The sequence below is a fragment of the Urocitellus parryii genome, chromosome Y (genome assembly GCF_045843805.1).
Source record: "Urocitellus parryii isolate mUroPar1 chromosome Y, mUroPar1.hap1, whole genome shotgun sequence".
Taxonomy (NCBI): Eukaryota; Metazoa; Chordata; class Mammalia; order Rodentia; family Sciuridae; genus Urocitellus; species Urocitellus parryii.
The window spans coordinates 22,633,666-23,787,098 of NC_135548.1; the positions used below are offsets into that span (position 1 = coordinate 22,633,666).

Genomic DNA, 1,153,433 nt, shown 5'->3' on the forward strand with positions numbered 1-1,153,433 from the left:
TTGTATACATAAAATCTTATGAATAAACATCTATATTCAGTTTGAAATTTATATTTAGTTTCATATGAGTATATGTATATACGTGTGTGTGTGTGTGTGTGTGTGTGTGTGTGTGTGTATTTCATCTCATAGTATGAAAAAAAAATGTATCATTTTGGCTTAGGTCACCAAAGAGATTGAAGGAACACACTGAGGAAGATACAGACCCAGGAAAATCTCAGTGTCTCTCTTCTTTCTCAAGAAAGCTGTCTTTTAGACTTTAATGGGATCCTTGATACATGGAGTAGTCTATTGGTTTCATGATGTCAGAGTTTTTAATACTTCCTGGCTATGGCAATGTGTCTATCTCTGCTGTCATTGTCAAGGATATGCCTAACACATTCCCTGAAGAGTTTCTCAGTTAAAACCTGAGTCTTTTCACAGAGCTCATTTCCAATAGCAATTTGGAGAGTGGAATATCCTCCTTTCCTTGCAAACAACACCAGTTGTGAAAATGAAAAAAAAAGAATTGGTTGCCATGACTAATGACTAATTTGGGAAATTTTGACAAGGACATAATTTCAACTGGTGATTCTCAGCACTGAGATAATTTCATGCTTTGTGAGAACCAGTTGGTGAAACCTTAATTCAAACCTAAACTTTATTTTTATAGGAATTCACTCAAATTGAATTGACATTGGCTAATGGTTTTTTAAAAAACCAATCAAGATTGTAAGCCCTTAAGGAGAAATCTTAAAGCTCCAATGTTTTGTTACATGATATTTAGGTAATATCAGAAAGACTTTAACAGTTACCAATATAGATAAAATATAATTCAATCTTATTCACATGAATTTCGAAGAAAGATACTTATGTACTTACTTAATAATAATAGTGTCCTTTAAGTACCTTCTGTCTCATAGTACTACATGCAGAACACATACTTGACTTAACTTATTGATTTTACTAATATTTTAACATTTGGATTTGCCACATTTAAGACATTCTTTTTTGAAATTCTTGAATATGTAATGGACGGATCTCTTTATAGAATTTGACATTAAAAAGCAATGCTGAATTTCATACCAATTCTCTACTTTAAAAGAATTCTCAGGATCTCGCACATGACAGGAAAATGCTCTACCACTGAGTCACACCCGGTCCTAAAAAATTGATCTAGCTAATATAATGCTTCTTTTATTTGTGGTTACTATTCATCAGTGATAAACACATCTTTTTAAATCCAGTGAGGATTTTGAGGAACTTAAAAAAGAAGTATGTGCCCATAATGGAATTCATTTTCTGTACTCTACAAAAAAAAAAAAATTCAGAAAAAAAAACTGTTCTACCCAACTAAGTGAATATTGGAAGATCAGTCTGCAAAGCAACAGACAAAATAGGTAAACTGTTTCTGTAAGGGACAAGATAGAATTTCAATATCCATGAGTCATATATTCTCCATTACAACTACTCACATTACTGTTACCATTCAAAAGCAGCCACAGATAATATGCAAAGAAGAGGAACTATGTCTGTCTTCTAATAAGACTTTATTAAAAAAGAATGCCATGAGCTAAATTTGACCCAGGGGCCATAGATTCCCAAATTCTTCCTGTAGGAATAAGAGTAAAAGTTTATTTCAAATATAACTTTAAGATAATTATTTTATCAATATATATTGGAAGTAAAGTTTTATTCAAGCTTCAAGTGGACCATAGGTAATTACATAATTTTATATGTTTTATGTATACATGTGTATATACATATAATTATGTAACAATTTTTGGATCTTTAAAAGCTTAAATTAGCATATATAAGATATATATATATATATATATATATATATATAATATATATAAATACATTGACACATAACTAAGTAATTATATATGCATCATATGTATGTATACATTTGCATATATGCACACATGAATGCAGGTGTTAAATAAATTAGTATTACCTCATAACTATTTATGTTAACTCTCAGTAGAAGCATTGCTTTAATAGTATTATAAACTTGATAATTTATATTTTCTTTATGTACAATGGCAGATATAGACAGGCAAGTCCCAAACATTCCACTTCGCCAGTCTTTCAGCTCCCTTCACGCCTCTCAACTCTCAGCTGGTCACGTTGCCAGCTATCAACTCTCTGAACCACAGCTATCTTTTCTCACCTTGTGTTCTGAACTCCCATCTCCGTTGTGTCCTGCAAGCATTCCTTCCAATCTCCATTCCATCTCCAGAAGATCTCTGACTAGTGGATGTCTACATATGACTCTTGTTCTAATTTTTTATAGCTTCCAACACTTTAGGCATAAAGCCTAAAGATAAGGTAGCTTGCCAGTTCTTGGCTTGCTCTTGGCTGTACGCTTTGGCACAATGTCCCCTTCCTTCCATTTTATCATGTATTTTTGCCTTAAAGACTTTTGCAGGTACTATTCCCTTTACCTGGAATTTATTGATTAACCCTTGTCTCCTCATCAGTTTCCATGAGGGATGATAACATATATTTGAGCACCTAACCCAGATTAATCACAGGGTGGTTACTAACATAATGGTGTTCACAAGTATATAGCACAAAGGAAGGAAAGAAGGAAGGAACGAGAAGGAATGAACAAATGAATTATAGCCTAGTGGCTATTTTTAGATGTTTGATGAACATACATCAGACTCCAGTGATGAAAATGTGGCAAAACCAGTCATATTACCCCTATTAATGGTGAACTGTGTGCATATCTGCTTTCTACTCTATAACTCCCAAGGGCATTCCTCTCTGCTCATGTAGTGTGTCAGTAAGCTTTCATTAAATGCAATGGATCACTTTTTCTTTTGTGAAATCAGTAGTACTAATTATCAAGAATGAGTTTTCATTCCCCTTAAAGCATTCCTAATCTGAGACCCCAGGAAGAATTTCAGAATAATGGAGAGCTGGAAACATTCCCAGGTCTTAGATTCAACCTGCTGACAGCTTATGGTTATAAACTATTCAGGGGAGCAAAGCTGTTAGATCAATTTGTCTTGTTGAAGTTCTAAGGCAATTTGCTCAGGCACACTTTCTTTCTGATATGTTCAGCAGTCTAGAGTGCTTTTGCTGAGCTGTCGGGAAGACTTGACTTTCCAGCTGTTAAAACAGCTGTCATGTTCAACCCTAAGGGATCACAGCAATTGCTAAAGTTTTTTTTCCCTGTATGTGTAGAATTTTCAAAATGTTTGAAACTTTGTCCTATGAAAACTGGTCTTCATCATTCAATATTGCTGCATATCACCCTATTTGTTTTTGAGCTGTATGGGTCCTCCCAAGGGGGCTTGTGGAGTGAAGGTAGAACAGTCATAAATAAACTTGAAATAGACTTTTTAGGGAAGAACATTATTTCTAGACTTAGTAGGCTCCAGAGTATTTTTACTCAAAAATTTAGCTAAGTAACCCAGGATTTAAAACCCTGTCGGTAGGAAATTAGAAAGATATTAATGTGTATCAGAAGCTGAATACATCTTCAAATGTCCATGAATGTCTGAATGTAAACAATCATATTGTGAATTCAATATCATTGATTAGAAAGCAAAGTCCATTCAATAGTTTTAATGGTTTTTCATGGTATTGTTATGGTAAAGAGAGGAAATTAATTCAAACATGTCATGTGTGTAATATCATGCATTCAGAAGACTTTTTGAAAGAAACAGATAATTTCATCAAATACATCATTTTGCACATAAGGAAACAAAAAAGCAAATGTTTCTGGGGATGTGACTTAACAGTATGTGCAAGGCTCTGGATTTGATCTCTAGCACCTTAAAATAATAATTAAAAAATGTTGAATAACTGCTTGATATTGCAGAAATAGTTAATAGCAGAGCTAAAAAGACCATTCACATATTCTGAATGGTATTCAAAAACACTTTCCATTACATCACACCACAGATAGCTGTATTTTTTTAATACTTTCAATTTTATCTGTCACTCCTCAAATAATATTCTTAGTTTAATTAAGATATATGTTGAATTATTTCCCTGCAAAGCTTTAAAATTTTCAACTCTAAATTTCATGCAAATAAGACTTTTCCCCTCTTGTCCTAAGATACTGAATAAGATTCACACATCAACTTACACTAATTAGATGCATTTGACAGCCAAAGGAAGAGAAGCTTTCAAGAAATTAAAAAAAAAAAAAAAACAAGAAAAAGAATTCTACATATTTCAACAATATCCTTGCATTATTTTCAGAGGGAAGAATTTTTATGCTAAACTCAAAAGTGAATGAATTGAAAAATAAAAGCCCTGGCACTATCTTCTCCACTAATCTTTTATCTTCAAATATAGTTTTAGCTATCCTGCTCTCCCCAAGTTAGGGCAGGATACTTAGGGTAAACCTCAGAATAGCTCCTAATGTCCCAAATCCCTTTAATTACATGCAAAAAAAGCAAACATATGTTTTCCACTTTAGATGATTTCTGCAAGGACATAATGACATCAATGTATGCCAGTAAGTTTCATCACCATGTTAGAGAAAAAGTTTAATGTATTGTGAAGTGATTGACAGAATCCTCAGAGTAGCTACAATTTTTCCATTTTTGCTATTATCAGAAATAGGCCATAGGATGCTTATTTATCACCTAATGCATGTCCAATGAAGCAGTTGAAGAAGTTCTTTGACTTGAGATGAAACATTTCACATTTTCTCATGCAATCATGCAGTTGTATATTGATGGAAATCCAGAGTAAAAGGAGTCATCTAAAGACAGGACATTACTTTACAGGATCTCTCAGGACTAGAATTCAGATACCAAAAGGCATTCAGAATTGCATATGGTGCAATTACCAAATCCATTGGAAGCTCCACCTCAATGTATGTGAAGGAAAGATTACATCAATGCATGGTAAGAGCTGGAATGTGAGTACAGCTTAATAAAACTACTTTTAAGAGTGGCTATAGAACTAGACTGAGTTGCACAGAGGCAAAGAAAAGTGAGTAATGGAGAATGACACACTAATAATTAGAGTTGGTTTTGGACTACTGGTGTACTCTGGGTGAATTTTCATTTCTTCTAAAGAAACCTCTGAAGATATATTGAGGTGGCTTTCTGACTTTATTGTATATGCTCAGAATGGATCCTATCTGTTAGTACATCTCTGTTAATCCCCCCCCACCCCACAAAAGAGTTTATCTATAGAAGTGGCTATAAGTCAGTTACCGGATGTTGCATCAAAAGTCATAGAAGCTGATTCAAATATTTGGGCAGAGGAAATAGTATAAAACTCTCAGCTTTATGTTCCTTAACCTTATTCAGTGAACAGGTTAATCACTTTGGCCTAACAGAGATAAAATAATTTCTGTTCATAAATTGCTAATATCAGAAGCACATCTTCTTGATGGACACCATAAAACCTTGTGTGGTGCCACACTTCCAAAATGTCTGAATCACCAAAGCATATTTTGAGTGATAAGGAAAGGCTTAAGAGAGATTTAAGAAAACTTAAAACTTAAATATTGACTGGGGTTCTTAGGATTTTCTTTTAAATGACTGCTGTACCATTTTTCTATTCTTTTTATATTGGTGGACAAAGCTGAAAACAACAATGAGATATGGTCAATACATCAGCAGGTGCCAATAGTTATGTCACTGAGAAAAGCAGGACCACACCACACTGTAGCACAAGGTGCATCCAAAGAGAAGAATGTCCCCAAGGCATCAGTTAAGAGCCTCCCACACTGATAACATGATAACAGGGACAGACAAAATAGCATATCCGATTTCTTTTCACCTTGAAAAAGTGAGAATAAATAAGAAGTGATCCAGAAAATAAAGAAATCCATAAATCTGGGCGAACACAATGAAGAGAGTTCAAATGTAAATTCTAAGACAGATAAGACATAATTAAGGGACTTAACATTGTGAAAGTCATATACTGTAATGATCTCTCTCTCTCTCTCTCTCTCTCTCTCTCTCTCTCTCTCTATCTTTCTCTCTCCATGATAATACAAAAACATGAACTAAAATTACTCTCTTTAAGACCCAACATTCAGGGAAGTTGAAATGAAGAGTTTCTGGAAGAAACGTGTATTTCAGAGTTGGCATTGGAAGTGACCTTGGAGACATGGTAGATATTCAGCAAGTGTTTCCTGATTTGTAACAATTTTAAAACCTGAAGGGACTTTAGATAACTATCATTTATTGAGTACATTTGAAGAGCCAGAAATTTTATTTAGATCATCTCATTTTATCCTCACATCAACCCCTAAAGTAGGGACTCCCCTTATCATTATTTCAAAGATAGAATAAATGAGGTTTGGGAATGCCAAGAGTCCCACCCAAGGAAAGAAGTTTTTCCATAACTGCAGATGTTGAACTTCCTAAGTGTTTAGGCTTCAACGTTTGTACTTTGAGCCTTTGCCTCTGGATACCACTTATTTTAACCCGAATCCTCATTCATACATTTCTGAGTGGCATGAAGAAATCCTGTGCTATCCTGCTCCACCCTGGGACAAGATCGTGCTGTGGCCAGCATGTCTGTGCTGTGCATTCCACATGCCTGTGAGTCACTTAGCATCCTTCTCAGGTATCTGATCAGTAGTGGGACAGACCTTGGTAGCTCTGCAGCACTTGTATTCCAGGAATCTTCCTTTAGTATCCCATCACAACCTCACGAAGCCTGCATCATTCACCTCCCACGAAGCCTGCATCATCCACCTCCCTTCACCTCATCACACAGGCCTGTATCGTTTCACATCATCATAACAAGGACAAATAAATGGAGTTTTGAGAAAGACCACATTCACATATCCTATATTGTATGATTTTTAACCTCTTTCTGTGCCTAACATCAATTTAATTTTATGAGTATATAGCAAAAACATAGTATATATAGAATTCAATATTATCCACAGTTTCAGGCATCCCCTGGGGGTCTTAGGAACATATCCCTATGGATAAGAGGGGCAGGTTACTAATAGTTCTGAGCATTGTCATTCCTGACATTTTATGTAGTTTTGTTGTTTTATTTTGTTTGTGGTATTGGGGATTTAACCCATGGGCTTTTACCACTGTGCCACACCCATAACCCCTTTTTAAATTTTCAGACAGTGTCTCACTAAGGTGCCTAGGATGTTCTCAAATTTGCAGTCCTCCTACCTCTGCTACTGAGTTGGTGGGATTACAAACATGTACCACCATACCCAGATTTTATGTAATTTCTCTTTTGTGTAGTTCTTCCTTAAGTATATAGGATACTGGCCTGAAAATCATGGGATACAAGTCTACAGCCTTCTTAGTGATCTTGGGCAAGACTTCACCTTCTGGCTTCCATTTTCTTTGTGTTTAATATTGAGACATTAGACTCAATCAAGATTCTATTTATACAATGTGACGATAATATATTTCTGTGCCCAATGATGTTACTGTCAATTTATGTATCAAATGCCTAAGTGAGTTTAACCAAGCCTGAGATTATATAGTATGATTTCCAGAACTGTAGTCATGCTCTTAATAGTCATAAAACATAGATTCAAAACTCAGTACAATTTTTAAGTGGAAAGATGCTACAAAATTAACCTAATAGTTCAGGATCTCTCATCTGTAAAATGAAATAAAAAAGTGGTTCTGTTATGTTTTAGATGTGAGGTGTCCCCCAAAAGCTCATGTGTGAGGAAATGCAACTGTTTCTGAGAGAGAGTTACAACATCACTCTTCAGAAGTTCATAGTTTACTTCACATTGAGCAATTTATTTAATTTAGGCATCACTTTCTCCTTCTGAATGATGAAAGTTAAATATTTCCTTTTCAGGGACATCTTAAAGATTAAATGAGAAAATGTGCATGAAATGCCTACCACAATGCCTGGCCCTCAATCAACCTCCAACCACCATTACTCTGCCCCAATCCCGCATTCTTTTTTATCTCTGCTAACATCTGCAGGATTAAGAAGATAGAGGCCACTTGGCTAAAATCCTTGCTACTTAATTCCAGTTTCTCCTGAGTCCCCAGTACCTGTCTGCACTCCCATCTTCATTGTAATCCTTTAGGAATTCTGCAAAAGATCATAACCATTAGGAAGGCACCACATCGTGAAACAATCACTGCTAATTTAGCAAATCTGACAAGAATGTCTTCAGAAAGAAAAATAGCAAGCTGAACTATGGTCCTGAAGCAAAGGGTTGTTTACCAAGATGCTCGTTTGCAAGCTTCAATGTGGAACAATTTGTCCACACACAGTTCTCTCAATACACAGTTGTTCTAATCAGTACCATTGCCCTTCTCAAATGAAGTAGCTTGGGATAAAATAATGTCTCTTCAATTCACTGTGCATTTAAATCTCAGGCTGCTCACCCACAGTCCTAACCACACAAACTTGACATCTCCATGTTTACTGACAAGTACAAGGATCAGGATAAACTTACAAGAAACATTTGAATGTGGGTCCTCCATGTGAGGCTATTCTGAGATTCGGTGATTGTTTATTGCCTTATAGTGTGTGCCACTGTATGTATGATCTAAGAATATGCATGATGGATCACAAACTCTTGCTTGAAAGGACAGTGTTACTGAATCAGAAACTACAGTAGCTATTTGGCTGGGCCACAGCTAAAACAAGCATTTCTCTCATGGATGTTTATCATGGGCTGTATCAGACAGTGTGACATATTGCAAGGATTTGTTGAATGTTTGTTGAAGTAGATGGATTAATAAACAAATAATTAAAATTTACTTATCTGAGTTTTAGTTTCCTGAATACTGCTTATGCTTTACTAACCAGTCAACATTATTGAATGCCTGGACCTAATGTCTTTAAGCCCATGTTTTCCATTGTGTAGCCCTGAGTCTGTGCATTTGGGTATTGCAGGGAAGGGGTGAAAGGAATATAGTCCAGTGAACAAAATTCAAAATCAAATAATCATCTCGAAAATCCATATCTACAATTTTCTGTTTGTTATAGATTAGGCATTTCAGCATCTAATTTCTTATTATTTCAATCAGTCTTCCCAACACAATTACACTATATTTAATATTAATATTAAATATTAACATTAAATTAAATGTTAACATTAAATATAGTGTAAATATTTAATATAGTGTAATATTTAATATATATTTTTGCAGGCAAGAGAATACTTTGATTATCATTAAACAAACTACCCTAAAAGACAATGCCTTAAAACTACAATCATCATTGCATTATTTGTTTTAAACCTTACTGCTTATAGGGGTGACTTTTCTTGGCTCAACCATGTCTGGTATCGCTTCGGGGAAGGCTTGAAGTCTGGGATAATTCAGATTGGAGAATGGAATCAATGGGGTCCCCCTGCACTCTTCCATCAGGCTCTAAAGCAGAGAAGACTTAACAATCAAGACAGTCGAGTGGCTGTTCTTCATGTACACCTCGGGGTTGTTCAGTGTCTTACGTGGTTGCTCAGGGGCCCATGTGCAAGTGTTTCTGAGACCCAGGCAGAAACTATATCATCTGTTACGATCACACCTACTCTGCCATACTCTTCTTTCCCCCAAATCTATCAAGGAACAATTAACAAATAAAATTATGTATTCAAGGTGTACAACATGATGATTTGATATATACACATATTGTAATGTGTATATATTCCCAGTGCTGTGGAGAAAGCCACCCTCAGCCTAGATCTCAGTTTCCAAAGGCTCCTCTAATGCCTGGTCTTGTAAAATCCCAACACGATTCATGGCAAGAGTTCTCTGAGATCAGTTCCAGAACTGAGTCTCTAATGGCATCACACCAGAGTTCAAGCTGAGGTGGACCCACTTATCTTTTCCAACCACCACACACAAGACCACTATTCTAACAAAAACACTCCCACATGGCCATCATCTTCTTCCATACAGACACTCATCATAACATTCTGGCTGGGGATTTCCATAGGGGGAGCAGTCTAAGATCGTGTGCAAAGTAAGCTCTCAGGCCCATCACGTGCCAAATGTCATGGTGGCCTGGACACCCTTCCTGAGAAACAGGATAGATAAAATGGGCCTGTAGTTAATACTACTCTGCTTCTCAAATTCGAGGCCTCCTGCCTGCCAGGGGTAGATTCTTTATGTGTACTGGACTCATGAAAAAAAAACAAACACCCCTGTGCTAGTTACTGGAGGGCTTGCAACAACTCCTTTGACCCAGAGGATCCCTGTTCTTACTTCATCGGGGTCAGGAGCCTGACCAGAGGAAGGCAAGAGACTTCATCCAATATTACACTTCTTTTTCATCCTCTTAGATTTGGATGGACACATGGGATTTTTCTTGAGTTTCCTGGGGTGCTGAGAATGTAATTCACAGCCACACACAGGGCCAAGAGTCTGATTCAGACACAGCTTTTACAAAGCATTTTACCTAAAAGGCACAGATTGGGCCTCTTTATTTTTTGAAACTGTTTTCTTGAGCATTCCCAAAGGAGTGCCCTAAGGCAAACACCTCCCTGACATTCAGGGGAACAGAACAATAGGGAGGAAAGAAGCCTGGAGAAAAACTTTTCTTTAATTGAACACTGTGGCACTGATATCTCCTAATCCTGCAACTTGGGTGGCTATCTATCCAAGCAGGGATTCTCCAGAGAGATCCTTACCAGTCATGCTAATTTTTTACTTTTCTGAGATGCTTGGCATTCCCATCAGCAATCCAGTCCATGGCCATGTCACAGAGCTTGAAGGTGGTACCCATCTTGGACACAAAAACATGAACCCCTTCAGAGAGTGGCCAAAATTCAGGAAGAATACAGGAACTTAGGATCTTGGTAGGTGTTGCCCATCTGCAAGGCAAGCAGCAGTCCATTCATCAATTGGCCATGAGGAGTCCTGCAAAGATTTCCACTAGATAGGGCACATTCATGGCTGCATTCTTCTCTCTACTCTCTTTAACCACAAACCCAGTGGGATCCACTGACATAGAAAGACTCACTAGTTAACAGTCCATTTCAAACCAACAACAACAACAACAACAACAAAAAAAAACGTTTTTCATTCATGTTCTCAGAAAAGGCAAATCCTTGTGCTAGATAAAAATCCTAGAGTCTAGTTCTGCAAGGCTAGTTCTCAAGAATGTTAGCCACATACTTTGGATGTGTTGTTTCATTTAACATTGACCACAGCCCTCACCCATGCTATGGTTCCCACTGCGTAGCGACACAGATTTTAGTGCCACTCATGCACCAGTGTCACTGAGGCTAGAATTTGAGTGGAGGCTGGTGCCTCCAGGGCTACATTCAACTAATCTTCAGCATTGAGTCAGGACAGATATGAGGGAGCTTCCATCTCCCCCAGCTCATTCAATCCATTCCCCTTTGCCTCTTATCGATGAACAAGCTGATAATTCTTGTTTTCCCACAAAATGTTAAAGCTAAGTCAGAAGAGAAAAAGGAAATAAAAAGGATATTGAACTTGTTCAGAAAAAAGCTGAGAGTGTCTTATAGAAGTTGTCCATTTTACTACTGATTGTAAAAGAAACAAGATGTGGGATTCAAGTCAAGTCATCAGACTTCGATTCAGTCTTTGCATGATCTTTTCTGTCCTAGTCAAGGCATCTTCTCCTTCTCTTATCTATTGGGGGGTGCTTGTGGGAATTAAAGAGATATATAATTCAAAAATAAAAACAATCCCCAACTAAAAGTCTCTTCCATATCCTTAAACACCGGAAGTGAAGTTTGACCTTGGGCTTGGCACTGGGCCATAAGGTGCCAGGGATGAAGGAACTCACTCTTCTTTTTGGCTGAGATGCTCTACAGCCAGGCTGCCCTTTTGAGAAAACAGCATGTTCAGATCTTCACTGGTCTCCCAGGAAGGCTCTCTCATCGTGCCAGGATCCCCCTGCTAGCCCTGTTGAATTCAACTTGTCACTGCAGGAAATTGAAAGACATGACAGCCCAATTGCAAAATAGAGATGAGCGACAGTGCATTTTGGCAGTGTTGGAGCAGAGAAGGCTGAGCTGCACAGTACAGTGGAAGAAGCTGCAAAAGGGGGCATCGGCTGGTACCTGGATCGTCCATTCTTCCAATGGCTCTACAGTTTCACAGTCTCTACTAAGAACATTTGCAGTCTACCTGGTAGGCTGGCAAATGCTCCTTGCTCCCTTTTAAAAGTGGAGAACCATCTTCTGTGCATTCATATCTCTCTCTTCTTGAAAAGGAGTCTTTCTTCCTTTGTGTTTTGTTATTTCACTGTTTGTGTGCAGTAGAGGAGAGTGGTTATGGAATAAAAAGTGTCTGTGTTTAATACCATGTTTCTCTTTTTATTGAGTGGTGGGGAGAGTTCAAGATCAGGATAGGCAATAGCTCACACATCCAAGCTGCCTTAAAATGACCCTTTTGGGGGCTAGGGATGTTAGCTCAGTGGTAGAGCACTTGCCTCACATGCATGAGGTTCTGGGTTCTATCCCGCAGCACTGTAAGAAAAACAAACAAACAAAAAACAAAAACCCAGAAAACTACTCTTTCAGTGGTCCCAACTCAAAGCAGTAAAAACCACCCTTTACTCATCTTGCAGATAATGACACATGTTAGAACTCCTTCCCAAATCTTTTTTTAAATGCCTGCATTTTGTTTTGTTTTGTTCCTTTTTCTCTCTCAAGGATTCTTTGAATAGCAGTTTGTATCTAATAGGCCTGTGTGGGATGCCTGTGTTTCATTTCAAGACAGAGCTACTTGCTGTGTAAAGGAATGAAGTTAGAACCCTAGAATAATGGAGTGGAACTCTTAAAAAACAAAATTCCAAGAAGCCCTCCTCCTTGAGCTTAACAAATGTCTTTGCAAACAACTCTAATAGTAGCCTCCTAGGGCTCTGTGCAGTTCAATTGCCATCAAGCATTCTATGCCATATAGTGACTAAGAATTATTAATTTCAGCCCCAACTTCCTTCATTCCTAGGGGGAAGATCAAACAGGTGTGTTTTCCTAAGCCACTCCTGAAGTCTTCAACCTCGAAATTCCTTAAATCTCAAAGATAATATGAACACCTCCAAAGTGCCCTCTAACCCCACCCCACCCACCCAAGAGGTTAAATGTAAAATGCAGTTGTGTTTCTGGGAAAGAAATAACGAACCCTGAATTTTATGTAAACAGGATGAATGGAGAGAAATGCTCTAATTCCAAATCAAATCTTGCACTGTCCAGTAGAGGGCAGTTGGTTCCAAACACAGAACTTCAATATTTTATACTTGCATGACCAATGCAAACAGCCTTACCAATTTGTTTAATTTTTGTTTTTTAAAAAAATGCAACTAAGGGTTTCACTGAAAAAAATGACCCCTCCCTGCAAGTACAATTCCATGCTCAGCAAAATATAAAATGCAGGTTCACAGAGCTTCTAGATCAGTTATAAAAAAGAGGCCCTCAAAGCCCACATGGTAACATGCTTCCTAGGTGGTTTTTCTGTATGCTGAGGTTTAAGAGCCTCAATAGCAAGTTGGCTTCACCATTCCCTAATTCTTAAAAGGCACCTGGACATCCATGTATATTGGATTTTCGTGTATATTGGGAAAAGCCAGAGATATCAAAACACTCCAGCTATAACTATATGGCAAAAAAAAAAAAAAAAAAAAAAAAAAAAAAAAAAAAAACAGCTGTCATTACTTCTTGTTTCACTGAACTGATGCTATTATCTCCCACACATCCTTGTGGGGAATAACGGTGGCTTTAGGGAGAATGCACCCTGTAGCAAATGCCTGGGGAATATGAATGTTGACAAATAAGCTTAGGGAAATCTCCCCATTCCAAGTCCTTGTGCAGTTACCAGTTACACGACCTGGACAATCCCTCTCCAAACTTTAGCTTTTCCCAACTTTAAAGAGATGTGTATAGTACTTATCCTGGTGATTTCAGAGTCTATAGTACTGACCTTGTAGGTTTCAGAATTTTGTTGTGTGTTGTTTCTGCATGAATTATCCTCATGCCTAGGAAGTTCTCAGTACATATCATGTGTGTCTTCAAGTTTGCTGTTTATTATAATTGCTGATTTGAGAAGCAGGAGCCCTCACTATTTTATTCCCTCTTTAAAGAAGTATGAGTTTGGGTTACTTCATATATCACTAAATTTAAAAACAAACAAACATATTTCTAGTTCCAATTTTTTTTAACTTTTTATCTATCTATCTATCTATCTATCTATCTATTATTTATTTTGGTAGTAGGGATTGAACCCAAGGCCTTATGCCTACAAGGCAAGCACTCTACCAACTGAGCTATATCCCCAGCTCAAGGTCTAATTGTTAACAACTTCTTTTCTAAAACATCTTTTACATATCTTCCTTCCCAAATTTTAATAATTTCCTTTATACATTTTATATAGAAAAAAAGAAGAGAAAAAAAGGTAGACTTTTTTTTTCACTAGAGTCCCATGTGTTCATATGCTTTCTCTCCAAGAAAATTACTTCGAAGAAGAAAATCTCTTTTCTAGGGAATCATGAGCACCTACAAAGAAAAGTAGGTGGCTACAAATTTAATGATGATGTAGCTCACAGATCAAAAGCAATGATGGATGCTCAAGGTCTATCAGAGACCAGGAACAAAGTTATATAAGGGAAAGAGAAAGTTCTGACAGACATGTATGTAAAATGTTGAAAGAGCCAGTTCTTAGTTTGATTCCTCTAAGGAGCATCATTCAAGACAATGGAATCTATCTTTAAGCAGATCCTTGCCCTCTGGGCCACCTGTATTGCTTCCCATGTCTCTGAACACAGGTGTGATTGTAGGACAGGTACATTTCTGATACACATTCCTTAGTGGGAAAAAACACGCAAAAAAACACACTGTGTATTGTGAATTAATAGAGGCAGGCTTCTAGGTCAGCAGGAAAGCTCAAAGCTAGAACAAGAAATAGTGTCCAGTCAGACTAACAGCATGTCAGAGATGAAAAAGAATTATGGGAGTCTGTTTGTCCTTCTTCCTGCCATTGCAAATCTTTACTTATTATTGTTGGCAATTTTAATCTCAGAGACGCCAAGGAAAAAAGTATTCACAAACTTGCTTTTATTGATCGATTCTTTTATTAGCAAGTATTTTTAGAATTTTTCCTGGGAACCTATTCTGGAACATGGGGTTAAGATGAGGCTTCTTGGGATCTTCTATTTGGAGTCCTTTTCAGGTTCTAAAAGCATCTGGCTGATTCCGGAAAGCTGTCAAGGCTGTTATCATGAAGTGATAAGCAGGAGACTGAATGATTTTATATAAGCAGACTTAAAATGCGACATATGGTCTGCCTTTACATTTTCTCTGTACATTGCATTTTATCTGAGATTGTATAATTCATATTTTAAACATGAAATAGATTAAAGGTCTATAGAGGGATCAGTACTAGTACTTAGCCTCAAGAACACTACCAAAAAGTAACCCTTCCTGAAAAGAGAACTGGAGATGTATTTGAAACAAAAGTAAACCAGGATAGACAGAAATGCAAAGACTTAGGTTCTAGTTAAAGAACACCAATCACCAACTAGGATTTAGAAATAAAACAGCAAGAACATAATCTCTTCTATCCACAGAAGTTTTGCAAGGATAAGATGATTACACTTAGTCACTCTTGCATATCATTTTGAAAACCTGGTATGTTGTAAATATATAAGATGGTCTTATTATTCCCTCTTTCACATAAATGACTCATAAAGGATGGAAGGAAGGATAAAAGGAAGAAAGGAAGGAAGGAAGGAAGGAAGGAAAGGAGAGTTGTAGACAGGGAGGAAAAACTGAAAAGTAACCAACTAAGCATTTGTAGATAAGTGACATTACATTTTAACAGAGCTCTCTCCCACATATTCATTTCAGAATTCTCAGTAATCCCCCTGAGTTGGGTTTGTATGGGATGAATATAATGAACCATGGGCAAAACTATGTATTTGTAATAAATGAAGCAGAATAGACTGGGCTTGATAATCTTCTGGGCTTTGTCATAGGCATGTCCCCAGTTTCCATTGGCCACTGGGTAATGGAATCCTGACTGGGTCCCCCGGGGACCAAGCTTCTCATTCACATGAAATAGTTATACTCCTACCACTGAGGCCTGTGGGGTGGAGAAAGTGAAATGTTGAGGCTCTTGTGAAATTTTAAGCCCTCATACAAATATAATCTTCAGAAGTCTATAAAATTTCAAATAGTAAAGAAGGGGGATAATGTAAAGGTAGGAATCATTCCCTGTGCAGATCAAAGATTTACTTCCTCTTCTCAGTTTGGATGTAGCACTTGGAGTGCTGAGGGAAGGTAGAGGAAGAGGCTCTTTCCACAAGGAGAGGAACTGTCAAGCTTTAACTTGCTTAGATCTGGAATTGTTAACCTAACAGGGAAAAGCAAATTTCAAGCTCCATTTACTTTAAGCAAATCGGGACTTGTCTCAATCTGACTGCAGTCAGACTTGTTCTTGGGGCACTATGTTTATCCTATGGCTGCTTCTACCAAAATAACTTGGTTGACAGAATTTGGCTTCACACCCCACTAAAATGTCAGTAGCATCATACCCCTAGGAAGAGAAGGTGGGGAAATCAAGCTCAAGATTACACAGAGTATGGTATGTGTTTTTTTTTAAATACATTTCCCTGCTTGTGTCCTTAAATTAGCATATTTCAAGACTACCAGTTAGTCAGAAATGATGAACGTTTGTGATCTCAGATAAACTATTTCTAGGTCTAAATGCCATGAGAAAAATTTGATTACATAAACTTACATGTATCGAAAAGGCTACCATTCTGGTATGTGTCTGTGGTGCATACAATTTGGAAGTAGAGCACTCTGTGCCTGGCTCCCCACACTCTAGGACTTTGGTCATTGTTAGCTTGTCATAGAGCAGGCCTAGTTATAACCTAGGGGAGAATGGCCCTGCAGTTAGAAACACATCCTCACAAAATAATTAGAGAATTGTGATAATATTTGTGTATCTGGGATAAACCTATGGGCAATGTCCCAATTTTTTCCTAATTAACTTATTTATTTATAGTCTTCATTTATGTTGACATAAAAGGTCATCTAACTGAAAACCACTGTTCACTATGGTGGTATGTCCCTTGTTCTTCCAGAAAAAGCATACATTTTCATTTGTAGGTCACTCTCTTCTCCTTGGAGAAGAAAATAAGACTATGACTAAGAAGAATGCATCCAACCAGTTACACTAAGCACTGAGCCAGAATATTGCCAGAGGCAATAGATTTTAATTGGTGCCTAGGGGTAAAGGTCAATTCTCTTGGAACAATGGGTATCTATGGTCGTAATTGACTGAGTCCTCTGTGGGAGTTTGTAAATGTCAGTAATGTACTTTCAAATGAAAGAACAAAGGCTTAGGGCCAAGGAACAAAGTCAGCATTAATCAATGGAGAAAATACAGAAATCTGTTAAATAATGCACTACTAAGCTATAAGGGGAACACACAAAAACACAACACATGACATACATTCAAAAGTAAATAGACAGCGTCCCATATCAGGTAAATATCTTCCTAAGATCCTCCATCACTTTCCCCAGCACAAGTTTGGCTATTTTCTTTGAGTCTCTCTCCAATTAAAACACTATAATTATATGAGTCAAGATGAAGGGGTTTGGTTCCTAGAAAAGCTACATCCATCCCAGTGAAATTTGGGTTTGCTCGTGGTGAAATCATCTGCATTTGTGAAATTGCAGCTATTATCTCCTTCAACAGAATCTGGACTCTTTTTAGAAAATAGTGGAGAAAAAGATCAAGGACAAGTCAAAATATGTCACACCTGCCAACCCTCCTAGTCCCCACACACATGCTAGGCTGCTTCCCTTAGTGCTACAAATCCCTCCATTGTCTTTTCCTCACTTTTGCCAATATTTTCCTACTGGATCCAGATGCCTGCAGCCTCCTCAGCCTTTCATACACTTACAGGGACTATATTTTCTAAACTAATAATTAGGATAGTGACTAGGGCTATAGTTCAGTGGTAGAGTGCATGCACAAGGCTCTGGGTTCAGTTCTCAGCACTGCAAGTAAAAAAACAACATGATCTATCAGAGGAGTGTTTTATAAGCTTTGGGATGCAAAAGATCAAGATGCACAATATATAAATAGTAAGAATTATTAAGATTTTAGAAAATGTAAAGCATAGTCTCTATGCCAATGTAAACCCCCTGCTCATTTCTGCCTATAACCCTTCAGTCTGTGAACTATGCTGACAGGGCCCTTTGTTATGTATATGAGTATCTCTACTGCCTAGCAGTTAATAAACCTTGGTCCCTTGGATTACATTTTCCTATTGTGAATACCATGACCCTATGTCACACCAGTCTACTTCACTGGTCAACCAAAGCCTTTTCATGTTGCTCTCCTGACCATTCCAGATACCATTAAAGGCTCCAGGAATTTGGAGAGAAAAGTCTCTAAGAGTCATGTGCATCATGTAATTCATCACCCTGTTATTTAATTGCATCCCTGTGATGGTAAATACCATAGTGCAAAGTTCAAGCATCTTTTAGATTTATATCCATTTCTATCATGCTTACAAAGAAACATGCTAGAGTCAGGCATTAAATTACACACATGTCAATTGATTTCTCCTTAACATGACACCACCAAATTTCTCCAATAATTATGACTCACCAATTATTGAAGATAAATGCTGACTATGCCACATCTATGATAAGGTGCATTTTAGTTCTATTAATTCAATATTAATAATGTCACCATTGCTCATTTAGTAATTTTATACTTGAGACAGGGAAAGAACACTTAGAAGAATTGAAAATAAATTTCATTATTACATTGAAATTATAATTCAAATGGGTCTTGGAGACATTTGGGAGTCTAAATAGTCATTACAATCAGATAGTAATGGAAAATAATGTGTTTTAAGAGTCAAAAGATACACATTCATCTGTAAAAGCAAATCACTCCAAGCTATGCACTGTGCTCTGTGAACATAGTTCTTCACAGCACATATACAGAAAGACGGTTTTCATCTCCTTTTTCCCTTGTTCTTTGACAATATTTGCCTTTCTGTGAAAGCTTCCTAGAGTCCCCAAAGATAAAGTAATATGTACATAGCTATTATGATACATAGTTCTGTACTGTAATTGACTGTTTATACATTCATCTCCTCTACCAGGCTGCATAGTTCGTGAGAGCAAGAACAATCTCTAATATTTTTATTCTACTTCCTAGTTGTTAAAAAAAAAATCTGGCACCAAATAGGCATTTTATAACTTTTGGTTGAGTTGACCAATGACAGCATAAGGCATGGCCACATAATTTGAAAGTGACAATAATGATAATAAGGACACTAACATTTCCTAAATGCTTACCATGTGGAGGCACTGTTCTTTGCATGTTTTGATTCCACTTCTCATGGCTACCTTTGATGCCGACACCATCATTATATTTTACTTTAGACAGAAAGAATTACATTGTGGTCTCACAACACTCCAGCCAACAAATAGAAAATGGTCTATAGGCACACAACTTGGATGTGGCTTAGCTGGAATTTAGAGCCAGGCACCCTGGCTGCAGGATTCATTATGCCACAATAAAAGTCTCCCCTGAGCAAAACTTACAATGACACCCTTGAAATAACAAAGGGTAACTCCACAGTGATAGGAAATAGGTGTTTGATGGTATATCAGACAGGTGCAGAAAACAGGCGTGCACAAAGCTAAGAGGCCGTTCCACCCATGAGTGGCTGTACATCTAAGAGGTGGCATGCAAGGGGCACTTGTTCATTAAAAACAGGCAGCGGTGATGGTATTTGAATATGTGACTGGGGAGCTGATGTGTCTAGATCTGCGCCTACCATGCCTCCACACTTCAGTCATAATTGTGTTTTTCTTCCTGGCAAAATGAATTTCAGCCACAGCCATCAACATCTTTTGCCCATTTGAAACCACTCAGGAAGAACAGAGAGATAAAGGTAAACTGTATGCTCTCTGAAAGTCTTAATAAGTTCCTGGTAAATTAGCCCTCCTTTCTCTGAGAGATCTCAAGAGATTCTTAAACTTCTACTGCCAGACATATTTATGATTTTATTATTTCGTTTTCTTCTACCCACCTTCTTTTTCTGTGCTTTGTATGAGCTTTCTCTCATCACTACTGTGTTATTTTAAACATTCTGCAGTAATCTCTGCCATCTTCTCTCTTTGGCCTCACATCTGTGGCTTCCCTCCTATGTCTCTTCTTCTCTTATCATGCATGATGTTCTCTTTCCCCTATTCTTTATTTTTTTGATTAGCCCTCCTTGTCTTTCCTTACTCCAGGCATGCTCATTTCCTGATGGCAGATGCTGTCAATCATGGCAACACTTATCAGTCTAGTCCTCAAACACAGCCCCACACAGTCCAAAAAGAACTAACTCTCTCCCAACCCTTGTAGTAAATATACCACACAGTGGGCCTCTCTACCTCTGTCTAAACTCACAAGGCTACTGTGAGCAACTGTTTTTTGTTCTGTAAAACTTATTTTTTTATTTTTTTTATTTTTTTATTTATTGTTGGTCGTTCAAAACATTACATAGTTCTTAATACATCATATTTCACGGTTTGATTCAAGTGAATTATGAACTCCCGCTTTTACCCTGTATACAGATTGCTGTGTCACATCAGTTACCCTTCAATTGATTGACATATTGCCTTTCTAGTGTCTGATGTATTCTGCTGTCTGTCCTATTCTCTACTATCCCCCCACCCCTCCCCTCCCCTCCCCTCCCCTCCCCTTTTCTCTATCTACACCTTCTACTGTAAATCATTTCTTCCATTTGTATTATCTTGTCTTACCCCTCCTTTCCTCTTATATGACATTTTGTATAACCCTGAGGACCGCCTTCCATTTCCATGCAATTTCCCTTCTCACTCCCTTTCCCTCCCACCTCTCATCCCTGTTTAATGTAAATCTTCTTCTCAAGCTCTTCGTCCCTACCCTGTCCTTGTTTACTCCCCTTATATCAAAGGAGTCATTTGATATTTGGTTTTTAAAGATTGACTAGCTTAACTTAACATAATCTGCTCTAATGCCATCCATTTCCCTCCAAATTCTATGATTTTGTCATTTTTTAATGCAGAATAATACTCCATAGTATATAAATGCCACATTTTTTTATCCATTCATCTATTGAAGGGCATCTAGGCTGGTTCCACAGTCTTGATATCTTGAATTGAGCTGCTATGAACATCGATGTAGCAGTGACCCTGTAGCATGCTCTTGTTAGGGCTTTAGGGAATAGACCGAGAAGGGGAATAGCTGGGTCAAATGGTGATTCCATTCCCAGCTTTCCGAGAAATCTCCATACTGCTTTCCAAATTGGCTGCACCAATTTGCAGTCCCACCAGCAATGAACAAGAGTGCCCTTTTCACCGCATCCTCTCCAGCACTTATTGTTGTTGGACTTCCTAATGGCTGCCAGTCTTACTGGAGTGAGATGGTATCTTAGGGTAGTTTTGATTTGCATTTCTCTGACTGCTAGCGATGGTGAGCATTTTTTCATGTACTTATTGATTGATTGTATGCCCTCCTCTGAGAAGTCTCTGTTCAGGTCCTTGGCCCATTTATTGATTGGGTTATTTGTTATCTTATTGTCTAATTTTTTGAGTTCTTTGTATATTCTGGTTATTAGGGCTCTATCTGAAGTGTGTGGAGTAAAGATTTGTTCCCAGGATGTAGGCTCCCTGTTTATCTCTCTTATTGTTTCTTTTGCTGAGAAAAAACCTTTTAGTTTGAGTAAGTCCCATTTGTTGATTCTATTTGTTAATTCTAGCGCTATGGGTGTCCTATTCAGGAATTTGGAGCCCGATCCCACAGCGTGTAGATCATAACCAACTTTTTCTTCTATCAGATGCCGTGTCTCTGATTTAATATCAAGCTCCTTGATCCATTTTGAGTTAACTTTTGTGCACGGCAAGAGATAGGGATTCAGATTCATTTTGGTGCAAATGGATTTCCAGTTTTCCCAGCACCATTTGTTGAAGATGCTATCCTTCCTCCATTGCATGCTTTTAGCCCCTTTATCAAATATAAGATAGTTGTAGTTTTGTGGATTGGTTACTGTGTCCTCTATTCTGTACCATTGGTCCACCTGCCTGTTTTAGTACCAGTACCATGCTGTTTTTGTTACTATTGCTCTGTAGTATAGTTTGAAGTCTGGTATCGCTATACCGCCTGATTCACACTTCCTGCTTAGTATTGTTTTTGCTATTCTGGGTCTTTTATTATTCCATATGAATTTCATGATTCTTTTATCTATTTCTACAAGATATGCTGTTTGGATTTTGATTGGCATTGCATTGAACTTATAGAGAACTTTTGGTAATATCGCCATTTTGATGATGTTAGTTCTGCCTATCCATGAGCAGGGTATATTTTTCCATCTTCTAAGGTCTTCTTCTATGTCTTTCTTTAGGGTTCTGTAATTTTCATTGTATAAATCTTTCACCTCTTTTGTTAGGTTGATTCCCAAGTATGTTATTTTTTGGGGGGATATTATGAATGGAGTAGTTGTCCTCATTTCCGTTTCAGAGGATTTGTCGCTGATATACAGGAATGCCTTTGATTTATGCATGTTGATCTTATATCCTGCCACTTTGCTGAATTCATTTATTAGCTCTAATAGCTTCTTTGTAGACCCTTTTGAGTCTGCTAGGTATAGAATCATATCATCTGCAAATAGTGATAATTTAAGTTCTTCTTTTCCTATTTTTATGCCTTTAATTTCTTTCATCTGCCTAATTGCTCTGGCCAGTGTTTCGAGGACTATGTTGAACAGAAGTGGTGAGAGAGGGCATCCCTGTCTTGTACCAGATCTTAGAGGGAATGCCTTCAATTTTTCTCCATTCAGAATGATGCTGGAGTGTGGCTTATCATAGATTGCTTTTACAATGTTGAGGTATGATCCAGTTATCCCTAATTTTTCTAGAGTTTTGAACATAAAGGGATGCTGTACTTTGTCGAATGCTTTTTCTGCATCTATCGAGATGATCATATGGTTCTTATTTTTAAGTCTATTGATGTGGTGGATAACATTTATTGATTTCCGTATATTGAACCAACCTTGCATACAAGGGATGAATCCTACTTGATCATGGTGTATAATTTTTTTGATATGTATTTGAATCCGATTCGCCAGAATTTTATTGAGGATTTTTGCATCAAGGTTCATTAGAGATATTGGTCTGTAGTTTTCTTTCTTTGAAGTGTCTTTGTCTGGTTTCAGAATCAGGGTGATGTTGGCCTCATAGAATGAATTTGGAAGATCTCCCTCTTTTTCTATTTCCTGAAATAGCTTGAAAAGTATTGGTGTTAGTTCCTCTTTAAAGGTTTTGTAAAACTCTTCTGTATACCCATCCGGTCCTGGGCTTTTCTTAGTTGGTAATCTTTTGATGGTTTCTTCTATTTCCTCTATTGTTATTGGTCTGTTTAGGTTGTCTATATCCTCCTGACTCAATCTGGGCAGATCATAAGACTTAAGGAATTTATCTATGCCTTCACTATCTTCTATTTTATTGGAGTATAAGGATTCAAAATAATTTCTGATTATCTTCTGTATTTCTGAAGAATCTGTTGTGATATTGCCTTTTTCATCTCATATGCTAGTAATTTGGGTTCTCTCTCTTCTTCTCTTCGTTAGCATGGCTAAGGGTCTGTCAATTTTATTTATTTTTTCAAAGAACCAACTTTTAGTTTTGTCAATTTCTTCAATTGTTTCTTTTGTTTCAATTTCATTAATTTCAGCTCTGATTTTAATTATTTCTTGCCTTCTACTTCTTTTGCTGTTGTTTTGCTCTTCTTTTTCTAGGATTTTGAGATGAAGTATGAGATCATTTGTTTGTTGTTTTTTTCTTTTTTTTGAGGAATGAACTCCAAGCAATGAATTTTCCTCTTAGAACTGCTTTCAATGTGTCCCATAGGTTCCGATATGTTGTGTCTGTGTTTTCATTTAACTCTAGGAAGATTTTAATTTCCTCCTTGATGTCTTCTAAAAGCCATTGATCATTCAGCAACCTATTGTTCATTCTCCAAGTGATGCTTGATTTTTCCTTCCTACTTTTATCATTGAATTTCACACATGACACTTCTTTATGAATGAAACATACATTCTCTTTAAAAGATTAGAGGCGAATGGATGATCTTGTGTACAAAGGACAGATAAAAGAGCTAGGGGAGAATGAGCAAGTGTCAAGTGCCTGCCAAGGGAAATGTCATCACCCCCTTTGATGTATTATACAATACTCTAGTTCCCCTTGGCCTCACCAGACAATGTTGAGTGAGTGCTATGCAGAGCCCTGGCATTTTAAATATTAATCATGCTCTTCTTAGGAAAGATGCAATTACACATTATGGCCTAGAAATGACTAAAACTTAGGGGATTCTTGACTGTCCTTGTTTGTTTACTCAAAAGAATTAATTATTTATAATTAATAATTAACTTACAATTAATTATAATTATTGGCCTCTGAGAAATTACTGAGTCAAAGCTTGTTTTACAGGACTAGTCCTTCCAAAGTTCGATCCCGAGTGTCCAAAACTCACCCTATATTCAATTCAAATACTCCCCATGTGCTGAACACCGACTCTCTACCAAGGTCCTATGTTCAGCATGACAAAGACTACAAAATTGATCAAGACACCTAATTCCATGTAGGGTCTCATGTTCTAAAGGGGAGGTTAGACATAATCAAAAACAAACATAGCGTATTATGATGTGGTAGAAGTAGTGGCATTTAAGACTTACTTCTGCGATTTCAGGATCTTAGCTTTTCTTTTACCAGTTTGCATGTAACCTCAGGCAAGTCACGAAACTCTCTGGGATTCAGTTTCCATCTCTGTTAAACGAAAGAGTAGAATCTGAAAATCCCCACCTTTTGTAGGGTCTGATCCCACAATCCTTCCTGAGAAAAATTGTCTGACCCTAGCACACACAACTCTTTCCTGTCCCAGGAAAACCAATGACAAGAGGAATTAAGTGTACCCAGGGTAAAAAGAGACAGGGAGTCAATAATCAAACACTTATTTAGAAAGTGTCACATACAGTATGGTAATTAAAACCTAAACATCTGGAGAAATTGCAAACAGTGTTTAAGTCAGCAGGTACCAAGAGACCTGCAAGAATGATCAATGTGTTCTGTGGATCGAGGGTCCTAATTATAGGATGAAAGCCTTAGAAGACTCTCAGCAGGAATGATATTAATTAAGAAGTGATAACAGAATAGGAAAGATAGTAGAATGAAACAGACATTATTACTGTATGTATATATGTGACAGCATGACCAATATGATGCTGCAAATTGTACACTCAGAAAAATGAGAAATTATACACCATCTATGTATGACATATCAAAGTGCATAAATGCATTCTACTGTCCTGTATAACTAATTAAAACTAATTAAAAAAATGAATCCCTAAAAAAAACAGAAGAAAAAGAAAAAAGAGGTGATAACACAGAAATGAGAAGGAAAAGGAAAGAAAAAGGGGCACAGGAAATGTAAAGAACAAATACTATCTAGGTTTTTGTCTTTGCAGATAACATAGTGTGAAGAGACCATGAGGATATGACAACTGAATGAATTGTCTGTTCTCAGTTTTGTTTTGTTTTTTCTCTCTCTCCAAGAATTTCAGGTAGAGTTTTGTATTCTTTAATCCTTAAAGATGCTATACAACACCTTGTGAAGAAACAGCAAGATAAAGTCAGTTGTAGAATATTGGAGAGGTATCAATGATAGCCACCAGGGTGAACAAAAAAAAAGAAAGAAAGAAATTTTCTTTTTAGGCAGAATACAAATAAACTTGAAGACAATTTAAGAGTGAGACTAAGATTTCAACATTGATTTTTTTTCCTTTGCTACATTTGTATTAGTTCTCCCATTTCCCTCTGCATCACAGCTGCTCTTCTCAGGTACAGGTTAAATCATCTTTTCTCCTAGCAGACTATATTATGTAGCCAATAAACCTCTGGTGACACAAACAAGCCTTGGAATTCATCATGAAGTAGAGGTGGAGGAATTATTCTCCTTCCAAGCCATGGTGACAAATAGTTACCCTGCCTGTCTTCTGGCACTAGGACCCACTTGGTCTTATCTTTGGGGCCTACCTCATATATCAGGGGCCAGGGAATGGGTGTTTTCTGCAAGAAATTATGAGTGAGACAGGATAACACCTAGGAACAGGCTCTCTGTCTTCTAGTCAAGATTTCCTAGATTGACATTGGATGAGATGATAGTTTCTAATGTAATAGATCTATCCAGGGAAACCTGCTATAATTTACAGCAGAAAAGCGGTCAATGGATGATCATCAATTTAAACAGTAAATTAGTAATTTACTAATTACTAACAGTAATTAGTAAATTAATTCTGGACTCTAATCCCAGTAATGCCCTTAACAAGCTGCCTGCAAAGCCAGGACACGATGCCTGCTGTTTGAGACACGATGATTGAAAAAGAACTGCTCTCGCCTTCACAAACACCTAAAAATAGCAATAAGGACAGGGAAGACAAACAGGCTTCTGGGAATGCAGGCAGTTACAGGGATGTTGTCAGTTTTATTCCATTTGCACCCACCAACGTGAAACACAGAAGAAACTCTCTGGTACAAAAGATGTTAACTTGTTACATAGCACCCTAGAGATTTGAAAGAATTAACATAGCCCTTTAAGGAGCCTGCCCTTTTCACCAGAGGATAGCAGGAGTCCCAGGAGAATAGAAGTGAACTTCAATGTCTTTGTCCTCCATAATTAAAAGAGAGCCTGATAATTCTTTCTTCTGCCTCCTCCTCCTTTTCTTTAAACATAAACTCATATTGATTGAAGCAAATATATTCATACTTTAAAATGCTGTGCAGGTGCTATCCCTTTGGTTCAAATATGTCCCTTTGCAGGATGGGGGTACATATTTCTTGGTGATAAATTCACCTCATAAGTAGAAAAACTGTACACAAATATACTGCTATGTCAACTTTATTGATTTTTGCACCATTGTAAAGACCTTCATCGTCCTCCAATATATCTTAAATCTATCAGCATCTCAGAAAGTGACCCTGAAGGCCTTGTTTATCTGTAGAGGAAAAGATCCTTTGGTTTAGGTTCCCTCATAAACACTGTGATTTAAACATCAGGGGCCACCTCTGCTTCTGCACAGCAACAGGCCTAAAGAAAGCTATTCTCTCACAGCTATTCTCTCATAGTCATAGACAGTGACTTCTCCCTCTCTGGAACTAGGGTCTCCCAAGTCTTCATTCAGAGCAGTTAAAATACCGCTGGCCAAATATCCTTTTCCAAGTCCTCCAAATAGCTACCCATCATGTATGCAGTCTCATTAGTGTCAATGTTTCTAACTGAGTGGGTTCTATGGCGGGGCTCTTTTCTCTACTCCCTCTCAAGAGTTCCTTCTAGTCTCAGGAGCTACATCTGAGCCTGAGAGTGTCACTCTTCAAATCCAACTCCCGTGCACAACCTTAGTGCAAGTGTAAATGACTCACCCAAAGTCACCTGCTGGTTGGCAACAGATTCAAGGCAGGGAGGTCCAGTTCTGAATCTTAGTTCAGGGACCTTTCATATCAGAAAGCATCACACTGTATTCACAACTAGGATAGAGGATTTGGGAGGTGGGATGTTGATTTGTTTCTCTATTTATCTTGTGGTGTAAAGCATACTGTGTAGCATATAGTTTGTTGATTGCTAAATTAAATCTACTAAAAATGTGAACTAGAGGATCAATCAATAAAGATTATGAGGATTAATTCAAAGCCAACAAACAACTAAATCTCATTAAAGAAATAAAGGATAAAGTTTTAGTTCCTCAGTTTGAATCTGTATACAGCAGATCAAAATTGATTAGGTTTAATTATTGATGACAGGCCAATAAAGAGGCAGTAAGGACAAGAGAGGAGTGTTTATGATATAGCTCTAATTTTGAGCTTCACATTATTGAGCTGTGTTGTCTGGTACTGTGGTCATCACTCATACACATAACTTAAATATATAAGTTTAATTAAAATTAAATGAAATTAAAAATCCTTTCACTTAGTTATGCTAGTCATATTTTGAATATTCAACAGCCACAAGTTGCTAATGTCAAGAGTATTGGACAGTTTAGAGGAGCATTTCTAGCACTGCAGAAAGTTCTACTGGATACTGCTATTTATAGGGGATAATCACTACTATTGCCTCCAATAATTATATGAAGCAGGAGGAACAAGATGATAAGAAAGGAGAATAAAGTGAAAAGAAAACACTGATTAAGCCTTTACTGTCCCATGCTAAGCACTTGAAATGTCTAATTTCAGATAATTCTTATAACCTCCCTCGTGGGGTAGGTACTATAATTATCCCCATTTTAAATTTGAGGACGCTGTGCTTGGAAAGATTAAGTAAATCACCATACTTATACATTTAGTAATTGGCTTAGCTGGGGTTTTACTCAAGCCATCTAAATTCAGAGTCTATGTTCAACTGTTATGTTGCATTTACTGAAGCACTAGAAATGTTTAGACGTACACCAGAAACACATGATACAGTCACCTGAGCCCCAATCCAGAGCAAAAGGATGGAACCAGGGCTGGCAGATTTGGAACCACTTACTGGAGTCAGAGTTGAGAATGTTGCTTAAGAGCTAGTATCATTTGCCTTCTACAGTCCAGAGGACAAAAGTAGAAACTCCCTAAGGTCATTATCAGTACCTAATGACAAATTGGAAATGAAACCCTAGAGATCAGAGCTATCATTATCACAGAATATGGTTTAGGACATATTAATGAGGAACACTATTCTATTTCCTGATGGATACTGTTAATTCATGTAATCTATGGGATACTTAGACATAATATCAGAATTCAGAATTTGAAAGCTGGGCATGATGGCATAAGCCTATAGTTCTAGCTAATTAGAAGGCTGGAGCAAGGAGACTACTCGAGCCCACAGGTTCAAGACCAGCCTGAGCAACACAGCAACCTCTCCCACCCCTAATATTCAGAATTTGATGAGATAAATGCCATTTTCACTTAAAATTAGACATTTTCTTTCTGGGAAAATAAAAATTCTGAAGAATAGATGGTCCCTGTTAATAGGAAAGGTATAATAAAGTGGAAAAATTATGATTCCCAAGGAAAAAAATCTGAATTCTAGTCCTGATTGTGCATGCAGCTTTGAAATATGTGCAAACTACTTTCTTTCTCTAAACCTGAGTTTTTTCATCTACAAAATAAGGGCATGGAATGTTATGATCTCCAAGGTTCCTTGCAGCTAAGATCCAGATCAGGAAGGACTAATCTCACCATTCTGTCCATGCTATGCTCTTCTGCCAAAGGCAGAGCCCCCTTCCTAATATTTCTGTGCAACCTGGACAAATTTTAGAAATGAACCCATGTCTGCTGTAGAATAATGAATTCACTGAAATTCTAGTTAATATGTTTACTCTATTTCAAGGGAACCTGGAATATCAGATGAAAATCCATCTTTCCTCTGTCCTATCTAAGTTTATTCTAATTCTTGTGCCTGAATGGTCAGTGCTTCTACAAGACACTCAGCGGCATACACTCAGTAAGACTTATTCCATGTAACTGCCTTTCCAAAATGGAAATGATGCACTTACCCCTTACCCTCCTATATTCACAGTTGCTGATTAGAAAATTACGATGTGTCAGGCACTTCTACACCTTACTACACCTATCAACTCATCTTTACATCTCTAATCGCAGTTTAACTGCAAAGGATTTTTAGGTAGCTAGATAGGTCAGCCAATCAAGATAGAAATCACACCATGAATCAGTAGCATACTAGATATGCATTTCTCACCTTACGCTTGTTGGTAGGGCACACATAAAGGTAGCTCAAGATTGTCTTCAAACCCACTTTATCATTCAGCTTCTCATAGGTTGTCCCATAATCAGTTTACCTGTAATTCAAAAGAGGCTTTAATGAGGACAGAAGTACATGTCATTTGGCTACTTGTCTGTATAATGCATGTTTTACATAGTAGAATGGCTCTCCAGAGGTTTCTAAATGATTCATGTAGTATATAATGATGCTTAATTATATACACAGTAGCATCATGTGAGTGGTTAGCCTTTGCATTTAAATTGAATTGGTAAAAATTAAAACTCCATCTCTCTGCTGCTCCTTAATGTACGCACTTTGCATAAAGGATGTGATTAATTTAAGAAGATTAAGAGATGAGGGTGTTCCTCGAATTGACTAAAGAAATAAGCAGCTTTTAGGCTAGCTATGACATTTCTAAACTTTTGCTTTATCTTTGGTACAGTGGAAAAGCAGGTTCTCCTGATTTATCTACAAACTGTTTTCTTTCATGAGTCATAGGATATACGGTGGGTTAGTCCCTTCAAAGGTCATTCAGTCTTTTTCTATTATTTAAAAGCAAGGAAATGTCTTAATAATAAGTGACATTTCACAACCTTCCCGATGGCCTTTTCCAGTGTTAAGCAACCCAGAGTGAGCAGGATGTTACCTCTTGGCACTGAAACCATCTTTCTTGTAGATTCTCTAATCTTTATTTAGCCACTGGTCAATAAATTATGACTTCAGATTAAATAAATGGGTTTTAATCATTATCTTTATGAAAGTCTACATTGTATTTTGAAATTCCGGTAGGTCATCCTGAAACCATGTGCAGTGGGGAATGATAATCTCTATTTGAAGACAGTAGTTGTAGAATGTAGGTGACTATTTAACAGTAATAATTGAGGTTGAGGAACAGGACATCTGGGATTTGCATCCAGGAATCCTGGCCCTAAGCCCTAGGTTATTTTTATTTTACCTCAGCATTTTTTTTTCTTTCTTTCTTTAAAAAAAACATAATAAAATTTCCTCTTCATCTCTTTGTTTCACAAAGCCAATTTCCTATGAAATTTATTCAATCATTCACATCTGTGGACCTCCTTAAACATATCAAGACTGTGCTAACTGCCAGGATATAAAAATCAGTCCCCTCAAGTCCCTAACAGGTAATTTCAACAGGCAGAAATATAAAGAAATAATTATAATGTGCTAGATACAATGACTGAGATATTAATCATAATTAGAAGACAAAGCTGGTTTAATCAAAAAAGAACAAAAATGGGTCATTTAAATTTGCTTTGGATCCTGATAAAAACTACAAATTCCTACAGGCCATAATGATAAATAGAGAAAGTCTTTTTTTTTAAACAATCTCACTTCCATCCACAAAGAGTCTACTCAGAAGAAAACAATGGAGCAAAACAGTTGGATGAAAGTATTGTTGGAATTAAGAATCAATTCTGCCTTGAAATTCAAGACATTTCATCCTAAAATTTATACCCAGATGGCAAATACCAAAAAGTCTCTACTTTGAAGGATCTGGGTAAAATTCTGTATCATTGAGGAATGGAGTGATATGTAAAACTTCTTCCAAGAACTATGAACCTTGACAATGGACAGGAGTTTAAAAACAGGAAGTAGGGTGAGCATCTTCAACTAGAAGTCACCTGGTACAAGGAGGATACGTAACTGGCTTCTTCAGGACTAGTCCCCACATTATGACAGTCACATGAACATGGCTTGATGGCCAAGAACATTTGAGCAGCATCCCAGAGATCTTTCACAGATCTTATTTGTGAACCACATGGAGATTTCTGAAAATTCTTCTCCAACCCATCTTTCCCTTCTCAAATTCACAGAAAATGTGAGGAGATTTCCTGCAAATTTCTAAAAAATATCTAAGATTTCTTTTCTCATTCAGTCCACTCTTTGTGTTGTTTTTTTTCCCCCCACTCTCAGGCTCACCTTTCTGGCCAACATTTTCTGTCTACTGAGATTTGCTTGTATCCTAAATGCTGTTGGCTTTTTCTAGCTTTTTATTGTGTAGTTTTTCCTATTCAATATCTGAATAATATTTACAAGTTCAAGAAGAAACAAGCAGATGTAATATCTACTTGAGAGTTGGTGGGAGGCAGATGAAATGTGTTCATACTTCTACATTAATACATTTTGCCTAGTGAGGTGGAAATAATACAACTTCATTGGATATGAGGGGATGATTCAAATTTTCTAGGGGAATAATAGGAAAGAAGGCTAGGCATGATGGTAACAATGATGAGAAAAATTAACCTCCTTATAAGATTCAACCTAGGAAACTGATCTTGACCAACAAAGAATATGAGAACTTTTTTGATAGTTAGCAGAAAAGTCTAATGCCTAGGTTTTAGTTTTGTTTTGATAGATCCTCCACACAAGGAAACATTCCCTCTTCCCTAACACTCACCCAGTCTGAGGACACACCAGAAGACAAGAGAATGCTTAAATTTAGATCAATCTAGTAGTCAAAAATTTCAAAGAGATCCCTAAAAAATAAGTTTGGAAAGAACAAGAAAATGTTGTGATTCAAATTATCCTTGATTTTGTTGAAAATGTTTCTAAGAAAAATTTACAGAACCCATGACAGCAATCTAAAAATAAAAACTAAACTTCCAGTCTCCTAGGGAAAAATACTTTCTTTGTTTCCCTAAAATACATATATTTCTAACTATGTTTTCTAAAATATGTCTGTAAAGAGAAAAATAACAAATAGCCATGTTGATTCATGAAAGTTCTCACATGCAATCAATGGATATCTATATAAAGTGATGACACAGCCTAAAATGTACAACTAAAATATCATTCAGCATTGTCTCCTTAAAGAAAACCACATGAAACTCCATGGAAGGCATACTCTAAGTGTAACAGATATGTCCTTATATTTGAGAGCTTCTAGGATACAATGATCCATTCACAAAGGGGTGGTGTTTCAATTAATTATGCCATGTGGTTCACATTCTATTTGGGCTGTTCCAAAAATAAATGATGTTGCTGGTCATCTGAAACCCTTTGACACGATATTATGTGAATGTATTTTATCTTCCAAGTTACAAATTCATTCTGTTATAGAATTCTGCAGGAGTCTGTGGAGTACCTTTTTTTACAACAATATTCTAAGTGAAAAATACCTGAAATTTCTGTGAGCCATTTAAGGAGTCACCTAGATGTAACTGGCTCAGCTACAGAGAGGTATGCTAACCTCCTTCACCTCAAAGTTTATGAATAAGAAAATGTTAAGAAATCTATTTTTCATATTTGTTGAAATAAATAGAGGAATGTGAACTTAGAATAAGAAAGATTGTAATAGTTTTCCTTGCATTGCTTGATCAACTTCAACAGACAGATTCCAGGAGGACTTCAAACTAACTTTTGAAGATATTTTTAATAGAAAAAAATAATGAGCAATATTTCCAGCCACCCAGTCTCAACTTTTAGAAGCTTAAGCAGCTCAGAGACACACAAAATTTTGCTTCACTTTTAAAATGTCATAGTTTTCCTTTTGTCTGTTCATAAACATGTTTTCTTACAGTTGCTTATTCAAACCACATACAAACTGAATATACAGCACACTCTATATTGAGTTTTAAGTTTTTCAGAGAGGGCAAAAATATTTAACTTGCATGTTTCATATAAAATATTTCAAACATATGTCAAAATATTTATATGTAATTTTAATCCACCCTCACTTTAAAAATGGACTTTTACATGGAAATACTTAAAGAAAATATATAAATCATAAATGTACAAATTTGTTAATTCATACAAAATTAACAATGAGAGCATTTACCATTCAGATCAAGAAATAGTTTTACAAGAATCCTGAAAGCTTCCCTGTTGCCTGGTCCCAATCATTATTTCTTCCCTCCAAATATAACCATTTTTTATCATCTGTCACCACAAAATAGATTGATCTGCTTTTTGAAAAATTTATTTTTAATCAGCACATAATTATTTAGGTGGTATAATGTGATATTTCAAAACTTGTATTCATTATATAATGACCAAATCATGCTAATTAGCATATGTATCACCTTTTAATTTAAAAAATCATTTATCACTTGATGGACACTTAAGTTCACTCCATATCTTGGCTGCTTTGAATAATGCTGCAGTGACTATAGGAGAACAGAAAATTATGAGAATCATGCAATATGCAGTTTTCCCTCAGTACACTCTATCACTGGTTTTTCAAGGCAGTTGTGTCAATTTTCACTCCCATAAGCACTGTAGTAAAGCTGCAATCACACCATAGTTTCATTAATATTTAATATTTTGAGTTTTGTTGTTCTTTTATCTTGATTGTTGCCATTATAATGGGTGTGAAACTGTCTTGCTTTGTGGTTTTAGTTTAACTCCTTGATGCTTTTACAATATTAAAAGACCATTTCATATTTTGTTAGCCATTTTGATATCTTCGTTGGTGACATATCTTTAAAAATCTTTTATTCATCTTGTTACAACTGGTTTTCTCTTTTTTTAACTGGCATGATTATTTTATTTTGGATATGAGTTGTTGTTTTTTTTACATATACACATGACATTTCCCACTCTGTGATATTTCCAGTCTTTTACTGAGGTCTTCTGATGAATAAAACTTCTTGTTTAATAAAGTCAATATGTTAATATTTTCCTTTAAATTAGTGTTTTTATGTTCTGTTTAGAACAAAAAATATTTGATGTGTGTTCCAAGGTCATGAAGCTATTTTCTTATGTCATCTTCTAAAAGCTTTGTTTTTATTTTCAGAGTTTTCATATTGAAGTCTAAATTCTAATCACCAATTGACTCCATATCATTTATAGGAAGACAATTTGTTCACTAATAAACTGCAGTGCCATATACCAAAAACCAGATGGCCATATATGTGTGAGTCTACTAGATTCTCAGTGCTGTTCCATTGGTCTATTTGTCTATACTTATAACAATACCATGCTGCCTGAATTATGATGTCACCATAATAATATGTAAAATCTGTTAGAATAAATCTTCCAACTTAATTCTTTTAAAGATTGTCTTGGTTATGTTTGCCTTTTCCATGCCCACATATAAATTTTAGAGTACACACATACACACACACACATATACACCTCAGGGTAGTGAGTAGTATTTCATTGATTCTGCAGATCAATTTTGGGAAACTGACATCTTTATAACTTTGAATCTGCCAATCCATGAGCATGATATATTCCTCATCTATATTGGTTTTCTTTAATTCCTCTTAGTCATTTTATTATGTTTCTGCTTAGATATCTCATTTTATTTTATACATTTATTTATACATATTTTATAACACTATTATATGTAGAATATATGATTAAATGCGGCATATACTATTTACATTATTTAGACATATTTTATCACATTAAGGAAATGCTCTTCTATTCCTAGAAAGAAAGAGAATGACAAAGATTTAACTTTTTTCCAATGCGATTTTTTGGCATTTATTTTATCTGTCATGTTTTAATGTGATGACTCACACTGATTGGTTTTCAAGTGTTAAAATGAACCTTTCCTTGCAAAAACACACTCAAATTTGTTTTGATATGATGTTGTTTTAATATAGTGCTGCACTTGTATAGATGATATTTTGTATAGGGTACAAATCATACTTTTAAAATAGCTTCTAGATATTACATTGTTTGGTATAATTGCTTCAATTATTTCCCAATTAAGAGACATTTAGATTGTTTTAAGTGAATGTGTTCTCTTAAATAAAGCTCCAGTAAACTATCATAAGTGTATGCAAATACATAGCCTTACATATTTTATTTCTGTGGATAGATTTTTAAAGAGAAACTGATGGGCAAAAGATTCTGTTCATTTTAATAGTTATTATCAGGTTACATTCTTAAAATATTTTATCAATATTTTACCAGTAAGGAATATGAATGACCAATTTTTCCCCCTCATACTCTGTCCAGCACTGAATGTTATTGTGTTTGTTTTTTTTTTTCTTTTAGCTTACAGGCAGAAAAATGTGTAGGACATTTGATTATCTTTTTATGACTCTATTAGTTATTTGCATGCCTTTTTTGATGGATTTTCTGTTCAGGTTATATGTTCATTTTTTCCCAGTGTAATTTTTCTCTTTTTAAAGTAAATTTTGAAGATTTAAAAATAGAGATATTAGATATTATAAAAGTTTTTCCCTTAGTTTATTATCTTTTTGCTTTATTATGTTTTTATCTTTACAGAAATATTTATTTCTTATATATTTGAAAGTATCATTTTTTTCCTTAAAGTTATCTGGGATTAGTGTCTGGTTTGAGAATGGTGCTGGGAAAACTGGATACCCATATGTAGTAGAATGAAATTTAATCTCCCTCACCCTATACAAAACTCAACTCCAATTGGATCAAAGACCTAGGAATCAGAGCAGCAACCCTGCAAATGCAGAAAATGTAGGCCCAACACTCCAATATGTTGGCTCAGGAACTGAATTCCTTACCAAGATCCCTGAATTAGAAGAACTAAAATCAACAAACAATAAATGGGATGGCATCAAACTAAAAAGTGTCTTCATAGCAAAGGAAACAATCAAGAGTGTGATGAGAGAGCCTACAGAATAGGAGGATATCTTTGCCAAATGCACATCATGTAGAGTGTAAATTTACAAGATCTACAAAAACTCAACCTAACATCAAACACAAACACAAAAGCACACAACAAAAGCAAAACAAAAACAAAAACAAAAACAAAAACAAAACCCAAGTAACCCAAAACTCAATCAATAAATGGGCTAAGGAACTAAACAGACACTTCTCAAAAAAAAAAAAAGAAATACAAATTGTCAACCAATGTATGAAAAAATGTTGAAAATCTCTAGCAGTTAAAGAAATACAAATTAATACTACACTAAGATTTCATCTCACTCTAATCAGAGGGGAAATTATCAAGAATACAAGTGACAATAAATGTTGGTGAGGATGTGGAGAAAAAGGTACACTCATATATTTCTAGTGGGACTGCAAATTGGTGCAACCACTGTGGAAAGCAGTATGGAGATTCCTCAGAAATTTGAAATGGAACTACCATTTTACCTATTTATCCCACTCCTTGGTATATATGCAAAGGAGTTAAAATCAGCATACTATGGTGATTCAATCCCATCAATGTTTATAGCAGTACTATTCACAATAGCTAAGCTATAGAACCAACCTAGGTGGCCTTCAACAGATTAATGGAAAAAAAAAACAATGAATGGATAAAGAAATTGTGGTATTTATACACAATGGAATATTATTCAGCCATAAAGAAAAATGATTTTGTGACATGTGCCAGTAAATGAATGGATCTGCAGTCTATCATGCTAAGTGAAATAAGCTAATCCCCCAAATCCAAAGGTGGAATGTTTTCATGCATATGTGGAAGCTAACACACAATAAGGGGGATAGAATTAATAGAAATTCAGTAGATTAGACAAAGGGGAATGAAGGTAAGGGAGTGGGGATAGGAAAAGGAAAGGCAGTGGAATAAATCTGACATATCTTTCCTATGTACATATATGAATATACTACATGAATCTTACCATCACACACATCCACAAGACTGGGGTCCTAATTAAAATAACATATATTACATACTTGTATAATTATATCAAAATGGATCCGACTGTCATGTATAACTAAAAAGAACCAGTAAAAAAGACCCCCCAAAAGAATCTTCTATAGTTCCATTTCAGAGTCATCATTTATTTGGTTTCATTTTTGCATATTTGGATCTATAACTTATGTGGAGCTTATTTTTGTATACTTTAAGTTGAGGAACTCTAACTTTATAATAAAATAACTGTTATACATTCAGTTTCTTAATGACTGAATTAAAATATCATATTTTGTGCATTTACATTGGCTGGATCTGTTTCTAGGTGCTATTCTGATTCACCATTTTGTCTGCTCTGTGCCCATACCACATTCCTTTGATTAGAATATGTGATAATATAAAATGTCAGAACCATTGTGATTTTAAAAAAATTCTAGATAATATTTTTCATACTTATTTTTCCCTTAAATAGGAGCTGTGCCATAAGTCTAATTACTTCCTATTTCATGTATTTGTTGGAACTGATGTCTAAAAAACATCTCTTAGGAAACCTAACAGGTTTGCCTGTAAACAACAGATTTTCAATAGGCATAACCTCTCAGAATGAAGCCAATTGAGGGATATCTATTGGATAATCCAGGGTAAGACATTGTACATTTATTCTAAGATAATTCTGCAGTTATGTCTACTAAGTTTTTTCTTAAATTATCCAGTAGTGTACAAAAAGTAAATCTTACAATAGAAAACAGGACTGCAAACATATGTTTTTAAACTAAAGCACTATAATGGAGATGGAAGAGATACTGTTACAGCTGTCTTGATGAAGGCCCCAAGTTGACTATTCAGAGGCCCTTTTATCACTATGTGAGAAGCATCAAGTTTGGAAAGAACTTGGGTCAGGCGAGGTAGCACATGCCAGTAATCCCAGTGGCTGAGCAGGCTGGGGCAGGAAGATCTCCAATTCAAAGGAAGATCTCAAGTTCAAAGCCAGCATCAGCAAAACCGAGGAGCTAATCAGTGAGACCCTGTCTCTAAATAAAATAGAAAACAGGGCCAAAGATGTGGCTCCGTGGGAGAGTGCCCCTGTTTAATCCCTAGTACAAAAAAAAAAAAAAAGTTGCTCTTTGGAATCACCTGGAAGCTTGTAAGAATCCTGATGCCCATGTGAGAGCCTGAAACAATCAATTAGCATCTCTGGGGGTGGAAATCAGGCATTACTGTTTTCCAAACCTCTCCACATGATTCTAATATGTGGCCATATTTGAGAACCAGTGTTATCAAAAAGTATAAGAATCCACTCGGAATGAAAGTGAGAAGAAAATCTTTAGCTATTTTTTGGTGCCTTGCCAAGTTTTTCTTGTAAAGTTAACTTTCCTTCATGAAATGATGGATAAGATTTAAGTTTACTGGGCTACTGCTGGAAGAAGTGTAAGACAAGGTGTGTGTGTGTGTGTGTGTGTGTGTGTGTAGGGGGGCAGTTAGGATACTAACCAAATGAAAGTTACTTCAAAATTTTTAGAAAATAAAGTCATATGAGCTGTTTATAGTCCAATCTAATTCTAGACTCAGTAGTGGGAGGAAGGGATGGAGGAGGCAAAGTGAATATACACACAGAAAGAAGAGTGGGTAGCTCTGGTGAAATCTCCTGAGAAAATTGTCTTTAGCCTATATAACTCATATCTGACCAATACATTCACCTCAGGATACAAAAATGGGGTATCCACATGTATGTGACCAAGGTAGCTAAAGAGAGTGACCCTCCTCCCCAGGGTAGTCATCTTATAAGTGGCAATGCTAAATCATTCATGACCTCATGTGCTGCTTTTGGCAAGCGGCTCCCTAATTGCTCCTGTTTTTGCATTGATTCTGCGCAGCGTGGACAAGCGAGTCTCCAACTTGCTTGTGGATTTATTGACGACCGTGTCCCTCCTAAGCTTTCACCTTCCAGGACTCGCCCACTCTATTTTAGAGCCAGGAGCTGAGAACAGCACCTGTTTCCTCATCTCTAAAGAGGGGCTGGGCATTTTGACCGAGCCCTCTTTCAACCAACCCATGCCAAGGTGTCTGTGTTTCTATGTTTATCAGCTCACTATCCCGCCCCCCGCATCCCTATATCGGTGGCTGAGGGCTTGGGGAGGAGGGAAATCCACCCTTAGACACAGCAGCTCCTCAGCGAGCTACCTGATTTGGAGAGTATCAGGCGGACCATGGGAACCCACCTGCCTCCAGAAGTTTGGGATGTAGGGAAGCCAGGATACGTAACGTGTGGCTATGGCTCTGTGGCGGGGTCTGTTGGAGACCCGGGAAGATGCAGCTGGGGACGGAATCACCGACGTCATCAAGAGCCACGCTGGTAGGACCCCCGCTGTCTTGCTTTTTAATGTGGGCGTTATACAGGATACCCTTCTACTCTCCATAGAGGCTGTGTCCTGGAAGTTGGCTCTGGGTTGAGGAAAGTTGTGAGGCGCTGAGAGAAGAAGCAGCAGGGGACTGGAATTGCGCCCCCAAGCATGGGGAGGGCGGGGAACCACGCAGGGCGAATCTAAGGGAGCAGAGCTGGGGTGCTGCTCTCAGGAAACGCAGAACCTCAAGTTTTCCTCAGGGGTCAAGTGGATGTGGATGGGAAGAATTTTTTTTAAGTCATCAGATGTCGATTTTATCATGAGATGGTAATTTGTTTTAAATATTAAACACAAACGAATGTCCAGATTGATTTAAAAGATGTATAGTGGTAGCCTTAGGCTGGGAGAAATGGCAAGGTGTGAGGAGCACAAGCCATGCCAAGGGTGTGGTTCAGCGCACAGTTGAGAAATCTGAGAAAGTTTTAACTCTGTTCATAGCTGTGCTGAAGGAAAATGTCAGAGGGGTACACAGGAAAGCTTGCGTGCCTGAAGCAGAACTACCAAAGTTAAAAATTATAATAGAGCAGTTAGGAGTGAAACATCTAAGGTTTTGGAGCGCTACCTGGTTTTCTACACAACCCCCTCTCCTTGCCACTGTGCACGTGTAAATATCATTTGTAATAAATCTTCCGGTGCTTGGTAGTCTGGCCTACATATGCAAATGCTTGTAAACCAGGATAGGTCTTTAAAGCTGTAAATGGAAGCAGCTGTTAAGTTTTCCCCAAGGATGAAATTTCAACTGTCTGAATCTGCTCCTGTGGCCCTTGCAAATGCACCAAATTGTGGAGAGCAAAATAGCAGATCTCCAGATTTCTTTGTGTACATTGCTGTATGCTGAAGCGAACAGAGATATGAAGTCACTGTCTATTTGTTTTTCTGAAGTGAGGTAACAGGAAAGATCACAGGAGAAAACAAAAATGAGTGAGAGGCACAGGATTTGGGTAAAATACAGACAGGTTTTGAGTTCAGAAGATACTGGAGCAGAATGTCTCCAGAACTTTAGTAAGGTCTTGTAATTACAAGTAGTACAAATTGGTAATGATGATGCCTTAAATCATCAAACAATGATGCCTCTGACAATAAGCCATAATTATTTGAAATATGCAGAAGAATATCTACTATAAATCTGTTAGAGGACTTTTTTGGAAAAGATATGCCAATATAGAAATGAATTTTACCACCTTATTCTATATGCCATTATGCCAATACCAAACTTGCCAGTGCATAGGGGAGAAAAGGATGCACAAATATCTTCTTAAAACTAGATTCATGTAAGTTTGTGTATTTCAAAAATAGGTAGTTGAGTTCCATCCCTAAAGGTAAATTGAATTTTCTTTGTTACTTTGGATTACATTTTATGCTGCTGTTTAGAATCACTTTAGGCATGTGGTGATTGAATCGTTTTATTTTCATCTATGAAATTAGGCTTTTATTTGAAAGATAATTCAGCTGGGATAAGGGACAGGCCTAACAGGTTATCAGATTTTCAAATTCTTTATCTTTCCCATAGTTCCATTTCCTTATGGGTTTACAAACCTTTACATATTTGGCATACTTGTTTGTCATCTCCTGGCATATCTTTAGATGTTCTACTGGCACAGGATAATGCAAAAATATAAATATATTTACTTTGAATATGTAAGTTTCTGGACTTCTACAAAATCAGGATTTTTACTTTATATGTCTCCTTTTTTAAATTTTGTTAATTATGAAGCTACTATTCATAAATACTTTTTATAGCCAGTTGCTGTGTGTGGCAAAAAGTGCAGTGTGGCTGGGCTAACAGTGATGAGGGAAAAAGAAAACAAAAACATACTATTACACTGCCAATACCTTCTCATTCATTCTCATTGTCACTCTATCATTTTAGAATGTTTCTAGACTCTGAAAGATGGAAAGGAAAATTTGAGAGTATGTTACTACAATTCTTTGAAAGATTAAAAAATAAATTAAAAAAATTAAATTTCACAGGTTTATATTTTAGTGTCACTATTGGAGATTGTTGATTGCATTAAAACATTTTTAATAAAACTGAGGAAACAAAGATGATTATGTTATACATTGATATTACAAGTGAATGCTTCACTAGATTGATTTTATACAGTGGACTTGATTCATCATTTGATGAGAAGTCACAGTATAGAACTTGGACTATTATTATTTTTCACATTACACCAGCATATTCTTAACTCTTTTCCTCAAGGGCCAATGCTTGTGAGTATGGTTTACATACATGACCTCAATAATCATAATGTGATTACCACCCATGAGAAGCCCTGTATCTTTGGTGAAAACTGATTAGTTGTTACAAAATTAATACACCAAAATAGATGTTTCAGTCTTTCAGACATACATTTCAGATATATGAAACATGGTATCTCAGTGTTCAGAAGCATTTCAATACAGTATATTTTCAATGATCTTTTTGTTTGTTTGTTTGTTTGTTTTCATACAGCAAAGGTGGGCACTTTATCTCCTATCGATTGGTTATGTTTTCCTGTACTTGGAAATATCCCAGGGTAACATAAAGAGCCTCATGCTGATTATCTTTTTAAATCAGATTTAACCAACCCAGATTGCTCTTATAACACTTTTGTGGTTTGTGTTTATTTGGTATCTCCTGGCCCATCTTTAGATGTTTTACTGGCACAGGATAATGCAAAAATTAGTTAAGTGTCCATACAAATTTACATCATGTAGTTTTTAACCTGTTGAACATTGAAATAAACTCATGTATTTTTGTCAGAAGAAAATCAGCTAAGAAGTTTTTTTTTTTTTTTCTTAAAAATTAATGTAGAGTTTATGGACCTGATCTTAGAGTTTATTATAACAAAGATCTTTCTGGTGATCAAATTTGCCTTGATAGATTCCATATTTTATTCCAAATTTTATCAACTGAAGATCACTATATCAAAAATTTTGAAGAATTTATTTTGATCAGATATAATAATGAGCCTAATTTAAAGAACAATATACATTAGTCTAATTAACTATTTTAAAATGCACTAGACTGTTTAGTTTTTAAATATTCTTAGTAAGAACAAAAATACAATGTAATTGAACCTTTTTTTTTTCAGTTTGAGCTAATACTCTTAAGTTATACCCCTAGAGTATTATACCAATAATAATTAGATATTCTCAGAATAATCCAAATATCAAATTAGAAAAGATAATGGGAATTTTCCAAGGGAAAATGTCAATAAGATATCAGAAGACAATTTGAATAACCATTCTTACAGAAGTGCCAATTATTTTATTTTAAAATATTTTCTTAGTAGGCCATTTAGATTTTAAATTTTCTAGTAATGAAACTTGTATTTTTCCACCTGAGGAAAAATATATGATCATATCATCTTGAAGGAGTGGGGTAGTTCATTTTGCATGTTTGTATAAAGACCATGTTGGTGCTTAAAAACAAAAATTTGAGAGTTATATTTAAGTTTTTTTTTATGTTATCCCATATCTCCTGGATGTTTTTCTCGTGATTTTTTACCAGCCTTTCTGAGTTGGCTAGACTCTTTTCAAGATGATATATTTTGTCTTCATTATCTGACGTTCTGGTTTCTACTTGCTCCACTCTGTTAGTGATACTGTCATTTGAGGTTTTAATTTGGTTTATAGTTTCCTTCATTTCTAGAATTATTGTTTGATTTTTTTATAATCTGTATCTCTTGATAAAGATGCTTAACTTCTTCTTTTATCTGTTTATGTAATTCATTTTCAATGTGTTCTTTCACTGTTTGAATTTGCTGTCTCATATCCTCTTTAAGGTTCCATTCCATCTCTCTAAGGTATTCCTTGAGTTCTTTATTTGACCATTTTTTTGATGCCTCTAGGTCCTCCCGTATTTTGCGTTGTTTCAATAGGTGAAGATTTCTTTTCCATACAATCTTTGCTAAGGAAGTTGTAAGAAATATCTACATAGATAATGGCTAAAAAATATGTTGTACTGTATTTTCGTTTTGCCTTATTTGAGGCAATTTGTCATGACAGTAGTCCTATTGCAAGAACAGTTTGCCCCCAACAATATAGGAATAGAGAATCTTCCATTTTTTTCATTCTGAAATACAGGTAAAGCCATGGATATTTATGGGAGCGAAATATGTTTTCATCCAAGGTATTTAACATTACATCAACATTGTTTTCAAATTTCTGCATTAAATTTTCTCTGATAATGAGTTAAATTTTATTCTTCTAGAAGATTCTCAGAAACTATATATATTGAATTAATGAGTACATTTGGCTTAAGACTGAGTACAACTTCTATGTTTCTACATAAAGTTTTGCATAAAGTATGATGGCTGCTTTCAATTTAATAAATTTAGTTAATTTATCTTGACATTCAGTAATTCTAGACTTTAAGTTCTTCTCTGTAGAAATTCTGTTCTCTATTACACTGAAATTGAAAGGAACATTAAGGCACTTGATAGTTTTGTGGAAATGTAGTTAGTTATTAGGGTATTATCCATAGGTGTGCTGGAGCTCATTAGCATTGGCCCATGAGATCCAATTTTGTGACACTGCTGCTAACTTCACATTCTGTGGCATCTTGTTGATATCTTGAAATTACTATGGTAATTGGCAAATGCTGCCATTTAGGTTTTTTTATTTGTTATTGTGTTTTTTCCTTTTTTGAAAGCTAGTTATTAAAAATTTACTAGTACAACACTGGCAATATTAATGATGGGAGAAGTACAAACTTGAAAAAAACTCATTATGTTGATGTTCTATTTAAATTATGCATGTATTCCAATACAAGTAACAGAATAACCAGCTAATTGTTGCCTCAACAAATTTAACAACAAGAAATCTGGAGGTAGGACTCTTTTTGTCACTGGTTTGACATCTCAGCAATATCAGAGCTGGTGTCCCCACGATTCTTTTGGCCTTTTCCTTCTGACTGCAATTTGATCGCTACATTTGTGTACCCATTTAAGACCAGAAGAAAGCCACTAGCTGCATTTATTCTGGAATCTCTTGAACAGACTGAAGCTTATTTTTCATGGCAAGGGCTGTGTCATGTGTCTTAAATGCAAGGGATGTTGTGATTGTGAATATTTAACTCTTCTAACCTCTATATGAATTTTTGTAAGGAACAGGATGGGTGAGGAAATGGTATTAAAATGGCCAGTCATCCAAACTTGCTTACTTTGTTTGCTTTAGTGTTGAACTTTGTGTTATGGTAAGGCACAGAGTGCTTCTTAAAATGCCTCACTTGTTGCTGTGTATGCAGTCATAAATTTATGTTTGGCTTGTATCATGGATTCTTTTTATTTCCATTAAAACAGCTGAAGCCCATAATGGCAAATGAACTTAGATTTAATAGCCCTGACTCTGAGTCCCTAGTGCATGGACATGAAGTCACTCTTTGAATTCCGTTGTTCAGTGAAATCTGACCTGTCTGATGCCTTAAAACTGACATACTATTTTGAGAATCGGCATGATTCACTCTGACAGGAGATTATAACACCAGACATTCCCAGAGACAATTATAGTATGTACCTCACTGTGAAAGATTTAATGGCTACATTTTAATATAAGGAATATGACTGGTATGATCATTTGTAACCATCTTCAGGTTTTCTGTCATCATACTAACTGAAAATTGGTCTAATTGAGAAACAAATTTTAATATAAAATGCTCCATCTACCTACCCTTTCCCAAACGATCCTATTCCCTTTACACCTTTCTGCAATATCATTTGAAGTGCTTAGTATAAACCATGTGTTTACAATTTGTATTATTTAAGGTAAAAGAATCGATTATCATTATACTTGTCCTGAGGAAATGCCTTTCATTTGTCAATCCACCACAAAAATGAGTAGAAAGAGGGAAAAGAAGCTACATACTATTTTGTGACTTGAATGTATTTCAAATGTAATAATTTAACATGCTTGCATTTGGCTTAAAGAAGTTCTGACTCAAAGCAAATAGTAATAAGGATTAAATTCATAGCTCAAGTTTGCTAAACACTAAAGGAAAGGGCTGGGGTTGTGGCTCAGTGGTTGAGTGCTTGCCTAGCATGTGTGAAGCACTGGGTTTGATAATCAGCACCACATATATGTAAAATGAATAAAATAAAGTTCCATCAACATCTTAAAAAATTTTTAAAAATACTAAAGGGGAACTAAATTTTAATCCGTGAGTATAAAAGTAAGTAGAAGGTTTGGCCTGATAGGTATGTCAGTGAATGTCTGAGATCACATAGTCTGAGTTAAAGGACGCTAAATTAGTTTTTGTGTTTGCATTGATTTGGAGGTTGGAATAACTCTAATGCTCCCAAAATAGTTATCTAACTTGAGCATTATAACTCCTCTATAAGAAAGAGTGTGTGTGTCTGTGTATATAAAACATATACATACATATGCATATATGCACATATATATATATATATATATATATATATATATATATATATATATATACATCCCTGTATATATACATGTGTGTGTATGCATGCTTATAAAATTGGATTTGCTTAATTGGTTTATATGATCAGAAGCTGAACAGTCCCGCAATGGCTATCTGGAGGCTAGATAGCTGGAGGAATCAGTAGCTGCAACCTGAGAAGAAGGACCAATGATATAGCCCCAGTCTCAAGACTGAAGGCCTGGAAACTCCCTGGAGAATCCCTGTCCTCTTAGGAAGAGTGAAGGAGCTGGAGTCTATTGTCTAATGTCTTCAGGTGACTGTTGCAGCAATCTAAGCACCCGATCAAGGCAAATCCAGCTTACATCTGCCTGGGCTTCCTCCTCCTTCAACCTTTTGTTCCATTCAAGTCCCCAGCCTATTGGGTTGTGCTGCCTATATTCAGGATTTGTCTCCCTCCTCCATTTGCTGTCCCACATGCCAGTTATTTCTGGAAACACCCTCATCACCACACCCAGAAGTCTCTTAATCTTAAGCATCACAACTGAATCAAGTTGACAATCCAGATTAGCCATCACAGCCACTGAGAGAGAATTTTAGAAAATATGTGTCTCGGCCCCTCCTAAAGAGTTTCTAATTCATTTTATCTGGGGAGTGGCAGCTGGGAACTAAGGGTCTGCCAGGATTTCTGTTGAGCAACTGGTTTGGAGAAACCCTGGAAGCTGAATGTGAATCATCATAAGAACCTTACTTGGTTGCTTACTCTGTGGTGATGATAAAAGTTTCCTGTTCTTCTCATTAAGATATATGAAGAATCATTGGTAGTTCTTAATTGAAGCTGCAGTAATTTATGTTTAAAGAAGTTTGTCCCTCTTCAAGCTTCTCTGAAAATGACACACAATGTCTACTTTGTCTTGTGACAATAGAGAAAAGAGAACTTGTGGGTTAGAAGAACAGAGAAAACCCTGATAGTATAGCCTGATAGTATATAGCCTTATTGCTCATTCATATCTAAGTGTGAAATAATTTAACTCCAATTTCATTTTTTCTAAAATTCATGTCAAATAATGTGCACTGCTAAAATTGGAATTTTGCTTGGGGTCAGGTGAAAGAAAAGTGTTTTAAGATATAGAGATCAGAAATTCACAGGGAATATTAATTCCACATACTGTTTTGTTTGGCATGCAGAGTATCAAAAATGGAGAGGCGATTAGAGCAATTACCTTTACTTCTTTAATGTCCCAGTACTCCCCTTTACATTGGAGCAAACTACAACACGGTCCCATACTATTGCTTCTTTACTCCTGTTTTCTTCTTAAACTCAGAAGATATTTTTGTTTCTCCAGTTTCACATCTTAGAATATACACACTTTATCTTAGAGTCATGTTATAGGAGAGTTGGAGAACAGAATTCTGTTGAATTGGAGATTATTAAAGTTAGGATATTAATACTTGTATAAAGTTTTTTTTTTTTTTGTTCTATATAGGGGTCTACCAGTGATCTACATTCCAAACCTTTTTTAATTTTTTTTTCATTTTGAAAAAGGTAGTTACAATGGAGACAAACCTGGGTTTTAAAAAAAATTGTATCATGGTTATCATTATACCTAACAAGGGAGAGACAAGTAGCTATTTTTCTTCTCTTGTATTTATTCTTCTCTTTCCTTGATTCATTTCCTAACATTTTAATTTTTCTCTTGAACCTCATTGTCACTTCTCTCAAAACTCAAGTTATTGCCATCATACTACAGTACAATTAAATTACAGCAGAAATAGACTTCTTTAGAATGACTTTATTCCTGTGCCACAATTTTGAAGTTAGGCCCATGGGGAAATATGGTCTAAGTTTCATTATGTCAACTTTGGATTCAATTTTTGGATAAATCTTGTGCAAAGTTTTATCCAGTTGTACTTTATTTTATAGCATAGCTGTTGTATGGTAAAAATCTGTCTTATTTGGCTGGGGTTGTGGCTTAGTGGTTGAGCGCTTGCTTAGTATGCATGAGGCAATGGGTTTGATTCTCAGCACCTCATGTAAATAAGTAAATAAAATAAAGGTCCATCAACAGCTAATAAAATATTTTAAAGAGTCTGTCATATTAAAATTAGATTTATGAGTTGATACAAAAACTAGCTGATATGGTTATTAGAAATATCCAGGAAAGACATCAATGATATTCTTCTACCTTAGTGCTTCCTGTATTTGAGGGTGCATTAAAATTCTCCAAATGGTTTGCTAAAATACATATCCCATTATCAAAGCCTTAGAGTTTCTAATTCCACACATGTATAGTGGAGTCTGAAAAATTGCATTTTCACATGTTCATACATGCTGCTAATTCTACTTGTCTAAGGACTGCATTTTGAGAAGCACTCTTCTGATATATAAAGGAAGAAATTAGTGAATGATTACTACTTGGCAAAAACAATTAAGTGATGGGTGGTTTTTTGTTCTAGGAAACAATAAGATTGTACAGAACTATTGGAGATGGAGTTATTCTGACTGATATATGTCCCTGAGAAATTGATGTTTGGTTTCCTTAGTCTTTTCTGGCTTCATACCTATCCATACTTTAAAAAGAAAAGGCCAGAAGAATTGAAATGACTGAAGACATCTGTAGACAATGTTCTTGTTTACTGAAACTGTATCATGTATTATATGCATTCTTTGTATTTCTTTTCCATTTAAATTACTATTTAACTGCAATCAGTTCTATATGGAAGGTATGTGTGCTTCACATCAAAGATGAACATGTGATGTTACAGATGGCTCAAATTCTTGGTTGTGCTGTGCCATACTGTTTTCCCTTGCTATTATTCTCCTCTTTTAGCAGTGTGGCATCCTGTTCTCACCAACGACCCTTAGATCGAAGGCCCAAAACATTCACTTAGCCCCCAAATGCAGATAACTATAGAATATATGTTTCACAATTCCTAAGTTCCTTGAAAGAAATAGCACCTGTCAAAATTATTTGATTATTTCAACTGATGTTTTACTATCCACCATATATCAAATCCATCTTCTTTGTTATAAAATTGTCCTTTACTATTAAATTTGAATAGTGTTTTCCAAATCGTACTCAAGGGACATTTATTCTGTAGGCTTTTAATACTGTTTAACGAATAAATAAGTTTTCATGAGCTAAATTTAACAAAATTATGCATCATTTCTGAGAAATTTTATTGTAATAATATACATGAAATAAAATATAAGAATGGAATGTTACAAACTAATTTTAATCATGTAAACTATGTTTTTGAGAATTTTTTTTCCTTTTTCTTTTTTACAAATTAATGTTTTGTGGAATCTGATTTAGAAAGTATAAAGTATAGGTATGTGTGAGTTAGAATATATCAACCCATTGATTTTGTTGTTGTTGTTTATTCCAGCTGATTCGCTATCCTGATTGAAATACACTTGCCTTTCATACTGGTCAATCTTTTTTCAAACAAGTTATGTTGCCTTAGTGGAGAAAATCATCCCAGTTTTATAAGGGCCATTCTGGTTCTTGTGAGCATTTTTATAATGATTTTCATATTATGTTTTATAAAACTTTGACATAATTAAACCAGAAATAAAAATCATATAAGTAATCCCAACCTAAACCATTAAGAATGTGATGTGGGGCTGGGGATGTGGCTCAAGGGGTACCATGATCGCCTGGCATGCGTGGGGTGGGGCGCTGGGTTCAATCCTCAGCACCACATAAAAATAAAATACAGATATTGTGTCCTCCGAAAACTGAAAAATAAATATTAAAAAATTCCCCCCCTCTCTCTCTCAAAAAAAGAATGTGATGTGTGTGCATACATTTATATATTTGCATATATATTTGCACATATGTTCATGAAGACACAAGATATAACAGTTTAATACTATCTGTACACATTCTCAAAACAATAAGTGGGGCTGGGATTGTGGCTCAGTGGTGGAGCGCTCGCCTAGCACAGGCGGGACCTGGGTTCCATCCTCAGCACCACATAAAGGCATTGTATTGTGTCCATCTACACCTAAAATATTTAAAAAGTGGTTTTATTTATCATATATCTAATAACAGAGACACATGTGAAAATAAACATGCAGTGCCTGCTATTTTCTTTTTTTTTTCAGATGAATCAATCTTTATTTTTTTTCAAAATTGGAAAAAAAAAACTGGCCGTATTTTTCTATTGCTGCATTATAATTATACATAAATATACATTATGTCATGTTTGTACAGGCAAATAACTGTATCAGTCCTCTCTAACCCAGTACCTTTGTTTTTTCTACCCTCTTCCCTCCTCCTTATTCTCATGCTCTACTGTGCTGCACTCCCTTCCATTATTATTATTATTATTATTATTATTATTATTATTATTATTTCCAATATTGCATTATAATTCATTATATCATATTATATAGTTAATATATTTCAGTTATTTAATTATTATCATATATATGATTTATTTTTTAAATGTATGTATAACAGCGGAATGCATTACAATTTTTATTACATACATAGAGCTCAATTTTTTCATCTCTGGATGTATACATAGTATACTCACTCCAGTTCATGTCCTCATACATGTACTTAGTGCCTCCTATTTTCTGACTTGATCATTTTAAACATTGATAAAATATAACTATATTATCATTTCATTAAATGTTCTTAATAATGTCTCAGATGTGGGTGTCATATTAGAATCACAAACATGAGATCAAGAAAGGGCTATCTATGTGTACAATCTTTGAAACTACCTTGCAGTAAATATCATGAGACCAGTTGGGGGTGAGTTCTAACATCCACCTACAAAACATGGTTTTTTTTCATTAAATATCATGTAAATGTAGTGTTTTCTAGCCTGACTTGGTTACCTAACTATGTATGTAAATTAAATCTTATTGAACATTAATTTTTGTATTCTAAAAGGAAGATCAACAAGGACTGGATTGATTACTGGTTAGTTAGAGATGCATAGAAGGAAACATTTAAATAGATCTAAAATACTGCACAAATTAAATTTTTGGGTAAGTAAATGTCATGACATGTAAGAATAGAATTTAAGGGAGAAGAGTCTAAATATTATAGTATTATTGAACAAATGTATGTAATTGGAGTAAACACTGAATGAGGGTGCATATGCACTAGTGCATGGGATAAACTGGTAGAAAAGATTGCTCTGTGGCAACGAACAATTGTCTTAGCCAATTCTTCACTAGATATTGTTTTACACGATACATATTATGTCGTAGCCCACTTCCACTATGTATTATCGATAGGAGCTGTGTTTGCTATTATAGGAGGGTTCGTTCACTGATTTCCCCTTTTCTCCGGTTACACACTAAATGACCTTTGAGCTAAAATTCATTTTACTGTAATATTTGTCGGAGTAAATTTAACTTTCTTCCCTCAGCATTTCTTAGGGCTATCAGGTATGCCACGCCGATACTCTGATTATCCAGATGCATATACAGCATGAAATACTGTTTCCTCAATAGGTTCATTTATTTCTCTCACAGCTGTTATAATTATAATCTTTATAATTTGGGAAGCATTTGCGTCAAAACGAGAAGTTCTCACCGTAGAACTAACACCAACTAACTTAGAATGACTACACGGGTATCCTCCACCCTATCACACATTTGAAGAACCTACTTACATTAAGGCCTAAGTCAAGAAAGGAAAGAATCGAACTTTCTAAAACTAGTTTCAAGCCAGCCTCATAACCATTATGACTTTCTTTATGAGATATTAGTAAAATAATTACGTAACTTTGTCAAAGTTAATTTATAGGTTAAACTCCTATATATCTCTATGGCATATCCACTCGAATTAGGATTTCAAGACACCACATCTCCCATTATAGAAGAACTTCTACACTTTCATGACCATACTCTTACAATTGTTTTCCTAATTAGCTCCCTAGTCCTTTACATCATTTCATTAATATTAACTACAAAATTAACTCATACAAGCACTATAGATGCTCAAGAAGTAGAAACCATTTGAACCATTCTCCCTGCTATTATCCTTATCCTAATTGCTCTCCCCTCCCTACGTATTCTATATATAATAGATGAAATTAATGACCCATCCCTAACAGTAAAAACAATAGGCCACCAATGATATTGAAGTTACGAATATACAGATTATGAAGACCTTAATTTTGATTCTTATATGATTCCAACTTCAGATCTAGCCCCAGGAGACCTACGACTTCTTGAAGTCGACAATCGAGTTGTACTTCCGATGGAATTACCTGTACGAATATTAATCTCATCTGAAGATGTTCTTCACTCCTGAGTGGTCCCATCTCTTGGATTAAAAACAGATGCCATCCCAGGCCGACTTAATCAAGCTACACTTACATCAACACGACCAGGACTTTATTATGGACAATGCTCCGAAATTTGTGGGTCAAACCATAGCTTCATACCAATCGTTCTTGAATTAGTTCCGCTAAAGCATTTTGAAAACTGATCCTCATCAATACTATAAATTCATTATGAAGCTAAAATAGCATCAACCTTTTAAGTTGAAGATTAGGAGTTAAATCTCCTCATAATGAAATGCCCCAACTAGACACATCCACATGATTTATTACAATTCTATCAATAATTCTAGCTCTTTTCTTTATATTTCAACTTAAAATCTCAAACCACTCTTACCCATCTAATCCCTCCCCTAAAGATACTAAATTAATTGAGCATAAAACCCCTTGAGAAGAAAAATGAACGAAAATCTATTTGCCTCTTTCATTACCCCTACATTAATAGGTCTTCCTATTGTCCTTTTTATCATTATATTCCCCAATTTACTTTTTCCTTCACCCACCCGATTAGTAAATAACCGCTTAGTGTCATTCCAACAATGACTAATCCAACTTGTACTAAAACAAATAATGGCAATACACAACCCAAAAGGACGTACCTGATCCCTAATAATTTGTAAAATAGGCTTCTCATAGCTGAACACTTCTATTTCAAGTTTATTTTAATATAAGATCTTTCACCTACGTGATAGCTTGGCACTTGTGCATTTACAACTAAATATTATTGTACAGACTTGTTTCATTCTATTTGTGCTTATTGCTATAGTTTAAAAATAAAACTTCAGAATAAAAGCTTTCTATAGCTGAGCAAACTCTGTCCTCCTTATGAGGAAATTTCCTTAATTACCTTGGTCAGAGAATATTGACTTAACAACAGTCACTAATATGGCAGTATGTAAAAATGTGGATGTGTAACCGAGGTGATTCTGCAATCTGTGTTTGGGGTAAAAATGGGTGTTCATAACCCACTTGATTCTAATGTATGAAATATGATATGCCAAGAGCTTTGTAATGTTGTGAACAACCAATAATAAAAAAAGAAGTACACAATAAATTCAATTAATGGTAGTCAATTGTTTTCATGACACTTTGGCCTGAGCCTAAGTAAATTTTGGTCCACAGAGTAAAACTCTATGTGCAAGTTGTGACTCATTTCATCTTATATTGATGATGCAATGATACTAATAGTCATCTATGCCAGGCGTACATTGGGGGAAAAAAATGAAATAGTTTTGAACTTCTTGAGGAAAAACACAAATAAGACTTTCTTAAGCTGATAGAAAGTAAAATGAAGTATATGAGGTCAGTTATTGAGAATTATGAATCTCATATTATTAGAAAATACATACAAATATGAATATTAAAATAATCAAATAAAACTGCATAAAGTAGGTTATAAATTACTAAAGAAATAGTTGATAACAAATTCATATATACTTGGTATCAGCTTCATCACAGAATAAGAAGAAAAGTAGCAGGGTAAAAAGATTGCTTTTGTTTTAGACCATTAAGAATTATTTTGTTTTAGGGAGACTAAATACAATATTCTGAATTATGGTGTAATGGTTCTATGAAATGATATAATAGAAATTATTTATCTTCAAGCAATATTTTAAGAAGATCATTTTTTTAAAAAACTTGATGCTTTTTTTCATTTTGTTAAGAAGAATAGAAGATAGTGATCATACTTCAAAAGTAGAAGAAAAGTTTTAGATTTATGATTATTTCTTTATGGTTAGAACTTTTATTCCCAGTGTCCTGAGATGTTATGACTTTGTGTCTGAGTGTGGCTCTCTTTCCATTCATTATGCTGAGCTCTCTAGACCTCTTTCAATCTACAAATTCATGCTCTTAGTAAATTCTTGGCAAATTTCTTAATTTATTCTTAATAGATTCCCTCTGCTACATTTTCTCCATTCATTTTATAAGTTCAATTATTTGCATAATTTATTCCTGCACATATACTACTCTAATTTCCTTATCTTTATGATATTTCCCATCTGTCTTTCATGGTTTATCTTGAGTAACTTCCTCGTAATTGCCTTCCAACATTTTTATTTTGCTTTTGCTTATTTTTGCCACCATACAGTTAACATTGAAGAAGTGATTTTAGCTTTCTCAACATTTCCTTATATACTCTAATGATCTTTTTCTGGTTTGCAATATCATCTTTTAACTCCATGCATTATAAATACTTTTAAAGCATTCTGTGCTTTTACATTGCATATTTTTTATATTTATGGTTGTTTTGATTTGTTCATTCTTTTTTTAAATAGATAGACACAATACCTTTATTTATTTATTTATTTATTTACTTACTTACTTACTTTGCAGTGCTGTGGATCAAATCCAGTGCCTTACACATGCTACACAAGCATTCTACCTCTGAGCCACAACCCCAGCTCCTTGATCATTCTTGAAAGTTGAGGCTCTCTTCAAATACCTAGATTTTTTGTTGGCTGTCAATTTAGGATTAAGACATGAGAGAGGGACTAAAATGCTAGTCAGAGTCTCCATAAATGTAGGCACATCTTGCTAACATTACTACGGAGTAATGGAGTATAATTCTAGCTATTTTCCCAGAAAGTACCAAAATGTCAAAGGTTTAGGGTATATTTTTTGAGACATCAGTTTACCAAATGGGAACATTTTTGCCTTCCTGCTTGAAGGTTCGGGTTATGAATATAAGTAGCTATCAGATTTCTAGGAATCAAGCAAGAAAGGAAACTGATGATTTTAGCATTCATCATTGTTTATGTAATTCTCCCATTTGCTATTTGGTACCTCTGCATTCTCCTCAACTGTACTTGATCATCCTTTGGTCAACATGTGAAGAGAATTACCCTTTTGTCTTTCACTGAAATGGGTAAAGTGTATTTGTGTGAAGTTAAAAGAGGAATCTGAGACTGAAGTGGTCCTGTGTACATTTCTGAACAATTCTTTAAACTGCACCCATTCATGTTCAGGTTTTCAGAAATTTAAATTCCCTCAAATTCTTTAGAGCAGTGAAGGTTCTCTGGTGCAAAAATAGCTTAGTTCTTGTCTTTTCTTAGTTCCTCATTTTGCATTCTTGCCCTATACAGAATTATCTTTTTTTTTTTGTAGCAAGGGTTGAACCCAGGGGAGCTTAACCACTGAGAACATCCCCAACTCTTTTAGTATTTTATTTAGAGACAGGGTCTCACTATGTTGCTTAGGGCCTCGCTAAATTGCTGAGGCTGTCTTTGAACTCACAATCCTCCTGCCTCAGCCTCCAGAGCCACTGGGATTTCAGGCATGTGCCATGCCACCATGCACAGCCAGAATTATCATTTTTCTATTCTCTGTTGGTAATTCTACTGGAGTCTATTGAATGTCTTTTTGGCTCCCAATATTTTGTCAACATTTTTAAATTTGTTTTCTCTTTTTCTAGTCTGTATTCATGTTCTTTGGAATATTAGTTAGCTATTTTTATTTATAATATATTTGGGTTTGGGAAAAGCTGATAAAAATATATTTCAATCAGACATGATTAAACAAAATCTGGATTTATAGTATTTCCCACGTTTTAGTTGTAAAGTTATATGAGACTCAAATTTTCACTTCTTTATTTTGTGTTTCCTTGGGAGATTAAGTTTATGATTGGGAAATATATACACTTTACTCTGATATTATCCCATTTGAGTAAGTTTATAAATTCCCATTCATTCTGTTCTTTACTGTAATTACTTTAATTCCTTGAAGGACAGTGGTGTAGAGAAACCCAAATTATGGGTAGTACAAATACAATGTGCATTTAATTTTGATGTGATTATGCAACATTTTCTATGCATTGGCCTGTTTTGTATATAGTAAAAATTCACCAACAGGTTCAGGCATGCTACTAGCTCTCTAGCCTGCATTCCTCTTTCCATTTTTCCTGCAGTGTGCTCATGTTTTCAAACCTTGGGGGGCACCCTTCATTCCATGTCCAAATTAAAAGGACTCCCCTCTCATGAGCTTCCAGGCCATAAGATTGCAGGAATTCATCTTTTTTTCAGTTGCGCATCCTTAGTAATGCCCAACACATGCCCAGGGTTCTATCAAACCTTTCTTTTTGCTTGTCATATTTTTTCCCAGTCTGGTGCTCCAGGATTCTCTGTTGACCAAGTTTTTCCTTTTTTGCCAGTATTTCTCTAGACCACTGTATTATCTCCTTCAAGTATGGACATAGGCTCTCCTTTCAATTCTTCACAAAACAGCTGACATTACTGAAGATTCAAGGAGAACAGAAAATAATTGCAACACAAATTAAGAGCATGAAGAGAAAGAGGAAAAAAGGGATATAGTCAGTTATTCATACCCCATAACCCAGAACCAGAGAAATTCAGGTAACATTTAAATGAGGTACAGAAGAAAATTAGGAATATAGTATCTGCATGTTCATTCCACCCCATTAAATATTTACTGTTAACCTTCTGCTTGTATGTTGATCTTGGGTTATGAGCCATCGATATAGGAAGCTCACTCAGTGCATAACTTGAATGTGGCTTCATAAATTATTCACCTTATTTACTCAAATATCATGTAGCTTAAAATTAGATTTGATTTTCTCAAGCACTACTCATATAACTCTGTTGTATATTTTATAGAACTGCAATGTTTAAAATTAAATTATACACAAAGGTCTCTAATGCTATTCTCACTGGTTAATGTATACTTCTATCATTGTTCACTAATACCGATACATAACAAAATAGAAAAACAAAGGTCAATATTAGCTGTGGTCATTCTGCTCTATAGATAAGAGGAACATCATATGATGAATGTTTTATGTGTATTCTTGTAAAATACAAAACACACAGGATCACCTTAGTTCCAATGAAAATATGTAATAGTGATACATTCAATTTCAGTTAGTGTTTCAAAACCTTCAAGGAAAAGATATAATACATTAGCTTTCATAGGCATTACCTATTTTCAACCTTTTGATCATTTTCTTAATTTTTTTCTTTCAAACATTTTTTCATCTTTTCCTTGTTTTCTGCTGTTATTGAAATTCTTGACTAACTTTTGCTTTCTTATGTCCTTATTTTAATGATCTAGCGTTAATTTGTAGATCAGGCATGGACCTGGGGCTTCAGTATATTTCCCTAAAGTTGGAAATTTATGCAAACTAGGACCAAAGGAGTCTCATAAGTAATTTTCTCTACCAACAAGATAAATGAAGGGCTGAGAGAGGACATTGTGTTATTTCCCTGATGTTGAGTAAAGCTAAAGTCTATTTTAATGCAATAAATTGAATTTGCAATATTTGATCTTAGCAGCAACTACTCTATCATCTTGATGTTTTTCCTGTCTCTATTTGCAGTTTCTAGCATTATTTTTCCCGCTTAAAGATCTCCTTAAACCTTTCTCTCACACTCACACACAAATGGCCAGAACATTCTTACCCAAAATCCTTTTTTTTGAAGAATTTTAATATTTATTTTTTAGCTTTCGGCAGACACAACATCTTTGTTTGTATGTGGTGCTGAAGATCGAACCCGGGCCACATGCATGCCAGGTGAGCGCGCTACCGCTTGAACCACATCCTCAGCCCCACTTTTAGTTTTTTATATTTTTGTAAATATGTGAAAAGATTTATGCAAAACCTGAAAATATAAGTTGCTTTATATACATTTGAATTCTGAGTCAGAATCACACTATGCATGGGTTAGGTCATACAAATAGGAATTGTTCTTGATATTAAGGAGAAATTACTCTGGTCAACTTATTTGAGTCTCAAGGTAAATGAACTCAAAGGTTAATGCTTGAAATGACTCTTTTTAAAATCACTGCTTAACAGGGAAAATTAAATGGATGATTGCAGACAACTGAATCCATACTAGACTAGCTAAATTAACCACATATGTTTTTGTTATATATAATACACTGTTAGAATTGTGTGAATGTAAGCAATAGAAAGCAACGCAAAGCTGTTTGGTCCATCTGTCCATCTTCTTCTCAGTGGAAACTGGTTTCTTTTTTTCCTAGCATATCAAATTTTCTCTTCTAAGTCCCAGAGCTGGAAAATATCATACATACGACTTCTGATTTGGCATTTTACATTTGTAGCAATGCACAATCTTAATTCCATTGAAAAACTTCACACAAGTGCTCCTCATTGGCCTACTTTCTGTCAGGTATCCAGGCATGGTCCAATCATCTTTGGCCAATGTAATAGGAAAACTGTCTGTGTAAGTATGAAAAGAATAAATTATATGCTTGGTGGCTGACAGAAAATCCAAATAGTTTTTTTTTAATAGTAAATCTAAAAAATGCATGTCTAGCTTTATTTTGCTAATTAACACTCTCTTCTTCTTAGCTATTTAAGAAATTCTTAGCTAGACCAGTTTGCCTTCCAGATTATTCTATGGTGCTTTTATTTTACTTCTTTAATATATAACTATTACTGGACACTTTATATTTCCACTAGAAGTATTCCAGTTTATGTGCAGAAGATTCAAATCTAAATGGCTTGAACAACAAGGAGGTTTATTACCTTGGCTAGTAGAATGAGCTAACATTAAGGGCAGGATTGTCAAATCAGAATCAACTGAATGAAGTGTCTTACCCAATATCAGCATTACTAATAATTTCATGGATGTTGATAAAAAGGATCACACAACTTAGCTAGAAATTAGGACATCTTGTTCTGCTCTCTATGTATTTTCTTCCTGTATTGGATATGCACAGTAACAAAGGCAGTTTTAAATAAGTTGCATACATTACATTATAAGCAAGAAGTCATTAGGCTATGACATAATTCCATTTTAGGCCCTAGCTTTTATAAGTTTATAGTTTTATAAGTTTTATAAGTTTATAGTTTAAAGGAGAGATGCCTCAGAATTCCATAGATTTTGGTTTTATTTAATAGAAATAACATAGTCCAGTTTCTTTAAATCTTCTGTATTCCAAAGTGCCTATGTAATTATGTGGTATTGTAACTCAGGTGCTCAGAGATACCCTCAAGTACATAGATAAATTCTAATCTCTCTTTCCCTACTCCCTCTGCCCTCTTTCTTCTCCCCTTCCTCTTTTCCCCTCTTTTTCTTCCTATCAGTTGTTTTTGTACAATTATAATACATTCTGAGAAACTTGTCCTTAATTAATTTTATTGTTTTGTGAACATCATGAATTGTACTTACACAAACTAAGAGTGCTATTTAAGTTACAAGGTAATTTTATGATGCCACTATGATATGTGACATCCTTGGTTGACTGAAACATCCTTTTGCAGTATATGATTACATTTTTCTCTCTAGGCTTGTTTCCCATGTGTATAAAGTGGTTACCAAAGATCCAAGCACTGTGTCCCACAAAAAATTATCTAGAGGAGGCATTTGGTTGACTGAAACATCATTGACCAGCACATAACTTTATTTTTGTCTCTAGGCATGTTTCCCTTGTTTTCAAATTGGTTACTACAGATAAAATCATTATAACATAGAAAATGTTGTCTAGAGGCCAGAATGCAAGGAAGATCATTCTCATGAACTCTTTTCCAGATATTCCTTTGTGTTTTATTTGTCATAATTGAATCATATGCCTTTTCCTAAAGTAATAACCAATAAGGGGGATATAATTATATTGATTGGGATGGGCTAATAAAAGATTGGAGTAGGCTAATAACGATTTACCCCTGATGATTGTAAAGAGAAAATTCTCTAGAAGAAGCTGCTGATACCTGATTAAATTCTGGTTCTCATTGCGGGATAAATGAGAGGTGAGGGAAGGGATTGTAGTTTCTGAATAGCCTACCACAGTTTAACTTTCTGGTGTCTACAGATATGACAGTTGAATATAGTTCTTGAATAATAACTGTGATAGTTAAAAGGATGAATTATTTTCTAAAGCAGTTGCTAAAAGTTTGAAATTTGGCCCAAATAGTGCTTCTCACATTATTGCCATTTTTATTTGTCATCCCTATTACAAACGTTTATCACAGAAATTTGGCTTCTCATAATTATTGCTTCAAAAGTTAATGTAGAATCTTCCAACATACTTTCTGAAATAGTTATTGCATAAGGCTGCCCTCTGTGGTTGTAGTGAAGAAAGTTTATTTTCCTAAGTCAGTGACTCTAATTTCAGAACACATAATTTTCTAACAATTATTTAGTAAAAAACAAAATTCTTGGACCCCATTTAAGAAATGTTCCATTAAAATATTTCTTTGAGCACATAATTCCTTAGGAAATTTCTCATTAGCAGGCTCATTGTAGGGGTACTTTTATATGAAATATGAATTATATATGGCATTTTATAGAAATAGTCTCATTTGCATTATAATTACAATTATTTCTCAGAACATTTTAACATGTTTTTGGTCCTTCTTCACTTTTAAACTGTGTGTTTGGCTTGTTGGTTTAGAAAGGATACTGTGAGGAAATGGTTTGTAGAAACCACAAAATTTAGGTTCAAGAATACTTCTTAGCTCTTTTTATTAGACTATAACTAGAATCAAATATAGCCACCAGTTTTGTAGACAGAGTATGGGACTGTCAATACCTTGATCTTTCAGAGGCACTGAAATAGCCTCATCCATCTTCCTTACCTTTGAGTTTTAATCCCATTACCTACAGAAAATCAAATCTCCTCTAATAAATTTAGTATATGCTCACTCCAAGAACAAATTCTGTGATTGTCATGCTTTTATTCCCTCACCATTACTCTGGCAGATCTATATCTCATGTGTGTGTGTGTGTGTGTGTGTGTGTGTGTGTGTGTGTGTTCATTTTGGCCCATATTTCATTGTAGTTCCCTAGAGGTAATATGTTGTAGGTGTTCGTGGTTACTAGCATAATGTTTTAGACAACATTTCAATGAAATAGAAAATTAAAATGACCATATTCTCTTCTCTAACATGCATCCATAATGGAGGTTCTAATATATTCCCAGTAACCAGTCTTATATTCTTTATAGAAATTTAAGAAACTGAATGTACATACCAAAGCATTGTCTATTAACCAATTATATTGGTTATATGCCTGACACATATAATATAACTTGGGTGCAGGATAGATAACATGAATTATGTCCCACAGAAAGTGGATGGTTAGTAGTGGGTGTCAGTGAGTACACACACTCTGCATGTATGTAATGTGTTTTCATTCATGCCTGATTTGTCTCTGTTTTCATTTGGTCAACAATGTTTGACTTGTTCTCCTAAATTGTGTCACTTCCCAACATTTGAAAACTGCATATTTTCCTATAAAATTCACATTTATGGCCCTTGTTGTGAGAAGAAGAAAGAACTGACAACATTGGACTCACCTTCTAACACTATTAGAGATGATAAGAACTAGCTACTTATAGCTCCCTTGAAACTGTAAAGAAGTAATATTGTTCTCCATGGTCCCCATTTTTCTCAATGCTCTCCTATGCTAAGACAAGAGATCCATCACTATTTCTTATTGCATTTGAGTGCAATACCCAAGTTCTTTCACACCTTCATAATTCTCTGGCCTCTGCAGTCTCAAATCTTGGAAATGTGGGAGGGTATTTACTATGAGATGCAAGTATGTTAATGAGTATGTAATAGTAGAAATCATGAGCTTTGGAGATAGACTTGATTTAACTCTAATTTCCAGTGTTACCACTTACTGGTTATGATATTAATTTTATGTTTCAGCTTGACTGGGCTAAGGATGATCAGATACCTGTAATGTATTTCTAGGTGAGTCTTCCAGGGTGTTTCTGGAAGAGATTAGCATTTGAATCAGTGGAACTAATAAAGAAAATCTGCCTACATTAATGTGATATTGCATCATCATATCCAGTAAGTACTCAAATATAACAAAAAAAGCAAAGGAAGGATAGATTTTTTTGTCTCATTCCTTTTGATCTAGGATATCCGTCTTCTCAGACATTGGATTTTGGGGGCTTTTGGACTCCAGGATTAACACCAGCAGTCTCATCTCCAACCTGGTTCTCAGGCTTTCAGATTTGGATGATCATAATAGTCTGTGTTTAACTTCCTCATATTTTATTGAAACTCTTGACAAAGAAACTGGCCCTAGAACAAGTGACTTGGGAGAGAAAGGAAAAGGGAACTAGCTAATGTTGAGCCACTTCCTATTGTATTCCAGTTTTTTTTTTAATTTCTACTTGATACACTCAAAATCTTACTGAGGTTATATTCATTCCACACCTCTATTTTACAAGTAAATATACTTAATCCCATGTGAATGAGCAAATTCAAATATTGAACTGGTGAATAAAATGATTTTCAAAGGAAAATCTGTTTGATTCCAAAAATCATACTGGTTTTGCATTAGGAATATGACTCGAAGTTTTGCCACATGTGTCCTGGGACCAGAGCACATGTGTAATAACGTCTAAGGAATTATCAGAACTGGGATTTCAAATTTGTATTTTTACAGATTTTGTAGCATCAAATGTGATACATGTACATTTTGTTGAGAAGAAAGTGATTTAGGTAAATTTCCTCTAAGCTACTCTAAGGTTATTTTAATGGCTAGGAGGATAGTTGAATTTCTAGAACTCGGCACTCTCTCCTAATGGCAGAGACACTTTTGAAAAATGTTGACGCATGGGAAGAGAGAGAGAGAAGAAAGATTCACAGGGATACCCACAACTTCATATTAAATTAGTTTTATAAACATTGCTTTAAATTTTTAATGAAAATCAAATAAAAATTCTTAAGTTTTTAAAAGAGTAATTTAACTATATATTCATTAGTGATATTTCAGTCTACAGTGCACAAAAATGCTGAAAAATATTTATTGTCATTATTAAGGGTAAATATAAAATGTTTAAACCTGATATATAATATATAGTCAAGAAGATTTAAAAAATATAATACAAGGAAATGTTCATTTAAACTTGGTTAACATTGATTAAAATGTGTTATTTTTCAAAAATCATTTTAGGAAAGATATAAGGTATTAGCGGAATGAAAGGTGATTATATACGCATGGGGTTCCTAATAATACTAAAACTGAAACAATTAAATTTAAGAGCTAAAATGTCAAATTTGCTAAATGTTGTAGAAGTAATACATGGACAAATCTGACAAAGAGACCTAAAATGGGTTCCATTATTCATAAATACCCTAGGACATATTTTATAACTTCTCCAAGCCTGTATTTTAACTTTGAAAACAAGAATATACTATATTTAATAGTGTGTTTGTAAGGATTAAATGGGGATTAAATAAGATAATAAAGATAATATTTGAACAAGGTTATGGGTTATTTTACTTAATCCTGTTCATCTAAGCAACTAAGAGAGGTTAAATAGTTTGTGCAACATCACACAGCTAAGAATGAATTAGGAACTAAAGGTGGAAAATATGACTCAAGAGCATGAGCTTTTGACCACCCCCTTGCACATTTTGCTATGCTTAATCAATAAATAGATTAAAATTATTCAGTGCATTAATGTTCTGGAAAATTGTTATCATTAAATTCTTAACTATCTATCTTGGAATAAAATAATCTATTTTAAAAGCAAGAGAAAAATACATTGGAGTTTTCCATTGATGCATTTGTTTGTATCCACTTCAAAAAGAAACTGAAGCCAATTTTACTTAATGTGTTTTTAATAAATCAATTGGTCTTTATCTAAATTTACTCAAAATTTTGTTCCAAATATTGTTGCATGTTTGACCTCTATTTTGTCTCTCGCTCTCTCTCAATCCCCCCCACACCCACTCACTCTTAGACTTTATAAAAAATTTCATCTAATTGACATAAAAGCTTCATGATTTCTTAATGATTACTAATAATGAATCTGTGATAATTCTTGATACTTCTTTTTACCCTGAAAATTAATAATGAAGAATCAGAACTCTGGACTTATTTAAGAGAGTTACTGCTCTGATATGTTGTGTAAGTATTTCCAATTTGTTCTGTTCTTGTTTGACTCTTGAATTTTATTATTTTTGTCTCTGGGTGACAATAGGCAAGTCAAATAGGTATAAAGACTCTGCATTATCTCTGACATTATGTAGAATTTAACTGACTTTCTCAAAGGGTTGATCTAATACTTTCTTGCTCATTTATTTTCTTATCAACACATAGCTTTCTTTTCCTTTTGTCATGCTACTTTGTGTTGGTCAATCATTCTATGTGCTTTAAGTTTCTTAGTGCACATTTTTATTTGCATTTGTCTTAATCCATTTTCCCCTCCTCCTTTTTAGTGTCTTTTAACATTTCAGTGAATAATTGATCTAAGAATAGCCATATTGCTTTCTCTAGATGGCTCTTTCATTTAGAAAACTATTGATGAGATCTTTCCTAAAAATACCTTTAGACATTCTTAGCATTTTTATTGTTTTGGAGTCTCTCTGTGTTCATATGCATATATCTACACACACACACCCGCGCGCACACATATATTTGAATCCATATCATGACACTATACCTGCCTGTCTGCACTTTCCAATCTGTTACTGACACCCTCTTAATTGTCTTTCCTCAGCTTTATAGTGTAGGTCCAACTTAGCATTTCAACCCTTCTTAAGACAAAATTGCTGAGTTTACTATAGTTTTCATGCTGTCCCTCAGCTTTTTTTGTTTTGAATGAGAATTAAGTTGAAAGTAGACATTTTCCTTGCTAATTCCCTTTGATTTGGAGTTCGAATTTTAGCAAAATTAGGCAAGACTGTTGTCCTCTTAGCATAATGAAGTTTCCATCATATATAAATGAATATTTAATTCCCACTTAGAGATGAACCTGATATGCATTTTATTGAATGTTGTTGTTGAAATCAGTAGTCCATGAGAATGAAATTCAAAGTCAAAGCTATATATCTCTAAGAATATACTTATTGTATATTAATCTAAAATGAAGCATATCATTTTATCACTAAAACTTTCAGAAGTCAATTTTATAAGTTTGACATTGCATTTTCCAGGTCTGCTAGCTCCTATGTTGTTCCTATACATACTATAAATGGCATTTGTAAATAAAATAGATATATATTTTGAACCCAGAACAATGAAAGAGGGGATATCTTAAGGCTACCCCATTTATCTACAATATATTACTCTTCAAAATCTTTGTATTCTTTATTATGTCTTGATCAAAGGTGATTGAAACTGTGCATGAATTTGGGGATATTTCTCTTAATTTGAGGGGTTGAACTTGACATGGTTTTAATTCATCTTGTAAGATATGTAGTACTCTTCAGTAGGACTCTTTTTCTTAAGAGATGTGACTTAAATCTAGTATAATAACTAAAAATTTAATTGGGTCTTTAAAATATTTTAAGGTTATACATGTTAGTATATAAAACAAGTCTACAAAATAAAGAAGCCTACAAAATTAATTTTAATCGAATCTCTCTATTTCTACTGTACCAAATATTTGTTAATATTTTATAAATATTTTCTGGCTACCTACAGTTACCTAGGTAACATAATCTCTGTATATACAAATTCACAATCTATTTTCCTATTTGGAGGTTATTAAGAATTTGTTATGGGGCTGGGGATGTGGCTCAAGCAGTAGCGCGCTCGCCTGGCATGCGTGCGGCCCAGGTTAGATCCTCAGCACCACATACCAACAAAGATGTTGTGTCTGCCAAGAACTAAAAAATAAATATTAAAAAAATTCTCTCTCTCTCTCTCTCTCTCTCTCTCTCTCCTTTCTCACTCTCTTTTTTAAAAAAAGAATTTGTTATGTACATATAATCAAAAGCTACACAACTATCCTGAATTATTTCAGCATTATTTTTTGCAATAACAACATTTACACTATTTATGTTATAATGTTTCAGGTGACATGAGATATTTAGTATGAGTTTTATCCAGAATGCTTAATATATTTGAATATTTATATACAGATATCTACTATTGATCAAATGTCATGCTTTGTTCATGTTAATACACATTATCCTGCTGGGTACAGATTATTTTAACTTACTTTACCATGTTGTCATTGATAACTCACTAGTTCTGGGATTCCAGAAATGACTTTGAAGTAGTCATTCTACTTCTAAAAGACAAGTGCAAAAGTATAGGAAATCATTGGCTGATTATAGAGGCTAAAGCTAAGATTTGTTACACGTATTATAGCTAACCTCTGTTCTAATTTTGTGAAGCTTTCAAGGATTGTTATATTTATCTTCTATTTGCTAAATTAGAATTATATTTCCATTTGGTATTTATTTTTTTACAATATACTTGTTGCTTAATCTACATATCATGCAACTGTATGTATATATAGCAATATTATAGTTGTTTTTATTATTTCACACTTTACAAACATTCAAACTGAAGCTCAGAAAGTTCACATAAGTTGCTGAAGTTTTCATAGCTTGATTTGAATCCATGTGTATCTGACTGCATCATATTTTCTGTTTAATTTTTGCTCACATTTCTAATTGATTTTTCCTTCATTTTTATTGCCTTATAGAAGTCTTTAATAAGTATAGTTTCCCTTCCATAGGTGTATGGGTAGGTGGAAGAATGGAAGGGTGATTTTTTGTATAGGTGGATAGATGCATAAATGGATAGGTAAATACCCCATGTACAAAACTTTCCTAAAGTTTAGAGAAGGATATTATCAACCTAGCATCTGGGAGTTCCCAAACCAGCAGATGAAGCCTCTTACAGGGTTCTTTCAATAACTGATGGGTGATAACTGTTTGCTATAAATAAGTGAATTTAAAAAAATCAAATCAATAAAACTAAAAAAAAAGTACAAATAATGCACTTCCTTTTAGGATCTTTAGTTTGGACCTTGAAAAAAGACTCCTTAACTAATGTCTATTCTTCAGCTTTCTTTGGCACAACTTTGGCTCATCTATCAGTTTTGTTTACAATAAGCCAGATGAGACATATGTATCTTCCTAAAATAATTTTCTTAAATAAATAATATATAGGATTCTGTGAAAGATCCTTATTCAACTTCTACCTAATAAATTATATCAGCAGACTTTCCAAGGAGACCTGGTCAAAGGTGAAACTGCCTGAATACTTTCCAGGAAGGGAAGAAACTTCCCAGAAACTTACTTCCCAAGGCCATATAAGTATTAATGTAAGATTTCAAAACAAGATCTTTAGGTTCACTAAGCTTTTGTTGTTGATGCTGTTGAATTGCTTTAAGAAAAGTTGAGCCTTTACATTGTGTGACTCTTATCCTTTTAGGTTAGTAATTGCTTTGAATAACCCTATTTCTTTCTTAGGGCTAAAACTTAATTTTCCATATGAAAGATATATAAAATAAATCATGCATATATAAATTATAAATCATACATATCAAAATTATATAATTATAATATATAAAATTATAGCACAAAATTTTATGTTAATAATATATATTATATGTTCAAATTATAAGATTATAAAATGTATACAATATATTTCATGTATTTAATATATGTAAAATATGTTTATTTTATATGGATATATAAATACAAATATTTGCATATGTACTCATATTAGCCTTACATCATTTCTGAAATAATTTGAGGCAGCAAATAAAATATACAGTTGATACAGAAGGAAAATAAATGCAGGAAAATGTGTAAATTGAAAGGTATGTCCAGCATAAACTTCACATATTATCTAGATGTGGGCTATAAATTGAGTTTTGAGCTTTATAATAGTCACTGAAAATAAAAGTGTGTTTATTTGAGAGGTTCATAATGTTCAAGAGATTATACTGAAATTTTCATACAGGACCCACCTTTTTTGGCACTGAGACTGGAGTGTACTATCTAATGGGTGATACTACTCAGCAATGTAATAGTTTTGTAATAGTTACAGTAGCATATGACTTTTTCTTATTGTGCAGCTTTATGATGAAATACAATGAAACCAATTTGTTGAACCCAAGTTGAGTATTTAAGTGTTCAGCTCATACTTTTGTTATTATTCAAGACTAGACTTCAATGCATTTAGAATGGCAGTTCTCAAAGCACATTTTATAGAATATTAATTATGATGAATATTTTTAGAAAGTTTTTTATTTTTTACATTTAAAAAAATTAGTTTTCCATGACAGTAGAATGTATTTTGGCAAATTATATATACATAGAGTATAACTCATTTGATTTAGGAACCCACTCCTGTTATTGTACATGATGCAGAGTTACCCTGGTCATATATTCAAATATAAGGCTGGGAAAGTTATGTCTTATTAATTCTACTATCTTTTCTATTCCCCTCCCCCACCATACCCTTCAGTTCCCTTTGTCTAATCCAGTGGATTTCTATTATCCCGTTCCCCAACCTCCTTTGTTTTCTATTAGCATCCACAAATCGGAGATAATATTTGGCTTTTGGCTTTTGGGATTGGATTATTTCATTTAGCATAATAATCTCCAGTTCCATCCATTTACTAGCAAATGCCATTATTTCGTTCTTTATGGCTGAGTAATATTCCATTGTGTATATATTATTACATTTTCTTTTTCTATTCATCCGGTGAAGACCACCTAGATTGTTTGCATAACTTGGCCAAATCTACCTGCTATAAACCTTGATGTGGCTATGTCACTGTACAGTGACATGCAGTTTTTAAATCCTTTGGATATATACCGAGGAGTAGAATAACTTGGTCAAATGGGGTTCCATTTAAAATTTTCTATGGAATCTCCATATTGCTTTCCATAGTGGTTGCACTAATTTGCAATCCCACAGCAATGTATTAGTTTACCATTTTCCCCCATCTCCTCATCAACATTTATTGTTGTTTGTATTATTGATAATTTCCATTCTGACTGGAGTGAGATGGAATCTCAGTGTAGTTTTGATTTGCATTTCTCTAATTGCTAGAGATGTTGAACATTTTTTTCATATATTTATTAATCGATTGTATTTCATCTTGTGTGAAGTGCCTCTTCAGTTCCTTAGCCCATTTATTGATTGGGTTATTTGTTTGTTTGGTGTTAAGATTTTTGAGTTCTTTATATATCCTGGAGATTAATGCCCTGAGGTATGTGTGGTAAAGATTTGCTCCTATTCTGTAGGCTCTATCTTCACATTATTGTTTCCTTTGCTGAAAAGAAGCTTTTAGTTTGATTCCATCCCATTTTTAGATTGTTGATTTTACGTCCTGTGCTTTAGGATTCTTCTTAATGAAGTCAGTTTCTAAGCTGACATGTTGGAGAGTTGGGCCTACTTTTAATTCTAGTAAAGAAATTGAAGCAGCACACAGTGGCACACTGCTGTAACCTCAGTGGCTCTGGAGGCTGAGGCAGGAGGATTGAGAGTACAAAACCAGTCTCAGTGATGGCAAGGCATTAAGCAACTGAGTGAGACCCTGTCTCTAAATAAAATTTGAAATAGGGCTGAGGATGTGGCTCAGTGGTTGAGTGCTCCTGAGTTTAATCCTTGGTTACCTCTCCCCCTGCAAAAAAAGAGAAATTGAAGAAGACCTCAGAAAATGGAAAGATGTTCCATGTTCCTGTGTAGGCAGAAATAATATTATCAAAATTGCCATGCCACCAAAAGCACTATACAGATGCAATGCACATTCCTATTAAGATCCCAATGACATTCTTCACAGAAATAGAAAAATCACTCATGAAATTCATTTGAAAACATACAGGGCCTAAAATAGCCAAGACAATTCTTAGCAAGAAAAGTGATGCAGGAAACATCACAATACCAGACTTTAAATTGTACTACAGCGCTATAGTAAGAAAAGCAGCATGGTATTGCCAACAAAACAGACATGAAGACCACAGACACACCCACATAAATACAGATATCTCATCCTAGACAAAGGCACCATAAACATACATTTGAGAAAATATAGCCTCTTTAGCAAATAGTGCTGGGAAAACTAAATTCATATGTAATAGAATGAAATTGAACTCCTGTCTCTCACCTGCACAATACTCAACTGTAAGTGGATCAAGGACCTAGGAATTATACCAGAAAGTCTTTATAAAGAGGAAGAAAAATTAATTGAGGTAGACTCATTACTTGCTGTATTCTTCTAATGATGATGTGGCCTTTGTGTGTAGACTTAACACTAATATGAACCAGTGTCACTAAATATACCCTGAATTACTAAGAAACTTACTATTGGTATAAGTTCTATAGCAAAAATATAAAGCCTTGTCTAAAAGGGAATCAATGAATTTAACTTCTAGATAAAGCAGAAGCCCTCCTACAATTAGTGTTCTTTCACAAAAGAACTTTTGTACAAGGAATACAGCCTACAACAAGTTCTGACCTGCCATGCCCACCTGCTTAACTTTAGCTGAGTTTCTTTGAGACTAAATCAGCTGGAAACTGAATTTAATTATGGGTGTGGATGCACTGTGGTTTTGCCCCATTATTCTGAACCATTTCTTACGTGGAACACATAATGTGTGTTTAAAATGAAAAATGGTCCACACATCAATTCTTCGAAGAAACAGCATGCTTTTGATCATTGAACTAGCAAGAATTGCATTTCCTGTTTCATTTTTTGCTCCATTAATTTCAACAATTTGCTAAAAAGTGTTTATTACACTTGTTTTGCTGTTGTTGTTACCAAAAATGTATGCTTGTAACTTTAATTAATGTTGTTTACTCAGGTACAGCTTAAATTTTAAGAGGTATATATCTATTCAATATATACACAAAGACTGATCATTTCAGAAAAATAACAATCTGAGTAATTGCCTTTTCCTCTATCTAAATCTATGAAGACACCTCTTAAATATTTGTACATTTGTGCTGCGTTTTGTGTTGTCACATATTTTCAAACCACTTGGAAATATAAGAGTATTTTCTCAAGTATTATTCAATTATGACATTATAGTTCATATTTCAGATTTACTCGTTATTATCATTTTAAAGAAATTCACATTAGATTCCCTAAATATGAAAATTAAGGCCTTGTTTTTATTTTTAAATTTAATTTGGTCAGTGTCATGATTCTTTAACATTTATCAGACCATCTTCAGGTTTATGTGACCCTAATTTCTCATCCATTGGAGAATTATGTTCCTCTAAGACTTTGCTGAAAGTCTGGTAGTTAGTACTGGTACCTGAAATGATTTTCTTTCAAGTTTGAACAATCAGTTGTAGAACAAGGTTTTCCATCCTGACTCTCTTGCTGTCTGATCTAGTTGACCTTCCCATTACACTATGTAACCTCTCTGATATTGAAGATTTGGTATATATTAGGTTAAAATTTATGGCATAAAACCTGCATTTCAGTAACTCAGATGAGGTAGGTAGCAACTTCATTGACATCTTATATGAAAGGTTTAGTCTTCAGTTTTTATTTTATTCCTGAAATCATTTTTTACAGGAAAAAAGATTATGTGAGCACTAGCCCTATTTGAACATTTTGATGAGTTGTGCTTCCTTTTCATCCTTTCCTATAAAATCACAGTGGTCATATTCTATGGTTTATGCTGGGATAAATGTTCCTTATTTGCAAGGGGAATGAGCTTTGTGTAGTACTGTGAGCTTCTTAATAAGAAAAGGTATTTAGCTACAGGCAGAGGAAAATAAGTGTTGAGACTGGATTGTATCTCCTGTTGATCATATTTTTCTTTTTCTTTATTTGAAACTTTCAATTTAAATATTTTTGTGATTTAGTTAGTTTTTAATAGCTTGGCCAGATGAAAGTGAAGAAAAACAAAAATTTGGAGAGTTGGATCTCTCTCATTAACTGTGGGTAAGAAAAATCCATAAATGAATTTTCATCAGAGGATTTTTTTTTTATTTCTAGGCAGTCTCATACAATGCATTCTTGTGAAATGCTTACCTGGGAAACCGAAATTATTTGATGGAAATTTATTGATTTAATCATGTAAATGACATATTAGTATGATAATATAAAATACATCATATATTCATCACATATTAATACAATATACTTGCCCTTCATGATAATTTATAAATGTACAAAGTACCATGTTATAACTCATTAATGAATTAATCATAGTTAACCATATTACTTGCTTTCAGCCTAGAATATTTCTAAATATTTTAACCTATTAGAATCACATAATGCTCAAGATGATCTATGACTTTTCTCAGACAAACTGAGTCATTGACTGACAACTGACATCCCTAAAATTGTATACCATTTATTTATTGTGAACTAGAGGTATAAACTCTGTGTTCAGAGCCTTCACATTTAATTATTGCCATACACTACCATCATTTGTATTTTTATTTCATAATGCAGGTAAAAGTGTTCTGATTATATGATTGTTTTATGAAATGTTCCTAGTTAACATTTTAGTTAATATAATCTTTTAGTCTATTCTATTAATAGGACACCTCACAAAAATATTGCAATGGGGTTGGCATAAGAGCCCACAGTAATGAATACGTAGCCTAAAAGGCTTTAATTGTTTATTTAGCTACTGGGGATTTAACCCAGAGATGGTAAACCACAGAGCCCCATCTCATCCCATCCCCCTTTTTTTGAGACAGGGTCTCACTAAGTTGCTTATGGCCTCTTTAAATTGCTGAGGCTATCCTTGAACTTGCAATCCTCCTGTCTCAGCCTCCTGAGTTGCTATGATTATAGGCATGAACCACCATACCCAGCCTGAGTTAAACTATTAAAGAATTTACAAACCAAGCACTCTTGGATTTATGGGTAGTCCTTTTTGTAATACTATCCCCAATGGATTATTGAAGCAACACTAGAGCTTTTGGTGGAATTACATGTCCTAGCTAGGTGACAAATCATGGTAGGGGTAAATGGTGCAGAGGATGAGGAGAAGCAAGGTGAAAGTTTAACTGTACCAAACTGATGGGCCAGTGTGTCATTTTTTATGCTCCTACATTTTTTGTACTAAATATCATAAGTAAAATGTCAACTACTTTTCAAAAAACCAGAGTATTATTTCCTAATGCCACCCCAATATCTATGAGTGACCCTTCCCCAACAACAACAAAAATAAGAATCAAAAACAGTTCTAAAAATCCTTTGATAGGAGAAAAATGTGCATTCTATGTCAAGCTTTATTTTCTGTAAATTTATGAATTGAAATTGAATAATTTTCATGGGAATTAGGATGAAAGCAATCTACTAGGTTCCAAGGAACAGTACTATAACAATAAGTTCTAAATACAGTGTCATAGATGTATGACTTGCTTTGAGAAAACTTTAACAAGGAAAAACATACACTAAAAAATCTAGGATATTGCATTATGGTGGTACAATAAAATGTATTAAAATGTAAATATTTTCCAGGTTTATTTCCTTGAAGGAGCACCAAACTGATGTATCTATTTCAAAAGAGATAACACAAATTTTTGTAACCAATATGATCATACCAACTTTTAAAACAAAAACTGAAATTATTTGCAAAAATTGGTTATGAAATAATGATACATAGTTCATCCTACATTGACTATGTGTACATAAGAAATATGTCATTCGTGTTATAATCCTCTTGTTTTTGCCCTTTCCCCTTTGTCCTTTAAATATGAAGATCATGTGTGTGTGTGTGTATGTGTGTGTATGTGTCTGTATATGTGTGGTGGTAGGGCTCAAATCCAGCTCCTTGCTTTTGCTAAAATAGTACTCTAGCACTGAACTACATACTTAGCCCACAGAAATATAAAATTATTTCTGTAATTGTAAATTATAATTGCATCTGTGATTTAATCATATTGACTTTATTAGGCAATTTAAATCAATATTTTATTATAGCAGTAGCTCAGAGTAAGATCACATATTCCACTATTATTTTAAATTCACTTTTTGATGAATAAAAACTGCTTATATTGTGGCATTTCCTTCTATTTTCATAATTAAATTACTAGCTTCCATAGTTAAAACCATATTGCTATGGATATAATTAATTTTAATAACTTGCTATAAAGACTAAGTTTTTCAACAGTCCTGTGTTGTTCTGGTATATGTAAATTATACAATATGTATGTTGAAAAGAGTGTATTAATAGACAAATTCACCATCTGATGTCATTAGAAAACTAATGGTAAGTTATGTATTGAGTTGTAAAGTCATTAATCTGAGGCCATAATACAACACTTGCCAAAGAACATCAAAATCACAATCATCAAGTGACTTAAGTATGACAGTAAGTTACCAGTTCGTTAACCATGAAGAAGTTGGAAGAATTGAATGGGAAAGTAGAGAATCTACATAAACTAATATTGCCCACTAATATAGCAAAAATTGAGAATGATAGATGGAAGTTTGGCATGGTTTCAGATCCAGCTGCTTTTTAATATCTTTCCCAGCTGTGGTAGTTGTAGGATTGAGTTTTAGGCTGAATCCTTAATTTTAGGTTGTTCATTTATTTATGAAAAGGTAATATTTATCAAAACTTTTTTCATCTTTAAAATATGGCAATACATTATGGGGGACTTCAGAATTACTTTAGCTGGAAAAAATCGTTTGCTGTTTATTACTTTTTTATGAAACTTGAGTATATTCTAAATATGTCTTGAAGTGCTTTATATAATTAGTTTTGAATTTATCCCTTTTTATTAAATATCTGCTTGAAAGAGAAAGAACAAAATTATTCTACCACTGCTCAGAAAGTCAAATTAACTCCTGAGTCTGGTCATAGCAGGAGTGTATAAGAAGAGAAAGTTTGATAGCCAGGTTCCAGACATTCCTCTTCCCACCCATACCAATAAAAAGCATGGTCCTACAAAGGAGAACTCATGGGGAAATTTCTTTAAAATAGCATTTGATGGTGAAAAGTGATACTGGGGAATGGTGGAGTCCAGATTATGCCTCCAGAGTATCCCATCTTTTTAAAAATATTTTGTTCATTGTAGATAGATACAATAACTTTATTTTTATGTGGTGCTGAGGATCAAATCCAGTGCCTCAAATGTGCTAGGCAAGTGCTCTACCACTGAGCTACAACCTCAGCCCCAGAGTAACCTATCTTGTGACACATATTCACACCTACTCTATGAACTCACCAGAAGGGCAACCAGCTTAGGAAAAGCTTCAGTCCTCATTGCTAAATATAAATTATCAACCAAATTGTAGACACAGCAGGAAGTACATTAGCACACAGCATAGTTAGTCATCCAAATAAAGGAAAGATGTAAGACCAGTGTTATGAATATCTTCAACAGGACAAAGGAAAATAGGTAAGATAAAATAGAAATGAGCACATCATTAAAATAAATGAACCAAATTGAAATACTTTGTATAGAAATATGATATTCAAAATAATTCACTAGATGAGTTGAAGAACCACTTGAATATATCTGGAGGATTAGTTAGAAGATCAGATTAAAGGTATTTCTCAGTACTTACCTCAAAATGAGGAAGCACAAGTGGAAATGTAAACTTCTGTATATTATATGAGCACCGATAGTGAGGGAAATAAATAGTGGAGAATATTTGCAGAAACCAAGATGAAGAATTTCCCTATATTAGCACTTGATGTTGAAACTTTATATTAGATGCCAAATGGGATAAATAAACGCACATACACAGGTATATTGTAATTATATTTATGGGAGGATAAATAAATAGTAGTATGAGTCCTAGTAAGTAACAGCAAAAACCCAAACATAGTAAAATGTTTTAATATGAAAAAACTTTTAAATATGCAAATTTGCTAAATTCAATAATCAAGTTAGATTTATTAATTTATAAAAATATGTTATAGCCTGGTACAGTGGCACACATTTGTAATCCTCACAACTTGGAGTCTGAGACAGGAGGATCACAAGTCTGAGGCTGGCCTCAGCAACTTAGGCCTTAAAAAAATTAGTGAGACCTTTTCTCAAAACAAAATAAAATGGGCTGGGGAGGTAACTCAGGGGTAAAGCACCCCTGGGTTCCATCCTGTACCATAAATAAAAATAAATAAATCAATAATATGTTATGAATTTTCTTTCAGGATACTCTGGTTAAAGAATAATATTGTTTTTAATCCTTTTCTCATTGATAATAAGTATGTCTTTACCAAAAAATTATAAATTTATAAAACTAATGTTGATAGAAATTCAGAATAAATGATTAGAATCATCAACTTTGACAAACTGAAACTCTCCCAGTAACAAAAGGGTTTAAATGAACAAAATTATCAGTTATGAATTATTTGAATAATATTAAGCTTGACTCAACAGAAGAGTAAATCTTCTAATAAAAAATAACAATAATTTTCTATTTCTCAAAAAATAATAAATAATGCTTTATACTGAAATACAGGAGAAAAAATGAAAAATCCCCTTCAGTGATCAATAGTTTTCTTACTAAAATATATAATCTTGTATTGACAAACACATCTCATGTTTTACTAGCACTTCTCTTCTGTCTTTATATTAACTGTGACCTCAATTAATATGGATACATTTTTGTAATAATAACAGGAATACTTCTCTTTTAGCCAATCTTAAAAAACAATTGCATTCCAAATTTCCTGATAAATATGGTATTTGTCGTAGGTTTTCTTATATAGAATTTATTAAAAATAAAGTATTCACTTCTGTTCTTTGCTTTAGAAATGTTAAACCTTTTTTATATTTTGTAGCTTACTTCCTATATTAAAATTTCCTGCATATTTTTAAACCATTCCATGAAATATATTTATGTCTTTAATGTGTTGACTTATGGTTTGTGTATGCCCAAATTCATATAAACTCGATCCCCAGTGTGGAGGTCTTGGGACATGGGATATTTAAGAGGTGTTTGGGTCAGAGGATCACAAAAGTGGATTCATCCTCACAGCAGTGTCTTCCTCATAAAAGAATTTGTTTAGTCGCTTCTCCTGCCTTGCTATCCCCCTCCTGTCCTCCCTTTTCCCCTTTCCTCCGTTCCACCATGAAATGACATAGGAAGGAAACCCTCACCAGGTACTGACACCTCAATTTTGGACCTACTAACCTCTATTATTGTGAGAAATAAATTTCTATTAATTTTAAATTACCTCATCTCAAGCATTCTGTTGTAGCACCACAGAATGGGCTTAGATAGTTCACATTCAAAGTGTTTCTAATGTTAAGTCATGCTTTCATTTAAGGCACAAATCTTGCTGATCATGGCGGATTTTAAAATATATCTTTGAATTTATTAAGTGAAAAAGTTTTTTTTTAAGGTTTTAATATCTATGTTGACAAGTAAAATAGGGTTGCTAGTCCCTTCCTGTCTTGCAATCTCCATTGCTCTGACCTCATAAATAAATTAATCAATTTTTGATTTCAGCTATGTTCTGAAAAGAAAAAAAAAACTTATAATAAGAATGGATTGTTTTCTGTTCCTTTCATTTTAAATTAAAGTTTCATTCTTGGATAGCATGTCTTTGGGGATGGATTCTGTAATGTGATTCTATCACAATAGTTCCATAAGGTTCATTATATATTGTTACAAAATACTTTCATTTCATGAAATGCTTATTTTACACCCTTATGTATCTTTCTTCAAAGTTTTTCAAGTTTGGATTCTCAATAACAATTAACCAAAATAACTATAAAGTTAAACTATCAAAGTAAGACTACCCAGTAACAAGATTCTTAAAAAAAATTAATCTTTATAAATACTACAATACTTGAATAAATTATTTTTATAAACATAAGGAAATATGCATATTTTGTAGATATCCTGTAAGGTAAAATAGATGTCAGTGTCCAGAATTTATGTTTTTACATTTAAATATTCTAATTTTTATTTATAACATCATAAATTATTAATTCTTAGCTGTATCTTAGAAAATTTAATGTTATCCATGATTTTATGGTACCAAGAAAAGTTCTAATATATACATTATATTGTATTAGTATACACTTTTCATCTTTCACCATGTAATGTAAACAATTGGCTTATACTATTTTGCTGAGATTATAGTATTTGGAATAAAAGCTAAATGCGAAATATATCATTTTGAATGCCATTACTTCCTAAAACAGTTATAAAACTGATAATAACAGGAAAATACTGACGTATAAGAAGTAGTTCAAAACAAATGTTCATGGTGGTAGAAAGATAATATTGTTATCACAATATGAATTATTCACTTTATAATAATACATCCCAATTATAATTTGTAGTTGTGTACTACAAGTACAATTAATACCTGATGGGATCTGTCTTTAAAAAGAGGTCTTCTAAAAAAATAGTTCTGAAATTGAGACTGTATTTATAGACCTAAACTTAAATGCATTACTTCATAATTCATTATAAAGCTCACTTCTTTTAACTATTCTGTTTTCTGACTCTCTTGACAGAACAGTCTATGATGACTTAATGTAATCCACTTCAATCTCTTAGTTGCTAAACATAATTCTATCTTCATCTCTTCTATTTTCCCTTATATTTATCACTTTCAAACATTCTTATCTATACTATAGGACCATTTCTTTCTTTCTTTCTTTCTTTCTTTCTTTCTTTCTTTTTTTTTTTTTTTTTTTTTTTTTTTGGTACGGGGGATTGAACTCAGGGGCACTTGACCACTGAGCCACATCTCCAGCCCTATTTTGTATTTTATTTAGAGACAGGATCTCACTGAGTTTCTTAGCACCTCACTTTTGTTGAGGCTGGCTTTGAACTCCTGATTTACCTGCCTCAGCCTCCTCAGCTGCTGGGATTAAGGACCATTTCTTTTTAAAGGACCAAGAAAGAGAAAGAAAACCAACTCAGTCTCACTGACACCAAAGTGGAATGTATCGAATTATATAATAAAAGCAGTAGTACCAGCAGTAGCAACACAAGATACAGTTTCTTTTGGCCCTGCTTATCTGCTTGTCAGCTTCACCTAATAGTTCCCAGAAGCATTATTGTCTCTGTTTATGATAAAAAATGCTAAGCAGTACTCTAGATTGGTGAATTCTCAGGTAGAGACTCATAGTACCATTACTAGCTTTGATTTTGTCACATTTTCATTCATGAATTAATAGTTTGAAAGAAGTTGTTTTCTCAAGTAGCCTTAGGCAAATTAGGAACATACCCTAGAGCTAGAGGTGTGTTGTTTGAGGAGCACCATCCAAAATTCTGCCTGAGAAAAATTGGTAGTTTCTCAGAAGAAATTGTGTGTTCTTTTCTGGAGAAGAAGGGCTGAATGTATGTATAAGGAGAGAACATATAGATAAATATATTCTATATCAAAGGTGAAAAACTGAATGATTTCATATTATATATATATATATATATTTATATATTTATATTCATATATATAATCTATCTGCCATTGGGCTAGACAAGTATTTTAAGTTTAAAACCATTTTTTTTTCCTGCTGGGACTAAGTGAAATTAGTTACCTTTGTCTCTTCTTGGAGCAGGGGGGTGGTACTAGGGATTGAAATCATGGGCATCCAACCACTGAGCCCCAGCCCCAGCCCTCTATTGTATTAAAGACAAGGTCTAACTCACTGCCTCACTGTTGCTGAGGGTGGCTTTGAATTCTGATCCTCTTGTCTCAACCTCCATAACTGCTGGGATTACAGGCATGTGCCACCACATCCAACATTTCTTGACTTTCTTAAGGAGTATAAACTGACCCACAAAGCAGAACCATCTTTACTCTAGTTATTGCTTATGTGGAAACAGGTGACTCTTAACTTGATTCATTTAGTATATAATCTTTTGTACTTCAGGCACTTTCACTCATATTCTTGCAAAATTTTGAAGCTCTCCATGCAAACAGAAAATAGTACTGTATTTTCCTATGGTGTCCTTGGTCTTTTGATTCTTACACATTATCCTTCGAGTTTGTTGATAGGTAAATAATTATAAGCCATTATATTTTATATCCACACTAGTCAAGGCTTCTCAAAACTTCAACAAAAATTAAATATAACAAATTAATGCACTGTGCAAAAAGTTAAAAAAATATTTAATTATATGCTATAACTTTAGAAATGATACCTCTCTACCCTATAGAATCAGGGGGATAAGATAATAATTAAAATGAAAAGATGTGACTGAAATATTCTTCTCTTCTTAAAAGAGATAAGAACAAGGAACAAATGTAGCAAGTTATACATCTGCAGGTGGTGACTGAAGAAACGTGTGAGAGATTAAAGAAATCCAAGTGGCATAATCAATGCTGTCATCATCGTGTAAATTAAAAGTGTGTGATCCAGAAATGACTGGCATCCCACTGGCCATAGCATTCTCATAGTCTAGGCTAATGATTATTTTATGTCCTTCCTTTCATAATTCAGGCTCTATTTAACATGACCTAGTGGGGTAGATATTAGGGGAAAATATTGTATCTGTACAACTTAATTTACAAAAATATTTTAATGAAAGGTTTTTTTTCAGTTTTGGTAATTTTTACCTTAGAACAGAAAATGGAGAGCTAACAATATTGTTAGGTGAATGTTAATTGCTTTCTGGGTGATGGTAATTTTACTCATCATTTTATATATTTTATTATTTTTTTTTCCATAATTTATTTATTATTTTTTTTATTGGTCGTTCATAACATTACATAGTTCTTAATACATCATATTACACGGTTTGATTCAAGTGGATTATGAACTCCCGCTTTTACCCCATATACAAATTGCTGTATCACATCAGTTACCCTTCCATTGATTGACATATTGCCTTTCTAGTGTCTGATGTATTCTGCTGTCTGTCCTATTGTCTACTATCCCCCCTCCCCTCCCCTCCCCTCCCCTCCCCTCCCCTCCCCTTTTCTCTCTCTACCCCTTCTACTGTAAATCATGTCTTCCATTTGTATTCTCTTGACTTACCCCTCCTTACCTCTTATGTGACATTTTGTATAACCCTGAGGATCGCCTTCCATTTCCATGCAATTTCCCTTCTCACTCCCTTTCCCTCCCACCTCTCATCCCTGTTTACTGTAAATATTCTTCTCAAGCTCTTCCTCCCTACCCTGTCCTTGTTTACACCCCTTATATCAAAGGAGTCATTTGGTATTTGTTTTTTAAAGATTGACTAGCTTCACTTAGCATAATCTGCTCTAATGCCATCCATTTCCCTCCAAATTCTATAATTTTGTCATTTTATAATGCAGAGTAATACTCCATAGTGTATAAATGCCACATTTTTTTTTATCCATTCATCTATTGAAGGGCATCTAGGCTGGTTCCACAGTCTTGCTATCGTGAATTGAGCTGCTATGAACATCGATGTAGCAGTGTCCCTGTAGCATGCTCTTGTTAGGGCTTTAGGGAATAGACCGAGAAGGGGAATAGCTGGGTCAAATGGTGGTTCCATTCCCAGCTTTCCGAGAAATCTCCATACTGCTTTCCAAATTGGCTGCACCAATTTGCAGTCCCACCAGCAATGAACAAGAGTGCCCTTTTCACCGCATCCTCTCCAGCACTTATTGTTGTTTGACTTCCTAATGGCTGCCAGTCTTACTGGAGTGAGATGGTATCTTAGGGTAGTTTTGATTTGCATTTCTCTGACTGCTAGCGATGGTGAGCATTTTTTCATGTACTTGTTGATTGATTGTATGTCCTCCTCTGAGAAGTGTCTGTTCAGGTCCTTGGCCCATTTATTGATTGGGTTATTTGTTATCTTATTGTCTAATTTTTGAGTTCTTTGTATATTCTGGTTATTAGGGCTCTATCTGAAGTGTGTGGAGTAAAGATTTGTTCCCAGGATGTAGGCTCCCTATTTATCTCTCTTATTGTTTCTTTTGCTGAGAAAAAACTTTTTAGTTTGAGTAAGTCCCATTTGTTGATTCTATTTGTTAACTCTAGCGCTATGGGTGTCCTATTGAGGAATTTGGAGCCCGATCCCACAGCGTGTAGATCATAACCAACTTTTTCTTCTATCAGATGCCGTGTCTCTGATTTAATATCAAGCTCCTTGATCCATTTTGAGTTAACTTTTGTGCATGGCGAGAGATAGGGATTCAGATTCATTTTGGTGCAAATGGATTTCCAGTTTTCCCAGCACCATTTGTTGAAGATGCTATCCTTCCTCCATTGCATGCTTTTAGCCCCTTTATCAAAAATAAGATAGTTGTAGTTTTGTGGATTGGTTACTGTGTCCTCTATTCTGTACCATTGGTCCACCCGCCTGTTTTGGTACAAGTACCATGCTGTTTTTGTTACTATTGCTCTGTAGTATAGTTTGAAGTCTGGTATCGCTATACCACCTGATTCACACTTCCTGCTTAGTATTGTTTTTGCTATTCTGGGTCTTTTATTATTCCATATGAATTTCATGATTTTTTTATCTATTTCTACAAGATATGCTGTTTGGATTTTGATTGGCATTGCATTGAACTTATAGAGAACTTTTGGTAATATCGCCATTTTGATGATGTTAGTTCTGCCTATCCATGAGCAGGGTATGTTTTTCCATCTTCTAAGGTCTTCTTCTATGTCTTTCTTTAGGGTTCTGTAATTTTCATTGTATAAATCTTTCACCTCTTTTGTTAGGTTGATTCCCAAGTATTTTATTTTTGGGGGGGATATTGTGAATGGAGTAGTTGTCCTCATTTCCGTTTCAGAGGATTTGTCGCTGATATACAGGAATGCTTTTGATTTATGCGTGTTGATCTTATATCCTGCCACTTTGCTGAATTCATTTATTAGCTCTAATAGCTTCTTTGTAGACCCTTTTGGGTCTGCTAGGTATAGAATCATATCATCTTCAAATAGTGATAATTTAAGTTCTTCTTTTCCTATTTTTATGCCTTTAATTTCTTTTGACTGTCTAATTGCTCTGGCCAGTGTTTCGAGGACTATGTTGAACAGAAGTGGTGAGAGAGGGCATCCCTGTCTTGTACCAGATCTTAGAGGGAATGCCTTCAATTTTTCCCCATTCAGAATGATGCTGGCCTGTGGCTTATCATAGATTGCTTTTACAATGTTGAGGTATGATCCTGTTATCCCTAATTTTTCTAGCGTTTTGAACATAAAGGGATGCTGTACTTTGTCGAATGCTTTTTCTGCATCTATTGAGATGATCATATGGTTCTTATTTTTAAGTCTATTGATGTGGTGAATAACATTTATTGATTTCCGTATATTGAACCAGCCTTGCATCCCAGGGATGAATCCTACTTGATCATGATGTATAATTTTTTTGATATGTATTTGAATCCGATTCGCCAGAATTTTATTGAGGATTTTTGCGTCAAGGTTCATTAGAGATATTGGTCTGTAGTTTTCCTTCTTTGATGTGTCTTTGTCTGGTTTCGGAATCAGGGTGATGTTGGCCTCGTAGAATGAATTTGGAAGTTCTCCCTCTTTTTCTATTTCCTGAAATAGCTTGAAAAGTATTGGTGTTAGTTCCTCTTTAAAGGTTTTGTAAAACTCTGCTGTATACCCATCCGGTCCTGGACTTTTCTTAGTTGGTAGTCTTTTGATGGTTTCTTCTATTTCCTCTATTGTTATTGGTCTGTTTAGGTTGTCTATATCCTCCTGGCTCAATCTGGGCAGATCATAAGACTCAAGGAATTTATCTATGCCTTCACTATCTTCTATTTTATTGGAGTATAAGGATTCAAAGTAATTTCTGATTATCTTCTGTATTTCTGAAGTGTCTGTTGTGATATTGCCTTTTTCATCCCGTATGCTAGTAATTTGGGTTCTCTCTCTTCTTCTCTTCGTTAGCATGGCTAAGGGTCTGTCAATTTTATTTATTTTTTCAAAGAACCAGCTTTTAGTTTTGTCAATTTTTTCAATTGTTTCTTTTGTTTCAATTTCATTAATTTCAGCTCTGATTTTAATTATTTCTTGCCTTCTACTTCTTTTGCTGTTGTTTTGCTCTTCTTTTTCTAGGATTTTGAGATGAAGTATGAGATCATTTATTTGTTGGTTTTTTCTTTTTTTGAGGAATGAACTCCAAGCAATGAATTTTCCTCTTAGAACTGCTTTCAATGTGTCCCATAGATTCCGATATGTTGTGTCTGTGTTTTCATTTAACTCTAGGAATTTTTTAATTTCCTCGTTGATGTCTTCTAAAACCCCTTGATCACTCAGCAACCTATTGTTCATTCTCCAGGTGATGCTTGCTTTTTCCTTTCTTCTTTTATCATTGATTTTCAGTTTCATTCCATTATGATCAGATAAGATGCATGGTATTATCTCTACCCCTTTGTATTGTCTAAGAGTTGCCCTGTGACATAGTATATGGTCTATTTTTGAGAAGGTTCCATGTGCTGCTGAGAAAAAAGTGTAGCTACTTGATGTTGGGTGGTATAGTCTATATATGTCAATTAAGTCTAGGTTGTTAATTGTGTTATTGAGTTCTATAGTTTCCTTATTTAACTTTTGTTTGGAAGATCTGTCCAGTGGTGAGAGAGGTGTGTTGAAGTCTCCCATGATTATTGTATGTTGGTCTATTAGACTCTTGAACTTGAGAAGAGTTTGCTTGATGAATACAGCTGCACCATTATTTGGGGCATATATATTTATGATTGTTATGTCTTGTTGGTGTATGGTTCCCTTGAGCAGTATGAAGTGTCCTTCTATATCCCTTTTGATTAGCTTTGGCTTGAAATCTATTTTATTAGATATGAGTATGGACACTCCTGCTTGTTTCCGCGGTCCATATGAGTGATATGATTTTTCCCAACCTTTCACCTTCAGTCTATGTATATCTTTTCCTATCAAATGCGTCTCCTGTAGACAGCATATTGTTGGGTCTTGTTTTTTGATCCATTCTACTAGCCTGTGTCTCTTAATTGGTGAGTTTAAGCCATTAACATTTAGGGTTATTATTGAGATATGGTTTGTTCTTCTATCCATATTTGTTTATTGATGTTACTAAACCTGATTTGTTATCCTCTTTGACTACTTTCCCCCCTTTACTGTCCTACCTCCCATTGTTGGTTTTCAATGTTGTTTTCCATTTCCTCTTCCTGTAATGTTTTGCCAAGGATTTTTTGAAGAGATGGTTTTCTAGCTGCGAATTCTTTTAACTTTTGTTTATTGTGGAAGGTTTTAATTTCATCTTCTAACCTGAAGCTTAATTTCACCGGATACACGATTCTTGGTTGGAGCCCATTGTCTTTCAGTGTTTGAAATATGTTATTCCAGGATCTTCTAGCTTTCAGAGTCTGTGTTGAGAGATCAGCTGTTATCCTGATTGGTTTACCCCTAAATGTAATCTGCTTTCTTTCTCTTGCAGCTTTTAAAATTCTCTCCTTATTCTGTATGTTGGACATCTTCATTATAATGTGTCTAGGTGTGGATCTCTTATGATTTTGCACATTCGGCGTCCTGTAGGCTTCTAGGATTTGGGATTCTGTCTCAATCTTCAATTCTGGGAAGTTTTCTCGTATTATTTCACTGAATAGACTGTTTATTCCTTTGGAATGGAGCTCTGTGCCTTCCTGTATCCCAATGACTCTTAAATTTGGTCTTTTGATATTGTCCCATAATTCTTGGATGTTCTGCTAATGGTTTCTTAGCAGACTTGCTGAGCTGTCTATGTTCTTTTCCAGTTGAAATACTTTGTCTTCATTGTCTGATGTTCTCTCTTCTAAGTGATCTACTCTGCTGGTAGTATTCTCAATTGAGTTTTTAAGTTGGTTTATTGTTTCCTGCATTTCTAGAATTTCAATTTGTTTGTTTTTTATTACCTCTATCTCCCTGTGAAATTGATCTTTTACTTCCTGGATTTGTTTGTCAATGTGATCTTTCATTGTCTGATTTTGCTGTCTCATGTCTTCCTTGAGACTCCAGATCATCTGAAGCATATATATCCTGAACTCTTTATCTGATATTCCATCTGTTGCAGCTATTACCTCTTCTAAAGTTGAGTTGACCTGCATTGCTTGTGGTCCTTTCTTTCCTTGTCTTTTCATACTGCTCGCGTTTCTTTCTGCTTGGTGCAACTGTTGTGTTTTGAAATTTACCCCCTATTTATTTATGTTGCTCTTGTATACTTGAAAAGTCTCCCTTGCAGGTGCGGGCGGCGGCTGTGCCCCTACTCCTATTGGGGTGACGTGTCTACCACGCTGGCGGCTCTCTGGGCCTGTTACAGGAGTGGAAGGCGGCTCTGCTCTGTCCCTATTCCAATTGGGGTGTCGTGACTACAATGCTGGCAGGACGCTGGGCCTGTTCCGGGCGTGGGCGGTGGGCTTAGCTGGCGGGATTCCACCTAATGGCAGTCCCTAACCTCCCTGCTTGCTAATTAATGGCTTCTCTGAGGCGCCACACCTTCTGTAGCTGCGGGGCAGGCCGCGCGAATCAGTTGGCCTGGATCTCCGGGGTCCTGCTGCTGGCTGTTTTGATGTTGCAAGCTGTTGGAGAGTGGTGGTGTATTCTTCAGCTTTCCCGGATGGTGGCTGCTGACTGCCTGGATGGAGTGTCCGCTGTTTTGATGTTGCACTCTGAAGGAGAGTGGTGGTGTATCCTTCAGCTTTCCCGGATGGTGGCCGCTGACTGCCTCGGCGGAGTGTCCGCTGTGGGGGATGGGACTGTACCGCTTCCTTCCCCTTCTGAGAACCCGTGCTCGGCCCAAGGGTCCGTGTGGGCTTGGCTGGTGGGATTCCACCTAATGGTCTTCCCTAACCTCCCTGCTTGCCAATTAATGGCTTCACTGAGGCGCCACGCCTTCTGTAGCCGCAGGGCAGGCCACGCGAGTCAGTTGGCCTGGGTCTCCGGGGCCCTGCTGCAGGCTGCTGGGATCTATATATTTTAAATAATTACTCAGAGTCTATTTTGTGCTAAATATTTTGCCATGCATACAAGATTATATAGTTTAAAGATTAATAGTTCAGTTATGGAGGTAAAAATCCCTGTCTTTATGTTCCAGCTTGGTCATTTTTTTTTTCAGCTGTATCATGATAAACAATAATTTACAATAATTAGGTTTTTTTAATGTTTTAGTCAACAATTGCTGCAATAATGCTATTTTAAAATAACCAATATTTCCAAATGTTTACAACAAACAGCCTTATCATATATTGGTCTGTATTTAGGCTATGTCAGCTGAAACTGGTTGGGCTTCATTCTAGGCACAGAGAAGGCTCATCCTGCTCCACATGACTCATTACTCTTTTTGAAAACAAGTGCTATCCATGAAAATCTCTTCCAAAATCAGGGGAAAGAATTATAAGCTATATTCAAACCAAATTATATGAGACATTTACAATTTAGGTTTATATTCCATTAGCCAAAACAAGTCACATAGCCAAACCCAAGATCATACTGGACAAGGAAATATACTTCTCCAATACAAAGAGATAGGAAAGTGATTATTTCCTAAACAATCTGTCACACTTACCTATGCATATGAACTGATACTTCCTACAAAAGGGCTTTAACAAAGCAAGAACAAAATAACATATCAATACTTATGAAACTACTTAAATATTTTGTAAAGTAATAGTAGCTTTTATTTTCATTGGAGAAACCAAATAACAGAAACCAAGGGGAATGCTAGAAAAGGAGATATTTGCATATGCAAACCAATTGCTATAGAAGTGTGACAAGTCCTAGAACAGTTATCATGTACAAGGATGTGTAAACACAAAGGGAAGGAAAACTTTCATTCTCCTATGACAGATCATGGAAAACTTCCTAGATCAGGTGGATTGTGAAGTATGAATAAGGTGCTGCAAGATAATAAGAGAAGTGAGATTATAATGATAGAAATGGAACTGCCTATATAGAAAAAAACATGGAAAAAATAGGACCTGCAAATATTTTGATTTGGTTATATTGCAAGCCACAAGATTAGAGTTTTATTCTCTAGCTGGAGAGAATATTGAATAGTTTTAGCATGAAAATTACCTTATTGGATTTTGAAATATAGAAAATTTATTTCCATGGGTTTGTGGCCCACACTGAGAGAGTATGATTTAATTATTCTGAATATTGTGTGGGCATCAAGATTTTTAATGAGTTCCCCAGATAATTGTAATATTCAGTCAAGTTTGAGAATCAATGAGTTGAGGTAAAGAAAATGATGGGAAGCAAGTTATAGAGTTATAAGGTGAAAGTTTTGAGGTAGAAGGTTTCTAACTAATCACATTGGGATTAAAATGTAATCTAAATGAAAGAAATGAGATGTGGATGTTCAGTGATTTCAAGGTTAGTTTACAGATATTTTTGTATTGTTGGAAATTGAAATCAAAGAATTTCCCAGGTTCTGAGATGATGGATATGTTTGTAATCAGGCACCAGTGAGTTAGGAAAGTTGAAAAATGGATTGTAATGGATAAAGTAGAAGAACTATTGACATAAAACTCAAAGGAGGAAAAACTTTAGTATAAGTGGGTCTTTATTATAAGTAGGTGAGTACAGAAGAATACCCTTCATGAATTTCTCTGATATATATATTGAAGAAGTCTACTTAATCAATGGCTAAAGAGATAGAATTGTATTCAGAGGTGAATTGTGACTGATTTATGGTGTTTAAAAGAATGTTATGCTAACAGTCAAATTCATAGGAGAGGTTATAGAACGACAAGATTAATATGTTTTGTCTAATTAAATTTGAGAGAAGGAAATCCTGAGGGGATGAAATAAAGGATGAGAGAAGACAAGAAGATAGGTGATTGGTAGAGACATACATTGCATGGAAAACTAGATTAATTGGTAGTTATAACAGCACCTTATTCCTCGATAACAATCTTAAACTACATGTATTTTATTTTCTCTGTCTTGCGGTTTCTGGAGTTCTGGCACAGATTATGAAAGAACGACCGGACAAGGCTCATCATTGGAGAAGTACCAGTTTATTGAGGAACAGCTTTGCACATTTATAGAGCTGGGGCTGTTCAACAGAGCAGGGTATTGGGACAGGGTGCTTTCTGATTGGTGGGTAAGGATCATGAGGGTTAGCAGGGATCACCATTGGGCGGCTCTTCCCACCGCTGCCTTGGGGCATGGAGAAGTAGTACCAGAAGAGAAGCTCTGTCAGTGCCATCTTTGGAGCTGGGTGGACTCCCAACAGATTAACTGGGTTCTCTGCTCAGGATCTTACAAAGCTCTGATCAAGTTGTCAACCATCTGCATTCTCATCCAGTCATGTGTAGTTAGCAAGATTCTTTTCCTTGTGGTTCCTCGTGATTATAGGACTAAGACCCTTGCTTTCTTATAGGGTGTTGGAGACAAAGATGATGCCACTCAGCTCCAAGTGAACACTATAGTTCCTTCCCCTCTCACAATGTGGTATCTTACTTTTTCAAGATTTGCTCTAGTCTTCTAACAGGGGATTTTATGTAGTGTGATGTAAAACAAGGGACTACTTTTCCCATCATCTTTGTTATGACTGGCTAGAAACAAGCAGAGGTTCATAACGGGTAAACATTTTATAGGAAGGTGTGATTTGTCTGGGTCACTTTGAATTCTACCTACTAGAGCATTGATAAGATTATATTTTCCAACATTTGTCAAGGTCAGAACTAGGTATGAGGCACAGAGTGTGTATTTTTTTCTTGTTTTAGAAAGGTAGAATGAGCTGCCATGACATTTGACAATGTGTAGAATGATTGTATTCTAACCTGGAGATAAATCACCATGATGAGGGTGTTCTAATGCAAGACAAATATAAGATTTTTGGAAGAATATAAAGTACAGAGGATGCTGTGCAATCAAGGTCAAGAAATGTCTTTTTCCCAGGAAAGACTAGCCTAGAGTATTAAGAGCCCTGGGGATAAAGCAGTCAGAGACAAACTTTATTCTGGATGGGTCCCTTTTTAAAATTATTTTTTTGCATTTTTTTAAATCAATGGATATAGTAAAAACCAAAGGAACTTACTCAACAATGGTCAGAATTTCTTTAACAGAACTTTAACCCAAGTTACAATTTCCTTGGTTGTGGGATCCACCATCAAACCATACCTACCTCCTCTTTTCTCTGTTGTTCTTCCAGAGACCTTCTCTAAATGATTATTGTACATCTGAAAATATGAAATTCTGTCATAGACCATATGGTACAATAAGAACTATATTTTAATTAATTGTCTTTTTATGCTTATACTCTTTTAAATTAAATATGGCTAAACCATAAATATTGCCATTTTTATCCAAAGGGATCTAATATTGATAATTTCATAAGATTAAAATTAATACATTTCTATGAGCTTTTAAATTCTTGAATCAATATCATACCCATTCCTGTGTTCCTGAACATAAACAGCAATGCCATGTCACTGCATTTCCATAAAGAGGCAATAATACTGTTTGATTCAAATCAGAAATATTTTCTCCTACATTTAGGAGCCTTGGTAAAGGTTGGTAACATGTTTGAATACTTCTTTTGTGTCAATTTGATATTAAGGGAAATATAAAGAAAGGAATAATAAAAGTTTTTGTTGCAGTATTTAGATATGAGTATATATAAGAAGGCATATATATATATATATATATATATATATATATATATATATATATATACAAATGAATATAAATGAACATGTGTACATTTATATATTCATATATGCATTTGGCTTTTAAAGGGTTATATAATTTCTTTCTTTGTATATAAGTCACAACCATCCTTGGTATAAATGTGTGTTTAGAAAGAATGTATTAGAGAACATTTAGTAATATCTTTGCTTGAAAAGAAGTCTGTAGACTATTGAAGAAAGTGCAATGATTTTATAATTAGTTTATAATCAATAGAAGAGATGTTTTCTTGAAAGATTTAGAGTTAGCTCCCACAGAAGATTAAACCAGATAACATTAAATCATAACAAACAAATTCAAGATAACCCTGTAACTTAAAATATTTGCAGATTTGTGCATATACGTAATGATATGGGTAATTAAACAATTTTGATGTGCTCTATCAAAGAGATGTTGTTAGAAATCCCATTGTACAAAATTATAGCTAAATATGCAAAGCAGCATGAACCTTAAACTCTTTGAAGCAAATCTACTGAAAAATCATGATAATAATATGTTCATTTTTGGCCTTTGAAAATTAAAAAGCATTATCTGTAACATACACTAAGAAGAATTTGGTAACTTGGAGAAACATTTCTAAATCTTTGATTTCAGTTAAATACACATTTTGAATTTTTTATTCTTGGAATATTACCAGTTGTTTATCTTTTTTTTTTCTAATAATTAAAAATTGGAAAAAAGGAAAGACAGTGAAATGGATCCAAAATAATTTTCCTACGTACTTATATGAATGCACCATAGAAAATCTCACCATCATGTATGTTCATAAAATGAGGCCCTAACTAGAATAAGACATATTGGATGCTTGTACAATTATATCAAAATGAATTCTACTGTAATGTATAACTGAAAAGAACCAATAAAAAGTACATAGATGGCAAAAGAATTGGATGATATGTAACACATTCCCTACATAATTTACAATACTTGAAAATGTAAAAAGTAGGTGTTATATTTTTGCCCAAAATATACTTTCAAATAAAATAATGATTATTGTATGATCATTATATAGATTTTTATATCTTCCTTTGTTCTCTAATTATGTCTTTTTTCCGATATTTTGGTTATAATAATCTCAATTGTTACTCACCCTTTAATTTATTATGTTCTAAGTTGTCTCAATATGTAATTTTCATATCCTTCCGGATCATGCATCAAAGCTTTTAGCAAGTGATATTGAAAGAAAAAATGAGAATGAGAATAAGACATTTCTTAAGATTATAGTGTCATGTCTTCCTTAAATACTCTTGGTAATGTTTTGTTCATCATGTTTTCCTCGTCTATTTTACCATTATACTTATTTATTTATTAAATGTTTTTTAGTTGTAGATGGACACAATTCGTTTACTTTATTTATTTTTTTTATATGTGGTGCTGAGGATTGAACCCAGTGTCTCACACATGCTAGGCAAAGGCAAATGCTCTACCACTGAGCCACAATCCCAGCCCTTACCATTATATTTAAATTATATTTAGTATGCATGCTTATTTAAAGAACATATGTTATTTGATCAATTCTATACCTCATCATCTAGCACTTAATTATTTACTAACTACATTATCCAGTTGATTCATGTTCCACAAATGTCTTATCACAGGAGGATTTAAAGAACTTCGAAGTTAAGGACCAAATCCTTTGTTTTAAAATATCCTTATTATACTAATGAGGCTCCATGTTATTCATTTTCATTTGGACAGTGCCAGTTAATTCTCAAAATTATTATTTATACATAATGAGACTGAGTTAGTAGAAGAGGCAGTATTAAAACCAAGAACATTTTGTTCTTGGATCTTATGTTGGTAGACAAAGCCATTGTCAGCATCATTGAAAGTTGGTCCTACTAACTTTCACAGACTTTTCTGGGGCCCAAAGTATGTCAGAATAGGCTAAGAGATTACAATATATTTTTGGATGTAATATCAGGATAATCCTATAACTTAATATTCGAATCTTTGTACCTTTACATAAGAACATTGATAAACAAACTTGATGTATTTAACCAATGAATAGTAGTTAGAAAGAAAACTTATTTTCCATAGTCATGACTGAATAGAAAAACCAGCATGAACCATAAAATCCTGGAATGTAATACATGAAACTTCGGTTTTAAGATTAGAAGTTCCACTGATTTTTGAAGTCATGCTGCTGAGGCACATCTTGCAATAAATACTTATCAGAAATCTAGATAGACAGTAGGAAAGTTTCCAGAAAGGACAGTAATGTGTAGTAGAAAGGAAATTCATATAGATCATTGTGGTGAGCCGTTTCTGTGAACTGTGGCCGCCATTACAAGATGGCGCTGGTTTCCCCTGCAGTCTGTGACAAACAACTCCTTATCAGAATGAGTTGGCACGCTGTGACTTGGCACCCTATGAGAAAAGTCCACGTGGCAGTTGTGCATTGGGGCTTTATCTGCTTTATTAAGGCTGGGGCACACGGGAGTAGTAGTAGTAGTAGTAGTAGGAGTAGTAGTAGTAGGAGTAGGAGTAGAAGTAGCAGTAGGAGTAGAAGTAGAAACTAAAAGACATGTCAAAACAAAGGCCTAAATAAACAGCTGGAAGAGAAAAAGTATCAAGGACCTGAATAAACTGCTGAGAGAAGATTCCTGAGTTGCGTCTTCCTTGCGGGCAAGGGGTCGCGACAAGTGGTGCCGTGACTCGGGAACCAGAACTTTCAGTCAGTCAGGGGTGGTGCACCGGTTACTCCCAGGTAAATGGGGTCTGCTATGAAAGCAGGAATAGTCCCAGTGAGTGGGATCCGCGTCCAAAGCGGGGTCAGCTCCTCTACAAAGAAAGAGAGAGCCTCATATTTATTGCAGCTGCACTGTGTACTTTCACTTTTGTTTTCTGAGTTTCTTTTGTTGTGTCATCTCGTTTTTGTTTTTTGTGATATCGCTTGTTGTTTTTTGTGCGTCTTTTGTTGTTGTGTCATGGGTGCCGCGTCTTCAAGTCCGCTCCTCCTGGCCCTAGATAACCTGTTACGTTCCAAGGGCCTGAAAGTGAAACGTAGTACTTTAGAGAGATTTTTACAGAAGACAGATATTGCTGCGCCGTGGTTTGCATTCTCGGGCAGCCTTACTATACCTAGCTGGGATAAATTAGGCAAAGACCTTGACTTTGCTTCTGAGCAGGGCATGTTAGAGGGTGGGGTGATACCCCTTTGGAAGATGGTCCGTAGTTGCCTCACAGATGGCAGATGTCAGGACGCACTTACTAAAGGACAGGAAGTTTTAGAGCAATTACATGAGGAGAAGTCAGAAACGGCAGAAAGTGAGGTATTTCAGGAGGATGGGAGTGTGCGGAGTATGAAACAGGGGAGGAGGCGGCTGTCTCCGGCAAGAAGTGAGATATCTCAGAAGGATGGGAATGTACGGAATGTGAAACAGGGGAGGAGACGATTGTATCCAGATCTCAGTGCGCTGCGCACACCCCCATGCGAAAGTGGGTCAGAGAAAGAGGAGGATGAGGAGGAGGAGCTTGGGAGGCTGTCTTGTCAGCTAGGGAGTGTAGGCATGGGAGAAGGGAACAGAAATAAACAGGGGCTCAAGAAAAATGATCCTCCCGATCCACCGCCGTATGGTGGGGGTGTTTCGGGGAGAGCTTTCCATGCCCAAACATGGAGGGCAGTTAATGCTGAGATGGGTCTTGCTTATCCAGTTTTTCAGGATGACAATAGGGGAAGATTCCATGAACCCTTAGATTTCAAAATTGTGAAGACCCTGGCGGAGTCCGTGCGTACTTATGGGGTGGATGCCGCCTTCACACTAACTCAGGTGGAGAGTTTATCTAGATACTGCATGACTCCCTCTGACTGGGCTAGCCTTGTTCGGGCTTGTGTTTCCCCGGGTAAATATTTGGACTGGAGAGCATTTGTGCTAGAGGGCGCAATAGAGCAGGCCGCCCAAAACCATGCGGCGGGACACCCCGCTTGGGATAAGGACATGCTTTTGGGGCAGGGGAGATTTGCTAATCAACAGACAGGATTTCCTCTTGAGGTATATGACCAAATTAACAGCATTTGCATTCGGGCATGGAAATCACTTCCAAATAGAGGAGAGGTATCTGGTAATTTGACCAAGATTCTACAAGGCCCTACAGAACCCTTTTCAGATTTTGTTGCAAGGATGGTAGATGCCGCTGGAAAGATTTTTGGGGATCCTGATAGAGCCATGCCCCTTATCAAGCAATTGGTTTTTGAGCAATGCACCAAGGAATGTAAGGCAGCAATCACTCCTTATAAAAACAAGGGCATAGAAGCATGGATGAAGGTGTGTAGAGAGATTGGAGGACCTTTAACTAATTCAGGCCTTGCAGCTGCTGTCCTTCGGATTGCCAAAGGGGGAGGTCCTGGTGCCAGAACATGCTTCCATTGTGGTCAATCTGGTCATTTCAGACGGGAATGTCCCAAAAAAGGCAGTTTTACTGGACCTCCTTACGGTGGCCCTTCCAATGGCCTTCGTCTACCGGGGTTGTGTCCAAGATGCAAAAAGGGGAAACATTGGGCAAGAGAGTGTCAATCAGTGAGAGACATCCATGGACAGCTTATTTCAGCTGGGCCAAAAAACGGCCAACGGGGCCCCCGACCCCAGGGCCCACAAATATATGGGGCAATGGAGAATGTCACACCCGCACCCGAGACATGGCCGTCTCTACGCCATCCCATGAAACGCGGAGAGCCACTACAGGCGCCGCAGGATTGGACCTCTGTTCCACCTCCAGACTCGTATTAACACCTAAGATGGGAGTCCAATTGGTGGAAACTGAGTTTAAAGGGCCTTTACCACCTGGCACTGTAGGTTTGCTAATTGGACGTGCATCCTCTATCTTGCAAGGTCTTCATGTTTTCCCTGGAGTCATCAGCCCTGATGCTGTAGGGACAGTAAAGGTTATGGTGGAAGCTCCAAGGGGCATTGTGTCTATCTCTCCAGGGGATCGGATTGCTCAATTACTAATTTTGCCTAGCTTGCATACCCGTTTCCCTTCTGACTCAAGGTCACGGACGGGAGATGAGATTGGTGCCACCGGAGGAAATTGTGCCTATTTGTCACTGAATATGAGCAATCGCCCCACTTTGGAGTTAAGCATAGAAGGTAAATCTATTGTGGGATTGCTGGACACAGGGGCAGACCGTAGCATTATAGCCCTTAAGGACTGGTCTAAGGGATGGCCAGTGCAGACTTCTGATCAGTCCCTAAGAGGACTTGGATACGCCCAAGCCCCTCAAATCAGCTGTAGACATCTATCTTGGAAGGACCCGGAAGGACATCATGGTACTTTTCAGCCTTATGTAATTGATTTGCCTGTTTCTTTATGGGGCCGTGATCTGATGAATGACATGGGGTTTACTCTTAGCAATGACTATTCCCCGGTGTCTCAACAAATTATGCTAGATATGGGGTATAAGCCAGGTCTAGGACTAGGAAAACACCTACAGGGGCATAGGCATCCTGTGCAAGGTCATCAAAAGCTTAACAGATTTGGTCTGGGTTTTTTCTAGGGGCCACTGGGGCTCAAATACCCATAACATGGCTCACCGAGGGGCCTGTTTGGGTGCCTCAGTGGCCTCTTCCCTCGGTTAAATTGGCAGCAGCCCATGACCTAGTTAAAGAACAACTTGACTTGGGTCACATCCAACCTTCTACTTCTCCCTGGAATACTCCCATATTTGTCATTAAGAAAAAGTCAGGGAAGTGGCGCCTACTGCATGATCTACGAGCGGTTAATGCTCAAATGCAACTTATGGGGCCCATTCAAAGAGGGCTGCCGCTGCTTTCCTCTGTTCCTCAGGGCTGGCATATTATTGCTATTGACATTAAAGACTGTTTCTTTTCTATTCCTTTGCATCCTAAAGACTCACAGCGTTTTGCATTCACCCTTCCCTCGTGTAACCACGAGGAACCAGATCAAAGGTTTGAGTGGGTAGTGTTGCCGCAGGGCATGGCTAATAGTCCTACGATATGTCAGAAAGCTGTGAGCGAGGGTCAGGCCGTTCTTGAGCAATTGCATGAAGAAAAATCGGAGGGGTCACATAGCGAGGTAGCAGAAAGTATTAGGAGTAAGAGGGGTGAAAAGATAAGGGAGTCTGAAGTTAAACAGAGGAGAAGGCTCTATCCGGACTTGACTGAGTTAAAAACTCCCAAGGACACAAGTAGCTCGGACAGTTCTGAGGAATTAGATCCACCCTAGCCGCTCTCAACCCCGCCTTCTCATCTTCCCCCTCCCTATCAGGCCCACAGAAAAGTCTTAATTGACCTTCTCCAGAATGTTCACCATGGCTTATTTTAGGACTTTCAGCAAAAGAATCTCTACAAAAAGGTTTAATGTAGATAAACTTCCTATTTTCATGTTGCCCTGTTTTATTTGGCTACTGTCTGAAAAAATCAGCATTCCAGGCGCTGGACACTCCCTTACTAGTTTTTCACAAAAATATGTAACAAGGCCTCTGGCCTTGAGCTGGGCTTCACAGTGCTGACTACATTTCTAAGATAAGGGAGTTACTAACTGGGCTCCATGGTGACAGCTGGCAGGAAAAAGAACTGGAAAGGGAGATAGGGGAACTGGAGGGTCGATTGAAAAAGTCAAGATTTAAAGCACCTACAGCCCCGATCGCTGTCACGCTCCCTCCTTATAACCCCGATTGGGACAAGGACAACCTCAGAAGGCTGGGGGGTGTTCAGTGGCAGCCTAAGACGGCCCAAACTTCCCAGTAATTGAAAACTTGGATGCCGATGGACGGCCGGCCAGAGTACATGTTCCTTTAGCCTTTAAGGATATTAAACAACTAAAGGAGGCAGTTACTAATTACGGATCCCATGCCCCCTTTACATTGACTCTCTTCGAGTCTTTCTCTGCCAATCAGCTGACACCTAGTGACTGGCAACAGCTTTGCATGGCTGTGTTGTCCGGAGGGGATTTTTTGTTGTGGAAAAGTGAAAATCAAGAGAGGTGTCGCGAGCTAGCCCGAGTCAATCAGGACGCCGGCTTCCCACGGCATAACCTTGAAATGTTAACAGGCTTGGGACAATATGCTATCATAAATCAACAAATTAATTATAATCCTGGGGTCTATGCTCAGATAGCTACAGCAGCCATTTAGGCTTGGAAGGCTCTACCTATTTCAAATGCTAAAACAAAAATTTCAAAAATTGCTCAACGACCCTCTGAGCCTTATTCTGACTTCATTGCCTGATTGATGCAGGTAGCAGGAAAAATATTCCCTAACTTGGAACAAGCCATGCCGGTCATTAAGCAATTGGCTCTTAAATATGTAAATTCCTATTGCCAAAATGCCATTAAATCTACCAGAGCAAAGAGTGTTGATGACATGATTCGAGCTTGTAAGGATATTGATGGAGCTCATATTACAGGACAGGTTCTGGCCGCTGCCCTCAAAACGGAAACAGGGGCCCGGCCTGGGCCCCGGAAGCCTAGGTGTATGGGGCAATCCAGGGACGGAATGGTGCCCCGGGGAGTGGGCGACTTTGTCACCTCCCACGGACCAACCCCTTTCTATCTGTAGACTCCCTAGGGAAATGCCAGGAAGTACAGGATGTACAACTGCAACCACAGGTCGCAGAGACAGAACAAGCTGCTACCGCAGTAAGATCTTGGCCAGGCGGGGGAAAATGCAGACAAAATCAAACAAAATACAATCGGCTAAGAAAACTTGGAGAACTTTTGCCCTGAAAATGGGCACCAGACTCCATGTTGTTTGCATCACCATGGTAACCATGGGGTGCCTGGCCGGCATAGCTGCTTCCTGGTCCCACCTCCCACACTTTTGCGGGCTTCTGATTGGTTCTTCCACAGTCACTCAGACAGGACTTCTAGTCCCGCTTTCCAGCCACTAACCTGTACTGCTGTGTTTCAGGTTTCTACCGGAGCTGCTCAGAGCCTGTATTTTTTTTACAACAAAATGCCTACCTGTAAATGCTAATGAAAGATATCTTTTTCAGACAAAATTTAATTCCACAGGTTTCTATGTTACAGTCCTAAATTTAAGCTAGTTCTAAGTTAAATAACCTGACTTTTTCTCTATAGTTGTGTTACTAAATAATGTTCTATTGATGGGAGATATCAAATATGCTTCTTTATATTTTACTTTTAATTTTGAAGGTTATGAGGATGCATTTGCTCGCCACAGGAACAAGCCGGCAAAGTTCCTGTGATGACCAAAAAATCCTTATTTTCATTGCTAACTATAAAAATAAAAATGTATACTCAAGGATCTTATTTCAGTTACATCAAGTGACGTCACATAGAAGAGTGCACTCCTAGCTAAAAATAAATTTAAATGGATCCAAATATTTTAAGACCACGTGGTTACATAAAGTTAATACAATTATAAGTTATGTTCTTATTCTTTATATATATATTTTAGATATTTAGATAACCTATATTTGTTAATCTATAAATTAATTAGTACATGCCTAATTGATTAGTTAATATATATTTGCCTAATTGTTTTTCTTCAACAGAAAACCCATAATTTATGTTTTATATTTACATTTATCAGATACTCTGCCTTTTCAGTTACAGATATTTGAGATAAATGTGTTTACTATAAATTTGCTTTTCAGTAAAAATACAATCAAGTAATTTCTAAATCTCAAAGTAGAATTAATCAACACATTTTATCTGGGATTTTGGCTGCTAATCAAAGGATAGAGTTACTTCAAGCTCAAGTTGAGGAATTGTCTGACCTAGTACATTTGGGTTGTGTTGATCAACGAGCACATTTATGTATAACCTCTGTCAGATTTTATGATTCCAGAAATGCCTCATGCATCATCGGAGAATATCTATCCAGAACCTGGTCCATGGAAGCAGAAAACTTGATCCAGTCTCAACTAACTCAGATTGCTGTTTTGAATAACACCCATGTCAATCCAGTGACCTTGGGTCAATTTACCAATTGGTTGTCATCTGCCTTTTCCTTTTTTAAAGAGTGGGTGGGAATAGGCATTTTTGATGCAATGTGTTGCTTTGGTATGTTTCTCTGTTTGTGGTTTCTCTGTCGCCTCAAGGCCCGCAATGCTCACGATAAGGCTATGATCATACAAGCTCTTGCAGCTTTAGAAAATGGCAATTCACCTCAAGTCTGGCTTGCGCATCTTAAGCAGTAAATTTTTGACATGGTCGTTGCACCCCAAGTTATTATAACATTGCACTGGGATCGACATGTCCTTCTTTTGTCACTCTTCTAATGCTGGAACTTCTACCATATCTTTCCTTTGTGCATACCTCTCCTCCCTGCCTTTCTGCACTAGGATCTTTGCTAGCTAATCTTACGGTTCAACTACACCTGCCATTTGATGGTGATGGTCATGGGTCCTGTATATGGAGGCAGTTAAACATTTACCATGACAATGTCCTGTTGGCCACAACACGCTGAGCTGATCTTGTAGTACCCAGTGACGGGCAACTTCCACGCTTGCACTGCAACCTAAGACAGGGGAATGGGGCCTCCCCAGAGACGGGTAAGCAGTGCAGGGGCGGTGGACGACCTAAGACAGGGGCTACTTGATTCCCTTTGACATGCAATAAACAAAAGAGGGGAACTTGCTGATAGCAGGCCTTCCCTGGCCCCCGGGGCCCAGCCCCCAATTCCTTGTTCTGCATGTCGAAGTGGCCAGCTCACTAGGCCTCCTGTTTTTCCGCCTGAGACACATGTATTCCATGGGAACGTCTTGGCCTTTATCTAACAATGGCAGATGTCACGACCGAATTTCTCCCCCTTTCTACTGTCCGTGCCTTTCTTTCAGGGTGCTGCCAACTTGTTTGTCGTCGTATTTCTAATCAGTCACAGTTCAGCCTCAGCTGTCCCCCTTCGTCCACCATCGTCACGATACAGGATGCGAGGCAAGGCACTGCACTTGAGTGATCCTTGAAGTGGACCTCAAGGGGAGCATGTCCTATTGCATGCGGGTTGGACGTCCACGCCCCGCCCCACGAAAAAAGGCGTCGGCTGATATGGCCTCAGGTTTGGGGAAGGGCCCTCCTTAAGGCTGGGCCATACTATGCAGCCACTTCTGCACAGTGGGATAGGACCTCTACTCTCGCCTGTATTGTCGTAATAAAACAAAAAAGGGGGAACTGTGGTGAGCCGTTTCTGTGAACTGTGGCCGCCATTACAAGATGGCGCTGGTTTCCCCTGCAGTCTGTGACAAACAACTCCTTATCAGAATGAGTTGGCACACTGTGACTTGGCACCCTATGAGAAAAGTCCACGTGGCAGTTGTGCATTGGGGCTTTATCTGCTTTATTAAGGCTGGGGCACACGGGAGTAGTAGTAGTAGTAGTAGTAGGAGTAGTAGTAGTAGGAGTAGGAGTAGAAGTAGCAGTAGGAGTAGAAGTAGAAACTAAAAGACATGTCAAAACAAAGGCCTAAATAAACAGCTGGAAGAGAAAAAGTATCAAGGACCTGAATAAACTGCTGAGAGAAGATTCCTGAGTTGCGTCTTCCTTGCGGGCAAGGGGTCGCGACAGATCATCAGAAAAGATGAGAAAGGAAGCAACCTTTTAGATAAATAAATCATGTCAATGGGGATTTTAGAAATCTGCCAGTAGTAACTGATGTCAGCACCCAAAAATCAGTCCTCCCTATTTAGAAGAAGTTTCAATTGAGGGCCACAGGTTTGTATGAACCATTGCATGATGCACATTTGGAAAAATGCAGGGGGAATAGGTCAAGTGCTTTATTATAGGAGTTGAAATTAAATTAAAAGCCTTGAATTCCTGAAGCTCTGCTGCTCATGTCCCATTGTATACTGGGGCAGATCTGATTTTCTAACATTTTTTGTCTTTTCTTAAACTATTTTCCCTTACTTTTTAGATTAAGAAACTGGAATTCAGAGATTACCCAATATCTCAAATCTAGTCCATCTCAAAAGTAAGGTTAAAACTTAGATTTTTTTCTAATTCTCTAAAATTATAACCATTCCACATTTTGATAGAGATTATTTTACATGTGGCATAATTTATTAGGAGGAGTCTTGCTACAATCCATTTATAAAAAATCTCTATCACCTAAAGATGATGGATCTGGTGAATTTTATAAATTTTAGTTCAGAAATATTCCTTTCACTTCAAGGAACATTTATGGATTTATCCATATATTCTGGTACAGTATATTATGTGGGATCACATGTTTCTTATGTGCTTGCTACTGCCACATGACTTCAGGTAAAATTATGAGTGTATTTGTTTAATTGATAATTTTCTGTCCAGGATGATAAAAATTGACATTAGAACAGATGATTTACTTATTAAGATAAATTGTTTTGACTTTATAAAATTAAAATACATTGATGTCTATTTGGAAAATAGATGCTTAAAGATGTATTATTTCAGTTTTTTTAGGTATTTAATCTTCCTTTATTCTGAATTGAAGATTTTATTTCTAAAGAATGAATTAGCACAAAATTTATTTTTAGGACCTATCCTTGGAGAATATTAACAAATGTTTGTCCTCTTCTATTTTAAATGGTTTAAAAATCTGTATAGAGTGAGTTATAATGAGTCATAAAACACTTTCAAGCTATTTGACAGTAATACAGCATAATCTCCTATAATTCAGTTCAAAATGATGTATGTGGCTAATGACATATATTCCTGTAGTGATAAAATAAATTAGGATGTGGGATTTGTGCTTAGCATCAAAAGTTGAAATAAGTGGTAACCTGGTAATTTCTGTGCACTGTAGGGGTGAATTTTAGATGACAGGGTTATGGATCAAGGTATTTTTCAATTAAAAATTTCTCTTCTACATTTTAGAAGGGAATTCCAATAGGTAAATTAATGTACATTTTCATAGGGACATTTGGTAATTTAAAAAGCTAAAATTTTCTAATAAGGGATGGGCAATATTCACCCTACCCACAAAGTAGCTGGCAAAGTGTTTACTGAACTTCAATTTAAGAAGATTGTGTAGAATTTTCTACACTCTATTCTTTTTTTGCATATATTATATTTTTATTCATTCTTATTAGTTATGCATGAAAATAGAATGTATTTTGACATATTGGACATATATAGAATATAACTTCTTATTCTTCTGGTTATCCTCTATTTTTCTGCCTTCGCTTTTGCCTTACTCCTAGCCCATGTCAGGGGAGTAGAATATTTATATTTTAATTTTCAAAATAAGGAATAATCCCCAATGATTAAGCACTATTGACCTATAAGAATCTTTAAGCTTGATCTTACTAATAAAGATGATATGTAATGCAAAATGTATTAATTATATAGATAGCCCCTTACTAAAATGCTTAAATGTACTTAAATAACTAAATGGAATAATTTAAATTTTTGTTATAATGCCCATGAAAGTTCATGTTGCAGAATGGTAGAAAAGTAGGTTGAGCTGTATTATGCTCCAAATTTAAAACTAAGTATACTAACTTTTCCCTTCAGATAGTACAGTGTATGTACATTGTAAATTGTAGGTTGTTTATCAGTGTGTGTTTTATTTTTTTCTCAAAATTGGGAGCAAGTGGGGCTACAGAGTCCAATTAAGTAACATGCAAAATATGATAAATGTGGAATGGATTTTTGTTTATTATTGAGGAACAGGTCAAAAAGGTACAGAATTGTGTAGGTCAAGCATTTTTTAATATTTTATTTTTTAGTTGTAGTTGGACACAATGCCTTTATTCCATTCATTATTTTTTTTTTTATGTGGTGCTGAGGATCGAACCCAGAGCCCTGTGCATGCTAGGTGAGCACTCTACTGCTGAGCCACAATCCCAGCCCAATGTAAGTCAAGTATTGAAAATGGAGTTTGATAATTATCTTGAGCTGCTACGTAAGAAATTGGTTGTCTAAAAACATGGAGTATAGACCCCAAACAGTGGATTTCTGAGATATATTTAGATTCTGTTGGTATTATGGGACAAAACTACTTTTTTTAAAAAAAGACATAGCAATCCAGATGCAATCCAAATACATGAACCGTTTAATTCATTTTTTCAGTTTTCAAAAAATATAGACAATAGCAAAACCTTAAAAAGACACAAAACCAACAGTGAAGGGGTTATGAAAGAGCTATACACTTCTTTTAGTCTTCTGAGTTGTATAACATTTTATTTTTCTACACTCATTTAGCACCTGATTACAGCAAAACTATATTAGTATAAATAATTAAGAGTTCTCAAATACCCATATATCAGTCTTATGGACTAATTTGTTTTGCTGGGTTTTTATAAATAACATGTAACCGCAAAATCTCAGTAATCTGCAACAGTGGTTATTCATTTTTCTCTTCTGTTCCATACCTATTGCCCAATTCAGTGCAGTTTGTGGGTTGGAGTCAAATCTGCTTCACTTGTATTTTTATTCCAGGTTTCATACTGAAGGATATGCTCTGATTTGGAATTTATTCACTTAGTGAGAGAACTAAGAAAATAATGAAGGTGCAAATTTGAAATGCCTCCAAACACTTCAACATATTTACTCACATCGTTGTCCAAAATAATTCTCATTGCCAAGGCCAAAGTCTCTAGGATGGAAAATTATAACTCTACCTACATGGGAGGAAAAAGTGAATAATGAGAAAATAATAGTCCCTTATATCCTTGTAGATTCCAGAGTTTGTTGATTTATATCTGTTTACTGTGATGTTTCTGTAAAGTTGCAATTCCTCTTTGACCTGTCCTCATTTAAATTATAATAATGAATTAAACAGAAAATCTACAGTGTAAAAAATACAAGCAGACAATAATGACATTTCCTTTATGTGGAATTAAACCCCAGGCATCATCTTCCTTTTGCATGTCAAGAACTAGGAACTTGGGCTAGGGATGTGACTCAAGTGGTAGCGTGCTTGCCTGGCATGCGTGCGGCCTGGGTTCGATCCTCAGCACCACATACAAAGATGTTGTCTCCAACGAAAACTAAAAAATAAATATTAAAAAAATTCTCTCTCGCTCTCTCTTTCTCTCTCTCAAAAAAATTTAAAAAAAAGAACTAGGAATTAAACAAATATATCACAAAATATATGCCACCAAGTTTAATGACTATCTATGATGAAATTTACTCATAATAAAATAACCACTTGACCTTTCTTAAGAACCAGTGTATTTTTTGGTTACAAAAACTTTTGTGATTTACCTTTTGTGCCTAGGTCTTTTTTTTATTGGTTGTTCAAAACATTACAAAGCTCATGACATATCATCTTTCATACATTTGATTCAAGTGGGTTATGAACTCCCATTTTTACCACAAATACAAATTGCAGAATCACATGGGTTACACATTCACATTTTTATATAATGCCATATTAGTGACTGTTGTCTTCTGCTACCTTTCCTATCCCCTACTATCCCCCCTCCTCTCCACTCCCATCTTCCCTTTCTACCTCTTCTGCTGTTGTTCAATTATCTCCCTTGTCCCCCCCCTTTTCCCTCACAACCTCTTACATGTAATTTTGTGTAACACTGAGGGTCTCCATCCATTTCCATACACTTTCCCTTCTCTCTCCCTTTCCCTCCCACCACTCATCTCTGTTTAATGTTAATCTTTTCCTCATGCTCTTCCTCCCTGCTGTGTTCTTAGTTGCTCTCCTTATATCAAAGAAGACATTTGGCATTTGTTTTTTAAGGATTTGGCCTAGGTCTTATTAGTAGGACATTAGATGTAATCAAAATCACACCATTGTGATGGTACAAATTGATAGCTGATAGCTTGAAAATATGGAAAAGGTACTTTTACTATTGGTCCTAATGTTTAAACTGTTCTTATTTATAAACCATTTCATGGACTTTATCATACCTATTTTAAAGGAAGTTTTTCCCTACCCCTTTGACTTTGTACTTGGTCATGTGACTTGCTTAGAAATAGAATGAAGCAATAGTAAAGTGTGCTAGTTCCAAACCTAGACTTTAATATGTCCTGGTATGTGTCTGTTCCCTTGTGCTTTGTCCATTACCATGAAATGAGTTTGCCTCTGCTATCCTATTAGTCTAAGAAGGATAAGAGATACATGAAGCTTAGCTGACCCACCTGATCAGCCCAAGCCTGCATGTAGTTATTATTTTATGCCACTGAGTATTAGACTGGACTTGTTTTTTTTTTAGTATTTTTTGCAATAATCAATAAAAATGAATAATTAAAATAATTAAAAAGAAATATCCTCCAGGTTAGAATTCCTCAGTGTTTTATGGAAAATATAATAGATATGTGGTAATAGAAGCCTAAGATCAATTCTTTGAATATCTAGGTTAAATAAAATTATATATTTAGAACATTGAGAGACATTAATAGGCTATGTTAATTTCCAAGAGTTCAAGTTAGCTGCATTTTTCAAATATATTTGACATTATGCAATTAACATTAATGGGAATAACTAGCAACATCTCCCTAAACATAATTTGATAAATAAAGGTTATCCTTGGGTCATTTAGCAGAGTAATCAATAATCCTTGAAAGCTTCACTGTTGGATCCCTCCATATGAGGCACAGTTTATACTGAAAATAATGCTTTGTCATTAAGAAATATTTATGAGAAGATTCAATAAGCTTCAAAATTTATGATAATGTTTTTATATAATATTGTTCTTGATTCTTTAGACAAGAAACCAATGATATAGATATAATAGGACATGATATAAGTAGAACAGAGAAATATTTTACACAGAAAAGTGTCTAAGGTGGAGAGTATAGAATGTTTTCTAGGATATATGTTGTTTAAATTATTAACTACCCATTGTCCACAACTATGAATTCTGTAGCTACATTTATGAGGCTATTTTGTAGACATTCGGGGAGTTACAATAGCTTAGCTTAAGTAGCCATTGTAATTAATCCATAAAGCCTAAAAATGTTCCAAGGTGATTCTATATAAAAGTTATGAAACAATTCATATTTGATAATATATAATGTCTAACAATAATTTACTTATTGATAGATTTGGTGTTTTAATGCAGATTACCTGGGAACCTAATAATTGCTTTTATGAATAGTGAGAAACTTCTTTGTCACCATTTGTATAATTATTTAAAATCCAGTCTGAACAAATGCACAAAGACTGGTCATCCATGTATTCTATTTCTTATCTTTTGAAATATTACAATGCTAGGAATACCAACATTAGTTTATATATAGCAATAACAAAACTCTTGAGATCATCATATGACCATCTATTGCATAGATATTATGTGGAAATTTTTACTTCTTCTATATTAGAAATCTTTTCAAAGTCTATATTTTACACCAAAGTTCTGGGTAATCAGTGCTTTGAAATCAAATTCCATTCCAACTCAAAGTGTTCATTTTGAATCTTTAGAGCTCATGTACTAGCTATTTTTTCAGCTTTAATCTTTTTTATATTCTCATATTAATAGTGAAAACAATTTTTAATTATTCTCTTGTTTTACCCAGTGTTTTCACTGCTGTGACCAAAAGATCTGACAAGAACAATTAGAGGAGGAAAAGTTTACTTGGGGGCTCATAGTTTCTGAGATCTCAAACCATAGATGACTGGCTCTATTACTCAGGGCTCAAGATAATGCAGAACATCATGGCAGAAGAGTGTGGTGGAGGAAAGTGTTATAGGACATGGTATCAGGAAGCAGAAAGAGACGGGGGGATGCTCCACTGTTTAGAGAAAAAAAATATATATCTCATGGGCTGGGGATGTAGCTCAAGTAGTAGCGCACTCACCAGGCATGAGCAGGGTGCTGGATTTGATCCTCAGCGCCACATAAAAATAAAAAAAGAAATAAAATAAAGGTGCTGTGTCCACCAAAAAAACTAAAAAATAAATATTAAAAATTCTCTCTCTCTCTCTCTCTCTCTCTCTCTCTCTCTCTCTATATATATATATATATATATATATATATATATATATAATCTCAAAGGCATGTCCCCAATGACCCACTTCCTCTACTCATTCCCCACCCACCTTCAGTTACCACTCAGTTGATCCCTATCAGGAATAAATGTACTGATTGGGTTAAGGCTTCCATAGTCCAATTTTTTCACCTCTAAACCTTCCTAAATTGTGTCACACATGATCTTTTTGAGGATACCTCATATCTAAATTACAATGCCCCTAAACCCAGTGTTATTTAGCTTAAAAATATTGTATAAATGTCAAACATAGGAATTTCCATATTGATTCAAAAATACCACATAAAGTTATCTTTTCCTTTTTTTTTTTTACTCTGGATTAAACATGCTCTATTGGTAATTAATATAGTTTCTCCATTCATGTGAATTTACTCAGATGATGAAGGATGCTCTGCCCAGCCTACCCTATCCATGGATACCAGGCATATCAGGGATTCCAAGATGAGTAAGTTTAGAATTGAAAGTCAACACTTCTTATCCAAACCATCATCATTGAAGCGTTTGCAAAGATATGCCAATGTTAACTTAGCAGATTTTGCCTAAAGTGGAGGCAATAAGGTACAAAAGCTAATTTAAGTGAATAAAATGCTTTCCAAGAAGTTGGTACTTTCTCACTTCTGGAAAAGTAATTTCATAAAACCTAAAAGAAAGGAAATTAGGTCTATATCTTTATATATAAATTTGACAGGATTGCATTGACAACTTGTCTTGTAAAACAAACTTGAAATCAAAATTTAGAATTCTAAAAATTATAAGATAATGTAAAGTACTTTTCTGCTTAAGAAAAATTACAGATATTAATACCTTTAACCATAAACTATGTTTATGTTGTATATATGTATATGTAAATATATATGTAAAGTATTTTAACTGTCTGATAAATACATCCTGGAGATGTAGTCATTGTGTAAATCTTGAAATAAGAAAACTTTAACACTTGAAGCAAATCATGCTCACTTCCCTTGAGCATTTAACCTGATTTTAAGAATATGATATGTGACATTTGAGCCAAGGGAAAAAAAGATCAAAGTAATATATCTATACATTCTTACATGTTATACTAACCATGTCTGACTAATGATGAAGATTAATGAAAGGCATGGATAGCTAAAGCTAGCTGGGAATAATTTAATTGAAGTGTATTATAAATAGACTACATATAAGGCACTTGAAGATATCTCATGTTTACATAATAACCTCCGAAAATTATTGACTAACAATAGTGTCCCTTTTATCTATGATGTGTGGTGACAGAAATAAGATTGTTCTTTTATGGAAACTAATATATTACTGCATAACAATATCATCCAGTAGTCCAGATATGGAAATAGCCAAAATGTCCATTAACAATAGAATGAATTAGTAAATAGTACTATGTCCACAGAGTAGAATACTATAAAGCAGTGACATTGAATGGACTATTTTAATAAAATATGGATGAACTTCACAAAGAACACTGAGGGAAATAATCTAGGTACAGCAAAGTATACATCATGTAAGATTCGATTTACATAAATTTAAGATACGGAAATTATGATTTTTAAAATATATATATATATATATATATATATATATATATATATATATATATAATATACCATTTTCTCATGTACAGTTCAGTGGTATTATCTAAATTTTATAATGTTTTACAGCCATCACCACTATCAATTTCCAGAACTTTTTTTATCATTTCAAATATAAGATTTATACCCAGTAAACAAACGTTACATACCATTTCCTTTCTGTGTGTATTAACTTGCCTATTCTGTTATTTCATCTGCCTTATTTTAATTAGCATACGTTTTCAAAATTCTCTAGAGTGAGGCATCATGTGTAGCATCCATCAGTGAGGCATCCATTTTAATTACTATAATGAAATACTTGAGGTAGGCTAACTTTGAAAATAAAAGAGGTTATGCAAAAGAAAGCAAATGACCCACTGAATAAATAGGTAAAGGAACCAGATATTTCTCAAGAGAAATAAAAAGGCCAAGAAATATATGAAAAACTATTTAACACCCTTATCAATCAGGGAAATGCAAATCAGAACCACACTGAGATTTCATCTCACTCCAGTCAGAAAGGCAATTATCAAGAACACAAATAATAATAAATGCTGGTGAGGGTGTGGGAGAAAAGGTACACTTATACATAATTAGTGGGACTACAGATTGGTACAACCACTCTGGACAGCAATATGAAGATTCCTCAAAAAAGTAGGAATGGAACCATGATATGACTCAGCTATCCCACTACTTAGTATTTATCCAAAAGTATCATCAGCATCTTATACTGTCACATCAGTTTTTATAGCAGTGCAACTCACAATAGCCATGTTATGAAACTATTCCTGGTACTCATCTGTACATGAATTGATTAAGAAAATGTGATACACACACACACACAAATTGGAGTTTTACTCGGCCATAAAGAAGAATAAAATTATGGCATTTGCTGGTAAATGGATAGAAATTGAGAACATCATGCTAAGTGAAATAAGCCAAACTCAGAAAGCCAAGGGTTGAATGGTTTCTCTATTATGTAGAAGCTATAGCAGTTAAGGGAAAAGGGGTGTGGATTCAATATCATAAGACAGGAGAGGTCAGTAAAGTAGGAGATTGTATAGTAGGGAATAGGGATGGAAAAGGGGAGGAAATGCAGAATAAATATGACAAAAGTATGCTATGTGCATGTATGAATATACGACAGTGAGTTTCACCTTATGTATATCCATAAAAAATAATTTAAATTATTAAATAGAAGGAAGATCAGTAGAGGAAGGGAGGGAAAAGGAGACCAGGGATTGAAATGGAACAAGCTAAACTCCATGTTTGTATGATTATGTCAGAATGAACCCAAATATTCTGTATAATAATAATGAACTAATTAAAAACATTTAAAACTAGAAATATGCTTACTTAGCTGACATTTTCAGAGATTCATTACATTTGTAAGGTGCTGACATTGACTAGGCTATTGTGAGGACCTCATGGCTGATGGAATCACAGTGGTGGAAGTACATATGAAAGAACTTGATCACATTGCTTACAGGAACCTAAAGAGGCTAAGGACACACATTTCCAAGGGAGCACCCCCAATTGAGCTAAGGATGTACTGCTAGGACCCACCTTTTAAATATTCCACGGTATCATTGCTTCACTGAGGACCAAGCTTCTAACACATGAACCTTTGGGGGTCATATAACAGAAGTTCATTATTTTATGGCTAATATTACATTATATGTGTATATTTAGTCTTTTATTAAAAATTGAGGATTAGATAGTATAAACTTTCCAATTAGCTTTCTGTGGAGGAATGCAAGCTTGGAATTGCTTTGTTCATAATTGTGCTAAAGTCTTTCTTCAAGTGTCAAATATTGTTTTAAATGTAAGGATCCTAGTTACTATTCCTGAGGAAGGTTTTGAATTTGAGTTACTAGATACAACTGGGGCCTCTGCTGTGTTGGTAATTGACTATATTCTTCCTTAAATAATTACATAGGTCTGTCGCCTTTGTGTTAATTCATAAAGTTGTACATACCTGCTCAATTTTCTTGGTTTACTGAAGTCTTTAATGTTAGTGATATAAAGGAGCAAACTATTGATGCCAGTAATGTAAGTGAATCTCAAAAGCACTATAGTAAGTGAAAATAGCTATTTAAAGACTATATAGTGTGTGATTCAATTTATAAAATATTCTGGAAAAAAGACTTAGAGGTGGAAAATAAGCACAGAACAGTACAATGAAATGTTTCAAGGTTATGGAAATAGTATAGAAAATTTGGTAGAGGTTTCATGACTTAATACATGTTCAAACTTATGTACTTTACTCCTAAAAATTGTGAATTTTATTGTAATTCATATTCAAATAACCACAATTTTGACAACAAAAATGGAGCTCACCTGGCCAAAGTCACTTTCCATCAAGACAATAATGAGGCAATAAGAGAAGAATAATGATGTTATTATGAGTGCATGAGTTTCAAGTGACATTTATTGAGTAGTTTTTAAACTAGGTATGCAGGCTGCTTGATATTTCCAATGCCCTAATCCAAAAATGGGCCAATGTGAAAGAAATATTGATGGCTTATGACGCATTTCAGATATAACATATACTTGCTATCTTTTCCACTTGCTGGAGTTAGTTTATTTTAGGTAATACTTAGAAATTTGAATTTTTACTGAAACAGCTTATTTACATTATCAGTTAACTTTCAAAAAAAAGCACTCCAACAGCATTTAAAACATCAAGCAGCTGGGTGTGGTGGCTCATGCCTGTAATCCCATCAGCTCAGGAGGCTGAGGCAAGAGGATCATGAGTTAAAGGCCCTAAGCAACTTAAAGAGACCCCATCTTTAAATAAATAAATAAAAGGGCCAGGTCAAAATGAAAAATAAAAGGACTGGGGATATGGTTCAGTGGCTAAGCACCCCTAGGTTTAATCTCTGGTACAAAAAAGAAACAAAAAAAAGTCCTGCTATTTGAAAAGCAATAAAATTATGTTAAAAATAAAATACACACACACACACACACACACGCGCGCGCGCACACACACACACACACACACACACACACATATATATATAAAGCATTTAATATATTCTGATGTCATGTGAGTTTACTGGGTGATTATATATGCTTATCCTGACTCAGCTGGAACAGATGATCATAGATAGCATAACTGGTATCAGCTCATATGGTCTTATCACCCTCAGGGTGAGCTGAGCTCAATCATGTAGGGGGTCTTATTATTTTCAGCAGTAAATTGGGGGAAATTCCAAGAAGAACTTTTCAAGCATCTGAACATATAACATTTGTTATTGTATCTTTGGCCAAACCAAATCACACTGTCAAGTAGAGAAATAAATTACATCACTTGATTGGAAGAAAGGGGCAAATTGATATTATCAAAATGTGTATCAAAATTGGTGAAATTGTAATAGTATTTTGACAGTTTTATTGAGACATAATTTATTTTTTTAAAGAGAGAGACAGAGAATTTTTTAATATTTATTATTTAGTTATCAGCAGACACAACATCTTTGTTTGTATGTGGTGCTGAGGATTGAACCTGGGCCGCACGCATGCCAGGCGAGCACACTATCGCTTGAGCCACGTCCCCAGCCCCAAATGAGACATAATTTATAAACCATAAAATTTATATATTTTGAGGGCTTAGTTGAATGTTTTCATAAATGTATAAAATACATCACCACCACAATAATGATTTAGAATATTTTATCACCCCTGAAATTACCTCATTTTGCTTTGCAGTAATCTCTACCTCAAGCCACAGCCACTCTCTAATCTTCTTTTTTTAAGAAAAAAATTTTAGTTGTAGATGCATGCAACACTTTTACTTTATTTTACTTTTATGTGGTGCTGAGGATTTAACCCAGTGCCTCCCATATGCTAGGCAAGTGCTCTGCTGCTGAGTGACAACCCAACCCCAGCCTCCTCTGATCTTCTTTATGTTGCTATTGACTTGATTTTTTAAGATTTAATTTAAATTACATCATATAATGTTATTTTATGTATCCAGTTTATTTAGCATTGTATTTTTGAGATTTACTCCATAATTATTATTCCATTATATTTAATACATTCTTATATATTTAAAAACCAATGGCTATTTCAGATATTTCATATATTGGGTCATTATGAATAAAGCTTCTATAAATATGGAGGATTTTACATAGAAATGTACATTTGTTTAGGTTGCACAAATACCTGGGAGTTGAATGATGTATCTTAAATGTACATTTAACTGTATTTCTATAAAAAGGGTGGTAAATATTTGCTGTTTCACTCCTAATTTTAACAACTTGAATCCTCTCTTTTGTTTTTCATGATCAGAATAATTAAACTTTAAAAAAATTTTATACCTTTATTTTATTTATTTGTTCTTATGTGGTGCTGAGGATCAAACTCAGGGCCTTGCACGTGCTAATGAGTGTTCTACCACTGAGCCACAACCCCAGCCCCAAAACTTCTATAAAGTTTGTTGATCTTTTTAAGAACCAACAATGGGTTTTGGTTATCACCTTTATTTTTTATTTATCTCATTTGTTTCTCCTCTAATCTTTATTATTTCCTTCCTTGATACTTTAGGTGTTGTTTGCTCTCATTAAAGTTTTATAAAGTATAGGTTACGTACATATTTGAGATTTTTTTCCTTTTACAAATATAAGCATTTATGACTTGAATTTCCCTCAGGCATTGATTTTTCTGAATACCAAAAGTTTTGGTATATTGCAATTAGATTTTCATTCTCTTTTAAGTATTTTTTACATTTTTCTTATGATCATTTTGGACTAGTTTGTTAAATTACCATGTTATGAATTTTTCAAGTTTCCTTCTGTTATTAATTTCTGTTTAATTTTATTGATCATAGAATCTCCTTTGTATGATTTGGAACTTTTCAAATTATTAAGACTTATTTTACAAGGTAACATATTGTCTATCTTAAATATTGTTACAAGTATACTTAAGAAAAAATATATACTCTGCTCTTTTGAGATTGAATGATCTATTAGATGCATATTAAGTATAGTTAGTGTTTATGGAGTGTTCTCTTCCTCCAGTCTGCCTAATTATTGTACCCATTGTTGAATATGAGGTATTGAAGTCTTCAATAAATTTAGTTGAACTTTAAATCTGCCAATTTTGTGTTGTATGTTTGGAGGCTAAATTTTTAGGTGCCTGTGAATTTATGATTATATTATTTTCTTGATGAATTATCTGTTTTCCAATTATGCATTGTACTTCTTTGTCTCTACTAAGAATTTTTATCTTACAGTATATTCTGTGTGATATTATGTAATTACTCCATTTCTTTTAAGATTGTCAGTAAACAAATACTATTTAGTATGAAATCTGTATTTCTATTTTATACTTCCAAAATGCTTATATATTTGCATCTAATGTGAATCTTTTATAGATTACAATTGGTTTTGTCATTTTTAATCAGTTGTAATTATTATTGATTTTAGTGAATTTTATTCAATCATTAATACAATTAATTATAAGGAAAGGCTTCTATCCTGTGTTTTATATATATCTTACATCTTTTTTATTCATCAAGTCCCCAATATTGACTTCTTTTGTGTGATATAGATTCTGGTGTACCACTTTGACTACTTTCTTTTTAGTTATATATAACATCAGGATACATTTTTACATACTCACAAAAGCATGGAATGTAATTGGCTATAACTCAGTCCCTAGCACCTACCGCCTACTCCTCTTCCTCTACTGATCTTTCTGCAACAAACTGATTTTTCTAATTGTAAGTCTTATATACACATTATACTTTTTCTTCTGTTTTCTCATCTAGATCTTAAATACTTTTTGTACTGGGAATATCTTAAACACATTTGCAACAATATTTAGCGTAATACTTATTATATAGAAGGTGCTCACACTGTATCTTTCATAAACCAATATGGTAATCTGCTATTACAGCCCCCCCCCCACACTGACAGTGCAGTAGGTTTTTTTATACCAGCATAATCACAAACATGAGCACAGCATTGTGCTATGACATTAGTATGGGTACATGAGAAATACTTTTTGCCTCCTTTGTAATCCTATGAGACTCCCATCATATATATGGTCTATCATTGACTGAAACATTGTGTGATATGTTACAGTAGTTTACATTCAGGGATGGGCAACTCTACTTTCTCAGTGAGCCTATTTGTATTTCTATAGATGCTAAAATGTCTGCTAGAGGACTGAGATAAGAATAATAATAATGAGTATGAGGACTTCTTCCCACATGCCAAGAACTTGTCAAGTGCTTTATATGCATTGCCTTAATCAGTGCCTGCATATCTTATAAATCTATTTCATCTTTCACATTAAAGAAAGTTTAGAGAAGTAAGTCCTCCAAAATCATCTGGATAATTAATGCAAAAGTTAAAATCTGAGCTCATATCTGCCTAAACATGTACAAATGATGATCTTGTCTGTATTTCAATTAGTATTAATTGGCCAAAGCTATAACTTAAAAAGAGTGTTAGATAAATCAGAATTTAGAAGGCATAAGATCTACATCTGGCTTTGACACTTAATATCTTTGTAATTTTGGAATAATATCTTGGGTACTGTGAGCTTCATTGTCCTTAACTATGAATTGGCTATGATAAAGCTCATGTAATATATCAAATATGAGTCTAAGGTCATGAATGCTGAATATGCCAATCTCCCCTGACATATTAAATATGCGTATAGGAAAAATTAACAATTCAATGTATATGGAAGTGTATTTTATATTATGAAGCATTATTAAAAAATGTTTTTGAATCTTTTACTCCTGTAATATTCCTTTCTTCCAAATAAACTTTCAAGGAAGATTACTATTAATAGTAATGAATAGCTAATTGTTATTCTGTATTAGTATGTTCCAGACAATGTTGTACATAATTGACATGAAGTTAATTCATTTAATCATCTCAACAACCCATTATAACAAATTAAAGAAATGAGATGTGGAGAGCCACGGCCAGGTCATTTTGGTAGAAGGAGTGGTTCCTGCTGCCTCTGGTGCCCGTTATTTTTGAGCTCTCCTGGAGTCCCTAGGGAGTTTGCAGTGGGTTGGTTGAGTTCTGGTTAGGCTCTTGGGGAATTCCTAGAGAGTTCTCGTGGGTGGAGTTGGGGGGGCCTGAGTTCAGGTTGAGTGCTCGCAAAGTTCCCAAAGTTCCGGTGGAGCTCTCAGGAGTTCCTGTTTGCTTGGGAGGTGTGCCGTATGGGTTAAAAAAATAAAGTTTGTTCCTGCTTGAATCTTCAAGTGGCTCGTGATTTGTGCCCAGCCAGACTGTGGCAATGAGACATAGAAATAAAGCAACTATCCCTAGGTTACAAAGCTAGCAATGACATGATGGTAACAGACAATATGGTTCAGTAATTATCTAAGATGTACTGTTCACATGATGCACGATGAAGTGATCTGGACATTGGGTTGTGGTAATGTCTGTAACTAAGGAATCTTTACATAAGCCATACCATATAAATTCTGCTATTCTTGACCTTCATGGAAAACCAAACTTTCTTAGTCAGGACAAAGTTTTTTCTTCATGTATGTTCACTTGGATAAATGTTTAATGGTTTAGATAACCATTTGGTTATCTAAAGCATATATTACATAAAATGCTATCAATTACAGAGTGACACAAATATGGGTAGAAAAAATGGAAAGCATATGAAATAAATATACTTTGTCACTATAATGCTGTATAATTCCATATACAACCATAATTCTATAATCTCTTTTCTGCCCTTTTTGTTACAATCTCTAATTGTTAGCATCCCTCTTTTTTGTCCTCAGTTGACAGTGGCAATATCTACTGGGTAAATTAAACTGGGGAATTCAGAATCCTCTTCAGCTTACTTGCCACCAAATATTGATAATATTGACAAAATGACTTTCAAATGTAGCCCTTTACTAACACTGTAGTTGACATTGTCTTTTTTTTTTCAATTGTGTATTGACAAATAATACTTGTATAGTGTGTTGACAAATAATACTTGTATATATTTACACGGTAGAAGGTAATGTTATGATTTATGAATGCAATGAGGAATAATTGTCAATGTAATTAACATATGCATCCAAAACACAAATAGTTCGTAAATTAATCACAGCTTCCAGACTATATTCACAACATCTCCACCAGTGCCATATGCTTAAAGCTCTATGTGCTCTCCACTTCTACTTCAGTATCTTTGTGAAATCTCCTGTCTTCAGAACAAAATTCAAATTCCTTATCATGGGATGTAAAGACTTCATATTCTATTAAGAAAATTATCTCAATTAATCATATATTCTTCATAAATCTGTTGGCACTGAATATTATCTCTTTTTTTAATACCTCATGTCTTCACATGACTCTAAACACCTATTTTTACTCTTTATTCTATTTAAAATACCTTTTGTTCTCTTGCAATCTGCAATTCTTTTTTGAAGCCAAACCTATAGTTTGACATCTCTCAGAATTTGGCTTTGTCCTGCCACCTCTCTCCCAAGTAGATGGTCACACATTCTCTTGAGCTCTCTTGGCACTATCTTTATGTAAACACATGTATTTCAAAATAATTTTGGATTTTCAGAAAACTCATAAAGATAGTGCAGAGTTCCCATACCTCAGTTTATTCTATTAACAACTTATATTAACATGGTTCATCTGTCAGAAGTAATAATCCAATATTGATACATTATTAGGAACTAAAACCCCACTTTAGATACGGCAGAGGGGTGGAAGGGAAAGGGAGGGGCAGGGGATTAGCAAGAATTGTGGAATGTGATAGATATCATTATCCAAAGTACATAAATGAAGACATGAATTGGTGTTAACATACTTTATATACAACCAGAGATATGAAAAATTGTGCTGTATATGTGTAGTAAGAATTGTAATGGATTCTGCTGTAATTTATTTTTTTTAAAAACCTACTTTACTCAAATTTTCTTAGTTTCTACCTACTGTCCTTTTTCTGATCCAGGATCATCCACTGGATATCATATTACATATATTTGCCATATTTCCTTAGGGTTCTCTTGACTGGGACAATTTCTTGGACTTTCTTCTGATTTTTATTAGCCTAACAAATTGAGTATTGGTTAGGGGTTTTGTAGAATATTCCTCAGTTGTTATTGGGCTGAACTTTTTTGTCATGATAATATTGGAGTTATAGGGTTTTGGTTTTGCGTTTGTTTTTCTTGTAGAGAGGTATACCACAGAGGGAAATGTCATTCTTCGTTGCATTTATCAAGGGTACATGCTCTCAAACATGACTTAGGATTGTTGCTTGTCCTTGATCACCTAGACAAGGTATAGTGATTGTCAGATTTTCCACAGTAAAGTAATTTGTTTTAATACCCGTTCCCTATTGTCTTTTTTGGAAGGAAGTCACTGTGAGCATTTCACACTTACGAACTGAGGAATTGTGTTCTAGCTCTTTGAAGCTGGATTATTTACTAAATAAATTATTTGAAATTCCTCTGAACAGGATATCTTCTCACTCTCATATATTTATTTATTTATTTATTTATTTATTTATTTATTTATTTATTTCAATAAGACTCATGGATATTTTTATATGTGTGTTTATAATCTAATATATTTTATTTTGTTGTTTAAATTTTTCAGTCTTTCACCATTGGAAACCCTTTTAGTTGTCTCCTGTGTTTCTCTGACATGCCCACATCCATGTGTGTTTATGTGTACTGAGGGGACAGTTCTTTACTTTTATTCTATATTCCCTTTCCATCCTCTACTAGAATCAGTCATGTCTCCAAGAGGCCCTGGTTCCTTTTATTGGAGAACAGTATTAGAAATTAAGATGTGAGCACTGGGACCCAATATTATATGTATGTTTTTATTATATAGCATACTTCATGTTATGTTTTATTTATTTTTCTTTCCCTTTAGACCAAGAACTTATAATTCTCATACTCTCTTGTACAAGAATACATCCTTTAAACTATGTATCATTGCATTCTTATTTAGTTATTTGATGGATTTATAGTTTTTCTATATAACTAATCATATTATCATGCCATTCTTAATTATTTCATACATATCTTATTGGACTCTATATCAGTCTTTAGGCTTTATCACCTAGGGATGAATTCTATGCCTTTATATTTTCTAACTTCTTCTTTTATTACCAAAATTTATCTGTTACCTATTCACCACTTCTTATCATGGAAATGAGGGATTGAATATGAAACTTTGGCTGGGATTAGCACTTTGGAATGTTCTCCAATATATAACATGGTGTCAATTGCATATAGTATAAATAGTAAATAATATGAATTAAGTTAACTTTAATGATAATCATCAATTTAATAATATGTTTCACTTACTAACTAGTTTATACAAAAACAAATATACATATGTTAGTATTAGCTCATAAAACTTAAAACAATTCAGGCAAGGCTAGATACAGTACCTCAAAAATATAGTTACTAATCTTTCTCTGTCTTTCATCTCTCTACTTCCACCGATTACATTTCTATATTTGCCATGTTCCCCATTGTGCTTTGTAACACTATGATGTAACTCTCTTTTATAATATAGCCATGTTTGTACTAATATTAACAACTGGACAGTTTTCTGAGAGCTTACTTTGTATCCCTGATTTATTCATGCATCTCCCCTAAAATGAGAAATATTATTATATGCATCTATGTTACATTTTCCATTGTCTAAAAACCTCAAAGATAATAAGTAAATTTCAGAAACAGAAAAATTCTGTGTTGCCTATATTATGTTATCCATTCAAACACAAATCTGTCACTGTGTCCAAGTGTTGGAGTACTATGGTCATTTAGATACCATTCTATTTGAATGTCCTTGAGCTATATACTATTTCATTCACTCCTGGAAGCTGATAAAATCACAATGCATTGCAAGTTTTTGATTAGGGTCTGATGGTTCTGTTTTAATTACAGCTTCCATGTTTTCTAAAATTTTCAAAATAAAATATTTTTAATTCTACATTTTTTGAGCCCAGATTATCAATATACTAGTGTATCTGTGGTCTTGTAACCAACCATCTCAAAACTTGGTAGCTCCAAGAAAATAGTTATTTCTCAGTTTTATTTCTCATTTAACTTCAGGAAATAGCTCTTCCAAGTAGGAATATATTGGGCAACTCTTCTTGTCATATCTAGGCTTCCTCACAAATCTGAGAATCAATTGGCTATCACTGGACTTAGACTGGTCTCTATGAATTCAAAGACCCAGCTTTGCTTTATGTGTTTCACATACTACAGCAAACAATACAGGATGTGCTTTCACATTGATGGTGGAGATGAAAGAGAGAGCAAGGTTCATGTGCAAGCCTGTTTGAAACTTTTGCTTGCACCATGTCTAATAGTCCCATTGTTCAAAGTAAGTTTCATAGTTGAACCCAAAGGCAGGGAAATTTGTTCTGTCTGTGACTGGAAGGAACTGTAAAATTGCATAGTGAAAGGTATAGGTCTATGATGGGGTAACATTCATGGATTTTGATGGGGTTTACCACAAACAGATGATTAAAAATTGTGTCAAAGAGGTCCATAATATATCTTCATGGAGCTGATCATTTAGTAACAGAATAACATTTGTATAAATGTGAGTATATTTCAAGAGAGAATATGACATGTCATTGAAATTACATAGTAAAATGAAAGAAGGAAAAATAGAGAAAGCATACAAAAATGGAAAATAAGAAATACTTCTAGAGAAAATGACACATGAGTTTATTTGTATAATTGGAAGCAATTAAATGAATACTATAGAAATTATATCAAGTTTAGAATAGTCATTTAGAAATATGGAATCCTGATTCTTTTGTTTGATACATTTTATTAATATATTTAAATGAATTAAAATAGCTTATTAGGCTATTTGTGAAACTTCTTTAGTATAAATAAAAGATTTTAGGGAAAATAAGCTTCAGATATGCATTTCAATTTATTTCTTACTGTTGCCTATTATACAACAGTAAGAAATGGCGTGCTTATAGACAGTGGTTCATTGTTCTGTAAGAATTTTAACACAGATTTATTACTATGTGTGTATTTGTATATTTTAGACTTTATATTTATTTGCCTTCCTGTGACCATGAAACCTCAATATTACAGTTTCATGGAGCCATAAAGCTGCTTCTACACATTATGTGAGTGTTTATTGAGCTTCTTCTTGGTACTAAGCATCCTGGTAGAAATCAAATATCTAAGTATTAGGAAGTATGCTCTCATTTTTTAAAATGTTATTGCCTTTAATTGAAGGATCTAGAACAAAAACATCAATTAAAATGTATACAAAACTAATATATCACTTTCAGCTTTCCCTGTGTATATTTCCTTTCTTTCTTTCTATTATCTTATTTTTTGTCCTGTCATTAGACATCTGTATACTGAGATTTGACCTCACTGTTGATATATCCCTTATGATTTTTCCAAGAATTTAGAGTCTGAAGGAGAGTTCTCAACAGAGACCCGTATCTTCAATCTGAAGGTGAAATTTCATGTGTGACTTCTGCAAAGAGATACCAAGAGATATCTTAACATGAATTATTTATGTAATATAGTCATATAGATTTGGATCTCCCCATTCCAATTCTACTTGAATCAACCATGTCTCTAAGAGTCCCTTCTTTAAATGGTGATGTCCATAGATCTTGCCATATATTTCATACAGTACCATTAAGAAAGATAATCAATGAAATATTATCAGAAGAGAAAACATGAAAAAAACATGAAAAAATTACAATGAAAATATGTATGAACATATATCTTATATATAGTTTATAAAACTTTATATTTTTCATGCTCTTTGTTTATAGAAAAATGGTAAGACCCTTATAAAATAAGTAAATAAAGTTTCTGTATTTTAGAAGATAGGGGAAATATACAATAGAGAATGAACCTCTTGATTTATTTTAAAATTCATTTTGCTTTTAGGAAAAATAACTAGCAGATATATATAAATGTCAGTTTCTTCTAATTTATTTCATCCTATTTGAGAAATGTCCAGTTATATGTAAACTTTAGATTAGATATAGTTTTTTCTCACAGGTAACATAAGGATTTTTTTCTGTAAACACCTTCCTTAGGTGTTCCAAAAGAATAGCAGGGATTTCGAAATTATTTTAGTAACTGAATACTACCTTTAAAAGGAAGAGTAGATTCATTTTCACAATTTCCTTTCACAATGTTTTCTCACATATGACTTAAGGAAAACAAGTTAGACTTGAGATGAGCAAAGTGTAAACATTATAAGTATATTTTATCATCTCTATTATTTAAGATCATTGTTCCTTATTTTAAAATATTTCTATGGCTATTTCCATTCCTTTAATTTCTAGCTAAAGATGATTAAATTTCATGGAAACTATAGATATCAAAAATGCCCCCCCTACTTTTCTGAGAGGAAAAAGCACCAAAAAATTTAAAAAGATAAATATGTTGATTTAAAATATATCTAATGCATTTTTGCATATTAATCTAAATTTATTTAGGTATTTTTTGAGAGCAAAAAGATAAATATTTTATGATTTGGTTTGATCTTTAAATTACTATGCTCTGCATTTTATATATAAAGTCATTATGAATTTAGTTGTTTTAGAAATGTTGCTATAGACTGAGTTGAAATCTGCTGATCTTCAAACTATCTACAGTGTTTTATTTTTTGCCAATTTAAGAGAAGTAGACAAGAACTGGAAGTGAAGAACTCATCAATATTATTGTAAAACAAAGGAAGTTATTATGCTTCCTGGGTTTAATGCCCTTAACAATGCAGAATGTTGTTTTTCAGAAAAAGGCATTGTACAGTGATAGACCAATCTCATCTCATATGGTTTTTATAAATAGAAATATACCTAATTAATTTTCTTTTCTTTTCTACTACCATAAGTGATTTTTGCTGCTTCTTATGTTGTTGTTGTTGTTGTTTTAATCATGCTTTATAAAAGGCTTCTGAAAACTGAGCATTGAGCAAATCTTCATCATCTATTCATAGTGTCCTTTCTCATTACATTAGGAATCCTTGTAAGGCAAAAAAATGTATTTTTTTGCCATCTTAAGCTATTATTATTTAAAATATTATAACAATTTTTATTTTTAAGTAGAATATTTATTTTGGGGAAGACTGTATTAGTCAGGATTTTCAGTTTTCTGCTAACTATTATCAACAGAAAAGCGATTAATAAAAAAAAAAAAAAAATTCTAGGCCGGGTGTGGTGGTGCACGCCTATAAACCCAGTGGCTCCAGACACTAAGGCAGCAGAATGGCGAGTTCGTTCAAAGGCAGCCTCAGCAACTTAATGAAGCCCTAAACAAGTCAGTGAGACCCTGTCTCTAAATAAAATACAAAATACAGCTGGGATGTGGCTCAGTGGTAGAGTGCCTCTGAGTTCAATCCCCAGTATCCCCCCCAAAAAATTCTAGTTATTTCCTGAGAAATTCCTGAGAATTTTTGAAGTTTGAAGAAGCAGGACAGAAAGTCAGGCTTATAGGGTATGTAGCACATGATGTATATATGTATGTATGTGCAACTAGCAAGAAAATTGATGTCTAATAAAGCAATCAGACACCAATTTCCATTATAACATAAAGAATGTTAATAGGTGTATCCTTTATGAAAATAATTTGACAATAGGATATAAAGAGACCAAGAATTCAGATCACAGAAATGAGATACAAGGTATTAATCAGTGATTCCTTAGCACAAATGAAAATTAGAAACAATTTAAATACCTATCAACAGGGAATGTTTTAATAACATGATTTACAGAATATCTTAGTTTCTTAAACCTTGCATTATAAAAAATAATTTAGACTTACTGTAAGGAGACTAATTTTGATTTGCATGTCTTTTCTGAATTTCTAAGCAGGAGGATTTTTTTTGATATTTTATTTTTATGAAAATTTTTAGACTATGAATTTTCATCCTAAACATATTAGTTGAGTATTAAATGTTCCCTTTAAGCCAAACAACTAAGTGCATTATTATTATTTCCACAATTGCTTAAATAATAGAGTTTATTTACTTTCAAATGTCTTTCTCTTGCCCTTCCAAATTTCCACTATACCCTTTTTCATCTGGCCCGATTCTCAGGAGACTGATTTCATTTGCCTCTGTCAACCACCATCTATCCTTGGGTTTCTGGTTATGTGGAACCAGTAGAAATCCCTGATAAGAGAAGTGAGCATTGGAGGAGAAAGAGGTATTTATTTTCCTGGTTCACTCCCTTCTGACCTACCATCAGCATTGTGCAGTCACAGTGGCTGCATTTTCTTTTTTTCTTTTTTTTTTAACCCTTTCATATATATATATATATATATAAAAGATGAAAATAGACTCTTGTGAAATTAGTAAGGCTAGCTTCTCTTCCAAAGCTCATCTCTTACAGGGCTCCTATATCTCTTACATGCCTTCCCACTGGTCTTTTAGACCTGGTGGGTTAAGGGATAAGGGCTTTCTAATATTATTAGACCTTGTGTGCTTCACAACACTCATGGTTAATTTAACCCTACCCACCTCAGTTTAGTTATCCCATTGTGTGTCATCTTTATACTTTTTGGGACATTATGATTATAGAAGAATATGTCAGGGCCAAGTTATTAACCCTAAAATATTCTACTATATTAAGCTTTATGTAAAGGGAAGATTTTTTCCCATTAGGCAACAGGTTCTACTGTTGAGACAAAAATATAGTTTTGACTATTTGAACAAGTTTACTTACATGCAACCACTAAACCAGTGGATTTTTTTTTACTAAATAGGCTACTTATATTCTATTATTATATCACTGATTTTGTCAGCAGTTCCTTATTTTTATAAAATATTAATGATACTTTGAGTGCAGTGTGAATCTTTATGGATATAAGCAACATGAAAAACAGGCAAACCAATGAAATGAAACTCAAACTTCAATATGATACATTAAAAATGCACCTTTGGGGGCTGGGGTTGTGGCTCAGTGGTAGAGTGCTCACCTGGCACATGTGGGGCGCTGGGTTTGATCCTAAGCACCATATAAAAATAAAATAAAGGTGTTGTGTCCAACTACAACTAAAATAAAATATTTTAAAAATGCACCTGTCTGTAGAAATATAACAAAATAATACCTTCATTGTTTTAATTCATGCAAAGAAAAAAAATTGATACTTCTGACCAAATCTTTGACCAAATACAGTGGACATTATTTTTTTGTAATACTTCTTTATGCTTAGTTCTTAGCACGGAACACAACCTGCTTCAGTTCAGTCCTCAGCACTTCCCCCCTTCCTGCTCCCTCCCTCCACTCCACCAATCCCTCTTCAATCCATTTACAGTCTATTTTTTAATAATCAGTGTCCTGTCGATACACCTGATGCCAGAATCTACCATGTCACATTTGCATGCACATATGAAAGTTGAGTCAGATTCATTCCACTGTTTTTCCCTTTTCTTGTCCTCCCTTTCTCCTACTCAATCCTTTTCTTCTGTTCTACTGATCTTTCTTTTCTTTTGATGAAATGCCTTCTCCCCTTTTTTCTCTCTGTTTTTTAACCTTTGACTTTTGGGGACTGGCTTATTTCACATTAAGGCTACTTAAATGGCAAAGCTATTGGTGGCTAAATTAAATTTGTAGCTCTGTAATTATAAGCATTTCATATGTTAAATTCAGAGTTAAATATTTGTTTTAGTAGGTAGGAGAAATATTCAAGTTGTCAGTGGGGTTGGGAAAAATATGGACAGTACTTCAGAGACAAGGAGTAATTGTGAGAGTCAGATGATCAATTCATAGCAGAGAGTTTTGCTTTTCATATATCCAATCATTCTCTTCCAGGCTTTTCCATGCTGTCCCTTAAAGTCAAATAATGCCTTGTATAATATGGTTTTAAAATGTAAATACTATAGTCTCCTTACATAGTAGATATTTAATAAACAAATTTTTAATAAAACAAATGACATAAATCATCAAGAAGGTCACGGGAGAAGGAAAAAGTATAATTAATACATGCAGGCCTACTTAAGCACATGATTGAGATTTTATTTTCGAATTTTGACAAGCAGAGCAAATGGAGATGCAGTCAATTAGAAATCACCTAATTATTGAAGAGACCTGTAGGGCATTCTAGACCTGTAGGGCACAAAAAACTCCCCCACTAAGTCTGATATGTCAGGTTTCAAGTAGGAGAGATCATATGGAAAAATAAATAATTCCTCAATAATATACTTCTGGAACATTTGATAGGATATTTCAAAAGGGTATTTCTTATATTTTTATTAAACCAGTAGGGAACATCACACATAAACAACACATATTGAGTCCATTTGTGCATAGGAATGAAATCTAACGAAAATATAGTACAACTATGAAATACAAAGTTCTTTTGGTCTTTTTGATTAAAGGATATTTATCTTTAGAGCTGTGGCTTACAGCTTTATTCACAGAAATAAACATCATCTAGAGAGTCCTAGGGACTACCAACAGGGATGAAGAGGTTGTGTAGTTGGCAGGATCAAGTACCCTTTTCTCAGCAAAAGAGTTTGACTTTTAAAGTTTGAAAAAGCTCACTGAGGTAGAAGGATGAATGTATAATATTAAAAATGTAACTCTTTTGTGTTTAATTTTTTTCAGTGCATTTTAGTATTGTCTTTCTTCTATTTATTTGTTTATTTTTAAACTGATGCATTACAGTTATATATACAATTGAAACACATTGTCATATATGCACATGGCATAATTTAGCCATCCTCTGGATTAAGCAGCCCATTTGAATTTGTGTTGTTTGCAGTTTCTTCAAGACTAGAATACTAGTGATTAATACATCTAGATAGGGTGATAGGGAAATTAATACCACTGTATGAAAATTAAGACTATCCCAGGAATCTATCATGCATGGATGGACCTCTAAATAGATGAATTGTTGAATTCCCTAAATATAAAGATAAAACTACTCACAAAACATTAAAATAGAAAACACTGCTAGAGGTTTCTTTTTTTTCCTGAACAAGGGGCTTTTGAAAGGGTGGAATTAGGAGTTGTAGTAAATAGAAATTATTACTCTAAGAGATTTAGAACCAGAATGCAAGTAATTGTCATCTTGCATGCCAATAGGAATGTGGCATTGATTTCTGAGCAGAAAGTTGTGAAAGATACTGGGTTTCCTTCCAATATTTCTGTAAAAACATGTAATGATTCACTAATGATGCAAGCTTTGGGCATGTACGATCTGAGTGCTAGCAATATACACTAGCCATTCTTATGTCAGAATCCTTATTTTGCACATTTCTGCTAAACTACTTTCCCTGTCAATTCCTTTGCAAGGGCTACCATTACAAACATTTAAAATATGCCTGCCTCTAATTGAATGCATTATCATAGAATTCTGATTAATTTATTCTTGGAATTTATTTATATTACTGGACTTACTGAAGTTATTTTGTCTGCTTGTTGCTTATTTGTTGGATTATGTTTACTTACTCTCCATGAGTAAAGATACCACATCTGTCCTTTTTGCTTTTTATCTCTGACACCAACTGCATAGCAGGTACTTAATATTTTCTGAGTGAAATATCAGATAGGCAAATGAATGAATTAAAGAACATTGTTTATATGTCACCAGTGCTTCAGTTCTGCCATGGTGTCATTTGTAATTTTAGCCAGTTCTATTTGTTCATAAAGGTTGGATGAAATCTGGCTAAGTGTATTATCTAAAAAATTGTCATTAATCAAAATAGTGATTCAATAGCACAGGAAGCTTTCCTTGAAATGGTTCTTTCACATTTTGAATTCCCTCATTTTTATCATTACTTCTAATGTCCTTTGACTTGTCATGATTCAAAATATCATTGATGATTTTGGCATCATTAATCTTACATGCCATTCATCTCTTCTACTGATTTTTATATGACTAGAATTAAATTTGTGATTATTAAGAAATGCTTCTTAACTTTTGAAAAATTTGAAGTATTGTTTTAGGGAGAGCTTATTTCACAACCTAGAAGTTCTCTGTAAGAAATAGAAAATTATCGTTACATAGTTGAAATATCACATGTTATTTTTGCTAATGTTTTAAAAAAATATATAAATAAGCTGTAGGACATGATAGTTGCTTATACACAGTGAAAATGATTGATACAATGAAGTAAATTATGGTATATCTTTATATAGTTACCATTTTTTAAATCCTTGAAGTTATACAAAAGTATACTAAAGAGCAACATGGGAATGTATGAGAATATGAATCTCATAAGAGGTATTACCTTATTCTTGAAGGTCTATTATTAGGTAATTTTTTTGGTACTAGGGATTGAACCCAGGAGCACTTAATCACTGAGCCACATCCCAAGCCCTTTTCATATATATATATATATATATATATATATATATATATATACACACATACATATATATATATATATATATATATGTATATATATTCATTTATTTATTTAGAGACAGGGTCTTACTGAGTTGCTTAGGGCCTCACTAAGTTGCTGACTTTGAACTCATGATCCTACTGCCTCAGCCTCTAGAACCACTGGGATTATATGTATGTAATGTTGTACCTTGCCTCTTATAGTTAATTTTTAATAAAATTCTAAATGTAAGCAATATTTAAATTAGAATTTTTAACTTTTTAAAAAATTTATTCTTCAGTTCTAGGTGGACCCAATGTCTTTATTTTTCTTTATGCGGTGCTGAGGATTGAACCCAGTGCCTCATGCAGGCTAGGCAAGCACTCTACCTCTGAGCCCCAACCCCAGCCCTAGAATTTTTAAGATTTTAATGACATCAAAAAACCTATATTATATCTGTAAAATCAACTGAGGTTCTCATTAATTCCCCATTTTTATAGATCTTTGTGGTTAAATTTGGAGTCAGGTATAATTTAAAAACTGATTTCTACATGTTAAGACTGATTTCTTGGGATAGGTATTACAATATACTAAAACAATAGTTTCACTCAGTAAAAAAACGACTAAAACTCTTTATGATGGTTACAGAAAAGAATGGTAATTTTAGTAATAGAACTCATCCATATATAAGTTAACAGTGTTAAAGTAGCCAGAACATTCAGAAATACTAACAACACAGTTGTACCCTTTCTTATTACCAAGATTTCTTCTAAGCACTTGACATTTATCACACATAAAATCGATATAAGAGTTCTATGAGGATAATTTTGGTGTCTTAATGGGGGTGGAAAACTGGATAAATGAGTGCAATTCTCAGAGCCACAGATGTTAAGTGGCAGATCATGGATTTAAACCAAGGCAACACTGCACATGCCTCACAATTCTGGGCTATATGTAAAGTTGGTGCTTACACGAATATATTGTTACTGGTCTTACTTTTGATCACAAATTATTTAAGTAGATATATGAAAAAAGGGATATTATGACCCAAATCACTTGTAATTATATATTTTGAATGCATCAGCTAGAGTATTCTCTTCAGTGTTACCCTCAGCAGATTGTAGCAATTGAGTGTGACCAGATATTTATTTTTTGAAAATAAAAAGCTAAGTTTTTTTAATCACTGCTTCCTGACATTTTTCATTTGCTATATTTGTTCTTTCTTTAGTATATATTTTTTTAGTTGTAGATGGACACATTATCTTTATTTATTTATTTTTATGTGGTGCTGTGGATCAAGCCCAGTGCTCACATGTGTGAGGCAGGCACTCTACCACTGAGCCCCAGCCCCAGCCCTATATTTTTCCTTCTTAAAACCATGCATAAATGATTTTGATCCATGTGTTTAACATTTGATAATTCATCACATTAATATATTTAAGGACTAAAACCATATTATCATATTATAAGATGCAAAAAGATAGTTATATCAAATTTAGTTTTAGTTCAGATTAAAAAAAATAGCAAACTAGGATGAGAAGGAAACATCTATAAATCTGCTTATGATAAAACTTAAAGATTTCTTAAGGAAAGTAGGAATAGAAGGGAGATGCCCATTATCATTATCTCTATTTACTATGATACTAAAGTCTTAAATCATTTCAATAAAGAAGAAAAAAAAAAGAAATGAGAGGTATAGAATTGGAAGGAAAATAGCATGATTTTCCTTATTTACAGATTCATCATTGTGTTCCTTTGGAAAAAAAAATGATCTCCAGAAAAGCAATTTAAGAAAATTTAGCAAGGTATCTGGGCTAAAAATATCAATATAGTAAAATTAGGTAGTAATGAGCAGAAATGGCAGAATAAGGACCACTATAAATCCTCTGTTCCAAAAAACAATGATAATACAGACAAAAATTCTCATAACCTAATTTTTCTGAACTCTAGAAATTAAGCAACAGCTTTCAGCCATTCTTGTACTATTTCTTAAACAATGACTGAGAACATTATTCTACATATTCTTAGTAAGTCCAGTGACTTTTGTGGTTTTTAACTTACTATCCCATACCCACCTGGAAGGTAGCGTTAAAAATCAGTCACTTGGGTGTTTAATGAAGTTACAGCTCCTTCAAAGTCTTTCCCCCAGATAAGTGTCATTATTTTTCCTCACTTATAAGCTATCTATATTTTACCTGAATTAAAGTTCACATACTATGAGCAGCCTTTTCTGGGAATATTTTTTCAAAAACAATCATAAGTAATTACTTAGCATTGAAGTCGACTATGGTAGAAGGTAAGAGTTAGGGTGGGGAGCAATATACTAATCAATGAGCTTGAAAGAAAAATCTAAGAAATAATACGCACATAGGATGTTTGAAAAGTTCCACAGTTTTCCTTGGAATAAAGTTCTCCCACATGTATAGGACTATATGCATGTCAAAATTTGCACAGATATACAGGAAAGGACCGAGAAACCCTAATTTAACATCTTGTAAATTGTAAAGTTCTGCTAATGCAATAATTTGAAGACAGGGTGTAAACTGCCTGGGTGAGTAGTGAAGGTGTCATGAGCATGGATACAGAGCATGTCAGGAAAATCTGGATTTGTAGGATCCAGGTACTAAGAAAATATGTGTCCTAATCAATGACCACATAGATGCTACTTTAGCAGCGACATCAGTGACCACACATGACAAGAATACCAATTTTCTGGAAGCAGTTCAGAAAATCATTAAGCACAAAAAGCAACCACCAAAAATTACATCAATAAACTTTGAGGAGGGAAAAGAATCTAATTTCTAGAGTTGCCACATTATATTATTATTTTTTGTGGTACAGAGTATTGAACTCTTTTGTGGTACAGAGTATTGAGTGCTTTACCAGTGAACTCTTTCTCTAGGACTCCTTTTTTCTAGTACTGGATATTCAACCCAGGAGCAATTAACTACTGATCCACATCTTCAGCCCTTTTGAGATAGGGTATCTCTAATTTGCTTAGTACCTCACTAATCTGGACTGAAATAGGAACCTCCTCGTTCAACCTCCCAAGCACTGGGGATATAGAATTGGCCACTGTGCCCATCCCAAATTACATAACTTTTTAAAAAGAAAAATATATATACAAAGCCTGCAGTTGCCTAGTATTTTCTGTTTTGTGGTTAATTTTCTGACGTTGATCTGTGGAACTTAGATATGTATTTAAAATTTACTAAACAAAATTTTTTAACCATTTGAAATTATTTAAAAATATGCCCTTTTCCCCACAATACTTAAATAAAAAGGATAAGCATCTCATTTTTTACCACACATATAATTTTCTAAATAAGTAGATTATAGTGAAGTTAGATTGTCACCTTGAATTTTCAGAGTGAATAATTTTACACTAATACATGGAAAGTGTTTTAGATTATTTTCCTATTCAGATATACATGACATTAGAGTACATTTTGACATACTATACATACATGGAGTATAACTTTCCATTCTCATGGTTGTACATGATGTGGAATTACAATGGTTGACTAATTGGATATGAACATAGGAAATTTATGTCTGATTCATTCTACTGTCTTTCCTATTCCCATACCCCCTCCCTAACTTTCATTCCAGTATGTCTAATCCAATGAACTTTTATTCTTCCTTCCCCCCACTTAATGTGTGTTAGCATCTGCATATCAGAGAGAACATTTAGCCTTCGTTTTTTGGGGATTGACTTATTTCACTTAGCATGATAGTGTATAGTTCTATCCATTAAAGAGCAGATGCCATAATACATTCTTCTTTATGGCTGAGTAATAGTCTGTGGTGTATATATACCACATTTTATTTATCCATTCATCAGTTGAAGGACATCTAGTTTGATTCCATAGCTTAGCTATTGTGAATTGAGCTGCTATAAACATGGATATGGCTGTGTCACTATAGAAGGCTGATTTTCAGTTTTTTGGGTACATACCAAGGAGTGGGATAACTTGATTAAGTGGTGGTTCCATTCCAAGTTTTCTGAGGAATCTCCATACTGCTTTCCATAGTGGTTGCACCAATTTGCATTCCCACCAGTAATGTATGAGTGTACTCCCCCCTGCCACATCTTCATCAACATTTATTGTTACTTTTATTCTTTTAATTGCCATTCCAATTGGAGTGATATAGAATCTCGGTACAGTTTTAATTTGCATTTTTCTAATTGCTAAAGATGTTGAACATTTTTTTCATATTTTTGTTGACCATATTTCTTTTGTGAAATGCCTGTTAAATGCCTGTTAAGTTCCTTTGTAAATTTATTGATTGGAGTGTTTGTACTTTTGGTTTGAAATTTTTTGAGTTCTTTACATATCCTGAGATTAATACTCTGAGGTGGAGGTGGCAAAGATTTTCTCCCATTCTGTAGGTTCTCTGTTCACATTTTTTAATTATTTCCTTTGCTGCGAAGAAGCTTTTTGATTTGTTACCATTCCACTTATTGATTTCAGATTTTACTTTTTGTGCTTTAGAAGTCTTGTTGAGGAATTTGGTTCTTAAAACGACATAATGAAGAGCAGTGCCTACATCTTCTTCCTAGTAAGCACAAGGTCTCTCGTCTAATGTCTAGGTCCTTGATCTACTTTGAGTTGAGTTCTGTGCAGGGTGAGAGATGGGGGTTTAATTTCATTTTGCTATATGGATTTCCAATTTTCCTAGCACCATTTGTTGAAGATGCTATATTTTCTCCAATGTATGTTTATGACACTGCTGTCTAGTATGAGATAACTAGATTTATGTGGGTTTGTCTTTGTGTATTCGATTCTGTTCCATTGGTCTTCATGTATTTTTTGGTGCCAATAGCATGCTGTTTTTATTACGGTAGTTTTGTAGAATAAGTTAAAGTCTTGTGTTGCGAAGATTACTGCTTCACTTTTCTCACTAAGAATTGCTTTGACTATTCTGGGCCTCTTACTTTTCCAAATGAATTTCACGAATGACTTTTCAATTTTTTTTGAAGAATGTCATTGGAGTTTTAATAGAAGTTGTGTTAAATCTGTATAGTGCTTTTGGTAGTATGGCCATTTTGGCAACATTATTTCTGCTTCTCCAAGAACATTGGAGATCTTTCCATCTTCCAAGGTCTTAAATTTCTTTATTTAGTGTTCTGTACTTTTCATTATAGAGGTCTTTCACCTCTTTTTTAGATTGATTCCCAAGTATTTTTATGCTATTGTGAATTTATAGTTTTTTCAATATCTCTTTTAGTTGATTCATCACTGATTTACAGGGACACAATTGATTTATATGTGTTAATTTTATGTCCTGATACTTCCTGAATTGAATTATAATTCTAATAGTTTTCTATTAGAGGTTTTGGGGGGGTCTTCTAAATATAGAATCATGATGTTAGCTAATAGGGATAGTTTGAGATCTTCTTTTTTTCCTCTTCATATCCCTTTAACTTCTGTAATCTGCCAAATTGCTGTGGCTAGAATTTCAAGGACTAAGTTTAATAGAAGGTGAAAGAAGCCATCCTTCTCTTATTCTAGTTCTTAGAAGGAATTCTTTCATTTTTTCCTGCATTTAAAATGTTGTTGGGGCTGGGGTTGTGGCTCAATGGCAGGGGACTCACCTAGCATGTGCAAGGCCCTGGGTTCAATCCTCAGCACCACATAAATAAATAAAATAAAGATACTGTGTCCAATTAAAACTTAAACAAATTTAAAAAATGATGTTGGCCTTGGGTTTACCATTTATAGCTTTTCAATGTTGAGGTCTGGTCCTACGATCCCTAGTTTTTCTAGTGTTTTGAGCATGAATTTAATGCTTAATTTTTTCAAATGATTTTCTTCATCTATTCAGATAATCACGTGGTTTTGGTCTTTAACTCTGTTGATGTGATGAATTATATTTATTAATTTCCGTATGCTGAAACAACAATGCATCCCTTGAATGAACCCCGCTTGAACATGATCTTTGTAATATGTTTTTGTATGTTATTTGCCAGTATTTTATTAAGAATTTTTGCATCTATGTTCCTCAGGGATATTACTCTGAAGTTTTCTTTCCTTGATGTGTCTTTGTCTGGTTTTGGTATCAGAGTGATACTAGCTTCATAGAAAGAGTTTGGAAGGGACCCCTACTTTTCTCTTCCATGAAATAATTTCAGAAGGATTCATGTTAGTTCTTCTTCAAATGTCAGATAGAACTTGGTTAGGAATTCATCAGGTCCTGGGCTTTTCTTTTTGGTAGGCTTCTGATGTTGTTTTCAATTTTATTGCTTAAAATTTATCTGTTTAAGTTTTCCATATCCTTCTCAATCAATTTGGATAGGTCATATGTCTCTAGAAGTTTTTTGAAGTCTTCACAATTTTCTATTTTATCAAAGTACAAATTTTCAAAATACTTTTTGAGTATCATCCGTATTTTAGTAGTGTCTGTGGTGATATTTCCTTCCTCCTCATGAATTTTAGTAATTTGAGTTTTCTGTTTCTCTTTATTATCTTGGCTTAGAGTTTATCAATTTTATTATTTTTTCAAATTACCAACTTTTTGTTTTTTGAATAGTTTTTTTTTTCATTTCTATTTCATTGATTTCAGGTCTAGTTTTAATTATTTCTGGTTTTTTCTTGCTTTTGATATTGATATGTTCTTCTTTTTCTAAGGCTTTGAGATATTAATGTTATATTTTTTATTTGGTGCCTTTCGATGATTTTAATGAATAAGCTCAATTTAATGAAATTTTCTGTTAGAACTGATTTATAATTTTCTTCTATTATGATCTGATAAAATGCAAGGTATTATCTCTATTTTTTCTGTATTTGCTAAGAGTTTCTATGTGGCCTAAGATACTATGTAGTCTGTTTTAGATAAGGATGCATGTGCTGCTGAGAAGAAAGTGTTTTCAGTCATTGTTGGATGCAAGTATTCTACATATGTCTGTTAAGTCTACATTATTAATTGCATTCATTAGTTCTATAGCTTCTTCATTTAGTTTTTGTTTGGAGGGTCTACCCATTGGTTATAGAGGTGTGTTAAGGTCACCCAGTGGTATTGTGTTGTGGTCTATTTGATTCTTGAAATTGAGAAGGGTTTGTTTGATGTATGTAGATACTCCACTGTTTGGGGGATAAAATTTACAATTGTTATGTCTTTTTTTTTAAAGAGAGAGTGAGAGAGAGAGGGGGACAGAGAGAGAGAGAGAATTTTAATATTTATTTTTTCTTAGTTCTCGGCAGACACAACATCTTCGTTTGTATGTGGTGCTGAGGATCGAACCCGGGCCGCACGCCTGCTAGGCGAGTGCGCTACCACTTGAGCCACATCCCCAGCCCCTTGTTATGTCTTTTTGATGTATAATTCCCTTAAGCAATATGAAATGGCTGTCTTGGTTCCTTCTGATTAAGGTTGGCTTCAAGTCCACTTTATCTGATGTGAGGATAGAAACCCCTGCTTGTTTATGAGATCCAAGTGCATTCAAAGTTTTTTTTCCATCATTTTACCTTCAGCTGTGGATGTCTTCACCTATGACACGAATGTCTTCAAAAGAGCATATTGTTGGTCTTGTTTTTTAATCCAGTCTACTAGTCTGTCTTTTGATTGATGGGTTTAGGACATTTATGACTATAAATTAATTCTGGTTTTTAATTTGAATTAGTTTCTCTTTTGATTGACTATTTTTATAGCATAGTGCCTCCCTTTGCTAGTTTTTACTTTGATTTTTAATTTCTTCTTCATAAAATATTTTACTGAGTATGCTTTCTAGTGCAGCCTTTCAAGTTGTAAATTCTTTTAACTTTTGTTTAATATAGAAAGTTTTTATTTTATGGTCAATTCTGAAGCTTAATTTTGCTGGGTATAGTATTTTTGGCTGGCATCCATTTTCTTTCAGACTTTGATATATATTATTCCAAGACCTCATAGCTTTGAAGGTCTGGGTTGAGGTACCAGTTGAAATCTGGGTTGGTTTCCCCTTAAATATTACCTGTCATTTTCCTCTGGCAGCATTTAAAGTTCTATCTTTATTCTCTGATAGGCATTTTCATGATAATAATCCTTGCTGTGGGTCTGTCCACAAACCAATAAGGTCACAATTAAACAAAGAAAAAAAAAATCTCAATGAAAAGTTAAAGAATTATTTCTGTTGGAGCTCAAAAGATTCTCAGATTCCCTTCTCAGGAGTGTTAGGTGTAGTCATCCGGAGTGTGATACTTGCTCCACCCTCAGGGTAGAATTGCTGGAATAAGAGAGGAAAGCCAGGATCTTTGCTGAATGCCAGTTGGTCTGGAGATTTTTAAATTGGTGCCGCTCCAGGTTCCAGCAATTGCTACTCCACACTGGAAGACTGGATCCCAGGGTTCTCCCCTGGGTTCCACTGTGTGGTAGAGGAATCAATTTTTAGTCCCCTTGATTACCTGCAAACCCTACGTTTCCTGGCCTCTTGAGTTCAGTCTCCAAACTCCATTTCTCCTGCCCCTGCCCTTTCCAATTCCTGACCAAGTATGTCTTTCACAGCCAGTCCTGCAAACTGGATTGGAGTAGGAGGGGGAGAGCTGGGTGGGTTTCCACAACCATTATTTCCCTCTCCACATTTGGCTTTCTCCTGGTAACTTAGATTCGCTCTGTTATACACCATGAGTTTGCCATGCTTGTATTTTGGGCCAAACTCAGGTTTGTCAGAAATTAGCTTCCCTAGCTGCCAGCCCCAACATTATGGCTGAAAAATGGTTCCTTTCTCTGTCCTCCACATGCAGTCAGTAGAGATATGGCTTTTTTCCAGCACAATGATATGGTACAGAATACCTTTCAGTTTATATGGGCAGTGTTTTTGATCTCTAAACTCTCTGTAACCAGATATGCTTCATGTCTCCTGGAAATGTAGGTTCTTTTATTTCCTTTATCCCTCAACTTTTCTCATAGAGACCACTCTGGCTGGTGCCTCTGGATATGGCAGCCGTGATAGCACTGGGGGTTTCTTTCTTATTTTATTATATCCAACCTCCTTAGTTCCCAGTCTGCTTTGAATGTTCAGTATTAAATCCCAGTAAAGCTGGAACCCCATGCTTTTTTTTCATCCACCTTGCTGAGAAACTGCCTATCTACATTCTTGGTTTCATGCCACAAAGCAACCAGGAAAGTCATCTTCACTATTTTGCCATCTTGACCTGGTGGAAAGTGTTTTAGTTAGTTTTTTCATTCCTGTGACCAAAAGACCAGACAAGAGCAATTTTAAGGAAGAACATTTGATTTAGGGGCTTGCCATTTCAGAGGTCTCAGTCCATACACCACAGGCTCCATTCCTTAGGGCTCGAGGTGAGGCTGAACATCGACTCTACTCACTAGATATAAAATATATACCTGAAAGGCAAGCCCCCAGTGGTCCACCTACTCAGTTATACTCTGTCTGACTACAGTTACTACCCAGTTAATTCCTATCAGGGGATTAATGCAATGATTAAGTTAAAGCTCATGTACCCTAATCATTTCACCTCTAATGCCTCTTGCATTGTCTTATAATGATGTTTGGGGACATCTAATATCTAAACCATAACATTCTGTCTCTGGCCCCCAAAAGCTCATTCTCATCTCACAATTAAAAATACATTTGGTCCATTTAAAGAGTCCCTATAGTATCAACAGTTTCAGGATTGCCCAAAAGTCCAATCCAAAGTCTCCCCTGAGATTCAAGGCAAACTCTCAGTGTAAGCCCCTGTAAAAATCAAAAGCAAGTTACACATATTCAATATATAAAGACACGGAGTACACATTCCCATTCCACAAGTGAGAAATAGAGCCATAGAAAAAAGTAATGGGCCCAAAGCAAGACTGAAATCTGACTGGGCAAACAAGTCCTGTAAGTCCATGTCCATTATTTGAGACACATGGCAACATGTTCTCTCCAAAGGGCTTGTATAGCTTCACCAATATAGCTTTGCTGGTTGCAGCCCATATAGCCTCTCTCTTAGCTGGTTCCTGATAGATTCCTGCAGCTTTTCTAGGCAGATGTTCCACAGTACTGGCATTTCTTAGTCTTGGAGGTCTCTACTGCAGCTTTAGTTTCTGCCTCATATCTCCACATATCACCTATTAGGAGCAGGCTGTAGGCACACTGACCCTGCTGCACTTTATCTGGCCTGCCAGGCCTTCCTTTGAAATCTCAGGAGGAGCCTCCATGACCACCTAAATCTAGCATCCTGCAGTGCTACAGAAGCAGCACCATGTAGTTGCTGCTAAGGTCTGCTGGCATTTTAAGTAGTAGGCAAGCCTCCAGAGACCCTTACTGTTGCAGCCTCTGAGCACCTAGGTGGATGAGGATGGTGGAAAAGCTTCCTAGGCCCCCTGGTGCAAGCAGGGTGCCCCAATGGTCTCTGTTCAAGGGAATTTTTATATTTACATACTTGTGCCTGACATCTGTGTGGTCTTGACAATTCCTGAGATGCCCTTAGGCCATCTTTTCTATTGTCTATAGTTATATCTTTAGCAACATCTCTTTAGTAGCTATATGTATTTAACAACAACAACTTTCTTAGTCCCAGTTTTACTTCCACTATTTCAAGTCCAAGTTTTTCAAATTTTTCTCCTCTGCTTTGTATTACTGATTATCACAATAAACTTGGCTAAAAACCACCAAATATACCAATGCCACCTCCTGAAGTCTGTGCTTCCTTGGGAGTTCCTTCACCAAATTAATTAGTCACTCAGATTTCAATAGAGCCTCACACAAAATCTCAGAACAGGGGTAAAATGTAGACAAGTTCTTAACCAGAACGCAACATGAATGACCTCTGGTCAAGTTTCCTTTTCCTCTGAAATCTCAGAACCCAATTATTTCACCTCTAAACTCTCATGCATTCTTACAAACATGGGCTTTTAGAAGATACCACATGTCTAAACCATAAGAGAAATATTACCTTCATTTACCATTAGAAATCAGAGAATGAAACTTTATTTTCCATAATAGTACAGAAATAAATTTATCTTGTTTCTTTAAAAGCAAATATTAAGGAATGGATAATCCAGAGTTGTGGCCATAGAACCCAAGGCTTATAAATTTGCATTGCATGTTTTTAAACTAAATATTTTCTGAAAATATCATAGGATTGTGAAAGGGAGAGTCTTGAATATTTGACTAATTTTTTCTTCAAGATAATGAGTCTTTTTCTTTGGAGATATATCACATTTTGCATGTTCCTACTTTATTATGGTCAGTGAGATGCAGTTTCCCCACAAAATTGACATATTCCAAATGGAATTAACTGAGTAGGTGTGTATTACTCATATTTATGTTTCCAAAGTGTTTCTATATGTATGGTTGTATCACATTCAATTAAATTCAAACTTAATATTTACATAACATTGGGAATATCTCTACAGATGTATAGATAGCATTGTACTTTTTTCTATTTACAGATTAGTTCATGTTAACCAAATTTGACAAATTCCATGTGGAGTTGTAGAATGTTTACTTTGAATTATAAGTCCACTTATTTTGGTTTGTTTTAAGTAGTAAGGTTCTAATAGTGCAGTGGAGAGTATGCATACTATATTCTACAAAAATAGAAAAATAAGAAATTCCTAACATGCCTTTACAAGCAATTATAGGGTCCATATTTAGGTATAATTTTGCTTTTGTCTATATGAACACATCTCTTAATGAAATTGAGTCAGGGAACAGCATATGCATCCAAAAGCAGAAAGGAGTCATAATGATGGTAAAAGGTTTAATGTTCTTGGGATCAATAATGTACTAAGTGCATTCTTAAGATGCTGTTTGTGCAGCATTTATTGCTTTTGATTGATTACTGACATATGAAATACTGTATTTCCAATAAGCAGTTCTTTTTCTCATAAACAAAATACAGAAATCAAAGGGAAAAGTCAAGCTCTTAAAGAAAATTTGTGCCATTTTCTTCCTTATGAAATTATTATGAAATAAGTAAAACACAGAAACCAAAAACAAAAGACAAAAGTATTTGGAAATATTCAAGTCAAGATGTCGGTTGACTAATTATTATATATATGATTAAAATAATGAAAAACTCACCTATTGTTAATATTTGGTATAGTGTATTTCCTAATATTTAAAATCAGAATTTAGTAACAGCATGTATAAAAGTATTTACATGGCTTTTCATCTGATTTTGATATATTGTTATAACATTCTAGGATAAAACTATAATACAGGGCTGGGGTTGTGGCTCAGAGGTAGAGTGCTTGCCCAGCACATACGAGGCGCTGTGTTCAATCTTCAGCACCACATAAAAATAAAATAAAGATATTGTGTCCATCTACAACTAAAACAAAATATTTTAAAAAATACTATTATACAATTTCTAAATTTCCAACACTAGGGCCACTGAGAATATCAGATGCCCTATTTAGTAGCACATATTGCAAATGAATTTTTTGGTGTACAAATGTATACATAAATGTATTCATCTGTGAATATTATACCATAACTTGTAATATATATTTAGGTCTTCATAATATTTTATTTTAAAGTCCATTTACATTCATTTAAATTGAATCATCCAATAATCTTAGGAGTTTATCCAGAATTCTGAAACTAGTAATGACTTTAGAATTGAACTCATTTTACTGATAAGGAACCTGAGGCCTACAGGGACAAATGAAGTTTTATCACATGAACGTTTAGAAAAATTCTTTAAGAATTTTTATTTGCATTGTTACTTAATGAAATGCTGTATTTTGCTAAGAATGAAATCAGAGAAGTATGCTAGAAAGGAACATACAAATTCTGTATGCTTATTTTAGAAGTTGGTGGTTCAATAATTTTATTGAACACTTTCTGTGTTCCTGGACTTTTTTTAATAGCAAATCTAGTTGATGAAATATTACTCATAAAAAACAAATTAAGAGGCTGGGGTTGTGGCTCAGTGGTAAAGCACTTGCCTATCACAAATGAGGCACCATATATTAAAAATAAAACTATAATTAAGAATAAAACAAAACAATTTTAATAAGTCAGAATGAAAGGCACAAGAAGGGAATGAGACTTCATAATGTATATAGAAAGAAAATAATGTTAAGGTCAAAGAGTTCTGGTTTCATATCACAGCTCCTCTATACTAGTGGTTTTGGGCTTGGAATAAGATATTTAAATTTTAGCATGAATTATTTTTATAATTTTTTGTAGCTCTAGATGGACAGAATGCCTTTATTTTATTTGTATATGGTGCTAAGGATCAAATCCAGTGCCTCACACATGCTAGGCAAACACTCTGCCACTGAGCTACAGCTCCAGCCCAAATTTTAGCATAAATTATTAAAATGTGAGAATCATCATCTCTATATTACACTATTTTAAGGATTGAATAAAATCATATATAAAATGCACATGGCTGTAACTGGAATACACATTATGAATAAAATTAAGAGGTATTAATAGCTATTATGTGAGGTAAGAAAAGTGAAACATTTTGGAGGATATATGACTTGCCATGTTATAACAGTGGGTAATATGAAATTATTGATGGGGAGATCAGTATCAAAGAGGAGGAATAAGCACAATGTGAAGATGCAAGAAATAAAATTATGTTTTTGGTGATGATTATATAGATCTTGGATGAAACTCTTTTCTTGGTAAATGATTTGTAAGTGTATGTAGCTTTCCACTTTAGGTTTATATTAGAAGATACAAATGAATGCAAACCTATTTCTATTACTCCGGGTTAGTAAAACATGCATTTAATATGTGAAAAATTTTACTGTAGGGTGAACCTAGAGATAAATATCATGGGCCTTTTCTCCTCCTCTCATTTATAAGCATATATCCTGGAGGAAGCTTGAGGCAAGAGATGTGATTCTGCTCTTATCTCAGAAGATTGAAGTTCCATGGCCCTTTCAGAATGGGAGTACTTCACTCTCCTGAGTATGACTCAGATATTATGGCCCATAACAGCTAATCAGTTGACTAATTCTTATGGTATCACACTGAATAAATAACCATTTGTAACCATGCTTTAGGAAAAACTGCCTGGGTGGCACTTAATGAGATCTTTGTCCCCACTATAATGCCATAATTGAGCAATGTTGGATCCCAAGGAGAAATATTTTAAGGGATTTTTAATGGTAATTTTGAATATGTGAGCTTTTTACTTTTGTTCAATTTCAGAACTAAACTCCAGTTTTAAGATTTAGCTCTACTTTCCTGGTAAAAATAACGAAGAGTAGTGTACATATTTCCTCATAGACTCATCCAGTATAATATAGCTACAAAGTCAGTTTGATAACTAGCTTGGTTTCCTTTGACCCAATTACCTTGCACTTTCATTTTCAAATGACATTATGCACCTCTTGAGTTATATGAGGGGTCATTTTTCTGTAGTTAAACAGTATATTTTAACTGAAGAATAATACAGTGTTCAAGAAAAATATTAAAGTATCGAAGTATGGTACAACAGAAAGAAAAAATTTTTCTATATTTTATCCTCTTTTTTTAGCTACTCTACCTAAATCACAGCCACACATGCAGAAAAATGTTGAGTACCTCATTCAGATCACCCTTTTAAAGACTGTTCCTCTTGTATGCAGTAAAATAAGTGATTGCCATGCGGTTTTTCCAGAACCCTTTATTGCAACCTTTATAAAAACTGTGCTTTGTCTCATCTCAAGTGGTAATCATTCCTATTCTGAATACCAAGCAAGTATAAGAACAGATAAATTTCTTATAGGTCTAATGAGCTTGGGAGTATAGTTTGAGTGGATACATTCAAATAAATCACAACTATTACACCCATGATTACCTTAATTATTATGAATGCAGTAACACAAATCCAGTAACCTGGGTCTGATGTGATAAATTAAAGACAGAATATTGAAGTTGTGCTCATCATAACACAATCTCTTGATTTTAGCCTTTTAAATTTTTATTTATACTTTTATGAATGTTAGCTGAGTTTCTATTTTGGAAAAAAAAAGAACAAAGCATAAAAGGCATAATTTCCTCAAGGTATAATATCAATCATTTGTTCAATGGTTAAATGTTTAAAAACATTAAACACTTCAAAATCTGGTGCTATTTTTAGTAGCCCAAACTTCATCTCTGTTTCTACTCATGTAGAAAATAATTTCAGCTAATTATTTGAAAATAAGATTAAGCAAAGGAATATATAGGAGTTAGTATAATATTTTACCTTTACCAATCTGAGAATCTTTGTAAGTCTTTTGAACAGTAGTACAGTGATATAAAAAGGCAGAACTTTTTTAAATGATAGGTTTCTCACATTTTACATTATAATATTAAAAATAGTTGCTTCTGGAGAAATGCTTAAAACAGAGCTAAATGAACTCAACTATGAATGTAATAATAGGTATTTTCTTTAGCATTTGAAAAAAAAATAAAATGAATTGTGTCACTGCTTATTTATTTCTATGATACATTATCTAGTATAGAAATACCTTCATGACTCAATGTTTATCACTTAAAAATATTTATTAAGGCCCCACCAAAACCTACCACTATGCTCAGTGTAGGGGTAAAATGGAGAACAAGACCATGGGTCACCACTTTTATAGAGTTAATGGTTTGATAGCAGTTCCCTAGACCAATTGGTCAGTAGAGTGACTGAAGAAGGCATTATGGTTGTTATAATGAAGTGCAGAGTTGGCTATGGTACTGGAATCTAGTGGGTAGAGGCCAGCGATGCTGCTGAACATTCTACAAAATACACAGTAGCCACTAATAATAAAGAATTATCCAGCCCAAATAGCAATAATGTCTCCAGTGGAGAAACTTTGTTAGTATATGAAATAGGCATTCATTAAACAATTCTATTATTGAATACATGAATAAAATTCAAGATAAGAACTCTGAAGAGGGCTGGGGATGTGACTCAAGCGGTAGCATGCTCGCCTGGCATGCGTGCAGCCCGGGTTTGATCCTCAGCACCACATACAAACAAAGATGTTGTGTCTGCTGAGAACTGAAAGATAAATATTTTTAAAAAATTCTCTTTCTCTCTCTCTCTCTCTCTCTCTCTCTCTCTCTCTCCCTCCCTCCCTCCCTCCCTCCCTCTCTCTCTCCCTCCCTCCCTCCCTCCTTCCCTCTCTCTCTCTCCCTCCCTCCCTCCCTCCCTCCTTCCCTCTCTCTCTCCCTCCCTCCCTCCCTCCCTCCCTCCCTCTCTCTCTCCCTCACTCCCTCTCTCTCCCTCCCTCTCTAAAAAAAAAAAAAACTCTGAAGAAAGGAAAAATGGTTTTTATGAGAGCCCATGAATAGTATTCTGAACTAAACTGAGGTCAGTGTAGTCATCTCTGAGGAGGGGAGTTTCAACCAAGAGCTAATGATTGGAGGGAATAGGAACTAATTGCAATACAGCAGTATCACAGAGGGGGATAGATAATGCCTGGAGGAGTAGGCTCAGCCATATGTGTGTGTATGGGTTCTTTGAATGGTTCAAAGGCATTGAAACATTTTAAATAAGGAGGGACTTAAGGTGATTAGACCCTGGGGTTTTAATATATTACTCTGGCTGCAATACAGAAGGAGATAGAGAAGGATAGATCAGATCTGCTGAAAGGAAATTAAGGGATGTTCTGGTATGTACTAAAGTTATGAATTATGACCTGAATCAACAGTAATAACTGTGAACATATACATGTTTGTTTAACTTGCAAATGACAAAGAAGGTCTTTTGAAGCCATAACCCATTAAATATTTAATTTTTAGTCTTTAATTCAAAGTGGGGGAGAAGACCACATATGTGCTCATGTTTTAAAAATGTATTATTCTTATCAATGACTTTGAAATGCTAGGTACATTGAATCAGCAAATGAAATTAATGTAAATAACAAAAATATTTTCTGTTAAGTGAAAGATACAAAAAGTATTGCACTTTAGAGCCTGATCCAGAATTAAAGCTAAATAAGTAGATAGTTAATGTTTTTGTAAAGAAGAACTGTAACTTTACTTTCTCTGGAGTCTCTAATGGTTGAGTGAGCTATTTATGCCTTAGTGCAGAAGGAACAGATTATTTGAATAATTAGACTTTTTACTTTCTGTTTTGCCCATAGGTACCTGATGAAATATTGGGAATTCTGGTAAAGTTAATGAGTAGAGGCAAATGTACTACTTTTAAAAAATAACCTGTTATTTTTCTACCTTTCCCAGTAAAGGGAGAGAATAGCTAAATCTTGATTTAGGAATGGTAAGCTGGTCTTGAGCACTGTTGAGAGAAGTTGGAGGTGATAGTGAAGAATCTTAAATGTCATGAATTGTAGCTAAAGTTTATTATAAGTTATTTTCTTATCTCAAAATAAGGCTTTTAAGACATTGGAAGAAAAGTTTCACTTGTCTAACCTATTTTAAAGTTAGTAAGAAGTAGAGTATTAAACTGAAATTGCTCCATGTGTAGAGTTGAAATATAATTTCTATAAGATGATTATGTAGTCATTAAGTCAGTCTCATACAAAGAATGGCATGTTCTTCCACAGTGAATTTTGTAAATGTTCTTTTGCCTCCTTTGGAACAACCCCGGAGAGACAAAATTTGGGAGATTATAAGGCAGACAGACAATGGCATTATGAAAGGCCATGCCTTCTTTCTAATATAAACTGTTTCTCATGCTCCCCTTTCTACATTTAGAAGTAATATAACCACCCTTTCGATGTTTGTGATTTTTTTCTTTTCATACTCAACCCTTTGAATGTTCTTGTGATATTTTTAGTCTATTTTTCACTCTATCCATACTATTAAAATGACAATCAGGGCTGGGGATGTGGCTCAAGCAGTAGCACAATCACCTGGCATGCACATGGTGCTGGTTTCGATCGTCAGCACCACATACAAATAAAATAAAAGATGTTGTGTCCACCAAAAACTAAAAAATAAGTATTAAAAATTATCTCTCTCTCTCTCTCCCTCTCTCTCTCTTAAAAAAATGACAACCAATACAAAACTGAAGGTACATACCGAGATATGGTTCTACAAATAAGAAAACTATACATTCTTGTGAATTAGATATTATATTTCTGTTATCTAATTAAAATCTTGATTTTATTAGTTGCTATCTAAAATATTTTTATTAATAAGGATGAACTTTTTAATCAATTGTATTCTTTTTAGTTATATACAATACCAAGATATACTCTGACATTATCACACAGGTATGGATCTCTACTCGCTCCAATTCAATCCCCAGCACCCCGCCAAGGCTCCTCCCTCTACTCCAACAATTTCTCTTCAAACTATTTATAGTTTACTTTTTTTAAAAAGTTAGTATCCTGTGAATATACCCAATACCAGGATCCATCATGCCACATACATGCATGCATATATAAAAGTTTGGTCAGATTCATTCTACTGTTCTTTTCTTTTCCTATCCCTTCTTCCTCTTCCTCAGTCAACTTTGTCTACTGATATTCCCTCTCCCTATGTATTCTCTCTCTCTCTCTCTCTCTCCTCTCTCTCATCTCTATCTATCTATCTCTATCTCTCCCCCCCCTTATTTTGGATTAGCTTCCACATATCAGAGAAAACATTCAACCTGTGACTTTTGGGGACTGGCTTTTTTTCATTTAACATGATAATCTCCAGTTCCAAAGAATAAATATTTAATTTAACTGTCTATCCTTTGATAAACTTACTGAGCAGTTAATAGAGGAATGCTGTAAGCATAACACTGGAGAAATCAATTTCTGCAAAAAAGTTTTGCCAAAACTTTACATATTATTTAATGGCTAGGATATATATGGATTTATGGTCTTACAACTTCTGGGATAATTATACCCAAAGATTGCTCAAGGAAAATGAGTTCAATTTTGGACATATTGATTTTTATATTCCTATGATCCTTGCAAATAGAAGCATCCTTTTGAATAATTGGTTATTTATGTCTGAGACTAGAAATAGGTGAATATTAATGATGTATTGAGAGTATAACAAGCATAAAGGTATTCACTACCACCATGAATATGAAAACAAAATAGGAGAATGTGTAAGTTGAGTAAAGATGACATATAATGACGGAATGCTTGAGAATGCTAATTTCTATTGAGAAAATAAAGTCAGTGAATGAATATGATAAAGAACAAACAGAGAAAGCATAGAATCAAAAGAAATGATGTCTTAGAAACTCAGGTGAGATAGATTCCAGAAACTGTGAGTAGCATTCAATATTAATAATGCAGAGAGGTTGAATAAGACAATAGCTAAAACATGCTTAACAGATTAAGCAAATTATTGTGAAATTGAGAAACTTAGCAAGAGTCTTGTCAATGAAATCACAGATTTCAGTGGATTGAAGACCAAATGAGATGTGAGGATGCAGAAATGGTAAATAGAATATATATTTCTATCCTATCTTTAGATGAAAGGATTTTGGGTTGTGGAAAAGGCTAAAGCTTAGGAATAAAAATCATAATGAAGATATAGTAGCAAGAAACTCTACATGTGAAAATAAGGAGGGTGACACTAGAAGAGTATTGTTGCATAGTGTGCCTGTTCTCAAAAGTATTTTCTCTGAGGGTAAAAGAAGAATGATTTAGACTTGACATTGGAGAGTTTGACCATGACAGAACCACATCTCTGTGGTGATCTCTAGTGTGGTACAAGAGAAACATCCACTACTTTTGAGGGATTTTTGGTAAAGGTACATCTTCTAAGAATATCAGGGGTCAGTTAAAACAATGAAGGAGGTATATTATGGAAATTAATTAGATTATATAGTAGTCTTTTTACAGTAAGTTAGGTATTCAAAGTCTCTGGCTATACATGTAAATGGAAATTCTGATAAAAAATTTGTGAAGACAATAAGCATTGAGAAAACTAAAGACTTATATTTGTTGTTCAAATAATAAAGGTTTGAAGCATGTGAGAATTTCAGATGTAAAGGGAACTTGGTGATTAACTTGATTCTGTACTTATGCTTCTGTTTGTACTCAGACTATTAGGCAGAACATAGGTGGAAGAATCTGACATGCTAATGAACTAGCAGCAGAGAGATTATTGTATGAAAATTACAGTTCATTGAAAATAATATATTTGAAATATCTATCTGTAACTCATGGACTTTTAGAGCTTGTTTTATAATTTTGAAATCAATCTTCCACCAACCATTTCTTTGCTATATTTCTTTCTTTTAAGATCCCAAATCTTCCCTAACTTCAGTGTCTGTTTTATGGGTTCACAGAATATTGCATTAAATTCATATAGGAAACTGTTTCATGATTTTCTTAGCATTACATGCTTATGTTGCTTTAGCTAGAAGAGCCTAAAACAGATAGTTAAGTGGGAAAAAATTTCTACTATTTTCTTCATTTAAAAAGTTGACGAAGATAAGAGGAAATTATTTTGTGCAGGTGGATAGAAACATGTTATTGTGCTTAACTTGTCTTTCATCAGTGAAATTGTTTTACTGTGATAGAGACTAAATAGCTCAGAATCAAGTCTTTCCTCACAGTGGCCTGATGTCACTACTGCAGTCAAACTAATTTATTATTTATGACTTGTGATGCTTTTTTATTTGTCTCTGTTTCAGCACTTCTTATATGTTGAGTAAAGCCTATTGATTCTTCCAGGTTTAGCTTTTATGGTAATTTACTGAAAGGGAACCTTGAAGGAAGCTTACAGGGGAGATGAACATTTTTTACTCCATTCTTACCCAGGTGGAATAAAAGAAACAATACAGGTCTGTTTTTCTCCAGTTGACTTAATGATTCTGTTAGAATTTAACTTGTGCTTGGAAAAGATGATTAAGAAAAGAATACTGTGAGATGCATAATTGTACTATGCTTCTTTAATATTGAAGGTTAATGATGAACTGTGTTCTTTAAATAACAGGAGTTCAACATGGAAGATAGGATTAAATGTATTTTTTCGAGACCTGTAACATTTTCCCTTTGAGAGGCCTTAGTGTGTTCTGGTAAGAGTTTGTTAAATGGATTATATTATAAAATATATTGTGACTAATATTTCTGTTTTCTCTACATCAAAAGCATCTGAAAAGTAAAAGTAAATACTCTGTTTTATCCACCATAGCTTTTCATATAAATATGCAATTTGTCTTGATTGGTTCTAAATTGTTGAGCAGAGAAAATGCATGCATCTACCTTCCATGGCCCTCATGGGACATCAAATTGAATTCTCATGTGTATTGTTCTGGCTTGACTTCATTTGTCTGTTTTCATCTCTGCTATGCAAAAAGATTACTAAGTTTTATCTTCCCAGTGGGAACCTGAAAAAACAATATTCTCCTTTTTATTGATATGCTTCTTCCAGGAAAAAAATGCAACTAAATAAGTTAGTCTTAAGCATCAGATAAGAGAATCCTGAACACTGAACAAAATTAATGCTCAGTAAAGAGCATTTGAAACCTGGATAGACTACCGAGATACAGCAGATCAGGGATTAGAGAAAAAAAAATATTGCTGTCTGATGATAAACAGTTGAACAAAAAGTGAGCATAAAGCTTTCAGTTTTATCAGGTAGACTGTACAAGTTCTATCAATCTTATTAATATAAAGCTAGCCTTTAGCTTTTCTGTGGAAAAATAGCAAATCACTACAGTTACAAACCAGGTTATGAGATAATTTTTGAAACAAATTTTGATATTCTTTAACTATATATTATATAGTTTTGAACTTTTAAATTTGCCTTGAATTATAAAATGATGAGTAGAACTGAAAAATAAATAAATGTAAGGAAAAGGGAACAGGGATACAAAACATATTACCATGCTAAAAATAGGTAATTACTACTTAGAAGATATTGAGATTAGAAACAAATATTTAGAAAAGGATTTGTTCCTCATTATTTTATTAAAGAATAATTTTAAATATTAATGATGTCAATTTTTCTGAAGCATAGATTTTATTTTGTTCAAAACTTCACTTTTTAAACTTTTAAAGATAGAATATGAGTAGGGGGATATGTTAGGTGCAAGATATATTGTTACAGTGGATACAAGGAAATATGAAATATGATTCATGTTTTTATGTTTTTATGTCCAGTTGATAGATTTCATACCTAATTATTTTATGTAATAATTTCATTTATGTAAATAACATTGTGGTTAATTCATGGGAAAAATATGGACATATCATTGAGGATTAGATGAGGAAGAAAATGGACCAATGAAGGTATGTTTGAAAGGAAGGCTTCAAGGAGCACATGAGATGTGAGTTGGGCTTTAGCATTTTCAGGAAGTTAGAGAGGAATGATTTGGAACTGTTATGGTCAGAGGTATAGTCATGAGCTAGGTGTCATTCTTTTAGCACTTGGGAAGCAGCTGAAATTCGAAAATTTGGTTGACTTTAAGTTGTAGAAATATGTAATTCCTAAAGCTAGGGAAATTTAATTTTATAAGGTACTTTATCTATAGTACAACTAAAATATGACTATTTACTAAATTTAAAAAAAATAGTATTCTTCTACCCAGCCATAGGAGCAGAAAAATAAAAACAATTAAAAAGTTTATTAAAGTAGCTTTTAGGCTTGCTATCTCATTGCAGGGGCTTTACCAACAGCTTTTAAAGTGATGGATTTGGTAAGCATTCATTGGCATGTGGAGTTTAAAGAAAAGTTATGCTTGGAAAATAGAAGAGGAAATTATTACATGCTCATAGACTTATCAAATTTGGACAAAGGGCCAGCTTAAGAGAGAAAATAATATTAGACATTTTTTTTCTAGTAAATTATATTCTTGGTAATAACCATCCTGCTAATAAACATAAAATTAATAAGAAATAGAAGTGAATAATATAAGCTATTACATGAAGATATTAGAAGATACATAGGTATGTGTGTACCTATAACTGAGTCAGAGATCTCTGTTTATAGCTAAATGGAATCTTTGGAAAACTTTATGTAGAAAACCACAAGTGTGGGTAAGCTTACCAACCTCTTTTTAGCAATCCTTAGTTGCTTGAGATTCCCAATGACCACAGTAACTTCCTCAAAAACCCCAGACTCAAATTAGGGAATGATCACTTTTTCTTTTCTTTTTTTTAAATTTTAAATTGATTTATAATTTTATTTGCTGAATATATTTTCACAATTTATAATCTTTTAAACATTTATTTGAAAGGAAAGCAGCAATTCCAACATTCTCATTGAATGATTCACTAATATATATGAAAATATGAACTTAAAAATCATCACTACATTCTTCTAAAATTAATTAATTAATTAATTTTTGCATTATGATTCTCAATACACCATTATACCATAATTTATCATATCTCTGATTATATATAAGGTATATTGACACCAAATTCACATCTTTATACATGTATTTTGTATAATGATGAGGGTCTCCTTTCACCATCCATGCTATTCCCCTTCTCCCTCCCTTTCCCTCTCACCCCTATTACCTATCTAGAGATAAACTTCCTCCCTTGCTCTCTCTCCCAGCCTCATTTTGAGACACCCCCCTTATTTCAGAAAATGCATTCAGCATTTGTTTTTTGGGGGGAACTGGTAACTTCACATAGCATAATCTTCTCTAATTCCATCCATTTCCCTGCAAATCCATGATCTTATTCTTTTTATTGCTTAGTAATATTCCATTGTGTACAAATTCCACATTTTTAATCCATTCATCCACTGAAGGGCATCTTGATCACGTTTTCAAGTTTGATGAAGGAGTAACATGATTTGGGTGATACCCTGAATTATGTGTTACCAAATACTCAGCCAAAATTGCTTTCAATGAAATAATATAGCTTTTGTAGTCACTAAACTAAAAATAGTTGAGAAGCTTGGCTGGCCATGATTAAAAATATAATGAGAAATGTTAGACATGTTTAAACAGAGGTATGATTTTTTTTCCTGGAGGGTACATTGATATTCTTCTAAACCTTAAGTGTAAAGCACATTTCATCCTTTTTTTACACCTAGAGAAAAAATATCGGATGGAAGAATGAATAATATATTAGGGAAAGTCATCCTCTTTAAAAGGGCATTAAGTTTTATTCAGATTGTTAAATTATTGGTAGCTTATTTGGGATATATTAGATATGGTTACATTCTTTATTAACTGAATGGTATTTGGTCTTTAACTTAGTCCTAGGCTAGGGCTGTTGTTCTAGGACATGGGGCATACTGCCAAGGCAAGATCCTCCTTGGGTATCAAGAATGTATACATCCCAAATTGTTCAAAGAGGCCTTTCCACTCTACTTCATATGCTTCAATGTCACCTAGCTTTACATGACGTTTTTAACTCTGCTCAATGTTCAGCAAAACAACAGATGATTTCAACTAAGGTATCAACAATTTTACACAGGTGAAACTCTATTATTGACTAGTGATGAGTGGTGGTGGTGAATCCCCAGGCAGATTTACAGGGCCCTCCTTCTGCCTAATTCTTTTTTTTTTAATGACACCCACAGATGCACAGATTTTACCATCATATTTCATCTCTGCCACCATTGCTTGGCAGTATCCAGCATGACATGAGATATATTATCCTGACACAGAAAGAATGTACTTCCAGGCAGAAATATAGGGAGATACTATTGCTCCCTTTGTGTTTCCCTTTATTAAAGGATCACAGTCTTGTACTTGTTATTGTTCAATTCCTGAAAACAATTTCCTCATATATTTTTGTTATATTCCTTTTGTTGTTTGTTTGTTTGCTTTGCTAGTGATGGAACCCAGGGCTTCATACATGTTGAGCATTTGTTCTATCACTGAGCTATATCCCAAACTCCTGTTGGATTATATTCATATTTTTAGTTACAGGACAAGTCTGCTACCTCTTACGTTTTTCCCAAAACATTCTAACATTATATGTTTTTCCTTTGTCAAACACAAAAAAAATGGATAATTTATGGGTTGTCGATGAATCAATTTAAATCATCTTTGTGATGTTTCATTAGGTTTTTATCCTTTCCTTACCAGATCTTGGACTTATATCACAAAATCAGTTTCATAAATGATTTTAAGTGGTAATCTTTTAAACAAGCAACAGGTCAAAATTGTAGCAAAACTTAGATTTTTAAATGACTATTAAACTTTATCTGCATTCAAATGTCCAGCAAATCTCACAGAATAGTTTGTAAAATAGAGAAAAGCAAACACATGGACAATTTTCTTTGTTCAGAAAGTTGCTCAATTATGAAGTAAATCTGTTTCAGAGAGTGATGTCCAGTCTCTCTACATTTTTTCTCTAGCTTTGAATGCCAGCCTTGGTAGGAAACGAACTTCAGATTTCTTAGAAAAACTGGTAGATTAACTCTGCTTAAGTTATTTTTCATTATAGGGTAAATCCCAAATACACATACTTGTTTGAAAAGGATAGCTATTTGTTAGTAATAACTCAAAACTGCATTTCAAAATCAGGGATAAAATTTTTTTAGGACTTGATTATAGCTTATGTGGTGAGGCTAAATAGTCTAAATACATATTCTCATTATGCCAATTCATATTTGTTACTGTTCAATCTTGTTTTTTTTAAAAAAATATTTGTTCTTTTTAGATATACATGACAGTTAAATGTATTTTGACATATCATACATACATGGAGTATAACTCTCGATTCTTATGGTTATATGTGTTGTGGAGTTTTGTTACCATTGTTTACTGGTGACGACTCCTTGCTTCCCTGAATGCTGAAGCATAACACCAGAGAATCACGCCGAGGCAAGTTTAGAGTGGAAAGCAGAAGCTTCATTAAAGGACAGCAGAAAAAACTTCTCCCTGGAGGAAGAAAGGGACCCAAGAGATGGAATCTGTGGAAGTTGATGTCTTCCCTCTTTTATAGCTAAGGTCTTCTTTCAGCTTTCCCACATTTCTGTCAGCATTCCTGTCCTTTGTTCTGTTATCTTGCAGTGTTAGAATGTGGGTCGGAAGACCCAAAAGGTGAGGGGCAGATGGGCCTGAGGAGTAATCTGGGAGGAAGGGCCTGGGGCGGCTTTTGATAGCACCTCTCAGTTTGCTTGTAGCTGCTCCAGTAACTTTTCTTTAGAATGGGCTCTGGGCCTTGGGAACATTAACATTTCTTTTTTTTTTTAATTGGTTGTTCACAACCTTACAAAGCTCTTGACATATCATATTTCATACATTTGATTGAAGTGGGTTATGAACTCCCAATTTTACCCCAAATGCAGATTGCAGAATCACGTCGGTTGCACATCCACAATTTTATATAATGCCCTATTAGTAATTGTGGTATTCTGCTACCTTTCCTATCCCCTACTATCCCCCCTCCCCTTCCCTCACATCTTCTCTCTCTACTCCATCTACTGTAATTCATTTCTCTCCTTGTTTATTTTCCCATTCCCCTCACAACCTCTTATATGTAATTTTGTATAACAATGAGGGTCTCCCTTCATTTCCATGCAATTTCCCTTTTCTCTCCCTTTCCCTCCCATCTCTGTTTAATGTTAATCTTTTCTTCCTGCTCTTCCACAGTGCTCTGTTCATAGTTGCTCTCATTATATATAAAAAAAAAATACCAAATGTCTTCTAGGGATTGGCTAGCTTCACTAAGCATAAACTGTTCTAGTGCCATCCATTTCCCTGCAAATTCCATGATTTTGTCATTTTTTTCTCAGCAAGAGAAACAATAAGAGAGGTAAATAGGGAGCCTACATCCTGGGAACAAATTTTTACTCCTCACACTTCAGATAGAGCCCTAATATCCAGAGTATACAAAGAACTCAAAAATTAGACAATAAGATAACAAATAACCCAATCAACAAATGGGCCAAGGACCTGAACAGACACTTCTCAGAGGAGGATATACAATCAATCAACAAGTACATGAAAAAATGCTCACCATCTCTAGCAGTCAGAGAAATGCAAATCAAAACCACCCTAAGATACCATCTCACTCCAGTAAGATTGGCAGCCACTATGAAGTCAAACAACAACAAGTGCTGGCGAGGATGTGGAGAAAAGGGTACTCTTGTACATTGCTGATGGGACTGCAAATTGGTGCGGCCAATTTGGAAAGCAGTATGGAGATTCCTGGGAAAGCTGGGAATGGAACCACCATTTGACCCAGCTATTGCCCTTCTCGGACTATTCCCTGAAGACCTTAAAAGAGCATGCTACAGGGATACTGCCACATTGATGTTCATAGCAGCACAATTCACAATAGCTAGATTATGGAACCAACCCAGATGCCCTTCAATAGATGAATGGATAAAAAAAAATGTGGCATTTATACACCATGGAATATTATGCAGCACTAAAAAAAGGAACATTAACATTTCAATTTCCCCAAGTGCTGTTCTGCTTTCCCTGGCTCCATTCTCAATATGGCCTTCATTTTCTATTTTACTCGATATTAGACCCAATTTACCTAACAACACTAACTACCTATCTTTAAATCTGGCTTCAGTTTCACTGGTCGTGTAGTGTATTCATATGAACATAGGAATGCTGTGTCTGATTCACTTTACTGTTCAATTTAAAATAATTATATCACTCTGTATCAATTCATGAATCTGATGTAAGCTTGGTGTTTTTAAAATATTTTTTGTAATTGTAGTTGGATATAATACGTTTACTTTATTTATTTATCTTTATGTGGTGCTGAGGATTCAACCCAGATCCTTACATGTGCTAGGCAACTTTTATACCACTGAGCTACAACCCCAGCCCCAAGGCTGGAATTATAAGTCATAGTTTTAATGTAAAATGTTTCTTATATGGCATTGAATAGGGGTTATAGAAAAGACTTTGTTTTTTTAAAATTATGCACTAACCATCCCAGGGCTTAGGAAAAAAAACAAACTTACGGAAAGAACACTAAAATCCTAAGGCACATAGTAGCCAAAACCCTAACCCAAAGAAATGTTGACCTTGAGTCAAAAACTCAACATTTAAAAATATGTCTAAAATTCATTCAACTAAACTCTTAATGTAGTTATATTTGAATTGGCATTTATACCCAATGTTATAGAATTATTATGGTATAATAATGACAATAAATTTGATAATTATTTCCATCCCAGAGTACTGTGGCAACTGAAATAAAATAATATAATGTCTGTTAAGTACTTATCACAATAGAAACTCACAATTAATGAGAACTATTTTATCATTAAGCTTTTCTACCCAAAGGAAGCTGAAGAAAGTAACAAGCTTCCAGCTGCTGATTGTACTTGAAAAGGCATAACTGGTGGTGGGAGGGGCGGATAAGTGTGACCTAGCTCAAATCCCATATATTCTCACTATTATTACTGAATTTCAAAAGATGCTGTTGAATTTGTTGTGAAGTTTTGATGAATCTATAGAAACTTCACATTATTGTCCTGATTACTTTGGCTAATTTGTTATAGATGCCTCTCTAGGGAGGAACTAGAAGAAGGGAAGATAAAGGTACAGAAGAATACCCAAATATGTATTGGTTGAAAACTTTCTAAAGTTGATCAAAAACATTATTCTAAATATCGAAGGAGAGCCATAGCTATTAGCAAAATAAACATGGAAATCAGTATCTCACTGTATAATAAATAATTGCATGAAAGTAGCAAGCAAGAAGATATGCATCAGATACAAGTGTACAGTAAGAAGATTAACTGCAGACTCATTAGTCATGATTAAGACCATAATTCAGGGAGATGATATATTCTAAAGAAAATAATAACCAAGAAATCTTATATACAACAAAACATTCAAAGTGAAAGATAAATAAGGTTAAAGAAACTGAATTTGTCACTATCATATCTGCCTTAAAAGAAAAACTAAAGGAATTTCTTCATACTAAAGGCAAATGACACCAAATAATAATTTGAATCCACACACAAAAAATCAGGATTTGTAAAGTTATTATACAGATAATTAAAGACAGTACAACTTTATATATACCTACTTCTCTCTTCTTTTAACTGACTTAAAAGCCATTGCATATGTTTTCATATTTAATAATATTGCTAGATTTTACCATGTAGAAATATAACATATTTCACATTGAAAACACAAAGGAGGTGGGTGGGAACAAAACTGTTGGAATTCAGAAATATTAAAAGATTGATACTTAAGCAGATGGAAGGAGGGAAGGAATGAAATCAGAAGGGATAAAAAGAATATTAAAAATTGTGTAAATATCTACTTATTATGCATTGTCTCTGCTTCTTTGAATGAGGTAATTTATATAAAGTAGTAATTATAACAATATATCACTGGGTTTTAAGTGTGTGCATATATCTTTAACAAAATATTGTAAAATAGGAGGGTAGAAAACAGAACTGTATACAAGTGAAGTTTCCACTTCTCACTAGAATTATGTGACTGTAAATCAATTACATATTTATGATTTAATAAGCATATTGCAAGCTATAGGTATACAATAATATATAACTTAAACATTCAATTAAAAATCACTAAATGAATTATTATGTTACACTAGAAAATATTTGTTTTATTAAAAATAAACAGTAAAGGAAGAACAGAATCAAGACAGATGAAATTCATTGATATAATTTTAACTTTACTTAGCAATATTTTTCCTCCCCCTTTCCCAGGAATTGAACCCAGGGATGCTCAACCACTGATCTACATTCCCAGCCCTTTTTAAAATTTTATTTGGATACAGGATCATTCTAAGTTGTTTAGCACCTTACTAACTCACTGAGGCTGTCTTTGAACTTGTGATCCTCCTGCTTCATCCTGCTAACCTGCTGAGATTATTCACCTGAGCCACCACACCCATCTCTTTTTTCTATTTTTGTGGTAAAAGTCTTGTATGTTCAATTCATTCCCATTTTTATTCTTGGTGATGCTATTTACATAGATTTTTAGATTATTAAACTTAGATTCATATTAAATCTAAATTTATATTTTAGATTATTAAATTTCAAGTCTAAATAAATTAGAAGAAATTCATATATTAGAAGATTCAATGTTGTCAATATGACTAAACTTCCAACCTTTATCTATATAATCAATACATTCCCTTCCTAAATCACAGTGGCTTTTTTGTATAAATTGACAACTTGAAACTCATATGGAAGTTCAAAGGACCAAAATATATTGAAATAGAAGAATAATGTTAAAGGCCTCACAAATCTTGAATTTACAACTTAAAAATAAGCTACAGTAATCACAGAGCATGGTACTAACATAAGCCTAGACATAAAGAACAATGGAATATAATTCATATCCCCAAAATAACAACTATATTTATGATGAACTGATTTTCAAGAAGTGCTCTGAGACAATGAAACATGGAAAAGAATAACCTTTTCAGAAAATGTGCTGAACAAACTGGAAATTCTCTTACAAAGTAGTGAAATGAGCTTTCTCATTTACTCTGTACACAAAATTTAACACAAAATGGAAAACAGACTTAAATGTAAGATTTTAAACTATATAAAAAATACTTAGATTAAGACAAAGGGTAAATCTCTATGAATCTGGTTAGGCAATCTTCTCTTAGATACAAAACCAAAGTTTTGACAAAATAATAAGTGGAACTGGATTTAGTGAATCCAGTGAAGTTGCAGAATATAAAAGCAACATACAAAAACCAGTAGGGTTTTTATAAACCAATGAAAATGCTGAGAAAGATATTTTAAAAATCCCATTCACAGGCTGGGGTTGTGGCTCAGCAGTAGAGTGCTCATCTAGCACATGTGAGGCACTGGATTCAATCCTCAGCACCACATAAAAATAAATAAATAAAATAAAGGTTAAAAAATCCCATTTACACTACCTACTAAAATAACATATGTAGGGATACATTTTATCAAACATGTAAAATAGCTCTACAATGGAAATTAGAAAATACTGATGAAAGAAATTAAGGACACCAAAAAATGAAAAGACCTTTCATATTCATGGATGGAGAAATTAATACTGTTAAATTATCTAAACTATGTGAATTGATTTATAGATTGAGTGCAGTCTCCATCAAAATACCAATAACATTCTTCACAGAAATTCATATAGGAACACAAAAGACCCAAATACTGAATATCCAAACAATATTGAGCATGAACAAAAAGGATGATGCTAAAATCATCACAGTACCTGATTTCAAGAGATGACAGAATCATTGCAATAAAAAAAAGATATATTGGCCTAACAGGCACACAGATTCAATGCAACAGAAATAAGAAAGAAACCTACACATCTAGAGCTATCTGATTCCTAACAGAGGTGCCAAAATGATTCTGGAATAACTGAATATCCACAGAGGAAGTTGGCCTCTATCTTTCACTCTATAACAGCACCAATATCAAGGGCATAAATGTAAGACATGAAACTACTAAAATATAATGGCCAGGTGTGGTGGTGCACACCTATAATCCCAGTGGCTTGGGAGGCTGAGGCAGGAGGATCACAAGTTCAAAACCAGCCTCAGCAACTTAGCAAGGCACTTAGACAAACCTTGTCTCTGAATAAAATATAAAAAGGTGCTGGGGATATGGTTCAGTGGTTGGGCACCTCTGGGTTCAATCCTCAGTGCCAAAATAAAAAAACAAAAAACAAAACCAAAAAAACCAAGGAAATATTTCAATACATTGGTATAGCCAATGATTTTCTGGAGAACATACCCCAAAGCACAGGAACCAAAAGCAAAAGCTGACAAAGGAAATTACATTGAATTGAAACACTTATGCATAGCAAAGGAAACAATATAGAGGACCGACCACCTATAGAAAGGGAGAAAATGTTTGCCAACTATTCATTTAAAAAAGCATTTTTTATGGTTTGAATGTGAGGTGTCCCCTAAAAGCTCATGTGTGTGACAATGCAAGAAGGCTTAGAGAAGAAATGATTGGGTTGTAAGAGCCTTAACCCAATCAGTTAATTAATCCCCCAATAGCAATTAACTGATGGCAGGTAGGGTATGGCTGGAGAAGGTGGGTCAATAGGGGCATGTCTTTATGGGTATATCTTTTGTATCTGGTAAGTGGATTCTCTGCTTCCTGGCATGATGTCTTTAGCTGCTTCCCTCCACCACACACTTTTGTTATGATATTCAATCTCACCTCCAATCCTGAGGAATGGAGCCAGCTGTCTGTGGGCTGAGACCTCTAAAACCATGTCTCCCCAAATAAACTTTTCCTCCTCTAAAATTGCTCTTGTTGGGTATTTTAATCACAGTGAAAAAGCTGATTAAAACAGAAATTAGTACCTAGAATCATGATCCTGTGACTAACCTGACCATGTGTTTTAGAAGCTTTTGGAGCTTTTTGCAGTCTGTGGGAGAAATGTTGGAAAGTTTAGAGATGCAAGCTGGAAAAGCTTTAGATTGTTATAAGTAGAGTTTAAAAGGCAATACTTGCAGGAGCTCAGATGACTAGAATTCCCATACTACTGGGGATAGTAAAGAGAGGGTTAAGAGGTTTCAGAGGAAAAGGAAGACACTATTGGTAATTGGACTAGAGACGACTTGCTTTATGTTCTGGTTGAGAAGTTGTCTACATTTTGTCCTGAGACTTTCTATTTTTTTTCTTCTTTTTTTTTTGGCACTGGGGATTGAACTCAGGGGCACTCCACTATTGAGCCACATCCCCAGACCTATTTTGTATTTTATTTAGAAATAGGGTATCACTGAATTGCTTAGTGTCTTGCTTTTGCTGAGGCTGGCTTTGAACATGTGATCATCCTGTCTCAGCCTCCAAAGCTTCTGGGGTTACAGGCATGCATCACCCTGACTGGCATGTCCTGAGATTTTCTGTGAGGCTAATTTTAAAAGCAATGGATTTCTTAATCTGGCAAAAGAAATTTTTAGGCAGCATAACATTCAGGCAGTGGCATGGATATTGCTGGTGGCTTTTAGCCAAGTTTATTGTTATAAGGATCAGAAAGCAGAGAAAAAATATTTGAAAAACTTGAACTTGAAAGTTGGAAATAAAACTGGGGCTAAGGAAGTTGAAGTTGTTAAGGACTTTATGGCCATTGAAGAAATGCTAAAGACTTTGCAAAGAGAAAAATAAGAAAGATGGTTTGAAGGCATCTCATGAATTGGAAATACCATACCCATCTCAGGCTTAATGAAGAAAAAGCAAAAATTCATTTGAGAAGAGACCTGTAGAGCACTCTGCTTGCACAGGTTGGCCTAGGAAGCTTTTTCACCATGGTTAGCCACTTGGGTACTCAGAGGCTGCTGCAGTCAGGGTCTCCAGAGGCTTGCCTACTGCACAAGATAGCAGAAGACCTTGGCAGCAACCATGTAGTACTGGTTTTGCAGCTCTGTAGGATACTAGAGTTAGGGGTAATGGAGTCTTCCAGTGAGATTTCAAAGGAAGGCCTGGTAGAACAGATAAAGTACAGCAGGGTTGGAATTCCTGTGGGAAGCCCCTGATAGGGTAATATGTGGAGATATGAAAAGGAATCTGAAGCTGCAGTGGAGAACCCTGAGATCAAGAAATACCAGTACCATGGAACATCTGCCTAGGAAAGCTGCAAGAATATATCAGAGTTAAGCCAAGAGAGAGGCCATGTGGGCTGCAACCAGCAAAGCCACAGGGGCAGAGTTACACAAGCCCTTTGGAGAAAATATTATAATGGCATCTGTCCGAGATACTGGACATGGAGCTACAGGACATGTTTGGCCAGATGTTTTTTGGTCCTGTGTTGGTCTCATCCCCTCTTTCAATTCTTCTACTTCTTCTTTGTAGAATTGAAATGTTTACTATATGCATGTATATACAAAATATATGTAACTTACTTTTGATTTTTATGGAGTCACATCATGAGAGTTTGCCTTGAGTTTCAAAGAATTAGGACTTGAACTTTTGGGAAAACCTGGAACTATTGAGACTATGGAGAGTCTTGGAGATGCACTAAATGTTATTTTGTATTGTGAGATGAGCATGAGCTTTGGGGGCCCAGAGGCATATTTTTATGGCCTGGATATTAGGTGTCCTCCAAAAGCTCATGTGTGAGACCATGCAAGGAGGTTTACGTGTGAAATGATTGGGTTACAGCTCTCATAACCCAATCAGTGAATTAATCCCCTTATAAAGATTAACTAAGTGTTAACTGAAATCAGTTTGGGTGTAGCTGGAGGAAGTAGGTCATTGGGGGCATGGCTTCAGGGTATATATTTTGTATCTGGCAAGTGGAATCTCTGTTTCCTGATCACCATTGCAAGCTGCTTCCCTCTATCACACTCTTCTGCCACAATGTTCAGCCTCACCTTGAGTCCTGAGAAATGGAGCCAGATGTCTATGGACTGAGATCTCTGAAACTGTGAGCCTCTAAATAAAATTTTCCTCCTTAAAATTATTCTTGTCAGGTCTTTTAGCTACAGCAGTGGAAAATCTGACTAAAACAGGGATTAATATCCAGAATACATAAGTAACCCAAAAAACCTAACATAAGAAAAAAAATATTTGAATAGACATTTCTGAAAAGGAGAAATAGAAATTGCCAGAAGATACTAAAAATGTCCAATAACAACCATCAAAAAAATGCAAATCAAAATTACAAAGACATCAACTCACCCCAATTATCATGGCTATCATAAAAATAATAATAATAACAAATGCAATCAAGGATGTGGATTAAAACAAAATCTCATATACTGTTGTTGGAAATGTAAATTAGTACAGCCATTATTGAGGACAGTGTGGAGATTCCTAAAAAATTTAAACACAATATACCATATGATCCAGCTATTCCACTTCTGGGTATCTATTGAAAGGAAAGAGATCAGCAGAGCAAAAAGATACCTGCATTCCTGTGTTTATTGTAGCACTGCAAAAACTTAAGATATGATCATCAGCCTAGCTATTCATTAACAGATGAATAAATAAACTGTAATATGGGTACTCATGGAATATTAATTAGCAATAAATAAGGAGGAAATCCTGTTATTTGCAGCAAAATGTATGGAACTGGAGATCATTATCTTAAGTGAAATAATCCAGACACAGAAAGTCAAGTACTACTTGTTTACTTATATATTGAAGCTAAAACAAATCAATGTAAATGTAGAATAGTGATTACTAGAAGTTGGAAAAGGTACGGATAAAGGGAGGCTGGATTTGATCAATGCTATGTGAACATGTTGAATTTTCACATTGAACACTATTAATATCATCAATATATGTTATTCAAAACCAAGAAAAAATTAAAGCATTAAAAACTTTCATGGGGCAAATAATACCATCTGTGAAAGAAAACCCACAGAATGGAGAAAATATTTTCAAAATATATATCTTATAAGGGGCTTATATTCAATATAGAAAGAACTCTTATAAGTCAAAAATGGAAAAAAAAATAACCCAATTTAAAACGTGTAAAAGATTTGAAGAGACGCTATTCAAAAAAAGAATCAGTCCCAAGTTGCTCAACATCATTTGCTATAGGAAATTGAAAATCAAAAGCTCAATAAAAAACCACTTCACACTCATGAGGATAGCCATAAAAAAAGCAGACAAATAGAAGAATTGGAGAGCATTTGGAAAATATGAACACTAATATGTTACAGGTAGGATTTTAAAGTGGTGCAACTGCTTTGAAAAAATTGGTATTCCTTCAAATGTTAAACACTGTGTTACCAAATGATTCAGAAATCCTACTTCTAAATATATGTATAAGAAACTTGAAAGCACATACTCATACTCACATAAAACATGTCCAAGAATATTCATAGCAGAATTGTTCATGTTATCCAAAATGTAAAAAACAACTCCATTGTCTCTCAGTTGATCCATAGATAAGGTAATTGTGTTTATGTTCATTAAATTGAATAGTATTTGGCAATAAAATATTGAAATACTGATACATGCTAAGTGAACAAATTTAGTCACAAGGGTGGCACATTCTTTCACTTCATGAAATGTCCACAATATAGAAATGTACAAAGACATAGTATATTCTTTTTCTGTAGAGATGGAAATAGAAGCATAAGGGCATGACTAAAAATGTATGGGGTTTCTTTTCAGGGTGAAGAAATGTGGTAATAATTGTAAAACTTAGTAAATGTACTAAAATCATTAAAATAAGTGGATGGATTTTTATGGCATAAAAATTGTATCTTAATGAAGCTATCAAGTATACCCTGTCATTTTGTTTACTACATTTAACTCTAAAACTAACCTCTTTCCTTTGGATCATGGGCATTAAATAGTCTTACATGGAATGTATCTTATATATGCTAGTCATATGTAACAATTTAAGTGTCATGAAACTAAACATTTATTTCTTTAAGGCAGTAATAATTGCATTTCAGTTTCTCACTAGCTACATATGTCGATTGAAAAGATTATTGCACAGGGAAGCTATAGAACATTTCCATCATGGTAGCTAATTCTACCAAACAGTAATGCTTTGAAGGATTTTGTTTTAAATTGGAGATAGAACTTTGCTGCAATCTTTCCCCATTCCAGTGGTGAAGGCTGTGACCAGTTATAGGAAACTGCTAAAACTTAATCTCTCACTTCACACATTAAAAGAGGACTTTCTGAAATATTTCCAATTTTCCTTCTGGTTTTTGTATATTGATTTGGCTTTCTCTTGAAGTGTTAGAAAGCTCACTTTCTGGTCTGAGTGAAGAGATCAATTTACTAGCAAGAAATCCAAAGGTGGGAAAACTTTTCATTTCTTTGGATGGGGTAATTTAATATAGAACTACAGAAAAGGAACCAAAAAACCATCTATGGGAAGAAAGAAAAAAATTTAGTCTTATTTTTTTGCAAAAAAATTGTTTTTCAGAATGTATGCATGCATTTGTGTGTGTATTTGTTTTTTAGAATGCATCCCCCTGACCATCCATACAATACAGACACAAAACGGAAAACATATCTAATTCTGATTGTTCCAGCCATTTCCCTGATATGATTGGTGGGTTTGTTACCCACTGGACATATCTATACAATTTTATACGTCTAGAGAAAGAGAATACCATTTCATAGGTATGTAGATATTTTGCTTTTCTTTTGTTACAAAGGTAATAGTAATTTAACATAGAAAATTTGAGAAAAAATAAGCATGGGAAAAATATCACCTATAATTTTACTATAATATGGAAATTCTTTCGATTTTTAAAATATTTTTATTCTCTTAAGGTATATTTTTTAAAATAATATTTTTGCATATTGATTTATAACATTTTTACATTTAAATATTTTTAATGTAAATGATTTTAAGATAATGCCATTAACTGATTTTGGAAAGTATGCCTGAGTAAACACTTTAATTACTTTATACTCATAATGAAATATTATTACCAGAAATAATTGTGTGACCATGCTTGCAAATCATTATAATTTTTAAACAAAAAAATACCCATAGTTCGAAAAATATTCTTCTGGGTAAATTTTACCTGTAGGTTTTCATAGTTTGTAGTGATAAATGACTTTCTGCCATAAATAGACTACTTAGAAATGTTCATTGACTTGTGTCTAAGAAAATAATGTTTATACATAAATATTTTAACTAGACTTTATTAAATCATTGACTCTCAGAAGTCAAAATTCATTCTAAATCTTTTTCCTCCTCTATTCATTTCAATAGGTTGAAAAGACCTTTGAGTTCTAGGTTGTAAATTCAAATGTGATTCTGGTTGGTATTTGACAACTGTATCACAACCTGCACTGAAAGCTGTTGAATTCAATCTACTATCCAAAGTCAATATGACATAAAGTATAATCACATTTGACATTGTTGAAGGAATACACTCTGTAGAGCTGAGAGACTGAATCATAATATGCTTTTTGCTGTCAGGATGTGAGGCTGTGTGTGTGTGTGTGTGTGTGTGTGTGTGTGTGTGTGTGTGTGTAGATGTGCATACTTACATATTTACAGGCATATAGATAGTAAAATTTTCTGTGCTGTTTTGTAATCCTGGTGGTGTCATTCAAGGAGTTTTAGGGACATACACAAATACATACATGCATACATATACATACACACTGAAGTTGAATGTTTATATCTTCTTCAGTTGCTTATAGTATAAAAACAGAAGTGGTACTCTTAGGTATAGGATATATAGGTTAATTTCATGTTTTGGTAGAGTTAATACCCATTTGGAGGCCAGATGGCTTTTTAAAAATACCTGTGTCTAAACTGAATTAGAATTTTGGGTGAATTCAATATATTTTTATTAAATAATGTTGATCTAAATCATAGATTTTACTCTTATATTATGTTAAAGTTTGATGTCTACATTACTGGCATTTGTACAAGTGGCCATAAAACAAAAGCTTGTTTTCTCTTTAATCTAAAACACTTCCTGGGTGGAAAAATATCTGAATTGCATTTGTGATTTTATTCCTCTTTACATCATAACTAGGAATGAATAGAGGTCAGTGGCTAAATATATCACTGACATTTTTTATTTTACACCATTCTGAAAAAACCTTGGGATCATTTTTTCTAGTTCATGATTCTTTTATATAGTATGTAAGTTACATATAGAGAAAAAATGTCTACTATCTTGTCAAATCTGATTTAGGTCAGGGAGGAACATTTTGACATTTTGTTATTAAGATTCTTCATTTGGTTCTGTTACATGCTTCTGATCATAATTAATAAACATGGAAATAGAAATTAAAAATATAATCTTTCACAATTTACCCCCTTGATATTTTGATAAAATAGTATTACTGAAATATTATTTTATGAACTGTACAACTTTTACTCCTTTTTAACTGAATAAATTAGTTACTGTAGAATGATTTTGTATTCCAAAGTTTGCTTTATAAAGTATATCTTGAGAAGAAAGAGAATACTGAATCCTAATCATGAAAATAAAATTAATATCAGGTACTGGTATATTTGCCTATATCTCAGTACAATTACCCATAATCATGGATAGTGTTACTATGAATTAAGAAAATCCACATATGGTACTGAAGTTCAGTATGCACTTGATACAATATGTTAATATCAAACTACTAGAGATATTTGGTATATAATTGCTCATATTTGTTTATAATATGTTATTAGTTTCACACTGGGAGTTACTTAGGTACAAAGGGAGGAATATTTTTACCATTTTTATAGAAATTCTCTCTAAATGGAGTATTTTTTGAAGGCAGGTACAGAATGAGTGAAATAGCAAATTAATCAAGGTGACTTAATGGATCTACCGTTTATTCTATCATTTGTACTAGTGCTCTATCTGGAGGCTCATGATAGGTAGTTATGATAGAAAAATTTTCTTCTTATACCTACTAGTATTACAGGAATTATATAAAGGTAGGTTATTAGGCCTTAAATTTGTTCTCTGTCAAATACATGCAGTTTTGATTTTTTTTGGGTTGTTTTATAAATAAATATGTAAATGAATGTCATGTGACTATTTAATAAAAATGAATGCCTATTAGCTATAAATAACATTTTGTGTTCATTCTGCTCTGTTTAAATCACTTATTCCCAATAAGGGTTGTACTTCCCTAAAAAGCTTCTGGGGTATTATAAGAGTTCTTTAAGAGGGCAAGATCACCTATGCTGGGGATCCTGTAGTACATAGCGAACAGAGCCCTGTGCTTCTCTTGCGTATAACTTTATAATGCCCTGTAGTCATATACTCACAAAGGAAAGAGGCTTGCTTATATATGTCTGAGCATAGACATGTTTTATAGATCAACACAAACATTTTATTATTATTTTAAAATATTCCATGGATTCTCCAGTAATTCAATGACTGGGTATAGTAAAGGGAGCTTACATTTTGTTTGGTTCTGTGCAGAAGTTTGTTAATATTTTCTCTTAAGAGTTATATATTTTGGGGGCTTAGTTTTAAGTTTTTAATCTATTTTCAGCTAAATTTGTGTATAAAGGATAAAATACATGTGCAGTTTCATTCTTTTGCACATGTATATCTGGTTTACAAATACTGTACATTAAACAGAGTATCTTTTCTCCCTGTTGAAAATTTGACTGACCATGTATGCCAGGGTTTATTTTGGAGCTATTATGTTTCATTAGGCTATGTATGTTTTTATGCAAGTACCATACTGTGTTGATTACTATGGCTTTGCAATTTAATTTGAAATGAAGTGAGAGGCCTTCAGCTTTGTTGTTCTTGATATTGTTTTGGTTATTGGGGTCTTTTGTGGTTTCATATTAATTGAGAATAGAATATTTTGAAAAAGCCACTGGTTGTAATAGGTATTAATACAGAATTTTTTTTACATCAAGTATAGATGACTATCATTTGATTTTTCCATTATATTCACTGTCCTAATATTTTCCATATCATTACAGTTGAAGTATTCTGTAGTTTCCCCACTAATTTTGTGAATTTTATAATATCAAAAGGTATTACAAAATATTTCTCTAAAAAGTGAGAAGAATGTCCTGTTAGAATATAAATGCTGAAGAATTTAGTGGTGAATGACTTTAATGGCTTTAAACTTCACATAGTTTAGCAAAATTGTGGTGTGTGTGTGTGTGTGTGTGTGTGTGTGTGTGTGTGTATGAAGGGGGGATGACTGTGTGTATTTAATATGTGGATATGAAACAAATTTAGCAAAATTTTAACCATGGATAAAATTAGTTTGAATGAATACATGAGTTCATTGTATTATTCTTAAAATTCAAATGAAATTCTCAATCATTAACATACCCCTTACTATTTAGTTGCTAAACTCAGAAATCCATTTTGGGAGATATGCTCTTTTTGTGGATTAAGTTCATTTTCTTTGAATCATCTGTGTTGACAAAATGGATGTCAGGCCCCTCTTGGAGACTATTTCCAGTGGGGAATCTTCATTCTGGCAAATGTCAGTGTGGGACTTCAAGCCAGAGCTGACAAGAAAGCATCCTTCTCTTAGCAAAGGAGATGTGACTACTTTGGGGCTCACTTACAAGGTAATTACTATTTATGATCATGTCGAATAATCTAAATGTCAGATATATGAGGAAGCCACAATGACATTGCCCTGGGCTTTACTTCTTTGTAATACTTTTGTAGTAGAAGAACAAATACCTACCTGAGGCATTTTTTTCAATAAACTGGTGGCACAGGTTTATAAGTTTATACAGATGAATGTTTAGAGACTGTCATCCCTGTGAAAGGTGCAAGTTTTTAAATGGCAGTAGGGGTAAAAATTCATGAAGAATTGAACATCATGTTTTATATACAAGAAAGATGAATATTATCATGGGAGAAACCTAATAAGATCCTATAATAAAATTATGGTGCTTCCTAACTTTCGGCAACAAAGACAATGTTTGCTTGTTTTTTAAAAATTTTACTTACAAGATTCAAATGTTAAATCTTTTTTATTTTACTTGAAGAATAATATTTTCAATTAATCATCATAATCACAATTGAAATTTATTTTTATTTAGCACCACAACAAGTGCCAGACATAGTTCTTACTTTTTTCCTGAATTATCTCATTGTCCTATGAGATATAGGCACTATCAATATTATATAAGTTTCTACAGAGGAAAAAGTTTAGATAAGGATGTGAGAATGTATTTTATTGTGGGAAGTGGGGCTAGTAAGAAGGAATAATACACGGTTTTTTAACAAGCAGATTGCTGCTTAGGGTATCTTTAGTTCCATCTTGATGGTGGCTTGTAGAAGAGGATCTAGAGTAGCAGTTCTCAAGTTTTGGTGTATATCAGATTCACTTGGAGAGGTTGTTAAACTATACAACCAGAGCTCACCCTCAGTGTTTGATTACATATGTCTTGAGTTGGTTCTGAGAATTTTCAATTTTTCTAATAAATACTTTTATACAATGGCTGGTATAAAGATAAGACTTTTAGAACATTTGAAAATATTCATAAGAGGTGTCCCTTCTGAGGGACAGGAAACTGTGGCAGTACTTTTCAGTTGCTTTCCATCATTGACTGAGAACTGATGTTTATACATTAACATGCTAGGGCTTTGGGTCAGATCTGGAAGATTCTATCATGGGCCTTTAGGAGGAAAGAGGTAAATTTTTATAACACGAACTGGAAGAGTAATTGGTAGGGGTCTTAGGGTGTAACTTCAACACTATGCTATCACATATTTCCTGTGCCTGCATCTTGAAGTGTTTTCCCTAAATTTTCCACTAATAGTTTCAAAGTTTCAGAAATTACATTAATGACTTTCATCCATATTAAGTTGATTTTTGAACAGAATGTATTGTGTATATTAGCATCTTGTCAAGAATCAGATGGCTTATAGATGCATAGGTTCATTTCTGGGTTCGATATTCTATTCCATTTGTCTCTGTGTCTATTTCTGTGCCAATACCATGCTGTTTCTGTTACTTGGGCTCTGTAGTATATTTTGAAATTAGGTATCCTATTACATTCAGCCTTGCTATCTTTTTTCCTCATGATTGTTTTGGTTATTTGGAGTGTTTGTGGTTCCATATAAATTTATTTTTTCTAATTATTCAAATAATGACATTAGTATCTTGATAGTGATTACATTAAATCTGCAAATCATTTTTTTGGTCAGATGGCCATTTAAAAATATTTATTTTCCCAGACTATGAACATTGAAGATCTTTCCATTTTCTAGTGTCTTCTTTTTTTGCTTCACCTTTTTTTAATAATTTCAATGTAGAGGTATTTTATTTCCTTTGTTGGATTCATTTCTGGGTATTTTTATTTAGGTTATTGAAATTGAATTATTTTCTTAATCTACTGGTATTTTTCAATAAGTTTATCATTGAAAATAGAAAATCTAGTCATTTAAAAAATATTTATTCTTTAGTTGCAGTTGGACAAAATATCTTTATTTTATTTATTTATTGTTACATGGTTCTGAGGATCAAACCCAGAGCCCCACACGTGCTAGGTTAGTACTCTACTGCTGAGCCACAACCCAAAACTACTCATTTTCATATACTGATTTTGTATCCTGATGCTTTCCTGAATTTTCTTATCAGGTATAAGAGTATTTTTGTGAAGTCTTTAGTCTTCTGTAAGTATAGAAATAAGTCCTCTGCAAACAGGGATAAATTGACTTCTCCTTTTCCTATTTCTATCCCTTTTATTTATATTTCTTGCCTGTTTCCTCTGGCTAAAATTTCAATTACTGTATTTAGTAACAGTGCTGAGAGTTAACACACTTGTATCATTCCTAATTTAAGGGAAATTATTTCAATTTTTCCCCATTTAGTATGATGTTAGCTATGAGTTTGTGATATATAGCCTTTATTATGCTGAGGTCTGATATTTTTATATTTGGTTCTTCAGGACTTTTATCATGAAGGGATATTGAATGTTATTAAAGACTTTTTCTTTATTGAGATGATCATGTGATTTTTGTCCTTGATTATATTTATGTTCTGTATTACATTTATTGATTTGGATGTATTTAACCATCCTTGTATCCTGGAAATAAAGGAACTTGATAGCAGTGTATAATTTTATTAATGTGTTATTGAATTCAATGCAAGTATTTTACTCAGAATTTTGCATCTAAGCTCATCAATCATCTTTGACTTTACTTTGCCTTTCATTGTTATATTCGTATAAGGTTTTGGTAGTAGAGTGATTCTTGTTTCATAGAATGAGTAGGAATGGTTCCTTTCCTTTTATGGAATAGTTTGAGGAGCACTGGTGTTAGTTATTTTTTAAATTCTGAAACAATTCAGCAGCAAATCTATTTGTTCCTGAGATTTTCTTTGTTGGGAGAGTGTTATTACTGCCCCAATTTCATTGCTTGTATTGATCTGTTTAGGTTTTTATATTCTCTTGGTTCAATTTTGGTAGGTCATATGTCTAGAAATTTACTCATGTTTTGTATGTTTTCATTTTATTGGAATGAAATTTTTCAAAACAGCCCCCAAATTATCATCTAAAATTTAGTAGTTTCTGATGTAATACCCTCCTTTAAAACCCCAATTTTATTTCTTTGGGTCTTCTGTGTCTTCCTTTTGGTCAGTTTGGCTAAAGGTGTGTCAATTTTGTTTATGTTTACAAAGAACAAACTCTGTTTCAGTGATCCTTTATATTGTTCTGTTAAGTCTTTATTTCATTTAGTTCAGCTCTAATTTTTATTATTTATTTCCTTATATTGCTTTTTGGTTTGTTTTGTTCTTGTTTTGCTAGGACCTTGAGCTTTATCAGTGGGTTATTTGTGATCTCTCATTTTTTATGTGTGGGCACTCATAACTATAATTTTCTATCTTAGTACTGCTTTAACTGTATCCCATAATTCTAGTTTTACTATTGGGTTAAAATTTTCATTTTATTCTAAACATTTTTAAAATTCCTCATTTATTTAGTGACTTACTATTGAATTAAAAGTTTGTTTTTTATGTTCTGTAGCTACTGTTGCTGTTGATTTTTAGTTCATTCCATTATTATTTGATAAGATGCAAGAAATTATTTCAGTTTTTAAAAATTTGTTTAGTCCTTCTTTGTGGCCTAAAATGTGTTCTGTATTCACAAATATCTATGAGTAAATGGAAAGGGTGTGTATTCTGTAGCTGTAGAATAGTCTGTAGAAGTATGCTAATTCTATCTGATCTACAGTATATCTTTCATGTTTCTATGTTGATTATTTGTCTGGATGATCTATCTATTGGTGAAAATGGGCTGCCAAGCTCACCTGCTATTAATGTATGGGAACCTATCTCCTTCTGCATGTCCAGTAGTGTTTGTTTTATAAAATTGGGTGATCTGCCATTTGGTTCATATGTTCATAATTATTATCCTTCTTAATGGATTGATTGTTCCCTTTGTCAATATGTAATGATCTTTTCTCTCTTCTTATTCATTTTGCTTAAAATATGTCCTATAAAATAAAATAATAACTCTTCTTGCTTTTGAATTTCATTTGATTGGAATGTGATTTTCCATTCTTATCCTTTCAGGCTGTGTATTTCTTTATTGTTGAGGTGAATTTCTGGCATGCAGCATATTGTTGGATCTTGTTTGCTTAATCCAGTCAAATTAAGATAATCTATTTTTATTTCTTCTTCCCTTATTCATCTTGGAGTTTTCATGCTTTACTGAATGAATAATGTTTGATTCTTTCTTACTTCTTGTTTATCTACTCTAAAAAGATTCGTTCTTTCTTATCCTCTCATGATTGTTTATCTTGTTTCCTCTTCTCCTCTTTCCTCTTCTCCCAGTAGTGTTCCTTTAAGTGTCTTTTTTGAAGCTGTTTTGGTGTTCATAAATTTCTTTATGTTTACCTTGAAACTTCTTTATTTTTAATTCTCTTCTGAAGGATAACTTTTCTGGATAGAGTACCCTAAGTTGTAGTTATTTTCTTTTAGATTTCAAAATATATCATTCCATACCCTCCTGTTCTTTAGAGTTTCTGCTCAGAAATCTGTTATTCTAATGGGGCTGTGTTTATGCGTGAATTTGGCACATTTCTCGTGTAATGTTGAATAGTCTTTCTTTGATCTGTACTTTGGTAATCTAATTATAAGATAATCTGTAGAGGTTCTTTAAGTCTTATCTATTTGGTGTTCTAAATACCTCCTGTATCTGTATGTTCATATCTTTCCCCAAACTTGGGAAATTTTCTACTATTATTTCACCAAATAAATTTTCTATGCCTTTAGGCTGTACCTCTACTCCTTTACCTAGACCTATAATTTACATGTTTAATCATTTGAGTCCCATAGGTCTTACATATTCTCTTCATTCTGTGTCATATTTTATTCATCACAATGTAAATATGTTAATTTATCTACTTTGGCTTCAAGCCCTCATATTTTATATATATATATATATATATATATATATATATATATATATATATATATATATATAAATTTGGTACAACTGACTATAGTCCGTGCATCTGAGCGTATGGAATATATCCAAACTTCGGTATACACCTAGGATGCCCCAAGTTGAAATGAGGGAACAATCAAAGTAGTGAAATCTTCTCTGGAGAGGAAGGACTGGGAAATGTGCATTTTGCCACCCTTGATCTTGGCAGTCTCATATGTGGGTCCTTGATAAAACACATGCAACTGATCTCAATACTCATCCTAGAATGTGGGACCACTGACCTCTACTGCCCATATTTTCTGCTGTTTGAACCACTTGGTGATTTCATGTCTATCTCTCCCCCTAATTGTAACTGTCTTGTGTGATTGTCTTCCTTTCAGTCTGTGGTAGAGTGTCTATAGTGATCCTGAATTGTGATTGCTCAGATTTTCCTTCTCCCCATAGCAGTTTGGTCCTTACCAATAGGACCCCTGTCAAGATAACATCTGGCTGTAGCACTTTTAGAGCTTTCTGTGCAATGTATTGACTTTATTCTTAAGTATGCTTGCTGTGCAGAAGGAGACTCAGACCACACATCTCTTAACTAGATATAAAGTTTGTGTGAAACATAAATTTCTTCTGCAGTCAGGTCTGCTACTCTGAAGTTTTTATCATAGTTGAATATACTGTTCAGCTTACCTTATACTTGTTGTGCATGATTCCCCTCCCCTCATCAGAGAACAGAGTTGTGTTTCACTTTCCTCTGCATTACCTTTTGGATTCGCTGTGCTGTCACTTTTTATTGTTCTTCAGATTTTTTCCTCCCTTTCTTTCCTTGGGATATAGTTTAGCCTTTGTTGGTCTGACTTTGCTTACTCTCCAAGTCATGTGAAGGGAACTTCTATTTTGCCATCTTGCCTCTTCTGGACAGCTTTCTTTTATGAGGTTAATTAATATTCCATTGTATACATACACACATTATCGTAATTCTTTTTTGTTGTTTTTGGGTCTGGTGATTGAACCCAGGGCCTTGTGCATGTGAGCAAGCACTCTACAAACTGAACTATATCCCCCAAACCCTAAAGTATCATAATTCTTATCCCATTCTCTTGCATTTCTTTTGTGTCTTAAACTATGTACCCTAGAGTCAGGGAACAAGGTCTTATTCAACCTTAAGTCTGCAAATCTGAAGTCTATTTTTAAAATTTAAACATTGAAGGTGTAAATGACAAATGACTAAGAAGGTAAAGGCAATTACATCTGCCTTTCAATTCTTGTTTATAGTAGAGATGAAACAATTCAATAAAAAGGTTTGCACATTTTCTTGAAGATGTCTAGAAGTCATCCCATTTTTGTAAGCTGTTCTAGAGTCTTAACTGCCTTACTCTGCAAATATTTCCCAACACAGCACTTAATTTAGTTGTTCTTCTTGAAAGCTGGGAATCATCTACTTCAACTTTCTCAATATATGTGGCCAAGCTTCAAATCAACCTGGAAAGTATATATCAATAACTTTTAGTAGTATGTCAGGTATTGTCAACCTAAAGCACTTCATATGAAAGGTGAAATGAAACAGACTTAAAATTCTGAAATTCTGTACAGTCAAGTTGAAATACACATTGAACTTTGTTTTGTCAATTTGGCATGACACTTGGGGATTAGCACAGATTTTCCACTCACCATATCATATCCTTAGATTTTTCTCAGCTATCATTGTTTATAAATCAGATTTATTTTCCAGTAATTTGACACTTATTCATCAAGAAATATGCTTGTTCCCCTTCTCTTAAATTTATATGTGGGACATCATAACTCAAAGACTATGCCAGAAGTAACATTATATGATTATTCAGGCTAGGTCATAAAAGATGATATAGCTTCTAACTTGCATTTACTTTCCCTACTCCTCTCCCCCACCATCTCTGTATGCTTGACCTACAATTCACCTATCATGCTCTGAAGAATCATAGGGCCATAGAAAGGCTCACATGGCTTCAGTCCAGGCTGAGCACTTTTGCAATATTAAGCACCAATTTGCCAACCAAGCATGTGATCCATCTTGGAGTGTGTCCTCTATTCTACCATCTCAATCAAACCCCCTCAATTTACGCCAGATAGAGCAGACATTAGCTTTCTTCATCAAACTCTGCTTGCATTATAGTCATGTGTTAACTAATGATTGTTGTTTTAAGCTATTAGGTTTAAGGATGCTTTGTTAAACATCAGTAGATAACAGGAAAGGTATTTGAATAGAGAACCATGTTCAAAATAAGACTATCACATCACTAGAAAGTTTATTTTCTTTATTGGGATAGGAAAAAAATGTCATTTCAGAGTTTCCATTCCCTTTCTCTGTGTAGCAGAGTCTGTTCATTTTTAGGGGACCATTTACAGTATCTTTTTATTTCAAGAATATTTTCTGAATCCAGAGTTCACCATTATTTTCTATGCTCCCTCTGTGTTCATCTTTGTTCAACTCTATATTATATTGCTTATCTTTTTTTGCACTCTTGTACTTTTCTAACTCTTTTCCAACCATATACCTATATAACCAGGGACATGTAAAATATGTTCTCAACTACAAATCAAGAGTGATTACAGTATTTATCCTGAATTTAAGCATTCAGTTGTGAATTTTCTACCCTTACAATACATGACCTCTATTGTTGCTGCTAAAGAATAAAAGTGTGGAGAAGGCTCCAGTTTCCCTAAGATCAATAGGGATCCACATCATGGCATTAACTTTTTTTTTAAAAATTGGGTTTGAGTATTTTTTTTCCTGGTACCAGGGATTGAATCCAAGGGTATTTAACCCCTGAGATACATTGCCATTCCTTTTATAAATTTTTAAAATTTAGAGACAGGGTCTTTTTGTTGAGTTACTTAGGGCCTTGCTAGATGAATGGATAGAGGCTGGCTTTGAATTTGTGATTCTCCTGCCTCAGTCTCCTGAGCTGCTGGGATTACAGGCATGTACCACTGTGCCCTGTTACACTAACATTTTTTTAATTTTAATTTTATGTATTTATTCTAATTTGTTATTTATCACAGCAGAATGCATTTCAATTCATAGTATACATATAGAGCACATTTTTTCATGTTTCTGGTTGTACACAAAGTAGAGTCACACCATTCATGTGTTCATACATGTACTTATGGTAATGGTGTCCATCTCATTCCACTGTCTTTCCTACTTCTATGCCCCCTCCCTTACCCTCCCTCCCCTTTGCCCTAACTAAAGTTTCTCCATTCCTCCCATGTTCCCCCCACCCCCATTTTGGATCAGCATCCACATATTAGACAAAACATTCAGCATTTGGTTTTTTGGGGATTGGCTTACTTAGCATAATATTCTCAAACTCAATCCATTTACCTTCAAATGCCATGATTTTATTCTCTTTTAATGCTGAGTAATATCCCATTGTGTATTATACCACAGTTTCTCTATCCATTCATCTACCATAGGGCATCTAGTTTAGTTACACAATTTATCTATTGCTAATTGTGCTACTATAAACATTGATGTGGCTGCATCACTGTAGTATGCTATTTTTAAATCCTTTGGGTATAAACACAAGGAGTGGGATAGCTGGGTCAAATGGTGGTTCCATTTCAACTTTTCTGAGGAATCCCCATGCTGTTTTACATTATTGGTTGCACCAATTTGCAGTCCCACCAGCAATGTATGAATGTACCTTTTCTCCCACATCCTCACCAACTCCTATTTTTGTTTGTATTCTTAATAGCTGTCATTCTGACTGGGGTGAGATGAAATCTTTGAGTAGTTTTGATTTGCATTTCTCTAATTACTAGAGATATTGAACATTTTTTCATATAATTGTTGATTGATTGTATATCATCTTCTGAGAAGTATCTGTTCAGTTCCTTGGCCCATTTATTGGTAGGGTTATTTGATTCTTTGGTGTTAAAATTTTTGAGTTCCTTATATATCCTAGAGATTAGTGTTGTATCTGATGTCTGTGTGGTAAAAATTTGTTTCTGTTCTGTAGGCTCTCAGTTTACCTCACTAATTGTTCCTTTTGCTGAGAAGAAGTTTTTAGTTTGAATCCATCTCATTTATTGATTCTGGATTTTATTTCTTGTGCTTTAGGAGTCTTTTTAAGGAAGTCAGGGCCTAATCTGCAATGATGGAGAATTGAGCCTACTTTTTCTTCTATTGGGTTCAAGGTTTAATTCCTAGGTCCTTGATCCATTTTGAATGAGTTTTGTACATGGTGAGAGACAGGGCCTTAATTTTGCTGCCTAGTTCTACCAGAAAAATTTTAGAATTTTAATAAATGAATCCAACAAAGTAGCAGGATATAAAATCAACACCTGTAAATCAAAGGCATTTCTGTACATCAGTGACAACATCAGTGACAAATCCTCTAGGAAAACTACCCCATTTACAACAGCCTAAAAAATAAAGAATAAAACACTTGGAAATCAACTTAATGAGAGAGGTGAAAGACCTCTACAATGAAAATTACAGAATGCTAAAGAAAGAAATTAAAGAAGACCTTAGAAGATGGAAAGATCTCCCTTGTTCTTGGATAGGTAGAATTAATATTGTCAAAATGACCATACTACCTAAAGCACTATACAATTTTAATACAATTCCAATCAAAATCCCAATGACATTCCTCATAGAAATTAAAGAAGCAATCATGAAATTTATCTGGAAAAATAAGAGACCCAGAATAGCCAAAGCAATCCTTAGCAAGAAGAGTGAAGCAGGAGGCATCACAATCCCAGACTGTAATCTATACTACAAAGCAAAGTTATAAAACAACATGGTATTGGCACCTAAACAGACTAGTAGACCAATGGTCCAAAATAGAGGATACAGAGACAAACCCACATAAACACACTTATCTCATACTAGACAAAGCCTCCAAAAACATTGGAGAAAAGGTAGCCTCTTCAACAAATGGTGCTAGGAAAATTGGAAATTCATATGTAGGAAAATGAAATTTAAGCCCTTATCTCTCACCATAAAGACAGAACAAAGCCCATGACACCAACTGATTATAAGAGGAATAAGAATAATAATTCCTTGTTGAGCAGCCTTATCCTTGAATCAACCCTCCCTATGTTTCAGAAAGGGAGCTTGAATTTTAAATGGTTAACTAGCTTGCTATGTTTCTGGAATAGTCAAAACCAGAAAGTCAAAATAAAATGAAGATGAATTATGATAGCTTCCCTATTTGTGATACTTTCTAGCTACCAAATTTTGAATAAATCATAATTTTCATGAGGATTTATTTATAAAGTACACATAATAATAAAATTGACTTCACATTAGAGGTAAGGATTAAAAAAGGCTACATTGGGTAAGCAATTTACATATGCTATGCATTAGTTCTATATGAGGAGGGGCTTTTGTGCTTCATATTGTATTATCATTGATACATTTCACATGTTATTAATACATTCATAGTAGATAAATGCTATTTCTGTCATGCCTTCAGAAAAATTGATATTAAAAATTATTTGGATTGCTTATATACTAAGGCTATGCTATTAAAAGTATGTAATCTCAATGTTTTCTGAGAAAAGTCAGATGAAAGAAAATGGAGCCCAGGAAAATACAACCACAAAAATATTAATAGTAAAAGTAAAATATCTACTGTTGGTTGAGAGTTATTATATAATGAAATTTTATATAAATTAAAATTATTAATATAAAAATTAATCCTGACAAATAATATAATGTTTTATATTTTAATGTTGAAAATTTAAGGCACAGAGAATTAAGATAATTCACCTGCTTTCACTTTTCTAATAAGAGGGAAAAGGTGGATTTGAACTTACTCTCACTCCCTGGCCTGATAATTTAATGTTATGAGGTACATTTCACCAGCTTTCTTGGTGAACCTGTGGAGCATAAAAAAAAAATAGTGATGTCATGCTTCTCCTTTTGAGTAGTTGGGAAAATTTAATAATCTGTGCAAAAATTGTGAGTCTATTAGGGTGGAACTAATAATATTTGTAGGTACTCTGATTCCATGAGTATTGATATGTATTTTAAAGATCAAGTGCATTATCTGTGTTGGAATTTGTGTAGATGATTGAAGAAGATATTTTTCCAAATCAAAATTTGAGCCATAACCCTATTTCATCACAGTCTACCTGGGTAGAGTATTTGGGACACCTTGGGGCAGATATGTAAAATATTCAGCAGTGTATTGTGTAGCTGTCTTCAAAGAAGAAAAAACTCTTAGAGGGAGAATTTATGGAATATGAAATTCCATAACTAGAGAGGAATTCTTATGCAGGTATGAACATTCATATGAAATAATAAATCTACCCCATAATTGTTTTTTAGTATTCAGGAAATTTTTATTCTACCATCAAGTTACCCTTATACATACTGAGATTACATATGAACCTATATTCATGAAGAACAAACTTTATGTAGTGACAGAGCTCACAATGTTCTATAAACTTACAATAATATTTTTAGTTCACAAATAGTGTATTATAAACTTAAAGGTATCTCTCTGTTCCTTGGTGATACTTCAGAGCAACTTGCTCTGGCACTCCATAGCTATGTATCAGAAGTTGTACATGTTTGAATTGACTGTAAAATGTCACCAGGAAGACATGTTCTACCATACGTAAAATATGTTTTTTGCTTTTTTCCTCTGGAACTTTTTTTGTTGTTGCTTTGAATGCTGGTATTAACTGTTTGAACTTTACTTATTTTAAAGTACTTTTACATAATGGAAATAGTTATTAAAACATAGCCCTAATGTCAAAAATTGAACATAGTTAATTTGCAAAACTACCAACTTTGACAATGGAGCTTTTATTATCTTGTTATTGTCTCCAATGGAACCAGGAAGTCTGAATGCATCTGAATTGCTGAGGGATTATGGTGCATTTACAAGATAAAAGAAAAATGTTGAGAGGACCAATGTTCTTAGATGTTAGGGTAAAATAATTTTGTAAAATTAGGCAATAGCTTAATAGTGAATAGTATGTGGAGATGAAAGAAAATAAAAGGGGAGTGAGGGAATTTCATCAAAACAATGAGAAGGTTAGTATAATAGTTGAATGGGGATTAAGAAGAGGAAGAAGGAACAGGAATAGGGATAAACAGTGGAATGAATCTGACCAAATGTTAGTATGTGCATTCACGGATGTGGCATGGTGGGTCCCAGCATCAGCTGTATCCACAGGACACTAGGGTTTTTTTTATTTTTTTTATTTTTATTTTTTTTTTGTTAAAGTAAACTGTAAATGGATTGAAGAGGGATTGGTAGAGTTGGAAACAGCGGAATGGGGAGGGAGTGCTGGGGACTGATCAGAGTGCATTGGTTTCCATGCTTTGTATTTATGTCAAGGTGTATCCTGATGCTGTATCACAACTAAAGAGAATTAAAAAAAATAAATTTATATTGAATGAAAGCATTAGGACTTAGGGGGGAAGTAAAAATTTCCACCCACTATTTGAAATTTCTGCTATTCAATTATGAGGTGACACATCCCCTTCAAGTAAGGAAAGCACTATGAATAATTTTAGTAGCATAATTCTGGAGAAAGTAATGCTGTGCAAGTTTCTAGGCTTAGGCTTTAAAGTACTAGAAGATTAATCTCCTAAATTTTGGACCCTTTTATGCTTGAAATAGAGCTGCTATGCCAACTAAGACAGAGAAATATGTCTTCCAAGAAAGTATCTTTCTTTAAGAAGCACAAGACAAGTACAGAGTATTGAAGGATGATACACCATTAAGAGAGACAGAAAAAAAAAGACAAGCAGAAACAGGAACACTGAAGAACCAATCATTATTAAAGAATACATCTTGGAATTGGAACCTGCCACTCCAGCTGCACCCTCTGATGCAAAAACATCAATGGATCAGAGATGAGCCACCTAATTGAGCTTTTCCTAAATTCCTTGCCCACAAAACTGAGCAACCGCTAAATATAGAGGAGTTTTTAGTTGCTAAATATAGAGGAGTGTGTAATACAGCAATAGATTACAAGAATAGGAATCGTCAAGTAAGTTGTAGAAGAAAGTGATGTTGGATCTTGGCCATCATAATTAGTGCTGCAATAAACATGGGAGTGCAGATGTATCTTTAGCACACTGATTTCATTTCCTTTGCATATAAACTTAGAAGTGAGATTTATGGGTCAAATGGTAGTTTTTTGTTTAAATTTTTGAGGAATCACCATATTATTTTTGATATTGGTTGTCCTCATTTACCTTCCCATCAACATTAATATTGCACAGATTCTTTTTCCTCTGTATCCCACTAGCATTTTTTATCCCCTATCTTTTAAAAATCTTGTTAAAGTTCATTTTAACTGATATTTAAAGACACAATAATTGTATATACTAATGAAGTAACATGGTTCAATACATGTATATATTATATAATATTCACATCAGTTTTAAAGGTATCCATCTCCTCACTTATCAGTTCTTTATGGTAAAAGCTTTCATAGTCCTTTCTTCTGGCCTTTTGAAATATACAGTATATTATCATGATCTGTAGTCATGCTAATGTACAGTAGCACACCAGAGTTTCTCAGTTCTGTCTAACCATAACTATCTATTTATCAACATTTCCCCATATATTCCTTCTCTATTTTCCCCAGACTCTGGTAATCACCATTGTATTCTTAACTTTTAAGAGATCAACATTTTTAGATTCCACATATGAGTGAGATTGTGTAGTACATGATTTTCTGTGCTTGGTTTATTTCAGTTAACAGAATGGTCTCTGTTCCACTGATGTTGTCACAAGTAACACAATTTTCTTTATGTCTGTGTAGTATTTCATTATGTATATAGAACATATTTTCTTTATCCATTTATCAGTTGATAGCTATTTAGGTGGTTTTTATTTCTTGGCTATTGTGAAAAGTACTTTAATAAACATGGAAGTGAAGATGTCTCTTCAAAATAATGATTCCACTTCCTTTGGATGTATAACCAGGAGTGGAATTGCTGGATCTTTTGATGGTTCTATTTTAAATTTATTGAGAAAACCTGCTACTATTTTCCATAATGTGTGTACTAATTTACATTCCCACCAGTAGGCTCCAAGCATTGTTTTTCTCAACATCCTTACTAAAACTTGTTATATTTTATATTTTCTCATGGTTTTAATAGTATATTATAGTTATACATAATAGTGGGGTTCATTTTGACATAATCATATATGCCTGGAATATAATTTGCTCCATTTCAGTCCACAGTGATTCTACTTTTCCTCCTCTCCTCCCTCCTCCATTCTTCTTGCTCTCTACTAGTCTTTCTTCTACTTATTTATTATTCTTTTTTTTGTTATAAGAGGATTTTTTCTTATTTTTTTCTTTATTTTTTATTATTAGTTGTTCAAAACATTACAAAGCTCTTGACATATCATATTTCATACATTTGATTCAAGCAGATTATGAACTCCCATTTTTACCCCGTTATACATATTGCAGATTCACAACGGTTCCATTGATGCTCTATAAATATACATAAAGGTAGAATTCACTATGGTATATTAATATATGTACATAGTGTAATTTGGTTAATTTTATTCCACTGTTCTTCCCTTTCCCAATCCTTCTTCCCCTCTCTCGATCCCCTTCTTTGACTGTACTTATCTCCCCTTTGTCCTGTCATCCCCCATTTTCCCCTTACTTTGCTTAAGCTTCTGCATTTGAGAGAAAATACTGAATCCTTGTCTTTCTGAATCTGACTTATTTCACTTAGTCATTCTTATTATAATGAAGTGTTACTTCATTTTAAGTTTGATTTGCATTTCCCTAATTATTAGTGATTTTATGCATCATTTCATACACTTGTTGATAAAATTGTTTGTCTAAAATTGGGATACAGATATTAATAGCACTCTGAGTTAAACTTCCAGACTTTAGGCAAAGATTTATATCAAATGAAAAAGCTCTATTTATCTCAATAATACTTTTATATTTAACCTCTTTCACTAATCCTACTTTCTAGCATTATAGTCTAGGCAATTTTCTTGAAAAAAGATACTTTTACCTTCCTTCCCATTGCTGATACTTTTCTTTAATCTTTATAAAGAATGTACAATATTTTAAGAAAAGTTTATCAATGTGATTTTCTCAAAAAATTATTTCTGTGATTACATTAGTTGCAACAGACAAAAGTAAAGATAAATACACGAGTTGACTTAACTCAGGAAGACAGTCTAATTAGAAACTTAATAGGTACTAAGTCGAAATTGACAAGTTTTGCATAAAATTTATCAACCAGACTAACATGCAATATTATCATGAATCAATGAGTAAGTGAATTAATGAATGACTGGAGGAACAGGAAAGAAACAAAGCTGGTTGTGATACTTGTGCTACCTACTAGATTAGCTAAATGGATTTTAGAACTACTTCAATTCAAAAAGTATGGTATTTAAATGGGAATAGACACATTAATAGCATCAAATTAAGAAGCCAGGAACAGAGGGAGGGATGTGTGTGTGTGTGTGTGTGTGTGTGTGTGTGTGTGTGTGTGTTAGTTATAAAGATGCTATAGTATTAAGGATAGGATATTACAAAAATCGTGTCAAGACAATGACCTTCATATCTGATCATGATAAAACTTTTGGCTATTGTACAGACATTCGTTTTCTCTTTGGCAGTACTTTCTGTAATTAAGAATTTGAACCATCCTCTGGGCTTTCATTTCCTATGTATATATGATTATGGAGGAAGAACTCTGTCATGCTATTTCTTCCATTAAAATATTAACTTTTAAAATGAGCTTTCATAGTTTTATTGCCATTATAGCTTTTTGAGAAAGCATAGGTCAAATAAATTTGAGGCATAATTGCTCTCTTTTTAGGTAAATAAAATTCAGAGAACTGTTATTTCTATTGTATAGTTATCTTGCCAAATTAATATAAGTATGTGTGTATATAATTGTATACTGTAAAACATAAAAAGTGGAAAATTTTATTTTGAGCAGTATTTTCTATTACAAATATTAGTTGCTGTACTGTTTATATGTACTGCTTTTATTTTCACAGTCTTTACTTCTGTTAATACCTGAGAAGTTTAAAAAGGAAAACAGGTCACACTGAAAATACTTCATTTTTTATTTTCCTTCCTATCAAATGGTTTCCAATTGTATAAAATACAGTGTATTTAACAATCAGGGGTAAGATAAGGGGAAGGAAGTAAAAGTAATAGGGATTGAATGGGAGCAAATTATGTTATGTGCATATATCTAAATGAACACCCCATGTTATGATTAACTATTTTGCACTAATATAAAAATAAATATTCCCTACTTGTTAAAGCACAATTAGAGGATTAATACCTTACTTATTTTGAATTAAATTGATAAGAGTTGCTATATCATTATTTATTCTATGAAGACAATATTCTTTGCACAAACACATATTTGGTAAAGATATCTTCAAAATTTAGAGATTCGGAGAGAGTACAAATTCATCATTTCTTGAAGTTCACATAAAACAAACTATTGAATACTTTTCTATTTAAAATATTAAATAAATGCATGAGGTAATAAATGCATCAGGCTTCAATGTCCCCACCAAGCTCTGTCTCCACATAGCAGAATCTGGCACTTTCATCTGTTTTGTTCTACTTTTTCTGAATAGTAACTTCCTAACCCCAAAAATTTATCACAATTTTTCTTATTCCAGTAGACAAAACCTATTTTATCCATGACAAAAATATAAGAATATAAGTCACACCGCTTCTGATTTCCCATTGTAGTCCATACTCCTTATATTTTTATTTTTTTTACCTTTGAAATTGGAAGAAAGAAACAGACATCAACACTGACTCATTTCATAATTTTTTCTTAGGATTTCCAATTCCCTTTCATAGGTAATAATACATTAGTAAACATACCTTTTCATCCACTTTTAGTGTCTTTACTATATTTCATTTCTTTCTCTCCTTTATCTTTTATTTGTCAAGGCAAATAGGAATTTACTCCTATTTCAGTAATAATATTTAAATGACCTATTTATTTTTTGGTACTGATTTAAAAAATTGAAAAGGGTAATTAGATGAATTTCATTCTAACTGGCTCACTATGCAACAAAATACTGTGCTAAAATTGTATTTTATTTGCATAGGTCCAATCCTGTAATTCTTACTGGTATCTCATCTCATAGATAACACTTCTAATACCAAGATCAAGTGAATTTTTTACAGTTAAATCAGTCATAATATATTGTAGTTTGTTTTGCAGTTTAATCTTGATGTTTTGTTCATCATACTATACCACCCACCCTTGAATTTGTTTTTTCTTTCCTTGCTGTTTTCAGATTAGGGATTATACCTTTTTCATAGTGTCACTAATAATTTATATCCTATTATACTTTACTATTGTGACCAATTCTATTTGTAATCTTGAATAAATTATTCTTACCAACATTTGACTGCCCATTTAATTTGCAGCTTTACTTTCTAGACCTACTATAAAGAGACATCATTTTGGAATGTTTTGCTACTTGATTCCTGGTAGAATTCCATCATTTTTTGACTCTTATGTTCTTGCTTCTTGGTTTTCATACTCTAGTTGCTTAGAAGACTAGACTCAGAGGAGGTGCAAAGTAACTTTCTTCAACTTTTAATTTTGAAAATTACCAAACTTTGTCCTCTCTCTTGATGTATAGATTAAATAGACATAAATATAAATATATATTTATATTTTCATTCCTAAGGATTGAACCCAGGACCTTTTGCATGTGAGGCAAGCACTCTACCAACTGAGCTATATCCCTAGTCCAAAACCATATTTTAATAATCACTGACACAAGACTTTTGAAGACAACCATGCAATTATGCTAGTTACAAGTTTGATTATAGGGAAGTTTTCATTTAATGGTTGGTGACCTATCTCTGGATATTTTATTATTTGAAAACCTTTGGAGATCTTTCCTTTATCCTTGTCATTCTCAAAGTTCATGATACTATGTTAAGCTATGGGGCTTCTTCTCTCATTCACTTTAAAGGCAATGTCAGTAAGGGACTCTTGGGGGCTCATGGATTTTTTCATCTCTAAAACTAAGGTTGCCAAATTTAATATTCATTTACTATATATTGTGAAATCTAAGATGGCTTCTATTATTTTCCTTTATAAGTTTTCTTTGCATTTATTTTATTTTATTCTGCCTTTTAGGAATACCTATTAGTTGATTTGTTGGGTGTTTTAATCTTTTCTTGCTCTTTATTTTTCATGTCTATTTGAGTTCTAATTTTATTTGCACCATGTTCAGGGCTCTCAATGGGTCCTGGCTAAACAGTTTCCCAGGAGTAATTTCTCCCCTCTGGTCTCATCTGTGTCAAAATGACTCTTAGAGATGACTTGGTCCTCTGATTATTTTGCAGAGCTCATACAAGATGGATTGCTGAGGCAGCTCAGTGGTATGGGCCAGATAAAGTCTGGGGTCAGATGACCATACGATGGAGAGAATCTCCATCCAGAGATGACGCTCAGAGTTTGAGGTGTCTTTCCATTTTTAATACCTATATTCAGTCAAGATCATTTACCAATCTTTTTCATAAAATTACTCAGAAGAAGTCCATAAATGACCCATTTATTTTTTCAAGGTAGAAAATAAATATTTGTTGTAAGAATTAAGAAATATTGAATATTGCAAAAGGTTGCCAAATTTAATATTCATTCATTATATATTGCGAAATCTTGCATTGCAATAAATAGCTATTTGATTTGTTTTAGGGAATAGCTCTCCTCATAATATTAATAAGTTCCTATTCATTTTTTATATGGTGAATCTTCCCTGCCTAGTCATCTCAGGTGCACACTATTTCTCTCTGGAAATATCCTCACAGAAACACCCAAAATAAAGCTTAACCAGGTGTCCAGGTATTTATTCCACCTAGTCTGATGCAACTGTCTTGTATACAGCTGAAAATATAATAATTTATTCCCAGAATTCTTCATATAGAGTCATTTTATTTGGGAATCATAGTTTCCGGGATTTTAGTAGCTATGATCATAATCTTTCAAGATTGCGACTTTGGAGATTTTAGACTTCAGAAAGTTTAGACTTTAGGGTGTTTTATTTGGGCATTTCAACATTCAGGATTGTGGCTTCAGTATTTTGTTTTTTGAGATTATGATCAGCGCCAGTTTTAAGGTGTATCAGAGTTGCATCGGTGCTGAGATGACCTTGTGTCCTGGAAATCCCTAAGTCAGGGTTGGAAATCCCCAGGCCATTTTGTGTCAGACTGCTACATGACATAGTATTGGTCTGTAGAGAAATTCAGGTGAGTTTCATGGTTATCTTATATATTCATGATATGCTGCTTTATAGTATACTACAATTAATCTTATGTTTCTACATTATTTTTTTCTTCTGGAATTTGACTTTTCTCATCTAATGATAGTTCTGACTCTTACTTATAATTGGTTATTTTGTTGTTGTTTATACTGTAATTGTACTGGATCCTTGAGAGAAAACAGAACTAATTTTCTGAGGTTTACTCTCCATCTTATCTGGTTTTCTTTCCTAGATTATTATTTCTGTAAGAGTAGAGACTTCACTTAGTTCAAGGCTGTCTTCTAATACCGAGAAGAAGACTGACACACAGAAAAGTAGGTAGAAAATAAATATTTGTTGTAAGAATTAATAAATCTTAAATATTGCAACAGTAAGGGTCCCAAGAAGAAATAGATGATACCACAGTTGAATAGAGTTCAAGGAGAACTTATTTTTAAGGAGATAAATTTGCAGAATACAGCAGAAATCTAGAAATGGGAATAGCAGAGCTGTCATCATCACTAGGACCAGAGACAGAAAGTGAATTTTTTAACTATTCATAAACAGAGGTAGAGAGGAAGCCTCTTTGAGAGAGAATGAGTGAGATTCTTTTAAGAGAGACAGCTGACTTAATGGTACCCACAGTGTTGAAGCAGGAAAATTTTAACTCCTTGCCTTTATTCTCCCATTTACCAACCTCATCAGGTCTGAGAGATCACCTGAGCCAACAGATGTCATCCATACATGCCAGAGTTCCCAGGAAAAATGTGAGGTATAAAGAGGAGAAGAAATTATTTCTGGATGTTGGACAGAAAATTCCAAGCACCAAGGATAACCATGCTATGTTCCTGATATTAGAGATACTTTTATTTCTTACTTCTATTTTCCTTTCAAGTAACTTAATATTTATTATCATTCTCTGAAGCCAAAGCTTCATTCAGACATAAGTAGTCAATTTTGTCTTCAGAGTTTGAAGCCTTCTGCAATTTTGTTATATTAATTTCCTCAGTTATTAATTGCCCTCTCCCTAGATGTTGTATATCAATAAATTTTATAAAATTTGCATGAAAAGTAACCCATTTTCTATTTTCCAACATTTCTCTCTGTGTAATCCTTACTTTTCTTAGTGTATCATACACCAGGCTTTTTGACTTTGGTCTATGCCTTCTGATTGTATCATGTGTAATCATGACACACAAAATATTAAGATTTTTGTCGGGCTGGGGATGTGGCTCAAGCGGTAGCGCGCTCACCTGGCATGCACGCGGCCCGGGTTCGATCCTCAGCACCACATACAAACAAAGATGTTGTGTCCGCCGAAAACTAAAAAAAAAAAAAATATTAAAAAAATTCTCTCTCTCTCTCTATCTCTATCTCTCACTCTCTCTTTAAAAAAAAAAAAGATTTTTGTCATTGTCATAAATCTTGCCTCAATAAGCAGCACACAGTATATCCTTTCAAGTTTCTGCCCTTTCACTTCCTCTTCTCTCTACCCAGACACTATCACATCCCTTCTCTAATTATCACCCAGAATCTTCCAAAACTCAGGTCAAATATTAGCTCTTTTCTGGACCCACCCTTACTGCCTTGAACAAAGTGATTATATTTTCCTTTAATATATTTCTTTAGATTTTCATTTTCCAATGTTTCTGTCTTCCTCATCAGCCTGTTGAAAACCTCAAATACCAAACTATATTTTATTCACCTCATTATTCCTAGAACCTAACCTAGCAGATGCCATAAGTTGGAAACATTTCAATTTTGGTTTATGAACTTATTGAAGGTAACCAAAATGTCCAAGTTAGCAAAGAGGGTTATATCTGAATCTAACACTTTTCTAATATATAAATAATCAAGAATTAATGCTTTATATTTTATATAAAATGGCACATTGCAAACAATTTTCCCATTGAGGAAAATATTTAGGATATTTTGTTGACACATAAGGATACTTGGTTTCTGGGAAAGATGATTATTTCTGCCTTTTGCTGGTATGAATATTTAAGTAAGTGGTAATCAAACATTCTTGTAAATGGCAAGAAAATACATACTTTAGGCTTTGCATTACATAGGGTTCTTGTAGCAACTATTCAAAAATACTGCTCTAGCATGCAAGCAGAATCTAACCCAGAAGATGTCATCAATAGGAAATTTAAATGTTCATTTGTGAATTTAGTAAAAGTTACTAAAATGCCCAAGCTACCAAATAGACTTTATGTTCTAGCATGAAACAATACTGAGTCAGTGGCTGTATTCCAATAAAATCTTACTTACAGACTGAATTTAAACCATTGGTTATGACTTGCCAACTACTGATTCAAGATGTATATTTTGAAAATGAAAAATAATTCTGACACATCGTGTTACTTGGATCAGCTAAAATAAAATGGGGTATAACTTTTGACTTCCAAAAGACAGCTCCAACCTGATGTGATTAAACTTCCATGCAAAAGACACAAAGGATCTTAACGAGGTGTATTCTGTGGGGAAAAGCTATAATCTTTGACTATAGTGTCTCATACAATTAAGTAGATGGAAACAGTCATATTGCTCAAAGATGGTTTGTTTGTGATGTGTCCCACAGATTTTGCATGTTTTCTTCAGTAGTATGTGTAATTTATTCCTCTTAAAGTGTTAACAGAGCTCTCCAATAAGATTACAGGTTCATCACAGTGTAGCTCATCTTTCTCACAAACTTTAAGACCAATTAAAGTGACAAACTCATAAAGCTGCTTTTATATCCAGGTCAAGAGATTGTATTTCTGAATTTGGGTAGACTTTAGTGTTTTCCATTCTAAGAAAGTGTATTTCCTATCCTTATCATCACCTTAAAAGCTGAAGATGTTTTCCCAGGGAGTTTGAGTAAAAAAAATATCACTTTCCTCATTGTCATTGTCATCATCATAATATTTTGGCAATATTGACATCTTATGGTCTAATAGGTTGAGCAAAAACTGAAGTCATTTTTTAATTCCTGAGAAATCCATATATCATATTACTTGGGTCTTATTTTCAACTTAACTTTATATTAATAGTAAAAAATAGAAAATAATTTTCTATTGTAAGCGTTAAAACAAGAAGGCAGAAAAAGTGGTTTTAAAAAGTGATGGTGAAATAGTCCTGTGAAGAAGTAGCCTTGGTTTATTATCTTTATTGCATATTTTTGCATGATAAATTCCACCTGGTAATAAAAGCAATCTTTTTTATAATTTGGGGAATTTTGAAAATTTAAATATATGTCAAAGATATCACATGAAATATTTATAAAATATTCATTGCTCCCATCAAATAAACAATATAGACTTCTTCATGGTATAAAATTAAGAATATTGCCTAATATTGATAACTCCCCTACTTCCTTATGGAAAATAAGTTAAAAATGTGCTAATTTCTTCCTCATTCCATTTGTAAGCATAATTTATTACAAAATATTTTGTTATGAAAATATGACTTGAATTTATGCTATTAGATGAAAGGGAACCTTATCACTTTGTGTAAATGAGAAATGGTAACATTTACTACTTTTGAAAAATATTATACATTATTAAAACAGTAAAAACATATGGAAAAGGAGGGTATTGGCAGTACTTTTTATACCTCTCCTACTAGGAAGTCAACTTTTGAAATGAAAATAGTTGTAATATATTATTAAATTTAACAAAGTGTATAAAAGCAAATTATTTAAAATTTTTCTTTTTCAAATCATTTCCTTAATTTACTGAGTAGAAATTTCATTCATATAAGGTAAATACCTATTCGTAAAACATGCATTCCAGATATAGGCTCTACTTATATGACATTCATCTTTTCATTGTGATAATAGCAACAAAACCAAAAATGGTAGGTCATTTAAGAAATATTTACAATAGTCATTCCTCACGCTTAACACCATTTATGTTGCAACTTTTGACCCTTATTATGAAAGCATTGCTATTCTCTGCCCCCCCACTTTAGGGTGAAGAAAGTGAATAGTAGAGGAATTCATTCATTAATCAAGCTAACACAATTACAGTTAGAAATAGGATATGAACTTAGATTGTATAAATCTATGTGTCATTGACTGCTAGGACAACATACTGCTTGTAGATATTTCTACCTAAAATATTATCCATAACCAGATAAAGCTAGGACTAATTGAAGTAATTAGGTAAGTATAAGGACTGTCATGTGAAAATATATTCTTTAATTAAGGATTTGATATTCTGGAAGATGATGGCTGAAACATAATATATGACTAATTGACCAAAATTATTAAGAGTAGGATCAAAGTGGTAAGGTCCACTTGAGGTCAAAATTAAAAGATGATTCTTCACCTTTTATGAGTGACCATGTATTACCTAACTTAGATACATGCCCCAATAGACTTTGACATCCATGATGTATAAAGATGAGGAAAATTCATCAAGTTTTATGTCAACTAAATATAAGCACATCATCTTTTAAATGTTCCACTCTGTTACTGTATTTAATTTTTAAAATACATTTTTTATTTGTAATAGATGCCATTGTATTTGAATGTGTGTGATATATTAATACATAAAACTATACTATAATCAGTTAGCGCTGACCAGTTGGTAAAAATAACAGTAAATATTGTAGGTAATTTAGTAGAATATTTACAATTGTCATTCCCCATACTAGACATCATTTATGTGTATTACCTGACACAACTACCTTATTGTAGGCTGTATAAAGTTAGAAATATAAATGTTGGCACCTGTTTAATGAATATTAAACTTGATACAAGAACATTTATTTGGTAGTGGGGATTGAATTCCGAGCTTCATACATGCTAGGCAAGTGCTCTACCACTGAGCTACATCCCCAGCCTTTTTTTTTCGAAGATGCCCTTGCTAAATTGCCCAGTCTTGTCTGGAACTTGTGATCCTCCTTGCTCAGGCTCCAGAGTACCTGGGATTATAGGCATATGCCAATGTACCTGGCAAGACTGGATTTTTCTTAATCAAAGTTAGGCATACAAGTTTTCATTCTTGGTGTATTTTAAATCCTAACAAGAAAGAAAGTTAGTCTTAAGGTGATTGTCATTTAATAGTTCATACACAGAGGACAAATGTTTTAGCTGCATTTTTTAAAGTCATGTGGAAGCTGAATATCAATTGGTGCTTAATAACATAACTTCATAAAACTGCAGCTTTCCTTCCCTTGGTAGTACTTTCGTTTCATCCTTTGTTTCATACATTTCTTTACATAGACCTATTTAAAGCATTTGGGATTCATTCATAGTTGATGTACATGTGTAACATTGCTATTAATGGCAATCAAGACAAGAATATTCCCTCTTGTCAAATCCACAGAGAAAAGCCAAATCGCTTCGACAGCATAAGAGAGACCAGCTGTGAATTTTATATTTGCCTAAATGGTAACAGAAAAGCAAATAAAATGGAAAAGGCCCAGTTTGTATTCCCTTGAAACAAATTTACTAGATTTTTAGTATTTATGATGAATCTTAAATATAGATTTTTCTATTTCTAAGCTACTGTATTCCTCTTTTAAACAGAAAGATAAATCCTCTTTTGATAAACGTTTTGTGTTCTGTAGAAAATTTTCTGCACTTAACCAGATTTCTTCAGAGGTAGCCAGTATCAAAGGAGGAATAATAAGTCACTGCCATTCTTCCTAGGATTGGCATCCAATCCCCAAATTTGTGAAGCTACCAACCTGTTGGAAAAGACAATATTTACATGCAAACAGCCTTCACAGAGGGACGTGTATAGAAAGTGCTCACAGAATGATATGAACACAACATGGAGCCAAGTGTTATAAGGAGACTGTATTTCAGCAGTAAGAAGCCACTAATTTTCTTAATATAATTCAGCATACACTTCTGTTAAAAATGGCAGCATGTGCCTGCCTGAATGCTTGACTTCTAAAATCCTTCATTTCACTGTTCTTTCATGCTCCCAGGCTGAGGGAGAAGTATCTGCTGGCAGCAGATTTCAGCCTCTGCTATCAATAGTTTCCTAGAAATGTCAAATATTGAATGTCAAGAAAGAATGGACAGTGATGTTGGTATCTTTCTGTCTTCATACAACTGTTTCCCAAGATTACTTTGCTTTATTTTCAGATATGGAACATGTAGGCTACACATAATTTTCAGAATATTTTTTCAGGGAAAATATCTTAGTAATAAAATATAGCTAACATAGCAAGTTATTCTCATTGCCCTCTATGCTCTGGCACCTATAACAGATCTCTGAGAGAGAAGACCCCATCAAATGAAGAAATCATCTCAATTATACTTCATTATTGTTTATTTGTCATTAACTGTTATTTCTTTATTTCTGTTATTTGCATCATCTATTATCATTGTGCATTGACCATCTACAACATTCACCTGTATATTATATGAAAACAGCTTGTATCTTATCATTACATAATCAGTATATAGCATAATGCTCAAAATATAAGATTTAATCAACAAATATTTTTTGAATGAATGTTTTTGGCACTTCAAGAATGAAATCTATTAAGACAATATTTAATTTTTACAAATGCTTTATATGATATATTAGAGGAATAGGATGGTACATATATATTATAGCCACAGGAAATTTGCACCTAAAATTAATCACTGTAGAAGGTAATACCATATTATTATAGTTGCATAGCAATTTCTATTTTTCTAGTAAAATTAAATAATAGCAAGTATTGTTCTTGCATAATACTTTTCTACACAAGTTTAAAATTATCAGGCATATAGCACACATTTTTCCATAAACAAAATCATTCTTATTCATTTTGTCTTTCTTCAAAAATATGAATTTAGACTCTTTTTCATCCTAAAATTTTTATATTCCTGAAAATACCTAATGCTCTCACAAAATATGGCTTGGTATCTAATTGGTACTTAATAAATACTTAACTGTCTCCCACAACTAAGAGATACTGCCAACCAGTTTTTGGCAAGCTTTGGATTCTGTCAGTTTATGGTTGAAATCCCTGATAGAAGCCCAAAGCACTGATTATCTGTGTTGTTGACTAAAAAGAGAGCAAAGTGCTTTAGGTCGTGGGCATGTATGTGCATGGCAGAATTGGCATTCTGTTTGAAAATGTATCTGACACAAATTCTTGCTTAGATGCAGATCTGTGGAGATCCTTCCCTGTGGATGTGGACTGTAGGGGATCCTTGTGGAAAGTAATTACTTGATTGATGGATAACCAGACACAGTCAGTTAGTTAGGCTATAGGCACTGTTGAGTATTTTCCAGCTCCTTTTAGACTTAGACACTCTAAAGGGATGTGGTATGTTTGCTGTTGTTTTGAGGTTTTATTAGGAAATTTGATTTAGCAGCAGTAAAGCCTTGTTTTCAGTGTCAGTACTTTTTGTGTCCCATAGTAATATGGTATTGCCTGAGGTCATGTACTAGCCATCTCCTCCTTTATTTCTTTTCTTTTCCAAATTGTATTGGTTCTTTTCAGTTATACATAATTATAAAAGCATGGAACATAATTTATTCTAATTCAGCCCACAGTACTTCCCCTTTCCTTCTCCACCCTCCCCTTGTTCCCTTCCCTCTACACTACTGATATTTCTGCAGTTTACTTAGTTTTTTTTTTTTAATTAATGTCTTGTGGATGTACAGGAAAGTGAGATTCACTGTGGTGTGTTCATATATGTACGTAAATGTTAGGTCAAATTCATTCCACTGTCTTTCCCTGTCCCATCTCTCCTCCTTTTCCATCATTCCCTCTTGTCTACTCCACTGACCTTTCTTCTACTCTTTTTCTTATCCCCTCCCTATTTTAGATTAGCTTTTGTATATTTCTTAATTCTCTCTTCTTAACAAGCCATGTGGAATCCCAATCATACATGTAAAGTTTGGGCTACCTACCTGTAATAATCTGTACACAAAGGTCCATTGGTTTCCTTCCCCACTTCTGGTTGGGGAAGCTAGGAAGGGTATCTTTGTCCTCCTTTTCACTGTAGTTGGAGTTGCTAAACAGCTACTATTGAGAGGACATATTCTGGCTACTTTTTCCTTCCATCTTATAGCCCACTGATTAGACTGCAATTTTCTGTGCAGTTGAGACCAGGGTTTGAACTAATTCATTTCTCTTAAATGAGTTCAAATTCAAATTTAAATTTGATAGCATTGATAATTTTAAAATAATCATTATTTATAATAATCATACAATAAAACTCAAAAATAATAACACAATAAAACAGATAAGCTGTACTTTACTTTCTATTCATTTTGGAGAAAATTAGCAACTATGGAACGTTGATTTCAGTCCCTTCTGAGACTAAAATTTGAGCATTTTTTTTTTCAAAATAGACCCAAACTATTTACTTATATTTATTTTGCAGTCCCTTTTTCAATTTAAAATGACTCTTGAAAGATTTATTAAATAATAACAAAATCCTATTGTGACTTGTGCTGCTATAAACATTGATGTGGCTGTGTCCCTGCAGTATGCTGTTTTTAAGTCCTTTGGGTATATATAAACCGAGGAGTGAGATACCTGGGTCAAATGGTGGTTCCATTCCAAGTTTTCCAAGGAATCTCCATATTGCTTTCCAGATTGGTTGCACCAGTTTGCAGTTCCACCAGCAATATAAGAGTGTGCCCTCTTCCCCACATCCTCGCCAACACTTATTGTTGTTGTGTTGTTAATAGCTGCCATTCTGACTAGAGTGAGATGAAATACTTATACTCTTCAGTAGATGAATGGATAAAGAGAATGTGGTATATATACACAATGGAATATTACTCAGCATTAAAAGAGAATAAAATCATGGCATTTGCAGGTAAATAGAGTTGGAGAATGTAATGCTAAGTGAAGTAAGCCAATCCCAAGAAACCAAATGCTGAGTGTCTTCTCTAATATAAGGATGCTGATTCATAATGTGGATGGCAGGGTGGAGCATGGGAGGAATAGATGAACTTTATATAGGGCAAAGGGAAGGAAGGGGAAAGGAGGGGGCATGGGGGTAGGAAAGACGGTGGAATGAGATCGACGTCATTACCCTAAGTACATGTAAATATGTACATGCACTTGAAAGTACATGAAAATACACAAGCACATGAAAATATGAATGAGGTGACTCTACTTTTTATTCAACCAGAGACATGAAAACTTGTGCTCTATTTGTGTAATATGAATTGAATTCCATTCTGCTGTCATATATAACAAATTAGAAATAAATAGAATTAAAAACTACATAAAAGAGGTTGTGAGGGGAATTGGAAGAAAAAACAAGGAGAGAAAGGTAGCACAATACAACAGTTACTAGTATGGCATTATGTAAAAATGTGGATGTGTAACCGATGTGATTCTGTAATCTGTATTTGGGGTAAAAATGGGAGTTCATAACTCACTTGAAACTAATGTTTGAAATATGATATGTCAAGAGCTTTGTAAGGTTTTGAACAATCAATAAATAAAAGAAAAAAAAATAAAAGAAACTGCCAAACTGTCTTCCAAAAAAAAAAAAAAAAGAATGACAAAATCCTAAAATTCTTAATGATTTATACCTGAGTTTTAAAATTAGAATGAGGAGAAAGAGAGGATTAGAAGTTGAGGAATTTTAATTTTTATAATGTATAAAAATGTCCATATTATAATTTTATTGTGAGCCCATATAACTTCCTAAAATCAAAAATAATTACAGGAATATTGAAAAGTATCAGTGCTTCTTTCCCTCATTCATTCATTCATTCATGCATGCCTTCACTCACTAAACTCATATTTAGTGGGTGCATAATAATTTCAGCACTGGTGAAACAAAAGAAAAATAAAACACAATCTTTGTTACTAAGTATTTAACAGTTCACAGAGGAAACATACGCACCAATGATTATAGTACTGTGGTATAAAATTTGAGAATCTTTACCATGTGGTTGTTAATAATGTAGTCTCTCATATTGCCTGGATTTGAATCCTGACTTGAATATTTACTAGCTAACATATTTTTGGATTATTATTAAATCTCTCTGTGTTCCATTTGCACCATCTGAAAAGTGGGAATAATTAAAACATCTACCTCACTGTGTTGGTGGGTAAATTAAACAAGTTAGTATTGGTAAAGTGCTTTTAAGTATCTGGCAGAATAAACAATCAGTAAGTAGTAACTATTTATCCTGGAAGTAAAAATAAAGAGCATACAAACCACATCTTGTTAGAGAGGAGAAAATTAGAGTGGGGGTTTATTAGCCGTGAGGCTAAATTAAATATACAAGAATATTCATAGAGACTTTCTAGATGAAGAAAGATTGGATGTTCTGCTGAGCTTCTGAGCCAACATCAGTCTGCTAGAAGGTTTTGTTTAGTTTGCTCAGTGTTTACCATTTGTAAATATTGTTTTCAGATATTTATTTATCATGACATTTTACATAAAAATCGGATCTTAAAAAGTTGAGAATTTTTAAACATGGGCTCAGATGGCAGCAGGTAGACAGAGCTGTAGGATAACTTTCTAAGGTCCTTACGTGAAGCTTTTTCTCTTTATTTCACCAGCACACTGTGGACTCCTGACACTGAGACACTAAGGAAAAGTACTTGGGCTACTGCTTTCCTTTCATGTTGCCTCCTGCACATATATACTGAACTATTTGGGTTTTTGACCTGTGATGAAGAAAATCCTATGGGGAGTAAATTAAGAAGTAACCCAAGATCAGATCATGGTAGTTTTTCGAGTTATAGATACTGTCTCATTGTTTTTAAAAATGGGTCATCATTTTGCAGTTTTACCAGAAAGGTATAAGAGCCCACTTGTCTCACATCTTAAATATCATTCGATATTTCCAATAGTCAAAATGTTAGCCTTACTACTATATGTGTAACATTTTCATATCGTGGCTAGTTATTTCTCCAATGGCTAGAGAATTTGAGTGTCTTTCCATGTTATTAGTACCCATTTACATATTTTGAGAAGTACCTGTTTAAAGCATCTGTCTATTTAAATATAAAATGATTGCTGATAAGGAGGGACAGGAAAAGGAAAAAATGGTGGAATGAATCTGACCAGACTTTCCTATGTACATATATGAATACAGGACAATGATCTTCACTTTTATGTATACATACAAGGCACTAATCTAAAAAAAACATGTATAAATAAGTGGAAGAAAGAGCAGTAGAGGAAAGGGAACAGGGAGAGAAGACAAAGGCAAAATACTAGGGACTGAATTAAAGCAAATTATATTCCATGATAGTAAAATTATATAAAAATGAACCCTAATATTACACATGACTTAAATGAATTTAGCAAATTTTCAGAATATGAAGTCAACTTGAATTTTATATTAACTATTTTTAATAAAGCTACTTCAGCCTAAAAAATTACACACACACACACACACACACACACACACACACACACACACACATATCATTCTGGTCAATATACTTTTTAATTTAATGTTTTATCTCTTCTCTGACCCATCCATAATTTAGAAGTGTTTATCAATTTCCAAATATTTTGGAATTTTCAATGTTTATTTTTAATTTAATAATGTTATGTTTAGGAAACATACTTTATATAATTTAATTGTTTTAAATATTACCTGGATTTGTTTTATGGATCTGTGTGTTTATCTGCTATGTATCATATATACAAACTATGTATGTTTTTAGTTGTATATGGGTAGAATACCTTTGTTTAATTAATATTTATATGGTACTAAGGATTGAACCCAATGCCTCACATATGCCAGGCAAGTAGAGCCACAACTCCAGTCCCAAACTATGTATTCTGATGATGTTGCATTTGAGTTCTATAAATAATCAAATCAATGGGTAAATAGTTTAGTTTCTTTTTATTGTGTATATTTGCTGTAATTTTTGCAGTACTGGGGATTGAACCCAAGTCCTTGGCATGGTAGGCAAACACTGCCCCTCTTGGCTATATCCCTACAAGTTGAATTTTTCATAGTTACATTAAATACTGCAAGAGGGACATTGCAATATGTAATTCTTATTTTGGAATTATTGGTTTATTTGTTTAATTATCTCATTTTTTTTGATTCATGCCTTTATTTTAATGAAATATTCCTCATTATCTTTGGTTGTAGTTTGTGTCTTGAATTTTATTTTAAATATTTTAATACAACTACTTCATATGACTTTTATGGCACATAATGTTCTATCAATTAAGTTTCCACCTATTTGTCACTTTATATTTAAAGTGCATTTTTGTAGTTAGCAAGGTAGGTCTCCTTTTATAAAACCTTTTCTTAAAACCTCTCTTTTTATTTAATTCTTAATTTTAAATATAATATTTATATCATTTGGTTTTCATCTACATTTTTTTATATTTATTTTTTGGTTGTAGTTGGACACAATACCTTCATTTTTATGTGATGCTGAGGATAGAACCCAGCACATGCCAGGTGAGCGCTCTACCGCTGAGCCACAATCACAGCCCTCATCTACAATTGTGTTTGCCCTTTTTTCCCTCTTTTTCCCATTGTTCCTTTGCTCGCCTCTACTTTCATTTTTATTTTTCTTAGAAATGTATTTCAATTTTCCTGTTTTTTAGCCATATTTATATTCATCATTATTTTAGAGAGTGTTCTGAGAATTGAATATTTAAATTTTACTCTTCTGTTATGCTATCTAGTTTATCTTTTCATATATATTATAGATACTGCAGCCCTATAGGTCCTATATATCTCTGGTCCTTATTCTAGATTCATCAACCAATGGCTCACGCTCAAACTTCCTGTTTTATAAATAAAGTTTTATTTGAACACAATCATATCTTTCAACTTACATATTATCTGTGACTGATTTTATGGCACAGTGGCAGTTCAGTAGTTACAACAGAACCCTTATAGCCTGAAAAACCAAAGATATTTCTTATCTCACATGTTACTTTTTATGAGTTATATTTCTAAATATTTTAAAGTTCACTAAAAATGTAGTAGTATTTGCTATAAATATAGTTGAGAGTAAAAGAAAGCAAATAGTCATTTGCATATACCCAATTTTGGTGATTTCTATTTCTCATTTTTTTCTGAACACATGAATTTCCATCTAGATTATTCCATTTCAGCATGTAGAAATTTCTTTAGCATTGCTTATAATTTATATCTTGTAAAAACTTCTTTTATTTACTTTTTAAATAAATATTTGTTTAGTCTGACAGTATGTTTTTATTTTACTATGATTACTGAAGGATATTTTACAGAATACTGTTTATGTAGAATTCTATGTTGATATTTTTGTTTACTTACATTTTGACGTACTTTGTTATCCTCTGTTTTGACATCTATACTGTTCAGTGGAAAAGGTGGCTATTAATTAAAATTTTCCTGTCCTATAAGGCAGAGGGTTTGAATTTTTCCTTCCTCATTTCAAGATTTGCTGGTTTTTAAAAATTTATTCTTTTTAGTTATACAGACAGTAGAGTATAATTTGACATATTTATACAATCATGGAGCACAGATTTGCACTTTTCTCTAGCTTTCAGTCATTTTATTTGTGTTCTTTATGCATGTTATATTTGTAAATTTCTACCTTCAGTTAAATATGAGAAACTTTGGGAATTATTCCTCCTGACACTTTTTCTACAATTCCTCTATTTGAGGAATTCCAATTATATGTTGGAGAGAATATTTAGTATTAACTTACCAATCTATGAGACTCTTTATTTTTAAATATTTTTTATTAGTCCATTGTAGTTATATATAATATTGGGGTTCATTTTGACATAATCATAGATGCATGGAATATAGTTTGCTCCATTTCAGTCCCCAGTGCTTCCTCTTTCCTTCCCCTCCTCCCTTTCCCTGTTCCCTTCCTCTGTCTTACTGGTTTTCCTTCTATTTATTTAGCAGTTTCTTTTTTTAAATTGGTGCCTTATATATATGCATAATGGTGGAATTCACTGTGTATATTCATATGTGTACATAGCATAATTTGGTAAATTTTATTTCACAGTTCCTCCCATTTTCCACCCTCCAACCTCCCCCTCTCTCCTCTTCCTCTCCCCCACTGATCTCACTTCCATTTTCCTAAGATCTCTCTCCTGCCCTTATTTTTTCTAACTTCTGAATATGAGAGAAAACATTTGACCCTTGACTTTATAAGTCTGACTTTTACACTTAGCATAATATTCTCCAGTTCTATCCATTTTCCAGAAAATGTCATGACCTCATTCTTCTTTATGGCTGAATAAAATTTTACTGTGTATATGTTTTCTTTATCCATTCATCTGTTGTCAAGCACCCCCAGCTGGTTCCATAACTTGCTGTTTTAGTCATCTTTTTCACTGCTGTGACCAAAAGACCTGACAAGAAAAACCTTAGAGGAGGAAAAGTTTATTTTGAAGTTGAATGTTTCATAGGTCTACTCCATAGAGAACTAAATCTATTCCTTGGGGCCTGAGATGAGGCAGATATCATAGCAGAAGTGCTTGGTAGAAGAAAGCAGCTGGGAACACGGCACTGGGAAACAGAGAGGGAGAGAGTTCTCACTGTGGAAAACGTCAAAATACATTCTACTGTCATGTATAACTAAAAAGAATAAATAAAATATTAAGAAATAAAAAAGTCCTTAAGAAAACATATATATACCCTACCTACCTACACTTAATCCTTCTTAGTGGCTTAATGCTTAAGCCCTCATAACCTTATCATTTCACCTCTACACTTTCCTGCATTGGCTCACACATAAACTTTTGGGGGACACCTCATATTAAAACCATAACACTTGCCTATTGTGAATTGCAACACTGTAAACACTGATGTGGCTATGTAACTATGGAATGCATATTTTAGTTCTTTTAGATAAATACCAAGGAGTGGGATGATTGGATCTCATAGTGGTTCCATTCTTAGAGTTTTAAGAAATCTCTGTGTTACTTTTTAAAGTGTTTGTACTAATTTGCATTCTTACAAAAAACGTATATTTGAACCTTTCTACCCACATCCTAGCCAGTATTTTTTAATATTTGTTTTTTTGATGATAGCCATTCTAACTGGAATGAGATGAAATCTTATTGTAGCATTGATTTGCATTTCCCCTGGTAACTAGGGTTTTTGAACATTTTTTCATATATTTCTTGGCCATTTTTGTTGTTGTTGTTTTGGTTTTGGTTTTAGTTTGTATTGTACTTTTTGATAAATGTATGCTTAGTTCATTTTTTCATTTGTTAATTGAGTTGTTTTATTATTATTAAGATTTTAGAATTATTTACATATTCTGGATATTAATCCCCTGTCCCAGAAGTAGCAGGCAAAAATTTTATCCATTTTGTAGACTTTCTCTTCATAAACTTAATGGTTTTCCTTGCTGTGCATAAGCCTTTTAATTTGATGCCACCCCACTTTTTGATTTTTGGTTTTATTTCCTAAGTTTTTAATCTCCTTAGGAGTCTTGTTAAGGATATCAGTGTCTATGTTAATATGTTAATATTGGTGCATTCAAACTATGTTTTATTCTAGCAGTTGCAAATTTTCTGATCTAATTCCTAAGTCTTTGATCTACTTTGATTTACTTTTTTGCAAGATGAAATATAGGTATCTATTTTTATTTTTCTATATATGGATATTCACTATTACCAGTATGATTTGATTAAAAGATTTTTTTCTCCAAAATGTTTTTAGTGCCTTTGTTAAGTATCAGATGACTGTATGTACATTTGTCTCAGTGTCTTTTTTTGCATTGGTCTGTATGTCTGTTTTGATGCTAACACCATGCTGTTTTTGTTACCATATCTCTGTAGGAACATTTGAGATCAAGTATTGTGGTGCCTCCAGAACTGTTCTTCTTGTTCAGTATTTATTTGGCTATTCTGAGTCTTTCATTCTTCCAAAAGAATTTTAGGACATTTTTTTGGCTAGTTCTGTGATGAATTGGGTATTTTGATGGGAATTGCATTAAATATATATAAAGCTTTTGGTAGTATGGCCATTGTGACAATATTAATTTTGCCTGTTTAAGAACATGGGAGGATTCTCCATCTCCAAAGACCTTCATTTATTTCTTCAGTGTTCTAAAGTTTTCAATGTATAGGTCTTTTAGTTCCTTGGTTACATTTATTACCAAGTATTTTTTTTTTAGTTTATTGTAAATATGATAGTTTTCTGATATCTTTCTCAGTAGATTCATTATTGAAGTATAGTAAAGCTATTGATTTATGCATGTTGATCTAGTATCTTGCTACTTGGTGAATATGTTGATTAGCTCTAGAAGTCTTCTGATGGAGTTTTAGGGTATTCTACATATAGGATCATGTTATCAGAAAACAGATCACTTACTTCTCCTTTTCATAGCTGTATCCTTTCAATTTTCTTCTCTTGCAAGATTGCTCTGGCTAGAGTTTCAAGAACGATTTTGAATAGAAGTGGTGAGAGTAGACATCCTTGTCTTGTTCCTGATTTTAGAGGGAAAATTTTCAGTTTTCTTTGTTTAGCATAATGTTGGCCTTCGGTTTGTTCTGTATAGCTTTTACAATATTGAGGTAACCTTCTTTCTCTATTTTCTCTAGCATTTTAAACATGAATTGGTGTTGGATTTTTTCAAATGCTTGTTCTGTATCTATTGAGATGATTGTGTGATTCTTAATTCTATTTATGTAGTGAATTGCATTTATTGATTTGTGTATATTAAACCATCCTTGCATCCAGGTGATAAAATCTGCTTGATCATGGTGCACTATTTTCTTAATGTATTTTTGAATGCAGTTTGCCAGTACTTCATTAAGGATTTTTGTGTCTATATTCATCAGGGATATTGATATCTAGTTTTATTTCTTTCTTGTGTTTTTGTCTAGTTTTGATATCAGGGTAATACTGGCTACATGATACTGGGAGTATTTCCTCTCTATTTTATGGAATACTTTGCAGAGGACTGACATTTCTTCTTTAAAGGTCAGGTAGAACTCAGATGAGAATCCATCTGGTGCTTCAATCTCATTACTTGAAATTGGTCTATTAAGATTTTCTATATCCTTAGGTTCAATTTGGGTAGGTCATATGTGTCAGTGAAATTTGTCAATTTGTTCTACATGTTCCTGCTTTATTGGAATATAAATGTTCAAAATAGTTTCTAACATTCCTTTGAATTTCAGAAGTGTCTGTTGTAATATCTCCTTTTTCACCTCTGATTTTATTTATTTGGTCCACTCCCTCCCCCACTTCTCATTAGTTTTGCTAAGAATTTATCAATTTTGTACAACTTTTCAAAGAACCAACTCTTGTACTGATCTTTATATCACTTTTTATACTCAATATCATTGATTTCAACTCTTAATTATTTCCTCTTCAGCTAATTTTTTATTTTTTGAACTTTATTTTTTGCTTTCTACATGAAAAATTTGTATTTTTGTTTTGGTACTGGGGATTGAACCCAAGGGTGCTAAACCACTGGGCCACCTTACTACATTCCTAGCCTGTTTTATTTGGAGATAGGTTCTCCTTAAGTTGCTATGGACTCGCTAAGTTACTGAAGATGTTCTAGAACATGTGATACTCCTGTCTCAGCCTCCAGAGTTGCTGATGTACTGGTTTCTTAAATGTATTTTGTCTTCCCTCTGCCATCTCTTTTGTCTGGTAAATTTACCAAAGTTTTGTTTTTAATTTTAATTTCTTTTTTCTTTTTTTTTAAATTTTTATGTGATAGCACAATGCATTACAATTCTTTTTACACATATAGAGCACTTTTTCATATTTCTGGTGTATACAAAGTATATTTACACCAATTCTTGTCTTCATACATGTTCTTAGGATAATAATGATCATCACATCCTACCATCATTTATGACCCCATGCTGCCTCCCTTCCCCTTCAACCCCTCTGCCCTGACAAGAGTTTGTCTATTCCTCCCATGCTCCCTCTCCCTATCCCATTATGAATCAGTCTCCTTATGTCAAAGAAAACATTTGGCATTTCGGTCTTTTGCTATTGGCTAACTTCACATAGCATTATCTTCTCTAACTCCATCCATTTACCTGCAAACGCCTTGATTTCATTCTCTTTTATTGCTGAGTAATATTCCATTTTGTATATATGCCACATTATTTTTTATCCATTCATCTATTAAAGGGCATCTAGGTTGGTTCCCTAGTTAAGCTATTGTGAATTGTGCTGTTTTAAATATTCATTTGCCTGTGTCCTTGTAGTATACTGTTTTTAAGTCCTTTGGGTATAGACCAAGGAGAGGGCTAGCTGGGTCAAGTGGTGGTTCCATCCCCAATTTTCCAAGAAATTTCCATACTGCTTTCTATATTGGCTGCACCAATTTGCAGTCCCACCAGCAGTGTATGAGTGTACTTTTTCCCCACATCCTCACCAACACTTATTGTTGTTTGTATGTATAATAGCTGCCATTCTGACTGGAGTAAAATGAAATCTTTTTTAAATTGATTTTATTTTTTTAAATTCATGACAGCAGAATGTATTACAATTCTTATTACACATATATATCACAATGATTCATATCTCTGTTTGTATATAAAGTAGGTTGACACCCAATTCAAGTCTTCATACATGTACTTTGAATAATGGTGTTCTTCACATTTCACCATCCTTGCTAATCCCCTGTCTCCTCCCGTTCCCTCCCTCCCCTCTTTTCTATCTAGAATTTATCTATTCCTCCCATGTCCCCCCTCACTACCCCAATATGAGTCAGCCTTTTTATGTCAGAGAAAACATTTGGAATTTGTTTTATTGGGGGATTGGCTGACTTCACTTAGCATTATCTTCTCCAATGCCATCCATTTACCTGCAAATGCCAGGATTTTATTCTCTTTTATTGCTGCGTGAAACTCCATTGTGTATATATGCCACTTTTTTTTTTATTCATTCATCCACTGAAGGGCATCAAGGTTGGCTCCACAGTTTAGATATTGTGAATTGTGCTGCTATAAACATTGATGTGGCTGTGTCCCTGTAGTATGCTGTTCTTAAGTCCATTGGATATCATCTGAGGAGAGGGATAGCTGGGTCAAATGGTGGTTCCATTCCCAGATTTCCAAGGAATCTCCGTACTGCTTTCCATATTGGCTGCACCAATTTCCAGTCCCACCAGCATTGTTTGAGAGTAACAATTTTCCCAACATCCTCACCAACACTTATTGTTGTTTGTCTTCATAATAGCTGCCATTCTGACTGGAGTGAGATGCTATCTTAGAATAGTTTTGATTTCCAATTCTCTGATTGCAAGAGATGATGAGATTTTTTTTATATATTTATTGATTGATTGTATATCATCTTCTGAGAAGTGTCTGTTCAGGTCCTTGTCCCATTTATTGATTTGATTATTTGATTTTTTTGTTCTTAGATTTTTGAGTTCTTTATATATCCTAGAGATTAGTGCTCTGTGTGATGTGTGAAGGGTAAAAGTTTGCTCCCAAGATGTAGGCTTTCTTATCACCTCACAGATTGTTTCTTTTGCTGAGAAAAAAGCGTTTTGTTTGATTCCATCTCATTTGTTGATCCTTGATTTTAATTCTTGCACCACAGGAGTCTTATCAAGGAAATTGAGGCCTAAATCACATGATGGAGATTAGAGACTACTTTTTCTTCTATTAGATGCAGGGTATCTGGTTTTATTCCTAAGTCCTTGATCCATTTTGATTTGACTTTGTGCATGGTGATAGATAGGGTTTAATTTCATTTTGTTGCATATGGATTTCCAGTTTTCCCAGCATCATTTGTTGAAGATGCTATCTTTTCTCCAATGCATGTTTTTGGCACCTTTGTCTAATATAAAATACTTATACACGAATTGGTTTCAACATACTTTATATACAAAGATATGAAAAATTGTGCTATATATGTGTAATAAGAATTTTAGTGCATTCTGCTGTCATATATTTTTTAAATCATTAAAAAATATAATTATAATTTTGTGGGTTAGTCTGTTTCCTATATTCTGTACCATTGATCTACCAGTCTGTTTTCTTGCCAATACCATGCTGTTTCTGCTACTATTCCTCTGTAGTATATTTTAAGGTCTGGTATAGTGATGCCACCTGCTTTACTTTTCCTGCTAAGGATTGCTTTAGATATTCTGGGCCTCTTATTTTTCCAGATGAATTTCATGATTGCTTTTTCTATTTCTATGAGGATTGTCATTGGAATTTTGATTGCAATTGCATTAAATCTGGATAGTGCTTTTGGAAGTATAGTCATTTTGATAATATTAATTCTGCCTATCCAAGAGCAAGGTAGATCTTTCCATCTTCTAAGGTCTTCTTTGACTTCTTTCTTTAGGGTTCTGTAGTTTTCATTATATAGATCTTTCACCTCTCTTGTTAAGTTGATTCCCAAGAATTTTATTTATTTTTGAGGCTATTGTAAATGGGGTAGTTTTCCTCATTTCCCTTTCTGAGGATTTGTCTTCCCCACCTGGGGAGGAGTAGACCAGTCCTCCTGTGAGCCTGAGTCTTGCATAAGCAGGTGTAAGTGGTTTTGAGCTGCTGGGCTTGACCTCCCGCAATAGTCTACTCTTTAATTTCTTTTTAATTCTAAAATTTTCATGTTAATTTATTTATTATTTCTATTTTTATGGAATTTCCCATTTTTTTCATTTTTCATTCATTTTGAGGTTTTTTTACCCCCTGATATATTATTAGAAAAGCTACTTTTAAATCCTTGTGTTTGATATTTCAAAATATGCACCTCATAGTTGATCTCTGTTTGACTTTTTTTCATCTAGTTCCATAGTTTCCATCTTCATTTTAAAATATATATTTTAGTTGCAGATGGACATAATAACCTTATTTATTTATCTTTTTATGTGATGCTGATGATCAAACCCAGTGCCTCATCCATGCTAGGCAAGTGCTTTACAACTGAGCCATAACCCCAGTCCAGTTTTCTTCTTCTTTTCTTTAAAAATTTGTACTGTATCTTGGACACATAAATATCAATTTTAGGAATTTTGATTAATTCTTTTTTCTGAACTAAATGCTTAGACTTTCCTTTTAATAATTAATGGTCTTATTAAACTACCTTTTCTAGTGGCAGTTGTAGCCAGTAGACCACTTCAGATCTCTTGTCATTTGGGGAACTGCTCTGAATCTTGTCTTTGTATACTGGTGTCAAATATCAGGCACAGAGTTGGGCAGAGAGTTTTAGGTGTTACATTCTATGAAGTATTCCTTCAGCCATATTATCCCAATTTCAGTTGTCTGGTAGTCCAGATGAGAAAAAGTGTAGTTTTTTCCCAACAGTTACCCAGCTGTTTTATAAAGTGAATAACTATAACTTATTTCAGGCTAAAATTCAGGAAAATGGGCTTTCATTTTTTTATATCCTTCCTCCTTCATGCATGTCTATTCATTCTCTATTTCTTTAAATCTATTAACTTCTTGCATAATGTTTGGCTTTTAAAATCAGTTTCTCCAGAAGAGTAATTTTGGTAAGGCCTCTTTTGGTTGTTGTTATTGTTTTTTTTATTACTCAAACAGGATTCTCTGGTTTTAATACATTTATTTGTGAAGATATCCTTCATATTTGTCTCCATATGGGTCATTTTGGATACTGTTTGTGAGAGTTTCTATTGTGTTTGTAATCACAATCAACTTCTTACAATGGAGTTGAAATCAGTTGTACACTAATCACTGATATCAGAATATGTTTTGTATGTTACCTCTTTTATGTTTTTAATAATTATTTTTATAAAACAATATTACAATGAGTATAGATCACAATGATCGGTTATGCAGATATTAGTGAGATTTATTAATTTAAATTTGCATCTAGACTTATTTAAGAGGTAGAACTAGAATACTTTTAAAATCAAAACTTATTCATTTACCACTAGGCTTGATTTGTCTCACCTTTTCTGTATGTCATCAAGTTGAATTAGTGTTTGTAGTGTTTGCTTTTAGATGAATATTTTAAAAATATGCTATCATTGTGAATTTCATATGACTTGTGGATTCTGAGATTATTTTTTCACTGAGTAGACTAGAAAAGATACTTTCTTTCAGTAGTAGATATGCTAAGTCAAAGAGGTCACATGGAATATCTGGAAATGCTTAGCATACTTTAAGCACACATATTTTTTTTTTCCTTGAAATGTGTTAGGAACTAATAGATACTTTCCTGCACAACCATCTCTTTTACTTCTTTTCAGTAGTTATCAAAGGCTAGTGAATCATTAGAATAATCCCCTGAGTCAATTTAAACAGTTATTTCAGAAACAGGGAAGAAACATCAGTACAGTCCAGATTTATTTTTAACACTTTGACTTCAAGTTCAGAAGCAATTTTTCTTTTGTACATAATGGCAATAAGAAAGGTGAAAGCCAGGAATAAAAATTTATAGGCTTTTATCTTATTATAGTTTATGAAATATGAGTGTTTTTTAAGATTAAAAAGTGCCATGAAGGGATATATTTTATTTCAATCTGGAGAAAATGTGAGTGGTGTTCAGGGTATCATATAGGAAATATAACAATCATTATTTTTCAATTTCATCATCTAAACAGTTAATTAAATAATACCAACCTCATAAGATTTTTTTGTATATCTCAAGTTTTTTAAAAGTTACAATTGTTATTTAATTTTCAAATATTTGAAACTATGGGTTTTGATCATGAGACACTTAGATGGTCAAAGTTCAGACTAAAAATTAGTGATTATTTTGATCCGTGCTAAAATGTTGAACTTGAAACCTAAATAATACCATAATAAGTGAGATTTAAAATGAGAAGTATTTGAGGTAATACAAAGAAGAAAATACCCTCTTATAAGAAAGAAAATTATTTCAAAATATAGAGAGATATGTAAAGATTATCAGAAAGAATTATTTTACTGGAAATAGGTCATTTTCTTGTTACTTTATTAATATCACATTCTCAATATTTTGTATCTTTGGGGAACTTAGTATGTAGAAAGCATCTGACTCTTTCTAATTTATGAGCAGGTGTTGACATGACTGAAACCTATGACCACCCACAAGAAATTTATGTACTTTCTGCATACTGTGACCTACCTGTAATCCTACCAACTCAGCAGGCTGAGGCAGAAGTATTGCAAGTTCAGTGCCAGCCTTGGCAACTTAGCAAGACCATAAGCAACTTGGTGAGACCCCATCTCAAATATTTTTTAAAAGGGGTGGGTATGTTGTTCAGTGGTAAAGTACCCCAGGATTCAATTGCAGTACCAAAAATAATTAGTTCCTTGCCTAGATAGAGAACTGGAAAATTAGGAGGATGTTTAAATTTCCTTGAGGAAAAGCCCAACATTTCACAAATGAGTTGGGAAGATAGAAAAACTTCCCAAAGTTACCTGGATATGTAGTTAAGAGCAGTGACCACTATTGTAGTGTTTTGAATTTTATGATATTTTACATTTAGTTATGTCATCCTGCCTAGGTATAGTAAAGAATACATGTTATTTAAAAGCAATAACCACCCCCAACATAACATGGATCTTATCTTGAACCGCTCCATTATATTTTATGACATTTATAAAGTAATCTATATAAATATTAAGTTGTATGATTGGTTGCTTTTAAATATTAGCAGCTTAATGAGTTATCATTATTATGCAGTGAGCTGTACATATTTAAAATGTATAATTTTGAAAGTTTTGATTTATACTTATTTGAAACCACAATCACAATTAAAATAATTCCCAAAGTTTTCTCCTATAATTTTGTTTCCTTCCCTTCTATAACTAATTAGCACCCTCATCCCTAGGTAGCAACTTGTCTTCTTTCTGTCACTACATATTTATATTTTTTATAATGTTAGGTGAATGGTAAATAGTATATACTCTATAAATGTCCAACTTATTTTATGCAGTGTAATTGTTTTGGGACTCATCAATGTTGTTATCTATGTAACAGTTTATTGCTTCATTTATGTTGAGTAATATTCTATTAAATGGATATACCAGCATTATCTATTCACCCATGAGTGGATATTTGGTGTTTATTTGTGTGTGGTGTTTTTGTGTTGTTTGTTGCCCTTATAAATAAAGCTTCTGGGAATATTTGTGAAAATGTCTTTGTATAGACAAATAAGTTTTACTACTAAGGCAAAAACTAGGAACAGAATGCCAGATCATAGAGTATGTATGAGTTCAATGTTTTTTCAAGACTGCTTTAAACTTCTTTTGAAAGTGTACCATTTTAGATCCTCACTAGCAGTAGATAAGAGTTCCACTTGTTCCTTCTATTTGCCAACATTTGATAGCTGGGGGCCAGGAGGCAGTAGATGGAGCTGGGCAGGTGGACCCAGAGCCGCTGACAGAGAAGATCAGCACCCGAGTTGGACAGAGCGCAGGCTAGGATGTGAGCTTTGGGCAAGTGCTTCACCACCTGAGATGCAGACAGGTAGAGTGTGGGAAGCAGTTTCCCAAACTCTGGTGACTCACACTGGGACAGTGCAGCATCTGCCTCCCACAGCCAAGGGAGGCAGTGATATAAATGACAAGTTCTATCCTGGAGCCCTGCTAGTTCAATTAGCACTTTGACGTGGGTCAACAACTGCAATAAAACACACAAGTCTATGAATACCGAAATGCAAAAAGTCACTCCAAGAGCCACACAGTGCCCAACCTACCCAACAGTGCTCAACAGACACACTGACTCTAGCTCCCCACTTTAAAAAAAAAATTGTAGTTGTAGATGGACAGGATGCTTTTATTTTATCTGTTTATTTTTATGTGATGCTAAGGATTGAACCCAGTGCCTCACCCATGCTAGGCAAGTGCTCTGCCACTGAGCTACAGCCCCAGCCCTCCCCACCTCCTTTTGATGGCTGCTGAGAAACAAGAACTTTCAGGGAGATGAAGGAAATCAGAATTTGGGGAAAACCGCTCCATCTGGGGGAGTCAAGGATATAGGTCCCAGGTTTATCCTCAAGCCTCACCTGCTTAATGGCCTCCACTAATGTGACAATCTTGCAGTGCCTGGAGGCCCAAAGATGATGTAGGGGGCTTGATGTGTGGTGTCCATAACAATGTGCTTTATGGCCTGCAGCTGCTCTGGGTTTGACTCCAGACTCCGGTCATACAGCCTGGCAGGGAGGCTGGGAATCTGAACTTGAACTTATCCAGCATCCCAGAGGCCTCTCGGACTCCATCCCCAAGCCCCACACTCCAACCAGCCCTGGAGTCCCCTGCCCTCAGTCTCACTTGAGCTTCACATCTGAGGGCAGCAGCGGGACCCCATGGGAGGGCACAGGAAAAAGCATGGACCACAGCAGCCAGCGCCCTGTCAGTTCCAGGGCCCAATGCTGGACCCACAAGGGCTGACGGTTGAAGGTGAAGGTCACCTTGAAGGTCAGCCCATCCACAAATCGGCTCAGGAGGGTTTGGATAGGGAGAATGGTAGAGTAGCTCCAGTTAGGTGGGGCAGACAGTAAAAAGCCAGGACCTCCTTCCACCTCCCTCTGCTCTACTCCCTCTTTCCAAGACTTCCATAAAAGCTCCCTAGGAGTGGCAGCTGCTGAGGTAGCTCAGAGTTCCCTGGAAGAAAAGTGCCTGCCCTGTGCTTGGGATCCACTCATCTTAGGAGAAAGCCTCTCTTCTCCCCTGGCCTGAGGGAGAAGACTGAAGAAGGGTTCCCCCAACATCCACCTCATGGAAAAGCTCAGTTTGACATGGTCCAGTTCCACCTTGTGCATGAAGCCCTTGTAGGTGATGGGGTCCTCCTGGTGTGTCTCAGAGGACAGAAGGGAAAACAGGTGGTCCCTCCGCAGCACTGAGGGGTGGCTCTCGGTCACACCAGGAACCTACAGGGTGTGAACGTAAGCAAGCTTCTGTCCCAAGCATGGTCACTGAAAGACCCAACCCCCAGGCTCTCTAGACCCCTGAGGGATGAAAACTGAGTCTCTGGCCTTCTATCCCAAGACTCAGAGAGCTGTGTTTTCCCTGTTTCCCTTCCTCTCCCACCAGACAGGAGCTTTGGGGAGAGGAAGACTACAACCTTCCCAGGTGCAGAACTCCAGGGTGCTAGTTTAAGGCCTGGCAGCCGCTTCCCACTCTACTCAGCTGCCCTCTCACCAGCTCAGTTCTACTCTGCCTTTAAAATATTGTTAAAACTCATCTCCTGTAGTCATCTTGCCCTGATCATCCTTGTTCTCTCTTCCCACCTGCATTTGTGTGGAGAAATTCATTCTCGTGGGTAATTCTGGTCTAAGGTACACACATTCAAAATCTGTGTGCTAGAAAGGGGCCTATGAATTATCCAGTCCAGCTCTATGCTTTTTTGATAAGGAAACTATGGCTCAGAGAAAGCAAGGATCTTGCCCAAGATCACACAGCCAGTAGTAGCAAAGTCTAGATTAAAACCCCAATGTCCTGCTCTGACACCATTTTGGGCAAAGGATGCCCACCCTACCCCTTGCTGACCCCTCTGGGACAGGAACCATTTCATCCTTCTTCTAGGTTTGCCCTGTATTTAGAAATGGCCTATAGAGGTTGGCTGACTTGAGCCTGCCCTCCCTGCACTGATCTGAGCCCCAACCTCCAGAGTGAGCAGCCTGGGGTTCTGGTCCACGGAGTCCCAGGTCATGGGCACCGATTCCAGGTCATAGTGCCGGATGTCGTGCTCCATCTGCAGCTCCTCCAGGTGCAGCAGCAGTCAGAGTTTCACCTCATAGTTCCTCCACGTCAGGGCTGTCTCCAGCTGGGCCCTGGCAGTGATGGTTGGGGGGTGAAGTGGGAAGGGCAGGAAAGGGACAGGTCAAGCATCCCCATGACCAGGAGCATCTACCTCTCCCATTTGCAACTAGGAACACACCAGGAATCAGAGAAGACCAGAAGGACAGAGAAATGGATTGGGTCAGAGGCCTTGAAGAAGGGAGCCCCAACTCTGGCTTCCTCTGATGTCCTTGACCCAACCTCAGACCTGACTTGAGTATCCGTGGTAGAACTTATGGCGGAAACATTCTCCCCCAGATCTTCCTTCCATGACTCACACCCTAACCTCATTCAAATGTCATTCTCTGTTCAAATGTCACCTCCTCAAAGAGGCCAGGACTGACTGCTCTCTGTAAAATATCACCAATTCATCCCCTTGTCCTGCTTTGGTTTTACTTTAGCATTACTTGAGCTCTTCAAAGCACTCACCAGAATATGGAATGTACAAGATAAAATAAAAGAAATGATCAGTGCTCACTGTTCCCCACCAGAATGGGCAAGGCCCATTTGGAACAGCACCTGGCAAGTGGGCATGCTCAGCAAGGGTGAACGAATAGAGACTGGGAGGCTGGACAGACATCCAAAGCAACAGGCAGAGGCCAGCAGGGAGAGAGAAGACAGGAGTGGGGTATCGAGGGGAGGCACTTACTTGATCTCAGCAATCTCCTTTGAGGCAGTGTAGATACTTGTTCCCTGAAGACGGATGGGGAGCAGCTGCCTGAGGCGTGGGGGTGGGTAGTAGGTCCCCAGTTCCATACTTAGCTTCAAGTCATAGCCTTTAGCACTGCAGAAGTGGGGGGAAAAGCTTTCATAAACATTGAACTTGTCACCTTCAAGACTCTGGGAATGCCCCTCCGTGGAGGATGCACAAGGACCCCTGTGATGCCATTGCCAAAGGGTGGTCAGCAGCCTCTGCCCAAGGACATGGAGCTCACTAGCTCATGTGGCTGCTCGGTCCATGGCTGGACCAATTTGGGAAAGCCCAATAGTTGGAATATTTAAAAAATATTATTTATAATACATTTTCATTATTAAAAAAGAATCTGTCAAAAAATTATAATAACATTTTTACCATTCTGAGACAGTCAATGTTAATTTTGGGGGGTATTCAGACTTCCAGGTTAATTTATATTATATTATATTATATATAATATAATATATATTATATATTATATTATATATAATATATAATATATATTATATTATATAATAATATAATATATTATATTATATTATATTATATTATATTATATTATATATATATATAATTTATATTATATATATATATATAGTTTTTGTTTTGGGGTACCAGAAATTGAACCCGGGGCACTTTACCACTCAGCCACATCCCTAGCCAGCCCTTTTTAATTTTGGTTTTGAGACAGGGTCTCAGTAAGTTGCGTAGGGCCTCACAAAGTTGCTGAAGCTGGCTTCAAACTTGTAATTCTTCTGCCTCAGCCTCCTAAGTTACTGGGATTATAGGCATGTGCTACTCACCTGGCACCTATATATTGTTAACAAAAAGTGAACAATTATCTAACTGTGAAGGTCCTACAGTATTTTGTAACTAGCTAGCTATGTCGAAAAGATGTTTACACATGAGTCCACTCGCATGACATGTCCAGCATAGGGAAATTTATGGAAACAGAGAAAAAGTGAGTGGCTGCTAAGCACTGAACAGGTGGGTGAGTGATAAAAGGGTGGTAACTGAAGGGTACTGGGTCGCTCTTCTTTGGCATAATAAAATGTTCTAATACTGACTGTAATGATGGTTGCACATATCTGTGAACATACTAAAAAAAAATCACTGACCTGTATGATATGTGAATTCTTTCAGTAAAGTTGTTTTTAAAAAGAGAGAGATCTGCGTGTGGTGGTGCATGCCAATAATCCCAGCACCTCAGGAGGCTGAGACAGAAGGATCAAAAGTTCAAGGCCAGTCTCAACAACTTAGCAAGACCCTGTCTCAAAACAAAAAGGACTGGGGCTAAAGTTCAGTGGTAAAGTGTCCCTGATTTCAATTCCCAGTACTACCAATTTTTTTCTAATTTAAAAAGAGAAGAGAGTGGGCTGGGTAGAACATGGGTTTATCATGCATGGTTTTGATCCCCAATGCTATGAGAGAGAGACAGAGACAGAGACAGAGAGAGAGAGAGAGAGAGAGAGAGAGAGAGAGAGAGAGAGAGGTGTCAAACAATAATGGGCTGCCTGATAATTCATTACACAGTTAAAACACTTCTTAAAAAATGTTTTCATACTGTCCTTGTTCCTGCTACTCTCCTACAATTTGCTTCCTAGGCAGAAAATTTTTTCTGAGCCCAGAGGAGGGAATAAAGGGGCCCCTGGTTCCCAGCTCTGGGTTTTTCCCAAGGGCCCACACTGTTGTGATAAGGACATGCCAAGCCCTGTCAGGTCTGGAGGGAGGGCTTACAGGTCAGGTCTTTCTCCTTCATCTATCCAGTTGGTCAACACAGGGTTTCCAGTTATCCAGGTGTGCTTGAAGGGAGTCATGGGCTTCAATTGTGCAGCCAAAGGGCTGTGGGCGATGGCAGCCAAGAAACGGGAAATGTAGAAAGTGCCATCTCCTTCTGAACCCAACTCCCCAGGTCCCAGCAGCTCCCAGAGCACCATGGTTGAGAAGTAGCCCACAAAGCTGGTCTTACGTTGCACATGCAACTCATAGCATTCACCTGCAGGAAGAAGGCTGAGTGAATGGGAGGGGGGAGGGAAGGCAGGGACCCTCCCACCAACATGCTGAACCTGACACTCCCCCAACCGGATCCATCCCGAGAGGAGACCACTGGACAGCCACAGTGTGTGCTCCAAAGCTGCAGCCCTGCTAGGACAAGCCCTGCCCACCAGAGTTTTTCCCTTTGGAAAGCTACTCATTGGGGCCCAGTGGGCAGGGCAGCTCCTGGTCAACATAGTAGAAGGCAAACTGGGGTTTCTGGCAGAGTGTGAAGAGGTGACTGAGGGTAGCATGTTTGTTTCCTCTGTTCCGGAGCCTCAGGGTCACCACCACCTTGTGGTTCAAACCCAGGCAGATAAGGAGTTGCTCATCTTGTGCTTCATGGGGCCCCTGGACTTCTATGTCCACCCCATGCTTCCTGTGAAGATACTCAGCCCTGAGGAGAGTGGGAGTCAAGGGTGGGGGCCAGGGCAGGAGCAGCCTGGGCTGGGGGATGCCCTGGGGAGAGTGCCAGCCATGCTCCCACCCACAGTCAAGCCCCCCACCTGCTTCCGCCATTCCTTAAGGAAGAGGCCTCCCCACAACCTGAGCAAACTACTCTTCTTGGTTAGACAGTCCCTTCCCCCATGCCCTGAGCACCCCTCACAAGCAAGGGTGTGTTCACGAACAAACACACATGGACACACACCTATTATAAAAGATCTTGGCTAGCAGTGACTTGTGGTGCTTGCTGATATCTGAGCTCAGTTTCATTCTCCTCTTTTCTGGGAGCTGCAAGTCAGTCCAGTGGTCCAGTTTGAAGAGCCTGACCCGAGTCTTGGTGACGTAGGCCAGATTTGCCTTGAGAAGCACTCAGACTGAACCCAGAGATTTCAGTGTGTGACCGCAGTGCAGCCTCTGAGGCTCCCAGGGCAGCCTAGGGGAAGGGACTGGTCTCCCAAAGATGAATGGGCACTACCCAGGCAAAAGAGGAAGGGCACAGTGTTTCAAGGTGAGGGGTGTGATCTCGCTACCTGGGCCATTACTGAACCTCTGGGAGCCTCCCTTCCCTCCATTATGAAATGGGAATGGCAAGGCTTGCCTCTTAAAGATTGCTGTGAGCCTCACCCAAGATAGTAGTAGCATTGCGGCAAGCCACTTAGCCCAGCACCTGGCACATAGGAGACCTCAGTAATAATTAGTGATGATTAGTATCACATACAGTTTGGTTGCACTAAATTGAGAAGTGTGAGGGGAGTGGCAGGAGGCAGCAGAGGTACATAGGGCCCATGATTCGGCCGGGTGCATAGGCCCCTACCTGATCTTGAAGTCGCTGTTATAAATGGTTCGCAGCTGCTCTAGATTTGTCTCCATGTCCAGTCCCCGAACGACTAGGAAACACTGGCGGTCTCCTGGAGCTGACGGCAGCTGAACATACTGGGCATCTCAGCAGCGGCTGCAGCCCAGGCAGGAGGGTCCGTGGAAATGAAACTGAAAGTCGCCGCCGTGGCTGGAAGTTGGCGGCCCTGCAATGTGGGTGCAGAGGGGGAAGCCCCCTACTTCTGACGCCCTGCTCCTGCAAGCTCCCTTTCCCCCACCAGACATCCCTCTGCAGTTCTTTCCCTACCTGAGCCTTCCCTTTGGTGGGTCTCTTCATCTTATCCCCTCCCCCTCTTCGCATTAACTCTTTCCTAAGGAGTCTGACCCCTCCCTCAGGGCCCTCCCCTTACCCCAAGCTCCCTCCCCTGGCTTCTAGCCAGTATCTGAATGTGGCCATCGCCAAGGGCCCCCAAAAGAGCCCAGGAGGACCTCTGAGCCTCTGCTAGGGATACTCCCTAGCACTGGAGGCTACTCCCACCCTCCAGAGCCTCAGGACTTATTGAAAAGCAGAAGAGCAAAGAGCAGGGATTGGGACCTGGGTCAGCTGCAGCTGGACTGGGGCAGCTCATCCAGCACCTCCCCCAGACTATCAGAGACATAAACCAGCAGGCCAGCCAAGCGGGCGTCACACCCCCCTCCCCCATATTCCCTGCTCAGGCTCAGATGCTACAAGGATGGGGAAGATTAAGCAGGGGAAAACATTATGTTTAGAAATTGATTATGCAAAGTAGAGGAAAAAAATAGGAGCACAGCCAAAGATTTTACCCTTTTTTTCCCTCCCCCAACTACCCGATGAAGCCCCAGAGGAGTACAGATGGTGAACAAAATATTGCTGTTGCTTACCCCATCTCAAAAACCTAACCTACCATCTACCATACCCAAACCCAAGGTTTTGCTCAATTCTGACCAGCAAATCTAACTCCCCATTATTTTTGAACACATAACCTTCTTTCTCTGGGCAAACCTATCTTCTGGATGTCCTTAAAACAATTGTCTTGTAGTTAAAATGGGTAAAAATTTTGTTACTATGTGGCTTTGTTATAGTGGAACTTTTTAAAAATCAATTTCATCTGGAAAGTCTACTTCAGGTGGAATTGTAATTGTTATTTTCACACAGGGGGCTCTAGATGTCTAGAATGGTTTTTGTTAGAGCACAGATCACTCTACTTCAGGTGAAGGAAAACCCTACCCACAAACTAAGTGGCCTCCTTCAGGGTCAAATATTCCCTTCTTAAAACTAAATCTGGGAGCTGGGTTGTGGCTCAGTGGTAGAGCACTTTGCCTAGCATGTTTGAGGCACTGGGTTTCATCTCTGGCACTTCACAGGCTTCATTCATTAAAGGCTGGTGATTCTTACTCTTGAGCCACATATTTGGGCATTAAATACACATAAAAATAAAATAAAGGTATTGTGTCCATCTACAACTAAAAAAAAACAAAACAAACTAAAACTGGGTGTCACCAGATTAAAGGACTTTTTCAATTTTGGAGCATGCACAGAGCACTGAGGGCACTATCATTTGGAGGATCCCAGGTTCATTGTAATATCATTTACATTGCATACGCCAATGATAGTGAAACCTCAATAACTGCCACAAATACATAATACTGAGGTGGGAGGTTTTCAGATCAATATAAAACCCCACCACATGGAAAAACCCAGACTGCTTCTTTCATTACGTTTTCACCTTTCACATCCAGCTTTTGCAGAGCCTTCCTTAAATCTATTCGCACTTCAAAGTAGTTAAAGTTTGTTTTAGTGAGTCCAAACAGCACTGAAGACAGTTTGAAAGTTAACTTTGGCGAACATTACTAATGGAGTAAATCTCTCAATAACACTACTTTGCAGGTAGAAGCTTTGTTTTTTCATTACTCAAACTGTTAGTTGGGTTGTATAATTCAGAATTTGAATGTTCTCCAATCTTGTTCAAACTATACTCCCTAAGGCAACTAGAAATAGCTGTTAAACCTAAAATACTGAAATTGGTCAGTCTACCACAGACCAAAGGAGAAGCTGCAACAGTTGAGCCTCATTGTTCCAGGATCCTGTATTTATAAATTCATGTATTTAGTAAAGTTTATGTGGAACCCAGCCTGGCTCACATCATCTTGAAATGGTCTTCTGGTCCTTCATGGACAAGTAGAGAAGTGGAAAGTTGGCAAGTTCCCAGTACACACGTTCCCAACTCAGGCACAGCACTCTGATGTTCTGCCTAGTTTTAGCCCTCATATTATTAAAAAGTTGTTCTTTTCATGGACCACTTGGTGCTCTTTTGCCACTTTGTGCTTTTTGCTGCTTAAAATGGCCCCAAATGATAGTGCTGAGTGTTCCTAAGCACAGGAAGGTTTTCCAGTGAAAATTCCTCAGATTAGCTTTATTCAGGCACAAGTCTGCTGAGAGCCATTGACAAGTAGGAATGACGCATCGTAATCCTTGCCAGCGTATCCCATGTTAAATGGACTTGCCTTGGAAATTTGCTGCTGCAACCTTGCTTGTGTGTTTGAGAAAGGTGACCCTGCTCAATCACCAGGGTGGATCCAGGATTAGGGTGTATCTTACAGGAAGTATCCTGTCCTTGGGTTTAGGGCATGACAATAGGATTTTTAGGGAAGTTGGAGGATGAAGATTATTCCTGCTGGGAGTAGGGTGTGCCTGCTGCCTGAGTTCCCGCTGAGTTCTCGTGGAGAGAAAGTATTTAGGACGTGAATTGTGCGGGGTGGGTGGGGGGAGGAAATTGCCCCTGAGCCTGTGTGGAGGCTGGTGTGAGATTGGAATAAAGAATTGCTGTTTGAACCTACAAAGCTGTGTGGTGGCTTGTGATCTTGTGCCCAGCCAAGACATTGGCATCTGGCACAAGTCATAGTATTCACCCATTCCATGTCCACAGACATTGTAAAATATAACTACTCTGAATAATGAGAATCACCTGTATATCCATATACATAACAGAATACTTTTATCTTTGGTAATGTGGATTGAACCCAAGGGAGTTTTACTAGTGAGCTACATACATGGTTCTTTTTTTTTTTTTTTTTGGACAGGTTCTTACTAAATTGCTGAGATTTCAGGCATGTACGACTGTGCCCAACAACAGAATGCTTTTTAAATTTTTTTTTAGTTGTAGGTTTACATAATGTCTTTATTTTTATGTGGTGCTGAGGATCAAATTCAGAGTCTCACATGTGCTAGGTGATCACTCTACTGCTAAGTCACAAACCCAGCCCCCCAAACTTTCTTTGACTTTTCTCAGGGTAGGTTGTGAAACAACTTGAAGGTGGTTATGAGTGTCTGATTCACTTGGTAGTTCTTTTTTTCTTTTTTGGTCCCAGGGATTGAACTCAGAGCCACTCTACCACTGAGCCACATTCCCAGTCATATTTTGTATTTTGTTTAGAGACAGGGTCTCACTCAGCCTCCCTTTTGCTGAACTCACTTTTGGCTTTGAACTCTCTATCCTCCTGAGCTGCTGGGATTACAGGCATGCACCACCATGCTTGGCTTCAACTTGGTAGTTCTATATAGAACTTTAAATTAATAAATTGGCATTCAGATGTATAAATTGGTCTTTTATGAATTTAGAATGTGTCAAGGCTTGCCAAATTATCTCATGAACTTAGATAAGTGTAGCATCTAGAGCTTTGGTTGATTATGAAACAGAACTGGCACTAGAACTAGGCAAACAATAGAGACAAACATGAAGGCTCAGATGAAACAAATAGCCTTCAGCAGTGTCATTTCAAACCCAGATATAGAGGTGAGGCCTCATAGGAAACTCCTTTATGGGAAGCCTTTGGCCCAGGATACCATAGGGTGAATTCATCAGTGTGTGCTGAAACAGGCACAATTTAAGCAATTATTCTGCTGAAGAAGGTTAAGAAATTCAGGTGGTCTCTGCAGGAGTTGGCAAGGGAGTTTGATTTCCTAGCATTTACACAAGCAACCAAGGGTTTTAGATAGCTTGAGATTTCAACTTTTAAAGTCTTTCTGGAATAAGAAAATCAATAAGATAGTTTGGGATAGGCTGACAAGGTTTATCAAGTTAAATGTAAGAATGTTTAAAACTGTTCGCATTACAAGAATGAAATACATTAAACGTCCCTCAAAAACGTGGGAATTTGAACTGACCTTAGGTGGAAGGTGAAGAAACTCCCTCTGGTTCTCTCTTGGGAAACAGGATAAAAAGCCTTTCCCACAGGTCATCAGTAGCTAAGCCAGACTTGGAGGGGAGGAAAGCAGCATTTAAAGTTAAGGCAATGTGAAATATTACCCAAATTCCAGGTGCAGGAATTCTTTAATTTCTACTTCCTGCCTAGTGACTCCCATCCATAATGGGTAGAGAAGATAACTTTTTCTTTTGGGCATTAATATAAATCAACAAAACCTTTGACTTGCTGGTAGCTTTTGGGTGGAGAGTGGTCCCTACTTTGCTAATACACACACAACAACAACAAAAGCTGTCTTTCTAAGCTTTGATATTTGCTGCATTCATAATAGTTGAAAGTAGGGCTCTTCCTGCAAGCAGCCTGAAGTGATCTGTAAGAATGATTCCTTACTCAGCTGATCTAGAAAACCCTACAAAATAATTTAAGAGATTGAAATCTGCATATTCACTTTAAGAATACCATTAAACTGCTCAAACCATCAAGGACATTACTATCCAAAAAGCCATCAAGCATCTGAAAATTGTCACTTTAAAAATATTCTGGTATTACAGTGGAGTTGGTAGGTGTTCTCAGGCCAAACAGTGGGGCTAGACACAAGGTTGGTGGCCTAAACAGAATGAACTTTTGTTGATAGGCTCAGAGATGAAGAAAGTAGCTGGGTCCAATGGTGCACACCTGTAATCCCAGCAGCTTGGGAGGCTGAGTCAGGAGCATCACTGAGTTCAAAGCCAGCCTCAACAATTTAATGAAGCACTAAGCAACTCAGTGAGGCCCTGTCTCTAAATAAAATACAAATATGGCTGGGGATGTGGCTCAGTGGTTGAGTGCTCCTGAATTCAATCCCTGGCACCCCCCACTAACCTCCCCAAAATGCAGAAAGTAATGCTGAACTTTAGGTGAAGATTCTTGGATCACTGAACAGATCCAGGTAAACAAAGCACCCAACATGTACTGTTGCACACCAGAGTTCATGGTCAGATTAACCTAATCATAAACTTGACTACAGAGATGAAAAGGAACAAACTATTCATAATCAAAAGAGGAAGTTGGACAGAAGAAAAACATATCCAAGAAGAAACTAATACAAAGTTAAAACAAGATCAAATACATTGAATTTCTTACCTTGAGAAGAAAGGTTGAAGAGATGCATCAAAAAGGAGAGAGGCTCAGATACTTTTAGAACAAAATGGGTATACGTCTATTGAAACACCTGATACAGAAGATAGTGTTGTATGGATGGGTAGTATGAATGACAAATAATACAAATATATTTTATTTGAAATAGACAAAAATGCCTACACAGCATTCACTTGGAAACAAACTCTTGCTTGACTGTATTACTGAGCAAAGACAAAGCTGAAGCACAAATACCCTTCTTTTTTGACATGTATTTAGAGACAGGTAGGAAGACACTACTTGGTTTTAAAAAACTAACCTTCCCTTAAGGCCTGTTCATAGAAGTGTAAACAATGTAAATAAATCCACCATTACCAGTTGTCCTATCATATCTATGTCACCTGTGTATTCTGAGATCATACACATACCTGCCAATATAACTGGGAAGGGTTGCTATATCACAGTTACACTTTATTTCTTGGCAGGCAGGACTGAGGAAAAGTAATTTGGAACAAGTTTTACACCCTACTTAGAAAACACTAATATTCCCTTAAATAACAGGTTACAGTAGAAAGATACTGCCTGGAAGTTACCTTTTCACTTTGGTTCATCTTAAGTTTTTGTGATTTACAGAGTTGATTCATTTGCTTATAGTACAATCCTGCCACAAAATGTTAAAGCACAAGATATGTATTCCTTCAGTCTGCATTTTCAAGTTTTATGCTTTACTACATCCACAGTATGTCCGTAGTTCTTGGATACTTAAAAAAATAATACATGAAAAAAACTCTTCTAAAAATGCAGATGTCTATAACTACAATGGTACTAAGTGGGAAGAAGACAATGAGGGAATGAAGAAAGCAAACATACTCCATGTGCAGAGAATATGTTTCAAGGCTTTGGATTAAAAATGAATGCCCCCCAGAGAAGCTGGATGTCATGGAATTTCCAGAAAACTTCCTTTCCCCCCAAAAAATAGACCTGAAAAGGCTCAATCCAAACTTTTGAAAACGATAGTTATGAGATGCTATAAATGATGATCAAAGCAGTCAGACGGAGAAGGATGTATGTGTCTTCCATTTAGCTACAATTTGTAGCAGAGCCTCCTCGGCTATTGGTGGGTCAGTCAAAAACACTGAAGTACCAGAAGTGCTTTGGAGCATAGGGTAAAAGTACTAAGCATATTATCTGTCTAAATCAGTAACAGGACTTCATGGCTAGGAAAATTTTCTAAAGAGTAAAATGACCCCAGAATAGATGGATCTTTCTTTAACACTAATTGTAGCAGAATTAACAAAAAGGACAAAAAAAAAAAAAAAGATTTACAAGTAGATATAGTGATAACAGAAAAATACAAGGCAGAAAACACAAAAAGATGAAGTCAATGCTATAGGTTCAACAGTATTTCATGAGGCTAAAAAAATCTGTTAACTTTGAAAGCCCTAGCAAAATATCACTCTTGTTTAAAAATCACTTATTTATCATATGACCACATTTATCATATGAGTCCTTTTCTTTCTACATACTGAAGAATCCTACAGTCAGCCTTTAAGCATTCTGTATTTCTTTGCCAAACTTTTAGCTGAGTATCTTGTTCTAGTCAATTTTTGTACTGGTAACTGGACGCTGCCTGTGCAAGGCCTTGAATGTGGTGTCTGACATTGTTTGGTAGTTTTCACTAATTGCAGTCTGCAACAGATAATTGAAGGCTAGTTACTTGAACAGAAATGGGTTGGTTGTAAATAGGAAAGTAACTCATTAGTCAAAGGGCATGCTTACATTACAAGAGTTAGACAGGATATATTATATTATTTCTAGTGAGTTCCTCTTCAATTTCTGAAGTGAGCCAAGAAGATCATATATATCCTTTAAACTAGAGCTATGGTCTCTTCCAAACTTAAAACTTTAATTTCAAGCAGAATGCCAGATTAAAGGGTCTGACTCAACAGTATAGGCATTCAAGATAAAAGAGAGAAAGGCCAAACAAATATATTAACAGAAAAATATGGCACTAGGATTTAGAAAAATTAGTTCCAAGTCTTTTTACCTGATATTCATTTTCTGCACTCTCTATGATTTGAATAAAATCCTTGGCAGTTTGGACTTCATTCTAATGGAGAAAGAGGAAGAAAAAAATGAATGAATTATTTGGTTCCTTGTTTATTGGTTGAGTACAGCAAAAGGGGTGCTCTGCCACTGAGCACAGCCCTTTTTCTAAATTTTTAGACATGGTTTCACTAAGTTATCAAGGCTGGCCTTGAGCTTGCAATTCTCCTGCCTCTAGATTCTGGATTTGCTGGGATTATAGTGAAAGGTTAATAAAATAGGTACTTGTCACTCCATTTTTCTATATGCTTAACAAAACACTGTTGAAATCCTGAGAACTGTTTTGCTAATCTTGTTCCCAGAATGTGCTGTCTCCAACTGCCAAACTACAGAATGCACTCCCTCACTCGGTTGCAGGCAAACTGCCCACTCACTCTATCTCTCTTTGCTAAAGTGAACTCTGAGCCCCAGTATGCTGGCCTCCAAATAAAACCCTCCTGTTGTTGCATAAGACAGTCTTTTGTGGTCTCTTCTTCCGACGTTTCGCCCCACCCTAACAATAGGTGTGTGCCACTGAAGCAAGCAGTGCTTATATATTTAAAAATTCATTTGTGCTGGATACAGTGACAACTCCAGAGGCTAAGGCAAAAGGATCAGAACTACAAGGCCAGCATTGGCAACTTAGCAAAACCCTGCCTCAAAATAAAAATTTTGAAAATAAATACAAGGGGCTGGAGATAAAAGTTCAATGATAGAGCAAATCTCTGGGCTCAATCTCTAGTACCACAACAAACAAGCACGCACTAAGTAAAAAGATGCTGAAAAGTTGATCCATATTAACTAACTGTGGTATGATAATTCCTAGATTACCAAGCGTTCCAATGCATATTACCTCCTTTGATTCTTAGAATTATCCTGTGAAATGAATAGTTTTTTATCATCACCTTCATTCTGCAGTCAAAAATAGAATCCTCTAAAATGATATGACCAAAATTATACAGCTTTTGAATGATAAAAATAGAATCTGAATCCAGGTCTTCACCAAAACTAAAAAACAGACAAACAAACCCCATGTACTTTCCAGTCTATCACAGTATGGTCTGAAGAGATCATTACTGTGTCTTTAAATCTTAATGCCCTGAAAAAATTATTTTTGCTTTAAGATGAAATGAACAGGGGTGGGGTTGTAGCTCAGCAGTAGAAAGCTCAACTCATATGTGCAAGACCCTGGGTTCGATCCTCAGCACCACATAAAAATAGATAAGTGGAATAAATGTGTTTTGTCCAATTACAACTAAAATAAATATTTCAAAAAAGATGAAATAAACAATGCCCTCAGGGCCGCACCCCAGGACCTTTGCTTGCTAAGCAAGTGCTCTGCCACTGAGTTACATTCCAGGTGGATGTCTGCCTTTTCCACTCTTTTTTTAAAATATTATTTTTAGTTGTAGATGGACACAATACCTTTATTTTATTTGTTTATTGTATGCAGTGCCAGGGATCAAACCGAGTGCCTCACACATTCTAGGCAAATGCTCTACCACTGAGCCACAGCCCCAGCCCTGCCTTTTCCACTCTTACTCTCATGCTTCTACAATACAGTTTCATAGAAACTTCATGATGTGCAGTGACTTTACCACCGTGAGGGTTAGAGACTGTATGAAGCTGATAAGGGAATCCAGCTGTCTTTTATTAAGGAAGATATTACACAATTTGTGAAGACATAAATTAATGTTATTCTTTTTACTTTTTTTTTCTTTTGCTTTGGAAAGTTAGTTATCACCCACAAAAAATGTTTCTAGGTTGCTAGATGTGGTGGTGCATGCCTATGATCCCAGCAACCTGGAAGGCAGAGGCAGAAGGATCACAAGTTTGAGGCCAGACTCAGCAAGGCCCTAAGCAATTTATCAAGATGGTGTCTCAAAAAAGGTGGTGTGGATGGGGATATGATTCAGTGGTTAAGTGCTCCTCCTGGGTTCAGTCCCTAGTGGGAGAAAAGGTATACTCATACAATGCTGTTGGGACTGCAAATTGGTACAACCACTCTAGAAAGCAGTATGGAGATTCCTCAGAAAACTTGGAATGGAACCATCATTTGACCCAGTTATACCACCCCTCAGCAATGTTACAGAGGACTTAAAATCAGCATACTGGAGTGACATGGCCACATCAATGTTCATGGCAGCTCAATTCACAATAACTAAGCTATGGCCAACCTAGGTGCATTTCAACAAATGAATGGATAAAGAAAACACAGTACATATACATAATGGAATAATACTCAGCCATAAAGAAGAATGAAATTATGGTATTTGCCAGTAAATGGCTGGAACTGGAGACTATCATGCTAAGTGAAATAAGCCAATACCAAAAAATGAAAGGCCAAGTGTTTTGATATGTGGATGCTGACACAACTGGAGTGGCGGGCAGCAGAGGTTCACTGAATTGGAGGAGGGAGTAGGCTGGGAATAGGGGGAAGGGAGGAGAGTTAAGAATGGGAAAGATAGTAGAATAAATTGGACATAACTTTCCTATGTGCATATATGAATACACGACCAGTGTAACTCCACATCATGTACAACCACAAGAATGGGAAGTTATACTCCAGGTACGTATAAGTCAAAATACATTCTACTGTCATATATAACTAACCAAACAAGCAAAACAAAAACAAATAATGGATGGATTACACTCCAGGTCAAAACAAAATATTTTAAAGTAAAAAAGACAAAAGTGAAAAAAACTTTAAATATTGTATACTTACCGAAACAGTTATTAAACCTTGTACATGTTTATGACTAACCAAGTGAACATTGCCATCTTCATAATAGTGAACCTGTGTGATGAAGTATTTGATAAAGTTTTTGTTTATGTTTAGTTCATATAGAATCCTATTACTTAATGCACAGATTCATGCTTTAAGCTATCCTTTAAGTTGACAATCCATGTTTAGCAATTCTGAATAATTAACACAATCAATGATAATACATAGTGGTATTAAAATAAAATTCACAGAATATTTAAGTTTAAGAATTCTTTTTTTTTAATATTTATTTTTTAGTTGTAGTTGGACAAAATATCTTTATTTTATTTATTTTTATATGGTGCTGGGAATCGAACCCTTGGCCTCACACATGCTAGGCGAGTGCTCTACCACTGAGTCACAACCCCAGCCCAGTTTAATAATTCTTTGGGCTTGATGGTGCATGCCTGTAATCCCAGTGACTTGAGAGGGTAATGCAAGAGGATGGAAAATTTGAGGCCAGTATTAGCAATTTAATGAAACCTTGTCTCAAAAAATAAAAAGGGCTGGATATAGTTCATTGGTAAAGTGAACCTGAGTTCAATCTTGTACAAAAGAAAAAAGTAACAAAACCTATTTCTTTACAAGATAAAATTTAAATTCAAAAAACATTTGTATGGGGCTGTGGCTCAGTGGCATCATGCTCACCTAACATGCATGAGGCACTGGGTTCAATCCTCAGCACCACATAAAGATAAAGAAAATAAAGTCCATGAACAACTAAAAATATTTAAAAACAAACAAAAACAAAAACAACAAAAAACATTTGTGTTTTTGATTCCAGGCACTGGGACAAATATTATGACTACAAAGATAAATAAGATCCCACTTTAGAAATATTAAAAAATAATAAAAAGCATGGAAAATTAGTTTCTTTTTGAAAACCAAGGAGTTTTAATGGATCCTTAATATGTGAGACAAGGCCATACAAATATCATCAATATGCAGGAGGTTCATAGATCTGACTGGCATGAAAAACCTAATTGGGAGTTAAAAGAAAATCACTAAAAAACAAATATTTGATGGAAAATTACACTATAAAAATAAGTGTGACATAGGCCAGATGCAGTGGCACATGCTTGTAATCCCAGGAACTCTGAAATGTGAGGCAGAAGGATCTTGAGTTCAAAGTCAGACTCAGCAATTTAGCAAAGCCCTAAGAATCTCAGCAAGACCCTGTCTCTAATAAAATAAATCACTGAATTTCTTAGAGCCTTCATTTTGCTGAGGCTGGCATTGAACTCTAGATCCTCCTACCTCAGTCTCCAGAGCCACTGGGATTACAGGTATGTGCCACTGTGTCTTGCTAGGCCTAAATATCTTAATGTCTCTTTCAAATAATTTTCACTGTGACTTATAAAAGATAATAAAAATGAAGTAAGCCTTCTCCCAAAGTGTGACCAGACATTCTATATTAAAAAGTATATATGTATAGGGCTGGGGATATAGCTTAGTTGGTAGAGTGCTTGCCTTGCATGTATAAGACCCTGGGTTCAATCCCCAGCACCCTGCCTCTGAACACACACACAAGTATAAAACAGGGCTGGGGTTGTGGCTCAGCAATAGACAGCTTACCTCCGCTCCTAATCACCACATAAAAAAAAAAATAACCAGCAAACAGTATTCTCTACATAATTATCTTTATCAACCCAAAACTACCTCCCCAGGAAGGCTTTTATTTCTACTCATTTCCATCCACCTCTCTTTGCATCTGCATATAATTTAGTACTTATTTTAATTCTACAACCAAGACCAATTTGCATGTTTATTTTAAAATGTGAAGTTTTATTTATTTAGGCAGTGCTGGAGATTGAACCCAGAGTCTTATGCATATTAGGTAAGCACTGAGTCATACTCCCAAACCAAAAATGTAAACTTTTTTACCATGATCAATGAATATGTTGGAATCTTACCTGAATCCTGAGTACTCCAACCACCTGGGCTGTAGGTGGTGTAATAGTGAACTTCCACTCTGATCTCCAACGACCATTCCTATTAAAACATACACATACAGTGCTACAGAATTAGCAGTAGGCACAAGAAAGAGGTGATTTACCACTGAGGCCAAAAAGTTGAAAAAATTTTTTGAGGGGTTGGGGAGGAGAGGACCAGTCATTTCCAATTTGATAAACCCAAGGCATATTCAAACATAAGTCTGGAACCAAGTGGCCTGACCATAAACATTTTCTAAATTATCTGGATTTCCACTTTTCCTTAGTTTGCTTTGAAGTGAACCATTCCCATTCTGTTCATGGTAGGCTCCTCTGAAAATGGACAGGCTGCTGAGTTACATAATCAACTCAAATATTACTAACCCTTACCCAAGTAAAACTCAATAATTTCAACTGGGCACTTTATATTAATCATTTGTTCTCACTCAATATACAAGTAGTTTTTAAAAAGATATGGCTATAGAATCTTAGAATTGGAGCTGGGTATGTTGACACATTCCTGTAATCTCAGTGACTCACAAGACTAAGACAGAAGGACTGCAAGTTCAAGACCAGCCTCGGCATCTTTGTGAGACCCTGTCTCAAAATAAAAAAAATAAATAAAAAAATAACAAGAACTAGGGATGTAGCTCAGTGGTAAAGCACCCCTCGGTTCAATCTCACATATTGGGGAGAAAACAAAACAAAAAAAAAACAAAAAAACCAAAAGAAATTAGAATTGGAAGGAATCTGAATAATGTCTAAATTCATAGATGGAGAACTGAAATCTTGTAAGTAAAAAAAAAAATTACCCTGCTGAAGCAGGAGGATCAAAAGTTCAAGGCTAGCCTCAGGAATTTAGCAAGACCCTCAGCAACCAAGTGAAATCCTGTCTCAAAAATAAAAAGGACTAGGATGTATGTAAAATAATAAATGTTGGGAGCAGCGAATGAATTATATAATTTTTGACCTGTCCCTCCTGGGAACTCTCTGTGCAAAGGCCTAGATTTGAAACTGTCCAGCTGCTGTGGTGATGCCCTGTTAAAAGGGAAATTCCATGCTAGCCAGGGACTTATCAGTTCTTAACCTTGGGTTCTAATGACAGTTGACCACAGGTGGAGAATTATGGGCACAAGCTGATAGTTCTAATTGGGCTGTTTATACCCTCCACTTTGGTTCTGTTTATCTTTAAGAAACTTTCTTACAATGAATCCTTTTGAGGTTAAAACCTGTATCATAAACATGCTGAACTGGCTCTGGGTTGTCCATCCCTCATCAGGGGATGGAGAACCATGGGGGCCCAGCTTTTTCTCTATTTGTCTTGTGTCCATCTCCTTATCACCTGGTCTGGTATCTGAATTAACTGCTGTGCAGTTTGCAGCAAAAAAATTCTCAAAATAGATAAAAATTGTTGATTTCTCTACAAAATAATTAGACACAAACAAAACAGAATATCTATTTCTTACCAGAAGTTTTTAGGCTGAAACTGATGGCTTTCAATACATGCCATAATAGTCTGTTGCCAATCTATAGTTTTAGCATAAACCTATTAGGGAAAAATCAAACTAGAAAAACACAATCTAAATGACAGACAATGCACATAAGTAGTGTGTTAAATCCTTGAGACAGATAGAATAAGCAAAACATAGCACTCACAACCAGATCCTGTTAAATTCTTTATATATATATATATATATATATATATATATATATATATATATATATAGTTGTAGGTGGACACAATACCCATATTTTATTTTTTTTAATGTGGTGCTGAAGATCCAACCCAGTGCCCTGTGCATGCTAGGCAAGCACTCTACCTCTGAGCCACAACCCCAGCCCTAGATTCTGTTAAATTCTAACAGAGTCAGAGGTACAATGAATAGAGGAAAATATTGCTCCTGGCTTAGAGTTTAATGGAAGTGTCATTTAAGCTGAGCTTCACAAAGCAGATAAGATTCTAATAAGCAGAGACTGAGAATAAAGACCAGCAAACAGTTCAGGCATGAAATCAAGGATTTGTTAAGTGAATGTCAATTAGGTCATCAGGTTAGAGGGTACGTGTAAAGTAGACTAGTGGGAGACAGAATGGTAGATTTAGATCATACACTAGTAGATATAAGTAAAAACTTTAGATTTCATTCTACAGGAAGCAGAAAGAGAGTAAAAAAACATGACCAAAACAATTGTTTCGGGAGAATATGACCAGCACTATTATTTTTGGAGAATGACCAATACTGCTATACAGGAAAAAAAGGGAAGAAAAGCTGGATGATGGTTAGAAGACCAAAATTAATTTAGGTCATAATCTAGGGTAGTATCAAATGGTAATGAAAAGGAAGGGTTGCAGACAGAATGCATAAGTTTAGCAATATATTGTAACTGAAGGATTAAACAAACAAACAGACAAACAAAAAAAGGAAGGGCCAAAGTATTTGTACATCTGAATGACTAGGAAGATGGTGGTATCAGTAACAAACTGGGAAATCTAGATGGAAATGTCTAGCCAGTAGTTACAGAAACACCAACTGTTCCTTACAGTAGAAATAAATGGAAACAATTACTAGGGAATGCAAAGAAGCCATTGAATTTTAGAGTTCACATAATATGTTTTCCCATATTATTTTCTATTTGCTCTACTAAAACTGGCAAAACTACAACAAAATAAAAGAAAAGGCATGTTTATCATCCACAAAAGGTAAAGCTGAAGTTAGTTCATAGGTGTTTCTGTCCAAGGTCTCTTAAGAGAATAAGTTGTGAAGATAAAACCCAAACATATTGTTTTTTCTAACACTAAGTCTGTGTTACTTTCCCTACATTTAGTGGGCTATGAACTTTCAAGAGTATTTTAAAAGTTTTGGGATATTAGAAAATTAGAGACAAAGAAAAAAGAATTAATAGGTATTGATAATAGCAGTCTAAGCAAAAGATCATTTCTATTTTCTGGGCTCAGTATGAAACAGCAAAAGAAGTCAAGGACCACAAAAATGTTCACTGGATCCAGTGATTCAGGAACCATTAATACTCACAGAGAGCACTTTCTATAGGATGGAGACTAAAGTAAAACTCAAAGGCTCATAAGTGGATGAGTAATGAGGACATAGCACTAGTAGGTGAAGAAGGCCCAATGATTTGGAGGGTAAGGAAGAAAACAGAGGAGAACGAGCAAGATGAACAGAAACAACTCAGAAGAATTATCATGATTAAAGTTTTATCTCCATTAAGTACAGGAAAAATAAGAACATTTCTAAGTAATGAGAACTATATAAGAAGGAAAAACAAAGTCATATGAAATTGTCTTAAAGTACACAGGATAGTATGAAACCAAGAGTAAGAACCTTTCTTTCTCAAATTCAAGTGTAATGGAAAAGTTTTTCAGTGTGGAGGGAAGAGAAAAAGATTTTATGTCAGACTCACACCTAATAAAATGTTGGGGATTAGATGCTAATTCTGGAAAATGCCACATAGAAAATGTGATAGGTAATAATGAGTTGAAATTACTAAAATAGATTACTAAGCAAGACAGCTAAGAATATAGAAAACTAGTGTACAGTAGACACCATTAGAAAAATTCCAGCACTGTGTTGCTCATTTGATAGCTAAGAGAAGTGAAAAAAGACCCCTGAGGTTATTTGCCATTGAAACTCTCCAAATTAAGAATGGGTAATGACAAACTTTGAATAGGTAACAAATGACAAATTGAAAGTGTATTTAGGATCGAAAAGCCAATTTCTAAAAGGAAGTGTATCAAGTCTCCCACTGCAATACTGGGTTCCAAAAAGGAATTCTGTACTGGTATCCACCAAGATGGGTTTTCTCCTTTATGAAATAAACAAACAAATAAATAAATAAATGAATGAATAAATAAATGAATAAATAAAACAATAATGTTATCTATCATTTAGGCAGGGCTTACGTTGTGCCACTGTTTTAATCACTGTAAATGCATCATTAACTCATTTAATCTTCACATCAATACTATGTGGTAAGAACTATTTCCATTTCAAATGAGAAAACAGACATATAACCATTAAGTCATTTACCTAAGGTCACACAGCTAGTTAGGTGGCAGGGCTAACTAACTCAAACCAGTTATTAAAGTTTAAATGTAAGTGCTTTTAACTAACTTTCTATATTGCCATTTAACTCATCATCATCACATATTTAAAATACTCTAGTTAATGTATTGTTTTTGAGAATTTCTTAGAGATTAGATTTTCAGCATTCTCATTAAATAATAAATCTATTAGGTAATACATGTTAATTAGCTCAATTTAGCCATTCCACAGTGTATACCTATTTCAAAACATCATGATTTTATTAATTGATATAAGTTTAAAATACAATAATAAAAAATTATTAAACATTCTGAGGCTGGTGTTACAGCTCAGCTGGTAGAGTTCTTGTTTCACATGCACAAAACCCTAGGTTCAATTCACAGCACCACCAAAACAAACAAACAAACAAATAAAAAATTAAAAATTCTACACATATTTTTCTTGTCACAATATTATAAAGAGGAAATCATGTTAGAGCCAAATTTATCCGTTAGAACCCAAGAGATAGTAAAAAATAAAAATAAAATTACTCTGGGTTTCTAAAAGTGTTTATTTCAAAACAGTTTTGATTATCTAGTGAAAAATATCTTAACTATGCAGAAGTAGTTGTTTTTTTTTTGTTTTGTTTTGTTTTTTTTGTTTGTTTGTTTTTTTTATAAATGCCTATGCCAAAATGACACAAATGTGGACAATAGATCTCCCAACAATTTTAACATTTTTCCTAAGTCTAAGTTAAAGTATTTAAAAACTTAATTTTTGAAGTAAGGCAATATATTTTCATAAGTAAATAAAATAATTATGAAATAGAACATATAGAAATTCAAAATTATTATGCATTGTGATTTTATAAAGAAATTTTTCATGTATTTATACTCCTTTTAAAAATGGTTTAGGGGGCTGGGGTTGTGGCTCAGTGGTAGAATGCTTGCCTAGTATGTGTGAGGCACTGGGTTCAATTCTCAGCAACACATATAAATAAATAAATAAAGGCCCACTGACAACTAAAAAATATTAAAAAAAAAAAAAAAGATTTAGGGAATAAAATACAGAGACCATAACTAAGAAAGAAGTGATGTTTGGTTGGCCAAAGTTCCCAAGTGATAAGGTAAATGTAAGAAATACACACTCTGATAATGAAATAGGCAGACAGTTACTTAACAGTACAGAAGCTGTTGGAATAATGATCTTTCACATAGGCTCTTAAAGCATTGTCACAGGATTCTCTCCAAGACTTCATACCTCCATCTACTTCCTCTGGTTGAGGGTCACTTGCTTCTTTCCATAAGTGATCAAACTTAAAGGGAATTTTGTTTCTTGGATCTAAAATCAGCTATTACCCAGGTCACCATGCTCTGTAATTAAGACCTTCCAAAGAAGACTTAAAATTATGAATAACTATAAAAATAGATTATCACATTTTGCAAAACAAGTAAATAAAATTGAGGAAAGCAATTTTTCATTAAGTCAAATTTCTCTTTCATTTTGATTTTTCCAAGTCTCATTTTTATTCTTATGAAAATATTATATTTATGGTAAGTCAACTTTATCCTATAAATTGCCCCCCCCCCCTAAAAACTCATCATTTCTTGGTTGGTCTAATATTTATGTAAATACTTTTGAACACTTTGGTATTCTTTTTTCTATACTTTATGAAAAGTTTTCAGAGTCATTATACTGAACATTTAAAAATATATAAAGGTAAAATTCTCTTATTTCTCAAATAGCAAATTCCAAAAGGAACTTAAAGTAGCCTACATTTCAGTATGAATGCTTTTATTTCCCCATTAAATAAAAATGTCTCCTGTTATTCTTACCAAAAAGAATTAGAGACAGCTGGAAAACTTTTAAGATCTTTTGATTTTCTCTCTTCATATTAGGGGCATATCTCTCTCTCTCTCTCTCTCTCTCTCTCTCTCTCTCTCTCTCTCTCTCTCTCTCCCTTGTCAAAGATAACAACTAGTATCAGCAGAAAGACAAAATAATTTCCTAATGTGTAGAATATTTTTAAAAACTTTGAAAATCAAGACATAAATTTATTCAGCACTTAATTCATACATCTGCTTTGGTTTCTATCATCTCAACTACCTGTCAGGTATAGTCTATCTAATGGGTGTATTTTTTTCATATATTTTTTGGATCTTTTGAAAATATGTGAAAAGGGAATTTGTTGGGCATGTAAGCTGGAAATCAGCCTACTTGCTTTGTGATGGCTCATAGGGCTCCACACACTGGTCTGGATATTTGTCATTTGGAACACCAACAACCACCAGCCCCATCACCATAGTAACCTGGCCACCCTTACGTGCACATTGTGTTCCTTTTCTTTCTGCTTTTTTCCAGTGACCTTTCAGCCCATTGGATGCCACTTGTAAGTGTGTTGCTTGCTCACTGGATTATTATGGCCCTCAGCTAAATTTACTAGCTAACAGACTATGCATAAAAGGCTTCCCTATGCAAAAATAATGTGTAACAAGTTCTGTGAAACTGGCCACCAGAGGCTTCTTTTTGACTTTGTCACCACAATCTCCTCAGCTCTTCAGTGGGCTTTGGCTGGACCGAGTGAGTCCACAGCCATTGAGTACTCTTCTTCCTAAAACCAAAAAGTGTGTGTGTGTGTGTGTGTGTGTGTGTGTGTGTGTATTTGTGTACAATTTAAAAAAAAATCATGGATACTTTGAAGCCAATTAATACTGCCATCAGGTAAAAAATCCGAGCAATAAAGGTGCCTCTGAAAAAAACATACTACTACACAAATCATACAGATGCCTTTTTAAGTAGGTACTACTCAAGTTTTATAATGTTATATGTTGCTCACTGTCATCATATAACTATTCTGAACCTTTTTTTGGATATAAGAAATACCATAAGTAACATTGCCAATTATATATTAGGTGTTTTATCAGTACTTGTTAACTGAATGCAAGTATTGTCTTAAACTTTTTATGGCATGGTATTAAAAGGATATCAGTACCAATGATCAAGAAATAAACAAAAAAATCCCTGAAATCTTTAACAATCTCATACTTATTTTTACAATCCAGTTGGTAATTAAATTCAGCCTACAAAGAAAAAGCATGAAGTTGACTCTTTCATTTAAATTCTCAAAATTTAGCACAACATTCTCCCTCATATCTGGATCATGTACCTACTATGAAACCAACGAATACCAATTAATGAATGGCTTATGATTTAGGATTTACCGTTTCCTGAGTGGGCTTTCCTTGAAAAAATCAGTGCAAAAACATTTAACATTAACAAAGCATTATAGCCTATTATATAATAAATAAGTCTTAAAAGTTTACCTCAATATTTTATCAATCTTATTAATTTTCCCAAGAATCACCTCTTGATTTCATTTATATCAATTGTATGTTTCATTTATTTCTGCTTCATTTTTATTATTTCTTCTGTTTTTCTGTTTTTTTTTTTTTTGCTAACTTGCTGTTCTTTTGCTAACATGCTGAGATAAATACTTAACTCATTATTGTTTAACCATTCTTCTTTAATATGAGCATTTTCTCAAACAGCTACTTTTGTTAAAATCAACAGATTTTATATTTTTAGTTGTAGTATTTGTAAGAAAGAAAGTAATTTGTAGTTAATTTCATTGTGCCTTGTGATAGCTGATTTTAGGTACCTAGATATTTGGTTATATATTGTGTCTGAGTATCTGAGGGTTATTCTAGATAAAATAAACATTTAAATTGGCAAAATTAGTACAGCAAAATGCCCTCTCCAATGTGGGTGGCCTCATCTAATCTACTAGAGACCTAAATAGAATTAAATACTGAGTAATAAAGAAATCTTTCTCTGTTTGATTGTATTTGAAGTGAGATGTCAGTCTTCTGCATTTGGATTATGACTCTCACTGGAACTCAGACCATGAGCTCTCAGGAGAGAGTCTCAGTCTGGCCCTACAGACTCAGACTGGAACTATATAATTATAGGTCTCCAACTTATTAAATACAGATTTTGGACGTGTTAGCCCCCATAACTGCATGAACCAATTCCCTTATACTAAATGTATTTTTAAATGTCTCTATTTCTGTGTGTTTACTATTTGTTTAGCTTCTCTAGAGACACCAGATTAATACTCCCATACAAGATAGACCTTTTATACAGATAAATTATTTGAATTCATGAAAAGTAAACTTTCATTTTTATGTACCAGCTACAAAGCTAAGACATAAAATTTTCAAATAATAGCTCTTATTATAGAATAAAATATCATGTACTTTGGATTAATAATATAAACTAAGAAGACCCCTCAGGAGAAAATCATACTATTAAGAGAAATTGAAGTTCTAAGAACAAGATACTATTTTTGTGATTATCAGATTTAATATTTTCTGAAGGGGTATGTTAATTCCCCATAAGAAGTTAGCAAAATTACAATCAAATCAAGCAACCTCTGTTGACAAGATAATTTTTAAAATAACATCGAAAATTCAAAAGGTTAAGAAAATCAGTAACATAATCGTTAAAGAAGCACAAGTATTTGCTCCTCTAGTTGTTATAGTTTACTACAAACCTGCAGCAATTAATGATATTGGCATAAGGATAGAGAAATAGATCGATGGAACAGATGAGATTGTTCAGAAGCAAGATCACTTATACCCTTGTCTTAGAACAAGTGACATTAGAGTATGGGAGAGTGTACACAGTGGAGAATTGCTGCAAAGTGGGTGAATGATACTGAACAATTAAGACACCTATATGGAAAAAAATCAACCTCAATTCCTACTTCATATTCAACAAAAAGATCAATACTTGCAGGCTTTCATACTTATTAACTAAACATATTTATTAAAGTTCTGATAATGTAAACATATATCTTTAAGACCTTAGGTAGAAAAAAGACTTCTTAAATAGAACACATAAGTTACTAATCATACAGGGAAGGGATAACACACTTTAACTACATTTAACTCATATTCATCAAAAGCCACCTCAAAGAAGAAAAAAAAATAAGTTGCAGAAGTGGAGATGGATGTGACACATATAACAAAATGATTCATATCCAGAATATACGAAGGACGCCTAAACCTTCAATAGGAAAAAAAAGTATCAAAACCCTAATAGAAGAAGATGGGGGTATGCATAGGAGATACAGCTCAGTAGTAGAGTGTTTGCCTAGCATGAGCAAGGCCTGGGTTTGATCTATGTCCTACAAAATAAAGAACAAAACACAAGCACTTCACAACAGATGGCATTTAAATAGCCAATATACATGCGAAGGTGCTCTAACTCTTTAGGAAATAAGGAAATGCAACTCAGACAATATTGAAAACTATTACCCACTCACCAGTCAGCAAAATTAATATCAAATGTTGATGATTATTTGGAGAAATAGGAACTTTCTTACTCTGCTCTTGGAGCATTAAATGGCTGAAATTCACTATTTCATACATACATGAGACATATGAGATTCTAATCAGCAACAGATCACATATATGACAGTGATCCCATAAAATTATAATGGAGCTAGCCAGGTGCAGTGGTGCACACCTACAATTCCAGCTAATAGGAGGACTGAAGTTTTGAAACCAGCCTAGGCAGCTTAGCAAGACAATGTTTTAAATTTTTTTAAGTAATAATAATAAAAGGTTGTACATGTAGCTTGGTGGTAGAGAACCCTTGGCTTTAATCCCTAGTACCACCAAAAAGATTATAATCTAACTGAAAATAATCCTTAATACGTAATGAAGTGGAGCTGTCTTGACATCAACATGATACTCATGTGTTTGTAGTGATGTTAGTATAAACAAACTTACAGTTCTTCCAGTCATATCAAAGTATAGCACATACAATTCTGAAAAGTGAATAATATTTGATAACTATAATGAGCATCTATGTTATTCATTTGTATATTTGCTATCCCATATATTTTTTTTATTATGGAGTCTTGCTACTTATTTTTAAAGTGCATGTCCAGGTGTGGTGTTATCCACATATAGTCACAGTATTTTGGAAACTGAGGAAGGAGGATTGCTAAGGCAAGAAGATTGCTTTAATCCAGGGGATTGGTTACAGTCAAAGCAGGACCCCATCTCTTAAAAACCAAAAATGGCAAGTTTACTATAAAATAATATGCAATAACAGGCCACAGTGGGCCACAGTAAGTGATTATCTAATATATCTAGGTTTGTGTATGCATTCTTTATGATGTTCAAACAAGGACAAAATCACCTAACAATTAACCTGTCAGAATGTGTCCCATCATGAACATATACATATATATTCTTTACAATTAAGCATTTAATACAGTAGACATTGGTCAAATATGGATAATGCACATCTACAGTGTAGCTCCACTGCATCCACAGAGGCTCTAAAGAGTATAAAACACAGGCCAGAGTTAAAATATTTAGTAAAACCCAACAAGAGAAAGCTGATGATCCTCATCACCGAACGCAGCAGGACCTACGATGACGTGCGGATACCAGCCATGGCCACCCATCAGAGGGTAGGGGGAATCTGGCTCAGCCAGCTGCTGAGGCTCCTCTCTAGGGCAGGGAGAGGCTGTCCTTGGAGGGCAAGGAAGGCTCTGCTTTTCTGTGTGTTGGTTTTGTCTGTGACTCTCAAAACAGTTCAAAGCCATTAGAGGAGCAAATATTGCAGGTGTCTGAGTAGCAAAGAGGGAAGGATGAAGGGCAGCCAGAGACTCCCCCAGTGTCTTTGAAAACAGGGAGCCTTTCCTTGACTTCCTACATCCTGAGGCTTTTCCCACCAGGGCTTGAGACACTAAAAGGGAATTCTGTTTTTCACTTTCTATGAAAGAAAAAAAATCCCTAGCTGTGTTGAAGACACCAATTTGTCCTTAATACCTTTTAAAGACTAATAGTGTTCTTTAAGGAAGTCATACTATGTTTGTAAATTAGATATTGAGGGTTTGGGGGGAAAACCCTAAGAAATTTTGATTCAGAATATTTAAAAGTGATATTTCCATATAAAAATTTCTAAGTTGTCGAGAGAAGGCTCAAAAACACACAAAAAATGAGGGCTGAGGATGTAGCTCAAGTGATAGTGTACTCGCATGGGGCACTGGGTTCGATCCTCAGCACTACATAAAAAAATGAAATAAAGATATTGTGTCCACCTAAAATTAAGAAATAATGATTTAAAAGAACACAAAAAATGAACAAAGTACTTAAGTGTTTAGAAAATAAATCACATTTATGAATTAATTAATATATATTTTCTCAAAAGTGCTATAAAAGAGCCTGAAAATATAATAGCCTGAAGAAACCCAAAATGATAATAATAATAGTAATATTAAATGGGCTGCGGTTGTAACTCAGTGGTAGAGAACTTGCCTAACAAGTGTGAAGCATTGGGTTTGATCCTTAGCACCACATAAAAATAAATAAATAAAAGGTATTGTAGCCATCTACAACTAAGAAAAAGAAAAATAGTAACAATAACAATGATAAAACTGAATAAAGTAGTCAGAGGAACTGGAGACCTCTAAGTGCTAGGGTACAAAACTCACACAATACAGTGGTCAATTATTTTTCCCTTTTCTGTGCATACTTTTAATATGGGTTATTTTTACAGGATTTTTTGTATTCTTGACAGCTGCTTTAAATCCTTCCTAAGACAATTCTTAATGAACAGGTGGTGCTGACTTCCAGAAACCAAAGTATCTAGACAATGCATTCAGGCAAAGTCTTCTCAGGGACTTGCCTTTTGCAGAGTCTGTGGGGCACCTTCACAATGGTGAGATGGTGATGTTCTTTGTGCCAGTTGTCACAAATTCCCTTGGTCTCACATCAGCAGAGTTAGTTCAAGGGTCATAAGCTACTCGCTCCAAATCCCAGAGTGAGTGGCACATGGGCCAGGTCTTGGCTCATCAGCCCAGGGCTTTTTCTAGCACATCTGTCCAAGCTCACGTTCAGTCCCACCCTCACTTATTTCTCTAGGAACCTTCTTTGGGCCTCACCCAGGAAGTGAGGGAATGAGAAGATTGTTGGAAGTGGGAGTTCTCAGGGCATCATATTCTGAGAAGCTTTAAAGAACTGGGACCAATAGATACAAATTACATGGAGGCGGGTTCCTGCTCAGCCAAACACTATGATTCATCTAAAAATGCAATGAGCATTGTGTTCCTAAGATAATCCAAGTCCAGAGTTAAGAACCATCTGTCAGAATTGACAGTAGAATGTTCTGTGCAAGGGTGGTCTCAAGGATCTGAAAAGTTGCATACTGTTCTCTAGTCTTTATAGGGGGATATTCTTTCTTTCTTTCTTTGAGCAGAAACATGGGCTTGCTCAGTCTAAGCTCAGTTCCCATGGCCACTTAACCAGCATTTTAAAACCCAAGGCTAACTTCTCCTAATTGAGACGATATTCAGAGAAAAGAAGCTGGAGCGGTGAGAAAAGGGACTGGCAGTTAATATGCAGCATGATGGTTAACTGAAAGCATATTAGACCAGAGCTATGTGAAGCATTGATAGCTCCTAATAAGCAGGAATGTACTCCTAGAAGATGAGATGGGCCACTGGCAGAAAGGGGGCTGCAGGGCAGGTGCCTGGGCAGGAAGACCACCTCAGGTTCTGCCCTCTGTTTCCTGGCCATCCTGTGCATCCACCCTGGTTAACCTGAAGGTGGTATAGGAATAGGAGTTTGTAGAGTAAGGTCAAGAACCTGATATCCAACTGCCCCCAACCAAATCAAGAACTATCACAGCAGGCAGTCTCTCCATTTTCCCCACTGAAGATTGTTACCTCCTCTCTGAAGTGGATGCTCAAAAGTATTTCTTGAATGAATGGATGAATGAATGGCCATACCTTGTCTTAATTCTAGAACCCAGAGTTCCATGGGAGTTTTTTTCTTTTGCTTGACATATTTCTGATTTGGGATTGGGTTGTGTTGACAGGGCAGCAAAACGGCAAAGATTCATCAACAACACTTTTTCTTAGGGGCATTTGTTTCATCTGATCTTTGTCCCCATAGGAGTGATCACCTGTTCAATAAGGGTTGCCTGGCTTCCACAGGACAAGCTGGAGGTCATTGCCACTCACTCTGCCAGAGACCACTCCTTCTTTGTGGATGAGTTTGACAGCCTGTACAAATCCAACCCCAGGATCATCCAGAACATTTGTACAGAGTTCAATGCAAAGCAGCAGAACTGAATTCAGAGCAGCAAAGCATAGCAAATGCTGCCTTACTGACTGGCTCTTTGTACCATCCCTGTGCTTTCTGGGGAACCCACATGGTGGGTGAGTCTTGGGGAGGACTTGGGCAAACAAGATGCATTTCTATTCTTTGCTATTGCAGTTCTCGTATGTCAAAATTTGGCACTAGAAATATGATCATCGACTTATAGATTGAATCAAAATGATAAGTCATTTTTAGGGTGCTGAGGATTTACATTTTGACAGTTGTTTTCAAAATCCATGTTCAGAAGAGAGTGCAGCACTTATAATAGGCTTAAATGGAGCTTTTGTGAGAATTTTTTATTTTTGTTTCTCATTAAACTCTGTAACACTCAACAAGTTTCATTTCGTCATGACAGTGTAGGAGTTGCTTAATTAAATGTTTAAAAGGATCACGTGCACTCTTTCTCACTGTGTCACGTGTCATGAGGTGAGAGTTCTGTGATGTGGGCCACTCTCCACTCTTTCAGCCCAAGATAACAACATACCCACTGGTACAGAGAACGTGGTAGGGTCCCTGTTGTTCGTATTGTCTGAATCACTGAATGCCTGCATCACGCTGCTTCTGGAACACTGGTCCTTAAGGAACAGGTAGATCTTGCTTGAAAGTGGTGCTACCCAAATTCTGATTCTCAGGTTCCATCTTAATACCAGTGAAATCTGAGTCTCTAGGAAGAACTGGAATCCAAAACAAGTATTGGCATGTTTTAAGAGCTCCCCAGTGATGCTTAGAGGTTGCTAGGATTGAGAACCACTGCACTACCTCAGAGGGATCAGTGTTACAGTCATTTCCTACAAGTTTCCATGCCTCTTGTCCTAAGGGATCCATCTAGTTTAGCATTTGTCCTGGATTTTTCAATGATAGCTAGGTTTCTTATTTATTTAATTAATTATTTATTTGTACCAGGGATTAAACCCAGGGGCACTCAACCATTGAGCAATATCCCCAGCCCTATTTTGTATTTTATTTACAGACAGAGTCACTGAATTGCTTAGTGCCTCAATTTTGCTGAGGCTGGCTTTGAACTCAAGATCCTCCTGCCTCAGCCTCTGGAGCTGCTGGTTATTATAGGCATGTGCCACCAAAGAAGGCTGAGAGCTAGATGTTATTATTGATGTTTTTGCATTACAATAAGCTGGGAGAAATCTGGTTCAACTTTCCTTTTTACTTCCATGTTCTGCCAAGAACATATCTGTCAAGATGTGAGATACATGTATAATGGGGAGACATTCAAAAGAATCCTAAAAAGGGCTCACTCAGTGTCTGGGTATATGTGATGTCTAAAACTCCACTAGACTTGATTTTTCTCAGGAATTAGGGCCTTTGGGGGAAAAAAAACTTTTTTTGTTGTTTGTTTGTTTTTTGCTAAGGTTCAATGTTTGCTTGGGGTATTGGAGACTGAACCCAGGGATCTTTTACCAATAAGTCACATCCCTAGCCCTTTTTATTTTTAAATCACTTAGTTTCCAAAGTTTAAATCACTTAGCTTAAATCACTTAGTTGCCAAAGCTGTCCTGGAACTTGGTGATCCTCCTTCCTCAGCCTCCCGAGTCACTGGGATTACAGGTAGGTGTTTGCCACCATGCCTACAAGTGTCAAAGTTTTGCAATAAGGCTCTGCTAAAAATTTATGGCCAAAATGACAAGGTCCATATATTTCTTGTTTTCTTGGGCTTTTTAATTCCTTTGAACAGCACCTTCATGAGATAACTTTCCCGGCAGCCGCCTCAAGGGCCTGTGTATGTTTAAAGAAATCTTCTTGTGTCCAAGGATGTTTTAGCCTCAAGGAAGAATTTCCAAAGAACAATGTTTTCTAGTCAAAATACTAAAAGAAGAGCTCCCCTTAGATTACAGTATATAAATATAGTAAACAGGAAATACAACTGAAAGCATGATATCAATTGCTTTGGAAAAAGGTATTTATTCAACCAATGCCTTTGAGGAATTCATAGCCTGGCAGGAAACCACATGAAGAATTAAAGTCATATCATTGTCATGGGCTTATATACCAAATGCATGACGGGCAACTGCAATCGACCTCATAAGAAATAAAATTGTAGTTTTGAAGTAAGTATTTGCCACAGGTTGGGCACTGTTCTAAGGGTTCACACGTGCTAACTCACCCCTATAATTTGCTGAGAAACTCTTTTTATTCACATTAATCTAGGCTGCTAGTTGGGTTTTCTCTAGCACATAAGCATTGACTTTAGCCCTCTGTCTTAAAGATAGTTACATCACATGGTGACATCAAAATTCACCTTCAAAATTACCTAGAGGACTAATTAAAACACAGATTTGGCTCCACCCTCAGAGTTTCTGATTTAGTAGATCTGGAGGGGGCAGGAGAATCTGCATTTTTAGCAAGTACCTATGTGATGTTCTAATCTGAGACCACATTTGAAGAGCCACTGACTTACATCATCTGTGATACAGGTAGAAGGCCAAAATACAGCAAGTAGGCCACTCAAAAGCAAGGACCCAGAACCACAACTCTTTACTCCATGAAAGTATGGATTCTTACATAAGCCCACAAGCTGACAGACAAGTATATATACTGACATTTTGAATCTCTTCCAAATTTCTTATTAATGGCTGTGTTTTTAGGAATCTCCTGATACGTAAATAAAAACTACCAACATATTTCAGTTCAATCACATGTTTGAGAATACCTATTACCCACTACAGCCCAAAGTGTTATAAAGAAGAATTTAAGAAAGACAAAATCAAGTTCCTACTCATAACACATTCCAATCTAGTTAGGGTACATGACCAGTCCACAAGAAAAGCTAAGATAGTTCAGTCTTCTAATAAATGATAATTCAAATGATACAGTCAAATATTCATATTCATTCAACTCACAATATTAATCGAGCACCTACTCTGTACTAGGCACAGTTACTGGATTAAACGACTAACAATAGAAATAAAACAGTATTCACAGTCCAGTAGATGTAACATGTCATATACACCATGAGTACAAATAACATATGATATATGTACTTACAATAGAAACAGTTACAGGCAAAAGCAGTGAATATAAAAACAAACACAAATAAAATACAATGGGACATCTATTTAATTTTGGAGACAAATATAGAATTGTTGCTCTTTTCAAAAATTTTTGACCTGGTATTTATTCTGTAACTAGCATAAAAAAAATTCCTATACTATTTACATTTATTTGTCTATCATTCCTTTTCAAAAAAGATTAGGAAGTTTTTAGATGACATATTACCTCTGAAATGCTATAGGAAAGAGTGGTGCATTCTTTCACAAAGCCATCTCCAAATGTCTGATAACAAATGCTGGTTTTTCCATACAGAAAACCCTCAACTACCCAAACCACTAAATTAATTATATCCACATCATTGCCTTATTTCAGTATATAAGTAACCACCCAGCAGTAGGTTTCTACAATCTCATAAAGGTTCACTTGGGTTCCCAACCAATCAGTTACCACAGCACATTTTACTCTCTTAAATATTAAATCTTTACAAATGTTCCTGATGTTTGCTCAAGGGACTAGAAAGTTCACTGAAAAAAACATGAAACCAGGTGCATATGATATGCATATCTACACACACACAGATACAGGCACACAAAGAAGTATGAGAAAAGAAGATATCGATCAAGGGAAGTATTCTACAAACATATTCAGTATATCAGACTATGACACTCATGGTTACCCATGCAGAAGATACTTTGTGAAGGCAATGGAGAGGATAAGGCCTAATTCAAAGACTAAAAATGCTTGAGTTTAGCCTAATGTTTTTAATTTACATCTCAAAGTTCAAAGGCAATTACTAAAAAGTGTTATTTTTTTGGTATAGTTCGAGAAGGGGGATAGCTGGATCAAAAGGTGGTTCCATTCTCAGCTTTCCAAGGAATCTCCATACTGCCCTCCAAATTGACTGCACCAATTTGCAGTCCCACCAGCAATGTACAAGTGTACCTAAGAGCATACTACAGGGACACAGCTATATCAATGTTCATAGCGGCACAATTCACAATAGGTAGATTGTGGAACCAACCTTGATGCCCTTCAACAGATGAATGGATAAAAAAATGTGGCATTTATACACAATGGAATATTATTCAGCACTAAAAAATAACAAAATCATGGCATTTGCAGGAAAATGGATGGCATTAGAGCAGATTATGCTAAGCAAAGTTAGACAATCCCTAAAAAACAAATGCTGAATGTCTTCTCTGATTTAAGGGAGGTGACTCAAAACAGTGTAAGGAGGAAGAGCATGAGAATAAGATTACCATGAAACAAGGAAAAGAGGTAAAGAGGTGGGAGGGAATGGGAGGGAGAAGGGGAATTTCAAGGAAGATGGAAGGAGACCCTCATGGTTACACAAAATACATATACGAAGGTGTGGGGGGGAAGGGAAGAAAAAAGAGAGAAATAAGTGTCACAGTAGAATGGGTAGAGAGAGGTGATGGGAGGGGAGGAGCAAGGAGGGGGTGGATAGGAAGGGCAGCAAAATACAACTGACACTAGGATTGCTGTATGTATACACATGGATGTATAACCAATGTGCTCCTGCAGTTTGTACACGTGGAAAAATGAGAATCCATACCCTATTTGAATCAAATGTATGATATGTCGAGATCATTGTATTGTCTTGAGCAACTAATAAAAAATGTTAATTTAAAACCCTGAGTTTCTTTTGTTAAATATTTTTTTAGTTGTAGTTAGACACATTATCTTTATTTTATTTATTTATCTTTATGTGGTGCTGAGGACCAAACCCAGTGCTTGCACATGCTAGGCAAGCACTCTACCAGTGGGCCACAACCCCAGCTCACAAAGTTTCTTCGTAAAGAATGTCTTCCTCATCGCCACCAAAGAAAGCCAAATTGTTAATAAAAACATTGGAAGAAGGGAAAGTGTTAAGACTAAGAAAATGATAGCTCTTAACCTGAAAAGGAACAGATTATCAAATTTGGTAATAACTTGTAGCTATGAATGTGAACAAGTCCACCAAATGTTTGAGATTAAAAAAAAAACAATCATTGAACTGATTCTCCAAATACTCCAACCTGATCAAAAATAATTCATAAAATAAAATAAAACATTCACTAAAGTTGAAAGGAATGTTAACATGTAGAATAGTAGTATATACAAGAAACATAAGACTCAATAGAAATACATTCAGGGCAAGTAAAGATTTGTACAAAAATCTTACAATGTTAAAATCTGAGGATTTGAAATGGTCTCAGAAAGCACGCGATGCAAATGGCAAATCTTCTATACTGCATGATGTTTATGGCTCCAAAGGGGTTCTAATCACATTTTAAACCAATAAAATTCTTTTGATATGTACATTCATCCTTAAAGTAACATTCTTCAGGGGGCCTACTTTTCTATATTTAAAGCATTCATTCTCTATGTATAAGGTGTAAACCTATAAATCTCAGGTGGCATATAAAGTCCAGCCTGTTGAGAGCCACAGCCAAGTCAGAATGACTCCTGGCATTTGCCAGAGGGAATGGTTGAAAGGTGATGCTAGCGAACCATTGAGATGATGATTTGAGTTAAGCTGTATATAATTGCTGTGAGGCTGGATTGATTGAATTGCATATTTGACCTTTACTGTTGGGCAATGGGGCAGCTCTTGCTGCCTCTGGTGCCTGCTACTTTGGAGTTCCTGTGAGTTCTTGGGGGGGGGCGGATTGGACAGAGCCCGGTGGAGGGAGTGTGTTCCCGTGTGGTGTGTGCAGTGCCGGGGAGAGTTGGGAAATAAAGAGTGGCTGTTTGAATCTACAAAGCTTTGTGATGGCTCGGTTATTTGTGCCCAGCCAGACTTCAGCACCAGCCTCTTCCAAGAAGAATAAGGATATCCACAATCTGTCCCAGACTACTCTTCCTAGCTTCACCTTTCATAATCCCTGCTCACACACTCTGGGCTTCAACTGAAGCAATGAATCTTCAGATAGAACTGAACTTTTCCAGGTCCATGCCTTGCTGTTTGCCTTTCCCTTTTCCTGCTAACCTCCCCAAACACTTTTTCTTTTCATATTCTACCAATATTCAAATTTGAGCCCATTTCATAGAAATCTCTCTGAAACTCAAGCACATTTATTATCATTTAAAAACAAAACAAATCTCTACATGTACATATTATTTTATGGAACTTTTAGTGTTTAGTCAAAATGGAAGAAAATAAGCACTTCAAAGTATTTACCATGTATTAGGCACTCTGTTAAACACTTTATATAATTAATCTCATTAAGCCAGGATTATTATGTAATTATTTTCTTGCTTTCATTTAATTTTTCAAGTGTTTATGGTTCTGTAAGGGGGGACCGGCGAAACGTCGGAGGGAAAGACCACCCAAGAGACTGACTCCATGCAATTGGCAAAAGGGGATTTGTTGAGGATCCATTCCAGCTCGCTGGGACTCTGTGCTCACTCAAGGAGGGAGAGCAGCCCAGAGCCCAGAGCAGAGTTCAAGCAGAGCTTAAGTACACTTTTGGGAGAGGGTGGGGGGCTTTACATACATCAGAACAAATCATCATGAGGCGCGGGAAAATTGAACAACAATTCTGAAACGTGATTAGTACATACATTGGCGGGAACAATCAGGGCAGGGGTGATTGGTTGTTTCTAAGCGGGGTACACATTCAAACTGATTGGTTTAGGTCCTGCAATGCCTATGTGCCAAGCAACTCAGAACCCTTAGCTATTAAACAACCAGAAAGTCAGTGGAAATATTTACTGGGCAGTTCCAGCATTGTCCTAACAACTTTACAGAGATTACAGGTTCCGGGGATAGCAGAAGAATTTTAACAATACCTAGTCCTTACTTTTTAGCCCTGGCCTTGCCATTTAGAAGCTTTACAATGCCGGTCTTTTACACTTTAACTCAGACTTTTGCAGCTTAGAATCAGCTTAGAAATTTTACCTTTACAGTTCATCTCATCTCCAACCAGATTATAAATTCCCTATGGGCATAAATCTTCATTTATACTGTAAGAGTAAAAGAAATTGAAATTGAAGTTAAAGTGTAAAAGACCAGATATTGTAAACTTTCTAAGCTGCAAAGCCTGAGTTAAAATGTAAAGGACCAGGTATTGTTAAGTTCCTATGCTACACTACAAAACCTGGAATTCCTGTAGCTGTTAAGACAATTCCCGGGACTGCCCAGTAGATATTCCCCCTGACCACTTAGTAGATAAATAACCTGGACCCTGTGCAGTTTGGCACGTAGGCATACAGGGCCCAAACCAATAAATTTGAATGTACCCCCCCTTCTTAGGACTGACCTATCACTCCTGCCCGATTTGTTCCCACCAATGAATGTACTAATCATGTTTGAGAATTGTTATTTGATTTTCCCGCGCCTCATGATGATTGCTCTGATGTATGCAAAGTTATTAAATGTATAATTAGCCTTCTGATTCTGATCACAGGCTTTTTTCTTTCTTTTTGTAATACATTACCTATCACATTTTTAAGCAAATTTTGTAAAAGAATGTCTTAACATTCAGGAAGATCCTGAGTTCAAAGCTAGCCTCAGCAACAGTGAGGCACTAAGCAACTCAGTGAGACCCTGTCTCTAAATAAAAATTCAAAATAAGGCTAGGGATGTGGCTCAGTGGCCCAGTGGCCCTGGGTTCAATCCCTGGTATTCACCATACCTGCCCCCAACCCGAAAAAAGAATGTCTTAAAATTCTCCTTCCGAAATAATCTATGTTGTTGTATACAAGGCTTAGAATATGACTTATGATGGCAGAATTTTCCAGGCCAACATACTAAAATTCTCAGATCAAGACAGTTGGACTGGGCTGGGGTTTTATCTATGTGGTGGAGTGCTTGCCTAGCATGTATGAGGCACTGATTTTGAAAATCAGCCCCACATTAAAAAAAAAAAGACATTAGGACTCAGAAAAAGTTGGAGAAGATAAAAATAAAAAAAACAAATTAGTGTGTGTGTGTATGTGTGTGTGTGTGTGTAAGAGAGAGAGAGAGAGAGAGAGAGAGAGAGAGAGAAAGAGAGAGAGAGAGAAATTTACAGACTGACCAAAGAGAGAGAGAGAGAAATGGTTATGAAATATTCATTCTTGACAGTAACAAGAGGAATAAAATCAGTATTCTTTAAAACAATCTCATTACCAATAAATAGTTCTCAAAGAAAAGTAAGAAGAAAAAAAATGGAAACAACAGGTCAACGAAAAGCAAAGAGGCTGTGATCATGTATCTGAATGCCATGAGCAAGGCCATGAGTATTTCACCAAACCTGAAGTTATTTTGAATTGTGAAGATTAATTTTTCTCTCAAAAGAACATATCTAGTATAATCAAAATTTAAGTAATTAAGGAAAGCTGATTGTAAGATTCTCAGAATTGGGCTGGGGATGTGGCTCAAGCAATAACATGCTCACCTGGCATGCACGGGACACTGGGTTTGATATTCAGTATCACATAAAAATAAATTAAAGAGGTTGTGTCCACCGAAAAACTGAAAAAGAAATATTAAAAAATTCACTCTCTCTTTCTCTCTCTCTCTTTAATAAAAAAAAAAGAATCTGGGAATCATTTGCAACTGAGCTGCTCTCTTAGCCCCAAGAAACCTTTTGAGAGGCAATGCAGGTATAGCCAGTTCAACCTAGTTTAAATCCTTGCCATGTACTGAATGGATAAGAAGCCTTGAGCTCACCTGTTATTTGCTATTTGTATTTATTTTCATAAAGTGGCATATAATATTTTTCCCAGTGCTGTCAAACTTAAAAGTTATTAAAACTACTACATTGAAACTGTTTTTAATATTTTAGAACATACAATTACTTGATTTTTTTAATTATTGTCCATCCTGTCACTGTTTTATGGATTCTGATTGAAACTTTTTTATGATTTTTCATGTAATCATCCTTTATCTCTTATCTTTTCATAAAGTAATTCTGATAGGTTTGAAGAGAAGATTTCAGGGAATGAACCCACAACCTTAACATGCTAGGCAAGTGCTCTACTACTGAGCCACATACCCAGGCCTCTCTGTTCCTTATCAATTTCACTAAACTAGATAAACGTCTGCCAACACAAATATAATTCCAGATATCTTTGCCTATCTATTAGATGTAAACTGTATTTGTTTTTGCAAGAAACATTTGAATAAAGCTTTAATTTCCTAAAATAAAACCAAAACTATAAATTTTATTATTTTACGTATGTGAGTTTACTTTTTTAAAATACAAATAACACATTCTACTGTAATTTTTTTCCAAAGCCACTTTTGCCATTTTCTCAGACCAAATACCTAACATAAATCATACTGAAAATATATTAACAAGAGGCAATGATAACATCTATCTTCTGCACTTTCACAAAGCACTTTCATATAACTATATTATGATTATGAATCTTCACAATAGTGATACAAATTAGAAATCAAATTCCAAAAAAGTCAACTCAGCATCTAGTCACTTTAAAGCTTATTTTGCCATTTAATAATGGTAAATTCTTTAACCTTGTTACACATTTCATTTCCTTATTAGTAAAAATGAAATAATGCTCCCAAACTCACAATGTTAATGCAAAGATTAAACTAATTACTATAATGTATACAAAAGGATCTAGTACAGTTTGTTTGTTATTCAAAACATCTGTTTATATTCTACCTATGGGTTTGGGTCATAATCCTGAAAACACAATCTGGAATGAGATAATCCTAAATGCTGAGATCCCGAAAGACCCAAACTCCAAAAATATAATTCTGGAAAAAAAACAGTTTAAAATTTTCTTAAAAGGGCAATTACATTTTCATAATGGGATTCAAGAAACACAAAACATATCAGATTACTTAATTTTACAAATTATAATAGCCAATAATATATATTTTTTGCAAGCACACTCAAATATACTACCAACAACTGCACAGATAATGAGTTATGAGCATACAAACTACTCAAATAGGTTAACAAGCTAAACGTACAAATGCATATCACTATAACTGGTAATTCTGTGTACCCAGTGTTAGAACAATGGTTCTATGAAATACAAAGATGAATAATCTAAGTTTCTTGATGAAATCAATCAAGACCCATAAGGGGTCATGACCTAAACAATGGAGATACTAAAGATAGATTTAATCTTTCATAAACATAGATGTACAAAAAAGAATACCTCTTCATTTACTGAGGAATTTTTTACATTTTTACATATTCCACGCTCCCATACAGTCAATGTTGTGAAAATGCTCTTGCACAGTTAAATCTGCAAATAATGCATACAACAAATCAGAACTCAGAAAATTCTTTACACAATTTATACCTCCAGTATTAGAAATAATACTAATGAAATACCCACCATAGTAAATTATTTTAAAATGCATTTAATTAAAAAAAAAACTAAAAGGAAAATCTGACATATCAAAAAACATATCACAAGAATAGAAATTGGCAACTGCAAGAAGAGTCTATAAGACCTCACAATCTTTAGTTATATTTTGAAGCCTTACATCATAATATATAGCTTCTTTTTTCTTTTAGGGCACATGGTGTTCCTCAAAAAATCCATTCATGCTCATTTTCTAACTAGTACTGCTCTGTTTAAAAATTCTTCTACAATTCATTTATACATGAAAGGAAGTCCCTATTAAATTGTCCCATCCAGTGTGCTATGCTTCTGGATCTTCTGATTCTAGTCCACTCGAGAATCTCTCACCAATCTACACTGGAAATACTCTCACAGACACACCCAAAATAATGTTTTACTGGGTTTCCAACATTCATTCCATATATCATTATGCAGCTATCTCATATATAACTGTAAAAGCACCAACCCCTTTCCTACTTAGCATCAAATTTGTACTCTTATCATATAATACCCCCCTACCCCCGTGTATCCACAATGTAAACCGTGGTTCTGGGAATTTCAACTTTCAGTATTTCGAAATTCAGAAACGTAACCTTTGGGGATTGCCATTTGGAGGACTTTAGATGTTCAGAACTGGTATCAGTTAACTTAAGGGAGGAGACCTAAAGATAAACCAAACTCCATTAACATACTAATAAAAATGCTTATACAACAGTATGTTTGAACTATTGAATAGGAAAATAATAATTTAACAAAAGGGGAATGTATTAATTTTTAGAAATAGAATGTACACTTAGAATACTCAGGAAATTAGAAAAATTTCAATACTATAATTTAGCAAAACAGGAGGACATAAAACCACTTCATAAAACCAGCACCATTCCTCTTTTTCTACAGTTTAGATGGTCACCTTCCAAGAATAATAATGAAAGCAACATAAGGTAGCTCAATAGTGATTATAGTTCTCTATGCGAAATGCAGTCTGTTAAGTACCTCACTAACCAAACCTTGGAAAACTCAAGTTCAGGTATGACAGCCACGTGTTTTGAGGCCTAAATTGTATAACAACCTATTTTTCAAAGCAGTGATGTAGAATACAAGGGTGAGAGTCTTCATGGAGAATATAAATATGGACACAAATTACAAAAATTTTCCATATGTATTTAATACAATTCAATCAAAGGAGATACAATTAAACTGGAAGACATGAGGTTTTGGGTTACTGCACAGGTATATATTATCACAAGAATAGTTCATCAGGATTTTCCATATTCCTTTGGCCCAATTCAAAACCAAATTTTTATCAGTGCATATTAATTATACAAAATAAAAAGTTTCATTGTGGTATATTCAAACATGTATATTCATATATTCTCACCCACTGTCCCTTCAATCCTTCCCCCCCATGATGCCCTTTTTCTTAATAGTCTCCCTTCTACTTAATCTTTTTTTTCCCTCTAGATCACACATGACAGTACATGTGATATTTGTCTGAGTCTAGCTTATTTCTTATACCATGTTTTTCTCCAGTTCTATCCATTTGCCTACAGATCACGATTTCATTTTTCTCTATAGTTGAATAATACTCCATGGTATATGTAGTCTCCATTTTATTTATTCATTTACCCATTAACAGGCACCTTGGCTAATAGCACATAACAGTTAATGTGATATATGCTGCAATAAACATAGGTATGCAGGTATCCTTCATGTATACACCCAGGAGTAGTACAGTTAGATCATATGATATTTCTATTTTTAGGTTTTGAGGAAACTCCCCACTGATTACTACAGTGGCTGTACTAGTTTACACTCCCATCAAACAATCATTAAATGTTTTTTAGAAACAAACCCACAACATCAAGAGAGAATATTAAAAAAGACAAATATTAAAAAAGACAAAAGACTTGATAACTACCTATTTTGGAAGGTAGAAAAGAGATTCAGAAAAAGTCATTAAATTGGGCTTGTAAGCTCAGTTCACCAGAAAGGCTAAAATAGAGTTGCAAGCTCAAGCATTGTGAGACACATCTCAAAATAGAATGTAAAAACGGTTGGGCATGTAGCTCAATGGGAGAACTCCCCTGAGTTTCAATTCCCAGAAATATAAAAAAACATTAAATATTTATTTCTTTAGTTTTTAGGTGGACACAGTATCTTTATTTCACATTTATGGGGTGCTGAGAACCAAACCCAGTGCCTCACACACTCTAGGCAAGAGCGCTACCAATTGAGCCACATCCACAGCCCCAGAAATTTTTTTAAAAAGGTCACTAACTCAGCAGCTCAGAAATCCAAGGTAGTTCCTAAAAGAAGCTAGTTAATGTGATATGTGCTGCAATAAACATATGTATGAAGGTATCCTTCAGGTATACACCCAGGAATACTACAGTTAGATCATATGATATTTCTATTTTTAGGTTTGGAGGAAACTCCCCACTGATTACCATAGTGGCTATACTAGTTTACACTCCCATCAACAGTGTACAAGGGTTCCTCTTCTCACAGGTCCGTACCAGCATTTATTTTTTGTTTGTTTTTGTGTTTGTCCTGGGGATTGAACACAGGGGCACTTTACCATTGAGCTAAATCCCCTATCCTTTTTATTTATTTTGAGACAAGGACTCAGTAAGTTGCTGAGGCTGGCTTCAAATTTGTGATCCTTCTGCCTCAGCCTCTCAAGTCACTGAGATTACAGGCAAATGCCACAGTGTCCAGCTATTTTTTAAATATTCTTGATGCTAGCCATTCTGACTGGGGTAAGATGGAATCTTTTTTTTTAGTTGTAGATAGACACAATTTATTTATTTATTTATTTATTTATTTTCATGTATTTTTTAAAAGCCCTTTGAGATAACTCACAGAACTTGATAGATTTATGACAAAACTGTTACAAAAATATGAAATCCAAAGAATCCTAGGAAGTAGGAAGTAAAAAATAAAAGGAAAATTAACAGTGATGAAAGCAAATACATATTAGATTTTAAAACATGCCAGAACAGCCCCTTCCCAAAAACTTACCTAAAACAAACATTAATTTAAAAAAAAAAACCCACAACATCAAGAGAGAATATTAAAAAAGACAAATGTCAAGTGATAAATACCTATTTTTGGAAGGTAGAAAACAGATTCAGAAAAAGTCATTAAACTGGGCTTAGAGGCTCAGTTTATCAGAAAGGCTAAAATAGAGTTGCAAGTTTAAGCATTGTGAGACATGTCTCAAAATATTTATGTGGTATTGAGAACAGAACCCAGTGCCTCAAACACTCTAGGCAAGTGTGCTACCAATTGAGCCCCATCCCCAGCCACAGAAAAAATTTTAAAATGTCACTAACTCAGCAGCTCAGAAATCCAAGGGAGTTCCTAAAAGAAGCTAGTATATTTTCTCCAAAGTGCCTTAAAAGCTTAGAAGTTAGAAATATAAAATGCATAGATGAATCATGTATTTACAAGACTTAAAACTTTTATATGAAAGTACGCAAAGTAGTCTGATCTCCAAGGAACCTACCTATCTACTTGTTTAAAGATCAAAACACTGAAATTGAAATGATTGTAAAGGTAAAATTTCTAAGCTGATTCTAAGCTGCAAAAGTCTGAGTTAAAGTGTAAAAGACCGGGCATTGTAAAGCTTCTAAATGGCAAGGCCTGGGCTAAAAAGTAAAGACTAGGTATTGTTAAAATTCTTCTGCTATCCCCGGAACCTGTAATCTCTGTAAAGTTGTTAGGACAATGCTGGAACTGCCCAGTAAATATTTCCACTGACTTTCTGGCTGTTTAATAGCTAAGGGTTCTGAGTTGCTTGGCACGTAGGCATTGCAGGACCTAAACCAATCAGTTTGAATGTGTACCCCGCTTAGAAACAACAAATCACCCCTGCCCTGATTGTTCCCGCCAATGTATGTACTAATCACGTTTCAGAATTGTTGTTCAATTTTCCCGCGCCTCATGATGATTTGTTCTGATGTATGCAAAGCCCCCCACCCTCTCCCAAAAGTGTACTTAAGCTCTGCTTGAACTCTGCTCTGGGCTCTGGGCTGCTCTCCCTTCTTGAGTGAGCACAGAGTCCCAGCACGCTGGAATGGATCCTCAATAAATCCCCTTTTGCCAATTGCATGGAGTCAGTCTCTTGGGTGGTCTTTCCCTCCGACGTTTCGCCGGTCCCCCCCTTACATTTGGTGCGTTGGCCGGGAACAGCGCATCGCCGGACAGGGAGACCCCAACAACGGACTGCTTCAGGGGGTAAGTAAGGCGCCTTTCTTTCTGCCTTTCTCTCTCTCTCTCTTCTCCCTTTCTCCTTCTTGTCTTTCTTTTGCGATCGCTCGGTTCCGTGTCTGGCCCAGTGGAGGGCGTGAGTTCTCAGGGGGCATTCGGGTTCGGTCTCTGGCTCAGTGGCGGGCATAAGTTCCCAGAGGACATAAGTTCTCAGAGCCTTGGGTGAAGTTGGCAGTGTGTGTGTGGCTGTCAGTGGAGAGCGTAAGGCTCCCCCTGGATGTGGCAGGCAGACGTGCCTAGGAGCCACAAAGCCACCCCCTCCTTAGGACGCTTTGGAGGGGAAGGGGGGGAACAGGAGTGCCCCCCATCAGGTAGAGGGGCGGACGGACCCTCGTCGGTGTGTTTTGCTGCCAACTCGTCTGGTTTTGCCGGCAATTTTCTTGTCTTCCTTAGGCTGAATTCACTGTGTGTCTTTAGTTTTTGCCTCTGGACTTGTGTTAAACGTTTACTGTGTGTGTGTCCGTGTTTGCGTCACGTTTGTGTTGTCTCTCAATGCTTCAGAGTGGCCCACCCTTGGAGTTGAATGGCCCCCAGGGGAGTCCCTCCATCTCTCTCTCTCTAATCTGCAAAGTCAGAGATATTGTCTTTCAGCCGGGCCACATGGCCATCAAGATCATGGCTTCTAACCTTTCAGGACCTCTGCGAATCTCTTCCTGCATGGGTGGGGTCCGTGCAGTCCGCTGGGAGGATTCCACCCAGCGGTATGGTGGATCTGTTCTGTCCCTGTTCCAGCCCCTACACCAGCCTGTCCTCTCCGCCCCATGGCCGTCTCCCCTCCAGGGAGGAGGGGGTGCTCTGGCGGGCGCGGGGGGACGGGCGGATGGAATCAGGGATGAGGTCGGCGGGGGACTGCCCCTCCTCCCCCTCCTCTGCCGGCAACCGGCCGCCACCACAGCGGGGTGGGCGGGGTCGGAGACAGAGTCGGAGTCAGCGGGGGACTGCCCCACCCCCTGTCCGCCCGGCAAGCAAAAAAAAAAAAAAAGCGGCTGGGGGGGGGCACCCGGCCCTCTCCCTCCCTTGTGGGGGTAGAAGGGACCAGGTCCCCAATCCCCCGAGTGTTACAGCCCTCCCCGGCCGCAGTGATCACGGGGCCAAGGAAGCGAACGGGTCTTCCTGGAGTCGGGCTGCTTGGAATTGCAGCCCAAGGCGGGTGATAAATTCCGTCTAAGGCCAAATACTGAGACTAGGGAAGCAATGTTTCCTTTCCCTCCCATAACCGGCTTGAGTGCAAATAGAGATGCCTGCTGGTAATTTAACAACTTTGACATCTTGCTTTGACTTTTCTCAAAGCCCTGTCCTCATTATTAAATTGTTGTTAATTGGCTTTAGAGATGGGAACCAAATTTTCAGTCACAAATTTTAACACTCCAGAGGAGACTTTTAAGGAGTCTCCACTCTGCTTTCTTGGGGAAGCCTAGCACTCGAAATAACTGCAAGCAGAGGATGAGCTTTTTGGGAGCTAGTTACTAAAAAGTTAGAAAAAAAAAATGCCTGGTGCCTAAGGTCAAAACTGGAGGAGCTGATCCTGTGGGTGAGAGATAAGATTAAGGGACTCCCAGCAGCTGCCAGAGCCATTTCGATTTGGGGAACTCCCTTATCTCTTATCTACATCTTAAGGATTAAGCCACCTCTGTTTACTTAAAAAGAAGGGACACTGAATGCAGTAAAGCCAGTCACACTGAGACCCTTAATTTTACACCTATAGTTGCCCCTATGTGAAAACATCTGGTCCACTTATGGGGAAGTCTATGGTGCTACTGATAGGAGTCATAATTAAATGAAAGTTCAAAACCTGGAGAGATATTTTCTTATCTGGTTGTCTGATTGTTTCTTAGGGATAATCTAGGTTAAATGTGTGTCTAAAAAATTAATTTTTTATTGTAACAATCTGGCATCTGAATGGGTTTCTAAGGCATTGCACTATCTTGCAGTTAAAAGTTAGGGTTAAGTAATTGTTTAGTTTGTGATTTCAGATAGTTCATACCAGAGAACTTAAATACTTGGGATAAAAAAATTAAAGAGTTTCAATTTTGAACTGGGTAGCCTACGGAGATTTCACTAGATATACAGTGCATTGATTTGGACAAGGATAGTAAATTATGATTTGGTATTTGTTTCTCTCAGTGTGTAAGATTTAGAAAAAAAAGTGTTAAATTAAAACATTGGTCTGGCTTATTAGAATGACATTAATTAGCAACAGTCTTGGAAATTTTCAAAGCTTAATTTCAGATATACATGGTAGTGTGTGGGCAAATTTAATGTAACTTAATGCTGCTTTAGAAATTTCAGAACAAGCAAAGTGGCTTAGCGGTCCTAAAGAAATTTCTCCTGATGGTAGAGATCCTATTTCTAGTTTTATGTGAACAAGTTCTTCTAGTGCAAAAAGATATGAAATTTTGGAAATTGCTTCTTAAATTTGTATCATGATTTTCAACATCCAAATCTGGAAAATATAACTTAAGGTTAAAATGCCTTAGGCCTAAAGTGTCTGCTCCAAATAGCAGTTTTTCCCTGCTCCTTCCAGACCTTAGCCAGGGCTTAAGCCAATATGCAAACAGAAGCAGCTTGGAGCTCAGGCCCAAGGAAAAAAAAAAGAGTAAAAGTGTCTTTTTACCTGAACTCAAACTAGACCAAACCAAGAAGTAAATTGTATGGTAATTACTAACTACTGGCCAGTTATCCTTTTTTTGGACTCTTGTTTTTTCTTAGATTCTGTATTTTTTTGAGCTCGTAATTCTGATCCTGAGGACCTAGGTTAATATTTTTCTGATCAGTGGAGTTTTTTAAACAACAACAACAACAACAAAAAAAAACATTGCAATGAGATTTCACCTGAGGAAGCTGCAAGGCCTTCACCATTGTGTTATGTGTTACACTTGTGTTACATGTTGTATGTCGGTATGTCTGTATATGTGTATGTCCATATATCCTGCAGTGATATAACAATTGACAGATGAGGAGCGCTCATAAAAATTAAAAAAAAAATGGATCCAAATATCTTTGATTCACGTGATTCAAATGGTTCAATTTAAATTGGGTAAACAGATAAAAGTAAAGATGTCTTTAAAATTAAGCTTATAAGTTTTTCTAGGTGTTCAAAAAGGCCCAAATAAAATGTTGATGTCTATGAAATAATCTGCTTAGATTCAAAGGTTTACAGGTATTGTTTCAAAATGTGAACAGAAGGAGGTTAACAGATTAAAAAAAAGAAGAAGAAGAAGAAACTAGAAGGTTCTAGGTATGGATCTAATAGAGAAAAAAAAATTGTATTTCTAAATAGGAGAGTCTATGTGACTAAGTAATCAAGAGGGTTTAAGTAAGGGATAAAGGAAGTTTATGTAAATTGGCTATGTGTATAAGTTTTTGAGTAAGTTACACAACTAGGGTTAAACAACAACTGTTGTCTTTCAATACTTTTCTTGTGCTCTCTTGCTCTACATAATAAAGTTCCTTCAAATCCGACTGCAGAAAGTCTCAAATCAAACTTCCAACCAGCTTCTGCTTAGGCACTACCAGCCTCTGATGACCGATGGACCCCCAACATCTTCAAGACAACAATTCACTCAGTGCTAAAGCTCACTACCAGGCACGATGGAATGCAGCGGACATGGGACAGAGGGAAACAACAAGTTCAGAGAACCTCTTAATCTGCCATCCTGGATTCGTGAGTCTTTATGTCCTTTTGAGCTTCCTCATGGTCCTTGGTCTCTTTTCTGTCAGCCCCCCAACATGGAACTTCTGCCAGAAATTGATCTTTGCTCTAATTTTTATCTTCATTCTGTTCTTATTCGCTCTGATCTTCTTCAGGTGCTGGTGATGATATCTGGAAAAACTTGCCAATAGACGGGTTGCCTGCCATTTATCCAAGCCCTGCCATCTCCCCCTTAGTCATTTCTTTAAAAGCCAAACTTGGTTAGCATAAAATCATCAATGTAATTGTGATGTTACTAATGTGTTCATATCTTCCAGGTATACAAGTCTGTAAGGTAGAAGCTTCAAAATAACATTATATCAAGCTGGTGTTCTAAAGTTGTATGGTAATTTTAGGCTTAAAAGAAAAAAAAAACATGTTGGAAATTTATTTATCATGTGTGTTCTGTAACTGGACTTGTTATCAGTAAGATATGTAAAGTTCTATGTTACTTTCTACACTGAGGCACAATTTAAATGTATTTTTAAGTCAATGAGAGCCTAATCTGGGTGAAAGTTTTATAGTAAAACACAGAAATACTTTGCTACTTTCCTACAAGAGGTTAAAAGCTTTCAGCCTTCCCTTAATTCATGTTTTAGGTGTGATATTATGTTGTGTTAGCTAATGTTCATGTAAACTTGAGCAACAGTTTATGTAGGCTTTGTAGAATGATGTCTAAAAGCAAAGATCAGCTTCGGAACTATAATATTTAAGATTTATAAATAGCTCCGCCTTACTTGAGATAAGGCTCTATGTCCCATCTCATGTGAAAGTGACTATGAAAAAAATAGACCAGATTTTAGTGCATTTAAGGTTGTGTCCAAAAGCTGGTTTTTGTCACGATTGCCAGGACCTCAAACAGGGGATTATAATGTATAACTCTGCCAGAATTCGAGGTAGCTATTACATAAACTAAATATGTTTTTACCCTAGTTAGTTTTGTTTTGTAGTTTGCTTCTAGATGGCCTAAGGATTGCCTGTTAATGTTTTAAAGAGGTACTGCTTTAAGAGCTCACAACCTGGGTTAACTTAGGATGGGGAGTTATCACCTAAGGATAGAGAGATAGACATTGAGGTTCAGTGCCCTTAATATAAGGCTGTTGATTTATTTGCTGGATGTTTAAGATTAAGTTTTAAAATTAAAAATTTGGCTCTTGCCCTCTGAGTCAGTCTGAATCAGGTGATAGGGGACTTCTCCAAAGAGCTCTGCAACTCTAGGCCACATAACCTCTTGATCAGGGAGATTAATGGGACCGGTGGAGGACAGAAAGCCAATCAGTGCATTTGCTGTAAAGAGGAGGGTCATCAAAGAAGGGAGACATCCCTGATGCTTCTGAAGGAAGCCGTATGGTCAAGCAAGGCCTGGACCCATCCTAGCGCAAATGGCACTAGCAGAACTGAAAAGCTGCTGTAAAGTTCCCGAGGACTCCCAAGAGACTCTGCTGACTGTTAATAAGTAGAAACAGAAGTCAGTTTGACTTGCTTCATCTTAAACACTTAGCAAAGACAGTCAAAGCCAAAGCACAGCTGTTCCTGAACATCTTAAATGATAATAATAGTTAAATGTAATTTCCACAAATAAGTAAACTGGAGGCTACAAAAGAAATTCTTAGGTAAAAATGTCTGATAACTGTCAAAGGGACTGCTAGAGTAGTTTTAGTTTGAGGCCCACAGATATTCCTAACCAACGCAGGTAGGCTTGATGTTTGCTAGTATGGTTATCCAGCCCTGAGTAGCAGAATTAAAGATTTCTCTATTAGACACAGAGGTCATACTAGTAAAAGGATTTTGCAGGATCAGATGGTATTAAATTATTAAACTGTACCTTAAGGAAAAAGACATCTGTAACCCTAAAAGTTAAATGTTGTGTTTACATCGCTGACATTTCTGGTAATGTGACAAACAAATATCCTTAAAGATTCACATGCTCAGATGGAAGCCATGTCCTCAGCAACTTTGTTGTGGAAACAATATCTTAGCTCCTGGTTCTTGGTATTTCCTGATGAAAAACATTGTTAATCTTTGTCTTGGCCATTATACTCATTGGCATATTCCTGTGCTGTAGCATTTATTACTGCATCAATATGGATCCAGTACTAATGAGTTCTTGTTTCTCTTATAGACCACCCATCACTCAAATGGCCCTCCAGCCTATTACTTCTCAATTGGACTTTTATCATGGACCACTCAATAGACCCGATATTTTTAAGGGGGACTCCAAACTGCTTGCCCCACGCCGTCCCTTTTCAGCCTGAAGAAGCCAGAAAGATTCTCTTCATCCCCCTTCCTCACAGCAGTAAGGAGTTCCCAAATTAGAGGGGGGAATGAAGCCAGATTTAAAGTTAGGTAGTCAGTGTAGTTAGATAAATCGGGATCTAATACCGAGTGAAATCTAAAATGGAGGCCATGCTAAAATTGATTCCAGGAAACGCAGGACAACTCATGGTAATCAGGCAGCAATATGCTCCACTCGCGGAAATGGAAAATGAGACCTTCCAATAATTATGATTCAGTGCTTTTAAGATTAAAAGTAGTCAGAAAAAGGAGTGGGGAATGTAAAGGTAAAATTTCTAAGCTGATTCTAAGCTGCAAAAGTCTGAGTTAAAGTGTAAAAGACCGGGCATTGTAAAACTTCTAAATGGCAAGGCCTGGGCTAAAAAGTAAAGACTAGGTATTGTTAAAATTCTTCTGCTATCCCCGGAACCTGTAATCTCTGTAAAGTTGTTAGGACAATGCTGGAACTGCCCAGTAAATATTTCCACTGACTTTCTGGCTGTTTAATAGCTAAGGGTTCTGAGTTGCTTGGCACGTAGGCATTGCAGGACCTAAACCAATCAGTTTGAATGTGTACCCCGCTTAGAAACAACCAATCACCCCTGCCCTGATTGTTCCCGCCAATGTATGTACTAATCACGTTTCAGAATTGTTGTTCAATTTTCCCGCGTCTCATGATGATTTGTTCTGATGTATGCAAAGCCCCCCACCCTCTTCCAAAAGTGTACTTAAGCTCTGCTTGAACTCTGCTCTGGGCTCTGGGCTGCTCTCCCTTCTTGAGTGAGCACAGATTCCCAGCGCGCTGGAATGGATCCTCAATAAATCCCCTTTTGCCAATTGCATGGAGTCAGTCTCTTGGGTGGTCTTTCCCTCCGACGTTTCGCCGGTACCCCCTTACATGATGACAAGCAAAACAGGAGGAAAAAACAAATCAAGATAAAATGAAGGATTCTCCTGAAAAATAGAATAAAAGCCAAAGAAAATGGAAAACAGATGACAAATATTAAAATAAATAAATTTTAAGGCTCATATCCAATTATAATCATTCCAGAAGGGGAGACCAGGGAAAATCAAAGAGGAGAATATTAAAGAAATAATGTTTAAAAGAATTCATAGAACTTAATGACAGCCAGGATGGCAATTATCAAGAATACAAGTAATAACAAATATTGGCAGGGATGTGGGGAGAAAGGTATACTAATATATTGCTGGTGGGACTGCAAATTTGTGCATGGAGATTTCTCAGAAAACTTGGAATAGAACCACCATTTGACCCAGTAATCCCACTCCTTGGCATATACCCAAAGAACTTAAAACCATCATGCTATAGTGATGGTTATAGCAGCTCAATTCACAATAGCAATGCTCTGGAACTTACCTAAGTGCCTTTAACAGTTGAATGGATAAAGAAATTGTGGTATAAATATGCAATTACTCAACCATAAAGAAGTATAAAATTATGGCATTTGTCGGTACGTGGAAGGAACTGAAGACTATCATGCTAAGTGAAATGAGCCAATCCCTAAAAACCAAAGACTGAATATTCTCTGCTCTGGGGGTGCTAACACACAATAGGGGTGGGGGAAACAACAGAAGCTCACTGGATTAGGCAATGGGGAATGAAAGGAAGGGAGGGGAATAGAATAAAATGAATTGGACATACTCTATACAATCATAAGAATGGAAAGTTATATTTCATATATGTATACTAAGTCAAAATACATTTTATTGTCATATATAACTAAAAAGAAAATAATTTAAAAAAAAGAACTGAAAGAAACCAATATACCACTATATAACACAATAAGTGAAAAATTTTAAATATCTATTATCGTGAAACGTAAGATCAGAGATAAAAAGCTTTCAAAAGAGGAAAAATAAGATAAATATAAAGTCAAGAATCAGAATAATACGGAAACTGCCAAAAAAAATATCAAGCAATGTATTCAGATTATATTCAACCTGAAATTCCATCAACTAATCATTTTCACATAGATTTCCAAATCTTATGTCCCCAAATATCTTTTCTCAAGAGACTAACAATATTACTAAAATGAAGGGATGGGGCTGGTTCAGAGGCAGAGCACTTGCTTTGCACACGGGAGTCAGTGGCTTTGATTGTCAGCACCACAGAAAAAATAAACAAAATAAAGATATTTTGTCCATGTATAACAAAAAAAATATTTTTTTTTAAATTAAGGGATAATCCCAAAAAGAAAACATGGGATGCAGGAAACAGGAGTTCTAAGAATGCAGAAGGGCAAAAGGAAGTTCTAAGACAATGGCTGGGCAGATACATATCTATGAGTTTATATCTATGAGGGTTCTATATTTGAGGTCCCAGGAGGAGATGAGCCAGAAGCCCAGAGCTCGGAGGAGCTTAGCCTGGACTGGAGTCTGAGTGTGCTGGGTACTGAGGGCGGCAGCCCTGGGCTCTGGAAGGCAGCCCAGGCTCTGGGCCTAAGTGGGACGGTGTCAGGCTGGGGCAGGGCAGGGCCAAGCCGAGAAGCGCGGGGCCAGCCTGCCAGGAGGGAGAGCGGTGTGTGCGCGTGTCTTTTTTGGGCGTCCGTGTGCCTGCGCACTTTCTCTCTCTCTTTCTCTCTTTATCTCTCTCTCTCTCTCTCTCTCTCTCTCTCTCTCTCTCTCTCTCTCTCCCTCTCTCTTGCTGCTGTTCTGCTTCCTCAGCAAGCCTCTCCCTCCCCCTCCACTGGGGTTTTCTTTCTTCTTCTCCTTATTCCTCATTGTCGTCTTCATTTTTTAATGAGACTTAATTAGCCTCGAGTTCCTCCTCTGGCTCCCTCCCCGCCCCTGCCCTCCCCCTCCCCCTCCCCCTCCCCGCCCCTGCCCTCCCCCTCCCCGCCCCTGTCTTCCCCCTCCCTGCCCCTCCCACCCCTGCCCTCCCTCTCCCTCCATCCCTCCGTCCTGCCCTCCCCCCTGCCTTCCCTTCTCTCCTCCCTCCTCTCCCTCCCCTCCAAGGTCCAGGCCAAGCGATCTGACCAGTGCACTTGAGAACAAAGCATCAGGCTAACTGGGCCCTGGGCAGGAAGCCGGAGCTGAGCTGAGCTGATGGGTCTGCAATAGCGAAGCAGGATGATGCTTCCTCAGCCTGGGGCCGAGCGGGTGCAGGCTCAGGCAGGTGGGAAGACAGGCAGGCACCGGACGTGGCTTGTCCAGGGTGGTGAGGGCCAGGCTTCAGTGAGGGCCAGGCTTCCGAACCCAAGTCAGTCCTCTTCTGTTCTTCTCTGGAGCCTCTCACCTTGCCTTTCAGTCCTCAGTGAGGACAATCGGAGGGTCAGCCAGGATCACACACATCACGACAGGAACCCACAGGTTAAGGGCAAAGCTGAGGCCAGAATCCCAGAAGTCAGGCTCCCTGGCTTCCCTTCTCCCGGCTTGGCCATGCTGTGTCCAGGCCGAGTTGGTGGGAGGAATGGCATGGTGGACATACAGAATAGGGCCTGGGATCCCTAGAGGGTCAGGCAGAGCCCTCCAGGGTGACCAGAGAAGGGACAGCTGGGAATGCTCTGGCATGTGGAGCAGACACGATGCCCATCAGAGGAACAGGTCAGATGTCACTTGGATATCCTCTGCCTTGGCTTCCTGCAGCTTATCCAGAGCTCAACACCAGACTTAGGGGGAAGGGGAACAGGCAGGAGGAGGGCAGAAATCCCCCTCCACAGCCAGTCCTCTCAGCCTGCCTCCCTGACCCGACCCACAAGCCCTCACCCTGATGCCAATCATGGCCTGGGGCCTGGCTGAGAGAATATCCGTGAACCTTTACTCCTTGACCCAGTTGTCAAGTTGACTGTCCTTCTGAGACCCAGGTGTGAGCATGTGTCCACTTGGCTTCTCTCATCCACCCAATCCGTTGCCTGCTCCTCAAGAGCCATGCTCAGAGGCTCTTAGTTATGTAGAGGTGTCAGAGAAACTGAGAGAAACCATGTCTGTGTGGTGACACTTGGAGTCCAAGAAGTCATGGGAGCTGATGAGATGTCAGGGCTTGGCATCAGGGAAGGCCTCCCAGAGGAGGTGATATTTGAACTAGGCATGAACGATCAGTTGGGTGTAGATGACAGAGGATAGAAACAGGTTCCCTTCAGCCCTGGGAAAGCTGGAATGCATTTTGCTGTTCTCAGGGCAGTTTCTCTCTAGTTTTTTATATCTCAGGAGAAATATTGTTAAAAAAGTAAATGTATCTTTCACCTGTAGCATAAAAAAAAGTGATCATGTCCTTCATCTTCCTGAACTCAGGACAAGCATAACTCTAAAGTATGCAAGCATAACTCTAATGTATGGTTCTGTAAACTTAGATTTTCTGGAGTCTTGACATAGTTTTGACAGTGCTATTCCAAAAATACATGTACTTTATTAGTAATATTTTAAATACATAATGGTAATTTTCACATAGTGGAAATTATGGGTTATACTATATAATTCAATTTTACTATTTTTATATGAATTCTAAAAAAATAATTATCTTTCCACCTCATATAATTTTAATGTTCAATCTGTTTCAATACAAGAGAATTTAATTGAAATTTTACAGGATTGTCACTGTATTATTTTCATCCATAAATAATATATTTACATATATAATCTACAAATTCAAAAGGCCTCATATGCAAGTTTAAATGCAAATGTTTTTCTGGGTTGGCTGGATTTTACTTCTCCAAGGATACCGTGCCTTAAATTCGCTGTAGCCTGAGGATCTGGATTTCAATTCCCAAATCTTCAAAATTAAATAAATAAATAAATAAACAGACATCATTTATTTTTGGATTTGAGGTTATCTCCTGACTCTCAAAAAAACTCACTGAGGTTTAGATTGAGCATATGAAGACAAAAGTTGTGTCCACTCAGGACCCCTCATATAAGCATTGTCCAATCTACACATGTACAATAAAGAAAAGCAAGTTTTGACCATCTGGTGTGAAGTCTGCCAGAGTGGGTATCCACTTCTAGGCTTCCTCACTTATGTTCAGTGAACCTGATTTTTTTCTCCTGTATAGGTACTTTGTGATTTATAGAGAGGACACGCGGTTCCTAAAAATAGAGTAAATGATGAGTGTGCAGTGAAATCCTGAGACTGGATGATGAGTCTGGTTGAAACTGGCTGCACTGTCTTTGGTGGGAACTGGCAATGGTTGGCTAGAATCCCTGGTGTAATCTTTGGTTTCTGTAGTCCTGTGTCTTCTTCTGAGAAAGGTCAGCCATGAATTTCCACTGGCCAGTCAACTGGACCATATATTAAGAGTAGAAACTGGAAGTCCTTCTTCCTGTTGACAGTTTCCCATTTCTAGGCTATAATAATTAATGTAAGCTTTGGACAACAAGACCACCCTGATTATATATTAAAATCATTAGGTCCACCTTGTAGTGCAATAAATTATGTTCCAATTGCTCACTGGTATTTACAAAGTATAATTTTATAAAATAATTCTATGTCCTCTGAGGAGTTACTACATCATTTTGAAGTCAATCAGATTGAACACACAGATATAGTTCTCAACTTCTTTTAGTATAACTGAGTTGCTTAAAATGATATAAAACATCTGTGCAAACAAAATTAAAATCCAACAATGAAAATGTACTTTGGCATCATTCAAAGTAGGCTAACAGTGAACCAGAAACTATTGGAAAAAAGATTATTAAGAACTATGCTATTGATGTTGCAAATAGAATTATAGATTAGTGGGCTGTTACCAAAAAGAAAAAAGTACAATTAGAAGCAATGTCTGAAAATACAGCCCAGAAAATAAGTCTAGCATTATATTTGAAGCACTTGATGAATTAGTTTGGAGGTTGAGATTATGTGAAATCTTTAGAGTTCAACTGGATGGGAATATAGATTCTGTAAATCTCTCCTTTGTGTTTGTTTTTGTATGGTTTGCTCAGGCAGGAGAATATGAGGAAGATTTATTATATTTTAAATTCTTGTCACATAAATGTAACTGGATAATGGAGCAGTCTGAACTTTTATCTCTTCCAATCACATCCTTCAACTGTGCTCTGTCAAATACCTAATTCAAAGTCTCTTAACAGCATTCCAGGCAGACCCCAAAGCCTTCCTTTAATTTCCAGTTATTATAAGTTCAATCCAGTTGAAAACTCCAATTTTATCTCTTCCTCTGTTCTTAAGCAGTGGCTTAACTCTTTGCTAGAAGGAGCTGCTTTTTATTCGCCTTTCTTCCCCCTTCATTGAATTTTAGCCACTGTGGAGATGGGCGGGCAGAGAGTGGGTGGGCAGGTCTTCTTAAATAAGGGTGTATATGATAATGTGCCCATGTTCTTGCTGTTTCCTTGGCTCACATGGTGAGCAGAGGTGCTTTCTGTGAGGCATCTGGAAGATGACTTTTTAATGAAGAGCTTTGGGGCTTCTCCAAGGTCCTCTTTCCTGACTTGGGCGCTCCAACTCTGATGCAGTCTCTTCCATTCATCCATCCCTGCTCTCTATCAATGGTATAGTTTTTCAACTTTTTGAGCTTTGAACCCCTAACCTGGGGAATCAATCTCTTGTGTGGATTGTGAGCTAAAAGGAACAAACATGTTTACTAAGATGTAACTTAACCTGTTTGAAACAAACCAATGTTTGCAAAATCAAAGGATGAAGAGGTCAGCTTTTCTATTGTTGTTCTGTGGTCTCTTCCCAATTCTCTTTGTTTCTATTCACATAGTTTCACAATAGATAAACAAATAAACTGTGCAAGCATCTACTCCATCCTTCTCAGGAGTTGTTCACTTCCCATCCAGTCACTCCTAATCTGTGTGGTTATTTTCTTGAAATGCTCTTTATTTAACTTTGTAGGACTTGAGCACAGATTTCTTCTCCATTGATAATACTCTTTGTAAGAAACACAATTTCCTTCCCCTATCTCTGGTTTCAAAAATACTGTCAACCAGGCGGTGCAGCATTAATCCATGTAAACAATGTCAAGTAAACTATACCACAATATACTCTTGTTCACAGATTTTATTCTTAAAAATTTTAGACTCTGATGGGTGTTATAATATATTATTATTTTATATGTAAAACCAAAAATACAAATAAATTGTTCAAAATATTTCTATTTTTACCTCGTATTCAGAGTCCGATTCTTCAAAATCACTTGGGATTAGAGTCATTGACACCTTTGCCTTCCCCTGAATATTGAGGAAAGAGTTGTGGAGATGAGGCATTTATTAACAGAACCCATAAATGACATGATGAACAGTGTCCTCAGCTTTTAGGTAGGCTTTGCAATTATACAATTTTGGAGAACTAGAAACTCTGCCTTGGAGCTGTTTCTGTGATTGCTTTCTGCTGGCATTTCCCTTGTAGAAATATCTGATTGGACTGGGGTAGGGAAGAGTGGTGTCAAATCTTTCCTTCACTGTTGTCTCCAGAATCTCCTGCCATGCCCCTGGTGCTCATTCTGATAGCTTTGAGGCTGGCTTTTTTGAATACATTGGATACATTGTGTAACATGAATATCAGTGGAAACACATCTGAACTGCTGGGCCTACGTATCTGTGAGATGGTATTGATCATAAAGGCAGTTATCTCAGACATTTAAAATATGATAACTGTGTATCTTAAAATCAATATAATATAAAATGGGTCTTCCCTATCTGGATTCTGCATACTTAGATTCAATCAACCATGGATTAAACATATTTTAAAAAATTTGCATCTGTACTGAATATGTACAGACTTTTTTCTTGTCATTATTCCCTAAACAAGGCAGTAGGATAACTATTTGTGCAGTTATTGTACTGTATTATGTATTATAAGAATCTGGACATAATTTGAAGTTTCAGGAGGATATTATAGATAATGTACAAATACCTCACCATCTTATATAAGGGACTTCAGCAACTGTGCATTTGGGTGTGCACGGAGGCTCCTCTAGCTCATCCCACACAGATTCTTGGGGATGACTATGGCCTATAGACACCATTTGCAGGGATGGTGGTTGCAGAACTTGTTTGGTCTTCTGTCCTTAAGGCCAGAGGACACTGTTTATCCTTCATTGTTGACGACTCTATACAATATAGATGTCTTAGTTTTCTTCCATCTGGTTTGAGCCCTATAAACTCCCTAAAAGTAACAAGGAAATTGACTTTGCAATCTATTACATGTACAAAGAAGTAGAATTCTAAAAGATTTTAGAGAAGTTTTAATATTCTGTGAAACAATTTGGTAACAATAAGTTAACACCCTCTATGCTAATGATGAGAAAGAATAGCAGAGGAATAAGAAATCCCACACAGGAAAAGTGGTACAAAAACATACTGAAATTCATCAGGTAGTCATAGCCTGTTGCAAGGTCAAAGCACAGATATGTCAAGAAAAGATAGAAGGTTTTAAAATAGTTGTATGCTTACATAATGGCTTACCTTAGAGAATGGAGATGTTTGTAGTTTAAAATAATATATTAACTTAACACATGACACATTAATTTATTATAACAGAGCAAGGTGGAAAGATGGCATTTTTGAAATATTCATTGACATTCAACTCATATTTTCTATTGTCCACTGCTCCTTCTTCCACCCAAGCACTGGAATCTGTCTGTCATCTTGCCTCGGGGGAGGGTGTGATGGTCTCAAAATTGCAAAGATATACAACATAATTGATTTATGAGTTTGGTTCTAGAAATATGAATATCACAGAGACAGTGGGAGGGAGAGTTTGAAATACACAAAATGTTTGAGAGCAGGTCATCAGAAAATTCATTCTGCTAGTCCAAATTTATTCTGCTGCCATCTCCTACCTGCTCTTCTTAGAACAGACCAGAGAAAAAATTCTAGGGCTAGAGAAAATGGAAAGAGTGAACAAGAGGAAGCAATCAATACTTTTCCACACTATATAACACCATTCTTTAATATAGTTTATTATATTATCAAAATAAGAGAACAAATTACATGAACTAAAAAAAAAATTTTGTAAAATTCAGTATTACGAGAGACCAAATATGGGTGTGAAAGCTGGCTACATAATTTATAACACAATACAAAAATGAAAATGTGGGACCACTTGTGGGACCTCTTGTCCAAACAGCAGAACAAACAATGTAATACAAATCCTAAATTCTAGAGCTTTTCAATTTCTTTGGCAATCTGTGTTTCAATCTGTTATTGTGTTTATGTTTGCTATTTAGTGTTCTAACTGAGGAAAAATTAAAATGTAAAGTTATTACTTTGATTTTTACTGATCAACGTTATATTATGAAATGCCATTTTTAAGAGTAAATATAAGAGAACTTAGCTCAAGTGGAATCAAGAAAATGACACAGTTCAGATTTCATAGCTCATAAATGCATAAATACTTCAAAATTCTTATCAAAAGAATGAAAGTACTGGCACAAAACTGTCTTGGTAGCTTTTATTTCACTTGTTAACACATAGTTTTCCAACATTATCCACCTTTAATATTACTGATGAGTAAGGAAAATCTCAAAGAAGAAGAAAATCTGGGTTTTTATACCTTTTCTTTCCCTTCTATGTTGCCATTTTCAGTGATAATAATTGTCTAGCTCAGAAGTCATATAAGTAAGAAAGGATATGGAGAGACTCCTTGATTATTTGTAATTATTAGAATGTCATTGCCATCCTTTTGCTTTTGAGGTAAATTGTAGCTCAAAAAGAGAACATGGTATTTTGGAACTTACAGAGAGGTATCCCTTCCCATTCATTGACTTAGTTGTAGGTGTGAAAGGCTTATCATCTACAGGTTGAACACTTCTAATTTGAAAATATGAAATCTGGAATTTTCCAAAACATAAAAGCTTTTGAGAACCAACATGATGCCACAGGAGAAAAATTTCACAACTGACTTCAAGTAGTGGGTTGCTGTCAAGAGGCAACTACAATAAAAATAGTGTATAAAATTACCTTCAGGCTGTATGTATAGAATGCATATGAAGCATAAATGAATTTTAGGTTTTGACTTGGGTCCTATTCCTAAGATATCTCAGTAGGTATATGCAACTATTCCAAAATTTAAAAAAAAATCTTAAATGCCATATACATACATCTGGTCCTCAGCATTTTGGTCTAGGGACACACAACCTGTATTGGCTTTGAGTGCATCTGAATTCCTATACATCATGGTCCACTGGCATTCTGTGCTCAAGGAGCAACACAAACTATATGCAATTGGGGAGAAAGGAATAGTAGATATGTGTAATATATATATATATATATATATATATATATATATATATATATCCGCTTTGCTCACTTGCATACTCTATTCACCCACCTTTCTTAGGAAACACAATTTTTTTTAAAAAAGTGTTTATTAATTCAACATGGTTATAGAAGAATATTAAGCCACACATGAGGCACTTTTGAAGGTGGGGCCCTGTGCAACTGCACAAAATCACTCACCCAAAGAGCAAGCCCTGATAATCAACAGCCTTCTCTGAGATCTCACACAACAATAGCATCAATCACCAGACATATAAGTGATGAAAGATTTCCAGGATACTGTCCAAGAGCTATCAACTCACCTTTCACCTTCATGTGCTCCTGGCTGCAGTTCCAGGCACTAGGACAGATTCCCATTTCAAAAGGGCAAATTTGTCCAAATAGCCTTCAATTAGTATAAATGAAGAGAAATCAGCAGGGTAAAGATGACTGGATGCATCTAATTAAATTTCAGATTTTAGTGGAAAACATTTTGGGGTGTATGCATGTCAAGTCACCTAGCCCCATTGTTCTGGTGCAGAGATGACATTAAATTGGGTAGATTTCTACACTTGTGATTCCTAATCTTTTAGCTTGAGAAAGTGAATTTGGAAAAACATTAAGGTAAAGATGCATTCTGGGAGAGGGATAGATTGTGGGCATCGGAGCCAGACTGTCCAGGGTTTGAATATTGGCTCCATTCCTTACCACTTAGATCATCTTGGATCAATTATTGTATCTCTCTGTGAATCCATTTCTCTTTTAAAACGGAGATAATAATATTACTGATCTCATTGATTTCTGTTAGTAGTTAAATGATATAAATGAGTTCCACATAGCAAAAAAATACTTAAAATACTGCCTAACAAATGACAAGCATTCCCATACACTAGGTACTACTATTAATAGTTTAGTTTATTAGTAGATTACTTCATAAAGGAAAAAAGTAAAGTTTGACATCAAATTGGATCTTAGAAGATAGTGTTGATTCAACCCCATGAAATAAAACATTTTGAATATTTCAAAAAATGTAAACAGTTAAAAATATGAGTTTCTACAGGTGATTTAGAACTGATTCACAAATTATTTTATTATTAACAAATCCAATGAAATCCATAATCTGTAAAAGCATGACATTAAATAGACTTTACAATCTGAATTCACTTTCAAATATTTTCTGGATCTTCAGGACAGAAAACCTAAATCCATCTCCATTATTTGGAGAAACAGTCCATGTAAGGATAGCAAGCAGAGAAAATTACTGCAAGACTACCCAGTGACATCTATTACTGAGTCTCTACTGATCCACAGGAATGAATTTAAACATGTTACTTTAAGTCTTGACTACTTGTCACTGAGGGACCTTCAGAGGTTTGTTAGAAATGGTCCTTTTCTCCTGCTTTTCTTTGCCAATTGCCTCTGATTTAAAGCTTCTACTGCTGATGACATGTTGGTAAATGACCACAAACCATTCTAGGATTGAGATATTATTAATCACTTCAGTATAGTTACCATTTAGTATTGTAAGTCATTCTCAAATTAACTGTCCAGTATTTCCACAGCAATTAGTTTCAGTTTGCTCATAATCTTTCTCAGGCTGACCTATAGCACTAGATGTGGTTGGAACTCAAGCTTGTGGAGACAGGCACAAGGTGGTGGACCTGCTTTGCATTCTGCCTAGAAATGTGGGTGAACAGTGTGTGTTTTATATAAAGAAGGAGATTCATGTTAGGATAATACCTGGGTCTGGTTAAGCATGTTCAAATAGGAAAAACTGTTATTAAAATAAATGAAAAGAGTATCTTGGAGTTATAGATAAATATAATATGGAACATGGAACATTATAAATATATTTGTATATGGATATGGCTAATGGATTTTTTTACCATGTACAAAATAGAATTCTTGTAATTTTTAGAATATATAGATATATGTAATAAAAAAGCATCTTTGTGTTTAAAAGAAACAAGGGCTCTCCACAGAATATTTTGATGTGATATTTTGCTTAGATTTCTCTTTCTGGCATTTGGATATTTGTTTTGGAATTACTTATTTTTTAGTGCAGTTTTTCCCGATCTGGATCTCTGATGTAGGCTGCTTTTCTTCTTCCATTGAAACAGATAAGAAAATAAATTGTGTTCCTGGTGAGAAACTAACAGCTATCTTCCCCTCCACACACATGAATCTCCAAAAGGTATTATTCTACTGTAGCAATTATTTGGAACAATAACTAGCTTCAGTGAATTAAATTCATTTTTCCCTCTTTCCCACTGGCATTTAGCTGCAGGTTAGCAGCATCAAAAAAACACCTAATTTTAGGCAGTTGGTTGTCTTTTTCTTACCTCATGGAGTGTACAAGCAAGAGCAAAAGATCTTAAGATTTCTTTTACTTTAATTTCTCTCTGCTAGGTGATAAATGTGAGTCATCCTTAGGAGTTACCTAAAAAGCATAACAATGATAATTTGTTAAACTTTAGTAAAAATAAATGAAGAAAAATTCATCTACAAATGTTCAAGCTTACTATTTCTCTTTGGGTTACATAGTTTGAAACAACACAGCAGGTTCTAATATCCATGAAATAAGAATCTTAGGAGCAGAGGAAACCCATTTCTAAGGACAGTTGGAAACCACTTTTCTGAGATACTCCTGCTTAGAATAAAAGATGCCATGTGGTGACATATTTCTGGAGCACAAGATCCTTCTGTTTGGGGAACTTCACACCATTTGACAATTTATTTTTATTTGAAAAAAAATCTAAAATGGAAGATAGTTTGATCTCATAATTTAGGGTAGTACTTCAAAAGCATATTCTTTATCTCCAAATGAAATTCTGAAGCAAGTCAGTGAGATTGGTAGAAATGACGACGGCTATGGGAAAGTTCTGAATTATTAAGCTACATTTAACTAAGGAACCAGATGGTATTTACATAAGACAATTCCCACCCAATTGGAATCCTCAGCTGTATTTAAAGTAGAAAAATGGAGATGGCAGAAATGACCAGAATATGCTTTTGAAGAAGAGAATTCAATGTGTCCCAAGTTATGATGAAGCAATTTCAGGATAAGATTTCTGAGTGTTTATATCTTGTGTTGTCTTCCTTGCATAAAATGCTTAGAACAGACAAAATATATAACATTATTATATATAATGTTAGATATGTAATATATATTATTTATACATATATAAATTTTGTATAATATATATTATTATATATAATGTTAGATATGTAATATATATATATATATATATATATTAATTATACATATATAAATAATGTATGACTCTTAAAGTAAACACCAGGTAATTATAAAGAATATCTTTTGGAATATTTTATGGCATTAATATTGAAGAAAACATGATGTTCAAGAATTCTTTGTTTAAAATGAACATATTTCCAGATTAAGTTGAAAACAATGGAAATGTATATGTTGAGAAAAGACTAAGGATGATTTTGGAATTTACCGAAAGCTTAGAGAATGCAAAGATATTTATTAAATATCTGCAGAAGCTTTTGGAAAGAAGTAGAATTTTGCCTTATACTTAACAGAAGTTGGAATGTTATAAGGACATTAGAATGTTATTAAATACACATAAAAAGGTTTAGATATTATACTTGAGGAATGTTATTATCAAAAGCATTTGATATTATCATATTGGAAAGAACAACTCTGATTTATTAAAAATGCCTTAAAGTTAGATCTTGTATTATTCATTAGAGTAGCTGAATTCCTTGTCAATCAGATAAACCAAACCATAGAGGTAGAATGATAACTTTCCCTTTTAAGAAAAAGCAAGCACAATGGGGCTGGGGTATGAGCTCAGCGGTAGAACCCTTGTTTAGCACATGCAAAGCCCTGGGTTCGATCCTCAGTGCCATTAAAAAAGAAGGAAAGAAAAAAAAGAAAAATCAAGAACAAAATATATACATTTTATCTAGATTATGCTATTTAAGCATAAAAATGTAGTGAGTCCTTTAGAGTACCACTGGTAATTTATGATGTAGCAGGTATCCTTTATTTAGTTATTTGTAGTATCTTCAAAATCAAAGAGTCAAAAAATTTTAAATTATTCATTGGATTAAATATTTATGTTTAATATTATATGTAATACATACTTGTATACATTTATGTCATATAATTTCTATATATTTTTTTATAAATACCTATAATTATATGCCATAATTATATACAATATATTATTTTATATGATACATTATATATTATAAGTATAAATGTTTTATATTTATAATAGATACTTCATAATTATGTGTAATTATGATTTTGTGTATGATTTGTTATGTATGCCTGAATATATAGATAATAAAACACAGGCAGAAATGCATTTTATAGTAACATTCTTGGCTCATCTGATTATATATACTCCTTTGTAAACTAAAATCTTGCTGTAGTAGAAAGGATAAATTCTTTTCAAATAAACTTGTATATGACATTTATACCTAATATGCCCCTATTATCTCCTACATCCTTTAAATTGATTACTAAATAATTATTTAAAAAAATATACCTGGATAAGTTTAAGACTAGATTATTTTTCTAGTTTATATTATATAATTCTTAAATAGTAGTCATCTTAAAGTATAATCTTAACTTTTAAACTGAAGTGCATCCCATGGTTTTCCTACTTTACTAAAAAAAAGACTTGATCACTATGCAGAAAGTTTTTCAGTTTATAATTTTATTACTAAAGACACTTTGCTTTTCTTCTGTGATTCTGCACATCAATAGCCACCTCTTTTGCCTTAAGTATCTAGGCATAAATGTACTGTGCAGTAGCTTGGTCTCTTTCTGCCTCAGAGGCCTTTGTTCTTCTTCTTTTCTTTCTCCTATTGCCCTTGGGCTAGAGAAAGGATTAAATGCTAAAATAATTTTGGTACAAATTCTATACACCAGTAGCTTTCCATTCAGAAGAGAAAATAAGACCCATCTTTAAATACTACTAACGATACAAAAAATGAATAAGTGACTTAAAATCTTACAGATAGAATGCTGTAGAAGTTGACAGATGGAGAATTTGCTTAAATTTAGAGAAAGGGGCTTTAAAAGAGAACTAGAATTTAAATAGAAATTGGGAAGATATAACATATGTTCTCACGAAGGGAACATATGTGTTAACTCACAGAAATAAAAAAAAATATTTACTGAAAACTAAGCAGACGTGTAGAGGTTACATACAAGAAAATTTTATGGGGAAATTCCAAAGTTATTGTCAGACCACATGATAGAAGATCTTGTTTGTTGGAATGGACTGGATATTTATATCTTCTTCAAATTAATTTATTCACAATCCCATACAATCATAGTATTAGGAGGTTTGCCTCTGGGAAGTGATTAGATCATGAAGGTGGGGAGCATAAAAATGGGTTTAATGCCCTTACAAAAAAGAGGCCCCAGAGAGATCACTCATCCTTTCTCCATGTATGATTATGGTGAGAATATGACAGCACATGAGCCAGGAAGTAGGTCTTTAGCAGACATTAAATCTAACAGATTCTTAATCTTGAAATATTTAGCCTCTAAAAATGTAAGAAACACTTTCTCATGTTAATAAGCTACCCAATCCATGTATTTTGTTAAAGCAGTCTGAACAGACTAGTTGATATAAATAGAATAATTGTATTTAACATGATGTAAAAAGTAAAAATATTCCTGAAGAAGGAAGTAGTATTTTGAAAATCTCAAGAATAATAAGATAAAGATGTACAGGGTGGATTGAAGTAGAAGATGAAAAATGGAAGTAAATTATAAGACTATCACAGGAAGACAGATTACACATAATTGGTGGCTGATCTGATGTATGCAGTATATGTGAGCCTTTGACTTGACATTAATAATATCTAATATATTAAATCATTTAAAAACAAAGTACAGTAAGATATTAAATGTTAAAATTTCATAGTTGACAGTTTATGTTTTGCATGTTCAAAAAATATTTAGGATAGGATTCTCTATTTTTTAAGAGACTTAAGAAACATATTAAAAGATAATTTGGGAAAACTATCATATCCTAGACAGTGTTCTAGACTCTGTGTATACAAAAATTTATAAGACCCTAAGACCCATCTTCTCTCTTTGAGGAATTTTTAGGGTAACAGGAGAAAGAGTCAAGCAGATTATTACAGGGTATTATTGTTTTGAAAAAAGCTCCAATGCATGTGTGTGTGTGTGTGTGTGTGTGTGTGTGTGTGTGATAAAATAGGTATTTTTTTCTCAAAACAGGGCTAGTTGTTGGTGGTTAGATAACATAACATAACTTGTGAAAAGTGGAAATCTCTTCAACTACAGAAAAATGCAATTAGGTCATTCTGGGGAAAATAAGAGCCTACTTACAAAGGCATAAGGATAAGGAAATCCATATCTCCTATATGATAAGTATAATATATTGTACAAGGAGGGGAGTTAATAGAGTGTATAGATAAGTAAGATATTAAAGTGTGCTAAAATGTTCCAATTATGTACTAAAATATAGAAGAAGCCTTTATCTGTGAAAATGACAGCATCAACTTTGTGGTTTGGAGAAGTCACTGTAAGAGATAATTTAGAGCATAATTGAAGTATGGAAGATCTCAGGTAGGAAAATTATTTTTGGAGTTCAAGTAATCAGTGCAAAATTTGATGATTCTGATATAAAGTCAAAGCTGAGGGGGTTGAGTAATAAGGGACATGTCTAATGAGGGATTACTGAAATGTGAGAGTTGATTGGAAGTGGTGTGTTGAAGAATGGGGAGAAATTATGACCAATTTTTTTTTGTTTGTTTCTCATTAAGGCAGTTTTTTGTCTGAAAGTGTTATGCAATTAGAGAACAAGAAGGAGGAGAAAGTTTGAGTAGACATGTTTGTAAATTTGTTTAAAAAGGTGGAATGAGTCCCATTGGAACCATCAAGTAGGGATATTCAATAAAAAATTGACCGGGTGGGAATAGAATGCAAAAGATTTATCAAAACTTTTGTTAATCAAAATATTATCTTTAGGGTAATAACATCTGTATAATATGAGAGTTTAATAGAAATTTAGAATCTGAGGTCCCATCCCAGAAATAAAGACTTACAATCTTCTTTAGACAATATTCTATATGACTCAAATGAAAATTAAATTATGAGAAGCACTAACAATAAATCCACACTTGTGTAAACATACACATGCACATACACTCACACATTTGTGTTATCAGCATTTAGGTTATAGTAAGAACTATCGAGATGGGTAAATAGAGCATAGAAAAGTAGAAATTAGAAAACTGGCCCAAACATCAGTATTTAAAGGAAAATGGAAGAAGATGAAACTTCAAATAATATAGGATTATTTCAAGATTAGGAAAAAAACAGAAAAAAAAAACAGTGTATTAGAGAAGCTGAATAATAAAGGAAATGTAAGTAAAATAATTAGCTACAATGAGGAAAACTGGTGGAATGGACCTAGGCTGGGACCCTGAACTCCTTCATAGCTCAGATCTGAAGTAGTGGAAGAACAGCTGATAAGAGAAGTGGGTGACACAGTAAACACTCTAAAACTTAATATTGGGCAGCTTGAGACTTGGCAGACCTGGAATTTGGTTATTGGAGCAGGAAATAAGAAAATAATTCCTTGACTCACACTTTAGTTAGCTTTGTTGTTGTTGTTGTTGTTGTTGTTGTTGTTGCTGTGACCAAAAGAACTGATGAACAATGAGGAGTTTGTCTGGCACTCACTATTTCAGAGATCTCAGTCTGTGGATGCCTAGCTCCTTTGTTCTGGACTCAAAGTGAGGCTGAACATTGTGGTGGAAGAGGAAAGCAGATAGGAACACAACTATCAGGATGCAGAGAGAGATTAATCTTGGTTCATTGGGGACAAAATATATACCCCAAAGGCATGCTTCCAGCAACCCACCTCCTCCAGCCATGTCCTACATGCTCACAGCTGTCACCCAGGTGATCCATTCAAGTGAATTAATGCACTGATTAGGTTAAGGTTTTTATAACCCAGTTATCTCACCTCTAAACTTTCTTTCATTGTCTCACACATAAGCTTTTGTAGGACATTTCATATCTAAACTATAACTCTGAATAGTGACCAGTGTGAGGTCAGGGGAGAAGCATAACAGAGAAATAGTGAGAGGAAAATCCCATAAGCTTACTTCCTTTACAACAGTTGGAAAGAAAATCAGCCCAAGTTAAACAGGACAGGAGCAGGAGAGATAGGGAAGGAGATCAAATAGTTCAGCCCAACTTGTGGGCAGAAAGATATGCTGGGCAAAGCAGCCATTTTGTGAAGTTCACACCTAGCCAGCCTTACTAGAAAAAAATAAATAAGTAAAGCTTCTTCCCACTTAGAGATAGTAATAAAACCATAGAGAACACCCGTGAAGCAGGTTGTCTCAGTAATTTGTTCAGAAGGAAATTGTAAGGAGGTCACTGTTAGCTGAAGTCTACCAAATCTTGTTTTCTCTCACTTCAGACAAGTGGATTAGAATGGAACTGACCCAAGAGCAAATCTATTGTAGGTAGTGCTAATCCAACCCAGTGTTCCCCACAGCCTATGCAGAAACTCAAGAGAAGATGGGCCAATTGACCTGTAATGGTAACAGTCAAAACCTTGATCTGCAGCAGCCAAGGTGGAAGCTTCTGTTCCATGGAGCACACACAGATATCCTGTACCCACAGGGCCCAAAGTTGCATGAAACTACCAAGGTCTTAGCATTCTATAAAGAGGCAGGTGCTCAGCAATTCACAACCTCTAATCATAGGAGCTCAGGTAAAGGTGGGCCAACTAATATTCTATTCCAGTCATGAGGATGGTACCATAGTTATCTACATCATCCAGGGTGGATTCTTGTGCCACAGACTGCCCAGAAAAAGCCTGAATTCACAGATTCCACAGATGCAGAGCGCCACATACTGTGCCTCTATAAAGAAGCCCTTATAGAAGGGAGTGGGTGCTCAGCATTCTGAAGCAGTTAGCAACAGCCCTGACCCCTGCACCCTGAAATCCCATGCCCATCAGAAATAGCCAGCAGATGCAACACCCTCCAAGCATGCCAACTTGGGCCTCTGCACTGTTGAACAAGCTCTGCCTGGTGATAAAACCATGGTAACTGGGAAAGTAGCTCATGGACTCTATCACCTCTAGGAGGGTCCACAGCTATGAATCCAAGTGTCACCAGTCAACTCAATTTCTCATTCAAATGCATGGACATACAGAAGGTATTTTCTGAGGATAACTCCAAATAGCCACTGGAGAACTTCAGTACATACACAACGACAGTACACACACAAAAATGGGGCTCAGAGGACAGTATCACATACACAACAACTACTACCCAGTGTTCCCAGATACATGCCCTGCAATTGGTACATTCTAGAGGGGGCAGTTGTCCTATACCCTCCCATGGGAAACCCAGTGCCACATCAAACAGATTACACTGCCTCTAACTTAGACCAGGACATCCTACACACTGTGAAATATACATAGGGTTCACATTTGTTTTGACAGCATTGTATGGAACTTCTCTTTAGGAGTATACAAAAGACTGTACACATAATAGGCAGTAATCTGGCTGCTAAGCCATATATTTAGGGACCATTTCCACAGACACACGAGAAAACTAATAGGTACCTGGACACACCAAAGATCAGAGGGGGTTCTTTAGAATTGTGTCTGAGGGGAGCTGATATGATCATTACCCCCCACATCCAAGGAAACTTAAGGTTAAACCTGAGGAGTGGTGGGCTTCTTTAGAAGTCCCAAATACTGATAAAATCCAAATCAGGAAAACTCAATATGAAGTCTCTCTACCTCAGCATAGAATATTAAAGATATCTTTAATGTCAATTTGAATCTTACAGATGTTACTTTTCATATTGAATAGGTAAATATTCCTTTATTATTTTATGTTGCAGCCATCAACCCAATTGATTACATTTTTTCTAATATTTCAAAGCATTAGTGGATTCATTCTGTCTTTGCTTTTCTAGCTCAGGTTTATACTTGTTCCTCTTAGTCTCTCTTGTTCTTGCATTACCCGTGCTTTCAAAAATCTCCCCCATTTTTCCTTATTTTTAGCTTAGTTTATATTATTTATTATGTGCAGTGTAATAGTAATTGTATTATCTTTAGTAAGGAATTTCTCAGTAAATTCAAGAACTTTACCACAATACTAAACCTGGATTAGAGGAACTGTAGAGAACATTGTCAACAAAATTTTTCCCCTATGGGTTATAAGTTCATGGTTTCATTCTGAGGTGACTGCAGTTAGTAAGGTTTAGTATCTTCTCTTGATGAAGTGTTAGATATTGGGCACAGAAGAGGATGTGTACTGAAAAGGAGTATCAATGCTTGAATGTTTTGTCCAGTCTGAAACCCTGAAGTAAAAGACATTCACTCAATAGTCCCTTGCATAAAAGTAGAAAAGATATTCATATGAAGAATCAAGGGAACAGGGAAAAAATAATACTCAAATGCCAGATTTCCTATAGTCAGTCAAAATTTCATACAGAATTGATTAAATTAAAGCTTTCTATGATAAACAAAAACTTAAAGAATTTATAACTAATCCAGCACTATAAAATACATTATATTAAATATTTCACACAGAATAACTGAAAAATAAATATCAGAGCCAGTGTATGAATGAATCTCCATGACTAGAAGAATAGTAAATCAAAGAAGAATCAAGTTTGAATTAATATTATAAGTAAATAAAAATGGCACAAAATAAAAATTATCTCTGTAATAATATGGAATATAAGTTATTTAAGCTCTTCAATCAAAGACATAGAATAGCAGAATGGATTAAAAAACAAGATCCAAATATATGTTGTTTGTAAGAGACTTAACTGCCAGGTAAAAATATCCACAGGATGAAGGTGAAAGGATGGAAAAATATATACCATGGAAATAGAGACTGAACGTGAGCAGGAGTAGCTAAGCTCATACCTAATAAAACAGACTGACCAAAAGTTGATCAGAAGAGACAAAGAAGGTCACTTCATATTGGTTCAGAAAATCTAATGATTGTAAATATTTATGCCCTGAATTACTGTGCACTTAAATACATAAAACAATCTGAAATCAATATTAAAAACTCAAGTAGACCCCAATACAATAATATTGGATGGTTTGAATACACCTCTCTTACCAATAGAGAAGTCATTCAGACACAAACTAAGTAAAGACTCTTTAGAGTAAAGTATATTATTAATCAAATCAACCTAATAAACATGTATGGAATATTTCATCCATCAACCAAATTCACTTTCTTCTCAACTGCACATGAAACCATCTCTAACAAAGCAGACAGCTCAGCTATAAAACAAAATATACATAAACAATACTGTATGGTAAATACGGCTCTTCAAACTAATGTTAAACACAAGATTTCAACAATCATAAAATTATTAAACTGAATATCTATTTCATAATTAACAAATAATTGTGATCAATAAATTCTATGAATTGAGGACGTGGGCAATACATTCAAAACTTTATAGAATGTCCAGGTGGTAAATGTTTTCTAAACACCCAGAAACCACAAAAATGTGACAAGTTCTGCTCAGAAAAACTAATTTTCTTGTTTTGTTTAAAAAAATTATAAATATATAATTATAAAATATATATATGACAAGAATCACACTGAAACAATATATTTCAACTCATAATACAGAGTCTATTTATGAATCTGTTTATTTAAAGGGATCATAAAAATAATAAACAATATCAATAATTATAAAAATAAAGAAATTTCATGTGAGAGTGTAATTTTACAGTTCTTATAATGAGATATTAAACTCTCTTATGAGAAGAAAATTACAAATTGAAATTAAAAATTCCTCTCACACCAATTTCAGGTGCATACAAAACCTACATGAAAGGTGCAACTATGCAATTTTAGAGGAAAACATAAGGAATCTTTTCATGACTTTGAGTAAGAGGATTTAAAAACTAATACATAAATGTGCTAATTGCATAATATGTGTTCATCAAATACCATAAGGAAAGTGAAGGCAGAAGCCACAACAAGGAGGAGATATCTTCAATGAACATAAATGATTTAAAGTCTAGTATTCTGAATATTTGTAGACCCCAAATAACTTATAATAATAATTATAACCACATGATTATCCAAAATTAAATGTCTAATGGTATAAAATATTGGTGAGAATATGGAACAATGGGAACTATCTTACCTGGGAATGATGGGAACGACAATTGCTACAATTCTTTGACAAACTATTATGTAGTAAAATTTAAGACAGACATCCAATGGTCCAACTCTTAGAGAAATTTCTTATGCATATGAACCAGAAGACACATACAAACATGCTGGATGAATTGTTATCACCATAATAATTCCAAATTGGAAACAGCTCATATGTCAATACACAGCAGAAGGGATAAATAAATTGTGATGTCTTCATTCAACAAAGTACTGACAATGCACAAAATAAAAGTATCTATTTAATAACACAGATGAATCTCAATATAATGATGAATGAAGAAGCCAGACACAAATGATTGACTGTCTGCTATTTTATTCCCTTTATGTAAAATTTCAAACCTAGGCCAAATTAAACTGTATTTTATATAGATATATACATATATGGTAGAACAACAAAGCAGAAATGATTATAATAAAAGAAAAATAGGCTTGTTTTAGGTGCTACTAGCCATTTGAAGGCAGGGGTGAAATGATCTTGATCCTCCATGTCTAGCACAAGCCAGGTATATAGTGGGGATGCATTTCAATCAGACGTTATTGAAATTTAATTGCTGAATGCTCTGTGGTCTAACATAGTCTCTGTTTCAGGCCAAGGTTCCAGACAAGACAATTCCAAAAGAACCGTTTCTGATCATGCCCTCTGCTGCCCCTGCATAGATTGATGAGAGAACCCATTATTAGTTGCCATACTCTTCTATTCAATGGATATTGGTAATAATTTTAAAAGACTATCCATCTTTCAGGAAGCAGAGGCAGATAAAAGAAAGAGATAATGAAAATAGGATGCCATCATTAAAACATTATTTTTCTTTATAAAGTACAGAGCATTGATATCTTTACTCATTGATTTTGTAAAGATAAAACAGTTTAAGAACATATTGCACTGATAGATATGGGTATGTGGAAGTAGGCAATTTCTGATTGAAATGTGATTTTTGAATAAAATATAAATTGAGCAAGTTGAGGTGAGTTGTAATGCTTCAAAAATGAAAAGAATTTTAAAATCACCACTTAAAAATATTTAAAACCTTCTTGAGTCAACTGAACTTGGGGCTTTGACCTTAAAATTTTACTTTTAAAATGTAGTCTTCTGATTCATATTCATGTTTGTAAAATTCTATTGTTAATAATATCAAGATATAGAAAAACAAGTGTACATTGGTAGAAATATTTATAAAGTCAATGATTGTACATCAATATGTATAATTAAATGTCACAATAAAAAAATGTGAGGTTTTATGTAAGTGTATAATGCAAATTCCAAGATATTAAATAGAAATGTAGAGAAGTAGATCCACATGAACATTGTTTTACATTTTTAAAGACAACATACACATATGTGAGTATCATTCATAGAAAAACACACAAGAAATTGGTGACTGTGGCTTCTATTTCAAAGTAGAACTGAGTAGTTCAAGTACATTCACAGGGTGGTAGAATATAAAAATTTATAGAAATTCCAAATACTAAGAAATACTTTAAAATTAGTATGAGATTCATTGTCTACATATTACCATGTATTTTACTCAGTTTTTAATTTATTTTGATTCTTACTTTTTAAACTGAGAATTTTGAAGGAATTGTAAATGTACAGTTGAATACAGCTATTAAAATATATGGGTTTTTGAGGCACTTTAGCTTGAAACAATGAATTAGACACTAGCCATATATTAAAATTTTCTACCATTACTAATATTTATGAGAATACTTATAGTGTTCTGAGAAAATAAATTAGACGTCTCTAAAAATAGAATTTAGTTACTATGCCCATTTTGTCTGTTTTCCCATTGGCAAAGTAGAGAAATGAGTTTGATATCAAATAATTTAGTTCATACCCAACCATCACAAACTGAACATAAATTGTGACTGTGTCTGTGAAGTTTATATTAACTTAACTCACCAGAAACCTGTAACACTTTATATTTACTTTTTTCATTTAAACAGAGCCTGTACTCAAAGTCTTAATATATAGAATGCCCTATCTTTCTACCTTTAAGAGTATTTTATCCATGCAAATAATTTCTTAAAAAGCATTGAATCCGATCATAATGGAATCATATAGCAAATCTTAATGTAAAACTTAATGTTGCAAACTTTTTCATTCCCCAGAGCTATTAAAATGGTACATTTAAAACCACCATTAAGTCTATTTTACACATCAATAAAGTGGCCTAGATAATGAAATGCAGTAAAATCATTATTCGCTTCTATTAGCACTTGTTAGTTAGAGGGAGAAATGTGGTTTGATTTTTCTATTTGAGAAGGTGGATAGAAATTAAAGATCTAACCAATGGAACAAATAACTGTTTTTACCTACACAAGAGTTCAAAGTTAAATCCAAGCCTCCTTTTCAATATCCATGTAATATGAGCTTGATATCTCCTTCTGGTAGAGCAATTGATCAGATGAAGGGAATCTTGCCTTCTTTTATAGTCTCCACAGACAGGGGAGTGGTAGTACTTTCATATTACTTTACTGCCCTGGGATTAGTTCACATTGGAGCTATAGTACATAGGATTAAAAAAAAAATAACAGCTTTGTGGGGATGTAATTAACATATCAAGCAAATCACATTTAAGCTGTAAAATTCAGTGGTTTTTAGTGTATTTTTGAAGTTGTGCAACCATTGCCACTAATTAATTTGACATTATTTTCAACACTCCAAAAAAGAAAACTTCATACTCTTAGGAATCAATTTTTATTGATCTTATTTCCTAACTGCTGACAACCACAAATCTCCTTTTGGTCTGTCTCTATTTTGGATAGTTCAAATAAGTATCATTTTTTTTGTGACTGACTGCATTCACTTAACATAGTTTCATCTAGAGTATTGTTATTTGATTTCTTTTGCTAAAAAAAGATTTTATTTTATGGATATAACCATTTTCTTTATCCATTCATAAATTGATGCACATTGGGTGAATTTCACTTTATGAATATTGTGACCACTGCTGCTAATCCTACAGCTGTTTTTATGGTTTGATTTTAAGCATGTGTTTTCATTTATCGTGTATGTATTAAGACTGGACAAGTTGGGTCATATGCCAATTGTAAGTTTAGCATTTTGAAGAAGAGCTAGACTGTTTCCAAAGTGGTGAAACAACAGTGCACTTTCATCAACATTGTAGAAGAGTTAAATTTCTGCATATCTTTGTCAAATGTTGTATTGTCTGATGTTTTAAATTTAGCTACCTTAGTTTATGTGGATGTTGCATTGTGAGTTTGATATTTATTTATTCATTTATTTTTTATTGGTTCTTTTTCATTGTAAATCATAGTAGAATTTATTTTGATATAATTATACAAGCATGAAATATATCTTATTCTAGTTACTACTTCATTTTTGTGGATATACATGATGGTTGGATTCACTATGATGTTTCTATATATGTACATAAAAATTATGTCACATTAATTCCACTGTGTTTCCTTTTCTTATCTGTTCTTCCTTGCTTCCATTCTCCATTGTCTAATCTTCTGAATTTCTATTCTCCATCCCCCTTATTATATTTTAACTTCTACATATCAGAAAACACATTAGACCTTTGTCTTTTGTGGATGGACTTGTTTCACTCAGAATGATAGTCTCCAGATCCATCCATTTGCTGCTGAATGTCATAAAACTATACTTATTTATGGCTGAGTAATATTCTACACTCTCTCTCTCTCTTTCTCTCTCTCTCTCTCTCTCTCTCTCTCTCTCTCTCATATTTTTTTCTTTATCCATTCATCTGTTAAAGGGCACCTAGGTTAGTTTCATAGCTTAGCTATTCTGAATTGAGCTATATAAACATTGATGTGGCTGTGTCACTGTAGTATGCTGATTTTAATTCCTTTGGATTTGTACCAAGGAGTGAGATAACAGGGTAAAATGGTGATTTTATTCCTAGTTTTCTGAGGAATCTCCATACTGCTTTCCAGAGTGGATGCACCAATTTGAAGTCCCACCAGCAATGTATGAGTAATAAATAATAAAGCTGAACTGTTTTACATGTGCTTATTTACTATTTGCATATGTTCTTCAGAGACATGTTTATTCGGATATTTTGCCAAACTTTAGAAAGTGTTTTGTTGTTGTTGTTGTTGTTGTTGTTTACTTTGTTATTGTAGTAAGAACACAACATGAGAGTTGCTGTCTTAACAAAGTTCTGAGGGCACAATGCTGTACTGCTTATTATAGACACAATGTTGCTGAGCAGATCTCTATGTAACTAAACCATTACAACTGTTGTTTTGACAACTTTTCAATTGGTTGTTCTATTTTGGTTTAATTGCTGAGCTGTCAGACTATATCTTCTACATAAATCTCTTATCAAATAATTATTTGCAAATATTTTCCCATTCTGCATATTTTCTTGATGATGTACTTTGAGTTACAAAACATTTTGCTTTCAATGAAGTACAATTTATCTATATTTTTCTTGTGTTTTGGTGTTATTTCTAAGAAACCAAGTTTATGAATATTCACCACTATGATTTATTCCAAGAGTGCTATCATTTTAGCTCTAATGTTTAATTCTGTATTCCATTTTGAGAGAATTTTGATAGAGTATGTGAGGTGTGGGACTAACTTTATTGTTGGATGTGCATATTAAGTTGGTGCAGAAAAGAATTGTCTTTCACCATTGATGTCTTAGCAACCTCATTAGAATTAAATTCACTGTAAAGGTTTGTTTCTTTTTAATTTAGTCTCACAAATCTGTAAGTCCATCCTATGTCAGTAAGTATATCCTATGTCATGATTACTGTGGCATGCTTTGAAATATGAACAGTGAATCCATTTTTTTCTTTTTCAAGATAGTTTTGTGTATTCCAAGTCCCTTGAATTTCCATATAATTTTTAAGAAGTGTTTGGCAGTTTTTACAAACTGAATTTTTGATAATCATTGTGTAGAATGATTTGGTCCATAAACCAATCTAGGGAATTTTAACAGTATTAAGACTTCTGCATGATATAAATAATTTCATACCAATTATTTAGTCTCTTTGTAAGTTCTTTCAACAATATGTTTTAGTTTTGTATGGATAGAACTGTAATTATTTTATTGACTTTACTCCTATTTTTTCTCTTTTTGATGCTATTTTTGAGTTGTATTTTTATATTGTATGATGTTATTAATTAATTTTTCCCCAAAAAACAGAAAACATAAAACCTATGTATTTATGGGGTACCATGTGAATTTTCCAATGTATATATAATTTGTCTAATCTTGAAGTCAGTGTAAATGTATATATCTCCTCAAATATTTAGCATTTCTATTATGAAAACATTGAAAATTCTTTCTTCAAGCTTTTTGAAATATATGGTATTTTATTATTATTTATAGTAACTTACTGCCCAATAACACACCAAAAATTCTTACTTCTATATAATTTTAACAGTACCCATTGATCAACCTTTTCACATTCCTACTTATTTAATCTCTGGTAATCTCTGTGACATCAACTGTTGTTTATATTCCACATATGAGATCATACAATACTTGTCTTCCTGTGCCTGCTTTTTTCACTTAACATATGATCTCCAGTCCCATTCATATTGTCTTAAGTGACAAGATTTTATTCATTTTTTAGGCTAAATAGTTTTCCATTGTGTATATGTATGACATTTTCTTTATCCAGTAATAAGTTAATGGATTGCAAGTTTGTTTCCATTTTTTGGTTATTGTGAATAGTGCTGCAAAAAAAAAAAAAATGGAAAGGCAATGTCCTTAAAATACATGGTTTAGAAGTTGAGGTATAAGCAGCCCAATCAGAATTATCAGCTTGCATCCATAATTCTGTATCTCAGGGCACCTGGCATTTGAATCTAAGATTAAGAACTGATTAAATCTGGGACTGAAATGGAATTTCCCTTTGAACAGGGCATCACCATAGCAACTGGGCAATCTTCAATCAGTACCTTCACACTGAAAATTTGCCAGGAAAGGTATCCTTCTGACCATTCAAGGACCACAAGTTTATTCACTGGTCCTGACAATATGGTTGTCCTGTTTTTAACACTTTGAGGAAAAATTCCTACTGTCTTCCATAAAGACTGTATTAGTCTACATTTCTGACAAAACTGTACATTAGCTTTCTTTTCTCCACATCATCACAGAACTTGTTGTTGTCTTTTTGGTAATAGCCATTTCTCATTGGGGTAAGATGATAACTTGCTTTGATTTGTGTTTCCTGATTATTAGTAATGTTGTGTATTATTTCAATTTTGTATTTTTATGTCCTTTTAGAAATATTTATGTAGGTCTTTTGTTTGCTTTTAATTGACTTATATAGTCTTCTTATCATTTTTGAGTTTCTTATTGATTCTGGATATTAACCCATTGTCAGTTGTAAAATATGCAAATGTTGTCTCTTTCTTTAGGTTGTTTCTTCATGCCATTAATTGTTTTCTTTGCTTTTCTGTGAAGAAGCTTTTAAGTTTGCTGTAATCCCACTTGGTTATTGTGTCTGTGTCTCCTCTGCTTTGAAATTATTGCTCAATGCCTGGGAATTCTTACAAGATGCTTGCCTATTTCATTACACAAAATCCTTGCTCACTTCAATGACTTGAAGCATTTCCTCTACATTTTATTCTAGTTCTTTTGTAGGTTCAGGCTTTGCTTAAATCTTTAATCTTTAAGTTGATTTTTATATTGTGAGAGATGGGATTGCTGTGGGTGGCTGTGAAAATTTCCCAGCACCATTATTTTAAAAAAATGTTTTTTGCCAATTCATGTTCTTAGTATCATTTTTCAAATTCAACATCTCTTCATTATAAAAACTCTGACCAAAATAAGTATAGAACAAATGTCTCACAACATAATAAAGGCCACATATAATAAGCCTATAACTAACATTGTCTAAAGAAAGGATCAAGTTCTTCTAAGAATTGAAACAAGACAATGATGCCTGCTTTTACCACAATATTCAACATTGTAGTTGAAGTTCTAGCTAGAGCAATCCAGCAAGAGAAAAAAAAAAGCATCTGTGATAGAAAAGAGGAAGTCATATTGTCACTATTAGAAGATGGCAAAATCTTATATATGTCAGACTCCACCAAAATTCTATTTATCTAAATGTAGCAAAGTTTCAGGATACAAAATAAACATACAAATATTAGTAGTATTGCTATATTCCAATATAGAATTGTCTAAAACAGAAATCAAGAAATAAATCCTACTAACAGTAAATACATACACACAAGCTGATAAACGTAACCAAAGAGTTGAAAGTTCTCCACCATGAAAACTATAAAAAAACTGATGAAAGGAATTGAAAAAGACACCAAAAATTTGAAAGACAACCCATTTTCATGAATTAGAAGGATCAATGTTGTTAAAATGCCCAAAGGAATCTATAGCTTCAATGCTGTCTCTATCAAAATACACTTTTTTATGTAAACATATTTTGGTCATCTTTCTGAAATTGTTTTTTAATTCTAATACCATTTAGTTGATTATATAGGTTTTTCTCTCTATAAGATTATGCCATATATGAATAAAAATAGTTTACTTCCTTCTAACTATATTTTATTTTTTATCTTGACTATTTTCCCTGGATAGAACCTCCATTACAAGGTTTAATAGATTAACTTAAAATCTCCAGCATAATCACACTTAAAATACAATGTAGTTATTATACTCCTAACTGTAATTAGACAATTCCTGAAACAATTTTCCAAGTATGACTCTGGACAAAAATATTTTTTTCTACCTAGATTCCAAACAGAACATAATGCAAGTATAAAGCTGAAGTAACTGTATTTATGAATGCACAAGTAATTTTGGTTTCCTATGGAAACATTTTTATCATGACCATTAAAAATAGGAAAACCATTTGGGTCATGAGGTAGCTTGTAGGAACTTACAGTAATTTATAGTTTTTGGAGAAAGAAGCTTATAGTGAATTCAAGAGACTCCAGCCTTTCTGGAGCAATGTTTATATGCTTATAGGTAGCATGAAAAACAGAAACATATAAAGTAAAAAGAAGAAAAAGATGAATGTACCAACCAGGTTACTAGTTATATGAGCAAGCACTTGTGCAGCTATGCATATTTTTTTTCCTAAATTGCTGTATGTATTTATAAATTGTGGAAATAATTGGATTAATTTTTTATTGCCACAGCCCTCTTTCTCCTGATGGTGTTGATGTGTTGTTACTGGTTTTGACTTTACAATTTATTTTTAGGCAATGCATTATTCAGGCAGGACCTTCACCCAATTTGAGGTGAATGTATCATCAATTGTTGCATATAGATGGACACCACCACTTTTGGGAACTTGCACTTCCCTATGTAGGTTGAAGACCTGTGGGAGGCCATCCTCACACATGATTTGAGTTACCTCCCTGGCTGGGTGAGAGGCGCTTAGGCACAGCTGTGTCAGAGCTTTCCCCACCCTTCTCCAGGTCCAAGGGCTTGTTGGTTCAGAGGCATGTCTGGCTACTGCCCTGAAGACTCAATCATCACCCCTGACCTTGGGATGCTGCCCCCCCTAAACTTCCTTGGATGTGATTTTCCCAAGAATTTCTTGTTCCCCAATAAGAGTCCACTCCCTGACGTGTTCTCTCTCTCTCTCTCTCTCTCTCTCTCTCTCTCTCTCTCTCTCTCTCTCTCTCACACACACACACACACACACCTCTTCAGTAAACCTTACTACCACATTAGGTGGCTGGAGGTGGGAGCAAGGAGGAGCCATCCTGGAGCTGGTTTTAAAGGTAATTAGAGTCTTGTCTCTTTAATTTAAACTCCCTAGTGTTTTCTCAGGGTTTGAACCTTCTTTCATGAAGCCAGCACAAGATTTTGTTTCTGGGTTAACAATGTGTGCAGCTGAGTAGCCAACCACATAGACTGTGTCCATTATTAACTATTTGTTCCTCAGGTTCAAAGCCATCCTCTTAACATGTGTATTTTCTCAGATCCTGTCTGTTTTCTTGCTCTTCCACTCAATGTCATCCCAACCAAAGCTCTTCACGTTGGCAGTGAAAATTGGATTTAGTTTTCAAAAAGTCTGTTTTCTCCTTGCCTCTTTGTATCTCCTGAGAGAGTAGCACCAAGGGACAGACTGGGTTCCAACTCAAAGGAGTCCTCTTCTAAATTCCAAAATTCCGTCCATAGTCTCTTCTATTTTCCCCTCAGGGGTGACTGCTACTTCCTGTGGTTGTTACTTCAAGTATTTAGAACAGGTCCACATTTTGCAGTTTTAGTCTTCAAGATACCTTCCTGACCTAACCCTAACATCAGATTCTCTTCTTTTTTTAAAAAAAAACAATTATGCATGTTTCGTTAACTGGCAAAAATATAATTTTCTCACATTTTGCCAAATTCCTAAATATTTAAGGACAAGATACATTAAAGGAGTGAGAAATCCTCTATTTTTTTTGATGTATACATTCTTTGGTATGAAATAACAGTTACAAAGTGTTGTATCTAAAATGTTCTTGTTACATCAATATTGTCAATATTTTGTATGTTTTCTATTTATAAGCCTTTAAAGTCAATCAATATTATACTATATTGTACTATAAATGCAAATTTTAATTTTAATTTTGCTTTATAAAACAAGGGATTTATTATAGTTATTTCTTGGATTTTTAATAAAACAAATTTAATAGGGAAAATGCACTCTCATTAATGAAATGACAATAGATTTGCACAAACTTCACATTGTCCTTCAAATGCTAATATCTCCCTGGTTCTCCAATAACTCATTTTTTCCTGCTATTTGTAACTTACTTTTTGAATTTGTTTTCATTGTGGTTATCTAAACATTGTAAAGTAAATATATTTCTTGATGTTTGCCCTTATGGGGAAATTTTTGTATGGATTTCACAAAGATGGAAACCCAAATGAAGTGGTAGTGAGCTATAATACTATAATACTGGGTAGGGCTTCATGCAGGGAAGCTGGGAAGAGCTAGAGAAGGGAAAGAAAAATTTTTCTCTTCTTACTCTTAGTTTCTAGGATTTGTGTTAGTTGAATTAATAGTAATCATCGATATATTTATGTCTACAGTTCTTTAGTGAACCATCTAACTTTTTGTAGGATATTCTTTGGGGGAACTGGTTAATTTTTTAATAAATAGGCTTATAAGGCCCAATGCACAAGATATTAAAGAGAGTTCTAATATTATTGTGGGTTACCAGTATCAGATGATATGATTTGTAATAATGACTAGGGGAGGTGTGATATTTCAGGATTAACACAAATGCTGATCTTTATAGTAAGGTTGTGCATGCATTCTGGTTTGTAAAACGTTGGAAGTTGTAGTTGGAAAGAGCTTTCCAAAATGAATAGAACAACTAGATTAACAAGAGAGCTTGTTTCTTTCACTAAGGCACATGTATATAAATACTCATTGGGATTTCCCTAGTTTTTTGTTTTTGATTTTGGTTCCTGTGATTGAACCTGAGAGCACTTAACCACTGAACCACCCTTTATATACATGCATATATATATATACACACACACACATACATACATGTTTTATACATATTTATATACATACATATGTACACATATACATACGTACATACATATGTACATATATACACACATCTGTGTGTGAGTGTCTATACATATGTATTTTAAAAACAGAGTCTCGCTGAGTTGTTTAGGGCCTCACTAAATTGCTAAGCCTGACTTTTAACTTGTGATCCTGCTGCTTCAGCCTCCTGAGCCCCTGGGATTACAGGCATAAGACACCATACCCATCTTCCTGAACTTCTTGCTGAAGGAAAATGATTATTAATTCACTATTAGTATTACTCTGAATGTTCTAAATATTAACCATGATTTAAAAATGAGAATAAAATCATTGATAAAGCAAAACCTATTAAGAAAATAGAATTCTTTTAGATTGTTCCCTGAATTGGGTGTATATTGTGAGGTGGGACAGGACAGCTCACATAAGTTATTTTGAACTAATGGTGTTTACACAAATAATTAATTCCTAGATTGATTGATTTATCCAACAAATACTAACTGCTGAATTCTGCCAGCTTTCATTGATATTGCTCTATATTTCCTTCCATTACTGTTTTTAGGTCTTAAAAATCATGAATAAATATGATTTTTTTCATGTAGTTTTTATCTTAAAGACAGATTTGAGTTTTTTCTTTATTGCTACAATATTTTCTTACCATTATATTTTTAATAAAGAGTATGTACTTTTATATCATTTTCTTATATCAAGTAAGAGATCATTGAAAGGAAGTAATATATGTCCACACTATAGGATTTCACATTATAAATGTAATCTCGTTATTTCCTGCAACTAAAAATCTGGAAATTGGCAACTCCTGGGTTGCTTCACTGCCTCAGAAGGGTCTGGTTATAGGATTGGTGTTTAGAAAATTCTGTAACTGTGGTCTCATGATCACAACTTGACAACCAGTGCATTCTGCATCCTGTCCTCTCACAATCATGTGAAGTGCAAGAGTGTGAAAAACGGTTTTCTCTTTTTTTCCTCCCCACATTTATTACTCTCTCATTCCTTCTTTCTTTAATTATCAAAGGAAAATCTTCCCCTTAGTACTTCAGCAGACTTCCCGGCTTGTCTCATGGCAGAACTGAGTCACATGGCTCTTGGAGGTTAGGAAAGAAAGCCTCTTTAGTGAGAGGCAAGCAAGAAAATATGGGGCTGGGAAAAATCTGGGGTAAGCCACCAAAAGGTCTGCCATAGCTAGTTCTTGAAATAATAAATAATACACACAAGTTTATTCTTTTGCTGTATCTACATATTCAGCCATATCGTAACTACAATATATTCTTACAATTACATTTTCAATAAAAATCAAGTACTTATATATTATTCACTTATATCAAGACACCATTGAAAGGATGTAATGTATGTCCATACCAAAGAAGTTCACATAATGAAAGTGATCTAGTTATCTCAGACAACTATGTTATAGTTAAGACTCAAATTAATGTCATATTGAGGAATTATTCAAATGATTTGTTCCAGGTGTCAAATATTCTAGATATATTTGGGGAATGCCATGAACAGTTCTTACGACATGTATGAAATGTGCCAAAAATATATCTGGTACAGTGCCTGCCATATATTAGTTGCTCAAAAAAAATGTCAATTTCCAGTTTTGAACATAACATTTTGGAACATATCTTATAAAATAAACCAAATGTGGTTTTATCTGATTTAGTTTGGGTGGATGTAAGTATTCAACATGACTTAAAATTTTTAGTGATGAAGATGAGCAAATTAAGAAATTATCTTAATGCTTGATTTTATCTAATTTCTTCAAGTAGCTTATAATTTCAAATACTATAATTTGAAAATATGGTCATTATATACAGTGAGATAAATTTAGTTATAGTCAAAATATTTTTAGCTTTTATAGAATCCAGAAATGCCACAGGAGTCTTATTAAGGAAATTGGGGCCTAATTCCACATGATGGAGATTAGGGCCTACTCTTTCTTCTATTGTACACAGGGTCTCTGGTTGTATTCCTAAGTCCTTGATCCATTTTGAGTTGAGTTTTGTGCATGGTGAGAGATAGGGGTTTAATTTCATTTTGTTGCATATGGATTTCCAGTTTTCCCAGCACCATTTGTTGAAGAGGCTATCTTTTCTCCAATGCATATTCTCGTTACCTTTGTCTAATATAAGATAATTGTAATTTTGTGGGTTAGTCTCTGTGTACTCTATTCTGTACCATTGGTCTACCAGTTTGGTGCCAATATCATGCTGTTTTTGTTACTATTGCTCTATAGTACAGTTTAAGGTCTGATATAGAGATGCCACCTGCTTCACTCTTCCTGCTAAGGATTGCTTTGGCTATTCTGGGTCTCTTATTTTTCCAGATGAGTTACATGATTGCTTTTTCTATTTCTTTGAAGAATGTCATTAGAATTTTGTTTGGAATTGCATTAAATCTGTATAGTACTTTTGGAAGTATGGTCATTTTCATAATATTAATTCTGCCCATCCAAGATCAAGGTAGATCTTTTCATCTTCTACGGTCTTCTTTGATTTCTTTCTTTAGGTTCTGTAATTTTCATTATATAGAACTTTCACCTCTTTCATTAAGTTGATTCCCAAGTTTTTTTTTTTTTTTGAGGCTATTGAGAATGGGATAGTTTTCCTCATTTCCCTTTCTAAGGATTTGCCACAGATATACAGAAATGCCTGTGATTTATGGGTGTTGGTTTCAAATCCTGCTACTTTTCTGAATTCATTACTAGTTCTAAGAGTTTTCTGGTGGAACTTTTAGGGTCTTCCAGGTATAGAATCATATCATCAGCAAACAGTGCCAATTTGAGTTCTTCTTTTCCTATGTGTATCCCTTTAATTTCTTTTGTCTAATTGTTCTGGCCAGTGTTTCAAGAACTGTGTTAAATAGAAGTGGTGAAAGAGGGCCTTCCTGTATTATTCCAGTTTTTAGAGTGAATTCCTTCAGTTTTTCTCCATTTAAAATGATTTGGCCTGGAGCTTAGCATAGATAGCCTTTATGATGTTGAGATATGTTCCTGTTATCTCTAGTTTTTCTAGCATTTTGAACATAAAGAGGTGCTCTGTTTTTTCAAATGCCTTTTCTGCATCTAGTGAGATGATCATATGATTCTTATCTTTAAGTCTATTGATGTGATGAATTACATTTACTGAATTAAAATCAAGAATCAATAAATGGGATTGACTCAAACTAAAATGTTTCTTCTCAGCAGAACAAACAATCTGTGAGGTGAATAGAGAGCCTACATCTTGGGAGCAAACCTTTACCCCTCACACATTAGATAGAACACTAATTGTTAGGCTATATAAAGAACTCAAAAATGTAAACACCAAAAAACCCAAAAATACCTAATCAATAAATGGGCCAAGGACCTGAAGAGATGTACAAGGACCTGAAGATGATGTACAATCAATCAACAAATACATGAAAAAATGTTCATCATCACTAGCAATTAGAGAAGTGAAAATCAAAACCACTCTAAAATTTCATCTCACTCCAGTCAGAATGGCAGCTATTATCCAGACAAACAACAATAAGTGTTGGCGAGGATGTGGGGAAAAATGTACACTCATAGATTGCTGGTGGGAGTGCAAGTTGGTGCAACCACTATGGAAAGCAGTATGGAGATTTCTTGGAAAATTGGGAATGGAACCATCATTTGACCCAGCTATGGCTCTCCTCAGTCTATACCCAAAAGCAGCATACTACAGGGACACAGTCATATTAATGTTTATAGCAGCACAATTCACAATAGCTAAACTGAGGAACCAACCTAGATGTCCTTCAATAGATGAATGGATAAAAAAATTGGCATATATACACAATAGAATAATACTCAGCAATAAAAGAGAATAAAAACATAGCATTTGCAGGTAAATGGATGGAGTTAGAGAAGATAATGGTAAAAAAATGCCAATGTTTTCTTTGATATAAGGAAGCTGATTCATAGTGGGACAGGGAGCAGGATCATGGGAGGAATAGAGGAACTTTAGATAGGGCAGAGGGATGGGAGGAGGTGGGAGGGGAAGGGAAGGGTCATGGGGGTAATTAATGATAGCTGAATATGATGATCATTATTATCCAAAGTACATGTATGAAAACACAAATCGGTGTGAGTATACTATGTATACAACCAGAGATATGAAAAATTAAGCTCTCTATATGTAATAAGAATTGTAATGCATTCTGCTGTTATATATAAATAAAAAAACAAACAAACAAAAAAGAATCCAGAAATGCCACACCCAATTTGTTGTTTAATTTGTCTGCCATGAATGATTTTTTTTTTGTTTGTTTTTTTGTACTGGTGCGTGAATCCATGGATGCTCAACCACAGAGCCATATCTTCTGCCCTGTTTCTCTCTCTCTCTCTCTCTCTCTCTCTCTCTCTCTCTCTCTCTCTCTGTGTGTGTGTGTGTGTGTGTATTTCATTTAGAGACAGGGTCTCACTGAGTTGCGTAGGGCCTTGATAAATTGGGGAGGCTGGCTTTGAATTCAAGATCCTTCTTCTTCATCCACCTAGCCGATGGGATTTACAGGTGTGCACCACCATGCCCAGCTTATCTTGGCTTTCTTATGTCCTATTTGAAAACAACTTAATTCTTAAGATAGTTCAGCTTCTTAAATGATTAAAATCATTCATCATAAAGAATCAAAACCCATTGGATTCTGACACTTTGTAGTTAACTTTCTGAACACTAAAAATGCAGTTCTTAATATAGGAAATAAATGATGTCCATTTATATCAGTGTTTTTGCCAGACCATTGAGTCTTATTGTAAAACAGACAAACTATAAAATTCAGTGGCTTGCATAATTATACCTCTACATACAATGAACAAAATTGAACATCTCTAAATGCTCTTGTTCAAATAACTAGTTCAGTTTTTATGGAAGATGTAGGTAGTAATTGTGCTGAATGCAATGAATTTTTAAATTTAGTCATGGTAAAAGAATATATTTAAAATATGCAATGTGCAAGGACAAGTTTTACAGTACCAAAATAACAATTCAAGGTTTTAAGAAAGATTTAAAGAAAATACAGTTGATTATATTTCAGGTATAAATGTTCATTATTCAACATATGCTTCTTTGTTGCCTGACCTATTTACTTATTTTAAGTTACAAGGATTGGAAATGATATGGTTCTTTCCAGTAGTAATTGTTTTATGTTAGACATTGAAAAACAATAACTTATTTAAGTGTAACTTGATAAAGTAAAAATATTTTTTCAAAAAGAATTTCTTCAAAAATAATAAATTATTTTGGCACTGTAAGTCTACTTAATTTAGTGAATCATCAACAGATATGTTATTCAGTTTAGTGGAAGGGTGCAGAAAAGGGAATTCAAACCTTCTTAGTAATAGCATGTCACATGGTCAAGAATAAGGCCCTTGACAAGGTGGAATTGTGTGCTTTTCTAGACCCCTTTTCATTCCACCATACTATGATTCTACCATTTTCACCCTTATATAAAATATTGCATATATTTTTTCAATGTTTCTGAATATGTTAGAATCTACCTAAGGAAATAAACTACTGATGAATTGAAAAAAAATCTTATATAAAATTAAGACTATTTGAGATATTATACTAATTTCCATTTAAAGTAGAGGAAAACTTTTTTCTTAGTATTGAAAGCCAGACCAATGAATCACCACTCATATATGTATGTATTATTTTTGCAAATAGGGAATAAACTCAATTCTCTCTTTGGAACTATAATCAAGTGCTAACTAATTTTCTAAATTTTCACAACTCATCACAAATATTTCAAGACATTGAATATAAACATCTAGCATTTGAAATATGGATCAATTTAAAACTTAACAATATACATGACTCGAAGTGCTTTTCACAACCTATTTTGTTGTATATGTTTTCCACAATGCCTATAATGGCAATATGTTCTAATTATAAATGACTGTGTATTTAACTTTATTGAGACAATTTTGGATAAATGAACATTTGTAAATTATTAGTTGGAGTAAAATTATTTTATAAAACTGATTTTATCTTCTGACAATATATGGAGGGTTTCATGATTTTCTTAATATTTTTCCCCAATTCCAGATATATATTCATTCCAAACACAGTTAAATTCTAATTGTCAGTTTTTTCTTGGCTCTTATTATTTTATTAGGAAATACCAAAGTATGATCATAAGTATTCTACTTCACGTGAAAGACTTTCAAACTGGTCTTCAAATTTATTATAACTGTTTTCCTGAGAGTGCATAACATAGTCAGTTGATTTTAAAAAAGAAGTCTTTAAAATGAAATAAAGCTGCTTATGCACAATTCACAGCCTTATCTTTCCACATACACCCTGAGGAAACTCAGACTGCTTAGATTATGCATGTTTTATTTGGTTATATTTGTGAAGTATTTGATCATATTTCTGAAGATCTACAATTGCTTTTGCAATGCAGTCAGGTGGTATGTTTTCTTTGCTCTTAGTTTACTAGAAATGGCTATGATTTATGCAACTGATATAAAACCACTTTCACGTTAACATATACAAAAGAGAGCATATAAAGCTAATAGTCAAAATCATTTGCTGAAGGCTATTGCTTTTGCAAAGTATTAGGGATCTGTCAAGTTGAGGAAGCAATGAAAATATGTTTTGGGAAATTCAACTTCAGATGTCTTCTGAAAAGAGGACTGATATTGTTGACAGTGAACTTTGGTAGATATAACTTTAGAACTAAAGAATACTGGAATTAGTAGGCACTTATTTAGAGAATCCACTTAAATCAGAAACAAGATGCATACTTTTAATCTAAACAACTCTTAGTTGTATTACTAATGAAATAAAAAGGAATAAAGAAAGGAAGAAGAAAGGAATATATCATATTACCATAACATTCATATTTTCTGGTCTGAAGTGTGTAAAGTACTTAATGTGGTATTTCTTTTTAATGCTGATAACAAAACTTCTTAGTAGAAACTATTTTTCTTCATTTTCTTCAGTGTTTTCTAATGTTGCTGTGCAAATTTGAAAAATGGTTGTCATTCCAATTAGGGTGTAAATATTTCCAGCTATGTGCCATTTAATCTAAATATAGGCAATTACGTGTGGATTTTTAAATATTTAAATTTTATTTGAACTAAACATAGTATTCTATTATTAACACTGATGATACATTCTTTTCAATGATTCTTGCAATATGTAATATTTCCCAGAGTATAAATCAACATATTCTGTTAAGAATCTATAAATATTTCTTAAATTATTTGGATCTATTTATCCAAGACTAGCACTTGAACATTTAGGAAAACTTTTAATATTAAAACAATTAATTTTTCCTGAAAATAAAAATAAATGCATGTGTTTATATATATCCATCACTTTAATGTATTGTAGTATTTGTTTATACTTAATATCTATCTATCTATCTATCTATATCTATCTATCTATCTATCTATATATATATATATATATATATATACACTGTGTGAATGTATATGTGTGTGTATATATTATATATACACACACACATACATCTGAATTTCTTCACTAACTTTGAAAACCAGAGGGACATTGAATTCTTGATGTATTTATAATTTATTTGTATGTGAATACCACCTACTATAAATCTACTAAGCATAGAATATTTTTTAGGCTAATAAAACTTTCAGTATAATTGAAAAAAATTGTAAGAATTAAAAAAAAAAAAACTTTATTTAAACATAATTTTTATTAGTAACTTTCCTTTATATTTCCAAAGGTAACTCTACATTTAGAAGAGATTTGTATTTTAAACTTTTTAAAATAATTTAAATTTTTTACTTTTCACATTAAATGTTCATTGCCATTTTGTTATATCAAATCTACTATCTAGTATGTCTACGTGCTCTTGGTAGGAGGGTTTCTGCACTACCATAGCCTGCCATTTTCTTATACCAGAAACCAAAATATAATATATGCCAGTGGCATCAATTTATCATTTAGTTAACACTGCCCTGGTGTCTTGATATAGAATCATAATTTCTAAGTTTCTTCAAGATAAAATATTTTTAACCTTGTATGATCTAGTCACATCCTCTTCTGGTCTTCTTGGTAAATACATGAAGGCAGTTAAGAAAGTCACGTAGAATTAAATTATATTGTATAACACAACAATGAAATTTTTAACCAAGAGAATGGTACACTTTTGATAAGATCAAATAAAAATAAATATTTTTATTAAATATCAGATATAGTGTAAGAACACCTTACACATGCATACAAACACACACACACACACTCACACACACACACACTCACACACACACACACACACACACATGGAAATTTTATCACTGATTTGAAAACTTTGACCTGTTTTTGCCCTGGGTCTTGTTTGTTTGAAAATAATGAACATGTTATCCACTTGAAGTTATGTTTTAAGATGTTTCTTTAATATGAACACTAAGATTTAGCACATTGTGAAACACTTTTCACACTATTCTTTTTATTTTTGAATAATGAATACTGTTTACTCTTCACATATTATGTTCTCTAGTGTTCTGAAATAGGCCCCAAAGAAAACTCTTTGTTTTTCAAGATTTTTGGAAACAAACCTGCATAATTCTATATATTTATGATAATAGCTTACTGCATATCCTGAAACTTCTCTTCAAATTAACATTCTTATAATAATAATGAATTTGTTTTCCAATCATATGCCCAAAGAAGTTTTGATCTTAGATATACTTCTTATACACAATTTTATATAACTACTTAGAGCAAATTCTCTCTTAGTGCCATATCTACTGATTTATGATACTCTAGTTTGTGAGCAAATACATTTCAACATCTCCTGGACAACTATTGTACTTAGTCCACACAGTTGAACTGAAACTGTAAGTATAGAGGAAATGGTTTTCTACAGCTTTGTGCTTGTTAAGTGGAAAGCAATATGCAAGGGAAGCTCTCTTATGTAAAGATTTTAACTGACTTTGAAGTTTTATGAACACTTTGAAGTACATAATGGGATAGAAGCAAATATTCTCTTTGTAAGTGCTATGGATCTCTCCAATTCCGTGAGGTCAAGGATGTAGAATCCAAGTAAAAAAGATTTCAGGCATCTCTTTTTCTTCTACTGCCAAACCACATTTGGGATATGACATTGCTCCAGGTAAATCCTTTAGATCCACAGAATAGAAAAATATTTAACACTACATGTTGAGCTCCTCCTGTAGCATAGCTAGAGGTGGTATCTTAATGGTTTTTAACCAGTTAAGACTTTAGATTGATAGGATTTCAGCAGCATTAAAAAACATAAGATTTTTTTTTCTCTCTTAGGTTGATCAGATATGAGGTATAAATAGTGCTTCTTTTACCTCCACTAAACCATCAGAAAATATTTTCAGAAATTATCCAGCTCAAAGAAGGAAGCTTATGAAATAATTTAAAATGAACATCATAAGGTATGCATAAGATCTTTATTGAGAAAAAAAAATTATAACACTTCAGTGAATGATTAAAAAAAAGACCAGATAAATGAGAAACACATAACATTATGAGCCAGAACACTCAACAATAGAGTGAGCATGATTTAATTTTCCCGTCCCTGATAACCATATAATTCAAAAATCAGTCAGGATAACTCAATTTTTTAAGTGAAAAATATATTTTGTCTTCTTAATCAGGGGTAGTAATAGTTTATTCTGTTGGAAGGACAACCTCAAGTTCTATTTTTTCTATCTTCAGCCAAAGTATTTTAATTGCTGAAACTTCCTACTGTGTTATAATGTCTAATAAGGTCAGTACCCTATCATTGATTTTCTTTTAAATAATATTTCCAGTTGATTTCCCTGGGAATGAAATGTGGACTAAATTTAAAGGTTACACTGAATTCATACATTAGCTTATGGAGGACTGGGATTTTCATAGTGTAATTTTCTTTTAGAAAAATAGAATCTCAGTTTTTCTCAATAATTTAATCATGTCCTTTAGAAATTTCAAAAGTATTTCAATGAAAGGGTTTACACATTTTATGTAATCTGATGAATTATATTTTTTTGCAATTTGATCACTATTTACTTAATTATCTTATCAGTATTATGATTAATTTTGAATTATACTTTTTTTGCAATTTGATCACTATTTACTTCATTTTCTTATCAGTATTATGATTAATTTTAAAAAGCAACTTGTTCAGTGTATCTTTGGTGTTATTTTCCTTATGAATTGTCTATGATTTTATAATGAAATTGGAGAAATAGTACTTTAGAACTTTATCTATTTCTTCCATAGTACTTTTCTGTATCTTTTCTTATCCAGTTTTGTTAAGTTACATTTTCCCAGAAAAACATTACATTCTATTTATTTTTCCAAGTGTTCATCCATGGATCATTGTAAAACAGTTTGTAATGATTATTTTAATATTAACATTTCTGTGCTTAATTATACCTAATTCTATTGACTGTGGTGGTAAAAACATGACTCGGCATCAAATTTCATCAAATTGTACACTGAAAATAAGTGATATGAGATCTAAATAGAGCTGATAAAAATTCCAATGGTCTATTTCAATATTTGTTATTTTACATAGCAATTTTTACTATAATCTATTATAAATGTGTTTATAAGCATTTTTTTCTCCTTTTCTTTCTTCTTTCTTCCCTCACCCTTTTTTGGGTTTGGGGTAGGTGGGTGGGTAGGTCTGACTTCATTAAAATTTTTCATTTTGTTTCTGTATTCTAACATTTGTTTTAGAGTAGTGACATTGTTAAATATATTTGATGCTCTCTGTCACTCTTTTGAAGGAATTTAAGTCATTACTTAGCTGCCTCAAATTAAATATTACTAAAATAACTCAGGTGATTTTTTTGAATTCAAAACTATTTGCATCTGAGCTTTATAATTGAGAATTTGTCTGGATACCAAATTTATGTCTTATTCATTCTTTCCCATTTATATGACTGGTCAGTGTTATTATTTGTCTTAAGGCAATAAATGTGACTTTGAAAAAATTGAAGTCAATTTGTTTTTTTCTACTAATTATGGTCTGATCAATATTCTTGGCTGATAAATTTGGGAAATATTTGTATATAAGTATGTATTCTGGTGTTGAATGTTCTGTGACTTTACCTTAGGGTTTTTTTTTTCCTTGTTTTAGTGTGAGTTACCCATGATTTTTCTTGAATTACATTCTTTAAGTAAATGTTCTATTTCATTATTCTCTTCATCTCTTACTGGAAAATTAAATAAGTATATGTTGAAACCATTCTAATTTCAGTATTTTATTTTCTCTTAATTATTTGGATGTTTTAATAGTTATTTTAATCTTTTTATTCTATTTATGTATCTCTTTTAATGATTTCCACTAATTTTATTCTTCCATTTAATTTTTCCAATATTACCTTCTATTTGAGAATGTGTCACGTATTTCATTTCATACTGTCATCTTTCATCATATTTCATAACCTCTGTTCTTTCACTATCTCTTTTGACTGTTGTTCTTTTTATTTGCTTTTTGCTCTTTTAAAAAATAATTTATTTTCATTAGGTATATATGACAGCAGAATGCATTTTGATTCATTGTACACATTTGCAGCACAACTTTCATTCCTCTTGTTGTATACTATGCAGCGTTCCACCATATGTGCCTGCCCTGATTCCTCCTCCCCATCCTTCCCTCCCCTTTGTCCAATCAAAGTTCCTCTATTTTTTCCCATGCCCACTCTCCCATTATTGACCAGCATCCACTTATCAGAGAGAGAATTTTGCCTTTGGTTTTTTTTTGGGAGGATTGGCTTACTTCACTTAGCATGATATTCTCCAACTCCATCCATTTACCTACAAATGTCATAATTTTATGCTGATTAATATTTCATTGTGTATATTTACCACAGTTTCTTTCTCCATTCATCTATTGAAGGGCATCTAGGTTGCTTCCACAGTTTAGCTATAGTGAATTGATCTGCTATAAACATTGATGTAACTTTGTTACAATAGTATGCTGATTTTAAGTCCTTTGGGTATAGACGGAGGAACAAGATAGCTGGGCCAAATGGTGGTTCCATTCCAAGTTTTCTGAGGTATCTCCATGCTGCTTTCCAGAAACGTTGCACCAATTTGCAGTCCCGCCAGCAATATATGAGTGTGCCTTTTCCCCCCCATACTTGACAACATTTCTTGTTGTTTGTATTCTTAATAGCAGCCATTCTGATTGGAGTGAGACAAAATCTTAGGGTTGGGTTTTGATTTGTATTACTCTAATTGCTAGAGATGTTGAACATTTTTTAATATATTTGTTGATCCATTGTATATCTTCATTTGATGTCTGTTCAGCTCCTTAGACCATTTATTGATTGGGTTATTTGTTTTTGTTGTTTCTTTTTTCAGTTCTTTATACCTCCTGGAGATTAGTGCTCTATCTGATGTAGAGGCAAAAATTTGTTCCCAAAATGTAGGCTCCCTCTTCACATCATTGATTGTTACTTTTGCTGAGAAGAAGCAGTTTTGTTTGAATCCATACCATTTATTAATTCTTGATTTTATTTCTTGTGCTTTATGAGTCTTGTTAAGGAAATCAGGGCCTAATCTGACGTGATGAAGATTTAGGCCTACTTTTTTCTTCTATTAGGTGCAGGGTCTCTGGTCTAATTTCTAAGTCCTTGATCCACTTTGAGTTGAATTTTGTGCATCTTGAGAGAAAGAGGTTCAGTTTTATTTTGTTGCATATGGATTACCAGTTTTCCCAGCATCATTTATTAAAGAGGCTATCTTTTTTCCAGTGTATATTTTGGGTGCCTTTGTCTAGTATAAGATAACTGAATTTATGTGCATTTGTCTCTATGTCTTTGATTATGTACCATTGGTCTACCAGACTGTTTTGGTTCCAATACCATGTCATTTTTGTTATTGTAGCTTTGTAGTATATTTTAAGGTCTGGTGTTGTAATGCCTCCTGCTCCACTCTTGTTGCTAAGGATTGCTTTGACTATTCTGGGTCTTTTATTTTTTCAAATGAATATCATGATTGATTTTTCTATTTCTATACGGTATGGCAATGGGATTTTAATGCAATTGCATTGGATCTGTATAGCACTGTGGGTAGTATGGCCATTTTGACAATACTAATTTTGCCTATTGAAGAGCATGGAGATCTTTCCATCTTCTAAGGTTCTTCAATTTCTTTCTTTAGTGTTCTATAGTTTTCATTATAGAGGTCTTTCACCTGCCTTGTTAGATTGACTCTCAAGTATTTATTTTTTTTTTTTGAGGCTTCAGTGAATGGGGTAGTTTTCTTTACTTCTCTTTGACAGGATTCATCACTGATGTATAGAAATGAATTCAGTTTATGGGAATTGATTTGTATGTGGCTACTTTGCTGAATTTATTTATTAATTCTAGAAGCTTTCTGGTGGAGTTTCTTGAATCCTCCAAGTATAGAATCATGTCGTCAGCAAATAATGATAGTATGAGTTATTCTTTTCCTATTTGTATCACTTTAATTTCTTTCATTTGTCTAACTGGTGTGGCTAGAGTTTCAAGGACTATGTTGAATAGAAATGGTGGAAGAGGGCATCCCTGTCTGTGCCTAGTTTTTAGAGGGAATGCTTCTTATTTTTCTCCATTTAGAATGATGTTAGCCTTGGGTTTAGCATACATAGTTTTTACAATGTTGAGATATGTTCCCACTATCACTAGTTTTTCTAGTGTTTTGAAAATGAAAGGGTGCTGTATTTTGTCAAATGCTTTCTCTGCATCAATTGATATAATCATGTGATTTTTATCTTTGAGTCTATTGAGGTAATGAATTATATTTATTGTTTTCTGTTCGTTGAACCAAACTTGCATCCTGGAAATGAACCCTACTTGATCATGGTGCACTATTTTTTAAATATGTTTTTGTATGTGATTTGCTAGAATTTTATTGAGTTTTTTTTTTTGCATCAATGTTCATCAGGGATATTGATCTGAAAATTTCTTTCCTTGATGTGTCTCTGCCTAGTTTTGGTATGAGGATGATACTAGCTTCATAGAATGAGTTAGAAAGGGTTCCCTCCTTTCTATTTCATGGAATAATTTGAAGAGTGTTGGTATTAATTCTTCTGTCTTGAAGAATTCTGCTGTGAATTTTTCTGGTCCCAGGCTTTTCTTGGTTGGTAGGCTTTTGATGTCATCTGCTATTTTCCTTGCTTGAAATTGATTGTTTAAATTGTGTATGTCTTCTCGATACAGTTTGGTTTATGCATATGCCTCTATAAATTTGTCAGTGTCTTTGAGATTTTCTGTTTTATTGGAATATAAATTTTCAAAATAGTTTCTAATTGTCTTCTGTATTTCAGTAGTATCTGTAGTGATATTTTCTTTCTCATCACGAATTTTAGTAATTTGAATTTTCTCCCTCCTTCTTTGCATTAGGTTGGCTAAAGGTTTGTCAATTTTGGTTTTCAAACAACCAACTTTTTGTTTTTTAATTGTTTCTTTTTATTTCAATTTAATTTATTTCCACCCTAATCTTAACTGTTACCTGTCTTTTAGTACTTTTTGGGGTTGGTTTGTTCTTCTTTTTCCAGGGCTTTGAGATGTAATGTCAGGTTGTTTATTTGTTGACTTTTTCTTCTTTTAATGAATGAGCTTAATGCAATAAACTTTCCTCTTAGCACTACCTTCATAGTGTCCCAGAGATTTTGATAAGTTGTATTGGAGTTCTCATTGACATCTAAGAATTTTTTGATCTCCTCCCTGATGTCTTCTGTTATCCATGCACCATTTAATATAGTATTAGTTAGCCTCCAGGTGTTGGGGTAACTTCAATCTTTTATTCTATTATTGATTTATAATTTCATTCCATTATGGTCAGATAGAATGGAGGGTAGAATCTCTACATTTTTGTATTTGTTAAGGCTTTCTTTGTGGCATAACATACAGTCTATTTTTGAGAAGGATCCATGTCCTGCTGAGAAGAAAGTGTATTTGCTCATTGATGGATGGAATAGTCTGTATATGTGTGTTAAGTTTAAATTATTTATTGTTTTATATTATATTATTAATTGTTTTACAGTTTCTTTGTTTAGTTTTTGTTTGGAAGATCTATTCCGTGGTGAGAGAAGTATATTAAAGTCACCCAACATTATTGAGTTGTGGTCTATTTGGTCCTTGAAATTGAGAGGGTATGTTGGATATACATAGATGCCCCATTGTTTGGTGCATAGATATTTATGATTGCTATGTATTGTTGATGCATGAATCCCTTAAGCAGTATAAAATTTCCTTCTTTATCCTTTCACTAGCTTTTGTTTGAAGTCTACTTTATCTGATATGAGGATGGAAACCCTTGCTTGTTTATGCAGTCCAGGAGAGTGGTACATCTTTCCCCACCCTTTCACCTTCAGTCTGTGGATGTCTTTTTCCTGCGAGATGAGTTTCTTGAAGGTAGCTCATTGTTGGGTCTTTTAAAAAAAAAAATTCAACTTGTCAATCTATGTTTTTTAATTGATGAGTTTAGGCCATTGACATTCAGGGTTATTATTGAAATATGATTTGTATTCCCAGTCATTTTGGTTTTTTTTTTGTTTTGTTTTTTTAACTTAATTTGGTTTCTCCTTTAATTGGTGTTTCCTTTAGTGTAGTTACTCCCTTTGCTGATTTTCATTTTTTTTTCATTTTCTCTTTCTGGAATAATTTGCTGAGAATACTCAGTAGTTCAGGCTTTCTCATTGTAAATTCTTTTAATTTTTGTTTATCATGAAAGGTTTTTATTTTGTGATCAAATCTGAAGCTTAATTTTCCTGGATATAAGATTCTTGGTTGGCACCCATTTTGTTTCAGAGCTTGGTATATGTTGTTCCAGGGTCTCTTGTCTTTGAGGCTCAGGGTTGAAAATCAGCTGAGATTCAGATTGTTATCCCCCTGTATGTAATCTGATCCCTCGCTCTTGCAGCTTTTAGATTCTACCCTTTTTTTGTACACTAGGCATTTTCATTATAATATGCCTTGGTGTAGATCTGTTGTAATTTTCTACATTTGTATATTTTTCTCATTTAAAATGTACAACTTTAATTACATTTGGTAATTTATGTACATTTTTACATTGTCCTGTAAGCCTCTTATATTTGATTTTCTCAATCATTCTTCATGTTTGGGGAATTCTGTGATATTATTTCATTGAAGAGATTATGCATTTCTTTAACTTGAATCTCTGTGCCTTCCTGTATCCCAATAAATCTTAAGTTTTGTCTTTTGATGCTATACTATAAATCTTGGATGTTCTCTTCATGATTTCTTACTATTTTCACTGTGTGGTCAACTTTATTTTCAAGATTGTATATTTTGTTTTCATTATGTGATGTTTTGTCTTCCATGTGATCTAGTCTGCTGGTGATGCTTTCTATTGAGTTTTTTGTTTGCTTTATTGTTTCCCTCATCACAAAGAATTTCTGACTGTTTTTTTTTTCCCAGAATCTCTATCTCTTTTTTGAAGTAATCTTTTGTTACCTATATTTGCTCCCTTATCTCTTTTTTGGTGTGATCAATTGTTGCCTATATTTGCTCCCTTATCTCTTTGTTGGTGTGATCAATGGTTGCCTGTATTTGCTCTCTTATCTCTTTGATGGAGTGATCAATTTCAATTTTGCCTATATTTGCTCATTTAGGTCATTCTTTAATTAGCAGATCATTTCAATTATGTACATTCTGAACTCCTTCTCTGATATTTCCTCAACTGAGATATCCATGGATTCTGTTTTGTAATATATTGGTTTGTTTAGGGCACTTTCTTTCTTTATTTTTCATGTTGTCTATGTGTCTTCCTTTCTTGCAGTGCAGATCTGAGGTATTGCAGTTTCTACCTATAATCTTGTAGTGTTCCTATAGATTATTCATACCTCACCTTAGTGTTGGGCTTACAGTCCCTGGCCAGTGTCCTGTGATGGATGCTACTGTATTTAAAAGTGGTGGCAGCAATAGCAGAGGTAACTCAAGATAGCTGTGAGGGTGTCCCAAGGTAGATGCAACCACTTTTAGGATGGGGCTGAAAGGGAGTCCCTTACAATGACTTTGGACTGCCTCTTTGGGTATGCTGCTAGCTCCAGGCCCTGTCATCCCAAGGTGGAGAGATATGCTGATGACTGCAGTGTCCCAAGATGGAGGTGGGCTAGGCCTTGGCTCCTGGGTGGGTCAGCAGGTCCACTAGGGCAGTCCTAGGCTTGGGCCTGGGCTCTGGCATGGGTCCTAAGGTCAGCAGGCATGGTCCTGCTGTTGTTCTATTTTTAATGTTCATTGTTTCATTGAAGTTTCTTAATAAATATTGGGGAAAATAAATTGCATGTTTATTAATAATTTCAACTACTTCATGGTAAATCATCTCAGATACTCGTTTTCCAATTCTTATAATGCTACATTGTTACATAAAATTAAAAATGAAGATTTTACCTAACAGGTTTGGTAAGGCTATAAATTCATGAGCTCTATAATTTAGCAGACTTTAGCACTGTAACATTTATATTTTAGTGATCTCATCCCTAAGGGAAAAGTAATAAGATTAATATAACATGGCCACCAAAGTTCTATTACTTGCTTTCAGATTAGTCTGTAAAGATTTTTTTTTTCTTTTTACTTTGATTTTTATGATGCTATAAATGGAGGTGTGACATAACACATGTTTCAAGACTTCTGGTCACACTTAAATATCTACAAATAATAATGTTTAAATAGGAACATGGCTGACATGAGGCAGATCCTCTATTCATACTGTGTTTATAAATCAGCATCATATTTTACCCTACTATTTTATTTTGATATGGCTTGTTAAATTATTAATATATTTAAGGATTTAATGCCAGAAATCTATTCTCTGATATCAATATGTTGCAGCTATAGTTCCTTTTTTTCCAAACAAAGGAAATGGACTCAGAATAATATATAAGAGAAAAATATACATCCATATGTGTATGTGTATGTATGCATGTAAACATATATATGAGTGTGTGTATGTGAGAGGAGGTGATTAAAATTCTTTGAATCAGACACAAAAACAAATGATCACTACAGATTTATGCTCATGAATAGACTTTTAGGGTCCTAATGTTAAGATAAATTATCTCAAACCTATTTCTCTTCTTGTATTATTCAGTCAAGATTAGAAGTTCGAAAGGGAGAGAATGCCTAATTGCACTCTTTTGAATGGGTGTCTGCCTGTGGGCCAGGGGATAGAAGACAGTCCTTTATAGTTGCAGAGTCACAGACTGATTAGATCAGGAGTATTTCTCCAAAGCACAATCATAATGCCATTATACAAAGGAAGAATACCTTCAGGCAGAGGAAAGCAACAAACATTTACTGCTTCAATATTCTCTCAACTCTCAAAGAAAATATGAATACAATAAAATTTTAATTCCCTTTTGTTTCTCAAAACCATTTCTTTTCAATGAAATCCATTTGATCTTCATAATATAGCCAAGAGTGCAGTGGTTTTCAACATTGGTTTCCCAGTAGAATCTCCTTTGAAGCATAAAAAAGTTTTGACTCAGAGTGGTCTGAGGATAAGGATCAGGGTTTTTTTTTAATAAAAACTTTTTTTAAACTGCTATCTCTGCTAATTATAATGTACAGTAGAGATGAGATCAATTAGCTTTGTTGTTAAGACTTTAAGAGCCTTAGTTTGATTGCATGAATTCAAATCTCAATTAAATGCCTTACTAACCTGGTGACATTGGACAAGTTATTTAAACTCATTTGTAAATTGGACTCTTGCAAAAAATAAATAATACATTTAAATGCACGAAGTAGAGTCTCTGGCATGATATAAGGACTCAGCTGCTGTTAATTATCATTATTGTTGCTCAGGTTGACTTCCTTCTTTTTGAGATAAGTATTCATTTTCTTCTTTTACCATTGAGTATTCTCTAATAAACTTTATTAATGAAAGTGCAGATTGATAAGCATTTATGAGAATATAAAGCATCAATTATATAATTTGCAATATTTAATTTTTTTTTTAGTTGAGACATTCAGTTGTGAAATGAGTGATAAATAGGGGTTAGTTCAACTAACCATAGCAGTTGCTGAGTAGATTAGCAGGTATTACTCTCCAACATGGAAGGAGGCTACAAGTACCAACAAGGAGGTTTCTCTTACATGTGTTTCAGAGAGAATTATTATGTCTAGGGTTCTCATGCCTAAGCATGATTGTGGTAAGTATGCAGTCCCATCTCATGATGCAAGCACCTGGCTTAGAATTGCCCTATCTGGAACAACCTCCTACCTGAATCTTATGGGCAATATGAATTGTATGGCTTTTATGGATTGGTTCTTCCTTAAATATAATAGGTAGAGGGACTCATGTACAGGACCTTATACAATTATATTCCTGAAGCTGTTAGCCACTGAGTTTTATCCTGGATCAGAAATTAATAGGTGATGTTTTTTACAAGAATGGTGATAATTATGACATTATTGACAGGTGATAACTATGATATTATTGTCCAAGTTTTTGTACCAATATGATTACAATGCTAACTTGAAGTTTTCAAAGTATCTGTAAATGGCTCCACATATTACAGGTCTGGGATGAAAGTCTTTTTTATGTTGATGTAACCATTTCAGCACAAAATTTAGGAAGGAGAGGGGTTAACCTATAATTTTAGTCCTTATGTGTTACTTATGGTATTGGTTCATTTTGTGCCACCATGACAGAATACCACAGACTAATTTATAACAAACAGAAATTTATTGGAGCTCAGTTGTAGAGCCTGAGAAGTCTATGATTGAGGGGCCAGCATCTGGTGGGGTTCTTTCCTTGCATTATTTGGTTGGTGGAAGGTAAGAGGCTTAGCGCACAAGAGGGAGATGTGCTCTTCCTTTTATGATGCCATTAATCTCATCCATAAGGGAATAGTCCTTATGGTCTATTCATCTCCTAAACGTCCTACCTCTGAAGACTCTTACAATGGGAATAAAAGGGAATAAAATTCAGCGTGAGTTTTGGAGGGACTAACCATCCAAATCATAGCAACTTCTTAATTCACTGTCTACATTAGCTTTATAAAAATGGTAAAACTAGCATTGCTTTTCAAGAATTGGGTATTTATAAACTTCATACACTATTTATTTTAAACCTACAATTTTTAAAGTAATATAAATCTAATTAGTGAATACAGTAAGACCTGAATGAATATTTATAACTGATGCTAAAAAGAAAATATATTAATCTCCTGACATGACTAGAATGAAATAAGCTTGATAATGTGATGTACCATTTCATGTCTAAGTCCATATAATGTATAATTTAGTGAGATGATTTTTGTGAATAAAGAGGAACAAATAATATTTGAACATTTTTTTACCCATTAAGTCCCAAATTTGGAATTGGATGTATATTTCAATAAAATTAACACAACTGCACTAAACTAGGTGAAAAAATAATAATCTAGAGCCAATATGTTATTATGTTGATCAGTATTATTCATATTAATTTATATTATAATTACTATATGATTGTAGTCTTCTCATTATAATGATCATATTATTTTCACCAAGAGTTAAGTCATAACAATTCCAAAGTAGATATCATATCATATTCAGTATGGTATTAAAATACTCTATGACAAAGAAGTGACAGAGATTTAAAAAAAAACAATCAATACTGGAAAATGTATTATGTACTTGATCATCTAATATAATATTAATATTATTTATAGATAAAAAGAAAATACTTGTTAGATGTTAGAAAAACACTTCTATTAATCATCCCCAAGATATTAACTTTGAAAATTGACATTCATCTCTTTTCTTATTGTAAACCTCAGTGTTTCATGATTGGTTCTTTGCTGCTTTTTTGGGATTAGTGATGCCTTAGTTTGATTTATGTTGCTATAACAGAATACTTGAGATTTAGTGCTTTACAGAAAAAGAAGTCTATTAAGCTTATAGTTCTGAAGGGCAAAAAGCACAGCCGTGGTATTGATTTATGGTGAGACCCCGATGTAGATGTCATCGCATGGGGAGTATTTGTGTGAAACAGGAGGAGTTGGGCTTGCTCTTATACATTAATGTGTTATTACCAAACTGGTCCTTCAAGAACTACACTAATCCCTTGCAAGGGTGGTGCCCCATGATCTAATCATCTTTTACAAGCCAGTCACCTCAATACTTTCACATCTTCCAGCACATGAAGCTTTGGATCAAACCAACTCCAAACTGTAGCAAGTCCTAATAAGAAATTCCTATGGGTTGCTGATAACTTCAAGGTTCCTTTTTGCTTTTCTTTTATTCTTGGAATTGTTCATTGTATCCTGACCTTACAGTTTTCTTTCTTTTCCCTAGGCCCATCTGCACAGAATATTTAATACAATTTGACTTTCAAAGAAATATGAACATTTTCAAGAATAAATATTGAGGAGATAAGAGTCATAGATGCTCTAAGACACAATTTATACCTAGAGTATGTGTTTTTTAAGTATTTTGTTAGTTGTAGTTGGATACAATACTTTTATTTTATTTATTTGCTTTTATGTGGTGCTAAGGATGGAACCCAGTGCCCCACACATGTGAGGCAAGCTCACTACCACTGAGCCACAACCCTAGCCCCTAGAGTATGTGTTAATGCTACTTTTTTTTCTTGTTTCTTTGGAAAGGTGAGTTTCCTGGCCAAATAAATTTGATTTTGAAAACTGTTACATTTGTGATACTTTTATATCTGTTTTGTGCAAAGGAAGACTTCAACCAATACGTATATTTTCAGCAACAATAATGTGTTTAAACTTCCATGTATAGTTAGAATCTCTTGATTTTCATGTATCATTTGACTAATGGAGATTAGCTCCATATTAACTTTAATGTTTATAATTACTTAACATCCTGATGGAAAAAAATGAGAAAATATTTCCCTCTCAAAAAATGACTTAATTTGAAATATTTATAAATTTTCATTTTGACTCTTGGATTTTATGATGCAAAAAAATTAGAAAACAACACTTTCTAGTGCAAAAACTTCCCCAGAGGATTACACTAAGAGTCAGAACTTTTTTTTAATTTCAAAGGATTATCTATTTATACTTTAGTTTCCCTAAGGCTTTATTCTTTTTAGCAAGAATGTATAAATATCTTATTAACTTTATATAGAACTTTAATATTTAAAGACAGTGTTTTGTAGCCCTAGGGCACAACAGAAACTTAGTGTGAGGAGGTTTTGAAGAACAGACCAAAAAATTGGTTATTAAAACTCCTGAGTTGTCATAACCACACATATTGCTCTCCCTCCTCTAACTTCAGGAGCCCTCACCTCAAATTGTCGTCATTTTCCTTGTCCCTCTTGTTATTTTTTAAGGGACACTGTAGGTGATGTACAGCAAAACATTTGCAAAGTTGAGTGGGAACAATTTTTGAAAATATATTTAACTGTTAAGGAGCTCTCCAATGTAGGGTGACTTTAGGCACTCTAGCAAGTTTTATTTGTCTAAATTATACAGGAATCATTTCTAATTCAATAATTACATCTTTAGACAAATTCTTCCTCTTCATTTGCCATGAAATTAACATTTTTTCTATGATGGAAGTGGTCTAAGACATATATATATATATATATATATATATATATATATATATATATATATACCTTATGTTTATCTTTACTTTTGAATCCCACGTACAAATAAAGATGTTGTGTCTGCCAAAAACTAAAATGAATAAATAAATATTAAAATTCTCTCTCTCTCTCTCCCCCCCTCACTTTCTCTTTAAGAAAAAAGAACCATGAAAATTTTTTCAAAAGAATCTTTATTAACTTTATATTGTAACCAAAATTTTTATCTATGCATATACACCTATACTCTGGAGTCCCTACTATCTTTCAGATATTTGTTTAGTTTGGTGTGGTTTGGTGCTAGGAATTGAACTCCTTGGGCGCTTATCACTGAGTTATGTTTCCAGTCCTTTTTTTTTTGAGACAGGTGATATATCACTAATCTCTCAATAAGTTGCTTATAGCCTTTCTATGTTGTTAAGGCTGTCTTTCAAGTCACAATCTGCTGAGGGCCATTGCCAAGTAGGAATGACGCATCAAAATTTCCTTGCCAGCATATCCCATGTTGCTTAGAGGAAGGACTCGTGGAAATGGACTTGCCTTGGACATTCGCTGTGACATTGCATGTATGTTTGAGAAAGGTGACCCTGCTCAAGGACCAGGGTGGATCTGGGTTTAGGGAGGATCCTACTGGATGGGGGCAGATCCTGGTTTAGGGTGTATCCTTCAGGTTTTAGGGAGTATCCCGCTCCTTGGGTTTAGGGCGTTCCTGGTTTAGAACAATCTGGGTTTAGGGCGGTTCCAGGTTTAAGTTTATTCCTGCTGGGAATAGGGCATATCCTGCTGCCTGAGTTCCCATTGAGTTCTGTGGAATTCAAAAAGTATTTGGGATTCAAACCTGGTGGAGTATGTGAATTTTGCGGCAGAACCTGAATTTCCCCAGAACATGTTTGTAGAGGCCGGTGTGAGTTCGGGAATAAAGAATTGCTGTTTGAATCTACAAAGCTGTGAGTGGCTCATGATCTTGCGCCCAGCCAGGCTGCGGCACCAATCCTTCTGACTTGCCTCTCCAGCCTCTAGTATATTGGCCACCACACCTAGCTCTTTCAGATTATTATAATAACCCTTTCAACAACACTGCCCAGGCTACAGAAAATCTCTTTGACTGATGCATTTTATCCCTGTGGAAAGTTTATATGAAGTAGCCAATGTAGGACTATTCTGTACAGATTTGTTGGAATAAACAGGGATCATTGTTTTTTTGTTTGAAATCTACAGAGATTTACATAAGCTCAATCACCTTTTGTTCTAGAGTTTGTAACCTCAGGACATAGTAAGGTAAATAAAATATGTTAAAATTGTGATATTCAGTACACGTATCGACACACACATCCACACATACACACACACACAAAAAAACTTTCTGGGAGCAATTGGTAGTTCTTGCATTACTAATAGTGTATCAGGGACATAGTAACATAAACAAAATATGTTAAATGTGAAACATTCAATACACACATACACACACCCACAAAAAAAAACAAAAAATTTTTCTAGGAGGAATTGGTAGTTTTGGCTTTATTACTAGTGTATCAGGGCTGGGGCAGGATTCAGGAAGTGCTAAAATCTCACTCAAGCTAAGAGTAGTTTACTAGATTCCTCCCTATTTCACCTATAATACAAGCTAGAGTGAACTTCATCTGTCAGCAACAGCAATTGGGAAAATACGCTGGCAGATTTTTTTTTAGATAAATTGACAGCGTTGATATTTGGGTATTTTTGTGTCTTGGTCACAGCTGATGAAGCACTTGTGAAAAATTTTATGGCTCCTAAATATCACCATTTTTTTTTGGATCATTTCTTTCATATTTCCTTCTTTTTTTGTGTGGTGCTAGAGATTGAACCCAGGACCTTGTGCATACAAGGCAAGCACTCTAAAAACTGAGCTACATCCTCAGACTCTCTCTCACATTTCTGTTCACTAGAGGTGATGATGGTAATTGGGAATTTTGTCCCAAGTATGGTACATTTCTTAAGACCGGACTAATATCCAGTGTATCTAAATCTCTCTACTCATTCATGATTTTGCCAAAGAGACACTCACAGTAGTTTTCTCTTTAAATGTATCTATAGATGGAGGGAGACTGTCTCATTTAATATTCTGCTTTATTTTCAACATCATTCCCTATTAATATTTGCTTTTTACAGTGTTGCTAAGGTTGGAACTGACTATCTTGCACATTCTGCACACACACTCTAACAGTGAACTTTGCCTCTATGTCCCAATTCTAACTTTAGGTTGGATAGATTCATTCATTCACTTCTAATGTTATTTTTCATATGGTTGGTTTTACATATGCCTTTCTATTGCTGTTAACAATACTATTGATCTACATATGATTTCAGATTTGATTTATATTATCATATATTGGTCTGTATTATTGCAATATAGTTTCATAATATACATTAAATGTGTCTCATAACAATAACTATATTTGTTTTATTAAAGGTTTTGAGGTATTTTACATATATTTTATTTCTAAGATAATTTTTTGGTCCCTTCTTTTCTTTTCTTTTATTTGGTACTTGGAATTAAACTCAGGGGAAGTGAGCCACATCCCCAAACATATTTTATATGACATTAGGCACAGTATCTCACTGAATTACTTAGGGCCTCACTTTTTCTGATGCTGGCTTTGAGCTCACAATACACCTCCCAAGGTACTGGGATTACAATTATGCACCAACAGGTACAGCTCTCTTCTTTTTTTTTATTTTTATTTTTTTTATTGGTTATTCATAACATTACATAGTTCTTAATACATCATATTACACGGTTTGATTCAAGTGGATTATGAACTCCCGCTTTTACCCCGTATACAGATTGCTGTGTCACATCAGTTACCCTTCCATTGATTGACATATTGCCTTTCTAGTGTCTGATGTATTCTGCTGTCTGTCCTATTCTCTACTATCCCCCCTCCCCTCCCCTCCCCTCTTCTTGTATTTAAAGAAAACATGCTAAAATTTTGATAGGAAAATATTATATATTAAATTGAGTTAAAATAGTTGTCTTTATAATGATTAGTTTTATTTACACACATGCTATTTTATGTGCTTTTGTAAATTTTTATTTAGTCTGTGATAAGTTCCACATATTTTCCTTGAAATCCATTATACATATGATGTATTTAACAGATGTAACCTCAGTATAATACTTATGTGGTATTTTGTTCTCTAATTAAACCAAAAATCTTTCTGGGCTCCAGAAACCATTTTTTTTCTCAAACTTTATTATTTTTATTTTTCTAAATCACCTCGTCTTTCCTCCTAGGCCACAGATTTCTACTGTATTGACAAGTATAGCTCTAGTCTTATGCTATCACATACTTGTATGCTGTCATTGTACACACATACAATAATTTCTACAGGTCTAAGCTGCTTGGTGAGGAGTATTTCATATATATATATATATATATATATATATATATATATATATACAGTTTTCATGATGAAATAACAGCAATTTCTACTCCATCAATTGTTAATTTTATGTATTATGTTCTTTTATTTATTATCCTTTTTATAGAATTACTTTTTCCAAATTATTGAGATTAATGAATTTTAAACAATTGAGTATAACAGTGCAGTCTGTAAATTTTCTTTTTTAACCTAAGGCAAAATACATCCCAATTTTAATAGGCTTATTGTTATGTAAATGAAATTTAAAAACCTGCATATATAACACCCTTACCTGACCTTACTCTGGACTATTAATATCTGGGTGGAGGGGATCTCAAAATGATCCATGGAAAAAGCAGAACAGAGATGGATCAGGATGTGACATTGGTGGATACTGAGTATGTAGTAGTGAGTATTCATGAATAAGTATTGGTGGAATAGGTACAGGTAGAGAAAAAAGTGCTGTGAAGAAAAGAGGGGAAAGAATGACCAGCTCAAGAGTTCAGATTTAAAAAGTCTAATGGTGGATCAATGATAGTATGAGAGAAAAGGGTAGTTTCTTTGGAGGCAGAAATAAGGTAGAAGTGAAAGAAGAAGGTAACTCTGGCACAGTCCCAATGAGTAAGAGTCAAATGAACAAATGAACACTTCTCTCTCTCTCTCTCTCTCTCTCTCTCTCTCTCTCTCTATATATATATATATATATATATATATATATATATATATATATATATAAAACATTAGATTAAAGTCAGCCAGCCTCAGCAACTTAGAGAGGCTCTAAGAAAATCAGCAAAACCCTTTTTCTTAGAATATTTTATTAAAGGCTGAGAGTGTTTCTTAGTAAAAAAAAGCATATCTAATTTCAATTTGTCATATGAGAGAGAGAGAGAGAGAGAGAGAGAGAGAGATATCTTGCAAAAATTAAAAAAAGTAATCAGTGACACTGTTAGTGTCAAAGATGTAAATAATTTAAAAGTAATAGTGAGCTAGTTGGAAAACTCATCTAGGTTATTAACTACTGCTTGGGAAGTTAGTCTACTCTCCAAAATATAAAAGTGAGAGAGAAATCCTTTATCAAAGTGTATATAAGAAAAAAGGAGTTTTGACACAGCTTTTAGTTGACCCAGACTGGGTCAACTTTAGCAGGTGATTAGGATTCTGCAAAGATAATAAATCCTTGAGTTTTTTTGAATAATGTGATTTTATCTAGTCTTCATAAATGAAGATTGAGTCCTAATATTAATCAGGCTTGGCAAAGGAAAAACATTTCAATGAAAAATAAATGTATGAATAAACACATAAAACAATATTTAACCAAAAGTCAACATTCAGAATATTTATGCAATTATGTAATTACCAGTAATGTAAAAACAATGACAACTAAAGAAAAAGTGAATTAATAAAAAACAAATAAATAATGCAATGAATGAATTAATTAATGAATAGCTAACAAGTGCAAAGATGTAATGTGACTGGAATTGTCAAAGTCAGCTTGGAGCCATGAAAAAGTGTAAAGGTACATAGAAATGGTGTTTTACTACTTACTGAAACATACACTATGAAAAATAAATTCCACTCCTAGGTGGGAAGAGTTGAACACAGAACCCATTCACCTGACTCTATCACTTGGGAACTATGCAAAAAATTATCTTTTTCTTTTCCTCAAATTTTATTGCTGCTACCAAGAACACTACCCTCTATATTCATGCTATCATTGTAGACTTGTAGCATCTGAACCCCTCTACTGTTCAAGTTTTTCTTATTTTTTTCATTGCTCTTTTTCTCCCTACCCCCATATCATCCACCAATACTTATTTTGTATAGCAAAATCTACATACTCAGCAATCACAAATCTTATCTTACTATATCCATTTCCTACCTTGTGCATGACCACTTTGAGATCCCCTCCATGAAAACATCAATAGTCCAAAGTGATCAGAATGGGGGTAAAAATTGCAGAATATTAAAGGTCAGTTAAACAACAAAAAAGCTATAAAGTGTGCTTCATTTAAAGGTGAAAATAAAAAAGAAAATCTTTAGACTTCACTAGTTAAAATAAAAGATCAAAAATTTATGAGTCTCAATAATTTGAATTATACTTGTGAGTCACTTTTTTGGGGGAAGGGATATAAGAACATTGTTAAAGAGTTTAAAGTTCAAACTGTTTTTTTTATGAGACAAAGAATAGAAAAATTAAAAAAAATGTATATAAAAGTAATTGTGATATCATTTTCATAAATATATATATATATACATATTTATTCACAAATTGCTTTAACCTTATAAACAGTTATAAGTGTCAATACATTTCTCTCTGGGCTAGGTGCTATTATTGGAAGAAAACTTTGCCTTAAAAGAACCCCATACAGATGCATTTAATGCAATTAACAGGCTAATAATAATAATAATAATAATAATAATAATAATAATAATAAGTGAGGTGAAGAGGATTTCAGGTTGTGAAGCATACCTGTAATATAAGTTACTTGAAAAGACATCACAGGAGAAATTTATACATTGTCTGAAGACACATATGTATATATTATTTATAAAAAGTGTTTGAGTTCTGTAGTGAGGGTGCACAAGTCCAATACACAGTCTTTTTTTTTTTCTTGAATACTTTTTGTTGTAGATGGACACAGTATCATTAGTAGTTTGTTTGTTGGCTTTTTTAAATATTTATTTTTAGTTTTTGGCGGACACAACTTCTTTGTTTGTATGTGGTGCTGAGGATCAAACCTGGGCCGCCCACATGCCAGCGAGTGTGCTACTGCTTGAGCCACATCCCCCTCTTGGGTGGCTTTTTAATAGGTGCTTCGTATTCAACGTATTCAACCCAGGACCTCATGCATGCTACGGAAGTTCTCCACCACTGATCCATAACCCTAGTCCACAAAGTCCTTTACTTAATCTTTTTTTTTGGGGGGGGTGGGAGAGTGTATGCGTGCAGTGCAGGGGATTGAATCCATGGCCTTATATCAGCAAAACAAGCACTCTACTGACTAAGCTATATTCTCAGCCCTGATCTGTAGTCTGTTAACAATGACAATGGAGCAGCCTGTCATTTAGACTTTGATTCTGTGCCCACTTGGCTCAGGTTGGAGGCAGTGCCTGAAGCCTTGACCAATCAGTCACTTAGTTGAGAACTGTCCAATCCTCAGGCAGCCAGTGATGAGGGGGAGGTCTTCCACAATCTTCTGTTCTCTTGGTGTCTGGAACCCGCCATTGTTTCAATCTTTTTGTAGGGTTCTGTCCTGGATCCAGAGCCCAGGTGTCTGTGCTGTGCAGAATCTGAAAACAAACCACAGGGAGAATGCTGAGAACCTTGAGAGCCAGGAAATGGTAAGTGTGCCTTGTTATATTGAGACTGCTTAGGAAGGTGGCTTAAAGCTGACAGGAGTGGCAATGGTGGAAACTGGCAGTCATGGCTAGGGACTCCTCCTGGTTCTCTCCAGAGTCTTGTGGCCAGAGAGTCTCTCTGTGGTATCTTAGCCTTCACCTCCCTCTGACTAGTCTAGTGAGGCTCAGACCAGCAGTTGAAAACCTGGGCATTTTGTTCCATAATTGTATGGTGCTTTCAGCTTCTTTCTAAAGTCCTTTGTGGGATTCCATGTGCCATGAGTCCAGCATGTCTCCAGATTGCATAGTGAAGACTGAGATAATTACCAGGAGAGAACTCCGAATCCATTCATTGTATTCATGCATGAGAGAAGCTGTTAATTTTAGGGCTTGTTACTCATGAGGGTTTGTTTGTTTGTTTATTTGTTTATTATTATTATTATTATTATTATTGTGTGTATGTGTGTTGTTTTTTTTTTTTTTTTTTAGTACCAGAAATTCAACCCAGAGGTGTTCATCCACTGATTCACATTCCCATCCCCTTTTTAATATTTTTATTTAGAGACAGGGTCCCTTTGAATTTCTTAGGGCCTCACAAATTTGATGATGCTGGCTTTTAACTCATTCTTCATGAGTCCTGAGATTTTTAAATATAGCAAAAGCAGTATCTCAAATCCAAAACAAAAATCTGAAATCCAGAACTTCAGTTTAACTCTCTGTAGGTCTCAGAAGAAACCCCTAGTTTTCTAGCTCTCTGTTCACATATGCAAATCTAGGGTTCTATTTTCACAGGGAATAAGTATAAAATAGAATAGGTAGTATAATGACCATGTAATGTGGATAATGGGCCTCACTCAAACACACCTGGTGGCTAACTGAAAGATGTTAATGAGCACCATTAAGGTTTATTTCAAATGTAAAAGGCCTTGTAGCCTTCAACAAAGTCCTTTGTCCCAGGGGTGATTTCTGATTGAATTTGAAGAAAAAAGGATGGTTCACAGAAAGAATGAAAGTGAGGCCATATGGTAGTCAGGATGCCTTTTCCAAAGCCTATTCTAAATGCATTATGCTCCATTTTCTGCCCAAAACTATCTGTAAACTTCTAAGATGGTACACAATAATGAGTTTTTTTTTTTTTTTCTGTTATCATACCACATGGTGGGCGTTCTATTTCTTCTTGCTTAAATAGATTTTTTTCTTCAAAATTTATGAGACAAGCACCCAGATTCAATTGGCAAACTGAGAAATTTTGGTTCATCTCAAAACTCCACTTTCACCATTATTGATCATTATGTTCCCATGTTTTATTTCAAAGGTATGCATCATTTATAATGTTTTTCTTCAAGAACTGGAGAGCAATTTTTAAAGATTTTAATTTATCATTCTGAGATTTTCTCATGAGAAGAAAGCAGAATAAAATTAGGTGACATTAAAAAGAATGAATCTCTCCTAAATGAGGTTTATGTGTCCCAATTAAGGATTTTTAAAAACTGTAATGGGTCATCAATTGAGGCTTTATGTATTTATTAATTTGTTTGTTTGTTTATTTATTTATGTTCAGACAATCTGGGGTTGTGGCTCAGTGTTAAAGCACCCACATAGCACGTGCAAGGTCCTGGGTTCGATCTCAGCACCACATAAAAATAAGTAAATAAAATAAAATAAATAAATAACCCATGTAAAGGGGGTCCCGCGAAACGTCGGAGGGAGAGACCACTCAAGAGACTGACTCCATGCAATTGGCAAAAGGGGATTTTGTTAGACCAGGACGCAAGAAAAGACCACTGAATCCAATTAAATTCAAATTAAAGCAAGCTTATTATTTCGACCGGCCGGGCTGCCTTTCCCTCCCAAAACGGCGGGAACAAGACAGCCCCGAGGCTTCTTTGTGGCCCAGTTTTATAGCCCAAAAAGTTACACAAAGGGGGGTGGGGTTACAGATAACAACATTCTGAAGAGCATAACAAAAGTTTACATTTTTGCTGGCCCCGGCATCAGAATTTATGGAGATCTTAGAGACTCAGAGAGGGTCATTGTCCGGCCAGGGAAGGCCAGAATTTATGAGGCGTCACTAAGGTTTAGGAAAGGGTTGTTATCTGGTCAGGGAAAACCGGACCTGGGTGAGTTCAGGGCACGGGCAGGCATTCCAATCAGCTTTACAACATCAAATAATGGCCAGGCCATACAGACATCCTGATATTTTTACAGAAAACAGAAATGAATCCTTCATAACTTGTGACAAGCTGGCTTCTAATCTAATGAGATAACTAGGCTAGGTATATCATTCCCCCCTTTTCTGATGTGTCCCTTTCAAATCTTTGATAGGGAGGGGAAGAGCACTGAGGGAATTTTAATCCCTCAGGTAACAGTCTCTAAATTTTTAGAACTCACCCAAAACCGGTCTCCCTGATTTTACCTGACTTAATTAATTACTTATATTGATAATCTTTTTATTTTTGGCTCCATTGTTGTAAGAAGAGAGGCGTCACTCATTTTGGCTTCTTCTGAGCTGAGAGAGGGTGACATGAGGGGGCACGGCGTGAGGGACATGAGTTGCCTTTTAGAAGTCAGTTGAGGGACATGAGTTTCCTTTTAGAAGTCAGTTCGGTTTGAAGTCTGGTTGGGGAAGAACAGGTTGTAAAGTCATCTGGGGATGGTGCTTCTATGAGAGAAACAAAAACCATGAGTATTGAATAAATGTTGCAGCAGCTGGAATGTGTCACTGTATAGAAGTTCCCTCACCAGGCTTTAACATTCCCAGTTATCAGGATTGTAAGCATAACATTTAACTTTTAGTGTTACAGTTGTCCCTCCCCATAAGATACAGTTTAATAATTTAATGTCATCTGATCTTGCAAAATTCTTTTACTAGTATGAGCTTTAATTCTGTTACCTTTTACTAGTATGAGCTTTAATTCTGTTACCTTTAATTCTGTTACTCAGGGCTGGATAATCATACTAGCAAACACAAAGCCTACCTGTGTAAGTTAGGAATATCTGTAGGCCTTAAACAAAACAAAAAAAAAAAAAAAAAAAAAAAACTTCTGTCTCTGGCAGCTCCTCTTGATAGTCTCTTTTTATAGTTATCAGGCATTTCAGTCTGAGAATCCTTCTTTGTAGCCTCCAGTCTTACTTATTTTGGGAGGCTAACATAAAGTGTATACCTTAAAATATTATTATTATTATTATTATTATTATTATTATTATTATTATTATTATTTAAAATGCCCAGGAATGGCTGTATTTTGGTTTTAATGTCTTTGCTAAGTGTTTAAGATGAAGCAGTCAAACTGACTTTTCTTTCTATTTAAAGTTAAAAGTCAGCTTAGCTTTTATGGGAGTCATTCCTGGGGAAACTTCTCAGTTCTGCTAGTGCCATTTGCGCTAGGATGGGTCCAGGTCTTGCTTGACCATGTGGCTTCCCTCGGAAGCACCAGGGATGTCTCCCTTCTCTGATGACTCTCCTCTTCATAGCAAATGCACTGATTGGCTTTCTGTTCTCCAGTGGTCTCATTAGTCTCCCTGATAGGGAGGTATTGTGGCCCAGAGTTGCAAAGCTCTTTAGAGAAGTCCCCTGTTCCCTGGATTCAGACTGACTCAGAGGGCAAGAGCCAAATATTGGTTTTTCTGGCCCTTTTAATTTAACTTTAATTTAAAAACTTAATCTTAAACATCCAGCAAATAAATTTTAACAGCCTTATATTAAGAGTGCTGGGCTTTAATGTCTATAACTTTATAATTATTCATCTTTTTATTAATTGGGATCTGTATTATCCTAGCTGTCTTGTAGGTGATGGCTTATTATCTCGAACTAACCCACGTTGTGTTCTTAAAGCAACACTTCTGTAAAACACTAACAGGGAATCTTTAGATCACTTATAAGGAAATTACAAAATAAAATTAACAAGAGTAAAAACACTTAGTTCGTGTAACAGCTTCCCTGAATTTTTGGCTGACTTATACATTATATCCCCTGTTTGAGATCCTAGTAATCTTGACAGAAAAAACAACAACAACAAAAAACAAACTTTTGAACATAACTTTAAATGAACTAAAATCTGGCCTACTGTTTTTATAGTCATTCTCACATGTAGTAAGATGGGATACACAGAGCCTCATCTCAGGTAAGGCAGGGCTCTTTATAAATCTTAAGTGTTTTAGTTCTAAAGCTGATCTTTGTATTTTTAATTATCATTTTACAAAGTTTACATAAATTGTTTGAGGTCACATGAACATTAGCTAACACCATATGATATCACATTTAAAACATGAATTAAAGAAAGGCTGAAAGTTTTTAACGTTTACATAGATTAGGCTCTCATTAACTTAAGAATACATTTAAATTGTTCCCCAATGTAAGAAGTAACAAAACTTTACATATCTTATTGATAACAGGTAAATAAATCCCCAATATATTTTTTACCATACAACTTCTGAACACCAGCTTGATATAATGCTCTTTCAAAGTTTCTACCTTACAGACTTGTATACCTGGAAAATATGAGCACATTAATAGCATCACAATTACATTGATGTTTCTACATTAACCAAGTTTAACTTTTAAAGAAATGGCAGTACAGTGCTCTAAAATAACAGTTCTTATTTAAACAGTTGTTTAATTTTTATGGTTGCTTGCTCTAGGAAAAAAATAAAACAATAAACACAATGTTATTGGTAAACTTATGTTTTAACAAATTTTTGTCTCTTTAACACATGACTGATTTTTACAATCTTATACAGACCTTAGTACAATCTTATACAGACCTTAGTAAATCAATCAGATATCCAACAAAAGTACTCATGAATGAGTAATCCCATATCAAATTTACTTTACTTATTTATCAAAATATTAGACAAATGTATTGAACAGTGTAAACCATTTTTTGTTGAAGGAAAAGTCCTAGAACCAAGGCATATTAGACATTTTATAGACATTAATATTTTATGAGTTTTTTTTTGAACACCTAGAAAAACTTGTAAGCTTAAATTTTAAAGACATTTATTTTTATCTGTTTATCCAATTTAAATTGAACCATTTAAATCACATGAATTAAAGATCTTTGGATCCATTTTTTAAATTTGTTTTTATGAGCGCTCCTTATATATGTTAATTTGTATATCATATATATGATATACGGACATATGTATATATAGACATATAACACATAACACAAGTGTGCACACATAACAATAGTAAAGGCCTTAGTAGCTTTTCACAGGTGAAATCTCCATTGCAATGTTTCAAAAACTCCACAGTTGGTCAAAGATAGGACTGATCAGAAAAACATTAACCTAGGTCTGTAGGGTCAAAATCATGAGCTCAAAAAAATACAGAATCTAAGGAAAAAAACAAGAGTCCTAGTAAAAATGACTGGCCAGTAATTAGTAAATACCATACAATTTACTTTTTTTTTTTTTTTTAGGACTCAGATCAGTCTCCTACTGAGCTTGCAGGCTTCTTTCATTTGCATTTCAACATAAGTCCTAGCTGAGGTCTGGAAGGAGCAGGGAAAAACTGCTATTCTGAGCAAACACCTCAGGCCTAAGGCATTTTAACTATAAGTCATAATTTTCAGGTTCGAATATTGAAAATTATGATACAAGTTTAAGATACAATTCACAAAATTTTATATCTTTACATCTTGTTTTGTCAACAGATACCATACTATGTTTTACTATTCCATCCTAAGTATTTAAGTTCTCTGGCATGAATTATCTGAAATCATAAACTAAACAATTACCTAAACCCAACTTTTAACTGCAGCACTGTGCAATGCATCAAAAACCCATTCAGATACCACATTGTTACAATAAAACATCATCTTTTAGACACACATTCAGCCAAGATCATTCCCAAGAAACAATTTATAATATCAACACACTATTGCACATGTCTTAAAGGGTCAGAAACAAAGACACAGGACAGACAGAGAGGAGCTCCAGACTATGGCTGACAGACAGAAACCTTTTAAAACAGAGCAGATAAGAGAAAAATCTCCTACACCATTGGCACCATAGATGTCCCCACAAGGGGACCAGATATTTTCACAGAGGGGCAACCTGAAATATAAAATCAAGGGTCTCCATGGCGACTTTACTGCATTAAGTGTCTCCTTTTTCTTTTTCTCTTTTCAAGAAGATAGAGGTGGCATAATCCTTACAGTGCAGGGAAAGAAGGAGGGAATCCCCGAAGCAACAGGGCTTCGGCAGCTGCTGGGAGTCCCTCAGTCCCTCCTTTTACTTACAGGATTCCACCCCAAGCACACTCAATCTCCTAACATTTCAGTAGTCAGTTCTCAAAAAGTTCTGGGGGTGGGGGGGTATCAAAATTTGTAACTGAAAGTTCGGTTCCTGACCTTAGAGCCAATTAATGCCAATTTAATAATGAGGACAGGGTTTTGAGAAAAAGAAAAAGGGAGGTTTATTGCTTTGCTAACAAAGGAGAAACACAGGGGACTCTCTTGATCTGGAGGGGCAAGGGGTTTTAAAGGAGTCTCACTTGTTAACCTGGGAGATACTCAGTTCTTAGGTCCCCAGCAGGCATTGCCCTCTGCACTGGAGGTGCTTCAAGCAGCCAGCTAGGGGCTTCTCTCCTCCTGCTTAACAAAGGGGGGTAAAGTTCATCGCAGTTCTTTAAAACACTGTCCAAAGGGGTGTCAGGCTGACTTGCTTTATTACCCATTTTCACATCCAATATCCTTAAGTTTTAACCACAGAAATCACACAACAAAACGCACAAAACAAACAAACAAAAACATATAGAACACAGAACAAAATACAAGAAAACAGAAACCCGGCGCCGAAACAGAACAGAAGAGCAATGCAACGTCTTGCCAAAGCTCCGGGGTAGGAGTGCGTGCGTGCCCGTCGGCACCTCTCTACCCTTCCAGAGGAATTCCCTACAGAACAGAACAGAAGACAGAACGATTTCTCGTTACTGTCCGGACAGGAGTATATGTGAGCCTTGCCAGGCCACCTCTCTGTCATCAGAAGAGATCTCCCTTAACCAGATATCAGATGTTATAAAGGCGCCACTTACCTATGGAGGCCTCCTCCACCAGGTGCTTGCTGATAGTTTTAGTGCGGCAGTTCACTGCAGTGCTCCGGGACCGAAGGATCACTCCGAGGCCTTGGAATGTCTCAAGTTGCGCACCCCCTAGAGTGGCTCTCCAGCCCGGAGCCCTGGAGCGAAGGCCGGCTTCAGAATTTCCAGCAGTCTGCTCTTGTGGTCTAGCCGGGCAGGGTCATCTCGCTGGGGAACTCCAAAATGTTAGACCAGGACGCAAGAAAAGACCACTGACTCCAATTAAATTCAAATTAAAGCAAGCTTATTATTTCGACCGGCCGGGCTGCCTTTCCCTCCCAAAACGGCGGGAACAAGACAGCCCCGAGGCTTCTTTGTGGCCCAGTTTTATAGCCCAAAAAGTTACACAAAGGGGTGGGGGGTTACAGATAACAACATTCTGAAGAGCATAACACAAGTTTACATTTTTGCTGGCCCCGGCATCAGAATTTATGGAGATCTTAGAGACTCAGAGAGGGTCATTGTCCGGCCAGGGAAGGCCAGAATTTATGAGGCGTCACTAAGGTTTAGGAAAGGGTTGTTATCTGGTCAGGGAAAACCGGACCTGGGTGAGTTCAGGGCACGGGCAGGCATTCCAATCAGCTTTACAACATCAAATAATGGCCAGGCCATACAGACATCCTGATATTTTTACAGAAAACAGAAATGAATCCTTCATAACTTGTGACAAGCTGGCTTCTAATCTAATGAGATAACTAGGCTAGGTATATCAGATTTATTGACGATCCATTCCAGCACGCTGGGTCTCTGTGCTCACTCAAGAAGGGAGAGCAGCCCAGAGCCCAGAGCAGAGTTCAAGGAGAGCTAAAGTACACTTTTGGGAGAGGGTGGGGGGCTTTGCATACATCAGAACAAATCATCATGAGACGCGGGAAAATTGAACAACAATTCTGAAACGTGATTAGTACATACATTGGCGGGAACAATCAGGGCAGGGGTGATTGGTTGTTTCTAAGCGGGGTACACATTCAAACTGATTGGTTTAGGTCCTGCAATGCCTACGTGCCAAGCAACTCAGAACCCTTAGCTATTAAACAACCAGAAAGTCAGTGGAAATATTTACTGGGCAGTTCCAGCATTGTCCTAACAACTTTACAGAGATTACAGGTTCCGGGGATAGCAGAAGAATTTTAACAATACCTAGTCTTTACTTTTTAGCCCAGGCCTTGCCATTTAGAAGCTTTACAATGCCCGGTCTTTTACACTTTAACTCAGACTTTTGCAGCTTAGAATCAGCTTAGAAATTTTACCTTTACACCCACAGAAACACTCCAAACATTTCAGGAAACTCTTTTCTTCTGGTGTGGCAGGAAAAAATAAAAGTGGGACTAACTTAAATTTAAATTACATGCAATTTCAATCTCTCTCTCTCTCTTTCTCTCTCTCTCTCTGTACTGGGGATTGACCCCAGGGCCTCATGCTTAGAAGGCAATCACTCTACAAGCTGAGCTATTTACTCAGCCCCATTTTTGGGGGGTGGGAGACCAGGGATTGAAGTCAGGGGCACTCTATAACTGAGCCACATCCCTACCCCTATTTTGTATTTTATTTAGAGACAGGGTTTCACTGAGTTGCTTAGTGCCTCACCATTGATGAGACTGGTTTTGAATTATTGATCCTTATGTCTCAGTCTTGTAAACAGCTGATATTACAGGAATGCATCACCATGCCTGGCAAACTTCATTTTTTTTTTTTTAAGAGAGAGTGTGTGTGAGAGAGAGAGAGAGGGAGAGAGAGACAATTTTTTTTAATATTTATTTTTTCATTTTTCGGCAGACGCAATATCTTTGTTTGTATGTGGTGCTGAGGACTGAATCCGGGCCGCACGCATGCCACGAGAGCATGCCACTGTTTGAGCTACATCCCCGGCCCCAACCAACATCAATCTTAAGGGCTAAAGTACACACAAATTAGATCAAAGTCCATGTCAATATCTTGGTACTATATATATAAAGTTGTTCATAGACCTTCTATTTTATTTACTTATATATGGAGCTGAGAATTGATTCCAGTGGCTCACATGTGCCAGACAAGTGAGCTCCACTAAGCCCCAGCCCCAGCCCCCTGGTACATTTTTATGGGGGATATTGGAGATTGAACTCAGGAACACTTGACTACTAAGACAAATCCCCAGGATTTTTTTTTTTTTTTTTAATTTAGAGACAGGATCTCACTGAGTTTGTTAGCACCTCGCTTCTGCTAAGGCTGGCTTTGATCTTTTGATAATTCTTCCTCAGCCTCTTCAGCAACTGGGATTACAGGCTTGCACCAACACACCCAGCCCCTGATACATTTATAATACCTGTTTTATGTAGATTTTAACCAGTAGGCTTAACTTTTTTTCTAATATATATTTGATTTGAATACATAACCCAGAAATCAGTGAAACAGAATCTATTTTTTATCTCCAACACTGCTTTTGGTTATGTCAGTGTCTGAGTTAAGATTCTCCATTAAAGAATTTATTATGTCTTGTGTTCTCATTCTGACCTCCCATAGGACATAGTTCTGAGTTTTAGAATATCTGAAACAAGGTTCCCAGAGATTCCAATTTTTTTGGAGTATTTATAAAACACCACTCTCTGAGTCTTGCCTTCCAGGGACCAGTTTGAATTTTAAGTGTGTAGCTTTTGAAGGGATGGACTAATTGGATGCTTTGCAGCGGGAAGACATTTTCTGATATACTTTCTATCTAAAAGATACTTTATTTGTTTTCTTTTATTAGATACTGTGAACAAAGGTACAATAAAAATAGATGTGTGGCAATGTATTTAGCAAAAGGATTTCTAATTTTTTACATATATACCCAGAGTTATTATTACTAGATTGTATGGCATTTTTTTGTTACCGAGAATTATTATTTATATTTTTTTTTTATTTATTTAAATACTGGAGATTAACCCCAGGGCAATTTACCAGTGTGCTACAAACCCAGTCTCCAACACTTTTATTTATTTATTTATTTTTGAGAGAGGGTTTTACTGATTTTCTCAGGACCTTGCCAAGTTCTTGAGGCTGGACTTTAACTTGAGAATGAATCCCTAGTTTTCTACCTCTTATTCTCCTAAGCCACTGGGAGTACAGGTATTACGATTTTGCACTGCTACCCCAAATTATTACTAGTGGGTTATGTGGCATTTTTATTTTGAACTTTTAAAGAACCTTAACACTTTTGTAAAAATATATTTATTAAATTTATATTGTCACCAAGATTTTTACATATTTGTGTACCCTGGAATCCCTATTAACTATGAGATATTTGCTTGGTTTTGTATGGTTTGATGCTGAGTATTGAACCCAGAGGTGCATACCACTCAGATACATCCACATTCTTTTTCATGTTATATTTTGAGACAGGCTGTCATTAATTTGATTGTAGCCTTGTTATGTTATTGAGGCTGTCTTTGTACTAACAATATTCCTGTGTCATTTTCCATAGATTCTAGAATTTCAGACATATGCCACCATACATGAAAATTTTAGATTTTAATAATAGCCATTCCAACAGCACTGCATAGGCTGAATAAAATCTATTTGATTAATGCATTAAATCCCTGAGGCAAGTTTATGTGAAGTAGCCAGTGTAGGAGTGTTGTGTAAAGATTAGCAAGGATTGTGGAATGTGATAGACATTATTATCTAAAGTGCATATATGGGGATGGGGATGTGGCTTATGTGGTAGTGCACTCACCTGGCATGCTCATGCATCCTCAGCACCACATACAAACAAAGATGTTGTGCCCGCCGAACACTAAAAAAGAAAAATACGTGATAAGTACATGAGTATGAGGGTAAATTCATTGTGCCTCATGCATTGTAGGTTGAAGGTAATGATAAAGTAGTAACCGAGGAGATACAGAACTCTATAATTGTGGGAGACATTAATAGCAATTTAGAAAAAGAAAGTATAGTCAAATCCCTTTAGATTTGCCTATGTCCTCTGTTCCTCTTATGAATTTGATTCTGTTAAATGAGATTATGTGGGTATGGTTCTCTCAGAATATATGTTTTCTTTTGTTTTTAGGATTATGTCAGGTAGATCATGTCTTAAACTCACTTTGGGGGCCCCTTTCCCCTCCTGTTTTAGACTGCAGAGCAGAGACTCACCTCACTCATTCTGTGCAATGAATTGACTTTTGTCAATCTTTGCAAACAAGGTTGGAAGAACAAGCATATTGGAGGGTCTTTCATATCTTATAATATGGTTGTCAGACCCTGTGTGTTAAAGAGTAGTTACTTGGTATATTAGAAACATCTTCCCTATGAGAAGGGCTTTGTCGGAGACCAGCTCCAACAGGGGGTCTCAGGAGACTAAAGGATGGTGAGGAGTTGGCTAAAGCGGGGTGGAGAAACAACACAGACACCAAAGTGAAGGTGTTGATCCCAATCTTTACTTTTGAAGTTGAACATATATACTTTTCATTTTGGCAGGCTCACAGTACTTTGTGGTTACAAAACAGGAATCATTATTCAAAGAAACAAAATATTACATAGCTACAATTAGAATAGAAGAATGTATCTTGGCTTATGCATAAGCAAGCATTGTACTTTCAGTTTGAGTTTTGTTTTGAGCTGTTTCTGCTTAGTTAACTTTTAATAATAGTTAGAAATGTCCCAAACTATTGGCCTATACCTTGACTATTCTTTCTTGACTTACTGACTGGAACCAGTGCTATGGTTTCAGCAAGTGGTTGACTTGTTATTAATTTTAATCAAACAAGAGTAAGAACACAAACCATTGTGCACAGGAACAAGAACAAGTTGCCCAGTACTAATCTGTCTTCTTAACATTAATTTGTCTTCTCTAGATTTTAATTTAATTTCTCAAAAACTTCCTTGACAGGAATACAGAGAGTTTTTTTTTAAACATTAACAATTTACACTCCACAGCTGAATCATTGCATTTAGAGCATACAAATCCATTCTTTAGAAGTAGTTGCATTAATTGGGAAAGTCATGTTTTTTCCTTCATACTTAATGGTCATATGAGAATTTGCAACTATACTTATTAAAGGAATACAAAAACAAATCAGCCCATTCCCAGAAACATACTGAGCGCCATCCACCTCAGTAGGGCCTTGCCATTGCCTGAGTAAGGGGAGGGGCACAGCAGGGCTTATCTATTTTTTTTTTTTTGTTTTGGAAGCCCCATAAAAACAGAAGAGAAGCATGTATGGTTACAAACAAAGGAATGCCAGAAGCCATTAGATAGGAGAAAATACAAAAAAATAAAATCTTCTCATAGAGCTTTTAGAGGTAAAAAGTTTATTTCTGTTTTGTGCAAGAAAACTAAAATTTCTCTTTGGCCTGACAATATTTTGATGTTTTAAACTTGCTTGCAATTTCTACCTGTGTTTTGAATTCACCTATGCCTGGCTATCCCTTACCAGATAACAACCCTTTCTAAAACCTTACTGGTGCCTCATAAATTCTGGCTTCCACTGACCAAATAACAATTCTCTCTAAATCTCAGTGGCAGCTCATAAATCTAATGTCTGGAGCTGAATTTATTTTCTACCTTGAAATGTTAGCCATGTAGATCCTTAACCTGCTATTTGCCTTTGTACTATGATTGTCAAAATCTTGCTACCTGTACGTAACTTAGACACCCACCTCCTTTGTAACTTTTTGTGCTGTAAAAACTTTTTCTGAAGATCAGGGGGATGATCTCTTGCATAGAATCTTGTAAGGGACAGTCCTGGCCAGCTTTTGAACACACAATACAATCTTGATTTAATTTGATTTAAAATTTGAGTTGGTGGTCTTTTCTTTGTGTTTTGATTTAACATTAACCCTTTTTTTAAACTTCACTGTAAATAAAACCAAAGAACACAAAAAAACTCCTGTAAATGAGCCAGGTGCATACAAATAGTCATTCTTTACTGAAAGCACAGTATTCATTATAGAAATGATATAAGCTTAAAAATTAAAAGATATCTCAAATATCAAGGGAGTTTAGGATTTAGAATTTTTTTTCTTTCAGTATATAGGTAGTAAAATAGGACAAAAGAGAAAATGTGAAGCATAAATATATTAAATGATATGTGAAAAAATCACCAAAATATTTATTACAAAAAATCTTATCTACAGAAATGGTTCAAAAAAGCAGTCTTTTTGTCAGGAATAAATATTTGGACAGGAATGAAAGTTTTGGTTCTCTTTTTAAGTAATTTTACTCCTAGTGAATAATCTTTACACTATTTCTGCATTTTACTGGTTGGAATTAATTATAATTCATATATATGCAAAAAAGGTACTGAATGCAGAAAAATATTATTGCTCATGTTTAAATCACCTACATTATCTGATCTTTCCCTTTTTAAACCAAAAATCTGCATAAAACCATCTCTTAATAAATATCTCTATCTCTCTATATTAGCAGCAACTGAGTTATAAAATTTGCTATGATAACTTGTCTCTTCATATACTTAAAGACTATGAATTTGCTGCTTAGCACTTAAGTATAATTATCTATAATGTTCTCTAGTTATATATGTCTCTATGCCAAATTTTATACCACGCTCTTAGTATGTGCTTTAATTACTCTGTGTAGCAATGTAGGATTTATGTCTTATTTGTGACACTTTGTTCCCAGAACTGTGTCTAAAGGGAAGTATGTACAAAATGATTATCCAGGAAAATCTATCTAATATCATATTTTATTTCATATTTATTTATATGTTTATGTATACATATTTTTATTATTTAGAAACACACTTTGGTATGAAAGTACTGTGATACTAATGTATTTTAGCTTGAATTGGTTGTGAGAAACAAACTAAAAAGACTTTTCTCTGTGTTGGTTGGTGATTTCTGCAACCTTAGGAACCTAGTGAATAATAGCAGAAATAAATAAGTAACTATCTAGTTTGAGGCAGAACCACCAAACTAGATGATGTTTTGCTTCTGCTTTCTATCTTGATTATTAGAAACATTACTTTAAATTTACATGGAAAACTTTTGGAATTCTGTTCTGTTAGTTCTACAAAATCAATGAAAGTGAAAAATAATGCAGGGAAGATAAATAATTAATTTCAAACAATTCATTTCTTAAAATAAATAATTTTTTTAAATCACCAAAAATTCTAAAATGTTAGAAAAGTTAAAAGCTTTAGAAATATCCTAAGGCAATTTATATTTTACTCAGAAGAGTAGACTATGTCTCCAACTCATTCTTCTCTAGAATTGGACTGTGTGCAAATATGAAAAAAAAAAGTGCTAAGATGCCCTACATGGCTTATAAGTTTTAAAATCCTGAAAGGAGCTCAAATCTGCCATTTTTTCTACTTTACAAAACACAAAATCTTAAATTTGTATACTTAACAAGCATTTGCAGAAGTGTAATTCAAAGTGACCTAAAAAAAATGAAAAAAATTATTGAAGGACTGACACACTGAACATGAGGGACTTATAATATTGAATCCCTTATATTAAAAGTCTTTTTATCATTGTCAAAATTTTCCATGTTTATATTATCAATATATTAATCAAAATTTTTATGCATTTAATAACAAATATCTAATTTCCTATTTTATTTAGTCTTTTAAAAATTAGTAGTAATTAATATTAATAATTTAATTCTCATACTTGTTAAAGTATGCAACATGTATTTTAAAAGCTATGGCCATAGCAAGTAAAAAATCCAGCCTAATTTCCTTTTAAGATTTGGAGCCATCTCATCATAAAGGCATGAAAAGTTAATCTCTGCTTCATCATAAATTACTGTGATTTGTAAACTTGCTTGAAATCCCTACCAGTGCCTTGAACTCACCCATGTCTGGTTTTCCCTGATGAGATAACAACTCTCCCTGAAACTTTAGTGATGACTCATAAATTGTGGCTTTCCCTGACCAAATAACAACTCACTCTGAAACTTTAGTGGTGCATCATAAATTCTGATGTTGTGATCTAAATTTCCTCTCTAAGTGCTAAACCATTTAGACCCTTAACCTACTACGTGTCTTTGTATTATGCTTGTGAAAATCCTGTTGTTCGTGTAAGTTCTCAAGTCACCCCCCTTTTGTAACTTTTTGTGCTATAAACCTACAGTCCTAGAGAACTGGAGTGCTGAATTCTTTTCCCATGGGTTTCAGGAGAGATTGTTATGCTCAAATGTGGGACCCCCAAAAGACCACCAGAGACCAAGATCAATGTAAGAACCAAAGAGGTTTTTATTGCAATCTAGGTCAGTCCTCCACACACACAGCAACTGGTGGCTTAGAGGACCTGAGCCCAGGGTTTTCAGCAGTTTTATAACTCTTTGGGGAAGGCAGGTACCCCACATACATTATAGCATCTCTTAGCAAATCATCACACACCTTGGGAAAATCATAAACAACTCTAAAACATGATTATTACATTCACTGGTGGGAACAAGTTGGGTAAGCATGATTGGTTAGTACAAGATGGGGATTCATTTGAATAGATTGGCTTAGGCCATGAGGGGAGTATATTCTGCACTATATGGTTTCCCAAAATGTTATCAACCACCATAAACTACTGTAAGTGTCATTTGGAATCCCAGGAATTTTCCCTGTCTCATGCTGATTGGTGGATGCTAGGGGGTTGCTATGGATCCCCACATAGCCTGACTGAGTCAGGGACACCAGGCACAGCAGATCCTTCCTGTTATTTGTAGATAAACAACTCAGCAGGGTGGGTATGAGCCTAGGAGTGCTCGGGTGTGTCTTTCCAAAGATAAGAGTCATGCCCCCTTCTTTGGACAGTCTTTGCTCTGAGGTAGAGGCTGGTTTCTCACCTTTATCTTATTTTTTTGATGTTTTTGTAGCTGTAGCTGGACACAATATCTTTATTTCACTTATTTATTTTTATGTAGTACTGAGGATCAAACCCAGGATCTTGCACGTGGGAGGTGAGCACTCTGCTGCTCAGCCACAATCCCAGCCCCTTATGTGTTGTTTTTATTGGGCACTTTTTCTTTAGGGGTTTTCTTCCCAGTTCAAAGTTCAACCTGTCACCTAGAAAGAACAGATCAAAAAATAAATATATAAAATTTGATAATTATTGTCATTATTTTATATTAAATCCTGAATAATATACAAGCATATATAATCCATAAACTCAAATTACTTTATATGTAAATTTAAATGAAAATGTTCTGTTGGTTGGGTTAGTTCCCACTTATGGGAAACAACCTTTCCTTAAAATAACAGCAGCCTGAGACTCTGGGGTACATTTCTCAGATTTAAAAAAAAAAAAAAAAAAAAAAAAAAAAGCACTCAAAGACCTGAGATTCTAGCCTTTATTCATACCTGAATTGGATAATATTCCCTGTCACTCAAAAAATTGTTCACTTCTCTCAGATTCAGTGTTCGTGATCTGAAGCCCTGTCCAATCAAGAGCATTTTGTAGGAATTGTCCAATCGTGTGTCATCAGGGAGGGTGGGCTTTTCACTTCTTATCTCCTGAGTTCTCCATTTTTGCCATCTGTAGTCTCACACTTCAGAGTCACATGTTCTGCTTTGCAGAAACTGAGGATCCCAAGTTGCCTTACTTCTGAGAACCAGGAAATGATGAGTGTGCATTGGCCTAGCAAGGGAGACTGGTGGAGAAAGACTATTGGAACCACAAGACTGGCTGTGTTAAAAACAGGAGCTAGCAGATTGGGACTCTGGGCAGTCTCTGGAGTCTGCAGGCTTAACTCCTCCACTGGGCCACTATTTCTTCAATCCTACTGACCAACCAGAGGGGAACATGTCAGTGGCAGAGACTCTTTGCTGCCTTCCTTATGCTCAAAGGGAATCCTCAGAATCTGCATAAAATACTATGTGACAGGTGTGTTCCTGCAGCCCAGTGTCTTACCAGATGCTGGAGATTGACAGGGGGTATAATTATCAAAATCAAATCTCCAAGGTCCATTTTCCTGCAGGAGAAGAACTGTCATTTTGAGGTACCTAATTTCCTTTTGAGCTAGCTAATTTTCATTTTGACATTCTTTTATTTTTAATTTGTTCATTATTATTATTTTGTTAAAGTTAGGTGAACTCAGGGATACTGTACTACTTAGCTATATCCTTGGTAGTGAAGCCAGATTTATAGATAGGTAGTTAGTGTAGTTAGGCAAATTGGGTCTAATATCCAGTAAAATCAAGAATGAACACCATATTGAGAATGGAGTCCAGGAAAACAGGAATTGAAAATGTCCCCAAGGCCCTGAGCCCATCCCTAGGAAATTTTAATGAAGCAGCTCATAGCTATCATGGAGATGCTAATCCAAAAGCCCTTCCAGCCCAGATTGCTCCTTCAGCCCACCTGTCCTCCACACTTTGGGTCTTCCCACCTACATTCCAACACAGCAAGATAACAGAACAAAGGACAGGAATGTGACAGGAATGTGGGATAGCTGAAGGAAGACCTTAGCTATAAAAAAGCTAAAAGACCTTAGGTTTAAAAAAAATCCCTTTCATGGATTTTACCTCTTTGGTCCCCTTTTTCTTCTGGGGAGAAGTCTTTTCTACTGTCCTTTAATAAAGCTTCTACTTTCCACTCTAAATGTGCCTTGGTGCACTTCTCTGGTGTTATACTTCAGGATTGGGGAAGCAAGGACTCTTCATCAGTAAACAGCCCTAACAGGTTTACATTTATTTTGAGAAAGGCCCTAGCTAAATTGCTGAGATTATTTTTGTTATGGTTTGATTTATCTAGAATTTGCTATTGCAATAAAGCATACAGTTTTTACATACATATGTATTCATATGGGGATCATAATTATATTGTGATTTTTCATTATTGCAATATTTTAATTTCACAATATATATGAATAGTAGGCCATGATAAGTTCTTGTTTTGCTCTTATAATTGAAAAGGTTTTTGGCTAAAGTTACATATAACTTTGCAGATGAATTTTAAAAATTTATGCTTTGGTTTCTTACTTCATTTAAAGTAAAGCTTAATGATTTTTTATTATTGCATTATTCTTGTATTTAATAGTAAGGTTTATTTTGACATAACCATAAAACATGAAATATAATTTGCTCCCCTTCAGTATCCAGTAGTTCCCCATTCCCTATTCTCCTATTTTCTTCTATCATATATTTATATATAGTTTTTTGAATTATTGCTTTATAGAATACACATAAAAGTAGACTTCACTGTGATATATTCATATTTGTACCTAGAAGTTTTGGTGAGATATATTGTCGGTTAATTTTGGGGAAAATTATCACCTTTGTAATGATGAGTTTTATTATTTACATGGGATGTATAATTCAGTCTTTGATGTGCTTTTTGTGAGTTTTATTTTCTCATAAGTTCTACATATTTTGTTTCTAAAAGTGTACACATGTGAAATACCACTTGCATAAGGCACCTATGTAAAATTTATACATAGTGTTTTATGCTCTTTTTTAAACTGGATATATTATGACATGTGACTGGCCCAAGGGACCATTTGTCCTACAGATTATTATTTATATCTTCCAAGATGTATATTGTATTGAGCCATGCCCTTGGGCTTCAAGTGTTTGGATGAGTACCATTGCATACTTACATGTTATCATGATCACATATGCTCTAATTTCAGTAACTCTCTGTGATGGGGAGTATCATGTATATTCAATAGCAAAATAGTTTCCACAAATAGATACTAATTTAAACTCCTTTTGAGTTAATGATTATTAATTTGTTTTAAATGTTCATCAATATTACTTAATTTTTCTCATGATGGGTTTTTATTTTTTGGTTCTTAAATTTCTAAAGATTTTGAGTTTTTATAGTTAAGAAAGATATCTGATGTATAAATTTGAAGTTCAAACTTCTTTTATATAATTTTGGCTTAAAAGATGAGAAAAGGATCCAAAAATGCAGCTAGAGATTGAGTTCAAATAAATAAAAACATTTAAATTATTTTTTAAAATTGACTTTCTTTTTACTCATCATTTATTATAGGTTTCTTGTATAATTGTAAGTTAGGTAGATTATTTAAAGTGAATTCTAGGGATTATCTTTGTTAATTACTACAGGAAAAATAAATAAGTAATTTCTCTACACTATGGCTGCAGGAAAATGAATAAATTTCTTTAAAATCATATAGTAATAAAATTGTTAAATGACATATTTACTAAACATACACGCCTTAAATTTTTTTTTCTGTAATATTTTTGGCAGTGAATCATGAATTATATTATGTAGACTTTGGAATTTAATATAATATGGAACAAATTTGGCCAATCCTAGAAATATTCATACATAATTTGTTGTTTACCTAATGAAATGTTGTGGAGATAGCAACTAATGAACATATTTATTTTTAGAAATAGTTAATTTTTTGCTTTTCAGTTTCTTATAAGCCTTTTAGATTTATTTCCTTACTGAGTCACTCAGGGCCACTGATTTTTTTTTTTGTAATCTCGAGGCATTTACCTTTCTAAGAAATCTGTCTTGTGAGCTCTGTTTCTGAATAGTTTCTTAATATGAAAGAGAAAAAAGTATTTATGTTGCCCCTGAAATGTATTCTCAATGCACTCTCTTCAAAATGCAGAGAAAATAATATTTCCCCAGACTGACATCCCTGTGTCAGGAGCTAACAATACACATTAATGGTCTTTGAAGAAATTTCATACAGTTCTGTCTCTGGGTAGTTTTCTGTGGGCTGCTGAATTGCCATTTAGTATCCAGATACCCATGTTTTTTCATCTGTACTATGGGAATAATTTTAGAGGGCACAGATGAATAATGCTCTTCATGAGGCTATGAATACCTGTATATTCTGTAGTGCACAGCTGACAAAGCCCCTGGAATACACTGTGCAGATTCTATTTGGTTAACCATTATCTGCCACTCACATAAATTTTCTTTCAAAAGCTTGTAATAACCTTTTCACTTTAGGCATCCATGTCATCCACATTCCAAAGTATAAAAGTTTGAATCTTCTTTTCTGAATTCCAGGTTCCATTTCTCTTGTGGTTCAATGTGGTACAAATAATTATGGTTTTTTTTTCTTTCTTTTACACTGTGTTTCTAATTAAAATGTGCTCTGCTCTAAACCTATATTTCCCATGTCCAGCAATGTTTAGAAAATGACATAGATAATTGTATTTGATAATTTATAAAGGAGAGTTGAGAATAATTCTTGCTCGTGTTTCCCCTCCTTAGAAACTGAACCAGAAGTGTACTTGGTACTGAAAAGGGAGGACCATAAACAATCATATATATTTTTAAAATGTTGATTAATTGTATATTCTCTTCTAAAAACTCTCTGTTCAGATCCTTGGCCCATTTCTTAATTAGGTCATCATCATCATCATCATCATCATCATCATCACTATTAGTATTATTTGCTTAGTCTTTTGAGTTCTTTATGTACCCTAGAGATTAGTGCTCTGTCTGATATGTGAGGGGTAAAATATTCCTCCTAAAATATAGGCTTTGTCTTCACCTCACAGATTGTTTCTTTTGCTGAGAATAAACTTTTTAGTATGATTCTATCCCATTTATTGATTATTTGTTTTAATTCTTGTTCTATCAGTGTCTTATTAAAGAAATTTGGGCCTAATCCCACATGATGAAGATTAGAACCTGTATTTTATTCCATTAGACACAGAGTATCTGGGTTAATTCCTAGGTTCTTGATACACTTGGAGTTGAGTTTTGTGCATGATGAGAGATGGTGGTTTGTTGAAGAGGCTATCTTTTCTCCAGTGCATGTTTTGACACCTTTGTCTAATATATAATAATTATAATTTTGTGGGTTAGTCTCTGTGACCTCTATTCTGTACCATTTGTCTGCAGTATTTTTTTTTCAAATGCAAGGCTGTTTTTGTTACCACTGCTCTGTAGTATGGTTTAAGGTCTGGTATAGTGATGCCACCTGCTTCACTCTTTCTGCTAAGGGTTACTTTAGCTATTCTTGGTCTCTTTTATTTTTCCAGATAAATTTCATTGTTGCTTTTTCTATTTCTATGAGGAATGCCATTAGGATTTTGATCAGAATTGCAGTAAATCTGTATAGTGCTTTGGTAGTACTGTCATTTTGATAATTTTAATTGTGCTTATTGATGAGCAAAGTAGATCTTTCCATCTTCTAAGGTCTTTTTTTGATTTTTTTTCTTTAGGTTTCTGTAGTTTTTCTTGTATAGACCCTTCACCTCTTTCATTAAGTTGATTCCCAAGTATTTTATTTTTTTTGAAGTTATTGTAAATGGGGTAGTTTTCTTCATTTCTTTCTCAGAAGATTTTTCACTGATATACAGAAATGCCTTTGATTTATGAACGATGATTTTATATCCTGCTACTTTGCTAAATTTATTTACGAGATCTAGAAGTTTTCTGGTGGAGATATTTGAGTCTTCTAGGTATATAATCATGTCTGGCATTTGCAGGTAAATGGATAGCATTGGAGAAGATAATGCTAAGTGATGTTAGCCAATTCAAAGAAAAATGCCAAATATAAGGAGGCTGACTCATAATCGGCTAGGGAGGGGGAGCATGAGAGAAATAGATGGATTCTCAATAAAGAAGAGGGGTGGGAGGAAAAGAAAAGGGACACGGGATTTGCAAGAATGGTGGAAGGTGATAGAAACCATAATCAAAAGTACATGTACGAAGACACAAATTTGTGTCACCATCCTTTATATACAACCAGATATATGAAAAATTGTGTTCTATACAAGAAATAAGAATTGTAATCCTTCTGTTGTCATTTCTTTAAAAAAATTGATAGAAATATGAAAAAAATTTGTTCATAAATTATATACACTAAATATGTTCATTTTATATATATATATATAATCTCCTCATATATGTTTATATAGAGATCTAGGGAAATGCAAGTCTCTTTCCTGAATTTTTAAAAATCAATTTTTTAATTTGTTCTAACTTGTTAATAGAGCAGAATACATTTCACTTCATAGTACACAAATGGAGCACAAACTTTTATTTCTCTTGTTGTACAGAAAGTATAGTTACAAAACCCATGTAACTCTACTTTGTGTACAACAAGATTTTCATCTCATTCCGCCATCTATACCATCTCCCATCACCTCCCTCCCCTTTGTCTCATTCAAAGTTTCTTCATTTCTTCCATGCTACCTCCCACGTCCCTCCTTGTGGTTGTGGATCACCATCCACTTAGCAGAGAAAACCTTAGGTCTTTGGTTTAGGAGGATTGGCTTACTTGCCTTAACATGATATTCTCCAACTCCATCCATTTACTTTCCAATTCCATAATTTTATTCTCTATTAATGCTCAGTATTATTCCACTGTGTAAATAGACCATACTTTCTTTATCCATTCATCTATTGAAGAACATATAGATTGGGTAGTTTACCTATTGTGAATTGTTTTGCTATGAACATTGATGTGGATATGCCTCTGTATTATGCGGTTTTTAGCTCTGGTTGGTCTAAACTGAGGAGTTGGGTAGCTGGGTAAATTTTGGTTTCTTTCCAAGTTTTCTAAGGAATCTCCTTATTCTTTTCCAGATTGGTGTCACAAATTTAGGGTCCTACCAACATTGTTACAATGGGGCTTTTTCCTTACATCCTCACCAACATATATTTTTGCTTGTATTTTTAATAACTGCCATTCTTATTGGAGTAAGATTAAATTTTGGAGTAGTTTTGCTTTGCAATTCTTTAATTGCTAGAGATGTTGAATTTTTTTATTGATTTATTGATTTTTTTTCTTCTAAAAAATGTGTCTCTTCAGTTCCTTAGTCCATTTCATTTAATGATTGGGAAATTTGTTTTTTTGTATTAAATTTTTCAAATTCTTTATATATCCTGGAAATTAGGTTTCTACTTGATGTGCATGTGGTAAAAATTTGCTCCTATCTCTGGTATCACTTTTCGCCTCACCTTTTTTTTTTTTTTTTTTTGCTGAGAAGAATCTTTTCAGTTTGAATTCATCCCACCTAGTGACTCTTGTTTCTATTTCTTGTGCTTTAGTAGTATTCTTAAAGAAGCAAAATTTCAAATCCCCTACCTGGGATTACAGGTGTATGACATCATGATAGCAACACAATTCATCTTCATTTCAAGCTCACTTTCTTAAGGGGATTTCATCCTAGAAAGAAAAAGAAAATGTTATAGACAGGCCATTGGGTCTAAGGCCATGTCATAAAAATAAGAATATTCCATTAGTCAATTTAAAAAATAGACTAAAATCTTTGGATCTGGGGAAATATATATATATATATATATATATATATATATATATATATATATATATTACAAACATACACACACACACACACACACACACACACACACACACACACCATACACTTTCTGGTGAAATCTCCTTGCCCTGACTCAGGGCAGTTTATCTCTAGTTTTTTATATCTCAGGAGAAATATTGGTAAAAAAATAAATGTATCATTCACCTGTAGAATAAAAAGAAGTGATCATGTCCTTCATCTTCCTGAACTCAGGATAAGCATAACTCTCAAATATGGTTCTGTGAACTGAGATTTTCTGGAGTCTTGACATAGTTTTGAGGGTGCTGTTCCAAAAATACATATACTTTATTAGTAATATTTTAAATACATAATGGTAATTTTCCCATAGTGGAAATTATGGGTTATACTATAAAATTCAATTTTACTATTTTTATATGAATTTTAAAAAAATAATTATCTTTCCATCTCATATAATTTTAATGTTCAATCTGTTTCCATACAAGAGAAGTTAACTGAAATTTTACAAGATTGTCACTGTATTATTTCCATCCATAAATAATATATTTACATATATAATCTACACATTCAAAAGGCCTCATACGCAAGTTTAAATGCAAATGCTTTTCTGGGTTAGCTGGATTTTACTTCTCCAAGGATACCTTGCCATAAATTTGATGCAGCCTGAGGATCTGGATTTCAATTCCCAGATCCTCAAAATAAATAAATAAATAAATAAATAAATAAATAAATAAATAAATAAATAAATGTACAGACAAGACCCTACAATTGTGACATCATTTATTTCTGAATTTGAGGTTATCTCCTGATTCTCAAAAAACTCACTAGGTTCAGATTGAGCATATGAAGACATAAGTTGTGTCCAATCAGGACCCCTTATATAAGCATTGTCCAATCTACACATATTCAGTAAAGAGAAGCAAGTTTTGACCATCTGGTGTCAAGTCTGCCAGAGTGGGTATCCACTTCTAGGCTTCATCACTTATGTTCAGTGAACCTGATTTTTTTCTCCTGTATTGGTAATTTGTGGTTTATAGAGAGGACATGTGGTTTCTAAAAATAGAGTAAATGTTGAGTGTGCAGTGACATCCTGAGACTGGATGGTAAGTCAGGTTGAAACTGGCTGCACTGAATATGGTGGGAACTGGCAATGGTTTGCTAGAATCCCTGGTGTAATCTTTGGTTTCTGCATTTCTGTGTCTTCTTCTGAGAAAGGTCAGCCATGAATTTCCACTGGCCAGTCAACTGGATCATATATTAACAGTAGACACTGGAAGTCCTATAGTATTCTATAGAATATCTTCAGCCCCTATCTTAAATTCTATGTGAGAACATTTGTGGCAATATTTCCGAATCTTCTCAGATTGTGTTGTGGATTCTGGAGTGAGGAGATCATCATAATCACAAATCCATGTGTTTTTTCCTCCAGGAGCAGGGTGAGATACTACATAGGTATCTCAGTTTTTTTTTTTTTTTTCCTCCTTAATTCATTCTCCTTCTTTTTGGAGATTGTGGTATTGTGGATTTAGCCAGAGGTACTGTACCACTTTGCTACATACCTGGTACTTTTATTTTTTTTATCTTCAGACAGTTGCTGAGTGTGATTTTAAATTTATGCCTCTGTATTGTGAGTTGCTTTTATATATAAAATTTTAGCTTTCTGTTCAATGACAACTTCCCCCTTTTCCAGTATTATCAGTTACATTTTTGCAGTATTATCAGTTATTTTACCCATATTATATTTGAAATGAACATGGTATTTTCAATTGTTAGACCAAAAATTGGATGAGACTTTAAAGTATTTTTATCTCTCTGGGTGCAATTATACATGCATATTAATTCCAGAGACTCAAGTTGGCTAAGTCAGTAAGATTGCAATTTCAAGGTAAACATCAGGAACTTAGGTAGACTAATTAGACAATTAGAATAACCTGTCTCATAATTTTAAAACATGGCTGGGTATGTAGCCCAGAATTAACATGCTGCTCTTTCAAATCCCCAGTACCGTAGAAAAAAATAAAAAGCAAAAATTTTTGTTGTTGTTGTTTATAAGCATTTTACATTATTGAAAAGTAAAGAAGAATCATTTTATCTTGGAAAAATCATGTGTTTCTATTCTTCCTTTGTGTCTCCAAAGGCAGACAACCTGTTAGAGTGTCTTTATGCTCATTTGTGAAATGTGTATGAGAGCATTCTCATTCCATACTCTGGTATTTTCCTGGAACTGTGTTTCAGAACTATGTAATATGAGGATGCCACAGCTGGCATATCTAATGCCTCTCATAAGTCCAGACCAGTACTTGGGGCTTTTCTTGTTCAAGAGCAGTATAAATGTAGACAGCTTAGTTTCTCAAAGAAATAACTTATAGAACTCTCATCATCCATTTTATTAAAAATGTCTTCACTAATTTTATAGTCTAGCACAGTGTTTCTTTCTTCCATATTCATATAATTGGAGTACTACTTACTTTTCCACTTTTTGAGAGTAGCCATTCTAACAGCTGTGCTCATGCAGAAGATCTTATAGTTGGATGGTGAACTAAAATTCTGATGCAAGCTTTTTAGATTCCAGGGTGCCTTATGCTCACTGGAAAAAAATTGATATGCACCTATTTTAGAAATAAAGAGGCATCTGTGGTTGTAACCATTTTTCTTCACTAATTATTGAGATTTTAGCCCATTACAATGTTTGCACACCAATGTGAAAACACTTCTTTTTGTGCTAGGGAGATTTGCACCTGCACAGTTACCAGTGCTTTCAATGCTTTGAGGTTTCAGGTGTAGTCTATTGAATGGAAAAAGTTAATATCGGGACAAATTGCTTACAGAAAGAATGGGTTAGGTCTGAAGTTATTAGTAAAGTGAGCTGAGTGAGAGAGCTCAAGAAGTGCTAAACTGCCACTTTGGCTTTCAGTGGTGGTCTGTATTTCTCTGTTAATATTTTGGTAATATCTAGATAAAAGTTCAACTGTCAACAACAGCTATTTGCATTTTTAGAAAATATTGGCAAATTCCTCTAAGGGATTAAGGGGTTCCCTTAAGATTTAACACCTCTTTCACTCTGGTCTAATGGAATAAAGCCACTGGATCTTGCATGGCCATAGAAAACCACTTATTTTTTTTTTTTTTCCTTCCTGGAGCAGATACTCATGTATATCTTATTCCCTCCTCTGTGTGTACAGATAAATTAGCATTTAAACTATAGGCAATTTAGAGTTAAATAATATATTTCAAACCCAAATCAATCGTCCTTTATTCATATTAACACTGGATTTGGGCATTTTGTTCCAGTAATTTTGCATATTGCTCAAATTAGGAAAATCTTCAAGTGCATTCTACTTATGTCTTTTATTTTAAAGAGAGAGAGACAGAAAGAGAGAGAGAGAGTTTTTAATACTTATTTTTTTAGTTTTCGGCAGACACAACATCTTTGTTTGTATGTGGTGCTAAGGATTGAACCCGGGCTGCATGCATGCCAGGCGAGCGCGCTACTGCTTGAGCCACATCCACAGCCCCTCTACTTATGTCTTGCTCGATATTTTTATTTTCAGTTTTCCAATTTGTGTGCCTCTAATTCCTTTACGGTTTTTAGATGGACTCAAAACAGGAGTATGTATTTATTTGGTGTATCCATAAATGGAGGGAGGCTTATATTCTGCTTTTATTTATTTTTATTTTATTTTTTAAAATTATCTCTCTTTATATCTGATGTTTTGTGGATGCTTGTGTATAATTCCAGTGTCACACACATTCTGCATGCAAGTTGCTTTTGTAATCTATGCCTTTTATTCTAACATCTACCTTGAGGTTGGATTGTAGCATTCACTCACATTAAATATTTTATTGATATGTTTTGATTTATACACTTATAATAATTATCAGTAAAAAGATATTTGCATACATATGAATTGCCCTAAGTAGTTTTCTGTATTGTGATTTCTTTATCTTAAAATTACTACACTGTTGTAATATTTTAACATGCATTAGTGTCAGGTAATGATCACTAGTACATTTGCTCTTATATATGAGAGAGTTCTTGTCTAATTTTATATACATTCAACTTTCCAGGAAAATTTTAGGAGTTGTTGCTTTGATTTATTCTTTAACAAAAAGTAAAGAATGGTAAAATTATGACCACTTTTTATTAAAGGGTACCTTGAGAAAAGTGATCATTTGTATAATAGATTTATCCTTTGTAAATATGTTGAATATTTGAGTCTTTTATGTTCTTTTCTGTATTTTTATTTTTCAAATACTGCATATTCTTTTGTGAACATACTTGCATATGAAATGCAACATTCATGTGACATCAGCATAAAATATACATGGTATTTTATTGTATTTGTCAAACTGGATATAATACATCAACAAATATTCTAGCTCCTAGAATTTACATTTTAAAAAATTTAGTAATTATTTCTTCCTCTTTAGCCATGCCCCTTGGTTTCAACTCTGGAAGAATGTGGCTGTATTCTCATGTACAGTTGCTGTAATTTTAGTCTTTGATTACTGTGTGGGTGTATCATATACATATGATTTACAAAATAGTATCTACAAATGGATAATAAAAGCTTAAATTATTATTTTCCTTTTTTTGTGAATGCATTTATTCCACATATTCATCAATACAATTAATTCATCTATATGATGTGATTTTATTCAATATTATCTAATTTCTAAAGATTTTGAGTTTTTATGATTATTGAACACTTAGATATATTCTTTTTAATGTGACTCTTCAATAATTTGTTTTTCTTTTGCAATCTGTTGTATTTGTTCTTCTTATAAGCATTTGATTATATGTGAGGAAATTAGGGTTTTTTTTCCCTTGTCAGTTTTGCAGCTTTTAATGTAATCATTTTGATGAATACATTTTTTATTAATATTTTGTAATTCATAAGTTTAAGTCTATTATATTATATAATTTTGAAAAAAAAACTTTTTTTTCTTTTATGATATTAGTAATTCAACCAAAGTGTCTTAATGCTGAGCGTATTCTCAGCTCTGTTTTAAATTTTATTTCCAGAAGGGGTTTGCTCAATTACTTCAGTTGCCCTTAAATTTTGAACTTTATGCCTTAGACTCCAGAATAGTAGATATTTCAGGTGTGCACCAACATACGAACCCTATCGTTTGTATATAAACTTTTGAGTTTTGTACTTTCTTATATATTTCAGTATTGTTTATTGATAACTTATATTCAGCATTTAATGTGTCAAAATATGTTGTTATGTTTTATGAGTGAAGGGATAAAATAGCATTTTATTATCACACTCTTTTCCCAATATCCTAGCATGTTTTAAGAGTTTTGTTGTTGGTGTTTTCTATAGTTCCACCATCTATATTATATCTATATTATTATGTGGCATCATGGTATTTTGCTCAGCAGTTGACTTTATGTACAACCATGGATCTAGCAAATATCTTAGCCATGTACTAGTCTATACCATCTAGATTCTGTCATTGCACTCAGAGAATTGGAAAATTGCAGAAGATTTTTAGGATAAATGTTCCAGAGTGTATTTCCATAAAGTGAGAAATCATTATATATGCCTATATTTGAAATTACATACTGTATAATTGATATATTTTTTTTATTTTTTGAATTTTCAAATTTGCTAGTGCTTTTTTAATTGTATCTGATTTAACCCTAAAGAGAGAGATAGAAGAAGATCTTAGAAGATGGAAAAATGTACCCTGTTCATGGATAGGCAGAACCAACATTATCAAAATGGCAATATTATCCAAAGTTCTCTACAGGTTCAACGCAATGCCAATCAAAATCCCAACGGCATTTCTTGTAGGAATAGTTAAAGCTATCATTAAATTCATATGGAAAACCAAAAGACCCAGAATAGCAAAAGCAATTCTAAGCAGGAAGTGTGAATCAGGCGGTATAGCGATACCAGATTTCAAACTATATTACAGAGCAATAGTAACAAAAACAGCATGGTACTGGTACCAAAACAGGCAGGTGGACCAATGGTACAGAATAGAGGACACAGAGACCAATCCACAAAATTACAACTATCTTATATTTGATAAAGGCGCTAAAAGCATGAAATGGAGAAAGGAGAGCATCTTCAACAAATGGTGCTGGGAAAACTGGAAATGCATCTGCAACAAAATGAAGCTGAACCCCTTTCTCTCACCATGCACGAAAGTTAATTTAAAATGGATCAAGGAGCTAGATATCAAATCAGAGACTCTGCGTCTGATAGAAGAAAAAGTTGGCTCTGATCTACATATTGTGGGGTCGGGCTCTAAATTCCTTAATAGGACGCCCATATTCCAAGAGTTATATACAAGAATAAACAAATGGGACTTACTTAAACTAAAAAGTTTTTTCTCAGCAAGAGAAACAATAAGAGAGGTAAACAGGGAACCTACATCCTGGGAACAAATTTTTTACTCCTCACACTTCAGATAAAGCCCTAATATCCAGAATATACAAACAACTCAAAAAATTAAACAATAAGATAATAAACAACACTATCAACAAATGGGACAAGGACCTGAACAGACACTTCTCAGAGGAGGACATACAATCAATCAATAAGAACATGAAAAAATGCTCACCATCTCTAGCAGTCAGATAAATGCAAAGCAAAACCACCCTAAGATACCATCTCACTCCAGTAAGATTGGCAGCCATTATGAAGTCAAGTAACAATAAGTGCTGGCGAGGATGTGGGGAAAAGGGTATACTTGTACATTGCTGGTGGGACTGCAAATTGGTGCAGCCAATATGAAAAGCAGTATGGAGATTCCTGGGAAAGCTGGGAATGGAACCACCATTTGACCAAGCTATCGCCCTTCTCGGTCTATTCCCTCAGGACCTTAAAAGATCATACTAGGGCTGGGGATGTGGCTCAAGCGGTAGCGCGCTCGCCTGGCATGCGTGCAGCCCGGGTTCGATCCTCAGCACCACATACCAACAAAGATGTTGTGTCTGCTGAGAACTAAAAAATAAATATTCAAAAAAGAAAAGAGCATACTATAGGGATACTGCCACATCAATGATCATAGCAGCACAATTCACAATAGCTAGACTTTGGAATCAATCTCGATGCCCTTCAATAGATTAATGGATTAAAAAACTGGCATTTATACACAATGGAGTATTACGCAGCACTAAAAAACGACAAAATCATGGATTTTGCAGGGAAATGGATGGCATTAGAGAAGATAATGCTAAGTGAAGCTAGTCAGTCCTTAAAAAACAAATGCCAAATGTCTTCTTTGATATAAAGAGAGCAACTAAGATCAGAACAGGAAAGAAGAGCATGAGAAAAAGATTAACATTAAACAGAGATGAGTGGGGTGGGAGAAAGGGAGAGAGAAGGGAAACTGTATGGAAATGGAAGGAGACCCTCATTGTTACACAAAATTACATATAAGAGTTTGTGAGGGGAAAGGGGAAAAAAAAACAAGGGAGAGAATTAAACAACAGCAGATGGGCTAGAGAGGGAAAATGAGAGGGAAGGGGAGGGGGGATAGTAGGGTATAGGAAAGGTAGCAGAATACAACAGTCATTAATATGGTATTATGTAAAAATGTGGATGTGTAACCGATGTGATTCTGCAACTTGTATTTGGGGTAAAAAATGGGAGTTCATAACCCACTTGAATCAAATGTATGGAAGATGATATGTCATGAGCTTTGTAATGTTTTGAACAACCAATAAAAAAAAAATTGTATTGAAGATTGAACCCAGGGGTGCTTAACAATCAAGCCACATCCTGAGTCCTTTTTTTATATTTTATTTAGAGACAGAGTATTGCTAAGTGCCTCACTAAGTTGCTCAATACAACATATATAAGACAATATTATATATAATATTGTCTTAGGATCCATTTTTCTTATCCTCCTTAGTCACTGGAACTAGAGTTGTCCATCACTAGACTGGGCTCATTTGCTTTTTAAAAGCACCAACATAGATACTGGTAACTCTGTGTTATGTTTATCTTTAATAGCTTCTAATTTTTCTCTTTTGCTTAGACTTTCTTTACTTTTAGTTTTTAAATTTTACTTTTTAAGAGCTGGGATGTGGCTCAAGCTGTAGCTCGCTTGCCTAGCATGCCTGTGGCCTGGGTTTGATCCTTAGCACCACATACAAACAAAGATGTTGTGTCCACCGATAACTAAAAAATAAATATTAAAAGAATTAAATTTTTATTGGGATGGATGATTTGATAATAAATTCTAGTCATTTTATGTCTTATAATTTATTGTGTATGTATTATTTTTACCTCAGTTATAGATTAATTCCATTTTTTCAGCTGTATAGAGGTCTAAGTGAAACATAATAACCTGCATGAATATTGTTAAAGAAATGGAACCTCAATTTTACCCAGTTTTTTGACTGCACTGAATATGCCCAAAGAACATAAAATCAGCGTACTACATTGACACAGTCACATTTCTGATTATAGCAGCACAATTCACAATAACCAAGCTATAAAACCAACCATTCAATGATGAAATGGGTCCATTCAATGATGACAGGACAAAAAACTGTTGCTTATGTATACGATAAACTATGAATTGGCGATAAATAAGAATAACTTTATGACATTTTTCCAGGAAATGGATGAATCTGGAGATTTTATGTTAAGTAAAACAAACCATTTCTTTAAGACCAAAAGTTGAAAGTTATTGCTGATATGTGAAATCTAAAGCTCATTAAGTGGGGACGGGTAAGAAAAGAAGATCAGCAGATTGCACAATGGTAAATAAAAAATAAATAAATGAATAAATAAAGAAATAAAAGGGAAAAGGACAATAATATAAAAGACATATATCTGTAAGTGAATCCTACCATTGTAACCACCAACAAGAACAGGATTTTAATTAGGATAAGATATATCCCATGCTTTCATAATATCATAAAAATCGATTTTACTGTCAGGTAGAACTAGAAAGAACAAATAAAAAAACAAATTATATTTGTTTTAAGAGCTATACGTATATTCTATTATAAATATCATACAATATAAACACCGATCAAAGTTTGTGTGTATATATATATATATATAATTCTGTATGTTAATACAAAATATAGAAAGGATAATTCAAACAGGATTGTTGTTGCTATTTTTTATATTAATAACACATAAAATGTTTGAACTTAAATAAACTGTTAAATATTTCCATTAAGTGGTTTGTCTACCTTGTTGCATTTCAAAATTTCTCTTATACCATTGATGTTGGAGTTACTAGAGATCTCACTACACATTCAGGATAGCTAGCTCTATTAGAGAAATAACAAATCAGATTCTACACATTAGTAAATCTCTGATTAGTGGTTGTACAATTAAAATTTGAGGGTTCCTGTTCTTAATTACCATGATTTTCTCATCTGAAAAATATGTAGAATTTAGATCAAGACATAAAAAATGAAAAAAATATATTTTTGTGATAATGACTGAGTTTTATATTGTGTTTCATAAATGTGGTGTATGTATACTTTTTTGAACTTCAATCACTTTTTCTGCAGAAGTACACTACCTACATGATAGTCTACTAACTCTCATTTCAACCTTAATTACATTACAGACTGTGCAAATGTTCATGTGGTCAATGTGTTACTTATTTACTTACCTATTCTTATTTTAGGAACTGTTAACATTTATGGATATAGCCATTGATTTTACTGAAGAGGAGTGGGAATGCCTTCAGCCTGCTCAGAAAAATTTATATAGAGATGTGATGCTAGAGAATTATAGAAACTTTGCCTTCCTGGGTAAGTTTAATTTCCCTTTAGAATTATTAACTACTAATTATTATTTAATTTACTTCTGTTGCAGAGTATCTTCTGGTAACTTTTCTATAAGAATGAGTTTCAGATTTGTGTTTCAAAGAAAAAGGGCCTAAGTGCATTTTTAGTACAGATATTCTTCACTTTAGATAAGTAGTACCTAGTATAATTTAGTGATGTAAACTATTGTAGACTACACATTGCAGGGGACACATTTGAGTCATTCAAATGTCAAGGAAAAAACCAAACTGAAAAATGTTGAAAGAGTAGTTATCTAGCAGAAGAAATTTTCAGTAGCTTAGGTTTATATATTTTGATTGTAATCATTGAACACATACTGCCCTATAGTTATCACATTTTCAAATTCCTTGTTGTTCTCTGTTTTCTTCTTTAGTGATGTCCCAGTTTATTCAAATTAGCCATCAAAACTTACCTTTTGTTTTGAGGGCCAGCATGATCTGTTTCAAATCTTCTTGTAAGGAAAATTTTAAAGAAGCAAAGAGAAGAGAGAGACACACACACAGTGCACATATAATACTCCAAAGTTACATACCTTCTGATACCATGAATACATTCTAACCCAGTTTTTCTTTAAGCCCAAGTGCTAGCTATCCAAGATTAGGAACAGTTAATACAAATATAGAGCCCCTTCTCCCTAAGGACATTAGCACAGAGACTAGATAGTGCACCTGTAGATTTGTCTTAATAGCTTCAGGGAGAAACTGTTGGGCATTACAATTTTGGGACTCACGGTGCCAGTTACAATCACTCCAACAGTTTCCTGTCTATTCCAAGGTCAGAATACCTAATACCTCCCCTCTTTTTAAAGGCCTTTTGAATAAATAATATTACTTATCTCCGTAATGCTGGTGGGGGCAAAAAATAGGGCAGACATAGACAACAGCAAGTTCCAACATCAGTAAACATCCACCTATGAATATTTTTGACCCAGATGAAATTGAGTAAACATAAAGTTAACCAATCCAACAAGTCCAAAATCCATCATCTTGTTCAACCTTATTAATGATATCTTTAAAGTAATCTAAGTCTTTTGAAACAAAATTACTATTATAACTTAAATTGAAGGAACACATGTTATTAAACTTCTGATATCCTTTATGATGTAACAATAACAGACAATCAATTTTAGCATGAATGTCAAGTATAGCTTGACAATGTTGTTTTTGTTCTTCATTAGGCATATTTACATCCATGGAGGAATGAATAATACTGTTCATGATAGCATAGGTGAGTTTCATAGAAGTTTTATAAGCTCGTAGAGCTAGTCCAGGTAAACCCACTAAGGAGAATGTCAACCTCTTAAATTCTGCCTTAGAGAGAAGCTTCACTGAATCATCACTGTTTTCATCAAGAGGAATAGATCTTATATGTATAAATTTCACAGGATGGTGACCTATTAAATACTATGTGGATGATAAGGACACATTATTCTGCTAAGACAACAAAGAGACATTTTTGCAGGTATATAAAAATTTTATGCAAGTGAGTGAAGATATTGTAATGGGTTCTAGAAGTCCAGCATCTGACAGTACTGATTTTCCCAGAGCTGGTGTACAGAAACAGAGCAAAATTGTTATTAAGACCAAAGCATTTACAGAGTTTTGTGTGAGTTTATCAATCAAAGCGGTAACAAAGTTATCTAGAGTACATTCTAACCCCATTTTAGCCAACACCTGTTGAGCTGAGGCTGTTAATGGTTTTATATCCCCCGCCCAGTAACTTGAATTAACTAGAATTCATGTATCTTGGGGCCCTATTTTAATGATTCTCCTCTTTTGAGAAGAATGATTATTCTCTTGTTTGGATGAACTCTTATCTTCCAGGGTTAAATGAAACTTAGAAATCAGCTTGTGAAGTCCCTGATGTACATGTATAATTGCTATTTTTCATGCATGAAGGTAGAGTCCAAACAGGACATGTTGGCATAAGAGTAGCAGTCTATGCTTTTTCCCACATGATCAAAGGCATTGGATCTTGTCATGCTGGTCAGATGGAACCTCATATTACATATTTTTTTTTAGTATTGGCTGTTTGAGAATAAAATGTCTATTCCATGCAGATGACCAATTTTGTGTATTAACTTTATGTTGTATATTGAGCACATCACCTGTAAATAAAACAACATTTAAAGCATATAAATATAAGAGAGGCTAGATCTTTGTTTGTTTCTCTTTTAAAAGGAACATATTAGGATACAATTTGCTCACTCAACAAAAGCTTGTCCAAAAGAATTATGAGAAATTTCATAATTTAAAACTATATCTCATTGATTAAAAATTGTGCAAAAGGATAAGATAAAAAGGCAGGAGCATTATCCATCTCTAAACAAATAGGGCCTCTAGGAGCAGATCATGCTTGGTTTCTTTCCATGCTCTCTGCTGGAACTGACTTGACATTTTCTTTTTTTAGATTTGATTCTGTTAGTAAATTTATTTTGTGATTTTATATATATATAATTATATATAATTATATCACTAATTTTGATTAGTGATTTAATTTCTGGATCATTGTTTTTTTATAGTGGTATGCTTGGATTCTTTTCACACTTCCTATATATATAGGAATTGTGAAAATATATATGGAGTCTTTGACTATAATATTAACACTACACAAAACACAGTATTAATAGATATATAAGACTTCTGTTTATATATTCTATAGATTTTTAATTTTTATAGATTTTTAATTTTTACAATATTGTACAAGTTGCTTAGACTTTTCTTAAACTTGCTACTGCTTGATAAGCCTCTCCCATATTGGTACAATTTCAGATTTGCACACTAGCAATGCCCCTCTCATTTTTTCTTAAAGAATTATTCACATAAACATTGTGCTCATTGATGTTAATATTTTTCAATTTCACTCCCTAAACTTTTTAAAAATAGTTATTTAGTGTTCCTTGAGTAATTCATAACTGTCAGTATCCTTATGTTAAATTCCTGATGTTTTTTTTTTCTTTTTTGTCACTTGATTTAGCCATGCTTCTCTTTGTTTTTATTTGCTGTACTGTTTTTTATTTGTTCATTAAAGGAGCCATCAGTAGATTATATAGTCCATTTTTGGAAAAAAAAAGTATAAAAACTTTTAAATAAATAAAAATAGGCAAGAACAATGCTGCATCCTTGTAATATTTGCTAATTGGGAGGCCATAAAAAAGTACTTAATTTGAGAGAAGTCACAGAAATTTCGAAATGACATGGCTCAAACAATCTTAAAAAAGACTTGTGTTGTAGTTTGTGATATAGAATTTTTGGGGTAATCTCAAGCATTACACATGAAACATTAAAAGTTGGATGACCTAAAGATCCAGAATTGCCAGTACTAAATATGTATCCATGAACAATTAAATCAGAAAATTGAAGAGATAACTCTGCTTTTGTGTTTAATGCAAACATTTTTCTCAGTATTAAAGCTAGGGTCTAAATATGTGTGTCCATCAATGTCAAATGTGTAAAAACATGTACATATATACTATTTTTATTTAGTTATAAAATATTTTGTCTCTTAATGTGTTATAAGAAATATATGAAGGACTTTGAGTTACGTGAAAGGTGGCAGGCAGATATTAAGTTGCAGGAGCATTTGATTCACATGTGGAACTCAGAAATTTAGTGAGCAAAATTTTGCTCACCAGGTACTGTGTTTTGTGTAGGGTTGATATTATAATGAAAGTCTCCATATTTTTTATTTATTGAGCATAATAGGGTCAAGAGTTTTATTTTACCACATAGTGAGTGTATTATGTTCTTCATAAATACTAGTAGAAGGAATATAATACCTTGTAAGAACAAAATTGATAAGTATATGAAATAATGCTTGTGTTAATTCATTCTATTTAGTCATTTTAACTTGTATATATAGTATAAAATACCATGATATATTTATAGATAAACAAAGTTGTATTTGTCAATAAAGGAAATTCTCATATCACATGAATGTAAAATTATAAAAATCAATTTAATATACTTGACTGTCAGGTGTTGAATTCATCCAAGTATTATGGCCATAGGCTATGCAAGGTTTTTATAGTCCTTTAAATAATGTTTTTATGATAAATTTTATAGATATATATGTGTATATTTCTTAGTAAATTTTTTGTTCATATTTCTTTTTAAGAGTCCATTGCCTCTTTACACTTGTTGAGTATTTATGGTATTATCACTCAAAATCTACTAGTTATTTTCATGTCTCTATGTCATGGTAGACAAAAAACATTTTTTGGACATTCTTTAAAAAAGCCAGAAATGTTTGTATATGTTTTACATTTCTCTTGTTCTACTGACAGTGAAGGTAGCTGGTAAATATTTCCTAAATACACAATACTATCTTATGAAGAAAAAAAGGCTGTTAATGATACTTTTCTACACTTTATTACATTACTCATCTGAATGATGTACTCCTCTTTGATACTGTGGTCTCTACAAGAATTTTGGTAATATTCTCAAGGTAATTTTGTCTGTACATTTTTTATTCAACTAATATATAATTTGGATTTATGGTGACTTTGGACTTTTACCTTAATTTCATGTTACATATGCAAAATATATTTATCCCAGTGTAATAGGTACTGTTTTTATTTTTGTCTATTTCAGCCATGACTCCTAAACATACCCAAGTATATTTACCAGAAAAGGGCCTAAAACATATATTTCAAGAAGTGATAAGTGCAAAATATAGAAGTTGTAATCTTGAATACTTACCACAAAAGGAAATAGGGAAAACTCCAAGTGAGAGTGAACACCACAAATCATATAAAAAATCAGGGCTTGTTCTGCACCAGAGAATTTATACTGGAGAGAAGCCCTACAAATATAAAGAATGTGGCAAAGCTTTCAGTAGAAAAAAAGGTCTTATTTACCACAGAGGAAACCACAACGGAGAAAAGTCCTACAAATGTAAAGTATGTGCCAAAGCTTTTGGTCAAAAATCACACCTTATTTGCCACAGGAGAACTCACATTGGAGAGAAGCCCCACAAATGTACAGAATGTGGCAAAGCTTTCTGTCAGAAATCAGACCTTATTTGCCACTGGAGAACTCACACTGGAGAGAAGCCCTACAAATGTAAAGAATGTGGCAAAACTTTTGGTCAAAAATCACACCTTATTTGCCACAGAAGAACTCACACTGGAGAGAAGCCCTACAAATGTAAAGATTGTGGCAAAGCTTTTGTTCAAAAATCAGACCTTATTTACCACAGCAGATATCACACTGGAGAGAAGCCCTACAAATGTACAGAATGTGACAAAGCTTTTGGTAAAAAATCACACCTTATTCGCCACAGTAGAACTCACACTGGAGAGAAGCTCTACAAATGTGAAGATTGCGGCAAAGCTTTTGTTCAAAAATCAGATCTTATTTACCACATTAGATATCACACTGGAGAGAAGCCCTACAAATGTAAAGACTGTGGCAAAGCTTTTGTTCGAAAATCAGACCTTATTTACCACAGAAGATATCACACTGGAGAGAAGTCCTACAAATGTAAAGATTGTGGCAAAGCTTTTTGTCACAAATCGAACCTTATTTGCCACAGGGGAATTCACACTGGAGAGAAGCCCTACAAATGTGAAGATTGTGGGAAAGCTTTTGCTCAAAAATCAGACCTTACTTGCCACAGGAGAACTCACACTGGAGAGAAGCCCTACAAATGTAAAGACTGTGGCAAAGCTTTTGCTCGAAAATCAGACTTTATTCACCACAGCAGAACTCACACTGGAGAGAAGCCCTACAAATGTAAAGATTGTGGCAAAGCTTTTGGTCGAAAATCAGTCCTTATTTGCCACAGAAGAACTCACACTGGAGAGAAGCCCTACAAATGTGAAGATTGTGGCAAAGCTTTTGTTCAAAAATCAGATCTTATTTACCACATTAGATATCACACTGGAGAGAAGCCCTACAAATGTAAAGACTGTGGCAAAGCTTTTGTTCGAAAATCAGACCTAATTTACCACAGCAGATCTCACACTGGAGAGAAGCCCTACAAATGTAAAGACTGTGGCAAAGCTTTTAGTCAAAACTCAGACCTTATTCGCCACAGCAAAACTCATACTGGAGAGAAGCCCTACAAATGTAAAGAATGTGGCAAAGCTTTTGGTCAAAAAATAAACCTTATTCATCACAGCAGAACTCACTGGAGAGAAGTCCTACAAATGTAAAGAATATGGCGCTGGGGTTGTGGTTCAGTGGTAGAGTGCTAGCCTCAAATATGTGAGATCCTGGCTTTGGTCCTCAGCACCACATTAAAATAAATAAGTGAAATAATGGTATTGTGTCCAACTAAAACTAAAAAATAAACATAAAAAAGAGAGTAAACCTTATTAACAATGGAATTTATACATAAAAGAACCTCTACAAATTGAGAAAAAAATGCAGCAAAGCTTTTAATAAGAAATCAATTATTTTCACCACTAGGCTACTTATTCTGGAAAGAAGACATATAAATGTAGAGAATGTAGAAACATTTTAGAATATATATCATATATTATTAGACATCAGAGAGAACACATTGGAGAGAAGCTATACAAATGAGTCCATTACTCTAAGAAAGGGACAAAATTTAATCCTCACCACAATAACCATAGCGTAGAGAATATTTTGAAATGTGAAAATTGACAATGTGACAATGCCTCCAAAATTTATTCACCAATACTCAGAACCTGTGGATATATACTGGTTAGAGAAAATACAAATGGAAAAAAAATGTAGCTGCATGTTTCTTTTTTTTTCCTTTTTTTTTTATTGGTTGTTCAAAACATTACATAGTTCTTGATATAACATCTTTCACACTTTGATTCAAGTGGGTTATGAACTCCCATTTTTACCCCGAATACAGATTGCAGAATCACATCAGTTACACTTCCATTGATTTGCATATTGCCATACTCATGTCTGTTGTATTCTGTTGCCTTTCCTATCCTCTACTTTCCCCCCTCCCCTCACCTCCCCTCCCCTCTTCTCTTCTCTCTCTACCCCCTCTACTGTAATTCATTTCTCCCCCTTGTATTATTTCCCCTTTCCCCTCACTTACTCTTGTATGTAATTTTGTATAACCCTGAGGGTCTCCTTCCATTTCCATGCAATTTCCCTTCTCTCTCCCTTTCCCTCCCACCTCTCATCCCTGTTTAATGGTAGTCTTCTTCTCATGCTCTTCTTCCCTACTCTGTTCTTAGTTACTCTCCTTATATCAAAAAAGACATTTGGCATTTGTTTTTTAGGGACTGGCTAGCTTCACTTAGCATAATCTGCTCTAATGCCATCCATTTCCCTCCAAATTCTATGATTTTGTCATTTTTTAATGCAAAGTAATATTCCATTGTGTATAAATGCCACATTTTTTTATCCATAAATGGATGCTGTACTTTGTCGAATTCTTTTTCTGCATCTATCGAGATGATCATATGGTTCTTATTTTTAAGTCTATTGATGTGGTGAATAACATTTATTGATTTCCGTATATTGAACCAGCCTTGCATCGCAGGGATGAATCCTACTTGATCATGGTGCACAATTTTTTTGATATGTTTTTGTATCCGATTCGCCAGAATTTTATTGAGGATTTTTGCATCTAGGTTCATTAGAGATATAGGTCTGTACTTTTCTTTCTTTGAAGTGTCTTTGTCTGGTTTAGGAATTAGGGTGTGGATCTCTTATGATTGTGCACATTCGGTGTCCTGTAGGCTTCTAGGATTTGGGATTCTGTCTCGTTCTTCATGTCTGGGAAGTTTTCTCGAATTATTTCATTGAATAGATTGCTCATTCCTTTGGTTTGGACCTCTATACCTTCCTGTATCCCAATGACTCTTAAGTTTGGTCTCTTTATGTTATCTCTTTATGTTATCCCATATTTCTTGGTTCTGCTCATAGTTTCTTAACAGTCTTGCAGAGATGTCTATGTTCTTTTCAAGTTGAAATACTTTGTCTTCATTGTCTGATGTTCTATTTTCTAAGTGTTCTACTCTGCTGGTAGTATTCTCAATTGAGTTTTTAAGTTGGTTTATTGCTTCCTGCATTTCTACGATTTCTGTTTGTTTGTTTTTTATAACCTCTATCTCCCTGTATTTGTTTATGTAATTCATTGTTGAAGTGATCTTTCATTGTCTGATTTTTCTGTCTCATGTCTTCCTTGAGACTCCAGATCATCTGAAGCATGTAAATCCTGAATTCTTTATCTGACATTCCATCTACTGCAGATATTACCTCTTCTAAAGTTGAGTTGACCTGCATTGCTTGTGGTCCTTTCTTTCCTTGTCTCTCCATAGTGTTTGCGTTTCTTTCTGCTTGCTGAAACTGTTGTGTTATTGAATTTTCCCCCTATATATTTGTATTACTCTTGTATAGTTGCAAAGTCTCCCACACACAGGGGCTCTGCTCCTCCTCCAATTGGGGCAATGTGCCTACCACACCAGCAGGCCGCTGGGCCTGTGCTGCCGGTTGGTAGCAGGTGCACCTACCTTGCAGGCGCGGGCGGCGGCTCTGCCCCGCTGCGGACTGCTGGGCCTGTTTTGTCAGTGGTCGCAGTTCCGCCTACTTTGCAGGCGCAGGCAGCGGCTCTGCCCCTCTGAAGGCAGCTGGGCCTGTTCTGCCTGTGGGAAGCAGGTCCACCTACCTTGCAGGCGCGGGCGGCGGCTCTGCCCCTCCACGGGTCGCTGGGCCTGTTCTGTTGGTAGTCACAGGTCCCCCTACCTTGCAGGTGCGGGAGGCGGCTCTGCCCTTCTGCAGGCCACTGGGACTGTTGTGTTGGTGGGTCACAGGTCCGCCTACCTTGCATGCAAGTGGGGTGGCTCTGCCCCTTTGCGGATTCCTGGGCCTATTCTACTGGTGGGTCGCATGTCCGCCTACCTTGCATGCATGGTTGGCAGCTCTGTCCCTTCACGGGCCACAGGGCCTGTTCTGTCCATGGTCACATTTCCTCCTACACCTACGTTGCAGGGGGAGGGGGAGGCTCTGCCTCTCAGCAGGCCGCTGGGCCTATTCTGCAAGTGGATCGCAGGTCCGCCTAACTTGCAGGCGTGGTTGGCAGCTCTGCCCCTCCGTGGGCCACTGGGCCTCTTCTGTTGATGGTCACAGATCCGCCTACCTTGCTGGCGTGGGGGGAGGGGCAGCTCTGCCCCTCAGTAGGTCGCTGGGCCTGTTCTGCTGGTGGGTCGCAGGTCTGCCTACCTTGCAGGCAAGTGGGGCGGCTCTGCCCCTCTGCGGGTTCCTGGGCCTACTCTACTGGTGGGTCGCAGGTCCGCCTACCTTGCATGCGTGGTTGGCAGCTCTGTCCCTCCACGAGCCACAGGGCCTGTTCTGTCGGTGGTCACATTTCCGCCTACGTTGCAGGGGGAGGGGGCGGCTCTGCCTCTCAGCAGGCCGCTGGGCCTATTCTGCAGGTGGATCGCAGGTCCGCCTAACTTGCAGGCGTGGTTGGCAGCTCTGCCCCTCCGTGGGCCACTGGGCCTCTTCTGTTGATGGTCACAGATCTGCCTACCTTGCTGGCGTGGGGGGAGGGGGCAGCTCTACCCCTCAGCAGGTCACTGGGCCTGTTCTGCTGGTGGGTCGCAGGTCCGGCTACCTTGCAGGCGCGTGACACGGCTCTGCCACTCCGCAGGTTGCTGGGCCTACTCTGCTGGTGGGTCGCAGGTCCGCCTAGTTTGCAGGCGTGGTTGGCAGCTCTTCCCCTCCGCAGGCCACTGAGCCTGTTCTGTTGGTGGCTACAGTACCTCCTACCTTGCTGGCGCGGGGGAAGGGGTCAGCTCTGCCCTTCAGCAGGCCGCTGGGCCTGTCCTGCTGGTGGGTCGCAGGTCCGCCTACCTTGCAGGTGCGTTGGGCAGCTCTCTACATGTTTCTTAAACATTGATTATTTTTGGAAAATTCATTGTGCCCAGAAACCCTAAAAAGTTAAATAATATATCCAAAATGTATTTAAACTTTAAATTCATTGAACATTTGAAAACTTATACTAGTAGTGAAAATTGAACAGATTTTGTCCAAAATATATGCCTTACATGACAGTGTAACATTTATAATAAATGTGAGAGTATAGTAATGTTATTATCTATATATTACACCTTGATGTATATGAGGATCAGTAAAATACAGAACTCATTTAAGTTTAGAAAACAAGTAGTTGTCTTTAGATTTTGCTTAAATTTATTAAGCATTATCAGATTATTTTGTAGAAATATCAGTCATAGATATCATACATGCATAGTGAAGAAACGTCATGTTTGAAAGAATATAAATGTTTTTCTAAATCAAAAATCACTATTTTCACTTTTGAATACTGAGAAAAGAATTATATGAAATCTATTTTTGATGTTTAACACTGAAGTGTAATATTTTAAACTTTAATTTTTTGTTGTATTTCAGTTTACGTTTAGGTATTTTTATACACTGAGCCACATTCTTAAGCCCTCTCTCCACTTTTTCAAATGTTGAGACTGTATTGCTAAGTTGCTTGAAACCACACTAGGTTGCTGAAGCTGAATTTAAACTTCTGAAACTACTCAGCTTCCCAGTTTGCTTGGATTACAAGCATGGACCATCATGCCACGTTTATAGTGCATTTTTTTTACGTATATTTACCTTATGTATGCAATATGTCTTTATAACTGAATATTTGTTTATATGTTAACACTCATGTATTGCATCCTGTTGTTAAATGTCAGATATAATAGTGTTGCACTTGACTAAATGTTCTATGTAACAGTAAAACATACTGTTGAGTAAATAATACTCTGGCATCTGTTAATACTTTTACACATTTTAAATAAACTTAATGTGGAATACAATTTGCATAAGACAGATCATTATTTTTTTTCTGTTTGTATTCATGGTGAAATTAAGAGTTATAAGAAGGATGCAGATATAGGAAAATTAGCCCCAGATTTTCATATCTTGAATTATAAATTTTAAAATTTTAACTTTTTAACATTTTAGCATTTCCTAGTGATTTTAATAGACTGAATTTCCACAAACTTAAAGGTAGCTCTTATAGGAGAGAAGAACTTTAACTTTCTTGTGTGCATAATGGCCTTCTAGACTTCATCCTCATTGGAGACTTTTCATTTCTCTGTGAATGAGGTCAATGATCAGTGTTTTCATGTACATTAGTAAATTCTGACATTCTTGTTATTCTATAGGTAGTGTTATTTCAGGGCAGGAATTAGAGAAATGGATGTGGAGTCAAGGTTGAGTGAGTCCTTATTCTTATGACAAAATAATCAATGAACTATGTTTTAGAGTCTCATTTTCTGAGGACCAAGTAGTAAGAGGTAAACTGTCAAGATTGTATGTAAAGATTACGTTTCTTATCATAAAATGTTCACTTTTCAGCTACAATAGGGTAAAAGATTCTTATACACAACATACAAAAATCTTATTGAATATCATTCACAATTTTATAAACATTACATATAATTCATGAAGAACAGAGTTTACAGCAACATATGCTTAAGAACAAGGTCTGAAGAAATTGTACACTCTCCAATATAGACATATTTATACCAATTTAATTATACATGAAACTACACTAAATGAGAAGAAAAAATCAATTAGATCATCACACAATGATATAGAAATAAAAACTTGTAAATGGACCAATAGTGGATGAAGTGTGTTTTCCAATGCTAGGGGAAAATGGACATAATCAGTTAAAGGTAAGTTATGAAAGATAAGTTACCCACTTGGAGCTAAAACATCATTTTAAAGAAAAAGTGTCACAAAGTAAGCAAAGATTATTCACTTCCATTTTTATGCTTTGTAATATTTTCCAAAAGTATTCTGTTTATTTTATTGCAGTCAAATTGGGAAACAATCCAGAAAGTTAAAAAAGACAAGTATTGCTCTTCTGGTTTTTAAAAGCAAGAAAAGGAATAGAGTGAGATTTATTGAGCTAGAAAATTTTACTAGTTACAGTTAAAAAAAAAAAAAAAGAAGTGAGATTACCAGAGTCTAAGTATAATGTATTTCAGCCATCCCTGGCTGCACAGGGCATTTTTGCTTAACAAAGAATTTGTTCACACATGTATGCTTAAAAAACATTGCTGTTTTTAGTCAGTCTTTTTGAAAAATATATCCCAACTCCTTTGTCTTGGGATTACATTAGAAAAAATATGAGGTAATTACACTGTGTATTATGACCTTAGGCTATGAGCCTTAAAATTACCTTAAAATACAAAAAAAGTTAATGTTTATTTTTAAATATAGTTTTTATATTTTAAATATTCAAATTCCACAGCAATCAATGATACAAAAACATGAGAAAAACAACTGCAGTTTGATGTCTCATCATGACATTTCAATACCTGCTGTAGATTGCCTGTGGCTTCCACTTTTAATTTTAAAAGAATTATGATTTTTTTCCACACAATTTGGGTGAAGTGAGGGCAAAATCTCCTGCATTGTATTCCTGAGCAAGCCATCCTACTTGAAACAACTGATACCCAAATCAGAATATGTCTACTCTACATTCTAATAATATCAGTTCTTAACTCATCTAGCATAAAACAAATCCACTTTCTTCTGGTTGAATATCTTGAGCTAAATAATATGTTTCCTTGGAGCTAAAAAAAGTATGACCTAAATGAAGAGATCTTTTTTGCATAAGGCAAATTGCACTTTTTGTATTTGATTTTTCTGTCTGTGAAGATCTACATTTATTTTCCTACAATGATATTATGATTGATGGTGACTTGGGTGATTACAGGAGGCTGTAAATGTGTGTTTGAGTCTTTCTAGCCATGTGGATCTTGAATAACTTCCCTATTTAAATTCAACTCTACTGCCTACCCTATAGGATTGTTTTGAAGATTAAGTAAGTTTTCATAAAACACCAAGCACAATAGTGACGATTAGTTGTCACCCTCACCAAGGCTGCCTCCTCCTCATCATCATAAATGTAGAGTTCCCAGATGTAGGCTCACATTAGTCCTAACTTAGGTGGTAGAGATGATTCAGATCTTATTTATGCTTTGAGGGAAATTGTTGATATACAAGAAATGTTCTGGATTGAGAAGTGCCATATTTGCATTCTGGTCTCAGCTGAGTGTGGCTTTGGAAGCTCTTCCCTCTCTGAGTTTTAGTTTACACAGATAAAACACAGAGGGTTTGGTTTTCAGTGGCTTCCACGTGGGATGACCACATGAGATAAACCTTGGTGCTCATTATAAAATCAGATTTCTTGTCTCCTCCCAACACCTTCCAGATATTTGGTAGGCCTGAGATGGTTCAGGAGCATGTGTTGATTCAAGTTTAAGCTTTGTTTTTCAGTGCTTCCTTTATTTTTATCTGGGATACAGCCAGAACTTCGACATCAGGACCCTAGGTCATCTTTGAGACCCTAAAATACCCTGCTTGTATAGCAATGGTGTGGGAAGAGATGGAAGGAGGAAAAGATCTGAATCACAAAAATCAGAATAAGGGCTGGTTGGCAGAAACTGCCTGAAGGTTCACCTTTTGCCATTTTTATTAAAAAAAAAAAAGAAAATCAAGCATTTTACACCAAATGTATAACAGGCCTCAACTCTCAGTTGATGAGAGAGCTTTCTGAGGAGCGAGCATGGCCCCTTCTGCTCTATCATGAGACACAGAGTCAGGCTCTGGGAAAAGAACTGTCCCAGATAAGCTGGAGGGATCTTCCTCTCAGAGCCGGTTCCCAAAACCTCCATTTCCTTTGGAACAAATGCTCTCTTGATTAACCAGAATTTTTGGCAGCCAAGAGCAGAAAGGAGAATCCATCTTGTTGCTCTAACGTGGGGTGTGGCCGTTCTCAAACCTTCCCATCTGAGTCTCTTTCCTTGGCAAACAGGATGGCTTTGTTGTGATCCCACAGCATTTCTCTCTTTAATCCAAAGAATGAAACAGAAAAACAAAAACAACAACAAAAAAAATGGTTCCTCCACCAATAAACTGGAAATCCTTTCATCCATTGAATGACATGGTTTCTCGCTTCTTCCCTTCACCATGGGGACAGGGTGGAGTCCACATTCCCTCAAGGAACCCAAGGTCATGACATTCATGGTGAACAAACTGCAGCCTCTAGAAAGCATTTCCAATTAACACACACAAAGCATTTCCTACTGTCTCTTAAATTATGCTTCTATATTTATCGCTGCCAGCCCCTCCCTCTCTCCCCAGCTCCCCCTATGCATGATCCCTGCTCCCCATTTAATCATTGACAGAACTGTGGCCATTCTTCTTTCTTCAATCTTCCATTTTCAGAACCACTTTGTTTATAAGAAGAATGTAATTGTTGCTTCCATTTTGATAACCCTGCCCACTAACATATATCTGACTGAGGTTTTGTGATAAAATTCATCATTTACATCCAAGATTTCTGTTGATGGGCATTTAATCTGTGCAGAATTTCACTATCCTCTGATTTACTGTGGCTTCAACACCAGTAAAGACTTTTCAAGTGTCAACTTTTTCCTCTTTCCCTTCCTCTCTCCTCTTTCTCTGTTGTCCTTCTAAACACACATACACAGATGTGCCTCTGCTAGCTTTCTCTCTCTCCCCCTCTCTTGTCTTTCCTCCTCTCTCCTCTGCTTCTCTATCTCTGTCTGTCTCTCCTCATCTTCCATCTTCCCCTGGTTTTGAGTTCAGTGTTCACATCCAATGGATTGGCATTCTGATTTTTCCCTCCTAGGACACAGTTCTCTTAAGAGCAGCTTGGAGAGCACTGACCCCTGGGAGGTGAGGGAGCTCCTTGTGTTGAAAGAGTTGTATTGAAAACCTGCAGAATGGCCTCAAAGTCCTCTTGAACAACTCACAGGGGCTGAGCTTGAGCCTTCTGAAAGATGGAATCCTACTTCAGCTTCCTAAGGGGCCAGTCTGTGCAATCTAAAGGGTGTGATTTTTGCATAACACTTGCATAATAAGATACCTAAGTTGTGTGTGTGTGTGTGTGTGAGATGGGCGAGGGAGGGATTGAGAGAGAGAGAGAAAGAGAGAGAGATGGAGAGATATTCATGTGATCAGTGGTGAGACTCTTCTTCCTTTGTGCTACTTGTTCTCATCTCTTTGTTGACACATCAGTCCCTTGGAAGGTGAATGCCCGCAAAAGGTAGCTATCAGTTGATCTTCAAAGAGAATGCAGCACCTTAATCCCACCCAAAAGAACTGTGGCTACCCATGTGCAGTATCAGGGCTCTTCCCCTTTCATCTGTTCTACTTATATGCATCCCTCACCTTTTTAGTGATCTTTTCGCTTTCCTCCATCTCCCCGCCCATACACTCCATGTCTGTCTTCCTCTCCTCTTCCCCTCATGCAGACAATGCTTATCCTGCAGCCTTGCCCTACCTCCACACTTTAAAAACCCCATCCCTTCTGTGTTGCCTAAGCATCCTGTATCTCCACAGTCAGTCCAGTGTTTTGTTAGTGTGACTCGAGGGCTAAGAGGCTAATGTGATGCCTTTTGCACACAAGGCAGACAGGAGATGTTTTACTTTTTCCAAAAGAAGAATGCTCTATGGCAGGAAATTTAGGTACTTAAGAGAATTCATCAGGAAAATATGAACAATTAGAAATCAAGCCCCCCTTGAGTTACAACTTGCCTGCAAAATTCAGAGAGCACTTCACTTTGCTTTGTTAAAAGTGGGAGGGAAAGGTCATTTTTGTGTTTATAGATTTCCAATAAGTAGTCAGAGAAGGTGGGACCCATGCAACATCCCCTGGTAGATTATTAGGAAACCATCTTGCCATAGAACCTTCAGATTCTTACTCCATTTGTGAGTATCTGTGCTAGTTTTCCCTCATCAAAAGGGTCACTAGCTAGCTGTTTGACTTCTTATTCTGATGGACTTAATAGAATTCTCAGCTTTAGGAAGCTGAAACATTAGCAAACTCTTTTTTTTGTTTTCAATTCTTGAGTCACCCCAGTCTTACAGGATCTGAGGAGAGTTGGGTGACTAAGGAATTCCAAAAACCAAGAGAATTACAAGTGGTTTTCCGCTATTGGAAGCTCCAACATCTCGACTCAAGAAGTGCTCAGGATTTAGTTGGGAGAACCCCTGAAATCAGCTTTGAAAATTTACCTACTATGGTGTTTTTATAATCTGTCTTCAAATTCTTGGCAGTCCTCCATCAAAATTTGGATTCCCCTGCCCTTTCAGATGGCTCAGGCTTTATGACTGCTTGACAGCTTTCAGTACCAACAGTGTCAGGAGCATGGCCTTCTGTGGAAGTGGCATATACTATGCTCCGTGCATCAAGAGCTTGATCAGACAGACTATTTGGCTGGTTCATGGTTCTCTCTTATGAGAACCAAGACACCATGTTCTTAGTGGGAACATGGAGAGGACACAAAGTCCTGTGGCTCTGGCCACAGGTCCATCTGAAAGCCTAGCTGCTGGCCAGCATCAAGTGTCAGCAAAGCTTTAAGCTAGTCACTGACTCCCCACTTTCTTATGTGTGGCCTTTTCCAGTTGCCCCTGCTGAAAGCTGATTGGACCAAGATGAGCTGTTTCCACTGGGACCTGTTCACATTTCAGATTCATGGGGAAAAGAAGTGTTGTGATTTCAAGCTGTCCAATTTTGGGGTGGTGTCACACACCAGTAACTGAAACACATGTCTCTTTTGTGTCATTCTTCCCAATAGGTATAAGTACTGTCACAATTTTTGAAATGCCTGATATTGATCTAAGACCCTCCTTCCTAAGAACTCCAGTTCTAAAATGGCATGCCTCTATGAATAGACTCTATGGACTAGGACCCCATATGCAAGGGAGTTTACCTGTTTCTCTCAGTAAGTAACTTTGTAATAGCACTGATAACCCTGGGACTCATTTTTCCTTAAATGTGAAATGATGTGGGTGGAGCTACATAAACCCCAAGATGTTTTCCCAGCTCAACTTATATCTCCTTTTCTATGGGTCTGCTCTGACTTTGAGAGTGAGTTTACTTTCTAGAGTTCAGCTTCAAATGACTGAGCTGGCTTTGTATCATAGGACCTCTCTTTGTAAGTATTATTGGTCATTTAGCAGTGGCTTTCAGTGTCTTCCTCCAATGGAACCAGTGATGGGGGTGGTCAGAGACTGCAGCAGTCTCAGGGAAAGTCTGCATTTGTAGATGGAAGAGGTGAACCCTGATCTGACAGCTGCCAGGTATGTGGGAGTAAGCTAGTCACTGACTCCCACTTTCTTATGTGTGGCCTGAGATAAGTGAATTAAAGTGATTCCTGCCTGAACACAGAAGGCCATGCTCCTGACACTGTTGGTACTGAAAGCTGTCTGATGGTTCTCCATTCAGTGATAGCATGGATCTCTGAAATCCCCCCCCCATAATTCTGCACCTCTTTCTAGTCCCATTCAAAATGAAAGCCTGAGTGATATTTCTCATCTTACTGCAGAAGCCCGAGAGAACTTGTTACTGAGTATGGAAACCCCACGAGAAGAACTCATGTCCAGAGAGGAATTCTTTTTAGTTTCTCCTGAGAAACAAAGAATTGGCTCAAAGAGAGGGGGAACAGGCCAAAATATGTTGGGAAACCAAAAGCAAAAGAAGAATAAAATAGGATGGGAAAAAAATAATAAAAAGGGTTGGAACTCTTATAAAAGCCCAAACCAACAGTGGTAATTCTCAAAGTGCAGGATTTGATGACATAAATTTGTAAAAAGTTCAGCCCTAAGCATGGCCTGCTAACAACATATCTCCTCCCTCCTCAGTTCAGCCAGGTGGAGGATTATCCATAGAGGCTACTGGGCACTTCTGGTGCTGCTTTCAATCTAGAGTCTTTCCCTCACAGTAATGACAGAGAAGGTCATTACTCTGGCTGCTCTTCATTTTCTAATCCTGAAGTGCCAGATTCTGATGCTCATTTTATAGGATTCCTTTATTGGGTTCCTTCATCTGCTGCTCTTTCTTGACATGAATACCCTTGACAACTCCAGGTGTAACTTGTCTCTTCTCTGGGGACTTTGATTCTTCAACCCACAGAAGTGTCTGAGTTCCTCAGGTTCTTCCAACCTGTCTTTATTCTCTGCATAGAGAAAATAGGATGGCCATCCAAGCCTTTGGTGGCTGCTTATGCTTTGTTCCAGGTGACAGAACTACACCAACCTTGCTGAGTGTCATTGTGGGGTCTCAGGGTACACCCCCAAGATCTGTTCTAAGACTGGAGGCTTCTGTGACCATTTTATTTTCTTCTTGCTTTGGCCACTGCTGTGAGCCCTCTGTGTCTGAGGACATTTTCCCTATCTCATTGCCAACACCTACTTCCTGTCTCCTGTGAAGCACTCTTTTATCTTTGGGATCCACATCATCTACCACCTTTCAATGAGGGCTTTCTTGTGTGGGAAGAAATATATGTAGAGAAATGTTCAAAGAAAAAAGTAAGTGGAGTTCTTCCTAACTAGTAACACTCTTCAGATGTAAACATTCAGAGTTACTTCTATTTTTAAAACTTCTGCTGGTTATCTCCATATGTGTAAAAAAAAAACCATGTTTTTAACCTCCATTTCATTTAAAAAAAAATAGCACTATTTTATACTTTTTTTGGTACTGGGAATTGAACCCAGAAACGCTTAACCACTGAGCCACATCCCCAGCCCATTTTGTTTTTTGAGACAGGCTCTAGTTAAATTGTTTAGGGCCTTGCTAAATTGCTGAGGCTGTCTTTGAATTTGAGATCCTCCTGCCTCAGCCTTCCAAGTCACTGGATTATAGACATGCATCACGGTACCAGCCTATTTTATGCTATTACAGATGAGAAATGTAGATTATTACTAGCATCCCTTCCATTGGTTCATTTATTATTTTAAATAATATATTAAAAACTCTATTTATTGAAAAAAAATTGAAAAATTCTTCATTTTTCCAGTATTTAAGAATGGATTCAGTATCCAATACCTTCTGTCTACCTTTTCTCTGACCCACCCTCCTTTCAAGTAATGAGTATTTTGAAATTTGCAAGTGTAGAGCATTTACATGTATTTTTTTTATTCTTAAAGTCTTTTTTAAACTTTTAAATGGCAATATAAATATTGAAAACCAATAAATGGTATTTGAAAAATATTACTTCCTCCAAACATGTTAGCATATTTGGACATGAAAAGGAAGGGTAGAGGTTGTATGTTGTCACTTAAAAGAAAATACTTAAATGTCACAATCAAATAAATGCTCCTTGTAAATTTCACTGATTATTTAAAATTTTAACACAGATGATAATAAAAAAGGGGATAACATAAGGAATCCTGTCTTATCTCTGAGTTGATTAACAAGGATAGGAGGAGTATATAATATAGAGAATCAACTAGCATAAAGGCCTCCCATGTTCACACTTCAGGGGATCATGGGGAAAATAAAGAAGGCAGAGGAAGAGGGATGGTGTGTAGGATCAAGCATGTAAGAAACATCAGAAATAACTACTTAAAATGGAGTTTGAAGGCTGGGAAACATCTCATTTACCTCCTGGAGGGGCTCGACTGAAAATAACCAGCTTACTGTTGGCCACATCAAAGTAAAATTGATGGGCCCCCTAGTTTGGGGAATGGAAGGCATTAATTTTTTTTCTCTTGAGCTGCCTGGGTTCCTGTGCAATTTGGGCAGGATGTAGACCTAGTGATGAGAAGTTGGCTAAGAGGCTGAGGGGCAGTAGGAGAGGATTTCTGGGCGGGAGTAAAGAGCATTATATTCTGGAATGGATCACCTAGGCTAGAGCCTTAGGATGACTCAGTCCTGAGCATCATCCACAATGATAGTGGCAAGACTGGGTCAAACACTGGCGGTTACTGGGCTACAGCAAACCAAAAGAGAGATTAGACCTTGAAATGTGTCACCCAAGCACCTCAATAGCCAATGTCAGGTTAGCCCAGAGAGAATCAGTTTCCTAAATGGTCCTACCCCACAGCATTGATCAGAGGGTGCCATGAGGCCCCTCCCCTGGGCTTTGAGGACACTTCAAGCTGTCTTCATATTCTTACAAACCATAATGGAAAAGGAAACGATGGGAGAGTAATAAAGTCTAAGAATGTGAGCATTTTACCTAAAAGCACTGTTGAAATTATTGTACTTGACTGAAAGGATCCATTGATTTGAATTTATCTTTTCCTTCCCCTATCACATGTGAGCATCTGGGGAGGATCACTTACAGAAGTGTGAAGAAATCACACTTTCTTTGCACATTTGGGTATAGTGAGCTTCCAAACCTAAGAGGCCTGGGCTGTTATTGGATACCATCTTTTGTAACCACCCAGAGTAGAAATATCTGGCAAACATCCTCTGGCCTAAGAAAGCTTGCACTGTCCGATAAAAAATTTGGGATTATTCAGAGTCATGGGGGACAGGGAGAGGCTGGATCTTTGAAACTTCTCACAATAATTCAAAAATCTCATTTTTGTTGAGAGTTGATCATTGACCAAAATATGCTGAGAGGTTGCCAAATGGACTGATTTGAACTGTATCTTATTGTCCCTATCAGAGGAGTGAGGAAACTGAAATAATTAAACATGGTTTTAGCTCCCTTTGGTTGCTGGTGCTGAGCAAGAGGTGGAAGTTGAGAATGGAGGTTGGGGATGAAGCTGGGGTGAGTCTTGAAGTTACCCTAGTTTTTCCCTAGAGGTGTATCTCAGGGTATCCATGACTTTCCACTGAGCTTTTCAATGCCTTACTTCCAAGAGGACCTAGAATAAAATCAAAGTCCCTCTCTAGGTGGCCAGGCTTGACCACACTGGCTTCTGCCTTTCTTTCTAACATCTTTGTGTCATTATTTTCTTTCCCACTCAGTAAGCATCAGAAGCTTTATTTTATGTCAATGCTAGTTAAAATTTTAAAAAAAGTTTCTGCTTGCATATTTTTCATTATTGGAAAGCTTTTGTCCTTATAAAAAAATCAGTGCAAAATTTTTTAGAAATATTTTATTTTATACTCACTTTTTTTCAACTTGTTCTTTTTAGAATGGTATACATGTTTTTTTGACATTATACATACGTGGAGTTATTATTATTCTAATTAGGGTCCATTCTTGCGATTGTATATAATGTGAAGTTTCGCTTGTCATCTATGAATATAGGAAAGATATGTTGTTACACAATTTTTAGAAAACACTAAACTCTTTTTTTGTTCCTTCAAGACATGATCCACTTTTCTTCTCCAAGTCCTCTTTCCCCCGTTCTTTCCATAGCTTGCCAACCTCAATGTCCCATTTAAATTGTCTTCTCTATGGAAGGGACTATCCTGATCTTCCATGTCCCCCTGTGACTCTTACCCATTTTTATCTTTCATGACACCCTAATTCTTGACTTTTTAGACATTTATCACAAGTTGTGACAATTTCATTTATTGACTTGCTCATTTGTTGTCTTTGCCCCTGGAACATAAGCTCTCAAAGGATTGTACATGTCTTTTTGATCATTGTGTCTCCATTAAGTAGCACAGTGCCTGCTATGTACTTTCTCTTAATAGATGGTTGGGAGATGAATCAAGTAGGCAGATATCATTTCATACTTTGAACTCAGTTCAGACACATTGTAGCCAAGGGATAAAAGGAAGGACAAGTCACCTCACCTACTCTATAAACTAGATAATGTCCATTACGTAGACTGTGCTTGGTTGTCCCCGGGGAGATGAATTAAATTAGGTGGATGTAGCAAGCTATCTCATGGCAGAAAGAGAGTTAAAACTGAACAGAGAAAGAAAAGACAAATGAAGTTGGCTCACAGCAAAACAGATGTTTCACCTCAAATCCACTGTGTTTCCATCAGGAAAGGAGGGAGTGGGAGCGCTGAGGAGAGATGATAATGATTATTTCCCTGGACTTTGATTCCTCTGAGTTGCCCAGACATTGGCGACCTGGGTCTCTGAGCTCCCTCCTCCCCTTGACCCCTTTCTTTCTCACCAAATGAGTCATGGCCAAGCTTTGTGGAAAGTGCTAGCAAGTGGCAAAGGGGAGGGGGCTAGAAAAAACCCGAGAGAGCCGGCTACTGAGGTTCTGGCATGATATCAAGCCCCAGAAGACAAGTGTGGTGTCTTCTGGGCCCCAAAGTAAACATCATGCTTGCAGGCTGATGTGCTGGTCCCCAAACAGTGGGACCCTGAGGGAACCAAGACCAGTTCTCTGAGTGGTAAGGTATCCAGGAAACTGGGGCCATGAAGAGGGAGGTAGTGAGCTCTCCTCCTCAACTCAGGTGGACAGCAACTCCACCTGGCCTTTGGCAGCATGATTGATTTGGGGCAGTGCAGGATGTTTCGGGGTGTCACGCTGGAGTGCCATTCAAACACCCTGACACTGCTGCTCATATGCAGTACTCAAGAAATAGTTGTTAGGCACCTACATATTTTTATTTTGGAAAAATCAACATGTGGACAAACAGTGGAGTTTGGGCTCACTAGGGCACACAGTCTAGTGTGCTAATGATTTGTATGGGTTCACGTCATATGTCCTTACATGTTAGGGACATCCCAGTGTGAAGAGTAAAGCTGCCTGTTTGGAGGCTCTTTAAAAAACATGAGATTGGTGGCATTCAATAACTAGAGTGACTGGGGCCATCAGACTTAAGATCCCAAGTCAGCAAAGCAAAAAAGATTTTCACAGGGCAAATAGACACTCAAATCCATCATGATAGGCAGGTGCTTCAAAGTTCCCGAGGCCAGAATGAGAAAGGTCCTTGGGGCTTAGAGAGCCCCTCAGCAGGGAGGAAGCAGTTCCTGGTTCTCACTCTTTCTTCCAGGCCATTTACAGTTCTGCCACATTTCCTCCTCACATCTCCTCCTTGGAGGTGCAGACATTTAATCCTTCCAGCTCCTTTCCCTCCAATCTCCTCCATCTGGGCAGGTTGTCCCTGCTGGCTGTGCTCCTTTGTTCTCTGCACATCTGCCACTTCTTTATTAATGTTCTAGATGGGATTTGTTGGGTAAGGCAGAAAGGTGGCCTCTAGGGGATGCTAAGAAATTACCCAAGTCCATATAAGTTATCATCTCATTACTTTCTTCTTTTTCCTGGCTGCTGGTTAGTAATCCTTTGTCAAGGCTACACACAGGTGTTCTCATCTCCCCAAACTGCCCAAACCCTTCCTCTGATATTGGAACCTCCTGGTCCCCTTGTTGACCACTCTTACCTCCCATGACTGTCCCTCCTTTGCTTGAGCAATACCTCTGAAGTCATCACTTTCCTTTTATCCCCCAAGGACATTTGCATTTAACCAATCACCCTCAATCCAGCTTTGCTTCTCTCATACTCAGCATAGATCTTGAGTTAAAGCAATTTGGTTTGTTGTTATAAGAGGAGAATAACCTTCACTTAGCTTAAGCTAGTGTTTGATATATTTTCTATTACATGAAGCCAAATTCTTGACTAACCAATGCACCAGAATTCCCTAGTCCATTTGATTTCATTACTTATTATTCATTTTTTAATTTATTATTTTATTGAGACACAACATTTATATATCTTTATGGGTTACCTTATGGTAATTCAATTACATGTACAACAATCAAATAAGGTAATAAGCATTTCTATCTCCTTAAACATTAATCATTTTTATGTGTTGAAAATTTCCTACTCTTCTTTTCCACTCATTATGAAAAATGTCATAGATTATTGTAGCATATAGTTACACTTCTGATCTGGATGTACTGGAAACCCACAATTATCAAAGAATCTTCTGTGATTCTCCTTGAGAGACTAGAGAGATCACAACTTCTTACATGTCTCCACAGATGCTTGGATGGGTTTCTAACTTGTCTCCCTGGGTCCCTTGTGCTAGATTCAATCTAGTTTTCTTCTTATCCCCGACTCCACACTGCTTCGTTCCCCAGCCCAATCTTACCATGTACTCACTTCCTATTAATTGCAGGCTCTCCTAAAATGTTTCCTGATCCTTGTCTGCATGCCCAAGCCCCCCATTCATTCAATCCTTGGCCAGTCACTACCCCTAGAGGATGTACCTACCTCTCCTTATTCCAAATTTCTTCCTCATCCACAAATCTTTACCCAAAACAACTTCTTGTGAGAGGGCTTTCCTGACTCACTCTCTCTGGTTCTTAGTACCTAATTCCAGACATCCCTTTGATGAATCTGTTTGTCTGCACACAGCTGTATCTATAGGATCCAAATGTGTCCAGATGTGAGTAGGTATCAGATTTTGGGTTCCCATTTAAACTTCATGCTTGGTGGAATTTCTTCCAGGTAAGAAACTCATTTTTTCTGGGCCTGGGAGTGGGCAGGCAATTTGTCCACATTTTATTTAAATAACTTCCTTTTTCTTTCATGGGCATCAGAGTGGAGTATAAATTGGAAGACCATAAATGAGTAACCATCATGATGCCAGGGCTATTTCTCCTTGTCATTCTTGCTGCCCTGGCTCTTGCTTTTCCTCTCCCTAGCCCTTGCCACTTGTCAGGTCAAGAAATGATCCAAGTCAATCAGAAACTCTTCTTTTTGAGGCAGCCCAATCTAGCTTGGAGGAGGAGGCAGAAGAAGGTGGCAGGAGAAAGTAGCTCTGTCCTCAGGGTCTTAGACTTATTGGAGAAGGAGAATCAGTAAGCAGACAGAAAGGAAAACACTTAAAAATGTGGAAGTAAATGGCTTGGAAGCCCAATATTTGGCTTCTGGATCTTTGTTTCATCCACCATTGACTCTCCTGGCAACTGTCTAGGAATATTTCAGAGTCACTTGGGTAGGGCCCAAGAATGAATCAAACGTCTCTTTTCATAGACCCACTGGGCTGGCGGAGCACTGCGATGGTCATTCTTCCCATTCCCTTGCCCCTAGGCCAGACCACATCAATTCAGCCTGCCCAGCCAGGGGTATCTCCTGTTTCCAAACCTCACTGGAGACGGATCCTACCCAGCTTTCTGTCTGCTTTTCCTGCCCCAGTGGTTTTGAGCCTCCGTAATGAATGGCTGAGAACCCTGCATTCCTTGGACACCTCTTAGCCCTGCATATTTGTCCCTCCTGGGGAGGGAACTCAAGGAGACTTAGAGGCAAAGGCCTCTGTGTGGCAGCCCAGCCATACTCAGCTTTCTCCACTGGGCTTCTCAAATGCATTCTGTCTGGGCTCCAAGGAGGGGAAGTGGTTCCCATTTGCAGGAAGATGAATGCTGGTATTTGACTTACTGCTGTATCAGGGCCCAGAAACCCTGGCAGAGAAGACATCTCTTTAATTTGGAAAAAAAGACTGAATCCCACCTGCCTGTTCAGTCTTGAGCACCACTTTCTCTTCCACCTCCTTTTCCCTTCTCACCTCTCCATGTGGGTTTGCAGCCTGTCAGGACAGGCCTTATGGACAGTCCTGTCTCCGCTTGGGGGTCCCACAGTTCTGCTCTCCTGATGGATGGAGTGCTGTCAACTGATATTGTTCTGAGCTGCAAACTGGTGCTCTAAAGTGAAGAGGAAGTGGTTTTGGGTGAAGGGGTCATACTAAATGAAAAGAGAGTTGATCAAAGGCTGAGATTTAAATGCTTTTAAAAGCAGATACCTCTGACAAGTTTTCTGTGTGTCTTTGCTATGGAAAATTCCATTACTTCTAGATCTCTTACCTGCTGCTCTAAATGCAGTAAAAAAGAAGGTGTGATGATTAGTTTTATGAATCACTTTGAATGGGATCATGAGGTGCCCAGATATTTGGTCAAATATTATTCTGGGAGAATCTGTGTCAATGTCTCTGGATAAGATTTTAATTGGTAGAGTAAACCTACTGACCTGTGGGTCCTAGGTTGAAAAAGCACCAGAGGCCACTACACATTCAATTCTACTAGGCTACAATTGGGTATAGAAGACCCCATCACAGTCCTTTCTGTAAAGCCATGAAGAGGCTTCAGAGAAGTTCTGCTTGGGTCTGCAGCTTATTTAGAACCACACATCTTGGGAGATGGAAGATGGAAGAAAGCCCCAGAGAAAAGGCCAAGGTCAAGATTATTGCTGGCTTGGATATTATTCCTAATATCACATGCAGACGGAAATCCCAAGTGGCCTCTGTGTATATTTAAGTGGCCTCACACAGATGAACCTGGAAGCCCAAATCCAGAAACACTTGAAGAATAAAGTGGGCACTAATGAAATTAAAATATATATATATGAAAATGAACTTAACTCTGGGGACATTACAATAATAGAGCAACCTGAAAATTGAAAAATAAGTCTATTTAGGATTGTCAAAGACAAACTATAATAAAAGTAAAAAGAAAAATGATGAAATAAAAAAATGTATGCACATAAGAGAATATTTAAAGTAGCAGTAGTAAATTGTGGTACTACAAAATAAAGTCATCAAGAAGAACTGCCAACAGATGAAATAAACTCGTATCTACAGTTTAGAACTAACACAATAAAAAATAAAGAAAAGAAAGAAAATAATGGGTGTGATAATTAACTTTATGTGTTACCTGGGCCACGAGATGCCCAAATATTTGCTCAGATGTTATGCTGGTGATTCTGCGTGGGTATGTTTGGATGAAACTTACATTTTCATTGGTACAGAAAAGCAGATTGCTCTCTACAATGTGAGTGAGCCAAGCAGGGTGGATGAAGGCCTGATTGCAACAAGAAGGCCATGCTCTCTCAACTAAGAGGGAATTTTCGGGAAGACTGCCTTCAGACTGCATCTGCATCATTGGCTGTCCTACACATGCTCAGCCAGACTGCAGACTTGGATTGGACAGTCTCCATCACTGTATGAGACAATGCCTTATAATAAATTTCTTTCGGTCTCCCTGTCTCTCAAGAAGACATATATATCTTATTGGTCCTATTTCTTTGGAGAATTCTATTACTATAGGATAACAGAACCTAGGCCCATAACAAAATATGAACACAATAGAAATTATACATACATACATACTTGTAAACATGTGATGGGTAGTTAAGAGTCATGGGGAATGGATTGAGAAGCTTCATAATGCATCTGCTTTAGTTCCAAGAGAAAAAGATACAAAGAATGATATACATTTCCAGTAATGAAATCATGAGTTCTTAGGTTGAAAGCTCACATCGAGTGCAAATAGAATAAATAAAAAGTAAACCCACATTTATTTATGCTATTGTGATGTATAGAAAATGAATAATAAAAATGAATCTATCAGGAGAAAAAAGTTACTGAAAGAAGAATTACATGAGTTAATATCTTGATAGTGCTGAGAAAAAAGTCAACCTAGAATTTTATACCCAGCTAAATTATTGTTCAGTTGTGAAAGCAAAGTGAGAACACGTTCAGTTACATGAAGACGAAAGAAATGTACTACTTATGGAGTCTTGTATTTAGTTCTAAAGGAACAAAAGTGAAATTAGAGAAAACAATTGGAAGCAAGGCAGAAATAGTTGTAAAGTTATTTCATTGAAGAGCACTGATAACTGACTAAAAATTTTTGTGTGTGTGTTAAAAAGAATCAAGCTAAAAGCCTAAGCAGCATCAAAGAACATTGGTGGCAGGGGATGCTCAGTTTGATAATTAGAACCAATTCCACAATCCTTCTGTTGTTTAGGGGGAGGCTCAAGATAATGAATACATTAGGAACTTAGCAGAAATTTTCATATGTGTACATATAATTAAAACTTTGTGAGTAACCATTAAAATAGAAGAAATAATGATTTAGCTTCTAAACCAGAAGCCAAGAGGGAAAAATTGGTGACAGTGGGGAGAATATTTGGACCTGTATTGATCAAAAAGAAGTCAGGGGAAAGAGGAAAACTAGGATTGAAAAAAGAAGTGGGGCTGGGTTGTGGCTCAGTGGTAGAGCACTTGCCTAGCATATGTAAGGCCTGAGTTCAAACCTTAGTACCACATAAAATAAATGAATAAAAATAAACCAGAGTAGCTGTTATAAAGGTATAAACAAAAAGAAATATGAAAGGGAAAGCACAAAATAAGTAAAATAAACATTGATTTAAAACAGCAAGTAGCAGAACCTTACATGCAATCAATCCTACTTACTTTCAAGTTTACCAAACACACAAAAAATGATGTGTCACTCTATATAAAAAATGTTACTAAAAATACAAATACTTGTATAGAGGGGAAACAATTTTAGAGGAGATGCTACCCAAAATAGGGAAGGTTGGTAAGGACCTTAAATTGCATCTTTAATCCTTTATTTTGTAAAAGGTCTGAAACATATAGGATAATATTGACATTTTCAAAGTGCCTATGGTGGTACATTATTTTTTTTCATTTTCTCTATAATTTTACATGTATTAGAAATATGTCATGATGATTTTAAGAGAAGAAAAAGAAAATTGAAAACTAAACTGTATAGCTGCAGAAACAAGGATTAAAGCAGGTATAGGTTTGTTTCAATGGGGGATTTCCTCAGGCCTGAGAGCCTTAGAAGGATTTCTAGGTCACAGGCAGGTGGAGACAGGTGGAGTCTTGTAGATCACACAACATGGTATCCATGGAGATCTTGCCTTGGTCTAAGAACAGCTAGGAAAGCAAAGGAACAAACCATAAGGAAACCCAGGGCTGAGTTCTAGAACAAGATGTGGCACAAAGAGAGGGAGGTTTGGTCTCTGAACCAGTAAAGGGAGGTTTAATTTTTTTGTTATCAGATGGACTGCAGAATCTTTACCTGGTATTTACTGAGTACTTGTGATTCAGACGTCTTTCTGCTAACTGTTTGACCTGTGTTATCTGACATAGTCACTTCTAGACCATGAGCACTAGACTTATTGACTATTTCATTAAGAAGCAGTAAAATGCAGTGATTGGGGTCATGGACCTTGGAGTTACATCACAGCTTTGCTCTTCACCATCTGTGTGATAATGGAAGATCACTTCATTTCTCTGTGCCTCAGTTTCCTCATTTTTAAAATAGGATGATAATATTGACCTCACTGCATTGTTGTGCAGATTAAATGTGTTGATAGATGTAAAGGCTTAGAAGTCTGGTTGGCATATAACCATCACAATGTAAGAGGTTGCCATTATTTATTTCTATTTGGAATGAGGAAAGGTCTGGAGAGAAAACGGAAGTTGCAAAAGTTCACAGCTAGTAGATGTTAGAGCAGGACCTCAAATCCAGGGCTAACTCTAAAGTCAGGTATCTAATTGCTACACTGTTCTGCCTCCCCAGGAAATGTAAGAGATATAGAGACAGAGGTATAAAAAAAACATTGAGTTACTGGAGACAAGTAGGGTGAGTTAGCAAGACAAAGATAAAGACTTCATGGCAGAAGTCTTTCTTGATATTCTTTTACATGGTAGCAGATGGAAGTGGTTCCCCCGGCTCTTTAAATGGAGGAGCTCCCATAAGGACCAAACAAACAGGAATTCAGGGGAGAAGATGATGGTGATCTTGGAGCCCACCCGTCCACCTGTTCCCCCTTACCTCCTTTATGATAGCTTGCTTAGTTTGTTTTGGCATCTGCCTTCCTCTGTGGAGATGCAGGCTTTGGGGAGGATGGAACCACATCTTCAGCCACAGAGGCTACTTCATGACTGATTTGAGCCAGTAAGGGTGGCTTTTCTCTTGCTAGAAATTGATTTGGACACATATTCTAGCTAAAAAAAGTGAGAAAATGTCTTATGAGGAGCCTTCTGTGGGAGGCATGTTAATGGGGGGTAGGTGAGGTCACTTTCCTGCTGGACACTGTGGTGTCTGGGTGTCATAGTTCATTGACTGCAATAACAAAGTACCACAAACAAGCTTATAAACATCAGAGATTCAAGTACAAGATCAACGCACCTACATTTCAGTGGCTGATGAGGACCTACTTTCTGGTTTATAGATGGCTTCTTACTGCTTCCTCACATGGTGGAAGGTGCAAGGCTGTTCTTTGGGACTTCTTTTATAAGGGCTTGGCTTTCATAACCCAATCACTTCCCAAAGAGTCTGCTTCTTAATATCATCAGTATTGGGGGTTAAATTTCAATATATGAACTTTGGGGGGACTTAAGCATTCATTCTATTATCAAAAGATTGGGTAGCCATCTTACACCAGTGGTCAGCTAGCCTAAGGATGAGCTCTCACAGGGAGGGTGGTGAAGCAAACAAATGGAAGGAACACGGGCCTTGGTGATGTCAGTGAACTACAAATTGCTCTACCCGTGAACTTTTGTCATGGGAGATAATATGCTTTCTGAATTAACCCAGTCAGTCGAGAGGTACAGATTCTGTTACTTGCAGTCCATAGTATCCAAGGCAGTTCAACTACCAAATCAAGCTCAGCATCAGGGGAGAGAAAGCAGTAGTGCCTGGTATCTTTAGCTTTCTCCATTGAAGGGCAGCCCCAGATCTATGGTTTTGTTCCTGAGAGTCAGGAGCAGGTTGTGGCAGTCCAGGATGACAGCTGGGCTTGGTTTCTTGTACTGGAAAAGGCAGACTGTGAACTAGGTCATGAGCAGCTGGAGGACAGAGTTTCCCCAGCCCTTTAAACTGAGGAGCTCTAGTAACAACCAAACAAGCGGGACTCCAGAGGGGGGAGATGACAATGGTCTTGGAGCTTCTCCCTACTCAGATCAGATGCATGAAGGTAATAAAAACCACCCAAAAGAAACTGTTAAAAAGAGGCCTCAGGAAACACATCCAAGAGAATGAAAAGAAAGGAGAATAGAAACAAAATTTTCCAGACCAAATGACTCTCCAAAAATAATGAGACCAAAGTTCAAAGAAATAATTTAAACCAAATAAGGTAGGGAAGGCCCAGCCAGTGAGAGGCAGGCTCACCCTGCAGGGAGCAGGGAGCAGCAGGATGGAGCTGAGTGGAGTTCAGTTTAGGACAGCCCACAGGTCACGGGGAACCCAGAAATGCTGCTCCTGCACAGGTCAGTGAAGGGGGCAGGGCTAGAGGGTGCATCCTGTTCTCCTCCCCTGCCCCAGTGTGCTATTTCCCCCTGACCATTAGCCAGACTACTTGAATTTGCAAACTACAAATCCCATCTGGGTGGGCCTTTGGCTGCTTCAAATGAGAGCCCCCTAGACCAAGGGAATGAAGGAAACCTTACTCATTTTTAGCCACACTTCTTTTTAGGCCCTAATTTATATCTCATTGTAGCAAAGAATCACAGGACCATCCAATAAGCCTGGATGATGGATGTTAAACTCATTAGCTGCCTGCTTAATATGTAGACTCAGGCCCTTGATGATCTATCGAGTAGGTAATTGTCCGGTGATTAAGAGTAAGAACATACATCTGGCTCATCTGTGTCTTCTGCATGTGAATATGTGTATGCATTTACTCATTTTCAAGAACTACTTACCTTTCTACTCTCCATATGCCCTGTTTTAAATGCAAACTCTCTACCATTTACCACAGCACTTTAAATCATAATTGTGTGTATGTACACATGTGTATGTGTTTGAATATATATACCTATGTAAATATGTGTATATATTTATATGTACATATAATATATGTATATATTATATATGTGTATATATATTTGCATGCTGTCGTAGAAATTGAACATTTAAAGAGGCACTGCAATGAACATGGAGATTTAAATCCCCATATAGAAAGCCTTAGAAGGCTCTCTATTCCATGTTCTTTGCTTGACAATGATCTTTGGTAATTATTCCTATGATAGAGGATGAAACTGAACTGTGTATCATGGTCACTGATTCACTCTGCATTCAGATTCACAAAGAAAATGTGACTTATGTGCAGTTTAAATTTTTTCTATGTCTGATCTATTTAGAGCCCCAATAGCACTAGCTAATGGGATAACAACCTTGTCAGTCAATGATATCTCAAGTTTTTCCAGTTAAATATTTATATCAAAGGTACTTACTGAGTTATTTGAAAGTCTCTTCATTCCCCTGCTCTTTCCAAGATGGCACCTGGTGGGGCTAAGAACAATACATGATGAAAGAAAAGAAGGAGGGGCTCTAGCCAATATGTTATTCCATGGATTTCCATTGGTTTCCACTGGGGTGGACATTGGTCCAGTCCAAGGATTATTGACCTCTGGTCCCCGATGCACTGGAGGCAATGTGATATCTGGGGTCTTCTCAATAACCCCCTTGGCTTCCCTCAGGAGTACTTTGAATTTCTGGGTCCACTCTTCACTAGAAAGTCATGGATGTAAGACATGATGACCAAGACTTGCCTTTCCAGCCTCTTTCTTGCTCTGCTGCTAAACTGTCACTCAACCAGGTTGACTATGGCTTTGTGTGTGACCCTTCCAAGAGGCTCATAGTTCCTCCAATATGTGGCCAGGGAAGAATGCGCCTGGCCACCTCCCATAAATGTTTTCAGGTTCCTTCCACTTCTATGCAGAACTTTCTACTTCTTTCTTTCTTTCTTTCTTTCTTTCTTTCTTTCTTTCTTTCTTTCTTTCTTTCTTTCTTTCTTTCTTTCTCTCTCTCTCTCTCTCTCTCTCTCTCTCTCTCTCTCTCTCTCTCTCTTTCTTTCTTCTGTTCTTGGGTTTATGTCAGGGATGAGAAAATAAGGATACATAAATCTGAGCTCCTGCTCTTCTGTCTCCTCCTCACAATCCACTTTGGGACACACAGTCTCCCTCTCCCTCTGGTCTGCAGGGAAGAGTGTGTGTGCGACATTCCTCTAGCCTCCTCCACCTGAGATGTTACTTGCCCTTTGCTATTTCCTGAAGCAGAAAGACAGTGTGTGAGGAATGATGACTTGTTTTCACAAGTAAATGGACATGACTTTTGAAATATTTTAAAAAATACAGCAATTGCATTACCATATGTACACCCTCTGGGCTGACTGGGAGTCCTGTACAGAGAGGGAACTTAATAAAAGCTGCTTCCTGGCTGAGAGGAGAGCGGGAGGAGGAGCCTCAACTGCCTAGGAGTAACATCTCAAAGGTTTCTGCAAATTTCTTTCTTTTCTGAAATGCAAGACTCTTGATTGTTTCTGCTTTCTTTTAATTTAAATAGTACACACCTCTCCATCTTTCCCTCCACCTCCTGCATGGTATTCCTTGGAGAAACCACAGTAGGTGTCCATCACATAAGCAGGGTGGCTAATGAACAAGATGCCCTCAGGAAATATCCTTCCATGCTCTTTTAATTCAGAAAAGAACAATATGATAGACATGTTAACATATCCTACTCATATTTAAAATTTTGCTTTGTGTCATTGAGGCTTCAGATAGTGTGTATACATAGGCTCTTACAGTTAAAGTTGAAAACTATTTTGTTACTCTTCAGATTCCCAGTATTTTCTCTTTCTCCCCAGAGAAAAATAACTATCAACAATCAGATTATTCATTCTTGGTCATGATCTTATTAGCTTAATGCAAGTTTGTTAAATATTATGATTGTATTATATATCAGATAATATGTATTATTAGTCTGCATATTTAAAAAAATTTCCTAAAGGATATGTACTATGGTTTGGTTATGAGGTGTTCTCTGGAAAGTACATGTGTTAAGAAATGCAGGAATGCTCAGAGGTGAAATTAATTAGAGTATGAGAGCTGTCACCTCCTCAGTGGATTAATCCACTTGATAGGTTAATAATTTGAATGGACTATTGTGTGGTAACTATAGGCAAGAGCCATGTGACTGGAAGAAGTAGGTCAATGGGGATGTGACCTTGGACTATGTCTTGTCCCTGCCTTCTCCCACTCTGGCTCTACTTCCTGGGTTAGTATTTCCCCTTTATGCCCTTCTACGGTGATTTCTGCCTCACCTCCAAACTAGAGCAATGAAGTGGACTGCCCATGGAATGAACCTTTGAAACTGTGAGGCCAGAGTGACCTTTTCTTTCTCTAAGTTGTTTTTTTTTTTTCAGGTATTTTGGTCACAGTGATAAAAAGCTGACTAACCTAAAACCATAGTACATGAATTGTTTTGCCACTATTATTTTTAGTCAACGATATGTTTTTGAGATTTCTTTTTTGTGGGTACATATAGGCCCAGCCCATTCATTTTAAGCTCTTTTCAAATACTGTATTCAATCATGAACATATTACACCTCTTAATTCCCCACTGAAAAAATTTCAGATTTTTTCCCCAATATTTTCAGCTGATATTTTATTTTTAAGGTTAGTAACTACTGGCTCAACCTAATACTTTAATTTCAGGCCAAATTTTACTGAAAAACCGTGTTGCTTGTAAAGCAGCTTAATTTTCCAGCTGACTCAGAACTATGTCTAGAGACAACTGAGCATCTCATGTGCCCCACAGAGTTAGAGATTACCTCCCCCTGGGCCTCTCTTTGACTCAGTTCCTGTGTCTGGAAAAGTAGGATCATAATTATTTCTTTCTCCTTGGGCTGTTGTGAAGAAAATAAAGGATTATAGATTCTTATAGTGTCCAGCAGTTAGTAAGCCCTCTGTTAGCTATACATATATACAGAAATTAATATAGAAATGAATGTCTAGTATAGAAATAGAACCCAGAATCCTGACTTCCTGACCAATTTTCTTTCAGAGAGTCTTTTGAACTGGGTTATCTCTGTTGGTAAGATTTTTGTCTTCAAGAGTTTATGGTCTGTGAAGACACAATCCAATGTGGACTCGAGGAGGCAGAGGCCACAAGCAGAGGCAGTAGCTGTACTGCTGTCAGAAGTCACAGGTACTGCTAGACAATGCTGTCTTCTGGGTTTTCAGAGCGTGCCTTTGCAAGGCCTGTGTAGGCCTGCAAGGATTGAGTGCATTTTGAGAACTGAGAAAGGCAGCTCAGATCCCTTGTGATAGGCCTATTCTTTGCATAGTTCTGGCCAATGAGAGCTCTGTTGCTATGCGGCTCTCCCTCCAGCTCTGCTCACAGCCAGCATGTTGTCCACAGACATCCCTTTGCTATTTCTGTTTGGAGTGATTTTTTATAAACACCTGATGCACACCTTTTCTCTTCGTGTTCCTCTCCTCTCACCCTCCATTTAGCCCCCACCCAAGGCCCTACCCAGATACACAAATACACAGGAATCAGACTCAAACTATTAACAAAGAAAACTTGGTCCAAGACAGAAAATAATCTTTGAAAAGAGCCTTATTTCATGCTAAGCAATGCTGAGAAAATCTGCTCTGAAACACTTGGGGACACTAATTAAAATATCCATTCTTTCTTCTCTGCTTCCAAGAGTGGAGAAACCAACAGAAGAGAAGTAATAAGTTTCCAGATATTCTGCTCTCTACCTACTCTTCCCACCTCCCTCAAGGACTCAGCCCCAAAGCTAGTATGATTCTTCACAAGCCATCAGCACGGGGGGGGGGGGCTCTCTGGCTTTCTCTTCTTTTGGCAGAACATCTGGATTCTGTCTGTTCATCTCCCCTCCTGTACTCTCTGATAAGAGACAGGACAAAAGCAAGGCAAGCACATTCTTGAGAGAAAGCGGGCTATGTGCAGCCAAAGCTCAAGACAGCGCCAGAGCACACGGGGTGGGGAGACATGCAAGAGAGTGAGGATTGGCTGACCAAGGTGGTGTGATACAATGGGATGGACTGGAGGGAAAGTTCTACTGGGGCAGGAAAATCATGGCAGGTCAGGGACTTGGGGACGCTAAAGAGCAGAAAATTAGAATTCTAGTTAGTGACCTTGACCTGACTTATTGGAATGTTAAAACTTTAAGAAAGATATGTGTACTAGTTGGAACAATTGTGGAGCCATGGTGCTTTGAATGCAGTATTGCTACTGGTTTATTATTCCAATTTTAAAGTAGTTTATCAGGACATACATAAGTAAATTGATGACCCTTCAAATAAGGGTCACGATGGTATAGGGCCGGTTGTGTTACAGAGACCAATTTCCTGGAAACCTACCTAAAGCTAGTTAATGCACTGTGGCTACTGAAAGAAAGGGAGAATTAAATAGAAAGCTGGACTACCTTTCTTCAAATGAGTTTGCTCCAGAGATCTGATTTTCCTAGTTTCTGCATTAACTTCTCCATCTCTTCCTCCTTATTAGAGGTTGTTCCAGGGGAGCAGGGATTTGTTGGGCTCCAATATACATAGCAAATATGAAGCAAAAGCTTTGAAACAAGAGTGTAAAGAATCACAAAAACATCTGGGGAGCTCTGATTTTATTTTTGAAGAACATAGCTTAAAAACACATGTGAAATACAAGCTGTGGCCTTAAAAACCAGGGCCTAAAATAAATAAGAGTTAGAAAAATAGTAATCTTAATATAGTATCTTAAGGTTTTAAACAAAAAGATTTCTTTTAAGAACTAATAAATATCTCATGTGGTATTAAAACCTTTTTCTAGTATCAAGAATTCCTTAAGTTCATAATGATCTTTACTTAAATTCAAGAAGACAGCCCTTTGGATTTTTAAAAAAAGTAAAAAAGAATAAGATCCCATTTTGAAAAATTCTACCTTCCCATATTGAGAGATGAGAGGAATGATTCTAATAACTCTTTCCTAAGAGTGATGGAATATTGGGATGTATTTTAAATGTCTTTTGTACTTTTTGGTTTTGTTTATTTTTATTTATAATTTTTAAAACAAACACTATTGTTTCCTACTGATACAACATAATTTTCTCTAAAGGAAAAAGCAATTAAACTGTCTTGAGAATTGAGTGCCACATACTTTTTCCTGTGAATCTCAGGAGGCTTCCTGTGTGTATGTGTGTGATTTTGTGTGCGTGTGTACATGAGTGTGTGTGCGTGTGTGTATTGACAGTGGCAGTGTCTCAGTGCATCTGTTCCTATGGGATACTTTATGATACAGAAGTAGTGAGTGAGAAGAGGGACAGGAACTGGGAGAACTGGACATGACTAAGCAAAAACACACTGTGAAATTTTCAGGCAGCTCAAAATCCCCTCTGCTCCTGAATAGAATGGCCCTGGCCCTCTCAAAATGAGGTGGATGCTCTAATCTTGCCTGGGTAAGCTTTAAGAGAGGGTGGGGAAGGAGGATCCCAGCAGTGCACCACCTGGCTCTTCCCTCCAGAGGGGAGGTCACGGGGTGAGTTCTCTGTCCTGTGCAAGCAGGAAACAAGGTTCTTCTGTAGTTGGACTGAACATGGGGGAGACCAGCAGACTGGAGGAAATTCTCAATAGCAGCATTTCTCAGAAATACTGAGGAAGTCTCCCAGACAAAGCAGACAGATTGGCATCTCTTTCTTGATCTCTTTCTTGAGAGTCAGAGAGGGGGAAGGAGTGGGATAGACCTAGCCAACATACCAGGGACAGTGGTGAAATCTCCAGAATCTGGGGGGGGGGGGTCTGCCAACCATGTTTCCACAGCAGCTTGGGCAAGAGCCCTTAATGCCTGCGCCTGCATGAACTTGGCTGCCAGACTACAAAGGTCGCCCCCAGGCTGAAGGGCCATCTGCCCCTGTATTCACCTCCTGGTACCAGCTCCTAACTGTAGGGATCAGTATGGATTTGGACCCTCAGCTTGGGTCCTGGGACACTTAGATGTCCACTCTTCTGCTTGTCATTCTGTCACCTTCTCTGCCTCTTCGTCCTGCATTGCCCGACCCCATTCTTCACCTAGACACTCATATTTGGTGTAACCAACACTCAGATGCAGAACTGAAATCTAGTTCCCATAGTCTCTGGGCTAGTAGTACTCCCAACCCGCCTCCATTACCTCAACTCCTCATAACCCACAAAGAAGAAGACAAACAACACACAAAGAAAAGTTAAAAATAGAAGGGAGGGGCTGAGGATGTGGCTCAAGCAGTAGCGCGCTTGCCTGGCATGTTTGTGGCCCGGGTTCGATCCTCAGCACCACATACAAAGATGCTGTGCCCGCTGAAAATTAAAAAATAAATATTAAAAATTCTCTCTCTCTCTCTCTCTCTCTCTCTCTCTCTCTCTCTCTCTCTTTCTCTCTCTTTAAGAAAAAGAGGGATAGAAGGGAGATTTCTGGCCTTGGCACAGCAGGAAGTTGTAGCCATACAAATGATGTTCAAAGACCAAAGAATCATGTCATGACCTTAGGCAGAGCAGCCATATGGCTGATAACATTGCTATATAATATGGCTATATCATCGGAGTGCTGAAATTAACCCTTTTGTTGTTCAGTTCTGGCTGTAATAAAATTTTACAGAGGGAAATATTACAGAGAGAAATGACTTGCTCTGCTTTACACAGCAGGTAGAAGTAAAATGAACAGAAGTGATAGAAGCCCAGACCCAATTATTTGATATCCCAAGACCTTTCCTATGTCTAAATGGCTTGACTAAAATGGCTTGACTAGAGGAGTGTCTGGCAGATATTTATGATGGGAAGCCCAACCTGCAGATCTCAAAGTCTTCATCTGTCTCAGTGACACTAACTTTCTCATCTTATTACATGAGTTTGGGATATAACATAGTAAAAGCATATTTGCTTGATTTTTTTTCTAAGAAAAAGTAGAAGTCCATGTTCCATTTCTGTCTGACCTGTTCTATTCTAGGGGCATCTTTTCAGGACCATCTTCTCTTTATTTTACATCAAATACCAACTTAACCCACACATACATCTCATTAGTAATTTAGTTGACACTCTAGCTGCCTAATTTTATTCCATCACAAAGTGAGTTTCCTGGTAACTTGGAGGATGAGATTAACAGATATAAATTTACAAAACTGAAAAGAATGCATAAGGATGGAATGGTGACCTCTTCATGATGGCAGGACCACTCCAGACAGAGATTAGCCACTCCAGGTGAACTTGTTTAGGACAGAAATCTCCAAAGGTTTGCCCGAATTCCTCATTGGTATTACCATATTTTACTCTGTGGTATTACATACAACTGTTTAGCTAGAGTCTTGCTTCACGTATTCTAAGCCCTTGCCCAAGGACTCAAAATTGTATTAGATGACACCTTTATCAGTTCAAATTGTGATAGTTATGTAATGAAATATACTGTATCCTATAAAAGTGGAAAAGGAGAGAAAAAGAGATGCAGAAGGAATTGTGCTGAACATGTTGGATCAAATTAGTGCAAGAGTCATTTGGATGAATCTCAGTGTCTTAAACTAGATGATCAAATAAACCTATAAAACTCAGTCAAGTGCCTGTTTACAGAAAACTTTATTCTTCATAATTTCCAAATCAGTGCTTCTCAAACTTTATTACACCTCTCTTGTTTTGACCTCAGTAAAATGAGCTGAGATATGTGATTCCTACCTCCAATTTGCCAACATGGAAAGAGACCGTAAAGGTTGGACTGCACACAAGTCCCCATGTAGTTGAAGGGCAACGCAGAGGAAGCATTCTACTTTCCCAATATCTCCCCTTGACCCCACTGCTCCACAACAAGGTGTCCACAGAAACCACAATCATCTCTTATAAGGCAAACATGAATCAATCTTGGCCTAGTACTCTGGAGGAAATCAGGATATGAAAAGACATTTCCTCTGTCTTGCCAGATGGCTTCAAGCTAAAATTCTTACCCAAACCAAGTGTCAGAGTCCAGTCAACTGTTTCAGGGAGGACAAGAAGTAACATGAAGTATTTGAACCTCCTTCTTCCCTGAGACCCCACTATGTCCAAGCTTGGTGTGAGCATGTCTTGCTAAGACAGGCAAGATCACTGAGCTGAAATCAAGAAGATGGGTCCCGGGGAGAGTGGACCTTTTAAAGGGTGAGAATTGAATGCTGAAGAAATCCTAGCAGCCTTGGCAGTCACAGGTTTGAGGTTCCAGACTGTACTCTCTCATTTTCCATACCTCCCTAAGAGCTGGCTGGGCAAGACATGGAATAAGCTGAAGAAAACTGAATGCTATCCAACCCATCTGGGAACTCACAGTGGAAAATATGGAGGTAATATGTTAGGACAGCTCTGACTTCTTGTAATCAATGCATACTTTGGTGCTATTCTGCATTCTTTTGCACAGCTTTTCATTTTTTAAAAAATGAGCAGGTAGCATTTAGAATGGCTACTCATTTTTAAAATGTTTGGAGAAGCCATAACTTGGAGAAGCCAACGCCAAGGAGGGTGGTGACACTCAGGAAAAATCACCTCCCAAGAGAAGAAGGAGGAGCTGGATGTTTGGTCTCAAATTCTATTACAGCAAACACTTGAAAACTTTATGCTTGGTTTTTGTGATAAGAGTTAGCTTTAGGACTGTCAAATGCATTCATGGGCCCTGCTCCTGTTTGACACCAAACATAAAAGTTAAAAAAAAAATGAATGAGACATGACTTGGGCACTTAAGAAAGCTGAAAATGTTAAATTAGTCTCAGATTAAGTGAGAGTGGATTGCTGAAAATCTTGAAACACATTCAGTTATTTTAAAAAAATAACACACACACATAGACACACATAGAAAATCAGTGCCAAGTTCTCCCAGTTGTCCTTTATCACCTTTGTCCAATGTGCTATCTCTTGAGAATTGCCTCGTTGTTCTCCATTGGCCTACATCTGGTTAATCTTAGGAAAAATGTTAAAATGGGCGGGAGTCCTATGATATCAGCTCACCTCAATCCTTCTTAGGTAGATGAAGGAAAGGAGCTCACAGGAGACAAGTGGTAGCTGCAACTTACTGAGTGACTTTTTCGATCCTGTGTCTCCCCTTCAGGGGCTCAGCATGCCTACCGAGAAGGCAAACTTCAATTGTAATCCCATAAATAATAGGGCCTCCAGTGGCTCCCCATCCCTAACCTGATACAGAGGGTTTGCTTAGCTGCTTTCCACATCTCCAGCCTAATCTGCCACTTTTCTCCCATGTGTTCCTTTCGTAGAGTGAAGATAAGGTCTTCAAAGTTCCCTAACGCATTTTGATCTTTCCTCTGACTTGTGTTTCTGCATCTGAGATTTATTATTATCTATCTATTACATTAACTATGCTCCTATTATTTAAACATCATATTCATCATCAGGCTGGGGCTGGGGCTGGGGCTCAGTGGTAGAGCACTCACCTTCCATGTGCAAGGCCCTGGGTTCGATCCTCAGCACCACATAAAAATAAATAAATAAAATCAACGTATTGTGACAACTAAAAACTAAATATTAAAAAAAATTATATTCATCTTTCAAAATTGATTCCTCCATCCTTCCACACTAACTTTTTCTCCCTTCATTGATTTCTGCTAGCTCTGTTCTTGTTTTATTGCCAATGCGCTTCACTTCAATAGAGGTGATACCTTACTTGTGGTGTGGTCTTATAGGGCCTTGACCATGTATTTGCTTGGAGAACATTTCCTTTCTCTTTTGTGGTGTACCTGCAGGGCAAGCACTCTAACACTGAGCTATAGCCCAGCTCCAGACAGCATTTCTTAAGTGGGGATACCCCATGGACCCACAACTCATTGTGACACAACTAAATTTAGAACTCAGAGCTCTTTTCTTTTACCCTCCTGGTTCTTACCCCCTTCTCCCTGACTCCTAGTTCATCAATTTTCAGGACTCATTTGAATTCTGACCTATTTGTCCCATATTCCTGTTCTGCCTTCTCTTGGTTTCAGGAGTCTTCTGGTTAAACATGTCTTTGGACAGATGTTGTTTTAATATGTTGTTAATTGAGTTGAGGGCTCATACTAGATGCTCATTGGCTATTTACTAGTTATGACTTGCTGAATTCAGAAAGAAACCAAGGCTTTGAAGACATACAGATTTCTATTTAGATGTCTCACTGTTTTTTCTTAGACCTTCCCTTTTCTTTTTCAACTTTTCCTCTCATTGTTTTTTGCCAAACTCTAAGTCTGCTAAACAGAAGATGGTCCAGGTGGTTGGGATTTAATAGATACTGACAGAACATCCACCCAGGCTGAATGCACACATCTGCACAGCAGACCTTCAGGGTAGAAAACCAAAGGATAGAGCATTCGGGAAACCTCGGAGTGGAGGCTGACTCTAGAGGCATCCACCTGGGTTGCGTGGGAAACTCTGGCTTTGCATTTGGAGTCTCAGAACTTCACACTGGGACATGTAGAGAGTAAAGCAGGGCAAATGGGCTGCAGGTTTCCTGCCTCATTCTGAATGGGAGACAGGGAAATGCCCCAATGCCTGGCTAAGAACACCTGGGCTTCTCAGTCCCCGGAGGTTGGAGTGGGCTGCTCCTGGCTCTCATGCTCCCTGCTCCAGGTCCTCTGCCACCCTCTGATCATTCTTTAGTTATCCAGTTTTTTTTACTCCCCACTTTTCAAGTACCCATGTTCTTCAGGTGCCATGTTCTTTATTCTCTTTCATAAAATGTTTCTCTATTACCTTATCTAATTCCAGGGCTTTGTCACCTACATGGTGTTGTCTCAGAAATCTGAACCTCTCTCTTGAGTGCCAAGCCTATTAGAATTCACAACTGAATTTCCCTCTCAAATAAGACATAGTCTCAAACTCTTTGATCTGTTCTCTCTCTAGTATCTCCCACCTTAATAAGTGACACCAAAATTGTACCCAGTTTTCCAAGTCAGAAATCTAGGAATAGTCTGGACTCTGTCTTTATTGTAACTCACCTTAGTAGTCACTAAGTACTGTCAGTCAATCACAGTTTCCAGAAATCAGCTGAAGCCAGCACCTTGACTTTGTTCTCACCTCTTTCTTCCATTCTTTAGTCCCATTCATTCCTGTCTGCCACTATAAACATGGCTCCTAACCAGTGTGATACTCCCACCGTAGGCCTGTGAATACATCCTTTAACCTCTCTGTGCTATTTCTTCATCTGAAAGTAGAGGACCTTGAACTACATCTCTGAGACTTTTTCCAGTTCTGACCGTCTGCCATTGGCCACCTTGTTTATCTCACAGGTCCCACAGTGAAAACCCAAGCATTGTCCTTTCACTCATTCTCCACTTCTTAATAGTTGTTTTCATTCTTTTTCCTCCTCCACTTTGCTAAAAGAGCTGTTGATTGACATATGGCATCCCTAGGCCTCAAGCCTGAGGCCAGGATGTGCGTTCCCAGACATTCCTGAGGGAGACGTCCTATGCCCTTTCCTCCTGCTATCACAGTAGGGAAAGAAGTTTCCTGGAGCCAAGGCTTAAACAGAGTGACCATTGTTGTCCTCTTTGTCCCCACTGTTATTGTTTTCAGGGTGCTGCTCCATGGTTCTGCAGAGCAGACACACTAATGGAAAGTCTTAAGACATTTGCTCCTCCTTCAAATTAATTAAAGGGCAAATAACTCCTTTTCCCAGCTCTTCCTCTGCCTCTGTCCTTCCCGTCAGCCAGGACACCAGGTTTATTGGCTTTTGAGCCTTCAGCTTTCTCTGAAGGCCATAGCTCCTTTGGTCTTGATTTGGAAATTTCACTGAAGGTCATCAAGATGGTACTCCTGCTATGGCCTGGCACACTCACTGTGGTTTTTAGAGTAACACTACCCTCTCTAAGTTTGAGGAGTCATCCATTTTTATTCCTCACTGGCTAGAAGAAAGGGAAAGACTGAGGCTTTCATTCCCCAAGACCCCAGAATTGCATTTGCTTCATCTTATCTGTGAAATGGGCATTTGTTTTTGATGCCTCCAAGTGCTTTTCTGAGTTCTATGCAGATTATATAGAAATGTCCTTTTTCCTCCCATATAGTCCCCTAACTTCATCTTCCTAGAATTCTAGAAAAGGAAGAGAGAAATACAAGCATGTCTGTTCCCCATTGAGGCTTATTGAAATTTCTGATAAAAACCTGGCAAAGACTATGCAAGAGATATTAAGACATCTAGACTTTATTAAATAGCAGGACTTGAATAGGAATTTGAAATTAGATAACTTCAAATTCCTTCTCAAGTCCTGCTATTTAATATAGATTATCTTCCTCAGTCTCACCCTGCCATTTCTCAGGTATGGAAAATTAGGCTTTCAGCAAGTTGGTGGTGTGCTCTGGACTCCCAATCCAGTGTACTTTACATTACTATTTGTTTCCTAGTTGCATGCTGATTTCCTTATTTTCCAGAGCCAAGGAGCATCAACATTTGGCTTCAGAAATGCTGCTAAATCCTGGATAAATAAGAGTTATCAAGCAAGGTAGCATTCAAGGTGTCTCATTATTAAATCAAGATGAAGTGCTTGTATTAAACCCTGAGCTCCAGGCTGCTTCAGAAATTTTAACTTTTTCTTTATAAGTATCCAAGGAAATGCAGGTCTATGAGACATATCCCACCTCACGAGGCCCCATATTGCTCTTAAAAGATGGGAGGTTTTTGTTTGCATGTATGAAGCAGAGAAAGACTTTCCTAAATTTTGGTGAGCAGGGTTTATTTTGGATCTGGGAAGAGTGGAAGAGGCCTCAATTGGAGTGACTTCATGGAGGACCAAGAAGATTCCCCTTTCTCACCCAGAATCACTGTTGACTTATATTCAACCATTAGAATTTCTCTAAAGTAAAATATTGAGAAATATATTAGGTTGGGACTCTAAATAACATGTTTCCATGCTTGGTTCTGCTCCTGTAACTTCATCCATATATCAGTCATTGAGCTACTTTATGTCTGGTACCATTTTAGGTGCTGAGTATTCACTGTGCAATAATGCAACAATCCTTCTTTTCATTATAGTGAGAAAAGCAATGATTGACATATAAATAAATGCATAATAATATAAATGCTATAAGGAAAACAATAATTGGAAAAAAATAGTAGAAAGTCCCAGACAAGAGGATATGTTTGTGGGGGTTACATTATGGGGCTTTAAATTTGTTTTCCCAATAATTTTCTTTTATCCTTTTTTTTTTAAAGAGAGAGAGAGAGAGAGAGAGAGAGAGAGAGGAGAGAGGAGAGAGTATTTTTTTAAATATTTATTTTTTAGTTTTCGGTGGACACAACATCTTTATTTTATCTTTATGTGGTGCTGAGGATGGAATTAAGCACCCCATGCATGCCAAGTGAGCGTGCTACCACTTGAGCCACATCCCCAGCCCTCTTTTATCCTTCTTTTGAAAGGTGGAGCATGGGCTGGATTTCGTGACTTATTCTAATAAATAGAATGAAATGGAAGTGATGGTATGTGATTTTGGAGGCTGGATAATAAAATCACTGTCGACTCTTTTCTTAGGTTGTGTGCTCTGGGGGAAATTGAGCTGTCATATTGTGAGGCTCATCAAGCAATTTATAAAGAGGTTCACGTGGCAACCAACAGAGAACTCCTGCCAACCTCTCAGCAAGGAGTCATCCAGGAAATGGACTCCCAGCTCCAGTCAAGCCTTCAGATGAGCTGCAGCCCCAACCAACACTCTGATTGCAATGGAAGTAGAAAACCTGAACCAGACCACCCAGGTAAGCTGAACCTGGATTCCTGAGGTGGAGAAACTCTGAGACAACTAATATTTGTTGTTTAAGGCCAGAGGTTTAGAGGATAACATGTCAAGTTGCAATAGATATTAGATCTTCTCTCCTTCCAGGAACTACTATATATGTGTTTAGGGAAGCTCTCTTGGGGAGGATAATTCTTGAATAGAAACTGAAAAGAGGACATGAGCCAGATTCAAGCAGAGAGAACAGAACTGGCAAAGTAGTGTAGTCAAGAACATGCAGGGAGTTTCATGGAGAATCATCCATGACCTGGCGAAGGCTAAGACCAGGCCTCCTTTCAGTGGAAATCTGGGCTTTCCATCCTCTGAGGATTACCTTACTATATTCAGACATTACCCTTTGACTGAGTTTCTATTATCTACGTTATAAATAGTTCTAGAGAGGTAGAATTCAACTCATAGAAAACTAATGGTAATGTAAATTATTATTCCCAAAGAAATACAATGAATGTGACTGAATTCTACTCCTCCAATAGTGTGTGTGTGTGTGTGTGTGTGTGTGTGTGTGTGTGTGTGTGTGTGTTTTGGTACCAGAGATTGAATGATTGAATCCAGGAGTGCTTAACCTCTGAACCACATCCCCAGTCCTTTTTACATTTTATTTAGAGAAAGGATTTCACTAAGTTGCTTAGCACCTCACTAAGTTGCTGAGGTTGGCTTTGAACTTTCGATCCTCCTGCCTCAGCCTCCCTAGCTGCTGGGATTACAGGCATGAACCACCATATTGTATTTTAAGCAGCATTGTTGGAAATAATTCTTATGCCATATAACTTACCCATTTAAAGTTTAGAACCCAGTGCTTCTCAGAATTTTTGTAGGATTATGCAAATGGCACCATAATCTAATTTCAGACCATTTTTATTTCCTATCCAGCAAAGACACCATAACTCTTTATCCCTTGTAACCATCTCCCCTTCCAATAAGCCACAGACACCCACTAATCTGCTTCCTATCTCTATAGATTTTCCTATTCTGAGAATTTCATACAAATGTGATTATAAAATATGGGCTCTTTTAAGATTGTCTTCTTTCACTTAGAATAATGCTTTCTAGTTTTATCTGCTGTGGAGCATATAGTAATACTTTACTCTTTATTTTAAAATAACATTAAATTGTATGGACAGGCAATTGGTTAACTATCCATCAATTGACGGATATTTGGATTATTTCTGTTGTTCTGAAAATTATGAAGGATGTTTCTATGAACATTTATGTACAAGTGTTTCTGTGGATATGTTTTAACTTTGGTATTTGCCTAGGAGTATAATTTCTGGAATTTATAGAAGGCTCATGTCAAATGGATTTCTAAAGTGGCTGCACCATTTCACATTCCTTCTGGCAAAGTATGAGGCTTCTAATTTATCCACATCTTGACTAGCACTTGTTATTATCTATCATTGGGTATAGCCATGTAAGTGGGTATGGGGTGACATCCCAGTGTGATTTTGATTTGCATTTTCTTAGTGACTAGTGATGTTGAGCACTCTTATATGTACTTGTTGATTATTTTTGTATTTTCCTTGAGCAATTTCTGTTTAAATCTTTTTCCAATTTTAGTTTTTTCTTTTATTATTGAGTTATTGTTTAGATACCAGGTGTCACCCAAAAGACATTGGAAACAACTACAGAAAATTTAGAGGTGAAATGATTGTGTTATGAGAGCCTTAACGCAATCCCTGATGGGGATTAACTGAGTGGTAACTGTAGGCAGGTAGGGAGTGGTTAGGAGGTGGGTTTCTGGCGAGTATCTTTGGGGTTTATAGTTTGCCCTTGGTGAGCAGAGCTCTCTCTGCTTTCTGATTATCATGTCCTAAGCCTCTTTCCCCTACCATACCCTTCGCCCATGACATCATGCCTCACCTCCAGCCTTGGGGAATGAAGTTGGCCATCTATGGACTGAGACTTCTGAAACCATTAGCACCAAATAAACATTTCATGTTTTAATTCTTCTTGTCAAATATTTTGGTCATAGCAGTGAAAAATCTGACTAAAGCATTGAGTTTATGTATTTTGAATAGAAATTCCTTATCCAATATATGTTTGGCAAATATTTTCTTCCATTATGAAAATTGCCTTTTCTGTTTCTTGAGGGTATTACATGAGAACAAAAGTTCTCAATGTTAAATTCAATTTATATATATTTTTTCTTTTGTTGTTTATGCTTTTTAGTGGTTTCAGAGAAAACCATTGCTCCAAAGGCATGACGATTTACTCCTATGTTTTCTTCTAAGATTTTCAGTGTTTGTAACTTATATGTAGTTCTAGGATCTTTTTTAAGTTAATGCTTGTGAGTATTGTGGTGAAGATTCAAATTCATTATTTTGCTTGTGATTATCCAGTAGTCCCTTCCACCAAAAAGGGTTTTGTTTCCCTGTTGAATTATCCAAATACTCCTGTTGAACATGAATTGTCATAAATGTGTGGTTTTATTTGTGGATTCTCAATTCTATTTCATTGATTGACACATCCTTGTGTCAGAACCATACTGTCTTTGTTACTATAGTTTTGTGTTGAGTTTTGAAATTGGGAAGTATAAATTCTTCAATTTTATTCTTATTTTTTGAATTTTTTTTAGTTTTGAAGTCTCTTATATTTCTATATAAACTTGAGGGTTAGTCTGTCCATTTCTGCAACAAAGCAACTGGTATCTATCTATCTTGATAGATACCAGATCTTGTCAATCGGGCTGGGAAGCATAATCACCTTAGCAATGTTAAGTCATCTTATCCATGGGTGTGGACTGTTTTTCTATTTGTTTAGATTTTTAAATTTCTTTAATGATATATTATAATTTTTGGTGTATGTCTTATATTTCTTTTATCACATATGTTCCTAAATATTTTAATACTATTATAAGAAAAATTGGTTTCTTAATTTTATTTTCAAAAATTTCACCGCAAGTATACAGAAATATAGGTGATTTTTACATATTGATCTTTTATCCTCCAACTTTGCTGAATTCATTTAATAGTTTTAAAAGTTTTTTAGTGGATTACTTAGAAGTTTTTATAATACAAAACCATGTCATCTGCTCATAGAGATAGTTTCATTTTTTCTTTTCCAATCTGGGTGACATTTATTTCTTTTTCTTGCCTAATTGCCCTGGCTAGACCTTCTATTACAACGTTGAATAGAAGTTGTAAGAATTTGCATTCTTGCCTTGATCCTGATCTTTTAGGGAAAGTATTCAGTCTTAACCATTACATATTATGTTAGCATGTGGATTTTCCATAAATGGTCTTTACCAGTTGGAGAAAATTCTTTTCTGTCCCACTTTGTTGTGCAGGTTTTCCCCAAAAGGCATTTAGGTTTTGTCATTTCCCCCCCCTATATTCATTGCAAGGATCATATGACGTTTTACCATATTACAATATACCATGTAATATACATGGTATATTACATGAATGATGTTTCAGACTTTTGAAATCACCCTGCATTTTTGGGATAAGTTCCAATTGGTTTAGGTATATACTACTTTATGAATGTTGCTTGATTTAGCCTGCTAATGTTTTGTTGAGTATTTTCATGTCTGTATTCATGGAGAATATTGGGCTGCCATTTTATTTCCTTCTGATGTTTTGGTGTATGAGGAACCAGTAATTCTGACCTCATATAATGAGATGAGAAAATGTTATCTGTTCGTATAGTTTGGGGGAAGAGTTTTTGAAAGATTGATGTTAATTCTTCTTTAGGGCATATTGGTAAGTTTTAAACCTAACAATTCAGTTGTTTTACTTGTTATTAATCTATTTTTTTCTATATTTATTGGGTAAATTTCTGTAACTTGTGTCTTTCTAGGGATTTCTATTCTATGTGAGTCACTTAATTTGTTCTTATCCAGTTTTTCATAGTATTCCTGTATAAATGTTTTTATTTACTTAAGATTGGTAGTGACATCTCTTTTTTTTATTCCTGATTTTATTAATTTTAGTCTTTTTTTTCTTTCTTGGTAAGTCTAGCTAAAGTTTTTTTTTTCTTTGTACCAGGGGTTGAGCCCCAGGGTGAACCACATCCCCAGCCCTTTTTATATTTCATTTAGAGACAGAGTCTTGCTAAATTGCTTAGAACCTCTGTAAGTTGCTGAGGCTTATGATCCTCCTGCCTCAGCCTCCTGAGCCACTGGGATTACAGGCATGTGGCACCATGCCAAGCTCCATTTTGATTGTCTCAAACATATTTTTAATCATCTTATAGAGTATTAATCATTTTTAACCTATTAGCAAATATATATCAGCATTATATGGCCTTTATGAACATATATTTCTGCTCTTTGAATATTCTTGTGAACCAATCTTAACAAGTTGCTGACTTATTAATTAATAAGTTGAATTTCTATCTTTATGAAAATTATACTTTAGCAAAAAGTATGACAATCAGTGAATAGTCAGAGAGTGGCAGAAAATGAGATGAGAGAGAAGGACAGAGGACAGGGTAGGGTTAGGGTTAGGGTTAATAAGATGAAAGATGTTGGCAACATCACAGAAAGGCCCTTTCCTTCGTTGGAATTGACTCAGATACCTGTACTATATCTTTGTGATACCTCACAGGGTGCCTGTGAGCAGGAAATGAGACTATAAAATAGAAACTTGCATTGCTATTGTTGGCACTCAGGCAGGTCACCGATGAAATCAGTTTTTAGACACTAATGATTTGGCCTGAATTATTGCTTTAAAATTCTTACCTGTTGGCAGATTTTTGAGGGAAGAAGATATAGAGAATTCTAGAGGGCTAGGCCTTGTATCCTGGGAAAGGCAGTTTTGTGGAAGAAAATACTGGGAATTTGTTTCTGAACAGGATGGTCATTAGAGCTCTAAAGGAAGAGGAGGTGAGGCTAGAGAAAGGCTGGCTCAAAAGGCAGGTGTGGCCTGCTTCTTCCTAGCTCCATAGGGGGCTGTCTCTGGGGCAAGGAATGAAACCTAAGAGGGTCTATAGGTAAGACTGAGCATGGGTGGACAGGTCAAGAGAGAAGGTGACAGAAGACTCAGATCTCAAGTTTCCTTTCAAGAGGAAAGGAGAATCTGGACATGAATGTCCATAAACAGGTTTAGGACAGGAGTGCATCTGATGATTGGGACTAAGAGAGACAAAGACCAAAAAAGAAGGATGACCCAGCCAACTAGAGAAAAAGCTACCCTTCAGAGAATTTTGTATGAACAAATTCACAAGCATCTCTCCTTAGCCTGCACCTCAGGGTGTTCATGGATGGCAAACTTAATCATATCAGGATCTCTGTCATTCAATTTTCTTTATTTTTATTTTAGTTTTCCCCTGGCTTTGCCTAATTATTAAACTATTCATGGATATCTAGAAATATATTCCAGCACTCATAATCCTCTCTGGAAAACTTCTGCCAGCAGTCTAACTTAAATTCCTATTTTCCTGCTAGTTCCTGTTATTGCTTGTCTTTTGCTCCGTAGACTTTTAACCTACTTTTCCCAGAGTTCAACTAAAGTCCTGACAAGTAATGTAAACCCCAGACAGTCACCCAGGGAAGTCTAATGGTTGGAACAGGTGGTCCTCCAAGGAAGGAGAACCCTCCCAGGCAATGGTCTAACCACACAGCCCTGGTTGCTTGAGGTCATGGGAACTCTGTTCTAAAGCTTTTTAAGGGGATTCAGTTTATCATCCATGACACTAGGATAGGAAGCTATATAGTGTGTTATTCAAATACTTTTTTCTTCTTTCTCTTTCCAATTAAGAGAAGAAGTCCCCAGGAGAAACACTCTTTAAACATAAGGGTAGAATTAAGATAAATGCATTCCTTTTCCTTAGGAAATTTTCCTTGATGAACAAAAGCTCTCTACCCCTTAGTCAGCAAGGTCAAGTGCTGGCCCTTCAAGGAAGATCCACTTTTCCAGAGCTGGGGCTGAAGGTTGGGGCTGGTGGCCTGATAAGGTCCTAGGGCTTGAGAGAAAATCGTTTTTTAGAAAAAGAGAACCAACGATCAGTGTTAGCTCTTCCCAAGAGGTTTGCTGCTTCTTGGTGATTTCAAAGCTGATGCTGGTTTTTGTGTGATTTCTTGGTGTCTTCCCAAGGAGACCTCTGTAACTGTCCTCTGCTTCAGGGCTGAGGAAACTTTTGATAGAGGGTACCATGTTCATTCCAGATGGACACAAGTCTTGTGTTTCTCCATTTACACTAAGAAGTGAGCAGACAGCAAGGTAATGAAATTGGAAAGGCTTCATATATCAGTACACCTGGGTCCTGGACCTGACTCTCACTGATTGAAGCTTAGGGGTGTGCAAAGGTGTGTGCAGGCTCCCTGGCTAATGTCACACTGATGGAATTGGACCACATTTTCCAAGGTCCTTTCAAATTCTAACACCTATAGCCGAGTGTCACAGGGGTCCCTGAATGCCCTTTTATGTTCACTTGTTTTCTCCCTATTGTACCTTGTTTCTACAGTGGCTTTTTAAAAGAGCTGATTCTCTCAAAGTTAGAAAGCCACTGATTAGCAGAATAAGAAGACATTGCCTTTGGAATCTTGCTCAGGTTTATTTATAGCATGCTATTGGTTTTAGAATCAAATAAGGATGAAAAGATCCAGAATATAGTACGTCTAGGAATGTCTGGTCCAATGCACATGACAGCACGAATCTTACACAATAGGAATAATTATGTGCCTGGAGACAAAGGAATTAGAGGAAAAGGGACGGAGTCCATTTTTAGAACTGTGCTCACTTCATGCTAAGGGAGGGGTTCTGCCTCTCTGTCAAGGGAAGAGAGGTGCAAGTTGAAGCATAGATGGGCAAGAGGAAAGTGAGGAAGAAGTGGTGAGTTGCTTTGGTAACTTTGTGCAGGTCCTCAGGACCTTTGGACATCACTCTTAGATGAGCCTCTATTTGAGCTTCTGTCAACAAGTGGTAAATGAAATCTTGGACCCATGATTGAGACTGCTACACCACTGCTGTCTGAAAGGTTAATGGGAGTGGATTACCATGGCATGAACATAATCAAAATTAATATAATTATTATTTCAATATAGGATAATGTTTAAAAGAGGAGGAAAAATTAAAAAGAGAAGACTTCCATCAAAACAGACTAGTCTTCTATTAACACGTCAGGAGCTTAATCTCTGTTTCATCTTTAAAATACTTTTCTACCCCTTGGTATCTTTCTCACAAATTCTTAAATGCTGTTAATCACTTTTAAATACAGCTGCAATCTTAGTATCAGATTTGTTTAAAATATTCCTTTCCACTCACACTGAGCCCTTTCTTTGGTTCCAGCTTCTTAGAAACTTGTATAATTCCCTGAAACTTTTGGCTCTATTTCCACAAAAAATAATCTCTCAAAAATTTTCAAATATTTGGAAGTGGTATCCCAGAAGGCATCCAGCGGTGGGCACAGCTGGGGAGGCATGACTAAACTTTCTCAAAACTGTTTGTCTGCAATTCAACAGTCCAGGATGGCAGGAGAGGAGAAGCTGGCTTCCTGGCTTCCTCAGCCATTTTCCTTGTTCTTTTTTTAAAATATTTTTTTAGTTGTCAATGTACCTTTATTTTATTTATATGTGATGCTGAGAATTGAACCCAGTCCCTCAACATTTAAGGCAAGCACTCTACCACTGAGCCATAACCCCAGCCCATCTCCCTTGTTCCTTTTTTGCATGTGTTTTTATTTATTTATTTATTATAATTTATTATATATGACAGCAGAATGTACTTCAAATTATAGTACACATGTAGAGCACAATTTTTCATGTCTGGTTGTACACAAAGTAAAGTCACACCATTTGTACTTAGGCTAATAATGTTCATCTCATTCCACCGTCTTTGCTACACCCATGCTCCCTCCCTTCCTCTCCGTCCCCTTTTCCCTATCTAATGTTCATCTATTTCTTGGACCATCCTCTGCCCCCATCCCCATTATGGAACAGCATCCTCATATCAGAGAAAACATTCGGCATTTGAGTTTTTGGGATTGGCTTATTTCATTTAGCATAATATTCTCAAACTCCATCCATTTATCTGTAAATTCCATGATTTTATTCTCTTTTAATGCTGAATGATATTCTATTGTGTATATATACCACATTCTCTTTATCCATTCATCTACTGAAGGGCATCTAGGTTAGTTGCACAATTTTGCTATTGTGAATTATGTTGTTTGAACATTGATGAGGCTGCATTACTATTGTATGTTGTTTTTAAGTCCTTTGGGTATAAACTGAGATGTGGGATAGCTGGGCCAAATGGTGGTTCCATACCCAGTTTTCCAAGGAATCTCCAAACTGCTTTCCAAATGTCTTTGTGCCTCTCCAGTCACCACTTTCTTCATGAAGAGGATGGCTGCAATAAAAACTGCCAAGTTGGCGCCATTGACATGTCATAAGATTGTCTAGAATCTGTTTCTTCAGGGGTGTCTCTGAGGGGCTCACCAGCTGCTGTATTCAAGTTGATGGGTCTCCACCAAGAATTCCAATCCTACTTTCCCACTCACAGTTTGAGGCAGGAGTTGAGGGCAGGAAGGAAGTGATGGAGACTGGAGACTCCTGGGAGAGGATCCAGGAGACAGATCCCGACCAGTAATGACCACTTCAGGAATATTTAACCTAAGAGCAGTTGCCTGGGCTGGAGAGGTGAAAAGAACACCTGTCAGGAAGCTGGTTCTGGGAAACATCACAGTACCAGTGGGTTTGCAGCCCTTGCAACTCAGGAACACCGGAGAAGATGTGACAGCGCAGAAGACACAGGGACACTTGAAATAGTCAGGATGTAGGACTAGGCCATGTTTCTGTGGATTCTAGGGATTTCTGTTGGGAGCCGGCGACCGCACCCTGAATATGGCGCTGGTCTCTGCTTCCGCTTTGTTAGCGGTTAGAGTTGTTAGAAGTAAACAACTCCTTGTAAGGCTGTGGGGCTGGGCTCTGGCCTGCTTCCGCTGCGCTGTACCTATTAGACTTCTCCATGTGGTGCTAATTCATTGGCGGGGCTGGGTACTTAAGCTGGGGCAGACCGACCGCTCGCTCTCTGTTCCTGTTTTCTCATCATGCTTCAAGGGTCCTGAATAAACTGCTGACAGAAGAATCCTGTGTTGTGTTTCCCTTGCTGGCGAGGGGTCGAGACAGATTTCTAGCCACACTATTCCAAGTAGAAGTCGGGAATTTTACCTACTTTGTTGGGTCACCTTTAGATGACCAAGATTTCCCCTCTTCCAGCTAGAGGCATCAGAGTTACAAGCCCGGGGTTGTTTGAGGAATGACTGAGCTGCCCTGGCACATATCTAACAGTGAATTCTAAGTCCACTCTCAAGGTTGCTTTGTAGTGGTCATGTTGATGGGGAGGGCGAGATGTCCAAAGAAATGGCAGTGACCCTAGATATGGCAAATAAAAAAGCGCATGACACAAAATGCATACCAGAGAATAAACTGGTGTCTGAAAGCATAATCCAGTGGTACTGATTCTGATCAATTGTTTCTTATTTTAGGTATAACTTACTCCTAAAAAAATCATTTCTAAGTTTTTTTGGCTGGTAAGGGCAGAGCACTGGATATTCTGTCTAGGTTTTAGTTTTTTTTTTTTTTTGGCAGGATCTGGTTTGTATAATTTAACATAATTATTTTGAGATTCACCTGCATTTTGGATTCTTTTAATACAAAAAGAAATTACCCCTTTTCATTACAGAGTAGAATATGATTGTGTGTATAAGATATGCCACATCTTGTTTAATGATTCACCTGTTGAAAGACATTTGGATAGTTTGCGGTTTTGGACAATTATGTCAAGCTGCTCTAAATATTCATATTCCTGATTCTTTGTGTTCCCAGTTCTAAGTTGTTATTTTACCTGAGCATGGAATTGCTGGATTGTATAATAAGTACACATTTAATTTTTTAAAGAAATTTGCCAAATTGTTTTTTAAAGTCAAACCCATCAGCAATATATGAGAATTCCAATTGCTCCATATCCTTGGCAACAATTGGTATGGGTCATGCATTTAATGTTAGCCATTTCAATAAATCTGTAGTGGGTTCTCATTGTAGTTGAATTTACTGTTATTGATCATCTTCCCATGTGCTTATTTACCAATCATATATTTTCTTTAGTGAATACCTGTTTAAATATTTTGCCCATTTTTATTGGGTTTGCTTTTTCTTCTTATTTAATTTTGAGAGTTCTTTATTAATTCTGGATAAAACTCCTTTTATCAGTATATTCTTGCAAAACTATCTCCCAGGCTACATTTTGTCTTTTAATTCTCTTTACAGTGACATTTGAAGAGGAGAAGTTTCTAATGTTGATAAAGTTCAATGTGTAAACTTTTCCTTTTAGAGATTATGCTTTAGGTGTTGTCTAATCCAAGTTCCTATGTTGTCTCCTCAATTTTTATAGCTTACATTTTACATTATATATTTTGAGTTAATTTTTGATTATGGTATAAGATATTGATTGAAGATCATCCTTTGGCAAGGATATCCACTTTTTGAAAACCTATCCTTTCTACATTGAATCACTTTTGTATCTTGGTTAACAAAACAAAACCACAAGATTTTCATATATGCATGGGTCTGATTTTGTAGTCTTCATTCCACTGATTTGTTTGTTGTCTTGATTTCTGTAGTTTTTTATAAAATAAATTTATTTATTTTAATTAGGTATATATGACAGCAGAATGCATTTTGATTCATTGTATACAATTGCAGCAAATTTTTTCATTTCTCTGATTGTATATGATGTAGCATAACACCATATATACAGTCATACATGTACCTAGGATAATAATGTCCATCACATTCCACCATCTTTCCTGCCCCCATACCTCCTCCCCTTTCTTTCCTTCCCTTTGCCCAATGAAATTTCCTCCATTTTTCCCATCCCCTCCCCCCAATTATGGATAAGCATCTACTTATCAGAGAGAACATTCAGCCTTTAGTATTTTGGGATTAGCTTACTTTACTTAGCAGGATATTCTCTAGCTCCATCCATTTCCCTGCAAATGCCATAATTTATTCTCTTTTAATGCTGAGTAATATTTCATTGTGTATATGTACCACAGTTTCTTTATCCATTCATCTGTTGAAGGGTATCTAGATTGCTTCCACAGTTTAGCTATTGTGAATTGAGCTGCTATAAACATTGATGTGGCTGCATTACTATAGTATGCTGATTTTAAGTCCTTTGTGTATGGACCCAGGAGAGGGATAGCTGGATCAAATGGTGGTTCCATTCCAACTTTTCTAAGGAATTTCCATACTGCTTTACAGAGTGATTGTGTCAATTTGCAATACCACCAGCAATATGTAAGTATACCTTTCCTGCTACATCCTCACCAGATTTTTCTAACTTTTATAATAATGTTTTGAACTCAGTGTTAGGCATTGATTTTTTTTTCAAATATGTTGATTGCTCTTAGTCTTTTGAATTTTCTCATGAATTTTAGAACCAGCTTGTCAAATGACACCAAAAATATGCTGGAATTTTTATTTAGATTGCAATTAATGTATAGCTCAATCAGGAGAAAATCGATATCTTAATAGCACAAATATACTATGTCATGAACATGTTATATGTTTCCATTTATATAGGTATTTTCAAATTTCTCTTAGTAATGTTTTCTAGTTTTTAATTCATAGACCTTTTACATCTTTTGTCAAATTTCCACACACATTTCATATTTTATATTTTTATAAATAATATTTAAAATATCACTTTCCAAGTGCTTTGCTAAAATACAGAAATCCAATGGGTTTTTACAGATTTTATCTGATTTTCTATCTGGACAATCATTTTGTCTATAAAGAAAGATTTCACTTTTCTAAAAAATTATGAATTTTTTTAAAAAATATATTTCCTGCCTAATTTTCCTGCATTTCAATGTAGAACAGAATCTGTTAAAGCAGATGCCATCTTCTGAACTCAGGGGGAAGAACATTTTCTCTCATCACTAAGTACTATCAAGATAGTTCTTTTCTATTCCCAGTTTGCTGAAGGTATGTGGCTTTTAGATTTAAATTAATTTTTTTAGTCAGTAATGGCTAATGGATATATTTTTTAAAATTTTTGAAAATGATCACATGGTTTTTGTTTTTTAAAGTATGCCACTAGAGTCAATTACATTAACTTATGGCCAAATATAAAGCCAAACTTGCCTTCCTTGGGTAAACCTTACTTGTATCATATTCTTTATGTATATTATGGAACTTGGTTTGCAAAGTTTTGTCTAGAAGTTTTACATCTATGTTCATGATAGTTGCTAATATGTGACTTTCTTATCCTATAAAGTCTTTGTATGCTTTTTGTATTAGAGTAATACTGTATTCACAGAGGGAAAAATATTCCCTCCTTTCCAACTTTCTGTAGTTCTTTGCCTAGAATTGGTATTATGTTTTTTTTTTTTAAATTCTCCAATGAAGCCAAGTAATTCTAGAGTTTTCTTTGTAGGAAGAGTTTTAGCTTTATTAGATGCAGAGCTGTTCATGTTATTGGTGCCTATTTCATCTAGAGTGAGCTTTTACACTTTGTGTCTTTTAAGGGATTAGGTTGTCCAGTTATTAGCATACAGTTGACCTAATGTTTCCCTACTGTCCTTTTCACATGTGGGATTTATAGTGTTGCCCCTCTCATTCTAAATATTGATTATTTGTGTCCTTTATTTCTCTCTCTGTTTTTTTTTTCATCATTGTAATTAGAGGTTAACTTTATTGATGTTTTTAAAGAACTCCTGTCATTTCATTGTTATTTTTCTATTGTTTTACCCTTTTTCATTTCACTGATTTCTACTTTGTTCTCTATCATGTCCTTTTAAATTTTGTTTTGGTTTTTATTTGCTTCTCTCTCTCTCTCTCTCCATTTTCTTAAGGCAGATGGTGAAATAATTGATTTAAGGTATTCATTTTATTTCCTAGTATAAATATTTGGAGTTATATATTTAGTACCATGCCACAAATTTTGATTTTCATTTAGCTCAAAACCCTTTCCAATTTTCCATTTAGAATTCTTCTCTGATAATCTGATACCATCAAAATTTGATAGCCTGATCATTATTATTTTGTAAATAAATAGAGAAATGGAATAGAACATGATAGGAGATTATCTTTACTTGAGATGAGGCTGTGAGGGAGGAAGTGGCATTCTACTCCACACCAGAGGAGTACGAAGGAATCTGACAGGTGAATAGCTGGTGCCAGAGTGTTTTAGGCCTAAGGACAGCCAACACGAAATCCTGAAGCAGGAAAGAAAAGAAAGGCATCTGAGGAGCAGAAAGGTGGAATAAAATTTCCCCAAAGGTCCATCCTCAGAGCATGCTACTTCCAAATACTGCAAAGTACAGGAGCAAGTCATATAATGAGGACAGGGAACTTCCATGTTTGGCCTGGCCACAGTCCTTAGAGGCAGGCTAATGGGCCCAAGGACCTGTGAGGAAAGCTTCCCATCCTAGGGATTCAATCACTTTTGAGTTGCTGAGAGAGTTCCATCCTTAGTATGTACTGCTCTATATTCTTAGTAAATTAAGTTATTTTTTCTTTTCTTTCTTCTCTGTGTGTGTGTGTGTGTGTGTGTGTGTGTGCATGTGTACACACACTCACTCACATGCAGGTGATGTGGTGCTGGGGATTGAACCCAGGGCCTTGCACAATGCTAAACCTGAACTCTACCACCGAGCTATATCCCCAACTCAAATGAAGTTCATGAAAGTTTACTACAAGTGATCACTGAAGTATTATTTTCTTCCTTTTAGATTATAAAGAAACTCCCCAGATGGACCCCAAATAGCTGATTCATATCAAATATATTTCTTTGCTTTTTCCTTTGCCCTAGCCTCCCTGAATGGGTTTCTTTGATTCTGGTGACAAGATTCAACGAATAAATCATGGACCCAATCTGGTGCCATCCATTTTCAGTTTTATTCTTTTTCACCACAAAGGATCTGTGATGGAAAATATTCCTCAGTCAGCGGCAGCTGGCTCCAGCCCGACAGCGAGTTAGTCAACATCTGTTAAAGACAGACTGAAGATGTGCCTCCCTGAGAGTGTTTTCTCCAAGCTGCCTCACTAAGGAATTGTTCTCTTTATCTCTGGAAATCTTTTCCTGGACTTTTCCTCCCTCTTGGCTCCTCTGAGCTTTCATCACCTCTTCCAATGCTGCCTTGGAGCGAATGATTCACAGCTTTTAGCTTCTCTCATGTCAGACTCAGGAAGGTCTAAGAGAAAGGCCTAGCTTTACATCAGTGATGAGAACCCTGCTTGTAGGCTTCGGACCATTGCTTCCCCTTCCAGTAGATGACCTCGGAGGTCCCGGCTTCCTGTAGCCAGAGGTGTTCTCTTTGGAACTATCTCTTGGGACCAACTGAGAAGGCTGTTGAATGGGATCCATCAGATATCTCACCAGGAAGATGGTTTTATTCCATTTCCAGGATGGAAACACCCTAAGAGAGAACGTTAAGGATCCTGTCCCACTTGGGATGTCTCTTTCCCTAAGTGAAGAACGATGTGGTTCTCTGTGGTCTTCAAACTTCCAAGGAAAGATCTTGCCAAAATTTCTAATACTGGTTATGTTTCCCTTTCCTCAGCTCCCTAGTCAGGAAACCCTTCCTGATAATGGAGATGAGGAACAACTGCACTCTTAGAGGGAAAAGAACATGAGACTTCCACCATTTCTCAACCTGCTTGGTAGATCCCCCCCTGAAGCAGGGGAATCACTAAGCTGACTGCTGGGGCTTTCACTGAATCACATTTAATAGAGGGTGGGGTGACATGTTAAATGCTGTCCACCGTTCACACATGGTATTGTTTTCTAGTTCCTTGGCTCTGTGTTCTCTTGGGGGAATTGCCTGCTCATTGTCTTGTGCCTTCTTCTCCCTCATAGTAAACTCCCTGTGGCTAACTCCCCTGAGCCAGCTCATCTTTGGAGGCGATCGGGGAGCACAGCCACCTTTCCTCTGTTGTCCAGCTGTGCCAGGGTGTGGGGCAAGGCAGGTGATTCCTTGCAGCTACAATAAAGGAAGCTAGGCAGATAGCTCACAGATCAGTTGTCCAAAAAGGTGAATTAAGACCAAGATTTTAGTAGGTGAAATAAAATGCCTATTAATATTGAAGTTTATTTTCTATTCTCCAAAAATTTTCTAGAAGCCCTACTTTTTAAAAATAAATTTATTTATTTATTAAAAGCCCTACTTTTAAGGAATGATGAAGTATGTACTTCACCAATAAATTGATTGGTCCTTTGATCCTATTTCGGTCTTGTGTCCTTTCATTTGATGGGATAGGGACTAAAGGGGAGAAATTATAGCCTCTCCTTTTAAGCCACCATCTAAAATTTTGTATGTTAAATGTAGCCTAAAAAATGAAAATGAGTTGTAAATTGGTGCCAATTGATGACCTCAGGAGATACTGTTGTAGGGCTATGTGTCTCTTTCCAATCTTTGTATTTGCATCTGAAAAACTCAGATGTATCAGGTCCAAGCAACCAAAGAAATGGAGACCAAGAGAGATCCCACTACATTGCCTTAAATCACAGACACATTGTCCAGCTCCATCCCTCCACATCTCTCCCATGGAATTGGAGGTGGTACTATGTATTGATAGCTTGTCTCCTCAATGCTGGAGAATGAAAGTACCACCATAAGGATATTAGAATTGTCTCTACTTCTACACGCCTATAAACCACCCTCTTGATGTTCTTAGGAGCTCCCCCAAATCTCAGCAAATATCCAGGGGAATTCATTAAGCCCTGTAAATCCTGGAGAGAATGGACTAAGCCACCACTGCTGATGATCTGATTCCTTTTCTCTGCCTACGTTGTGACCACTGATGTAAATTCTGCAGATGGGATGGTGATTATAGTCCCATGGAGAAAGCATTGGATGTGTTTAATTTCCTGCCACACTCTGTGACAAAGAGCTAATTTTTCACCTTTGATCAAATAACTCTAACTTTGCAAGAGTGGAGGGGGTTGGAATAGGGATACTCAGGGTCCTGGTGTCATTTGGGACATAGCCAGGGCAGCTATGGGGTCGGAATGTTTTTTCTTTTATTCCTGTTTTATTGCCCTGCTTAATTCTCCCATTTCAAAATGTCGTGGAGTAGGCTGGTGTCATTTGTTTTCATAAATTAATGTCCATTGCAATTTATGGCCACATGGGCCCTGGAAAATAAAAGCCTTGTGAGTCTCTTGGAAGGTCTCAAGCAAAGGAGTGGGCAAGGCTCAGGCTGAACTTTTGCACTTCTGTGCTTCACTCTGGGGAGAGAGTCAACACTTATGAAAAATCTTGTTTTAAAACAGTTGGACACAAAGGACCCCTTCTTAGGATTATTTTTGCCACTCCCTCTAATTCCTGTAGCAACTAGAAAAAAATGTAAATACAGTGGACTCTTCTTCCTGGGAAACTGTGTGTATTGAGAACAACTTGGCTCTGCTAAGGAACAAGAAATCTAGCATCTGGTCCCCCAGATAACTTCGCCACTGGCTGACCTTGGTGGGGGAGGTTGCACACTGAAATCACAGCACAGGAAAGCTTGAGCGGGGATGTGCACTTCTCTCTTTGCTACTTCTTCATGGGTCAGTGAAAAGAACTGGGTCAGGTAGAGGCATGGAGGGGAAAAAAAGGGAAAAACACAAGAGAATTTGATGATTCTATGATTCTAAGAAATAATGGCTTGTGGGAAGCTGGACTCAAACAAAGGTCGGCGTGGCAGGAGCCAAAGAGGAGGCTGCTTCTGGGCTGCATCCTCCCACCAGGGCACATGCCTAGGGTGTGTGAAGGGTAGGACCAGAACCCTGTTGCTAGATGGCTCTGTGACTTTGGGCTAGTCATATAAATTGATTCCCAGTCAATTCCCTTTCCAGGCAAAACAAAATATCTAGACTGGACACACTCCAGGCTCCCTTCCATATCTAGCAACCTGCTGATGACAATCTTTGATTTATGAAATTATATTAGGATGAGAGCATTATTTTATCCTCCTATTCAAGCAGTTGGTATTTACATTCCTCTAAATAGGAGCAGAGCTACCTAATGATCTTTACCCAGATAATAATCTTGCCATATTTTTGTACATCCTTATATCTGAATTTTTTTCACATGTAAAAACCATAAGGTAGATCAGGAATGATGGTTTCCTCCTAGAACTCATAACTGGACTGTGATTTAAACTCAGCCTCCTGGACACATTGCCTCTCCATTATTCAACAAAATTACTCAAATGTTTTTTGAGCACATACTAGATGCAAAGTGCTTGGCTGGACAACGGAAACACAGCAGTGGATGGGATAAGCACAATCACATCCTTAGGTTGCTCATATTTTGTAGCAAAATAACATTTAAGTATAACACAGTGTGTGATGATAGGGAATGGGAACATCTGGCAGGAGAATTTACCCAGAATAGATATCAGAAAAGATCTTCCTGGAGAAGTGAAATTTGGTGGGAGAAGAATGAGTTTGCTTTGTTCAGGCCAAAAAGGAGTTGGGGAGAATGTTCTAGGCAGGGAAATAACACATCCTTTGCATTAGGACAGGGTTTGCTCAATAGCATGCTTATGGGCTGGAGGAAATAATGCAAGAAGGAAGAGAGAGAGACCTATTATTATTTAGATCTGAAATGCCTCCTAAGGCTCAGTCCCCAGCTGGTGGCACTATTGGGTGATGCTAGAAACATTCAGAGGTATGACCTAGTTAGAGGAAGGAGGCCTCTGGAGGTGCGTCCTTGACAGGTAAGGCCCTTTGCTTTTTCTCCTCCCAGCTTTGATGAGGTGAGTAGCTCTGTTGGGCCATTTGCTCCCCACCATGATGTTTTGCTTCATCATAGGCCCAAAGTGATGGGACCAAGTGACCATAGACAGACCCCTCAGAAACCATGAGTCAACAAAAAACCTTTCCTTCTTTATGATGATTTTTCTCAGGTATTTTATCACAGTGATCACAGTCCTAACACAGGACCTACGGGGACAACTAAAAGATTCCCACTGTGTTTACATATAAAATAATGTATGAGATTGGTACTCTTCTTGCATAATTGCAGCTACCTCACATCAAAATTGGTCAATTTGGCGAATTTAATAAAATATGAAACCAATGTGCATACCAGGTAGTCCACATAAATGAATGCCTGTCATATGCATGGCCCCCTTTATGGTAAAAGCTCATTGCAGATATTCCTTAACCCAAGGAGCCAATAGGTTTAATTCCATGTGACCCTTAGCATCCTGGAGACATCTGGGGGAACCAGAAATAGAGGTCTGAGCCAATGACTGTCTTAAGAGGTGGTCCAAGGGGAGAATCTACATCCCAGAATTGTGCCAGATTGGATAATCTAAGGGACCAATCATAGTGCTTAAAGGTAAAACAGAAAGATAAGGGGCTAATTAATGCTCTGGTATAGAAGCAAAAGAAACCATGACTAGGGCGAACCCCTGGGGAAGGTTTCTAGAGAGGAAGATTAGAGAAAAGGTAAGGACAGGGAGACGTAGAGCAGGTGGGGCAGTTAAAGCAGAAAACAGCATGGAAAGAAGCAGAAAATAGAAGAAAATAGAGATATGTAACAAAATAGCTTTAAAACTGTGAAAATAGAATAATAGAGAAGAAATGGCTTCGAAGTCTGAAAGCCACAGCAGGCCGCGGCAGGTGGAATTGGGACTTACACACTGCTGCTGGGAGTGTCACGGGAAGCTGGCTTTCTGGTGAACAACCTGATGAAACTTAGTCAAATTAAAATGGACCCTGCATGCACTTCCAAAGAACACCTCACTCGGGTCCATAAGGGCTGGTCCGAAAATGTTCCTGATAGTGCCATTTGGTGGTGACAGGAACTTGGAGGTGTTCTGGAAATCCCTCCATGGAGCATATGGTGAGTATACATCATAGAGAGCTATGCACAAGAGAGAATGAACAGCTTGGGTGGAGACCTAATGATATGGGCACATTTATCACAGCGTTGATTGAAAAAAGTAAGAAACAGAGATATATAACAAAATAGCATACTTTAAAATTAAAAAAAAATGCATGCATTATCAAATACACGTTTCTCGGAACAATGCAACCCAAAAGATATAAATCAAACACAAACCAGAGTCATTGCCTGAGGGGTAGGGGGAGAAAGCCAATTACATTACATAAGTGAGTCCTCCTGTTGGACCAGCCCAGGAGCTTTCTGATTGGCTGTTGATGACATCATTCCAGAAGTGCTATTTGCTCTCCCTGAAAATATGGTGAGAGGAGGATAGTGAGGTTCCATGAGTACCATGTGTCAGGCCATGTAGTGGGGCACCCAGAGTCCTTCCAACAATACAGAAAGATATATTTTAAGATACCCTTTCCCAGAGGAGGAGCCTGAGGTTCAGAGAGTGATTAGGTCTTGAATCCTAAAGTAGTGGTAGTGAGCTTAAACCCAGATACACTAGTTTCTTACTAACCCCCCATATACCTGTCCATGCCCTTGAACAGGTGAAGAAAGCCAAAGGGAGTCAATGAGTGACATTGAAGAGAAGCCAATGAGTAAATAGGCCACTTGATGCAAACAAAAGTCTTCTCCAGACCCCAGCTTCTAGAACACATAAACAAATCCTACCCTAAGGCCAGACAGGCTTGCCCACCCCCTTCACACCATCCAGGGTAGGCCTGAAGTCCAGGCTGTGGCAGTCAGCAAGCCTAGCAACAGAATTCCCCAAGAGTCCTATCAGCCTTGAACTGAGCATTGTGATCCATGAGTCAACCATGGCAACTGGAACCCCATTCCCTGTGGGATCATTTTAGGCCCATCTGAACTTAGAAGGCAGGGTGCAGATGAGAAATGAAGAGTATGTGGACACCAGAGCATCCTGGTCCAGCAAACTAAGCTGGCAGCTGCATCTACAATGTGCTGGAGCATCTCAGAGATCCTCAAGGTAGGTGACTGACATCCGGATCTCTCCTCTCAACTATCTTTCTTCCTGGATTTCCACACTTAGCCTGAGACTTCTGCTCTTCCATTGGCTCCTACTGAAATGCTACTCCACCTGGAAATGTAAGGCCTACCAGGGCATGTTAGCATTAGAAGATGCTTCTGCCCAGAAGTGGGACCAGAAGTGGGGGCTGTGTGAGACAGGTTCCTTTGGAGAGAAAGAAACACAGATGTAAAGAAATAGAGGACTATTGGTGGGGTGCATCATGGGAGATTTTTAAGTCCCTGAAATGAGAGCTTCTGTCCAAGGGGTAGAAAGAAAGTCCCAAAGAGATGGAATTGTTCTTGCAGTACCAATTCCAGAGGCCAAACCCTACCATCAGAGAGCTGAGACCCTCAAAACAGGAGCAAGAAGCCAGAGTTGAACATTACAGCTGGAAAAAAAACTCGGGATGATGAAGGCATACCTCTCATTTTATGGCTGGGGTCTCTCAGCACTCGGCTCTCTGTGTGTCCACAGTTTAGGATATCTGTTGAGAATCATAGTAACATGTCCATCTTGGGAATGACCATTAAAACTATCACACCACCAGGGAGAACAGGGAGTTTCATTTCTGTAGATCATGAAATCCCATCTGACCTCACTTGCCAAACTCTGCTGGGTGATTGTGGATATAACAGTAAGACAGGTTCCTATTAGAATCTCTACTACCTTGGCTTTTCCATCCAATGTAGAGTCTGGGAAATAAATGGATAATTACAATACAGCACAATAAGGCTTAGGTTTAGGAAAATAATTCAGGGACTAAAATCTGCATTAGTGAAGACTTTCAAAGAGTGGCACTTAAGTTGACAACTTTAAGAACAGGTAGTAATAGCCAAACCAGAGTCCAGTTATGCCAGCAAGAGACAATTCTGCATGTGTCTTCCAAATTCCATGTCCAGTGACACCACAATAGCCATTTGAAAATGGTGAAGGTAGAAGTATTTACACTATGGAAATTGGCAAGGCTACAAGTCCAGGCTGCTTGAGGCATTGACCAGCATGCCATTAGTTAAGAGTGTAGACTATTAGAATGTAGACCAGAGATAACCACGGACAACGGGAGACAGGTACAGGAGTTATGCTGTCTGTATGCTCATTCAGAAAGTTTGGATAAGACTATAGTATAGAGAAGTAAGACTACATTGTATCTGTCATACCTATTTTGTTCTCAAGAAATGGAAATTTCAGGATACTGGAAATACAGAAGGCACAAAGTCAGAACAATAATCTGATATACTATAGGGCAAACAGGAACATCCTCCAAGCACAGGTAATTCTGCTTTAATTTCCAGAAACAGGAGGGAAGCCTGTGGACCCATGGAAGGTGAGAAACACTGCATGGAGATTCTTGCACAGCCAGGATCTGCAAAGAGCTCTGCCTCATGGAGAAGGGACAAGAAAAGTCCTACCCACTGGAGTGGCAGGTGGTAAGAAAGCTTGCTTCTACTCTAGCTCCAGGTGGGGAAGAAACTCATTTCATAAGAAATCAAAACTGTAGTTCTAGGCCTAGTGGGCTTAGAGATCAACAGTTTTTTTCATATCTCACAAAAATCTGAGGCCAGTGCAAATACAATGTCATTTCAGGGAATTCTTCAGAAGAAAGAATTTCTTCTAGTAGAATTCTCCCATGCCCCACGATCAAAGGACTCCCAGCAAAAACAATAAAAAGTCTCAAAAAAATCTCCTACTGAAGATAAACTCGCAATAAAAACAGCTAAATACACAGAGACATCACTATCAATGAAGCGTTTTTTTTTTTTTTTTAAATTCCACAATGCAGAACATGTAGAATTATGTTGGAGGGAGCAGAGGAAATTGCTGGAGATAAGCTCTCTTACTGTAAATTTTGATTAAATTTACAAAATAAGAGAAAAAAGAAAATCCACCTCGAGAGTCCCATAGCATGTTATTCGGGTACAATCTGAAAGAGATTCCTGAAGATCTCTGGGCTGCATCATGGAAGTGGGTGGAGGAGAGAGGCTGGATGAGAGAAACTAGTTAGTAGGTTGATTGTGGTGAGCCACTCTGAAGTACCCATGCCTTCCTTCTTGAAGCAAGAGGCTCTGATGGACCACTACATTTCATGGTGACTTGGGTGTTATGCAAGAAAGTAGAAGGCATGTCTTCAGGACCTATACTCACCTATTCCTTTGTAATACTACCTCATTGTCCTGTTTGGTATAGAACGTTCCATGGAAGTGCCCTTTGTGTTTCCCCTTCTCTTGCTCTGCCTTTGAGTGTGGCCTTCCTAGATGTCAGTCAACCTGCTGACAGCAGACATTATGAAGCTAGACTCAACCCCCTGAAACCTTACCTCTTGCCTCATTTTAATGGCTTCTCCCCAATAAAAGGGAGAAACATGTGCTCTCTCTCTTTCTGTGGACCCTTAAGGTCAGAGGAGCTGTCACAGTACCTAAAGAAAAGGTATCTCTGTCTCTTTTATGATTATTTCAAGCAGCCCAGTTCACCTGGAGTGACCCTGAGTGTTTTAGTCAAGAGAAATGCTATAGTTGTTGTTCTAGTCTAGATGAGACATGGAGGTAATAACAGAAGAGAGGAAATGGGAGTAGTTAATATGATTATTTTAGAAGTATATTCTTCTATAAGAAGAGAATCTAAGGCTCATAAGGTAATGTGTTTTTTACAAGGATCAGGTAGAAATGGAATTCAGAAAATTCTGAGTTAATGTGTATTCTCTAAATACCACAAAGCAGTCTGTACTTGAACAAAAGACCCACAGTTAGAAAAAAAATGGCTTTCATGTCTCACAGTTTCCATAATTTGTAACAGCTGCAGAAGTAGAAAACCATTAAATGGCTGGTGGTTTCTTTCTCCTCTTCTCCTCCCTCCCCAACACATGGATCACTCATCTACCCACTCCCTAACACCTGTGTTTCCCAGCCTATGAACTCCCTTCTTAATTTCAGCTCCAGTTCTTTCCTGGATGTCAGATCTAAATCCGGCATCTCTTCACACTGCTGGAGATGCTTTCTGAGAAACTTTTTCTCCATCTGAGCACAGTTGAAGCTCATCTGTCACTCATCTGCTATTTAACAGAGTCAGAGAGACCAGGATAGAAGGCCAGGTGATGATGAGTCCAGGGTAGCCTCTCTTTTACTTTCTTGTCTTTTTGGATGCAATATCATAGTATTCATGGAGCCCTGTAACCTCAATCTTGGACATCGAGTTAGGAATCTGTTTAGTATGCAAGTTTATAAATTACTTCCTCTAGACAGTCTGTTCTGACCACCTCCAACTGTCTAAAGTGCTTGACGACGCATTATTCTAAGACCCGTTGCCTTACACTGTTCAGTTGCCTTTTTAAGTGGACTCATATTTCTTTTTCCAAAGAAATTCCATAAACCTTAAGGGTGGAGAAGCTGTGAGTCCTTAACATACATACATGGATGGATGGATAGATATGTGAATAGATAGATTGATAAATGGATTGACAAATAGATAAATAAATACATAAATTATTAATAATGGAGAGATAAATGAATAATAGGTCAGATGAACAGGTATGTGGATGGATAAATGGATGGTAGGATCATGGTCTTTAGAAGAAGGAAACCTATTAAAGATTTCTATATCTCTAAGTTAAAGGAGGATGATATGATTTTCAGAAATTAAAACTTATTCAATTTCCCACCAAGCTACATAATATCATTGTGGAAAAGAAGTTCTGTCATCTATCAGGAAAAATTATGAGGGTAGCAAGCAGCATAGCAGCAGAAGGCATTTCTACACCCCTGCTCCCATGGGCTCCCTCTACAAGGTGCTCAGAGGGCATGGCCGGGTGGCAAAGTGGGCCTGTGAGGATACTGTTTTCCATCCTTCAAGAATCATTTTATCCTATGACTCCCCTACCCATGGGTGTCCCTGTGAATCAGGGTGTATGATTCAGTCTTTCATTATCATGTCAATTTTTCTCTCGATTTATCTGATCTCCCATTTATTTTTCAAATTTCTCAAAATTAATTCCCAACCAAAATCCTCCTGTAACCCCCACATTGTTCAGTTCAGTTCTGGGTGAATATCTTCAATGATTCTCTTTAAATATTTAGGCATGCATAAAGAAAGAGTTTATTTTTTTTTATAATTAATACTCCAGCTTGATCCACAGAGGTGGGTGTGGGGCCACTGTGGCAGTATTAATAAAGTGTTGTATTGCTTCTTTCAACTTTCCTCTATTTAGAAAGTTTATACAATGACTATGTATTACTTTCATAATGTAAAACAAAATCTTTGTGGGTTGCCTTCCTGAAATGAGTATTCAAAGCTGAGAGCCGAGTTAGTATAGTTGGTATTGGGAGTGCTTTGCTCTTGAGCTCAGCATGTCTTCTCATTTTATCAACTCCCTAGTCTTTCCAGAGTAAACCAACCTGGAAAATGTCATTTTGACATGCATCTAGGTCAGATGCAGCTGGTGCTGAGAGTCTCTTGGGGAACTTGCCTTGGTGGGTCTCCCAAATTAGAGACACTTAAACTTCTCTGTGCTAATCTTCCTGGGAAATGTCTGCCCCAGGAATGTCCAGGATGTGTGCAGGAAATGAGTGCAGAAGAAATCCAGCACACCTTGCATCCTCTCTGTGACCACCTGAATTCTGTACCTCTGAATGTACAGGACATTTGAAGAGCATAAGTTCTCTGGGGATACTAAAGACACTATGTTGGCATTTTATAGATGCTGACACAGTGGCTATCCTCCTCACCTGACTCCATTAGGCTGTGAGAATTAGCAGGCAGAGTGGCAAGCTGACAACAATGTCACCATGCCATCCAACCATGAGATGTCCTCAGGTGAATGAATAAAAAGGGCATGCCCAGAAAATCCTGGCACTACTGAATGCATCTATCACTGGAGAAGGGAGAAGTCGCCTCACCTCATGGCAGGACCTCATACAGCTTTTTTATTATAAAAAGGAGACAGGAGTGCTTCTTTCCCATTGGTTGATATGAAGAAAGGAAGTGACCCCATGATTTCTCATAACAATGTTGATACAACAGCAAACATTGTCAGTGTCTGCACCAAACAAATGGGGCCATAATTTCTACTAATCATAACTTCTGCCATTTGAAGAAGGGGAAACTGAGGCATCACAGTTTTTTTTTTTTTTATAATGAGAATGGGAAGTGTAAGCTTTTATCAACAAATTTGGAATTTTGACAAAGACTTTGGCAAAGGAGAATGGAGAAAGTGAGAGGTTTATAAGTTTTACATAGTGACACAGGTGCTCAAAGACAGGAATGTGTTGGTGCTAGACATTACATGTGCAACCACCAAGAAAGTAACAACCCTGTGACTGGGGACTTATTTTTCTGCAATGAGACTTCTTTTTGGTTAGAGCCCATTCCCTTTGTTTTAACAACTTCACATGGGTTGGATAAAAAACAATAAAACAAAACAAAAAGTCTTTTTTGAACCAAAACTTTTGATTCTAATATTAAGAGAAATAAATGTAGAAGGTTTCTGATATCTCTGTTTCATTTCTTCTTTTATGTACCAATCCATCTAGCTGTTTTTTACAATGTGCCATGGACACAAAGTGAAGATTCAGCTCTTTGAGGTTTTTTCTGGGCTCCTTGCAGGAGGTCTTATAAATCAATGAGTTCCAAATCTGAGTAATAAAATCTACAAAATACAAAGGAAAATTAAGGACAGAAGACAGTAAAGAACACTATTGGAAACTAAGCAAAATATTGGATGAAGATTGATCTCAGTGAAAGTTATTTACAAAGTATTTAACAAAAACAAAAGATGACACTGACCAGTCATTTGTATCTAACTTTAATTGCCTGCAGTATTCAGAGAAGGAAAAGCACTGTTATAATCTCTAGACTTATCATCACAAAGACGGTAGGGAGTGGTGAAGAAGACTCTTCAATGGTCCCTCTCAAATTGGAACTGGCTCTGCTTGTACACTTCCTTGACTACTCTTAAGCTCCAGTCATCCAAGTAATATAGAGCACTTGGGTTAGGAGTTCTGTCTCCTCTGGTAAGGAGTACCTTGTGAGTCAATAAAGCCCCTTTACTCTGCACTATTCTAGAAAGAGAGGTAGAAGGATGGTCAAGGGACATTACTGCTATCTGCACAGATACTCTTGGTTTTTTCCAACTCAAATTTTTTACTATTCTTCAGTCACTCATAAGTGGGCTTGTGCTACTTTTAGGAGGAAAGCTATTTTTTTTTCTGAGAATCAAATATTCCCTTTCTCTTCTAAAGTTACAGTCATCTACCCTTTGCAAGAATTTTAAATTTTCAAATAGTAATGATACTGAAATTTAACCCTCTTAGAAATTTAATACACCTGGCTCTACATCTTTATTTTCTATGTACACTAAACAACTTTGGGGTGGCTATCATTTATGGATCATTGACTGAACTATGAGGATTGTCTGATGATTGTGGTATAAAATGATCCACCTTAGAAAAAGTTTAATTATTTGGGCTGGGGTTGTGGTTCAGCAGTATTGCACTAGCCTAGCATGTGTGAGACCCTGGGCGTGATCCTCAGCACCACATAAAAAATAAATAAATAAAGATATTGAGTCCAACTACAACTAAAAAATAAATAAATATGTTTTAAAATGTTTAATTAATTTATTAAATATTTTCTCAACTTAAATCTACTACATGCTAATTAGAGGATTAAAAATCAAGCGACTAAATAAGGGAATAAGCTTTCAGAATTCCAAGGTGAGCTTCCTGTACAAACTTGTTTCATAAAATATTTAAATTCAGAGTAAATACTAGTTATATTGTTTTCAACTTTTATTAATGTCAGTGGAAAATATATTAAATCAAGAGGAAAAAAGTATCTTTCACTGTCACAGAAATTCAAGGGACAAAAAATTATAATCATTATATAGTAACTTATACTATATAATTCTTGATAAAATTTAAGTTTCTTTTGCCAAAATATAAAGAAATAGTTTTGTTTAAATCAATGCAAAATCTATTAACAGTAAAAGAAAAGTTTTAGATATAACCAATTTCAGTGTAATATAATTAATCACATTCTTTTCACCAAAATTATTTTGACGTTACTCTGATTAACCCTTTGGAGTCTATATCTTGGAAAACTAAAAAACAAAATATTTGTGAACAGCTCACTCATCTGATGAAATAATAAAGGATCCCCTGTTCCCATTCCTAATAGAATGTTTAAGGAAGTTTCACTGTTTTGGGGGTTTGCTTTCTAAATTTTAAAAGTAACTTAGCTTATCATGGCAAACTCAGAGCTGCATGGTAAATCATGAGTAAATCTCCCTAGGTACCAATAGTGAATTTTATCAAGCCACATAAAGTTGTAAGCTGCCTGACTCTATTAAATTTATTATGAGATTAAAGTGGATAAAATTTAATTGGTACTTATGTTGGTTTGGAAGAATAACATCTTACCAACAAAACCAAGGATTTCTCTAAGAACATGTGGTAAAGCAACAAACTGGCACTTCCTTCTCTTTTGGTCATGCCACCAACACTAGACTGAATTACATGCACAAAATCCTACACCCAGGCTCTTAAGTAGAGCCTGATAAATAGCAATTTCAATGATATCAGATAGAGAAAAAATACTTGAAGAGTATTCTTTGTGAGATCATACCCCAGGAAAAATAAAGTGTAACCAAGAAATTTCATTGCGATTGATATGACTGCCAGTCTGTTCATCCAATGGGGAACTTCAAAATTCAGACAGGGATAGGTACTTCTGTTTCATTTTTGAGTCTTCTTGCTACTGAAGTAGTTACACTGTTCTTTTGTTTTTGTTTATCTTATTTTATTCTATTATTTAAATAGAGAAATAGGAATAACCAATGTGTAATATCTAATTTAAAAGCTGCTCCACTGTGAGAGGGAAAAAAATTATATAATTGGTTCCAAAAGTCATATCTAATTCCTGCAAGGTGCTCTATGTTCTTGGATTGCTCTAGCAATACAACAGTAACAGACAGTGCTTCTTGTGTGACTACCTCATTAAGAATCAAAGCACATCTCTTCTCTGTCCTACAGGTACCAGAACATATTTTGGTCAGGTATAAAATGGAATAATTTCAAATCTGATATATCTACAAGTTGAAAAGCCTTACAGGGAGGTTTCACCCTGTCATGTTGACTTAGAGGTCTGGATTTTCAAAAGCCACTTCTCCAGACTAGTTTCTGTAGTGGTTCATGTAAACAAAACATAAGTATATTCCTTCTGTAACTGCTTTCATGGAACAGCAGGATTACTTGAAAGTGTGATGTTAACTAAATATAACACAGGCAGAGAGTGAGCTTCTCTGTTAACCACCCAGTGATCTAAAGGTAAAAGGTCATCACTGGAAAAGAGCAGATAGAAATATTTTAATGTTTCAGAAAGAAAGAAGTTCTGCTATACATCATCTTTTGTAGGAGTAGAGGAATATATATTTTTGACTCCAGAAAACTCCACCACTGATCCAGCAGTACTTTTCAATAGCCAGTGCTGCTTCCCAGCTCCACTGACTCTATCTTGAATCATGAGTAAATATCCCTAGGTACCAACAGGTTTAAATTACTTCTGACTGGAGGATATAATACTTTTCAGCCTGCTGGACAGCCACAGCCTCCACTGCACCATCAAACTTGAATGCAAACATTCCCCCATCAAAGCAAGCCAAATGTCCCATCTTCTTTTCCAAGTGTCCATTCTTGCATAATTCAATAAAGATAAGACCACTCTGGGACTTCTTAATAAGGTGTTTCTCTATAGCCCCAATAGCATCATCATACATCTTTCTTGCCTCATGATCCGTTTTATCTGATATCAACCATCTATATTCATAGATACTGTCCTCCATACCACCAACTAATGTATAATACTTATCCCAGTGCCCTGTTTTTGGGTTCAAATAATTTGGATAAATGCCATTTGGATGATCCATTTGCTAAAGTACTTTCTCAATATGCACGACCTTTTTTTTATAGTAAATCAGGTCCCCTGTCAAGTAGCTGAGGTGGACAAATTCCATATGTAATGTATGAAACTCAGCCAGAATGCTGCTACCTGCAAATGCCCAACCCCAGTTTCTCCCTACTCCAGTTTTCAGATTCGCCCTTCCCCAGGGAATCCCAGTAGGTGTGTTAAAAGAAGTTGGGAATTTCTCAGCCAACTCTACCGCTTTAATCTTGAATATCTCTTCTCCTGAAAGGTAATATGCTGCAAGCAGGTGTCCAATAAATCAAATGTTAACTTCAGACAGACACCGCTGAATTCACACTGAAATCAAGGTTGTCTTCGATCCATCTTTGTCCAACAAGAAATTCATCATGAAGTCCCATGATATAAAGGGTATCCAAAGCATCTACTATGGTAGCACTCAACTGTGAACTTCCAAATATGTTGGTATAGTGTCCTTTCCTTGCAGTAGGTCTGAGTTCATTATGACCCCATTCATATGTCCTATAATTATCCCAGGCATGTTTCATCATCTCTTTAATTTTTCCCCTTCTTCTTATGTCACTTATACCTCCACCACTTATTCCTACAAGATTTAGAATAGGGACTGGTGGCAGAGGTTTGCTCTCTCTTTTAATATTTATTTTTTAGTTGTAGTGGAACACAATAACTTTATTTCACTTATTTATTTGTATGTGGTGCTGAGGATTGAACCCAGTGCCTACATGACAGGTGAGAGCACAACCATTTGAGTCACATCCCCAACCCCTGTATTTCCTCTTTTGACTTCTTTAATTTTTCTTTTGCTTCTTGCAGGGCCTTCTCATAATCTGGTTGCATCTTATTTCTCAGATGGTGATCTTATTTTCCTCTGTGTCTATGTTCATCAGGTCCATGGATCAGGAAGACTCCAGGAGTTTTAGCCCCTTTGCAGGCATCTATATGAAGAATTAATACATCTTCTAAACCCAGATCAAAGTGTTTGTATTTTGAAGAGTCTGGAAGGAAGAAATTGCCCAGAACATACGGTGTTGAAGGCACTAAGAATAAGGAGAAGGATAAACTTCTTAGAAAGTCTCAAGGTAGCTTGTGATGTGGGAAGGAGGGTGGCCTCAGGTTCAGAGGTGGAATCCAGCATCCAAACAGGGGCAGCAGGGCTGGGGGTAGTCATCCTTTAGGCTCTTGGACAAAACATTTTATAAAGTTCTCATCTTATAACAAATGTACTAGACATTGAACCGTTTTCAAAATCTTGACAAATAGGATAAACACAATTTTTTTCTCTCACAGGAGTGTTGTGTTTTTTAAAAAGTATCTCTTTCATGCTCGCCCAATTACATCTGGAAACCTGGGTGGCCTTCCAAATGATTGCTAGTTTTATGTCCTGTGATATCTTCCTGCCATTAGGCTTTATATACTTCATCAAGTTGTTATAAGTCTTCTTTTCATTCCTGGGAGTAGATCCCTCAAACCACACTGCAGAAAAACTGCAAGGTGGGTTCTTCCATTTCCGCACCCCAGTGAGATGATCAAATGTGGTCTCCCTCCCCCACCAGGAGGATGGCGAGGTCCAAGAAGTTGTAGAAGGTCCACTTAATCTCCTCGATGTCTCTATTCAACTGTCTCTTAACATTCGTGGTGGTGGGGAAAAGTGGGCAAGTGTCTGGGGAAATGCAGGTCTCCTCAGAAGTTTCCCAAAAGGGTGGAAGGACTCCCACCTCTCAGGAAGGCTGAGGCAGCTGCAGTGGGTGAAGCAAGGAGGTTGGAGCCGACAATCACCCGCACCTCACCACCCACCCCGCAGACACCTGGCGCCTATACTGCACCCTCCACTGTCCACCCACAGGGCAATCACGCCTCAAATACCTGACTCCTGGGATCTGCAGCTGCAGTGTTAGTTAGGGAGCGGAACTTCCTCTTCTGGAGGCCACTCAGCGCCCTGACGTGTGCGGGGGAGGGGAGGCCTGGCAACCGCCCCCACAAGGGTCCTCCTCCTCCTCCTCCTCCTCCTCCTCCTCCTCCTCCTCCCAGCGGCCAGTTCAGTAGACCAGGCACCTGCACCGGAGCCTGGTCACCGCTGAAGGTGCCCTGCCCCGCCACAGAGACCGACCCCAGCGCCTCCGCTGCTTGGGAGGAAGCCTGACCCAGAGCCTGGGACAGGCGCCTGCTCATTCTTCGCTGTGCCTTGGGGAGGCGGAGGTGTCAGGCCGAGGGAGCTGCCGCGCCTCAGCTTGCAGAGGTCGGCTCTGGCTTCTTCCAGCCCTGCCACCGGCCCCCACTGGGGACCTCTGCGCTGCCTCCTGTACCTCCCAGCGGTTTTCCCTGTCTGCGGCGGGGGAGGCGGTGCTCCCACGCATGCGGGGCTGCAGCCTGGGCCCATTCCCCAGTCTCCATAGGCCCAGAGAGCAGAACTACCGCGGGGCTGACACCCCTGGGGCACAAGCCTTAGAGCAGTCGGGCGGAGGAGCGGGTGAGGGGACATGGACCAACTTGCCATCCACAGGTTTTTTGTTGTTGTTGTTGTTTATTTGTTTGTTTGTTTTACCAGAAGTCACAGGTACACTAAGATGGAATCAAGCTTGAAATTAAAAAGATGTAACTGCAGAGGTTTCACCTTTTTAAAAATTCATATTTAAAATAGTCCTAGGAATAGAAGAGTGTCTTGTTCACAGAGCCAGAATGTTTCATCTTTCATATTTGTTGCATTATACAGTGACTGTCACATAATAACTCTCAATAAAAATAGCTACTTTAAAGAATGCTCTTCTTAACCAGCAGGACAGAAGATCATCCCCCAAGGATGATGGGGAGAATCTGTGAGTTAAATAAACTTATTTCCTCTGTAAAGAATCCTGCCTCAGCTATTTTATTATATCAACAGAAAATGGTCCAAAACAAAGGTAGAAGATAATATGTTTTTCCATTATACAGTGCTTATCATTGTTGTTGAATGTGACTGTGAAGCCTGTGCCTGTTTTCTCTAAGTCCCAGCCCCTGATGTAGTACCCAAAATACAAAAATAAAAAAAAAGTCAAGGCTGGAAATTATATTGGTAATATATTAAGGGTATGGATTAAGAGAGAAAAGAGCAGAACTTGAATCAGAAGTTTATATACAAAAGGATGCACTCCTACCCAGTACCCAGGTAACTCAGGGTAAGAAGCTGTATGTGTTTTAAGTTTAAAAATATACATTTTTAACAAATTCCCAGTAATACTAACTTGAATTTTGCTTTTATTTTTGTTATTGTTTTACAATGAACTGACCAATTTTAAATGCCCAATGGATCAGGGCTTCAGTGGTATTATTGTTCTAAATGCAGGCTTAAAGTTTCAAGTTTATGCCACCAAAATGCATACTGATTGACAGTTTATTGCCAAGAAGATAAACAGTGGCCCTGTAGATGAGGGGGAGATTGAGAAGCCCTCAGAAGGCAACTGCCAATGTCCTGGGGCAGCTCATTGACCTAGAAAGCAGATGTTAGTACTCTCACCACAAGAAGAAAAGAAACAACTGTATGAAATGATGAGTCTATTAATTTGTGTAACATTTTTAATCATTTTGCTGTGTACATCAAATATATATACTGACACATTACATAATGCCCTTTAAATATTCACAAAAAGTAAAGGCAAAAGACAGAGAATGAAAAAATAAATAAGAGAGGCAGGATACTGGGTTGAAGTCCAAATGCAATGAAAAACATGTTGTGTGACCTTGGACAGTCTCGACTCTCAGGCCTTGGTCACCTGAAGAGCAAAATGCATTGAGTTAGATAAGGTCTTAATTCCCCCTGGTTTGCTGAAGCTATGCCCTAGAAATTGTTGTAAAATGTCCCAGATCCTCCATCCCATCAACCCCTGTATCATGAATGGTACTCAAGGCTGACTGGGTTGTTTTACAGACAGAAGCCATATGATCCCAGAATCACGGAACAGCTCTGCTTTTCTGAGCTTGTCCCTATTGATACCATCATCGGTCAGTCTGGCTCGAAGTCAGTCAGCAGACCCACAAAGAAGGAAGATGCACATCTGCATGTTCTTTCTGAAAAAAATCCCCAAGGTCAATTATCCAAGGCTGCCAAATAGAATGTTCCAAGTGATCCTGCATTTGTTTGTGTTTGCACAGAACAAAATACTCCCAGACTCTCCATGGGGATTTCATATTTTTCCTACAGGAATGGGCTCACAGGGAACTCCAACTTATCTGTAATGTTTTCATATTGTCAAAATTTTTAACCACTTTTGTAATCAGCAAACAAAATGTGCTAATTTTCAAAAAGAGTCAGGAAAAAGAGGTTGTGCAACAAAATTGGGGGCTGTTTTATTCACCCCATGTCCTCCATTCCCTCCTCATCTCATCATTTCCCATCTTATTCAGCACCTCAGCTTCTGCTCAGCTCAACATGCAGATTTCAATAGAAACATAGAAGAGGGGAAGCTTGGGGAAAGAATTGCAAAGTCATATATCATGTAGATGAGGTTTGAACCCAGATCTCTCAGATCCAAGTAAAGGCCACCAGTTAGCTAATAATAGAGGGATTCTCCCAGGGTCCTTCCTTTTGCCTGTTAAATGAAGCACCCTTAGACCTTTCTTTAACTGTCTTTAAAATGCAATAGGGAACTAGGTGTGGGATGTACACCTGTAATCTGACTTGGGAGGCTTGGGATCCTCAGCCAGAAGGATCAAAACCCAGTCTCAGCGACTTTCAAAACCAAGACCCTGAACAACTCAGCAAGATTCTGTTTCTAAAAAAGTTTTTTTTAAAGGATAAGTATATGGCTCTGTGGTAAAGCACTCCTGGCTTAAATCCCTAGTACCCCAGAAATAAATTAATAAAATGCACTAGGGAGGTACTTGGGTTGCAATTACCTAAGGTGTTTGTGAAATGCAAATTTCAGGACCCTCAGATTCCTCAAAATCTGTCTCTGAAGCAGAGTCCAGGAACCCACATTTCACCCTGCTCCAGGGTGATCTTCTGAACAACTAGTTTAGAAATTATCACCATCCAACTTGAGGAGGCTCCTCCTAATTTTTGGGCTCACACTGGGCTTCAAATTATTAGATTAGGCTAATGGATGTGAAAAAGTACTTGGTCTGGGGGAAGCCTGTTTAGCCATGGCCACACAATTCAGCCCAGTGCAACCCAGGAACACCCAGGATCACACCCCTAACTAACCTCCACCACCTTGTCCCTAAAGTCAGCATTGATCTCCAACACAGGGATTGGTGGTTTCTTTCCACCTTAGCCAATTACTGTGAAATTTAATTTGTGCTACATGGCCTGTGCAAGGGGAACACATGATAAATTTAATACATTAATTTTGAGTTTCACAGAACCCAAAGCCTGGAGCCTACAGGACTATTAGTCTTGTTGAGTAAAGAAAATGACAGAACATCTTTCAGAGAGACAGGTGGTCCCTGAGGTGCTGAGGTCCCCACTAATCCCTCTTCCTCCACAAATGCTGTGGGGTCAGGGGCTTTGTCCATGGAGGTGAGGGTTGGGCATCATTCCCAGGATTGTTAGGTGAATGCAGAATGAAAACAAATTAATGAAGGGGAGAGGCTGGTTCACCAATCCAAAAGTGTCTTTGCACATTCCTCAAATACCAATTCACTAGACATCATTGTGAAAACCTCCCTTGATCCAGAGTTTGGCCAAAGCAGTAGAAATGCTTTTTCTGCTTAGGGACAATGACTCCAAGAACCTCTGAGAGAAAGAGGGACAGGGAGGAATGAATTTGCTGTACATTTTGTACAAAGTTGAAGGCATCCTGCATGTGGGTCTCTTCTACCACCTGGAATGGCTGTGGTGACTGGGATTTGATGGAAGTTAAATGCTGACACAAATGTTTTCCTGAAGCTGTCACTGTTGCTGGTCATAAATGAATATGAAAGACATCCTGTGGCCTTCTATGGTGTACCAGGGATCTCACAGTTGAGTTGGGAAGAAAGACAAGTAAGCCACAGGGGTGCCACACCTTGACTTGCTTCTGTCCTACACTCTTATATTCAAGAATTCTTGAATCCATACTGCAGCCTGGGGAGGGGGTGGAGGACATGGGGACAGAGAGAAGAGGATTAACATGTACTAGAGTACAGATGGACAGGAGGAGTAATTTCTAATATTGTATCGGACAATAAGGTAACTATGATTGACAATAGTTAATTATATACTTTAAAATAGTTCATGGAGAGGAGTTTGAACATGCCTAACACAAAGCAATGACAAATGTTGGAGGTGATGGATGTGATAATGGCTTGTATCTGATCATTACACTGCATACATGTATTTACAAGTCACACTGTTCCCATCAATATGAACAATTATTAGGAATCAAAAATTTATTTTTTTAATTTAAAAAAGAACTCTCAAACCTACACACCATCTTCCTTGCAGACAGCAGTAAACAGTGACCTTTTATTATTGGCTTGTACTTTTCTGCACAGAAATCTGATTTTGGTGACCCTGCACACAACAAAGAGCTTATGTTCAGCACTTTACAAATTCTGTTTCCTTTTCAGACCATCCTGTACCTTCCAAGAAGGGTTCTTTGATCATCATCTTTGTACAGAATACAAACAGAGGCAACAAAAGGTGAGATGATATGCTAAGGATCAGAGTAGCGGGTGTCCAGCCCAGGCTGTCTGACTTCTAGTGCTTCCTCATAACCACCCTGCTGTCCTCTGAGCTTCATCCACCATCTGACTCCATCTCCCTCTCCCAGAGATCTGGTGAATGCAGGCCAGGATCGGTGACTCTCCTGGAACTTATTATCCTTTGATATTTTTGGCTTTGAAAGTTTATCTCATTTGTTTAAAGCCCCATACATATTTTTTGCCACCCTATGACACAAATGAAGGTGCCAAGAACCTGGGCAGAGCATTCTGCAGGCACCAACACTTAATTGTTCCATTCAGGTCCTAGACCCTGAACTTCCTTTGTTCCTTCTTCAAGTTTCCCCAAATCTGTTCCCCTGAATGCTAAGAAAGTTTTTCTCCTCCCTCCCAATCTCCCCGGCAGGCAGCCAATGCACTGCAAATCCCCATGTCTGACCTGATAGCTTGTGATAGATTACCACATCAAATGTCAACTTGGAGGAGGAAATTTCTATAAGGAAGTCACCAAGATTCAAAGCCATCCTTCCTACTCTGATTTCCCATGTCCCCACTCTACGCATTGCCACTACCACCAGCAAGGTCAGCTCTCTACAGACACCACTGATTATGATGAATATGTGTGACATCTCTCCTCCTCATGGCAGTGTTCTCCATGAGAGTGACAGGCTCAGGATGCAGCATATCAGCCTAGCTTCTCTTAACCCTCTGCATGGATGTGGCCATTTTTTCCAGGAGCCACTGCATGGCTGGACATGGTTGATGTGGCTATGGGGGGTTGCAAGGGAAGTCAAGAAATCTGTACAGGGAACATGGTTACAATCCCCCAGGGAGGATAAAGAGGTGCCAGAGATAGCTCCTTCCAGAACTTGACATCACATATCTTGATCCAATGTTTGCTGTTCACAAGAAAATTCTGTTGGCTGTACCATAAATCCAGTTCCAGGTTCCATTTTCCTTCATCCAAACCAAGCAATCATATCAATAATAATAAGTCAGGGACTCACAGGTAGAGAAGACTATAGTTTCCACTGAGGTAACAAATACTATCCCAGGATGCCTCAGGATCTTTGACTAACTATTTCTATTCTATATTCCAGATATGAACATAAATGGCTACATCAAATCATGCAGATCTATAATGGAACATCCCCTTCAATGGAAGCCTTCCTAGACGAAGCTGCTCATTTGCTCTCCCATTATGGTCAGCTCCCTTGCTTTATCTTCATAGCAATTCACAATCTAATGCTAGTTGACATTTGTTCTGTCTCTGTCTGTTTGCCTCTAGAGTTTGTTAGGACAGAGATTTAACCTTGTTCCTAGCTTCATCCATGTTGTCTCACCCAATATCTAACACATAGGAGAAACTCACGTATATTTGTTGAGTGGATGGATAAGTGGGTTCCATTTGTAATTCATCTGAACTCTATAAGATGTTGTTGGCTTTATGAAGAAACAGAAATGGACCTTGGATGAGCTAAGTAGACTCTTCATTGTGCAGAATTTTCTGAAGTTCTAAGACACTTAGAAAATGTGAATATTTTTAATGCAACATTTATTTTAAATGAGTGCAAAAACTTCCACAATAATGAAAACTTCAAAACCTTATTAAATAAAGTCACACAGGGCACCACATCCTCCTGATCCTAATCCTGAGCCACAAATTCTACATTTATTTAAAATGTCAATAATTTGCTCATCATGTATTTTTGCATTCATTTGCAATTTAAAGATATTGCACTAAAATATCAATTACCTTGCTTATATTTTTGGTAACCCTTTAAACTGTGTCCCTCAGACAAGTGTTTCCCTCACCTAACTCTAGTTATAGACAGAAAATTCTAGTTGAAACATCAGCTTTGCCTCAAACAGCTCGTTTTTATTTATTTTTATGTGGTGCTGAGGATCAAACACAGGGCCTTGAATGTGCAAGGTGAGTGCTCTACCACTGATCCACATCCCCAGCCCAAACAGCTCTTCTTTGTTCTACCCAGAGCTTACTAGGGGCACACCATGTAATTGGAGTTTGCCTTTGATTTTTAGAGCATTTCTTGGGGGCCAGAACTTTGTAGTTCTTTCATACATCTGCAGTTCATGAACATAACACTCAAACAAAAAGGGGAAATAGAAGCATTGCAATCACGCACACAAACACATGACCTCCAATCACATGGCCCTTTCGGTACCCAGGAAACCACTGCACTGGATTTTTTTTTTTGTAACTATATATTTTATTTTTTCTTAGAATATTCATGATTATTTTTGGTTTTCTAGTTTAAACATACATCATTTCAAAATTACATAAAATTGTGTTTTTTAGAAGTATCTAGCAAGACAGTTCACTATGAAATCACTCAATGACTCAATTATTTTACAAATAAAACTGTGAATTTCAGTTGAAAGAAAAACTGCACTAATAGGAAATAATTCTATCATACATACACATTTACAGTTTTTACTTTTATATCTTCATTTAAAAATCATTTTCCCCCCAAAACTATACTTCAGCATAAGATAGATAAGTATTTAATAAATGATTAATATATATACACAAGGGGCTGTGAAAATTCTTTAAGAAATCAAATTCTGTCCCAGAGGTTAAAACAAAAGTTTAGAAAGCATTTTAATATCTTATCACCTATAAAGCAGCAACAATATTTAAATTATTAAAGGTGACAAATCCAACAATACATAATCATAAACAGTCCTTTAAGAAATGTATTTGAAAGTCATTGTTCCATAAAATATTTACATTGTTTAAATTACATGATAGTAACATTTTCTTTTTTTATTTTTAATTGAACATATTAATTAAAAAACCTCTAAACCACTTCCCCTGAAGCTACTCTTCTTTAGTAAAGGAGACTTTATCCTTGGGTTTATTCAGCATCTTTATATCATCCAACAGCTTTTTGGGTGTTAAAATATGTGTAGAACCAATAATAACTTCACAGGATTTATGTGCCTGAGAAACTTCATAAGCACATAAGCATATCAGAATATGTAATTCCTCCAATTACAAAAATAATCAACTTTGATCCATTTTTTTCGGTCCAGTTCTAAATAATTGGTTCTAGGTTTCTAGCGAGCACGTACAGCTCCAGAGCCATTCCAAACTGCTGGACACTGAGAACAATACGGCCACTCCTTTGATCTAATCTATTATCAATGGCATCCTCCATAATATCTTTGATAAAAGGTGTCCATCGAGAAAGTTGAAAAGTTTCTTCTGCAGACCGATCCTTTCTTAATGGTTTGCCTTGTTGAGATTGGGAAACAATGGGAACACCAAGGTAACTCCAGTTACAAATCATGTCACTCTCATTTTCTATCTTTACATTCTGGATCAACCTGTCCAAATTTTCTTCCATAGTTCCATTAGTACTGAAGATATAAAGTAGGGTTGCTCTTATTTTATCACAATTATCATGATTTTTGTTGAGTAGAACTGGAAGAAGTACTCTCATAACATCTTTCACCTTCTGTCCTTCTGCATCAGTTCCAAGTGCCAGGTCCTGTTCAGTTTTACAGAGCTTTTCTGTATTAAGCTTGAACTTATTCATGCAATCTTATGCTAAATTAAGATGAACAACTTGCTTAGTAATCTGTTTACGGAAATGGGGCATCTTTTCCTCAGCTGGGTAAGAGCACTAAGTGATATCTTTCCTTCTGTTGCTTTCTTTGTTGATGAAATTTCCTTCATAAGCTTTGGAATTTCCTCTAGTACAACTGCAATATGCCGATATCGAATTTTCACCCAGAGATCATCATCTTCTTCAAGGATTGCCTCCTTTTCTTTTCCATCTGTTTTGTATTTGTATGTATCATTCTCAATTGGTAGTAGATCATATGCCATTGCCTGAAAGGTCAGTTCATGCAGGACAGTGGACACAGGATCAAAGCCACAATCAATTATTAAGAGCTGGGAATGAGTTTTACCCTTTATTAGTCTCTTTTCATCAATCTTGTACTAGTCTTCAAGTTTTTTTTTTTCAACCAGCTGTGCAAGTTTACTGGAATTATCTAGAGGCTTACTTTTATATCTTACTCCAGGATTTTCATCCAAAGTGGCACATACTGTAACTATCTGCTCAGCCATTGCTTCCATAATGGCATCTTTTCCATTGGCATTGCCAGGGTCTGGACTATAACAGTAATAGAATGTATCTGGTACATCAAGTGTATACACCTGAGATTCATGTGGAATGAAGGAAATATTTATTTCTTTACATCTTCTTATTGACTTGGGGGGACAAGATGTCTTAATTTTATTAAAGAGACTATCAGGGCAAAAGTCAGTGAAGTATAAATATGCTGCTTTGTATTTGTTCTCTGATTTACTTGAAAAATCTCGTAAGAAACAATCTACAGATTTTGATGTTGGTATGATAAAATAAAGAGCTTTCATTTGTCTGACAGGTTCATGATTCTTATAAATATTCTCCACAACAGTTATACTTTCTTCTAGAAGATCTGTCATTTTGCAACATGATGCCAAAAGCCTAGTGGTAAATTCATCTAAAAGCATTATCTTCCATTCACCTTCTTTCTTGCAGTCATCAAACACTGTTGCTTTTATCCCTTAAATTAAGAAGCTTTTGCATACCAAAGGAAGTGACAAGATCAAGTGACAACTCTGCCACACCATGCTCTTTAGCCCCCTCTTGGTCACCAGTGGTACCATCTTCCCAATGCCCCACTGCACTGGATTTAGTTTTATTTTTCCCATCAGTCTTTTTACACCATCAGCTATATAGCCATATAACAAATATATAGTAATTTTTATGGTTTGAATGTGTTCCCTCCCATGTTATTGTGTTGGAGACTTGAACCTTAGTGTAGCAGTGCTAAGAAGTATGACCTTGCAGAGGGAATGACAGTGCAGGCCTCATAGATGGATTAATGTGGTTACAACCAGTTTTTCATGAAAGTGAAGACGGTCCCTCTTCCTCTTTTTTTACCAGCCCTCTCATTGGGTGTTGCATTTCAGCAGGGGATGATTACAGAAAGAGGCCATTGTCAGATATGACCACTTGATCTTGGACCACCTAGCCTTCAGAACCATGAACCAAGTAAACTTCAATTTTCTACAAATTACCTAGTCTATGGCATTTTGGTATAGCAGCACAAAATGGATTAAAACAGTAATGTACAAATTTAAATATCCAGGCTGTAATATTTTAAATATTCCTCTATAGTTTAATCTTTCCTTTCATATCATATTTGCAAGGGCAATTCATGTTGATGACTCTCTAACGATCAGGAAATTTTTCTGTAAATATCCAACTAGTAGAGCTGGGTGCCATGGCACATGCCTATAAAACTAGCAGCTTAGGAGGCTGAGGCACAAGGATTGAGAGTTCAACGCCAGCCTCAACACTTTATAAAAGCGCTAAGCAACTCAGTGAGACCCTGTATCAAAATAAATATGAAAAAGTGTTGGGGTGTGGCTCAGTGATTAATCACCCATGATTTCAATCCCTGGTACCAAAAAGAAGGAAGGAAGGAAGGAAGGAAGGAAGAAAGGAAGGAAATAAAAGAAAAGAAAAGAAAAGAAAGGACAGGAAAGGAAAGAAAAGAAAAGAAAAGAAAAGAAAAGGAAAGGAAAGGAAAGGAAAGGAAAGGAAAGGAAAGGAAAGAAAAGAAAAGAAAAGAAAAGAAAAGAAAAGAAAAGAAAAGAAAAGAAAAGAAAGAGAGGACTAGTAAATCTTTAGTTTTTTGCAGGCCATATGGTTTCCAGTTGCAGCCACTCAGCCCAATCAGGCTAGCAGGAAGGTGCCCTTATTCTAGAAGTTAATAAATGGGCTCTAATAAATTTTATCTGCAAAAAAGCAGGAAATGAACTGGATTTAATGTGGGGGCCATAGCTTAGAATCTCTTCACACACTCTCCCTCTGGGGAACTCATTTTTAAAGTAAATAACTGTGTCCCACCCATCCTCCTATTAACAAACTCCCACCTGGGCATTACATCCCTTTGATCTGCACATGCTTCTGCTATGAACTCTCTGGCTTTTCGTAGACACATGGGTGGTATTCTCTAGCACATATCCATAGAATTGAGATTGCTGGCCATCAGCTATGAACATCTTCATCTTCCATAGACAATGCCAAATTGGTTAAGAGCAGTGAGACTGAGTGTGACTCCCCTTGGTAGTGCAGAGAGTTCATGCTGCTGTGCATCTTGGGCAACATTTGGCTACATCAGACTTTTTGGTTTTGCCAGTCTGAAATGTGACCTAGTACCTAGTTTTGTGATCATTTGCCTTTCCTGCTTGCTAGTTAAATTAACATCTTTTCATGACTTTATTGGCCATATGAGTTGGTGACCACATGAACTTTTGAAATAAGAGCCTCCTACACAACTCCAAGGTTATTCTTATTTATATTTATATTTATATTATATTTATATTTTTGAACCATTTTTTTCCTATTGGAATGTTTGTTTTCAAATTGATATGAGGAAGTTATTTACATTTTGTGGTTTCTCTTTAACAGTTTTATGAGCTGCCCATTTTTACTCCAAGTACATATTGTGTCTTTATGTCTTGATCAATGGAATTTCTTAACTTTAGGGTACTCAGATTGTCATTTTCCCTTGTGATTTGTGCTTCTGTGACTCATTTAAGAAATTCTTCCTTTAGAGCAGATGAGGTTGGCATGAATCTCACTTTTAAATTAGTTTTACACAATTTCCCAGAGCCTCAGTTTTCTCCTCTGTGAAATGGACATAACAGTGGCACATGCCTTACATATCATTCCCAGGGTGTGTGAAGCAAGAAGCAGAGCATGAGGCAGGTAGTCACTCTTCCCTTCAGCTGATTCCACACCTATGGAGCCCCGCAAAGGGACTTGTGAGATGGCATGTAGATAGACACCTGGCTCTCTGACCCACTTGTGTTCTGCTGGAGCTCAGTCCTCAACTTTTCTGATTTTTCTAGCTTCTGTTTCAGCATTGTTAGCTCCCCCTGCGAAAACAGACACTTTAACAGAAACCATTCCAGGCCAGAAACTCACATCCCACTCTTGTTCAGAGGATTAAAATGGCAGTCAGAAATATGGCTTAGTGATCTCTTGCAAATAAACCAGAATGTTTTATATGTTTCAAAATTGGTAAAAGAGTAGATTTTAAATGTTTTCACCATACCCTCAAAAGTTGAGTATATGAGGTGATGGATTAGTCTCATTTCATCACTCTTAATATTTACATGAAAACACTACCTCATGCTCCATAAATAGGTGGAGTTATTATTTATCAATTAAAAATAAAATTTAGCATGTGCAAGTCCTGGGTTTAAACCACAGCACTTCAAAATAAATGATTAATTAGTTGATTAATTAATTAATATATCTAAAACAGAATGGTTGGGGAATGGTGTGGTGACCAGCCAGCATGTCGTAATGATGCCTAAATGCTCAGTTCCAAAGGACTTATTTTTCACCATTTCGAAAAGTCCACATCTGGCCTGGGGTTTTGGATCAGTGGTACAGCACCCGCCTAGCACATGCAAAGCCCTGGGTTCAATCCTCAGCACCACATAAAAATAAACAAATTTTAAAAAGTCCACATATCTTCTTATATCAGTCTGGCCAAAGCATCCCAGTCTAGGAGATGTGTGTCAATCCCCAGAAGGGGTCCGTTGTTCACCCTGAGATGGGACAGGCTGCTGTGGACATGTGCTCAGTGCTTCATTCTCCAAGGTAGAGCACTCTTCTGCCAGTTCCCCTGCCCTAACCTATGATGCCACCATTGGGAGAAGCTCACATGCTCACTGAAGGCTAGGGTAAATAAACTACATCCACACAGAGAGAGTCATGTCACTGTACAGAGGAAAATGAATAAGACTGATTTGAAATATATATATATATATATATATATATATATATATATATATATATATATATATATAAACACACACATGTACACACAATTTAGGTATATATTGGTACCAGGGATTGAACTCAGTGGCACCCAACCACTGAGTCACATCCCCACCCTTATTTTGTATTTTATTCACAGATAGGATCTCATTGAGTTGCTTTGTGCCTCACTTTTGCTGAGGCTGGTTTGAACTTGAGATCCTCCTGCTTCATCCTCCTAGCCACTGGGATTACAGGCATGCACCACTGCTTGCAGTTTCAGAATATATATTTAAGTGAAAAATGTAAGGTGGTAAGGAGAATATATAGGTTTAGCATCCTTATCCAAAACAAAAGGGGCCAGAGTGCTATGGATTTCAGAGATTTTCAGATTTGGGAATATTTGCTTTTATTTTACCTGTTGAGATTTTCAGAATGCTGATGCTCAACTGGCATAGTATTCACTTTTTACAAAAGAAAGAACAAAGTGTGTGTGTGTGTGTGTGTGTGTGTGTGTGTGTGTGTGCATGTGCTTGTGCATACCTAGATAGTGAAGTTGGAGGATGGCCTGTGTCAATGGAGGTACCCAGAAGGAGGCATTGAGGGTTGCTTGGAGGAGCATTTCCAGGTCAAAACTGCTCAGGATTAAGACACCAGGTTCTGGGTGCCAGATGGGGTACAGGGAGAAACATCCACCCTTCTGCTTCTACGTGGACTGACCTCTTTGGCTTGAAGCTGCTCATTCCCGATGGTGGCACTCAGCAGTGGCTGAAGGGAATCAAAGAGCTGTCACCATGGCCAGTCCTTGACTGCCAGTAATATGGCCAAGTTCTTCTGGATGCACTGGGCAGCTATGCAGTGAGTCTGCCAGGGATGGAGAGGACACGAGGAGGTCCCTCCCTACACAGCTGAGAGAAAGAAAGGAAAGGAAGCAGGGAGTGGCCCTGGGAAAGGAAAAAATGGCCCTAATCCAAATCTCTTTTCCAAATCATCCCAAGGCAACATATATTTGAAAGTGTTGTGGATCAATGGAGTTGTTCACAATATCTCAGTTATTTATGTTTTCTCCTTTTCCTGCCTTTGTCATGTGCATATAGTTGAGTTCACAAGTTCATATAAACTGGTGGTGCATGAAATGGGGAAACTGAATTCTGGTAGTAGCATTCATAATAACAATGTCAAGGTCACAGTAGGTAGATTTTTTTGAGCATTTGCCATGTGCTTCCTTCCTTACTAAATCCCTTACTATGTGTCTCTCCTTTCTCAGTTAGTAAGAGAAAGAGGCAGGATTTGAACACAGGCCTTGTTTGTCCTGAAAATACAGCCATGCTGTTTTCTCTCCATTATGCAGGTGGCAGAGAGGAAATCCAGATTCCAGAGATCACTGAAGCTGTGACCCAGGATGACTCACATCTGTAGAATTAACTAGAGCTTGCATCCCAAAGACCTCTAGCTGGGACCTACCTATATCCTGTCTGTTAACCCTGGAGAATGATTTCCTCAGATAGGGGATAGGTTGAGATCATGAATAGGCTCAGTAAGGCATGGATGACATTGTGTATACCTAGATCAAGGCTGCCACTTCAAATATGCCTGAGAAATAATCAAAATATCCTTCAGAACATTACTTGCAAAGCATCATCACACTGCTTAAGTGGTCCTTGAGCCAGTAGCTTAAGCATTGTCCAGGGAGATGGATGGCACTTCCTGCCCACATCTGGAGGATCAGCGTTTGCAAGCCAACACTGAGCAGTACCTTCAGATTCTTGAACTCCTGGTGAGATAAGAAGCTCTTGCAAGTTGCCTGGGAGAGAATGATATTCTGAGATCCAGCTTCTTTCAATGCTTCTATAGCCTGGAGACCACATCTGCCTTGAAGGAAGACCTGGGAGAGAGAAAGGCTGCAGGTGACTCCTGGACTCCATCATGGTGACTGGGGTGAGAGGTGCTTGCAACTCAGACACCAGCTCATCTACTTCCTTCCCCAATATCTGTTGGTAGTATCCTTTATTAAGAGTCTGGAGTATCAAACAATTTTTTTTTCCAATAGCTCCTCTTTCCCTTCGTATAGTCCTGGGCACTATTCTCAGTGTTGTCCAGGCACCAGAAGCTTGGGAAGGCATAGAAGCTTGTTAGATGTGCATAATCTCTGATCCTACTAATCTGAATCTGCAACTTAACCCAGGGCGGATGGATTATGTATATCTTAGTTTGGGAACCACTTCCAGGACAGATGTGCATAATATCTGTGCACCAGGCTCACCCAGGCAATGTGGTAAGTACAGATTCCCATGCCTCACCAGGAAAGGGGAGGTGAGGGCCACTCTCCTAGCCCTGGGAAGGGTGAATCTGAGCTAGCTCCCCATATGACAGTGACTGGAATATCTAGTGGAAAATAGCTTGACACTCACCACCAGGCTGTGGCTCATAAATAATGGATGGTGGCCTTCATAACACTGTGTTCAAGGGATTCTTGGCTCCCCATAGTGTTGCCTCTAATAGGCTGCAGGGAACAGGACCAAGGAAACCCAGAAACCCAGGCTGCCTGTGACCCAAGTATGAAGGCCAAGAGTGCTGGAGGTTTGGGCTAAATGATTCTTCTGAGAGAACTTGATAATCTGGGGACATATCTACTCAAGACAGTATGGGTAGTCAGTGTTTCTGGTTCCTCAGCTCCCCACAGGCAAAGGAAAGATGCTGTATACATGGGGTCTGGGTCAGAGGCAGCGGGGGACAAGTTCCTTTTCAGATGAACCTATGCTGTTTATTTCTAAGAACAGTCAAGTAGTTTTCTTGGTCAGATGTGTCTTGAAATCTTTCAAGTGTCCATTTCTCAGGAGGCTCTGGAAAGCTCTGTCTTCATTGGTGAATTTATCAGCTAATGCCTGACATTCATTCAGTAATATTTGGGGGACTTCACATGCATGATCCCCTGTACCATAGCTACTGTGATTCTGCAATGTCACAGAGGGAGAAACTGAAGCTCAGGGGCTTCACCCATGATCCTCCCCTAGTGAGGGGAAATGCCAGGATTCTTTTCCTTCTGTGTTACTCCAGATAAGTCCACTGTTGTTACTGAATGTAACTGACACCTGCATGGCTTCTACATTCACAAGACTTTCCACCCATGACCCATTTTAGCCTTCCCAACAACCCTGGAAAGAATTTGTCATGTAATTGACTCAAATTCACACATCAGTGAGCAACAGAGTTTAGACTTGAACCTGGGACCTCAGTTGTCTCCCTCACACCAATTTCTCAGTGTTGACCTCAAGCTTCATTTCCTCACTAATTATGATACAAATATCTGCAACTTGAGGTTCAACTGCAGTTTGATTACAGGTAGAACCAAGGATCTCAATCAATTCTCCATTATCTGAAACATATTTTCAGTAAAAGAGATCATTTTGCCAATCGTATTATAAGCCATTCCTCAACAGAAAGATGAAAATCAGCACATGCCACTGGCACTAACCCTGTGTTGCAACTGTTCACTTGTTTTTCAGATATAACACTTGCTATCAGCCAGGGCCACCAGGATAATTAGTATCATTGAAATAAAGACAATAATGGATCATTACCCATCAAATTGCCTTGGTAATGACTGTATTAATTTCACAAGCTATCAAGTCCCACAAGCTGCTATAAAAATATCAATGATGAAAATGAGGGCAACATCAATTTGCATATTACCCTAGGTGGCAGAGGACATCTGAATCATTATTGATTAAATTTTAAGTTTTTGTATAACTAATTCAAGCATTTTTTTTAAAAAAAGATAGTTTGAAACAACCATACACAGAATGGGAATAAGTAGTCACCTCCAAAGAATCATTTTATTATTTATTTTGTTTTTTCTGTCTTTTAAGAGCATATGGCCAACGAGAGGTCCAACCATTAATGGAATCACACCTTTTTCATAATATGTCATGACCTGGGGAACAAGACTGCGGAAGTTTGAAAGATCACAAAGAAAAATCTGAATTATTCACATTCACAAGCCCAGCTGCTTATTGGACCCTAGCAGAGCCCAACATCCTGACATCCCAATCATTAAGGAATCCATGTAGATAGCAGCTGTGCCAGCAGATTTTCCTCCAAATATGCTGATAGCTAAGGTTTAAGAAAAATCTTGATATGACAATTGCCCTCATTTCTGGTTCTGCTGAGGAATAAGCTCCTCTCTGCTTTAGTCCTTGTATATATTAGAGGAGTTTCTTTAAACAGTAGAATGTTGCCCAATTTAATCCTTGCCTTGCCCCACTGACAATTGTGTTCTGTGATTAATGACAGCTAACTTGTTAAATGACCACACACTGGTTCCCATACTTGGGATGCAGAAAGTTGTGGCCCCATTTTACAGGTGAGGTAACTGAAGGTCAGAAAGGTTTAGTCACTCACTCATGGTTCACAGTTAGGAAGTGGTAGGTCCTGGGCATGGGCCAGGTCTGTTCTCTTTTCCACTGGGCTTTACAGACCTCCCAGCTATGAATAACCAACCCACAAAGTATAAAACTTTGTACCTGCCCTAGGGGATCAATCTATTGTCTAGTCTGGCTTCCAAAATGATACTTTGACCTTGAATTGGTCTTGACAGCTTCTTAGGAAATACCTAGTAATAACATTTTATTATTGGGATACTTAGGTTTATAGACTTCTAGCTCCTGTCACTAGAAAAAAAAAAAAAGGGTCTGAAGTATCAAACTTCTATTTCCTGCCTCATTATATGGTAGCTTCTGGGATTGTGGAAACTGATTTTTGTCTTCATGAAAGAGGTAAACAATTATTCCTTTTCTCTCCCCTGGCTAAACACCACTGGTCCAGAACATTAGGCAAAAACCCAATTGGTTTTTATTGCACCTAACATGATAATTCTGGTGAATGCAAAGTTTGAGAATTTGGGTGAAAACTCTCAAAGATGGTATGAAGCAGTGACATTTTCTCATGGGTGCTGGAGGGGCCTGACCTCTGGATGGGCCCCTAGGTGGGAAGTGGTGACATAGGATTCTAGGTCAGCAGCAAGAGAAGTAGCCCAATTCAAAATGGGGAAATGAGAAGGGGGAACCAAGATGCAAATCCTGAGGGACTCTGGAGCAGAGTTCTTGAGGATGGCCCCAGGTGGTCTTGTTCACAGCAGTAGCCATGGGACGTGCGTCTCTACCAACCACCTTATATATTTCCTCTCTGTCATTCCTGAGGCAACTGTCGCTATACCTACTTCACAGATGAGACTGCTGGGGATTGACCCCCTGCCAGGGGCTATCAGGTGTCAGAAGTGGGATTCAATGCTCTCTGAACCACTGTATTTTGCCTCTATACAGAGCAGGAATTACAGAAATATTGATTGGACAGATGATGGATGATCTATGTTGGGATGGAGGAAACTGGTATTATAAAGTGGAAACTGATTGCATAGGAGGGATTTTCACTTGTTATCCTCTAGTACCTTTAAAATATTACACTAAATGAGTGTTATTTTTCAAAGTAAATATATGAAATAATAAAGATATCTCCCAAAATGAATAAAAGGCCACTTTTTAAAAATATTTATTCTAATTTTGACAACAATGCAATTCAATTTATATTACACAAATAGAACACAATTTTTCATGTCTCTGGTTGTACACAAAGTAGAGTCATAACATTTGTGTTTTCATACCTGTACTTAGGGTATTTGAAGTCCATCTCATTCCACCATCTTTCCTATCACCATGCCCCCTTCCTTCCTCCTTCTCCTGTTTGCCCTATCTAAAGTTCATCTATTCCTCCCATGTCCCCCCATCCCCATTATGACTCTGTATCCTTATATCAGAGAAAACATTCCACATTTATTTTTGGATTTTCTCCAACTCTATCCATTTACCTGAAAATGCCATGATTTTATTCTCTTTTAATGCTAAGTAATATTTCATTGTGTATGTATACCACATTTTCTTTATCCATTCATATACTGAAGGGTATCTAGGTTGGTTCTTCAATCTGGTTATTGTGTATTGGGCTGCTATAAACATTGATGTGGCTGAGTTACTATAGTGTGCTGATTTTAACTCCTTTCAGTATAGACGGAGGAGTGGGATAGCTGGGTCAAATGGTGAATCCATTCCCAGTTCTCTAAGAATAACCTGTTACTTTCTCCATTGGCTACACCAATTTTCAGTCCCACCAGAAATGTATGAGTCTGCATAAAAGGCCAGTTTTGATGGATCTACAATCAGCATTGTTCCTATTTTCATTTTTTTTTCAAAAATACATTATTCTAAACCCAGCATGATGCTTTGACTGCTATTCAATTTAAGTACCTTAGAAAGAATTGAGGCAGAAGTGGCAGAAAATTGTTTACAGCAAAATTATATAAAACAGTTAATATTATATTACATTTCATTTTTTAAAATTAAAAATTATAATTTTAATTTTTAATTAACAGATAAAAATTGTATCTATTTTTATTGAACAGCATGTTCTGATATAAGCATTCATTGTCGAATGATGAAATCAAGTTAATTAATATGCCCATTGCTTTTTATACTTATTTTCTTGTGTCAAAAACATTTAAACCTACTATTTAAGCAATATTCTAGTGTACAATACATCATTATTTATTATGGTCATCATGTGTACAAGAGATCTCTGATATTTCTTCTTCATGTCTAACTGAAATCTTATCTCTTTTGAAAAACATCTCCCTGATCCAACACCTTCAACTCATACCTCAGGTAACCACTATTCTACTCTTTATTTCTATGGATTCAATTACTTTAGTTTCCAACCTATAAGTGAGATAATGCAGTATTTAATTATTCATGATCAGTTTCTTTCACTTGCACAATATCCTCTGAGTTCATTCATGTTATCACAAATGACAGGATTTCTTTGTTTTTTAAGGCTGCATAGTATACCATGGCACATGTACTCCGTTTTGTTTACCTATCTGTCCATTGATGGACAGTTATGTGATTTTATGTCTTGGCTACTATGAGTAGTGCTGCAATAAACACAGTAATGCAGGTGTCTTTCTGACATACTGATTACTTTTCCTTTAAACATACATGCAGAAGTGGAATTGCCGAATCATAATATAGTAACTATATAATTTATAATTATTTGAGAAATATCCATAATGTTTTTCATACTAGCTGTACTAATCTTACATTACCAGCAAGAATGTACAAGGTGTCCATTTTCTCCACATTCTCACCACAGTTATTTCTTGTCTTTTTGATAATAATCATCTTCAGATATGGGTTGATATCTGATTTTAGTTTTAATTTGCAATATTACACTTTAATAAAAGTTTTTACTATCTGGACTGAAGACCTGGATTAAAAACCTTAACAGAAAATTGGATAATTCTCATAAAAAAGCAATTTACTAAAAATAAAATACAATTGTAGCATTCCATAGATTAGAACATCTGTAGTAATCTTACAAAGGTAATTAAAACAAAAATGAGGCACTGTTTTTAATCACTGAAGTAGTGTAAATGTATTCTATTTTCATGTATAGCTAATTAGAACAAATTTTTTAAAATACTTGAAACAGAATGTTAACTATGTAATAAAGGTAAAACTCTCAAAATATAGATGTCATTATTTAAAAAAACATAATAACTAATTCTAAAAGAAGTATGGTTTTGGAGCAGCAAAAAAAATTGTTACAATATGTGTTTGAAATAATACATGTACATACATACACATATATGATGTGAATCAATTGTCATAAAATATTGATATACTACGATTGATAAATCTTGAGTTAGAATAATCTGTCTAAGGATATTTTTCAAATGGAGCTTAACAAAATATATAAAAAATATTATTGCCCCAGTATTTATAATGTTAACAAAATTGGATGTAATTACTGTAGGGAAATTAATGCAATATTAATATCAACAAAAAATTTTCCAAATAATGCAGGGGCAAAGATTAATTGCATTTTATGGTAACAAAACTCACCATGTGGGATTTTACATTTTTATTTAAATTGGTGTTATAGCATTTGTTGACATGAGAATGTGAGTACTTAAAAGTTTTTGAAGTGAAAGTTTACAAAGGAGTGGTTAAAGGTGAAAGTCATACTTCTCAATTTCAAAACTTATTATAAAGCATGACAAGGTTGTTTAGGCATAAGGATAGATGTATAGATCAATGAATTGAATTGAAAGCCAGAATAAATACACCTCTATGTTCAATTAATTTCAACAAGGGTATTCAAGCCATTGAATAGGAGAAGAGTCTTTTCAACAAATGGTGCTGTACAACTAGACATTCCCATGCAAAAGAGGGAATTTGGACCCTTGACATCATGTCATATACAAAATTTTAACTAAAAAAGATTAAAAATATAAATATAAGAACTAAAACCTTAAAACTCTCAAGAGAAAAGAAAGAAATAAATCTTCATAAAATATAAATGATAAAAAAACTAGAAAACTTGGAATTTATCAAAAGTGAAACCTTTTGGGGAAGGGGGTGGTTGGCATCAAATGACTTTGTTCATATAGTGAAAAGATAACCCAAGAAAAGGGAGAAAATATTTGCTAATCATATATCTGGTAAGAGTCTATTATTCAGAAAAGTACTATTTCAATTCAATAAAAATAAACTACAAAAAAGTGGGTGAAGAACTTTAAGAGACATTTCTCTAAAGAAGTTATACAAATGGTCAATGAGCACATGAAAAAATGCTCACTAACCATTAGAGAAATGCAAATTAAAACTACAGAAAATACCACTTCACCAGACAGCATAGCCTCCTTTAGAATTTCTATACTAAAAAGAAAAAAAAAACACAATTATTGCAAAAAATTGTGAAGAAGTTAGAATGTTTATACTTTGCTGGTAGCAATGTAAAATGGTGAATTATTGATCCAGCTCTCAAGACCCCAAAATACTACTCTTGCATACACGTCAAAAGAACTGAAAAAAAGATATGCCCATGAAAACATGTGTACAAGAATATTTACAACTTTATATATAATTATCAAAAAGTGGGGTTGGGGTTGTAGCTTTGTGATAGAGCACTTGCCTAGCATATTTGAAGCACTGGGCTTGATTTTCAGCACCACATACAAATAAATAATGATCCATATTTTTTTAAAAGTGAAAAAAAAATTTCAATGTCCATCAGCTGATGAATGGATACACAAAATATGGCATGTGCATACAATAGAATATTATTAAGCTATAAAAAGAAATCAAGTATTAATTCATACTACAACATGAATGAACATCAAAAATGTGCTAAGTATAAGAAGCTTTTCACAAGAGATCACATATTTTGATTCTATTTATTACAATGTCCAGGATATTAAAGAAAAATTAAATTATGACATTTGCAGGTAAGTGGATGGAGCTAGAGGATATCATGCTAAGCAAAATAAGCCAAATCCAAAAAAAAAAAAAAAAAAACAAAGGTGAAATGTTTCCTTTGATAAGCAGATACAGATCCATTATGGAGGTGGGTAGGGAAGAATGACGTAACTTTGGATTTGGCAGAGGGGAGAGAGAAGAGCGGAGGGGTTTGGGGTTGGGTACGACCATGGAATGAGAGAGACGGTATTATCCTATAATTATTCTACTGTCATATATAACTATTTAGAACAAGTTTTAAAAATGTCCAAAATAGAGAATTCCACAGACAGAAAGTAGATGGTTGCTTGAATCACATTTTGAAGATGGCAGGCAATGGGGAGTGATTACCAGTGGGTATGGGGTTTCTTTTTGTTGTGATTGAAAATATTCTAAAATTGATAGTGGTATGATTGCACGTTATGAATACACAAAAATTCTTGAATTGTACACTTGAGCACTGTCTCCTTTGTTGAATTGTATGTCAACTTTAAAATTTAGAAAAAGAGGATTCTAATCCAAATGTACTATTTTATCTCTGTCTCTAGTTAGTGGAATTACATATATATTTTTAGTTTCTTTATAACCCAATGCATTATCTAAGTTAGTTCCAATAAATATTTATCATTTTTTTAAAAAAAATATTTTAGTTTTAGATGGATACAATACCTTTATTTTATTTATTTATTTTTTATGTGGTGTTGAGGATTGAACCCAGTGCCTTACATGTGCTAGGCAACTGCTCTACCACCGAGCCACAATCCCAGCCCCAACATTTATAATTTGTAAAATAAGTAAAACGTTTGAATTGTTAATTTTAAATATGGCAATTTTAATATTCAACTTATAAAAGAAAGGATAAAAGTAGTCACACACTGTACAGCCTTGCAACATAAGAGTATAATACTAGTAATGGAAAATGGAATAAAACGAAAATAAGTATGCAAAAGTGATAAAAATTGGCATGAATTTATTGTAATATTTTTGATAATGTTTATTTTTACAAGTATGGGAAATGGCCATATTTGCATCACAAATTAAATTGGAGTTTTATTTGACATTGAAAATGACAACATTTTCAGGGACAGGTGCCCTCTTTTACTCTGCAATTCTTTATTGATTATGATTCCCCTAATTTCTTCCTGGAATTTTCCCTTCTCCTTATCTTTCCCTTTTGTTCAATCTGAGTTTCTTTTTTCTAATTGTGTTACTTATATCCAAAATTTTTCATTTCCGCTAATGCTCTAAAGATTTTAGTTTATAACTTTGAATATTATTTCTTAATAATTTGAACTTTTAATATTTATTCAGCTTTTTGAATTTTGTTTCTTTTATTCTTTTGACTCTTTAATTATTCAGTGGTTAATAAATATCACATTTATTTTTATCTCAGTTTTGCATACTAAATATTGTTTCTTAATTTATTTAATTTCATGCTTATTGCTTTTCGATTTTAAATTTGCTATATATATTTAAATTCGGTATAGATCTCATTATTCTCTTTTTCATTCTTGTTAACATCTGGCAAAAGATAAAAGTTCCTCTAATTCAGTTTATACACACACACACACACACACACACACATTGTGACACCCTGTTAGGTGACACACAGCTCCAGGGTCCCCGGGTGCGCAGTGCCCTTTGGTGGAAGAAAGGTCCCCGCTGGGCAGGAAGGTATCTCACGGACCGCATTCTCTGAAGTCTTGGGCAACAGCGAATCCTCCTGATGCTGCGAGGGCAGATAAGCGGCTGCTACCTCTTTTGCACCATTTCACCTGGTGACATCGGAGCACCATTGGATGAACTCCACTGCACACTCGCCTGTGTGCACCACTTTTGGCTCCACCTGGCTGCCTTCACCCCTCTAGAGAGTGTGTCTGTGATCCAGAAGAGCATTCTTCTGGGCAACTCTGGGATCAGGATTAGAGCCGGGTTTCTGGAAGCAACAGTGAGTCCCTCCCTGTCCTCTCGCTATCCGCCCTGGGCCACTGGGCCAGGCCTCTCCAGGCGCCTTGAAGCTTCATTATGCACCTAAGGCTGCGGCCCTGGGCGAGCATCCTATGTCTCTGGCGGCTTTCCATGTCCCTGGGGACTCTGCTCCAGGAGCCCTGCTCCTAGGGTCTTGATCTCCTAGATGGCTTTCACCTCCCCCTTCTCGGCAGAAAACAGAGACTAGCAGGCCCATGGAGACTGGCAATCCAGGTGCTAGCAGGGCAACTGGGCATGCACAGAAGCTAGGCAGGTTTGGCTTGCAAATCAGACAACTTGTGAATTCCTAGAGTACTAGAAGAAGGAGGGGAAGAGGAGCAGGTCTGTGGTAGTTATGACCACCATCACAGGGAGTGAAAAGAAAGTGACCAGGACACTCAGAGAAACCAAAAGGTCTGTATTGTGGCAGTGTCAGATTCACAGGGTAGGAAGAGAAAAAAGAAAGAGCTGGAAAAGAGAGAGAGTGGGGGTGAAAGAGAGAGCAAAGTGTGTGTGTGTGAGAGAGAAGAGGAGAGGGGAGAGTGAGAGAGATGGAAGGGGTCTGCCAGGAGAGTTTTTATAGCCAAAATCTAATGGGTTATCTGGTTGGAATACAGTGAATGGATCATGCAGTAGTTGCTAAGGGGGTCATCTTCTGCCTTCAGGCAGACCTGGCAGGGGTGAGATGTGGGTTTCTGTTGCAGCAAATTGGGTGGGGGATGATTTTTCATCCTTGAGACAAACAAGAAATAAGGAACCAGATGGATGGGGTTTGGGTGTTAGCCTGCAGCTAACAGGGAGAGGAAGATTTCTTAGCATGGGGGAGACACTCCTACCACTTGGAGTGTCTTTGGTTTGTTTTTGGAAAAGGGAATACAAAATAAAGAAAACAGAAAGGAGAAGGGGAAAGGCTAAAAGGAATGGGTGGGAGGAGGCCTGACCAGAAATGGCAAGAGCATGCAGGGGAACCAGGGGCATATCGGGGAATGGCTCTTCCCAGCCCAGATCACTGCTATTTGTGCAGGTGCCTGGGCTGCTGCCTGGAGGAAGCCACAGCTGCACATGTGCTGAGCACTCTTGGAGGCAGGGGCACCCACCAAGGGGCAAGTCAGAGCCATACCTGTTCCCATACAGTTCCTTGTTCCACAAAGATTCCAGCAGGGTTCTTAGAAGGCAGGCATGGAAGCATGACACCTCACAAGGGACTCAAGAGCCTAAGGACAGTGGCTTCCCGATTAATGCCAAGAGGCAGAAGACCAAGATGTGGTAGACCTGATAACCCTGGAGTTTTGGGGAAGCTTAGAGAACTGGCATGGGAAGGCCACCTGGAGGTAAACTGCCAGGTCAGGACTGCTCTCACCACCCAGCTCTCAGAAGCAGGTGGTGGTAGCAGGTGACCTATTTCTTGGCTTCTCTCCTTATTAAAGGAGGAAAACTTTTTCTGTGCTAGTAAGAAATAATTTTTCTATAGGAATTAAAAGAAGGAACTGCAGTTGGTACAAAAATGGCTGTTCTGTTAATTTGAGGCTTGGGGTAGGGCTTGAGCCTCAAGAAGGCCTTATTGTGTAGGATTGAAGCTCCCCAACTGAGGGTGGGAAATTCAGAGGTGACAAACAATGGGATGTATCTGTAATGGGACATGAATAAGGCAAGAGGTGGCCAGGCCATAGATGAGATTACCTCACCCAGCAAACTTTTGCTTAGATTTTCTCTCTGTCCCATGTGGGATCCAAGGCAAAAAGCATCAGGTTTGGTGAAGCTCATAAGCTGTGTACATGTGTTTGTGTGCATGTCCATGGTTGTATGCAGATTGCCAGTTGGGGTCCTTGTTTGATTTTCTATGTTCTTTAGGAAAGCACCCAGATCAACCCCCTGGAGGAGCTGCTTGTTTGAATTACACTTAAGGGATGGAAGAGGGAAATGTGGCTCTTAGAGTAATGCAGATAAAGGTTTAGTGTTGTTACGCTTTTTGACCCACCCAGCCACTTTATACTTGATTAGCTGTGGCTACTGCATTGCACTTGATCTCCTCTCTGGAACCCTCTGCAGGCACTTACAGCAAGGCTGATTTCTGGTTGTTTTTAAAGGGTAGAGCTTTGGAGGGGGAAAATTGACTGGAGCAGTAGATTCTTCTTGTCTACCTGGCTAGGTGCATGTTGAAGTTGTGATCTTGATCTGTGTGCTTGTGCATGCGTGCCACTTGCTGCATGCAGATTGGAAGTGAAGAGAAAGCAGGACTTTGGGCATTGATTGCACCCAAATGAACAGATGCCAAGCATGCAAACTTTCATTTGCATACAAGTATGCAAATATATGAACCTGTTGGAAATTCATGAGGATATGTGTTGCCTACCTCATGCTGCTGATCGTGTTTGCAGTGTGAATGGATGGGCCTCCTTGGGAGAAAAATGTATGTGTCAGAGCAACTGTGTTGTTAAGCAGACTGAGTATTTCACAGTGTGCTTTGCATAGACCTTTATTTCTCCCTTGGCTTCTGAATTCCAAAAAGGCAAATAACCTATGCCCCATTTAAGCCTTTTTATTCTGGGTTACTATTTGAAAAGAAAGAAAGTGTGGTTCATAATTATGTAGACCAAATAATTATATATCGTGAGATCATTATATTCTGTGAACCATTTATGACTATTTCGTATGTTTGAAACATTGCCTATGTATTTGCTTTAGAGAGAGATCATGCATCTGTAAGTACTTTTCCAAAGAGAGAATGAGGAATCTAGAACAAATATGTACATGTAGACAGAATTGTTGTGGCCACAAAAATTTTTTAAAAATGAATTCTTTCTGTTTCAAATACCATAGGATAGATTTGATATGGGATGCACCCTCTTGTTATGGAAGCCAATATTGCAAGATACACATGCATATGGAACATGTCTTCCCCTTCAGTGTGTGTTCCAACACAAGTGGTTCCCATCCCATGCTTCTAACATTAAATAGCCTGTCTATAGGTTTTCTTTGCATAGTTCATGTCCATTCAATGAATATATATATATATATATATATATATATATATATATATATATATATATATATATATATATATATATATTGTTTTTTATAATTAATGAGTGTGGAGCTCCAAGGCATTGTATTTTTGAGGGGGTTTCCATATTGAAATAAGCTTGTATTACTAGTTGAAAAGTAATTATGTTGTAGGTCTGATTTAGATGCTTTTTGTATGCTGGTTATTGTGAGATTGAATATAAATGTAAATAGTGATGATGAAAGTTTTTTCCCAATAATGTTGGATAACAATTCAAATGGGCTTGATAGGTGAAAGGGATTCTAGAATGAAAAGGAGACTTACAAAAATCTTTGTTATGGAAAATTACCATGGGGAAAAAGTGCAAGTTGGGAAAATTAATGAATGGAATTGGTTAAGATTTAGAGAAAGATCAACTGTTATAATAAAAGTTTTGTATTAAGCACACTTGAAACTTATTTTTAAAAAAACTTAATTTAAAGATTAGAGAAATATATGAATATGCTTTACCCTCTTTCTTCCTGGGGAGGGGGAATACTAAAATATCACTTTATTTATTTATTCTAAATATGTGCACATCTTTTGAATGGAATTTCAAATTAGAAATAATTCAGTATTTAAAGATATCTATTTCAGATATTCCTAATTTAATTTTTAGACATCAACACAGAATTAATTTACTAATTCTAAGTTCCATAGGTTTCCCTCTTAACTGCAGACAATTGGAAAAAAAGAGCAAATTTCAGACTCTATACAAATGAACATGATGAAGAAAAAATATAGGCTACAGATTTTGTTATAACTATTTGTCAGAGGATAACCAGATCTAACAAACAGGTTTTCCTTTTTTAAAAATATTTTTTTTAGTTTTACATGGACACAATATTTTACTTTATTTTTATGTTGTGCTGAGAATTGAACACAATGTCTCTCATGTGTGAAGCAAGCACTCTGTTGCTGAGCCACAACCCACTCCCAGTTTTTCCTTTTTGATAGAATTTTAATTTCTCACCAAAGATTCATTTCTGAATTAAAAACTATATAGATTCAAAGCCACTACTTCTTGATTTGAAATGAAGTGGCATTTTCTAGACTATAATGTGTGCTACATTAGCTAAATGTTTTCTAAAGGTTTGCAAAAATGTATCTACATTTAGGGGTTGAAATAGAAGTTCTAAAAGTCATTTGCCTGGAGCAGCAGGGCAGTGGGACACTTAAGGGCACATTACCCCCTTGGAGAGGACTCTGGTTAGATAGGTAGTGTATGCCCTTTTGAAGGCTACACATTGTCAAATCGGAGTCTTCCTTTATTTATTTACTTATTTTTTTTTTTAATTTTCAGGTGACAATTATGCATCTTTATGGGGTACAGTGCATTTATACACTGCATCATGATCAACTGAGGATATTTGGTGAGATGTTCATTTCAAATATGTTTCATTGATATATATATATATATATATATATATATATATATATATATATATATATATATATATATATTAGATGAACACACAAATGTCTTTATTTATTTTTAATGTGGTGCTGAGGATCAAACCCAGCGCCTCACATATGCAAGGCACTTGCTTTATTACTGAGTTACAGCCCTAGTCCAACGTGTTTAATTTCTTTGTGTTGAAATTCCTCAAAAGCCTCTCTTCTAGCAGTTTTGAATTATACCCTGCAGTTTTAGAAATACTGGTCATCCTGCAGTTTAATACAAAACAAGGCATTTTTACTCTGTCTGGCTGTGGCTTTGTACCCACTGGCCAACCACTCTCCACCCCTTCTTCTTCACTCCTATCCTGGTCCAGGTCTATGATAAACACTATCCTTGAGCCTGTCTTTAAAAATGCAAGAAGGAATGCAAACTCTGTTGCTAGAGCCTCTGTGTTTTTAAGAGAGGCATAAAATTTATTTTTAGGATGACTTTTACTAATGTTTGAATATCACTTTGTAGTTGAGTTTGTGTGCATGATATATGATATATAAAATATATTTTAATTAAAAATACATTGAATGTGATACAAGATTCCCAAGTTTCAGACCTCTCTGGTGGACAGCCACTTTTTAGTGTCTGGATTAAGGAACAACATCTGTATGAATGACGTATAATATTGTGCAAAAAAATGTCATCTTTCTTGGGCCATGCTATGTGTCTTAGAAGCAATTGGTGATTTTGAGCAAATGAGTTGTTCTTATTTTCAGGAGAAATATGAGGGCTTTCCTTAGGATTCTCTTGTTAATGCCTTCAATCTTTGAAAGTTTTTAATTCATGAAAGTAAAATTCTTTAAAATTTGCTTCTTGGAAAAACAAATGAACTGACCTTTTTCCATGCATGTTTCTTCACTCTCAGTGTTTTTCAGGGGAAATTTCTAGTGCTATTGTTGTTGCAGTGGGACAATGTTTCACTTTTGAGAAGGAACACACTGCCCATGATCATCAGTCATTTGGGTGGTTGATTTCCTTGCTGCTGATTTGACATTAAGCCTCATTTATTTTATAGGATGGTGGTTTATTGGAAGAAAGAGAAAATCCAGTGTGTAGTAAGCATGGGGTGGCAACTAAAATAGGTCCTGAAGGAGGGATGGTATTTTAGAAGTACAGATGGTATGATGGAAAAGGGCATGAGATGAAGAAGGAGGGAAGAAAGTGAATGGCAAGATACATAGCCACACTGCAGTCTAAAGTCCTGCATTGCTTATCTCAGGTGTTTTATTGCCTCTGTGAACACAGAGACACTTCTTTCTGCTGTCCATGGTCCAATGTCTGCCTCAATAAATCTTTTGATTTGATTGGATCTGACTTTCTAAGTTGCCCTGCTCTCAAGAGAATTCTTTTGAGTACAGTCCATTGACTACAGTTATGTCCATACTAAGAGCTCCTTCCCAGCCTTTCATAAAGACTGAAATTTTCCAAAGAGAGTGGAAGGATTATGCTTTTCATAGATTTGATCATTTGGAAATACAACTTGTCCCAAAATTTGGAGTTTGCTTTCAGTTAGTGATGATAAATGCAGTGGGATTTGAAGTTTGGCATCAGAAAATCACAGGAATATATATATATATATATATATATATATATATATATATATATATATATATATATAGTTTATCTTCCTAATATTTTGAAACATAGTTGTAGAAAAATAGATAAGATTATATATGATACAATATTTCAGACTCAGGGATCCTCTGATCTGTTTTGTTCATATACCTAGCATTCAATAAAAATGTTAACAATGTCCACATTATCCATCAAAGTGTGATAGGGGATCAATTTCTTACAAAATTCAAATACCTTAAATCTCTTTCCTCTACACTGCATCATTTTTAATGATCTTATTGACCTTTTTGTTAGAGTAAAATTACTTGGCATAAATTTGTATTTTGTTTTATAAATGTTTCTATGTTTTTGCTAATAAGTGTTTATCACTTTTTAAAATTAAATATTATATTCTCCTTTAAAACACTCTATGAATGATATCAATTTTTAAAAGCTATACACTTTTTAATGTATCATGTATGTGACTTGCTATGTATAGATTGTTTCCCTGCTTTCTAAAGATGCCTATTGATCGTTCATGATTTGGTCATTATAACATGAGTTAGAAAATATTAAGAGTTCTTAATCTTTTATTCTGACATTCCAGCTCACAGTGTAGAACTTCAGTTGTGGAATGCATCATATCTGTGTTCCCTATCCCTATATGCCTCTGTTTTGTGCTAGTGCTTTAGTCTCAGGTCTTCATTGCCAGATCATCCTATTCTTGCCAGGTTTTTTACTGGGCTAAAGAATTTTTTTGGGGGGGTACTGGGGTTTGAACTCAGGGGCACTCAACCACTGAACCACATCCTCAGCCCTATTTTTGTATTTTATTTAGAAGTAGGGTTTTTTTCTGTCCTTTTTTTTTAGGGAAGGCATTTTTTTTACAGCAGGTGTGCAGTGTTCATGATTTTACTTTAAAAAAAATCAGTCGTAGTTAAGTTAAAATTTTCATGATGATGATAACATATTTATAGTATTTTAATTGGAATAGGAACTCCACCATGTGTCCTTAAAGATCACCTGGATGCCATTGATCCAGAGGTGTGTATTAACCACGTACCCTGGGTCTGGTACAGAAATGTGGAGGTGGATGAAGAACACAAATGGAGAAAACACACCACCTTGGCTTTCGGCTTTTGAGTAGTATTTTGTGATATTAACTGAAGCAATTTAAATAATGACCACATGTTATATACTTGAATGGTATTTTGTTATAAAATCATGTCACTGAAATTTACAGTAAGAAATGCTATGAGGTAAATTTAAATAGTAATTTATGGAAAACCTTAATCATAGTGACTGGTACCATGTAGAAGCCCAATAAGTAGCGATTATTATCAAAACTTTTGCTTATAAATTGGGAAATATTAAATAAAAAGAACTTAAAAATGTTATACAAGTGTTTCTTCCATTGTTAAGCTCTTGAATGTCCAGAGACACTAATTGATCTCTCCAGTGTGCTGCTGTGGATTTTGGCCATTTCTTCATTTGTGCCTCTCCCATAGGAGGAAGATGGTGGCTCCCCTTCCTGGCAAAAGAGGCATTCTTCAGTGAGCTGTTGAGGTCTTAGGCAGCCAGGCAGTCCTTGTCCTTAAGACAGGATCTAGAACGTACTTTCATTAATGTCTATTTGTTAACTTAAAATGACTTCTGGGCTGGGCATGGTAAGAAACATTAGGTTTGCATTTTGGGCAGAGCTGAAGATTCCTTAGGAACTGGAACTATCTTTAAAGATGTGGAAGTCAAAATGAACATATCAGGTGATGCATTCATTCAACAAGCAGGTATGAAGCCATGAATTAAAAAGAGATAAATGTCTCTCTCTGGGACTTAGGGACCAACATTAACCATCCCATCATGAGAGTAAATACACAGTGATAATTGAAATGATGTCTACAGTGGAGAGATTGCTGATTCCCTAAAGCAGTCTGACCTTATCACAGAAGGTAGGAAGTGTGAAATTAGGGAAGAATATTCCCACTAGTGGAAGTGGTGCATGAGACTCCTCTGGAAAGTTTGAAAGCTCTTAGGGCTGGAGGGGAGGGTGGGCTGTCAGACTGAGGAAGCCAGTGGGGACCATAGTGGGATTTGGAGGCCACATTTAGGACGTTCAACCTTCTAATACCAAGAACTTGGACTGTTGAGAAACCCTACCCAAGAGTGGGTGGTACAGGGTGGTAGCAATCACAAGATGTTCTCACTGACATTTAGAAACACTCACACTGTCTGCAGCATGGGAAATGCATTGTACAGAGCAGTGGATTCTTTTGGAGAACTGAGGGGTATTGGAGACATCCAGCTGAGAAATGGTGGAAACTTGGCAATAGGTGTTATTGTTGGAGGCAGAAAAATAGATGGACATGGGAGCATGAAGAAGAAATGTTAACTCCACTGTAAGTAATTTAGGAGTGCTAGGAGTTAAGGTTGAGTGGGTAATGTTGGGACCAGATGGTGCAAGACTCAGCCTTTTGAGTCTGATATATCCACCTAGTAAAACTTCTTTTTGTGTGTCCATCTTTACCTGTGGTTTCACTTTCATTCATGTACTCATTCATTCATTTGTTCCTTCACTCAACTGTCTCTTTACTCAAATTGCTTACAACCTAATTAGTGTGACACTATGACAGAGACTCCATACATAGGCTCACTCTGAAGTACACCATGCTGGTGTAGAGGCAGTAATACATTTGAGAACTATAGAGGAAGGAAAACCAAGAAGATTTTTTTTACTGGCTGAAGGAGAGAGGAATGGTGGAGGTGGGGGTAATTGAAAATCTTCTAGATAGTGCAGGTGGGTGGATGGTTGTCTGTTCTTTAAATACAGACTGAAAAATGGGTTGAAAGGAGGTGTAGGTGGGGAACGAAGTGGTGCATGAGGGAGGCAGACCCAATTTGGGGCATGCTATTTTTAAGTTTCATTTAAGGATATGTAGAAGGCAGTTGGAAATGCATGTTTGAACATTGTAAAGAAATCTGGAGATAGTGACTTAAAATCATCATCATGTGGTAGGAGTTAAAGATGAATGAGAATAAAATGGAGCATTAGTCTGGATTCCAGCAGGAAGCAGATGCCAACCATAAATCAAGAACTGAAAGAAATTTTGAAGGCAAGACAATTTGTAAAGATTGTGAAGATGGACAGAAACTACTAACAGAAGAGAGAAAATAAGTGTCAAGAGACAAAAAATGCAACCATATTCACAAAATAAACATACCAGATATGAAAAACCAATACATCATCATCATTGTAAAAGACCAATGCAAATAAAAATGTTGTGCCTCACACAGGAGTTCTGCAGTGGGACAAGGTTTAAACAAACCAACTGTGATGAGAAAACACACTGGGACTAGCATCAGCAGAGTCATTACCATTTCTGGTCCTGGCGAGGGAGAAGCTGGAGTATGGCTATAGGTCCATCACACCTGTAGACATGTGTTCCTCAGGGAAGAACTCAGACCCTGCCAGCACTTTACTTGGTGGGGAAGGAGCTTAGGGAATACCTACCATGACTACCTTCTCTTCTACTCTGTGACTTCTTGCTTCCCACTGGCCCAGCATACCATGAATCCAGAGGGTACTGAAACCCCTGGTGATCTCTGAGGGCATCTTCCTGTGCCGCAGTCCTGCTGCAGCAAAATAACCGGGGGGTGACGAATAACTTGTGCATGTTGATACATCAGGAGTAGGAGCCGTTTATTGTAGGACAACAGAGCTATTTATACATTTCACACAGCTTATCTTAATTAGCATAAACTAGATACATCAGTCAACCAATAAGGAATCTCCACACTTAATGGCTCGGTTTTGTTACTTCTCAAACCACTCCCTCTGGCATTTTGCCAGGCACCATCCAGACTTGTTTACGAACTCTAACATTTCTATGGCAAAATGCCAGGTGTTATTTTGACTTGTTTACAGACCTTAACATTCCTGCAGCACAGGGCAGGATATAGAAGGGTGAGAAGTGGGGTGGTGGGCTTAAATGGCAGGTGGGATACAACCAATGAATGACTGAAGAAATTGAGGCAAGAAAGATCTTTGTGAAATACCAGCATTCATGAGACAAGTAGAGGAGGAGCCTGAGGAGTGAAATGCAGAAAAAAAATTGTGGTCAGCCTGTCTCAGCCTCCAGATTATAGGTATGTGCCACCATACCCAGCTGGGTGTGCTTCTCTCTTGCCAACCTTGTGCCACTGCAGAACTCCTGTGTGAGGCACAACATTTATGTGCTTTTGTCTTTTACAATGATGATGACATATTGATTCTTTTTTTTTTTATTTTATTTTTTTTTAATGTTGGTTGTTCAAAACATTACATAGTTCTTGATATATCATATTTCACATTTTGATTCAAGCGGGTTATGAACTCCCATTTTACCCCGTATACAGCTTGCAGAATCACATCAGTTACACTTCATTGCTTTACATATTGATAGACTCATGTCTGTTGTATTCTGCTGCCTTTCCTATCCTCTACTATCCCCCCTCCCCTCCCCTCCCCTCCCCTCTTCTCTCTCTACCCCCACTACTGTAATTCATTCCTCCCCCTTGTACTGTTTTTCCCTTTCCCCTCACTTCCTCTTGTGTGTAATTTTGTATAACCCTGAGGGTCTCCTTCCATTTCCATGCAACTTCCCTTCTCTCTCCCTTTCCCTCCCACCTCTCATCCTTGTTTAATGTTGGTCCTCTTCTCATGCTCTTCTTCCCTAGTCTGTTCTTAGTTACTCTCCTTATATCAAAGGAGACATTTGGCATTTGTTTTTTAGGGCTTGGCTAGCTTCGCTTAGCATAATCTGCTCTAATGCCATCCATTTCCCACCAAATTCTGTGATTTTGTCATTTTTTTTACTGCAGAGTAATACTCCATTGTGTATAAATGCCACATTTTTTTATCCATTTGTCTATTGAAGGGCATCTATGTTGATTCCACAGTCTTGCAATTGTGAATTGTGCTGCTATGAACATTGATGTAGCAGTGTCCCTGTAGCATGCTCTTTTTAGGTCTTTAGGGAATAGACCGAGAAGGGGAATGGCTGGGTCAAATGGTGGTTCCATTCCCAGCTTTCCAAGAAATCTCCATACCGCTTTCCAAATTGGCTGCACCAATTTGCAGTCCCACCAACAATGTACAAGTGTACCCTTTTTCCCACAACCTCGCCAGCACTTATTGTTGTTGGACTTCTTAATGGCTGCCAATCTTACTGGAGTGAGATGGTATCTTAGGGTGGTTTTGATTTGCATGTCTCTGACTGCTAGAGATGGTGAGCATTTTTTCATGTACTTATTGATTGATTGTATGTCCTCCTCTGAGAAGTGTCTATTCAAGTCCTTGGCCCATTTGTTGATTGGGTTATTTGTTATCTTATTGTCTAATTTTCTGAGTTCTTTATATATTCTGGATATTAGAGCTCTATCTGAAGTGTGAGGAGTAAAGATTTGTTCCCATGATGTAGGCTCCCTATTTACCTCTCTTATTGTTTCTTTTGCTGAGAAAAAACTTTTTAGTTTAAGTAAGTCCCAATTGTTGATTCTAAATGTTAACTCTTATGCTATGGGTGTCCTATTGAGGAATTTGGAGCCCGACCCCACAGCATGTAGGTCGTAGCCAACTTTTTCTTCTATCAGATGCCGTGTCTCTGATTTGATATCAAGCTCCTTGATCCATTTTGAGTTAACTTTTGTGCTTGGCGAGAGAAAGGGATTCAGATTCATTTTGTTGCATATGGATTTCCAGTTTTCCCAGCACCATTTGTTGAAGATGCTATCCTTCCTCCATTGCATGCTTTTAGCCTCTTTATCAAATATAAGAAAGTTGTAGTTTTGTGGATTGGTTACTGTGTCCTCTATTCTGTACCATTGGTCCACCTGCCTGTTTTGGTACCAGTACCATGCTGTTTTTGTTACTATTGCTCTGTAGTATAGTTTGAGATCTGGAATCGCTATACCGCCTGATTCACACTTCCTGCTTAGCATTGTTTTTGCTATTCTGGGTCTTTTATTCTTCCATATGAATTTCATGATTGCTTTCTCTATTTCTACAAGAAATGCCGTTGAGATTTTGATTGGCATTGCATTAAACCTATAGAGAACTTTTGGTAATATCGCCATTTTGATGATGTTAGTTCTGCCTATCCATGAACAGGGTATGTTTTTCCATCTTCTAAGGTCTTCTTCAATTTCTCTTTTTAGGGTTCTGTAGTTTTCATTGTATAAGTCTTTCACCTCTTTTGTTAGGTTGATTCCCAAGTATTTTATTCTTTTTGAGGATATTGTGAATGGCGTGGTTGTCCTCGTTTCCATTTCAGAGGATTTGTCGCTGATATACAGGAATGCCTTTGATTTATGCGTGTTGATTTTATAACCTGCCACTTTGCTGAATTCATTTATTATCTCTAATAGTTTCTTTGTAGACCCTTTTGGGTCTGCTAGGTATATAATGATGTCATCTGCAAATAGTGATAATTTAAGTTCTTCTTTTCCTATTTTTATGCCTTTAATTTCTTTCGTCTGTCTAATTGCTCTGGCCAGTGTTTCGAGAACTATGTTGAACAGAAGTGGTGAAAGAGGGCATCCCTGTCTTGTTCCAGATCTTAGAGGGAATGCCTTCAATTTTTCTCCATTCAGAATGATGCTAGCCTGAGGCTTAGCATAAATTGCTTTTACAATGTTGAGGTATGTTCCTGTTATCCCTAGTTTTTCAGGAGTTTTGAACATAAAGGGATGCTGTACTTTGTCGAATGCTTCTTCCGCATCTATCGAGATGATCATATGGTTCTTATTTTTAAGTCTATTGATGTGGTGAATAACATTTATTGATTTCCGTATATTGAACCAACCTTGCATACCAGGGATGAATCCTACTTGATCATGGTGCACAATTTTTTTTGATATGTTTTTGTATCCGATTCACCAGAATTTTATTGAGGATTTTTGCATCTAGGTTCATTAGAGATATTGGTCTGTAGTTTTCTTTCTTTTAAGTGTCTTTGTCTGGTTTCGGAATCAGGGTGATGTTAGCCTCGTAGAATGAATTTGGTAGTTCTCCCTCTTTTTCTATTTCCTGAAATAGCTTGAAAAGTATTGGTATTAGTTCCTCTTTAAAGGTTTTGTAAAACTCTGCTATATACCCGTCCGGTCCTGGGCTTTTCGTAGATGGTAATCTTTTGATGGTTTCTTCTATTTCCTCAATTGATATTGGTCTGTTTAGGTTGTCTATATCCTCCTGACTCAATCTGGGCAGATTATATGACTTAAGAAATTTATCGATGCCTTCACTATCTTCTATTTTATTGGAGTATAAGGATTCAAAATAATTTCTGATTATCTTCTGTATTTCTGAAGTGTCTGTTGTGATATTGCCTCTTTCATCCCGTATGCTGGTAATTTGAGTTCTCTCTCTTCTTCTCTTCGTTAGCATGGCTAAGGGTCTGTCAATTTTATTTATTTTTTCAAAGAACCAACTTTTAGTTTTGTCAATTTTTTCAATTGTTTCTTTTGTTTCAATTTCATTAATTTCAGCTCTGATTTTAATTATTTCTTGCCTTCTACTTCTTTTGCTATTGTTTTGCTCTTCTTTTTCTAGGATTTTGAGATGAAGTATGAGATCATTTATTTGTTGGTTTTTTCTTTTTTTAAGGAATGCACTCCAAGCAATGAATTTTCCTCTTAGAACTGCTTTCAATGTGTCCCATAGATTCCGATATGTTGTGTCTGTGTTTTCATTTAACTCTAAGAATTTTTTAATTTCCTCCTTGATGTCTTCTAAAACCCATTGATCATTCAGTAACCCATTGTTCATTCTCCAAGTGATGCATGATTTTTCCTTCCTTCCTTTATCGTTGATTTTCAGTTTCATTCCATTGTGATCAGATAAGATGCATGGTATTATCTCTACACCTTTATATTAACTAAGAGTTTCCCTGTGACATAATATATGATCTATTTTTGAGAAGGATCCATGTGCTGCTGAGAAAAAAAGTGTAGCTGCTTGATGTTGGGTGGTATATTCTATATGTGTCAATTAAGTCTAGGTTGTTAATTGTATTATTGAGTTCTATAGTTTCCTTATTCAGCTTTTGTTTGGAAGATCTGTCCAGTGGTGAGAGAGGTGTGTTAAAGTCTCCCATGATTATTGTATGGTGGTCTATTAGATTCTTGAACTTGAGAAGAGTTTGCTTGATGAACATAGCAGCCCCGTTGTTTGGGGCATATATATTTATGATTGTTATGTCTTGTTGGTGTATGGTTCCCTTGAGCAGTATGTAGTGTCCCTCTTTATCCCTTTTGATTAACTTTGGCTTGAAATCTATTTTATTTGATATGAGTATGGACACTCCTGCTTGTTTCCGAAGTCCATATGAGTGATATGATTTTTCCCAACCTTTCACCTTCAGTCTATGTATATCTTTTCCTATCAAATGCGTCTCCTGCAGGCAGCATATTGTTGGGTCTTGTTTTCTGATCCATTCAACTAGCCTGTGTCTCTTAATTGGTGAGTTTAAGCCATTAATATTTAGGGTTATTATTGAGATATGGTTTGTTCTTCCAGCCATAGTTTGTTTATTAATGCTATTAAACCTGATTTGTTTTCCTCTTTGATTATTTTCCCCCCTTTACTGTCCTACCTCCCACTGTTGGTTTTCATTGTTGTTTTCCATTTCCTCTTCCTGTAGTGTTTTGCCAAGGATTTTTTTAAGAGATGGTTTTCTAGCTGCAAATTCTTTTAACTTTTGTTTGTCGTGGAATGTTTTAATTTCATCTTCCATCCTGAAGCTTAATTTCGCGGGATACCCGATTCTTGGTTGGAATCCATTTTCTTTTAGCTTTTGAAATATGTTATTCCAGGATCTTCTAGCTTTTAGAGTCTGTGTTGAGAGATCAGCTGTTATTCTGATTGGTTTACCCCTAAATGTAATCTGCTTCCTTTCCCTTGTAGCTTTTAAAATTCTCTCCTTATTCTGTATGTTGGACATCTTCATTATAATGTGTCTAGGTGTGGATCTCTTATGATTTTGCACATTCGGCATCCTGTAGGCTTCTAGGATTTGGGATTCTGTCTCATTCTTCAAGTCTGGGAAGTTTTCTTGTATTATTTCACTGAATAGATTGCTTAATCCTTTGGTTTGGAGCTCTGTGCCTTCCTGTATGCCAATGACTCTTAAGTTTGGTCTTTTGATATTATCCCATAGCTCTTGAATGTTCTGCTCATGGTTTCTTAGTAGACTTGCTGAGCTATCTATGTTCTTTTCAAGTTGAAATACTCTGTATTCATTTTCTGATGTTCTATCTTCTAAGTGATCCACTCTGCTGGTAGTATTCTCAATTGAGTTTTTAAGTTGGTTTATTGTTTCCTGCATTTCTAGTATTTCTATTTGTTTGTTTTTTATTACCTCTATCTCCCTGTGAAATTGATCTTTTACTTCCTGGATTTGTTTGTCAATGTGATCTTTCATTGTCTGATTTTGCTGTCTCATGTCTTCCTTGAGACTCAAGATCATCTGAAGCATGTATGTCCTGAGCTCTCTATCTGACATTCCATCTGTTGCAGCTATTACCTCTTCTAAAGTTGAGTTGACCTGCATTGCCTGTGGTCCTTTCTTTCCTTGTCATTTCATACCGCTGGCGTTTCTTTCTGCTTGGTGAAATTGTTGTGTCTTTGATATTTTCCCTCTATTTATTTATATTGCTCTTGTATAGTTGAAAAATCACCCTTGCAGGGCAGGTAGTGGCTGTGATCCTCCTCCAATTAGTGTGATCCGTCTACCATGCTGGCAGGCCCTAGGTCTGCTTTGCTGGTCGGTCAAAGGTCCACCTACCCAGCAGGAGCCAGGGGCACCTGTGTCACTCCGTAGGTTGCTGGGCCTAACCTCCAGATTTGTTGCAGGATCGCCTAGCTTGCAGGCACTGGGGGAGGTGCCGGTTCCTCCCCTCAGCAGGCTTTGGGCCCATTCTGCTGCTGTTCACAGTCCCGCCTACCTGCAGACACTGGGGGAGGGGACGGGCCTAGCCCTCAGCCGTCCGCCGGGCCTGTCCTAGTGGGTCCGGTCCGCGTTCCCCGCAGGCGCGTGTAGCTCCTGTCACTTGGCTGGTTGCTGGGCCTGACCCGCCCGCCCATGGCTTGCAGGTTCGCCTCGCTTGAAGGCACTCCGTTGCTTTGGTCATCCGGCAAAGGGAACCAAATGCTGCTATTTGCATGGGATACCAACATGGCAGAGACATATTGATTCTTTATATCTGGAATGTTTATTTTGTGAGTATGGTTGCATTTTTCTTCTCTTGACACTTATTTTCTCTCTTGTGTTAGTAGTTTCTGCCCATCTTCACTGTTTGAATTTTCTCTCCTCCCATGTATCAATTTACATCATTAAATTTTCCAAAAATTCTGCACATGGGTTATGCTCTCTCTTTACTTCTTAAACTTGCTGAGCATTGGATTAAAATTAAATGATTTAAGTGCTCAAACTGGATAAAGTTATCTAAGTAAATAAACACCCAGGTGCTTCTTTAAATATGTTGCACTGTATAAAAACAGATATAATTGCTAACTTTACACATTTTTTTAAATTTTTACATTTGATTCCAGATTAAGTAAATATATGCCCAAAATGCGTATGGCTTTATAAGCTCTCATAAGCTACTTATGCATCTGTCCAAAAGAGGTTCAAGGTGAATAGGTCAATTTTCATGTGACCACTACTTTGTTAGTCATGGCCAAGGTGATGATAGGCATACCATGTTTGGCTGAATTTTGGGAAAACATTGATTAAACACTGAATTTTGTAGACCTAATATAAAGAAGTAGTTTTCATGCCTGAAATCACAAATTCCCCCAATGTGTGTTTGTTTCATATACATATATGTATGTGTATATATTTTACCTGTGTGTATATACACATAAATATGCTTATGAGTATGTATCTATATCTGTGTTGTATATGTGTATATGTGTATGTGTGTGTGTGTGTGTGTGTGTGTGTGTGTGTGTGTGTGTAAAACCAGATTTGAGTTTAGCTTCTTTTTTTCTTTTATCCTCTTTTTCTTTTTGCATTAGAATGTTTCCTAGTTTTTATTGTTGTTATTGTTATTGTTAGGAAAATTTTTTGGAAGACATGAGTTTTCAGACCAGAATAGAAAATAGCTAGGACGGTCTTAGTTACTTTTAATATTAATTGAATAATATAAAAACATTTAAACGTTCTGATATTATATTAAAAATCATACCATGTATTTATTACTTTTAACTCAAAACAGAGTTTATTACAAACAAATTTATGCCTCTGATATGAATTATATTCTACTGTGGAGCCAGATTTCCCCTTGTGGATGAGAAATCACCACCTTCATAATCCTTACATCTTGAGAAGTCTAATGAAATTCATTCATTTATTGAATTTACTTCTTCATGAAATATTTGCAGGTGCCTGCTCTGCCTGTGAAATGCTCTAATGTACCTTAGGAGTAAAATTAATTTGCATAATAAATCTATGCAACATAACTTATTTCCCCCTAAAATAAATTCATAAGGGTTGCCTCAGAGACTTTTTGTTCTGCCAGTCTTCCTCAGTGATAAAGTCTACTTGATTGATTTTTCATTCTGAAGAAAAAGTTTTAAAGCCTATGAAATACCAATTAAGATACCTGTATCTCTGAGCAGGCCCACCAAATAACACAGTTAGTCAACTTCAGCACAGCTCTGTGATATGATGTCTGCTTTTCTAACAAAGAAATAATTCTGTCCCTTCAAACTACTATGTATAGACCTGGGTCAGAGCAATTTAAACCCACTCTTCAAGGTCAATCACTACATTGTGAAGAGAAAAACTGACTATAGTGTAAGGTCTACTTTTCCTGTGTTCTGAACCTGACAGTGAGAGAACTCCAGACTCCACTGTGTGGGCTATAACTCACTCCTAATTCATTAAAAGCTTGTTAAGCGTTGATACAAAGAAGGAGAGAACATCTAGTACCCTTTGGAAAAGTTAAGCTGACAAGGATATTTTTGCCTGTTTTAGAGATTTTCAAATGTTAATTAATCAATGGCATGTCTGGGCTCTCATCCTGAACTAATTTCACTTTCCTCTTTCTGGATCCAGTCATGTCCCCCACCCACCTGCGCTTGAACTCCTAAGACTTTCTTCAACCCTTGAGCCCCCTAATGTCCCACTCAGTGTACATCTGGGAGAAATGCTGGAAACTGGAGCTGTGGCTCATTCTAAAACCCAGCAAGCCGATGAGGGTGTAGAGTGCAGAGCCCTCCCTCATCACATTGCTGTACATGCAGCCATCTCCATCCTGGAAGGATGTTAAGAGCAGAGTGGCTAGGAAGAGCACCATGTTAATCTAACATAGTGTGCAGGTGGTTACTGTCAAGGAAGCAGTGGAAGGGAAAAGAAAAAGTTGAGAAACTCAGATTCAAAATCCCCTCTGATGTAGTAATGACCAGCTCAGTCATACTATAGCAGTTTTCTTATCTCCTGATAATGACCTGAAGCAACTTGTGATTTGCTGATAACTTCTAAGGGGCACCTAGACAGCCATTCTGTGCTCTTGATGATCTGGTGTGATAGGTCTAAAACTCATTAATATTTGCATTTGTATTGAACTGTGTTGATCCTTTCCTTCAGTCATCTGTCTTCACTTGTGACTAATCTTTCCAAATTAGAAGCTAGTGAGCCTGCTACTCCTTGTCATGTGAAAAGTGAATGAGGATGCTTTGGATGTGTTTGTAAGCAGAGTGGCTGTTGTGAAGTGAGGTTAATTGGGCTTACAGTGGCCCCAGGATCTCTCATTTATAAGTTGCATGCCAGTACATCTATTCATTGATGTTGAAAACTACTTTTGCTGTTCATTTTATAAAAATGTGGTGCAAAAAAAGAAAGACAAATGAATTTGTGGAAATCAATTATGGTATCATTTAGTAATTTAAAGGTATGATTGAGTTTTCTTTGGTACTTCAAAATTGAAAGTAAATAAATTTACTCAAAAGCATTTTCTATCTAAAGATCATAACATGCAAATATTGCTTTCATAGGCACTTAAATTTTTCAATATCTGTGCTTTCCATAATGGTTTTCTTGGTCCTTTCAGTAATTAGTCATTTATTGATCTCTGTTCCCTTCATTATTCATGTCCCCTCACTTCTGATATCATATCTCCATCTTAACTTCATCCTCTAAATCTCCAGCCATAACTTCACATTGTGTTTATCCAGCCCAATGCTATCTCCATCTCTCACTGTTTTCCTGGCTGTCCACTCCACTTCTCCATCAATACTCTAAATAATCATCAGTTGGAGACTTTCAAGAACACTATTTATAGACTGTAAGAGGGTATATTCTTATATTAGGTATTTTGTTCTTTTTCTACGTTATGAAGGATCTACCTATTTTTTTTTTCTGTGATCTCAGCAATTTTCAGTTACCCAAATTGGGAAACATACAGGCCACCTAATTCTCCTGCTTCAGTTCTAACCAAATCCTTTAATCAGTCATGCAGCCTCATCAATTATGTCCTTAAATACTTCATATATTCACCTTTTTCTTGAAGATACCTCCATTGTCCTAGTATGGGCACTTCTCATTTCTTGCCTAGCTAAATGTTATTGATCCTTAATTAAGTCATAGATTTCCAGACTTTCCAACCCTCCCCGTCCTCCTATATAAAAACTGTCTTTGAGCATCACAATCTGAAGAAATTTATGCCCTGTTTGAAATTCTTGAGGGTTTCCTATAGTTGCACTTTTGCTGTGATGCCCAGACACTGCTGTACCCTAATATCTAAACAAGTCCCCAGGCAGTGTTGCAGTCTCATCCTCCATGTCCTTGTATATCCTGGCTCCTCTGCCAGGAAGGCTTTTCCTTGCCTTGTATGTTTTGGTACCTGCTATTCCACTTTCCCAACTCAAGATTAAAGCATTATCTCTGAAATAATTCTCAGCTATTCAGAAGTACAATTATTTTTCTGCCCTTCAATATTCCAAGAACATTTTGTGCACAGCTCCTCTAATCGGTCACATCTGTTGATATGATAACCCTGTTTATTTCCTCAGATAGATAATGGCTGCCTTAAGAACTGGAACTCTCTTATGTATCTCCCTCTTCTCAGGAATGGCACATTCAGTTCAGTTTAGTAACTGTTTATTGAGCACCTGTACATGTTCAATACTAAGGACTTACAACACATCCATGAATGAAAGACAAAAATCCCTACCTATGGGAATTTATATGATAACATATAATATTCACTTGGTGTTGAAAGAGGGAGGAGGAGAGACAGAAAGAAGAAAGCAAAGGGGGAAGGAATTGAGATTAAATTGTGGGATTCAAGGTTCTTTGAAAATAAACAATAGTGGGAATTCTGGTGGGGAATTTGAGATTTCCAAATCATGGATTCAAAGAAGGGGAAGTGTACCCCTTGAGTCTCTGTAGATGGAAGCCTTTTGTTCTTTGGCTTCCTGACTTTATTACAGTATCCCCCTTCCCTTCCACTTCATTTATGTTCAATAAAACCTGAGGTAAAAAATATTATATGCAGTTATATGATTTTTCTCTAATTAAAAAAACAACCAAGGGGCTGGGGTTTTGGCTCAACATTAGAATGCTTGCCTACCATGTGCGAGGTGCTGTTAGATCTTCAGCAATAACTAAAAATAAATAAATAAAATAAAGGTATTGTGTCCAACTATAGCTAAAAATATATTTAAAGTAAATAAAGTTTAAAAAAACTACCAAAAATCTAGTTATTAATAGTAATGCCCAGTGATTTACAGTGTGATAAAATGTTTTCTCCAATGCTTCCAGGAGTATTGTCACTTGATGTGATCTCCAGAAAACACTGAATAAAGATGTGAATGAATGCCTGTGTTTATAGCTTCTCCTTGAAATTAATAGCTGTTAACTAATAGACTAGGCATTTGGAAGTTGCCTGTTTTTTTTCTGGTAAGCTCCTTTACTTTTAAAATTGCACTCAGTATTTTCTGTACCTTATAGAGTGTCCTATTGGCAGCAAATTCTACCATGTATATATCAATTTAAAATAAAAAATACAGATTTTGTTTGTGAATCAAATTTGAACCTTTTATTTTCCTGGAAATAATTTCATGACATTTTTTATTTGCATATATCCATAATGTGATATTTTGTACTGTCAAGACAATAAATAATCATTGTTAATATATACACAGTTTCTTTGTCCATTAATCTATTGAATGGCATCTAGGTTGATTCCACAGTTTAGCTTTTATGAACTGTGCAGCTATAAACATTGAAGTGGCAGCATCACTGTAGTATGCCGTTTTTTAATCCTTTTGGTATAGATAAGGAGTAGGATAGCTCGGTTAAATGGTGGTTCCAATCTAAGTTTTCTAAGGAACCTCTATACTGCTTTTTCAGAGTGGTTGCACCAATTTGCTGTCCCACCAGCAATGTAAATTGTGCCTTTCCCCTTACATCCTTGCCAATACTTATTGTTCCTGTTCTTGATAACTACCATTCTGACTAGTGTGAGTTGAAATCTTAGAGTAGTTTTGATTTGCATTTCTCTAATTATTAGATATGTAGAAAATTTTTTATGTATTTATTTATTGTGTATCTTCTTCTGAGAAGTAGCTGTTAAGCTCCTTAGCCCACTTATTGATTTGATTTTTTTTTTGGTGTTTTTTGTATCCCTTGTATATCCTGGAGATTAGTGCTCTAAATGATGTGCATGTGGCAAAAATTTGCTCCCCAAAATAGGTTCTCTTTACCTCATTGATCATTTATTTTAATAATAAGAAGCTTTTTTTTTAGTTTGAGTACATCCCATTTATTGATTTTTTATTTTATTTCTTGTGCTTTAGGAGTCTTGTTAAGGAAGTCAGTGCCTAATTTGACATGATGAAGATTTGGGCCTGCTTTTTACTCTATTAGGTGCAGGGTCTGTGGTCTAATTCCTATGTTTGGTCCATTTTGAGTTGAATTTTGTGCATGGTGAGAGATAGGGGATGAATTTCATTTTGCTACACATGGATTTTCAGTTTTCCTGGCACCATTTATTGAAGATGGTATCTTTTCTCCAATGTATATTTTGGGCACCTTTGTATAGTATGAAATAACTATATTTATGTGGGTTTGTCTCTGTGTCTTCAATTCTGTGCCATTGTTCTACATGTATATTTTGTGGCCAATACCATACTGTTTTTGTTATTTCAGGTTTGTAGTATAGTTTATGGTCTGGTATTGTGATGCCCCCTGCTTCATTTTTCTTGCTAAGGATTGTGTTAGCTATTCTGGATCTAATTTTTCCAGATGAATTTCATGATTGCTTTTTCTATTTCTATCAGTAACAATGTTGGGATTTTTATTGGAATTACATTGAATCTGTATAGACCTTTGGGCAGTATGACCATTTTGATAGTTCTGCCTATATATCTTTACATCTCTAAGTTTTTCTTCTAATTATTCCTTTAGTTCTGTAGTTTTCATTGTAGAAGTGTTTCACCTCTTTTGTTAAGTTAGTTCCCAAGTTTTTTTTTTAAATAATGCATAATGGGGCATATGAAAATGGAGGAACTTTGATTGGGCCAAGGGGAGGGGGGAAAAGGGAGTGTGCATCGGGCTACAAAATATGGTGGAATGAGATGAACATCATTACACTATGTAGGTGTATGACTGCACATGTGATGTGACTCTATATCCTGTACAACGAGAGAAATGAAAAGTTGTGCTCCATTTATGTACAATGAATCAAAATGTTTTCTGTTGTCATGTATAACTGATTAGAACTAATAAAAATAAATTTCAAAAAATAAACATTGTTTGGGTGATTAGATTTCTATTTTAAGGAACAATGATGTGGCATTTTGTGAATATAAGTTTGGAAGATACTGAAAATAATAATTACATGAAAAATGAATTTTTATCTCTGGGCACATGTGAATTAAAGAGCATATAAGAAGAAAAGTAGGAGAAATTATGACTCTTAAGCTTCATACTTTAAAAGGTAATAAGGTTTGCTTGGGGTGTTTTTCCTGAAGTTTTCCAGCACATGTTAAACACAAATTATAAAGATATCTTTTGAGCCCGTCAATCATTTGACCTGATGAGTCCAAGAGACACCAGAAAATTTGAATTTGTGATAACAATAAAAAGTTTGTCCAAAGTGTTGCAAAATAGGACTGCAGGCTATACTCCTGCTTTCCTCACAGGAGACAGAGCTGTGTGTCCTGTATTGCTCTCACTAGACCATTACCAACCTGCCCCACCACAGTATTATATAGCTAGAGATGACACAGTTTATTGTAGTTGACTTTTTTTCTTGTTCTGTGGGTTGAACTTCAGGGAGCTATACTGCTGAGCTCATCTCCAGTCCATTTTTATCTTCCCACATTAGCCTCCCAAGTCACTGGTATTACAAGTGGTCAACATAGACATTACAGTTTTATTTGTTCTTTGGTATCAACTGTTTCACTGGTTCATGGGTCCTATCACCCTTCCAGAAACTGCCAGGGGATAACCACTCAACCTTATTGTGATTAAAGGTGGGAAGGCTTTATCAATTTCCTTCATGTCAATTGTATTCAGATAATTTCTCTGTATAGTGTTCTTTTAACCTCCACCTACAAATTCTTAATATTCCAAAACCTCAATGTAATTGACAGTTACTTTTTCCAGGATAAACATATTCCTTTTGGCAGCAATTTGGACTTATATCTTTGTGCCTTGTTCTTTTTCACAGCAAATTAAATTTCTCAAAATATAATTCTGAAATGAGTGTTTCTGTTACTCCATCTTTATCAGAACTTTTTTCTCTACCCATTTTTTTAACTTTATCATTAAGGATGATCCCAAGAAAGTGACCTCTCATGGAATTTCCAATTCTAGGCCAACACAAAGACTCACAGGGCACATTTTATCTGACCATTGCTCACTCTAGAACTCTTCAAATAAACAAATGACACCACACTGTTTACAATGTAAATTTGGACACTATTTTTGTGTTTCTTCCAGGGTTTTGAATCTCCTCCTCTTACGGTATTGGTAAACTTGGGGGTTGTGGTTGCTGACAGCTTTCTCATAGGGCCTGAGCACACCATTGAAGTGAGGAGGAGGAAGCTGCAGAATGGATGTGAAGGGCCAAAGTGTTCATCAAGACAACACAGGGTGTCTGAATATGAGATCTGAAAATAGAGGTCAAGGTTCCAGAGATCTGCTAGATGGTACTAATCCTGAAACTGTCTTCTCTGGATTTAATATAACAACAAGAGCAGGTTTGAATTGGACTTTGGACTGTTTATTGGATCCACAAATTCAAATTTGCTCTTGTCTCTTGGACTCAATAGTAGAGCACATGGCTCAAGGTCCTGGGTTTGAACTGTAGTACTGAAATAGGACTGGGGTTGTGGCTCAGAGGTGAAGCACGTGCCCCACATTTTGTCAATAACAACAACAAATCCTAGAAAACATATACACAAACAAACAGGTATGCACTGAAACCAACCATAAAATACAAATAAAATTTTGGCATCAGGAAGAAAATGATATTACTGATATTATTACTAATAGTACATATTGTTAATAATATATATCATTTTCAGAAATTTAGAATGGGTCATATATTATGATGAATTCTTTAAGCATCATATAATTTCTTGTTTCTAACATCTCAAAGGTACATACTACTACTGCTGCCTTTTTTAAAAATAAGAAAAATGAAACAAAAATAAGTGGTAGAGTGTACCAAAGATTTCACTATAAGTTGTCACATAAGATATTTGAACATAAATATATAGACAAGTGAATGGAAGATAATTAAAAGTCCCAAAACCATGTAATGTATTTGAAAAAAAAAAAGTCTATGTAATATCAAACTATTGGGGAAAGATGAACAATTCTGTAAATATTGTTAGAACAACCAGGGAGTCATCTGGAAAAGTATTAAAAAGTCAGAGCTAGACCACAGCTAATAAAACAGGATAAATTCCAATGAATAAAATATTTAAAGCCAACTATAAATAAATACACAAAACTCTAAAAAAACTATTAAAGGAAATGTTTATAAATCAATCTAAATAAAAATTTATGTTGATTCTTTGGTGAAAATTATGCTTAAACCAACAAGATAGATGATCCTTTTTCCAGAACTGATTACTTGCTGATGTAAATTGGTCTACTAATTAAAATTAAAAGTGAAGAACATTAAGATATCAAAATAGTAAACCTTTCACTGTTTATACTACCAAGTACAGAATAAATGCTATCATCCTCTACTTTTATATGTACAACTTATGAAAAATGAGAAGCTTTAACTACTATGAGCTCATAAAATCAGATTCAAAATGCCCAAACTGGGAGAATATTAGAAATCAGAGTAACTACTCCAGTTTTATAGATGGAAAAAATAGCAAGTGATCTGCTCAAATCACAAGGCTAATTGATGCTTATATCACTCAAATGGGTTACATATGCTTTCAGATTACTTCATATTAACACACCAGAGAACTTTTCTATATTTGAGGTAATAAACGGAGATCCAATGGTCTGATTAGGAAAATAATAATTAATAATAACATGAATCAAGCCTTTCCTTTTTCAACCCTATATTTTAAGCCTTATTTGGAGAATTTGCCCCAATTGGAAATATGCTGGGGGTAGAAGGGAGAGTGGTCTCAGAGGTAAACTAATAGAAAAATATTGTCATGGAATTGTCATTTGGCTAGTAGAATAAAGTCATGTTTGTTGGTTTTGAGATTCCTAACTTCATTTGATGCAACATTATGATAGTGTTTTGTCAAAACAGAAGTTATAATAGCAAAGGACCATAGTCCTTTCTCCATGGACCACCTTGGGAGGAAGAACCCACTTGGCAAGGCCTTTTAACCAGGGTGTTTCCAGATTCTGCTCCAGCTCAAAGGCTGACACTTATTTTGTTTGTTTGGTGCTTATGCCTTAGAGATTGTTCAATATTTTGCCCATAACTTCTGGGTATATATACTCAAAGATAAGTCTGGAACAAAGAGATGAATACAGGAAGGGAATGGGAAGGTATCAAAATTTTCAAACCCCAAGTTTAAGCTGAAAACAAAAAAACATTTCTATGTGTATGTCCTAAGGAGGAATCTCACATGGAAGAGAGAGAAAAATAACAATAGGATCTTAATTGAAAGCCTACTTCTTTTATTTATTTATTTTTATTTATTTATTTATTTAATGACTCTGGATTTATTCCAATGGTTTTTTACCACTGAGCTATACCCCAATCTTTTAAAATTTTATTTTGACAGGGTGTTGTTGAGTTTCCAAGGGTAGGTTCAAACATGCAATCCTCCTGCCTCAGCCATAATACGTTACTGGGATTATAATCAAATACCACTGAACCTAGTGAAAAGCCCATTTCTGTAGAAATTGTCCCATATAAAAATGATGCATTTTGACTATAAAGCCAGTTCTCCATAACACATGAATACAACTTCTGACTGTAGAGTGGACCACTTATATCCCCAGCCTAAGCCATCTATTTTCTGCACACACCTCAGGTGAATGTCTCTCACATATAGTTTCAATCTCATTGTTTTAAAACTCAGATTGGAGGTTCCCTTCCTCCAGTACTCTTTGCAACTGAGGCTCAGTCATCAGCCATTTACTAGAATAGGTTAGATTTGATACATCTCCTAAATGCTTTCAATCTCCAATGAGCAACTAAGAAAGACAGCCCCCAGAGAGAGAGAGAGAGAGAGAGAGAGAGAGAGAGAGAGTGTGTGTGTGTGTGTGTGTGTGTATGTGTGTGTGTGACGGGAGGGCTGTTAAAGTTCAATTTCCAATGGTCATGGACTCTTCATTAAAATTTTCTTCTTATATACTACTAGGTCATTGAGATTTTGTGTAGTTTTCTTCAATTCATGCTTCCTGAGAGTGAAGTGTGATATGAGGGATTTCTTTTTTGATGAGAAATCAATCCAATAAATTTGTGTAATGAACAATTGAAATCAACGTTGTTACCCATGTCATCTGTCATTTATTTTGCTATTAAAAATAATAATTGAGAGGCAATCAGGCACAAATAACTACAGCCCCTTGAGTTCCTACATAATCAAATGGAAGCCCAAATTAAACAGTAAAATGAAATTTAGGCTTAACTAATCACAAAACACCAACTAAAGTAAAACTGGTAACTTTGCATGTGATTATGCCCAAGGCAGGCAAATGTCCAGCTATAGTCAACCAAGTGATTTCTTCACCTCTGCTTTCAAACCATGGAAGCCCACTACATAGGCCTGGGAGGCTTTCTGGTTCTGAGTTATGCTTGTTTTCATGAATGGTTATTTGCTCAAATTAACTCCATTAAATATACTTTATGTTGTTTTTCTTTTATCACTTCTATGTACAACTTCATTTTGGTGGCTCTGATTGCTACCCTATGATGGAGGAGCAGAATTTTACATGTGGCTTAAGCAGAGTAATGAAGTTTTGCCCTGTGTTTTCAAGAAGTTGTATCTTACTGCTGTTTACTCTAGTTTTGGAGGGTCTTTCTACTATGGGCTTGAAGATGGCCTACAGAGTATCATTTCATTGGGGTGATTGCTGTCTTGGTCACTGATACATTGTGTTATGGTGGCTTTTCCTATTTAGTGGAGGAAAATTGCTGGTATCTCCTAGAATGATAATTATGCAAACTTAAACTATCTTTCATATTCAAATTCTGACAATATAAAGCTTTCTTTCAGAGTCTCTCCAAATCTCAGGGAGGGATTCAATGAGGAAACATAAGCTGATTGGACAGCTCAGTCTTTTAGTTTTTTGGTACTGTGGACTGAACTCAGGGCACTCAACCACTAAGCCACATGCGTGGCCTTATTTTGTATTTTATTTACAGATAGGGTCCCATTGAGTTTCTTCATGCCTCAACATTGCTGATGCTGGCTTTGAACTTGCAATCCTCCTATCTCAGCTTCCCAAGCTGCTAGGATTACAAGGCTGTGCCTCTGCACCCAGCCAGCTTAGTTTTCTTAATATATGCTATCTTCTCTTGTAATATATGGAAAATATCCTTGGAAATTGTTTGCAGACTTTTCCTAGGGCTGCTTTTAAGTATTATGCTTTGTCCCATATGTATCTGCCTTTCCCCAGGGAACCTGGGATGCATCGCACTGAATTCATTTTTCACTGATATCTTTTCAAGAAGGAGGTCAGATGCTAGCACAGATGAGTACTTCTGTCTTTTCATTGTGTTAGGAAAAAAAATGCCCTTCTTTAATGGCAAATTATTTTCTCTCTTCGATCAGCAAATGTTTTCTATAATTACTCCATGGAATGTATTGACTATATAGCATAAATAAAAAGCCATTCACTCAAAACTTCTTGTCCAGATAGTTTTTAAAAATACTATTTTTTAGTTGGGTATGGACTCAATGCCTTCATTTGTTTTTATGTGAACCCAGGGCCTCACAATTGTGAGGCAAGTGCTCTACCACTGAGCTACAAATCCAGACCCTTGTCCAGAGACTTCTGATGGCTAAAATCAGATCTCCTCTCTTTGACATCCATGGGTGATAATATCAAAAGGGAGCCCAAATCTTCTCGAGTTTAAATGGACTGCTCATGAATAAAATAAGCAATATGGTTTACCTTTGTAGGAGAATAAATTTTACTTTAACTTTTTATAGGTCTATTATTTTCCTTTGGACTAGTTCCTATTTATTTCAATCACTTCTTATTTACTTATTTATTTACTGTAGTACAAGAATTATAATAGTGACCCAAATCTTCCAGTGCAGGACCTAGTATATGGTACAGTCTCCACATATGTTAGATAAATGAAGAACCAATAGATATAATGGAGAATCAATTGAGGAAATACATACAAACTGGTGTGAAACATACCATGACATAATGCAAGAGCTATAATACAGATTATTATGTAATATGGAAAATATAGAGTGTGACCATGATTAAATAGATAAAGGAGGAGATGATTTCTCTTAAGTTGTATGGAATTATTACATAGGACCATGAGCAAATCATAGCTAACCACTGGAAGGCTACTACAACTCCCCAATCTTATACCCATCTGCACACACCACTCACACATAAATACACATATTGGAGACATAGAAAATTTCAACAAGATATACTGAATGATATATGTAAGATCAAATAATACCTTGCTTGTTAAAAACAAAGTAAAACATTTTCCATCACTTTTGATCCCTTACCAATTTGCATTATACTAAGCATCCATCACTCTATACCATATTATATTATTTGTTTATTTTAAAATTTTCTCTATGTTAATAGAAAAGTAGATGAGACAGCTGACTTTGCTTACTGCAATATCCCCTAGAATAGCGACTAGTATGTATCAGCATACTTGATAATATTTATTGAATAAACAGATGGGTGAATAAATAGCAGCTGAAGGCTAGAATAGATATTTTCTAATTTTAATTCTTCCTAGTATACCACTCTGTTTCTTAATAAAGCTAATCTGCAATTTTATGTTTTGACATGAATTGCCATGAAACAGAATAAAATAGTCAAACTGGGAAAAAATAATTTTCAGTTCTACTTTTTATCTTATTAGGAAGACTGAAACTTCTTGACTTCTATCTACTGTTATTGAAAGCAAACTCAGATTATTATAAGTATGAAAGTGTAAAAGAAGGTGTACATAGCTTAGATGCACAATAAACACAGCAAGATTTCCCCTTTTAAAAAAAGCACTATATTATTCAACAGCATGTAACAGCATATCAAATCTTAAGAGTAATTTGTTCTCCTTAGCAGGCACTTCTTGTAGCTCAGAGATTAGGAAAGGTATATAAGGAGTTGAGGGCATACTGAACACATCCTTCCTTCTAAGCAATGTTCTAAATGCATGACACCTGTTATATTTTTTTATCCTCACAATAATCCTGTAGGGTGGTCACTTTACAAATAAGAAAATGGGCAAAGAAAGATACATTCCATTGCCCATTCATTTGGGAGGTGGCAGAGCTAAAACCCTATCTTTCTGAGTACCACACTAAATCATGCTAATGTTGTTTAAAAAGAACAGAGGAAAATAGCCTTTAAAACATGAGTCAGCACCCCCACCCCATGGTTTCCCTCTTCCCTATATATTTCCTGTTAAGCCTCACCTGTGTCAATCCTTAAATAGTAGAAAATACTTAAGAAATTTTCTAGCAATTTGCTTCTGACATCTGGGTTAAAAATCTGACATCAGAAGCAATTGACACAGTCGAGGCCAGCATGTGTGCAGTGTAGATGGCATTTTAATAGTCACTGAATGATAAAAAGTTGCAGACACAATGATGCCTCATGTGTCACAGATTTTCCCTTCCTAAATTCATGAAAGGAAAGGAATCAAAAAAGGAAAATAAGAAATGATGTTAGAAAAGAAGCAATGATGTTTAAGACAACATTCATAATCTTGAACACCACTTAAACACAGTCTTAAATACACTGTATGTGTTTAAATGTGTTTTAATAGTTCAACTACTGTATAAAGATTTAAAACTTCTTTAAACAATGCAATGCTTGCTTTATGATCACTAAAATATTTTCATCTATATATATGTTTATGCAAAAATTGTTATTTCCAGGACACCTTCAAATAGGGTCTTTGTCTTTCTCTGCTTCAATGCAGGCCTAATACCTGCCTTCCTATGATCTCACACTTTATACACTTCCAGCATCCAAATATATGTATGTAAAATGTCTACTTCCATAAGAAACCTTCTCTATTTAGCAGGTAAAAAAAATGGTAAGAAAAAATTCTTCATACATTTTTAAAGTTAAATTAATATTGAATTCTTTAATGAATAACTAGCATAATATTTTCCCTTTTAAGTCTGAACTCAATAATTTATTGATATTCATTCACTATAACAAATATACCACTCTAATATGAGATACTACTATTAACAACAATTGGGTGCAGGCTATATAAGAACTCTGCACTATTTTGTCAATTTTTCTGTAAACTAAGACTGTTCTAAAAAATAAAGTTCACTTATAATTGGTAGGTAGAAGATAAAGTTCATTCTGAGTCAAAAAGAATGCTGTTTTTGAAACTAATATTTTCTAGATTGCTTAGTAATGATGATTAAAAGATAACAATGAATAATTGTTTACCTTGTGAAATCTGTAGTTCTATCCCTGAGATGACTACCTACCAAATCAATAATCTTTCTTGAGTTCATACTTGTAGAACCTATGTATATGTTTTCTTCTAGAATTTCCCATTAAACGTAGTACAGTTTTGGGAAGAGAAGTAGTTAAGCAAAACTGACTTGAGAGACTACCAGCTAAACATTCAGAACCTTGTGGAGATGGGTGTGGCTCTGTAGGACTTAGCTATAATGAAGTAGAAGAGGTATTAATTTGCTATACTGTTTGTAATTACTCAGGAAACATTATTTTATTTTTTACTGCTTAGTGCAATATTCCGTACAAATTTTGACATGGTGGTAATTAGCATAATCTTTTTAAACTATTTACGTAGACATAAAACAAATAGTCATGTTAGCAATTAATTTAGTTATTATTTGCTCTGTTTTATATATGCTTTTTGGAAAACAATAGGGCTATTTATCAAAATCTAGAAAAAGAAGTAATGTGAACCTACTTTGTACAGTTCTGAGTACATATACAAAATAGAAGACTCACCACACATCTCATCTCTCTTGGATCCCTTCTTAGGCCTTATTGTCCATATGGTGAAAGCTCTAAAATTTACTTCTCAGGTCTGGCCTTATGCAAGAATTCTGATACATATGTATCTAATTACCTTCTTGACATTCCTACTTGGAAATCTAAACAATACTTCAATTCTAACCAAATTGAATAGATGATGCTTGATTTCTCCCAATGTGCTGCTCCTAGGAAATTTCTCCAAATTTCCATCTCAGCTAATGAAACTATAAAGTTAGCTAAATGCTCAAGCCAGATACTGAAGAATCAATTTTCTCCATTCATTCCCTGTGTTAGGTGGCATGTTCCTAGAAGGAAAGCACAGAAGGAAATTCTCATTCATGTAATTCACTGGGGAAGTGTTCTATTATAGAGGATGCATCAGAATTACTTGAGGATGCATCAGAATTACTGTGCTCACTATAACCCCCTTTTTAAGAAAGCTGTTCAAAATCCCCCCCCAAGAATAGGTTTGTCTTCTCACCCATATAAAGTAGATCATGTCATTTCCCAGAAAAAGAAATATGAATGGTCAAAAATACATGAAAAAATGTTCAACAACTCTAGCCATTAGAAAAATTCAAATTTAAACTACACTGAAATACCATCCCTCTCATCAGAATTATAAATGATGGTGGAATGTGATGATTGTTATTATCCAAAGTACATGTATGAAAAGATGAATTGGTGTGAATATACTTTGTGTACAACCAGAGATATAAAAATTGTGCTCTATATGTTTAATAGGAATTGTAATGCATTCCTCTGTCAAATAGAAATAAATAAATAATACAAGTTACTATAAATAAATAAGAATACAAGTAACAATAAATGTTGGTGAGGATGTGGGGAGAAAGGTATTCTCATACATTGTTTGTAGGACTGCAAACTGGTACAACTATTCTGGAAAGCAGTATGGAGATTCCTTAGAAAACTTGGATTGGAACAACCATTTGATCCAGTTATCCCACTGCTTGATCTATACCCAAAGAACTTAAAAACAGCATACCACAGTGACAGAGCCACATCAATGTTCATAGCAGTTCAATTCATAATAGCCAAAGTATGGAAACAATCTAGGTGTACTTTAGTGGATGAATGGATAAAGAAAATATTATATATATATGAGAGAGAGAGAGAGAGAGAATATCATTGTAAGTAGAGTAAGCCAATCCCTATAAAACCAAAGACTAAATTTACTAACTTTTGGATGCTAATCCAAAACAAGGGAGAAAGAGAATAATAGAAATCTATGGGTTAAGACAAAGGGAAAGGAAGGCAAGAGTAGTGGGAAAAGAAATACAGAAGACAGTAGAATTAATCCATCATAACTTTCCGAACTTTATATTTGTATACATGACCAGAGTAACTCATATCATGTGTAACCCCAAGAGTGTGATAGTAAATAGAATAAGTTATATTCTCTATATGTATCGGCTGCCAAAATATATTCTACTGTCATGTCTAATTAAAAAGAACAAATAAAAACCATTAAAGCAGATCATGTCACCTCTCCAAGATTCTCCAGTGTGTTCAGAATAAAATCAATCTCCCTTCTGTGTTCAACAGGTTCCCAAGCATTTACAGTTCAGAACATCTACAGCTGCCTATTTCCTCTTCCTGAAATCTTCTCTTCTACCATCCTGCAAATCTTAATCTGGCCTTTAGCACTGAGATAAAGATGGATGACTGTTTCTCATTGATGACGTCTCAATCAAAATGCCACTTCCTCCAAGAGATCTGCACAGATCATTCTACCTAAATTAGCTCCACACACTGACACCGTATTGTGTCTTCCTGCTATACTTCCTTCAGAGGACCCAAGTACTACAAAGTTACTTGGTTTGCTCCTCTGCTTTCCTGTTTATCATGTGTTCTCCCATAAGAATATGAACTCCACAGATGCAGACTTAGCATCCACATCACCTGCAAGAGGTTTTGACACAGAGTGAATCTTAAACAAATATTTTTAAATACTTACAGGTGAATAATATACATGGTTTAGATGAGAATAATATTTTACATTTTAGTCTTCAGTTTTTCTATCTGGTAGAGGATAGTTTCTTAGAATTTTTTTTAGATTGTTCAAGGGAAATTTGCATTAAAAATCTTAGGAGGTCAACTTGATGATGAATTTGGTTAAAATAACCATAATTTCATTAGGATAATGAATGTATCTCCATTTTGAGAGTATTTTTTCTCTCTCTCTTCTATCCTCTGTCCAGAAAGACCAAGATGATTTGATTGATCAAAGTTACAATTAGAATAGTTCTGTAAATACTGCCAGCAAGAACATAGGCACAGTGTGATTGCATCAGTGACTGGATACTATGCAATCACACAAGTAACTGACGAAAATGACATTGGTAGCTTCATTTAGGGACAGCAAACCCTGTTTGAATCATAGAAATTAAACATGAGGCCATGGCTAGAAAAATCAAAGCAACAAATGAAAAAAATTAAGCTACAATTATGCAGAATTTGGGTGTAGGGAAGCTTCTGGGGAAACATCCAGGACATGAATATCTAGGAAACAAAATATGACCAATTAAAAGTTACTCCTTTGGATATTCAGAGGTTCTTGGTCTCCTGACCAGCAGCTTTCCTTTAATATCAGCATCATCTGGGAATTTTTGAGAAGTTCAAATGATGAGAATCCTCTAGACAGCTCCTGAAGGAGATATCTTGGAAGGAGGACCCAGAACTCTGTGTTTTTCCCAAGCCTGCAGATGATTCTACCTGGCTGGAGAACCATCTGTTTATTATCACAATAAAAGATGCAACTGTTCCAAGGCTAGAGACAATCCACTGACTTGTGGATTAATATTGACCCATTACCCATGGAGAGTACCACAAACACAAAGTGAGCCTGACTTCCCTATTACAAGAGCGACTTAAGGACATTGCTTTTGCTGAAAAGCACTTGGGCCTGCTGATGCCCTATGGATAAGTAAAAATTATGAAGGTTTGGCATTTATGTCTTCATCATGCATCTTTAAACTTTGAGTCAAGTTCTTGCTCAATTCTATCCACAAGCATGTTAATCAATGAAAGTTCATCTAAAAACTGGCACTGCAAGCTTTTTAACTCTAAATTTATCTAATTGATTGCTTCTACCTTCAAGGCTGAGGACACCAAAGTAAAAGTAACTATGATATTTTCAAGATTTTCAAGGACAGACCCCCTGGACTAGTGTGTAGAAGTCCTCAGTCATTGTGATACACCTTCAAGGAACAGTAGTCTTCTAGGCAGATGCCCCTGATGAGCTCTACCACTCCAAGGAGGAGTAATCACCTCATGTGAACCAAAGTACCCCTTTGGGATCACAGGTCTGAGAGATAAACATCCTGGGATAAACATGGAGATTTCCTTTTTAAGTGATCAGGGAAATGCTGCAGCCACCTGTTAAAACCAGAACTGAGATTTTGTTCAATCAGACCCTAGCCCAATATCACAATAAAAGGCAGTGTCTTCCTTTGTTATGTAGTAGATTGATTCATTTTCATATCTCTCTCTCTCTCTTCTCTCTCTCTCTCTCTCTCTCTCTCTCTCTCTCTCTCTCTCTCTCTCTCTCTCTCTCTCCCCCTCTCTCTCTCTCTCCTCTTCTCTCCTAGAGATATACCTCCTCCCAATAATGATTATACTCGTTGGCTTAGTTTCATTTCTATTGTCATTGGGTCAGAAGTTCCTATCTCTGGCATCATTTGCAATGAAGTCTTTTTTTATCTTTATGTTAAGCACTAGCATTTTTATTGTTAACTTTTGGTTCAATCCCATGGCAATATGTCACCTATATGTTAACACTAAATATGTATCAGCATATTAAGTTTCAACCACAAGGTAGCCTAAGGATCCCAGAAACAGTCCTTATAAGACTGTGTTAAAGTTTGAGGATCATATAACAAAAACATTTAATATATTGATGGACTCACAAAATAAAAAGATGACCTAAAATTTATAAAAGTCAAACAGAGTATTAAAGAGAAGATTGAGCAAGTGATCCAAAATGGCAAAACCCATATTTGAGTTCTTAGATGAGAAAAATGTCTCAACATATGAAAAAATGTAAATTATATGAATCATTTTCTTATTGTTACTGCTTTAACTGCTAAAGAATTGAAGAAATAATATCTAGTAGATCTTTCCTCATTTAGAGTTGATGATACAATTTTCTCTTTACCTATCTGTCAATTTTATATTTCAATTTTTGTTGTGTTACAAGTTTTTTGTCTCATTGCACTTTTGCTATGAGGCTTAGCTCTTTTGTACAATTAGTCAGCCTAAAAATACATTTTAAATCATTGATTTCCTATCTTGGTTAAGTGCTGCAGAATTACATATTTTAATGATTTCTTAATTTAATGGTAGCTGCAGTATTTGAGGAAGAAAAAAACCTTCCAATTACTCAATTTCTGTATTATCCCTACCCATTTACAAAAATTTAAGACAAATTTGTTTTTGAATAATGTGTGCCTCATTTCCATTTTGATTAAGCTTCCACTTTAAGCTCACTTAATAGATACTATCTTAAATTTATTGGAATAAAGAACATCAAATATTAAATTACTGACTTTAAAGTCCAACCTAATGATTAGCATTTGTTTCCACAGTGAGAAAGATCATGGAGCTTTTTCACCCCAACATTGTTACAAAAATATAATTTTATTTTCTGCTTCACAATTCAATGAGTTGAGCATCAAGTGTGATTTTTTTGGAAGTATATTTTCTTCATTTGCTATTAACAGTCCTGTCCAGTAAATTCACTGTAAGGACTGTGTTAATCGTATTCTCCTTATTGCCCTTTAGATGGTATGAAATGTCTTTTGATCCTTAATTTTTAGTATTTTTATCATCCTTTTCACCCTGGAAATCCACTAATTTGACTCTCCCATTTTATCAATTTTCTTAAAAGAAAGGTACAACCATATTTTATATTATACAGATGCAACAAAAATAGTCTTAGAGCACTAACTATTTCTTCATAATGACCCAATTGCCATTTACAATAATATTTTCATTTCATTTACATTTCAACTTTCCTTGGCAATCAGAATCATCAAGGCAAATTCTCTCTTTATGAAGTATCTAGCCTCCTTCATTTTAATATAGCAACACAAAACAGTAAGACACCTGGGGATAAGGATTGTTGTTACATTGTTCATTCATGTATCCCAGGATCCTAGAACAGGGCTTGGTATATATTCACAGTCAATAAAATGTGTTAAGCTTAAAAATACAAAAGGAAATATTTCTTTAGACAGAAATAAATTCATTTTTTTTGAATTTTAAAATGAAAACATTTTTTAAAAGGTCGGTAGGAAGTATGCAAGCCAAACTTTTTAAATAAAGAATTTATTAGTCATGTTTTAGTAGAATAAATGATTCTGATACTGGCAACGTGTCAAAAATAGGCCACATATATTACTTGAAAAATAAATTTTGGTACTCAAAATTCATTGATCCATGTATAGCTGTAGAATTTTAAGACCCACCTGATTTTTAATAATGTTAATTCAAAATATAAAAATGAGAAAACACAAACTCATCTTAAGCCTCTCATGAGGAAATAAAACAAAATATTGGAAAAGTCACAGGAAACTTATGTTTTATCCATAAATACTGGAATATTATTGTATTTGTTACTGATTATACATATATTCCATATATGTCTAATAATTTTTATGTATTCCATATATATATACACACACATATATACGCACATATATGTGTGTGTATATATATATGTATGTGTGTATATGTGTGTGTATACACACATACATACATATATGGAATACATATATGTATTCACTTCTCGAAACAAAAGGTAAAACTTGGCTAGGACATGTGTCCTCTTTTTTGAGAATTTTTTTTTCTTTTTACAATCAGACTATTAAATGTAAACATAGATTTTCCAGTCTAATTTTCAGTTTTAAATGTGTCATAGATGCTTCAGTCACTCAACGGGACAAAAGAAAGTGCAATTTGTCATTGGAAACAGAAGAAAACTCAGATGGTTACTGAGCTAATTCTTATATACCATAAACATTTCCTGGATTGAAAAATTTGGTTCAAGAAAATAGACTTGATTTGCTGAGAAAATAGACTGTGAGGAGATTGCTATGGGCTGGCTTACATTTCAGCAGCAGCCTAAATGAAATCTATACAGAGAGCCTGCTTTGGTTGTCTCAGATCTTTTCTAGTTAACAATAACCTTCCCTAAATAATTTTTAAAACATCAATGTCCATACTTTCTTTCCTAGAAGTAGCCTGTGCTCCGGAATTTTTGTCACTATGCTTCCCATACTATACATTTATTTATTTATTTATTGGTCCCAGGGATTGAACTCTAGGCATTCGAACACTGGTCACATCCCAGCCCTATTTTGTATTTTATTTAGAGAAAGATTTCACTGAGTTGCTTAGCACCTCTATTTTGCTGAGGCTGGCTTTGAACTCAGATCCTCCTGTTTCAGCCTGCCAAGCCCCTGGGGTTTCAGGCATGTGCCACTATACCCAGCCCCATCCTATACATTTTTGCAATGTGGTGTTAATTAAAAATAATGGTTTCAATAAACATAAAACTACAATTAATATTTCATTTGCTTCTCTTACACTTCCTTCTGCCCTTCATTTCCTTCTTCCTTTCTTCCTTCATCATGTGTTCCGTCCCTCCTTTTATTTCTCCCTTCCTTTCTTCCTTTTTTACCACCCTCCATCTCTTATTACATTCTTCCTTTATTCTATCTTTTCTGCCTCCCTCCTTCTCTTCTTACTAGGTACTGACACATTCAAATACCTCATGAACCATTAAAGTGTATTAAATGCATAATTAAAATAATTATAGTGTTAGTGATAAGGTAGAGAGTAGTATGATTTAGTGTTTCATTAAAAGATTAATGCAAGGCTAGGGGGGACAAGAAAATTGTGAGAGATCTAAGACAGTATGTCAATGTATTTGTTCCTAGAAAATCTAGTCAGTAGGGAATTTTTTAAAAAGACAAACAGATGGAAACATTGAAGTGCATTATAATGGTCACAAAAATGTCCTGGTGTATAAGGAGAGATGAGAGTATAAATTTAAGGACAAGAAGACACTAATAATCAGATCATGAACAGACTGTATAATCTGAGATGTTAAAGTTAATTTTTCTCTTTGTAAGGAAAGATATATCTTTAAAATATGCAAACATTATAGACTAAGAGATAATATTTGCAAAATTTTTAAAGAAGTGAATAACAGTAGCACTCCATAAAAGTTAAATACTGCAACTGTATGCTAATCAGAAATTGAAAGTCCTAACAAAAGAATTCCATCTTCCAACTCCATTACAAAGGTAGTTACTTTGATCTATTTTTTTCTATGTGCATTTTGAAAATTTCACCTGTGTGCCTGTGTATGCATGTGCATTTCATGTCATACCATATTTTCTATATATTTTATTCTATCTTTTAGGAAGAAGATATCAAAAGGACTAGACTAAAAGACAAATTCAAAGAAGGTTGAACCTGGCTAGGTGATAGTAATTCAATTTTAAAGGAAATTATATGCATACATATGTGTACATGAACACACACATGCTTATTTATGTATATGATTAACTAGTTTGTTTTTGCAATACATATGTGAAGGTATGTATTATGTAAAGTTAATATATGTTGGTAAAATAAAAACATATAGATATGTAGTAAAACCATATAAATATGCCTATTTTCCTTCATTATTCATTATGTAATATTCTACTACATATTTTTCATTTGAGTTTTAGAGAGGGTGTATGGGTTTGATTGATTTACAATGTTACTTTTACAATCATATTTTCCCTTCAGTCATATAAAGAAGCTCAAATTTGAAGTATTTGTATCTTTGCACATAATTGTGATGGTGTGTTATTTTATAAATAACAGGAAATAACACTACAATATGTCTATCATACTCTATAAAAATTTAAGGAATACTGCAATATGCAAAATAATTGTATTAACAATTTGTTAAAACCATTACAGTACTAGAGTTTTTATTTAAAATTTGTTTCACCCAATCTCTGAAAGTTTACTTTGAAATATAGGAAATAGTTTAAAACAGAGCCAAGTGTTCAGATTTGAAATTCAGTTACAAATTATTTATTCCACAATAACTAATTCATTTGGAAATTCATGAATGGGTCATGTGCTTTAAGAAAATTCTAGTAGTTCTCACAGAGGAAGTGGATCAGGAAATGGCAAGCATCCACACTTTCATTCACTGATTTTCTCAATTTGGATGTAATTTCATATTAAATCTCCAAATTCTACATGTTAATTCAAAAATAATTTTTGCAAGTTTACAAGATTACTTCATAGTTTTAATGAATTTTTTCTGAATTAGTATAGACAAATTTTGGTGTTTTTTTAAAAATCAGATCGAGAGAGATTTTACTTCGAGAGTAGAGGCCATTTATATTTTCATTACCAAGAATGATACTATGAAAGAGCTAGCATATTATACAATCTTTGCTTTGAACAAAATTGCTCTGTCAGAATGCATCAGTGAACACTCCAGACCAGGATCTCTGTTTATAGTCTACATTCTTATGGGAGATTGCATACAGTAAATAGAAACTCTAATTTATTGTATTTTAGAAGTTGCAAAATGATATGGAAAATAAAAAGGTAGCATACATCCCATTATGAGGAATTGACAATGCTGGAGTAGAGGATGGAGTTTCAGCAGGATTGCAATTTGAAACAAGTTGGTTGGGGGTAGTGAGGTTGGAGCAAACACTAGAAGAAAGTGGAGGAGTGAAGTCCATGCTGTCAGTGGAGCATTCTAGGCAGAGGCAAGCACCAAGGCAAAGCTCCAGAGGTGCAAATTTCCATAATATGTTCCAGAAGCAGAAGACTGGCAGCTTGGCTGGGGCTGACCCAGGTAAGGAGACAGGGACTAGATGAAGTAAAAGAATGAAGTCGATCATTCTGTGATTTTGGAGCCATTACAAAAAGTTAAATAGTGGAACCCAAAAGATGCCCATATAAATTTGTAAGTATGGACTTTTTTAGATGTAATTAAGGATTTTGAGATGAGATCATATGGGATTTAGTGTGGGCTCTAAATCCAGTGATCAGTGAAGAAGAGAAGACACAATTCCACCATATGATAATTTTGAGATCTCAACCAATTTAATTAACTTTTGTTAACACAGTTGTCATTATTCATACATAAATGAATTCCACAAATCTTATGATATATGGAGAAAGTAAATAAAAATAATTTGAAACATCAGAAAATAGTAATGATATTATTTTTCTTAACTCTGATTAATAGCTATGATAGGACATTTGACCCCTGAGAGAGAAATAAAGTGGTAGTCAATCAGTTGCCTGACAGGAAAGAAATTAAGAATAAATGCTCTTGACACATTTTTCCTTTGCCCTCTGATCTCCTACCTGTTATTCTACTTGCCAAATCCTCTGATAGCCAGTGATCAAGGAGCTCAGTGACAGAATCCATGAAGATCACCCTCTAGAGACACTGAACAGAGAGATGAGAGTGGATCAGTAAGGGCAAAAGAGAGCATCCAGCCCATAATAAAAGTAGTCAAAGTATGTATTCTCTCTTCTTTCCATTATTTTTTTTCATTGAATTAGCAATCTTCTACAAAATCAACCACAATTCATTAGACTATTAATGATAATCTTACTTACTACTCGAAGAAGTTTCTATGGAAATTCCTAGCCTAAGACACTTTTGGGAAATGTAAGAGGTCAAAGCTATCTTCATAATGACTACACTTATCTTTTGGTTGGGTTGGCATTTGCATTGAAAATGCAGAAGCATTGGTGTCATTACCCGCCTATGAATCACGCCAGAGGCATCAAACTCTTGTCATGATATTTTTCACCTTTATGAGTTTTTTGTGTTTTTGGCAGTGGGGGTATCTCCTAAGAATGATGCAGTAAAAGTCATTAATTTCATGAAATCTCAATCACTGCCCAGAAGCTTTGGAGCCTGAGATAGTAAGACCATGAGTTCAAAGACAATCTCAGTAAAAGCAAGGCACTAAGCAACTCGGTGAGACTCTGTCTCTAAATAAAATACAAAAAGTAGGGCTGGGGTTGTGGCATAGTAGTTGAGTGCCCCTGAGTTCAATCCCTGATACCTAGGAAAAAAAACTCAATTACTGATTACAATCAATTTTTTAATGATGAATGGGAAGTATGCATAAAACATTCCCACTGTGTATCAAAATGAATTGATACTTCAGAAGAAAAGCCCTTGTGTGAATGGGATGCATCCTGAACCCATTAAGCCATTCCCTTCAAGGAAAACAACTGAAAACATTTTTTGACAATGATAAAATTCAAATTTTCTAGCAAAACCTCAAATTTTGAAAGCATTTATCTACACCAGGATACTAATAGTCTCCCAGCATTTAAAGTCTTTTTAAAAGAGACTTTTTGTGGTATTACCATGTGATTATTTGATATTACATAATTAAATCTTTCAACCTTTAGAAGTTTTACATAACTCCCCAAACTGATATTTTCAAAATTACCATTGACTGAAATAACAAAATAATATATGTGCAAAAAATTCTAATTAGAGAGATAAACAATGGATTTAAATGAAGCTGATTACAACAGGCTTAATGACATGATTTATTTTAAAATACTGAAAACAATCTTTAATAAATTATCATTTGTCAATTTCTCTATAATATCAAGGAATATCAATGATTATCTGAAAGCTACATATTTTTCCAACTATATAACAATGTGAGGCAAGACTTTCCTTATGAAGTTCATTCAGAACAGAATATTGCAACAGATGTTTCATATATTAAGCAAATATTAAGAGGTAGTTGAATTAGAAATCAAAAAAATTAGCAAACTAAAAAAAAGGAACATTTCTCAATGAATAGTTTGAAATTTATGTTTATATAATAGGTTTTCATAAAAGTACAAATTTATTGGTAAAACTTTTCATAATAATACCTGTTTTATACAAGTATTTTACTTATATTAACATGTATTGGGTTATTGTTATTTTGAGATTATTAATGAATAAAATTATTTTCAGTTTTAATTTCAAATGTAGTATCAAAAGTTATATGAACAACATTTCTCCAGAGCCCTCAATAACATTAAAGAATATGGAAGGGACCTGAGACCATGATGTCTAGACTAGCTAACAAATGTTCAGAGATTATGTATAAAATTATGTTAAAACTTCTATTGCTGTTTTCCTAAGTATATTTATAATTTTTATATTTGCATATTTACACAGAATACATTTTTTAAAGAGAGAGTGAGTGAGGGAGAGGGAGAGGGAGAGGGAGAGGGACAGAGGGAGGTAGAAGGAGGGAGGGGGAGAGAGAGAGAGAGAGAGAGAGAGAGAGAGAGAGAGAGAGAGAGAGAGAGAATTTTTTTTAATATTTATTTTTTAGTTATTGGCAGACACAGCATCTTTGTTTTGTATGTGGTGCTGAGGATCAAACCTGGGCTGCGCGCATGCCAGGCAAGTGAGCTACCTCTTGAGCCACATCCCCAGCCCTACATTTTGTACATAATTATAAGAAAAATAAAATTTCAATATAAGGACATATGGCCTTTGGATAAACTACATGAAGTCAAAGCACAATAATCATTACTTTGTTTCATAAAAGACTAGATGATTATTTATGTGTGTTTTAAATAGTTTAGCACATGAAATCTGGTATTTATTCAAATAGCCTACAAGAAAGTTTATGAGATTATAATTAAGAAGTTAATTATAAGATTTTTTTTTCAAATGGTCATACTTGACAAATAAACATTTACTGTTTATAATTTATCAGTATTTTAGGAGCCAACACTGAATAATTTTTTTCCCAAATATTCTGAAGATCAATTGATATTAATTTTAATTATTTTGTGTGTATGTGTATCATGGAATGGTATTTTCTGTATTCATAATTTTAGAAAATAATAGTATATTTATCAAAAATCATATTTTTTACACAAATAGTCTGAGAATGAATATCCTTAAGTTGGTCATAGATATCATAATTCAGCCTTTTTATTGTGCTTAAACTATGATAGCTATTACTAATTTACTGAAGAGAAAAAATAATGTTATATCTTATATAATTTAGTAGGAGCTCAAGTGACCATGGCTTTCTTCATTCAGTTTTCTTCTACCCTTATACATGCAGAGAACCCACAGAATCAAATGCCATGAAAAAGCAAAAACTGTGCTTCTAGAGAAGTTAGGGAGAAAATGTTGATTTGTATTTCATGTCAGTATTTTAACATTTTTGTTAATATTTGTGTTACTATGAAAACCTTCATGTCATCAGATATTTCCAAATGTTGAAACAAGATTTTTCAATAATTTTCTTTTTGAGAATTAAAGATATCTCTAAAAAATTGCTTGAAATATCACTGGATGAAAATTGTGATTATACCTTAACACTGTAATCTCCATCATAAATCTCTCCTAGCCTGTCATTTGCATATATATATATATATATATATATATATATATATATATATTTGAATGACTATATTATAATTAATTTCTAAAAAAAACCTCTCTTTCCATGTTTGAAACATTTTATAATCCAAAAATAATTTCTGTAAATTACAGAAGACAAGAAATAATTAGGACACAAGAACTCTCACAAAGTTTCTTTAGCAAAGTTTTATACATGCCAAGTATTAACTGTACCCAGTGGTAGTAAGAGCCTCCATGTAACAACAAAAATCAAGGAGTGATCCCCATAGTCTCTGGCTTTAACCATTATACATTTGATGTATTTTGTGAGTATTGGGGATTGAATCCAGGGCCTCACATATGCTGAACAACTGCAAAACCACAAAGTTAACATGCCCAGCCCACAAGATTTCACTTTTTTGATAATGGTACTGTGGTTTGAACCCAGGGCTTCATACATGGTAGTAAGCACTCTGCCACTAAGTTACATCCCCAGCCATTAACCATTATACATTTGTTAAAGGGAACAGTTATTATAAGATTTCTTATAAGTTTATGAGATGTTTTCAATTTAGTGTGATTGCTGTCAGTGCCTTGATTTAAATATGTATACATATATATGTAAAAATATATATATACACATATACATAAGCATATATTTACATATTATGCATATTACATCTATACCATAAATATACTATAGATACATACTATCAATATATTGTAGGTAGATGTTTATATCCTCATCCTTTATATTTTTTTCCTCTTAAAACATATTCTATTAAAACTTCCTCAACTCTCAGTTTTTGGATTCTGCTAATTAACAAAAAGCTTTACCTGAATATGAACATAGAAAGCTAGTAATTTTTGAATATAAGTGACAGAATTTCTATCTTATCAACTTTTGTTAAGCCATCATTTTTATTGAAGTTGTTATTATTTTACTGAGAAGAAATCCTACTAATCTGAATAATAAAATTGAGAGAAAACATTTTTTTAATATTTATTTTTTAGTTATCGGCGGACACAACATCTTTTGTTTGTTTGTGGTGCTGAGGATCGAACCCGGGCTGCACGTATGACAGGAGAGCACGCTACTGCTTGAGCCATATCCCCAGCCCGAGAGAAAACATTTTTAATGAAAACAATTTATGTCATCTTATAAGTTATGAATTTCTAAGATTCAAGTAGCATAAACTCTAACTTCAAAATTTTTTAAGGAGAATCTTTATTATGCATAAATTTTGGCAATGATTCTTGTTAACAGCATAATTCTAGGCCCAAAATTCTATGATGTTAAGAAAGTAAAGAAAGAGAATAGCACACAACTTATCTTCCCATCTGTACTTCAATTTATATTTAATTCTAATAGTTATTCAGAGAAAACTCTTCTAAATAAGAAAATAATGACTTAAATTACTTCGTCATATCGAATTAAATTTAAAGCACTTGATTTCAAGCCTTAAAATCTAAATCATAATTATGACAGTCAGTTCTCCTGAAGTTATATTATAATATTAACACATTGTAAAAGAATGCTATTAAATTTTCTTAGTAAATCAAAGTAGAGAGTAAATATTATCCTTAATGTGGAAAAACAGACATGCAAAAATAACCAGGAAATTTCTTTTTTATCTAGCAGTGATAAGCAATAACCCCATCAAACATTAAATTTGGTATAAGCTCTCTAAAATTAAAACAATATAATGCTGCCCACAAATAGACCAAAAAATATGGAATGAAAGAATTTACAGAAATAGTCTTGACTCAAGTGTGGCATTACTATGGAATAAAACTGCTATCAATTCATTGGGAAAAATATGGACTTTTTAATTAGTGCGACTGGAAAAAATTTTTAAGACATTTGGAAAAAGATAAATTGAGATTACTATTCCATATTAAACAAAATAATAAACCCAAATGGATAAAGAATGTAAAAAACAATAACAAATAAGCAAAAACAGAAATCATATTAAAGTACAGCATGGGCACATATATTACTCTGAGCATAGGAAATAACACTCCATTTCTCAAAATACAGATATAATAAAAGAATATTAATAGTTTGACAACATTAAAAGATTTCTTATAGGTAAAAAAAATTCATTTTGATCCAAAAGCAAAGTCACAAGATAACTCTCAAACTGGGGGAAATATTTACAACATTTATCACAGGTAAAAGACTAATAACCATATTATATACAGATATTTTTACATCTAAGAATTTAAAAGACCAAACTTCCAATAGAAAACAGGGCAACAGAGAACATGAAAAAACTACAATGAAAACAAAATTTAAAATGACAAAAACATATGAAATAAGGTTTACTCTCATAAGTAAATTTAATTAAAGCAATGGACCTGACATTATTCACAGTATTCATATACATATTCATGACATACCATTTTTATTTTTTTCATGTTTATGCACTACTAGGTATCCATCTAAGGTTATCTAGCATCTATGCTAGGAATGTGCACTACACTGAGCCACATCCCTGCCCCATTTCTAATTTTTGAATTAGCAACATTTGAAATTATAAATAGACAAATGAGGAGGCAATGAGGAAAGCAGTATCCCCACACACTGATAAATAGCTATTATTAATTGAGCATTTATTATGTGGTAGTACTTGACATACTCAATTTCATTTAGAATTTACCATAACTAGTAGGATTGCTTATCATCTTCTGGTTTAGATATTTTGAAACTAAAGCTTAGAATATTTAAATTACTATCCCAAGGTCACACAGGTGGTATTTGAGTGAGAATAACCTGAATGACTGTGTAGTCCAAATTCTATAAATCATAAACTTATTTAAAAAATGTCCAGGGGTCACACTGAAAAAAGAGGAGTATCTCCTGAAGAGGGGGGACTTAAGAATAAAAATAATTATTTGTTGTCTCTTGTTAAGGGAGGTTTCTTCTACCTAGTCACACTTAAGTTTCCCACCCATACTTCTTTCCTATGTAAAAAAGCTTGACCAAAATGAGGTCAAAAACTTGACACATTTATTTGGCAACAGTTGTTTTTTCCAAAAGAATTAACAGAAGAACCAATTAAAACTGTGTCTGGCTTGACAGTGGTACATATGTGCAATCCTAGCAGCTGGGGAGGCTGAGGCAGGTGGCACACAGATTTTGAATTTAGCAATTTAGTGATATCCTGAACAACTGAGCGAAATCCTGTCTCTAAATAAAATATGAAAAAGGGCTGGTAATGTGGCGCAGTGTTTAAGCGCTCCTAGGTTCAATCCTCGCACCCCCTCACACGCCCCTAAAAAAGATGAAAAGAAACATTGGGAGTGCCTCCTAATCAGAATGAGTCACAAAATCTTTGTTGTTTGGGATTACTAAGCCTGGGACTGATGTTTGCCACCTTCCCAAGTGCAGAGAAGTGAAATGTTCCTTTTAATTGTGAAGAAAAAGGCCAACACAGAACTGAGAAATAGAAATAATCTAATTGCTCAAGTCTTTTGTGTTCCTCATTCCAACATTGTCAAAGCACTTCTTCCCTAAACTATTTTTTTAAAAGTTATTTCAGGAAGAAATATTGCAACTAATTTGTTTTTACAAAGAACCACAAAGGAATGTTAGTAAAACTTTTTGATTAAGAGAAAGACTAATCATAAGTCACTTTAAAACGTGATTAGCATGTCATTGAGGTATACACTGAACAGAAGGGAGAGGGATTGGAGGCAGCACCCTAGAGAATTGATCTAGTGCAAAGCTAGACCTGGTGAATGATGTCAATACCTAAAATGGTTTGATGGAAGAGCTGTTAGGATAAGTAAGTAAAAACACTACCAAAGAGGTAACCACAAGGAGATGAGTTTGAGTTCAGCTCAGGATGGGATCTTTTACTCTGAACCAGTAACTGCTAAAGGTAGGCATAGCTGGTTTCAATAGAAAAGATGGTTGAGAGTGTAAATAGAAAATGAAGAACAAATTTTAGACCCTAACCTTGTAATACTTGTCAGGAACAGAAAAAGCAACTGAATAAAAAAGACTAAGGAATATAAAAGAAGTAAAGGAAAAATAGTAGGAAAAAATGGAGTTTTTCATGTCAGTTTCATTTTGTTTTTGGATGAAGTGTGACTTCAGGTTCATGTACCTGATTGGTCTCAGAAAATGTGGTAGAATCCAAATAAAATCCAAATAGCCAAGTAATGGATTTAGCTTTCACATTTGTACTCCTGTTGTATCCTGAAAATTTCAGCTCAGAGACACTATATTCCATGTTAAACATTTCTAGCACATTGTGCCAGGCTTTTTGTGATTTATGTTCTTAATATGACATGTTAAATTAGTAGGTATTATTGTATTATGTTTTACTTTATCATGAATGATTTATCACCTAAAGCTAGATATGTTTCAGGAAAAAATGTACTTAAAATAATGTTGAGTGCTGTTTACAATGTAATTCATTATAAACAGTAAAAAAAAAAAAAAAAAAAAAAAAAAAAAAAAAAAAACAGGCAATTGAGCATTGCTCTGAAAAATTTCACAGACAAGTTGGCCTGTTGCTGATTAAGAAATTAGGTTTAAAAGTCCTCCTCTTCATTCAATGTCTGCATGATTTCAATGCAAACAAAGAAGATATATCTGTTTTTTGTTTTTGTTTTTAAGTGGGAAAACCTCTAAATATGGATTACTTAATCAGAGCTGAAAAAACAAACATAGAACAGATGGAAGAATTTTCTGGATCACTCTCTACTGCTTAGGATTCAAGGTTAAGCAGTCAGAGCCAGACTACAGCAGAAATTACTCAAAATTGCAAATGCTGCCTGAAAAGCTTGTAATAACATTTTGTGAATGTATGCCTCAAAAGGGAAAATCAGAAATTTAACATTGCAGATTTATCCTTTATTCTCACTGAACTTTCCATCTCTTCATTTTAAAATCGAAGACATTGCTTTAATATAAAGTGCAATACTTTCAAATATCACTGGCATAAACACCATCTCAAATCAAGTTTTCCTTCATTTTCCAGATATTGCTTGTTCTCTAAAGAAAACATTTAAATATCCCTTCATGTTTTATATCTAAATTATGTTTCTTTTAAAAATATAGAAAACTAACCAATAGTTTTTTTTGAAAAACTATTGCTTTTATGAAGATGAGTCTACACAGGCCTCTGTCATCCTCATGGGGGCCGCTCCCCTCTCCTGTTTTCTCATCTTGTTCCTAACCTGGAAGTAGAGGTTGTGGGGATTACCCACCCTCAAACAAGTCAGTGGCTCCAGATCCTGTCCACACCTGCAGGCGGAGTGTGGCCTTCAGGAGAGGCTGCAGCTGAGAGCCAGGCGCGTCCTCTCCACCATCCTGGCTCACAGGTTCCTCTGTGCTCTCTGCAGACACTCTGTTGTGCCAGGCATGACTGGGCTCTGATCCTCTGGGCCTCAGTATGATATTATGAACAGAAAGTTAATCATGCCTTGAAGTTCACACAAATGACTGTGTTCTGACTGTGAGACGACTTTGAATCTTCAGTGTTCTGTGCAAGTGAAGATGACGATGGTGCTGGCGTTGAACGTAAGGATGATGCTCATGATGATGATGATGATGATGGTGATGCTGCTGTTGATGATGATAGTGGTTGTAATGGTGATGGTGGTGATGATGATGATGATGGTGATGGTGATGATCATGGTGGTGATGGTGGTGATGATCATGGTGGTGATGGTGGTGATGATCATGGTGGTGATGGTGATGATACTGGTGATGACAATGCTGACAATGGTGGTGGTGGAGATGATGATGCTGCTGTGCTGCTGGTGATATTGATGATGATGTTTATGCTGCTGATGCTGGTGATGGTGATGACAGTGATGGTGATGACATCACCAGGGTGTGTCTCTGTGCCCCCAGTGCATACCTTCCCACAAAACCCTCTCTCCTTTGGGGGCTGTCTCACTGTCTCTCACTTGCCCACTCCCGGTCTTGAGTTTCCTCCAGCGCATCTCATGGTCCTTTTTGTCCTCTACCAGCCTCCCTCTTGGGATGTCCCCCACACTGCCATCAGCTCACCTCATCCCCTCTCCATCTGTGAGGGACAAGAGTGTGACATGTGTAGAACTGGCTGCAATTCATGCTGCCTCCTCGAGCCCCAGCACAGAATGTGTGCCATGAGTGCCAGTGCCACACGTGATGCCCTCTCTCCTCCAGCCAGTTCACTGGAAGCAAAGACAGAGTGCCTGGTGGGAGGAGTGGGCGCAGAACGGTCCAGAAGCCACAGGCTCCTCTCTCCATCTCCAGCTAATGGATGTTTTGTACAAAAACTTTGGCAAAATTAACTTTGGAGTCTACATTCGTAGACCTCCTTTCCTTGGTCAGGTCTCTGTGCGCTCACTGCTATTGGCAAAGGCTGTGAGGAAATGCAGCTTCAGGCTCCAGAGGTGCAAAAGTCTGTCTGTCCTCCCGTGGACTCTTGCAGCACATTTAGCACCTGCTGCATACATGCTGAAGGCTCAGGTGATATTCTGGGCAATGTGGCCTCTCCCAAGGAGCAGGAGAGCTTGATTCTCCAGGAGTGAGTGGGACTGTGGTCAAGGCGGTACCCTCTTTAGCAGTCCCCCTCCTCTCCTGCAAAACAAAGACGCTCTCCCATCCCTGGCCTCCAGTTCCCCAGCTCCATGCCCTCAGTGCACTCCATTGACAGCCTCTGTATACAGACCTGGAGTCCACACACCACCACCCACACACACTGACCTCACACACATGCATACACACACACACACACACACACACCACAACCACCATCGCCCCCCACACACAAAGCACACATACTAATCTGCACATGCACCCACATATATACACACATACTATCACCTCACCCCACACACACAACCCCCACACACTAACCTCACACACACATACACTTAGGCATAAATACAAAAACACCCACTACTACCACCATCACCCCCCCACACACAAAGCACACACACCAACCTGCACATGCACCCACACATATTGTACACAAACATACTATCATATCACCCTACACACATAACCCATGCACACTAAGCTCACACAAACTCACACATGCACACACACACATTCCCACCATCACCCTACACACACATATAATGCATATATACTACATTGTAACCTCATGCACACACTAACATACATACACACAAATGTACTATCACATCACCCTACACAACCTACACACACTAACCTCACACACATACACTCACACATATGCACACAAATACCACACACCCACACATACCATTATCCTACACATACAACCCAAACACACTAACCTCACACCCACGTATTCACATATATGCACACAAACACCACATACACACAGCTCACACATACATGCTACACCACCATCTGTCACATGCACGCATCCCCCTGGGGGTTACACTTGGAGGAGTGGTGACAGGTGGCCTGGGAGGAGGAGAATCTCGGAGCTTCCTGGGAAGCACTTCCTGGGAGGCTCTTCCCTCCTGGGACCCACGCAGAACCAGCTGGGGATGAAAGGAGGCCCCAGGCTGAAATTAGGTTCGAACAGCTGCCCGGGCCCTCTGCCACTGCCTGCCACCCCCAGGCCCTGATGGCCCGAGAGACCCGTCTGCAGGGAGCTGGGCTCTGTGTGGCCATCAATGCTGACTGACCGCAACCTGAGCCACCTCCCCACCCACGCTGGCCTCAAGGCCAGGCCACCTGCTGGTCCAGGCCACCCTGAGCACCGCATGCCACACTTCAGCTGCGTGCTCCATCACAAAGATGTTTTTCACCAGGTGACAATGCCTTTCAGTTGGGGAGGTCAGCAGCTTAGCTCTGGAGCTAAGCCAGTCTGTGTGTCAGGCTGAGTGGCGGATGGCAGACGCCATGGGCACCCACCTGGCTCGGCGTCTGACGTGTAGGAGTCAGGCTGATGAATCTGGCTGTGCAGGTGATCTATTCCTCCTTCCAGCCAGTAATTATGCTTTAATGTGTGATCTATCCTCCTCTGGACGAGGTGCATTAAATCCCCAATAACTGTGTATTTACTCCCATGTTATCTATGCACATGGCCATTAATACACATTCCAACATTTAATGCCCCCACTTCAACGTGCCATCTATCCCTGGCTCTTTCTGAAGTTTAAGACAGAATGGCACCTCATAAAACGCCACTTCATTAAGAATTGACAGGAATAACCCAACCAGAAAAATTTTTTATTGATGAGGTTGAAGAGAGAAATATCAAGTTCACTCATCACTTCTCACAAGGGAACAAGACAATGAAATCTTTATTGGAAAATTCTGCATGTCAGGAAAGCACTTTATCTTGTCAGAAGCAGCAGGCCAGGAAAATATACAGCCCGATGTGAATGATCGCCCTGGAGCGAAGCCCGCCAAACGCCGGCTCAGCACTTCCCAGCAGCTCCAGGTCAGCGGCTCGGCGGTTCCAGCCCTGGTGGCTTCTTTACACAGCTCCGAGGCCTGGACATGGAGAGGGCTGCGCATCTGCAATACTCTACCCCTGACCCCTCGAGGAGATCTAAGTGGACAGGGAGAGCAGAAGAAGAGGACCCCACAGGACCAGCTCACAAAGCCACCACCACCCCACGGAGCTGCAGGGTGTGTGAGGCAGCGGGGCCAGGATGTGGGGTGTCTGCATCACAGTCAGCCAATGCGACCTGACTCCCACCCCGGGAAGGGAGTGGGTCTTTGTAACTGACGACCCTCTATCACTGAGGCAAACCCTGGCACCCCACTGCCCCAACATCAGAAGCAGCAGGGCCTCCCTTAGGGGTCTAGTGAGCATATTCACACCCCCATAAGACAACCCTAAATACACGCAGCCCTTGCCAGGAGTTCAACTATCCCCCCCCTTCATTTGACCTTCATAATGTGTAAAAAGAACACTGAATGCTCTCCGGTGGGGAGGATTAGGGCAAGGTCAAGGTCAATGTTCTCCCTGTGGGGAGGATTAGGGCAAGGTCAAGGTCAGTGCTCTCCTGTGGGGAGGATTAGGGCAAGGGGAAGGTCAGTGCTTTCCTGTGGGGAGGATTAGGGCAAGGGCAAGGTCAGTGCTCTCCTGTGGGGAGGATTAGGGCAAGGTCAAGGTCAGTGCTCTCCTGTGGGGAGGATTAGGGCAAGGTCAAGCCGAGCAGCAAGATCAGGGAGGCAGGTTTGGAACACAAAACTCACCTTCCCACACCACTCTGGTCCTGCCTGCCTCCAAGTCAAAACGTGATGTTGATGAGACCCTTCCTCCAGGAGGAACAAGCTCAGGGCCTCTGTGGACGCAACACAGGACACGCTAACAAAGGGCTTCTCGGGCAGGTGGCCCAGACCTTAATCTTCCCTTGGAGTTCTGGGACTTCGATTTTCCAAAGTCGTCAGCTACCAGGGTAGCAACACCCTGCTCCTCCTATAAAGCTGCAAAGCAGGAAACACCAAGTCCTCCTCTTGCCCACCAGGGGCCTATCCAGGGCACTGCTGGGCACTTTGAGACGCAGTATCCTGTCCATCACAGACGATCAGCAGCCCTGGCCACGACCCACCAGATGCCAGAAATCAAAAATATCTCCACGATGGCAGAGCTGCCTGGAAGGCAAAACTGTCCCTGATTGGGGACCGCCACCTGAGGCAGGTCACCCTCTGATGCACCCTAACTAGTGCCTGGTGCAGAACAAAGTGATGATTATAGGAAACACAAACAGCAGAGAAATGATCAACCAGAAGTCTAGGTTTGCTCCTGGAAATCTCACCCAAATCCTCACACAAGTTCATGACATCCAGGCCCAGGACAGCTGTGGGCAGGCCCTGAGGCTGCCGATTCCCAGTTCAACAAAACTGGAACATGAATAAATTCATCTCTGACATCTGACTGGCCTCTTTCTTCACCCTCCCTGGTCCCTAGCTCACCCCTCCTCTCGTCTCCTGATCCCCAAGCTCAATTCAGTTGATCTCTCTATATTAACGTTTCTCTCCCATATTAAGGAAAAGATTTGACATCCACAGGAGGTTTCATGATAAATATTAGCCCAGCTCAGTGGTGGAATGTTGATTTACTGAAATCCAGGGTGGCTTTTCTATCTCCTAAGATCACATTCTAATTTTGCCACTATGCCTCCTCCTGCTCCTCCTCCTCTTCCTCCTCCTCCTTCCTCTTCTTCTTCTGTTAGAGATTTATAATTATGTAGAGTAGTTGGGTTCATCAACAAACTCATATATGCATAGAGTTGGATTTCAGCTCACAGTCCTCCTCTTTTCCTTCCCCTCCCCTGTTCTCTTTCCTCTACGTGCTAGACATCCTTTCACTATTTATTTATATTTGATTGGTTCTTTTTACTTATGTATAAAGGTGAAATTTCCTGTGGTGTATTTATATACACACATAACATGATTTTTTATACCTTTATTTTTATGTGGTGCTGAGGATGGAACCCAGGGTCTCACACGTGCTAGGCCAGCGCTCTACCGCTGAGCCACAACCCCCAACACATGATTTTTAAAGAATTCATTCTGCATTGCCTCCCCTTTCCCACCCCTCCACTCTGCCTCTCAAGGTCCTTCGTGTATTCTACTGATCTTCCCTTTATTTTTATGATATCCTATCCTTCCTTCTCCCTTTCCTTCTTTTGACTTAACTAAAGCAAATAAGAGTAAATATTTGATCCTTGATTTTCTAAGTTTGGCTTATTTCACTTAGCACGATATTCTCCATTTCTATCCATTTACTGGCAACCCCACTTATTCTATGTAGAAGATTCACCCAGATTTTGGATGAGAATTATCTTTTCATGCAAAAGAAAACATTGGAGAGAATGTTTTCTTTGATATCTGGACCCCGATGGTGTCTTTTTGTAGCAGTATTAACGTGATTTGTTATTTATATAAATATGAAATCAGGGAATTTATATAGAACAAGGCTCTATTAAATAGCTATGCAAATTTTTATCACATAGCCATTAATTATTATTCTCTCCTTTTCCTCCCATTTCTTTCCAATTAGTCTGGGATGAGAGACTGGGAAGGAAATTTCAACTTATTTACCATTTATTTTATATGTATATTTTAACCTATTGCACTTTGGAATGATTAAAGTTTTAGACCAGTTTGTTGATGTCACAGGAAAAAAAATAACTATATGATGTTTTATTAAAGAATATTTCTTTTTATAGTTGAGCACAACTTACTTTCCCAATTGGTCAGGAACGGTGAAAATTGTTTTCTTAAAATATTGATGGATGTCAGAAAAGCAGAAGGGAGGCCACCTCTTTCTCTGCTCCGTGGGAACATCGATCTTTTGGTTCTATGAAGAATAAGGAAAGGTAAGTGGGCTCAGGTGACTCCCCGATGCTGCAGTTAATGAAAAGCTCCACTTGCGGCGTGATATTCAGCCTGACTGATCTTCCCTGGGACCAAAGCAGGAGGAGAGGGGACTGTTTGATATCAAATTTCTGGTTCAATTTCTGGATGTAGAATGACTTCAGCACCTGAGTTAAAAACAAAACAGAACTCAGGTTCATCTTCCACCCTCCACCCTCCACCCGCTGAGCCTCCATCACAGAACAAGAGGAGGCTCCTCCACAACCTTGGATGCCTGTCCCCGGGGTGTGCGGTCTTTCCCTGACCTCTGGCTGTCCCCTGCTGGCTGACGCCCACTGGGGTTGGCCACCGAGAGACCCCCCCCCTCAAGAAGAGGAGGGGCTGCCAAGTGGGGCTCAGAAGGCCTTTTAATCCTGCAACTGAAGCTCCCTCCCCGGAAGTCCCGCTTGTGGCTGCAGCGGAGCAGGAGCCGCATCTCTCCTCCCTCTGCCCCTTGGTGGCAGCGGCTCTCTGCTGTCACTCTCCTAAGGGTGCCACACACGTGATGGGGAATTCTAGGGTTTGGACGAGGGTCCCCAGCTGGCCATGGGTTAGAGGACCAGAGAGTGGTGCTATTGGGAGGTCATAGGACCTCTACGGGGTGGGGCCTTAAAGGAGGTCCTGGGGGGGGCATGACCCTAAAGGGGGGGGCGTGACCCTGAGGACCCTGGTCTCCCAGACTCTCTCTGCTTCTCGGCTCTTATATGATGTGAACCCTTTGCTCTTCCTCCCCATCCATCCCTGAGTGCTGCCAGAGACCCAAACTGCCTGATCTTGGACTGGACCCTCTAGAACTATGAGTCAAAACCAACCTTTTCCTCTTTAGAAGTTAACTGTCTCTGGTATTTTTGTAATAGTAAGGGAAAACTGACTTAAAACGTCAGAGTGGAGTCTGCTTTCTACCTTGACAAATGCAGTAGTGTAATTTTAAAAACTGAATTAATATCACATTAGGTTGCTTAGGAAAAATATAAGAAAAAAGTATTCTTAGAGATGTGGCATCCTTGTAAGAGTAGACAGTCGGACTTTTCCCCCTTCCTGTGCTGGGGATGGAACTCTTTGCCTATGTGCCTGTTAGGCTAGGGCTCTCCTGCCCTGCAGTGCCCACTTAGGACTGAAAGTGCTGTTAGAGTGGCAAGAAAACTGACATTTTTAGTATTCTCATTCTAATTTTTAGAACTGAAAGTTGAAGGATATGATGGATTCCAGCTCCAATTGGAATGAATTGCAGAATGAGAATACAGCACGTGGCAAAATTACATTGAAATAAAAGACGCACAACCTCGCGCACAGGGTTATGTGTGTTTGTGAAGAAGAAAAGCAAAAATTGCAGGTTGATATTTTGTTGTTTCATTCTGGGTCCGATTTACAAGATGACTTCCAATTTCTGTTTTTATCTCACTCCAGGCAATTAATCTGTCAATGAAGATTTCACATTTATAATAGAAGGGGGATGAGTGGAGGAGTGGAAGGGGGAAGCAGGGGGAGGGGAGAGTCAGAAGCAGGGAGGAACTGCAGAGTGAAATTGACGAATCATTCTGTGTACATAGATGAATATGCCACAGTGGATTCCACCTCTGTGTGTATCTATGGAGCATGAATTAAAAACACAAATAGGGAGAAGACCAGCAGAGTAAAGGAAGCAGGGGGAAGGAGCAGGGCAGTGAGAGTAGAAGTACTGAGGATTGTAATGAAGCAAATTATACTCCATACACGTACGACGTCAAAATAACCCCACTACTGTGCATAATGCATTAGTGGACCAATAAAAAGATTTTACACTTATATTTTTTTCTGTAATGAAAGAAGTGTAATTTTCATAGTTCTTGTGCAAAAGTAATTTAAGCAAATCTAATTAATAATTTGTGAATCACTTCTTAAGATTCTTCTGTATGTTTATGACATTTGAATTCATTTTAATGAAGAAAAAGGCTTTCAGGAGTGATTTGAAAGATGATTTTATGAAAAGAAGACCAAAAAGTACACACAGCTTTCATTCCTTTGAGACACCTTCTAAACATTTAATAACTTATTTCTGGAACCTCGCGGTGGTAATTCCAGGGAGTGTGCCCACCTTCTGCCTGGGCTGTGAGTTTAGGAAGCCCCAGAAGGGGAGGATCCTGGTCCCTCCTGTCCCTGCCCTGGCACCCGTGACGCTCAGGATGAGTTGCTCCTGCAGGGAACCCCTCCTCACCACCCATGAGGGGGCTGCTCCTTTGCAGAGAAGGCTGGAACTACATTTACAGTTAGACGTCTAGAAAGGCCAGAGCTAGGGTGAGGGGAGTAAGCATTGGTCTCTGGTGCAAATTTTAAGTAACAGTAATCAAGATAAATAATGTTTTAATGCAACATTAAAATAATAAAATGCACCCCCCCAACAAAACCCCCAAATGAAAACCTATGATGAACAAAATAGCAAATGTTAAATGAATTCAGTATCCATCCCGCACTGAGCTTCCATTCTAGTCTGAATCCCAGCGAAGCCCAAGTGTGCAGGAGTCACGCTGCGGAGAGAGTTCACTCTGCTTTGTCTTTTGAGCAGAACAGGAACCGATTTCCTCTGTGTTCCCTGCTCTCTTCTTTAGATGAACCGCCCAGTGATAGCATAGGCTCTGAGCACCTGCAGCCAGAGGAGTGCGGGCGAAGCGGGGGCTCTGCGCCCCAGTGGGGAGGAGCCTCAGGTGTGTGGCCTTGGAGGGCGGCGCGGGGGCGTGGGCCGGGCTGCCCACTCCTCCCAGGCGCGCGGTGCCCCTGCCACCTCCGGGGAGCGCCTGCCACCTCCGGGGCGCGCTTGCCACTATTGCTAGGAGGCACAGCCCAGCGCAGAGCGGTGGAGGCGCCCGAAGGCCGTCGTCCTGCCAGCGCTGCAGCGGGACAGGCGGCTCCTCCCGCACCAGTCGGCTGCGCGGGGCGAGTGGGAAACCCAGAGCCGCGGAGCTCTGGAGCCCGGGCAGCGCAGGGCGTGAGCGCAGGCGACCTGAGCCGCCTTCGCCCTCGCAGCCGAGGGCACCCAGCGCAGCGAGCATGGCTTCCGCCGCCCGCACCTTCTTCCAGGTGCTGCTGCTGCTGCCTCCCCAGACCTGGAGCTTGGCAGAAGCGGGGAATCCACGTAAGTTCAGCGAATGCTTTGCTACTTGGGCGAGGCTACCTGGAAAACTTTGTATTTTCATTATTGGTGATATTTGGACTTGAACTTGCAGGGCATGCTCCTGAAAATAAAGAACTTTTAAGGAAACCTTGTCAATTGCAACCTGAAAATAGAATTTTTATTTACAATAGACTTTCATCTTGTGGAGGGAGTTTAAAATATATGACGAATATTTGACTTTTTATCTATATATTTGAATGTACATTGAGAACTTTTTTTATAAAACTGAGAGGAAAGTGGCAATAAGGGATTAGCCTACAAATGCTGTCATTTATTTATTTATTTATTTATTTATTTTTTTAGGCTTGTAGCACCTCAGGAATTAAGTCTAAGAGGGAAATAATTTGGCAGACATTACATCAAATTGCATCAATTTAGATGTTAGCAGCGTACTGTTTTGCAGACGTTGGCAGCTTCAGAGTTAAGGCGCTCATTAACTCATGCGCTACAGGGATGGAGCACCTGTAGGTGAAGCTAAATTTTAGAACAAAAATTTAATAATCTGCCGCTGCTAGCTCGAGGGCCGTGCCTTGCTAGGGAACTTCATTTCTCATAGTAGAAAGTTGTTGCTTACAGACAAAACTTAGTCGTTTAAGTGATCTTGAAAATTGCACTTCTCTGGATGCTAATATTTTACATTTTTAAATTTGACATTGGAAGCCTTTATTAAAGAGCGGGCTATATTTGAATACGATGCTAATATTCCGAATACTTCAGCAGAACCCAATGCACCTATATTTTATCATACATTAAAATATGTTAAAAGTATTTGCTCTGATTAAATCTCTTCCTAAAGGATATTTCCTTTCTTGGTTAATTTAAGCCAGCCATGAGATTAGCATTTTAAAAATATCTTCCTCCTTGTAGTAAAATCACTTTAATTTTCTTTGATTTTTCTTTCACTGGAATCTCCCCAGTCTGAGTCTCCAGCTTCTCCTACCAAAACCTCCTTTGAAACGAGCAGATCAGTGCTAGTGGCTATGCTCAGAAATTTAGATTGCTGCAGGAAAGCCAGAGGTAGCTTTCAGCGGTTCGCCTGAGCCACCCACATGAAGTTTGTCGCAGCTCAGTGTTTTCCTGCTCTGAAGCCTCATACCAGGGCACACACTGGCATAGGTGGCCTGAGCACCCTGCATGGCCACGCTCTCCTGCTCCTCTAGGAAGGAGTTCCTGATCCTTTGGTCACACGTTGTACGGTGTTTCAGATTCAGCTTTAATTTGATTTCGTGATAAGTCTTTGTGAACAGAGAAGGGATGCAGGGATGTTTAGGTCAAATCAAACTCTTTAGGTCCTGTAATGGAAACCGCTGCTTTGCTTAAACAAATCCAGAAATGAGAACGGGGAGTAAAGCAACCCAGCCCTGGGCCGGTAGACTGCAGCAATAACATCAGCCACTAGAGGCCGCTCTTGCCACTCACTAGCGGGCTTCAAAAGTCTCCCCTGGAGGAAAGTCCAGCAGTGGTGTCCAGAGGAGAACCTCGCACCAGCTTGCCTGTGGTTTTGTTCTCGGGCCGATGGCATTCAGCCTGCAGGATTAGTTGTTGATGGTATTTTGCTTGGAATCCAATGTTTTGATTCAGAGTCAACAGGAGTCGGGCTGCTCCCTTTCACCGTGAGCAGCCTTCTTGGAAGAGGAGGGGGCACCGAGATGAGCTTTGAGGAACCCACGTGCGAATGTTCAAAACGAGCTCCTCACTCATCTTGGTCTGGCCGGTCCCTGGCCGACACTGGAAACCCCAGGACTAGAGTTTTTTTCATTCTCCTTTTGTTGAGAGTTTTAAGATTTTCATATTCAAAGCATTTTCATTCTTTTTAAATTGCCTTTTACAAAGAATAATTGTTCTAGATAAAACTATGTAACTAACAAAAATGAAAACATCTCGAATACCAAGAAGATAACAGTGAAGACTCGTGTGAGGCTCCTCCTGCAGGCCCTGGACTCTCTCAGGTTATTACAGCTGGAATCAGCACCACCAGGGCAACCAGGGCATGAAGTGAGGTCCCCAGAAGAGCCAGCCAAGATCTGGCCTTTTAGGCTTTCTGGATTTTTCACTTGAATATTAGTTTACCTGGCAAGTAAAAGGGGAATTACCATGTTGGAAGGATTCTGCCTGAAGGGGATTATTTTCTTAATTTCAATGATGATGGGCTTGCTTTCTTCTTCCTTCTTCTCTTTCTTTTCCTGTATTTATCCTGTATACTCTCCATGTTTCTGGAGATGAAATATCTAGAATGGATTGCATTCTTTGCATTTTAGGATAGTTCCTGATACTGTAAAATCTCTGAATGAGTCACCTGTTTCCCCCCTGAACTCAGCCATGGTTATGATATTTTGAGGACAGACCCCCAGAGTTCTGCCTTGTCTTCATGTCCTTTCGTCTCTTGTTGGTTCTCTCACTTGCTACCAAGGACATGAACACACCTCTGCAGGTTACAATCACCCTAGTTTTGTTCCCAGTTCCCTCTGAACACCAGGACACTGTGGAGGTGGCTGTGCAGGAGGATCTGACTTCTATTGGACCTTACGTTAATCAAAATTGGTACCTAATAATGAGTCTGATTTTTTCTCAGCATTCATATTAAAGTTGTTTTCTTGTCTTGTCATTTTCTCTCCTGTCTAAGCATGGATCAAAGGTCACTGATGGCTCCCACCTAGCACCCAAAACAGTGGGAAGAATGCAGAGAACAGTGCAGCTCTGGGCACTGATCTCAGGGGTGTGTAATCAGATGGTTGGATGGATTTTATGGAAGTGCCTGTAACTGTTAAAACGCTGAGTTAACAGCCTCCTGTGTGGCTTTTCAGTGGACTCATTTATTCATTGCTTAGATACACACACTTTTACTTTTAATTGTTTCTTTTTTTACTATGTAGTTGTTGTTTTTTCAGGTTCACCAGCTTGGTTGGGAGAAGAAGGGCAAACCTAGCACAGAGTTTGTGGTTTAGGAAGGTGATTCATTCATAAAGTGATACTGTCTTAGTCAGCTTTTTTGCTGCTGTGACTAAAAGACCTGGCAAGAACAATTAGAGGAGGAAAAGTTTATTTGGTGGCTCAAGGTTTCAGAGGTCTTGGTCCATAGACAGCTGGCTCCATTCCTCAGGGCTTGAGGTGAGGCAGAGCATTATGGCAGAAGAGTGTGGTAGAGGATAGTAGTTCACATGATGGTCAGGAAGCAAAGAGAGACTCCACTCACCAGATGTAAAATATGTACCCTAAAGCCACACCCTGCCTGCCTTCAGTCATGACCCAGTCAATCCCATCAGGGGATCAATTCACTGATTAGTTCAAGGTTCTCGTAACCCAATCATGTCTCCTCTAAACCTTCTTGTATTGTCCCACACATGAGCTTTCGGGGACACCTCACATCCAAACGATAACAGATTTAGTGATATGTGTTAGGAAGAGTACCTCATACTGTAGGTGGGTAATTATTTCAGCAGATGCTTCAATTTGGACCTTTCAGTAGTACCGTTAAGAAAAATAATCTAGATAAGTAACAGACTGTTCAATTTAGTATCCAATGGGGCACAGTAAAAGATAAAGTCCATATTGTCTTTCTTCTTTTCCTCCAAACTCCATACAGACAGACTTTATGGAGCATAAGCAGTCCATGTAAGTAATAATCACTTCCGAAAAGTGAATTTGACCATGAAGAAACCCAAATTACTCATTTTTCCTCTTCTTCTCTCCTCTTTTTGAACGACTCTGTCACCAACGTATTCAATGAAGCTGAGCAGAGAGGCATTCACACTGGGTAAGGAGTGACCGAGGACCCTGGTGCTGGGTTCAGACACCTTCTGCAGGGTGCAGAAGGTACCACAGAGTGGCAAGGGTGGGCCTTTGGGGAGACAGTGCTATGTGACCTTCAGCACATTGTCACAGGCTGAGAAGGGTGTGGAGGGAGGCTTTCTGATTACAGGAGCCTAAGAAAGCTTAACAACTAAATGCTACCCATGATACCACACTGGATGCTTGTTCTGTAAAGGACATTATTGGGAACTGGTGAAACTTGAACAAGATTGGAGGATTAAAAGTTGGACTTGTATCCAAGATGACAGTCAAATTATGGTTAAGTGGGAACTGTCTTTGTTTTGGAAATGCATGTTATTCAGGGGTGATGATATATATTCATATAGCTCTGTCTTCTCCATAAATTCAAGATTGTTTGAAAATTAAATACTTATTTTAAAAAAATCATCCAAGATGCATTTAAAGTCATCACGGAACAATAGAATGACTCAAATAAGTAAACTTAAATTGATGCTTTTACCTAAAAGCATGTAGACTGAATATCAAGGGGATAAAAAAATTAAAGAGTTAGTGAGAATTAATGGTACATTTACCCATGGATCAAATTAGCCCACATTTCTGAATGACAAATGTACTTGGCACTGGGATCGTTCCCCCATTCTTTCCAGGAACATTTGGTGGCTGTGACTCCTACATCAGACTTCTTCAAAGTACTCTCTAGGACTGGGGTGTCTGAATGAATCCCTTGGACTGCCTGGATAGTGTCTTCTGGAACCGCCCCCCTCCCTTGTGATATGACTTTTCACTGAAAGGCTGATTGCTGCTTGGCCTGTTTTTATCCCTGTTGCCTGGTATTGGAGAAGCTGGATCATAATATGGTTGTACTCATGCCAAATGTGCTCTCTCTGCATAAAGATAGGACTTTTCCACTTGACATATAAAGTATAGGACTGTCTTAAATATCCTTTGTCAAGAATTTCATATAGCTGCTAAGTATGGTACTAAGTATGGTAACTTTCAAAAGGAACTCATGAAATCCATTTCCCACTGACTCCCAATTTGAGTCTCACAAGTACAATTTTCTAGTGAATGAAGTGTATGTCTAGTCCGATTCAGATTTCATAGTGAATCTACTACTCTCATGATAAAGATGGAAAAATTACACAAAGTGGGGATAAAAATGATATTGTTTGTATTTGAGTTCATGAGCATTTTTTAAACAATTTGTTTTGTAATAGTTGCTTTTATTTTATTTGTTAATTTTTATGTGGTGCTGAGGATCGAACCCACTGCCTCACTCATGCTAGGCAAATGCTTTGCCACTGAGCTACAGCCCCAGCCAAACAAGTATCTTTGTTGTAATAAAATGGAGAGTAATTAAAGTCTAAAAACAATGGACATTAAAAAATAGTTGTAACATTGTGACTACTGGATTGCAGTTTAAACAGTATATCTATTCAATAAGGCAGCAATTAAAATTATTTCTAAGAAGTGAATTACTAAGAAAAATGATCTAATACATATCAGCTGGGCTGTGGTTTTAATTTCTTATTTGTTTTAGGTGCAGTATTAATATCATCACTTGAGAATGAAAAAGACCAAGGTGTTATTTGCTTCTGAATCACAGAGATGTTTATGCCCCTTAAAATATTTTCAACTGAACTATTAAAAGGATTATATACTAAACCAGAATATTGAATTATGCCTTTTAACTCAATATATATCTTCCTAATTTTTAAGCATGTAGAAAGGGGTATTTATTATGTATAAAACCAAGTATACATTTTCTAGCATATACATTATGCATTCATCCCTTTTATTTTTTGTTTTTATTAGTGCATTATAGTTTTACATAATTGTGGGGTTCATTTTGACATATTTAGAAATGCATATGACATAACTTGCTATATTTTAATCCCCAGTACTACCCACCTTCCATACCCTCCTCCCTCTCCCTGATCCCCTTCCTCTACCATGTTGGTCTTCCTCCTATTAATTTATTTTTAAATTGGCACATTATAGTTATGCATAAAAGTAGAATTTATTGTGATATATTTACACATGCACATGGCATAATTTGGTCAATTTCATTCTCTGGTCTTCCCCCTTTCTTGTCCCCCTCCTCTCTAAGTCTCCTTCATCTAATCCACTGTTCCCCTTTCTATTTTCATGAGATCACCTTTTTCAAATATTTTTTATTTCTCTTTAGCTTCCAAATATGGGAGAAAACATTCTACCCTTGACTTCCTGAGTCTGGCTTATGTCACTTAGCATAATATTCTCCAGATCCATGTGTTTGCTGGCAAACGCCGTGCTTTCATTCTTCTTTATGGCTGAGTAGAATGCTATTGTGTATTCATACTGCATTTTCTTTTTTATCCAGTCATCGGTTGAGTGGTATCTAGGTGGGTTTCATAACTTGGCTATCATGAATTGTGCTTCTATGAACATTGCATGTATCATGTATCTCTAATGCGTGCTGATTTTAGTTCTTCATGATAAATATCAAGAAGTGGGGGTAGCTGGGTCCTGTGTTTGTTCCATTCCTAGTCTCTGGAGGAATCTCCACACTGCTTTCCAGAGTGGTTGGCTTAATTTGCAGTCCTACCAATAATGTGTGAGGGTACCTTTTCCTTTACATCCTCCTCATCATTTATCATTATTTGTAGTCTTCTTTTTTTTACTTTTTTAAAATTGATTTTTATTTTTTTTAAATACATGACAGCAGAATATATTACAATTCTTATTACACATATAGAGCACAATTTTTCGTATCTTTGTATAAAGTATGTTCACGGCAATTCATGTCTTTATACATATACTTTTTGGCATCATAATTCTTATTACACATATATACCACAATTTTTCATATCTTTGTTTGTATATAAAGTAGTTTGACACCCAATTTGTGTCTTCTTACATGTACTTTGGATAATGATGTAGTCTTGATGACTGCTGTTCTAACTAGAGTGAGATGAAATCTCAGTGTAGTTTTGATTTGCATTTCCCTGATTACTAATGATGTTGAACTTTTTTTTTCCATTTATATACATTGGTCATTACATTTCTTCTTTTGAAAACTATGTTTAGTTCATTTGCCCATTTATTAATTGGGTTTGTTTTGTGGTATTAAGTTTTTTGAGTTCTGTTACATATTCTGGATATTAATCTCCTGTCAGAAGAGTAGCTGTGAATTTTTTCTTCCATTCATGGTCTTGTTTTCTTCACTATACAGAAGCTTTTTAATTTGATGTCATCCTACCTATTGGTTCCTGGTTTTGTTCCTTGAGCTTTAGGGGTCTTATTGAGGTAATCAATGCCTGCCACAATATGTTGGAACGTTGAGCCTACATTTTCTTCTAACACTTATAGTGTTTCTGGTCTAATTCCTAAGTTTTTTAAAGCCACTTTGCATTGACCTTCATGTAGGGTGAGAGATGGAGGGATCTAGTCTCACTCTTCTACATATGGATATTCAGTTTTCCCAGCACCATTTTGTTTAAACGGTTATGTTTTCTCCAATAAATATTTTTGATACTTATGTTAAGGATTAGGTGACTGTATCTACGTGGATCTGTCTCTGTGTCTTCTATTCCATGCCGCTGGTCTTCATATCTATTTTTATGATAATACCATGCTGATTTTGTTTTGGTAGCTCTGTGTTATATTTGAGATCAGATATTGTGATGCCACCAGCATCACTTTTATTTTTCAGTATTACTTTGGCTATTCTTTTCTAATCTTTTATTCTCCCAAGTGAATTTTAGGACTGTTTTTTTCTAGTTCCGTGAAGAATGTCATTGATATTTTCATGGGAATTGTATCGAATCTGTGTATTGCTTTTGATCATATGGCCATTTTGACAATATTACTTCTACCTACCCAAGAACCTGGAAGATCTTTCTGTCTCCCAAGGTCTTCTTCATTTTCTTTCTTCATTGTTCTATAATTTTCATTGTAGGCTTCTTTTTTTTTACCTCCGTGGTTCTAAGTATTTTATTTTTTTTTTGAGGCTATTATGAATGGAATTATTTTTCTGATTTTTTTCTTAGCAAATTGGTTATTGAAGGATAGGAAAGCGATTGATTTATGTATGTTGATTTTGTATCCTGCTACTTTGCTAAATTTATGTGTCATTTCTAGAATCTTCTGGTGGAGCTTCTTGGGTCAAATATAACAAATATAAAATTGTTATCAGCAAACAGATAATTGAAATTCTTGTTTTCCTATTTGTATCCCTCTAATTTCCTTTTCCTGCTTGATTGCCCTGGCTACAGTTTCAAGGACTATGTTGAATAGGAGTGGTGAAAGTGGATATCCTGTTCCTATTTCTAGATGAAATGCTTTCAGTTCCCCTTTTAGTATGATGCTGGTTTTTGGCTTGTTATATTCAGCATTTTTGATGTTGAGAGATAAATTCCTTCTGTCCCTAGTTTCTCTAGTGTTTAAACTGAATGGATGCTGAGGGTTGTTAATTGCTTTTTCTGCATCAATTGAGATAATCATGTGTTTCTTGTCCTTAACTCTATTTATGTGGTGAATTACATTTATTGATTTGCATATGTTGAACCAACCTTGCATCCCTGCAATGAAACCCACTTGATCATGTGTGGAATGAATGTAGTTTTCCAATGTTTTATTAAGAATTTTTGCATCTATGTTAATCAGGGATATTGGTCTAAAGCTTTTTTCCTTGATGTGTCTTTGTCTGATTTTGATATGACAGTGGTACTAGCTTCATAGAATAAATTTGGCATGAGCCCTCCTTTTCTATTTCATGGAATAATTTGAAGATAATTGTCATTAATTCTTCTTTGAAGTTCTGGTAGAACTCAGCTGAGAATCCATCTGGTCCTAGAAGGGTTTTTTTTTTTGTTGTTGTTGTTGTTGTTGTTGTTAAACTTTTAATAGCTACTTCAATTTCATTATTTGATATTGGCCTAAGTTTTATAGCCTCATGGTTCACTTTGGGTTATATGTGTCTAGGAATCTGTCAATATCTTTGAGATTTTTCTAGCTTATTGGAGTATAAATTTTCAAAATTGTTTCTACTGGTCCTCTGTATTTCAAAAGTGTCTGTGGTGATATGCCCCCTACTCGGCTTATCTCTAATTTTGTTAATTTGGATCTTCTTTCTCTTTCTTTTGATAAGTTTGGCTATGGATTTATCAATCTTATTTTTCTTTTTAAACCATCAACTCTTTGTTCCCTTTGTATTTTTAAATTTTTCAATTTCATTAATTTTGGTTCTGATTTTAATTTTTCCTGACATCTACTGATATTGGTATTAGTTTGTTCTTTTTTTAGGGCTTAAAGTGTAAAATTAGCTTTATATTTGGTGTCATTTATTTTTTTAATGTAGGAACTCACTGTTATAAACTTTCCTGTGAGAACTACCTTCATACTATCCCAGAGATTTTGAAATGTTGTACTTCTATTTACATATATTTCTAAGAATTTTAAAATTTCTTCCTTAATTTCTTCTGTGATCCATTCCTCATTTAAAAGTATATTATTTATTCTCCAGGTTTTAGAATGTTTTTTGTTTTTTATCCTGTCATTGATTTCTGATTTCATTCCATATGATCTGATAGGATGCAAGGAATATCTGTTGTTTTGTATTTGCTGAGATTTGCTTTGTGCCCTATTATATGATCTGTTTTAGAGAATATTTCATGGGATGCTGAGATCAAAGTGAATTCAGTTGTTGATGAATGAACTATTCCATAAATATCTGTTAGGTCCACTTAATAGTATTTTTAATTTCTGAAGAGTCTTTATTTAGCTTATATCTGGATGATCTATCCAGTGGTGAGAAAAGTGTGTTGAAATCACCCAGTATTATTGTATTGGGATCTGTCTGAGTCTTTATATCATGTAAGGTTTGTTCTATGTAAGCAGGTATATTGACGTGCATAAATATATAACTATCATCATATCTTGTTTTGGGATAGTTCCCTTAACCACCATAAAATGATCTTCTTTGTCTCTTCTGATTAATTTTGGCTTGAAGTTTAACTTTTCAGATGAAAGAGTAGCTACTCCTGCTTACTTTTGATTTCCAGAGCCACGGTATATCTTTTCCCATCCTATGACCTTCAGCCTGTAGATGTATTTGCCTGTACAGCAAGTCTCTTTTGAACAACATATGGTGAGGTCTTGTTTTTTCTTCCAATTTGCTAGTCTGTGTCTTTTTTTAAATTTTAGCATAAAGTATTAAAATCATCTTGAATACTATTGAGATTCACTCCTGCCAAATAAATATATCCTGAACAGAATTAATTACTTTATGCTTTTCTAATTAATCAAGAACAGTATTCTAAATATTTTAGAAAAACGAAAATTGACACATGTATCATGCTTCATTTTTCAGCATTGATATTCTCTAGAAAATGAGTTATTTTTTTAATTTTTATTTTTCTGGCACTAATGATACAAACCCAGTGGTACTTTACTGCTGAGCTACATCCCCAGCCCCCTCCTTTTTTGTCTGTGTCTTTTAATTGGAGAGTTGCAACCATTTACATTCAGTGTTATAAAAAGATAATTTTTGTTTCTTATTGTTTTGATTTATTTCTAATCTTGAATTCAGATTTTATTGTGTTTTACTTGATTATGCTTCTGCTAAGTTTCAACCATTCACTGACTCTGATACTCATTTTTTATTTCTTATGCTTATAATTTTTAATAAATATGTTCTGTATTTCTGACTTAGTAGTCACAAATACTTTTAGTTTCTGCTTATCTTGGAAAGTTTTTTATTCCATTTAAATTATGAAAGATAGCATTGCTGGATGTAACAATCTTGGTAGGCAACTATATCTTTCAGAAATATATTCCAAACCCTACTGACTTTTAGAATCTGGGCTGAAAGATAGGAAGAAAGTCTAAATGTCATTTTCTGTTTTTCTCTTGTGAGTTTTAAAATTTTTATCCTTGTTCTTATCTTAGGCATTTTAATTATAATAAGTCTTGGAGAGGATCTTTTTTGACCTTGTCTCTTTGGAGTTCTATATGCATCTTATATTTGTGTTTCTATCTAGTTTTAATTTTTTTTATATTATTTCATTGAAAAGTTTGATATTCTTTAGTTTGTATTTTGGTGGTCTTATCTATGCCAATGATTTTTAGATTTGATCTCTTAATGTTATTGCAGATTTCTTGAATATCGTCCGCATGGTCTCTTAACATCTTTTCCTTTTTGTTCACTCTATTTTCAAGATTACACACATTGGCCAGGCACAGTGACACATATGACACATACCTGTAATCCCAGCAACTCAGAAGGCTAGGACAGGAGAATTGAAAGTTTAAAGCCAGCCTCAGAAATTTAGTGAGGCCCTAAGTAACTTAGCAAGAAATTGCCTCAAAATAAAAATAGATAGATAGGCTCAGTGGTAAAGTGTCCCTGGGTTCAATCACCAGTACCAAACTAAATAAATAAATAAAATAAAATAAAATTATTGCATATTTTGTCTTTGAAGCTGAAAATCTGTCTTATCTATTGGTGATGCTTTCACCTGAATTTCTAATTTGATTTATTGAGTCATTTTCAGGATTTCTGTTTGATTCTTTTTTCAGAATCTCTATCTCTTTATTGAAGTGTTATTTCATTTCCTGTACTTTCTTAATTCATTTCTCATATCTTATTTTAATTACTGAGTATTTTAACTGTGAACTTTCTAAATTCTTTATTTGAAATCTCCTCCACTGTGGTGTCAATGGGATCAGTTGTTGAAGTGTTATGGGCTCCATGGGGGGACTTGTTCCCTTGCTTTTTCACATTGTCTGTATTTCTACCCACTGCTGGGATGATTATCTCTTCTACTTTGATGCAAGGGACTAGTTAATGAGTTGCTTTATCTTAAGTTTTCTAGACTGTGTGAAAATCCAAGTATGGGTCCTCCCAGTGTGTATCCTCTGCTAGGCCCAGTATCCACGACTGTTAAGGTGCTATTCCAAAATCCCAAATAAAACTCTGGGTCTTATTTAAGAAAAGACAAAGGATTTATTCTGGCAAGTGCCAAGGGAGCAGAAAGCCCCAAGAATCTGAACATGGGTGAGAGGAGGGCCATTTCAAAACAGAAAACCACTAGAGAGGGGTGGGAGAGCCAAGCAGAGTCACTTGGTAGCAATCTGCAACTGCAGAATACACCTTCCTAAGTTGAGTATTTTAATTGTGAACTTTCTAAATTCTTTATTTGAAATATATTTAATATAATATTAAATATATTTTCAGAAATATATGACATAGTTTCTTGACTTAACTTATTCTATAGTTAAATACCATGGAAAGTTTTTTTTTTTTTTTTTTTTAGTTCATGCCACTGCATCTTAGGCAAATGTAAAGTTAAGGGGGAGGATGTACATATTGGAAATCATTTGGAAGTCTTAGTCTTGATAGCTCAAATCTTCTATGACTTTGACCTTGAATTCTCTGGCTTGTGGCTAGAATCTTTTCACTACCCTTTCAACAGAAACCCCATATTTATGGAATTCCAGACCCAAAGGGAAAGAGTTCTTTGGAAACGGAGCAAGCAATTTGAATTATTCTTTGACATACTGGAATAATTTGATCTAAAATACTACCTATCACTTTTAGATAGCCATTGAATCAGAGGTGCCTCCAGTATAGGAAGATAACACTTGTTTTGGATTTTGAAATGTATTATCTTTCCAACAAGGTGGTAAAATTTAAGTTGGATATAACATTCAGGGGCAGCAAGTTGACAGGGTGCACAGAAAGTGAGAGAAAAGCTGTGAGATGCGTGGTATGGACCTGAGGGTCCCAGAGACCTGTGATAAAGGCTTGGTCCTCAGGCTGGTGCTTCTAGGAGGTGGTGGAAGCTTTATAAGAGGTGGGGTCCAGTAAGAGGCCTTTTGGTCCCTGGGGGAGTGCCCTTGAAAGAGTGTGGGATCCCGGCCGCATACTCCATCTCTTTGCTTCCTGACTGGGGAGGTAGGTGGATTTGCTCTGCTGTGTTCTCTGCCATGATGAGCTGCCTCTCCACAGGCCCAAAGTCAGGGGCCGATTTATCATGGACTGACACCTCCCCGACTGTGAGCCAAAGGCAACCTTCTGTCTTTATAAACATTTAATTATCTCAGGTATTTTTTTTTTAAATAGTGACAAAAGCTGACTAGCACATAGGAGAATTAAAAACACATTGTCCCCATGTTGTATTTACCCAGTAAAATCACCATTGGGACGGGGTGGTTTTGTACTTGCTGAGAATACTTCGGGCTTACTTCATAAGAAAATGAGAGTCGAAAATACAGCATCGTGACTCTTCTGATAGTTGCCTACACCATACCCTCCAACTCCACAAGAGGAGTGTCCTCGTGAACTTCCTATACTTAGTCTGCCCTCCGACAAGTCCCTGTATCTAATCTTTTTGAGGATAGCAGTGAAGATACGGTACCAGTAATGGACTTTGATGTAAAAGTCACTAGAAGAAGATCCTAACTTTATTTTGAAGAGAAATCCATTGACACAGATACAAGGAGAAAGGCATTTGAAGCAAAATCCATATGACAGCAGATCAACTTTTAAGGATGGTTCACTTTGGGTCTCCAATTTTAGGTACTTTTGAGGTTATATATCACCACCATAAAAATGTATCTAAACGCTTGATTTTTCTCCACTTTAAGGACTTGTGCTATGACATTTTTAAATGTGACATTCACATTTTTTTAATAATTAAGATATTTATAATTTTGTTGTAAGAAGATCAGTAGGAAGAGTGTTACAATATCAAATGGCAAACATTTTGTAACATTACACACAATTATTTTCCCTTTTCCTCTCTAGCTTCCACATATGAGAGAAACCATACAACCCTTGACCTTCTGAGCTTGGCTTATTTCACTTCACGTAATGCTCTCAGGAACTTGACATTTTTCTATAGGAATATACAGAAATAAATATTTGTGTAATGTTACAAAACTGTCTTGTTTCATGTGGGGATGATTCTTGTGCTAGTTTGAACTCTTGTACAGCATCAGGGGAAAAGTTCACAGTTAACTAAGAAAGCCCTAGGGCCTATGAAATTTTATAGCACAGCTTGTTACAAAGCCAAAAATTTGCAAACATCACTAAAGCTTAGGGAAAGTGTCCCAATAGAGCAAGATGCTGCTTAGCTTTAAGAAAGCAACTAATCCACCCCCTGCTGTTCTCATTCTCTGTCAGCAATTCCAGAAACCCAAATAATCTCTAAAATTGTAATAAAACTATAAAAATATCTCAGATATTATGAACCACCATAGGGTAATAATTTGCTATTCTTCATGTATAAAATAAGACACTTATTAATAAAACCTGGGCTATAAAAGATTTATTTCTGGGCAATAATGTCTTCTACGGAATTAGCTCCATTTTTACTTGTTTCCCTAGAAGACAGATTATATGTGCTGGGAGACAGTTCTCCACGGGTCTCTGGAACTTCTTCACATTCTGCAAGTGAGACATTGTCATTTTAAAGCTGTTTGTAGAGCAGAGTCCTGGGTCCCATTCATGGTGTTTGCCTCTAGAGTAAAGGGTGTAGTGTTTACTGCCTGTAGGGAGACACCCAGTTCCTGAGAGCATGACGCTAAGTGAAACAAGCCAAACGCAGAAGGTCAAGGGTCATATGTTTTCTCTCATATGTGCAAACTAGAGAGGAAAAAGGAAAAGAAAGGTGGGGGTGGGATCTCATCGGGAGACTGGGATGAGTAGGAGACAGAAGGTCAGTGTGAGGGGACATCGCTGAGCTGCTCACTGCCTCTTCCTGAGACAGCAGGGTGGGTTGGTAAGGCTCTCCTGCAGGTGCTAGCTCCTTGCTGTGGGGTGAGGACTGTGAGTGTGCGGCTGGTGGGCATCTGCAGGCCTTCCTGGGTCAGCTCAGCAATAGCCAAATAAGAGGTGAGCCAGGAGGAATGGGGCAGGGAGCATGTGGCCTGCCAGTGTAGGTTAAGGTCATAGTGCACTGGTCTGCAGAATAAGTCCGTGTATTTATTCAATCTTAACACATCTGTATTTAGAAAGCAAGTTTTGCCTTCATGCTACATCTCATTGTTAGATTATTTTCAATTTAAATCCAAGCTCCTAGGAAAGCAGACCAGTATCTTCACAGCCTCTCTTGATCCTTTTCTGAGTTACCAGTTCCCCTGCCCCTTCATCCTGCCCCTCAATACAGCACTCCCTCAGCCAGGCCTGCAGCTTCTTCCCTACACCTTCCCTGCATGGTCTGCTGACTTTTCCTGAACATGTATTTCCCTAATCTCTCCAGGAGGGTGAGGAGCAGACTTCACTATCTGTGCAATGCCTTTCCAGTCGCCCACACTTTGCTCTCTCCACGTGTTTTATTGCAAACCCCTAATTTTTGGGGGGCTCTGGTCTTGCTGTGCTGCAGTGGATCCCTTAAAAAGGGCACCATGTCCACTGGACAGCACTGCATCTGAGAGGGGTTTGCCACCTCCAGCCCCTGGCACAGCACCCAGTAGGTGATCAGCGTTCAGTATCTATGGTGTGAACAGGTGCATCACTGGCTCCGACTGGTGGACACACAGGGGAGGATGAGGCTGGACTGGTCAGGGTGCTGTTAAGTGGAGAAAGCCAGAAGGGTGACTTTGACCCGAGAGTCCCTTTTCTTTTGTGGCTGATATCTGGAATTCAAATCTAGGCATTGTATTTATCTGCTGTGAATAGCATTTCCCATTTTGTGAGATTCACAATCTAAATGGGCTTGCATTTATTTTTTAAATGACTATAAACTAGATCATGAAGTTAACGTGCTTGTCTGTGTGCACTCTCGTCTAGTTTATCATTTATTTTCTTTTGTAGTTCTCACGGGATAAAGTCCTTGGTGTTAGAATGTTAAAGTCAATGAGTTTTCATGACTTTATAGTCACAGGTCCCTAAGTCACTTGGACACGCTGGTGCCAACAGGTATTCAGCATCCCTGTAGCAATTTTTCTTCAACAAGTCCAATGTCCTTCAGAGAGGGAGATAGGATGGACCCCTTCCTCTTGATTCTGCTTCCTGCCATTGACTTACAAGATGTATACAGGCTTCCGAGGACTTCTTCCAAACATTATCTCTTCCCGGGTGGGTCACAGGATTGTCTGTCACTCCAGGAAGTGGACACTCCTCCGCTGGTCCTGCCAGTCACTCCCTCACCAGGTCACCACAGCAAGGACCCTCTCTGGAGTGAGGTCCTTGTGTGTTCACCCACCTGCTGCTGCACGTGGCTGCCACGTGGCTTCCATGGAGGAGGCTGCTCCCACTCCACGGGACACAGCTGTTCTGCATGAGATGCACCTGAACGTTTCCGTGTGCACACAGGTTGGGGGGCTTCAGGGCAGAGCAGGAGCTGGAGTGTAGCCCCAAGGTCAAGGTAGAGGAGGAGCTGAGAGGAAGACAGAAGGCACTCCAGTGCAGGAGGGACAGCACGGGCAGTCAGCGTGCACCAACTCAGGCAGGCCAGGTGCAAGAAATGGGGAGAGTATTAAAGGAGGGAGCTCATCTGAGAAATTTGTAGGGGACCCAGCTATAGCCTACAGGGTAAGAGGACCAGAAGGTGGAGGGCACTGTGTGCCAGACATCACACCTGAATTTCAGAACACGTGCAAAGTGGGGGCCCTTAGAGGTGTCTGAGATTGTTAATGTGTGACTTATTTTTAAAAGGTTTCTGCTGTGGGCATCCATAAGGTATATGTTGGGCAGTAAATCAGCATTGGGTGTAGGATTAGTTACCCAGTGAAGCTGAGGGCCTGGGGAAGGATGATGGCGGAGATAATGGAAAAGTGTCTGTACCTACAAAGGAAAAGAGGTGTGATCCTTAGTGATTTCCTGGCTGTGGACTGAAAGTAAAGTGTAGGAACCAAGGGACAGTGTTCCTATTGGACAGCCTTCAATGTAGTAAAATAGGTAGTGAAAGCTCTAGGATGCTTAACCATAAAGGAATCAAAGTTACCACTGATTCATGCCCAGCTGAATTTAGAAATGGCAAAATCCTGTCATGGAGTCAGCTCTTCCTGTTTCCAGTGGGCTCCCTGCTTCACTGTAGAGCAGCGGTTATGAAGCAGATCCCAGCATATGATTAATTAGCTTACAAACATGATCACTTTCCTTGCTGTCAGTGACTTTCTGTTCTACAGATCATATGGCTTTGTCTATCCCCTTCCTGAGGACAGGGGCTGGGAGGTCCTGTCTGGAGCCCTGGAACACACAGGGATCTCTGGCACACGCAGATCTGCAGCACATATTTGCTGAATGAATGGTGGATTCTTGCCAACGGCTCAGCCAGAGTCCCAGGTTCTGCCCTCAGTCACCCAGCTTGGCTTCCTGACTGTCCTTGAACCAGCCCCCTCCCAGTAGCACATGCCATTCACCTGGCCAGCTCTGCATCAGGTGCCCACCCTGGACTCAGCCAGGGTGAGCCCCATTTCAACACCATGGAGTGAGGTTTAGGGAAGGCAGTGACTGAAGTCGATGGAATAGACTCAAGACCACTTGAAACAGAGGTTTTTGCAAGGAGAAAAGTAGACTTTAAGTTTAGCATTATCACTTCTGTTCCCTGATCGGAGTGTGCTGTTCCTAGAATTCCCCATGGGTAGCAACACACAGGTCCTGCAGATTCAAAGCAAACACTTTCAGTACCTTCTAAATAAGAGCTTTATTTGGGCTCTCACTACACGAGTGCTAATGAACTTTCAGAACCAGAATCAGCGATACCAGGGAAGAATGAGAGGCGCTGCCCAGGGTGGACACATGGACATGTCCTGAGAAAGGTATGTGATAGATCAGGCCTCAAATTTCAGCACCAATGTCAAGGTACAAGGTCAAGACGTCAGAGGACATGTGCCCTCCAGAGCTCTGAGGGTCCCCATCTTTGTTTTTTTCCACCCTCTGGTGGCAGCACACTCTCCTGGACTCATGGATTCATCTCGCATCTCTCCCTCCATCTTCCTCTTCCTTTGTACTTGAGGTCACTCATGGTCATTTGTGTGTCTCCTGCAGGGACAATTCTAATGGCACATAGGACCCACCCAGTTGATCCAAGATAATTTACTCATCCCAAAGTCCATAACCACATTTGGAGAGCCTCATCCTTCAGGTGACAGTCGCAGCTTCTGGGGATAGGATGAGGACATATCCTTAGGAACCATGACCCCATAACCCATGGAATGCAAGATTCACCTCTTACAAAGACCCTGAGTACCATGTGGTGTAATCTCTAAATCACAGTCCTCAAGCAACAGTGTCATTTCTCATTCACATCTCCATACCAAGATGCCAGAAGGGGTCCTCTTTAATTTTAAAGATCCTTGTCCCCTTCTCCTTGTGGCTTGTCCTCTTTCCTCTGAGATTTAGGCTCAGTCCTCCCTTGAATCATCCACACAATCATCTTTATTCCTTTCTTAGCACAAGAGTCCAGAAGCCCATCACACTGTCCCTCCTCTGGAGCCGTGTGCAGGGGGCAGCTCAGCCTGCAGTGCCAGTTGCCAGGCTCAGAGCTGCAGTTTTGTCCTTGAGGCAGTGCCCTGGCCACTTCCTTTCAGAATCTGGGTTTGTTCCTAAGCAATTAAGATGCTTCCATCTTAGACAGTGTTGTCTACATTGTTTGCTCTTTTCTGTTTTGCCTTTGAGGTCTTTTCACTTCCCCTTCCTGCCGTGACCAGCACAGCCATTAATTCAGAACCAGAGAAGCACTGGGGGATGAAGAAAAGACAAACAGACACACATAGAGAAAGAGCTGGGGCCAGGTGGTTTAGCCAACCCCTTTGGGGCCAGACGTGACACCAGAGCTAGGTCAGCACGTTTATTATATAGGTTTTGTCATCAGAAGGTTATTTGTGAGAAAGTTTTAGCAAAGAAGGCAGCCTGAAGGATGTAGCAAAACTTGCAAGACATTAAAGTCATCTTGTTATGCTCAGAATTATCTATCCCTGGGAGTTGGTGACTTCAAGTTTCTGACTCATCCAGCAGTGCACCTTTGCATATAGCCTCCTCAGCTGGCATTGGCATAGCAACTGGGCCACCTTGCACAGGAAGTTCCTAGGCAAATGTAGCCCTATGAGGGAATCAGAAGCTATCGCTCAAGTCACCACTCTCCACACTTTCTCATATCAGATTCTAAACTTTTTCAACTTAGAACCAGGCCTCTCTTTGTCCTCAATGATCCACTGTGTATGGTAGGTGCTCAATACAATTTCATTGAACAAGCAGAACAATTAATATATTATTAATATATTCAAATGAAATGATGCTTTGAAAAGTATTATCATCTCTGACTGCTTAGGAAGGTGAAGGCAATTGTATGTATATATATATATATATATATATATATATATATATATATATATATATATATATATACACAATTGAGAGAGAATCTTTTAATATTTATGTTTTAGTTTTTCAGTGGACACAACATCCTTATTTTATTTTTATGTGGTGCTGAGGATCGAACCCAGCGCCCCACGCATGCCAGGTGAGCGAGTTACCGCTTGAGCCACATCCCCAGCCCACTCATATATTTTTAAAGCATTTTTATCTCCACATGTTAAAAACTGAATTATAAGATTATCTTACCTGTCACTACACATTGTATTCATGCACCAAAACATCACCTTGTACCCTATAAACATATACAATGATTTGTCAAAAATATTAAACTTAAAAAGAAAGATTAATAATCTATGAATGCAGTGTTGGTTTTTGTGAATCCCATACACTATTTTGAATGTTCCATGTCTTATATGAGCATACTGCTGAAGAATGGTTCCTGGCCCACACTTTCTCAAGCAGCGCGGTTCAAATCACCAAGCTTGCTGTCAACCAGGGACGGCAGGGTGAGTGTGACGCCAGGCAGGGGCAGGTGGGGTGGGGGGGACAAACAGAGTGGGATCAGGAGGCCTTCAGCAAGGACTAATCCCCAGGCCCAGGTGGAGAAGCCCATTTTATGAACGTTCCCTTCCTCAAATCTATAAGTTTTGGCGAGTCTAGCTGAGTCACCCCATTAAGTAACAAGGCAACAAGAGGTTTTTGAGTTGTTGTTTTTTGGGGGGAATTCTAACTTTTTTGAATAGGTATAAAATAACCTTGTAGAAAACATTTAATATAATTTTCCAACATGATTTTATAGCAGAACAGCATTATAACATATACTTAGTGGAAGTGAATCTCTACCCTTGGCTGGTGAGAGTAATTAGGAAATACTTTTCTGTAGCAACACAATAAAACTCTACAACCTTCCATGCTGAGTCGAACACATGGAAACACAGTGACTTTTGACCAAACTTCCAGAAAAGCCAGAGGAAGCCCAGGCCTCCAACAACTGGGGGATGCCCAGAATTCAGAGTGATAGGGAAGAAAGAGCAAGGAAACTGAGGTACCAGCCTTGTGCTTTTTAAAAAAATACTTTCTTGCCTTTCTAAAGGGCTGACTTCTTCAAGCCTGTGCTAGAAATGGTCCTCACTGCCAAGGGAAGCCTTGGCAGACACGTGCTATTGGCTCTTGGATTTTCCAAAGGGGAAACTGGAAATTCCAGTCATTCTGTTTCCAGCTGTCTTTAGAAATTTATTTCTTGGACTTTAATATTGTCGGAAATCATCTGAGACCAGAAAAGCAGAGTTGGGAAATTAATTAAGGAGAAACCAAGTGAAAACATAACGGTGATATTATCAACATTCTCTTGAGATCACCTTAGTATATGAACCTGTGATGTCTCTAAGACTCTTGACTTTGAACTTGAACAATAAAATTCAATCTAATTATTAAGGAAGATTAAGTTTAATTAAATCTACTGCCTAACGATGATCATACTGTTTACTTAATCAGTTAATAAATGCTCAAGAGCAGTTTACTGAGCACGTGCCGTCTGCATGTGGAAAGCCTAATGCAGCAGTATAGAAAGAAATGGAAAACAATGTGATTTTAGTTAGCATGTCTTTTTTTCCTTTATGATGTAAGAATATTTTTATTCAGTATTTTTAATGCTACTTTAGAAGTTGTCCCTGGATTTTTTTCCCCCATCAATGATGAAGGATAACAACATTAAGCAGGTACATCGAGGAGGCTATATTCCCTAAATGCTGCCCTTTCTTCTTGGATTCTGCTGTGACTATTCATGGGGGCATGGGACCTGTCACCTGAACATGGCTTGGTTGTCTTTTTTCTCTTTGCTTTTTCACAGTTTTAAAATGCTTTTTTGGGGGGGAAAATATAAATAGTAAATATTTAGCAACTTGGAGTAGTATTTCTCTATTTTTTTCTTATCCATTTATGTAGCATATTTGCTAAATTCTGAGAATCCTCACTGCCAGTGGTATCCAGGGAAAATGTGTGCTGGGGAGTATGGAGACAGGCTCTACTGTCAGTGAACCTTAACTCCTCTAAGTGTGTTAATCATGGTCTCAGCCAAATTGTGCTGCTCTTTTTATGTTAAGATCACAAGCCCTAAAATCAGACTCACCTTATGTAAATGTCAGTTGTCACCTCTAGGGGATACATAGAAAGATATTTATGTAGCAGCTACTTTGCACATGTACCTAAGCAGTGAAACATTGTTCCCCCTGTTGTGGGATGGTTGCTGCAGGATGAGTTGTTGATCTGTTGTTGTTCTCACATCTTAAGATGTCTCACTGTCTTCATGGTATCAAAAGGAAAACTTGAGACGAAGTGACTTTAGCAGAGCTTATTTGAGCAAAGAAATATTTGACGAACCAGGCATGGTGCTGTGTGCCCATAATTCAACTACTTGGGAGACTGAGGCAGAGGGCTTGCGAGTTCAAGGCCAGCCTGGGCAACATAGCCAGACCCCACCTCAAGGAAAAGACAAATAGAAGAGAAAAGAGAAATGTTTCCTGAGTCCACCAGCAGTCCAGACATAAAATGGCTCAGTAGACACCACCTCACCACATACACAAGCTTTATCTATCACCAGAGAACAGGAAATGACATACAAAAGTGACCTGCTTGGCTGCAGTTGGGGTTTGCCTTATATGGTCAAATATCGGCAGCTTTTAGCCTCTGATTAGCTTTTGGTTCAGCTGCTATGAGACTTGGAACGTTGTTGTAAGAGTGTACTTTCAGGACTAGTGCTGCATCAAATTAGGTTACAGTTCACAACATATGGAGAAACCTTTAGGGCAAACATGAAATATATATGGAGACAGCTTCAGCAAAACAATTCAAATTTAATTTAACAGTGGAAATGCATTCTTTTAGAAAAGCTGCTGTTAATTCCAATATTTTTTTATGAAATCATCTTCACTAAAGCCAATTTTTTGTTTCTGTGGTTCCCAATATCATGTACTCAGCCTAACAAATCACCAGGGGAGACCCCAGGCTACCTCTTACATCTAGCTAATTGACAGTAGTTGACATTTTTCCAGGTTATTGCAATATAATTAATTATGTATGCCTTTCCCCCACCTTTAGTGAACTTAACAACTTGCTCATAAAGAAACAAGTACATATAAATACACAATTCAGAATCTTCTAATGATATATTCAAGGTATAGCATTCCTTTTTCATAACATATCCCAATGCATGATAGAAAACATGTTTAAAATTAACAGATCAATAAACATTTTTCTTAGAGAAAATATGCACAACATCTGAAAGGGAAATGAGTACAGATTTGAAGGGCACAGAAGTAACCCAAGGCACACAGAGTACTTTAATCAGCTTTTTCACGGCTGTAACTAAAAGGTCCCAACCAGAACAACTGTAGAGGAGGAAAGGTTTATTTAGGGGCTCTTGGTTTCACAGGTCTCAGTCCATAGATAGCAGGCTCCATTCGTTGGGCTTGAAGTGAGGCAGATCATCATGGCAGAAGAGTGTGGTGGAGGGAAGCAGCTCACATGGTGATCAGGAAGCAGAGAGAGAGACTCTACTCTCTAGATACAAAATATATACCCACAGCCATGCTCCCAAGCCGCACCTCCTCCAGCCACACCCTACCCACCTTTAGTTACCACTCAGTTAATCCCTCTCTGGGGATTAATTCACTGATTAGATTAAGACTCTTACAACCCACTCATTTCTCCTCTGAACCTTCTTGCATTGTCTCTCACGTGAGCTTTTGGAGGACACCTCACATCCACACCATAACATTCTGCCCCTGGCCTCCAGATGTCAGATGGCTCACACTCATCTGACAACACAAAATATATTTAGTCTATTCCCAAGAGTACCCATAGCCTCCGCAGTTCCTAGATTGCTCAAAGTTCAAGTCCAAAGTCTTCTCTGAAGCTCAAGGCAATCTCGCATCATGAGCTCACATAAAATTAAAAGCAATTTACAAGTGTCCAGTATATAAAAGTACAGAACAAACATTTCCATTCACAAAAATAGGGTCATAGAAAAAAGGGATGGGGCCAAAGCAAGACTGAAATCCAGCTGTTCAAGCAAGTCCTGTAGTTCTGTGTTTGGTATCTGGAGCACATGGCACGATGTCCTCTCCAAAGGGCTTGTGTAGCTTTGGCCCTGTGGCCTTGTTGGTTGCAGCCCAAGTGGCCTCTCTGTTGGCTTGTCTCTGTGCAATTCCTGCAGCTTTCCTAGGATGATGTCCTACGTTATTGGCATTTCTTAATCCCAGGAGTCTCCACTGCAGCTTTGGCTACCTCAGATCTTCACAGCTTGCCTTCTTAGGGAGTGCCTGCAGGGAATCCAACACTGCTGCACTTTGCCTGGCTTCCAAGGCCTTCCTTTGAAATCTTGGTGGAAGCCTCCATGATCCCCTAACTCCAATGTCCACAGTCCTGAAGAACAAGTATCATGTAGTTGACGCCAAGCTCTGCCGCCATCTTGATCAATAGCTGTGCTTCTGGGGACCTTGGCTGCAGCAGCCTCCGATTATCTGGGTAGCTGAGCTTGTTGAAAAAACTTCCTAGGCCCCCTTATTCAAGGATTTCACGCTGGTCTATTCTCAAGAGAATTTCCACTTTTATTCCCTTGAGCCTGAGATGGGTGTGGTCTTGCCAGTTCCTGAGATGCCTTATTGTCTCTGGGCAATAAGTCTTTAGCATTTATTTAGTGGCAGTAATGTCATTAACAACTGTGGCTTCCTTGGCCCCAGTTTTACTCCTGCATTTCAATTGAAGTTTTTCAAATATTTCTACTCTGCTTTCTGCTCCTGAATATCATAATAAATTTGGCTAAAAGCAATATCTGTGCCACTGCCTGAAAGCTATGCTGCTTAGAAATTTCTTCCACCAGATTAAGAAGTTCATTGCTTTTAAAATGAGCCTCACAGAAAGACTCAGGACTTGAGCAAAATGCAGGCAGCTTCTCAGCTGGAACATAGCACAAATGATCTCTAGTGCAATTACCAGTAGTGTCTTCCTTTTCTTCTAAACCCTCTTGAGCCCTGTCTTTACTGTCCAGAGTCCTATGGCATTCTGGTCTTCTGAGCTCCTACCAGAATCAGCCATTAAGTTCCACTAACAATAACAAAGCATTTTCAGTTTGCACTGCTAAACAACTCAAAATTCCTCCCACCAATTCCCCAAAGCTCAAAATTCTCATGAACCAAATGTTCAGTTTAGTCACAGCAGTGACCCCACTTCTTGGTACCAATTTCTGTATTAGTCAGCATTTTCATTGCTGTGATGAAAGGATATGACCAGAACAATTGCAGAGGAGGAAAGGTTTATTTAGGGGCTCATGGTTCCAGAGATCTCAGTCCACAGCAGGCTCTATTCCTTAGGGCTCAGGATAAGGCAGGACATCATGGCAGAAGAGTGTGGCAGAGGGAACCAGCTCACATGATGATCAGAAAACAGAGAGAGAGGTCTCCATTTATCAGATACAATTATATACCCCAAAGTCACACTCCCAATTCCCATATCCTCCAGCCACACCTACCCCTTCAGTTACCATTAAGTTAACCCCTATTAGCGGATTAATCACTGATTGGGTTAAGACCCTCACAACCCAATCACTTCTCCTACAAACGTCTTGTATTGTCTCACATATGAGCTGTTGGGAGAGACCTCTTCTCCAAACTGTAAGACATGAGATAAGAACCATCCAAGGTGGAAGTATTTCCAGGGCCTCTTCAAGCTTGGAGGAGTTGGACACCAGGAGCAGGAGGGACCAAAGGGTCCCTGTACTCAGGTAGTAAATAATCTGGATGAAACAGCCCTTAATCCCTAGTGATTATTTTAGGCCAGAACATAAGTAATAGAGGATTGTCTCAGGGTGAGTGACAGGGGTCCTTGGGCTTAAAAGGCAGGGCCATTCCCTGAGAAGCCAAAGATGCCAGGCAAAGGCGGGAGCACACACCCTGTAGACAGAGATCCCCCTGAAGAGGTTGGCACAGTGAGGTTTCCAGTTCGTTGCTGCAGATTTGTTTTTCACAGACCCTGGCTTCCTGTAGGTAACTCTGACCTGAGCACCTGGCATACAGTCCACCTATGTTGTCCCCCACAGGTTCTGTGCAGGGAGGGGCACTGTGAGAACTTCTAACCACAGTCAAGGTTTGGGCATGGAATTAATGCTGCCCATGTGGCTGTGTCCCTAAAGGCCACAAACATCAAGTGCAGTTTCCAGTTGTCTTGGGTTAGTGGTGCACCCTGACCCCTGGCTGAACATGAAGATGTGCAATGTGAGGGAATTTCAGGGCTGAGGGACCAGTTCTATATCTTCATTATGGTCGAGAGCACACAGGGCTGTATGCCTTTGTCAAGGGACTTTGAAAACAAATTAAATCAACTCTCAGGAATGACACTGTGTGCATCATACTCCAACAGAAATATTAAGAAGTTAAAAACGTAAGAGTGATGATCATCCTGCATCCTAATGTTTTTTGAGCTCCTGTTTCTCCACTCCATTTCACCTGCATATTTATTAACCCTAATGTGGCTTCCCCCCCTTGGCAGGCGACTGTGATGCTCCGCTGGGATCCGCCTTGCCTCTGTCCTCCTTCAGCAGCTCCACGGAGCTGTCTAGCAGCCACGGCCCTGGGTTTGCCAGGCTTAATTGGAGAGATGGTGAGTCTGCTTCTTCCTTCTTGCTGATCCTTGGTGAATCTCATTGGGTTTTTCACTTAATAAAATAATTGCAAGTGATTGATGCTTTATAGAAGGAAATAAAATTCCAAATAAGCATGTTTGCTCTCATTGGACTCTGAGGATTTATTTTGCAAGAATCAACTGCCCCTGGGCAGCTGGTGTGTCTGAACCTCTGGGTCCAATCTTCAAAACTTTGGAACAAGTCACACATACCTGGCTTTGACAGTGTTTGATCTTCCGGTGAAATCATTTCGGTATTTAAGTGTGTGCTGAAGGCTTTAGCATCTGCTCTGTCCTGTGTTATCTATCCTGAGTTGTTTCTTTCCTCCTTTCTTGTGTACATTGCCCAAATTGCTTAATTAGCCCTATTTAGATTGAAAAAAAATGACAGATTAAAGAAGCATTTTCAAAAGATTTTTATTGTTTTAACTAGAACTCCCAGTTTGCTTCTCATGATGGCCCTCTGGATTTTCTCTTTAGCATTCACTGAGGAGAAAAAGCATTTAATGGTTTATTTGTGTTCCATTGTAAGTTTCCATTGATACCTACAGACATTTCTTGAGAGGAGCATGTTTTCCGTTACATGGGTTTAAACAGAGGTGTAGGGAACTGAGTGCTAATTTGCCATGTGGTACAGTTAGGGTAAGTATCCTCCAAAGACCCATGACTTGGTCCCTTTGTGACCCCACTGGGAGGTGGTGGCACCTTTAAGTGATAGGACATAGTGGGTGGAAGTGAGGTCATTGGAGGTATGACCTCAAAGGAGTTATTGGGACACCTAGCTCCTTTTTGTTTCTCTTAGCTTCCTGGTCAACATGAAGTGAGGATTTCTCCACTATGTGCTCCCGCCATGTTTTGTTACCTCACCATAGTCTAAAGGCAGAGGGGCCAGGTGACCATGGACTGAATTCTCTGAAATTGTGAGCCAAACATTTTCTCTTTTTAAGTTGATTATTTCAGGTACTCTGTTATAGTAATGGAAAGCTGACTTATATACTGTATCAAAATAGGAAGCTTAAGAAACTTTATACATAGTGATGAGGCACCATCTGGCATTTTTAAAGCAAAAACTAAGGTAAATATTCTTTGAATAAATTCTCAGGAAATAGAATTCACAGTATTGACAAAAAAATATTTGTAGGCATATATGAAAAGACTCAAAAAGTGCACCATAAATACCATGAGTCCTCATTTCCTTATTGCCTTCTTTCTTGTTGTTTGTTCTTACTGTTTTTTTTTTAACTTCTTGTTGCTTTCCTTGGTGTTTTCAATATCTAAGCACATTTAGTAAGTTGCACTTTGGACCAACTTAATGTATTATTTCCTTTCTTATGGACAATATGGTTATCAGAATGAGTGAACTCACTTCATTTTACTGAAATGCACTTTCGTGAACACAGTTGCAAATATGCAAATAGACTGCATGAATCCTAAACTAATACATAAACAAATACGTTGGCTGAAATACAATGAAGTCTGCTATTTCATTCATTTGCTAAGATCTGGTTCTTTTACTCCAGATGATGTTCCTGAAGAGCCTAAGTGAATGTGGCCATCACTGGAGTAGTGATTGATACTGGGCACAAAGGATAAAAGAAAACAAAGGTCATCTCAAGCCATAGCTCTTTTTAATGGCAAATCACATTTTATGTTAGGATAGTACTGCGAGGATTCTCCATCATCATTTTTATTCTTAGTTCATGTTCTTGCAACTAGTATAGTGCAAAGGCATAATATCAATCTTAATAAAATTTATTTTCATGTGAATGAAAGAAAAATGGTTCCATTTTATAATTTTAATTAACTACCAGCTGAGGTGTTTATAAATTCATTGTTGTGATTGTTGTGGGTTTTTATTTTTGTTGTTGTTGTTTGTTTTGACTTTTCCTCCTCCCTATAAGAAATTCCAAATTGTGAGTGATATATGGAAGGCTGTAGATTATCTCTGGTGTTTTGAGATCCTTTATTAGATTTAGAGTGATTTATGAAGAGCATAAACCAGTCTTCTGATCATAAAGAGTTAAAGCAAAATACAATTGACCCCAGGTCGCAGATATTACAGCCTTTCTCCAGAGAAGTGCAGAGATCTCAGAGCCACATTCAACAGTCAGGATACAAATGCTCTTCAGTCTGACAGCCCAGTACTTGGAACCTCTAGGATGGGAAAATTCCATGAACACAGCTGTGGTCATTGCGAAAACCTGGGTGTGAGGGATGAGAGAGGTAGAAGGTGACTGAGTAGTCAGTGAATTACATCTCATCCGGTTTAGTTCTGTCTGACATTCCAAAGATTGCTCTTTTGGAAGTGTCTTCATTTATGCTTCTTGGAAAGTAATAAACTAAACTAGTTCTTCTGTTTCACTAAATGAAGAACCCCTGAGCCACAGAATTAATATACTTATCAAACCAAGTTATTCTCTGCCCCCCACCTTTTTTTTTTAAATGGGGAAACACTCAATTTTACATCAAACATTTCATAAACTATGAAACATAATCCAAAGTTACTCTCCACTTATAAAAATTCAGTACGATAATGGTCAGATTAGAATGTAATTAATCAAATATGTTTTTGCTTTCTACATTTTCATAGTTGAAATTTTAATATGCTTGAATTTTAGTGTGTTAATGAATACAATGAACACAGTTTTTTAAATTGACATGTAATGACTTTACGGATTTCTGTGGTACAATGTGATAATCCAATACATATAAACAATTTTTAATGGTTAAATCAGGATAATTAATATTTCCATCCCCTTAAACATATATCATTTCTTGGAGCTGGACTCGTCAAACTCCTCCCTTTTAATTCTTTGTAAATCACATAATAAATTGTTCTAAATTAGAGACCCACTACTGAAGATGCACATTTTAAAACCCCAAATCTGTGCTATTATTGCAGCAGGCCCAGTGGTAGCACTTACAGGTTGACTTGGGGTCTCAGAGAAGGAGCTAATGATCACGTGTGCCTGGGACCGACAGACTCTCGAAGTGACAGCACAAGGTGCCTTAATGAAATATTTCCCCCTGCACTAGGGGAATCTGAAAATGCATTTTTGTAATCTATAATTATGCATTTGAAACAAGGAGAATTTGAAGAAGTAGAAAGAATTAGAGTTTGGAGTACAATAACAGCACATCGTTGCTCCCAGAAGCGACAAATGCTCTTTTTTAAACCTCTTCCATCTGCTCCAAAGTTTCCATCTATTGCTAAAAGAGGCAATATTGTGACTTCTTGCTGATGCCTCTTGTTTTTATTTTCCACTACTGAATCTTTGCATGGCCTGGAATCCCTTTTAATGTTAAGATGAGACTCTGCTACAAATGACAAGAAGAAAGTTAGCTAAGATCTATTATTGATGAAGAGGACTTCAGGGCTCAAGGTTAGGGAATGTCCCTAGTATGCTCACAGCCTTGGGTTCAGTTCCCAGCACACCCCCAAAAAAAAAAAAACAGAAATAAAATGATTCTGATTCTTGAATAAACCACAAAAAGGGCTAATTTTAAAATTTAGTGAGTATTTTTTGGGGAAGTGTTTTAGTGTCCTAAAATAACCCACTCTTGGAGGCGGGGTGTGTACCAGGGATTGAACTCAGGGGCACTCAACCACTGAGCCACATCCTTAGCCCCAATTTGTATTTTATTTAGAGACAGGTGCCGCAGTCTGGCTGCAGCAAAATAACCAGTGGGTGACGAGCAACTTGTGTACATTGATACAGCAGGAGTGGGAGCCCTTCATTGTAGGACCGGAGGGGTATATATATCTTACACACAGCTTATCTTAATTAACATAAACTAGATACAGCAGTCAACCAATAAGGAATCTAGACACTTAATGGCTTGCTGGCGTTACTTCACAAACCACTCCCTCTGGAAAAATGCCAGGTGCCATCCTGACTTGTTTACAGACCCTAACAGACAGGGTCTCACTGAGCTGCTTAGTGCCTCACCATTGCTGAGGCTGGCTTTGAACTAGTGATCCTCCTTTCTCAGCCTCCTGAACTGCTGAGATTACAGTGTGTATCACCATGCCCACCTAACCCACTGTTCTGTGACCTCAATGTGTAATGGTCACATCTCACATGCTTCTGATGATGGCATGGTGCCTATGGGTCAGGTCCTAAGAAGTAGAGGACTAATGGACTTTTCTTGATAAATATTTTCTACAGCTTAATCTATGTTGTAAAAATATTCAAAAATCAGTCCTTATATATTTATCTACCTGGTAGTTTCCCATTACTGGAGAGTGCTTTTAAATAATTCGGAAAAATATACGCAATTGTGATAATTATATCAAAGTTGACATCAATTAATTGCCAAAAAAGGGGGGGGGAAACAAGAGCTGATTCCTTGTGCTTCAGGGGAGATTTCAAAGTTTGGTGCTAGACTTTTGTTGGAGTGAGCCCAGGAGAGAGGTGATGGGGGAGGGGTCCTAGTTACCTGTCCCCACAAGAAGCCCCATGTGCTGTGAGCATGTGCTGTGGGTCATTGGGGGCTGAGGAGGGGTCCATCCTAAGGGGGGACAAGTCAGGAAGCTCAAGCAGGTCTAGGGCGACCTTATATGCCACAGATGATGTGGCAAGAAGGACGGGGACTTAACTCAAGGCCTATACAGGTGCCTGCAGCTCAGCCTCAGCTCTGAACCAGGAAGCTCTTGCTATAAAGGTCAACAGAGCTCTTGTGCAGCTTGAATCCCTGATACACTCATAGCATAAGGTGACCCATGTCTGCAAATGTTCTCTGGCTCCACCATCCTTATGCCCAACCACAATGAGCTCCTGAGAACTCTTGGGCCAGTGTCACATGGATGTCCAGTGCATGGCTAATCCCTGCATAAGATCCCATTGACTCCTGTCTCTGTACTGGACGGAAGGAAGAGAAGCACACCTGGGTACAGGGCCCAGCTCCCTCATGGCATCCTCCTAATCCTTTCCAATCATCATGGACCTCTGGGTTTCCCAGGGGTACCCGCCTCACTTTTAAGATTAGAGTTAGTACTACTTCTCATTAGGAACTCCTCTGAAGATGAGTCGGAAAGGGTCCTGTGCTAGGGTCCTGTCACATATGGAGGCAGGTCCTGGGGAGCTGCAGGGGCCACATCAGTAGATAACAAGGAATTACTTAGCCTGCCTGTTGGCATTTTACCCATCAGCAGGTATAGAGACAAGCAATGCATGTCTGGTTTTCCCTCTCCTGAAACTCAAAGACTGCATGAGAAATTAAATTTGTGCCATGTATGGGGCAGGAGGATAAAATGGGGGTGATGAAAATCATGACCAGATCAATCATCCTGTGTCATTATCCAGGCCCAGAAAATTCATCTACAGGTCAAGGGCACTACCATCAAATAATGTCATGACTATAAACAATGAGTGGCCTGGGAGAGGGTTCAAGGTTCCCTTCTCTCTGGCTTAGTGCTAGATGGAAAGACCAAGAGATGTGAGAGTTCAGGAAGACAGGCTCACTTGAATTAAGTATTAATTTTTAAGACATCAGATTTGTAAGTGATCTAGATTTGGTGGGAAAATTGATGGTGTGGTTTGGGTATCACAAACCACCTACCCACATGCTCACCTGCACTGGACAGGTGTCTCAGACACCCACTGAACATGCAAATCTAACTTGCCCTCTTCATAGGAGATAACATTGAGTTAGTTGGAACATGTTAGCATGATGGTCAAAAGCATGATGCACAAGACAACAACACGTTGGGATCAAGGTGGCGTTTTGCATTTATTCTGGAACCTGTGTGCACAGATTTGAATAACAAATGTGTCAGCAGTGCCTGGGAAAGTGATTGCAGGATTTGAGTGGGTCACAAATGGCATGCTAAACAAATTCAGCTCATGAAATAAAAGCCTCATCTCCCCAAATGTCAACTTCCAAACAGAAAATTGCTTATAGTAGGCAGTTTCAGGTATGAGCTTGAGGGATGCTGTAAGTCCCTTTGAGTCCCCTTGTACTATAAGCCAAATGTTTAAATCTTTGTACATGTAAGAGTGGCAGGAGCCAGTTCCCTGAGAGACCCAAACGCAGCTTGTCAACAGGGTTTAAACTCCTAAGATGAACTCAGGTTCCAGAACTGTTTGATTGACAGTTTGGGGCAAGTAGTCAGACTTCAGAAACTTTTAAACATAAGATATAAATCACAAGCAATATTGTGACACAATCCAAAACTGGTAAGGATAATGTCTGAACCACATTTTCTGGAGTATTTCATGTGGACATTTGACAGGGCTGAACTTCTAACATGAGACTGGCTCATCAGAAGAGAAAATTGATCTGCTGTAAATTTTATGATGCCAAAGATCAATTTGCATCTCTTCACCTTTTAGATTGAACAAGTCACCACTAAGAATTGTGTGGCATATTTCACATAAAAGTAAAACTAAAATAAACTTTCAAAACCTTAGGAAAGGAAATAAGATGGGCAGAATTTTATTTCTAAATAAGAAAGAGATTTTGAGCAAAAATCAGAGAACAGATTTTGATAATGGTGTCATGGAAATTCAGAGAAGTCATTAGAATCAAATATTTAATTATCTTAAGATAATATGGTTATTATCCTTTTTTACTATGACTGTTTTGGGGACTCTAAATTAAAACTTCTGAAAACTAACATATGGTCTAAAGTGTCTAACATAAGAGAATTCAAATAATATCTTAGCACATAGTAAATTCTTGCTATTTCTGAGTGAATGAGTGTATGATCTATATTAGGAAATCTTTATAAGTGTGTGCAATTGTAGGACTTGGTCTTCTCCATGATCAGTAATTGATTTTGAGAAACAAGTTAATTGTATAGTCATTGTAATTGGCTTTAATACACTTTATAATACATTGATCAATGTTCTGTTTAGTTAGCAAACATACTCACAGGTGAATGAGTTTTGCTTTTTGTGTCAGTCTGTCTTCTCATGTGTTTGGTCAAATGGTTTTATGAAAATCTAATATCTTACTTTAGACAATTTTAATCATTAATGAACATAGTGCAGTTATTATTATTTTCACTTTAAGATTTAAAAAAAAAGCTTTTCTGCATATCATTTTGTTTGTTGGCTGAAAACACACATTTATTTGTGCATCTGGTGCTCTCTGACTCTTCTGCATATATTTTATTAGCAGACTAAGATCAAAGTTATTTTTCTATACTTCAAATTCCCTGCTTCTTATGCTCGTTTTCATAATGATAATGATATGCCTTTCTAAGATTAGGACATAACACTCTCTTTGGCATATTCTTTTAATCCTATCTAGAGTTATTTTTATGCAAAACAATGGACTAGAATAAACTAATTGAGGGAAAAATGTACACTTTATCCCTTCTACTTTATTGTGATTGTTTATTCTTATTTGGAAACTTCAAATTGCCTCAAAATTTTCCAAGATCAAAGAAGACATCTCACCAACAGCTGTTGCTGTTGTCTTCCTCTTTAACTTTGCTCATATTCTTCAGCAGTGGTTCTCTCCAATTAAATTTCATTTAATTTTAAAGATGCAATCATATGGACAATATCTCCTGCTTGTTAAAGTTTTAAAGTTAGGGGGAAAAAAGGTTCCTAAAATTTCCAAATAGAACTATAATAAACCTCCTGTTTATATTCCTGGATTCTGACATAAGTGAGCATTTGGTGGTTGCTCTTTGAATGGAATCTTGGCTACTCTCATCACTGTCATGATGAGAGTAACATAAATACTAAGTTAGTCAGTTTTTTCGTTACTATTACAAAATATGTGAGATCATCAGTTTATAAAGAGAAAAGGTTTATTTTGACTTACAAGTTTGGAGGTTCCAGTTCATGATCCAATTGGCCCTATTTGCTTTGGACCTGTCATGATGCAGCTCATGATGATGGGAACATGTGGTGGCAGCAGAAAATCCCTCACCAGGGAGCAAATCAAGAAAGAGGAAGGGGACCAGGGTCTCACAGTCCCCTGAAGAGCATATCTCCCATGATATGAGGAGATCCTACCAGGTCACACCTTTTAAAGTTCATACCACCTTCCAATAGCACCACGCTGGGGACCAAGCCTTTTTAACACAAGCCATTGGGAATATTATACAAAGGATAGCAAATAATCTTTGCTCTAAAGAGAAGAAGCACAAGACTCAGCCGCTGTAACCCTCACTACTGCTTCAAGCTGGATGCTTTAATACATGGTGTCACTTGGTTACTTTTAAGATACTCCCCTTTATGAATTTTCCTTCTAAGGCTAAAGGAATGCTCCGTATTCAGCAGAATTTGGAGGTGATGGTGAAGAATTGGAAAATGCAAAGCCTAGGAGGTGTGGAGATGACCTGTCAGAGTCAGGGAAGAATTAACAGCATGTTATGATGTCGTCATGAGGCCTCACATCTGTCACATTCTCTAGCACCACACCCAAGGTCAAGGGGAGGAAGGCTGCATGAGCCCTGTGACCCCTGGGTCATTCATGTCTCACTACATCCCTGGTCACATGCTTCACCAGACTTGGGAGCCACCGGGAGTCTGCATCCCTAAGACTGTACAATGTAAAGAGAACAGAAAACATAGTAAGCTGTGGCAATGTGTGAAAAACATCAGAGAGACTTTGGCTTCTCTTATTATGGGTATAATTCTGTAGCAACAAATTAAATATATACTTTTCCCTAAAGATAACCATAGATTCTCATGGTCTAAGGAAGATGGACAATGTTATTATTCTTGGTTTGAGACTTTTACAGCAGCCCCTTCTAAAAATCACAAAGTGAACATACAACAAAATAAGCAGAAATATAAGAACATCAGGGGCAAATTTGGCATGAAACTTCTTATTTATGGGATCAGGGAGAAATACCCATTTCTAATAAGTATTACAGAATTGCTAAATTCCTAAATTTATCAATTTTAAAATTTATAGGATTGCTAAAACAATCCTATAAAATTTGGAATAAGACTTATAAAATACAAACAGTCCACCAGAAACGTTCTCTGCTCAGTCTTCCCCATGATAACCACGGCGGAGTTGCTGTCTATTCCTGTCCAAACTGAACTCAATCAGGTCTTATTTTCCGAAACTTGGTCCACGGTCCTCCTGGTTTCCACTTCCAGCACTGACGTTTTTGCACCTGGACAGACTGGTCAGCTGTGCTGCTGTGTGTCTTAGATTCCTCTCCATTTCCAAGCCTGGTTCTTTTTTTTAAAATTCTGGTTCTTGTTCCCCCATGACCCCAGCCACCCACGATTCTAACTGTACAGAGCTCCTGACACTAGGAGAGCCCCAGTGCAGGCGGGAAGGAGGCTGTGACCTGGCTGCAGCTCAATGACAGTCCCCACCTTTGCTCCCATCTGCCCCATGGGCACAGATCTTACGGGGATGGTCCCAGCCCATAGTCAGAGAGTACCAGTTTGGTTCAGCACACTTTGAAAACACTTGCTACCACAATTCAGTTCTTTAAATTTTTTTTTTTTTTTTTGGTGCTGGAGATCAAACCCAGGGCCTTGCATATGGTAAGCATGAGCCCTAGGCTAAAACCCCCATCCCTAGTTCTTTTTTATTTTTCCTTTTGGTACCAAGGATTGAATCCAAGGATGCTTAACTAGTGATCCACATCCCCAGCCCAATTTTTACTTTTTATTTTGAGACAGTCACTAAGTTGCTGAGGCTGGCTTTGAACTTACGATCATCCTGTCTCAGTCTCCCGAGGTGCTGGGATCACAGGTGTGGGCCACTGTGCCCAGCCTAGTTCTTTTCAGTTATACATGACAGTAGAATGTATTTTGACATATCATACATACATGGGTTATAACTTCCCATTTTTGTGGTTGTACATGACGTGGAGTTACACTGGTCATGTATTCATGTATGAACATAGGAAAGAGATGTACCATTCATTCTACTGTCTTTCCTATTCCCATCCCCCCTCCCTTCCCTTCATTCCCCTTTGTCTAATCAAAAGTACTTCTCTTCTTCCCTAACCAGCCCCCCTTATTGTGTGTTAGCACCCACATATCAGAAAGAACACTTAGCTTTTTTTCTTGGGGATTGGCTTATTTCACTTAGCATGATAGTCTCCAATTCTCCATCCATTTAATAGCAAATACCATAATTTCATTCTTCCTTATGACTGAGTAATATTCCATTGTTATTTATCCATTCATCTGTTGAAGGGCACCTAGGCTGGTTCCATAGCTTAGCTATTGTGACTTGGCCAGCCTCGTTCTTGATATCTGTTTCATGAGGAAAATAATTCTGGTATACAAAAGTCAACCTTAGGAAGAAATAGAACCTTCTTTCATAGTTATCAGATGTCATTTGGTGTTGGGGTTTAAGTGTGCAGAGTTTAGCTCCCTCAGCCTGACACTTTGCAAGAAGCTGTGGCTGTGATTTAGGTCAGCTGAAGGCATGCCTCGCTAGGAGAAGGAAAGGTCCTTTTCCCCTTATCACAAGACACAAGCTTCTGCATGGTTTGGCCTAGAGGAAGAAGCTTCCTGCATACTGGACCTGGGAACAGTACATTCGGGGATTAGATAATGTCTACAAAGAACTTTGGGAGGGTACTTATCAAAAAGAACAGGAACAACTTGAATTTAGCTCTGTGTACCCGCTGAGGCATGATATTTGGGCTATGTGGGTGAAGTGTTATTGAAGAATTGCTTGCTTTGTTAGAAGAAGAATATAAAAGAAACATGCAAATAAAGCTCAGCATGCAGTTGCAATTGCTGCCTTGGCTCTGCATCCCCTGTGTCCCGGTGATTTCGAGACCCTTACCCAGGGACCCGAACGCACTAGACGTTCACAATTTGGGACTAGCTGCTCAGAAGAAAAGAAGAGGTGAGAGCCATACTTTCTCAGAGAATTGTCACAGGAATAGAGAATGAAAATCAGCTTTTTGGCAATTACAGAGCTCAGAGATTCCTAAATCATCTACAAAATGTAATTGCTGATATTTAAGAAGGGGAAAATCAGCAAAGGCCAAATGACCAAATAGCAGTAATGATCTTGAAGATCTAACCGTGCAACTAGAACTGAGGAGGGTTCATGGAGTTTTTCAGGGGACTTTCACTCTGATACAGGATGTCTTGTTTGTGTGTCCTTCCTCGGCACACAAAACCAAGGGTGCATTAGCAGCCTGATTGCAGCGGTGGATGTATGACCCAGGTATCAGATGTCTCTGCAGCTCTGCAGAGGAGACGGAGAAGCAGAGATGTTGGTTTCTCTTGCAACACAGCCTGAATCTTCTAGGAATGGCTGAGTACTTTCTCTCTTTGCACAAATAACTGACTCAACAGAAAAAAAAAAAGAAATCTTTGCCCGATTGTGCTAAAATAATGCAGAAATTTATCTGTATCCAGTAAATATATCAACACAGTTGGTGATTTGTCAGTAAGTATAGAAAACATTTAAAGGGGTGCTTCATTTTCCAAGAAGAGAGTATAAATAGTTGTGGGCAAATGGTATATTTTTGATGTAATCAACCTACATAGGATAGATTCCAGTGTCAGTAAGAAAAATAGACTCTGCTTCTCTGAAGATATGTGTGACACACACGGAGAAGTAATGGTCAAAAGTTGCTTTTAATATAAAAATCCAAGGATCAATTTGTTACAGTAGCACTCATACTCCATATGAAGACTGCTCTATTACTAATTCAAAATAGTGGCCATTAAAGTTGGACAATTTGTAGGGGGAAACAATCTCAGAATCCTCCTTCTCTGCTCTATTGTTCCTTCCTAGCCAGTTGCTGAATTCTGAGTATTCTCTTTGAAATATTTCACTCTTAAAAGTCTTTCTTTTTCATTTCCATGGATTTTGCCCCAAATCTGTCCCTTAATGTCTCACTTATGTGGCCTTAATAGCCCCAAGACTGATCTTCTACCTTTGAAGCTTTCCCTAATTAAATAAATCCCTAGCAAAGTCCTCAGCTGACCTGCTTTGAAGCGCTGTTCAGTTCTGCCCACGCGCTCACTCTGTGGATCTCAGGAACAAGCTCCTGCAAGAAGCAATCCTCAGACTGCTGCCTACGTGGCTCTCTAAGCTTCCCCGAAATTAGGCAGGTGGTTGAGACACTTTAACAGGAGAAAAATAAATATATCTTTCACCAAACGAAAAAGTGAGGTTAATTACCATTTGGCTAACGTAATTAAGAGAATATAGGATGTCTCTGTGAATACTTCTTTGTGTTTTAGAGTATTGCTAATGTTTTTTTTTTAATTTTTTTTTTTTATTTTTTTTTTTTAGATTTGGTAGCTGTGACTAAATTGTACCATGTTCCTGTTTCAAGGATATGAATTAGTGACTCTACATCGTTCCTGGAGGCATGGAAACAAAGATGATCAGAGACATGTACATTTCAGAATTGAGCTTAGAAAACACTTTTAGTAACCACTACTCAAATAGATTAAAAAAAAAATCTTTGTTAACCTGAAACAAAATTGATTCTGCATGTGATAGTTTTGCCCAGCCAACCAACCAGGGAATCGTGGGGTGAATGTTTGGAACCTGGACTTTCTTAACAGGGATGTGCTCATCCCTGGCTCCTCCTGTGTCTGTGTGCTTGCACACCGTGTCCATGTTTTCGACTAATTTTCAAACAAAACTTGGGTCATATAAAATGTTCAAGAATAACTATGGGATGATGTTTTCCCAGTATAAACGGCAAATTTTAGGAATTTTGGTTCCTAAAATTTGAAGGATAGGGAGAGCACGTGCCTAGCAGGTGTGAGGCCCTGGGTTCCATCTCCAGCACTCCCTGCCACCTCCACAAAGTGTGTTTGCACTACCCAACCATTGTTCAGAGTGGCATAACTAACACCCAAAATGTCTATATCACCCTTTTTGTGGCCTACAAACTCCTGAAGTCCATCACAAAGTTAATATTTTGTTTGAAGAGATAAGTAGGATGAACTATTGGCACATTTCTTTAACTTTTTTTTTTTTATCTGATCATCCCTGAAAACTACTGATGCTGGTGGCAAAGCCTTTCTATTTAATCATTCACCCTTTTGTGAGAGATTGTTCAAGTCAGCTAGAAACAGGACAGGAAAGCAGCTGCCAGGTGAGCTATGCAAACAAGAGGGCTGACACATGGATCAGACAGTGCCCGGAAAGCCATTGTTCATATATATATATGATTTTTATTTACATATGTACTTATTTGCACATATATTAATTTATACATATTTATATGTCGTAGATTTATATTGATTCATTTACATATATTTTATTTTTATTTACATATGTATTTACAGACATACATATGATGTCATGCAAAAAATCACCAAGTAAAATTTGTGCTGATCGTTATCATAATGCACTGGGAGTTAGGGGTGGAGGGATATGAGACTTAAAATTAACATAAAAACTTTCTTCAAGACACTGCTGATTCCCACAAAGACCTTCTTTACGTGTGGGATGGCCAATACACGATCAATGTAAATGACTCTGGATTCCAAACTCACTGGACTTTTTTCACTGATATCCTTGGACCTGGGTCTCTGCTCCTAACTCAGGTTGTTGCTGGTGGTCTTGTGCAGAGAGAGGGATCACTGCAGCCTAGGAAATTTCAGTAGAGTTGGACTTTAATGTGGGTGGGAGATGGTGGGCTCTCCCCTGAAGTTCTGCCCTGATGCTGGCTTCTGAAGGGAGCATTCTCATGGGGGATCTCCATTGAGGTTCTTGTATTTCACTGTGTTCTCCCGAGTGTCTATTGGAGAGGAGGCAGTTTGTCCCCAAAAGAAATCTGCTCAACATCCTCATGAGGGCACATTAAGACAGTGACAGGTTTGGACTGCTTCAACTCCAGGTAGCAAGTGGAGATGGTCCCAGTTTTCTGAACTGGGCCCAGACCTTGTCATGAATAGTTTTGGTCTTGCCCCAAATTGGAGCTCCAATTTTGAGAAGTTCTTGGGGTTATGGAAAAAAAAAATGAAGTCACACTTTGCCTCCTGAGTCTGTGACTAAAAACTTGAAACCTGTGTGTTGATTCTGATTTGTCCCAGGGGCATAACAGGCCTATATTCAATATTTCAACAGCTTGAACCTTCTACTTCTAGGCCAAAATGCCATGTCCTGGAGGATGACTTGATGTTTTCTTAAAAAGACTTATATGTGATGCAAAGTGTTTGCACCAATGGAGCTTCTCACTGTACTCACCAGAGCCACAGATACAAAGTATGCACAAAACAAAGTATGCTTTATCTCGAGAGAAAGCAGCCAGACTTGAGATTTGATATGTGCCATTTGTGTCAATTGATAATTTGTCTGCAGAATGTGGACAGCTCTGATGTCTGTATTTATTCAGAATCATCTGAGAAAACCACCAGGCCATCCCCAGGGACCTGTAGCTTTAAATTAGATTTTTCTGCATAAGAGATACAAAGGGTAATGCAGTGAATTCACTTCCATCCATCCTTGAGCTCCATGTAGGTAATTTGGTTAGGATTTGCAAATATTGATTTCTTTCTCAGCACCATGAGTTAATCCTTGACATCACTCACAATTTTTATGAAACCTTGGTTCATTTTCTAAGATTAAAATTGTGGTGAGTATTCTTTCCAAATTCCTGAATTTATGGACCCCCTCTGTATGCCAAACACTCTTAAGGTTAAGAGGTGGAGCATTCATTCCCTTACCTTTGTAGGAGGGACCCTCCACACTGGCTTCGCCCACCTTCCCTCTGAGGGACCTCTTCTCCCTTCTCACCTTCTGGGTTCATAGCAGCCTGAATTGCATCCTTCTGTCATTGGGGCCTCAGCGTTTACCAGAATCCCACAGCAGGACCAACTCTCATTTCAACTCATTAAAATTCTACTTTAGGACCTGGGTGGAGTGCGTTCTATTTCCTAATCACCCCACCAAAAAGAATCTCACCATCCTTTTAAAACAGGAGTCAGCTAGCTTTTTTTTCTAAAGAGTGAGAAAGTGACTTTGGCTTTTAGGATCACTGCTTTATTTCTCCTTTCTTCCCCCTCCTTCTTAGTCTCTGCCCACCCCACATGCACCACTTTAAAATTTAAAACCATTCTTAGTTCTTTGGTCATGGAAGCAGGTCATAATGTAGCTTCGACTGCCAGCCATATTTATTGACCCCTGCAAATTAAATATGTCCAGCACTTTTCCTCAAAAAAATTTTCATACCATTTACCACATGCTAGCATGCAGACTGGGTGTTTACATGGTTTTTCTTGCTCTTCTTCTAGATCTGCGGAGGGAAGAGTGCCATCTTATCCTAAGTGATTAGGAATAAGCTTGGAGTCAAATGGTTCTGGTTTTTTGTTTGCTTTTATTTTAACCCTGATGCTACCACTTACAAGCTGTGCAATTTAGGATCAATGGATTTATTTCCTTGCATTTTTGTCTCCTCAAATATAAAATGGAATTAGTAATAGCACCTTTTATGAGAGAGTTAAACTGAGTGAGGATTAAACAAATGAACACACCTAAAGCACTTTGGATGTGGTACAGAAGTGTTCCCAGCAGATTTATTCAGAGCAGCCAAGAGGTCGAAAACAACCCAATCATCCATTTGATGGATGAACAGAGAAACAAGAAACAATATATATGCAATGGTATGCCATTCTGCTACAAAAAAGAAGGGAATTCTGATACAGTCTTACAACACGGATGAACCTTGAAGGTATTGTGCTAAGTGAAATAAGCCAGTCCCCAAGGATAAATACTGTATGACTCCATTTACATGAGATATGGAGAGTAGTAAAATTCATCAGGACAGGAAGTGGAGTGGTGGTTTCCAAGAGCTAGGAATGGGGTTACTCTTCAACAGGTACAGAGTCTTAGTTTGGGAAGATGAAAGAGTTCTGGAAATGGATAGTGTTGATGGTGGCAGAACAAGAAGGTACTTCAGACTATCAGATCTCTTAGATCCATGAACTTAAAAATGGGTAAGATGGCAAATTTTATGTTAGGTATATTTTACCACAATATAAAATTAGCATATGATCGGATCCAACACAGCCTAGTATTTATTAAGCGCTTCTGAAGAAAAAAAATAATTGTTAGTAATGATAGTAGGAATAAAAGCCATTAAGCCTATTATGGCTGCCACAACTTCTAGCCCAGAGCCTTGCAAAAAGCAAATATGAAATAATATATACTGATGTGGTAGAAAACTTCAGAATAAAACACAAATTAATGCCAAATAATGTCAGTTGTAATCAAAGAAATGTCAAAACCCTTAAAAAGCTTTTTCCATCAGGTTATGGCAGCCCATGGGGCTCTTATGATGTACAACTAGTTTGCAGTGACCAAGTTTCCTTATGGTTTCATTTAAATTGGTCACTACACTGCTGGTGATGTGACATTGGCAACTTAAAACAAATCTATCAGAAAAAGCCCTAAGAATAAGATTAATGGATTTCTATGTTGAAAGCAGCAACAACAACCAAAATAATAAATAAATTAATTAAAATTAAAAACCAGAAAAATATTGTAAGCAGTTTAATTATGAAGTAGGTGTGACAGTTTTAACTTCTGAGTTAGAAATAAAATTCATTTTTGTGCCTTTTAATTAATTGTATCAGGAGTGCCAATCAGATAAAGAGTTTTAAAGTTGCCACTGTATTTACCAATCTGAAGAGCTCTTCACTATTTTATTTAATACTTCACTGAATACTGAATTCTAAATTTATGCCTCATGTTTTGTAGATCATCACCATTTTGGATTATTCCCACCAGTGGAATGTATATGAATATTTTCTGTGTAGAACTAGCTAACTCAGGACCCTTCCCATCGTCTCGTAGATCTTTATGAATGTCAGTGGATGTAGCAATCTCCCTATGGTTTAGATCTTAGGATGCAAAATGACTATGATGATGATGATTGTGCTAGCAATTCCTTGGATATTACAGGTTTTGCTTTTAAAAATTGTTGATTGGCCTTTAGGGTAGGAGCTGCTTAGGTCAGGTCTTGAAGATCATGGAACTAAAGTTAAAAAAGTAATTAAATGATGATTGATTTAGAAAGTTCATTATGGAGTCTTAAAGAACATGGTTCTTCTTACATTTCTTCCATGAAGAAGTTCATGTGTACCATCTCATCACTCCTTCTTTCCTATTAGGGAAAAGCTATAGGAAGATACCCTCTAATGATTGCAAAGGTAGTTAATTGATCTGTGATTTCCGTTAAGCCAAATAAGGGGCTTTTATGGTTTAAGACATCAATAGATATGAAACGGAATTCAGGCACTCAAAACATTGGATAAATTAATGTAAAATTAATGTAAAATGCATTTTTGAAAAGAGTTGTGACGAGAAGACAGAAGTTTTGAGGCTTTGTAGAAAGTGGGAGGACTGGGAGAGAATAGTGCCTCCTAGGCCAAAGAGGAGGAACCCAAGCCACAGGGTCCTGGTGTGACCAACTTACCCACAGTCTGCTATGTCTTTTTATCAGATACCTCATCAATGAATATTGTAAAGAGGCGGTAAGTATAACCCAACAAATGTATACAGTAGTGGTTCTTCAAAGCATTGACAGTCACAAATATGATTTTAATACTCCTAATTTATACTAGTCACAGTTTAAATTCACATTTCTTTTAGAAATTCATGACTTGAAGTCTGGGCATATATGTATTCCATTCTAATCTAGAAACCGCACAGCCTTTACCTCTTTATGCAAAGAAACACAAAGGGATGAAAAGATAATCCCAATTGTATGATTAATTTTGTCTACTTAATTTTGCAAAATTGATAGATGTTAAATAAATGTACACAAATAACTGTATGTGTGTCTGGGTGTGTGTGTATGTGTGTGTGCATGTGTGATCTCTCAGCTCCATCTCAAGTTCTTAAAATTTGAGATTAACCATAAAACCTGACTTTGTGGTCATTGAATTTATATTGGTAGTTGTGAAAATGGGAAATTGCTAATTTTTTTTACAAAACCAAAACTTTTAAAATATGATGGTACATTACAAACAAGAAAAGGCAAATAATTAAAAATTTTAAAAAAATTTAAAAAAGGAAAGAAAAAGTTTAGCTGTCTTTTTCATTCTTTTTAACCATATTCTTAAGCAAACTATGCAATTTCAGGTTATTTAGATCTTTAAAAGCTTCAAAAATAAAACATTAATACATGCTGGTATTCAGTTATCCTATTTGCTTATCAAAATTATCATTTTTGTGATCATTTTACCTTTAATTGTGAGCATTTACTGGATTTTTATCAGTTGCATTTTCCTGGAGCCTGCTTTCCATTTCTGTGACTGCACACCCTCCTGTCAGTGTGACATAGTGGGCAGGAGTTGTGATGAAATGAATAGTCTTGCCAGAAACAACTTGAAACTGCCTAGGCAAAAGCATGTGTGTGCTTTGTCCTTTTTCTCCCCACCAATAAGAGCTGCCTTAACTCTCCTTCACACCCAGAGGCAATCCTTTATCAGGGACTCAGGGAGCACTTTCATACTGAAAACCATGAGCTCTGATGTGAAGAGTCCAGCCAGAGAATGGCAGGCCCATAGGTCAGGTTGGAAATTAGAATTGCATAGGAATTAGTTTCATCAAAAGGGAAAATCCAGAAGACTGAGTGATTTCCTGCAAACACAAAGCAAATGGAGACACACCAGGTATTTTCCTCCTCCATTCTCATCCATCACCGTGTAGATGTCTGCCCACAATCATGCTTCCTTAAAACACTGCCTAGGTTCTGTGATGGAGAGGCAGATAAAATATTTGCCTAATGCTTCCAATTAAAGAGGGAAGTGAATGGTGCTGAGGCTTCATGCCTGGCGTGTGCATTCAGGATATACTGGCTGGGTAGGAGCAATGGGGGATGAAGAAAAGACAAACAGACAGACATGGAGAAAAGGCTGGGGCCAGGTTGGTAGCCAAGCCCTGGTGAGGCCTGGCTGACTCAGAGCTAGCTCGGCAAGTTAATAACATTGAAAGGTTAATTGTGGGGAAGTTTCAGCAAAGCAGACAATCTGAAAGACCCAGGACTAGCAAGACATTAGGGTCATCTTGTTTTGCTCAGAATTCACTATCCCTGGGAGAAGGTGTTGAACTCAAGGCAAAAATAGATAAAGCCACACAGCTTCACATGTAGCACCCCACCCACACCCCTCATCACCATAGCAACTGGGGCATCTTGATCTGCACCTTCAAACAGGCAGCTTTGTCAGCCCAAAGCTATCCCTGAGGGAGTCAGAGGCCATGATTCAAATAAACCACTCTCCACAGAATTGTTCAGAATATTTGTGTGCGTCATTCAATGTTGAGATATGTATTTCTTACTTTAGAAGTGATTACTCCTACTGAAAACTTAGCACTGTACCTAAAAATCAAGTTACTAAACAAAAGAAAAATCTTTACATTGTAGGAAATGACCCTGACCTGGTTTCTTATAGCATGTGGCCTCCGCCTATGAGAAGTTTCCATTGCTCTGCACAATGCAATATTTCAAGACAGAACTGAGTGTAAGATTCCATGGTTTTGTGAGGCATCTCTTTGTTAAATAGTAATTAACTTACGGCTATGCCACATTGTGTTTATCTATTCACTAGTGATGTACATATGAGTCTCTTCTACTTTTTTTCTGGTATGAGTAATGTTGCTATGAACATTAAAATTTTAGAGTGGATGCATATTTCCATGGAGTGGAATTTCTGGGTTGCATGTCCACTCTAAGACTTAAATGATCACAGCAATATTATATTATATTTAGCAATAATATGAAAGGTACTGCATTTCCTTAGCTTTGTAAGCTATTCCCACAGAGGAACGTCATCACACTCCTTTCTAGGGTCTCCACACCATGCATTCTTTCTTATGAAATTTTCTCCCTTTACTTTTCCTTATTTGAAAAAATCCAGTGATATACATGATAACTCAGCTGTCATGCAATACTTAGCACAGATGTGAGCTCGAACAGGAAGCTTCCTCTTTACCACAGGTGACTGGATTACTAATGTATTGCCCCTTCTGCTTCTGGAAAGATAGTACATATCCTTGCCCTATTGTTCCAGCTACATATGTTTCTAAAACAGTATGATATATAGCAAGCAAACATAAGAATGAAAAAAAAATGGAGAAGAGAAGGAGGACCAGTTAGGAAACTGAGGATCTGAGGAATGGGAAAAAAAAGAGATAATCTGGGGCATAGAGGAAGTATCTGCACAGATGGGTCAAAATGAGTGGCTGCTGCTTAACTATAAAGAGTAACAATGAGGAGGGGCATGGTGGCAAGGAGATGGGTCTCTTAATTGTGCTGGTGGTGACAGGACTCTCGACATGTCACAGAGTGTCACAGAACTCCACAAACACATTATTTTCCTGGTTTTGATATTCTAATATAATTATATAAGTTGTAACTGTTGGGGGGAAGTAGAAGATGAGTACATGTGACTTCTCTGTACTTTCTTTGCTGTTTCCTGTAAAGCCAGTGATTTTAAAATAACGCTGAATGGGAGTTTAATTTGTGCCACAGAGCAGACCTAAAAGAACCATGGCCAATAACAGGAGCTGGTAAAACACCACAATGGGTTCTGTAACCAGCTACCTTAGTCACTAAGTCAGCATTATATGAGGCACTCTTGAATTTCTGCAGCATGTGATGGAGATTGGCCCATTTTCCTTCATGATCATTCTTGGCAGTTGGATTCATTTGAGGTGGTCATTATTTCCCACAAAGAGTTCAATAGGACAATGTTGGTGGAATTGCTTTTTCCCTAGTGTGCATTACCTGTTGAATTATTTGTCAACAGTGCTTACATTATGATGATATTTAGAGCACATACTGAGATGTCACCATATTCCATGCAATAATTAATAAGTGCATGTATCATCTCATACAAAGTGTTCCAGTGACTTTACAAAATATAATTACTTCCAAGGCCTAATACTTAGGGAAATGTAAATATTTGGAAGAGAATGGACTGAGACTTATAGTTGACTGAACAATGAATCACATACAGACAGATTTATTCTTCACTGAAATTGTTATTTTCTGAGCATTTTGCCCTTGAGTTTCTTTGCATGATACCAGATGGCATTAAATGGGAAAGAAATGTGCCTTCCTTGCCTGCTCAAGAGACATTTTGAGATTCCATAACTTATCCTATACACAGTGAGTGTATGAAAAAGGCACAATGGCGGTTTTATTGAATTATACACAGTTACGGAGATGAAAGGAACCACACCTACCTCAAAACCAAGATGCAGCAGAGATGGGGAAGGATGAAGGCTGAGTGGTTTAACCCTCAGGGGCTCTTTCTGGTATTTTCTGAGTGCCCAGTGGGGCTATCTGTGGAGTGCCTGTGAATTGACGTCAGTGCCCAGTGGAGGAAATACCTGCAACAGGGTGCACACCCCTAGCCTCTGAGGTGCCTGAGGATTTCTCCCTGTCCCACCAGCCTGCTCTGGGAAGGTGTCAGCAATTTACAAACCTGACTATAACAGGTGGGACTGAGACTCCTTGTAGCTCTTTATTTCTTTGGACAGATGCTTAGAAGTTGCATTTCCTAGATTTTGATATGCTGTATTTTTACTTTCATTCCATTTAGAATATTTTCTGGTTTCTCTTTTAGTTTTTTCTTTGATTTGTGGATCATTTAGTCTGGTAGTTAAGTTTCTTAATGTTTCTCAAATTTCCAAAGATCTTTATTGATTTCTAATTTAAATATGTTGCATATCACAGACAATATCCTTTGCATTAACTAAATCATTTTAAATTTATTGAGCGTATTTGAATATGGTCTAGTTTGTTGAAACTTCCAAAGTGAATTTGAAAATACTATTTATTTTATTGTTGGATGGAATATTTCATAAATATCAAAGAATCATACTGGTTGATAGTGATGTCTCTATGCTCTTTTCTGCCTTCCTGTTCTGCCAATCATTGAGAGAAGGATACTACAGTCTCTTACTATAATTGTGGATTTGTCTGTTTCTTTCAGTTTCATCAGGTTTGCTGCATGTATTTTGAAGCTCTGTTGTTACATGTATAGGATTATTACAACTTTTTGACAAATGAGCATCTTTTTATTATGAAATGTTCTTCTTTATCCTTTGCAATAACTTTTCTCTGGAATCTACTTTGTCTAATACATCAATCCATGTATGTATATTTTTTGATTAGTGTTAGCATGATGATATCTTTTTTCCATTTGTTTACATTTCACCTATTTGAGTTTTTATTTTTAAAGTATAGTTCTTGTAGGCAGCACATAGTTGGATCTAATCTACACAATTCACATTTAATTAAAAGTGTTTATACCATTTATATTTAATATGATTGTATGGTTAATTTTTAAGTCTATCATCTTCTCTTCAATTTTTATTTGCTTCATCTATCATTTGTTAATTTTCAGGTTATCAGAGGGTATAAATGCATTTTGTAAGATAATAAATTCTGCAAGTTGTTCCATACACCCTGAGATCTGAGCCATAGGTAAGTGTAATTCTTCCTAATGAACATATTTTTGGGAGGTTGAATGTTCTTCCTACATCAATCTTCCAAGGTTGAAGAAAAAGTAGCTAAAAGAAGACCAGAGTGAAAAGATAGATTCTCTGGCAGGATAAGTGTATATTTTACTTGGTTAAAAAGACTCTAATACTTGAAATTCTGCACATGCCTGGTTAGAGCTTCATTTAAAAAATATAATAAAATCAGGCCTCAAGGAAATGTTTAAGTTACCTCAACAAAAAGGCAGACTTACTGACAAAAAAAAACTTTGGAGTTCAAAGCCCATAAATCTCAGAAGTGGGATAAGGAAGTTCACTTAAAATCCACCCTACTCCTTCCCTAGAAATACTTAAAAATCACACTGGGATGTAGGAGTGGTGATGGACCTACTCTCATCTCTCATCTTCTGTTTCCTGTTTACCCACAGGTAACACCTGGAATCTGTAATGATTCTGCAGTGTATTAAGAGTCAATTACATGAGGAAAAAAGCAAACATATTTGGATAAAATCACATTTGAAAAAATTAATTCTCTTATAGGAAATTATCTCTTTGTGATAAGATCAATTTAATTATTTATTTGATGGATTGCTAGAAGCCCCTACTGGTAGTTAGCTTTGTATGTTTACTTTGTTTATTTATAGTCTGTGTTCATGGGTAGCTTTTAGTCCTGGTACTCATAACAGGTTGAGGAATGCATAGGATGATGATGATGATGGTGGTGGTGGTGATGATAGTGGTGGTGATGGTGGTGGTGATGATGGTGTTGACAGTGATGGTGGTGGTGATGATGATGGTGATAGTGCTGGTAATGATGGTGGTGATGGAGATGATGATGGTGATGATGAGGTACTTCTGCATAACTTCCCTTATTAATAATGTCACTACGTTCTTACAGTGCCACCTGTTATATGTACTGTAGACATGGGGATTTTTATTTTATTTTATTTTAATTAGAAGCAATTATGGTTTCTGCTGAGGGATTTCTACTCAACTTGTTCATTCACACTTTCAGGCAGTAAAATGTGATTGTCTATCCAGACAGAAAACTTACAAAATAGTGATCAAATTCATCCAGGTTATTTATAAACAAAAAGCACTAAGTGATTGATAAGTCATGTGAATATGTTCCTGGATGAGATTAAAAAAATGAAAGAGGAGCTTATTTTTAAAATAATCTATTTACATGTATGTAAATTAATTGTTTTATTATTTTCTCATTAGTGAAATGGATGCAATAAAGCTGAATCACTGGATGCTTTTAGAAATAAAAAAATCATAATGTGGATGGAAATACCTGGTAGCATTCTCAGCACACAATGCATGCCTCACTGTTTTTCATTTCTCTTCTTTCCATTTCCATTTCAAAATAAGTGGCAAAACTTCAAACATTTCCTCAGAGCTCTGAGGTGCAACAATGGAGAAAATCTTGGATGAAACAAGTGCCAAGTCATGTGCTCATTTAGGAACAAAATGGCAGCAAAGCTCAGCATTCCTGATGTGGTCCCCAAGTCAGTCTTCACAAAATAACTGCCCTTTAAAAAGCAGCCTCTGCTGTTCTTCACATGATAGCAATCAGGAGGGAAATCTTTAGTTCCTGGATTTTGCTTAATCTCATTCAGGTACTGAAATGCACCTGTCAGAACACACCTAATGAATGGGTGGGATGATGTTCTGATCATCACAGGTTCTAAGGATTGACTACAGGCTGAGCTGTCTGCCTATAGTTCCATTGAGTGTTTGTGACACCTCAATTAGCTCAGATGCATTGTCCTGCCAGAATGCAGGGGAGGGAGGAGGGTGAAGAGGACAAGTGGAGCCTGTGATGAGCTTAGGGCATGAGCTGGGGGCATATGCCCAGTGCCTTCTAGGTGTCTTTAGCTTCAGTGACCATCAAATAGACTATGCAAAGATGCTCCCAGGTTAAGTGGAATTGTTTGGTGTGTAATCTTGACTCTACCATTCGCACAAACACTTGCATTAGTTTTAATTTAAAGAAAATAATAATTGAATATGACATCACATTTGTATAAAAATTTTCAGTTCCAAAGTGCTTTAGCATCAATGACCCCGTGGTTCTCCTTGCAATCCCATGAGAGTCGTTAGTGTTGTCCTTTTAATGTTTTATTATTTGTGTGTGTGGTGAGGGGAAAGGATGTGCATGCCAGGCCAGTTCTCTACCACAGAGCCGCACTCCAGGCTCTACAGTTTTAAACAAAAACAACTACAATGCCAAAAATAATTGATTAAACAACAAAGGACAACTAATTAATTAAACAACAAAGGACAACTTTGTTCCAGAGACAGATGACAGGGCAATTGCCACACACCCTTTGGTAGAGTCAGCCAACTTTTTTTCCCCATGACTCCAGTGTGGCCTTCATTACCAACCACCAAACCTGCCTTTAATGAAAGCAACTAGACCAGCGCGGTGGGACAGTGATTTTCTATTTCCCACCATGACTATTCAGTGTGTAATTAAGTCACCTGCAAAGCAACACATCCTTGAAGCCCAGCTGGGATTGCAGGTTTCCTGAGGCTGCCACACCTGGTGCAATTCTTCTAACTCCAGGGTTCATTACTTTATCCGTAGTGGCTGAACGGGATGGTTGATTTGCATATGAATACTGCCTCTTGGCACAGGTACAATGGAGTAACTGGAATGTATTGCTGTCTGTGAGCTGGAGTGCCCTTATTAAAACAGTCTAGCAAACTGTGAGTGACAGAGGACAGAGATGACCAGGGTTTCTCTTTCTTCTAATGATAACTCATGATCCCAAGGCAGCACACCAGGAACAGGCTGATTCATTTTCCCTTTCTCCTTCTCCACATGTGTTTCTGTGTTGATTACTTTTCTGGACCTGGGGTGAGAGGGAATGAAAATACAGATTTTTTTTTTAAACAAAGATATACAATTAAAGAACATGGCCTATATCATCAATGCTAGCTAATGACAAGGGGAAAAAATCCAAAATACTTAATAGTTCCTCTGAAGTCTCAAGTGAAATGTATAAAATTCCCAATGTATAATAATATCAGGGAGGGGGATTGGTTAATAGCATCTCTTTCTCCTTTTTCCAACTCTTCTGTGAAACAAATGTTTAAAAAAAATTAAAAGAACAGGAAAAGAAATGCAGTTTCAGTAAGGTTGTACCTTTGAAACTCTTTGTTGTTAGTTAGGCGAACCGTGGAAGGATTTGACAGTTATTAAACTTTACGTGGACTTGGGAGAGAGTGGTATGTTAGCTTCTCATCATAGTGAACAAAATACCTAACAATGAATTCATTGGATGACTATTAATCCATTGGGTTGACTGCTTGCCTCCTCCAGCCACTCTCTACCTGCCTACAGTTACCACGCAGCTAATCCACATCAGAGGATCAATGCACTGATTAGGTTAAGGCTCTCCTTCCAATCGTTTCACCTCTGAAAGTTATGGCATTGTCTCACACCTGAGCTTTGGAGGGACACCTCCTATCTAATCCATCATCGGGACGATATTTCAATACAGGAGCTTTCTGGTGTTGTTCCACATCCAAACCCCAACCTCAGGGATCTGGTAGATCTCAACAGGAAAGTGGCAGCAGATAAACCCTCACTCTTACTGTGCATCCGCTGTAGGGTCCTGGGCCTTGTCTGACCAGGAGGATGGAGTGTCACACTGCCCTCATTTCCGGAGTACCCGACTCCACTCCAAACCTACACTACATACTTTGTGCATCCACATAGGATCTCCATGTCCCATCAGCACCTTCAAAATAATATGCTATTAAGAGTTTGTTATCCCAGCGGCTCAGGAGGCTGAGGCAGGAGGATCACAAGTTCAACTTAGGGAGACTCAGCAACTTAGGGAGGCATTGTCTCAAAATAAAAAAGGGTAGTGGTTGAGTGCTCCTGAGTTCCATCCCGGTACCCATCTCCAATCTCCCCCAATAAAATAGTCTGGGATGTTGTCTAGAAGACAGTGACTTACTGGCGGCCAACTCAGCACATTGGGCCACTGAAGTCTCCCCTACTTTTCTGACACTCACAGGTAGGAGGTGGGCACAGTAGGTGTCCTTCTGCACATGGGATCATCCTCCATTCACACAGCATGCTCTTTCACATGAAGGAAGATTGAATCTTGGATGACCTGAAGCACAATTTGCATTTGTCCCTGCCAGAGACAGTGCAAGGGTTTGGGGGACACCTTATGTGCACCTCAGTGGAAACTGCTCCCATGGTTTCTTCCCCACTCCTGATCCTCCCAGCATACTTCACATTTCAGGTGGTCAGAGAGCACTACCTACCCATTTTCATTCTTGCACAACATCTCTTATTTAGTGAACCATTGAGAGCTTTGGGTCAGGCACAGAGTTCACTTTACAGGAATTTTGTCATTTAATTCCAAAGGTAGCCTTAGGAGATAAGCAGCTTACCTAGATTTTATTTAGAAAAGGTTCTCACTGAGTTGTTTAAGGCCTCACTTTTGCTGAGGCTTGCTTTGATTCTCCTGTCTCAGCCTCCAGAGCTGCTGGGATTACAGGTGTGTGCCACCATGCCTGGCTACCTCCCAGGATCTTCAAGTTAAAGTACATAGCAATAAAAAGCAAAGCAATGCCCCCCCCATATCTATCTATCTATCCATCCATCCATCTACCATCTATCTATCAGTATCTGTAAGCATATACATAATTATATGTGTGTGTGTGTATGTATATATATATATATATATATATATATATATATGTATATATATATATATATATATATATATATATATATATATATACATATATACACATATATCTTCAGAGTCTGGATCAAAAAGGTTTGTGCTTATGGTACATTCAAGGGGAAAATATTTTGAACAAAGATTGATTACCAAAAAAAAAAAAAAATAGAAAAGAAATCTTAGAATCTGAATTCTAAAGAATCTGTAAAATTTGGGCTCATAAACACATAGTATTTAAGTTGTGCTTATCAATCCAGAGATGCCTATAAATACATTTCTCTGCACTCCTACATCCCATCATATAATGGTGTAATATCATCCCCTCATTCATTTCTTTTCCCAGTTATGTTGCAACAATAACAAGCTTTTTTGAACCTTCACATTATGCTGGACATGGTATTGAATACTTTAAAAATTAGGGTATAATTATAAAAATAATCCCTAATAAAAAGACACATTCCCCAAGTTAGAAAATAGCACTGTCCAGAATGCTGATTATTAAAGAAATAGTAGTTCCGAAATATCTCCCATTTTATTTATTTGACCAGAAAAATGACAAACATCAGTAAGACCTCACCAGCCATTGCTATTCTTGGTTCCAAAAGTGTGACCTTTGTCAAAACAAAAAGAGCAGAATCTTGACTCTGTGCCTGGCAGACTCTGTGCTCGACTCATGATACTTGGCAGACTTCTCATTGTGTAAGACACAGGCACTCCGTGGGGCTCTCCCCGTCTCCCTGTGCTACAGCCAGAGAGCCCACAGCCCAACCGGGGACTCCCTCCTCCACTCCCTGCTCTGGACCTGTTCATTCATTTTTAATTTTCAGGTTTTACCATTGTCTCTCCACCACATACCCTCAGTCCCTGGTGACCCTGTTCTATTCTCTACCTCTGAGATTCACTTCTTTAAATTCCATGTATAAATGAGATCTGTTCAAAAGTACAAATCCCTTTTATTTTTTGTAACACTCAAGATCTAACTTGGGGCCTCTTGAATGCAAAACAGGTGCTTTACCCCAGAGCCCAGCCACCAGCCCCTTGAACTGGTGTCTGCTTCGACTGTAGGCAGTCTGAGTGCAAGGACTGTGTTTGACTATTTTCATTTACTTAATGCTCAATACTGTGCCTTACTGTAGGAATTTAGTCTCTTGTGTTTGACAAAGGACAGAACTGGTCCCCCAGGAATGACGGGAATGATAAACTGGCTGCCCACATGACATCAGACACTTCCTCCACTCAGTGGGACCTTCTGAATGGCAGGAGTCATCTAGCTAAATGTGAAGACAATGTAGGGTCCATCCTCATTCAGTTTCTTTTTTCTAACACGAATCTATGATTTTCTCAAGTTTATGTAGACTTCTAAGCTGAGTGTTTGCTACTCCAGGAACAGGTATTCTAAGTTATTTCCTCCTCCTCCTTACCATTCTCCTACTTTTTTTCTGCCTCAAAAAAGGAGCTGGTGGATGGAGCCCACTTGTGTCAAATAAATACCAATGGCTGCAGATTGACCTTGGAGAGAGAATGGAGGTCATGGCTGTGGCCACCCAGGGCGGATACGGGAGCTCCGACTGGGTGACCAGCTACCTCCTGAAGTTCAGTGACAGTGGGAGGAACTGGAAGCAATATCGACGAGAAGAGAACATCTGGGTATGTTTTCCAATAATAAGAATCACTACTCGTTGCTGCAAACCCATAAAGAGAAACAGTTTTCATGTACACTTTTTATTTTGTTTTCAATTGACACATAACAATTACACATATTTAGGAAGTACAGTCTGTTAGATACATCTCTGCACTGAATAGTAACTAAATCAGGGTATTAGTTTGGGCAAGGATATTTTGGAGAAAACTCCAAAATCACAACCAACAAAACTACAAGTAGAAAAATCAGATTATGACTAAGAAGCTTCCATACAACAAAGAAAGCAGTGAACGATGAAGAGATAACCTAGAGAATGGGGAAAGATATTTGCAAAGGATACTTCTATTGAGAAAAATGATTTTAAGGATTACTTTGAAAAAAAATTATGTGAAAGCAAGTTGCCCATTTCAAAGAAAATATTGAAAGAGCCTGTTGTTACTATATCCTTAAGTAGTGTGGAAGATTAAGAATAATACAAATTCTATGTTATTTTCCTCGTTTTGTTGAATAATATATTTTAGCATTGCCTCTGCATGATTTCACATTAGTATATTGAATTTATTCTTTCATTTTCTCTGATTTAATCTCATGCTTCTGAAAGATACTGAAGTTTTAAAATTTAATAAATGAGCAGTTTCTCTATGTAGGACAAGTTCAAGAACACAGGCTTTGAACTTGAAAAATCGTGTTTTCCTTATTATGTAGATACATTGAGAAATTCCAGGCTGTAGATCTCAGTGAGATCCTCCAGAAGACTTTGAATTTCCTCACGGTGGTGACATTTCTATTGGTGATTATGTCTCAAAGACTTTTTGGAAGAATAATTTTTGTTTTAATTTTGTGAATATTTAACTTATTGTGTATTTAACTAATTGAAATATATTGCAAAAATAATTTGGTACCTAAGGTTTGGAAGTAACTCAGATGTGTTTGAAATCTTGCTCTGCATTGATGAAGGCTATTTAAAAGGTTGGGGACAATTTCCCTATAAAAGAGATATTCTAAAACTAACACTGTCTGTCTTCCCTCCCTTCTTTCCCTGTTTCCTTTTTTTTTTTTCTTACTCTAAAAGGTTATATGCTTAGGGAGAAATAATGTGAAGAATAAGGTCTGTATTAATCCGAAATAGTGTAAGTAGCACCAAATGCCAGTCCCCACCATCCCATCCCCTGTGGGCTGAGCTGAGCTTCACTGGAATGACTGGTTTCCTTTCCTGAAGGCACATCACAGCGTGAGCATCCTCTGAACACATAGTGTCTCTCTCTGCATCTCTGGTTTGAGTTGACTTGTGCTTCTCTAAAACACATGCTGGAATCCTAACCTACAGTATGTTGAAAGGTGACTTTATTTGGAAATTGGATATTTACAACCACATTAAAATGAGGTCAATAGGGTTGGTCTTAATCCAATATGACTCCTCCTAAATGAAGACATTTGAACACAAAGATGGACACATATGGAGGGAAAGAACACTCCATGAAGAGGAAGTAAGATGTCTACAAGCCAAGGAACACTGAGGTCACCAGAAGCTAGAAGGTGGGCAAGCGTGGAACAGGTCTTTCCCAAGTGCTTGTAGAGGTAGCTGCCCTGTGGTCAGCTCCGTCTTTTGGCCTCTAGGAGCTTAGTTACTTTGTGTGAGGTACTTTGTTATAATGGCTCTAGGAAATAAGTGCATTCTATGGAGTTTAACTCTTCCATGTAGAGACCAGAACATCAGCAGATGTTTTCTGAATTAATGAGTGGGATTCATCCTCTCCCAGGACGCCTTTGTTGAGCAACCACACTGACTGTAGTCTCTCCCAGCCCTGCTCTTGTTTAGGACATGGTTGCGCTAAAACTAGGACGCATGGTACTGTGAGGACCTGGTTCCTCCTGCCATTTTGATCCAAGAAGTGTTTGAGGGCAGGGCTTTGTCATGGCTCGCCCTTCATCCTCCATCCCTCTGACCTGCAAATTGTCACCATTTAATAAATTCAGTGTCTACTCTGATTGTACAGAATTGTAGGGTGAACCAAAGTTAATACTAAAGAGATGGAACCCACAGACCAGCCTAGAGATGATTATTGGGTGTTCACCTACGAGACACAGACCCCAGGGACTGCAGAGTGGAGCTTAGACAGGCCTTGAAGAGAGTGTTTGGAGTGCTGCAGAGTGATGAAGGTAGGTGTCCTAGAAAGCAGAATAACATGAGCTTCCAGATGCAAGAGGACTGGCCATACAGAGATGGAGACATTCTCTGTAAATTCAACAATACAGTGGAATAGGATTTCTTACTTTTTATATGCATAGAAACATACGTTGGAACAACTATCTCTGTACAAAAATATCTTTACAAAAGGTAAGGAGACCAGGTGAGAGATGAAAACACCTGGGTATAGCAAAGAAATATTATTATGTGTTGCATAATCACAATTTTTTGGTCAATGACAGGCCACATATACAACAGTATTCCCATAAGATAATAATGGAGCTGAAAAATTCCTGTTGCTTAGCAAGAGCCTTGAAAATATAATACTGAAATGTGTTTCTCACATGTTTGTGTGATGCTGGTGCAAACAAACCTACTGTGCTGCCCATCATATAAATGGTAGTACAGATGGTATGGGTACATAATGCTTAATACTAAAAATAAATGACTGTGCTACTACTATATGTAGTTAGTATACCATACTTTTTTATCATTAGAATATACTCCTTGTGCCTATAAAAACAAGTTTATCATAAAGTAGTATGCCATGTTATATCTGTAACAACTTCATACATTTCATGTTTATCATGTCTCTTGATTATATCCAAAGACCACATCAAGTGATTGATCTATGCTAGCTAGGTTTATGTAAGTACAAACTATAATGCATATATAGCAACACAATCATATAACAATGCATTTATTAGAATGTATTTCTGTTGTTAAGTGACGCATGTATGTAAGGAAAGAGGCTTTGAAGGATATAGGAAGGACTGATTTATTTTGCATCATGTCATTATAACTCTCAAACTACAATCAGAACACTTCAGGGATGGCCACAGTGGAGTGCATCTGTATTTCCGATGACTTTAAAGACTTAGGCAGGAGAATCACAAGTTTGAGGCCACCCTGAACATCTTAGCAAGACCCTGCCTCAAAATAAAATGAATAAACAATAAAGCTGAGGTTGTAGCTCATTGTTAAAATGTCTGTGGGTTCATTTTCCAGTACCAAAATAATAATCATCATCATAAACAATAATAGCAATAATAATAACAAAAATACAAACACACATACCCCTCCAGGTGGTAGAAGAAGGAAATGAGACCCAGGTTTGAATTCAGAGACCAATACCAGTCATTTCTAGTAAAATCCAAGTTCAGAAGACTTGCATAGCCCTGAACTTCAGGCTGCTTTTGGAGAATGAGCCTTCAGACTTGACTTGGTATCAGGTTGGATCCCATGGCCATAGGCTCCATGTCTGCCTAGCATACTTGGTGTATGAGATACTTCAGTGTTGGATGGACTCTAGTATCACCAGATTACCAGTTGGCCAAAATGCCAGAGTGACCCTGTGCCAGGTCAACCCCACTGAATTATGCTACAGATTTGTCCCAAGGTCAAGAGAGCTCTACTGATCCATACTCTGGGATGCCTCCCATGTTTCCAGACTTCAGGATTACCAAGCCTCAGGCCAGCCACTGCAGCCCAGGATCATATTACAGACTATCCCAGAGTCAGCTAGGTATATATAACTGCTACTAAATCTCCTCTTGGGTCCACATTAGTGACCCTGACTTCAAATAAAATGACATCACCCATGTACTCAAACTCTAAGCCTGCACTGTGCCAGAATAGCCCCCTTGACAAATTCTCTATGCTAGCCCCCTAGTCTCAACTTCCAGCAGACCCATGCACATGTCTTCTCAAGGAGATCCAGAATCTAGTCCTTTACCAATAAATGCTATCCCTTGACTGGCCCCTATAAATATACACTTCAAGAACATGTCCATGGAACCAAAGACCTGGCAAGACTATGGCTAGTCTTCATTGACATGCAGGCCAGTATCCGTGTACCCCATATATCCAGCCTGCAGATGAGCACCAATGGACCCACAGACCAGCTAATCTCCACAGTCCTAGACTCCAGGATAGGATCCCACAGCTCTATGTATCAGGCTAGCAGGTTGACCCCAGGATCTAGATCAGTCACCAGGGACCTAGGTTCACCCTGGTAAACCCTAGAATGAGTTACACCTCCTTAGACTTGGGTTACCCAGGTTCTGCTGGTAACCTCTGCATACCCAGGTTTCAGGATGGTTCCTATGGATCTTAACCCTATGCTTATGCCTATTGACTTAGGCTCCAGGTCCATTCCCATGTAATGCCCCTTCAATCTCAGGCCCAAAGACTACACTAACACCAGGTCAATCCCCATGAACCAAATTTGCAAATCAGTCCTGAAGATACAGATTCATCTCACCCTCCACAGATTCAGCCAAAGGCTTTAATTTTAGTGGTACAGGTTTCTGGCCCAGTGCCACCAACTCAAGACACCATGCCAGCATACCATAGGAATCTGACATTGGCTAAATGTTGTCCATGCTACATAGCTTGCCCAGAACTTCTGAATGGGCTGATTAGAGAAGACCTTCCAAGACAGAGTCATTCTTCAAAAACTGAAATAAGATCTTATTTCTTCAAATGTGCAGATGTAAAAATAGAGAAAAAAATACAAACAAATACAAGGAGACATAATACCACCAAAATAATGCAATATGCTAGTAACTGACCCTGAAAAATTGGAGATATACAAAACTGTCTGAAAAGTAGTTCAGATAAATGCATTAAGAAAATTCAGCAAATTTCAAGAAAACTTAAGAGAAAAAAGCCAATAAAATCAGGAAAATAAAATGAACATTCCAAATAAGAATTTAACAGAGATGAGAAGTATAATGAGTGAAATTAAAATGCAATATAAAGTATTAGCAACAAAAAGATTGAGAAGACAAGACAGCATCAAAAGAGCAAGTATTCAAGTTATAGAAGTTTAATGAAAGAAGTTAAAAAGGTTATTTAAAGAAATATAAAATTTTCAGATTCTGGGGATAAATACAAATGTTCAAATACATGAAGGTGAAAGATATAACTTATCTCTCAAGAAAATAGAAAAAGAACTAAAGTAGTCTGGCTTTAGAAGAAAGGAAATAATAAAGATCAGAAAGAGATAAACAAACTGTAAAAGTGATAAAAAATCAATGAAACTAAAATTAATTGTTTGGAAACATAAACAATGGTAAACTTTATCTGAACTAAAAAACAAGAGAAAATGCTAATATGTAAAATCATAAATAAAAGAGAGGACATTACAAGTGACATTAGAGAAATACAACAGGTCACAGGAGACAAAACTTATAATAAGTATATGACAATGAATTGTATAACCTGGAAGAAATGAATAAGTTCTTAGGAATACATAGCGTTACAAACAAGACTGAATAAAGAAAAGAATTGAACATCTGAACAGATCAATAAAAAATAAAGAGAATGAATTAAAGAGATTAAATAAAGAATAATAAATTATCTCCCTTAAAGGACAGACCAGGGATTTCAGATGGCAGGCCAGAGGGAGTCAGCATCCTGTGTTACTCGATGACCCATATCTCACCCAGTTGGAATACTGCATCTCAGAGTGTGTAAGAGAACCCCTATACAGCTGATTTCCACAGAAATCACCAGCACCCATGACCCCCGAACAGGGCTTAGAGCCTCAGCATTCAAGTAGCACTCCAGACCTCTGGGTCCCCAAAGCCAAAGCCCGCAGTTCTAGCCCACACATGGCTCTCAAGCACCTTAGCAGAATCACCAATCAGCACCTCTGCAGAACTCCAGACTGTTCTACTCTCATGCCGGTCACTTGGCTACTACCTATCCACAGCATAATGCCATCGTCCAGCTCCCCACAGCTTACCAGACACCCCGGCACTAGAAGAAGACCAACTCCATCTTGGATAACTTTTCTCACCATATTTCATGGGGGCAGCCCTCAGAGTGGTGCTCCATCTGGCCAGGTACCAAGTATCCAACACCCCCAAACCAGTGGTGATAACTCAGAACAGTGACCACTCAACACTAAAACAGCTCCCAGTTAGGGAGGTGTGCAGTGCAACGAGGGTGCCGCCCAACTGGTGTGAGTCTGGGTGTAAGAAGTCCAGTAGGTGGGAACTGCGAAGTGAGAGGGGAGGGGACTAATGTTTGTAGCCTAACCGAGAGACCAGGAACTGGGAAATGTCTAGGCAAGATAGGGAGACTATACCGGGCACACAACTCAGACAAGGGATCACAAAAAGAGACCCATGAGGTGCACTCTCCTTGCAGGGACTTGCAAGTGGCGCTCCCCACTTCCAAATGCTCTACATCAAGACCAGACTTCCCACCCTGGTTACCTACACCATTTTGATTGCAGAGACACCAGCTTAAAAGAGACAATGCCACCTATTGGATAAGAAGAGAAACAGAAGATATGGATCTCTAAAACTAGCAACAACCCTGGTTTTTCTTTTGAGTATATTTTTCTTCTATCTCTTCTACCCCCTTATCCTCCAGCCCTCACATTCCCAATATATGTGAAAACAGAACTTTGCATTAAATAGGATTTTGAGGACTGAGTCATCTGGATAATTTAATATAGAGGTATTATATTTGCCCTTTTCCCTTTTCTTGTCCTTTTTCTTCTTTCATTTTTCTTTCCCCCTCCAAATTTTACTATTTTAACATCTTGTATTTTTCTAAATACATGTGTGTTTGTTATATGTACTCTTCTATCTTCCAATGTACCTGGTACCTGGCCAGTTGGAGAACTACTCTGAGGGCTGCCCCCATGAAATATGGTGAGAAAGGTTATCCAAGTTGGAGTACATAATACTTCCTGTCTATTCCCTTTCTACTAACTCTCTTCATTAGATTTCTCTGTCACACTCCATCAGATATATTAACTCTATATTCTCAATCCCATCCCCTCCAAATCATTCTACACGACACTTGCTGTTCATTGTCCACCGTCTGAATCTGTAAACATTTTTACAAAACTACTGATTATATTTTAGATAATAATTGAATCCAACATTTCTATACATTTAGACTAAACTGTAAATGTCTTAATAACAACAAATTGTTATAGGTGGTATATTGTTGATATTAAGATCTGTTAACATTGTCCTTTGCCACAAAGGAGAGGTCTTAGAACCCTACAAGAGCAAAGCAAACCTATAGGGTAAAAACAATAACAATCTTGACCCACAGAGCTGGAAAGGAAGACACATATATTATAATTCTCTTCCTTATACTTAAAAATACTTAGCAGATGTGTCTTAAATATATAGCATACAAATATGAGTAAATTTCTTTGTAATTCTTTAGAAAACATTGTGAGATTGTATTGCATATAAGAAATAAGTTTGGGGAAAAAAAGAAAGCATGGGGGGCAACTTCAGAATATATATGAAATAAGTTTGTGAATCCAAAAAAAAAAAAAATAGAAAATGCCTATTTCAACAAAAAACTGTGACTGTCAGTGATTTTGTGTTGTAAGTGGAGAAAAACTCTCTCTACACTTAAAAACCAACATAATAGTAAATAGAATACTGATTTTATCTGAATGAGAGGCAGCAGCATTGCATCAGGCTAGGCCTCCCTTAGTCCTCTTGCTCCCATAGGATTCCCTGTAGGAAAACTCTCCATGAAGAACAATGCAGGTAACTCTGACACATATTCTCATAATTTCCTTCAAAATGAACCTTACTTGCTATCTCTGTACTGGTATCTTACTTGGTCATTGATTCACCTATGGACAAAGCTTTGATTCTAAATACATTTATTTGTTCATCTGTATCTGATGTGAATGTATATTACATGAATTGAAATACATTATACTGAATAGACCTAAGTAGTAATGGAATACGAAACACAATAATGGACTTAAAATTGTTTCTCTGTTTGCCACAGGTTCACCAGGAAGAAGTGTACTGTTAAACGGATTTTCCATCAATACAACCCTCTGCTTCTGTGCACTCTTATTTAAGTCAATTAGAAAAATTCACTTTACATTTAGGTTAATTATTTTATTATTTTCTCACTGGATAGGTGAAACTCTTTGGCAAGCATCTTGTATGCAACTTTCTGTAATCCTCTTGATAGACTCTGCCTTTGTATTTCAGTAAAAATTTTCAAGAACTGATAAAAAGAAATAATTTTCCCCTCAAAATAAATAAGGAATCAGAAATAATTACATAAAGGGAGTAAAATTTCAAAGATGTCTAAAAATCTGTCTTTGATAAAAGACTTTTATTAGGGATAGAGCTTAAAACACACTAAATTCATAATTTGGTTCAATTTGGAAACTGTTCGCTGAGAATTTGCTATGCAAACATTATCCACTTAGGGGCTGTGACAATTGCAAAAAAAAATGGTAATATTAGGAGGCAATTAGGAGCTAATGATAATTAGGGGGTAATTAGTTTCCATGTGGTCTACTGAGGGTTGGATAGAATTAGGGAAATCTACCTCCTGTCAGATACATGGCTAGAACGAATACATTAAATGGTATGTGTGTGTTTATAAAGGTAATTTGAAAATATTTAATTATAGGAAATAATGGTCCTAATATTACAAATAGAAAATAATATAAGAGTAAATTATAATGGTTATAGATGTATAAATTTAGACCAGGTAAAATAGAAACACAGTAGAAGTGAGAGTATTCTTCCAAAACAGAAGATGAATTTGTTTTTTAGTCTAGCACTCTGTATGAAGAAAATGTTCTTTTATTGTCCAAAGGGAAAAAAAAATGTGTTCAGATATACTCTTTCTGTGAAAACCTTTGTGTTTTTCTTTTATTATGCAGTCTAGTTATCTGAAATTAGATGAGAAGCAAGACTCAGAATGTTAATTAGCACTAAGCTCACATTTACTATAACTGAACCATTTAGTATTTTTTTCCACACGCATTTTCCATTTAATTTTCACAAGAGACAAAAATGGCAGCTCATCAATATATGTTGTGCACAGCAAAGTGCTGGTGATCCAAATATTAAATTGCTTGTGGCATTCTGACTGGCTCTTGATAAGATTAATTTATAATTTTAAAATGAGCCACTGATTCAGTCTTAATGTACAGTTTGCTAAAACTTTCAGGAGTCATTTTTGAATATCTGGTCTTCTCTCCATTTCCAGCCATGACCATGATCACTTGTCTTCACAAAGACACCAGGATTCTGTAGCTCTGTGGCCATACACACATTAGGTTTAAAATCTATTAGTACATAAAATCTATTAGAATATCTGCTCTCTAAAGAAACCCATACAGTGATTTGAAAGGTGAGTAAAAAGTGTTATGTCTTTGTTCAACACATTTGGTGAGCTGTTCTGCAATCATTTCCAATTACCTGAACCATGTGTACAACAATCAGCCTCTATGCTTTAAAGTTAGAACCACTGGGCTTTCACCTCAGGAAAGCTTTATTAATAGTGTTGCTTTGAACTGCCTTTAATTTTATCTGTATGGTCAAGTTGCCACACAAACTGAAAGACAAATAGAAAAGACAGGCTTAAAGATTCCTAAATGGCCACTCTATAGTCAAAGATGTAGTGATGGAAGAATGAGGATATTTGTGATATAGAAAATATTCACTAAATATATTACCTTAATTACCTTAAATATAAGTGAAATTCTCTGCAATCAAAGGCACAGTGTACCTAAATGAGTAGTTAAAATAAATAATTTATATGCTGCCTAAAAAAGACTTTCTTTACCTGTAAGGACATATATAACCTGAAAAGGAAGGAATAAAATGTTCTTGCCAATGGAAATCAAAAGAGAACAGGAGTTGAAAGAAAAGTGGCACAGGACTAATCACACACACACCTGAGATAAGAAGCGGGTTTATTTTCAGGAGTCTGACAAGGCTGCTCTGCACACAGAGGGGCAGAAGCAGCAAGGGAAAGAGGTCAACAGCAATTCCCCCTTGAATGTCATCATTTACATGGTGAGAGTGGTACTATGCTAGAATCAGAGCCACAGGCTAGTGGTGGATTTATTCTTGACTGACATAGTAAGCATCAACTGATCTTGTGAAAGGCATGTTTGTTTCTTGGGAACAGAGGCAGGTAGTTTTCCTGTTTCTCAGAGTCTCTTTATCTTCTCAAGGAGAGAACAGGGAAACCAGTTTCTCCCCATTGCAGGGAGGAACTGGTTATCTTCTCAATGAGAGAACAGAGACAAGCACTTCTCCAGGCCAGTAGGGTTTTGTTTTGTTTTGTTTTGTGTGACAAACACAACTTGGTGAATATTTATTTTGAAATTTGAAAGTAAGGGTAAGCAGAAGAAGCAAAAATAAACACAGAAGTCATTATATATATATATATATATATATATATATATATATATATATATATATATACACACACACACACACACACACACACACACACACTCACACATAGGTTGTATTAAAACTATTTTACATCTCTATTTCAAAAAATATATCTACTAGATGAATTATAAAACATCTCCAAGATTAAACTATTAAACTATTTAAAGGGAAAAAACTACAGTTTACCCATTGGAATTAAAATTCCAAAATTTAGTTGTATTTTTTGTTGACTACCTTTGTTTTACTGTTTAACAAAAAGAAACTATTTTAGGTCCAAAAATTTTTTACTCAACATTTAATTTCCAAAATAATATAGAATTAATCTAAATCATATAGCAAAGAATTCTGAAAAGTTAATGCACAATGTGTCACATAATCTTTAATAATATGCACAGTACCATCTTGTATATTGGTTTCTTTTATGCTATCAAAATCAGGTATATTGTGAACTATAGTTTTTTTCAGTAAAGAAGATATGTGATGTCCATCCATTTCTTTTTCTTTGGTTATTACCTGTTCTTTTAAATTATCTTTATCCTCATTTGAGTCAGTAGAACCTTTCTGTTTAATAAAAGCAGGTTCCATTTTTGCTTCAGTTTGCTTTGATTTTCCATATAGCATTTGAGAAACATGAAGAGACTCTTGTTGAAATCCTGAAACTGAACCACAAGTATCTACTTCTAGTGCTTTAACTGCTATAGATCAATCAGAATCAGTTGTAGAGGTGGTAAAATGATCTACATTTTCTATTTCAGTTAGAGAACATTCTTCATTGATTTTTTTTTTCCTTTCCTTGAAGCTGATTAGGATTACTACATTCTTGTAACTCTTCGTGAATTTGAATCTTCTCATCAGTAACCTGAAGAACTACAATTAATGGTGGGGACAGTGACATTTTCTGTATGAATGGAGAGCACAGGACCTTTTCAAGAAACTCATTAACATTTTCTTCATTAAGAAACGACTTTTCTTTCAAATAATCTTTGTTTAAACCATAGTACCACTCTCGCCAACCTCCATGGCTCTGTGGAGATTTGGCCAGTACTATCACTGCATTGTTTAAAGAAACACTGATCTCGGGTTCTTTGGTACTTAATTTATTTTCTGGAGCAAACTGCAAGAAGAAGGAATAAACCAAGTCTTGTGTGAAGAAGCCCAGTTTGTTCCAGAGGGGGTTCAGATTCCACTGAAGACTTTGAGGCTGAATGTGTGGCACTTGAATTAGCAAAGTCAAGGATTCTTCATCCTGATTACACTGCATAGGAGGACCCAAAGGTTCCCTGCTCTAGTTCTGGGGCCATTCATTGTTGGATCAGAAGTCTCGCCAGCCGGGGCCTCCGGGTCCTCGCGTTTCTCATTTCTCTATACTGATATCTCCTCATGCAATCCCTCTTCCTACAGGAGACTCCTGGTCAAGGGCCAGGGATGAAGTACTAGGGGAGCATATGCCACCATCCCCAGGTGAGCTCCAAGTTCCTGGGGATGACTCCTCCTCTAGGCCTGGTGGCAACACCGAATGCCTACCCAAACCTCGCTCTTCCGGCTGGAGTTCAATCTCCTCCCCAGCGCGTGCTGACAGAGACTCCACGCCACCTCGAGGGCACCTGGGATGGCGATCCCAATGTCTATGGGGGCCTGCTTTCCCCACACTCCCAGTAGGTTTTATCTTGGGCTACTTTCTATTTCTAGGGAATAAGTACAGTATTCATAAATTAGGGGTGGGGAAAAGGAAGATAGCTGTAATTATGCTAACAGGAGTAGCTTATACTTTATCAGATAATATACACCTTAAATTTTAAAAAAACTAAAACAAGAGAAAAAGGTCATCGTATAAATATATGGGTTAATTCACTGAAAGGATATAAGAATTGTAAATAGATAGGCACCCAAAATTAGTGATTCTAAGCATTAAAAACAGGTATTAATAGATCTGAAAGGTGATAGGCTGCAATGCAATGATAGTAGGGGACTTTGATATACCACTTTCAATTATGGACAGATCACACAGAAAGAAAAATATAAGAAAATTTTCTATATAAAGTGCATTTTAGAACAGAACAGTTAATTTAACAGCACCTGAATACATAGTCATTTAAAATACCCTTAAATCATTTTGAAGTACAGATTACATGTTAGGACACAAAACAAGAAATAATCAATTTTAAAAAACTGAAATGATTGCTGCAGTCTGGCCTGGCACAATTCAAGAGCCACTTATCAAGCAGAAACCAACTTTATTTTTAGAACACATGCCAGACCACATGAGCTCTTAAGGAATTCCCTCACAGCCCAACTGCCACCACATCTTCCCACAAGCCTCTCAACCCTCCCACTCCTCCTGCTCTTGAGGCCAATTGGCTGGTTTGCATGGGCGCAGCCAAATAAAGCCCCCCCAATGAGCAGCTGCATGGTCTGAAAGGGCACGAAACAGCCCAATAACATCACAGCAGAGGAGCCAATCAGCTGGAAACTAGAAGTTTGCTGGGGCCGCTGTGAGCCAATCATCAGCTGGCAGCTGGAAGTTTGCTGGGGCCCCTTCGGCTGTGGCTCTCAACAAATAATATTGATTATCTTTTCTGAGTAAATGATATTGAAAATAGAGATTGATAAAAGAAAGGGGCTTGGAAAATTCACAATTACTGTAAATTAAACACTATGCTCCAGAATAAAGAAAAAAATAAAAGTAAAAATCGAAAGTATGTTTAAACAAGCAAAACTGGAAACATGGTATTCTAAAACATGGGATATAGTGTGATTACTTTGTAAAGGAAAATTACTAACAAGAAGTACCTATACCAAAAATAAGTGCCAGGCATGGGTGGTGCAGTAGTGCAGTGGTGCTCTCCTAAAATTCCAGAAGCTCAGAAGGCTGAGGCAGGAGAATCACAAGTTTAAAGCTAGCCCTATGCAACTGATATCCTGATTCAATTTAAAAAAAAAAAACAAAAAAGGGCTCGGAATGTCACTTAGTAGCTAAATGTTCCTGAGTTCAATCCCTTGTAGCAAGGAAGGAAGAAAAGGAATATCCCAAATAACCTAATGGTATACTTAAAGAAAAAAGAAGAGAGGAAGTGATAAATATCAAGAAATTAATGATAACAACTAGAAAAAAGCATACAATATAAATGAAATTGAAATAATTTTGTAAAAATTGACAAAGCTTTAGCAAAAGTTACAAAAGAGAAGACACAAATAAGTGAAATTATAAATGAAAAGGAGACTTTACAACTGATACTGCAGACATAAAAAAGTATCACAAGATACTACTATGAATATTATACCCCCCAAAATTAGAAAACAATACATGTTTCAAGAGATGCACAGGGACCATCCCATTTCATGGCAGTGCTAATCCAGTGGATTGAGGTGAGTTCCGCACTCCTTTCTATTGCCTCCTGCCCACAAGGTGCAGTAGGAAGCTTTCAGCTAATCAAATCACAAAACTTACTTTATTCTCCTGTGTCTATTACAGCTTCCCTCTGTGAACTTGAGAAAATCAGTCTGTTCCCTATTTTGTAGTTGTTAACCCCTTCATAATCATTGATAAATGTGATTTTTAATGGAGGCTGAAATTGTCCACACAGTTCTGAGATCCTCAGAGATGTAGTTAAATAAAAATATGTGGTACATGTTAGTGTCCAGCATAGACATACTAATGAAAAGAAAGCTAAATGGGAAATGAAAGTGCCATGGACATTAGGGAGAGTTATTACAAATTCCATATGTCCCTTTTAAAGTTTAGATTAAGCCTGAGTCTTATTATTGAAAGTGCCTAATCCACTCAATCACATAAACTCTGGAGAGACTCTGACAGTACTGGTTCTCTTGGTTCCTTTTTCTTTCTCTAGATACCCTCAAATTTCATTTAGGTTTTTCACACACACACACAAAAAAAAATAATGTGTAGTTCAATGCCTCTCTCTTTTCCATATATTTCACCCTCAAATATAAACTCTCTTCTTAGTTTAAACATTTTATATTAGTAATGATGAATTCACTCACTGTGATATTTCACAATTATTGTTCCTATGAGAAAATGTATTATAAAATCAAGATTCTAGTCTCTTTTTAGAAGCAAAAAAAGGTGTCAGTTGACACAAGGCTGTAAGACAAACTAATGGGCATGCATGCATGGTTGCTCACATATGTGTACCCACATACACTCAGTGCCATACACACATAAACATGTTTACACACACCCCACTCCCAGTTAGATGCCTATATATTTTGAGCTTAAAGAAAACCTCAGCTAGCAGTCAGACTTTGATATCTTTTTATTTGCTTATGCTTTCAGAGTCGGTGTTGTTTTTATCTTCACTCCTTCCAGGTAATGAAAGAGATACAATTTGTTAATGACATAAAAGCCCACCCCTTGCAAAGCCTTAATATCTGAACAGGGAATTGAACTTTTTACACAGCAAAATATACAAGGAGAAATGACTCAGTGGGGGAAACCTCTCTGTCAGAGGGAGTTTCAGATCATTTCAATGTTTATATTTGCAACACAAGCATATTGACCTAGCAATGCAAATAGATGTACACTAGGAAATGCAGAAAAAAATATTTGCACAGAATTGGAAAAGATTTTCTTGTGATCTGAGAAATGAAAATGCAGTTTTCTATATTTGGTAAACTGTAATGTTATTAAGAAACAAACGTTATGTAAAAAAGAAGATAAGCAGAAATTGATTTGAATATTATTCCAGGGCAAAATAAATAATCACAATGCATTCAACCTTTATTAATATATTCTAAGGGATATTAATAAATGTGTCATTAAAGAAAGTAGGAGGCCTTAGAGAAGAAAGGAAAAATTCTGAGTTAAAGTTGAACAGATATCTTAAAGATATCCCACATCTTTAAAGGTTAATATATATTTTGAATCTCTAAATAGAATTAGAGTATACAATATCTTTTCAACTTTTTAAACCTAGAAATTGAGGTAGTAAGAGTTCTGAGGAATACATATATAACTGGATGTTTTCCCAATTAATTTAAACTTAGAGTTAATCTGAATTGCACATTTCATTCTACATATTCCTAGGATGGTCAGTGTTGAAACCTGATTATTTTTTAAACACATGAATAAAATATTATAAAAATGCACATAAAGAAGAATTTTGCTATGGTTGGATGAGTGTTCTCCAAAGGTCCATAAGTAAATCTGATATACGCAGATCCCATTTCTCAGTCTCTGTTAGATTGGTAGGCACATGCTCCTACCAAGATGTGCTGCCATGAATAGAGGTCCATATTAATGGACTTGAACTCCCAGAACTATAGGTCAAAATAAACCTTATTTTCCTTCATAAGTAGTGTCTCAGGTATTTTTGTATGCTGACAGAAATCTTACAAATACACCACTATTCTGTATTTCAGTCCCTAAAAACTAGATCTCCATTGCTGAGGATTGCAGGCTTCTTACCAGACTTAATATTGGCTAGATAGTTCTTTAAAGAGGCATTACTAGGTGGTCTCATAATATACTGATGAAGTTGCCATGATCTAGATCCAGGAACTTGACTTTGTCTTGGCCAATATCATGATATCAACTTTTAAATTTCACTAATTTACAATGCCAAATAAAATTATATTAGTATGTAGTATTAACTCTTCTCTTTATAGATTAATCTATCTGGGATTGATTTAAAATCAGGAGTTTTTTTGGTGGGCATGGAGTGAAGCTCAAAGAGCTAGCAATATGACCTACATTATGCATGGCATCATATCAGACTCTTAGAGCCTTATCCATTCAACTGCAAAGGGGACTCTATTTCCAGGAGTTCTTCAGTATTTTGGCTAAAAACCTCATTTGAGCTAAATCCATGCTTGTAGTTATGACAATGCAGTTTACTCTGCAGCACCAGGAAGAGAAAGGATGTTGTACATAGATTTCACCTGAGCTACACCCTTGTGTATAGTTTAGAGGAACCTATTATTACTCCCTATAATATTTCATAATTTCATTTTATCCCCACATTCTGAGAATATATTACTATCATATCTTCTTACTTGGTACCATAGAACCTGGTAAATTCAAACTTGCTTAAAACTGCTAATTAACCCATGAGACTCTCTCTCTCTCTCTCTCTCTCTCTCTCTCTCTGTGTGTGTGTGTGTGTGTGTGTGTGTGTGTTTTCTAGATGTACAGGAACAACCTATATTTGTTAGGATTTTTTCCATCCACTGTCAAGAGGGGAAAGGATGACATATGCTGGAAAGATTAAACCTTTGGGACTACTCCACAACTAATGATTAAAAAAAAAAAAAAAAAAAAAAAAAAAAAAAAAAAAAAAAAAACTGCAGCCTCCTCATTCACAGATGTGACAACTCTGAAGTTTATTTTATGTATCCCAGGGGTAACTTGCTTATTAACTGTATCATATATTGATTTCTCCACTGGTATGCTTGGGATTGATCCCCAAACAAGATACTAGCATGTCTAACACTACTGGGGTCTCAAGAGTTGCATGGGAACACAGCCTCAGCCAACATGTAACTAATAAATATCCAGTTACAAATCTTGCCTAGACTCATAAATGTTTGCCTTTTCCCAATATCTCAGTTTGTTTTAAATTATTTTCATTATTTATGCCTGGACTTGAATAACTCTGCAGAAACTCAATTTGCTCATATAGTATTGATCAATCCATAACATACAGGGGCTACTCTATCTTTCTTGGAAAAAAATCATGTTTATCTCAAATGAGTTAAATTGACAACTATGGTTTGCTCCACATATAGAGCTCATTGCTTGTGGCATAAAGGAAGGAAAGCTAAATGAAAGAATTCCCAACAGCTTGCAGATTGAACTCAAATCTCCATTCCTTTTTGCCCTTTGCCTTAACTTGGATCAAGTTATTCATTTCTTTTTTCAGATTACACTGCAGTTTCAATAGAATATAATTTCATGGTAGATTAATTTGCAATTGTTGAATCTGGGCAAAGGTAAAAAATAATTACAGCATTGAATGACTCAGGCACCCACCTTGGACGACCACAGCTCTGTTTACTCATTAGAAAGTTGCATTTGTACTTTCTAAAAAACTGTAAATCTAAAATTTTAACTTCTATGATTCTGTCAAAAATTGTGCACAGTTATTTTGTTAAATTTATATAAATTATTACTATTAAAACCACAGGGACAGATTTGAGTCCCAATCCTAGAAGCTAAAATATGCAAGGTTATTTTCATATGTTTGCATTTGGAAATTACATATGTGCTAATTTTAGGCTAATGATGTTTTGAAAACTACAAGATTTAGGTCAGGACAGATCTTCAGAGAGAGTGTATTTCTATTTTATTTTTTGCTTTAAACTTAAACATCTGAATTGTGAATTTTATTGCAATGATTTCTAACATTGACATGAGAGAACATAGTAAAGTTACATTCTGATTTAAAAGAATTGATAATTTTATTGAATTACCATTCTTTATTGGAGAATAACATTTAAAAAGTGCTGTCTGCCATTGACCAAGAGAGACTTTGACATTTTACTTTGCAAGCTTCAATCTTCCCTTAGAAAATGAAAGATCAACTTTGAACTTGATATTTTCCCCCATAGTCTGTAAGTAGAATATGGGTAAGTAAAGGATGGCTTCAAGGAAACATTTAATGACCTGAGAAAGAATTCTTGCAATTAAATTCTAAATGAAGCTCACCTTTAGGCCAGTCTGACACCTGATGGAATGTCCAGGGGCCTTGCTGTCCACTGCTTTCAGTGGTGTTGTGTTGGAATTTAAGTGTGCAGAGTTTAGCTCCCTCAGCCTGACACTTTGCAAAGAGCTGTGGCCATGATTTAGGTCAGCTGAGGCAAACCTTAGCTAGGAGGAGGAAAAGTTCTCTTCCCCTTATCGCAAGCCACAAGTTCTGCATGGTTTGGTCTAGAGGAAGAATCTTCCTGCATACTGGACCTGGGAACAGTACATTTGGGGATTAGATAATGTCTACAAAGAACTTTGGGAGGGTACTTATCAAATGAACAGGAACAATCTGAATTTAGCTCTGTGTACCCGCTGAGACATGATATTTGGGCAATGTAGATGAAATGTTACTGAAGAATTGCTTGCTTTGTTAGAAGAAGAATATAAAAGGAACTTGGAAATAAACCTCAGCATGCAGTTGCAATTGCTGCCTTGGCTCTGCATCCCTGTGTCCCGGTGATTTCGAAACCCTTACCCAGGGACCCGATCGCACTAGACGTTCACAGTGTTGCAGTCCAAGAAGGCATTCTGGATACTATTATGTCAAGTTTACCTAACTTCTCTCAGCAAGTACCAGTTTCTCCTATTTTGTTTTCTCAATTATTCAAAGATTTTATCTTTATTTCACTATCTTGCAGTAAAATTACCTTTGCTCTTCTTTAGGAACATCTGCCTGTGTTCCAAGTCATTTTGGTACATAAAATGCCATTGATAAAGCTATTTTACTGTATAGTTCTGGACACAGAAAATAAATGATTCTGAAAACATACTCAATAATGGAAAGCAATCAGTATTCTAACAGATTTTCTTAATTTTGTTTCAGATAAACATGAGACTCCCATGGACTATTTCCCTCACTGTTTTGTATGCTATAGAAACATTTCAAAGAAGGAACGAATTCATATGCTTGGCACTCCTAAGTCCCAGATTAAATAGCAGATCATTTTATACAGAATAATTATTATATGTATATTTTTTCAGACTATTTCCTGGATGCTACTCATAATTATCTTGCTAATTTAAGCTTCTCAATATCTGTCATATCTTGAATTTTGTCATCAGGTGATTATCAGAGATGTGTCTTTCTTTAATTGATTTTTACATTTGCTTTACCTTCTCAGGGTTTAAATTCCTGCATATAGCAAAAATTAGGTGCCTGATAAAAACAAAGTTGTACTTACTGAGCACTTTTATTTGCAGATATTGTACTAAGTGTTTTTCACATTTTATCTTACCTAATTGTTGTACCTGAGAAGTCTGTATTTGATAACCACATTTTACAAATCTAAAAATTAAGGTCTCAATTAAGGATTCTTGACCAAGGCTGCATAGCTAATTTCTGTACAACCCAAATTAATATCAAATACAATGATCTAAATAGGGAATCTCATCCAGTTTCTCAATTCATCCAGAGCAAATAATTTAATGGAATATACTTGGAAAATATTAATAAACTAGAAATAAACCAGCTGTCATGATCCTCTCAAAGCTTACAGATGGCACCCTTCCACCATATAAATACACATGAACAACAAAGATTTGAATATGCTCCAGTGTCAATTAAAAGAAAAGACAGAAAGAAGAACCCAACATGAGATTTCAAATTTGAAATCATATTTATCTTTCCCTCACAAATACCTTTTCTTTCTACAAACTGGTGTCAACTAGGGTGCTTGTTGACTATTTTCTTTTTGTTTTACACTATATTGCAGGTCATGTTAAACATTTTCATTTACCTCTTATGTAACTGAAATGATCAAATGAATAATTTGTTCTTCACTGGCATATCAGGACATATGGGGATATACCACAAATGTTTCCCAGATGTGCTGCCAAAGTTTAAGCAACATGTAAAATGTAGTTTGCATTTAACTAAAGATACATATGGTCACTGCAATGTCTGTCAGAAAGGAAATGGAGTAAAAAGGGTTTCTACAGTTTGCACTGGAGCAGTTTAGGACTTGATGAAAGGAAGAAGTAAAAACTGGTTGGTGTGTTTTCAAGCCATCTTCAAAGTAACATAGAAGGATTACTTAGTAAATTCTGATATTTGACAATTGAGTATTTAAGAAGGTATTTATCTGCAATCATCAGTGATTCATAAGTACAGACCCAGTATTAGAGCAGCCACTGCTCTAATTCAATGATGATTGAGGTGCTTCTATAGGTTTTGGGATGTGGTTATACTGTTGATGTTGTTATGTGGCAATCACCATCAAGGGTGGTGATTCTAATCCCAAAAGCCCAAAAACTACTTAAATAGGCTAACTACTTTTTATTTTATATATACAGCTGACTCTAGAAAAAATTATCTTCCATCCTTTTCCTACAGGTGACTTTAATATTTTAAAAAACAGTCCTCTGAGGCTGCTGCCACTGTTTCCATGTTCCTATTATCTTGCCACACTTAAATCTGACCTGTTGATTAGTAATCCTCCATTGTCATACTAGTTTCTGATGATATCTCAACAGGCAGAACCATTAACTTTTTGGAATAATTGACTACTGGTAGTAGTCTGTTAGCATTAGTAAAACCTAACTATATGAGCTCTATAAGTTTCATAATTAATTCTAATTTGCCACTTAGACAACACAGTCAATCTGGTTTTGTGTGCATTGATTCAAAGAAGCTTAGTATCTAAGCTAAAAAAAGATAAAAAGATCAATCCATAAATGAATACATATATTCCCCTATAGTTGGAGAAAAAGTTGATCAATCTTTAGGCCATTATGAAGAAACTCTGTTTCTACAAATTATTAAGTGTTGTAATACTGAACAATATTTTCTCAAATATTTGGAAAGAATATGATCACTTTTTGAAACATAAAAAAATCATGAAGCATATGCATGCACCCATCCTTTTAAAAAAAATCACATTTGACACTTTTATATGACTGCCTTTCACCTATCTTCATAGATATTTCTCTTTCATTCTTTTTTTATGAAATGCAGAACTTCTCTCCAAATGTGAGTCTATATTTTTCTATAAGTATAATGTTGTTCTTAGCCAAAAGTATAGAATTATATTTCTATGGCTCATGTCCAAATCCTCCTGGTTTCTTTCAGTGAATTTGCTAATTGCATATTTTAGCAATCCATTTTCTTATCTTGGCCTTTGTGACACATTTTACTAGATATTACATTTATTGTGTTTACGTTTTATTTACATGAAACTAAAGTGTGAGTTGGTTGACTCATTGCATTTTGTATACATGGTGCATAATAAATGCTGAAGTGAAGATTATCTTTTCTTGGCGCAAAACTTAAAACGTGTTTCTTTGCCAGATCTGCTTTGACAAAAAAGAGAAACATAAAATGTTGAGCAGCATATGGTTTGGCAATCTTTCTATAATCCAATCTTCTTAGCAAAGTGAGATTATATCCCTTGCCTCTTTTTGTTATATATACCTTATTACTATTAAATTTTGACACGTAAGAGCAAAGAAAACCCCATTTCAATTATTGAATTTAATAAAAGTGTGAAGTGTGATGCCTGTTTGTGTGTGTATATTATGGTTACCACATGATTTTGAACTTTGATACAATATGCTATATATGGCATATAATAAAAATACAGAATTATTCTTAAAAATATAGGAAAGAGAAACAATCAAAAGAAGAAAACAAAAATACAATCCCAAATCTTAAAATATTAGTATATATTTTCAAAACACCACTGTTCTTAAGCTAAATTCTTTTCCATAATATAGATTTCTGTTTGTTCTTGCCTCAGTACTTTTGCTATTTCAAGTTTATAATGTGTCAATACCTAATATACAGATATCCATGCTACTCTATCTACTTCCCCACCCCACTGCCCATTGCTTTAAATTGAATTGCATTATATCTCTAGAAGACTCATGTAAAAAATTTTGTGCTATCATCCAACACAGAAAAAATTTCTACCTATGTATTTTCTGTTGCTTTGACTTCCCATTCAAAAAAAAAAAAAAATCCAGATTATACAGACCTTCTTCTGAGAGAAGCACCCACCATTATGTTTTTTTTTTATGTTTGCTGACTTGCTTATTATGATCTATGCATCTTGTTCAATGACACTCCGCTACCCCACCAATCTAGGAGCTGTTAGTGTCTCCTCACCTTCTAGTGCAGGCACCACTCACCTTCTCAGCTATAAGAAATAAGCCTCCTAAACCTAGAAAGAAAGAACAAAGAAAGGGAAGGAATTGAGAAATACAGGAAAGGAGGAAAAAATTAGGCTGGGAGGGAGGGAGGCAGGAAGAAAGAGGGATTTCTTCTAATATCGTCTCCATTCCAGTTTTAGGTTTTCAACCCACCCCAACCCATCACCAGCACATATAACTTAACCAAAGAATCTTTCTAGCCTAGAAAGAGCCTTAGTCTGACAGATGGCAGCAGAATGGTCTCTGAAATCATAGCTGTAATTCCGAGAGAAAACAGGAAGGTTTGCACTCTGTATTGTCTGCATTCAGACTCCACTCTAGTTTGATCAATAATTACAATGATGCTGTTATTTTTAATGTTTATTTTTAGTTGTAGTTGGACACAATACCTTTATTTAATTTATTCATTTTTATGTGGTGCTGAGGATTGAACCCAGGCCCTCCCACATGATAGGCAATGTTACTTAAAGTCTTTGTCACCACATTAAAATGCACAAAATTCGATTTTCTAAGGTTATCAGTGTAGGTAAAATGTGAAGAATAAATTTGCAAAATCAAATAATTTATCTCTCAAAAGCTTCTGAAGAAATAATCTAGATTTTTTCATTATAATATAGTTTTGGTTTGAAAAAAAAAGCATTATCCTGATGAAAAAATTCTAAGATCTAATACTTCCTTTCTGTGAAATGTTTTTTTTTTTTTTTTTTTTTTTTTTTTTTTTTTTTTTTTTATCAAAAGCCTTAAAATAAGATAAAGGCCACTTGTCTGTTATTGTATTTTTTCCTCATTTTTATATTGGTGCATTATAGTTGTACATATTGGTGGGATTTGTTACAAATCCATACATGGACATACATCTTTAAATGTCTTACTGAGCATTGTTTGAAAGACACATTCAAAAACTCAGTTCTTTCAGTGATATGTTTTTGACACACTTACTGTTTATTATTTTATTAGGACCAGAAAACTATTAAGTTATATATTTTCGTCCACTAAAGATGCATATTTTTCTCTCTGGAAAAAAGAGATTGTTTTATTGCTATATATTATATTAATCAAATTTGTCTCTAACTTAGCAATATGATTCAGCATCCTTTCGTGATGGATAATAAAAACTACTGTTTTAAAGTTCTCAAACTATTGTACCATTTTGCTAGTTTACTTTTCTAATAGCAAAAAATCTTTGACATAGTTTCAGATTTTAATATTTATTCTTTAATTGTAGTTGGACACAATACCTTTATTTTATTTATTCATTTTTATGTAGTGCTGAGGATTGAAGACAGGGCCTTGCATGTGCTAGGCAAGCATTCTACTGCTAGGCCACAACTCAGCCCTTATTTTCAGTTTTTTATTTGTATGAGATTCACTTTTTAAATTTTTGAAATTATATTTAGTATTTATATTTTAGTTTTCATGTGTGTCTACATGCACAAAATGACTAAATGAGGTTATTCAAGCAGTATTAATAAAATAATTCTATGTTGGTTTTAATTCTAAAAGGGTATACATGTAAGTATGTATGCATAAATGTACATGTATATTTATATGTTAAGAATATTAATACCTTTTATTAAAAGCCTACACAACAATTAATTTCTGAAATGTATTTGCTGAAAAAATATTAAACAAAATAAAACATATAGTAGTCATTCACTATGTAAAAAAGTGGTTTCTGATTATTTCTGGCTTTACAAATGTAAATGTGACATCATTGTATAAACTTAATGGATAGCTTAATTTTCTTTGAAAATATGGACCTCAGTAACAAATATAATTGAGAAGAAATTAATGTTTCAAATATAAATTTATTTTTATGGCCCACTTAGTTCTATAACAGGGTCTTAGGAACATTTTTATTTAAACTAAAATTACTAACAAGTAATCTTAGTTCAGGATTTTTTAACATTAATAGAGAATATAAATGGCCTTAGGATGTATATTTCATATTTATTCCATTGTTTAAATTATCATCAAATATCCCAATAATCAAAGTTCTGTTGGCATGGAAACTGGTATAAATATACTGGTTAAATGTACTAGCTCTTCATCAGTTTTTCGTACACACAATAAAAATTCTTCAGCATTTGCTTGTTCACAATCTTTCTAGTTTATGGCAGTATGCTATTTAAAAGGTAAGTTGATCCACATGTGAAATATTAGCCAAACAGATTTTAATAATAGATATTTGAACTTCAAATTTGGTATGCCTATTTTATAAAAACAGAGTTATATTGATATTGTAGTAGTGGAATAATGTTGGAGAACCTGATTCTAGACCAGCACTGTCTAATATGGTAGACACTGGCCACATGTGGATCCATGTATACAAGACCAAATTAATTAAAATTAAATAAAATTCATAATGTAGTTCCCCTTGGTACTAGCTACATATCTAATGCTCAATATCCTTATATTGTTTCTGGGTATGATGTTAGACAATGTAGTTATAGAAGATTTTATTCACTATGGAAAATTCCACTGGACAGTTCAGGTCTAGACTTCTGACATGTGGCATGTTTCTTTCCCTTTTCAAATGTTAAAGATAAATTTAATCTGATCTATCTTAAACAGTATGAGATTGGACTAATAAGAATGCAAACTACATATTCTTAATGTATTGAGCAGGAAATTACTATATGAATTACACATTTATCTCTGTACTAAGTACACAAAAATTATGTACTTATTCTTAGATTAAAATGTATAGAATAAAATTCATTCATTCATGAGACTTCTTAAAATTGTTTCAATTGTGAATGATAACCATTTTAATATTAATTAAAATTAATAAATATTCAAAAAAGAGACACTCACAGTAATACATTTTAGATTAATTCAGAATTCACTTATTACTAACGCCCCCCCACCAAAAAAAATAGAATATGGATAATTTATCCAATGACATATTTTTTTGCATACTGCATGTTTTTTTTCTAATTTTCTTAAATATATGAATAATTTTCATTACTGGACAAAAGTTGGTTATCCTTACTTAACTAACGACTACACAAACCACCACCAGAGATATAACTGCAAGAATAAAAGTCAAAATAAGCTGTTGTTCCAGGCATATTTTTACCTATTCATTTCTAATCATAGTCAGGTGAATTAAACTGAAAATAATTGCCATAAAGTAATTTAATTTAAAACATTTCAATATTTAAAAAAGGAAAAATAAATGATCTGTTATTTCCCATCTAGGCATTTCACATGACATCACTCCTGAAGCTTAATCATGTTTTAATCCTTTTGTAAATCAAGTTATGTTTCATTCATTTTAATGGAGTGAATGTAAAAACCCCATAGAATGCATGAACAAATCATCTTTTGTATAAATTTATGGACTTATTGTTTGATATTTAATAATAGGGATTTGCATTAAAAGTAATACAACTTTCAAAAAATTGTTTTTAAGCAAATTTAAGCAATCAACACAAAGTTCTGTGCCACTTGATTGAAAAACCATGGGAAGACAGAGAAGTTACTGATATGCTTTCATAAAAGAGGTAAGCCCACATTACATGTGAAGGCAAAGTTAACTTGGGTACTGAGCTTGAGATTCTGATTATACAAATGTTGTTTTAGGAGACAAGATACATGATGAAATGACAATAAATTTTATTTAAATCTCATATGTATCTCATACACACATGATCTCTCATATTAAGAGAGCTTAACCAAATAGTATTAAAGCCAATTATTTTAAAAAGGGGAAAATATAAACCAAAATTACAATATATATTTTTCATTAAATTATACCAACTTAAAAACTGCTTCACATTTCAAATCATAGATGAAATAAGGAAAGTTCATAATATTGTCTAATTACAGTAATCAAAAAATTAAGTTTTAGGTCTGAGAAAATGATTTTATTTCTTGTAAAATACATCAATTCTAATCATCTTGCATTAAATGCACTGTGATTTTTAACCATATGTTTGAAACAAAACAAAAATATATTACCTAGAAAGATTTAGTGCTAGTATAAAAGACTGGTTAACCATAAGAAGATTTGTCAGTATAATTAACTACATTACACGGCTGAGGGAAAAAAGAAAAATGTGTTTTCATTTCAGAAGATATTTAGAAAAAGTTTATGATATAATACACACTAAATTTGATTTAAAAAATAAAATCTTGGTAAACAAAAAATATATGGTTATCATTCTAACCTTATGAAATATATTAAGAAAAAAACATACAGTAAATATCATGTGAATGGTGACATTTTAGATGTAGTACTAACAAAGCAAGAGCAAGATAATTGTGACTGTTAGGTTCAGTCCTGAACAAAATTGTACTGGAAATCCTTGCAATAAAACAAGATAAGAAATAAGGGCACAAGAAAAAGAACAAAAAAGCCAAAAATATTTGGTTTTCTTTAGTAACAAAAAAGGAGAGAAAATTTCTAGGACAAAAGATGAATACACAAAAATTAATAGTTTCCCAGTAAGGAGTGGAAGCTAATCAGAAAAAAAAAATATTGTAACAACAGGAACCAAAAAAATTAATAAGCAGGACTTTCATTGTGAGGTTTAAAAACATTGTTGAAGGACATATAAGAAAACCTGATGTCAACATGCCCTAAGTTCACGAATGGGGTGAACTTAATTATAACTAATTACCCACTAACTGTTCTGGAAAATTAATGCAATTCAAATGAAAATCCCACAGGATTTTATATGCAACCAGACAGCATATATTATTTAGTGGTTTAAAGACAGACAAAGAATCAAAAGAAAAAAAATAAAGTCCATAAAGACCCACAAAAACTAAAATCTTGTCACCTGACCAAATTAATAACTGTCACATGGAAGAAAAGAAATGTAAGCACCTTCTTCATAACAAAATTAAATTTTCAGTGCTAAAAGAATCTAAAATGTGGAAACTCTTAGATGATCTCATGAAAAGGAAAAAAATTTTAAGCCTCAGAGATCATAATCATAACAGAAATATTAATACATACCTTCACCTATACTTCTCAATAACTTTTGTAGACAGATATTTAAAATTACAGAATTAGTTTGAAAAGTCAAAAAATAGATTTTTGCTGAGTAGTATCTATAATCAGAAGTTTTCTATTAATTCAGAATTATTTTAATAGGATATTCAAGCAGACTCTTTTCTTAGTATCTGTATTTTCTACACAGAGCCTGGCATGAGAAGCTTAATACATGTCTCCTGAATGAACATTGGAATGCTTAAATAACTATCAATTATCATTTATCAAAACTGCAGATGTGAAAGAAACAGGGGTAAAGCTGAAACAACATTGCCCTTATGATTTACCCTGGAAATTGCTTTTATGAATAAACTACAGATAACAACTTGTTTACTTGTCATTTGTCTCTTTCTCTTAAACTTGGAAGGCAGAATGTGAAAATGCAGCCCTTTCTTGGCAGTATAATGTAGCTGGCTTCCTAATTAATTACTTCAGAAGCTGAAGAAGCTTTCAGTAAATTCATCTTCTTTATGACTTTTTGTCAGTATGTATTGACCTTTTAACATTCAAAACACTTCCTATAATTTCTGCGTCAGTAACAGTACATGATATGCCACCATTCTTAGTAGAATCAATATTCCCTTCCATCTCTTTTTCATTAAGTTTACTGACTAGATATGAAGAGCATTGTTCCTCAACATTGTAAGGAGGTTACACCTCTCTGCAACCCCAGACCAAAATTATATCAGACTACACTTAAAGGAATGACTATCTGAGTAATTCCATGAACCAAAGCGACAACAACCAAAAATCTTTTTAAAAGAAAATCTTATTTGTCTTTCAATTCATATGATTAAAAACAACATATAGGCCAGTGTTTCTCAATGAAGGAGGGAGGAGTGAAAGACATTTTGCTGACCTTCACACATATGCGTTTAGCTATGTCTAGAGACATTTTTCACTATAGCAATTGTGGAGGGGCACACAATTACTTTCATCTCTTGGAATGCTTCTAAACATTTTATAACTCACAGGACAGTTCTGTACATCAAAGATATTCTCAGGAAAAAAAGGTCAACAGTGCTAAAGTTGAGATACCTTGATGTACAGAAACTGAGTGCCTAATAAAATGTTTCTCAATCAATTTTATATTTTAAACAATTCCCTGGTCCTCTCTGCTTAATTCCATGTAGTGATGTTAGCAATACAAAAACACAGTAAGATTATTAATTACAAATAACTCTTCCATGGCTACCAAATAGAGTTCCCGTGGTGTCCTCACATCCATCACTTAATGTTAAGTGTTTACAGCAGATAAGCAGATATTGGCTTTTAAGTTTATAAGACTATTATATAGAAAAGATTTGATTTTATATAAGCTCATGTAAAAACAATGATTTATTAATTCTGCTTAAAACAGTTGTTATTTGGATCAATATGAAGTTTAGAATATAATGAATCCTGTCTCAATTCTCCCATTTCATCAACACTACAAAGTTATTCTGGGGAAAGATTATATTCATCAATTTTCTTTCTAAAAATAAAATATATTTTTCTTTCTACAATATTAAATCTGCATATCTATGCCAAGACACTCCTATCCACTGGACAAATGCTATTTTCAAAACAATGTGACTCCCCCCGTCCCAGAACACAAAAGTAAAATTTCACAAAACTGGCGATGCATCAGTCAACTGTTCTTGCTCACAGAAAACAATTACTTTTTTGAACAGTCATTAGGTTACAGATAGAGGCATCCCTGTATCATTTTGCTGAAACAATTGTAAACATGGTCAAACTGGACATACATAGACTATGGCATTTCTTTGCATTGTTGTTTTAAGACAAATGAGGAAAACATTTTAAGCATGTTGCATGTTCACAAAATGATGCCAACATTGTAATTGTGCCTCAGAATTTCCATATTTTAACAAGTATTCTAAGAGAAATATATATAAATGATATGAGCACACAATTCACAAACATGAAATATTAATGGTTAACAAAAATGGTTAAACTTCATCAGTATTACAGAATATGCAAATTAAAACAAAGACTCTACACCTATAAAATGATCAGAGCAGAGTAGAAGATATTCTTTCAAGTTTCTAGTGCAGAAATATATTAAGTCCCTACTGTCTACATGGAATGTTCATACAAATGAATATTTGAAAAGAAAATTTTAAAACCACCTAATGGACAAATCTTTTATTTTTATTTTTATAGCAAATATCATGACATTGAAGGATTTTATACGACATTCATATCCTGGTAGATGGGCTACAGCGAGAGTGCTCTGTCAATCTGGTTCAAATATATTTTCTAGTTATGTAGAAGTTTAATTTGTTAGAGATTCTATAAAGAATGGTGTGTTCTTATAATTTACTATAGCAAATTAACTTGTCACATAGGAAGAAGAATATCCCCTCTTAATTGCATTTGAGTTAAAAGCCCAAATAATATCACAATGCCCAAAACAAATTCTTCCTGTTTCGGGCATTGGGAGATTATTGGGAAGAATTTGTTTTGGGCATTGGGAGATTATTTGGGCTTTGAACTCAAATGCAATTAAGCACTTTACTACTTAAAAAAATGAGGAGTTGTCCCAGTAAAATATAAAATGTACATTTCATTTTCTTTGGTTCTATCACTGCAAACCCCAATTCATGTTATACAAAAAGGCAGGTAAGGTCAAATTTCATTGAGAAGGATTAGGAAACTAAATTTTAGTGCTTTTTGAAATTATTAGTTCCAAAAATACAGGGAAACATAACTTTTCTTAGTAGAGGCTGTGTATACCAACTCATGCATTGGCACATTAGCTTCTAGCTCACACCAAACAAATGAATCAGAGAATAGTAAAAATGCAAAAGTATAAGAACAATATCTTGACCTTTTTTTTAATTTGTTTACCAATTGGTTTCTCAGTGCAACCTTTTGCTTGCCACCATTTCCTTACAGAGGTTAAGTCTAAAAATATATTCTAATAACACAATTTCACTAAGAATAGGGTCTCTTGAGCTAGTGTCTAAAGTATATTATACAAACGTTTTAAGCTTCCAGGTTAATATAATTATCACACCTGAAAGTTACTACCAGTGCTTTGGTATACAAAAAGAGCAAAAAAACAAAAGCCAGGAATGGTTTAACAATACTACAACATAGGTGGGTTAATCAGTGCACTCACTCATGCGTTCCACCACCTATCCCCCAAGAAAATAAAATACATAATTCTCACACTCACAATTTAAAAAGAAAATCAAGAAAAAAGGTTTTCTTCAAAGAATTACTTCCCCTTCATTTGTTTTTCTGCTCTGATAGAGAGAATTATCTGCTAGCAACAGCACTTGCTAAATGAAGCATTTCTCGAGATAAAGTTGCATGGTAGGGGAGAAGAAATTTTGCCACCTGTTTGATAGTCATTAGAATTTGAGTGCTAAATCTTTCACGGTATTTATTTCCACCCTTAAGAAATTAATTAAAGACTTGAGATGGTAAAAATCATTTCCATTGTTTTCCAGATAGATTCAAATTATGCATACACAATTGAATTCTAAGGATGTTAATAACTTTTCTACTGTCCTTCATCACCCCACCCAAACAAAACTTGAATGTTAGACCACAAGAATTTGTACAAACATACACACACACACTCAACTTCTGTTACGAAGAACTAGGAAAATATTTTAAATAAAAATCAGACATAGAATTTCCATCTGCTGAAATGAATTAACATCTATAAAATAAACTTGTCATGTTAATTGAAAAAAATGAAAAAAATCTTAGTTTAATTAATTCTGTATAAACACATTCTGTATAAACACACCTGCTAGGTAACTGTGGTTGACAAGATTTGGTTATGATTACAAATTTCATAAACATTATGGAATAGCTTTACATATTATGATTATATTTATAGCTTTGACTATAAAATGATTGATTGTAGATCACTCCCTTGCTCAAAACTATGCAATGGCTCACTCAACTCTAAACAACAATCAAATCCTGCACTCTTAGATTCAAAGTTTCTTTTCCAAGCTCTCTTTCACTGATTCCACATTTCAACAAAGGATTCAAAAGAAATATATATTTAGTAATTAGAGAATAAGCAAAAATACAAATTAATATTTCAATGTAATATTTTTTTCTTTAAAGTACATTGCTTATACATATTCACAGCTATAACTTTTTGACTATTGCTAACCAAGTTATGTGGAAAAGCTATTTTATTTCAATATTTTTAATAGAAAGGAAATTCATTTCATGTAAATCTGTTAATCTTATAATTTAACTGCATTGAGGCACTTTAAGTATAAAAACTTCAAACACAAGTAAATGTGGATGATTTTTTGAGTACTAATTTTAAATACATTTCTCCTAAACCCTATTCAGGTTTCTTTTTCTCCTAGTCAGTCATTCTTTTTATCAAATTCCTTACATCAAACACAGTATCCTTTAACTGCAAGCATACTAGCTCCAAGATATAAATTTGTCTCAAATAGTTTTCTCTGTTATGATAAAAGATGTGAAAATAACTCAAATAACTCCTAACTTTAAGATTAGTTGCAATCTTCCAGCAGATTATAATATTATTTTCTTAATCGAATTACCATTGGTGCACCATAACTAAGTATTTTTATGACTGGTGAACTACTTCCAATGAAACTACTTCCAGTTTGTTCTTGCATCTGAGTATTTATCAGCAATAATGAATATAATCTAAATTTTGTATCCATTCTTTAATAGGAGAGATACCCTAAATTGCTCTTTAGTAAGATTGTGATATATTATATATATATATATATATATATATATATATATATATATATATATATATCCAACACTATTAAGTGAATAGATATAAACAGTGCTACAGACTTAAAAATTAGCCTCTCTAAATTCACTCATACATTGAACATTCATACAGTACCTGCTACATGCCAGGAATTGCATTTAGAAACAAGAAAGAAAAAAAAAACAGCAATCAGGATACTTGCTTCTAAGATATCATCATCAAATAAATAATTACTTTCCAAAGGATTAACTGATATATTAAGATAACATTATCTACCAACAAATATCATGTTGTATAATTCATATAAACAATAATAATGATTAATTGCAAACTTTGTTCAGAGTCCATAAGGGTATAAGTTCATATTTAGCATGTAAACACCAAAGTTTTTAAAAAGTCACACATTTTTCTTACTATAATATTAAAGGATTATTTTCTTCTGGATCAGGCTATCTGTAAGTCTGCATCAACAATCAATAATATCCACTATTCAAAAAATAAACTGCAGATCTGGCCGGCGGCCAGTTGATGAAATGGTATTATTTAAAATGAAATATAAACTAAGATTGGGTTGAATCATCAAATAAAAATATACCTAAGTGGAGGAAAACTAATTAGGCATTTCAAAGTACATGATACACCCAAAAGAGTGATTTCTAAGGTGCCTTTGAGCTCTTGGATTCAAAGAGCTCTTAACAAGATAATTAAGCTCTTTTTAAGATTTCAAGGTCTTATCTCATTGATTGGTGAAACACTCTATATTTTTGAAACCAGAAAAATGAAAATTATACAAGGAACCTTGGAAATCATGATTAAGAATCATTTAAAATTTTTGAAACACCTTCAGTGAGAGATTTAAATGTGGGAAAGAAGAATAGAGGGGAGAGACAGAGGGAGAGCATAAGCATTAGTTCAGCACAACTGTCCACATACCCTAGACTCAGCTTGCCACTTCATCCATCATTCTCCTCACATTTGGTTCTTAAACTTTTGGTACTCAATAATACAGGATTTGAACTTTTTGTAGTCGTAATCAAGCCCTAGGACTTCCCATGATAAGAAACAGTGTCTATAGAGGTAGGCAACTCGATCTGAGTTAAGAAATTTCCTACATTCAGAGAAATGCCACTTTTCAGGCTAGAGTCACTTCCTGGTGAATCAGGTTTAAAAGCTCAGAAACAGTAGCATACTTGCTCATCACTTGTTATTTTACAGCTTGTATTTCATTCAACAATAACTGAGTAACAACCCAAATTTTAATATTCTGCCCATTCATCTGCCAAAGACAAAGTATTGAAGGGCATTATCAAGGCCAACAACCACATAATTGTTTACCACTGTTACCTAGTTCTATAATATTTTTAAGATTATTGAATTTCTTTCATTTTCAAATTAAAATAAATTTATTTTTAAGCTGACACATATGAAGATTTTCAAGGTGTTCACAACAATGTGTGCCATTTCAGAGACATGTGAGGACATTCCAGTGGTAAACTATTATTTTATTGTGGCCTTTGTTTCTTTTAAATTATTTATTGGTGCAATTCATTCTGCCACACTCATACTTTCATAATTTGATCAATCTCATTCCAGAATATACCTGATTTCCTTGCTCTCCCCTACTGATATCACTTCTATCATTATTATTTAAATTAATGCAATATATCTATATCTATATATTTATCTATATATCTATATCTATATCTATCTATATCTATATCAATATATATATTTTATATATACATATACACACACACGTGTGTGTGTGTGTGTGTGTGTGTGTGTGTGTGTGTGTGTACATGCAGGATTCACTGTGGTACATTTACACAAATCAAGCATAATTTGTTAGATTTGTTCACTAGTATGTCCCCATATGTTCTCCTTCTCCTCCCTCTCAAGCAACTTCATCTATTGGTTCCCCTTCTATTTTTCTTTTTGAATTCCTTTTTACCTCTCTCTAGCTTCTTCATAAAAGAAAATATTCAACACTTGACTTTCTGAGTCTGGCTTATTTTGCTTAGCATTATGTTCTCCAGTTCCATTAATTTGCCAACAAATGCCTTGATTTCATTCTTCTTTATGGCTGAGTAGAATTCTCTTGTTTATATATACCACATATTTTTATCCATTCTTATGTTTATGGGCACCTGAGCTGGTTCCATAACGTGACTATTGTAATGTACATAGCATAAATATTCTATCTGATTTTGAACTGTTTTAAACAAACTGAAACTGTTTTAAGATAGAAACATAGAAACATAGATTCCTTCAATTTTTCTTTTTTCAGTACAGGAGAGTGAACTGAGGGGCACTCTATCATTGAGCTATGTCCCCATTACCACCATCCATCTTTATTTTGACACAGGGACTCACTAAGTTGCTGAGGTAGGCCTTAAACTTGTGATCCTATTGTGACAGCCTCCTGAATAACTAGGATAAGTGTGTGACACAACACCCAGCTGAGTCATTTAACTGTTGAATACAATTAACACTAACTTATATTATGCACTCAGTTTTGTAGTTTTGACAGTTCTGATGTCAATGGAGTAATTTTGAATACTTCTATTTTTTACATCAAATTTTATTAAGAAAAAATTCCATTATTCTATTAAAAATGCGGCAATACTCCTTATTAACTTAAAAACACTTGAATCTACAAATTTTCATAAAACAACCTACATCTGAAGAAAGCAAAGAAATATCAAAATTTTAATGTCTAGCATCTTAGTTTTTACTAATTTCGGCATTTATGTGATCATGCAAAAATTAATATACTTCCTGGGAACAGTGATGCATGCCTTTACTCCCAGCAATTCAGGAGGCTGAGGCAAGATGATTACAAATTCAAAGCCAGCCTCAGTCACTTAGCAAGTCTCTAAGCAATTCAGAAATACACAGTCTCAAAGTATAAAATAAAAAGGTCTGGGGATGTGGCTCAAGGTTTAAGTGCCCCTGGCTTCAATTCCTGATACTCCTCCTGCACGCCCCCCCAAAAAAAGTAAAAGTGTTGGGGGAGTACCATTCAAATAGAAGAGACATCAGTAGTGTAGAGGAAAGGGATTGTACTTATGTGTAAATAGGGAGAAGATTTATTTTATAGAGTTTTGGGATAACATCATGCAAGTTGCTTATCACTTTTACAGCTGCACTCAATAAATACTATTATATTTAACTGAGCTAAACCAGTACATTTTTACCTTGGGAATAAATATGTCTCATATAAAATTGAGAGTACCTGATATACAATATAAATTAAAGTTATAAACTGGTTTTGTTTATTTTTCCCTTATTGAAGGATTTTTTTCACTTCTCAATCAATAGTTTAAGAAGCACTCTCAAAACAAGTTGGATATTTTTTTCTTACCATATGATAAATGCAAAAAAAATGGATAAAAATAATAGGTACTTTCATCATAGCGTGTTATTCTAGTAAAAAAAATTTCAGTGTAAGTGGAAACAATATCATTTTATTTTAAACTAAGATTTCATCCTGATGAGTAGTCTGAGACCAAATTATTGCTTTTTGGAAAGCAATATGTGTCTCCATATATGATATTAAACATCTAAATAATAAATTTTTCCCTGTCCAACATGAAGGATGGCATTCTATTCTTCTTGATCAAAAGAATACCATTAAGTTTAAGCATAAACTTCATTTTCCATGTTGCATGATATGCACTTTGAAATTCGGTACCTATCTCCTTCTTATTTCTCCTCATTTATTCCAGATATGTTTTGCTTCTGTAATGTTTTCATTGCCCTTGTATCCATCATCAATACTAAAATTACAGTAAACAAAAATTTTATTTAACCTATTTGTCTTGGTTCTGAATATTCACAACCGTAAAATAAACAATTTAATCGTTTATGAATAAAGATAGTGTGGAAGATGAAGAACAGTATTTCTGCATGAATACAAATCTATATGTCTAATACTCACAAGAGTTATGCCTGACATATAATAGTGAGTAACAGCTAAACATTTTAAACTTAATATAAGCTGAGTGCAGTGGCATGTACTTCTAATCCCTGCAGTTCCAGAGGCTGAGGCAGAAAGATCTTGAGTTCAAAGCCAGCCTCAGCAAAAGTGAGACACTAAGCAATTCTGTCTCTAAATAAAATATAAGATAGGGCTGGGGATGTGGCTCAGTGTTTGAGTGCCCCTGAGTAGTTCATTCACTGGTGTGTTCTCTCTCTCTCTCTCTCTCTCTCTCTCTCTCTCTCTCTATATATATATATATATATATATATATATATATATATATATATATATAAACAATCTCCCTAATTCACATTAAAACTAATATTTAGAAATAATACAATGCAAACAATGCAACATCTCTCTCTCTCTCTCTCTCTCTCTCTCTCTCTCTCTCTCTCTATATATATATATATATATATATATATATATATATATATATATATATTGCATTATTTGCATTGTATTGTTTCTAAATATTAGTTTTAATGTGAATTAGGGAGATTGTTTTTAATATAAATTAACATTTCTGGTTCAATGAGTAGAACATTTTCCTGCTATTTTTACCCTACTCTGAAATTACTAGGGACCTCCACATTGAGAGTAAGGGATGGATGCAGAGCTCTGCTGCCCCTCCTGGGGCACTATGAGGAGCCCATTACAGAAGGAGGAGAAGGTCCATCATCCCCACCATGTTGATAGGTATGACCTAGATCTGGCTACTGTTAGACCAAACACCATTTACTTCAATAGTGAGGAAATGGTAATAAGAATTAAGAAGAAGTTATTGTACATGATATCCTAAATGATGAATAATTACTTGCTATATATAGGTACAGGATATTTGTATGTCAATTTGATTTACTATGTAATCTTTTGGTACTAATAATGTTGAATTTAGAAAGTAAAAACAGATACTTCTCAATGGCCCACAGTGTTCACCCTCTGATGTCAAAGTCCTGTGATATTTCTTCCCCAGTGCACTAGAGTTAGTTGTCCTAGGTTTTGAGTTGAAGACATTTGTATTCTTGGTACTTTGTTTCATCCTCCCTCTCTTTCTCTATTTTGCATTATGGCTTTGTCTCAATGTTTCTGTTTATTTGTCTTCCTGCTTATCAAGTCTACTGCTTTCACTGCTAAAGCTATGAAAATTCTAACTTCTCATTTGGAGTTCTCACTAGTGAATTCTTAGGATATGGCTTTTCCACAAATATATATTGTCTGTGGCTCCTGCTTTGGTAAGAGTGCCACTCATTTTACCCCAGCTTGGCTCCAGTCATTTCTTCTCCTTCTCCAAACTTGTCTTCCAGCTCTTTAATGTCTTACCCAAGGGGCAAATTCCATAGGAAATAGTATTTTAAGATGCGTTTTGAAATTGTGGTATTTATACACAATGCAATGTTACTCAAGTATAAAGAAGAATGAAATTGTGATATTTTCCAGGAAAAGAATGGAACTGGAGACTGTCGTGCTAAATGAAATAAGCCAATCCCAAAGGCAAAGGCCAAGTGTTCTCTCTGATAAGCAGATGCTAATACATAAGGAGAGGGGAGGGAAAAATCGAAATACTTTGGATTACACAAAGGGGAATGAAGGGAAGTGAGCAGGGATAAGAATGGGAAAAAAATAGAATGACTTGGACATCACATTCCTATGTTCACATATGAATAGACAACCAGTGTAACTCCATATCATGTACAACCACATGAATGGGAAGTTATGCTATGTATTTGTGTAATATGTCATAAGACATTCTACTGTGATGTATAGTTAAGAAAAACAATTTTTTTAAAAAGGCCTTCTGTGAGCCCTGAAAAGCAATCTCTCCTTGTTATTCTTACAAGATCTCCTTCAATTTTTTTTATCTTTTAGGATAATTTGCCTGATTGAGTTGTCTTGTATATGTCTGAGTTTTTTCCTAGATGGTAAATTTTGAGGGAGTTCTTAAAAGTATGGTATAAATTTATGTATAAGCATAAACATAAATGTAAATATTGCATGAAGGACTGATCCATTTATGGTTGACCATTGAGCTACATCCTCAATGGTTGTAGTGGTAGAAGCACTGGCTCACCATAGAGGGAGGGAAAATTGTGGACAGATTTGATATGGAAAAGAACCTGAGATCAGAAAAGCAGCCTGAACTTAGCTGATCCAGAGGCTACACCATTAATTTGTGTTTAAAAAAGAGCTCTGTTTCTCTCCACTGCCCATTTTGAACCAGTGCAGGAGCCATCTTGAAGCAACCACACTACAGGTGCTGTTGTGGGAGCATGGGTATCAGAGCAAGCATTGACATATTGCCCCAGCAATCACCTACCATGTGATCCAGGGTGTACCTAGCAGAACATGAGTGAAACAGGCACTGGTACAGAACAATGGTATAAAATAGAAAAGAGAAAAAAACCACACAGATTCAGTCATCAGATCCTTATTAAAGGTGCCCAAAAAAACATTAGAGATATACAACCTTTTTTTTTTTTTTTTTTTTTTTTTTTACAAATGCTGCTGGGATAACTGCTTGTATGTAAAAGAATAAAATGAGGCTCTTATCTCTGACCCTGAAATCAACTCTGTCTGGATCAATGACTTCAAACATTGACCAGAATCTATGCAAATTCTAGAAGAAAATGTAAGGTCAATACTCTAGCTTTTAGGCACAGGCATTGAATTTCTCAATAGAACCCCTAAAGCCCAAGAAATGCTGCTAAGGGTTAATAAGTGAGATGACATCAAATTAAGGAAGCAATTATAAATGTGAAGAGAGAACCCACAGAATGGGATAAAATCTTTACTAACTACTCTTCTGACCCAAGATTAATGTCTAGAATATATACAAAGTTCAACAAACTTAACAATAGAAAACCAAATTACCCAGTTAATAAATAAGGGAATGAATTAAACAGATACTTCTCAAAAGAAGAAATAGAAATGGCCAACAAATGACTAAAAATGTTTAACATAATTAGCAATTAGGGAAATGCAAACCAAAACTACACTCAGATTTCATCTCACACCAGTTGGAATGTCAGTAATCAAGAATACAAATGATTATGAATAGAAGGTACACTAAGCTGCCACTGCGTGGGTGAAATGTGAAGCCTGTGACACTTGGCCAGTCCTGGTTCTGGTGGCTGGAGGTAAAGAATATATTTCAGAAAAGCTCCATAGAACACTATCATCAGCTCCAAACTCATAGTAAAGATAGACATGGAAAACCTTATTGGAACCTCAGTAGATCTGACTATAACTGGCATTCTCAAGAAATATTTCTATCAAAAAGTAGCAGAAAAGAAAATCAAAGATATATTCCTACCACTTCAAGAAGTTCCTGTACAAGCCAACAATGTCTAGCAGATCAGGTAGTTTTTTTTTTTTTTTTTTTTTTTCATTATCAAGCAAATACTCAAGCCACTAACACAGAAGAGATCACAAAAATGTCTTTTTATCAATTTTTTCACAGTGACCTGTTAGAGTCATGAAATCAATTCTGTGAGTAACTGTGAGAATGTTTTTAAAAGAAAATAAAATATAAAGTCCCAGACTGCTTTGTATAGATCTTTTGCCTAAATAATGCATATCTTTAGGAATATTGAGGTCCAATTTAATATATGAGAAAACTATTGATAGAAGGAATATGATAAATAGAGTATATATTGACTAAGGAATGGCTTTCAGTCATTTGTTAATGGGTGTCACTTGGTGTCCATGATGACAAGGTTAATGGGCAGTCTAGCTTTATATTACCATGACTTTCACGAGCCACTCACAGCTTTGTAGATTCAAACAGCAATTCTTTATTTCCAAACTCACACCGGACCTCTACAAACACATTCTGGGGAAAAAATTCACCTATTCCACCAGGCTCTAATCAGCAGGATACGCCCTATTCCCGGCAGGGTACACCTTAAACCTGGAACCGCCCTAAACCCAAAGAGCGGGATACTCCCTAAAACCAGCAGGATACACCCTAAACCTGGATCCGCCCTAATCCAGTAGGATCCTCCCTAAACCTGGATCCACCCTTGTCCTTGAGTAGGGTCACCTTTCTCAAACATACATGCAATGTCACTGCAAATGTCAAAGGCAAGTCCATTTCCATGAGTCCTTCTTCTAAGCAACATGGGGTACGCTGGCAAGGAAATTGTCATACCTACTTGGCTAATGGCTCTCAGCATATTAGGAGACTGATTTATAGTGAGGTAGAGAGAGGGAGCATGGGAGGAATAGAGGAACTTTACATAGGGCAGAGGGGTGGGAGGGCAAGGGAGGGGGCAGGGGTTTAGCAAGGGTGGTGGAATGTGATGGACATCATTATCCAAAGTACATGTGTGAAGACATGAATTGGTGTGAACATACTTTATATACAACCAGAGATATGAAAAATTGTGCTGTATTGTTGAGGGCCACGAATCAAGTCAAGTTGGCACCTGGCAGTTTGCCAGGAGGAGTGGTTTGTGAAGCAACACCAGCGAGCCATTAAGATGATGAGGATTCCTTATTGGATGACTGCTGTATCTAGATGATGTTAATTAAGTTAAGCTGTGTGTAATTAGTTAAGCATATATACCTCTGCTGTCTGGCAGAGAGGCGGCTCCTACTACCTTGGGTGCCTGCTACTTTGAGTTCCCACTCAGTTCCTGCTGAGTTCACTCGAAATAAAGTAGTTCCTGCTTCAACCTTCAAGTTGCTTGTCACTTCTTGCTGGACTAAGGCACTGTATATGTGTAATAAGAATTGTAATGCATTATATTGTCATTTATTTAAAAAAATCAATTAAAAAACTTTCAAAAAAGAAATATATATTGTCTTATCAAATGGAAAATACTTTTGAAAATGATAGGCCTCAGTGTATTATTTGTAATTATTTTTTCTGCAAATGAAAGCTTAAAACCTTTAAATATAAGAGATACTTGGGAACTCCACTTGCTCATCTTTTATTGATAAGCCTCTTGAATATTTTTCAAAGAAAGAAAAAAGACATAAAGTTATTAACACATTTTTTATTGCCTTACTGCTGCTGAGAAAGACTTACTCTGATTACATTTAGTAACATATAATGTGTCAAAAGAGAAAATGGCTCACACAATTGCTGAAAAAATATTCTTACAGCATTTTTGGATATGATATGTATATGTAATATTTGATGATAAGTCAGTTGATAAATTAAATCTATACCTACTAACAAAAGAATATCTCTTCAGATTTGTACTATTGCAAAACATTTAGAATCAACACTTCTTAGTCAATTGAAATCTAGTGTAGATATTGCAGGCCAGCTAGATGAAAGCACTGATATTAGAAGATCATTATTAAAATTAAAATTTTAATTGTTTATGTCAGGTATGCATGGCAGGATGATTTCATGGAGGATTTTTTGTGCTTTTTAAATTTAATCTCTCATTTAAGTGAATTAGAGATTTTTACAGAATTGTAGAAGTGCACATTTGGTCAATATGAATTAAACTGCAAGAAGTGTACAAGAATTACAACTGACAGAACAACAAACATAACTGGAAAACACAGCAGAGTAATTAAAAAAATTGCTAGAAGTTACTAATAATAGTGTTGTGTGGAATCATTCATTTTTCATGATGTATACATCATGAAGCTTTAGCATCCAGAGCAATTCCACACAATCCCATGGAAGTATTGGAAAATGCAGTAAATGTTTTTAATCTTATTTAAAAAGCTCACTGCATAGCTGATTTCTTGAAAGATTGTGTTCAAAAGTTGAAACTAATTACACCCACATTGGTTGTCTCAAGAAAAAAATCTAAGCAGGGTGTAGGTAGTAAGGAATGAGATTCACAGTTTTCTCATTGGAAAAAAAAAACTCATTTAGCCAATATTTTTGAAGATGATTTTTGGGTAACAAAATTGGCGTATTTAACTGATATTTTTGCATTTTAATGAACTGAGTTTAAAAACTACATAGGAAAAACCATGGTATTATCCAAAATGTTGAATGTATCCAAGCATTCTCAAAGAGATTGTTGTCAAGGCAAGTAAGGCTTAAAAGTAATCGTCCTAGTCACTACATGTTCCCAAGGTTTTTATGACATATTGAAGAGAACATTATTAATAAAACAATTTGAAGGAAATGAAATTAGAAATCTTGTTGTATCTCACTTCTCTATCTCAAACATTTAACCATTTTTCTCCAGAAGAGAAACTTGAGACAATAAGAGAGAACAGTTTTCTTTTCCATTTGCTTTTCAAAACCCTGAATCAATGATCAAGTTAAACTTAGTACCTGAAGAAGAAAATCAATTATTGCAGCATAGTTCTTTATATATGTTGAAGAATGATTATGAGATCCTAAATTTATCAGCATTTTGAATTAAGATAGAAGGAGCCTTTCTTTATTAAGTACACAAAGGATCCTGCAATTACTACCATTCACAACAGCTAGTTTGAGTGAGGTGGGCTTTTCCATCTTAACTCAGTTAAAATCAAAGGGAGGAGACAGACTGCATGGCATTGCAGGTATGTGGGTAGCATCATCTTCCTGTGCTCCAGACTGGAAAGAGCTGTTGAACAGAAAAGCACACTTGTCACGTTAAACAAAATCTTCCCTAGCTTTTGCTTTTGTATCATTTTTAATGTTATTTTGTAATATTATCCATTGTATTTAATTGGTAGTGGAACACTGTGATAACTTCATTATGCTTCATATTATCTTTAATATTAATAAAAGCAATGATTTTGCTTATTGAACTAAAAAAATACAAACAATACAAAATTCTGGAGAGGATCTCACTGTTTTAGGGATTGTAAATTAGTAAAACCAGTATGCAAATCAGTACAGAGGATCCTCAAAAGACTAGGCATGGAACCACCATGTGACCCAGCTATACCACTCCTCAGTATTTATCCTAAAGAATCATAAGTCATCATACCACATTGATACATGCATAGCATGTATAGAGTATAGCCAAATTATGCAACCACCCTACCTGTACTACAACAAATGAATGGATAAAAAATAAGGTACATATACTCAATGGAATTTTATTTCATAAATAAAAATGAAATTATTTCATTTGAAGAAACATGGATGGAACTGTTATGTTAAATGAAATAAACCAATCACAGAAGGTCAAGTGTCATTCATGTTTCCTCTCATATGTGGAAGCTAGAGAGAAAAATGGAAAAAGAATTTTGAAGTCTGGAATTTCATGAAAATTAAAAGGAAATCAGTAGCAGAAAGGAACCCAGCAGGTGGGAGAAAGGGAGGAAGGGGGGAAAGTTGGGGGTATAGGGATATTGACCAAATTGTATTGTTATATTTTGTACATGTATGGATATTAGTCAACAAATTCTATCATTTTATACAATTATAATGTATCAATAAAATTATGGAAAATGAAAAAAATAAATTAATTAAAAATTTAAACAAATAAAACTTTGTGACCTACTGTAGACCTACAATGTCTTCAGGTAAAAGAGACTGAGGGGTATCATTAACTAATCAAGCAGCATGTCAAGCCAATCCATTCCTCTACGCATCTCTCCTTGCTCATATGGCTGCTCTGCCTTGTGTGAATCTTTTTTTTTAAAATTTTAATATTTATTTTTTAATTATCGGCGGACACAACATCTTTCTTTGTACGTGGTGCTGAGGATTTAACCCCAGCCGCATGCATGCCAGGCAAGCACGCTACCGCTTGAGCCACATCCCCAGCCCCTTGTGTGAATCTTTCCTCTCTCCAGATCTTGGGGATGAGGATGCTGAGACTCAGATCTCTACAGAGAACTGTTTTAGTACAATTAATTACACACTCATATTGACATTACTTGTAATTCTTAGTAAGTTTTCTACCTATGGGAAAGGTTTTGCTATGAAATTTCCTCATTCTGATTTTTACTTTATGATATACAATTAGATCTGTAGGCAGCTAGTACTTGTGTAATAGGAAAGATCATTATTAAAATGTCTGGGTTTAGAGCAGAACAGGGAGGTCAAAGAAAATGACAATTGCTGTTTTTAAAAAAGAAAGGAATGAGCTTTGGATACTTGGTGAATATAATCATCTTAAATACAATCAAATTAATATTAAATATTTTTATCTTGTGCTATTTCAAAGTATGTAATAATTGGGGTTTATTGCAAAATGTACAGAAAATAAAAGCCACTAGTGAGTACTGCCTCATAAACAGCATAAAAAGGGAGCAACAATAGAAAATGAATTCTATCACTGCCTTGTGCTCTAGAGGCTGTAGGAAGGCTTTGATAGAGGTGGGAGTGACTGTAGACCATGTCTTCATTCCCATTAGTTCAGGATTCAAATGTGACATTCAGTTTTGAAACACTGTGCTGATATCTCACTGCTGTACTGACTCCAGCAACTTGGGATCCAGCAAAAGCACTGTGATCATTTCAACTGGGGCTCTGGGTCTTCTTCAGTACATGCTACTTGCTTATTCTTCTTCTTTTTTTTTTCTTTTTTTTGAGAGAGAGAGAGAGAAAATTTTTTTAATATTTAGTTTTTAGTTTTCAGTGGACACAACATCTTTGTTTGTGTGTGGTGCTGAGGATCAAACCCAGGCCGAATGCATGCCAGGCAAGTGCGCTACCGCTTGAGCCACATCCCCAGCCCCATACTTGCTTCTTCTTGATGTTCATTAGTAAAACAAAAGTGTTGGACTGAGGCAGAGGAAACCTACAGCAACCCTCACCCCAGCCACCAGCCAGCAGAACTTTAAACTGTTTTTAAGCTGCTCACACCTGTCACCCAAGAACAGCACATGCAATCCCCAGCAGCAGCAGGAGGAGGAGGAGCAGCAAAGAACTAGTAGCCCAGAACCTTCCCAATAGAACAAGAATTCCTGGCTGCTGCCCAGACAGCACTGAGAAGGGGAGGTCAAAAGTTCAGGTTGTTGAGGGGGGATGTGTGCTTCTTGATCTGAAATAGGCCAACAGTTCCCAGCTGGTACACAGGGAGAGGCTGGCACAGGTCCCAAAGGAATCCAGAACTGGGGGGGGATTGTCCCATCAATGACAGAAGAGTTCTATTCTGAACCAGAAACCATCAGGAGTGAGGGTGGTCAGGGAACTGCCACTACCATGGTCCTTGACATCCAGACCTCTCACTCTCAAGGATCTTCACCAGGCCATGTGACCTGGATGGCCTGATGCTAAACAGCTGGACCAGAGCTGATTGTGAGCAAGATATGAATCTGCCTCGCATCATGGGATTTAGAGTTGAGGAGACTGTGGCAGTTATGAAGGCTCTGGTGAGGTGGCTGATGGAAAGGCATCTTGGGGTTAGCATGGGCTGATGGTTGGTTCTTTATACCAGTGAGGCTGTGGGCCTGGGCTGCCCCCAAGTGGTCAGCTAGTGCTACCTGAGGGAGACAGCTTGTTCCTCACTTTGGTGGATCATAGCAGCAGAGAAAAGGGGGAATTAAGAGGACCTTAGTGGAGCCATGTGGATGGTGGCAGCTGTATCCTACAGGCACTGCCTCCCTTAGCCACATTTCTGCTGGAAGTGATTGAGGCCCTTGGCAATCTGGGCCCAGAATTACATTATAAAGCTATAATAGGGGCAGGGGCTGGCTCAGAGGAAAGGTGCTCACCTGGCATGCATGAGGCCCTCATTTATATCCCTAGTTCCTCTCCCTGCAAAAAGCTGAAATCATCCTGGGCAGGAAGACTATGGCTTGCATTTTCTTTCCCAAAGCAAGAGGTCAGATGTAGGACCAGGACAACATGGGGACTTCTTTTCAAAGCTGGCAGATCTTTCAAGTGTAGCACAGAAATTATCCAGTCCAGGCAAAGGACAGACCTGGGGACAGGGCTGGGGAGGGCAGATCAGGAGCACCGGGTCTGAGGCCTAGACCTGAAGTCTCTCCCCACCTCGCTTGCGCTCTCATCTCATCCTTTCTCTCTTTCCTTTTTTTTTTTTTTTTTTTTTTTTTTTTTTTCAGCTAGATGAACTCCTTCCTTCTCCCAAGCGAGGCCGGAAAAGCCGAGCAGAGCTGAAATGGCGCGGTCGGCCAGGGCGAAGCTCCATGGCGCCCGGGACAATGGGGCTTTGGGCCAGCCACGCAGGCAGGCGAGCTCCTGCTGTGTGAGTGATGCCAGGGACCCGGGTGCGGGCCGGCACGCGCGGGTCATAGGGGTTACGGGGGTCGCGGGCCCTGTGGGCTCAGGGCACCAAGGCGAGAGGGTGCGTGGCCGGATCCGCTGCAGGGCGGCACGGAGCCCCTCTCCGCAGGGCCTGGGGGCGCAGCAGGGTCGCTGACCACCTTACAGCCTCCGAGGCCCTCGAGGGTCCTGGAGCCCGCACCACAGGGCCTCCACCTAAACCTGGACTCTCCATACCAGGCCCTCCAGGGAGCGCACGAAGGGAACCCAGCTCCTGGCCGGCTCCACCTTTGGGATGTGGTGGAAGGTGGCAGGTTTTCGTTCTGTGGGGCCTTTTGTTGGTTCGCTTCCTTGTTTGAGCCAGTGTTTTATTTTACCTCCTAAGGTCTATTTCCAGGGCACTCAGGTCCACTCTTAAGCCTCAGTGGTAGAAGAGCCCTCAGTGCGCATTGTCTCATCTGCAAAGCAGCAGAAGAAATTTACATTACTTCTGGACTTGAATGCAAAGGGCCCTAAATACCAGTGAGATGACCTGGCTTAAAACAATTTGGTCAAATCCACAATAATTCCAGAAATAGTCACCATAATTTTAGCATTTAAAAATGCATACTTTTTAAAGCTCTTTTTAATGGTAAGGTGCTAAGCAACTCAGTGAAACCCTGTCTCTAAATAAAATACAAAACAGGGCTAGGGATGTGGCTCAGTGGGCCAGTTCCCCTAAGTTCAATCCCCAGTACCAAAACAAAACAAAACAAAAAACTTTTTTTGTCTCACTAAATATCCTGACTCAGGTTTAGCCTCAGTCTCAATTTAAGTGAACTGGATGAGTTGTTTTATGGATATCTTAAGTAGTGTCTGCCACAGGACTTTTCCTGTGTTGTTGTTCAAAGCAAAGTACTTGTTGCTGTCTCATAATTTGGTGAAGTAATGTTTATGAAGACCGCCAACTGCTAAGAAACCATAGGTCTTTTCATTTCTTTTGTTTTGCAAAATATCACTTGCATCACAAAATCTGAATATCAGAGCTTATCAGTGTTGTGTCTCATGAAAGAGTCCTTAGTGGAATATTTGGAACCTGGGAAAATAGATGGAATTCTTCTGGATTGCCAAATGTTCCTTTTAACCACTGTCTCCAGGGGCTGTAAAGTGTAAATGTGAAAGCCTGTACCCAGCAGGGATTGACAGGTGAAGATGCCTTTTGTATATAGAAGACATGAGTCTTCTGTATTATCTCTTCTGATGAAAAAGGAAAGATTAAAGTTTGGTGAGAGATGTATGTGATGGTGGTGGTTAATCAAGTAGACCAGTAGAAAGTAGCTTAAGACTGAGGCCTATCAGAAATCTGTGTGTTTCAGACAGAATCATTTTGCATGAGAAGTCAGACAACATGGAAGCACTTACTGCAATCTCTGTTAAATGCAGGGTAACGAAAATAGCAGAACTGGAGAACACCTGGAATGAGGTGTTGCCCAATTCTAGAGTAAGACATAAAGCCAATTAAGAGGGTTCTTTTTTAAGGCACAACTGGAAAACAGAGTATTGAAAAGATCACCAAAATAATAGCCATCTATACATTGGACATACCTCTTAAGTTATGAGAGATGAATGGCAGTATGTGGAAAGCAGCAACTGTTGCTGGTTAATTTTAGAAAATGTTGAAAGTTTCTTCTTGCCAAATCATTTACTTATTTATTTTGGTTGTGGATGTTGCACATAACAGTTCTTCTCTTACTGGAAGGCTAATATTCTTTTTTCCCCTTCGGAGCTAGATTCTCACTAGGTTGCCCTGGCTGGCCTTGAAACCTGGGCTCAAGTGATCCTTTTGCCTCAGCCTGTCCAGTAGCTGAGGGGACAGGCATGCATCCCTGAGGTTGGCCAGAAGATGTTTCTTAAGTTTGATCTATAGAGTTCCTCAGCAAACATTTTATTAAGCAGCTTTTCATTGTTAAGGACCTAACTATTCAAGGAAGGACCATCTGGTTGTAGTAACGCACAGTTCTGTGGGAGAAATACTGTATAGGTACTGCAAGATGTCTTTTGAAATGGGTGCAGTGGGAACTTGAAGGAGGGCCATCACTTCAGACTGAAGGTCAGACTGGACCAAGAGTTCTTTAAACTGCATAGGCTTCTGAGGAAACTGCACTTGGAATAATGAGTTAACCTGTGGGTAGTTCAGTGTGCTGGGAGGCTGAGGTGGGAGACCCAGCCAGAGGCCCAGCTCACCAGGAACCTCACCTGCCACTCCTAAATCCATGAAGGATGGTTAGGGTGGTGTGAGGCAGAGAAACTAGAGGGCTGGCCTAATAACCCAGGGGAGGAGGATGGAGACCTGGATAAAAGGCAGGGGATATGAGGAGAGGACACATGGATGAGCTAGTGAGGAAGTGAATTTGATAGGAAATTGATTTGGTGTGGACTTGAATTGGGAGGTGGATAACATGAACCATAGGTTTGGGGCTTGGAGGCTGGATCTGTTTCAGGAAAGGGTACTTTTCACATATGAAATGGAAAAATAGGAATGTTGGGAGAAGGCAGCCCTGGAGGTACATTGGTATGTTCAGTCTGAGATGCTGGTGAATTGTCCAAGTGTAGATGTGGGAGACAGTAGGGTAGATTGTTCTGGAAGTGAGGAGAAAGCTCAGGTTGGAACATCAGATTTGCGAGGTTTGTGTGACTAGCAGTTAAAACTTGGGTTGATTGGACAAGGTCGTCCAGGGAGAATGCATTGAAGGAGATAGGGAGGCCCAAGGGTAGTCCAGGGCTCAGGGGAACCTTGGAAAGAGGCTCTGAGGAAGAGAAGCACTGAAGGTGCTGGTGTCAGACACCAGGAGAGAATGCAGCATTGTGGGTAAGGCACTGGCTGGAGGAGGAGAGTGGATGTGATATGGACTCACCGGATTTGGTATTTGGGTAATCACCAGGTAGGAATGAGCACACAGTAGGTGAAGAATCCTTCTGTTTTTGCACAACCCATTTCAGTAAATAGCTCTGCTCTCCATCCGGTCGCTCAAACTCAGAAACCCAGGCTCCACCTTGACTCCACTTTGATTCTTTCCACCTTTCCTTTCCCCACATCCAGTCAGTTCTTCCATCTCCAAAAGGCATCTGGAGTTACTCCCACCCCCCACTCCTGGCACTCCAGGCAAAGTCACTGTTTCTTACCTGTTTCACTGGGATAACCTAGCTGGCCTCCCCAGTTCCTCCTCAATCCACTTTTATCCATTTACAAAAATGAATTTTATTAAAATGCAAATCAGATTATTGCTTGCTTGCTTAAAATTCTGAATGGCTCCCCATTCTCAGACTTTCCTACATGGCCCTCAGAGATCTGTGAGATCTAGTTTCTGCCACTTTGTGACTTCAGCTTATGCCACTTACCCCTTGGTTGACTGTTCTCAAGCTGTTTTGCCATCTTAGTGCTCTTTGGCTTTCCCCAACTGCCCAGGACTTGCTCCTTTTCACATGGAGGTCACCAGGTATCACTTCAGGACCATCTATCCCAGGAGATTACTATTTGCTAGCCCTTTTAGTTTACTGTTTTATTATGATTTTTAACTATTAACTTCTAACTATTTGATTTTTCTCTTTTTTTTCTCCATCAGAATTTGATATGTTTTTTTTAAATTTATAGACAATATCCTTATCATAGTGGGTATAATAAGTGTAAAATATCTGTGAGGCATAGACATGGCCTGACAGATTGTCAGTTGTTTGCAACATGGTTAGAATTAGTTTGGCACATAGAAAGTCCTCAGCAAATGTTTGTTGGAAGAATTTTTTCCATAGCTGAGGATGTGGCTCAAGCGGTAGCACGCTCGCCTGGCATGCGTTCGGCCTCGGGTTTGATCCTCAGCACCACATACAAACAAAGATGTTGTGTCCGCCAGAACTAAAAAAATAAATATTAAAATTCTCTCTCTCTCTCTCTCTCTCTCTCTCTCTCTCTCTCTCTCTTTAAAAAAAGAGTTTTTTCCAAGTGTGATTTCATGCAGAGTCTTTTTTCTTTTTGTACCAGGGATTGGACCCAGGAATGCTCTGCCACTGAGCCACATCTCCAGCCTTTTAAATTTTGAGACAGGGTCTCATGAAGTTGCCCAGGCTGGTGTTGAAACTGACATCCTCCAGCCTAGCCACCTGAGTCACTGGGATTACAGGCATAATTTATTTTCACTCTTTAATTACCATTTTATATTTCTTCAGAGATTTAAGAATAAGTTGACATTCATAGACTAACTGCCATGATTTTGAAATTAATATATATTAAAAGTAATGTTTTTTTTGTTGTTGTTGTACTTGTTTTATATTTTTGTTTTTTGATGCTTCTTGACCACATTTAGACTTAGACTGTACCTCTGTAGCTGAAAGGCTCCAAATCTTGTAACCATTTCCTTAGCTTTTTACTTATTTACTGATTGTGATAGTAAAATAAAGACTTGAAGGGGCTGAGGTAGTGCACCTCAATGGTAGAGCACTTGCGTATCATGCAAGAGATACTGGGCTGACTCTCCAGCACTGCCCAAAAGAAAAACTTGTCAAAGAGTGTATAAACATACATATACACACTCTCACACACAATCTCTCTTTCTCTCTCTCTCTCTCTCTCTCTCTCTCTCTCTATATATATATATATATATATATATATATATATATATATACACACACATATATACAATACACATATATGTACACATACATATATCAAATCTTATGTGTGCATATATATTTGTGAGATATATAGGTATGTGTGTGTACATATATATATATTATATATATATATATATATATATATATATATATATATATATATATATATATGTTATATATTTTGTATATATACTCTTTTTTTTACTACTTGTATTTCACTTCAACTCCTGGATATTCACTGAGCTCAAATGCTACCAGAAAAGAGGAACTATAGACAAATACTAAGTGAAAGACAGCTACATATAGAAGTTCATTAAATGCAAATTTTTTAAAAAATTACTTTTTTAGGTGTAGATGGACACAACACAATGCCTTTATTTTTTTTATGTGGTGTTGACGATCAAACCAGGTCTTGCCCATGTTAGGCGACTGCTAAGTGAGTGCTAGGCGAGTGCTGTGATAGTTGATCTCTACTGCTGAGCCACACAATCCCAGCCCCATAAAATGTAAATTTATTTTCACAACCTCTTTATTTACTTATTCAACTAAATAAATAGCTTCTGGGCACAGAATAAAGGGGAGCCTGTGTTCTAGTGGTGGCCTCAGATAGTATACCTGTACTCAAGTAAATAATGACTCTAAGTCAAGAATATTAAAGGACAGTACATCACTTTTAAGGAAATGATCCATCTACTATGAAAATTTGTAGTACTTTTAAAAACTGGAGAGAACTTATGTGGCTTAAAATGGTTTCTTTGTTTTTGTATCAGTGATTGAACCTAACCACTGAGCCATATCCCCAGCCACTGCCCCACATGATCTGCTTAATGGGGGAAGGGGGTTTTTTGGGCTCAGCGTTTCAGAGATTGCAGTCCGGGGTGCTTGGCTCTGCTGTTCTGGTCCTATGGCAGCACCGTGACTCATGGTGGGACACAAGGAGGAGTGAGGCCCTCACCCCCAGATGGCCAGGAAGCCAGGGGAGGGAGGCAGGCTGCAGCTGGTTCCCCCTCCCCTCCAAGGGCAACCCTCCTCCCACTAACTAGGCCCTGCTGCTTGACAGTCCCACCACCTCCCATGGCACCAAGGGCTGGGACCAGGCTGTCAACACACAGGCCTCGGGGACAGCTCCACTAAGTGTGGCCTGACTCCTGACCCCCTCACCTGCTTCTCACTCTGCCAGAGGCAGCCTGGTGGTGCCAACTCACCTGCTTCAGGCCACGGTTTCGGGAATGTTTTCCTTGGCCTCATTGACCCAGGATCCTATTCCCTTGCCTTGCCAAGTGCTCCCTGCCTGTGCCCCAGCATTGGCTCTCCTTGAGCCGGTCCTGTCCAGTCTCTGGCTGGGCTTGCTGTGTGTGCATCTTTGCTGATCCCATCCAGGTTTGACTAGAGGCTCATCTGGCAGAGACAGATGTCCAGTTACTGTTTGTTTAATAAACGGTGACTCCCACATGTATCCTTGGTTCTGTGAACTGCAGGTTCTCAGCCAGCTGACATCACTCCACCGTCACAAATCTGCTTGAGTGTCCAGGAGCAGCTAGAGCTCTGTGTTCAAACTCAGCTGCACATCTCCCCCACCCCAGCTGTCCTCTGGTCCCCTCCTGGGTACTCTTCTCCTATTCTGCTGTCTGTCTGCCTCCCCTCCTCCCCCCGCTCACCTGAGCCCCAGACTGTATTGGTTCATCCTAGGATCCTTTCCTTCACCATGCCTCCCCACCAAACATGCCTCTACTTGCCCCACCCTTCCTTTCCACTGGGCTTCGACAACTGTCAATCATTTTAAGTTCAGATTACTGCAGGACGCCCCTCCTAAATGGTCTCCCTAAAGCTGATTTTGTGTCCTTAAAATCTGCCCTTCCACCTCTGTTGTGGACAGCCTTAATTGGGCTGTTCCTCTGAGCCCCACATTCGTCCCCATTCCTCCAAGATAGACTGGGACCCTCAGCTTGGCTCACCTCCTCCCTGTATCTGCCTGCCTCCCTTGCACACACTGCCTTTTGCCCCTTCTCTTCATGGCAGGCTATTTCATGTCTCCTTGGTTTTGTGTACAGTAGCACACTCTCCTGGTTTTCCTCCCCCCTCAGGTGTAGACTCAAGTGTTCTTGGCCTTGGAAGTCAGAGTGCACAAAGGACCTGTTGACTGCTTCTCAGATGGCTTTGTAGGTGTTGGTTGGGCTGGGTCCAGGCTTGAGCGGCACTGTCACTTTTGACTACATGCTACCTTTTAGTGGTGAGGTGCATGTTAGAAGCCCTGTTCTCTGGACAACGCTAAGGGAAGGGTCCTTTTGGTTCTGATTTCGTTCCTACTCTTTAAACTCTGGTATGACTCAGCAGACTTCTGCTCCTGGGAGAAGGCCCAGGGAGAAAGCAGGCCCACCCCCGTCACCATGAAGGGGCTCCTACATACGGGGACTTATGTGTAATGAGGACCTAGAGCTGGCCATCAATTCTCATTTCACTTCATTCCCTAGGCTGTTGGTTTTCCCAGAAGTCAGAGGAAGCTTGCTTCTTCTCTCTGTGAGGTTCTGGGCCAAGGCTGGAATCATGTCACAGCCTTCTTGGCCACTGTGCCATAATTGCAAATCCTAGGTTTGAAAAGAATCTGTTCTTATTCAGACTGGGGTTCCAGTCTTCAGTGACATGAAATGTAGACTAGAACAGTACTTTCTGTATATCTCAGTGTTCTTTATGTTTGCATTTTCACCATTTTAATTAGCCCATAAAACCTCCCTTTTATGGCTCTGAGGAGAGCTGCCTGAATCCACAATACTTTTACTATGTATTTCCGTAATACTCTCAGTCACTTAAGAAGGTGGGGGTGGGGCTGGACAAAGTGCACCATTCCTAATTGTTTAAGAAACCAGTGAAATTGTCCCTTGCTTGAGCTGCATGAAATGCAGGCTGAGGGGGAAACCTGTGTGCAGTTTCTCTTTCCCACACAGGAGAACATCTCTAACAGGTGCTGTTCACAGTCACATGCACTTGGTCAGGGACTGCTGCAGTGAGCTTGGCCAAAGTCCTTTGGATTCCAGGCTGGGGGTATAGCATGGTGGTGGAGTGCTTGCTAGCATGCACGAGGCCCTGGGTTCAATCCTCAGCACCACAAAGAGAGAGAGGAAAAGGCATTTGGATTCTGCAGACAGTGAGGTGCATGGAAACCATGTGCACCTTGAAGCAAGCATTCCCACTGAACCCTCCCTACCTGAGGCATTCTCTTCCTTGTCCCCCATAGTGTCACAGTGTCCCAGGGCTCCCAGTCTCCCCATCCACAGCATCCTCTGTCGAGAGGTACCTTAGTCAACGGTCACCTTCATCACAAGGTGACCAAGGTGGTTGCTGGAGCCTGAGTAGGATGGTGGGAGATGAGGTCTGAGAGGTTTGCGAGACTTGGCCACAGAATGCAAGGACTGAGCCCATCCCGATGTGGGAGCCATGGAGAGCTTGAGCAGAGACAGGATCTAACTTGGGTCTCTCACATCATTCCTCTGGCCCTGTGGACCACCGTGCCCAGTGGGTAAGACACCAGTGTGCCCAGTGGGTAAGGCTCTGCAGCAGTCTACGAGCAAGACCACGACTTGGTGGGGCAGGGAGCTTTGTGCTCTTGTCACGGGTCTCAGTAGAGATCATCTGTTTTGCCCACAGCTTTGGAGGCTGTGGTGAGCAGGAGGAGTCAGGGAAGGGTCCCAGAAGGCTGATTGCCATGTGCTGAGGGAGAAGAGGGTGGGAAGGTACATTGAGGGGCGGAGCTCAGGAGCTGAGTTTGAGGCAGCCATGTGACACTGGTAAGGTGCTTGGCATGTGGAGCTGCTTGGAGTCTGAGCCTGGGTGAACGAGCAGAGGAGTGTTGACTAGAAGAGGTCAGGGAGAGCAGGGAATGAGCGGCAATAGGATGGGAATAGAATCAAGGGGGAGCAGGATCCAGAAGTAGGTCTGTAAGACGAGCTGAGAATGAATCCTGATCTAACCACCTGGAGGTTGCGACAGCCCCTGAGAAGGACAGCGCCAGTGTAGTCGCCAGTGTGGTCTTGGAGGTGAAGGCTGAATATCCACATTCAGGAGAAAATGGGAGACTGGACACGGTGAGCAGGGCACACAGTTCTTTTAAGATTTGTAAATAGAGGACGAAAGGGCCACAGCTGCAGGGTTGAGATTTGCCCTTAAAACTGGGATTGAGTGTGAATGTGGCACTTAAATGGCTGGCAGTGGTGATTTCACAGCCAAAGAAAAGGTCAGGGGCAAGAGGGAGAATTGCCGGATCGGCATCCTCGGGTGGCAGGGCAGAGGAGCTGCAGGTGGCTCTGCAGAGACTACCCGCTTGCCCGTGGCGGGAAGGCAGGATCTGTGGGCGGTCGCGACCCCTTGCCCGCAAGGAAGACGCAACTCGGGAATCTTCTCTCAGCAGTTTATTCAGATCCTTGATACTTTTTCTTCTCTTAGCAGTTTATTCAGGCCTTTGTTTTGACATGTCTTTTAGCTTCTACTGCTACTCCTACTACTACTTCTACTGCTACTCCTACTGCCACTACTTCTACTGCTACTCCTACTGCCACTACTTCTACTCCCGTGTGCCCCAGCCTTAATAAAGCAGATAAAGCCCCAATGCACAACTGCCACGTGGACTTTTCTCATAGGGTACCAAGTCACAGCGTGCCAACTCATTCTGATAAGGAGTTGTTTGTCACAGACTACAGGGGAAACCAGCGCCATCTTGTAATGGCGGCCACAGTTCACAGAAACGGCTCACCACAGTTCCCCCTTTTTTGTTTTATTACGACAATACAGGTGAGAGTAGAGGTCCTATCCCACTGTGTAGAAGTGGCTGCATAGTATGGCCCAGCCTTAAGGAGGGCCCTTCCCCAAACCTGAGGCCATATCAGCCGACGCCTTTTTTCGTGGGGCGGGGTGTGGACGTCAAACCCGCATGCAATAGGACATGTTCCCCTTGAGGTCCACTCAAGTGGATCACTCAAGTGCAGTGCCTTGCCTCGCATCCTGTATCGTGACGATGGTAGACGAAGAGGGACAGCTGAGGCTGTCTTCGTAGTGCAGACAAAATTAAGTTGGCAACACCCCAAGAGAAAGGCACAGACAACAGAGAGGGGGAAAAATTCGGTTGTGACATCTGTCATTGTTAGATAAATGTGAAGACGTTCCCGTGGAGCTCATATGTCATGGCCCTGTGAGCTGGCCACTTTGACATGCAGAACAAGGAATTGGGGGCTGGGCCCCGGGGGCCAGGGAAGGCCTGCTACCAGCAAGTCAACCTCTCTTGCTGTTGCATGTCAAGGGGAATCAAGTAGCCCCTGTCTTAGGTCGTCCACCGCCCCTGCACTGCTTACCCGTCTCTGGGGAGGCCCCATTCCCCTGGCTTAGGTTGCAGTGCAAGCGTGGAAGTTGCACGTCTCTGGGTACTACAAGATCAGCTCAGGTGTTGTGGCCAACAGGACATTATTATGGTAAATGTTTAACCGCCTCCATAAACAGGACCCATGACCATCACCATCAAATGGCAGATGTAGTTGAACCGTAAGATTAGCTAGCAAAGATCCTAGTGCAGAAAGGCAGGGAGGAGAGGTATGCACAAAGGAAAGATATGGTAGAAGTTCCAACACTAGAAGAATGACAAAAGAAAGACATGTCGATCCCAGTGCAATGTTATAATAACTTGGGGTGCAACGACCATGTCAAAGGTTTACTGTTTAAGATGCACAAGCCAGACCTGTGGCGAGTTGCCATTTTCTAAAGCAGCAAGAGCTTATATGATCATAGCCTTATCGTGAGCACGCGGGCCTTGAGACGACAGAGAAGCCACAAACAAAGAATCACACCAAAGCAACACATAGTGCCAAAAATGCCTACTCCCACCCACTCCTTAAAAAAGGAAAAGGCAGAAGATATCCAAGATATTCAAGTGGTGCATTGACTCAAGGTCACTGGATCGACACGGGTGTTGTTTAAGGCAGCTATCTGAGTTAGTTGAGACTGGATCATCTCTTCCGCTGTCATGGACCAATTTCCGGCCAAATAAGCACCGATGATGCGGGAAGCATTCCTGGAATTATTAAATCTGACAGAGGTTATGCACAAATGTTCCCGTTGGTCAACGCAACCCAAAAGCACCAAGTCAGCCAATTCTTCTACCTAGCTTGGAGTAAATCTATTCTTTGGTTGGCAGGTACTTGTCACTCTGTTTTTCTATATGCTCAACAAAACACTGTTGAAATCTTGTTCCCAGGATGTGTTGTCCCCAACTGTGAACTGTTTGCTAATCTTGTACCCAGAATGTGCTGTCCCCAACTGCCAAACTGCAGGATGCACTCCCTCACTTGGTTGCAGGCAAACTGCTCACTCGCCCTGACCCATCAATGAACTTCCCTCCCTGCCCTCTCCAAGAAAAGTATATAAGCTCTGCTCAAGCTGTTCTCAGGGCTCCATCTCTCTTTGCTATAGAGAGCTCTGGGCCCCAGCATGCTGGTCTCCAAATAAACCCACCCTTCTGCTGTTGCATAAGAGAGTCTCTTGTGGTCTCTACTCCGACGTTTCGCCGGACCCTTACATTTGGTGTGTTGGCCGGGAATTGCGCATCGCCGGACAGGGAGACCTCAACAAGACTCCTTTAGGGGGGTAAGTAAGGCGCCTTATCTCCTTCTTCTTCTCCTCCTTGTTTTTCCTTTGCAATTGTCTGGCTTCTGGTTTCTGGCTTCTGGTTTCTGGCTCAGAGAAGAGCGAAAGCTCTCAGAGCTTCTGGTTTTTGGCTCAGAGAAGAGCGAAAGCTCTCAGAGCTTCTGGTTTTTCGGTTTGGGTTGGCAGAATGTGGTTGCTAGCGGAGAGCGTAAGCTCCCCCTGGCGGTGGTGACAGACGTGTCAAGAAGCCACAGGCCACGGTCTTTCAAGGGACGCTTTGAAAGACTCTGGGGGGGACGGAGGTGCCCCCATCTGGGAGGGACGAAGGTGCCCTCATCTGTATTCTGCTGCCAACCCGTCTGGTCTTGCCGGCAACTATTCTTTCTCTCAGGTTGAATTCACTGTCTGTTTTTAATCTTTGCCTCTGAACTTGTGTTACACGTTTACTGTTTACTGTGTGTCCGTGTTTGTGTCACGTTTGTATTATCCCTGTCTTTGTTCAAGTAACTTTCATTATGGGACAGATTCATTCCATGCCTCTGTCCCTGACCCTTGATCACTGGACTGAAGTCTGCATAAGGGCTCAGAATCTTTCTTTTTCAGTAAAACGTCGGACCTGGCAGACTCTTTGTGCCTCAGAATGGCCCGCCTTTGGAATTGGATGGCCTCCAGAAGGATCTTTCTACTTCCCACTAATTTAAAAAGTCAGAGATATTGTCTTTCTCTTTCAGCCGGGACCACATAGCCATCCAGATCAACAGCCGTATATCTTAACTTGGCAGAACCTCTGTGAATCTCCTCCTCCGTGGGTGAAAACTTTTCTTATCCCTGCTCCTACCCCTCCCCCCCCACGATTCTATCTCTCAAACCCTCAGCTCCTTCTCCACCCTTTGTTCTCCCTGAGTCTCAAGATTTGACTCTGCTGAACTCTCCTCCCATTCCTTATCCCCTGCCTTCATTCCCCAACCCCCAACACCCTCTAAGTGATTCCCCTGCTGCTGACTCGGCTTCTCCACTACTGGAGGAGGTTAAGCCAGCTCAGTGCCCTCCAGATGACTCCTCCACAGCACACATAGCCACTCCTCCCCTAGAGGAAGCTGGCCCGGCTAAAGGAACTCGCCGGCAGCGAATGATTAAAAACCCTGAAGCCCCCGTGATACTTCCCCTCCGTCCTTATGGGCCAATGATAGAGGATGGCCATGGTGGAGAAATGCAAGTCTACCAGTATTGGCCTTTCTCCTCTTCAGATCTATATAACTGGAAAAATAACAATCCCCCTTTTTCCGAGGACCCCACCCGGCTCACAGGTCTGATTGAGTCATTGATGTTTTCACACCAGCCTACTTGGGATGACTGCCAACAACTCTTAGGCATTCTCTTCATGACAGAGGAATGAGAAAGAATCCTCCTAGAAGCAAGAAAAAATATCCTCGGACCAGATGGGCGACCGACACAACTTCCCAACATAATCGAAGCTGACTTCCCCTTGAACTGACCCAACTGGGACCCCAACACCTTTGAAGGTAGGGAGCATCTGTCCACTTATTGCTGGGCTCTAATAGTGGGTCTCCAAGCAGCCGCTAGACAGCCAACTAATTTAGCCAAGGTAAGAAAGATTATTCAAGGGCCTAATGAATCTCCCTCTATGTTTCTGGAGAGAATTATGGAAGCATATAGGAGATATACTCCTTTTGATCCCCAGGCAGAGGATCAAAAGGCATCTGTCACGATGGCCTTTATTGGGCAAGCTGCCCTGGATATTAAAAAAAAAAGTTACAACGCTTAGATGGATTACAAGATATGACTTTGAGAGATTTAGTCAGAGAAGCTGAGAAGGAACAAAGGAGGGAGAAAGAAAGGGAAGAAAGGGAGAAAGAAAGGGAGCAAAGGGAAGATGAGAGAAGCAAAAGACAGACTGAGGCATTGACTAAGGTCCTGGTCACAACAACAAATAGGCCAGAAGTTAAAAGACAGGGAGACAGAAAGGGATACCTGGGCCCATGCCAAAAACCACATCTGGCCTCAGATCAATGTGCCTACTGTAGAGAAAAAGGACACTGGGTCAAAGAGTGACCTAGAGAGAAACAGCCACGCCAACCAGCCATTCTAACTTTGGAAGATGACTAGGAAAGTCAAGGCTCGGATCCCCTCCCCGAGCTCAGGATAACTTTTGAAGTGGAGGGGACCCCAATAAACTTTGAAGTGGATACAGGGGCAATATACTCAGCCCTTAAGGCCCTATTGGGCCCTCTATCAACTAAAAGGTCTCTAATTCAAGGGGCTAACGGCAGTAAATATCAGGCTTGGACAACTAAGAGGACCATGGACCTGGGAAAAGGAAAAATCCATCACTCCTTCCTAGTGATCCCAGAATGCCCAGCCCCATTGATGGGCAGAAATCTGCTCACCAAATTCCGGGCCAGAATAACTTTTAACCCTGAAGGCCCCCAAATGGAATTTCTAAATCCTTCAGTAAAAACTCCTATAGTCATGGCTTTAACTATGTCAGTAAAAAAAATGAACATCAACTCTTCACACCCCCCCAAGACTGATCAAACAGGCAAGCTATCCCAGAAATGGATAACAGATTACCCAGATGCCGGGGCAAAAACTGCTGGGTTAGGCCTCGCCATAAAACAACCTCCAATAATGATGGAGTTAAAAACCTCAGCCTCCCCAATTAATATTAAACAATATCCTCTGAGCAAAGAAGCTAAAGATGGGATAAGGTCCCATATTCAGAAATATCTGGCCTTAGGCGTCCTAAGGCCCTGTCAATCGGCCTGGAACACTCCCCTGTTACCAGTAAAAAGCCAGGAACTGGGGACTATCGCCCTATTCAAGACCTAAGAGAGATCAACAACAGAGTGTAGGACATTCACCCCACAGTACCTAATCCGTACAATCTGCTTAGCACCCTGAACCCTGAGCGAAAATGGTATACTGTTCTGGACTTAAAAGATGCTTTCTTTTGCTTGCCTCTGCATAAAGATAGTCAATTGCTGTTTGCTTTCAAATGGGTAAACCCAGAAACTGGAACGACTGATCAACTAACTTGGATCAGACTCCCACAGGGGTTCAAAAACTCCCCCACTCTCTTTGATGAAGCCCTCCACAGAGATCTCAACAACTTCAGAACTACGCACCCCGAAGTCACCCTGCTTCAATATATGGATGACCTACTACTGGCAGCCGATACCAAGGAAAACTGTGAGTCTGGGACCCAAGCACTATTATCCGAGCTTGCTCAACTCAGGTATAGAGCTTCTGCCAAAAAGGCCCAAATTTGCCAGCAAGAAGTAATCTTTCTGGACTATTCCCTTAGGGACAATAAATGATGGCTCACTAAGCCCAGAAAACAAACCGTTGTGCAGATACCACCCCCATCTAACAAGAGGGCAAATGAAGAAGCTAAATTGGCAGCCCTAAACAGAGTAACCATGTTAACACTTTCCATACGGAGGAAATATGAGTCAGAAGATTTAACTACATCAGAGCACCCCGAAAACTTAACATCTGAGGACACTGACACTGAACTCCTTGACAACACTGAACCCAACTTGCAATTTCAGAAAGCCCTACACTACATCAACTCACTCACCTTAGTTCAAAGAAATTGCAAGCATTCCTGAAGAATCAAAAACAGAGTTTTCCACTAACCAGCTCACAGCAAAAGGAAAAAACTGAACGGGTAATAAAAGTCTGTCGGGTCTATCAATTGGTTAATGCTTACCCCTCCAAGCTTCCTATAGGAAGGCGTCTTCGAGGAACCAGACCAGGACAATTCTGGGAAGTGGACTTTACTGAATTAAGCCAGCAAGGTATGGACTTAAATATCTCCTAATCTTTGTAGATACATTTTCAGGATGGAATGAAGCCTTCCCCGCAAAAAAGAAACAGCACAAATGGTAGTCAAGAAGATCCTAGAAGATATTTTTCCAAGATACAGCCTGCCTAAGGTAATAGGGTCTGATAATGGACCGGCGTTCGTGGCCCAGGTAAGTCAGGGGTTAACCAGGACCCTGGGGATTAATTGGAGGTTACATTGCACTTATAGACCCCAGAGCTCAGGACAGGTAAAAAGAATGAATAGAACTATTAAAGAGACCTTAACAAAATTAAGCTTAGAGACCGGCATAAAAGATTGGACTATGCTCCTGCCTTATGCACTGTTTCATGCAAGAAAAATGCCCTCTGTTTCTTTGTGTAACCTCACCCCCTATGAAATTCTCTATGGTGCCCCTCCTCCAATAAGGGACCTGACCCCAACTCTAAGACCTAACGATTCTTTTCACACCCCCTTGCTTGACAGACTTAAAACTTTTGAAAAAACTCAGTGATACCTGTGGAAACAGCTGGCCACTGCCTACCAACTTGGGAATGAAGGAACTCCACACCGATATCAAGTGGGAAACTTCATCTATGTAAGACGACATCAGGTGTCATCCCTAGAACCCCGCTGGAAAAGACCATACCAGGTGCTACTTATAACACCTAAAGAGGTAAAAGTAAATGGAATCACTTCCTGGATCCATGCCTCTCATCTCAAGCCTGCGCCCTGTCCAGATTCTGGTTGGAAATTGAAAAAGACTGGTAACCCTCTCAAATTGCGTATTCACCGTGTGGATAAGGCTATAGACTCTCCCCTTGACCACCAGTGGTCCTAACCCTCATCAGCCCGTACAACAGTGATGGCTAATCTCAAATCATGTCAGCTGGCTATAGGTCTTTCCTATTGAGATATCCCTGATGAAAAAGATCCCACTAAAATTCCATTAAATCCCTTCCATACCAGATAATAGAAACAAACATTATGGATGTAGAGACACTCGAGCCAGATGTAGGTTGGTTAACCTAGATTACTATGTTTGCTCGGCGAACTATCAAAGCCACAAACAGTCACAGCTATATTGGGGAAAAACCGACTTCTTCTGTAAGTCATAAGGATGTAAACATACAGGGGCTACCTGATGGAACCCAAACCTCCGCCGGTTCTCAGACCATTGCCCCTTGCTGAAGTAACAGGTACTGAGGTATCTCTCCACCCATTCACTCCTCTCTTCTCCTGTCAATGTCCACACCGGGTCCCACCAGGTCCTCCTACCAGCTAACCCAAAGCTCCAACCAGCTGAGGAGAGCCCTCAGACCCCTATCCGAGATGTAATGAAAATGGCCTTTAAAGTTGCTTTGTCATCACTGAAAACAGGTTACTAAAAATTTAAAGTCCCTCACAGGCTTTTTGGGATACTCACTCCCATCTTCCCCTCTGCTCTACCTGTTCTACTACTCGAGTTTTTGTTGCTAGGAAAATCCCAAACCCCTTTCCCATTATTCTTTTACATCTCTCCTTCCTCATTCTCAGATCCATGGAGCTGCTCTCAGCACCGCCTTCCCCGTCCTCCCGCTCTGTACCAGGCCCACAAAACTGACCTTCTTCAGAAGTCTTCACTATGGCTGACTTTAGGACTTTCAGCAAAAGAGTCCCTATAAAAGAGTTCAGTATAGATAAACTTCCTCTTTTCATATTGCCCTGTTCTACTTGGCCACTGACTGGAAAAATCAGCACTCCTAAGCTAGACACCCCCTTACTAGTTTTTCACAAAATATGTGAACAAGGCCTCTGGCCTTGAGCTGGGGCTTCACAGAGATGGCTACATTTCTAAGATAAAAAGTTATCAACTGGGCTCCATGGTAACAGCTGGCAAGGAAAAAGAAAAAGTTCTCCCCCTCCCAGGTGTCCTTGAAAAGTTAACTTGCCCAGAACAGAGAAAGAAAAAAAAAAAACCCAAAAAGGATGATATGAGTCTTGGTTCACACAGTCCCCCTAGTTAACTACGCTTTTATCAGCCTTGGCCGGTCCTCTAATAATTCTTATATTGTTGCTAACATTAGGACCCTGTTTGCTCAACCGTGTAGTTTCCTTTCTCCAATCCCAAAATTGGACAAGTCAAACTTATGGTAATCAGACAACAATATACCCCACTAGCAGACACAGAATGTGATACCCCACAATGATCACTTTTATGATTAAAAGTAGCCAGAAGAAGAAGTGGGGAATGAAAGGTTAATAAAATAGGTACTTGTCACTCTGTTTTTCTATATGCTCAACAAAACACTGTTGAAATCTTGTTCCCAGGATGTGTTGTCCCCAACTGTGAACTGTTTGCTAATCTTGTACCCAGAATGTGCTGTCCCCAACTGCCAAACTGCAGGATGCACTCCCTCACTTGGTTGCAGGCAAACTGCTCACTCGCCCTGACCCATCAATGAACTTCCCTCCCTGCCCTCTCCAAGAAAAGTATATAAGCTCTGCTCAAGCTGTTCTCAGGGCTCCATCTCTCTTTGCTATAGAGAGCTCTGGGCCCCAGCATGCTGGTCTCCAAATAAACCCACCCTTCTGCTGTTGCATAAGAGAGTCTCTTGTGGTCTCTACTCCGACGTTTCGCCGGACCCTTACAGCTTGGAGTAAATCTATTCTTTGGTTGGCAGCTAAAATCCCTGGCAAAATATGTTGATTAATTTTACTTTGAGATTCGAGTATGTTGGAAGTTTGTTGAATAACCTGATTAATAGTGGCAGCAGTTTGGACCTGATTAAGAGCCTGTTTGCATTCAGCAAGCTGTTCCTTAATCTTCACTTTATCAGTTAAAAGAGCATCCTTTACCAATCTCCATAGAGAGAAAGTAGCAATCGGGACTCTATCTGGACCCTGGTCCCTCAACAACTTTTGGAGATCCTGTTTTACCAAATCCCAATCACTGTTATTAAGAAAGCCTCCTGTCAGAAACCAAGGACAAGCCTGGGCTATAGCTTCAACGAATTCAGTTGTTGTCTTGGTTTTTATTCCTGTTCCTTGTTTGTTTAACAGTTCTTTAACTTCGTTAGCCAGACAAAGTTTCACTGTTGAGTTACCCATGGTACGTACCCTGTCTCTTTAAATTATCTTTGATCCAATCCTCCCCCTTCTCCCTTAGAAGGTGAGCCTCCTCCGCTTACCTCTGCTTTCCGAATCTCGGTAAGGACCTCCAGATGCCAAGTCCGGCTAATGGAAACCGAGTCCGGCGAGAGACGTCGAGGTTAAAAAATAAAAAAAAATCACAGGACACCAAGGTTCTTCATCCAGGAGGAGGCATGTGTGACTTTTTTTGTTTTTAATTTTTTTTTATACTTTGGAACAATTTTTGAAAACCTTAGAATCTATAAACAAATTATTATATTTTGAGAAGAAATATCAATGATAAGAAAGTTAAAACCTTTAGATATTTTGGAGAAATAATTATAATAATTTATCATTTTATGAGTTTGAACAATAACCTTGAGAATTAGAAATTATTTGATTGTATTTTTACTTAAAAGCAAATTTATAGTAAACGCATTTATCTCAAATATCTGTAACTGAAAAGGCAGAGTATCTGATAAATGTAAATATAAAACATAAATTATGGGTTTTCTGTTGAAGAAAAACAATTAGGCAAATATATATTAACTAATTAATTAGGCATGTGCTAATTAATTTATAGATTAACAAATATAGGTTATCTAAATATCTAAACACATATATATATATATATATATATATATATATATATATATATATATATTAAGAATAAGAACATAACTTATAATTGTATTAACTTTATGTAACCACGTGGTCTTAAAATATTTGGATCCATTTAAATTTATTTTTAACTAGGAGTGCACTCTTCTATGTGACGTCACTTGATGTAACTGAAATAAGATCCTTGAGTATACATTTTTATTTTTATAGTTAGCAATGAAAATAAGGATTTTTTGGTCATCACAGGAACTTTGCCGGCTTGTTCCTGTGGCAAGCAAATGCATCCTCATAACCTTCAAAATTAAAAGTAAAATATAAAGAAGCATATTTGATACCTCTCATCAATAGAACATTATTTAGTAACACAACTATAGAGAAAAAGTCAGGTTATTTAACTTAGAATTAGCTTAAATTTAGGACTGTAACATAGAAACCTGTGGAATTAAATTTTGTCTGAAAAAGATATCTTTTGTTAGCATTTACAGGTAGGCATTTTTTTTTTTTAAATACAGGCTCTGAGCAGCTCCGGTAGAAATCTGAAACACAGCAGTACAGGTTAGTGGCTGGAAAGCGGGACTAGAAGCCCTGTCTGAGTGACTGTGGAAGAACCAATGAGAATGAAAAGTCCTCCTGGAGCCTTGGACTCCTCCCACGTACGGGGGCAGAGCAATGGGTGGATCTGTGGGTGGAACATCAGGTATAGAGCCCTCCTCTAGGTTCTCAACTTCCTGGATTTATTACCCTTCTCACAGCAGGCTTTTACATCTGTTGTTTCCCATTTTTTCTTTCTTATCTTAGTCTTACGTAATTGTTGTAATAACTTGTCCAATTCCTCAGAACTGTCCGAGCTACTTGTGTCCTTGGGAGTTTTTAACTCAGTCAAGTCCAGATAGAGTCTTCTCCTCTGTTTAACTTCAGACTCCCTTGCCTGTTCACCCCTCTTACTCCTAATACTTTCTGCTACCTCGCTATGTGACCCCTCCGATTTTTCTTCATGCAATTGCTCAAGAACGGCCTGACCCTCGCTCACAGCTTTCTGACATTTACCATCCATTATACATCCTCTAATTAACTTCCAAAGTAGTATAACACCATCCTTCAAGATACCCTGCTCAGGAGGGAAATCCAGGTCCTTCCCTAATTTGTCCCATCTGGGAATCGTCAGACTCCCTGAAAAAACAAACCAAAGAGCTACAGAGTCAGTCTCTTCTAAAAACCTCTGTAATATGCTCTGCTTCACTTTAAGTCCCTTAGAACGCAGTAACCCGTCCAAGGCCAGCAAAATTGGGCTTGAGGGAGTAGCACCCATACTGTTCCAAGCAGTATAAAGAAAGTGAAAATACAAAACTCCGCTCTCTCTTTATCTACAGAGGAGCGTTTTATTTATTTATTTATTTTTTCCCCACTCTCTCTTTATCTATAGATGACACAACAACAAAAGAAACACAAAAAACAAAAGCGAAATGACACAACAAAAGAAACACAGAAAACAAAAGTGAAAGTACACAGTGCAGCTGCAATAAATGTGAGGCTCTCTCTTTCTTTGTAGAGGAGCTGACTCCGCTTTGGACGCAGATCCCACTTACTGGGACTATCCCTGCTTTGATCGCAGATCCCACTTACCTGGGACTAACCGGTGCACCACCCCTGACTGACTGAAAGTTCTGGTTCCCGGGTTTCGGCACCACTTGTCGCGACCCCTTGCCCGCAAGGAAGACGCAACTCGGGAATCTTCTCTCAGCAGTTTATTCAGGTCCTTGATACTTTTTCTTCTCTTAGCAGTTTATTCAGGCCTTTGTTTTGACATGTCTTTTAGCTTCTACTGCTACTCCTACTACTACTTCTACTGCTACTCCTACTGCCACTACTTCTACTGCTACTCCTACTGCCACTACTTCTACTCCCGTGTGCCCCAGCCTTAATAAAGCAGATAAAGCCCCAATGCACAACTGCCACGTGGACTTTTCTCATAGGGTGCCAAGTCACAGCGTGCCAACTCATTCTGATAAGGAGTTGTTTGTCACAGACTACAGGGGAAACCAGCGCCATCTTGTAATGGCGGCCACAGTTCACAGAAACGGCTCACCACAGTGGGCAGATGCTGTGGGGGCAGAGGTGGCTTGGGGGTGTGAGAGGTTCCCTTTCCGGTGTTTGGTTTCTCAGGGAAACAGGAAGTCAGTCAGTAGTAAGAAGGAGAAGCTGGCAGAGGTGGAGATTTGGAGGAAAGTGGGCTGGGAAGGGCTTTTCTGCATCCTAGATTGCCTCATGCAGAGAATGAAAATGGGAAAAGTACCCTCTGGCCTGCCTGGTGCCAAGGAAGCTCAACTTGATGTTCTCTGTCCAACACAGCCTGGCGAATCTCCATGTGGGTGTCACTGGCTTTTGTTGCAGTGAGACAGAACCAAATCTGTGGGACAGGCAGAGAAATTTAGCTGCTTCTCCTGGTTCGATCAAGCTGTGTGAAATTCGCTTTTCCTTTTTACATCCTTGGCTTGCTTATTAGGCTGGTGGGCAGCTGAGTCCAGGCACTGTCCCTGGTCTGGCTGCAGTGATGGGTGGATGGGATATGTGGACGGACTGCTGGGTGTGTTAGGAGCCTTCATGAGAGGCAGGGCTGTTGGGAGTGGCCAACGCACACTTGGTATGCAGGAGTTGCAGGTGAGAAAGGCAGGGTCTCCTGGAGGTCAGCCTGTGGAGCGTGAAGCCCACCCTGTGGCTGTGTGCTTTGGAGGCTGGGAAGGGAAGCAGTGCATACAGTAGGGCTTGAGGAGCGTGTGCTGGGGTGACTGGGGGACGGTGGGTTTTAGCTTCAGACCAGGCAGCAGGATCAGTGAACCAGGTGTCAGGGACACTGGGAAGCCAGAGGAGATGTAAAAAAGCCTGACTGTGAGGAATGGCGAGGATGCAGGCCCTGACACAGAGTCTGAAGCACCGGGACCCAGCTGCGGCTGTCACAGCCTGGGGCAGAAGAAAGGCTACCATCACAGTCCCGACACATGACTGTGCTCCACACATTCCCCTACAACACAGCACCATATGGCCCAGTTGTCAGCAATGCCGAGCCAGAAAAACCTGGGTTTAGGTTTGGCCATTTGGGTGACTGGCCAGGGTAGGCCCAGTCTTAGCCAGATCACCAGAAAAGGGAAGGTAAACACGGAAACCAGGAGCTGACTAATGGCCAGGGCGAATGGCCAGGGCAGCCAGAGCGCCCTGGGGAGGACGATGGTCAGCAGGGGATGAGGGAAGTGGGCTCACTGGTCGGAGTCCCTTTCTCTTTCTGGAACTAGTCGATCGTCTAGATTTGGACTCAGTCCTGGCTCCAAGAGCTGCATGTTCCCATTAGCCAGAGTGATGGGATGGTTCAAATGAAAGGCACGGACTAGTCACCAGTGTTGGTGCAGCTAGGTCAGGCCTGGCCTAGAGTGCCTGAGGCCGGTTAGGCATATGGGATAGTATTTCTGCTCAAAATCATTAACTGTAAACGTGGCTGCTTGGCCTCGAGCCCACAGCTCTGCAGTCAGGCCTTGATCTGGCTCAAGAATCCCTAGGAAACTTGTTTGTGACTTTAGAGCCTGGCTTTCCTTGCAGGGCTCTCTATGGAGACAACTAGTCAACAGGGCAGAGTGAGTCAGGGGCTGCTAACTAGCCCCTTCCTGCATGAATGGGTTAACTGGCTCTCCTGGCTTCCTGCTTGGTTCTGAACTCCAGTGCCCGGGGCTGCTTTTCTGCCTACTCACAATAGCAAGGGACTTCTTTTGTTTGCTTCTGGTCTGAAAGAAGGGCTTGTTTTGAAGTTTGGACCACAAATAATAATCTATCGTTCCCTATAATAATAATCCACCCTCTTTTAGCAGAAAAAATCTGCTTGATGTAGTGTGGCTATCAGTTTATTTAAAAGAATAGCCAAAAGTGCCCATTGTGTCCTGAGAATAAATATTTGGAAGATGGTTGGGAGGAATGGGGGAGTGCCCTCTTCTCTCTGGCCAGAATCATCCTTAAGGCCTCAGTAAGATTCTGAAACTGACCATCAGTCCTGACGACAGTATCGCTCTTTTTCTGCCTGTTATGTTTTAAGAATCATCAGAACACTGCACATATTCACTACCAACAGTTTGTTTTAAAATCTCTTATTTTGAAGGGCTGGGTGAGTTTAAGCTAAGAATTTTAAAGAGCCTCAAGGAGCAGCCGAGCTCAGTGCGCCAGCGTGTGTTTTGCCCACTGAAGCTTTTCCATTAGCTGAGCCCAGGACATGGCAGCAAAAACATCCATTGCTGGCTACATGAACACAGCTCTGTTCTCAGGATCTGAAATCAGAGGCCACTGCAGGAACTATTATGGATTGCTGCTAAAATGGGAATCTTTACTCAAAATAACAGACTCAAACTAAGTGAAGGTTAGAAAGAAATGTATATGGCCCTAAAATTCTTAGCTTATAAACATATAGTCCAATGCTTTAAATGTAGGTGAAGAAAGTTCCGGGGGTCACAGTGCAAATCTGAGAGCTGCTTAGAGGAGTAGGATGTGCCTCACTTTGCCACAGACAGGCCACAGGGGCAGCTGCAGGCTCTCAGTGGGTGAAGGAGAATTCTGGAACTCCATGCGCCAGGGAAACCATGCCACAGAGGCCACACGGGAGTGGAAGTGAACTTTGCTAGCTGGGAGGGGCCGTCTGAAAAGGCTACATGCTGGTTCCAGCTGTAGAGCTTCTGGCAAAGGTAGAAACAGGCCAAGAAAGGTCGCCAGGGACTTGGGGACAGTGAACCAGGGCCCAGCTGTAGAGATGCTGTGTGTGGCACTGTGATAGTGGACACATGTCATTGTACTGAAAGAGTACACACAGAGTGGCCCTCATGTGAGCTGTGGGCCTTAGTCAGCAGTGCTGTGATGGGCTTGCTGACCAGCTGAGAACGACATGACTAACGGGAGCCGGTGGGGACATTTGTGAGAATTCTCTACTTCCCATTTAATCAGTAAACCTAAAACTGCTTTTAAAATGTCTGTTGGTTCTGAAAACATAAATGTTAGGTTTAGTAAAACTTATAAAACTTACACAGAGATGAAAAATTGTGCTCTATATGTGTAATAGGAATTGTAAAGCATCCTGCTGTCAAAAAATTTTAAAAAGAGTACCAAAAAAAAAAAAAAAACCTTTAAAATTTAAGACCATCAGCAGTTACTCTGTAGGAAATCTTTAGAGTATCCTGCCAGAAACTTATAGTTCTGTTTTGCTATTTGTTTTAATCTTCTTATTTTTTTGGTGGGATTTTTTTTTTTTTTTTTTTTTTTTTGGAACTGGCGGTCAAACCCAGAGTTTTGCGAATGCAAGGCAGACACTTTGCCGCTGAGCTACATTCCAGCCCCTGTTTTACTTTCTTAGTTTTAGTTTTGGGACAGGTTCCATGGGTGTGTGGAGCTTGCTTGCCCTGCCCTGGCCTCCTGAGTCTCTGGGTGTAAGGGCGTGCACCACCCTGCTCTGCAGTGTGGTGTGACAGCAGTGAGTTTCTGTGTCTGACGACCTCCTTTTGTCTTCTGTGTCACCTGGTGAGTGTGCGCGTGGTAGTCACACCAAGCCTCACTCCTGTGCTTTCCTTCTCTCCAGGGACAGCTGGTGTGTCAGCCTTGGAGGTGTACAAACCCAAAGAAATCTTTGTGGCAAACGGGACACAAGGGAAGCTGCCGTGTGCAAGTTCAAGTCCACTAACGTGACTGGTGGGTTGACATCCGTCTCCTGGAACTACCAGCCCGAGGGGGCTGACACCACAGTGTCAGTAGGAGTGCCCTCTGCCCCACAAGGCCTGCCGCAGGCTTCTCTCCTGCTGTCCAGTGAGGACAGTCCATTCTTCGACTGTCCTTTTCCAGAAAGAGTGTGGTCCTGGTTTTCTGTAGGCTGCAGGCTCTACTCCAGGAGAACATGAGTAGTGTCTGTCCTGCTCCTGGTGCCCACTTCCTATGCCCCTCCACGGTCAAGCCCCCCGTGAAGTCCTCTTCCCTGCAGGGTGGCCTGAGCTCACTGCTGTCCCTGGTTGTGGTACGCCTGAAGAACACTTGCCAGGTTTCCATTTCGGCTGTTTTAGGCATTCGCCTTGCTCCCCTCCCACCTCCTCCTGAGCCCACAGGCTGACTGTGCGACAGGCATGTAGGGTCTTCAGGAAAGGTCCCAGCATGGCTTTCCTCTCACCTTTGGATGCCTGGAGAGGCAGCTGAGGGCAGAACAGGCAGGGCCTGTGTTAGGGGGTTAGTTAGAAACCGGATGGGTGCAGGGTGGGTGCTTATTAGACCTGGGCTAGTGGTCTGTAAAGTGGAGGTGATGCCCCAACGTGGGGAACTGGAGGAGGAAGGTCGTCAGGAGGACCTGGGGAGCAGGCCCTCAAGGCACCACCCCCATGCACCTTGTTGTGTTGCTCTTGTCCTGTCACATGTCCTTGGAACTTCACCCCTACTTCAGCAGTGCTACACATTTTAGGTTGTGAGCAGTTTGCAGGGACAGAGTCCATCACCCATCCTTAAGTAACAACACCCAGAGAAGCACCGTGGTTTGAACATCGTAAAGTCCACGTGCTGGGAATGTGACCCGTGTTCCTGCATCAATGGAGTGAGAGGAGCTTGGTGCCATCACACGGTGGAGCTCTCCATGGCCCTAGGGCTCCAGAGAAGAGGAAGCGGGAAGACCTGGCACTTGTCCATCTCTCCGGGCAGTGCCCCCAGCCATGCCCTGACGTAGCAAGAAGTGCCCACACCTCCCCCTGGAGCTCCGATGGAAAGGCTGGCAGCAGTGACTGCCTGCTGGCTGTTGGGGTTGCCGAAGTCCGTGATCTCGGGACTTAACTTCTGGTGTTGAAAATGTGCCCTCTGCCATTGCTGAAGGGACAGAGGATTGCCAGTCACTTGTCTATAGATCATGAGCTGCTCAGGGTCTCCTCTGGGGAAACTTCAAGTACATACAAGATAGTCCTAGCGAGTGGAGAAAAACACCATTCTGTCTGGCCAATTGGCTTAATTTTTGCATGTGGTATTGCCAAAGCTATGACCTCTGTCCCCCAGGTGAAATCTGTTGTCCTGTACTGGAACCTAAACCTAATTTGCAGATTCCAGGACTTAGAAGAGGAAGACCTCTGAGTGGCCTGTGTGGGAGGTGGGGAAGGGTGAGGTAGAGTCGGGGTGTCAGATTCATTCAGCTTCCTCACGGGGCCATGTGGGTGTGCTTTTAGGTGGGACAGAGTGCAAAAGGCATGGCCTAGAGGTATCTGCAAGGAGCCTCCCATCAGGTAGCTATAAGGGTGAGAGAAGACTCCATGTAGAGGTCTCAAGGACCAGGGATGGAGTCATTCAGCTGCTCTAGACAGGGCGAGGGGTGCAGTCATCAGCATCGCAGGAGGGCAGACTCCATGCATGTGTTCTCTCAACAGACTGCAGACAACTTGTGAGGCCTTCCCTCTGCTATTCTCTGAACAGGGGGTTGTTCAGTCCACAGACAATAAAGCAGGCCAGCCACATTGCCATCCTGCCACTCAGGAGCTGCACAGGAGGATCATGAGTTCAAGGCCAGCTGCAGAAGTTTGGAGAGACCTATCTCAAAATAAAATAAAAAGGGCTGGGCATGCAGCGTAGTGGTTGAATGCTCCTGAGTTCAGCTCACAGTGCTACAAAAGAGAGGAGAGGGGGATGGAGGAGGAGAAAGGGGAAGGAACCACCGTGCAGTACCGCAGTGCTAGAATTATCCCTGTTGTGTGGGTTGAAGAAGATCTGCATAATCCAAGGCGTAATGTTAAGAGCATTGCTGGAGCCGGTGAGGTGCTACACACCTGTCATCCCAGCAGCTTGGGAAGCTGAAGCAGGAGGATCACGAATTCAAATCCAGCCTCAGCATCTTAGCAAGACCTGTCTCAAAGTATAATGAAGCCTGGACTAGAGCTCAGTGGTAGAGCAGCCCTGGGTTCAATCCTCAGTACCCCCCCACACACAAATAAGAATGTGCTGTTTCTGGTTCACATTTTTACCTAATCAATTTATACTCACAGTTAACTACAGAATGCAGTTACTGATTAAAGGATTCTTTATTTCTAAAATATAAGGATGCATTCAATCAGGGAGCAGGTAGCCCTCTGCCTCAGAGAGCCATGGTACTTAGGTGCTACCATTTACCTGGCTCTTCAAACACTGGAGTGAGTACTGAGAGTGTTTTGTCAACAGCAGTGAGCGTGTGCTCAAAGAGACCCCTGCACAGTGACCCCCTCCGGGTGGGGAGGCGCTACCTGGCTAGCCGCGGTGCCTGCTCAGGCACCCGTGTGTTTGCAGACAGGTTTCATTGTTCTTCCAGAACCCTCTATTCCTGGCCCACCTTTCAGTATGTTTTTACTTGGGAATAAATTTGATACAAGTAGAATTCAGAGGTACATTTCTCTCCAGTTATCACTAAAAGGATCGATCTACGTCGGGCCATTTGTTTCTGGAAACATTTTCAGTACTTAAGGCCCTTTGTGAGTCAATATTTGAGGGAAAATATCGAAACAAAACACATGAAGGAGAGTGTGGGGGAGGAGTGTCTGTATGTGGCCCCTCAATGGCGGCCCTGGGTGTGGCCGCTGGGTGGCAGGGGCTTGCCTGGGAAGCCCGAGTACCAAAAGAAGAGATTTACTGCAAAAATAGGTAGGCTGGTGTGGTCTTGTTGTTGTCCTTCTCTTTATTATTCCTGCGTACGAAAGTGACTGTCTCCGCAATGGCAGGGTTATCTCCAAGTTGATCTTGTTTCATGGTGTCCTCTGCAGTCCTGAGTAGTCTCGTTGGCCCTCAAAATCCAGGTCTGTGGGGACCCCATGTACCCTCAGCTTCTCAGCACCCCCTGGAGCAGACTTCCCTGAGCTCAGGGCACCTCCTCCCTTCCTCTGGACCCACCTCTGCCAAGGCCTCTACTGACAGGTCCCTGAGCTGAGTCACTCTGTCAAATCCCAGGGGGAGAGGGAGTGACCTCAGACAGCTGATCAGCTTGAAGGAAAACCACCCAGTGTCCTGGGTAGGAATGGGGCCTTCTCTCTAGGAGGGACTTTCTGGCCTCTGAGGCTTGCTGGCAGGTGCAGGTGCACTCTGTGCTGCCTCTGTTCCTGGCTCCTCTACATTTCTCACTCACATGGTTTCTCAGTCACCTCCTATGTAAGAGCTGCCATGTGTTTGGCTCAGGCTCTCCTGTTGATGGGGCGAGCCAGTTGACTTGTGCACCTGCAATTGGCTGGAGGGATGACCAGCTGGGCAGCCATAGTGTGGTCTTACATTTTGACAGTTGGGCCATGTGTCTCATGTCACCAGCAGGCTGGCCTGGGCTTGTTCACAGACAGTTGGGTGCGGGTCCCAAGACCAGTGCAGGAGTAGAAGCTACGAGACCTGAGACCTGTGGAGGTCTAGGTGTGACAGTGGTGATGTCCCTCGGGTCTTATTCCATGGGTTAGAGCAGGTCAGGAGACTGGCCCCGATTCTAGCAGTAGAGAGTAGATCCTGCTCAGTGGACAGTGCTGACTGCACTGCGGAGATGCTGCTGCACCCTGCGGACCCCTCCCCTCGGTCGTCATGGGCAGGGCTCTGTTATCAGCTGTGGGAACGCTGTCCTCTGAGCGTCTCCTGCATCTTTGTGGATTAGCCTTCGGTTTTCCTGCAGCTTTGGGATGCAGGTAGGAGGTCTCTGTGATTCGGTGTGGACAGTGTGGTCTGTTGATCTCACCCACGAGGGGCCTCAGAGAGAGCACCCCAACCCAGATGCCTGCACCTGGGCTTTGACCCCCCGGTTACCCCATCAGTTACTTCAGCCTGTTTCAAATTGTGTTCATGTAATAAGATGCCCGGGTAATGGCAGCTTGATAATTACTGGTGTATGTTTAGTCGGCCTGTTAGACAGACCTGGGTTGCCTAAGTACCTCATTCAGCCTGTGGATTCATGTGTGGATGCTGTTCTTAGGGCCATGTTAGAGATGAAGAAACTGATGCACGGAGCCTCTCCGCTGGAGCCACATGTGGTGCTGGGGGACTGTCCTATGAATCACACGGGCCCTGCTATGTTACAAGCTCGCAGCCCGAACCTTGGGCCTGGCCCTCCTGGGGAAGTCGGAGCTTGAGCCACCCAAGACCGCAGCACACACACGAAGTTCCACATTGTCAGGGCTCCTGGCTGGGATGCTATTGTGTTGTTATTGCTGCTGGACAAGTTAGACATGCAGACAGCTGGCCGGGGGAACCTCAGCCTTCGCCCAGGGCTCGCTTCCCCTGGAGGCAGGCACCTGCTGTCCGGCTGCTGCTCCTTGTGTGCCCTGGGCTGGGCCCTGACTTGAGCAGCTGCTTCACTGCCGTGAAGAGACCTGTGCTTTAGTCCATCAAGGATTTTTCTTTATATTTCAATGGATTGTGATTCTTTGGTTTTTTCTTTTCATATTTTAAGCCAGGAAGAATAGTTTTCTGATATTAGAAGTCAAAGAAGGGGCTGGGGGTGTTGACCAGTGGTAGAGCACTTGCTTTTCTTGCAGAATACCCTAGGTTTGTCCCCCAGCACCAAAAGATTGAAAAAGGAAATAAAAGAAACAGTATTTGGAGTCCTGAGGACCACTGTGCCATCAGTAGTTATACTGAAGATAGTGGGCACAGTGGTGCACACTGTGATCCCAGCAACTTGGGAGGCTGAGGCAAAAGGATCCCAAGTTTGAGGCCAGCCTCAAGCAGTCTATCTAACAAGACCCTGAGCAACCTAGCAACCTGTCTCAAAAGAAAGAATAAAAAGAAAAAAATTGGGGATATAGCTCAGGGGTAAAGCACCCTTGGGTTCAATCCCTAGTACCATACACAAAAATAAATAAATAACAGTACCTGTTTATCTAAAATGATCAGTTCAAATTGATGGTATCTTTGAGTGGCACCCAGTGTGTTTTCCATAGTTTCCACAGGTCTCAGGTTGACAGACATGCCATCTGGTCCTGAAGACTGATTGCTATTGCTAAGGTTGCAGAGTTCTGTGTTACTAAAGCAAGGGATATTCCTGAGGAGGAGTGTTATGTTGTTACATAAGCTTCCAAACGTAGGAGAGAAGTGTAAAAAAGTGCCTGTGCTGGCTTTAGAGGCACCACCTGTGCCTAGCATTGGTGGACAGGGGTCCAGGAGGTCCTGCAGGGGAAGTCTTCTTGCAGACACACAGACGAGGGAGGTCTGTGCTTTAGAACCAGAGCCACAAACCCGCCCGTGGTTGAGACATGTGTCCCGCAGGCATGTGGTCGCCCAAGACCTCTAATTCTGCTTCTCTTCCAGGGCCCAGTCATATATGTGCAGTTAGACCACTCCATGGGCCATCACAGTGACAAGATCAACAAGTTGGAATCCGTGGTGTATGCGGACATCCAGAAAAATTAAGACCCAGAGCATCCTGGACAAGAAACAAACCCAAACTGGACTCTTGTGCAGAAAATGTAGCCCATAACCACGTATGGCCTTGGGGACCCAGGCAAGGACACACACACGTGTAGACCCAGAGGGAGGAAAGGATGTGGATGAAGGACATGTATATTCTATTTAATCTTCCTGCTGTGGGGCCAGCATTGCATGTCCAGAAGATGGTGTGAGGGTGTGAATCTGCCTACGTATAAACGTCTTGCCGTTTTTGTACATGCTTTCGGGGTCATTAAGAATTGGGATATTTCAGAAACATTCCTGTCACCACCATTTATATGTGGTTGTCTTTCAGAGACAGTAGCAGACTTCTGTGTTTCCAGTGGACATGGCCTTTTAATCCAAGGGCTGAACCAGTCTTAGCATTTATTGTCATTGGAGGAAGGAGACCCCGTGGTGGACACGCAGCCAGGGGCCCTATCACACGCGCAAGAAATGTTCATTTGGTTGTAGCTTTTAGACAGCATCTGTTAACTATGCCACTTACAGAAAGTTCAAGAAATTGGTGTTGGTGCTTTTCTAAAACATGGGGCAAATTTTATGTGTTGTGTCAACTTACTTAAATGTCACACCCTTTATGTCCTGTCAGTGTGTGGGTTCATGACACCAGGTTAGCAAGGATAAGTGTGCCACTAGGTGCCACTGGTGCTGCTCCCCTCCAGGTGCCTTAGATCAACACATGGGGGTGATTTGATGGAAAGGCCAGGCTGAGCTCGGGAGTGTGGCACCTGTGGAGGAGAAAGGTATCAATCACATTCTTGGCCCTGGTCCTTCCTCCTTGGGCTAGAGTGGCCATAACACATGAAGCCAGAGAGGCCTTGGCTCCCTCCCCACAGGGGATATGGGAAGGGAACTGGGCTGCCTGGATCACCCTGGTGGTCAGATGGCTCTGGTGGTCAGATGGCCCTGGCCTTGCACTGCATAGGATGACCTTCCTTTAGAAACCTCAGGCCTCCAGCAAAGCAGCCTCGGGCAGTCGGCCTGGTCTCCCCAAAGCTTCCTAACCCCAAGATGATTAAGGTTCAAGGGGTCAAGACTTTTAGGAATCAGTGGGAGTAGAGTGGCCCGCTGTGCTCTCTTCTCTTCCTGTTTTGGTGTTGTGGTTGGTTTGTCCCACCCCCCTTCGCCCCTTGTTACTTGAAACAGTGAACAGTGGTGGAGGAAGGAGAGGGATCTGTTTTCTCATTTTCCTCCATGGCTGCCCTGCCACCTCTCTGCGTTTTCAGGTTTTCCTGGGCTGGCAAAGCTCCTGAGACCATAGTGCAGGTTGCATTCTCCCATCTTCCAGATTGCTTTGTTTTAAAAGAAACAATTTCCCCTTTAGAACTGCCCGGAGCCCTGGCAATGGGAAGACTGTCATCTAGAATGTGGTGGCAGGGGCGTGGGCCCTTCCCCTGGAGTCCTGAGAGCTGCTCCCCCTCCCACCTCGGTCCCCTGTGGGAAGGGTGGGAACCTGCATCCTAAGAGCATTTTAAAGGGAAAAGGCACGACTTGGGTTAAAGGTACTCCAAGGTGGTGAGTGGAGAAAGGGCTGCTGTGGAGCCTGCCATCCACTCCTGAGCTCTGCTGCTCCCTGAGACCTGCCTGCTGCTCCTGGGCTGCAGCCACACTGTGTGCACTCGCCAGCCCCAGACGGGTTTGGTGGACATCTGCTGGCCATACCTGCCCTTCAGCTGACTGCCATTTCCACCCAGCACTCTGGACTTTGACCCTGAGACCTTTGCCTGTTTTCAAGACCTCGGGAGCCCTCAGCAGGCTCCCGTGTGGGTGGCTGGCCAGAGTGTGGTGGGGAGGCCCAGTGCCAGAGCCCAGGTGTGAGCCTGCCTTCTCTCCTTCCTGTAGGACCATGCGAGTGGGAGGCCGGTGCTCTGTGGGCTCCACACACTTCTCTTTCCTCCCCTCCCTGACTCCTGGCCTCCCTACCCAGTGGACACCTCACACTGTCTGCCTCTGCCTCATGGAGAGGATCCCTCCTGACCCTTCCCCCAGGGCAGCAAGTGTCCAGAGCGCTGGGTCTGTCCTGGCCAGCCTTCCTGCCCTGGAAGCTGCTTGGAAAAGCCTCTTACCAGAGGCTGGTATCCAGGAGCAGAGCCTCCACCCCCTGGTCCACCACTTCCCTCTGGTTGTTTGGCCCTTGTGACCAGGGCCAGACTTGTAACCAAAGAAAGAGGCCAAATTTTTCATGAGTCTTGTGAAGGGACACCTAAAAGGGATCACCTAGGAAATTAAAACTCCGAACTATCTAGTTGCTCAATGGAAATGTATCCAACTAGGGAAAAAATGTCAATTCATTATTATTTTTGATCTTTTACAATTGTACTTCTGTGAATATTTTAATACATCATTTTTAATTTCTGAATATTATTGTGTGGTCATTTTTAATCAAACAGAAAAAAAATATAAAACCTTTTCATTTCTTCCACCCCAGCCACAGCTGCCTCTTTATTCTTCAAACACATGAGCTTCTGGGCCTTTGCACAGCCGCTCCCTCAGCTGTTCATGCTTGTTGACTGGGTGAGCAGATGGATGGGTGGATGAATTTATCCATTCAACAATCTATACTGAGAGCTCTTCTGAGCCAGGCACTGTGATGAGCACAACGAGACAGGAGTTAAGATAAAGCTCCTACCAGAAACTGCTTTGGCGTGGGGACCACAAACACAAGTAGGAGTAACAGACACCTTAGAAATTGTTACTTGGTGCTTGGTACAATGTGCCAGGCACTTAGCATTTCTTATTCTGTTACAGCTCTATGAGCTAATAATAGTTGCACTAATTTTATACCCATTTTCATAAAGAAAGTGTCAGGCTTAGATTATGACTTGTCCAGCCACAGTCACTTAGCCAGTGTTAGGAAAGGTGGGGCAGGCCCTTCTGTCTAAAGTGGAGCCCTTAACTTCTGTATTTAAACAATGGGGCTGGGTGCCTGATGAGTTCCTCAGGAGCTAGGTGCAGGTGATGTGAGGGAGATGGTAGAGATACAGGTCTCCGGGGGTCTTTATCTATTGATAGCTGTGTCACAAATAACATGATACACCAAACGTGGTGGTGCCCTCCTGTAATTTTGGCAACACAGGAAGCTGAGGCAGGAGGATGGCAAGTTCGAGACCGGCCCCGGCAACTTAGCAAGACTCTGTCTAAATTAATAGAAGAAAAGGGCTGAGATGTGGTTAAGTGCCCCTGGTTCGCTCCAAAAAAAAGTGGTCTTCTAGGCCAGGGATCCCAAGTACAAGTCACTATTAAAGCACTCAAGTTTTCTGGTGTTCTGTTAATTCCATAGATTGCCAAGGGTCCGTGAGGAGCCCTGGCCGCATAGCTTTACACTCTTGAGTGGGAGAGAGTGTTGGCAGGAACATCCCAAGGTAACCCTCACAGGCCCAGGAGTAGAACGAGAGGGATGCTGTGCTTCCCTGGGCACAGGAGGCCACCAGTAACGGGACTCCTCCTGCCAGCTCTGGTTTCCAGGCTGCACGGGGACATAGACATGCTGGCCAAGGACACAGGTGCTCAGCAGCCATTTCACCCCTACACCCTTTATTTTATATCTTCAACCACATGGACGTTTTCTAACAATGAAGATCTTCCCATACTTAACAAAGCATTTGGGGTGGTGCAGAGATTAAACCCTAGCAGCTCTGCCTGGAGCTAACCCTCTTTTCTTTTTTTGATACAGGTTGCTGAAGCTGGCCTCCAACTTGAAATTCTCCTGCCTCACTCAACACCCACATCCCCACCACAGTGGCTTGGAATTACAAGAACAAAAGCATTTTTTTTAAAAACACATTTATAGGGCTGGGGCTGGGGCTCAGTGGCAGAGCACTTGCCTAGCATGTATGAGGCACTGGGTTTGATCCTTAGCACCACATAAAAATAAACAAATAAAATAAAGGCATTCTGTCCATCTAAAACTATAAAAATTAAAAAAAAAAACATTTATAAAAACAAATCTTTGGTTTCTTCTATTGCTCAGTTTATAGATTCCCCTTTTCTCAGAAATGGTTTCTTTGAGTCAGGACCCAACATATTCTAATGAAGATTTCTTTTTGTTTTAAAACCAAAAGGAACAAACACTAGGCCAGGTTGAACCTGCATCCCAATGTTCTAATAATAAGAGAAAACCCACCCACGTGCAGCCCAGGCTGCCTTTCCCAGCCTTGTGCCCAGAAGTTTCTGAAAAGACAGGGCCTTGTGTTGTTCACACCTGCATGACTTTCCTTAGATCCTTAGAAGCCGTTTCTGAGTCTTGGACCTGTAAGCGTCAGTTGTTGCTGCAGTGCCGTGATGGCCGTTGGTCCTGATGTACTATAAAAATGAAAGCCAGATCTAAGCACTCTGAAGCCCTGGCCTGCCCTCTGCCCTCCTCACATGCCTCCCAGAGGCCTGGGCCTGGCTGTGGGGCCACAGCTGAAGGCTGGGGCTGAGGGAGGCCTGGCTGTTTTCAGGGGAGGAAACCACGGCCTCTGGGCTCAAAGGAGTCCCCAGGGAGTGCTGCTTCCACACTTCCTCCCGCAGGAGGATGAGGGCTATTTGTGGCCGAAGTCCTCAGCCCAGGCTTGGAGTTTCAGTCACCATTTCTCTGGCCTTGAGTCTTCCAGACCACAGGGAAGGGCTGTTTCCTGTGGTTGGTCTCCCTACCTCTGGGAAGAGGAAATCTGGCAGGTTTAACATTCTCATGTTTGCTTTTGAGTCTGGCCCCAGAGACATCCTGCTGTGTGATGGACACATCTGTGGTTGCTTTGCCTGGGAAGGAGCATTCAGTAATTTCAGGTGCCCACCTGAACCACTGCGGGAGTGTGATGTGGGCAAAGGTGGTGGGGTCAACACATCAGACTCCAAGAGACTGAAGTTCAAATTTAGACCATGTTATTGGTTCTTTCTCTGCCTTTGAATAGAAATTTCTTATTGCAAAGTTTTTTTTTAACCAAATAAAAGAAGCAAAATTTGCACTTACTTTTCAGGGCCTCTCTTAGAATGTACAGTAAGCCCGTAGAAATGCAGAGCCCTTCAGGACCTGCCCTCCTTGCTGGCACAGCAGAGCACCAGGGTTGGACTGATGGCCGGCCAGCCACTGCGTGCTGGCTGGTGTGCTGGACTCACCGTGTTGGTCAGAAGTGTGGCCTGGGCAACCTGACTGTGTTCTCTGGAGGCCATTCTCTCCTGGGCCACATCGGCCTTGTCCTGCTGTAGAGAAGTCCTGGCTGAAACATCGGGTTGTGTCTGGCATCTTAAGCTCAATGCAGATATGTACAGACCCACATCACCCTATGTGGTGGCCCAGGTCAGGTGCCATTTAAGTTTAGATTAAATTTAAATTTCAGGTCCTCCGTCACTCTGACCATGGAGCTTGGTGGTTCCATGTTCTGGGGGATGTCACGTTGATCAGAAATAGAACATTTCCTTCCCATGAAGTTCTGTTGAACGCACTGCTATCAACCACGCAGAAACCAGTGACCTTCAGATGTGTGTCCGTGTGCCAGGTAGGGTGAGGATGCTGGGAATGTGAGTGTGAGGGGATAATTCTGTAAACTGGGCCCACTGTACAATCCCATATGCATTATTTTCCAAGAAGCAATTTACCTGCAGCCCTTCCTGGCCTGAGTGGACTGTACTTATCACATTCCTCAGCCAACCACCTGTTATCTGCAGGAGAAATGCAGGCCAGAGATAATGTCAATGGGAGGAACCCAAGAGACTTTTGTGACAGGATCCTGAAACTCTGGGAGATAAGGGTAGTTCCTCCTAACCATAAAATCGGTAAGAATTTATGGGTAAGAAAACAATTAGAACCAGTCAGCATAAGCCAAACAAAGTGACCTAAAATTGTCAATGCAGTGGGGACTTGAAAATCTGATGTCATCTTGCTGTCAATCAAAAGTAAAGAAGTTAGCCTGAGCAGGACTCTGGAAACCTCTCTTGAATCCCCAACAAAACTGGAGTGCAGGACAGGTGCATTGTCCCTCTCCTCCCTTGAGAGTGTCCCCTTTCACTTTCCCTCTCCCTTCCATGAACTACTGAACTAAGCCTATTACTCTGAGCAACGTCTGGGGTCTTTCCGACTTGGTTACACGAGTTGATAGCTCCAGTTATCCTGCTTCCCCACATGTTGAAGTGCAGCATTAGAGACGCACGCCAGCATATAAAACATGGCTTATTTAAAATGGGTAACGTGGACTTCTCCGGGAGGGAGCAGGGAGCCATAGCTATCCCGGTATCCCAAGAAGTGAGAGTGTCCGCCTTTCTATGTGCCACAGGCTTCCTTTGTTCTCCTGGTCTTCCCCTGTCTCTCTTCTTCCTGCTAATGACTGGGCCAGGAGATGCTCGGAGGGAGGGCCCCAAGGTGAGAAGAGAGGGGCTGGAGGGGCCTGGTGGAGTGATCTGGGCTGGAAGAGGCCCAGGGTGCACTAACATTTATAACTCCCTGGAGGGAGGAACAATCTCTGGGACAGGTCACCCTAGCAGCTGGTAGGAGCAGGGTGGAGGAAGGGCTCTGAAGAAATTAACATTTCAGACCCTCCAACTTCCCAAACCCAAATTGGCCTCCATTCTCTCCATTGACCTTCTGTTCTGACTACCTGTCTTTAATTCTGTCTTGTGAATCAGGTTTGAACAGGGGTCTTTGCATTGCCTCATTTTCTCGAAAGGCCCCAGCTCTGTGACACCCACACCCTCTCTTCCTGTTGGAATGGACACCTGGTGGGAAGGGTGGTGCCTGGGGGCTGCCACTTTCTGCCACGTCTCCTTTCTCACTTCTGCTCACTCCAAGTGCTTGTGGCCTCAGGTGCCACACATGGCCCAGGGCTGCCTGCAGCTTGCCACAGGCCTTCAGAGGCTGCACCCCTTGCCAGGAGACAATCATGAGCACCCCCCTGCCCTGGTAAGCTCAGAACTCATCCTAAGCCACAGCAGCAGTCAGTCAGCAACCCAGGAGGAGCTCTGAGGCAGAGGCATTTGAAAGCACTGCTCCTGGTGGAGGGTCCCCAGGCTCCTCAGGCATCAGACATGAGGTGAGCTCTGCCTTAAAAGCCTTACATTCCAGACACAAAAATGGAATTCCGTCTTTAGGGCAGGAGGGATTTTTAGTAGTATAAGGAAGGGTCTTTGTCTTAGCAAGCTCATCTTGCCAACTGTAGGCAGACGGTGGCGTCCAAAGTTCAGAGTAAATACTTATGTGGCCTTGCAGTTTAGCCCGACACAAGGAACTGGACACTGACCAGCAGGAGGGCAGGAGGGACAGAGATGATGGGAGCATGTGAGGGAGGTGAGTACCATGTTCAAGAGCAGTGGCAGAAGGTAAGGAGCAGCCGGGGGCTGAAGAGTCAGGAGCAGGGTGGGTAACTGAGCAGACCCAGGCAAGGGGGTCAGGAGTGCAGACCTGGGTGGTGATGATACCTGGTGGGGGCCAGGGCAGACACACTTGTCGCGACCCCTTGCCCGCAAGGAAGACGCAACTCAGGAATCTTCTTTCAGCAGTTTATTCAGGTCCTTGATACTTTTTCTTCTAACTCTCGGATGCCCCTCCCAGCCTTAATAAAGCAGATAAAGCCCCAATGCACAACTGCCACCTGGACTTTTCTCATAGGGTGCCAAGTCACAGCGTGCCAACTCATTCTGATAAGGAGTTGTTTGTCACAGACTACAGGGAAAACCAGCGCCATCTTGTAATGGCGGCCACAGTACACAGAAACGGCTCACTACAGTTCCCCCTTTTTTGTTTTACTAACACCATACAGGCGAGAGTAGAGTTCCTATCCCACTGTGCAGAAGTGGCTGCATATGGTCCAGCCCTAAGGAGGCGCCTTCCCCAGATCTGCCGACGCCTTTTTTCGTGGGGCGGGGCGTGGACGTCCAACCCGCATGCAATAGGACATGCTCTCCTTGAGGTCCACTTCAAGGATCACTCAAGTGCAGTGCCTTGCCTCGCATCCTGTATCGTGATGATGGTGGACGAAGGGGGAAAGCTGAGGCTGAACTGTGGCTGTTTAGAAATACAACGACAAACAAGTTGGCAGCACCCTGAAAGAAAGGCACGGACAGCAGAAAGGGGGAGAAATTCGGTCGTGACATCTGCCATTGTTAGATAAAGGCCAAGACGTTCCCGTGGAATACATGTGTCTCAGGTGGAAAAACAGGAGGCCAAGTGAGCTGGCCACTTCGACATGCAGAACAAAGAATTGGGGGCTGGGCCCCCGGGGGCCAGGGAAGGCCTGCTATCAGCAAGTTCCCCTCTTTTGTTTATTGCATGTCAAAGGGAATCAAGTAGCCCCTGTCTTAGGTCGTCCACCGCCCCTGCACTGCTTACCCGTCTCTGGGGAGGCCCTATTCCCCTGTCTTAGGTTGCAGTGCAAGCGTGGAAGTTGCCCGTCTCTGGGTACTACAAGATCAGCTCAGCGTGTTGTGGCCAACAGGACATTGTTATGGTAACCGCCTCCATAAACAGGACCCATGACCATCACCATCAAATGGCAGGTGTAGTTGAACCGCAAGATTAGCTAGCGAAGATCCTAGTGCAGAAAGGCAGGGAGGAGAGGTATGCACAAAGGAAAGATATGGTAGAAGTTCCAGCATTAGAAGAGTGACAAAAGAAGGACATGTCGATCCCAGTGCAATGTTATAATAACTTGGGGTGCAACGACCATGTCAAAGGTTTACTGTTTAAGATGCACAAGCCAGACCTGTGGCGAGTTGCCATTTTCTAAAGCAGCAAGAGCTTGTATGATCATAGCCTTATCATGAGCACTGCGGGCCTTGAGACGACAGAGAAGCCACAAACAAAGAATCACACCAAAGCAACACATAGTGCCAAAAATGCCTACTCCCACCCACTCCTTAAAAAAGGAAAAGGCAGAAGATATCCAAGATATTCAAGTGGTGCATTGACTCAAGGTCACTGGATCGACACAGGTGTTGTTTAAGGCAGCTATCTGAGTTAGTTGAGACTGGATCATCTCTTCCTCTTCCATGGACCAATTTCCAGCCAAATATTCGCCAATGATGCAGGAAGCATTCCTGGAATCATTAAATCTGACAGAGGTTATGCATAAATGTGCACGTTGGTCAACGCAACCCAAAAGCACCAGGTCAGACAATTCTTCTACCTGAGCCTGAAGTAAATCTATTCTTTGGCTGGCAGCTAAAATCCCTGACAAAATATGTTGATTAATTTTACTTTGAGATTCGAGTATGTTGGAAGTTTGTTGAATAACCTGATTAATAGTGGCAGCAGTTTGGACCTGATTAAGAGCCTGTTTGCATTCAGCAAGCTGCTCCTTAATCTTCACTTTATCAGTTAAAAGAGCATCCTTTACCAATCTCCATAGAGAGAAAGTAGCAATCGGGACTCTATCTGGACCCTGGTCCCTCAACAACTTTTGGAGATCCTGTTTTACCAAATCCCAATCACTGTTATTAAGAAAGCCTCCTGTCAGAAACCAAGGACAAGCCTGGGCTATAGCTTCAACGAATTCAGTTGCTGTCTTGGTTTTTATTCCTGTTCCTTGTTTGCTTAACAGTTCTTTAACTTCGTTGGCCAGACGAAGTTTCACTGTTGAGTGACCCATGGTATGTACCCTGTCTCTTTAAATTATCTTTAATCCAATCCTCCCCCTTCTCCCTTTGAAGGTGAGCCTCGTCTGCTTACCTCTGCTTTCCGAATCTCGGTAAGGACCTCCAGATGCCAAGTCTGGCTAACGGAAACCGAGTCCGGCGAGAGACGTCGAGGTTAAAAAATAAAAAAAAAATCACAGGACACCAAGGTTCTTCATCCAGGAGGAGGCATGTGTGCCTTTTCTTTTCTTTTCTTTTATTTATTTATTTATTTATTTATTTATTTTTTTTTTTTTATACTATGGAACAATTTTTGAAAACCTTAGAATCTATAAACAAATTATCATATTTTGATAAGAAATATCAATGAAAATAAAGTTAAAACCTTTAGATATTTTGGAGAAATAATTATAATAATTTATCATTTGATGAGTTTGAACAATAACCTTGAGAATTAGAAATTACTTGATTGTATTTTTACTTAAAAGCAAATTTATAGTAAACACATTTATCTCAAATATCTGTAACTGAAAAGGCAGAGTATCTGATAAATGTAAATATAAAACATAAATTATGGGTTTTCTGTTGAAGAAAACAATTAGGCAAATATATATTAACTAATCAATTAGGCATGTGTTAATTAATTTATAGATTAACAAATATAGGTTATCTAACTATCTAAAATATATATATATATATAAAGAATAAGAACATAACTTATAATTGTATTAACTTTATGTAACCACGTGGTCTTAAAATATTTGGATCCATTTTAATTTATTTTTAACTAAGAGTGCACTCTTCTATGTGACGTCACTTGATGTAACTGAAATAAGATCCTTGAGTATACATTTTTATTTTTATAGTTAGCAATGAAAATAAGGATTTTTTGGTCATCACAGGAACTTTGCTGGCTTGTTCCTGTGGCGAGCAAATGCATCCTCATAACCTTCAAAATTAAAAGTAAAATATAAAGAAGCATATTTGATATCTCTCATCAATAGAACATTATTTAGTAACACAACTATAGAGAAAAAGTCAGGTTATTTAACTTAGAACTAGCTTAAATTTAGGACTGTAACATAGAAACCTGTGGAATTAAGTTTTGTCTGAAAAAGTTACCTTTCATTAGCATTTACAGGTAGGCATGTTTTTTTTTTTTTTTTTTTTTTTTTTTTTTTTTTTTTTTTTTTTTTTTTTAATACAGGCTCTGAGCAGCTCCAGTAGAAATCTGAAACACAGCAGTACAGGTTAGTGGCTGGAAAGCGGGACTAGAAGTCCTGTCTGAGTGACTGTGGAAGAACCAATCAGAAGCCCGAAAAGGTGTCGGAGGTGGGACCAGGAAGCTACTCTTCCGGCCAGGCACCCCATGGTTACCATGGTGATGCAAACAACATGGAGTCCGCTGCCCATTTTCGGGGCAAAAGTTCTGCAAGTTTTCCTAGCCAATTGCATTTTGTTTGATTTTGTCTGCATTTTTCCCCCGCCTGGCCAAGATCTTACTGCGGTAGCAGCCTGTTCTGTCTCTGTGACCTGCGGTTGCAGCTCGTGTACATCCTGCACTTCCTGGCGTTCCCCTGGGGAGTCTACAGATAGAAAGGGGTTGGTCCGTGGGAGGTGACGAAGTCACCCACTCCCCGGGGCACCATTCCGTCCCTGGATTGCCCAGTAGACCTTGGGGTGGGCCCCTTCCCGTTTTGAGGGCAATGGCTAGAATCTGTCCAGTAATATGAGCTCCATCAATATCCTTACAAGCTCGAATCATGTCATCAACACTCTTTGCTCTGGTAGGTTTAATAGCATTTTGGCAATAGGAGTTTACATTTTTAAGAGCCAATTGCTTAATGACCGGCATGGCTTGTTCCAAGTTAGGGAATATTTTTCCTGCTACCTGCATCATCAGGCAATGAAGTCAGAATAAGGCTCAGAGGGTCCTTGAGCAATTTTTGAAATTTTTGTTTTAGCATTTGAAATAGGTAGAGCCTTCCAAGCCTAAATGGCTGCTGTAGCTATCTGAGCATAGACCCCAGGATTATAATTAATTTGTTGATTCATGATAGCATATTGTCCCAAGCCTGTTAACATTTCAAAGTTACGCCGTGGGAAGCCGGCATCCTGATTGACTCCGGCTAGCTCGAGACACTTCTCTTGATTTTCACTTTTCCACAACAAAAAATACCCTCCAGACAACACAGCCATGCAAAGCTGTTGCCAGTCACTAGGTGTCAGCTGATTGGCAGAGAAAGACTCGAAGAGAGTCAATGTAAAGGGGGCATGGGATCAGTAATTAGTAACTGCCTCCTTTAGTTGCTTAATATCCTTAAAGGCTAAAGGAACATGTACTCTGGCCGGCTGTCCATCGGCATCCAAGTTTTCAATTACTGGGAAGTTTGGGCCGTCTTAGGCTGCCACTGAACTTGGGGTTGTCCTTGTCCCAATCCGGGTTATAAGGAGGGAGAGTGACAGCGATCGGGGCCGTAGGTGCTTTAAATCTTGACTTTTTCAATCGACCCTCCAGTTCCTCTATCTCCCTTTCCAGTTCTTCCTCCTGCTAGCTGTTACCATGGAGCCCAGTTAGTAACTCCCTTATCTTAGAAATGTAGTCAGCACTGTGAAGCCCAGCTCAAGGCCAGAGGCCTTGTTTACATATTTTTGTGAAAAACTAGTAAGGGAGTGTCCAGCGCCTGGAGTGCTGATTTTTTCAGACAGTGGCCAAGTAAAACAGGGCAACATGAAAATAGGAAATTTTATCTATATTGAACTTTTTTGTAGAGATTTTTTTTTGCTAAGAGTCCTAAAATCAGCCATGGTGAATATTCTGGAGAAGGTCAATTAAGACTTTTCTGTGGGCCTGATAGGGAGGGGGAAGATGAGAAGGTGGTTTTGAGAGCGGCTAGGGTGGATCCAATTCCTCAGAACTGTCCTAGCTACTTGTGTCCTTGGGAGTTTTTAACTCAGTCAAGTCCGGATAGAGCCTTCTCCTCTGTTTAACTTCAGACTCCCTTGCCTGTTCACCCCTCTTACTCCTAATACTTTCTGCTACCTCGCTATGTGACCCCTCCGATTTTTCTTCATGCAATTGCTCAAGAACGGCTTGACCCTCGCTCACAGCTTTCTGGCATTTACCATCCATTATATACCCCCTCACTAATTTCCAAAGCGGAATGGTACCGTCCCTTAAAGTTCCTTGTTTGTAAGTGAAATCCAGATCTTTCCCTAATTTGTCCCAACTGGGAATCTTGAGACTCCCTGAAAAAGCAAACCAAGGAGCTACAGAGTCAGTCTCTTCTAAAAACCTCTGTAATGTGCTCTGCTTCACTTTAAGTTCCTTAGAACGCAGCAGCCCATCCAAGGCCAGCAAAATTGGGTTTGTGGAGTTAACACCCATAATGTTTTCAAAACTATGAAGAAAGTGAAAGCACAAAGCCCCGCTCTCTCTCTTTATCTACAGAGGAGCGTCCTATTTAATTATTTTTCCGCTCTCTCTTCATTTACCAAGGAGCATTTTATATTATTATTTTTTTCCCCTGCTCTCTCTTTATCTACAGAGGAGCGTTTTATTTATTATTTATTTTTTTCCCCCGCTCTCTCTTTATCTACAGGTGACACAACAACAAAAGAAGCACAAAAAACAAAAGCGAAATGACACAACAAAAGAAACACAGAAAACAAAAGTGAAAGTACACAGTGCAGCTGCAATAAAATGTAAGGCTCTCTCTTTCTTTGTAGAGGAGCTGACCCCGCTTTGGTCACGGATCCCACTTACTGGGACTATCCCTGCTTTGATCGCAGATCCCACTTACCTGGGACTAACCTGTGCACCACCCCTGACTGACTGAAAGTTCTGGTTCCCGGGTCTCGGCACCACTTGTTTCGACCCCTTGCCCGCAAGGAAGACGCAACTCAGGAATCTTCTTTCAGCAGTTTATTCAGGTCCTTGATACTTTTTCTTCTAACTCTTGGATGCCCCTCCCAGCCTTAATAAAGCAGATAAAGCCCCAATGCACAACTGCCACCTGGACTTTTCTCATAGGGTGCCAAGTCACAGCGTGCCAACTCATTCTGATAAGGAGTTGTTTGTCACAGACTACAGGGAAAACCAGCGCCATCTTGTAATGGCGGCCACAGTACACAGAAACGGCTCACTACACACACTGTCCCTTTAGCAGGCATAGCACCACGAAAAGGATTGCCAAGGGTCAGTCTTTACCTGGCCTCTGTGTGTTCATTTTGAGCACCACCTTGAAGAGCCATCTGATCTGAGTTTGTTCTGCCTCCTCCAGCGTCTCATGTCAATGCCCTTGTCTCCCTCTAGGGCACTTCCTGGTTGCAGGTCACCCTAATTCCAGGCTCACATCATTACCTCCCCGCCTCCATCTTGCCCAGCCCACTTCTAATCCATTCTCCATAAGTAAAGTGGCTTGGGGCGGGGCTCAGTGGTATAGGACCTGCTCCCAGGGCGGAAGGCTCTGGGTTCAGTTCCCAGCACCAAGAGGAGTGGTGGTCTTTCCAAAGCTAATTTGTGCAAGCACCTCCTCAGGAGAGTCATTGGGTGACTGCTCCTGTGGGCGGGCTGTGCCCTGAGCCCTCAACCCCCAAGACAGGGCTGGAGTTGCATGTCCCATGGCATCACACACCCACATGCTCAGTGGGCTTCTCCAGACCCAGACCCAGTGGGCACACCCTGAGAACTTAACTTGTACCCATGGGTATGATTATCAAGATAATATGTATGATGTAACATGATTGCATGACTTGGTAATAGTAATAAAAGTAATTTAACCTGATTTACTTATATATAATTATATATTTTATAGATTTTTAATATACATATAATTGTATTCTTATATATTCATAATTTTGAATATGTGTTTCTCTCTGTCTCTCTCTCTCTCACATACATATATTTTTATAATATTTTCTTTAAGGTAAGCAGGGTTTGGGGATGGGTTGGGTGAGGGTAATGGTGAAAAGATCAAGGAAAATTGCCTAATTTTTTATTTGAGCACTCTAGGGTAGTTGCTGGTACCCAATCCTGTATGGGGTAGAAAGACTACATGAGGCAGGGAACAGAGTGCTAGTCTTGAGGAAGGCTTTGCGTTGATGTTTGTGATTTCTCCTAGATATCCACATGAACATGTCTGAAGGTTACAGGAGACAACTGGGAAGAAAATGGATATTTGGGAGACAGAGGAATTCAGAAAATACTGCCACGAGACTGAGCATGACCCTGAGTATGGATAAATATATAGAAGTACAGGGAGCATTTCTCTGAGGTGGGGCTTAGAGAAACCTATATGAAGGATACAGAGAGTGAGGGCATCCAGTTAAGGAGATAAAAATCCGGGGAAATGTAATGACATGGATTTCTGGAAGAGATAATTTCAAAAAGAAAGGCAGAACCTCTTGTTCTGAAAACCACTAAAAAGTGATCTTCAGGGTGGCAAAGGAGATTTGGTGCCATACTGATTTCTGATGATCTCAATGAAACCCCTGTTCTTAGGTGGTGGGAACTGAAGCCAATCGGATGATTTATGGAAAAATTTAGGTCAGCATTGTGAAGGCACTAGCTGGAGATTGATTTTCTAATTGTGTACAATGAGATAAAGGGAGAATTAGCCAGGTGTTAACATTTATGGTCTCTGAGATGTGGGGAGAGTTCATTCCTGCAAATACTTTTTGTGACTGCAGAAATCTTTTTTCTATTAACATGTTTGCCACCTACACCCTGGAGTTGATTTTTTAAAAGTAATATGGCAGCCCAATAATAATTTCTGAAGAGTAGGAAGGGTGCTGGGGCAAGGCAAGGGATGAAAGTAGAAGATAGATAATTAGATATGATCACTGTGTAACCATGCATTTGGAAATATTATGCTCAATTCCATTAACATATGCAATAAATATTTGTTAATTAAAAACAAATTAAAATTAATTATTCCATTTGCTCACTGAAAGGTAGGCACTCAACACTGAGGGAGAGATTATCCTTATGATTTGTTTTCTGTTTGTGAAAATGGTCATTGTCAGTCACCTGTAAAGAGAACTAATTAAATAATTTTGGATGGAATAGTATGGATTTGAAATGCCTTGTTATCCCAGCATGATGAGGTTACCTGATGGTCACTGAAATATTTGAAGTGTGACAGTACATCCATTGTCAAGGTAGTTTATTCCAGGATTATCTTTGGGAATATAATACTTTTACCTTATTCATTCACTATTTGTTGCAATCAAGTCATTCAATCTGCCCACCCATAAAATTACAAGGATACTAAGCTCCACATGCAGGAGGGGATGCTACTTTCCTGCATTGTTTTGAATCCTTCAATATGAAAGAGTTGTTTGTTCCCATTACTTATTGTCAATAAATTCAATCATTTTTTTCTTAGTTAATATATACTTATTTGTTGCTTTCACTTATATTTTACCATTAAAGTTTTTTATTTTATTGCTCATATTTTTCTAGCTTTCATTCTTTCAGGATATTTTACCTTTGTTCTTATGTCATTCGTCAGGAATCCACATGTGAGACACCTTGGGAGACTCTCTTCTTACTCTTCCTTCTCTTCCTCCTACTATGTTCAGGCTCTTTTATTATTATTATTTATTTATCTTACCAGATCCTAGAATCAGCACTTTCTCCAGGGAAATATACACATTTTTACAGGTATTTTTAGGAAAATTTGTGTAATTTGTCAGGCCCAGTGCAAGATAAAAATTTGGAGTCCCTGTCTAAAAGCAAGTGACCTGGGCCATTGATATCATGCCACAGAAATATATATTTTTTTTCTTCTGTGATCTCTTCACATGTCATGGTATATTTTGTCATCTTTTAGTTGTCCTTATTACAGCATTTAAAATTATTAGCAAGACTTCTAACATTTATCCTTTAAAATGCTATATCAATTCTAAATTCAAACTTAGAAACAAGTCATATTGTAGAGGTTGAATATCCATCTTGTGTTCATAAATGCCAAAGCAGTGAATATGTTACACAGAACAAGTGCAATTGTTTTTACTACACCTTGATAACTGTGAAGGTTTCTCCACCTGGTTTGTTAATGAGTTTGAAAGAACTAGAAGAAAAGTGACTGTGGGTCACCCTGGTTTCCCTTTCCCTTTATATTCTCAGCTGGAGAGGTGGGCTAACAAAGAGAAGTACCTTGAGTGAAAAAGCTGTCTTCTTTCTGTATTTGAATCTAATTCTGGTGGACATTACTGTGTGGCCTTCCTGGGTTTCATTACCCTCCCTTTTATTACTTACTTGTGATAGGACATGGTCACATTGTACCCAACTTTCTCTTAGCTCCCATTTTTTCCTTGGCCCACTGGACTTCTGTGATTATGGGAATGAAAACTCAGTGTGCATGAGGTGGCCAAATGCAGTATACCTGCAGGTTACATTTATGTGCTGGGTTCATACCTGTGGTCCATTGCCTTCTTGGAATTTACTTAAGAAAAACTAGTAAGATAATATCAATAAAATTTATGATAGAAGCAGCAGAATATTCAATCAAGGACAGGTCCACTTTGAGCAGGAATCCTGACTGTGTAGGAAGAGGATCATGGGGCTAGTCCCCCTTTCCCTCCTCTCTCTCCATCATTCTTCCCTCCCTTAATCCATTTCTTCCTTCCTTCCTACCTTGCACAATAGTAAGAACACTAAGTAGGATATATGTACTCAGAAAACATAAGTGAACATTATACTATTGTAAAGTGTAAGTACAGAATTATTCTGCAAATATCTTATGCAATTGAAATTTTATATCCACTGAAGATCAGCACTCCAATTTACCCTAACCACATTTCTTTGAAAACAACATGCTACTCTCTGTTTACATTTCTTTTTTTTTTTTTTTTTGCCACTAGGGATTGAATCCACAGCACTTAACAACTGAGCTACATCCACAGAATTTAATTTATTTATTTATTTTAAATTTAGAGACAGGGTTTGACTCAGTTTCTTTTGGCCTGGCTAATTTGATGAGGCTAGTTTTTAACTTGTGATCCTCTCACCTCAGCTTCTGAAACCACTGGTATTAAAGTATGTCCCACTGTGCCCAGCTTGCTTACTGGTTTTTCCTCAAGTTTTTAATTTTAATAGAGTCATATCAATTTTCTTGTGTGTTTTAGACTTTATACTCTTCTCAGGTGATGTGTAAGTAATTTTTCTCATTCCAACAGTTGAGTCTTTTTTCTATTCATGCTTTACTGTGATGTGCAGAAGCATTTGGCTTAATGAAATTCTACTTGTCTTTTTATGGTTCTGTCCCTTGTCCTTTTACTGTCATAGCCAAAGGACCATTTTCTAAAGCAGTGTTGTAAAGTTTTTCTTCTGTGTTTTGTTTTCATTGCTCACAAACTTATGCTCTTCTTTCTTTTTAATTTTAGATTGAAAAAATAGCGACTTCATCTGCTTGTGTGGTATAGCATGATATTTTAATACACGTAACACTGTGTAGTGATCAAATTAGAGAAAGATCATATCTGTCACCTTAGTAGGTGGGAAGAGATTGGTAAGTGGGACCCCAGTATTTTCTTTCTTCCCTATGTAAATATTGAGTGCCTCAGCATCATCTGTAAAAAGACTATCCTTTATCCATTATGTATTATTAGACCCCTTCTCAAAGATGAGTGTGCAGTGAGTGTCTGGGCTTATCCTTGTTCTCTCTTCTGTGCATTGTTTTGTATATTTCCTTCTATTTCAGTACAACAGTGTTTTAGCTCTTATAGTTTATTCTATCTTTTTTTGCATTTGTTACAATTATTATAGAATTGCACCACTTATGTAATTGTATAAGCATGCAAGGTAATGATATCTAATCCATTTCATAATCCTTCAAAATATCATTTCTCTTTGCCTCCCTTCACTTCTCGCTTTCTAATCCAAAGTGCATTTTTTTCTTCCTTAGTGCCTTCCATTATGAATTAGCATCTGCACATTAGATAAAATATTCAGCCTTTGGAAGTTTGCTGTTGATTTGTTTAGCTTAGCCTGGTATTCTCAAATTCCATCCATTTGCCAGCAAGTGCAAAATTTTATTATTTTTAGGGTTCAGTAATATTTCATACACACACACACACACACACACACACATATATATATATATATATATATATATATATATATATATATATATATATTTTTTTTTTTTTATTTATCCATTCATCTGTTGAAGGGTACCTAGGTTGTTTCCATAGTTTAGCTATTGTGAATTGAACTACTCTACATTGATGTGGCCACCAGCAATGTATGAGTGTAACTTTTGTCCCCCATCCTAATGAAAAAAAAATTATTGCTGTGGCTGGGGATGTGGCTCAAGCAGTAGCGCGCTCACCTGGCATGCGTGTGGCCCGGGTTCGATTCTCAGCACCACATACAAACAAAGATGTTGTATCCACCGATAACTAAAAAAAAAAAAAAAAAAAGATAGATATTAAAATTCTCTCTCTCTTTCTCTCTTTCTCCCTCTCTCACTCTCTCTTTTAAAAAAATATTGCTTGTATTCTTGGTAATAGCCACTAAGACTGCAGTGCAATGAAATATTGAAATAGCATTGATTTTCATTTCTATAATTGCTAAAGATGATGGTCTGTTTTATGTGTTTGTTGATCTATTATATTTCTTATTCTGTGAAGTGTCTGTTCAGTTTCTTATTTGATGTGTGGCGGTAAAGATTTTTTTCCCATTCTATAGGCTCTCTCTTCATGTTATAGATTGTTTCCTTTGTGAAGAATAAGCTGCTTTCTTTGAATCCATACCATTTATTGATTACTAATTTTACTGTTTGTATTTTAGGAATCTTATTCAAGAAGTCAGGTCCTAAGCTAACATGATGAGAATGTGGACCTTCTTTTTTTCTGTTAGTCATATGGTTTCCATTCTCATGTCTAAGTCTTTGATCTACTTTGAGTTGATTTTTGAGCACAGTGAGAGATAAAGTTTTAATTTCATCTTTCTACATATGAATTTCCAGTTTTACCAGCACCAGTTGTTGAGGAGGCTATCTTTTCTCCAATTTATGTTTTTGGCATCTTTTTCTAGTATGATATATGTCTACATGTCTGTTGGTACCTTTTTAAATTTTTTTTAACTATTTCTCTGTGGTATAGTTTAAGGTCTAGTATTGTGAGGCCTATTGAGTCACTCATTTTGTTGAGAATTGCTTTGGCTATTGTGGCTCTCCTATCATTTTTCAAATTAAGTTAATGCTTGCTTTTTCTAGTTTTATGAAGAATGTCATTGGAAGTTTAAAAGGAATTGCATTGAATCTGTATAGCTACTTTGTTAGTATGGCTGTTTTGACTATGATCATTCTGCCTATCTAAGCGCCTGGAACATCTTTACATCTTCTAAGACTTTCAATCTGTATTTTTAGTGTTCTGTAGTTTTCATTGTAGAGGTATTTTAACTCTTTTTTAGATTGATTCCCAAGTATTTTGTTTTATTCTCTTTTTTTTTTTTTTTTGAGGCCATTGTTAATGGGGTGGTTTTCCTAATTTTTTTTTAAAGTGGATTCATTTTTAAAGTATAGAAATGCATTTGTTTTATGGGTGTTTGTTTTGCTGAATTTATTTATTAGTCAAGAAAGTTTTCAGGTGAAATTTTTTGGATTTTCTAAATATAGAAGCAAGTCATTAGCAAATAGTGATAGTTTGAGTTCCTCTTTTCCTACTCATTTAACTTTCATTCTTTCTTCTAATTGTTTTGGATAGAGTTTCAAGGATGTTGTTGAATAGAAGTGGCAAAAAAAAGCGACAAAAAAGGGTGATTTTTTTTTTTTTGAATTATAGAGGGAATACTTCAAATTTTTCTCCCTTAAGAACAATGTTTCTGAGGAGCCACTGCAAGAGGGCCAGGCACAGCGGCCCAGCCACTCCCCTGCCTCCTACCGGTGCTTTGAGGTGGGGGGGAGCCAGAGGATAGAAACACCCCTCTAAGGCGATGAGGCCCTGAGCCTGGGTAGTAGCATCAGTGGCAATGGCAGCAACTTAGCATCCCAGGGCTGCTTGTGAGGCGCTGACACTGAGCCTGAGCAAGCAGGTGTTGCAGCTCCAGACAGCGGCTGGGCTACCTCGCCCTCCCTGGGCGGGATGGGCGCCCCCAGTGCAGTGGCCCCCCAGCCTTTGTCCTCCTCACTCGACCTGGAGCTGCTCAAGCTCGCCTCTCCTGAGCTGGAGAGCCTCATAACCAAGTCCAAAGGGCTGGTAACCACCACAGGCAAGCACGCAGTTCCTCTACCCCAAGGTGGCAGACAGGAAGGAGCAACAGTTCACAGAGCGCTTTGTGAAAGCCCTGGAAGATTTGCACAAACAGAACCAGGTTGTTGCTGGTAGGGCAGCCTCTGCTGCTGCACGGAAGGAAGACCCTCTGGCCTGGCATCCACGCTTAGCCCCCCCCCCCCATTCACCCCTCTTCGGGGAGATGGCTACAAGGAGGCACCGCTCTAAGCTAACCTGAGCAGCTAGCGGATGGCTCGCAGGGGTGCTGGGGGCTGCCACTGTGGCCTTCACCGCTGATCCCATTCCCTTCCCACTGCATCTGCCCGGTAGCACTGGGGCCGCTACGCCTGGCAGCGCTCAAGGACTAGTCACAGATGGAGGCCGACGCACCAAGCTTCCGCAAGAGCCCGCAGCTGTGGCCCATCGAGGTGGACACGCAGGAGCAAGATCGCAAGAGGCTGGCCAAATGCATGGCAGCTTCCAAGTGACACAAACGCAAGCTGGAGCGCATCTCACACTTGGAGGAGAAACTGAAGATGCTCAAGAGCCAGATCAGGAGCCTGCTGAGCGAGCAAGTGGTGCAGCTCAAGCAGAAAGTTATTATTCATGTCAACAGCAGCTAGCAGCTGCTGCCCCAGCACCAGGTGCCCACATACTGAGCCCGAGCGCGGGCGCAGCCTCCCTGCTTGAGGAGCTGGCTCACGAGGGGTGGTGCATGGGTTCCTTGGATCTGGAGAGCATGCGGTCCTGGCGACACCCTCCCCAAGGGTGTCCAGGACTTGGAGAGGGCGCGGTCCCCAGGTATATCCCTGAGGGCAGCTCTGGACTTCAATAAGCTGGACCCCCTGCTCCCTGGGCGCATGACACCACCCCTTTCCTGGAGCTGCCTCTCTGTGTGGCCCTGTGTTGCACAAACCCGAGCTCCAGCTGTCCCTTTGTACACACCACTGTGGAAGGGGCTCTGTGGGGCGCAGCCACCAGCCTGCCTTTTCTTTTACTTCATTTTTTTTTTTTTTGCCTTTGGAAGAAAGAAGAACAAAGTGTTGATTCTGCTCTATATATGTTTCTACTCTGGAACAAATGGTTGTGTGTGAATGTGCGTTTCCTTGTTTTTTGTTTTTTTTTTTGTTTGTTTGTTTTTGTTTTTGTTTTTGTTTTTTTAAGAAATGGGAAGAAGAAAAAAAATACTATGACTTTTCCTAGCTCTGGCTACCCTCTTCTGTCCTTCTGACCACCACTCCCTGTTTGTTCTTTAGTTTTTGTCTTTCTTTTTATTTTGCTAGGAGTGCACATTCCTGTTTGTAATCCTTTGTTTGCCCAGTTTTCTGTTTGCACAGTCTCCTTACGCCAAAAAACATACAATAAATAAATAAATAAATAAATAAATAAATAAATAAATAACAATACAAAGAAAAGAAAAAAAATAATGTTTCCCTGTGTTTACCATTGACAGCTTTTGTAGTTTATGATATATTTCTACTATACATAGTTTTCTAGTGTTTTGATCATGTATGTAGTCACATGCTTTTTCTACTATTATTTAGATAATTTTCTGATTCTTGTCTTTACATCTATTTACTTTAAAAATATGTTTATTGATTTTCATGTTTCGAACCAACCCTGCATCCCTGGGACAAACCCCACTGATCAGATTGCACTATCTTTTTAATATGATTTTGTATGCTGCTTGTCATAATTTTACTGATAATTATTACATCTCTGTTCATCAGGAATACTGGCCTGAAATATTCTTTCCTCGATGTGTCTGTCTGTTTTTTGCATTCGGTTGATATTAGTTTCATAAAATGAGGTTAGAAAGTTTTTTGCTATTTTCTATTTTATAAAATAATTTTACAAGAATTGGTATTCATTCTTTTTTCAACTTCTTAAAGAACTGGGCTGAAAATTTCTCTGATACTGGGTTTTTCTTACTTGTTAGGCTTATGACAAATCCTGGATTGGGAGAATTAATGTAGTACATTCAAGACTTCATACTTTAGAGGAGAAATGACTACCCTAACATTAGCCTGCTTTGACAAATGTTAATCCTCAAATAACAATATTTTTAAAACCTTTTTTTTTGCTTTCCTGAGGAGAGGACTGATACCTCCAAGACTCCTTTTTTTTAAAATGTGTGTGTGTGTGTGTGTGTGTGTGTGTGTGTCCAGAGTTTCATGGTAACTTGGTAAAATTGCATTAAATAACACAGCCATGACTCCATTTGGGGTACTTAATTCAAGATTTTTAGCTCACATCTTAATTTTTTTGATCTATAAAACACTTAAAGTAGCTGTAATTTCTATCAGAGTCTCTATATGGAAGTATGGAATGATGAGATAAAATATTTTAACACTCTAACTCTCCAATATTATCAAATTTATTTCTAATGGAATTTAATGTTATTCGTACTTTTGACATAATGCTCCTTAAATAAATGTAAAAACCTTGAAATAAATAAAACACAAGAGGCTCAGTCAAAGTAAGTGACAGACCTTCATAGGAAAGAAGGATGAAGATTATGAAATACTTCTGAATTAATAGGTAAGTTCCATGAAAAGTGGAATCAACATGTTTCATGTGTGTGAATACACTAAGATACTTAGGTGTTTGTAAAGCAGGAGAATATAAGATACTATTACAGTGTTAAGAAATAGGGAAATAAGAGGAACATATCATAAACATCATGCTGAATTTAGCAGGAAACCCAGATGTGAAGCCTAGAGATGTTTTGTAGAAAGCAACAAAGGTAAACAAATATCATCACTTCCCTTGCTGGTGAGGACAGAGTAGAAGGAAATAGTTTACAAACATATTTTTAATAAATTCAATAAAATTCTTCATTTCAAGGGAAATGAATGAACCAGGCTGGGTAGAAGGAACTGTCAAGTTCAACTTGTTAAACTGTCTTTGACACATCTATGGCCAAAATGGGAAAAAAATGACTATTTCCCATGAATAAACTCAGTAAAAACAGAAAGTCTTCTCAGGCTACACTTTGAATAATGCTGCAATGTTCATTAACTCTGGTGCCTCTCACAGAATAGTTGTTACCACTGTTTACCTGGAGTCATTTCTTCCCCAATGCTGCAGTATAACACTAGAGAAGCTCACTGAGGCAAGTGTAGAGTGAAAAGTAAAGCTTTATTAAAGGACAGCAGAAAAGACTTCTCCCAAGAGAAAGAAGAGGACCCAAAAGACGGAATCCGTAGGAGGACGAGGTCTTCCATTTTTTATTGCTAAAGTCTTCTTTCAGTTTTCCCACACTCATGTCTTTTGTTTCCCAGGAGGAAAGGCCCAAAAGGTGGGAGATAGGTGGGCTGGAGGAGTAATCTGGGCAGAAAGGGCCTGGGGCAGCTTTGGGATTAGCACTTCCCTGTTTGCTGGGAGCTGTTTCATTAACATTTATTTAGGATGGTCTCCAGGCTTAGAGGACATTAACATTTCAATTTCCCCAAGGGCTGCTCTGGTTTCCTGAACTCCATTCTCTAAGATGGCCTCCATTTTATTTATCTTACTGGATATGAGATCGGATTTACCTAACTGCACTAAATCTGTCTTCATAGTCACTCAGTGCCTGAAAGACTCATGGGTTAAAAGAAGTAGGCACCCAGGGCTTTGAATCTTCTTCAAAAAAATTTCTTTTTTTTCCAAGATTGACCATTCTGACATCAATATGTGAATTCAGATATTTAGGGTAAAGCTGTACTTTGATGATCCAATTACTTTTCTCCTTTAAAATTACAAAAATTTCTATAGAAAATGCATACATTTCCTGAACACCCAAAGTCCATTTTCATTGATTGAGTGAATTCAAATTGCCTTTGGAAAACATTTTTCCTTTAAAGTTTTCAGTGAATAAAATTATCCTTTGATCTTTGGGTAAAAAATCAGTGAAAATACCTTTGAAAGTTTAAATATTTTTCAGGAAGAGATAAAGTAACTTTCTCTAAATTATTATTAACTTCTTTTATTATAGAAAAGTCAGTAATGTGATAATAATAATTTGGTTTTTATTGATGTTGTCTTTTTTTTTCTGGTTCTCTTCCTAGCAAAACAATGTAGGGCCTCTCACTAGACCCGGGATATGTATAGCTTGTTGTATAAGGAAATAAATAAACAAATAAATAATACACACTAATGTTTTATGTGAGTGTTTATACTCTTAAAATATATTTTTCAGGTTTTTCAATTGAAAACAATTCAGTGTAATGACACCCAATATAAATGGATATGCCTCCCATAGAGCTTTATTTTCCAAATTACTAGTTTCTCACAAGTAAATATGAAGAGTGAACTGAGACATCTTCTCTTAGACAGAAATCATGGAAGAAATGGAGAGTGAGAGATAAGAAGAAAATAACCAATGAAATGAAGAAGGAAGAAAGTAGAGAAGAGAGAAAAGAAGGAACAAATTTTACTAATGATTTTTCTCATTTGGGAATGAAGACAGTTTAAAGCACCTTCTTCCTGAGGGAGCCAGTTTTCCTTCCAATTACCCCTTCCCATTGTAGTCCATCTTCTCATTCTCTCACCCTCATCATACCGAATACTTAGCAGATATACATTGTCATTATGAACCAATCTGTGCTTGAAGATAATTTCTTCAGCTTCTGTACAGTCCAGCTTAGCCATGAGCAGGTAGTTTAAGAACTGTGGAAAAAACATGAACTGTAGATGCCAATCATGGAGGATTTTCTCTTTCCCATTCTAGGAACCAGCATGTCACAAATTTGGAATCACAAAAAATGTGCATTTCAGACAATATATTCTTTTCCAACAATATTTATCTATGATGCCTCCATGTGTTTTCATGTTTAATAGCAAATTTCATTTAAAAAAAAATTTTGAATGACCCTCCAGTGTATGGATGTTTCATATATTTACATTAATGAGAGGTAAATAGCTACTGAAGTCTCTCTTAGCTGCTTCCTGCTCTTAGCAATCATGAATGAAGATTCTGTGCACATTTGTATGTGGGTTTTCTGTGGACGTAGCTTTCAATTTCATTGAAATAACCTGAGAAGTACAATTAGTGGGCCATACTAAGTCTATATTTAATTTTTAAGAAGCTACCAAACTGTCTTTCAGAGTGGCTGTTCAATTTTGCTATTCCTACAGCAATTTATAAGAGTTATTCTTGTGCCCCATCTTTGCCATCTCTTGATATTGTCAGGTTTAAAATTCTGTAAATTTTTATAGGTGTGTTTAATTTGTAATTTCTTGATAACATATAATGTTTAGCATCTTTTTTCTATGCTTTCCAAATATATACTTGTTTTTCTGAGGAATATATGTATTTCTTTCATTTAAATTTAAAACAATTGTATTAGGGTAATACTGAAATACAATAAACTATACACATATATCATTCATACTTTTTCATGTTTGGACATATATATTTATCAGTGTAACAATGACCACAATCAAGCTTTAAACATTAATAGTTTATGAAGATGGCTTTGTTGCCCTGTTGTAATTTATACCTCTTGCTTCCTCCTCCTACAGGTGGAGTTGGGGGGGGGAGACTGACTTTTAATTTTGATACATGATTCAGTAAATTGGAAATGACACAAATTAATTGTCAGAGACTTAGTCTGCAGTGATGGTGACCTCAAACTTAGTGTACTCATCTGTAAGATCAGAAGCCTTCCAATCAGGACGCAAGATACTGGAAAGATATGGACAAAGTAAATAATGAATCAAGAGTACTGCCTGACACAGAGAAGGCTCTTGAATTCTGGTATCTAGTGTTACCATTCACACTTTATCTTGGTGATACATAGTACATGTGGGAGACTATAACTCCATAGTTTCTTTTTTTTAATTTTAATTTATTTGTTCCTTTTAGATATGCATGATGTAGAATATATTTTGGGATATTATACATACAAAGAGTATAACTCATTGTATTTAGGATTCTATTTTTGTGGCTCTACATGATGCAGTTACTCTTGTAATGTGTTCAATACAAAGATAAGAAAGTTATGTTCAATTCCATAGTTCATTTCTGTCATCTCTAGCTATAATTCTATAGACCTAAGTGTTTTCAAGACTTTTTCCTTATTGGTGTTATTGAGTTGAATTCTCATAAAAGTGCCCATCAAAAATAAATTATGTAGTGTCATTTAAAATGTTGTGGTATAATTACAAGAATTACCTTGTTTTAGACATTTTAATTACTGAAAATAAGCCATGTAATCTGTTAAACAACCACTCACTTAAATGGCTTCCAAGCCCCTGGCAACTTACTCTCTCCTTTCTAACTCAATGAATTCCAATTTTTGGATATTTGATATAAATATAGTTATAACACAGGTTAAATATCATGTCTGATTTTGCTTACTTTCTTAATATTTTTTATATTTGTCTACATGGTAGCCTGTATCAGTACTTCATTTTTATTGCAGAGTAATATTCAAACATATATATAGATGCTATATATAGATATGATTTGTTTGTATGAATATATCTATATGTGCATGTGCTTACTCAGACATGGATACATATAAATACATAGACACATTTGTTTACTATTTCTGATGAAAATTTGGATTTTCATATATCTCCTAGTGTAAAGGGTGATGCCATTGATATTCATGTTCAAGTGTTTGAATGTGTGTTTTAAGTTCATTTGGAAATATAGCTAAGAATAAAATTGGTAAGTTATGTGGTAATTCTATGTTTAAAATTTTAGCAATCATCAAATCCTTTTCTATACCTACTCTACCATTTATATTTTTAACAGAAGTGTGTGTAGCTTCCAATTCTTTTGGTCATCTCTAACTATAATTCTATAGACTTCAGTGTTTTCAAGACTTTTTCTTTATTGGTGTTATTGAGTTGAATTCTCATATGGTGCCCAACACTTCTATTTTTTTAAAAAGTGAAGGCATTCTCTTTTTCATGGAGTACTCTTTCATGGTATTTGTTGGATTTCTGTTGTTCAGGTTGTTGTTGTACTAGTTTTGGTAAAGGAAAGTGAACACTAAAGTGGTCCAAGAATGAGATACATCTCCTACCTGTTTTGTTCACAGGATGTCACTAAGTCACCCAAGGTTTCCACAAACTTGCAATACTCCTGCAGACTCTTGAATAGTTTTCATATGAGCATGCATATATTAATAGACAAAAAAGAAAAAAAAAAACAGAAAAGCATCAATAATCCTCTAATAGAATTTCACTGAAAAAAATATCAGGAACTGTAATGCAAGAAGACAAAAAATAGACTCAATATAAATGTCTAAGATACAAAGTGAATAAAAATTATAAAAATTTATGATATTCTAATGGTGTCAGATATAGTGAAAATTAAAGCAAATGTTGAAAAACTGATCCAGATACAGAAAAAAAATCCAGAAGCTATTTGCTAGCTATTTAGATATCTTTGATCTAGTAGAAAATTTAATCCTACTTTATTGATTTTCATCAGAGGTAAAATGTTCTGAAATAGAGAATATTATTTTAATAAGAGTGACAAATTTGTTTTGTCAGAAGCTGAGCTTCTTTCCTCCACTTTGTCAGAAGCTGAACTTTTTTCCTCCTCCACACTTGCATAGTTTTATTATTTAAGTGTCAGCATTGATCAACACCAAAAGAGTGAGCATGCCATCATAATTGATTACAAGCCTTTTTTTTAAAGAGAGGGAGAGAGAGAGAGAGAGAGAGAGAGAGAGAGAGAGAGAGAGAGAGAATTTTTTAATATACATTTTTTTTTTTTTTTTTTTGGTTTTCAGCGGACACAACATCTTTGTTTGTATTTGGTGCTGAGGATCTAACCCGGGCTGCACGCATGCCAGGCGAGCACGCTACCACTTGAGCCACATCCCCAGCCCTGATCACAAGCCTTTTGAAGACATGTCAGGATGAGAAAACTTGTCCACACTATGCCTATTAATAGTGAAATAATGAAGTCCAAATAATACTGGATATCAAAGCAGATGATGAGCAGCAGAATGGTGTGAGTGGCTCTTTTTTTTTTATGGGGAGCTTCATGGAGAAAATCTGAAGCTTAGAAGAAACATGATTTTTGTTTAAGTCTCTGAAAGAAAATTATTACGTAGCTGCTTGAAAGAACCACACAGTCTCAAAACTAGAGACCACTGAATGCCATCAGTTCAAGAAAAGAGGCTCCTGTGCTTTTAGCTCATGAGCAGAAATGAATAGTGGTGAGTGAGAAATAGAAGACCAAGCTAAATTTTATTTGGTGTTTGAATATCTGTGTTCAGTTTATTTGGAAATACAGGTAGAAAAGAAATTGGTAGGTCATGTGGTAATTCTATATTTAAAATTTTAGTAATCACCAAATTCTTTCCTATACCTGCTATACCATTTTATATTCTTAACAGAATTTTGTGTGGCTTCCAATTGTTTCATTGGTATAGGGGACATGGTGACGATCAATAAGAAAATAATTAGCCATGGGTTGATATTTGTGATTTTTAATTTGAAGCAGGCCCATGAGAAGCCACTGAGGCTGATGGTGATGGCCTAAAGCACACCCAACTTGTAGATGGTGCAGGTGGAGAGTTCCTTCATGACCTTGGCCAGGAAAACAAACACTTTGCATTTGAACTCACATGGACTGTCCTACTCTTCCCCAAAATTTGTCGATACCAAAAGTCTCATGGTGAGGATCATAAAGATGTGTGTTAGACCCATGTAGTTATTGGGAAGTCAGTAAGCCTGGGCTTGGCCCTACAAAGACAGTGGCAATGTAAAGACAAAGCAGGAATATGTCTCCTGAGATTTCAGTGCCAGCTTGTGGATAAAAAGTAATTCTTATGGAAATAAAACTGAAATATTTGTTCATATTAATGGGTATTCTTGGAAGAAAAACAGGATCCTTTTATCACAACAGGATTTTTATGAACATTCTTTCAGTCAATCTATTACTCTCCATAATCTTTATAATTATCATTTACCAAAACAACAGAAAAAATTGTATATAAATCAGTGTCATATTTTTTATATTAATTTCAAGTAAAGATCTGGTGTGGAGCTCTTTCTTCGCTGGCCTACCACAAAGAAAGCCCTTGCTGCATCCCCAAAAACAAAATTTAAAAAAATAAACAAATAATAAATTTTAACTCAAACATCCCTTATTCTTCAGATGAATATTTTTGTTTACTCCCGTTTATATCGCGAAATTGCTCAGATCTTACCCTTGTCTTTGAGCCTGTATACACTATGTTTTCCTTTGTATCATAAGTTATATTATTTAATGGCCAGTGTTTGTTTGATTTTTAATCTTTCCCACAGACTTCTTAAAATTAAAGATGGTGTCTTATTTGGCTTGGATCTACAGTATCTGAAATACTTTTGCTTACAATAAAATTATATACCAGAAACTGTGGATTTCATGTTTGTATAGGCAGAAAGAGTAATATTAGGCTGGGGTGGTCGATCAGTTGTAAAGTGGTTGTCTAGCAAGTGTGAGGCACTGGGTTAAATCTGCAGAACCACATAAGATAAAAGTGTTGTGTGTCCATCTACAACTAAAAATATTTTTTAAAAAGATATAGGAATCTTCTAGGAAAATAATCCCAACATGCCCATTTCAAAGTTTTTTTTTTTTAATTTTATTTTATTCAAATGTTGTATTGTAAGAGTTTACATTTTTTTCCTCCATCCACAAGACCTTGATTGAAATCAGATCCTATAAAATTCAGAACATACCAAATTCAACCTGTCACATTGCAGTTAGAATATCCATTACCAATGAAAATGTAAAAAAAAAAAAAAAAAAAAAACTGTCTCCCATAAACAAGTTTAAGAAAAATTGGAAAACTTGTGTTAGTATGATAGTCGAATATTTGTTATATGACATTCCTTATGTGACTCCTCTTACATCTTATTCATTGAAGCACTTAAACACCCAGTGTATTGTTTCTTCTTTACAAAATCTGCCCATATTTTCAAACTTAAAGTCATTCTCCTACTAATGGCTGTATATAACTGATGTGGCATTTTTTCCCAGCTGTTTTCCTAAACAAGGTGTGTTTAAAATGCCTGCTCATCTTTCCATGTTTGTTTGCTTATTAATGTTTTCTGGCTCAATTATGTTTCAATTCATTGATGAGTTCATTTTTTGATTAATAATATATAAACAATTACTGAAGGATAACTTTATTGCTTTATGTTCTTGCAAAATATCAATAAATAAATTACACTGTGTGTGTGTGTGTGTGTGTGTGTGTGTGTGTGTGTGTATAACTGAGGATGAAACCTGAGTTCTCATGCTTGCTTGGCAAGTGCTCTACCAATGAGCCACATTCCCAATCAAAAAAAAATCATCAACCTTTGCATGCAGAATTTTGTGTGGACTCCAGCTTTCAACTCCAATAAATAAATTCCTAGTATGATGTCTGTAGATATATGGTAAGAATATAGCTTAAAGCAATTGCCAAACTCTCTTTCCAGGTTGGCTGTACAATTTTGTGATTCCCTTAGCCATAAATAAGAGTTGCTCTTGTTCCTCTTCCTTTGCCCAGCAGTTTGTATTGTCAGATTTTGGAATTTCAGCCATGCTTATGGGTGCATTACTTGCAATCCAGTGTGATCCATGATGTTTAACATGTTTTCCTGTTCTTATTTGCCATCTATATTTGTTGGTATATCTCCTCAGGTCTTTCATTAATTAAAAAAATAAGTAAAAATGACATACAATAAACTACATACATTGAATTATCAATACATTGAGTTTTTGTATATTTATATCTGCATAAAACCATCACCACAATCAAGACAGTAAACATTGACATCACATCCAACGAGTTCCTTGTGTCCTTTGGAAATCCTGCCTCTTTCTTCCTCCTTTATATAGAAACAACCCAGAACAAAATTTTTATCATCATAGAAGAAAGAATAATTTGGAATTTATACAAGTACTCATATCCCTGGTCTCCATAGAGGGTGAACTTTGGAAAATCTTCCCTAATTTAGTCATCAGTAAAAGCATGACTCTGCCTATCATGGTGGCACAGGACTGTAATTCAGGTGGCTCAGGAGGCTGAGGCAGGAGAATGATAAGTTCAAGGCCAGCCTCAGCAGCTTTGTGAGTCCCTGAACAACTTATCAAGAGGCCGTATCAATGGGAAAAATATAAAGAGCTCTGGATTGTCTTATTAGTTAAGCAACCATAGGTCAATCACTGATAGTAAATTAATATAAAAAGTGAGAATGTCTCTGAGCATAATGTCAGATCTTAGAGAAAGGTAAGGATTATTTAAAGAAACTGGAATAGGTCTTGATATACAGTAGGCTTCAAATTCCTGGAGTTACCAGCCAAGATTTAAGTCAGAGATACAGAATACATAAGGCAATGTATAGATTCCCAGGGCCTTTATTTCACCAAGAGCTGGTATTCTCTACAATTAAGTAGACTTTTTTTTCTGTCACTATTTTCTGGGCTTTTTGTTGTTGTTGTTTATTTGTTTCTTTGATTTTGAGTTTATAGTCTGATAATAGTGATTCATATTATTGCCATTGAATACTTTTATCTTCTTCCTAATTTTTTCTTCACTACAACAAACCATGTATCCATTAAGTAAACACTTTTCTTCCTGCCCTCGCAGGCCTGGAAACCAGCACTTCATTTGGGTCTGTGAGTTTACATATCCTTGATAGTTCACTTGAATGAAATTATGCTATATATATATATATATATATATATATATATATATATATATATATATATATATATATTATTTTTTTTCACACGGCTTTGTTTACTGAGTTTAATGTTTTTGAGATTTATCTATGTTGTAGCATGTATCAACATTGCTTAGTTTACATGGCATATACACATATGCATAGCACATCTTGAGAAAACACTCTTTGGTTCAAGGATTTGGATTGTTCTCACTTTTGGCTACCATAAATGGTGCTGCCATAAACATCATATGCAAGTGTTTGTATGTACATTTTCAGGGCATTTAGGTATATAACTGAGAGTAGACTCGGTAGGTCATGTGATAATTATATGGTGAATTACTGAAACATTGAAAGTTTCAGTATACACTGTATACTGTATACACTGTATGCCATATTACATTTCCCAGAAATTTATTGGAATGCCAATTTCTTTAAATTATCACCAACTGCTATTATTTTATTTTATTTTTGTATTTGTTTCTTAAATTGAGCTGTCCTGGTGGGCTTAATGTGATATCTCACTCTTGTCTCAATTTCTTTATTTGCTACATAGGGAGCTGAGGATGTAACTGAGTGGCAAAGTACATGCTTAGCATGTTTCAGGCAGGTTATGTCTCCAAGTCCTACTACCAGAAAACAAGGCTATAGGGATGTGGTCTCAGGGACACTTTACTTCTGAATATTCCCCATTGTTTTTTTTTTTACCTGAGAAAGAGTCTCTCAAAATTTTGAGGGTTGGCCACCAACTTACAATTCTGCTGATCTAGCTTCTCAAGTCAACTGAGGATATAGGTGGGGCACATGCACACATTACTGCTGAAATATTTTTAGAGAGAGGGCACTATGTAGCAACTTTTTGAAAATAAAAATGACAGTGTACTTTAAATAGGACTTCACTAAAAGAATTAATAAGAAATTGAAATTAGGAAGAAAGAAAACAACTATAGCATACTGGTGTCACATAAAAAATAAGTAGAAACTGAATAAAGGCACAAACAAGATGAAGACAAAGGAAGAAATAACTCACAAGGCCCTTCAAAGCCATAGAGTTTACTGTGATCTGATATAAAATTTTTTATTATTTATAATCATTATTTTTTGTACAAGAAAATAAATTTAAAGTGGGTTGAACACAGAACTGCATCCCCAGCCTTTTTTTGTTTTTCCTTTGGGACAGGGTCTTGCTAAATTACCCAGAGTGACCTCAAACTTACAGTGTTCCTGCCTCAGGCTGCTGAGTAGCTTGACCTACAGGTGTGCTCCAGATGCCTGGTTGCTACAATAAATTGTGAAATGACTATAGACAAAAAGTTCTACCTGAAGTAGACCTTTATTTAAGAATAATTTAAAGATGTAAAACATAGGGAAAAAAGTATTAATGTCTGAAATATAAAATTAAAAAAAAAACTGTAAAAATTCATATATGCAAATCAAGACACGGATATAGATATATGGTAAAATTGTACACATGTCCTTATTAGTGATGTAGATTACTTACAAAAAAGTGGAAGCCTATGAAAGTACTTAATAAATATTTTTCATTTAGGGATATATATATAATTTTATCATATATATATATGATAAAATTGTTTTAATGAGAATAGAAAAGGTGCTTTAGATCAATTGTAACAGAAGCTGACTTGTTTCTCCATTTGGTTTGAGAAACTTTTATTATTTGAGTGTCTGCATTGATCAGCACTACATGACTGAGCATGCCATCGCCATTGGTGACAAAATTGTGGATGCTCACAAAGATGGGGTCATTTCTCCACATCATTCTTATGAACAATGGCATGATTCTATATGTACAGTACAGGATGTCAAAACAGCTAATGAACAGCAGGATGGTTAGAGTAGCTATTTATTTTTTCTGAGGAGCTGCTTAGAGAAAACCTAGAGCTATGAAGGGACATGCATAATTGTTTATGCCTCTATAAGAGAAATATCATGTATCCACTGGAAAGAACCATAAGGTCCACAAAGAAAATAACTCTTAAAAACATCATAATAAGATAGAGGCTTCTGTGGATGTAATTCATGGTAGAAAAGTACATTAATCATTGAAAAAGAGAATACCAGGCTGGATCTTATTGGGTGTGGCTACAATATAGAAAAGGAGGTGGTTATAAGTGGACATGGTGAGGATCCATAAGGAAACAATTAACCACAGGATGGTGTTTATGGATTTAAACTTGAAGTCGGCCAAGCTGAGAAAGTGGGTCTGATGGTGATAGGGCCAAACTGAGAAAGTGGGTCTGATGGTGATAGCCTGAAGCATGTAGAGGATACAAAGACAAGTGCTTTGCATTTGAAGTCACCTGGAATGTCCTGTACTTCCCAAGTATCTTTAAATACAAAAAGCCCTATTGTTAGGAGCATGAGGATGTGTGTGGGGAGGTCGCTGAGCCTGGCCTTGTAGCAAAAAAGGACATAGGGAATATGGAGGCAAAGCAGAAATTTGTTTGCTGTGATTCTAAAGTAAGTTTGGGTATAGAAGGCATCATTTCTTATGGCAATATAACTGAAACATTGGCTCATCTTCATGGCGATGTTGGAGCAAATGATTTGTTTTTAGAAAAAAAAAATCTGGAGCATTTGACATTACTAACATTTTTATTAACATGTTTCCTGTCTTCATCTCACCCTTTAAAGTCACTAGAACATTTTACTTAGATATTTTTATTTCAATTGGACAGGCAGTGATTTCCCTCTTCAATGTCAAGTCAAGGTATGGGTTTTGGCTAGTGGCAGAGGACTGGGCTAGAATTCAGGAAGCCCTGCTGTCATGACAGCACTGAATTAATTAAATTAGTAAAAAAAAACAATTCCACTCAGCTTCACTTATTCCTCCAAATCATGATTTTGTATATCTCAGCTGAGTTGCAAACTTGTAGTAACAACTTTGCTTTCTTTTATATTATAAATTATCTAATTTAATTGGTATCATTTATTTGACTTTATTTGTTTTTCATGAAGGCTTTCTACAAGGGAAGACACTTTTCTATCTGAATTTACATGTTCAGATTCCAGAACAGACACATTGGTTAATTAGGACTGTTGGTTTCCATGTTAGACCTGTGGAAATAATAGCCTTCTAGGTAAACCATATCAGGAGCCCCAAATCTCATTGTTTATTGATGCAAATAAGAATTGTCAGGAATTTATGAGTATATATCTTTCTCCCTATGAGTAACTAATTTTATCTCATTAACATTGTGGATAAAATTGAATAATGATAATCATTTTTTTCATAGCATTGTTGGAGTAAGCAAGTGAACATAAGAAAGAATTTAGAAAATGATTGACATAATTTAACACAGTACAGAATTGTTAATTATTCATATGTGATTTATTAGTATATAACTCTAACTTGGGAGAATTCTTTTTTTTTGGGGGGGGATATGAAAATTTATTACTATTGTTTTCATCAGCAAAATTTATGATCTTGGTCTTTCCTTCTTGCCTTTGTATAGGGCCAAAAGGGAGACATTGGCTACTTTAACAACCTTGAAGCGGACTCCAGGAATGTCACCAATAGCATGACCTTTTCGACCAAATCCAGCAACTAGAACTTCATCATTTTCCTCAATAAAGTTCAGGCAACCATCATTGGGTACAAAAGCAGTGATTTTCTTGCCATTCTTGATCAGCTGGACCCTGACACACTTCCTGATGGCAAAATTTGGCTGTTTGGCTTCAACCCCTACTTTTTCCAGCACAATTCCCTTTGCATGGGAAGCACCTCCAAAAGGGTTGGCCTTCAGGGCTGTGCCCAAATGGGCCTTCTTGTATTGTTTATCATGCCACTTTTGGTCCCGTCGGTGACTACGGAGCTTCCTGGCAGTACGAAGACCGCGACACTTGCCCATCTTGTCGACTCCACAGGGCCGAGCGAAAGAGAGAAGCGACACAGGAAGGAGCCACAAACCACCGCGAGCAAGCCCCGCCCAATCAAGGACCCCACTCGGTGTCTATGCGGCGCCTGTCCCGAGGTCGGCGCCTCATTTGAAAACGACGCATTTGCATCACTTTCCTGAGCCAGGACCTGCGTCTTGTTTGGTTTTGATGAAATTCACAGATATGTAATTTGCATCCTTATTTCTTTTTCAGGTGAATGCCAGGGACGGGGGAACGCGAACTACCCATCCCAGAATCCCGTGCGCGACGTCCCGAGAATTCTTATAATAAATAAAGATTTCACATCTTACAGAAACAATCTTTAACACTAATATCTTTTGCACATATTATTCATTGAATACAAAATCTAATTGAGATTTTTTTAGTCTTTCAATTCCATCAAGAAGTACTTTCAGATGTTTTCAATACTTTCCAGAAAAAATATACTACAGCTGCTATGGCCTCCTTCTCCATTAACAGTAGTACTAAAATGAACATTTTATGTTTACATTATTTCTCACTTGTGTATTAGATAAAATAGCTCCATCATCTAAATGAATCTGGGTCATTATTTACAGAAACCATCCCTCATGCTCTAAAATTTGTTTAGCTAACTAGAGGTAAGAACTTCTATTTTCAGAACTCCTTCAGGTCATCTTTTATATGTAGACCTCAGAGAACTGCATGTACATGGTGAAAATCACACTAAATAACAGGGTCATGACACCAATTCAGACACTTTTCTTAATATCTTTAATGAATGCCCTAAATGTTTTGATTTGTAAAAACACTATGGAAGTGGTCAAAACTGTGAAGAGATTTGACATGGTAAGTAAGAAACACAGAATTAATGATTTTTATGATCTACTGTCTTATTTTACCCAAATATATTTCTAATTGAAGGCAGAGTAATTTAGAGTCTCTATTCTTGACAAAAATTCATAAACCAGGGCAAAGCTATAGAAAGAAATACAGAGAAACACAGTGGTCTCAGCCCCAGGAAGTCCAGAGTCCCTGCATGGATACAAAACAAGTACCACCTGAGCAGGATAAAAAGCAGGAGATATTGATATCTAAGTTGTGTTCAGTGATGAATTTGAAGCTGTATTCAATGATAAGTGAGCTAACATTATTTATTGGTGTTGAGCTACTATCTAGGGTGTTTGTGTGTTTTCTAAAGTGAGGAAACTGATATACCTAGCCTAGTTATCTCATTAGATTAGAAGCCAGCTTGTCACAGTTATGAAGGATTCATTTCTGTTTTCTGTAAAAATATCAGGATGTCTGTATGGCCTGGCCATTAGTTGATGTTGTAAAGCTGATTGGAATGCCTGCCCGTGCCCTGAACTCACCCAGGTCCGGTTTTCCCTGACCATATAACAACCCTTTCCTAAACCTTAGTGACGCCTCATAAATTCTGGCCCTCCCTGGCCAGACAATGACCCTCTCTGAGTCTCTAAGATCTCCATAAATTCTGATGCCGGGGCCAGCAAAAATGTAAATTTGTGTTATGCTCCTCAGAGTGTTGTTATCTGTAACCCCCCCCCTTTTGTGTAACTTTTTGGGCTATAAAACTGGGCCACAAAGAAGCCTCGGGGCTGTCTTGTTCCCGCCGTTTTGGGAGGGAAAGGCAGCCCGGCCGGTCGAAATAATAAGCTTGCTTTAATTTGATTTTAATTGGAGTCAGTGGTCTTTTCTTGCGTCCTGGTCTAACATTTTGGAGTTCCCAGCGAGATGACCCTGCCCGGCCAGACCACAAGAACAGACTGCTGGAAATCCTGAAGCCGGCCTTCGCTCCAGGGCTCTGGGCTGGAGAGCCACTCTAGGGGGTGCGCAACTTGAGACGTTCCAAGGCCTGGGAGTGAGCCTTCTGTCCCGGAGCACTGCAGTGAACTGCCGCACTAAAACAATTAGCAAGCACCTGGGGGAGGAGGCCTCCATAGGTAAGTGGCGCCTTTATAACATCTGATATCTGGTTAAGGGAGATCTCTTCTGATGACAGAGAGGTGGCCTGGCGAGGCTCACATATACTCCTGTCCGGACAGTAACGAGAAATTGTTCTGTCTTCTGTTCTGTTCTGTAGGGAATTCCTCTGGAAGGGTAGAGAGGTGCCGAGGGGCACGCACGCGCTCCTACCCCGGAGCTTTGGCAAGACGTTGCATTGCTCTTCTGTTTTTCTATTTCGGCACCGGGTTTCTGTTTTCTTGTATTTTGTTCTGTGTTCTATATGTTTTTTGTTTGTTTGTTTTGTGCGTTTTGTTGTGTGATTTCTGTGGTAAAACCTTAAGGATATTGGATGTGAAAATGGGTAATAAAGCAAGTCAGCCTGACACCCCTTTGGACTGTGTTTTAAAGAACTGCGATGAACTTTACCCCCCTTTGTTAAGCAGGAGGAGAGAAGCCCCTAGCTGGCTGCTTGAAGCACCTCCAGTGCAGAGGGCAATGCCTGCTGGGGACCTAAGAACTGAGTATCTCCCAGGTTAACAAGTGAACCTCCTTTAAAACCCCTTGTCCCTCCAGATCAAGAGAGTCCCCTGTGTTTCTCCTTTGTTAGCAAAGCAATAAACCTCCCTTTTTCTTTTTCTCAAAACCCTGTCCTCATTATTAAATTGGCATTAATTGGCTCTAAGGTCAGGAATCGAACTTTCAGTTACAAATTTTGATATCACCGCCCCCCCCCCCGGAACTTTTTGAGAACTGACTACTGAAATGTTAAGAGATGGAGTGTGCTTGAGGTGGAATCCTGTATGTAAAAGGAGGGACTGAGGGACTCCCAGCAGCTGCCGAAGCTCTGTTGCTTCGGGGATTCCCTCCTTCCTTCCCTGTACTGTAAGGATTATGCCACCTCTGTCTTCTTGAAAAGAGAAAAAGAAAAAGGAGACACTTAATGCAGTAAAGTCGCCATGGAGACCCTTGATTTTATATTTCAGGTTGCCCCTCTGTGAAAACATCTGGTCCCCTTGTGGGGACATCTATGGTGCCACTGGTGTAGGAGATTTTTCTCTGCTCTGTTTTAAATGGTTTCTGTCTCTCAGCCATAGTCTGGAGCTCCTCTCTGTCTGTCCTGTGTCTTTGTTTCTGACCCTTTAAGACATGTGCAATAGTGTGTTGATATTATAAATTGTTTCTTGGGAATGATCTTGGCTGAATGTGTGTCTAAAAGATGATGTTTTATTGTAACAATGTGGTATCTGAATGGGTTTTTGATGCATTGCACAATGCTGCAGTTAAAAGTTGGGTTTAGGTAATTGTTTAGTTTATGATTTCAGATAATTCATGCCAGAGAACTTAAATACTTAGGATGGAAAACTAAAGAACTCTACTTCCAAGTTGGCAAGTAACTTCCTAATCATTCAGTCTTTTTTTCACCAATTTCGAATTGGGTAGCCTGGGAAAATGCTACTGTGTGTACCAGTGCATTAATTTGGACAAGGATAGTAAATCATAGTATGGTATCTGATGACAAAACAAGATGTAAAGATATAAAATTTGGTGAATTGTATCTTAAACTTGTATCACAATTTTCAACATTCGAACCTAAAAATTATGACTTATAGTTAAAATGCCTTAGGCCTGAGGTGTCTGCTCAGAATAGCAGTTTTTCCCTGCTCCTTCCAGACCTCAGCCAGGACTTATGTTGAAATGCAAATGAAAGAAGCCTGCAAGCTCAGTAGGAGACTGATCTGAGACCTAAGGAAAAAAAAGTAAATTGTATGGTATTTACTAATTACTGGCCAGTCATTTTTACTAGGACTCTTGTTTTTTTCCTTAGATTCTGTATTTTTTTGAGCTCATGATTTTTACCCTACAGACCTAGGTTAATGTTTTTCTGATCAGTCCTATCTTTGACCAACTGTGGAGTTTTTGAAACATTGCAATGGAGATTTCACCTGCGAAAAGTTACTAAGGCCTTTACTATTGTTATGTGTGCACACTTTTGTTATGTGTTGTATGTCTATATATACATATGTCCGTATATCATATATATGATATACAAATTAACATATATAAGGAGCGCTCATAAAAACAAATTTTAAAAATGGATCCAAAGATCTTTAATTCATGTGATTTAAATGGTTCAATTTAAATTGGATAAACAGATAAAAATAAATGTCTTTAAATTTAAGCTTACAGGTTTTCCTAGGTGTTAAAAAAAACCTCATAAAATATTAATGTCTATAAAATGTCTAATATGCCTTGGTTCTAGGACTTTTCCTTCAACAAAAAAATGGTTTACACTGTTCAATACATTTGTCTAATATTTTGATAAATAAGTAAAGTAAATTTGATATGGGATTACTCATTCATGAGTACTTTTGTTGGATATCTGATTGATTTACTAAGGTCTGTATAAGATTGTAAAAATCAGTCATGTGTTAAAGAGACAAAAATTTCTTAAAACATTAGTTTACCCATAACATTGTGTTTATTAAGTTTTATTTTTTTCTGGAGCAAGCAACCATAAAAATTAAATAACTGGTTAAATAAGAACTGTTATTTTAGAGCACTGTACTGCCATTTCTTTAAAAGTTAAACTTGGTTAATGTAGAAACATCAATGTAATTGTGATGCTATTAATGTGCTCATATCTTCCAGGTATACAAGTCTGTAAGGTAGAAACTTTGAAAGAGCATTATATCAAGCTGGTGTTCAGAAGTTGTATGGTAAAAAATATATTGGGGATTTATTTACCTGTTATCAATAAGACATGTAAAGTTTTGTTACTTCTTACATTGGGGAACAATTTAAATGTATTTTTAAGTTAATGAGAGCCTAATCTATGTAAAGGTTAAAAACTTTCAGCCTTTCTTTAATTTCATGTTTTAAATGTGATATCATATGGTGTTAGTTAATGTTCATGTGACTTCAAACAATTTATGTAAACTTTGTAAAATGATAATTTAAAATACAAAGATCAGCTTTAGAACGAAAACAATTAAGATTTATAAAGAGCCCTGCCTTACCTGAGATGAGGCTCTGTGTCCCATCTTACTACATGTGAGAATGACTATGAAAACAGTAGGCCAGATTTTAGTTCATTTAAAGTTATGTTCAAAAGTTTGTTTGTTTTTTTCTGTCAAGATTACTAGGATCTCAAACAGGGGATATAATGTATAACTCAGCCAAAAATTCAGGGTAGCTGTTACACAAACTAACTGTTTTTACTCTTGTTAATTTTATTTTGTAATTTCCTTATAAGTGATCTAAAGATTCCCTGTTAGTGTTTTACAGAAGTGTTGCTTTAAGAACACAACCTTGGTTAATTTAAGATAATAAGCCATCACCTACAAGACAGATAGGATAATACAGACCCCAATTAATTAAAAGATAAATAATTATAAAGTTATAGACATTAAAGCCCAGTACCCTTAATATAAGGCTGTTAAAATTTATTTGCTGGATGTTTAAGATTAAGTTTTAAAATTAAAGTTAAATTAAAAGGGCCAGAAAAACCAATATTTGGCTCTTGCCCTCTGAGTCAGTCTGAATCCAGGGAACAGGGGACTTCTCTAAAGAGCTTTGCAACTCTGGGCCACATAACCTCCCAATCAGGGAGACTAATGAGACCACTGCAGAACAGAAAGCCAATCAGTGCATTTGCTATGAAGAGGAGAGTCATCAGAGAAGGGAGACATCCCTGGTGCTTCTGAGGGAAGCCACATGGTCAAGCAAGACCTAGACCCATCCTAGCGCAAATGGCACTAGCAGAACTGAGAAGTTTCCCCAGGATGACTCCCATAAAAGCTAAGCTGACTCTTAACTTTAGATAGAAACAAAAGTCAGTTTGACTGCTTCATCTTAAACACTTAGCAAAGACATTTAAACGAAAATACAGCCATTTCTGGGCATTTTAAATAATAATAATAAAAATAATAATAATAATAATAATAATAATAATAATAATAATAATAATAATAATATTTTAAGGTATACACTTTATGTTAGCCTCCCAAAATAAGTAAGACTGGAGGCTACAAAGAAGGATTCTCAGACAGAAATGCCTGATAACTATAGAAAGAGACTATCAAGAGGAGCTGCCAGAGACAGAAGTTTTTTTTTTTTTTTTTTTGTTTAAGGCCTACAGATATTCCTAACCTACTCAGGTAGGCTTCGGGTTTGCTAGTATGATTATCCAGCCCTGAGTAACAGAATTAAAGGTTTCTCTATTAGACACAGAGCTCATACTAGTAAAAGAATTTTGCAAGATCAGATGACATTAAATGATTAAACTGTATCTTATGGGGAGGGACATCTGTAACACTAAAAGTTAAATGTTATGCTTATAGTCCTGATAACTGGGAAGTTTAAAGCCTGGTGAGGGAACTTCTATACAGTGACACGTTCCAGCTGCTGCAACATTTACTCAGTACTCATGGTTTTTGTTTCTCTCATAGAAGCACCCACCCCCAGATGACTTTACAACCTGTTCTTCCCCAACCAGACTTCAAACCGAACTGACTTCTAAAAGGCAACTCATGTCCCTCACGCCGTGCCCCCTCATGTCACCCTCTCTCAGCTCAGAAGAAGCCAAAATGAGTGATGCCTCTCTTCTTACAACAATGGAGCCAAAAATAAAAAGATTATCAATATAAGTAATTAATTAAGTCAGGTAAAATCAGGGAGACCAGTTTTGGGTGAGTTCTAAAAATTTAGAGCCTGTTACCTGAGGGATTCAAATTCCCTCAGTGCTCTTCCCCTCCCTATCAAAGATTTGAAAGGGACACATCAGAAAAGGGGGGAATGATATACCTAGCGTAGTTATCTCATTAGATTAGAAGCCAGCTTGTCACAAGTTATGAAGGATTCATTTCTGTTTTCTGTAAAAATATCAGGATGTCTGTATGGCCTGGCCATTAGTTGATGTTGTAAAGCTGATTGGAATGCCTGCCCGTGCCCTGAACTCACCCAGGTCCGGTTTTCCCTGACCATATAACAACCCTTTCCTAAACCTTAGTGACGCCTCATAAATTCTGGCCCTCCCTGGCCAGACAATGACCCTCTCTGAGTCTCTAAGATCTCCATAAATTCTGATGCCGGGGCCAGCAAAAATGTAAACTTGTGTTATGCTCCTCAGAGTGTTGTTATCTGTAACCCCCCCCCTTTTGTGTAACTTTTTGGGCTATAAAACTGGGCCACAAAGAAGCCTCGGGGCTGTCTTGTTCCCGCCGTTTTGGGAGGGAAAGGCAGCCCGGCCGGTCGAAATAATAAGCTTGCTTTAATTTGATTTTAATTGGAGTCAGTGGTCTTTTCTTGCGTCCTGGTCTAACATTTTGGAGTTCCCAGCGAGATGACCCTGCCCGGCCAGACCACAAGAACAGACTGCTGGAAATCCTGAAGCCGGCCTTCGCTCCAGGGCTCTGGGCTGGAGAGCCACTCTAGGGGGTGCGCAACTTGAGACGTTCCAAGGCCTGGGAGTGAGCCTTCTGTCCCGGAGCACTGCAGTGAACTGCCGCACTAAAACAATTAGCAAGCACCTGGGGGAGGAGGCCTCCATAGGTAAGTGGCGCCTTTATAACATCTGATATCTGGTTAAGGGAGATCTCTTCTGATGACAGAGAGGTGGCCTGGCGAGGCTCACATATACTCCTGTCCGGACAGTAACGAGAAATTGTTCTGTCTTCTGTTCTGTTCTGTAGGGAATTCCTCTGGAAGGGTAGAGAGGTGCCGAGGGGCACGCACGCGCTCCTACCCCGGAGCTTTGGCAAGACGTTGCATTGCTCTTCTGTTTTTCTATTTCGGCACCGGGTTTCTGTTTTCTTGTATTTTGTTCTGTGTTCTATATGTTTTTTGTTTGTTTGTTTTGTGCGTTTTGTTGTGTGATTTCTGTGGTAAAACCTTAAGGATATTGGATGTGAAAATGGGTAATAAAGCAAGTCAGCCTGACACCCCTTTGGACTGTGTTTTAAAGAACTGCGATGAACTTTACCCCCCTTTGTTAAGCAGGAGGAGAGAAGCCCCTAGCTGGCTGCTTGAAGCACCTCCAGTGCAGAGGGCAATGCCTGCTGGGGACCTAAGAACTGAGTATCTCCCAGGTTAACAAGTGAACCTCCTTTAAAACCCCTTGTCCCTCCAGATCAAGAGAGTCCCCTGTGTTTCTCCTTTGTTAGCAAAGCAATAAACCTCCCTTTTTCTTTTTCTCAAAACCCTGTCCTCATTATTAAATTGGCATTAATTGGCTCTAAGGTCAGGAATCGAACTTTCAGTTACAAATTTTGATATCACCGCCCCCCCCCCGGAACTTTTTGAGAACTGACTACTGAAATGTTAAGAGATGGAGTGTGCTTGAGGTGGAATCCTGTATGTAAAAGGAGGGACTGAGGGACTCCCAGCAGCTGCCGAAGCTCTGTTGCTTCGGGGATTCCCTCCTTCCTTCCCTGTACTGTAAGGATTATGCCACCTCTGTCTTCTTGAAAAGAGAAAAAGAAAAAGGAGACACTTAATGCAGTAAAGTCGCCATGGAGACCCTTGATTTTATATTTCAGGTTGCCCCTCTGTGAAAACATCTGGTCCCCTTGTGGGGACATCTATGGTGCCACTGGTGTAGGAGATTTTTCTCTGCTCTGTTTTAAATGGTTTCTGTCTCTCAGCCATAGTCTGGAGCTCCTCTCTGTCTGTCCTGTGTCTTTGTTTCTGACCCTTTAAGACATGTGCAATAGTGTGTTGATATTATAAATTGTTTCTTGGGAATGATCTTGGCTGAATGTGTGTCTAAAAGATGATGTTTTATTGTAACAATGTGGTATCTGAATGGGTTTTTGATGCATTGCACAATGCTGCAGTTAAAAGTTGGGTTTAGGTAATTGTTTAGTTTATGATTTCAGATAATTCATGCCAGAGAACTTAAATACTTAGGATGGAAAACTAAAGAACTCTACTTCCAAGTTGGCAAGTAACTTCCTAATCATTCAGTCTTTTTTTCACCAATTTCGAATTGGGTAGCCTGGGAAAATGCTACTGTGTGTACCAGTGCATTAATTTGGACAAGGATAGTAAATCATAGTATGGTATCTGATGACAAAACAAGATGTAAAGATATAAAATTTGGTGAATTGTATCTTAAACTTGTATCACAATTTTCAACATTCGAACCTAAAAATTATGACTTATAGTTAAAATGCCTTAGGCCTGAGGTGTCTGCTCAGAATAGCAGTTTTTCCCTGCTCCTTCCAGACCTCAGCCAGGACTTATGTTGAAATGCAAATGAAAGAAGCCTGCAAGCTCAGTAGGAGACTGATCTGAGACCTAAGGAAAAAAAAGTAAATTGTATGGTATTTACTAATTACTGGCCAGTCATTTTTACTAGGACTCTTGTTTTTTTCCTTAGATTCTGTATTTTTTTGAGCTCATGATTTTTACCCTACAGACCTAGGTTAATGTTTTTCTGATCAGTCCTATCTTTGACCAACTGTGGAGTTTTTGAAACATTGCAATGGAGATTTCACCTGCGAAAAGTTACTAAGGCCTTTACTATTGTTATGTGTGCACACTTTTGTTATGTGTTGTATGTCTATATATACATATGTCCGTATATCATATATATGATATACAAATTAACATATATAAGGAGCGCTCATAAAAACAAATTTTAAAAATGGATCCAAAGATCTTTAATTCATGTGATTTAAATGGTTCAATTTAAATTGGATAAACAGATAAAAATAAATGTCTTTAAATTTAAGCTTACAGGTTTTCCTAGGTGTTAAAAAAAACCTCATAAAATATTAATGTCTATAAAATGTCTAATATGCCTTGGTTCTAGGACTTTTCCTTCAACAAAAAAATGGTTTACACTGTTCAATACATTTGTCTAATATTTTGATAAATAAGTAAAGTAAATTTGATATGGGATTACTCATTCATGAGTACTTTTGTTGGATATCTGATTGATTTACTAAGGTCTGTATAAGATTGTAAAAATCAGTCATGTGTTAAAGAGACAAAAATTTCTTAAAACATTAGTTTACCCATAACATTGTGTTTATTAAGTTTTATTTTTTTCTGGAGCAAGCAACCATAAAAATTAAATAACTGGTTAAATAAGAACTGTTATTTTAGAGCACTGTACTGCCATTTCTTTAAAAGTTAAACTTGGTTAATGTAGAAACATCAATGTAATTGTGATGCTATTAATGTGCTCATATCTTCCAGGTATACAAGTCTGTAAGGTAGAAACTTTGAAAGAGCATTATATCAAGCTGGTGTTCAGAAGTTGTATGGTAAAAAATATATTGGGGATTTATTTACCTGTTATCAATAAGACATGTAAAGTTTTGTTACTTCTTACATTGGGGAACAATTTAAATGTATTTTTAAGTTAATGAGAGCCTAATCTATGTAAAGGTTAAAAACTTTCAGCCTTTCTTTAATTTCATGTTTTAAATGTGATATCATATGGTGTTAGTTAATGTTCATGTGACTTCAAACAATTTATGTAAACTTTGTAAAATGATAATTTAAAATACAAAGATCAGCTTTAGAACGAAAACAATTAAGATTTATAAAGAGCCCTGCCTTACCTGAGATGAGGCTCTGTGTCCCATCTTACTACATGTGAGAATGACTATGAAAACAGTAGGCCAGATTTTAGTTCATTTAAAGTTATGTTCAAAAGTTTGTTTGTTTTTTTCTGTCAAGATTACTAGGATCTCAAACAGGGGATATAATGTATAACTCAGCCAAAAATTCAGGGTAGCTGTTACACAAACTAACTGTTTTTACTCTTGTTAATTTTATTTTGTAATTTCCTTATAAGTGATCTAAAGATTCCCTGTTAGTGTTTTACAGAAGTGTTGCTTTAAGAACACAACCTTGGTTAATTTAAGATAATAAGCCATCACCTACAAGACAGATAGGATAATACAGACCCCAATTAATTAAAAGATAAATAATTATAAAGTTATAGACATTAAAGCCCAGTACCCTTAATATAAGGCTGTTAAAATTTATTTGCTGGATGTTTAAGATTAAGTTTTAAAATTAAAGTTAAATTAAAAGGGCCAGAAAAACCAATATTTGGCTCTTGCCCTCTGAGTCAGTCTGAATCCAGGGAACAGGGGACTTCTCTAAAGAGCTTTGCAACTCTGGGCCACATAACCTCCCAATCAGGGAGACTAATGAGACCACTGCAGAACAGAAAGCCAATCAGTGCATTTGCTATGAAGAGGAGAGTCATCAGAGAAGGGAGACATCCCTGGTGCTTCTGAGGGAAGCCACATGGTCAAGCAAGACCTAGACCCATCCTAGCGCAAATGGCACTAGCAGAACTGAGAAGTTTCCCCAGGATGACTCCCATAAAAGCTAAGCTGACTCTTAACTTTAGATAGAAACAAAAGTCAGTTTGACTGCTTCATCTTAAACACTTAGCAAAGACATTTAAACGAAAATACAGCCATTTCTGGGCATTTTAAATAATAATAATAAAAATAATAATAATAATAATAATAATAATAATATTTTAAGGTATACACTTTATGTTAGCCTCCCAAAATAAGTAAGACTGGAGGCTACAAAGAAGGATTCTCAGACAGAAATGCCTGATAACTATAGAAAGAGACTATCAAGAGGAGCTGCCAGAGACAGAAGTTTTTTTTTTTTTTTTTTTGTTTAAGGCCTACAGATATTCCTAACCTACTCAGGTAGGCTTCGGGTTTGCTAGTATGATTATCCAGCCCTGAGTAACAGAATTAAAGGTTTCTCTATTAGACACAGAGCTCATACTAGTAAAAGAATTTTGCAAGATCAGATGACATTAAATGATTAAACTGTATCTTATGGGGAGGGACATCTGTAACACTAAAAGTTAAATGTTATGCTTATAGTCCTGATAACTGGGAAGTTTAAAGCCTGGTGAGGGAACTTCTATACAGTGACACGTTCCAGCTGCTGCAACATTTACTCAGTACTCATGGTTTTTGTTTCTCTCATAGAAGCACCCACCCCCAGATGACTTTACAACCTGTTCTTCCCCAACCAGACTTCAAACCGAACTGACTTCTAAAAGGCAACTCATGTCCCTCACGCCGTGCCCCCTCATGTCACCCTCTCTCAGCTCAGAAGAAGCCAAAATGAGTGATGCCTCTCTTCTTACAACAATGGAGCCAAAAATAAAAAGATTATCAATATAAGTAATTAATTAAGTCAGGTAAAATCAGGGAGACCAGTTTTGGGTGAGTTCTAAAAATTTAGAGCCTGTTACCTGAGGGATTCAAATTCCCTCAGTGCTCTTCCCCTCCCTATCAAAGATTTGAAAGGGACACATCAGAAAAGGGGGGAATGATATACCTAGCGTAGTTATCTCATTAGATTAGAAGCCAGCTTGTCACAAGTTATGAAGGATTCATTTCTGTTTTCTGTAAAAATATCAGGATGTCTGTATGGCCTGGCCATTAGTTGTTGTTGTAAAGCTGATTGGAATGCCTGCCCGTGCCCTGAACTCACCCAGGTCCGGTTTTCCCTGACCATATAACAACCCTTTCCTAAACCTTAGTGACGCCTCATAAATTCTGGCCCTCCCTGGCCAGACAATGACCCTCTCTGAGTCTCTAAGATCTCCATAAATTCTGATGCCGGGGCCAGCAAAAATGTAAACTTGTGTTATGCTCCTCAGAGTGTTGTTATCTGTAACCCCCCCCCTTTTGTGTAACTTTTTGGGCTATAAAACTGGGCCACAAAGAAGCCTCGGGGCTGTCTTGTTCCCGCCGTTTTGGGAGGGAAAGGCAGCCCGGCCGGTCGAAATAATAAGCTTGCTTTAATTTGATTTTAATTGGAGTCAGTGGTCTTTTCTTGCGTCCTGGTCTAACATTTTGGAGTTCCCAGCGAGATGACCCTGCCCGGCCAGACCACAAGAACAGACTGCTGGAAATCCTGAAGCCGGCCTTCGCTCCAGGGCTCTGGGCTGGAGAGCCACTCTAGGGGGTGCGCAACTTGAGACGTTCCAAGGCCTGGGAGTGAGCCTTCTGTCCCGGAGCACTGCAGTGAACTGCCGCACTAAAACAATTAGCAAGCACCTGGGGGAGGAGGCCTCCATAGGTAAGTGGCGCCTTTATAACATCTGATATCTGGTTAAGGGAGATCTCTTCTGATGACAGAGAGGTGGCCTGGCGAGGCTCACATATACTCCTGTCCGGACAGTAACGAGAAATTGTTCTGTCTTCTGTTCTGTTCTGTAGGGAATTCCTCTGGAAGGGTAGAGAGGTGCCGAGGGGCACGCACGCGCTCCTACCCCGGAGCTTTGGCAAGACGTTGCATTGCTCTTCTGTTTTTCTATTTCGGCACCGGGTTTCTGTTTTCTTGTATTTTGTTCTGTGTTCTATATGTTTTTTGTTTGTTTGTTTTGTGCGTTTTGTTGTGTGATTTCTGTGGTAAAACCTTAAGGATATTGGATGTGAAAATGGGTAATAAAGCAAGTCAGCCTGACACCCCTTTGGACTGTGTTTTAAAGAACTGCGATGAACTTTACCCCCCTTTGTTAAGCAGGAGGAGAGAAGCCCCTAGCTGGCTGCTTGAAGCACCTCCAGTGCAGAGGGCAATGCCTGCTGGGGACCTAAGAACTGAGTATCTCCCAGGTTAACAAGTGAACCTCCTTTAAAACCCCTTGTCCCTCCAGATCAAGAGAGTCCCCTGTGTTTCTCCTTTGTTAGCAAAGCAATAAACCTCCCTTTTTCTTTTTCTCAAAACCCTGTCCTCATTATTAAATTGGCATTAATTGGCTCTAAGGTCAGGAATCGAACTTTCAGTTACAAATTTTGATATCACCGCCCCCCCCCCGGAACTTTTTGAGAACTGACTACTGAAATGTTAAGAGATGGAGTGTGCTTGAGGTGGAATCCTGTATGTAAAAGGAGGGACTGAGGGACTCCCAGCAGCTGCCGAAGCTCTGTTGCTTCGGGGATTCCCTCCTTCCTTCCCTGTACTGTAAGGATTATGCCACCTCTGTCTTCTTGAAAAGAGAAAAAGAAAAAGGAGACACTTAATGCAGTAAAGTCGCCATGGAGACCCTTGATTTTATATTTCAGGTTGCCCCTCTGTGAAAACATCTGGTCCCCTTGTGGGGACATCTATGGTGCCACTGGTGTAGGAGATTTTTCTCTGCTCTGTTTTAAATGGTTTCTGTCTCTCAGCCATAGTCTGGAGCTCCTCTCTGTCTGTCCTGTGTCTTTGTTTCTGACCCTTTAAGACATGTGCAATAGTGTGTTGATATTATAAATTGTTTCTTGGGAATGATCTTGGCTGAATGTGTGTCTAAAAGATGATGTTTTATTGTAACAATGTGGTATCTGAATGGGTTTTTGATGCATTGCACAATGCTGCAGTTAAAAGTTGGGTTTAGGTAATTGTTTAGTTTATGATTTCAGATAATTCATGCCAGAGAACTTAAATACTTAGGATGGAAAACTAAAGAACTCTACTTCCAAGTTGGCAAGTAACTTCCTAATCATTCAGTCTTTTTTTCACCAATTTCGAATTGGGTAGCCTGGGAAAATGCTACTGTGTGTACCAGTGCATTAATTTGGACAAGGATAGTAAATCATAGTATGGTATCTGATGACAAAACAAGATGTAAAGATATAAAATTTGGTGAATTGTATCTTAAACTTGTATCACAATTTTCAACATTCGAACCTAAAAATTATGACTTATAGTTAAAATGCCTTAGGCCTGAGGTGTCTGCTCAGAATAGCAGTTTTTCCCTGCTCCTTCCAGACCTCAGCCAGGACTTATGTTGAAATGCAAATGAAAGAAGCCTGCAAGCTCAGTAGGAGACTGATCTGAGACCTAAGGAAAAAAAAGTAAATTGTATGGTATTTACTAATTACTGGCCAGTCATTTTTACTAGGACTCTTGTTTTTTTCCTTAGATTCTGTATTTTTTTGAGCTCATGATTTTTACCCTACAGACCTAGGTTAATGTTTTTCTGATCAGTCCTATCTTTGACCAACTGTGGAGTTTTTGAAACATTGCAATGGAGATTTCACCTGCGAAAAGTTACTAAGGCCTTTACTATTGTTATGTGTGCACACTTTTGTTATGTGTTGTATGTCTATATATACATATGTCCGTATATCATATATATGATATACAAATTAACATATATAAGGAGCGCTCATAAAAACAAATTTTAAAAATGGATCCAAAGATCTTTAATTCATGTGATTTAAATGGTTCAATTTAAATTGGATAAACAGATAAAAATAAATGTCTTTAAATTTAAGCTTACAGGTTTTCCTAGGTGTTAAAAAAAACCTCATAAAATATTAATGTCTATAAAATGTCTAATATGCCTTGGTTCTAGGACTTTTCCTTCAACAAAAAAATGGTTTACACTGTTCAATACATTTGTCTAATATTTTGATAAATAAGTAAAGTAAATTTGATATGGGATTACTCATTCATGAGTACTTTTGTTGGATATCTGATTGATTTACTAAGGTCTGTATAAGATTGTAAAAATCAGTCATGTGTTAAAGAGACAAAAATTTCTTAAAACATTAGTTTACCCATAACATTGTGTTTATTAAGTTTTATTTTTTTCTGGAGCAAGCAACCATAAAAATTAAATAACTGGTTAAATAAGAACTGTTATTTTAGAGCACTGTACTGCCATTTCTTTAAAAGTTAAACTTGGTTAATGTAGAAACATCAATGTAATTGTGATGCTATTAATGTGCTCATATCTTCCAGGTATACAAGTCTGTAAGGTAGAAACTTTGAAAGAGCATTATATCAAGCTGGTGTTCAGAAGTTGTATGGTAAAAAATATATTGGGGATTTATTTACCTGTTATCAATAAGACATGTAAAGTTTTGTTACTTCTTACATTGGGGAACAATTTAAATGTATTTTTAAGTTAATGAGAGCCTAATCTATGTAAAGGTTAAAAACTTTCAGCCTTTCTTTAATTTCATGTTTTAAATGTGATATCATATGGTGTTAGTTAATGTTCATGTGACTTCAAACAATTTATGTAAACTTTGTAAAATGATAATTTAAAATACAAAGATCAGCTTTAGAACGAAAACAATTAAGATTTATAAAGAGCCCTGCCTTACCTGAGATGAGGCTCTGTGTCCCATCTTACTACATGTGAGAATGACTATGAAAACAGTAGGCCAGATTTTAGTTCATTTAAAGTTATGTTCAAAAGTTTGTTTGTTTTTTTCTGTCAAGATTACTAGGATCTCAAACAGGGGATATAATGTATAACTCAGCCAAAAATTCAGGGTAGCTGTTACACAAACTAACTGTTTTTACTCTTGTTAATTTTATTTTGTAATTTCCTTATAAGTGATCTAAAGATTCCCTGTTAGTGTTTTACAGAAGTGTTGCTTTAAGAACACAACCTTGGTTAATTTAAGATAATAAGCCATCACCTACAAGACAGATAGGATAATACAGACCCCAATTAATTAAAAGATAAATAATTATAAAGTTATAGACATTAAAGCCCAGTACCCTTAATATAAGGCTGTTAAAATTTATTTGCTGGATGTTTAAGATTAAGTTTTAAAATTAAAGTTAAATTAAAAGGGCCAGAAAAACCAATATTTGGCTCTTGCCCTCTGAGTCAGTCTGAATCCAGGGAACAGGGGACTTCTCTAAAGAGCTTTGCAACTCTGGGCCACATAACCTCCCAATCAGGGAGACTAATGAGACCACTGCAGAACAGAAAGCCAATCAGTGCATTTGCTATGAAGAGGAGAGTCATCAGAGAAGGGAGACATCCCTGGTGCTTCTGAGGGAAGCCACATGGTCAAGCAAGACCTAGACCCATCCTAGCGCAAATGGCACTAGCAGAACTGAGAAGTTTCCCCAGGATGACTCCCATAAAAGCTAAGCTGACTCTTAACTTTAGATAGAAACAAAAGTCAGTTTGACTGCTTCATCTTAAACACTTAGCAAAGACATTTAAACGAAAATACAGCCATTTCTGGGCATTTTAAATAATAATAATAAAAATAATAATAATAATAATAATAATAATAATAATAATAATAATAATATTTTAAGGTATACACTTTATGTTAGCCTCCCAAAATAAGTAAGACTGGAGGCTACAAAGAAGGATTCTCAGACAGAAATGCCTGATAACTATAGAAAGAGACTATCAAGAGGAGCTGCCAGAGACAGAAGTTTTTTTTTTTTTTTTTTGTTTAAGGCCTACAGATATTCCTAACCTACTCAGGTAGGCTTCGGGTTTGCTAGTATGATTATCCAGCCCTGAGTAACAGAATTAAAGGTTTCTCTATTAGACACAGAGCTCATACTAGTAAAAGAATTTTGCAAGATCAGATGACATTAAATGATTAAACTGTATCTTATGGGGAGGGACATCTGTAACACTAAAAGTTAAATGTTATGCTTATAGTCCTGATAACTGGGAAGTTTAAAGCCTGGTGAGGGAACTTCTATACAGTGACACGTTCCAGCTGCTGCAACATTTACTCAGTACTCATGGTTTTTGTTTCTCTCATAGAAGCACCCACCCCCAGATGACTTTACAACCTGTTCTTCCCCAACCAGACTTCAAACCGAACTGACTTCTAAAAGGCAACTCATGTCCCTCACGCCGTGCCCCCTCATGTCACCCTCTCTCAGCTCAGAAGAAGCCAAAATGAGTGATGCCTCTCTTCTTACAACAATGGAGCCAAAAATAAAAAGATTATCAATATAAGTAATTAATTAAGTCAGGTAAAATCAGGGAGACCAGTTTTGGGTGAGTTCTAAAAATTTAGAGCCTGTTACCTGAGGGATTCAAATTCCCTCAGTGCTCTTCCCCTCCCTATCAAAGATTTGAAAGGGACACATCAGAAAAGGGGGGAATGATATACCTAGCGTAGTTATCTCATTAGATTAGAAGCCAGCTTGTCACAAGTTATGAAGGATTCATTTCTGTTTTCTGTAAAAATATCAGGATGTCTGTATGGCCTGGCCATTAGTTGTTGTTGTAAAGCTGATTGGAATGCCTGCCCGTGCCCTGAACTCACCCAGGTCCGGTTTTCCCTGACCATATAACAACCCTTTCCTAAACCTTAGTGACGCCTCATAAATTCTGGCCCTCCCTGGCCAGACAATGACCCTCTCTGAGTCTCTAAGATCTCCATAAATTCTGATGCCGGGGCCAGCAAAAATGTAAACTTGTGTTATGCTCCTCAGAGTGTTGTTATCTGTAACCCCCCCCCTTTTGTGTAACTTTTTGGGCTATAAAACTGGGCCACAAAGAAGCCTCGGGGCTGTCTTGTTCCCGCCGTTTTGGGAGGGAAAGGCAGCCCGGCCGGTCGAAATAATAAGCTTGCTTTAATTTGATTTTAATTGGAGTCAGTGGTCTTTTCTTGCGTCCTGGTCTAACAGAAACAACAAAGAGTACTGCAGATTAGGACATAAAAAATTAGAAGGATTGCTGTCATAAATACCAGGTGAAGATGAGGTTAAAACCCAAATGGGGAATCTCAGGATGTTTAAGTAGAAATCAAAAAAGTACAACTTTAACCAAAAAAAAACTCATCAGTTCACTTGCCTCTGAGTAGAAAGCTGATGCAAATAAGTTCCACTACACTCTGTAAATGCAATTAAATATTTGATTCAAGGGAAATATATAATTCACACATTGGTAGAAGGACCAAATTTCAACTTTTTAAGGTGCTGTTGGCATATACATGACTGAGGATGAAAAGAGGCAGTCCACCATGAGTAAGGTTTAGAAAACCTGGAAATCATATTAGACTTGTGGCTATTTTTTGGATGATGGTACAATATTCACTACCTCAGACTCATCTTAAAACATATTCACCGAGGTGCTGAAAGACACATGAGTGTTCAGGGATAGCCACTTAGCCACTGAGTCTCCTAGGGGGAAACTCTCCCTGTTTCCCAAACTTAAGACATCCTTCCATGAAAGCCTGAATTTAGATATTTGGGAACCACACTGAGAAATATCTCTCACTACTATAATCCACTTACCATTTACTATTCCTTCAAATTCACACTATGTCATGAAGGCAAATCTTGTCTTACCTTATATAAACACCCAAATATGAAGTCTGTGATTATTTCATGATTGCCTTTGTATTGTACCTGAATAATATTTTTGCAAAAGAGGTTTTCTTTTCTAATTTTTTTTTAAATTTATTTTTTAGTTTATAGGTGAACACAATAACTTTATATTTTTATCTTTATATGGTTCTGAGGATTAAATCCAGTGCCTTATGCATGTGAGGCACATGCTCTCCCTCTGAGCCACAATACCAGCCCTGTGAAGAAAGCTTTCAATTGAGATAATCTTCATTTGAGATTTGACAGGAAGGATTAGTGAGAAATCTTACAAGAAAAAATTTTTAAAATACTGATTTTTCTATAATAAATTGTTCATATTTATTTAAATATAGTGATATTCTAGCAAAGGAATAATTGTTTTTATTTATAAAGATTATAGTAGTGTTATAGAAGCCCAATAACTTTACTATTTAAGAGTTACAAGGTATGCAATATCCTGGTATTAAATTTATATCATTTTCCCATAATAATGCACTAGTAATAAATTAAAATAAAGGAACAGCTGAGAGAAGATGGAAATTCCAGAATTTTGTAAAGTGTCATGAAAAGATGATTTCTTATATATATGGAGATATGAACTGTGGGAAGACATGTCTCAGTTTTCTATATTAATGTCATTCTACCACAGCACAGAAAAATAATATATTTTATTTGGTTAAAAGTTTAAATTTATCCTTAAAATTTACTATCTACTTCTCCAAATCCCTGTTTTTTGACTAATTTTTTTTTATAGCTGATATTTAATTCTGGGGTTATTTGCCTCTGAGCTCCATTCCCATTTCCTGTTTTTATTTTCTAAATTGATGCAAATTCCCAGTATGATGCTTAGAGGCTGGCTAAGTGTTGAGATTGGTCTCAAACTTCTAATCCTCCTGCCTTACCCTCCAGAATGGCTAGAATGACTGGCCAGTTTCATATTTCCCAGCCTTGGGACATTTTTGAATAAGCATAAAGGTGAATAAATTATATATATATACATATTGTATTGAGAGAAAGATAAAGTAATTCCAATATAATCTACCTTGGAATATTACAAAACAATAAAATGTCATTAGCTTCATGTAAATATACTACATATTTTATATGAAGTTAGAAGTAAAAATAATATCATGTTATGTAGAAGTTTAAGGAGGTATATCTTTGAGACTATAAATTGCCAAAGAAGGATTTGAAACATTTTAAGTTCTAGAAATTTATGTGAAGGTAAAAATAACTGGCTGTTGAATTATTATTCCTCAAGAATTTGTATACTTTGAAAATCATTTATGTAAGATAATAATACTTATAATATTATAAAAATTTCTTCCTTAAGCCCCTAACTAGAGGCCTTCTTTGCCTTCTCTTCCACTCATATTTGGAGCTGAGGCTTCCAAGATGAGGTATCATGAAACACACAGAGTTAACTGATGACTTAGTAGACTGGTAGTGTTGGTGATGCATCTGAAGTCTGACAGTACCTGTCTTGGAGTAGTTAAAGAATGTGTCCTCAAAGAATAAACAAAACAAAACAAAACCTACTTCTTCCATCATCATACAATGGTAAATAAGCCCCATCTGGATAAAAACATTTTGTGTGTGTGTGTGTGTGTGTGTGTGTGTAGCTCTCGTTTTGCAAAGCAAGAAACCTTGGATTTTTTTTTTTTTTTGAGGGGTGGTGTGGTTAATGATTATAGAAAACAGATCTTAGTTCTCTTTGGTTAAATTATTCCTATGCATTTTATTTTTACATGCAAATTAAAATAAAATTATTAAAAAATTATGTTTATTTGCTCATTAATGGTTATATAAGAGATGATCTTATTAGTATTTATCTCATAATCTGTAATTTTGCTGAATTCATTATATATAATGATGAATTCATTATATATAATGATTATATAATATAATTCATTATATATAATGATCCTGTAGGATCTGGTAGTGGTATTTTTTTTTTTTTTTACTCAGATACTTTGGGATATTTTATATGTGGGATCATGTCACCTGCAAACAGGGATAGTTTTACTACTCTCTATCACATTTTAATTTCTCCTCTGTTTCTTTTTCTTGCCTAATTGATCTACCTAGAATTTTCAGAATGTTGCACAGCACAAGGGAAGTGGGGTATACCTATCCTCTTCCTTGTATTAGGGGAAAGATTTTAGTTTGTCATCATTCAGGAAGATGTCAGCTGTGGGTTTTTTATAAGTGTGCTTTATTATGTTGAGAAGGTCCTTTTCTTTATCTAGTTTTCTAAGTTTCTTAAAAAGTAATTATTAACAAGTCTTTTATTTTTTCAAATACCTTTTCCATATCAATTGAAATGATTGTTGAGGGTTTTTTTTGTACATTAATTTAGTACATTACATTTATTGATGTTCTAATATTTTATGATCATTGCATTAATAGAATAAATTTCATTTGGTAAATATTTATTTCTCAAATTTTATAGTTCACATTAATCTTGGTTTTGAATATTTTATGAATTTTGGAAAACATATAATTATATTATCTTTTTCTTATTTCGGTATCAGACTAATTCTGCTTTATAAGATCAAATAGAAATTATACCCTACTACTTTTCATTTGAACGAGTTTGAGAAGCGTTGATGTTAATTCTTCCAATGTTTAATAGGTTTGACCAATAAACCCATGCAGTATTGGACTCTTTCTTTTTTAGAAATTTATTGAAAATTTTTTGGATTTTTACAATTCTTACATATCTGTTCAGATTTTTTAGATTTTTTTTCACATAACTTAGAGCATAATGGGTATTGAGATCAGGATCATTTTACCAGAGAGCTTCAAACAAGCCATTTTAATTTTTAATTTTGAGACAGGGTTTCACTAAGCTGTCAAAGATGTCCTGAATCTTCCCATCCTCCTGTCTTAGCTTCCTGAGTTGCTGAAATTACAAGTGTGTACCACAGATCCTTGCTCAATTTATTATTTTTTTTTCTAAAAGTCATTTTGGGTAATTTACATGTTTCTAGGGCAATGTCCTTTTATTCATTTCTGATTTTAGTTTATTTGCATCTGTCTTTTTGTTACAGTGTGTTTAGGTAAAATTTCATAAACTTGGCTGACATTTTCAAAGAGTTTAATTTTGGTTTTGTGCTTTTCCTTTTCAGTTTTTTTTTTTCTACCTGTGTTATTTCTCTCTACTCTAATCTTTACTATTTTCTTCCTTTGGCTAAAATTGGGTTCATTTGCCTCTATTTTTAAAATTCCTTGAGGTATAAAATATTATTATTTTGATATTTTTCTTCAATTTAATGTAGGCTTTCACAGTTAAACAATAGTAAGTGGATCCTATTAACATTATGTAATGACCTTGTCTCTAGAGAGATTTTTAAATATATATTTTAGTTGTGGATGACCACAATACCTCTACCTTATTTATTTTTATGTGCTGAGTTTCAAACTCATGTGAGGCAAACACTCTACCATTGAGCTTCAACCCCAGACTGAGAGATAGTTTTTGACTTAAAGTCTACTTTGTGTGATGTAGGTATATTCTACTCTTATTTATATGTGGAAACCTGAGTACATTGCTTATGTTCACATTATTTAAGCACTAAATACTAAGTAGTTTATGCACTATTCCCCAAAACAAACAAACAAAAAAGCAAAAAACAACAAACCTCTGTCTGTTCATTGGGTACTCATGCCCTCTATCTACTAGACAAGTAAACCTGGGCATGGAAAAAGTCAGTGGAACAAATTATTCCACAGTTAATCTAGAAACAAGATGTTATTTAAGTCCAAGTGGTGTAAGTTGCCTCTGCCTCAGTTTGATAGTTGATATTCATTGCAGGGTGACCCAGCTGTGCACACAGACCCAGAAAGCCACAGGATTAGCTGCTTTCTTCCTGGCTATGTGCAAACAGATGGTCTGCTGCGTCTGGTGTCTTCAACATTTTGTACATAAAAATACACATTGTGTAAACAGGGATGATTCAGTTTCCTTTTTTCCTATGCAGGTGCCTTTTTTTTCTGTCTGTTACTGCTCTGAGTAGAACTTCCAATGGTACACTGAATAAGAGTGATTGAAACTAGTCACCTTGGCTTATTTGTGATCTTAAAGAAAATGATTTCAGCATTTCTTATTCAGCATTTCCCCAGTATAATGTTGACTATGTGGTTTTTTCTTATGTAGGTAGCATTTTGCATTGCTCTATATCTGTTTTAAGAGGTTATATTATCAAGAGATCTTGAGTTATATTGAATGTCTATTATTGAGATATTCCAATGGTTTTTGTCTGTCATTCTTTTTATATAGTACTTTACATTATTGATTTGTTTATGTGTAACAACCATCCTTGCATTCTTAAAGTCAATTTCATTTAGTTAGAGTGTATAATATCTTTTATGTGCTGTTAGGTTCAACTTGTTTGTATTTTGTTGAGAAATGTTGCATGTATTCTCATCAGGGGTTTTGAGTTGAAATTTTCTTGTGTAGTTGTCTGGTTTTGTTATGGGGATAATGATAAAAGCCAAGTTCAAGGAAAATTTATAAACAAAATAACAATTTTATTTAAAGAAAATTGAATTAAGCAAAGCATGCTTTTTAACACAAGATCCCAGGATCAGCTTAAACATAAGGACCTTGCCAGAGGATAATGAATGTTATATACAAAAGGCTACAAAAAATGGCAGCAGATACATTTCCATGTATATTTTATGCTTACCATCTCATTTCTTGTTGCACTTCACCTATAAAACATAAGAACAAAGATGAATTAATAATTGCATAAGGACCCTCTGAGCATGGAGCCATGTGTAAACACCCATGCAACTAGCTTTAGTCTCTCTCTCTCTCTCTCTCTCTCTTTCAAAAAAGAATATTTCCCATGAAATACACCCTCTTATCAAACTTTTAAGTGCTACAACATTGACAACTCTAGGACTAATGATATACATGAAATTTTTAGAAGTAAACTGAAATGTTATATACATTGACCAGATTCCCATTCTGCAATAGCCTCTAGTAACCAGTACTGTACTATGCTCTGATTTCCTGAGTTTGACTCTTTTGGAAGCTTCTTTATTGGTAGATCTTCTAAACTGTGTCCTTCTTTGGCTCAATATTTTTCGTTAGCTAATAAGCTCCCATTTATTTTTATTGCCATTTTACACTATGTTTAAAGTCTGAATAATTTGTTACATGTTCTTCTGTCTTCCATTGTGAATGTTAGGAATATTTACATCTTGCCTATTCGGGGTTATGCTGTCATGAGTCTGGAATGCCTATTATTCTCTATAAATCTTGATTACAGTTTATTTTTATACACATATTCTGAAGGGGCTAGGCTGCTCTATTTTAAATTTCCACCAACATTATACAATTATTAAAATTCCCCATATTTTCTCTATTAAGCTTCATCATTTGTTTTTATTTATTCTTTGATAGCCTCCTAGTGAGTATGAGATTATATATCATTATGGGTTTTATTATTTGTTCTTTTATTGACAAAATATATTTATATATATTTGTGGGCTACAATGAGGTGTTATTGCTACCTCATGTGGGTCGAGTGTCCCTAGGGAGTTTCTTGTCTAGGGTTTTTACATTCTGAACAAACAGTTGAAGAAGTTACAAGAGTTTGGCAGGAAAACCATAGGTTTACTGAAAGTAAAAGGATATACTCTGTAAGAGCAGAATGGACTGAGCTGCAAAGTAGCTCAAGGACCCTTCTGCATATACAGTGGAGTTTGATTTTATTGGGTGGCACTAGTTCTTCTCATTCTTATCTGGGTGTACCTGTAATTGCTTGGCACCTGTGTTTACAGCTGAATTTAACATAATTTTTTCTCTAGTGTCCATGCATAAAGTTTTTACTCAAAGCCCAGAGAAACATTTAGTAGGAGAAATCCACAGCATTCATGATATTTTAAGTAGCAACAAGTTAACCTTACTTTCATTCTTTGGGCTAATGAAATGTCCAAAATGGTAAACCACTCCTTCATGGTCTTGATTTCCCATTTTGGTCATCCTGATTCCTCCCTTTAGCCCATAAATTGCTTAGGTTTCCCTCAAAGAAAGAATGTAGGTGGGGCTGAGGAACCCTAGTCATTCCCCATGCTTATCTGCCACCTAACACTGTGACAGGACAGATTCATTAATCAAGTTTGATTAGCACATTCCTCATGTTTTTTATATGCATATCCCTGCATATCTGCTCATATAGAGCAGCAACATTGCATTTTTGCTTTCTGTACATCTTCCCTAAGAAAATAATCTCTTCAGGTCATACATAATTGAGTTATTTATGCATTTCTGTAGAATTCTACGGAAGAATTCATTTATTGTTGGGTATGTGGATAACTTGTCTCTAGGTGCTTTATTGAAGATCTTGGCCTTCCACCATTTTGTGATTTTTTTGCATCCTTGCTTTCCAAAAAAAAAAAAAAAAAAATACAACGAAAGGACCTGTTTCTACTTGAGACCAGATAGAGACTAGTTTCATTCTCTGATTCTTCACCCTGGGGAGACAGGATGGAAGATATCTCTTTTGGTGCCATTATGTCCTGGCTTGTTGGAGGGTGATCACCTGGGTAAAGTTATATTATTCTTATTGTCCTCCTCAATGCAACTCTGGCAAAGACAATCAACATAGGTAATAAATGATTGGATAAAAATCATGGGGCACAGATTCAGGAAGAAATAAAATGCTGACACTGTTAGAACCCTTCCTCCTCCTCAATCTGTTGCAAAGGTGACCAGCCTCCATGAAATTGTTTCTCCCTGCAGGGTATTAAAGGAGTTGTTAATTAATACCTACATTCCTGTCTGGATCACTCCACCATTGGCCCATCTTTTGGCCACTTGTCACCTAGGCAGAATTGGAGATAATGGACCATGAGTACAAAGCAATTCTAAAAAGTATATAAGGAGTAAAATATCCCACACCCTTGGATAGCCTTTCCTGGGACTTCTTATTTCAGGAGAGGTCTATGTCTGTTCTAGAGAAGTGTATCTCTGTTCTATCCTTTAAAAAAAACTTGCTTTTTACACTTTCCTCAGCATTTTAAGGTGTTCAACTTTCAACATCTGGAAAAATGAAACTTGCTTATGAATGATTAATTCTAATGATGAGCTCACAAATATTTTATTGATTTTTGTTCTTCCATGGTACTGAAACCTCACTGTATTATGAATTTCTAATAAAATTATCTTTGTCCGTGAAATATTACATCAGTTTTATGTGTTGGGAGTGGGCTGTGTTTGAAAATGCAGAGTATGATAAGATAGATGGTAAGATAGATAAATTATTGTAACAAAGTCTTTGTCCTTGGGCCAGGAGCTTCATAGGGATATTTACATTTCAAAGAGAGAAGATTTTACTAATTGTATTCATGGTAATGGCTGCCAATTATAAGGAAGGACGAGTTAAAGAAGCTCTTTCTTCCTCAGGTGCTGATTCTTGAAAAAAAATAAAAAGATATATAATATTTCAACATTTACCACAGTACATATTTTGATGTATTAAGTGACGTAAAATACTGACATCTATTTAGAAATGCAACTTTAATATTTTTCTTTTCTTTATTAAAATAATACTATAAATCCATAATATTCGTGGCATAAATTATTAAGGCTAGACATTTTTGATATATTTCTCTACTGTTTGAATTTTATATTTTGATTTCTTGTGAAACATATCATGCAGAAAATGAAGAAACTGCTGCTACTTAAGGCAACATACCCTTGAAAGAGTGAGCAGCATGTACTGATGCTTAATTGGATCCATAGCAAGAACTCCTATTCCTTATTTGGATGAATTGCAATGTGAAACACACCTGTAATCTCTGTTACTTGGGAGATTGAGGCAGGAGAATCAAAAGTTTGAGCCCATTCTGTAACAACCTAGCAAGACTGTACGCAACTTAAGGAGACCCCGTTTCAAATAAATAAATAAATGGGAGTGTGGCTCAATGGTTATTTATCACTGGGTGTAATTTGTGAGAGGGAAAAAAAAAAGATTTGGACCCAATCCACTAAAATGCTTCAAAATTGTCAGAATGTATATACCTTTTATGTTGACATCTTTAGAATCATGACAGATAATCTCTTTTGTTACTTTTGGGAAACATTTTCATAACGATTCATGAAGTTACTGGAAACTTTTTAATATATATTTTATATATGCATTTTATGGAGTAAAATAATAAAACTTATGATAATTCAGTATGTATGTGTGTGTGTGTGTGTGTGTATATATATATATATATATATATATATATATATACATATATCATAATCATAGTATAAAAATAATTATTTTCATCTCCTTAAATGTTAATTATCTTTATATTTTGTAAATCTATTTATTTATTTATTTATTTACTTACTTACTTTCTTACTTATTGTTGCTGGGGTTAGAATTCAGTGGTACTGAGCCACTCCTCCAGCCCACTTTTGTTATTTTATTTTGAGACAGGATTGCTGAAGCTAATTTTGAACTCAAGATCTTCCTGCATCAGTCTGTGAAGTCAGTGCGATTACAGGCAGGTGCCACCTGCCAGGTGTGAATTTTATTTTGAAACACATTTTAAGTTATTTTCAATAATAGTTACCCAACCATGCCATAGAAGTACCAGGAGTGATTCCTCCATTTTGGTCTTTGTGCTTCTCAATGAACTGTTTCAATCTGTCCATTTTTACACTTCCCATTCTCTTGTGATCACTATTCCATCCTGTTCTACTATATTTACTTATTGTTTTCTACAAATGATTGGGAACCTGTGGTGTTTGTCTTTCTGCAATAGGCTTTTTACACTTAACATAAAAAAGGTCATGGTGAACTTCATGTTTTGGTAAGATGCACAAAACAGAAAATATACCATTTTGATCCTTTTTTAAAATTTATTTTAATGCCAACATTATATACATTCCCTGTCAACACCCAACCATGAGTAAGTCACCTTATATTACCTTATATCACATATATATCTCCACCCATTAATATTAGGTCCTATTCTTTGGGTTGTACATTTTGATGCTTTCTAATGGTACAGATAGGGGACAATAAGCATAATTGTACTATTATGAAAATATTCACCATCAATTCCATTAATTTTTCTCAAAATATTACTGACAACTTTCTTACCTCCTGGTAACTGACATTCTATTTTCTGTCTGTATGAGTTTCTATTCTCAATTCCACCTTCTACATTAAAGTCTTTCAGCATTGGGTAATCCATGACTGATAAGTCACTTGCAATAATTTTTCTTTCCAATCCATGAAGATGGAATGTATTTCCATTAATTTGTGTTCTTTTCAATTTAGTTCTTTTTTTGAGTTCCTTATATATTCTGGTATTAAGATCTTGTTGGGTGAAGAATTTGTAAATATTTTCTCCCATTCTTTAGGTTTTCTCTTCACTCTTTTTTTTTTTTTTTTTGCTGAAAATGGTCTTTTTTTGTCAACGGCCATACCACCCTGAATGCGCCCGATCTCGTCTGAAAATGGTCTTTTTAGTTTGATGCAATCCCATTCCCCTCCCTCTCCTTTCTTTACTTTTGTTGCCTGTGTATTTATTTTCTTTTTAAAAATCATTGCCCAGGGGCTGGGATTGTGGCTCAGTGGTAGAGCCCTTGCCTAGCATGTGTGAGGCACTGGGTTAGATTCTCAGCACCACATTTAAATAAATAAAATAAATGTCCATTGAAAACTAAACAATATTTTTTAAAAAAAATCACTGCCCAGACCAATGTCATGTAATGTTCCTCCTGTTTTTCTTCCTAATAGTTTTATAGTATCAGATCTTACATATGTAAGTCTTTAATCCATCTCAAGTTAATTTTTGAATGTAGTGTGAGAGAGAAATCTAATCTCATCCATCTATGTGTGGACATCCAGATTTATCGAAAGCATTTACTGAAGAGGGTAATTGCACATAAGCATGATCTTGGTGTCTTTGCCAACACTTTGATTTTAAGTGCATGAATTTATTTCTGGGTTTGAAAATCCTATTTTATTAGTCTTTGTCTATATTTGTGCTGGCACCACAGATTGTTTGGGTCCCTATAGTTTTATAATATATTTTGAAGTTGGGTTGTGTGATGCCTCCAGCTTTGTTCTTTTTGCTCAAGATTGGTTATATGAGGTCTTTTGTGATTCCATATGAATAGGACTATGAATTTTAGGATTTTTTTTCTATTTCAATTAAGTATGACATTAACATTTTAATTGCATTCAATGGATAGATCATTTTGGATAATATGGATATTTTAGCACTATTAATTTTTCCAATCCATGAAGATGGAATGTCTTAATTTATTTGCTATGTTCTTCAGTTTCTTTTATTAATGTTTTATGGTTTTCAATGTAGAGATCTCTTACTTCTGTGGTTAAATTTATCCTTAGGTATTTTTATTTTTTATGTAGCTACAGTGAATGAGATTGACAAATGATCTGAGCAGACATCTCAAAAGAAGATATACAAATGGCTAACAATTACATAAAAAACTGCTCAATATTACTGGTTGTCAGGGATATTCACACCAAAACCACAATGATATCAAAAAACCCAGTTAGAATCACTATAGTAATAATAAAAAAAAAACTCAAAAGGTAAATGCTGATGAGATTGTGCAGAATAGAAAACTATTATACACTATTATTGAGAATGTAAATTAGTATAGCCACTACGAAAAATGGCTACTATACTGTTACTATTAGCTATATATTCATCCAAAGGAAATGAAATTAGCATATCAAAGAGATACCTACACTTTCATGTTTACTAAAACACTATTTACAATACTCAAATAATGAATCAACTGTGTCCATCAATGGATGAATTGATAAATAAAATGTCAAACCCACAAATGAAATATCATTCAGCCATAAAATAAGGGAATTCTGTTTTTTGTGGCAACACAGATATGTTGGATATCATGTTAAGTGAAATAAGCCAGGCATAAAAAGACAAATATTGCATGATTTCACTCACTTGTGGAATCTTAAAAAAGCTGAGCTTATAAAACTAGAGGGCAAAATAGTGTTTATCAGAGGTTGGGAGAGTAGGGGAGATGTTGAGGAGGAGAGATTGGTTAATGTGTACAAAGTCACAGCCAGACAGCATAAATATAACTACATATCCTGAGTTATTCAATACACAATGTATCAATGTTCCAAACACCCATAAAGATGTGCAATTATAATATCTGTAAAAATAGCATAAAGCAAAACATAAAACTACAACAAACCCAGTCTAAATATCCCTTAATATTCTTATGTAATATTTCTATAACCCACAGAGCATTTTCTTCCTATTACTATTTTGATTACTTTATCACAATTATGTACATCTTGTTTTCATCACTAAACTATCTCGTCTGAAGGGCGGGTATGTCCTTAATTCATTAGATTACCTGACGCGGTACCTAGGAAAAATATGATAGGCACTACGACTATTTTGAATTGATAAAATCCAAAGGAATATGAAAGTGACCCACCATAGGATTTTAGGGTTGTACAATGCAATAACCAGCTCAGAGAGGATGCAGTACCTGAGGAGAAGGGGGGCTGTGGGCAGTCTAGTTAAGAAAATCATTTTATGGCAATTAACTGAAATCTTTTTGTCATTTCTCCCTAAGAAAACAAAATAATCCTCACAAATTTTAGGACAAATCATTCTCTGAGCAATCAGTATTTGCATAATTTTAAATACTGATGAATTTCTTGGCCATGAAAAGTTATGAGAAATTTATGATTTATAAATCTGAAAATAGGACTAATTTGATTACTATACATCCTATTCACGACACACAACGCTAAAATTTTGAGTAAGTAATCAGTGTGGATACTATAAGAGACCCATCAGAATAAGATTGACTTTTGTATCAAAGTGCACCCTGCTTTACTAGTACCCTCTGTGCCTTATTTTGAAACTTAAAAGATTTGTCATGTTACTATTTTTCTCTCGATGGATATAATTTCTCCTACATCCTGTGTCATGATCAGTGAAGCAGATTTCCTACTTCCCAAAACCTGCGTGCTTCCTAACAGACAGATGGTGCTAAAATCAGGAAGTTTCAGGTGAGGCTGTATCCAGTCAGGTTTCTGTATGGACTGGTAACTGTTGTCTACATGTAAACTTCATTTTCTTTAAATTCCACTAAAACTATAGAGAAGGCACAAATCTCAATTAGGAAATAAACTTCCAAAAGAAAAACACAGAGAACTCTATCTAAAGCTTTAGGGGACACCTCATCCCCTAATTACTTGGCATGTTCATCTCAGTTATTTAGATTTTATTTTTGGAAAGTGACTGCCAGGTTCCCTTCATGCTACTTTTATTTCTTCTTCCTCCTTTTCTTTTTATTTTAGCAGGAAAGAGGAGATATACATAAACCATAAATTTCAAATTCAGAAAAACTTATATTTTACTACTTGTGACCATTAAACAATATTTAAAAATCATTCATTCAGGAATCACTTTGCAAAGACAGAATTGCATTCCACTATAATATATACTATGTGGATGTTGAACTTTAACAACATTTTAGTTTCAAACAATATTTTTCAAAAAAAGGAACTTTATGGACATAGAGATATTTCCATTATTATACTTGGAAACCTATCTGTGGAAGTGGATGATAAAGACCAAAAATTGTCTCTACATGTTAGTTCATGAGTTAGACTGTATTTTTCTCCTTGCATAAATAAATATGTCAAAAAGAGAAGTAGTCTTGAAGTAGAAGAGAAAGAAAAAGAGGGCAGAAGAGGAAAAAGGTATATAAAGGGAGAGAAGCAGGAGGAAAAACTTGAGTCAGCTTGTCTTGAAGTTGCACTCTATGTATTTTATTTCCACGAGTATTGTATCTACCTTTTGGAAGATCAGTATATTCTTTTCTCTTTTTTTAATTGTCGTTGGACTCTGTAATATAATTTTACATCATATATTATTAATATTTATAAGAAATTCTTAAAATCATTTCATCGTGATCAGATCAAAGTATAAATTTTGCTCACAAGATACACGGTATATCACCTCATAGATTTATACATTTTATGATGCAGAGTTAAAATCCTAACATGGTCACACCTCAATGTAGTTTGTCTTAAAATAAGGAAAAACCAGTATTCATGTAAACAGTACATTATGAGATGTAAAATTTGATTGATAACTCATATAACCTCAAATATACACAAATTATAAGATTATTCTACATGCTCATTCATTTTACATGTAAAGAAAGAAGACAATATTATAAAAGGCAACATTTGTTAAAAGGCCACTGTGGCTAACTTGGTGTCACTGGAGTCAATACTGCAGCCACTATTAATTTCCTGGATGTCTTGAGGTGAGGAGTTGATTCTATCAAGGCAGACATCAAGTAATTCAACTTTGTCCAGATGACTGAACAGCCAGATTCCTTAACAAATTTTTTCAAATGCATTGTTTGGGTCAGGTTATTGTATTGCCAGGTCAATGAAGCATCAGAGACCTCTGTGTTGACCTGCATGGAAATGCTTGCTTGTGTGACTTTGAGGTAAATGTCATACTGCTGGTCCGGACCAAGGTAGCAGTCACTCATGAGATAGAGTGAGGATATACCTAGAATAAGAAAACAGAACAAAAAATGTAAAACTGTTTTTCTAATCAGAGTCACATTTAATTCTTTTATAAGTTTAGTGGTAAGATTCTGCTTACCTTCTGGATATTTCAGGGGTAAAAAAAGAAAGGGAAGCAATGTGATGATTTTGAACATATCCTACTGGTTTTAAAGCAATAAGTTCTCTCTTGTCCACTTCTCCTAATATCAAGAACTATCCTTCATCTTTTGATTTGAGAAATCCAGGGGTAACTGCAGAGGTCTCTTACTTTCCCTATAAACCAGATAAAAAGATAAACTATTGACTATGTCTACACTTTTCACATGGTTTGGGGGTCATTAAAAGGCACTGCTCAGGGCTGGGATTGTGGCTCAGCGGTAGATCACTCATCTAGCATGTGCGGGGCCCTGGGTTTGATACTCAGCACCACATAAAAATAAAATAAAGACAATAAAGGTATTGTGTCCAATTACAACTAAAAAAAAGGCACGGGGGTCTTACTGGAAGGCCATAAACACTTCCATCTGGGATGTCTTGAATTCCCTTCCTTTGTGGTGATTGATACGTTTTCATATGTTTCTTCAGGACATACAGACAACCCTTTGAGCTATTCCTACCAGAATATTTGGCACAGAAAGAATAAAGCTCTGAATCCTGACATCAAATTAGTAAAATCTCAAGTCATTCCTCCAATTAACCATATTAATGGTTATTGACAATACTAAAAAAAGAGAGGGATTAAAAGTGTTTATTCCTATTTTTTTTTTAAAGAGAAGCATCTATTTTAAAGTTTATGTGACTGTTAAGGTAGAAAACATTACTTTGGGATATAAAGGAAATCTGAAAAAAAAAAATCTGTGATGCAATTGTTGATGTCAGTGTAATCCATTGACCACTTGTTATATAACACAGGGAATCCTGTAAGACTAGGGTTCCTTGTAGAAACCAATAGGGTTTTTTTTTTTTTTTTTGGAGTTATTATGCTGAAAGTACCAGTTAAAATCACATATATTAAAAGAATAGAAATATTTTACCAACTTTATTCTTGCTTTTTAAATTAAAAGATATTTGTGAGTATTCAGTATCCCAACAGTACATGCTTAACATTGCTGAATGAACAAATGAAGGAATGAATCTTATATCCACGGAAAGTAGATAACACAATAAACTTTAGGACCTAGGTAACTGTAACCTTTTTTTAACATTTACAATTATGTGGTAATGTAACTATTGGTCAAGACAACTTCTTTATTTTTAACATTTATTTTTTTTAATTGTAGTTGTACTCAATATCTTTGTTTATTTTTATGTGGTGCTGAGAATTGAACCCAGGGCCTCGCACATGCTAGGTGAATGCTCTACCGCTGAGCCACAACCTCAGCCCAAGACAACTTTTTAATAGCTGTTTTATCAGTTGTTACCTTCTAAGGTAGTTTTTAAAGTTACACAATGATTTTAATTTTAGTTTTCCTTTTAGTTCTTTTGTATATGGTATGGATTTCCTTATAAGCTTTAATTTTCTGTTTGCTAAGACTTTAGTGTTGCTGGTACATGTAATCAAACGCAGTAGCCCTGATGATCCAAACTATCACTTAGGAATTAAAAAAAAATAAAAATAAAAAATAAATCCAATGCAAAATTTCAATTCAACTCCAATCCTATAACCTGTCTTGTGAATTTGAATTATGCCTACAACTAGACTTCTAAAATTAAAATTTTCAAGCTATGAATTGTACTTCAAGTACAAATGATGGTCTATCTCCTCCTAGAACCAAAAGTCACGGAGTACAGAAGTTGCCCCAATTAATATTCTAATATTGGCTGACACAGAAAAGTGGTCGAGGGAACACTTAAATATACAATTTCTGCAGAACATTTAATTTTGTGAAACAAAGCAAGTAACATTTACCACACAAAGCAGGACTTCATATGTTTTTGTACTCATACCATTACATTATTTACCAATATGATGTTTTCTGATATTAGCAACTCACTGAGATTTTCTTTACAAAGTTTCCAAATGCCTACGTGCCTTATGTATACATATGACATCTTTTTGTGGGACTTATTATTATGTTTTAACTTATACTGTGTACACACATATTTATTTGGTATATATGTATATTTATGTATATAAAACATGAGCTTTTTAAAAGAAACTGCTAAGATATTTCAATACCAGCCAAACATATTTATCTGAGGATTAATTCTCATCTATTAAATCAGGCAAGAGCACTGCCATGCATACAATTGTTTAATTAGCAGCCAAATCCTCTGCCAGACAGCAGCCATTTCAGGCATACTGATGGGATAAGAGATGCAAATCTCACAGTCGTACTGCTTTTTTTCATTACAACTGTAATTAGCACTTAAATTGATGCTTTAAACATACTAATTTCTGGAATAATTCAGGATTTGTATGTTACCTCACTGCAGAGCCTACACTAGATTGCTCTGCAAATTGAAGCACTTTTGAGCCAAAAAACTATCATATCAGACAGAGCCAATTTGCATTTGGTTTTAAAGATAACAGAATGGCAATTTATGCAAGTAAATTAAGTAAGTTTACTTCTGAGTTCTCTCTGAACTAATTATGACAATGTTCTAATTTTTCATCACATCTAAAACTTGGCTTCAAATCAATGTATGCTATATTAGAAATCTCTTGTTGCTAACAGAAACCTTGTTTTGATTTCAATATATTGCTTTTATTCATAATTTTAATGGTAATTTAGCTAGAAAGGTAGACATTTAATATAAACATTTAAATAACTATTTTTGTGCCAATTTTGGGTTCAACAGAAACTGAACAATCAATCAGACATTAATGCCTGTTACACTTTTTCCAAGTCTTGTTCAAAAAAAAGTTTCACTTGGAAAGAAAAAGATACATGCTTTAAAAGTTTCTTTAATACGTGCACATACAAATCAATATAATCAGGTTATAAATCCTGAACACTTACTTTGACACGTTTAGGGTAAAACTGCTAAGACTTAAAAGGCTAGAAAGCCAAGTATATCTGGCCTTGTTCATTTGGTTTTTGGCCTTCCAAAGATAGTTTAGATTTAATTTTCCATATAAGTTACATAGTTAACAAATAAGGGGTTTATTTGAAAGAATCTCTTTGAATCTAGGAACAATAATGTGATTAAAATAAGAGTGGAAGATAAACAATAATTGAAGGAATTATATGAAAATATACCCTACCATAAAAAGGGCAAAACTACCTAGAAGAGATGGAGTAGGCTCCTGGGTAATGCAATCTGGTGATGGACAGGCTAAATGAAGCCTTCCAAAGCAAGCTTGAAAGCCTCATACTGAACAAGTTCTAATAATGCCAGTAATATTATTAATCACCATTACTATCATTTGTTCAATTATTATTTTATGTCAAGAACTATATAAAGCAGTTTACATAGTACTATTTTGCTTAACTTTCACAAGAATTTCATAAGATATATGTAATGTTTCCATGGTTAGTAAATGGCAAGAATTTAAACACAGGTGGGAGTGACTTCAAAACCTATGCCCTCAGTTAGAAAACTCTTGATATGACTTCACAGACTAAGGGGTCTTATCTGCTTTGTTTTGGTGGCCTGTAGCTCCTTCTTGACCATGGAGCTCAATATATGGTCTTTCCCTCCACAGGCATGAATCAGTTCAGGAAGGCACTCAATGGAGGTTTGGCACCTAGCATGTGAGCACTTTATAACTGGTTTCCATTTCCTTGGAAATTATATCAACACCAACAAAATAACTCTTTCAAAGCACAAGTAAGATTTTATGATAATGTTGGTGTGTATGATATTAACAGTTGATAAAAAATTAAGATACAATTATTTATAGGCCATTATATTAAGTTTTAAATATTGGCTGACATTCTTTATATCAACCTAAGGCAGTATCACTGTCATTGTATGAAATCTGTAAATTGTAAATCATGTATCAGGCTCAGTAAATACGTAAAAGAGTTCATATGCAGTGGATGTCTTTCCATAGGAAGCACCAATGTGAAACAATGTTTCCATGGAGATAAAGTGCTGATGTGGAGCCCTGACATGTTTTTGGTGAATGTGTGCAAATGTCTAATATAATTACTTGAATAAAATTTTAAATTTTAAGTTTGGGGAGCACAGAATTTAAAGTACACTTTGGAGATCTTTGAGATAATTTTAAGTTGTGCTAGATCACAGGAACATGAGCCACCTAAAAGTTATAATAAGAAGAAAATATAGTTTAAATTATATTAATATTAAATTTTTAAGGGTGATAAGAAAATGGGACCAAATCTTCTACACCCTCCAGCAGATTCCCTCATAGATGCTGTGTGAGGTTGTACCTTTAATGTGCTTTCTATACTGCTGAAATCCAACTCACATAACCTTCAGAACCTTACCAGAAGGGCTTCTGACAAGTTGTAGATACATCTACCTTCTCTCCATGCCACGTGTTGCCGATATGGCTCACTCTCTGAATGTGTCTGTTAGTTTCCAGGGACATCCTATGGTAGGAACTCAAGCATACCTGTCACCCTGTCACCCAGTACACTTGATTCAAATTAGGGATTTTTCTTAGGGGATCCCAGGTTTTCCTGAGGTTCTTGTTGGCATCTGTACATGGGTGGCTTAAATAACTGCGATCCTCATGCAGCTGACAAGAGGTAGAGGGCGTATGATGGCAAGCCAGACTATTTTGGTTATCTCCATAACTGTGAAATAACATTCTGGTTGCAAGGTATCTCAACTGCTGAGAAACATTGGTGTGAAAGGACATTTTCATTTAAACACTGTCAATGTTGCTTGTATATTGTACTGTTCTTTTCCTTGCTGAAACATTTGCAGTCATGTATGTGAGACCTAAGGTTTAAATTATTTGATACTAATATAAAGTCAGTACAGATTATATCTTGAACTCCCACTACACCTAACTATCTAGTTTTGGACATTTCAGATCCATAATTTACTATTTTTAAAAAACATTTTCTTTTAGTTGTAGTATGACACATATCTTTACTTTATTTATTTATTTTTATGTGGTTCTGAGGCTTGAACCCAGTGCCTTGCATGTGCTAGGCGAGTGCTACCACTAAGCCACAACCACAGCTCCCCACAGTTTACTTCTGACAATGGATTTCAGATCCCTCATTGTCTTCTACATAACAGAAGCTGGCAATTTATTTTGGTTTTAGATCACAAAGCACCTTAATAATGTTTTCTTAAATAAAGCTGATAATGTGAAGGAATAAATACAGTTAAAATAGAAACATATTTAATATTGCAAAGGGAGAACAGACAATTTAGGTAGGAAAATAAAATGAATTGTGGTTCAGCTTGGTACTGAGGGCATGTCTCCTTCTGGGAAAGGGGCATTTTTGCTCCAAAGAATCAATATTGTAGGCACCACATGAAATTCCAGTGTCTATATGTATTTTAATAAGGGAATTTGGGGGTATGTGGGGGTGTAGCTCAATGGTACAGCCTAGCATGCATGAAGCCCTGAGTCTGATTCCCAGAAATACCCATTGCCCCCCAAAAATCCATTGAAAAAAACTTAAAACAATTACATTGCAAATTAAGACAATTACCTGAAAAGGTGAAGATGCTGTTCTATATTTGGTAGTGTAAGAAGAGAAGAATCTTTTCACAACCAGCCCTGGATCGACATCTGAACCAAGTTGGTGATATTCAGGGCAGTCACCAGCCAACCTTGGCTTGCAGCCACATCCAACATTGCCTGAATAGGCAAAAAGCACATGTTACATGAACATCAAGGCATTTACCCTCTCCCATTGGAAATCTTACATTAGCTTTAACAAAACAAAACAAAAAAATCAATCATTTTATCACTAAATTACTATTCACCCAAATAAAAACAAAATAAACTACAGTTGGATGGAGAGAGTAAAATGAATTTTCTGTAACATCCTACAGAAAGTCAAACTCTAAGCCAATTTTAAGAGTAAAAACTCATTGTGCTTTGAAAATACTTAATAATTCACTATATCAAGAATACTAGTAGCTGCATTTCTTCTTTTTAAAACAACTCTTTTTAGTTGTTGATGGACCTTTATTTTATTTATGTATTTATACACAGTGCTGAGAATTGAACCCAGTGCCTTATGCATACTAGGTAAGTGCTCCACCACTAAGCTACAACCCCAGACCCTTCACAGAGGCTTTTAAATTTAAAAACCAATGATGGTAAGGAGAGAGAAGGTTCTCTTGTGAAAAACTCATTTTCCCCAAAGAGCAAGTTAAGAATAGAGTCTTGTTCTCAAGGACAATAACACACCACATCCTAGGCAGAGGGACAACTGTCAGTGGTACATGTGGAATGATGGAGAGCTATTCATATAAGACTATACATTTAATCAAAAGATTTATGGACAAACAAAAGGCTGCATTTGCTTAAGGCAAAACTAAACAGTGAAATCTTATTTAAACAAAGGAGAAGTTTACACAGGCAAAGCCATTTCAATTAAATTAGATTCTGGAGAATGCTGACTTAAAGACACATAAGTTAATATTATGATCTTAGGCAGTTATTTCATACAGTTTTAAGACTCCACTCTCTTATTTTTGGAGGCACCTAGCAAAGCATTACAATGATACTTTAATGGTAAATATCTCACTGACAGCAAAGTATTTATAAAATATTGAACAAAATCTATTAATTTTGAAATGATTTTAAGCTATTCTAGTGCATCACAGGCTTACCCTCTCTGGACCTCCAGGTCTCAGTATGTACACAGCAGGCACTAAGAGAAGTCTCTGTGAACATGCCAGTAAATTTTTTGTTCCCCCAAAACAAAGTGTCTCAGGTGATATCCCCAGGACTACTTCCAGAAACCCCATGGAACCCAAAAACCCCATGGAACCTGAAATATGGAAAGTGCACAGCATTCCATGAGAGGGAGGAATCAAGAAAGGCTGTGCTGTGACATCTTTGGCCTCCCTACATTGCCTCAGTGTGTAAGAGGGAAAACTGAGACCCCCAATGGAACAGACCCTGAGGTCACATTTCTATCTCAGAGCCCAAAGATCCTGCTTCCCCACTGGGTCCACAGTGTCTCCTGACAGAATTTCCAGATGCCTCACCTGACTCCATTTCCTCCTGTGGACACACCCACCTTGCCCTCTGCTCCTGGACCACTGTGCCTCCTGGTTCCTAGGATGTGCTCACCTAAGGAGTGCTGGATGGGGTGCTGCCCCCCACATGTTTCCCCTGTCTCCTCCCCACCCACTGTTCTTATAGGTAGGGCTCCCCTCACTCAGCCTGACTCTGCCTCACCAGCTCTGCCCAACATTCAAGCCCCACTAGGTCCTCTCCACTTTATTTCAATGGGCTCCACCCAACATCTTGCCTCTTACCTGCTCTCTTATGCAGAGCCACGCCCACTCCATCCACTTGATTCTCTGCATTCTGTCCACGTGGCTCAGCCTCCACTGACATATTTAACACTCTTGGATTGCAGGCTTTTCCCTCTAGCTCTGGGATATTTGCAGTCTGGCTTGGACCAATTCCACCAACATCCACTAACATAAAAAATGGCTCTGCTCTTCTTCATTATCCATGCTTTTCCATCAAGTTCACTCCTATGGCAGCCTCCCTGTGTCACCTGGCCTCTCTACTGCTCCTTGAAAACTCTATCTGAAATTAAAAAAAAAAAAAATACGGGATCTTGCAGAGATGTCCATGGTTGTGATATCACTGAGTCTAAGGGACAATTACCTTTTGGCTCTGGTCACCTTTGAATCCCACATTTTTAATGTTTGACCTTGAACAACTCTGCTAACCTAAGTCAGAGTATCTCCATTTACAAAATTCAGCTGATGATAATAATTATTTGCATAAATGTGAGCACGTTTTCAACACTATCTGTGTATTATGGATGCAGAAGAGGCACTGGCAAGCAATTAGCAAGGTCCATGCCCTTTGCGTGAAAGAGCCCAGCCAGAATTAAAAAAAAGCATATTTGCAAAGGATACAGCCTTCTGCTTTTCTTTAGCTCTGTGGCCTTAAGCACCTTCTCTTACCCTTTCAGCACAGGATGGGCACAGTTAGTAGGCAAACAAAAGTCATCTCTGATCTCTTCTCCAGTCAGCCTGGGCCATCTCAGAATGAGGGAGCATAAGTGTCTGATCATGGCCATCTTTCTCAAGGATGAGTCTCAGAAAAAAAGCCTCTTTATAATGACTTATGTATAACTATTGTTTATTCTGACAGCCTGACTCAATGCTATAGAGATAGGGCAGCAGTTGGGGACTTGGGTTTCAAGCTAGAGAAACTGAACTGGGTGCTTTTAAAAAAATGCTCTAGATGACACAGGGGAGGTCAAGGGAACCTGATGGCAAAATTCAATAAAACCAGGAACTGGGTTTTGCCAGGTGATCTCAGTGCCCCAAAACCCTTTATAGTCTTTCCTGGACCCCACTGCTATATGAGCACACTGGAAGCCTTTCTGCTCTTGCTTTGTTGCTGCTCAGATTCTTAGTCTTCAGAGAAAGGGTCTTGTTGGCTGTGTATAGGTATTGGCTGAGAGTATGAATTCTTCACATTAAAGGAGGTATTGAAGGATGAGTTGAAGTATGCTAAAGAAAAAATGGAAGGACATTATGGGTAAGAACACCATTTGTGACCTCACAATGATATTTGTGTCTTCTCAGAATCACACAACCACACCATGCCAGGTGCTTTTCTCATTATGTCATTTAATGTGCACAAGCCTTTCAAAAATAGTGCCATATTTTGGGAAACTGTTTGCATTGTTCTACAAAAATGCTAAAGGCTCTTATAAAGAATTTAAAATATACAGTAGAATACTGAAAAACTGGCCGAAAATTGGGAATCTTGCCAAAACCCAGTGCCCCAAACACCAGAATTAACATTAGGTAGTATACTTTCTCAGGCCTTTTTAGTCACATAGATTGGAGGGTAAATAAAAAAGCAAGGGTGGGTAGAAAGAATGAGAAGAATTTTATTAAAATGCGGTTAAATGGGGACTGGGTTTGTGGCTAACTGGGAGAGTGCTTGACTAGTGCACACAAGGTGCTGGGATATATCATCAACACCACATAAAAATAAAAATAAAATAAAATATGGCAAAAATTATAAAAAAAACTTTTTAAATATGAAAATAAACCATTTTCACTTGAATTTGAGAAAAAAAAAACAAAATCAGTAAAAGAGAAGTAGTTGCTAACATGACATATTTATTTTGTGACCAAAGTGCTTGTTTGATATAAGAATACACTAATATTGTGATTAACAATGTGTCTCAAAAGTTAAAAAATAACATCTAAAAAATCTGAGGATGAGGCTCAGTGGTATGTGCCCCTAGGTTCAAACCCTTGTACAAAAAAAAAAAAAAGAAAAAGAAAAAGAAAAAGAAAAAAAAATGTGGTTCCTTATTCTTATGTTACATATTGCAATTTTAACATTCATTTTCACCTATAGTGGAGGCTGTGGAAAGTCAGTCTCTCACACATATGTCCATTCCCACACCTGACATTTTGCTGTCAGGCTATTGATTAATGTCAAGGTCTATACTTTACCTGCCACGTCACTTTAATTGAAATTTTTTCAGATCCTAGGTTTCTCTGGAGGAAGTGTTCATCTTTAGTCCTTGGACACTGGCTTCTTCCTTTTGTGTACATTTAGATTCAAGTCTTTTTGTAGAAGACCCACTTCAAAAATTGGAACAGTAGGCTTGCTTAAAATCACTTTCCCAATGGCCCATAAGTGCAGGAATTGAGATTGGGACCAGTGTTAATGAGGCTGGCTTTGAACTCTCAATACTCCTGCCCAAGCCTCCACATTCACTGGAATGACAGGCCTGTGCCACTGAGCCAACTCTAATACAATTTTTTAAAGTTATTTATTCCATGGTAACATGGATCTATTTAAACTTACAATCCAAAAACATACATATAATATATTCACTTATTATAAATAAATTTATAAGAATTAGCATATGCTATTTTTATAAAAAAAGATGTCACAAAAATTACTCCTATTGACCAAATGTGACCCATAAAATCTTGAAAACATGGATATTTGATTTATATATATTTATTCTTTTTCCAGATTTATTATTATAGACAATTTCAAAACACTGAATGAATGCAAAGTATTATGCCAATTTCCCAAATTATTAGTTGAGGATAATATTCTAAGAAAGCCTATGTACAGTGGGAGTACAACTACCATTACATAATCCAGACATAATTTGGTAATCATATTGGAATGGCACTTGGAGGATATTAGAGGGACTTGATAACTCAAGTGAGAAAAATGTGTTTTGGGTGAATCCACATATATCCCTGGTAATCGGATAGGCTGAGATTGATGAAGATGACACTATTTGAAACAAAGGCTTCTGCTTCATTTTCTCCTAAGATATATACTATTAATATGGAATATGAAAAAAGATGAAAAATATCAACAAACTATATTATTTTATTAGTAAAAGAAACATTTTCCTCTGAAGTTTGTTTTTAGATTTCAGCTAACACCATAATTTTCTTCTGAAACTTCACATTCCTTTTCTAGCACAAGATCTAGCCCAAGAACTTTACCATTGGTATCTTGGCCCTAATACATCTAGGGATGCTAACAATTATGGGGTTCATAGTTACAGATGTTTTTGTCTCATAATTTTGGAGATGACATCAAATAAAAATTCATAATCTACTTTAACAGGGTTCTTTTGGGGGGTGCTTCTCCATTTGTACCACCTGCCCACTGAGTGTTCTCTATGACATCACCTTCAGCCCCAGAAGCTCCTGCTTAGCAAAGGTCAACCATCAATTCTCACATCAGAACCTGTGATTCCTTGTTCCTTGTGGGTATGCTACATGATCTTGAATGCTTGATTCTCATTCTCTTCTACTGCCAATATTAATGTGGCCTAACATGATCTTATATTTATTAGTGTATGCTGAATGATTTTACCAATGTATTACTTTCTAAGGCATTTATTTTCAATATTGGGGGTGTTCCAGGAAGTCGTTTTTCTAAGGCTCAAGTCCTTGGGTCTTTCTAAAAGTTAATAATTGATAAAACTCTAACTAAAAAATAAATGATGTTATCACTATTAATACATGAACATTCAAATAAATAAACAATATTTAAAACTCTCAGCTCATAGGTATAAGGACTTAGATTACATAGATCAATTTGGTGTAAGACACAAAATACAAAAATGCATTGTATCCTTGGTGATCTTTGTACTGGGAAGAAATTATTGTTTTCAGCATTGAATGCTTACCAAGCCATGGGTTTATTTAGGGTAGGACACTGCTGTTTTCTTCTGTAACCATGACATGGTATCAATCATATGTAAAATAATAATAATAATAACAGAATTTGGAAATGGTTCTCTCAGAATAAAAAGAAATTACAAGCACACTGTGATAATGCACAGAATATCCAAAATGTGGCCTCTGTATACGGGGCATCTACAGAAAGCATGAACTTGTATACCTGCTGGGAGAAAGAAAAATGTTGCAACTCTCCAGCTAATTGGGCTTTATTGTTTGAAAGTATAAAAAAAATGGTAAAGCAATATTTCTTGCAGGACTGAACAGTGAATGTACATTTGCAAGAATATAAAAGAGATTCCCAGAGCTATTTAATACAGAAATATTGTTAAGAAATGAAATTCAGAAATAGCCTGAATGTCCATCATTGTTTAGTTCCAAATTTTGTCTATCTATATCATGGAAAGTTAAGATTTTTGCATATGTGGAGTGTTTTCCAGGTTGTTTCATTGAGTGAAAAATAAGGGGAAGAAAGAATATACAGGAGCACTCCCTTTTGGGTAAGAAAAAAATTTACATAATAACATATTATTGTAATTGCCTCCTACCAAAAAAAAAAAAAAACATTAAGAATATATACTAGAAACAATTAAATCAGTTGTTCATGAAGGGCAATGGTTAAAGATTAGTGGGGATGGAATATAGGTGAGTCTTTGGTATATTTTAACATGGGTTTATATTTGAGCCACATAAACAAAAATCATGTTCAAAACATAGAATTAAATTAAAGGACAAAATCAAGCCCAACAGACAGGTAAGAGTCTGAAAACACAAACATGAACCATACTATTCTGTGACTAATTAATTTCTTAAGCTTGCATGATTTCCACGATCTTTTCTCCAATGTGAACAAAATGTTTACCTAAAGTAGCAATGCTTGCTGTGATGTAACATTTACTGATCAGTAATTGGCAATGAAGAATCACAGGATTCATATGCAATATTTAATGTCAGCACAGCAAAGGATAAGATGGGTTTTATGCTTTCTCCATTAGACTGGAGTTTACAAGAGAAGCAGCCACTTCTTATCTAGTGTGAGAAGCCTGGTGAATACACAGATATGACTATTAATATACACTGAAAAATTATTTGAAAGTTTAATGCCAAGAACACAGACAGAACTTGACAGTTACTTTTGGGTCCAGGTTTCAGAAGCTTGGTTATACACACTTGGGGAAAAATGACCAGTCCTAGACACTGTGTGAGTATGTATTTTAATGTTGTGGTAGTTTATCATGAGCCTAGGCAGACAAAGGTGGGGTCCTGCAGGTTATTAAGTCATGGGGTAGGATTATTGTTATTTATTAAAAGAAAGCTGCAAAGAAACTTCTCAATTTATCCTGTGAGGACAGAGATGGTGTACTTACTTACTCTCATCAAGCTGCTATAATAATCAATGGTAGACTGGGTGGTATATAATCCACAGACACTCATTTTTTACAGTGTGTAAGATCAAGGCACAAGGCAATTCAATGTTTGGAAAGGACATTTCTAATGGGTAGAAGCTTCTGGCTGTGTCATCATGTGGTGGAAGAAGCCCACTAGCCTGTAGCACTGTTCATTAGAGCATTAATTCCATTGATGAAGTCTTCAGCCTCAGTACCTCAACACCTCCCCAAAGACTCACCTTCTAATACCATCACCTTAATGGAGAGGAGTTCAACCAATGTACCCAAGGAAACACAAAGCTTTAAATTAGAGCTGTCTATGAAAAAGCAGGTTCTCAATAGTCAATAAACCTGTTGGAAACTTGATCTTGGACATCTGAGCTTTCAGAAGTCCACAAATGAATTTTTTTTTGCTTGTAAGGTATATGTTCCTAGTACTCCGTTAGAGCAGTCCAAACAGACTAAAATATATTTAAATGATAATTCTGTCTTTTCAATTGTTCCTTCAATATGAACTCTTTCCTGAATTTTACACAGGTTATCAACTATCTGGGCATCCCCCCATGTATGTGCCTATGTACATGCACATCCAAAAGCAAGGAGCTTGAGGCTTTCCACCAAGCCCAATCCTCATATCCTGCATTTCTACATGTCAAATTTGGGAACCACCCACTTGGCTCCATCCCTGCAAGGCAGGCGCAAGCCTCCTGTGGTATTACTCTCTGAGCTACCTCTTTAAGATAGGAGTGAAGCCTCCTTCTACCCTGCACTCTGGACTCTACTCTCACCTCCTCAGGGGCCCTGCCTGTATCCTGGTTAGAGCCAGGCCTCCCATTGAACCTCTACCTCATTTTCCTGCTCTATGACCTGATCATTATGTGCCAACACTTTACCATGCTCATCTGTGCATTTTTTCCTCTGTTCCCAAAGTAAAAATGAAGCTGCCATTTGCTAGCTTTGTGACCTTAAGAAAGTTAACTCGACACAGCTGAGCAATCCTGTCCTGCAACATGGGTGTAAACAAGGATTCAACTCATGGAGTACTTATTGCCAGTGAAGAGGTCAGGGATAAAATTCTCAAAAACAATAGCCCAGTACATAGTCATCAATTGCTCCTGATGTCATTAAGTGTCACCATTATTAGCTGTCAATTCCACTTCACAACATGGGAAACATGAATCCTTGAAAAGTATAAAATAAAATAATTAATTTCATGTGGCCAGTGGGCCCAGGTCTGCTCTGTTTCTAGATTCCCTACCCCCCAACCAGAGCTCAGGGCAGAATGAATACAAAGGTGCTGCATGAGGAGAGGACTAATGTAAAGCAGATAAAGGCAGTTTCATGAATGTTCAAAAGGGAAAGAATTGAGGGAAGGAGCCAAATCCTACATCTGACATTGGGAGAATCAGGATATTTTACCTTCACATTGACTCCCTCCTTTTGAGAACAAAACTGTACTGAAAACAGACCACTAAGACAGGTTAGTCATCAATGCAGTCAATGAAGGTCACTCTGGAAGTTACCAGGCTGGTTGGTGCATGTACAAGTAGTCAGAACCACAGATTGGAAGACCTCAAAATTGACGTTTTGCTTCCTGCATCTTCATTCCCTGGATCACACAATGGCAAGATGAGCTTGGACACTGAAGGTCCTCCCTGCTGGCAGGTGACATCCCCAGAAAATAGCATCTACACATCTTTTCAAAAGTTTACTCATTCTACTCAGCCATAAACAAGAATGGAATTATATCATTTGTAGGAAATTAATGTATCTGGATAACATCAAATTAAATTAAATGAATCAGATGCCAAAAGTCAATTTTCAAGTCTTTTCTCTCATATGTGAAAGGTAAAAGAAAATTGGAGTTTAAAAACTGAGTGAATCTCAAAAAAAATTGGAGAAAGAATAAGTATAGACTAATGGAAGAGAGAATAAGAGAGATGATTTAGGCACTGAGAAAAGACACTGGTCAATGATGTTATGCCCATATATGTATAAATCACAAATGAACATACTAATAAAATAATCACAGTGTCTTAAATTAAATGACATTTTGGGTACCAATGACTAAAATTCAGCATGCTTCACCATTGAGCAACATCCCCATCACCAGTCCTATTTTTGTATTTTTTTTTTTTTGGAAACAGGGTTTTGCTAAGTTGTTCAAGGCTTTGCCAAAAGAGCTAAAGCTGGATGCCCACAAAGCAAAAACACAAAGGCCTCTCATCCCTCTAGCTTATGGAGCACTCACTAGGAACTAAGTGCTAACTATCTATGACTTCATTTAATTCTCACTGTAGTCTTGGGAAGCAAGTGGCATTAGCCCCATCTTAAAGATAAATAAATAGAAGATAAATTAAAGAAATACTCAAGCTAAGTGAGGTTGCACATGTCTGCCATCCCAGCAGATTAGGAGCTTAAGGCAGAAGGATTGTGAGTTCAAAGCCAACCTCAGAAAAAATGAGGTGCTAAGCAACTCAGTGAGACACTGTCCATAATTAAAAATACAAAATAGGACCTGGGATATGACTCAGGGGTTATGTGCCCCTGAGTTCAATCCCAAGTATAAAAGAAAAAAGAAATTATTTAAGCCTCTATGAATATATAAAAGCCAGAATACAAATGTATGGTATGTACTCAAGACCTTGGTCCATTAATATTTATTTTATACTAGTCATAACATCTAGGAACCTCCCTGCAAGCTTCATAAATCTAATGCGTGAGAGTACTCCCCAGAGATTTTTGTTTCACTGACTGGAGCTAAAGTTAAGGTATCAGGGTAATTGAGTCTAATGCTCACAGTTAGGGATGCAATCACTTTTCTATTAAAAATCATGGAAACTTAGACAAAGAGATTGGATTCACCTGCTCAATGTGGTGCACCAAGTCCACAGGAAAACTAGGTGTGTGTCTGTATTTCTGTAGCTCTCCAAAGAGCTCTCAGTGGCTCCAAACAAAAGAAGACTCCATGAAGCTGGGGGGGGGGAACACAAGCCAACCCCTCTGCCAGAACTCACCCCACAATACTCCCAGGGAATAAGTTTACATAGAGGAGAAAATTCCAAGTGGTACCTTGGTGATCAATGGACAATGCCATACAAGAAAATCGGGCACAACCCACTTCAGCAAAGGCAGAGGAGTGGCTGGGCCAGGATGGGGGCTGGCCTAGAGGATAATTGTTTCCATGGCACATGAAGCCCGGGGCTTCCTCCACCCCAAATGAGCCTTGCCTTGTCACACATATGCTTGTTCAACTATTTATGCCCTTCTCCTACTTTATATTTCTCTTGCGCATGGCTTTGGAGGTCTCATGCTTTGGCATTTCTTATAAATTATTTTCTGCAGCTTTCAAACTGCTCCAAATTCAACCATGTGGAAAATTACCTGTAGATGTTACAGTTTTTATTTTATTTTATTACCATTTAATTCAAGTTTCCAAATCTCTCTCAAAATACCTTTTTTTTTTCTTTTTTATGATACTTTTATTAACTCTTCACACATTGACAATTGTTGTGATAAAAAAGTATCTTCTGACTCCAACACTGGAATTTCAGTGACCTGCTTGAAATGTTTGTACTTCTTTTGATTCTACATCACAAGTCTCCATTTTATTTTCATGCTTTATATAACTTTATATATAGTACAGACAAGACTAAGCTAATATTACATGGTTTGTCTCAGAGAAAGGGCAGGCCTCCCCTCTACCTCCATTAGTGAATATGAGGGCTCATCGCAGGTACCTTAGGGTTACCTTTCAGCATGGGCTCTGACTCAGCTCCATGTTCAATCTTCCTGTGATCTCCTCAGGCTGTGGCCTTAAGTTCTTTTTCTTCTTCTTCTTCTTCTTCTTCTTCTTCTTCTTCTTCTTCTTCTTCTTCTTCTTCTTCTTCTTCTTCTCTTCTTTTCTTTTGAAATTTCAGATTAATTTTAATATTTTACACAGAGCCTGAATCACAAAAAATCCAGTTTAGAAATGGTGGCATGCAGAAACAGCACTACCCAGAATTCAGGTGGTTCATGTGAGAAAAATCAAGGGAAGAGGAGCCTATCAGACATGATAGAGAGAGGACCCTAAGAGCCATGGTGTAACCATGGGAGGTGCCAGAAATCCCTCACCCCAAAGTTGTGGCATTGTAAATTGTTTAATTGGACTGGACTAATTTGATCTTATGGTCAGAGTAATAGCAATTTTGTTTGGACATGATTCCAATTGAGATGCCTTTCCAAATATGTCCAGAAAAATGTTTGGAGACCAGCTCTCCCAGGATTGCTGTTATCCACCAAATAAGAAGTAAAATTAAGAGACAGCTTACATGTTTCACTGAGAAAGCCACAGTCATGTGTTTACCAGGAAGATTTTTGTCATATTTCTCTAGACAATAGTATTATAGGCTGGCTGTGGTTGTGGGTCAGTGGTATAGTGATTGCCTACCATGTATGAGGCACTGGGTTTGATCCCCAGAACTACATAAAAACAAACAATAAAATAAAGTATTTTAAAAAAATATTATAGGCCTGCAGAGACAGAACTTAAAGATCTTTCCATAAAACGTGCAACTCTTTAGGCTATTACCTGCACACATCATCCTTTGCATCATCCATCTGGATATGTGCCTCTGCATTCTTAGATTCAGAAGTAGAGTGCATTTGGGTCATGGAAAGGCTGTGGAAAAAGGAAATTTTAGCATACTAGTGAGGTTTCTTGTAGATGCAGAACAGAGACTTCAGCTCCAAAAGTTTTACTCAATCCAGAGGACTGTGTGCTGTATGATATATTGAGGATATTTTCTTCTAACAATGTTTGCTTCTTTAATTTATATCCTCTTAAAATGAGTCATTTTTTAATTGGTAATAATGATTAATTTTAGTTTTCCATTTGTTCTACGTTTAATGAGTTCTAGTGATACAACTTACATATGGAATGTCATCTAGAGATTTTAAAAATTACTTACTTGTATACATATTATAAAAGAAGACATGAGTTTTAACTTGATATTTTATAAACTTTTATTTTATTTTATTTTTATGTGGTGCTGAAGATAAAACCCAGGACCTCACACATGCTAGGCAAGTGCTCCACCAATGAGCCATATCTCCATCTGTAATTTAGCATTTTTATTTATAAACTTGCTTCTGTAATATTAAAGAGTAAAATAGAACTACTATTGATGTGAATTCTATAATTTGAGTAATTGTAAGTTTTTAACTTTTTAGAATGAAATGATATTCTATGTTCAAAACTTCATTTCATACAAGGCAATATCACAATGCCATAAAATACTTGTATTTCTCATAAAGTCTTTGGATCCAATTTAACTCAAAACATTAAAAATTTCCTGATTCTGTACTCTTTCAGTTAGGAAATGATAAATGAGAGGATCATGATAAAAGGTTTTGGAAGCACACTGAATATTTTTGAAAATCAAATGAACAAACTAGTAATTTCCCATTCATGGATTAAAAATACACAGGAATATAATTTCCAAGTTTAGAGGAGGAATATTTGTGTTCATTCGTTCTTTATGTATTAGTTTCATGTGCGTATATGTATGTTACTATATACATACATATATGCCTTTTCCAATTTCTGTCACAATGGAAATGTCTGAATCTAATTTTTCTTAAAGGAACATTTAGGTCAGTGGAATCTCATCCTACCCTTATCACTGTACTTAAATTTCTGATGTTCTCACAAACTCAGTTGTTTTTTAGTTCTTTCTTTCTTGTTTGTTTGTTTTTTGTCTTTAGCATGAACAAATAATTGTGAACCTATCTCATTCTCTGGTCACTGAAAAACAAATAACAAGATGACACAGGAAAGCCAAAGTTGTGGGGAAGAAAAGCAGGACTTGAATTTTACATAACTACATCAATCAGAGGGACAGACTGCCCTCTAGGACTCCTTGGGTTTCCCAGTAATGACAGCTTGATATCTGTGAAGAAGCACCTCTCTGGCTTCCTATTTCTTTACTTTAAGATTAAACAGATCTTAAATTTATGGACCATATGAATTTATTGATCATCAACTATGTGAAAACGCTAAGGCTAGACTCTGGGATGAGGAGTTCTTTAAGCCACTGTGCATTTTCTAGCTTGCATGGTATTTGGTCTTTAATTTAGAAACTGTATGATTACCAAGAGTTTCTAAAAAAATATTCTATAATTAGAAAGAGGCATATAACTCATATAAGCATATATTACATTACTACATCTGAATAAATGAAGCACGTGAGATCACAAAACAAAAACAGGGACCTAAAACTCCTCACATGGCTATAAAAAGTGCTGTAATTACAAAGCAAAATAACTGTCTTTTAGGTCCAAAGCATGTGTTTTCAAAGCCCTGTAGCTAATAAATATCTATACCTTCTTTATTCCAAATTTATTGCTGTGCATGCATTATCATAATTTGTTTGAAGGATCATGTGTTGATATAGTGTTTCATTTCAAAAAACTCTCTTAAAAGAACTAAGAATTTTTCTTGTAACATCCATCACTAATTGTATTAGTACCATAGTTATATGGTGAATTTTGAGCCTATAGGAGAAGTTTACTTAAAATTTAAAAATTCTGTTTAACTGAAAAGGTAGGGGATATATTATATTAAAGCTGACCTTATTGTCTAGGAAACAGAAATCTGTCAAAGGAAATATATCCAGGTATTTGGTCATTTTTGAGGTACTTATCTGTGTACAATAAGTAAAATTTAATTGTATTTGCAGATTTATGGAACTGTGCTTCAAAATAAATGTGCCTTGAGAAATAATATTAGTATATTTAACTTCTACATCTATGTCTAGAAAATATACATAATATCATAAAATTATATGATTTGTGTAGAAATGCTATTCACTTTATAGTATTTTGAGGAGATTCATGGATTTGGTATTTTTGCTTCAAATATGTTTTTTTTTAAATAAAGAGAACTTGGTTATAAAGCTTTTTGTTTTATATTATAACATCAATTTATGGTGACATAATTATTATCTTTCAAGCACAACTATATATAAAAAATAGTGATTCTTTTTCTTGGTGTCATGTTATCTTCCAAAATTCTTATCCTTTGTGAAAATCAATGAAGTTTTGTAGTGCAGAATTATATCCTAATGAAGCCTATTTTATTTCCTCCAATTTTAATCATGGATCTAACTTCATATTAAAATGTATTGAACATTTGTATTGTGTATTATAAGCCCATAAACTAAGCTAACTATTTGACTTGGAGATCTGGATCTTCAAATATACAAGTCTATTTTACCCACAATGAATTAAAGTAGCAGTCAAAGAGAAGCATAAAATGATATAAATATCCACAATGAAAAGAGGAGGTAATCTCCAGTGACAAAAGACTTCAAAGAACTTCTGGAAAGCAGAAAGTCTGGAAGAAGATGAAGGATGCATTTGAGTTCCAAATTAGGGCTTCCCAGGAGGTGGATTAAGACTATGACTAGGCATCTTGGAAGTCCATAAGTTAGTGTGCTTCAGATCAGCACAATGGAAATAAAGGGAAGAAAGCACATTTGGGCCCACAGAATCTGGGGTTGCAGTCTAATGTCAAAGGAGGCTTCTACTTACTCAAAGTGAAATTATGGATCTGCCTTGTACTCTCTTATTTTTCCTACTTGAGACATTGAGTGTGATTTATATGAGTCTCAAACAGTCTTGAGTTTAGGAAGCCTTAAATGGTAATAGCCAGAAAAACAATCTTCTACTAATGAAAATATTTTGAAAAGAACACTTTCAGCAATTGTCTGGAAAATGAATCCTTCAATCCTAATTGTGCCATAAAGCATATTTCCCTTTAATGACACCACAAAAACTCACTTTTCAGTCTAAGTTCTGTACTTAGTTTATGATACTTGTGAGACTCTATGCTTGAAGAAAACTTATCAGAATGGAAAACAGTGCAATTAATTACAATTTTGACAGCTGTGTAGACTGAATGTCAAATTAATAGTCATCATGTGTCTTTTCTGCTATTCATTTTAGATCCACTAAACATACTTTTTTGGTCTCTATACTCATCCCAAAATTATTTGAGGCTCCTCACTATAATTTTCTCAAGATGCAACTACTGCACTGATCCTTTTACAATTACTGTATGCAAAGTGAATACTAAAAAGGAGAGAATTGGATCATCTGTTTTCAAATTGAATCATCTGATTTTTATCTTCAAATATACAATAGAGATTTATCTTTGGATACAGTGAATACCATGGTCATAGACCAATAGTAATATTTTTTTATTTTTGTTAAGTGTGGTTTGATTCAACTTTAGGCATGATGTATTGGCACTTTACTAGTGGTACTTGCTTGGCATTGCAACATGGAATCAATGTCCTTCTAGTGAGGAAAGTGAATTGACCTAGATAGGATTGTAATTTCTCCTCTTGCTTTCTGTTTTTTACTATACAGAATTTAGAGTACTCAGGTGCAGTTTAAATTTTAGTTGGAATTTTGTTAGACATCCTGTTGGGAAAATGTCCTCTTAAATAATTAGGATTTCTAAGAGTGGAGGATGCAGAGGCATGGCGTAAGAAAATATAATTGCCAAGTGCATTAATAGGAGTGATGGAAAGTTAAGACTCTTAAACTTTGACACTTTGGATCCTGGATCTATATAGTGTGTCTCTTGCTACCTCTTTTTCCCTCCCACCTTTCTTCCCTATTTATTGGTACTCTTCTTCTCAAGCTCTTCCTCCCTATCTCATTTTGAGTCACGCCCCTTATATCAGAGAAGACATTTGGCATTTGTTTTTTAGGGATTGGCTCACTTCACTTAGCATAATCTGCTCTAATGCCATCCATTTGCCTGCAAATGCCATGATCTTGTTATTTTTTAGTGCTGAGTAATATTCCATTGTGTATAAATGCCATATTTTTTTAATCCATTCGTCTATTGAAGGGCATCTAGGTTGGTTCCACATTCTAGCTATTGTGAATTGTGCTGCTATAAACATTGATGTGGCTGTGTCCTGTAGTATGCTCTTTTTAGGTATTTTTGCTATAGCCTGAGAAGGGGAATAGCTGGGTCAAGTTGACTGGTATAAGACATGAACTATATGAGAAAATACTCACCAATAGTAGTTAGGGCAAAAGTAGTTCTGGATAACAATCAGTGAGTGATCATCAGTTCATTTTATACAGACCATAACTGTGGAACTTTCATCCCCTCGCTTAGAGAAAGTAATATTTTATGCTGGTAAGTAAGGACTGACTTGACAACCAAAGTGACTCTTGAGGGAAAACAGAATTATTAGATTTATTAAAAGTGTAGATTTTCTTTTGCAAGACCCGAATTTTTTTCATTTCTATTAATTTTGGGCTCAAGTATCAGGCAGATTCTTAACTGTGCTTCAAATGGTTTAATAGAGCTGCTTCTTATTTTTAAGAAGGAGGTTATACTAATGCATTCATTTTAGGTTTAAATGTATACTTTAAACACATGCACACACACATTTAGAGAGCATATTTAACATTTGAATAAAGCTTTAACTATAGATAGGGTATTTTTAATACATGTTCGTTCTTGGTCTCTATTGGGTAAAACTTGTTCAAAGTGTTCTCTGTGTATTGGTGCAGGTTGGCCAATTGTCACTTATTGGCAATGATATAGAAGTTGAAAGTGAGCAGTTCAAACAACTTAAAGTAGTTTAGCAGAGTCATTTTATGAGTATCACATCTAAGAATACCAAAAGCTGAGAATTATGTGTCTGATTCTTATTTCAGTGTCCTAATAATTCATGTGTATTTTACAAATATCTCCCCCAAAACCAAAGACTAGGTAAACCTTTATCAGTGAACCATAGCAGAATGCAATTCTAAATTTCATGAAAATGGGCATAAAATATAAAAGACAGGAACTGGGGTTGTGGGTCAGTGGAACAGCACTCACTTAGCACATGCAAGGTACTGAGTAGGATCCTCAGAACCACATAAAAATTAATTAATTGATTGATTGAGTGATTAATTAATTAAAAATAGAAGAAGAACTCAAAGATGAACAACACAAAGAAAAATAGGAAGAAGAAGAAGAAAGATAAGGAAAATGAGGAGGAGGAGGAGGAGGAAGAGGAGGAAGACAAGGAGGAGAAGGGAGGAAGAAGAAGAAGAAGAAGTCATCAAGATGACTCAGGGAAAATGGGAACAGAGTGAGTTTAAATTGTGGTTTCCAATTCCAAAATGTTTCCTGAGAACTGCAACTTTCTTTGTATTTGAGATCTCCTACTTCCATGACATGTTTAGTAGTGTTTTCTGGTTTACTCTTAATATGCTCTAGTTATTGTTTTATGGGAAAACTAGTTGACATGCCCCACAAGGCTGAAAATCAATGAAAATCTTTCATTAAGCATAAAGTTTCTTTCAAATTTGCTACAATCATAGTAAATACACTTCTTTGTATAAAGGGACTGCTTTTGTTGGGCATTTAAAATATCCCCAAAGGCTAGATGACATACATGAAAATCCCATTGTTGCTTATAGAATAGTGGATTAATCAAATTCAATGTTGTAATCTTTAGAGTAAAATAGAAGGGAAATAATTTACTCATAGTATCATATTTAAACCATCTTTATTTCCAAAATACTATCCTAAGAATTATAGTTTTATTTAGCTTCAATTGGAGCAAAAGCATAATCACTTACTTAAGTAAAAGCAATTACTTAAAAACTAAAAATGAGAGGTAAGTCAAATTACTTTTGAAGAGAGATCAAAAACATCAGTTTTCTTGTTGATGTTCAGTATCAGGCTCACCTGAAGATGGAATGAACCCTGAAGGGCACTCACTTCTACTTTCAGAATGTGGGGGTGGGGGGAGGAAATCCAGCTCTTGGGGGAAGGTCATGAGGAAAATACCTCCATTCATAGACATCTGGCATTGGAAAAAATGGAAGGGGTGGTGGGCCCCAGTGGAAAATAATCTCGAGGTGCCCCATACCTGTTTCCTGGAGGAGGCGGAGGGAAAAATGGTCCTCTTCTCATGAACTGACTCCTCGGGTCCACAGGAAACAATTCACCTCAGACTGGAGGAAAAGGTGCCAACAATGAGCCGGAGCCAGTTGCTTGGTTTTCAGCAGGGAGAGATGAATCGGGCACATTGGAACCATCAAGATTGATTTTGGTCTCCTTTCTACTGGATTGACTTTCTGAAGACATAGGCCGATCCTCTTTATCCAAAGAAGGCAGATTAGAACCTCTGAGTTCTGCTGGTTGCGATGGTCTACCATAATTCGAATAACATCCACCTTGCCAAGGAGGACCCAATGGTGAGGGACCATTGGGGGAATGCTTTCTGCCCAATGCTGCATTTGAAACACCAAGTGCACAGGGATCTTCCTCTACAAGTTCAAACTGAAGCTCCCTTTCAGTTAACTTTTGTCTGTTGTGAGCGTTTTGTTTCATGAAATAATGGAGGTTTCTTTCAGCAATCCAAGCCGCCGACTCACTCTCATGTGCTTTTTTCTCACAGTAAATAATCTTCCCCTGACAGGACTGAATGGTTCTCTCCAATTCTTCTTTAAGATATTTAGCTCGCTTTCTGTAGGTCTCCAGCTCTTCTCTTGTATGGCCCATCTCTTCTTTGACCTTGGAAAGTTTCTCCTCTTGCTCCACCTGGTAATTTTCCTCTACTCTAAGTTTCCCATGGAGTTTCATCATATTTTCTTGATAGCATTCCATCATGACTTTAAATTTCTGCTGAAGGTTCTCATTCTCACCTTCAAGCCGTGTATTTTCTGACAGCAAGGTTGCCTGTTCAGTCTTCAGACTTCTAATCTGTTCTCTAAGGTCTTCCTTTGTTTTCTCTACTTCAGATAAGAAAGCACAAGTTTGATATCTTTGTCCTTCTAAGGTTTCTAAGGAGGCCTTTAGCTTAGCAACATGAACCAGTTTCTTCAAATCTCCTTTGGGCTCATCATCCAAATGAGCACCAATTCCTGATTCACTCGTCATTCCCCATTTCAAGTTCCCAATGTCTGTTTGGGCTCCCTTGGTTGGAGAAGACCTATCTCTCATCTTCAGCAAGCCTTCAGTCAGAGACTCCATGTGATTTTCTTTATCAGTTTGAACTTGTTTTGCTTGGAATTGAGAGTCTTCCAATGTGGTGCTCTCTTTACATTGGACACGTCCTTGTTCCCTCCATGCTTCAGCGTCTCCTTGTAAGATCAGTTTCTGACTTTGCTGAAGCTGGGAACGTTCATCCAAGGCTTCCTTCATTGCCAGCTGAAGTCCTTCCTCACTCATTTGAAGCAGTCTCAAGTTTGTTTCAGTTTCAGCTATTTGTGATCTGATTGATTCTGATTCACCTTCAAGGGACTTTATCCTTCTCGATATATCTGCCATGATTTCATCCTGTTTACAATGTTTGGCCTTTTGTTCTTTTAGCTCTTTTTCTAGAAAGAGTCTTTCATCCCCATGGCTAGGTTGGGACCTATGCAGCTTTTTATATGTTGCCTCCAAATCTGGGGCTTCTCTTGGACCTTTCTGCAAACTGCCACCCTTTAAAGTTGAAACTAAAACTTCATGGTCTTTTTGAACAAGGCTAACTTTTTCAAGTAGTTCACATTTTTCTTCAATTCATCCAGAAAGTTTTAGAGCCAGCTGTTTTTCTCTTCCCATATAAAGTCTGTTTCTAATACACTGAAAACTTCTCCACAAAAACAAGAGAAGTGCAAAACATCCAATAGCTCTACACATCACCAACTCCCACAGAACGCCAGAAGGATTAAGGCCTGGCTTCATATCTTCAGACAATGCTGCCACAACCCTGCCTACTTCTTCCAGGGCCACCGGCTAATATGGCTGAGGCGCAGTCCTTGGTGCCTCCATCACGCCAAGACGGCTCTGGCTGTTGCCACCACAACAATGCCTGCCCAGGCAGGCCAACATAAGCTGTGGACATTCAGGTGTTTGGTCAGGAATTCAAACCTGCCCCAAGCAATGGAGCAGACCACTGAGAACCCCTGCAAGTGGGAGGGTTGTGATAGGGGTAGCCGGGGTGAAGGACTCCCAGGAGCCTTGTGGTGCTCAAGTGCCCATCAGGGGAATCTTGGCCCCTTTCTTCCCTACCCAGTGCATCCTGAAGTGCCACGGGTTCAGGTCCCTTCCACTCCAACCAGAGAGGATTCCTCTCCATGCCACCCACCCCTGGGTTTGCTTTTGACTAGGCCAAGATGGAGCTTCCTATGAAGTTTCTATACAGTCATAATACCATTCAGTTTGATGCCACACAAATTCTAAAGCTTTCTAAACTGTCTCAATTGATTTTAGGTCATATATTTATATTTGTACTGCTTGCCCTTTTGCTTTAATGACCCATTCTTTCCCTGCCCTTGTCCTCTCCCTTTATTCTTCCTTCCTTCATCTCTCCCACCCTTTCTTCATTTTTTTTCTTTTTTCTCACTTTCTCCCTCCTTCCCTTCTTTTTTCTCCCTTCCCTTTCTTTTCTTTTATTGCAGTACTAGGGTTTAAACTCCAAGGCCTTCTGCATGCTAGGCCAGCTCACTACCACTGAGCTACATCCCCAGACATGCTGACTCTTTCGATGAAAGTCATTTGAATTATTTATAAAGAAAACAACTTTCAAGTTACTCTACTTTCAATTAATTTTAGAAAAGTTGCTCACGTGGGCACAAATCAGTTATGACAAGTCATTTCTAAAAAGCACAGTATATCTAATGTTCCAAGGAAGACAGAGTTAAAAACTTTAGTTCTGGTTTTCCATGTCAGTTTTTCAAATGTACTCTTTATTGAAAAGTCTTCAGATTCTTTTTCTCAGATGTTCTTTGACTTCTCACGGCTTAAAAACATCTAAGCAAGCTGGTCATTATAAATATATAGCAAAGAGAAGGACGGCTAGGATTCTCGGAAAAGGATTTAGCTCCTGAAGGTGAATGATGTTGTTGTTAGGATGAAGGGTTCATTGCTTCATGTATGAAAAAGACATCCAAGCATATTTTTCCCTTCCTAGATATGCTTGAATTGTTGATGAGTCAGATCTAAAGTTTGAAGGAAAAGCTTCACAAGTAGTCACTGATTTTCTGAATGTCTCTAAATACATGACAAGTTCAAAGGCATTATGCCATCATGCATGATTAGATTGTTGTTATTTATACTTACATAGCCAGGGCTTGATCAGTGTCAACCAAAACTCTTATCCTATTCCACAGGGTATGAACATTTAGAAACTTCTTAACGAATGTGATCATATGAAGTAATGAGTATGTTAATTAGTTTGTGGTGACTATTTCACAATGTACACCCCATAATCAGAATCAGGTTTGTCAGTAGGAAGGCCCTCACCAAATGCCAGTGCCATGCTCTTGGACTTCCCGAGCCATGATCAAGATAAACCTCTTTTCTCTATCAGTTACCAAGACTGATATTCAATGAGGGCAACAGAAAACATACTACATTTCAGAGAGATTACTGGTCAAGGCACACAACTCAAAAGCAACACTTCTAGGACTCAAGTCAATTCCCTTCAGTTCCAAACCTCTGTAGAAGCGGTTAGCCATCCAGCAAAACACACAAACACCAGGCTGCAGATTCCTCTTTACTTGCCAGAGCTCTATTGTGTCTGAATGTAAAAGCTACTAATCCAGAGTAGCTTGTTTTCCTCTACAGCACCTGTATCAAGATACTGGGTTTCAAATTAACTTCTTGGGTCTTTTCCTCATCTGAACATGCAAATCAATAACCCTATAGTAAGAGTCAGAATGATACTCACCGTAACAGAGTTGTTCTGACCTTAAAATGGACAATAAGGTGACCCTGGTGTGAAAAGAACAGGCCTCATCGAAGGTGTGCTCCTAGTTGGTGCATGACACTTTTCAAGGTTTCACAGGCTATGTTGAGGAAGAAGCCAAAACCACTTGAAATAGCCCTCAATTCATAGGTTAATAAAGGATATGAGTGGATTAGGGATAACATCTTTCCTCTCAGAAATGTTTCTTAAAACCAGACATGAGTTGAAAAGAAGGTATTCAGAACACTCAATAAAATGTCTGTGTTCTTTATGGAATTGGCATGATTCATCAATACTTGAAACAATTATTTATCATTGCATTTGGTCCTAACACATATCAATGGAGATCAACAGAGGCACAGTAAGAATGACAGCTAGTAGAAAACACCAAAGCAAAGTGGTTAATTGGCCTTACAAGTTTCAGTTTGCCACTCTGGTGGCACTTTCTGTTGTCTGTGTCAACAGAGTTGCAAAGTAGTTTCCCACTAAGCAGGCCACTCTGTTATTTGAACTACCAGGGAGGGATGGATCAATTTACCAGCCGTGAGGCCTTTTCTTTCTCCTTTTCTGCCCACTTCATGACTTTATATCCAGCTCTTCCTACACACCCCCTAATATGAATCTCTCCTCAGTCCTTATGATTTTAATTAAAGTTTATTCTTTGCTCTTATTCATGAATTCATGTGTATGGATATTATACTTGGTTATATTGAACTGGACCTAATTACTTGTCACCTCTGTGCTCATTTTACCAAGTCACACCTCAACATTTACTGAAACCCTGAAGTTTTTCTGAATTTACATTTTAAAAACCCTTTAAAATTATATCATTGCACATGTATCTTCAGTGCCGTTTATCTGCTATTACTCCCACACTACTGAGATGTTAATATAATTAAAAATATACTTCCAGACCATTTTCATATATATACATGAATACAAACATACACACAAACACACACACACAACACACGTAACATGCTATTCTGAAATTATCTTTCTGCTTTTGCAGCTCTACATTTCATTTCTCAGAAGCATGCCTATTAAACATAGATGTATCTGTGTTTTCTTGATCAATTTCAAACTGGTAACTGTATAGTAATTCACATTATTGTGTTCTACCTACTGATCGACATTTAAGGTTTATTGAGCCCCACCCCATCCCCACTTTCCCCATTAAGCAATACAACAGTAAAGAGACATATAGTAGTCTTTACATATATATTGCTAATCTTTCAGGGCATTTATTATTAATAAAATCAATTTAGTATAGTTTGCAGTCTACATTTTAAAAGAGAAGAGAATGCCCTAAAAGGTGTCAGAGTAAATGGTATTTATTTTTTCATGAATATTATTATTTGGTTTGAATGGTGAATATTCACTATACCTTCTACAGTAGGACTCAGTCAAAATGTTTATGGTGTAATACAAAATATATTTTATACTGTACATCTTAGTCTGCTCCAGATTTTGTGTTCAGAAGTGGATTATTCTGGATCATAGGCCACATCATATTTTGTTAGACACAGCCAACAAGTGGCAATGCCTTTTTATACTCCCCACAAGATAATCACTATTTAATATTCTGTCAGAGTTTTACATGTTGTAGAATGTGGAGGGTGAAAGTTCTATTCAATTTTAATTTTAACTAGTGAGATTAAGTATAACCTCTTTATAATGGAAGAGTATTAAATCCTATACTTTTGAAAGATTCCTATTCTTGAAAATAATATGAAAGCTAGAGAAACTTTCATCTCCACAATCTTTTTTACACTTTCCCTTTATTTTAAGTACCTAGCCTAGAAATACGTGGTCTTGGTAATTACTAAAAACAATTGTATTAATGATTTCACAGTCTCCTACTTCACAAACTGTAAACAGGATCCTTTTACCCAATATCAATACTCTGTTGTCCACAGCATTTTTGAGGAATATTGATATCCCTCAATATATGAATCTACTGTGTTTCTGTCAAATTCATTGTTCCCATGTCCTCTATTGTGGAAGAGCAGATGCTAGCAAGCACTAGAAAGTATATTTCAGGCCCTTGTGAAGACCACTATAGAGTGAAAGAATGCCCATCATGAATAGAATATTCAGAAATAATTTAGGTCTAATTGTTGTTGGTTATCCAGGTTTTTCTTGTTTTTCTTTGAGAATGGAGATATACTCATTTCCTTTTTTGGTGATTGTTAGTGGTTATTTCAACTTACTTGAATTTTCTGACCCAAATATTTAAAGGGAGGCATTTTTGTATCTTTTGAGGAGAAATGCACAAATCCATTGCTGTAAGTGAAGCTTCTGAGTAAAAATTTCTGAAAGCACTTCTGGATTAGAATAAGCCAATAATATATGATCCATAAAATGAATAATATATCCATCACAAAAGTTACCTCTTATAGGATCTGTCACTTGACCCACAAATTTTTTACATAAATTTGGACTATTACGCATCCCTTGAGGCAAAACCTTCCAGCAATATCTTTTAACAGGTTCTTTAAAATTAATTGCTCGGACACTGTAAGCAAATTTTTCACAATCCTCAGGATGCAACCTTATTGAGAAAAAAAAACATTCTTTTACATCTACTACCATTAAGCTATAATTTAAAGGAATTGCTGTGGGAGAAGAAAGTCCAGGCTGCAATGGCCACTAGGTGGCATCAGTGCATGCAGGGTGGATACTGAGCTCTGGCAGGCATCTGACACTGGTGGAGTCATTCCTAGGCTGGGGTCAGCCCCAGGCGGGATGGACCTGTGACTACCCTTTGCCCTGATGGCTTCCTCCTGTCATCATTGTGGGAGATCTGGGCGGATCCTGAACTCCCAAGGAGGTTTGCTGAGGAGTAGAGCCAGTCCTTGGCCGAGCCCAAGGATCTGTGGGGCGTCAGGCAGTGGCACTTAGAAACTTGGCCTTGCCTGGGTCCCGGCTCCTGGACAGAGCTTTAGCCCAGGGTAACCCTGGCTGCATTCTATCTCCAGCATGGTGTGGGAACATCCTCCTGGCACTCCTCAGGCTTCACTAGGCCTCCTCACTCTGCTCCTTCATCAGCAACCCATGGGGCCTTTTAACAACAAACCCGATTTATATTTGATCTATCAAAGTGCATCAATGCATTCTACTGTCATGTATAACCAATGAAAGCAAATAAAAAAAATTAAAAAGTTGATCAGCAATTAGGACTTTGGTCAACATGTGGCCAGAATAAACTGATCTTCAATAAAATGGGAGAAAAAAAGACAGACCATGTCACCCTTTATCGTGAAAATTTCCAGTGATTTTTCTTCTGTTCCATATAAAACCCAAAGCCCAATGAGGGCCCACAAGACCCACTGGAAACTACTCATTCCACAGCTTGCCTTGGGAGCCTGAAGGGCCATGCCAGCCCCCTTGATGCATTAGGGCTCTAGTGCCTGCCATCTGGATTCTATGAGTGTGGTGTCCCCAGAGCCCAGAATTGTGGCAGTCACATAGTTCTCATCATGTTGTTTGAGCTTCTCTTCACCGTGGTGGAATTACTAAATGGCTTGACCACTCATCTCTCTTCCTATATTGGATATCCCTGAGGACTCTTCAGCACAGGAAGAATGACAAGGGTGCTGGAACCAGCACAAACCAATTTGAGATTCCAGCTAGGAGTCATGACAGAGAGTCAGCAGATCATGACCACACTCAGAAAACTAGATCATTACTGTCTTGGGATCTTATCATGGTATTCAGAAGCCCCCAGGTGTGCTTGGGCTCAGTCCATCAAGGAAACAGCCTTAGTGAACAGCAGGCCAATAAAGGAACCCTAAGAGGTTAAGGAAAGGCAGGACATTTAGGAAAAGCTCACTCTACCAGATTGGTGTTGATTCTGGAAAGAAGACCAAGATGACAGGAGCATATGCATGCACAAATTAATGTGTCTTGTGTTCAGAAGAAAGTACTTTAGCCTGGTGTCCTGTCACCTGGAGGCTGAGGCAGAAGGATTCCAAGTTCAAAGCCAACATCAGCATCTTAGCCAGGCCTTAAGCAATTCAGGGAGGCCCTGATGCTAAATAAAATAGAAAAAAAACTTAAAAAAAAACTGTAAACTTATAAAAAATAAAGTTGGAAGTGCTTTATTTTGTAAATAATGTTTAAATTTTGTACTTTCTATTGTAAATAATGTTTATATTTTGACCCATGCAAACTTAGATGTACCAGAGCTGTACACATTCGTGATAGTTAAATGTTAACATGCGTTATTTTAGCTCATTCTGTTCATGCTCAGTTTTGATAAATGTATCTCTGTTGTCTGAATGCTTAGTAAAGTATCATGGTTTTTATTAGAAGTGTATGGAAATAACAGCACTGTTGCCTATGATCCTTGGCCTGGTAGTTTTTAGGGCTTACTTGCTGTGTAGGAGAAGGTTTTCAAGCCTCAAGTCAGTGAGCTGGTTTCTTGTGAATAGCATTTCCTGATAATGTTGCACTCTAATTTCCATTTCTGTGTATTATAAGTTGCGTTGATGGGATGGGACTCCAAGTAGAATGGGAAGGATGGTGCTCTAATGCCAAGGGAATGAGCCCTAGTCTCACACTCAAACCAAGTGTGACCTTGCAGCTGCTTGGGAGAGATTCTGAGTCTGACCATGGGTCAGTGGATGGGAGGTCCTTGGAGGCCCTGCTGCAAGCTAGCAGGCAGTGGTTTGCATTTGATCAGCAAGACAGTGTGGGCTCTGGTTCAACATCCACTTGGCAGACACCACCACCAATACTTGAGGATGGAAGAGAGCCCCCCAGATCTGGATCATGCTTAACTCCAGGGGAATGTCACAAACTGGGAGTTAGTTGTAGCCTACATGATGGGGAAGTGTGCTCCTGAACATTGCTTCTGGGAGGACCACCTGCCTTCTACATGCACCAAAGGGCTTTGGCTGCCTGGAAGACCTTGGATGTGTGTCCAGCTATTGTGAGCAGAAGGAGTGTAGGAGACTGTGGGAGCTTCCAGAAAGGGGAAGAGGTAGAATGCAGGGCCCTGTCAGAACAGGGTTCATGTCCGAGATAGGCTGGTATGGGGTGGGAGTGCTGGAATGGGATGCAGTGAGAGGCAGTACAGGGGCTACTGGCAGAGGAGTAGTAGTTTGAATCTGGGCATTGGCTGAGTGATCTTTGCAGAGGTTAGAGAATGCCATGCTTGGGGACACACACCCAGTAGGGATGTGTGTTCTCAAGGATGTAGGGCCAGCCTGCACCTGGGGGTGAGGTAGGATCACTGCAGGGTCGGGGAGGCATTTCATGGTGACTGCTTGTGGGCAAGCACAATTTGGTTAGAGAGGAATTTCCTTTTCTTATTAAGCATATTGAAAGAGCAAATATGAAATCCAGGTTCTGAAAATAATTTGGCACTGTTGTTTGTCCTCTATGAGGAGACTCCTGCAAACTTGTGACTTTTTCACCATAGTTGATAGGTCCTAGTTGGTTGGTAGGGTTTCATTGTTTTGTATAACAATGACTTACCTTAAAACAAGCTTACCTTGCCCAAAGCACTTTTTTTTATCTCTTCTGGTACTTTGAAGTTTATTTTACCTTTGCCAGTAAACAGTGTCTTTCCACTGACATTTGTCTTCAAGTTGTACAAGCTGAGTACTTGGTAATTTTTCTGTCTGTCCCATTCAATATGTTTTAAGGCTCTCCCATCTTAAAAGCTATGTTGCCACTGAAAAGTTGAATATGCAAGTGTCCTGGTGTAAATGCCAGTGTGTTGCACTTCATACAACATAAATTGGGCCAAAACCCCCCAGACAATCACAGCATGCCAAGATGGAGGATCCTACCTTGGCGAGACCTACAGCTCCAGGAGCAAAGCCTCTTCCCTGTTTGTGCTTGAAGGGAAGAAGGAGCCCTCAATGCTGGCAGCTGGCTTCTGATCTTGGATCAGGGAGGCCCAATAATTGAGAAGCAAGATACTTAAGGAGCTAGAATAGTGTCTGGACCTTCTAAGAGTCCCTGCAGTGTAGGCCCTGCATCAGTGGGAAGGCCTCCCTCAAATTTCACAGGTTGCTTCTCTGAGAGATCAGCTGTGTGTCTGAAGCAAGTGAGGTTGTGGATGCATTGATCAGCACTGTTAAGTGGACCTTCTCAAAGTCACAAGGAGAAGGAGAAAAAAGAAAGACCAATAACTAAGATCAATGTTGTTAAGAAACGGATGCATAGTGCTAGTCTGACTTACTCATATATTGAGGTTTGGGGTTGAGAGAACAAGAAGTTGTTCTGACCAAGGAAGTAGAAGCTGTGAATGGATGGGGTCTTTGTATTTTTGGAAAAGTAGAGGTAAGTAGGTAAGGCCACAACTCCTGGTGGCCCTTCTTCCACAGCTCCAGAACTCACTGCATTCTGGCAACACCCCTTCTCACCCCACAAATGATACAACTACACACACACATACATACACACACACAGGTCTAGATAGAAACACTTCAAATTGTAAATAGCACTTACTTATTTATTTTTAGTTGGACCCAATACCTTTATTTCATTTATTTATTTTATATGGGGCTGAGGATCAAACTCAGGGCCTCACACATGCTAGATGAGTGCTCTCCACTGAGCCACAATGGCAGCTCGGTATTTTGCATTTATTCAGGTGATAGTATTAGAGGCATTTTTCTATAATTTCTATTTTTCTAATTTTTTTTTGCAATGAACTCCTATAACTTTCATAACTTAACAAAAAAGCATTCTGCGGCTGGGAGTGTGCCTCAGTGGTAGAGTGCTTGCCTAGCATGTGCAAGGCCCTAGGTTCCATACTTAGCACCACCCAATACAAATAACTACAAAAAATTGTCATGCCTCTTCCTCCCGCTCCCCTCTCTCTTGGATCACTGGTTCTGAAGGAAGCCAGGGACCCTGTCATGATGACATTCAAGCAGCCCCATGGAGAAGTCAGCATAATGAGGAACTGAGGCCTCCTGCCAACAGCCCAGAGAGCGAGCCATGTTGCAGCAAATCCTCCAGCCTCAGTCCAACCCTCAGACAACCGCGGTCCTGCAGCCTCATGAGAGACTGATCCAGAACCACTCAGCTGAGCCACTCTGATTTCTGACCCACAGCCTATGTGGAAGAGGATTCAATGTATTGTGCTAATGTCACTTTTAAGTTCTAGGGTCATTTGTAACAGAGAAATATCACCAATAGAGCGTTAGAAATGGATCCCTGGATTCCAGTTTGGATGTTAGGTTAGATGAGATTCAAGACCAGGAACTGTCATGGGGAAAAGGGTAGTCTCTGTTTGGGGCACGTTGAGCTTGGGGGTCTTGGGTGAAGGTGACCATGGGTATAAAGTTTGAAGGTTAAAAGAGAAAGATCAGGAGAGGGAGAGGTGGGAAAAGAAACTTAGGGAAGAGTTCATGGAGCAGAGAGAGTACAGGGCCAAGGAAGAGCCTGAGAGAAGACCACAGTGGAGGGGGCTGAGGAGAAGCCATCAGAGAGGCAGAAAGAGACTAGGGAACAGGGTAGTGTTTGGGAGAGGGAGAGCTTTGGAAAGCCATGGACTGAGAGGGGACTGTGAAGTCCCCAGGGGCACCATGGTGGCCTTGCTGAGAGAGTAGCTCCAAGTTTTCAGTCTTCTATGTTCTTCTGGCTGAGGGCTTTCCTTAGTAAAGTCACTCCTCAGTATCCTGGACACCCTTCCTGTCCCCACCTGGATACCAAAATCCCTGTGTGCTCAAGTCCCTTAAACAAAATGGCGCAGTATTTGTGTGTCACCTGTGCCTACTTCCTGTGTACTTTCAACCACCTCTAGAGGACTTAGAGTGCTAATTCAATACACATGCTATGGAAATCACTGTTATACTGCAATTTTATTTAAATCATGTTTTCTTGTTGCATTTCTATTTTTAAAAATCTTTTCTCTCCACAGTCTAATCAGTGGATAAGAAACCTTATGGTTGGGCCGACTGTCCGTCCTCCCACAGACAAAGGACAACCCACCCTCACCCTGGATCAAGAATGTTCAGGCAAATTCTCCAACTCTGGGAAATGGATCACCTAGAGCTTGTGGGGAGAGGGGCTCCTCACATAGGTGGCCCCTGTTCCTTGTGCTTACTCTGATGGGAGTGGGTTTGTGTGATTTTTAAATTTTTTTACTTGTACCTTTCAAGAGCTTTCTCAATTTCCTCTTCCTCTTTCCACGCTCCTGTCTGGGGAATGAAGTGTAGAGAAACCCACCTCTAAACATACACTCCACAGAAACACACTTAAGGATCCAAGTTGGGGGGGGTGTCCTCTTAAGATCTGGCCTCTTCTTGAGTAATTTCAGTGGTGGCAACTTCAAAGAGAGGGGAGGCTCCTTCAAAACTCTGTGCAGCATCGACGTGGGACCAACTTGCCTTCCCTGGTTCTCAAAGCCCAATTCGATCCAAGCTTATTAACACATAACATTTTAATTTGCCTTTTCAATATGTTCTGCACTGTATAAGCATAACAAATTTAATAATATCATAAATAAGGATTTCATATGTTCATTAGAGTGCTCTACATCTTCAAGAAGCTCCGTCCAGTTGGGGATAACCCCTGTGGAAAAGAGATTGCTGTAAAGCGAGATAGGTTCTGGTCTTTCCTCCTCCCATCCCCAAATCACTGTATTGAAAGAAATCCAAAAGGAAAAAATAATAAATTTCTTAAGTACAAAAAAATGAGCTAAAATCTCATGTTCTCCAGTGTCTCCGTGTGGGTTGCTCCAGAAGCAGAGAATGAGCTAAGGGTCCCAGTGTATGTTGTTTACTTGGAGCCAGAATGTCCTGGAGGGGAGAGGAAAATTAAGGGGAAAAGGAGCCATCAATAAAAGATGTATTATAGATCCTGCTGCCCACTCTGCTTGGAACTCTGGGACACAGTACAGGACATGTCCCACTTCAAAATTATCACCAGAGAGGGGAGGGTCTGTCAATCATTGGTTAAGAGCTATTTCCAGGGGCCATTAATTCCCTGGAAGTCCACTGCATGGTGGCAACATTGGCCCCTGTTCCCAGATAAAGCCACAGACAAAGGCAGGCAGGTGCAGGCAGCAGAAGTCGGGTTGGTGCATGCTGAAGAGGTCAGAGTGGGGGAAAGGGGGTGGACACAGAAAAACCAGGATAAATACAGTGCAGACCCAAGTGCCCCTTGCACAACCTCCAGCCCCAGCATAAGCTTCTTAGTTACTGGATTGTGCCGATGTTCAATGCAGCTCTGAATTTTCCTGGGCCAGAAGAGATTCTGAATCTTCAGAGGTAAACCATTCATCAAATAATTTTGAGCATTTATAAGGCACTAGGTAGATACTAGTTAGGTCTGGAGACTCAGTTATGAGTCTTGATTTTTGTCCTGTACATGCACACAGTGTGCAGACTGTCGCCTAGAGGTGGCATGTGAACCTCCAGTGGCAGACAGGGTCACTCTAGGGGGTTGAAAGAACACTTTTAATTTTTACTTTGTTAGTTATATATTTATTTTAATGAGTATCCAAAACGTATTTTATCATTCTACTCACAAGCTCCCTCCAATCTGCCCTGCCCACATTCCTGACCTACTGACTGTTGTTTTGTTTTGTTTTGTTTTAGTTGTAGATGGACACAATACCTTTATTTTATGTGTTTATTTTTATTTGGCACTGAGGATGGAATCCAGGGCCTCACATGTGCAAGGCAAGTGCTCTACCACTGAGCCTCAGCCCCAGGCCCTGACCTGTATACTCTTAAGAACATAATAAGATGGTTCCTTGAAGTTGTAATAGATAACACAGTAATAGATAACAATTTTTCTCCTGGCAAACTCCTACACATTCTTCAAGAACCATAAAAATGTTGCCTCCTCCTCTATGAAGCCTTCCCTGATTCCTCCTTGCCTTGGTGGCTTCCTGTGTGTGGGTCTTCAGGGGCCCATTCCTCACCATGTGGACCTGTTTCCTCATCCATTTCTCCCCTTAGACCAGGCACCCAGCAGGTCCATCTTCATATCCTAGCACTGGGGCTGCTTAATGGAGGTTACATTTGATGAATGAATGAATGAACAACTATGCCCAGTGCTGGCCTACCTGACTGGTGTATCAGGAAGATATTAACATAATTACATTGTGGGACTTGATGGATGTTGGTATAGTGGAATTCGCTTTTAAACAGCTTTACTGAGGCTTAAACAATGTGCAATCAACAATACATATTTTAAAATATTATTTTAGGTGTAGTTGAACATAATACCTTTACTTTTATTTGTTTTCTTATTTTTATGTGGTGCTGAGGATGCAGTCCAGCGCCTCACATGTGCTAGGTGAATGCTCTACTGCTGAGTCTCAACCTCAGCCCCAACAATACATATTTATGACACATACTCAACTACATATTTTAAGGTGAACAATATATTATATACATCCACAAAACCATCTACACAATCAAGATAGTGAGCTTCTCCATTACCTCATCATCCTCAAATTTTCTTTCTTTCATTTTCTTTTTTGATACCGGAGATTGAACTCAGGGGTACTTTACCATTGCATTACATTCCCAACCCCTTTATTTTTTTACTTTTTTGTTTTGAGATAGGGTCTTTGTTGAGGGTCTCACTAAATTATCCAGGCTGGCCTCAAACTTGTGATCCTCCTGCCTCAGCCTCCTAAGTGTCTGGGATAACAGGCGTGCACCACTGTACTCTGCCCAAAAGTTTTTTTATGCTCCCTGTAATTTCACCTTCTGAGCACAAGTAACCACCAATCTGCTGATACTATAAAATAGTTTACATTTTCTAGAATTATATATAAACAAAATCTTGTGATATGTGCTTTTAACAAAAATCTGGCTTCGTTCACTCATAAAAATTTGTCCACCCTGCTATGATACAGTCATAATCTATTCCTTTTCACTGCTGAGTAGTATTCCATTGTGTAGATGTATCACATTACCCTCCATTTTATAAATAAGGAGACTGAGGTTTGGAGAAGCGAAACAACTTGCCCAAGGTCACTTTGCTGGTGAACTTGAACCCAGGTGAGTGCCTCTAGGGCCTACTATCTTAACTGCCACCTGTGCCTTCTAACTGGGGCATGATGACTTTTTTTCACTCTCTTTTCTTTTTTCTGTTTTTCCACTGCTGGGAGACATGGTGTTTTTTGCTGTGGTAGACAGAATAATGGCCCCCCAGAGACATTTATGTCCTAATTTCTAGAGTCTGTAAATATGATATATAAGGTGGCAAGGGGCAATTAATGTTGCAGATAAAAATCAAGGTTGCTCTAAGATGGCCTCAAGATAAAAAGATGCCCTTGGTTTCTTACACTGGGGGCCTGGAGCACTGTAATCACAAGGGTCCTTTGAAGTAGCAGAAGCAGGCAGAAGAGGAGAGGAGGAAAGAGACCTGTAGATGCTGGCTTTGAAAATGGAGGAAGGGGACACATGGCAAGGAATGCAAGAGGCCTTTAGGACTTGGAAAGGGCCAGGAATTCTCCAGAAAAAAATGGAGCCCTGCCAACGCTGGAGGGCGGAGGAGGAACATGGGGCCCACTTCCTGGCCTTCAGGACTGTAAGATAAGTTTGTGTTATTTAAATCCCTCATTTTTGCAAATTTGTTATAGCAGCAACAGGAAACTAATACAATGACTTTGACCATTCCTTCTAGAAAGTATGAGCCCTGGGAGGTGAGCTAGGGGCTACTGTGGTGTCCAGGAAGAGTTGGGGGAAAATGGGTCTATTACAGGGTGTGGGTCTTTGGGCAGAGTGGTCACACCCCTATTCCCTACCATAGGCTCAGTCCCAAGTTCTGGCTAAAATATTCCCAAGTAGTGAGCGTGGCTCAATGGTGGGAGACCTTGAAGCTCAGACCTTTCTAGGCTGAACAAATCATGCCCTGGTTCTTTTTGAAGTCCTGGGGTGAACACAAGTGATAGGTTTTCTCCACCAAGTGAGCCCAACAGACCCAGGCCCCAGCTCCAGAGGATGCTGGGAATGCGGGCATGTTGGCCCAAGGTCAGCCTTGCCATGGATGCTCAGAAAACAGAGATGATCAAAGCCCTTAGAGAAGGAGGGCTTGTGGGAGTCCGTAGGAGCTGACAGCAAGTGAGAGCACACTTAGTGCTTATATAACAGAAAAAGCAAACTGCTTTTTTTTTCCCTGCACTCTCAATGGTCAGCACAGAGGACTTCTGTGGCCAGGTGAGGGGGTGGCTTTCCTGCACCACACATTTCTCCAATGGACATTTGCTCGGTGACCTGCCATTCAGCTCAATTCTGAAACTATTGAAGGACTCAGCCCCACAAACCTGCCCCCACCCTAGTCCAGATACCATTTGTAAGTCACAGGTTGTCACCTGTATGTCACTCTAACTATCTATAATAAATTGGGGTTCCCACATGCCTACCTCAGGTTTGATAACTAAACAAGAGGGCTCAGAGAACTCAGGGGAACTTGCCTCCTGGTTCATTAAAGGATTTGATAAAAGACATCGATGAACAGCCAGAAAGAAAAAAAAAAAAGGTGAGAGAAGAAAGAACATAAGTTTAGTCCTGGGGCTGGGGCTGGTGCTTGGTGGTAGAGCTCTGAACCGGTCCTCAGGGCAGGAGCTGTCTTTCCCATGGAGTTGGGATGCATTGCCCTCTTGGCACGTGGATGTATTCACCAATCTGGAAATACCCTGAGTCCCCAGAGTTCAGAATATTTAGGAGTGTTTTATCCTGGAGTTATGACCGACTGGCTGATTGAGCAGAGTTGAGAATTGAATGCTGGGCAAATGTTCTATCACCAAGCTACACCCCAGCCCTAGGCCTGCTTTATTTTCAACCTAATCTCCAGCCCCTCTCCCCTCCCTAAAGGATGAGGACTGACATGGAAGAATTCAAACTTCTAATTATGGCTTGGTCATGCTGGTGACCAATCCCCATCCAGAAAACTACCATGAAAGTCACCTCATTAAAGCAAAAGACACCACTATCACCTAGAAAATTACAAGCATTTAGGAACTCTGTGCCAGGAACTGGGTATGAAGACCACAGTGTGTGTGTGTGTGTGTGTGTGTGTGTGTGTGTGTGTGTGTGTGTGTGTTATAGTACTGGGGATTGAATTCAGGGGTTCTCTATCACTGAGCTATAGGACTTTTTTATTTTGAGACAGGATCTTGAACTTGGGATCCTCCTGTCTCAGCCTCCAGAGTCACTAGGATTACAGGTGTGCACCACCATGCATGGCTCCAAAATATTTTATTTTTTTACAAATCACAATGTCAGCTGGGAGAGGTGGCACTTGCCTATAATTCCAGAAATTCAGGGAGACTGAAGTAGGAGGATCTCAAGTTGGAGGCCAGTCTTGGCAACTTAGCGAGACCCTGCATCATAAAAATAAAATATAAAGAGCCATAAATGTAACTCAGTGACAGAGCACCCCCTGGGCTCAACTCCAAGTACTACACAAATCAATCAATTAATCAATAAACCACAATATAACAGTCAGTGGACTTCAAACACAAATCCCTTACTGCAAGGTGATGTACAACTCAGAAGACATGGGTATTACTATAAGTCCATTCAATCATTAATAATTAGTCCATTTCACCCTTCAGATATATAGAAATGTTTCCCAGAACCAGGTCACCAGGTTTTCAGGCTTCCATTTGATCTTCTCAGGTTCCAAACACAGAAGTGGTCTTGTCAAATGGCTTTGTCTTTTCAGGAATCTGCTCTGATTGACCTAAGAGAGACTGTCCTGTCTTGCTCTGAGCCTCTCCAGGTATCCGTGTTTCTTGAATTTCTCTCCTTCCAATCATTTCTTGACCCTCAGTGATTATTTCTCCTTCTGTTCATTTATGCCCAAACTTTTCTACCTTTGGAAGGACACGAGGTTGGCCACCATCCTGGTCTAACTTCAGGCAATAATACCACCTTAGCAAGTGTCTGCCCATCAGCTGGCCCCTGTTCTGGGGTAAGGTTACACAGAAGCACAACTAGCCTGGGGCTGTTCTTACCACAGGCCATGCAGCTGTGCTTATTGCTGTTTTTTCTTTTAATTTTTTAAAAAATATGTTCTATTTAGATATACTCTGGTGCACTCACTGTTAATCCCTGTTTTGCCAAAGAAACGACCCACTCTCCAGGCCCTTAGGAACTCTTACCAAGTCCCCAGTGGAGTAGGAAGAAAGAACAAAGTGTAGTCCTGGTGCTGGGGCTGGGGCTGGGGCTCAATGGTAGAGTGCTTGCCTGGCACCCCCGAGGCCCTGGTTTCCATCCCCAGTGCCCAAAAAAGTTGCACCAGCCTCCTCCTGCCCTGCTCTGCATGTTCCTAGCAGAGCAAAATGGTCAGGTAAATGTTGAGAAGGTCCCGCTGGCTGTTTGGTGGCTGATCCACAGGAGAAGACCAGAGACCATCCAGGAGGAGAAAGCAGGGGTGGCCAGCCCTAGGGAGGTGGTGGCTAGTTGGAAGGAAGGAGATATCTTTGGGAGAAAATGGAACATGTGATCCCAGGATGAGCCCAGACCTGGCTCTGCTGGCTTCAGGACTTTCCTTCCAGAAGAAGTCTTCAGGGCCAGCCAGCACTGTGGCTGGTGGGACACTAGGGCGGTGTGTCAGCCACCATTCCCAGGCTGGCCAAACCCAGATTGGGTGTGAGATGGGAAAAAAAACAAGGCTGAAGAGCCCAGGGTTCCTGAGGGGGTTGGAAAAACCTTTTTATTGTCTTTGTTTCCTTCCAGGGGCAGAGTTTTTTTTTTTTTTTTTTTTTTTTTTGATGCTGGAGAAGAATCCAAGGGCCTCAAACCTGCTAGTCCAGATCTCTACCACTGAGCCGCCCTCTTCCCCAGGAAGGCTTAAGAAAGCACTTCCTGAGGAAGAACAGGAGCAGGGGAGGCTTCCCGGCCCGTGAGACATGCTCTTGGTCCACCTGTCTGGGAGAAAGCATGACTGGCAGGGTGGAGCCTGGGTACCCTGTCTGACTCTGGGGACAGGCAAGGACTGGGGAAACTGTTCCCAAAATTCTGGGCATGAATTTCCATCCCAGGCCCAGATGTGTGAAGGCCTCTACCCCACAGGCTTCTTCCTCATGGAAGTGGCCCTGATATGGTGTCCAGCCTTCCTTGGCTCTGCAGAGTTTACCATTGGGCCTGCAGGACCAAGGGGACATCTGGGCAGCTGCTGTCTGTCCTCCACCCTGTTACTTCTCTGTCCCTGCCATGGTAATAGGAAACCACATTTCCCAACACTATGGACAAATGGTGCCCATTCCGAATTTCATTTTTTGGAGTCCTAACCCCCAGTATCTCAGCATGTGACTTTATTTGGTGACTTTAAAGTTGAGTAAAAAAGAGGCCAACACAGCTCAGAGGGTGGACATTTTGGGAGTGTACAAGAGGACAGCTGCCTCCAACTTCTTCCTGGGCTTCTACACACCCTCTAATTCTCCTGGGACTAGCTGTGCTTCCTCTGCCACAGGTACACGAAACAAGAGCCATTCCCCCCAAGGTATTGAGTTGATGTTTCTTGGACACTTCTGCCTCCACTACTGTGTCCTAGCAACTGCTGAGCATGTGACACTGCCTACATTCTAGGGGATAGCCAACCTCACTCCCAGGGCTGAATCACTACAGGGCTGAATACCACCTTTTTTTTCTTTTTTTTTTCTTTTTATTCTTGGTACTAGGAATTGAACTCAGGAGCACTCAGCCTTATTTTGTATTTTGTTTAGAGACAAGGCCTCACTGAGTTGTTGAGGTTCACATTAAGTTTCTCAGGCTGGCTTTGAACTCACAATTTTCCTGCGTCAGCCTCCCAAGCCACTGAGATTACAGGTGCACCCACCCTTCCCCTCCCTTTCCACTTACCCACCCCCCACTCAGGGCAGGACTCATCACTCCAAAGTCTACTTCCTCCTTCTTTCCACACCTGACGTGGGTCAATCCTGATCCCCTGCACAGTTTAAAAGTCACAGGCAACTTTGTGTTCCAGGTGTCCTGTTAGATTCCAAGGTCCAGAAATTATATTGATTACAAAGCAAGTTTACTTCTGGGAAAAACAATAACAACAAAAAATCATGAGGATGGGCCATACTTCGATAGGACAGGTATCTTCATAAGGAAAGGACACAGACACAAACAGAAAGAAGACCAGGTGAAGACACAGGGAGGAGACAGTCAAGGAAGGAGGACTCAGTAGAAACTAACTCTGCCAACACTTGATTTCAAACTTTTGATTATTTAAGTCATCCAATTAGAAGGAAAAAAAAGAGAGAGAAAAAAATCAGTGATCCTGATTACAGCAGCTCTAGCAAACTAATACAGCCACCATCCCCACAATAACAACAGCAAACACATATTGTGACCTCCATGTGACAAGATGATCTTCACTAACTCTAGAAGGTGGGAGTTAGGGACCATGCTGTGATCATCTGCCACCTATCAGCTATGTGATCTGGTTAAATTACTTTGCCTCTCTGGGCCTTGATTTACTCTTCTATCCCCTGGGACTAAAATAGCACCTACACACCAGTGTGGTATTGTAGAATGATATAAAGCATTTAAAGGGTTTAGAGCAATTTCTAGAACTTAATGTTGGCTTTTATTATTGATTTATTTGAAATGAGATCTGGGCCCAAACTCTTAGGGTCAAACAATCTTCTTCTTTCAGCCTCCAAAGTAGCTGGGAGTATTAGAGTGGCACTTGGCTTTAATATTGGCTGTGGTTATTCATCTCATTTTATAGGTGTGAAAATAAAGGATCTGAGAGGCTAAATAACTTGCCAAAGGTCACACAGCAATTGGCAGGGTCAGGATTTGAACCCACACAAATCGGACTCCAAACTCAAAGTTGCTGCTTCCCTTCCCACCCCTCAGCTGCCCAGACGCAAAGGCCACCTCGGTGACTCTTTTTTAATTAATTAATTTATTATTAGTTCTAATCAGTTACACATGATAGCAGAAAGCTTTTCGATTCCTTGTTCACAAATGGAGTAGAATTTTTCACTCTCTGGTTGTACATGATGTAGAGTCGCTCCATTCTGCAATCATACATGTACCTAGGGTAATGATGTCCATCTCATTCCACCCTTAGTGTCAGCCTCCCCTGTCCCTGGAAGCCCCTCCTCATTCCAGCCCAACTGGGAGCACTGGACTCTGGACATTGACTTGGGACAGAGCGCTGGTCAAGTGGCCTCAGGCGCTCCTCCTCAATTCATTTCCTCTTCCAGCCCTCACTGCTGCCCAAAGCGGATGTGGCTTGCCCCAGGACACAGAGCTGACGAGGCAGAGTAGGGAGAGGCTCTGCCCTTCCTGCAGCCCCAAGTCCATCCTCTGGCTCACCCCAACAGGCAGCCTCAGAAGGGAGATGGGACCTTGCCTGGGGTCCTGGGCAGGGACCAGAGCCTCTTGATCCTGGGTGGTCTGGTGTCCTGGGCAGAGATACTCCTGCAGCTGCTGCCCTGATAGCAGCCAGGTGTATCTGCAAACTGCTCCATGAGCTCAGAGGCCTGTGAACTGAGGACATATGATAAGAAGGACCCTCAGGGATGTCTTGGGAGATCTGTGGCCTTTGCTGGACAGACTTCATCCTGAAACACAAAAGGTGTCCTTGATATACATCTTCTCTGCCTTGAAAGTGGCCATTGAGCCCACACTTATGGCATCTTCTGCAGCCCTTGTCCTATGGCCACGTTGTTTATGGTCAGGGTGAGAAAATCTAGCCAATGTGGTCGGCTTGGAAGACCACCTTCAGACCCCCACCCACTAAGAACTGAGAGGGGGGGTGTATGGCTCCTCAAATCACAGGCTAAACCAGTAACAACACAGGACCGATCCTCCTGTGGGTGCCTCGAGCCTCATAGCCCTGTTGGCCTTGAACAACTGAGCTGCTGGAGTGGGTGTTGGCACCTCAAATTGAACCCAGGGGTGCTCAAAACCACATCCCCATCCCTTTTTAAAATATTTTATTTAGAGACAGTGTCTGACTGAGTTGCTTAGGGCCTCATTAAGTTGCTGAAGTTGGCTTTGAACTCATATCCTCCTGCCTCAGCCACCCAAGTCACTGGGATTTCAAGCATGGGCCAGCTGGTTTGATGGTTTTTAAGGGGTTGAATACCAAGAGAAGGTTCCCAGCTCCCAATATGACTTGTGGAAACAGCTAGGAGTGTGTCTTCATAGCTGGCAGTGACTTGATCCCAGCTTACCACATGGGCACAGGTCCCTGTAATCTGACCTGTGCTGTGTGTGGGGGGGGAGGGAGGGAGGATAGGGGTGTCTCTGGATCTCCACACCCATCTGGTCACCCTGTCCTGCACTGTGTCTTGTTGTCAAGTTCCAGAGGGACACAATACCTTTATTTTATATATTTTTATCTATGCCTAACACAGTGCCTCACACATGCTAGGCCAGCGCTCTACCACTGAGCCGCCACTTAGCCCCCAGTGCTGCGTCTGTCTAGCAGCTCTAATAGTCCTGGTTCTGGCTCTGCTCCTACTCTGCAGCCTACAGAGACCTCTGGTCTTAGTTGATCCTTAACCCCTAAAACCCTTGTAAACATTTTCCCATCTCTCCTATGATGAATCGAATCTTAATGGCCTCATGGCCTGTCCAATCTGGCCCCCACCTCCTGCCCATGCCATGCTGACCCTCACCCTTCCAATCTTGGCCTTGCTTCCTGCAGTACCCACCTTGGAAGCCCTCCTCCCCCCATGTCAGATGGCATGTGAGATGAAGCCCATCTGCCACCTCTACCCAAGTTCAGTTCCCATGGTCTCTCCCAGGGCTCATCTTCACCTATGTCTGTTCTAACCTCAGTTGGCCATTCTGCAGTGTGGGGAGGAAGGAACCCCAGCCCCCTCTTTCATTCCAAGGGGCTGAGAATGTGAATCAGTCCATTTGACTTCACTTGGGGATCTGATTCCTAGAGATCTTCCTGGCTCCCACCTCAAGATAGCTCTTTCTCCACTGGATTCCACCCTGCCCCTGACAACACCCCAGCTAGCCTAACATGCCCACCTGTGAGTACTGGGATGTTGAAAGCATCTTTGGAGGCCCACTCACTTGCTGGAGCCTCCTGGGTCTCCTGCAAGAGTGTGGAGCAGCAAAAAGCACAGGAGTGTAGAAGCCAAGGGGTTGGCTTCTGATAGGTCTTGTCACTGGAGGGAGTCCGATGAGGTCCCAGGAGGAGGATCTCAATTCGGGACAATGGGGTCCTTAATGTATGTGACAGTAAAGAATTCTAGCCTGTGTCAGACATTGAGGTACACAGATTTATTTCAGAAAGCAAGGAGTACACATTCAAGAGAGAATTCGAACCAGGTGTCATGGTGCCCACCCATAATCCCAGCAACTAGGGAGGCTCAAGCAGGAGAGTCACGAGTTCAAGGCCAGCCTCAGCAACTTATCAAGAATCTGTCTCAAAATAAAAAATAAAAATAGGGGCTGGAGTTATAGAGTGGTTCATTGCTCCTTGGATTTAATCCCTAGTACAAAAAAAGGGGTGGGGTGGGCAGGAATACAGGCAATCTCAAGAGTAAGAGCACTTCTGTGGTTTGGGCTATTCTTTTAAAGGAAACTTGGTGAGTGTGGGCCTGGGCAGGTATGTGGAGATGACATCAGTCTGGTGATCACAGATGGCTTATGGCGGTCTGGGAGTTCCAGGGATCCTTAGATTGACATCTTCTCCATTATCTGATCAATAGATAAGATTGGGAAAGTACCCTATATTATAGGTTTACTATCTCCCTTTCTCAACCAATTTTAAAAATGCATGTATTAGTGGGCTAATTAACAGTGCACAGGGCAGTTTTCTTAAGTGGTAAGTTTCCTGTGACTTGAAGATTGTGGGTGATGATTTGGGAGTGCCAGGTCTGGGAGAAAAACTGGCTTAGGGAGTAAAAGTATGAGGAACTTTACAATGGTGCTTTCAGATAAAAGGAAAAAGTGTTTTTCTTTTGTTTTTCCTTTCTTTTGTCTCATTTTTACTTGTCTTTTTTGTATCTCTTATATCCTACCTCAAGCTGTCATGCCAAGGTACCACTCCTGCTTGCCTGAAAAGCTCCATCTTAAAATGATTCCAGTTGTCTGGGGTCAGGTCAGAAAGCTAGGATGCCTGGTTTCCCCCAAGCACCAGTTCTGTCTCTCAACCTGAGCTGTGGGTGTCTGAACAAAACCTTGCCCTTCTCTGCTGTTGGTCATTTCATCCATGAAATGAAAGGAAATGAGTCATGAATTGGTTTCTTCTGATTCTCTGTTGAAAAAGTTAGAAATTCAGATTTTGGTATAAAATTTAGATTTTAGTTGCTAGTAATGAATTCAAAATTGTACACAATACCTCTGGAGATCAAAGGAGACACTCCAGGGAGCAGACTAGGCCCAGAGACCCCAGCTTGCTAACTTGGGACTGGAAAGTCTCTTTCTGACATTTAGTGCAGTGGTTTTCATCAGTGCAACTTGTTGGAAATTCCTGGGTATTTAAAAAAAAAAAAAAAAAAAAAAAAAAAAAAACATTGACTCCCTAGTACCCCCAAAGTTCTGATTTAATGGCTAGAAGCAGGACATTAGGTACCAGATGCAGGGCTGAATCCTGGCTGTGCTGTGGACCTGAGAGGTAAGTTCCATTATATCACTGAGCCTTGTCTTCCCAATGTGACCAGAAGGCTCTGGGCAATACAGGAAGGACTCTCAGGTAAAGCTTTGGCACAGAAAAAGTGTTCAGTGAATGAAGGGGAAAAGCTATCAGCAGCTACTTTTGACTTAGTAATTTGAATCTGGCCTTGGAAAACAAGCCAATTTGCTTTCAGGACTGAGACAGTATAATGTTCCACAGGGATGAGGGTGGGGATACATGAATCTGGGTTCTATTTCTGCCTCTGGTCAGCTGTGGAGGTGGCGAGTTTGACAGTTTGATGTTCTCTGTTCTCGGCCTCAGTATCACCTACTTCTTTAACAATGGTTTGGCCAGGGCTGTCTGTTCAATGTGAATGCAAAAATTTCACTGGAGACTTATTTGTGGGGGTGGGGAGGGGTGGGGGTTGAGTGACTCAACCAACTCAAAGCTTCTATCTGGAGGCTGAGGCAGAAGGATCACAAGTTCAAAACAAGCCTCATAACTTTAAAATTTATTTAAAAATAGAGCTGGAGATTTGGCTCTGTGGTGAAGTGCTCTTGGAATCAATACCTTGTATCAAAAGCAAAAGCAAACAAAAAACAAAACAAGAAAAGTGCTATGGATGTACCTCTGTGGTAGAGGATTTGCCAGGCAAGCAAGAGGCTCTGGGTTCACCCCTCTGACCAAAACAAAGAAATAAATACATAAAAGCAAAAATTACACATGTCCAGGCCTGTACTGGGCAAGCCTGTAATTCCAGTGACTCAGGAGCCTGAGGGGGGGATCAAGGGCAGCCTGGGGACTCCAAGATCTGCCTCAAAAAAAAAAAGGACTGGGTGTATTTCAGTGGTAAAGTGCCCTTGGGTTCAATCCTGAGTGCTGCAAAAAGAAACAAACAAAAACCTATATTGGCCAGTGATGGGTTCTTGTGCCCCAGCTTTTGAGCCCTTGAAGGACCAACAGAACCTACCCAGTGTGTCCTCAGACCTCCAGAGGAAAGGAACCCAGTTTTCTGTGAAGCCACCGCCCAGCACTGCAGCAGGGGGTGTCCTACCCATCGTGCTAACCTTTGTCCTCCGGGCCCTCAGAGGAGCCTCCTGGGAGAGTCTCTCTGCTCCTCTCTATGGGAAACCCCCTGGGCTGCAGTTCCTACCTCCTGCCTGCCAGGTTGAATCCTGATGTCTCCCCGCAACCTCCCAGTCCCTTCCCTGTCCCCTACTACAGGGTGCCCCAGTCCCAGGTGGTCCCCCTTGGCTCCCAGGGTCCAGGAAAATCCTCCCCCACTCTGACCCCCCTCCGTGGCTCCTCAGTGGGGGGCCAGGAACTCCCTGCCCCGCCCCCACACCCCCAGCTCTGGGGCTCCCTGCCCTGCCTCCCCACCCCGCAGAGCGGCTTCCTGCCCCTCTGCCAGCCTCCTCTGGAATTCCTGCTGGAACCTACATTGTCCTACGATGGGTGTGCAAGCGAGTGTGCACTCCAGTGAACACTGGCTGTGCTGGGTCCCTCTCAGCAGTGCGTGAAGGTGCACACGTGCATATTTCTGCATCCCACTTTGTGCCTACACCAGTGTGTAATTGTTTGTGCACACACACTCAATGATGCTTGGGGAAACTTTTCTGGAAATACTGGGCTAGCAGTTTAAATATAAAAAGGCTTTGTTTAATGCCAGAAGCATTTCCCCCAAGTTCCCAGAGTGGGAACCTTCACCTGTTTGCCCCTCCCTTAGAGACCAGGAGGTCAAGGCTTGCTGGGGGTGTGGGTCAGAGTAGGTGACAGATGCCTGGTTAAGAGATTTTATTTTCCAAGGTTCGTCCCCATCGCCCCCAGACTTCAAACCTCCCCCGGGTCTCTGTCCCTCCAGGCGCTGTTTAACTTTGAATCTTTCCTCTTTAAATATCTGGGAGTGTTAAAAAGATGCCAACATCATTCTGCCGGTGGAATTAAAGTTGAAAAGCTGCCAGAATGTGGAATGCTGAGGAGCTAGGGTATGCAGTAGAGGAGGGTGATTGGGGCAAAACAAGGAAATCGAGAGCAAGGGGAGTAGGGTGACCCTCAAAACAACCTTATCAGACAGGTGTCTTTGCCCTCAGTGAAAAGAAGTTAACGGTTAGGACACCATTACTGCTTTTCACTGAGGGCAAGGACACCTGTCTGATAAGGTTGTTTGGAGTTTCTTTCCTGTACTATAGACCTGATGCCTAGGACTGTCTGCTCAACAAAGGTGCTAACAAATTGATCACTTCATTGTGTTTTTATGAGCAGGATAGGAATAAGGTATAAAAGCATGCACATTGGGGTTAGGGTTCGGCATCCTGGCCACACAGTTTTAGTATCACTCCATGTAAATTTCTGCATTCCCTCTTTCCTTCTCAGTAAAGTGGAGCCAATAACGGTTATATCTCTCCCAGCGTTATTCTAAGGATTAAATGAGTTAATTTACATAAGCACTAGAACAATACCTGGCACATCTATGTGTTGTGTATGTTTCCCTTTTTTATTTTTGGCATCACCTGTATTTATTTCGCCCTCCCTCAAGCTAAGAATGTTGTATACATCTGCACATTTCTAAATGTTTGGGCAGAGGGAGAACTCTTTTATTTTAGGATGCATGGAATGGAATTCAAAGGTGCTAGGAGCCACAGCAAAAATATTGATACAGGCACCTTTGGGTTTAGTGACTGACAGCCAGCCATTGAGATTATGATTATGTTAAGTTACATTCATATGGTAATTGGACTCCTGCTGTTTACCTGGGCCCGTTACGGGACTCAGGTTACTCATGTCACTCTTGTATTGGGAGAGTTCCCATTGGTTGGGAAAGGATGGTAGGAGGGTGTCCCGGGGGAAATGGAACCCCCCCCCCCCCCGCGCCGGTAGAGACACACGTGGGTGGACCCACTTTTTAGGGGACGCACACGGCCTCTCACAAAATAAAACTTTGTTTCAGTTTGACTGGCTTGTGTTTTTGTGCCCAACCGGGTTGCAAGATTGCAAGCCGGCGTGCACTGACAGCCCAGCAGGGAAGCGCCCAGCAGGAGTGCAGCAGGCCGTGCTCGGCGACAGCAGCCAGCAGGAGCCCGCGCGGCCCGGGCCGGGCCGAGCAGCCTGCAGCACAAAGGTTCGTGTCTGTAAATAAAATTTTATTGGCACACAGCCACACCAGCTTGTGGATGCTTTCCTACTGGGAAGGGAGTTAAATCCTTTCAATGGAGACCTTATGGCCCCCAAAGCCAAACATATTTACTATCTGGTTGTTAGAGGAAAAGTTTGCTGAGCCCTGCTGGACAATTCACCTCTATGAGTGCAGGGAGCTTTGCCTGTGTGATCATTAGTATATCCCCCTGCACCTGGAACAGCGTCTGGAACATACTGCATACCCAGTAAGTGTTTGTTGCATGAATGAGTTTGGCCCTAGGCAGTGGTGGAGCTGTGGCTCTCACATGGCTGAGCTTGGCATGGGAGTCCATAGTGATTCCAGCAGGTGCTCCTTTGGAGATCCAGAAGAGGGAATCTGTCTCCTACCCCTACCTTTTCAGGGGTGACCAAGGAATCAGACAGCTTCAGGTAAGCAGCAGATGCTCACTTTAGCCTTGCTTTAGGTTAGGCACTTACCTGGCTCAGGTAGGTGCCTTTCAATAAGCCCAACTGCATAAGCAGATTCTAAAGGAGAGTCAGCTGGTCACCAGCAGTAGGTGTGTGTTCTCATGCCTTCCCTTCCACTGTGGCAGTCTGGGAGCAGGAAAGAGTTGGGAAATGACTTCCCTGACCTTACTAGGTGGGACACTCTCTGAAGAGGAGTTTTGTGGGATAGCCCTTCCTTTCCTGGAGCCCAAGGATCCCTGAGACCATTAGCCATGATGAGATTCCTCTGGACCCTGTCAAGAGTCTTTACAAGGATCCTAGTGAAAGGTTCTTGTGAACATGGCTAGGGGAACAACAGTTACTCCACACGTGAGAACAAGCTGGTGTGCACATCAGTGGTAGAGTGACCCTGAATTTGATCCCCAGTATTGCAAAAGAAAAAAAACAAACCCTCTCCTCAAACCCCAAATAAACATGAGATAAAGCAGACAATGCAGGCAATGCCTGGCATTTAGGAAGTGGCAGGTGCCCCATGTTGGCTGGCCCACTCATGCTGGTCACTGGTCAATATAGAGGTTTGGGGAAGAAGGTATCTCTTTCTCACTGACATTGAGACTGCCAGGTCAACCAGACCTGCTGGCAGCCATACTGTCATTGTGTGAACTCAGAATGAAGTCACCATTAGGGAGTGAGGCGTGGAAGCCGTGTGATAGAGAGACAGCTTGTGGCCCTCGTCATATTACTTGACTACCTGAATCCTCCAGAGTCTGAACATGAAACTACAATTCTTTCTGTTGAAGCCAGATTTTGAAAAATCACTTACAATAGAAAAATTCCGATTTGTGGTCACTGTCATCCCTATTACAGTTCATTATTTCTCCCAAGGCTCCCAAGCCCAGGAGAAATAATGAACTGATCAAGGTGGGCTTTCTACTGGGGCAGAAGGCCATTCAGAATGTTCAGGGATGAAAATCTGGGCTGGGGTGCAGCTCAGCGATAGAGCCCTTGCTTAGCAAGGGATAGAGGTGGGAGAGTGAGCCACAAACCTGCCTGAAATGTCTAGTGTCTGGTGTTCTTGATGACACCTCTGAGCATCCCATTCTCAACTCTCAGATGTCCTGAAGGGGGCCAACAGAACCCCAGCATCCTTGAGGATCAGACGGAGCCACAGATCAGCAGGGCCTGCAGCCTTCTATCCTGGAGGCTCAGCATAGCCTCCTGGCCCCTTCACTCTTGCAAGTAGCTTTGACCTCCTTCCTACTAAGGTGCCCCTTCCTTCTGGCAACAACTATTCCAAGGAAAGCAGTGCATAAAAGGAAGGAAGAGCCAGACGCAGATCTGTATTCTCAGAGGCTGAGGATGGAGGAATGCAAGTTCGAGGCCAGGCTTAGAAATTTAGTGAGGCCCTAGGTAACTTAGTGAGAAATTGTCTTAAAATAAAAAATAAATAAATAAATAAAAAGGGCTGGGGACTTAGCTCAGTGGTTAAGTACTCCTGGGTTTAATCCACAGTATTAAAAAACAAAACCCCAAACAACACCCCCCCAAGACAAAAAACCAAACAAACAAAAACAGGGAGACAGGATTAGGTAAGATAAACAATGAACCAAGTCTCTATCCTAGGGCAAGTGACTTCTTGAGCCTCAGCTTCACTCCTGTAAAATGGGACCCTCTTCGCCTCTCTGCCTGTTCAACATATGACATTTCTTTTGAGGATCCAGAACTTCTCTCCTGAGGTGTAAATACCTAAATACTGGGGGCTTTTCCAGCCCTGCAGGATACCAGGTCAGGCCTGTAACCCTATAGAAACTTTCTTAATTAGGAGGGGCTTAGGTCTAGATGGAGGGGGTAGAAGGTACCTAGGACATTTGACTTGAAGCTCTGTCTCTGCAAGATTGAGACAACATAGGTTCCACAACAAAGAAAGTCCCCCAAACAATTGTAAATTTTTTTCTTCTATTGGGAGCATATGAAAATCTGTGTATTATTTTCTGCAGGTTAAAAATCTCTCAACTAGCTGGACACATGGTGCATACCTGTAATCCCAGCAGCTCCAGAGTTTGGGGCAGGAGGATCACAAGTTCAAATCCAGCCTCAGCAATGGTGAGGCACTAAGCAATTCAGTGAAATCCGGTCTCTAAATGAAATGAAAAATAGGGCTGGGGATGTGGCTCAGTGGTCGAGTGCCCCTAAGTTCAATGCTTGGTACACCCTCTCAAAATCTTTCCACTAGGGGAAGTTGGTGTAGCTCAGTGGAAAAGCGCTTGCCTAGTACATGTGAAGCAATGGATTTCAATCCTCAGCACTACATGAAATTAAATAAATTAAATAAAGGTATTGTGTCTACCTACAACTATTTTTTTTTAATTTTTTAACTTAAACAAAAGGTTTTGGGGATTGATAGAGATTTGGAAAAATGGTATCTGCCCCCATCCCATTGACACCTGATAAAATTGTCTGTGTTTCTAAGATACCATCTTTATCTCCATCTCTAGCTTAACCTCCACATCTATCTAATGGATTATATATCGGTCCATCTAAATGGATACATCAATGCTATGCTTCAGGCAAAGTGTAGAAGCTGGAATTAACTAGCTGGAGAGTGGAAATTTTCCACCGTTGGAGGGAGATTCACCTGGATTTCAATCCTGGCTTTATCCCTTAAGGGCTGTGTGACTTTAGATTAGGGACATATTCAGCCTTGCTGAGCCTCAGTTTTATTACATGTAAAATGGAATTTACAACAGCACAGTGGGCATCAGCTTAGTTGTGTAGGGAGAGCTCTCTGTAGGGCATCAGGAGGGGCACTGGGAGAAAAGTATGAGGAGGAGGAGGTTGTCCTTCCCCTACCCCAGGGGATGCTGCCTATCAATTTGCCCAATTCAGACCCAGGCGAGGTTTCTGTGAAACACGGGGTGGGGGAGTTCTGTTGGCTTTTTGAGAAAGGCTTGGCATCTCACGAGTAGTCAGTGTCTTCTCAGGCCGCTGTGAGAAGCCTGAGCCTGGAAGCGCACAGGGCATGGCTAGTGCATCTGGCTTGTCCTTGGAGTACAGGGTGGGGCTGTGGCTCTGGCCCCGCCCCATGCTCACAGGCCACGCCCCGCCCCCGCCCCTCTGTTCAGGCCTGGCTGGGCTCAGGCTCGCAGTTCTGGGAGGTCGCTGGTGCGCCTTGGGCAGTAGGGAACCCTGTGAGCAGAAAGATGGGGGCCATGGAACGCCTCGATGGACGCGATGGATAAAGGCTCCCACTTCCTCACAATCACCCCTGCATCTCAGGCACAGCAAGGAGGACCCAAGCGCTGAGCACTCTGAGGCTCAACCAGATGAACAAGCCCACCAGGATGGGGAGGGGGAGAGCTGTCTGCCTGGGGCCCTCTTTCACTTAAAAACATTTAAACTGCAAAAACTGGTTTTTGGCATTTTCCTGTCTCCTTTTGCAAGAGAAGGAGTGCCCTTGCCTTCTCCCATCTGATCAGTTTGGCTCCTGAGTCTAGAAAGTTTCTGACCGCCCATCCCCACCTTACTCCTTCCAGGAGAAGAGAGATCTAGAATGTGCCCTGAAGCAGTGTATCTAGTGAATCCACTGTGTCCCTTGGCTTGCCCGCTCCCGCACTGGAAGTTCCACCAGGCAGGAGACCTTTTTGCTTTGCCCAAATGCATCCCCCAGCACCTGGCCCAGGGCCTGTCCTAGGAGAGGTCAGTAAACATTCCTTAGGTGGAGAACACAAACTTTACATTTACAGAGAGTAAGAGGTGATTTTTTAAAACTCATTGTTCTATGTCCTTTACCTATTGGCTCCTATGCTCCACACAGGTGCCCTACGAGGTGGGTACAAGCATGTCCTCATTTTCAAAGATAAGGAAACTGAGTCACAGAAAAATGAACTTAACTTACTGGAAGGCAGAGAAGCTGAGAAAGGAATGACATCCACTCTCATTCAGCAAACTCAGGATGCCAGGGATCCTCCTTGGACCCCTCTTCGGACATTTCCTTGGTATACCTGATGTTGGACTTGAGAATGTTGGCTTCAAAGATCAGCTCTGCCATTTTTTGATACTGTGACCTTCTGCAACTCTTCCCCAGATATAAGTTTCCCCATGGGCCCTGGTGAGGGGGTGCCTGATCTTTCCTTCTCTGCCCACAAGCCCTTTAGGAATCCTTTCCTTGGCTGAATGGCAGCTCTGCTCCCAGGGGCAGGAGAAGGTTTGGGGTGCAAACAGAGACTTCCTGAATCCTCCCCTCACTCCTGCTATGGCTTTGGCTCTGGGCAGGGGCTCCAGGGCCTCTCCCAGTGGGTGCCAGAGGCCAGAGCTGCCATTGTCTGCCCCAGGAGGACAGCCATCCCCTACACAGGCCTGGGAGATGTTTTTTTTTTTTTTTTCCCTGTATGTTGTAGCTGGGACCATTTATAATAGGAAAATAAGAGAATGACCAGGCCAGCTGGCTGGAAGTAAAGCGAGTTAAAAAGAAAAGGGCTAGGCCTATTATTCTTCTGTGGAGGCTTTGGTTAAGCAGAAAGTTTTAGTTCCTTTCTGAAAGGCATTTGGGTTTTTGAAATACCCTTCTGAGCTCCCTCTAGCCCCTGGGAAGCCAGGCCCTGGCATGTCCCAATGTGCAGGACCAGGATGGGGCCAGGCCACTCAGAGAAGGCAGCAGCAAGCCCTGGGAAATGTAGCACCAGGCTGGGTCCATTGGGGCCTTGGGCCCCACCCACTCTGCTCTTCTCCCAGTGGGGCCCAAGCCCCATAACCTCCTTTAGTGGCCTCTTGCCTGAATTTCCTCTGCTCCCTCTGGCTTTAAATGCTGGCTGGGTGCCATTTGGGCCAGAGGGTGGGAATGAACTGCTTCTTCATTCAGAGTACCAGAGAGATTTTGCAAACAGGGAGACTGAGGCAGAGAGGGCTTACCCCAGGCCATTCAGGAAACCTAAACATACTGAGTTGTCATTGTCCTGTAAATGTGAACAACAGCTACCATTTCTTAAGCACATATAATATGGAAGGATGCAGTTGATGAATCAAGGAATTCACCTGGCAGAGGAAACCCAGCGATCTATCTCTCAAGGATACTGCCTGGATAGCTCTCTTCTAGTCTTATTTATTTCCAGTCCTTGCAAATGAGCCTCTTCTTTGTGTGGCCACCCCTTGCTAGAGTCTCAGCTACATCTATTACTGATGAAGGAGCACTATCAAAATATATCTGAAAGGGGCTGGGGATGTGGCTCAAGCGGTAGCGCGCTCGTCTGGAGTGTGTGCGGCCTGGGTTCGATCCTCAGCACCACATACAAACAACGATGTTGTGTTCGCCAATAACTAAAAAATAAATATTAAAAAAAAAATATATATATATATATCTGAAAGCTGGGCATTATGGCGCACACCTGCCCAACTACTCAGGATGCTGAGGCTGGAGGATTGCAAGTTCAAGCCCAGTTTCAGCAACTTAGTTGAGAACCTATTTCAAAAAAAAAAAAAAGGCTGAAGATGTGGCTCAGTGATAGAGTGCCTCTTGGTGCCACAAAATTAAAAGAGCTGGGTATGTAGCTCACTGGAAAAGCACTATGATTACCTGTACTGCAAAAAAGAAATGAAAAAAATTAGCAGCAACACCTACTAGGTGCAAAGTGTTGTGTGCTAGACTAGACATGTTCCAGCTTTAGCCCCTTCTCTACTCTCCACACAGCAATGAGCCCCATCACTGTGGTGCTACCCTTCCAGGGCAACCCCCCCATGACCTACTTCCTCTAATGAGGCAACTAGGCCCTACCTCCCATAGTGTCCACTACCTCCTGATGGTTTGTTCAAATATGTAGATTGATTCACTGATAAAGACAGAGCCCTCATAATCCAATCACTCCCCAAGCCCTGCCTCTGAACACTGCTGCTCTGGGGACCAAGCCTTCAAGATAGGAGCCTCTGGGAAAGGTTTCAGGTACAAAGCGCAAAAGCTGGAAAACAGCACGGCTGGGATTTGAATTCAGCCCTCCCTGGTTCTTTAGGTGATATAAGCCTGGCGACGCTCTCTGTCCAGTGCCCAACTCTGACCTCTGGGCATTGCCTTGACAGTGAAAGACCTAAGCAATTTCATTCTGCTTGGGATTTTATTTTGCTCTGAAACTTAACCTCTGACTTATTGTAATCCTAAAGTCATGAAAAAATGTATAGAAAAGCTCTGTGGAAACAGTTCAGTTCTCGGAAAAGCCGGAAAAGCCGCAGATAGGCCACGATAACCACATATCTGAAATTTCAGATGGCTTACACCTAGGTGTGGTGACCAGTATCTAAACTAGAAGCCCTGCAGTTTGGGATGTACTCCCCTTGTGACATCCTCACGGTTTAAACCAATCAGTTTAAATGAACCCCCCTCTTGTAGTGACCAATCCCTCCTACCCAACTTGTTTCCACCAGTGAATGTGCTAATCATGTTTTAGAATTGTTATTTGATTTTCCCGCGGTGTGTCATGATTTGCTAGGAGATACTATGATTTATGTGGAGGTCCCTGCCTTCTCCAAAGAATGTATAAAACTGCTGCAAAACCTGGGCTCGGGGCCTCTTAGTGTCACCTGTTGCTGTGTGTGTGTGTGTAGGACTGAGCTAGCTCGCAATAATCACCTCTTTGCTGCTTACATCGATCTTGGGTCTCTGGTGGTCTTTTGGGGGTCCCGAATTCGAGCATAACAACAGCTACTCCAGTCACCCCTCATTCACTGGGCAGGGAGTAGGCACCATGATGAGATCAGGGTATATATCAAAATCTAGACCTGTGTCCTGAAAGAGCTTTTGTTTTACTTGGGTGGGCCAACCTTTCTACCCCTGGTCCTCTTGTCCACTAGAGAGCCTTTATGCTACAGTGGTTGAGTGCACTGTATATGGACCCCTCCTCTGTATGCCAGCCAGGATGCTGGTCTTTCTCTTGATGACATCACTGCATTCCAAGCATCCATAGGGCACAGGGGATGTAAAGGGAGCAGTAGACCCAGAGTGGATGACAGAATTTCCCTCATTTCTGCCCGTGGGTATTGGTGTTACTGCTGTTGGCCAGTCCTTACTTCCCCAATGTTGAAGAATAACACCAGAGAAACATGCCGAGGCAAGGGCAGAGTAGAAATTAGAAGTTTATTAAAGGACATCAGAAAAGACTTCTCCCAGAGGAAGAAGGGGACCCAAGAGGTGGAAGTGTGGTTGTCTCTCCATTGTATAGTTCTTTCAGTGATGGAATGTAGGTTGGAAGGCCTGAGGGGTGGGACACAGATGGGCCAAAGAAGTAACCTGGGCAGGAAGGACTTCATTAACACTTCTTTGGGTTGGGCTATCTTCAAATCTGCTGTGGCTGTTCATTAACATTCCTTTGGGATAGATTTTGGGCCTAGGGCTTTTCCCGGACTTCATTAACATTCCATGAGTTGTCCTGTGTTTCCCGGAATCATTCTCAGCATGGCTTCCATTTTAGATTTCACTCAATATTTGACCCAATTTACCTAACTACACTGACTACCTAATTTTAAATCTGGCTTCATTGGGTCCGCAAAAGCATTCCATTTGTTCAGCTTAGGCAGGGACTACACATGCTGACACCTCCCTAATATTTCTTCTGGGCCTGTCAACCTAGGAGATTCTTTCTATGACAGTAGGAGTGGAGGTGCAGAAAAGAGTTTTGTACAAAGGATAAAACAAAGTACCCATGCTGGGTGTAGGAGTACACACCAGTAATCCCAGCTACATGGGATGCTGAGGCAGGAGGACTGAAAGTTTGAGGCCAGTCTGGGCAATTTAGGGAGATGCTACTTAAGAATAAAAGGAAACAAATGAATGTTTTATTTTTTCTCAAAATAATCTAAGCCAGTTTGGTGCTTCTTGGTAGATTCAGATAACAGTGTCATAAGAGAGGTTAGAGAAAGGTGTGGTCTCCTGCTGCCCTAAAAACCTCTCTAGAAGGTGATAGTGATGGCAAATGTTAGGCCAAATTTGCTACACAAATTGACAGTTATCACACAAACATTCAGCAGCAATGTGGAGTCTTTTTTTTTTCTTTTTGGGGTGTGTGTGTGTGTGTGGGTGTGTGTGTGTGTGTGTGTTGGGAATTGAACTCAGGGGCTCTCAACCACTGAGCCACATCCCCAGCCCTATTCTGTATTTTATTTACAGACAGGGTTTCACTGAGTTGCTTAGTGCCTCGCTATTGCTGAGGCTGGCTTTTTGAACTCACAATCCTCCTGCCTCAGCCTCCTGAGATGCTGGGATTACAGGCATGTGCCTCTGTGCCTGGCAAAAGTGGCATCATTTTAAAGATAAAACAGACCCTATAAAGTAATTTCAATGGCACAATGAAGTCCCAGCTCCATGTTTCAGGCTATCTGCCCACTCCCCAGGGTGAGGATCCCATCACATTCCTAGGCAGGCTTTGGTGTCCTCAGAATTTCTACTCATGGCTGGACACAGGATGGCCTGGGGGTGGAGCTGTGTGTGCAGGGGGTGTGCAGTTACCCCAGCCTCACCTGCATGCAAGGTAGAGTGCATTCTAGACTCTGTTTGTTAAACCACACCTCAAAGGCCTTGGGCATCACCAATGAGAGTCCATTTTTATATCTACCATATTTTTGTTTGTTTTCTAATGTGATAATTAAATTTATTGGTGGCTGAATGATCTATTCAAGACCAAAGGATGTGTGACTAGTCCTGGAATGTGCCCACTTCCTGCTGGGGCTGTCTACCAGTGCACTCTGAGTCAAAGCTTATAAAACTAGGCCTCATACCACATTTATTACAGTGAATTTTTAAAAAATTTGTTTTAAAATTAAAGAAAACACTGCCGGGTGCAGGGGTACATGCTGGTAATCCCAGCTACAAGGGAGGCTGAGGCAGGAGGATTGCAAGTTTGAGACCAGTCAGGGCAATTAGGGAGATGCTGTTTCAGAATAAAAGATAAAAAGGATGGGGAAAGGTAGCTGAGTGTAGTGTACCCCGGGTCTGATCCCTAGTATTGGGGGGCAAAAATGAAAGCCTGTCACCAACCTTGTAACAGAGAACAAAGCCAAAAGTGAATCAGAGTTCAACACCCACAGGCTCCAGTGAGCAGCAGCACATCAAGGGTAGCCGGAGGTGGTCTGGGCGGAGGCTCAGGGACCAGGGCCAGGAGTTTAAAGTTTTATGAGGGTGTGAATCCACCAGGGACCCTCCCAAAGAGTTGGTTTCCTTGCTGCCTTGTTGGTGTTCCCTGCAAAGACTGCTGATTATTGAAGAACTAAATAATTATAATAATGATGATAAAATAGAGATGGCTTTCCCAGCTGAACAGAAACTGGAGAAGACAAGGAGGTTCCCACACCTGACTTATGGTTTTTGGCACCAGGCTCCTGCAGCCCCACGGAGGCAGATGTCTGGGTCTGCTGCTGGCCTCTTTGAGTTGTGGTCATGAGGGGGAGACAAGGGGGAACCTCTGGGGAATTTCAGAAGCATCTGAAGGGATTTTCTTCCCCCCAAAATGGCAGGCTGATAACTAGAAGCAAAGAAGGGGTTACATTCTTCTCTCTTGCCTTACCCTCTTGTGAATGCCTAGAAACTTCAAGACTAACTGGGTGTTGTGGCACATACCTATAATCACAGTGACTGTGGAGGCAGAGGCAGGAGGATTGCATGTTTGTGGCCAGCCCAGGCAATTTGGGGTGATCCTGTCTTAAAAGAAAAGGTGCTGGGAATGCAGCTCAGTGGCAAAGTGCTTACATGATGTAGGGAGAGGTCCCAGGTTCAATCCCGATTACCACAAAAAATGAAAATAAGGTGATGACAAAACCTCAAGATGAGGAGGCTGAGGCAGGTGGATTGCAACTTTGAAGCCAGCCTCAGGAACATAGGGAGGCCCTGTTTCAAAATTAAAAACAAAAAGGACTTGGAAGGTAGCTCAGTGGTAAAATGCCACTTGTTTCAAACCCCAGTACCAGAAGAAAAACCCCCATCAACAACAACAATACAACCTCAAGACCAGGCTCCTGGGGAAGAAAACCTCAATCTGCCCAGACACTGGCACACTGGGAAAGCAGCAGCCAGACCTCTCTGGTGGGTGGCTACATGTGTTGCACCTGGCTACCTGACAGATTCAAGGAGAGTACATGGCCATTGCTTCCTTACTGTCCCCTTGACAGGATGCCCAGGGAAACATGGATTCCACAGATAGATGTATCATTAAATGCAACAAAAATGCACAATGCTGAGGCTCTGGGTTCAATCTGAAGCACTGAAAGGGTAAAGTTTCTAAGCTGGAAAGCTTGAATGTAAAAGATTAGGTATTATTAAATTCCCCTGTTACACCCAGATTCCTGAGATAGTTAAAACAACGTCCTACTGGCCATTTAGCCTAGGGCCCTGTGCAGTTAGTCACAGGGCCCGAACCAATCATTTTGAATGTGTAACCCGCTTACGAATGACCAATCACGCCCGCCCGACCTGTTCCCACCAATCACGTCTCAGAGTTGTTGTTCAATTTCCCCGCGCCTCATGATGATTTGTTCTGATGTATGCAAAGCCCACCGCCCTCTCCAAAAAGTGTACTTAAGATCCACCTGACTTCCGTTCTGGGCTCTGGGCTGCTCTCCCTTCTTGAGTGAGCACAGAGTCCCAGCGCGCTGGAATGGATCCCCAATAAATCCCCTTTTGCCAATTGCATGGAGTAAGTCTCTTGTGTGGTCTCTCCCTCCGACGCTCCGCCGGACCCCTCTTACAGCACAAGTGCACAGAAAGCATACTGTCTCCTTGGTAGACCTAAAGCAATAATCTTCTACAAAGCAAACACAAGTCTTTCTCAAGAGAACATGACATGGTGGAGTGTCTGAATGAAAGGAGGGAATTTACAATTATGTTGTTGGCTCTCTCTAAAATGGCGTTTAGCTTGGCGGTGGTGAAGTTGAGAGATGGGAAAGGAAGAGAGGGAAGTAAGGCCTGGTAACAGCTGTCTCGTGGCCTCTTTCTAGGCCAGAGAGGCATTGCTTACTGACATGAAATTCTCAGGACAATCTCATGAGATCTGTGTTATCAATACTCCAATTTTGCAGACGAGAAAGTATAAACACAGACAGCCCTTTTCTTGGGGTTCTCCAGTGAGTCAATGAGGAAGATGGATTGGAAAGGGAATGGGATTGGTTATAGTGCCTTCTTTGGTTCTTTGAGGGAGCTGTGCCAACTTTTCACTGCAACCACCCAGCTTCCTCTCACCTCAGGCCCTTTGCACATACTATACATTCTATCCTTTTCCTTGACTCCTTCCTTCTCTTCCTTCAGCATGTTAGCCAAACCACTTTTGACCCTTATTTTTCTGGCTTCATTTGTGCTATCTTTTTTTCTTCTCAGGATTTGTTAAAAAACTGTTTAAATCATTATTCTCATGATCTTCTATTAAAAGTTAGTCTTAGGGCTAACTTTTAATACTGCTAAGCCACAACCCTCCCCCCTTAGGGGCTGGGGTTGTAGCAATAGAATGCCCAACTAGCATGTGTGAAGCCCTGGGTTTTATCCTCAGAACCACATAAAAATAAATGAATAAAATAAAGGTATTGTATCCAACTACAACTAATATATATATATATATATATTTTAAAGTTAGCCTTAGCTGGGTGCTGTAAGAGTAAAAGAAATTGAAGTTAAAGTGAAGGACCAGGTATTGTTAAATTCCTCTGATACACCCAGAACCTGAAATTCCTGAGGCAGTTAAGACAACGCCCTACTTGCCATTTAGTTGATTAATAGCCTAGGGCCTGAACTAATCAGTTTGAATGTGTACCCCGCTTAGGAGTTACCAATCACCCCCCCCCCAACCTGTTCCCGCCAATGAATGTGCTAATCAGGTTTAGGAATTGTTGTTTGACTTTCCCCGAGGCGTATGATCATTTGTTAAAGGAGACTGTGATGTATGTAAAGTCCCCCCCCCAAGAAGGGTACTTAAGCAGTGCTCAGCCCCAGCTCTGGGCTCTTGGTTGCTCTCCCTTCTTGAGTGGGCCGGGAGCCCCAGCGCATTGGAATGGATCCCCAATAACCCCCCTTCTGCAATTGCATGAGTCAGTCTCTTGGTGGTCTCTTTCTCTGACGTTTCACCGGACCCTTACTGATGCCATGGCACACGCCTGTAATCCCAGCAGCTAGGGAGGCTGAGGCAGGAGGATTGCAAGTTCAAAGCCAGCCTCAGCAAAAGTGAGGCACTAAGTGACTCAGTGGGACCCTGTCTCTAAATGAAATTCAAAACAGGGCTGGGGATGTGGCTCAGTGGTGGAGAGCCCCTGAGTTTAACCCCTGGTATCCGTCCCCCCAACAAAATCCTTTAAAGAAAAGGCTTTTTCATCACCCTAGCAAACAAGCCCCAGCAGGGAAGAGTTGTAATCCTTCTGCATTGTTGTACCCTCAATCTTGGCACACAGTAGGCACACAATCAATAAATAAATGTTGAATAAACAAGTGAACCAAGGATGTTATAAATCTTCCTCCCCAAAATGACTGATTCTCAGGGACTGATGCAAATTCTCCCCACAGAGAGTGAGACTTTCAAGTAATTAACCAGCAAGCAAAAGTTGCAAATTTCAGATTGCATATATCCAAGTGACAGGTATCATTTAATGTAAGTGTGCATGTGTGTGTGTGTGCACATACAAGTAGAAATATGTAGGGGATAACGTGGTCACTGGGTCACTTACTGAAAGCATCTTTTTTTTTTTTTTTTTTAACTGGTATTGGGACTTGAATCCAAAGATGCTCTACCACTGAGCTCCATCCCTAGCCTTTGTGTTTTATTTTGAGACAGTATCTCCCTAAGTTGCCCAGGCTGGTCTTGAATTTATGCCCCTTTTGTCTCAGCTGCCCTGATAACTGGGATTACAGGCATGTGCCACTGTGCCTGGCTTACAAAGCATCTCTTAAAAGACTCTAGGAACTCTTCCGGATCTAATTCAGAGGCCACAAAGGGAACTCTAACATAGGATTTTGTTGGGGGTGGTGGGTGGATACCAGGGATTGAACTCAGGGGCACTCAACCACTGTGTCACATCCCCAGGTTTATTTTGTATTTTATTTAGAGTCAGGGTCTCACTGAGTAGCTTAGCACCTCACTTTTGCTGAGGCTGACTTTGAACTTGCAATCCTCTTGCCTCCGCCTCCTGAGCCACTGGGATTACAGATTTGTGCCCCTGCGCTGGGCTGTACAGTTTTACAGGTTTGTTTTTGTTGCTGACTGGACTCTTGCATACACCAGATCGCTCTGGATGATACACTTGCCTCTCCTTGGAAATTCAGAGCAGCAGCCTCCCTTGCTCCATGTTCAGAGACACATTCTCAAGATGCATCATTTGGGAGAATGGCAGCTCTTTGGCTTCCCCTCCTCCAGCCACATGATGACTGAGGGAAAATGCCTATTTATGTGAGCAAGTCTTCTTTGTTTTCAAAATCATCAACTTGTAATCTTTCTTGCATTTATGATGTTGGTTTCTTACAGTTTACTCTGGGTTTCCCAACCACTTCTCTGAGCAGGGCAGAAGAAGTTGCCTCCTCTAAATCTTGATCCACCTAAAGCAGATGAAATTGAGGTCAGAAAATGCCTTTAAAGTGTTATAATTGCCATGTGTGGTGGCACAGACTTGTAATCCTATCAGACCTGAAATCCTAGCAGCTCAGGAGGCTGAGGCAAGAGGATCACAATTTCAAAGCCAGCCTCAGCAAAAGTGTGGCACTAAGCAACTCAGTGAGACACTGTCTCTAAAGAAAATATAAAATAGGGCTGGAGATTTGGCTCAGTGGTAGAGTGCCCCTGTGTTCAATCTCCAGTACAAAAAAGTTATTGTTTCTATTATTATTATTATTATTATTATTATTATTATTATTATTATTAGCATTGTGGATTTAACCCAGGAGCACTCTACCACCAAGGTACATATATAGTCTTTTACATTTTTGATTTTTGAGATAGGGCCTTGATAGATTTCACAGGCTGGCCTCAAACTTGAGATCTTCTTGCCACAGCCTCCTCAGTTGCTGGAATAATAGGCATGGGCCTTTTTAACAAGGGAGGGGCCCTAAACCCTGGATTCCCTGCTGGAATTAGGCAGATGCTGTAAAATACATCACCTGAAAATGACTTTCTGGTACAGAGTCACCAGATTGGTGAGAGGTAAGGCCCAGGCTTCAACAAATGCCCTTTGAGACCTTTCAGGTATGAATCCGAGCTCAACAGGGCAAGGGTAGTAAGAGGGATAGTACTGTTTTTTTGTAGCTCTGAGATTTTCCTTATAACAACATTTTTCTGGAAGGAATTAAAAATGAAACAAGCTTTAGAGGAAACAGGAGAAATGAGGCAGGAGGAGGTCAAGCTCCCTCAGCACGCTGGTGCACCCTGACTGTAGCTGACAGGGACACAACAGCTAGGTCTGGGGTGGGGGCGGGGTGAGGGCCTCTGCACCCTGACTGTAGCTGACAGAGACACAGCTGCCAGGTCTGGAGTGGGGGCTGGGTGAGGGTCTATTCGAAAACATGCTTCATAGCACTGCACACAACTCATCCAAAAAAAAATTTTGTGTGCTGCTCCAGGACCCTCATCCTTGAGGATTAGTTCCAAAAGGTCTTTGGTCATCCCTGCCACCCCCCCCTCCCAATTTCCCCCGTGCCCTGCCCAGTCCATTCTGTTACCTCCACCTCTGACCTCTGAGCCTTCAGCAGTTCCCTTAGGACAGAGAAAGGGCAGAGGCACTGGCTCCCCTTCCCACCAGATGACCCCCTCCTTTCATCCAGGATATGACCTTCAGTTATATAATTATTAAAAGTACAGAATCATTAATAAAATATGTCACTAATTTACATTTTTCAGATTTTCCCAATATTTACTATTTTTCCCAAGATATGTTATTTTCTTATTAACTAATGCCAAACTACTTAACCAGACTCTAAGTCTCCTAACCAATCATTAACCTAAAGTACACTTGTACTTTATTTTTAATCTAAAATTCCCATCTAAAAAAGTCCCTTTAAATCTTATATTTAAAATATCCTAAAGTTTATGAATCATCCTTAAAACATATCAGAAACCTATACAACTAAAGACTTAAGAATTTCTAAACTTAAGAATCTAAATAAAATAATATTTCTAACATTGTTCTAAAACTGTGTTTTATAAAGCTGTTTTAATTAATTCCTAAATTTATTCTCATAAAACTGGTTGAGCTGCTTTCTCAAAGAGTTTCTTTGTTTCTCAGTCAAGGTACACTAGTTCTCAAAGAGTTTCTTTGTTTCTCAGTCAAGGTGCACTAGTTCTCACGACCTTTCACAGGATGATTGTTGTCCATTAATAGGTTTGTCCACAATGTACTAAGATAGAAGAATAGCCTTCTACCTTGTCCTTGATATGCTGAGGGGTAGTAGAACAGCCTCCAAGGCATGAACTGCCTGTTATGTTCTAGCCATTTAATATTTAATTTGTTTGGCATTTAACATACTCATGCCTCCTGTGAGAAACATAAGCATGAAAATGCAAAGTCCCAATTACATAAAAAAGGGTCTCATGGTTTTGGTTACCCACCAACCAGTGTGGCTTTGCCAGCATTCATCCTCACTGTGACCCTGTCAAGACAGTGGGAGAGCGGCTTTGCCAACACTTTTTCTCACTGTGACCCTGTCAAGACAGTGAGTGGGGGATCGCCTTCACCATCTGGCAAAATGCCAGGTGCCGTTCTGACTTGTTTACAGACCTTAACAAGCTAGGTCTGAGGATAATTCTAGTGGGTAGGGCACAAGAAGCAATGCTAGAGTAGCTAAACTGTTTGTTCCCCCATTCTTTCAATTTTTGCAGTTTGTAATGCTAATGCATCTGGGTGAGCCTGACAGCGTGCATGGGCCTTCTGTTACCTCCTCCGGCCCCCGTGCAGCCAGAGCCCGGGCCCTTCGAGCCAGTGCGGTGCCTGGCCAGAGCAGTGCCTGCCTCCGTGGTCTGGGTTTTGCGGGCAGCTAGAACTGTATTTCTAGCGCTGTTGGCCCTCTCACCATCTGATCCGAGCTGGAGCAGTAGGGGGCGCCCCAAGGGATCAGAGGCTCTCCTACTGGAATCAGCTCCTCACATCCTTCTGCTGGGACCTGGCTACATTTCCAGCCAAGCCTGGCTTTATTATGTGTCTCTGCAGTGCAGCCCCAGCAGCAGGATTGGGAGCAGAAGAGCCAGCGACCACAAAGAATACAGGAGCGCAGGGAGGCTGGCAGGCAGGACTGTCCGGCTGGAGAGCAGAGGAGCTGGGGCGCAGCCGCTGCTGCCGCCACAGCCGCTGCCTGCTCTTCCTCCTCCTCCTCCGCCACGCAGCGGCCACCTCCCCCCTCTCCGAGCCCCTGGCCCACCGAGGCAGCTAGCGGGGCAGCGACTTGGCGCCGCCTGGGGTTCTGCTGCACACTGCCCGCTGAGCACCGCAGCCCAGGGCAGGCAGAGGCGCCCCTGCGCCTGGGCTGAGCGATGCCTGGGGCATGGGTGCGCCTGCCCGCTGCCACCTGAGCGCCCCCACGCGAGACTTCCTCCTCTGGGGGGGGCCTGCGCCAGACTGAGCCAGAGAAGGGGGCTGAGCCAGGGGCCCCAAGCCTGGGCTTCCAGCCACTACAGCCGTTTTGAGCCCTCACCCCCAAGTAGGCTGAGTTGAGGTACCCCCTCTTCATCCATCATAATCTCCAAACATTTTTTGAGCCATTAATATTTATTTATTTTGTGTGTGCGGCAGGGGATATTTGAAGCCTTTTTTTTTTTTCCCCCCACAGGTACTGAGTTCCTGAACTCCCAACTGCCTCCCGGTCTCCTCCCCTCCTGAAACCCTCTGGACTCCAGTTCCATTCCCCCTCCTCAGATGGGTTCATTGTGAGCTCTGCAAAGGGCTGCGTGGCCAGAGGCCTGCAAACTTTGCACAAAAAGGAGGAGAAGAAGGAGGAGGGTGAGGGGGGTGGGGAAGATAGAGGCCAGGGCCTGAGGGGGATAGGGAGGAGAAGGGGGGGGAGGGTTTTTTTTTTTTTTTTTTTTTTTTTTTTTTTTTTTTTTTTTTTTTTTTTTTTTTTTTTTTTTTGCATAACTGGGCTCAGCCACTTGCTGCTGGGACCACCGCTGGGACCCGGAGCCCTAGGCTTCTGCATTGCAACAGGCAGGGCCCCGGCGTGCCCCACCCCCCCACCAGAGGCCTGGGCTGCACCCCTTCCCCCCAGAGAGGCTGCCCCTGACCTGCGGTCCGCAGCCACCAACCCGGCTGCAAAAAAGGTTTCCGAGAGGCAGGCGGAAAAGGGGAAGGAGGGCTACCCAGAGCGGCGAGGGGTGGCTGGGGGCTCCATTCGCGGAGGGCGACGGAGCATCAGAGCTCCAGACAAGTCCAGGCAGAAGCAGGGGAAGCCGCGCTCCGGAAAAGGTGAGTGTGGGAGGCCCGGCGGAGGCGGGAGGGAAGGAGAGAGGGAGGAAGGACTGGCGAGCGGGCAGCTGGGGACCCCCCTGAGTGAGCGGAGAGGAGGAAGAGGAGGGGCAGGAGGAAGCCAGGAGCGGGAGGCGAAGGCAGTGGAGGGGGCACACCGTGGAAACTCTACCAGCCCGGACCCTCTTCGGGCCTGGAGCCACCTCTAGCCGGGGACAAGGCCTGGGGTCGCCTACAAGGGGCCTTGGTCACGCCCTCCTTGCGGGCCAGAGGCCCCATGGCCAATCAAGGGGTCCTAGCCGACTTGGCGGGGATTGCAAATCTCGGTGGCAGCAAAAGGAAGGAATAGGCGGCGAGGACAGGCGCCCAGGAGGCTGGCAGCTTCCAGGCCGCCCTTGCTGACTCCGGGCCTCGCTGGCTTTCTCCAGCCCCCTCCTTGTCGCCCTGGCATGTGGAGAGCAGAGGGAGCGCGTCTGGGCCCAGGCCACCCGGCCCCCCCTCCCCCCCTGCGCCCCTCCACCCCCCAGCCCAGACCGCGCTTTCTGCTCAGCCCTGCACTTCCTGCCTGCTCCACGGAGGCCAACCCGGCAGGGAGCCTCTGCCAGGAGTTCATTGTCTCTGCCAAGCAGGAGTGGGGGGAGCAGGTCATTGGGGAGCGCTGCAGCAGTCAGGAAAGCCTCTCCACGCAGTGTGCCGGGTACCCCACCCCTGGCACACTCACCTTCCACACCCCGGCCAGCTTCCTGCATGGAGTCCCTAGGGTGTGCATGTTTGTGATGAGATATGGATGTATAGGTACGCACATGAACAGCACACGCAGGCACTCCTAATCCTTGCTTTGCTTTCTATTTACACGACTTCCCCAGCTCCAGGGGCCCCTGGAGAGCAGAGGCCCTGGGGAGAGGCAGTGCTCGGGCTGAGACCCTCCCCTGCCCTTTTCCCCTAACAGGCCGCCCTCTCCTGGCCTGGCCTGCTGCTTTGTCCCAATTCCAGCCCCTCAGATGGGTGCTTAGCAGCCTGGACACACTGAGGGATGACTGACAAAAAGGATGAGAGTGGCTATATGTCTCTGGAGCCTTAAAGTCCTGAGGCCCTTGTCCTCTCCCAACTCCCTTGATGACCTCTGGCCGCAGCCCAGCTCTGCTCTGAAAAGTTTATTTCCTAAAGGCCTGCACTAGAAGGCACTGGGGCCCCTCTCTTTCTGCCAGCCTTGCTCTAGGCTGGAGTGATTGAGACTGAATCTGGCAACACGGGTGATACACTAGCCACCTCCCTCCTCCTAAAGTCCCATAAAAGCCAGTGGCAGCCGGCTTGAAGAGATGCTCCCTGTCATCTTAGAAGAAAACCAACTCAGTTCAACTTTCAGCAGTGGGACTGCACCTCTGTTACGCTTTGGGAGAAGTTGGTATTAATTCTGCTCCTTGTTCTGTATCACAATTCGGAATAGCCTATTCTGCCCCACAGAGGTGGGGGTACCAAGGGTGTTCTGATCAAGAGAAGGAAACCAGAAGAGAGACTCCCAGAACAGTAGAGGGAAGAAGGGTCGATGTTTGTCCTTTTGCTGAATAGAAGGGCACCCACAGCTTTAAGTAATATTTGATTTCTTTTCTCTTTTCCTGGCTCATTGCTCACTTCTTCTAGAGCCACTTAAGAAGAAGATATTGGAATTGGAATTACTGGATGCAAAAAGAGTTTTCCTTAAATTGGGCAGTTGATTTTGGGTTAAACTTGCAGATTTTTTTTTTTTTTTTTTTGGTAAAGATGCAAAGCTTGCTTACCTATAACCTGGTAATTTGTCTTCAGATCTCCTTATTTTAGAAGGCAAGCCACAGAAAGGAAAGGTAGAACAGTTTGCAGTGAACAGATGGGTGAGTGTTTCAGAGTTGCTTGAACAGAATTCTAAAACCACTCTGTGGATCTCAGAGAAAGACTCAAGAATTGGTCTTTAGCCTTTCATGAAATGAGCCTTGAAATGATTTTAAATGAATCTACATGTACATGTGTGTATATGTAGCTAACAATTCTAGCAAATTGAGGAAGGAAGATAGCTAAGTGGGAGAAGACTAGTGAAGGCATTTTGAAAAGTGTTGTACGTACCCGCCACACAATCTTTCTGCAGAACCTTGGCATCGGAAGCCCCCTGATTCTTCCCATGGAGCTTTACATTTTCTAAAAGCAGCCACAACCTTTGTCTCTCACCATTTTGCCTTTTATTCAGTTTACTGGAGTGCATAGGGTGGAGATGTGGCCACTTTTCAAGGGAGGAATTAAGAGAGTATATAATTTGAATAGATAAGATTACAGCAGGTGAGAGATTTATTGCTTTTCAAGAACTGCCCCCCTTCTTGCAAGCAATATTCAAAAGTGTGTGCAGCTCTGCACCAAGTGTTTGAAATGGCAAGTTCTTCACCTTTAAAGATGTTTGAAGGTGCTTCCTAAGGAACAGTGGTGCCTTTTACATTTTATTTTATTTTATTTTTCCTCCATTGATGTGTGTCATGGCTAATGTGGTGGCATTGTGGACTTCCCCAGCTCCGTACATTCTGAAGTGGAAGTCGCTTGACCATAATTCATAATTGATCTTGGAAATATGAAAGCCCGTAGCAGGAAGGAAAGACAGAAATGTAACAATTTTGAATGGATGCTCAGAGAGTGTGATTTGAAAGCATAGGCATTGCTGCTTTGAAAATCAAACAAGCCTCGGGGGAGCTCACTTCCCACTTCAGGGACACAGCCTCCTTCTGGAGTGGGGGGTCATTTGTCCCTCCAGGATGTTTGTCCTTCTTTGGAAAACCCGGATTTACCAGAGGGAGGATACCCAACAAATACAGAAGGGGGCTGCGGTGGTAGGGCAGGGAGTGAGCAGGCTCATTGATTTTCCAAAGCCTTGTGATTTTGTTAAAAAAAAGAAAAGAAAAAAAAGTAAAAGAAAAAAAAACTAACAAATCCATGAATGTTACAAAAGTCATATTTTCTGACTTATTTTCCTACACCCCTTTCCCCTTTTGTGAGTCCTGGTGGTGCAGCAAAGATTTGTTCCCTTTGATAAATTTGGCCTCATTCTCCAGGCTGTTCCCATCTCGCTCACTGATGTTATTTTTGCTGATAATATCAGATGGTTTGGTAACAATTACCTTGCAGTTCCCTCTGTCCCTCAATGTTAAGGAGCCCTGTCTCCATTTACCCTATGGCTGGCTGCTGCTGGCTTCCTCAGATCCACGCAACAACTTCTCTCATTTCTATGGAAAAGGAATATGTCTTTTTTCCCAGCCTTTTTAAACTTTTGAATAATTTGTACTGCTGTCAGTTTTTCTCCATCTAGCAACTGCCTGTTAATTATAGTTCTTAATATTAATTAGCACTCAGGTTGTGTCCACATACCCCCACCCCAACATCCAAAACTACCCCCAGTGACTTTTCTCTCCTTCCCTCCCCTTCTTTGTCTTCTTCTGCCAGCTCCGAGCTCCTCCAAAGTCCATTTTATAAATTTGGTAGTCTAGGGATCTGGGAACAGTGTAGCTTGCCATTGATAGTGTTTCCATAGAAATAATTGAGATGTAATAGATAGAGGCATTCTGAGGTTACAGGTTTCTTGATTCATCTGAGACCACATACAAGTGTAAATTGTTGACATTTGTTTGGTTAAATGTACATGATCTTGCAGGAAGGGCAAAACAAATCCTTTGTACATTCCATAGCTTTCTATGTGGATTGGGGTAACTGATATTTAATTCTAATATTAATCCCCCCCAATTAAGTTACCTATTCTTAGCTTTGGAAGGGCCTGTTTCATTCTAGAAAACATTCTTTATGTCTAGTAATTGCTGTTTAGATTCTTAACACCTGTTTCCTTGCAAAAACTTAATAAGCAATAAAATAACTATGTGCGTCTGGCAAGAGAATCCTGCTAACATTTAACCATAAGGTGCCAAGTGTGCATTAATAATGAAAGGTGCAAAATGCTGGTGACTTAACAGACATAAAGTAATTCCATAGAACCCAGCAGCCCTGGCAAATGTTGTGGCCTGCTATAGCGTGTTCATTGAGGAGGATAAGGGGAACCATGCAAGGAGGAAACTGGAGCTAGGCATCTTGGAGTACAGCTCTCTTGGCTGGAGTCAGAAGGCTGGGGATTTGGTTCAATCAAATACAAAGTTGCAATAATTGCTATATCAGTAGCCAACTCTTCAGCTGGTGGCTGTGGAATTCTTCCCTTGATGTAGGATTTAATAGTCTGGCAATTAGATGCATTGATTTCTCTTAACTGTTCATTTGGATGTGTAAACGAAAGGAACTCACCACTGAGGCCAGTGTGCAGACTTGCTGCCTGGCTCTGGAAAAGACTCATTTAGGTGGCAGTGGTGGGAGAGTGTGTTTTCAAGGCAGCATTAGGAGCTGCTCCCTCTTTTTTAACATTTCTCCCCATTTTAGCAATGAAATGAAGGGAGCCTGTTGTTCAAACACTTTTTAAAAAGACACAACAGTGTCTACTTCTGTCTGAAAAAGTAAAAGCAACCATTGCTGCCTCTGGTTTTTGGAGAGAAACATCTTTGTCTCAGAGTGACTCAACTTGGTTGCATACTTTTGGCATGTGGTCTGTTGGATATCAGAGGGACAAAACACTTTGGGCTCTTCAGCAGAGTGTCTTTCTCTCTTCCTCTTCTCCTTCACAACATTCTAGGACTTGGAGCTACCTGTACTAGGAGCTCTGTCAAGCCCTGAGTGGGGGTGACTTCCTTTGGGTGGTAAGGCCATCATCTTGAACCTTTTGGAAGGCTGGTGGCTGGATTCATCAATGGTTCAGAAAGTGTGTAGATATAAACTCTCTTGAACATTAGTTCCCCCTTACTTCCTGCTACGGGACCTGCAGTTTTCCTTAAGTGTCACTAACTTATGGCATGCAGGCATCTTAACTGTTTCGAGGTAACCTAGTGGTGGATGGCTAGGTTTCCTGATGGCCCCATCCATTTTGCAAGGTGGGTGGGTGGCTTTAGGTGCTTGCTTTTCCTGAACCCTGGCTGAAGTGAAGTCCAGACTTGTCTATGCATGGTACACTGATGTTTGCAAAAAGTATTATCTTTATGTCTTGAAAATATTTGTATAGATATCAGGGTTTCTTCCTATCTGAGTGAGTGTCTAGGGTAATTAAAACAGAAGAGTACCTTGGAAACTCTTAGTGCTTGGTTATAATAGGTAACCTCAATAGGTGTGGTTGGGCCAATTTGTCAATTTCTGCAAATTCCCATTGGCTTGCAAGGGCGTTTTGTGTGTAGATATATTAGTCTGTAATCAGAGTAGTTTTGCACCCACAAAGAACTAGTGAAGCCTAGATTGGTTATATATCCCACTTGAAGTTTTCAGCACTGGCTTTCAGTTCCCTTAGCCTGTTGTGGGCCCCAGGCAGGGTGAAGTGAGTGGGAGAGATGAAGTTGGAAACTTTTGATTCATAGTGTACCTACCAGGATGGGGTGGCAGCCAGCGACTGGGGTAAATACTGCTTTCAAGGATCAACAATTAGCTGATTTCTCTGCATGGCTGTCTTTAAGGAGAGCGCTGTTTTACCTATCTTCTTGTACAAAGGTTTGATTTTTAATGTATGGTGAAAAGGATTCTCTTTGTCTTGATTGATGTCAGGAATAAAAGCATGATGGTAATATCCCTTTGAAAGCTATTTTATTGTCAGCCCTGCCTGAAGTGGGAGGGCTCCCCAGCATTATAGATTAGTGCTGTGAAAACACTGACATTTTCTTTGTTATGTGGCTGTTGTTCTACTTGCAAAGTCAATTACACCTTGTTGGAGCTCAGTTGTCCAGTTGACTTTGGAAGTAGCAATGTCTTTCATTATCTTCTTAAAGATATAATTTCGTATTGTTATTGTTGTTTTGTTTTCTCCCTTTCCTTTTTAACCTGCCTCCCTCCCTGGTTACCTCCCCTTCCATGTGCTAACAGTACCCCCCTGCCCCCCCCCAGAGTCTGAACATTTGAGCAAGGCAAACACTCTGGTTTCAATTGTGACCATCCAAATTCAAAGACCGCTACATTATTATTTCTGAATTATTCTGCTCATTCACATTTCAGTGGCTTCTTATTAATATAATGACCACAGCAGCCAAGATACATAAAAAATCCATCCAACGAGATTATAGTGTTGATAATATCTTATCAAGTGGGTTGTTCTCTGGATTGGGGGATTTGTTGGCAAATTCAGAGCTTGCTTTTTAAGTTTTTTTCCTCCTCCCACTTCCTAGAGCCTGCAATTCAAGCTGAACCCGGTTCCCTGGTAGATGGGCCCCTGGCAAATAGATTTGTTTTTTTAATTATTATAGCAGAGCCATTGAGTTTGGGATTTAGGATCTTGGATGACCTTTTGTCATGGGTGGAAGGGGTCTCATAGGAGAATCTCATGGTTTTTTTTCTTAGTCCAGAGAGGTGAGTTAGGTCTGCCTGCTGCTAAGAGAGAGCAGGAGCCTAGCCCCATCAGGGCCAGTGGGACTGGGGTGCCAGGGACAAGGACAGGAACTTTCTAGTGGTCTGGTGACCATTCCCAGGATTAGAATATTTGCCCTCTCTTTGGGGGTGCCATTCTTCTGGAGATTAAGCCTGGTGTGAGCTCCCCTAGTGTCCCCCATAGGCCAGATCTCGAGTGGCTCCCACACTTGCCTGCCAGGGAGGGCCCAGGCAGCATTGGCTCACCCAGCCCAGTGCACTTGGAGTAGGTTTGTCTGTGATATGCCAGGTATGCTCAAGGTGCTGCAGCTCCACAGGTGAGAAGAAAGAAGTGTATTCTAGTAAGATCGAGGGGCCCATCTACAAGTATATGGGTCCATTCATCCTGGAAAGCCAATCCTGGAATAGGCAGGGAATGGTGTGGGAGGTTTTCTTGTTAGGGCCATCCTGGAGGTGACACTTGAGCTCAGATGACAGGGAGGTTCATGATGGGATTTGGGGACCCAAAAATCTTTGCAGTTGATGCTTCAGAGGGGCTGGGAGGTTTTGGGAAGTCAGGAGAGAGGGCTCTCTGAATCCTGCCCTCACATTCTGGGAGCACCTGCTACCAACTCAGTACCATTTTGGTTTCCCTGGTGCAGTCTAGAAACCAGAGAGAGGCTTCCCCTGGTGTTGAGTCAGTTAAATGGGATGGTTGCAGGCACAGGTGCTCCAGGGTTCCAATCTTGTTTTAGCAACCTCAGTGGCTTGGCCCCTTTCTCTGCCCCAGACCTATCTCGGTGTAACTCTCACCATGAAAGGAGGAGGATGACTCCTCCCTGGGCCTGCCTGCTGTGCACACCACCGGCCAAGCACTTGCTTGTGTGCCCATGCCATGTCCCCAGCGCCTGGCACTGGACTCACATTCCCCCCACCCCCCATCTGACAAATGGGAAAATGAGGCCAGGAGGCTCCCCAGTCTGTTCCGCAGAGGCCCAGCCAAGAATCTAACCCTTTTCCAAGCCAGGATGTGACCCAAAGCTGGTGGTGTGTGGAGGGGTGCACCTCGGTGCTGGGGACAACAGAGATTTCCGGGACGGAAGTGTTGAGGCCCCTTAAAGCCTCCTGGAGCCTGTCTGCAGAGTGGCCCCATAGAGTGTGGTGGGGGGTGGGGTGGGAGGAGGGGGATGGAGAAGTGGCCTGGGAGGGGAAGGGGGCAAGGGTGGGAGAGAGCGCAGGGCTGGGGTTGGGTTGGGTACGCAGTTGGGTAGGAGTCCAATGGGACAGGGGCGGGTATGGCAGGGGAGGGGGCCTGGGGGTTCCAGGGGCGAGTCTGGCCGGCGCTTGGGTACGCAGGCCCCTCCTGGGCCCTTGTCTGCCTGGATCGCCCAGTACCTCTTAGAGGCCATCGTCCTGGGAACGTGGGGTCTGGCTGGGAAGGCTCATCCTGTGGCTGCCTGGGTGGGGACAGCTTGTTCCACGCAGTGGCCGCTGGCTCCTCAGAGTCTGGCCCCCTGGGACTGCGGATAGGCTGATGCACCTATTGGCCAGATGTGCGCCTTGGGGGAGCCCTGGGGTCCCTAAGCACTGATTGGCCTTCAGATTTGGGGCGAGGTTAAAGGAAGCAGGGACTGCAGCCTGGACCATGCAAATATATGGCAATAAAAATAAATGCACTTTCCAGTTACTAGGGACTGTTCTGCGCACTCACTTCATTCATTCGTTAACATACACTTCACAGGTATCTATGAGTAAGGCCATGATTATCCCCGTTTTACAGATGAGGAAACTGAGGCACAGCTGGGACCAGATAGGATCCGATTATAGGCCTCTCTGACTCCAGAACTGTGTCGTCCCTGTAGGGTGTTCAGTCATGCATGGATGGGCTGGGCATCTGGGCATGTGGGCTGTTCTGAGTGTATTTGCTCATGTCCAAGAAATTAAAGATAGGTTAGCAGGCAGATCATAGTCATCATTCTGGTTTTTTCCATTTCAAATTCATGCACTGGCTCCTTCATCAGAGTATCTTCTGAGGGATATTCTGAGTCCGGGCCAGACCTTTTGCTGTTGTGGGGTCTCTCTACCTTGGGGGAGCAGACAGTCGGTGGGGTGGGGTGTGTGGCAGTGAGACCCCAGTAAAGAGTAAACAGTTCCACCAAGAGGCAATTTCTTGCTGAGAGACTGCTCTGCTTATCTGACTTTGACATGGTCCTCAGGGAGGACATTGCAGAGGAGGTGATATGACAGCTGGTGCAGGATGAAGAGAGGTGGCTGCTGAGGAAGGTGTGTAGTCCCCTCTAGCTCTGAGTGCCTTCCCCAGGGTTGCAAAAGAGGAAGGAGAAAAGGAGGTTGTGGCCCTTACCTGTAAGGACCTGAAAGGACGAAATCTGGGGAATCTTGGGCACTTATGTCTGGAAGGGCAGGGATGAGTGCTGACTGGCTCTCCTGAGAGGATTGGAGCCCAGGTGAAGAAGAGCCAGGGCAGGACAGTGGTAGAGACTGCCTGGCATGGATGGCACTGTGAGTTGGCCCTCCGTGTGTGCACATAGGGTCTGTCTGAAGAGTCCCCAGGGCAGGCCACCTGGACCTCGAGCTTTGACCCTCAAGGTCCCCAGACGTTCTCATTGGTACCTCTTAGTACCAGGGAGTAGGTTGTGGGATCCTTTCTTGTTCCTCTAATGAGGAAAGGAGGGCCACAGAGGCCAGTAGCCTTGTCCTGCTGCACCTGTAGCAGGGCTTGTGACCATCTGTCAGTTGTGATGTTCATTTCCTGGGTCTCCAGATCCCATGGAGAGGAGTTTACCAAGGCCTTCTTCCCCCTCACCCCAATGTTATGGTTGGAGGTGGAAAAGACATGGTGGTGGGTGCCCCGTTACTCCCACCCAAGTCCTTGACCCTGGTTCTAGACTGAGCTACCCCCGTCCAACCAGGATCTAGCTAGGTCAGTAAGAAAAAAGCTGCCCCCATGTGCCCATTGTATCCCCAAGTCTACTTTAATTGGGTCTCCAAACGGGCTTTATTCTGAATTTCCTGTCTGGCTCCAAATACCCATTGCTCAGGCTCTTCTAGGGGAATGGAGAGGGCTGTGGATTCCCAGGACTGAGTTTGTTTTCCCACTTGGACTTGCTGGTCGAGTCTGAGCCTGTCCCAGAACTTTTCTGTGCCTCTTGTCTTGCTTTATTTTTCTTAGGAGAGTCCCAAATCTGCTTCCAGGGAGGGAGGTTTGACTTGCGATGAAGGGGACAGGACATTTATCTATAGTGCTTGCTAAGTCCCGCAGTCTGGCTGGGCACAGAATCACTAGCCACCACACACCTTGTAGATTCTTTATTCCCGAACTCACACTGGCCCTCTACAAACACGTTCTTGGTAAAATCACATTCTGGCCAAATTTTCACCTCCACTGGGCTGTCTCCCCAAAATACTCTCTCAATCCCTTGAGAACTCAACGGGAACTCAGGCAGCAGGATACGCCCTATTCCCAGCAGGAATAACCTTAAACCTGGAACCGCCCTAAACCCAGATTGTCCTAATCCGGGAACTCCCTAATCCCGGATCCGCCCTGGTCCTTGAGCAAGGTCACTTTACATGCAATGTCACTGCAAATGACCAAGGCAAGCCCATTTCCACAATGGAGAGTCCTCTAAGCAACATGGGGTATGCTGATGAGGAAATTGCCATGCATCATACCTACTTGGCTAATGGCTCTCAGCAGCTAAGGTATACTCTGGGCCAGCTGCATGCCGAGTGCTTGATGAGCCATTTCTCATGAGTCCTATCAACAGCTCTGTGAGGTTGGTACCATTATGCTTATCTGTCTGCAGTTGAGGCAGCTTTGAGGGACAACCAGGGATCCAAGGTCATATAGGTACATCATAGTTGCCTGATGCCACCCACCATGCCTTCCTGAGTCACTCCTAGGACAGCTTCTACATACCTGGTGAACCACTTACATTGTGGTCCCCCTTCCCCAGGAGTTTGTCTCAGGGACAGATGGGCAAACAGTTATGAACTCTGAGGCTGGAGACACTGTGTTCCCCCTGAGGACCCAGCTGTGGTTAGCTCCACCTTACCCCCTTCTCAGGGCCTGGCAAACTCCTGAGGTTCAAGTGGGGGAGAAGCAGCTTGGACAGGTCAGTGGTGGGAGGATGAGACCAGGTCCTGGGACATTTGAATGGGTGCTGGGCTGGGCTTTACCTGATTCTTGTTTTCCTGGCTACTGCAACATAGCAGTGTCCATCGCTGGGCCCAGCTGGGCCAGTAACTCTGTTCTGCCATGTGGGAGGTGCTTACCTCTTTTAGGGACTTGGGGTGGACAGTCCTGTCTTTTATTCTGTCCCCTCCAATCCCATCCCCCAGGCCTCAGGAGCTCCAATGGCTCAACTTGAAAAATTGGATGTGCTTATTGGGGGTGTGTGGCCTTGCTGAGGGACTCAAATCGGGGCCCTGCCCTCTTGGCCTCTTTCTGTCCCTACCCAAACTGCCCTCTGCCCCTGGGCCTGGCCTGTAAGTCTGCATCATCTTTACTGTGACACCTCTGCAGAATGGGGGGGGGTGTGCCCCCTCCCGAGCCTGCTTTCTCAGGCTACCCTTTGTGGGTCACCTGTGCTGGCTGAGGGGCTCTGAGCTCCAGCCCTTCTCCCTCCTGAAGTCCAGCTCCTTGGACACTGAACTTGCCCTCTGCATTCTCTGCCCTGTGCCCACTTCTTTGCCAGCTTCCTGGAACCCAGGGACCCTGGAGGCTTCTGGACCATATCAAGTTGCCTGGGTGTTGTTTCTTTTTGGGGGGCCATGCAGGGTGGAGGAGCTGGGAGCCGGAAGACAGGCTGATGACTGGGTCAGGGCCAGCCAGGGAGGGAGGCTGACCACCAGCCTATGTCTCCCTGGATCAAACTTGAAAGGGTAAAGTTTCTAAGCTGGAAAGCTTGAATGTAAAAGATTAGGTATTATTAAGTTCCTCTGTTACACCTAGATTCCTGAGATAGTTAAGACAACACCCTACTGGCCATTTAGCCTAGGGCCCTGTGCAGTTCCTCACAGGGCCCGGACCAATCATTTTGAATGTGTAACCCGCTTACGAATGACCAATCACCCCCGCCCAATCTGTTCCCACCAATGAATGTGCCAATCACGTCTCAGAGTTGTTGTTCAATTTCCCCGCGCCTCACGATGATTTGTTCTGATGTATGCAAAGCCTCCCGCCCTCCCCAAAAAGTGTACTTAAGCTCTGCTTGACATTTGCTCTGGGCACTGGGCTGCTCTCCCTTCTTGAGTGAGCAAAGAGTCCCAGCGCGCTGGAATGGATCCCCAATAAATCCCCTTTTGCCAATTGCATGGAGCCAGTCTCTTGTGTGGTCTCTCCCTCCGACGCTCCGCCGGACCCCCCCTTACAAACTGTGATCCCCAGTCCCTTCCTCTGGGGGTCTGGGGCCTGGTTTCCCCTCCAGCTGGGGAGCAGCCCTCTTTGGCATTCCTTTTCTGCCTCCCTTTCATTTTGCACCCAGGCTTCCCAGGGGTTCCTCTGGGGGAGACAAGAGCCTACTCTAACCTTTCTCCCTCGTGGCAGAACCTGACTTGCCCTGGCATGGCTGCAGTGCTACTGAGCCTGGAGTTTGGCTGGACCTCATCTCCCTACATTTCTCATCACCCACCTAATGGCTGGGTAGCAGGGTCCTAGCCGGCCCCCCATACAAGTCTGAGCCTGAGAGCCATAGTCTGAGATGCTCCTCAGAGTCCCCTGTGTTCGGGCCAGTCTTGCCTGTGGCTCCGGAAGAGGCTGAAGGGTTGGGGATGAGGAGAGGCAAGCACTGGCCTTCTGGGGCAGGAGCCAGGACTGAGGCCTCTCTGGACTTAATTCTGAGGCGGTTTTGAGAACCTCCAAAGCCACAGCACCTTGCTGCTCTCCCCACCCCCCAGGCCCACCCCACACATGGGCTTGCCTTTCCAGGCATCCTCCCATGGTATCCTGCCCCTGGGTGCATTCATGAGCTCCTTGGGCCCCTCCCCCAACCCTCCTGGGCCCCCCTCCTTCCAGCTTGACCCACTTTAGTCCCCTTCGCTGGGGTTGGGGAGCGCACAGCCTGTGGCTCTGATCCTGGCTGCCTCCCCCAGCATCCCTTGGGGCGGGCTCTGGATGGAGCCAGCAGGCTGAGCCGGCCTGGCCCCAGGGACTGGCACATTGCATGCTCCTAGTGGCAGCCTCCCTGCCCCCTCCACGGACAGCCAGTTCTGGACAGCTGCCCCTGCCCAGGCCCTGGGGTAGCCCTGCCAGGACCTGGCTCCAGTTTCTCCGAATCCCAGGGAGCAGTGGCTTCAGAGGTTCCTCCTATCATCTTGCCAAGCACCATTTCCAGAGGGGAGTGGGTCAGGGCCAGGTCCTGGCCTCTACCCATTCTTCCCCTAAGTCTCTGCTGGACAGCCCAAAGCTCCAGTCAAGTCCTAGGTCTGCTGTTAATCTGTGTGAATTGGGGAGCTCCACCAGCCCTCTCTGGGCCTCATCTGTGCATTTAGGTAATGGAGCAGATCACTGACATTCACCAAGCTTCACTGTGTTCCAGGGACTTGGCTAACTGCTGTACATTGATGACCTCATGGTCCTGTGGGAATGCCATGAGCACACTTTCCTATTTAAACATGATGCAACTGAGGCACAGGAAGGGGATGGAACATGCTTTTGAGGTCACTCATACATGGGGTCCTGGGCAGCCTGATGGGTGACTTTTCTTCACTCTGCCATTCTCTAATTGATCCTGGCATTGGGGCTATTAACTCTTCAGGGACTAGGACAGGGCCCTCTGAGGACTTGAGATGGGGGCTTCTCCTTGGGGGGACATTCATTCTGTCCTGCTCAGGTGCCCTGCAGCCATGCCACATGACAGACTGTGGGAAGCTGAGTCCCCAGACATCCCAGCTGGGGACACCCCCTCCTCCATCCTGAGTCCTAGTCCTGGGGTTCAGGGACCTGAGTCCATCCTGACTGTGCCCTCGAATGAACATCACCCCCAGCACAGGGGGTGTCCCCCCCCAGCATGCCAGCTTCAGGGCCAGGAGCAGACAGGAGTTGCCTGTTAGGACCCCAGCAAACCTCCATCCCATTTCCCAGGCAATGAGAAATGCAAAAAATACGGTGGGTGGGCCCTGAGGGGCTGTTTGAATTTGGGAATCTGCACTCTTCTCATCTCCACATTTGCCTTGACATGTGTCCTGCCTCCGGGAACCTTTTCATGTCACTTCATTGTCTTGCTGAATAAAAGAGGGGGTGGGAGGTGGGAGGGGGCTCTGGGAGCAAAGTCATGACATCATTTTATTTGCCTAATTTCCTCACTCAAATGTGTCTTGTAATTAAATATTGCTTATTCTATCCTGTGTCCTTAGATCAGAGGCCAGGTTTTTTTTTTTTTTTTTTTCTGAACAGGGAATTGAGAGTGTCTGGTCTTTCCATCTCGAGATTTCTCACTCCATTTCCTCTCTTTCTCTTTTTTATCTCCCACTCCTGGAAAAGCCATAGTCTTTCCTTCTGGAACTTATCTCCTCTAGAGAGAGCACATGGGTTGTGCCAAGTGTCAGTCAAAGGCAGTTACCCTTACAGTGCTCACTCAGTGGAAAAGACTGCAATAACTTGGTCATGATGCCGTCCTTGGCCCAGGGTAAAGCACCTAGCAGAGTGGGCAGTGGATAGATAACAAAAAGTCCTGTGTTCTTGGTCCTGGTCCTTCTGGCATTGCCTTAGCCTGCACTCCATCACTGTGATCTCTCAGTGGCCCTTTAAATGCCTGCCCTTGGAAGTGATTAAAATACTGCCTTTCCTGAGCCTCCTAGCCATGGCCTCCTCTCATTGTCTTCCTTTCCCTGGCTCATCTTGCAGTTACTCTTGTTCAGAAACCTCTGTGGCTCCAGTTACAGCTGGGTTGGGGATGGTCAGGGTGATTTCACTCTTCTAAAAGTAGAAAAAGAAGATATCAGGATGTTACTGTCTATGGAGGAAGAAAAATTTTAAATTGTCTTCTAAAATACAGATAAAACTTATAGAGCTTTCTGTATGCCAGACACGGGGCTCAATGCTTTGTCCACCCATATCACCCAAGTCTTCCTGAAAATTCCATGAGGTGGGTCCTATTCTTCCTATTTGTTAATAAGGAATAAAGAAGTTAAAGAAGTTAACCTTGCTAAGCACATGTGGTCTGGGTGTGTACAAGGGCCTTATCATTTTTCTTGCCCCTTTGTCTCTCTATGAGTTTTATATTCCTTTTTTTTTTTTTTAAAGAGAGAGTGAGAGAGGAGAGAGAGAGAGAGAATTTTTAATATTTTATTTTTTAGTTCTCGGCAGACACAACATCTTTGTTGGTATGTGGTGCTGAGGATCGAACCCGGGCCTCACGCATGCCAGGCGAGCGCGCTACCGCTTGAGCCACATCCCCAGCCCCAATCTCTCTATGAGTTTTTTGGCACCAAAACAAGCATACTAAATGCAGAGTAGATTTTCTGCTAAATTCCCCCAGAAGCCAATTGGGCCACGCATTGCAAACTAATGTCTCTCAGGCCCAAAGTGCAGCCCCATGGCTCCTGGGCATACCTTGGTTTTACAAGGATTCCAGGTATGTGGGGTCTCCCACTCATCCCCACAGCCTGTTCGTTGATCCCCAATACCACCATAGGATCCAAAACTGCATAAGTCCCACTTTGCAGATGTGGAATGAGCAGGGGTGTTGCTGGAGCAATTAGCCAAGGCTGTGAGGTGTGTATGTGGCTGGACTGGAAAACAGACCCATGTTCTCACAGTTTCTGAAAGCCTGCAAGAGTCACTCACAGGCTACAAAACACTGGAAAGCAACATTATTTTTTCAGCAAAAATAGCCATTGAAGATCTGAATACTGAGAAAAGAAAAGAATAAGAAAAAAAAAATTTACAGCTGGTGAAATTTTTATTCAATGGGGATAATATGTTTGAGGAAACTTCTGAAGTTTATAGCAAAGATTTAAAATAAACTTGGGATATAGCTGAGAACTGAATTGAAAAATCAAGGACAAGCAATATTTTTAAAATTTCTTATCAGAAAAAAACTTAAAAACAGATATATTTCATTAAAGTCATGATGAAAATGCAGCATGGTATGGAAACTGCAACAAAACCACTGTGTTTGTGTCACAAAAGTTTATAAATGGAGAATATGAAACATTAAAAACTATGTAAAAAAGTGAGAGAGAGATAACATTAAGGCAATATATGTAATCTAAAATAAATAATACACTAAATATCCACTATATAAATATTATCTGGGAGCATGTCTCCCAAATAGCACAATACTCCTTAAATAAAGCAGAGGATTTGTGATAGTCTCAAATTAAAAATAGTTTCACATCTGTGGCTGCTGTGTAGGGGCTTATATCAAAAAAGCAATATTTGGAGCTTAAGCATTTGAAAGAATATGTGAGAAATTTTTTTTTACTGTATGATTCATTTTTATTATTAGTTTTTAGTCATACATGATAGCAGAATGTATTTTAACATATAATACATACATGGAATGTACATTCATCAATCATATTGTCTATTCTATTCTGCTGCCCTTTCTATCCTCCCTACTCCTCCCCTCCACTCCCATCCTTTCTCTGTATCCAATCTAATGTGACACGCTTTTTTTTCTTTTTTTCTCATAACAACATCATATATGTATTCTGTATAACAATGTGGTCCTCCTTCCATCTTCTGTGCAACTCCCCTTCTCCCTCTTTTTCCCTCCCACCTCTTCCTTAATTAGTGGTAGTCTTCCTCTCATGCTCTTCCACCCCATCCCATTTTGAGTCACCCCCCTTATATCAGAGAAGACATACGGCATTTATTTTTTAAGGATTGGCTAACATCACTTAGCATAATCTGCTCTAATGCCATCTATTTGCCTGCAAATTTAATGATCTTATTATTTTTTAGTGCTGAGTAATATTACATTGTGTATTAATGCCACATTTTTAATCCATTCATCTACTGAAGGGCATCTAGGTTGCTTGCTCATTCTAGCTATTATGAATTGTGCTGCTATAAACATTGATGTGGCTGTGTCCATGTTTAGTATGCTTTTTTTAGGTCTTTTGGGTATAGTCGTAGAGGGCAATACCTGGGTCAAATGATGGTTCCATTCCCAGCTTTCCAAGGAATCTCCATACTGCTTTCCAAATTGGCTGCACCAATTTGCAGTCCCACCAGCAATGTATGAGTGTACCTCCCCCCCCCCATCTTCACCAGCAATTATTGTTGTTTGACTTCAAAATGGCTGCAATTCTTATTGGAGTGAGATGGTATCTTAGAGTAGTTTTAATTTGCATTTCTCTGATTGCTAGAGATGGTGAGCATTTTTTCATGTATTTGTTGATTGATTGTATATCCTCTTCTGAGAAGTTTCTGTTCAAGTCCTTGGCCCATCTGTTGATTGTGTTATTTGCTTTCTTGTTGTTTAACTTTTTGAGTTCTTTGTATACTCTAGAGATTAGAGCTTTATCTGATGTTTGAGGGGTAAAAATTTGTACCCAGAATATAGGCTCTCTATTCACCAGATGTGAGGAACTTTTGATATGGTAGGCTTGCTAATTCTGAAGGCAGCAATAGCCCATAACCAGCCTCTAGCTATTATCCCTCACCCCCAAAGTTATTAAATACAATTTTTATGCAGGTCAGACAAAGAAGGCACATCAATAACATTTGACTGATGTAAGTGCATGCTCACAAATGTTTTTGACCTTGAGTACATACATTGAATCTGAGTGTTTATGACCTTGGCTACTTGCTAAGAACATAGCCCTCTGGAAGCTGTACTAACACACTTGGTCTTTTGGTCTTTTTTTGGCCTTAAATGCCTCACAGTATTGAGCATTTTACAACTTCTACTATAAGGAGCAATGCTAACATCTCCATTTTTAGGGTGCAACACAGAATGCCATTTATCTCTAATTCTTACAGACAAAAAAAAAATACTCTTGCTCTTTTACACCTGGCAAATTATTTTTTTAAGTCCATCAGTTCTGCATAACAGGGAAAGTAGGTTAAACTTGGATACCTGGGCTGGCCATGCCAGTTGTTCACTGGAGCCATTGGCTGCTGTGTTTTCATTTTATGCATCATCCAATGACTGGACTTGAAGGCCTTTATCCTTCTTCTTCTCTACAGACTCAACATCACAATGGGGAAGGTTGATAGGTATTTTCAAAATACAGAGATCTTTCTCTACTGGATGTATTTTGGAGTCCTAGACCTTTTGATTATCTTGCAATTCCTCATTCTGGTAGTCTCTCATGCACTTGCATCAGTTTTTGCTGTCAGATCTGTTGAAACCATTCATCCCATGGCTAGAGCAGCTGGATATGACTCATTTGACTACTTCTCCAAATCATCTATGCAACTGCTGCCACTTTTTTCTTTGGCCAGTGGCTGGGGCCTAGGCTTCAACACTTCATTGACACTTCAACTTGCAGGGTTCATGTTTGCCCACAGTGCAGTCAGAATCCTTGTTTTTGCTTACAAGGAACTAATCCCATTATATCCCAACTCTCCATAGGAGTCCACTATAATTAGACTGAGGCAACTAAGTGTTGTATGCTTCTTGGTGTCCATAGGTGCCACCACTCCCCTAACAACCTCTATTAATCTATCAGGACTGAGATATCTCTCCCCTGCAAATATCCTAAAGACTACTCCAGTTGCTGTGTGGGTGTTGAGACCCAGGATGTAAAATTTTGGTCTCTAGCAATTGAGAGATGTTAGGCAGAGTTGGCAGTGTAGTCATGTTTATGCAAACAACAACAACAACAACAACAACAACAACAACAACAACAAACAATAGCTCCCAGACAGCCCAGAGCCTTCAACCCTTAGATTCCTGCATCATTCCATAGGCCTTTTCATATATAGGCCAGAAAACAAAGGTGCATGGTCAATATTTTACATAGTGAACACATACACAAAAGAAAATGTTTATGACAATGAAGGCATACACTAAATCAGGGTATTTATTACTTGAATAAATAATAATAATAACAACAACAACAACCTATTGGAAGCATCAATAATAGAGTAGCTATAGCCATGTTTGGCCTTTCCAATGATCCACTTTTTTAGGATTCATCATCAAAAAGTCTACATACCTGAAGTCTTTTGCAATGATCTATTAGCAAGGAAGTAAGGGTTCTTCATCCACAGGCCACAAAAATACACTGTATTGTGATATGACTAGAACACAATACCCCTGCCTAGGATTACTAAAAGTAATCTCCAGATGGTATCCTGACAAGCTCATCATTCTTTCAACTTATCATTGATCAACTGCTGTGTGGCTGCAACTAACGATGTAATATGTATTGAAGTCATACTGATATTATTTTGGTGATCTAGAATATACATACAACTGAATATGGCAGAAATCCATTTGGGTGCTGCTGTTAACAACCAACTGCCATGTGATTTTGCAACACAACTTTTTGTATTTGATATTTTTTTTATTAATAGAGATAAAGCTTGCTTTGTATGATTTAAGATTTGACTGTGTACTCTGTATCTTATTCACCAAGGATACATAAAAAATAACAAAGAAAATACATCATCATCATAAGTTTAAAATTTTATTTATCTCATAGTCTTCTCTTTAGCTATAACCACACCATAATTTTCCATAAGATGTAAAGTTTGAACCTAGTATCCTAATAATGCCAGCAGAAAAAACAGAAGTTCAAACATATTGAGTAACATTTTCAAATTAAATCAAAGTTTAGTCAGTAAAAATTTTCTGGATAGAATGGAGATCGACAGACTGTCGACTAAAATAGATAATGTTACCTTCAATATACATTGAAATATTGGTTTCAATATTTAAACCTTAGGAAATAAGCCATAATTAACAAAGGGGTGATTATAACAAGTGTTTCTCTGCTTAGCATTTCAATTTTGCCTGTTCATAAATCTGAAAACAAGAGACAATATTTTAATGCATGTCTGTAATTTCTGTGACTCAAGAGGCTGAGGAAGAAAGATTTTAAGTTCAAGCTAGTCTCAACAACTCAGTGGGGTCTTAAGCATCTTAGTGAGAACATGGCTTGTCTTAAAATAATGGGCTGGAGATGTGATTTGTGATAAAGTGCCCTAAGTCTAGTCCTTGGTACAAAACAAAATCCTGCTTCTTTGTGCTACCATCTAACTTTGAAGACAATAATGAAAGATTGATAATTCATGTAATCTAGAGGGTCACATAGAGTTGTAAAGTTGCTTAATATTTGTGAGACCTTTCAAATATTCTTTCACACTGAACAGCTATGTTCATCTATTACAAAAGGCAAGATGATACTGAGTGTCAACATATTAGCAATTCTTTAGCCTTATCTGTAAGCATAAAGTTGACAATGTGTTCTTACTCTTCTTCTAGCCAAACTGCAGAGTACGTTTCCCAAACTTTGGATCTGAGCTCTTATTTTTTTTGTGTGTGACTTATATAAAGCTGTGACTATGAAAGTGTGTTAGTCAGGAAACATTTTGAATACTTTGTTTTTACTTTCACAACACCATCACCTCCATGAGAATGAGTCCACCTTAATTTATTTGATTCTGAGATGAAGGATGCTTTTTTTGGCTGTTATATCTCCCTTTGAAGTTCAATAACCGTGTCAACTATCACCTAATTACATGCAGTAAAGAGATCTCATGTGAAACCAGCCTTAATTGATGATAATTCCACATATGAGACAATAATTTTTATATAGTTTCTTCTTATTCAGTGATATATAACTACTCCACTAACCATGGGTTGAGTGTCAGGATTCAATCACACATGGAACTGAACTTATGTGAAAAACACATTGTGCTTTATAGGGAGTGGTAAATTTTTATTATTTTAAATTTTAACTTTAATCTCTTGACAGACTTTATTGAATTATATAGAAATGTATGTAGACTTCTATGTTTAATATTGGATGATATTCTCACAGTACCCCATATCAGAGAAGAAAATTGAAATCACAACCCCGCATTAGCCTAAGACAAAACTGCAAAATAAGTTTTTCTTTAAAATGTTTAGACTCTAGTTTCTGGGTTACTGATGATTTGATGACCTAGAGTCTTCTCTCCAGTGATACCCATCTCTTTTGATTACAATATGATATTTAAAATGGAAATGAATCTGTGCCCAGAATCCTGGGAGAAACTTTTGTACAATTCTGAGTTATAGATGGCAGCTCTCTCAAATTTCACAATCTCTCTTGTTCTTTGGCCCTGAGAGAATGTTGTTTGGTAAGTTTATTTCATAACCTATTACAAAGAACTAAGTTGTTCGGTTTTTTCACCTTGCTTAGGTCAGGGTATTCATAGATCCTAAACAAGGAATATAGCTGTGGTAAACATAGATATCTCTGAGAGGTCAAGAGTGAAGTTTAGGATGATGCTTGAAAAATACATTTATTTATTAGTCAATTTATATTGTGGTTTAAGTTATTACAATTGTTTTAAGCTGTCCTGCTTAATTTTTAATAGAAATTTTTAAATTATACTGGTGTGTTATATTGTTTTTCTCTCTGGAGAAATATTACTGCCTTAGGACATTGCTTAGATGTTGAAAATACAATTTGCTTTCTCATAAGACCAGACAGCATTAAAGTTAAAGGAAATTTTAAAGTAATTGTGATGAAATTTTTATTCATAAAAATATATATGTTGGGTGTGTGAGAGACCTTGCCTCTTGGTTTTATTTTCCCCTTTGGGTTTCTCCCCATTGAAATTAAGTTTTTATCACATGAGAAGAATATCACATAATCTTTTATTACCCTTCCCCCTCTAACTAAGGTCATTATGTGGCTGTATCGTTTAAGAATGGTGAAGATAATGAGATGTCATTGAAAGTCCTCATTAGCCTCTGGAACTCAAGTGCATTTTTGATTGAGATGGCTGAACATCTGTTCATTTGCTCTATTATTTATACTAAATTTTAAGGCTTTTTTACACCCTTTCCAATCCTTATTAGTTACCACCAGATTTTTCTATGACATCATTTACTCTAGGACCAGAAACATCTGGTCTGGTGGTCTGCACCCTGGCCTTCTCACCCTTCCCTTTTATTAGGTGAGAACAACCTGCCAGAGGCCTCACTCTGTTTATCAAGGTGAGGGGAAGTGACTTGTTTATATCTGAAGGCAATACTGCAGAGCTGCTTTAGATGTGCCTGCTGAGACTGCATGTTTCAAACTGAAGTTTTTAAAATGGAGTTGTTTAGGCCAGGCCTAAGGCCATCCTCAGAATAGTGTAGTTAATTTGTCAAAAATTAAGTTTTTTTCATGTTGTTGTGTTCGTGTGTTTCTTTAATGTATTTATCTGTCCTCAATTGAGTTTTTTTTCTTTTTTTCTTTCTCTTTTTCTTTATTTAGCAGGTATTTAACTCAGGGGCACCAAGACACATCCCCAGCCCCAATTTTTTGGTATTTATTTAGAGAGAGGGTCTCAGCTAGTTGCTTAGTGCCTTGCTTTTGCTGAGGGTGGCTTTGAATTCATGTTAAATTACCCATGTGTAATTCTCCTGAGCCATAGCAGTTATGGCCTGTGCCACTAAGTTTGCTTTCAAGTGAGTTTTTAAATATTTAACACAAGTTTATTAAAATGACATTTAGAAGCATTCCTAATATTCAAGCAAACTACTTTGTCCTGGTGTGGCAGGAAATAAAAGTGGAACTGGACTTTAATTTAACTTATAAGCATGTTCAATTGCAAAGGCTTAATTAGAACACAGTTAATTAGAAGATCACAGATTCATGGCACTATTGTACTTTTTTAAAAAAAATTTTCCTTAATTGTAGATGAACACAATATCTTTATTTTATTATTATTACTATTATTGCTGTTATTATTATTATTATTAATGTGGATCCAGTATCAAACATGCTTCCTCATGCATACCAACCAAGCACTCTACAACTGAGCCACAACCCCGGACCCTTACTTGTTATTTTATTTATTTATTTATTTATTTTTGAGAGAGAGAGAATTTATATATATAAAGTTTTTGGTGGACACAACATCTTTTTTTTGTATGTGGTACTGAGGATAAAACCCAGGTCACTTGCATGCCAATCGAGCACGCTACCATTTTAGCCACAACCCCAGCTCCTCTTTTTTTTTTTTTTTATATTTACTTATATTTTATTTATTTGTATGTGGTGCTGAGAATTAAACTCAGGGCCTCATATATGCTAGGAAAGCACTGTCTCACTGAGCTACACCTTCATCTCTTTTCTGGTTCTTTTTAAATACCTGTTTTAGATTAATTTTAATTAATAGCCTTAACACTTTTCCAGTATCTGTGTGGATTAAATCAATAACCTAGAAATCAGTGTAGCAGACAGTCTAGTTTTATCTCAAACTCTGATTTTACTTCCTCTTTCTTCCCTAGACTCAGACACCTTATCACATTGTCTTAGTTAAGATTCCCCCTTGAGGTATTTACTGTGTGTTGTCCACATTCCAAACCCAATATTTACCTATTTCTTAGTTTTACAAAAGTCTTACACAATTTTCCCAGAGGTACCAAAATCTCTTGGAGTATTTAGAAAAATCAGTATCTTAATCTTGCCTTTTAGGTAGCAGTTTGAATTTAAGTATGCAGCCTGTAAGGCAAGTAGATGGAAGAAACCTTTTCATCAATACCTTGTATCTAAAATGCACTTCATTTGATTCGTTTTATTAGGTACTGTGAATAAACCTACAATGAAAATGGAAATGAAGTAATTTCCTTGACAAAAGTGTTCCAATTTCTTTAGATATATAACCAGAATTATAATTACTTGCTTATAGGGCATTTTTAAACCAAAAATTGTTATTTATTTTTATTTATTTAGTCACTTTACCACTGTGTTACATCCCTATTTATTTTCAATAAGACCAGGGTATCACTGAGTCACTTAAGCCATTGCCAAGTTTCTGAGGCTGGTCTTGCACTTAAGTTCCTCTTGTTTCATTCTCCTGAGTCACTGGAAGGACAAACATTCACAATAATACTCTGCTTCAAAAAAAATTACTATTAGTGGATTATATGGCATTTTTATTTTCAGCTGCTAAGAACAATGATAGCTTTTTGAAAAGTATCTTTATTAACTTTATATTGTAACCAAAATTTTTATCTATACATATACACTTATACTCTGGAGTCCCTACTATCTTCCAGATATTTGTTTGGTTTGGTGCTAGGAATTGAACTCTGGGGGTGCTAAACCCTGAGTTATGTCCACAATCTTTTTTTTTTTTTTTTTTTTTTTTTTTGAGACAGGTGATGTATCACTAATATCTCACTAAGTTGCTTGTAGCCTGGCTATGTTGTTAAGGCTGTCTTTCAAATCACAATCCTCCTGACTCAGCCTCTCCATCCTCTAGTATATTTGCCACCACACATAGCTCTTTCATATTATCAAAATAACTTTTTCAACAACACTACCCAGGCTACAGAAAATCTCTTTGACTCATGCAATTTATCCCTGAGGAAAGTTTATAAGAAGTAGCCAATGTAGGATTATTATGTAAAGATTTGTTGAAATAAACAGGGATTATTGGTTTTTAACCTTTCTGAACTACTGTTTGGTATCATAGTTCATAAAAGTGCTGGGAAAAGGATGTAAATTCATTTGTTTGAAATCTACAGAGATTTACATAAGCTTAGTCACCTTTTGTTCCAGAGCTTGGAACTTCAGGACATAGTAACATAGACAAAATATGTTAAAGTTGAGACATTCAGTAAACACACACACACACACACACACACACAACTTTTTCTAGGAGCAATTAGTAGTTCTGGTGTCTCAGTGTTGGGGAAGGATTCAGGAAGTGCTAAACTCTCTCTCAAGCTAAGAGTATATTACTGGATTTCTCCCTATTTCACCTAAAATACAAGCTAGTGAGAACTTCATCAGTCAGCAACAGCAGTTGGGAAAATATGCTGGCAGATTTTTTTTTTTTTTTTGAGATAAATTGACAGCTTTGATATTTGGGTATTTCTGTGTCTTGATCATGGCTGGTGAAACACTTGTGAAGGTTTTTATGGCTCCTGAATATCACCACAATTTTTTTTTGTATCAGTTCTCCCAAATTTCCTCCTCCTCCTCCTCCTCCTCCTCCTCCTCCTCCTCCTCCTCCTCCTCCTGCTCCTCCTCCTCCTCTTCCTCCTTCTCCTCCTCCTCCTCCTCTTCCTTCTTCTTTTTTTGTGGTGCTAGAAACTGAACCCAGGGCCTTGTGCTACAAGGCAAGCAATCTAAAAACTGAGCTACATCCTCAGCCCCTCTCTCACATTTCTGTGTATTATAGGTGATGATAGTAATTGGAGATTTTGTGCCAAATGTGGTACATTGCTCAAGACAGAACTAATATCCAGTGTATCTAAATCTCTCTACTTTTTCATGATTTTGCCAAAGAGACACTCATAATAGTTTTTGTCTTCAATGTATCTATAGATGGAGGGAGAGTGTCTCATTTAATATTCTGCTTTCTTTTCTTTTTTTTTAATGATCATTTTAATCCTTTTTTTGAGAGAGAGAGAGAGAGAGAGAGAGAGAGAGAGAGAGAGAGAGACAGAGAGAGAGAGAGAAAGAGAGAGAGAGAATTTTTAATATTTATTTTTTACTTTTCGGCATGAAAGGGTAAAGTTTCTAAGCTGGAAAGCTTGAATATAAAAGATTAGGTATTATTAAGTTCCTCTGTTACACCCAGATTCCTGAGATAGTTAAGACAACACCCTACTGGCCATTTAGCCTAGGGCCCTCTGCAGTTCGTCACAGGGCCTGGACCAATCAGTTTGAATGTGTAACCGGCTTACGAATGACCAATCAACCCCCCGCCCAATCTGTTCCCACCAATGAATGTGCCAATCACGTTTCAGAGTTGTTGTTCAATTTCCCCGCGCCTCATGATGATTTGTTCTGATGTATGCAAAGCCTCCCGCCCTCCCCAAAAAGTGTACTTAAGCTCTGTTTGAACCTCTGCTCGGGGCTCTGAGCTGCGCTCCCTTCTTGAGTAGGCACAGAGTCCCAGCGCGCTGGAATGGATCCCCAATAAATCCCCTTTTGACAATTGCATAGAGTAAGTCTCTTGTGTGGTCTCTCCCTCCGACGTTCCGCCGGACCCCCCCCCTTACAGGCAGACACAACATCTTTGTTTGTATGTGGTGCTGAGGATCGAACCCGGACCGCACGCATGCCAGGTGAGCGTGCTACCGCTTGAGCCACATCCTCAGCCCCATGTGTTTTTTTTAAAGGTTTTGAGGCATTTTACATATTTTATTTCCTAGATAAATTTATTTATTTTTTTGGTTCCTTCTTTTCTTTTCTTTTATTTGGTACTGGGAATTAAACTCAGGGGAACTTAGCCATTGGGCCAAATCCCCAGACTTATTTTGTATGACATTTAGAGACGTGTCTCACTGAGTTGCTTAGGGTCTCACTTTTGCTGATGCTGGCTTTGAGCTCACAATATACCTGTCTCAGCCTCCCAAGGTGCTGGGATTACAATTGTGCACCAGATGTCCAGTTCTCTTCTCGTATTTAAAGAAAAACATGCTAAAATTTTGATGGAAAACCATTATATATTAAATTGAGTTAAAATAGTTGTCTTTGTAGTGATTTGTTTTATTTACTCACATGGTATTTTATGTGCTTTTGTAAATTTTTATTTAGCTTTTGATAAGTTATACGTATTTTCCTTGAAAGCCATTATACATGGAATGTATTTAACAGATGTAAATTCAGTACAATACTTATGTGGTATTTTGTACTCTAATTGAACCAAAAATCTTTCTGGGCTCTAGAAACCAATTTTTCTCTAACTTTATTTTTTTTAATTTTTTTGAATGTACCTCCCTCCTCTTTTCTCCTTGGCCCCAGATTTCCACTGTGTTGACAAGTATAGCTCTAGCCTTATGGTATCACATAACTATACGCTGTCATGGTACACACATACTATAATTTCTATAGGTCTAAGCTTGTTAGTGAGGAGTATAATATATATATATATATATTATAACAGTTTTCATAAAGAAATAACAGCAATTTTTATTCCATCTTTACTTCATGTGAATTTGTTTTGTGTCCTCATCAATACTCTGTATTCTCTTGGTTGTTGTTGTTTCTTACTGGAAATTTATATCAGGAGCACACAGAGACTGGGTCACACATAGTTGCTTAGGGACTTGCTAAGTTTCTGAGGCTGGTTTTGAACTCAGGATTATCTTGCCTTAGCCTCCCAATCCAATTGGATTAGAGGTGTGTGCCATGGAACATTGTTCTATTTTATTTTTATATTAAAATATATATTACTTCTAAAAATAATTTATTCTTGATATTAAGAATGCATAGAATATCTTTTTCCCCCACAAATAACTTCCCTTTTTTTGGAAAACATATCATTTTTTTTTTTTTGAAAAGATGTCAGTAGTGCCAGATGTATACTTTATTGTTGTCTAAATGGCAAGTTGATTATTATTATTATTATTATTATTATTATTATTATTATTATTATAAAGCTAGGTATTAGTTACAAAAGTTTATATGTTTATATTATTATAAGGTATATACTCTTTTCTATAACTTTATAGCATACATCAGTGTCTATCAAAATGACTTGTTGCAGGTTGGGAGGGAGGGGAAGGGTTTATGGGGTTAGAAATGATGGTGGAGGGTTGGGATTGTGGCTTAGTAGTAGAGCACTCACTTAGCATGCGAGGGACCTAGGTTCAATTCTCAGCACCACATAAAAATAAAGGCATTGTGTTGTGTCCATCTACAAAAAAAGTCTCTGTCTCTCTCTCTCTCTCTCTCTCTCTCTCTCTCTCTCAAAAAAGCTTTATTAAAAAAAAGAAATGATGGTGGAATATTATGTATATTATTATATATAAATAAGTGAATTCATATAAATGTACTTAGTGTAATACCATAGAAATGAAAATGTGTGCTTTATATGTGGAATAAGAATTGTAATGCATTCTGCTGTTATATATAATTAAAAAGTATCTAAAAATGAAAAATAAATGATGGCATTATGTTCTAATTGGAAATAAATAGTATTCCTTTTAAAAATTGAAGAAAGGTCTGTTGGTCAATGATAAACTTCATAAAGTATAAAATGTATCCTGAATATTTGGCAATACATAAACCTAGATATAAGTATTTATAGTGTTGTCAGCAAAATTAAGAAAAAAATTACTGTAGAGTTTATTTCTTGCAGTGTATACTCATAATTATATGAGATGCATTTTGTACATATACATGTATTCTATGATTATATATAATTAATAAATGATTAATTACTACATCTCGCATTAACCACATTTATTTCAAAATAGTTTGTCTTTTGAAAGCACCAATATATGACACTCTTTGATATATACACTTAGTGTGTCTTCAAATTTGTCACTTTTATGTATTTTGTTCTTTTCTTTATTCTCCTTTTTATAGAATTTCTTTTTCCAAATTATTGAGATTAGTGTATTTTAGACACTTCAGTTTAACAGGGCAGGCAGGGTAGATTTTCTTTTTAACCTCATCTAAAATACATCCCACTTTTTAGAGGCTTATTGTTATGTAAATTAATTCTAAAAACCTGCATATATAACACCCTAACCTGACCTTACTCTGGACTATTGATATCTGAGTGGTGGGGATTTAAAAGTGATCCATGGAAAAGGCAGGATCTGGATGGGTCAGGATGTGAGATTGGTGGATGCTGAGTATGCATTAGTGAGTATTCATAAAAAAGTATTGGTGGAGTAGAGAGGGGTAGAGAAAAAAGTGCTGAGAAGAAAAGAGTGAAAGAATGACCAGCTCAGGGGTTCAGATTTTAAAAGTCTAATGGTGGATCAATGGTAGCATGAGGGTGTTATGCCAGATTCATGGGACCCCAATAGACACCCAGGAGCCAAATCCAATGCAATCACACAAGAGTATTCATTGTAAGCTCAAGCCTGGACTCACAACTGTTCTTGATGCAGCGGTCCCAGGGAGTGAGTCCCCATCCTTTGTTCAGTGAAATTTTATAGGTTTTGGGGGGATACTCTATGCATCACAACATCACACCGCAAATCATTCCATACCACAGGAAAAGCAAACAACAACTCTTAACATTGATTAGCATATTTAATGGCAGGAACAAGTTGGGTAGCGGTGATTGGTTAGTACAATAGTGGGATTCATTTGAACTGATCGGTTTAGGCCACGAGGGGTGTACATGCTAAACTACATGGTTTTCCAATGTGTTATCAACCTCCATAAACTACTTGGGGGTTATTTGGCATTCCAGGTATTTTCCCTGTCTCATGCTGATTGGAAGTTGCTAGAGGGATTGCTATGTGTCCTCACCTAGCCTAACTGAGTCAGGGGCACCTGGCACCTCAGACCTCTCCTGTTATTTACAGACAAACAACTCAGCAGACTGGGTATGTGTTTAGGAGTGCTCTCTGGGTTTTTCCAAGGACAAGGGTCACGCCCCCTTCCTTAGGTCAGGCCTTAAGGTAGAAGCTGCTATTATTTATTTATTTTTAAAAATAAAGTTGCATTAGTTTTTCAAGAGTAAGGGTAGTTTCTTTGGAAACAGAAATAAGGTAGAAGCGAAAGAGGAAGGTAATTCTGGCACAGTCCTCAAAAGAAAGAGTCAGATGAATGTGTTTATTTCTTCCCATCTTGGAGTGGAATTGACAATTCACAGAGTATGTTTCAGTAGGTAGTATAAAACTATTTCAAAGTAGCTTTACAAATTTGTATGGCCACAATCAACATTTGACAATTCCAGTCACATAAAAATCTTTGTGCTTATTCATTTGTTTTATTTTTTTTTACTTATTTATTCATTCCATTTTTTAATTCACTTTTGCTTTACTGTTATTGTGTACACACACACACACACACACTATATGCTAACTTCGCTAACATTATATTAAAGTCAGCAGGCCTCAGAAACTTAGTGAGGCTCTAAGAAAATCAGCAAACCCCTTTTTATTTATAGAATATTTTATTAAAGGCTGAGAATGTTTCTAAGCAAAAAAGCATATCTGGTTTCAATTTGTAATATGAGAGAGAGAGAGAGAGAGAGAGAGAGAGAGAGAGAGAGAGAGATATCTTGCAAAAATAAAAAAATGTAATCAGTGATACTCTTAGTGACAAGGATGTAAACAATTTAAAGGCAATAGTGAGCTAGTTGGAAAACTCATCTACATTATTAACTGCTGCTTTGGGAAGATAGTCTGCTTTCCAACATATAAAAGTGAGAGAGGAATTCTTTATTAAGGTGTGTATAAGATAAAAGGAGTTTTAACACAGCTTCTAGTTGACCCAGACTGGGTCAACTTTAATGGGTGATTAGGATTCTGCCAAGATGATAGATCCTTGCGTTATTTGGAATAATGTGATTTTTTATAGTCTTCATGAACAAAGATTAAGGTTTAAAATAAATCAGGCTTGGCAAAGGAAAAACATTTAAATGAAAAGTAAATGTATGAATAAACACATAAAACAGTATTTAAGAAAAAGTTAACATTCAGAATATGTATTCAATTATATAATCACCAGCAATGTAAAAACAATGACAACTAAAGAAAAAGTGAATTAATAAAGAAGCGAATAAATAATGGAATGAATGGATTAATTAATGAATAACCAACAAGTGCAAAGATGTAATGTGTCTGGAATTGTCAAAGTCAGCTTGTAGCCATGAAAAAGTGTAAAGGTACATGGAAATGGGGTTTTACTACTTACTGTGACATACCCTATGAACTATAAATTCCACTCCTAGGTGGGAAGAGTTGAACACAGAACCCATTCACCTGGCTCTCTCACTTGGGAACTAAAAAAAACAATTACCTTTTTCTTTTCCCCAAAATTTTATTGCTGCTTCCATGAACACTACCCTCTATATTCACGCTATCTTTGTAGACTTGTAGCATATGAACCCATCTACTGCTCAAGTTTCTCTTTTTTTCATTGCTCTTTTTCTCCCTACCCCACATAGTCCACAAATATTTATTTTGTATAGAAAAATCTACACCCTTAGCAATCACCAGTCTTACATCTTCCTATATCCATTTCCTGCCTTGTGCATGACCACTTTGAGATCCTCTACATCAAGACATCAATAGTACAAAGTGATCCAAACTGGGGTAAAATATGCAGAATATTAGAGGTCAGTTACACAATGAGAAAGCTATAAAAAGTGGGCTTCATTGAAAGGTGGAAATAAAAAGAAAATCTACAGGCTTCATTAGTTAAAATAAAGGATAAAAAATTTATAAGTCTCAATAATTTGAATTTTACCTGTGAGTCACTTTTTTGGGGGAAGGAATATGAGGACATTACTAATGAGTTTGAAGCTCAAACTGCTTTTTTTTATGAGACAAAGAACAGAAAAGTTAAAAAATATTAAAGTAATTGTGATATCATTTTCATAAATAAAAATATACATTTATTCACAAATTGCTTTAACCTTATAAACAATTATACTGTCAATGCACTTCTCTCTGGTCTAGTCCTATTACTGGAAGAAATTTTTGCCTTAAAATAACCCCATACAGAGGCATTTAATGCAATTAACATGCCATCAAATAATAGTAATAATAATAATAATAATAATAATAATAATAATAATAATAATAATGAGGTGGGGAGGATTTCAGGGTTGTGAAGCATACCTGTAATATAAGTTACTTGAAAAGTCATCACAGGAGAATTTTATACACTATCTGAAGACATATATGTGTAAATTATACATGAAAAGTGTTTTGTAGTGAGGGTGCATGCCGGGAGCCAGCCCCGGCGGGGTCCAGGGAGTCCCGAAGGAGGACTGGCGTCGGCGAAATGATGAGACAGGAGTCGTTCCCTTTGAGCAATCTTCAGAGAGAGAGCTAAAGCTGCTTTCTCTGGGTCCCCTTTTTATTACAATTTTTCTCATCATTATAGATGAACAATACGTCATTGATTATATAACTTAAAACTTTGCCAAGACATGACATTTCCTTAACCATGATTGAGAGCACACCGATCTACATTCTTCCAGGATATGACCCCCAGCCATACAATCATCAAAGTACAGAATCATCAATAAAACATGTCACCAATTTACATCCTTCAGATTTTCCCAGGATTTACTATTTTTCCCAAGATATGTTATTTCCTTATTAACTAATGCCAAACTACGTAACCAGACTCTAAGTTTCTTAATTAATCATTAACCTAAAGTACACCTGCACTTTATTTTTAATCTTAAATTCCCATCTAAAAAAGTCCCTTTAAATCTTATATTTAAAATATCCTAAAGTTTATGAATCATCCTTAAAGCATATCAGAAACCTATATAACTAAAGACTTAATAATTTCTAAACTTAGGAATCTAAATAAAATAATATTTTTAACATTATTCTAAAACTGTGTCTTATAAAGCTATTTTAATTAATTCCTAAATTTATTCTCATAAAACTGGTTGAGCTGCTTTCTCAGAGAGTTTCTTTTGTTTCTCAGTCAAGGTACACTAGTTCTCAAAGAATTTGTTTCTCAGTCAAGGTACACTAGTTCTCAAAGAGTTTGTTTCTCAGTCAAGGTGCACTAGTTCTCATAGAGTTTGTTTTTCAGAGAATGATTGTTGTCTGTTATTAGGTTTGTCCACAATGTACTAAGATAGAAGAATAGCCTTTTATTTTGTCCTTGATATGCTGAGGGGTGGGTAGCAGAACAGCTTCCAAGGCATGAACTACCTGTTCTGTTCTAGCCATCTGAAATTTAATTTATTTGGCATTTAACATACTCATGCCTCCTGTGAGAAACATAAGCATGAAAATGCAAAGTCCTAATTACATAAAAAAGGGTCTCATGGTTTCGGTTACCCACCAACCAGCGTGGCTTTGCCAGCATTCATCCTCACTGTGACCCTGTCAAGACAGTGGGAGAGCGGCTTTGCCAACACTTTTTCTCACTGTGACCCTGTCAAGACAGTGAGTGGGGGATCGCCTTCACCAATTCCCCCTCTTTTATTTTTTAAATGAAGTAATTTTAGTTCCAGATGGGTTGAACGAATTCCACGACTCAGCACTCTGAACAGGACTGGAAGGACGGAAATAAGGACAAGAATAATTAAAATACTTAAACCACTATTAATTAAAATAGAAAATAAAGTTTTGCTGGAGACTAAAGAATTTAATTTGGAAACAAAAGTGTTAGCTAATTCTGGAATGGTTGTTTCTGAAATATGTGTCTGGCTAATGTCTTTAATTTTTTCCTGTCATTCATCTATATCTAGAGTTAAATTAGTGTTTTTCCATAATCCTCGTAAATGATATTGTATCTGAGACCATGTTTCTTCAGAATAGTTATATGTGTGAGGAGTAACACAAATCCATTTATATTGAGAATGACATCTAGTTGTCATTCGAGTTTTTATGTTTTGAATTTGATTACCAATGTAAAGGACAGCCTCTTCTAAAGCATTAACTCTAGCTTCTAACTTCCTATCTATATGTTCCTGAATCATAAGTGCAGTAGAAATATTTTTTGACAACTGATTTACATGATGAGCAGTATGAACTTCTTTAACTAATGCAGTGGTGGAAGCAACTATGGACCCTATTATACCAATTAATGCTGAAATTCCTAAAATTAAGGTAGCTACAAAACGTTTAGGTCTAATTAAGGCTTGATTAACTAATTCTAATGCTTGTAACCCAGGATCATCATACCAAATAGAATCTAATTTAACAGGCAACATAACATAAGAAGGTTGATGTACAATTAAAATATGATTGGATGTTGATATGCTAGGATCAATACAATTTGTTAATGTACAGCCTTCACAAACAACATCATAAGTTTCATCTTCTAATTTTGAAATCTTTAGTGTTCCTTGATTTTTAAGTAATATTGCATAAGGAGATCCTACACAAGCTGTAACAGAATGACTCTCAGGTACTGAAGAAGGCCTATTCATATATATTATGTCTAAAGAAGCCAATAATCTATAAAGTTCTGTATAAATCTGATAATGTTGTTTAATTTTAGTAAAATATAAAGGGGCAATCCATCCATCTGTGTACCATTTTTCTATGGGTACAAGTGGAACGCTCCTAATAATTCGTATTTGAGGAATATCCCATGAAGGTGATGATAAAATTTTAGGAGGCTCATATTCAGACTTAGAAATAGAAAAATCATATATTGGAAAAGAGGAATTTTTTGGAAAGATTTTAAATCCTCTTTTAATAAACATACATGTATGCCACATTGGAAATCCAAATTGTCTATCTATTTTTACCCGTGAACGATTGGGTTCTTCACAATCTTGAAACATAGGAGGGGGCTTCACTGATGGCAAATTTTGTTTAAAATCAGGCAAATCTAGAGTTACAATAGAAAGCACCCAATCATCCATTATATTACTTTTCTCATTTGGAGAATATGTCATAAGAATTCTATAATTGAGTGGTATGCAGCCCACAATTGGAATAATATTATAACTAAAACACAGAGGAGGTAAATGACTATGACCCTTAAAATTAAAATTATGAGTTGATATAGGAGTAATAAAAGAATTAGATTCACCCCCTAGGAGATTAGTATTATTGGTAAATACCTTAATATTTCCTTTTCCCCAAGTAGTGAGATGAAATAAAGGTGGATCAGGATAATATGTCCAATAATATTTAGAAGACACATTGGTTACCTGACAGGCAAGAATAGCTAGCATAGCAACAAACATTTTTTCAGGAGTGCAGGGGTTTGACTGTGTAGAAATAAGTTCTCGAGCTTGATGAGTCAATTGTTTTAATTGTCCCCAAGTTGGTAATTCTGCAAATCTTGTAGAAGATGATCGTCTGAATAAGGATTGAGGGTCATCAAAGCTCATTCGGGAGAAAGATGGAATCAAGGTAGTCATCAAATCTTCCTCAGGAACCGTGGTCAATGGTGAGGCGTGTCGGAGACTGGGAGGGCATGATCTGTTCCGCTTTCTGGTCCGGAGGCTGGACATAGGGTCGAATCAGTCTGTCAGGAATCCAAATGGGGGAATCTGCGTCCTGTGGGAAGACACAAGCATATCCTCTCCCACAAGTTAGTAATACATCAAGTCCTTTCCATTTACCTGTCAAAAGATCTTTCCATTTTACCAAGGGTTTTGTTGATATTTTTTTCATTTTCCCAATGTCTTAACATGGGAGTTACTCCTTTATAATCACAATTAAGATGATTAATCACAAACAAAGCATGTTGTAAAACATGATGAGAACTATATTATTATTATTATTATATTATATTATTATATATTATATATTATATATTATATATATTATATTATTATATTATCTATATATTATAATATTATATATTATATTATTATTATATTATATTTATATTTATTATATTTATATTTTTGTATATATTTATATTATATTATATTTATTATATTTATATTTATAATATTTATATTATATTAATATTTATTATATTTGTTTATATTTATATTTATATTTATATTTATTTATATTTAGAATCTGTTTTTTCATAATAAGAATGTTCCTTCAGGGAGACAAGATTTTGCAGTAGCAATCCAATCATATGGAGTCATCCATCTAGTGGCAATAATTCCTACTATCTGTAAAGTATAAGGAGAAGTGGGCCCATAATCATGAACAGACTGTTTTAATTCTTTTAAAAGTTTTAAAGGAAGGGGCTCCCATTGAGGCATATAATTTTCATCATTTGAATCAAAAGTGATAGGGAGAGTAAAACTTAAATCTCCAGATTGTAGAGCCTCTTCCATAGCTCCTTTAAATCCTACATTCCATGGAGGAGGTGGTAAAGTATTTTTCATTTTGGGACCCAATTTATTTTTGGTAGAAGATCCGCAAGAATGTGTACTTATGGGGGCAAATAATTCTTCATTATAATATTTAGTAGGTGCTTCTTCTAAATTATCTTTATTTTCTAAACAAGACTGATCCTCTTCCTCATGTTTTTTTAGGACATAAGTTTCACTTCTAGAGTCCTTCCTTAGGGGAGTTTCTTCAGTAGGGACAGTTAAATTAATCTTATTTAGGATTTCAGCTTCTTGAGCTGGATCTAACATATCTTTTAAGAGATTCCATAATGCTATAGCATCTACAGGCATATTTTCTGGTCCATAATTAGAGTAAAATGCTCTTAAAGCTTCTCCTATTTTTACCCATGTTTTTAGATCTAGGGTTCCCTCTTCTGGGAACCAAGGACAACATTTCTGAATAAAATGAAAAAACCTCTGTAATTGTGCAGTGGGAACCTGAACTCCTTTTTTTCTAAGCATATGTTTAACAATATCAATGAATAATCCTCGTTCCTTGGATTCTGTACTTCCCATTTTTCTTTTACCTAATTACCCACTCTCACCTGTTCTACTAACAGGGGGCTCGAGAAACCCACGGGTAATGTCCTATCCACTCCGAACACAAGGGGGCAAATGCCGAGGGGGCTTAACTTTTAGGTGCCCAGGGGGCTTACCTTCAGGTGCCAAGGGGGCTCACCTTCAGGTGCCGAGGGGATTACCTTCAAGTCCCTGGCTCGGGCGCCAATTGCCGGGGGCCAGCCCCGGCGGGGTCCAGGGTGTCCCGAAGGAGGAGTGGCGTCGGCGAAATGATGAGACAGGAGTCGTTCCCTTTGAGCAATCTTCAGAGAGAGAGCTAAAGCTGCTTTCTCTGGGTCCCCTTTTTATTACAATTTTTCTCATCATTATAGATGAACAATACGTCATTGATTATATAACTTAAAACTTTGCCAAGACATGACATTTCCTTAACCATGATTGAGAGCACACCGATCTACATTCTTCCAGGATATGACCCCCAGCCATACAATCATCAAAGTACAGAATCATCAATAAAACATGTCACCAATTTACATCCTTCAGATTTTCCCAGGATTTACTATTTTTCCCAAGATATATTATTTCCTTATTAACTAATGCCAAACTATGTAACCAGACTCTAAGTTTCTTAATTAATCATTAACCTAAAGTACACCTGCACTTTATTTTTAATCTTAAATTCCCATCTAAAAAAGTCCCTTTAAATCTTATATTTAAAATATCCTAAAGTTTATGAATCATCCTTAAAGCATATCAGAAACCTATATAACTAAAGACTTAATAATTTCTAAACTTAGGAATCTAAATAAAATAATATTTTTAACATTATTCTAAAACTGTGTCTTATAAAGCTATTTTAATTAATTCCTAAATTTATTCTCATAAAACTGGTTGAGCTGCTTTCTCAGAGAGTTTCTTTTGTTTCTCAGTCAAGGTACACTAGTTCTCAAAGAATTTGTTTCTCAGTCAAGGTACACTAGTTCTCAAAGAGTTTGTTTCTCAGTCAAGGTGCACTAGTTCTCATAGAGTTTGTTTTTCAGAGAATGATTGTTGTCTGTTATTAGGTTTGTCCACAATGTACTAAGATAGAAGAATAGCCTTTTATTTTGTCCTTGATATGCTGAGGGGTGGGTAGCAGAACAGCTTCCAAGGCATGAACTACCTGTTCTGTTCTAGCCATCTGAAATTTAATTTATTTGGCATTTAACATACTCATGCCTCCTGTGAGAAACATAAGCATGAAAATGCAAAGTCCTAATTACATAAAAAAGGGTCTCATGGTTTCGGTTACCCACCAACCAGCGTGGCTTTGCCAGCATTCATCCTCACTGTGACCCTGTCAAGACAGTGGGAGAGCGGCTTTGCCAACACTTTTTCTCACTGTGACCCTGTCAAGACAGTGAGTGGGGGATCGCCTTCACCAGGTGCACAAGTCCAATACACAGTCTTTATTTTTCCTTGAATATTTTTTTGTTGTAGATGGACACAGTACCATTAGTAGTTTGTTTGTTGGTTGGCTTTTTAATGTGTTGCTGGGTGTTCATCCCAGTATCTCATGCATACTTGGGAAGCACTCTACCACTGATTCATAACCCTAGTCCCCAAAGTCTGTTACTAGTTTATTTATTTTTTTGGTGTGAGTGTATGTGTGCAGTGCAGTGGATTGAATCCATGGCCTTATATAAGCAAAAGAAGCACTCTACTGACTAAGGTATATTCTCAACCCTGATCTGTAAACTTTTTTTTTTAATACTTTATTTACATTTTAGTTTTTGGCAGACACAACATCTTTGTTTGTATGTGGAACTGAGGATCAAACCTGGGTTGCACCCATGCCAGGAGAGCAAGATACCCATTGAGCCACATCCCCAGCCCTGCTGATCTGCAATCTTTTAACAATGACAGTGGAGCAGCCTGTCATTCAGACTTTGATTCTGCACCCACTTGGCTCAGGTTGGAGGCAGTTCGTGAAGCCTTGACCAATCACTCTCTTAGATGAGAACTGTTCAATCCTCACACAGCCAATGATGAGGGGCGAGCTTCCAAAATCTTCTGTTCCCTTGGTGTCTGGAGCCCACCATTTTTTTCAATTTTTTTGTAGGCTTCTGTCCTGGATCCAGAGCCCAGGTCTCTGTGCTATGCTGAAGCTGAAAAAAACAAAAAAACAAAACAGGGAGAACACTGAGAACCCTGAAAGCCAGGAAATGGTAAGTGTGCCTTGTTATCTTGAGACTGGGTAGGAAGGTGGCTTAAAGCTGACAGGAGTGGCAATGGTGGAAACTGGCAGTCATGGCTAGGGACTCCTCATGGTCCTCTCCAGATTCTCATGGCCAGAGGGTCTATGTGGGGCAGCTTAGCCTTCACCTGCCTCTGACTAGTCTAGTGAGGCTTAGATCATCAGTTGAAAATCTGGGCATTTTGTTCCATAATTGTATGGTGTTTTTAGCTTCTTTCTAAAACCCTTTGTGGGCTTCCATGTGCCATGAGTCCAACATGTCTCCAGATTGCATAGTGAGATAATTATCAGGAGAGAACCCCAAATTCATTTGTTCTACTCATGCATGCGAGAGGCTGCTGATTTTAGGGCTTGTTACTCATGAGGGTTTGTTTGTTTGTTTTATTTAATTTTTGTGTGTGAGTGTGTGTGTGTGTGTGTGTGTGTGTGTGTGTGTGTGTGTGTGTGTTGTTTTTGGTACCAGAAATTCAATTCAGAGGAATTTATCCAATGATTCCCATCCACACCCTTTTTTTTATATTTTTATTTAGAGACAGGTCCCTTTGAGTGTCTTAGGGTCTCATTAATTTGATGATGCTGGCTTTTAACTCATTCTCTTCATGAGTCCTGAGATTTTTAAAAGTAGGGGAAGCAGTATCTCAAATCTAGAACAAGAATCTGAAATCCAGAAATTCAGCTGAACTCTGCATATGTCTCAGAATAAACCCCTAGTTTTCTAGCTCTCTGTTCACATATCCAAATCTAGGGTTCTCTGTTCACAGTGAATAACAATAAAATAGAATAGATAGTACAATGACCATGTAATCAGGATAATGGGACTCACTCAACAACACCTGGATGCTAACTGGAAGATATGTTAATGGGCACAATTAAGGCCTATTTCAAATGTAAAAGACCTTGAAGCCCACTTGTGGGAACACCTTCAACCGAGTGCTTTGTCCCAGATTGAATTTGAAGAAAAAAGTATGGGTCACTGAAAGGATGAAAGTGAATCCATATGGTAATCAGGATGCCTTTTCCAAAGCCTATTCTAAATGCATTTTGCTCTGTGTTCTGCCTAAAACCATCAGGAAACTTCTAAGATGGCACACTAAAATGAGTTTTTTTTTTGTTGTTTGTTTTGGTATCATTCCTCATACCACATGATGGGAGTTCTATTTCTTCTTACTTAAATAGACTTTTTTCTTCAAAATTCATGAGACAAGTACCCAGATGCAATTGGCAAACTGAGAAATTTTGGTTCATCAAAAAACTCCACTTTCAGTATTATTAATCATTATTTTCTCATGTTTTATTTCAAATGTATGCATCATTTATAATCTTCTTCAGGAACTGATAAATTAAAAGATTTTCATTTATCATTCTGAGATTTTCACATGAGAAGAAAGCAAAATAAAATTAGGTTACATTGAAAAGAATGAATGTCTCCTAAATGAGGTTTATGTGTCCCACTTAAGGGTTTTTAAAACCTGGAATGTGTCCTCAATTGAGGGTTTATTTATTTATTTGTTTCTTTATTTACTGTTAGACCATTTTATTAAAATAAGCCACAGAAGGGGCTGGGGTTGTGGCTCAGCTGTAGAGCGCTCACCTAGCACATGCAAGGCCATGTGTTCAATCCTTAGCACCACATAAAAATAAATATAAATAAATAAGTAAATAAATAAATAAATAAATAACCCACAGAAACATTTCAAACATTTCAGGAAACTCTTTTCTTCTGGTGTGGCAGGAAAAACTAAAAGTGAGAGTAACTTGAATTTAAATTACATGCAAGTTCAATCTCTCTCTATCTCTCTCTCTCTCTCTCTCTCTCTCTCTCTCTCTCTCTCTCTTTCTCTCTCTCTGTACTGGGGATCAACCCCAGGCCCGCATGCCTAGAAGGCAAGCACTCTACAACTGTCCTATTTACTCAGCCCCATTTTGGGGGGAGGAAGACCAGGGATTGAAGTCAGGGGCACTCTACCACTGAGCCACATCCCTACCCCTGTTTCGTATTTTACTTAGAGACAGGGTTTCACTGAGTTGCTTAGTGCCTCACCATTGCTGAGACTAGTTTTGAATCATGATCCTTCTGTCTCAGTCTTGTGAATAGCTGGTATTTCAGGCATGCACCACCACGCCTGGCCAACTTCAATCTCAAGGGCTTTACATAGCAAATTAGATCAAAGTCCATGTTAATAACTTGGTACATAATTTTAAAAAATATATATTTTTAGTTGTTGATAGACCTATATTTTATTTATATATGGAGGTGAGAATTGAACCCAGTGCCTCACATGTGCCAGACAAGTGAGCTACCACTGAGCTCCAGCCCCAGCCGCCTGGTACATTTTTTATGCGGATATTGGAGATTGAACTCAGGAACACTTGACTACTGAGACACATCCCCAGGGTTATTTTATTTTATTTTATTTTACTTTATTTAGAGATAGGGTCTCACTAAGTTTTTTAGCACATCGCTTTTGCTGAGGCTGGCTTTGAACTTTTGATCCTTCTTCCTCAGCCTCTTCAGCAACTGGGATTACAGGCCTGCACTAACACACCCAGCCCCTGGTATATTTGTAATACATGTTTTACATAGATTTTAACCAGTAGCCTTACTTTTTTTCTAATATATGTTTGACTTGAATCCATAACCCAGAAACAAGTGAAACAGAGAATATGTTTTTTATCTCCAACACTGCTTTCGGTTATGACAGTGTCTGTGTTAAAATTCCCCATTAAAGAATTTACTATGTGTTGTGTTCTCATTCTGACTTCCCATATGACCTAGTTCTGAGTTTTAGAATATCTGAAACAAGGTTCTCAGAGATTCCAAATTTTTTGGAGTATTTAGAAAACACCACTATCTGAGTCTTGCCTTCTAGGGACCAGTTTGAATTTTAAGTGTGTAGCTTCTAAAGGAATAGACTAATTTGATGCTTTGCAGCTGGAAGGCATTTTCTGATATAATTTCTATCTAAAAGCTACTTCATTTGTTTCCTTTTGTTAGATACTGTGAATAAAGATACAATAAAAATAGATGTGTGGCAATATATTTAGCAAAAGGATTCCAATTCCTTTACATATATATCCAGAGTTATTATTAGTGAATTGTATGACTTTTTTTTTACCAAGAATTATCATTTATATCTTTTTCTTTATTTAAATACAGGAGATTAACTCCAGGGCACTTTTTTTGCTACATACCCAGTCTTAATGCTTTTATTTATTTATTTATTTTTGAGAAAGGGTTTTATTGTGTTTCTTAGGACCTTGCCAAGTTCTGGAGGCTGGAGTTTAACTTGAGAATAAACCCCTAGTTTTCTACCTCTCATCCTCCTAAGCCACTGGGAGTACAGGCAGTTACAACCTTGCACTGCTACCCCAAATTATTACTGGTGGATTATGTGGCACATTTATTTTGGGCTTTTAAAGAACCTTAACACTTTAAATTTATATTGTCACCAACATTTTTTTACATATTTGTGTACCCTGGAATCCCTATTAATTATGAGATATTTGCTTGGTTTTGTTTGTTTTGGTGCTGAGTATTGAACCCAGGGGTGCATACCACTGAGACACATCCACATTACTTTTTATGTTATATTTTGAGACAGGCTCTAAGTTGATTGTAGCCTTGTTAGGTTAATGAGGCTGTCTTTGACCTAACAATTCTCCTGCATCATTTTTCATAGCTTCTAGAATTTCAGTCATATGCCACCATATATGACAATTTTAGATTTTTATAATAGCCATTCCAACAGCACTGAATAGGCTGCAGAAAATCTATTTGATTAATGCATTAAATCCCTGAGGCAAGTTTATGTGAATTAGCCAGTGTAAGAGTGTTGTGTCAAGATTAGCAAGGATTATGGAATGTGATAGACATTATTATCTAAAGTACATATATGAAGACAGGAATTGATGTGAACATAATTTATATACAAACAGATGTATGAAAATTGTTTTATATGTGTAATAAAAACTGTGATGCATTTCGCTGTCATGTATTTAAAAAATAAAACCAAAAAAAGAAAAAGATTTCTTTATATGTATTGCTGAGAATCAAACTCAGTGCTTTGCACATGCTAGCAAAGTAGTCTACCACTGAGACACAACTCCAGCCCATGTACCCAGCTTTTTATACTCTCTTTGTAGTAATCAGAAACAACTTTAAAAATTAAAATTGCATTTATATCACTTTTCCTAATACAGTAATGTATTACTAGCTAAACTTATTCTTTGTATTTAAAAAAATGATCTAATGGATGACTGTTATTTTTTTTCCAGCGATTATTTTATCACCTCTTTAGGGCTTGGTAAAGGGTCTTTTTTTTCCAGAATATGGATGTCTCCTGTTATCAAATGGGTCCATGCTAAGTGTGTTGATAATGATTCTAAAAGTTCACACAATCCACACATTTATAATACTAAAGGGGAAAGGGAAAGGACAATATTCACAACCAAGAAACCATTTCTCATGGAAGCATAGTATCAGTGTCCAACCTGGAGTGTAATCTTTCAGTGATAACGTTGTTTAAGAACTACAACCATAGGTTTTTGGGATCCTCTAAAGTACACTGAATGGCTTTAACTCATTTACTCTTCTTCAAAATAAAATTTCTGCTACTTAAAAAATAACGCACTATGAGAAAGGTGAATGAGACTTACGTTCTGTGGAGGTACTGAGATTGACCTTTATAGTTTATAAATAGTAAAATAAGAAGGGCCTTAGAGTTGTCTCATCTTTTCCAACACATGATATGGAATACCAAGATAATCCAACATGATATAATGAAAATTCATTTCAGGTAAGTGATATCACAGAAATTTTCAGGGTAGAATCTTGGAAATGTGGGAAAAATATATTCATATACATATGCATTTCTATAGAAAAAAAAAAAACAAGTGATAAGTACATGAGTATAAGGATAAATTAAGTGTGCCTCATGCATCGTAGGTTGAAGGTAGTAACTGAGGAAATCCGGAACTCTATAATTGTGGAAGACATTAATAGCAATTTAGAAAAAGAAAATAGTTTTTAGAGGTAAAAAGTTTATTTCTTTTTTCTAAAAGAAAAATAAGGGGCTGGGGATGTGGCTCAAGTTGTAGCGCGCTCGCCTGGCGTTTGTGCGGCCCGGGTTCGATCCTCAGCACCACATACCAACAAAGATGTTGTGTCTGCCGAGAACTAAAAAATAAATATTAAAAATTCTCTCTCTCTCTCTCTCTCTCTCTCTCTCTCTCTCTCTCTCTCTCTTTCTAAAAAAAAAAAAAAGAAAAAAAAAAAGAAAATTTATCTTTGGCCTGAAAATATTTTGATGTTTTAAACTTGCTTGGAATTTCTCTCTATGTTTTGAATTTACCTATGCCTGGCTATCCCTTACCAGATAGCAACCCTCTCTAAAACCTTACTGGTGCCTCATAAATCCTGGCTCCCACTGACCAAATAACTATTTTCTCTAAATCTCAGTGGCAGCTCATAAATTCTAATGTCTGGAGCTGAATTGATTCCCTACCTTGAAATGTTAGCCATGTAGATCCTTAATCTGCTATTTGCCTTTGTATTATGATTGTAAAAATCTTGTTAGCTGTAAGTACCCTAGACACCCACGTTCTTTGTAAGTTTTTGTGCTGTACAAACTTTTTCTTGAAGTTCAGGAGGATGATCTCTAGCATGGGGTCTTGTAAGAGACAGTCCGGGCCAGTTTTTGTGTACACAATACAATCTTGATTTAATTAGATTTAAAATTGCAGTTGGTGGTCTTTTCTTTGTGTTTTGGATCCACATTAACTTTTTCTTTAACTTCACTGTAAATAAGACCAAAGAACACAACAAAATCCTTTAAATGAGCCAGGTGCATAATAATAGTCATTCTTTACTGTTAGCACAGTATTCATTATAGAAATGATCTAAGCTTAAAAATTAAGAGGTAGCTCAAATATGAAGGGAGTTTAGGAGTTAGAATTTTTTTCTTTCAAAATACAGGTAGCAAAATAGCAAAAAAGATAAAATGTGAAGCATACATATATTAAGTAATATGCAAAAAATCACAAAAATATTTATTACAAAAAATCATATCTACAAAAATGATTCAAATTATCAGTCTTTGTGTCAGGAAAATACATTTGGACAGGAATGGAAGTGTTGGTTCTCTTTTTAAGTAGTTTTACTCACAGTGAATAATCTTTACACTATTTCTGCATTTTACTGGTTGGAATTAATTATAATTTATATATCTGTGAAAAAGGTACTGAATGCAGAAAAATATTATTGCTCATGTTTAAATCGCCTGCATTATTTGAACTTTTCCTTTTTAAACCAAAATCTGCATAAAACCATCTCTTAATAAATATCTCTATCTGTATATTAGCAGAAACTGATGTATAAAATTTGCTATGATAACTTGTGTCTTCATGTACTTAAAAAGTATAAATTTGCTGCTTAGAATTTAGGTATATTTTTTAAGGTGTTCTCTAGTTATTTATGTCTCTATACCAAGTTTTATACCAAGCTCTTAGTATGTGCGTTAATTACTCTGTGTAACAATGTAGGATCCATGTCTTATTTGTGACACTTTGTAACCAGAACTGTGTCTAAAGGGAAATATGTACAAGATGATTATCCAGGAAAAAAATATCTAATATTATATTTTATTTTATATTTATTTATACATATTTTTATTATATAAAAACACACTTTGGTCTGAAACTTCAGTGATACTACTGTATTTTAGCTTGAATTAGTTGTGAGAAACAAATTAAAAAGACTTTTCTCTTTGTTGGTTGGTAATTTCTGCAATCTCAGGAACCCAGTGAATAATAGCATAAATAAATAACTCTAGTTTGAAGCAGAAGTATCAAACTAGATGATGTTTTGCTTCTGCTTTCTATCTTGATCATTAGAAACATACCTTTAAATTTACATGGAACACTTTTCGAACTCTGTTCTGTTAGTTCTTCTAAAAAAAAATCAATGAAAGTGAAAAATAATGCAGGAAAGATAAATAATTAATTTCAAACAATTTATTTCTTAAAGTGAATATATTTTTTTTTTCAAATTACAAAAATTTTGAAACGTTAGAGAAGCTAAAAACTTTATAAATAGCCTAAGACAATTTCTCTTTTGCTCAGGACAGTAGACTATATCTCCAACTCTCTAGAATAGGACTGTGTGCAAATATGAAAAAAAAAAAAAACAACTGCTAAGATGCCCCACATGGCTTATAAATTTTAAAATCCTGACAGGAGCTCCAATATGCCATTTTTCTACTTTACAAAACACAAAATCTTAAATTTGTATACTTTTCAAACATTTGCAGAAGTATAATTCAAAATGACCTAAAAAAATGAAAAAAAAAAAAAAATCATTGAAGGACTTACCCACTGAACATGAGGAATTATAATATTGAAGCCCTTATATTAAATGTCTTTTTATCATTGTCAAAGTTTTCCATGTTTATATTACCAATACATGAATCAAAATTTTTATGCATTTAATAACAAATATCTTAGTTCTTATTTTAGTTGGTCTTTTAAAAAATAATAGTAATTAATATTAATAATTTAATGCTCATACTTGTTAAAGTATGAAACATATACTTTAAAGCTATGGCTATAGCAAGTGAAAAATCCAGCCTACTTTCCTTTTAAGATTGGGAGCCATCTTGTCACAAAGGCATTAAATGTTAATTTCTGCTTCATTATAAATTACTGTGATTTGTAAACTTGCTTGAATTGCCTGCCAGTGCCTTGAATTCACCCATGTCTGGTTTTCCCTGATGAGATAACAACCCTCCCTGAAACTTTTGTGATGACTCATAAATTCTGGCTTTTTCTGGCCAAATAACAACTCACTCTAAAACTTTAGTGGTTCATCATAAATTCTGATGTTATCATCTAAACTTACTCCCTAAGTGCTGAACCATTTAGACACTTAACCTACTACCTGCCTTTGTATTATGCTTGTCAGAATCCTGTTATCCGTGTAAGTTCTCAAGATACCCCCCTTTTGCAACTTTTTGTGCTATAAAACTGCAGTCCTAGAGAACTGGAGTGCTGTCTTCTTTTCCCATGGGTTTCAGGAGAGACTGTTATGTTCAAATGCAGGACCCCCAAAAGACCACCAGAGACCAAGATCGATGTAAGCACCAAAGAGGTGTTTATTGCAAGCTAGCTCAGTCCTACACACACACAGCAACTGGTGGCTTAGAGGCCCTGAGACCAGGGTTTGCAGCAGTTTTATAACTCTTTGGGGAAGGCAGGTACCTGACATACATCATTGCATCTCTTAGCAATACATCACGCACCTTGGGAAAATCATAAACAACTCTAAAACATGATTAGCACATTCACTGATGGGAACAAGTTGGGTAAGGGCAATTGGTTAGTATAAAAGTGGAATTCATTTGAACTTACTGGCTTAGGCCACAAGGGGAGTAAGTGCTGAACTATATGTTTTCCCAAAATGTTATCAACCACAATAAACTACTGGAAGGGCCATCTAGCATCCCAGGTATTTTCCCTGTCTCATGCTGATTGGTGGCTGCTAGGGGGTTGCTATGGGTCCACACCTAGCCTAACTGAGTCAGGGACACCAGGCACAGCATATTTCTCCTGTTATTTGTAAATAAACAGATCAGCATCATGGGTATGCCTATACCCATAGGAGTGCTCTGTGTGTCTTTCCAAGGACAAGAGTCATGCCCCCTTCCTTGGACAGTCTTTGCTCTGAGGTAGAGTCTTGTTTTTCACCTGGTACCTTATGTTTTTTTTATGTATTTTTTTAGCTGTAGCTGGACACAATACCTTTATTTCACTTATTTATGTGGTACTGAGGATTGAACCCAGAGTCTTGCACATGGGAGATGAGCACTATACTGCTGAGCCACAATCCCAGCCCCTTATGTGTTGTTTTTATTGAGCATTTTTACTTTAGGGGGTTTCTTCCCAGTTCAATGTTCAATCTGTCACCTAAAAAGAACAGAGATAAAAAAATAAATTAAATTTGATAGTTATTGTCATTATTTTATATTAATTCCTGAATCATATACAAGCATATATAATCCATACACTTAAATGACCTTATATCTAAGTTTAAATGAAAACGTTCTGTTGGTTGGGTTAGTTCCCACTTATGGAAAAAACCTTGTCTTAATATAACAGCAGCCTGAGACTCTGAGGTATGTTTCACAGATAAAAAAAAAAAAAAAAAAAAAAAAAAAAAAAAAAAAAAAAAGCAGCACGCAACGACGAGATTCTAGCCCTTATTCATTCCTGGATTGGATAATATTCCCTGTCACTCAAAAAAAAAAAAAAAAAAGACTCACTTCACTCAGATTCAATGTTCATGATCTGAAGTTGAGAATACTTCTTGTTCATGTCTCCCTTCCTTAGAAACTGTACCAGAACTATGATTGACTCTGTAAAGGGAGCACCATAACCAATCAGATATATAGAAAAAATGTTGATTGATTGTATACTCTCTTCTAAGAATTCTCTGTTCAGATCCTTTGCCCATTTCTTGATTGGTTTGTTGTTGTTGTTGTTGTTGTTGTTGTTATTTGCTTAGCTTTTTGAGTGTACCCTAGATATTAGTGCTCTGTCTGATATATGAGGGGTAAAAAATTCATTCTAGAATGTAGGCTCTCTCTTCATTGTTTCTTTTGCTGAGAATAAACTTTTTAGATTGATTTCATACAATTTTTTGATTATTTGTTTTAATTCTTGTGCTATAGGTGTCATATTAAGAAAATTGGGGCCTAATCCCACATGATGAAGATTAGAGCAAGCATTTTATCCTATTAGAAGTAGAGTCTCTGGTTTAATTCTTAGGTTCTTGATACACTTTGAGTTGAGTTTAGTGCATGGTGAGAGATAGTGGTTGTTGAAGAGGCTATATTTTCTCCAGTGCAAGTTTTTGGCAACTTTGTCTAATATATTATAATTGTAATTTTGTGGGTTAGTCTCTCTGTCCTCTATTCTGTACCATTTGTCTTCCAATCTGTTTTTTGTTTGTTTGTTTGTTTTGTTTTGTTTTGTTTTGCCAATGCCATGCTGTTTTGTTACCATTGTCTGTAATCTAGTTTCAGAGCTGGTGTAGTGATGCCACCTGCTTCACTCTTCCTGCTAAGGATTGCTTTAGCTATTCTTGGTCTCTTATTTTTCCAGATAAATTTCAGGTTGCTTTTTCTATTTCTATGAGGAATGCCTTTGGGATTTTGATCAGAATTGTAGTAAATCTGTATAGTGCTTTTGGTAGCATGGTCATTTTGATAATATTAATTCTGCCTATTTATGAGTAAGGTAGATCTTTCCATCTTCTAAGGTCTTTTTTGATTTTTTTCTTTAGGGTTTGTAGTTTTTCTTGTTTAGATTTTTCATCTCTTTAATTGAGTTGCTTCCCAAGTATCTTATTTTATTTGAAGTATTGTAAATGGGGTAGTTATCTTCATTGCTTTCTCAAAAGATTTTTCACTAATATACAGAAATGACTTTGATTTATGGGCATTGATTTTATATCCTGCTACTTTGCTAAATTTATTTATTAGGTCTAGATGTTTTCTGGTGGAGCTTTTTTGAGTTTTCTAGGTATATAATCATATCTGGCATTTGCAGGTAAATGGATAGCTTTGGAGAAGATAATGATGCTAGCCAATTCAAAAAAAAAATGCCAAGTGTTTTGTCTGATATAAAGAGGCTGACTCATAATGGGGTAGGTAGGGGGAACATGAGAGAAACAGATGGATTCTAGATAGAGCAGAAAGGTGAAAAGAAAAGGAAGGGGGCAGGGATTAGCAAGGATGGTGGAATGTAATAGAGTTAATCATCAAAAGTACATGTATGAAAACACAAATTGGTATCACCATACTTTATATACAACCAGGGATATGAAAAATTGTGCTCTATACATGGAATAAGAATTGTAATGCTTCTGTTGTAATTTATTTTTAAAAATCAATAAAAAATATGAAAAAAATGTTTATAAATTATATACATTTAATATGTGCATGATATATATATATATATATATATATATATATATATATATATATATATATATATATTTATTCATCTATCTAGAGGAAGGCAAGTCTCTTCCTAAATTTTTAAAAAACAATTAATTTATTAATTTGTTCTCACTTGCTACTAGAGCAGAATGCATTTCACTTTATTGTACACAAGTGGAGCACAAAATTTTATTTCTCTTATACAGAAAGTGTAATTACAAAACCCATGTAACTCTACTTTGTGTACAAAATATTTCCATCTCATTCCACCATCTTACTTATCTCTATACTGTCTCCCATCACCTTCCTCCCATTTGTCTTATTCAAAGTTTCTTCATTTCTTCCATGCTACCTCCCACTTCCCTCATTGTGAATCAGCATCCATTTAGCAGAGTAAACATTAGGTCTTTGGTTTAGAAGATTGATTTACTTGCCTTAACATGATATTTTCCAACTCCATCCATTTACTTCCCAATTCCATAATTTTATTCACTTTTAATGCTCAGTAATATTTCACTGTGTATATAGACCATATTTTCTTTTTCCATTCATCAATTGAAGTGCATATACATTGGTTCTATAGTTTACCTATTGTGAATTGTTTTGCTATGGACATTGATGTGGATATGCCACTGTATTAAACTGTTTTTAGCTCTTGTTGGTCTAAATTGAGGAGTGGGATAGCTGGGCCAATGATGGTTCCATTTGAAGTTTTCTATGGAATCTCCTTATTCTTTTACAGATTGGTGTCACCAATTTAGAGTCCTACCAACAGTGTAACAGTGGGTCTTTTTCCCCACATCCTCACCAACACATATTTTTGCTGTTTGGAGTAAGATTATATTTTAGAGTAGTTTTCATTTGCAATTCTTTAATTGTTAGACATTTTGATCATTTTTTTATTTATTGATTGATTGATTATTTATCTTCTAAGAAGTGTGTCTCTTCAGTACCATAGCCCATTTCATTTAATTATTGGGAAATTTGTTTTTTGGTATTAAGTTTTTAAAGTTCTTTATATATCCTGGAAATTAGAGGTTCTATCTTATGTGCATGTGGTAAAAATTTGTTCCCATTCTCATGTATTACTTTTTACCTCACTGATTGTTTCTTTTGCTGAGAAGAATCTTTTCAGTTTGAATTCATCTCATTTAGTGACACTTGTTTCTATTTCTTGTGCTTTAATAGTATTCCTAAAGAAGCAAAATTTCAAATCCCCTACCTGGTATTGCAGGTGTATGATATCATGCATAGCACCACAATTTATCTTGATTTCAAGTCCACTTTCTTAAAGGGCTTTAATCCTAGGAATTAAAAGAAAATGTTATAGACAGGCCATTGGGTCTAAGAACATTTCATAAAATAAGGAATATACCATTAATCAATTTAAATAATAGACTAAAATATTTGGATCTGGGGAAAAATACACACACACACACACACACACACACACACAAATCACACACCATACACATTCTTGTTAAATCTCCCTGCCCTCACTCAGGGCAGTTTCTCTCTAGTTTTTTATATCTCAGGAGAAATATTGGTAAAAACATGTATCTTTCACCTGTAGCATAAAAAGAAGTGATCATGATCATGTCTTTCATCTTCCTGAACTCAGGACAAGCATAACTCTCAAATATGGTACTGTGACCTGAGATTTTCTGGAGTCTTGAAATAGTTTTGAGGGTGCTGTTCCAAAATTATGTATACTTCATTAGTAATATTTTAGTCACATAATGGTAATTTTCACATAGTTGGTATTTTGGGTTATGCTATAAAATTCAATTTTTATATTTTTATATGAATTCTAAAAAAAGTAATTATCTTCACCTCATATAATTTTAATGTTCAATCTTTTTCCATACAAGAGAAATTAACTGAAATTTTACAGGTTTGTCACTGTATTATTTTCATCCATAAATATTATATTTACATATATAATCTACAAATTAAATGCTTTTCTGGGTTGGCTGGATTTTACTTGTCCAAGGATACCTCGCCTTAAAATATCTGCAGCATGAGCATCTGGATTTGAATTCCCAGAGCCTCAAAAGAAAAAAATAATAATTGTATAGAAAAGACCCTTGAATTGTGACATAATTTATTTCTGGATTTGAGGTTATCTCCTTTCACTCAAAAAAATTACTAGGCTCAGATTGAGCATATAAAGACATAAGCTGTGTCCAATCAGGAGCCCTTATATAAGCATTGTCCAATCCAGCACACATTCAGTAAAGAGAAGCAAGATTTGTCCATCTGGTGTGAAACCTGCCAGTGTGGGTATCCATTTCTAGGCTCCCTCACTTTTGTTCAGTGACCCTGATTTTTTCTCCTGTATATGTACTTTGTGATTTGTAGGGAGGATACTTGGTTCCTAAAACTACAGTAAATGATGAGTGTGCAGTGAAATCCTGAGACTGGATGGTGAGTCTGGTTGAAACTGGCTGCACTGACTATGGTGGAAACTGGCAATGGTTGGCTAGAATCCCTGGAGTAATCTTTAGTTTCTGTAGTCCTGTGTCTTCTTCTGAGAAAGGTCAGCCATGGATCTCCACTGGCCAGTCAACTGGAGCATATATTAACACTAGACCCTCAAAGTCCTTTAGTATCCTATAGAATATCTTCAACCCCTACCTTAAGTTCTATCTGAGAACATTTGTGGCAACATTTCAGTATCTTCTCAGATTTTGTTGTGGATTCTGGAGTGGGGAGATCATTAGAATCAAAACTCCATGTATTTTTTTTTCCTCCAGGAGGGTGGGTGAGATACTCTATAGTTATCTCAGTTTTTCTATCTTCCTGAATTCATTCTCCTTCTTTTTGTACATTGTGGTATTGTGGATTGAGCAAGAGGTACTGTACCACTTAGCTACATATCTGGTACTATTTTATTTGTTTTTATCTTCAGATAGTTGCTGAGTGTGATTTTAAATTTGTGCCCCAGTATTGTTAGTGGTATTTATATATAAAATTTTAGCTTCTTGTTCAGTGACAACTTCCCCCTCCCCAAGTATTATCAGTTACTTTTTTCAGTATTATCAGTTACTTTATCCATATTATATTTCAAATGAAAATGATATTTTCAATTGTTATACCAAAACAGGATGAGACTTTTAAAGTATTTTTTTTTTCCTCTCTGGGTACAATGATACATGCATATTAATTCCAGAGACTCGAGTGAGTGGCTAAGTCAGTAAGATTATAATTTCAAGGTAAACATCAGTGACTTAGGTAGACCAATTACACAATTAGAAAAACATGTCTCAAAATTTTAAAACATGGCCGGTTATGTATCCCAGAATTAACATGCTTCTGTTTCAAATCGCCCGTACCATACAAAAAAAAAAAAAAAATTAAAAGCAAAATGTTTTGTTGTTGTTTATGAGCATTTTACATGATTGAAAAGTAAAGAAGAATCCCTTGATCTTGGCAAAATCCTGTGTTTCTATTGTTCCTTTGTGTCTCCAAGGGCAGACCACCTGTCAGAGTGTTTTTATGCTCTGATTTCCTTTTATGGAATGTATATGAGAGCATTCTCATTCCCTACTCTAATATTTTCCTGGAAGGGTGTTTCAGAACTATGTAATATGAGGATCTCACAGCTGGCACATCTAATGCCTCTTGTAAGTCCAGACCAGTACTTGGGGCTTTTCTTGTTCAAGAGCAGTATAAATGTAGAGGATTTAGTTTGTCAAAGAAGTAACTGAGAGAACTCTGAACTTCCATTTTTTTTTAATGTCTTCACTAATTTTATAGTCTGGTACAGTGTTTCTTTCTTCCATATTCATATAATTGGAGTACTACTTACTATTCCACTTATTCAGAGTAGCCATTCTAACAGCTGTGCTCAAGCTGCAGAAGATCTTATAGTTGGATGGTGCACTAAAATTCAGATGCAAGCTTTTTAGATTCTAGGGTGCCTTATGCTCACTGGAAAAAAAAAATATTGTACAACTATTTTAGAAATAAAGTGGGATCTGTGATTCTAACAAATTTTCTTCACTAATATTAGAGATTTTAGCTCATTACAATGTTGGCACACCAATGTGAAACCACTCTTTTTTGATCTAGGGAGATTTGCACCTGCTCAGTTGCCAGTGTTTTCAATGCTTTGAGGTTTCCGATGTAGTCTATTGAATGTAAAAAGTTAATATCGGGATGAATTACTTACAGAAAGAATTGGTTAGGTCTGGTGTTATTACTGAAGTGAGCTGGGCGAGAGAGTTCAGGAAGTGCTAAATTGCCACTTTGGATTTCAGTGGTGGTCTGTATTTCTCTGTTAATATTTTGGGACTTTCTATATAAAAGTTCAACTTTCAGAATGAGCTCTTTGCATTTTTCGAGAATGTGGGCAAATCCCTCAAAGGGATTAAAGATTCCCTTAAGATTTAACACCTCTTCCACTCTGGTCTAATGTAAAAAGTTCATGGATCTTGCATGGCTTAGAAAACCATTTATTTTCCCCTCTGGAGTTGATACTCATATACATCTTATTCCTTCCTCTGTGTGTACAGATAAATTAGCATTCAAACCTCGAATGTAAAAAGCTTGCATGAGTTTCAGTACACCAGCCAACTATAAGATCTTCTGCAGTTTGAGCACAGCTGTTAGAATGGCTACTCTCAAAAAGTGGAATGGTAAGGACTACTCCAATTATGGATATGGAAGAAGGAATCACTGTGCTGGACTATAGGAAATTTAGAGTTAAATATGCTGTATTTCAAACACAAATCAGTCTTTCTTTTTCATATCAACACTGGATTTGGGCATTTTGTTCCAGTAATATGGCATATTGCTCTAATCAGGATAATGCTCAAGGGCATTTTACTCATCTCTTGGTAGATTTTTTTTTTTTAGTTTTCCAATGTGTGTGCCTCTAATTCCTTTACAGTTTCATTAGGACTCAAAACAGGAGTATATATTTATTTGGTGTATTCATAAGTGGAGAGAGCCTTTTATTCCACTTTTATTTTTATTTATTTTTTAAAAATTATCTTTCTTGGGCTGGGGATGTGGCTCAAGCGGTAGCGCGCTCGCCTGGCATGCGTGCGGCCCGGGTTCGATCCTCAGCACCACATACCAACAAAGATGTTGTGTCCGCCGAGAACTAAAAAATGAATATTAAAAATTTCTCCCTCTCACTCTCTCTCTCCTCTCTCACTCTCTTAAAAAAATTATCTTTCTTTATATCTGCTGTTTGGTGGATGCTTGTGTATAATTCCAATGTCAAACACATTCTGCACACAAGTCCCTATTTGTGATCTGTGCCTCTTGGTCTAACATCTACCTTGAGTTTGGATTGTATCATTCATTCACATTAAATACTTTTATTGATATGTTTTGATTTATATACTTAAAATACTTAACAATAAAAATGATATTTGCATACATATGAATTGTTCTATGTAGTTTTCTGTATTGTGATTTCTTTATCTTAAAATTACTACACTATTGTAATAGCATAACATGTATTAGTGTCAGGTAATTATCACTAGTACATTTGCTCTTATATATGAGAGAGTTCTTGGCTAATTTTATATACACTTAAATTTCCAGGAAAATTTTAGAAGTTTTTGTTTTTATCTATTCTTTAACAAAAAGTAAAGCATGGTAAAATTTTGACCAGTTATTATTATAAATTTTGACCAGTTATTATTATAGGTTAAATTGAGAAAAATGGTCATTTTTATAATAGTTTTCTTTGTAAATATGTTGAATATTTCAGTCTTTTATGTGCCTTTCTGTATTTTTATTTTCTCAAATACTACATATTCCTTTTGTAAATATACTTGCATATGAAATGCAATATTCATGTAACATCAGCATAAAACATACATAGTATTTTATAGTATATGTCAAACTAGATATAATACATCAACAAAAATTCTAGCTTCTAGAATTTACTATTTATAAAATTTAATAATTTTTTCTTCCTCTTTAACCATGCCCCTTTGTTTCAACTCTGTAGGAATATGGCTGTATTCTCATATGTACAATTGCTGTAATATTAATCTCTGTTTCTTGTGTGGGTGTATCATATACATTTGATTACATACCATTTCTTTCTTTTTTTTTTTTTTTTTTTTTTTTTTAGTTCTCGGCGGACACAACATCTTTGTTGGTATGTGGTGCTGAGGATCGAACCCGGGCCGCACGCATGCCAGGCGAGCGCGCTACCGCTTGAGCCACATCCCCAGCCCTGATTGCATACCATTTCTACTAATGGATAATAAAAGCTTAAATTATTATTTTCCTTTTTTGTGAATGCATTTATTCCACATATTCATCAATACTATTTTATTCATCTATATGATGTGATTTTATTCAATGTTACCTAATTTCTAAAGATTTTGAGTTTTAATGATTATTGAATATTCAGATATATCCTTTTTAAAGTGGCTCTTCAAGAATTTATTCTGCTTTTCTTTTGCAATAATTTGTTTTTTCTTCTTATAAGTGTTTGATTATATGTGAGAAAATTATTTTTTTACTTTGTCATTTTGCACCTTTTAATGTAATCATTTGATGAATAGATTTTTTATATTAATATTTTGTAATTCATAAGTTTAAACATATTATATTGTGTAATTTTGAAAACAAAAATATATTTTTTTGTGATATTAGGGATTCAACCAAAGTGTCTTATTGCTGAACATATCTTCAGCTCTTTTTTAAATTTTATTTCCAGATGGGGTTTGCTCAATTTTTTCAGTTGGCCTTAAATTTTCAAATTCATGCCTTAGATTCCAGAATAGAAGATATTTCAGGTGTGGAACACCATATGCACCCTATCTTTTGTATGTAAACTTTTCAGCTTTGTACTTTCTTATATATTTCAGTATTATTAATTAATAACTTATATTCACCATTTAATGTGTCAAAATATGTTGTTATGTTTTATGAGTGAAGGATACAATATAACATTTTATTATCACTCTTTTTCCCTATATCCTAGCATCTTTCTTTGGAATGAATGCCATTTTTCCTCTTTCCTGCACTGTAATCTTCATTATGTATCACTGTCTAAATAATAAGAGACTTAATAAGAGTTTTGTTGTTGTTGTTTTCTGTAATTCTACCATTTATTTTATTATGAGGTCTACCCTTATTGATTTAACTTTATAACATCAATCATGTGGCATCATGGTATTTTGGTCAGCAGTAGAGTTTATGTACAACAGTGGATATAGCAAATATCTTAGCCATGTACTAGTGTATACCATCTAGATTCTTGTCATTACACTCAGAGAATGGAAAAATTGCAGAATATTCTTAGGATAAATTTTCCAGAGTGTATTTCCATCAAGTGAGAAATCATTATATATGCATTTATTTGTAATTATGTACTATATAATTGACATAATTTTTATTTGTTGAATTTTCAAATTTGCTAGTGCTTTTAAAATTGTATCTGCTTTTTAAAAATTTGTACTGAAGATTGAACCTAGGGTGCTTAACCATGAAGCCATATCCTCAGTCTTTTTTTGAAATGTTTTATTTAGAGACAGAGTCTTGTTGAGTTGCTAAGTGCCTCACTAAGTTGCTCAATACTATATATATATATAATATTGTCCTAGAATTTATGATCCTTTTTTTCTTATCCTCCTCTGTCACTGGAACTACAGTTGTCCATCACTAGACCTGGCCCATTTGTTTTTTAAAAGCACCAACATTGATATTGGTAAGTCTCTCTGTGTTATGTTCATCTTCAATAGCTTCTAATTTTGATCTTTTGCTTAAGATTTTTTTTTTTTTACTTTTAGTTTATAAAATTTAGTTTTCTTTGGGATGGATGACTTGATAATAAATTCATAGTCATTTTATGGCTTTCTAATTTTTGTCTGTATGTTTTATTTTCAACCTCAGGTTTAGATGAATTACGATTATTGCAGCTGTATGAAGGTCTAAGTGAAAGATAATAACCTGTATGGACATTGTTAAAGTAATGGAACCACAATTTAACCCAGTTTTTCAACTGTCCTGTATATACCCTAAGGACATAAAATCAGCATACTACCTTGACACAGCCCCATTAATGTTTATAGCAGCACAATTCACAATACCTAAGCTATAAAACCAACCATTCAATGATGAATGAGTCCATTCACTGATGACAGAATAAAATACTGTTGCTTATGTATACAATAAACTATTAATCATCCATAAAAAAGAACTACTTTATGACATTTGCCAGTAAATGGATGAATCTGAAGATTTTATGCTAAGAAAAACAAACCATTTTTTAAAACCAGAGGCTGAAAGTTATTGCTGATATGTGAAATCTAAAGCTCATAAAGTGGGGAAAGTTAAGAAAAGAAGATCAGTAGATGGAACGATGGTAAAAAAAATAAAAAATAAAATAAAAAATGAACAAAAAATAATGAGTAAATAAATAAATAAAAGGGAAGGGGATAAAAGTACTAAAGATATATATACCTGAATGAATCCTACCATTATAGCCACCAACAAGAACAGGATTTTAATTAGAATAAGATATATTCCATGCTTGCTTCATACCATAAAAATTGATTTTACTATCAGGTAGAACTAGAAAGAATCAATAAAAAACAACAAATTATATGTATATTCTATTATAAACATCATACAATATATACCTCAACCAAAGTAATATATATATATATATGTGTGTGTGTGTGTGTGTGTTATCTTGTATGTTGAAATGTTAAATTTATAAAAAGGAAAATCCAAAAAGATTGTTGTTGCTATTTTATATATGAATAACATACACAAATATCATAAAATTTTTGAACTTAAATTCACTATTAAATATTTCCATTAAGTGGTCTGTCTACCTTGTTAAATTTCAAAATTTCTCTTCTACCTTTGGTATTGGAATTACTAGCCACCTCACTACATATTAAGAACAGCCACCTCTATTAGAGAAATATCAAATTAGATTCTACACTTAGTAAATCTCTGATTATTGGTCATGCAATTAAAATTTGAGGATTCCCTTTCTTAATTACCATAATTTTCTTATCTGAACAATATGTATAATTTAGATCATGATATAACAAATTACAAAATATATATTTTTGTGGTAATGCCTGAGTTTTACATTGTGTTTCATAAATGTGGAGGATATATACTTTTTTGAACTGAAGTCACTTTTTATGCAGAAGTAAATAATGATATCTTTGTGTTCCAAAACACCACCTACATGATAGTCTACTAACTCTCATTTCAAATTCAATTACATTACAGACTGTGCAAATAATCAATGTGGTTAATGTGTTATTTATTTACCTATTCTTATTTCAGGTACTGTTAACATTTAGGGATATAGCCATTGATTTTTCTGAAGAGGAGTGGGAATGCCTTCAGCCTGCTCAGAAAAAGTTATATAAAGATGTGATGTTAGAGAACTATAGAAACTTTGCCTTCCTGGGTAAGTTTTATTTCCTTTTAATTTTTTAAATTAATAATTATCATTTAATTAACTTCTGTTGTATCTTCTGAGAACTTCTGTATAAGAATGAGTTTCAGATTTGTGTTTCAAAGAAAAAGTGCATTTTTAGTACAGATATTTTACTCTTTAATATATATTGTTTTACTCTTTAATCTCTCTCTTTCTTGGCGTGTTATATATCTTTCACTTTAGATAAGTAGTACCTAGCATAATTTAGTGATTTATAGCCTACACAAAGCAGGAGACACAGTTGAGACATTCAAATGTCAAGGAGAAAACAAAACTAAAAAATGTTGACAGAGTAGTTGTTCAGCAGAAAAAAAATTCAGAAGCTCAGGTGTATCTCTTTTGATTGTAATCATTGACCACATACTTCCCTACATTGATCACATTTTCAAATTATTTGTAATTCTCTGTTTTCTTATGTAGTAATTTCCCAGTTTATTCAGATTAACCACCAAAACTTAAGTTTTGTTGTGAGAACCAGCATGATCTGTTACAAATTTTCTTGTGAGGAATCCTGTAAAGAATCAAACAGAAGAGAGAGACACACACACACACAGTGAAAAGGAAAAAGGAAAAAAACTGGGCACTCCTCTTCATGGCCACACATAGTATACCCCAAAATGACATAGCTTCTCTTACCATAAGTACATTCTAACCCAGTATTATTTAATCCCAAGTGCTAGCTAACAAAGATAAGGTATAGTTAATACACACATAGAGCCCCTTCTCCCTAAGGACATTACCACAGAAACTAGATAGTGCACCTGTAGGGTTGTCTTAATAGCTTCAGGGAGAAACTGCTTGGCATTACAATTGTGGGACTCAGAGTGCCAGTTACCATCACCCCCACACTTTGCTGTCTATTTCCAAGGTCAGAATACCTACAGCTCCCTCCTTTTTTAATGTCTTTTGAATAAATATTATTAATATCTCCTTAATGCTGGTGGGGGCAAAAAAAGGGCAGGCATGAAAAAAAGGGCAGGCAAGTGCTAACATCAGTAAACATCCACCTATGAATATTTTTGACCCAGATGAAATTGAGTAAACATGAAGTAAGCCAATGCAACAAGTATAAATGTCCATCATCTTGTTAGACCTTATTAATGATATCTTACGGTAATCTATCTCTTTTCTAATAAAATTACTATTATCACTTAAGTGGAACACATATAAGGAACACATGTTATTAAATTTCTGATATCCTTTATGATGTAACAATAACAGGCAATCAATTGCAGCACGAATGTCAATTATGGCTTGACAATGTTGTTTTTATTCTTCATTAAGCATATTAATGATTAATACTTTTTATGATAGCATAGGAGTGTTTCATAGTAGTTTTGTAAGCCCCTAGAGCTAGTCTAGGGAAACCCACAATGTAGAATGTCAAAGCATCAAATTCTGCCTTAAAGTGAAGGTTTACTGAATTATCACAGTATTTATCAAGATGAATAGACCTTTTATGAATAAATTGTGCTGGATTTTTGACTTATTAAATACTATGTGGATGGTAAGGGCAGTTATTCTGCTCAGACAAAAATGAATACCATGAAACATTTTTGCACATGTATAACAATTTCATCCAAGTGAGTCAAGATTTTGTAATGGTTAGTAGAAGTCCAAGTCTGACAGTACTGAATTTCTCACAGCTGGTGTACAAAAACAGAGTACAATGTTATTAAGACCAAAGCATTTACAGAGGTTTGTGTAAGTTTAGCAATCAAAGCAGTAACTAAATTATCCAGAGTACATTCTGATCCCATTTGAGCCAACGCCTGTTGAGCTGAGGCTGTTAATGGTTTTATATTCCCTTCAAGTAACTGGAATTATAGTATATTGGGTTCCTCTTTTAATGTTTCTCCTCTTTTGAGGACAATGAATATTCTCTTGTTTGGAGGGACTCTTCTCTTTTTTGTTGTATGGAGGGACTCTTCTCTTTTAGTTTTATATATTTATATAATTGATAAGCCTCTCCCATATTGGCAGAATTTCAGCTTTGCATACTAGTGTTGCCCCTCTCATTTCTTCTTAAAGAATTATTCACATACACAATTTGTTCTTATTATGTTAATATTTTTGCCTCAATTTCTCTCTCTAAACTTTCTTTAAATAGTTATTTAGTGTTCTTTGAGTAATTCATTACCATCAGTATCCTAATGTTTAATTCTTAATGTTTTTTAATCTTTTCTTGTCACTTGGATTAAGCCATGCTTCTCTTTGTTTATATTTGCTGTACTATTTTTTTATTTGTTCATTAAAGGAGCCAATAGTAGATTATACCAGTAGTTAATTTGGGGAAACAAAGTATTAAAACTTTTAAATAAATAAAAATATGCAAGAACAGTGCTGCATCCTTGTAATATTAGGTAATTGGGAGGCCTTGCACAATTACTTCATGTTTGAAGGAAGTCACAGAAATTTAGAAACAACATGACTCAAGCAATTTTTAAAAAGACTTGTATTGTAGTTCAGTGATATAAATTTTTTTGGGTTAATCTCAAGCATCACACATGAAAAATTCAAAGTTGGATGACCTAAAGATCTAGAATTACCAATACTAAATAGGTATCCATGAACAATTAAATCAGAAAATTGAAGAGATACCTCTGTTTTTGTGTTTATTGCAAATATTGTTTCAGTATTCAAGCTAGGGACTCAATGTGCCCATCAATAATCAAATGAGTAAAAATATTTTACTTATATACTATTATTATTTAGTTATGAAAATGTTTTGGTTCATAAAGTGTTATAAGAAATATATGCAGGACATTGCATTAAGTGAAATATGGCAGGCAGAGATTAAGTTGCAGGAACATTTGATTCACATGTGGAAGTCAGAAATTTAGTGAGTAAAATTTTGCTCACCAGGTACTATATTTGAGAAGGGTTGATATTATAGGCAAAGTCTCCATATTTTTTGTTGTTGTTGTTATTGAGCATAAGAGGGTCAAGAGTTTTGTTTTACCACATGGTGAGTTTATTATGTTCTTTATAAATACTCGTAAAAGAATAAAACTGAAAATTATATGAAATAATGATTGTGTTAATTCATTCTATTCAGTCATTTTACCTTGTATATATAGTATAAAATGCCATGATATATTTAGTAAATAACAAAGTTTTATTTGACAATGAAAGACATCATCATATCACATGAATTTCAAAAAATAAAAATCAATTTATTATACTTTGTTGTCATATGTTGACTTCATCCAAGTATTATGGCCATAGGTTATTCAAGGTTTTTATAGTCTTTTAAAATGTTTTTATGGAAAATTTTATAGACATATATGTGTATATTTCTTAGTAATTTTTTGTTCATATTTCTTTTTAAGAGTTCATAGCCTCTTTAACCTTATTGAATATTTGTTTATTATCACTCAAAATCTACTTGTTATTTTCATGTCTCTATATAATGGTAGACAAAGACCAGTTTTTGAACACTCTTTGGAAAAGCCATCAATGTTTTTATGTTTTACATTTCTCTTGTTCTACTGAGAGTAAAGGTAGCTGGTAGATATTTCCTAAATAAACAATGTTATCTTATGGAGGACAAAAGGCTGTGAATGATTAAAGTAACATACTTTCCTTCTCTTTATTATATTACTCTTCTTAATCATGTACTCCTCTTGAATACTGTGGTCTCTACAAGAATTTGGGTAATATTCTCAAGGTAATTTTTTCTGTACATTTTTGCTTTACTGATATATTTTTGGATTTATGATGACTTTGTACTTACTAATCTGCTACACTCCTGATGTACTTATTTTACCTTAATTTCATGTTATGTATGAAAAATATATTTATCCCAATCTAGTAGCTATTGTTTTATTTATTTTTTGTTGTTTATTTCAGCCATGACTCATCATGATACCCAAGAACATTCATCCAAAAAGGGCATAAAACATATATTTCACAAAGTGATAAGTGGAAAATATAGAAGTTGTAATCTTGATTGTTTACAACAAAAGAAAATATGGAAAACTACAAGTGAGAGTGAACACCAGAAATTATATACAAATTCAGGCCTTGTTAACCACCAGAAAATTTCAACTGGAGAGAAGCCCCACAAATATAAAGAATGTGGCAAATCTTTTAGTAAAAAATGAGGTCTTATTTACCACAGAAGAACCCACTCTGCAGAGATGCCCTACCAATGGGAAGAATGTGATAAAATTTTTAAAGAAACATCAATCTTCATTAAGCAAAGAAGAACTCACACTGAAGAGAAGCCCTACAAATGTGAACAATATGGTAAAATTTTTAGTCCAAAATTAAACCTTATTTACCAAAGAAGAATTCACACTGAAGAAAAGCACTACAAATGTAAAGAATGTGGTAAATCTTTTAGTCAAAAAACAGGCTTTATTCAACACAGCAGAACTCACACTGAAGAAAAGCACTACAAATGTAAAGAATGTGGTAAAGCTTTTAGTCAAAAAACAGGCCTTATTCAACACAGCAGAACTCACACTGAAGAGAAGCCCTACAAATGTAAAGAATGTGGCAAAGCTTTTAGTCGAAAAACAGATCTTTTTTGCCACAGGAGAACTCACACTGGAGAGAAGCCCTACAAATGTAAAGTATGTGGCAAAGCTTTCAGTCGAAAATCACACCTTATTTGCCACAGGAGAACTCACACTGGAGAGAAGCCCTACAAATGTAAAGAATGTGGCAAAGCTTTTAGTCAAAAAACAGGCCTTATTTGCCACAGAAGAACTCACACTGGAGAGAAGCCCTACAAATGTAAAGAATGTGGCAAATCTTTTAGTCAAAAAACAGGCCTTTTAAACCACAGCAGAACTCACACTGGAGAGAAGCCCTATAAGTGTAAAGATTGTGGCAAAGCTTTCAGTCGAAAATTAAATCTTATTTGCCACAGCAGAACTCACACTGGAGAGAAGCCCTACAAATGTAAAGATTGTGACAAAGCTTTCAGTCAAAAATCAAACCTTACTTTCCATATCAGAAATCACACTGGAGAGAAGCCCTACAAATATAAAGATTGTGACAAGGCTTTCAGTCAAAAATCACACCTTATTTTCCACAGTAGAACTCACACTGGAGAGAAGCCCTACAAATGTAAAGATTGTGGCAAAGCTTTTAGTCAAAAATCACACCTTATTTTCCACATCAGAACTCACACTGGAGAGAAGCCCTTCAATTGTAAAAAATGTGGCAAAGCTTTTAGAAAAAAAATAGACCTTATTTGCCACAGCACAACTCACACTGGAGAGAAGCCCTACAAATGTAAAGAATGTGGCAAAGCTTTCATTCGAAAATCACACCTTATTTGCCACAGGAGAACTCACACTGAAGAGAACCCCAAACAATGTAAGGAACATGGCAAAGCTTTTAGCAACAAAACAGCCCTTATTCACCACAGCAGAACTCACACTGGAGAATAGCACTACAAATGTGAATAATGTGGCCAAACTTTTAATAAAAAATAAAATATTATTCTCCGCAACAGAAGACACCCTGATGAGTGTGAAATGTGAATAAAGTGGTAACACTTTTAAAGAAAAACTAAACCTTATTAACAATACAATTTATACAGAAAAGAAACCATACAAATGGAAACAATGCAGCAAAGCTTTTAATAAGAAATCAAATCTTTTTCACCACTAGGCTATTTATTCTGAAAAGAAGACATATAAATGTAGAGAATGTAGAAACATTTTAAATTATATATCATATATTACTAGACATCAGAAAAAACACACTGGAGAAAAGCTCTACAAATGAGACCATTGTACCATTCCTCTAAGAAGAGGTCAACTTTTAATCCTCAACACAGTATCCACAGCAGAGAGAAAGTTTTGAAATGTGAAAACTAACAATGTGACAGTGCCTCAAAAATTTATTCACCAATTCTAAGCACCTGTGGATACATACTGGTTAGAGTGAATACAAATGGGAAAAAAAAATTCATAGCCACATGTTTCTTAAACACAACTGAGTTTTGGTGAACTCATTGTGCACAGAAACCCTAAATAGTTAAATAATATTTCCAAAACTTATTCAAATTTTAAATTCATTGAATATCTGAAAACTCATACCAGTAGTGAACATTGAAAAAATGTATGCCATATATGACAATGAAACATTTGTAATAAACACTTTGACAAATGTGAGAGTAAAGTCATTATCTATACATTACATCTTGATGCATATGAGACTCAGTAAAAGACAACTCATTTCAATGTAGAAAATAAGTAGTTGTCTTTAACTTTTGCTTAAATTTATTAAGCATTTTCAAATTACTTGGTAGAAATATCAATCATAAATATCATACATATATAGTGCAGAGACCTCATCTTTGAAAGCATATGTTTTTTCTAAATCAAAAATTATTATTTCCACTTTTGAGTATGGTAGAAAAGAATTATATGAAATCTATTTTTTATGTTTAACACTGAATTGTAATATTTTAAACTTTATTTTTTATTTCAGTTTAAATATAGAGATTTTAAAACACTGAGCCACATTCCTAAGACCTCTAATCGCTTTTTCAAATGTTCTCACTGTCTTGCTAAGTTGCTTGAAAGCACATTAAGTTTCTGAGGCTGAATTTAAACTTCTGAAACTACTCAGCTTTCCATTTTGCTTGGATTACAAGCATGGACCATCATGCCCAGCTTATAGTGCATTTTTTTTTATCTTATGTATTCCATATGTCCTTATAACTAAATATTTGTTTAAATGTTAAGACTCATGTATTTCATCCTGTTGTTAAACGACAGTCATCACAGTGTTCCACTTGACTAAATGTTTTATGTAACAATAAAATGTAGTATTGAGTAAATAATACTCTAGCATCTCTTAATACTTTTACAAATTTTTTAAAGAGAGAGAGAGAGAATGAATTTCAATATTTATCTTTTTTAGTTTTCAGCAGACACAACATCTTTGTTTGTATGTGGTGCTGAGGATGAAACCCAGGCTGCACGCATGCCAGATGAGCATGCTACTGCTTGAGCCACATCCCCAGCACAACACATTTTAATCAAACTTAATGTGGAATATAATTTGCATAATCAGATCATTATGATTTTTTTCTGTTTGTTTTCATGGTGAAGTTACGAGTTATAAGAAGGCCATAGATATAGGAAAATAAGCCCCAGATTTTCATATTTGAATTATAAATTTTAACATTTTAACTTTTTAACATTGTAACATTTCCTAATGATTTGAATAGACTGAATTTCCACAAAATCAAAAGTAACTCTTGTAGGAGAAAAGAGCTTTATCTTTCTTGTGTGTGCATTATGACCTTCTAGACTTCAGCCTCATTGGAAACATTTCATTTTTATATGAATGAGGTCAATAATCTGTGTTTTCATGTATATTAGTAAATTCTGACAGCACTATTGTTCTGTAGGTAGTGTTATTTCAGGGAAGGAATCAGAGAAATACATCTGGACTCAAGGTTGAGTGAGGCATTATACTTATGACAAAATCACCAATGAGCTATGTTTCCTAGTCTTATTTTCTGTGGACCAAGTAGTAAGAGGCAAACTGAGAAGGTTGTATGTAAAGATCAAGTTTTTTATCATAAAATGTTGGTTTACCATCTACAATAGGGGAAAGGCTTCTTATACATGGAATTCATACTGCTGCAGTCTGGCATGGCAAAATAACAAGGGGGGGGGAGACAAGCAACTTGTGAAGGTTGATAGAGGGGGAGCCATTTTATTTCCTGACAGAGAGGTATATATCCAACTAATTACACACAGCTTAACTTAATTAACATAAACGAGATACAGGAGTCAATAAGGAATCCTCATCATTTTAATGATTATACACAGCTTAATTTAATTGACATAATCTAGACACACCAGTCAGTCATTAAGGAATCTCCATCATCTTAATGGCTGGCTGGCATTACTCAGAAACCACTCCTCCTGGCATCCTGCCAGGTGCCATCTTGACTTGATTTAGACCTCAACACATACAAAAATAATGTTGAATGTATATCATTCAAAATTTTATTATTATTACATATACTTCATGAAGAACTGAGTTTATAACAACATATGGATAAGAACAAGGTCTAGGGACATTGTACAATCTCTAATATAGACATATTTATACCAATTTAATTATACATGAAACTACACTAATTGAGAAGAAAAATCAATTAGATCAACATACAACAATATACAAATAAAAACTTGTAAAAGCTTAAGTAATAGACCAATCATAGAAGTGTGGCTTCCAAATGCTAGCGGAATAATGGACATACAATCAGAGGTAATTGAAGAAAGATAAGTTACCCACTTTGAGGTAGAACAGCATTTGAATGTAAAAGAGTCACAAAGTTAGCAAAGATTATTCACATCTATTTGTATACTTTGTAATATATTCCAAAAGATTTCTGCATGTTTTATTTTAGTCAAATTGGCAAACAATCCAGAAATTTTAAAAAGACAAGTATTGCTTCTCTGGTTTTAAAAGCAAGAAAAATATAGAGAGAGAATTATTGAGCTAGAAAAAGTTATTAGTTAGAGGTAAAAAATAGAACTGAGATATCCAGAGTCTCATATGATGAATTTCAGCCATCCCAGGCTGCACAAGGTATTTTTGATTAACAAATAATTTGTTCACTTATGTACAGCTTAAAGAACATTGGTTATTTTAGTCAGTCTTTTTCATTAGTAACAATGATGCACCTTTCAACAGTTTCTACCCACAAAAATACACAATTTAAGAAATCTTCTGGTTCATCCTCCATATATTCTTCCACAATATTCACCAGGGCAAGATAATATAAACCTTTTGGCAGCCCCATCAAGGCATTCATTTCTATTTTAAGGCCAAACATATATTGAAGAGAAAAGTATGATAAATGAAACAACATGGTTTAATATTGAACAACATAGTTTTACTTATTTCATGAAGAATATATCCCAACTGCTTTGTACTGGGATTGCATTAGAAAAATATGAGGTAATTATACTGTCTATTATAAGTTTAAAAATTACCTTAAAATGCCAAAGAATATTTTATGTTTATTTTTAAATATAGTTTTTATATTTCAAAGATTCAAATCAAGTTCCATAGCAATGAATGATACAAAAAAACATGAGAAAAAACAACTGCAGTTTGGTGTCTCATCATGACCTTTTGATACCTGCTGTAGATTGCCTGATGGTTCAACTTTTGGGTGAAGTGGAGAACAAAATCTCCTGCATTGTTTTTCTGGGGAAGCCATCATACTTGAAACAACTGAACCCCAAATAAAAATGTTTACTCTGCATTCTAACTATATCAGTTGTTTACTTACCTAGCATAAAACCAATCCACTGTCTTCTGATTGAATATCTTGAGCGCAAGAATATGTAACCTGGGAGCTAAAAGAAGAATGACATAAATGAAAATGTCTTTTTTGCCTAAGGTAAATTGTACTTTTTTGTATTTGGTTTTTCTTCTTGTGAAGATGTACATTTCTCTTCCTACAATGGTATTATGGTTGATGGTGACTTGTGTGAATACATGAGGCTTAAAATGCACCTACATGATTTTGAGTTCTTTCACTGGTAAAAAATACTATAATTTGTATTCTAATAGGAGACTCAAAATGGTGCTAGACAAATCTATTTTTTTTTAATCTGCCTCTTTATTCATGGTTTTCTAATGGTTTTAATCTAGTCAGTTCAGACCATTTCTGATTAATGGGTGTCATCAAGATGTAGCCATGTATTCAAATTCCCTCTATGATCAGTAGCAATGAGACAATTCTTCCCATAAAAATCAAAACATTCTCATAGAGACTTTGCTATATTTTAAGGCGCCAATCTTGCATTTGCTTTACTACACAGAATCAATTCCACATATTTGAGTCCCAACGTAAATGGCAATACATTAACCTAAGAATCATGAGGAATATAAGGAATATAAGATATCACCTTTGAAATATATATTAAAAAAATAAGAATCATAAATGCTAAGCCATTACCATCTAACCTATGCCAGGGCTTTTAGAAATTAATCTTTGATGTTTTCTACTCGCTCTGATAGTGAAAGACCTTAGACTTAAAGACATTAAATCTTGTTGTTTTAGTCTGTTTTATAATGTTGTAGAAAATACCAGAACCAGGCCAATGTACAAAAAGAGATATAAATGCATAAAAATATTTTCTGAGGGGCTAGGGTTGTGGCTCAGTAGTAGAGTGCTCACCTAGCACATGCAAGGAGCTGGGTTCAATTCTCAGCACTACATAAAAATAAATAAATAAAATAACAATATTTTGTCCAATACAACAAACAAATAAATAAATAAATATATTTTTGAGTACATAGTTCTGAATATTTAAATGCATTGTACCCAAATCTTCTCAGCTCCTGTGACAATCACTTCACCTTTGTTACACATGAGATGGCATTATGGTGAGGGCTCATTTGATAGAGATAATTTAATAACACAGGAAGTCAGAAAAATTCAGAGAGAGGTCTTGCTCTTTTTGTAATAATCTGCTTTAATAGGAACTATCTTGTGTCCCATGAAAATTACATTAACCCTTTTCAATGGCATCTCCCACAATGATCTAACCACAATCTACTAGATTTCACTTCTCAAAATATTCCACTAGTTTTTCATATCTCTCCCTTTTAAAACTAAGTTCTCAACACATGAGCATTTGGGGGACACACTCCAATCATAAGGAAAGTAATATGAGAGAGACAAATAATGCTAAAAATGTGACATATAATGTCATTTCTAAGTAGTTATAAAGATTCTAGATACTATAATAAAAATCTTTAGAATATAAAAAGTATTACAGGTGGAGATTTTATTTTAAAGGTAATAGGAAATTAAACTACTTGAAGAATGAATGAATTTGAATGGGAGAAGACTAATGGTCTAGGTATATTAAAAAAAAGGAAAAAGTCTTTGAAAAACTCAATGGATGTTTACTAAACCATGCCTAGGTATATAAAGAGAATGGTGGGGTTTCTGAATATGCTGTATCAAGCCAAAATTTACTGGCTAAAATTTGGTGGCCCTCAAAACCATAGCAAATGTTCATGTAAAAAATGCAGTGGACATCTGTCTCAAGAGCTTCTTACTTAAAATATCTGCTTCCAAAGACTACATGGTTTTTAGTAATTCTCAAAAGTATTATCTTTCAATTTCAATTTTTAGATTTTTATATAGTTACTGCCTCTCCTGGCCAGATCAATATTTTCTTGAACTTCTTCATATATCATTTTTTTAAAAGGGAGTGAGAGCTGGAGGTAGAGAGAGAAAGAATTTTAATATTTATTATTATTTTTTTTTTAGTTATCGGCAGACACAACATCTTTGTTGGTATGTGGTGCTGAGGATCGAACCCGGGCCGCTCGCATGCCAGGCAAGCCCGCTACTGCTTGAGCCACATCCCTAGCCCTTCATATATTAATTTATACACTATCTCACATATGTTTGTTTCTAGATTCTCATGGATCCCTCCTAGTAAATTCTGAAACGTGTGGGAGGTTTAACAAGCATAGAAATTTGCTTATGAAAAATAAGTCATGTTGTAGATGGGAAGTAAAAAGAGAAACATTGCAAAAGTCCTTATATAAACTTTTATATGCTGATATTACACAAGGTTATTCCAATTATGTCTGGTTTGGGGTAGGGAAACAACTTTTCTTATACACTGTGACACAAAGTTCATCAAATATGGTTGTTACAGACTTTTCAGGAACACCCAAATTTATCTTAGTAATTTATTCATTGAAAAACTATTATTACCTTTAAAGAAAACTATTCATTTCAATAAATTTGAAATAGTTCTTTAATATTGCAGAACAGAAAATTGGTGGCATTATTCACTGAATGCCAATATTTTCCAATAAAACCTCAGACCACAATAAATGTACCTTATATAGTTTAACACTTATAGGTGTACTTAAAAAAATGGATAGATAATTAAAGAGTGAAATGAGACTCACAAACAACTAATTATAGTAAAAATTATTATTACCTTATTTCACATAATAGTGCACCCTTTTGTTTTTTTTCCTAAGTGTTAAATTTTTAACCTTTTAGTATGATATTTCACTTCATATATAAAACATGATAAATAGTACAGTTTTTCATATGCACTCTCTGATGCATCTCAAATATATTTGCATACCCCAAGACCTTAGCAGATTTCTATACAAATTATTCATTGGAGAAACTGTAGTTAATTCTGAAATCTATATTGCCCTTTTCAAATGAGGTCTTGCAATTTTTTTGAAATATCTGAAATAATTAGGATGAACTTAGTTCTAATTAGCATATAGTAAATGCCTGATAAATATTTGTGAAAAGGATGAAGAAATAATAAGATCATTTTTATAATCTGTACAATATAGTATGTGATATTTCATGTTTTTAGCTACAAATTATTGAATATTATAACAATATTACTTAGCAATTCTGGTAAACTTCTTCATTTTATTCTTTGAGTATGCCAAGTATTCTTTGGCAAACAGCCATATATATTGTTTCAATTTCACAGGTGTAAATTATGTCTTGTTTTCTCTAAATTGTTACTTATTTAATATAAATTTGTTGAGAAATTAATTCTGCGTGCATTGATTACTGAAATATGGTGAGGAATGGAAGTCATTTAAAGCTAAATGAATTGCAATCCCAGAATGGTGGGAGGAAGCTGTATATAATCATGAGAAACATATTGAGTATGATTAATTTGTTCCAGATATTTATTTCCCTTAGTATCCAGTTTTCACATAAACTAATGCTTTTAAATGGAGCTGACTTTTAAATATCATAGGAAAGGCCATTAGAGCAATCAGAACAAGAAATTTAAAAGAAAACTAGTCAAATCATATACATCTGGTTGAAACAAGAACTGGCCAAATGTTGGATCTTAGCTTTTGCCTTTACTAAATTTCCTCCTTCTTTCTTTTGATGATAACTAAGAGGAAAGTACTTCTATTAAGAATAATTTATGGCAATTTGCTTTCCTAAAACATGTATTAAATTGACTTGCTAACTCAGAATAGAATCTAATGAGTATATCTTGTTATAGTAAAAAAAAAAGTATAACTACTCAACGTGAAGTTTAGCCTTTTGAAAAAAAAAAATGTAAGGGTGAAAACCAATTTGGAAAGCAGTATTGGATATTTTATATCAAAGAAAAGTCAGGAATATTTAAAATAGTTTTGATTATTAAATGCATGTAAAAAATTAAAAGGTAATGACCAGGCCTCATGGCGTGGTACATGCCTGTAATCTCAAAAATCATAGAGGCTGAGGCAGAAGGATGACAACTTCAAGGCCAGCCTCGGTAACTAAGTGAGACCAGGTATCAAAAAAAAAATCAAAGAATTGTGAATATATATGAGTGATAAAGCACCCCTAGGTTTAATCCCTAGTGCCATATAAGAGTAGTTTCCAAAATTTACACCAAAATCAGCAGCCTCCACTCTATCTGCAACTATATAAAGTTCTAAAAGACAACTAAATACATCCTTACCTATTACTAGTTGTCTGATGTTGACCATAATCTTGAAATATATACAGAGAAGACCCTTCACAATGTATTAGGTGTTCCTCTTACTTCTTCCAATTGCAATGAGAGAGAGAGAGGAAAACCAATTTAGCTTATGGGGCCACTTCTTTCTCTTCATGTCTAATGAGTAAAATATTAAAAGACCTTAGTGTTTAATTGATTATCATTTATGTAATCATAATGATATGTGTTTTGTGATTTCTTGTTTAATCTACATTGGACACTGTATTACTTCTGAGTATCATCATCTGTACAGACGACCACACTCCACTCTATTTTTAATAGTTACAAGTCCCTGTGTTCGTGCATCATCAGTAAATTATTCTCTTAAAAATAATTTTGTGTTACATTCTTTGTCTACAGAAAATTTATGAAGGTTAAATACCAGTAAGCATTTTCATAAATTTGACTTTAAAATAGTTTTCATCACAAAGCACACACCAGAAATAAGAATAATTTCTTTCTCTAATTTCTTAACCTTTCTGACATCCAGTATCAGGACATGAATGCTGCTCATAGAGGCATGTTCTTACCATCAAGAACAATCAATACTACTTTTTCTATCACATTAAATGTTACAAAAAGTGCACAATTTACTGTGTTTCATATGAAGAACTTGACTTTCCATTATTTGTGTTTAGTGGGTTTTTACTTTCTTTTTAATCACTTTGTTTTTCCTGCATTTTCTAATATTCAAATTTTTGGGGGGGTGAGGAAAATAGATCACTCGAATCATCTGAATTTTGCTACATTCAATCACTTGGCTACTCACTAGCTAATATTTCTATTAAAACATCATTTTAAAGGTAGAACTGAGGTATGCTAACAAAACTATTTTCAAGTTCTACTGCAGAATCAGCATAACTTTCTTGAGCTCTATAGTTAGAGCCACAGTTTCACTCTCTTTGAAATGAGAAACAGAATATAGCTTTTTGAATTTTATTCTTTATAAAAATCTATTTTTATTTATTATTGAGGGAAAGTCTGCTTCAGTTTAGAATACCAGGTTGAATACTATTTTTCCTTTAAATCTTGAGGTTATTCTGTATTTATCATGTATAACTCATCATTAATGATAAATACTTGGGTTCTATTTTTGCTTTCTTGAAGCTGGCCATTTTTTCCAGGATATTATCTTTGTTTTAAGCATAGCTACTTGAGAAATTCTGGAGATATATTTAGCATATTTAAAAATTATTTTCTTGATTATAGCATTCAATCAAAATAGAATATTTCCAGACCTGATTTTCTTTCCAGTATATACATGTAGGAAACTGGATAAAATGTGGGAAATAATATGTCTGTTTTTTTTCATATACCAAAAAGAGGCATAGCAGGTGAGTGAAACCATAAGCAATATGTGCAGACTGGTGAGGTGAACCATAACTTTATTTATAAAATTGTTCTTAATAATTGCAGTTTGATAAAATGCTGTTAAAACTTATCAGTGAAGGGGAAGTAAGAATAATCAAAGTATACCACTGTACAAAAAACTTGAAGTCTGGCACCTGAGAGCAGACTGTGAAGGAAATTTCATGTTATGATGGGAAAGAACCCCCTATTTTCCCTTCACCCTCTAACCCACTTCACCTCATCAGAAACCACTAAGATGCCCAGAATAAAAGTTTTCAAGTTCAATAGTCACACTCTCTCCAAATACAAAAAGCAGTTACAATTCAACTGAACAAAGAAGCTTGTGTGCAATGTTACATGTATATAAGCCATCATATAAAAAGTTAGGTTAAAGATGATTTTTTTGTGGTGTGTGTGTGTGTGTGTGTGTGTTTGTTGTTGTTGTCCTTGTTCCAAGGGTGTGGCTATTCCTTGTTCACCTAAACTCAGCAAAGAAACTGTTATTTTGATGAAGTATCAGTGTCTGACCCACATTAAAAACAGACAAATGTTAAAAAAAATTAGAAAGCGTGATTACGAAAAAAAAATTTTGCTGTTTTCTCCCTCCACATTTTGCTCTTTTTTTTTTTAATATTTATTTTTTAGTTATTGGTGGACACAACATCTTTGTTTGTATGTGGTGCTGAGGATCGAACCCTGGCCGCACGCATACCAGGTGAGCGCGCTACCGCTTGAGCCACATCCCCAGCCCCCACATTTTGCTCTTTAAAGTATTTTTTTTAAGTTATTTATTTATTGATTTATTTTTATAATCCTGAAACGTAGATAGTAAAACAAATTCTGGAAGAATTTACAACCAAGTGCATGATTATCTGGGAAGCTGAGAGGCTGGAGCAGGGCTGAGAAAGCAGAGAGAAAGGGTTTTTTTCCTTACTTACTAAAGGCCAACTATAATGAAAAAAAAGAGAAATCAATGAATATTTGTAAACAAGGAAATGATACATATTATCAAGTTAGTATCACTTACAAAAAATTCATATAATCAGTAAAATAGAGAAATTATGAACAGGATTATAAAAAAAGTCGTAAATTTTATTCTTAGAAGTTTAATGGGGATACATAAAAATTAATGATGAATATTATATTTTGATTTTAAATGGAAGGCAGAGAGATATGCAATTCATATAGTACTTCACAAACCTTACTTCAGATACAAAAGTATAATCAATTGATAACTTCTACTTATTTTACTCTCTATCTTTCTTGGCATTTCACCTGCAGTCACACTTGTAGAATGTGACAAATAACTAAGTAAATAACTAACCAAGAAAATAGTCACTGAACTTACACTATTTCTCAGAATACACCAATAAATTTCAGAGCAAAAAAGTGATACAACACCTTTTTACTTCCTTCTTTGGGAAAAGGTCCCTTTTGTGAATCAGATAGAAGAGAAAATTGGCCAATCTTTATCAAAATGTTACTAGAAATAAATATGAGTTAGCTTCATTTAGAACTGAAATAAAGTAACACCATTGTACAGTATCTGTTATGGTTATCCTTGGGGAAAAAATAACTCTTTACCAAGAGCAGAATACTTTGCAGCACACTTAATCCTTAATTTCATGTGGAAAAAGAAGTTATCTCAGGTAAGAAGGTACATAAACTTATAGGAAGAAATAAAGACTTGGTCAAGTGTGAAGAAGGAACACTGGAGACTATAAAATTTGGGGGGTACTGTAATCAGAATGGATGTCTGAGAGAGACAATTCAGTGTAAATATCATGGGATTTCATGCTATCACCTACTAAAGCACAACATCATGGACATTCTACAAGACAACCAAGTTGACAACTGTACTTAGCTAGTTGTTTTTATCTAGCCTCAAATGATGCATAGGATGAATGAGGAATGAGTATCATAATAGTTTCCAGTCACTGCATTTTATCTATCAATAATTTGAACCAGAACAACCCAAGCCTTTTTTTTTACAATTTGCTTTTACAGACAATAAATACTAAGCAAGCACCACTAATAAAGTGCCAATAGATCATACCTAAAATTGAATCAGACCACAATTAACAAAAATAAAGATATGACTATTGGTCTATGACCATGGTATCCACTGTATTATCATCTACAAAAGAAACAAAAAACTGCTGGCCTGGTAGAATTGTGGGACAGGTGATGGAGTTGCTAACACTTCTTAAAATTCACATCATTATATCAGGTTGTGCTACCAAGAGATAGACTATATAGATCCAGGAACTAGAGTGTCAAAGTTGAAGAGTCTTCACTCATGATCACTCCGATTACCAGACTTTACAATTATACTTTTTTACATAATGCCTCTGCATCCTCCAGTTTTAGAAATACTAATTATTTAAGAGGAAATTTTTCCAACAGAATGTCTAACAAGATTCCAAGTGAAATTTAAACTGCACCTTAGGAGTCTAAATTCTATGTACTAAGAAAACAGCCAGAGGAGAAATTACAATCCAAGCTAGGTCAATTCACTCTTGTTACCAGAAAGACATTGATTCCATGTTGCAATGGAGATAAAAATCAGATGATTCAATTTGAAAACAGATGATCCAATTCTCTACTGCAAAGGATTTTTAGGTAGCTAGATAGGTCAGCCAATCAAGATAGAAATCACACCATGAATCAGTAGCATACTAGATATGCATTTCTCACCTTATGCTTGTTGGTAGGGCACACATAAAGGTAGCTCAAGATTGTCTTCAAACCCACTTTATCATTCAGCTTCTCATAGGTTGTCCCATAATCAGTTGACCTGTAATTCAAAAGAGGCTTTAATGAGGACAGAAGTACATGTCATTTGGCTATTTGTCAGTATAATGCATGTTTTACATAGTAGAATGGCTCTCCGGAGGTTTCTAAATGATTCATGTAGTATATAATGATGCTTAATTATGTACACAGTAGCATCATGTGAGTGGTTAGCATTTGCATTTAAATTGAATTGGTAAAAATTAAAACTCCATCTCTCTGCTGCTCCTTAATGTACACACTTTGCATAAAGAATGTGATTAATTTAAGAAGATTAAGAGATGAGGGTGTTCCTCTAATTGACCAAAGAAATAAACAGCTTTTAGGCTAGCTATGACATTTCTAAACTTTTGCTTTATCTTTGGTACAGTGGAAAAGCAGATTCTCCTGATTTATCTACAAACTGTTTTCTTTCATGAGTCATAGGATATATGGTGGGTTAGTCCCTTCAAAGGTCATTCAGTCTTTTTCTATTATTTAAGAGCAAGGAAATGTCTTAATAATAAGTGAAATTTCACAACCTTCCCGATGGCCTTTTCCAGTGTTAAGCAACCCAGAGTGAGCAGGATGTTACCTCTTGGCACTGAAACCATCTTTCTTGTAGATTCTCTAATCTTTATTTAGCCACTGGTCAATAACTTATGACTTCAGATTAAATACATGGGTTTTAATCATTATCTTTATGAAAGTCTACTTTGTATTTTAAAAATTGAATTCCGGTAGGTCATCCTGAAACCATGTGCAATGGGGAATGATAATCTCTATTTGAAGACAGTAGTTGTAGAATGTAGGTGACTATTTAACAGTAATAACTGAGGTTGAGGAACAGGACATCTGGGATTTGCATCCAGGAATCCTGGCCCTAAGCCCTAGGTTATTTTCATTTTACCTCAGCATTTCATTCTTTCTTTCTTTCTTTAAAAAAACGTAATAAAATTTCCTCTTCATCTCTTTGTTTCACAAAGCCAATTTCCTATGAAATTTATTCAATCATTCACATCTGTGGACCTCCTTAAACATATCAAGACTGTGTTAACTGCCAGGATATAAAAATCAGTCCCCTCAAGTCCCTAACAGGTAATTTCAACAGGCAGAAATATAAAGAAATAGTTATAATGTGCTAGATACAATGACTGAGATATTAATCATAATTAGAAGACAAAGTTGGTTTAATCAAAAAAGAACAAAAATGGGGTCATTTAAATTTGCTTTGGATCCTGATAAAAACTACAAATTCCTACAGGCCATAATGATATTTAGAGAAAGTCTTTTTATTTTAAAGAATCTCACTTCCACCCACAAAGAGTCTACTCAGAAGAAAACAATGGAGCAAAAACAGTTGGATGAAAGTATTGTTGGAATTAAGAATCAATTCTGCCTTGAAATTCAAGACATTTCATCCTAAAATTTATACCCAGATGGCAAATACCAAAAAGTCTCTACTTTGAAGGATCTGGGTAAAATTCTGTATCATTGAGTAATGGAGTGATATGTAAAACTTCTTCCAAGAACTATGAACCTTTACAATGGACAGGAGTTTAAAAACAGGAAGTAGGGTGAGCATCTTCAACTAGAAGTCACCTGGTACAAGGAGGATACGTAACTGGCTTCTTCAGGACTAGTCCCCACATTATGACAGTCACATGAACATGGCTTGATGGCAAGGACATTTGAACAGCATCCCAGAGATCTTTCACAGATCTTATTTGTGAACCACATGGAGATTTCTGAAAATTCTTCTCCCACCCATCTTTCCCTTCTCAAATTCACAGCAAATGTGAGGAGATTTCCTGCAAATTTCTAAAAAATATCTAAGATTTCTTTTCTCATTCAGTCCACTCTTTGTGTTTTTTTTTTTTTTCCCAACTCTCAGGCTCACCTTTCTGGCCAACATTTTCTGTCTACTAAGATTTGTTTGTATCCTAAATGTTGTTGGCTTTTTCTAGCTTTTTTATTGTGTAGTTTTTCCTATTCAATATCTGAATAATATTTACAAGTTCAAGAACAAACAAGCAGATGCAATATCTACTTGAGAATTGGTGGGAGGCAGATGAAATGTGTTCATACTTCTACATTAATACATTTTGCCTAGTAAGGTGGAAATAATAAAACTTCATTGGATATGAGGGGATGATTCAAATTTTTTAGGGGAATAATAGGAAAGAAGGCTAGAGAAGTAGGGATAGTCTACAGAGAGTGAGTTTCTTAGAATTTCTATTAATTTCTACTAGTGAATATATTTACATTAATAATACCATACACTACAAAGGTAAATAAGGATTACTTTTTAAGCAATCTGTAGGAAATCATCTTCCGTATGTATGTGTGTATTTAACTCTAATCCAAATGTCACAAAATGACAAAGGAGTAAGTGGCTCAGATTTGCATTAGACTTTTTTCAGAATGTATGCTATTATTGCATATTGTAATTATAATATCATGTACACCAGTCCAGTTTCTTCTAGATATCCATCACTATTTTTTGTACTATCTCTTGAATCTTGATTTTATGAAGCTCAAAGATGGAACCAAAATTGTTAATTCTCCATATCAGCAGACCTGGAGGTCTAACCATCATGGCTTTTGTAATAAGCAATTGACAGAGAAAAAATAATTCATTTTCACACACCCAAATGGTATAGATTGGCAATCTTCCAAGGGTGTTTCACAGCTAGAATGAGAGTGTTGGTGGGCGTTATGGATAGAACTAACAATAAGCTGGTACATATTGATTGATATGATGGTACAGGAGTGAAAATATTAAATACTTGCAAACCTGCTGGTAGATAGTTATAGTACAAAGATTTCTGAGCAGCTGTTCCTGCAGCCTTACCACCATGGCCTATCAGTACCCCCTAGGTCTCTTCAGTCCAGCAAGCAAAAGATTGAGGTCCTCAAGAAACTTTCTCTAGCATCAAGACAAGCCCCAGTGCTGTTTGGTCAATGTCCGTGAAAATCAGCCTTTGTCCAAGTAAGGGAGACAGTGATTTTGGTGTGGTCCTGCATCCTGGAAAGAAATTATTAGTGCCCAACTGCATCCCCAATTCACAGTTATCATCCTGTGGTCAACTGTGGGAGCCATAGTCTACAAAGAACAAAGGCTCTGAACCAGCAGGGGAGAAAGACAGGTTGAGGAGCAGGCTGACCCATAAGCCTGGTTTGTTAAATATTTTAAATATCAATCCTAGGCATAGGGGAAGGGATATTTTCCAGAATTAAATTCTTTGGAAATGCTTGATTAGGCAAAATTTAATGTTCCTGTACTTTACAAATTGTATTATTCTAATATGCACCAAACCTCTTACATACATAATTCATGTAACATTTTCCAAACATATCTGATTATAGGAACTATTATTGAGTGACATCAAATAAGATTAGTGTTCTGAGCAACACTATATGGGGAAAAATATAAAAAACAAAAATGCAAAAGAAATAAATTAATCTTGGCTTCATGAGGAAAAGACAAAAATAAAAATACTTAAAATAAATAAAATTTGCAAATGAAAATACCAGCCTGTGCTTACCATAAAGTGACAACTATTGCAAAGGAAAAAAATCAGAAACAAAAAAAGAAAAAAAAAGAAGTGTTCTTAAAATATGCATCATGTACAGACACATTTAGGATACAATCATGAAGTCTTGAATTCTCAAGTTGTATCATTTAAAAAAAAAAAATCCAAAGCAAGCATTTTTATCTTCAGGCTTTGTTTGTAGGTTGGCTTATCTATAGATTAAAAACAAAACTTCTGTCAACACCTAGACTATGCTAGAAGTTGAAAGCTTAAAAAAAAAAAACAACATTTCAGGAAAATAAATATGCTGGTGATTAAATCAAAGCTTGCCTCCTTTTGCTTTTGATCTTTAATCTTTATTCTGCCCTTCTTATAAACTTCTTAAATAGTGACTTTCAGAGTATTTGAAAGCATGTCTTTAAGTATTTACTAAATACACAGAACTGAGATAAGTTGCTCTGAAGGGTGGAGAGACCACATCAGAGGCATCCCATCTGCCTTCCAAGAACCTATGATCCCTAGGAGACAACAAAATTCCTCATTACACTGGAAGAAGGGATCAATACAGGATATGCCTAGTTTCCACAAGAATTTGCAGATGAAATGTATGATTTGGTCTCTTATAGTCTGTATGCAATCAAATGAGACACTAAATCAACAGCATCTTTTGTAAATTCAATTAATCCATAAAAATCCTTAGCACCTTGACTAGCATACAATAAGCAACCTATTAATGATAGTTTTTGTTATTTATTTTATATCTTTTTTTTCTTTTTGTGTGTTTTTAAATTTTTTTTTGCCCAACATTTACTAAAACACATAATGTAAGCCTACAAGGAAAATCTCAATCACTGAATCTTATTTTGATTTAGTTTGCTAAGCAGAGAAGACATTTATGGGGGCTTTTACAACATCTTTAAGTGCAGCTGAATTTAGTCCATCAGATTTTGAAGGAAATGGGCTAGTAGTTTTATGTAGGACTTGGATCAGAGACTTAATGGTAAGAACTGGAATATGAGAGTTGAAGATTTTATGCTTTGCTTTTATAATAATTTTATCAGAATTCCATTGCTGCATAGGGTATTATGCTTAAAAAATCTAATAGATAAAATAATAAAAAAGGATCCTTCATTGGGTGTTTATAATGGAATCCAAGCTCTCACATGCAGAATTTTATAAGATGAATATTAACACATATTATAAATAAGGAAGAACTTTTAAAACCAGCCAGGCACAATAGCACATGACTGTAATGGCTCAGGAGGCTGAGACAGGAAGATCACAAGTTCAAAGCCAGCTTCAGCAAGTTAGTGAGGCCCTAAGCAATTTAGTGAGACCCTGTCCCAAATAAAACACAAAAGTGCTGGGGAGGTGGTTCAATGGTGAAGCACCCTGAGTTCAATTCCCGGTACAAAAAATAATAATAAAGTAAAATAAAATAAAGGAAAACCAATGTACTTAAGGCCAAACCCACAGAGGTTACACATTTAATTCCATCCTACTTCTTTCCAAAAGCCACAAGAAGTGATTTGTAGATGGAAAATCAGGTGTATTTAGATAATCTAGCTTAGACTTTCTTAGTAAAAGGAACAAGATCTGAAACTGAAGCACTAAATGGTGTAAACCAAAGGCTGGGTTTTTCTCATACACACTGAACAGGCAGAGGGTCTTCCAGGGAGAATCAATTTTTTAAAAAAATTTGAAGTATAAACAGAAATTCTCATAAGGATCTGAGAGCAATGAAAGTTTACTTTAAACCTGTATATATCTTTATATTTGAAATGAGTTTCCTGTACACAGCATGTAGTTAGGTCTTGTTTTTTGGATCCATTTTTGTAATCTTTAACTGGTGCATTTAAAATGTTGACATTTAAAAAGTGATTATCAATACAGTTTGATTAACACTATTGTTTATTACCATTTTCAATTCCTTGTTCTTGTTCTTTGTTCCTATTCTTTTCAACATGTTTTCTACTTTCGGTGGCTTTGAGTGTTTTATATGATTTTATTTCCTTCATTTATTAGTCTATCAATTATATTTCTTCTTTTCCTTTATTTTGAATTTGTACTATAAATTTACAACTAATCTAAGTCCATTTTAATATAACACTGCACTTCTTCATGAGCAGTACAATTATTATATGATAGACACATATTCCTACATCCTCCCTCTCATCCCTTATATTAACATGATTCATTTCACTTACATAAAAGCAGATACCCATAAATAAGTGTGTGTGTATATATGTATACACACACATATATATGGACATCTACAATCAAATATATTAATATTATTATTATTTTGAATAACTGGTATCATTTAAATCAATTAAGAAAAATGAAAGTTTTTGTTTTATTTTCACTTATTTATTCTCTTCCTTTTTTTTTGTAGATCTGTGTGTCTGATCTATACCATTTCTTCTCTGAATAACTTCTTTTAGCATGTCTTTCAAAGCAAATCTACTGACAAGAAATCCCTCAATTTTTGCTGATGAAGTCCTTATTTAACTTTCAGTTTTAAAGGATCATTTTTCAGGGTATAGAAATCTAAGTTTTTGACATTCTCTCAACAATTTAAAATGTTTCACTCCATTCTCTTCTTGCTTGCATGAATCTGAGAAGTCTGATGTAAATATCATCTTTTCTCCTCTAGAGGAAAGGTGCCCCCCACACTGTCATTTTTCAAGATGGTTTTTATTCATCTTTGATATCCTAAAGTTTGAATATGATGTATGTAGGTGCAGTTTTACTGAGGTTTCTGGACCTGTGGTCTGATATCTGACATTAGTTCGCAAAAATCTCAACTATCTTTACTTCTTTCTTTGATTCACATCTTTCTTTCTTCTCCTTCTGGTCATCCCATGGCATATATGTTACATATTCCTAGTTGTCCAACACTTTTTGAATATTTAGTTCTCTGTTTTCCCCCCAGTATTTTTTTGTTGTTTGGTTCCAAGTTTTGCAAGTTTCTATTGAGATATCTTCAAGTCCAGAGATCCTTTCCTTAGCCATGTCCAATCTTCTCATGAATCATAAGAATCGAACCCAGTGCTTCACATATACTAGGCAAGCGCTCGACCACTGAGCCTCTGGCATGTGGAAAGGGGAGGATATCTGATAGAGCTGTGCTTAGGTCTTGGGCTTTTGCTAAGCCTGTTCCCTATACTGTGATGTTTTTCTGTGTTCCTCAGTTTTTCACCTGCCTAGATAAGACATAAGTTTAAGGGGGTCTGGACTTCCCATTCCCAGCTTGCTTTAGGCTCTCATAAATTCCCAGTAGAGTAGGTTTTGTTTACAAGTTTCTCCAGAGGACAGGTCTTACTAAGAACAGAGTGCTCTGGAACATTTCAAAATGGTTAAATTCCCCCTTCCCTTCTGGAAGTCCAGAACATTTTTCCTCTAATATAATTCTGAGAGGCAGGTAGAGTCTCTGGAGGTAAAATTCACAAAGGCATAAGGTCACTTATGACTTAGCCTCTGTAGAGGCTTTTTTAAGTTGTTGATGGACCTTTATTTTATTCATTTATTTATTTATATGTGGTGCTGAGAATCAAACCCAGTGCTTCATACATGCTAGGCAAGCGCTATACCACCAAGCCACAACACCAGCCCCGCCACTAGAGTCTTTAACTTTCATATTTGTCCACATCACATCCATAATTTGTTGGCTTAAGCTGAGGTTCTCCTAACTCAGCACTAGTTCCTGTGGAAATTTCTGCTTATGAGCTCCTACCCTGAGAAGCTCTGATTTGGGGCATCTGACTGATGGTGACTCCAATTTTGAGAGCAGTATTTGCCCTGAGACCTTATTCTCTGACAGGTATCAGAGGAGGATGTCAATAGATTTTCTATTTTGCCCACATTTTACTTGTTATTAGGAATGTGTGGCAACTCTAAGCTACCTATATGCCCAACTAGAAACCAGAGTTCACCCCTGTGCTTCTCAGCTAGAAATATCTGCCTGGTACACATATCCTGATCACTCTGCATGCTGTGAGGACAGTGCTGACAGATAGTAGGTACCATCTCCATGTGAAATGTGAAGCAATGCCAGAAATCTAATGGACACACCAAACCAGGAAGCACTGAGCTGCTCCTTCAATAAGGCTTTAGAAAGTATCCACATATCCTGAACTTCTTCATCCCAGAGCCCCAGGGAAGGAAGATGCCTATTTCAGACACACAGAGCCATACTGCCAAGGTCACAAAGCAAAGACTTGGGCTACAGAGGGAGGCATGGGGTCAGGAAGCATCAGGGTATTTACTTAGACCATGAGAAGCCCTGAAAGAAGAACAGTACTCGCCTCTAAATCATGCAACCGCAGAATCTGCGTTTTGTTTCTTTCCTAAAATCATTAAGAACAGCCACTTTCATTGCTCCCTGTGCATTTGGTGGCATAAAAATAGCTTCCCAAGCTAAAGGCACCCAGGCTGCTCACAGACTCTGCTCCTTAATAACTTAGGACACATGAGGTTACAGCAGTGAGAATAATTTAGGGTTTGGAAAATGTTTGCGAGTGAGTCGACATTTAAATAACTTCATTATCATTCATTGACAGATATTTTTAACCTGTCAGTGCAATTGATATTTCTATTACCATGTTATAACAAACCCCTACACATTCTAAATACAGTCACCAGATTCCATTAGTCTACCCACTATCAAGAACATATCTCCAAATCCATTTTTCATAATACCTTGAGAATATAATAGGCAATCTACATCAAACGATGACGTGGGGCTGAAGGAAATTGTCTCCTGCTTTCTAAGGATTGTGCCCTGAAATACGTTTGCTGTCAGCTTAAACATATAATTTAAATGCTCTGCTCCGTCGTTATGGTGCAGCCTGAGCTGAATAAGCATCTCTCTGTTTCCTGGACTCCCGGAGCTTTCCAGGTTAACTTGCAGAATCAGCTCAAGGGTTTCAATCTTGGATTTAAGGGGAGTCACATAAATTTGATCCAAATATGTTTCCATTCTGCCATATTTTATAAAAGTTGTAAGCTACACAAAAATATATTTATTTATTTATTTATTTATTTTTACAAAAGAAAGGAACAGGTATGTATGTTCCTCCTCCTAGGTTTCTCTTTATGCTGTGTTCTTGATGTTTCTAGTCATAAAGGGTAGTTGATACAAGAAACTTTTATAATGTGTTTGATTGGAGTTGTCTATACATTGTTCCAAGGAAATGGTGGCAATAGAATATCCAATGCAGTGCAGCAGCAATTTTTCTGCTATGGGTAATTTGCTCCATGAAATAGAGAACATTAAAGATAACAGGTATTCTTATCTCTGACATGTCTGAGAGACATGTCTATTTTTGAGTATAAGAAAACAACCAACATCGGTTCAGATACATAGATCTTTGACTATTTTGCTTAAAAATAGGAAAGACAAGTAATTTATGCAGAGGTCTCCTGTTCAGCTTTTTAGGAGTAGGTAAAAGGTAGACACAGTTTGCTAAATTAGGTGGACATTCTTGACTTCATTCTTGCATACACACACGCACACACACATACACATACACACACACACACAGATACACGTTTGTCTATTCCCACTGTTTCCTATATGCACCCTCCACCCCAGTTCTATTTCCATGCCCTAGAACACACAATTACTATTTCTACCTGGCTAGAACTTTTTCAGCCTTACAGGTAAATTTACTACCAGCTCCTTCTCATAGATGCAGCCTCTCTCACCTCTCCATGTCTTTGTGACAACAGCATCCACTGCTAAGGAAACAAGCTGTGTAGCTGGGAGAGGGCAGAGAATATGTATGGCTTCTCACCTTTTAAAAGTCTACCTCAAAGTCATCTTCCTTGAGATGCCTTTTCTCACCATGCCAATCAACTCAAAGGCTTTGTTCTTCTATGACACCCCAGATCCTTCTGCAACTGTACTGTCACTGTCGATGTTTACAGTTTGGCATTGTGTGCTATTAGACTCCATTCTCTAAGAGCAGGGCTAGTTCATATTTACCCTTTCACCCTTCTTCCTATAGCAATTCATTTAGATACTTCAAAGCTGGACTTAAATATCCCTTCCTACAATGAACCTTCTGACATCCTTCAGCTCAACAGAATGACACTCTGCTTTGTATCCCCCAAGTAACTCATTCGAACCTCTCCCTGTTGATTTTCATATTCTTCTCACAAATGCATGGGTCTGATCTCTCTCACAGTGGCCATCTACTGGGAAGCAAAGTGCATTTGTGCTTAGTTTTCTGCATCTCTCTCCATGATTGCAGCTGCATCTTAGAAACCAAACAGTGTTCAATGTTGCCGAACGAAATTGAACACACTACCCTGGAAAAGTTCTCTTCTACTATTGGAAATCTTATTTGCAAAAGTTTATATTATTTTGTTGTATTTCTTTTTGGAGTGTGGTGGAGCATGAAAACGTCAGGACTCTGTGCCGAGTTTGTATCAGGCAAAGATAATTATGAGACATAAATATTAAAGAAATAGGGAACTCATTAAGGAAGAACATATACAAATGTATATGTGAAGTGTATTTTATATTAAAGTAATTTATTAAATATTGTGCAGAAATATAGCTATGGAAAACATATAATATACATTTATCAGCAACACAGAGCAAGATAAATTAGGGAGGGAAGAGCATATATCTGTTCAGCTTCATAAAAGTTTTTGTCTTTTGACACATGCCTAATCTGCAGGCATTTCTGATCCAACTGGCACACCATTAATCACCATAATGAGGTCAATTTTCATAGGCTACAGCACCCTATACCCATAACTTACTATGCTAAATAGTTTGTGAATTATAGTAGTGCACGTCCACAGAATGCTTAATATATATACCACATTCTAGGCTGAGAACTTTACCAGAAGACCTCATTTCATTCTTTCAACATCCTTTGAGTTAAGTAGGATCCAGATTTTACATTTGAGGAAACTAAGACTTCAAAGATCAGCAATTTGCCCAATGCCACACAGCAATAATGAATCTGGCCTGGATTCAAATGAAGCAAGTTTGTTTAATATTAACATGTTTGATCGATTCATGTTCCACAAAATACATAGAAAGGCAGAATAGAGTGTCTGAGAAAGATAGAATTTCCAAATGGTGATCCCCAAATTTGGATGATTTACACTTCTAACAATGAACAACTGTTGTTTGTAATATCTGCTGGTTATCATACTGCAGTCAATTTTGTGTTCAGTGAGCACCCCCTGCCAAACATTTAGTAAAGACTCCAAGTATATTGATGGCAAGGGGAACTATTACAGATTTTCCCTCCAGCCTTAAAGAATGCACTGCTGCAGACAGGAGATGGTACACATCTACATATTCCTTGTCTTAGAACCCACATTAGAAAATGAATTTGAGCTGAAAGTGCTATTATCATGTTCTATTTCTACCAAAGGGCTTCACACTCCTGTCCTCTCCAATGACACTCAGTTGGCTTAAGGAACCGTGTGATAGCTCTGTTCTTGGAATATGCAACATTAAATATTGATCACATGAAGCCAAGTATTACTTGGCCTTCCTAGCCCTTCCATCAAAGCTTACATATAACAGTAATGAAAAATGTATTCAGAAAGGACAACAGCTAAACCCTTAGAAGGGACAATGGAATTTATCCACTGCCCTAATATTAAAATGACTCAAATATCCTCAATTGTGTAAGTTGATCCCTGAGTGTCACACACTATGCTCTGAGGTCAATTTGTTAGGTTTCATTTTTTTCCCCATAGATGATGGGATACTAGCTTTCCTGGGACGGGTGCTTACTTGAGCTTTGGATACTTAAAGACCTAAAAAGAGCATACTAGAGGAACACAGCTACATCAATGTTCATAGCAGCACAATTCACAATAGCTAGAGTGTGGAACCAACCCAGATGCCCTTCAACAGATGAATGGATAAAAAAAGTGGCATTTATACACAATGGAATATTACTCAGCACTAAAAAATAACAAAATCATGGCATTTGCAGGGAAATGGATGGCACTAGAGCAGATTATGCTAAGCGAAGTTAGCCAATCCCTAAAAAACAAATGCTGAATGTCTTCTCTGATATAAGGGAGGTGACTCAAAACAGAGTAGAAAGGAAGACATGAGAAGAAGATTACCACGAAACAAGGAAAAGAAGTGGGAGGGAAAGGGAGGGAGAAGGGGAATTGCATGGAAGATGGAAGGAGGTCCTCATGGGTTCACAAAATACATGTATGATGGTGTGAGAGGGAAGGCAAGAAAAAAAAGAAAGAGAGAGAAGTGTCATAGTAGAATGGATAGAGAATAGTGATGGGAGGGAAGGGGGGAGAGGGAGGGCAGCAGAATACAACTGACACTAGGATTACTGTATGTATACACATGGATGTATAACCAATGTGATCCTGCAATCTGTACATGTGGAAAAATGAGAATTCATACCCTATTTGAATCAAATGTATGCTATGTCAAGATCATTGTATTGTCTTGAGCAACTAATAAAAAAATAAGGTGAGAAAAGAAAACACACAATTGATGTTCTTATGAGCCTAAGTTCTAGAGGGAGGAGACAGACTATCAGCTTATAATCAAAATAAATAATTTTTCAAAAATGGTAAGGACAAAGTAGGAGTTAGCAGAGTAGAAAAGACTGAAAGACAAGGTGTAGTGCTTTATGCAGCACAAAGAAGCTCTTCCTGATGATGCATTTGAGAATAAATATGAGTGATGTACCTAGTCCAAGGAGAGGGAAAAGCAAAGGCACAAGACAGACCCAAGCAGAGGGCATGTGACATGTGGCAAGGAGGTGAGCATGCTGGAGCAAAGGCGTCAAGAAAGGTAGAACTAGCATAAAAATGGTCACATGTCAAGATAAGAGTGCTGAGACCACAGGGAACCTCTCGGGCCATGTGAAGTCACTGGGACTTCCAAATAATGGGAAGATGATTTTCACTAAGGTTGTAATACAGTGAAGGTTCTAGGAGATAGTGCCTTGTCTGCAGAATGGGGATCACAGTGGTCTCTGAGCACAGAATTGCTGGAAGGTCTAAATGAGGTAACTCCCCGCAGCATGCTAACATGTGGCTGACAAGCACCAGTGCAAGTCGTCACCATGGTGGTCCAACTGTTTCGTTCATAACAATCTGCCTACAGGGAACAGAGTTGGGAGATATCATTTGAAGGTCCAAAGAACAAAATCACATAGAACATACATAAATCATTGACCTGGACCTGCTTTGCTATCTTAAATTCCAAAAGGAGAAACAGTAAATAGAAAAACAATGATTAGAAAGTGAAAAAGCATTGTGATTTCTTAAAATTGAAATCAGTTGTCTAGATACATATTTCTAGGAGATATTGGCCAGGATATGTTAATAACCGTGGGACCTATATCATTTTAATATTAGGCTTCAAAGTTGAAAATATTACATACTTGAAAACCAGATTCTATCTTCATATAAAGCATTGTCACCCCTGCTGAATGGAGTTGGATGGGAGACATGTCATTTTGGAGAGCTTGGATTTTCTGATAGCATGATCTACCTAAATTCTTCCTAAAATATTTTGGCTCTATAATTTATTATTTTTAGTCCCCACCCCAGAAATCACCTACATTAAATTTCTATATATATTCAAATTTTTTATATTCCTATTTTTAAAGTTATATTTCTCTCATTCTTTCAAAAAATAATTTATGTCCTCCAACTCATCTCTCCTTTGAGTAGTGTTTTCAATTTTCAAAGCTGGCTGCAAGTTTTATTTATTTATTTATTTTTTTAAAGAGAGAGTGAGAGAGGGGAGAGAGAGAGAGAGAGAGAGAGACAGAGAGAGAGAGAGAGAGAGAGAATTTTTAATATTTATTTTTCAGTTTTCGGCGGACACAACATCTTTGTTGGTATGTGGTGCTGAGGATCGAACCCGGGTCGCACGCATGCCAGTGGCTGCAAGTTTTAATTGCACCAATAACTTCTTCAACTCAAGGCCTTTGTATTTTTCTCACTGCAGAACATTTAGTGTTTATATGCCTACCATATAAGAAAAGTGATTAAGGGTCACCCTTCCAAGAAGAGTCAGTGCCAGGGCTTGTCACAGTAATGGGCTCTGAAGTCGCCAATGCAGTCTTTGCCAATGACCTGCTGAGTGACCTTGGGCAAGTTTCCCAAACTCTCTGAGATATGATTAATAATGCCGATTGACCTCACAAGGTTGCTGAGAGGAATCACTGATCAACATGATCCTCAAACACTTAGTCCATACATAGCACTTTCTAAATATTTACTGATATACAATTAGCTCATTGCATCCAAGGTCCAAAGAGATTTGCATAATTACAGGAAACCTTGAACCCCATAAAACTGTTAATACTGTGTCTGAGTGATTATTTTCCCTTAAACATCACCAGCATTCTGGGATGGTTGAGTTTTCATATTCTAAATGAAGGAAATGAATTGGATCAATGAATCTTTAGAGTCACTTACTAGACAAAGAAAACAGATTCTAGTCCATTACAAGGGCAAGTGGAAAAAGCAGTGTTATGACACTCTTAGGAAAAAGTGCATACACACTACTGAATTTATCACTCAATAAATCAGATGAACAGTATAAAGCATAAGACTGAACTAATCTGAGCACTGTGTATGGCATAAAATAAGCAAGGATTCTAACCTCAAGGAGTTTGTATTTCTAGCCTAAGGAAAACATGGGTCTTATCAATATATTGATATTTTTGTTTACATAAGTATTCAGATGAATAAAGAGTGTTGCAATGACAGTGGGGTAACTACTTTGTATCAGATGGCTTTGGGAGATAGATCTGAACAGATGACATTACTAGAGAGGGGCTTGGCTGTGCATTGGAAGCAGAGGCAACCACAGTGCAGGGGATTCTAGATGTGCAGGAGAAACCACACACACACACACACACACACACACACACACACACACACACACACAAAAGCTTGTTGCTCAGAGGGTAATGAATTGCAAGAGGCAGGCAGGGGATGGCTCCAGGGATAAGAAGTTTGGGTGTAACTATGTAGAATGGGAAGGCACAGGAGGGAATGACAATAAAGAAGGAACTGAGAATATCTTTAAAAGGATCACTTTGGTTGCTGTGTAAACTAGAGGTGGTAGAATTTTTGGAAAGTAGGATGATCAGTTAAATAAGTGATAATGATGACTTAGATAAATAGGCATAAGTGCCAGCAATCATTCCTGCCATTTTTTTTTGGGGGGGAGTTAGGATTTAAAGCCTATCATAAAATTGTCATTTGCACAAAAATGTAGTCATTTGCAATTAATTACTTCTATTTATAAATCCTAACTATTTCTATTCATTATTTACATTAATTTTTAGCCATAACTTAAAATAATTTCTTCTCTTTAAGGTCTTTTTTTTTTTTTTTTAAAGCTGCACTAAAAACTGCGTTTAATCAGAACACAGAGGGGCTGGGAGGTCGGGAGGCCGAGGCCTGCCCTCTGCCCGAGTCAAATTGAAGATCTGCACTTGGGGGAAGAGCCCACAGCTGAGGTCACAGAGGTGGCAAACGCACCAAACTTCACATGCAATTTCCTGGCCTTTCCTGCACAGAATAATTCAGACATTATATATAAATAGAGCAGTGGAACATTTTACTTCTTTTCACCTAGACCTACAACATCAATACATATAAATAAATTCTAGTGTCTCTTGTCTTTATTTGGGGTGGGAGGCAGGGAAGGAGGGAGACAGGGTGAGAGAAGGTTGAGAATGGGTGACCTACTTTTACTCAAACAGGAAGTACTGTCATTCTGTGGCAGGTTCACCTGAAGGGACATCTTGCATTTTTAACAGCATCCACGACTGTTCTGTTGAATTTTGAAATGAGAATTTTTTTTGTTCCTTTTGATACATAATGCACATTGGCATTAGGTGAGTGGGTCTGGCATTTGTAAGGTGGACAGGCAGAGGTGGTTGCGTGTGCTCTGGCTGGCCCAGACTCATCAAGGGGTGGCTTGGCAGTGGAGGCAGTGGGCAGGGGTAGAAGACTCATCACAGGAACAGTGACCAGAGACGTGGGGGGTTGGGAGCAGATGAAGGACAGGGCAGGCCAGGGTGCAGACTCCAGGCAGGCAGCCGTTAAAGAAGGGACAGAAGAGTAAAGATGAAGACAAGCCCAGCCAGTAAGGTCTGGGGGTGGAGGCAAGGAGGGGAGGTGCCAAGGGCTTGAGGTGGAGCAGTGACTGCTCTCCCCAGATGCCACCAGGGATGATGTGCAGTGAGCGCTGCTGGCAGGGGAAGGCTGAACCCAATTACAACAGCAGGGGCCAGGCTCTACTGGAGATAGTGCAGTACCTCTAGCTCCCGCAGCTGTCACCCACAGGGACACCAAGGGCCAGCTGCACAGGCACATGGCAGCCCTTCCTATGTGGCACACTCTGGGACAGGCAGTGGCTCCTACAGGTGGATGGCTGGTTAGGGACCCTGCATAGCATTTGAGAAACTGAAATTACCCCCTTTACCTTCCTGGGAATGATGGAGTCTGGGCTGATTGGAAAGCAGGAAGTCCAGCATGCAGGGGCCCACATCTTTGGTGAGGGGCAGCTCTCCAGACAGAAGATGCTGTCCTTTTGGGTAGGCTGCCCTGGCTGCTTCAGAACCATGGCCAGCCCCATAGCCCACCTTCACCTTGACCCTGCCTGGCTGGCAGGCTGTAGGATGAGTGACGCTGACACCTGCTGCTTAGCTCGGGCTCCTGCATGCTAACAACAGGGATCTGCTGCTCGACTGAAGCACAGGGCGAGGAAAAATCCTCATAGCCTCATCTAGGAAACACGCCTTTGCAGACCCCAAGGGGCAGCTGTCTTATGTGCCTGTGGCTTTAATGACGAGCTGTGTGCGCTGTATGTGGGTGGAGGGACTGGGATCCAGAGAGAGCAGCAGGCTCTGCAAAAGGAGAAAGGGAAGTGACAGGTTGTAGAAGGCGGGGGACGGGATGGTGAGTGGAAGCAGAGCCCGAGGGGGTATGGGGCCTGGGAAGCACAGCACAGACAGGACCCATGGAGCATCGGCTCGCGCCATCCCAGCCGATCTGGACAACGACATTGATGACCAAGGTTCACCTCTGGTGCCCAACAGTCATTGTGTCCACTGGCTTCATAAGAGCCCAAGACAGAAATGCCATGTAATTAATTCTTAAGCTAGAACGTCATCGACTCCCAGCCTGGGGCTGGGCCCAGTGGAGATGCTGACCTACCTGCTGCCCCACTCACCTCACCGCCAAAGCGGGAGCTGGCAGTGGAGCACCCAACGATGGTACCTCAGTGACCCCGAAGGCTGACCATGGGGCACATTCTTAAGAGGCATCTCTTAAGGTATCGCAGCGACGCATCAAACAGGACAGAGGTAAGAGGAGACCACTGGGGACAGCAGAGGGGCAGAGAGGACAGTGAGGACCGTATAAAAGTTCAGCTATACAGACATAGCTGGCGTTTTGTTTTCCTTTCCCCTTTGTAAAAACCTTAGCTGCTTTTTAAAACAAAAAGCCTCTGGCTAGAAAGACCCAGCCGCCAGCCACTGCCTGGGGACTGGACGGGCAGGTCTGTACTGCACAGAGGTGACTCACTCCACAGTCACGTGGGGAGGAGGGGCAGAAGGGAGGGAGCCATTGCTCTTTTATGTCAAAGCAAGCAGGTCGGCGCCACGCATCCACGGTGCGAGCTGGCTGCATGAGCTTCCAGGAGTGGGAGGAGTGGGCAGGAGCAGAGCTCTCAGTCTGGGCCAGATGCTCGGACGGTGGGTCCGGTGAGGTTCCGAGTAGTGGTGGCCCAGGCTGGGTGGTGGCACTGTCCCTGTCAGGGTGAGGCGAGGCTGTGGCCAGGCACCTTCAGGCTTTACTCTCCTCCACTTTGACTGCCCGAGGCTTGATTGCTCCGGTTCTCTTCATTTGGGGGGCGGCTGAGGGGGCCTCCTGCAGCTTCACGGCTCCCAGGCTGGGCTTCTCATCCACTCGTTTTGCCTGTTGAACGTAGTGTCCCTGCACAGAGCCCATGTTAACTGCTGATCCAGAGGGCTTCCCACTGGGGCTAGCAGAGCTAGGCCTGTAGGTCTGTGGTGATGATACGGAGCCTCCTGTGGGAACATTCTGTTTAGTGTCGGCAAAGTGGAAGCCTTTCAGCTCCATCTGAGAGGACTCTCTGCTGGTGTTCAAGACTGGTGGCTGGGACCCAGGTGGAGGAATCCTTCGGGGGGCCCCGACAGAGAGGCTCTGCCCTGGTGGCAGCTGGATGGACTGTGGCAGGATCAGTGGTTGCTGCCCGGAGCCATACCGAGGCAGTGGCATGGTCAGCTGTGGCAGCTGGGAGTCCAACATCTGGGAGGCACCCAGTCCAGCAGCCTGGCCGAGCTGGCCCTCGTAGACCAGGGCCTGGTTTCCATTCAGGGGTTGGTAGGGTGAGCCGGACTGGGGCTTCACCATCTCTAAAGGCTGCATGCCTGGGAATGCTGAGTATGGAGCCTTCAAGGCCGTGCCCCCAGAGAGGATCATGGTGCTGGGTGGTGACAGGCTGGGGTGCATGTACACCTGAGACCTGAAGGGCTGCAAAGAACTGAAGATCTCCTGAGACTGGGAGACGGGAAGCCCGCCCCGCAGTCCAAGCTGAGCCTGAGCCTGCAGAGACGTGTGCAGAGAGATGGGGATTTGCTGGGCAGCGGCAGCCTGCTGGTAACTCTGCTGCTGAGGTATGGTTTGAGGAACCAGCCGGGGCTGACTTGCAAACACATGACCGTCCAAGTACAGAGGCGGGAGGTGGTTGCCTGGCATCGAAGCAGAAGGGGCTACAGAGGCCACAGGCATGGGTGGCATGGATACTCCACCAAAGGAGCTGTAGTTGACCCCGCTGGAGGCGCCCACCGAGGACGGAGGCTGGATGCCCGAGCTAGCACCCCCTGGAGAGCTCTGCTCTGGCAAACTGGGGGAGTTTTCCCAAGCCTTCCGTGCAGACTCCATCTTCAATGTGAGATCAGCAGTGGGGAAGGACATTGGGGAGAGGCCAATGGCCCTCTGGATATGATGATCTCGCCGGAGGATGGGAATGCTCTGTGTCAACCCTGCATTGCTAGCCAAGGCATCCTGAAGTTTGACCACTGCATTCCCTGCAGGACTAGAGGCAGAACCAGGTGGCAAGCTGAAATCAGAGTCTTTTGGACTGACTCCAAATTCAATGGGTGGCACAGGCAGCACGGAGTCCACGTGAATCTCTACCCCATTAACAGGTGGGACGACTGTCCCTTGCAGCCGCTCAGTCCCCTCTGAGCCCTTTCTGTTTTTCAGAGAACGTTCATTGCCGATGGGTCCTGGTCTGTGCTCCTTGCTCTGTCCTGAGCCTTGTTCTGAGTCCTTTTGCTCAGATTGCTTCTGAGCCTGCTCCTTGTGGCTGTCGGCCTTGGATTCTGCCAGGCCAGGACCGCTCATGTCCTCTGGCTTCAGAGTACCATACGGGGAGCTGCGTTGTGAGGAGGTGGCAGACGACTCCCGAGACTCTGCACTCAAGTCAACACCGCTGTCTCCCTGGCTGCTCTTAAAACCCTCGGTGGAGCTGGGCTCAGTGCTGCTGAAGGCAGAGACGGCTTTCCTCCAGGAATCAGTGGCTGCGGCCTGCACAGGGAGGGCTTGGCTGCTGCTCTCCCAGATCTCAGTGCCCAGGCTGCTGCCAGGCACGGCCACATCGCCCTGTTCCAGGCACAAGTTGTTCTGTTTTTTAGCAAATCGAGGGGGAATACGAGAGGAAAGGCCTCGACTTTTCACAGGCACCTGCGCAGCCTGCTCCTTCTTTCTCCTCTCCTCCTCCAGGAGCCGGCGCTGCATCTTGGTCAGCACTTCAATGAAGCCTTCGCCCACCATGGAGCCCACCTCACTCTCCTCCCCAGGGCCAGACGCACAGTTTTCAATGATGGCACTTCCATAGCTCAGGTCAAACTGCTTCCGGGCCTCCTCCTGCTCGCCAGCCCTTTGAACAGCCAGCACGGACTCCTTCTCTGCCTTCTTACTGGTGGCTTCTGGACTGTCAGCGTTGGCGTGTGTGGCCCGCTCTAGGGTGTAAGGCGGGTGGCCATTCCCACTGCTGCAGCCAAGGCCTCCAGGCAGGGCCTCATCCGGGGACCTTTTGGCTTTCAAGGGTGTCCCGCTCTGCTGGCTGTCATAGCGGGGGGGACGTCTCACCACCACCTGGCCTAACAGGCTTCTCCCCAAACCCTCCCGGCTCCAGCTTGCGGCTCTGTCTGTCAGCCAGGGGCCTCTGGCTGGAGAAGCTCCTCTTGGCCAGTTCCTTCTTCTCACCCAGACCGGCCCCAGACAGGCCACCGTCCCCCTGCGGGTCGGGCTCCCCTGGGCCCCCGCGCCTCTCCCTGCGCTCGCTGAAGTCGCTGCTCTCAGAGGCCGTTTCCCACTCCTCGTTGGCATGGTCAGAGGAGTTGTGGCAGGATGGGTCTGGGGGCCTGCGGCCCCCTGCGCCACCCTTGTCCCCAGGGCAGAGTTTGGGCCGGCCCGGCCACTGGCCCGCCAGCAGGGGGGCCTCCTCCTCTGGTCCCCACAGGACCAAGGACTCCCGCTCCTGCCGCAGCCGCCGGAAGCGCGGGGGCTTGTCTTGGCGTGGGGGGCGCCTCCTCCGGAATGGCCGGTTCTCTGCATTCTCAGAATCTGTAACATGGTCATCTTGGAAGAAGGACCGCTTGTCCTCCAAGCGGCTGTCCTCGAAGGCCCTGCTGCCAAACGAGTCCGCATGTCGGTAGGAGTCAGGGACGTAGTCTTTGTCCGAGGCACGCCGGGTCCCACCCGTGTCGGCAGGACCTTACTCCTGCCAGGAGCTGCCCGGGCTCCTGCTCTGCCAGGGGACTGGCTCCTTGGGGGCGAAAGCCCTGCGCCCATAGCTGCCGTTGCTCAGCCTGGGCGGGAGAGCACGGCCACAGGCCCGAGGGCCCCGGCCCTTGGCCTCCGGGCCGCTCTGGTCCTCGGGGTACGCCTTGCTGGAGCGCCAGGAGTCCGTCTGCAGGGCGCCCTCCTCCCGCCCCAGGAGCGAGCCCTCCGTCCCGCTCTCTGAGCCCCTCTGCCGGCGCCGCTTGGGCAGCTCCTCATACTCGGAGCCCTCACTATGGGTCTCGCTGGCGATGCGCCGCCGCGGCTTGGCTCTGGGGCTGTCCTCTGGCTGGGGGAACTCCCGCAGGCCCCGACCGCGGCCACTCCGCTGGCTGCTGCTGTAGATGCCGCGGGCCCCCAGGACGCCCCCGCCACACAGGCTGCTTCCATTTCCCCCGGCTGGCCGACATCGGAAAGTGAATTCTCTGAAACCTCGGCCCCGGCTGCGGGACTGCCCCCGGCCCCCAAAGGCCTGCTCCTCGTCGATGAAGATCCAGTTGTTTCTCTTGGTGGGGGGAATGTCGCTGTTCTCTCGGGACGGTCTGGGCTCCCAGGCCTTGTCAGGCTTCTCATCCTCATCCGCATCCCATTTGCTGGCCTCGTGGCTGGACCCAGCCTGGGTGGAGGCCTTGTCCTCCAGAGCGGAAGGGGAGGCGTTGGCCAGGGCAGGGTCGTTCTCTTCGTCCTCATCCTGCTCAGGTTTCTCTGTGGCCAGCCGTGCACTCTCTTCCCCGAGCCCCCGCTTAACCTTCTCTAGCTCCTTCTCCTTCTCCTCCACTTTCAGGGCTTTGAGGACCGGTTTTTTGATGGGTCCTGATCTCCGGGTCCTGCCTGGCTGCTCCTGGTGCTGGCTACTGGAATTCCGGGGCTCAGGTGTCCATTCGGGCTCTGGGTCTGGCTGTTTGTCAGGGCTCCCTTCCTTCTCCCAGGAGGCAGCATGGAAGGAAGGCTCCTCCCGAGGCGCCTCCTGCTCAACACCCTTGGCTGTGTCGGGGGCCTTTGGCTGGTGGCCAATGTCCCAGCTGCAAAACTCTGGCTTTTTCTCAACTGGGACAAAGTCAGGCTCCAGCGGGGGACGCCTGAGGTTTTGGGCGTGGCCCCCAGGAGCGCCAGCCTCCTGAACATTTTCTTGGGGTGGAAATAAAAGCTCCTGGCCTATTCTTTGAGAAGAGATACAGCTGTCAAAGTCTGCTTGGGCCTTCTTGTCAAAAGCACTCAAGTACTCCTCCCCTCTCTCCTCAAAGAGATGGCGCTGGGCACTTACGCCCCCTGACCTTCCGGGGGAGGCAGAGTAAGAGCTTTCATTCCTGACACGCACATCCACAGGCAAAGTGTCGCTTGACTTTGGGTGGGGCAATGAGTAGCCTTTGCTCTGCAGAGCCAGGTAGCCCTCTGGGCTCCAGACGGGAGCTGGATCGATGGCGGTCACTTTTCTTTCTTGGAGTGGGGGCACACAGCTCTGATCTTCAGAACGACATCCAGTCCCACTGAGGGACTCTTGGGGCATCATGGGCTTCATCAGTCCTGAAGGGTGCAGGGCTGAGGGGTAGAAGTCCACAGGGGTCCGGGTGGGTGTGATCCGAGGGTCCATGTAGGAAGGCATCATCATCCACCTGGGGTCGAAGCCCAGCATCTGGGGGTGGTGCGGGTAAAAGGTTCGCTTCGGGTGGGAAGGCGGGGGATACACCGGCTGCCAGTGTTGCATCTTGTACAGCTGCTCCTGCTGTTGCTGCTGCTGCTGCTGCTGGCGCTGGAACCGTGGAGGAAGGGACTTCTGATACTTGCTGAATTCCTGTGCAGGGGACCCAGCCTCCCTGGCTTCCTCCTCACTGCTGCTGCTCTGACCCACAGCTGGGGAAGCTGTGCGTGCCTCCTCTGAGAAAGTGGAGGGGGCTTCCTGGGCAGGGAATTCTGGGGAGCCTTTGCAGACAGCAGGGCCATTTTCTTGTGGGGGGGCCTTCTCGGTGCCTGGGGACCGAGGTACCTCCTTCTCCACCTGCTTCTGGGCCTCGCTGGCCTTCTGGGCCTCACTGGCCTTCTGGGCCTGCTTGCACTTCTGGTCTAGCTGTTTGAGCTTGGCAGCGCAGGCTGCCAGCCTCTCCTCCCGGGCTCGGCGCTCCTCCTCTTCCCTGCACTTTCGTGCCCGCTCCACGGCCTCGGACATCTCTGACTGAATGAACTTCTGCCTCGGGGGCGGCTTATCCTCCTTGTCCTCGATAGACTGTTGCCGGAACACACTGCCCACTGAGGATTTCTGCTGGTAGTCTGGGCCTGATGCCCAGCCATGAAGCTTTCTGGAAGGTGGCTGAGGCTCCGGCACCTTTCGGGCAACACGGGACATACCCACAGCTTCGCCCCAGTCCTTCCCTTCCTCTTGAGTGCGCTTGGCATCAGCACTGTCTGCAGAGCTCAGGGACAACTGTCGCTGCGTTCTCGGGTCCCAGCACTTTGGCCGGCCATCCTTCCCAACCTCTTCCTCCTCTTCATCATCGCTGAACTTCAATTTCTCTGAATAGTCTACTTCTTCGTGGAGGCCTGCCCAGCCGTCGTCAGCATCGGTGTCCAGATCATCCAGGCCCTTCAGGTTTTCGGCATTGATGATGGTGGGCCGTGGTGCCCGCTCCACCAGCTGCCTCAGTGGGCGGACGGGGCGGGTCAGCCCCAGCCTGCTCTCTTTCCCATCTTGGCCATTGATCTGGAACTGTCTAAAAGGAGCACGGGGTTCCAGGCGGAGCTGAGGAAGAGGGAAGGAGCCTCGTTCCACTGGACCCTGGTTCTCTGATGACTGTGGCGAACACATAAAAGCAGGGAGCATGTCATGGTACGTGGGAGGGTGGTACACGTTTCCCAGGAACTGCGATGTCCCTTTGCGGACAGGAGGAGCCGGGCGGAGAGAGGGGTCTTTAGAATCGCTGGTACATGCCGAGGAGGGGGCTCCGTCCCCAGCACTGGCGTTCCTGCTGCCCGGCTCAGCTGGGGAGGTGCTCAGAGACGCCGCAGAAGCTGTGCTTCGCCCACCGCCCTCCCTCCAGCTTGTCACATTCTGAGGGCGGAGGCTTGGTCCTGGCCCATACGACAGATCTAAGACGCCCTTTTCTTTGCCAGCCTTGTCCTGCCCTCCAGCTGCTTTCAGCGTCGGAAATTCCTCGGGAGAGAAGGATAACAGTCGGCTTGAGCCCCTTAAACCACCTTCGTGTCCTGCTGGCTTTCCATTCAGCTGTGCCCATGACTTTGGTCCACCTGGCACTGAATTTGTATTCTCCTGACTGCTCGGCTGTGTCGGCTTCTGCAAATTGGAGACAGACTTCTGCAAACCCGGCTGCGGCAGCGACTCCGGCGGCTGAGAGGCCGTCGCACTGGAACTCTTTGGGTCGGGCTGCTCCTGCTTGTTTGCCCATCCCGTGCCGTCCTTGGGCACTATCACAATGCTGGGGTCGTTTCCTTTGTTTTCAGACTTCAGGCTTGGCAGGTTTGCAGGCGGCGGCATGCGCCGGGCTGTGGCCACTTTCCCGAGACTCTGTAAGCCATGTCTAGGAATAACTGAGGACCTGGTGGCGTCTACTGGTCTTCCTTTATACTTGTCAAACAGGCTGAGAGTCGAGTACTTGCTTTTCCCATCCTTGCCCTTGGTTATTTGCCCCAGACGATCGGACATTGCGATGAAATGTCATCTAGTAAGGATATTTTTCTCGGCGCCGCTCCCGATCTGCCTGGTCTGCTTCCGCGGGCGCGTCGGGGCGGCGAGGGCGGCGGGCGGCGGGCGCGGGGCGGCGGGATGGCGGCGGATTGCGCGGCGGCGGCGCCGTGCTCGTCCTGCTGCTGCTCGCTGCCTCCGCCTCCGGCGCGCGCGGCCTCCTCCCTCCCTCCGCGCTCGCTCGCTGGAGCTCGGATGTGTCTCGCCGCCCCCTCCGCCCGCGCTCGCCTCCCCGCCCCCAGGTCTTTTTTTTTTTTAGAGAGAGAATTTTCAATATTTATTTTCTAGTTCTCGGTGGACACAACATTCTTGTTGGTATGTGGTGCTGAGGATTGAACCCGGGCCACATGCATGCCAGGCAAGCGCGCTACCGCTTGAGCCACATCCCCAGCCCAAATCTTTAAGCTCTTTTGTAGAATGATTCTGATTCAATGCCTCAGTCTTCTTTTGCATTTACAACCAGGCAATTCCTGGGACATTCTGGTGAAAGATAACGCTGTAAGGGATGTGGCTTCTCTGACATTGAGGGTGCAGTTTTTACAATAAACATGAATAATTCAGCCGTGTATTAGTTGTGCTTTATTATTATCATTTATTTCAACTTGAACTATAGTTTGAGAGTTATGGACTCTTATTTTTTTTTAATCAGCAGAAGCCCATCCATCACTGTGCATTCCTGAGATATACCAGGACATAAAACTTGCTATTTATGGCAACAATTGTGATATGAAATGAGAATCAGTATTTTGTTCCCCTGGCATCTAACCTTAGGTCAAGCACAGGATCTAGAGATGGATTTGTACAGGAAGTGAAATGAAAGTCCATAGCTAGAGATTAATGCCAGTCAGGATGCTCAAGGGAATGCCCTTTCTGGCTGTTTCCCAGAAGAAAAATGGTCAGTAATGTGGAGTATGTGTCAAAGCTACTCAGAGGGGTAGCAGAGGGATGACAGACAGGGTGCCCAAGTGTTTCGGCATCAGAGTGCATAAGCCTAATTTTCTCAAAATGAGTTATGATCTCCCAAAGTCCTGTTCAGAGATTGCCTTGGCAAAAGAGTCTCTAAGACTCATTACTTAATTCACTCAATCTTCAGCTGTTTATTGAATATCATTTCCGTGCTTAGATCAGCTCTAGACTTCTTTCCTACTACAGTGTAACTTCATATGTCTCTTGCAAATACCACCACCATGAACACCAATTTAATCAGTCTTTCCATTCTGGGATGGGTAGATGTGGGTAGTTTCTTGTCATTACCGGGCTTCCTGGTCCTGAGGACAGAAACTGCCTGGGCAGCTACTCTCCACGGAGCCTCCCATGAGGCCTTAAGTGCTTAGGTATTGACCTAATGTTTCTGATAAAGATGAGCCTAATGAGAACCATTATTTCCATGCCTCTGAAGACATCTCTACTATTTATTGTTTGCTATAAAACATGTTGGAAATGCTAAGGGAGACCTTTTCCTTTGCCACACCTACATTTTTTAAAATATTTTTTTTAGTTGTAGATGAACACAATACCTTTATTTTGCTTATTTTTATGTGGTACCGGGATCTAACCCAGTGCCTCACGCATGTTAGGCAAGCGCTCTACCACTGAGCCACAGCCCTACCCCCACACCTACATTTTTATACAAATTCTGAATAAGAATCAATCTTTCCCTAAGATTCAGGGAAAAAATTATCAGGCTTTGTAATGGTATTTAGGAGAAAAGATTCAAGAATCAGTCCAATTTTGAGGAAGTTGAACTCACTCTATTCAAAAAGTGGATATCGCCCCATGTAAAAAACACAGACAATGTTTCATGCACAGGCAAATACATTAATTTGATTTATACAACATGATGGCTTTCTAGCACCTAAGGGGTTCAAATTCTAGTGTAGGATTCGGGAATATGCAAGTCCTGAATAGGAAGTCCTTCTGAGAAGCTTGTGAGTAACTCAATTCTAAAGGTGGATAGCCATCAAAATTCAAAGCCCATCTCTCATACTATAGTGTGGAAAAAAGAAGCAATGGGAGGAAGCAGTTTAAAAAAAAAAAGCAAGTATTTTTCCACTTGTAATTCCTTGCAAAAAATTCTTACAGACATGATTTCTTATTTTACTGTTGGTGACAAATAATGCTCAAAGAGTTGAGGGGGTTTCAAAGGTCAGTTTGAATAGACAGTCCTTACTCTCCCTTATCCTACCTCCCTAACCTTGTAACCACAAATGAACCAAAGATGGCCCATTTCTATGACTCTGACTTCCAGACTATGACTCTCCCCATGGTGTAAGTGACCAGGTAGTATGTGATGGAGGTTTTGTTTTTGGCAAGTTATCGAGTTTTAGGAGCAACAGGGCTTCCTTTAAAGATCTAGATACATCCAAAATATTTGCAAGTTGAAAAATCTCCTCACCCTGACAGTGTTTCTCAGCTGGGTACCACCATCCTCTCTGCATCTATGTAAAATTGTGGGATGTTTTAAAACTGTCATGATCATTGGATCATTGGAGTTACATAGGACCAAGGGCCTTGGGATGTGCTATGTTCTGAATGTTTGAGTCTTTCCAAAATGTAAATGTTGAAACCTAATCACCAATAGAATGTATTATGAGGTGGGGCCTTGTGAGGTCATGAGGTCATGAGTCCGGAGTCTTCATGTATGGAATCAGTGCCTTTTTCAAAGAGACCCCAGAAAGTTGCCTTGTCCCTTCTTCAAAGGGTGGAGCCAGAGAGAAGGTGCCATTTATGAATGAGAAAAGGGGCTCTCACCAGACACTGAAGCGGCCAGTGCCTCAGTCTTGGTTGTCCCACCCTACAAGATCATGAGAAATAAATTTGTTATTATAAGCTACCCACCTCATGACATTTGGTTGTCACAGCCCAAACAGACAAGGACAAGAAGACAGATATTACCTATGATTTTCAAATTCACCAAGGCTCTCATGTGACTAGAAAAGAAAGATCTCTAGAATCCAACTTATGTTTGCATATAAACAGTTTTTTTTTTCATTTTAAACATATCTGAATTTCATGGGCTATATTTCTTATGTAATCTGAAAGAAGACTTCACTCGTTCTTTATTTTAATGATAATTTTATCAATAGTGAGCAATGGTGAGTGTGCCATTTCTGCCAACCACATTCCTGATCTCACATTCTCACAGAACTGGAGTCACCATCAGGCCTCACTTGCTGTCCATCTGCATCACAGCTCTTCTGACAACTCAGTTATTTCTAACAGCATAATGAATGCACATATCATCTGTTTTAACACGTTCAATTATTATATATCTTTCTCTTTTTACCTCTCTACTGTAGGTACAGTGACTGTGGTCAGCAGAATTTTTCTTCCTCCTCCTTAAAAGATATCCTTCCCTAATGAATATTTTGATTTGTATGTAAACTTTGTAGACAGAACTGTAGTTATTAGTCAGCTATCCTTAAAGTTAGAGCATTATCCCAGATCATCTGGTTAGACCCAATGTAATCTCATGTGTTCTTATAGGCAGAAGAGGAATGCAGGAAGAGGACATTAGAGACACTCAAAAATGTGAATTGTCTTCACACCTTGAACAAACTTGAAATTGCTGGGTTAAAGATGGAAGGAGCTAGGTGAGGAGAGATGTGGGTGGCATGTAGGAGCAGCGAACAGTCCTCAGCTGAAGGGAAAAAAAAGTCACAGAAACCTCAAACCTATAGCCTCAGGAACTAGATTCACCAATAATCTGAATGAGTGTGGAAGACATTGCTTTCCCAGATCCCCCAGTGGGAGCCTAGGTGGTCAATGTCTTATTTTAGCTTTGCTAAGCCCTGAGCTGCAATGAGGGTTACCCTGGACTTCTTATCTGCAGAATTAGATGGTTGTAAGGATGCTCTTTTAAGTTGCTGAATGTGTGGAAATGTTTTGTGGCCACAGAAAACTAACAAAGTCACACAATGTGTTAGTTCCTATATGGTTGATAACAGCAGAACTGAGAAGCTGACTACTAAGGTGGTTATGCAAAATGTGCCAAGATCCCTCTTTGGAACCTGGGTCAGATACCAGTCAGGCTTCAGAGGTAGTCCAAAATGAGGTGCTTGTGAATGACAGTCCCATTTTACTTAATTATACAAGTATGCTCTGCTCTTCCTGACACAGCAGAGGAGTTAGTACACCTCGGCCATCTTACATTTAAAAATATTATGTAGTAAAAACTAGCTTAGGAATTAAGAACTACAAAATAATTTTTTGGTGGTTAAAAAAAAAAGGTACCAACAAACTTTCCTGTGAAAACATTTCTCAGTTAATGAGTTCCTAAATGTATCATCATTATAATATCAACTCTTTAAAGACTAACCTGCCTGACATTCATTGAGGTGGGAGGAAGTTTAAAATTCAGATTCTTGAGTCTTTTCCCCAGAGCTGTTAATCCAATGGATACTGAAAGTGTTTAGAAACCTACATTTTAATAAGCTTTCTACAATTGGGGCAATCTATTTTGAGAATAGGTTTAGGTAAGAAATTTAGGTGAAGGGTGTTTGAACTACAGAATGAAGAAGAAACAGGTGCAAAACACACAACAAAGCAGAAGAAAAAAAAAGTGTTGGCCTCTCTCTTTGTGCAAGTGTGCATAATCACTGGTCCTCTAAGAACCAAGGAGTAACCCTAATTTTAAAAGTAGAATAAATCCCCTCAAATGACATGCCAATAAGGACCAATTGCTTCCAAAAAGAAACGTTACTTGGCCCAGTAAAAATGCCTTGAGCTTTGCGAATAGCAGACCTTCCTCAGCATCCTAGTGATTCACAAGGTGATCTTGGTGATTTCTCTATTGTCTCTAAGTTTAAGTGCATCTCTCTTCAAAATGGGAAGAGGTAGTATGGAAGAACTGTCATGATTTGGGAACACTGTAGCTTTTTAACAAATGTCTATTCTATCTGCTCTCTGATAGAAACAAAAGCTCCTCCAAGGGTGATAAATATATTGCAAATTGACAAATCCCACCACTGGTCTTTAACCTTTTCAGAGAGAAGAGCTTGCATCCCATTATTTTTTAAAGGCCAGAAAAGGAAATTCATTAACATCTCTTAGTTATTGGTTCCCGTAACATCGTTCATACCAGGAATGCCTTCTTCAAATCTCACCTAATAAAATTCAAACCTATTATCTATACACCACATGTACTCAAGAAGGGAAGAAATTAAAAATGAAACAATAAATGCAGTTATAGACCCGTGGGCTTACCAACAAAAGCTCAGAAGATTAAAATTTGATGCCACCCTACTTAGCCCCATCATCAGAATAAATTTCTTAACCTGGTCTACTATCTACCCCCTGTAGATTAGTAATAATTATGATAATAATCCTCTTTTGATATTCCAATATGCATTCAATCAACATGTGCCCAAAATTTCTTTTAAATGCCACAGGCCCTGTAAAATACAGTGGACCCCCAAAATGAATACAAATTGATCGACTGCCCTCTGGCAGGTCTGAGGGCAAGCTCACCTAAAGTGAGATCTAAGCTACTACCCCTTTCAGATGCTCAGTGGAGGCAGTAAGATCCAAATTCTCTGCCTCTGCATTTGCTTCAGTTGCTTCTGAGTTGATCACGCTCCTCTTCCACAAGACACCTACAGAATGGCCTGCAATGTATCATGTTCTACCAACTATTGGGAAGATCGTGTAGACCAGCATTTGGCAAATGGTTTTCTCTAAAGTGACAGACACTATATATGCTGGGCTTTGTGAGTCAAAGAGTTTCTTTTCCAACTATGCAACTCTGTTATTGAAGCACCAAAGCAACCATACACAAGACATAAACAGGTCCATGGAACAATGTTCCAATAAAGCCTTATTCTGAAAAAAAAAAGTGGGGATGCAACATTTGGCCATCTTTTGCCAATTCTCATCTAGACTCTTCAGACTAGAATTCTTCTGTACTGACTCTTAGCTTTTGATCCTGAGGTTACACACACACACACACACACACACACACACACACACACACACACACAAGTCACCCTAGAGACTTTCATTAAGAATAGGATAAACAACAAATTGCACAGGGTAGAGATGTAGCCCATGGCTGGATTGGTGCTCTGTACTAAACAACCTCCTGATGATTGTAGAGGTAGAAATGTGAATGATTCAGTAGGAAAAAATATATAAACTTTCCATTTATATGTGGTAATTAATTCACATTTCACTGTTCTCCTTTTGGTTCAGGAAGAAACCACATGATTGCTATCTTCACTCACCATACTCTAATTAAATTATTAATTTATATGTTTGTCTCCCCTCTGACAAGACTGCATCAGACTTTTGTGTAATGGGCTTATGTAGCAGTTATTCATCTTTTATCACCAGTTTTAAGTTTATTGCATAATATATAGAGTGTTAACAACAAATAGTTTTAAAGTAAGTAGCACTAAACAGCTTTTTAGCTTTGAGAGAGAAAATGTACATTATTTGTTAATTGTTCCACATTTCTGTTTAATTTTTAGTAAATACTTCCTTTATGTTAGTTATCCTGTACAGGATTCCTGACATTGTCCATATGAACAGTAATCACGACCTTGCCATTCTTAGTACAACTGCCTCCTTGAAAAGAACTTCTTCCAGAAGACAAAATTAAGTAGTGAGAATTTGTGTTAACATTTGGGAAAGTTTTATTCTTTGAAAGTAGTTATTTGATAATAACTTAATAGAGAATGATGTGTGAAGCCTGTTTGTACTAGTCAACTAAAAAAAAGGCAAATGACAAAAAATTCACAAGATAAACACAAAAGGTTCTTTGTAGATCTAGATTTAGAACTTTCTAGCCATTCTGGAACATAAAACCCTGTCAGGCCCAATTCTTAGTTAAAGAATAAACTTACTTCACATGCAATCTTATACTGGGATTATTGAGTTAACAAACATGTATATCCAATAAAATTTAAAAGTACCTTGGTATGAGACTCCAGGACAGGTATGTAAATCTTTTGTTGACATGAAGATTTTTAAATTTAATGACATTAACATAAGCATGTATTTAAATCTGTGAGAAATTTCTGTGAGAAATTATTTTTAAAACATTCTGAAATATTTTATCTTCTCTTTTTGTGTCAGTGCCTTATAGCCCTCACAATTACACATAATTTAACATTGTTGAAAGTTTTAAAAAGTTTTCTTTAAAAAAGACATATGTTTCACTTAAAGATAAACTCTAATTGCTTCAGTGGATACTTCCGAGTGCCATCTATTTGCTAATCAATTACTTTAATCAGATTCCTCTCTGTTCAAAGTATCAAAAATGCCTTCTAAAGAATTATGGCATATGAACTGATCCATGTATTTCTCACTTTTTTTATATCTTTTAAATTTTGTTTGTCTACTGAGTGTTTTACATTAAATTAAATCACAAGAGGACCTGTTTGTCAAATTAGGTTTTTAATATATGATGAGTTTCCTTAAGCAGGGTCACCTCTAAAAACAAACAAACAAAAATAACAACAAAAGTCTGTTAACCTTCTGTTCTAGTAATTCCATTCTGTTATTTTAAATTTTTCTTTCAATTTTTAAGTCACTCAATGCAAATCATAATGATTACTACAGCTTTCTATTAAGTTAAGTAAAAATGACTTGTAAGATTTACATGGTTTCTGTAAATAAATTTCCAAAATAAGGACAGAAAAGACTGCTTCCTGACATGCTTTTATGATGCTATCAATGGGTCTTAATCTATTGAGTCCTGAATTCCCAATATTTAGGTTTTTGTTTTATCCTCCTTTTAATATGCTTAATTAAGGTCATATATGGATTTGATATAAGGTTCCAATTCATTTGGTTTATGTTTACAGGTCAGTTATTGTTCTCCAACTTTATAATGAAATATTCCAGAAATGGCCATGCTGTGTCTTTAGGATAGTTTATCATTAACCCATCTATACTGGTAATGTCAGACACTCTGGAAGTCCCCTAATGTCCATCTCTAGCTAGCTGAAATGGGAAAACAAATTTTTGTTTGGTAAATATTTTTGCATAAGGAGAGGGAGTGAGGCTTGGTAAATTACCTTTACAGCCAACCAGTTAGATTGCTTTCTAGGTTCCTGTCTTGCTGCTGCTGAAACTCAGGGTCAAATAGACAAGGTCATCATTTTCAACAGGTAGCTGCTAAGGTGCCTAGTATGGAAATAGAGTGACTTCCATCATAGTTTAATATTTATTACTAATATATATGATTTATGTCTTCTCACCTTTAATTAACCATTCCTTTTTCTAAATGAAATAGAGATGAGTTAAATTAATGTGCAACTGGTAGGAAAGGAACAATATGGAGACAGCAGAACTGACGGTGGTAAACAAATGATGATACAGAGATGTTTCTACTTAGAAAACTCTAGAAGTAGTGTAGTAAGATCATTTTCAAAAGTAGGAAGATCATTCTCAAGAACTTTATAAACTCTTGTTCTGATTGGGATTTGAGGTATCCCCCCCCCCCCGGCCAAATTCATGTTACTCAATGCAGGATTGTTCAGAGGTGAAATGGTTAGATTATGAGCTGTAACTTCACCACTGGATTAATCCTTTTGGTAGATTAATAATTTGAATAAATCTGAATGAATTTCTGTATAGTTACTGTCAGCAGCTGGTGTGTGGGTGAAGAAAGTAAGTCACTGGACTTTTGCCTTTAAAGATTTTGTCTTATCCCTGAGTCCACGTACTCTGTGTTTCCCAGCTGCTGTGAGGGGACAGCTTTCCTCTGCTACACCTTCTGCTATGATGTTCTAGTTCATCTTGATCCCAAAACAGTGGAGTTGGCTAACCATGTACTGGATATCTTGAACTGTGAGTCCAAAACAAACTTTTCCTCCTCTAAGTTGCTCTTGGCAGTTATTGTGGTCACAGTGACGAAAGCCGATTAACACAAGGCTCAAAATGACTCATTTATATAAACTAGTTATGAGATTTGGGACAAGTAGTGAAGACTAAAAGACGTCATGTACATCAAGTGCAGAACTGGCTCTGTGCCTGGCACAGGGAAGAGGTACAATATGGTGGACCTTTCTTACTTACCCTTGTGATACAAGCATATATTAACAGTAGGTGAAACAGAAAGTAATTATGAAAGATCGTGTGTGTGTATATGTGCATTTATAGGAATGAGCTAGAAATGGAGTCCTATTAAGTTCTTCAAAGACCCCCTGTCATATTTAAGGTTAGATTTGTCTTGGTAGAATTCTGGGAAATCTGAAGAGTTAGTGAAGAGATGGACTAAAGAGTAAAAAAGTTACCAAAATGTCTTGCACATATTCAATAACAATTTTGGATTGATTAAATAAGCGTGCAGTAGAAAAATAAAACAATAACAAATTTAGAAGTAAAGTCCAACCTAACCTTAGTAATGAATTTTTATTATATATATATATATATATATATATATATATATATATATATATATATAATTATATATATATGATTTTATATGAAGTGACAAAAAGGAGACTGGGAATCTGAAAACCTGTGTCTTCCTAGGTGCTTTTGTGAAGGATGACCAGCAACATAAAAATCAAGTTCCAGTGTTCCCAACTTAAAGTTTTATAGACCCGACCCTCCTACATACCACACTCCATTTTTTTTTTCGTTCTTCCAACTTTCCACTTTCCTAGAATAGCTCTTAATAAAACTGGGAAGCCTTTATTGAAGTATTCCCCTAGGTACCCACCCACCTTGATTTGTAAGGTTCCTAACTGTTGCTTTCATATCTTAGCTCCCACCTAATACTATTCTGTATTATCCCTGCTGTGTTCTGCTCCCAGCAAGCTTTCAATTAATCCCCACTGAGTTGTGAAGTGATAACTAAAGTGTTGACTGAAGTGGAATCCTCTCAGGAGTCTTTCAGTGTTGAAAACAGGCTCTTTGATGACTCAGTTGTTCAATTATATAGGGAAACTCAGAGAAAAGACATCTTTGTGATTTACAACATCACACTTGGTGGACTTTTACTCTCACTGCCAACATGCCCAGTGCTTAGCATAGACAACAACAGTGACTTTGAAAGGAGAGGTGTAAGGAGCTTTGTAAGTTGTGGAGAGGGGAGTTGTACTCTACCAGATCAGAGCAAATCAAGAGGCATGGTCTACATCTTCTGACTGTGGAATTTCAAATTTGCAATTTGTGCTTAAACCCTATTCAGGCAGATGTGGAGTTTAATGCAATATTAGAGGATTTTTCTCTTGAAGATGTGTATAGCTATCATTGCTTGTTTCTTAGCAAGTTTTCATTCTTTGAAGTAGTTCTGTGTGGAGCTGCATTTTGGAAAGTTGTTGGTCAAAGCTAGTTGTGAAAAGATTCTGTAAACGTGCTCACAGCAGCAATGAAATTTGTGTATTTTGAAGGAAAATGGTGGTATAAAATAAATATATGTGCTCCCATAAATCTGAAGTTGGTCATGTGAGTCTTAGATGGCATTTACTATGCTAAAATGTATAATGAATGCTGCAGGGGAGGAGTGTCAGAGAATAATTTCTTATCAAATATTTTGCAACAAATAGTATACATCCTTTTTAGAGGTAGGTTACAAAGGTTAGAAGATGATTCTTAAAAATTACTAACGTCTGCTAGGCATCAGGGTTTCATCTAAGGCACATTTTCTGTGTTTTCCCATTAGATTTAAATTTTAAGGGTGAGATTTTAAAACATTATGAAATATATATTTTTTGAATTAAGAAGAAAACATTTCTTTAGATTTTGAGGCTGAGAACTGAAGAAGGGTGTTTGACGAACTGAACAACCCAGGAGCAGGAAGAAATGATGGTAAATGATGTAGGAAGGACCTGCTAACTATTATCTTAATGGCATATGAAACCAGAATTCAAAATGTACTAAAATGCATGGAAAAGCTTTTTGGAACTAGGCTAAAACAATACCTATCATTGGAAAATTAGTATACATTAGCATTCTTAAAGTTATCATCCTATGATTATATCAATCAGGACTTCTGTGAATTACAATCCTGGCTTCTGTGATTTGCCCCCTTACAGGCATAATCACAGTAGAATTGGGGGAATTGAGGAAAGTATCTTTCCTAAATTAAAAAATAGCAATTTATTTGCTTTCCTTTAGTTTTCATATTGTACATTCATTTTAATTCTATACTTAAAGTTAGAAATTAATAACCATTGCTTGATTTCCATATTAATTTGAAAAATGTTGTGCAAGGATCATTTAAGATTGAACTGGAGTACACGAGTAGCAGGCATTCTACTATTCAAATATTTCCTGCAATTAGGGAAGTTAAAAGCATTTGTCAAAGATCAGACCTTTAAAAGAGATAATTTTGGCTGACATAGCTAATACTTCAAATTGAGATACATAACATTATTGTAGTCTTTAGGCTTCCAGTAATCTTTTGATTTATATGTACTTCACCTGAATCCTCTAAAGGCATGGGAAAGTCTCTCCATCTGAATTTTTTGACAGGAGGACTGTTACTGATTTATGTCCAGTTTATTTAGGATATGTAGAAAAGGCATGGAGAACCAGATATCTTGTCACAAACAGAGGTTTGAAGTGCAGAATTTGTGTTACAGCTTCAAAAGGGTCTCATTTTGCAGTAGGGAGACGTAGGGTTTTGAAGTTTTTGATTTAGGTTCCACAACTTAAAATATAGTCACCAGGGAGATCTGATTATAAAAGGAAAAATGCATTTACAGTGTGTGTGTGTGGGGGGGGTTGGGGGATGATTGTGTGATTTAGGTGCAAACACCTTATCTGAAAAAGAAAGATTCGGTTTTGAATAAACAAGGGAGGGAGGGAGGGAGGGAGGGAGGGAGGGAGAGAGAGAGAGAGAGAGAGAGAGAGAGAGAGAGAGAGAGAGAGAGACTTCATCCATGTAACATGAAAGTTTGTGCTCCCTAATAATCCAGAAGTTCACGAATGCCCTTCACTACCTTTTCTGAGATTAAACTGATCTCCCAGGACCCTACTGATGGCTTTGCTTCAGGGCGGAGCTGGGTCCAGGAGGTTTACGGGATAGAGAGTCCCAGGGTTTCTTGTTTGGTGATGCATAAAGTTTTCTTCAGACCTCATTTCCCACGTCTGCCTGACCACCCCAGAAATTTGCAGAACGGATTGAACGCTCCGCTTTAAATCTAGAAGCAGAGAGAATGAGCAGGCTGCCTCGCGAACTTGAGAACCTCTTCTGGAGCAGAGAGGTTAGAAAGCAGATAAGGATTGCTAGGCTCAGAGCTACCGCATCCTCTGGCTCCAGCAGAGCGACGCATCTGGAGCCCACTGCAGCTTGGATTCAGCGAAACGAAGGTGGGATAGAGGGAGGGGAAAGAGGAAAAAAAAAAAAAGATGGGGGAGGGAGGGGTGAACCGAGGGAAGCTAGTGAGAGATCGGCGCCCGGGGGGTAGGGTGGAGATGGGGGACGCGCGCCCAGCGCAGGGAGCTAAGTGGACGGTTCCAGAGAGCTGAGTGGACGGCTCCAAATGGCGGCGCGTGCAGCAGCTCCTGAAAGCAGCGAGTTGGCTGAGCTGGGCTGCCTTTCCAGCAGGAGCTGCAAGCACAGTGCTGGCTCACAACAAGGTGATGTGCCAGGAAGCGGTATTTTTGCCGGCTGGGGCTTCCTCTTAGATCCCCCTTTTCTCCCTTGGGTCTGCGTGTGTGTGAGTGCCCGGGTTTGGGGGTAAAGCCTGCGGGAAGGGGGACACCCTGTCCCTGCTTGTCTCCCCCTCTCTCTATCCCTGTCGTTGCTGATGCATGTCTTCCGGGGTCGCCTTACTCTTCGTACCCCTTATTTGACACTGCCATCCCCCCTCCTGGTTGGGTTGTGTCTCTTTTCCCAGATGCTCAAGGTGTCAGCAGTATTGTGTGTGTGTGCAGCCGCTTGGTGCAGTCAGGCTCTCGCAGCTGCCGCAGCGGTGGCTGCAGCTGGGGCGGTGGGACAGCGGTAATTTTCTGGACGATAAACAATGGCTCACCACACTCTCTCAGTATGACAAGGAAGTAGGACAGTGGAACAAATTCCGAGACGTAAGTGCTGCGCGTCCCCATTCCCAGACACACGAGCTCTGGGCTTCAAGGCGAAGATTGCGGCGGTTAGGGGTGGGGAGTGGGCTCAGTTCTTAGGGAGAGGAATTTTGAGGGGAAAGGCTGCTGTCATAGCGGCTGGAGAACTTGGCAATTTCGCTGCCCACCTCCGAGCTAGCATCAGGGGGGACTTGCGTGTTGGAGTTCAGGTCACAGCAGGTTCTCACTCTCTCTCCCACCCTACACTCCCACAGCACACCCATCCCCTGCCCCCCCCCCCAAAGGTTTGCAAAGTGCTAGCTCTACCTTCTCAACTTTTGAATGGTGTTTCTGGCACTGATAAACCCAGCAGATGTGCCTTTGCGTTGTATTGCTACTAAAGTAACTAGGATCGATCCCTTTACTAATGGTCCATTAAGGAATTTAAATTTGGAGGTAGGAAGATGTAAGATTTATAAATGCCCGCTCTCCAGGGGTGGGAGGTTGTTTGGCGGCACCAGTAGGCAGAAATTGAACTGCTCCAATTACATAAAATTGCTATCAGATTTGTATTTCACCATTAACTTTAACTGAGAACGTGTTTGCAATGCTTTTGATTAGGTTTTACTTCCCAATTAATCACTGCTGTAAAATCTCCCGAGGTGGGGACGCCCGCAGGCGACATCCATGAAAGAGTTAACCATAGAGTCTCTTTGGGAGTTTTCTGAAAGGTTATTCAAAGGAAAGGAGTTTTACAGACTCGGACTTTTTGTTTGACTGGAACCAATGGCCAAGACATGCTAGTCACCACCACCCCCAACACACAGACACACATACACACACCTGATCTGAGCAGAGCCAAGAGCTGTCTGTGGCCAGAACACAGTTCATCCTGCCGCACCTAACTTGGTTGTTCCAGTAAAGAGGTCTCCCTGACTTGATTACAGGTCCCTCAATCCTCTCTATAAACGCTAAGGCCTGAAAAGGAGCCAGAGTGATTCACAGACAATTGCCAATCCTTACTGTGACATTTGAGAGAATTTCTTAGGGAGTTCATCTGCAGTGCATTACATGTAGATGAGTTAACTTCTTTCATCAGCTCAGACTCTGTCACAATTTGGCAAAAATCAATGGAAGCTGGGGCTAATTTTCAGCTAGGCTCATTGACCCCCTTGTCCCAACACCCCTTCAAAAAAGTACCTGGCAAGCCAAGTCCTGAAGGGGATTCTGGAAAAACAGGAAAAAAAGGTAATTTGACTTTAAATCTAGGTGCAGCTACTTGATATTCAGCATGGATACAGAGGATGAAAATTGATAATGATAATACTTAATGGAGGTCTTATTCTTACCTACGTTGTGAACAAAGCTTATATGTCATTTTATTGCTAAATGAATGCTCTTATAAAAGTGAACCCTTACCTTTTTGTTTTAAGTTTGTATTAATATTAACTCCAACAAATATAAGCAAATGTGATATTTCTAAATCTGGAGAAAATTTCTGTTTCTCATGCCCTCATTGTAGAAAAATATATTGAAAATTTTGTTAATATTTGAACAATGCTTCACATTTTGACATGTCTTTATATAGTAACTGCTTTCCAGTTTTTAAAATGAAATTCAAACTTGCTTCTTTAAAATATTTTAAATATTGAATATCTTAGTGTCCTCTGATTTAAGTACAATTGCTTTGTTGAATCAGTGAGAATGAGCAGCCTATATTTGGACAGTTTGTGAAGTGTTTGATTTAAACTCTTATGGCAAGCTGAGTTGCCTACTATGGAACTAAAAATTCTAGAATTAATGCATTCAACTTCTACAGAGCTAGAATATTTTCATTACTCTAGTATTTTCAGACATTATTCTATAATCTCAGGGGGAAACTCCATCAAAATCGTGTATACCCTTAAATAAAAGATTTACTGAAATATTTTAAGCAAGTATTTGTTTTGGAGTATATGCAATACATAGAAATATAATAAAGATTTTTTTTTGCAAAACTTAAGTTGAGAATAGCCATTTTAATAAGATAATTACATTTTTATAAAGATGACTTCTGGAAGGCATGGGGAAGATAAGTGTTATCATTATATTTCCCCTTTAGCCACCTGTTGCTCATTATTAACATGGTGAAATGTAGGCTGACAGCGTGCTTCTGAAGTCATAACTCAATGCCTAACATAGAATCCTTATTTAGACTCTCCACCTTACTGCTATTTACATATTCTTTCCCTTTTGGGAAATCATTAACTCAATATTTTTTTGGTCTGTATCTTTATGGATGGGATTTATTTATTAGTTTATTTTTGTCTGAAAGCACATGATTAAAAGACATTGCTTGAAACAAAACTGCTACATGAATCTACCTTTATGTCTACTGCATAAGAATTTATATCTTAATGCAGATTTATGTATTCAGTTATGAAGACACAAAAATCTGAACTGCATCTTATAGTAACAGTTTAATGGAAGTGTTATTTTTAGTGCTTTTTATCCATAAAATTATAATTATGTCATTCAGAAATTAAAAAAAAACTTGTGATGCCTCAGCATAATTAACACTGTAAATAATCTTTACCATACTTCTTGAGTGTGACTGTTATATAAAACTGACATTATTTTAAAAGTCTCTCCTTAAAAAAAGTTTGAACTGTGCTACTTTTTGAATTATATTTAAAAAATACCTTGAAAATTACTTAAAAACTCAATTAATGGTTATTTCAATTGAATTCAATGGAATACTTTTAGAAATAAATGATTTTAATATATAATATAAATATGTGAACATATTTATTTATTTATGTCTTTATTCATGCTACCAGAGATTGAACTTAGGGTCACTCCACTACTGGGCCACAACCCCAGCCCTACTTTGTATTTTATTTAGAGGCAGGGTCTCACCGAGTTTTTTAGCGCCTCACTTTTTGCCAAGGTTACATTTGAATTCGCAGTCCTTGGGCTTCGGCCTCCTGAACTGCTGGGATTGTAGGAGCGCACTATGCTGGTTATTTTATTTATAATAAAGGATTAGGGATGAGCAGCATGCATGGGAAGTGTTATTAAGAGTAGAGGAACACAGGAACTATTACCCCTGGTGACTCATTTTCTCAAAGCTTATCATGAGTTAGTCTTCACAAAAAAGATATTTCAAAGAATTATTATTATCATCATCATCATCATCATCATCATCATCATTATTTTGTTATCAGGATTTGAACCCAGGGGCCCTTAACCACTAAACCATATCCCCAGCTTTTTTAATATTTTACTTTGAGACAGGGTCTCACTGAGTAACTCAGGGTCTTGCCAACTTGCCAAGGCTGACTTTGAACTTAGGATCCTCCTGTTTCAACCTCCTGAATTGATGGGATTATAGTAGTGTGACACCCAGCCCCACTACTGCCAAGGATTCTGACTACTCTATACTAGAAATGTTAAATAAAGTTTGTTTTGCATTTGTTGTTCTCCAATGTGCACAGAATAGAATTATATAAAAGTTAAGAACTTTTAACTCTTTGAAATCATCAATATATTTGTAAGATTCTAGTAAAGATTTTTAATTCTTATGTCTTGGGAAGAAAATTACATTTTTAACTCAATCTAAAGATTTAGAAAACTTAATACATTTAAAAATAAGTATAGTAGAACCAATGTTATGTTCAGAGTATAATTATATGATTATAAAATAAAATAGGGACTGGGAATGCAACTCAGTGGTAGAGCACATGCTTAGCATACATGAGGCCTTAATAACAAAATGAAATTTTTAAAAACTCTCAACAGTGGGATTTGTTTAGTGGATATACTAGTTTTTATTTTTTTGTAGCAATTTTGGGTAGTAGTAAAATCAAGAACACAAGGTTTCTCAGTGAGGGAATTTGGGGAGTCCTACTGCCTTGTCCAAGCACAGTAGTTTACAGGATTTACTCACCCAGTTCTTACATGTATATTAGGAGAACTTGAAAGCAGTGCTCTTATGGGAAAGTGAATCATTAGCTCAAATGTCTCACATATTACATATTTCAAACATTTATATTTATAAGTTCAGTTAAACCATATCCATTATCATGTAATAAATGAGTGTTGAATTTGGGAACCAATGAATTAATTGGTAATGGATGATGTAATACCATCATCCACCTTATATGTAATTGATTTAACTGAAGTACACATATTAATTAAGAATGACAGGAAAGATAAAACATGAGAAACCCTTAAATACTGTATGTTGGAAGCAGTTCAATAAAAATCCAGCAAACTTTTAATAAATCATATTAAAAAATCAAGATTGTACCATTAAATCAAAATTTAAAGTTTTAAATCAGATTTATTTAAAAAAAAACTGAGGCTCATTTTGAACTTTGAGAAATGGTTACCATTAGTGTTGCATAAACTACAGTCAACTTTGGTTTACATTTATTCCTTAAGTGATTTTAGTAATCTGGTTACAATGAAGACAATAGTAAAGCACTAAATTTAACTTTAAAAATGTAACCTGATTATTGGCTAAAGGGCATGTACAATATTGTGAAATGGGACATAGAGATTGATGTGTTTCAGGGCATGTCAATAATAATTTTACTTTATAAGAATGGCTGATTTAGGGATACTGAGTAGTAAGTAAACTTTTCTTAACTTCTTTTGTTATTTTCTGTTTTCCTCTGAGTCAAGATTCTTGAGTGCACAGAATATCTGAGTGTTAATGACAGATAGTGAAAGGTCTTTCCTGACAAATTAGTAGACTACAAAAGAAAAAAAAGATCTCTGAGAATCTCTCAAATTTTAATGTTATAAGAAAGCAAATAAAAACATTCGGCATTTGTTTATTGGGGATTGGCTAACTTCGCTTAGGGATATCTTCTCTAACACTATCCATTTACCTGCAAATGCCATGATTTTATTCTCATTTTTGCTGAATAATATTCCATTGTGTATATATGTCACAGTTTTTTATCCATCCATCTACTGAAGGGCACCTAGGTTGGTTCCAAAGTTTAGCTATTGTGAATTGTGCTGCCATAAACATTGATGTGGCTGTGTCCCTATAGTATGCTGTTTTTAAGTCCTTTGGATATAGACCGAGGAGAGGGATAGCTGAACCAAATGGTGATTCCATTCCCAATTTTCCAAGAAATCTCCATACTACTTTCCATATTAGCTGCACCAATTTGCAGCCCCACCAGCAGTGTATGAGTGTTTTCTCTGATATAAGAAGACCTAAACATAGTGGGGAAGGGAGGGGGAGTGTGGAGGAATAGATGAACTCTAGATAGGGAAGAGGGGTGGGAGGGGAAGGGGGGTATAGGTTTAGAAATGATGGTGGAATGTTATGGACATTATTATCCAAAGTACATATATAAAGACATGAATTGGTGTGAATATACTTTGTGTACAACTAGAGATAGGAAAAACTGTGCTCTATATGTGTAATAAGAATCACAATGCATTTTGCTGTCATTCTGCTGTCACATATAAATAAAAAAAATTAATAAGCAAAACAAGAAAGCAAATGAAACTATTGATATCTAGGCCTTATTGAAGTAAATTACCATGTGGCTTCATGGGGCCTTGTGGTTCAAACGATGATACACTTCAAAGAATAAGCTCTCATTCCCTCTCTCTGTTTTATTTTTTTTAGGGGGTGGGTTTTAATGATTCACCCTGATTGTTTTTCTTAAGTACTAGGGAAGACACCTTGGTGCAAGGCAGGGCTTCTTCTTTATGCTGCCTTAATAGTTGGCTGCAGGGTTTTACTGTTTTACTTTTCACTACTATATACCAAGTAGATACTATATAACTAGATGCATTTAGCACAGTAAACTACTACTTTCTCTATTCAGGAATACTTCCTCAATAGTACTAGCCAATTCTTATATGCACAAATTCAGTAATTCTTATTATGAGATCATATTTATAACAGTCATAATCATTAATTATATTTATCTTGGTCAAGCATATACCTATATGTACCTTGCCTTGGGAAGAATTCTTCACAGTTAATTCATTGCATTTTCTTGAATTTTTTTTCTTTCTTTCTTTCTTTTTTTTTTTTTTTTTTTGATTAGCACTGGGTTAGTCCTGAAAAGGCTTTAAATATTCTGTACATGTTTGCAGATCAGACTTCTTAAGAGAAGCTGAGGCAGTCTGGATTCAGGGCCCCTGAGTAACTCTTGCAACAATGGGCTAGCACCCGACTCCTGTCCTTGTCATGTGGGTCCTATTTAAGCCATGCCATGGTGTTCCCTCCACATCCCTGTATTTTAATCTTGTCATCACTAATATTACCAGACCACCAGTGAAAATTTAAATTGTTTTTGTCAGATTAGAAATCGCAAGATGAAAGAAGGCACGTCAGAGAATGTCCACTGACCTGCAAATTTCTAGAGAAGATACCTCAGGGAAAGGTGGTATCATATTAGCAAAGTCCTTAAGAAAGTCTGAATTGAGAACAAAACGTAGTTAATTTGACATGGATTCTTCCTAACAGAAAATAAAGTACCACATACTTTTACTTTTCTAGTTCTTATAACTTCTAGTGAATCATTAGAAAAGTATAACTAAATGCATTAGAAAATACATTAGTCTGTTTATACATATATAATTCTATGTATAAAATAGTATGTATTATAAATATACACTTTATGTGAGTGTGTGTCTATCTTAAAACAGGTGTAGATAAAGGAATCTAAAAATTGAGACAATTATATGTAGTATAGGTATAATATAAATATATATGTTATATATATATATATGTAATATATATACATACACATTATACACAAACACATTAAGTAAAAACCAACAATCCCCCACCAAAAATTTTAAGTCATGCTAGGTTTTTTTTTTTTTTTTTTTTTTTTGTTTCTTGTGTAAGTTCCTGCTTCACATAGCTTGAGATGATCTCATTTTCTACTACATGTGTGACCACATTGTGTTTTCTTGCTTCTTATAGAAAGTCAGCAATTCTAGGATTAGATCCTTAAACTTTTTAGCAAGATATGCAAAAGAAACAGTGTTTACTGATGGATAGCATTTATTTTCTACCCTTACAGTGAAACTACTTGGTTGGATGCATTTAAAGTTCATGATTCTGACTCAGAGTGTCATTGTATATTCTTATTCAATTTTAGTTTCCATGATTTCATGATCTGGGTCACAATTTTATTTCATGTACCTACTTTTAAAGGCTGATCTTTGAATCTTCTATACACACCATTCAACTCCGAAAGCTCCTGGAGTATTTATGTCTTTTCCCATTTATAAAAAGCCTTTCATCTTTTTTACTCTTTGCTATGTCAATAAGTTTATAGATTTGGATACCTCATTAGACTGCAAACTTCTTACAGATATAGAATGCAGTCTTCTTCCCCCACAAATTTTCCACTTCACCTTGCATTATCACAATAACTGGCTCAGAGTTTGCACTAGAAAATAAAGGAAAGAACGTTATATTCGATATGTATTGCCAACTGAATAGTCCTTAAGACTCTTAGAACAGTGCTGTCATTAATCAACCAATTTCATTTCTGACCACTTCAAGTCCAGTTTTGTAATTTAAATAAGAATTTAATTATTATAAAAAATGTCAAGTACTAAAATGCCTTAGGTCTATGAGTTCTAACCTGTACCAAAATGGAAATACCATTCCAAACCATCAGGTTCAATTTTAGAATAGTCAACAGTAGTTGGTAATAATGTGTATCTTGGCATTCTCTGCCAGTTTATCCAATTGTCTTCCTACAGTTTCTCTCCGGTTACATAATTTTGTTACTCTAATGTCTTTGAATATTTTTCTTGTCTTGTAAGTAAGATTAAACACCAGTGTCTTCTGTTTCTTCTACTACTACTACTGTACTTCAGTAAATGGTTGTGTGGCTAAATGCAGATATTTCACAGGTTGATTTGTTCTTACTTCTGCCTCACTTATAATTGGCAGTGTATCAGTCAGGGCAAGGTTGAGTTCTCACAAAAAGGAGAACTTTAATCAAAGTGCCTTAATCAAGGTAGTTTTATTTCCTAACCATGTAATCCTCAAGAAGTGCCTGTTCAGGGGCTGGGGATGTGGCTCAAGCGGTAGTGCGCTCGCCTGGCATGCGTGCAGCCCAGGTTCGATCCTCAGCACCACATACCAACAAAAAGATGTTGTGTCTGCCGAGAACTAAAAAAATAAACATTAAAAATTCTCTCTCTCTCTCTCTCTCTCTCTCTCTCTCTCTCTCTCTCTCTCTCTCTCCTCTCTCACTCTCTCTTTAAAAAAAAAAAAAGAAGTGCCTGTTCAGGCCTGGGCTTTCCATTTTTCTCCTTAAGTGGCATTTTCTATCCTGTATAAAGGGTTTCTGTTAAAGGATTTATGACCCAAAACAGTCACTCATGACTTCTACTTATGTCCCATGGGCCTGGACTTAGTTACTGGTTTTACCTTGCTATAAGGTATACCATGGAACTTAATCTCTAATGGCAAAGGATTAACAATAAAAGAAAGAAAGCAATACTTGGTACCAGAAAAAAAAATATTGGTAGCTACTATCTTTAGTCATGCTCTATTCATCATCTAAATATCCCTTGAAAATATTCTCAACCTCTTCTCCTGGGTCCACTGATAAGAATTTGTATTATTGCCTATGACTAGTTAGCCATGCCTTCAATATTCCTTCCTAATTCTATGTCATCCCCCTGTCCTCTTAGCCAAGAATGGCAGGCTGAGTTATGATGGCCATGCTAGAAATGGAATGCTTGGTTCCTAAGGTTTTGATTGTAGAAGTTTGGCAGCAAATAGTGGTGTGCTAATCTCTAAGAGAAAAGGTTTATGGTCAGAACCAAAGAAGTATCCAAGAGGTAATCACAATAATAGGAATGATGACCAATTTTGCTTTCCTTTAGTGAAATCACTTAGTGTATTTTCTAGAATATCCTTTTAACAATGAGTATTTAGTCATAGGTCCAGAATGCTTTTATGTGAAGCATTATGGTGATTGGTGTGGTGGTAGGATTTGAATTTAATTCTCATATCCCTCAACTGTGTATAGTGTATATATGAGAATATATATACACTCTCTTGTACCCAAGTTGTATTTGCTCTGACGCAGCAAAAAGGAAAGCACCATTAGTGCAAAGTAGGGGTATAATACCAAAATAATACTATTCTACTGTAGTAATACTTGAAGTAACCCTAGAAATAATGGGATAATCCTAGGAAGGATGCTGTTGTGGAGTCCGAGAAGCTCTTGTCCTTGGAATCAAAGAACAATTGTTTTCGTTCTAGTATCTTTGAGATGGTTATGAAATAAGAACAGCAGTAAGTCTGGTTTGTCAGACCTGACATGTAGACTTTACACTTTTGATTTTGTTACTTGACCTCAGACATTGTTGACAGAATGCATGAGCTCCTTGCATGGATAGCAGAGATAGCCAATCAGAGTTTGTCTCTTAAATACTTGGTGAAAGAAAAAAAATATACATATGTATGAAAAAAAGTTAAGTCAAAATTAAAGTTTTCTTTAATACATACACACACACACACATATACATACACACATATGGCATGATTATTTTATAAGTGGTGATTATATAATTTTTGTGTGATGTTTTGTTTCCAGTTAAAATTAAGTTAGCAATAACAACAGTATAAAAGTTTCCAAGGGATAAAAATAGGTTAAAAAATCCTCTTATAAAACCATTTTGCCACTTTAGTCATGTCATTTATTCCAAAGAATTAGTGCTTTTCTCATCCTATATGTCCACCATCAGTCATCTGACCTTCGATTTCTTTCTCACCGTCTTTTTAAATTTTTTTTTAATTCATCAGGAAATAATGGCCCCAACTAGAAACACTATTGCTATTTCTGAACACATTGAGCAGATTTTTTTCTCTTCAGAATCTGAGGCTAATAATAAAGTTGTATTCCTTCCTTCAGAAATAACATTATGATATTTCATTAGTCCATTTAAAGTTGTAAAAACCAAATTTAATGAACATAAAATCTCTAAGATTTATAAGAGATAGTCACTTTTCTTTTTTATGTATCCTATGTGCTTTCAATATTATTCCTCATATTGTAAAATCGGGATTATTGAATAAAATTCAACATTATGTTTTCATAAGGAAAATGTAATTGATTATTTTAATTATACTATTTCAATATAAAAAAGCAATTAATTAACTATTTCAGCAATTGTTAATTATGCTTATTTGGTTAGGTCTTAATATTTGATAGTTTGGTTTAGTGTTAACATAATTTAGAAAAGGAAATTTATGTATTTTTATTTTTCTCTTGGTACTGGGAAATGAACCAGGGACACTTTACTACTGAGCCACTTTCCTTTCCCTTTTTATTTTGAGACAGGGTATCACTAATTTGCTGTTGCTGGCCTTGAACTTGTGATCCTCCTGCCTCAGCCTCCCTAATTGCCGGGATTTCAGGCATGTTTCAGGCATAAAGGAACATTAACATATAGAGATACTTTGTATACATGATCAAATAGCTAACATATCTGTGAATTGCTCTTTAGCTCTTTATATGAATTAGAAATTAACAATATGCTCATATACCTGCTTGAAGATAGATCTAATAGTATTTCATTAATATTGTATCATGTTTTATCTATGTTTTCTGAATACATAGGAAAAGTTAACTATATATAATTTTTCCAGATTATTATTATTAATGATGGATATCTTCTTATTGTCATAATTTATTTTCTGAAGACTCCAACTAGCTGTGTTAATTATGTTAATATAAAATACCTTGAATTGTATAACAAAATGTATGCCAAATTATAAATAAACAACTTTAGCAAATACAAATAATTAATATTAGGAATAAAATAATAAAAATAAGAAAAGTTGTATAGAAACTAGGCTCAGAATTCATAAAGTAAATACAACATTATTTGACACTAATTGGAAACAATTAAAATATTTCAATTCAATTAATGACAGTCTATTCAAATGATTTTTCAAATAAGCTAAATGCATCCCTTGTCTGTATTTTGTATATGCATATGGTACCAACACTTCACTCACTATGGCAAGAGAGGATGATTGTAAAGATGTGCTTATTTAAAGTGTCAAATTGGTTAAGTTCTAAAAATATAAATTAATGTCAGATTCCCCCTTGACCAGAAATTGATGATAATAGTATAGGAATAACAGCAAACACTTTTTTAGAGCACATTATATTCCTGTGGCATTGTAACTTTATAAAATACATTATTGAATGACATTTCTGTAAAGAATGCAGTTATTTTCGATTGTAAAGGTGAGGAAACTGAGGATTGAGGTCACACAGCTGTTTTCAGTCTGGGCTCTCTCTAATATAAGTACTTCTGGACTTAGGGTGGAATTACATGCTGATAAGTTGAAAATACCTAAGTCAAGAATGCAGGTAAGTTCAGTAGAGTAGAGGGGAGGGTAAGGGGAGGTACTGGGGACTGAATTAGAACAAATTATATTCTAAGCTTTTATTATTATGTCGAAATGAATCTTAATGCTATGCATAACTCAAAAGGACCAGTAAAAGGCATGTAATGCACTTATACTAGCAAACATCATAACTTAGCTATATAGCATAATGTTGGTTGTTTTCTGTTGTGATTGCAAGGCTGACTAGGAGCTGGGGCTCACTGCCCCTGCCCAGTGTGTGAAAAATCACCAAATAGCATACTGCTAGTCTCAGAAAAGATGTAAAATCTAAGTACAGTTTCCCCTGAATATGTATTGTTTCACACCATTATGAGGTTTAAAATGGTTAAGTCTGATTATTGTAAGTTTGGGGGTGGTCTGCATAGGCATTTAGTCTTTAAGCATAGGAAGGATGATGATTTTTGGCTTATAAATGCTGTTTTTAGTGTCTATTGTATGCTAGGCACTTTAGGTATTTTATATATACGGCATATTTTATTGTTAATTGTAGTAAAGAAACAAAATTTATTATATTAACAATTTTAAAGTGTGGGTCAGTATTTTTAAGTGTATTCTCACTGTTGTGCAACTAACCTCTAAAATCCTTACATCTTGCAAAACTGAAACTTGACACCCATAAAACTGCTACCTATTTTATTCTATCTTGAATCTTGGCAACTACCTTTCTTCTGTTTCTATGACTTTGACTAGTATATATGTTTCACATAAAAGATACCAGTCAGTACTTGTCTTTTTGTGACTGGTTTATTTCACTTACAGTGTCTTCAAGGTTCATTAGTGTTCTGGCCTCAGGATTTCCTTCTTTTTATAAGATTGAATAATATTCTATTTTATAACTACAACTGCATTTTCTTCATTCATCCATCTATAGACACTTGGATTGCTTTTACCTCTTGGCTTCTGTGACTAATGCTGCTTGAATGTGAGTGTACAAATATGTCAAAGGTTCTACTTTCAAGTCTTTTGGACAGATACCCAGAAGTGGAATTTCTGGATTCTTTGGTAATTCTATTTTTAACCCTTTTTGAACTGCCATACTATTTTCCATAGAGGCTGTACCATTTCACATTTTCTCCAGTAAAGCACAAATTTCCCAATTCTCCATGTCCTTGCCAATACTTGTTTTCCATTTTTGTGATAAAAACAGCCATCCTAACGGATATGAAGTGATACCTCATTGTGGTTTTGATTTGTATTTCCCTAATGACTAGTAATATTGACCATCATTTCCTGTACTTTTGAGCCATGTGTAATATTATATCTGGAGAAACTTTCATTAAAGTCCTTTAACAATTTTTTAAGTAGTTTCTTACTTTCATTATAATTTCTTACCAGCTAAAAATGTAGACACAATTAATCTCCTTTTACAAATGTAGAGACAACATTTTAAGATGCTTAGTCAATCTGTATTTGAACCTACTCTTTAAAAATAATATTTATTTATTTATTGCTTTGCTACTTATTAACAGTTGACTACTTAAAATGAATTGTTACAGACAAATTGGATTTCCACCTTTTAAAATGTCAGGTTTGGACCTTTTAAATGGTCACATTGATGATCTTCTCATGAGCTAGATCAAGAAGTTCATAAAGATTTGAAATTTTATTAGAACCCATTGTCTTACCATCACAATGATGCTACCATGATTCGTCTTGAAGCTAGGACAGGAGATGTCTAGTAGCCTGTCCTTTATTAGTCTTATAAAGGCCAGTAATTGAAAATCACATACTGTTCAAAGAATGCTTCTTCCTATAGGAATACTACATTTGGTAACTGCATATTACTGGTATTTTTGTTAGTGTTTTATTGTTTTGTTTTGTTTTATTTTGTTTACATCACTGTGGACTTCTGAATATTCACTGTTGATGAAAATAGCTGTAAAAGAAATGATGAATATGTTCTTACAATGACTGTCATTTGGCTTACAACAATTTTGGAAACTGTTAGGTCTAACTGTACCTAGTTTCCAATTATTACAATTGTGATATTTCTTCCTTCCTTCCATCTTTTTCTTCTATTTATTTTTGCTAGAGACTGTTTTTCCTTGCTCCTATTTTCAAAGTAGGTTAAAAGAAAAAAGAGAAAAATGACTTATTTCATTTAATCAGACATTAAAAATTCACAAATTATTACTGTGTACAATCAATACATGAACATATAATCTATGTTTAATCAGTGTTGAATGGGTTCTGAGAAAGACTGCTGATCACATTCATGGGAGACCACTTAAATTTCTGTTTTCCATATTGAATATCAAAGAGTGATATGATGGTATTGACTTTTAAAAAACTGAAATAACCCACTATAGTGACATAGCCACACTCACTGCTGATACCAGCTCAATTCACAATAGCTAAACAATGGAACCAACTTAGGTGCCCTTTAACAGATGAAAGAATAAAGAAAATATGGTATGTATACATAATAGAATATTACTGTACCTTAAAGAATAATGAAATTATGTCATTTGAAGGCAAATAGATGTAGCTGGAGAATATTATGCTAATTGAAATAATCCAATTCAAAAAAAACTAAGGCTGAATGTTTTCTCTGCTATGTGGATGCTAATTCACAGTAAGGGGTGGGATGTGGGCAGGCTAGGGAAGAATAGAAGTACTTTGGAATGAAAGGAGGTATGGGGGTAGGAAGGATAACAGAATGAATCAGACATTAATACCTTATGCGCATCTATTGTTACACGACCAGTGTAACTCTACATCATGTACAACCAGAAGAATGAGAAGTTATACTCCATTTATGTATGATGTGTCAAAATGCATTCTAGTGTCATGTATAACTAATCAGAACAAATGTAAAAAATTGAAATAATATCATATAATTATTTGGAATGCGTCTAATTTCTAAAAATAATTTTGTTGTCTTATCTATAGTTTCAAGACTTCTTTATCTAGAATATTATTTTAAATATTAGATAGTTTAATCATTGATTATACTCCATTTTAGATTTTTCATTTTATAGTTCTATAGCAAAAGAACAAAATTAATTAGCTGCCATACTGAAAAAAGTAGAATACATTAAAATTAAATGATTTTTATATTTTTATTCTTATTAAATTAACTGATATTGAACTTCATCCTAAATTTTGTATATAGTATTTTTAAGAAAAAAATTTTGTGTATAGTATATTAAATGGGAATTTTGATAAAAATTACAGTACTTTATAGTCAATTTGAAGTATTATATTGAGTGTTCCAAATATTAGCACATGGTTTTAAATTTTTTTTATTCTTTTTAATTATTTTATTTATTTATTTTTATGTGGTACTAAGGATTGAACCCAGTGTCTCACACATGCTGGGTAAGTGCTTTACCATTGAGCCACAAACCCAACCCAGCATATATATAGTTTAATTTTTAATTCTCAGCAGGGACCTAAAAGGAGAGGGACCAAAAGTGCACCAACTTAAATAGAATTGCCTCCAGATATATAAAACATGACTTGGCATTGTCTTCCTGAATGAGGTAAAATGCTTACTAGATACAGTAATTTGATAGTCCCTTAATCATAGCTCACTTTTCCTTTTCTATTGCCAGTCTACTTTTGTGACTTTCACAATATTTACACAGGGTACTATATGCTAGATACTTTGAAATACGAGCTTGCTAATTGCTTTGGCTCTTGGTATTAGCATCTGCTGAAGAACCAGTTTTAGGAGTTCAGGGGAATATTTATAGGCCTTTCATGGCATACAGTGCAGTATGAAATTATAGGCAGCCTCCTCGTCTCTCAGGAAGGCTGTCTAAGGTGCCCTTGGCAACATCTGATATTCTTCTTCAATGTCCCTGAGGCTCTTAGCTTCACCTAAAATTAACATTCCCTGGGGGAAAATTTTCTGGAACATTGTATCAACAGCATTAACCTAGTATTACCTGAGAACTTTTCCTTTGACATAAAATGTAATTTCTTGCAATTGAGATGTTATACACTTCATAGTTTTAAAAGAATGATTGGACTTAACCAAAACTGTGAATTAAAGGCACATTCCATTCTGTTAGTTAGGGAAGTTTAGAAGCTGTGGAATCTGAAAGTAACCTTTTAGGTAAAGTAAGATTTTTTACAAACACCAACACATGTAGCAACATTATTCTCAGAATTTCATGAATTCATTAAATATGCTATTTTTTTGCTTGCTAATGTTATTGTCATTTAAACTATTTGTTATAGAATTGATGGTTTTCACTCCAAGTGCATATTTTTCTCAATAAAAGTCTCCAATGTGGAATGACATGTTGAATTTAGATAACAAATCAACAATAAAGATAGAAGTCCTTCAATATCTTTGAGAAATAGAAATATTTGAAAAGTGAGTTTTTTTTAACATACATTATGCATCACAACCCATGTGGCTGAGAACCACAGCAGTTTATAGGTCCTGGAATGAGATTAGGAAATCTAGTTTCAGAACTGCTTTTTTTGCTTTGAATAGCTAAATGCCCTCTCCTGCCCAAATTCTTCTTCTTCTTTTCTTTTTTTTCCCCTTGCAATGAGTGCCCCTTTATTTATACATGCTGTTATCACTGATCATAGGATTATGGAGAAGAGTAGAGGAAGGCTGGCATAGGTCCCACAAATTACAAACTCAGTACTGAGGTACTGATGGTACCATGGTCAGAAGTAAAGGAAAATGTCAAAACCTCATCTATGGGGAGTGATAGCTATAGGAGGGTTCATATGCTTAATTCACTCTGAACACAAGGTCATTGTTGAGCTAAGAGTTCCCCCTTCTCATGGGTCTGCCTGTTTGCCCCTGAATATTTTAAAGTTTCCTTCCTCCAGAACCTGTGATCATGAACTATAAAAATAAGTTCTTTATGAATGATAAGTTTTGTAAATGGTAAATAGCTTCATGATTCTGTAGGTAATGCAATTTAAAAACATGTTTGGTCTTCATTATTTATCTTGGATAAGATACATTATTTTTCAGCCTTTCATTGTTGGACTAGACTATGATGTTTCTGGTTTGTATTTGTTGAATAAAAGCCCTTCAGTGTTGTGGTTTGTGGGTTCAACTTTTTTTTTAATTTGAATGAAACTATAAGTGATTTTTCTCCTAGATGGTTTAATAAAATTGCACAATTCAATTTTTATAGGAACCTAGGGATATTGTTATTACTTGTTACCATCCAGTGAAAAGACCTGATTGATTTTTAAATTAGATATAAATTGTATGTTCATTACCAAGCATTTTTTGTTCTTTTAAAATATATTATTAATATGTATAAATTGTACTTATTAAATAGTGTTCAGTGTGAATTTAATGCATGTATATAGTATGCATTAATGAAATTCTGCCTACCTAAGGAAATTCTTAAATAAATTTTGATTAAATCACATAAAAACCAAAATATGCTGTGTAAAGGACATATAATAATATGCATACTATACCAATTTTAAACAGCATATTTTCCATGTTTTTGCAATTTTTAATATATTTTAACTGAACCAATTTTATGAATAAAATTGGCTGACAAAGTTCAAACAATTTTTTAATGAATTTTGTTCTTTTTTGGAATTTAGTTTTATTAATGAAAAGCAAATGAAATAGCAATATAATTTTATTTCACATGGTATAAAAAATTGAAAAAAAATTAAATATTAATATGACAATTTTTGCATGTAAGTTTAGATTGGAATTGAAACTTATTCCTGTGGTTTAATCTTGTTTCTATTCATTTTAAGGTTCCTATGTAATTGTGTCATTTAGTTTTGAGTGTTTTTTCTGTAACATAACTTTTAAAGTATTTCTATATTTTACAATTGATTTATTTTTAAAACAAATTCTCTGTACCCAAACCCTTCAGCATGTTGGATTCAAATAATCACTCAGTCCAGAAAATATCAGATAAAAAAAATTTACATAAAATATTCAGAATTCCATAAAATATTCTCCATGATAACATGGGTATAGGTGAATTGTGCAATGCCATCACTTCTATAAACAGAATTTTTAACTTAAAGCTCTGCAAAGATTTCTTGAATGTTCTTACAATTACAGGGATTTTTTTATTGAAGGCAACTTTGATTCTTGTCTTCCTTGCTCCCGTTCCCAATCTAATCACTTGTAAGTTTGTCTGCAGTAATTTTCTTCATTCCTTCCTCCTTCCTTCCTTCCTTCCTTCCTTCCTTCCTTCCTTCCTTCCTTAATTGTAGATAGATACAATAAAATTATATATTTATTTACTTGTTTATTTATTTATTTAATTTTATGTGGTTCTAAGGATCAAACCCAGTGCCTCATCCATGCTAGGCAAGGGTCCTACCACTGAGCCACACCCCCAGCCCTTTTCAGGTAAATTTCAAGATAAAGACTCTTCACTCTTCCTTGGATTAGATCCTCATTATCTCTTACTTACACTGGTTCTGTAGATTACCTTCACATTTTCAGGTTTTTTTTCTGCTGATGAGCGTCAGGAAGCCTTTACTGATCAATTAATTTCTCGCAAATTATAGTTCTCATCTTGTTCCTTTATTAAAAAAACGTACATTCATTCTTTAATTCATTATCCAGTAGAGCTTCACATCACTGGCACAGTAAATTGCTTTCCAAAAACCTGCAGTAGGATTGACTTTGATGGGATAAATTGAGATATCCAGATAATGGAACAGTCATTGTATGTGTGGAGTCATGTTAGAGAGAGATCATGTGAATCCTGAGTCTGTGTGTATTAATGTAAGCTTTTTAAATATTGCAACCCATTTTTGGAAGAAAATAGTTTATTAGAAGGAGATTGAATTGAAAAAAGAAATATAACTTACCTAGGCAAATCTTGGCAGGGAGCAGAATGGCCAGGAGTAAGAATGGTCACCACCAGTGTTTATCCAGGGTTGGTCTATACATCTATAACATGTAAAGGACAAAATAACTCCCTTTCTGTCTCCGTGCCCACCAAGCTGAGCTTGGGGAGAGTTTGCACCAACCATCCTGACATGGGTTTCTGCTGGCAGAACCAGGTTTCTGAGGCTTCAGGGCTGAAGGCCAGATTCTTTACAGTGGTGAATTCATCAAGGAACTACCACAGTGGGAGTTCTTTGGTAAGTAGCCAGGATCTTTCTAGTGACAGACAGGTCTCACCAGATACTTTATCTACAAATGTCAGCACCAAATAAAATCCAGATTTCCTATCCTCAAATCCCAAAGCCTTTCCCTATCTGCCTCCAAACTATATTTTATTTTTTTACCTCTATTTTCTCTTTGTGTGTGTGTGTGTGTTTGTGTGTGTGTGCTTCCCAGCACTCAAATTGAGTTATTGTCTATCTTTGTGCTATATTTTATGCTTTCTCTTGGTTTTGTGACTTCCTCCAAATGAGCCATTCATCTGGAATAGAAGGCCTTCGCCCTCTTATTTATCTATTCTGTATCATTTCTCATTTTTCGTAGCCCATTTTATACTCTTCTTCCATGACCCCTTGCATGATCCACAGTCAAATGCAACCTCTCTTTCCCATGAACTCCTGAAGCACATTTTGCAAGGTAGAGTTAGCAGTGGAAAGAGGCATGCTTCTAAGAGTATGTGCGTTACACTCTGGGAGTGTAATATAGTGCTTTAAAACAAATTCATGGGGGGCTGGGGATGTGGCTCAAGCGGTAGCGCGCTTGCCTGGCATGCGTGCGGCCCGGGTTCGATCCTCAGCACCACATACCAACAAAGATGTTGTGTCCGCCGAGAACTAAAAAATAAATATTAAAAAAAATAAATAAATAAAATTAAAAAAAATCCATGTATAGATGGGTGAATTACATAGGAATCAATGTAGATATCAGAGCCCTGCTCAATACTTTCAGTAAATAACACATCTTGTCATATTTTTCCTTGGGGCTTTTATTGAATATGTCATTTATGGAACACCTGGTCATTCCTAATTTTAAACAGTCTTTCTTAACAATCTGATTTTTTACATTGAAACTCTCATTTACTGTACAACCTTGTTACTTTTTGCCATCAATTCTAAGCCATAGTAAAGGAAAAAAAGAAAAAGAATATTAGCAAAGGTCTGCCATGTCATATGTGACACATTTTTGCTCTTCCAAGCAGCCAGCTCTTGAGGTATAATTACTATGAAAATGTCAACAGTAGGCTGCTGGATTTCTGCCACAAGTCATCACAGAAATTAGCCACCCCAAGGCAAGCCTTCGAAGCTTCAGAAAGTATTTTCACTGCCTCTTTTTGTCTAAACTCAAATTTTCTAAAAATGAGATTTCCACATAAGAAGAAACACTGATTAAGCACTGTTAAGACTCAAATGATTGAGTTATTCTCTGCATGTAACCTTTGAGAAAAGTGAAACTTATAGACTTTATTCTTTTTTGTGGTAGAGCATCTTTTGAAAAGCAATCTTTTTAAGCCTGATTTTATAATAAAAATATGAAGAGAAGAACAATTATTTGGAGAAGATCTTGAAACATGAGCAAATTATCTGAGATATATCTTGTAGCTTGAAATCTTATACACTGAATTAAAAATATATAGATTTTTATTACCCTAAAACAAAGCATGATAAAATTTTCTTTCATAGTTTTTTTTAATTTGTAATCTTTAGTGTTATGCATTCACTTCAAAGAATCTACTAATATTAATAGAAATGCTAATGAAAAGCAGTTAGATTTATAATCTATGATTTAAAATTGTTTTAAAAAGATACTGGCAGTGACTGTTGATACATATTTCATCCTTTGAAATATAGAAAAAGAGGAATGATAATAAATATCATACTTAAAGGAAAAATTAAGCATTATTCCATGATTTCATTTTGTTATACTTTGCCATTTTGTTAAAATATTTTTTAAAGTTACACGTTGGAAGAAATCTTTGACTAGTTTAATAGAAGTTGCATCTATATGCATAAAATTAAAAATAGAAATGAAGCCTTTGAGAACATAATTTGAGAACAAATCATATACTTCTTTTGCTTGAATATAACCATAGCATTTTATAATGTTACAATACAATGTTTCAATATTCATCATAATAATAAATCAAAATATTCATACAATGCAATTTTGTTATAATGTAGTAGATGAACAAATCTATATAATGGCATGCCACCTTGCAATTCACTATATTTTATGATGACTACTTATTAGTATTTTCATATGATATTTAAAATTTAGTGCCTTTCTTTAAAATACCTAAAAACTCAAAAATTGAAACTATTAATTTTTATGTTTTAAGAATGTGACATTATTAAATCATGGGAGAAGAGAGATTCTTATTTGCTTCATTATGTTTAAACGAATAGTTCTGGCAATAATGTTTGTGTTCAAACTACAGCTCTATTTTCTTTTTCAACACTAAATAGCAACTGATACTGGTAAAAGGACAAAATGGTACACCACAATAAAATGAACTTTTTCTTGATAAATATGTAATTTTTCTAGATTTTGGGAAATGTTATTTTATAATATCATTTATAAAAATTATTACTGTTACCATTATGCATTAGGAGAAAATAATAAACAATATCACAAATACCAGAAAAGATTTTAAAGCAACTTCAGCTTTTGAATAAATTGGGGTATTTCTACATGGCATTGTGAATTCATATGGAGAGAATCGATATGTATACTAAGATACATATAAACCTTACTTTCAATTGAGTTACATCTACATTTGCATGAACACGGGAAGAAATTATACATATAAATGTTGAATTTTGTGTCAAAAATAAAAACAAAACATTCTCATATATAAGTGTCTGAGTATATTTTTATATACTGTTCATTTTTTATATACTATCCATTCTATCCATAAAGATGGACAGAATGTCTTTATTTATTTGTTTATGTTTATATGGTGCAAAGGGATGAACCCAGTGCCTCACATGTGCTAAGCAAGTGCTCTGCCACTGAACTACATCTCCAGCCCCTGTCTGAGTCTATTTTAAATAGCTATAGGAAAAGGACAGAAATATTTCCCTAGCAAAGAACTGAGACTCACTGAGCAACTGTGTCCTATGCTTTGACATCAGAGAGCCCAGACTCACATTAGGTCATGTATGCAAAGCCTGAATGATGCAACTACACCCTATTAAGTGAGAGCTACTGTAAATGGACCTGTGATAAAGGCTGCCACAATATAGATTGTGCTCCAGCATCATCATTATAGGCAGCTTGGTAGTAACCAAATCAAAAGGCAGTTCTGGAATTCATTTGGGCTATAGTGGTTTTGTATTTTGTCATGGATCCTGAAAAAATTCAAAGATTACTATAATTTTCTAAAATACTTTGACCTTGTTCGAAGGTTTCTGTTGGATACCTTAGAGTTTAAGATCACTATTGACATTATATATGCAATTTGAAAAAAAAACTATTTGTACTGATTTTGAAAGGACTCTAAGTGAGTTTTAAATTGATTGAGATTTCTATAACACACTGGTACCTGGTAGGTAAAGAAATATGACCTTTGTGGTTGATTCTCTGATTTACAATCATGGTTTACAGATAAGATAAAACTTTTTCTCTTATTGATGCAATAGGAATAGAAGAATGATTGAAGTTAAAAACCATTACAATTTTTAAAAGTACAAACCTTTGAAAACAATTAATGTATAAAATAATAATTAAAAAATCAAATTGATAAAGTAACAAGTTTATGAAGATTCAAAATGAAGAATTTTAAGGCTATAGTGTCATAGAAGCAGAAAAGCATGCATCAAACTTTACTTTGTAATGCTTCATCTGCCTTAACACTCCTGTGATGTATTGTTATCATTATTTTACCAAGAACCAAGATAAGTAGATAAAAAGAAAATATTGGTCAGAGATTTTTCTAATCATCTAGAGTCAGTATGTTTACTCTGGATATTGAAGAGGAGCTTGACAATTTGGTAAATGGTAACACAACTAGATCTTATGATTTCTGTTTCATGTAGTTACCTCAATATAGCCTAGAACAGAAAATGGCTTTTAGGCTTTTGAGTACAAGTATGCTTTTTTTCTATTGTCAAAATGAAAGGTAACAAACTTACTATATTCTTAAAAACCATTTTATTAGAGCATTATAATTATATATATATATTTGGATTTCATTGTGATATATTCATTTTTGCACATAGCATAATTTGGTCATATTTATTTCTTGGTACCTTGCTTTCCCTCCCTTTCCACTTTCCCTTTACCCCCAGCATCTACTCTATAAGTCTCTCTTCTATTTTCAAGAGATCTTTCTTCTTTCTGCTTTCTGTCTAGCTTCCACATATGAGGGAAAAAATGTAACCATTGACTTGATTCTGAATTAATTTATTTAGAATGCAGATCTCCAGTTCCATTCACTTTCCTGCAAATGTCATGACTTCATTCTTCTTTACAGCTGAGTAAATCTCCATTGTGTATATTTACACCACATTTTTCATTATCCACTCATCTGTTGATGGACACCTGAGCTATTTCCATAACTTGGTTATTATGAATTATGCTGCTATGAACATGGGTATGCATATATCACTTTATTAAAATATACTGACTTTAGTTATTTTGGGTAAGTACTAAATAGTGGTATAGCTTTTCATAAGGTGGCTCTATTCTTGGTATTTTGAAGAAACACCATACTGATTTTCATAGTGGTTTAAAATTTAAAATCCTATCAACAGTATATGAGTGTTGCTTTCCCCCTGTATTCTCAGCACCATTTATTATTATCTGTGTTTTTGTTCATTGACATTTTAACTGGAGTGGGATGATATCTCAGGGTGGTTTTGATTTGCATTTTCCTTATTGATAAAGATCCTGAACATTTTTTCATATATTTGTTGACAATTTATATTTTTTGTTTTTGAGAAATATCTGTCTAGGTCATTTGTCCTATCATTGATAGGATTTTTTTGGTGTTAAGTTTTTGGGGATTTTTTTGTATAGTCTGAATATTAATCTTCTGACAGAAAAGATTCTCTCCCATTCTGTAGGATCTCACTCAAGCTATTATTTCCTTTTATTAGCAGAAGATTTTAATTTGATCCCAGCCCATTTATTGATTCTTGGTTTTATTTCTTGAGCTTTGGGAGTTTTATTGAGGAGGTTGTTGCTTGTGCTAATATGTTGGAGGTCTTGCTCCTATGTTTTCTTTTATCAGTTTCAAATTTTCTTGTGTAAATTGCAGGTCTTTGATCCATTTACACTGACTTTTGTTCAGGGTGACAGAAAAGGATCTAGTTTTATTTTCTACTTTGAATATTCATTTCCCCAGCACTGTTTGTTAAAAAGGGCTCTTTTCTCCAGCAAGTTTTTGGTACCTCTGAAAAGAATTAGATGCATGTATCTGTGTGAGTTTGTGTTTGTGACTAGTATTCTATTCCATATGCGTACATTCCTGTTTTGATGCCAGTACCATGATGTTTTTGTTACTATGTCTCTATATTGTAATTTGAAATTGGTCATTGTAACATCTCTAGTATTGCTCTGGTTTCCTCAAAATTGTTTTGCATTTCCGGGGTCACTTATTCTTTCATATGAATATTCGAACTGTTTTTTTTTTTTTATTATTCTATGGGGAGTTTCATTGGTATATTCATGAGATAAAATACCGTTGCTTAACTGAGTGACAACATTGAAAAATTCAGAATGCACCAGGTGTGGTGGCATAAGCATGTAATCCTAACAATTTGGGAGGCTGAGGCAGAAAGATCACAAGTTCAAAGACAGCCTCAGCAATTTAGTGAGGCCCTAAGCAACTTAGCAAAACTCTGTCTCAAAATTAAAAAAAAAAAGGTTGGGATTGTGGCTCAGTGGTTCAGTGCCCCTAAGTTCAACAATAGCAACAACCACATCAACAAATCAGAAACTAAATTTAGAAACCCTACGATGCATCTCAATTCCTTAATTGAATCTATAGATCGATTTTAGTAATACAGCCCTTTTAACAATACTACTTATGTCCATCTATGAACATGAGATTTCTTCCCATCTTCTAATATTTTCTTTAATGTCTTTTATTGGTATTCTATAATTTTCAATGTGAAAGTCCTTTACCTCCTTGGTTAGATTTGTTCTCACATTTTTTTTTTTTTATTCTGTTGTGAATGGAATTGTTTTTTTTTTCCCTAATTTCTTTTTCATTGGGTTTGGTATATAGAAAAGATAGTTGTTTTTGTATTTTGATTTTGTATCCTGATACTTTGCTAAATTTATTTATGAGCTCTGAAGGACTTCTGGTGAAATATTTTGAATTGTATAATTACAGTGTCATACATTTCTACAAACTGATAATTTGACTTCCTTCTTTTTTATTTGTATTATTATTTATTGTATTTCTTTATCTTGCCTAATTGCTCAGGCTAAAATTATAATACTATATTGAATAAGAGTGGGCATCATCGTCTTGTCCCTGATTTTACAGTTACAATTCTAGGTTTTCCACTTTTGCCATGATGTTGACTTTGGGTTTGACCTATATAACATTTCTGATGTTGAAGTAAGGTCCTCTTATCCCTGGTTTCTTCAGTGTTGTATCATAAATGGGTGCTAAATTTTATCAAACCATCATTTGCATCTTTTGAAATGACTGTGATTTTTGTCATTAATTCTACTTTTGTGCCATAATTACACTATTGATTTGTATATGCTGAACCATTCTTGCATCCTTGAAGTGAAACCAACTTGATTCTGATGTCCAATCTGCTTAATGTGTTGTTGAATATGAGTTACCAGCATTTTATTAAAGATTTTTGGATCAACCTTTATCAAGGACATCAGTGTATATTTTTCTTTTCTTGATGTGTCCTTAGCTAGTTTTGGTATTAGAGTGATACTTGTTTTATAGAATGAGTTTTAAAGGGTTCCATCCCTTTATATTTTGTGGGATAATTTGAAGAGCATTGATATTAGTTTTTCTTTAGAAGTCTGGTAGAATTCAGCTGAGAATCCATCTGGTCTTGGCTTTTTCTTTGTTGGGAGGCATTTCATTATTGTTTCCATCTTATTACTTGTTATTAAGTTTAGTTAGAATATTTATGCTCCTTTGGTTCAGGTTTGGTAGGTCATATGTGCCTAACATTTTTTCTAGGTTTTCCAAGTTATTGAAATACACAGTACCTGAAGATTCTTTTGATTTCAATGATATCTGTAGTGGTATCTACTGTTTCATCTCTAAGTTTTTTGGTTTGGGTCTTACCTGTCTTTCTTTTGGTTGGTTTGACTAAAGGCTTATCAATTACATTTATATTCTCAGAGAATGAATATTTTTGTCATCTTGATCCTTTGTCATTTTTTTCATAATATATTTCATTTCTATTGGCTCTGGTCTTAATTATTTTCTTCCTTCTACTGTTTTTTATATTGTTCCCCCTGACACACACTTAAGACATTGAGATGCATCATTAGGGTTTTTAAATTTATTTTCTGGTTTGTTGTTGTGGTTGTTGCTATTGTTGAACTTAGGGTCCCTGAACCACAGAACCACATCCCCAGGCATTTTTTACATTTTTAAAAAAATTTTGAGACAGGGTTTTGCTAAATTGCTTAGGGCCTCACTAAATTGCTAAGGCTGTCTTTGAACTTGTGGTCTTTCTGCCTCAGCCTCCCAAATTGCTAGGATTATATTCTTGTGCCACCACACCTGGTGCATTCGGAATTTTTAATGTTGTCACTCATAGTTAACTGTACTCTTAGAATTGCCTTCATAGTGTCCCAGATATTCTAGAATGTTATATTTTTGTTTTTGTTTGATTTTAAGACAATTTTAATTCCTCCCATGATTTCTTCTATTACCCATTCATTATTCAAATATCTATGTGTTTGTGTGTTTTCTGTAGTTTTTCCTTGATTTTGATTTTTAATTTTATTCTCTTATAATTGATAAATAGGAAGGAATGTGTTGGCTTTTTTTGTATTTGCCAAGATTTACATTGTGGTTAAAATATAGTCTATTCGAAAACGTTTCTAGAGCAGCTTAAAATAAAGTGTATTCAGCTGTTTGTGGGTAAAATATCGTATATATTTCTATATATTTTGGGCCTGAAGTATCTTCGCTGAGTTTGATTTTGGATGACATATTATTTTCATAGTTTTCCCCTGCTGTGACCAAAAATACCTGGCAAGAACAATTTTACAGGAGGAAACGTTTATTTGGGGGCTTATGGTTTCAGGGGTCATAGTCCATATATGACCAATTCCTTTACTCTGGGCCAAAGGTGAGGTGGAACATCATGGTGGAAAGGTGAAGAGGAAGAAAACAGCTCAAGACATGGAACCAGGAAGCAGAAAGAGAGACCTCTCCTCAATACTACAAAAAATAAACCCCAACAGCATGACCACCTCCTTCAATCACACCCAACCTGCCTGCAGTTACTACTATCCATTTAATCCATATCAGTGGATTTATGCTCTGATTAGGTTCAGGTTCTAATAACCCCATAGTTCGACCTCTAAACTTTCTTGCATTGTCTCATACATGAGCTTTCCTGGGGCTGGGGGGGCGGGGACAGCACCACATATCTAAACCTAAGATTCCATGCCTGGTTTCCAAAAACTCACGTTCATCTCACATGCAAAACTCATTCAGTTTATTTCAAGGAGTCCCCATGTTCTTAATAGTTTTAGGGCTGTCCAAAAATCCAAGTCCAAAGTGTCCTCTGAAATTCAAGGCAAACTCTCAGTGTGAGCACCAATGAAAAGAAAAAGCAAGTTATATAAATCCAATATATATAAAGGCACAGAACAAACATTTCTTTTTATTTATTTATTTATTTTTTTAATATTGGTTGTTCAAAACATTACATAGTTCTTGATATATCATATTTCACATTTTGATTCAAGCGGGTTATGAACTCCCATTTTACCCCCTATACAGCTTGCAGAATCACATCAGTTACACTTCATTGCTTTACATATTGATATACTCATGTCTGTTGTATTCTGCTGCCTTTCCTATCCTCTACTATCCCCCCTCCCCTCCCCTCCCCTCCCCTCTTCTCTCTCTACCCCCACTACTGTAATTCATTCCTCCCACTTGTACTGTTTTTCCCTTTCCCCTCACTTCCTCTTGTATATAATTTTGTATAACCCTGAGGGTCTCCTTCCATTTCCATGCAATTTCCCTTCTCTCTCCCTTTCCCTCCCACCTCTCATCCTTGTTTAATGTTGGTCTTCTTCTCGTGCTCTTCTTCCCTAGTCTGTTCTTAGTTACTCTCCTTATATCAAAGAAGACATTTGGCATTTGTTTTTTAGGGCTTGGCTAGCTTCGCAGAGCAAACATTTCTATTCCAAGAGGGATAAATGGGGCCATAGAAAGAAGGCATGGGACCAAAGCAAGACAGAAATCCAGCTGGGCAAAAAAAGTCCTGTAGTTCTGTGTCTGTCATCTGACACACAGAGCATCAGGATGTTTTCTTTAGAAGGTTGTATTGCACTACCCTGATGGTTTTGTTGTTTGTAACCCATATGGTCTCTTTTATGTCATGTATATGCTTGATTCCTGCACCTTCCTTAGCAGACATTCCAGGATACTGGCATTTCTTAGTCTTGGGGGTATCTTCCTTGCAGTTTTGGCTTCCTTCTTATTTCTCCATGCATCATCTGCTCAGGGACAGCCCACAGGAAGTTTGAACCTGGGGTACTTTCCCTGGCATTCTAGGCCTTCCTTGAAATCTCAGTGGAGGTCTCCATGACCTCCTAACTCCTATATTCTGTATTTCTGCAGAACCAGCACCATGTAGTAGACAATAAAGTGTGCTGCCAAATTGAGCAATTCCCAAGCCCCCTGGTACTCTTGCTGCTACAATCTCTGAGTTCCTGGATGACTGAGCATGGTAAAACAACTTCCTAGGGCCCCTGTGGAAGCAGGAAGCTCCACTGGTCTTTTCTCAAGGGAATTTCTACTTTTATTCCCTTGAGCATAAGAAGGGTGTGGTTTTGCCAAATCCTGAGATACTTTCAAGCCATCTTTACTGTTTCTTTTTTTTTTTGATCAAGAACTTAGTGTTTCTTTAGTGACTATAATCCATTTTACAACCACAGCTTCTTTAGCTCCAGTGGCTGAACTCCAAGTTTTTTAAATCTTTATGTTTTCCTTTCTGCTCTTGATTATCATAAAAAACTTGTCCCAAAGCACCAGTAATACCCATGCCACCTCCTGAAGGCTCTGTTGTCTTGGAATTTCCTCTGAAAAATTAATTAGTTTTTCATCTTTAGGTTCAGCCCTAAAGAAAGTCTCAGAATATGAAAAAAGAAATCCAGACAACTTCTTATCCAAAATGTAACATGAATGGCCTCTAGTCAAAATTCCAATAGCATTTTCCTCTTCCCCGGAAACCTCCTGAGCCTAATCTTTACTGTCCACAGTCCTATCATCACTATGTTCTTCTGAACTCCAATCAGAATTGCCTATTAAGCTCCAATTACAACATTCTAAAGTTCTACCAGATTTCATCAATAAACTTCAAAATTTCTCCCACATATTAATAAAAGCTCCAAAAGCTTCCCAAACACAAGGTCAGGTTAGTCATAGCAATGACCCTACTTCTCAGTGCCAATTTTTGTATTAGTCAGAATTATTTGGAGGAACAGAACCAACAGCATGTATATGATTATGAAAAATAGGGGATTTATTAAATTGGCTTACAAATCCTGAAGCTGGAGAGTTCCCAATGGCTGTCTGTGTGTTTGAGAGCCAGAGGAACCAATAGCTGCTCAGTTCAAAAAGCTAGACCCTCAAAACAAGAGGGAACAATGATGCCTCCCCAGTCCAGGAATGTAGACACAGAAACTCCCTGGAGAGTTACTGGTGGAGTCTGCTTTGGAGAGTGAAGGAATTGGAATCTGATATCCTTGTTCATCAAAGTAGCAATCACAAACCCATTCAAGAAGAATCAAGCTTGCATCTGCTGCTGCTTCCTTGTTCTTCCACTTTTTTCTTCCAGCCAAACTTCCACCCTATGGGACTGTTCTGTCTGAACTTAGCATTGGTCTCTGATTCAATATTCTGTCCCATATGCCCATCATTCCTAAAATACCCTCATTGAGACTCCCCAAAGCATATTAATCTTAGATATCTATTAATCCAATTAAGATAGCAATTCAGATTAACAATTACACATATGTATTATTGGGAGATGAAATATGGCTTTATTTTATTGGGATCTATCCAAAATGTTGTGTCAAGTAAATGTTCATTTTATATAATTGGGCCTGTCCATCTTCAGGTCATAACTACTTTGTATTACTAATGCACCTTGGTACATTTTTCTCTTCACTAGTATACAGTAATATTCTTTGTTTCCTCTGATTAAGTTTTATAAGAAGTCTGCTTTGTTGGATATGAAAGCAACTACACCTGCTTGCTTTCAACTCCACGTGCATGGAGACTTTTTTTTTTCAGTACTTTCACTTTTAGCCTATGGATTTCTTTGCCTGAGAGGTTTGTCACTTGCAAACATGTGATAGCCTATATGTTGTTTTCTGCAGTATATGACTGAGTCTCATATTTCATCTAATATGCAGGTCTATGTGTTAATTGATGATTGACAACCACTTACAATCAATTTTATTATAGTGTGCTGTTTATTATTTCCTGTCATTTTATTTCTAATGTTTAATTTGATCCTAATTCTCATTTGCTAATCTCCTAAAGAGTTTTATATTTTCTCAAACTCTGTTGTTTGTTTTTGTATTCTTTTGTGTCCTGAATTTCTTTATATATCTTCTGTAATACTGAGTTAGCATTTATGATTTTTTTTAACTTTGTGCTTATCCTGGAAGGTTTTTATTTGTGCTTAAATTCTGAAAAATAACTTTGCTGGATGTAGCAATCTTGGCTGTCATTTTTTTTTTTCAGGGCTTCAGACACATTGTTCTGAATATGCCTGAATTTTCAGATTTCTGTTGAGAAATTAGATATTATTTTGATTGGTTTGCCTCTAAATATGACCTGATGATTCTTTCTTCATAATTTAAAAATTTTATCTCATTCTGTATATTTGGCATTTAAGTATAAGTTTATCTTAGAGAATTTTTTTTTTTTTACTTTCTACTTGGGATTCAAAATGTCTCATGCATCTGGATATCCATTTCATTATTCTAGTATTTCTATTATTTCACTGAAATTCCTTCTTTGATGACAGTGATTTTTAATATTTGGTCTCTTAATATTGTCTAGAATTCTTGTATATTTTTATCATGGTTTCTTAATCTTTTTCTTTGATAATGACTGAATATCCAAGGTAAGCTTTGCTATCTTCAATCTCTGAGATTCTGTCTTCTACTTAATCTAGCCCATTAGAGAGTCTTTCTACTGAATTTTTAATTTGATTTATTGAATCTTTAACTTCCAGGATTTCTGTTTGGTTCTTTGTCAGAGTCTCTATGTCTTCATTGAAATGCTTTTGCACTTCCTATATTTTCTCATTTAATTCATTTCTTACTTTAAAAAACACTAATTATTTTAACAATAAACTTTTTTTTTTCCTTGGGATTTTATCCACTTGGATGTCTATGGATTTAGATACTGGAGTGATACAAACTTTGGACCTATCTTGTTTCCTGTTTCATCATGTTTTCTGAGGTCTTATATTTTCATATCTCTTGTGATAGATTACTCTTATTCCTTTATTTAAGGGTTCCGTAGTGAGTAGTCATCTCTTTACAATAAGCCCTGGGCTGGGGATATATCTTAACTTTAATGCATCTAATCATCATAATCAAAGTGCTAAATTCAACCTCCAGTACCACTGAGAGGAAAGAGTTAACTTCCAATAACAGTGGAAATTAAAGAGCAGAACATATCAATATATGCTTAAAGATATTACTAATGATCTCAACAACTACTAACAAAAGAAAAAGGTGGCTAAGAAATTATGTAGGAAAGGCCAAAAAGATTAGCCATGAATTATAGTTTACTAAATTAAATTAGTAATGGAATTAAAATAATTTAAATAAATAAAGAAAAAGGGATATGGAGGGAAGGAAGACAGAAAAATGAAAAGACAAATAGAAGGATAAAAGAAATGGTAAAGAAAAAGATGAGAAAGAAGAAAAGAGGTATTAAGAGATCATCTAATTAGTTGACAGAATATATAAAATTAAAACTCCCCAAATTTCAAAACATGGGAAAACACAAAAAAACCCTAGAAATCAATTTATATTGTAACAGCTAATGAAACAAAAGTCATAAAAAGATTCAGTTTTCTTTTTTCTGAGGTTTTTACAATGCAGACTTCTTTCCCCAGCATTTCAAATTTCAATCTCTCAGCTAAGAGGAAATTTATGTGACAAATACACAGTTTGCTTCTTGTCAGCTTTGACAGAAACTGGCCAAACTCATCAAGGGAGTATGTATGCTGAGCTCCACTCCCTTAATCTGGCAGCAACTGTTAGAGGAAAATTATGTGTTTCAGAGCAGAATTTTCCCTTAAAATGGCTTTGCTTTGTGGCCTGAGATAGGAATGTGAATCTGCTGGGCTGCTGGTCAGCCCTCTCACCTGTGCAGCCTGTGAACTGCACTGATCTGTTTAGTATCACACTTTTTTTTTTCTGGGAGCCTCAGGTCCTGTGCTGGAAAAATATATATAGGATACATAAGCCCATTCTTCTTACCCTTCTGGGCATGGGGCAGGTGGCATGTGCCCCCCCCATAATATATTTGGGGTCCACCATTTTTAGAATGAAAGTATCCTTTTCTCTGCTCTGCAGAGTTTTTTTAGGTAACATATAAGCCAGTGCCCCCATAGCCACCCACATCTTCCCCTAAGTATTACAATTTTACTCCAGTACTCAGATTGACTCACAGCTTGGGCACCTACCTATCCAGTGAGTGGTAAAACCTACATCTCTCTTGGGTCTTGAGTACTTAAAAAAAAAAGTATACCAAGGATAAGACAAAAAAGAATGAGAAAAAATAGCAAGACAACACCAACAACAAACCAAAACCCAAAACAAAGATAAACTGCAGGTATTTCTACTCTTCTGCTCAGGAAGTCCAAATAAATCATTTTTTAAGCTGTCACCACTTCTTCACTTTTACTAACTCGGCTGGAAAGTGCCAAAGCTTTCTCTTGCACAGGCTTGCTTTGCCGTATTGGAGCTTATTTTTCTGCTCAGGTTGAGAATTTTCTGGAAAGCAGGACGTGTTTTTCTTAAATTGAGTGGGAGAATTCCTCTCCGTTTCTTGGAGGGAAGCAGTTTCTCTCCTACTGAGCCACTGTGCACCAGGTGCTGCCCAACTCTATTCCGTTTATTAATTTTCTTTCCTCTGAGTTGCATGCCAGCATTTTCCTACAGTCTTCCTACCTCAAAATGCCACCACAGAACTGTTGTTTAGATTCAGTCTCTAGGAGCAGCTACAGTATGATGGGTTCCTCTAATTTGACATTTTTCTTTTCCAAAATACTAAATTCTAATATGCATATTTAGTAGCTTTTAAAAAGATACTCTGTAAGCTGAAGTGACTTATAAAATGCTATGTAGGTTTAATATGGCAAAGTGTTTTTGTTTGCTTTAATTTCTTCAGTGCCAATGAATCAATAGGAACCTAAGAATAATCCTAATATGATTGGAAGAAAGACAAACTATTTAATCTATCTTAACTGTATGCAAAGCAGATTTGATTAAATGTACTGAGTTGACTGTTAAAGACTCAGAGGTGAGTGTGTAGCTCAGCAGTGCAATGTGCATTTAGCTTTAAACTTCTATTCATTAGTGGTCCATTAAAAATCCATTCCAAACAGTCAAAAATGTTAGTGCCCAAATTTGGTCTTTGACACAATGTCAAACGATATTAGTAATTGGCTTATTAGATTATATGAGGAAATATTTACATTTTATTTAAAGAAGGATGATTTCAAGCTAGCTACCTTTGATGGGAAAATAGAGTTGTTCTCATTTCTTGAGATAATAAATACCAGACAATGAATATTCTAAGTGTGGTTAGTGTCTCAGTTGGAGAAGTTATATATGGAAGCTGGCATGGGTCTTAGCCTCCTTGGACTATAAATAATACTATACATATATAAGTCATTTTTTGTGAAGTTTTAGAATGAAACATGATATAATTTATAAGAAAAAGCAGAGTATCACTGTGTGTTGTTTTCTGAGATACTGATCAAACAGGGATAAATCTGTTCTTCAAGGATTCCTAGATTCTATTATTCAGAGATTCCTAGAGATAGGGGCACCTGCCTCTGAAAGTTCTTTTTTAAGCTCTGTATTATTAACATCTTAGGAAAATCAAAGCCTGAAGCTATTGATCTGATTGACTGCTGGGCTGAATTCATTCAACCAAGGTAAAGCTAGAAAGTGCTTCAGTATACAGTAACAGCAAGGGACTGTGTTTCAGTTCATAAACACAGTGGATATGTCATTTATTTAGTACAGTACACCATAATCTTGCTGTTGAAGATTATGAAGTTAGGTACAAATGCAGTAAAAAATGGCCATTATATCATTTCTGTCATCTTGTAGTCAGACTTGCTAAATTTGAATCACGACTATACCTTTTACTCCTACAAGACTTTGGGAAAGTTCTCCACTGTCTACACTTTCTGACTCTGAAAAGAGGATGATATTACTACTACTTCATAGTGTGTTGAAATATTATGTGTCAATTCATAGATTGATTCTTGATATTGTCATATATTTATGTAAATAATACATATCATCATTATTTCTACCATTATGTCTATGATTGCCAGTAACTACCATTACTTTAATTTATAACAAGTTGAATATAAAATAATTTATTGTTTGATAACCAAACCTAGAGTAAGCTTGATGTCTTGAATATGTGAAACCTGCCATTTTCCAATGAATTAGAAGGATATATTTAATAGCTAAGAAATATGATTAGATATTAAATTAAAAGAAAATTATATAGGAAGTACATTCTGCATTTACCTATTTGTTCTAGAGCTAATAACATAACATTTGTAAGTAACTAGCCTGTAAAGTGAGAAAATATTTGTTCATTCAGAAAATTACAATATTATTCTGAGCATCAAGTGACTAAATATATATGAAAATACTTCAGAAAATAATAGGTTGTTAAAGTGCAGGGCTGGGGATGTGGCTCAAGCGGTAGCACGCTCGCCTGGCATGCGTGCGGCCCAGGCTCGATCCTCAGCACCACATACCAACAAAGATGTTGTGTCCGCCGAGAACTGAAAAATAAATATTAAAAATTCTCTCTCTCCTCTCTCACTCTCTCAACATAACAGGGGGAAAAAAGAACACTCTTACACTGTTGGTAGGAATGTAAATTAGTCTAACAACCATGGGAGTCACTATAGAGTTTCCTCAAAAGACTAGACATGGAACCACCATGTAACTGAGCCGTACAACTCCTCAATATGTATCCTAAATTAAAAGTTATCCTACTATAGTGATACATGCATACTCCTGTTTATAGCAGCACAATTCAACATACTATTTAACCAGCCTAGGTATCTATCAATGGATTAATGGATTTAAAAAATCATATATATATATATATATATATATATATATATATATATGTGTGTGTGTGTGTGTGTGTGTGTATGCATAATCATATATATACTTCCTATATGTGTGTATATATATAATGGAGTTTTATTCAGCCATGAAGAAAAATTAAATTATGTCATTTACAGGAAAATGGATGGAACTTGAAACCATTATGTTAAGTGAAATAAGTCAAACTCAGAAGTTGAGATTCAAGTGTTTCTCTCATATGTAGAAGCTAGAGAGAAAAAGGGGTGGGGGAGAAGGGTGGGCAAACAGACAACTCCTGAAAATGAAAAGGAGATCAGTAAAGGGAAGGACGAGCGTTGGGAAGGAATGGAGGGAGGCAGGAAGTGCTGGAAAGATTGATATTGGCCAAAGTTTATTGTTTTATTGTGGTCATGTACCAATATATAACAACAAACCCCATCATTATATACAACTTTAATGCACCAACTTAAAAATAAAAAAAGAAAAGGGCAGTATTCAAAACTAAATATTCTTTTATAAATGTCTCTCTTGACAAAATACATTTTTTTAGTATTTATGAAATTTATAATCATTGAAACTAAAAATATATTAAAACAATAAGGGAAAGGCTGATTTGTTTCAAAATACTTAAGGTAGATAACATTCAGCCCTCCATCCAAGATGTGCCATGTTGTTCCTGAAGAACCCTAGGAATAGTTGAAAAGATTGACATGTTGAAGAATGATTAAAATTCATTATGATAGGAAAGTTAGATAAACACATGAAAATTACATCTGCAGTAAGAATCAAGTGGGTGAAGACCTCCTGAGGTCCATAACACTTAGTGTGGGGTTTGATGAAGAAGCAAAGTTTGCTGTCTGGATAAGCGGCAGAAAGCTTTGTTTGACAGGGATTTGTAAATATGAAGGTATAGAGAATCCCATAATTATGTAAACAAAGAGTGAATGATAGAGGATCACGGGGGCACAGGCTAAAATGTATTAGGACTAAAATTTGAAGGTGGGGTTAAAACATGCTAAAGAGATTGCTCTTTAGAACCCATGAATGGTGATTACTTGGCTGATGGACGTTCATTGGGTTTGGGGTGGAAATCTATCTGCAGGTTCTATACCCTGAACAGCTTGTGATGCCCCCTTCACTGTCCGTATGCAATTCAAAATGAAAACAGAAGTGTGACATTAGCACAAGGAATTTCAAAAGAGGTTAGTCTATTTTTTCCCCTATGATGTCTACTTTCCTTTGATTCTTCCAAGAAAATTAAAAATACAAAATTATGTTTTTTTTTCTCTTTATAAAATTGTGTTCCTGGGCTCGGGATGTGGCTCAAGCGGTAGCACGCTCGCCTGGCATGCGTGCGGCCCGGGTTTGATCCTCAGCACCACATACCAACAAAGATGTTGTGTCCGCTGAGAACTAAAAAATAAATATTAAAAAAAAATTCTCTCTCTCTCTCTCCTCTCTCACTCTCTCTTTAAAAAAAAAATTGTGTTCCTACAGTTCACTAGTGTTTGTAGTATATGCTTTATTAGTCTTCACTGAAAAGACTTATGAATATATTCATATTTTATTGTCTGTGCATTTAAGTTAGAGAATGAGAATTGGGATGATTTTGTATTCTTAAAAGGACAACATGAAATCCCTGAGAGTGGTGGGAATATTTCAAACAGAGGACACATACAAAGATGTGAAAGTTTTCCTTCCAACCTCCAAATACAGAAAACATGATTAATTTCAACATTAAATCAGATTGCAATACTTTCAAGGTTTGCATGGTGAAATGTCTTTGAAAAATCATTTTTTCTTTAAAATCCATATGCCTTTTGCATACTATTCCATTCTATTCCAAAAGAAAAACTGAATTCATCCATCAAAATTCAGATTAAGCATCATAAAACCAGGTTTGCTTCACTTTAAATACAATATGATCTAACACTTATTTCTTGGAAAACCAATGTGTTGTTGGTTCAGAAGAAAGCATGGTTTTCTATAGTGACATCAAATTCTCCAGGGCATAGCAAACCAAATAAATGTATCCCAGTCTGAGAAGCACAGTACTAATGAAAAGCTATATCACTTTTTTCTTGATTTATTGAAACAAAGTTGGGGATGACTTTTTGGCTTTAGTTAACTATAGTACTTTTGGTTGTTTTATAGACTGTGTTATATTTAACATTTATGAGATTTTAAAATGCTTTCCTTGTTAGTATGCTATTTTAAGATTCTTATTAGTTATAGTTTTTATAAGACAGGAAAGTTTGCTGACAAAATATGAATAATCACTATTCATTTTTTTGGGGGAGGGGGTACAAGGATTGAACTCAGGGGTGCTTGACCACTGAGCCACATCCCAGCCCTATTTTGCATTTTATTTAGAGACAGGGTCTTACAGAGTGGCTTAGCGCCTCACTTTTGCTGAGGCTGGTTTTGAACTCGTGATCCTCCTGCTTCTGCCTCTTGAGCCAGTGGGATTGCAGGCATGTGCCACCGTGCCTGGCTTCACTATTCATTTTAACAGATGAAGTCATGTTTAATTTACCAGAATATTTTCTCATATGTTCATTAAGATCTTGTAAAAATGACAATCTAAATTTGATCTCATTCAATTTACTATTATCAAGTGGAAGCTTTGTGTTTTCATTATCAAAAATGTGCTTAATTCCAAATGGTATAAGAATGAGAAACATGAAAAAAATATATAAATGCCAGTTTTCATTATCAAAAATGTGCTTAATTCCAAATGGTATAAGAATGAGAAACATGAAAAAAATATATAAATGCCAGTTTTCATTATCAAAAATGTGCTTAATTCCAAATGGTATAAGAATGAGAAACATGAAAAAAATATATAAATGCCAGTTAGATTTGGAATATTAAGTTTGAGATGTTAAGATACTGAATAAGGTAACTGAGTTGAATAGTCTTCCCGTTTTGTTTAACTCTGGAACCTAAGATCTAGTTCACTGTTCTCTACTGACATCTAACATGTTAGGATGAATTTTCCTGTCGTCAGTGACAAGTCCATAATCATTTGTAGTGAAACGATAGCTTCTAAGTAAAAGAAAGCACCTACATATCCTGTTGTCCCTGCTCATAGAGTGGCACATTCATGAATATGATAGCAGAATGTACTGAAAAAAATGTTACATTCATTCTTGTATTATGACATTTCAATTCACTCATGAGTCAGTAAAGCTCTATGAAATTGCTCCCTCACCATTTTTTTTTTCTCACTGTATTAGGCAATAGTCATTCAAAAACAAATATATTAGGGATCTTGGTTTCATCTGCTCGGTCAGGAAATTTTCTTTGGTGTGAATGAGAACTGAGAAAATATTGGCCAAAGTTTTAGGGACTAGGAGCCTGTTAGTCAGAGGAGGATTGAGCAAGAGCATCTAGATTCCAGGAGAGTTAGGAGCCCATTTCACTGGATAGCAGAGGGAATGTAGAAGTTCATTGTAATTATGAAGTTCCAAAAAATGATTGCTCCAAAACTCATAATAATATATCAACTTATTGAAATAGATTTATGTTTATATGAACCATTGCTCAATAATGTCTAAGAAGCTTCATGACATTAAATATGACATGTTAACTAAAATATTTGAAATAAGACTACCATGGGTTTATATGTGATAAATGATGCATCAACATGGTTTTATATTAAACACCTCATCATTGATTAAAATACTTAAAGCTTATATTAAAAATTAGTTAATATACAATATTAATATATATTAACTAATATAACTAATTATATATATTAACTAATAATAATATTAGTTAATATACAATATGTGGTATAATAATTCAAAGTGATTATTTTAATGTTATTTTCCTGCATTAATTTTATGGTTTTATTCATTAAAAAAGATAGTATTTCATTAACATACAATATTTGTAAAATACATTTATTTATAAGCTATAATTTTTAGAGTGCTAACATTTGAATGTTTAGCACTTCTCTAATCAGATTTTAATCTTTTTTGTCAAACTAATAGCTTATTGTCAGAGATTATAAATAGATTATAGTACGTATCTAAAGAGTAAATCCATCAAGATTTACTGCCTATGAATTCTCACTGACTTTTATTTCAGATGAATAAAAACAACTTGAAGACAAATTCTTTCTAATTGATGGCTAGTCTCTAATTTTCAGACATCCAACTTTCTGTTTAGAATGAACACCTGACAAGAAGTCAAACACAGGAAAGGTACAAAGGATATTGTGATTAAACAAGGAAAAAAATGATAGCTGTTAACAGACATATTTCAATCAATATTGAGGTTTATTGGGTCCAGTTGATATAATATTCCATTTGCATCAAATATCTCACATTTCCCTGAATATATTTATTTTTTCTTAGGACTCTTTAGTTATCAAAGCTTCCATATACCTTTATAGAGGAAAGTGCCACATCTCATTCTTATTGATGAAGTTCTTTAAGAACATAGTAATATTGTCTTTAAAGTATTTATATGTTTTAATTTAGCTGTCATTTAATAAAAATTAATTCATTAAATTTTGTTTCCAGATACATGTTCTTTTCTCATAATGATTTAAAAGTTCAACCTGTGTGTTGTAATACACACACACATATTTCTTTAAAATAATTTTCTAGAATTGTAAGTAACTAATATAAATTTCTGGTGTGTCATTACCTTTAAAATGGTGAAGTATCAAGTCTGTTTATATGATATTTAAACTGATTTAAGCAGGAAAAAAACAATCATTTTTGGTGTTTAAGAATCCTTTTCATTAAGATAAAACCTAAGATGTTATAACAAAGGACTCCAAAAGGTCAATGACTTTAAAAATTTGGATGATTTTCCTCTCATGTAACACTTCAAGCATTATCCACCAAAGAGATTTCTGGTGGTGGCACGGAGTGGAGGACATGGGCTTTCTATTGCCTTTTCTAGCCTCTGGGCAAAGTGTTTCCATCTCTTGGTTCATCACACTTCTAGCTCTGCCTGCACGTTTGTATTCCTGCACTAGGAAGAGGAAGGAAGGAGAAAGGGAAGGGAAGACTCTCTGGAGCTCACCCTAGGAAGATGTACAAGACAATGACACTCCTGCCTATTGGAGTAGGACCACCTACTGATATGCATTCACATAGTTGCAAAGAAGTTCCAAAATACCATATTTTGTTGTGTGTGTGTACATCTAAAATTGGAGGTTCTATTATAAACTCAAGGTGAGAATGGATACCAGGTGAAAACAGGCAGTTCTGCTTTTTTTGAAAATCTGCAAAAATATCAGTTGCCTCCAATGTTAGTCATCATTTAGAATATTTTGTACTGCAAATATCAGATAACCCAACTTTACTTAGAATGTAAATTTTAACTAAGAAATGTATTAAAGACTATAGACTTGTCATTTATTTTTTACTCCACATCTTGCATGATTGCCATTCATAGTTTTGCCTTCATCTTCACAAATGGCTCTTGTGGCTCCAGGCATCACTTTGTCTGCCAATTTCAAATGCAGAAAGAACAGAGGCTCATTATGTTGACTTCATTTTCTGTTCCGTTTTTCTGAAATCAGATATGAAAACCATTTTCATGATCTCCTAAGCAGACTCCCCTGAGATTTCAATGACAAGTATTTGGTCACAAATGTTTTACCTTGGTTGCAGGAATAATTGCTATTTCCCATTTTTTAGTACCTCTCACAGAGAAGAAGATAAGTGGGAAAGTCAACTTGGATGGCATCCAAGAGTCTCTACCACAATTAGGTTACATAGTTTTTTTAAACATATAGAGAGGCTATTTGCTTATTTATTCCAAAAATATTCTTCTAGAAAGCTCATGTGTAAGTTATTATGAAAAAAATGTATGTGTACCTGCATCTTCAACATTTTGTATTTTGAAATTCTACTAAATAATATTTCTTTGAGGCTTTGTGTTATTGTAGTAATGCAATTCTGAATGTTAGCAAAAAATATCAGTATATGGTATGTTCATGTTATAATAATAAACACAAAATATAAAAAGTCTGTAATAGCTAAAAACATTGTTTTAAATCCCTGTTTAATCTGATTAAATATTTTATAATTTATTCACATTAGGAATAATTATATTTAATTATATTTGCAAAATAGCAATAAAATTGTTATTGAGCAAAATTTATTTAGAATAATAAATTCTTCACAAAAGAATGTACAAAAGGAAAGGAAAAAAAGTCATGATATTTAGCATCTTTAAATATAGGCTAAGTCATTTAGGATTTCTCTTTATGTCTTAACATTACTGACCTTTACTTTTGAGCTAAGAATGCTTGAATGGTAATAGAGAGCAGTCTCACTGGTTTTGTTCACTGAATAAAGTAGAGATTATTTTGGAGATAGTTCTTCCATCAAAAGTGTGTATATATGTATATACATGTTTGGTGCCATGCTTTGCTTTAATTTGTAAGATAGGCAAAAGTCCCACATTTAATAGTCATTATACAAGAAAAAATACATACATGTTTATAAAGGTATTTATATATCTCCTTATTTTGGGGAAGACAGAGACACATGCAGCATCTCTACTTTCCACAGTTGAAATGGATATAAGACACATATATGTGTCTTAATTGAAGAATGAGTTACAAAAATTGTTCCATAGCAAACAGACATGTGGTTTCCTTGAACTAGTTGTGGCATAAATGCTTGTATTCATGTGGTATGCCCAGATATATGGATTTGGGGAAAAAAAAAGAAAAAGAATGCTCATCTGTATCAAGTTTGCTTTTATAACACCTGTCAACTAGTTAAAATGATCACTTTCACAAATCAGATTCTATTTTATGTGTTTTGTATAATATGGCATGAGCACAGCCTATCTTTTTTTTCATTTTGTGTCTAAATTCATATTTTTATTTAATGGTCAAAATGTATTAGTATTATAAAGTGATTCTATTTATCCCACTTTATTCTAAGTTGATATTTGATTAGAAAAAAAATATTAGATTATAGTTGCTATTATAGAATTGTGTGATTGGAACAAAATTTGATAAAAATGCACCATATTTAGAGTACAGACAGAACATGGCATCTAAGGGTAATGTTTGATACTTAGCACAAGGATATATTTGAATTAGGCCAACAAGCTCTTTCCCAAAATGCAGATTTATAAAACTACCCTGTGATTGAATACATTGTGTTTATTTTTTAAGCCAAAATATATTGAATTAACCCAAAGATTAATAAATTCTGGTATGTAAATTAAATAAAGTTTATAAAGTTGAACAAAGATGAAGTAAAGTAATTATATTCTCATCATTTTATGATTATACTATATGGAATTAAGAAACTGCTTTGTAGGATCCATAGATAAAATTATGTCATTAATTGGGTTTATACTGGGGATGTCTTCTTGTACAACTTGCAACTTCTTTAGTTGGTATCATCAGAGGCTACACTAGTTTAAATCTGGTTCTCCTGCTCTACTGCTGACTTTGTGTATGTGTGATAACTACTAGGTGCCATCTTTGGTTTAATTTGCAAGATACAAAAAAGAGTCCCACATTTAATAGTCATTATGGAAGAAAAAAATATGTGTAAATTCTTCTTTTATAATTCAGAAAATGCATTTAATATGCATTTTAATGTAAATGCATTTTTGTATTTTATTCATTGTATGCATTTATGTAGATTACTTTTACTGATGAATACTATTAATTTGATAGTATTACTCTTGCAAAACCAGGATTCCATTCATTTTGAGCTATTTGATTCCAGTATCGGCTTATTTTCAATTTAAGAAATGCATGAGATAACATTATGGAAAATAAGAGAGTTTCTATAGTGACATCCTTTATATATTTTTTTCTTCTCAATTAAAATGTATTTTACAACCATTTTAGATCTGGAATATTCACTATACATTGTTCTTTTAAATAACCAAGGAAGATGTCATCATTGTCATCCTCTTCATCATTGTCGTCATCATCATCTGAAATAACTTTAAACCTATTAAAAAACTGTAGCAATATCATTTTTTAGTATTATTAGAAAGAACAGAAGGGAAAAATAGTTTTGATTTTCAAACCTCATATGCTTCTTTAAACATTTTCTCTCTTCTAAGAGTTTATGTTCTTTCTCTTCTCCTTTCCTGCTGCTTTTTTCATTGTTCCACAGAAGAGAAATTACATGAGTCCTAGGGAAAAAATTTTACTCAGCTCACGTTTCTCAAAGTCTGATAGGAAGCTTTGATAAATCTGAGGCAAGAGTTAAAACTGTTTGCTTATAGCTCAGGTGCCTGTTCACACCACTGTGAGGGACCTTTGCTCAAGGTCATATTCTGGTGCCAGGCCAGAAGCATATGTTTTCTTATGTTCAGAATTAAATTTTCAAGGTTCTTTTTAAAAAAAAAAATTAAATAAATAGTTTTCACTCTTACATTTTAAAGGGAAGTGACATGTTGTAACTCAACAGAATACCCAAGTTGCTTTGTTAACTTCCAAGGTTAGAAACTAAGAGTTGCCTCCAGGAAGGAGCCCCAGAGAGGGTGAATCAGCAACTCCAGGGAGGTGGGCTCCATCATTTGCACTTCTCTTGCTCTAGTATTTCCTCATTATCTGATGATTGCTATTCACAGCCACTGTCACTTGTAATGTTATGTGTGTATCTTTGCAGCAAAAATGCTTAAGTGTTGAATAAATGAAAAAGATACATGTTCAGAGAACTCTGTTGGGTATCTAGTAAGTGGATGCCATTTTCTGGTCCAAACGGCATTCCCTGTGTTTTCTTCTAGTTCGCAAATTTAACCAATCCCCTTTATACTTTCTCCTTGTGTCTTGAATTGTCAAAACAGCAGTGATTACTGGAAAATGCTTTGTGTTTTCAATAAAATCTCCTGAACAAATTCCATGTGTTGGTGTTGAGTTTTCCTTCTGGAGAAATCTAGAAATAAAAGAAAAAAAATTCCCCGTATGATCATTACACAAATATGTGAATACATTTATATATCTTCTGTTTTCTAAGCCAAACATTCACTATTAAACATTTTGTATACTACATATGAACCTTTCTTTACATTTTTAGGTAATTACCCAGCCATTGTATTTCCTTTTTATAGGATTTTTCTAAAAAAAAACATTGTTTATCTTTAAAGCAAATTTACAAAATGGTCCATATTTAGGATGTAGTAAATAGAGAAAGGTACAGAGAAAAAAATGCTTTCTAAGATTTTATCACACAATGATAACCATGATTATGTGAATTGGCACATAAGGCTGTGATTATTATTTACTTCACACATGCTATCATAGGCTGATTTCCCAGGAAAATAACTTTGAGACTTGAGGGCATGAGGTTTACTGGGGAGTGCTTTTTGGAACAACTTATGTGAGGGGAGAGAGGTAGAGATCTTGGCACGGGAATCACTGGGAAAGGACATAGTTAATTTGTGATGAAATCTAACTTGTTTTAAAATATTTTAAAATTTATTTAAATAACTTACAAAATTTATTATTACTTTCATTTTATGCTTTTTTTCTTCTGAGCAAAAGAAACATTAGAGTACAACCTTAAAATAGTTTGATAGAGACTTGAGTATTTATATATAAATTTAAAATTAATGAACTATAGAATTTCTCAGACTTAAATTTTCAGTAGTTTTTTTTTTACTTTCCTTAAAATTTTACTTACTTTATAAGTAATAGCCTGTTTTCACACATCATAAATTAAAGTACATAAATTTACTTCTAAATTTTATAAGTGTTAATCATGTCTGTTTTATATTTAGTATCATTTTAATAGCTCTGAGTATACTTCTAGATCTGTGAATATTAAAATAATGAATTTATAAAAATGGATATGATTCTATAATTTTAATAGATACGGATCTTAATTCTATCTTCCATAAAGACAAATTAGCCATGAATAAAACTCTTAAAAATGGTACATAACATTTGATCCCAAGGTTGGAGATCCAATATTGGGTAAAATCATCAAGGCTACATGGAGATTACCCAAGCATAGTGGGATTCACCCTTAGGTGAGCCCTGATACTCTTCCCTTGATTGTGGGTGTAAACTGTGATGTGCTTACTGACAGTAAAACCTGAAAACGGTATTGGATGGCATTCTCATGCTTGGGCTATGCTATGTGACCAAAGCAACAGGATAGTCCCTCCTGTAGTAACATTATGTTATCTAGGACTCAAATTGGCAGACTGTAGGGGGAGATTCCCCTGATGACCTTGGGGAAAATCAACTGCCAGATTGTGAGAGGAACCCTGAAAGGGCTATTGAACATCTGTGAATGAACCCTGCTGTTATACAGTGAGAAAACAGTGACTCATTCTGCCAATCACAGTCCAAGCTTAGAAGAGGACCTTGATCTTCAGGAGGTAAGGCACGTGACCAAAACCTTGATTTCAGCCTTTTAAAATCCTGACTTGAGAACCTAGCTGAGCTATGTCCAGACTTTTGATAAGGAAATACTATGTGATTAATAAATAGGTGTTGTTTTAAGGTGCAAAGTTTGTGGTTAATATGCTTCATAGAAATAGATAATGAAAATATAAATGATGTTAATTTTAGCAATTTTGTACAGCTTAAAAAAACCCACAAGTAACGGAAATGTAAAAGGATAGCATACTTTAATATGTGCATGTAGCAGGGTGCTCAGCCAATACAAATACAGTTGTTGTTACCATCCTAGTTTTTCAGTTTAGTGAGAGGTTCCCACTAGTCATCACATACTCTTAAAATAATTCAGTAAAAAATAGATCCCTGAATAGACCAATAACTGTAAGTTGGTATTAACTGAAGATTCTAACTAATTTATTTGCCTAAATTCCTCAAAATAATAGAAAGAATCCTACAGTCCATTCAAAATATGTATTCATAATTATGAAATAAACTTATTTCCCCACCATGAATAATGCTAAAACATAAAAAAAATTAATCAACATTATGTAAAACATGACCTGTCATCTGATCAAATTCTTGAGGAGGAGAAAAGGGAGAGAGAAACAGATAAAACTTAGGCTCCGATTGGCCTCCTGTGTTTCAGTTTCCGACTCCTGTCTGTACTTGCTGTATGACTCTTGGGGAGTTACTCAGTTTCTCTGAGGAATAAGGATGGCAGAAATCATGGGGGCTCAAGGTGTGTAAAATAGTTAGTATGGAAGTGGATGCCATGCTAGCTGACTACTTCCATCCTCATCCTTGAAATATTTGCCCCGGGGCATCCAGGACCCCATTGGCCTTCTTGGTCTCCAGGATGAGTAAGCCAGAGACTGCCTAATGGCACTCTCTGGGTCCCTTGGTAAGGGCTGCATCTCAGTCTCAAAATCAATCTTTCTGGAGTTAAAGGGTACAAAATGGCCTCCCTTAAAAAGTAGCCCCTTCCCCAAACTGAATCTCTGGATCTATGGAGGCAACCGGCTCTGCCCTCTTCTCTTTCCTTTCATTAGTGTTGGAACACAGGAGGCTAATTGTAAGCAATACACTAAATTATCACAGGTCTTTATCAAGGTAAGAATAAAAATAACCTGTTTGGGGAAAGAGGTACTCTGGTGCAATGGAAATACATGACAGAATCTGACTTAACTGGACTGAGACTCATCGTCTCTTTGTACAAGAACTTCCCCCAAGAAGACAGAACAGTTTTCCTAAGGCCCTGCTGAGCTCCAAAAGTTTGAGTGTGTGGAACAATAGAAAGTCTTCATTGATAGATGGGTTTTCACCATACCCATAACCACACACATCAATTATCCATGCACACTGTCTATTGTCATCAAAGGCTGTGGAAGACTTATAGCAGGTGATAAGAGAGAGTAGATTGAGGGCTGGGGTTATGGCTCAGTGGTAGAGTGCTTGCCTACCATGTAGAAATCACTGGGTTTGATCCTCAGCACCCCATAAAAAATAAATAAAATAAAGGTATGGTGTCCAGCTACAACTAACGAATAAAAAAATTAACAAAAAGGAAAAAAAAAAAGAAATAGAGAGTAGATTGAGTTGTTACTGAAAATCAATTGGAAAATACCTTTACTTCACTTCACCAGTCTGCAACTGGTTTAACCAGCAAGATTAGCTGTCCAACTGTCCAGATTAAATAATTTATTTTTCCATTAGTTGTCTGAACAGGGCTAAAGTTCCTGTGGTGAATAATGGGTTTTGCTCTCATGGTCTTAGCTAAGATATGACATTTTAAAAGAACCTTAGGTACTTCCTTAATAAGCACCATAAAAATAAATGGAAGAACAGAATGGAGGAAGTCACCCTAATACATTTTTAAATGTGGTATTTCTCATCATGAGAGTGAAGAATAAATTCTGTATCTACTTTGCACACAGCCAAATGTGCTATGAAATATTATTGATGTACTTGAAAAATTCCCAAGTATAGCATCAGCCTTGCTAAAATACCCGCTGACACAATGTTGCACTTCCAAATTTAGCAGTATGGCTGACAGCATTTTTCTTCTTGGTCTCTCAAAAAATGACCAGCCAAAATTTCACTGCATACATTTCCAAAGAAGCTGATGCTTGTTTTGCTCTTTTTAGAAAGTACTTTCCCTGAGTGTGAAACCCATAAATTCAGATGAAATCTTTAACCTTTTCAGATTTAGGAGAGGGAAAAAATAGGTATCTTTCAATTACATATTAAAATAATTATGCTAGTTGGAGGGATTATATTGAGATAAAGTTAAGCTTGAGAAAATCAAATTTGGATATCTAGACCACAGAAGCAATTTAGAAATTAAAATATTTTCATTAGTTTTACAGAATGAAAACCGCTACCTCCTTAAATAATGCAAGGCTTTACAGTCTCTTCTGCTTTTGAAGTTTTTATGCAGGGAAGCATGATTGGAGATAAGTATTTTAACAGCAATAATTTTAAAGGCTACATCCAAGAATAAAGTCATTAGGGGCAACTTAAAATTAAAGCACTTAGTAATACTCACTATGATCAAAGTTAAGGTGATATTGCTTAATATGATTGCAACCTAGATTTTTAAAGTAAATCTCACAATGAAAAAAGAAAAAGAGGGAGAGAGAGATGAGTAGGGGAATCCATTGACATTTGAATGTCAGCCTCTGGTTCTTCCAGTTGAATCCAAACTTCGTTTTGTCTCTGTGTTCCCATTTCAGTATCCACACTGTCATGCTCGTTTTTAAAAATAGTAACATAATGCTGTGCCAAGAAGCAAGGGCAATGCCAAACCTAGAAAAATCCATAAAATAAAGTTTACGAAAGAAACGAATTGCTTATAAATGTTAAAAGCCATTCGAGGAGTAGTAATTAGAAAATAATCACAACAAAATCACAAGATTTAAAATACTCTGAAGGTAATGTGGCCAAGAAATGGAAGGTTTATATGACTGAAAACAAAACCTACATCTTCACTCACATTTACAAGCTGCTCCATAATCTTAAGTAGGGTGTTTAACCAAGGTGATTTTAGGTGCCACAACCAAAGACCCATCAGACTCATTTGCTCCATGCAGACCACTGACTTGGACTTTTCTCTCATAGTACAGCCTCAAGAGGGCACCTAGGGGTCTGGCGCCATGTGAACATTGTACCAGTGGCCATCTCTGAGCCTAGGGAAAGTTACTGAGTTCTTTGAGACCTTTGGTTATCACCATATAGAACATCATTGCCCTGAGTTATAATCCCAAACAGATCAGGAAAATTCCAACTCAGAAGTATAGAGAATACAAAACATTTAACTAATCACAGAATTAAAACAAACATCCACTTCCTACTGATTAGTTCAATTTTTATATTTACATTGGCACAATAGAAGTCATAATTCATATCATTAATGCCTTTTTTTGCTGGCTTCTGCTCTGGGCTGAGCACAGTACTAAATATTTAGCATGCTTCATTTCTATCCTTACAGTAATTAACCCTTCTTCATATTAAAGAAACTCTGCATGGTTAAGCTATTTGCTCAAGTTCCTGTAACTAGTAAGATGCAAAACTGGGATTTCAAACCTAGATGCCTGATTGCAAAAGATTACTATGAAGTGTCTCCTGTCTTGTCTGTGGCATAAAGTATTATTTGATCTGCTAAGTTTCAATTGGCTTGTTTTATTAATTATTTCAGTGCACACATTTTGTACCTAGCATTAGTAATTTAATTGCACAATACTAATGCCCTGAGCACTCTCAGTTACTAATCAACATTTATCATTTACTATGGACAGAATTATGTTCCTTCTTCCCAAAATCTGTTAATTTTCCACTCTCAGTGTGATTATAGAGGGTCTTCAAAAAGGAAATTAAATTAAATGATGCCATAAGGAGGGGCCATCATCCATTAAGACTGGTAGGTCTTTATAAGAGGAGAAAGAAACATCAGCTCTCTCACTCTCTCGCCTCCAGAGCTCACACAAAGAAAAGGGAGCAGGTGGCCATCTTTAAGCCAGGGAGAGAAGTCTAACCAGAAACAGCTGTGATGCACTTTGACCATGGACTTTTAACCCCCAGGGCTGAGAAAGTTTCTGTCAGTAAATCCATTTTGTTACCATAGCCCAAACTACAAACACATCCCCATGGGGGTGATAGGGACTTGGTGACATCTGAAACAATGCTATCCTGCATGCAAAATTGAGAAAAGAAAGCTTTTCATTCATGGAGCAGAGCTTAGAACCCTCTCAGATATGCACATCCCTGAAAACTAGAAAAACGGGTCTCCTTTCTGATCAATTCTAATCAACTTCTTTATGATTCTTCTCTTAGATTGCCTGAGGCTTTAAAAATGAAAGATGATTATGATTTAAAAATACATTCAGTGGGCTCATTCTTGGAATGGAGAATTGAACCAGCTCTAACTAACTTGTGTTTCTAACCCTACTTTCTCTCCCATCTTCAATTCTGGCTAAATAATTACTTCATTAATAATTTGAAAACCCAGGACTCCCAGAGCAGCAGGTGGACCTGCAGGACTGTGCTGTGTCTCAGTGTTTTTCACGTATCCATAGCTACCTTAGGTATTAACTTGGCTTCTTGGAGAAACAGTTTTCCTGCATGAAGTTTGGACATTTTGCTGTGACTCTTACTGTCTTTGTTTTCCCCTTGTATCCTGCAGCTAAACAATGGTCCTTATAAGAAGACAGAGCTGGGTGATTCTTCTGGTTTTAAAATACCAGGAGATTTTGTTAGTTTTTGTATTTCTAAATCATCTGAGATCAAACCAGTGACCACTTAATTGTTTCCAATGCTTAATAAAGTGTGAGAAACATTTCTCTTCTCTCACCTTCCATTTCTGGACATCCATCCTTTCAACATCTCTCATTTCTGGAACTTTTTTCCTCTCTCTGTCAACTGTAGAAGTCAAGGATAGTACAAAAACATTCAGGTTGGGCAGCTGCCAATAAAATTCTGCTGCTGGGGTTGTTCTGCCACTTGGGCTGTTTATGGAGTGTCACTATGCTCAGGAGCTGTCACCCACTTTAAAGGGCACAGAGAATATTTTGTCATTATACACCCACATGATTTTAAAATTGTATAAAGATAGGTTCCAAGGACAGGGACCTTTTTGAAAAAAAATTTTTTACTGTGCTCTCAACAATAGAAAAGAGTTTATTTTGCAGAGCAACCCAACTCTGTATATTTGTGCACTAATGGCTATCTTTTGTCACTAATGGCTATCTTTCAAATTCATTTTGTTTAACATAGATAATGCCTAATAATCAACAACTATAGGACCAAATCAATTTGCAGAAATCTTAGGTAGGTAGATGAACTGACATAAATTCTTTTTTTTAAAAAAAAATTGTGCTTTACAAAACAAAATAATCCCTTTGTAACAAATTCAGCTTTTAGAAACATTTCATATAAATCCAAAGCATACTATATATCTTTGATTCATTCATTGTGTGTGTTAATGGAAGATGCCCAATAAATATTTGTTGATGACAAGGATAATTTTGAATGCATTCTGTGAAATAATTTTGAATAATTTTGAATGCATTCTGTGAAATCCCAGTGAAGTATGGATATTTCCCAAGGCACTACATATCTGGGCTCCAGTTTTAATGAGTGGTGGTTAGCTTTATTGAGGGGACTAAACAGAGGTCACTGGAGGAGCCAGCTGGAATGTAGAAGTGGAATACGACTGGCTTCTGGCCCTGTTTCTAGTAACCACCCCACCCTATTGTTCCCAAGAGAATAAATGTACACTCGATAGCTGAGCAGGTGGCATGCACTGCAGTAATAAACAGCTCCTTTCCTGTAAGGGAGCAGTGGACCAGGTTTATGGATCCATGATCCTTCCTGTGGGGAAGCCATTATGTCCAGTTAAAACTGTAACTGAAAACATCCGTCTCTAACAACTCAGTAATTCTACTCCTGTGTGGCCCAAAGTCCCCCAACATGATTCCCCTTATCAATTCAGCTGAGCAGATGCACAATCAGCTTATGGGCTAAAAGACAGTGTGGGGACAACAAAAAATTATGTAGTCTGTCTGTTTGTCATAAGAAACAGCTGTGGATTTAGTCCATCTACAAATTAATACTGGAAAAAGGAAGCCAGTTTGGGCTCAATGGGTCTCTTTCCATGTTTTCACTTGTTTACTTCCTCTGCTTCCCTAATGAACTCCATAGCTTTGGAATTCCAAACCATTAAATGAAATTAAGACACAGGCTCAATATTTAGAGCCAAAGGTTACAATCAACTCTCCTCCAACAATCAACCAATATCCTTTTGTTTACTGGAAATATAACAGAAAAACACTACCTTGTGTCTACATGACTTAGGGAGTTAATTTCATAAATGCTTGCTGAATTTTCCTAATTAATCAGGAGTCTTTGGCACAAAGAGTGAAACCTTTGAGGCCAGAGACACAAGGCTGGCTGAAAATTTGTCAGCAGAAACTGTTTTGTGCCATCTATGCGCTACCTGGCACGAGAAAAGTACTTAGTAAATCTTGATTATAATCACAACACAATAGTTAATTAACAGGGCTTTTCTTTGTCCTTACAAACTTCTTTAGACTCTTTGACATTAATGAATTGAGGAATGAGAGTTTCTCTATGCTTGTATGCAAAGAGAGAGAGAGAGAGAGAGAGAGAGAGAGAGAGAGAGAGCGAGCAAGTTTTGGTTGTTTTCCAAAGGATATCCCTTTGTGCTGACAGTATTCCATGGCATGAGCCCCACAATACCAAAGCCAAGGACCCAAGCTGGCCAAAGAAAACGCTGACCCTACTGGACGTGTGTGGCTCAAGGAGTTCTATGGTGAATGGAGAGTGACTGTAAAGTTAATCTCTTATTTATGTTACACTGTGATAATACTGCCTAAGAGTAACAGCAACCACAAAAGCCAGGAAGTTAAAAAGAATGAACAGAAAAATAAAAATCTTAAGTCATCTTTTCGTTTTGACAGTTTGGGGTGTCAATTTGATGGAAGTTTTGTTTGTTAAAGAAGCCTTTGTAAGTCTAATGAAACTCAGGTATTTTATAATAGGCCATATTTAAAGGGGAACAATATTGGATATCCTGAACAACAAAACTGCAAATTAAGAAAACTGAATCTGTATAACACAATTTTAAAAAAACTGGAGATTAAATGGGCACCTTCATTGGAAATCATTCATTGTCTCTTGGAAGTGATTTAAGATTTTTTTTTTCCCTAAAGACTCGAATTAGATTAAAGAAAGTTGGCAAGGATAAATTTTAAAAATGGTTTTCCAGTTAAGAGAGTTCCTTTATAGACATTTTTAGTGAGGACATAACAAAAGGAAACATTTAAGCATGTTGTGAAATATTCAGGTTAGATGAGAAATAATTTCCTGAGGGGATTTAGTCATTGGACTAAGTCACCAAAAATAAGCTCTAAAGTCTCTTTAGAAAAGCGTCTTTAGAAACATGACACATTTCATCTCTCCTGGACAGTGTTGTATGCAATGATGAATAATCACAAAACATGATTTTAAGGAGAATACAAATTTTTCTAATAATGAATATGAATTTTATTTCTTCAAAAATACTTAAAATGGGGAAAACGGTTAATTAGATTCCAGTAGAGTAACTAGGAAAATAGCAAAGTTTTAGAGGAACTTTCATCACTCCACACAAAATAAACATCTCTAGCCATGTGTGTCGTTCCTGCAGGCTCTACAAAATTGTTAACTTAGATTTTGGCTCTTTTTCTACCCGAACATAACAGCCCATGAACTCATATTTGGAATCCCAGGCAGTTACATAACATATTAAATCTTGCCAAGATCACTAATATTTCTTGTTGTCGAGTGTAGTTGGTTTGTGAAAAATAGTGATCATATATCATACCAGTAAAGGCCCCAGAAAATGAGATTAGATATTATAATTGTCATGGGATGATTTTGAGAAAAAAAATTTACCAATGAGAATATTTTTTGCTAATGAATGAAGACAGGTTTAACTCCAATAGTGTAATGCTATACTCATCTCAAAGCAGCGATGTCTTCAGAGGGATTTGTGTTCCAGGAGCCTCACCACTGTTTCCCAGTAAAATAGATCAGAGCAACTCACAAACTTGTTGCTCATTTCCCTGCACATCTCTGAAACAAATGACAAGAAAGCTATTGCTGGAAAAATAAGAGAAAACAAGGTGAAGAGAGAAGCCCTTTAAGGGAAGGCAAATAAAGAAATATCAGATAGGAAGAGAAAAGAAAGGTCCTCGCAGTGTAAGAGAACAAACATTACAATGTCATGTGGGCCAACTGAGGAAAGACTTACCAAAGGACTGGGGTGCAAACCTAAATCAAGAACTTAAAAGAAGCCAAGAAGGTGAGTACCAAGTAAGGCCATTTAATTTGACCATTAGGGTATTATTTGCGACCCTCATGATTACAGACTAAAATGGATAGGAGTTGAAAAGGAGAGATGGAACATGAGGAAGTAAATAAGTATTTTGCTTGGTGATTTGTAATTTATTGTTGATGGCAAAAGCATTCTTAAGAAAGAGTAGAACAAAAAGAATAAAGGGTGCTAATGCCAAATAGAAACAACACATTGCACAACAGGAGTGTACAAAGGGACTTGGAGCAAATCCTCTTCTTTCTACTCTCCTCAAGTTCCAGAGTGCAGTTGCATGCTCTTGTTCCTCCTCCTGAAGGTGCTTAAGATGTGACTTTAAATGAAATTGTTATGTTATAGTGTGATCTTTGTGTTATTTATTTTTATTAGTTGATACACAAAACATACAAAACTTTATATCAGGCAGCTTTTTCTAGGTTATGCTGATGTAATAAACAGCCCCCAACCACAAAAGTTTATTTCGTGTCGTCTTTACATATGACTTCCCATGTGTACTCTTGATTTCCAGGGATCCAGAAGAATGAAAGCCGCCCCCTGCCCCCCGACATACTGCAATCAGCAGAAGAAAGGGAGCAAGAAGGAGCTCCACAGTGGTTCTTATCTTCTGAGCCACATGGCCCATGGCCGAAACTATTTTGCTCACATTGAATTGACCAGAGTATGCCACCTGCCTAAGAGATGGGCTGCAAAAATACATTTCCTTCACAGGGAAGACAGAGAACACTTGATAACAAAGCAATCTATCACAACTGTTGAAATTTTAGAAAGCATAACAATGCACAGAGAAGAAAAGTTAAAATTTCCCATATCTTTCTCATTACTTTGTGAAAGGAATTGTGATGTCAAATTTGGGGGTTTTACTTTTTAATTAATACTTCATTATATATTTTCCTGCACGTCATTTAATATTCTTTAAAATGTGATATTTACAGGTCATATGTTTTTCTGAATGGAGATAACTCCATATATATCTCTATGGAGATATATATATTTTAACCACTCCATTAATTTTTCTACTTTTCTGATTAATAATCTGCCATTCAAGTAGTTTAGGACACATTTTCTGAGCCATTTTCCAGTGCATGCTTTCAGTACTTTTAATGACTTGAAACAAATGTCACCACACCTTTTGAAATGTCTGCTTTATTCTCTCTTCCTGAAGAACTACTTCTCTATTTAGAAAACAAGGTTGTTTTTAGTTTCGGTTACATGGGAACACTTGCTTGGAAAACGAAAGCGATGCCCAGGAGTGCTGGTAGGATTTTCGTGTTTCACTTTCATGATTTGATTTATTGGGAAATTGTTTGGGTGACCAAATAATCCCCTGTTTCAGCTCTAAGAATTCCTTTTCACTCATAACAGGTGAGTTATCATCTTAGGTATCGTCCAACTCAAACTCTTCATTAAGGACATACATTGAGAGTTTTAATTCTAAGATAACCTGAGTTTCCTGGAACAACCTGAACTCTAAAGAAATAAATCAAATATTTTTGTTACGTACTTGACACCTGTTTGCTTGTCCATTGTCAGAGTCCTCCCTTTTCCTTTCCTAACAGAACTTTCCCACAGTCATCCACGTGCTTCAGTGGTGATTGACCTCACCCTCAGCTCCAAGAGCTGGACTGACTGTTCTAAGGATGGCATGGATCTCCTTGCCAAAGACTGAGTCAGGAGTAGGCAGTCGGCTCCATCCTACCTATAAGACAAGGGGGATATCGGACTTCTAAGAAATCTTCCTGCTCTCTTAGGAGAGAATCACATGAAAAGTCATTCTTCTTCTTCCTATTCACAATTTCATGTTCAGAAAAGATACCTAATAAAGCAGCAAACAGTTTCCAGAACTTTTGGAGGAAGCTAAAAGTGAGGGCGTTGGACACCAGAGGTGGAAAAAACAGTCTGCGATGACCTTCGGGAGCACTGAATCAACCATCCTGGAAATGTGCCTGACCTCTTGAAGTCTTGTTATGTAAAAATTAGGGTATTCCCTGTTACTCAACCAGTTTAAGTGTGATTTCAGGATATTTGTGGGAGATAACATTCTAACTGATACAAGAGAAGGAATCCAAATCATCAATGAGCTTCTCAAACATGATTCCACCTGACACTGACACAGACACCCAACACAACCATATGTGTGTCTTCTGCCTCTGACCTTGACTCAGTTCCTGAAAAGTGTGTCATACTCACATGTGCTGTGACTAATAAAATGGTTGGTAGGTTTAATTTTATATTTAAATCTTAAAAGGAAGGGGAATGGACAAGTTCATGTACTTTAAAATAAATAAACTCCAGCTCATATCCTTGCAAAATTATGTACCAAACATGCCCATAATTTGCATTTGCAATAGACCATAGCCTGAGGAAAAAGATGGTGATGAAAACTTCAGTGCATTTCCCACAGGGCAATTAAATATAGCCACACTTAGAATCAGTCATAAGACCAGTTGATATGAAATACAAATAATTCTCCATTATTTGTAAAGAAAAGACATATGACAAATTTGGATGGGTAAAAAGCATAGGTAATATAAAATCAGATTTCTTTGAGTGACTCTAAAGTTCATCCCTCCAAATCTCTCATCTAGGTTTGTGATGATAAAACTTATTGACTTGTATTAAGTTACACAAGTTTGTTCTTCATTCTCTAAATCTCATGGAGGCAAACAAGAAAATAACCAGATAAAGTTGAATGAATAAGTGTCTATAATTTAGTCAACCAAGTCTGCAGAATGAAGACCTACCTAGCCCAAACTAGAAAATCAGAATATGCAATACAGAATATGATGCTATGTATTGTTTTTTATTGTCACTTAAACAAATTACCACAAAAAAGTACCTGAAGCCACACATTAGCATTTGGGGGCCAGATGTCCTAAAATTGGGGTGTCATCAGGGCCATGTTCTTTTTGAATCCCCTAGAGATGAATCTATTTCCATTTTTCTCAAAGCCTCCTACTTTCCTTGAATCATGACTCCCTTTATCAATCTTCAAATCCAGCAATGTTATCTCTCTCTGATTATGCTTTTATTGTCACATCTCTTTCTCCATCCCACTTCTTCTGCCTCCTTTTCCATGTTTAATGACCCTATGATCATTATTGGCCTACCAAGATAGTGGAGGAAAATCTCCCTACCTGCTAATTTGTGATTTGAATTCTATGTGCAACCTTAATTCCCCTTTGTCATGTGTGCCCACATACACAGGCTCTGATGATTAGGACATAAATACCTTTATGGAGTAGCATTATGCCAACTGCAACTATATAAAAACATTTAATTAAATAAAATGTGGAGGCACAGATGAATGAGCAAAATAAAACCATCACTAAAGGTCAGACAGGACTTTCAAATTAAGGAAGCATCAACAAAGATAAGGTTCTTTACAGAAGTAAACCATATTAACAAACTTTAGCTAGAGTAAGAAAAAAGAAGAGTCAAATAAAATCAGAGCTAAAAGAGAAGACATTACAACAGATGCTGCAGAAATTCAAAGGTTCGTTACAGATTTTTGTAAACAACTATACATCAACAGATTTGGTAACCCAGGAGAAATGGACAACTCTGGATGCTTATACCTTACCAAAATGGAATCATGAAGAAAAAACATGAACAGACAAATAATAAGGTTTAATCAGCAGTAAAAATTATTCCATCAAAGAAAAACCCAGAACCAGAAGGGGCATAATGTAGCTTTGGATATATATTTCACTGCTGAGTTCTACCAAGCATTTAAAGAATAACAATTATTAATTGTTCTCAAATTATTCCAAGAAATTGGAGAGGAAGAGATTCTTCCAAACACTCCTCCAAAGCCAGAATTACCTTCATATGAGAACTAGATAAAAGTATAACAGAAGTAAAGGGAAACAGTAGACCAATATTCTTCATGAACAGAACAGAGATGGTACAAAAGCCCTCCACAAAATACTGTCAAATAAATACAAAGGCACCTTAAAATATTATTTACAACAATAACAAGTGACTTATAACAGGGATGCAAGGCTAGTTCTGCATATACAAATCAACAAATGTAACACAATGTATCAACAGAATGAAGGGCAAAAAATATATGATTACCTCAATAGAATAAAGGGCATTTGATAAAATTTAACATCCCTTTGTGAAATACTAAACAAATTAGGTATAGGTGGAAAGTAGCTCAACATAATAAGGGTCACATGTAATAAGCCAACAGTTTACACTATACTGAATGGGAAAAGGCTGAAAGCCTTCTCTCTAATCTGGAACCAGATAAAAATGCCCATTTTATCACATTTATTCAACATACTGCTGGAAGTCCTAGAAAGAGCAATCAGGCAAGAAAAAGAAACAAAAGATATCCAAAACAAGTCAAATCATCAGTTTGTTGATGTTGTAATCATATATATAAAAAACCCGAGACTCAATCCAAAATCTATTAGAACTAATAAATTCATTTAGTAAAGCTGCAAAATTTGAAATCAACATATAGAACTCAATAGCATTGCTATATGACAAATTTATCTCTTAACTTAATGTAATTCCTAGTTTTTGTAGAATTTAGCAGGCTAATCCATACATTTGTGTGAAGAGTGAGTAACTAAGAAAACAGATACCTCTGAAACAGTAGGATAAGGTGTGAGTACCTGCCTTGTAGTTATTCAGATATACTCTAAAGTTGTTGTAACTTAGTGTGGTGTATGTAGTGCAGTAAAGGCAGATTCTCCAGTGGAACAATAGATAACCCAGAATCAGGCCTGTGTTTATTTGAGCATTTATTAGATGGTGTAGGGAGTAAATTTAACAATTGTAGGAAGGAAGGATATTCAATAAACAGTGTTCAGACAATTGGTCATCACATGGAACAAATAAAATTTAAATCTTACAACACACATGTAAAAATCATTTCCAGGTAGATTAAGGTTTTAATAGTGAAAACTAAACTTAAAACTCTAAGGAGAAAAATAGAAAAACATCATTTATGGGAAAAATCTAATCTAAGAGTAGTGAAGATTTTTCAATGAATATGAAAAAAAAACTATTATTACAAAGATAAGGACTGATAATTCACACTACAGTAAAAATTAAGAATTTAAAAGACACTATAAATAAATTAGAAAAATAAACCTCATCTAGAAGAATGCATTTAAACAACACATTCCAAAAAATACAGTTAATGAGCAGAATATATGAAGGATTCCTACAAATCAAGAAAAGAAGAGTGATGTCATAGGAAAAAATAAGAAGAAAATATCTACAGGCATTACATTGTCTCATGTGGGCTTTCAGGGAACACCACATATCCAAACCATAGCACTCATTCAATGTAAGAAGGTTTGGAGGAGAAATGATTGGATTGTAGCCTTAGCCTTATCATTGGATTGATATACTCTCAGTTGTGGGGTGTGGCTGAAGGAGGTGGGAATTAGGGTGTGGCTTTGGGTACATATTTGTATCTGGAGAGTGGAGTCTCTCTGCTTCTTAGTCTTGATGATATAAGCTGCTTCCCTCTGCCACACACTCAGTCATGATGTTTGGAGTCATCTGGAGCCCAGGAAAATGAAGCCAGTCTTCTATGGTCTAAGACCTCTGAAACTATGAGCCCTCAAATAAACCTTTCCTCCTTAACAGTTGTTCTGGTCAGATCCTTTAATCATAGCAACAAAAAAGCTTAAAAACAACGAGTATATGAAAAAGTATCCAACTTCATCAATAATCAGGGTTTGAATTTGAATATAGTGAGATTCTGTTTTATTCTCCTAGATTAACAAAAATAAAGACTTAATAATAAATATTAGTAAAGCTGTCTAGCCATAGATTTAGAAAAAGTAATTAACATTACAAACATGCACATACACAAATTATAAAGTATAATGTCCTAGGAAACTTACCTCTTAATATAATATAAAAATATTAAAAAGGTAACTGTTTTAAAGGAAATGTTTAGCTTTTTAAGTGGAAAAGTTGAAGACCTGAGATTTAAAGTCTTAGGTCACTGAATCAGAGAGTTAATTCTAAGTCTGTTCAATCAGTAAATTTTAGTAATGATTTGAACAGAGCTCAGGGATACTTATCCTATCACATCTCTCCTTCACCCCAAAATTGTTTAGATTACAGAGTCTAGTAGTTGGCTTGTGCCCTGTATAGATGAACATGTATTACCAAATCCTTTTCTCATTCTTTCTTCTTGTATAACTCCTTCACCCTATTTCTGTTTAGGAAGCATATCTGTGAGCCTTTTGCAGGGATTTTGTGGTTGTTGTTATTTTAGTTTGGGATAAATAGCAGAGATGGTTGTCTATTATCTGATACCCTGTATGTTTTACCTACTGTGAAAAACATTTGCTCTTTTTTCTGCTTTGTTGAAGTATAAATTATATATATATATATATATATATATATATATATATATATATATATATATAGTGTATAACATGATGATTCACTCTCTATATACATTGTGAAATGATCACCATAATCAAGTTCATTAACACCTCCATCATCCCTCATATTTATTGCATGTGAGTGTAAGAAAGCTTAAGATCTGCACTCTTAGCCAATTTCAAAAATACAATATCATTCAGTATTATTACCAAGCTGTAAATTAGATCCTCAGAATGTAATAATTTTATAGCTGAAATTATAAATTACACTTGCTTCCTAATTTAGCTAGAATCTGAGTGGAGCAAGTGGTCATCTTAAGATTCTAAAAATATTGTCTCCTTGAAATCCTATCACCAATAATCATTCCTCAGAATTTTCAAGGATATTCTGCTCATAATCTTGAGCATAATTCAATATGTTACTGAAAATGATACAATTTAAGTTACCAACCAACATCTTTTCCTCACTTAATACCAGATCAGAGAGTTGAGCGCCTGAGCTCCAGAGAGGCCAAGAGAACAGGGGCCAAATTGTTTGAACAGACAGGGATGCTACCAAAGTCTAATGTTACTACCTAAGAATTTGGGAAAGTTATCAAAGCTTTCATTCCAAGAAAAATTATTACATATCCTCTGGTTATAATTGTAAAATCAAAAGAGTATATTCTAAAACTACCTTAGAAAGTTATACATGTAGATTAGGGGGAAAAGATAAGGTTTCTAGGGGGCAATTTATAAGAACAAAATATATAAGGGTTTCTGAAAAAAAAATCTAAGAATTTCACAGGAAGGGTTCAGGAATCTTATGGGGGGGAAATATTGGAATCAGAAAATTTCAGAGTAGTACCCTATTGAAAACTTCTCCAAATTAATTAATTGCTTTGAATTGCTTATAAACTTGAGGAGAGAAATTGTACACTATTTCATCTAAAAACCCACTCCACTATGAAGATAACAGTAAAAATTTTAAAGGGAACATTTATTCAAAATATTATTCTTTGGTAGTATAAAGCAATTATGATGACAGAAGACCTAAGTTATAAACTTAAAGGTTAAGTGCATTGATGTTTTAAAAACTGCATCTGTATTTATTATTTGAATTTCCTAAATGAATTCTTAAATATATTCTACTATATTAAATAATTATGGTTAGACCATGGTTTTTCTTTTTCATTTTCAATTACAGGAGAGTCAAATCTTAATTTTAAATAACTATTCAGCTGATTTTCTTTCCTCTTTTTTCTTATCATTTCTTTTTTAACTTCCTAGTTATAGTATTGGTTTCAGTTTGGTGGACAAAGAAAAGCTGAAAAATATATAACCAAAAAATTATATATATATATATATATATATATATATATATATATATATATATATATATATAACCAAAGGAGTGTATATAAAATGTCCTCGTTTCTCCTAATTTTAATGAGTTGATCATGAATGAGAGTGCTGGGAACTTGTAACAAAACAAGGTTAAAAAGATCCTCTATAGTCAAATCAACCTTTGACATAGGAAATTAGGATTTCCCAGCATGAGGTCTTAAAATACAGGACATGAACATGAATCAGAATGGAGATGGATATATTATTTCTGAAAAAATATAACAACTCCTTTCAGAAGAAGTTCTGAAAGGAAAAGATGATAATAGAATAAGAAAACATAATGGCCACACACACACATTCATTCACTTACACTTTTCACAAATACCAATGAATACATGCCATATGCCAGGCAAAAGATTTTAAAAATGCCCCAGGCATGATACCTAACTTTTGTCTCTAGTCTAGTGTGTCTAATGTGTGTAAAAACAGGATACAATGGAAAATGTGTTGAAAATGACAGAACAAAAAAATTCAGGTTGAAACCTATGTGCCTTGTATATGAATCTAAGTGATCATTTAGTCATGAGCTATAATTAGTCTTGCAAAATATGTTAACAAAAATCATGTATCATTTTTTCTATGTTTAAAATCTAAAAATGATAAAAACTCTGTGTTATGAACTTCATATACAAAAAAATTACCTGACCAGAAAAACATAAGCTGATCCTCCATAACAAAACAAAGTAAGATGGTCAGTCCAAATCCATCTTTGAAGAGACAATTGAGAATTGGCAATGGGTCAGTGGGTAGAGCAAACATCCTAGCTCTGAGGATTTCCAAACCTAACTACATTCAAACCAAGCTTTCTAGACTCTGCTGGTATTTTTGACCATTAGCCAATATGGAAGTGGAAACCAATTATGCAAATGTGGCCTGCGTGTTCTCAAAAGAACCAGGAAGTGTCTCACTTCCACTCTTCTTTCCCTTCACTGAATCTCAACCTCAGCTGGTAAGATTATTCGCAATTTTAAAAATTCAAAAATTTAAAGTCTGCTAAATATTCATGAAGCATTTAACTATGTGCAGGAACTACAATGAGCATTTGAAATATGACTGTAAATAATATGGGCACTTCACCACTTGAATGCTGTCAGTACAGTGTGGAATGTTGTTTGCCAAATATTTATTTAATTATCTTATGTGGTGCATTATTTGGAGGCTCTAAAAGAAGCATGACATGATTTCTGTATTCCAGGAATTAAAGATATAAGTACATACCCATGAAATTTGAAAATATCAGACAGTGTATAATTAGTAGCCAAACTAATGTATAATTATATAACAACTGGTCCTTCACCAGTGACAGCTACTGCTACTCAGCATGACATTCCGAGCCCCAACCAGGTAAGGTCTTTTGTCAGACAGGTGGTGTGTTTTTCAGCCATCTGTCCCTGGAGTGTGTGTAACCAAGAGGCAGGGCCCCTGGAACTTGCAAAGAGAAAGAAAAATCACACTAGAGTGGATAATTGCAAGAGAATCAGAAATTTCCATTGAGAAGTTGAGAGTGGTTCATCTGGCACTGAACCTGTGAAGAAACTGGGTGACTGGCTCAGTTTAAAACATCCACCAACCACACACCAGTGAATAAACAAAGAAACTATAATAATATCAAAAACAAAATCTGAGGACAGCCATGCAATTGGTGTGTCTTCTTTCTGATCTCACTCCTGCTCAGATGCTTATTCTGTACAAAACCAAAAATCAGGTCTTTTTTCCTTAAGTCCTAGATTTACTGTTATTTACTGTCTTCTCTCTTGATACACTGCCATTACCCTGGTTGAGCTTGCTCAGAAATCCCTTCCAGGGCTCTCTCTCTCGGGGAGAGCTCTTCTTTGCGCCTGTCTAAGTAATGTTAATCTGCCTGTGCTAAAATCCAGCTTTGATTTTACATATTGGCAAACAATTAACTCTGGATCTATTGATTAAAGACATGCTTTGTCACATGACATGACTGCCTAAAGTTATTAGATCATTTTACCTCCTGACTCAAGTGAAGTATTTTTTTTTTCACTTTATTCAGCTAACAGTTGATTTCATTGCTCATGAGAACAGCTCTCTTCTCACAGAAAATGTGGCCTGAAGCTGAAGGTAAAGAAACTCACTTACATGTTAGCAATGACAACACAATAATAAACCTTTCAGTAATAAGCAATTAGTTATTCCTGCTACTGCCTACTTCTCCATTCCATTTCCCCCACATATAAAAGGCTTCCTCCTCCTTCTGTCATTCCAATCAAAACAGGTTGTATTCTGCTAATTACTGAGAGCTCAAAATCCTAATCCTTCACACCTTGGTCATTAGCCAGTCTAATAATAATATGAGAAAACCAAAGGGCAAGGATGATTGTCCCACTTCCAAGCAGCTTTGCTGTTTTCTAGCCACCTGGGACACTTAGAGTCATCCTCTCTTCATATTTATTGAGAGTTTTATTGACTTTGCTTTATTGATATGTTCAAATTGCTCCAACATGACCAAAATAATAACTTTATTTTTCAAGATAAAAAGATGAAGAAATTAAGAACCCAAATCTGTAGATAGATGTCTAAAAGATATAGCATTATAATTCTAATTAACACACTTGAACTAAAAATTAGTTACTTTCCAAGAACTAACCATCACACATTATTTTCTAAGTTTTCATGAACATACAAGCATCATATTCAAATTTTACTTATCCCTACTCTGCAATCCCAAAGACTGTGCAATAAACAGAGCATACAAATTCTTGGATGAAGCATAATTTGCACAATAAGAAAATTAATGCACTTTTTCATTGGCAATCTTTAGAAAATGCCATATATTATATAAAATGTACCTTACTAATTTTTAACAAGAAACATATCACAGAAAAATCTAATGCAAGGGTTTAAAAAAAGAAAAAAGAATATTTTGAAACAAAACAAAATAAAACTGCTTTATCTTCCAAAGCCAGAAGTGTAGAGTTAGCACCATAGTGGCTGACCCCAGTTTTCAGTATATTCTCCGTTCTAAGGACATTGACAAGAAATGGTCAGCTTGGAGATACAATGAAAGGAAACCCAGCAGTGAAGGTTTCACTGATAACATGTGATTTGAAGTCAGTGAACAGACCAAACGGTCATTCACTTGCTTCGGCCAAAGTGTGTAATAATCCAAAGGCTCCATTAATATCTGTCACAAAAGCACATGGAAGATGGTGACAGTGGAGGCAAAGCAGCCCATTTTAATACAGATAGGTGAGTTTCAATAGCTGGCATCACTATAAGATATTATTTCACACCCTCTATTAATCTAATATGCATTGATATCCATTTATGAATTTTATCCTAAAAATTAATATATTGTCCAATAGAAGATGGCTGATTTTTTAAAGTAAACCCCTTTAACCATAAAGCATTGAAAACCCACAGCACAACCTTATTCTTTCTCATCTTTTATGAATTGTCTCCTCCTATCACTCCACCTTTATCTTGAGAGAAAAAGTTGTTCTTAGTAGACAGAATTACCAAATAATGATATTTTATTTTACCATTTTGGGTAGAAAGAACTCTTTCCATGATATAATACCTCAATTATGTTTTCTTGAATTGACTATGCCCTATGATCAATCACTTAATTTTCATAATATCAAAATTTATACTGAAGGAACATAGTTCAGTGGTAAAGCACTTGCTTACCATGCATGCATGAGACCATGGAATCAATCCCCACTACCACAAGGAAAAGAAAAAAAAAGAATAAACAAGAACTAAACTGAACTATTTAGAAAGTCCTCGGGATTTGCTTAGTGGTCAGTGCTCTTTTTCATGCACTATGCACAGTTTGTGCTCCCCCAAGAAGACATCCCATTTTATTTCCATTGTTGTTGTTTTTTTTTTTTAATTATCTTCTTTTCATCAGATTGTCAGGTGATATAAGTTTAAATTAAAATGCTTCCAATGGGTTACCCTTCTCAACATTTGTAGTTTGTTTCTTTAATTTTAAAAAAAATGAATATGTAAATCTGTTCAATTGTAGAGAAAGTGGATGCTGTGGAAATTTGAGGACTTGCATTAAGTATCTGTTAGGTGTCTCTAACAGTTTTTTGTTTTTTGAACATTTTCTTTGCAGATTTCCCCATTTTCAATTCATTTAAATACTTAAGTGTGAAACAGAGTTGATTTTAATTAGATAAAGTTTTTCCATGATGTGAATTTTAGCAAGAAAAGATATCTAATAGAAATATGAGTCACATATATAATTATAAATTTTCTAAAAAACTGAAAAAGAAAAAAGAAACAGGTGTAATTAATTTTAATAGTGGGGTTTCTTTAATCCAATCTATCCAAGATATTATATTATTTAACATATAAAATAGGGAGGGTTTTTTCATGATTTTAGGAAGACTTTGAGACATCTTATACATACAGTATACCTGAATTTGACATAGACTCCTTTCAACTGCCCAATAGTCACACAGATGACTAGTGACTACTGTATTGAACTGTACAAGGAGAGGACTTTTAAAAGTTTTTCAACTTGAGATCTCTATGGATCTAATCAACAGATTTTAAAAAGTTATGAAGGATTTTTATGGAAAGTCACTTTATTTAAACAGGCTTTGTTACCTATGTTTTGCTCACTTGGGATATCAGATGGTTCATTATCCTGGTAAATTATGATTTCCCAAATTAATATTGTTATATAGACATATAATAAAACCTGAAGTTGTTCTTCAAGTCAGCAGTTTGTGATAATGTCAAAAATATTCATGAAGAATGGATAATGTTATGTTTTGTGAATGTTCAACATGATTGACATATTTATACTCAATTCATTTTCTTAACAAATCTTTATCATTCATTTCCCATGTGACAGGCTACGTGTAGAGAGATAAAGAGGTGCAAAATCAGTCATTTCTACCCTCAGGCCATATGCATTTTAGTAAGCAAGAGAGACTGAATGAAAAAAATCCTGTGAATAAATGTGAAATCAAATGGTGAGAATAGTTGCAAAGGAGTAAACTGTCTCTGGACATAAAATAAGGAGATCTGACCTAGTAAGCAAGGTCAGAAAGAGCTTCCTTGAGGAAGTAGTGCTACAGCTGAGATCTAAGGGATGAATAAATCTAACCAGGCAGAGAGGAACTGGGAAAGATATACTGTCCAGATTGGTATAGATCTTTTGTTTTATTTCTAAAAACTAGAGGGGCTGGGGTCATGCATTTTTTTCTGAGAGTCTCTCATGAATGCTGCTCTGTCTTTTCCTGCAATTAAAGTGTCATACTGCTCTTGCCTCTGTTTAGGCAGGTAGTACACCTCAGGACTCTTTTGAATGTGCACCTTTTCCTTTCTTTATAATACAATATATGAAATACATATAAATGGACATTTCTATATAGTTAACTCACCAACTGGTTAAAAGTACTTTTGCAGTATATTAAAATATTTTAAGATAAATAGCTCTAACAAATTCATTAAAAAACAATTTTGTAAATAAAATCAAGGGACAAAAACAGATAAATGACAGCAGAAGAGACACAGTGACAAAAGCAAATGAAGCTGTTACTAAAAAATAAATAAATAAATAAGGTTTGTTTAGCTTGTTTGATTGACAAAGCTGTTAAAGACACATGGTTTGCCTCCACAGAAGCGGCCTTCTGAAATACCTACTGGAGGAAGTGAAATCTGGAAGGCAATTAGTCAATATGCACTAAAAGACAGACTAAGCACCCTCAACCCAGCAATTCAACTTTGAAATTTATCCTGAGGAACTCATAAGACAAGGGACTAAAACAAATGGATACGTTTGGGGTTATAACAATTATTAAATGGAATCCATCTAAATGTCCTACAAAGAGAATGATTTTAAAAATTGATATGTTAATGCAAATAAATGTATTGCAAAGTATATGTATATACATATATATATATGTATATATATATATATATATATGTATATATATACATATATATATCTCCCAGGTATCCCTTGATATACATGTATATTTATTCATAGAGAAAAATATTCACAGTATTCTGATAAATGAGACACAAAACAGTGGGAAGTCATACCATAATATGATCCCACTCTTTGTAAACACAAAGTGTATGCCTATTGTTGCACTGAAAAAAATCTAAAAAACACAGCAAGAGTTTTAACATGCAATGGTAACATTATCAGATATATAATTTATGTTTTTATTTATCTAGATATTCTGTTTTCATAGAAATTTTCTCCTATACTTAATGACATACTTTTTATAATAGTATTTTTCTCATTAAGAAAAATTGAAAAAAAGTTGTAAAAAAGAAAAAGAAAAAAATATTCATTTTATTGAAGCTTTTCCTTTCAATCATCTTGAAGTATAACTGAGTTTCTTAAAACATAGTTTTGATCATAATTAATTGGGCTTCTAAGGCTAGTACTAAACTTTGCCTGAGGGGAAAGCTTTTATGGAGGATTTTCTAGTATTCAATTACAGGGTATTTCCATAACAGAAGAATAACAGTTTATAATTAGATTGATTAAATTTAAGCTTCATCCATATCCCTGTGAAAGGGGACACCACCTCTCCTCTTTCTTGAAGGGTTCTATTCAGTCAGATGTGGTTTTTCGAAGTTGATGACTTTCCTTAAGAATTTTGGCTAAACTGGGTGAAATGTCTATAAATAATCACACAAGACAGTGCTGCAAATACCCAGAAGGCTTAAAGAATAGTTAGCTTTAAGACTAAGGTTATTAGTACTTTTATTAAAGAATCACTGTAATAGTAACAGTAGTTAAGAAGATGATAGATTCTGGAGCCCAACTCCCTGGGTTCAAATTTTAGTTTTACTACTTTCTAGCAATGCAGCCTAAGGTTGGTTACAGAATTTTTTGTACCTTAATTTCCTCTTCAATCAAACTGGAAAATAAAAGTATCTATCTACCTCATAAATTGTTGAAAGAATGAAATGAGTGAATATTGGTAAAACAAATGGTGCTTGGCACAAAATACAAATACCCGGTAGATGCTAGTTTATATCTCTATTCAGTGAGTATATTTATTTGGAAGTGATGTCAAAGGCACAATGGTTGAAGGCTGTGGAATTTGGGGATTTCAATAGTACAGTTCGCTGAACACATCTATGCCCTTCATGGTAGAAAGCATTCTGCATGTATTATCTTACTAATCCTTACAGTAATGCTTCAAAGTGAGTATTGTTTTTATTTATAAGATTACAAAACTGGGCTTCCTTCAGGTGAGTAACTTCCAAATGTTTCACGATGTTGAAAGGAAAATAGGAATGACTGAGAGGAGAGGTTTCCTTCTCTAATTTGTTAAGAGGGTTTTCTGGATTAGGAAAACCCAAAAGGCAGGGAATGAGATGTCATTTTTCTTTTTCATAATTTCCCCCCTTCGTTCTGCTCCAGAGATTTCTCTTCATTTATTTGACATAATTTATGGGGTTCCTTCCAAGGGCCGGCAATGGCCAGTCAACTGGAGCTACTGCATCCTCAGAGTCTATATCCTAGACAGAGAGACAGAACAGTTGAGAGTTGGCAGCTGGGAAGCCAGATTCTCTGTCCTCCAAATCACTGTACTTGGCTTTGCTATGGTGTGGCAGGGACTCAGCAAACAATAGGATCCAACACAGTACAAACAGAGACAGCCTGGTGATGGTGGTGGCAATAAGCAGGAGGCCTCGCCAGCCAGCAATGTCATGTGTGGGCAAAGCCCCATTGGCCTATGAAGAATTGGGTACATCATCAGTTACCTCTCCCCAACCAGTCCAGGTACCTGTTCTCTGAAGCATTCGCCCAGGTGCAGCTTGCTCTCCACAGCCCATCACAAGCTCCTGCTTAGTCCTGTAGCACCATGGGGGTTGCACTATTGATTTTCCAATGGACTCTTAATTTTCTGGAAGCTGTAGGATCTGATGAGGCAGAAGGTGAGCACAGCCTGACAGGACTCCCCCATGTAGGAGTGCAAGTAGGGACTGGATGTTTCTTTGTCTGCTGGTTCCCAGTTACACTCTGTCAAGATGGGGCCCCGGAGGGAGAATGGAACACTAGGGGGAAAAAAAGGGACTTGCTCCTTCTGGTCGTGACCTCTGCTTTCACACCTGAACATCACTCCAGAGACGTTTGCTCACCCAGCAAGCTATGGTGCCCTCCCACTGCAGCAGGGAGACCCAGCTGGCAGTTATTCCAGCATTTATAGAATCACCTTCATCAGGCTTCACCTCAGAAACACCTGCCTCTGGGCTTAAGGTTCACAGGGCTCCTCGCCCAGGTGGTAAGTTTGCAGATCAGCCTTTTTCCATGTTTCCTGAGCCCCAAGAGTGATAGCTGCTTCCATCAGTTGGTACCTCTGGGTACCTGAGAGTTCTTTCCTTATCTTTTCTTATCGGATCAGTTACTGAGATAGCTGTGCTGGATTTCAGTAAGTGAATATCCAGTTACTTAGGTTGTAATCTGGCATGCAATCTCCAGTCTTGTCCCTGAGTGATGGGCCATCGAGGAGTGTGCCAGGTCCATGTCCTCTGACAACTGGGATGCCTTTGAGACAGAGGTAGAAGTAATGGGGTGGGATGTGTGGGGGAAAAATGGTTTGTAATAATACATTTGAAAACAATTTAGCATAAACGTCTGATAGTGTATTAAAAAAAGAACAATATGATGATGTAAGCTTTTTTGAAGTTTTAGAATTTACCTTAAAATCTTTTGGTAAAATCTGCAAAAGCAATCACCAAACACTTGTGAAATAAGGAAAAGAGAAACTACCTGCTTTGCCAGATAGGATATGTAAGCAGTCAGTAAATGTGAAGAAACATAGAAGTATTGGCTCCAATCCAAATAGATGGATCACATGAAGCCAAAGTTAAATCATGAGAGCTAAAAAGTAGTAGTGAAAGTAATTCTGAGATTCAAAGTATATTCCTTTATGTTTCAACACCACATTATTTCAAGAAAATTCCTTTATAACATATTTTTGATAATTCTACAATTAGATGTAGAGAATTGTTTTTCATCAGAGGAATATTTTTATAAAGATTAGATAATTAATACTAGTCCATTTTAAGTAAAGTCTGTGGAAATACAGCATATTTGGTTTCATAGGACTTCATGCTGTGCTATGAGAACAGCAGGGAAGTTTTATAAAAAGTAACCTCACTTTGAGATAGATATATATCTTTATTCTTAGAATAAAGAGAAACACCTAAGCATGAGGAATTGTTGCCTGAATTCCTATTTTATCTTGTCTTCCCCTCAGACTAGATCAATCTGTTCATTCCTAAAAGTATGCTGCTTTTACAGAGTAGAGAAACAGGGTTTGTTTGGGGAAAAAATACAGGGAACATAATTCTTTATTGTGGAACCAAGACAAGACTTGGTAGAAATTTTATTAAAAATTACTCCCTTTAGACCTCTAGACTACTGTGCCAAATATAAAATAAATGTCCAAATTTTGTAACTTACATCTCTTATGTTTTCTAAATGATTACTTAAGTGAGATTTTATTATGCTTTATTCCTAAGAAATTTCACAAAGAAATACATATTCAATTTATAATAAACTACTCTGAAATAAAAACCTAGAATTTAACACAGGTGCCAGTTCACAGGCTGCATTTCAAAGCTGTAACTTTTATGTTAAATAATATATGTATTTTCCCTTCCTGTGTCGACTTAAGAAAGGCCAAATTAAGAATGACCCTCTTGTTTTTTATGGTGTGAAGGATCAAAGTAGGTAATAAGAGAATTTGCAGAAATGTACAAATATGATAATGAAAAATCACAAGTGCAAAACTGTTAGTAAAGATGCTAACTTTTGGAAACTTTACTATTAAATGATTAAAGGAACTCCAAATGAGTAAATTTTAGCGATGTAAGTCAGTTATAGATACAAAGCCATGATTGAAAGGAAGAAGTAGAAATGTAACTATAAATAAGACAGGCCTCTTGTTCTCAAGCTCCTTACGGTACAGTCTTATTAGATTAATTAAATCAGTATAGCAGCAGCGTTGAACGTGGATCATCAGTGGAAGAATGGATAAAGAGACAGCAGCAAGTAGACTCCTGGTTGTTTCCAGGTGAGAGTTGACTAGGACTGTTGTTATGTTAGTGGATATTTATTAATAAAAATATTTATTCAATGTCAGTTACAGGTTAGGCACTGTTCTTTTCACTGAGGATTCAGCTGTGGGCAAAACAAAGAAAGTTCTCCACCCCATGAAGCTCGCATGTTACTGGAAAAGACATACAATAAGATAAATATGTAAGATATAGGGTATATCATAGAGTGATAGTGCATAAAGGAAAAGAAAGCAGGGAAGGAGTTGATATTGTAGTTGGAAAGTCCAGAGAAAGTCTCACTGTGAGAGCAATACCTGCGTGGAAGAGAATGACGGAGTTAGTCATGAAGACCTCAGGGAAGTGCATTCCAGGCACAGTGAACATGACCAGTGTGTTCAGGAAAGAACTAGGAGTCCATAGGGCTGGAACCATAGGAGTAGAAAATGAACTGGAGAAGTATCAAGGAGCTAGATTATGTAGAAGCTGGGATCACTGTAGGAATTTAGCTTTTATCTGTGACATGGGATGCCTGTGTTAGCTATTCATCTATGATCTCTTGATTCTGAAGACATCCTACAGTATTCTCAATGCTGCCGGGGCTGGGACTCTGTAAACTACAATTCCCTGTTATTAGTCAAAAGACTTCCTGTTAACTTTTATCAATAAAGGCAGTAGAAGGAGATTGGAAGGCAATAGGAAGAGATGAGGGGTTTATCGGTCACTTTGGCTGTTCATTTAATGAGTAGAAGCTAATAGCTTCAACCTTGACCTTCTTCAAGGACTTCCAGGCATTGCCAATCCCCCAGTATGTCTTCAAAGATGTGGCAGCAGCCATTAAGGACCTTCTTCTCAGAGGGAAGAATTGGTCTCTGCACATCCTACTGTAACCTTGAAATCCTCTCTAGATTACTTACAATAGCTAATATGCTATAAATGTTATATATAAATATTTACTTTATTCAGTATATAAATATTTACTTCATTTTATTGCTTAGGGAATAATGACAGGAAAAAATGTTTGTGCATCATCAATAAAGACACAGGTTTGTTTTTTTCCAAATATTTTCTGCCTGTATTTGGTTGAATCTGCAGAGAAGGAGGACCAACTGTATTTATTTAAATTATCACCTATGATTCCTTGGAATAAAGCGCTTACTGAGACAAGAATCCTAAGGGACAAAGTGCTGCAGCCGTGAGGACTAGAAGGTAGAATGACTACTTCTGACTGAAATGGAGAGTACACAAAAGCAGGATGACTCAGCTTAACAATCTCAAGGTTTCTCTTATGATCCTACAAGATTTTTTTTTTTAAATTTGTATCAGTATATTCACTTTAGTTCATATGTAGCAGGGCAGAAATGGCTGAAAATTAAACTCAACATTTAAGTATTTGGGTCAGTTCTAAAAATTACAATGGAAGGCATATTTACAGACTGTAAATACTTTCACAGTGTCTAAGTGAAAATCAGAACATTGACTGGGAAGGAGCGGGAACATCTGGGTTGATACAAATCGAGATGAAAATCTACCTGAGCCTTCCTTTCAAAGGAGATTCTTATTGTCCTCAAGACTTATTACCAAAATTGTGTCCAGAGCTATATAGCTAGAAAAATTTTAAGTGTATTCCAATAGGGACAAGTGAAAAGTCCAGTCCAGGAAAGAACAGGCTATATCCCCCTCCCCCCAAAAAAATTTGCAATTTCTTTCTTCCTTCCTTCCTTCCTTTCTTTCTACCTTTCTTTCTTTCTTTCTTTCTTTCTTTCTTTCTTTCTTTCTTTCTTTCTTTCTTTCTTTCTTTCTTTCAGGGGGGGGAATACCAGGCATTGAACCCAAGGGTGCTTAACCACTGAGCCACATCCCCAACCAGTTTTAAATATTTTTTACTTAGGGTCGCTCTAAGTTGCTTAGGGCTTCACTGAGTTTCTGGGGCTAACTTTGTACTCATGATCCTCCTGCCTCAGTTACCTGAATCAAAGGAATACAGTCATGTACCACCATTCCAGGCTTATTTTTCTGAATATAATGGCAAAATCCTAGAAATATAGGTGATTATGGCACATGTAATATAACATATAATAAGGATATTAGGTCAAGGAGGGTGAAATGTGACACTGGATCAGGCCAAGTTTATCAACATATATTTCTTCCAGATTTTACATAGTAAATTGAGCAGATGAAAGCTGTTCTAACAATATGTTTCTTTTATTGGATTCAGCCGTGGTCCTCTTTCAGTAAAGTTGGATGAAAATTTTTCTGGACTAGGGTAAAGAAAAGGATTACAGTTACAAGAATGTTAAAGTAGACTATCCTTGTGTAATTGGCCTATCTCTTACCTCATTGCATCTCTTTAGAGACCACAGAAAACATTCCTTCACTCCTGCATGCACAACATCTTCAGAGAGCTCTAGGGCAGCTAAGCTAATGATGGCAAAGGGAGATGCTGTCATTGAAAAGGGATTCCTAGCTGTGCCACACAATTGTAATTCCAATGGCTCTCAAGGCTGAGACAGGAGGATCTCTAGTTCAAATCCAGCCTCAGCAAAAGCAAGGCGCTAAGCAACTCAGTGAGACCTTGTCTCTAAATAAAATACAAAAGAGCCTGGGGGTGTGGCTCAGTGGTTGAGTGCCCCTGAGTTCAATCCCTGGTACCTGAAAAAATAAATAGAAAAGAAAAGGGATTTCTGATTTCAGTGGGTATCATGGGATCACAGAGTAGCAGAAGTCATTCACAACACTAACTTAAAAAATAAGTTTTATTAGTTTTTATAAATGCAATAAGGAAGGATTGGTAATCAGAATTGACTTGCAGGAATTTTTGATTCTGGTTGCTTTATTTCTTAGAAATGAAATAGAACAGGAGTGATATGCACGGGCAGGCTTCTAAAGTAAAAACTCTGCTCTGATGGGAAGAAATCTGAAATATTAGGTTTCTCACCTACCTCCCAGATCTCAGCCAATTCCCAGACCTGGAATTCTTTGATCAAAAAGGAGACTGGATCCTTTTGAGAAAGGACCTTCCAACACTGCTACAATTATAGCCCATAAAAGTTTTCTAAGCCTTCCTGAAACATGCCTGCACACATTTAATAGAAGACTGTGCTCTGGACAAAATGGATACTAATCCTAGGAACACAAACATTTTGGACCACTGGTTAAACTGGGGAAAAATCTATATCAATATCACTAAGGTAATTAAGGGAGAAAGTGTATAGTGGGAAAAAGAAAGCTCTGTTACATTTGTTTTCTTCCTGTGTACAGGTAACATATTGTAAAGTAGCAGTCCATATAGCATCTCCCTTCAAGACAGGAAATCTGTTTTTCTACACCTTAGCCAGTTGAATATGATATATTTGTGAATTCCAATCCTGCTTCTCAACAGACTTTGTTTCCTTCTGCCCTCTCTCTGGAGCTCTGCAACTGCCTTGGAGAAGAGCCTGTTGATTACCATCTGGAGAATGAGAAGCCACATGGAACAGGGACAGGTCATCCACCCTAGGTCCAGATGCACAAAAATATCCAAAGACAGGCACAGCCATCCCAGCAGCTGAACTGTCTGTACACATGAATCGATCTGTCTAAGAACAAAGAAGTCACTAATTTTTTCATCCTTGATTTTAGCCCCATTCTTCATGTAAGGATCGTTGGTGTGAATGTGACTAATCAGTAAGAGGAGTTCCCATCATTCAGAGATAGGGCATGGTAAATACTAGGAAATGGAGTCTCCTCTTCATGGAGAAAGTATGCATGACTTCACTTGTGTAAAAGTGAGTTGGACTTTTCTGGGTGGAAGCATGACATCTTAACTGTTATATGGAAATCAAAATATGTGTAGAGGAGTGTTTATGAGTGCAGAGTAGCCAAAGGATTTTTCAAATTACATTTCTCAGTTACCCTTGCCAACTGGCTTCCCTTTAGGTTCTACCTCCCGATACATGGAAAGAAGGGCAGTGGGGACTTCCTTCCTGTTTTTCCAGTCTTTCCCAGTATTGCCCCAGAAACAGGAACTGGATCAGCCTCCATTTGTTTGATGACACTTCCAGCATAGTGTGGTGGCATACTCTCTGAGGAAGCAACACATTCTGGCAGTGGCTTCTCCCTTAGCAGAGAACCAGCCCTGCAGAGTCCCTCTTCTCAACTCCTAGTTCTGCTAACCTTTTGACTTCCCTTGGCCCAGCTGTAGCAGCTGCTCCTCCCAGCATTTAATCTCTGTTATCTTCTGCTCTTCCAGGCATCCGACATCCAAATTAGTTCCCTAAGTTTGAAATATCTAGGGTTGCTTCTATTTTTCTGACTGGACCCGAACTAATGCAAAGCCAAACTGGAGGGTTTTGAGATCTGAAATAATTTGTCTTGCAGTTTGAAAATATCACCCTGTCTGCTGGGCTGTGTTGAAAGAAACGGAAAGGAGACACCAGTTAGGGGACAATTTTGGTAAAAAGACATAAAATAGAGCGTTGTCCTGGATTGAAAAAGTAGTTAAATTCTGTATACATTTTAAAAATATTGATGATATCTATAGAGAGACCAGGTGTGAACTTTGAGCAAAGACGAAAAGCCAAAAGTTATTATCTATGATAGTAAGATAGGATTGGAAAAGATAGGATATGAGCAGGATAGGAGAGTTTATTTTTATTGCTGGGCAATAATTAAGGTTAGTGATCATGAACTTAAAAGTAAAACCAATTAACATAACTGTGTGTTTATCTGCAGACATGGTTCCATGATGGTTTTATTTATTAACATATTCCAAGCTGCTATAACAGACAAATCCTGAAATTTTACTGACCTGATCCAATAGAAATACATTTCAGTAACATAAAATTTAATAATTAGTGGAATATGGTAAGGGTGTAATCCCAGGTCATACAATCCCATCTCTCAGTGATACTGGCTGGTAGAAGCTCAACCCTTGTTTTCCAAGGTCATATTGGTCATTGATATCCAGTTGGAAATTTGTGGAAAAGAAAAAAAAATGATTTTCAAGAAATTTTATATATGTCTGGCCTGAAAGTGGCATGCATCATTTCTTCTCATATGTCATCCACTAAAATTCAATGTCATGGCAGCACCTTAAGCCAACCAATGCTAGTAAATATTGTTTAGCTTTATAACTAGGAAGAAAGGGAAATAGTTTAATGAACTATTAGGCAATCCCCATGTAAAGGGGAGACATCTCTGTCCATGCAAGCAGAGAATGAGGCAAACAATTTAATCAGGGTTTTCATTTTTTTCCAACAGTACCAAGAAAGTAAAACGCAAAGTGGTCCCAAACATGTGCAAGGAATTATTATAATGATTGACCTTGAATTTAAACTGTATAAAGAATATATGGAAAGAGAAAGTGTGTTAGGACTGATGCAATGAGGTTCCTGGAGTGGTGAAAGGATTGTTTAAGCTGTCATCCTAGTGAGCATCGGCTGGCAAGGGAGGAGGTGTTGGTTGGAGAATGTGAGGTTTGAAATTGAAAACCTGGAAGCATTGCAGTGTTGGCCTTTACAAAGCTGAGAGCATGACCCTAAAATTTAGTTTCCAAGACATTGTACAAGATCAACTGGGAGAGAGTCTGTGAAGGAATTTAGATCCAGGACATTGACAGGTGACCTGTGCAGATATTGAAAGGTTGAAGAGCACGATGGAGATCCAGGTGCCAAAATCTTTGAGAAGAAATGTGAAAAATAAGAGCAGTGGATGACTTGGAAAGCAGTTTAGCAAATAGAAAGACATGATTCAGTGGTTGGTTATTGGCAGTGAAGATAAAGGAAACATCAAGAGTTAAGTCCAAGTTTCTCACTTAATGTAAATGGTGGATAGCCAGATAGCCTCTTGGTTTACAGGAGAGAAGCATTCCTTAATAGTAACCATCTTTTTGTCTCTCATCTACAGAAAAGAAAACAGAGAGATTATAATTGATTGACTCAAATTCCAGCTAGTGCAGAGTCACCAATCCCTTCCTCACCATCTGACACAGCTCATAGTTTTAACAATTACCTTATTCTAACTTCTAACCTAAAGTTGTAAGCACTGCTCAGAGTAAAATAGGCCAAGGAGCAAGAAATTGGTTTTTGAAATTAGTGGCATGGAATAATCATCGATGGCAGTAAGAGCTGTTTTGGCAGAGCACATATGCACACAGGACATAAGGCTGATAGAATATGTAAGGAGAGAGTGGGGACATAAGAAGATATACACACTTTGGATACTCAAGATATCTGTCAACATAAACAGAGAGAGAGAGAAAAGAGGGTAGAGGTAAAATTGGGGTCAAGAAAAGTTTTGTTTTTGTTAATTTTTTTTTGTCTTAAAGATGTAAAGAACTATTTAAATGCTTATAGGAAGGAAGTGCTGGAGAAAGAGGAATAGATTACCTGAAACACAAGAGATGATTGACATCATGTGCTTCCTGGGAGAGTGAAAGGGATTGAATGAGGGGTATGAGTGGAAGGACTGGACTTAAACATGGTAAGGGACAGTATTCTTCCTTTGAAAAGGAGGGAAGGAAGTTAAGATAGATGAGGATGTCCTCTTATTAAGGGATTTAATGGTGTCTCATCTAGTACTTTCTATTTCTCTCTTTCAGGAAATAAACTGACCTGAAAGATGGGTCTGACATGGATCTTATGAACAAGCAGGTGTTTCTATTTTCATTTCTGATATAATGGACTTTGAGCAAAAGTTCACCAGAACAGATAAAAAAGCCAGTTTTATACTGCTTAATAGAGTAATACAACAGAAATTAACAGTGCTATATATGCTCTCAACTATGGAGCATTTATGTAATCAAAGAGATCCTTCTCAATATTGAGAATCAAACAGATCACAACACAAAGATACTGGAAACTTTAACATGCCTATCTCATCACTAGAAATGTCATACAAACAAAATTTAAATATAAAAATAAAATTACAATAAATAATTTAGAGCTAACAGAAATACATAGAATATTTCACTCATCAATGACTGAATACATTTTCTTCTTAGCTACACAGGGGACATTTTCCAAAATAAACCATATTTTAGTACATAAAAAAAATTTCACAAATGCCAAAAATAGAGCTAATACCTTGAACTCTGTCAGATCATAATGAAATAAAACTAGAAATCAACAAGATGAAAATTAAAAAAAAAAAAAACTAACACTAGGAGATTAAATTCACTACTAAATAATGAATAGATAGGTGAAAAAAATGAAAGTTTAAATAAAAAATGTAAATGAGAATAGTGATGCAATATATAAAAACCTTTGGGACACTATGAAGGCAGTTCTAATAGAAATGTTTACAGCATTGAGTCCATACATTAAAAGAATAGAAAGTTATTTTGTAAAATAATCTAACATTACATCTTAAGGGCCTATAGAAAAACACTAAAATCAGCAAAAGAAAGGAAATAATAAAAATCAAAAATGAAATTGATAAAATCAAGAGGTAAAAATTGAAAAATAAATGAATCAAACATTTTTTAAATAAAGAAAATTGATAAATTTTAACCAAGCTAACAAAGATAGAAAAATGCAAAGTACCAAAACCTATGATGAAGATGGAAATATCAGCACAGACACTACTAAAACAGAGCATAAATACAAGCTATTTTTCAAAATCTATACCCCAACAAGCTAGAAAATCTTAGACATCAGTAAATTTTTGGAGACATGAGCTACCCAAATTGAACCAGCAGTATATAGAACATTTAACAGGTCAATTACAAATAATGAGAATAAAGAAGTCATCAAGACCCTACCAACAAAGAAAAGTCTAGGACCAGATGGATGCTCAGCCAATACAAACCTCTAAAGAAGAACCAATACCAATCCTCCTCAAATTATTTCATGACATTGAAAAAGAGGGAACTCTTTAAATATTTTAAATGAAACATATCTCAAACTGGTACCAAATCCAGAAAAAAATACATCAAAAAAATTCAGACTAATATCCTTGATGAACATAGATGCAAAAATCCTCAATAAAATACTGCTAACTCCCATACAAAAATATATTTAAAAATAGTGCACCATGACCAAGTGGATTTCATCCCAAAAATGCAACCTTGATTCAACAATGAAAATCAATAAATGTAATTCATCACACAATAGACACAGAGATGAGAACACATGATTATCAAAATAGATGCAGCAACTATTTTTGACATAATACCACATCAATTCATGCTTTAAACACTGGAAAAACAGAAAAGAATTAATCATACCTCAACATTGTAAAATGTATACATGACAAACCCAAGGCAAACATAATTCTAAATGGAGAACAACTACAGAATTTCTACTAAAAACTGGAATGAGACAGGGATACCCACTTTCACTACTTCTATTAGTACACAAAGCAACACTTAGCAAATACAAAATGTAGAGATAATACCCTGCAGTCTATCAGATCATAATAGAATAAAACAATAGAAGACCAAATTCACTACTGTATATAAATAGAGAGCTGAACAAATCAGGTTCTTTAGTCTCTAGCCAGAGCAATTTGGCAAAGGAATATAATTAAAGAGATATGAATAGGAAAGGAAGGGCTAAACCTAGCTCCGTTTGAAGAGGACATTATCCTGTATTTAGAAGACCCCCCCCCCAAAAAAAAAAAAAACTCACTAGAAACCTTCTAGAACACAAATGAATTCATCAAATTTCAGGTTACAAAGGTAACATTCATAAATCATTTTTTTTCTATACTCCCATAAAGAATGAGCTAAAAGATAATTAGGAAAATTGTCTTATTGAAAATAGCATAAAAATACTTGAGAAACAATCTACCAAAAGAGGTAAAGAACTTCTACAATGAAAATTACAGAACACTCAAGAAATAAATTGAGGAAGACCATAGGAGATGGAAAGACTTCCCATGTTCTTAGATAGGCAAAATTAATATTGTCAAAATGACAATACTGCCAATAGTGCTATAAATTTTTAATTTAATTCCCTTCCAGAGTCCAAAGATATTCTTCAAAGAAATAGAAAAAGCAATCATGAGATTCACTTAGATAAACAAGAGACCCAGAATACCCAAAACAATACCTAGCAAGAAAAATAAAGAAGGAGGCATCACAATATCAGACTTTAAATTACACTACAGATCTATAAAGACAAAACCAGTATGGTATTGGCAACAAAACAGGTAAGACAACCAATGAAATAGAAGTCAGAGGCAAACCTACATAAATACAGTTACCTCATACTAGACAAAGGCAAAAATATCATAAACTGGTGAAGAGATAGCCTCTTCTACAAATGGTGCTGAAAAAAAGGAAATCTATATGTAGTAGAATTAAATTAAACCCCAATCCTCTCACCATGCACAAAACTCAACTCAAAGTGGATCAATGACTTACGTTTTAGACCAGAATCCCTGCACCTACTGGAAAAAAAATATAGGCCCAAGACTCCAACATATCAGCTCAGGAATTGTCTTCTTAATAACATATCTAAAGCACAAAAAGTTCTTGGTGGGTCTACATGGAGGAATGCTTCTTATCTTTCTCATTGTGCAGCAGGGAAATCCTAACATACAGCACTATATTTAGGAACAGAATGTTGTCAGAACACTGCCAAGAACCATTTCTCTGCTCCTTTGACAAGAAGTTATTTCCCTGTTGGTACAAGGCAGTTCCTAGACTTTTGGTGTCAGGACTCCCATAATATGATATGTTGTGTATAACTTGTGGCCTATCATGACTGAAATATGTAAATTGGCACTTAGCCACTATAAATGTTATTTTGCTGCATAATATAGCAGAAACAATTCTCTGCAACTGTCTTTGGAGTGGTTTCTCTGTGCCCTCAACCTCCCAACAGTAGATGTTGGAAGGGCTGGCCCCTCAGCACAAGGTAAAATCAATTATCAATAAATGGTACTGCATAAAAATAAGAAGCTTCTTCACTGCAAAGAAAAAGAACAAGGACATGAAAAGGGAGCCAACAAAATAGAAAAAATAACTTTGCCACCTGCACCTCCAGAAGAGCATTAACTTCCAGGATACATAAAAGAGCTGAAAATAATAATAATAACAACTACAACAACAACAACAACTTAAAACTGATAATGACACCATAACCCACCACGACCCATTTAATAAATGAGCAAAGAAATTCAACAGGCACTTCAGAGAAAAAATGCAGATGGTCAACAAATATATAAAAAACATCTACAGAAATTAGAGGAAAACAGTAAACAGATCAGGGACAGAAAGCTTACAAAGACATTCCAGTGGAGGAGACAACAAATATGCTTATCTCTTACTTCCAGCTACTTTTTCTATCTTATATGTGGTACAAACAAAACTTTACCTCCTCTAGGGATAAAAGTGTTGAGAGATGATAACCTTCAGAGTATATACACTCTTATCCATACCTCATTGTCATGGGGAAATGTAAAAAGAAGTTCTAGGGATGTAGCAGCAAGTTGTTATGTAGTAATAGCTGATATGATAAATTATTTAAATAGGCCAAAAACTCACCCATCCTTTCAGAATGAACCAAATATTGTCTCTCCAGATAGGAGAAGAAATTCCTCCCCACTTCATTAAAACTATAAAACAAAATCAAACAATACAACAACAAACAAGCAAAAAAATGTGAATATTGTGGCATTTACTATGAGAGAATCTACTGGTAGGGCAGACTAAAGGACTAAGTAGTAATGTATTGCATAGAATGAAGGAGCTCTAGCTTCAATCCCAACAGTGAAATAAATAATGATGATGATAATAACAATGATGGTGATGATGATGATGATGATGATGAGGAGGAGGAGGAGGAGGAGGAGAAGTACAAAAAATTGTAATGTTAAGGCGGAGGCTGGCCCGGGGCGTGGCGCAGAAGGCGGTGGCCCGGGCCGCGGTGGCAGCGGCGGGGCGGGCGGTTGCTCGGCTGCCGGCGCAGGTGTGATGGGCAGGTGAGGAGAAGCCACCTCCGTGTCTGGTCTCAGCATGACCGAGTGCTTCATGCCCCCCACCAGCAGCCCCAGCGTGCACCGCAGGGCCGAGCATGGCAGCGGGCTGATCTGGACGCCCAGCTCCGAGGAGATCAGCCCCACAAAATTCCCTAGACTGTACTTCACGGGTGAGCCCTCGCCCCCCCCCCCCCGCCCATGACGCCCTGCACGAGCCCACCGATGCGGTGTCCGAGGATGAGAAGGACCATGGCAAGAAGAAAGGAAAGTTCAAGAAGGAGAAGAGGACTGAAGGCTATGCTGCCTTTTAGGAAGACAGTTCTGGAGATGAAGCCGAAAGCCCTTCCAAAATGAAGAGGTCCAAGGGAATACATGTTTTCAAGAAGCCCAGCTTTTCTAAAAAGGAGAAGGATTTTAAAATAAAAGAGAAACCCAAAGAAGAAAAGCATAAGGAGAAGAAGTCGAAGGACTTGACGGCAGCTGACGTTGTCAAACAGTGGAAGGAAATGAAGAAAAAGAAGAAGCCCATCCAGGAGCCGGAGGTGCCTCAGGTGGACACACCCAGCCTCAGGCCTGTCTTTGGGATCCCTCTGGCTGCTGCCGTGGAGAGGACCATGATGTGCGACGGTGTCCGCCTGCTGGCCGTGTTCCGCGAGTGTGTGGACCACGTGGAGAAGCATGGCATGAAGTGCAAGGGCATCTACAGAGTGTCAGGAATTAAATCAAAGGTGGATGAACTAAAAGCAGCCTACGACCGAGAGGAGTCTCCAAATTTGGAAGAATACGAGCCCAACACTGTTGCCAGCTTGCTGAAGCAGTACCTGTGAGACCTGCCAGAGAATTTGCTTACCAAAGAGCTGATGCCCCTATCCGAAGAGGCCTGCGGGAGGGCCACAGAGAGCGAGAAAGTGCAGGAGTTCCAGCGCTTGCTCCAGGAACTGCCGGAATGTAACTACCTTCTCATTTCCTGGCTCATTGTGCACATGGACCACGTCACTGCCAAGGAACTGGAAACGAAGATGAACATACAGAACATCTCCATCGTGCTCAGCCCCACTGTGCAGATCAGCAATCATGTGCTGTATGTGCTCTTCACACACGTGCAAGAGCTCTTTGGAAACGGTACTAAAGCAAGTGACGAGACCTCTGCGGTGGTCGAACATGGCCACCATGCCCACGCTGCCAGAGACCCAGGCGGGTATCAAGGAGGAGATCTGGAGACAGGAGTTTCTTTTGAATTGTTTACATCGAGATCTGCAGGGTGGGATAAAGGGTTTATTTAAAGAAGAAAGATTATGGGAAGTACAAAGAATTTTGACAGCCCTCAAAAGAAAACTGAGAGAAGCTAAAACTTGTGAAACCAAGATTGCACAAGAGATAGCCTCAAAGGAGGACATTTCCAAAGAAGAAATTAATGAAAAGGAAGAAGTCATAAACATTCTCCTTGCCCAGGAAAACGAGATCCTGACGGAGCAGGAAGAGCTCCTGGCCATGGAGCAGTTCCTGCGCCAGCAAATCGCCGCCGAGAAGGAGGAGATCGAGCGCCTCAGAGCCGAGATCGCCGAGATCTAGAGTCGCCAGCAGCATGGCCGGAGCGAGACAGAGGAGTACTCCTCGGAGAGCAAGAGCGAGAATGAGGAGGAGCTGCAGCTCATCCTGGAGGACTTGCAGAGGCAGAACGAGGAGCTAGAGATAAAGAACAACCACCTGAACCAGGCTGTCCATGAGGAGCGCGAGGCCATCATCAAGCTTGGGGTGCAGCTGCGCCTGCTCCAGACACAGCGCGCGAGGGCCGAGCAGCCCTAGGACGAGGAGCCCCGCGATGGCGCGCCGGAGGCAAAGGCGGCTAAAGAGCCCGCAAAGCCGTCGCCCAGCAGAAACCGCCAAGAGACGCCTCTCTGAGTGCCCGGGCAGTGGCGCTGGAAGGCGCCTGTGGCCCAGAGTGTCCAGCGTGGCCGGCGCTGTCCCTTCTGTAAAGTCGCCTTCTCTCCTCAGACTCCTCGTCATGTTGGCTTGTCAGGCTCAGGGTCCCGGGGACGGAGCAGCGGACGTTTTCCAGATAGTGTCAGCTTACGGGGAATTAATTTTCTTTGTTAACTTAAAATAACTATTTTAACCCTTGAGTGGCTTCTTTTTAACCCCCCCCCCAAAAAAAAAAAATCGTGTTTCTTTGCTTTTCTATCACAGCAGAATCAGGATCTCATTAAGGTGGGGACACCAAGCCAGGTCTCTGTGGATGCGGCCTGGCCCGGGCTCCTGCTTGTGCCTTTAACACCTCATGGTGCAGACCATTCGGGGAGCTGCCTCCCTTGTGCCGGCTTGCCGGTGGCTTTCGGGTCCCTTTGCCCACTGTAGCCCTCCCACAATTCTGAACCACAGTCCGCAGCCCGACACCAGGTGGCCTCGGTGGCAGGCGGAGGCTGCGTGGAACCTGCCCGCCCTGCCGGCGGCTCCAGCTACTCACTGCCAGTGATCAGCAGAGGTCTTTGCACTGGGGCGGCCGGAAGCGGCCCCCTCGCCCCGAGGCATCCACCCACCAATGTTTCTCAAACCCAAAACCTTCCACGTGACAGACCCTCCCGTCAGCAGTGACCTGGATTGCTTGCTTGGGCTACAATGTACAGGTCTCTGCCTGAATAAGCCATACTTACGCTCCTACACCAAGGTAGGTCGTCGCTGCCCTCAGTGAGCCCGCTGAGGGACCCCCGACGATCGTGCAATAGGAAGAGACGCCTCCTGGGGGTAACTGGGATTCCCCTTTTGCTTCTGGCGGGTCAGATCAGATGGCTGCCGGGAGCCTCCTGGGAGGCCAGGCTCCTGAGGCAGCTGCTCACTTGCGGCCCGGAGAGGCCGCCTGCAGCTCTGCAGACAGACCCCATGCACCCCGAGGCCCTGTCCTCCTCCTGGTTAGTATTTATTTCCAGCACCTGTCTGATGCAGTTTTTTATCCTCTACCTATTGCACTGTTGTGACTTGTCGGCCATTATTTGATTTTTGTACAAAAAAAGCTTTGTTATAGAAATCAGCATACTATTTTTTTTAAATCTGGAGAGAAGATATTATGGTGACTGAAATATGGTCAGGTGTCAAATATAAATGTATAAACACCTTCTTGCTATTCTGTCCGACATCTTACGTTCATTTTGTATTTGCTGGCAATACCGAAGGTTTCTTCTGTTGGTGTGAACTCTGATTTCTTCAACGGTATCATGGGTTTTTAAAATCAGTGTCTCCTTACAACTGTCTCAGCGTTGGTGAACTAATTTTTGCCAGGACCATTATTGATTGAGCAAATAAATTCAACAGCCATTGGGGAAACACCAAAACAACTTGTAATGTTAAAATTATATAGACTGAGTTTATATTCACCACTCAAAAAAAGAGGAGTATTTCAATTCATGCATTCTATTCACATTCTAGTCTTATTTTCCATGACAAGGTAGATGTGAAAGACCTTTGATGACAATTTTATAAACTATGACTTTAAAAAAATATATGTTTTTTAGTTGTAGTTGGACATAATACCTTTATTTTATTTATTTTTATGTGGTGCTGAGGTTTGAATCCAGCATCTGGCATATGCTAGGTGAACACTATATTGCTGAACCAGAAACCAAGCCCAAACTATGATTTCTTCACATTCTTAAATTCCATTGAGAAGAGTTTATCTGGTCCCAGCAGAGCAGGATGGTCCAATTAGAACTGTGTTATACAATAAGATGTCAATTTTCTCAATCCTTCTCATAAGTGTAAGGCATTTATAGATTCCACACTTCTTCAGCATGCAATCTACATGCCCTCATATCCTACACTGACGAATAAAAAGTACTAAAAATGAAAGACAACAGCTTTAAGTGTAGCCCACTCATAGAGAATGTGCTTCAATTTCATGATGCTCTGGGTTCAATCACTGGCACCAGAAAATCACTGAGATCTATTTTTTTTTCAAGTATATTTTTCCTTTCCCATTTAATTGTGACCTGAATAATTAATGAACATTTACACATATTCATCATTCTTTTTCTCATTTTTAGGTTTTTTTTTTTTTTTTTTGTACTGGGGATTAAACTCAGGGATACCCAACCACTGAGCCACATCCCATCCCTGCTTTGTATTTTACTTAGAGAAAGGGCCTAACTGTGTTGTTTATCACTTAGCCATTGCTGAGGCTGGCTTCAAACTCATGATTCTCCTGTCTTAGCCTCCCAAGCTTCTGAGATTATATGTGTGAACCACTTAGCCCAGAGATTTCTAGCATTTTTGAAGCTGTTTTTTTTCATGGATCTGTATTTTGACCTACCAATAAAGAAAAGTCCAGGACTAGATAAATTCTCTGGCAATTCCTACAAAACCAAAGAAGAGCTGACACCAATACTCCTCAAATTATTCCATGAAATAGAAATGGGTAGAATACTTCCAAACTCACACTGTGAAGGTAAAATCATCCTGATACCAAAACCAGACAAAAATATATTAAAGAAATAAAGCTTTAGACAAATATCCCTAATGAGCACACATGCATAAACTCTTAATAAGATACTGAAAAAACTACATACAAAAACACATTAGAAACATAGTGCATCATGATCAAGTGTGGTCACAGGTTGGTTCATCCTATAAAAAAATCCTATAAAAATCAAAACATAACTATTTAATATACTAAAATATCACATAATTATCTCAATAGTTGAAGAAAGAGCATTTGACAGAGTACAGCATCTATTCATGTTCAAAATGGTAGAAAAACTAGGAATAATAGGAACATAACTGAACATTTTAAAAACTTTATACCCCAAAACCCAAGACTAACATCATTCCAAATGGGAAAAAATGAAGCATTCTTTCTAGAAACTAGAACAACACATGGGTGCCCTCTTTCATCACTTCTATTCAATTTATGAATATTGAAATTGTAACCAGTGCAGTTTGGAAAAACAAATTAAAGAGATATAAATAGGAAAAGAATAGCTCAAAATATCCCTATTTGCTGACAACAAGATTCTCTATTAGAAGACCCAAAATCTACCCCACAAAACTTCTAGAACACATAAACACACTCAGAATACTAGCAGGATATAGAATTAACACTCATAAATCAATTATGATCCTGTACACAAATTATGCATCAGCTGATGAATCATAATGGGCTCAAAAAATTAAAAAAAAATAATTGGAAAACAATCTAAGAAATGAAAGATCTCTATTATGAAAATTACCAAACACTAAAGAAAAAAATTGAAGAAGATCTTTGAAGATGGAAGATTTCTAATGTTCATGTATTGGCAGAAATAATGTTACCAAAATTGCCACACTACAAAAATGCTATGGTTTTTAATGCAACTCCTATTAAAATGTCAATCATATTTCATAAAGAAATAGAAAAAGCAGTCAGAAAATTCACTTGGAAAAATAAGAAGCCCAGAATATTCAAAACAATCCTTAGTGAAAAAAGTGAAGGAGGCAGTAGGCATCACAATATTTAATCTCAAATTATACTATAGTGCTACAAAAATGGCAGGGTATTGGCACCAAAAAAGGCAAAAAGTCCAATGGAACAGAGAAGATATCACAGAGAAAAAAAATCACATAAATACTGTTTTCTCAAGACAAAATCACCAACAACATATATTGAAAGTAAAGACAGCCTCTTAAACAAATGGTAATGAGAAAACTGGAAATATGTATGTGGCATAATCAAATTGAACCCCTATCTCTATCCATGAACAAAACTCAACTCAAAGTACATCAAGGACCTAAGCATTAGTCCTGACATCCTGTACCCACTAGAAGAAAATATAGGCCCAGCTCTGAAATCATGTTGGCCTAGGAACTGACTTCCTCAACAAGACTTCTAAATTGCAAAAAATAAAATAAAGAATCAATAAATGGGAAGGTAACAAAGTAAAAAGCTTTCTCACAGCAATGAAAATTATCAAAAACATGCACAGAGACCCTACAAAATGAGAGAAAGTCTTTACCACAGAACATTCATCTTCTGGATATATAAAGAACTCAAAAAAAAAAAAAAAAAAAAAACAGCTGAGGAGGCTGAAACAGGAGGATCAAGAGTTCAAAGCCAGCTTCAGCAATGGTAAGGCACTAAGCAACTCTGTATCTAAATAAAATGCAAAACAGAACTGGGGCTGGGACTCAGTGTTAGAGAACTTGCCTTGCAGGTGTGAGATCCTGGGTTTGATCCTCAGCCCTACATATAAATAAATAAATAAATAAATAAATAAATAAATAAATAATCAAGTAAATAAATATATTGTGTCCATCTACAACAAAAATAATAAAAATAAAATAAAATAAAATACATACGGCTGGGGATGGGGCTCAGTAGTTGAATGTCCCTGTGTTGAATCCCCAGTACTTGACCTCATGAAAAAAAATAAAAAAAAGTCACACACACACACACACACACACACACACACACACAAATAACCCAATATATTTAATATTCTCTTCTACTTGGCACAGGATGTCAATAAATGTGCAAAGGATGCCAAACTGGTAGTTCACAGAACAAGAAATACAATTGGTAGACAAATATATTTTTTAAATGCTCAATATTTCTTGAAAATAGAAAAATACAAATTAAAACTACATTGAGATACCATTCTTGGTCCAGTCAAAAATGACAATTATCAAGAATACAAGGAACAATAAATGCTGGAGAGGATGAGAGAAAAAAAGTTATATTCATACATTGCTAGTGAAACTGAAAATTAGTTCAACCACTCTGGAAAACAGTACACAGATTCCTCAGAAAATTTGGAATGGAAACACCATCAACCAGTTATCAACCAAGTTGATTCTTGATTTTATTTGTGGCAATTTAGAAGTCTTGTTAAGGAAGTCAGTTCCTAAGCTGACCTGATGAAGAGTCGGGCCTACATATATAACCAAAGGACTTAAAATCAACATACTACAATGATACAGCCACATCAATATATACATCAGCCCAATTCACAATAGTTAATCCATGGAAACAACCTAGGTGCCCTTCAACAGATAAAAGGTTAAAGAAAATGTGGCACATATAGACAATGAGTATTTCTCATCCATAAATAAGAATGAAATTTATGGCATTTTCTGGTAAATGGCTGGAACTTGAGACTATTATACTAAGTAAAATAAGCCAATACCCAAAAAAAACAAAGGCCAAATATTCTCTCTGATTCTAAATGGAGCCAGTTATAGTGCATAGATCTACAAAATACACTCTACTGTCATATATATCTAAAAATATTTAAATAAAACTTGTTGCTGAAAAAAATTAAAAATAAGAACAGAATTAAAAAGCTTTCCCAAACACACCCATTTAGTAATGGATAGAGATGAATAAAATTCAGTGGTCTGGATACCCTAAAGAATAGAAAAAAATGAAGCAACTCTTAGGGAATTATACAGGTATGAGATATTCATTTATGCAAGTTCTCAGCCTAGCTCTCTCCCATATATTTGCAGAGAACATATTATTGACAAGTATGGAGGAACCGTCTCAGAAAATGCATTTCAGGTACTCTAGTGAATATATCACTAATCCACTAATATGACTGTATTATCACAACACTGACACAGAAAATTGTTACTTGACAGAGCAAACTATTACAACTCATGAGTCACAGATAAGACATAGGAAACTATAATACAGAAGCCATCTGGAAAAGAATTCAACATTACATATTTAACCAGTAGCACAGGACACAATATCCAGGGAAAGCTATTTCCTAAGCTGACACTCACATAAATGTGGAAATGATATATCCTTGAAGATGTAAAAATTTCAATATATAAATGTAAGAAATATAAAAAAACAAGTAGATAACTAGTTCATAGTTCATAACTCTAGAAACTGTTTTCAAAGGTAATGCAATAGACAAAAATGCCAGAAAATAACTTTTTAAAAAATGTTAAAATAGTGAATAAATTCAAAGATGAAGCAAATAAAAACTGAGTAAATTAAGGAAAACAATGGGAGGGCATGAAAAAAAATTCATAACAGATTCTGAAATATAATCAATTAGAAATCTTGAAAATAAAGAACCCAATACCTCAAATAAAAATATCCAGTTTAAGTCAGACCTGTAGACTAGATCATGTGAAAGAAAAAATACCAGAGCTTCAGATTGATGATGAAATATCACATTCAGATAATATCAACAACAATTAAAATAATTGTAAACAACTTACAAACCCACTAGCCACAATTCATAGACGATTTTTATGAATCACTGGTACACATAATGGAGATGAAGCACAGGCTAGAGGTAATGCAAGCTTTCTCATTGAATAAAATAAATTCTCTTTTTTTTTTAAAGAGAGAGTGAGAGAGGAGAGAGAGAGAGAGAGAGAGAGAGAATTTTTAATATTTATTTTTTAGTTCTCGGCGGACACAACATCTTTGTTGGTATGTGGTGCTGAGGATCGAACCCGGGCCGCACGCATGCCAGGCGAGCGCGCTACCGCCTGAGCCACATTCCCAGCCTGAAATTATTTCTTTTTTCTTGTAAAAGTTATGGACATTCCAATATAAGATTTTAGAATATCAAATGGACATGGCCAGAAAAGAACTTCTCCAAATCATAGTCTATAAAATTACCAAAGGTAAACTGAAATCCATAATAAGTTTCAAAGCAATGTAAACACATCAAAAAAATATTAGATTTCTGAGTAGAAATATTAAGGCCCAAGATAGGAGGAAATGGTATATTTCAAACCCCAAATAAAAAGTTTAAAAAAAAGAAATACAAAAACTGTAAAATGAATAGAAAAGGTGGTCAGCATGTTTTTTTTTTTTTTTTTTTTTTTTTTTTTTTTTTTTTTTTTTTTTAATAAATGTTTTTTTTAATTGGTTCCCAAAGATTTTTTTTTTTTTTTGAGAGAGGGGAGAGAGACAGAGAGAGAGAGAGAATTTTTAATATTTATTTTTTTTTTTTTTAGTTCTCGGCGGACACAACATCTTTGTTGGTATGTGGTGCTGAGGATCGAACCCGGGCCGCACGCATGCCAGGTGAGCGCGCTACCGCTTGAGCCACATCCCCAGCCCAAAGTAAGTTACTTTGCGTTGGCCGGGAATCGAACCCGGGTCAACTGCTTGGAAGGCAGCTATGCTCACCACTATACCACCAACGCCTCTGGTCAGCATGTTAAGGTGAAAAAATCAGAAACAAAAATCCAATTATCATATTATCTCCCTAACATGTGAAATCTGGGAAGAAAATAAGAATGACTAGAAAATGATGGAGTGAATATTAAGTAAGAGGGAAGGTAACTGGGGATGAAAAAGAGAGGAGGGGATAGAAATGGAAGTAAGAAGAGTGGTCAGGATTCAAATATTGTATACGTGTGTATAGAAATATCACTGTGAAATTCACTAATTTAGGCATATAATAGGAGCTATATTGATAGTTAACAAGAACACCTGTTTTTATTCCAAGTCCAATTTACTATCATGTGTCCATATACAAAGCACAATGTACTAATTTAAAAATATTATTCTTACTTCTCCGAAGACATAAAATTTCAGGTTCAAAATTAATGTACACTTTCTTCAAAAAATATCATTTAGATGATAAATTTCCTATAATTAATTACTATGTTATCCTGGGTTCTATATGAGCAAGAAAGATATTAAGAAAAATATGAATGGAATTTGAACATTTATTTTTTTTCACTGTTCTTTTGTGATCTAACTTTCTTAATCTTATTTACACAGGGCATGAACACCAAGAGTAACACACTTTTGTAAGTCTTACCTGGAATGAAATTTACTGATGTTCTAGATTGTGCTTTCATATATTGAAGATTTAGGTTTCTGTTGCTATGTTTGAAAAAAGTAATAAAATTGGTATTTTAATACTCATATGAAAACATTGATTAAATATAATTCAATACTTAATAATGCTTTAGTATCAGAACTTTTTATATGCTCTCCATATCTGTATGCCCTATAAACATTTTTTTAACTTGAAAATTATTTTTATGATGTTTGTTCTGTTCTGTTTTTTGAGATGGCATTTCATGATGATGGCCAGGCTGATCTTAAATACCTGGGCTCAAACAATTGTCCTGCCTCTGGCTCTCAAGTAGCTGGGGTAAACACATATGCCACTGCACCAATAGCTTGTAATTAAAGAAGAAAAAATTAAGATGAAATGATCATTAATTGAGAGCAAGACATGTAAATATATTAACTATTATAGCGTGAACTCCAAAAATGCTGTCTCTGTTAAAAAATAGTATATTTGTTCTTGCACAAGTCCTTTCTCTTAGGGTTAAGGTCTTCTAAAAATAAGGGTTGTATTGGGTTGTTATGGAGATTTACTAAGAAAATATTAAAACATGTTAAGCAAAATAGTAAAATAGTGGCATACTTAATTACTTACAATATCAATTAAAACTAATGGGTATTTTTCACAGGTTTTAATATTAAAAAGTTAAAATTATTTAAAAAATGCTTGAGTCTTAATTTTCATTATCATTTGGACTCTTCTTTGTTCTTTGTAACTCAGAACAAATCTGCAATTAATTTATAATGATATTCATAAACATCTCCTTAAACTATAGAATATAATCATACCTTTTTGTGAGACTAATCATTAACAACAAGGGCAATAAATTAACAAATGTCAAGAACTGGCTTGGACTACTACTATTTCTTCTCCACCTAGTTGTAAAGAATTGGCATTTCCTTGTAATAGTAGCTAAATTTCCATGTTGAATCCAACTGACTTGGAACACAAAATCCTCTTTTAACACAATGGACACTTAGGAGTCATGAGGGGCATAGCTCTCTTAAATTCAATGAATCTACTTAATCTCTTCCTTTTGTGGCAGAACTAAATAAATGCTGAAAAATTTAGGTAGTGATTCCAACGGCTTGGAAATTTTTCATTACTCGGGAAAACCACTAGAAGTGCCAATCAAAAGTTGGCACTCACCCTGGAAAACAGTGATATCAGGCCCCTGCAGTCAAAGGAAATCTATTTCAAGTTATGGAATAATTCGGGACACAGATCTGTTAGCCAAGATGACAGAAATCTCTGATATCTTCCAGTGACATTACTTGAAGCTTTCTAATATCTTTGAATGATTTTAATTTTATGACAGAAAAGACAAAGTCCTAAAAGGATAATGCACCAGAAAGCATGAGGCTAATATGGGGATTCCACATAAGGTTACTAAAATGGGAATAGGGTCAGAGTGCTTAATATTTGTTGGTAAAACAAAAGGTCAAGCTGTCAAAGCAGAGTTCTGCAGCTTGGGAACAATTGTGGAATAAAAAATCATGAGTGCGTGAGAACTAAAAGGTGTTATAACTATTGAGTCTAAGTATGTGTTACCATGAAGACTCAAGGATTGGGATCAATCAGGATATGTTGTAATAAAAGGTATTTACTACCAGATTGCAGGGCCAGTTCTGGCAGAAACACCACAGCAATAGAACTGACAGAGACAAAGGAACAATTTAATATCTATTTATCCCCCTCTATCTGACTATAAAATTATCTTCTTTAGACTTCAAGGATATCATTAGGTTCTTGATAAATTAAAGGAGGATAACAGAATAGCTAATTTCTGCTAAACTGGGAATTTCAAGACCCAAATAGCAAATTAAAAAAATCATAGGTGTGATATTATTTGTAATTGTGAGAAGGGTTATGCTTGAAATGAAATGGATAATGCTGGAAACCCTAAGAATTAAGTTTTACAAAGTCCTAAGATATTAGGTAGTGGTATATCACAGTGGTAGGAAAATTTCATAGCATGCATGAGAAGAAAAGATAAATGAGAGGGGAGGAGAGAGGAGAGAACAAACTTTGGAGATGACTCAGGCACGCATCACTATTTCTTTTTTTTTAATTAGCTAATTCATTTTAATTATGTATATATGACAGCTGAATGCATTTTGATTCATTGAACACAATTTCAATGTAACTTTTCATTTTTGATTTTGCATGATGTGGCAACACACCATATGTGCAGTCATACATGTACTAAGGTAATAATGTCTACCTCCTTCCACCATCTTTCTTGTCCCCATGACTCCTCCTCATCCTTCTCTTTGCCCAATCAAAGTATCATCACTGCTTCTTGGCTAGATCTTTGAAGGGTATCTGACTGATGAACTGTCCTAATTCACTACTGTCCCATAAATAGTTACACTATGAAACCTCACCTCATATGTAAGATGCAACAGGTGTAACTATTGTGGATCTACATCTAATATTAATTAGTATTGTAATGTAAATACTTACACATTGTTACCACCAGCAATGGCATAAGACAAGGCAATCTCTCCACAATTACCTGAAGCAAGCACTTTAACACCACAGTGAAGAAGAAGCTCAACACTTTGTGTTAATTTGTGTTCCACAGTAAACATGATGGCTATTCTAAAATAAGAGAGATAACTTCAAACTTAGGTATTTTAATAAATTTAGTTAAAAAGCCATTGTATTACATTTCACCAATTTGATATCTGGCTTTACATATACACTACCATACATATATATCTTGAAAGATCAAATCTTATCTTTGTAAACCATTTGTAAGTCTAAAATAAAAAATAACACATAAAAAAAATAAATCACTGGTCCCAAAAGGGGAGAGTTACAAATTTAATATCCTTCAATGAACAATAACTATGATGAGGTCATTCATCTCCGTTTGTCTGAAGGGAAGGCCGCAGTTGGCTTGGGGCCAGCACCCACTTTCGTTTTTTTGACAATCTGAAGAGGGAATCTATGTCGTTGTGTGTCTTTGTGTGTCTTCTTGTCTGTGAGTGTGTTAAGTGTGATGGCATTGTTTTACTTTGGACAGATGCAGAGTCCCAAGTTCCAATCTGCCTTAGATGTGTGGAGGAAACTTTAGCTAAATTTTAGCCTACGAATGTCCCTAGTATGCTTCTCCTGTAAGGGACCAAAATTTAATAATACTGCCAGCTTTTCTGTTCTCACCTTTTACACCCCTTTTAGCTGTGTTTTAAAAAACTTTGATAAACTTTACTCCCATTTGTTAAGCAAGATTAGGGAAGCAATATTTTCTTTTCTTCCCGTAGTTGGCTTGAGTGCACCCACTGCAGAGGGAAATGCCTGCTGGGGATCTAAGAACTTTGATATCTCACTTTTTCTTTTTCTCAAAACCCTGTCTTCATTATTAAATTGGCATTGATTGGCTTTGAGGACAGAAACCAAATGTTCAGTCACAAATTTTGGGAGCTCAGAGGGGACTTTAGAGGAGTCCCCACTCTGCCTTCTTGGGGAAGCTTAGCACTAGAAACAACTGCAAGCAGAGAATTAACTTTTTGAGAGCTGACTACTGGAAAGTTATGAGATATGCCAGCATGCCTGGGATCAGACCTCACCAAAGGAGCTCATCCTGTAAATAAAAGGAGGGACTGAGGGACTCCCAGCAGCTGCCAAAGCCCCTTTCGCTTTGGGGAACCTCCCTCATTTCTTCCCAGCACTGTAAGCATTGCTCTATCTCTGTCTACTTAAAATGAAGGGGACACTGAATGCAGTAATGTCGCCACACCAAGACCCTTGATTTTACACTTCTGGTTGCCCCTATGTGAGTACATCTGGTCCACTCATGGAGAAATCTATGGTGCCACTAATGTAGGAGTAATAATGGGAGTTAGAAACCTGGGGAGATTTTTCTCTTATTTAATCTATTTTAAAGGTTATTATAGATTGTTTCTTAGGGATGATCTTGGCTGAATGTGTATCTAAAAGACGATTTTTTTATTGTAACAATCTGGTATCTGAATGGGTTTTTGAAGCATTGCACAATCTTGCAGTTAAAAGTTGGGTTTAGGTAATTTGTTTAGTTTATGATTTCAGATAATTCATGCTGAAGAACTTAAACACTTAGGATAGAAAATTAAAGAACTCTACTTCCAAGTTGGCAAGTAACTCCCAATCATTTAGTTTTATTTTTTCATCAATTTTTGAACTGGTAGCCTGGGAAGATTTCACGAGGTGTACCAGTGCATTAATTTGGGCAAGGATAGTAAATTATGTTTTGGTATCTATTCCCCTCAGTGTGTAGTATTTAGGAAAGGAACATGTTGGATTGGGACATTGATTTGGCTTATTGAAATGCATTGAATAGCAACAGTCTTGGGAATTTTTAAAGCTTAATTTTGGATGTACATGGTAGTGTGTGGTTATCTTTTGGAATTTTTTCAGGTGATTTAATGTAATTTAATACTATTTTAGGAACTTCAGAACAAAGGATGTGGCTTAATGATCCTGAAGAAATTTCTTCTGATGGTAGCTTTTATATTATCAAGTAAGATCCTATTTTCAGTTTTGTGTGAGCAAGTTTTTCTAGTGTAGGAAGATGTAAAGGTATAAAATTTTGCAAATTGTATCTTAAACTTGTTTCAACATCCAAACCTGAAAATTGTGACTTACGGTTAAAATGCCTTAGGTATGAGGCTTCTCCTCGGAATTTCAGTTTTTCTTGCTCCTTCCAGACCTCCACCAGGACTTAAGTTGAAATGCAATAGAAGAAGCCTGCGAGCTCAGTAGGAGACAGATCTGAGGCCCAAGGGAAAAAAAAAAGTAAAAGTGAATTTTTACCTGAACTCAAACTAGATTAAACCAAAAAGTAAATTGTATGGTATTTACTAATTACTGGCCAGTCATTTTTTTTATAGGACTCTTGCTTTTTCTTAGATCCTGTATTTTTTTTTTTTTGAGCTCATGATTTTGATCCTACAGACCTAGGTTAATGTTTTTCTGACCAGTTCTATTTTTTATCAACTGTGGAGATTTTTTTAAAACATTGCAATGGAGATTTTACCTGAGAAAAGCTACAAGGCCTTTACTATTGTGTATGTGTGCACACTTGTGTTGTGTGTTATATGTCTGTATGCGTATGTCCATATATCATGCAATTATATGACAATTGGCAGATATATGAGGAGCCTCATGAAATAAAAAAAAATGGATCCAAATATCTTTGATTCACATGATTTAAATTGTTCAATTTAAATGAGTAAACAGATGAAAGTAAAGATGTCTTTAAAATTAAGCTTATAAGTTTTTCCTAGTTGATAAAAAACTAATAAAATGTTGATGTCTATAAAATAATCTGCCTAAATTCAGAAATTTACAAGTGTTGTTTCAAAATGTGAACAGAAAAGGAGGTTAACAGATGCAAAAGAGAAATTAGAAGGTTCTAGGTATGGATTTAATAGAGGGAAAATGTGTTTCTGGATAAGAGAGTCTATGTGATTAAGTAATTAAGAGGGTTTAAGTAAGTGATAAAGAAGGTCTGTGTAAGTTGGTTATATATGTAAGTTTTTTGAGCAATTAATTTTAAAGAAATTAAAATTATAAAACTATGGTTAAACAACAACTGTTATTTTTCAATATTGTAATATATTATTTCTTTAAAAGCTAAACTTGGTTAATATAAAATCATCAATGTAATTGTGGTGCTATTAATGTGTTCATATCTTCCAGTCTGTAAGGTAGAAGTTTTAAAAGAGCATTATATCAAGCTGGTGTTCTAAAGTTGTATGGTAATTTTAGACTTAAAAGAAAAACATGTTGGATATTTATTTATATCATTTATGTTCTATAACTGGACTTGTTATCAATAAGATATGTAAAGTTCTATGTTACTTTTTACACTAAGATACAATTTAAATGTATTTTTAAGTTAATGAGAGCCTAATCTGTGTAAAGGTTTTATTGTAAACTAAAATAAAAGTACTTTGCTACTTTTCTACAAAAGGTCAAAAGCTTTCAGCCTTTTTTAATTCATGTTTTAGATGTGATATTATATTGTGTTAGCTAATATTCATGTGAACTTGAGCAACAATTTATGTAGGCTTTGTAAAATGATGTTTAAAAAGCAAAGATCAGTTTCAGAACTACAGTACTTAAGATTTATGAAGAGCCCCGACTTACCTGAAATAAGGCTCTGTGTCCCATCTCATTACCTGTAAAAATGACTATGAAATAAGTAGCCCAGATTTCAGTACATTTAAAGTTGTGTCCAAAAGTTGTTTTTTGTCAAGATCACTAAGATCTCAAAGATGGGATTATAATGTATAACTCTGTCAAAATTCAAGGTAGCTATTACATGAACTAAATATGTTTTTACTCTTGATAATTTTATTTTGTCATTTTCTTATAAATTGTCTAAAGATTGCCTGTTAATGTTTTGCAGAGATACTGATTTAAAAACACACTATCTGGGTTGATTTAAGATAATGAGTTATCACCTACAGGATAGAGAGATAGACATTACAGCCTGGTACTCTTAATATAAGGCTGTTGAAATTTATTTGCTGGATGTTTAAGATTAAGTTTTAAAATTAAAGTTAAATTAAAAGGGCTAAGAAAACCAATATTTGGCTCTTGCCCTCTGAGTCAGTCTGAATCCAGGGAACAGGGGACATCGCTAAAGAGCTTTGCAATGACTATAAGGAGTTATCTGTTCTTTTTTAGGTTTTTAACTATCAACAGTATATTAACATGTTTGCTGAATATTTTTTCTCAGCATTTTTAGGTATTTCTACTTTGCTCTTTGTGTAACATTTTCTCAGGAAATGAGAATCTTCACATTTGAATCAACCCCCCCCCCCCGGGAAGAATCTGTGAATGTCATTTACTGAGTCTACAGACACTTTGTTTTGTATTGTTGTGTTGTTTCTTATATTGTTGTATTTTGTTGTTGTTATTGTTGCTTTTGGTACTGGGAATTGAACTCAGGGGCACTCAGCAGTATTTTGCACTGTATTTGGAGACAGGGTCTCACGGAGTTGCTTAGGGCCACATCATTGTTGAGGCTGGCTTTGAATTTGCAATCCTTCTGTTTCAGCCTACCTAGCCACTGAGAAAACAGGTTTGCACCACTTTACCTGGAAACACACTCTTTTGATAAGTAATTATTATTGGTGGAAAACATGCTAAGCTCTAAGAATGTCATTTTTAATTTCTAAATTAAAATAAGTACTCATACTTTACTAAACTTGCAAAAGTACAATGAAGTGTGTATATGCAAATCCTGATATGGTAGAAATGTAATGTAAAGTGTAGTTTTTCCTATTTTACATCATTACCAATATTCCAAACAGAGCTGCTGGATCAAATAAATGTTATATATATATATATATATATATATATTTTTTTTTTTTTTTCCTCAACAGAAGTGACTGTACCCACCATTAATTTCAGTGATTTGGGAGGCTGAGCCAGAAGGATTACAAGTTCAAAAACAGACTTAGCTACTTAGTGAGGCACTAAGAAACTTAGCGACACCCTATCTGTAAATAAAAAAAATAAAAAGAGTTGGGGATTTAACTCATTGGTAATGTATGTCTGAATTTAATCTCTTGTGCCAAAAAAATAAAAAATAAAATAAAATAAACAAACAAAACATATAATCTCTATAATCTCATTTTATACAGAAAATCAATAGATTCAAATTCAAAAAAAATTAATTTTGCAGAAAAAAAATATTGTGTTACTGGAAAAATCTTCTTACATTGATTATGAAAATTAAATAAAATATAAAAACAAGTACTATGAACTCATGTTGAACTTTATCAGAATTAGAATAATGTAGACCAAATAATGTAATTAAGACTATATGAATGTAAGATATAGAAATAGAGATAATGTTTGTATAACCCTTTTCTAGTAAAAGTCTTGTAGTGAAGAATACTGGAGATAGTACACATGGCTAAGAAATAAAATCTCAACAAAGAAGTACAACAGTCAAAATATTTTTCAATAGCCAAGTGTTCTGATGCACACCTCTAATCCCAGCAGCTGGGGAGGTTGAGACAGAAGCATCATGAGTTCAATGGCATCCTCAACAATGGTGAGAAAATAAAAAAACTCAGTGAGACGCTGCCTCTCAATAAATATACAAAAAAAAAAAAAAGACATGGAAATGTTGCTCAGTGTTTGAGTGCCCCTGAAATCAATTCCAGGTACGTCAGTCCCACAAAAACAGAGGTTTTAAAAAGCACTTAACAGGGAGAAAACATTGCAAATAATGAGTAAATATATGTATATACATGTATGTTAATATGATGAGACATAAGTTAACATTCAGAATGCAGAGAGTATTGTATACCAGCAGAATGTTAAGGCATACACATATTAATAAAGACCTAACAATTACAAAATATTAAATGACTGGAATTGTCCAACACTGTTTGTCCACATAACTTTATAAAGCTACTTGGAAAAATGGTTTGGCACTATCTAATCAGGCATGCCCTATGAACCACCAATTCTACTTATGGGAAAAACAGATATGCACCAATAAGATTCTACACAATTTTTTTTACTAGGCCCTTTACCCTCATTTAAAGCTGAGCTTAAAACGAAAACATAAAAACTTAATTAGATTTCTAAAAGTATCTAAACTTCATTAGCTAATTGTGAGAATATCTATAGTTTCGAAAAGGCAAATTTTACAGAGAGAGAGAGAGAGAGAGAGAGAGAGAGAGAGAGAGAGAGAGAGAATATAGCAAATCCTAAGTAAAATAACAAAATTAAAAGATATTCAAGATGAACTAATGCCCAGCTTGTCAGTAATGTCAGATGTTTGTTCTTTAATATGACAAATAAAATTGACAGAGCTCTGGTAAATATGAAATATAAAAATCATATACTAATTATATCTCTACTTCTAATATACAGTATGTGTGCAAAGGTGTCTCCTTAAGTGATAGGCATACATTCTGAGAAATGCATTCAAAAGTGATTTTATTATTTTTGCAAACATCATACCATGTACTGACATGAAGACTTTATATTACTACAAGCTTAGGCTATAGGCTATAGCTATCATTATACATAATTTCCATTACTGACCAAAAGTCCATTATACGACACATTACCATATATTATGAACTTAGAGAAATCAGTGTACACCTTAAAATATTATGAATAAATAGACCTGTGGAACTGAAGTGTGAATCTTTAAAAAGACACCAACTACACAATGATAAGTGAGAGTTTCCACTTCTGATAATATAATATCTTTTCTAAAGGAAGCTGCTGGAACAATGGAATGCCTGTGTGATTATAAAGCCCCCTGTCTCAAAACAACAATAATACTGGGGTCTAATTTTGAATACAATGACACAATTGTTTTCAAAACTAAGAATAACAAAAAAATAGAGATTTTTTTCAAAGTTACACAAAACAAAATGTTAAAAAATCATAAATTGAAGATGGGTTGTGTTTCAGTGGTGGAGCAATTGCCACACACATGTGAGACACTTGATTTATCCTCAGCATCACATAAAAATTAATGAACAAAATTGAGATGTTGTGTCCATCTACAAACAAAAAAGTTTAAAAAAACAATAAATGCATTGTGCATTAAAATAATCAACTTTTGAAATGGCATAATTAAAGATATAAATTGACAGATGAGATGAAATAATTACCTCACCTATAACCAAATACTTACTAAAAAATACTCACCAAGAGGAGAATAGGAAGCATCTTGAATAGCTTCCTTATGTAGGTGATATCTAAGTGTTCAATACTCATAAAATAGGTCAAAACCTTAGGAAATTAGAGAATTATAGAATGAAATAACAAATACATAAAATTAAATAGTATTGATGATGATATAAAAAATTTATCATGAACTACCTTTGGAGTGTAAGTTGGTAACTCTTTGTAAAAATTATGTTACTATTGAATATACATCATCATTCCCCACCAGTAGCATTGACTTATTGAAATATATGTCTCTGTAAAATATAGTAACATATAAAAATACATTAGTGTTGTTCTACACAGCTAAAATCTGGTAGATAGTTTTTAAAAAAGTACATTTAAAAAGGGACAAATAATAAAGTGCAAGGAAGAATTTTTCTAGATGTATTTTTTCTACAATACATCTAGTATAACAGTACAAATCACCACATCAGTATTCTATAAATGTCACATTTGCATACTACTTCACACATTACATAGGAGTTTTAAAGAAAAATATGTACACTTTACAGAGGAATAAAAACTTACAGAGCACACAATGTGTTTAGATAAAACTCAGCATTACAAAAACAATAATTTTCTCTCAATGTAATCTATAATATTTTCCATCAAATTTGAGCATTCTTACCTTTTAATGAAAGAAGAAACTTAAAGCAAAATACATAAATAACTAAAGAAATAAAATTCATCTGTGAAGAAAAGTATGTATAAAATACCCCAGGATTTATGCTGTAGAGAAGCAAATGAAGTAGCAGTATCATTAAGTGACACTGATGTGTATTCTAAAACTGTAACACAATAACAAAGATAAAAAAGTCATAATATGAACCAAACACAAAGATAACTTCATAAACATGTAATTTTTTGTATTGTGAAGAGTAATAAAGTGGTCTACAACTAGCCCTATGAAAAGAATCTCTATATCTAAATGGGTAATAAATACAATTTAAAATCAGTGGTTAGGGCTTGAAAAACAGTTCCCTGAGAGTTTGTGTACAGAGTATGTTAAAATACTGGGTTCAAACTCAAAACAAAAAGTAGATTTTAAGGTCAGGACTTGTAAGGTTAGAAGATGGAATTTGTTTTAAATATGATTTTCACCACTGTGATTAAAAGACCCAACACTAAATTGTAGAGAGGAAAAGTTTATTTGGAGGCTTACAGTTTCAGAGGTGTTAGTCCATACAAGGCTGGCTGCATTCCTCAAGACTCAAGGTGAGAAAGAACATCAAGGTAGATGTGTGTGACAGTGGGAAGTAGCTCACCTTGTAATCATGAATCAGTGAAAGAGCCTCTGAATTTGGGGTATATGCAAATATAATCCCAAAACCACACCGTCAATTGCAACCTTCTCCAGCAACAACTCACCACCTCAGTTACCATACCTTTAAGCCCTTCATAGACAAATTCACTAATGATGTTAAGGTTATAACCCAATCCTTTGTCCTACAAACCTTCCTGCATTGTATCACAGATAAACTTTTGGGAAATATGTCACATCAAAATCATGACAAAAATAAAGCAGAATATGAGACTTCTGCCTCTCCTTCAATCTACTGATACACTGAATCAACACCCACTCATGTTATTTGTTTCTCTTTGACAAAGTCATAAGTGAGTTGAGAGACTTAGACACTTTAGACAACTGAGAAAATGCCTGCCTTCCAAATGGGTAGAAAAGCTCGGGTGTACCTGAGCATTAGAATTTCTGAGTGAAGTGCCACATATTTGGAACGAATTTCTCCAAACTCAGGGCCACCTTGAATAGAGAGGATTAGTATGGAGAACTGTAGAATGTTCTGTGATTTTCATTTTAATTTATCTAGTGGTTAGAAAAGAAGTGACATGTAAGTATCAAAATGACAAAGTGGTAATCTTCTATGGCTTAGCAAGTCTCTCCATATGTTTCATCACCTGAAAGCAGGGCAGATAAATTACATCTCAAAGGTGTTAGTTTATCCCTAGAAGCAGTTTTGCCAACTTTCACTGCCAAAACATGAGTTTCTCTCTTGCTTCAATTACATGTTTAATAGGGCAAAATTCAGCAAACCACTGATAGAATAATTGACAGCTCAGCACTTCCTGAGCCATGACTACTCTTGCTCACTGCAGTAATAATTTCAAGCCTACATAATTTTCCCAAAATGAGTTTTTCCATGTACTGAGTGTATAAATTTAGCTCCTCTGCTCAAGGGAGTATATCCTAAACTTTCAAGTTTTAGAAGCAAAGGTGACTGGCCATGTGCAAATCTTCATAGATTGCAAACAATTGGATTTACATTGTTTATAACTACTTCCAAGATCTAAAATTCACAGCAGTATTGCAGAAAATGAATTAGAAACCACATTACCTGTTTTAACACAGAATACATTTAGAACACAGTCTTCCTCTGGCTACTTGACAACCTGAAATCGAACAAAATTATATCCAAAATTTAATGCATCAGTCAGATAGCTAGTTTCCTGCAGCCTGTACAGTTCTGTCAGAATGGCTAAGATAAAAATATGAGATTTAGGGGATAGGGTTTTGGCTCAGTGGTAGAGTAGTCACCTAGCATGTGTGAGACATTGGGTTTGGTCCTCAGCACCACACAGACATAAATAAAAATAAAATAAAGGCATTGTGTTCACCTGCACCTAAACACAAGTAAATAAAAATAATACTTAGGAGGAAAACAACAAAAAAATGTACCTAGTAAAAATGTACCTAGTAGGTACCACAGATCATATTACATGGACTTTGTACAAATGTTAGTGAGGGCATAAATAGAATAAAGATGTTATTGAAAATGGTGTCTTGGTTCTGCAAAAATTCAAAATTAAAATGCTTAATAATTCAGTGTTAGTAATTCAGTTTATGTACCTAAGGAAATTGGAGTCATTACATCATAAAAAACAATGTACTCCCATTTTCATTGTAGAATTATTCACAAACCTGGTAAAAGAACTGAAGCACCTTCAGGTTAAAGGGTAGGCTGGGAATTTTCAGCAGCTTTAAAGACCAAAAGTGAAGGGTCATAGGTTAAAAACAGGTTTAAAAAGTCAGTGAGCCACTAAGTGACTAAACAAGGTTTTAACTCAAAAGACTATCAACACTTTTATAATATAAAATTTATATAAAGGCTAGTAATATAGATCAGTGTTTGAGTAGCCCTGGTTTTAATAAACAGTACCAACAATAAGCCAACCAATAAATAAATAAATAAATAAATAAATAAATAAATAAATAAATGGTACCCTACTGATAGGGGACAGAAATATGTGAATGGTAGGAACAAATTAAGAGAAAGTCTATAAAATGGACCCAATATTCTAATGCCATCCTTTTTTTTTTCTAAGAAGCAATTTACCTGCAGCACTGCCTAGCTTAACTAGAGAGGATATGTCATATTCCTTCACAAAACATTTTATGCATAATAAATTCAGTCCCAAAATAATGTGTATAAGAGTAACCCAAGTTACTCTAAAGGGAAGAATTTTGACCCTAACAAAGACCATATCTCAGGAAGATAAATATAATTTCTACTAGCCATAAAATTTACAACAGTTTATCGTTAAGAATCCAATTAGAAATGGTGAGCATGGACATAGTTAACCTAAAATTTTCATAAATGTGGGTACTTGAGTTTTTGATGTTATCCTACTCTCTGTCCAAAGTCAAAATTTGACTGGGGCAGGATTCTTTGGAATATTTTCTTAGATCCCCAATAAAACTGGAGTGATATTGTCTTTTTCATCTCTAAGAGGATCCACTGTCTCCCTGCAGACTGTCTCATTTTTTTTCTTTCACATTGCTTCTAATAAACACATGGCTTTCTTTTCTGAGTGATAAGTCTAAAAACTTTATGTCTTGATTGAAAAAAAAAATGCATTTAAAGGGATGTGTCTTCACACTACCTCAGTTTCCCAGAGGGCTTCATCCATGTATTACTAAAAGATCCTTGTTAGCTGAAGGGCTTCCAAAGATGCCCTTGAAGTGCTTCCAAAGGTGCCCTTGAGAGCCTCTACTCCATACTACTTTATAAAAGGAAAGTCTCACAGAATTATACTCTATAGGCACCCTCAAAGACTTTAGACATGGTATCTATTAAAAATTTGTGTCAGGAAGTTAGGAAACCCAAAACTATTCAAATATGGGGAGTTTCAATGAGGACAAATCACACTATAATTCTTCAAGGAGAAATCTCAAATGAGAGGTTGTGATATAATTTCTGTATCTGGGAAGGCAAAGGGAGGAGAGAGAGGGTTTTGTTATTATTTTTCAAATTGTCAAGTTACACTTGTCTTTTTTCCTCCAATGTGAAATGATCACAAAAGAAACCAAAACTTTACACACTTCCATTCAGTTCTTGAAAAACAATTAGAAACACTGTATCCATTTTAAATATAGCATGAAAAAAAATTGACAAAGGAAGGACACAATGAAATCTCTAAAAATTGAACAGAGCCACACCTGAAATCTTAAAGTGTCTCAGGAACCTGAAGCAGGAGGATCATGAGTTCAAAGTCAGCCTCACAGAGGATGAGGTGCTAAGCAACTCAGTCAGACTGTCTGTAAATAAAATACAAAATAGGACTGGGGATTTGGCTCAGGGTTTTAGTGTTCCTGAGTTATATCCCAGTACCCCCCCCCCACAAACAGAATTCGAGCAGAAACCTGGAAATGTAGAAATATATCCTGAGACATATAAAGAGCTGGGCTGGAAGACAGGGTTCTTGATTTGAGGTACTGCTTTTCAGTCCTTTGGAAAGCTCAGGAGAAAGAAGAAATGTGGGCTCCTTCAGAACAAATTTGTTTTTATAATTAAACAGAGTACATAAAGTTAGGGTTTTCCCCATTATCGTCCTAGTCTTCATCACACAATCTTGGGACATGCTGGGCTATGGCACATTGATGTCCAATAAGGCCTTCAGGAAATTACTAAAAACATGATAAAGTGATGTGACAGGATGCCCAGAGTCTAGCTACTTCCCTACACTCCACTAGAAAGGTCAGAGAGGACTGAGAGCAGAGCTGCCACAGAAAAGCTCTGTGGCCAGCAGATACTGAAGAACACAATGCAGTGTCCCCATTTCCCATTTATAATGCCCTATATTACCAAGCCCATTAACTCAAACAGCCTCCTATCCAATCTCAAGATACCAGTGCATACTCACCATTTCCTGGCATTTACAGTGACCAAACTTCTCCCTATGATACTTTCAGCACCTGTGTGGCAAAGAAGCATGGAGCTCCTGAGGTTTGAAGAGGAAACCTAGAAACAAATGTGTAAAATGGCAGACTTGCCATAATAACTCAGATAGACTTTGAAATACCATCACCTCTTCATTGGGTGTGTGTGGATTGGACAGTTTTAATGAAAGTGCCTGTAATTGGACAGGGTTTCGGGCACTGTCCCAGGCTAAACTTAGCGAACCTATGTTCTGAGTTTATTGCATCCAACAAGGAATCAGGCTAGAATGACAAGTTCTTGCCTTTTTAAAAAAAATACTGGCACTGTTTCCACAAGGGAGATTGCTGTGAATGCCCATAACAACTTGCACTTTTTTTTTTTTAAACAGAGTCTCAGTAATTTTCTCATTCTAGCCTCAAATCCTCCTTCATGGTCTCTAAAGTACTTGATATTACTGAAATGCACAGATGCACCTATTGTTTTTATTTTTTCCATTTGTGTAACAGTGAATTGAATCCACAGCTCAAAATATGGTTATTTTAAGGCATTACTAGGATATAGCAGTATTCATTTATGACTGTATACAAGATCAACTCAATTTATGAGTTACATATTTGTATATATTACTTATAAATAAAAATAATGCTTCTGGGCATGGTTTGTAACCCTGCAATTCCAGCAGCTCAGAAGGGTGAGGCAGAAAAATAATGATTCAAAGCCACCCTCTAATCAGGGCTCTTTCCCACATCATTAAGCAACTCAATTAGACCCTGACTCTATATAAAATGCAAAATAGGGCTGGGGAATGTGGCTCAGTAGTTGACTTCCATTGCCAATTCCTGGTAACCACCCCCCCCCATTACATGATGAAAAAATACCTTGAATTTTATGTAAAATTCTGCTCTATGGTTTTAGGGAGAAAAGTTTTAGAGTTTCCAGTTTGTAATCCATTCCCTGAGGCAGCAATGTCCATCAAAATATTTGTGAAGCACAAGTGTTATTTTACTGTTTATAGTATTCATGTTTAAAAAAAGAACATGTGAAATCACTTGTAATAACTTAAGCCTCTCTACCCAGAATATTATCATAGGTTGACCACACAAATTTATTAATGAATATATGTATTTTTTGAAATTCATCTTAATGTTCACTATTTACCTGAAGTCTCAGGCACATCTCAGTTTACTGATCCCAATTTCATGTTTGAGAGCTATGAGTTTCTTGACTTCAGGAAGATGAAAGGCCTGGACCACTCATTTTTATTTCCTAGGTGATAAAATACACTTCCTGGATATATTCTCATCAGGGCCAAAAAAAAAGGAGCAACAACAATGCATTTTGAGACAGCTGGTGACTCCAAAAAAGAGGTTTACAAATGTGAGAACTGTTTCTCACTAGATGCTGGCCACAGATCCATTCCCACTTCAGATATTAAACTGTAAAGTACAAAGAATTGCTGTTCCAGGAGGTGGAATGTGTCAGGTATTCAGATTTTCAGTAGCTCAGAATCTAAAGTATAAACATATTAAAGAAAATTTTATTTTTCAATTTTATTCCTAGCCTAATGTCAGGGTTGTGATGTCTTTTTTTTGGTATAGGTTACTGTGAAAATATTAGCAAAAATAAAAGGCATATGTGTCTTCACATATTTCTAAATAATTAAATACCATATATTGAGTGATTCAACTTGAATCTTAAGCTGGAAAAAATTAAATCACTACCTATAAGATATCTGTTGTTTTCCAAATAATTTCAGTAGGACATGTTATTGAATCTTGACATCATGCATACAGTGACTGTATTTTTCTAATCTCTGAAAACTTACTAAATTATATTTGTTTTGTTTACCAGTTAGATTGAGTTCATCTGGGATACTTTTGCTGCATATGTTTAGCTGATGGTTGATAAGATTACCTAACTAATTTTAGAGTGTGATCTCACTGTGAAAAAAAAAATCACCCTTATTCTCCTCAACAGAATATCTCGTGATCAAACTAATGTGGGCTTGTTATCATGAAGGTGACAGTGTTCTTAAAGTAAAAGCAAAAGCATTCAAAATGTTTTCTGACTGGGTACCTAAATAATTTTTCATACCACAGCTTAACATAAGCCATAATAAAAACAAGAAGAGCCCAGATTCAAAGTTTGGGAAACACATTCTGCATTTTTGCTAGAATAGGAGAAAAAGCACACTGCCAACTTTCTGTATAAGATATGGGAAAGAACAGCTGGTATTTTGGCAGTCAGTATTATTCTGCCTTTTGTAGTAGATGAAGCCAATAGAGCTGCTCAGTGTCAAAGAACATTTTCAAGGACCCTAGAATACCACATGCAAAAGTGAATGAATTGCCTAGAGAGCTAAGCTAAGCAGGAAAGAGTACAGGGCATCACACATGGACTCGCTGTTCTAATTTAGCACACCTGGCATGCATGCGACACTAGAATACCCCAGTGGGTCCTTGATCCTTAAAATACATACAGGCAGATGCAGTTGTGGGCTCTTTCTCTTGCCTCTCTTACCCCTTCAAGAGCATTAAAATAAACCCACATATGATCAGTCAAAAGGACACTTATGTCATTGGGGTAAAAAGAAATTTACCTAAAAAATGCCACAATTTGTATTTTTCTGGTTGTGGATAAAATAATGCTAGTGCAAGTAAATGTGCTTACAGTTAAATAAGAAACTTGTTATTTTCTTCATTCATGAACAACCAGAAACTTAAGTATACACTTTAAAACACAATGTGCATGTAACTGTTTAGAAACATTAAATTTTGAAATAGTCACATCAATAAAATAGAATGTTTTCAGTGACTATCAAAATATTTGGAATAAACAAATTCTCCATTGATGATCCAACAATGGTCAACTTTTGTATTTCAGTTCAATTTTTTAACCAAGATTCTATCAGATAATTTAAAAGCCATTTTTTAAAATACATGATCAATTACCAGACACAAGGTTCAGCAGAAAATATTCTCAGGAAATATGGACGTGTCAAAATAAAAAATAGATATCCTTATGGTAATTTAGTAAAAATCACCCAATGGAAACTTTTCTAAATGCTCATGGAAACCGAAAATTTGAGTGATTTCTTTTTGATTTTGGAGAGAGCCTGAGGAAGGTGATGAAACTATTACTCAAAGTCTTTCATTTACATTTGGTGACAGAATAATTGGTACATTAATAAAGATTTTAAAAGAAAGCAATAGTTGGAACTCAAAGCATTCTTCTCCTCCTTAAACTATTTTCACTTAATGTTAAGATTTTTCTTGTCTAAGAAGTCAAATGAGAAGCGAGTGCAGCTGGTTTTTCTTTGAACATGGGAACAGTGTTTAGAGTCATTATAAGTTTGATTATATCCAGAGACAGACTCTCCAAAAGGAAGATTTATCAACCAAGTCACTATAAGGTACAAACATTCACAAATAGTTGTTGAAAAAGTTGTATATCAGTAATAGTTAATGACATCTGCTCTGCCTCTTACAATAGGAGAAAGAAGAGTAAAATTTTCTAAATCTCATTTCTTTCCCTCTGTGCTTTGTAGATTTGTCTCTTGGGCTTGTTTATAATGGCTAATCAAGGGAGAAATGGGAAAGATAGAGTGCATTGATCATATTGAAAATGGTGACTAGAGGAAGAAAAGAGGTCAATAGGATCAGAGGGAGGTAAAGAAAATGACACAGAAATGGTATTGGTAGTAGCCTATATATGACACTCTATCAATAACTATATTACATGCAATTAATATGCAATATTAGTATGTCATACATATGTTATATAATAATATTAGTATGTATAAAATCACAGATAACAGTGTGTTTATGTGTGTGTGTGTTTGTTTGTGTGTGTGTGTGTGTGTGTGTGTGTGTGTGTGTGTGTGTGATGATTGTATATTACAGTATTGGTCACATTGCTTAGAGTTTGGGAAAATTTGTCATGAACAAAGAGAACATGGAGGGAAACAGCTTTATATGCAAGAGTTTGAAAGGCCGGAAAAAGGAGTCTGAACTATATTTTGTAGATACAACCTGCTTTGACAATTTCTCCAGAGGTTTAGCTTCTCACTTATTGTAACTGCTGAACTTCCAGTTCTCTGGCTGGGAAAACGTGCAGAAACTGTGCTCAGGTTCAGTTTGTTTGATCAGCCTTTCTCTAGAGGCTTTTGCCTCTTCCAAAGTAGCCCTGAGCCCTCTCCCCTTCTCTATTTGATGTCCCTGTCCAGCTAAAACTCATATTGAGATTCCAACTTCTAGTAACTCAGGATGTGGCTGTATTTATTAATGGGATCCCTAAAATATTAAGGGAAGTGAGCCAGAATCCAGAATGATTGGTGAACTTTTAAGAAGGAGTGACTAGGAATCAGACATGCAAAGAGGAAAGACTTCATGGAGACACCAGAAGGCAGCCACATACAAAGCAGAAAGAGAAGCTCAGGACAAACCAGCCTGCCCACCTTGACATGGGCTCACAGCCTTCAGAACTGTGAGAATAAAAACCTGTGGTTTAAGCAACCCACCCTTATAATTTGTTATGGCAGTCCTGGCAAGCTTACCCCCAACAGAAAATCGACTTGTGTTTACTCCAGCTTTTTCAGCTTCAACCTCCCTTTTTCTCTCTTCAACTGCTCAAAACAACCAAGGTTTACTATACCAATGCTTCTCACAATAAGGCCACATACTTCCCATCTCTGAACTCAATTAGGGACAGCCACCAAGATAAGACAGTGATCCTCAACCACAAAATGATTCCATATCTTATAATTCTTTCTATCTTGTACCCAACTAACATCAAATGGGTTTGGGTGATATTCCCACTAAAGTGTCTGCCAGCTGACCATGTTGGTGCCCTCATCCATAGATCAAATTCCAACATACACACTGTGTGTACTCATCAGATGTGTGCTCAGAGATAACCTACTGAGGCTTAGACATTTCTGGGGCATCTGATAGCAATGGCACTCTTCACCAGGCAAAATGTGCCTTCATAACACACACACACACAAAAAAAAAAAAAAAAAAAAAAAAAAAAAAAAAAAAAAAAAAAAAAAACTAGTGAGCTAAGCTCTGAGATTTGCTTAAGAGTCATTAAGACTAAAGGATTACATTTCCCAAGACATTGGTTGGACAACTTAAATATTTGCTTTGGTGGCTAAAATAGGCAAGTTTAATCCAAAAGAAGTTCAGATAAGAAAACACTGGCAATAGACTACAACTTTACAATATTCTCCAGTTCTGAGTATTTCAAACTCTTCAATAACCACTTTTGCTCTGCTCTGTTTTTTGCAAACTGATGTTGATTAACTACATTTTCTGCATATGTGAAGAAGATTTTTCAAGATGTTTCTTAATTCAAAGACTTTACTGGAATCTATAAGCCCCAGCCCCAGACACTCCACTTGCAGGGCTCATACATTAAATGACTGAACAATTCCCACATCTTCCAGAGGTAGCTACAAATATTTTCAATTGACACAATAGCAAAAATGAGAAAGGGATTTTAAGATATTCACATCCCTGTTTTAAATGCGATCATTAAATATATTGGGAACATGAGTATAGAGCATGTCTAAAACTAGACTGGAGTATATTCTATTCTCAATTGCTTCTTGTGTCATGTAATCTGAAGCCATAATTGTCTTAGGTTAAATAATTAAGAACAAAGTAGCTGTAGAACATGGAAAATTTTATTTTTCAGCAACATTTTTTTAAAAATCTGTTAATCTATATTTATACAAGTAAGATGTCATATAAATTATTTCCAATCATATTCTATTGCTTGTCTCAATTTTCAAAAGAATAGTATTTTATTTTGGGGTACTAATATAGTTACTTACAAAGATAATTAACTTGATGAATAGAGTAAAACATTCACATAAGAACTAAAGAATGGAATAAAGACTATTTAGCCAAGACACATTAAGTTTCATCATGTGGTTATGGAAATTCTGATTTGTTTAGAATTCTGAAAATTCTCTGTGTGAATCTGGTTCTGAGACATTGCAAAGACCATTTTTTACAGTATTTCACCAATCCAAACTTTAAAATAGTGTATATTTTATCGATGACTTTTAAATGTGAATTGTTATTCACTACCATGGATTAGTTCTGTTACTAGAATTTACTCAAAACAAATTCAATTAATCATCAAGTTAGGTTTCCTATAATGGACTTATAAAAAATTAAAGACTCTTCTTCAATTCTAAATATTTGATGCTATGTAAGAAAGCGATTTCACTGATGTTTAGCATGCAGGTGTGTCTCACGACTGTGGTGGTGGTGGTCACATCAACCTATGGGCAGGATGAAGTCTCAGAGAACCATATTTGCAGAGTTGTAGGGGACTTTCAACCTCTCAGGGCCAAAATTCTCAGCCTTTTTATACAAAGTCTTCTAAAGGTGATTAATGTTTGCTTCAGGTCCTTTTTTTTCCACCCTACATTAAAAAGCCAAAACTAGTATTCTCTTTTCTTTTCTGATTGCTTGAGAGTTAAAAGGTTAATCCCATGTCCCTATCCTAAAAGAGCTTGAAAATCAAATAAATAAAAAGTGGAAACTGAGAAAAAATTGAAAGAAAGAAAAGTAAAAGCTGATTTATCTAGCTACTAGTTATCTTGTCTTACCTTTTTTTATTTTTGTAAATAAAGATCAAAGATAAATCAAAAGTTTCTAGCTTAAGTTAGATGAAATCAGAAAAGAGAAAAAAGTAGTTCATATAGCAAATATTTCGCTGACACCTGTAATTTCTAAAACCATTAAGAAGATTTCTATTAAAATTAATTTAATTTTATTGAAATTTATAGTAAATTATATTATTAATATAAAATAATATTTATATTAAATCTATGTAAATTAAATTAAGATTGTAAAACTGTATTAAATTCATTTAAATAAATTTAGTAAATTTTAAATATAAATAAGATCATAGTTAAATATAAATTAACTTTATTAAATTGATTACTAATATTAATAAAATAAATTCAAATTAAATAATATTTATTGAAAATACATTTAAATTAAATCAATTTATACTGAATTATTTAATTCATATTAAATTTTATTTAAATTAATTTTAATAAAAATGTTACTAATGATTTTAGAAATTACAGGTGTTAGAGAAGTGTTTCTTCTATAATCTGCTTTTTCTCTTCTCTGACTTCACCTAACTTCAACTAAAAACTTTTGATTTATCTTTTACTTTAATTTACAAATATGAAAAATATTTTCCAAGTATTTCATCTATTAAAAATTTATATGATTTTATTTCTTTTCCCTGATGTCTTTTGATCAAATTGTTTTAAAATGTGTTTATAAGCATTAGGTTAGAGCCTAGAAAAGCATGTAGATAAACAGTCCAGATATTTAATGACACATCCTTGCAAATTAACTTTTCCACTGGAAATGGTTTGTGTGACTACGTTGAGTTTGACTTATAAAAATTGTCTTCTCTGGGCATTAACATCTGACAAGGTGAATTAATGTAAAGTGAATTTTTTTACAGAAATGAAAATAAGTAAAATGGATAGGTGTCATAGTATTTGCATTAAAAGAATCTTAGAATTTATCCATGAAACTTCATGTTCATGTCTTCCCAATGTCATTTTTTTTAGCAGTTGTACAAGGTTTTATTTTTAAACTCAAGAATTCACAACTTTAGACAACATTATATTTTGTTTTTATAAACTAAATTATGAGCTATATATATCTTTTTCATATGAGTTGGATTTTTCTTCCTTTCTGTTAATTAAATGTGTCACTTTTTCTTAATAAAATTAAATTTGACAAGTACAATCATAAAAAAAGAGGTTGGAGCTAATGGATCACTGATGCTACTCTGTACAGTGGCTCACAAAGTACATTAGAATTGACTATTGTTGAGGATTACCTTATGATGTCAGAAAAAAATATTTATAAACAAAAAGTGGTGCAGCAAACAAAAAGAAAAAAAAATTAAGCTCTACAACAAAAAAAAAAGAAAAGAAAAAGAAAAGGGAAAGAGAAAAAGGGAAGACAAAATACCTAGTAGCTATATATATCAGCATTTTTCTTTCTTTTTTTGTCTACAAATACATGATATTTTTTTTCCAAAAGGCCATTCTCAAAAAGTACAAAGAATAATGGCTTTTTTGAAGTGTGACATTATCTCTGGCTTGAGAATCACCTATGGCTTTAAAAAGTCCTTTGGTACAACACTGGCAGGATGGTCTGGAGACACTGGCAATGGTGTGAAGGTGGGCATGACATCTGCGAGGGGTTTCAAGAGAAGATGTTCAGGTCCACTAGATCCAAGTCCAGCTACATGATTAAGTGGCTCTGAATTCTGCTGCCTCTTTACAATTTCCCGGCACCTTTGCACCTTGCTTTCTTCTTCTTGGTGAATCTAGAGTTACATGACATGAGCAGAAAGTTTGGGTGGTGGAACAGCTGGATGAGATTCCATTTCCAGAAATTTAATCAAAAGTTCTGAAAAAGAACTCTTCTGCACCGATTGCTGTCTCAGTATCAAAGGTGTGCTGGGGACAGATTTGGTTCCTCCTCTAAGCCAACCACGCATCCACTTGGTAAAGCCACGATAATCTTCATTCAACAACTGCTCCATTTCCTCCTTTTGAATGTCCAGGATCCTACCAATTAACTGTAGCACTTCTCAATGCTTACTTTGGGGTGTGCGGAAATGACAGATAAAAAGGTTTCTCATGAGGTTTCTCACTTTTCCTTCTCTGCTGTTTGTCGTGTTCATCAATTTCTTTTGTGTATCATCCAGCATTTCTTGCAGGAGCTCATTTTGTTTTGTAAGCTCTCCAATCTGTTCTTCCTTGAGATCTAACTGTCCTGTAAATCTGGGTGCCAAATCCCACACAATGTTTGTTTCATACTGTAATAATAAAATAATACTTTCCCTTCAACTTTTTCTGCCTTTTCCTTCCATTCAGCTATGTATTTTTTTTTTCTTTCTCAAATTCAGCAGGACACATAGCTTTTTCTTCTTGTTGGAAATGCTCTTGAACCACTTGCAGGTTAGACTGCTTTCCTCCTTCCTGGGAGAGCGGAAAATGCAGTGCCTTCTCATCCCTCTGTTGGGATTCCATCCTCAACTATTCCTGTGGGGTTTCTATCTGCACATTGGTTTGATGACTTATAGTTGAAGATGAAACTAGCTTTTCCTCCAAAAGGGAGACTTTCTTTTTCAGTTCTATTTCCCTTTTTTCCACAGCCAAAATTTCCCAGATGTGAGAATCTTCTGATTCCAAAAGATGACTGTCTAGTCTATCTAGGTCTTGGTGTAAGTGTAATTCTTTGTCATGTAAGTGTTGAACCTCATTCTGTAGGGTTCTGTTCTCCATCTGTTTTTGCTTCAGTCACAAGATGACTTGATCTGTCTCTTGCTGAAACATAATGGTCTTATCTACATTGATTCAACTGCAGTTACAAGATGACTGAACTCCTCACACTTGTCCTCTTTATCTTGTAACAGTTGCCCAAAGGCAAGAGCTTTCTCCTTCATAGACTCCAACTTCAAGTCTTTTTCTCGCAGCGTCAAAGAGAACTTCAGGTTGGTCTCTTATAATGCTTGATACTCCATTTCCTTTTCTTTGGGTGTTTCTATTATGTTTTCATTTTCTGCTTTGAGTATAGAAATGTCCATTTCTAAAACAAATATTCGCTCCTTGGGGTTCCTGGCTGCTTGCCTCCATACTTGGTTTTCATTAACTTTGTTAGTGAACTCTTCATTTGAAGAAAGTAAGTGATCCCTTTGGGCCAGATTAAGAGGTCTTTTTCTTTAAGTAAATACAGTAACACATCTTGTTTTGGGGTTAGGTGTTTAATTTCCAAATCTGTTTGTTCTTGTCCTTTGTCTCTATGTCCAGCAAAGCAGCCATGGACTCAGACAACCTGTGGTTGTTTTCTTGAAAAGTCTTAATTGTAGCCTCTTTTTCTTGCAGTGATTGTCTCAGCTCTTCGACCTCTGCTGACTGGGAGCTAAGTAATGAAGCAGATAAGAGCTGGGGTGAAGTACTATCAAGTTTTCCTACAGAAAGGGTTTTGGCATTGCAAAGCTGCCCTGTGCACTGCTGAACCTGGCCTTATTTGGTGTCACTCAGCTCATCACTTTGGATGAGGCTCATGTGGTCTGCTTCTAACGAAGAACAATTTTCACCATCAACCACACTTGGGCTTGAAGTGGAGAAGCTCCTTCTGATGTTTTTATTCCTCCATTTGTTTAAATTGCAGTTTTAATTGATTACATTCCTGTAGGAGCCCCTCGAACTGATTAAAATTAACATTAAAACCTCCCCTCTCATTACCAGTGCCGAACGTTTGAAAAACTTCCAGTCAAGTCTGACATTTCTGACTTAGCGCATCTACCTCAATGTCGTTTTCTCTGATGATACAAGATAAATTCTGCAGAGTTTCTCTGAACATATCTTTATCACTACTTACAAGTCAGGTGGACAATTTTCTATTTCTTCCTGAAGCTGGATGAGGGCTGCTTCTTTCACAGCAACTAGATCCTTCATTTATGATGTTTGATTTTAAATGGCTGTTTTACTTCCCTTTCTCATTCAAAATGGCTAAGACTTGTTCTCTCTCTGTGGTGAAGGTCTGCAGCTGCTGCTGAAGGTAAAGGACATCCTGGGGGTGGGAAACTGGAGACAGTCTAGCCTGAAAAGCTTATGTCTCCACATCCTTCTGCTGAATAATTTGAGTGAATTTACCAACTTCATCTGTGGACAGGTGATGAATCTCTTTGGTTAAAGATACATTGTGTTCATTTAGAAGTTTAATCTCAAATTCTTCCTCTTGGATTCCTTTCACTGACGACTCATTTTCAGATTGCAATATGTTGTGTTTTTCACCTCCATTTTCTACAGTAAGCCTTTCTTTAACTTTTGCTTCTTGATAAATATCTGAATTCTCTGTTTGAGTGTCGTGTCTGTCTCCAGGAAACTGGGATTTATTTGTCCAAAGATTTTTCTGCAAATTCTTAATTTCCTCATCTTTTACTAAAAATAACTGGGTATGCAGCAGCATTCATCTGCTCCTATTGGTATTTCAATTCATTCATTTCCTTCTTCTGCTCCTGTAAAGCCTGAAGTAGGTGCATTTTACCCTATCTTTGATCTTCAATTATCTTCTGATGATGTTTAATTTCCTCTTCCAGATGATTATTGACCATATTCAGCTGAGATACCTCAGATTCTAGTTCTGTGATACTATTGAGGGTTTCAGGCTCAGCCACAGGGACAGCTCTGTGCTGCTGTTCTCTAAGTCTTTCTAATTCTTCTTTCAGATGATTTCCTTCTTCTTTCATGGATCCAATCCTTCTGTCCTTTTCTTCTATGGTTTGCCTTAACGTTTCATTTTCTCTTAAGACCTGAGAACACTTATCTAAATCCTTTTGGAGTTCTGAACTTTGTTCTTTGAGCTTGTCAAGAAAAACTTCTTTCTCACTTATATGTTGTATCGATTGCTCCTGTTCTTCTAAAGGAGATGCCAAAGTTTTTTAATTTCTTTTTGATAAACAGCTATTTGCTCAATATTTTTTTTGAGGCTTTCAATTTCAAAATCTTTCTTTTGATTGAGTTGTTTTAATTTCTTGATGACAAAGTCTCCTTCATATTGTTGTTTGGATAGCTCATCTTTCATCAAAATTATGTGCTTTGTTGCTTCCTGATTCTGAGTGTCCAGTTCTTCCAGCTCAGGTATCAGCATTTTCTTTTCCTTAATGCTTTGATTCAGTTCTTGCTCGTTGGACTCCAAGTTAAGTATTAAGTCATGGAATTGTACACTCAAATTCACATCTGTGTAAGCTGAACTTTTAATTACTTCATATTCACAGCTCAATGTTGACAGTGATATCTGAAGTTCTTAGATCTCTTGACTCAATAATGACTTCTCTTTTTCTAAAGCTTGAACACACACATTCAGTTTTAGAATGTCTTCAGCCAGATGGTTATCCTGTTTTAAACCGTTCAGTCTCATTATTTTCTTTTCAGTATGGGACAGGGATTTTTGCAGCCTGAGCACTTCTTCCACTGATGAACTCTGTGGAAGAATTGTTCCCTTTTTGTCCACAGTATCATCACTCTGCTCCTTCACAGAAGGCTACAATTTGCTACATTCCAGTTACAAGTTCTCACACTGCTCAATTATTTGTCCCTTTTCCAAACTGAGCTGCTCTTGTTCTCTGTTTCAGATGTTTCTGTCATTTTCTGCAGAAATAATTTTTATTGATATCTTTTATGTGATCCTCAAGTTCTTCTATCTTTTTCGTCAACTTGGCATTTTAAGTTTATAGAAGCTGAATAGTTTTTTGCAACTCACAGGCTGTAACCTATGAGTCACCTTGTTGTGACTGATTTTCAAGTTTTTCAATTCGTTCTTCATAGTCACGTAATTCCTCTAAATGCCAGTAACTTACCTCTGCCAGTTTCTCTTGATGTGCTTCTGCAAAACTGGCATTTCATGTTGTTGATTATTTATGTCCTGACTTTGGTTTTCTTCAAGTACCTTAATAGTATTTTGGAGTTTGCAGATTTCCCTTGGATCAGAATTACGTGTTCCTTGTGCTTGAACAATATGCTTCCAGTGGTTGACTTCAGATTCAAGTCTCAAAACTTCAATTGACAAGCTGTTAGTCCCTTGTTGTGATGAAATGATGTCACTAAAGTTCATGTCTCCATCAGGAAAAAGTGAAAACTGACGACCACAGCTGAATGGAGCTGGTGCAGTGGTTTTTGGCATACCACCAGCTCCTGAGTATACTGATTGAGCAGGTGACTGCAATCTCCACAGGTGATCCTCTAGTACCATCTGTCTTGCTTTAAGTTGGCTGGCTTCTGTCTCTCTCTGTTGCAGTTGATGTCAATAACGTGCAGAGGGATGCTTTATGGGAAGCTCTGATGCTTCTTCATGCTTTTCTTCCCGATCAGTAAAATCTTTTGTAAGTCTTCCATCTTTTGATGTGAATGTAGATTGGGGTACTTCAATTTTCTTTCTCCCACAATGAGGTAAACCTGCTTCTACCTCTTCTAAATCTTCCAGAAATGCATCCCTGGCGAAGATGGAGATATGGCCAGTGAGGGAAGCCGAGCTGTCCCCCACCTGACCCAAGGAGTGGCCCAAGCCCGAGCTTAGGCCTCCAAACCAGGACAAAATCACTGCAACCACTGAATGGCTGCAAAAATCAAACCGCTCCTCTCACTAGCCACCTCTCTCCATGGAAAGGCCTTCAGCACTTCGGGGTCGATTATGACCTAAGCGCTCAGAATTCGGGGCACTGAGGGGCTCGCGCCAACCATCACTTTCTGCCTAGTAACATGGATGCCTGGCCTGGGCTTTCACCAGAGACTCACCGCAATGGCGCACTCGCTCCCTCAGGGGCCTCTGCTCCTTCCCTGGACTTTCCGGTGTCCCTTCCCTTGGCATTTGTGACGTGTCCCAGCAGGGTGGGCTGCTCCTGCCACCTGGACATGGCCGCCCTAACACCCTAGGATTTTCAATATTCAGGAAGAAGTCTTTTAGAGTACTGTGACCTGCAAAGCACCACTGAAGTAATGATTTCCTACAAATGATTCCAATTTGCTGTCATAAAGAAATTTGTATTGATCATTCTGATTAAAGTTACCAATTCATTCCATAACCTTAACATCCCTAACATTATTGAAAGTCTGTCCTCCTTATGCTAACTCACTCTCATGTCTGTTATTAAAATACTGTGACTTCTTTGGCTCTTGAATAACTGGGTTCTGGGCTTTTTTTGCCCGCTACTTTCAATCAAAACAAGCTCTATTAATCCCCCAGGGGGATTAATGTTTTAATGGTATTATGCCCAGACATGAATCAATATAGCTATAGCAAGTTATAGATTATAGTAAGAAAGTTAGATCACAACAGTGGAAAAAAAATAAATGGTAAAATTCCATTCATAGTTTTCTTACTATCTTTCTTTCTCATATAGAACCCAGGATAAAATAGTAATTAATTATAGGAAATTTATCATCTAAATGATATTGTCTGAAGAAAGTGTACATTAATTTTGAACCTGAAATTTTATGTCTTCGCAGAAGAAAGAATAATATTTTTAAATTAGTACATTGTGTTTTGTATATGGTCACATGATAGTAAACTGGACTTGTTATAAAAACAGATGTTCTTGCCAACTATCAATATAGCTCCTATTATGTGCAAAAATTAGTGAAATTCACAGTGATATTTGTATACACACATATACAATACTTGAATCCTGACCACTCTCCTTACTTCCATTTCCCCCCTCCTCTATTTTTTATCCCCAGTTATTTTTCCTCTTCCTTAATATTCCCTGCACCATTCTCTAGTCATTCTTATTTTCTTCCCTGATTCCACATGTTAGGAAGATAATATGATAATTGTATTTTTGTTTCTGATTTTTTTCACCTTAACATGCTGACCAGCTTTTCTATCCATTTTACAGTTTTTGTCTTTGTTTCTTTTTTTAACCTTTTTATTTGAGGTTTGAAATATACCATTTCCTACTATCCTGGGTCTTAATATTTCTACTCAGAAATCTTATATTTTTCTGATGTGTTTATATTGCTTTGAAGCTTATTATAGATTTCAGTTTACTTTGGTAATTTTATAGACTATGATTTGGAGAAGTTCTTTTCTGGCCATGTCCATTTGGTATTCTAAAGTCTTATACCTGGATGTCCATAAAAGAAATAGTTTATTTTATTCACTGAGAAAGCTTGCATTGCCTGTAGCCTGTACTTCATCTCCATTATGTGTACAAGTGATTCATAAAAATCATCTATGAATTGTGTCTAGTGGGTTTGTAAGTTGTTTACAATTATTTTAATTGTTGTTGATATTGTCTGAATGTGATATTTCATCATCAACCTCAAGCTCTGGTATTTTTTCTTTCACATGATCTAGTCTACGGGACTGACTTCAACTGGATATTTTTATTTGAGGTATTGGGCTTTTTATTTTCAAGACTTCTAATTATTTTTCAGAATCTGTATTGAATTGTTTTTTTTTTCATGCCCTCCATTGTTTTCCTTAATTTACTCAGTTTTTATTTGCTTCATCTTTGAATTAATTCACTATTTTAACTTTTGTCTTGAAATTTATTTTCTGGCATTTTTGTCTATTGCATTATCTTTGGAAACATTTTTTAGAGTTATGAACTATGAAATAGTTATGCTACCTTGTTTTTTATTCTTTCTTATATTTCTATATTGAAATTTGTACATCTTCAGGGATATATATCTTTTCCACATTTATGTGAGTGTCTGCTTAGGAAATAGCTTTCCCTGGATGATGTGTCCTGTGCTACTGGTTAAATGTGTAATGTTGAATTATTTTCCAGATGGCTTATGTATTATAGTTTCCTATGTCTTATCTGTGACTCATGAGTTGTGATAGTTTGCACTGTCAAGTAACAATTTTCTGTGTCAGTGTTGTGAGAATACAGTCATATTAGAAGAATAGTGATATATTCAGTAGAGTACCTGAAATGAATTTTCTGAGGTGGTTCCTCCATACTTGTCAATAATATACTTCCACATATATGGGAGAGATCTAGGCTGAGAACTTGGATATATGATGATCTCATACCTGCATAATTCCCTAAGAGTTACTTCATTTGTTTCTAGTCTTGCTTTAGGGTATCCAAACCACTAAATTTTAGTCATCTCTATCCATTACTAAGTGGGTTAGGTTAAACCTTTTTAACTCTGTTCTTATTTTTAAGTTTTTTCGGCACCAAGTTTTATTTAAATATTTTTAGATATATATGACAGTAGAGTGTATTTTGTAGATACATGGGCTATAACTGACTCTATTTAGAATCAGAGAGAACTTTTGGCCTTTGGTTTTTTGGTATTGGCTTATTTCACTTAGTAAAATAGTCTCAAGTTCCATCCATTTACCAGCAAATGCCATAAATTTCATTCTTATTTATGGATAAGAAATACTCCATTGTGTACTTCAACTTTCATCTGTTGAAGGGCACCTAGGTTGTTTCCATGGATTAACTATTGTGAATTGGGCTGATGTATATATTGATGTGGCTGTGTCACTGTAGTATGTTGATTTTAAGTCCTTTGGCTATATATGTAGGCCCGACTCTTCATCAGGTCAGCTTAGGAACTGACTTCCTTAACAAGACTTCTAAATTGCCACAAATAAAATCAAGAATCAACTGGGTTGATAACTGGTTGATGGTGTTTCAATTCCAAATTTTCTGAGGAATCTCTGCACTATTTTCCAGAGTGCTTGAACTAATTTTCAGTCTCACTAGTAATGTATGAATGTAAGTTTTTTCTCTCATCTTCTAGCATTTATTGTTACTTGTATTCTTTTTTTTTATTCTCTCTTCATTTTTTTTTCTAAAGAGAGAGAGGTATAGAGAGAGAGAGAGAGAATTTTAATATTTATTTATTTATTTTTAGTTATCGGCGGGCACAACATCTTTGTTTGTATGTGGTGCTGAGGATTGAACCTGGGCCGCACACATGCCAGGCGAGCGCTCTACCCCTTGAGCCACATCCCCAGCCCGTTACTTGTATTCTTGATAATTTTCATTTTGACTGGACCAAGAATGATATCTCAATGTAGTTTTAATTTATATTTTTCTAATTGCTAGAGATGTTGAACATTTTTAAAATATATTTGTTGACCAATTGTATTTCTTGTTCTGTGAACTACCAGTTTCAGATCCTTTGCACATTTATTGACATCCTGTGCCCACTAGAAAAGAATATTAACTATATTGGGTTATTTGTGTGTGGTGTGTGTGTGTGTGTGTGTGTGTGTGTAAAGTTTTTTGATTTTTTTTTTCATGAGGTCAAGTACTGGGGATTCAACTCAGGGGCATTCAACCACTGAGCCTCATCCGCAGCCGTATGTTTTGCATTTTATTTTATTTTATATTTATTGTAGATGGACACAATGTACTTATTTACTTGATTGTTATTTATTTATTTATTTTTATGTAGGGCTGAGCATCAAACTCATGATCTCACACCTGCAAGGCACGTTCTCTAACTCTGAGTCCAAGCTCCCGCTCTGTTTTGCATTTTATTTAGATACAGAGTTTCTTAGTGCCTCACCATTGCTGAATCTGGCTTTGAACTCATGATCCTCCTGTATCAGTCTCCTGAGCTGATTTTTTTTTTTAGTTCTTTATATATCCAGAAGACTAATGTTCTGAGTTGCAGGTGGTAAAATTTTCTCCCATTTTGTAGGTTGTCTGTGCTTGTTCTTGACAATTTTCATTGCTGTGAGAAAGCTTTTTACTTTGTTACCTTCCCATTTATTAATTATTGATTTTATTTGTTGCAATTTAGAAGTCTTGTTGAGGAAGTCAGTTCTTAGGCCAACATGATTTCAGAGTTGGGCCTATGTTTTCTTTTAGTGGGTACAGGACATCAGGACTAATGCCTAGGTCCTTGATGTACTTCGAGCTGAGTTTTGTGCATGAATAGGGATAGGGGTTCAATTTGATTATGCCACATACATATTTCCAGTTTTCTCATTACCATTTGTTGAAAAGGCTGACTTTTCTTTCAATATATGTTGTTGGTGTTTTTGTCTTGAGATAACAGTATTTATGTGATTTTTGTCTCTGTGATATCTTCTCTGTTCCTTTGGACTTTTTGCCTTTATTGGTGCCAATAGCCTGCCATTTTTGTAGCATTATAGGAATATTTTGAGCTCTTCTTTTCTTATTTATATCTCTTAATTTCTTTTTCCAAACTGCACTGGTTAGAATTTTAATATTCATAAGTTGAATAGAAGTGATGAAAGAGGGCACCCATGTATTGTTCTAGTTTCTAGAAAGAATGCTTCATTTTTTCCCCATTTGGAATGATGTTAGTCTTTGTGTTTGGGGGTATAAAGCTTTTAAAATATTCAGTTATATTCCTATTATCCCCAGTTTTTCTACTATTTTGAACATGAATGGATGTTGTACTCTGTCAAATGCTCTTTCTTCAACTATTGAGATAATTATGTTATTTTTGAAGTCTAATAATGAGTTATGTTTTGATTTCCATAGGTTGAACCAACCTGTTTCCCTGGGATATACCCAACTTGATCATGATGCACTATGTTTCTAATGTGTTTTTGTATGTTTTTTTTTTCAGTATTCTATTAAGAGTTTATGCATGTGAGTTCATTAGGGATATTTATCTAAAGCTTTATTTATTTAATATAGTTTTGTCTGGTTTTGGTATCAGGGTGATTTTTCTATCACAGAATGAGTTTGGAAGTATCCCACCCATTTCTATTTCATGGAATAATTTGAGGAGTATTGGTGTTAGCTCTTCTTTAGGGATGAAGAAGAGGTTTTTTAGGAAGTGCCAGAGAATTTATCTAGTCCTCTTCTTTATTGTTAGAAACCATAAAACCCATTATCATATCCATCAGAGCAGAGGTGAGAGAGAAAAGGTTGTGGCTGCCTAGTGATCTTGCCCCCTTGGTCCCTCCAAACCTTGGATCAGAGCTGCCTAGAGTGCCTGGAACAGAGGCAAACTCATCCTGAAGAATATGATGGTTCCTGCCATATAGCTTTAAATCTTCCCCTGGAGGCTTTAACTCCATTGGGAACTTTTTCAGAAACTTTATATTTAAAACCAATTTCTAAGTTCTATTTTATTATTATTATTTTATCAATTTGTGTAGTGGTGTTAGGGATAGAAGCCAGGGCCATGGGAATTCTGAACCAGTGTTCTTCCTGAGCTAAGTCCTGCCCTCAAATGTCTCTGTTTACTCTTCAGAGGGAGAGCCTCAAATTTCACTCTTAGTGAAACATGGTGCCAATCCCACATAGGAAAAGACATACATAGACTGAAGGTGAAAGTTTGGGAAAAAATAATATCACTCATATGGACTTAGGAAACAAGCAGGAGTGTCCATACTCATATCAAATAAAATAGATTTCAAGCCAAAGTTAATCAAAAAGGATAAAGATGGACACTACATACTGCTCAAGGGAACCATACACCAACAAGACATAACAATTATAAATATATATGCTCCAAAAAATGGTGCAGCTATGTTCATCAAACAAACTCTTCTCAAGTTCAAGAGTCTAATAGACCACCATACAATAATTATGGGAGACATTAACACAAACACACCTCTCTCATCACTGGACAGATCTTCCAAACAAAAGTTGAATAAAAATCTATAGAACTCAATAATACAATTAATAACCTAGACTTAATTGACATATATAGAATATACCACCCAACATCAAGCAGTGAAACTTTTTTCTCAGCAGCACATGGATCCTTCTCAAAAATAGATCATATATTATGTCACAGGGCAACTCTTAGACATTATAAAGGAGTAGAGATAATACCATGTATCTTATCTGATCATAATGGAATGAAACTGGAAATCAACAATAAAAGAAGGAAGGAAAAATCATGCATCACTTGGAGAATGAACAATAGGTTACTGAATGATCAATGGGTTATAGAAGACATCAAGGAGGAAATTAAAAAATTCTTAGAGATAAATGAAAACACTGACACGACATATTGTAATCTATGGGACACAATGAAAGCACTCTAAGATAAAAATTCATTGCCTGGATTTCACTCCTTAAAAAAAAGAAAAACCAACAAATAAATGATCTCACACTTCATCTCAAAATCCTAGAAAGAGAAGAGCAAAACAACAGTAAAAGAAGTAGAAGGCAAGACATAATTAAAATCAGAGCTGAAATTAATGAAATAGAAACAAAAGAAACAATTGAAAAAATTGACAAAACTAAAAGTTGGTTCTTTGAAAAAATAAATAAGATTGACAGACCCTTAGCCATGCTAATAAAGAGAAGAAAAGAGAGAACTCAAATTACTAGCATATGGGATGAAAAAGGCAATGTCACAACAGACACTTCAGAAATACAGAAGATAATTAGAAATTATCTTGAATCCTTATACTCCAATAAAATATAAGATAGTGAAGGCATCGATAAATTTCTTAAGTTATATGATCTATCCAGATTGAGTCAGGAGGATATAGACAACCTATAAAGACCAGTATCAATTGAGGAAATAGAAGAAGCCATCAAAAGACTACCGACTAAGAAAAGCCCAGGACCGGATGGGTATACAGCAGAGTTTTACAAAACCTTTAAAGAAGAACTAATACCAATATTTTAAAGCTATTCCAGGAACTAGAAAAAGAGGGAGAACTTCCAATTTCATTCTACGAGGCCAACATCACCCTGCATCCTAAACCAGACAAAGACAATTCAAAGAAAGAAAACTACAGACCAATATCTCTAATGAATATAGATGCAAAAATCCTCAATAAAATTCTGGCGAATCAGATACAAAAACATATCAAAAAAATTGTGCACCATGATCAAGTAGGATTCATTCCTGGGATGCAAGGCTGGTTCAAGATACGGAAATCAATAAATGTTATTCACCACATCAACAGACTGAGAGATAAGAACCATATGATCATCTAGATAGAAAAAGCATTTGACAAAGTATAGCATCCTTTTATGTTCAAAACTCAAGAAAAACTAGGAATAACAGGAACATACCTCAATATTGTAAAAGCTATTTATGCTAAACCTCAGGCTAGCATCATTCTGAATGGAGAAAAATTGAAGGCATTCCCTCTAAAACCTGGAACAAGACAGGGATGCCCTCTCTCACCACTTCTGTTCAACACAGTTCTCGAAACACTGACCAGAGCAATTAGACAGATGAAAGAAATTAAAGGCATAAAAATAGGAAAAGAAGAACTTAAATTATCACTATTTACAGATGACATGATTCTACAACTAGCAGACCCAAAAGGGTCTACAAAGAAACTACTAAAACTAATAAATGATTTCAGCAAAGTGGCAGGATATAAAATCAACATGCATAAATCAAAGGCATTCCTGTATATCAGCGATAAATCCTCTGAAATGGAAATGAGGACAACCACTTCATTCACAATATCCTCAGAAAAAATAAAATACTTGGGAATCAACCTAACAAAAGAGATGAAAGACTTATACAATGAAAACTACAGAACCTTAAAGAGAGTAATAGAGGAAGATCTTAGAAGATGGAAAAATATACCTGTTCATGGATAGGCAGAACTAACATCATCAAAATAGTGATATTACCAAAAGTTCTCTATAGGTTTAATGCAATGCCAATCAAAATCCCAATGGCATTTCTTGTAGAAATAGAGAAAGCAATCATGAAATTCATATGGAAAAATAAAAGACCCAGAATAGCGAAAACAACTCTAAGCAGGAAGTGTGATTCAGGCGGTATAGTGATACCAGACTTCAAACTATACTACAGAGCAATAGTAACAAAAACAGCATGGTACTGGTATTAAAACAGGCATGTGGACCAATGGTACAGAATAGAGGACACAGAAACAAATCCACAAAATTACAACTATCTTATATTTGATAAAGTGGCTAAAAGCATGCAATGGAGGAAGGATAGTATCTTCAAAAAATGGTGCTGGGAAAACTGGAAATCCATATGCAACAAAATGAAATTGAATCCCTTTCTGTCACCATGCAGAAAAGTTAACTCAAAATGGATCAAGGAGCTTGATATCAAATCAGAGAAATGTTGTCTGATAGAAGAAAATGTTGGCTACGATCTACATACTGTGGGATCGGGCTCCAAATTCCTCAAGAGGATATCCATAGCACAAGAGTTAATAACTAGAATTAACAAATTGGACTTACTCAAACTAAAAATTTTTTTCTCAGCAAGAGAAACAATAAGAGAGGTAAACAGGGAGCCTACATCCTGGGAATAAATCTTTACTCCTCACACTTCAGATAGAGCCCTAATATCCAGAGTATACAAAGAACTCAAAAAATTAGACAATAAGATAACAAATAACCCAATCAACAAATTGGCCAAGGACCTGAACAGACACTTCTCAGAGGAGGACATACAATCAATCAACAAGTACATCAAAAAATGCTCACCATCTCTAGAAGTCAGAGAAATGCAAATCAAAACCACCCTAAGATACCACCTCACTTCAGTAAGATTGGCAGCCATTATGAAGTCAAACAACAATAAGTGTTGGTGAGGATGTGGGGAAAAGGGTACACTTGTACAGTGCTGGTTGGACTGCAAATTTGTGTGGCCAATTTGGAAAGCAGTATGGAGATTTCTTGGAAAGCAGGGAATGGAACCACCATTTGACCCAGCTATTCCCTTTCTCCGTCTATTCCCTAAAGACCTAAAAAGAGTATCCTACAGGGACACTGCTACATCGATGTTCATAGCAGCACAATTCACGATAGCAAGACTGTGGAACCAACCTAGATGCCCTTCTATAGACAAATGGATAAAAAAAATGTGGCATTTATACACAATGGAGTATTACTCTGCATTAAAAAATGACAAAATCATAGAATTTGCAGAGAAATGGACAGCATTAGAGCAGATTATACTAAGTGAAGCTAGCCAATCCCTAAAAAGCAAATGCCAAGTGTCTTCTTTGATATAAGGAGAGTAACTAAGAACAGAGTAGGGAGGAAGATCATGTGAAGAAGATTAACATTAAACAAGGATGAGAGGTGGGAGGAAAAGGGAGAGAAATGGGCAATTGCATGGAAATGCAAGGACACCCTCAGGGTTATACAAAATTACATACAGGAGGAAGTGAGGGGTAAGGGAAAAAAACAAAGGGGATAAATGAATTACAGTAGAGAGAAGAGGGGAGGGGAGGGTAGGGGAGGGAGATAGCAGAGGATAAGAAAGGCAGCAGAATACAACAGACACTAGTATGGCAATATGTAAATCAGTGGATGTGTAACTGATGTGATTCTGCAATCTGTATACGGGGTAAAAATAGGAGTTCATAACCCACTTGAATCAAAGTGTGAAATATGATATATCAAGAACTATGTAATCTTTGAACAACCAACAATAAAATTTTAAAAAAAGATAGAAAGTAGATAAGTGATTGCCTAAGGCTAAAGGGTTGAAAGGCGAGAATAAATAATAACTGAGAATGTCTGCTAGTGGTTATAGAATTTCTTTATTGGATTATGAGAATGTTCTAAAAGTGATTTGGGGGATGATTATACAACTCTGTGAACATACTCAAAGTTTTGGTTTGTATAATTTAAGTGGGCAAATTGTATGACAAGTGAATTATATATCAATAAAACTGTTGATAATTAAGTAAAATGTATATTATAAAACCCTAGAGTAAATATGAAAAATTAAAGGTATAAGTAATAATCCAATAGTAGAGAGAAAATGTAATCATAAAAAGCAATTCACGTGAATTGAAGTCTACCATCTTACAGGTTGTTTTCTATTTGTTTCATCTCTTCTGTTTTAGTTTTTCCCTTTTTTTCTGTCTTTATTCATATGTCAACAATTACATTAAATGTAAATGGTCTAAAATATAAATTAGTTATATTTCCAGATTAGATGTAAAAATAAAGACTAAATTAAATGCTTAAAAAAAATTCCCCAAAGGCACACGTGACATAATAAAGAAACATTTACAAGAACATGTGTGCCATTTTATGGAAATGTGTTGCTTTTGAAAACTGCCATCTATCAGTAAATAATCTTATTTAACAGGGGCAGGGGAATGAATACCCCACAAGGTGTTTCTTTTGGACATCTGACACCTCCATCTTTTAAGAAATCACATCTGATTACAAAATCCTCTGATTATTGTTTTTGAAGAATATATAACCTGCTCTCTGGAGCTGTATTAGTTGGTTCATTAGACTGACACTCAAAAGCAAAAAGAAAAGAATGAGTCAAACAATGTGACATAACAACCAGACCCTTCTAAGCCCTTGCTCAGATGCTTCTTTGGAGATGTCATTTGGTGCAGTTTCTAGCTGTATTTTGGGAAGCCACCAAAAGGTTTATATGCATGCATGCCCACTCACCTACATGCACACACGTCCACCCACATGCACGAACATGCACAAACTCACACAAATACAGGCATTGACTGTTGTTCTTACCACATGCCAACCAGCAGAAGGCAACGGGAAAGTGGATGTTGTCATCAAATAAATAAGTGTTCATTGTGGCGCCTGCAATCAGTTCTCTGTTGGACACAAGCAGGTGGTTCACTTTCTTTTTCAGACTAGGATGTCCTAAAGCTCTTGGTGCATGGTTCATGTGCTGCCCCCTGCTAGGATCCTGCCCAAAGGGTGTGGTTCCATTCCTCCTCAATTTTGATGGCCATAAAACTCTGTGTTTGAAAATAAGTGACTATTAAGCCCTGGGTTTCAATGCAACTGATTAATAGGGACTGATTTTGGGACCTAAGCATTTGATGCTGGGCAGAAGTTACGGTGTAAGATGCCATGAAGGCTCTTGGACTGAAATGATTCCTTGTCCTGCACTGCTGGTTGGACCACTGTGAGAATGTGACCCACCATGTGCTTTTGGCAAAGGCACCATGGAAAGTTCACTATGGGTCCTGTGGGCTGGATTGACAAGAGAGGGATGTAATAATGCATACGAAGGTGAGCCAGTTCCTGGCATGTGGCAGCCCCTTTCCTAGTCTCTCAACCACTTGAGCCACCTCCCCAGCACCTTTTTTAAGATTATTTTTTAAATCTTGAGACAGGGTCTTGCTAAGTTGCTTAGGGCATTGTTGGGTTGCTGGGGCTGGCTTTGAACTTGGCAATTCCCCTGCCTCAGCCTCCTGAGCTGCTCCTATAAAAGGTGTTATTACGTGTGTGTGCCACTGCATTTAGCCAGCCACTTTCTTAGTAAATAGGAGTTTTTATCATGAGTGTGTTTCTGTAAAACCTTCTCAGCTTTTAGGAAAGGGACACCTGGAACCACCCGTGTGCCCTGGGTCAATCCATGGGTTGGGCCTGGGTGTCTGGGGGCTGGCTAGCTGCCTCATTCATTACCTTCGTCACTCATTCACACAGAGGTGTGTTTCCAGCAAGAAGAGTCCCCTGGTCTCCAGTTTCTGGAGGCACCCTGTAAATCTAGATTCCAATTATCTTAATTGTTTCATATTAGACTTCTTAGAAATGATTTTTTTTCCTGTTGATGGCTGAGGTTCCAGGAATGCCTCCCTCTCTGTCTTCCTTCCTGAGTTTTCCCAGACTCTTCTCTTTCAACTTTATTTCCCCAGCACTACCCTTCCCTGGAAAAACAGGTCAGAAATGATACAATATATATATATATATATATATATATATATATATATCTTATATGTTGCATATATAAAATCACATCTGTGTTTTGGAATAGATAATTCCTTTGGAGGGTGTGTGTGTGTGTGTGTGTGTGTGTGTGTGTGTGTGTGGTGTGGTTCAGCAGAGGAACTGGAAACAAAACCAACACTGAGCTCTGACCCTGTCCCTCTTTCTTTTACCATGAAAACCAGTTTTTTTTTAAGTACTTTTCAACAACCCTAGGAAACGGTTACATTCTGATTGACACACAGGATATCAGAGCAGCATTCTTGCCATTAAGTGATCAGGATTTCAGCCAAGGGAATATAATGAAATCCAAATAAAAATTAATTTACCTAATGAAAATCCTAGAGTAATCCATAAGTTGTTCTCTGATAATAAAATGCAAATCTAAAACTAAATCCAGGAGGACAATAATCTTCATTAAATGTATTGTCTAGATGAAGCCTATGATATCCACTTAACAGTGATTTGATTTGTTTAGTAATTTCTACGTAATATTTAAACCTTATTTTGAGCCTTAAAACGTGCCCATGAGTTTCTTTCCCATCAGAGAGCAGGGAAAAGTGGTGGGTGAGGGCACCCACCTGGGTTCTCAAGGCCTCTGCTGCAGGGCACCATCGAAATGTGTCCTCTACAGGCAGCTTGGTGTCTGAAAAAAAGGTGGGGTCCAGGAAGAGAAATGAAGGGGTCAGGTTTTCTTTTTGGGGTGGGGACACAGAGAAGCTCTTGTTCTGCAGGGAGACAGTGTCAGGGCCTAGGAGGCCTGTGTATCCCTGAACCTTGATGGGGTCCAGGACTCCCAGCTCCCAGCCCCTAGCCCAGTCCTGAAATTCCGCTTATGCTGCAGATTCAAGGGTTCCACTCCCATTCCTGGAGCTGTACAGAACCTACGAAGCTTTTCTTGCGCTCCCTGACCACCTAGTCACAGGCCCTCCCCTAGGCCAGCATGGCTAGGAGTTGGAAGCAGGTTGGCAGCACTTGGGAGGCAAGCAGGTCTGGGCTGGAAACCTGACCTGCTTCTCAGCTGGGGTACAGTAGGCACGCACAGTCTTCCCCTCTGGGAGGCTCAGGTCTTCACTCGAGTGAGGGGACTCTGACCTCTTTTCCAGGACTCCAGGCACCACCAAAAGGTTTCTGTGCAGGGTCTGGCCAGGGGTTGCAGTGCCCGGCTGGGGTTCCGAGGTTTCCCAGGTAGCTTGGAAATACAGGAGGAAAGTATTTGAACCTGAGACATTTTTTGCCCAAGTTTGAAAATAATGCTCTAAGACCTCAGATGAACAGAATCATAAAGTTTTTTGTATTTTTAATTTGGACATTCACAAAATCCCAAATATGCATATAATCTTATCCCAAATAATCCCAAATGAAGAATTTAATCTTGATCTGCTATTTATTTGGGATAGTAAGTTTGTGTGCACAAACATCATGATGATCTCACAGATGAATCCTTCTCCTCCCTGCCCTTCCCAGCCTCCGGCCCCACCTCGATTTCTCCATTTTTTCTCCTGACAAGTTTACATTTTTCCCTTTAGAATGTTGTAGAGTATTTTGAAAATAGATTAATAAAAAGACAACACGTCGCCTATAATGTGAACCACAGTCTCTATCCAGGGGCAGTGCAGGGCCATGGTCGGAACCCAGGCCTGCTCAGGTTCCATCTTGCAGCTCAGCTGTGCCCCCGGACCCCCTTCCTGGTTCCCCACGAGCCTCAGTTTCCTCACCTGTCATGCAGCATTAACACCGTTTTCCTGCAGTTGTGAAGATTAAACAAGGTAATATGTGTAAAGTGCTCAGCAGTGTGTCTCCAACTTAGTCGGTGCTTGATAAATGGGGACGGCTTTGTTGCTGCAGGAAAAAAGGTTGTCTGAACAGAGGCCCTGTGAAATGGAGAAGAGGCACTGTCACCTGGGTGGGGTGCCAAGCAGCCAGCAGGCCATCCAGGCATGATGCCTGAGTTTGCATCCAAGGGCTGGCTCAGGTTACTCCAGGCCAATTAGTGTGGCTGGTCAGAGCTTGTAGCCTCTTAAATTCAAGGTCGATCCCAGGCCTCTCTGCTTTTCCCAGAGTCATTAGTCACCAGGATGGCCTGATGAGAGAGTGGGATGACTCAGGGCATCCCATCCTGACGCCTGGGCCACACCCAGGGCAAGGCCTTGCTGGTGGAGGGTCCATGGTGATAGCCATTCAGAGGGGTTGCAAGTCCCCCTTACTTGGAAGAGCATGTTGATGCTGATTCTGCAGCTGACTAGCTGGGCAAGTCTTTTAACCAGCCTGACCCTCGGTTTTCTAGTCTGTGAAATGGATGTAGTAGTATTTCACCATGAGATCCACCATGCCCACTGGCCTGCCATGAGCAATCCTGTTATTACTCAGGAAAATTTTCTAGAGAAGGACAGATATTACCTTTAAAAAGAAGAAAGACAGGGACACAGAAGAAAAGGGAGTACAGCGGGGCACTGGGCTGTGGGGTGGAGACAGGAGAAGTGGAGGATTAAAGATGCTAGAGTACCTCAGTTATCACTCACAATGTGGGGCTCCCCTCTCTGGGCCAGCTGGGGGCTCTGCAGTGGGATGTGCACGTGTAGGAGGAAGGATGAAGGAACAGCGTCCTCTCCGCCCCACGGACTTGTCTTTAAACACTCCTGTGATTGGCTGGAGAGGTGGCTCAGCAGGAGAACATTCACCAGCATCGCACACACACGGAGTCCTGCCGAGGTGACTGAGGCAGATGAGCTGACCTTTCAGCCCGACACCAGGCAGGCTACTGTACCCAGACCCCCATCCCCACAGGGTCCACTCACGCTCTTACTGGAACTTTCATTGAGCCAGCCACCATCGCTGGAGCGCTCCTCTTGTGTGTCTTCCCTGCAGTGGGAAGGAGGTTTTGAGGTGACTGAAAATTCTCTGGGGGAGGTCGAAAAGCCCAACTGGGGGCTTCATATGTATCCACCAGAGGCCCTTCCATTGGTGTGTGTGTGACAGACCTCACGGCCTTGGAGCTGCAGCTTTGGAGGCTGCAGAGGGACTGGGGCTGGGGGAGGGTGTAATAAATACCCTGAGGCTGGTGGAGCCCTGAGTGGCCTCCTTCCCTGGGCCTGAGTGACAGCCATCCTAGGCCTTTGCACTCCCAGGAGCAAGAAGGAGGGAAAGAGAGAAAGCTGCAGGGGCAGAGGAGGGGGTGCCAGCCAGGGGCAAAGGCAGAGACAGAGAAACAAAGGAAGAGAAATCTCCTCTTGTTATAACCTGTGGTTTAAAGATAAATGTAGCTTGCTCCCCCAGGAGGCCTCGAATGCAACCCTGAGTCCATCTGATGCAAGACCAGACCCTTCTCCTTTGTACGCTACAGCTCAAGCCCAGGTGTGACACATTGTCCTGGGTGCTCTCATAGGCCAGAGCTTCCCGGGCCCATGTGCAGAATCAGTAGGAGTCAGAGGCAATCACCTCCTGCCAGATTTGGGAGCAAACATTTTTCTTTCTGGATTTGAATAATTGCATTGCATCCCCAGTTCTGGTTCTCTTCTAAAGCCAGCTCCAAATGACATTTGTCAGGCTAACAATGGTCTGGCTTCCTACCCCTCCGCCCTGTGGGGTTTTCTCAGAATATTTTGCTCAATGTCTGGGTAGCGGGCTTTTAAACAAGTTCATTTTTTTTTTAATTCAGGTCTCAGATTTTATTAAATTTAAATTTTATTCCATTTCAGGCTATAAAATCTCCAAAAGTGGCTTTGAAAGTGAATAGGTTTTGGCATGCTGGAAAGAGGTTACCTCCAATGCAAATAAGAGAGTCTAGCTTCTGAGGAGAACAAGGCTCTAAGGGTTGGGAAAATGCATGGAGTAGTTAGAGACCGTGGCACAGAAATGGTCAGAGACCAATTTAAAAGCACATATATTTTAAATGAAACATTCCGTGGACATATGGAACAAATACTTCTGCCAAGAGCTCAACTCTAGGGATCAAGTCTTAAGAACTAAACTTCAGTCTTTACTACTCAAGGTGATTTTAAGCTGACAAATGAAAACTCCTTTTTTTTCTATCTAGTTATAATAAAGTGTCCAATGTTGATTAGGCAGGAAATCACAGAACACATATCATTATGATTACATAAATAATAATCAATTGAACACTAAAGCCTTTTAATATTTGACTCATTAGGCCTGAAGAGAAAAAAAGTGGCCCCATAAGCTAAATTGGTTTTCCTCTCTCTCTCATTGCAATTGGAAAAAATAAACTGCAAGATCTCATTTGAAAAGAGCAAAATAGATTTCAGAAGTAACTACTGTTTCTCTAGTGAATAATGTGTATAGTAATATGCTAAGGTGTTGCGGTATGCAAATATATTTGGGATGCATCAGAGAGTGCATATGAAAAAACCATACTATTGATCATTTTATATAAATGAAGTGAAATATCACACCAAAAGGTTAAAAAAATAACTTTTGGGGAAAAAAAGCAAAAGAGTGCACTAGTATTTGAAATAAGGTAATACAATTTTTTACTATAATTAGTTGTTTCTGGGTGTCATTTCACTCTTTACTTTAATTATCTATGCATTTTCTTAAGTACCCCTATAGGTGTTATTGGAGAATATTGGCATTCAGTCAGTAATTCCACCAATTTTCTGTTCTGCAATATTAAAGAACTATTGCAGATTTATTGCAATGAATAGTTTTGTTTAAAAGTAACAGTAGTTTTTTTAATGTAGAAATTACTAAGATAAATTTGGGTGTTCTCAAAAAGTTTATAACAACCATATTTGATGAACTTTGTGTTATAGTGTATATGAAAAGTTGCTTCCCTAACCCAAACAAGACATCATTGGAATACCCTTGTGTAGTACCAGGATATACAAGTTTAAATGAGGACTTTTGCATCTTTTCTCCTTTTACTTCCTACCTACAACATGCTTATTTTTCATCAGCAAATTTCTATGCTTGTTCAACCTCTCACACATCTCAGAATTCATTAGGAGGGATTCTTGACAATCTAGAAACAAACATATCTGAGATAGTGTATAGATTAATATATGAAGAAGTTCAAGAAAATATTGATCTGGCCATGAGATGGTGCGGTAACTCTATAGAAAGCTAAAAAATTGAAATTGAAAGATAGATAATATTCCTGAGAATTACTATGAATCATGTAGTCTGTGGAAGCAGATATTTTAAGTAAGTACAGAAGTGCACATCATCACAAGCAGAAAAATCAAATACAGAAAAGTGCAATTTGCCGTATGCTAAAAAGACCCCTTCATTTATGTCCTACTTCTTTTAGCTCTCAGGTTACATATCTTTGGACTCAATATATTCAACAAGAAGAAAGTGGATTTGTTTTATGCTAGATCAGTTAAGAACTGATATAATTAGAATGTAAAGATATTTTGATTGGGTGTTGTATTAAGTATGACAGCTTGCCCAGAAAAACAATGCAGGAGATTTTGTCCTCCACTTGATCCAAATTGTATGGAAAATTATTATCTTTTAAATTGAAAGTGGAACCCACAAGCAATCTATAGCAGGTATTGAAAGGTCATGATGAGACACCAAACTGCAGTTGTTTTTCTCATGTTTCTTTTTTTTTTTTAGTTTGAAGAACTTTAATATTTCTTTTTTTTAAGTTTTTTTCATTGGTTGTTCACAACATTACAAAGCTCTTGACATATCATATTTCATACATTAGATTGAAGTGGGTTATGAACTCCCAATTTTACCCCAAATGCAGATTGCAGAATCATGTCGGTTACACATCCACAATTTTACATACTACCCTATTAGTAATTGTTGCATTCTGCTACCTTTCCTATCCCCTACTATCCCCCATCCCCTCCCCTCCCATCTTCTCTCTCTACCCCATCTACTGTAATTCATTTCTCTCCTTGTTTATTTTCCCATTCCCCTCACAACCACTTATATGTAATTTTGTATAGCAATGAGGGTCTCCCTTCATTTCCATGCAATTTCCCTTTTTTCTCCCTTTCCCTCCCATCTCATGTCTCTGTTTAATGTTAATCTTTTCTTCCTGCTCTTCCTCCCTGTTCTGTTCATAGTTGCTCTCATTATATTAAAGAAAACATTTGGTATTTGTTTTTTAGGGGTTGGCTAGCTTCACTTAGCATAATCTGCTCTAGTGCCATCCATTTCCCTGCAAATTCCATGATTTTGTCATTTTTTAGTGCTGCATAATATTCCATGGTGTATAAATGCCACATTTTTTTTATCCACTCATCTATTGAAGGGCATCTGGGTTGGTTTCACAGTCTAGCTATTGTGAATTGTGCTGCTATGAACATCGATGTGGCAGTATCCCTGTAGCATGCTCTTTTAAGGTCTTCAGGGAATAGTCCGAGAAGGGGAATAGCTGGGTCAAATGGTAGTTCCATTCCCAGATTTCCCAGTAATCTCCAGACTGCTTTCCAAATTGACCACACAAATTTGCAGTCCCACCAGCAATGTACAAGTGTATCCTTTTCTCCACATCCTCGCCAGCACTTGTTGTTGTTTGACTTCATAGTGGCTGCCAATCTTACTGGAGTGAGATGGTATCTTAGGGTGGTTTTGATTTGCATTTCTCTGACTGCTAGAGATGGTGAACATTTTTTGATGTACTTGTTGATTGATTGTATATCCTCCTCTGAGAAGTGTCTGTTCAGGTCCTTGGCCCATTTGTTGATTGGGTTATTTGTTATCTTATTGTCTAATTTTTTGAGTTCTTTGTATACTCTGGATATTAGGGCTCTATCTGAAGTGTGAGGAGTAAAAATTTGTTCCCAGGATGTAGGCTCCCTGTTTACCTCTCTTATTGTTTCTCTTGCTGAGAAAAAAAAAATTTAGTTTAAGTAAGTCCCATTTGTTGATTCTTGTTATTGACTCTTGTGCTATGGGTGTCCTATTAAGGAATTTGGAGCCAGACCCCACAATATGTAGATCGGAGCCAACTTTTTCTTCTATCAGATGCCGTGTGTCTCTGATTTGATATCAAGCTCCTTGATCCATTTTGAGTTAACTTTAGTGCATGGCGAGAGAAAGGGATTCAGTTTCATTTTGTTGAATATGGATTTCCAGTTTTCCCAACACCATTTGTTGAAGATGCTATCCTTCCTCCATTGCATGCTTTTAGCCCCTTTATCAAATATAAGATAGTTGTAACTTTTTGGATTAGTCTTTGTGTCCTCTATTCTGTACCATTGGTCCACCCGCCTGTTTTGGTACCAGTACCATGCTGTTTTTGTCACTATTGCTCTGTAATATAGTTTGAGATCTGGTATCGCTATACCGCCTGATTCACACTTCCTGCTTAGAATTCCTTTTGCTATTCTGGGTCTTTTATTTTTCCATATGAATTTCATGATTGCTTTCTCTATTTCTACAAGAAATGCCGTAGGGATTTTGATTGGCACTGCATTAAAACTATACAGAACTTTTGGTAATATCGCCATTTTGATAATGTTAGTTCTGCCTATCCATGAACAGGGTATATTTTTCCATCTTCTAAGATCTTCTTCTACTTCTCTCTTTAGGGTTCTGTAGTTTTCATTGTATAAATCTTTCACCTCTTTTGTTAGGTTGAATCCCAAGTATTTTATTTTTTTTTTTTTTTGAGGATATTGTGAATGGAGTGTTTTTCCTCATTTCCGTTTCAGAAGTTTTGTCGCTGATATACAGAAATGCCTTTGATTTATGCATGTTGATTTTAATCCTGCCACTTTGCTGAATTCATTTATTAGTTCTAGTAGTTTCTTTGTATACCCTTTTGGGTCTTCTAGGTATAGAATGATGTTTTCCGCAAATAGTGATAATTTAAGTTCTTCTTTTCCTATTTTTATGCCTTTAATTTCTTTTGTCTGTCTAATTGCTCTGGCTAGTATTTCAAGTACTAAATTAAATAGAAGTGGTGAGAGAGGGCATCCCTGTCTTGTTCTAGATTTTAGAGGGAATTTTTTTTTCTTTTATCATTGGTTGCTGTGGAATTTGATTTGAATGTTTGAAATATAAAACTATATTTAAAAATAAACATAAAATATTCTTTAGTATTTTAAGGTCAGAGCCTGAGGTCATAATACCCATTACAATTACCTCATATTTTTCTAATGCAATTCCAAGACAAAGCAGTTGGTGTCTATTTTTCATTAAAAAAATATTTTTACTAAGTAAAACTATGTTGTTCAATGTATCATACTTTTCTCTGCAGTATATGTTTCGCCTTAAAATTAATAGAAGTGAATGCTTTGATGGGGCTGCCAAAAGGTTTATATTATCTTGTCCTGGTTAATATTGTGGCAGAATATATGGAGCATGAACCAGAAGATTTCTGATATTGTGTATTGTTGTGGCTGGAAACTCCTGAAAGGTACATCACTGTTATTAATAAAAAAGACTGACTAAAAACAGCAATGTTCTTTAAGGTGTACATAACTGAACAAATTCTTTGTTATGCAAAAATGCACTGTGCATCCAGAGATCACTGAAATACATTTTACAGAGTCTCTGGAAATCTCAGTTCTATTTTTTATCTCTAACTAGTAATTTTATCTAGCTTAATAAATCTCGATTCCTTTTCTTGCTTTTAAAACCAGAGGAGCAATACTTTTCTTTTTTAACTTTCTGCATACTTTCTCAATTTGACTGAAATAAAACATGCAGAAATCTTTTGGAATATATTACAAAGCATACAAATGGAAGTGAATAATCTTTACAACATTGTGATTATTTTTCTTTCAAATGCTGTTCTAGCTAAAAGTGGGTAACTTATTTTTCTTCAAGTACCTCTGATTATATGACGATTTTCCCTCTAGCATTTAGAAGCCATACTTCATCCACTATTGGTATCTTGCTTAAATCTTTACAAGTTTTTATTTGTATATTGTTGTGCTTTGATACAATTGATTTTTCTTCTTATTTCGTGTAATTTGATGTATAATTAAATTGGTATAAATATGTCTATATTGGAGTGGGTACAATGTCCCCAGGCATTGTTCTTAGCCATATATTGTTTTAAACTTAGTTCTTCATGAATTATATGCAATATTAATAATATTGTGAATGATATTCAATATGATTTTTGTATGGATTCCATGCATAAAAAGCCTTTGCCCTATTGTAGCTGGTAAGCCAACATTTTATGATAAGAAACTTAGTCTTTACATAAAACCTTCTCAGTTTACCTCTTACCACTTGGTTCACAAAAAATAAGACTATGAAACATTGCTCATTGATTATTTTTTCATAAGTATAAGATCTCACTCAACCTTGACTCCACATCCATTTCTCTTATTTTTGCCCTAAAATATCACTGCCTATAGAATAACAGTGATGTCAGAATTAACTAATGTATATGAAAACACTGCTCATTTACCTCCTTCACATAAAAATGAAATGTTTCCAATGAGGCTGAAGTCTAGAAGGGCATTATGCACACACAAGAAAGATAAAGCACTTCTCTCCTGCAAGAGCTACCTTTAAGGTTGTGGAAATCCAGTCTATTCAAATCATTATGAAATGTTAAAATTTGTAAATCAAGATGTGAAAATCTGGGACTTATTTTCCAATATCTATGTTTTCCTATAACTCATAATTTCACCATGGGAAAAAAAAACAGAAAATAAATTACAATGATCTGATTATGCAAATTATATTCCACATTAAGTTTGATTAAATGTGTAAAAGTATTAAGAGATGCTAGAGTATTATTTACTCAATAGTAGGTTTTACTGTTGCATAAAAAATTTAATCAAGTGGAATACTGTGATATCTAATTTTTAATGACACAATGCAATACATGAGTGTTAACATATATAGAAATATTCAGTTATAAAGACATATTGCATACATAAATAGGTAAAAAATGCACTGTAAACTGGGCATGATGGTCCATGCTTGTAATCCAAGCAAATTGGGAAGTTGAGTAGTTTCAGAAGTTTAAGTTAAGCCTCAGCAACTTAGTATGGATTTACACAACTTGGCAAAACCAGGATCAAAATTTGAAAAAGCAGAGAGAGGATATAAGAATATGGCACAGTGTTTAAAAATCCCTAAATTTAAACTTCAATAAAAAAGTTTAAAATATTACAATTCAGTGTTACACATCAAAAAATAGATTTCTTATAATTGTTTTCTATGGTATTCAAAAGTGGAAATAGTAATATTTGATATAGAAAATACATATATATATATGCTTTCAAAGATGAGGTTTCTGCATTATACATGTAAGATATGTATGACTGATATTTCTACTAAATAACTTGATAATGCTTAATAAATTTAATCAAAAGTTAAAGACAGGTACTTATATTATATATTTAAATGAGTTGTGTCTTTTACTGATCCTCATATACATCAAGGTGTAATGTATACATAATGACTTCACTATACACTCACATTTGTCAAGGTGTTGATTACAAATGTTTCATTATTATATAAGGCATACATTTTGGAAAAAATCTGTTCAATGTTCACTACTGGTATAATTTTTCAGATGTTCAATGAATTTAAAATTTTAATAAGTTTTGGAAATATTATTTAACTTTTTAGGGTTTATGGGCACAATATATTCTCCAAAAATCACTAGTGTTTAAGAAACATGTGGGTATGAAATGCTTTTTTTTCCATTTGTATTATCCCTAACCAGTATGTATTCACAGATGCTAAGTATTGGTGAATAAATTTTGAAGGCATTGTCACATTGTCAATTTTCACATTTCAAAACTTTCATTTAGCTATGGTTATTGTGGTGAAGATTAAAATTTGACCCTTTCTTAGAGGAATTGTTCAATGATTTCATTTATAAAGGTTCTCTCCAGTGTGTTTTCTATGATGTCTTGTAAAACATGATATAGAATTTACAATGTTTCTACATTCTCTACCTTTATATGTCTTCTTTCCAGAATAAATAGCATGATGGTGAAAAATAATTGATTTTTTATTGAAAGCTTTGCAGCATTGTTTCCATCTGTAGGGGTTCTTTTCTGTATAAATTCTGTTGTTAATAAGGTTTAGTTTCTCTTTAAAAGTATTATCACTTTATTCACATTTCACATTCATCAGGGTATATTGTTTTATTTTTTATTAAAAGTCTTGCCACATTTTTCACATTTGTAGGACTATTCTTCAGTGTAAGTTCTGCTGTGGTGGATAACGCCTATTTTATTGGTAAACGCCTTGTCAATTTCCTTACATTTTTAGGGCTTCTATTGTGTGTGAATTCTCCTGTGGCAAATAAGTGTTGATATTTGTGCAAATCACTGTCACATGCTTTACATTTGTGAGACTTCTCTCCAGTGTGAGTTATGCTGTGGCAAATGAGATGTGATTTTTTGACAAAAGCTTAGCCACATTCTTTACATTTGTAGGGCTTCTCTCCAGTGTGAGTTCATCTGTGGCAAATAAGGTGTGATTTTTGACTGAAAGCTTTGTTACAATTTTTACATTTGTAGGGCTTCTCTCCAGTGTGAGTTCTCCTGTTGCAAATAAGGTGTGATTTTCGACTGAAAGCTTTGCCACATTCTTTACTTTTATAGTACATCTCTTCAGTGTGAGTTTTGATGTGGTGAATAAGGTGTGATTTTCGACAGAAAGCTTTGCTACAATCTTGACATTTGTAGGGCTTCTCTCCAGTGTGAATTCTTCTGTGGCAAATAAGGGTTCATATTTGAGTAAAAACTTTATCACATACTTTGAATTTTTGAGGCTACTCTCCATTATGAGTTCTTCTGTGACAAATAAGTTGTGACTTTTGACTTAAAGCTTTGCCACATTCTTCACATGTGTAGGAATTTTCTCCAGTGCCAATTCTTCCTTGGTAAAAAAGGCTTAAGGTTTTTCTAAAAATATTACCATATTCTTCACATTTGTAGGGATTCTCTTCAGTGTGAATTCTGCTTTGCTTAATAAAGATTGATTTTTCTTTATAAACTTTATCACATTCTGCCCATTGGTAGGGCATCTGTCCAGTGTGAGTTACTCTGTGGTTAATAAGACCATTTATTTTACTAAAAGATTTGCCACATTGTTTATATTTGTAGGGATTCTCTCTAGTATAAATTCTCTGGTGGTTTAAAAGGCCTGAGTTTTTATATGATTCCTGGTGTTCACTCTCACTTGTGGTTTTCCATGTTTTCTTTTGTTGTAAATAGTCAAGATCACAACTTCTATATTTCCCATTTATCACTTTGTGAAATATATATTTTGTGCCCTTCTCTGGTGAATATTCTTGGGTATCATGTGGAGTCATGGTTGAAATAAACAAAAAAAAAGATGCCTTCTAGACTGGAGTAAATATAATTTGCATACATAACATGAAATTAAGGTAAAATAAGTACATAAAGAATGTAGCAGATTAGTAAGTCCAAAGTCATCATAAATCCAAAAATATATCAGTTGAATAAAAATATACAGACAAAATTACCTTGAGAATATTACTCAAATTCTTGTAGGGACCACAGTATCCAAGAGGAGTAAATTATTAAGAAGAGTAATATAATAAAGAGAAGGAAAGTGTGTCTCTTTTATCATCCACAGAATTTTGTCCTCCATAAGATATCATTGTGTATTTAGGAAATATCTATCAGCTACCTTCACTGTAAGTAAAATAAAAGAAATGTAAAACATCTACAAACATTTGTGGCTTTTTCAAAGGGAATCCAAAAACTGGTTTTTGTCTACCATGACAAAGAGAGATGAAGATATCTAGTAGATTTTGAGTGATAATTCCACAAATTTTCAACAAGGGTAAAGAGGATATGGACTCTTAAAATGAAATATGAACAAAAAATTTACTAAGAAATATACATATATATGTCTATAAAATTTTCCATAAAAACATTTTAAAGGACTATAAAAACCTTACATAGCCTATTACCATAATACTTGGATGAAGTCAAAACATGACAATCAAGTATAATAAATTGATTTCTATATTTTTAAATTGGTGTAATATGATGATTTCTTTCATTGACAAATACAACTTTGTTTATTTACTAAATATATCATGATATTTTATACTGTATATATAAGGTAAAATGAGTAAATAGAATGAATTAACACAATTATTATTTCATATAATCATCATTTTTTCTTACAAGTATTGTATTACTTCTACTAGTATTTATGAAGAACATAATACACTCATCGTGTGGTAAAACAAAAATCTTGACCCTCTTATGCTCAGTAAAATAAAAATATGGAGACTTTGACTATAATATAAACCCTACCAAAAACACAGTACTTGCTGAGCAGAATTTTACTCACTAAATATCTGACTGTCACATGTCAATCAAATGTTCCTGCAACTTAATTTCTGCCTGCCACATTTCACTTAATGCAAAGTCCTGCATATATTTCTTATAACACTTTAAGAGACAAAATATTTTATAACTAAATAATAATAGTACAATAAGTACAATATTTTTACACCTTTGATCATTGATAGGCAAATATATTGAGTCTCTAGCTTTAAAAATGGGAACTATGTTGCACTAAAAACAAAAGCAGAGGTATCTATTCAGTTTTCTGATTTAATTGTTCATGGAATCATATTTAGTACTGGAATTTCTGAATCTTTAGGTCATCCAGCTTTTAATTTTTCAGTGTGGTGCTTGAGATTTGCCCTAAAAATTCTACATCAATGAATAACAACACAAGTCTTTTTAGAATTTTTCGAGTCATGCTATTTCTAAATATCTGTGACTTCCCTAAACATGAAGTACATTTTCATGGCTTTCCAATTAACAAATGTTAAAAGAATGCAGCACTGTTCTTGCTTATATTTATTTATTTAACAGATTTTATACTTTTTCCCCCCAAATGGACTACATAATCTACTGTTGGCTCCTTTAATGAACAAATAAATAATAGTACAGCAAACAAACAAAGAGAAGCATGGCTTAATCCATGTGACAAAAAAAGAAAAAAAAATTAAGAATTGAACATCAGGATACTGACAGTTATGAATTACTCAAAGAACACTAAACAACTATTTAAAGAATGTTTGAAGAGTGATATTGAGACAAAAAATATAAATATAAATAAGCACAAATTGTGTATATGAATAATCCTTTAAGAAAAAAAAAATGAGAGGGGCATTCCTGAGCAAGTCTGATGAATAACATGTTTACTTTTGAATAATTTCTGAATATTTACATAAATGCTTTATGTGTTTTTATATGAGCATCATACTTTACTGAGAATTTTAAAACTTATGTTTATCAAATAATTAGGTATGTCAGAATACTAGCAACAACTTGTGATTCAGTAAAAATCTCAAATTGGTTCACTTTCTATTTTAATATTTTATTATTATCATGCAATTACCCTTGCTCTAATACTGGGACATAAAATTTTATTTATTTATTTAAATTTCAGCAACAATTTGGTAAACATTATTTTTTATTCATTCGTTTTTTTCCTAAGTATAGAGGATGGTAGTAAGCATCAACTTACCACTGTCATTATGTATATTGGAATGACAAAATGACACATTACTATGTCACCAAGCCTGTCATTAAACTTGCAATCCAGCAGTATAAGATACCTTCATTGCAAAAATTATTGGAATGCAGCACAACACATGTCTTAACACATTTATTGTAATATTTTTATGCAATTAATTTTTTTGGTAAAATGATGTGGTTAATGATCAAGTCACTTAGAACTGTGTCCTGAGCCTGGTATATTCTTGGTAAATTTTAACTGAGTTTAGTGGGCAAAAATCAGTGTTTTAAAGGGTATCAATAATACAATACAGGGTATCTGGTTTGGGTAACTGCCTCATAATTGTCCATGTATGAAATGTTTGTTCCTAAGAGTTTTTTATTTAGTGGAAACTTTTCAAGAATAAAGCCTATTGGAAATTGTTTAGTTCATTGTAGGGTATGTCCTTGAAAGGAATTGTTGACACCTAGTGCTTTTTTATGCCATGTTCTCCTGCCATAATATTCTCAGTCATCTCAAACATAAAGCTGTAATATAAGCACTTATCAAGAAGAATCCTCAAGACTTGATTAAAAATAAAATTTTTTATTGGCTAGTTGATTATCACTGTTACTTTTCATATTTAAAAAACAAACTGGCAAATTGGTGGTCAAAGTCATGAGCACATATCTTATATGTCTTTGCAACTCATTCATCACAAATGTTTATTTAAAGTAGTGGCTTTTAGTTTTGCTATGGATGATAATTTCTTTCAAATATTTCAAAAACAATGATGCCTGGATTCCTCTAAAAGGATATGGATTACATTGTTTAATGCAATTTTTTTTAAAATTAAGGAGCCCTTCAGGTGACTGTACACTTTAGAAGAGCCAGAAACCATTGATTCAAAGTTGAAAATCCATTAGATCTGTGTGGTTTCTATTGTGCTGTGTGGATTTGTCCACTTCAGCCTTTAATGTGGGGGTTTATAGAGAACAGATTTGCCATGTTGAAAACAATAAAATACTGATCTTCTAATATCTTCAGGTGTTTAGTCAAACTGCTGGTAGAGGAAGTATTTTTTTCCAGTAGATCTATCTTGTTCTCTTGCTTTCATATCAAGAAACTGTTTCATGAGAAAAAAAAAATGTCTGGGTTTAGTCTAAGTTAAAAACCATGAACACCAAAGGGAAAAAATAAATTAAGTTGCAGTTATACTCTGTGTTATGCACATTTTTACTCTTATTTTGAAGTGGTAAACCCTTTCTCCACAGAAAAGCCCTCTTCACTATGGCTGATTTTAGTACTGTCAGCAAAGGGTCTCTGTGAAAGAGTTCAATGTAGATAAACTTTCTATTTTTCTGTCACCCTGTTTACTTGGCCACTGAATGAGAAAATACCAGCGCTTCAGGTGCTGGACACCCCCTTATTAGTTGTTCACAAATGTATAGTACTTTGAGGAAATGTGCAAACAAGGACTCTGGCCTTGAGCTGGGCTTCACAGAGATGTCTACATTTTTAAGATAAGTTACAAATGGGCTCCATGGTAACAGCTTGCAAGGGGAGGAGAAAAAGGGGAGAGGAAGCTCTCCCCTTCCCAGGTGTTGTCCTTGAAGAGTTAACTTGCCCAGAACAGTGAAAGAAAAAGCTGATTTATGTGAATTTCTGCAGACTGTGAACTTCTGAGCCCCTCCCCTTATATGCTGCGTATAAAACTCTGAAACTCCCTGAACTTGGGGTTCAGGGGATTGATTAATTACAGCAAAAGCTGTGCCCTCTGAACCTGGCTGCAGCTAAATAAAATTGTTCCCTGCTATCTTTGGTGCCTTGCCTCCTTTGTCCCTACAACACCATGAGTACAAAGAAATTCTAAAAAGTATAAAATGAGCAAAATACCCCCACTTCCTTGGCCACCCTTCCCTGGGACCTCTTTTAAGAAGTCTATCTCTGTTCTATCCTTTAAGTAAAACTTGCTTTTTACACTTTCCTCAGCATTTCAGGTGTTCAACCTTCAACATTTGAGAAATGGAACTTTGCCCTCAGCCACAGAGCCATATCCCCAGCTGTATAAATTTAGAGACAGGGTCTCACTGAGTTATTTATTGCTTCACCATCACTGAGGCTGGCTTTGAATTTGAGATCCTCTTGTCTCAGCCTCCTGAGCTGGTGAGATTACAGTGTCCCACCACGTTTGACTTCTAAATCCTTCTGTCTAAACTAGAATACTTTTTAATTTTATATTTTGCAAAGATCAACAATCTTTTATTGCACTTTTCCAGAGGCACGCGACAGAGGGCAGCTCCAAGCTGCCCTGCTTACAGAGAAATTGTGAGCCCAGAGGTGGGTAGAGGGAGGGGGCCAACTGCAGCCCGCCCATTGGCGACAGGGTGGGAGACGGTAACCATGGTGATGGCCTTTGCCAAGGGCCAGAGCCAATGGGGGTATATTGGGAGCTGTTTCAAAAATCTCCCGGGAAAAGCAGCCAACAGTGCTGCAGGGACAGTCCTCCTCAACTTCGGATGTGGGCGGGCCAGGTGCTCAATTGCAGCCCTTGGGCACCTTGGGGATACTGGGCTTGGCCACCTTCTTCACCTTTTTTCTCCCCGCTACCGGCTACCACTGCTGCCCTTGTCCTTGGCAGCAGCCTTCTGGGTGTGCGCTTGTCAGCTTCGGCACTTTTGGCAGGTGGGGAGTCCCCACGATGAGGCCCCCCCTGGCTTCTTAGGCTTGTGCGCAGCGGACCCAGAGGAGGGTGCACTGCTCGCTGTCCTCCAGCTTCTTGGGATTGAGTTGAAGGAGCTGTTGGTGCCTGTGCCCTTGACCTGCAGCAGCCTGGCATTCTCCACCAGCGCACACCCAGCACTTGAGGTAGATGGGCTGTTCTACTGGTCGAACCACACCACTTTCCTAGCTTCCGCATAGATGTGGCCAGCGTGCTGGCCCAGCCTGCGGAACATCTCCACCACCAGCTGGCTGGACTTGCCGGGCTGGTTCTTCTTGCTGCTGCTCCTATGTTTTGGGTTGACTGGGGCCTTGTCGCCATATGCCGCAGCCACCACTCACACTCGCTCCCCTCTTGGGCCCCTCTGCGCCTGTGGGCAGCAGAGCCTCTTCCAGCTTGAGGTAGGGGGTGCGCAGTGGCTCTCGGTGGAGCAACTGCAGTGGGGCTTGGGGCCAGACGGCAGAGCTGGGGCATGGAGGGCCAAGGGAGATGGGGGTCCATGGCGGGGGTCCAGGGCATCTGGGCTCTCGGAGAGGGCTAGGGGGACCTCGGGCTTAAGCATGATGCTGCTGCTGCTCTGAGACAGCTGTGCCATCTGGGCATCAGTGCGGCGCTCTGCTAAACCAGAATTCTTCCTTCAGAAAATTTCTATAGAGACCTTTCTCCTCCTGTAAAACAAATGGAAGAACCAGTGTTTATAAACATGAGGACAATTTTTTTGAAAAGAGTTTGTGTGAAACAAACTTTTTGGTGCTTTTCCATGGAGAGCACGTGGTGAACAGTTAATGCATTTGAGGTTAACTTGCTCAGACAAAGCAAGCAGAATTTATGGATATGGATTACTTTTGTTTCTTTGCCCTATTTCTGAAAGTTTGTAGGTCCACTTATAAGTTTTTTTCAAGTGAGACATCCTGAGGTTGAATTTTGATGATTCATAGATGTTATTATTTTTATAAGAATTTGTTTTAAATCATTTATTCTCTGTGTACCCATTTTATGTAGGAAATTAGATCCATGATATCTCTTGGCTAGGAAGCCTGTATAAGGACTTTTTCCATCTGATACTGAGGACAGATTTCATAAAAAACTCAACCATATGAAGGTTACATACCTTTTTCCCCCAGGAGGACTTCAGCTTTGTTTATCCAAGTGTGATCCTAGGTCCTGGAGCTTGTTTGAAATGCAGATTGGTGGTGTATGTGAACCTGTGGGAAGCACCAGACAAGATTTGTGACTCTCAGATGGGTGAATATCACCAGGATTGCTGGACTAGTACAAAGTTACTGATTTAGTAGTTTGGGTGGGAGCCTCAGAATTTTAATTTGAACAAATTATCTCGTGATGCTGATGCTGATGGTACAGGGACCATACGTGGAGAACCATTATACTAGAGTGTCCTCATTGTATATTTTTCTCCTCTTTCCTGATTTCTTATTACTTCAAATAGCTTTTTAAAAACATAGATGTCAATTGTTTCCTTTTGTAGTAGGAGAAATGCCAGTGTACTATATTCTTTGTATACAAAATGTAGCATACTATGTAAGTAATTCTGTCCCATGGCTTATTCTTTATATGCTCTTAAAATCTTTTCCTATTAGTATTTATTTAGAAAGAATATATTGCATTTCTCTGATTGCTATAGATGGTGAGCATTTTTTCGTGTATCTTTTGATTGATTGCATATCCTCTGAGAAGTGCCTTTTCAGATCCTTGTCCCATTTGTTGATTGGGTTATTTGATTTCTTGTTGTTTAATATTTTGTGTTCCTTGTTTCTTTGTATATTCTGGAGATTAGAATTCTATCTTTAGTGTGAGGGATAAATATTTGTAGCAGGATGTAGGCTCCATATTAACCTCTCTTATGTTTCTCTTGCTGAGAAAAAACTGTTTAGTTTGAATACATCCCCTTTGTTGATTGTTGCTTTAAACTCTTGTGTTATAGGTGTCCTATTAAGGAATTTGGAGCTCAATCCCATGAGATGGAGATTAGGGCAAACTTTTTCTTCTATTAGATGCAGAGTTTCTGGTTTGATTCCTAGCTCCTTGATCCATTTTGAGTAAACTTTTATGGAAGGTGAGAGAAATGTATTCAATTTCATTTTGTTGCATATGGATTTCCAGTTCTCCCAGCACCATTTGTTGAAAATGCTATCCTTCCTGCATTACATGTTTTCAGCACTTTCATCTAATACAAGGTAGTTGTAATACATCATCCTGATTCCTAAACCAGACAAAGACACTTCAAAGAGAGAAAACTACAGACCAATATCTCTAATGAACATAGATGTAAAAATCCTCAATAAAATTCGGGCAAATTGGATACAAAAACATATCAAAAGTATCTTACATCATGATCAAGTAGGATTCATCCTTAGGATGCAAGGCTGGCTCAATATACAGAAATCAATAAATGTTATTCACCACATCAATACACTTAAAGATAAGAACCATATGATCATCTCAATATATGCAGAAAAAGCATTCAACAAAGTACAGCATTGCTTTATGTTCAAAACACTAGAAAAACTAGGGATAAGAGGAACATACATCAACATTGTAAAAGCTATCAGGCTAGCATCATTCTAAACAGAGAGAAATTGAAGACATTCCCTCTAAAATCTGGAAAAAGACAGGGATGCCCTCTCTCACCACTTCTATTCAACATAGTTTTAAAAACATTGGCTAGAGCAATTAGATGAAAGAAATTAAAGGCATAAAGATAGCAAAAGAAGAACTTAAATTAGCACTATTTTTGGATGACATGATGCCTAAAAGACCGAAAAATGTTCTACCATGAAACTCCTAGAGCTAGTAAATGAATTCAGCAAAGTGGCAGGATATAAAATCAAAGGCATTCCTGTATATCAGTGACAAATCCTCTGAGAAGGAAATGAGTTCAACCGACCCATTCGCAATATCCACACACAAAAAATAGAATATTTGGGAATCAACCTAACAAAAGCAGTGAAAAAAACTATACAATGAAAACTACAGAACCCTAAAAAAGAGAAATAGAAGAAGACGTTAGAAGATGGAACGATATACCTTGTTCATGGATAGCAGAACTAATATCATTAAAATGGCAATATTACCAAAAGTACACTACAGGTTTAATGCAATGCCAATCAAAATCCCAATGACATGCTTCGAAGAAATAGAAGAAGCAATCATGAAATTTATCTGGAAAAAATAAAAGACCTAAAATAGCAAAAGCAATTCTGATCAGGAAGAGTGAAACTGGCGGTATAGTGATACCAGATTTTAACCTATACTACAGAGCAATAGTAACAAAAACAGCATGGTACTGGTACCAAAACAAGAGGGTAGACCAATGTTACAGAATAGAGGACACAAAGACATTGCGTTTTGCATGTTTATTTTGTAACCCATGACTTTGCAGAATTTTTTTGTAGCTCTAACAGTCTTTTGATTGATATTTTTGGATATTTTAAGTATAAGATAATATTATCTATAAAGAGTATTGATTTGACTTCTTTTTCTATTTTTAACCCTGTGATTTTTTTGACTACTAACTCTGGCTAATATTTCTAGTACTATACTAATTGGAAGTTGTAAGAGTGGACATCTTTTTTTTTTTTTTTGGCAGATGTTAAAAGAAATATTTTGGTTTTTCTCTATGTTTACTTGGGTCTGGGTTTTTAACATATATTAAATTTGATGTTGAGGTAAGTTTCTTTTATACCTAGTTTCTTCAGTATTGTTTTATCATTAATTGGTGCTGAATTTTATCAATGGCTTTCTATATCTATGTAGATGACTAATTATTTTTTGTGTTTAATTTTATTTATGTAATGAATTACATTTTATTGATATCTCTATGGTAAACCATCAATTGCACATCTAGGGTAAATAAACTTAGAATTGATGCATAAGTTTTGCTGCATAAAATTTGCTAATATTTCAGAACTTAATAATAATGTTTAATATCAAGTTTTCAGTGATGTTGATCTATAGTTTTCTTTCCTTGATGTGCCTTGGTATGAGTGTGATACTGGCTTCATAGAATGAATTTGGAAGTGTTCCATGTTTTCTATTTAATGGATAATTAGTATTTCTTCTTGTGTAATAGAATTAATTAATTGTCTAAATGAATAAAGATGAGAATCACTTTGTGTCTGGACCTTTCTTTGTGGGAATGTTTTCCATTACTGCTTCTATCTCATTGCTAGTTATTGTTGGCTATTTTTTCTCTTGATTCAATTTTTGCAGGTCATACTTGTCTAGAAATGTGTTTATTTCTTCTAGGTTTTTCAATTTATTTGAATACAAGTTTCCAAAACACACTCTAATTATTCTCTTGATTTCAGTGATGTCAAGGTGATTTCACCCATTTCTGATTTTATTAATTTGGGTCTTTTAAAATCTTTTGATTAGTTTGTCCAATAATTTACCCAGCTTGTTTATCATTTTAAAGAATCAACTGTTCATTGATTTTTTTTTTCTTTTCAATATATTTGATTTTGGCTGTGATCTTAATTATTTTCTTTTTTCTACTGGTTTGGGGATAGGTTTGTTCCTTTCCAAAGACCTTGAGTTTTATGATTAGGGAAGTAGAAAGAAAGGACATCTAGTTATGTGGTCTCCCTGTGTTATGTTTGGCAGGCCAACCCTGAGTTATTTGGCTCAAGTGATCATTCGACCTCAGCCTCTGAAGTATCTGGGACCACAGGAATATGGAGTTATGAGGGAGATTTCAAGTTGATGGTATATAGAAGGTCACTTTCCTCACTGCTTCATGACATGAAATCATATGGGAAGTTTCTCAACCATGTGGGTGCCCAAAAATGGTGGTGGTGGTGGGGAAATTTTACCAGAATTTTATAGTGATCATTCAAAGTGATTGGGGACTCAGAAAGTTGAATATAATAAAGCAAGGAAAAAATACCTATTTCTACATCAGCTTCCATGCATGGCATAAGTCACAACTATCCCTTTGTGAGCTCAGTTGAGTGATAAAAGAATTAAAGAAACCCACATTTTAGAATATCTGATATTTATCTGGGTATGGAGAGTTTATTGGTCAAGAGTGTAGCTTGACTAAAATGAAAAATGTGCTTCACAATATCCTTGTATGGGAAAGAAGCCAATTCTGTCCCAGCTGCATGTAGAGGACAACAAATAAAAAATTTTGCAGCCATGATGCTGATGCCAGAAGCTGGGGGAGCTGATTTTTTTGAAAATCTGAGTTTGGCCCTAAATACAGACCTGGCTAACACACCTGCATGAGATAGAGTGTGCCTAAGTCACCAGAAGAAATTCAAACATGGAGAGGAGTTTACATAGGGGACTACTAGTTGTGAAAACCTACCCAGCTTTTCCACTCTTCATTCAGTCTGGCTTCTTGAAGGACCAGCTGGAAGATATGCAATTGGCCAGGAATTTGAAAGGACAGAGAGAGGAGAGAGAGAGTTTGGAGACTAACCCCAAGACCAGGAACATGTCCTTTACCATATGAGTGAAATGCAGTGGACATCTCTGGGGTGCAGTGTTCCAGTTTGAACCAGCAATTGCTGGGCCCTGGTGGAGCACTGATTTAAAACTTCCAAACAAATTGGCATTTGGTGGAGAGCATGAAGCCCACCTAATCCTTAACCTACCTCCAAGAGTTTCATTTATGTGATTGCCTTTCTAAGTCTAGCAAAGTCACTTTAAAACATGCAACTCTTTAGGCCATTACCTGTACCACATCCTCTCTAGCCTCATCCATCTGGATAAGTGCCTCTGCATTCTTAGATTCAGAAGTAGTGTGCAGTTGGGTCATGGAAAGACTGTGGGAGGAGGCAATTTTAGCATACTGGTCAGGTTTCTTGTAGCTGCAAAAGAGAGACTTCAGCTCCAACAGTTCTACTTAGTCCAGAGAACTGTGTTCCATATGGTACATTGAGGATATTTTCTTCAGATAATGTTTGCTTCTTTAATATATATCCTCCTAAAAATGACTCATTTTTTTAAAATAGGGAATGATGATTAATTTTAGTTTTCCATTTGTACTAAGTTTAATGAGTTCTACTGATACAACCTACATATGGAATGTCATCTAGAGATTTTAAACATTACTTATTTGTATACATATTATAAAAGAAGACATGAGTTTTAACTTGATATCTTATAAACCTTTATTTTATTTTATTTCCATGTGATGCTGAGGATGAAACCCAGGACCTCACACATGCTAGGAAAGTGCTCCACCACTGAGCCACATCACCATTTATAATTTAGCATTTTTTTAAATTTATAAACTTGCTTCAGTAATATTAATAAATAAAATAGAACTACTATTGATGTGAATTCTATACTTTGAGTAATTATAATTTTTAAACTTTCAGAAGGAAATGAGATTCCATATTCAAAACTTCATTTAATAGAGGGCAATATCACAATGCCATAAACTACTTATATATCTCATAAAGTCTTTGGATCCAATTTAACTCAAAAAATTAAAAATTTAAGGACCCTGGACTCTCTCTGTTAGGAGATGACAAATAAGAGGATCATGATAAAAGGATTTGGAAGCACACTGAATATTTTTGAAACTCAAATTAACATGCTAGTAATTTCCCATTCCTGGATTAATAATACACAGGAATATAATTTAAAAGTTTAGAGGAGGAATATTTGTGTTCATTAATTCTTTATGTATTAGTTTCATGTGTGTACATATATACATACATGCCCTTTCCAATTTGTGTCACAATGAAAATGTCTGAATCTAATTTTTCTTAAAGGAACATTTAGGTCAATGGAATGTCATCCTACCCTGATCACTGTACTTAAATTTCTGATGTTTTGACAAACTCAGTTGATTTTTAGCTTTTTTTTTTTTTGGTTGTTTGTTTTTTGTCATTAGCATGAACAAATAATTGTAAACCTATCTCCTTCTCTGGTCACTGAAATACAAAGAACAAGATGACACAGGAAAGACAATGTTGTGGGGAAGAAAAGCAGGACTTCGATTTTAAAAAACTATATCCATCAGAGGGACAGACTGCCCTGTAGGACTCCTTGGGTTTCCCAGTAATGACAGTTTGGGATGTGTGAAGAAGCACCTCTCTGGTTTCCTATTTCTTTACTGTAAGGTTCAACAGATTTTAACTTAATGAGCCATATATATTTATTGACCATCAACTATGTGAAAACTCTAAGGCTAGATTCTGGGATGAGGAGTTCTTTAAGCCACTGTGCATTTTCTAACTTTCATGGTAATTACTCTGTATTTAGAAACTGTGTGATTACCAAGAATTTCTAAAAATATATATATTCTATATTAGAAAGAGGCATATAATTTCAAATTACTCATATAAGCATATATTGCATTAATACATCTGAATAAATGAAAAATGTGAGATCAGAAAACAAAAACATGGACCTACATCTCATCACACAGCTATGAAAAGTGCTGTAATTACAAAGCAAAGTAATTGTCTTTTAGGTCCAAAGCATGTGTTTTCAAAGTCCTCTAGCTAATAAATATCTGTATTTTCTTTATTCCAAATTTCTTGCTGTGCTTTCATTATTATACTTTGTTTGAAGGATCATGTGTTGATCTAGAGTATGATTTCAAACAATTCCCTTAAAAGCACTAAGAATTTTCCTGTAATACCCATCACTAATTTTATTAGTACCATAGTTATATGTGAATTTCGAGCCTACAGGAGAAGTTTACTTAAAATTCAAAAATTCTGTCACTGAAAAGGTAGAAGCTATATTATACTTAAGATGACTTTATTGTCTAGGAAATAGAAATATGTCAAAAAAATTATTTCCAGGAATTTGGTCACTTTTGATGTACTGATCTGTGTATAATAAGTGAAATTTAATTGTATTTGAAGATTTATGGAAATATGCTTCAAAATAAACGTGACTTGAGAGAGAATATTAGTATATTTAGCTTCTACAACTATTTCCAGAAAATTTACATAATATCATAAAAATTACATGAATTATGTAGAAATGCTATTCACTGTATCTTTACAGTATTTTGAGGAGATTCATGGATTTGGTATTTTTGCTTCAAATATATTTTTTCAAAAATAAACAGAACTTGATCACTAAGCTTTTGGTTTTATATGATATCATCAATTTATGCTGACATTATTATTCTCTTTTAAGCCCAACTATATATAAAAAATAGTGATTCTTTTTCTTGGTGCCATGTTATCTTCCAAAATTCTTAGTTTTTGTGAAAAACAATGATAATTTTGAAGTGCAGAGTTATATCCATATAAAGCATATTTTATTTTCTCCAACTTTAATCATTCATCTAATTTATATTAAAATGTATTGAACATGTTTGATTGTGTATTATAAGCCCATAAACTAAGCTAACTATTTACTTAGGGATCTGGATCTTCAAATATACACATCTATTCTACACACAATGAATTAAAGTAACAAAGAGAAGCATAAAATGAGATAAACATCCACAATGAAAAAAAGGAGGTGATTTCCATTGAGAAAAGACTTCAAAGAACTTCTGGAAAACAGAAAGTCTGGAAGCAGATGAAGGATGCATTTGAGTTCTAATTAGGGCTTACCAGGGGGTAGATTAAGACCCTGACTAGGCATCTTGGAAGTGTGGTTCTGATCAGCACATTTGAAATAGAGAAGAAAGCAGGTTTGGGCACACAGAATCTGGAGTTACAGTCTACTCTCAGAGGAGGCTTCTGCTTACTCCAAGCGAAATTTTGAAGCTATCTTGCACTCTCATAGTTGTTCCTACTTGAGACATGGAGTGTGATTTACATGAGGCTCAAACAGTCTTGAGAGTAGGAAGACTTGAAGGGTCATATTAAAAAAAATCTTTTCTACTGATGAAAATATTTTGAAAAGACCACTTTCAGCAATTGTCTGGGAAATGAATCCTTCAGTCCTAATGGTGCCATAAAGCACAGTTCCCTATAGTGACACCACAAAAATTTACTTTTCAGTCTAAGTTCTGCACTTAGTTTATGGTACTGGTGAGACTCTATTCCTGAAGAAAAATTATAAAAAGGAAAAATATTGCAATTAATTACTGTTTTGACAAATGTGTAGACTGAATGTCAAATTAATGTTCATCTTGTGTCTCTTCTGCTATTGATTTTAGATGCCCTAAAAGGACTTCTTTTGGTCTTTATAAATTAACTGATGGAGTGAAACTCATACTCATCCCCAAATTATTTGAGCCTCCACACCATACATTTCTCAAGACACAACTACTGCACTAGTCCTTTTACAATTCCTGTAGGGCAAATGAGTACTAAAAAGTAGAGAATTGCATAATTTGTTTTCAAATTGAATTATCTGATTTTTATCTCTATTGCAACATGGAATCAAAGTCTTTCTGGTAACGAGAGTGAATTGACCTAGCCAGGATTGTAATTTTTGCTCTTGCTTTCTGTTTATTTATTACATAAAATTTAGATGGGCCTGGGGATGTGGCTCAAGCTGTAGAGCGCTTGCCTGGCATGCGTGTGTCCTGGGTTCGATCCTCAGCACCACATAGCAACAAAGGTGTTGTGTCCGCCAAGAACTAAAACACAAATATTAAAAATTCTCTCTCTCTCTCCTCTCACTCTCTCTTTAAAAAAAAATTTAGAATCCTCGGGTGCAGTTTAAATTTTAGTTGGAATCTTGTTATACATTCTGATGGAAAAGTGTCCTCTTAAATAATTAGGATTTCTAAAACTGGAGGATGCAGAGGCATGGTGTAAGAAAATATAATTGCCAAGTTGGTTAATGGGAGTGATTGTGAGGGAAGACTCTTCAACTTTGACACTCTAGCTCCTGGATCTATGTAGTCTATCTCTTGGTAGCACAACCTGATATAATGATGTGAAATTTAGGAAGTGTAAGCAACACCATCACCTGTTCCAGAATTCTACTAGGCGAGTAGCTTTTTATTTTTATTTTGTTGCTGAAAATACAGTGAATAACATGGTCATAGACCCATATAATATTATTATATTTGTTAACTGTGATCTGGTTCAATTTTAGGCATGATCTATTGGCACTTTATTAGTGGTGCTTGCTTAGGATTTATTGTCTGTAAAAGCAAAATGTAAAAAAAAAAAATGCTGGGGTTTTTCTGGTTAAAATTATTTCTGGGTTAAAAGAGATCCACTTGTTTATTTATTATGAGAGAATGATGAAAATAATGATGCTGTCACAAGAACCTAGAGATAGACCTCTCCTACTAACTGGCAGGATAATTGGAAGAAGCATTTGATAGACAAAATGCAGTGACTGGAAACCACTACGTTACTCAGTCCTCAATCATCCCGTGCATCATCAGAGGCTGGATAAAACAACTAGCCAAGTTGTCAACTTTGTTGTCTTGTACAATGCCCATGATGTATGTGCTTTGGTATTTGATAGCATGAAATCCCATGATATTTACACTGCATTGTCTCTCTCAGAGATCCATCCTGACTACTGTACCCCTCAAATTTTATAGTCTTCCAAAGTTCCTTATAGATTCCTGACAAGTCTTGATTTCTTCCTATTAGTTATGTACCTTCTTACCGGTACATAACTTCATTCACACTTCATTCTTAATTACTTTTCCACATGTAATTAAGAATGAAGTGTGATGCCAAGTATTCTGCTCTTTGGAGATATTTTATTTTTTTTATTTTTCAAGGCTAACCCGGAAATATACTGTACAATTGTGTTATTTTATTTCAATTTACTTCCAAATGAAGCTAATTCATATTTATTTCTAGTAACATTTTGATAAGGTTGGCCAATTTCCCCTTCTTTCTGACTCACAAAGGGACCTTTTCCCAAAGAAGGAAATGAATAGGTGTTGTATTACTTCTTTGCTTTAAATTTGATTGGGGTTTTCTGAGAAAGAGAGTAACTTTGTGACTATCTTCTTGATTAGTTATTTGCTTAGTTATTGGTCACACTCTACAAGTGTGACCTCAGGTGAAATGTCAAGGAAGATAGAGAGTAAAATAAGTAGAAGATATCAATTGATTATACTTTTGTAACTGAAGAAAGGTTTTTGAAGTACTATACGACTTGCATATCTCTCTGCCTTCCATTTAAAATTGAAATATAAAATTCATCTTTAATTTTATGTATCACAAATAAACTTCCAAAAATAAAATTTACACCTATGTTTTCCTAATTCTGTTCATGATTTCTCTATTCTCTTGATTATATGAATTTTTTATAACTGATGCTAACTTGATAATCAGTATCATTTCCTGGTTTACAAATACTTATTGATTTTTGTCTCTTTTTAGTTATAGTTGGCCTCCAGTGACTAAGGGAAAGACCTCTTCCTGTCTGCTTCTCCCAACCCTGTTCCAGCCTCTCAGCTTCCAAGACCCTCATGCAGTTGGTTGTAAATTCTGATTAGATAAAGTGGGTGAAAGGGTGAAGGGAAAGTGGGGAGTTCTTCCCTATTATAACATGAAGTTTCCCCCACAGTCTGGTCTCAGGTGCCAAACCTCAAGTTTTTCTTACACTGGTGTACTTTAATTATTCTTACTTCCCCTTTATCCATAATTTTTTACAGAAGTTTATCAAATTACACTATTAAGAACAATTTTAAAAATAAAGATATAGTCCACCTCACCAGTCTGCATTTATTATTTATGATTTCACTCACCTGCTTGCCTGTTTTTGATGTCTGAAAACCAGACATATTATTTTCCACATTTTATCCAGTTTCCTACATGTATATACTGAAAAGAAAGAAAAAAAAAAGGTCTGGAAACATTCTATTTTTTTTGAATGCTATAATCAAGAAAATAAAATTTAAACATGCTAAATATATCTTCAGAATTTCTCAAGTAGCTATGCTTAAACAAAGAGAATATCCTGTAAAGAAAATCTATAGCCAGTTTCAATAAAGCAATAATAGAACCCAAGTATTTATCATTAATGATGGGTTATAGATGATACATACAGAATAACCTCAACATTTAAAGGAAAAAAATGTATTCAATCTGGTATTCTAAACTGAAGCAGACTGTCAATGAATGATAAATAAAAATAGATTTTTATCAATAATAAAATTCTAAAAAGCAATTTTCTGTGCCTCATTACAAAGAGAGTTACTAAATATAACTCTCTTTGAGAATTATATTAATGAGTAATGAGAAAAATAAAACAAAGGAAGCAGAGTTTGTGGACAGAAATAGTGGCTCTAACTATAAAGCTCAAGAAAGTTATGCTGATTCTGCAGTAGACCTAGTAGAAAATAGTTTTTTTTTTTATCATACCTAAGTCCTACCTTTAAAATGATGCTTTAAGCTAGTAAGTACTCAAGTGATTGAATGTAGCAAAAGTTAGAAGATTCTAGTGACCTATTTTTTTTCACCACAAACAAAATGAATATTAGAAAATACAAGAAAAACAAAGTGGTGAAAAAGAAAGTAAAAATCCACTAAACACAAAAAATGGAAAGTCAAGTTCTGCATATGAAAGACAGTAAAATGTGCACTTTTTGTAACATTTAATGGGATAGAAGAAAGTAGTATTGATTGTTCTTGATGGTAAGAACATCTCTCCATGAGCAGCATTCATGTCCTGATACTGGATGTCAGAAACGCTAATAAAATAGAGAAAGAAATCATTCTTACTTCTGCTGTGTGTTTTGTGATGAAAACTATTTTTAAAGTCAAATTTGTGAAAATGCTTACTGGTTTTTAACCTTAATAAATTTTTTGTAGACAAAGAATGCAACACATAATTATTTTTAAAGGGAATAACTAACTGATGAAGCATGAACACAGGGACTTGTAACTATTAAAAAATAGAGTGAGGTGTGGTGGTCTGTACAGATGCTGATACTCATAAATAATAAAGTGTTCAATGTAGATTAAGCAAGAAATCATAGAACACATATCATTATAATTATGTAAATGATAATCAATAAACACTAAAGCCTTTTAATATTTGACTCATTAAGCCTGAAGAGAAAGAAGTGGGCCCATGAGCTAAATTGGTTTTTCTCCCTCTCATTGCAATTGGAAAAATAATGGGAACACCTAAAACATTGTGAAGGGTCTTCTATGTATATATTTTGAAATTATGGTCAATATCATACAACTAGTAGTAGATATGACTAAATTTAGTTTCCTTTTAGAACTTCACATAGTTGCGGATAGAGTGGAGGCTGCTGATTTGGTTGTAAATTTTGGAAACTACTCTTTTATAGAGTCTGGGTGATTGAACCCAAGGGTGCATTTTCATTCATATATATTCATAATTCTTCAATATTCTGCTTTGATACCTGGTCTCAGTTTCCAAGGCTGGCCTTGAGGTTGTGATTATTCTGCCTCAGACTCTATGATTTTTGAGAATACAGGTATGTACCACCACATCAGACCAGGACACTCCCTTTTAATTTTTACACGCATCCAATAATCAAAATTCTCTTAAATATTACTGCCTTTCGTTTTATATAAAATATTCAATACTAACTTTCCAAATTTGTATTCACCCTCACATTGTTTTTTTTTTCAAAGTGCCAATCTTCATGTTAAGTAGTTATACTTTTTTTTTTTACCATAACATGATATGCTCATTAAGTTCTATTCTGAGTTAGCAAGTCAATTTTATATATGTTTTAGAAAAACAAATTGCCATAAATTGTTCTGGTCATGCTCTTAATAGAAGTACCTTCCTTTTAGTCATCATCAATAGAAAGATAGAAGGAAATTTGTTAAATTCAAAAGCTAAGATCCAACCGTGGGCTAGTTCTTGTTTCAACCAGATGTTTATGATTTGATTGCTTTTTTAAAAAAAATCTTTCTTCGAATTGTTCTGATGGCCTTTCCTATGATATTTAATAGTCAGCTCCATTTAAAAGCACAAGTTTAGGTGAAAAGTGGATACTAAGGTAAATAAATATCTGGAAAAAATTAATAGTACTCAATGTTTCTCATGATTATATACAGCTTCCTCCCACCATTCTGGGATTGCAAAATCATAGAGATTTCAATGACTTCCATTCCTCACTACATTTCACTATTCAGCTAATGCAGAATTAATTTCAACAAATTTGTATTAAATAAGTAGCAATTTAGAGAAAATTTACACCTGTGAAATTAAAACAATTTTACTCCTGTGAAATTAAAACAATATATGTGGCAGTTTGCCAAATACTTGGCATATTCAAAGAAAAAAATGAAGAAGTTTAACAGAATTGTGGCTTTTCTTTTTGTGATAGGGGAAAGTTTATTGTCATATTGTTTCAAAAAGACATTGACCCCTTCCTTATGAAAAAAAAAAAGTTGTTATTCTTTAACATGGATTTTTTTTATTTTTTGTTTAGTTTTTCCCATTTTTCTTGCACACTGAGAAGGTATTTGTTGGGGTCAAACATAGTGAGATAATGATCAATCAATTGAATTTTCAACTAATATTATAAAATGCATCTCTGACATATTTGCAATTGTTTTCATGTTATATAGTACCCTCATGCACATTCAGCATGAGAAGAGGTTGCTCATTAATTTTGGTATCAATACTGGGTTAGGTACATTGAAAAGATGTTGAGAAAATTATATCTATAATAATGGAATCTCCCAATTCACTTTCTGGTTAAATCTACCTTCCCTCACTCAGGACAGTTACTCTGTAGTTTTTTTTATATCTCAGGAGAAATATTGGTAAAAAATGTATCTTTCACCTGTAGCATAAAAATAAGTGGTCATGTCCTTCATCTTCCTGAACTCAGGACAAGCATAACTCTGAAATATAGTACTGTGAACAGAGATTTTCTGCAGTCAGTCTTGCCATAGTTTTGAGGGTGCTGTTCCAAAAATTTCAAAATTTCTCTTACACGATTGGTATTGGATTACTACAGATCTCACTACATATGCAGAACAGTACATAAGTGAACAAATTCTTTGTTAAGCAAAAAATGCCCCGTGCAGCCAGGGATGGCTGAGATACTGACTATACTGCAACTCTGGAAATCTCAGTTTTTTTTTTTTTTTTTTTAACCTCTAACTAGTAAATTTTTCTAGCTAAATAAATCTCTCTCTATTCCTTTTCTTACTTTTAAAACCAGAGGAGCAATATTTGTCTTTTTTAACTTTCTGGATTGTTTCCCAATTTGACTGAAACAAAACACATAGGAGTCTTTTGGAATATATTACAAAGCATACAAATGAAAGTGAATAATCATAGTTAATTTTGTAGGGACTCTTTTTCTTTCAAATGCTGTCCTAGCTCAAAGTTGGTAACATATCTTTCTTCAATTACCTCTAACTGATTAAATATCTATTTTCTCCCTAGCATTTAGAAGCCACACTTAATCCACTATTGGTCTTTTCCTTATGTCTTTACAAGATTTTATTTGTATGCTGTTGTGTGTTGACCCCATTGATTTTTCTTTCATTTAGTGTAGTTTCATGTATAATTAAATTGTTATAAATGTCTTTATTAGAGAGTATACAATGTCCCCAGACCTTATTCTTAACCATATGATGTTGTAAACTCAGCTCCTCATGAATTATATGTAATATCAATAAATTTATGAATGATATTCAATTTTTTTTATGGATTCCATGTATAAGAAGCCTTTATCCTATTGTAACTAATAAGACAACATTTTATCGTAAGAAACTTAATCTTTACATACAACCTTCTCAGTTTACCTTACTAACTGGTCCATAGAAAAATAAGACTATGAAACATAGCTCATTGATTTTTCCTGCCTTGATACAATACTAACCATAGAATAACAGTGATGTCAGAATTTACTAATGTACATGAAAACACTGATCATAGAAAAAAGAAAAAAAAAAAAACATTCATTCACAGAAAAATGAAATGGCCCCAAAGAGACTGAAGTCTAGAAGGCCATTATGCACACACAAGAAAGATAAAGCTCTTCTCTCCACAAGTGCTACCTTTACATTTGTGGAAATTTAGTCTCTTCAAATCATTAGGAATTGTTAAAATGTTAAAATTTGTAATTCAAGATATGAAAATCTTGGGCTAATTTTTTTATATCTATGTAGTTCTTAGAAAACTTAATTTCACTGTAAATACAAATAGAGAAAATTATAATGATCTGACTTATGCAATTATATTCCATATTAAGTTTTATTAAAATGTGTAAAAGTATTGAGAGATTCTAGAGTATTATTTACTCAATAGTATGTTTTACTGTTGCATAAAACATTTAGTCAAGTGGAACACTGTGATGTCTGTCATTTAATGACATGATACAATACATGAGTGTTAACATATAAACAAATATTCAGTTATAAAGACATATTTCATACATAAAGTAAATATAGGTTAAAAAAATGCACTGTGAACTGAGCATGATGGTCCTTGCTTGTAATCCAAGCAAATTGGGAAGCTGAGTAGTTTCAGAAGTTTAAATTCAGCCTCAGAAACTTAGTATTATTTCAAGCAACTTGGAAAGACCAGTCTCAGAATTTGAAATAGTGGGGAGAGGGCTTAGGAATTTGGTCAGTGTTTAAAAATCCTTAAATTTAAACTGCAATACAAAAAAAATAAATAAATAAAATGTAAAATATTAAAATTAAGTGTTAAACATCAAAAAATAGATCTTTCTCTAGTATTTAAAAGTGAAAATAGTAATACTTTATTTAGAAAAAATTATATGCTTTCAAAGAAAAGGTTTCTGCACCATGCAAGTATGATATTTATGACTAATATTTCTACCAAATGACTTGATAATGCTTAATAAATTTAAACAAAAGTTAAAGACAACTACTTATATTCTATATTTAAATGAGTTGTGTCTTTTACTGATCCTCATATATATCAAGGTTTAATGTATAGATAATGACTTTACTCTCATATTTGTCAGAGTGTTTATTATAAATATTTAATTGTTCTATAAGGAATATATTTTGTACAAAGTATTTTCAATGTTCACTACTGGTATGAGTTTTCAGATGTTCAATGAATTTAAAATTTGATTAAGTTTTGGAAATATTATTTAACTTTTTAGAGTTTCTGGGGACAATGAATTCTCCACCAATCAGTAGTGTTTAAGAAACATGTGGCAATGAAATGTTTTATCCCCCATTTGTTTTCTATCTTACCAGTATGTAGCAACAGGTGCTGAATATTGATGAATACATTTTGGAGGCATTGTCACATTTTCAATTTTCACATTTCAAAACTTTCTCTCTGCTATGATCATTGTGGTGAGGATTAAATTTTTACCCTTTCTTAGAGGAATGGTTCAATGGTCTCATTTATAAAGCTTCTCTCCAGAATATTTTCTCTGATGTCTAATAGTGTACGATATATAATTTAAAATATTTCTACATTCTCTATATTATATGTCCTCTTTTCAGAGTAAATAGCCTAGTGGTAAAAAAGAACTGATTTCTTATTAAAAGCTTTGATACATTGTTTTAATTCATAGGAGTCCTTTCCTGTATAAATTCTGTTGTTAATGAGGTTTAGTTTTTCTTTAAAAGTATTAGCACTTTATTTACATTTCATATTCACCAGGGTGTCTTCTGCAGTGGTGAATAAAGTTTTTTTTTTAATTGAAAGTTTTGCCAATTTATTCACATTTTTAAGACTATTCTCCAATGTGAGTTCTTCTATGGTGAGTAATGCCTGTTTTATTCTAAAAGCTTTGCCACATTCCTTACATATGTAGGGAATTCTGTGTGGAAAATAAGGTGTTATTTTCAACTGAAAGCTTTGCCACATTCTTTGCATTGGTACAGCTTCTATCCAGTGTGAGTTCTCCTGTGGCGATTTAGGCTTGATTTATCACTGAAAGCTTTGCCACATTCTTTACATTTGTAGGGTTTCTCTCCATTGTGAGTTCTGCTGTGGCAAATAAGGTTTGATTTTCGACTGAAAGCTTTGCCACATTCTTTACATTTGTAAGGTTTCTCTCCAGTGTGAGTTCTACTGTGGCAAATAAGGTGTGATTTTCGACTGAAAGTTTTGCCACATTCTTTACATTTGTAGGGTTTCTCTCCAGTGTGAGTTCTTCTGTGGCGAATAAGGTCTATTTTGCGACTGAAAGCTTTGCCACATTCTTTACATTGGTAGGGCTTCTCTCCAGTATGAGTTATTCTGTGGCGAATAAGGTCTGATTTTTGACTGAAACCTTTGCCACATTCTTCACATTTGTAGGGCTTCTGTCCAGTGTGAGTTCTGCTGTGGTAAGTAAGTCCTAGTTTTCTACTGAAAGCTTTGCCACAATCTTTACATTTGAATGGGTTGTTTCCACTGTGAGTTCTGCTGTGGTGAATAAGGTCTTTTTTTTTTTGACTAAAAGCTTTGCCACATTCTCTACATTTGTAGAGCTTTTCTCCAGTGTGTATTCTTCTTTGGTAAATAATGTTTAATTTTTGACTAAAAACTTTACCATATTCTTCACATTTGTAGGGCTTCTCTTCAATGTTAATTCTGCTTTGCTTAATAAAGATTGATTTTTCTTTATAAACTTTATCACATTCTGCCCATTGGTAGGGCATTTGTACAGTGTGGGTTACTCTGTGGTTAATAAGACCATTTATTTGACTAAAAGCTTTGCCACATTGTTTATATTTGTAGGGCTTCTCTCCAGTATAAATTCTCTGGTGGTGTACAAGGCCTGATTTTTCATATGATTTCTGGTGTTCACTCTCACTTTTGGTTTTCCACATATTCTTTTGTTGTAAATAGTCAAGATCACAACTACTGTATTTCGCATTTATCAATTTGTGAAATATATGTTTTATGCCCTTCTCTGGTGAATATTCTTGGGTATCATGTGGAGTCATGGCTGAAATAAACAAAAATAAAAAATAAACAATACCTACTAGAAAGGAATAAATATATTTTGCATACATAACATTAAATTAAGGTAGAATAAATACATCAGGAGTGTAGCAGATTAGTAAGCCCAAGTCATCAAAAATCAAAAAATATATCAGTTCAATAAAAATGCACAAACAAAATTACCTTGAGAATATTACTCAAATTTTTGTAGATACCACAGCATCCAAAAGGAATACATCATTAAGAAGAGTTATATAATAAAGAGAAGGTAAGTATGTTACTTTTATCATCCACAGCCTTTTGTTCTTTATAAGATAGTATTGTGTATTTAGGAAATATCTACCAGCTACCTTCACTCTCAGTAGAACAAAAGAAATGTAAAACATACAAACATTTGTGGCTTTTTCAAACAGTGTCGAAAAACTGGCTTTGGTCTACCATGTCATACAGACATGAAAATAACTAGTATATTTTGGGTGATAATACCACAAATATTCAACAAGGGTAAAGAAGCTTTGGACTATTAAAAAGAAAAATGAACAAAAAAATTTACTAATAAATATACACGTTTATGTCTATAAAATTTTCCATTAAAACATTTTAAATGACTATAAAAACCTTGCATTGCCTATGGCCATAATATATGGATGAAGTCAATGCATAACAATCAAGTATAATAAATTGATTTTTATATTTTTAAATTTGTGAGATATGATGATTTCTTTCACTGACAAATACACCTTTGTTTATTTCCTAAATATATCATGGTATTTTATACTATATATACAAGATAAAATGACTAAATAGAATGAATTAACACAATTATTATTTTAGATAATTATCAGTTTTGTTCTTACAAGGTATTGTATTTCTTCTATTAGTATTTATGAAGGATATAGTACACTCACCATGTGGTAAAACAAAAATCTTGACCCTTTAATGCTCAATAAAATAAAAATATGTGACTTTGAGCATAATATCAACCGTACACAAAACACAGTACCTGGTGAGAAAAATTTTACCCACTAAATTTCTGACTTCCACATGCAAATCAAATGTTCCTGCAAGTTAATCTGTGCATGTCACATTTCTATTAATGCAAAGTCCTGCATATATTTCTTACAACACTTTAAGAGACAAAACATTTTATAATTAAATAATAATAGTATATAAGTACAATATTTTTACACATTTGGTCATTGATAGGCACATACATTGAGCTCATAGCTTTAATACTGAGAACAATATGTGCACTAAACACAAAAGCAGAGGTATCTCTTGAGTTTTCTGATTTAATTATTCATGGATACATATTTAGCACTGGCATTCTGGAACTTTAGGTCATCAAACTTTTAGTTTTTCATGTGTGGTGCTTGAGATTAACCCCCAAATTCTATATCACTGAACTACAAAACAAGTCTTTTTAATTTTTTTTGACTCATGCTGTTTCTAAATTTCTATGACTTCCCTCAATCATGAATTACTTTTGCATTGCCTCCTAATTAGCAAATATTACAAGGATGCAGCACTGTTCTTGACAATTTTTATTTATTTAAATATTTTTATACTTCTTTCAAAAAATGAACTATATAATCTACTGTTGACTCCTTTAATGAAAAAATAATTCAGCAAATATAAACAAAGAGAAGCATGGCTTAATCCTAGTGACAAGAAAGAAAAAAAATAACATTAAAACCTGAAAATTAGGATACTGGCAGTTATGAATTACTCAAAGAACACTAAATAACGATTTAAAGAAAGTTTAGAGAGTAAAATTGAGACAAAAATATAAATATAAATAAGTACAAAATGTGTATGTGAATAATTCTTTAAAAAAAAAAAAGAGAGGCATTCCTAGTGTGCAAATCTGAAATTCTACCAATATGGGAGAGGCTTATCAAGCAGGACCAAGTTTAAGACAAGTCTAAGCAACTTGTGAAATACTGTAAAAATTAAAAACCTATAGGATATATAAAGATAAGTGGGATACACACACACACATTACACTTGAGGGGTATAAAACATATATATATATATTTGTAAAAACTCCAATCATGCCACAATAAAAAGCAATGATGTAGAAATTAAATCATTAATCACAATATAAAAAATAGCTTACAATCAGAAGTATAATGAGTTATTCACTTCAAAATATTTATTATTATTAATGCATTATTACAAAACACAATAAAAAAGAAAAATAATTTACTAACAGAATTAAATCTAAAAAAAAGAAACTTCCAAGTCAGTACCAGCAGAGAGCATGAAAAGAAACCAAGCATGATCTGCTCCCAGAGGGCCTATTTGTTTAAAGATGGATAATGCCTCTGCCTTTACATCTCATCATTTTGCACAATTTTTAATGAATGAGATATAGATTTAAATTGTGAAATTTCTCATAATAGTTTTGGACAAGCTATTTTTGACTGAATAAATTTTATCCTGATCCTTGCCTTTTTAAACAGAAACAAACAAAAGATCTAGCCTCTCTCATATTAATATACATTAATGTGCACTTAATGTGCTCAATATACAACAGAAAATTAATACTCAAAATTGGTCATCTACATTGAATAGGAATTTTATTCTCAAACAGCCATTATCTATCTATCTATCTATCTATCTATCTATCTATAGATAGATAGATATAGATATATATAGATAGATATAGATATAGATATGATTCCAGCTTTTCAGCATGGCAAGGTACTATGCCTTTGATCACATGGGGAAAAAATAGACTGTTAAATTATGCTAACATGTTCTTTTTGATGCATGAAATATAGCAATTATAAATGTACATCAGGGACTTGAAAAGCTGATTCAAAAAATTTATTTAACCCTGGAAGAGAAGAGTCCCTCCAAACAAGAGAATAATCATTCTCCTCAAAATAGGAGAAACATTAAAAGAGGAGCTCAAGATACTATAATTCCAGATACTTGGGGGGGGGATATAAAACCATTAATAACTTCAGCTCAAAGTAGTTGGCTCAAATAGGTTAGAATGTACTATGGATAACTTAGTTACTGTTTTGGTTGCTAAACTCACGAAAAATTCTGTTAATGCTTTGCTCTGTTTTTGTACACCACTTGTGGGAAATTCAGTACTGTCAGATCCTGGACTTCTACAACTCATTACAATATCTTGACTCACTTGGATGAAATTGTTATGTACCTGAAAAAATGTCTCATGGTATTCATTGTTGTGTTAGCAGAATAACTGTGTCCTTACCATCCACATAGTATTTAATAGGTCACAATCCTGCACAATTAATTCATAAAATATCTATTCCTCTTGTAAAAAACTGTGATGATTCAGTGAACCTTCTCTCTAAGGCAGAATTTGATGCTCTGACATTTTCCTTAGTGGGTTTCTCTGACTAGCTCTATGGGCTTAAAAAACTACAATGAAACTCACCTATTAGTCATGCCTCCATGGCTGTTAATATGCTTAATGAAGAACAAAAACAACATTGTCAAGCATACTTAAAATTCATGATTGTAGTTGATTGTCTGGTATTGTTATATCATAATGGATATCAGAAGTTTAATAACATGTGTTCCTTCAATTTAAGTGATAATAGTAATTTTATTTCAAAACAGTTAGATTACCTTAAAGATATCATTAATAAGGTACAACAAGATTATTGATGATTGACTTGTTGGATTGGTTAACTTCATGTTTACTCAAATTCATCTGTGTCAAAAAAAATCATAGGTGGATGTTTAATGATGTTGGCACTTGATGTTGCCCTATATTTTGCCCCCACCAGCATTAAGATGATAAGTAATATTATTTATTCAAAAGGCTTTAAAAAAAGAGGGGGGTCTTGAAGTATTATGACCTTGGAAATAGTGTGGGGGTGATGGAAACTGGCACCCTGAGTCCCACAATTGTAATTCCCAGCACTTTCTTTCTGAAGCTATTAAGACAACTCTACAGGTGCACTATCTAGTTTCTGTGGTAATGTCCTTTGGGAGAAGAGACTCTATGTTTGTATTAACTGTATGTTATCTTGGTTAGCTAACACTTCGGGTGAAAATAATACTAGGTGAGAATGTAGTCATTACAACAGAAGCTATGTAATTTTGGGGTATACTATGTACAGCCATGAAGAGGAGTGGTCAGTTTTTTTTTTGTTCCTTTTCATTGAGATTCTCTCTCTTCTCTTTGCTTCTTTACAGGTTTCCTCACAAGAAAATTTGTAACACATCATGCTGGCCCTAACAATAAAATGTAAGTTTTGATAGTTAATCTGAATAAACTGGGACATCACTAAAGAAGAAAATGGAGGGACACAAAGAATTTGAAAATGTGATAAATGTAGGGCAGTATGTGTTCAATGATTAAAATCAAAAGAAATAAACCTAAGCTTCTGAAATGTTTTTTTCTGCTAAATAACTACTCTACCAACATTTTTTATATTGGTTTTCTCCATTTGAACATCTCGCTGTGTCCTCTGCTCTTTGTAGGCTACAAGAGTTTACATCATTAAAGTATGCTAGGAACTATATATCTAAAGTGGAGAATGTATAACATACCAAGTAAGAGAGAGATTAAAGAGTAACATAATATATATTAAAGAGTAAAGTATCTGTTCTAAAAATGCCCTATTTCTTTGAAACACAAATCTGAAACTCATACTTACAGAGAAGTTCCCAGAAGATACAGCAGAAGTACATTAAATAATAACTATTAATTAAAAATTATAAAGGGACATTAAACTTACCGAGGAAAGCAAAGTTTCTATAGTTCTCTAACATCACATCTTTATATAAGTTTTTCTGAGCAGGCTGAAGGCATTCCCATTCCTCTTCAGTAAACTCAATGGCTATATCCCTGAATGATAACAGTAACTGTAAAAAGAATAGATAAATAAATAACACATTGACTACATGAACATTTGCACAGTCTGTAAGGTAATTGAAGTTAAAATGAGAGTTAGTAGACTATCATGTATGTGGTGTTTTGGAGCAAAATGATACTATTATCTACTTCTGCAGAAAAAGTGATTTAAGATCAAATATATATATATATATATATATATATATATATATATATATATATATATATATATATTCCACATTTGTGAAACACAATATAAAACTCAGGCATTACCACAAAAATATATATTTTATGATTTTCTGTATCATGATCTAAATTATGTATATTGTTCAGATGAGAAAATTATTGTAATTGAAAAAGGGAATCCTCAAATTTTAATTGTACAATCACTAATCAGAGATTTACTAAAATGTAGAATCTTATTTGTTATTTCTCTGATAGAGCTGGATTTTCTGAATATTTTCTGGATTTTCTCTAGTAATCCCAATACCAATGGTATAAGAAAAATTTTGAAATGTAACAAGGTAGACAGACCACTTAATGGAAATATTTAATAGTGAATTTAAGTTCAAATATTTTATATTTATGCATGTTATTAATATAAAAAATAACAAAAACAATCCTGTTTGCATTTTCCATTTTATAATTTTAACAATTTTTAACATACGAAATAATATATGCATATATATATATATATAAAATTTGATTGATGCATATATTGTAAGATGTTTATAATAGAATATACATATATATTTTCAAAAAATATAATTTGGTTTTTGGTTGTTGTTGTTTCTTTCTTTCTTTCTAGTTCTACCTGAGAGTAGAATCAATTTTTAATGGTATTAAGTAAGCATGGGATATATCTTATCCTAATTAGATTCCTGTTCTTGTTGGTGACTAAGATGGTAGGATTTATATATCTTTAATATTTCTATCTCCTTCCCTTTTATTTATTTTTACGACTGTGCAATCTACTGTTCTTGTTTTCTTACCCTTCCCCACTTTATGAACTTTAGATTTCACATATCAGCAAAAAATTTTAAACATTCAGTTTTAAAGAAATGGTTTGTTTTACTAAGCATAACATCTCCAGATCCATTCATTTACTGGCAAATATCATAAAGTTATTCTTCTTTATGGCAGATTAATAGTTTATTGTGAACATAAGCAACAATTTTTTATCTTGTCATCATTGAATGGACCCATTCCTCATTGAATGTTTGGATTTGTAGCTTAGCTATTGTGAATTGTGCTGCTATAAACATTAATGTGGCTGAGTCAATGTAGCATTTTGATTTTATGTCCTTCGGGTATATACAGTACAGTAAAAAACGTGGGTTAAATTGTCTTTCCATTTTGTTAAACAATATCCATAGAGGTTATTACGTTTCACTTAGACCTCTATACAGCTGCAAAAATTAAAATTTAACTAAACCTGAGGTTGAAAATAAAACATACAGAAAATAATTAGTAAGCCATAAAATAACTCAGAATTTATTATCACATCCTCAATCCCAATGAAAAGTAAATTTTATAAACTAAAAGTAAAGAAAATCTTAACCAAAAGAGCAAAATTAGAAGATACTAAAGATGAACATAACACAGAGAGAGTTATCAATATCAATGTTGGTGCTTTTAAAAAGCAAATGAGCAAGGTCTAGTGATGGACAACTGTAGTTCCAGTGACTGAGGAGGATGAGGAAAAAGGATCATAAATTCAAAGACAATATTATATATAATATAGCCTTATATATATTGTATTGAGCAACTTAATGAGGCACTTAGCAACTCAGCAAGACTGATAAAATAAAATACAGAAAGGACTGAGGATGTGGCTTCATGGATAAACACACCTGGGCTCAATTTACAGTGCAAATAAAAAAAGCAGATACAATTTAAAAAGCAGTAGAAAATTTGAAAATTCAACAAATAATAATTATTTTAATTATATAGTATATAATTGCAAATATATGCATATATAATGATTTCTCACTTGATGGAAATACACTTTGATGGAAATTTTATCCTAAGAATATTTTGCAATTTTTCATTTCTCTGAGTATAAGGACAAGAATCTAGATGGTATAAACTAGTTCATGGCTAAGATATTTGCTATATCCACTGTTGTACATAAAGTCTACTGCTGATGAAAATATCATGATGCCACATGATTGATGCTATGAAGTTAAATCAATCAGGGCAAACCTCATAATAAAATAAATGGTGGAATTACAGAAAACAACAACAACAAAAAGACAAAAATCTTTATAAGTCTCTTGTTATTTAGGCAGTGATACATATGAAGATTGCAGTGCACAAGAGGAAAGAGGGCATTCATTCCAAAGAAAGATGCTAGGATATTGGGAAAACAGTGTGATAATAAAATGCTATTTTATCCCTAGACTCATAAAACATAACAACATATTGACACATTAAATGCTGAATATAAGTTAATAATAAATAATACTGAAATATATAAAAAGTACAAAGCTTAAAAATTTATATACAAAAGATAGGGTACACATGGTGGTGAAGAAAACTACTCCATTTACAGTAAATTCAAAAAAAAATAAGATACTTGGGAATCAACTTAAACTACTCCATTTACAGTAAATTCAAAAAAAAAAAATAAGATACTTGGGAATCAACTTAATGAAAGAGGTGAAAGATCTATACAAAAAAACCTAGAGAACCTCAGAGGAAAAAAATCAGAAAATACCTTAGAAGATGGAAAGATCCACCTTGCTCATGAATAGGCAGAATTAATATTATCAAAATGACCATGCTATCAAAAGCACTATACAAATTTACTGCAATTCTGATCAAAATCCCAATAGCATTCCCCATAGAAATAGAAAAGCAACCATGAAATTTATCTGGAAAAATAAGATACCCTGAATAGCTAAAGCAATCCTTAGCAGGAAGAGTGAAGCAGGTGGCATCACTATACCAGACCTTAAACTATACTACAGAGCATTGGCAACAAAAAAGACTGATAGACAAATTGTACAGAATAGAGGACACAGAGACAAAATTACAGTTATCATATATTAGACAAAGGTGCCAAAAACATGCACTGGAGAAAATATAGGCTCTTCAACTAACCCTATCTCTCACCATGCACAAAACTCAACTCAAAGTGTATCAAGAACCAAGGAATCAAACAAGAGACTCTGCATCTAATAGAATAAAATGCAGGCTCTAATCTTCATTATGTAGGATTAGGCCCCAATTTCCTTTACAAGACACCTATAGCACAAGAATTAAAAGAAATAAGAAATAATCTGTGGGGTGAAGAGAGAGCCTACATCCTAGGAGGAATTTTTTACCCCTCACACATCAGATAGAGTACTAATCTCTAGGGTACATAAAGAACTCAAAAATTTAAGCAAATAATAATAATAACAACAACAACCCAGTCAACAAATGGGCCAAAGATTTGAACAGACAATTCTTAGAAGAGAATATACAATCAATCAACATTTTTTCTATATATCTGATAGGTTATGCTGCTCCCTTTTCAGGACCAAGCATAGTTGTTGTTCAGTTTCTAAGGAAGGAATACATGAACCAGAAGTATTCTCAACTCTCCTTTATAAATTATTAAACACAATTTTCTATGTCATTTTGTAAACATAGGTGAACATGGGAAATAGAGACTTGGAGCAGAGAACATTTTTATTAGAAACACAGTGTAAAAGAAAGTCAAAAAACACATAATTATTTGCACCACGTTGAAGCACAAGATAAATGGACCCTGGAATTCAGAAAAGAAAGATTCATACTTTTATACTAGGGAATGTGGATGACATGGATGCCTAAAGTGAAAAGGTGATTACAAGCTTTTGAAATAAATTTTATGTGAGTGGCAGATAATCGTTAACTAATTAGTATCTGCACAGTGTTTTCCAGGGGCTTTGTCAGCTGTGCACTACAGAACATACAGGTATTCATACCCTCCATGAAGAGCATTATTCATCTGTGTCCTCTAAAATTATTCCCACAGTACAGATAAAAAAAAAAAAAAAAAAAAAAAAAAACATGGGTATTTGTATACTAAATGGCAATTCAGCAGCCCACATCAAACTACTCAGAGACAGAACTGTATGAAATTTCTTCAAAGATCATCAATGTATTGTTAGCTCCTGACTAAGGGATGTCAGTCTGGGGAAATATTTTCTTTCCATTTTGAAGAGAGTGCATTGAAATTACATTTCAGGGACAACACAAATACTTTTTTTTTTCATGTTAAGAAACTCTTCAGAAACAGAGCTCCCAAGACAGATTTCGTAGAAGGATAAATGCCTGGAGATTAAAAAAAAAAAAAAAAATCAGTGGCCCTGAGAGACTCAGTAAGGCAATAAATCTAAAAGGCTTATCAGAAACTGAAAAGCAAAAAAGTAACTATTTCTAAAAACAAATATGCTCATTAATTGCTATCTCCTCAGCATGTCATTAAGTAAACAACAAATTATGTATGAATATTTCTAGGATTGGCCAAATTCTATTCCATATGAATTTATATTAAACACCAAAATCCACATAATAGAATTTATGATTTGCTGCCTAAAATATTTATGAAAAAAATTCTTTAAGGAGTGGATGTTTAGTAAATATGTAATTTAATAATTTAATTTCCATATGATTTTGAGGAAATTTACTCATTTTCCTGCAGCCGTAGTGTTGATATATTTCTTATTTATTTTTCCTGTAGTAACTTCCAAAGATAAGCCCTAGAATCCACTTTAAATAACTTACACTTACAATCACACAAGAAACCTATAATAAATGATGAGGATAAAAAAGGCGATTTTAAAAAATAATTTAAACCTTTTTCTTTTTGTTAAAATCAAACTATAGCTGCATTTTTGGATCAATTTCTCATCTTTTAAGCCAGAAATCATAAAAAATATAAAGGCCAAAAATTTGAACTGCAAATTTATACATGAGTTATGTTTATTAGATTTAAAAATTCAAATTTTATAGAAATTAAAGAAATGCAAAATAAAAACCCATTTTGGGAAAAAATAATAATATTGATGAACCTATATAACAAATTAATAATAATTAACTGAAAAGGAGTTTAAATTAGTATCTATTTGTGGAAAATATTTGCTATTGAATATACATGATACTCCCCATCACAGAGACTTAGTGAAATTAGAGCATATGTGACCATGATAACATATAAGTATGCAATGGTACTCATCCAAATACTTTAAGTCCAAGGGCATGGCTCAATACAATACACATCTTGGAAGAGATAAATAATAATCTGTAGGAAAAATGGTCACTAGGCTAGTCACATTTCATAACATATCCAGTTTAAAAAAGAGCATAAAGCACTATGTATAAATTTTACATAGGTGCCTTATGAAAGTGGTATTTTACATAAGTAAATTTTTAGAAACAAAATATGCAGAACTTATAAGAAAATAAAAATTATGAGAAGCACACAAATGACTGAATTATTCATCCCATGTATTGATGATAAAACTCGTCATTATAAAGGTGATCATTTTCCCCCAAATTAATCCCCAATACATCTCACTAAAATTGCTATGTACAAATATAAATATATCACAGTGAAGTCTATTTTTATGTGTATTCTATAATGCAATAATTTAAAAAAAAAACTATAAATAAATATACAATAGAAGAAAGTAGGAGAATAGGGAAAGGGGAACTACTGGATACTGATGGGTAGCACATTATATTTCATGTGTTATGATTATGTCAAAATAATCCTAACTATTAAATACAACAATAATGCAATAATAAAAATATTACTCTAAATGAAATAAGTAACTAAATCATAAATTTTTAAAATTAATCTACAAAATTATATGTAACTTTAGCTAAAAACCTTTTCAATTATAAGAGCAAAAAAAAAAGAACTTATCATGGTCTACTATTCATATATATTGAGAAATCATAATATTACAATAATCATCAAAATATCACAATATAAATAAAATCCCCATATGAATAGAATACATTTGTATGTAAAACCTGTATGCTTTATTGTGATAGCAAAGTCTAGATAAATCAACCATAGCAAAAATAATCTCAGCAATTTAGCTATGACCTTTCTCAAAATAAATTTAAACCTACTATTAGGGCTGTTTAACAGTGACAAGTCCTTGCCTCCACAATGCTGAAGTATAATATCAGAAAAGCATGCCAAGGCAAGTTTAGAGTGGAACATTGAAGCTTTATTAAAGGATAGTAGAAAAGACTTCTCTCCAGAGGAAAAAGGGGACCCAAGAGAAGGAATCAATGGAAGGGTGAGATCTTCTCTTTTTTATAACTAAGTTCTTCCTTCAGCTTTCCCACATTCCTGTTGAATTTCTGTCCTTTGATCTGTTATCTTGCAGTGATGGAATGTACATGGGAAGGCCCAAAGGCTGGGGGAGAGGTGGGCTGAAGCAGTAATCTGGGCAGGAAAGGCTTTTGGATTAGCATCTCCCTGTTTGCTGGGAGCTGCTTCATTAACATTTCCTTGGGATGGGTTCTGAGCCTTGGGGACATTTTCAATTCCCCTTTTCCTGAACTCCAGTTCATTCTTCATTTTACTTGATATTAGACCTGATTTATCTAATAACACAAATTACCATAATAATAATAATAATAATAATAATAATAGTAATAATAATAATAATAATAATAATAATAATAATAATAATAATAAAAGTAACAATAAAAGAAAGTCAAAATAAAAATTAGCTGGCTCAAGAGGAAATTAGGTGCCCCAAAACAACAGCTCCTTTCCTTCAAGAAAATGGCCTGTGGTGATTTGATTTTGATAATTATTCCACCTGTCAATCTCCAGCATCTGGTAAGACACTGGGCTGCAGGAACACACCTGACACATAGTATTTTAGGCAGATACTGAGGATGCCCTTTAAGCATAAGGAAGACAGCAAAGAGTCTCCTTCACTGACATATTCCCCACCTGGTTGACCAGTAGAACTGAGGACATGGTGGCCCAGTGGAGGACTTAAGCCTGCAGAGACTGTCCAGAGTCCCAATCTGCTAGCTCCTGTTTTCACCACAGCCAGTTTTGTGGTTCCAATAAATAGTCTTTCTCACCCAGCCTCTCTCACTAGGCCAATGCACACTCACCATTTCTTGGTTCTCCAGAGTTGGGTCTGCTTGGGATCCTCAGTTTCTGCACAGCAGAGCAACCTGTGACTCTGAAGTATGAGATTAAATTCCAGCCAAATGGCAAAAAGAAAAGAGGATTTAGGAGAAAAGAAGTAACAGTGAAAGCCCATCCTCCTCCTCCCTGATAACACACAGAATTTGACAGTTCCCACAGAATACTCTTGATTGGAAGGGGCTTCAGATCATGCACATTGAATCTGAGACCAGTGAGCCCTTTTTTAGAGTGACAGGGAATATTATTCAATCTAGACATGAATAAGGTTTAGAATCTCAGGTTGTTGAGCCCTGCTTTTTTTTTTTTTTTTTAATCTGGGAAATATACCCCAGAGCCTCAGGCTGCTGTTAGTTTAAGGCAAGTTTTTTTTTTTTTTTTTTTTTTTTTCCTCAGAAGTGAGATCCTAGCTCAACCAACAGATTATTTTAGTTTAAACTTACATATAAATTTGTTTCAGTTTATGAATTATATATGGTTGTATATTATTCAGGAATTAATCTAAAACAATGACAATCACTATCAAATTTTATTTAAATTCTTTTGATCTCTGTTCTTTTTAGGTGACAGATTGAATTTTGAACTGGAAAGAAACCCTCTAAAGTAAAAATGCCCAATAAAACAACACATAAGATGCTGGGGTTTTGGCTCAGCGGTAGAGCACTCACCTTGCATGTGCAAGACCCTGGGTTCGATCCTCAGCACCACATAAAAATATATAAGTGAAATAAAAGTATTGTTTCCAGATACAGCTAGAAAAATACATAAAAACACATAGGATACAAGATGAGAAACCAGCCTCTATCTCAGAGCAAAGCCTGTCCAAGGAAAGTGGCATGACCCTTGTCCTTGGAAAGACACACAGAGCACTCCTAGGCATATACCCACCCTGCTGAGTTGTTTATCTACAAATAACAGGAGAGATCTGCCGAGCCAGGTGTCCCTGACTCAGTCAGGCTAGGTGGGGACCCATAGCAACCCCCAGCAACCACCAATCAGCATGAGATATGGAAAGTACCTGGGATGCCAGATGACCCTCCCAGTAGTTTAAGGTGGTTGAAAACATGTTAGAAGACCACATAGTTCAGCAGGTACATACCTCATGGCCTAAATAATCAGTTCAAATGAATCCCCCTCTTCTACTAACCAATCACCCTTACCCAACTTGTTCCCGCCAGTAAATGTGCTAATCATGTTTTAGACTCATTTTATGATTTTCCAGCAGTGTGTGATGATTTTTTAAGAGATTCTATGATGTATGCAGTCCCTGGCTTCCATACAGAGTGTATAAAACTACTGCAAACCCTGTGCTCAGGGCCTCTCAGCATCACCAGTTGATGTGCACATGGAGGACTGACCTAGCTCACAATGAAAAATCAGCCTCTATCTCAGAGCAAAGCCTGTCCAAGGAAGGGACATGATCTTTGTCCTTGGAAAGACCCACAGAGCACTCCTAGGCACATTCCCACCCTGCTAAGTGATTTATCTACAAATAACAGGAGAGATCTGCTGAACCAGCTTTCCCTGACTCAGTCAGGCTATGTGGTGATCGATAGAAACCCCCTAACAGCCACCAATTAATATGAGACAGGGAAATACCTGGGTTGCCAGATGACCCTCCCAGTAGTTTATGGTGTTGAGAAACCATGTAGTTCAGCATGTACACCAATCTTGCCTTAAGCCAATCAGTTCAAATGAATACCCCTTTGATACTGACCAATCACCCTTACCCAAATTGTTTCCGCCAGTGAATGCACTAATCATGTTTTAGAGTTGTTATTTTATTTTCCCATGGTGTGTGATGATTTGCTAAGATATGCTATGATGAATGTGGAGTCCCTGCCTTCTCCAAATAGTGTATAAAACTGCTGCAAACCCTGGGCTCGGGGCCTCTCAGCGTCACCAGTTGCTGTGTGTGTGCATGCAGAGGACCAAGATAGCTTGCAATAAACACGTCTTTGCTGTTTACATCGATCTTGGTCTCTGGTGGCATTTTAGGGGTCCCGAATTAGAGCATAACAACAATAAATGCATCTTTGCTGCTTACATCGATCTTGGTCTCTGGTGGTCTTTTTGGGGGTCCTAAATTTGAAGATAACAGTTTCTGCTGAAACCCATGGGAGTAGAAGACAACACTCCAGCTCTTTTGGACTGCAGTTTTATACCACAAAAAGTTTCAAAAGTGGAGTGTGTTGAGAACTTAAAAGGATTACAGGATTTTGACAAACAATACAAAGGCAAAGAGTAGGTTAGTGGTCTAAATGGTTCAGCACTTAAAGAATAAGTTTAGATCACAACATCAGAATTTATGAGACACCACTAAGGTTTCAGAGACGGTTATTATTGGTTAGGAAAAGCCAGCCAAATGGCAAAAATGGAGGACTTAGGAGATAAAAAGTAACAGTAAAATCCTACTCTCCTCCTCCCTGATGACACACAGGATTGAACTGTTCCCACAAAATGCTCTTGATTGGAAGGGGCTTCAAATCATGTATATGGAATCTGAGACCAGAGAGCCATTTATGAGTCATCACTAAAGTTTCAGGGAGAGTTGTTATCAGGGAAAACAACCCTGGATTTTATAAGCATAATAAAAAGGTACAAGGTTACTAGTTTAAAATTGTTCATCACTAATGGAGTAAATTTAGAATCACAACATCAGAAATCATGAGGCACCACTAAGGTTTCAGAGAGGGTTGTCATTTGGTCAGGGAAAGCCAGAATTTATGAGTCATCACTAAAGTTTCAGGAAGGGTTGTTTTCTCATCAGGGAAAACCAGACATGGGTGAATTCAAGGCACTGGCAGGCATTTCAAGCAAGTTTAGATATCACAGTAATTTATAATGAAGCAGAAATTAACTTTTCATGCCTGTGTGATGAGATGACTCCCAATCTCTAGAGGAATTTAGACTTGATTTTTCACTTGTGATAGCCATAGATTTTAAAGTATATATTTTATACTTTAACAAGTATGAACATTAAATTATTAATATGAATTACTACTAATTTTTTCTTAAAACAATTAAAATAGAAACTAAGATATTTGTTATTAAGTGGGTAAAAATTTTGATTAATATATTGATGATATAAACATGGAAAATTGTGACAAAAATAAAAAGACATTTAATATAATGGCTTCCATATTATAAGTCCCTATGATTAATGTTCAGTGGGTCAGTTTTCAGGTTTTTTTTTTATTCTTTAGGTCATTTTGAATTACAGTTTTGTAAATGTTTGTTAAGTATACAAATTTCAGATTTTGTAATTTGTAAAGTAGAAAAATGGCACATTTGAGCCCCTGTGAGGATTTTAAAACTTATAAGCCATATGGGACATCTTAGCACATTTTTTTTTTCATATTTGCACACAGTACAATTCTAGAGAGGAATGAGTTGGAGATATAGTCTACTGTCCTGAGCAAAAGAGAAAATTGCCTTAGATTATTTCTAAAGCTTTTAACTTTTCTAAATTTTCAGAATTTTTGGTAATTTGAAAAAAAAAATATTTTAAAAATGAATTGTTTGAAATTATTAATTTATCTTTCCTGAATTCTTTTTCACTTTCATTCAAATTTTTTAGAAGAACTAACAGAACAGAATTCCAAAAATGTTCCATATGAATATAAAGGTATGTTTCTAATGATCAAGATAGAAAGCAGAAGCAAAATATCATCTAGTTTGATGGGTCTGCCTCAAACTAGAGAGTTAGATATCTATTTCTGCCATTCTTCACTAGGCTCCTGAGGTTGAAAAAAAATCACCAGCCAACAAAGAGAAATGTCTTTTTAGTTTGGTTGTTTCTCACAAATAATTAAAGCTAAAATATACTAGTATCACTGTAGTTTCAGAACAAAATGGATTTTTAAATAACAAAAATAATATGTATAGGTAAATATATAAATAAGTATAAAATAAAATATAATGTTAGATCAATATATTTTGCCTGGATAATCTTCTTGTACATATTGCCCTTTAGACACAGATCTGGGAACAAAGTATCACAAATAAGACATGGATCCTACATTGCTACACAGAGTAATTAAGGCACATACTAAGAGCTTGGTATAAAACTTGGCATAGAGACATAACTAAGTAGAGAACACAATAGAAAATTATGTCTAAATGCTAAGCAGCAAATTCATAGTCTATAAGTACATGAAAAGACAACTTATCATAGTATATTTTATGAGTAAGTTGCTGCTAATATAGAGATAGAAATATTTATTAAGACATGGTTTTATGCATATTTTTGTTTTAAAAAGGGAAAGATCAAATAATGTAGGTGATTTAAACATGAGCAATTAATATTTTTCTGTGTTCAGTACCTTTATAGCAGATACATAAATTGTAATTAATTCCAACCAGTAAAAAGGAGAAAAGGTATAAAGATTACTCTCTATGAGTAAAACTACTTAAAAATAGTACCAAAACTTCCATTCGTGTCCAATGTTTATTCCTGACAAAAAAGAAAAAAAAAATGCTTCTTTTGAACCGATTTCTGTAGATATGATTTTTTATAATAAATATTTTTGTGATTTTTTGCACATTACTTGATATAGTTATGCTTCACATTTTCTCTTCTGTGCAAAATAAAAACCTGTGAAAGACTCAAATCTCTGTTGCCTTCTCTGCAAAGACTTTTGATTTCTCCCAGCACATGTTCCATCTACCTATTTTACCTCCTATATTCTGAAAGAAAAAAAATTTCTAACTTCTAAACATCCTTGATATTTGAGCTATCTTTTAATTTTTAAGCTTATATCATTTCTATAATGAATACAGTGCTTTCAGTAAAGAATGGCTATTATTATGCACCTGGTTCATTTACAGGAGTTTTGTTTTGTTCATTGGTTTTCTTTACAGTGAAGTGAAAAAAAAAGGTTAATGTTGAAACAGAACACAAAGAAAAGACTACCAACTTCAATTTGAAATCAAATTAAATCAAGATTGTATTGTGTACACAAAAGGTGGCCAGAACTGTCTCTTACAAAACTCCATGCTAGAGATCACCCCCTGATCTTCAGGAAAAAGTTTCTACAGCACAAAATGTTACAAAGAGGGTGGGTGTCTCAGGTGCTATACAGATAACAAGATTTTGACAAGCATAAAACAAAGGCACATAGCAGGTTAAGGATCTAAATGTCTCAACATTTCAAGGTAGGAAATAAGTTCAACTCCACACATTAGAATTTATGAGCTGCCACTGAGATTCAGAGAGAGTTGTAATTTGGTCAGTGGGAGCCAGGATTTATGAGGCACCAGTAAGGTTTTAGAGAGGGTGGTTGTCTGGTCAGGAATAGCCAGGCATAGGTGAATTCAAAGAACAGGAAGAAATTCCAAACAAGTTAAAAACATCAAAATATTGTCAGGCCAAAGAGAAACTTTAGTTTTATTACAAAAAATAAAAATAAACTTTTTATAGCTTTTTGACAAGATGTCTCCCAATCTTATACTGGAATTAGGCTGGGTTCATGATTAATACTGTTCAGAGTCAAAAGATTGGTTTAAAATCCCAGGCCTTTTAAATGTTTTATATTTATATTATGTCATTGAAATGTTCATACCAATGGTGACCACACCATGTGAAAAGATTAATAATTGAAAACAATTTCCAATAATATAGTAAATATAAAATTGTTTTTTTCTCTCTTTAAAAGTTCTTTAGCACAGTTCATGTTACTAACATTTGTTGTATATTTTCTATCTAGTTTTAACATTAAGGCTTACATTTACTATGTTAAATTTGATTTCTTCAAATGATCAATGTCAAGATTCAATTAGATATTCCAGCAGAGGTTGGCATGAAGCACTTTTGATATGTTTAAGGCAGACTTCTATAAGACTACAGCTGCTTGTTCATGTGATTGCTTTTGTTTTCCTAAAATAAGTGAAGTTTTGTATGGTAAAACAATAAAATTATCAAAAAAGTAAGATACAAATTGAATTTTGAAGTGGAAATAAATGTAGCAGTGTTTATCATATAAGCAAATGATTCGTGTCATAACACATAAGATATATAAATGAGTAGTTTATCCTTCATTCCTCCAAAAATGACTTGCTTATTTCATTAATGAAAACAGAACAATGAGTTGTCTGTGGAACTGAGTATCAAACCCAAGCCCTCACACATGTGAAGCAAGTCACATCCCCAGCCCAAAATGCTTGTGTTTGAATGATGCTGTTGAAGTAACAGTGTAGTGTCAGGACAGCCTTCCACTGTCCTCTGACCAAAATTCATATTTAACTGCTACACACACTGATGTTTCATGGATTACATCCAGAAAAGAAGTTTAGAGAAACCATATAACTTCCACCCTTTTAGAATTGCTGTACAGTATATTGTACTCTTTGAGATGCAGAAAGAAATTTCAATTCAGACTTCATTAACATAGGAGCAAGAACAGTTAAACAGCATCTACTGTTCTTTGTCCATTAAGAAAGATTGCTCAGCGAGGTTGGTGACACACACCTATAATCCCAGTGGCTTGTAAACATGAAGTAGGAGGATTGCAAGGTCAAACCCAGCCTTAACAATTTAGGGAGGCTTTAAGCAACTTAAAAGAACTCTGTCTCAAAAAAAAAAAAAAAAAAAAAACAGAAAAAAAGAAAGAAAGAAAGAAAGAAAAGAAAGAAAATATTTGGGGATGTGGCTCAGTGATTGAGCACCCTGAGCTCAATTCCAGGTACAAAAAAGTCAGAAAACATAAAAACAGAATAAGCTGCACTGCATAAAATAAATTTTAATTACTTTATCTAAGAGCTAATAAAGGTACCTCTGAAAATCCATGCTAGTCTCTAGAAAGTCATAGCAAAGAAAATAACCAAACCCTAGAGAGGCTTCTATTAGTGAATGAAGTCCAGTGAATTGTCACAGAATCATAACATCTTGACAGGCACATCCCAAACTAAGCTTGTCTAAAAGTGAACTCTGTTTACTTCCTGAATTCTAGTCTACTCACTTGTGAACCTTGCTCTTGCACAGAAATGCTGTCACCATGGTCTACCCAGGCGACAAACTTCTGAGGCATTCCCAACCTTCCCCTTCAGATCTTAACATCTGCCCAAGCCAACTTGAATAACCAAAGAGGAATAGATGGCTCTGCTCCACAATCCTTCCCCGCTTTTGAGAATGCTAGTGATGAGGGCACGGAGCTCCCAGCAAAGCTTTGGCCTGAGCAGGGGGCACAAAACCCAAGGGTAAGAGTGCTCTTGGGGGTTGGAGTTGTGGCTCAGTGGTAAGCAATGGCCTAGCATGTGTGATGCACCAAGTTTGATTCTCAGCACCATATAAATATAAACAAAATAAAGTTCATCAACAAATAAAAAATTATAAATTAAAAAAAAAAGAGTGCTCTTGGGATTTTAAAAAGCACAGCTGGAAGGAGACCCTCTTTTCTCCCTTTTGTGGGAGGGCCTGAGTATGGCCCCTGCTCTGTCACTTAACCCCCAAGGGCCTAAAATCATGCTGGCTTCTGTGGCATTTCATTGCTTTGAAACTTTGTTCAGAAATCTTCTTTCTTCAGAAATCCTCCTTTTAACATATGATGGTTGATTGCAGCCAAGCATTCTGACTAGCACCTTCTAAACATTTTGAATCTGTGTGTCCACATCTATCAGCTGTGTTGTAGCTCAGGTCCTCATTGGCTCCCATCTGGAGTAGTCCCAAAGCCCCACAAGTTTCCTGTCTCTAGTCCACACAAACAGCTTCAGTGGTACAGATAACAGGAGGGACCATGTTCCCCACATACAACCAAACTCATCAATGGCTCTCCATTATTAAAGAAAGATCTAAATTCCTTAACAGGACTCGCCCAAATCTATATATACAATCTTCCCTCCAGTCAAACAGCTGTTTCTCCTTGACTCACATTTTAGCTCTGACTACCCAAAATTGTTTGGGTTTGGTCTGGAGCTCAGATACACACACACACACACCACACTGAATTAATTAGTAATTAGGAAGTTCCCATTCTTGAAAACCTGAAGAAATCAAAGAAATGTGGCTTTCTTCTGGCTTGCTGCTAGGTATCAAAGTCATCACATTGATGTCTACAATTCATTATATCAATATCTCTAAATATTGCTGTTACAAATAACTGGTGCCAATGTACATAACACACAGCAGCAACAAATGTGTGAAAGAAAGAATCATAGGCTATAAGAAAAGGTTCTGATCACTGATGAATCTCTGCAGACAGAGCACAAGCACTGACTCCCTGAAAGGCTTTCTCACCTAGACTGTGCCCCTCTTTCTCCACTGGTGCCACTACCCTCTGTAGAACTCTGTAGCCTGGCACATGACCTCTGGTTCCTTAAGAACAGGACCATGTTCCAAACATCCCTGGATCTCCAAGCCCAGTCAAGTCCTCAGAATACATAAGACACCTGTAAATATTTACAGAATAATGTGTGCATTCTGAGCTAAGCAGATTTTTTAAAAGTGCACTGGATATCAAGTTGGAAAACTTGGGCTTCTTTCATTAAATGTGATGAAAATATTTGAAAACAAAAAATATTTTTAATATCTCTAACCCATTGTGTAGTTAACTAAATGATCATTGTTTCTGTAGAAAAAAATTAATGGAAGATGTTGAGAAATAACTTATTGAAAACTTCAGAGAAAACTGCATAATCAGTCAAAAAAACTGGTAAATTGGACTTGAACAACAACAACAACAAAAAAAAAACCTATTGGCCTTATAAGAATGAAAAGACTATAGAATAAGAAAAAAAATTATACTTCATATATCTGATAAGTGTACATTTGTGTATATCCAGAATACAGAACTATTAAAACTAAACAAGAAAAGGACAGCTCAGTTTTTAAAATGGGTAAAGAATCTGAACAGGAATTTGTCTAACAAAGATTAACAATGGCTAACAAGTATATGAAGTTATTGAATATCATTAGTTACCAGGGAAATGCAAATAAAAACCACAATGCAATGCCACTTCATACCCATTAGGGTGACTACTATGGAAAAACACCATGGCACAATGTTGGCAAAGATATGGAGAAATGGAATCTTCAAACATCGCTGATGGGAATATAAAGTGATTGAGTCACCTTATAAAACAGTCTGGCAGAGTTACTTATGGCCCATAAATTTCAATCTTAAGTATCGACCCAAAAGAAAACAGAATTCAACTCAAAATCACAAATATTCACAGCAGCATGATCATAAGAACCACAAAGTGAATGTCACCCAAATATCCATCAACAGATAAATGGATAAACAAACTACAGTGTATCTAAATAACAGAACACTATGTAGCAATAAAAGGAATGAAGTTCTGATATGTGCTACCTCAAAAACAGGATTAAAAAAAAAAAAAAAACAGATACAAAGGGCCATACATTGAATGATTACATTTGTATATCATGTCCAGAACAAGTAAATCCACAAAGAGAGAAAGAAAATTTATGCCTACATGGCTTAAGAGTGAGTGGAGACTGACTGCTAAAGGGCATGGGTCTTCTTTGGGTATGACAATTGTGTTTCAGTATTAGAAAGCTTGATAGGCACACAACTGTGTGAATATACTAAAACTCAGTGAATTGCACTTTTAATAAGTGACCTTGATGGTAATGTGAATTATATATCAATAAAGCTGTTATTTTTGAAAATGGCTGCCCAAATCATATACTAACACCTCTGCACAAGGGTCTGGTTGAATCACTCTACCTATGACAGAATAAGCTGTCAGAAAAGCACACAATCTGTTAAAATTGGAAAATAATCTATGTTCCTACCAATAAATCCCTATTTCAACCAACCATAAAACCAGATCCAAACTAGACAGTGCAAAGAACAAAAGAGCATGCAATTCAACAATTAGCTGGAAGGTTACAGAATGAAACTAACCAAAGATTGTCTACCCAACTTTCCAAACAAATGATCACTTACTCTGCCAGTCTAAATTAAACTTTATGCCTAATATAGAAAGAAACGGTTTCAAATACAGAAAATCCCACCCATTTAATATTAATAAAGTCTTTGGGAGGGGGGTAGTTGTTGATAGACATAATTGCTTTATTTATTTATTTGTTTATTTGTTTGTTTGTTTATTTATTTATTTATTGTGGTGCTGATGATCAAATCCAGTGCCTCACACATGCCAGGCAGGTGCTCTACACTGACCCATAATCCCAGCCCTGTAATAAAGTCTTAATATTTATTTAAATGTAGTATAAAAATTTTAACAAACGCAGGTAACAGGAGAAATAAAGAAAAAGGTCTTTGTTTTTATTACAAATTCTGTTTAATCCCTCACTTTCCAGGAATATTTTTAGTAGGTTTTAGGGCACAAAATTAAAGAAATTAACTCATAAGTAAAATGAAAGTTACTGTATAAACAAATTCCTGTACTTCCACAGAAAAGTTTCAAAAACCTAAAACATCAATATTTTAGAAAACAAATAAGATTACTTCATTAGCCACAATAAGATACCAGAAGGAAAAGACCAGGAAAACCACATTAATTTAGCCCAATAATGAAAACTCACTAATTTCAAGTCTGCCTTGATTTAATTTCAGACTATGTATTAAGAAATATTTGCTAGGGGCTGAGGTTGTGGCTCAGCAGTAGAGTGCTTGCCTTGCACATCAGGACCCTGGGTTAAATACTCAGCACCACATATAAATCAATAAAATAAAGGTATTGTATCTAACTACAACTAAAAAATAAATATTAAAAAAAGGATACAATTGTTAGGCAAAATAAAGTGCAAATAAATCTTGCTAGAGTATTATTTAATTGATTTTAAAAGTTTCACATGCAAAAGACTTTTGCAAAGATAATAATTTAAACAAGTTACATGTATTCTTTAGAATCCTGTATTCTAATAGAAATATTAGAATAAAGATTATAAAATATAGACTAAAATACTGCTTAAATCTATCAAATCATTAATTGTTCCATTTCTCTGTTTACTTTGGCTGTGAAAAACTGGTTTAGGAGTCAGAAAAGCTTCACAGGCAAATCTCAGACAAAAACTTATTAATTCTACTCAAAGTCTGTCAATCTAATTTTCTGCTTTTATTTTAAAAAATGTGAACCATACAATTATATTTACTTTATTTTGGGAGGCATTCACTTTATCATTATTTTTAAACAATATATTGTAAAAATATTGCCATGTCTCTACTGAGAAACATAAACAGATCTTAAACAGGATCCAGCAGCATACTCAGTTTAAATACTTACTCTGCCCTTTAAAAAAAAAGATTCAAAATACAGGACTTGTGTGATTCTAAAAATTAAATAAAATACAGTCCACATCAAAATTTGAAATAAAGTACCATTGAATATTATGGCAGCAAGTTCCATACAGTTATGCACATCTAAATTTAAAAGAAGTCATGTTAGTCATCTCTAAACTAAAATGTATACTATTCTCTTTTGCATCTTTAAATAATAATGATAATATGCATCAACCATTTGGAGGTTGAGGCTGAGGCAGGAGGATCCTACATTCAAGGCCAGTCTTAGGAACTTAGTGAGGCCCTAAGCAAGTTAGCAAGATCCTGTCTAAAAATTTTTAAAAAATAAACAAAAGGGCTGGGGATGTGTTTCAGTGGTAAAGTGCCTCTAGATTCAATTCCCAGTACCAAAAAATTAAACAAAGAAGTAAATAATGATTGGATGTCTGTGGATGCTTACCATTTAGGTAGGTATTCAGTGCTGAATGAAAACTGGTGAATAAATCGTCAGTTGGTCCAAATTGTCCCAGCCTTGGGTTATTCAGTAAACAATGTTAATTGCAGTGAAAAGAAAAGCACTCTCAGGAAAGGCAATCTAGATGTACTTTACATATAGAAGACAGTTCAAAGAATAAACAGTGGGTCAATGATAAAGTTGTGAATCTGCTTCATGTGAGGCCATCTTTATATGTAGCTCTTATTTGATTGAAATAAAATCTAAAGCAAACATAAAATTAAAAATCATATTTACATCAGGAAGTGATAAAATCTTTGGACAGAAGAGATACACATAGTTTTAGACATGACTGCACAATCATATAGTTTACATAACTCATAAAAACTATATTATCACCCAATTATGGAAATAATATTCTGTATGTTATTCAGCCATTGGTACCCATGTTTGAAAATTGTTAAGAAATTTATTTTGAAAGTTACTTTAGGCTTTCTTTCAGGTGAATAAAAAACACAAGTACTGCTCTTTGCAGAAGAAAACATTCTGTATTCAAAACAATTATAGCTGGTTTATCAAGTTTTCAAATATTGCTTTTAATATTTGCTTTTTAGGTTTTTTTTTTTTCACGGTGGACACAATCCTTTTATTTCATTTTTATGTGGTGCTGAGGATGGAACCCAGTGCCTCATACAGTCAAGGCTAGTCTACTACCACTTGAGCCACATCCCCAATCCTCACATTTTCAAATATTAATAATGAGTTAAAATCAAGGCAAAAAAACTAAAAAATACTCGATATATTTAAATATTTTCATCACACTAAATGCGTAAGAATATCTGACATATAAGAATCACTAGTATGCTCTTAAGGAAGAGAATTATTTATGTTAATAAGAATGTTTAATGAAAGAAATCTTTGAATAACAGAAGTTTTCCTTAATAGTTTACAGTGGAACACACCTATAATCCCAGAAAATCAGGAGACTGAGGCAGGAGGATCACAAGTTCAAGGATAGCCTCAGCAACTTATCGAGGCCCTGTCTCAAAATAAAAAAAAATAAAATAAAATAAAATGTGCTGGGGATCTAATTTACTAGTGAAGTACCTCTGGGTTCGATCCCCAGTACCAATAAAACATATGTTATCTTAAAAATGTACTTTTTTTCCCTATTGGATTAGCAAAGATTAAAAAGATTAACAAAACTTGGTGTGAGCAAGGGTTTTGAAAATAGGATTCTCATGGACATTGAGGGGGACATTTTTTACAGATAACAGCTTAGTTATATTTGTCAATATTAAAAATCTTTGACCTGGCAGTTATACCTCTAAGAAGATAAGTGAATAAGTATACTATAATTAATATACCATTATTAACATGAAAGAAAAAACAAGTAATAATCTAAATGGTTATGAAAGGAGTATCTAGATAAAGTATGATGCCTCTAAATAACAGAAAACTAGGCAGGCAGGGCTGGGTTGTAGCTCAGTGGTAGAACACTTTCCTGGCATGTGTGAAAAACAGGGTTTGATACTCAACACCGCATATATAAAGACCTATTGACAACTAAAAAAAATAATTAAAAAAAAAACTAGGCAGCCAGTAAAATGATCACCCATGATTATGCACATCAGGTTCAACTCACAAATATATATCACTATAAAAATGACCACATAGCTTCATACAGAGAGAGAGACTGCTGTGTATTTAAAGTCTTATATATACTTTCATATTCATCAATAAGTTTCCAAAAGTGAATTCATGGTGGCCATTTCTTTGTGCAGGAGTTGAGAACTTCCTTTTGTCATTATGTTGTTTTATATGGGTAATTTTTTTTCTAATTATTATAATAAAAAATCACAACAAACTTTTAAGAGAAAAAAGTGCCTCTATATCACCAAAATTACTTCAAATTTTTTCATCTTCCTATTTAAGAGGAAAGAATTCATTGAATGTTGCAAGTAAATGTAATACAGGATCTTCTTCTCAGAACCACATTTTAAAATGACAAGATAATAGAAATTAAAATATTAGAGTCAAAGAGATAGGGAAAGACAAACATCATTATTCAAACAGCCCACATTATTGGCATCCACCTTACTACCCAGAAGTTGTATGAACTCAAACACTCCTAAAACAATATCCCTTTTACACATTAAGGAAGCAGACTATAATAATAATAATAATAATAATAATAATAATAATAATAATAATAATAATTAAAGAATTTTTAAAATGTAAAATCATAAAACACTTACCACAGTAAAAATATTTAATTATTTTCCTGTCTTACATTCTTTCACAGCACCTTTATTAAGAACCTGAAAAAAAAAATGTTTGGAGAAGTTAAATAGATTTTAAATGTATACATTTAATCTGATGTTTATTTCCTTTAGATTTTTGTTTTCCTGGAACTAGAGAAAACAGTTCAAAATTACTTATGGGAAAATAAGCAAGCAAGAATTCCCAGGAATATGAAGAGCAACAAGGAGAAACTAGTTTTAAAAGATATTAAAACTTTTATAAAACCAATAATGTGATACTGGTATATGAAGAAAAAGACTAATAGAATACAAACCCCAGAGACACCCCAATACCTCCAAAAGTTAACAATACCATAAGAGATTCAAAGAAGGGTTCTAAAAGCAACAGGTAAAAATAAAAGGCACACAGAACAAGATAAAGTTGAACATATGCATCATTCTGAACACCAGAGTAAATCGTAATTTGAACATTTAAATGTAAATGTGATACCATAAAAGTACTTAAAGAAACCATGGGCAAATTCTAAAGATCTGGGAGGCCTTTCAGTGATTTAAACTCCAGATACCTGGGCTGGGGCTTTAGCTCAGTGGTAGAGTGCTTGCATAGCACTTGTGAGGCATTGGGTTTGATTCTCAGCACCACATAGAAATAAAGAAATATTTTAAAAATCATCTAATGATTAATATAAACTGTAAAATTTTAAAAATGTAAGACTTTTGTATATCAAAATATGTGAAAGTAAATAAAAATAAGTGAAAATCTTGGGAAAACTAGAATTGATATCACACAGGGCTAATCTCTCCAATTTACAAATTTCTAGGAATTGATAATGGGAAAAAAGCAACCCAAAAGAGAAATGTGAAAAAAAACCATTAACGGAGAGTTCACAAGGAAAAAAAAATACAATTAGTTTTTTAGCATAATATTCAGAGCCTTATTAATAATGATAGAAATCCACATTAAATTACTCTATATTGATAATTCTCATCTATAAAACTGTTAACAAATTCAAGGGTTGTACACAGTACATTGGAAAGGCCCCAGAAAAAATAGGAACTCTCTCATACACTGAGATCTGCCCTCTTGTATCTGTGGTATTCAGACTGGATTCAACAATCATAGGTGAAAATATTTTTTTTTAAATTGTCATATTGAACACATACCAACATTTTTGTTGTCACTAGTCCCTAAACAATAAAGTGTAACAACTATTTACATGGCATTTATATTGTATTAGGTCTTCTAAGAAATCTAAAGATGATTTAAAAGTATGTGGAGAAAGTGCAGAGGTTATATGCAAATACTATGCTCTTTATATAAGAGACTTAAGCATCCTTGTATTTCAGCATCCACAAAGGGGTCCTCAAACCAATCCTCTATGTAATGAGGAGCAACTGTACTTGAGGGAGGTTAAAATGGTGCAACACCTAAGAAAGGAAGCATTTAACTAAATTATAAATGCACTGACCACTGGCACAGTGATCCCACTTCTAGGATGTAATCCACAGATGTACTTGCACATGTATAAAATGATATGTATACAAGCTGTTTCACCATAGTATGGTCTGTGATAAACCTAGAAACAACCCAAATACTCATGGGAGGAGGGCTGGATAAGTAAACAAGGCACTTAATAGACTGTTTAAACACAGCTTTTTTTTTAAACAAAGTGTTTCCTATAAACAAATATTATATTATTTCTAAATAAATACTAATAGGAAAAAATCTCAAGAGCATATAAAGAAAAAAACAATAGGATAGAATTACTTAAATAGTATACCACATTTTATATAAAAAGAATATAGTACACTGGCATTTCTCCTACTATAAAAGGAAACAATTGACATCTATGGGAAATAAATTAAAGGTGGTTATCTAAGAAAGAGGGGTGAAAGGGGGGCCAAAGCAGTTGGAATTCACATTTTCCCAAGCATGCCTGTGTCATTTTAATTTTTGAACCATAAGAACATGTTATCTACATTAAAAGAATTTTTAAAAATTAAAAAGAATACTTACAGAAAGAAGAGAAACAGACACCCATAGATAAGACTTAAAACTAAGGCTTAAAGAGATTTTTTGATCTGAAATTAGATCCTGAAAAGCAATTTTGGTATGGTCAATACAAAAAAAAAATGCTTTTTTTCCCCTTCAATCAAGTAAAAGAATATGATAATCTGTTTTTAAAAAAGCTATTTAAATGAGTAAGAAATTTAGAAAGGGGAGAAAAATGTACAATGAGTGAAAGGGTAAAGTTTCTAAGCTGGAAAGCTTGAATGTAAAAGATTAGGTATTATTAAGTTCCTCTGTTACACCCAGATTCCTGAGATAGTTAAGACAACACCCTACTGGCCATTTAGCCTAGGGCCCTGTGCAGTTCCTCACAGGGCCCGAACCAATCAGTTTGAATGTGTAACCCGCTTACGAATGACCAATCACCCTCGCCCGCCAATGAATGTGCCAATCACGTCTCAGAGTTGTTGTTCAATTTCCCCGTGCCTCATGATGATTTGTTCTGATGTATGCAAAGACTCCCGCCCTCCCCAAAAAGTGTACTTAAGCTCTGTTTGAACCTCTGCTCGGGGCTCTGAGCTGCGCTCCCTTCTTGAGTGGGCACAGAGTCCCAGCGCGCTGGAATGGATCCCCAATAAATCCCCTTTTGCTAATTGCATGGAGTAAGTCTCTTGTGTGTGTTCTCTCCCTCCGACGCTCCGCCGGACCCCTCTTACATGAGGACACTCTAATATAATGGTTCTCCAAGTACGGTCCCTGTACCAGCAACAGCAGCAGCATGTGATAACTTGTTAAAATTAAAATTTTCAGGCTCCAACCCAGACTACTGAATCAGAAACTTTGTACTAGTCCAGCAATCTTGGTGATATTCACACATCTGAGAGTCACAAATCTTGTCTGGTGCTTCCCACAGGTTCACATAAACCACCAGTCTGCATTTCAAACAAGCTCCAGGACCTAGGATCACACTTGGATAAACAAAGCTGAAGTCCTCCTGGGGGAAAAAGGTATGTAACCTTCATATGGTTGAGTTTTCTATGAAATCTGTCCTCAATATCAGATGGAAAAAGTCTTTATACAGGCTTCCTAGCCAAGAGATATCATGGATCTAATTTCCTACATAAACTGGGTACACAGAGAATAAATGTTTTCAAACAAATTCTTATAAAAATAATAACATCTATGAATCATGAAAATTCAACCTAAGGATGTCTCACTTGAAAAAACTTATAAGTGGACCTACAAACTTTCAGAAATAGGACAAAGAAACAAAAGTAATCCATATCCATAAATTCTGCCTGTGTTGTGTGAACAACTTAACCTCAAATGCATTAACTGCTCACCATGTGCTTTCATGGAAAAGCACCAAGAAGTTTGTTTCCCTCAAACCCTTTTCAAAAAATTGTCCTCATGTTGATGAGCACTGGTCTTCCATTTGTTTTACACAAGGAGAAAGATCTGTATAGGAATCTTCTGAATAAAAAAATGTAGCTTAGCAGAGCGCAGCACACATGTCCAGAAGGTGGGCAGCTTTGGAGCAGTGGCGCAGCAGTGGCCAGGAGATTCGGACCCGAGCTTGAGCCCTCCCTGAGCCCCAGAGCTGCCCCAGACTCCCACCATGGCTCACCGATGGCGCTCATCCGTCTGTCCCCAGCCCTGTCTCCCAGCCCCAGGACCCGCGCCTTGAGCCCCTCCCCCCACCTTCCTCTTCCCGGCACCGCCTCCCACCAACCCGCTGGCCACCATGTTGGTGGAGCTGGAGGAGGGCCTGCCACTCCTGAGTGCCAAGGGGGCCATGGGGAGGGCCAAAAGGCATGGGGGGGGGTGCAGCGACAAGGTCCGTGGTGGCCCCAAGCATAAAAGCTGACACAAGAAGAACCAGCAGGGCAAGTACACCCAGCTTTTGGTGGAGACATCCGCAGGGTGGGCGAGCAGAAGTTTGTCGCTGGTGGGCATCTATGCAGAGGCCAGGAAGGTGGGGAGGTTCGACAAGCAGAACAGCTGCACCTACCTCAAGTACTTTGTGCAAGCTGGTGCAGAATGACTTGCTACTGCAGGTCAAGGGCACAGGCGCCACCGGCTCCTTCAAGCTCAATTGCCAAAAGCTGACGGCCAGCTAAAGGTGCACCAACCCGAGAAGCAGGCAGCATGGCACCACTGCGGACCCCTGACCCACTAAGGGCGCCACAGCCAACAAGCAGGCACCCCGGAAGGCCGCTGTCACCGAAGACAAGGGCAGCAGCAGCAGCAGCAGCAAGGCCAAGAAGGCAGTGGCTGGGAGCAAGAAGTTGAAGAAGGCAGCCAAGCCCAGTGTCCCCAAGGTGCCGAAGGGCTGCAGGTGAGCGCCCAGGCCCCACACGCGACAACGTGAAGGGGGACCGTCCCTGCTGGGCCACGACCTCCCCTCCCCTCCCCCATGAGCTGCTCTGACCTCCCCTCCCCCAAGCGCTGCTGGGAGATTTTTGAAACAGCCTGGGTGATGCCCTGATTGGCTCTGGCCCTTAGCAATGGCCATCGCCATGGTTACCGCCCCACCCAGCAGCCAATGGGCAGGGCCCTGGTTGGCTAGCTGTCTTCAGCCTCCAGGCCTGGCCCCCTCCCTCTTGCCACCTCTGGGCTCGCAACAATTGCTCAGGGTGCAGGGCAGCACACTGCTCCCCTCCCCCCCGCACAAGCCACAATAAAACCTTCTTGACCTTTGCAAAAAAAAAAAAAAAAAAGATTCTAGTTTAGACAGAAAGATTTAGAAGTGGAACGTGGTGGCACATGCCTGTAATCTCAGCAGCTCTGGAGGCTGAGACAAGACTCTCTCAAATTCAAAGCCAGCCTCAGGGATGGTGAGGCACTAAGCAACTCAGAGAGACCCTGTCTCTAAATAAAATATAAAATAGAGCTGGGGATGTGGCTCTGTGGCTTAGTGCCCCTGATTTCAATCCCTGGTACTCACCCCCTTGCAAAAAAAAAAAAAAAGGGATATAGAAATCTGTAACTTCTTTTTTGCAAGTCACCTTTGAATAGTTTTGTGTGACCAATGAGCTGACATTTTTATATATTTCCTATTTCATTGTCTCTGAAATGCCATCACCTTTAAGACACTTAGAACATTCTTATTCTATGTACAACTGGGGAAAAAAATTGCCATGTGGTTACAACATGCCAATTTTAAGAATCCATCTATCTCAGATGTGCATCTTAAATCAATGAAATGCCTTACATAGTTGAATTGTATCAAAACAGAGCTAAGTGGGGCTGGTTTCCTGGCTCAGTGATAGAGCACTTACCTAGCATGTGTGAGGTCCTAGTTTCGATCCTCAGCATCACATTAGATAAATAAGTAAACGTATTGTGTTCATCCACAACTTATAAATTATATATATATATATATATATATATATATAAACAGGCTAAGTGTTCTGTCTTGCTCCCCAAGTTTCAGTGGTGCAAAAAGTCACAAAATCCAGAGAAGACTTATCTTTAAAAGAGACTCAGGGAAGAAGCAGGCAGACTCCATGCAAGAAGGAAGAAGTTGACATCTGAGGAGGCTCCCACTTGGCGCTGGGGACTTTCTAGAGGTAAGAGCAGGAACACAGCACCTGGGGCCTCCTAGTCCACCCCCTCGCCTGGGCACCTGCCGGCGACTGGCTGGGTACCCCTGTCAGCTGGACTACAGCCACCAAGACAGGACAAGTTTCAGGAGGGTTTCTCAAGGTCACTAGTCCTGGTGAGGGCACTGTCCCCCTCTCGGTCTTTCTTCTTCTTCTACCATGCTCTGGTGTAGGGTCGGGCACCAGGCTAGCAGGTGGCCTCCGGATTTGGAGCTCGCACATGCCAGGGCGGGAGGACCCGGCCCCAGGGCAGCAGAACCTGGCAGCAGTGGAGGCCTGAGCTCCCAGGCCACCTCTGTGGCGAGGGCGGGAGGCCAGTGGCGACTGCAGGCTGCACTCCTGAGTTCTGTGCACCAGGCCTTGTCCCCAGATCTCTGGGCTGCGGAGGTTGCAGGGCTCCGTGGTGGTCTCCAATGCTCTTTTCTAGGGCTCTTCTCTGTCGCTCTCCATCACTGTGAAGGGACTATCTTCTGAAACTGCATTCCTGGGGGCTGTGTGTGCCCCCTGCTGTGTGCCCTTGAGTCCAGGCAGCCTGGCTTCCAGATAGGACTGGAGCGCACCATCTACTCCATGACCCTGAAAGTGCCTCATTGGGGAAACCCGACTCCAGTGTGGAGCTCCTGGGCGCCTGAAGGGATCTCAGGGCCACAGGAGTTGGGGCCGGCCTGTAGAATGTGGGTCTCAGGAGGAGTTTGTGGCCTGTAGGCCAGGCGACAGCAAAGAAGACCCCCCAGTTTACCCTCTAGGCTGGCCAGCAGGCACTGTCAGGTAGGGACATCTGAGGCTACCCATGGGAGATCAAAAGGATGAAAACAACACCTCCATTCCTGGGATGGCAGGGCCTAAGGGTGGGGCATTTTCTAAAAGATATGAGGAGACAACGGAAAATGGCCAAAACTTGTATATTTTAAAGTTGAAATGAGGCTTGCAAAATTTTGGGACTGTATAGTTTTGTATCTAGTGCCTAAAGAAATATTAGGTCATTGACTCCCTTCTATCCTTTTAGTTTTAGTTTTTATTTTATTTTAGCAAAGTATCTGTTTGCCAACATTTTCCTCAGGAGATGTGCATTACTCACAGCAGGTAAGACAAACTTAAAATTCTCAGGTTGCTTTTGACTTAAAGTCTGTGCTCTTGCACTTCTAAATGTAAAGGAAAATAATTTCTTGCTGTATTTTCCATGTGTAATTCCTTTCCTTATTCTCAAGGACCCAGTGATATTTATTTATTGGTTTTATAAACATCTATTTAAATGTAGTTTTTGTCTGAAATCCTCCCAGTTGCCACAGGGTGTAGTTTGGGGATTAGAAAATGCTGTTGGAGAAAGCTGTTAGTGACTTCATTTTCCAAGAATGTAAGTCATTTCCTTTCTGTGATTTCAGGGAGTTGATATTTCACAGAAGCAGAACTTTGTGGGGAAAATTTTCTGTAATGCATCTGTCATTAAAAAGGCTTTTTGTATTTCCTTCCTAAGAGCAGTGCATAAATTTAAGAAGTTTTTCAGCATTCAGAGCATTATAGGACTACTGCAGAAATAAATATTAACAACCAAGACCTACAAATGGTCTGCAGGATGTAGAGTGGGGGAGGGGAGAAGACCAGAAAAGGGCAGGAAAACAGATGCCTTTGCTTTTGTCCTTTGTAGTATAAAACTTGTAGCACTTATCATTTTTTGGGATTTACTTTTGGGAAATAAAAGGTTTATATTTAAAAGGAAATACTTCACAATATGAGACAAGTGACATTTGAATGCCTTTTGAGTATGTTTGGAAACATATTGGATTCATATTTCATATTAAAATGGACTTTTGATAGGATTATTAGATTTAAATGATCCTTGAGGGGATATCTCATATCAGGTTATCTGCAGGATATCTTTTTCAGAATGCAGACTGGCTATAATATGAACTAACCCACCCTGCCATATCCCCATTTGAATTGCTTATAAGAATCCCTGAGATTTGATATTGATAGGACACAGTAATCAGCAATTCTTGCAGTGCTCAAAACATTTTAGGGGACAGTAAATCTATCTCTATATCCAGTTTGTCATTTTGGTGGGTATCAATGTTACCACTTTTGACAGGTGAGGAGTTCTTGCTTCCCCAATGTTGAAGAATAACACCAAAGAAGCATGCCGAAGCAAGGTCAGAGTAGAAATTAGAAATTTATTAAAGGACAGCAGAAAAGACTTCTCCAGGAAGAAGAAGGGGACCCAAGAGGTGGAATTCATGGAAGGTCTGTTGTCTCCCCTTTTTATAGTTCTTTCAGTGATGGAATGTAGGTGGGAAGGCCCAAGGGGTGGGACACAGGTGGGCCAAAGAAGTAGTCTGAGCAGGAAGGACTTCATTAACACTTCTTTGGGATGGGCTATCTTCAAATCTGCTGGGGCTGTTCATTAACATTCCTTTGGGATGGACTTTGGGCCTACGGCTTTTCTTGGGACTTCATTAACATTCCATGAGTTGCCCTGCATTTCCCGGAATTCATTCAACATGGCCTCCATTTTAGATTTCACTTGGTATTAGACCCGATTTACCTAACTACACTGATTACCTAACTTTAAATCTGGCTTCATCAGGAGTAAATACACAATTTGAACTTTCAAATTTAAGATGCCACTATTTATACAGGAAAATTCCTGAAAACGACATGGGCTAAGATAAAGACACTGCTCTTGAAAACAAATTCCACGGTGCCAGGTAACAGTTTTTAGCTACAAGTTTCTTAAAAATTTTCATTAGACTCGGCTAACTGAATTAGAGGTGAATTAGAGCTTTCTATAGATTCTGGATCCTGTTTCCACCTTTAACTATGTTTATAAAGCTTTCGGATTTAACAACTTCAGACATAATAGACTGTGTATCCTTTTGTGGCATATACTTAGAATGAGAGTTTCAATCAGAATTGTTTTTGACTGATTTGTCAGTTTTAGAGTTTAATGCACATGAATCCTGTCTCCCAACTAACTTTTTTGATAAAGGAATTCTTTTTTGTGGTTTTCAACTTGAATATTGAGCATTTTAATTTCTAAAGATCTGTTTCTTTTTCTTTATAAAACCTGCAAACAATTATTTTATTACATGGAAGCCAGTACCAAGAAAAGATTAATTTAAACCAGATGTAAAAATGTATGAGAATTTTAAATTTGGATAATCTCAACAAGTTTTATTTTTGTTGATGAGGCTGCCTGGATCCTAGATGGCACTCACAAATTATCCCTTAGGTTGTATTCTGAATTGATAACCAAATTCATGGGCATTCTCTAAAAGTATTTTACCATGGTATTAAGTCTTTAAAAGGTAGAAAGTGGAGATGATTTTTTCTATTACTCATTAACACATACTTCATAATGCTCTAGTTTGGTACATGAAGCTGAAAGGGTAAAGTTTCTAAGCTGGAAAGCTTGAATGTAAAAGATTAGGTATTATTAAGTTCCTCTGTTACACCCAGATTCCTGAGATAGTTAAGACAACACCCTACTGGCCATTTAGCCTAGGGCCCTGTGCAGTTCCTCACAGGGCCTGGACCAATCAGTTTGAATGTGTAACCCGCTTAATTTTACAGTTTTGAAAAATAAAATGATAAAATCCTTCACTGTTTTTTAAAAAAACATAATATTCACATCATCCCAATAAAACGATATTCTCTTACATGCAAATTTTACTTCCAGAAAGATGTTACTGTAATGGGTATTTAACTATAATTTTATTTTTCTTGTCATCATGCAATATAATTTTAAATACAGCTGATTAACTATACAGTATCTGTGAGAGTCAGTAAGCGTGTGTACTTCAGCAATGTGTTCTTTTGTATTGATGACTGTTTTTGTATTTTATGGATGCTCTACAAATTGTTTATATCAACATTCAAGAACTTGCGTCATTGCTTATTTTGAACCATTAGGACTACTGGGGCTCATCAATATTCTTTAATAAAAAACTATTCCACTCAGCTTCTTCTTTCCTAGTGTTTCAATGAAACTGTATTTTTTTTTTTTACTGGATGCTATGAGGATTATAATTTCCATCTTATCATTTTAATTTAATTAGAGTTAATATTATATGAGTTTACTCAATACAAAATAAAAACCTTAACAAAGACTGTTTATTTTATTGTATACTTTTTGCAACCATTATAAATGTTTATCTAGAAAAAAATAAAATAAATGTTTATCTAGAAATTATAGATAACAAAATACAGTGCATGGTTTTTGTACAAAACAATTATAGATTATTATACAACAAAGAAGAAAAAGTATTGATCATAAGATTGCTAACATGTGCCAGCCACGGTGGTACACATCTATAAGTTTAGTGACTTTTGAGGTTGAGGCAGAAGGATTACAAGTCCAAATACTGCCTCTGTTACTTAGCAAAGATCTAAGCCATTCAGCAAAACTTTGTATCTAATAAAAATATAAAAAATGGCTGGGGAGCTCATGATGTGGTTTAGTGCTTATGTGTCCCTAGGTTCAGTCAATGCTACAAAAAAAAAGCTATATTACATAATTTTGAAGTGTGGTAAAACTTTGATAATGATTTAAGATGTACAAAATTTACTAGTTAATACAGATAAACTATAATATATTATTAATGACATTTTTGCTACAATATTAGTAGATAAGTTGTTTTTGGTAAATTTTCATTGTTATGTGTCACATAGTTTAAAGTATACAATTCCAATGTCATTATTTATAGGCTGAGACACCATATAAACAAAACATATATTACTTTTATACTTATTCTTTTATGTATTACAGAGTACTTTGCTCTAAGCTTTTTAAAGTTTAAGGAAATTGAATTCAAGTATGGTTTCACAGTCACTAAAAATTACTCAATAAAAAGTATAAAGTTCACTTAACAACCCTGGTGACAACTCTAAAATGTGTTAAAGATGAAAAAACAGTTTTATGTGGATAGACTGATTTTTAAGTTTTGACTCTATTTTTTATCTACACCATGACAATACACTTTAGAGAACATTCAGCCAGAAATTCATCACATTATACACATTAATCAGAATCCCAAGTGCATATGTTTTGTTGGCTTTTTCATTTTATCTATTTTTTCCTATTTTTAGTCATTTCAATTTTGGTAACCTTGAAAATATCTACTTTTCAAGCACCATTATTTTGCCTTTGGGGAAAGGACAAAATTAAGAAAGCAAGAGACCTAAAGAAGTTACTTTGTAAGTACCTTATTTTCACCATATTGAAAATATTGGTGCAAATCTCACAAACCTAGAATTCAGGAAAAAAAAAGACCACCAAACAAATACAAATACACCTACTCAGCAAAATAAATGAAAGAAATGTGAACCAATAAATTTTCTGTTTTCAATTAATTATAATAGAGAAGACATAAAGAAATCTGCAAATATTCAAAAATAATAAGAACATCTTTGATCAGGAAATTTGTCAGAATGAGTCCTACACTATGGAACACTGAAAACAATAAAAATATATTCAAATTTATTTAATAACAAAATATTTTACAAAAAAATAAGTAATGAGAAGTTGTAAGAGGGATAGAGAGAATACTATCACATGTCACACCACATAGATGGCTGTAGTTAAAAAAAGAAAAATTAAAATATTGAAGAATTTGCCTAACCAAGCTGTTGCTGTTTCTGACAATATAACAGGCAGATTTTAGTTATAATTTGCAGATATGTACACAACCTGGACAACCACTATTTATATTTGATACATAACACCTTAGAATGATTCAGTTTGTTCACATCATCAATTCAATGTGCAAAAAATCCCCGGATTTTTATTGCTAATAAGGAAAATAATCACAAATATAGCAGCTTAAATAATTTAAATTCATTATTTTATATTCATGGATATTTTCATAATCATGAAACAGGAATAATATCAAAGTTAGCAAAGCCACACTCTTGCCAGAAGCTCTAGAAGATAATTATTTTAGCTATTAGTGACTACTGGTATTTTTTTTCCCTGAGGTTACAAATGTTTTCCTTCTTTTTGTGGTGATGCACCTGCACCGTTCAAAAGTATAAAGAGAGACAACTATCTTAAAATATATATAGAATATGATGCCATCAAAACAGTTACAGCATTCAAACCACATATAATCTAAGAACCATACCAACATAGATGGCAGACCCTCCATTGAGACAAAAGTATTTGACAGAATTATAAAAAAAGAAAATTTTATGCAAAGTAGATAAAGAAAGAGAGGGGAAACTGAGCCAGGAAATGAAGCAAGACAAGTTAACAATCCAAAAATTGAGTGTGATGGATAAAAAGAATGGCCTCATACACTGTCTCCAGATGCAGAGCAGAGGACAGAGCCATGTCCAGAGTGCAGGCCTTATCTGTCATATTTTTGGAAGTCTGTAAACACTCCCAATTCCATAGAGCTTTGTGTTATTCTAACTAATACCATATTCAGATGTTCTGCCTGTCCTTGATCATCCTCATATAATAAATGTGCAGGTTACTCATATGAAAACTGGAAAGGAGGAAACAACATATGAGTTATCTCTGTTACTAAATTTTTAAGACATTTCTCTGTAGATACTATTGATTTATATATCTGAAGATAATTTTTCAAAATATGTTAGATTAAAGAACACCCAGTGATCACAGCTGAAACATAAAGTGGATAAAAATACTTGCAAGCACATATGTAGCAAAAAGTTGATATGACAGAATGAAAGAGGTGTTATATTTTTGAGAATAAAAGACATACCAAAAAAAATAATTATAGTCAAAATATTCCTGAATGCACTTAACAAAGGAGAAAATATTCAACTGTCACATAAATATACAAAGAAGATTATTAATAAATATTACTAAGAGAAGTTAATACTAAATCCAATTCACTATTGCATACCTATCAAGAAGGAAAATATAAAATATATTTATATAAATATAAAATAAAATATAAAATAAAAAGTTGATATATGTATATATATATTTATATACACACACACATACATATACATATACACACACACATAACAAACATGCAAACATGTTAATTTATTGGAATTGTCAAACCTTTCTATTTGCCATACAAAATATTAGAGCATTGTGGAAAATTGGTTTGTTACTACATACATAGGCATACCTTAAAATTCTTTAACAAATAGCTGCCACAACTGCTTTTACCCCCAAAATAGACAGTGTCTGCCACTACCTTTCACTGTCCTGGACTCCTACATCAGGACCCTGGTAACCAAGATTCTCATTAGCCTTTGACCAGTCCTATAAAAATGTCAGAGAAAAGCATAAGGAATGTGGCCTAGTTGAGAACGAAGGATCTGAAAGAGGAAACAGTGGAAGAAAAGGCAAACTGAACAGAGCCAAAGAAAAGGGGTGAGGAGAAGAAAATGCATCTGAGGAGGAAGAAGAGACTGCTGATGGTGTATTAGATGAGAAAAAAAGATGGAACCCAAATGGAAGAAGACAGGAAATATTGTGACAACATAATACTTATGCCAGTGACTTCATATTTGGAAATTCCCCAAAACCAAGAATTAATGGTGTCATGATGTAACAAAACAAGTGTGACACACATCTGTTCTTAGAGATCTAATAGAGATGTAATACTCTTTCTTTTCTTTCACCAGCATGTTGCCCAGGGCAGTAACTTTAGTGTTTAGAGCTTATTTTAAAACCATAAACAGGGTATAAATATGGCTTAGTACAAATATGGTGTGATATTCAGATATAATATTCACAGTTGCTTTGAAAAAAAAATAGTTTATTGTTTCAGGTAAAGTTCACATTAAAACAAAGTAAGCCTTGTCTCTCTCCAACCTGGTCCAGAAGAATATATTCCAAGAATCAAGCAGACTTGGATGGAGAAAATAGGTCTGCTGTCATCCACACTGAATCCCAACCCCTTTTAAAATTCAAGAACAGATATCCAGTTTATATAGTGATGTTATACATAGGGTGGTAAATATGGTTGGAGTTGTGCCTGACACAAATGTGTGGTCTTGGTTTGTGGCCAGGTGTTAGGCACAGAATGGGTGTGGAGGTTTTACAGGGTAGATGCTAAAGAGAAATGCATGGTTTGTGGGCTTAGATTCAGAGTTTTTATTATGAGGTAAAAGTTAGGGAATAGGGTTAGTGTTTTATGATCAGGAGTAGAAAACCTAGGTCAGTGTCAGGATCATACCAAGTCTTCTTAGAACTCAGTATTTCTGAGATACTATCCTTTATAGTATGCTAACCTTGACTACCACCTCTTATGACCTGCTCTGTAGTGCTACTCCCCTTCTCTCACATATTCTTGTATACCCCTGTATCACATCCCTTTTATCCTCTGGTGTACCCTCCACTCCCTCCTTTTACCAACTCTATATTTCCCTCAACCTTCTCTGCTCATTTTCTCCTGGTTGACACTCCACCAGAAATATTCATCTCTAGCTGAATAGCCCTACAAAATCTCTTTTCATCTTCCCACTTAGTCCTCCACCACCTCATTTCACAGCTTTCCTTGTAGTCCTCCACCACCTCCTTTTATGGGTGCATGAGTAGTATTTTACCATCTTCTCTTGGGACTTCTTTGTAGCTGATTCCATCTTAAGATTGCAAGCCATCTCATCACAAAGTCATGCAAAATGTATTTCTGTTTTACTATAAAATACTAAGATTTCTGTTTGACCTTACCATAATTTGATGTTTTAAAACTTGCTTGTGATACTTGCCCATTCTTTGAACTTACCCATGCCCACCTCTCCCTGACTTTTTACTTTCATTTTGTCCATTTATTGATTCTGGGTTTTTTTTTTTTTTCTTGTGCTATCATAGTCTTATTAGAGACATTGGGACCTAAACCCACATGATGAATATAAAGAATTTTACTCAGCAAAAAAAGAGAATAAAATCATGGCATTTGCAGGAAAATGGATAACATTGGACAAGATAATGCTAAGTGATGTTAGCCAATCCTCAAAATACAAATATTGAATGTTTTCTCTGATATAAGGAGACTGACTCATAGTGGGGTAGGGAAGGGGAGCATGGGAGAAATAGATAAATTCCAGATAAGACAAAGGGGTGGAAGGGGTTGTTAAGGGGTAGAGGGTTAGCAAAGATGGTGGAATTTGATAAAAATCATTTTCCAAATACATGTATAAAGACTCAAGTTTGTGTGAACATACTTTATATACAACCAGAGATATGAAAAATTTTGCTTTATTATTGTAATAAAAATTGTAATAATTTTCATTGTAGTTTATTTATTTGTTTTTCAAATAAATAAAAAATAATTTAATCTCCATTTGCCATCTATTTTACTATTTAGAAGACTGAAATTATAGCTATGAGAATGCTCCTATGACTAGCAGTGAGCTCCAGCCAATACAGGCAGGAAGATCAAAAAAGACAAACAGCATATGAAATCTAAGAAGCTGACTTTGTAATCAATTGGGCTGTTTGTGTACTTGAATTTAGGTTCTATCTGAAAGTGTGGTAGTGTGGTGTGATCCTGCACCTCTACTCTGGTACTTCCAGACTGTGAATCTTTTTTTTTTTAACTACTTGAACTCCTTTTTAAACTTTCTTTTAACAGTTAATCTGAAATGTAAACAAAAATATTTATTACTAAACATAATTATTTGTCAGTGGCATATCTTTGATGTTTATTATCTATTTATGTGCTTGAGACCTCTAAAGAAATTTAAAATAAAGCCTGCTTATTGAAGTGTTTGTGAAGCATAATGTAGTTTTTAAGGTTTTGCTTTTTTAAAATGAGCAAAACTTAATTGAAAAGAGAAATCTAACATCATCCAAATCTTATAAAAATAAAAATCCAAATTCTATGAAGATAAATATCTCACCAGTAGTTTTTACCATTTCTGAAGAAAAATCTAAAGTTGAACTGTTAAACCAATAAAATGATGTTCATAGTAGCCTCTAGATTTCATGTTCCTGTTACTGACTTCAGCAAGTTTGATGCCAAATGTCATGCTAGTAGCACTGCACAATTTATCATTTGCCATGTTATCATGCAGAGAATTGGAACAAGGGCTACCACAGAGCTATACTTCAGCCTCTAATTATAACTTATAAAATAGATTCTGTGCATTTTAGCTAATATTGTTTTATACATCATTGGTAGTTTCTAGTTTCTTTTTTTTAAGAATTATTTGTAGCATGTAAAATTTATTTTTATTAGGCACATGAACCTACAATGCAATTAAAATAACTTATAACAAGATGAAGCATAAAAGAAAATAATTGGAGAGTACAAAGGCAGCTCTTAAAAAGTATTCATTCTTAAAGCAGATTTAGACTTTAGGTGTAAGGACACTCATGGGTTGAAAGGGTAAGGATGGAAATATAGTCCATGCCAACAGTAGCCAAAAGGGTATGGTGGCTATAATGGTGTTAGGCCAATAGACATTAAGTTAAAAACTGCTATGAAACAAAAAAGGACATGAAATATTAACAGGAGGGCCTACTGACAAAGTAAGTGTAATAGTTATAAATACATAAGCACCAAATATCAGAACTCCAGATTATATGAAGCAAAAAGGACAGAATTGTAATGAAAAGAGATGGCTTTACAATAGTAAGATGGACCAGTACCCCCACTTATTTTAATACCAGGGATTACACCCAGGGGTGCTTAACCACTGAGCAACATCCAAAGCACTTTTTATTTTTTATTTTATTTTATTTTAAGTTACTTAAAGTTACTTATTCTAAGTTACTTAGAGCCAGCTAAGTTGCTGTGGCTGGCCTTGAACTTGTGATCCTCCTGCCTCAGGCTCCATAGTTGCTGAGTTTTCAGGCATGTTCCACCATGTCCAGGCCCCTTTATTTTTTAAAAATATTTTGTTTTAGTTGTAGTTGGACACTATACCTTATTTTATTTTTATGTGGTGCTGAGAATAGAACCCAGTGCCCCTCATGTGCTAGGCAAGTGCTCTACTGCTTAGATATAACCCCAGACCCCATTTTCAATATTGGATGGAACAGCCAAGTAGAAAGCCAATATGGAAACAGGGGACATGAACAACACTATAGGCCATTTGGAAAAAAAAATATTTATATATATTTATATTACTTATATATGTTATATATATATATATATTACTTATATATATAACATATATAAGTAATATAAATGTATATATTCTTATATAATAAATAAATATGTAAAATAAAATATATATGTAAAAATATATATAAATAAATACATAAATATATATGTATAATAAATCACAGGAAAAGTAGAAGTAGAAAAAAAATCTTGAAGCAATTGATAGTGAAAATACTGTATACCAAAACTTATGGGATACAGTGAAAACAGTGTTGAGAAAAAATTTTAGCTGCAAATACATTTTAACAAGAGTATCTCAAATCAATAATAAACATTAGAGAAGAGATAAATAGAATAGAGAATAAGAAAAGTAAAGTAAATTTACGGTGAAAGCAAGAGCTGGTTCTTTGAAAAAAGTCAACAAAATTTACAAACTATTAGCTATATTGACTAAGAAAAAAGGGGGAGAAAAGACCCAATAACTCAAATTGGAAATTAAATCAGGGGATCATTATCAGTTTTCCTAAATAAAAGGATTATAAGGGAGTACCATGAACACCTGTGTGCAAAAAAAAAAAAATGGGTAACCTAGATGAAAAGGACAGACAAGATATACACAATCTACCAAGACTGAATTGTGAAGAAACAGAAAATATAATCAGATCTATAATTAGTGGAGAAATTAAATTAATAATCACATATTTCTATGAATACACCATAATGAATCCCACCATCATGTACATTCATAAGAATGGGGTCCTAACTAGAATAAGATATACTCCATACAATTATAACATATAATTACAACATACAGGCATGTGCCACCATGTACAGACCCCTTTATTTTTTTTTTAATATTTTGTTTTAGTTGTAGTTGGACACTCTACCTTATTTTATTTTTATGTGGTGCTGAGGATAGAACCCAGTGCCCCTCACGTACTAGGCAAGCACTCTACCACTGAGATACAACAACAGACCCCAGACCCCATTTTCAATGTTGGATGAAACAACCAAGTAGAAAGCCAATATGGGAACAGGGGACATGAACAAAACTATAGACCATTTGGAATGTGTGTGGGGGGGGTGGGGTGTACAATTATAGCAAAATAATTCTATCATAAATAAATAAACAGAATCAATTTTTAAAAGTGAAAGAGAAACTGAGAACTAGATGATGTCACTGGTGAATTTTATCAAACATTTAAATAAAGAATTAATACCAATGCTTCTCAAACATTTCCAAAAAAACTGAAAAGGAAAAAAAAAACATTTCTTAAATCATTTTATGAGACCAGAATTACCCTGATGCTAAGCCAAAGACATCACAAGGAAAGAAAGTACAGACAGTCCTTCTTAAGAACATGCAAAATCCTCAAAAAGACACTACCAAGCTGAAATCAATCGAATAGTGAAAGGATTGTTCATTATTCATGACCAAGTGGGAAATTTTCTGGAATTTGTGGGATTCAAAGAGGGCTCTGCCACAGTCTGGCTGCAGCAAACTAACCGGGGTGACAAGCAACTTGTGAAGGTTGATATAGCAGGAGTGGGAGCCGGTTATTGTAGGACAGTAGGTGTACATATACATAACTGAATACACAGCTTGTTCTTAATTAACATAAAATAGGTACAGCAGTCAACCAATAAGGAATCATCACCTTAATGATTACACACAGCTTAACTTAATTGACATAGTCTACACACAGCAGTCAGTCATTAAGGAATCTCTATCATCTTAATGCCTCGCTGGCCTTACTTCTCAAACCACTCCTCTTGGCAAAGTGCCAGACACCATCTTGACTTGTTTCAGACCCTAACAGGGCTCAACACATGAAAATTAATCATTATAATGAGGAAAAATTCATGATTGTCTCAGTTGGTGCAGAAAAAGCATTTGGCACATTTCAAGTCACTTTCACTCAACTGACTAGGGACCGAAGAAAAGTACTCAACATAAAAAGACTTTATGTGGAAAGCAAGCTAGCCTGATACCAGTGGGGAAATACTGAAAACTTTTCCTGCAAGACCAGGAATTAGACAAAGATTTTTAATCAACACAGCCCTGGAAGTTCTAACAAGAGCAATTAGGAAATGTAAAGAAAAACATTTGAGTTGGAAAAGAAGAAGTAGAGATATCTGTTTTGCAGATGATATGATTTTTATATGTAGAAACCTTAAAGATATCCTTGCCCTCTCTCCCTCTCTCTCATGCACAAACACACACAGTAAAATCAACTAATTGAGCAAAGTTGCAATATAAAAAATCAACACACAAAAGTCAAGTTGCATTTCTATATATTAACAATGAGAAATTGGAAAAGAAAATCAAGGAAACAATTCCATATAATGGAACACTGAAAAGAACAGAATACTTAAGACACCAGTATTGGGCTGGGGATGTTATTCAGTGGCAGAGCACTTGTCTGGCATGTGTGAGGCCCTGGGTTTGATCCCCAGCACTGAAAAAATAATTTCCAATACTCTACAAAGGTATCTAGATAGATTCATTGCTTTCCCTATGAAAATCACAGTAGATGCAGAAATAGGGGAAAAATCCATCCTAAAACTCATGGAATCTCAAATAGCCCAAACAATTTTGAAATAGAGGAACAAAACTCGAGAACTCACATTTCCTGGTTTCTATGCATCTACAGTGATCAAGACAATGAGATACTGTCAATAAGATGGGTACACAGATCAATGGAACACAAGACAGAGCCTGGAAATAAACAGTTTTATTTATGGTCAAATGAGGTTGTCAATTCTGTTCACTGGAGAAAGGACTCTTCACCATGGGAACTTGGGAAAACTGTACATCCACAGGCAGCACAGTGGGGTGGAGCCCTTACCTAACACCAGATAAGAATTAACTCAAAGTACAGCAAAGACCCAGAAGAGACCTCAAACTATAAAACTCCTGGAAGAAAATATAGGGGGAAAGTTTCATGAAATAGGATTTGGCAGTGGTTGTGTATAACACCAAAATCACAGGCAACAGAACCAAAAACAATTAAGTTGCTGTCATAAAAATTAAAAAAAAGAGACAATATCAGAGAACACTAATAACAGAGACAAATGGCACCCTATGGGATGGAGAACATATCTGCCAATTACACATCCAAGATACAGATAGGGATTCCTATACCTCAACAACAGAAATCCAAACAACCCAAGTTAAACATTGGCATTTGACTTGAATAGCCATTGCGTCAAAGAAGATAGACAAATGGCTATGGAATAAGCATATGAAAAATGTTGAACACCAGTATCATTAGAATAACACCAATCAAAACCACAATGAAATTACCACTCCATACTCATTGAAAATTAATGGGGCTAGGAGTGGATCAGTTATCAGTTGTAGAGCAAGGGCGAGGCCCTGGGTCCCACCCCAGCAGCATGGGTGCATGTGCGTACACACACACACACACACACACACACACATACACACACACAAAAGATGGAAGAAAGAAAGAAAGGACAAGGGCAAGTGTTGGTGAGAGGACATAGATACGTGGAAACTCTAGTGCATTGTTGGTGGGTATGTGAAAAGGTGCAGAAAAAAATAAGCTCAGGATTTCCATATGATCTGGGAATTCTCTGGATCTGTAGAAGATGGTGAGCAGGGACTCCATGTTCATAGCAATGTTATTCATAGCAGCCAAAATTGGGCACAGTCCAGGTACTCATTAATGGGTACACAGAAAAACAAAATATGGCATATTACACAAGAAACGGTTATTCAGACTTTAAGAGGAAGAAAACTATGAAATATGCAACAAGATGAATGAATCTGGAAGACAGCATGCCTTGTCACGACCCCTCGCCAGCAAGGGAAAACACGACACAGGATTCTTCTTTCAGCAGTTTATTCAGGCCTTGATTCATGTATGATGATCATCTGTTCTACCCCCCCCCCCCCCCCCCGCACACGTAAGTGCCGTCTAATAAAGCCCCCAGCGTCCCAATCCCAAGCCGCCACGTGGAACCTTCTCATAGGGAGGTAAGGGACTGCGTGCCAACTCTCCATAGAAGGAGTTGTTTACCACAGGCTACAGTGGAAGCTGGCACCATCTTTTAATGGCTGCCACGGTCTAAGGGGTGCGGCTCACCACAATGCCTATCATCCAAGCGACTCCAGAGAGTAAGATAGGAGGATCACAGGTTAGAGGCCAGCCTCAGCAACTCACCTAAGCAACTTAGTGAGACCCTTTCTCAAAATAAAAAATAAAAAGCACTAGGGATGGGGCTCAGTGGTTGAGCACTCTTGGGTTCAATCATGGTACCAACCAACCAACCTGCCAACCAATCTAATAGCATCTAAATGAATAAATTGGACACAAAGGATAATATTGTAAGATTCTGCTTAATTGAGGTGCCCCAAAATGGCAATTTCATAGAGACAGGAATTAGAATGGCTGGGAAAGGAGAATGGGGAGGGAGTGTTTGACAGGGGGAGAGGCTCAGTTTGGGATGGAAAGTTCTTGAGTTGGAGGCAGTAATGATTACACAGCAACGGGAACACACATAATGCCATTGAAATGCCTTTAAAGGCCCAAAGTTGTAAATGTTTAATATCTTGCCACACTAATTTTTAAGAAAACTAATTAAAAAACATGATACAACAAAAAGAGAGATAGTGGAGTTGGGAAGAGTGAGGAACAAAGAAGAAAATAGGAGGAAGAGAGGAGGAGGGGAGAGGAGTAAGAGAGGAGGAGGATGGAGGAGCTGCAGGAGAGGACAGAGTGAGGCCAAGAGGCAGCTGGGGAGAAGCAGCTGCTCTCCAGGGGTGCTGAGAGGGTTCTCAGTCCCCAAGCATGTCTTTCCTGTGTCGTATGGAATGTCCTGACTTTGAACTTTGTCTTCCTTGGCCCATCTTCTGATAGCCTAGGATGTGAGGGAACTCAGCAGAAGGTTGAGAAGCCACATCTCAGGTATTTTCTTGAATATTTTGTCTTCTCTAGTTCATCAAAGCCACTGAGAAGACACCCCAGAACCTTCATAGGAAGGAGTATGTCCCCTTCCCCTGCCACAAGCCTTATAGGATCTCCAGGTGGTATAGGGAGAGAACAAATGAGTTAAGAGTGAACACACTCCACATTTAGGAGTGCCCCTCCAAAGCTTGGGGGACTATCATTGTGCTCTGGGAGCAGGAAGCAGCCTCAGGACACATGCTGACACAGAGGGCATCAGAGACACCTCAGGGGCACAGAGAACCTGGCTTCTCCAGGAACAACAGGGAGCCTCCTCCATCAACTGCTGTGGGCTTTTCTGCCAGGCATGCCCCGTTCACCTACCAGATCTATCCTGCTCAGAATCCTTGAGGTTATCTTAGTCCCCACTCCCCAAACCTTGACCTGCTTAATCCTGGATGGGGCAGCGAGGCCTGGAACATGGTGGTAGATGTCTGTCACAATCAGGGTCTTTTAGAGCTCACAGGGACAAAGAGATGATTCTGCTCATTACATAGAGGTGGTATCTACTAAAATGGTGAGTCTTGTTGGTTAGGAGACAAGCAGGTGTCTGCTCTGTAATTTGGGGAAGGCAACCACGTGTCTTGTGCACCTGGGGACCCATGTCAGGATAAATAGTGTCAGGTTTTCAGCTCTCTGCAGGCATCCCTGGGCCACACTGACACCCCTAGACCCTGTGGGCACCCCTGAATCACACAGCATCTCTAGCTGAGGATGCTGGCACCTCCAAGCCATGCTAATACTCTGCCACCACTGGCTGTCACCATTAGTGCACATGAAAGACATGAGTGCCCCTTGCCTCAGTGGATCTCTCTCAGAACCCAAAATCTGGGGCTCCCAGTCTCCTTTGCCCACATGTGGGGGTCAATTTTTTTCTCAACACAGAGCACTGGGAAGCCTTTCCTAAGACCTTTGGAGCAAGACAAACCTAGACTCAAGAGCTTAAAGAAGTCTGGTTAAAATTAATAACCCCCTGAACCCAACACAGATTAATAGAAAAAAAATGTACACTCATTTCTAAGTGTATGATTGCCTGTCTGTGTGCCAGGGTCCTGGGTGTCCATGCACTGTCTGAAGCAGCTACTTCATTTCCAACCTTCATTTAGATCCCTCCTCCTAGGACAGCATCTTTCTCCTCTGCCACCCCCACCTTACTTTTCTCCCTTTTTAGGCAAATTCTATGGTATCCCAAATGACCAGACTGTGGAGTCATTGCCCAGGGAGGGCCCTCTTCCTGACCCCGCCCATCCCCCAGCAGGCGTACTAATCACATTTTAAATTGCCTGTATTTGATGCTGGTTTGACATCTTTGAATCCTGGAGAGAGGCCAAGGTTAGCTAATTCCTAACCCTAAAAAGCAACTTGCTTATGAGTACACCTCTCATACACCTCTCCTGTGAAAACCAAGCACCCTGAGCCTGCAGCCCCACCTCCCCTACTTATCTAATTTTTGCACACCAGGTCAATATTTTGTCTGCTCTAATTCGACTCTGGCCTGGAAAACTTGAGACTACCCCTGTGTCACAGAGCCCTCTGAAATTAAACTATCCAATCCTAAACTTGCTTGAAGGTGCCCACACTGCCTAGCTACCTCCCTCCCACAGAAACCTCAGAAGTGGCTGGGGTCCCCCACACCTACCTGCCACCATGCCCAGTGCTGCCCCACAGTGGCCCTGCATGACTATGGCCTGTCCCCTCCACATGATAATGGAAAGCAATGGATTCTTCATACAGAGGTGGTTGTTCCCATTTCTGCCTCCTTAATATACATCATTAAAACAAGCCACAGTGAAGCCAGCAGGCCACACCAGAACTAAATGAAGTGTCCAGAACCCCCACCATGGCCTCTCCTTTCTCTGCTCTGGGGCCTCCTCTGCATTCGCTCTGTTGGAGGGACACCCTCAGCTCACTGTCCTGGCACTGGAAATACTCCCTGGCACCTAATGGTGTAGATCTTGGGAACCTTGCTTAGTGTCTGTGCCCACCGTCATTTGTCCCCTTTGGTTTTGTGATTTGGCTTATTTATGAAGTCACCCCTTGAAAACTTGGGTGTAGCCAACAGTGGCTGACTCAGACCTTCCTGTCTGCTCCAAACAAGAGGAAAGACATAGAAATCCACATTATCACCCCCCATAAATCATCCCAGTTCCTTAGAGTTCCCTTCTGGACCGAGGAACTCTTTCAAGAAATCCATTGACTCAGTCAAACCTTCCATCTCCATACAAATTTGGTCTTTTTCTCCCCGTAAATAACTCCCCACCAAAGAGTCGATGCCCCTGCTGCCTAGCTGAGGGAGCTGTAAATCCTTCATAAGAGAAGGCAATTTGCAGACACCCTCGGGTTCTTCCCACGGTATAACTTATTGAAATGTGAGCCTCGGCCGCCAGGCTCGCATCCAACATCTGCCACTGGCCTTGGAAATAAGCACTTGGGTGAGTGAACTTGAGACAAATCAAAGAGTGTAATTTCATATGATGAGGGAGCACAGTAAGCGTCTGAGTCTTCCTGCTCACCCAGGGTCCTGACTTTAATCTTCCAACATGGATCATTCCAGGGATGAATGGGCATGGCATAGGCTGTCTGTGGCTAGCTGGGACATGTGTTGGAAGGAAGGCCATATCAAAGGGGGACAAAAACTTGTATTTCCCATTTTGGGGGCCTCTGCAACTTACTGCTAACCTGGGTGGGGGGCTCCTCTCCATCAATGCCACAGCTTCATGAAGGGCTGCTCCTACCTCCATCTCTGGTCAGGTGGACACCATGCTCTGATGGCTAATGTGCCTGCTCTGTCTGTCCTTCCAGGGGATCCTGTACAGACACCTGATCACCCACCAACAGAAGCCCTCCCACTGCTACCTGATCAGCTCTTATGACAACCATTACAACAGGCATAATTACAATCTAGCTTTGCCTGCTCTCCGCACGTGGAGTAGACAGAAGTTGCTGTGGCTTCCAGAGAATGTAGACTTCTCCCTTCTTGGCACTTTCAAAATTCAAAATTCCCCCTCCCCATGTTGGCCTGGAAAGGGTCACAGATGCACAGCTCTTGTGTAGGAGGATTACCCAGGCCTCTGGCTCAAAGAAAGCAGCAGGAAGAATCCTATCATCCACTCAGGGCCTCCACATGCTCACTCTTCTTTAACCTGGGGACATTCTCCTAATGACACTCACCTGGGCAGTCCAGGCTGCATTTACCTGGAGCCCAGGTGGCAGGGAGCCTCCCCACGGTCATTCTCTCAGCAAGCAGGGACTATTTCCCCTCTGGCATTATCTTGTAGTGGCACCTGGGGACACAGTATTGACAAGCACAGAGGATTTCTGCCCCTGGGGAGATGATATTCCAGTGGGGAGAAAGATAATACACCATTAATGATCCAAGCAGCTGACAATAAAGTAGATAAGATAATTTCAGAAAGGGTGAAAAGAAAATGGACCTCTGGTTGCCCTGCCAGCTTCTGTCCCTGGTATAATGGCCTGGGTAAGCCTTCAGTGTCCCCTATATGGTCAGTCTGTACAAGATTTCTCCAAACTCTGTGTCACCCAGACTTGCTTTCTCTTGCAGCTCCACCCACAAACTACAGACTCTATGAGTGGCTGAAGCAACAGTGGATGCTCCCCAAGGCTGGCTGGAGGGAGAGCGTCTACACTTCCTCCTACCCCAGACTGCCCTTGAGCACTATGTCCAGGTGGGAGCATGCCATCCCCGTGCCTCCCCCTTGCCTGAAGCTACACTTCTGAGAACTTCTACCCAACCAGCAGCTCACATGAGCCACCTGGAGAACCCGGGCAGCACTGGACTGGCCAGTGTGGAGTATTGGAGCTTGCCCATGGAGCAGATCCTAGAATCAGGCATATCCCCCAACCCACAGATTCTGTCTGCTCCATCCCACAACTAAAGCTCTTTGATGTGGTTGCAGGGCTGGGTTCATGCAGGAAACAGGCTTATGCTTTCAGAAAAGGTGAGGAGGGCCCTTAAGCTCTACCCCTCATTTCACAAGGACTGGGCAACCTGAGGTCCAGAGAGGGATGGATTCCCCTAAGCTCTCACAGCTTGCTCCAACCCTCAGCTAGCACCTGGTCCAGTAAGAGAAGCAGAACTGATAACGAGCCCACCATGAAGACCAGCTGATGTGGCCAAGAGGAAGACAGCCCACCCTGAGAGCTGGCAGTGAGGCTGGAGTCTAGCTCGTCTTTCAATCACTGCCCAGTCTATGGAGGGACTCGCTGGCTCCCAGGAAGGGATGACATGTACCATTCCTCCCTGTGTCTCTGTGCTCTCCAGTCTTTTTAAGAATTTGGGGAAGGTGGAGCCTTCTGGTAGGAGGTCAGGGCATTAGGGGGATCTATTGACAGAAGAACTCAGGTGCTTCCCTCTCCCATGCTAGGAGTCCACCCAACGTGGATCATTGGCTGCGTGTGTGAAAGGCCTATGATCTCTCTAAGGGATCCTCTCTGGACCCTCACTCTACACCCTTGAGTCTCTGTCTCACTGTGCCCCATAAGCCTCCACTCCATGTGGACCTTCATGTCTAGGTCCAGACAGTCTGGTTCTGGAAGATCCTTGTACTTCTCAGGGCTCAGGGTCTTGCCCTCCAGACTCAGAACAAAGTGCCTCCTATCCATTCCTCTGTGAAAGTCAGAGAGGAAGTCAACTTTCTGCCTTCCTATTCTTAGTACCCACCACCACCCATCCCAGCGTGTCCATGTATCTCAGGTCCTATGTCCATGTAAGTCAGGTCACAGACCATCATGGAGCATCTGGTCCAACTGGAGAAGCAGACCTGATGATGAGCTCAGCCAACATATTCTGCTGCCAAAACAAAACAACAAATAGATCATGGAGAGAACTATTGTTCTGTGAATGTCTTTACTACCTTCTTGGAACTGCTACTGCATTCTACCAAATGACCAACAAAAGAAGAAACATAAGCAGGGGGAAAAAAAACAAGATTGGAATTTATTGCAGATTGAGCATGCATTGGAGCCAGGGTCTGGGCCTGCAAAGGCTGATCCTTCATCAGATCACATTATCTAAGGTAGAACCAAGGTTACTGGGTCACCTCTGTCTCCAGATGTGGAAATGGACTCATAAAGATTGAGTGGTCTGAGGTTGCACAGCTACTGATGCCCAGGACTGAGATTTGGATCCAGGAGCTGTGGACACTGGTGTGCATGCTTCAATCTTGTACCTTGTGCCTCACAGCAGACAAGCCAGTGGAAGCCCTTGGCCCACTGAGTGCTTGGCTTGTGGGCATGAGCATGTCTCAGCAATGATTTTGCACTAAAAACAAATAATATGACTCAGAGCTGGGAAGCCAGGGTTTGTGTCATCCGCTCGCAGGCCACCTGCTGTCCTCAGGCTCTAAGGTTAGTTCAGCACCTACTCCACTTCCTTCCTTCTTCCCTTAAGTGTCCTCATCTGTTAAGGACACGGTCATCCCCTGGGACTGGAAGTAAGAGGTGGGTACATACTAGGTGTTCAATAAATGTCTGTTGACTTACTGAATGAATGACAAGAAGAAGTGGGGTGTGCAGGAAGGTTGTGCCAGAAGAGCTCCAGCTGGGCATAGAGTGGCCCTGGCCTTCCTCACCTGGCCAACCCCATCCAATGGCTCCATATACAGCTGTGGTGCTAATTAGGCTGGGCCTGATTTTATGGAGCCTCAGCCCAGCAGGAGGTGAGAAACAGTCAATAAATATAGGACAGAGGCATTGAGGACAGGCATAGGGGACTAGAGACCTTGGGGCTAGTGAAGGAGGGAATGAGGGAGATCAGGTCAATTTGTTCTTCAGAGCAAAGAGCCACAGTGGAGGTGGGGAGGCTTGGTCCAGCCAGGAAGGGCTGGGGGTGCCTACCTGGGAATGGACTTCTGGCCAAGGCCTGAAAACTGAAGGGGCAGTCAGGAGGCTAGAGGGTGGCTCAGGTCCCTGCAATAGCACATGTGGGGCTCTGAGTCACTTGGGAGATGCAAGAAGCCCAGCAGGAGTGTGTATTAGTTTGCTTTGGCTGCTATGACAAAATGCCACAGTCCCAGCACCTTAAAGCAGCACTGGTCTGTTCTCATATGGTTCTGGAAGCCAAAAGTCTGCAAGTGGTCTGTGGACTTCCTGCCTTCTGGAGGGTCTTGGCTAAGCTCTTCCTTTGCCTTCCCAGCCCCAAGGGGACACCTACCTCCCATGGCTCATGGCTGACCTACCTCTGAGGTCAGCAGGGGTATCTCTCCTCTCCCCTTGCCTCCTTAAACAAAGACCCTCCTGGACCCACTTGGGCAGTCCAGGAAAATCTTCCCACCCACCCACAATCCCTCAGTGATTCAAACCTGCAGAATCCCTTTTGAACATAAGCTCATATTCACAGGTTCTAGGGATGAGGATGTGGACATCATAGGAGGGACAAGGTGGGGATTCTCTACGTTTGACATTGTTGGTCTGCTAGCCTTCATTACACTCTGTCCAATCTGGACAGCCGGGATGGTCATGGGAAGTGGGAGGGCCATGAATGGAGCCCATGGACTATGTCTGTCTGTATGTGGTCAGCTCTCCTTGCCCTTACATTCAACCCACATGTTACAAGGGACCGTGAACACCAAAGCAGCCGGAAGTACTTGAGCTGGAGTGGCAAATGTTCAAAAGTCAACATGGCAACCAGTCAACAAATCTGGGTGCACAACTGGGTGCACTAGTAGCAGCAGCTCCATTTGACTAGGAGGAAGGGTTTTCCATCTCCCCCAGGAGGTGTCTTTTCCTATGCCCTGCCTCACTCAGCCTCCATCTGCACCAGACTCTCCTGGAGGGCCTGTTAGCCTAGGGACACTGGCCCACCAGAGTGGATCAGCAGGTCTGGGGTGGGCAGAGAAATGTTTTTACTAACAATTTGCCAGAGGAGATGCTGATGCTGGACCTCGCTTTGGGAGCCACTCTACTAAACTGAGCAAGTCTATTTGTCTATTTATATAATTTCTTTGGAATAACAGGTTCTGCAGGGAATAAAGCATAGTAAACATTAGACCTGACCCTGATGTCCTTGATGTCTTCGTCCAGCTATAGCAGGAAGCCCTGAATCTAAAATTTACTTACAAAGCAATAAAATGAGCAAGGCATTGCTGAGGACAGGGACAGTATAATGTAATATCCAAGATTGTTGACAGAAGTGGAAATTTCAGTCCCACTCCTCCCAGGCTGTGTGGCCTCAAAGGAGTCACTGCCCATCTTTGCATCTGTCTCTTTCTCTTATCAAATGGGTACAATGATAATGTGGTAATGTCAAATTCAGATAAAAATAATGAGCCCAAACTTTATGCATAATATATCCTATGTGTATGGTGACTGCTATTATTTGACTTTCAAAGACAACAGAGTGGGCATGAGAGCAGTCAAGGGCTCAGGAGGCTGAGGCATGAGGATTGCAATTTCAAGGTCAGCATTAATAACTTAGCAAGGCCCCAAGCAATTAGAGATGTGGCTCAGTGTTTAAGCACCCCTGAATTCAATTCCCAGTACAAAAAAAAGAGTGGGGAGGAGAAAGAGGGGCAGAACGAGAATGAGGAGGAGGAGAAGAAGAAAAAGAGAAAGAAAACAGCTAAGGGCAAAGTGGACAACCAGACCTGAGGCAGAGTCCACTCATAAGCTGACCATTCCCTTTAGTGGGCACAATGACACCTGGCTCTAGACTAGAACCCAGCAGTAGAAAATTGCTTGGGGGAGAGGGGACACCCTGAGACAAGTCTGCCCCCGTAATGGCTCATTTGACACTGATTTACAGGTGGCTCTGACTTCAGATTTGGTTTCTGTGACTGGTGCTGACTCTGGAAAGCAGACATGAAAGTTAATTGAAAACCCGACCTCACCAACCCCAGAAAGTGATTTTGTTTGTTTTTGTTATTGAACAGTGTGTAGGTGCTAGTGGTGCACTTGGGCAGTGTCCTGATGCTTTGAAAGCTTGAAATTAAAGGCAAACCATTGTTAGTCTTGACTCTTGTGGGGCTCACTTTGAGTTCTGTCTCAGCCAGATATGAAAGTGCTGGCACACTCACAATGCCTCTGAACCTTGGTTTTTCCATCGGAGTAATGAGACAACTTGGAGGGCCTTGGGGAGATGAAACTAGAAAACTGGACCCCAGTTGTTGGTGATTCTAGCTTTCCTGCTGGATGTTGTTTCTTCCTGGAGTAGAGCTCCTTTGACTACTGGTGCAGGCAGAGCCTGGCTGCATGTGGCCTCTGGGAACACAGGGCCTCAAGTCCCCAATTACCCCCAAGGCCAGTCTTAGTACTCATGCCACTTCAGGTTTCTTTCCTGCCCAGGAGAAGCCATACTCCTCTGTGTGGTGCAGAAAAGCAACCTCGGGTCAAGTTGCCCAGGACCACCTCAGGGTATACCAAGCTGCTTTAGGTCACTCACGTGCAGGCCAGTCTTTCCCACCTCAGTGGCAACAAGTCCTCTGGTGGTGTTTTAGCTTCTTGTTGATCCCCTCTGGGGAACATGGTTTCCTGTCAACAGCTTTCTGGAAATGGAAACAGACCTCAGGCCATGTTCTAATACTTCCCAAGCATATCAATTGTCTCTTAGCAAGCCTTGCCAGGGGCACCTCTGCAGACCACCTCCCTGCTCTCCCCTAGTTGAAGGTGATGAGTTGCCTCCCATTCAGCTAAAACCAGTCTTGTCAGAGGACCTTAATAACCAGAGAGTCCAGTCTCCATAATCCACTGAGGGTGGGAGCTATGAGCTCTTGGGGAAGTTAAGTAGAAGTAGACATGGGTCAAAGGCATGTGTCCCTGTCATAATTTGGATATGAGGCATCCACCAAAAGCTCCTGTATTAGTGTAGGATGTGAAATTATCAGATCTTGTGAGCTATAATCTGATAAGTGGATTAATCCATCCAATGGATTAATTAGACCTTTTCCAAGCATACTCAAGTATCTTACAAGTATATTCTGATAATTAGCATTTACTCAATCCTAGATAAACATTGATAAAATGCAGTTTCAGAAGCCCTCTCTGGCTGCAAAGGTCTTCTGAAGTGACTGGTTTTACCTGGGTTTTCATAATCCAGGGAGGTGCCATCCCAACCAGGATGCAGTTAAACTTTCCTCCTCAAGGGTCTTCTTTTTTCCAAGGGCTTTTTAAAATTCAGTGCCTTGTCTTTTCTGTCCTACAGTCTTTCAGTCTGACATTTTATCAGGTCTCTTGAAATAATCTTATGAGCAAGCCACTGGAGTGGGAAGGGGTGTGGAGTGATGTTCAGAATTTACTGCTAGGAGGTTTCCGCAGAAGAGAGGAGGGAGACAACTCATCCCCTTGATCTGGGAGAGGCAAGAAGGTGGGGCTAGAGATGTGCCCCCTGGCAAGCCTTGCTAAAAAACAATTGGCAGGCTTGGGTAGAGTTGGAACATGGCCTGAGACCTATTTCCATTTCCAGAAGGCTGTTTAGAGGACCATGTTTACTATAAGGAATTAAAAAGAACACCATCAGAGGACTCTGCCACTGAAGTGGAAAAGGCTGGCTTGCACTTGAATGATACTGGGCATCTTGGCACACCCAGGAGGTAGCCCTAGGCTGGTGTGTAATGCCAGATTCTTAGGACCCCAGTAGATCTCCAGGAGCTGAATCCGATGCAATCAAACAAGAGTCTTTATTGCAAACTCGAGCCTGGACTCATAACCGTTCCTGATGCAGCAGTCTCAGAAAGTGAGACCTGGCCCTTAGTTCAGTGAGGATTTATAGGTTTTTGGGGAAGACTCTATGCATCATAACATAACACAGCAAGTCATTCCATATAGCAGGAAAGTCAAACAACAATTTTTATTATTGATTAGCATATTGGCTGGCAGGAATAATTTGGGAAGGGGTGATTGGTTAGTACAAGAGGAGGATTCCCTTGTGATGACTGGTTTAGGACACGAGGGGTGTACATGTTAAACTACGTGGTTTCCCAACATGTTATCAACCACCATAAACTACTGGAGTGTCATCTGGCATCCCAGGTATTTTCCCAGGCTCATGCTGATTGGTGATTGCTAGGGGGTTGCTATGGGTCGGCACCTAGTCTGACTGCATCAGGGACACCTGGCACCACAGATCTCTTCTGTTATTTGCAGACAAACATCTCAACAGGTGGGTATGTGCCTAGGAGTGCTCTGTGGGTTTTTCCAAGGACAAGGATCACACCTCCTTCTTTGGGCAGGCTTTGAAATAGAAGCTCTTTTCAGAAATGTAGTCAGCAGTTTCTTAGGTGTTTTGCACCACACAGAAGAGTAAAGATTATCCTTGGAGGAGAAAATTGCTGCATGGGTCTTTCAAGTGGCCTTCAAGCATGTTGGGGCTATGGATTATACTTTCCACCTATGGGTTTCACCTCTGGGGAGCTGGAGCCCTCCATATTTACACCCAGAAACCATGGTTATTTTTAGAGGGGTATCAGGGGTTGATCTCAGGGGCACTCAACCACAGAGCCACATCCCCATCCTATTTTGTATTTTATTTAGAGACAAAGTCTCACTGAGTTTCTTAGCACCCCACTATTGCTGAGGCTGTCTTTGAACTAAGGATCCTCCTGCCTCAGCCTCCTGAGTGATTACATGCATACAGCACTTTGCCTGGCTTACATAACAATGATATTTAGAATTTCAAATCACTAATAGGATAATTAAAGGCAAAATGGTGAGGGTTAAGCAGGGCCAAAGTAAGAAGATGAGGAAATCACAAAAACAGAAGAAGGAAACCAAAGCACAAATTGCAGAGAAAAGGCCAAAATACAGAGCACTTGTGTGTGAACAGAATTAGGCTGTGTTCTGCTTAAAATTGTCTTTAAAATCTATAAAATATTTCTTAAGCTCAGAGTAACCACAAAGAAAAAAAAAATGACAGCATATTTCCAAATGGCAAAGAAGGAAATCAAAGCTGATCCCAGAAGAAAACACCAACCCACAGAGACAGATGAGAGTGTGAGAGAGGAAAAGAGAGAAAGAGACCTAAAGAGCAATCAAAAAACAAACAAAACCAAATAAGACCAGTCATAAATAATCTTGCACATCTCAACATAAACCTTGAATGTAAATGGATTAAACTCCCCAATTATAAGAGGTAAAGTGACTGAATGGATTTTCTTTTTTAATGGACTCAGTTACCTGCTGTCTACAAGAAAGTAGCTTCACCTCAGGACACACACAGAGTGACAATGAAGAAATGGAAAAGATAAACCAACCTAAAGCAGGAATGGCTAGACTCCTGTCAGATAAAACAGACTACAGATTAAAACACAATAAAAAGAGACAAGGTGATCACAGGATGATAAAGTGGTCAATTCAGCAACATGAGACAGCAATTGTACACATACATATACCGGAAACCCAAGCACCTACTTGTGCAAAATAGATATTACTGGAATAAAAAAGAATAAGTTGACTACAACACAGTAATAACAGTCAGTCTTCAATACCCCTTTCAGCACTGGACAGATCATCTCTGCACACAGTAGACATTTACAGACCATTCAACCCAACCACTGCAGAGAAAACATCCTGTTAAGCATGTAAGACATTCTCCATTTATTCTCAATATAAATCTCAATGAATTTAAGAGAAATGGAATTATTCCAAGTCTCTCCGCTGATCATAACAGTATACCATGAGAGGTCCATAGCAGGAAGAACACCTGGGCAGTTACAAAGCATGGAAATTCTTCAGTGTGCTCCCCAACAATCAATGTGTCATTGAAGAAATCAAAATGAAAGTGTAAAATGTCTGCAGACCAATGAACAGGGCCACACAAGATATTCAAACATGTGGAAACAGCAAAAGCAATTCTAGGTGGGACATTTGCAGCAAGAAATACCTACATTAGGAAATCAGATCTCAAATAAATGGCCCAATATTGCATCTCAAGAAACAAAAATATTAAGGATGGGCCATGCCTCAGTTAGTAAAATAGGGAAAAGGAATAAAATAATAAAGCTTCTGGAGAGGCTGGGATTACCGGCATGTGCCACTGTATTTGCTTTTCATATTTGTTTTTGTTTTGGGTACCAGACATTGAACTTAAGGGGGTTTTACCACTGAGTCACATCCCCAGTTGGGATTTGAGACAGAGTCTTACTACATTGATTACAGACTCACTAAATTGCTGAGGCTGGCTTTGAACTCACAATCATCGTGCCTCAGCCTCCTGAGTGGCTGGGATGACAGAGGAGCACCACCAACCCAGCTTTTTTAGTTGTTTATGGAAAATAATCTTTAAGGACATCAATTTTACATGCCTGTGAGTGCATATCAATTAAACAATGCATTACATTGTTCTCATGTGTGTTCTGTTTTTTTTTTTTTCTTTTCAAGTACTCCTCACAAATACACAACTTTATTCAAAATAAAACTTCCCTCTGGAGTCACATCCATAATCGTTTATTTATTCATTTATGTGTTCATGCACTTTCGTGGTTCTGGGGATAGAATCCAGCCATTCCTCATGCTAGGCAAGTGCTCTACCACTGAGCTATGTCCCCAGGCCCTCAGTTACCTTTTATGAAGTTCACTCATTTCTGTAGAAAACATGGGTTCTGGGTTTCTAGATTTTACAGGTGAAATTGGCCAGTGTTCCAGAAGGGGATCTAAACTCTTGGTGCAGTTGCACAAAAGATTCTCTATCTTTCTGTAGCCACTCCAAGGAGTAAAACTGAGTCCTCTACTGACCAGGCCACCCTTACAGACCCAGTCCTCTTTGTTATGTCATCCTACAATTGTGTGCTCTCTCACAGCACAAACGAACCTAGAGTCAACAGATGAGGAGCTCAAAGAGCATTCTGGGTGCTTTATCCCCATGGGTGTGTGGGAACCCATGCAACTTGTACTGTTCAATGGGTCTGGAGGCACCAGAATATCTTTAAGACCCCTTTTTTGACATTAAGATCCTTAAAAAAATGATGACAAATCTTGTACTGCAGATCTTCTTTGTCTTTATTTGATCTTAGAATCCAGCAGCAGAGCAGAATGAATTCTGTTCAGAATTTCCCCACCACCAACCATGCAAGTTAGACATAGAGCAAGAGGAAAGGAAGTGTCATAAAAAGGGGTGAGCCACAGAGATCATTGTGTGGGGGACAGATGGGCTGGTTGTGTAGGACCTGGACTCTGCTAGGTCTCTGTTCCAAGAGCGAGCTGGAATCCACTTACACATCAAACTGGGTTCTAGTTCACTGTGTGTGGAGAAGTCTTCAGGCCCAAATTAAAACACATACACAGGCAGCTTAAGGAAAAGTCAAATGAAGATTCAGTGGACCTTGTTCTCCTCCATGGATGGGAAGCTAAGGCCAAGGTCGATGCACAACCCTCCAACCTGAGTCCTCAGCAGGAGCCGTTGTGTAGGCATCTTGGTCTAGGACCAGGTAGCCCAAGCAGGGCCACCCTTTTTCCCAGAGTTATCCCATGGTTACTCACCTTCTGACCATCTGATTCAAAAGAGGCCACCTTGTCTCCTTTGGTAGAGAGAGATGGGAAGTGTTAGAGGAAGATCTTTCAGTTATGAGTAGCCCTGCCCCACCAGAGCTTGTATTTTATTCCATTTGGTTTTGAAATATTTGCAAGTGTTATTGTAATGCTAGATTCAGGGGACCCCAGTATACCTCCAGGAACAGAATCCGAGGCAATCCCCAAGAATCTTTATTGAAAGCTCGAGCCTGGACTCACAACCATTCTGGTCCTTTATTCAGTGAGATTTTATATTTGGGGGGATACTCTATGAGTCACAACATCACACAGCAAATCATTTCACACTGCAGGAAAAATCAAACTATAACTCTTAACATTGATTAGCACATTCACTGTCAGGAACAAGTTAGGTAGGGGTGTTTGGTTAGTACAAAAGGGGGATTAATTTGAACTGATTAGTTTAATCCATGAGGGGTGTATATGTTAAACTACATGGTTTCCCAACATGTTATCAAACACCATAAACATCTGGCAACCCAGGTATTTTCCCAGGCTCATGCTGATTGGTGGTTTCTAGGGGGTTGCTATGGGTCCTCACCAAGCCTGAGTCAGGGACACCTGGAACCACAGTTCTCTCCTGTTATTTGCAGACAAACAACTCAGCAGGATGGGTATGTGCCTAGGAGTGCTCTGTGGGTTTTTCCAAGCACAAGATTAATGCCACCTTCCTTAGGACAGGCCTTGAAGTAGAAGCGTTTTTCAAAAATGGAGTCCCATCAGTTTCTCATTATCTACCTATATGATTCTACTTTTTTGCTGAAAGGTAATTTGGATACCTTCATTGGTATGCACCACTAATTTAATTGAGGACAGACTACCTAGGCAGATGACAGACAAGGTTTGATGAGGCCCAGGGGTTCTGATCAATGTACAGCATCAACATCTCCTGCAGGCACTGGGAGTAGGACAATGAGGCCTGTCCTATGCACAGATGCCCTTGCCCAGCACACCCAGAGACTGGGACCTGAGGTTTCTGGGTCTACATGGAGACTCAAAAGGAAGGGGCAACATTGAATGTCTGGGTAGCACTGAGGTACCCTGAGAAGAGATTTACGTGCAATGGCTCATGGAACGTAAAATGTTCCAGGCCACCTGTGTGCACTCACATACATTAAGCCACACAGTAGCCACACATAATGACCAGATTTCAGTTTGATACTTGACTTCCCAGGACTGAACCACATTGATCACCAAGTAGCCAGTGCTGTCTTTCTTCATCAGCACCTGGAGAATCCCAACGATTAAATTAGAACACAAGGGAAATGCATCATGGAGGACACTAGAGAATTAATTTGAGATTTCATTAATTTATGACTATTTCTTTATAGACCAGAAATGAAACAAGATATCTTCTTCCTGTGCCCATCAAGCCTAAATCCCATTCTAGAAATCCAGGTCCTATCTAAGTCTCTATAAAGACACATGTCCTGAAGGTCTTATCCTCAGGGTGCTTCTCTACAATATAGCCCCATGCTGCACTTTCTTTCCCTATGCACACTTCAGGCAAGTGTCTGAAATGGTAGGCTCTTGGTTCCCTCTAAGATGACCCTACATCCTGGTTATACCTCCAGTCGCCAAGAAGTATGCTTCTTATACACACCCAAACTAGGCAGCTATTGGATAGCAGCAGTGAATGAGGCCCTGGATGTAGATGAATTTGTAACCACATTAAAGACAGGGGACAATACTGAAAATAAGGACATTTGGCTGCCTAAAGTCCTTCAGTATTGCTGTGAGCTCAGCACAGAGTTGGGAACATCACCCTGGGTGGATGGTACCCTGGCATCATAACTCTCCAGAGGGGCAGGGTACAGCTCTATGCTCAACTGGCTCAGCCTGGCAGTGTGAACCATCAGGTCCCTCAGGGATGACATAGAGAGGTGGTTCCCATGGAAGCTCAAGATCACAAGCTGGGAGCAGTGGCTCAGGGCAGGCAGGAGGGCCTGACGCTGGGAGTCAGTGATGCTGCAAGCTTCAAAGTCCAGGTTCTCCAGGGTGGTTGCAGTGCTGTCCAGCATAATTTTGTGGTGTTCCAGACTGAAATATGTCAGTCTCATGTCTCTGAGTTCCAGATGTTTGAGCTGCCTGGTGTTTGGACTTAGGGAAAGATAATTCTAGTCAGAATCTGATAGCAGGAAGTTGGTTACTGAGAGGGTCTTCAGGGGAGTCTTCAGGTGCCTAAGTAGAAACTAGGCAGTTAGTTCTGAGGAGTGATGTCAAGGTGGAAGAAGACAATTTGGACTGAACCCAAAGTCACCCTGGTGATCTGACAATGATCCACACTTAGGATGCTGCCTTTTGCAGAATCTGGTCATTCACATAACCCCATCTCAGGGTGAGCCTTTCAGCACCACTTCTGTGACCAGATGGGTCCACACCTCTTTCTCCCCTCCTCACTGTGAAGCAGAAAGTCACAGGTCTGGCCACAGGAGATCAGGAGGAGTCATGTATGAAGGATAAATCCAGGCAAGATGTAACAAAACACATGGGGGTTAACCTTCTGCAGGGTTCATACCCTGTACCCTCAGCAAGGCCTCCATCCCTGCTCCTCACCCTCAACAGCAGAATCACCACCTGAGGCTCAGAACAGCCTTCCCCAGTTTGTCATAGAAGTGGGGTTTCTCCCAGCTGGAGAGCACAGAGTTTCCCTGTAGAGGGGTGTGAGTGTGGGGGCTTGCCTACTTCCAAGCCCTCTTCTCTACCCTGCTTCCCTTCATCTTCGCTAGACAGGCCTCCCAGGGAAGGAACCTCAAACACATCTCACTAGCTCCTGTCCCCCTCAGCTATTTTCCCAGACACTGCACTCCAGGTTATTTAGCCCTCTGCTCCAAGACAGGTTATGAGATCGAGGTTCAGGATACAATAGAAACAGATGAAGTGTTATTTACCATCCAATGTCTTGTTCACTATGAGAGTGTCAGTGGCTGCCACACAGTAGGTGCCCTTCAGATTTCTTGTTACTGCTCTACAGAGGATGCTCACCCCCCTTACTCACCCCAGCCCCTGCTCCAGGTGGCCCTCAAGGAGGAGGACAGCATCCACACAGAACTTCCACAGTCAGTCCATCCTGAGGAACTGCAAGGTGAGCTGGGCGAGCAGCCAATCCTGGTCCTCTGGGGAGGTGTAGGCAGGCATGGGGACCTAGAAGACAATCTTCCTCAGGTTCCTCATCTGTCCCAAGAAAAGAGCATAAGCAGCCAATGTGGAGGGCACCCAGGTGCAGTGCACCTCCACCTTCTGGACAGAGTTCAGCTGCAGCAGTCTCAGTACCTTCCTGGTGTGGCTGGTGAGTTTCCCAAAGATCTTCAGCCTATTGCAACACAGGTTCAGCCTGTTCCTTCTCTGTGTGACCCACAGGAACAAGTGGGTCAAAAATTCATCCAGGGTTCCTTCTGTGAGGCACAAGTCTATGACTACCTTCAAGGGCATCTAAGCTGCCATTGTTGGACAAAGTTTCAATGTTTGATTCTTCTTCATTGCCTCTGGTGAGCAGGCATCAACCATGCCTCCAGACCACATCCTCCAGAAGTTTTGGGGAATATTCCACAAATCCAGCACCTGCAGTTTCCACCTCCTGCATGGATCATAACAGAGTCTCAGCCCTGAGGCCCCTTTCTTCACCTCTCAGCTGCTGCTCCCTGCTCCACTTCTTCTTTCTGTCTCACTTTTCTCCACCCACTTCCCTCAGATCCATCCTTGTGTCCCCACTTGTACATACTGAGGCAGTGGCAGGTACAGCCTCCTTCATGGGTCACCAAAGCTGCCACAGTCACCTTCACATCTGGAAGCCTTTCCCAGATGGGCTCAGCATGGCCTTGGCCTCTCCACCCCTCCTTGCTGGCATTCCAGGAAGCCTGTGGAGCACACTTCAGCACCCATGCTCCCTTCCTATACCCATCCCTTCCCTGGGACCAAGGGTGCTCCCTTCCAGGCCACCTGGGTCCCCCTCACGTGGTGCGATCCTGCTGGGCAAGCCCATCCAGAGCCACTCGGATCATCTCCAGCTGTGGCTTCCTCATCAGGGCCCCTAGGAGCAGGCGGGTGAAGGGCCAGTCTTGCACCATTTTCTTCAGAACCTCCGTGTGTCCCCTGCTGAAGGCCTCCACAAAGAGTGGTGGGAAAAGCTCTATGGGCAGGTCCTCCAGATCCAGGACAGCCGTGTACTTGTCACTCAGCAGGCTGTTACCTGCCAGCTCCAGGGGCGTGGGTGGGGACTGGATGCTCATCCTGGGTAGTCTGAATGAAGAAGAATCCTGGAAAATTGTCCAGAAAAAAGGTCACTATCCCATTCATTGCCATTTACTGGGAAGGGGGTACTGGGGAGTGTAAAAGCACACCCCAACCTTAATGGGGGAAAGACTTTGATTATTAATTTGTCCTTATAAAAGGGGAGTTGGGGTGTTATGTGACCTAATGTAGTAGCCTCCTCAGCTTCAACAACTACCATGGCTTGGAATGGACATGTCCTCACATGGGTGACATTAGTTTTAATTTTAAAAATTAAATGAGAAATTATAAAGCATGTGCCCATGTTATAAAACATTTGGATTTTAAAAGTTGAGTTTCTCATGAATATCTGTTACACATGTGAGATTCTGCCACCTTAGGGAGGAGTTGAAGCAAACAGATCAGAATAGATCATAATACAGTCTGCAAATTGTTGCATAAGATGGTTATAAGCATTTTGTTTATTTTTTTAAATGAATTATAAATTTACAACACCACAATCTGTAATATATAATTTTGGCGGGGGGCAGGATTGGGAATCGAATTTATGACATTCAACTACTGAACCTCTTCCCCAGCCCTATTTTGTATTTTAGTTGGAGCCCGGGTCTCACTGAGTTATTTAGCACCTTGTGTTTCTGTGGCTGGCTTTGAACTCTAATCCTCCTGCTTTCACAACCTCTGGAGATGGTAGGATTACAAACTTGACCAGCAAAACAGTATAATTTTAAGAGAACTCAAAATAAATATTTGTATTATCAGAAAACATAATTCCAATAAATTAGAATAAAATAGGAATCCAATCAATTTCCTTGATTATTAAATTTTAAAGTAGCTGGGGCTGGCACTTAGTGCAAGAATCCTTGCCTTGGACATGTGGGGCACTGAGTTTGATCCTCAGCAGCAAATAAAAATAAATAAATTATGGGCTGGGGATATACCTTTGTTATTAAGAGTGCTTGCTTCCCATGCAAAAGGCCCTGGGTTCAATCATCAGTACCACCAAAGAAATGAATAGATAAATATGAGTAAATACATGTATTTTGTCCATATAAACTTTAAGAAGCAAAATTTTAAAGAAAGTGTAGGGAGTGTGTATGCAAGGCTGTAATTTCAAGGGCTGTGGAGACTGAAACATGAGGATCAGGGCTTCATAGCAAGCCTCAGCAAGAACAAGCTCTAAGGAATTCAGTAAAACCCTGTCTCCAAATACAATGAAATATAGTGCTGGGGATGCAGCTAAGTAGTTGGGAGTCCCTGAGTTCCATCCTGGAACAAAAAATAAAAATAGAGTAAAAGAAAGAAAATTGAAGGTGACATAAGCCAAAGTGGAAATCCTAATGTTCAGGATAAAGGTAAAACCACACTGAGAGGCAAAAATCTAAGTCCTAAATTGGTTCATGAGAAAAAACAGAAGCCAATTTTTTTCCTGAAACTGCACAGGTGAGGAAAGAATGCGCTGGTGCTCAGGGCGGTGAGGGACTTACAGGATCTGTCTGCGTTTGCTGGGTTATCAGAGCCTCAGCAGGTCAGGCTGGGTCTCTTTGGGCTCCAGGACTCTGGTGTTTGTCTTCTGGCACTGGAGAAACTTTTATTCACCTCCCATACCACACCCTCACCTCCACGTTTTTATTAGCATCCAATTCGAAAGCAGTTTCTGATGACAGTGCCAAATCTCCACCCATGTAACTCTGATTGGATTTTCTTAATCGATTGAATTGGATTTTCATGTGTGATCGCAGAAGCATGGAGAGTATGAGATGCAAGGTTGCCTCCATCCACGCACTACATTCCATGGACTGAATTTTGCCCATTTGTGACCCTCCTGTTTCCACCTGTAAGACAAAAAGGCCCTTAATCCCTAAAGCAAGAAAAAAAATTCATTGTAAAGGGAACTTTTTCATATCTAAAACATTTTTTTAATATTTTTTAAAGATTCCATAGTGAAAACAGGTTCTTGAGAATATTAACATCATCCATTAAAAAAAAAATGTGTCCAACAGTGACATAGTTATGATGTTACCTTGCAGTATATCTGAGCCACTCAAGAGGAAGAATGGACACCAAGGGTGGAATCAGTCTTCTAGTCTTGGGACATGACTTCTTCTCTTTGTCTGTCTGTACTGGGGATTGAACCCATTGGTGCTCTACCACTGAGCCACATCCCCAGCCCTTCTCCTTTTTTTTCTATTATTTGCAGAAATGATCTTATCAAATTGCTTAGGGCCTCACTAAGTTGCTGAGGCTGGCCTCAAACATGCCATCCTCCTGCCTCAGTCTCCAGAATTACTAGGATCAGAGGCATATGGCACCATGCCCCACCAGATTGGAAAAGTCTGAATTCCACCGAGTGTTGAAACTGTTGGCAACTTGGGAATTGGAGAGAAAGACAAAGGGTTGGGCAGCAGGTGTTCCTGACATCAGGGAGGCCACCAACTGGAGAGTCTTCCTTCAGAATCAGGGACCTCCCCAGGGCACATCTGCCACGCAACCATGGCCCCAGGCAGTTTTCAGGGCCCTTTAGGCTGTGAGAAGTACACAGGCAGAGGAAAATTTTAAGAGTCTGAGTAAAACATAATTCAGGAATTGAGGAAGGGGAGACGGAAAGACAGGGAGTGCTTGGTTGATGAGCCATGTGAGGGGAGGACTTACAAGGAAGATGTACAAGGAATGGTTTGATTGGTGGCAGTCACAGAATTGCATTTTTGATTTGTTGTTCTGTCTTTGTGTTAGTCAGCTTTTTTTGTGCTCTGACTAAGACACCCAACCCCAACAACTACAGAGGAGGAAAAGTTCATTTGGGTGCTCATGGTTTCAGAGGTCTCAATCAGAAGACCGCAGGCTCCATTGATTTTAGCCTCACCTCCAAGATGTGGCTGAATATCATGGTGGGAGATTGTGGTAGAGGGAAGGTGCATACATTAACATAGAAGAGAGAGAGAGAGAGAGAGAGAGAGAGAGAGAGAGAGAGAGAGAGAGAGAGAGAGAGATGGCCACTTGCCAATGTACACCCATATTTACACCTCCAATGATGTTTCCTCCAGCCACACCCCACCTTCCCCCTGTTATCACTCAGTTAATCCCATCAAGATTAATTGACTGTCTAGGTTAAGGCTATAAACCAATCATTTCTCCTCCAAAAGCATTGTTTCCAAGCTCTGGGCCTCTGCTGTTCATTCAGTAGTTGGACTTTTGCAGAAAATTTGAGTATACATGTTATATTTTAGAAATATTTATGTGCTGCCTTTATTTAGTTTTTATTTTTTCTGACACTGAGGATTAAACCTAGGGGATCTTTACCAATGAGCTGCATTCCCAGCCCTTTCCACTTTAATTAATTTATTTATTTATTCATTTATGTATTTTTGGCACTGAGGAGAGAGAGAGAGAGAGAGAGAGAGAGGAGAAAGAGAGAGAAATTCTCACTAAATAGCTGAGAATGGTCTCAATTTTGAGATTTTTCTGTCTTAGCTTTCGAAGTAGATAGGCTTACAAGTGTACACCACCACACCCTGTTTTGTTTTTTTGTTTTTTGTTTTTTTTTTTTAAATTTTAATATTTATTTATTTATTTTTTATTCTTGGCGGACACAACATCTTTGTTTGTATGTGGTGCTGAGGATCGAACCCGGGCCGCTCGCATGCCAGACGAGCGTGCTACCACTTGAGCCACATCCCCAGCCCACCACACCCTGTTTTGAATTAAAATTTTGAAAAGGTTGAGCATTATCCTAGCATGCTGAAGGACCTGGGTTTGATAGTTTGCACCAAAAAATAAGCAGATATATTGATAAATAAATAAACAAACAAACAAATCAGAAATCTGTGTTCTAGGTTTAAGTACACAAATTAGAGTTTATTTTTTCTTTCCTTTCATTTTTTTTCATAAAACTGATTATAATTACTTTTATGGAAAAAATCCAATTGGTAACATGTGCTGCAAAACACTGAGAATATCTGTGGTTAAAAATCAGATTGGAATTTACTCTTACCAGCTATTAACAAGGTGAATTCATTGGCATACATTTTAATATAGTGCCCAGAATTATGTCTGAAAACATACTAGATTTTTTTAATGAATTTAATAAAATTTTGAATCCAATGTTAATAAAACATCCAAATAAATATAACTTTAAAAAAGTTATGTCATATTTGTCAGGCTTCCCATTATATTAAATTAGGATAATTGGCTTAATGTCTTCTTTCTAGAAATCCCTTGAGAAATTCTAGAGCCCTGTGGAACATCACAATGTTAGCTCAAATCAAGGGAAAATATAGAATTTGATCCTAGAGAAGTTAGTCAAAAATCTCAAAAGTTTTAAAGCACTTAATGAAAGTAGGGGCGATTAGATCATTGTAAAAGATAAGTCTTTTAGCCAGAGTGATGAAAGATTTTGAAAGCTAATACAGAAAGTTATGTCATAGGAAATAGTACTTCAACTTTTATCAGAGATAACTTAGTTTTCCTTTTCCCAGGTAATCAGATACCTTGTTAAAACCAACCTGATGCTAGGGAGGCTGAGACAGGAAGACTGAGAGTTCAAAGTCAGCCTCAGCAAAAGCGAGGCACTAAGTAACTCAGTGAGACCCTGTCTCTAAAGAAAATACAAAATAGGGATGGGGATGGAGCTCTGTGGTTGAATACCCCTGAGCTCAATCCCCAGTATGCTCTCTTTCCACAGATAAAATAAACCTGAAGGATAAAAGTTTACCTCCACACAACTGAGCATTGAACCAGGGGCACTCTACCACTAAGTACCTGCACAGTAATTTTTGTTTTATTTTTAAATAGGCTTGACAAATTTTCAAGTCTCCTCTGAATCTTGCCATCCTCCTGCCTCAGCCTCCTGGGAAGCTGGAATTACTTCATGTGTCCTAAAAAGCATTTCTTAGAGTACAGCTCTTTGACAGTTGTTTATCTGGAACATTCACATGAAAGCCATCAAAATTTTTAATTAGTTTTGTTATCATTTGCTCACCAATTTCAAAATGTGCTTGAGAATGAACCATAATAGTCTCAGCTGGAGTGCAGAAGAAAGACTCTCCTGGCATTACTTGGAGGTTGGTGGTCCCTTCTGTGTTTCATTAATCTCTTGAGAGCCAATGATAAAATACCTATGACCTTGTTTGTAATGTCAGTGGTTTGGAGGCATTTGTTTTGTGTAACGTAGTGGTTTTGTCTGAGTCCTCCTGAATGTTTAAACTATCAAGCTTAATGTCACTCTGCTGCATGGTCCGCTGGCCTCCACTTTTGTCAGGTTTTGGTACAAATAAATTTATTTTAATTCCATAGACATTCACAGTAGCATCATCGGCAGGGACACTGTGGTCATGGAATATTCTCAGCCATTACATGGTCAATGTTTGCTCACTTGAGTTGTCTAAATCTGATGGCAATGATTTTGTATGCATATGGCTGCTGGACTCTGTGTGTGTGTGTGTGTGTGTGTATGTGTGTGTGTGTATGTGTGTGTGTGTATATGTGTGTGTATGTGTGTGTGTGTGTGTGTCTGTTAGTCTGTGTATAATACTGAGGATTGAACCTGCAGCACTTTACCACTAAGCTGCACCTGTTAAATCACGTTGCAAAGAAAAGACCACCAACTCCAATTGTAAATCAAATTAAAGCAAGCTTGTAATTCTGACCAGTCGGGACTGTCTCTCCTGAAATCCTTGGGTTAGAGGACAGTACTCCAGCTCTCTAGGAGTGTAGTTTTATAGCACAAAAAGTTGCAAAATGGGGAGTCTTGAGAATGTACAGATAACAGGATTTTGACAAGTATTAAACAAAGGCAGGTAGTAAGTTAATGGTCTAAGTGGTTCTGCACTTAGGGAGTAAATCCGATCCCAACATCAGAATTTATGAGGCATCATTAGGTTTCAGAGAGGGTTGTTATCTGGTCAGGGAAACCCAGAAAAGGGTGAGTTCCAGGCACAGGCAGGAATTCCAAGCAAGTTTAGAAATCACAGTAATTTATAGTAAAACAGCAGTTAAATTTCCATGACTTTGTTTCGAGATGGCTCTCAATCTTAAAATGAAATTATGCTGGGTTCATCACACTCTGAACACTTTTTGTTCTTTTACTTGAGATAAGATCTCACTAGGTTACCCAGGATTACTTGGAACATTCAATCCTCCTGCCTCAGCCTCCAAAGTTGCTAGGATTATAGGTGTGCACCTTGGTATCTGGCCATAGAGCATTTAAATCCCTTGAGAGATTTCATTTGCACCAGGGGGCAAACACCATACCTATAAGATGAATAGTAGCCTCAGACTGCAAAATTCCTCTGGATGAAGCTTCCCAGAAACCAAGTGAATATGTCAATGATGCAGGGTGTGCTCACTGATAAAACACTCTCATTTCATCTTCAAAAGATTTTGATTTTTACCAGAAATATCACTTTCAATTAGTTAGGGCACAAGTTCCTTCCTGATAAACAGCAGAACAAAGAGAACACTTCTCCTCTGGAGCACTCCTGAGACCAAATTTCTTTCAGATTGCACTGCTAGTAGACAATTCAAAGTGTGCAAACTTCTGTGACAGTTTCTAAAATATTAAGTGATTTTTTTCTAATTTAGAGATTCCTACCTGAGGTGAAATTTCTCTTCCAAAAGAATGAAATCCTGAACCCCTTCAGATGATTGGTACTTCAGTCCATTTTCTGTTATTGTAATGAAGTACCTGAGACAAACTGAGTTTATTTTTTTAAATAGATTTATTTAGCCCACAGTTCTGAAAGATACAAGGCCAAAACCAGGCAGCCCCCTTGGTTGGGCCTGTGGGAGGAAGCCAGAGAACAACCTGGGGCTCAGGCTGAGGTTTCTAAACAGCTCTCAGTAGGCCTGACTCAGCATCACAGGAGAACCACCCCTTCCTTTTTTTAAAGAGTGAGAGAGAGAGAGAGAATTTTTTAATATTTATTTTTTAGTTTTCGGCGGACACAATATCTTTGTTCGTATGTGGTGTTGAGGATTGAACCTGGGCCACATGCATGCCAGGCGAGTGTGTTACCTCTTGAGCCACATCCCCAGCCCCCATCCCTTTCTAAGAACAAACACACAATAACCTCCCTGGACATGTAATCATATATGAACATAATGTCTGATTCATTCTACTCTTTTTCCTACCACCTTACCCACTCCCCTCTCTTCACTCCTCTTTACCTAATCTAAAGTGACTCTATTCTTAGATTACTCTAACCCTTTATTGTGAATTAGCATCTGCATGTCACAGAAAACATTCAGCATTTGATTTTGGGGGGATTTGCTTATTTCACTTAGTATGATATTTTCTAGCTCCATCCATTTACAGGCAAATGCCAACATTTCATTATTCTTTTTCTTTTGAGAGAGAAAGAGAGAGAGAGAGAGAGAGAGAGAGAGAGAGAGAGAGAGAGAGAGAGAGAGAGAGAGAATTTTAATATTTATTTTTCAGTTTTCGGCAGACACAACATCTTTGTTTCTATGTGGTGCTGAGGATCAAACTCCAGGTCACACGCATGCCAGGTGAGCACGCTACCACTTGAGCCACATCCCCAACCCCAAAACACTTCATTATTCTTAAGACTAAGTAATATTCCATTGTGTATATGTACCACATTTTCTTTATTCATTCATCTGCTGAAGGACACCCAGGTTGGTTGCACAGTTTAACTATTGTGGGTGGAGCTGCTATAAAGATTGATGTGGCTTCATTATGTCCCAAAAGTGAAAATAATCCAAATGTCTAGCAGTCAATGAGTGGATAAACAAAATACAGTATATCCATACAATGAAATAAATAATATTCCATTGACTATTATTCAATAATTTATTTTAAATTTTTTTTTTAGTTACCAACACGTCTTTATTTTATTTATTTGTATGTGGTGCTGAGAATAGAACCCAGGGCCCCACACATGCCAGTCAAGTGTTCTACCTCAGTCTTATACATTTCTTTTTGATGACTGTATTTGGGGAAATTTTAGATCCAAACCATAACAGGGAGTGACTGTTAAAGGATACAGAATTTATTTAGGGGATGGTGGAATTCATCTGGGATTAGGAAGGTGGTTTTTCTTGTCTAGCACGATCAAGACCATGGATTCAACCTCCAGAACCCATTTTTTTTAAATAAATCTTTTAAAAAGTCTGCCTCTCTCTCTCTCTCTCTCTCTCTCTCTCTCTCTCTATATATATATATATATATATATATATATATATATATATATATATATATATATATGTGTGTGTGTGTGTGTGTGTGTGTGTGTGTGTGTATGTATGGATTTGAACTAGATAAACGTTTCTTTTCTCACAATGAAAAACTCTGAGCTCTGAGGAGCTACTAGACCTACTCCACACTGTCCAGGACCCATCACTCTGGTCTCCCTCTATGTGGATCATTCTTCTGGTCCAAGGTGCCATCCTTGTTCTAGGTACCAGAATGCAGGACATTTCAAAGAAGGGACAAAGAACACAAATTTATCTTAAGTAAAATTCTCAGAATTGTCTCATAACATGTGCACTCACTTTCCATTACCTGGATTGTAGCCAAAGGGTCATGCTCAGAAGAAGGGAGGGTGAAAATGCAGGCTTATTTATAATTTCAGCACCCATGTAGTCAGCTATTTCTAATACTGTGTAAGAGGGGATCAATGAAAAATTAAAGGTTGTCTTCATTGCCCCAGGTAACCTGCATACAAAAGGAACCCAATAGCCCTGAAGACAAGTCCTAGCATGACAGTTATGGAGGAGGCCTTGATACCCATTCCACTTTAAAGCAATGACAGAATCTAGAGGAGACTTTGTGAGGGATCATGATACTTAGGATTAAACAGAGAGGTGCTCTATGCTGAAATACATCCCCAGTCCTTTTCATTTTTTTATTTTGAGACAGGGTCTTGCTGAATTTCTGAGGCTGGCTTCAAACTTGATATCCTCCTGCCTCAGCCTCCCAAGTACCCAGGATTACAAAAATGAGCCACCCATTCCTGACTCAAGGGAGATGTTTTTGGTGGGGAAAAAAAGTAGAACTAAACATTAGGTGGTATGTGTGATCCCATGAGAGGCATGTGGTTCTAACGGAGAGTTTGGGGGAGAATTGTTGATAAGTACTTAGAAAACAAAAATGTATTTTGAAAGTTAATCTTTGTAAGACAGTGAGCACATGCCTATAACTCCAGCGACCTGGGAGGCTGAAGCAGAGGGATCTCAAATTTGCCAGGCATGGTAACACATATCTGTAATTCCAGTGGATTTAGAGGCTGAGGCAGGAAGATCAAAAGTCCAAAGCCAGTTGCCTCATCAATTTACCAAAGCTCTAAGCAACGTAGTGAGATTTTGTCTCTAAATAAAAAATAAAGGAAGGAAAAGAAGGGCTTGGAGACAGTAGTTAAAAAAATGGATTCAATCCCCAGTATCAAAAAAATGGCAATCAGTAATGGCAATCAGTAATCCTAAGAATACTAAAATAAATATCTTTAAAATAAAATGTTAGGGCTGGGGCTGGGGCTCTGTGGCAGAGCACTTCCTGCCTCAGTGAGGAACTGGGTTTGATTCTCAGAACCACATAAAAATAGGTAAATAAAATAAAAGTATTGTGTCCATCTACAGAAATAAATATTTTAAAAAGAAAACGTGAGGCTGGGGTTGTGGCTCAGTGCTAGAGCACTCAACTAGCATGCCTGAAGCACTGGGTTTGATTCTCAGTGCCACATAAATAAAAGAAAGATATTGTGTCCACATAAAACTAAAAAATAAGACATTATTTTAGTATGCTTCATGTATTAATTGCACAGTCAATTACACACCAGTGAAATGGTGCATGCCTATAATCCCAGTGACTTGAGAGGCTAAAGCTGGAGGATCACAAGCTTAAGGCCAACCTGGGCAATTTAGCCAGGCTTTGTTTTAAAATAAAAAATAAAAAGTTCTAAAGAGATAGCTGAACAATAGAATGCTTGCCTGCATAATGCAAGGCTCTAGGTTCAAGGTTTGATTCCCAACATAACACACACACACACACACACACACACACACACACACACACGCACACACACGCACACACTCACACACACACCCCAAATTCCTGTATATATTAGGAGACATTTTGGGGGAGTGCTAAGTGCTAATTCCTCATTTTACACGATTCAAAGTCAGTAGACAATTTCTATAGCTGAAGATTCAGAAATAACAGTATAAATTAATACTAAGAAACGTGGAGGAAAATGGCAAGCAAACAGCTAAGAAATTGAAAATTATCATCTTGGCTAGAAAGCGATAGGATCTTGGATAGAGAGTGGTATAAACAGGTGTCTTCTGCATAAGCATTTGATTCTTAAAGCAATGAACATAAACACTCTTTGATACTTTATTTTTGGTACCAGGTATTGAACCCAGGCTACTTCCCAATTCTTTTTTTTTATGTTTTATTTTGAAAATCTTACTAAGGCTCTCACTAAGTTGCTTAGTGAGATTATTCTTTTTTAACCGCTGTCTCCAAGTCCTTCTTTTCCTTCCTTTATTTTTTATTTACAGACAAAATCTCACTACTTACTTATTTACTGAAACTGGCCTCAAATCTGTGATCCTCCTGCTTTAGCCTTCTGAGCTGCTGGAATTACAGGTATGTGCCATTGCACCTAGGGATACATTTTATTAAAGGATTAATTAAAGTTTTCATTCAAAAATCTGCTTCCCCAGTCAAAACTTTATAAATATCAATATAAAAAATAAGAGTAATAGTACTTATGCCAAATGGATTTTATACCAGACTTGTATATTCTTTTGTAATTTTTTCTGTCTCCACCGATTAAATTCTTTTCAAGGTCTCAAGTAATAATATTAGGTACCAAAGAAATATCATTTAATGTTTGTACTTCTTTGAATGTATTATAGTTGCCACTCTATTTTTTAAATGTCTTTCTTAACTATTGTCTCAACATCAAATTTTCCACTGAATCAAACTCTATGAATAATTAATGATGGTGAATTAAATGGGATTAATGACTCTTGCTTTCAGAGTCTACCAATCTCATCATTGGGAAAAATGAAGTTTTCCAATGCCAATCCCCTGGAAAAAACGATCCAGCTGGAAGCTAGCTAGTATTCAGACTCTGTGATCCAATAGTTTTAATGCATGTAGGTCATATCATCCAGGGGGATGTTACGTCTCCAATCATGGTAGCTGGCTTCCTTGGGCTCATTCCAGTGCTTGCCACCATATCGTCTCCTAACCTATCTCTTTATTTTCAGCAGCCATAGCCCTGGTCTCAGATGCATGGTAGAAACAGCCTCATTATCTTTAGTATTGTAACAGCAGTTAGAAACCAAATGAAATTCAATTAAAATGATATTAGCAGCTCAGGAGTGATTTTGTTTAATTTACTCCTACTCAGATGTAAAAATATTAGCAACTTTTAAAATTGGACCTCATAATGTCTAACTCCTACTCAAATGCAATGAAATTAAAGACTTTGGTGCTTAAATACTGCTTAATTTACTCCCACCCATCTATAATGACATTAAAGATGCTTTAGGGTAGATATTGTTTCTAATCAATTTTATTCAAAAGAAATCTGAGCTCACAGGTACTATTATTAAGCACATAATAAAATCAAACAACAAAATATCTTTACAATTGGGGATAGGGTGGTTTCTAGTAATATTAAAAAGTAATCATTTTATTTTAATGCAAGGATATTAAAAAAGTAATATCTTAAATATGAGATTTGGTAAAGTTTCCAACTGTTTAAGCAAATATGTGATTCTCAGTCTGTTAAAGAAATTTACATTGTTACATCTATACGTATAAGTTATTGAAAGAACATTTTATTCAATTATAGAATGTGATTGACTTACACTTCATGAGAAATTTTACCTTAAATGTGGCTTACAGAAAAACAATTTTCTTGTGATTCTAATGTTAATAATTTTTAAGACCTTTTTCTTTTATTAGTTTAAAGAATGATTATTTTTTGAACCTTTATTTTCCTATAAAGTCTGTCTTTAAACACAACAAAATTTTGATTCCATATATACTTGTGATAGAGCATTTATTCAGCAAATAGTTCTTAAAAGGTGGAATGAAAATTGTTATCAATAATAGTAGCTAATATTCACAACACCTCTAATGTGTGCCAAATAAGATTTTAGGCACTTGTAATGTGTTAACTGATTCATTTATTCAAATTAGGTAATACTAAACAATATTGCTAGTTTATTGGATGTGAAACAATGAAACAAAAATGATGAAAAAATAAAGTGCAGTAATGTCTGGATGGATGGATAAATGAATGGATAATTCTGTTACAGTTCTTTGGGTTGACTTTAGTTTGGGAAGTCTTTGAAGCACTTATAAACTCACACTATAAAATGTGCAATTCTCCCCCACAGAATTAAGAAAATTTGATGAAAAAATAGTAAATGTGCAACGGGCACAGAAATGCTTGTAAATATTATCTACGTATACAGAGCATTCAGTCCAAAAATTCAGTTTTCTTTACTTGGGTATTTAGGATATGAACAGAGTCTGTCTGCAGCTAAAAAGACCTGGTCAAAACTTGTGATGTGCTCACAGATTCTCATAGCAATGGAGGAGCAGACACTTAGTCTCTCCAGTACTGTAACCAAAATACATGGTTTCTCTCAGTCAGATAGGCAGAGGCATGGTTAAGATGTTTTAATGGCAGATGTCAAGGTAGTTGTATAGCAGCCTGAGTTTGGAACCTCACTCTGCTACTTGGTGGTTTGATTTTTAGCAAGGTTTTTTGTACTCTTCTCCTAGTTTCAATTAGAAAAATAAACCCCAGTGTCTTCCCAAATATACTGCTGAATTATTTATAATCCCTATGTTTTTCTTTTCTTTTTTTTTAATATCTCACGAAGAATTGATCTTTTTTTTTTTTTTAGAAAAGAGTGAGAGAGTGAGAAAGAGGGAGAGAGAGAGAATATTCCAATATTTATTTTTCAGTATTTGGTGGACACAACATCTTTGTATGTGGTGCTGAGGATCGAACCTGGGACGCACGCATGCCAGGCTAGTGCGCTACCGCTTGAGCCACATCCTCAGCCCAAATCCCGATGTTTTTCAATGCCATTCAATTTATTTATAAGTGTTTGATCCAGTCTCTTAAGAATCATCTTAGATCTCTTTCCATCTTTCTCTCTCTTTCTTCCCACATCCAATGACTCATCACCCAAACTATTTTAGCTCCTATTACTTGGAGCATCTTAACTGCAATAAGACACTATGGAATACGCAAGTGACAAAGGCAGTTGTCTACCACCTTCACTCTCCAAACACTTACAGTGTTCCTGTCATTTGTCAGAAGACAGATGCTAGGATGATAGGCTGGGGATGTGGCTAAAGCAGGAGCATGCTCACCTGGCATGTGCAGGGTGCTGGGTTCGATCCTCAGCACCACATAAAAATAAAATGAAAGATCTGTGTCCATCAAAAACTAAAAATAAAATAAAATAAAATAAAAAATTCTCTCTCTCTCTCTCTCTCTCTCTCTCTCTCTCTCTCTCTCAAAAAAAAAAAATAGGATGCTTGGGCTATGGGTATAATGAATTTTTGTCCCAAGGAGCTTTCTATACAATGGGAGAGATAAACAATAAAATACTGGATTACAATGTGCAATGAAAGGTGCCTTACAGTACTACAATAAGAAGACTATTCCTCATTGCAGGTCATATGAATTAGGTGTGCATCTGGCTGCATGTAACAGAGCACCTAACTACAATGATTACACCAATTATGGCTTTAATTTCCTCAAATAACAAAATGTGCAGAGGGAAGTGTCCCAATTCTGCTACATTAACTCATGGAATTTGTCTCTAATACCATTCTAATTTCCTGTTTGGCTAAGATATGGCCTTTGTCTTCATGATAAAAAAAATGTAGAAATACAAATTTTTCTTTTCCAAAGCTGCTTTTTTTTTAAAGTACTTAAAGATGAGGATAATGTAAATACTTTATTGAACGGTTTTATAAATGTATTTTCCTATGTCACACAGATAACTACATATCAGGATTAGCTTCCACAAGTAATTTAATAGGTCTGTTACTCTGTGAGTATTTTTTAAAAATCATGTCATTTGCATAGATACCACCTCTAAGAATAGCCTCTACAACGAAGAAAGGGAAAAGTTGGAAACATCTCCAAACCCTTTTCTCCACATCTTATAAAAATTCCATAAGTGACTAGTATCTTTTCTAGCAAACTAATAGGTTGCCTAGTGTGACAACAGTTTTATTATAGGTTGCCTAGTGTGACAACAGTTTTAGATGTTTGTAGTTAAAATTTCATTAATTTACACCTTTACAAAATTTGTTTAATACTTACTAAATTACCTGCCAGGGTTTGGTGAGTAATTATTGATCACTTTTTCAAATGTAAATAAAAATAATTTTACAGTAACTAAATTTCAATATTTTAATGTAATTATATTTATACAGCTATGACAATCATTTTTTAAAAATTATTTTCATGCCAAGGTTTTCTTTGAAGTACCTGGTTTACTATTAAATAAACAGCTGCTTTATTTCAACATAGAATATAAATATTTGTTCAATAAGAAGGTACTACATAGTGAATTAATGCCAAAATTAAGTGTCCAGTATTATTCTGACTAACTGTCATGGTAAATGCTCACTGGGATATGCAAATATTTAAAGTTGGATCAAAAAGGTAGTTTTGAGGGTGTCAGTCTAAATTCTAGGATTAATAGTCATCATTGTCTCCCTTGTGATCTCTGAGCAACATATGCTTTTCTCAGTCTACGGAGGAAATAGCTCCAATTACCCCCAATCACATTACCAAGAGAATGTTATAGTTTGAATATACCCATGCAGCTGGGTGCGGTGGTGCATTCCTGTAATCACAGTGACTCTGGAGGCTGAGGCAGGAAGATTACAAGTTCAAAGCCTGCCAAGGCCTCAAGCAACATAATGAGACTCTGTCTCAAAAGATATATATAAAGTATATCAATACAATCTCCAAATTTTATGAAAATCCAACCATATTTATCTACACATTCTTAAAAAAAAGAGTGAAACAATGTCCTTTGCTTGGATAAAAGTATATGTTGTGGTAAAAATACAATAAAAAGATAACCACAAATAAAGAGGATAATTTGGAAAAGTCAAGAACTAGTTTTGCCTATTTTTATTGTTAGTTTTACCTATTTTAAGAGTAACGATTCATTATTTTTTAAAAGATTATAATTGCAGTGTTGACCATGAACTATAGCCATGAGAAATAAGACAAACGTAAATCAAACTAACATAAGAAATTATACATGTAAGGATGATATTGTTGGAAACAAAAATGTGTGTTTCTTTGTGTGTTAAGGGACATATTTTTTAACATAGTAATAGTAGGAGGAGGAGCAGAAGTTCCAGTGATAGTAGCAGAATCAGTGGTGGTAGGAACAGTAGTGGTGGCAGTAGTGGTAGGGGTAGGAGCAGCAATGATGACAGTCAGAGTAGGGTAGTAATTCACCTGGACATTGGGAATGCTATTCTTCTAGTGTTCTTGGTTCTTTTATTACTTTGGGACCATCAAAACTTCGACAGTGATTTCTCAGGTTCCCAAGAAGATCGTTTAATTCTGAGAATTATCTGCCACTTCCTTCCTATTATGGACTGAATGTTGGTGGCTCCCAAATTCATATATTAAATTCCTAAACCCCAGTGTGATGATATTTGCAGGTTTAACTTTTGAGAAGTATGAGGTTTAGATGAGGACATGAGAGTAGGTCCTCCCATAAAGAGATTAGTGGCCTTATGAGAAGAGGAAGAGAGAAAAGAGCAGTTCCCTGGTCCCATGTGAGGACACAGTGAAAAGAAAACCTCCTGTGACCCAGGAGGAGAGACCAAATTTGTAGGTGCCTTGATCTTGGACTTCTAGCCTCCAGGTCAGTATGCAGTCTGCTGTGTGATCCACCCAGACTGTGGTATTTTGTGATAGCAACCCAAGTTGACTCACATCCTTTCTCTCTGGGTCTCTTGGCTGTGGGTGAGAGATAGGCTTTCAAAGTTCACAAAGGCCAGCTGACAGATGCTGTCCCTGCTGTGGGAGTGGACACCCTCAGAGGTGAGGGTTTTACAGTCACATGAGTTCTATAGCAAGATCTGACCCTGTTACCTAAATTCTCTAGTCACATGCTCCCAGAGAGATATTTGGTATTTTTCAGCCAATTACAGTTTTTCTATTTTTTTTTTTTTTTTGTACTGAGGATCAAATCCGGGGCTTTGAGAATGCTAAGCAAGTGCTCTAGCACTGAGCTACATCTCCAGCCCTGGGGTTTCTTTGAGCTTCAACCCTTCTCCCTAGGAATCAGGCACAAGTCCACACAGGCTGAATCAGAAGAAAGCCATCCCTGCCTTGCCTTTGCTCAGGTAAATTAGTGCTTTTTTTCAAAGTCATGTCCTGAAACTCTCCAAGCACTTAGCATATGAAAGGCCCCTAATACAGTGACAGTTAATGGAATCAATAAGCACACAATCCTTAATTTTGAGAAGGCTCTTTTTTCTTACCTAAGAGATTCCTTTGTGCCTAGCAGAGAGTTGTTTGTAAGGTAAGAGGATGTGTATTATCAGGCCCATTTCACAGATAGAGAAACTGAGTTGTGGAAAGATTCAGTCAGCTTATTGTGGAGTCCCACTGCCTCTTTAAGTTGACCAAGTGTTTCACATAGCTTTTCATGTATATATGTAAAGCATTTCATGCCATTTGATTTGCCTTGAACAGATTTTTAGTTCATTTATTCAGGGAAGTGGGGTGGGGCATGGAAGCGGCATCAGTGACAGTCTAAATAGATTAAAAAATAAGTTCATGGTCAAAAAGAGTTCAATTATTGAAAATACATGACTACACTCCCCCAACCTAAGAATCCCCAAGGGTATTCAAGCTATTTATTTCTCCTTAGAATAGGAAGATAAGGAGAGCATTGTACAATTTCCCACACTGCCTGACCTGACAAACTTTTCCAAGGAGAAAGAGATTCTCTATGAGCCTCTGTGCTGCTTTCTATGCATGTCCTCTGAATGCTCAATTGTCGGGCAGGATTCCAGGGTGTATAAATATATAATTATACTGCATTATATTTTCCAAATAGGTTGGGTTTTTGGTGAGAATCTGTTTTATTATGATCCTCAGTTTTAAGTCAAATGGTTAAAACTGGATTTCTAATGCTTCATGGAAATACAGATTTTACTTTCTCAAAGCTGCTTTCATTTAAAGTCCTTTAAGATGGGGATAATGTAAGCACTTTGTTGCACAGTGTTATAAATATATCTATGGAAGTGCCATAGATACCAGCCTTTTAAGAATTCCTTAATGAACTGGAAACAGCTTCACTGAGGAGGAGGTCTCACTCTGTTTCTTTTCAATGTTATGTCCATTCCCAGGTTTTTATGACTCATTTGTCAGTGATGGTCCTATAGGACTTGGTTTCAGGAGTGTGCTTTGACCAGAGAATTTTTAAATCTTGATATATTATAGTCAGACACCCTCACTTGCATGAATAAAGCATGAACAGAGGAGTTAAAGTCACCCAGGCCATTGCAGATATCAAGCCAGAAGTAAGGTTTCCTGACCCCTTGACCCATGCCATGGTTACCAGATTCACTTACTATTCTAGTAAGCAAAGACATTGTATTCATCTATATGATAAATGTATATCACAGGTCTTCAGTAACTATGAAAGATCATGAATGTTCTATTTTCCTAGTTGCCCTATTGAAGCTGTAGCATTTTGATGGCCTTTGGCTTCCTACTGTGGGTCTGCAGGGTCCTCCCATGACTGGCCTGGCTTCCTTTTTTTTATCTCCATCCTTCTTGAAAGTTGATATCCCCATCTTTGAAGGCCACGCTGGTACTTCACTATTGGAACCTCTGTCTTCTAAACGCAAGAGATACCAAGAGAGAGCAGACCCACAGCAGAAGGTTGTGTCTCCAGGGAGTCCACCCCAGGCTGGGCAGTTGGCAGATCAGATGTTACAAGGCTTTGGCATCAGGAGATAAAGCAACCAAGAAACAGTTTTGTTTTGTTTAACTTTTTCACTGCTCATCTTAGAAGTGGGGATGACACAAAGCAGGGGACAAAAAAAAAAGAGAAAAGGAACAGTAACCATCTAGACAGGGTTGAATTTTTTTCTCATAACTGAGACTTTTTGTGGTCAAAGTTCATACTTAGTGAAGGGTTTTCAGAGGCCCTGTCCCCAACCAGATGTTTTCTCTCTTTTCTCCAAGTTCTGCTGGTGTCCTTCTTATGTTTTTATTGCAGTGTTTACATTGTTTTTATGTACAGTCATTTCAGTACCTTTTGTATGTCTCTTGCTTAACTGGAATATTCCTGAGAAAAGGAACCAGAGCTTGAGACCTCTGTGCTCCCATATCACCAAGTCTGAGACCACATCCATAATGTGCAGTGAGGATTTGTCCAACTCTTCCAGTTTTCTCTTTTGTCTCCCCATTTACCTTGAACCCTATATTCTTGCCACATCAAACTGCCTGTCACTGCAGGCCCACACCATTCTACTTACTGCACAATTCAGTGCTTTGGCTCCTGCTACTGTGTCTATCTGGTACACCTTCCCTCCATCTTTTTTTTTTTAATTAGCTACACATGACAATACAATGGTGTTGACAATTCATACATTTGAATCAAATGGGGTATAATTTATCTTTTTTTCCTGATTGTACAGGTTGCAGAATCACATTGGTCATACAGTCACCTATATACATATAGCAATAATAATATCTGTTTTATTCTGCTGCCCTTCCTACCTCCCCTTCACCTCTCCTCCCCTCCCATCACTTCTCTCTACCCAATTTAATGTGACACACGTTTTTTCTCCTCACAACATCATACATGTATTCTGTATAACAATGATGGTCTCCTTCCATCTTCCATGCAATTCCCCTTCTTTCTCCTTTTCCCTCTGACCTCTCTTCCCTATTTAGTGGTAATATTCTCATGATCTTGCTCCCTATCCCATTTTGAGTCACCCCCCTTATATCAGAGAAGACATCAGGCATTTGTTTTTAGGGATTGGCTAATTCACTTAGCATAATTTGCCCTAATGCCATCCATTTCCCTGCAAATGCCATGATCTTGTTATTTTTTAAGTTATGAGTAATATTCTATTATGTATAAATTCCACATATTTTTACCCATTCATCCATTAAAGGGCATCTAGTTTGGTTCCACAGTCTAGCTATTGTGAATTGTGCTGCTATAAAAGAAATCGGTAAAGCTGTGTTTATTGCATCATTTTGCACAATAGCTGAGGTATAGAAAGAGCACAAATTTCCATCTATACACAAATAAGAAAAGAAAATATAGTATATACATAAAATGAAACATCATGCAACCTAAGAAAGGAAGAAATTCTCTCACATACCACAATTTAGATGTACACAGAGGTCACTATGCTGAGAGAAAAAAAGACAGATGCAAAAATACAAATATATACTACGTAGACATATTTGTGTATCATAAGTAATCAAATTCCTACAACAGAAAAGATTGTAGCAGCTAAGGGCTGGAGGAGAATGTAAATGGAGAGCTGTTGAATGAATGTGGCTTTCAGTTTTGCAAGAGAAAGAAGTTCTAGAGATCTGTTCCACAAAGATGTGAATATAGTTAACACTACAGTACTGGTCACTTTAAAGATGGTTACATTGGGAAATTTGATATGGTTTCTAACCACAATTAAATATAATGAAAATATTTATATACCTTTCAGATTGGCAAAAATTAAAATGCCTGGCAACAGGGAGAGTTTGTAATATTGAAGAGAAATGGAAACATTTCTACCCTGTAGGTAGCAGTGAGATTAATATGACTATTCTAAGGGGCAATTGGCAATTAGATACACAGATTCTACAACCCAGAAATTTCTCTTCTCATTATTTATTCTAGAGCAGGTACAAAGATTTTCATTTGTATAAGAGCAAAAGTTGGAAACAATATAAATGACAATTAATAAGGGAAAGGATAAAGAAAAATGGTGCATACTCACAAATTAATGAAGGCATCAGATCTATACCAATGTAGATCTCAAAAACATATTATTGAGTGAAGAGAAAGCATTTTATACAATAACATAGATAGCATGCCACTCAAAAGAGTACAAAATGCTAATAAGAATTTTTGTGTATAAAAATATAAATGAGGTGACAGACAAAATAGTTAATCAGAAGATAAATCTTATTAATTTCTAGTGTACCAGTCTTGAGATGCTCCCAGTGATCCCTGATACTTATGCCTTTGTGGAGATCCTTCTACAATGAATACAGCTCAGCTGTATCCTTTTCGTTCCACAGAGTCCTAATAGGGTTCTATGAAAGTGGCTTCCAAGGCTAAATATAAGAGATGCTAATTCCTCCTTGCTCTATGTTTTTTCCACATTGTCATTGTGAAGGAAGTCAGTCACCATGCTGTGAAGATACTCAGGCAGGTTGTTCAGAGGCCTGGAAGATAAGAAACTGAGAGCTCCTGACAAATGCCATCACCACCTTGAGCCACCTTAGAGGTGGATACATAAGTACCAGTCAAGCCTTCAGATTACTGCAACCTCATGGGAGAGCATGAATCAGAAATACTCACCTAAGTCACTCTCAAGTTTCTGACCCTAGAAAATGTGTTATAATAAAGGCGGCATTTTCTAGGATTTAGAGTTTGAGGGTGATTTGTTACACAGGAATATGTATCCAATACATATATGGTTGCC

At 37.1% G+C, this 1,153,433-nt stretch overlaps 2 protein-coding genes, 1 non-coding gene and 10 pseudogenes across 3 annotated transcripts; 3 read left to right on the plus strand and 10 right to left on the minus strand.

Annotated features, from left to right (window-relative positions):
- Nucleotides 1-211,983: 211,983 nt before the first annotated feature.
- LOC144250978 (helicase MOV-10-like) lies at nt 211,984-218,612 on the minus strand (annotated as a pseudogene).
- A 6,763-nt stretch (nt 218,613-225,375) lies between these two features.
- Nucleotides 225,376-236,947, minus strand: LOC144250979 (F-actin-capping protein subunit alpha-1-like; annotated as a pseudogene).
- A 122,208-nt stretch (nt 236,948-359,155) lies between these two features.
- LOC144250980 (uncharacterized) lies at nt 359,156-850,437 on the plus strand. Its single transcript, XM_077794129.1, has 6 exons — nt 359,156-359,191; nt 359,351-359,477; nt 364,379-365,584; nt 409,992-409,997; nt 849,293-850,042; nt 850,424-850,437. The coding sequence occupies exons 1-6, from the start codon at nt 359,156-359,158 to the stop codon at nt 850,435-850,437; spliced, it is 2,139 nt and encodes a 712-aa protein (XP_077650255.1).
- LOC144251123 (mannosyl-oligosaccharide 1,2-alpha-mannosidase IB pseudogene) lies at nt 432,531-435,410 on the minus strand (annotated as a pseudogene).
- Nucleotides 442,683-444,540, minus strand: LOC144251082 (syntaxin-binding protein 3-like; annotated as a pseudogene).
- On the minus strand, nt 582,876-617,720 carry LOC144251124 (protein kintoun pseudogene; annotated as a pseudogene).
- On the plus strand, nt 655,249-669,886 carry LOC144251125 (transcription factor JunD-like; annotated as a pseudogene).
- LOC144251083 (small ribosomal subunit protein uS12 pseudogene) lies at nt 684,279-684,782 on the minus strand (annotated as a pseudogene).
- LOC144251126 (melanoma inhibitory activity protein 2-like) lies at nt 741,104-772,034 on the minus strand. Its single transcript, XM_077794219.1, is given in 2 exon segments — nt 741,104-742,876; nt 771,828-772,034. Coding segments are annotated over 2 exon segments (1,980 nt in total).
- Nucleotides 850,438-878,383: 27,946 nt separating the features above from the next.
- Nucleotides 878,384-886,601, minus strand: LOC144250926 (protein PRRC2B pseudogene; annotated as a pseudogene).
- Nucleotides 886,602-981,718: 95,117 nt separating this feature from the next.
- On the plus strand, nt 981,719-983,634 carry LOC144251093 (ralA-binding protein 1 pseudogene; annotated as a pseudogene).
- Nucleotides 983,635-990,798: 7,164 nt separating this feature from the next.
- On the minus strand, nt 990,799-990,870 carry Trnag-ucc (transfer RNA glycine (anticodon UCC)). The gene has a single exon. It is a non-coding gene; the product is annotated as a tRNA-Gly (tRNA).
- Nucleotides 990,871-1,014,562: 23,692 nt separating this feature from the next.
- LOC113178620 (thyroid receptor-interacting protein 11 pseudogene) lies at nt 1,014,563-1,019,878 on the minus strand (annotated as a pseudogene).
- Nucleotides 1,019,879-1,153,433: the final 133,555 nt, after the last annotated feature.

Bases quoted from the DNA above. Each gene is read 5' to 3' on its own strand.
- LOC144250980 (XM_077794129.1), top strand. From the start codon at position 359,156: ATGACTGAGTTTTATATTGTGTTTCATAAATGTGGT. The intron at 359,192-359,350 runs GTATGTATACTT...TTCTTATTTTAG, and splicing joins TTGTGTTTCATAAATGTGGT to GAACTGTTAACATTTATGGA. The intron at 359,478-364,378 runs GTAAGTTTAATT...TTTACCACAGAG, and splicing joins TAGAAACTTTGCCTTCCTGG to GAAACCACAACGGAGAAAAG.